The sequence below is a fragment of the Podarcis cretensis genome, assembly GCF_951804945.1.
Source record: "Podarcis cretensis genome assembly, chromosome: 13".
Taxonomy (NCBI): domain Eukaryota; kingdom Metazoa; phylum Chordata; class Lepidosauria; order Squamata; family Lacertidae; genus Podarcis; species Podarcis cretensis.
The window spans coordinates 719,923-1,802,357 of NC_137182.1; the positions used below are offsets into that span (position 1 = coordinate 719,923).

Below are 1,082,435 nucleotides of genomic sequence, written 5' to 3' on the forward strand. Positions count from 1 at the left end.
ACCGTTTAACATCACAGTAATCCAAGTTTATGCACCAACTACTGGTGCTGAAGAAACTGAAATTGACCAATTCTATGAAGACTTACAACACCTTATAGAAGTGACACCAAAGAAGGATGTTCTTCTCATTATAGGGGAATCAAGAGATAAAAGGAACAACTGGCAAATTTGGCCTTGGAGTTCAAAACGAAGCAGGGCAAAGGCTAATAGAGTTCTGTCAAGAGAACAAGCTGGTCATCACAAACATGCTTTCCCAACAACACAAGAGACGACTCTACACATGGACATCACCAGATGGGCAGCATCGAAATTTGATTGGTTATATTCTCTGCAGCCAAAGATGGAGAAGCTCTATACAGTCAGCAAAAACAAGACCTGGAGCTGACTGTGGCTCAGAGCATCAGCTTCTTATAGCAAAATTCAAGCTTAAACTGAAGAAAGTAGGAAAAACCACTGGGCTGGTAAGATACAATCTAAATCAAATCCCAGTGGAAGTGAGGAACAGGTTTAAGGATTTAGATTTAGATTTGGTGGACAGAGTGCCTGAAGAACTATGGATGGAGGCTCGCAACATTATACAGGAGGCAGCAACGAAAACCATCCCAATGAAAAGGAAATGCAAGAAAGCAAAGTGGCTGTCCAACGAGGCCTTACAAAAAGCGGGGGTGGGGGGGAGAAGGCAAGCAAAATGCGAGGGAGATAGTGAAAGATAGAGGAAATTGAATGCAGATTTCCAAAAAATAGCAAGGAAAGACAAGAAGGCCTTCTTAAACGAGCAATGCAAAGAAATAGAGGAAAACAATAGAATGGGAAAAACCAGAGATCTGTTCAAGAAAATTGGAGCTATGAAAGGAACATTTCGTACAAAGATTACCATAATAAAGGACAAAAGTGGCAAGGACCTAACAGAAGCAGAAGACATCAAGAAGAGGTGGCAAGAATACACAGAGGAATTATACCAGAAAGATATGGATGGCTCGTATACCCCAGGTAGTATGGTTGCTGACCTTGAGCCAGACATCCTGGAGAATGAAGTCAAATGGGCCTTAGAAAGCACTGCTAATAACAAGGCCAGTGGAAGTGATGGTATTCCAGCTGAACTATTTGAAATTTTAAAAGATGATGCTGTTAAGGTGCTACACTCAATATGCCAGCAAATTTGGAAAACTCAACAGTGCCCAGAGGATTGGAGAAGATCAGTCTACATCCCAATCCCAAAGAAGGGCAGTGCCAAAGAATGCTGCAACTACCGCACAATTGCACTCATTTCACACGCTAGCAAGGTTATGCTTAAAATTCTACAAGGAAGGCTCAAGCAGTGTGTGGACTGAGAACTCCCAGAAGTGCAAGCTGGATTTCGAAGGGGCAGAGGAACCAGAGACCAAATTGCAAACATGCGCTGGATTATGGAGAAAGCTAGAGAGTTCCAGAAAGACATTTACTTCTGCTTCATTGACTATGCAAAAGCCTTTGACTGTGCTGACCACAGCAAACCATGGCAAGTTCTTAAAGAAATGGGAGTGCCTGATCTGTCTCCTGAGAAATCTCTATGTGGGACAAGAAGCTACAGTTAGAACTGGATATGGAACAACGGATTGGTTCAAAATTGGGAAAGGAGTACAACAAGGCTGTATACTGTCTCCCTGCTTATTTAACTTATATGCAGAATTCATCATGCGAAAGGCTGGGCTGGATGAATCCCTACCTCGAATTAAGATTGCTGGAAGAAATATCAACAACCTCAGATATGCAGATGACACAACCTTGATGGCAGAAAGTGAGGAGGAATTAAAGAATCTTTTAATGAGGGTGAAAGAGGAGAGCACAAAATATGGTCTGAAGCTCAACATCAAAAAAAACGAAGATCATGGCCACTGGTCCCATCACCCTCCGACAAATAGAAGGGGAAGAAATGGAGGCAGTGAGAGATTTTACTTTCTTGGGCTCCATGATCACTGTAGATGGTGACAGCAGCCACAAAATTAAAAAACGCCTGCTTCTTGGGAGAAAAGCAATGACAAACCTAGACAGCATCTTAAAAAGCAGAGACATCACCTTGCCAACAAAGGTCCGTATACTTAAAGCTATGGTTTTCCCAGTAGTGATGTATGGAAGTGAGAGCTGGATCATAAAGAAGGCTGATAGCCGAAGAATTGATGCTTTTGAATTATGGTGCTGGAGGAGACTCTTGAGAGTCCCAAGAAGATCAAACCCATCCATTCTGAAGGAAATCAGCCCTGAGTGCTCACTGGAAGGACAGATCGTGAAGCTGAGGCTCCAATACTTTGGCCACCTCATGAGAAGAGAAGACTCCCTGGAAAAGACCTTGATGTTGGGAAAGATGGAGGGCACAAGGAGAAGGGGACGACAGAGGACGAGATGGTTGGATAGTGTTCTCGAAGCTTCCAGCATGAGTTTGACCAAACTGCGGGAGGAAGTGGAAGACAGAGAGTGCCTGGCATGCTCTGGTCCATGGGGTCACGAAGAGTCGGACATGACTAAAGGATTAAACAACAACAACAGTCTGGAAATGAGGAGACTGAGAGAATAGCCATCTTCAACTATCTAAAGGGCTGTCACATGGAAGAGGATGCAAGCTTGTTTTCGCCTGCTCTGGAGAGTAGGACTCAAACCAATGGCTTCCAGTTAGAAGAAAGGTGATTCTGATCAAACATCAGGAAGAACTCTCTGGCACTGTTTGACAGTGGAACGGTCTCTCGTGGAAGGTGGTTCCTTCCAACTCTACAATTCTATAATTCTGTGATGCATGTCACCTCTTGCTTGCCTTTCATCATAAAAGCCTCTAATCCTGTAACCTTTCCTTCTATGGGTGACACTCCGTCCCCTTGATCACATGGGTTGCCCTTTTCTGAACCTTTACTAAATCATTCTTGACATGAGGCCAGCAGGATTATACACAGGACTCCAAGTCTGGTTGCAACCCAGATTTGTAGAGACATTGCAATATAGGCAGTTTTATTTTCAATCCCTTTCCTAATAATTCCTAGCGTGGGATTCACTTTCTCATAACTGCAGGAGGCAGTGGAAGACAGAAGTGCCTGGCGTGCTCTAGTCCATGGGGTCATGAAGAGTCGGACACGACTAAATGACTAAACAACAACAAAACACCTGTAAAATTAGCAAAAATGTATAGAGCTGCTTCAAATGTTTGCTGGAAATGTAAGGAGAAAGAACACACATTCTACCATATGTGGTGGACGTGCAAGATAACAAAAGCATTCTGGGAAATGATTTACAAAGAGTTGAAAAAAAATGTTTAAAATAACATTTGTGGGGAAAAACAGAGGCTTTTTTGCTAGCTATTCTAGGTACAGAGATTCTGAAGGAGCAGAAACAACTATTCATAGAATCATAGAATCATAGAGTTGGAAGAGACCACAAGGGCCATCGAGTCCAACCCCCTGCCAAGCAGGAAACACCATCAGAGCACTCCTGACATATGGTTGTCAAGCCTCTGCTTAAAGACCTCCAAAGAAGGAGACTCCACCACACTCCTTGGCAGCAAATTCCACTGTCAAACAGCTCTTACTGTCAGGAAGTTCTTCCTAATGTTTAGGTGGAATCTTCTTTCTTGTAGTTTGGAACCATTGCTCCGTGTCCGCTTCTCTGGAGCAGCAGAAAACAACCTTTCTCCCTCCTCTATGTGACATCCTTTTATATATTTGAACATGGCTATCATATCACCCCTTAACCTCCTCTTCTCCAGGCTAAACATGCCCAGCTCCCTTAGCCGTTCTTCATAAGGCATCGTTTCCAGGCCTTTGACCATTTTGGTTGCCCTCCTCTGGACACGTTCCAGTTTGTCTGTGTCCTTCTTGAACTGTGGTGCCCAGAACTGGACACAGTACTCCAGGTAAGGTCTGACCAGAGCAGAATCCAGTGGCCCTATTACTTCCCTTGATCTAAATGCAATACTCCTATTGATGCAGCCCAGAATTGCATTGGCTTTTTTAGCTGCTGCGTCACACTGTTGGCTCATGTCAAGTTTGTGGTCAACCAAGACTCCTAGATCCTTTTCACATGTACTGCTCTCAAGCCAGGTGTCACCCATCTTTTATTTGTGCCTCTCATTTTTTTTGCCCAAGTGCAATACTTTACATTTCTCCCTGTTAAAATTCATCTTGTTTGTTTTGGCCCAGTTCTCTAATCTGTCAAGGTCATTTTGAAGTGTGATCCTGTCCTCTGGGGTGTTAGCCACCCCTCCCAGTTTGATGTCATCTGCAAATTTGATCAGAATGCCCTTGAGTCCATCATCCAAGTCGTTGATAAAGATGTTGAATAAGACCGGGCCCAAAACAGAACCCTGTGGCACCCCACTAGTCACTCTTCATGTTTGCAATGACAGCAGCGTGGATACTACTGGCCCAGAGATGGAAAGAAGATAAAGTTCCAGCCAGAGATGAATGGCTGATGAAGATGATGGACTACACCAAAATGGCAAAACTGACTGGGAAAATCAGAAATGAGGAAGGGAAGAATTTTAAGAAGGAATGGGGAAAAATTATAATGTCTTTAAGAGAATACTGTAAACAACTAAAAATCCTTTGGCAGGATTGAAGTAATGCTTGTAATGTACGAAAAACTATGGAAAAACGGATTACTATTCTTTTTTAAAAATAGAGAAAATAAGCGGGGGGGGGGGGTTGTTAATGGTAACCGTGGAAGGACAGAGGGAAGTCAAAGGATTCAGGGAATCCTAAATGATGATGTGGATTTGTTTGAATTTAAATTTGTTATGTAAAACTTAATAAAAATATTTTTTTAAAAAATTCCCCTAGGTTATATATGCTGCTGTGTTCTTTTTCTGTGTTATGAAATTGTTTTTGCACTGTTTGGTTTTGAGGAATGAATGTTGTGGCAGAGTTCAAATGCAGAGGATATCTGAAATTGCTGAACTGCTGATGTTGAGTTTTTACCTGTTTTTACCTGTTGTCTGCTGATCTGCCCTGCTCTCCTGTGACTACACCATCAGCCTATTATTTGTACATGTTGTTGTTGTTGTTGTTGTTGTTGTTGTTGTTGTTGTTGTTGTTGTTTTTAGTGCTTTTTTGGGGGGTACACAGGGGTACGCATACCCCTAAACATTTTATGGATCTCTGTACTTTTTCCATCTACTGTATTTATTTTTCCCGATTTGAACTGTAAAATGATGATTTTCTTGAGTCAAAATGAGAGTACCCCTAAACATTTTTTTTTTTTTTTAAGCACTGGCTGTTGTTCCTCCTTGTGCCCCTTGCCCTCTGCTTTGGGTAACATCTTTCCCAACAGCATTCTGGAGGACTCAAACAAACTTGCCAGAACCTCTTGACATTTTCATGGGTTCTGTCCAATGGTGGGTTTGGGATGCTTTTTTCTAATGGGTCAATCTCTGCTTTCTTTTGCCCCTATGAACCAAGAACAGAATCCTGTTCCCACAATCTCTTTCATAAGACATGGGGAACATGCTATGTCTCCTTCCAGCTCTTGATGGGCTGCAGTTCCCTTCCTCACTGACCATTGTACATGCTGCCTGGAGCTGCCTGGAGTTGAGAGTCCAACAACATCTAGAGTTTGCCTCTCTCTGCTTTGGGAGGGGTAGGGGGATTGCACCTGCTGTTTCTCGTCAATGACATTTGTTGAGAAATTCTAAGCAGTTATTTTTGCTACCAGATATTATACAATGCCTGGTGGCCACCTGCTGGCTCTCTAATGATCACTCTTTTGTGTTATTCCCCCCTTCCCTTGGCAACAGTTATATTAGGATGGCGTGTTTGGGGGCACTAGGAGGATAGGTCAGCCAGGCTTGGCTGCAGCTAACTAGTCTGACACAGGCACTGTCAAGTATGAAGATCTGTTTTCTTTTGAAGAAGAAGCCAATGCACAGATCCTCCAGTCAATCCAAAGCTGTGAGGATCAGCAGAAACAATGTTCCTGCAGAAACATGCCTTTGACCCAAACATGGCAGGAGGGTCTCCTCTCTGGGAGAGAGGGAGAAAGACAGTTCAGTTCATATTTGCAAACTTCCATCATTCACACTTCCCAAAATGGAACACTTTCTTTTCTTTTCTTTTCTTTTCTTTTCTTTTCTTTTCTTTTCTTTCTTTCTTCCTTCCTTCCTTCCTTCCTTCCTTCCTTCCTTCCTTCCTTCCTTCCTTCCTTCCTCTTTCTTTCTTTCTTTCTTTCTTTCTTTGCTTCCTTCAACCAACTTGACCACCCACTTGCTGCTGCTCATTTGCCACCCATGACCTTCCAGCAGTCCCACTAAGGATGGACATAGCCTGGATTTATGTTGGGGAGCAGGATATCCTCTTCCCTCCTCATCTCTTTTTCCTTTTGTGCTATGTATTTTAGATTGCAAGGAAGCAGGCCAGGGGGGTGTAGTTCTAAGAGCTGTGTGCCAAGGACATTCAACAAGTCAAGTTTCCTAATCACTACATCTCAGGGGGGAATGTCTCAGTCTTCTTTGATTCCCATGAGGCTAGAGAAGGAGAATTTCTTGTGGGTGGATTGGGACGCACCTTCTTCCTTTTGGATAGAGGCTAGCCTGGGCATGAGAGCCTGGTGGTGCTAAAGAGCAGCAGTGAATGCCACCCTCCTCTGACCCACACAGGACTACTGAGTAGCTCTTTTGGCTGAGGGCTGCAAAAACAGCCCCTCCACCTCCCTCAACTGTGGGCCACCCGCTCGGCCCCCCAACTGACAAGAAAGAGGCCTGGTACCCTCCACGGCAAGGGGTCCATCCGTCACAGCTCATTTCCTTCTCAGTTCTAATCTAGAGACTTGGCTGCTGCGGCTTAGACCATGAAATGGAAAATTATTGGAGGGAAGAAAATACATTTCACATGAAGGAGAAGATTTAAAACCACACTCAAAACTATAAACAAAGGAGATGGATAAAAATAGTCCTTGGCTGGGACATGGGCACCATGGTAGGAGCACCATGGGTGAGTTTTACACAACAAAGGTGGGGTGGTAGGCAAAGAGTCCAGAGACTCTCATCCTGCTTCTCACAAATAATAATAATAAAAAAAATAAATTTTATTTATATCCCGCCCTCCCCAGCCGAAGCCGGGCTCAGGGCGGCTAACAATAATCAAATAATCAAACAATCAAATAATCACACATTCTAAAAATATTTCATTATAAAAATTAATTAAAATCAAATTAATGGCAACTGATTAAGCAAAATTCTGTGCAGGTTGCCAGAGGAGGGAGTCAGGCTGCGCCCTGACCAAAGGCCTGGTGGAACAACTCTGTCTTGCAGGCCCTGCGGAAAGATGTCAGGTCCCGCAGGGCCCTAGTCTCTTGTGACAGAGCATTCCACCAGATTGGAGCCGCAGCCGAGAAGGCCCTGGCTCTAGTTGAGGCCAGCCTAACCTCTCTGAGGCCTGGGACCTTGAGGATGTTATTATTTGCAGACCATAGGTTTCTCTGTGGGGCATACCAGGAGAGGTGGTCCCGTAGGTACGAGGGTCCTAGGCCATATAGGGCTTTAAAGGTTAAAACCAGCACCTTAAACCTGATCCTGTACTCCACTGGGAGCCAGTGCAGCTGGTATAGTACCGGATGACTGTGATCTCGCAGTGAAGACCCCATAAGGAGTCTCGCCGCGGCATTCTGCACCCGCTGGAGTTTCTGGGTCAGTCTCAAGGGCAGCCCCACATAGAGCGAGTTACAATAATCCAGTCTGGAGGTGACCGTCGCATGGATCACAGTGGCTAGGTCAGGGTGAAAGAGATAAGGGGCCAACTGCTTAGCTTGGCGGAGATGAAAAAATGCCGCCTTTGTTATAGCTGTAATCTGCGCCTCCATAGAGAGGGAGGTATCGAAGATTACACCCAAACTCTTAACGGACGGTGCTGGCACTAATTGCACCCCCGCAAGAGATGGGAGTTGCCCCCTCAATCCCATATCGTCCCGCCCCAGCCAGAGGACCTCTGTCTTCGAAGGATTTAACTTCAACCGGCTCCCACGTAACCATCCAGCCACAGCTTCCAGACATCTCACCAGTGTGTCTGGGGCTGAGTCAGGATGGCCATCCATCAACAGATAGAGTTGGGTGTCATCAGCATACTGATGGCAACCTAGCCCAAAACTCCAGACAAGCTGGGCGAGGGGGCGCATAAAGATGTTTAAAAGCATCGGGGAGAGAATCGCACCCTGAGGCACTCCACACACCAAGGAGTGGCGCGATGACAATTCCCCCCCCCAAGCGCCACCCTCTGTCCCCGACCAGAGAGAAACGAGCGCAGCTATTGAAGGACTGTGCCCTGGATCCCCACGTCGGCAAGGCGGTGGTCCAGGAGTTCGTGATCGACCATGTCGAAGGCTGCTGACAGATCTAGAAGAATCAGCAGCCCCGACCCGCCTCGATCCAGCTGCCTGCGGAGATCATCTGTTAGGGTGACCAGAGCCGTCTCAGTCCCATGACCAGCGCGGAAGCCGGACTGGAATGGATCCAGAGCAGATGTTTCATCCAGAAACCTACCAAGCTGTTCAACAACCGCTCTCTCAATCACCTTACCCAGGAATGGAAGATTCGAGACCGGGCGGTAATTGGATAGATCTAAGGGATTTAATGATGTTTTCTTTAAGAGCGGACGCACCACTGCCTCCTTCAGTTCCCCTGGGAATATCCCGGTGCCAAGGGACAAATTGATGATATCCCCCAGAGGGGCCCGCACCTCGTCTGGACACGCTCTAATCAGCCATGACGGGCACGGGTCAAGAGGACAGGTGGTGGGCTTTCCAGCTCGGAGGAGTCTGTCCACATCGGCTGGAGATATCCGGTCAAAGTGGTCCAATACTGGACCCGAGGACAGTCGAGGGGCCTCCAGTTCCTTTATTGTATCCAAATTGGCAGGGAGGTCATGGCGGAGCAACAGGACCTTCTCCGCAAAAAAGCTCGCAAATGCCTCACAGCTGTGTGTCAGATTGTTATTTAAATTTGGCTGTCCTTCAAGGGACGTTAAAGACCGAATTATACTAAATAATTGCGCCGGGCGAGAGCTAGCGGATGCAATGGAGGCCGAGAAGTAAGACTTCTTAGCGGCCTTCACTGCCATCTCATAGGTTTTCATAAAAACCCTATAAAATGTTCTTGAGGCTTCGTCACGGGCACCCCGCCATACTCACTGTAGCCGTCTGAGGTCCCGCTTCATTTTCCGCAGCTCCTCGGTAAACCAGGGAGCCCGGTTTCTGCGGGGTCGCAGAGGGCGCTTAGGTGCGATCTCATCGATGGCTGCCAGGAGCTGGGTATTCCAGCCCTCAACAAGCTCAGTCAATGAGTCGCCAGGGGGAGCAAGGTCCCGCAAGGCTTGACGGAATCTATCAGGGTCCATCAGCCTCTGCGGGCAAGCCCAAATCGGCTCACTACCTAAGCAGGGTGGGGGTGGAAAGTCAATCCTGGCTTTCAGAGCGTAGTGATCAGACCATGGCACCTTCATCGAATGAGACATGATCACATCTATACCGGCGCCAAAGATCAAATCCAGCGTGTGGCCTGCTTGATGTGTGGGGCCTGAAACAAACTGGGAGAGCCCTAGTGTCGCCATGGAAGACACCAGGTCCAGAGCCTGTGAGGAGGGAGTGGCATCAGCATGGAAGTTGAAGTCTCCCAGTACCAATAGGTTAGGGAACCCCAAGGCCCAGCCGGCCACCGCCTCCAGCAGGCCTGACAGGGTGGCTGCTGGTGCGCTAGGTGGCCGGTACACCAGCCAGACAGCCAAGCTCTCCTCGGAGCCCCACACTAGGCCAACACATTCAATGCCGGGGATCGATGGCGATGGTAGAGCCCTGAAAGAACAATCTTCCCGGATTAATAATGCCACCCCTCCCCCCCGGCCCACAGTCCGTGACTGGTGGAGGACGGAGAAACCCGGGGGCGCCATCTCTCGTAAGGTAACAGTTACCCCTTCGCGCACCGTCACACAAGCCAGGTCACACAAGCCAGGTCGACCCCCTGCGAGGTAAAGAAATCTCGGAGGGTGGCGGTTTTGTTGCCTATAGACCTGGCATTGCACAACACCAGTGAAGGAGGTGAGGAATCCTTGCTCACCCTACCCTCGTCTCTCGGGATGGGGCGCAGATTGGAAGGGGTACGAGCATATCCGTATCTCGATCCCCTTCGCCTATAACATCTGCCCCCACCGCCATACCTCCCTCGCCCCTCCACGGTAGCAATCCCAAGCCTCATACTAACCTCCATTTACAAAATAGAAAAACAAAACAACCAAAAACAATTATGCCAACAAAAACCAATCCCCACCCCACTCAATAAAAAGGTAAAGGTACCCCTGCCCGAACGGGCCAGTCTTGACAGACTCTGGGGTTGTGCGCCCATCTCACTTAAGAGGCCGGGGGCCAGCGCTGTCCGGAGACACTTCCGGGTCACGTGGCCAGCGTGACATCGCTGCTCTGGCGAGCCAGAGCCGCACACGGAAACGCCGTTTACCTTCCCGCTGGTAAGCGGTCCTTATTTATCTACTTGCACCCGGAGGTGCTTTCGAACTGCTAGGTTGGCAGGCGCTGGGACCGAGCAGCGGGAGCGCACCCCGCCGCAGGGATTCGAACCGCCGACCTTTCGATCGGCAAGTCCTAGGCGCTGAGGCTTTAACCCACAGCGCCACCTGCGTCCCACCCCACTCAATATCCCACCCTAAAACAAAACAAGATGGAACAAAACAAAATACATAGATAAAAACCACCATTCACGGTGGTACAACAAAATAAGCAATAAAAACATGTTTAAAACACCTTAAAATATATAAAAACATCTTTAGCATTTGCTGCAGCAGCACCAGTGTCCTTAAAACTATCATGGAGGTGAGCCTGGGCCCCACCCCCCTAGGCCAGATGGAATTAGCCTGAGGAGGGAGAGGCCTTCTCCAACACTCACAATGCAGCAGCAGCGATGTCCCCGGCCTCAATGAGGCCTCTTAAAGCCGTGGCGAAGGTGAGCCTGGGCCCCGCCCCCTAGGCCAGATGGATTTAGCCTGAGGAGGGAGAGGCTATGATGGCCTGGGATTCGGACTCGGAAGCTGAACCTGAGGAACCCCAACCTGCACAGGATTCCCCGCCTCCAGAAGCAGCTGAGCCGGGGCTGGGGCTTGAGCCTGAAGGGTCCTCACTTGTGCTGGATCCTCAGGTGCAGGCACCAGCTGAGTCTGCTCTGGCTCCTGAGGTGATAGAGGACCCATTGCCTGCAGGTGCTCCACTCTCAGCCCCGTCAGGGGAAGCTGAGGTTGCCTCTGGGTCCGGTAACCCAGGCAGCCCCAGTCCCAGGTTGCGGGAGCAACGTTGTTGGTAGCCAGTTCCTGCCTGCACCCTGTCCTGCCAGATCTCCTGACCCTGACCCTGACCCCGACTCCCTGCTTTGGACCCAGCTTCAACTTTGATGGACGGCCTCAATACTGCACCCTCAACCTCGGACTGGACTTGGACCACGCCTCAGGGAAACCCACAGGACCAGCACACAAGCAAGGCATGAAGGCAATTGTCTCTTCTGCTGTCTCTGAACCTGGAGTTTCTATTTGCCCATCACGATTAACAGCTGTTGACTCCAACATTTTTCAGATGAAAATATGGACATTCTGTTTTGCATTGGTGTCCCCACCTGACACCCTAGATACGTGCTCTGCCTATGGACTACAGGAAAAGGGTGGGGCTGGCTGAGCTGCCCCAATAGGCCTTACGTCTAAGCAAACACACAGGGTTCAAACTGTAAGCTCCACCAAGTTCAAATACAAGTGTGCGCAATCTGAAATCTTATGCACATGCTGTCCCATTCAAGTCAGTAAGTGCACACAAAGGGATCTGCAACCTTTTTAAACTGTTACAAGTAGGAATTTAAATTAAGGTTACCAGATTTTTTTCAATGAAATAAATAAATAGATACTAGAATCATAGAATCATAGAGTTGGAAGAGACCACAAGGGCCATCGAGTCCAACCCCCTGCCAAGCAGGAAACACCATCAGAGCACTCCTGACATATGGTTGTCAAGCCTCTGCTTAAAGACCTCCAAAGAAGGAGACTCCACCACACTCCTTGGCAGCAAATTCCACTGTCGAACAGCTCTTACTGTCAGGAAGTTCTTACTAATGTTTAGGTGGAATCTTCTTTCTTGTAGTTTGGAACCATTGCTCCGTGTCCGCTTCTCTGGAGCAGCAGAAAACAACCTTTCTCCCTCCTCTATGTGACATCCTTTTATATATTTGAACATGGCTATCATATCACCCCTTACCAGTGGCGTAGCGTGGGGGGTGCAGGGGGGGCCAGCCGCACCGGGTGCAACATCTGGGGGTTAGGGTTAGGGGTAGGGTTAAGGGGCGCAAATCCACGGGTTAGGGGGCGCAAATTACTTGCCTTGCCCCGGGTGCTGACAACCCACGCTACGCCACTGCCCCTTACTACATGTTCGGGACGTTGATGCTGCAGCAATGGCGGTGGCAGAGGGGCGGCTGCTGCCTTGACCTCAACAGCCACATTTCCCCTTCCTCTGAGGCTTCTATCTCCTTTCTCCGTGAGCCTGGGCAGCCCCTGAGTTGTTGGTTCTTCGATGGTGGTGGAGGTGGTGGGGAAGCGGTGTGCATGGAAGGCGGAGAAGGAGGGCCGAGAGCAGTTGCGGTGGTGAGGCAAGGGTAGCATAATGCCTCCCTTCCCATCAGAGCAGCCCCAATCCCATTCCTACTTGTGTGCAAGCAGGAGGGGGTGGGGATCCCTCAGCTGGGAAGGGAGGCTTCCCATTGCCTAACTGAGAGATTCCTGCCCCCTCCTGCTTGCACGCAAGCTCTGATAGACATCGTGAAGCCTCCCTTCACAGCTTAGTTGCTGGGGTCAGGGAAGGTGGAGGCAGCCCAGAAGCTGCATCTTAGAGCCCCTGCACCACCATCATATGGGGATTTCTGAGCAGCTCCTGAAGCCAGCCAGAGCCAGCTGCTCCGGGCTGCTGAGACTGCCGCTGCTGCATTGCCCGGGGATATTAGATGAAATCCGGGGACATTCCAGGGATGGAATTTGTCTGGGAACTTATTTGCAAATGCAGGGACTGTCCCCAGGAAACGGGGAAACAGGGACGTCTGGTAACCCTAATTTAAATCCCATAGGCTAGTTCTAACCTGCTGAATTTCTGCCTGCCATAATTTGTTAAAGGAACGCTAACTCTGCCAGGACCGGGGCGGAGGTGCCAGTCTATTTGCTCAAGGTTACCTTGGCATATAAATACATGGTCATGCCACACATACATGTTAGAAGGGGATTAACATGGGCAACATGCCTACAATGCCTGCCTCCTATCAAATGAACTCAGCTGAACAACACACATACAAACTCCCAAGTCTGTTGTAGTACCCTCACGCTCACAACACCAGTCCAAATTGAGTTTATGCAACAGTCAGTCTTTTAAAGACACCAAAAGACTTAGAATCATAGAAGGCTCATCTAGTCCAACCATGGGTGAAGCCAGGATTTTTGTTGGAGGGGGCAGGCCTTTTGTTGGGGAGGGCAGAACCTCCGGATGACAGCTCTCATACCCTGTACGTCTGGCCATCCTGTCCCCTCGCAGTCTCTTCTTTACAGGTTCAACATCCCTGACTCCATCAACTAGACCTTGGATCATCTTGGCTGCCCTCCTCTGCACACCTTCCAGCTTGTCAATATCCGGTCTTAAACTGTGGCACCCAGAACTGGACATCCCAGGTGGGATCTGACCAAGCAAAGCCCAACCCAAATGCCTGGCCAAAGGCTGGTTGCTTTGGGTTCCCCGCTTCCCTCAGGGAAAGCCCAAGCCAGTGCCTCAGACCTGGAACAGACGCAGGACCTCAGAGCGAGCCTAGCTAAGTTGAGGTGCCACTTCTGGTGGGCTCAGCCATGGCTTAATTTCTAGCCAAGAGAGGTGCCATGGCCTCCCATTCTTCCTGGAAGGCTCCAAATCCCACCTAAATTGGGGGGGGGGGGGTTACTTTTATTCAGGCAAATGGGAAGTGTACTGGTCCAAGGCAGAACCATAGCCGTTTGCCACTTTGTTTTTCAAAATTAACCTCCAAGCGAGAAGCAGTTCATCTCTTCTATCCCAACGGTTCATTAGAAGAACTGTGACTTTAAGAACACCTGCCTGAGCTTGTTGTTTTCCTCCTCCCTCCCAATCTCTTTTTCCTTGTGGGTTGTGTATTTTAGATTGCGGAGCTAAGGGCAAAACTGTCTACTAGTTTTTGTAAGCTGCTTCGCCGCAGGGGTGTGTGTGGCTGAATAGCGAGACAGAAATGTTTTAGAATGATAGATGAAGGGGGAAGGCACGCCCGGGCACAGCCGGGGAAACTTGGAAGCGGGGGGGGGGGGGGGGGGCTTTTACATACAAACCTGAAAAGCAGCTGCCTGGTCTCCCCAGTTCCCCTTCAGACGGGGGACTCATTGGCATTCAAGATGCATCTGCTTGTCTGTCTGGGAGCAGAAAATAGCAAATTTTCTTGGAACATCATTCATCACAGCCAGTGACATGCCAGGGGGGTTCAGCTTAAATAGCCACCCAAGGTGCCTCTTGGACAGGCTGTGGCTGTGCCAGCAAAGAGAACAGAGGGGAACTTGGCCTCTCCTTCGCTGGTTTGGAGGCTGCAGGACTACAGAGCAGGGAGGGGCTCAAAAGAGGACCACCAGATTGAGGAAGTGCTTTCATTGGGCAAGTAATATTTGCATGGGGTGCAGATGGAACCCTGGTTAACTCTGCTATCAGCACATGACTGGGGTGGCATGGTGGCTGTGGGTTAAACAGCCCTCCATGGTAAATAGCAGAGGCAGAAGACTTTCAACAGTGCACACCTTCAACAGCAACAGAGAATGATCAGAAAATGATAGCTGATGATGAATGCTGGGTCTGATTCAGCTGATTCCCTGGTGGCACGCTGGAATGCGGAGTTAACCAGGGCTATTGACTGTCTGGCTCCGAAGCGCCCTCTCCGATTGCATGGAGCCCGGACAGCCCCGTGGTTCTCCCCGGAGCTGAGGGTGATGAAACAATCGTTGAGACGGCTAGAGCGCCGGTGGCGGAAAACTCATTCTGAATCAGACCGGACACGGGTTAGAGCTCAACGTCGAGCCTACCAAGTGGCAATGGCGACGGCGAAGAGGGCCTTCTTCGCCGCCTCCATTGCATCTGCAGAAAACAGCAGCAGGAGACTTTTTCAGGTGGTTCGCAGTTTATCGGAACCACCTGTACCACCGGGGCCTGGTAGGGACCCCAAGATCTCCTGCAATGCTTTTGCAAAGTTTTTTGCAGATAAAATCGCTCAGATTCAGAAGGAAGTAGACTCCACAGTGGGAGCAGGGCCAGGGCGGGAGAGTGCTAGAGTTCTGTCTGGTCCTGTTATATGGGATCAATTCCAATCTGTTACCTCCGAGGATGTGGACAGGCTGCTTGGACGAGTGAAACCGACCACCTGTCTTCTTGATCCTTGCCCATCCTGGCTGATAAAAGCGAGCCGGGAAGGGCTGGGCGATGGGCTTTGCGGGGTGGTGAATGCTTCCCTCTGTGAGGGAGCCTTCCCAGACCCGCTAAAAGAGGCGGTCATTAAACCGCTTCTTAAAAAAACATCTTTAGACCCGGCCAATTTGGCCAACTATCGCCCAGTCTCAAATCTGCCATTCTTGGGCAAGGTGATTGAGCGGGTGGTTGCTGAACAACTCCAAGCACGCCTGGAGGAAACGGACCATTTGGATCCCTTCCAATCGGGATTCAGGCCTCACCATGGGACTGAAACTGCCTTGGTCGCGCTGGTTGATGATCTCCGGCGGGCTAGGGACAAAGGTGAGAGCTGTTTCCTAGTTCTGCTGGATCTCTCAGCGGCCTTTGACACCATCGACCATAACATCCTTCTGGACCGTCTAGAGGGGCTGGGAGCTGGGGGCACTGTTATACAGTGGTTCCGCTCCTTCCTCCTGGGCCGTGTTCAGAAAGTGGTGGTGGGGGATGAGTGTTCAGACCCTTGGGCCCTCACTTGTGGGGTACCTCAGGGTTCTGTCCTCTCCCCCATGCTTTTTAACATCTATATGAAGCCGCTGGGAGAGATCATCAGGGGGTTTGGACTGGGTGTTCATCAGTATGCAGATGACACCCAGCTCTACCTCTCCTTTAAATCAGAACCAGTGAAGGCGGTGAAGGTCCTGTGTGAGTGCCTGGAGGCGGTTGGAGGTTGGATGGCGGCTAACAGATTGAGGTTGAATCCTGACAAGACAGAAGTACTGTTTTTGGGGGACAGGAGGCGGGCAGGTGTGGAGGATTCCCTGGTCCTGAATGGGGTAACTGTGCCCCTGAAGGACCAGGTGCGCAGCCTGGGAGTCATTTTGGACTCACAGCTGTCCATGGAGGCGCAGGTTAACTCTGTGTCCAGGGCAGCTGTCTACCAGCTCCACCTGGTACGCAGGCTAAGACCCTACCTTCCCGCGGACTGTCTCGCCAGAGTGGTGCATGCTCTGGTTATCTCACGCTTGGACTACTGCAACGCGCTCTACGTGGGGCTACCTTTGAAGGTGACCCGGAAACTGCAATTAATCCAGAATGCGGCAGCTAGACTGGTGACTGGGAGTGGCCGCCGGGACCACATAACACCGGTTCTGAGAGATCTGCACTGGCTCCCAGTACGTTTCCGAGCACGATTCAAAGTGTTGGTGCTGACCTTTAAAGCCCTAAACGGCCTCGGTCCTGTATACCTGAAGGAGCATCTCCACCCCCATCGTTCAGCCCGGACACTGAGATCCAGCGCCAAGGGCCTTCTGGCGGTTCCCTCATTGCGAGAAGTGAGGCTACAGGGAACCAGGCAGAGGGCCTTCTCGGTAGTGGCGCCCGACCTGTGGAACGCCCTCCCATCAGATGTCAAAGAGATAAAGAATTACCTGACATTCAGAAGACATCTTAAGGCAGCCCTGTTCAGGGAAGTTTTTAATATGTAATGCTGTATTGTTTTTAACACTGATTGGGAGCCGCCCAGAGTGGCTGGGGAAACTCAGCCAGATGGGCGGGGTATAAATAATAAATTATTATTATTATTATTATTATTGCAATCCTGAGCCTTTTAAGGCTTTATATGTCAAAACCAGTACTTTGAATGGGGTCCAGAAACTAAGTGGCAGCCAGTGCAGTTGGGCCAGGATTGATCTTATATGCTCAAACCATCTGCAAAGGTGGTTTGAGCATATAACATGTCGCAGTAATCTAACCTGTGGGGATGTGGAGAGATGGGAAGTGACCCTAAGAGACCCCTCCAAAAGGGTTGAAAGTGGAGGGACAGGAAAAAATGAAAAAAATGTCTGGGAAAATCTGGACATGTGGCAATCCATGTCAACAGTGTCAACAACTTTGGGCAAAACTCAAAAAAACTCAAAAAACAACTTTTCTTTCCTGATTTTCACTGTTTGAAATATGGCAACTCTAGTGGCTGCCAGCTGCCCACAGGTGAGCAGCAGTTCACAGCAGTTCACATGCGATTGGGGGGGGGGGGTTAGGAGGGCAAGCGGTGGCATGATTCTGTGGGATGCGGAAGGGCAAGTGGCGGTGTGATTGGGGGGAGGGCAAGCATCAGTTTCTCTGTCTCTCGTCCCCTCTCTCTTATCTAAGCTCCCCCCAAGTACAGGCTGCCATGTACTTCACCAGTGAGGGGAATCTGGGGTGAGGGAATAGGGGGTTATCAGGCATGAAGCTCTCCTTGCTCACTTCCCTCATATCTTCACTCTATGCCTCTTGTTTCCTCTCTCTCCCTTTGTTTTTGTCTTTGTCTTCTTCCTCACTAGCCATGCACACAACCCTCCCCCTAAAAAGGGGGGGGGAGCCTTTGTTTGGAAGGGAAAATTTGTACTCTTTCTGTGATCTATATATTGGTTGAACTCCAAGGCATCTATGGTTTTCCTCTGTCCTTTTATCCTTCCAAAAACCCTGTGAAGTAGGTTCATCTAAGAGTGAGTGGCCCTTAAGTAAAACACCATGGCTGAGTAAGTCTCCCTGCTTGCTGCTGGACTGCAGCTCTTCCTGCATCAAATGGGATTGGACTCATGGGTGTAGCGGGGGGGGGCAGGGGGGAAAGTTGCCGCCCCCAATCAATACAAATCAATAAAAATGCATAGCCAATGGAATGAGCTTTTGTTTCTCCTGCTTCGGAGGATAGGACCCAAACCAGTAGATTCAAATGCTAAGAAAGGAAATTCTGATTAAACCTCACAAAGAACTTTCTGACAGCAAAAACCGTTTGGCAGTGGAATGGACGCCCTGGGAAGGTGGTGGACTCTCCTTCACTGGAAGTATTTAAACAGAAGTCAAGGATGCCGTAGCTTTGATTCCTGCATGGCAGAGAGCTGGACTAGATGACCCTCAGAGAGCCCCTCCAATGCTAAAATTCCATGATTCTAGGAGTATCATGAGTAGAACAGAAAAGACCAAGAACTGTGTTCGAATGGCAAAGCTTTATTCAGGCGATTCCATGGTGATGACAGCAGTAGCAAGAACAGTTACTCACACACATGAGCTTGCAGAAGAGGCGGCCCCAGCTGGTGGGGGGGTAGATGACCAGGTCAGGGCCCTTGCTGGCTCTCTCAGAGCACTCTCTCACCCCCCCCCCCAGGTCTGGAGGCAGCAGCGAAGGGGAGTGGGAGGCTTAGCTGGCAGGATGGAAGGCCCCCCTCTGATGCCACTGCATGTCCCGGATTCGCCGCACCGACTGGATCTGGGGCTGCTGAGCACCAAACTCAGCGCTGTCCTTATAGTCCCCCTTCTCAAAGAGGTATTGGTAGCCTCGGTAGCCAGGATACTGGTATCCCACCCATCTGCAAAAGGGAAGTGGAGTCAGCGCAGCACACAGTGGGAGTCCCCTCCCAGCTATTCATCCCAGGTGATGGGATCTGGCTAGTGGACAGGGTTTTCTGCTCTGTTTTGCTTGCACTCTGTAACACATTTGTTATATTTAGAACTGAACATTAAGAAAAGTTTGGAAGCAGATTTACAGCATCTCATTTATTTCCAAAAGCAAAAAAGGCCTTTCTATATGCTTCCACCATCCAGGGGGGATGATCATGGATCTGCCACTGCCTGCCACTTTGACTGAGCCACATCTACACCATGCATTTAAAGAGCTATGGTGCCACTTTAAGAAGCAATGACTTCCTGCAAAGAATTCTGGGAGCTGTAGTCTGTTAAGGGTGCTGAGCATTGCTAGAATACCCCTGTGCTTCTCACAGAGCCACAATTCCCATAATTCCCTGGGAAGAGGGACTGATTGTCAAACCATTCAGAGAACAGGGTGCCCTTAATAGACTTCAGCTCCCAGAATTCTTTGCGGGAAGCCTCAACTTTTTAAAAGCAGCATTCTAGTGCTTCAAATGTTTGGTGTGAATGTGGCCTGAGTGTAACACGTGAATCCAAGGAACTCAAGGAAGAAATGAATTTGCACGATCCTATCCAGGAGAAATGGGCCCCTGACCCCCATGCAAATGGCCCTAGATTCAACCCACCCCAGGCAGGGCTGGGAAAGACCCCACCTGAACCCCCAACCTGGTGCCTTCCAGGTGTTTTTAACAACAACTCCCACCCTGGCCAATGGTCAGAGCTAATGAGAGTTGTCATTCAAAAGACCTGAAGGGCACCAGGTTGGGGAATATTATTGTAGACAGTCCTAAGCAGCACTCTGGCTCAGACTCTGGGCACTTCCTATAAGACATAGACTGGACCCTAACGAAGCCCAGCCTCTTCACCTACCCCACACTTGCGCCTCCATCTTTAGCACCTTTTTTGCACTGTCCTTATGGAGGGTCACAGAAGAGCATCTGTCTTGCAAGCAGAAGGTCCCAGGTTCAATCTCCGCTGGCATTTCCAGGGAGGACTGGGCAAGAGAGCCGCTGCCAGTCAGTAGAGGCAATACTGAGCTAGATAGACCAATGGTCTGATAGCTATGTTTCTAGGTGCATGCCAGTGGTGTCCTGCAAAAACCCCAGTGGCCTTCAGTTGAGTCCAGGAACACCTCAGAGGCTTTTGTGCCACTCCACCCAGGAATCTTTAGGAAATGAGCTCTCTCAGCCAACCAAGCTTGACCAAGCTGCCTGGCAGAGGACTTACGTGCCACTCTGGACGCGCACAGAGGACACCTTCTCCTGGTAGCCATGGGCATGGAAACTGGGCACGTCATCATCGATGATCTCTATCTTCTTTCCGGTGAAGCTGGGGTTCTCATAGAGGACGATCTTGTGCTCCTGGCTGTCCTAGGAGGAAGCCGCACCAGGCCAAGGTTAGAGGCAGCCACACAAGGGCAGGGGGAAGGGTGACAGAGCAAAGGAAGAAGGAGGCCATGGGGGAAAACCCACGTGCAAACCCTGGCTCACTGGGCAGGAGCAGAAGCATGCCAGCTCCACTCCTCTGGGCTCAAACCCTTGGATTAGCTTTACATCGTAGGATCCTTGTAAGGATTAAGGGGTGGCTGGGAGAATTATGCAGACCACCTCAGCACGCTACAGCCCAGTTAAAACAATCTCACAGGCTACCAATCTGATTCCAGGCACACTTCAAAGTGCTGCTTGTAACTTACAAAGTCCTATATGATTGGGCCCAGGCTACCTGAAAGATCACATCTCCCCACGCAAACCTGCCCAGGTGTTAAGATCTTTGGGTGAGATCTTTGAGTGAGATCTTGGTCCCAACAGCATCAGAAACACAGCTGGTGGTGACCCAAGAATGAGTCTTTTCTACAGCTGCTCCCAGAATATGAGATTCCCTCCCAAGAGAGGTTAGACTGGCTCCCTCTTTGTCATCCTTCTGCTGGCAGGTTGAGACCTTCCTGTTTGGACAGGTCTTTGGAAACTAAGGTGCAGACAGTGCTGCTGTCGGGGCAAACTGCATTTTAATTGCTGGTGTTCTAATGTATTTTAACTATTGGTTTTTAACTAGCTTGTTGGGATTACTTTGTATTTCATAATGGTGTTTTTAAATGTTGGACGCCTCCTTGAATCCCAGCTTGGGAAAAAGGCAGGGTATAAATGCTGTAATATGCAGTTATTGACACACACCTGTGTGCATAAAAGGGTTAACCCTGAGCCCAAGTTATCAGAGTGGGTGTTGCTTAGCAGGCTCCCCTCCCCCCCTCAGTGTCTTTCTCTTCCTGCTATATAGCTTTGACTCCGGGCTCTGCAAATGCTGCCATTGAGCTGAACCTCTCCAAAAGGGAGATTTTATAGCCTGCAATGATCCTTTTAAAAAAAATTTATTTTATTTTAAAGTCTAAAAGAGCCTCTTCTTTGTATGACCGCCAGCAGATGGAGACTTTCTTGCTGCAACTTTTGGAAACTGTGAGTAAAACATTCACTTACCGTATTTTTCGCTCTATAACACGCACCAGATCATAACACGCACGTAGTTTTTAGAGGAGGAAAACAAGAAAATATATTCTAAACGAAATAGTGGATATATGATTTTTGTGGTTCATGCTGTGGCCACAGACATGTGATCTGACAGTGAGTTTGGAGTAGCCCAATGCAAAAATCCTGAGGATCCATGTGGATCCATGCTTTGTAACCACGGAGGAGGGAAGGAAGGGGAACCATGGATCCTCTGCTCACGACTGCAGCAGATCCCCCCCCCCCGCCACCCGCAGGCATTCGCTCCATAACACGCACAGACATTTCCCCTTACTTTCTAGGAGGAAAAAAGTGAGTGTTATGGTACAAAAAATACGGTATTTGCAAAGCCAAGCGTCTGTGATTTTATTCTGTATTTTTGTACAGAACATTTGTTTAAAAGTGGATAAGGGTAGATGTAATATCTAACCAAGTTGTAGATGTAATATCTAACCAAGTTGTAATGTACTTGGTAGCTATCGCCATTGTGCCTACCAGAGAGTAGGAATCTCTCTTCTAAACCTCTTTCTCCAAGAAATACATCCCGTAATTAAAAGGGGTCCTTGGAGGCAGGAATGAACAGAGAGATCCGGAGGGGGGTGGGGGAAGGAGGGGGTGGGGGAAAAGCTCTCCTTGGAGGCTTCCGGCAAGGGCTGCCCACTCCTTGCTGATTGGAACAGTTCTGCGGCAGCAGGGACTTCTCTGCTGCAGCCACTTCAGCTCCTGGTTTTTGAAGGGACTTCAATGCCATGTACTTCATGCAATTTTATTGTTAATAAAAATATAATACCCACAGCTTTTTTTCAACCAGAACTCAGTCCCTCTCAGGTAGGCACCATTGCCATTATAAGAGAACAAGGGAGGTGTCCGTGGTGAGTTCTGGCTCTTTTTCTAGAAAAATAGCACTGAAAATACCATGCATGAATTTTAATGCATTGCATTTTTAATCATTGAAAGCCACCCAAACAGTAACACACCACGGGTGGGCCCTCCTCACAAGTATATGGTTGGTGGTGGTAGGGAGAAATCTCTCTTATAAAACTAGGCTATTGTGTGTTCCAGAATATTACATCTCCCCCTGCCCACAAAAACCCCTCTTTCCTCCAAGTGGTTCCTGTGAAAGCATGACTTGTGTCACTGATTCAGAGTTTTGCTTTGCAGATAAAGCCATGACCCACCTTCCAACTGGAATAACAAACCACAAAGGGCACATGAAGGTCATCATTTGCACCCTTCTTTCCTTCCTCTCTTTTGTTTTTGTTGCTGAAGCTGCCATCTGTTCTATGTCTGTCCAGCCCCATCATATTTCGAGCAGGGATGGGGAATTTGATGTTGCTGGGCACACATCCCTAGGAGAGCATTACAGGGGGGTGGACTGAGTGACTCTTGGGATCCCAGCTCAATGATTCCATCTGCCCACTCCAAAATCTTCTAAGATCAGCTGCAGACCCTTGTGACTCCACCAGGCATGAAGCCAAACCTGCCCATTCTTGTATCCAGCCCAGGACATTCACTACGTGAGTGCTGCCCGCTACCAGCCAGAATGTCCCCCTCCCCTCCCCACCTCCTCACCACTTTGATGGGCCTCAAGGCAGAGATGCTGTCGCTCCTCCGGCTGTTGGTCCACGAGTCCCAGCGGGGATATTCTCCTTTCTCAAAGACAAATTGCTCCCCTTTGCAGTTCACCTGCTCATAGCCAACCCATCTGGAAAAGCACAGAGATACCCCCCACCCCCCACAAAAATCACCATCAGCTGGAGCAGAACTAACTTTGTCTTGGCAGTACAGTGGTATCTCGGGTTACATATGCTTCAGGTTACAGACTCCGCTAACCCAGAAATAGTACCTCGGGTTAAGAACTTTGCTTCAGGATGAGAACAGAAATTGTGCAGCGGCAGCACAGTGGCAGTGGGAGGCCCCATTAGCTAAAATGGTACCTCAGGTTAAGAACAGTTTCAGGTTAAGAATGGACCTCCAGAACAAATTAAATTCTTAACCCGAGGTACCACTGTACAGATAAATTATCTGTCCTCACTTCAGATTTAGAAGAAAATCTCTGGTGTATGCCTCTGGTGTAGAGGAGGGGAACTACTCCAACATTTTAATTCAATTATTTATTTACTTCTGCTATTTGCAACCTATTCTTCACCTAACAGGAAATAAACAGCCTTAAACTCAGAATAACCCCAAACTTGCTCAAATGATCCATACATTCATAAACTCAAACCCAAAACCTCACCCTAACAAAAATTGCTGAAATAAAATTAAAATGAAAGTTGGAGCTGAAGGAATCTCATTCCTCCGAATACATCATTCCCTCTCCCACAAAGGGCTAAGAGTGTCATATTTGCTCATCATTGAAATGACAGTCATGTTGGAGCATGATTCACCTCAGAGGCTATCTGAGATAATTATCTGAAGAGGCAGGAGGTTCTCCTCATTTTGCCCTTTGAAGGACAAACAAGACACTTGCATGACATTGTGCAGTGTCAAAAGCGAAGCTCCTTCTAGCTGTGTGACCCAACCCCACCTTGGCACAGAAGCTTGCCCATGCATCTTTCCTGACCCCTGTTCACACAGGGGGAGACTTACGGGCCTGAATGCACCAGGATGGAGCCCACTTTCTCTAGCCCAACCTCCTTCAAATTGGGACAAGCCGCATTCAGCTCATGGCAGCGACCCTGGAAATTCTCCTGCTCGAAGACGACAATCTGGAACCCGAGAAAGAGAGACAGACAGACACCTGGTACCCTACTCAGGGTGCCTACCCAGAGCCTTTTGATGCTGGGTGGCTGGTGAAAGCTGCAATCCAAACATCTGGAGGGGAAGCTGCCTTCAAATAGGCAGAGAAGGCAGGAACAGAGGAGGGCAGATTGGTGCAGTCATCATGGTGTGGCTAGCCGAACGTACAGATGGAGAGAACAGCTGTGTCTGGGTATGAACATTGGAAGCTCCCTTATATGGCATTGGGCCGCTGGTCCAGCTAGCTCAGGACCAATGGCAGAGCGTATGCTACTGCCGCCCGGGGCAGGCGCACAAAGTGGCAGGGGGTGGGGCACAGAGGGAGCAGCTGCTTGCAATTAGTCTGATTGGACTGATTTGAAGGGCACGTGCCTGGCAGCCCTGTGCACCTTTGTGACTGTCGGATCGCAGCCTCGCAATGCAGCATGGGGGGTGCAATCACATGCTAAGGCCAGCGGAGGAGAGGAGCGGAGAGGCCTCCATCACCTCTCCTGCTGTCCACTGTTTCTGTCCCAGGTCACGCCCTGGGGGGAGGTAGTTGCAGCGGCTGTGCCTCCCCCCCCCCGCCTCTTGGCCTGCCAAGGGGCACCCCTTCGCTGGCCACAAGGGGAATGGGGTGCCACCCCTGACTGGGCGCATCTTCCCTGTGCTCCTGCCTCACCTGCCATGGGGGCACCTTCCCTGTGCTCCTGCCTCACCTGCATGGGGTCACCCAGAACCCCCCAGCCCCCCCCCCGGCTAGGCCACTGCTCAGTACTGTACTGTCTTCACTGACTGCCAGTGGCCCTCCAGGGTTTCAGGGAGGGTCTCTTCAAGCTCTACCTGAAGACTGAAGCTGGGATGTTGTGCATGCAAAACAGATACTCTACCTCTGAGCTACAAATGTCATGATCCACCCAGTGGCGGAAAGCAGTCGGGGGCGGGGCTGGTGCGTGTCCTGGGGGTGTGGTGCACCACCTGCGGGGGACGTGGTGCCCAGCACAGGCGGGGGGGCAGCTGCGATGGCACCCCACCAGGATTGCGCTGCCGGCGGCGGTGCGCTCCCTCCACACTCCTCTTCCTCTGCCAGTGGATCCACCAGGAATTTTGGCTGCATTCAGGTTTCATCAAGTCAGTGAACCTTCCTATAAACTTCCCTCTTTCAGATTTCCCTTTCAGTCCTGGAGCAGGGAGCAAGTGGAGCAGGTCAAGTGAAGGGGTTAGAATACTTACACTTCAAAGGAGGTGGAAATATGTACCGAGGACATGATTTCCAGTGGCACCTTCAGAAACAGCCTCCTGCTGAGAAGCAGATACTGGGATGGCAGCAGGAGGTGGTGGGTACCTCCTTCATGGACTTCCCTGGGCTGTTCACAGGCGGAAACAGGACTTTGCAATGGGGCTTTGCAACAGGACTTTACAAGCAATGCTGTAACATTCTTTTGACAGGCCTAACTGTGAGTGACTTCATCCTGCACCAATTTCATCCCTAGTCTACCTAGTTATCCAGTTTTGGCCCAAGACCTCCATGGATTGTACCATCCACTGAGGTTCCAGCTAAAAGATGGGAATGCTAGTGCCTGGAGGAGGAGCAGGCCAAAGGGAAAGCAAGGGTAGATACATAACATCTACCAGGCTCACTGGGAGAGAGCAAGGGTGGCCTAGTGGTCAGAGTGTTGGGCCTGGGAGACCAGGTTTCAAATCCATAAAGCTCAGCCATAAAGCTCATGGGGCAGCCATTGTCTCACAGGGCTGTTGTGGGGATTAAGTGAGGAGAGAAAGAACCATGTAAGTCACCTTGAGCTCCTTAGAGAAAAAGGTGGGTTATAAATGCAATAAATAATAGACCCAAGGCCTCCCCTCCTGCCCACCACAACAGCAGAGAGTAAAAAAAGAACTGAAACACAAACAGGTTTCCAAAAATTGGCCCTTAGATGCCTCAGATCTCTTGGACGTTTTTGCTGCAAAAGACCAAGTAACATGGCTTTGTTACTGAAACCAGATCCAGCATTAACAAGCTCATTTCAGGGTTTGTCTTTGTGTGGACACTTCCTGTGACCCTGGCAGGAGGGCTGGGAGGGAGGAGAGGCATTCGGGAACTTTGCAAAGCTTGGGTCCCTGGCAACTTCTGTTATGGCCCAATATGAGGAGGGGGGCAAGGATGGATCCCTGTTCCACCACCTTTCCATTGCCCTGCTCTGTCCACTTTCTGGTTCATTTTGTGTGTGTAAAAAGTTGGCAGGATGCTTTGAAGCATCTTTGAAGCTTGAACAGGCACATGCGATCCTGCTTCCTGTAAGGCTAAAGAGGAACCTCAGTGATGCAAAAGCTGCACCGAGTAGAAGTTTGAGATGTATTCATGGGCGGAGATGCCCATGGACTTGGTGACTCGGCGGGCATCGTTTGCGCCCCCCGACCCGCGAAGGAGCCTTTTTAAAAGCTGCGGAGCGGGTGACGGGGGGGGGTGTGGTGCTGTGAGTCCAATGCTTCCCCTGCCCAGCGAAGCCGCATGCCATTCGGCGGAGAGCAACGACTTCTTCTTTGAAAATTTCGGATTTGGACTAAAAGGAACAACCCGTGAGTAAATTGATTGGACTTAAAAGGGAAATTTGATCTTTGAATTTGGAGCGAGCGGGGGGAGTGCAAAAAGGAAGTCCCCCCCCCCCCCCCGTTGTAGATGGCTCAACGCAAGGATTTGACAACTAAGATCGAGAGATGAACTTGTTTACCTGAAAAAAAATTTTAACTTCACGAAGGGAAATTACAATAATTGTGCTGGAGGAGAAGACTGATTTGTGGGAACTAAAATGCAACCCCCCCGGGAACCGGGAACGATCCGCTATGAGAGACTGGTGAAGAGACACAGAAACTTTGACAGCTGTCAAAGTAGCTGTCAAAGCAGGAAAATAAAAGACAACTTTGTTACGATGGCTTTGCTGGTTAGATTTGTTACAATTTGGACATAAATTATTGGAAATAAAGGCAACAAGTTATTTGACTTTTGGGTCTGATTTTGAAAGAAATTAAGTTACCATATTCCCTCTAGAGGGACGCAGGTGGCGCTGTGGGTTAAAGCCTCAGCGCCTAGGACTTGCCGATCGAAAGGTCGGCGGTTCGAATCCCTGCGGCGGGGTGCGCTCCCGCTGCTCGGTCCCAGCGCCTGCCTACCTAGCAGTTCGAAAGCACCTCCGGGTGCAAGTAGATAAATAGGGACCGCTTACCAGCGGGAAGGTAAACGGCGTTTCCGTGTGCGGCTCTGGCTCGCCAGAGCAGCGATGTCACGCTGGCCACGTGACCCGGAAGTGTCTCCGGACAGCGCTGGCCCCTGGCCTCTTAAGTGAGATGTGCGCACAACCCCAGAGTCTGTCAAGACTGGCCCGTACGGGCAGGGGTACCTTTACCTTTACCTTTTATTCCCTCTAGAGGGAGGCTGGGACATTGCAACAGTAGCAGCAAGTGGAAAAATACTATGAATTTGAGCAGGATCTGTTATCTCTTGGGAAAGCTGCAAAAACGAAGCATTATTTTGTCTACAGAGGTTTCTATACTAAAGGAGACAATGGATTTATCTATTGAAGAAAGGAAGGGACTTGACGCAAGTTATGTTCCTGAATAACAAAAGCCTCTGTGGAGAACAAGAAGTTTCTGAATTAGAAGGTTTCTGCAGCAGAACAGGAAAAAGCAACCTGAGGAATAAGAGCTGGACCAAATTTGAAGCCGGAGTATTTGGAACATCCAGACTTTAAAAGGACCAAGAAATAGAATTTAAGTTAGACTCTTAAACATAGAGGTCTGGATGGAAGAACAATGACTTTTTCTGAGAGTTTTTTCGAGATTGGACTTTCTGAAATTAAAAGCTATCAAAAGACGGCAAAGTGGAGTTGAGATATAGACGTGGATACACCAGGCTGGCAGTAGACAATGGATGAACTTTGGGGATTGGAACCGGGGAATGGGGGGGGGGGAGATTTGGAATCCAAAGGCTGTAAAATTATATATTATTTCTTTCTTTACTTTTTTCATGTTTGTTGTTTGAAAATAGGGGAATTCATGGAAGGGAAATGGGGTCGATCTTAGGGAATTATATAAAATATAAGGAGAAATGGTTCATTAAGATAAATAAGATAAATTAATTTGGAATAAATGGGTTATTTAAAATTACAAATAAGGTTTTAAAATTTGGGGTAAGAATCTGTGGAATCAATTCAAGGGAAATGGAATACAAGAGGGTGAGGGGGGGAAGTCCGGGAAAGATGCCACTGAAACCAAGTGTAAATCATATTTGTTTTTTCTTTCTTTCTTGCTATCTTTCCTTTTTATTCTGGAAAATTTTTAATAAATATTATTAAAAAAAGAAGAAGAAGTTTGAGATGTATTCATGAATCCTGCCCTGGTCCTCGCTTATAACCAACTTGCTGCCTTTTACAGACCAACCCCCTGCCCCACAGGTTACACATAGGAGCAATAAATGAGAATTGGGGGGGGGGCAGGAGGAACCAACAACACCCACTGTGGCTCTGCTTGGGGCAGGGTCCAGCCAAGTCAAAGACCTCATGAGCTAGTCCAGACCATACTCAAGCTCCCAGAAAATCCTTCTGTGGTTTCTCAGTGCTACTCTGCTCAGAGGCAGAGCATCTGCTTTGAATGCAGAAGGTCCCCAAGTTCAATCCTTGGCATTTCCAGGTAGGGCTGGGAATGTCCTTCTGCCTGAAACTCTGGAGAGTCCTCCCTACCAGCCCACACATACAGTTAAGAAGCCCACCTATGTCAAGGATGCCCAAGCCCCCTGCTGGAGCTCCTGTGCTTCCTGCCTTTTTCTGTGTGGTGCTGATAGGGAAGGCGGCCAGGCTTGCTTTTCTCTTTCTGCACAGAAGCCAGCAAGATGGAGATTACCTTTCTCCTAGTCAGGGTAGAAATGGTAGGCTAATGATTTTGCGTTCTGCTTGCCTTCTGAGCAACTTAACACTTTTATGCACAAAAGTCCACAAAAGTTTGTGCCATGATGCATTGAGGAGCTATAATACTCTTTGTTGATCTTACACCTCCTTTGTTTACAGGAAAGATCTCCCCTGTTATAAAGGTTCTCATTTTATTGATAAAATGTAACATTGGACCAAAATCTTTTCTTGTCACTGCTTCCTGCTGCCCCACAAGATTCTGGATCTGCAGTGGAATTTTCCACCCAATTGAGTTCTTTCCAGGGAGAGCCTCTGCAGGGCTGCAAGCCCTCTGGGCTTCCTGGCCTGCCCCTTACTGACCTTGGAACTGGCTTGCTGCTGTTTTGATGCTTGGTGGTCTGAAGCCATCATGAAAAGTGGTTGAGCTGCTCCCTGGGGAAAGAACCTCACATCAGATTAGAAGGATGAGGGCAAAGTCACCACATTGGAGAAATTGCACAAACACAATGCTAGGTAGGGGCCATCCCAGATTCAGGTCACTCTGCTCCATGAGCACCAGAAACCCAGCAATGCCATTGGCTGGCTCCATCTAGTGCAGCATCCTATCCTCACAGTGGCCAAACAGATGGGAATCCTGCAAAGAGAACATGAGCACTAGAGCTCTCTCCCCTCCTGCAATTTCCAGCAACTGGTATTCAGAAGCATTGCTGTCTCCAATTCTGGGTTTACTAATCCTTGGAGGTAGGTAGCTGGAGCGGCAGAGCTGGCAAGAGACAATCTCCTGACACAGCAGGGACAGAGGATTGATCTGTCAGTTTCAGTTTCTCTCAATTTTTCTTTTGCCCCAATCTGTTCTCCACACCAATCTGCACTTTTTATTTTAAAGAGTCCTCATGAAAATTAGTCATCCTTTTAGTGTGCCATTTCCCTAATTGCCACGTAAGCAGCTGTGCCTAACATGTATGTTTTTTGCAAGCTATGCCCCCTGATACTCTCTCCTCTCCCCCACCCCGATAGATGCATTTTTGTAACATTTTCAAGGATTGGAGAATTGTACCGCAAAACTCAGAGAAGGGCAAATTTTGAAAGATAGTTGCATTTTGGTCCAGAGATCACTTGGGGAAGTGCAGTTTAGGCAGAAACTGACTTGCTCTCCTGTCCCTACTTGGCTCTCTTCATTTGCAATGTAGCCATAAAGCGCCACTGCAACCAGCTCCCTTTCCCATCATATACATTTCTAGATAGGAAACCTAACAGAAAGGCCCCCATTTGCAGGTGGCCACACAAACACTTGCCAGGGTTAAAGGGACTGCTGTGTAAAAGGAAGCTAGAAAATATATACATTTGAAAAGGAGAGGGAATCAGCCAGTTTGCAAAAGAAAAAAGGGGGGTCTATAGGGGGTGGGGACCACACCCTCTGATTGCTGCCAAGGTGCTGGGAAATACCCAAACAGTCCAGACACAGACACATCTAGCCAGGAGGAATTACTCACAACTAAGCACTTAGCATAGGGATGCTGGTGGTGCTGTGGTCTAAACCACTGAGCCTCTTGGGCTTGCCAGTCAGTGATTCGAATCCCCGCGACGGGGTGAGCTCCCGTTGCTCGGTCCCAGCGGCTTAGTCATGCTGGCCACATGACCCGGGAAAACTGTCTGTGGACAAACATCAGCTCCTTTGGCCTGTAAAGCGAGATGAGCGTCGCAACCCCAGAGTGGTCTGCGACTGGACTTAACTGTCCTTTACATTACTTTTTAAAGCACTTAGCACGGCTTAATGCAGGCTGTGAACCACTCTTGCCTGTCTCAATTCCCTCTTATCCAAAGGGCATTCCCCTCCCGGTTGCTGCTGTCCCTCTTCCGCCTCTCTAAATATGCTTCAGGTTACAGACGCTTCAGGTTACAGACTCCGCTAACCCAGAAATAGTACCTCAGGTTAAGAACTTTGCTTCAGGATAAGAATAGAAATCATGCTCCGGTGGCCGCATTAGCTAAAGTGGTGCTTCAGGTTAAGAACAGTTTCATGTTAAGAACAAAGCATAGGTAAGGACAGGTTGGAACAAATATATTGGATGCCTAACTTGAGGTGCCTCAGTGGAAGCTGAGACCGGCTGAGAACTAGAGAGCTGCTTTCTAATTTCTCCTTCTGGGATTTCCTTTACAGTATATTCATACCTGGAATGGAAAGAAGAACCCCCCCCAAAAAAATATAACAAAAAAACCCCCCAAACCCCCCAGCTTTAAAACTTTGCGGGGGGGGGATTTAAAAAAAGAATAAGATGCTTACCAGTTGCACCAGAGTTTGCTTATGCCACTGGAAGTGCTGCAGCCAAGCACCAGAATTTATAGGCAGCCGGCACATTAATGCACCAGAAGTATTTATCGAGTTCACGAATGTGTGATCAAAATCGAGAATGTTGGATTAAAGGGCAATGAAAACCCAGATCAGCTGACTCGTCACAACCCTTTGTCCTGCTAAAGACCAAGAGGCAGAATTATTTCATGAGCTTTTCATTTTGGAGCCACTCTCTTTGTCAGGCCTGTTGGCAAGAAAAGGGAGTTTCTGTCAACCTCAGCAGGATCTTTGCCAAGCCCCCGCTGGCATCCCTTTGGAACAATGTTGCTCCCAGCTCAGTCCAGCCTGGGGATTTTGAGGACGAGAGACTGTCCCTCTTTGATAAACCCAACACACCGATATAGCTCATTTAGGAGGCAAAATAATAGAAATAAAAATGCCAAGGTCAGCAGTTGCAAAGTTGGAGTTTTGTTTGTTTATTTTTTAAGGGAAGATGGGTTTTTCCAGCTGTGCACACATTCTGCCCGCTGCTCAGACCACAGTCCCTGCTGGTTTGGCAAGAAGCAACCACAGGGAGACCCATCTACTGAAGCAACTGGCTGCCCAAGGGCTCCAAAGGGAAAGAGGCGAACAATATGCAAGCAGAAGAGCAACACTTCTCCCCTCCTGGGCAGAGCAGAGTCATTGTGGCCAGGAGCCACTGGGAGCCCTCTCCTCCACCATGAATTTCTCCAATCCTCCGTTAAAGCCATCCAAGTTAGTAGCTATCCCTGCCTCCTGAGGGAGGGAGTTCCATAGTTTATGTGCTGCATGAAGAAGTCATTTCTTTTACTGTATCTGTCCTGCATCTTCAAACATTCAGCTTCATCCGATGTCTATGAGTTCTGGTTGACAGGAGACACACAGAGAGAAGAAAAAAAGTTTTTTTCTATCTGTGTCCTCCATGCCAGGCATAATTTTAAAAGTATATTTCATGCCGTATCTTTCTCGCCCTTTCTCTGAACTAAAACGTTGCAAACACAGCAGTCTTTCTTTACAGGAGAGCAGAGGCATCGAGTTCCGCATGACACTGGGGGGTTCGACATGTGTGTGTAACATCACATGTGTAACACACACTTGCAATGTCTCATAAGTTGGGAGGAGGTTGTGAGGCCTGCCCACTACAGGTAGGCCCGGCAGGGCCCTATGCAACCAGAGACAGCCCACCAGGGCACACCACTGCTGATGGGAGGCCCAGCAGGGCCCAGCCAATCAAGATTGGGAGGCCTCAGCCCCATTCCTGCATACTTTTTTTTGGGGGGGGTGATCTGTTCTCAGCCCCATAAAGTTGGGGCTCCCAGGGGGATCTCAACCCATATCATTTATTATTCCTTGGCAATTGACAAGTACCCCTTTTTGGGGATTGTAAATTATGCTAAAAAGAAAACAGCTCTAATATAGCCACCCACCAATGCAACACTCTCACAAGCTAAACCTGATTGGACCTCTGCAGCTTAAGCTCTTAACCAGTAAGTGGAAAGTCCAAGGCCTTTTGCCATCAGACCTCAGGCCATCCTGACTGGTGTTAATAGGAGTCCATCAGCGTCTCCAGACACCTGGTTGGCTGATCACAAGAAGTGGTCTCCTGGTGCCTCTTGCCCATTATGTCTTTTGCTTGCAGGTGGGCACATGATGCCCCATAACTGAGATGGGGCAAAACTAGGCTCAGATAGTGTGGGATCTGCCCAGTTTCAAGAAACCATCAATACTCATGGCCTAGTAGTGGGGTTTCCCTATTCTTGATAACACCAAAGCATGATAATATTTGGGAGTCATCACTGTGGCATGAATAGCTAGATCCATAGATACATTTCTTGTGCTTGATCCTTGAAGCAGAAGAGCTCTCTGCACCCTGCAAAAACTACTGCAAATGGAAATAAGGCAACATTGCGGGGTTATTCTGTACTAATTGGTGTTTCTCAACAGATCCACAAAGAGCTTGGGTCCATTTAGAAAAGAGGGGCAGAGAACCCCATTCTGCAAAAAGTGTAAGAGGGCCCAGGGCTGACTTGCCACATTTTGAAGGAAGCACATTGCCATCTAATAAGGGTGTGCACCAAGACAAATTGGAGTGATCCATGTCTCCTTTCTCCCACATTCACGTACACACAAATCTGTTTCAATAGGTCCAGTGGGCTTTGCAAGAAGTGGAACTGTCTAAAATGCTGCTTGCAGAGCATTGGAGAGTTTGGGATTATTTGGTGTTTTTTGTTTTAAAGCACAGCTTTAAAATCCACTTTGTTTTAACGTTTTAACTCAATAGTCTCATGTTGCATACCTCTCCAATCTCTGAGGGGGGTGAGATTCCAGATGCTTACCCAGGGTTCATGTCAACTTTTGGAAATGATACACAGCGGAAACTATGGTTTCTTTAGGATATATGGTTTCTTTATACATATATATAACCTGAGTCTAGGATGGAGGGGTTCACAGTATTAACACCCCAAAGGTGTATTTTTGTTTATCCCAAAGCCACGGCCTTGGATTCAAGCATAAGTCTACTATGGGTGATGGGTGAGAGAGCTCTGCCTTTCCAGCCTGCAGCTTTTTCCTCTAGCACACACTGCTCTCAAACTCAGGCTTTGTCCTCCTGTCTAAGAACTAGAGGAGCCTCTCTCCATTGCATCTGGCACAGAGCCCCTTTCCTTTGCTCTCTTAGTGGCCCAGCGTCAGGAAGCTAGTCTGTCTTGCTAGGATTATAAGGGATTATAAGGGTGTGGCATCCACAAACTCAGAGCACTAAAATAGGTCTTTGGACATAAAAAGGAACTGGGAAAGTCACCTGGAAGCAACAGCTTTTTAAAAAAATGCACCAGCATTTGGCCACCTTTAAAACACCTTCTCTCCCGTGTTTATGGAGGAAAGTGAGTCCCTTTTACATTCTCCCACAAAAGCTTCTGCGCCTATTTGTCAGCAGTGTGGCAGATTTAATCAGTTTGAGGAGCTGGGGGTGAGGGTCTCCTGTTCCTATAGATTTCAATCCCTTTGGCATCCCAAGGCAAACCAAGGGCCTGCGCCCTGCGCCGTGAAGCCGAGACTCCCGGCGATGGTGACGGGAGGAAAAGGCTGAGCGGCAGCGACACTGCCAATCAAACGCCGCACCTGGTTTACCTCAGCGGCGTTTGATTAGCAGAGATTGGCTCCTCCCGCCTCGCTCCTCCGGAAGTCCACTTTACCTTTCCACCTGCACCGCCAGGAGACGCCGCGTCTCGGTGCGTAGCAGCAGCCTGCCCTGCCATTGGATGCACAGACGCTAAGAGTCCTAAAGAGACGCTTACTCACAAGTAAGCTGCAATCGTTTCAAGGCCGCTTGTTCAGCGCCTGAAGCCCACTGAAATGAAATGTGCTATGGATGGTGCCCCTGGGAAGCTAAGCTTCCAGCTCCCTCCCCCCCATGCCACTTCTCCAGCCCGCCACAAGGTCTGAGGGACAGTGGACCAGCCTGCAGCTAAAAAAATTTGCTGGCTCCTGCCTGTGACCAAAAGGAGAACATGCAACAGCAGTTTTTAAGATTTCTCATTATAGCAAATGTGGATCACGGAGCTTCATTTTATGCAAAGCAGATTGGAACCCTCAACACAGAATGGCATGTCACAGTTTGTAAACACATGTACAGTGGAACCTCGGGTAATCCACGTAATCTGTGACGGAGGCAATGTCTGCAACCCGCAGCGTTCGCATCCTGAAGGGTAGGGTTCCGGTACTTCCAGGTAATTCCATAACCCGAAAACACGTAACCTGAAGCGTCAGTAACATGAGGTATGACTGTAGATGATGTTGAGGCCTGTAGACATCCTGGGCATCCAAAGAGCCCCTGCTCTGTAAGACCATTTAGCCCAGGATCAAAAAAAGAAGAGGCCCTGAGCTTGACGGGCGCAACAGAGAGGCAGAGAGGCGTAGGCAGTGAGGTGGGCCGGGCAGCGTCAGGGGTCAAGGCTGGTGGACCATCCTGGCTCCAACCCTGAGCAGGGTCCGGAAGAGGCAGAGCCAGCGCCTCACAACCAAGCGGGATCGGGGCGCTCGGGGGTGTGTGTGTGCAGGCTCCCTCGCCAGCCCAGCCACGGCGCCCAACTGCCAGGAAGGCCAAGGGGCGAGGGGGGCAGCCAGGAGTAGCAGCTGTCCAGCACGCCCTCTGCCCCGCCCTGCGGGATGCAGTGGGTGTGGACCACCCGGGGTGTAATCACTGAGGGGGGTGACAAAATGGCAAAAATATGTGTGTTTTTATAAAACAAGGGTGCCCGGCAACCCTAAAATAACTCCCACACCCCCTCACCCCCTTCCAAAGTGAGGCACCTCTCCTGAGGGGGAGGTGGCAGGCGGACTGCCTGCAATCTCTGTGCGGCTTTTTCGAGCAGCATGGGGCTTGCGTCTGCCCACCACCTCAGCCACCCTACAGCTGAGGGGGAAGCTGCGGAGGGGCTCCATGCAGTGCACCCTCCCTTGGCTCGCTCCACCCCCAGTTGCAGGATGCTCCCCTCCTGGGGTCTCCAGTAACTGGCCTTTGGAAGCATCACTGGCTCTGACCGTGGAGGCAGAACAGAGCCAGCAGGGCTAGTGGGCACCAATAGCCTTATCCTTCTTCATGAATTTGTCCTCTTTTAAAGCCATCCACATTGGTGGCCATCCCTGTCTGCTGTGGGAGGGAGTTCCACAGTTTATCAAAAGAAAACTATGCGCTGCGTGAAGGACTTTCTTTTATCCATCCAGACTCTCTTGACATTCAGCTTCATTGGATGTGGCCCCGAGTTCTAGTGTCAGGAGAGAGAGAAACCTTTCTTTGTCCACTCTCATGTCATGCAGTATTTTGTAAACTTCTATCATGTATGAAATTTCTTTACCAAACTTTACCTGAATGTTGAATCTAGGACCATTGGAATGTGAAGGTGGTCCTCCTGCTCCATACTGGCATGCCCATTGGCACCCTCCACAGCTGGCACAGTGCCTGGGGGGTCCTGATGGCTCAAATCTCCCAGACTTGGTGGGCTCAGGAGATTTTGGGGGTGGCACTTTGACCCCACCCTTATGAGAATCTTAATTCAATTGGAAGGCAGGCAGGTCAGACCACCTCCAGACCTTTATTTCCCTTTCCCCCCTTTTTTCCTTTTTTCCGCCTCCATTCCATTTTAGATTAAGCATTTCTTTTATTTCAGTGTATTATAAAAATATACTATGTATTGGGTATGAACTTTTGCATATCTGTGTGTGTGTGTGTGTGTGTGTGTGTGTGTGTGACAAAAAAACCTCCTAAGAGACATGATGGATGGAGCTTGAGCTGATGTGAGTGCAAGGGCAAAACTGGATGAACCAATGCTAAGTACTGGCAGCCTTGCATTATGGCCTTTTTTTGGCACAAGGTGAAGACTTTGATTTCCCCATGTGTTTTAAGATCACGTGTCTTGATGGTGATATTACCTAAGAATCTGGCAGGAACCACCTTTGCTCCCAGTGAACAAGCCATAGGAACATTCAAAGCTGCCTTAGAGTGTGCCAGATTCACTTAGCCCATCGCTGTGTCCACTCTCTGTGGCCATCCCCAGCCCTGTGAACACCTGAGGTCCTTTTTAACTAATGCGGTGGAGGACTGAACAGGGGACCTGCTGCCTGCAAAGTTCTGCCATCAAGTGACAAACGAGAGGAGACACAGCAAAGAGCAGAAGCCTTGGAGGCTCAGAACTTTATTGAGAACATTAGGCTTTATTTTTATTTAGACAGCAAAACACAGCCTTTTGCCAGCACTTCAGGGAGGGGAGGGTCTCATTTCTGTTTCTTCTCCTTGACGAATGTGACTTGCTATTACTTTAGCTTTCCTCAAAGCAGCCTCTTTTGTGCCATTGCTGGTCCCGGATGCGCCGCACTGACTGGATCAAAGGTTGGCTGGCATCCCACTCATTCCAGTGGCAGTACTCACCCTTCTCAAAGACGTACTGGCGGCCACGGTACCCGGGATACTCATATCCCACCCATCTATGGAGACAGAGGGGCAAGAGAAGGAGGACCTATCAGGATAGGCTCAGCCAGGCATCCTTCCCAACACAGCTCACCGCAGTAACAACTCATTTCCAAAGATCCAAACTCATTTCCAAACTCATTTCATCCAACTCATTTCCAAAGATCCATTGAAGTCAGAACTACTGCCTTTGGGCTCTCAACAGTTCCTCTCCGAAGACAATTTACAAAATGAAATTTTCATTTACATAATAAGAGTCAACAAAACAGAGCTATATGGTAGGTTAGGTATGAAAGTTGAAAAAGCTTGGTGTAAAATATGAAAAGGATACACACACATGAAGCGTCTTTTGGGAAGTAGTTCCACAATCAGGGTATTACAGCTGAAAAGGTCTTCTCCTGTATCCCAACGAAATGTACTTCTCCTGGTGGAAGAACCTGGATCAAAGGTCCCAAGGTAAACGTGGTGGGCTGTCAGGTTCATATGGAAGAAGGCCGTGTCCCAAACGGTTTACGGCACACTTCCCCAAGCTGGTGATATTGGACTACAGTTCCCATCATCCCTGATTATCAGTTATGCTGGCTGGGACTGATGGGAAATGGAGTCATGAGAGTAGCCATGATTTATGTTAGGGGGGCAAACCTTCATTAGTTATGTATTTTTATTGATTTACCTGATCTGGGGGGCAGTGCCCCCCCTGCCCCCTGGCTACACCCATGAATGGAGTCCAGCAATGTCTGTTGGGCACTAGCTTGGAGAAAGAATGGTTTCCCTTAATAGGGAGTTAGCAACATCTTGAATTGGGTCCTGAAATTAATTAGACGTCAGCACAAGTACCAGGAAAATAAGATCATCTTGCACCAGTTTTAATTTCCAGGTGCCATTCAAAGGCAAATTCAGGCAGAATGTGTGTTAGAATTAGTTCACAGAATTAGTTCAAAAATCTCTGAACTATGCATAAAAGTAGTTCCCATGATTTCTGGTTGAACTAAACTAGGTTTGTTTCTAGTTTATCTTCAATTTCATTTCCTTACACACATTTTTACTCTCTAAGTTCGTAATTGTTGAGGGAAGTGAACTTATTGAGTTCCACTGTCTGTGTGGTTCAATGTCTTTTGAAGTATATGTCACACCAGTACAGTAGCTGCTGACATCCTGAATGCTGAATTCCCTCCCGCCCCGGAGGATCATTTAGATGAATTTAACAACATCAGCAGAGCCTACTGGATCAGGCCAAAGAGAGCTATCTAGTACAGCATCCTGTTCTCACAGTGGCCACCTAGATGCACTAAAGGGGAGAAGCCCTCAACCAGGAGCTTCTAGCAACTGGTATTCAGAAGCATCACGTGAACTCCATTTTTTCTCGAGAAAGACAGATGCCAACAACTTGAACTAAACTGGGAGCTGAACCACTTTGTTTTGTAAAGGGACAAACATGAACTGGAATTACTTTCTGTTGGGGCATGTCAAGCATGATCTAGTATTAGTTCCTTTCAAAAATGAACTTTCCAAACTCTGGTTACAATAATATAAGCTGGATTGGAGCCTGCCCTCTGCCCCCTTCCTGTGGGCTGCTATTTGCATTGGTGGGGGGCATGATTTTAAGGACATCCTCAAACTCTATTTATTTTAAAACCCAATCCTTGATTATGCTTGCATATCCTTCAGTTTTGAGCAACACATTCCAGGTCTCTGAGATTTGTTTGTGATGCAGGCTCTAATTAATTTGCTTACTATGTCTTTTTGGGTTATTTTTAGTTCATTTAAGCCACCACAAAGGCCATCTGACTGGAAAAAAGCAGGATATAAATGCTACAAAGGAATTCATTCATTTATAGATTGCTCACCCATCAGTGTCCTCTGGGTGAATTACATCTCAGTACTGGTCAAATAGTCCTTCAAGATGCTTTCCTGGGCATTTTATGGCCACCTGTGCTGCTTGTTACAGTTTTCAACTCATAGACTCACAGAATCATGGAGCTGTAGGGTTGCAAGGGACCTCAATGGCCCTATAAGCTAGGGTTACCAGAAGTCCCCGTTTCCCTGGGATAGTCCCTGCATTTGCGAATAATGTCCCTGGATTTCATCTAATATCCCCGGGAAACGCAGCAGCGGCAGTCTCAGCAGCCTGGAGCGGTTGGCTCTGGCTGGCTTCAGGAGCTGCTCAGAAATCCCCATATGATGGTGCTGCAGGGGCTCTAAGGTGCAGCTTCCGAGCTACTTCCACCTTCCCTGACCCCAGCAATTAAGCTGTGAAGGGAGGCTTCATTATGCCTACCGGAGCAGCCTCCCAACTCCTACTTGCGTGCAAGCAGGAACAGGGTGGGGATCTCTCAGGCAAGAGGAAGCTGAGGGATCCCCGCCTCCTCCTGCTTGCACACAAGTAGGAATGGGATTGGGGCTGCTCCAATGGGAAGGGAGGCATTGCGCTGCCCCAGCCACTGCCGCTGCTCTCGGCCCTCCTCTGCCTTCCATGCCTGACCCACTGAGCACCGCTTCCCCCACCACCACCACTGAAGAACCAACAACTCAGGGGCTGCCCAGGCTCATGGAGAAAGGAGATAGAAGCCTCGGAGGAAGGGAAAACATGGCGGTTGAGGTCAAGGTGGCCACCGACATTGCTGCAGCATCAACATCCTGAACATGTAGTATGTATGTATGTATGTATGTATGTATGTATGTATGTATTTATAGTGTCCCCAGATTCATTTTAAAAAAATCTGGTAACCTTACTATAAGCCAAATCCCTGCAATGCAGGAATCGCAACTAAAGAATCCCTGGCAGATGGGCATCCAACATCTGTTAAAAAAACCTCCAGTGAAGGTTCATCACCTTCTGAGGTCATCTGTCCCACTGCTGAACAACTCTACTGTCAGAAAGTTCTTCCTAATGTTTAGTCAGAATTTGAATCCAACTCTCTTCATTTTTCATTGTTCATGTCACTTTTTAATTCCCTTTTTTGTGGAATGCTTTCCCCAGGGAAAAATACCAGAGACCAATCCATTTTTATTTTCCCAGACCTTGTATATTATTGCTTTGCATTTTTTTCTGTTTTAATCTCATTTTATGCAGCACATAGAGAGCATTTGTACTGGACATCTGATTAATAAAATATATAAGACCAAAATGCCCAAAGATATTCAAGCACCCACCAGCCACTCTGGTTATAAGCATGATTGTTAATAGATCTTTCTCACTGGCCAGAGCCAACTATGTATTACATTCATTTATAATATTTGAAGCATTTTTACTGCCATCACCCCAAATTCTTTGGCTGGAAAAGACTATCAGAGTAGCTTACAAAGATCTATAATGAGAGACAGGTTTTAAGAGCAAGACCCACGCTAATAGTCTTGGCCCTTGTTCCTCACATTTCAAATAATGTGAAGATGGAGGCCAGAGACTGGGAGAGAAAGACAAAGAGCAAAAGGGGGCCTGGACAAGGTGTGTGGACAATTAAAATGAGAGCAAGTCCTGGCAGAAACATTTATGGGGGTTGCTTCAGGAACGCCAAAATGGCTCAGGAAGTTGAAGGTTGTTCCTGAAGGAAATTCTGTTCCAAATGTGTTTGAGCTGCAGTCAGTAGCTCAGAGCCACCACTTTGGAGAACCAGCTCCTCCTTCCTGCATTTTTGGGGTTTCTGTGCCTCCTGTCTGTTCTTTTCATCTTTTTTTTTGGGGGGGGGATAAGCCCACATGCCAGAATGAGCCAAAATCGATTGGATTACCTTCAGTGAGTTCCATCATTATTTATTTCATACAATTTATATTCCACTTGATTGTAAAAAAAGAAAACCCTCAAAGTGGTTTACAACAAAGATAAAACAATAAAATTGTCTATAAGAAGAATTAATAACAATTTAAGACTTTCAAAAAGTTAAAGGCTAAAAGCGGATTAAAACACTAACTTTCAACTGGGTAGGTTTGGCTAAACAAGAATGTTTTTAACAGGGCTATATCGTTCTATATCGTTTTAACAGAGATATATCATTCTAAAACGTCACAGGTTTTTTTACCTTTTTATTTGTCAAAGCGGCTGTCTTCCTACTGCCGGTTGCTGGCTGCTCTGCAGTGCCCTCTGGTGTCACCTTTCAACAACTCATTAGGACATAATGTGTCCTGTGGCTGTCAAAACCATTTCTTAGCCCTTCCTTAAGGTTAAAAACCCCTGGAAAAGACCCTGATGTTGGGAAAGATTGAGGGCACAAGGAGAAGGGGACAACAGAGGACGAGATGGTGGGACAGTGTTCTTGAAGCTAGCAACATGAGTCTGACTGCGGGAGGCAGTGGAAGTGCCTGGCATGCTCTGGTCCATGGGTTCACGAAGAGTCGGACACGACTAAACGACTAAACAACAACAAGGTTAAAAACCCTGAGTGTAGATCTGCCCCAGGTGCTAAAAAGAGTACAGTGAAGGCACCTGCCTGATATCAATAGGAAGGGAGTTCCAGAGTGTAGGTGCTGCCACACTAAAATATCCATTTCCTACAAATGTGGAATAGATATTATGCAGCCCCTGCAAGAATGCCAGATCTGCCAATTGCAGCGGTCAAGGGGGAAAAGATATGGGGCAAGCTGGTCCCAAATTGTTAAGGGCTTTATATACTAATTCTAAGGAAGCTGGTTTAGGGATTTGCTCTTCCAAGAGAAGCAACTGTGCAAAGAAGCCCCCTTCTGAAGCAGAGGCACCCCCTCCACCTTTCGCACGGGGCTACAGGATTTGCCTCCCCCCCCCCGCCCCGCTCCCTCCTTACATTCCATTCAGGGCCTTAATGCTGGCCACGCGGTCCTGGAAGCCATGAGCCCACAAGCTGGGGACGTCATCCTCCACGATCTCCATCTTCCTGCCCCCATAGCTGGTGTTTTCAAAGAGGTGGATTTTGTGGTCTGCACTGTCCTGCAATGGGAACAAGTGATGGGAGTGGGGGTGGCTGAACCACATATTCACAATGAACCACATATTCACAATGAAGAGGGAGGGGCTGTACCAGGACATTTGCTATGCATACAGAACGCAGGTGATGAGAAGGAAGCTCTCTGCCTGAGCTCCTGGAAAGCTGTTGCCAACCAGAGTGGACAGCATGGGGCTAGAAGGATAAATATCCTGAACAAACACACAGGATATGATAAAGGGAGCATGAAGCTGGCATACAAGGGCTGCCCAAGGCACTGGGGTGTCCTCCCCCAATGTAGGTCAGGACAATAACAGATACACATAATTTAGTCCATGGCCACTGCCCTTTCGTGGGCAAATATCTGTGACTTACGATCAGCAGGGGGCGAATGGAGAGGAGGCTGTCACTGCAGTGGCTGTTGGACCAGGAGTCCCAGCGAGGGTAGTCGCCCTTCTCCAACACAAACTGCTCGCCACTGAATGCCTGACGCTCAAACCCGAGCCACCTGTGGGAGGAATCAAACCTATTGTTGTTCCTCAGTCAACCTGAGAAGCTTGGCGTGTAAAGAGGTTGCTCCAAATTCAGACTACATGGCTATCACAAGCCAATATTGAATTCCTGTGCAGCATTTTCTGAATACTGTATGGAAAAGCACATGAATGTGATCTTTAGGAAGTTTGTAAATAAACCATTTTTAACTTACTAAACATGTGGTCTTTTTCTATACTGGGGAAGAGGGGAACTTTGGAAGGAACTCAGAAGGGCATATCTAACAGCCCATATTTCCTCACTTTACTTTGCTGTATATTTTGTGATTTTAAATCTCTGCTGGGTTTGTCTCATCAGAGAGTACATGCCCCAAACCTGGATGTTGGCATCCAGGAAATTATTCTTTTATATCTATTTTTTCCTTGCCAGCAAAAGGTAATTTGCTACCCATTGCCAGAATGTCTGTGTTATCAACATGTGAATGGCCCCTGTAACACTACCTCTAACTTTTGTGTATTAATTTCCCTCTGACCTAGACCCAACCATGTAAAGTTTTAACCTGATTTTGGGAATATGCAAAATTAATTGTTTCTGTTCTGATTTTAATTTTATTTTTTGTTCTTCTCTTCCTTAGTGGGTTGTGCTTTCTATAGGTAAGGAGCCCTGGGAAGTGGGCAGTGCCACATGACTCTTGGTTTTTCTGCGAGAGCCTAACATAGCCAGAACAAGACTTCTAGAAGCTGCGCTGATTGTCAATAAAGAAAACACAGGTTAAAAACAGCAGTTATCAGAATCAGTACCAATTTTATCCCCATAACTCAGACAGGAAGGCTGAGGGGCCAGGTTAATTATTGCCCAGGGGTTGGGCTAGATGACCCTTTGGGTCCCTTCCAACCAGGGCTTCTTCTTCTTCTTCTTCTTTTTTTTTTTTTTTTGCAGCTGGAACTCACCAGAACTCAGTTCCGGCATATTCAGAGCGGGTTCCATTGCCATTATTATAAGAGAACAAAGGAGGTGTTTAGGTGCCAAATAGTTCTGGCATCTATTTTTCTAGAAACTCTACAATTCTATGATTCTGGAAGTGAGTTTGTGAGGGGAGCAATTCCCTGATTTGTAGCTCAGCCTCTTAGCCAATTCACCTCTTGCTCCCTTTGGGATCACCTGGGCACAGCATTTAAAGCTTTTTTTTTTTTAAGGACACACAGCTGCCTGTAATTGGCTGCACAGAGCTGAGGAGGCCTAAGGGAGTTCACTGCAGCTTTGCAGCCCCCAGGCCTTTCCTGACTGGCACCCCCCCAACCAGAACATTGCCAGCAGTCCAGAACTAGAAAAGAGGTGCCTTCAGGGGGCAACTAGGAGCATTATACACCTCTCAAACTACTTTTACTCCTCACAAAAGCTTCTGGGATAAAACCCAAATCAAAATTGAGTGCTTTTAAAATCTAGCTTTCCTTGAGAATGCTCAGATTTCAAGACATGTGCTTCTAGCCCGGTGTGGCTCCCTGCTCTCTCCCATGCTTGGTACTCACGGGCCAGCCTCCACCTGGATGGAGCCCACTTTGTCCAACTCCTTCTCCGTCACGTTGGGGTTCTCATCCATGAGCTCACATTTCCTGCCCTGGAAATTCTCCATCTCGAAGAGGGTGACCTAGATGAGGGCACAGAAGCCAAGTGGCCCAACAGCCACCAAGGGGTAAAGAGCCTCAAAAAGGAGCATGTACTGATGGAGAAACAGTTTTGGGAGAGAAGCTATCAGCCAGCTTGTTTGCAGGGGGAGAAAAAAGCATTCCCAAATTGAGATGCCCTCCACCAAAGGTGACACAGACACTTTTAGGACAGACAAAGCTGTTTCTCTCTGTGTGGAGGAGGGAAGGCCAAAGAATGAAGACTCTCTGAATATGTTTGCAGCTTCCAGCAGCTCTTATTTTTCATTTGTATTCCACCTTTCCTCCGTGGAGCCTGAGGTGGTATGCATAGTCTTCCCGCTTCTCGTTTAATCCCCACAACCACCCTGTGAGATAGGCCTGGCTGAGTGGGGATTTGAACCCGGGTCTCCCTGGTCCAGCACTCTAACCACTGCACCACATCACAATTAAGACACAATTGTGGAGAAATTTGAAAGACTTTATTCAGGGACAACAAGGACACAACCACAGAGGCAGGGGGACAGTGTTCAAAAAGTAGCTTCTAACAAGGGGCCCAAGAAAGGTGCAGGAAAACTTTTGTTAAAGAAAGTTTTATAAGAAAAAAAACTGCTCCTTTTCCCTTATGGGGTATCCAAGTGGGTTTCCTATCAGTTGGAGAAAATAACAGAGGCCAACCAGAGTATATACAGAAGCAAAGTGGCTAGTAAGTCTGATCTTTATTAACTGTTGCAACAGGGTCCCCACTCCCCACATGCAGGAGGGAGGAGAGAACCCTGAACAATGGAACGTGAGTCCTTATACAGACTTTTGAAACTGCCCACCCTGTAGCTCAGGACCCCCCCCAAAAAACATCATACATACATCACAGAAGGAGGCGGTCTACAGCAAAAATAAATCACAGGAGGTGGTCTACAGCAGAAATCCTGTCTGCCAGGATACCTGATAATGGTCACTGATTGCACTGATTACATTACCTGGGCATTACCTGGGCAGCCAGGCTCACCCTTATACACAAATATGTGCCCTTAAGACAGGATTTGTAAGCAAAAGACAATGGGGAGCATTTCCCATTTCCTTCCTCCTTGCAGAGAAATATTTGAGGTCAATTTGGGAGAGTCAAAATGGCTTTAGGATTGCTCTCTCAGACAAATGGTATGTATGTGTTTGCCTTGTACATTTATGAACATTTAATTTATATTTGAGACCTTAGAATTCTCATAACAAAAGCCCTAGAGAAAAGAGGTGGAAGTGAAGGAGAGGTGTGTGTCGAGGAAAGTAATAGTTCAAATATGTAGCAAGTGATGGCCAGCTCTTTGAAAGACGACAAGGTCTTGAAGATATGATTGCCAGGTCTCCAGGTCTGATTTGAAGCCTCTGGGTTTGCCTGGACCCCTCCAGCTGGAGGACTTGATTCTCAGGGTGGGTGAGAGTACCTTTATCAATAAGAAAAAATATCAAGCTTCAGCTTGGCAGGAGCTGGCTGCAAATTGGGGGGGGGGGTCCCTGCCTTCCTTCACTCCCCTCTCCCAAGTAACCTCTGTTTCCTGGGCCTCCTACCATGACATCACCAGGGGCCACTCTTAGGTTTCAGGCCATCACTGGATGAAGGCAACCACCATCACCAGGCCCAGCCTGGCAGCCCTGATGCCACTGCAAGAACATTCATCCCCAACAGGCTGTACATATCTGAACACAAGAGGCTCTTCAGCAGTCGGCCCAACCATTAGACACAGTGAGGCAGCTGCCTCAAGTACAGAGTGGTCAGGAGCACCCCAGGTCCTGAGATTTCAGGTCTCTCTGTTATTGAATGTTAATGACGTTGAAATGAAACTAAGTGGTTCTAGCAATAAGGAAAAATAAGAATATGTATGAAGGGATTGATATTAGATGAAAATTTGGAGTTAGAATATGTGAGGACAAATAATTAAGGGTAAATTAAGAGGGTATGAATCTGCTGAACAAATTTTTAAATGGAATACAAAAAAGGGAGGTGTGAGGAAGTCAGGAAAATAAGTAAATGATTGCAAGATACCAGAAAGAGGGATTTTTATTTTTTTCTTCTTTTTTATTTTTATGTTAAATCTCGGTTTTTGTATTGTATTTGGATTTTTTTGTGTGTTTTTTTGTCAATTGTTTATTCTTTTTCTTCTTTTTGTTAAAAACTTAATAAATATTATTTTTTTAAAAAGAGAGAGATTTCAGGTCTCTCTGATACCCAGACGAGTTTTCCAGAGATAGGGAGCAATGCCACAGGCTCAAGAGGTCACTGGGAAGGCAGTTGAATTTAGGTATCCAAACTCTTGAAAAAGAAGAAAAGGAGCAGAAGGTGGTCTAGTATAAACCACCAGAAAGTTTACACAGACAGCCCAGAACGATGAAGTGGGCTCTAACCAGTTACGTTGTTGCAGAAACCCTTGGCTGTCTTTGCACACATGCACAGCACATGCCCACAAACACCTCCTACCACAGCCGGCTGTTGTTGGGCAGGAAAGGAGAGGCTGGGGAAAGTGTATGTGCTGGGGAGAGGGAGAAGCTATGGGGAGCCCAGTGCTTGGGAAGCAGGGAGGGCCTGAGGAAGGGATGCACCTGTGAGCACCCATACCCTGCCCTAGACAAGCGCAATGCCCTTGAGTGCAAGGTGCAAGCAGGAGGGCTGAGGAGGTGTGTGCAACTGCCAACTGCAGGCATAGGAGTAAACTCCTAGGGGCCAAGGGGTCTTTGCCCTCCCTTAAATATTTGAGGGGCTGCCCCCCCAAGTGGATAGGCATTGCCTTTCAAATGGTGTGTGTGCACTGCATCATGTGATCAATTATGGGGACGGGGCTTACACCCCCCCCAACTTTTATTCAAGTTGCCACCCCAGCTGAAAGGGCTATGGCTAGCAAGACAGTGGCCTGGCACATCCTAGCCCAGTGATATGCAGAAATGGCAACCTTGGTGAGAAGTTGGCCGCGCAGCACCCATACCCAGCTGTCATGGGAGGCAAGCGTGCTGCCCCGCCACCTGCCCTGATCCAGCTCACCAAGAGGTGCCACTTGGGCAGTGAGTCCTGCAGGAGACCCAACTAGTCCCCTGGGTTGGGAGAGCAAGGTTGCCGGTCAAAGTGCGAGAGGAGCCGATTGCCCAGCAATCCCAATTCCGGCCTGAGTCCTAAGCTACAACGCTTGCAATGTCAATGTTTTTGCACCCTTAAGGATTTTGCTCCTGGGACAACTGCCCCAACACCATGCCACCGGCAAAGGCCACAAACTACATGCTATGGAAAGGTAATCACATCACTCCTTGCATGTTTGCTGGTACATGGAGGTCGGGCTGTGCTCAGACTTGCTCTTGGCAAGCAAAAGATTTGTTGGAGAAGTCAAGAGTGCCAGCTTCTGTCTAAATCTAGAACAACCAGCTTTGAAAAAAATACAGTGGTACCTCGGGTTAAGTACTTAATTCGTTCCGAAGGTCCGTACTTAACCTGAAACTGTACTTAACCTGAAGCACCACTTTAGCTAATGGAGCCTCCCGCTGCTGCCGTGCCACTGGAGCCCGATTTCTCTTCTCATCCTGAAGCAAATTTCTTAACCTGAAGCACTATTTCTGGGTAAGCAGAGTCTGTAACCTGAAGCGTATGTAACCTGAGGTACCACTGGTATCTGCTTCTAGTAAAACATGCACCATGTATTGTTACATGCCCCCTATTCAATCTCTGAGCAGTGAGAGAATTCAGGAGTTCCAGGAGCTTACCTAGTTGCATTCCTTGGAATGAAGGTCAATGGAGACTGTGGCGTACAGTTTCTGGGTCATGTGGCCAGCATAACTAAGCCGCTTCTGGCAAACCAGAGCAGCGCACGGAAACACCGTTTACCTTCCCACTGCAGCGGTACCTATTTATCTACTTGCACTTTGACGTGCTTTCGAACTGCTAGGTTGGCAGGAGCAGGGACTGAGCAATGGGAGCTCACCCCGTCACGGGGATTCAAACTGCCGACCTTCTGATCGAAAAGTCCTAGGCTCTGTGGTTTAACCCACAGCACCACCTGCATTGACATTATTTACACATTATTTACAACATGAGCATAAATGGATGGACTCACAGCATTAAAACTCCCAAGGATCTTGTTTCTCCATTAGTCAAGTCACAGTTTGGGATCCAGCACAGAGCAAGCAGGCCTCTGGGTCTCTGGCTTCCAGCCTGTTTTCAGCTCAAAACTTACTCTCTCTCCTGGCTACTGTTCTCTTACTTAACAGTTAGGTGAGAGGGGTGGAGGAAAGGGCCCCACATCTGCCTGGAGGGCCCCATCATTTAGTTGTTGCCCTTGCTACCTAGCTCTTTTGGGGGGTGTGCCATTGAGGACACTTAAGTAGCCAGCTAAGCTTCTTGTTTCACAGAGAAACATGTCTGAACAGCTCAGCAATATAACCCTTTATTTCTACCCTCACTGGGTACAGGACCCCAAGAAGGGGCTCAGGGCATCATCCAGACTGACTGCCCAAACCTGCAACAGTATAAAATCTTCAGGGGCTTTGTGGGACAGGGAAGGGATGAATTCAACACTTGCCATACCTTGTAATTTGGCCCCATTTCCTCTGGGCTCTCCGCAGCTGCCATCTCCTCCATAGGGGTCTGTTGTTCAGTCATGGTGTCTGCAATCAAACCCTGTCCCGCCCCCATCCCCGTGCAAGTTAGAGATGGTTATTGCTCCAAGGAGGAAAATCCTCTCTGCCAAAGATTTCTGCCAGGCTTTCTGCCAGAGAGCATGAGAATGAAGAGATCATCATCTGCATAAGGAGACTCCCTGTTTCCAGGGACTCTGGGAGATTGACCTGCAAAGAACTGGCCAAAGTAAGGCAGTGGTCATTCCTACTTTATTGTCTAGCTTTAAGACCAAAAGGGCAGGAGAGCTTTGGGGAGGAACCTATTTGTGATGGAGGCAACTGTCAACTTCATTGGACTGGAGACAGGGGACACAGGGGTGGAGAGTAAACACATCCCACACCCAGCTGGTCTTTTTCTCATTCCTTATTACTGGTGAAGCTGGTTGACCCTTAGGATTCCTTCCAACACTGCAATTCTAAGCTTCAGGGAGGCAGAGACACATGGAAGGTTCTCCTCCAAGAGTGCATGGCTCAAAGCTCTGCACCTCAAGGAACTGCAGAGCAGCACACTGCATTTTTGCTGCTACAGATCAACCCTGTAAGATTCCTCTCAGCACTCTGCCCACCCACTGACCCACAATGAGTTGTAGTTCAAGACACCACCTCACTTGCAGCTTCCTTCAGGTTTCAGTCTTGGAATTCCACTGCCTGGTGTTCCAGTTCCCCACCCTCCCAAGGCCCTCCGCAACATCTCCCTGGCCTTCCCTCACTGCTGTCGCTGGTACAAAGACAGATGCCGTTACATACAACTTACTGTCTTTAGGTCTCATCTACCTCTTTTTTTGGCTGTGGGGGGATAACATGGATCAAAAGGGGGGATGACATTCAAAAGCTTTTGCTGGAGGTAGGGAAGCGCTATGCGAAGGACTCCAGGGTAACCATGTGTCTGGTGAGGACATACCTCCTTTTCCAGATGCTGTTGGAAACTCTGACAGGCAGGCAGGCAGGCAGGCAGAGGAAGCAGGCGCCTATTTATGCGCTTGCCTCTGAGCGCAGCCCTGGCTTTTGAGGGGTGCTGAGGCAGCAGCAACTCCATCCAGCAGACCCCACCCATTGCCTTTCACTTCAATATTGAGGGCTCCACTCCACAATACGGAGCCATTATGCAGAGGCCTCCCAGCTGACGGTTTGGAGAAGATTAACAGCCTGCCTGCGAGTCAGCCCATCAGCATGTTGGCACTGCTCCTTGCCAGAACTTTACAGAAGTTCTGGGTCAGCAGCTTTCCAACCCCAAACCAAAGCCCTTTCAGCAGCAGCAGACACTCATGCCGTATGTCCCAGGCCAGGGAGATGTTGCGGAGGGCCTTTCCATTGAAAGGAGCAAGAATTCTGTGCCTCCAGTCTCAGGTTGCTGGACTTTAAAAGGCAGGCTCATTTTCCACTTTAAGTGGAAACTGAAAAGACTCAACTTAAGAACTACCGTCCCATCTCACTCCTAAATGTGGATTACAAAATTTTTGCAGACATTTTGGCAAGTAGATTTAAAAAAGTATTAAACGAAGTAATTCACAAGGATCAGGCAGGCTTTCTCCCAGGAAGACATTTGTCTGACAACACTAGGAATATTATTGACATTTTGGAACTTTTGCAAACCAACATCAATACAAAATCAGTGTTAATTTTTGTTGATGCGGAGAAGGCCTTTGATAACATTTCTTCGAGGTTTATGAAGAAAAATTTGGAAGGGATGGGAGTGGGACGGGGGTTTGAAAATGGAATAGAGGCAATTTATTCAGAGCAGAAAGCTAAACTGATAGTAAACAATGTGGTGACAGAAGAGTTTAAAATTGAAAAAGGAACACGACAAGGTTGCCCCCTATCCCCTCTATTATTTATTTCTGTTCTGGAGGTGCTTTTGAACATGATTAGGGAAGACCGGTTGGTACAAGGAATACAGGTCGGAGTGAAACAATTTAAATTGAAAGCTTTTGCAGATGATTTGGTTTTAACACTACAGGAGCCAGAATCTAGTACGAAGAGAGTGTTAGAATTAATTTATGAATTTGGTCGGGTAGCGGGGTTCAAATTGAATAAGCAAAAAACCAAGGTTTTGGAGAAAAATTTGACACCTTTGGAAATAGATGGGTTTCAGAAAGAGACAGAATTAAATGTTGTTAAAAAGGTAAAATACCTAGGGGTAAACCTGTCTGCTAAAAATTTGAATCTATTTAAAGATAATTATGAAAAATGCTGGTCAGAAATTAAGAAAGATTTAGAGATCTGGTCAAGATTGAAACTCTCCTTGTTGGGTCGAATTGCAGCTATAAAGATGAATGTATTGCCGAAGATGTTATTTTTGTTTCAGACCCTACAGATCGTGGACAGAGTGGAGTGTTTTGGGAAGTGGCAGAAAGATATTTCTAGGTTTGTCTGGCAGGGCAAAAAGCCCCGAATAAAATTTAAAATATTAACGGATGCAAAAGAGAGAGGGGGGTTTGCCCTGCCAGATTTAAGGTTATATTATGAAGCTGCGGCTTTCTGCTGGATGAAAGATTGGTTACTCCTTGAGAACACTGATGTCCTAGATCTGGAAGGGTACAATAACGCTTTTGGATGGCATGCATACTTGTGGTACGACAAGGTAAAGGTTCATAAAATGTTTAAAAACCATATTGTCAGGAAAGCCATATTTATGGTCTGGACAAAATACAAAGACTTATTAGAAGGTAAGACCCCGAGGTGGTTATCACCAGCGGAGGCCAAGGTTCGAAAAAAACCCAATATGGAGGCCGGATGGCCGAAATACTGGGAAATAATAGAAAAAATTGGAGACAACTGGAGGCTGCAGAGCTTTGAAAAATTAAAGAATAGGGTGCAAGACTGGTTTCATTATGCTGAAATTCAAGAGGTTTTTAAGTCGGACAAAAAAATAGGATTCCAGGTGGAAAAATCGAAATTAGAGACAGAACTGTTAGAACCTAAGACCAAGGTACTTTCGAGAATGTATAACTTGCTGCTTAAATGGAACACCCAGGATGAGATAGTCAAATCAGCCATGATAAAATGGGCTCAGGATATTGGGTACAACATTATGTTAGATGACTGGGAAAGGTTATGGACCACTGGAATGAAATTCACGGCATGTAATGCCTTGAAGGAAAATATTATGAAAATGATATATAGGTGGTACATGACCCCAGTCAAACTTGCAAAAATATATCATCGGTCTGATAATAAATGTTGGAAATGTAAGGAGGCTGAAGGGACATTCTTTCACCTTTGGTGGACTTGTCCAAAAGTGAAGGCCTTCTGGGAAATGATCTATAATGAGTTAAAAAAGGTGTTTAGGTACACCTTTCCTAAGAAACCAGAGGCCTTCCTCCTGGGCATTGTGGACCAAAAGGTGTTAATGAAGGATAGAACTCTTTTTATGTATGCAACCACAGCAGCAAGAATACTCATTGCAAAATATTGGAAGATACAAGACCTTCCCACGCTGGAAGAGTGGCAGACGCAGTTGATGGACTATATGGAACTGGCCGAAATGACGGGCAGAATCCGAGATTTGGGAGAAGAAACAACGGAAGAGGACTGGAAAAAATTTAAGGACTATTTACAAAAACATTATAAGTTGTATGAATGTTAAGAATCTGCACGATTTGGAAATTCTAGCTCCTGCAACTAGATTGGGAAAATAGAAGATTAAGTTATAAGTACGAAAAAGTTGAAATTTAAAGTTAATTTATGTATTACTTTAAGGTATTAATAATTGACAAAAAGTACTTTAAATTTAGAAGTAAAATATTTTGAAAGATATAAATAAGATACGAAACAAGGTAATAATTTGCTGATATGTTTATTGTAAAGAATGCAGGGTGAGGGAGATGTGGGGAAGTCCAGTTAGCAACGTAAAAATGCATTTTGAAAGTTGGATTGTTTTTCCTTTTCTTCTTTTTTGTTTGTTCTTTTTTTGTAAATTGAAAACGTAATAAAAATTTTATTTAAAAAAAAAAAAAAAGGCAGGCTCATGAGAATCCTCATCCAGGTTATTAAAACTACGTGTTTATTCTAGTGAGTGAAAGTGATTTGAACCAGCAATGTAAGGAGGATATTGACAAGCTGGAACATGTGCAGAGAAGGGAAACCAAGATGATTAAGGGTCTGGAAATCAAGCCTTATGAGTTGAAGGAGTTGGGTATATTTAGCCTGGATGAAAGGAGTTATGATTGTTATCTTCAAATATCTTAAGGGCTATCACACAAAAGATGGAGCAAAGCTTGTTTTCTCCTGCTCTGGAGGGTAGGATTCGAAACAATGGCTTCAAGTTCAAGAAAGGAGATTCCAGCTAAACATCAGGCAAGGTCTCCCTTGGGAGGTTGTGGACTCTCCTTCCTTGGAGGTTTTTAAGCAGAGGTTGCACGGCCATCTGTCATAGCTGTTTTAGTTGCACTGCAGAGGGTTGGACTAGATGGCCCTTTGTGTTCCGTCCAACTGTACAATTCTATGATTTATGAATTTTGCTCTGTCTGTTTTGCATGTCTATGCATCTTCCTCTAGGTGCCAACCAGCTTAGCTTCAGCAAAGTGGTGAACACATCACAACACTCATTCAGATCATTCTCTGAAGCCAGCAACTTGTGGTCTTGCAACATGTGTGGAATTGTTTTGCTATGCTTCATAGCAGCCATCATCTGGTAGGATGCAAGGGTTGGAACTGGGACCCAAGCTGCCCGAAAATGGTATAGCTGCCACCTCAGGAGTAAGAAAGGGCCCTGCCAAACTCCCATCTCTAGTCTTCTCTCCTTTCCAAACTATATGTATAGGAGGGGGGGGGAGAAGGCAGAGATGCTGGGGCCCTTCTTCAGCTACCTGTTCCCTCTTTCTGGCTACCTCAGAGAGACAGCAAGCAAGGCTGCTGCAGGTGAACAACCCTTGCCCCCCCCCCCCATCCTGTTCTGAGAGAGTAACATTTAAAAACAGACTGTGGAGTCTTCTATGGGGGAGGAAAAGGGGAAGGAAAACCTTCTGCTTCAATAAATGTGAATAGTTTAAAAGAAAAATGAAAGATGGACATGCAAAGTCATTCTGAATGCCGTTTTTAATCAGATATAGTTGTCCAAACATTTCTTAGTAGTAAAACTACTAAAATACAGAATTTCAGTGCCTTGCACAAGCACAAAAGAGAACCCGTGTGTGTACAGATTCAGAGGGATTTGCCCTGATGCCACCTTAATTCCGCTCCTTTGTGCAGGGCCAGCTCCCCAGGGAATCCAGGCATTGCATAGATTCCAACAAACCCCCTGCCTCCCCCCCCCCACATGAAAGAGATGCTGTGGATGCCCCAAACTTTGCTGCAGGCCCTCACATCCCAGCAAAAGGTTTCTGCTAGGCTGGGAAGGAGTCTGTAGGATGTGTGTGTGTGTGTCTGTGTGCATACTCAGTGCAATTTAAGGAAAGGCTTCTAGCACACATTAGAGTCACAGGTGGAAATCAAACCAAATGAGAACACCAGGACAAAATCAACTGATTTTTTTTTTTTTTAAGCGAAGCAAATGGGAAGATTGTCAGCACCTTCAGGGGCATTTTGGTGCTAATCACGTTTGCCACTACAGCACAGCCAACCCACCTAGCAAACAAAACAAACAGACTAGGACCAAACCAAAATATCCTGAGTCTTAGGGAGTGGCAAGGTCTGGGGGAAAATCTATACCCACAGCTACTTGAAAAGGAGGGGCATTGTGACAGCATCTCTCTAATCCCCTTCCCAAACCATGCCAACTGGGTCTTCCCTGTGGGCTGGGAGTGGGGTGAGGATGCTGCTAAGCAGCACCGAGGACCCCAGGATACATCCTTAGTGGTGCTCAGAGCAGAATATATTATGTTTTCCTATGGCAAAATATTGCTGCTATTTCTGCTCTGAGAGGAACCCATGGGAGGTGTCTGGTTTAATAGGGGCAGATCCCCAGGGGACGTACAAAGGTTATTCTGCCTCATCCCAAGGAAGAAGGTGCTCCATCCCAGGCACAGCCACTTAGCTGAGGAATGGTCTCCTGAAAGGGAGGGGCTGATTGGGAGACAGCACCATTTGCATGGGGCTTGGGCATAAGCCGAAGACTGCAAAACCCACGAGGGGCAGGGCAGGGAAGAGCAGAAAAAGCCAATTGCGTAAGGAATTGGCACAAAGGTTACAAATGTCTGAAAGCCCACAAGGGCAAATTGGGGATGCTCATCTTTAGGGTTAGGCCTAGATCAGTGGGACACGTCCCCTGCCCGTTCCTAAGGGCCAGTGCAGATGCATTTTTGTACTCCCAACAGGGCTGTGAACTTGTGAGACACTACTCAGCAGTGAAATCTTCTGCCCACCACAGATCGTGTGTGCATGTCTATGGAGGACATCTGTGCAATGCAATAGAAATCTGTCTAATTCTGTGACAATATAAACTTTAATTTTCTGAAAATAGAACATTTCTGGGAAGAGCACTTAGGGGTAATGCTATTTTCTTAACATCCAAAGAAGGAATCCCAAACATGGGGGCTTTGGGTAAGGAAACAACAACAGCAACAGAGAAACCTCACTATGGAATAAAGAATCTTGCAGATCCTTCATGGGAACTTGTTCAGGTAAAGAGGCTTCCTAGATGGCAAAAGCAGAGACTCAGCAATGGAAAAGAGGAAGGAAGGGGCTTTGCAGGGTCATAATTCACCTGCCCCCCCCCCCCCGTACATTCGCAAGAATGAGCGACCCTGGATTTCTTTTGACAGATTGTGACAAGGTAAAAAGGCTTCTTAGAGTCTGTCTCCAAGAACGCTTGGAGACCACAGGCAGGGACCCTAAGCTCCTTCACTGATCCATCCAAGTTTGACATTTGTGGAAAAATAGGTACATACTTCTGCAACTGAACTTTTGAAATAATCAGAGGAATATAAACTATTTATTTACCCCTTTATTTACAGAAAGAAAAAACTTAAACTTCCAGCAAGAGAACCCAGCAGGGTTTCTACACAGCCCTGATACTGGCAAGGTGAGACTTCCCTTCTTTTTTCAGTAAATAGTGAGGGGTGGGGAACCACCCCTCAGATTATTTACAACTATTTTAATGAGGACTGTCTGATGTTATTGCTTTATCCCTCTAGAAATGGGATGCTCATTACTCTGTGTGCTGACAAAACACACACACATACTATCTCACTTAAACAATAAAATCTCCTTTGATCCTAAAAAAGAAAGAAAGAGTATATATCACATTGTCTTGGCGGAACTGATGATCCACAACGTTAATACCAGCCAATCAAAATTTTCTTAAAAAATAATCAGTCAAATTTCCTCTTTCAATATGGCAGTAAACATAATCTGTTTCTTCCTCTTTCCATTTTCCATCCTCAGACAGCAACAAGTCTTTTTGCAAGAGACCAGCCTATAAGTTCATCTGCTACAACATCCTCTCTTTGTTCATAAGCCAACAAAGAGCAGGTTGGTGTGCCCCATTCCCCAGCCAGAAGGCCAGTGTGTCAGGCACAGCACCGCCCCCCCCCCGGCAGCTGGAGTGGGGGGGTCAGCTCTGCAGCACAACTAGGAGACCATAACAGCCACAGCTGCGGAGGGGCGGAATGGATCCTGAGGAGTTGGACAGCCTTCTGCATCAGGCCCACCATGGAATATGGAGAAATTCTTCACATCAGATGGAAAGGCACTGCGCACACAGCAGTCAGGGCGGGAAGCAGCAGCAGCAGCAGGGGAGAGGGGCGTGAGCAAGTTAAGGCTTCTTCTGTCTTCCAAGTCATCCGGACTTCCACCTGGAAAGTTGGGGGAGAAACACTATTTCATATCTGCTGGTGGAACAAGGCCTTCTTCACACAGTGCATAGTTAAACTGTGGAACTCTCACGGACAGGAGGCAGCGATGGCCACCAAGTTGGATGGCTGTCAATGGCTTCCAGCCACAGTGGCTCTGCTCTGCCTTCTGAATCCCAGCTGCTGGAAAACGCAGGCAGGCAAGGGCTGCTGCGTTCGTAGGAGCAGTCTCATTAGGGTCTAACTTAACCCGTGGGGAGAAATTGTTGCTCAGTGACGGAACACATGTTTTGCACGCAGAGAGCTTCAGATTTATTCCTTCGCATCTCTATTAAAATAAGAGCAGGTGGCTGGTAATGGAGAAGAACTTTCTTTGCCACAGACTCTGGAGAGCCCCTGCAAGCCAAAGGAGGCCATGCTTTCATTTATTATTATTATTATTATTATTATTATTATTATTATTATTATTATTATTATCATAATCAATAAATTATTACTATTATTACTATTATTATTGTTCAGCTGCTAACAACCCTCTTCAAATTCCTGATAGCCATCTTCAAATATCTCAAGGGCTGTTACAGGGAAGATGGAGCAAGCTTGTTTTCTCCTGCTCTGGAGGGCAGGACCTGAACCAATGGATTCAAGTTACAAGAAAGGAGATTCAGACTAAACATCAGAAAAAACTTTTTGACAGTAAGAGCTGTTCAACTGTGGAACAGTCTCCTTTGGGTGGCCTCTCCTTCCTTGGAGGTTTTTAAGCAGAAGTTGGATGGTCCTTTGTCACGGCTGTTTTAGTTGAGATTCCTGCATTGCAGGGGTTGGACTAGATGATTCTTGAGGTCTGTTCCAAATCTACAATTCTAGGATTCTACAAGTAACTTGCGTCTGCTAATTCCAACAGGCAAGAGGGGCCCATTTCACCACTTGAAGCAAAATGGGAATTTCTCCCTCCTTCCCCCTCCCCACCCCATCCCTTCCCTTCCACCGCAGGAGCCTTGGTGTCAGGGAACTGCCATCAGCTCAGAGGCGGGAGGTGGAAGGGCAGTTGGGAGCCGCCACAGATTGTGAGAAGCAGCTTGTCCTCCGAGGAGGAGCGAAGCCATGCCTCCAGTGGGGAAAGGGATGCAGGGCTTGGAAGATGCAAGGGAGAGCCGCAACACTGAACCTGAGCAAAGCGGGGGGGAGGCAGGTCCCCCCTTGCCCAGGGGAGGCGTAGGATGGGGGTCAAAAAACTGCTCTGCTGGGGAAAGTTTAAGGACTGCCCACTCCCAGATTCTGCTAGTCGATCTGCATTGTGAACGTTTTGGACAGATAATAAAGCCTTGGAAAGACACCAACAGGAAGTCTTGCCTGTTTGCTCTTGAGCAACCAGGCCGGCATTTATAACACTTGGCATTTGCAAAGCGTTGCTGATGTGTTTCTCTGCCTGCAGACAGGGAAGCCGAGTGGTGGCCCCTCCTGCTGGAACACCCCCTCTCACCAGTGAGAGGGAGACATTCTGGGAGCAGGAGAAGCAGTGGGGCAGGTGGAGAACCACCTCTTGCATTTCCGCTGCCTGAGCCGGGTGCTTCTCCTTGCCTCATAGGTGGGCCAGCTTTGTCAATTAGGGAGGCAAAAAGTTTTCCCATTTATAATGTTTCCAGAAACTTACAGACTTACACATTAAATATCTGGGGGGTATGACTGACAGCTAAAAACAATAGACTTTAAAATATATTTCAAGACAATTACATAAATACTTGGAAAGAAATACAGTGGTACCTCGGTTTTTGAACAGCTTAGTTCCTGAACAACTTGGAACTTGAACGCTGCTTATCATTCAAGTGTTCTTACAAAAGTCAGTGCTCTGGTTTGAGAACTTTGTTTCGGAAGCCGAACATGCTCCTGAACTTCCGTTTTCACTGTTGAGCTGCTAATTTGCATTGCCCCATTGTAATCAAAGCCTTTTTCCTCCCATTTTCACTGTTGCGCTGCTAATTTGCACCCCCCATTGTAATCAAAGCCTTCCCTTTCCAATTGCAGTGTTCTGAGGTGATATTTGGAGCTTACATTTGGTGCTTTTGTTTTTGCTATTTTTTGCATTTTTGTTTGTGTGGCTTTTTCGTTTGTGTGGCTTTTTGCATTTTTGTTTGTGTGGCTTGTTCTTCATTTTATTATTGATTGATTGATTGATTGTGTGACTGCAGAAATGGATAAAAGCCCCCCATCCAAACATTGACTATCATCAGTGCAGGTAAGAAAAAAAATAATTTTAATTTTTATCATCTACAATACTTATTTTATAGTATAGTACATTGATTATTGCTTTCATTTTATGGATCAATAGTTTCGTTAGATAGTAAAATTCATGTTAAATTGCTGTTTTAGGGGTTGTTTTTACAAGTCTGGAACGGATTAATCCATTTTGCATTACTTTCTATGGGAAAGCGAGTCTTGGTTTTGGAATGCTTTGATTTTGGAACAGACTTCTGGAACAGATTAAGTTTGAGAACCAAGGTACCACTATAAAAAGAAATTTAGAGATTTCGGGTAGGATGAATTTATCTTTTTGGAGAAGAATATGAGTGATACTGGTGATTGGAAGTACAGGACACTTCAAGGAATGGCAAAAAGTTATTTCTAGATTTATCTGGCAGGGAACGAAACCAAGGATAAAACATAAATTGTTAACAGATGCTAAAGAGAGAGGAGGCTTCGCCCTGCCAGATTTTAAATTATATTATGAAGCATCCTGCAGTTGCTGGATCTGGGAATGGATAACATTGGAAAAAGAACGACTGGCTTACCTGAGGTGTAGATTTATGAAATGGGGACGCTGGGGAGAGTGGATTGGGTATTTCCTCTCACATGACCTCAGGCAAGAGCAAAGACTTGTGGGAGGCAGGCATTTCCTCAGTTTTTCGGATTTGCCAAGCAGTAACGTTCACCAATGCACCAGAAACAATAATAGCAGCCTGCCTCCCTTCCTGGCTCATAAATCAATAAAAATAGAAGCAACAGAGTCAATAGTACCCCTCCTAAAGGAAAAAAATCAGTGCGACTGTAGACGATCATAGGGAGGGTTCCACTGTCCCCAGCATCCCCAATTCATAAATCTATACTTCAGGTAAGCCAATCATTCTATTTATTTCATGGGACGCTGGGAACAGTGGATTGGGACATACCACAGCACTTCCCAATCTGGCTTACACACTGACTACAAAACTTGGTATACACTGTATGGCCAAAAGCCGCCTCAGCTGAAGACATTTAGTTTAACTTACAATGCCTAGTGAAAGTGGAAGGAGGAGACCAAGTGGCTGCCCTACAAATCTCTAGTAAAGTGGCATCAGCCATAAAGGCAGCAGAAGTCGAGGCTGAACCAGAGGACTGAGCAAAATATGAGATGGGTGGGGCAATTTCATAGTATCATAAACTAAGGAAATGCCCGCCCTAATCCCTCTAGCTAAGGAAACTGTAGTGCCCTTTGCTCCTAAGGTGGAAGGATGAAAAGACACAAACAAAGAATTAGTGTATATACACTTTTAAGGCTCTGCGGACATCCAAAGAGTGCCAAGCCTTTTCCAACGCATGTTTTGGATCAGCACAAAAAGTCAGGAGAATGAGTTCCTGTCGAATGTGGAATTTTGTAAGATCTTTTGGTAGAAAGGAGGGATCTTCCACCTTCTCCTAATGGTAGATGCATAAATGCTTTGCTACCGACAAGGCTGACAGTTCTGAAACTCATCTCACCTGAGGTATCGTAACCAAAAATAGGATTTCAAAAGAAAGGTTCTTTTTTTTTTTTTGAATAATATTTATTCAGGTTTTAAAACATTGCAACGTAAAAAACAGAAAACACAATACAAAAAAAAACAAAAACGAAACATTTCCATGAAAAAATGCAAAAAATAGAAAGAGCAAAAAAAAAACAGATAAAAAGGGAAAAAAAATAAAAAATACATACAATCAAAACAGAAAAAAACCAAGTTAAACCTTTACATACTTTTTTTCTATGACTTATTTCCTTGACCTCCTCACACCTCCCCTCTTTGTTTTCTAGTTCAAATAGATATTTCAGCAAATCCTTCATCTTTATTTTTATCCTAATAATTTATCTTAATATACTGTAATTTTCCATTCTCTCTTTCACCAATTAGCCATCCACTTTTACTTTATTTAATCTTATTTCTCATTAAAACTGATATATTTAAACCTATTCTCTTAAGACATTTCCCCTAGGGTCATAAAAATTCCATTCCACGATTTCTCCATCTCTCATTAAAAGCATTTTTTTTTAAAGAAAAAGAAAAAGAAAAAAAGAAAAAAAGAAAAATAATTCTCAATATATACACTTTAAATTCCCAGTTTTCTTTCACCATCTCCCCTCCCTGGTCTCGGCCCCTGCCAACAGTTCCATCGGCTTACAACAGTCCATCAACCTGGAGATCTCAAATCCGGGCCTCTTAAGTCTTTTTCATGTCCCATCTGCCAATCTTCTTGATAATCTTTAATAATAAGAAACAGTTCTCGGGGGAGCTCCAACCCAACGATGGTCATATTCCTTCTTATCAGGTCTGCCAGATTTCCATAATTAAAAATAGGGCCCATAAAGTATTCCCAATCTTGTTTCACACTTCTTCCGAGTCCAAAGGCCCCAGAAACTTCGGTCCCCTCCTGGCTCAAATTCATATCCCAAAAGTCATTTGATCCCCACATAGGGTGATCTCTCCACTTTTCATTTTCCAAATCAAGCCAGGCTCCCATCTCCAAAAACTGGCTTCTCCTAATTACAGTCATGTAAGGCCTAAACTTGTAATCCTCCAATTTTCTCTGTAGGGTTAAAGCTCCCCCTTGCATCACTTTGACAACAACTTTCTCCTTCTCTGCTTCTTCAATTTGTTCAATGGAGAAAGATTCTTGTGCCAGATTCTTGTCGACTTCTTTACTGATGCCTACTTTTGTTCCCAAAATATCAACGCTGATAGCCATGGCATCTATCTGTTCATGCAGCTTTCCCAACAGATAAAATGTCCTATTCAATTCAAGCGTGACCTTTTTCTCCGCCGACATCCTTGAAATGTCCAAGGTCAAAGCTAATTTCTCAGAGTTTTTATCTTTCCAGCTGCATTCTTATGACCATGTCCCCAAACTCCTTCTAGCAGAAAGCAGTCTATCAATCCTTCCAGCACAGTCCCAAAAGTCTCAAAAGTAAATTAATAACAATTCCAGTTACCTTTCCTTCTTTTTAGACGCAAAAATGGACAATGGAGACAAAGTCTTTCTTTGTATCTTAACAGCTAGCTGTCAAATTTGACAGCTGTCAAACCTTTCTATTCACCGTTGATGGGCTCCTCACGGACCTCTCCTGGGTTTGGAGACGTGACGCTTCAGTTCCTAAATTTTACCTTCTCCAGCAGGCTTCCCCTGCTTCCAAAGGGAGTGTAGGTAATAGTTTCAATCAGTGAAGTTTTAATCCTTTACGTAGAGCTTTCCAAGACCTTAGTTAACAAACTCTTTGCTTCAGTCTATTTACAAAAGGGGGAGGTGGACTTCCTGTTTAGACCTTCCCCCGTTCCTTGCCAAATTAAATTGTTTTAAAAACCTAATTTCCCGTTCTACTCACGGGTTGTTGTTTGAAATCCAATTGTCCACAAGAAAAAGTCAGCGCTCTCCGGCAACGACTGGGCGGCTTCACTCCGTAAAAATAGTGGTCGATTCAAAACACCGCGCCGCTCACCCCACGTCGTTTCGAAGCCCCCCAAAAGGGGTTTCCCATGTTTCCAGGCTTCCTCCGCCTGGGATTTTTAAGGGGTCTCCGCCTTCGCCGCGGCGGCAATACCCAAATTTCACGGAGTGTGTTCCTCTTAGTCAGAGGAATTCCACCATTGCCGATGGCGCTAACCCGGAAGTCCCAAAAGAAAGGTTATTTAAGGAAATTTGGCATAGTGGTTCAAATGGAGGCCGCTGCAGTGCTGACAGAACAGAATGCAAGTTCCATGATGGAAAACGGTACTCACTGGGGGATGCTGTAACATAGTTCCTTTGAGGAAACATTTGATTAGCAACGTTCTGTGACAGCGAAGAACAGCCAGCAGAACTTAAAGTCGAAGAAATGGTGGAAAGGTGACATTTTAAAGTATTAGGCCATAGACCATTTTGCAGACCATGTTGGAGATAGTGGAGAACTCTGTGTGGCCACAGCTTTACACTAGGAGGTAAAGGCTGACCATGTTGATTGATAAATACATCTTGCGGATGGACATCTGGAAGCTAGAATGGTGGAGATAACAATCTCATCCAGACCACGATATTTCAGTCTATAGCGCTCAAACACCATGCAGTCAGGTTCTACCATTGTAGGATTGGATAAGTCAATGGTTCCTGGCGAAGTAAATTGGAAGTAAATACAGGAAGATGAAATGGTGGTGCCACTGAAAGCCTGAATCTCTGACAGCCAAGGTCTGCGGGGCCAGAATGGTGCAACAAGACCCACCTGAGCTGTTCCCAACCTGATCTTTCAGAGGACTCTCGGAATGATAGCTTGAGGAGGGAAGGCATATAATAATTCCTTCGGCCATGGTGTCATTAGGGCATCCCAGGTGTCTGCTTGGTTGTCTTTGAACCTGCTAAAGTAATGGGGTAGCTGACAGTTTAGCTTGTGAGCAAAGAGATTGACTTGTAGAGGACCCCAGCATTGTTCAATCTGAAGAAACTCCTGTTCATTCAGTATCCATTCCCCTTGATTTACCTGGGATCTGCTCAATCAAACTGTTTGCCGTCACCGGTGGCAAGATCTGCCGTGAGGCTGAGGAGTTGACTCTCAGCCCAACTGAAGAGAAGAGCCATCTCTTTCTGGAGAGATTCCAAATAGGTCTCTCCTTAATGAGATATGTGGACTTTTGTTGTTGAGTTGTCTGTTCAAAGTGATGGAGTTGAAGACGAGAGAAGCAAACAATTGCCAGTCTGGCTGCTCTCAACTCTAGCAATTGATGGAGTAAGTGGCCTTCGGAGGCATTGAGTGTAGAGAGATTAAACCTTGTAAACATGGTTACCTGAGTGCTGCAGGGATTTCTGAATGGAGTGCCTTTCCAAAGACTGGAGGTTTGCGCAGCATGGACAGTTTGAGTTGAGGAGATAAGAGCAAAGACCTGGGCCAATTTTGAATGATCTCTCATTGATGCAGAAGTAAAAACCACTGCAGGGTTCTTGTGTGGTGTTTCGCTCAAGGTGTAATCTGAGAGGCTCACATGCAGAGACCTAGAATTGTTGACAGTTGTTTGGCTGCCATCTTTTTTGTCTTTAAGATTGAAGCTGCCGCTGTGGAGATTTTGCTGATCTGCTCTGGTGAAGAGTCACGAGATTTGAACCGTATCTAGCCGGGTACCTAAGTGAATGATCCTTTGTGATGGAGCCAAGCAACTTTTTTTGTAGTTGATCAAGAAGCTGTGAGATTGAGGGTGATCTGCAAATGGAGATGAGCCTGTTGAAGGGATGTTGCCTGGAGGAGCAGGTCGTCTAGGAACGGATAAATATGAACGCATTCACTTCCAATGCCACAATCATGGACTATGGGAAATGACACAAACATACATCTCTCCAATGCAGTCACAAGTGGATTGGGTCTGCAAGACGCAGAATAATAAGTGAAAATAATAATAAACAATTGAATCACTCCTTAACTAGGAGGTTCAGAAGCAGTCTATCAGTGCCTGCTCACTCTGTTGCCATGACTGCGAACTGGGAGGAGAATATATTGCTGAGGAATAATAACCCCAACTCCTTCTGCCATAACACGAACTAGGAGAGTAGTCAATATGAAGCCTTAATGAAGCCTGAAATGATACAGAAAATAATGGCTAAAGGCTGTAGAAATCACCAAAGAAATGAGGTGGTAATTTGGAGCCAGCAGCCACTAAAATTGAGCTGCAATTGCAAAAAGACTTGGGTAGGATCCCACCCCCCCATCTTTAAATCTGATAAATGTGGCAAAACGGAGCATATTCAGTGACCGTGAAGGAGAACATTATACAAGGATGCTCTGCAAGAAAGTATACGAAATAAACTAAAAACAAGAAGAACTAAGGTTGCTAAGGGAAACAACCAGGGTGGGGAGGGATGAAATATTTTTGGGAGAGTTTGTGTGTGTATGCAAGACTCAAAGACGGGGTAAGTTGCTAAAACTAAGCAGGACTAGATAAAATAAAGCAATAATAAAATGAGATCAAAATTGAAAAACTTATCTGAAGAAGGAAAGCCAGGCAAAACAGACTGCTGAGTCCGGCAGGAGAAAAAAGACTGAGGAGGAAGTGCCTGCCTCCCACAAGTCTTTGCTCCTGCCTGAGGTCATGCGAGAGGAAATACCCAATCCACTGTCCCCAGCGTTCCATGAAATAAATTGCAGATATTTTAAATCTAGAAGGACACGATAATAGATTTGGATGGCACTAATACTTATGTTATGAAAAAGCAAAGGTGCATAAAGGTTTTCAGAACCACTTAATAAGAAAAATTTTTTTATGATAAGGGGAAAATATAAAAACTTATTAGAACAAAAAACATCTTGGTGGCTTTAGAAACAATATCTCTGAAAAAATTGGCCGACTAGGAGGCGATAAGAGATTTATTAACGGATTGGTTACAGTATCACCAATTAGATTATATCTCTAAGACAGATAAAAAGAAAAGTTTTAGTTGTGAAATATCAAGATTTCAAAAAGAGTTGTTAGAAAATAATGTTAAATTATTGTCCAAAATGTCTAGTTTGCTTTTAGAGTGGCATACAAACATGAACAAGTCAGTAATGATACACTGGGCAAAGGATTTGGGACATAATATCCAAATGGCAGATTGGGAAAGGTTATGGAAAACAGACTTGAAATTTACAGTGCACTGAAAGAAAACTATATGAAAATGATGTACCAGTGATATCTGACACCTACTAAGCTGACAAAAATGTATAGGACAAGTACAAATACCTTGTGGACATGTAAAGAAAAAGAAGGTACCTTTTACCATATGTGGTGGAACTGTAAGGTAATAAAAGCTTTCTGGGAGATGATATATAATGAAATGAAAAAAATGCTTAAAATAACCTTTCTTAAGAAACCAGAAGCTTTTCTATTAGGAATTACAGGTATCAACATGTCAGGGCTGGTCGTTGTCCTCTTCAGATCACCACACAAACGCTTCTTGTTCTTTTATAAAACTTTTTATTGCGTATTAACAAAACAATCTTATAAACGGTTCTTAACTATTATTCCTCCGAGTCACTTCTTTCAGATACCTTCTGAGCTCTGCTTCTCCGTGACCAGCCACTCTCAAAATGGCGAAGGCGCCCTTCCCTTCGCTTTCCTGCTCTTTTTTCTCACCTCCTGGCTAGAGCTGGCCTGTATCTCCCCTCCTCCCAATCTGAGCTAGAACTGAACCCTTGCCTTTCCTGGGAACAGCCGGTCCCTCCCTGTTGTTCCTCTTGCTCTCTTCAATTAGATTCACTGCTCTACTTCCCCCCTTGGGGAATGCTTTCTCCCTCTGAGAAACTGGAAACTTCTAACTCTTCCCTGACATCACCCCCTCCCCTAAGTCCCCCTTCCTCCTCCTCGCTCTCCTCTGTTTCTGAAGGACCGAACCCTATGAACTCCTTTTCCTCACTATCTGTCTCTTCAAAAATTTCTTGAAGATGCCAGTTATGGGGTTTTGGCTTGTGGGGATATTTTCTATGAAATTCTCTCTGCAATTCTGGAACGTTAATTTTTTCTGCTGGTTCCCATGAGTTCTCAGACTCATCTAACCCTTTCCATGCAACCAAATACTGTAATTTCCTCCTACTTATTCTCGAGTTTAATATCTCTTCCACTTCGGTCTCCTCTTCCCCCATCATGGTGGGAAAAGGAGGAGGTTCCCTTGAAATTTGATACTTATGCGCTGGTACAAACACTGACAATAAAGATCTATGAAATACACGGTGTATTCTCATATTTTCAGGCAAATGAAGCTTGAAAGCCACTGGGTTAATTTGAGCCTTTACTTGGAAAGGTCCCAATCTCCTTGGTTCTAGCTTTTTACACCTCCCTCGTATTGGTAGTCCCTTGCTAGATAGCCATGCCCAGCTCCCTACTTGGATTTCTTCCCCAACTCGCTGGTACGTGTCTGCAGCTCTCTTGTAAGCCTCTTTAGCTTCTTCCAAATCCTCTCTTTTTCAGTATCTCATGAATGCACCTCAACTCCTCTATCATTTGTTCTGCTGCTAGTACTGCTAACTGCTCCTCTTGACCTGGGAATGCCCTTGGGTGCAAGCCATAGTTTGCCACAAATGGGGCTCTGCCCGTAGACACATGCATTGCATTATTATACGCAAACTCTGCTAGACTCAATTTCTCTAACCACCCTCTCTGCTGATAACCAGCATAACACCTCAGATATTGTTGTAGTGTTGCATTCGTTCTTTCAGCTTCCCCATTGGTTTGCGGGTGTCTCGCCGACGTGAGGCTTAGCTCCGCATCTAGTAACTGCATTAAGGTAGGTACTCAATCCTAAAATTAAACCCAGCAAAAAACTCCGCCCACCTAATTTGCCTTTGGTTTAGCTGTCTAGCAGTTCTCCAATACTCTAAATTCTTATGATCTGTTTGTACCACCACCTGATGTGACGCCCCTTCCAAAAAACGTCTCCACACTTTAAAGGCAGCATGCACAGCTAAAAGTTCCTTATCAAATATGGTGTAGTTTTGTTCTGATTGATTTAATTTTCTAGAGTAGAATGCACAGGGTGTATTGTATGCACAGAGAACTGGGCCAAAACAAACAAGATGAATTTTAACAGGGAGAAATATAAAGTATTGCACTTGGGCAAAAAAAATGAGAGGCATAAATACAAGATGGGTGACACCTGGCTTGAGAGCAGTACATGTGAAAAGGATCTAGGAGTCTTGGTTGACCACAAACTTTACATGAGCCAACAGTGTGACGCGGCAGCTAAAAAAGCCAATGCAATTCTGGGCTGCATCAATAGGAATATAGCATCTAGATCAAGGGAAGTAATAGTGCCACTGTATTCTGCTCTGCTCAGACCTCACCTGGAGTACTGTGTCTAGTTCTGGGCACCACAGTTCAAGAACGTGTCCAAAGGAGGGCAACCAAAATGATCAAAGGCCTGGAAACAATGCCTTATGAGGAACGGCTAAGGGAGCTGGGCATGTTTAGCCTGGAGAAGAGGAGGTTAAGGGGTGATATGATAGCCATGTTCAAATATATAAAAGGATGTCACATAGAGGAGGGAGAAAGGTTGTTTTCTGCTGCTCCAGAGAAGTGGACACGGAGCAATTGATCCAAACTACAAGAAAGAAGATTCCACCTAAACATTAGGAAGAACTTCCTGACAGTAAGAGCTGTTCGACAGTGGAATTTGCTGCCAAGGCGTGTGGTGGAGTCTCCTTCTTTGGAGGTCTTTAAGCAGAGGCTTGACAACCATATGTCAGGAGTGCTCTGATGGTGTTTCCTGCTTGGCAGGGGGTTGGACTCGATGGCCCTTGTGGTCTCTTCCAACTCTATGATTCTATGATTCCAGTCCCCTCCCTTGTCCTGTTGCAGCAGAATGGCCCCAATAGCCCTATCAGAGGCGTCAGTTTCTACCTTTATACGTTTACTGGGATATTTTTCTGAAGCAAACACCACCTTTAATTTATCAAAGGCCTTCTGTGCTTCCTCAGACCATCTGAATGGCCCCTTGCCTCTTAGACAATCAGTCAGTGGCGTTGTGATTTTGGAGTAATTACCTATGAATTTACGATAGAAATTAGCAAATCCTAAAAACCTCTGTAGATCTTTCTTAGTTTTAGGTGCCTCCCATTCCACCACTGCCTGAACTTTACTGGGGTCCATGTGTACCCCTTCGTGGGAAATGCAATATCCCAGGAACTCCACCTTTTGTGTGTGGAACTTACACTTTTCTAACTTCACATATAACCTGTTGGTCCTCAATCTCTCTAACACCTGTGTGACATGTTTTACATGTTCCTCCATACTTTCACTATATATTAAGAGGTCATCTAAATAGGAGACACAGAACTGATCCAGTATACCTGCTAAGACGTGATTGATGAAGGTTTGAAATACCCCTGAGCCATTTTGCAAGCCAAAAGGCATTACCAAGAATTCAAATGCACCATACTTAGTACAAAAACTGGTTTTCCACTCATCCCCTTCTCTGACCCTTATCAGATTATATGCTCCTCGTAGATCAAGCTTGGTAAAGACTTTGGCTGACCTTACTCTCTCTAAGAGGTCATCTATACGTGGCAGTGGGCACACGCGAGGCTTCATTTGGCTGTTAAGGATTCTGAAGTCACATACTAATCTTGGTGCCCCTTCCTCCCCTTTCTTTTTGACAAAAAAGACGGGAGCACCCCCAGAGGCCATAGATTCTCTAATAAAACCTCTCTGCAAATTCTTTTGCAGGAACTCCCTCAATGCTGCAGATTCTACTTCTGACATGGCATATATCTTGCTTGGTGGCAACTGTGCCCCAGGGACTAGATCTATCTTGCAATCATAGGGCCTATGTGGTGGAAGTTTATCCGCTTCTTTTTCACAAAAAACATACCGATAAGCAATATATTGTGATGGAATCTCACTTTCATTCCCCATCAACTTCCCTGCTACCTCTGTTCCCATTACTTCCACCAAGATTTTTCCCTTTTGCCCCAAACAATGTGTCATACAATATATCGAACCAAAAACCAAAGACCTTTGATGCCAGGCAATCACTGGATTATGACAATTGAGCCAACTCATGCCCAGCACCATCGGGTGCCCAGCTAGTTTGGTCACATGAAATGCCCTGGTCTCTGAGTGATTACCCATACCCATTCTCATTGGTGGAGTCTCGTAAGTCACTTCTCCTGAAAGTAGTGGTCTGCCGTCGATTGTTTTCACTCGCAGTGGGAAATTCAAAGGTAACAAAGTGATTTTGTGTTCCTGTACCAATTTCTGGTCTATGAAATCTGCTGACGCTCCTGAGTCTAACAGCGCCTCTACCTGGACCCTGTGTCCATTGGGTAGTTGTAGTTGCACCTTCACCGTTAGTCCTGGAATAGGTGGTTCCGTGTGAGAGCTTTCTATCGCTCCTCCACCCGGCTGCAAGTTCCCATTTCCAGCTGGGGACCTTCATTTCCCTGATGCAGTTCCTTCAGGCAATTGTCTTCTCCCATGTCTGCTCCAGATAGAGACAATCCTTTACGATTGCAACATTGTCGTGCCAGATGCCCTGGTTTTCCACAGACAAAGCAACGTCTCGTCTCTTCCTCTCCCTGCATTTCCTCTTACCATGGAAGAGGTAGTAACTGGGAGGGGTCTGGCTGCTCCTAATTCCATGGGCTCTGGCCGCTCTCATCTTGGCACGTTGCCCATTCTGCTTTCTGTACTTTCGATAATATTGTTTTTCCGCCACTGTGGTCACCATTGTTCCTTCTTTTCACTAGCCCTGCGTTCCACGCGTAGGTTCAATTGCAGGCACGTTCGGACCAGAGAGTCCAAGGAACTAGGTTCTGGCATTTGGGCCAATTGGTCTAAAATCTCATTATTCAGTCCTTCCCTAAAAAGGGCTGCAACTTTTGGGGAATTCAGATCCCATTTTAATTTCTGCACCAGCAAACTAAAGTTGGACCAATAAACTCCCACAGTGTCTTTTCCTTGTCTCATTCTCAACAGCTGCCTAGCTGTGGTTATTTCATGCGCAGGGTCTAAGAAAATCGTGTCTAGATACTGCAGAAAAAATTGTAGATTTCCTAGGGCGGCATCCCTTCAAGATATTAGGGGTATAACACAGTCCTTAGCCTTCCCTTCCAAGAAATTAATCACATAAGCAACCTTCTCTTGCTCAGATTGAAATTCTTTATCCTTTATCTCAATTATGTAAGAAATTTCTGTCTTGAAAGCCATGTATTCAGAGCTTTCTCCCTTGAAGCTACGTGGACGTACAGTAAATGTTTTACTCCCTCTATCTCCACACGTCGCTTGCAGCATGGTTCTATGTTCTCCCAGTGTTGCTGATAGTATGTCGACTTGACTTTTCAACTGTAAGTTCTGTTGCCATAAGTCCTGTAACGTTAGCTGGAGCGCTGGGGTTTCTCCTTGCCCAACTGGCGCCACAGCTCCCTCCATTTTGGCTTCTCCTTCTTTACTTATAGTGAAGAGGCGCAGAGCAGAAGGTATTCTGTCAGGCCTGGTCGTTGTCCTCTTCAGATCACCACACAAACGCTTCTTGTTCTTTTATAAAAGTTTTTATTGCGTATTAACAAAACAATCTTATAAACGGTTCTTAACTATTATTCCTCAGAGTCACTTCTTTCAGATACCTTCTGAGCTCTGCTTCTCCGTCCGTGACCAGCCACTCTCAAAATGGCGAAGGCGCCCTTCCCTTCGCTTTCCTGCTCTTTTTTCTACCCTCCTGGCTAGAGCTGGCCTGTATCTCCCCTCCTCCCAATCTGAGCTAGAACTCAACCCTGGCCTTTCCTGGGAACAGCCGGTCCCTCCCTGTTGTTCCTCTTGCTCTCTTCAATTAGATTCACTGCTCTCCTTCCCCCCATGGGGAATGCTTTCTCCCTCTGAGAAACTGGAAACTTCTAACTCTTCCCTGACACAACATTCCAAAGGAACAGAAAAGACTTTTCATGTATGGAACAACAGCTGCCCAGATGTTACTCGCCCAGAAATGGAAAGAACACAAAGTCCCTACCAGAGAGGAGTGGCAAACCAAACTGATGGACCATGCCGAGATGGCAAAACTGACTGGAAAACTCAGAAACCAAGAGGACAAAAACTTTATAAAAGAATGGGAAAAATTTATAAGTTATTTAGGAAACCACTGTAAGCAGATGGAAACATTAGCAGGACTTTGATTTCATTTGTAGTGTAACAATTACCATGTATAATATGGATTGATATAAAAGTTGCAGTAGCGAAGAATATGTAGTAATAAATGCAGTGATGGCCAAAATTGGCCTTCCATCTGTTTTGGGACTACAACTCCCATCATCCCTAGCTAACAGGACCAGTGGTCAGGGATATTGGGAATTGGTAGTCCCAAAACAGATGGAGGGCCAAGTTTGGCCATCACTGATTAAATGTTTAAAATGGGACCCCATGGAGTGGATCGGGGAAAGTCCTCAGATTTGGAGAAATCTCTATATATGGATATATATTTGGATACTTTTTATAACTTTGTATAGTCATACCTCGGGTTGAATGTGCTTCGCATTGAGCATGTTCGAGTTGCGCTCCGCGGCAACCTGGAAGTAGCAGAGCGCGTTACTTCCAGGTTTCGCCGCTCGTGCATGCGCAAATGCTCAAAATGACGTCATGCTCATGCACAGAAGCAGCAAACCGCAACCCGCCCACGTGCTGTCGCTTGTTACATTCGCTTCAGGATGCGAATGTGGCTCTGGAACGGATCCTGTTCGCATCCCGAGGTACCACTGTATTTGTAAAACCAACTAAAAATGATTTCAAAAAAACAAAAAGTTTCTAAAAATGCTCGCCACCCCAGCATCTGGAATCCAGAGCTCCTCAATGAGACATTATGGCTGATGGCCCCATGTCACCCTGCCCTTTCCCCCCTGCATTGGGCCACGCTCATTTGCTCTGCAGACCCTCTTCCACTCAACAGGCAGCTAACCCCATCACCGCCACTGCCACCACCTCCAGACCTCGGTCGTCACACTTGGTTCTCGTATTGGCTCTGCCTCTTCTTGGACTTCAGCTCCTTCAGCCAATGTGGAGACAGCTCCTCCGACCTGGAATGCAGGAAACAGGCCTGGGTCCCCCCTTTACAAACAAAAGCACATCCCATTCGAGGTCCTTCCATGAGAAATTCATTACTGGGGAGCTGAAATAAGGAGGGTGCCTGCTACTTGCAAGCCCATCTTCCCTTAGCCCTTGTTTGGTCCTCTTTGCGCACAGGTGAGAAGGCGGGGAACACATCCTGGTTGCCCAAAGTTTCAACAGCACCTTTGGATTCAATCCTACTAATGCATCTAAAGGAGGATCTTTTCCCTCTGCACTGCATGGCGGGATGTGCAGCCATTGCTCCCTCACAGCTGATCAAGCTGAGCTTGGCTGGGGCAAAAGTTTGGAAGTCTTGCCAATACAGCCCTGGCTGGTGATTATGGTTGCCTGAACCCAGAAAGACAAGGTGGTGTCGGCCCACTTTCCTCAGCAACTGCTTTGCGCTTCCTCCCACTGACACCATGAGTGAAGCCTTTGTTTGCCTTTTGAGATGCTGCCAGATGACCAAATCTGATAGAAGGTGCAGCGAACAGGATGATACAGTTCTGCTGGGTGATTCCTTATTGGCTTCACTCACAGAACAAGAAGAAAAAACTTAAAATACGGACATTGAAAATAGTAGCTTATCTGGGGCTGGAAACAGGGCAATCAAAAAACAAAGAAACTGCATGAGTTCCCCAAGTTTCCCCAAGAGGCTTTTCATGCCTTTTGAAAGCACACTTCTCATTTAAAAAATGTTTAAAGTGCAAAAACTCAGCAAAGTGCTGGTATTTATGTAAATACAGTCTCAAAACTGGGGATGAGAATAGGGTCTGTATGTAGTCTTGAATGTAGTACAGTGGTACCTTGGTTCAAGAACAGCCCTGTTTATGAACTATTTGGAATACGAACTCCGCAAAACTGAAAGTAGTGTTCCGGTTAGCAAACTTTACCTTGGTCTATGAATGGAAGCCAAATGGTGGGAGGGCACCGGCGGCGGGAGGTCTCATTAGGGAAAGCACACCCCAGTCTAAGAACGGCTTTGGTTTAAGAACGCAATTTTCTAAATGGATTAAGTTCGTAAACTGAGGTGCCACTGTATAAGCTGTAGAATTCCACTTCAAGATGCATAATTTTAAAGTCACCAGCCCTTATGACTATAAAGGCATTTAAAGTATTTGGGCAACCCCTGCTGGAATCTCAGAAACCAAAAGACTTTTGGGAAGCTAGAAGGTGGGGCTTTCACAAGTAGCAAAGCAGTAAAATCTGCAGAAAAACTTAAAGGTGAATTTATCAGAATGTCACCCTGACAACAAGCCTCCTCACCTCTCTTCTTTCTCCGTGCCAACAGGCAGAACTCTGCCAGCAGGAACTCCAGCCTGAAACGGGAATTTTGGTGACTTGGACAACTGCACTTCTCCTGTTCCATCTGGTTCATGTCTTTTCCTGAGTTGAGCCTGGAGGGTGGCGAGAGGGGAACCCTCTGTTAAATGTCATGGTTGGATCACAAGTTTCACAAAAGGCAGCGTGAGAAAGGGACCCATCAGCAGTGAGCTCACTCCAAGGAATGTCTAGCCAAGGGCCATCACCAGGCAAGGGTGGTTATGCATCATGGGGAGGGGCATGATTTCAGGGACGGAGCACCCGGCTAGTGCATCCAGTCACCAAGTAATCAAGGAGCAGCTCGTGGAAAAGACCTGAGGAGGCCTTTGAGGGGAGACCAGGCTGAGACCAGACTGCCCTAACACTTACAACACCCAGCAGATCTCTGCAGTTTGCAGGACAGTCTCTCCGGCAAGTTCCCAAAATCCTACTCCACAGGAACTCAGGACAGGGCTTTTAGTGCAGCTGCAACTGTTCTGTGGAACAGCATCTCGGATGAGAGACGGAAGGAGTCCACTTTCTGGAAACAGCTGAAGACATTTTTGTTCCAACAGGCTTTCCCAACCAGATAAACCTTGGACTTTGCCATGAATGCCTATTTTGTATGGCTTTAATCTTGTTTCCCCCTTCATGGATCACTGCCTTGCCGTGGCGAAGGGGCTTGAAGAACTCAGAGAAGCTATGAACTATGCCGAGTAGGGCACCCAAGATGAACAGGTCATAGTGGAGAGTTTTGACCAAACGTGATCCACCTGGAGGAGGAACCGGCAAGCCACTCCAGTATCCCTGCCAAGAAAACTCCATGGACAAAGACAACAGGCATATAAAAGTTATGACGCTGGAAGATGAGCCCCTCAGGTCGGAAGGCGTCCAACATGCTACTGGGGAAGAGCGGAGGGCAAGTACAAGTAGATCCAGAGCTGATGAAGCGGCTGGGCCAAAGCCGAAAGGACGCCCAGTTGCGGATATGCCTGGAAGCGAAAGGAAAGTCCAATGCTGTAAACAAAAATATTGCATAGGAACCTGGAATGTAAGAACCATGAACATGGGTAAGTTGGAGGTGGTCAAAAATGAGATGGCAAGAATAAATATTGACATCCTGGGCATCAGTGAACTAAAATGGACGGGAATGGGTGAATTCAGTTCGGATGACCATCATATCTACTACTGTGGGCAAGAAACCCGTAAAAGAAATGGAGTGGCCCTCATAGTCAACAAAAGAGTGGCAAAAGCTGTACTGGGATGCAATCTCAAAAATGATAGAATGATCTCGATACGAATCCAAGGCAGACCTTTTAACATCACAGTAATCCAAGTTTATGCACCAACTACTGGTGCTGAAGAAACTGAAATTGACCAATTCTATGAAGACTTGCAACACCTTATAGAAGTGACACCAAAGAAGGATGTTCTTCTCATTATAGGGGATTGGAATGCTAAAGTAGGGAGTCAAGAGATAAAAGGAACAACTGGCAAGTTTGGCCTTGGAGATCAAAACGAAGCAGGGCAAAGGCTAGTAGAGTTCTGTCAAGAGAACAAGCTGGTCATCACAAACACGCTTTTCCAACAACACAAGAGACGACTCTACACATGGACATCACCAGATGGACAGCATCGAAATCAGATTGATTATATTCTCTGCAGCCAAAGATGGAGAAGCTCTATACAGTCAGCAAAAACAAGACCTGGAGCTGACTGTGGCTCAGATCATCAGCTTCTTATAGCAAAATTCAAGCTTAAACTGAAGAAAGTAGGAAAAACCACTGGGCCGGTAAGATACAATCTAAGTCAAATCCCTTATGAATACACAGTGGAAGTGAGGAACAGGTTTAAGGATTTAGATTTGGTGGACAGAGTGCCTGAAGAACTATGGATGGAGGCTCGTAACATTATACAGGAGGCAGCAACGAAAACCATCCCAATGAAAAGGAAATGCAAGAAAGCAAAGTGGCTGTCCAATGAGGCCTTACAAATAGCGGGGGAGAGAAGGCAAGCAAAATGCAAGGGAGATCGTGAAACATACAGGAAATTGAATGCAGATTTCCAAAGAATAGCAAGGAGAAACAAGAAGACCTTCTTAAACAAGCAATGCAAAGAAATAGAGGAAAGCAATAGAATGGGAAGAACCAGAGATCTGTTCAAGAAAATTGGAGATATGAAAGGAACATTTCGTACAAAGATTTCCATAATAAAGGACAAAAGTGGAAAGGACCTAACAGAAGCAGAAGACATCAAGAAGAGGTGGCAAGAATACACAGAGGAATTATACCAGAAAGAAACGGATGTCTCATATACCCCGGGTAGTGTGGTTGCTGACCTTGAGCCAGACATCCTGGAGAGTGAAGTCAAATGGGCCTTAGAAAGCACTGCAAATAACAAGGCCAGTGGAAGTGATGGTATTCCAGCTGAACTATTTAAAATTTTAAAAGTGATGCTGTTAAGGTGCTACACTCAATATGCCAGCAAGTTTGGAAAACTCAGCAGTGGCCAGAAGATTGGAGAAGATCAGTCTACATCCCAATCCCAAAGAAGGGCAGTGCCAAAGAATGCTCCAACTATCGCACAATTGCACTCATTTCTCATGCTAGCAAGGTTATGCTTAAAATTCTACAAGGAAGGCTCAAGCAGTATGTGGACCGAGAACTCCCAGAAGTGCATCTGGATTTAGAAGAGGCAGAGGAACTAGAGACCAAATTGCAAACATGAGCTGGATAATGGAGAAAGCTAGAGAGTTCCAGAAAGACATTTACTTCTGCTTCATTGACTATGCAAAAGCCTTTGACTGTGTCGACCATGGCAAACTATGGCAAGTTCTTAAAGAAATGGGAGTGCCTGATCACCTCATCTGTCTCCTGAGAAATCTCTATGTGGGACAAGAAGCTACAGTTAGAACTGGATATGGAACAACTGACTGGTTCAAAATTGGGAAAGGAGTACGACAAGGCTGCATTTTGTCTCCCTGCTTATTTAACTTATATGCAGAATTCATCATGCGAAAGGCTGGGCTGGATGAATCCCTAGCCGGAATTAAGATTGCCGGAAGAAATATCAACAACCTCAGATATGCAGATGACACAACCTTGATGGCAGAAAGTGAGGAGGAATTAAAGAACCTTTTATTGAGGGTGAAAGAGGAGAGTGCAAAATATGGTCTGAAGCTCAACATCAAAAAAACGAAGATCATGGCTACTGGTCCCATCACCTCCTGGCAAATAGAAGGGGAAGAAATGGAGGCAGTGAGAGATTTTACTTTCTTGGGCTCCATTATCACTGCAGATGGTGACAGCAGCCACGAAATTAAAAGACGCCTGCTTCTTGGGAGAAGGGCAATGACAGGCCTAGACAGCATCTTGAGAAGTAGAGACATCACCTTGCCAACAAAGGTCCGTATAGTTAAAGCTATGGTTTTCCCAGTAGTGATGTATGGAAGTGAGAGCTGGACCATAAAGAAGGCTGATCGCCGAAGAATTGATGCTTTTGAATTATGGTGCTGGAGGAGACTCTTGAGAGTCCCATGGACTGCAAGAAGATCAAACTTCTCCATTCTGAAGGAAATCAGCCCTGAGTGCTCACTGGAAGGACAGATTGTGAAGCTGAGGCTCCAGTACTTTGGCCACCTCATGAGAAGAGAAGACTCCCTGGAGAAGACCCTGATGTTGGGAAAGATGGAGGGCACAAGGAGAAGGGGGCGACAGAGGACGAGATGGTTAGATAGTGTTTTCGAGGTTACCAGCATGAGTCTGACCAAGCTGCGGGGGGCAGTGGAGGACAGGAGTGCCTGGCGTTCTCTGGTCCATGGGGTCACGAAGAGTCGGACACGACTAAACGACTAAACAACAACAAAATCTTGTTTCAAATGTATTTGTTACTTTAGTGTTTCTAACTGCTTTTAATTATCTGACGTGTAAATCACCTTGAGATGGTGGTTTGGAAGGCAATAAATAAATTAATTGTAGCAATAATACAATAATACAAACATTCTGACACGGTAAGGGGCAGCTTCCTAAATCTTCAGGCAGCGTTGAATGGAGGCTCACAGCACAGGGCATGGGCCTCCCAGCTGTCTACTGGGCATCCTGTTCCCAGTCTCCAGTCACTGGCCCCTTCCTCCCACACCGTTCCACTGCCTCCTTGCATGCAACATGTGAGGTACCCCATTTCCATAGCCCACCCTCAGGTGCCTTTGGGGCTCAGAATGGGCTCCAGGTATTCCCATTGGTACCCAAAGTGCCCCCAAGACATTTCTCTTCTTGTGCTACCAAATTACATGAGCTAGTACCACGTGTTTCTCAGCGTAGGTTGAGGCAGAATCAACCTCTCCACAGTGTCTCTGAAATATACTCCACAACAGGTTCCCAATGCTAAGGACAAGTGTATATGGGGGGGGGGTGCACCAACATTCACCTTGAGGGCTGAGTGGTCCATCCCTGGAAAGACAGGGAGCCTCTGCAGCTGAGAGATGGGCGACCTCTCTGTTGGCTGTGGGTTTCCGTCCTCACCAGAGTCTTCTTTCTTGGCTGAGTTTTCTGCTTAAGAATGAGGATTACTCATGAGCCTTTGGGAGGGAGGGAGGGAAGGAAGGCACAAAACACAGGGCTAGAAACCCACTGCTTGGCCCCCTCCCACCAGCAGCTTCTGTCTCCTTTCAAAGCAGTCCTTGGGATGACTTTCCAATCAATTCTCCCAAGCCAGAAGCACCAGAAAGCAGCTTGGTCAGCCGGGGGATGCAACTTCACCCTCTGCCATCTTTGCTCCTGCCCAGGCCTCTGTGACTTTGCTGACCAGGTCCCTCTGTCTCCAATCTCCCTGTGGTGGAAAGGTCAGGCATTGTGGCCCAAGACTAGCCAAGGGCCCACTGCTGCTCCAACAACCACCCGCTTTGCAACCAGAGGCACCATGGGGGAATTCTGGGTCTATACAACCTTTCCTGACCCTTCCAGGTACAGAGGTGACTAGAGAGGTAGCAGGGCAGCAGTAATAAGATCCTTGCTGGCTGGGAGGTGAAAATCAAGTTTAGCCTCCACCTCCCTTCTTTCCTGCCTTTGCACCTGGAGAACTGCAGCCTGTTGAAGAGCCAGAAGGCTGAGCCAATGAGTCATAGAATCATAGAATCATAGAGTTGGAAGAGACCACAAGGGCCATCGAGTCCAACCCCCTGCCAAGCAGGAAACACCATCAGAGCACTCCTGACATATGGTTGTCAAGCCTCTGCTTAAAGACCTCCAAAGAAGGAGACTCCACCACACTCCTTGGCAGCAAATTCCACTGTCGAACAGCTCTTACTGTCAGGAAGTTCTTCCTAATGTTTAGGTGGAATCTTCTTTCTTGTAGTCCCACAGCTACAGCTGCTTCCAGAGAGAAGCCTGTTGCATGCGCCATTGTGTTGTGGGTGGCAGCTGTGTTTTGGTCCGAGCACAAATGCAGCTTGGGAAAGTATGAAGTATGAATCACCGTGTGCTGCTAAATGGATTTACGTCCACATTTGTATTTACTATAGCTTTATTGTATTGTCTCTCATATTAATTTGTTCACCGTTTTGTGGGTCTTGGCCAGAAAACAGTATAGAAACAAGTGGATGAAGATGATGATGAAAGTCTCGGAGCCCGCACTGATGGGTACTTCCAGCCTACAAAGGCGGGAAGTGCCCAGTTCCATGTGCTTTTGGCTAAGGTCTCCCACCTCACCTCTCCCTCACAGTGAACCATCCAGATAGGAAGCTAGAGAGCATGTAGCTGCACCTGACAATGTATCCGTTGGACACTATTCTAAGGGCACAACGACCAGGCACACAGCTCTGTGCTATCCAACACCCTTTCAACGTGCTCAAGGATGGCAAGTAATCCAGGTTCAAATTGGCTGGGATCCTGCAGCTTGTATCACTCATGGAACTATTTGGCAGATTCTGGGGATTTGGGACAGGTTATATAGCACAGGACACCTTCCCTCTGCTACCTGTGGAGCCCTTGAACAACCACGTGCTGTCTGCCTCTTCTGTCACAGAGAGCCGCTGCTCAGTGTCTCCCTCGGTGCTTCTTCTGAGCGAGTGGGAAATTGGGGCTCGGTGCTGGCGCCTCCTTTTGCTGAGCTGCACGCGGGTTTTCAAGACACTGGAGTCCAGCACAGGAGTTTGCTTTGAGAAGAACAAACACACATGCTGTCAAACACAGACCTGCAACACTGCCTGCAATGTGTCCCTCAGGGACATGCCTCAAGAACTTACCTCCAGGAAGGAGAAGTCTGGGCCGTCCCCTGCTAACGCAGGGGCCTTAGCCCCATCTGCAGATTCTACATCTGTGCTGAAGCGGTCCAGACTGGTGCTCCTGTGGTCCCTGGAGGAATTGTGCTGGTCGGTTGCAGAGGCAGGATCTGTTTGAGAGGAGAAGGACGAGAACCGGCTGCTGGGGGGCTGTTTCCGGGCTGAAGCCATGTTGCTTTCTGAGGAAGGGGACTCTGGCACAAAGCTACGACAACCAAGGGAAACAGAGCAGTGGTTAGCCAGAGGAATACAAAGCAGGGAAGGCTGGGTGGTGACTGAATCACCCCCCAATCCAGGAAACAGCTGCCTCTTGAAGCAGGCTGCTTAAAGCTCAACCTCACCTCCTGTGTTTGGAGGCCCACCTTTCTTGTCCCCAGAACTGACTCAATGGCACAAACAACATGTGGAGTGCTATTTTCCCTAGAGGCCCACCCAGATGTTAAGATCAGCAGAGGGGGCCCTTTTGGTAGCTCCCTCAGGGTTGCAGGGTGGGGGTGTGGGGCTGGAAAGGGCCTTCTCTGTTGCAACCCCTGAGTTGTGGGACCTGCACTATACAGCCTTGGGGAAATGCCGAAACCCTGGCCTTTGGCACCTGAGATGTGTATCTTTAGGATCCCTCTTAGTTCTGTGATTCTAAATTGTTTTAAACTGTTTTCGATGCTGTTTTTGAATGTTGTAACCTGCCCTGGGACCTTAGGGAGGAGGACAGTTAATGAATAACAGTAGTAATACTGACAATAACCTATTATCTCACTTGGCATTCTTCCTTTCTTGACCCTTTCTTGCCACAGAGCACAGGAAGTGATATGTTTACAAAGCCAAGGAGAGGCAGGGGGTCCCAGGATGCCCTGCAACACTGAAGAGTCCAGGTACCAAGGAAGAAAACACTGACTGCATCTTGGAAGGAAGTGCCATTTCGGAGTTTCCATGAAGAGAATGATGGACATTTTAAGAGAAAAGCCCCAGTGATCATACCCAAAGAACCATCTTGTCCCTTGCTCTTTCCCCACAGTGGTTAGCCAGATTGGGAACCCACACACTGCATGCCCACAGGCTTCTATACACCAACATCAGACCAATGGTTCAGGTTGAAGGGATTACCTGGGGCTGCTAAGAGGCAGCAGAGGGGGCTGGAGGTACAGTGGTGCCCCGCAAGACGAAAAGAATCCATTCCGCGATTCTCTTCGTCTAGCGGTTTTTTTGTCTTGCGAAGCAAGCCCATTGACAGCTTAGCGGATTAGCGCTATTAGCGGCTTAGCGGCTTTTAGCAGCTTAGCGGCTTAGCGGATCAGCTGATAAGAGGCTTAGCGGCTTAGAAAAAGGGGGGGAGGGGAAAAAGTCAGAAAAACTCGCAAGACATTTCGTCTTGCGAAGCAAGCCCATAGGGAAATTTGTTTTGCGAAGCGCCTCCAAAACGGAAAACCCTTTCGTCTAGCGGGTTTTCCGTCTTGCGAGGCGTTCGTCTTGTGGGGCACCACTGTATAAAGGAGTATCAGGCTTTGGAAAGCCTGGTTGTCACATGCAGGAGGCATTTGAGAAGAATGGAAAAGCAAAGCCCATTTCAGCCTGGTTCCAGATGGCTAAAGACTGACAGCTCCCTCCATGGACCCCTATGGGACCTAGGCTGGCTTTTGAAACCCTGGGGGGGGGGTCTCCTCTCCTGTGAAGGGCTGTTGTCCACGGCAAAAGACAAAGGGGGGGTGCACAGGGCCAGCAGCATTACTGAGCACTCTTTCTCTGTGCAACCTGTCTGCTTCCTTCCCTCAATTCCTCCTTTGCTTCAACACCCCCCTCCCCACAATTATTCACCCTCTATTAAGACAGATCTGAACTGATCACTTGCAGAGGACCACGTGGAGTTAGGCAGGCTCCCCAGTCCCAGTTCAGCAATTGTTCTGGATGGTAACTCAGGGACATCCCCTAAAGGGACCCTTCCTGGCCAAATCAGCATTCCCAAATGGTTTCTAACGACAGCAGCAGAAGCGTGGAATAGTTTGACAACCTCCTGGGGCCTGGCTGTTCTTAGCAGGTGGCCACCTGGCTGAGACACAAACTCCACCCTCCCACCCCAGGGAAGGCCGCTCACGTCTGAACTCACCAACAGTGAACAGAAGCCTGAAACAACTAATCATCTCACAGCACCATTTTAAGAGGCTGCTGCCTTAAAAAGACACTGAACAGGCATATTTTTCAAGCTCTGGTGCCGACTGATTGAGAGGCAGACAGGCCTTGAAAAGAGAACACTCAAGAACAGAATCCTTAGGCAGCTTCTTCTGCCCAGAAATGGCAGCACCAGGCAGCCAAAGGCAGCCTCTTCTCATCAGCTCTCCAGGTCAATTAAGACCACCTCCTAATGAGCTCCTAATGACCTCACCATTTGCAATGAAAGATATCTTTAACTCAGGGATCAGCAAACTTTTTCAGCAGGGGGCCGGTCCACTGTCCCTCAGATCTTGGGGGGGGGGGCAAGGACTATATTGGGGGGGGGAATGAAAAAATTCCTATGCCCCACAAACAGCCCAGAGGTGCATTTTACATAAAAGCTCACATTCTCCTCATGTAAAAACATGCTGATTTCTGGACCATCTGCGGGCTGGATTTAGAAGGCAATTCGGCTCAATCCGTCCCCTGGGCCTTAGTTTGCCTTAACTGAATTTGCTTAGTTTGCTTTAAGCAAATATGCCCTGATGTGGAAGAATGGAGACCGTTGGCCACACTTGCCTTTCTTTCAGTCTTTACAGGGATTTAGGCTCCATGTCTGAGCACCCCCCTTTTTGCTCCACAGTTTCCCCCATGAAAACTTGCTATTTAAAGCTGTCCTGAGCTTTCCTTGTGAAAACCATCTCTTTAAAGCTCAATCAGAGCAAACCTCAATTCACAGAATACCTGAAATAAGATTTGCACTGATTCAGCTTTAAAGAGATGATTTTCACAAGGAAAGCTCAGGACAAAATCCCCCAACACCACTAAGACTCAGAGCATTAAAGCATGGGTAAGCAAACTAAGGCCCAGGGACCAGATACGGCCCAATTGCCTTCTAAATCTGGCCCACGGATGGTCCGGGAATCAGCATGTTTTTACATGAGTAGAATGTGTCATTTTATTTAAAATGCATCTCTGGGTTATTTATGGGGCATAGGAATTCATTCATTTCACCCCAAAAAGTATAGTCCAGCCCCCCACAAGGTCTGAGGGAAAAAGTTTGCTGCTGGAAAGGTTTGCTGACCCCTGCATTAAAGGATGGATCTCTGCCTGGAAAGATGGATAACTGATGTTATACAGTGGTTCCGCTCCTTCCTCCTGGGTCATGTCCAGAAAGTGGTGGTGGGGGATGAGTGTTCAGACCCCTGGGCTCTCACTTGTGGGCTGCCTCGGGGTTCCATCCTCTCCCCCATGCTTTTCAACATCTATATGCAGCTGCTGGGAGATCATCAGGGGGTTTGGGCTGGGTGTCCATCAATATGCAGATGATACCCAGCTCTACCTCTCTTTCAAATCAGAACCAGTGAAGGCGGTGAAGGTCCTGTGTGAGTGCCTGGAGGTGGATGGAGGATGGATAGCGGCTAACAGATTGAGGGTGAATCCTGACAAGACAGAAGTACTGTTTTAGGGGGAACAGGAGGTGGGCAGGTGTGGAGGACTCGCTGGTCCTGCCCCTGAAGAAACAGTTGCACAGCCTGGGAGTCATTTTGGACACACAGCTGTCCATGGAGGCACAGGTCAATTCTGTATCCAGGGCAGCTGTCTACCAGCTCCATCTGGTACACAGGCTGAGCCCCTCCCTGCCCGCAGACTGTCTCGCCAGAGTGGTGCATGCTCTAGTTATCTCCCGCTTGGACTACTGCAATGTGCTCTATGTGGGGCTACTTTTGAAGGTGACCCAGAAACTACAACTAATCCAGAATGCGGCAGCTAGACTGGTGACTGGGAGCGGCTACCGAGACCACATAACACCGGTCTTGAAAGACCTACACTGGCTCCCAGTACGTTTCTGAGCACAATTCAAAGTGTTGGTGCTGACCTTGAAAGCCCTAAACGGCCTCGGTCCAGTATACCCCCATCGTTCTGGCTGGATACTGAGATCCAGCGCCAGATCCGGTTCCCTTGCTGTGAGAAGCCAAGTTACAGGGAACCAGGCTGAGGGCCTTCTCGGTAGTGGCACCCGCCCTGTGGGATGCCCTCCCACCAGATGTCAAAGAGAAAAACAACTGCCTGACATTTAGAAGACATCTGAAGGCAGCCCTGTTCAGGGAAGTTTTTACTGTGTGACGTTTTAATGTATTTTTAATCTTTGTTGGAAGCTATCCAGATTGGCTGGGGAAGCTAAATTATTATTATTATTATTATTAGCCCTCAGATGGGGCAAAGGGGAAAAAGTTAGCCCTGGGGTGGATCTAGAAAGCCTTGGCATGAATAAGAGGTGAAGGGGAGGGAGACACTTGACCATCAGAGTGTGATACAAGAGATTAATTTCATAAAAGATGAAAAAAGTGGAAAGCTGGACGTCAGGGGAGCTCAAGGACAAAAACAGTGCACTTTAAAAGTGTTGAGCATGACAGGATAAGGGCTTAAGGTACCATGTTCACAGCAGTGGGAAGAAACACCCATGGTGCTATGGGAGGTGCAGAGTATAGACTAATAGAACTGGAGTTAAAAGGGACCCCAGGGTCATCTAGTCCAACCCCCTGCAATGCAGGAAGCTCAGCTAAATATCCATGACAGATGGCCATCCAACCTCTGCTTAAAAACCTCCAAGGAAGGAGAGTCTACCACTTCCTGAGGGAGATTGTTCCACCATCGAACAGCTCTTACTGTAAGAAGTTCGTCCGGATGTTTAGTCGGAATTCCTTTCTTGTAACTTGAAGCCATTGGTTCAAGTCTTACCCTCCAGAGTAGGAGAATACAAGCTTGCTGCATCTTCCATCGGACAGCCCTTCATATATTTGAAGAGGACAATCATATCTCAGTTCCCTCTTTTTCAGGCTAAACATACCCAACTCCTTCAAGCGCTCCTCAGTTGGCTTAGTTTCCAGACCCTTGATCATCTTGGTTTTCAACTTTTCAACTTTTCATTCAGCTTTTCAACATTTTTATTAAATTGTGGCACCCAGAACTGGATACAGTATTCCAGGGGTGGTCTGACCAGAGCAGAATAGAGTGGTACTATTACTTCCCTTGATCAGGACACTACATTTCTGTTGATGCAGGCTAGAATAGCATTAGCTTTTTTTGCAGCTGCACCACCCTGTTGACTCATGTTAAGCTTGTGGTCCACCAAGACCCCGAGATCCTTTTCACATGTACTGCTAGTAAGCCAGGTGCCTTCCATCTTTTATTTGCGCATCTCACTTCCAGTTTCCTGCCGAGCGGAATGGCAGCGTGGAACTGATCGCTCTGTAAATAGTGATCATTCCGAGGCTTGCAGAGGCAAGAGGGGAGCGTGCCAGGGCTAGGCACCCCCCCACACAAAGGTTCACTGAAGTTAGTGAAGTGTTGAGTGGTCCGTCAGAAGCACCAAGCTCCCACCGCCCACCCAAGAACCTTGCTGAGGGGGGGGGGGGGAGTGCAGTGGAGCGCACTCCAGGCTTCATCGCAGCTCTGCCTGCTGAAGTCACAGGCTGCCGCAGCAAGCAGGAGATTTGCATAACAACAATTGAAGCTGAAGAACAATAAGCAGTTTAAAAGTTATTTTATCCAAATAAAATTAAATTTGGCAAAACAGAAACTAAAGAGGAAGTCAACTTCTGTTTTCTGGCAATCTGCCAACTGCAAGGGAAGGATTTGTAAGTGCTTAAAGGACAATATTTGACGCTTCTATGGTGAGAACTATATTTTCTGGACTTCCGCTTGAGGCGCCACAGAAGATGGCTGAAAATACCATCACTCCGGCTCCCACGGGGTAATTAGAGGCTGACATGGGAGTAATCAGCCTCCCAAAATCTTCCTGGGGTATGGGAAGATGCAGTGTCATCCGCGGATGCCCAAAAAACAAGCCCCAATTTCATAAAGAAGGAGGGGGTGAGGGCACTGGATGGAAAGCCCCCGAGGGAGTCTGGATCTCCCAGACGCTGTCTCTGCAAGCGCACCAAGTTCCATTTCTTAAGATGAAAAACTGGATTTAAGTTTTGGACATGCTTCGAGTGAGGAGGGGGAAATTATTCTGCCAATTAAGCCAGCCACTGAGATACGGAAAAAGGATAACATATAAGTTGGTACGTTGAACGGAACGGAAAGGGGGGGTAAGCCTTTTTTACTATTGTATTCTGATTCTGATTTATTATGATACTTGGCAAAAAACAACAACCCAGAAGAACCGTTTACATCATTTATAGATTTTCGATTGAGAGAGAGAGGTTTCAGAAGGAGACAGGTTTAACATTAGTAAAGAAAGTAAAATACCTGGGGGTGAACATGACCGCTAAGAATGTGAATTTGTTTAAAGATAACTATGAGAAATGTTGGTCAGAAGTGAAAAAAGATCTTGAAATATGGTCAAGCCTGAAGCTTTCCTTGCTTGGTCGAATTGCTGTTATTAAGATGAATGTATTGCCAAGAATGTTGTTTTTATTTCAATCATTGCAAATCATAGACAAGATGGATTGTTTCAAGAGGTGGCAAAGAGATATTTCTAGATTTGTCTGGCAGGGCAAGAAGCCCAGAATAAAATTTAAGATACTTACTGATGCAAAGGATAGAGGTGGATTTGCCCTGCCAGACCATAAATTATATTATGAATCAGCAGCTTTTTGCTGGCTGAAAGAATGGCTGCTTCTTGAGAACACATTTTGGATTTAGAAGGTTATTATAATGCTTTTGGGTGGCATGCATATTTGTGGTACGGCAAGGTTAAAGTGCATAGGGCTTTCAAAAACCATATTGTCAGAAAAGCACTGTTTAATGTCTGGATAAAATACAAAGACTTACTTGAAAATAAAACCCCAAGGTGGCTATCACCTATGGAAGCGAAGGCTTTGAAAAAACTTAATATGGAGGCCAACTGGCCAAAATATTGGGAAATCTTGGAACAGGAGGGTGATAAATTGAAATTGCAGAGTTATGAGAAACTTAAAGATAAGGTGCGAGACTGGCTTCATTATTTTCAAATAAGGGAGGCTTATAATTTAGATAAAAAAATTGGCTTCCAGGTGGAAAAATCAAAATTAGAAACAGAATTGTTAGAACCCAAAGCTAAGACACTATCAAGAATGTATAACTTGCTGTTGAAATGGAATACTGAAGATGAAACGGTAAAATCTGCTATGATAAAATGGGCACAAGATATTGGACATAACATTATGTTTGCTGACTGGGAGCAGTTGTGGACCACCGGGATTAAATTTACGGCATGTAATGCCCTAAGAGAGAATATTATGAAAATGATGTACAGGTGGTACATGACCCCAGTCAAGCTTGCAAAAATTTATCATTTGCCTGATAATAAATGTTGGAAATGTAAAGAAATTGAAGGTACAATCTTTCACCTTTGGTGGACGTGCCCAAGGATTAAGGCTTTCTGGGAGATGATCTATAATGAAATGAAAAAGGTATTTAAATATACTTTCCTGAAGAAACCAGAGGCCTTTCTCCTGGGCATGGTTGGCCAATTGGTGCCAAAGAAGGATAGAACGTTTTTTATGTATGCTACAGCAGCAGCAAGAATACTTATCGCAAAGCATTGGAAGACACAAGACCTACCCACCTTGGAAGAATGGCAGATGCAAGTAATGGACTATATGGAAATGGCGGAAATGACTGGCAGAATCCGAGACCAGGGAGAAGAGATGGTGGAAGAAGATTGGAAGAAATTTAAAATTTATTTACAGAAACATTGTAAAATTTTTGAATGTTGATGACGTTGAAATGAAATGAAGTGGTAAAATCAGGTAAAATAAGAATATGTAAGAATGGATTGATATTAGACAAAAATTTGAAGCTATAATATGTGAGGAAAATAATTAAGGATAAATCAAGAGGGTATGAATTTGCTGCACCAATTTTTAAATGGAATACAAAAAAGGGAGGTGCGAGGAAGTCAGGAAAACAAGTTAATGAACGGTGAGAAATTAAAAAGAGGGATTTTTCTTTTTTCTTTTTATGTTAAACTTAAATTTTTGTATTTTTGTACTTTTGTGTTTTTTGTTTATTGTCTTGTAACTCTTTTTTTGTTAAAAAATTAATAAAATATCATTTTTTAAAAAAAAGGAAAGGGGGGGGGTAAGCCTTTTTTTACTATTGTATTCTGATTCTGATTTATTATGATACTTGGCAAAAAAAACAACAACCCAGAAGAACCGTTTACATCATTTATAGCAAGCGAGACTGAAAAGTTTCCTATTTGTTGACATAAATATGTCTCTAAAACTATAAACTGTGTGGAAATAACAATATTATATAATTAAAGCTTTTGATCTTTGAATTGCATGGAAGAAGATAAAAGATTCTCCAACTGTTGATATTAGACAGAAGCAGGATCTCATTAGCCGCTGGAGGATGTTAAATTTTTTTGGATGGTTTCCTAGATTGTGTTGGAGGATTCATGACACATTTTTAATTTGGAAAACCACCATGATGGAATAAGACTGAGCTGCAGAATTATAAATAGTCATAGGGGGAGGTGAGCCTTTAATATGCTACTGTATTTGTACTTCAAGTCCGATTTGGTAAATCTCCCCTAGAAAGGCTAATGTTTGATGCAACCGGTCTGGGAAAATTAATGAGCACACACTTATAACTGATTACATAGGAACTGAGAGAAGATGGCGGCTGCCAGCAGCGAAAAGACTTTTGGATTGATTCGGCAGAAATACCAGCATGTGAGGAGATACTGCAAAGGACAGAGGGGTATCATACACATAAAATTCACAGAGAAACACATCATTTTACTTCAACTCGCTTGTGGAAACAACTCAGAGGCCATGAAAGAAGGAAAACAACAGGAAGATTTAAAGGAACTATTAGAAATGACTATCAAAAGCAGTAGAGATATGAGATGATCAGAGCTCCGCCCCCCTGAACTTGAAGCATGGGAAGTCCCAATAAAAAATTAATAACTCAGCAGAATATTTGGATTATTTGATGTGTATATGTATAATGTGGAATACTTAATGTGATTTGATTGGATTGTTAAAATGGAAAACTTAATAAAAAATATTATTTTTTTTAAAAAAGAGAACTATTTTTTTTCTTTTTTGGAATTTAACAGGATTGGTTTTGACACTAAACTTGGAAGGTGCTCTATTAGTCCTGATTTGGAATAATATCCTTTAAATTGGAGCTTGACAAAAGAGCACCGGCTTTCTGGATTTTGGATTAATAACACCTGGATCTCCACAATCAGACCCAAAGCTAAGCAGGTGAACACTCACCCATCTCTGGGAGGGACCCTCGGGACGGGAGAGTGCCTGGAATTAGCTGGAGGGCATACGTTGTGAGAAATAATATGGAGAATGGTGAAGACCAGTGTGTAAGGAAAATATCATATTAATTTGGATTTACAATTATTTTGGATGTATAAACATTTTGGATTTACAATTTACAATTACCCACGTGTGACAGGAACTATTTGGAAGTACTGAAAGACCCGGGTATAGGGCGGTATATAAATTCAGTAAAAAATAATAATAATCATAAATAATAAATCAAAAGAACTGAGCAGCCGTGAGCAGCATTACATTTTTTTTATTTTTTTTATTAACTGTGCCTTTAAATTGTTTAATCTTTAAATTCCTACAAACCTAAAGTTACATTGTCCATATTTGCTAAATGTGTACTCTTTGTATTGGTGAACATACTATGTCTCTGCGAACAGTATGAGTTTTTTCGTTTCCATCCTGTTTGCTCTTGTTATTAGGTTGAGAACCGAAACAAAAATCTGAGAGGTGGCCTTGAACAACTAATAAGAGCAGGGGTAGGCAAGCTAAGGCCCATGGGCCACAAGCGGCCCACGGGGGTCATTTAACCAGCCCACGAGCCGCCCCTGAACCGAGCTGCCTGCTCGGCGAGCCCCCGCGCGCAGCGCAACGCAGGGACTCGCTTCTGTGGTGCCGAAAATCGCGTCTGCGCATACTCAGACGCCGAAAATCTCACCTGCGCAGCGGACACCGGAAATCACAGCTGCGCATGCTTATGCATGCGCACGATCTGGCCCACGGAGGGATCCAGTGGAGTGAACCAGCCCAAGCGAGATAAACCTTGCTGACCCCTGGATAAGAGTGACGCTGAGAAGCCATTGTTTTGCCAGTGTTTTTAATGTCTGTTCTTAAACAGACATAAAATTGTAAGCAAGCAAGGGATGGCATCTCCAACTAGAAAGAAGTAAAGGCCTCTTAGGTCGATGAGATTCAGTTCCTGAGGGCAGTATAGCATCTGAGATGGTTTCCATTTTGGGAGACTTTAAAAAGGAAATGCTGGCACAAATGCAAACACAATTTGATAGTGTCAAGGAGGATATTAGGGGGGAGATGGAAAAGCATACAAAAAAGGTGACAGATGCCATGGAAATAACCGTTAAAAATTTGGAGACCAAAACTCAAAAAACGGAAAAAGTCACCCAAGAACTGCAGGAAGAACAAGAGGTAATTAAGAGCGACATGAGAGGTCTATCGGGCAGGCAGGACCAATTTGAGCTACAGCTTGCCCTCCTTGAGATGAGACAAAAATCCAATGTTCTCAGAATAAGAGGTTTGCCAGAGAAGGAGGGAGAAACAAGATTTGTTGACATATATAGCCAAGAAAATTGCTGATTGGTTGGGGGAAAGTCAGGAGTATCTGGAAGAATCAAGTTGCTACCGGGTTTCGTTCGAAGACGTCTAGAGCTAGAAAGCAACCTGGAGACTGCTTGGGGTCAGAGGAGCTATTCTCCAAAAAATTATGAAAACAGTCTCCAGGTTGACAGTAATGAGGTGGCCATTTACAAGGAAATCCCCCCGATTTTATGACAAATGGCAAAAATGTATTTCTATTTGGAAAGGGAAGAAACCGAAAATAAAACATAAAATATTAACAGATATTAAAGATAGAGGCGGATTCTCCCTTCCAGATTTTAAATTGTATTATGAAGCGAGCTGTGTTACTTGGATCCGGGATTGGGTCAAATTAGAAAATACTGATTTATTAGACCTGGAAGGACATGATTTGGCTGGCAATGTGTATTTATGGTACAGTAAAGGGAAGGTACATAAAGGCTTCCATAACCATATAATTAGGAAATCATTAATAAAAGTATGGGGGAAATATAAAGATTTATTAGAACAAAAAATGCCCTGGTGGGTTGCCCCAACAGAGGGAATATCAATCAAAAGGATAAATATGGAAACTGGATTATGAGGAGATTAGAGACTTTGTTCATGATTGGCTACAACACTGCCAACTAAATGAGGTTTTTAAAGAAGATAACAAGAAAGGATTCGGTTATACCATATCTAGATTCCAAAGGGAAATTACAGAGGATAATAATAAACTTTTAAAGAAAATGTATAATTTATTGTTAGAATGGGAGACGAAAGACGAAGAGGTTAAATCGGTAATGATTAAATGGGCACAAAATATAGGTCATAATATACAAATGGAAGACTGGGGAAAGTTATGGAAAGTTAATTTAAAATTTACTGATTGTGTATTGTTAAAAGAGAATTATATGAAAATGATGTACTGATGGTTTATTACACCAGCGAAAATGGCCAAAATGTATAGAACAAGCTCCAATAAGTGTTGGAAATGTAAAGAAAAAGAAGGAACATTTTATCACATGTGGTGGAATTGTAAAATAATTAAAAAGTATTGGTACATGATTTATAATGAAATGAAAAGAATGTTTAAGATAACCTTTGTTAAAAGACCAGAAGCTTTCTTATTAGGCATTTTAGGTCAAGATTTGCCAAAAGACAAGAAAAAATTATTTATGTATACTACAACAGTGGCTTAAATTTTACTAGCTCAAAAGTGGAAAGGAGATGAAATGCCAACGAAATAACAATGGAAAGAAAAACTGATGGAATATGCTGAAATGGTGAAGTTGACTGAAAGACCTAAAGATAAGTACAATATTGACTTTTAAAAAGACTGAGAACCTTTTATGATGTACATACAGAAGCAACATAAGTAAATGGACTCACTTGCAGGGTTTGAGTAAACACAATCAACAAATAGAACATAATAATTAAGTATAATCTTAACTTTACTATATTAGGGAATACGATAACATGCAGGAGAAGTGAATACGTTATAAACCAGAAAGGGAAGTTGGGGAAAATCGTGGGATGGGGGTGTAATTGGAAATCTATTTTGTGACCATCTTACCAGTAGGGATTATGTTAAAATTTGTTCATATATATATATATAGTCCCTATTAAAATTCATTTATATATTTAATAGGGACTATATATATTTAATAGGGACTATATACAGATAGGTAGTCGTGTTGGTCTGCCATAATCAAAACAAAATAAAAAAATTCCTTCCAGTAGCACCTTAAAGACCAACTAAGTTAGTTCTTGGTATGAGCTTTCGTGTGCATGCACACGAAGAAGTGTGCATGCACACGAAAGCTCATACCAAGAACTAACTTAGTTGGTCTTTAAGGTGCTACTGGAAGGAATTTTTTTATTTTGTTTTTAATAGGGACTATAGATATAGATATAGATATTAGTCCCTATTAAAATTCATTTTGTTAGCTTGTGCCCAGTTCTCCAATCTGTTGAGGTAATTTTGAATTTTGAATCTGTCTTCTGTGGCATTAGCTCCCCCTCCCAGTTTGGTGCCATCTGCAAATTTGATGAGGATCCCCTCAATTCTTTCATCCAAGTCGTTTATAAAGACACTGAACAACAATGGGCCCAAGATAGAACCCAGTGGTACCCCACTTGTCACTTTTTTCCAGGATGACAAGGAACCATTAACCAATACTGCTTGGGTTTGGTCAGTCAACGAGCTACAAATCCACCTAACAGTTACATTTTACCAGCATTTTCACAAGAATATCATTGGGGACTTTGTCAAAAGCCTTACTGAAATCAAGTCCAGAAGCTCAAAAGCCTCTCAGTTCTGCAATTCTGTATAGCTCTAACTTACCAAGCCCCCTGTGATATACAGCCTTCGCTCTGCCCCTTTTGCAAAAGGGGAACTGAAGCTTAGAGGCAGCACCTCTGCCCAGGACACAAAACAGATCAAGGGCTCAGTTTCCAAGGTTCAAGCCTATTTCAAAAGTGCAAGGATCAGAAGGAGCCAATGCCCAGCTCCCATCCATTGTAAGAGACTGGGAATGAGAAAGGTAGATCCCAAGTGGATCCTGACTCCAGGTGGAAGCAGGCCCTTCTCCCTTACAAAGGGATCCGTGGACCTTGGCTGCTCAGGGTTGCCACCCCAGGAGCCTCACCTGTCCACACTGTGCCGCTGGTCGCTCCAGGTGCCATACTGACTGTCCGTCTCTTGCACAAGCGTGTCGGTGTCCTTGGCTTCTGCAGCTGGCCTGCCAAAGCACTGCTTCAGCTGATCCTGCAACACACAAGGGGGGGGGAGAGCATGCATTAGCCCCTTCTAGGGCAAGGAACAGCTAGCAGGTCTAGGGAGTGATGGCGAATAAAGGGTCATGATGTCTGTTTCCTCCTGGCACTTAGCAGGGTGTGGCCTCCCCAAGGGGCTTTCCAAGCATCCCACCCCCACCTTCTATAGGGAATCATCTGTAGAAACTGAGAGGTGTACCCTTGTTCCATGGCTGCTTGCTTGTTCTTATAAACAGCCCCACCCCAATACAGCAAAGGGCCAAAAATATGGGGAAATCACCTTTAAAAGGACAACTTTCAAGGAGGCTGAAACCTGGTGTCACTTAAACTGCTCTAGGTATTGTTGCTGTGTGAGGGCTATGAGCATCCTTGACTAGAAAGCCGGCTGTGTGACAGAGGGGATTCCCAGGAAGAGTAATGGGGGTGGGGCTCCTGGGTCAGCCTTCTTGTACCATGCGGGAAAAGAGTTAGAAGGACTCACAGAAAAATAGCAGGGTTCTCTCACAAAATGTGCCAAATTTTCCTCTTAGGAAACAGAGCATAGACTCATCTTGCCTAGACAAAGCTGGTTTTAGAAACCAGTGAACACCCCAAAATCTGGTACTGAGTGTTCCTTTCTCTCACTTTATACATTTTTCTTTTCTGTTTGGCTAACCCATGGGTAGGCAAACTAAGGCCCAGGGGCCAGATCCGACCTAATCTCCTTCTCAATCCGGCCCGCAGGTGGTCCGGCAATCTGCGTGTTTCTACATGAGTAGAATGTGTGCTTTTATTTAAAATGCATCTCTGTGTTATTTGTGGGGCATAGGAATTTGTTCATTCCCCCCCCAAAAAAAATATAGTCTGGCCCTCCAAAGGTCTGAGGGACAGTGGACCGGCCCATGGCTGAAAGAGTTTGCTGACCCCTGGGCTAACCTGTTCAAGGTCCTTCTTATCTTGCCCAACCCCTTTTGTTTACGGAATGCCCATCACAGGCCTGCTCTCTCTCTCTCTCTCTCTCTCTCTCTCTCTCTCTCTCTCGCTTGGCAACTGTGCCACGATTAGGTCACTACCAACGGGCAAAGCTATTGAAAAATAATATGGTACATGTTAATTAATGGAGACAGCAAAGCGAAAGAGCAGAATAAAGCTAGGTCAGCCCAATAAAAGCCCTTTGTTTTATGCAGTTCCATTCCAGCCACCAAATGATTCCGGTCCCTTCTACCCAGCCTATCATGACAATCGCTTTTCATTAAAAAAGAACTATGTGCTTCCTTTGCCAAGGCCCTCTGAAACCCAAAAAAGTTATTTGATTTTCTCTCAGTCCTGCCATCAGCATCCCTCTAGAAGGGAAGTAAACACAGGAGGAGGTTCTTCAAGCACTGCCAGGGTCCTCAAGCTCAGCTGCTGGCTGGCCACACACGGAAGTCCTCAGACCTTCCCAGCTCAGGGAAGTAAACACAGACATGTGACACACCAGCCACAATGTTAGCAACAAAGGAGTGATTTGCTAACAACACACACCAAGAGTGGCCATTCCAAAGGATTCCAACTTGTGCACTGCTAATGGCAGGGACCTTTACAACATAGACACACACTCCTTTCTGTGCCTGAGGAAACTGAGAGAAAGTACAGCCAGGGGTAGCTCAGGAGGGCAAGTCCCAGCCACAAACAAGGAGGCTCTCTGTTTAAGCCCTGGGGATCTACTCAGATCTCAGAACCCAGGTTATAGTCTTAGTTGCGACCAGACCAAGTGGCTACTGGTGAGACAAGGCAGAACTCGAGTAAGAACTTGTCCAGTGGACAACTTTGCCATGGTGTCCTCTGGGCTGTTGTCCAACAGAAGCCACAGAAGACCTTTAAATATTTGCTTTAAAAATTATTGTGCTCACTGGAAAGGGACCTTCCACTCAGAAGCACAATCAAACCCCTTGTTTGAGTCACAGCAAGCTTCACCAGACCATAATCTATGGGTTCTTGTGCCAGAGAACATCCTCATGGATTGGGGCTCTCCTCTCTCCAAAGCGGGGTGACTTTGCATTGACCCACAGGGAAAATTCAGAAGAGCTTCTGGCTAGACAACACAGGCAGGGAGAAAAGGCTTATTGTGAGAAAAGCCCTGGATTTAGGGAGGGGGAGAAATTCTATTTAGTCTGCATTTGAAGACAAACTGGCCAAACTCCCATATTCCAAATCAAATGTGACTCAAATCACAACCATCCCTTGAAATGTGCATTTCTTAAAAAAAAAAATCCAGTATAGTTCCCTAGTCAAGTAATGTGTCCAAAAGTGCAGATAAAAGCTGCACAGATTAGTGAAATGCATTGTGTTAGGCCGGGGAAACTTGTATGCATGAATGTGTGTATTGGGCACAATTGCATACAGAATGTATTCAGATAAATTCACACCGAAATGCTGATGAACTGTCATGAGCTTTTTCTAAAAGAAAATTTCAAATTGTTGCAAGAATGTGGAGAACTAAATTTAAGGTTGGAAAAATAAGAAATAGAGAGAACTGATTTGGATTGTGAGAGACTGTGGAATAATTACATGTTGCTCTAAACTACTTGACCCAAACCATATGAAAATTTCCAGTTTGTTAGTACAGCTGCTCTACTAAGGTAATGGAGACTCCGTGGTACATTTTTGTTTCTAGACTCAGTCTTGGGGAAAGAGTTTAGAACCTCCAGCTCAATGAATATCTTGAGGCAAACAGCCACCACATGTTATTTATGCGACACATTAAATACCTGCTGGAACATGCAGGGTGTGAGGTTGGGAGCCACACCACCAAAAGAAGGCCCTGCAGTCAGGTGGCCAGAGCAGGCCATGTGAACCTACAGGAGCTTCTGGGTGAAACTCGCTAACTAGTCCGCTGGACAGGAGCCTGGTTACTTACCACACTCACCATCAGCAATGGGAATTAAAAAAACCCAGTAAATGTGTACATGGAGAACAATGAAAAATCTACATTTTTAACACTCCTCCTGTGAGTAAAAAGGCTGCTAAAGGGACAGCTTGAATGTGTAAGCCATGACTGTGTCATGAAAGATTATCTTTAGACATCAAAATGTGCTATGGAAATATTCTACCAATGATGGGAAGTGTCAAGAGACACCCAAAAAAATCCTCCAGGCAAAACATTTGAAAGAGTTGCACCCCAGTTTGTGGTTGGGGGGCACATAGATGCAAGGCTGAGTTGCACACTTCTGCTACAGGCTGTTTCTTGGTGGGTCCATGTTGTCCACATAAAGTGAGAGGACTGGTACAGACACAGGCTGGCACCTTCTGGTAGCAAAATGGCGCGCTCTCTCTTGCTCTCTCTGTCTCTTATCCTTTGCATTTCAGCTGGTAGCATTTGATTGCAAATTCCTTCCACAGGTTGATCACAAACTTTGTAAAATAAAATAAAAAATAAAATAAAAAGCCCAAGTCTGTGGCGTATGTGAGAAACAAACACCCCCCACCCACCCATACACCTTTTTCAGAATATCTATGCTGCAGTTGGGACTGTGGCTGGTGAAAAGGTTTATATAACAATAACAATTTATTATTTATATGTCACCCATCTGACTGGGTTGCCACAGCCACTCTGCCCCCCCCCCCCAGTAGTAAAAACACAATTTGCCCTTATCTGAAAGAGTCTGATGTTCAGGCTGCTCTTTAAACCAGCAGTTCTTAACCACTGCAAGCAAAAGTCATCACAAAGGCAACCTAAGAACACGGAAATTTCCTCACCATACAGAAGCATTCATATGAAGAGTTCAAGGTGCCCCACCCATAGCCAAGTTGCTGAGCAATAGCTCCCCTAGACCTTTAGCAGTCTTCTATGTCATTGCTTTGCAATGTAACTACTCACCAGAATCCACGTGATGCATTCAAGGTGCAGCAAGCAATCCTTGGTGCCTGCTTAGTTAAATACAGTTCTGTTCTCCACACTATCCCACTGAAAACATGACACACAACCAAACAATCAGCTAAAATACACCAACCCTCATGCACCTCTTAGCTAGGCTCAGGTTGGGGTGAATTTTCAGAAAAAGGAAGTCCAGCCACTCTCACAAATGTTTGTCCACACACGTCCTAGTTTCTAAGTCAGTGGATGGATTGGAATTTCTCTCAGAGGGAGATCAGATATACCAAGATGGGGCATAGAGAGGCAGTCTCTGGGATACGTTTTTTGCTTCAGGGCAACTACAAAAGTATGCCCCTGCCCTGATAACTTTCTCCAGCCTTCCTAAAAAGCTATGGGCCACCTGCAACCCTAAAGTAAGACAACCACCAACTTTTGCAAAGTGCTTGAACTGCCAGAGGCAACCCTGGTAACCTGGTGACTAGCTACTTGCAAGCCTCCTTTCACAGTCAACCCGTGCAGCTTGTGCCTGGAAAACAGCACAGCTTTAGGAGTGCCTGCAGTTCCATGGCTGCAATGTTTAGCTAGATGGATTAAAAACCCTTTCATTGACTAAAAATGTGCCCTCAATTACTCAATGTGTTCTTTAAATCTATTTTTAATGCAATGAATTTTTAAAAAGAGAGGATGGCACAGCAGGCAGACGTGGCCCGTTTCCTTTTGCATTGTAAAAAATGCCTCCAAGTTGTCAGCCTACTCCATCTTGGTTCCTGCCCTCCAAATGTTTTGGACTACAACTCCCAGACAACCATGCTGGCTGGTGCTAATGCAGGTTGCAGGCCAGAACATCTGAAGGGCATTAGGTGGGGGAAGGCTGCTCCAAGGGCATTCTATAAAACAGAACTATTGCTTTTACACATGTACATATTTAAGTGATTAAACTGACCACAACATTTTAATCAGGTGACAATTTTAATGTCACTTTACTCAAGGTTTCCTGTCTCCACTCCAACTGAGCAGAGGGCTAACAGAGTACTCATGCCCCGCCTCCTGTTCTCACAGTGGCCAACCAGATGCCCGTGGGAAACTGAGTGATACAGAACAGGCACATATTTCTTTTAAAAAGTTTACTGACCACACAGAAATGTAAAGGCAAAATCCACATATTGCTCCCCAGAAAGCACACCAAGACACACACACACAAAATCCAAGCACCATTTCCAAATACTCACTACTGGATAGGTTAACTTTGCCCACAAGGATCTGAACATGGCCCAATGCCTTCTTCTAGACCCGGTGAAGAACCCCTGTCTAATGTGGAGATGGCGTTGGGCAGAGCAATTTCCTGAGTGAGAGAAACCTTCCTCTCCCCTAACGTTTGCTGCTGCAGCAACAGATAAACAGTTCCTAGAACTGAGCAGGATCCTATCCCAGCTGACCTCACCAGCCATGGCAGTTATCTGGAAGATTTCCCACAGCATGAAGACACAGCATTTTTCTGTAGCTGATGACTCCTCTGTAGATGCAGAGAGGAGAAAGAGCCAGTGCAGCCACCAGCCCAACCCTCTGAACCCCAGCACATGAGTGGCTTGGGGTAGCCAACATTTCAAGGGCAGGGTGGGGGGGAAGGGCCAAGAAGGAAGCAGTCTAAAAGGTGTGCCTTGGAGCCCTGACAGGCTGCCTGAATGATCTAAGTTACATATTTCTCTCCCACAGCATCCTGCAAGTGACATCACTTTTGTGGAGCCATGAACATTTAGTATCAACAAACATTTTGCTTGTTGTATGCAGCAGTGGTGGTATTCCTTATGCTTTTGCAGGAAACCACAGGAGGGAGAGAATGCTTGTGCTTATGCCCTGCTTATGGGGTTTCCACTGAGGCATCTAGTTGGCTACTGTCAAAGCGGCATGGTGGACTGGATGGGCTGCTGGCCAGATCCAGAGGGCTCCTTTTTTGTTCAAAATGCTGCTGGTGGGACACTCAAAGTGCAGTCCATCTGAGCAAGAAGGGGAAGGGCCAGGTGAAAAGGAAGGGTTAAAATTCATATGGTATGAAGTCAAGGAGGTGGAGTGGAGTGCACCTGATGGGACAGGCCTCATGGCAAATGGGGAAGGTTGACATTTCAAGGTATTCAGGAAGCCATCACCAGGTGGCTGGCAGAAGCAGAATGATGCAGAATCCTCATCTGCAATGAATACCAGGTTGGTGCACTCTTTTCACAGGTTCAGAGGCACCCGATGGCATCAAAGTGCTGCTCCAAAGGTTCACATGGAAACAAAGGTGTCTGCATAGCTGATTCTGCAGTACAAGACTGCCAACCTCAGGCTTGTAAAGGTCACCTCACCAAGCGGGTGGCAGGCCTGCAAAGAGATGGTGTTTGCTTTAAGATCAGAGGAAGCTTTATGAAATGATGAAGCAGGAACTGGGAGGACAGGGAAGTTCAATTTGGTAAAATTAAAAGCGAGTGTGCTCTCTGAATGCATGGAGAAGCTGGAATTAGAACTGGAAATTTTATTATCTAACCTGACACAAGCATTCCCTGGGCTGATGTTTAGAAGCAAGTAACCAGATGGCTTAACATATGGGTCTGAAAGCTTGCAGCTGGAGGAAGACCCAGATTATCCCTGACCACAGATGGCTTACTTGAATACCAAGATCTTGCACACTACTTCCTGGAGACGCTCAGGCCTTTTCAGACCTCTCTTGTCTAGCCTGCCCTGGCAAGAAACAGCTGGAATTTGAGATAAAGATGGCAGCAGCTGATTTGCAACCAGGCTGAACAGGCAGCAGGAAGATGACCTCTAGTCTAGGAGTGGTATTCAAGTAAGCTTCACTAACTGTAAAACTTAGTCTCATCCATTCATTTCAACGTTTCTACTCTGAGTAAAATTTACTTAAGTACCACACTAGGTTTCTTCCTGATATGCTGGTTTTCCCAAGAGAAAATCTCTTCCTGCAGTCTGATGCCGTATGGTCCGCAAGTCTTTACCAGCTCACCTGCTATGTGTGTGTCAGCTAGGCATGAGATCCAGTGGAATGGGGAAGTCTCCCACAAAGGGGTTCCAGCATAAGCACATATCAGCCAGTTGCTGCGCATACTCCCTCGGGCCAGCCCAAAGAGCAGCCCCTAAGGGCTTTCTGGAGAACACAAAAACAGTTCTCTCTTCCAAATTCCTTGGCAGTCAAACACTAGCCACTCATTGTTTGGCACAGACTGGGTTTACACTATGGCGTAAAACATTAGTTAACATCTCCAAGAATGTTCCTTAACCAAAAAGGGGGTGGGGATGATGTATTGTTATGAAGGCTGGTAATGTCGTTTAATAGGAGAATATAGGATAAAGCATGACTAAAACAAATTGCCCAAGGTCACCATGAATGGCAAATCCATTTTCCTGCCTGGCGCTAATTTCCCAGCTGTAAGCACAGCTTCACTGCACCTTTCCTACCAGCCCCTCAAAAAATCCGTGACACTCCCTCTGCATCCTTCCAAAGGCACAAGATGCTTCTTGGGGCAGGCAGGAGTCTCACATTCACACCTTACGTACTGATCAGCCCTCCACTTAACTGCTCTGAACCTCAGTTCTCCCATCTGAAAAGTGAGGATATACTAGCAAAATCACCAACCCATAAAAATGGCTCCACGTTGTGCAAGTTAGAAAGTGACATTGCCAACCCAGGATGCAGTCAAAGATGATTTGGAAATGGCTCTTGTGAGTGCTAACAAGGAGTTGGTTGCCAAATGTAGAGGCTCTCCCTTCCAAAGGGAGACTAGTTCCTGATGTAAAATCCAGCATTAGTCTTGGTTGCATTTAAAAGACTTATAGCAGGCTTCCTCAACCTCGGCCCTCCAGATGTTGCTGGCTTACAACTCCCATGATCCCTAGCTAGCAGGACCAGTGGTCAGGGATGATGGGAATTGTAGTCTCAAAACATCTGGAGGGCTGAGGTTGAGGAAGCCTAACATAGAGGCTCATGGAAAGCTCCTTTAACGCTGTAGTGGTTCATGTTAAATTTTTTTCTACAAAGCTAACTTTTCTCCAATGAGAGAAAATATTTGATTTTTACATTTCCTGCAAGAATATTGTAGCACATACTTTAGAAAGAATCTGAGCAGCTCTCAAGAGATCAGCAGAAAATCTGACAATGATGAAAACAAAACTCTTATCTGCTTTTAAATTTTGTCAACTTATAAACAAAAAACCCAGAAATTGTTCTAGTGAGGAATGCTGAGCTGAGAAGGGTAAAACTAGCATTCATGTGGCAGGCAACCAGCAAATTGCTATTATTTGACGTACAGAGCACCTTAACTGGTAAACATTTTCCACCCCTTCCTTTGGTTTATCCTTGAAATCAATTGGGCAATAGGGAACTACATCCCTGCCTTTCATTATCATTAGGTACTCAAGAATGCTTATGGAGCTGAAATATAGACAATATCAACCAAACCAGCACCACATATCAAGAAAACAGCAGCTGGAGAACAATAACAAAACATTACAACCAGGACAGAGAACATAAGAAGGATGTCCACCAGCTTCCTAACCCTTGTGAGGGAGTGGGGACCAGGTGGGCTTCTCTAGGAGGTGAGTTTCCAAAGGAGTGGCACCATCAGCAAGGAAACTTGGCTGCCTCCTCACCTCTTTGGTAAAGAGAGCAAAGAGGGGAAACCTACTCGCATACCAGCTGCAAGTGCCATAGCATCTGGAAGAGAGAGGGTGCTTGAAACAGCAGCAGCTGTTTCATGAAAGCACAAAAGGTTAGGCATGTCTACCATTTCAGCTGACCTACTAACATTTACCATCACTTCTGATAAAGTGCCCAAATGATCCCCAATCCTCCCTGCCTGGTAGCTGAGATGTGACCTGCCAAGTGCCACAGACCTGGCTGGCATCTGAAAGATTTGTTGATTCTGCTTAGCTGAATAAAGCACTGCTGGGTCACTGCCACCAGAGCTATACGTGGAACACCTGAAAGATTTCATAGAAACAGCAGCAGCTGCCTTATATGGACTCGGACCCTTGTGTGCATCTAGCTCAGTGCTATCTACATAGACTGGCAGCAGCTGTCCTGGGTTGCAGGCTGGGATTTTTCCCAGTCCTACCTGGAGATGTCTGGGATTGAACTGGGGATCTGCAGGCAAAACAGGTTTCTGCCAATGAGCTACAGCCCTTGCCCCAAAGGGAAGCTCTTCAAACTTGTTACCCTTAATCCACAGCACCACACTGCCTCTCAAAATGTTGCTCTGAGTTACCCACAATGTGCAAAGGCAACAATTATTATTCTATTCAGAATTTTGGGTTAAAAAAAAAAAGATGTATGGCCAGCATGTCTATGGAATCTTACAGCCGTCTGATGTTTCCCTTTGCATGTAACCAAGGAGTAATTAGTTTTAAATACCATTTGCTTCTGGATGCATTCTCAGGAGGCTTCCTTCTTCTTTTAGAATAATTAGGACTACCTTTCAATAAAGTGACTTGCAACATATAAACATGCATCCCAAATGCAACAGAAGTGCAGTAAAAACATTCCAGAGGCTCCTCCTTCACGGGCTGATTCTTCTGCCCCCAAAGTGATGCCACCTGCACCAGCAGCCGAATGAGGGCGGAGCACGCTGAGGGGCCCCTGGTAGTGGGGGGAGCGGGAGAGGAGCACTGTATGTGGAATGGAGTATTTTGGGGAAAGACCTGGCTGGCTGGAACCTTGAGCAGCAGCACTCCACGCTGCAATCTTGTGCTACACTCAAGATTACTAAAGATAAAAGGGAACCCTGTGGTTTAACTCAAATCATTTTGGGTCCCATTTGTCAGGTTGGTTTAGCACAATTATTCCACTTAACTCTGATGTGTCAGATTGAAACTTGATACACACATTCAGAAACAATTCTACATTCTAAACACCAAGCCCCAGTTCAACTCCTGCAACCATTTTCAAGGGGAAGATAGAATCATAGAATTGTAGGGCTGGAAGGGACCCCAAGGGCTATCTAGTCCAACCCCCTGCACTGCAGAAATCAGTAACATGATGTGGACACAATGGGGTATGGAGATGTTGGCAGACAAGCAGGTGCACATGTACAGGGCACAAGGATAGATTTCCAGTTCAAGCCTGAGCACCACTCCACCCATTTTCAAGAGCAAACAAGGTCTCTGACTGCGCTATGTTAGGGTAAGTTATCTAGGAATATTGCCTATTAACACACCAACTTGGTTTTAACTTGGTGAGATGTGGTTTCAAGAAGGCACCATCTGAAAACTGGAGATGGGAAGAATACAGTAAACAGAAGAAGCCTTTTTCTTAGAGGCCAAGCCTCTTCTGCAAGCAAATTCCACAGCCTATTAAAGAGGTTATCAAGTGGAAAACTATGAACTGCTTGGGTGCCGGTTCTAGTCCCCTTGTTTATTAAATTCAGTTGATTTGTGTTGTCACTGTGTATGATAGGGTTGCCAAACATATGACAACCCATGTCAGCAGTGTCGTTTTTGGCAATTTCCCTTTAAAATAGCTCCAAAACTTCATTTACTTTTGGCGAATTTGCCAAAAAAGCAGAAGAGAAAAACCAGCCAGTGCTCTGCACCCTCCCACCAGCTTTATGGGCTTTCATTTTACATAATTGTAAAAAGAGCTCTGCACTAGCCTGGCCCACTAAGTGACCTAGCTGCCAATCAGGGACTCAAAAGAAAGACAAGCTGTATGCCATGGAATAATACACAGGAAGTGGAGTGCCTGGGCCTGACATTGACAGCCCTTCCCTGTACTCAAGTCTGCAAAATCATGGAAGTCCAGACCAAAAGTAATCCCCAAATGTAGGTCATTTATGTCTTTGGCCAGGAGTAAAGGGATAAAATGCCAACATCCATCTTGCCCCTTGATGAAGCTTAAAGCCAGATTCGGAGAACGCTGCTGGTGGTGGTGCCTTAAGTGAGGCTCCCATAGTTTGTTTACCCAATTAGACTCTCAACGTGAACTTCCTTCCGGAGGAGCCATCTGTAGGGGCTTGCCACAATGAGCACCAAGACAAAGTGAGGACCACGAGCCCTGCTTAAGGTCAGGAAGCTCCAGAGTCCAATTATGATCAGAGATCCAAGCTTGAAATATAGGCAGGATCATCTGAAGCAAAGAGACAGATTCTTGACTAAACAGACTGTTTCTTTAAAACCCTTCAGTGCAACCATGGGGGTGGGGGTTACAAAAGAAACTTTCTCCCCGTTTGTCAAAATGTGGCCTCTGGTCAGGTCCAAAACAAGTCAGGAAGTCACACCATGTCAGGAACCAGGAGTTCCTGGAGACAGGAGGAGAAAGGATCTGGGGGACAAAAAGAAAACAATGACATAAATCCAGCTGACAAGTGAAGCAGTCACTGCCCCAAAACTCTACTGCTACAGCCTCCGCTTTTCAGGGTTGAGAGTGGCCAACCAATATGACAGCCAGCCATCAGAAGCAGGAGTCTGTGCCCTAAAGCTACCAAGCGTCTGGTTTGTCCTTTTGGAATTCAATCTCCGACATCTTCCCAGGAGGGCTGAGAAAGACTTTGCCTGAAATTCTGGAGAGCCAACCCCAGTCAGTATAGACTAGTTCTGCCATGACTCTCCCACGTTGGCAGAAGCCATCATTTTTGTACACGTTCAAGGCTACATGGAGATCACAAACCAAGGCTGCTCCCCTTCATGGGAGCCCCAGTCTGAGGACAGATCCCCACCATGTATTTAAACCACACCCAACACACATTTTAAAGTACATGTCACCCACCAAAGAATTCTGGGAGCTGTAGTTTCCCTTTACAGAGCTGCAATGCCCAGTACTCACAACAAACTACAGCTCCCAGGATTCTTTGAGGTGTAGTCATGCACTTTAAATGTATGTTAGATGTGACTTGAAAGCATGGTGTGGATCTGCCTTGTGGTCTTGGCTAGCTGTGCCAAGAGTCTTGATTGGTATAGGGCAACTTCCTAAGTACCTTACCACATTCATTTCTGTACTACAAACTTCTAACAGCTGTGCACCAGTGCAATTTTTCACGACCCCCTCTAAAGAACCCTGGAACAATAACTAGTGCACTTGCAAAACTACACATGTTTAAGCAGTTCCTGTCCATTCTGAACAGGGCTGACACAGGACAGTATCCTTACAGAAAAGAGGCATAACCCTTGGGAACTTTAGGTTAAGAATTATATGGCACAGAGAAAATTAAAAGCCTCAACCATGGCAGGTTCAATGTGGAGACCATGTGCTTGACCTCACCTTCTGGACAAAGTTTTTCAGCATGACCAGATATTTGCTGAAATTAATCAAATTTACTTCTGATAACTGTTGGTGCCATGCCAACAACCGCCCAGATGGGAGTAGATTTCTGGCATCAAATTGCTCTGCAACCTGGATCAGCCATAAACAAGTCATTCAATCCAGGTGCCACTTTTAATCTCTACAATTCTGATCAACACCACTTAAGGTACATTCCCCTCCCGCAACCAGCTTTGTTATTCAAACAACCTGCCTTTGCCCACCTCTTACACAATAATGTCTTTTTAGTTTCTCTGGCAGGCCCAGCCAAAGAGTAAACAAAGAACAGCTCAGGCCATGGAGGAGGTTTAACTCTTTGCTCTCAAAACACTCTAGCATGAGGCTGCAGAAGCCACCCTTCTGCTGTGTTGTAGATACCAACATGGAAAATCTGAAGCAGTGTCATTAGAGATCACAAGTGTGGTAGCTGTGACCCTGGCACCTCACTTCTGGATGGAATAAACCTTCTGGACATCCCACAGGGCCTTCTAGAGAAGGTGGGTTCAAGGCAATGAAACATGAAGGGTGAAACTGCTGGGCCTGTCTAAGCCTGGCTGGAGCAGGGGGAAGTCAGCCAGCTGGAAGAATATTCCCCCTAGGAACCGGCCAGAGAGTTGAAAAGGCAAGAGCTATCCTGCCCAGTCTGAAATTTGGGAGCCTTTCTGAGAAGCCTTTCTGGGACACTGGAGAACCTGAAGATGCCAATGGGCAAGAGAGAGCTTGGCATTCCACACAAACCAAAGAACCCATTTTTAAAATTATACTCCCAGCCCACTCTTGCTTCAGCAAATTCAGAGCACTTGCAAACTTACACTTCCTCCTAGCTACACTTTCCTCAAAGTAATAAGAAATGTCCTTGCAGCATATTCTCAACGTTGGAGGTAAATTCCCTCTCAAGGCTGAATTGGCTAAGTTTAGAATCACAGCAGCCTTTCCTGGCATTATGCTGGAACTGAACAAGGCTGCAAACAATGATTTCTTCAGGAAGCCCTTGTGTGTGTGCACTATGCAACTGCAAGTCCACATGGTCCTGTTCACACTCACCCCCCCCCCATTGACCTGGTTAGACTTTTAAGGGAAGCTGAGCATGAGTGAACAAGAAACCTTTTACATGGCTCCCCAGCAGGGACCTAGCCCACGACCACAGACAGGTACCCAGGTGTTACGTTATCAACTGAGAGAACAAAAAGGCCAAACACAGCTCTTTTGTGTTTTGCCACAGGGCCCTCAGAAAGGGTGGCCGAGGGAGCATGTTGATCTTGGACCCAGGGTCAGTCAGGGACTTAATGGAAGGAAGGGTGAGTCAGGCTTCACCCCAAATACCATTTCCCAAGCTCCAGTTCAAAGTCCTCATAAGAGGAAGCACCCTTGAGCATTTGCAGTGTTTCCAGCTGTTCCTTCCTTGCCTCCCCTTCAAAGTTTAGAATTAGGGAAGCAACATTCCAGAACAGAGGAGAAGACATTTATTCAGGACCAAGCTCCAAGCAACTGTCCCTAGGAGTGCTTTCTTTTTTAGCCCCATGCCTGCATCCGAGGACTTTGAGTTATTTCAAGAAGAAATGAGCCACAGACCAATCGCCCTGTTGCCCAAGTACCTTTGGGACAATGAAGGCTAAAAGATCTGAAAGAAACACCCAACAATGCTAAAATGACCAACAGCAGGAGGCTTTTTTTCCTTCTTAAAACTAAACAGAAATACATTTGCAAGCACACAAACTGTAGCAGGGTTACCAGCCTAGAATGCAACAACAACCATCCTGGCTCAGTTCATATCATTCACCAGCAGCTTAAAAGGGTGCTTACAAGGTCAGGCTGCTCCGAGCTGGCTTGCCTCTTCCTCAGAGAGGAAAGCCTTTGCTGACTGCGCATGGAAAACCTGCGGAAGGACTCTCTGCTCCGGGATGCAAAGTGCCTGAAGGAGGAGGTGCGCTTGAAAGGGGCTCTGCTTGCCCCCACCCCACTTGTTCGTTCATGGGCAACTGCAGTTGTGACTAAATTCAGCGCCTCTTGCAAGGACCTTCGCACGGAGCCCACCCAGTGGGTCATGTGGTTCTGCGCCACCGTCAGCTTGTCTCCAAGGTAATCCATCGCTCCAAGGCACCCAAAAAGGCGGGTGGGCTTGCGGGGGGTGGGGGGGAGAGAGACCGAGAAATTTACTTCCCCCTAAAATGAAACCAGAGCTGCCCGGGAGCCAGAAACTACTAAGCACTCTTGAAAATCTAGTTACAAAAAGAAAAATGGGGAAAAGGAGCATGGGGGATTGGGGGGGGGGAGGATGGAATAAGGCTGGTAAATTTCTAAGTTTTTTAAAAATCAAGTATTTTTCTTCCTCAGTAGTGGATGCCTCTTTGAACCAAATTCACCCAGTAAAAATGCATCTGATATATCAAGCACATGAAGAACAGAAATCTAGAGCTTGCTTTGGCAGCAGAATGGCATTTGGTCTTCTTTCTCATTCCCACACAGTCTCAGGGAACTCCTTTCCACAGGCCAGTTTGGCAGTTTTCAAGTTGAGAATCCTAGAAAAGCAGCTCCTCTTCTCTTTCTTCCCCCTCTGGCCTGGTGAGCTTCTGAGGCAGCAGCACAGAGAACGAAGTTCCGAAGGTGGCCTTTGACCCATTCATGAGATGGGCTCTTCCCATCTCCCTAGAAAGCCAGTTCTTCAAAGGTAGGTCCCAGTGATGGCCACAGAAGCCCCCACCCTGTCAGAGGTCTGTTTTAATCTCTGGCATCACCACGACCAGCACTTGCCTTAATTTCTAGAGCCCCGTCAGTTCCAAGATGGGGAGAACGATGTGAAGCAGGCTGCCTTTGAGACGCTGCTTGCCTGACTCACAGCCTCCGGAAAGTCTTTTGCATGGCTCTCTGGCTCAGGAAGGGGCTTCCGTGGGGCGGGATGTTCTAGAGACTGAGAGCTTGAGACTGAGCGATTGCTGGCTGTTCCAGGAGAGGCAGGAGAAAGGCAGGCTTCCTCAAAGCACTCCTTTCCACCTTTGTGCCACTAGAAGGAACCCTCCAGAAATGCTGCTGGCTGCCGCAGCACTGGACAAGCCCACCTTGGTGTCTGCAAGTGGCGGGGTAGCTCGCTCAGGGAGACTCTGAGAGCAGCTTGAGGCAGAAGGGGCTCCAGGCAGTGGCCTCCTCCCCACTTAGAGGCACCCGGTTCCTCCTCTCCCCTCCTCTGCAACAGGAAGGAAAACAATGAATGAGATATAACCGCTGCAGGGGCTGGGCTTGATTAGAGTACAGCCCGGGCTGCCATGGCAACCAAGGGGAACAGCATCTGCCTGGCGACTGGGCAGGCGGAGATCCCTTGGAATGATTCAGTTTGCATCTCATCACGTGGAACCTGGGCAATTGTTAACCCTTGCCTGCACACCAGGCGAGAAGCCACCTGGGCTTCTTGGAAAGCCTCCCTTTAGCAGCAACAGCCAGCGGAGGACTAAAACTGGTCACCCAGAGTGCTCCACAAAGCAACCCCTCCCTTCTGTTGACTGGGAGCAATTGTTTGTTTGTTTGGTCATCTGATGTTCTCCCCTAGTTTCATCTGGAGCTTGTAAGCTACTACAAACTTAGTATGGAAAAGAGCAAAGCAAAAAACGTATCCCCATTAAAAAATAGCTGTGAAGACAAAATGCTAGTCAATCAAGGTTAGCCGAACATAAATTATATGAAAAGATTCCAGAAATAAAGTTATTCAGTGTCTGCACTGTCAGTTGAAGTTTACTTAATATGTTAAGTCACAGTGGTTCCTTCAGGGAACATCGACTGGACACACCAAAAGGGCAGCAGCTCAAATCAGAAATTAATAGATGCTTCTAAGTCATAAAAACCCCAGATTGTTTCTTGAATAGAACCACCAGTTACTATTGTAGGAATCAGAAACTCCTTTTGGTTATATTAACCTAAGGAACTGCCTCCTGATGAATAGCCAACTCCTTGAAACACCTATTATTTGAATTTGAATATATACAATGAGCAGCATTCTGGCCAGATCTTCTGTTGTTGCAGATCTTCTGTTGTTGTTGTTGTTGTTGTTGTTGTTGTTGTTGTTGTTGTTAACACCACCACCTTTCACAAATATGTCTCAAGGTGTTGCACAAAACATAAGAAAACAGTTAAAAACAGCAAATTAATTTTAAAAACTATACAAAGAAAAAACCTATGGCCGAAATCAATTCATTCAGCTAGGAAAACTTGTCAGAACAAAAAGGCATTCAATTGTTTCGTGAAAGCAGCAGCCACAGGAGAAGCCTTCCTCTGAGCTCTTTGGAACTCTCCCGCAGACCACAGCGACCTAATGGTTATATGAAAGATATGATGCTCCTTTGAGAAACCTTCCCCTGAGCTGTATAGGGCCAAAATCTTGAACTTCGCCAAATAGCAGTCGGCAGCTAGAGCAAGTCCTACAAATAAGGTGCTTTGTTGAAGGTTGTGAGTCTCCACCAGCAACCAAGCCACTGCATTCTGCTGCATCTGCAGTCTCTGGACCAGCCTCAAGGGCAGCCCCACATAGAGGAGCACATTGCAGTAATCTGACCATAAGGTCTCCAGTCCATGAACAAGGGTAATTACACTATTTTGACCAAGGAATGGCAGTAGCTGAAGCTAGCAAATGGCACTCCTAGCCACCAAGGACACCTGCGCCTCTGTCAAGTGACAGAGCTGAATCCGGGAGCACCTCCAAACTGCGCAGCTGCTCCTCCAGGGAGAATGAGACTCCATCCATGACAGACCATGGGCCACGCTGGCTGGGGTGGATGAGAGCGGGGAGTCCAACAGCAACTGGAGGATCACAAATTCTTCATCCTGCACTAACAGGGTAAGAAGGCTTGTTCCAAGGGTCCTCTCATGTTCCAATGTTATCTTAGGTTATGTAGGCTCTTCTGGAAGCATAAAGGAGGGCAACATCACAAGAGGAGGATAGTTGGACTATGGAACTCCATCCCACAGGAGACAGTGATGGCTTTGAAAGAGGATCAGACAAGTTCGCAGAGGAGGGGGCTATCTTTGGTCACCAGCCTCCACAGTTGGAAGCAGAAATGCTTCTATGGGGAGAGGGCTGCTCTTGTATGTAGATCCTGCTAGTGGGTTTCCTGCAAGCATCTGGTTAGCACTGTGAGAACAGGATGCTGGACAAGATGGGCAGTTGATCTGATCCAGAAGGCTCTTCTTACCGTCTTAAATGAAATGTTTGAGGGGGAAGGCTTGGGGTACAAAAAAGCTTGGGGTGCAAAGCTTTAAATCAGCTTTGGAGAACCTTGTAGGTAGCAGAGTTTAGTTCTGCACCCTCAGTACAAAAAAATATCAAAATCAATCAAGATGGTCTCATTCTATACAAAACTAGGGTTGCCATGTGTCCTCTTTTTCCAGGACTCCATGGCCTCTTTTTCATGATGAGTCATCATAGAGATCCATAGTTAAAAGCAGAAGTCAGCAAGTGTTCTCTTTTTTGCTCTTCAAAAACTCCCACCAAAGGAGCAACCATGTCACTGAAGTTACAAACCTGCTTTGATCATTATCCATTTGCAACCTATTAGGCACCTCCATTCCTGCAGCATTCCCAAAAGGATATCTGGTCGTCCATCCCCCCCCCAAAGAGGAGGCGGCGGAGGCGGAAGAGGAGGAGGGGTGAAGCTTTCTGCCACTTGTTCAAAGCTGTAACTATCAGGAACTATCAGGCTGATGAACCTTTTCGTAGCAGTCATCATCATTCCATTATTTTCTTCATGAGAGCACCACACCCTGAGCTCTCTCATTTTAAACGCATTGAGCATTTCATACAATATATCCTTGTAAGCAATACATTCTAAGCAAAAATCTGAAAGTGTTTGTCAGATTGCGGGTGGGTGTCGACAGGAGGTTATTAGCCATAAAGAGAAGCAAGCAGCAGAAAATTCAGTTTTATTCTTAAGTGAAATATGCACAATAATGTAAGGGGAACATCTGCAAACAGTGGTGTTCCAGCAGCAGGAAATGGGAGCTTGTAGAAGGAAAACAGAAACAGCCACTGCCCCCTGCAAAGAACGAGATATTTGCAGCTCAATCCTAATTTAGAGGAGAAGCAGCAACCTCAGCAGGTGGGATGCTATAGCACTTGGGGCCGCCTTCTTGATGGGCCTTGAGGACAATGATCCTAAAATTATTTTAATTTGGCAACAAAGAGGATGCATGACCAAAATGTAAGAACATGATGTGTGGCACATAATGCACTCAGTTTATGGGCATTCGGTATACTAGGTCATGCAAATGTTTCATCCAGCGGTGCAAAGATTTTGTGTTGGCTTTATAGGCAGTCATTATTTGTCATCACCAACCAGCTCAGCAGAGTGGGCAACAAATTGCCTGGAGACCTGTCTCCAGAGGTCTCTGCAGTTAAGGAGAGGGAATGGGAGTTTTCAGTGCCGGGGGGGGGGGCAGATGTTATAGGTGAAGGGGATCGAGATATGGATATGCTCGTACCCTGTCCAATCTGCACCCCATCCCGAGATACGAGGATAGGGTGAGCAAGGATTACTCACCTCCGTCACTGGTGCTGTGCAATGCTGGGGCTATAGGCAACAAAACCACAACAAAACCTCGCAGGGGGTTGACCAGGCTTGTTTGACAGAGACCTGGGTATGCGAGGGGGAAACAGTTACCTTATGAGAGATGACGCCCCTGGGTTTCTCCGTCCTCCACCAGTCACTGACTGTGGGCCGGGGGGGAGGGGTGGCATTATTAATCTGGGAAGATTGTTCTTTCAGGGCTCTACCATCGCCATTGATGAATGTGTTGGCCTAGTGTGGGGCTCAGAGGTGAGCTTGGCTGTCTGGCTGGTGTACTGGCCACCTAGCGCACCAGCAGCCACCCTGTCAGGCCTGCTGGAGGTGGTGGCCGGCTGGGCCTTGGAGTTCCCTAAACTATTGGTATTGGGGGACTTCAACATCCATGCTAATGCCACTCCCTCCTCACAGGCTCTGGACCTGGTGTCTTCCATGGCGACATTAGGGCTCTCCCAGTTTGTTTCGGGCCCCACACATTAAGCAGGCCACACGCTGGATTTGATCTTTGGCGTAGGTATAGATGTGATCATGTCTCCTTCGATGAAGGCGCCATGGTCTGATCACTACGCTCTGAAAGCCAGGATTGACTTTCCACCCCCACCCTGCTTAGGTGGCGAGCCGATTTGGGCTTGCCCGCAGAGGCTGATAGACCCTGATAGATTCCGTCAAGCCTTGCGGGACCTTGCTCCCCCTAGCAACTGATTGACTGAGCTTATTGAGGGCTGGAATATCCAGCTCCTGGCAGCCATCGATGAGATCGCACCTAAGCGCCCTCTGCGACTCCGCAGAAACCGGGCTCCCTGGTTTACCGAGGAGCTCCGGAAAATGAAGCGGGACCTCAGACGGCTAGAGTGAGTATGGCAGGGTGCCCGCAACGGAGCCTCAAGAACATCTTATAGGGTTTTCATGAAAACCTAAGAGATGGCAGTGAAGGCCGCTAAGAAGTCTTACTTCTCGGCCTCCATTGCATTCGCTAGCTCACGCCCGGCGCAATTATTTAGTATAATTAGGTCTTTAATGTCCCTCGAGGGACAGCCAAATTTAAATAACAATTTGACACACAGCTGTGAGGCATTTGCGAGCTTTTTTGTGGAGAAGGTCCTGTCGCTCCGCCGTGACCTCCCTGCCAGTTTGGATACAATAACGGAACTGGAGGCCCCTCGACTGTCCTCGGGTCCAGTATTGGACCACTTTGACGGGATATCCCCAGCCGATGTGGACAGACTCCTCCGAGCTGGAAAGCCCACCACCTGTCCTCTTGACCCGTGCCCGTCCTGGCTGATTAAAGCGTGTCCAGATGAGGTGCGGCCCCCCCAGGGGATATCATCCGGGACATTCCCAGGAGAACTGAAGGAGGCAGTGGTGCACCCAATCTTAAAGAAAACATCATTAGATCCTTTACATCTAGCCAATTACCGCCCGGTATCGAATCTTCCGTTCCTGGGTAAGGTGATTGAGAGAGCGGTTGCTGAACAGCTTGGTGGGTTTCTGGATGAAACATCGGCTCTGGATCCATTTCAATCTGGCTTCTGTGCTGGTAATGGGACTGAGACGGCTCTGGTCACTCTAACAGATGATCTCCGCAGGCAGCTGGATCAAGGCGGGTCGGGGCTGCTGATTCTTCTAGACCTGTCAGCAGCCTTCGACATGGTCGATCACAAACTCCTGGACCACCGCCTTGCCGACGTGGGGATCCAGGGCACAGTCCTTCAGTGGCTGCGCTCGTTTCTCTCTGGTCGGGGACAGAGGGTGGTGCTTGGGGGGAATTGTCATCATGCCACTCCTTGGTGTGTGGAGTGCCGTAGGGTGCGATATTCTCCCCGATGCTTTTCAACAACTTTATGTGCCCCCTCGCCCAGCTTGTCCGGAGTTTTGGGTTGGGCTGCCATCAGTATGCTGATGACACCCAACTCTATCTGTTGATAGATGGCCATCCTGACTCGGCCCCAGACACACTGATCAGATGTTTGGAAGCTGTGGCTGGATGGTTACGTGGGAGCCGGTTGAAGTTAAATCCTTCGAAGACAGAGGTCCTTTGGCTGGGTCGGGACGATATGGTTTTGGGCGGGCAACTCCCATCTCTTGCGGGGGCGCAATTAGTGCCAGTGCCGTCCATTAAGAGTTTGGGTGTAATCTTCGACACCTCCCTTTCCATGGAGGCACAGATTGCAGCTATAACAAAGGTGGCATTTTTTCATCTCCACCAAGCTACACAGTTGGCTCCTTACCTCTCTCGCCCTGACCTAGCCACTGTGATCTACGCGACGGTCACCTCCAGACTGAATTATTGTAACTCGCTCTACGTGGGGCTGCCCTTGAGACTGACCCAGAAACTCCAGCGGGTGCAGAATGCTGCAGCGAGACTCCTTATGGGGTCCTCGCTGCAAGATCACATTCACCCAGTGCTATACCAGCTGCACTGGCTCCCGGTGGAGTACAGGATCAGGTTTAAGGTGCTGGTTTTAACCTTTAAAGCCCTATACGGCCTAGGATCCTCGTACCTACGGGACCGTCTCTCCTGGTATGTCCCACAGAGGAACTTACGGTCTTCAAACAAAAACATCTTGAAGGTCCCAGGCCACAGAGAGGTTAGGCTGGCCTCAACCAGAGCCAGGGCTTTTTTGGCTGTAGCTCTGATTTGGAAGAACGCTCTGTCACAAGAGCCTAGGGCCCAGTGGGACTTGACATCTTTCCACAGGGCCTGCAAGACAGAGCTGTTCCACCAGGCCTTTGGCCAGGGCACAGCCTGTCTCCCTCCTTTGGCAATCCTCACAGAACTTCTAGCCCAATGGTTGCCATTAATTTGATTGGAATTAATTTTAGAATGAAATGATTTTAGAATGTTTTATCGTTTTACTGTTGTTAGCCGCTCTGAGCCCGGCTTCAGCTGGGGAGGGCGGGATATAAATAAAATTTATTATCATTATTATTATTAACATTTTACACTCTTGAATCATAGATTTGTAATATTGGAAGGTATCCACAATGCCGTGTAGTCCAGCCCCCTGCAATGCAGGAATCTCAACTAAATCATCCATGACAAGCTCATATACATCACTCTCTCAAATGGGGCAATTTATTGCTGCATTAAAAGCAAAGAGAAACATCAGCCAGAATGGAAGGCAGCATCTCTGCAACATCTTCATTTCAAGGAAGTCAGAAACAAAAGTTCCAAGGCCTCCCCTCCCCAGGCAAGTGGCCGTTCTCTTCACTACACATCACAGTCACATTTACATGTCATATATATATGTTTTAAGAGAAGAAACTTACTGAAAGGCAGGCTTTGTTTATGAATTTTTTGAATGACAAAATTAGAGATAACATCCCACCCAATGCCTCTTATACAGTGGTACCTCGGTTTACAAACTTAATCCATTCCGGAAGTCTGTTCTTAAACCAAAGCCCTTCTTAAACCAAGGCATGCTTTCCCTGATGAAGCCTCCTGCCGCCGGTGGCCTTCCACTGTTCGGCTTCCGTTCGTAGACCGAGGTAAAGTTCTCAAACTGGAACACTGCTTCCGGTTTTGCGGAGATCGTATACTGAATAGTTGATAAACAGGGCTGTTCTTAAACCGAGGTACCACTGTACATTGCTCCAAAATAAGCTGAAAACCTGTTGTACAACTGGGGTAAATATGTGCAATGTATGAGTCCAATTTTTTATGCTTTATTTGATCTGTGATATTTTTATAATAAAAATACTAAGCGACACTTAGGATACTGATGTATGATGGGACACAAGCCTTGCACATTTTAAAAATATATTCCAGGTGGAATGGGGAGAACCAGTGAAACACAGTTATTGCTGGATATAAGCTCTACAGGAAGGATAGGGAAAAATATACTGGTATTTATTTATTGCAGTAAACCTCTACAGGTCAAACATTGATATCCATCTAGCCATAATGTTTAAATGCCTATAAATGGTCTCAGATTGTTTATGTATGTATAAGCATGTTTGCCCCTTCATGGATCACTGCCTTGCCGTGGCGAAGGGGCTTGAAGAACTCAGAGAAGCTATGAACTATGCCGAGCAAGGCACCCAAGATGAACAGGTCATAGTGGAGAGTTTTGACCAAACATGATCCACCTGGAGGAGGAACCGGCAAGCCACTCCAGTATCCCTGCCAAGAAAACTCCATGGACAAAGACAACAGGCATATAAAAGTTATGACGCTGGAAGATGAGCCCCTCAGGTCGGAAGGCGTCCAACATGCTACTGGGGAAGAGCGGAGGGCAAGTACAAGTAGATTCAGAGCTGATGAAGCGGCTGGGCCAAAGCCGAAAGGACGCTCAGTTGCGGATATGCCTGGAAGCGAAAGGAAAGTCCAATGCTGTAAAGAAAAATATTGCATAGGAACCTGGAATGTAAGAACCATGAACATGGGTAAGTTGGAGGTGGTCAAAAATGAGATGGCAAGAATAAATATTGACATCCTGGGCATCAGTGAACTAAAATGGACGGGAATGGGTGAATTCAGTTCGGATGACCATCATATCTACTACTGTGGGCAAGAAACCCGTAAAAGAAATGGAGTGGCCCTCATGGTCAACAAAAGAGTGGCAAAAGCTGTACTGGGATGCAATCTCAAAAATGATAGAATGATCTCGATACGAATCCAAGGCAGACCTTTTAACATCACAGTAATCCAAGTTTATGCACCAACTACTGGTGCTGAAGAAACTGAAATTGACCAATTCTATGAAGACTTGCAACACCTTATAGAAGTGACACCAAAGAAGGATGTTCTTCTCATTATAGGGGATTGGAATGCTAAAGTAGGGAGTCAAGAGATAAAAGGAACAACTGGCAAGTTTGGCCTTGGAGATCAAAACGAAGCAGGGCAAAGGCTAATAGAGTTCTGTCAAGAGAACAAGCTGGTCATCACAAACACGCTTTTCCAACAACACAAGAGACGACTCTACACATGGACATCACCAGATGGGCAGCATCGAAATCAGATTGATTATATTCTCTGCAGCCAAAGATGGAGAAGCTCTATACAGTCAGCAAAAACAAGACCTGGAGCTGACTGTGGCTCAGATCATCAGCTTCTTATAGCAAAATTCAAGCTTAAACTGAAGAAAGTAGGAAAAACCACTGGGCCGGTAAGATACAATCTAAGTCAAATCCCTTATGAATACACAGTGGAAGTGAGGAACAGGTTTAAGGATTTAGATTTGGTGGACAGAGTGCCTGAAGAACTATGGATGGAGGCTCGTAACATTATACAGGAGGCAGCAACGAAAACCATCCCAATGAAAAGGAAATGCAAGAAAGCAAAGTGGCTGTCCAATGAGGCCTTACAAATAGCGGGGGAGAGAAGGCAAGCAAAATGCAAGGGAGATCGTGAAACATACAGGAAATTGAATGCAGATTTCCAAAGAATAGCAAGGAGAGACAAGAAGACCTTCTTAAACAAGCAATGCAAAGAAATAGAGGAAAGCAATAGAATGGGAAGAACCAGAGATCTGTTCAAGAAAATTGGAGATATGAAAGGAACATTTCGTACAAAGATTTCCATAATAAAGGACAAAAGTGGAAAGGACCTAACAGAAGCAGAAGACATCAAGAAGAGGTGGCAAGAATACACAGAGGAATTATACCAGAAAGAAATGGATGTCTCATATACCCCAGGTAGTGTGGTTGCTGACCTTGAGCCAGACATCCTGGAGAGTGAAGTCAAATGGGCCTTAGAAAGCACTGCAAATAACAAGGCCAGTGGAAGTGATGGTATTCCAGCTGAACTATTTAAAATTTCAAAAGATGATGCTGTTAAGGTGCTACACTCAATATGCCAGCAAGTTTGGAAAACTCAGCAGTGGCCAGAAGATTGGAGAAGATCAGTCTACATCCCAATCCCAAAGAAGGGCAGTGCCAAAGAATGCTCCAACTATCGCACAATTGCACTAATTTCTCACGCCAGCAAGGTTATGCTTAAAATTCTACAAGGAAGGCTCAAGCAGTATGTGGACCGAGAACTCCCAGAAGTGCAAGCTGGATTTAGAAGAGGCAGAGGAACCAGAGACCAAATTGCAAACATGCGCTGGATTATGGAGAAAGCTAGAGAGTTCCAGAAAGACATTTACTTCTGCTTCATTGACTATGCAAAAGCCTTTGACTGTGTCGACCATGGCAAACTATGGCAAGTTCTTAAAGAAATGGGAGTGCCTGATCACCTCATCTGTCTCCTGAGAAATCTCTATGTGGGACAAGAAGCTACAGTTAGAACTGGATATGGAACAACTGACTGGTTCAAAATTGGGAAAGGAGTACGACAAGGCTGCATTTTGTCTCCCTGCTTATTTAACTTATATGCAGAATTCATCATGTGAAAGGCTGGGCTGGATGAATCCCTAGCCGGAATTAAGATTGCCGGAAGAAATATCAACAACCTCAGATATGCAGATGACACAACCTTGATGGCAGAAAGTGAGGAGGAATTAAAGAACCTTTTATTGAGGGTGAAAGAGGAGAGTGCAAAATATGGTCTGAAGCTCAACATCAAAAAAACGAAGATCATGGCTACTGGTCCCATCACCTCCTGGCAAATAGAAGGGGAAGAAATGGAGGCAGTGAGAGATTTTACTTTCTTGGGCTCCATGATCACTGCAGATGGTGACAGCAGCCACGAAATTAAAAGACGCCTGCTTCTTGGGAGAAGGGCAATGACAGGCCTAGACAGCATCTTGAGAAGTAGAGACATCACCTTGCCAACAAAGGTCCGTATAGTTAAAGCTATGGTTTTCCCAGTAGTGATGTATGGAAGTGAGAGCTGGACCATCAAGAAGGCTGATCGCCAAAGAATTGATGCTTTTGAATTATGGTGCTGGAGGAGACTCTTGAGAGTCCCATGGACTGCAAGAAGATCAAACCTCTCCATTCTGAAGGAAATCAGCCCTGAGTGCTCACTGGAAGGACAGATTGTGAAGCTGAGGCTCCAGTACTTTGGCCACCTCATGAGAAGAGAAGACTCCCTGGAGAAGACCCTGATGTTGGGAAAGATGGAGGGCACAAGGAGAAGGGGGCGACAGAGGACGAGATGGTTGGATAGTGTTTTCGAGGTTACCAGCATGAGTCTTACCAAGCTGCGGGGGGCAGTGGAGGACAGGAGTGCCTGGCGTTCTCTGGTCCATGGGGTCACGAAGAGTCGGACACGACTAAACGACTAAACAACAACAAATTTATTTATTGACTGACTGATTGATTGAATTTATATACCACACTATACCCAGGGGTCTCAGGGCGGTTCACAGAATAAAACCAATATATAAAATCACTAAATACATTAATAAAAAATAAAAACAACCACACAATAGCCCCTCTCCACGCACACAAAAATTATATTACTTTGTATGCCAAAGAGGGTACCGAATCCACCTGGCTAGAAATCCAAAACCAGGCAGACACTTCCACAGAATTGTTGTGGGTGACAATGCCAGGCCCCAAGAGTAATTTAGTACTGGGGATGTGCCATTGTCCCCTTGATAAAAATGCTCAAAAAATCTTGACATGAAGGACACTGACGAGGCACCCATAAGAGGAAATGTTGAAACTACCCTCACATAGATGGGCGACATAGGTGTTCTAGTAATGGCAAAGAGGTAACATTCTGTTATGTGAATCAAGATACTACAGGTGTCAAATCAGCTGACCCATTCCAGGATGTTTGTATCCTCACTCCCACTGCTATGTGAATGGTCAATGTAACATGCATTTAAGCTATAATCCTGTTGGTTGGTATACACTTTCCTCTGACAACAACTTACAGTACACTTCCTCTCCCCTTCCAACCAGAGGTGCATGTGTGTCAGTACAGTTGTGTGTATGCCTGCCCTATCCCCACTCCTGACCCACTAAGGTAGGGAAAGACCTCATGCATATGATGAAGTGGACTCTGGTCCATCCCATAATAAATTTATTGGTCCTTGAAGTTCAATAAGACACTGTTACTTTTGTTGCAATAGACTAGCAGGGCTACCCCTCTAGAGATAATTAGGAATGCATAAGGAGCACCTCTCCCCTCCTTTTCATTTCCGAAAACTCTTGTGTTTGTGTTGGAATGTGTGCTATGACATGCTCCATCTCCAGCTCAATTTGGGATGGAAGTCTTGGCAAAATCCAAGACAGCCGGCACGGTGCGCCTTTATCACACCCCTTTATTTGGCTGTATGACTCCAGGTTTCAGGGCATTTTGTGGCCCCTTCTTGGGCTTTCCCTTGTAAGGCTGCAGCGACCACGCATTCCACAGCCATCATGGTGAATGTTCATTAGAAATATTACTTCATTCGAGCCAGCTGGCTTTGTCAGAGACAGTTTAAAAATAGTCAGGGGTTTGTACTGATCATCATCCCAAGAGAACAGGTGTTTGGAAGTTCTCATCTCCTTCTATGTCAACAAGAGTCACACAGTGCCTCCTATATTTTGCTGTTTACAGCACTGCCCCAAAGGCAGAGTGAAAAACCATTATTAAAAGTTGATTCAGGGATCTGAAATCAGATTACTGAAATAAATGATCTGAACTGGAAGCAACAGTTCCACTATGAAAATTGAGAGACTTACTCTACTTACAAGGCACCCTCCATCCCTGCAGCCTTTCCCAAGGAGGCATAAAACATCAAAGCAGCTTGCCTCCTTCAGTTTGCCCCATCTTCACACAACTGGCATTCCAAAGAATACTTCATCTGGCCCTGGAGGTTCCATTCAGTTATACTCCTGTGTAATATCCACCAGCAGACTTAGGTCCTCAGAATATCTGTCTAATCCTCTTTTTAAAGTATGGCCATTGCCATACTTAGTGGCAGCAAATACTGTGAATAAGTCACTTATTTTGCCTGTCCTGAATCCACTGTCAATCAGTTTCACTGAGTGACACCCTGCCCCCTCCCGAGTTCCAGTAATATACAAGGGGGAGCAAAGGTTTTCTGCCCACTTTCTCCACCCTGTGCTTCATTTTGTAAACCTCCAGCATATCTCCCACTTAGCCACCCTTCTAAAGGAACAAAAGCAAAAAACCCTCATCAGCTCAAGCAGCTGGGCTGAAGCAAGAAAAGCTAGAGATCCATTTTCCCATCTCAGTAGCAGTCTGCTCTGAAACCACTGACTGAAGCGATTTGCTAGCTGAACTTACTCAGAAGAGGCCAGGAAGCAGAACAGAAAAAAGGTGGCAAGGTCATCAGCAGGGTTAAAGGACTCTGCACAGCAGCTGGCCTGAAATCTCTTCAGCAAACTGAGCTAGAAACTGCCTCAGTTAATATTTAAACCAACAGCATAAATACCATTTTAGGAAGACATTCCCAACTGCAGTTTGGTTGTTCCCCCCACCAGCTGGCAATCCCACACTGGCATGGAACATTAAGAAGAGTTTGGATTTGATATCCCGCCTTTCACTCCCCTTCAGGAGTCTCAAAGCGGCTAACATTCTCCTTTCCCTTCCTCCCCCACAACAAACACTCTGTGAGGTGAGTGGGGCTGAGAGACTTCAAAGAAGTGTGACTGGCCCAAGGTCACCCAGCAGCTGCATGTGGAGGAGCGGAGACGCGAACCCGGTTACCCAGATTACGAGACTGCCGCTCTTAACCACTACACCACACTGGCTCTCTTATTATGTGTGCAGATGCGTTCAAGGTGAAGGGATGGTGTGGAGAACCTCAAGGAGGTGCACAGCAGCACTGGGGGGGGGGCTGCCTGAATAGCATTAAGAATGCACGCCCTGCGAGGGAAGAGCCCTGAGTCAATCAGGAGCTCATCCAGAAGCCAGGCTCTTTCCCCCAGCCACCATGACAGCTGAGTGGCAAGAGCCATTTTGTGAGATGAGCACCTGGGAACCATCAACTGTGTGTATGTGTGTTTGGGGGGCAAAGAAGGAGAGAGCACCTGGACAATGTGCCTGTATTCCATTATTCCAACATGTGCTTCAGCTGGCCCCATTTAAAAAACATTGTACAAGGTATCATCATTTGCACATGGCTGTTCATTACAGTGGCTTCCTTCTACTTACGAAGAATGTATCCAACTAAGTTCTACTCAGAGTAGGTCTACTGAAATTACATTAATCATGTCCATTAATTTCAGTGGGTCTCCTCTGAGCATGACTAGCAATGGATATAGCCCTAAACATGCAAGAAATTAATATACCGTATATTTCACTCCACAATACGCACTTTTTTCTTCCTAAAAAGTAAGGGGAAATGTCTGCGTTTTATGGAGCGAATGTGTGGTCCCTGGAGCCGAATTGTCCAGGGGCAAAAAGCAGATCATGCTTTTGTTTTTGTTTTTTTTGAAAGAGGGAAGTGGGTGTTGAAACAAAGCCACTGATCGCAAGCGATCGCAAGTGAGATAAGGGACACTAGCAAGAAAGGAGGCTGCCTGGGAGGGGGGAGGTAAAGACAGCAAACTTGCAAGGAGAGGAGACAAGGAAGATTAAATCAATGAGGAGAGAAATTAGAAGAAAAGGAGGAGCAAAAAACGGCTACAGCTAAGGAAAAGACACTAAGGCAAACAAGAGGGAAGGGAGTGTTGAAAGGAAGCAGCTGATTGGTGGGATCGGGAAAGAGATAAGGGATGCTAGCAGAGGCTGCCTGTGAGGGGGGAGGTAAAAGGCCATGGATCCTCAGGATTTTTGCTTTGGGTCTTCCCAAATTCACCATCAGATCTCATAGTATGTCCATGGCTACAGCCGGCACCCCAAAAAATATCACGCACCCACTGTTGTGTGGGGCCACAATGGCACAAAAATGTGGTTACAAAGCACGGATCCACATGGATCCTCAGGATTTTTGCACTGGACTACCCCAAACTCACCATCAAATCACATGTCTGTGGCCACAGCATGAACCACAAAAATCATACATACATTCACTGTTTCGTTCAGAATATATATTTTTTTCTTGTTTTCCTCCTCTAAAAACTAGGTGCGTCTTATGGTCAGGTGCATCTTATGTAGCAAAAATATGGTGTGTGTAGAGACACACACACAGAAAAATTCAGTTTTTCCAAAAGGCCACCTTGATCAGAGCTCATTTCCAAGGAAAACTGAAAACATGCTGGCCAGGAGAGGTCTGCTAGTTCTATTTTATGAACCCTCACACCAAATGGGTGTGTTAAAAACAAACCACACTAGTGGCCAAAATTGTGGAAACCTTTTGGAGAAAGTGTATTTCCAAGGTTTGATGGCTCATAACACCATTTTCTTTTGGAGTAATACCATAAAATTATATATCATTGGAAAGATAATTAAATGAAGAATGTAATGCAACAAGGTTTGTTCAACTATCTGTATTCTATCAAGAGTTATAGCCAAATAACCAGAAAAAGGAGTGTTTAGAGAGCCAATCAGGTGTCATCTTGTTTTGGCAATGATGACTCATAACACCAGTTTTTTTGGGGGGAATAATACCATAATTATATATAAAACAGAATGTAGATTTACTGGACTTAGAAGGGTTTGACAATCGCTATGGGTGGCATGCATACTTAGGATATGAAAAGGATTCATCAGTCATATCATAAGAAAGCCTTTATATAGAGTATGGGTGAAGCACAAAGAATTACTAGAACCCTAAACCCCTTGGTGGCACTCCCCCTCTGGAGGCTATAGCAGTCAAAAGGAAGAGCATGGAAATGCTATGGGCCACATATAAGGATCTCTTAGAGGAAGAAGGTAGTAAACTGAACCTGAAAAAATATGAGGAAATAAAATATCACTGGACAGGATGGATTCAATACCATCAGTTGAATGAGGTATTTAGAATAGATAATAAAAAAAGGTTTTGCAAGAGAAGAGTCAACACTAGACAATGAATTAATACAAAGCAAGAAGAAAGTAATTTCTAGAATGTATGGAATTATTTTAGAATGGGAGGCTAAAGATGGGCAAGTAAAGGAAATAATGATTAACTGGGCAATGGACCTAGGCAAAAATATTCAATTATTGGCCTGGGAGAAATTATGGAATAAGGACCGGAGATTCACGGCTTGCGACTTGATAAAGGAAAATTTTCTCAAGATGTTTTATAACACCTACCTGGTGCTGGAGGAGACTCTTGAGAGTCCCATGGACTGCAAGAAGATCAAACCTATCCATTCTGAAGGAAATCAGCCCTGAGTGCTCACTGGAAGGACAGATCCTGAAGCTGAGACTCCAATACTTTGGCCACCTCATGAGAAGAGAAGACTCCCTGGAAAAGACCCTGATGTTGGGAAAGATGGAGGGCACAAGGAGAAGGGGACGACAGAGGACGAGATGGTTGGATAGTGTTCTCGAAACTACCAGCATGAGTTTGACTAAACTGTGGGAGGCAGTGGAAGATAGGAGTGTCTGGCATGCTCTGGTCCAGGGGGTCACGAAGAGGCGGACACGACTAAACGACTAAACAACAACAACAAATAAGACCTACCAAAATATCCAAAATGTATAAAACAAAATCTAAATTTGCTGGAGATGTAATCAATCAGAGGGGTCGTTACTTCATACGTGGTGGACCTGTAACAAAATTAAGAGCTTCTGGGACACGGTATGTGAGGAGTTGAAAAAAATATTTAAACAAACTTTTGTAAAAAAAAAAAACAGAAAAACAGAAGCATTTCTATTGACATAGTAGATTCAGACATGGCAAATGAAAATAAGAGAATATTCCTTTACACAACATCCACAGCAAGAATGTTAATTGCAAAAAACTGGAAACGTGAAACAGTAACAACAACAAAAGAGTGGCAAGAGAGATTATTTGATTGCCTTGAGTTGGCAAAAATGACGGATGCAATTTCAAAAAGATTGGGGAAAGTACAGAGATTATTTTAAAAAACAGTGCCCTCAAATTAAAACCTGGACTCGCTTTGAATAATTTTTGCAAAACAAAATATGGTTTACAAATACAACATATGGAGAATGGTAGAAAAGACGAAATGAAAAAGAAACAGTTTATCAAGTTTAAAGTCAGACCCACACTGAGAAGGAAGTCTATTAGAATAGAATAAGAACTAAAGATTAGATAACAAAACTCCATGTGCAGATACTTGCAGATTTATGGATATATGTTTATCATTTAATTTGTGTTTTCTTTTGTAGTTTGTTTTCTAAGTGGGATGTGTGTGTGCTGTAATAATAAGTTAATAAAAAGAGAGAGAGAGAGTGTGTGTGTGTGTGTGTGTGTGTGTGTCCCACATGCAACAGAAACCCACATGGCCCACAAAAAGCCAGTGCAGAGGAGGACACCGGCTGAGGCCAGCTCTCTACTTGGGAGCACCAGGACAAGGCTTCCTCTCCTTCAGACCAAAACTGAGCAGCAATGCCAGTGAAACAGCCTCCTTACCTCCCTGGTAGGCAGGGAAAGAGTGAAGCAAAACACATACACACCTCAGCTGGGAACTGGACAATGCTGAGGCAAAGGGACACATTTCCTTTTTGTTGCAGGAAGAGGCTGCTAACATTAAAAACAAGCAAGTCAGATCCAATGGAAGTATCTGTGCCACAGTAGACAAGCTTCCTGGTGCCCTACTGCTGGATCTTTCCTTTTCACGTTGTTGGGTGTACAAGTACTGCCAGACACACACTCAGGTGAGCATGTTGCTGAACTGTGGGATGCAGCTTTTATTTTAATTCTATAGTGCAGGGTCCAGGTGATAAATTCACAGAGATTGAGCAGAACAGAAATTCACCCCCTTTGCATTAAGTAAAACTAAAACTGTCTCAATAGTTGTTTTAAATTATGTATTTCTAAACTGATGTTCAACCAAGCATACACTTGTGTTTTCTATCTTGTGAAGAATGTTTTCTGAGTGGCAGGATGTAAGTTCACTATATAAATCCGTCTGATATAACTGCCAACAAACTCAAAGAAGAGGCCCAGCAAGGATATGGGAGGTTCATCCCGCCCTACTTCAGTCACTAAGAATTCCTTGTCCCACTGTAAGGAGAGACAGAGTATGAGCACCCACATCCCATGACTTGCCATGGTGTAATTCAAACAACCTGAGTGTGCAGAGTGGGGGACTTCCGGGTTCCCGCGAATGGTGACTGCCAGGTGACCTTCAACTAATGTATGGCAAAAGATGGAATACTACAGATGAATTATCAAAAGAGACTTCAAACAGATGAACTTAATATAATAATTCTGAAGGACATTCCAACTGGATTACAACATAAGTGCCAAATCGCAACCCGCAGATCACATTCGCAACCTGAGCATCCACTGTAATATATGTAAATAATACACACACACACACACACACACAGTGGAAGATAAAGGGGAACCAACTCCTGAGGATAAAGAGGAGAAACAAGAAAGAGAGAGATAATAGAAAAATTGATTTAAAAACCTGGTAAAGATGCAATTAAGCAAAATATAAAAATGTTACAAACACAATTTTCAATGTTAGTGAATTGAAAGAAAGATAAAAACACTAAGGCAGAATTTTTTTGAATTCGCTAACAAACCTGGGAAACTGTTGGCATGGCAGTTAAAGAAAATAGATGGAAAAATAATAGATAATTTGAAAGGCATAAGAAGACAATTCGTAAAATACTATACAGAACTATATCGATCGGTAAAGAAAATAAGGGTGAAATCGAGAAATATTTGATGCAGAATAAATTGCCACAAATTCCAGTTCAGAAAATTAATTATTTAAATGCACCAATAACGATGGTGGAATTCCAACAAGTAATCAACCAGACAAAGATAGGCAAATCACCAGGACCAGACGGACTATCAGCAAAATATTATAAGAAATTACAAGATTTTCTGATATAACCCTTAAAATAAGTAATGAATAAAATTTTGAAGCAGAGTCTTGGAAAAAGGCATATATTACTTTAATCCCAAAGTAAGACACAGACTTAGTATCCGTAAAAAATTATAGGCAATTTCTCTGCTACATAATGATTACAAACTATTTGCCAATATAATGGCAATCGTATGAAAACGCTGTTCAAAGATTTGATTCATCAAAATCAAGCAGGCTTTCTGGCCATCAAATGAAGGATAGCATAAGGAATATAATTGATGTTATATCTGGAGGTCAGGAATGATCCACATTAATGTTTATAGATGCAGAGAAGGCCTTTGACAATGTGTCATGGATGTTTATGGGGAAAAACAATAGAGATGATGAACTTTGGAGAGTCATTCCAGAGGGGAATAGAAGCAATTTACTCAGAGCAATAGGCTTTGCTAATAGTGAATAACGTGATAAGAGAAAAATGTAAAATAGCTAAAGGGACAAGACAGGGATGTCCCCTGTCCCCATTATTGTTTATATTAATTTTAGAACCCCTGGCAAGATGTATAAGATCAGATGATGGAATAAAAGGTATTACAGTTGGGTGCTGTCAGGGAACTGCCATCAGAGCAGGTGGTGGAAGGGCTCAAGGAGGTTAGGAGAGACTTAACAGCAGAGGAAGGAACCAGCAGGGGGAGAGAAGGAGCTCCGAGGGAAAGGGAGTCGGAAAAAGGGCTCTGGGACACTTCCAGCGAAAACAGTGAGGAGGTTTCAGGACCTCCTATAGGGACACCCACACCTCGCCGGAAACTGTCACGCCGAGAGTCCAGATGACGCGTGTCAGAGCTGCCTCCAGGTCCCAGCTCACAGAGGACCAACGCTAGGCTGTAGTTATGTACAAAAGTCTTTATTGAGATTCAGTTTCCATTTTAAAGTCGCAGCGCGCAGCTCTACGTCTCGACCTTAGACCGGCGAAGTCCCGTCTGAGTCTCCGCCCCTTCCACACCAGTTTAACACTCTCGCTTTGCTCCACCTCTTCCTAAGTTCCTTTCTCCTCTGGGCCCTCCTGCCCGCTAGGGTTTCATCCTTTCTGGACTCCTCTGACGCTGACCCTGATGATTCTTCCCCCTCCTTCCGGCGGGCTTTAGGACCTGGTTCCCTATCCGGGCTACCTTCTGTGCCGCTCGCCTGTACATTTGAACTTGGCGCGCGCGCCCAGCCTGCAACTTTCCTCTTGACCGTTAACTCGCTCTCCGATGGAGGCGTGGCCAACCCTGACTCATCTTCTCTCGCTGGTGGTGCATATGTGGGCTCTGATACCTGGGACTCCTCCCCCCCACTACGCTCTGGTGGGGAAGCTGGTCCTGATTTCCAACTGCTGCTCTGGGAGTCCCCGCTGGCCCCTTGCTTCTGGGGTGTCCCCCTTGGGTCCCCCCTTGCCCTGCCCATCGGCGCCCCCTTCTGTGAATCTTCCGATTCGCTGGAGAGGCTCATGGAATCTATCGGGCTGCTGTCATCTTCTCCTACGCTGCCCTCGGATTGCTCCCCCTCGCTCTCCATCTCCTCTCCTCCCTGCGCTCCTGCTGAATCCCTGACAACGCGTTTCCGTTAAGGAGCTTTTATGTTGGAAGAGATTCCGCAAACGCCCACTGTCGGATTCTTCCAGCGACTGAGGGAGCCATGCTTAAGGGCTCCGCTAAAGACAGAGTTTTGCTAAGCTGAGCAAACCCTGAGGGACTAAGCTTTTACGCACAAGCAGCTCATCATCCCATCACAGCAATCCGACAGACTCTGAAAGCAGCTTGTGCAAGGAGAGGCATCATGAGCAACCCAGCAGGAGCCGGAGCAGCGGGAGGAGCTGGAGAGGGTCCAAGCCTAGAAGAAAGGTACAGGATGTTGGAGGTCCAGCTAGCTCTGCAAACGGCTAGGCTCGAGGAGAGGAGGGCTCAGGATGCAGAAAAGGGAAAAACCACCCCACTCACGAGGAAGGTGCCAGGATTGGTGCAGAAGTTTGGGGGGGATCCCAGGAACTATCAAGCCTTTAGAACAGAGATGCAATATGCCCTCAATCTGCAGTTTGATGACTTTCCTGATGAGGAATCGAGAGTTGTGTTTGTGATTGGGCACCTCGAGGGAGGGGCGAAAGACTGGGTGAGGCCCCTGATGGCAGCGAATAATGACGCCTTGAAGGACTCGAGAAAGTTTTTTCGCGCCATGGATCTGATGTTTTCCAGCGAGATTGAGCAGGGAGTGGTGCGCAGACAATTAATGGCGTGTAAACAGGGGAGCCGATCTGTCCGTGAGTACTGGACTGAGTTCACCATGTTGATCCATAAATTGGGTTGGGATTTGTCGGCGGAACCGATACAAATGCTGTTCGAAGAAGGACTATCTTCGGCAGTGAAGGACGAACTTTCCTGGGCGCCCAGGACGGAGTCTATGGACCAGCTGACTAAATCAGCGCTGGCCATAGGAGCACGCCACGAGGCGAGAGCTTTGGAGAAGCGGGAAGGGAAGGGGGAATGTTGGAGTGATTTCCGCATTCCAGAGATTCCTGAGCAGCATTCCCCGCCAGCAGAGCCGATGGAAATTGGAACAGCGCGCGCGCGCGCGCGCAGTTTCAAACCCCAGCGAAGGGCGGAAGAAGGAGGGAAAGAGCGCCAATAAATGTTTTCTCTGCCAACAGCCAGGTCACTTTGCCAGAGTCTGCCCGCAAAGAAAGGAATGGCAAGGGATGGCGGGAGCTGTTGGAGGGGAGGAGGAGGGGGTTAAGGAGCAAGTAAAAGCCAATGCCTGGCTGCCACCATCGGGGCACAGCAGCCAGGCCAAAGAGCAGTGAATGTGCCCACGCCGGAACCCCCAAGACCAGCGCTTGTAATAGAGGTGTTGCTTGAGCTGCCAAACGGACACCCATTAAAGATAAAGGCGCTATTGGACTCAGGCAGCTCCTGCAATTTTATGAGTAAGGAGTTTGCAGCCAAACACCAGATACAGACTATCCCTTTGAGCAACCCGTTGCAGGTGACCACGATTGATGGGAGGGAGCTGTTGGGGGGAGAAGTTAACCAACAGACTGTCCCAATGATAATGAGGGTGGCAAGACATACCGAACTGATAGCGTTTAATGTGGCCACCTTGGGAGGAGCGCCCATTATTTTGGGGATGAGCTGGCTGGCACTGCATGATCCGCTAGTGGGATGGCACCAGAGGGTAGTTTCCTTTGGGTCAGCGCATTGCATGGCACACTGCAAGGAAGGGGAAGCCCAGGTAGGAGCCCAGGCCACACTAGCAGGGATGGAAGTAACAGATAAAGGGAAGGTACCACGACAATACGCCGACCTGGTTAACGTCTTCAGCGAAAGAGAAGCAGATAAACTGCCCCCGCACAGACCCTTTGACTGTCAAATTAACTTACTCCCAGGAGCACAACTGCCAGTGGGCAAGCTGTATGCAATGTCAGACCGGGAGATGCAGGAGTTAAGGGAGTTCATTGACAAGAACCTCAAGCGAGGTTTCATCAGAGAGTCACGCGTGGTGGGGGGCAGCCCAGTGTTCTTTGTGGACAAAAAAAATACTGATAAACCCAGATTGGTCGTGGACTTCCGGGCCCTGAATGCAGTGTCAGAACCAGTGGCTTTCCCCATGCCCAGAATCGATGACATTTTGACCCGCGTGAGGAAAGGGAAAATCTTTACCAAGCTGGACCTAAGGGGGGCGTATAACCTGATACGTATGAGAAAGGGAGACGAGTGGAAAACCACTATGTTCACCCCCTTGGGGGCCTTCGAGTACCTCGTTATGCCTTTCGGCCTACAAGGGGGCTCGGCCTGTTTTCAATCGTTCATGAATCACGTCCTGGGACCATTGCTATACAAAAACTGTGTAGCGTTTTTAGATGACGTCCTGGTGTACTCAGAGAATGAGGAACAGCATGTGTGAGATGTAAGAGAGGTATTGAGCAGACTGCAAGAAAACCAGCTGTGGGTGAAACTAGAGAAGTGTGAGTTTCATACCAGAGAGGTGAAATTCCTGGGGTACCGGTTGTCAGACAAGGGATTGGCCATGGATCCCAGCAAGGTTCAAGCGGTACTGGAATGGAAGACACCGAAAACTAAGAAGGACGTGCAAAGGTTCTTGGGCTTCGGAAACTTCTATCGGAAGTTCATCAAGAACTTTGCCCACTTAACGGCGCCCATCACTGATTGTCTCAGCAGCAAGAAGAAATTTGTTTGGACGGAAGAGGCGCAGGGGGCGTTCGAAAGATTGAAGAAGGCGTTTGCGTCGGAAGAACGACTTTTGCACGTGGATCTACAGCAACCCATGAGAGTGGAGACTGACGCGTCAGACCGAGCGGTGGGGGCGGTGCTTCTACAGCCGGGAGAAGACACATCGGAATGGAGACCATGTGCCTTCTTCTCGCGGAAGCTGAACAAATCCGAGAGGAACTACACCGTGTACGACCGAGAACTACTCGCCATTCATGAAGCGTTCCGGAGATGGCGACACTTGCTGATTGGAGCGCAACACAAGGTCCAAGTGCGCACCGACCACAAAAATCTAGAATACTGGAGAACGGCCTGAGTACTGAACCAGAGACAAGTGAGATGGGCCCAGGAGTTCTCCAAATTCCATTTTGAAATTTGCTATGTGCCAGGGAGTACCGGGACGCAGGTGGCGCTGTGGGTTAAAGCCTCAGCGCCTAGGGCTTGCCGATCGAAAGGTCGGCGGTTCAAATCCCTGCAGCGGGATGCGCTCCCACTGCTCGGTCCCAGCGCCTGCCAACCTAGCAGTTCGAAAGCACCTCCGGGTGCAAGTAGATAAATAGGGACCGCTTACCAGCGGGAAGGTAAACGGCGTTTCCGTGTGCGGCTCTGGCTCTGGCTCTGGCCAGAGCAGCGATGTCACGCTGGCCACGTGACCCGGAAGTGTCTCCGGACAGCGCTGGCCCCTGGCCTCTTAAGTGAGATGGGCGCACAACCCCAGAGTCTGTCAAGACTGGCCCGTACGGGCAGGGGTACCTTTACCTTTACCTTTATGTGCCAGGGAAGGAGAATGTCAGAGCAGACGCTCTCTCTCGTAAACCAGAGTATTTAGAGGGAGAGGGGGAGCCAGAGGAGAGACATATCATCCCTGAGGACCACTGGGTGTGTGGGGCGGCATTGGTGGGGCAAAGAGAACTGGTAGAGGAAATCGAGAACGATGAATACGCCCAAGATAAAATCAGAGGACTACGGGGAGGTGGAGAGAACACAGGGGGGTTTGAAGAAAGGAACGGAGCGTTGTATTACAAGGGGGCACTGTACATACCGGAAGGTGAATTGAGGGGTCGGGTACTCAAACAATTGCACGACAGCCCCACTGCGGGGCACTTCGGGCAACACAAAACCATGTGGTTGGTTACCAGGGAGTTTTGGTGGCCCAAGGTGAGGGAAGACGTACGGGAATATGTTAGGGGGTGCGACCGGTGCCAGCGAGCAAAAGGGGAGAGGTTGGCACCAGCGGCGCTATTGGAACCCTTACCCACACCAGAAAGGCCATGGGAGGCAGTATCCATAGATTTTATGACGGATCTGCCAAAGTCCAAAGGGAAAACAGCTGTCATGGTGGTTGTAGACCTGTTAACCAAGATGTGCCACTTTGTAGCATGCTCACATGCGGTCACGGCAGAAGAGACAGCCAAACTGTTTGTAGAACACATTTTCAGGTTGCATGGGGCCCACTTGAGGGTGGTCAGCGACAGAGGGAAACAATTTACTTCCAGGTTCTGGAGGAAGCTCATGAGCTTGCTGCATGTAGAAGTCAATTTTTCGACTGCCCGACACCCTGAAACCAACGGGCAGGCGGAAAGAGCAAACGGTATCCTCCAACAATACTTGAGGTGTTATGTCAATGACAGAGAAAATGATTGGGTAGAAAAGTTGGCACTGGCGGAGTTTGCCTACAATAATGCGGAGAATGTGTCCACAGGGATGAGTCCCTTTTTAGCAAACTATGGGTGTCATCCCAGGGCTTTTCCAGGGGAAGGAGGGGAGAGGTGGAGCGTCCCAGCAGCAGAACATTTTGTAGAGGAGTTGGAAGCGATCCACCGTCAGCTCCAGCTTAACCTGGAAAGGGCCAAGGAAGAATACAAGAAGCAGGCAGACAGGAATAGAAGGGAAGGTGAAACCATAAGGGGGGGGGGACCAGGTGTGGCTGTCGACCCAAGGGTTGCCGTTCAAAGGGGGTTGCAAGAAATTGAGACCCAAAAGATTGGGACCATTTGAGGTTATTCAACAGGTCAATCCGGTGGCGTTCAAACTCAGATTACCTAACCACATGAAACTGCACCCAGTATTCCACAGGTCATTGTTGTCACCACACAGGGGGGGACATGAAGGGTTGTTGACTCAGGGACCAGTCATAGAAGAAAGGGAGCGCAACAACCATGTGGCGGAAATCATTGACTCTAGGTGGAAGGGTAATCAGGTGGAGTATTTGGTAGCTTGGGAAGGAGAACCAGAGTCAGAAAACACCTGGGTAAGTGCAGAGGAAGTCAATGACGAGGTTTTGATAGAAACGTTTCATCAAAGGTTCCCAAGGAAACCTCAGTCTGTAACGAGGTTCCGGAGGGAATATTTTGGCACCACCGACGAGGAAGAGGAGTTCGAAGGGTTCCCGGAATCAGAGCGGGAAGAAGAAGTAGACTCCGATGAGGAGGAGTACTGGGGGGCCAGGGACAGCAACAGGTGGAGGGAAGTGTTCGAGACTTCAGAAGAGGAGGGAGGCTCTTTCAGGGGTTTTGCATCCTCACCGCCCATGGAGGAAGGGACGGGAGGGGGTGAAGGGGGCCCTGGAGGGGAGGTGGATGTCAGGGAACTGCCATCAGAGCAGGTGGTGGAAGGGCTCAAGGAGGTTAGGAGAGACTTAACAGCAGAGGAAGGAACCAGCAGGGGGAGAGAAGGAGCTCCGAGGGAAAGGGAGTCGGAAAAAGGGCTCTGGGACACTTCCAGCGAAAACAGTGAGGAGGTTTCAGGACCTCCTATAGGGACACCCACACCTCGCCGGAAACTGTCACGCCGAGAGTCCAGAAGACGCGTTTCCGTTAAGGAGCTTTTATGTTGGAAGAGTTTCCGCAAACGCCCACTGTCGGATTCTGCCAGCGACTGAGGGAGCCATGCTTAAGGGCTCCGCTAAAGACAGAGTTTTGCTAAGCTGAGCAAACCCTGAGGGACTAAGCTTTTACGCACAAGCAGCTCATCATCCCATCACAGGTGCAAAGCATATAAACTGAAAGCATTCGCAGATGACATTGTGATAACAGTAGAAGACCTGATGGTAAGTATACTAAGGGTCCTGGACAAAATTCTGGAGTTTGGCCAAGTAGCAGGTTTTAAGTTAAATAAAAAGGAAGCAAAAATGTTGGTTAAAAATATGACAGAACAACACAAAAAGGACCTACAACAAAAAACAGAACTGTTTTAATAGAAAAAAGCAAGGAATATAAACATTTTTAAAGACAACTATATAACCACTTGGAAAGAAATAAAGAGAAATTTGGAGGTATGGGGGAGGATGAAGTTTGTGGGGAAGGATATCAGTAATAAAAATCAATGTATTGCTAAGAATGTTATTTCTATTCCAGACAATTCCAGTAATCAGTGGAGTAGGATAATTTAAACAATGGCAGAAAGCTATGTCCAAATTTATCGGGCAGAGGAAGAAACCAATGATAAATTATAAATTGTTAACGGATACTAAGGAAAAAGGTGGCTTTCCCATGCCAGACTATGAGGTGTCACTTCCGGGTTAGTGCCTCCGGCAATGGCGGAGCTCCTCCGATTGGGAGGGACCGGCTCCGTGAAAAACAGGGTCTGACCGCCACGGCGAAGGCGGAGACCCTCAGAAATCACAGACGGCTACAAGGCTTTAAAAGAATGGCTAATACAACCACTGAAGGAAGTCTGTAATGAAATTCTTGAGGGGAAAGAAGCACCAGATACGTGGAAAGAGGCTTATATCACACTTATACCGAAGACAGAGACTGAAAAGACTCAATTGAAGAACTACCGCCCAATATCTTTATTAAATGTGGATTACAAAATTTTTGCTGACATTTTAGCTAGGAGATTGAAAAAAGTTTTGATGGGGGAGATTCATAGGGATCAAGCGGGCTTCCTCCCGAGAAGACATTTATTAGATAATGTAAGGAATATAATAGACATTTTGGAAATGTTAGAAGTAAATATAAACACAAAAGCTGTTTTGATATTTGTGGACGCGGAGAAAGCCTTTGACAATATCTCTTGGACATTTATGAAGAAGAATTTCCATGGGATGGGGGTAGGCCAAGGTTTTGAAAACGGTATAGGCACAATTTATTCTGAACAAAAAGCAAAGCTAATTGTAAATAATGTTATTACAGAAGAATTTAGGATAGAAAAAGGGACACGGCAGGGGTGCCCAATTTCCCCACTACTATTTATTTCGGTCCTGGAGGTGTTGCTGAACATGATAAGGAAAGACCAGCTGGTTAAAGGGGTTCAGGTCAGAGCGAGACAATACAAATTGAGAGCATTTGCAGATAATTTGGTACTTACATTGCAAGAGCCGGAATCCAGTACAAAAAGGGTTTTGGAATTAATTCAAGAGTTTGGTCAAGCGGCAGGATTTAAATTAAATAAATTAAAGACTAAGGTATTAGAGAAAAATCTAACAGTAAGAGAAAAGGAGAGGTTTCAGGATGAAACAGGTTTAACTGTGGTCAAGAGTGTAAAATACTCGGGGATTAATATGACAGCTAAAAACATCAATTTATTTAAAGATAATTATGAGAAATGTTGGAATCAAGTGAAAAAAGACCTAGAAATTTGGTCAAATTTGAAGCTTTCCTTGTTTGGTCGAATTGCAGCTATCAAGATGAATGTATTGCCTAGAATGTTATTTTTGTTTCAAACATTGCAAATTGTTGATAAGATGGAGTGTTTTAAGAGATGGCAGCAAGATATTTCTAAATTTATCTGGCAGGGCAAAAAACCTAGAATAAAATTTAAGATTTTAACTGATGCAAAAGAAAGGGGGGGATTTGCCCTGCCAGACTTGAAACTTTATTATGAATCAGCAGCTTTCTGCTGGTTGAAGGACTGGCTGCTTCTTGAGAACACAGACATTTTAGATTTGGAAGGCTTTAATAATTTTTTTGGGTGGCATGCATATTTGTGGTATGACAAGGTTAAGGTTCATAAAGGCTTTAAAAAGCATATTGTCAGGAAAGCATTGTATAATGTTTGGATTAAATACAAAGATTTGTTGGAGAACAAAACTCCTAGGTGGCTGTCACCAATGGAGGCAAAGGCATTGAAAAAACTTAACACGGAATCTAAATGGCCAAAATACTGTGAAATCTTAGAACAGGAGGGTGATAAGTGGAAATTGCAGACTTTTGAGAATCTAAAAGACAGTGCAAGATTGGCTTCACTATTATCAAATAATGGAGGTTTACAAGCTGGATAGGAAAATTGGTTTCCAGGTGGAGAAGTCAAAATTGGAAACAGAATTGCTAGAATCCAATACTAAAAATTTGTCAAAAATGTATAACTTGCTGTTGAAATGGAATACGCAGGATGAAACGGTTAAATCAGCTATGATTAAGTGGGCGCAAGATATTGGACACAATATTATGTTTGCTGACTGGGAAAAGTTGTGGACCACCGGTATGAAATTCACGGCGTGTAACGCCTTGAGAGAAAATATTATGAAAATGATTTATAGGTGGTACATGACCCCAGTCAAGCTTGCAAAAATTTACCACTTATCAGATAACAAATGTTGGAAGTGTAAAGAAAATGAAGGTTCATTCTTTCACCTCTGGTGGACGTGCCCAAAGATTAAGGCTTTCTGGGAAATGATATATAATGAAATGAAAAAGGTATTTAAATATACCTTCTTGAAGAAACCAGAGGCCTTTCTCCTGGGTATGGTTAGCCATGTGGTGTTAAAGAAGGATAGAACTTTGTTTTTGTATGCCACAACAGCAGCAAGGATCCTTATTGCAAAGTATTGGAAGACACCAGATCTACCCACCTTGGAAGAATGGCAGATGAAAATGACAGACTACATGGGACTGGCGGAGATGACGGGCAGAATCCGTGACCAGGAGAAGGAGACAGTGGAAGAAGATTGGAAGAAATTCAAAGACTATCTTAATAAATACTATAAGATTAATGAATGTTAGATTGACAGGGGACAAAAAATAATGTGGTTTTCAGAGATCTCGATTAAGAAAAGGAATCTAATTAGTAAAAAACCTTTGGGAAATAAGGGAATGGATTTGCTGATTAAATAATGAAATTAGAATACAATACGGGGAGGTACGAGGAAGTCGGGGAAAAAAGGTTGAGAAAATAAGATTTGAAATTATACTTGTTTTGTTTTGGTTTGTTTGTTTTGTTTTTATTGTTGTTGTCGGTATTGGTATTTGTATGTTTTTATTGGAAACTTTAATAAATATCATTTAAAAAAGAAAAAAAAGAAATCACAGACGGAAGAAGTCTGTGAACCTGGGATTCGGCTGGCACCTTCTGCGCCCCCCCTACTCGCGGGGAGACCCGGTATCGGGAATCCGGAGCGACATGGGGTGAGAGGCGCGGTGCTTTGAATCGACCGCTTATTTCATGGAGCGAAGCCGCATTGCTGCTGTCGGAGAGCGCTGACTTTTTTCCTGTGGACAATTGGATTTTAAACAACAACCCGTGAGTAGAACGGGAAATTGGACTTTTAAAATAATTTAATTTGGCACCGAACGGGGAAGGTTCAAACAGGAAGCCCACCTTGCCTTTCTGTAAATAGGCTGAAGCAAAGCAGTTCTTAACTAAGGTTTTGGAAAGTCTTACGTAAAGGATTAACATTCCACTGATTGAAACTATTGATTTAGACCAAGTGAACTTGCAGGAGAAGGTGAAAAATTAAAAATCGAAGCATCACGTCTCTGAACCTGGGAACGGCTTGCAAAATGTCCATTGATGGTAAACAGGACAAATTTGACAGCTAGCTTTAAAAGAAAGACACTGTTTCTACTGTCCGCTTCTGCACTTTAAAAGAAGACAAGGTAACTGGAAACTGTTACTAATTTACTTTTGGAATTGTGCTGGAAAGGATTGATACAAATGGAGACTGTTTTCCTCTAGAGGGAGTTTTGGGACATTGTTACAAGAGTGCAGCTGGGAAATTGGCTTTAAGATTGTGAGAAACTAGTTCTTGAACCTCTTAAGAATGTCGGCAAAGGAAGAAGTAGCGTCTATACTGAAAAGGACAATCTATCTGTTGGGAAAGCTGCATAAACAGATAGATGTCTTGGCTACTAATATCGACATTTTGGGAACAAAAGTGGGTATCAACATAGAAGTCGACAAGAACCCGGCACAGGAATCTTTCTTAACTGAACAAATTGATGAATTAGAGAAGGAGAAAGTTGCTGTTGTTGAGTATAAAGCAAAACAAGGGGAAGCCTTAACCCTAAAGAGGCAAATGGAGGATTACAACTTGAGGCCTTATATGACTGTAATTAGGAGAAGCCAGTTTTTGAAGATGGGTGCCTGGCCTGATCTGGAAAAGGAAAGGTGGAGAGATCCCCTTATGCAGGGATCAAATGACTTCTGGAATATGAATTTGAGCCAGGAGGAGATGGGAGCTTTGGGGGCCTTTGGACTTGGAATTGTGAAACAAGATTTGGAATACTTTGTGGGCCCTGGCTTTAACTATGGAAGTCTGGCGGACCTGTCAAGAAGGAATATAAGCATCGTTAGGTTGGAGCTCCCCCAAGATCTGCTTTTTAGCATCAAGGATTGTCAAGAAGATCGGCAGAAGGGAAGTAAAGAAGAGTTAAGAGCCTCGGATATAAGATCTCCAGGTTGATGGACGCGGGGAGGTTGATGGAACTGACGGCGGGGGCTGAGACCGGGGAGGGGAGACAGTGGAAGAAGATTGGGAATTTGAAGTGTATATATGGAGATTTAAAAAAAAAAATTAATGAGAGTTGGAAAAGTCGTGGAATGAAATTTTTATGACCCTAGGGGAAATGTTTTAAGAGATTAAGTTCAAATATATTAGTTTTAATGAGAAATAAGATTAAACAAAGTAAAAATGGATGATTAATTGGTGAAAGAAGAGAATGTTTTGGAAATAATTTAAAGTTTATCTGCAGAAACATTGCAGAGTTAAGGAATGTTAGAAGGTTGTTGGAATGAAGTAATGTGGTTTTAGCAGAAATGATATAAAGGACTGGGTTAAAAATTGATTTTTTTAATTGGCGAGAGACAAGAATTACAGTATATTAAGATAAATTATTAGGATAAAAACAAAGCTGGAAAGGATTTGCTGAGACATTTAATTGAACTAGAATACAAAGGGGGGAGGTGTGAGGAGGTCAAGGAAATAAGCAAAGGAAAGAAAGTTATGTAAAGGTTTGATTGGTTTTTTTATCAATTGTATTTTTTCTGTTTTTTCTTTTATTTTTATTTTTTTGTCTTTTTATTTTTTTGTATTCTTGTAATCTTTAAAATTTGAATAAATACTATTTAAAAAAAAAAGATTATACTATGAGGTGTCCTGTCTTTGCTGGCTTTGGGAGTGGATTGTTCTAAAGAATGTGGATATTTTAGACTTGGAAGGTCTTGATAATAGATTTGGTTAGCATGCATATCTATGGTATGAAAAGACAAAAGTGCATAAAGGTTGCCTAAACCACTTTGTGAGAAAATTTATTCTGTGTGGGAGAAATATAAAAATGTATTAGAACAGAAAACATATTGGAAGCAATATCTTTGAAAATTTAATGCAAAAGATGAGTGGGCAACTTATAAAGAGCTGTTATCAGAAGTAGAAGACCAATTGAAAGTGGAAAAAATTGAGGATATATGACATTTAGTAACTGATTGGTTGCAATATCACCAATTAAATGATGTATTTATAAAGGATTAAAAAATGGTTTTTAGTAAAGAAATTTTGAGGTTTGAAAAAGATTTATTAGAGACTAATGTGAAATTACTTTCAAAAATGTATTAACTGTTGTTAGAATGGTATACTAAAGATGAAGAAGTTAAATTAGTAATGATACAATGAACAAGGGATATTGGACATAATATACAACTTGCATCATGGGAAAAGTTATGGAGGGAAGAATTAAAATTTACAGCATGCAGTACGATGAAGGAAAATTATATGAAAATTATGTATTGTTGGTACCTAACTCCTACTAAATTAGTAAAAATATATAGAACCAAACCAACAGACACATGTTGGAAGCGTAAAGAGAAAGAAAGCACATGTGGATGTGCAAGATGACAAAATCATATTGGGAAATGATTTATAATGAGTTGAAAAAAATGTTTAAAATTACTTTTGTGAAAAAACCAGAAGCCTTTTATTAGGAATTTTAGGTCCAGAAATACCAAAGGAGCAGAAAAGACTGTTTATGTACGCTATGACAGCTGTGTGGATGTTCTTTGCCCAAAGATGGAAGGAAGACAAGGTACCTACAAGAGAAGAATGGCTAACAAAGATAATGGACTATGTTGAAATGGCGAAAATGACCTGGAGGGCAAAATGACCTGAAGATAACAAATTTAATAAAGAATGGGGGGGGTGTTAAGTTACTTAAAAGAACACTGTAAACAATTAAAACATTGGCTGGATTCTAAAAAAACACTTGCAATGTAGTGAGAACTATGGTAAGAATTGAGTGTTAAGAAAATATGGAGAACATTATATGATACAGTATGGAAACCAAGGAGGGGCGAAGGGAAGTCCAGAGATTCAGCGAATCCTATGTGTACAAGATAATGATTGATTTGTGATGATAATTGTTAAAGGTAAAAACGACTTTAAAAAAAAAAGAGAGAGCAGTGTGGGAATCGACAATTTACATAATCAGCTACTGAATCCTGGGACCATACATGGTCTGGGGTAGAATGTAGGCACAAAAAAGGGAAGTTAGTGGGGACGAGGCAGAACAGAAACACACCCCTTGCATAAAGTAAAACCAAATCCTTCTCCATTCCTAGACAAGCTCCCGATTCCCTTCAAAATCAACACATGGACCAGGCATAGGCAAACTCGGCTCTCCAGATGTTTTGGGACTACAACTCTCATCACCCCTAGCTAACAGGACCAGTGGTCAGGGATGATGGGAACTGTAGTCCCAAAACATCTGGAGGGCCGAGTTTGCCTCTGCCTGACATGGACCATCCTGCAACAATCATCCTGTCCTCTGCCCCATTTTAATAGGATGAGAATTGTCTATCATTTTAATGCAACAGTATCAATCTTCCTAACTGCTGGCATATGAGGCCACCACCTGGCTGAAGTCAAGGACGTCTGTGGAGACAACTGCACCCAGCAGGCAGCATTTCATGCTTTCTCCCAGCTACTGTGCAGTAACACTTTGCCATCAAGGATGGTTAAACGGCTCCCATTTTAGCTAAGAGCAGGGTCCCTTACAATAGCCTTTATATAGATAGTATTCTGACTGTTCAAAGCACTTTGTAGGCATTATACAAGGATGGACAAAAAGATGAATTTGATGAAAAGGATTTTGAGGGGATTTATAATATAACAGGGACGCGGGTGGCGCTGTGGTCTAAACCGCAGAGCTTAGGACTTGCCGATCAGAAGGTCGGCGGTTCGAATCCCCGCGACGGGGTGAGCTCCCGTTGCTAGGTCCCTGCTCCTGCCAACCTAGCAGTTCGAAAGCATGTCAAAGTGCAAGTAGATAAATAGGTACCGCTCCGGCGGGAAGGTAAACGGCGTTTCCGTGCGCTGCTCTGGTTCGCCAGAAGTGGCTTAGTCATGCTGGCCACATGACCCGGAAGCTGTACACCGGCTCCCTCGGCCAATAAAGCGAGATGAGCGCCGCAACCCCAGAGTCGGCCATGACTGGACCTAATGGTCAGGGGTCCCATTAGCTTTTCCTGTTATAGAGCAGCCTTCATCAATGGCCATGGAGAGCTGTGGCTGATGGAGATTGAGGTCCAAAACATCTGGAGGGCACAAGGTTGGGGAAGACTGAACCAGCTGGGCATTTAGTCTGATCCAGCACAGCTCTTTTATTTGTAGCTCTGCAGTCCTCACAAGCCCAGTGGGATTATACACAGCAGAATGGGGAATGGGAAGACAGTGGCCTTCTATGAACAGGGAGGTGGCATGGGAATTGGTGAAGGAATAGTGAGGACCTCAGATCAGAAGAGCAGGTTGCTGGGGAACACAAGTTGGGGGGGCACAAGTTATAAAATATGCCAGTTTATTTTGGTATATTATTATTATTATTATTATTATTATTATTATCCCACCTTTTCCTCTGACAGGACTCAAGATGGCTTACAGATAAAAATAAGAACCACTACAAACAAAGAAAAAAATCGATCATTAAAATACAATTAAACACTGATAGAATTAAAACTATATACATATAAAAAATCTGTTTAAAACATACCAATAATTACAATAAAACCAGCATGGCTCCAACCCTTTCATTAAAAGCAGCCAGTCTTGTTGGAACAAGAAAGCGGTGGAATGACAGAAGGGAGGAAGCCTGTCTAGCATCTCCAGGGAGGGAGTTCCAAAACTGTCTGGAAGCAGCCACCACCGAGAAGGCCCTCTCCCGCATCCCCACAGAACGTGCCTGTGAGGGGGGCAGGACCAAGAGAAGGGCCCCTCCCAAAGATCTCAGAGCCCAGGCAGGTTCATACGGAGGAATACTGCAATTCAGATAGCTTGGACCTAAGCCCTGTAGGTGATAGCCAGCACAGTTTGACTTGTGCCAGGAAATAGACTGGCGGCCTGTGGAGCTGTTCTAGCAAGGGAGTCACCTGCTCCTTATAACCAACCCTAATCAACAATCTGGCGGCAGCCAGGTACGTGGGGCTGCTTACATTTTTCAAGGGCAGCCCCGAGTAAAGTGTGTTACAGTAATCCAAACAGGATATTAAAAAAGCATGTGTCGGTGGCCAAATCAAACATGTTCCATTTTCTAAATTGGGATGGTTCAAACTAGCAAGACCAAGGAGAAAGTTTTAAGGCTGGCAGGCAGAGTTAGTGAAATCCAGAGGTTTCCATCGACCCAAGTGTGTACCACTACAAAACTAAAGAATTGGCAAATTCTTGCAAATTCTGGGTCGAGGTGACTACAGTGTAATAGCACCCTCCTGTGGTTAAATCATGAGGACACTTTGCAAAAAGACTACAGTGATTTGGTGAAAAAGTCTACTTCCTATCAAAAGTTATTTTATTAGAATATTGTTCAGGCCTGTCCACCCACTGCAACCACATTTCTTTTAAAATAAGAGCAAAAAAGATACATACACTTACCGAAACATTCTTCTGCTTAGTGCTCTAGAGATAAGGTGCTGACATTTTGCGCAGAGTTGTGCAACAGAAAGCTCCAGGTCATAAAATTCTCTCTTCACGCACACAAACTCCTAAGTCAATATTCAGCCCCAAACCAAGACCACACACTCAGGAGAATGTCCTCTTGGGACACTGAGCTCTCCAGCAGCATCTGCTCCTGCTTAGCTTGCCCAGTCTTTACAAAGGGTTACAAGAATTTTTGTGTGCTCATTTCAAAAAACATTTACGGGAACAATTTGCTTTCTTATGAGGTATGCCTGGCTCTATCACGATTAACTTCCAGGAGGAATTTGAAAACATTCCCATTTGCTGAGGCAATTGCTGTTGGCATCTGTCTGTCTCAAAAGACAATGGGTGAAGTCAAACTGCTGCATTAGCAGCACTAAAGTGACCTCCCTGGGGCACCAACCTCAGCAGTGTGGATGGAGGTCCTGGGTTGACCAGACAACAAAACCCTCCTCTCGGCCTTGCTGGTATGGTCTAAAGGAAAGCAGAGACAGGTGTTTAGCACCAGCTGGGCTGCAGGAGTTGCCTGAAGGAGGTGTACAAGGCACCACCCAACTGTCTTAGGGATTCCACTCTGGATTTGTGTAGGGTTTAACTCCTTAGCCTTTTCTTCTCCCCAAGACATCCTTTGTGGCTGAAGAATACTGTTCCAGGTAACCTGAAGATCATTGGATGGAAGAATGCTTTCAATCTTTTCCACTTCAACTGCTTTTGAATGTTTTTAACTATAACTGATGTTTTTAATCGTAATTGTTTTTTGAATTGTTTTCATCTGTTTCAGATTTTATTTTATTTTCTGCTTTGTTTGCTGCCCTGGGCTCCTTAGGAAGGAAAGGAGGAACATAAATTCAATAACTACAGTAAATAAAAATATTGCCATTAGCAATTATGCTGTGGTTTCATTTGCTGTATTAGTTGATGTTTGCAATGTTGTAGCATTTTGTAAGCAGCCCTGTCTTGAAAAAGAAAATTAGCAAAAACAAAATACTTCTAGTTATCTTTGAAAGGAAACGAGCCACCTCTTGATGACCTCTTCTCAGAAATGCACATTGGGGGGAAATTCAGGATGGCTGAGGCATTATCATTCATTCATTTCATTTATATCCCATCTTTTCTCCAAGAAGCTCAAAGTTGGCATACATAGTTCTTTTCCTCTCCACTTTATCCTCACAACAACCCAGTAAGGTAGGTTAGGCTGAGGTTAGGCTCAAAGTCACCCAAGGAGCTTCAAGGCCTAAACTCATTGCCAAGCCTTCACTTGAACTAAGCGCAATAGAGTGTGGGATGCAGACCATCAAGCAAATTGAGGCTTCAAGTCTCTCCTTTGCTGCTGCTGCTGCTGCTACCTGCCTACTCTGGGTTGTTTAGTGGACTCTGGAAGAAGAGGCTTGGTCGCAAATGCTGCCTGTCATTTCACCCTAGTTGTAGTTAGCACAAGCCACAGTTTCCAAACCAACTTCAAAACGGATGTTTCCTTTTCTGGCTTACCAGTTACAAACCACAGCTTGGTTCTGATGTCTGAATTAGGCCTATTGCAGTATAATTACTCACAGGACACATGATCCTCCACCACTGCATTTGAAAATGTTACATGCTTTCAAAAGTAGCCCCACAAATGTGTTTCCCCCCACTCCTAGACAGAAAAGAGAGATGAAAGGACTTCTACCAGTTTCTGACACAAATGCCAATTACCCTCTCAAACATTCAAAGGCAACTGTCTTAAATGTTGTAACAGAGCTATTCATGAGCTCTAGAGAGCTTTAAAAAATGAATGAATGAATAAACAATACAGTTAGAAACGAGCTTGTAACCAGAGCTTGTCTTTGCAAGCCTCCCCACCTAGCAGAGCACTCAAAGTGCCCACCTGCATCAGTCCCAGGTGCAAGCCCTTCCCAGGGTGGAAAAAGGCCCTCTGGGCCACTTCTGACACAGAAAGCAGTACTGTGACCCAGGTTCATTTGGTTCGGCTGGGAGATGGGGACTGGGTATTTTGTTGACTGAATCCAAGCGCAGACAGGATGAGGTTTCAGTGGCTGGCAAGTCTGGGATTTAAAGGTGCCAGCCTTCTCATTACCAACAGGCTCCAGCCCTTCTATCTGGGCCTGTCCACAGGTTTCGAGTCCACCTGAATTCAGCAATGCACATATAGTACCAGCAGCCAAGGAATGTAGGTTACCATAAAGGCCATGACTGCAGGCGCTAACATCCTGTTACCGGCACAGTTTATGCTAATTTTAATCCTGAATCCTGCCAACATCGTACACCATCCCTGGTGAAAGTCAGCTGACAAGGAGCAGGAGCAGGAACAGCACAATCCAAAACAACACTGTGATCGCTGTAGTAAAGAAGAGACACTTCTCACTGGCCTCAGCCTGCTGCAAGGATCTCCTTTTAGTTCAGTTTGGGGTGGCAACAGAACTGAAGAAGTGGTGAGCAACAAGCCCCCACACTAGCAAGCCTGCATGATGACTAAAACACACAAGGCGCTGGGAACCAAAGAGATCCTTGGTGAGTTCCAAACTTCATGAGCCATGCAGGCTTCCAGAACAAAGTAGAATCATAGAATCATAGAATCAGAGTTGGAAGAGACCACAAGGGCCATCGAGTCCAACCCCCTGCCAAGCAGGAAACACCATCAGAGCACTCCTGACAGACAGGTCTCAAAGCCATGGACAGATATACTTAACGGGAAAGAAAGTGCACCCCAATACTGAGAATATGAGCAAGAGGCAGATGTTCTACTCACCCACAGAGACCGTAAGGACTTCAGCAAGTTTGGGCAGTAATAATATTCCATTCTCACCAGAAGATGGAAAGAAAGTGTGCTCCCCCACCTCCGTTTGTTTTGCTCTTTAGTAGAAAGTCATAAGCATATCAGCCCAATTAAAGGCACCATGAATAATTCAGAGAGCTGCTCAATAGGAGGAAAGGATCTGTCCACCGTCTGTCCCTTTAACAGGTGGGGGTGCTGGTGCTAAAGCCACTTCCAAGCCTATTTACATTAACCAAAAAGTGCTAGTAGATCACCAGCAAGAGTGCAGCTGCAACTTCAATTTCCAATTATACTTCTGACCAAAACTTCTTTTTCTGAAAAAGGCCTGTTGAGCGGATACAGGCTGCAGTATATGGCAAAAGGAGCAGCCCTTGCTTTGTAGCTGACTGACCTCATTTCCCCTGAGCTGCAAACCACAAAAGGGGGTGGGGGAGAGGAACAGGCTTAGCATAAAAACACTTTTCAAATTAAAGAAGGGGATAAAACTATTCTAGAGCATGGAATAGTCCTGCGCTCCTCTGATGACCAGCAGCACTTGCAAACTAAAAACCAGCAGTAAACCCTACAAATTATTCATCAGCTGCTCTGTGTTCCTCTGCATGCAGCTTCCTAAGCAAAGGCTGCGAGAAGGAGGAGGAGAAACAGCTTTGCCACCTCTCAAGATCTCAGGTGTATGAGAAGAGGAAGAGACGAAAGAGAGGTCAAGATGCTGCTGCCCACACTTCTTTGAGTCACAGACTGCAGCCTGCTTAACCCTGGGAGCCTTGCCCTACTCAATGGGGCTTACTTCTGAGTAGACTTGCGCAGGACTGCAAGAGCAGCCAGGGCCAGATGAAGACCTTGAGAGGCCCTAAGCACTGGAAAGATTCTGCCCCCAAATATGTAGCTCAAAATAAAAGCAATACTAAACCATAAAATAAACACATGAGATGATCTGATTTCCTCTTATTATTTCAATCTACATTAGTAAGACACAACCCTGGTTCATGTAGGTGCAGATGAGTAATAAAAAGAGAACGTGAAAGGGGGGAAAGAGTGTGCAATGCAGTGTAAGGAAGTTTTACTAAGTTCTCATTTTTCCCATGATAATGATGACTTCAACACTTTTTCTTAAATATCAAATGTTAAGTTACAGATAGAAGGGTCTGGTGACTTCTGTTTCAGTGTATCTGAAGAAGTGTGCATGCACACGAAAGCTCATACCAAGAACTAACTTAGTTGGTCTTTAAGGTGCTACTGGAAGAAATTTTTTTATTTTATTTTGTTTTATCAAATGTTAAGTTCTTCCTTTTTTTAAAAAAAAGATCACATTTTTTGGGGGTGCCCCTGCTTTGCTGGTGCCCTAAGCAAATGCTCAAGTCTGCCTGCTAGGTAATCCAGCACTGCCGGCAGCCTCCCCTGCTTACCTAAATATAAGTGCTGTAAGTCAGCACCCAGGAGCTTGGACACAAGGTAAGCAGAAGTTCTTGCAACAACAGCTGAGCAGGAGCCGCACCCCCACCCCCACCCCGCCCAGGAGGACTTCATCTGACAGCAGTGGATGTGGGGAGGGCTGTGTGGAAGCAAGAGTTTGCAGGTAAGACTTGGGGGGGGGGGGTCATGGCAAAAGGCAGAATTGCCTATCCTGTTTTTCAGGTGCAACCAGCTGACACAGATTAGCCCTTTCCAGGGCTGGGATTAGTGTGAGGAAATCTGGACTCCCACAAAGATTAAGCCCTGTTATGATTAAAGTCATCTACTTCCATCAGCCAATCCCAGTGTGCAGTGCTGGGTTCATAGGGAAAAGACAATCGTGCCCTTGGTGTACTGAAGCAAGAATAGGAGAGCTCACACCATCTGAGGGCACAGGTTGGAGCACACAAATGAAAACCAAGAGACTTTTAAGTGAAATGAGGGGGGGACACACACAATGCCCCGTGCATTGTCTGTGCCCCTCTGGATTTTGTCGGCTGCAGACAATATGGCCAATGGTCAGAGATTAGGGAAGCTGGAGACCAACACTGGGCAGTAGGGAGGACAGTTTCCAGTATTCACCTCTCTCCCACAGAACATATAAAAATCATCATAATCTCATGATTTCCCTTTTCAGCAACAGTGCAACATTATGATGAAAGCAAAACCCCAAATCCACCCCCTTGTCATTACCCCTTAATGTAAGGAGATGGAATTTCATATTGTTATTAAGAATATTTTTAAACGATTGAAATTGGGTGACGTTTCAAGGGTTTGGCTAAATCTGTTGTTTAAAAAGGTGGGTTCTTTTCACACACACACACACACACACACACACTTGAGCGATAAGGCTTTAAAGGGAACAAAAATGGGTAGCTTGCCCAGAATGAATGGATAAAATGTTGAAACGCCAATGTGGTGGCACCATTTAGGACTGACACACACCAAGCACAATGCAAACATACCTTGGCTTCCCATTAGTAAGAATCTCACTACCAGACGAGAGATTGATTCACTCAGAAGACAGTGAGCCAGATTTTATATTGTCTCCTAGTTTTTCAAACTGGGATTCCACCAAGGCACATCAGAGCTCTGCCACAAGAAGGCTGATAGTCACAGACAAGTTATCAGACAACCACTGTTCCTGGTCTTCCCCTGTTAACATGAAGCTCCAAGGGATGCTGGGTATGTTTCAGGGCAACCTTGCAGGACAACAATAATGCCCAATAAAGTTTACAGGCATCCCCCCTCCCCGAGACTGGATCCTAGAAAGCACTCCCCAATCTCTTGCCCATGCACGGACATCACAACATGGACATGACAAGAGTCCCCCACCTGCCAACTTCCCCAGTCTTAGTACTCCATTGCTAGCAGCTGCTGAAAAAAGCATACAATTTTCTAAACAAAGCAATCCTTTCAGTCACCACATGGTGGAGTTGAACACCCAGGTGATCAGCAAATCTTTGATTTAAAGCACACTTTTGAGTTTCCTATTTGCAGGCACAACTCTGAAAAGCTTCCTCCTCAAGGATAAGCACTTAACTGGCAGTTTACTACTGTCACCAGCGTCCCATAACCCATCAGACTCTGTTCCTATCCTTTCATCAATGCTGATCAACAGCAGCACCAAATAACACCAACTTCCACCTCTGCTGTTTATGCACTGGCACCTCAGAATTCAAAAACAAAACACATAATTCTGAAAGGGAGAGGCTGGAAGGAATATGAAGCAACACTTGCGCCTCACACAGTGAGATATCATTCCCAGCCACAACATTTAATATGCTTTAGCCCCTTTTCTGGGACAGGCGCCTGTTTCAAATGAGTTCTGCACCATGGTCAATTTCATAAGGTAATGGAGAAGGAATGGCATTGATTGCAGGCATTCTGGCAATTATTTTCAAATACTTGCCTCTTAATTTCACCTCATGCATCCAATTATAGGTAGTTACAACAACTCACAAAAGCTATATTTATTTACTATTAAATTTATTTACTGCCCTTCATCCAAAGATCCTAGGGCAGTTCACAACAGAAAAATACAAAATGAAAATATAAAATATATAACAAAGACAAAAACAAACCAATAACCTCACTTCCACAAACACTTTTCAAAAGCTACAGAATGTTAATCAGCCCAAGGCCTGGTTGAAGAGAAACGTTTTTGCCTGGTGCCTAAAGGTAGCCAATGAATGAGCCAGGTGAGTCTCCCATGGGCATTCCACAAATGAGGAGCTGCTGCAGTAGCCTTTAAGATGACAGCAGGCTCACTAAGTCTTGCCTCTGAGTAAAAGACTAACTGCATGGCTGTTTCTTAGGTTCAGTATTCCCACTCTCAAGAGGGTTTCTAGATAGTGATAATTCAAAGTAGCCAGCAGAAAACTTCCGATTGCCTTTTGGTTTTTTGAAGTCTGGCTTTACTTTTTAGATATTTTTAAACTAAAACCTATTCTGTGCTTATAATTTTTTTTTTTTTTTAAAGACAAAGGTTCAAAATGCATTGCATATTTCACAATGTTTGGGGTGGGGTGCGGATATTCTCTACATCTATGAATAGAAGGGAAAAGTACCAAGTAAATTTGTCTACCCGATGGCTCAAGACTAAAGTATGCTTTTATCAGCAGAGCAAAGAACACCTTGTTTCACTTGCTCATGTCTCCCTCGCTATCCACTTTGTTGAGCTTGATCCCCTCTTCTAAACTTATGCCATATTCTCCTCCATCCCAACCAATCACGCTGAGTCAACAATAGGGCTGGGCAATGTCTGATTTTCAACATCGTGATATATCACCAGATCACTAAGTAGCCCCTTTTAGAGGCAATCCAGCGATCTAGGGGAGACTCATTGCTCCCTCAGCAGCCCCACAGAGAAAGGACTGGCACAATGTGATTTAGGCAAGTCACTGGCCCACTCTAGACCAGGAAACCTTGGTTGAGCAAGGCTACGGAAAAGAGCAAGGCAGGGGGGAAAGCACATCTGCACTCATAGCAAAGTGTGTAAACCATTCTGTGGGCAGTGAAGCTCTGAGGCCTTCAGTGCACCACATTTACGCAACTAGATTTGCAGGCCTGGAAAAAAAAATCACAGAAGAAGAGAACCTACCGCTGCCCAGTGGTCAGTCCTTTTGTCTTTGTAAAAACTGTGGCTCCTCTGCTGTAGAGGAAGGTAGGGAGAATTTCTTGCTCCTGAGCCATCATGGTCCTGCTTGGTCCATTCTTTGTCAGCATCCTTTTAGAGAAAGAAATTTAAAAGAGAACTGAACTCACCAAAATCAAGACCTTGCTTTAATGCCACGAGTCCTTGCAAAGTTTTTATATCTGCCACTGCAGAGAAGTGGCAGAAGGTGTGGGTTTGTCTGCCCATCTGCACAGCTAATACAGCTTGCCAGTGGTGCACCCAAGGGTCAGCTGTATGTGCTGTGCAGATGGGGCAGACAAACCTTGTGGGGCATCATAGATGACATGAGAACAAAAAGACCTAGAATGGTCATTCCCCTCACCCTTTGCTCATTCCTTTCAGTAGCCTTCCCCATCCTAATGCCTTCCAGATGTTGCTGGGCTGCAATTCTCATCACCATGGACCACAGGCCACCCCGGCTGGGGATGATGGGAGTTGGAGTCTAGCAGCATCTGAATGGTTCCAGTTGCAGAAGACTGCCCTGCAGAATACAAGCTCCACTCAGTGACTGGTTCTGTAATGTACCTTTGTCCTTTCAAGGAGGAAAGAGTCCCGTTGAGATGTCCTTTGTTGGTTGAGCTGGCTGTCCATAGATTCTGGTGGGAAGCTTTGACATACTCTGTTTTGGTCTTGTCTTCCTCTTGTTTCTGGCCCAGAGGGTAAACTGCCCCTTGCCCTGGACTGGCGACTCTTTTCAGAGTACGAACGCTTTAGGTCTGGTAGGTCACAGGCCAAACCAGATGTGGCGCGACTCCATTTGGCTCTGCTCTTGACTGCAGAACCGTCATTCTCCAGAGAACTTCCACCTGCACCAGCTTGCTTCTTATCAGCCCCACTCGCGTCAACACTGGTGCTCCAGTTGCCCTCTGAATGCACAGCTGACAGTTGCTTCAGGCTCACATCCTTCCCCAAGGCACCGTCACTGAGTACCTGTGGGGGATGAAGGACAAAGCTTGTCTCCAGTTCCACATCCGTACTGACAAGACTGGAGACCTGTGAATTGTAATAAGCATATTTTGCACTTTGGTGCCTTAACACAAGGTCCTCTCCTTGATCATCATCAACAATGAATGTTTTTTTCCTAGTGCTGACTGGATCTGCTGCAGGTGAATACTTTGGTTTTTCTGCAACTGCCCTTGCCTGGAAAGGAGGGCTGAAATTCACATCTATGGCCTTGGAGGGATTCAGCTGCTGGCCACAGTTCCTCAGCAGCTCTCTCTCTCTTATGCAGAATTCTGTGGCGTAAATATCCTGCCTAGTGCTCCCTGGAGAATTCCTTTTATGTGCCAATCTCTCCCAAGGAAATGAGCTGCTATCTTCAGGAAGACCACCCTCTTTCTTGCCCAGAGCCACAGAGTCCTTCTTAGAATCTCCTTCATATTGGGCCATCAGTGCATCAATGTCAAGAACTTTCGACCTGTAATAATCAGAGGCCTTACCTTTGGCCATACTGTGGCTGTGGTTGCTACACTTTTTTTGCCCTAAATGCTCACTGTCCCAAAGAAGAGGTCTGAAATAGAAGAGAGACTCTGGCCCTGCTAGATGCAGGGGATCTACTTCTATAACCCTCGCTTTAGCATCCTCTAGTTGCTTCTCCAGAGCCATCAAGTTCCCATCTCTGGTCTCAGTTAGTGTATGTTTAAATGTTCCTTTCTTTGGAAGATCTGAGGCACTACCTTCTCCCCCTTCAATCCAGTTCTTTTTAAGATGCCTGTCCAGAGAGACATGTGCATCTGTAAATCTTTTACTATATTGGTAATTTGGGGGATAGGATCTTCTGGAAATACTAGTATTGGGAGTAACTGAAGCATCTTTGGCTAGTGAAGAAATGTGTTTGCTTCTGAGAGGATCAAGTAGTTTTCCAGAGATATTTGCGTTTTCATCAGGGATCTGGTAAGTAATAGCAAAATATGTTGCCTTCGGCTCTGAAGGAGAGAGCTGATTCTTAAGATCATTGTCTGGACTGCTGGGAGTGACTAAACTCCCATCCTGTGGCTCTGCTCCACACCTGGGTTTTGGGTTTCTCTTTGCAATCAATTTGTCATGAAGTTGCAAGGAGTCCCGTCTGCTCAGGGCTTTGCCACTCTCCTGAGCCAGCAGCCCAGCTTCCTCAAACTGGGCATCATGAGGCAAGGTCTTCCTTCGCCATCTTTCTGAAGCTTTTGGACCAGAAACATGACGGCCACTTCTCCTGACCATCTCTTCTCCACTGAGCTGTTGATGTTGGTGTACTTCAGCTTTGTGCTCCAAAACATTCCGTTCTTCTTGGGCACTGTGTGCCACTGAGCATGTTGTTAATCCAAATGCTTTAGATTCTTCTTCCTGCTCGTAAGATATTGTAGGGTCTGCCTCTGGGTGGGGACACTTGCTGCTGTGCTTTTGCCACTGGTAATGGGTCATCCCACACAGAGAAGTCTGGCTCTCCTGCTTACTGGTAATGGGTGAAGAAATGTTCTGACCACCATTTGCTCTGGCTTCACAGCCATCTGTCCTGTCTGGACCTGCTTCAAAACTCTCTGGGAAGCATTTCAGCATTTTGGAACTCTCCATCTTACCAGCAAGAACAGCATCACTTTTTCTTTTTTCTGTCCCTGAAGACAGCTTAGAGACTGTGTGATCTGTTTTCCCCAAATCCTTCTCTCTATTAGTGAAGTATGAAGCTATCACAGTTGCATGCTGCTGTCCAGTCAGATTTTTATCCAACTCAGCTCCTTGCTTGTGGGAAACATGTTGGCTTTGGGAGGCACTAACTTCTTTCAGAGCAGTTACCTTTGTTGAAATTTCCTCTGCATCTCTTGCTTTGAAAAGGAAAGAATCATCTTTCCAGCCATCACCCTTAATGTCGGAGCTACGGGTCCAAGAAGCATCCACAGCACTCCCATCCGTTTTTCTCCTCTCTTTCAAAAATCTTCTGCTGCGTAGGGTTACAGCCTTATCCTCAGGCACAACTGCAATTGCCTCACTTTGCACCCTTTTGCCAACTGTCTGGAGAATTTCATATCTTGGCTCTATCCTTTGGTACATTAATGAGTCCTCCACATGCTTTGAGGTGGGTTTTTCATACTTGTCTTTTGCAGTGTATATCTCTGATGCCTGAGGAACTTTGTCTTCATTTGAAATGTTTGCATTTCTTTGTTTTCCAGCATCTGCTGATATATGAGCCTGCCTGGAGGACACTTTCTTTGGGTTCATTTTAGCCTCCCGAGCTTTTTCTAGCCATGACTCCTTGCCAAATCCTAGCTGCCCCTCAACAAGCTCATTCATTGCCTGCAATGTAGACTCAGCTTCAAAGTGATCAGCAGCTATGTGGTGCCTCTGCACATTGTGCTCAAACATGGTTGCTCGGACAGTTTTAATGCACACATTTTCTATAGAAGGCTTGGAATGTGTTTTCATGTCATGATCTGTGACCAAAGCAGGACTTTCACCCTGCAGAGTGACATTTTGACTCTCTATGGCAAAACTACTATCTCTCTCAAGGTGCCCATCTCTGTGTGGGATTTTTAAAGGCTGCTGTAGCTTCCAGGGAGTTCCAGCCAAATGGGCTTCTCTAGAATCTGTTGCATGCAGGAAATGTGCCTCATCCTGAAACAATATAACATTAGAAAAAGATATTTTAGAGCATTTCTAAATGACATCTTACACATATGCCACTCCTGTAGCATTAAAAATAAATAAATCATAAGAACAACCTTGTAACATCCCATAATTTTATACCAACTCACAAGTTTTGGGCTTTTCTTAAGAAGTTTGAAACATTTCAATAACAACAACAAGAACAGGATCTTTCCTGTAAATGGTTTTTGGACTGTAAAACTATAGCAAAAATTGCACGCAGTAAAATTGGACTATTTCCCCCCAAATATAACCACTATTCTCCTCTGATTTGGATGGTGCATGGTTTCATCCTGAAGGATTCAAGCCTGAGCCAATTTCTGCTGAGCCCTGGGCAGTATCCAACTAAGTTCTGCTTAGAGTAGACCCACTGAAATTAATGTACTGAAGCTAGTGCTTTAATAAAATTAAAGAGGTGCTTTAATAAAATATTCAACAACTCTATTAAACTGTTATTTTTCTCCATAGTGAGACCGAGCTAGACTCAGCTAGGAGAGTACATCACCAGCCTATCTGGGACCTCATGAAAATTTACTAAAGCATGGCAAACTTTAATTGACTGAGATTAAAAGAGATGTTCAGTTTGCTTTTAAAAGATATAAAAATATGCCTTGACACAAACTGAGAAACAACAAGTCTAACAGTGAAACTTCTGTCCATATCCAAGTATCATTATGACAAATGGAATGAAATGTTCAGAGAGAGTTAATTGATGGCATAATGATTAAAACAAACTAGCACTATTCACAGGAGAAAGAAGAGAGGCAGGGAACTCTTTCATAAAAGGCTACTAAGCTTACTGAGGCATTTTGCTATCTTATGCTTAGAAACAACCATACACATGAGCCAAACACCCCTAAATTAAGGGTTTCTTTGCTGCCTAGTTCAGCAAAGGAATTAGCAAGTTAAGCACCTTAGGATTAGGTCATTCTTAAAATGCACAAGGTCCACTTCTTGATCAGGCATATGCACAAGCAGAGCCTGACACAATGTCAAAACAGGCTTACATTTAGAAGAACCAAACCCTACAATGCTCTCTCACCTCCTGAATATCTGGCGTTTGACTAACAGGCTTCATGTTTGATTCAGACTGTCGCTCAGGCTTCATGTCACCAGAAGTCACAGGGTTGGAAAACCTGTTTGCAAAGATTCCACTGAGTTAAAAAGGAATGATCTAACCTGAGTAACAAAATTACTAGCCATTTGCTCCAATACAGGTACATCAGTACATTACAGGTAAACAGCATATTAATTTAGCAAACTTCCAAAAATTCCAAAGCAGCTTTTCATAAAGGTCACTGGAAAAATTAAATTTAATAGCAATGCATCCACTCCAGAAAACCCTGACCTGTCTTACTGGCCTGCCATGATGTGTAAATGGATCTAATTCTGTCTGCCCTTTGCCCCAGACCTAATGAGGGCCAGTTCTGGATCTAAACAGAGCAGGCACAAGACAATGAGCCACTGGAGCCTGGCCCAGCAACCACCTCCTCCCTCCCTCCTCGGCACCCTGACCCCCCCCCCGCCCACCATGACAAGCAGTCAGACGGGGGGGGGGGACCTTTGTCCTTCCCCTGAGCCACTCCTGACAAAGTGACAACAGGTTGCCTCAGCTTCAGTCTGAGGAAGCAACTGACGGTGCCATGTGCAGGGCTGCCTGAAAGAGTGCTTGTGCCAAAGCCATTTTTCTGCACTTCCAAATGCAATGAAATTAACCTGTGTTTTAAAGCAGTGGTAGTCCAGGCACTCTCTGGTCAAGCTCATCCACAATACCTCACTCTGAGCAAACCTGGGAGAACCCACTGCTGTGAGAGGGCCGGCAAGCAGAAGGGAGGAGCAGCAGGTGGGCAAGAGGGAAAGTTAGCCGTGTCAACCCCCGTGAACTGCAGGGAGCAACTGGCCCCATTGGCAGATGGAGATGGTGTACAATCTGCTACCCCTCCCATTAAAACAGCTGAACACACTGAAAATATTGCCCATTCAGCTAACAAAAAAATAAACCTATTAGACTCATTCACATACATTTGTTAGTTTGATAGAACTATCAATGCTTGGTCCTACCTTACATTATGAATTTTGCATTATTAAAAAAATCATTATTTTAAAAATCAAGGGTAATCCTGCTTCTTTAAGGCTGTGCTGAAACCTGCAGGGAATCACAGCCCCCAACCAGAACACACCATTTTAAAGAAACAGTGTGCTGTCAAAGGGCATCACTGACACTCCTTTCCACACCAGCAACTGCCCCTATCAATTTGTAAGGCAAAATGCCAATGCTTGTGCAGACAGATAAGATTTCAAGAGCAACTGAGGAAGTAGGAGAATGAGAATAATGGAAATGTTCTAAAAAGAAAATTTTATCTGAATTTATGGAGTTTACACCTAATTCTTCCAAAACTTACAGTTTGGTCAAGTCTGCAGAAAGAGGCCGCGAGCGGAATGACTGGCGCAGGTTTCCTTGCTTGGTCTCTGTATTTTCAGCAGTCAGTTCTCTGATCCTCTGCTGGATGTTCATAATTTTGTTTTCTTTACCAGGACTTTCTGGGAAGGATTCAGCATTCACTGGAGGTGCGCAGCTTTCAAATGCATCTGGTAAATTCACAAATTTTTTTATAGTGCCTTCCCCCAAGCTTTTGTTTTTGGTGTCTGAAACATTTGCAGAGATTTCACTAAAGGCACAAGTTCCCTTGTGGTTTGCTGCCATTCTCTCTTTGCCAGACAGCCCTTCGCTACGGGGTGGCTCTGTGTTTTTTCCTGAAGTTGCTGCAATATCTGTTTCTCTCCCATTTTCTTCCTCTTGGCTTTTAAGTCTCATCTCCCATAGGTATTTTCTGTCCTTTGCAGAGACTTGATTTAAGTCTTTTGGAGTGTTCTGGCCTAGGGACCCAACTTCATTTGATGAGGTCTTCTGGATTTGAGCAGTAGTTTTACTTTTAATACCCAGGCAGTCTTCAACCTGAGTGGCACTTTTCAAATGTGACTTAGAAGAATCCACTCTATTTAACCCTTCTGCTTCACTCTTGGTCCTCAGTTCAAATGGTCTGCTGCTGCCCTCATTGGTAAGGAGGTTCCTCTCCTTGCTTTCAGATGGGCAAGATTTCCTTTGAATTGAAAAGTCTCGGATTTCAAATTTTGCTGTAAGATCCATGGATAGTGGGCGAGGCTTCCTAACCCAGGACTTTTCAGGATTAGGTTTTTCATCAGAAACATCAGTTCCACACTGCTTTTGATCCTTTAAGGACTCCAGAAAAATGGCAGACACTGGTCTCTGTTTGGGCCTTGGCTGCTCCTCGCTAGCCAAACTAGCGCTGCTCTGCTGCTTTCCAACATTTTTAGGCCTTTCCTCAGTAGCACCTGAAAAGGACTCTTTCCTTTCGAGAGGTCTGTGAGGGTTGCAGGAGACAGGCTTGGACTCTGAGGAAACAGAAAATTGCCGGTGAATGGCAGCACCTTCAGGTCTTCTGTAGGACATTTCTGATTCTGAGGGAAGCTGCCTCTCCTGTGCCCGTAAAGCGCTGTATGTTTTCTCAGAAGATAACTTCATCCTTGTTTCCTCAGTACTTCTGGTTTCAAATAGGATTACTGTGTTAGCCTGGGGACTGGAATAAAAGGGCATATTTGCAACAAACTCACTTGTGCTTTTGTTCTCGATTAATTTTTGCTCTACCAAGGGCGGAATGCTTCCACTAAGCATTCCCTTAGCATCTGCCACATTGTCTTCAACGTTTTTGGCAAATGCAAAGGGTCTGCGGGCGACATTGCCGGGTTTGGCTGTGGGGACAGGAGCTTTCACCGCTGCAAAAGTGTCCCAAGACTTATCCCTTGAGAATGGCTTCGGAGTTAATCGTGGCCTTGAAGTAGCTGGTGGCATTGTTGCTGGTCTCATAGGGTTCCCAAATGTGCTCCTTCCTTCTGAAATTTGTGGGTACACAGAACTTGGATGTTCATTGGACTTGTTGCTTGTATCAGAAAGATTGCTAGCAAAGGTGTGTTGAAGTGTTGCCTCATTCACAAGCTCGCTTCGATTGGTCAGGGATGTCAGGACAGAGCTGACTTCAACTTTCGTTGCCATCGCTCTCATTGCCATCCAGGGGAATTACAAAGAACCCGTGAGGAAGAACATGCTATAAAAAAGCAATAAAATTAGGTGTTACTGCCCCTCAGTTCAACAAATGGGAGGTGAACAAGCAGACATGGATATGGACGGAAATGGACGGGTGGTGACAGGATTCTAACAATGTTTTTAATATCAAGAGTTTCTTATTTGGAGTCATCTTTGCCAATAAATATTTTTGTGGGTACCTTTTGCCCACATAAATGATTTCCATGTAGAAAATGCAAGTTTCTCAGATTCAGACAATCATTCTCATTTGCAAAGGCACACTTGTAGTTGAACATATTGTCCCAGCCCAGCCCTCTTTGTTGTCTATTTCCACTTGATTCCCAATGCACTTTCCATCACAAAAACACATTTATATCACACAACACAAAAACACAGTTGCAAATATCCGAAAGAAAGGAAGGAAGGAAGGAGCGCCATTTGAAATCCAATGGTGCGTCAGAAGCGAACGTGTGCTTCCAATGAATTTGTTGTAGTAACATCAAACCCACAAGACACTTTCCAGTACCCCCCTTTCACACAAACCACACCGACCTTAGTCTCCCTGGCCACTGGAAAAAGAGGCAAGCTGGATCTGGAGACATTCTGCAGAGAGTCCTCTCCATGCATCACATGAGAAAAGTGTTGCTCCTCCTCCTGTGAATAACAACAGGTCTTTTTAAGAAGACAACATTCAGAGGCAAAGGAAGATCCTGAGAACATGCAAACGCACATGCTTTACTCAAACTGCTATGTAACCTCTTCACTTGAGCTGTCTCGCTCATAGGACATCTTCTTAGGATACTGACTGCACAACTTTGTAAGGAAAACGGCAGCTGGAACTGAGGAATCAGCAACAAGACCAAGAAGCAAGGTAGGGTGAGGAAGTGACAGAAATCTAGAAATCTAGACTGATGCAGCCCAACACACTTAATTTCAACAGGCTCTAATAAGGATGATGAAACCAGATGGCAGGAATGTCTCTCGCTTATGTGAAAGTAATTGTCTAGCTCTTTCTCAATGGTGTTGTTGAAACCATAACAGTTAAACAGGATTTTGTTGACTTAAAATTTTTGTATTAAATTTTTGAATTCTGTATTTTTGTGACAACCTTTGCTGGGAGCCTTTCTTGCTGAAGGAGGTATAGAAATAAATATTAACAATTACTGTACATTTTAAAGTGTCATCTGCTTGCCACAGGGGCCTGCCCTCTTGTACTCTGTGAAACACAATGTGTACATTTATGTTACTAAATATACTGTATATACCCGAGTATAAGCCAACCTGAATATAAGCCGAGGCACCTAATTTTACCACAAAAAACTGGGAAAACTTATTGAATATAAGCCGGTTCACCACACCACAAACCTCTTGGTGGGCCGGAGTGCGTGTGTGCATGCGCGCATGCGCACACGGCAGAGAGGGCTTCTCTCTCTCCCCCCCAGCCCCTCCCGTCCCCCTGCCTACCTAGGGTGCTGCCGAGAGGCAGAGGCTGGTGGTGGCAGCGGCAAAGGAGGAACAAGAAGCCCGAAAGCGTCTGCCGCTGGAAATGTACTCAGGTGGGAAGCTCACTTGAGTATAAGCCAAGGGGGGCTTTTACAGCATATAAAATGTGCTGAAAAAGTCGGCTTATACTCGAGTATATACGGTATATTATTTTCTTTCATTACTAAACAATAATGTCACCCATATGATCTCTCTGGCACTTCTAGGAAGGGCTGGGAAAGAACCCTGCCTGAAGCCCTGGAAAGACGGTACTAAATATAACTGCAAGTCCAAGGTCTGGATTTGTAGCAGGCGATGTTCCAATAGAAAAAGTCACTCTCCATCACCATGGGAAGTGGGGTGGGAGTGGGGTGTACCAGAACGAGAGCCGCTTGCCTAGCTGCTCTATCTCCTGTGTTTCCATGAGCTCCTGGCAGCATTGGATGGGACTGGTTCCTTCACGGAGCAGCTGGACAGCTGGACACGCGGAGGCAGAGGTGGGAAGAGTCCCCAGCCTCTCCTGCTAAATACTCAGTCAGCAGCCAGGGATCGCACAGCCTGTGATCACACACCCAGCAGAGAAAGAAGGGAGCCGCCAGATTTTGCCTTCCCATTGCAGCAGTGACCTGTTTGTACTTTGCAAAAGACATGACGAGAGACACTGATCAAGAGACTCTGCTGCAACAAAACATGTGAGGCAAGTAACTGTGTGTAGCTGCTGCTTCTACAAACCTTGATGATCAACAAGAGTACTTAAGGATCTGTGGGTGTTTGGGATACTCTTGAAGAACTTTTTCTGTGAGAAGAGGCTTCCTATTATTCGAGTCATACTATTATGAAAGAAACTGGCTGAAGTTTGTTATGTTTAGTAAACTGCTAAGAAACTCATGAGCAATATTATTAGATTTTTCTATAAAAACATTTAATCTTACCTATTATAAGAAAAAGTATAAAGCGATATTTTTGTATGTATTGGAAGTAGAGATGGGAAGGCCTGGGGGGGGGAATGGAAAAATTGGGGGGAAACAGTTTTTTTCCATTTTCTTCCAAAGCCATTTTTTTCCCAATTTCCCTGGTTTTTCCCCATGACTTCCCATCTCTAGTTGGAAGCTGCCCAGAGTGGCTGGACCAACCCAGCCAGGTGGGCAGAGGAAAAATAGAAGAAGAAGAAGAAGAAGAAGAAGAAGAAGAAGAAGAAGAAGAAGAAGAAGAAGAAGATCTCTTTTTTTGAAAGAGAAAAATGAAATCGCTCAGTGGGGATAAAAGGAAAAATACCTAGGAATTATTGGCTGGCGAACGTCACTTTAAAATTGTCGAGCTGAAAACCAAGTGACAGGCGGCCCCAATGCTTCCAGTGTTCTTAGTAAAGTATACTGCTAACGAGAAACTGCCTTGAAAATCGATGGACTCAGACTTCCGGGTTGGCGCCTCCGGCAATGGCTGAGCTCCTCCGATCGGGAGGAACTTACTCCGTGGAAAACAGGGTCTGACCGCCACGGCGAATGCGGAGACCCATTGAAATCACAAGCGGGAAAAGCTTGTGAACCTGGGGTTCGGCTGGCACCTTTTGCGCCTCCCCTACTCGCGGGGAAACCGTTTTGGGGATCCAGAGCGACGTGGGGTGAGCGGCGCGGTGCTTTGAATCGACTGCTTTTTTCATGGAGTGAAGCCGCATTGCTGTTGCTGGAGAGTGCTGACTTTTTCCTGTGGACAATTGGATTTTAAACAACTACCCGTGAGTAAAATGGAAAATTGGATCTTTAAATATCTTAATTTGGCGCTGAAGCGGGAAGGTCATAAACAGGAAGTCCGCCTTCCGCTTTTGTAAATAGACTGAAGCAAAGACGTTACAAGCTAAAGTCTTTGAAAGCCTTTGATAAAAGATTAAATTTCCATCCGTTAAAAATACAGAACCCCCCCTTGGAGGCAGGTGAAGAGGGGGGAAGCTTTGAATTTTGAACTTAGTAAGCCTGCAGGAGTGAGGGGAAAATCAAATCACCTCAGCTCTGAAACTGGGAACGGGTTGCCAGATGACGTTTGGGGAAAGTTCGTTGACAGAACAGATTTGACAGCTAGCTGAAATAAGAGCAAGATACTGTTTCCATTGTCCTCTTCTGCATTCAAAATGGAGGAAAAGTAACCAAAAATCGAAACTTTGTTTATTGCTTGAGCTGTGCTTGAAAGAACTCATACAAGTGGAGACTGTTTCCCTCTAGAGGGAGCTTTTGAAACTGTTATAGGAGTGTAACTGGGGGATCTCCAGCTGCAAGATAAGGATTCTGAGAACCAGTGATTGACCTTGGACTATTCAAAATGTTGATAGGACAAGATATTGTGACTCCATTATGTAAAATAAATCATTCGCTGGAAGAGCTTAATAAAAAGACGGATGCCACGACTTTTAAAGTTGATAACTTGGAACAGAAAGTAACTAATTTGATACGAGAAGAGAGCATCAACACAGGAATAATTCAGGACTTGGCACAGGAACCTACTTTGGCAGAACAAATGGTGGAGGAAAAGGAGAAAGTTGTTGTTTTTGAACCTAAAATAACACAAGTGGGACTCTTAGTTTTACAGAAGCAAATTGAGGACTATAAATTGAGGCCTTTTATGATTGAATATAGAAAAAGTCAGATTTCGAGGATTGGTTCCCGGTTTGGACTGAAGAAGGAAAGTCGGAATGATCCCTCTATCCAGGGATTAATTGATTTTTGGGACATGGACTTAGAGGAGATTGAAGTTTTGGGGGCCTTTGGATTTGGAAGAATCTTGAAATACGACCTGAAACACTTTATAGACCCTAGCTTCAACTATGGAAATCTGGTTGAACTGTCCAGAAGGAATAAAAATATTGTTAAGATGAAGTTTTCTCAAGATTTGCTCTCTAGCATTAAAGAATATGAACAAGATCGGCAGAAGGGACCTGGAAAAGAGTTAAGAGCCTCGGACATAAGATCTCCAGGTTGATGGACTATATGGAATTGACGGAAAGGACTGGCAGAATCCGAAACCAGGGAGAGGAGTTGATGGAAGAAGATTGAAAAATTTAAAGTTTATATATAGATATATTGCAAAATTAATGAGTGACAGAAAATTGGTGGATTGATATTTTATGGATTTAGCAGAAATGTTATAAGGAGTTAAGTATTTTAGTTTTAACGTTAAAATAAGGTTAAAAAATATGTTATGTATAATATGAGAGAATAGAGAAAGATGGAAAGGATTTGCTGAAACAACTAGTAGAAGTGGAAAACAAAAAGGGAGGTCAAGGAAACAAGGGAATGAAAGAAAGAGTTTCGAAAAGGAGGGATGTAATTTTTTTAATTGTTTTTGATTTGTTTTATTTAGGGTTAGGGTTAGGGAGTGGGTTTTTTTAGTTTAGTTTATAGTGATTAGGTTGTGTTTTGTACTGTTTTTATGTTGTATTCTATTGTATATTTTTTCTGTTCTTTTGTGTGTTTTTTTCTTTGCTTCTGTTTTCTCTTCTTTTAAAAGTAATAAATATTATTAAAAAAAAAGAAAATCGATGGACTCCTATTGCAAAAGAAAACTGAAAGCTGTTAAGCTCATCCAAGTTTCTGCATTTCTCTTATCAAGTCACATTTCTTTTTATTGTACTTTAAGACTATTTTCACAGGATAAGCTGAAATAACTCTAACACAGTTAAGGGTTCATTGAATGTTAATATGCAGTTATGAATTAATTGCATGCGGGGATCTTTCTTCCATACTTTTTGAATAGATTTCCCAAAAGATATAGTAGATAAAGTTTAAGATTTGTGTGTTATATTCAAACTATGATAACTAGAATTTCTGTTTACTATCTCATCTGTAAACCAGTTTACACAATTTACATTAAATAACAAGGTGAGGTTTGGGACCTGAAGGCTCTTTTTTGTCATAAAAGATTTTTTGCTTTTAATCTTGCTTTATTGTTCCATATAAATTTCAGAATAAGTTGTTGCCACTGATGAATTTACTTGATCCTAATTGGAAAATATTGAAATAAAAATTATTCTAGACTTTTCTGAAGTTGCTCTGCATGTATGACTGCACAGAGATCATGAAAAGGGAGGACATCTTTGCAGACCCACAACATTCTTTGCTTTAAAAAAAAATGCTCACAGTTTTATCTTCTGCATGTGCCTCTGTATACAACCCTGCACTTAGATCTTTGATCCTTAATCACCCAGGGCACAAGTCCTCATGGGAGCATCCTAAACACAAGAACAGGAAGAATGGAATCAGGCTAGAGAAGGTCTGGCACGCCCTAGGAACTTTGCCCTTTGCCGTTGGCGAAGCAGACAGCCCAGGGGACTGGCAAGAAACCACACAGAATACCTCACCAAAGATCACTGGGCAGGAGTGTTCCCAGGCAACCCCCGACTACTGTTGATTCACTGCCCTGATAATCTTTAGTCTTACAACCTTGATCTTTAGATTTACGGGATTATAAAAAGGGTGCTGCAATGCGCGGTGCAAATTTATTCAAAAGGCCGTCTGTTTTGCTCTACAAAAGACTTACGTGGTGAACACTTGCTCAGTGAAATCAACAACTTGAAAACATGATCAGCACCCCTGCTCACATGCATCACAATCAAGCAATCAGAAGTGTCCATCAGTATGCAGGATGGATGGTCCATCTTAATTAGGAACTTACCTGGCACTGACCACACTCCACAGAGTGCATTATTTGACTAGTTAATGGTTTTTCAAAAAATAAGGGCAGCCATTGCAGCAGAAGACATGCATTCATACGTCTCTCTCAGTACACAACTTAGGGAGCCAAATCCCACTAGTAGTGACACAGCAACACAAGTGGATTTTTAATTTATTATTGTGAACCAGCAGCCTTATGCCTGGTGTTGCTTAGGAATGCTAAGAAACAAACAAACAAACAACAGTGCAGTTTTGAAATCAATGGTTAAACTCAGTGCAGTTTTTAAGGGTTCAGTCTGCAATCTTGATTAAAAAGGGAGAAAAACGTGGTTTGATCTCAGGAACCATCATGCAAATTTTGGCTACACTATCTTAAGAGGAGTTCAAATGCATAGTGACTTAGTGAACAAACAACTTTCTGAAATATATTGCATGTGGTTCTATGGAAATAAACCAGGGAGGAGGGGTTTTATTTCCACATAGTAAAAAAAAAAAAAGTATTTCCTCATGTTGTTGTTTAGTCGTTTAGTCGTGTCCGACTCTTCGTGACCCCATGGACCAGAGAACGCCAGGCACTCCTGTCCTCCACTGCCCCCCGCAGCTTGGTCAGACTCATGCTGGTAAACAAAAATCCCAGTTTACTTGACCAGTTTACTACTTAGAACTTGGATACTGCAGCAAAAGCATTTGAAATACTGGTTGAGGTCCCTACCCATGGCTCATGAATTTGTTGCATCTGAAGGCAGCCCTGTTTAGGTAAGTTTTTTATGTTTGATGTGTTATCATGTTTTTAATAATTCTGTTGGAAGCCACCCAGAGTGGCTGGGAAAACCCAGCCAGATGGGCGGGATTGTTGTTGTTGTTGTTGTTGTTGTTGTTATTAGCTGGGGAATCAGGACTGGATGTGTAAGGACAAACCCACCCCCCTTCACCAGACAAAAAACAATATTAAGGTAAAGGTAAAGGTACCCCTGCCCGTACGGGCCAGTCTTGACAGACTCTGGGGTTGTGCGCCCATCTCACTTAAGAGGCCAGGGGCCAGCGCTGTCCGGAGACACTTCCGGGTCACGTGGCCAGCGTGACATCGCTGCTCTGGCAAGCCAGAGCCGCACACGGAAACGCCGTTTACCTTCCCGCTGGTAAGCGGTCCCTATTTATCTACTTGCACCCGGAGGTGCTTTCGAACTGCTAGGTTGGCAGGCGCTGGGACCGAGCAGCGGGAGCGCACCCCGCCGCAGGGATTCGAACCGCCGACCTTTCGATCGGCAAGTCCTAGGAGCTGAGGCTTTAACCCACAGCGCCACCTGCGTCCCAAAAACAATATTACTACCTCATAATTAGCACCTTTGGTCTGTTAAGCACTTGTCAACTGGACATTGTTAACCGTGAAGCCAGACATCTCTGTGCCACCTCTAAAAGTTACATCTGGAAACCTTGGCCACTTGGAAGAAAGGATTGTTCAACTAACTGTAAAATGAAAAACATCTGAGTAAACAAAAGCCAAATCACACCTAAGCACTAGCTAGCACAAATCTCTGTTTCACACACAGCACACAACTCGTAAGATAGGAAGAAAATCCAAGGTGGCATAAGGCTTTTGCTCCCCTTTTGCTCCATGTCATAGGCAAACTGAACCGTCCATCTTTGGCATCTACCTCATGGAAGTGGGGAGAGACTCAGAAGGAGCTGCGCTGCAAACGGCTGCCTCATGGCCTCAGAGCTTCAGGGGCACTGGATGGCCCACACTTGAAGCACCCAAAGGCAGGAAACCTGCCCCAGCCTTCACAAGGCAGATGGGTCTCCTGGCAGCATCCCCTTGGGTCCTTGGCCCAGAGTGGCAAGCAGATGCCAGCAAAGGCTTCCCACACACAGACCCAAGGCAGGCTTTGGGTGCTCAGGCTTATTCATAAGTCCACATTCAAATTAAAAAAAACACCAAATATTTGATTGCATACTACCAAGCGTGGAAGGGAGACAAAATACAGAAAAGGCTTTCAAGCACTATGCTTTTCATTAATTAAATTTAAAGAAACCAGTCCACCTTAACAATTCTATAGAAGTTGCTTGTGAAACTTAGCAGCTTTGAACACAAACTTTCCAGCCAATTTACTTACATAATGACCGTTTATTCATGATCAAGAACGCCATATATATACAACTCTAAAGGCTTTCCAAGGAAGGGAGCAATCAAAGGACAAATAACTCATGTAGGTCACTTTCTAACTCTTCACTACCACATGGATATGCACGATTCATATTTCAAATGCTATTAAATCTTCCTTCTAAAATAGCTGAGGAGGAAATACTGAAATGAAACATATTATTTCCTATATTTGGGGACACACAATGATGTAAAAAAAAAAATTAACACCACCTCCCTGTAGATCCATAGCAACTCCGAAATGAAATGGAGCACAAATCTTATGGGGATATGTTAGGATCAGAGCTCTAGTATATTTGACCTGTCTTCTTTTAGCCCAAGGAAGGGGGATGGGAATAAAAGATACAGTGGTACCTTGGGTTACAGACGCTTCAGGTTACAGATTCCGCTAACCCAGAAATAGTACCTCGAGTTAAGAACTTTGCTTCAGGATGAGAACAGAAATTGCGCAGCGGCAGCGGGAGGCCCCATTAACTAAAGTGGTACCTCAGGTTAAGAACAGTTTCAGGTTAACAACAGACCTCCAGAACGCATTAAGTTCTTAACCCGAGGTACCACTGTATTGACATACCATAGGTACAATTTTGTTTTCCAGGAAAATAATAATAATAATAATAATAATAATAATAATAATAATAATTTATTATTTGTACCCCGCCAATCTGGCTGGGTTTCCCCAGCCACTCTGGGCGGCTTCCATAGAAACCAAAAATACACTAAAATGTCAGACATTAAAAACTTCCCTGAACAGGGCTGCCTTAAGATGTCTTCTGAATGTCAGGTAGTTGTTTATCGCTTTGACATCTGATGGGAGGGAGTTCCACAGGGCGGGCGCCACTACCGAGAAGGCCCTCTGCCTGGTTCCCTGTAGCTTTGCTTCTCGCAATGAGGGAACCGCCAGAAGGCCCTCGGCACTGGACCTCAGCGTCCGGGCTGAACGATGGGGGTGGAGACGTTCCTTCAGGTATACTGCTTGTATCCCTCACTGAGTCTTCACACACTGAAAGGGCCTGGGACATGAGTGATGAAACAATAGCTCTGTCTAAGGCTACAACGCATACTTTCTTGTTCTTCTCCAAGGTATGCCAGGATACTGGAAAGGGCAAGGTACAAGCACATTGTTCTCATGGCAATGGTCCATACACCCCAAACTGCTCTCAGCAGTGCTACAAATTGTGGAGCAAATTGCTGGCATCTGCAAAGGGAGCATGACGATCCATTGACTGTTCTCAAAGTCCTTCCATGATCATGATCACATGCTCTTCTACTGTTTGACCAGAAATATGAGCCTATAGCAAAATCCAAGCCATCACATCCACCACAGAGATCCTTCTCCACCTACCACATCTCTAGCTGCTGCCGCTTGGAAATTCACCTGAAAATAATTACATAACCTGGCCCACTGAGCCCAGCTCAGCAGTTGTTTGTAGGGCAAAATGCATCCCCCTCTCTCGCAAATCAAGCCCTCTCTGTGAGCTGAAATGTTTTACATGCTTCACATCTAAGTAGGTCAACTATCCTAATCTGTAAGTCAGCCTTATAATTAAAGTAAGCATCCAAACCAAAAATTTGTAGTTGCAAGGACTCTGCCCTTTGTCCACTAGGAGGATTTGGGCTATGACCTTCCATGGCCCCTTTTCAGTGGCTGCCCCCAGACTTCAGAACCCCCTTCCCAGGGAGACTGTCTCCCTCCTTGTTGTCCTTGCACTGGCAGGTGAAGGCAACTTTATTCCTGGAGACTATGGGGAACTGATTACTTTTAAGGAAAAGGCTTTTAATAGTGCGCTCCTCTGGTTCACCAGAAGTGGCTTAGTCATGCTGGCCACATGACCCAGAAGCTGTATGCCAGCTCCCTCGGCCAATAAAGCGAGATGAGCGCTGCAATCCCAGAGTTGTCCACGACTGGACCTAACGGTCAGGAGTCCCTTTACCTTTACCGTTTTCACTACATGTATTTTAATATATCTGTTTGTTCCCTTATATAGCCTATTATAGTTTTATTACTTTTAAACTATTATATTCTATATGGTTTTAGCTCTCTGTGTTTTATTTGTTTTGGTTTTTATTTCTGTGTGCTTCCTTGAGCTGCAGAAAGGTGGGATAAAATAAATAAAATAATATTAATAATACCTGCAAGATAAGGTGGCTGCAAGGTACAGGTGGACTTCCAGGAGCCTGAGCTGTCACCTTGTAGTTAAGGAGTTGGCAGAAGTAAAAAGTAAGTTTCAACTTACTTATACAGTGGTACCTCGGGTTAAGTACTTAATTCGTTCCGGAGGTCCGTTCTTAACCTGAAACTGTTCTTAACCTGAAGCACCACTTTAGCTAATGGGGCCTCCTGCTGCTGCCAATCCACCAGCGTACGATTTCTGTTTTCATCCTGAAGCAAAGTTCTTAACCCGAGGTACTATTTCTGAGTTAGCAGAGTATGTAACCTGAAGTGTATGTAACCCGAGGTACCACTGTATAGCCTAAGCTAAGCAAAGTGGTGTGTTATGAGTTACATAAATATAAGCCTCAGGGGAAGGAAAGGCAGGTCTCAGTGCTAAAGAGCTTTCAATCTAGTTTTAGATCATAGAATAATGGCTTGTGGAGTTGGAAGGAACCCCAAGGGCCATCTAGCCCAACCGCCTGCAACGTAGGAATCTCAACTAAAGCATCCAAGGCAGAGGGACACCAGCCTTTCCCAGATTATTCTGCAATTGCAAAAATAAAGATTCCCACAGGATGCTGTGTCATGGGTTTTGACTGCCTTTATACTTGTACATTATCCCACTACTTATCCTTATCACCTCAAGTTCCTTCCAGCTACCATGAGTTCTAAGTCTCATGGGGCAAGGATCTGTCTTTCCTTGTTGCTCTGTAAGTACTCTGCACAGTGACACGCTTTCAATTAACAGAATAATTTATATATTTCTGTTAATTAAAGCATGTATGTGTATGAGAGGAAACATCTCAAAGTAATTTACAATAAAACCTGTTAGAACATGATAACAATAACAATAAAACAACACTATTAGAATCAGTATAAATGTTATTAAAAGATGGTTTGTGCCAAAAGCCACCCAAAGCATCCATATACAGGTAAATTCTTAGTGTGTGTTGAACATGTATTACTGTTGGTGCCCACCATTTTTTTTGGCTCTTGCTTCAGGAGGAGGTCTATATAGAAGAAGGTGTTTGCTCTGACAAAACCCTACACAACTTCAGATCAGAATCAGGGGTCGGCACCGGCCCACGGCGATCCCTGCCGCTCCCGCCCCTGCCTGCTCTTACCAGCACGGTGCAGGGACCGACTTCAGGGTTGATGGTGCCTGTACGCATGCGTACAGGTGCTTCTCCGACCCAGATGTGCGCTGGAAATAGCTTGTGCGCACGCGCACTCTTCCGGGTCGGAGCAACGCTCGTGTGCATACGCTGTTTCCAGTGCACTTCTGGGTCAGAGCGCCAGAAATAGCGTGTGTGCACGAGCACAAGCACTTCTCAAACCCGGAAGAGAGCACATGCGCACACGCTCTGGCCCATCCTCCAACGGATTGAGCGTCAACCGGCCCATCCTTCAATAAGGTTGCCAACCTCTGGATCAGTTTATAAGTCAGTATCCAAAGCTTACGCCTGGCTGCTGGTAGCAAATGGGTAGCCAGTGCCAATTTTTCCAATTTTTGTGATATGCCCTCAGTCAACAGCTCCACTCTGCAACTTAACCACTGTATCCTGCACTAACGGCAACTTCCAAACACCCATAAGGGCCGCCCCATACAGACTCCTTTACAATAACTAGATCCTGAGGTTACCAATGCTTGGATCATTGTAGCAAAGTTATCCCATCAAGAAAGAGCTATACCAGCCAAAGCAGTACAGTGGTACCTTTGGATGCGAACGGGATCCGTTCTGGAGCCCCATTCACATCCAGAGCAGAACGCAACCCGCGTCTGCGCTGTCGCGATTCGCCGCTTCCGCGCATGCACGTGACGTCATTTTGAGCGTCTGCGCATGCACAAGCAGTGAAACCCGGAAGTAACCTGTTCCGTTACTTCCAGGTCGCCGTGGAGCGTAACCGAAAACGCTCAACCTGAAGCAACTTTAACCCGAGGTATGACTGTACAAGGTGCTCCGAGCCACTGCAGCGACTTGAACACCCTCTCAAGCCACACATCTCTTCCTTCAGAGGGAGTGCAAACCCATCCAGAACAAGTAATTTGCTTGATTACTGGACCAGGAACCATCCTCCCCACCGTCTCTGCATTGCCAGGATTCAACTGCAGTTTGTTGACCTTTATCCAACCCACCATTGTGCCCAGACACTGATTCAGAACTAGCCCAGGCACACCTGACTCAGATATAACAGAGAAACAGAGCTTAGTATCTGCAGCACACTGATGACACCAAGCTCCAAATCCCCTAATGACTGCTCCCTGCACTATGTAAATAAAATGAAGTAAAAATAGTGCCAAAGTAAAGGCTATGCGAAAGATCAAGATGAACATAATCCCTGTGAACCTCTGGCAGTTGCATGCCTAAACAAGCAACATTATCTCCTAACCACAGCATACGACAGATTGACCTTAGGCTAGATACTCCACCAAGTGCCTATTCCCCTCAGATCCTTCTGAAGCATCTCATAGGCTGCAAAGCAGTGCTTTGTTCTCCTGACAGTAGCTTCATTATTTCACAATTAAACAGAAAGCCAAAAGCACACATCCGCACCCAACAGAATCCGGTAGAGGGGCAACCAACGCAGAATAGAGATGGATAATAACCTACTCAATTGTAACCTAATTCACTTGCGACACATCATATAAATATTATTTTACACACCTTCTGTTATACATCTCTAGATGGCAAGTTAAAGATGAGCTCTTTTCACCGTTTAAATCTTAATTTCACTAGTTGTCTTCATGGAGACAGAGAACTTTTTTTCTTTTCTTTTTTGCACAGCATAAGTGACTTCTAAAACCATGCACCTCAATTATACTTTTCATGCCACCCTGATCAAAAACGACTGACTGGCATTAAGGCCTATAAGAAATAAACAGTGATGCAAACTCTTGAGGCTGCTCCCCTCAAATTAGACGTGGTCTGGGAGGGGGTGAGCAAAACACCGCTGGAACGAATCTGTTTGGAAAGGAAAAGACTCTAGTACAATTATTACATTACATTACATTACATTACATTACATTACATTACATTACACTACATTACACCCTATCCAAAGGAGACTTGTAGGCACTATAAATACATTTCACATGAACAATGATGTTTATCAACTCAAGATAAAAAAATTAAAGAGACAAGACTACCTAATCTGACACATAAACACAGCCATTTTCAGTTTTCAGCCATTTATAAACTGCACCCTTGAAGAAAACATGGAACAAGAAAGCACCAGTCAAGGAAACTGACGCATTTCAGAGTGGAAGCTGGATTGCAAGACCAGCTCTTTTGACAATAAAGGATTCTATGTGGCAATGGGGATTGGCCTGTGGAGGAAGATGCATATAGCTGGGAGAGCAATATACCGTATTTTTCGCTCTATAACACGCACCAGACCATAACACGCACATAGTTTTTAGAGGAGGAAAACAAGAAAAAAAATATTCTAAACGAAACAGTGGATGTATGATTTTTGTGGTTCATGCTGTGGCCACAGACATGTGATCTGACAGTGAGTTTGGAGTAGCTCAATGCAAAAATCCTGAGGATCCATGTGGATCCATGCTTTGTAACCACGTTTTTGCACCACTGCGGCCCCAGGCAACAGTGGGTGCGTGATCTTTTTGGTGCAAGATGTAGCCATGGACATGCTATATGATCTGATGGTGAATTTGGGGTGACCCAGTGCAAAACTCCTGAGGATCCATGTGGATCCATGCTTTGTAACCACGTTTTAAGTGGGGAGGGAAGGAAAAGCACTCAAGGGACAAGGAGCACGCATGGGGTATGTGGAGAAGGATGCTCCTAATAATGCAGGAGAGGGGTTTAAGGGGAGAAGAAGCACGCGTGGGGTGTGTGGAGAAGGATGCTGCTAATAATGAAGAAGGGGGGTATAAGGGGAGAAGGCTCCTCTCCTCTCCCGCTTTGCTCCTTTAAAGCAAGCAGGCTCTCTGTCCCTCTCTCCTCCCCACTCAGCAGCTCTTCTCCCACTTTGCTGTTTCAAAGCGAGCCACGGAGGAGGGAAGGAAGGGGAACCATGGATCCTCTGCTCACGACTGCAGCAGATCCCCCCCCCCCGCCACCCATAGGCATTTGCTCCATAACACGCACAGACATTTCCCCTTACTTTCTATGAGAAAAAAAGTGAGTGTTATGGTGCAAAAAATACGGTACTTTGGACCACCTTAAAGTATAAAAGTTAAAAGCTGCAAATCAGCAAAAAGCACCTCTAAGAACACTGATCTACTAAAAAGAAATCAATGCAAATGTACCCAAGTTACTAATACATTACTTTTCTTCTAATATGCATCCACTGTCAAACTTTAGATTGTAAGTGTCCTGGGACAGGGTCTGTTCAGGCCCCGTTTTCTTCCTCTCCCTTTTTTGCAGGCACTCTGAAGATATAAGAGCTGCCTTGCTGGATCAGGTCAAAGTTCTACCTAGCCTGGCTAGTTACTCACAGGAAAGCAAAAAGCACAGGGATAAGTGACATATGGCATGCATCTCCTATTTCTTTCTGTCATAAACCAGAAGTGAAGACGCTTCTAAAAAGTATCCCAAATACAGTAGCTTAACTTGTAACTTGTTTGTTATGACAACACACATTACAGAGCCAGGGGATTCACCCCATTTGTCACATTCCCAACCAAAGTCAACAATGTCTTCCCCTTTATACAGTCAGTTTCCATGGTGCTACCACCATACAATTGGAGGCTGGAGTTGGCACACCATTGATACGAGAGGTTTTCTAAAATTACCATACCCTGGATAATTGCAAACTCCCTAACTGGTTTGACTAGAAAAACTGGCATGTCTTTCCTATGCATTTATACGTGGGTCCCTAATCTTTGCCTGTTCAGTTTAACAGGTGATTTAACACCACCCTGGTGAGCAAATTACTATTTATGTGGCAAAATCAGTGCATGGTTCTTCACAGAGAAATGAAAACTTATATATAAGACAACAGATGCTCTAGAGCAGTTAGGGGGATCAAGATGCTCATTAAGTGGCAAAAACAATCAGAGTGGTTTGAAAAGTCAGGGGAAAACTTATTTGTGAATCACAAAATGCAGTGTCCAATTTTAAAAAATCTTCTGCCAAATCAAGCTGTCCAGGCATGTAAGATTTAGAAACCATATTTTAATTAATATAGCCAGGCTACCATTGTTTGATAGTGCATCCACCCACAACCTAGTCCAGATGTTTTGGAATACAACTCCCATCAACTCCAGTCACAACTGCTGCACCGGGAGTCGAAAACATCTGGAGGATATGAGGTTGTGGCTGGATGCACTAGTGATACTGTGTGAATGAAGTTGTTAAAGCAACTGAAATAGCCTTATCACGAAAATATCACTCATCTGCCAATAACCAATTAACTTTAGAAGAAGTTGGCAGTAACACAAAACAGCAATTCCAGCCAGGTAGGGAAGATCTCCTCACTAGCAGCTCCATTTTTTTGTCATGATCAACCCCTATAGAACAGGGGGTTGCATTCATTTAATATGTTGAAAAGAGCCAAGAAAAATTGTCGCTCTATAAGCAAGGATCGTTTGTGATATTATCATGGGTTGCACCAGCTGTCTGATACGTCACATTTATAAACTGTAAAGTTAACTTTTTTCACTCTATTCTCACACTCACATTATTTAATTTGTATTTTGATCAACTTGATGTGTTGTGATATTTCAAATTTTCTGTTGTCTTTTCATCAAATGCACTACCTACTGGTATGACCCAGAATGCCAGAGAAACAGTGCTGGACATCCTCTTAGCCTAAAGGCCTGCTCTGTAATGCAAAAATGGGTGAGGTATAAATAATAAATTATTATTATTCCAATGAGGGCCCACAATTAAACAGCTGCAGGGGTCAAGAACAAACCAGGAACTCTTGTAGTCTTGTCTCTATTTTCCCAGGTATTCTCTTCATTCACTAATATTTTAACTGAGGCTGCAACCCTAACTACATTTACGTGGGAGTAAGTTCACTGGGATTTACTTCTGTGAGAATATGCATCGGATTGCACAGCCAATGCGTCTCCTCTGCTCCAGACTTCCCTTCCTTCCACTTCCTCTCTTTTCCTCATGCATTTGGTTACTTAGATGGTTTAAGTCTGCAGGCACATTCTTGTGATTTGTCCACCCTATGTCATATTTATTCTTCACCACTTTGCTTTAGGCATTTAGGAAATAATATTTGCACAAAGCTCAGGTAGTACATATCATGTTGCAAGAGACTCTGAGGGGCACCTTTTGAATTATGGTGCAGTTGCTTGGGGGACAAAAACTTTTTGGTTCAGGCCTGTACACGTGACTTTTTAAGAGTGCTGCCTACAGCTGCTGAGAGTAATGGATCATTGCCATAGAAACATTAGCTACCCTTTTTCTCGCAATGAAATTCTCATAATTGTCACCAATAAAAAATCATGTATGACGGATCAATAACCATATGTTGCAATCCCTGAATAGCGATGCCAACTTCACTTAATGATTGCACTCGCCAGATTAATTTGAACAGAATTGTATGATCCAAAGTACCTGGAAGAGAGAGATACTCAAGATCATTCACACATTAAATCATCATTAGAGACACTGAGGTTGAGAGATCAAACTTGAAAGATTATGAACTGGATACCATGTGGTACACTGATTAAGTCTGCATCCTGCCATCTGTCAAAGACTTTTCCTAATCCTACTTTAAACACGGAAAATACAAAACTTTCTTCAAGCCAGACGTCAGGAAAGCACCTGTCTTTCCAGATTAAATTGCTCAGTTTATCACACAACAGGCACAATCCCCAATGGGATTTGCAGAGGTGGTTTGCCTCTGCAAACTGATCATGTCATGCAAATAGGGCCATAAAGGCAGATTTGACAATCTGAGGAAAATGTTTAACCGGCAAAACCAGAACATTTGCAGGATACCCAGTAGCTGGTCATTTTAATGATTACTTGGTAGTGCTTTTAATGTATTTTTAAATGTTTTTATATTGCTGTATATAGCGACATTGGTATGTTATGAGAGGGTCGTTGGTATATTCTTTTATAAATACAGACACTGCCATTACACAAGGTTAGCTTGCCGTCTTAGACAAGATACATTATGTATGTTTTGGTTAACAATGCTCAAAACCAGAATATGTGCCGCATTGCTTAAAGGGCAGATTGAATATACTTGCTGAGTTTCCTTTTATCCCTATGTGATCTTTTCTCACATTACAGTTTTTTTCTCATTTCTTTCTTTTAGGTTTGCATTTCTTTATGAATCTTTCATCTCCCTCCCCAATCTGAATATAAGTATGTATGTATGTACCTGTTTGAACTGAAAATTGAATAGAGAAACTAAAAGAAAACTATTTGACAGTTCTAATACAACAAATGTAATGGAGCATCATATAGCCTGTGTTAATTCAAGTCAGTACAGCATGAAAACTCAGGGTCGTAGGTTCAAGGCCCCCACTGGGCAAAAGATTCCTGCATTGCAGAAGGTTGACTGGATAACTCTTGTGGTCCCTTCCAACTCTACAATTCTTTTTTTTTTTTTTTTTTTTTAGCAATTTCAATATAACAAAATATCAAAACATACCCTATTCATTATTCCCCCCTCCCCTTCAACTCTACAAATCTATGGGGTACAACACTTCCACAGTCAAAGATGACATGACCCGTAGGCAGTTCTCAGAGGAATGGGAACTAGAATCTCCGGTGCCCGCACAAGGAGCCCACCCTAGTCCTTGAGGGCACATTTTCTGCCAGGGCAGAGCAGGCAGGAGGCTGAGGCTGCTGACACATGGAGGCTATCTATCCATTTGCTAAGCAAAGGATGCTTCTGTAGCTGCCACAAAGCAAAACATATTTTGCACAGATGCAGCCAGCAGAAACAGAGCTGGGCTCCTCAGGTTGAAATCATAGAACTGTAGGATTGGAAGGGACCCAAATGGTCATCTAGTCCAACCCCCTGCAATGCAAGAATCACAGTGCTAAATGGGCTTTAAATGCTTATGTTTGTTTTCCTAACTGCTATGAGAGACATGTCATTAACATTCCTGTTTCACAGTTGGGAAGTAAATTCTATTAATTTCAGTAGGATTTTCTTCCAGGTCAATGTGCTTAACACTGGGGCATTAAACTAAGAGGTTTCGAATATCCCAGCACTTCCATAATATCATACCAGATACAGAAAACCAGTATTTCAAATATTCAGTAACACCAGATGTCTGATGCAGTACAGTCTATCAACAGTGTCTAGAGAACTGCTAAGAAATGACAGAGATTCAGTGAATCCACAGCTGAGAAATGATTTGACTGTCAGGTGCCTCAGAACCAAATTAACTGTGCCATCAATAGAATCAAGCTCATGCTCCCTTTGGAGTCAACTTTATCTTTCAACTTTCAGGCAGAACACACACCATTGTGGATGCCTGTGGAACTAGCACTAAGCTTAATGCCACAAAGGAGACCCTAATTTGCCAACCTGGTGCCCTTCCAATGTTTCGGACTGAAACTCTTGACAACCTCATCATAGGGCCATGCTGGCTGGGGCTAATGGGTATTGTAGTCCAAAACACCTTCAGGAGACCAGGTTAGCAAAGGCTGCCCTAATTCAAAGCATCTGTCTTGAAAGAAGTTCAGCTGAAATAGGATGTCTAAAGTGTTCATCATTTAGTCACACTATTACTGCTTCAAGTAAAAAACACAATCCTACAATATCCCTTATCAAAAAAAACTACAAAAGTAATAACATCATTAACCTGTCAACTAAATTGCTTTTAAATGAGAAATGGATATTGATTCAAATGTGTCCAAAGCTGAAGAAGTCTTTCCATTCATATGACCACTCTCCAACTACACCACACTGCCAAAACATTTTATTAAACACTTTGTCTGAATAATAAAAAATAGACCCAGATTCATTTTACAACCATACTATCAGCACAGGACATACCACAACAAGGGACTACCCCCTTCCCCAAATTAATTTCTTTTATAATACCACAAGTCAAAAATTAGATCCCTCCAACTAGCCAGCCCCTGGCCTTTGCTCTGGGAGATGCAAAGATGCCCAAGAATCCCCTCATGTACATTACATGAAGGGAAGGGATGCTGACTTCCCATTTGCACCCCTTCCCAGTTTACAAGTGCACAGCAGTTTCCTCCAGTCTGCCCTCCCTGAGACATACACTCTATGTAGGAAATAAATGAATAATCTCTGAAGGAGAGAGAGGACAAACAATGACATTAGCATAACTCAACTAAACATAATCATCTCAAATGCAGTAAGACAAATTACGGATGTCAGAATCACTTAATTATCCCATGGGGCTTTAATGAGGTTTAAATACTATGATTTAGCTATGCAGAAGGAAGAAACTCTGGAAATAGCATAATGTGATTTTTTTTTAGGGTAGGCATGATCAAGATGAAGCGGATTTGTTTTTGTTTTTAGTCAGAGCAACCCAATTTTGGAACAAGCCAAGCCAAGCTGCCTGGCCGATAAGGATCCTGCTCTGTCCTCCTGGCAGCTAACTAATGAGGGGGAGAAATGGGTCTGGGAAATGGGTGAAGAACAAGGAACTCGACCTGGCTCCAGCCCCTGTTGCTATTTTTCCTCTGTCAGCTTTGGCCTTTAATCCCATCAAAAGGGTCCGGCTTATTGGACGCTAAAAAGGGAGAGCCCATTACACGCAGCAAAAACAAGGGAAGGGGAGGGAGGGAGGAAGGAAGGAAGTAAAAATCACTCCAGGGAGTTTTAGACCTTAAAGAGGAGACTCCCTTTCCTTCTTTCAAGCTTGCCTGCAGGGCTCTTCCACCCACCCACCCGCACGCCATCCCATCCCATCCTTCCATGCTCTTCTTCCCGCAAAGAAAGCAAAGCAGGCACTGACCCCCGACCTCTTTGCACGGCTGGAGGGTTTCGCAGGCAGGTTCTCCTCTGGCGCCTTCTCCCCAGGCTGTTGCAGAGGCGCCTGACAGAGGCGACGGGAAACAAAAAAGCAGAGCAAGGGGCTGTTGCCAGGCAGGAAAGGAGGGCAGGGGGAGGCTCCGTGTCAGGAGGAATCTGGGGACACAGCCCTCCCCTTGGGAAAGTGCCGCCTGCACACATATAGACCCCAAGGAAGATAATGCGGGGGGGGGGGGGGGTGGCGGTGTCCGGAAGAGAAGGTGGCTTGGGAAGAGGCTGCGAAGCGGGAGAAGAGTTGGGGGGGGGGAGGCGCATCCCGCAGATCTGAGGAAAGGAAAGGAGGAAAAGCAAACGAGGAGACCGAAGAGGACGCGGGGGGGGCAGGGGGGGGCTCACAGGTGCCCAGGAAAGATCGGAAGTGATTTGCTGGGGGGGGGGAGACTGCCCCGAGGAAGAGGCTTGTCTTTCGCTCGCACAAAGGGGAGACTTTGGCTGTCTTCTTGGGGAGGAGGGGCAGCGGCTGGTCCCGGAGATGGAAGAGGATCGGGGGGGGGGCAAAGAAAGAAAGAGAAAGAGACCCGACTCCTCCTCCGTGCGAAGCACCTTTCTTGGGGGAGGGGGCGCCCCCTCCTCGCGAGGAGATTTTGGGAGATGCCATAGACCGAAGGAAACTGGCCGGGGGGCGTCGCTGCATTTGGGGGAAGGGGGTCCCCAGAGGGAGGGGCCACACAATACCACCCCGTAGTCCTCACCTGGGTCCGACGGCGGTGGCGCGTGCGCGCGTGCTCCGTCCTGCCCGCCGCGCTCGGCTCCCCGTCTCTTTCTGGGCGTCGGGGGCGCGCGGCGCAGCCCAGCTTGCTTCGCCAGGGGGCGGGGCTTGCGGGAGGGGAGGGGCGGGGCCTGCGCACCTTCATGGGCGGGGCAGGAGGAAGCGCCTCCGTTGCCATGGGGACCGCGCGTCCCGCGCAGGCCAGGGGCGGAGGAGCCGGGGAGGAGTTGCGAAGCCCGCCTGGGGAGGGAAGTGCCTCCCTTAAAGGGGGAATTCATGTCTACTTGCATAACATTTCTCTGCCGCACGACTGTGTGTCGGAGGGGCTCCTGGCCCAGAGTTCAGCCTCAAGTATTGTATTAAAATTGAGTTGTATTGGAAGTGACATTCTAGGATTATGAAAAACAATAATAAAAATTGGGATTTTTATTATAAAATATAAGACTTCTTCCCACACACAATTTCTCTTTTTGAAATAATTTGTATTGTTTTTACAAAGTAAATCAAACAATTAACATTTTTTTAAAAAATTGTAAAAATAAAACAAGATTTTTCCAAATCTTAGGACCTCCCTCCTCCCCTCTGTGGGTTTAAATGTCTATGTCAACTGCATATTATAGTTCATCCGATTTACAGTCCTCCAGTATATCCAAAGTATAACACTGCAAGAGTTATTCAAAGCCTGCCAAAGAGTTCAAGTGTTTACAATGTTCTTTTAAATACAATCTGTATTTGTCCTGGGATGCGGGTGGCGCTGTGGGTTAAACCACAGAGCCTAGGTCTTGCCGATCAGAAGGTTGGCGGTTTGAATCCCTGCGGCGGGGTGCGCTCCCGCTGCTCGGTCCCTGCTCCTGCCAACATAGCAGTTCGAAAGCATGTCAAAGTGCAAGTAGATCAATAGGTACCGCTCCAGCGGGAAGGTAAACGCCGTTTCCGTGCGCTGCTCTGGTTCACCAGAAGCGGCTTAGTCATGCTGGCCACATGACCCGGAAACTGTACGCTGGCTCCCTCGGCCAATAAAGCGAGAAGACCGCCGCAACCCCAGAGTCGGTCACAACTGGATCTAATGGTCAGGGGTCCCCTTTACCTTTTATATTTGTCCTATTCTCTATGGAAGTTTTGGTCCTCCTGATTTCTGATTTTCCTAGTCAATCTAGCCATCTCTGAATAATTACGTAATTTCATCTGCCAATTCGCCTTTGTCAGCATCTTGTTCTCTTTCCATTGCTGGGCAAGCAGCATCCTTGCAGCCGTAGCCGTGTACATGAACAGTCTTCTCAAATCCTTCAGTATGTCTGCACCTAAAATTACTATTATAAACTTTTAAAATTCATTATATTTCCCATAATTCCTTTATCTTTTTACAATTCAACCGCATATGGTAGAAGGTGCCCTCTTTTCCCTTACATTTCCAACAGACATTTGAGCTAGTCCTATACATTTTCACTAACTTACTGGGAGTTACCGTAAATACCAATGATACATAATCTTCATATAGTTTTTTTTCAGCATGTAACTCGCTGTAAATTTTAAATCCTCTTTCCAAAGTTTTTCCCATGCTGCCAATTTTATGTGGCTGGGGAAACTCAGCCAGATGGGCAGGGTATAAATAATAAATTATTATTATGTTATATCCAAAATCTCTTGCCCATTGAATTATTGCTGACTTAACTTCTTCATCTTTAACAAACCATTCCAAAAACAATTTATACATTTTAGAAAGTAGTTTCACCTTATTTTGTAAATTCAGTGGCAAAACCCTTTCTTTTATCCATTTTAAAAACATAATTCAGCTGGTGATATTGTAACCAATCTGTTAAAATGTTGTAACCAATCTTTTCTCATATTCGATTTCCTCACAAAAATCGCTTCTAATGGCGATAACCACCATGGAGTTTTTTGTTCTAGCAAAAAAATGTATTTATCCCATACCACATATAATGACTTTCTTATTACATGGTTTAGGAATCCTTTGTGGACTTTAACTTTTTCATACCATAAGTACGCATGCCATCCAAATCTGTTATCATGACCCCCGAAGTCCAAAATATCTGTATTTTGTAATGTTATCCATTCCCTGAACCAGCAGAGGCAGGCTGCCCCATAATATATTATTAAATATGGCAGGGAAAAGCCACATCTATCTTTTGAATCTATTAACAACTTATGCTTTAATCTTGCTCCCCCCCCCCCCCCCCCGCGCGCGCCATATAAACCTTGAACTATCTCTTTGCCATTCCTTGACCACAGGAATCGGTTGATACAAAAATTACATCCTCAGCAATACGTTTATTTTTATCACATATATCCTCCCGCAGAATGATAAATTCATCCTGTGACAAATCTCCAAGTATCTTTTTATTTCTTTCCACGCGGTCAGGTAGTTATCCTTATACACATTAATATTCTTTACTGTCAACCAAACTCCTAAATATTTGACCTTTTTGCTTATTACCTTATCAGTAATTTTTTGTAGTTCTTTTTTATTTTGTTCTGTCATGTTTTTCACCAGCATCTTTGTTTTACTTGGCCAAATACATTAATCTTTTCCAAGACCCTCAGTAAACTTACCATCAGGTTTTCTGTTGTTATCACAAGATCATCTGTGAATGCTCTAAGTGTGAATACTTTATTTCCCACCACTATTCCTTTTTATTTCTTCATCTACTCTTATTTTCCTTGCCAGGATTTCTAATACTAAAATAAACAGTAATGGTGGCAGGGGACACCCCTGTCTTGTCCCTTGCATTATTTTACAACTTTCTGTTATTACATTATTAATGAACAGCTTTGCCTGTTGCTCTTAATAAATTGTGCCGATTCCTCTATAAAAAGTCTCTCAAAAATCCATCATTTCTAGTGTTTTTTCCTAAAGTTCCATGAGACGTAATCAAAGACCTTCTTCACATCTGTGAACATTAATACCGCCTGCTTGTCACTGCTGGCCTCCAGATATTCTATTATGTCAGTTATATTCCTTATGTTATCCTTCATCTGGCAGCCACATAGAAAGCCGGCTTGATCTTGATGAATTAAATCTTTTAAAATCCTTTTCAATCTGTTTGCCAATATATTACCAAACAGTTTATAGTCATTGTTTAGTAAGGAGATAGGCCTGTAATTCTTAACTGACATTAAGTCTGTATCATGTTTAGGAATCAACATAATGTATGCTTCTTTCCAGGATTCTGGCAACTTTCCTGTATCTAATATTCCATTCATTGCATCCTTAAGTGGTTGTACCAGAAAATCTTTAAATTCCTTATAGTACTTAATTGGCATTTTACCTAGTTTGGCCTGGGTTATTGTGTGCTGGTCCCAGGGGGGTTACCGTGCAGTGTGGTCTGAGTCCAGTCTGAGGTTGAAGGTGTGGTATGGAGGCTGTCCGTCACGGCTGAAGCGGGGTCCAAGGCAAGGAGTTGGGTGAGGTCAGGAACTCTGGCAGAAGAGCAGGACAGGGTGCCAACAGGAACAGGTTACCAACAATGTTGCTCCCGCAACCTAGGACTGGGCTGACTGGCCTTTATCTCCTCTGAGGCCTAGGGCGGTCCCGGTCTACAGGTGACCCGCCTCTCCTGGCCTTAAGGCGAGCACTCCTCCTGCGAGAACTTAGTTCCCTCTGCCTCTCTGCCCTGAGCCTCTGCAGCTCAGGAGAGGCTGGAGGGTTACTGGACCCAGAGGCAACCTCACCTTCCCCTGACGGGGCTGAGAGTGGAGCACCTGCAGGTAATGGGTCCTTGATCACCTCCGGAGCCAGAGCAGATTCAGCTGGTAGTCTGCTCCTGAGGATCCAGCACAGGTGAGGGCCCTTCAGGTTCAAGCCCCAGCCCTGGCTCAGCCGGTCCTGGAGGTGGGGACTCCTGTGCAGGCTGGGATTCCTCAGGTTCAGTCTCTGAAACCGATTCACAGGCCATCACATATTGCCTGTTGTACCTCCATTATTGTAACTGGTGTGTTCAGGTAATTAATCTTCTCTTTCAGAATTTTTGGTAAATTATTCTGCTTTAAATAATCTTCTGTTTTATCTTTATGTTCCTCTCCGGCTCGATATAGTTCCATATAGTATCTTACAAAATGTTTCCTTATATCTTTCAGGCCATCAATTATTTTATCTTCTACTTTCAATTTATTTATTAAATTTTCACTCTGTTTTTTCTTTAATTGCCATACTAACAGTTTTCCTGGCTTATTGGCGAATTCAAAATTCCTTTGTTTTAACATTTTGATTTTCCATTCAATTTATTGACTCGCCAACATTGAAAATTGTGTTTGTAACATTTTTATATTTTGTTTTAAGGTTTTCATTGTTTTCATTTTTGATTATCTCCTCCAGTATTCCCCCCCCCCCATTTTTCTTGGAAGTGTATTTTGTTGTATTAAAAAACCTCACATTACTGCTTTACTTTTATCCCACACCACATTCAAATCTGTTCCCTGGTTCAAATTTAATTCGAAAAAGTCTCTTAAAGATTTTTCTGCTTTCTGCAAAGCAGACCTATCATCCAGAATTCCTTCATTTAGTCTCCACTTCTGTGGTGGTTTCCTTTCACCCCCAGTCTAATAAGACTGGGTTATGATATGAAAAAGTCCTAGGTTGTATCTCTGGTTTTTTTCCATCACTCGATATCGATATTGAGGTGATTCTTCCAGCAGATTGATTTGGTTCTGAGAAAAAAGTGAATTCTTTGTCTATTGGGTGTTTAAATCTCCATATATCAATTAAAATAAAGTTTTCCACTGATTGAAAAAAAGTTAATGGTAGTCTCCCTTCCTTATTTTCAGATTTCTTAATGTCCTGTCCATCTCTAGGGAGACTACCCCATTAGTATCTCCAAGTAAAATTATTGTCTGGTCCATATATTCAAACATTTTTTCCTCAAGTGATTTGTAAAATTCCAACTTTCTCTCATTCGTCACATAAATTCCTATTGTTATTTTCTCACCTTGTGCTGTTACCTGTATTGCTATCATCCTTCCTTCCTTGTCTTTGAATAATAATTTCAGGTTGAGCTTAGTTTTTGCATAAATTACAACCCCTCTTCTTTTTGTTTTATGTAATAAGGTTCAGTCCTAATATTTTATTCAAGAATCTTCTGTGCTTCCTTGCTACATGTGTTTCTTGTAAACAAAGTATGTCCAAAATTGTTTCAATAAAACATGCTCTATTTTATTTCTTTTTATTTTAATGTTTAGTCCATTTACATTCCACATTACGATTTTCAGCTTTATCATCCAATTATGTATTATTACAAAAAAAATCTAATTAAGAGTCTTATTCTTTTACTTCTCCTTGTTTTTCTCCTTATCTGCTACCAACCCCTCACTTACTTCTCCCACTGCCGGTGGTTTTTCACCTAGTTTTTTGTACTTTCTTCCAAAAGTTTCTGCTTCACCTACATTTCTGCATCTCTGCTTTTTCCTTTTATAGGTGAAGGAAATTTATAGTTACTCCTTTTCTAAAGCAGTCATGCTGGAATCTCTTTTAAAATAATAATATTTTTCCCATCCATTTGCAGTGTTTTTTTTGATAATTTATCTGTAAAATCTTATCTTTTTTTAAAAAAAATAATAATTTTTATTAACAGGCCAATCACATCACATTATCCAAATCACATTAATTCCAAATTATACAGCCAAATTTTAAATTTTGTTGGGGGTACACATACATCAAACTCCGAACGAGTCCAAACATCCCTTATATTGCTGCTTTGGTTAAACAGTTCTATCCAGTTCAATCCAGATAGTCCTTTATTACTTTCTTCATCTTCTTCTTGTTATCGTATATTCCTTTCTTTGCGATCTCTGATCATTTTCACAAGCAGATTGGAAACAGGCATCCTCTGTGTGGGTTTTAAACTCTCTAAAAATCATATCTCAGACTTGCCAAATATATCAGGAGGCTCTGTCAGGTCAAGATTACATTCCAACCATCTCATTCCAGTAGTCCTGATTCTCCTCCCCCTGTCCTTTCTCCGGCAAGCCTGTCTTGGCGAGATGCCATTTTTTTACTGCGTCATAAATTTTCCTCCGTTCTCATTGTTTACCAATCTTCTCTTTAGCTATAATCCATCCCACACAGTTCTTGAATTCCTGCTTGTGGTTAGTAAAACACAACGATCTTATTTCTTTCTGGGGTGGAGGGTTATTAATATCACATAGTGCAAAGAAAAAAAGGGTTTTTTCCTCCACCCCCCCTTCATTCCAAACATACAGTCTCATAATGGTGGTTCATCAGAAGATTTACTTATCCATCCGTCACTCCAGTCACAGAGATCCATTAGTCAGCAGTCTTATCTCCCGAGCGATGCTTGATGTATGTGCTTTAGCTTCATTCCAATCATATGTTTCCAATTATAATTCCGAGCTAAAGCAAGCCAGCACGCGCTAATTGGAACCGGCGTCAGGAAGAGCTGACCTCATCGAGGGCTCGTGCCAAGTGTCTGGCACCCCCCTCTCACAAATCCGGGGGTGCATCCCATAGCAGCCTCTTAATTACCTCGTATGGGTCAGAGAGATGTTATTGTCGGCCACCTTCCAATGCGCCACCTGGTGGCCTCCCTGCAAAATCTTATCTTTGACGGCTCTTGAGTTGAAAACCACCAAACAGTCACCAGGCCATTTTTAAGCTTTTGCAAGTCTCGATTTAACTCAGAAAAGTTTTCCAATATACGTAGATATTTCATCCTCTTGTATCTCTAGCCAACTAGCTAATTCCTTTGTTAACCTCTCTCATATCCTCGTCAGCGTCTTCCAGGATCCCCCGGAAGCACAATGTCAGCTCCTTCTGCTGCATCTCCAAGATTGCAGTCAAATCCCAAGCTGCTTCCTGGGTCTCTTAATTCTATCACTTCCTCCTTTCTTTCTTTTTTTTAATAGATTTTTATTGAAATTTTAAAGGTTACATGAGTAATAAAAAATAACAGCAGAAAAACACCCAATTAGACCAAAAAAGAAAGCAAAACAATACATAAAAACAAGTCCCATCAAAGAAAAAAGATAAAAAAGAGAACAGACAAAAAAGAAAAAAATGCATACAATAAAAAAGAACAAATCAAACCTTTACATAACTTTCTTTAGCTTATTTCCTTGACCTCCTCACACCTCCCCTCTTTGTATTCTGGTTCAGTTAGATATTTCAGCAAATCCTTCACCTTTGTTTTTATCCTAATAATTTATCTTAATATACTGTAATTTAACATTCTCTTCTTTCACCAATTAATCATCCATTTTTACTTTGTTTAATCTTATTTCTCCTTAAAACTAATATATTTGAACTTAATCTCTTAAGACATTTCCCCTAGGGTCATAAAAAATTCATTCCACGATTTTTCCATCTCTCATTAAAATTTTTTTTAAAAAAAATCTCCATATATACACTTTAAATTCCCAATTTTCTTCCACTGTCTCCCCTCCCCGGTCTCGGCCCCTGCCGTCAGGTCCATCAACCTGGAGATCTTCTCACAGTCTTTATCTTAAGGCCAATTTCCCAGCTGCACAATGTCCCAAAACTCCCTCTAGAGGAAGACAGTCTCCATTTGTATCTATCCTTTCCAGCACAATTCCAAAAGTAAATTAGTAACAGTTTCCAGTTACCTTTTCTTCTTTTTAAGTACAGAAGCGGACAATAGAAACAATGTCTTTCTTTTAAAGCTAGCTGTCAAATTTGTCCTGTTTACCGTCGATGGACTTTTTGCAAGCCGTTCCCAGGTTCAGAGATGTGATGCTTCGATTTTTAATTTTTCACCTTCTCCTGCAAGTTCACTTGGTCAAAATTAATAGTTTTAATCAGTGGAATTTTAATCCTTTATGTAAGACTTTCCAAAACCTTAGTTAACAACTACTTTGCTTCAGTCTATTTACAGAAAGGGAAGGTGGACTTCCTGTTTGAACCTTCCCCGTTCGGTGCCAAATTAAATTATTTAAAAGCTCAATTTCCCGTTCTACTCACGGGTTGTTGTTTAAAATCCAATTGTCCACAGGAAAAAAGTCAGCGCTCTCCGACAGCAGCAATGAGGCTTTGCTCCGTGAAATAAGCGGTCGATTCAAAGCACCGCGCCTCTCACCCCACGTCGCTCCGGATTCCCAATACCGGGTCTCCCCGCGAGTAGGGGGGGCGCAGAAGGTGCCAGCCGAATCCCAGGTTCACAGACTTCTTCCATCTGTGATTTCTAAGGGTCTCCGCCTTCACCGTGGCGGTCAGACCCTGTTTTTCACGGAGCCGGTTCCTCCTGATCAGAGGAGCTCCACCATTGCCGGAGGCGCTAACCCGGAAGTCCACTTCCTCCTTTCTTTTTCCCTGTTCTTTCTTTAGCTCTCTGCCCTCAGCCGGGGTGTTTTTCGACATCTCTTCTAGGCCTTGGTTTTTTGTTTTTAGGTCTTGTACCGATTTACCCAATTTTGTAGTTTTGGTTGATAATTCCCTAATTTGACCCTTTAATTCCACAATTAATTTTGTATTTTGTTCAATTCTACCCCTCCACCCCCCCCCCAATTTATCCAATTTTTCGTCCAAGGCCTTAGCATTTTCACTTATGTCTTTTTTAAAACCCATAATTAATTCTGAAACATCCATTTTTGGCTCCACTTCTAGTGCTGACCCTCTTCTCCCTTGTGCAGGAGTGGGAGTTACCGCTCCTGTCGTTGGTTGTGGCTTTTCAGTTGCCATATCTCAAATTGTCTTAAATAATTATTTAATTTTCTCTTTACCTTCTTAATGTAATATTGTTTTGACTTGCAATAATTTTAGAAACCTCTAGGTGTCACTCTTGCCCCTTTCCCCCTCTCTAATTCCATAAAAGGGACGCAGGTGGCGCTGTGGGTTAAAGCCTCAGCGCCTAGGGCTTGCCGATCGAAAGGTCGGCGGTTCGAATCCCTGCGGCGGGGTGCGCTCCCGCTGCTCGGTCCCAGCGCCTGCCAACCTAGCAGTTCGAAAGCACCTCCGGGTGCAAGTAGATAAATAGGGACCGCTTACCAGCGGGAAGGTAAACGGCGTTTCCGTGTGCGGCTCTGGCTCTGGCCAGAGCAGCGATGTCACGCTGGCCACGTGACCCGGAAGTGTCTCCGGACAGCGCTGGCCCCTGGCCTCTTAAGTGAGATGGGCGCACAACCCCAGAGTCTGTCATGACTGGCCCGTACGGGCAGGGGTACCTTTACCTTTACCTTAATTCCATAAAAAAGAAAAAGTAGTGTTATAAAAAACCAATTGCAGTTCCCCTCTTTTACCACTAGATGTCTGTCCCCACACATAATTTCTCAGTTTGACTGGCTTCATTGCCTAGTTCTTCCCCAGGCATGGGCATAGCTAGGGGGGAGCTGCCACCCCCAAATCAAGCAAATAAATAAAAGCACCACAATCTCCCTCCCCAGCATGCATTTCTCTAGAGCCATCTCTGTCTGGCCCAGCCAGGCCCCCCTTGCCCTGTAGAGTAGTCATTCAGTACTTTGTGGGGAGTAATGACCTGTCTAATGTCAAGATGGCAGGGGAATGTCTTCCTGGGCTACTGCATTGGGAGGGAAGGAAGAATTTGAGAAGGAAGGGCCGAAAAGGTGTTCAACAAATCTGAGAAAACTTCTTTTAGTTTAGATGTTTTTTAAAAGGCATGTTCTTTGTAATTTTGCAAAATATACTCGCTAAACACATGAAAGGTACTCCCTAATGTCAGCTGCTTTGCATGAAGAATGTCCTGGGATCTTCAGGTAGGAAAGACTCCTATGTGAAGCCCTGGAGAGCTACTACCAGCCAGAGTAAGAAGAACTGTGTGAAGTAAACCAAGGAGCTGACTCAGAGGCTTGTGAGGCATCAGTTGTACTTTCTGTGTGTCTAATGACTCTTACACACCCCTGGATATAAAGAAGAGGAATGATGGAGGCAGTTAGAATGCTGTTATCAGTAGGGCTGATCTAATCCACGTTCATGAGTTTGACCAAACTGCGGGAGGGAAATGGAAGACAGGAGTGCCTCGTGTGCTCTGGTCCATGGGGTCACGAAGAGTCGGACATGACTAAACGACTAAAAAACATAACAAATCCTCTTTCAGTGTTAGAAGTCACCAAGAACAATACAAAGCACATGGTGCACTATTGAAAAGCATGTTTCCCTGTGTCTGTTTTTAGACTTTTTATAAGGAATTGTCAACTATGTTCCTTGCAAGGTGCCATGTGCATAGAGGGCACCATAGAAATAAGAAATAAGACAGAGCAGGCTGTGAAATTGTGATGGTAGGGAGTTGGGCTAAACACACTTAGTGCTACCCTCGAGTCAGAATCCACAGGGCCCAGCCTTTTCTTCCACTATCCACAGCCAACAGAAGACTCATTGTTTCCCATGACACTTCTGGCAAAGCACTCTCACAGTCAGGTTGGGGGAAAGTGCTCGAGCACGTCCCAGTCGCAGCAAGGCAAGGGAAGCACAGGGTGAAGTGAATTCTCCCAAAAAGGTCTGAGAGGACACCTCAGACCGAAAAGGGCACCAAACAGTGCATAAAGGGGTTCAAGCACAAGAGTGGGAGAAGGACTGGAGAACCTCAGCGCTAAATGGGCCAACCTTGCAGCGAGACACCCCAAGGACTGAATTGAGTAGTGTTGAACTCTCTGATTTATAAGAGCCGCTGGACCCTGCATCTTAAATAAAATAAAACAAAACTTGGACTAAAAGAGGCTTAAACTAAAAAAACCCAAGTTCATAGATGCAGAGGTTACAAATTACTATTAAGAAATCTCAAGCCGAAAGGTTAAAAATTTTTTACTTACCAGAGATCCGCGGCAACACGATCTATTTAATTGCAACTAAAGAGCTTTACAGTGGTACCTTGGGTTACATATGCTTCAGATTACAGATGCTTCAGGTTACAGACTCCGCAAACCAAGAAAAAATGCATCGGGTTAAGACTTTGCTTCAGGATGAGAACAGAAATCGCACGGCCGCATGGCAGCAGCAGCAGCAGCAGCGGGGAGGCCCCATTAGCTAAAGTGGTGCTTCAGGTTAAGAACAGTTTCAGGTTAAGAACGGACCTCCGGAACGAATTAAGTTCGTAACCAGAGGTACCACTGTACATCAAAGTAAAACGTGAGGCTTTGCCTCTTGGCTCCTGCATACTAGCTCAAATACTGAGGTCGAAGTGAGCAAAATAGTTCAGCAAAGTTTAAGAACTGACCTAAATCCCTTTTAACGTTAAGGTGGAGAGTGGGAGTGGGGGGGAATCACTAGATTCCCCCAATCCTACCACTTGGCTTCACGGAGAATCACTTCAAGCAAAGCTGTGGAGAAGACAAAAGAATTAAAATAGTAAGCAGAACCCAAGGGAACCCAAGTGAGCTATAAAGACCTGGCTGAGCGTTGCAAACGGTAAAGAAGGAAGAGAAAAAGACGGGAGAAAGAAAAGCCAGCGTCAGAGAGGAAAAAGGAGGTTGAACAGGAAATTGTGGGAGAGCGCAAAGCTACAAAAGATAGCGGGAACAGAGTGTCAATAGAAGAAGCAAAGCAATGAGGATCTGAAGAAAGGGTGGTAAAATGGTGATGAGTATAAAGAAAAGTTGAATCATCTAGCGTCCTGGCTGTTTAAAATGGAGCCATAGACAAAATAGAAGGGCCTGCAGCTCCAACTGCAGCGACACCTAGTGGTGGAGGAGGTAAATGCTTTAAATATTACATCATGGCTTGTTGTTCTTTATACAGTGGTACCTCGGGTTAAGAACTTAATTTGTTCTGGAGGTCCGTTCTTAACCTGAAACTGTTCTTAACCTGAGGTACCACTTTAGCTAATGGGGCCCTCTGCTGCCGCCGCGCGATTTCTATTCTCATCCTGAAGCAAAGTTCTTAACCCGAGGTACTATTTCTGGTACTATTTCTGTAACCTGAAGCACCTGTAACCTGAAGCGTCTGTAACCCGAGGTACCACTGTAATAAGGTTTGAAAAGAAATAAAAAAGGATTTTGAAACTTGGAGCAGATTAAAATTATCAATAGGAGGAAGAGTTTCCATAATTAAAATGAATGTCCTTCCCAAAATTATCCACCCCTTTCAAACAATATCTAGAGAAATATGTTTTGAGGAGTGGAGGAAAGATATGACAAAATTCATATGGCAAAATAAGAAGGCCCACATAAAATTTAAACTCCTGACTGACAAAAAAGAGAGAGGAGGTCTGGCGTTGCCAAATTTAAAATTATACTGTGAAGCAGAATGCCTTGTATGGCTGAAAGAATGGATCACTTTGGAAAAAGCAGATTTATTAGACCTGGAGGGCTTTAACAACAGATATGGATGGCACGCCTACCTCGCATATGATAAGATCAAAGTCCATAAAGTCTGGAGCAAGTACAAAATGAGACTGGAGCCAATGACACCGTGGTGGCTTGCATCTCTAGAAGCCCATGCCATGAAAAAATTAAACATGAATAAGGAATGGGCAACATATAGAAATTTGATAGGGGAAGATCAAGGTAAACCTAGAATAAGACCATATGAGGAAATAAGGCATTATGTCTCCAACAGATGGCAATATATACAACTTGGAAGTGTCTTTAACTCGGACTCGAAGAAAGGCTTTGCTAAAGAGAATTTATTAATGCATGAAACATTACTTAAAAAACCCAAAAAAATTACTATCTAAAATGTATAACCTATTGCTAGATTTGGATATGATTGACGAGGAAGTGAAAGAGACAGTGATTAAATGGGCGTGAGACTTCGGCCACACAATATATTTAGAGCAAAGGGAGAAACTTTGGCAGGAAGATATAAGGTTTACCACCTGTAGTACTGAAATATACTCAGAGTCGAGAGTGGATTTCATGCTCTTTATTCAGCTCATAGTGGTGAGGAGGAACGAAAGTCCCCTCAAAGTATCTGCTTTATATACATTATTTACACAATGGGCTGAACATGATTGGCTAATTCTGGACTTCTCCTGTAGGCCAATCAGGTTGTGGATTCACTTCCATCTGAAGCCGGATTGGGTGGCGCCTGCAGACCAATCATACTGCTGCGTTGTTCTAGGACCAATCAGACTGCTGAATTCTGAATCCTATTGTTCTAGGACCAATCAGACTGCTGCATTTTGGATCCGATTCAACTCAGTACATAACAAATACAATAAAAGAAAATTTAATCAAAATGTTCTACAGGTGGTATTTAACACCAGCCAAATTAGCAAAAATCTATAAACTAAAATCCAACCTCTGTTGGAAATGCAACAAGGAAGCTGGCACAACAATGCATATGTGGTGGAGTTGCACCCCAATTAAGTACTTCTGGGGAGAAATACATGAGGAGTTGGAAAAAATGCTTAAAATCCCATTAACGAAAAAACTAGAGGCTAACCTATTGGGCCTTTTAGGAAAAGAAATACTGAAATTGAAAAAAAGAATTTTCTTATATGCGACCACCACAGCTAGGATAGTAATAGCATCTAAATGGAAAGCTAAAGAACTACCTACCAAGGAGGAATGCATTCTCAAATTAAATGAATATTTAAAATTGGCTAAATTAACAGCATCCATATGACAACAGTCAAATCAAAAACTAAAAAATGAATGACAATGCTTTGATGATTATATGACAAAATATTGCTCTAAAAAAGACATGCTAATATGCTTAGATTAAGAATGTAAATGCATCAAAACAATAAATTATCAATGACATATGTTTGTATATAGAGAAAATAAAAACAATGAGAATCCAATGATAAGGGTAACATTGATTCTAGATAAGACGAGTAGTGGTGGAGGGAAGTTAAACTGGGTGGTGGGTTTATTTTATTTTGTTTATGTTTTTTCTTTTTCTTTTTCGGATATTGTATAATGATTTAATGTATAATGATTTAATGTTTCTTTTCTGTTATGTATTATTTCTCTTTTTTAATTAAATTGTATGATGGAATATCTAAATAAAAATACAAAAAGAAGGGGGGGGGAGAAGACCCATTGTTTCCCAGGCCAGCCTCCTCCCATCTGCTACTCTTCAGCAGTATCACCAGTAGCCAGGGATGATGGGAGTTGCAGAAATTGTAACTGAAAGGTTGGCCAATGCTCCTACCTTTAATTTCAAGTTGAGGGCTTTTGGAAGCCTTCTGCTAGACATTTTGCATGGCTGGGCAGCCGCTACAGCAGGCTGTAGGGGCCCTTGTAAAGCAACACTTAAATATGCAGTCCATTGGGACACTCCTGCTATTGAGATGAATGGTGAGCCTTACAAGAGCCTTACATTTCAACAGGGCTTGCCTATAAGAGCATCCCAATGGTTTCTATCAACTAAAATTACTCAGTCTGCCATTGGATTCCACCTTTAATATTCAGGTCTCCAGGGGAAATTGAAGGCATTCACAGGCTATGAATGATTGTTTCTTAGCTTGCCCCTTCTGCACATTGAGTTTGGGCTCTCATTCCTTGGAATCACCATGACAACATTCCTCTGGAGCACCAAACATCCTTGAATCAAACTCTGGAAGCAAACTAGTCTCAAGCTTCTGCAAACACTCCTTTTCTGTTGACTCTCCCCCCCGGTGCAACATTTATTTGAGTTTTCCCCGCTGGCCTGCCTCCACGAAGGTGCCAGGAACATGCTTTGCTCTGAGAAATTCTCCTTGCACTCTCCTTTGCACCCTTGTACTGTGCTTGAAATCCTACAAAAGTGCTCTACCATGAGGGATCAGTGTGTAAGCAGGAACCACAAAAGAAGTTGTTGTTGTTTAGTCGTTTAGTCGTCTCCGACTCTTCGTGACCCCATGGACCAGAGTACTCCAGGCACTCATGTCTTCCACTGCCTCCCTCATGCTGGTAGCTTCGAGAACACTGTCCCACCATCTCGTCCTCTGTCGTCCCCTTCTCCTCGTGCCCTCCATCTTCCCCAACATCAGGGTCTTTTCCAGGGAGTCTTCTTTTCTCATGAGGTAGCCAGAGTATTGGAGCCTCAGCTTCACAATCTGTCCTTCCAGTGAGCACTCAGGGCTGATTTCCTTAAGAATAAGTAACCAGTCTCAAAGACATTCACGTTACTATGAGTCACCCCCAGGAATGCATGGAGCAGGTGAAGAGAGGTCAGGCTGCTAGTATAAAAATGTACACTAAAGCAGCCCTTACTGGTTCATAGACCTGTAGCTGTGTGTATTTTCTGCAGATATTAAACAGAGATCTCTTCTTGCTTGCTTTGCACATGGGATCTTTTCTTACTAGGGCTGCCATGCTTGGTTTGCTAGATGGATGGACTAAGGGAAAGGGCCTTAGCTCAGAGGTAGAGCATCTGCCTTGTATGCGGAAGGACCTAGCTTTAGTCTCTGGCATCTGCAGGTAAGGCTGGGAATGTACCCAGTCTGGAATCCTGGAGAACTGTGAGTCAGTGTAGACAATCCTGAGCAATGTGGCCCATTGGTCTTACTCAAGGTGGCTTCCTATGTTCCTATAATGTACACAACACAAAAAAACACATTTCTTCCTCCCCCTCCAGTTAAAGTTTGTCATGCAAACTTTGTTTCAATATAAAGTTAAGAACAAATACCACATTGTCTGCACAGAGACTGATGCTGCTGCAATTCCATCTCTGGCAGACATTGCTAATAGCAAATGGGCATTCCATAGCTGCCCAGGCAAAAGCAGGCCTTGGGGCTTGACACTCAAAAGTGTCCAGGATTTCTCCTGGATCCTCAGTGATATTACATGTAAAATATCCAAGTCTTCACTTGGTGGATGTGGATCTGTTGGATTCTCTGCACACATCTGTTGTTCTTCAGTTGCAACACAACCAGAATTTGCCTTTGCAATGATGACTAGACTGTGGCTCTAGAGGTGCACCGTCAGTACCCTGCTTCTTAGCAATTCCTGTGTGTTAAGTTGTGGGCGAACATAGCAGACGACACAGTGATTCTTCAAACAGCTCTTCTTTATTCAGATGTCAGAACAGAACTAAACTGAGGAGCTCAATCAGCCTGCTTATATAGAGCTCCAGAACAATGTAACTGTTGCCATTTTCTAAAACTATCCAATCACTGGACGTCACTTTTTGATCCTTCATTTGCATAACTATCTACAGTATCCCCCTGCTGGCCCAGGGTGAGAACTTCAGTACATAACACTGTGTATAGTCCTGATAATGTCACTGAGTCACTTGTGAGAAATACATAAGAATAAATTTAAGGATTAAAGGCAAACAGATGAGCTAAGAGGATTTGCAGCCCAAGTATCTTCCCTTTCTTCAAATACCTCATTTCAGCTCAGTTCCCCTCTTCCTCTCCCAAAGCTGTGTAGCTCTTCCAGCCAGAAAAGGATTTAAAAAACATAATATGCAAATCAGAACCATTTATGTAGACCAACAGTAATCTCTTACCTTCACCTGGTTTCTGTCACTCCATAATGTTGTATCTCTGCACCATATACTGTACTGAAGAAAGCAGACAGCTGTACATGGTAAAGATGAATTATCTTGCGTTTCCTTCTTTGACAAATATATAAACTTGCCTTTGCCATCCTCAGTTAAACCTTTAGGTAAAGAAAGCAAATGGCAGTTTCCCCACAATGGTCATTTTCCCAGTTGAACAGCAGGGCTTGGATGAGAGGTGCCATTCAGGGGCAATGTGGAAGAGATGCTACACAGCCAGGATTGAGGAAGGAGAAACGGATCTGAGTTGGATTTTTATTTAATCCTTGTGAATCTCATGAGACAACTCTGCAAACTTGTCTATTAAAATATCAGTGTTCGGAAATAATTTGCTCCAGTTGCAACTTGCATTGCAGGGGGTGGGCTAGATGACCCTTGGGTCCCTTTCAACTTTACAATTCTATGATTCTAAGGTTTACTTGAATGTTTAGAAGACTCAGAAGGGCCATAGCTCTGCCGTGCATACAGAAGGTCCCAGGTTCAATCCTTGGCATCTCCAGGTAGGGCTAAGAGAGACTCTGAACCTGAGTTGACAATACTGAGGTGCTCTGGTTATCTCCCACATTTGACTACTGCAATGTGCTGTATGTGGGGCTACACTTGAAGTTGACTTGGAAACTACAACTAATCCAGAATGCGGCAGCTAGACTGGTGACTGGGAGTGGCTGCCAAGACCATATAGCACCGGTCCTGAAAGACCTACATTGGCTCCCAGTACATTTCTGAGCACAAATCAAAGTGTTGGTGCTGACCTTGAAAGCCCTAAATGGCCTTGACCTGAATGAGTGTCTCCACCCCCGTTGTTCAGTCCAGACACTGGGGTCCAGCTCCGAGGGCCTTCTGGCAGTTCCCTCACTGCAAGAAGTGAGGTTACAGGGAAGACAGAGGGCCTTCTCGGTAGTGGCGCCCGCCCTGTGGAATGCCCTCCCATCAGATTTCAAACAGATAAACAGCTATGTGATTTTTTAAAAAGACATCTGAAGTTCAGGGAAGTTTTTACTGTGTGATGTAGTATTGTGCTTTTACTATTTTTTGTTGGGAGCCTCCCAGAGTGGCTGGAGCAACCCAGTCAGATTGACAGCATATAAATAATAAATTACTGTTGTTGTTGTTGTTGTTGTTTTTGTTATGAGTCAGATGGACCAATGGACTGACTCATTGTAAGGCCATTTCCTATGTATGCATTAACACCAAGAAAGTTCAGTGCTGTCACTTGTGGATTGAACCAGCCAATCAGCATAGCCAGCCCTGAGGGATGACAGAAGCTGTCATTTAATATTGAGAGGACTGCAGGGTTCCCACCCATTATCTACCACATGGTTAGCCAACCATGGTTCCCTCCAGATGTTGTTGGATTACAACGCCCTAATTCCCAACTATTGGCCAGGCAGGGTGGGAGGGAGTTTGGGAGTCCAGCAACATCTGGAGAGCCCCACCAGGACTATGCCTGCTCTAGACCAAACCATGCCCAGTTCTTTTCACTCTGCAGCCTAACTAATGAGAGATCAAGACAACTTTCATTCCTATAAGGTGCTTTGATTGAACCTGTAAGACCCAGGTTGAAAGGTCTGTCTCATCTTCCTGGCCTTGCTAAACCTGCACCATGTCTGAACATGCACACAAGTCTTTAAAATAAGCAAGCAAGCAACCTTTTGATCTGGGAGCAGATGGGTGGGGATAGGGTGCCACAGTCTGATCTGCTTCTTCCTGCTCAGGAAAAAATGTAAGCATGACAACAGTTGGGGGCTGTTTCCACCGTTCCACTAAAGCTGCTATGAATAAGTGGGGCCTGAGGGTGGTTCCTCATGATGTTTGCCTACGAGGTGGGGCTTATCAATGCAGGCACAATCTCCCTCCATTAGCCAAGAGGAGATGCTTTGAAGCCTTTGCTTCTCCACTTTCTTCAGATACTCATTAACAAAAACTAGGATTGCAGGGTGAGGGGGCTACTTCTGTGAGCCTTGCCTCTGCCTGCATTTGTGAGGTCAAATCCATTGGCAGAGTTGCCAGCTCCCCACCAGGGCAGACCACTGACCTGAAGTCTCCAGGCTTGCCTGCCTGCCCCCAGGGGGAGGGCTTGTATCTACACATGGGCAAGAGCACCTGTAAAAAAATAATTAATTAAGAATACTGTGCATGCAGCTTGAAAGCTTCAGCCTGGCAGGAGCTTGCAGCAAATTATTGCTCTGCCCTTCTTCTCTCCTATGAACACCTACATGTATTTTCTTTGTTTTCTGAACAAGCAAGAATGTTTTGTGGCTGCTTAACAGTCCAGAGACTTCTGTGCTAATCAAAAGCCCTTGCAGCTCCATAAATAAATTTTATATTGGGAGATATACCGTGTGGCTGATTAGAGATACACCAGATTATACATTTTCTAAATCAAATAAATGAATGAATGAATGAATGAATGAATGGGCTCAAGAATTACACAGCTGAAATGGTTTTGAGAAACTCTTCTATTCAGCCAACCCACTGGGAAAGGGAATCTCTCCCAACAATATAAAATCCTCACACAACTGACTACCCTTCCTCTCACTTCAGTAAGACTAAAATGGGGTGAAAGATTTTGGAAAAGAATTAGAGGAACAACTCTGGGAACAAATTTGGGATGAACCACCTTTTGGATCCATCTAAATTAGAATTTGAGAAAATGCTTTAAAGATAGCACATCACTGGTTTATGTGCCCAGCCAGATAATATAGAATTAATCAGAACACCTTGAACCTTTGCTGGTGGGAGTGCAATTTACCTGCACATGTGGTGGTTTTGCACAAAAATTATCCCTTTTGGGGGGAAAGTGTTTCAAATGATGCAATAATTGCTAAAACCAGACTCGAAATTAACTCTACTATTGTAACATACTTCACAGATTAGAACGAATAAAGATTTCATCCTCCATTTATTAACTGCAGCTAGATTAGTGATTGCAGAAAAATGGGAAAGCTTAATGCAAATCTTTTTGAAGCCTGGATTTCGCAAGTGATGAACATTGTGCTTATGGACTTTGTTAAGACTCTGTTGCCTATGTTAAGACCATAAGAGCCAACTCCGAGGGGCTGAGGTCCCTTTGGCCCCCAAATAAAATATTTGATGTGACTGCCCTCCCCCAAGGCATCGCCATTCAAATGGTGTGCATGTACCACATCATGTGATCAATTATGTGGGGTGGGGCTTACCTTCTCTCCCCCCCCCATATTTTATTCAAGTTGGCACCCCTGGTTAAGATAATTGAACATGGTTTTCATACACACTCCACTAACTCACAAAATCTTACAGACACTTTCATGTATCATAGAATCCTAGAATTGTAGAGTTGGGGCCCCAAGGGTCATTAGTCCATCTCCCTGCAATGCCGGAATTTCAACTAAAGCATATCTGACAGATGGCCATCCAACCTCAGCTTAGAAAACCTCCAAGGATCCAAGAAGTCCACCACCTCCAAGGGAGACCGTTTCACTGTTGAACAGCTTTTACTGTTAGAAAGTTTTTTTCTGATGTTTAGTTGGAATCTCCTTTCTTGTAACTTGAAGCCATCCTACCCTCCAAAACAGGAGAAAACAAGCTGTTCCCTCTTCCATGTGGCAGCCTTTGAGAGCTTTGAAGATGAATATCATATCTTCTCTCGGTCCTCTCTTTTCCAGGCTAAGCATACAGTAACCAACTCCTTCAACTGTTCCTCACAAGGTTTGGTTTCCAGACCCCTTTTCATCTTAGTTGCCTTCCTCTGCATGCGTTCCAGCTTGTCAACAACCTTAAATTGTGGTGCCCAGAACTAGACACAGTATTCCAGGTGTGGTCTGACAAAGGCAGAATAGAGTGGTCCTATTACTTCCCTTGATCTGGACACAATACTGCGGTTGAGGCAGCATTAGCTTTTTTCTGCTGCATCACACAGTTGACTCACATTCAGCTTGTGGTCCACTAAGACCCCACTATTTTTCTTTTCTGTGCAACTACTAAGCTCTGTTTTTATTGTATGGGTATGTTTTGTTACTTGAAATTAAATATTAGTTAGAAAAAAGAGTAACAAATTGCATAAGCAGTGGTGGGCAGAGGTGTAGCTAGTTGGTTTCAGGACTACAGTAGTTATGGGACAGAGATGACTTTGGATACCTTGGTGGATGACATGCCAGGAACTGGACTGAGCTAGTGTATCCCTATTGGTTCTGCTGAACTTCCTAGTGGCTTTCAATACCATCAACCATGGTATCCTTCTGGGCTGCCTTGCTGGGATGGGACTTTGGAGGTCCTGTGTTACAGTGGCTCCCTTCCTTCCTGGAGGGGCAAACCCAGAAAGTGGTGCTGGGAGACTCCTGTTTGATGCCTTGGCCATTGGCCGGCAGGGTCCTCAGGGTTCTGTTTTGTCCCCCAAACTATTTTATGTTTACATGAAACTCCTGTGAGAGGTGGTTTGGAGTTTCAGGGTTCAGTGTCAGCATGCTGATGATACCCAGCTCTATTTCTCATTTTCACCTAAATCCAAGGAGGCTGTCTCAGTTCTAAACCAGTGTCTGTCATCAGTAGTGGACTGGATGAGAGTGAACTAACTATAATATAATACTGACAAGACAGAGGTGCTCTTGATCAGTTGGAAGGCAGAACAGGGAATCGGGATTCATCCTGTGCTGGATGGGGAGCACTCCCTCTAAGGACATAGGTTCATAGTTTGGGTGTTCTCTTGAACTCAGCCCTGAGCATGGATGCTAAGGTTTCTGAGTTGGCCAGGAGTGCATTTGCGCAGTTACAGCTAGTGCGCCAGCTGCACCCATTCTTTGAGATGTCTGATTTGGCCAGTAACACATGCATTAGCTGCAATCCGTATGGATTAGGGCTACCTTTGAAAAGTGCTCAGAAACATCAACTGGCTCAAAGAGCTGCAGCCAGACTGTTGCTCAGGGCTGGTTATAAGGAGAAGATAAGTTGAAATTTCAGAGTCTGGGATGTTCCTGACCTGGCAGCCTTAAGGGTGGGTGGACAGCCGGAAACTGTATGTGCATCTTCATCATTATTCTACATTAATGGGGAGCGGGGGACACAACCCTCTAAGAGCAGAGGTGGTAGGAGAGTGCAGAAAGTCCTGTGGGGACACATGAGCCTCGGATGCAGGTTCCAAGTTCAACTCCAAGTAGAAAGATGCTGGGTTAGCAGGGCTGGGAAAGCCCAAGACCTGAAAGAGCTGTTGCCCAAGGCCTGACCCTATTTGGCTGCTCTAGAATAGAAGAGCACCCCACCAGAATGAGTATATTGTCCTGTGTCCTTCAGAGTGCCCAGTATACTTTACAATGTGAGAAGTCAGTGCCTGCTGAATGGGGAACTAACTTCCATTTCAAATGGGCTGACGTAGAGACTGCAGAAGCTGTTTGCATTATAAGCAGTCCAATCTCATTCACTCCACCCTCTTATGACAGCATGGAATAGCTCTTATTCACCCTCTAATGATAATACAAGAAGCCATGCTTAAAACAAGGCAGGGTTTATAAGTCAAAAACTGTGGCTTATGGGTGTCATTTGTTTGTGGTTAATAAACCGTAACAAGCAGGGCTCAGTGTTATATGCAAACCAGGCTAGAGAGACATAACTCAGAATCTGTCCCAATCCCAACACCAGAACTGTTACATATAACAGCCATATTTTGTTTGTTTGTTTGTTTGTTTAATTATTGATTTGAAAATACATAGAACCATAGAGAATATATAACTTTCTTTTGTCTTTCTGGCCCCACAGAAATAAGTTACAATTAACATCGGTTAACAAAATATCAAAGCAGATTTTTTTAAAAATAACCAAGATTATGCCACAGAGCGGAATGCAAACAGGCAAAAAAGCAGCACTTTTATTGACAAACATTAACTATGAAAGCAACAGCAGGGCATCTCATAAGGAGTGATACCAGAGTAGCCCAAAGGAGCCCGCTGAGACACACACACAAAGCAGCAACAGCAGCAGTAGCAGCAAGTTGTGTCAGGCAGCAATCACTCAACAGGATACATTCAGAGCTCATGTTTTCTTGCTCCAAAAAAGGTACCTGAAGAACCTTCCTGGGTTGCTTGACACAGACACACACACACACACACAGAGAGAGAGAGAGAGAGAGAGAGAGAGAGAGAGAGAGAGAGAGCGCGACACCACCTTTCCAACCAGAACTCCCACTAAGCTTCCAGCTTTGGGTGTGTCTCTTTTGGCCAAGATGGAGCCCCCAGCCCCGCCCCACCATAGCTGTCAACCTTCCCTTTTTTTGGCAGGAAATTCCCTCATTTCAGTGCCGTTTCCCACTGCTATCCCAGATTGTTAGATATCCCATAGACTGTCTCCGGGACAGGTGAGCCTGCTGATCCGAAAGTTGACAGCTATGCTGCTGATCCCTTATTTTCGAGGCTGCTGATCCCTTATTTTCAAATCTGAAAGTTGACAGCTATGTACCCCACCCGGGTTAAAACAAAAACGAAGCTCTGGTGATTAGGACACAGTTGCCCACAAGCCAACAATTGCTAATTCACACGGAGAAGCTGTAGACCATGGGTAGGCAAACTAAGGCCCGGGGGCCAGATCCGGCCCAATCACCTTCTAAATCCGGCCCGTGGACAATCCAGGAATCAGCATGTTTTTACATGAGTAGAATGTGTGCTTTTATTTAAAATGCATCTCTGGGTTATTTGTGGGCATAGGAATTCGTTCATTTTTTTTCTCTTCAAAATATAGTCCAGTCCCCCACAAGGTCTGAGGGACAGTGGACCAACCCCCTGCTGAAAGTTTGCTGACCCCTGCTGTAGACCAACCAGGGACCCTCCAGATGTTGTGGGGCTCCAGCTTCCATCAGCCCCTACTCCCAGCGCAGCTGCATGATGATGGGGCTGATGGAAGGAAGGCCACATGGGCTTGGTCTGATAAGAACTGTAGTCTTTTAAAAAAAAGTGCCCTTCAACCCTGGGTCCTCAGATGTTGCTGGACTACATCTCCCATCATTCTTGGCCTTGGGTTAAGTTGGCTGGGGATGATGGGAGTTGTTGTCCAACAACATCTCAGGGCTCAAGGTTGCAAAACACTGGTCTATAACACTCAGAGTGTACCAGGTTGGCGAAGGCTGATTTAGATGCACACAAATCTCACAGCTCCAATTCACAAGTGCTTCTCATCTTTGTTCTGGCATACTTCCTTGTGTATGATAGCCCGCCCTGCTGAAATGAATGGGGATTTCTCCATCACCACCCCACCATATGCAGGAGGAGATCATAGAATTGTAGAGTTGGAAGGGACCCTGAGAGTCATCTAATCCAACCCCCTGCAACCCAGGAATATGCAGCTGTCCTGTACAGGGATCGAACCTGCAACCTTGGTGTGTGTGCGCACATCAGAGGGTGTCAACAACTTTGGATTGGGGCCAGAATCCAGACATGCAGCAGAACAGAGGCACCCCTAAGTGAAAGCACAGCAATACATTTTCTCTGCTTTGAACTTTGCATTCCCTTAAGGCACAGATGGGACACCTGAAGCCTTCCAGATGTTGCTGGACTACAACTCCTGTCATCATCCCATATAATTGGCCCTGCTGACTGCAGCAGATGAGAGATGGGAGTCCAGCAATGTCTGGAGAGCCACAGGTTCCCTATGTTTGCTTTAAGGTCTTCAGATAGAGCTGACATTAGAAAACAAACACACGCACACTAAAAAAGAGCTGGCTGGAACAGTTATTTCCAAATATGCCACTTGAATATTCCACAGTCAGCCTGTTGCAAAACTTGCTTCTTCCAGCACTGTACACTAGTCAGAGGAGAACACAAGAACACTTGGTGTTCAATGGCAAGGGTATTTACTACACACAACAGAACAGGTATCAAAGTCAGCTTGGCTCCAACGTAGGAAAAAGCAGAAACGGTGTTGCAATGGAAGGAGTGTGTGCTTTTTCAAACACCAAAATAGCAGCAATTGAAACCCTTAAAAAAACAAAATTTCCAGCTGCTAGTTGAAAAGGAGGGGCATATAGGAACTATGCAAACACCATTGATAGCCTTATTCTCCATGAATTTGTCCAATCCTCCTTTAAAACCCTCTACTTATCTATATAAGGGATGCGGGTGGTGCTGTGGTGGGTACAGGAGCAGGGACCGAGCAACGGGAGCTCACCCTGTCACGGGTATTCGAACTGCCGACCCTTCTGCTCCTGCCAACCTAGCAGTTCGAAAGCACGTCAAAGTGCAAGTAGATAAATAGGTACCGCTCCAACAGGAAGGTAAACGGCGTTTCCGTGCGCTGCTCTGGTTTGCCAGAAGCGGCTTAGTCATGCTGGCCACATGACCCGGAAACTGTACGCCGGCTCCCTCGGCCAATAAAGCAAGATGAGCGCTGCAACCCCAGAGTCGGCCACGACTGGACCTAATGGTCAGGGGTCCCTTTACCTTTACCTTAAGGTGCTACTAGACAATTTTTTTATATATTCTAACAGGTTCACATTCTCAACCACGATTGTAATAAGAAACAAACAGTTCTAGTGGAATGACTGCCTGATACTGTGTTTGGCCACCGTTGAAATAATAGAAATCTCTTCATCTTAAGAATGACCAGAAAACTAGAGTCAAGTGTTTAAATGTGGGCTGTCAAATTAATTCCGCTGCAGCTGAAAGAGAATAATGTGTGTGTGGGGGGGGGTGTTATACAAAAGTTGTGGACTCCCATCTCACATCATGTATTGTGGACTCCCATCTCACATCAGGGATGACCAGCAGATGTCAGGGGTGACGGCAGTTGGAGGTCCAGCAGCTTCTGGGGTGTGTGTCCCCCCATAGCCCCCCCTGCTGTGTTAGCTTAACATTCTTTTAGAGGATTGCAAAGAGTAACAGCTGGTTTTATTCTCCCCTGCCCAAGGCTTCACCTGATGTCGTAATGTGTATAGATAACATGGGCCGTCTTTTTCAAGGATGTAAAAGTCCTCCAGCCAGAGATTCCAAAGGCTGCCCATGATAGCATTTCTACTCAAAGGGCAGGTTCATGCAAAAGTTAAGAGCACATCCAGCCTCTTCCCCACCAAATCAATCCGGATCCACGCCAGTTTCTCATTGACAGACATGGCATTCTGTGCATGAATTTTTTGACATGCACGCTAGCCCCAAGTGTTGTAATTTCAAAATTAGACTTATTTTCTTTTTTTTTAGGTAATGTGAAAAAGGGAATCAATGCTTGTGGCATGCACACTCACCTCTGGTCAACAAAATCTGGAAGGTTTTCATAGGGATTCAGAAACCTGCCAAGTCTCTTTTGCAAGGTGATGGGATGAGAGAGACATATCACTTTACACCCCATAGGAAATGAAGCCACTTTTTCTTGCAAACTATTATCTGTCTTTATCCTCTGACGTGCAACAGAACAGCAACAAACCTCCACTACTACTCCCAAAACACTCAAAGAATTTTGGCATCTGAGAAGCAGCAAAACGCTTTTCTTAAAAGCAATGATTTCTTAGTGCCCTGCCTAACTCACATATACATTTTCTATACTGTACATATAATATTTGTATCTATATAATATATAGATATAGACACACACACACACACAATTTCCTGATCAACATTTAAAAGATATGTTTGGCCACATTGAGAAAATAATGTATTTGTTTGCATAATGCTTCATGCACACAGAGTTCAGGACGCACAGAGAGAATCAATAAAGACCTGTAAATAAATAACATTTTCTTTGCATTTAAAAGTGCTCCCCTTAAAACACATGCGCGTGCGCACGCGCACACACACACACACACACAAAGCAAGACTGCTATCAAATGGCTAAAATATGCTCTCTCTGATAGCATAGGCAGAAAGTGCTCGGCTTGATTACTCAGCTAGCTTTTAAAACAAAACCATTTTTTTAAAGGGATTTCAGAAAAACTAAAAGGTCACCCCAAGGGGTGAGTGCAATGAGTTCATGGTGATGTAGCATTGCTCTGAAAACAAGAGTGTGATATGGGAGTGGAAAACCCTTGTGCTAACAATTGCAAAGTTATATACTAGAAACTACTTCTCAAAATTTAGATACAGCTTCTCATAGTGTCAAAAACAAAGACAACATCAAAAATCCCCTGCAGATGCAGCCTACGCACTGCATCTCACCCTTCCTCCAATAAAGGGGAGAAGATGGACCATGTTGTCCTCACGGTCACTCTGTGAAGTAGGCTGGATGGGCAGGAAGTGACCAACCAACAGTTTCAAGGGTGAGCGAAAATTCAAAGCAAGTCAAGGTCCCATGCTCTTTCCACTGCATCATACCATTTCTCGCTGCCATCTCCAGGGCAGCTGGCTCCTCACAACTTGCTTGGCAACGACACTGCCCTGTAGAAAAGGGCTAGTCAGCCTGCTTAATTCTCTCGTTTGGAGTTTTCCAAAGTGGAAAGGTTTATCTTTCAGAAACAGGTCACTAGATCAAGTTTGTGCTTTTAAGAAAGGAGGGTGGAAACACTAGCATCCACAGTCAAAAAGCCCAGCACAAGCAACATGTACATACACCCACCCACCCCATGGACTGCATGGATCCTTCAGTCCCAAACTTTATCCTTAAAATACCACATTACCCTGCCATCTCCCAGAAAAAGCTCTGGGGGTAGAAGTAGTAAGGCAGATCAGCTCCAGAACAGGAGGAAGTAACTTGTTTTGTAACTGTTCCCCTTCCTTATGGGGACAAAAGGGCAAAAGCCCACTTGGCACCACTGCCCAGGGGCACGATTCTCTTGTGCTTTAGTATCTGGCTGAGCCTGGGATGTGCCTATGTCTGCTTTGGAGAGCGGTGCCTGATTCTTTAACACTTGCCAGAAAAATGGAGTGCCCTACCACTTTGTGGAAGTCCAACCAGCCACCAAAGGCCATGGGAAGTCCAAGCTGAACTTGTTTGGGGCAAGGAATCCATTTCACACTACTGGTCCACTTGGCATGGCCTCCTTGCACAGCCAGTGATGGAAGCCTGGGACTTACAGCTTGGGCGCCAAATGGGAAGGGCAAAATTAATGGGCTTGGGCGAGGTCAGCAGCTCCCTCTCCAAACTCAAATCCCCAGGGCTTTGCATAGGGAAGCCAGGACAGTTAAACCAGTTTGAGTGTACTGTTGAGACAGAGCTCCCTGTTTTGAAGTGCAGCTGCCAAGGACTGAACCCCCACTCCCAATTTAAGGATGGAGGTCATTAAGGGTTACTCACTTTGGAAGCGGTGCTCTTTGACCACTCTCTCCTGAAAGAAGAATAGGAAGGGCTTAGCATGGAAGTACGACTAGCCAGCACAGAGACCCAGCAGGGTGGGTGGGATGGATTTTGCAGCACTGTTTAAGAGACTAGTCCTCTGGAGTGAGAGGGAGAAGCAACTATGGCTGAGCATTTACTGGCTACGAGGAAGGCCTTTTCATGACAACAACCAAACAAAATATAGGCACTCACTTAGCCATGATGGCAACCTTTTCAGGAGATTTTTTAAAATCAGGAAACCCATTTAATTTCACTCTGTTTCTTTCTCCTTCTCTTTTAAAAAGAACACCTGAATTTTTAACACAGACCAATTCAAATATTTGTCCTCAATGTTACTTCACACTAGAGTGCTAAGAAGACTGGTTAATCTGGTGCTGACCAGAGACAACACAGAGGCAGAACTTCAGAGGAGTCACAGGATCAGCTCCATGGACTGCCGTTTCCATCAGCCTTTCCCAACATGGGGCTCACCAAGTGGTGTTGGACTACAACTCCCATCATCCTTGACCACTGGCCAGGCAGACGGGGGATATTGGAAGTTGGAGCTCAACACCATCTGGAGGGCACTAGGTTGGGGAAGGATGGCTTACCTCCTCAGTAAGTGTTTATAGACTTTCTCCAAGAAGTATCCTGTATCCTGTACTACCACATCATTCAGAAGGACAATGTGAAGGAGAGGTGCAAAGTGTGTGTGTGTGTGTGTGTGTTAATAGGCCGAGCCCAACCTCCAAGGTTCAGTGTTGAAGAGAGGAAACTCCTGAGGCTGGACCAGAGCAACCATCGGGTGCTTTCTGCTTTGAAACACAAGGAGCCATCTAGGGCAGAAAGAGAGAAGCGAGAGAAAAATTTCAACGAGATGCCATCAAGGCCCTGGACATACATGATGGCTTTGCAACCTCATGATAGAAAAGCAGGATACTTAAGTCCTCAGTCCAGCAAAAAATGTGCTGGGTTGGAGAACATGTTTTTTTTGTCAGGCCCTGGTCAAGGGCAAAGAATGGCAAGCATCCCCACAGAGCTGGATGGAACAGGCCAGCCTGGCCTCAGTCTGCTATACGGTTTCCTAATGAAATATGGTGACAGCGATCTGGGGCACTGCAGAAAATTTCAGGAAAATCAGGAAGAGAACAGACAAACCTCAGTGGTAGAGATGGCCTCAACTGGCACCCTTCAGAAGCTTCCCCATAAAAGGATGACCTCGGCAAAGCCTCACCTTTTGATTAAAGGGCCAAGAGTTAGATCCCGACCTGCACATTTTGGAGGTGATAGGGGAAGGAAAAATGCTGGCTGTTTAAAATATTCTCTCTGAAGGAAGATCTGAAGGGAGGGAAATCAACGACAGATCCCAGCCACCCCTTTTCAAGGCTGTCACCTTGACCTTTCCAAACAGGAACAGAAGGTAATAAAACCAGACATCCCAATAAACAGCCACACCCTTTCCACCCACCTAACGACTGACCTCTGTCCACAAGGCAAGGTTTGTGCCAGTCAAGCTCCATCCTACCTGAATGAGAAAGGAGGCAGAGCTTGTGAGTTCTTTGGTTAATTGTCATCATGGAAACAGAAGAGCCAGCAGGCAGTGGCTGAAAACACCCAGCCCATGCAAACCGTGGAATGACTGGCTGGGAGACTGCCTCTCCAGGGACTGGCTCAAGTTCATGGGGAGAGGCATGCTCCCTCTCTAGCACTCTGCCTTATGCGCTAGTCCAGCCTCCAAATGTACACAAGGGTTGCTTCAGTCTCCCTTCCTCCTCCAGGGCAGATGTTCTCTCAAATCACTTGTTCTCAATGAGTGTCTGGACTTTGTAGACAAGGTCCCGCGCCAGCTTCAGGACCTGTTGAGTGTTGTGCCGCTCTGCCATTTCTGGAATGGAAGGAAGGAAGGGTCAAGCAAAACGGAGGAAGAAGAGAGGGTAGGTTCAAAGAAAACAAGGTGAGGTCTCTGCCCTTGCCTCTATCCCCACATTCAGGCATCCTGCAGAGACACCTTCGGAAAGGGACCACAACTATGTGGGAGAGGCCATGCTCAGTCCCATCCCCAGCATCTCTAGTTAAAAAAAAGGATCTGTATGTCATGTGCAAGATACAGAGAACATTCACAACACACACGCATATCAGTTGGGCAGGAAAGCAAGAAGATGGTGCAAAAAAAGAGCTCAGCAAGAAGTCAAATACAGTGGTACCTCGGGTTACATACGCTTCAGGTTACAGACTCCGCAAACCCAGAAATAGTGCTTCAGGTTAAGAACTTTGCTTCAGGATGAGAACAGAAATTGGGCTCTGGCAGCGCGGCAGCAGCGGGAGGCCCCATTAGCTAAAGTGGTGCTTCAGTTTAAGAACAGTTTCAGGTTAAGTACGGACCTCTGGAACGAATTAAGTACTTAACCCGAGGTACCACTGTAGCTCAGTCTGCATGTAAGTGAAAGATTGCTCAGACTAAGGCCAAAGTCTACAGCTTGATGGAAGTCCCTCCAGGCACCAACAGATCCCTAAAGAGTACCTTTTGGGCTGCTTTGGTGGTGGTACTGCAGTGCAGCAGAGAACAAGCCAACATTTCTCTCTGCCTGCACAGAGGTCAGAAGGCAGCTCAACCTCAAAGTCCCTGGCTCAGGACTCCTGGAGGCTGGCTTGGTGCCTATTCCTGAGGGGCACAGATTTTGCAGTGCAGTCATTTGGGACAGAAAAGTGTCCTCAACTTCAGCCCCAGCCCATTACAATCTGTACCATTGAAGAACTTGATGATATCCGTGAAGTCCATGTTGTTCTCCAGGATGATGTCCCGATAAACCTCCACCAAGGCAAGAGCAATGAAGAGGACATAATGAGACGAGGAGATCTGTGCTGCTGCCCAGATCGTTTCCCAGACAGAGAAGACATCATTGTAAACTAGCTCTGTTAGAAAACAGGAACAAAAAAAGAACAGTCATTGAAGCCATCTGAAGCGACCAAAGCTAGGGTTGTCATATGCCCTCTTTTTCCAGGACACGTCCTCTTTTTCATGGGTATGTAAAATGAGAGTCATCATAATGATCCATAGTTAAAAGTAGAAGTCAGCAAATGTGTCCTCTTTTTTGCTCTTTAAAATATGGCAACCCTAAAATGCAGAAGTGACGCCCATCCCAGAATTCTCTGCAGCAAACAGTGTTGTGCAGCAAACATCAAAGAGGACACCAGGAAAAAAATTGGGGGGTGGGACAAAGAAGGGCAATTATATTTTACCTTCTCCCAACTCCTGTCCTCAGGATGCTATCAGGGCAACTCATGCTGCTCCAGCTAGTGTTAAAAGATGCAGATGCAGACCCCATACCCCCAACGCACCTCGCTTAAAATCCAGGAGAAACCAGCGGTAGCAGAAGTAAAAATGTGTGTAATCGCCATTTTGATGCATCAGCTCAAACAGCTCAGAGTCTAAAATCTACCAGAAAAGCAAAAGCTTCAGGATCTTGTATCTGTAAGAAAACCACATTTGTCCCTCCCCCGCCACAAAACCCCCACATCCTACATGCAGCAAGGTGCTCTATACTCCCTTGACCTCTTTTCAAAGAGCTTCACAGGACATGGAAGTATCAAGCAGAGAACCTAAGCAACACTGCCACCCTTTCTTTTCCTTGCACAGGTATTTTGCCTAACAGCAGGCAGAATGTGTCTCTGAGAGGAGCTTTCAGCAACCGAATTTCTACTGATTAAAGGCACTGGGTTCTTTCCAGAGGTGTGTATGTGGAGGGCATGGCACCCCTCCGTAAGGCCCCAAGGCAAAAACCAAGGAGCTTATCACCCCAAAAGGTAACCAAGGGGTGATTCCAGTCCAAATTGAGGTTTGCATAATTAAAGTAGACTAAGAAGAGCTTCATAGTGAAAAATGAAAATATTTCCTTGGATTTGAAAGTGTTCAATATGCCATGGAATGTGCAAAGTTGGGAATATTTTCTAAAGCCAGAAAAACTAAAAATAGGATACAGCAAAGATCCAAATTTATGGATATGGGAGGAAATGTTGCAGTTAAAATGCACATGCACTGGACATGTGGCAAGAGATGGCTCAGGAAAATGGAATAAAGCAAACACAGAGGCCATACAATTTCAGAAGACCACCTGTGCGGTGGATGGACAATCTAAAACTAACAGTAGGGTTCATGTGGATGCAGGAAGCAAACAACAGAAAGCAATGGAGAGACTGTGAAGAAGTGTCTATCCAAAGACGGACGTGAGACACTGTAGAAGTCAGAAAATGAGCTGTCAGCGTGGCCCAACAATTTCATGTTATGGAATTTTCTGGTTTAGAAAGCTGTGTGGAAATGCACTGGAAAGTGTGGGGTAAATGAATGACTAACGGGAAGGTGAAACTACTGAGTTGGGTTTTCCGGCGTTATGGAGTATGCTGACAACACACAACTCTATTTCTCCATTACATCTGCAGGTGAGGCAGTGGAAGTGCTGGACCAGTGTCTTGCCTCAGTCATGGACTGGATGAGAGTCAACAAACTGAAGCTCAATCCAGATAAGATGGAGGCTCTGTTAGTGGGGGATTCCCTAGGCCAGATGGGTGGGAGGTTGCCTCCTAATTTGGGAACCACTGATCTAACCTCTGCATAAGCCTCTGACAAGCAGATCATGGTGAACACTCCATGGAAAGGGTGAACTGGAAGAGTTCCTGTTGTTTACCTGGATGAGGGATCTCATGTTGGCAAAGTGGGTGTCCATGGCGCCTCCATGGGGGAAGTTCTGGTTCATCCGCTTCATAAGCTCTGTGAAACAACTGAAGGCAATGGCCTCTGAACAAGGGCGGGGCGGGGGGTGAGAGAGAGAGAACGGGGGAATCAGTGCCCTGTAGACCTGGATCTCACCTGCTTTTGCCCAGAAGGAAGAGGACCCAGGCCACCCAAGGACACAACCAGGAGCTCTCTGTGTGTTGGCTGCCAAAGGCATGCATGTCCAGGTGACAGTTTTACACATCCTGGCTTGGGGAAAATCACAAAAGTGCTACTTCTTCTCCTGTGCAGGATACTCCTCCTCCAACTGCAGACCCACATTCCAGCCATGGCCTGGAAGCCACACCAATTAGGCTGTTCACATTGGTCTGACAGTCATGTGGATCTTTGGGGATCAGCACACATCAGAGCTTTCTGCATCCTGATGTTCCAGCTACCTCCCATGGAGGTAGACTCTGAATTTGTTTTTTTAAACACCAGACATGTCCCTGCTTCAAGCTGTGAAACATGAGTGGGCAAGCCTGTCTCATCTGGATTTGGAGAGGTGCAAGAGGGTGAGGCCCAAATTCTACAATCTCCCACCCACAATGGAAACACATCTGAGTGGGATGAGAGAGTGGGGGAGTCTTTTCACAGCGGCTGTACCTACAGAGGACCTTGCCTTGGGAAGTGCACTTGGCCCCCTCCTGCACATGAAGAGTTGGATCAGACCAACAGGCCCATCCAGTCCACCATTCTGTTCTCACTATGAACAAGCAGATGCCTATGAGAAGCCCACATCAGTTGCTCAGAGCCATTTCATTCAAGCAGGCTCTCATTGGACATGGCTGATCATGTTTTTACATTTGCTGATCCTGTTTCCTTAGTTGGTGGACTTATTCCATTGGGTCTTTTTATGAAATTGTAGTTTCATAGAATCAGAAGTGACCCCAAGGAATGCAGGAATCATAGCTAAAGAGTCCCTGACAGAGGCCATCTAATCTGTGTTTAAAAACCTCCAACAAAGGAGAGCCCATCACCTCCCCAGGTAGTCCATTCTGTCTGTAAACTATCAGGTAGTCCATTCTGTCTGTAAACTAACTTACCTGGCAGGGGAGATACCATGATCACAAATTACTTACTATCATGAATGGTGCTTTTGCACCATAGAGTCAGGGCAAAAATGTTATAAATGAACCAATAAATGAATAGTCCAGCGAGGGGATCCATCAGAGCCAGAATTCCCCAGACTGTTAAGGCTGGCATAGTGGCAAATAGAGAGAACTCACCATCATCCAGAATCACAAGCAAAGGAGCCAGCAAGTCACACATCCCCTGGACATAGCCAATGTCAATGTGGTGCCAGACGTAGCTGCAGAGAGACAGGAGGCTGGGTGAGGTGACAGAGGTCCTGCAAAGCAGCTGCCAAGGCCCTGATTTCAAGGGGTCAGCAGCAGACCCAGCAGAAAAAAGGAGCAGAATCTGTGAGAAAACATCCCAAACCTGTGTCCCTCCCATAAACCATGCATGTCTGCAGTCCTATATTTCAGCTGCCAGTTCATTTTGCTTTCGGATAGGAGGATTGCAACATCTGACCATACAATCATAGAGCTGGAAGAGACCCAGGGTCATCTAGTCCAAGCACTTGCAATGCAGGGATCACTGCTAATTAACCCATAGGTAATGAACCCACAGCTGATTAAACCAATTAATCAATAAATAATTTTAAACAAACAAAAGCAATTTGATCAACGAAAATGGTGTCATTGATTAAACCACCCAGATTCTTCTTTTTTTTTTTTTTAAGATGGCATGTGCTGTCTTAGAAGAGGCACCAGCAAGACAGGGAATGCAGAATGCCTCTTCTAAGATTGGGGGGGGGGGCTGCTGCTGCAATGCAGAAATGCATCATCTTAAAGCCCCAAATAGCCTTTGGGGGTGGTTGGTTCCCCTCTAAAAATGCTAGCTTAATAAATCAATCAGTGGCAAATCCTCTGTTTAATAAGCTGAGGCTTCATTGGGTCTGTGGGATAACCAGCTTCCTATAACCAGTACTGAGCTGGGTGTGCCAATGGCCTGACGTGGTATAAGGGAGATCTTTTATTCTGAATTATGAGGACTGGAATCTCACTTTATTTTTACGGGAAGGGCCAGGGTTCCAGCCTTTGCTCAGCCTGCAAAGGGCCCTCTGTGGTCAGTACATGGGCTGCTCCTTGCGCCAAGCATCCTCTGGTCCCACGGTTCCTGGCCCAAAGAGTGACAGAGTCGCCTGCAAGGAATGACACAGCCAGTTCCCGCCCCCATCCCACTGGGCAGCTACCTGCACATGATGTTGCGCAGCTTCTCCAGGTTGGCTGGTGAGAAATACCAGTAGTTCCGGTCGCACCTCTGGACATCCTTCTCAATGCGGTGCAGGTTCACAGTGTACATGTCAAGCAGCTCTGGCTGCGGAAGCAGAAAGGGCAAGGAAACACATCCCAGTTAACTTTCAGCACAACTTCTGCTAAGGTACATGCAAGGGCCTGTCCATGCCACAAACTTAACAGCTGGTTTTAAAAGTCATAGAATTGCAGAGTTAGAAGGGACCCAGAGGGCCATCTGGTGCAACGCCCTGCAGTGCAGGGATCACAGCAAAATGACAGGCGGATCCTGCTGCCCGAGGCAGTTGCTTCACCTTGCCTCACAGGTGGGCCAGTCCTGCCTCAAATGGGGCAATAAAGGAATGAAATGTAGAAAAGTACATGTGGTGATAGTTTTGTTATTTACAAAACTATTCACACAAACTCAAAACTGAGCTGTTGATAACACAGATATCCTGGCATTGGTAAATCAATTTTAACACCCCATTGATGTCAATGGGACTAAAATATGATTACTTCCTCTCAATCTATCCCATAATCTCTGGCCTTAAAATTGGGGGGTATTGACTTTGTTACTATGATATTTTTTAATCATAGAATCATAGAATCATAGAGTTGGAAGAGACCACAAGGGCCATTGAGTCCAACCCCCTGCCAAGCAGGAAACACCATTAGAGCACTCCTGACATATGGTTGTCAAGCCTCTGCTTAAAGACCTCCAAAGAAGGAGACTCCACCACACTCCTTGGCAGCAAATTCCACTGTCGAACAGCTCTTACTGTCAGGAAGTTCTTCCTAATGTTTAGGTGGAATCTTTTTTCTTGTAGTTTGGAACCATTGCTCCGTGTCAGCTTCTCTGGAGCAGCAGAAAACAACCTTTCTCCCTCCTCTATGTGACATCCTTTTATATATTTGAACATGGCTATCATATCACCCCTTAACCTCCTCTTCTCCAGGCTAAACATGCCCAGCTCCCTTAGCTGTTCCTCATAAGGCATCGTTTCCAGGCCTTTGACCATTTTGGTTGCCCTCCAAAATAATAATATTTTTTTATTTATACCCCGCCCTCCCCAGCCAGAGATGGGTTCAGGACAGCTAACACCAGTAAAAACACAATAAAAACGTTGGGGAAGGAAAAAACCAACCAATTTAAAATACAGGTTAAAATACAATTTAAAATGCAGCCTCATTTTAATAGTAGCCCATAGATCAAAACCATAAGGGGAGGGAAACATAAGGGTCAGACTAAGTCCAAACCAAAGGCCAGGCAGAACAGCTCTGTCTTGCAGGCCCTGCGGAAAGATGTCAAGTCCCGCAGGGCCCTAGTCTCTTGTGACAGAGCGTTCCACCAAGTCGGGGCCAGTACTGAAAAGACCCTGGCCCTAGTTGAGACCAATCTAACCAACTTGCAAACTCCAAAGTGTTGTCATTTGTGGACCTTAAGGTCCTCCACGGGGCATACCAGGAGAGGCGGTCCCATAGGTATGTGGGTCCTAGGCCACATAGGGCTTTAAAGGTCAAAACCAGCACTTTAAACCTGACCCTATACTCCACCGGGAGCCAGTGCAGTTGGTAAAGCACTGGATGAATGTGATCCCACGGCAAGGACCCTGTAAGGAGCCTCGCTGCGGCATTCTGCACCCGCTGGAGTTTCTGGGTCAGCTTCAAGGGCAGCCCCGCATAGAGCGAGTTACAATAATCAACCCTGGAGGTGATCATCGCATGGATCACTGTGGCCAGATCAGGGCAAGAAAGGTAAGGGATCAACTGCTTAATACGGCGAAGATGGAAAAATGCCACCTTTGCTGTGGCTGCAACCTGCGCCTCCATGGAAAGGGAGACACTGAACGTTACACCCAAGCTCTTGACAGAAGGCGCTGGCACTAATTGAGCCCCCGCAAAAGATGGGAGTTGGCGCCCCAACCCCATGTCATCCTGACCCAGACAGAGGACCTCTGTCTTGGAAGGATTTAACTTCAACCGGCTCCCACACAGCCATCCAGCCACAGCTTCCAAGCATATGGTCAGTGTGTCTGGGGCCAAGTCAGGGCGGCCGTCCATCAACAGATAAAGCTGGGTGTCATATTGATGACAACCCAGCCCAAAGCACCAGACAATCTGGGCAAGGGGGCACATAAAGATATTGAAAAGTATCGGGGAAAGGATTGCACCATGTGGCACGCCACACACCAAGGAGTGCCACGGTAGCTCCCTCGTTAGTGCTATCCTCTGTCCCCAACCTGCGATAAAGGAGCGCAGCCACTATCGGACTGTGCCCTGAATCTCCACGTCGGCAAGGCAGTGGTACGAAAGTTCGTGATTGACCATGTCGAAGGCTGCTGACAGATCTAAAAGAATCAGCAGTCCCGACCCGCCTTGATCCAGCTGTCTACGGAGATCATCTGTTAGGGCGACCAAAGGCGTCTTGGTCCCGTAACCAGGGCGAAAGCCGGACTAGAATGGATCCAAAGCTGATGTTTCATCCAGAAACCTACCAAGCTGTTTGGCAATCGCTCTCTCAATCACCTTACCCAGGAACGGAAGATTCAAAACCGGGCGGTAATTGGATAGATCTAAAGGATCTAATGATGTTTTCTTTAAGATTGGGTGCACCACTGCCTCCTTCAGTTCCCCTGGGAATGTCCCGGTGCCAAGGGACAGATTGATGATATCCCCTGGGGGGGCCGCACCTCATCTGGACATGCTTTAATCAGCCAGGACGGGCACGGGTCAAGAGGACAGGTGGTGGGCTTTCCAGCTCGGAGGAGTCTGTCCACATCGGCTGGGGATATCCCGTCAAAGTGGTCCAATACTGGACCCGAGGACAGTCGAGGGGCCTCCAGTTCCGTTATTGTATCCAAATTGGCAGGGAGGTCACGGCGGAGCGACAGGACCTTCTCCACAAAAAAGCTCGCAAATGCCTCACAGCTGTGTGTCAAATTGTTATTTAAATTTGGCTGCCCCTCGAGGGACATTAAAGACCTAATTATACTAAATAATTGCGCCGGGCGTGAGCTAGCGGATGCAATGGAGGCCGAGAAGTAAGACTTCTTAGCGGCCTTCACTGCCATCTCGTAGGTTTTCATGAAAACCCTATAAGATGTTCTTGAGGCTCGATTGCGGGCACCCTGCCATACTCGCTCTAGCCATCTGAGGTACCACTTCATTTTCTGGAGCTCCTCGGTAAAATAGGGGCCCTGGTTTCGGCGGGGTCGCGGAGGGCACTTAGGTGTGATCTCATTGGTGGCCGCCAAGAGCCGGTTATTCCAGTTCTTGACAAGCTCATCTAGTGAGCCACCAGGGGAAGCAGGGTCCTGCAAGGCTTGACGAAATCCATCAGGATCCATCAGCCTTCACAGGTGAGCCCAAATCGGCTCGCCACCCGGGAGGGAGGAGGGAGTCAAACCTGGCTTTCAGACCATGGCACTTCCACAAGGGAGGACATGATCACATCTATACCCACAGCAAAAATCAAATCCAGCGTGTGGCCTGCTTGGTGTGTGGAACCCAAAACAAACTGGGGTTTTTTAATATTGTAAACCATCCTGTGATCCTCAGAAGAAGGGCAGTATAGAAATTTTAACACCAACAACAACTGTGGGCCATCATTTAAAAAACTAAACTGTCTTGAGAACACTGCCAGAAAGGCAAGGCTGTAGTATATTAGTAGTAGCTAGCAAGTAAATTAGCTGTACAGTGGTACCTTGGGTTACATACGCTTCAGGTTACATATGCTTCAGGTTACAGACTCCGCTAACCCAGAAATATTACCTTGGGTTAAGAACTTTGCTTCAGGATGAGAACAGAAATCGTGCTCCGGCGGTGTGGTGGCAGTGGGAGGCCCCATTAGCTAAAGTGGTGCTTCAGGTTAGTTTCAGGTTAAGAACAGACCTCCGGAACAAATTAAGTACATAACCAGAGGTACCACTGTAGTAGTTAGTAACAGTTAGCAAGTGAATAGATAAATGCGCTAGTGCAATCAAAGCAAAAATTTCACCCTGCCTAAAATGTTTGCTCCTTTTGGGTTTTAAAGCAAAACAAAATACCGTTCCCAAAGATCAGGAGGAACCAGGGACCAGGGACCCTGACACACACTCACAGAGTAGGTGACCCCCGACGAGGAGACAGGCGAGACTTCGCTAAAGGTCAAGTCAGTGACAGCCAGGGAGTGTGATTCCAGCTGTGGGTACAGGCTCTCCATCTCTGGTTCTTCTGAGAGGTCATCTTCACTCCCCATGGAGTTCTGCTGCCCCACACTGTGGTCTGGCCAGCTGCCTGTCACATCCACTATAGACAGAGATGCCCCCTCTTTATCAGGGTGCTCCTTGCCCATGAGAATAAACTCCTCTAAGCTGCTGGTGGTGGGGAGCTCCTCCAGGCTGTCCTGGCCCTGCAAACCTTCCCCTGTTTGTGTGCCACCCACAAGGGCACTGTCCACACTGAGAGGTCCCTGGCCAACAGCCATGCTCGCCTGGGCAGAGTGGCACACCGCGGCTTTTGCGGTCTCCACCATACTGTCCTTGGTGCTGAAGATCTGCTCTGAGCATGGGGAGGTGACCAAAAAGTTCTGGGAAGAGGGATAGCAAGGGTCGGGGGAGGAGGCGCCGTCAGGGATCATCCCGTTGGAGAGTTTGGGCCGTTTGCCATCTTCAGGTTTGGCATCTGCCTCGGGCTGTTCTACCTCATCGACCGACTCAAACACCTGGGCAAAGAAGGAGAGGCCAAAAGAGAACAGGAATGGATCAGATTGTCTGACTACTGCAATGGCCTCTGCATGGAGCTGCCTTTCAAGATATTGGTGGAATCTACACACGTATAAAAAATACTGTGAAAAAGCTTTGTTAAAAGTTTTGAAAAATACATTGAATTTTGCATAGCTCACTGTCGCCTTCTAGAGTCACATTTGTATATTGCACTTTACAACACATTTAAAACGTTTTATTTGCAGCTGTATAGCTGAGTCCACCGAGGAGCCTCAGCCAGTGCAAAATGCTCTGTTGCTTTTTCTGGCCAAGTGATCACAGCATATAATTCAGATTCCAGATTGGTTGCCAGCCCAATTCAAAGTGCTGGCTGCCATCTTGAAAGCCACAAACTGCTTGGAGCCAGGTTATTCCAAGGATTGCCAGCACCCACACAAAGCTGCCTGGCTCTTAAGATTGGCTGTAGAGGTTCCCATCAGAAAGGTGCAGCAGTCTAGTGAGGCAGGTCCTTTGCAGTGGTGGGTCCCCCACCTTGGAACTGCACTTGGCCCCTTTGACGGTTTCTGAACTGGCTCTGAAGATCTCTCTTTTCAAACCTGCTTTTATCCAATTCATTCAAGGCTGGTCTAAGCTTTTAAGTGCAATTTTAAAATGCTGCAACTATTTTTCTACCCTCTTTTATCATTTCACTGCTGATTTTTTGTTATGTAAATTTTGATTGATACTGTGAAATTTGTGTGTGAATTGAGTGGGCTGCCTAGCCCTGAAAGGCACCACACAAATACCAAAATGAGTTTATAAAGATAGGTAGATATTTTACAGTGAGTCATAAAACAGAGATTAATTTATTACAGTATAGCAAAAAAATAAAATAAAAAATGCTTATGTAACAGTAGTAAATAGTTAAATGTTTAGTAAGAGACTGCATTCTGCAAAGATCTGAAGCTGTGTTCCCAAGTGGGTGGTAGCACCCCGAGAGGTGGGATTACCTAGGGGGAAGCAGGGGGCACTGGAGGTATAAATGACTATCAGACTTTGAAAAGCTGGTATTACTGGATCAAGTTAATCAGTTTTCTTGAATTAATTAAACTAAATAGTTTAAACTGGATTCTGAATAAAGGTGCAATTAGTTGCTGTGTTGTTATCTTTCTTACTGTAGTGGGCCAGGCCAAAAGCAGTTCTGAACAATGCTCTCTCTAGAGATGGAGCCCAGGGGGCAGTGGCCCCCAAAAGTTTGGGGACCGCTGATCTACAGCAAACTTTATCTACCTGCCAGATCTGACCACTGGCTCACCCAGCTTCGCCAGGGCCTCTCCTGAATCTCTGCCTTGGGGGTCTTTCCCAGCCTGCTCCTGAGACCCTTTGGCTGGGGAGACCACTGAGGATTGAACTGCACTCCAGGTAGCTTACAGGTAAAATAGGAACAACTAAAAACATGAAGGGGGGAACAGTGATTAAAAAACAAGGTAGAATTAAAACGATCCATCTATCTAGACAATCTATTAAAAACATACAATCACATTTTTATCCTATCCTTTCCTCCAAGGAGCTCAATTTGGTGCACGTGCTTCTCCCCCATCCTCCTTTAATCCCCACAACAACCCTGTGAGGTAGGCTAGGCTGTGAGAAGGCAGTGACTGGCAGCCAAGGCCACCCAGTGAGCTGCATGGCTGAGTGGAGATTTGAACTTTGGTTCCCCAGGTCCTCAGCCAACACTCTAACCATTACACAGTGCTGTCTCTCAGGCTTGCACAGCAGCTCAGAATTTGGAGTCCCGTCCCCCCCCGAGGATCCAACAGGCTGGACATCTCACCTGGGTACTGCCACTGGAGTCGCTCTGAAGCCGTGTCAAGTTCTGTGGGCCGGAACTGCCGCTCTGGGAAGACTGTGGGAAGAGAGGAGGCGCATGGGAGAACCAGGCCAGGGGGACAAGTCAAGGTGTCTGCCGTGGGGGCAGAATGCGCTGATGTCAGGAATCAGGGGAGGAGGCCAGCCTGGGGGGGCAAGAACCAACAGTGCCCCCTCTTTTTAAATTGCTCGCCCCCTTCCACTCACAAGGTGCTTTAACAATCAGTTGGGGGGGGGACTAGGGAGACTCTCCTCTCATAACCCTGAAGAAACTACAGCTCCCAGGATTCTATGGAGGGGGGCCATGGCTGTTCCAAGTGGTATCCTAGCGCCTTTAATGCGAACATGCTCCAGGGAGTGCTGCAGGAAAGGGCGCAGTGGAGGGGAGAAATTGAGAGATTTAAATTATTTTTACGCATTCTGAAGCCATCTGGGAACTGACTCAATTCCAATGGACCTTGATTCCCCCCCCCCACTCACATCGTTGCTGATGGTCGAATCTCGGTGCATCACGTGTTCCATGTGGGAGTCCAGGCTGGCCCCTGAGGAGCACTTGGCCAGGGCGGCCGCGTGAGACTCCTTCTCCCGTTGTCGGACAATCGCCTCGCAGCCCAGCCACTCTGCCATGGTTTGCTCATAGCAGGCGCGAGTCTGGCTGTCGACCTGAAGCCAAGAGAGAAGCTAGGAGAGGCCCTTGCATCCCCCACAGCACCCTGGAGCAGAACTGAACCCAGTTTCATTTATTCGTTTGCTGGATTTATGTCTCACCTTTTCCTCCAAGTAGCTCAAAAGTGGCATAATGGCCAGAGTGTCAGACTAGAACCTGGGAGACCATGATTCGAATCCCCACTCAGCCATGAAGCTCCCTGGGTGACCTTGGGCCAGTCACTGCCTCTCAGCCTAACTTACCCCACAGGGTTGTTGTGGGGATTAAATGAGGAGGGGGAGAACCATGTACCTTGAGCTTCTTGGAAGAAAAAGATGGTATATAGATGTAATAAACAAAACAACAAACATGGTTTCCCTCCCTCTTCATTTAATCCCCAAAGCTACCCTGTGAGGGAGGTTAGGTTGCAAGAAGGCAGCCACTCCGTGAGCTTCATGGCCAAGTGGGGATTTGAATCCTGGTCTCCCAAGGTCCTTGTCTGACACTCTAACCACTAAAGCACTAAAGCACACTGCCCCTCACACAAGAGAGGATAAGTGGTGCAGATAGTTTGAAAAGGATAGCAGGGGAAAAGAACACTTGGCAGCAGGGGAATTTGAACCCGTGCCTCCGGAGAGATTGGAGCCTAAATCCAGAACCTAAAACCACTCGCAGCACTGCCTTAAGCAGTGTGATACCTTAGACTGCACAGCACAGAACAATGCCAGGCCTGACCACTTTCTACAGAGTTTGAACCTGATCCACTGATCTATGGCTCTTCCTCAATCCCCCCCATCCCGCAAAATCATTTGCCATCAATTGATTTGAATATTATCAAGAAAATTTCAGTGAGCTTCTCATGAGTGGGGTGCAGGATTTTGTCCTGCCTGCCTTATTTTTAAGGTGGCCAAGGAGTAGTTCTGGAAGTCCTTTCTCTCAATCTAAAATCATCCACCCAGTGGTCTGGGCTCTGCTGACTTCCTGCGTGCCCAAGTTTCAATGAAAGCCCATGGGGAAGAGATCAGGAGGGAACACAACAGACTGCTGGATCAGGCAAAAGGGACCACCTAGTCCAGCCTCACAGGGGCCACTCAGATGCCCCAGTGAGAAGCCCACAAGCAGGGCTCAAGCAGAAGAGCAGCCTTCTCCCCCCCCCCCCCTGTGGTTTCTGGCAACTGGGATTCAGAAGCTTTGCTGCCTCTGACTGTGGAGGCAGAGCAGAGTCGCCCATAGCTCTCTCTTCCATGAATCCTCTTTTAAAGACCTCTCTGCCTCCTGGGGAAACAAGTTCCATAGTTTAACCATGCACTGCATTTTCAGATCAGGAAGTGAGGGCAGGCAGAAAGGCTGAGGAGCACCAGAGAAATGCTTTGCGGAAAGAAAAATGCACCCACCACACCCTCAGCCACTTTGCAATGGTAAGGAACGTGCCAAGCCCAGCTCTAAAGTGCCCCGAGTATGAGGCAGAAAAATGGAGCCCTCTTCCACTGGGCAAAGTCAATTTTTGAGGCAGGACTTATGCAAAGAGAGCAAATGGAAGTTTTAATCAGCCCCACATAATACTAAAATAGCAGCAAAGAGGTACGTATATCTATAAAACACATTCTTATTAAGTGATCCACTAGTTAGTATAAACTTTTGGTTTTCTGGAGAATTTTTGAATGGAATGAAGCTCCACCATTCTCCTGCAAAGGTGTCTTTGTGCTCCCTTCCTCTTGTCAGGAAGAGGTCAGCAAAGGTGTCTTTTTCCTCTTCATGTGTGGGTCAATTTTTCCATAAGGTAATAGCAACAACAACAACAACAACAACAACAATAATATTTATATCCCGCCCATCTGGCTGGGTTTCCCCAGCCACTCTGGACAGCTTCCAAAGGGAGATTAAAAATACATTAAAACATCAGTCATTTAAAAACTTCCCTAAACAGGGCTGCCTTCAGATGTCTTCTAAACATCAGATAGTTGTTAATTTCCTTGACAGCTGATGGGAGGGCGTTCCACAGGGCGGGTGCCACCACCGAGAAGGCCCTCTGCCTGGTTCTCTGTAACTTGGCTTCTCGCAGTTAGGGAACCACCAGAAGGTCTTCGGAGCTGGACCTCAGTGTCCGGACTGAATGATGGGGTGGAGACGCTCCTTCAGGTATACTGGGCCGAGGCCGTTTAGGCAATGATTCACCCTCTTTTGTACCATGCGTTCAATTCTGTACCTTTTAAGCCCTTCCAGAATGTGACTGTAACCACATGTGCTCTGCCACTAAGAGAAATCCAATTAGTGGTTTATCCACTAATCGTTCGTCTTGTTTAGCATTTAAATACAGATTCAGTAACACAAGCACTGCAGACTTCATGGCATACTGATGAGTAATTTTAATTTGTCCATTCGGCTTCACAGTCCAAGTTTCTGGCCCCATATTTATCGAGAATTGCTGACAGACCTCAGGAAGCCCAAATAATATACTTATTAAACGACAAAGACACAAGTAGATCCCTTGCAGTCGCTAGATACCTGATTAATGTCTTATTTCAAAAGAGGAGAAATGGATCACTGTATGACTCTGACAGCTTAGCTAAACTTAAGAACCATCAATAAGTACCAGAACTAAGACGCATATCTCCCAAAATCTGAGGGATCTGAATTGCGGTTTACATAGAGGGAGCTTATTGTGTATAGTGTTTACTTAATTGAAGTAAAATTGGTTTTATATGGGTGTTTTAACTTGGTTTTTATACTGTTTAAATTGTATTGTTTATGGATAAATTTTGATGTATTGTTTTCGATATGGGCCAATGGCCGTAATAAATCAAACTAAAACTAAAAATTTTACTTATCTCACCTGCTTTCTCTCAGCTTCTGACATCCCAAACCGGTAATGTCCCAGCAGGAAAGGCCAGACTGCTTTCCGGATCTCGTGTTGGACCCCTCCGAAGTAGACTAGCCGCAAAAGCTCCTTCTCCTCATAGCTCTGTGGGGAAAGTTCACTGAAAACTGAGGCCAAGTAAAGAGAAAATGACTCCTCCCCCCCCCCCGCCAGCCCTCAACCATCCGCCTTCAAAAGCAGGGCCAGAGCTGACGGTGCCCCAGGGCTGGCCAGGGCGAATTGGGGGTCCCCCTTACCGTACTGTCTTGCAGGAACATCTCCCAGACCTCAGCGGTCAGCCCCTGGCTGGCGCTGCAGGGCACGCTGGGTGACACAATGTCGTGGTTCACCAGCGCCGAGAGGTGGGTTCTCACCGTGGAGAGGTGCCGGCAGTAGGCCAGCCCTAAGCCATGGAAAGCAGAGAGAGAAAGAGGCTGCACAGAGGGCAATCCCAGAGAGACCAGCCCTCAACAGCGGGAAGGGCAGGTAGGGGGGGCAGCTAAAGCACCACTGCTGATTGCTCCCCCAGGGAGGGGCAATACTGGCACAAGAAGGACCCCCACCACCCGCCTGACTTGGAGGAGGGACTGTAGGACCGTGTCAGGACCCAAGGAGCCCCTTCGGTCCCCTTCCAACTCTACAGTTCTGTGATTCCATGCCCACTGACCCATGCTGTCACTTAGAGGAACTGGTTGTATCAACCACCCTGCCCAAGCTGGGTGCCCTCCAGGCGCTCTAAACTGCAAATCCCAGTCAACCCAGCTGTGCCGGCTCAGTTGGTAGAGCATGAGCCTCTTAATCTCAAGGCCGCAGTTCAAGCCCCATGTTGAGCAAAACATTCCTGCACTGCAAGGGGTTGAACTAGATGAGCCCGGCGGTCCCTTTCACCTCGACTATTCTACGATTCAATGCGCTGTAGTCCAAATGACCATGCTCACTGGGGTGATGGAGTTGTAGTTCCAAAGATCTGCTATAGACTGATGACCATCAACAACTGGCAGCCATTCCACAGGCTACCTGCACCAATTCTATCCCAGCTGTTCCTTATTAAGAACTTTGTCACTTTTACGAACCGGTGCCAGACTTTGATTTTTCCTTCTCCCTTCCCATCTCTTTTCTTTAATGCCATGTCTGATAGATCATAATCCTGAGGGCCAAGATCATCTTGATCTTTATTGAGCTGCAAGTCATTTTGGCTTAAGAGCCAGGGGAAGTCTGGGATAAACAAAATATTCTTGAAGTTTTGGTGTCACAGTAGTAGAACCAAGGTAGTTCTGCCCTTCAGTTCACAATACTGGGGCAAACTCCACATCACACTTAATTGCAAGGCCATAGTGCTATAGGGGATATAAAAGTACTTCTTTGTCATCACCTTTTAAAATGAAAAGCAGCAGAAGACAGAAAAGGCTGCTTAACCCTTTCTCCCCCATCGTTATTTCTACACCCAAAATCGTAATTCCATCTCCTGCCCCCAAATGCTTTTACATCAGGAGATGCAGCAGACGGGGGGTGGGGAGCAAATTTCAACGAAATGGTGGGGGAAGGGTTAAGCAGGCTGTTCCCCTGGCTCCCAAGTGGTGACTAAAAACGGGATGAAGTGAAAACTCACAGCCATAAAACGCTCGAGATAGTATCTGGTACTTCATGTTATCACACAGCAGCTTCAGAGGAGCCCTGGGAAGAGAGAGGGAAGGGGGAGTATAGCTACAGTCCTGTAAGGAACCAGAGGATGGATTGTTGCAAATGGATACACCACAAGCAATAATCCCATTTTTCAAGATGTACTTTTCAAAAACACATTAGCTGCCATTCAAAGCATAGCATTTCCCTCCTTAGTGACTCACAAGATTAAAAGCAATTTAAAAGCATCCCACACAGGGGTTCCTGAACTTTTCCAGACTCCCGCCCCCTTGGTTCCATAAACTCATGTCCAGAGCCCCCAGTCTATAAAAGGCATTATACAAAATAGCATAATAATAACACAAGATAATAACACAATAAAACTCAAAATGCTAAATAATAATGAAGAATGTATGTGCTACTGCACCTGGCTGTGAGCTGAGCCACACCGTACAGTGAGAGCCTCCCCCCAAAGAATCATGGGAGCTGTAGTTTGTTAAGGGTGCTGGGAATTAAGAACACAAAGAGATCCTGCTGCATGAGGCCAATGACCCCTCTAGCCCAACAGCCTGGTCTCACTGTGGCCACCCAGATGCTGAGAAACACTGAAGCAGGATTTGAGCTCAATAGCTCCCTCGCCTCCTGAGGTTTCCAGCAACTGCTCTACCGAAGCAGGATGGCCTCCAGCCGTGGAGACAGAGTACAGCCCTTGTGGCTAGTAGCCCTTGAGATAGAAGGGTTGTAGCTCACAGGCAGAGCATCTGCCTTGCACAAAGAAGCTCCAAGAGCCAATCCCCAACTGCCTCTCTAGTCAGGGCTACAGAGCCCAGAGAGCCTCTGCCAGTTGGTGTGGACAGTACTGCCCTAGATGGGTCTGACTCCCTATGTTCAGCTCCCAGGATTCTCTGGGGAGAGTCATGTGCTTTAATTGTCCTTCCAGACCTCACCCCGCCAGCCCTCAAGTCAGCCCTTTTGCCTCTGTGAGGCCACCTGGGCTCCCTGGCAGAGAGCAGCCCCATCTCACCCCCAAGCCAGCCTCTGTCGCCTTGCCTTTCATGGTTGCAGCCATTGGAGGGGCCACTCTCCGTGGATCCGCTCTGAGAGCAGGAGGAGCAGGAGGACTTGCGGGTGCCTGGCTGCCACATAGAAGGGAGAGTGCTCGTCTGGGTGTCGACCAGATCCTGCGGGGCTAGAAATGCAGAAAGAGAATAGCACAACATCAGGATAAGGTTTGAAGCAGCTTACCCCGGGAGCAGAGAGAGAGGGAAAGCTAGATGGGAAAAATCAGACACACAATATTTGGAGGGCTACATCGATTAAACCAATTGCATGATCTTCACCCAATCACAGGAAGGCTTTCAATTAAAAAGAGAGAAAAGGTCAACTGCACCAGCATCCACAAACTGGGCTCATTGGCACAACCAAAGGTGGCACCTAAGGAGGCTTTTCTCAAGATAACCACCCCAGTCTCCAAGGAAAATGCATGAATTTGCAGGGAGCACAAGGGAAGCTGCCTTGTACCGAGCCCATCTAGCTAGTACTGTCAGCACTGAATGGCAGCAATCTCAGGCAGTGATATTTTCCCAGCCCTCCCCAGAGGTGCTGGAGATTGAACCAGGGACCGCTTGCATGCAGCACAGGTGCTCAGCCATCAAGCTGTGCACCTCCTATTCCTTGCTGACTAACTTGGGGTCATTTGCAAGGGACTGTGTGCCTCAAGGGAACTGGGAACCCTGCAGTCAGAGGAGAGAGAAACCTTGCCTCTGGTGTTTGCAGGGTCCCTTTTCCTGTGATGAAAGGGAAAAGAATCAAGAGCTCTATTGCTGAGAAGAATGGTTCCATCCAAGATGTTTGGAGTGGACGGGAGTCCTCTGGAAAGCCCCCACCCCCACCAGTGAGACAGGGTCATCCGGATGAGTTGAGGCAGGAAAACAGGATCCTCTCACCCAGCCTTTAACTTTCTTGGGCCCTCCATACATAGTAGGACAGCAGAGATGCCTGGGCTTTTGCTTGTCTCTAGGCAGCCAAGTCTCAGTTATTTTTAGCCACAGCTTTTACCTCCTCTGGATGTGTAGGTAAAGCAGGAGCTGGGCTGAGTACAGAGGATGCTGTTCAGAGTTCAAAAACTAGAGTTCAAGGGCTAGAAGCCATTGATAGCCTTATTCTCCATGAATTTGTCCAATCCTCTTTTAAAACCCTCTACTTATCTATATAAGGGATGCGGGTGGCACTGTGCGTTAAACCACAGAGCCTAGGGCTTGCTGATCAGAAGATTGGCGGTTTGAATCCCCATGACGGGGTGAGCTCCCGTTGCTCGGTCCCTGCTCCTGCCAACATACTAGTTCAAAAGCACATCAAAGTGCTAGTAGGTACCGCTCTGGCGGGAAGGTAAACAGCGTTTCCGTGCGCTGCTCTGGTTTGCCAGAAGCGGCTTAGTCATGCTGGCCACATGACCCGGAAGCTGTACGCTGGCTCCCTCAGCCAATAAAGTGAGATGAGCGCCGCAACCCCAGAGTTGTTCACGACTGGACTTAACCGTCAGGGGTCCTTTACCTTTACCTTTTACCTATCTATATACTGTATTTTTCGCTCTATAAGACGCACCAGACCACAAGACGCACCTAGTTTTTGGAGGAGGAAAACAAGAAAAAAATTATTCTGAATCTCAGAAGCCAGAACAGCAAGAGGGATCGCTGCGCAGTGAAAGCAGCAATCCCTCTTGCTGTTCTGGCTTCTGGGATAGCTGCACAGCCTGCATTCGCTCCATAAGACGCACACCACACATTTCCCCTTACTATTTAGGAGGGAAAAGGAGGGGAAAGGAGGGAAAAAGTGAGTCTTATAGAGCAAAAAATACGGTACTTTTTCCAGAATCCAGTTCACATTTTCTGTCTTGTTATAAAATATATGTTGTATTTTTGAAATCTTGCAAATCACTGTGGGATCTTTGATGAAGGGAAAGATACAAACCCTTTCTTAGGGTAGCCAAACTTGTGCTGCCCAGATGATGTTGGACTACAACTCCCATTGTCCCGGACCATTGGGCTAAACTGGGTGTGCATGTTGGGAGGTTGTAGTCCAGCAACATCCGGCGGCCATGTTGGCTATCCCAGAAACAACTAACCTTAAGTGCTCACCATCTCACACTAAACTTCATGGAGAACTGGCTAAGCACTTAAGAGCTGTGAGGCAGCTAAGTTACAATTCACAGCAAAACTTTCAAAATAATCCCTGGCTGGTTTCACATCAGAGCAAAGGCTCTGATGTGCCTTCCAATTACAAGCTCTCATCTAACTGGCTTGCAAGAGCCCTGCAATGACATGCTGACTCCAAATCTGCAGCAGAGTCACTCTGAAACAATTTTACCACACCAAAATGATTGAAGGGAAATTTCCATGAATCACCCCTACATGTCCCACTGGAGCACCATGGCCTAAATGAGTTTTGGAAAGGATGCCAAATGCTTTGATACAAGAAGAAAGAGCATGCCTGGAGCAGATTGTTCTTGAGGGACGGGGCAATGGAGCCTTCCTCCACCAAACAAGAATTGGACCACAGGAGGACGCAAAAGCCATATCTTGCTCTCTAAACTCTGTGCAGGGGAAATGGGGAATGTGAATTCAAGGAGGGTGGGAGCAGCATTTTGATTCAGATCACAGCAGGAAGGTCACTCTGCACAGAGAAGCAGGCTTTGTGTCTGCTGGCATTTGCTAAATCCTACATCAACCAACCTGTTCAGGTATTTAGCAGGTGAACTGCCTGGGCTTTTAACTAATCAATTTAAAAATGAAGGCACAAAGCAGATTCTATTGCTTTCTAGGAGAAATGAAAAAACAGTACCGTGTTTTTCAAAGGTCAGCTGATTGACAGTTTTCCATGTTACTATCAGATGCCTCAAGTATCATTTGGTGGAAAGGAAGGACCCAAGCATTAACAACAATAATGTCCCTATAGTGACACTGGGGAAAGTCAGGCTGAGGTCTGCTGGGCCAATTCTTGCGTGCAGGGCAAAGCCAACCCAGCCCTTGTCCCCTCCAGCCTGAGATCCAAAAGGGAGAGGGGCTGACCCGACAGGAACCTGGAGAGGACAAAGTCTTCCCCAGATCATCCTTTGGGCAGCAAGAGGGATGGCTCCATCTCTGCAGAGGTGGCTGCAGCTGCTGATCTGTTAAAGGACATTTTTCATTTGAGCTCCGTTGCCTCCTTCCTTTCATCTGCCTCAGATTATAACCAACAAAAAGTATGACAGCAACATTATATCACTACTAAAAGTGATTAGATCCATTAAAACATGCCTCTGATTTAATTGGACAATAGATTTTATGGTTTTCATTTTTTTAAATGTTAATTGTTATAGCTATTTATGCATCTGTGGGCATCAGGCATCTCCTCCTCCTCCTCCTAACACAAAAGGGATTGGGGCCAGCTGTGACACATGCAGCACACCATTACAGAGGGAAGAAAGGACGCCGCTTTTCCTTCACAGCTGTGAGTATTTTATGGACATGCAGGTCTAATCAATTCATTGGTTTAAAAAGCATTGTATGATCAATCTATTAAGATTTCTTTAAACTGGGCAGCAGCCCTAATCACAGTCACTCTTACAGGTGCCACATAATACTGTTTTGCATTTGTAAGAAAGCAATGTTTTAGTTTGGCAGCACCTGCACACTTTGGAACTCCTTGCCTGTTGACATCAGGCAGGTGGAGTTGCTGTACCCTTTTCGGTACCTGCTAAAAAAAAATTAGACAAGCCTGTTCAGACATGCAGACAATTGATGTATGTTTAAATCTGTTTTTAGCTCATTAACGTCAATTTTTTAAAAATGTTTTACATAGGGTTTTTTAAAAATAATTTTATTGTTTTATTATTCTTGTAAACCATTTTTTTTTCTTACAACCAAGGTGTATATAAATGTTATGAATTAAATGAACTTGCTTCTTCTGCTGGTGTGCCTCCAGGCAAAGCAGCCCAAGGGAAAGAGCCAAGGAGAAAGATGGGGAAGAGGAGGATCCCAGCTGTCTGCCCTGCCCAGATTCATAAATGCCAGCATCTGCCCCAGCTGCCAAGCCAAAAGCAAGAAGCACCCTCCATGTGCCAACAACAACATTACACGGGTGTGGGCTGGACCCCAACGTGACCAGAAGGGGAGGCGTTGCCTCAGGAAGACTCAGAGACCATTTGGGCATCACCACCGCTCTGCCAGAGGTCCGACGCATCCAGGCCTTTTCTTTCCCAGCGGCAGTAGAGGTGGAGGGAAGGCAAGAAGGGTGGTTAACCACCACTAAAGAGGAAGGGAGAGAAAAGGCAAAACATGAAGGCGGGCACAGTCCATGCCGCTTCCTCAAGCCTGGAAAAAGGAAAAACACACTAGGAACTCACTAGCTGTGATTCCCACATTGCTGAGGGTTGGTTCCAACTCTACGATTCTAGGAATAGTAGAAAAATCCATCATTGGCCAGAAATCCCCCTAAGGGAAAGCAAAAGAGAGCCAGTGTGGCCTAGTGGTTAGAGTGTTGGGCTTAGGACTTGGGAGAAAAGGACTCAGATCCTCACTCAGCCATGAAGTTCAATGAGTGGCCTTGGGTGCCAGTCACTGCCTCTCAGCCTAACCTACCTCCCAGGGGTGTTGTGAGGATAAAACGGGGAGGAGAATTATGTATGCCAACTTGAGCTCCTTGGATGAAAAGGTTGGACATAAATGAAAAGAACAATAATTAAGATCACTAACACGATAGGAGTTGGGAGTCAGTCAGCATCTAGAGAGAGCAGAGCAAATACACACCCTTTGATATTTGATGGAGGATTCAGTTTCCCCAGCTTTCATTTATTAATATACTTAAATACAAGTACAGATTTCTAATCCTTATGAAAGCAAGCTCCCAAAGTTTGGGCAACAGTGGCTGAAACTTCAGAAGCCAGAGACTGGCTGGGACGCCAGCGCCTTACACAGCTCCGAGTGAGCAAATCATGAATAAAATATGCAAATCAGTAATAGTAATAGTAGTAATAGTAATATATTATTTGTACCCCGCCCATCTGCCTGGGTTTCCCAAGCCACTCTGGGCAGCTTCCAACAAAGATTAAAAATACATTAAAATGTCACACATTAAAAACTTCCCTGAACAGGTCTGCCTTCAGATGTCTTCTAAATGTCAGGTAGTGTTTTTCTCTTTGACATCTGATGGGAGGGCATTCCACAGGGCAGGTGCCACTACCGAGAAGGCCCTCTGCCTGGTTCCCTGTAGCTTTGCTTCTCACAGTGAGGGAACCGCCAGAAGGCCCTCGGCGCTGGACCTCAGCATCCAGGCAGAATGATGGGGGTGGAGACGCTCCTTCAGGTATACTGGGCCGAGGCCATTTAGGGCTTTAAAGGTCAGCACCAACACTTTGAATTGTGCTCAGAAATGTACTGGGAACCAATGTACCGGTAGGTCTTTCAGGACCGGTGTTACATGGTCTTGGCGGCCGCCCCCAGTCACCAGTCTAGCTGCCGCATTCTGGATTAGTTGTTGTTTCCGAGTCACCTTCAAAGGTAGCCCCATTTAGAGCGCATTGCAGTAGTCCAAGGGGGAGATAACTAGAGCATGCACCACTCTGGCGAGACAGTCTGCGGGCAGATAGGCCTGCGTACCAGATGGAGTTGGTAAACAGCTGCCCTGGACACAGAATTGACCTGCGCCTCCATAGACAGCTGTGAGTCCAAAATGACTCCAAGGCTGCGCACATGGTCCTTCAGGGGCACAGTTACCCCATTCAGAACCAGGGAGTCCCCCACACCCACCCGTCCCTCGTCCCCCAAGAACAGTACTTCTGTCTTGTCAGGATTCAACCTCAATCCATTAGCCGCCATCCATCCTCCAACCCCCTCCAGACACTCACACAGGACCTTCACCACCTTCACTAGTTCTGATTTGAAAGAGAGGTAGAGCTGGGTATCATCCGCATATTGATGGACACCCAGCCCAAACCCCCTGATGATCTCCCAGAGGCTTCATGTAGATGTTAAAAAGCATGGTAAGGACTGTATAATACATTATGCAAAGTGTCAGGGAATGGCCTGAAGACAAGGACTGGGGAATGCATTCTATGGCAGACCAGCTTCTCTCCGATGGAGAGCTAGAGGGGGAAGAGTCGCCCCCCCCCCCTTGTCCACAGCATGTTCAGAAGCAGAGACAGGCAGAAGCTGAACAGCTTGGGGGAGTTACTCAGTTATAAGATAATGATGACAGAACCAGAAGGGAGGGGGCAGCTAGTTGTCTCGTCACTTGAAAGCGTGAGGGACCTCCCCTCGGACTTGGAGGTCCAAACGTATCAGGGAACAAAGGAGTCAGAGGGAGGAACTTCCCGTTGGTGCCCAAAATGCTGCGGAAGCCGGAAAGAGGATTAGACCAGCCAACTGCCTTCCTTGTGGAGAGCTGTGTATTTGTGCTCGCAACATGATGCTGTAATAAAAGGACTATAGATCTATCAGCTGCTCATTAATTCTTATCTGTGAAGTTACCAAAGGGAGGGGAGGACTCTCCATGCCTGACACAAAGTAAGCAAATTTCCGTAATTTATACTGGTGGTGGACATGCACATTCCTTGGTGCAGAATTTTAATGTATCCAAATTGGATCATGCACACCTCTGAGCATTCCTTGATATTCCTCAGGGCATGGAAGGCAGGCTACAATGGCATAATAAATATGACTTATGAAATATGAATGGAATACACTCCTATATGTTTATAACATGTAGTAAAATTAAAAGTTAGCCTAAGGTCGAAAAAAAAATCTTATTTAAGATAACTATGTCAGCTTTCTCAGTTTCTACCAGGCGAGCTGTTGTGTATTGAGTCAAAGGATTTTATATCTGTATTATTATTGTCTGTATTTGCATTAGGGTAAAGTAACTGCCTTTTGGTTCCAGAGGGTATAGCTACTATTGGTTCATTTAAGCTGCTGTATTTGGATCCTCTGTCTTATTGGTTTCCTCCAAAAGGCAGGACTGTGATTGCCTGATATTGTTCCCTCCAAAATGTATCCTTTCTAGCTAGTTCCCTGTCCCTATAAATGTAGCTCTCCCCTCCTCAGGTCTCAGTCTTGTTGCTTTAATAAAGAAGTGTTACTAGAGAACTGTCTCCAGCATATTATGTCAAGAGAGCTGAAATCACAAACCCCACGTCACAACACGAGCAACCTTACCAAACTCTGACTGAAGGCCAGGATAGAGGATCCGGAAAACGTAATCAGTTGCCTCCTCCTCCTCCTTGTCTGATGCCGACTCCGAGGACCCCTGGGGGCTTCGCTTCTTCAGCTTTGGAAACACCTTCCCCTTTGAGGAGTCAAACAAAATTATTATTATTAATAATAATTTTATTATTTATACCCCACCCATCTGGCTGGGTTTCCCCAGCCACTCTGGGCGGCTCACAGCATATATCAAAACATACTAAAACATCAAACATTCAAAACTTCCCTGAACAGGGTTGCCTTCAGATTTCTTCTAAAAGTCAGATAGTTGTTTATTTCCTTGACATCTGAAGGGAGGGTGTTCCACAGGGAGGGTGCCACTACTGAGAAGGCCCTGTGCCTGGTTCTCTGTAACCTCGCTTCTCACAATGAGGGAACCAGCGGAAGACCCTTGGAGGAGGATCTCAGTTCCGGGCTGAACGATGGGAACAAAAAAGCTCCTTCAGGTATGTAGGGCTGAGGCAGTTTAGGGCTTTAAAGGTCAGTACCAACACTTTGAACTATGCTCAGAAACGCACTGGGAGCCAATGAAGGTCCTTTATATCAGGCTTTCTCAACCTCAGCCCTCCAGATGTTTTTGGCCTGCAACTCCCATGATACCTAGCTAGGGATGATGGGAATTGTAGTCTCAAAACATCTGGAGGGCCAAGGTTGTAGAAGCCTGCTTTATATGGTCTCGGTGCCACTCCCAGTCACCAGTCTAGTTGCCGCATTCTGGATTAGTTGTAATTTCCAGGTCCCTTCAAAGGTAGCCCCACATAGAGTGCATTGCAGTAGTCCAAGCGTGAGATAACTAGAGCATGCACCACTATGGCGAGACAGTTCGTGGGCAGGGAGGGACTCAGCCTGTGTACCAGATGGAGCTGGTGGACAGCTGCCCGGGACACAGAATTGACCTGCGCCTCCATGGACAGCTGTGAGTCCAAAATGACTCCCAGGCTGCACACCTGGTCCTTCAGGGGCACAGTTACCCCATTCAGGATCGGGAAGTCCCCCACACCTGCCCGTCCCCTGTCCCCTAAAAACAGTACTTCTGTCTTGTCAGGATTCAACCTCAATCCATTAGCCGCCATCCATCCTCCAACCCCCTCCAGACACTCACACAGGACCTTCACTGACTTCATTAGTTCTGAATGAAAAGAGCTGGGTTCTGAATGAAAAGAGCTGGGTATCATCCGCATACTGATGAACACTCAACCCAACCCCCCTGATGATCTCTCCCAGTGGCTTCTATATGAGCATGGGAGAGAGGACAGAACCATGAGGCACCCCACAAGTGAGAGCCCAGGGGTCTGAACACTCATCCCCCAACACCACTTTCTGGACACAACCCAGGAGTGGAACCACTGTATGACAGTGCCCCCAGTTCCCAGCTCCTGTAGATGGTCCAGAAGGATGTCATGGTTCGATGATATCAAAGCCACTGAGAGATCCAGCAGAACTGGGAAACAGCTATCACCTCAATCCCCGGCACACTGGAGATCCTTGACCAGTGCGACTGAGGATGTTTTGGTCAGTTTCACTTGTCCAAGCAGCCTGTCCACATCCTCAGAGGTAACAGATTGGAACTGATCCTATGCAACTTGTCTAGACAGGACTCTAGCACTCTCCCGCCCTGGCCCTGCTCCCACAGTGAAGTCTGAGTGACTTTAATCTGCAAAAGACTTTGCAAAATCATTGCAGAAGATATTGGGGTTGTCACCAGGCCCCGATGGTGAAGGTGGTTCCATTAGATTGTGAACCACCTGAAAGAGTCTCCTGCTGCTGTTTTCTGCAGATGCAATAGAGGTGGTGAAGAAGGTTCTCTTCGCCATTGCTTTCGCCACTTGGTAGGCTTGACGTTGAGCTGTAACCCATGTCTGGTCAGATTCAGAATGAGTTTTCTGCCACTGGTGCTCTAGCCATCTCAGCGATTGTTTCATCACCCTCAGCTCCGGGGAAAACCATGGGGTTGTCCAGGCTCCATGCAATCAGAGAGGGCGCTTCGGATCCAGACAGTCGATAGCCCTGGTTAACTCCACATTCCAGGGGGCCACCAAGGAATCAGCTGAAAGGCCATCAACATGGGATAAAACATCCCCTACCACTCTCTGGAAACTATTTGGATTCATTAAGTGGTGGGGGCAGACCATCTGAATCAGTCCCACCTCCCTGCAGAGGGGAAGGGTCGCAGAGAAGTCAAGTTGCACTAAGTGATCTGACCATGGCACTTCTTTTGTTTCAGTTTTACTTAATTGTCAGATCACCCCCGTCCATGGAGGTGAACACCAGGTCTAAGGCATGTCCGTGCCTATGAGTTGGGCCAAACTTATTCAGGGATGGCCCCATGGAGGCCTTGCTTTCCATGAAGTCCCAAGCGGTTCCTTGTAAGGTTGTGTCAGCGTGGATGTTAAAATCCCCTAGGACAACCAAACTAGGTTTCTTCAGGAGAACATCCACCACAACCTGAAGCAGCTCAGGCAGGGAATCCTTGATGCAGTAGGGATGTTAGTACAGTAATAGGAATCCTGCACTGCCTCTATTGCCCAAGCTCCAGAACATGCACTCAGAAAACTGGCGTCCCAATAGGACGCCTGGTGCAAGCTAATGACTTTCTAAAGATCACTGCAACCCCCCCTCCCCACCCAAATAACCTGGGCTGCTGTGCGTAAGAGAACCCTGGTGGACAAGCAGCGGCAAGAACAGACCCATCTGCCTCATCCAACCTCATTTCTCCATCCACAATCAAGTCATGCATGGCGGTGGTCTTGTGGATCATTGACCGGGCATTGCACAGCAGCACCTTCAGGTCATGTGGGTCTGCCTTGTTGATTCCAGCATCCTTTCAGTCAGGACCAGACTTGGAGGAAACAAAGATCTTCAGAAATGTGGCTGCCTCATTTAGTGCAGAACAACGACCAAGCCAAGGCCAGAGCAGGCTCAGTCCCAGGCTCAGACTTTCATAGCATTCCCATCCAATGTGAGGAACTATCCCGTCTAAAACTGTGGAGAACCACTGCCAGTCTGTGAAACCAATACGAAACTTGATGGATCTACTATTCGACTCAATCTAACACAACTTCCTGAATGCCTAAGGCCAAGCTCACATTTCCATGGGGGAGAAGGGGTGGGGGTGAGAACAGTCTCCCCTTATCACAGAGGTTTCCCTCCCTAGCACAGCTTTCCCTCGTTGCTTTTCAAGTCTGATTTTCTTTGTTCAGTTTTTAAATTTGATTAAAACAATATTTCACGACAAGGGTTCATTCCAGAAAGAACATCAGAAGAGCCTCTGGATCAGGCCAGTGCCTGTCCAGTCCAGAATCCTGTTCTCACAGTGGCCAACCAGATGCTCCAATGGGAAACCCACAAGCAGGACCCATGCGCAAGATCACGTTCTCCTCCTGTGATTTCTAGCTACAGTACTAATATTCAGAAGAATATTAATATTTTTAAAAACCTATATGCAGGATTAGAATCACACGATTTGACTCCAGATAGAATACACCCAGAGCCTCATGCTCAGCCCTCCTTGGAGATGCCACTGGGGTCTGAGCCGAGGGGCTTCCCCATGCAAAGCAGGAGCTCTTTGACAGACCTTGAGCTCCAGCAGGTGCCCTCGATGGGCTCCTGAGGCCTATACCTTCCTCAGCCCCTCTAAAAGCAAAGAAGAACAGAAGACCCACAAAGCCCTTCTTGCACCTGCCACTTCCAGAGCCCATGAACAGTTCATAAGAACATCAGAAGAGCCTGCTGGATCCATCCAAGGAGGCCCACCTGGTCCAGCATCCTGTCCTGAGAGTGGCCAACCAGATGCCTCTTCTGCCAAGCCCATAAGCAGGAATCAAACGCAAGAGCCCTCTCTCTCCCTTCCAGTGGTTCCCAGCAACTGGCATTCAGAAGCACTGCTGCCTTTGACCTTGTAGGCAGAGGGCAGCCATCATAGCCAGTAGCCATCGAGAGGCCTCTCGTCCTCTATGAATTTGTCTAGTCCTCTTTTAAAGCCATCTCAGATGGAGGCCATTACTGCCTCCTGTGGGAGGGAGTTCCAGAGTTTTACTATGTGAAGAAGGCCTTAAAATCTTCAACTTCATAGGATGCCCATGAGTTCTAATGTAATGACAGAAGGAGAAAAACATTTCCCTCTCCACTTTCTCCATGCCATGCATGACTTCATAAACTTCCATCAGGTTTCCTCTTAGGCCTTATGCACATTTGCCTTTCCTCCACTGTCTCCAGGCACAGACTGCACTTAAAAGCTCCAGGTCTGAGCAGCGGTTGGGGTTGTGCTTTTTTTGCTCAGAGCTTTTCCCACAAAACCCCATTCTTTGAAGCTCAATCAGAGCAAATGTCATTCGGCAGAAAACCCAAATGACATGGAGCTTTTAAGCGTGGACTGTGGCTGCAAAGATCAGGGCAAAAGGGTGTGAATAAGCCATGATTTGACTTTTCTCTAAACTATAATGTCCAAAGCCCTGCAGCCTTTTCTTGTAGGAGGGTTCTCCACCCCCCTTGATCACCTCAGTTGTCCTTTTCCAGCTCTACAAAGTCATTTTTGAGTGGAGATTACCAGTCCCGAGCTGTGAGAGGCCAACCCATGAGAGGCCACCCTCACCCCCCCCCAGGCTGCAGCCAGCCTTACCTTCCCCCTCTGTGACCACAGAGGGGGGTCCAGCTGGCCATGGGGCAGGAGCCCATTTTCTAGGCAGGAGAGGAACTGCAGGAGGTGCCCACCTTTCGGGAATCGCAGTGGTGGGCGCTGGATGCCGTCTTGGCTTACCAGGACAACTGTGCCCCCACTGTCTACTATTGGCAAGAGAAAGCGGGTGGGGGGAGAGAGACGGAAAAGAGGGAAGAGGTGAGAACCAGATTCTGTCCAAAGAAACCCCACTGGGCTCCAGGGGGAGCCAGAAGCATTTTGTTGCCCCCACCCCCAAATGGCCTAGGGCCACCCACACCTTTGCTTAATGTCGACAACGCACCCCTCGTGCGCCCTTTAAATCCCCTCGTAAATACAAGAGGTTTCTGGTTTTGATGTGGAGAAGCTTCTATTCTCTTTCCAGAGAATGGGGTGCTTCTCTCCTGCTTCCCCTCCAGGTCAGTCGTGGGTGGAGCCAGAGCCCAAACTGGACTGACCACCAGACAGGGCGACCAAAGCAGATTCTGTAGTGGAACCAGCCCCCCTCTTACCTTGCTGGTGGCAGTGGAGGTAGACAATGTCCTCCAGGCGGATGGTCATGGCATAGTCCCAGTAGATGCTGTGAGAGGGAAGAACAAAGCCCATCGGGGTCACCCTCAGAAAACTCCCTGAAGGGTCAGCCCCACATACACCTCTAACAGGAAGAAAATGGAGTGGGAATAAGCAAAACTAAACTCCTGGCAAATGCTCAACGAAAAAAAGAGACCCATCCCAAATTCTGTGGCAGTAAGTTCCGCAATATTAGAGAATCCTTCCACAGTGAGTTCTCTCACTTTAAAAAATGAAGCTGCAATTTTCACTACATCTATGCTACCAGTTTTTGTACCAATTTAGTGAATAATATTGAAGTTCTGAGTTAACATGCAATTGACGCATCATCTTTCAGACTGGCTCCCACCTGTTGGACCACTGAAACTGCAAGAGCTGGTTATGAAAATTTAGCTCACCTGTAGAGATGATGGCAGCATTGCTGATTGGCAGCTGAAGCTTTTAAGCTACCAGTATGGCTGGTGCAACTCTGCATAATAAATTTTAGCAGGAAACCTGGCATAACTCAGTCTGTAGAGCAGGAGACTCTTAATCTCAGGGTTGTGGGTTCAAGCACCACATTGGGCAAAAGATTCCTGCATTGAAGAGGATTGGACTAGATGACCCTCGTGGTCCCTTCGAACACTACAATTCTATGATTCTAAACCTGTTAAGACACCACCATTGACCATTATCTAGATATATCTTCTTATACAGTGGTACCTCGGGTTAAGAACTTAATTCGTTCTGGAGGTCCGTTCTTAACCTGAAACTGTTCTTAACCTGAGGTTAATCGCTGTGGCTGCGTGATTTCTGTTCTCATCCTGAGGCAAAGTTCTTAACCCGAGGTAATATTTCTGGGTTAGCGGAGTCTGTAACCTGAAGCGTCTGTAACCCAAGGTACCACTGTATACATAAACATCTAAGGCTGTTGTCATGCTCTGCAGTTCACGTAACCACCAGTAGGTAGCACTGTGAAAAAAAAGTGTGATGACAAACTTAGAGGCTAGCTAGGCAGCACCTGCCCAATGGGGAGGAGGGTGGCGGCCAGGGAGTAGAAGGAGTGGGGTGGGGGGGAGGTTGACAAGCAACATGAGCAAGGATGGCACTTTCTCTCTGTGTGTGTTTGGCTTTGGCGGAAGGTCCAGGCGTTCGCTCAGAAAATCAGAAAAATCAGAAAATCCCTGCTGACAACTGGCACAAAGCAGTATGAAGAGTGCCGGCCATTCTGCCTCAACCCCAGCAGAGGGCGCACTGGTTCTGACGCTGGGCAGCCCTCCTCTCCTCCCAACCCTTGACGAGCACAACTAAGGACTTATTCACCTTTTCTCCTCCCTTCCCAGGCGTGATTCACACTTGAAAGCTCTGTGTCCGAGTGCTCTTTCTTCCTCCGCCTCCTCCGTGAAAAGTGCTCTTGAGTGTTAAATCACAGTGAATAGAAATCTGCATAAAACCTGAATTGCTGTTTGTTGCGTTTCAGCTTTATTGAAACGTTTAAGTGACTTAAATGTTAGAATCCTCATTCACACAATTATTCCAAATGTTAAGGTCCCTGAGAGATATTAGGAGACAGACACCCCACATTCCTCTTTCAGTTTCTGCTGAAAAGGGATTGACTGTTAAGCCACTCTGAAAATTATAACTCTGGGAGGGGAAGAGGAGACCCTCTGCAACTCTCAGCACCCTTCCCAAACTACACTTCCCAGAATTCTTTGGGGGTACGCCATGATTCTTTCAAGTTGAGTTGTACAGTGGTACCTCGGATTACATACGCTTCAGGTTACATACGCTTCAGGTTACACACTCCACTAACCCAGAAATAGTGCTTCAGGTTAAGAACTTTGCTTCAGGATAAGAACAGAAATCCGAAGGTACATTCTTTCACCTTTGGTGGAAATGCCCAAGGATTAAGACTTTCTGGGAGATGATTTATAACGAAATGAAAAAGGTATTTAAATATACCTTTCAGAAGAAACCAGAGGCCTTTCTCCTGGGCATGGTCGGCCAATTGGTGTCAAAGAAGGACAGAAATTTCTTCATGTATGCCACAACAGCAGCAAGAATACTTATTGCAAAGTACTGGAAGACACAAGATTTACCCACCCGGGAAGAATGGCAGATGAAGGTGATGGACTATATGGAGCTGGCGGAAATGACTGGCAGAATCCGAGACCAAGGAGAAGAGTCGGTGGAAGAAGATTGGAAGAAATTTAAAGTTTATTTACAGACACATTGTAAAATTAAGGAATGTTAGAAGGATGTTGGAATGAAGTTATGTGGCTTTAGCAGAAATGTTATAAAGGATTAAGTAATAATGGATTGTTAATTGGTGAAAGAAGAGAGTGTAAAATTACAGTATGGTAAGATAAATTATTAGGATAAAAACAAAGATGGAAAGGATTTGCTGAAATATCTAATTGAACTAGAATACAAGAAAGGGAGGTGTGAGGAGGTCAAGGAAACAAACAGATGAAAAATAAGTTATGGGAAGGTTTGATTTGTTTTTTGTTCGTATTTTTCTGTGCTGTTTTTTTCTTTTTTTGTCTGTTTGTATCTATTGTGATGTATTGCTTTGTTTTTTCTTGCTTAATTTAGTGGGGTTTTTTGTAACCTTTAAAACTGGAATAAATATTATTAAAAAAAACAAAACAGAAATCGGGCTCTGGCGGTGCAGCAGCAGCAGGAGGCCCCACTAGCTAAAGTGGTGCTTCAGTTTAAGAACAGTTTCAGGTTAAGAATGGACTTCCGGAACAAATTAAGTACTTAACCCGAGGTACCACTGTAGTGCTTTAAATGGAAGAGCCTGAGTGGGCAGGACAAGCTCTGACCCTTCAGATCCTTCTTCAAAAGGCGGTGACTGAACCTTTTGGGGTTTCATATGCCTTTCACTTCTCTTTGCCCAGACTTAAAAAAGTGCAGCCATGCTACCTGAGGCCTTGCAAAAGCAAACACAGGAAGGCAGGCGTTTTTCCCTTCACCTTTGGGGAAATGCAGCAGCTGGGACAACGTGCTTGAGGCCAGAATACGGAGCCCCACCCAGCGGAAGGAGGAGCCAGCAGGAATCTGGGCAAGCACAGCTGCTGATAAGCAAAGCTTGCTGGATCCGGCCAGGGGCCCATCTCAGCCAGCATCCTGTTCTCACAGGGGCCAACCAGATGTCTGTGCAGGACCTGTGCACTAGAGTCGTCTCCTCACCTTCAGTTTTGAGCAGCTGGGATTCAGAAGCACAGCTGCCTCTGACTGTGAAGGCAGAGCAGAGCCATGGTGGCCAGGAGCCATCGATAGCCCTCTCCTAGCGATGAATTTGTCTAAGAAGCAAAGAAAGCTCCCCCACCCTCCCACCCCTATGTAGTCCAGCCTCCTTCCTCCAGGTGCCCACAGATGTTCTGGGCTCCCCTGTAGGGCTCCTTTTGCCAAGATCTACACAGAAATCTTTATCAAACTCCTCTAATTAATAAGTCCCATGACTGGAATGTAATAATGGAGGGATACAATCTATTTCAGAGAAACAGACCAGACAAGAAAGGAGGAGGAGTGGCGTTATATGTCAGGGATGTGTATACCTGTGAAGAGATCCAAGATTTAGAACCTCAAAGCCAAAGTGAGAGCATTTGGGCCAAAATTAAGGGAGAGAAGAATAACAGGGACCTCATTGTGGGAGTTTACTATAGATCCCCAAGCCAAACAGAGGACATAGATGATGCCTTCCTGGAACAGATGGCCAAGCATGCAAAAGGAAGAGAGATAGTAGTAATGGGGGACTTCAATTACCCGGATATTTGCTGGATGTCAAACTCAGCCAAGAGCATAAGGTCAAACAGATTCCTCACTGGCCTTGCAGACAACTTCATTGTCCAGAAAGTGGGAGAAGCAACAAGAGGAACAGCCATTTTAGATCTGGTCCTAACCAATGTTGATGACCTGGTTAGTGGGGTAGAAGTGGAAGGATCATTAGGCGCGAGTGATCATGCTCTTCTGAAGTTTACTATACAGCGGAAAGGAGCAGCCAAGCATACTAGGACTCAATTTCTTGACTTTAAGAAAGCCGACTTCATAAAACTTAGGGAAGTGCTGGGTGAGATCCCATGGACAGTAATACTAAAAGGAAAGGGAGTTCATGATGGCTGGGAGTTTGTTAAGAGGGAGATAGTAAAAGCACAACTTCAGGCAATACCAATGAGATGGAAACATGGAAGGTGCCTAAAGAAGCCCGGGTGGCTATCTAAAGAACTTTTAACTGAGTTAAGATTAAAAAAGGATGTGTACAAAAAATGGAAAAGGGGGGAAACCACCAAAGAGGATTTCAAACAAATAGCCAGCACGTGTAGACACAAAGTCAGAAAAGCTAAAGCACAGAATGAACTCAGGCTTGCTAGAGAGGTTAAAAGCAACAAAAAAGGGCTTTTATGGGTATGTTCGTAGCAAAAGGAAGAACAAAGAAACAGTGGGGTCACTCAGAGGAGAAGGTGGTGAAATGCAAACAGGGGACACAGAAAGGGCTGAACTCCTCAATGCCTTCTTTGCCTCAGTCTTCTCTGATAAAGAAAACAATGCCCGACCTGAAGAATTTGGAGCAAATGATTCAGCAGAGGAAACACAGCCCAGAATAACTAAGGAGATAGTACAAGAATACTTGGCTAGTTTAGATGTATTCAAGTCTCCAGGGCCAGATGAACTGCATCCAAGAGTATTAAAAGAACTGGCAGATTTATTAGACCTCGAGGGGTTCGACAATAGGTTTGGCTGGCATGCCTACTTATGGCAAAACAAAGAAAAAGTACATAAAGGGTTTTCTAGTCATATTATTAGGGGGCCTCTATATGAAGTGTGGGAGAAGAATAAAAAACTCCTTGAATGGAAAACACCCTGGTGGCTATCACCAATCGATATTTCAGTGATCAAAAAAACCAATATGGAAGGAAAAAGGTTTACTTATGAGGACCTACTAATAAGATCAGAAAGTGGATGGAGGATGAGAACATATGAGGAGCTGAAAGAGAAATTAACAAGCTGGTTACAATTCCACCAAATAAACGCAATATGGACGGAACATAAAAAAGTAGGGATGAATGAGAAGAAATCCAAATTTCAGATAGAAATAATAGAGGGTAAATCCAAATTATTATCTAAAATGTATGATATACTATTAGAATGGGACACCAAAGATGAGGAAATAAAGGAGGTCATGACAAGATGGGCAATGGATCTGGGATATAATATAGAGTATGATAAGTGGCTGAATTTATGGACTAGCGGAATGAAATTCACGGCATGTGTAACACTGAGGGAAAATTTAGAAAAGATGATGTACAGGTGGTACATTACCCCAGCAAAGCTAGGGAAAATGTACAAGACAGGGAATAAGTTTTGCTGGAAGTGTAAAACTAAAGAAGGTAATTTTTTCCACATGTGGTGGACATGCGACGAAATGAAGAAATACTGGGAATATATTTACAATGAGTTAAAAAAAATATTTAAATATACATTTCCCAAAAGACCAGAGGCTTTTCTTCTGGGAATAATTGGGGACGAAATTAAAAGAGAAGATAAGACATTATTCCAGTATGCTACAGCTGCCGCTAGATTATTAATTGCCCAAAATTGGAAAAGCCAAAGTATCCCACCAATTAGTGATTGGCAAACAAAGTTATTCGAATTTGTAGAACTTGCAAAAATGACACAAAAAATTAGAAACCAAAAGAATACAAAGTTTATTAATGACTGGAATAAATTTATGATTTATATTGAAGGGAATTACAAGAACCTAAAAACTATAGCAGGACTGATATAGATCTTACGATGTGCAAATCATTATAATTATCAACTGCAGGAGAAATAAATTACTCATATTAAGAAGCCTGATACTGGGAGGGATGGAAGTCAATAGATGTGTAGAAGAATGATTAAAATATTTAAAGATATAAAGATACAAATGAGAAGACAAAGAAGCGTAATGGAAATCGACATCGTTTATACGTTATGTTTTGATATTTATTTAGTTTTTTGTGGTTTTTTTTTAGTGTGTTGTGGTTTTTTACAACTGTTGTAACCGTTGATTTGTTTTTCTTTTTGGTGATCTAATGTGAAAATTAATAAAAAGAATTTAAAAAAAAAAAGAACTGGCAGATGTGATCTCAGAACCACTGGCAGTCATCTTTGAGAATTCCTGGAGAACAGGCGAAGTCCCGGCAGACTGGAGGAGGGCAAATGTTGTCCCTATTTTCAAAAAGGGGGAAAGAGAGGACCCAAATAATTACCGCCCAGTCAGTCTGACATCAATACCAGGGAAGATTCTGGAGCAGATCATTAAGCAAACAGTCTGTGAGCACCTAGAAAGGAATACTGTGATCACCAATAGTCAGCATGGATTTCTGAAAAATAAGTCATGTCAGACTAACCTGATCTCATTTTTTGACAGAATTACAAGCCTGGTAGATGAAGGGAACGCAGTGGATGTAGCCTACCTTGATTTCAGCAAGGCATTTGACAAGGTGCCCCATGATATTCTTGTAAAGAAGCTGGTAAAGTGCGGACTTGACTATGCTACCACTCAGTGGATTTGTAACTGGCTGACTGACCGAACCCAAAGGGTGCTCATCAATGGTTCCTCTTCATCCTGGAGAAGAGTGACTAGTGGGGTGCCACAGGGTTCTGTCTTGGGCCCGGAATTATTCAACATCTTTATCAACAACTTGGATGATGGACTCAAGGGCATCCTGATCAAATTTGCAGATGACACCAAACTGGGAGGGATGGCTAACACCCCAGAGGACAGGATCACACTTCAAAACGACCTTGACAGATTAGAGAACTGGGCTAAAACAAACAAGATGAATTTTAACAGGGAGAAATGTAAAGTATTGCACTTGGGCAAAAAAAATGAGAGGCACAAATACAAGATGGGTGACACCTGGCTTGAGAGCAGTACATGTGAAAAGGATCTAGGAGTCTTGGTTGACCACAAACTTGACATGAGCCAACAGTGTGACGCGGCAGCTAAAAAAGCCAATGCAATTCTGGGCTGCATCAATAGGAGTATTGCATCTAGATCAAGGGAAGTAATAGTGCCACTGTATTCTGCTCTGGTCAGACCTCACCTGGAGTACTGTGTCCAGTTCTGGGCACCACAGTTCAAGAAGGACACTGACAAACTGGAACGTGTCCAGAGGAGGGCAACCAAAATGGTCAAAGGCCTGGAAACAATGCCTTATGAGGAACGGCTAAGGGAGCTGGGCATGTTTAGCCTGGAGAAGAGGAGGTTAAGGGGTGATATGATAGCCATGTTCAAATATATAAAAGGGTGTCACATAGAGGAGGGAGAAAGGTTGTTTTCTGCTGCTCCAGAGAAGCGGACACGGAGCAATGGTTCCAAACTACAAGAAAGAAGATTCCACCTAAACACTAGGAAGAACTTCCTGACAGTAAGAGCTGTTTGACAGTGGAATTTGCTGCCAAGGAGTGTGGTGGAGTCTCCTTCTTTGGAGGTCTTTAAGCAGAGGCTTGACAACCATATGTCAGGAGTGCTCTGATGGTGTTTCCTGCTTGGCAGGGGGTTGGACTCGATGGCCCTTGTGGTCTCTTCCAACTCTATGATTCTATGATTCTAATTAAATCTGCCAGGAAGCTCCAAAGCATATGACATCCTTTCAGGTCAAAATACTCCTGTCAGGTCAAAATGCAGCCATTGCAGCCTCCCCCAGCCTGGTGCCTTCCAGGTGTTTTCAACTACAACTCCCATCAGCCCCAGCTAACGCTAATGGGAGTCGCTGTCCACAGCATCTGCAAGGCATCAGGTTGAGGGAGGCTGATCAATTGTTTTCAACGTGGATAAATTCTGTGCTGCAGCAACTTAACCGCTGCAGGGACTAGCCTTTTGTTAATTTTTTTCTTTTGGAGTGGGTGACATGACTATACTTTTTCATGGAATCATAGAACTGAAGTGTTGGAAGGGACCATGAGGGTCATCCAGTCCAACCCCTTTTGCCCAACATGGGGCTCAAGCCCACAACCCTGAGATGCTCATGCTCTACTCACTGAGCTTATAATGTTGCTGCTTACTTTAGTTTCTTCTTATGCTGCTTTTTTTATCCTGTTATATGCATTAGGATAATCTATTCTCTGTGCTGCTCACCTTTTCTCATAGTCCAGATCACCCACAGAGCCATTCATCAGTTGGTTTGGGGTCCACTTGAGAGTCATGACATCAGCAGTCTGGTGAAGGGACAAATATCCTGGGATGGACTCCATATCGTCCCGCTAAGAAAAGAGGAAAAGGAAGAAGAGTTGTTTGCTTTTTAATTATTTTATCATTTAAATATCTATTTGGTGCTTTTTCTTTAATTATTCTGCCATACGGCAAAGAAAGGATTAGCAAAGCAAGCAGCCATCTACGGAGTCAGTCCCTTGGTCTGTCTAGCTCAGTACTGTCTGCACTGACTGGCAGCAGCTCCTCCGTGTTTCAGACGGGGGTCCTTCTCTCCCAGCCCTGCCTGGAGATACCGAGATTTGAACTTGGGACCTTCTGTATGCAAAGCAGATGCCCTGCCACTGAGTTACAGCCCATCCTGATTCCCAGAGCCTTATAATCTATAAAGACATGGAACAAAAAGAAAATGAAACAGGAGGGAGGAGGAAATCAGCAAACTCAGGTAGACGTGCTTATTTATGAATTCTTCTAATGGGCAGCTGGGCCAGAAAAATGCCATGGAAGGACATGCCCAACAAGGCTGGTCGGACGGCCCTGGCCCTTCTCTCCGTTCCTCTCCTGCCACCTGATGGAACAGCTGCTGCCAGGTGACCCTGGGTTCATCTAGCTCAGTATTGTCTACATCAGGCTTCCTCAACCTCGGCCCTCCAGATGTTTTGAGACTACAATTCCCATCATCCCTGACCACTGGCCCTGCTAGCTAGGGATCATGGGAGTTGTAGGCCAAAAGCATCTGGAGGGCCGAGTTTGAGGAAGCCTGGTCTACACTGACTAGCAGGGGATCTCCCAGCTGGACCTGGAGATGCTGGGGATTGAACCTGGGACTTCTGTACACAAAGCTCAACTTATGTAGATTTTATGCAAATTTGACCTATGTGCCGTTCTTTAAGTACCTAGCAATGTCATTGCCAGGCAAGCCTCCCATCCAGGCACTGACCAGACCTGGCCCTGCTTAGCTTCGGGAAAGTGCCCCCCGGACCGCACTCTGGGAGTCAACTCAAGCTGAATGGCTTACAGCACAATCCTACTAGACATGCCCATTCCAGGATCTGCTAGATGTGTACAGGGGAACCTGTGACAGCCTAGCTAATGTTATACTGTTATAGCCAAGGGTCAAACACCCTCTGGGGGTCTGTTCTGCATCTTGAAAATCTCTGTTAAAAATTAAGAGGCCAGTTTCCAGCTCTTATGACTGAGGGGCCATGTCATTACACAGCCCAGAGGGTTACAAAGAGAGATTTCTACTCACTCCATGGTTGGGGGTGGGGAGAGAAATTGCTAGCATTCTGCAAATTTCCTGAGTTCTCCTCACAGCTAGCATAACTGTATGTATGCTCAGTGTTTCAGCAGTGATCATTTGACCATGGTAAAAGATTTATGGTGCTTCCCACCTTTGCTAGTGGCTACTAGATTTGGTTTCAAAGCAAGCCCTTTCTGACCCAGAGAGGCTACTGTCTTTGCTCTACTCACCGGCTGCACCAAGACATTATTTTTGCCGTATAAGAGTGTGGCTCTGGAGTTCTGGTGCAGCGACTCAACGTAGTCTCTGGCTGAGAGAGACAGCCGGTCGTCCATGCTTCCACTGGAATGCCTCTTCTGAATCTAGGAGAATCCAGCCAGGAAATCAACTTGGAACCAGTTTACCTGTTAGGTTGCCTTACCTGCCATATGAACCCACTTAACCACTTTGATCTGCAGAACTGGCACTGCGACTGGCACCACGTAATACTTGTTCTGCTTTTGTAAGAATCAATATTTTAGTACGGCAGCACCCGAACACTTTGGAAGTCCCTGCCGATTGACATCAGTCAGGCAGCTCCACCGTACTCTTTTCAGCGCATGCTAAAAATGTTTTTGTTTAGACAAGGCTACCCAGACATGTAGAATGTTGATGGATGTTTTAATCGGTTTTTAGCTGGTTGCTGATTTTATCTTTTGAATGTTTTAGAGTGCTGTCTTTAATGATGATTTGAATGTGTTGGTCATGAACCTTCCCCACAACATGCATGACACAAAGACATCAATAACCTCACATGTGCATGTGCACACATGCCCCACAGTCCTAGCTGCTTCCCTGCAGCTTCTGAAACCTACACAGAGAGCTGGGCGTTTGGTGGGCGAGTCTTGGCGGCAGTGAGAGCTGTGGATTCGGTGGCGCTGGACCAGCTCGTCAGCCGAGGGGTCGGTCCAGAAATGGTCGGCGGTCTTCATCTTGGTGTACTCCAGTGCACAAGGTCCCACTGTGGAAGGAGGCAATAGGCAGGGCAGGCAGAGGAAACAAGGAGAGCAAGCTGGTAGGCGGCCGTCCCCCATTTGCCGCTGCTCCCCAAACACACAGACACCCACCCACACACACACCCGCTTTGGTCCAGCTCAACAGCTGGACCAAATTCCAGAGCACTGAATTAATCAGGAAAATCCCAGAAGGTCGGAGTACCAGTGTGTGCAGCATGCCCTTGATGCAAGAACCCATAACCTTGAGACACCATAATGAAGAACATGAGAACACAAGGAGAGCCTGCTGAATCAGGCCGATGGCCCACTGAGTTCAGCATTCTGTTCGCCATCAGCCAGATGCCCCAAAGTGAAACCCACAAGCAGTGCCTGAGCACAAGTTCTCCCTCCCTCCTGCAGCTTCCGGCAACTGGGATTCAGATGCATTTACTGCCTCCAGCTGTGAAGGCAGAGCAGAGCCATTGCGGCTAGGAGCCACTGATAGCCCTTATCTCCATGAATCTGCCCAATCCCAGTTGGTGGCCATCACTGCCTCCTGTGGGAGGGAGTTCCATAATTTAACCACGCGCTACGTGAAGAAGGACTTTCTTGCATCTCTCCTCAATCTTCCCACATTCATCTTCAAGGGATGTCCACGTGTTCTAGTGTTATGAGAGAGAAAGAAAAACTTTTCTCTACCCACTTTCTCCAGGGTTCCAGTTGAGGGCACTGGGGAGCAGGTATGCCCCCCCCCCATTTCCCTGAAGGCATCCCCATCTCTTCTCTCCATTCATTAGAGGAAGCAGAAAACAGCCAAAGGGGAAACCTAGCTGATACAGGGTCCCCCTCCCTACAATAAGATATACTGAGGAGTGGGGGCTCTTATTGCCTAGATCAGGGTTTCCCAAACCTGAGTCTCCAACTGATCTAGAGCAAGGGCAGGGGACCTGAGACTCTCCCCAGACCATGCTCCCACTCCAGACAACAAATGCCCCACCCCATCTCCACCCCCTTCTCAGGTGTTCCTGCTCCACTGGAAGGTATCCTGGAACTGCAATAATTATTCTGTTTGCTTGCATGGAAACCTCTGACTTTTGCTGAAATGTAGCCAGGCAGGAGTTTCACCCTTGGCTCTGTGCCCCATGCACTTCTACCTCTGGTCCTGCCCAACTGCAAGTACCTACTCTAAAATACTTTATCTGTATAACTTGAAAATTCACTCCCAGCATCTCGAACACAAGCAAAGTATTGCTCCAAAACAGTCAGGTTTTACCACTCAACAGCACTACAGAAAAGCAAATTTGTCAGCCCCAAAGTACATCAGGGTGTCAGCGCAGAAGCAAGCGAAGCCACATTACCCAGCAAAGAGGCAAGGATTGGCCCATCAACTGGATCCATCAGCAGGGCTTCCTTCTCATAGTATTTGCTGTACAGACAGAAAACAAGGCGAGAGAGAGAAAGGCTTTAATAACCCCAGGAAGGGTATGGTGTGTGCATCTTCCTCCCAGGAAACATTTCTCGACCGCACTACAGCTTCCCTGGCTGCCCACACCTCCCCGTCCAAAAATGCCCTGTGGGAGGAGGGACCCAATGACATCATCACTTTCATTGGGGGCACCCAGTAGGGCTGCCAGCTGCAGGATAAGGGTAAGGACCCTCACAGCCACCCCTGGGCCAATTTACCAATAAGGTCAGCACCCCCAAAACCCATGAGAATCTCACCAAAATTTCCTCTCCCCCTTGTTAACTTCCAAATGTAATTTCTCTCATTAACTGATGGAGCATGGTTGGGGGAAAATAATGGGGTGAGGGCTTTTTTTTTAGCACAGCACTGCATTTAACATACCACTGGGTAATCCTCCAGTTGCCTCTGCATGCCAGTAAAAGTGAAAATTCTCCAGCACTGAACTAGGCTATTGTATGACCATTAATCTGCTCACTGAAAAATTATGAGCTTGGCGGACTTCTGGGTTGGCGCCTCCGGCAATGGCTGAGCTCCTCCGATAGGGAGGAACTTACTCCATGAAAAACAGGGTCTGACCGCCACGGCGAAGGCGGAGACCCACTGAAATCACAGGCGGAAGAAGCCTGTGAACCTGGGATTCGGCTGGCACCTTTTGCGCCTCCCCTACTCGCGGGGAAACCCTGTTTTGGGGATCCGGAGCGACGTGGGGTGAGCGGCGCGGTGCTTTGAATCGACCGCTTCTTTCACGGAGTGAAGCCGCATTGCTGTTGCTGGAGAGCGCTGACTTTTTTCTGTGGACAATTGGATTTTAAACAACTACCCGTGAGTAGAATGGAAAATTGGATCTTTAAGTACCTTAATTTGGCGCCGAAGCGGGAAGGTCATAAACAGGAAGTCCGCCTTCCGCTTTTGTAAATAGACTGAAGCAAAGACGTTACAAGCTAAAGTCTTTGAAAGCTTTTGATAAAGGATTAAATCTCCATCGGTTAAAAATACAGAACCCCCCTTGGAAGCAGGTGAAGAGGGGGGAAATTTTGAACGTAGTAAGCCTGCAGGAGTGAGGGGGAAATCAAATTACCACAGCTCTGAACCTGGGAACGGTCTGCTAGATGACGCTTGGGGAAAGTTTATTGACAGAACGGATTTGACAGCTAGCTAAAATAAGAGCAAGATACTGTTTCCATTGTCCTCTTCTGCATTTAAAATGGAGGAAAAAGTAACTGAAAATCGAAACTATGTTTAATGCCTGAGTTGTGCTTGAAAGAACTGATACAAGTGGAGACTGTTTCCCTCTAGGGGGAGCCTTTGAAATTGTTATAGGAGTGTAACTGGGAGGTCTCCAGCTGCAAGATAAGGATTCTGAGAACCAGAGATTGACCGTGGGCTATTCAAAATGTTGACAGGAGAAGTTATTTTGACTGCATTATGTAAGACAAACTATTTGCTGGAAGAGATTCATAAAAAGATGGATGACATGACTTTTAAAATTGATAATTTGGAACAGAAAGTGACTAATATGAGACAAAAAGTGAGTACCAACACAGAAATAATTCAGGACCTGGCACAGGAACCTACCTTGGCAGAACAAATGGTGGAGGAAAAGGAGAAAGCCGTTGTTTTTGAACCTAAAATAACACAAGCGGGATCCTTAGTTCTACAGAAGCAAACTGAGGACTATAAATTGAGGCCTTTTATGATTGAATCTAGAAAAAGCCAGATTTTGAGGATTGGATCCCAGCTTGGACTGAAGAAGGAAAGTTGGAAAGTCTCTCTATCCAGGGATTAATTGACTTTTGGGACATGGACTTGGATTTGAAAGAGATTGAAGTTTTGGGGGCCTTTGGATTTGGAGGAATCTTGAAATACGTCCTGAAACTCTAGCTTCAACTATGGAAATTTGGCTGAACTGTCGAGAAGGAATAAAAGTAATGTTAGGATGGAGTTCTCTCGAGATTTGCTTTCTAGCATTAAAGAATATGAAGAAGATCTGCAGAAGGGACCTGGAAAAGAGTTAAGAGCCTCGGACATAAGATCTCCAGGTTGATGGACTATATGTAATTGACGGAAAGGACTGGCAGAATCCGAAACCAGGGAGAGGAGTTGATGGAAGAAGATTGGAAAATTTAAAGTTTATATATAGAAATATCGCAAAATTAATGAGTGATAGAAAAATGGTGGATTTATATTTCGTGGATTTAGCAGAAATGTTATAAGGAGTTAAGCATATATAAGTATTTGCTTATTTGTTAAAATAAGGTTAAAAAAAATGGTGAAAGGAGGGAAAGTAAAGTTACATCATATTGAGATAAATTACAGAACAAAAATTGGAAAAGATGGAAAGGATTTGCTGAAATGGTTAATCGAATTAGAATACAGGGAGGGGAGGTGTGAGGAGGTCAAGGAGGCAAGCAAATGAAAGATAAGTTGGGAAGATTAGTCGTGTTTTTTGTTTTTGTTTTTGTGGGTTTTTTTCTTTTTTCTTTTCTTTTTTTCTCTTTTTTCTCTTATTGTGATGTGTTGTTTTGTTTTTGTTTAATCTGGTGTTATTACTTTTACTTTTGCTTTTTGTGGCCCTTGGAATTTTAATAAATATTATTTATTTTAAAAAAAGAAAAATTATGAGCTTGGCTTAAGCTAGGATACCATTTTATCAGTCTGTTGGAAAAGGAACTGAGAAGGAAACAGGCTTGAATTAACACAAATGACAGGATTTAAATTCTGCTGTTGCCAGAGCCTCCTTTCAGTCTGGCCTGCAGGGGACTAAAATTCAGCATGATGCAACATCAGTGAGGCTCCCTCCTGCCTTTCCCTGTAGCTATAATGCTTTTAAAGCACACAGGTTAAAGGCAGTGATGTCCTTCTCTACCACATCCATGCCCAAAAGGAAGGCATAGACTTCTTTGCAGAGGTAGATCTAAATGGCTGTCCCGAATACACCACCTTATTTGAAGGGCGCTAATTGGAGGAGACTTTTTCAGTGATCATACGGGCCCTGACACAGTTTGGGATGGGGGCAGTTTTAGAGGCTACCATGACAGAAGTGGGAGCTTCTTACTTTTCTCTATCTCCTTCCCCACCACCCAATGCCTTCTTCCTTTTTATCTTCTTTTTAAATGACAGCACCTTTTAAGAAGTTAAAGAGAGAGAAAAAAGGGGGGAAACATAAGAAGCTTTCCCACTACAAGAAGCCCACTCCACTCCCTTCCAAAATCACAAATTATCTTGCGCTGCCCAATTCTCCTCCTGATCTGTGTTTGCCCAAGGAGACCCAGAGACAGAGCTCCACCCACCTGGCCCCAGCCAGGGAGAATCCAGCACCCCACTAGACCATATCCCTTGCTGGCTAGCTTTGACCAGCAGCTGAGAATGTTGAGCCCCCATCAGAAGACATGATACAATACTCAATTGCAGCACCTAAAATTTAGGCAAAATGCCTTCAGCCCAAGGGCAACAAGCTGTTCTGCAGTACTTGCAGTCTGGTGTTAACCACACAGAGACATGTTTTTATCCTTAATAGAATTGTGTTGGCTTCTGTACATTGTATAGTTTATAGCTATGTTCATAGTGGTTTTGAATATCACTAGATATTATTAAAGTTTTGCCCTTTATTTATTTATTTATTTATTTATTTGTTTGTTTATTTGATTTCTACTCCACCTTCTAATCCAGAGAGATTCCAAGGTGACTTATTTTATTTATTTTTATATTTTAAAACCTAAGGGGGTAAAGTATCTCTCCCCAGCTCACCCGGACATGCTCAGAAACAAAATGTTGTGCATCAGTTGGGAAGTAAAAATGGAAAACTACTCAAACTTCCAGCAACTTATAATATCATAACCTCAAAAAACATTCCTGCTTTGCGGGGGGGGGGGAGGGCACTGCAACATTTTGCTGCAGGCTCTTCTTGTCCAACAGAACACAGTTTCAGACATGCTTTCCAAATGGCCTAAAACAACCTCTGGATCTCCACAAATTGATCAGGCACATGGGGAATTCATCACAACACCTACTTCCCATGTGAAGTCCAATGAACCCAGATGCTGAAAAGACCAAAGTTTCACTGTGCAAACGAACCTTACGGATGTCTCCTGCAGGAGCGGAGGCAGGCAAAGGAAACTGCCGCCACTCATTGTCTCTCTTTACCTGCTGTTTTCCACCAAGTGGAGCACTATTTTGTCCAGGACCTTTTCGAAAAGTGCTGTCCGGATCCAGAGGTGCTTGATGGCCTGCGGGGAGAGGCTGGGGAGCTTGGAAGCCTTGCGTGTGCTCTCCTGGACACCCAGGCTCTGGTTTCGCCTTAGGGGAGAGAAGGGAGAACAAGTCCCACATTCACCCACATCTGTGGCCGGCCAAAATCTCCCAGAAAGACATGCACAAAGTTGATGCACTCATCTATTTACTGGACATATTTGCTTACAAAAGGATATAACCCAGGTTTTTAAGAATGTGGAAGGAAAATTGCAGCAAAAGAAGGCCTAATCTGCACAGACCAGTTTGGGGCTAAATCAGAGGCTACTTTTTCATGTCACAAAAATTATTGGTCCAGGAGTCTCAGCATCATCATTGTTTATTTGGATGCTGCCATTCCAGAACAAACTATGTTCAAGGTAGCTCACAAATAAAAAAATAATTACATAATTTACCAAGTTACAAAATATAACAAAATTTAAACAATGAACAATTAATGAGAACACCCATGAAGAAATAATGAATAAAATCAAACAATCCTCTTACAGTAAATAAAAATACCACCATAAAATCACATAAGTCTTGCACTAGCAACCCAGGTCCAATGGCCCTCCAGACTTCTCCAGGGGCCTGACGCTGGGGATTAGATGCAAGGGCCAAAGCTCTCCTTCTGCTGCTTGAAGCCCCATTCCAGCTGGTGTCCGGCCATGTCTCAGCCCCATGCGCACACCCAGGCTCAGAGCATAGACTTACACATTCTCAATGAGCTGCTCCAGGTCCTGCACCTTCCGGGACAATTCCTCAGCGGGAGGAAAGCTCTTCCCCACCTTCATGAACAGGGCGGCAATCTTGTTGCTGCGCAGGAAGCCCGCCGCCCGCCGCTTGAGGCCGTGGAGGACACAGGCTTCAACGGCAGCTGGAAGGAGACAAGAGAGAGGGGCCAGATGGTGCATTAGGAGGGAGCAGTGAGGCAGTCAAGTTCACTGATGATGGGAAGTTGTTAAAAAAGAGATTGCAAAGAGCTCCAAAAGAATGTTTCCAAAGTGAGAAAATGGGTGGTAAAACTGGCAAATGATATTCAGTGAAATGTGTAAAGTGATACATGTGGGACCAAAATGTCTTAATTTCCCGTACATGTGCATGGGGTCTGAACTAGCGATGACTGACCAGGAGCGAGACCTTGGGTCTCAATGAAGATGTCACTCCAAAGTGCAATGGCTGTGAAAAAGGCAAATTCCATGCTAGGGATCATTAGGAAAGGAATTGAAAATAAAACTGCTGGCATCATAATGCTGAAAACTATGGTGCAACTGCACTTTGAATCCTGTGTCCAGTTCTGGTCACCTCACCTCAAAAAGGATATTGTAGAGTTGGAAAAGGTTCAGAAAAAGGCAACCAGAATGATCCAAGGAAAAGAGGGACTCCTCTATAAATAAAGGTTGTAGAGTTTGGGACCTTTTAGTTGAGAGAAAAGGCGAGTAAGAGGAGACAGGATTGAAGTTAGAATCATAGAATCATAGAGTTGGAAGAGACCACAAGGGCCATCGAGTCCAACCCCCTGCCAAGCAGGAAACACCATCAGTTCATAAAATGACAAACAGAAAGTGGACAGAGAAAACTGTTTCTCCCTCTCTCATACCACAGGCCACTGTGAGAACAGAATGTGGGGCAAAATCCACAAGGTCCTTCTTATGTTCTTTTATTATGATAAAGGTAAAGGTAAAGGTACCCCTGCCCGTACGGGCCAGTCTTGACAGACTCTGGGGTTGTGCGCCCATCTCACTTAAGAGGCCAGGGGCCAGCGCTGTCCGGAGACACTTCCGGGTCACGTGGCCAGCGTGACATCGCTGCTCTGGCCAGAGCCAGAGCCAGAGCCGCACACGGAAACGCCGTTTACCTTCCCGCTGGTAAGCGGTCCCTATTTATCTACTTGCACCCGGAGGTGCTTTCGAACTGCTAGGTTGGCAGGCGCTGGGACCGAGCAGCGGGAGCGCACCCCGCCGCAGGGATTCGAACCGCCGACCTTTCGATCGGCAAGCCCTAGGCGCTGAGGCTTTAACCCACAGCGCCACCTGCGTCCCTATTATCCCTATTTATTATGATAATATTTATTAATTTTTCATTAATAACAATCCAATGGAGGCCACATTAATACAATACCAAATCATGCCAGATCACAATACAATCAAAAGAACCAATTAATCAGTTCCGAAATCAACATTTTTGGATGACTTCCCATGTTCCGGCTATCAGGAGTTGATGTTATTGATGTTATTCCTTGATCCTGTGCCAATTCTCTTAATTAGTCCAAGTTCCACAATTCCGATCTTAATCCTTTGTGGGGGTTTTTGCAGCCATTGATGTGACCACTTTCAAACGTATTTAATAAATCCATATCCATTCAATTGCAGAGGGAGTTTTATATCCTGTAGCTGTGTAAAATATTTATTTACCTTCTCCCCCCCCCTTCCTGTGTAATCAGTCAGTTTTCTTCAACATTGCCCCTCCTTCGAGAACTGATTTCTACGTGCGACACTTCTCCATTTTGTCCCATCCGAAAGCATTCCAGAGCCCAGCCACGGCTTCTGGCCTACTTCCAGTGTTTATCTCCCTGTTCCTTCTAACGAGCTGGTGCCTTGCCAAAACCATAATAAATCAGAATCAGAGCTCTCTTTAACGGGCAATGTCACAAATCATCACAGTATTTCACACAGTCTATTCTTTTAAGTACTCCATAAAGAAAAGAGTTCCATGGACTGCAAAAAGCTCAAACCTATCCATTCTGAAGGAAATCGACTCTGAGTGCTCACTGGAAGGACAGATCGTGAAGCTGCGGCTCTGGCCACCTCATGAGAAGAGAAGACTCTCTGGAAAAAACTCTGATGTTGGGTAAGATTGAGGGCACAAGGAGAAGGGGACGACGGAGGAAGAGATGGTTGGACAGTGTTATAGAAATGACCAACATGAATTTGACGAAACTGTGGGAGGCAGTGGAAAACAGGAGTGCCTGGTGTGCTCTGGTCCATGGGGTCATGAAGAGTCGGACACAACTACTCTACTAAACAACAACAACGAAGAAAATTATAGGTTCTTGTTGAATCCCTCTAGCATTCCATATATAGTTGTAATTCATTAATAATTTCATTCCATTAATAATTGATTCTTCTTCAGTGAAGACTTGCCGAAACATAGCACAACAAATTATTAAAGAGAACGAAGGCTCCTCCTCACTTACGTAGCATTCCAATTATGATAACGAAAGTCCTCTCCAGATCAAAACCTTGGCACCCAGTGGCTGATTCATTTAGCAGGTTATCTTTCTCCTTCTTCCAAAACACATGTTTCTTATGTCCAAAATCAGACACATTTTACAAAAAACAGAGATACCGCCGTTCATGGCAACTGCCTTGGGGAGTTTCCAATACGTGCAGTGCTATGCACTCTGCGTCCCTGCCCCTGCATTCCATCGGAGCGAGAAGCAGTTATCAGACGATCCACGAGGGAAAGCTCTCCCCCCAACTTGGGGGGTGGGGCTTGCAAGGATAATTACTCCCAAATTATCCTTAACTAACTGCATGGCTGGCATCCATTACTGCAGGAACAGCTGGTCGCCATGGCGGCTGTGGTGGAAGTGGTCCATCCTATGTTCATCTTACCACCTGTTCACACTCTTATCAGTTCTGCAGAGAGATCAGCTCCAACAAACACCTCCTGATGCCCTGAAATGACCTCCATTCCAGATTATCCTTATAAGAAAGCACTATTCCACTTTAGCGTTTGGTGCCAGAGTTGAGATTTCCCTCTCTTCCCTCCCTGCCCCTTTCTTCTTTTGTGTCCTGTCTTTAATCTGTGAGTCTGACAGCTGGGACTGCCATGTTTCTGAGCAACTGTACGCAAGCTGCTCTGGTAGCTGTTTTGGCTGAAGTGCAAAGAGCAAACACTGTAAAAAAGTAAAATAAACGGCAACGCTCTAGAGATTGCACTTCAACAATTGGAAGTTCAAAAAAGCTCCTCCCTAAGCTGCCCAAGCCCATCTTTGCCACAACATTGTCAGTCCCCGGATACCAATGCCAGCTTGGACCCACCAGCTTGGCGCAACCTGTGACCTCAACCAGGTACCCAAAGACCATTTACCACCTGCTGCTGGGGGGACTCCAACTCCACTTTGATCCTTCTCAGAACATAAGAACTTGGGAAGAGCCGGCTCTAACAGGCCTACAGCCCAGCATCCAGTTTTCACAGTGGCCAAGCAGATGCCCCAGTAGGAAGCCACAAGCAGTTTTGGGACACAAAAGCAATACCCTCTCCTCCTGTCGCTTCCAGCAACTGGGATTCAGAAGCATTGCTACCTCCAACTGTGGCGGTCAGAGCATGGCCATTGTGGCTGGTAGCCATCGATAGCCCTCTCCTCCTCCATGAATTCGTCTCATCCTCCTTTAAAGACATCTAAGTCGGCGGACATCACTGCCTCCTGTAGGAGTGAGTTCCATAGTTTAACTACGCACAGGGTGAAGAAGTCTGTCCATTTGTCTGTTCTGAATCTTCCAACACCCGCTTCCTTGGATGTCCACGAGTGAAGGAGATGCTGATGTCTCCAATTATCACCCAAGGCTGACATTGCCCAGAACCAGGACAGAGGCATCTTCCCTACTGGCACTCTTGCCCTTGGGTAGCAGAGGTCCACAGCGTGAGCTTGGAGGCCCCCCCACTTGCCTTGCAGGCCCCCAAGTCTTTCCAATGCTGTTGTGGATTCATTTGCCTTCCCTGCTGCGGGTGACAGTGCGGCTCCGTCTCTCTGGAGTCCAATGGGGGGGCAGGGGGAGCCAGACAGAGTAAATTGGCATTTTGGGTCTGAATTATTTTCAGCTTTGGCAAGCTGCAGTGTTCCCAACCCATTCAGCTGCCAGCAAGCTCGCTTATCAGCAGACAGCATGGCAGCCCACAGCATAGCGGGGGGAAGAAATGGCAGAAGCTACCTAGAATCATAGAATTGTAGACTTGGAAGGGAACCCCAAAGGCCATCCGGCCCAACCCCCACAATCCCCACTTACCCTCCTCTGAAGAAAAAACATGCTTCCTCTGTTACAGCCCATTTCATAAGGCTTCAAAATGACAAATCAAATAATTTTTGCTGATTAACTGACAGAAGCTCAGTAAAATTTGTGAGGGCAACTTGCAAACTCAGGGAACACTGGTTCATTTTCTTAGGCTACTTTGCTTCTGGTGTGTTACTGTCAGTTGGGAATGAATGAGAACATATTCAAGGGGTTAGTGCTCAAAGAGAGTGCTTCTTCAAACAAGGAAAAGTCATTGTAAGTTATCTAAAAAGGGGGGCACTGACACTGCTGTTTTGGTGACAAGTCTGGGGTGGAGCGCCCTGACCCACCACTCACAGGTCAAGTTTGATAGGTGGGTGGAACAGACAGACAAACCCCTTCCCAAAATATCTAGTACAGTGGTACCTCGGGTTACATACGCTTCAGGTTACATACTGTCAGGGAACTGCCATCAGTGCCGGAGGGAGAGAGCAAAATCCAGAGGGATTCCAGAGAGCGTCCCAGGATTGGGAGAGGCAGCCCATCTTCTGGGGAAGAGAATCAGCGTAGCACCAGTGGAGAAGGGGGGCAGATGGGGGAAGCGGCGAGGCAGTCCCATGACTCCTTGCCGGGGACCAGCGGGGAGAGTAGGGATCCTCCGCTGCCTACGCCCTCCTTGCGCAGAAGGCTTTCACACAGAGAGAGTAGGAGGAGACTAGGCGTCAAAGAACTTCTTTGCTGGAAGAAGTTCAAGAAACGCCCACTGACGGATTCTGCCAGCGATTGAGACAGCCACGGGCGAGTGGCTGTCCGGACAGAAAAGGTTCACTCAGGCAACCCAGCCAGGTGTTTGCACCGGCTTACGCACAAGCAACCCCTAGAACCATTACAGCAATCTGTCAGTCCCTGACGTTGCTTGTGCGCAGCCCCGGAGAGGCAGCACGATGAGCCAAACAGGGCCGGCCGGAGAGACAGAGCAAGAAGCCATGGTGCGAGGTCTGGTCGAGAGGAACCGAGACCTGGAGGCGCATGTCGGTACCCTGTCTGCGCGGCTGGAGGAGAGACGGGCTCAGGATGCACAGGTCAGAGCCACCCCGATAGGGAGGAAGGTCCCTGGGCTAGTACACAAGTTTGGTGGAAAGCCCCAAGACTACAATGCCTTCCGAACGGAAATTCAATACGCTTTGGAATTGCAGAAAAATGACTTTGCGGATGACGGGGAGAGGGTGGCTTACATTGTTGGACATCTGCAGGATGGGGCGCACGAATGGATCAGGCCCCTAATGGCGACACAGAATGATGCATTGAAAGATCTTAAGAAATTCTACCAGGCATTGGACGCAATGTACTCCAGCGAGGTGGAGCAAAGCGTGACACGGAGGGAGCTGATGGGGTGCAAGCAGGGGGGCCTGTCCATCAGAGACTACTGGTCTTGTTTTGCGATGTTAGTCCACAAGCTCAGGTGGGATCTGGACTCTGAACCAGTAGAAATGTTGTTTGAAGCGGGTTTGGACCCCGAAGTGAAAGACGAGTTGTCCCAAGCGCCCCGCCCACGGTCGATGGATGAACTCACAAAGACTGTGCTTGCGATCGGTGTACGCCAGGAAGCACAGGCTCAGGAGAAGCGGGAGATAAGGGTGGAACGTTTCCATGGCAACCGCATTCCGGAGATGCCGAGGGAGCCTTCCCAGGCGGCGGAGCCGATGGAAATTGATGGGGCACGGGTGCACGAAGTTTCAAACACTGGCGAAGGCCGGAAAAGGGAGGGGAAGGAGTGGAAAACTACCAAGAAGTGTTTCCTCTGTCAGCGACCGGGACATTTTGCAAAGGTCTGCCCTCAACGAAAAGCCTGGCAAGGCATGATGGGGGCTGCAGGCCATGACGAGAAGGGGGAGGAAGGGCCGGTGCAGGGAAACGACAAAGCCTGGCTGCCAACCAGTAGGGGCAGCAGCCAGGCCAGCAACCAATAGAAGTGCCCCAGCCTGACCCTCCCAAGGCAGCTATAGCCATAGAGGTGGTGCTAGAACTCCCAAATGGGCACCCCGTCAAAGTGGAGGGGCTGCTAGATTCTGGCAGCTTGTGTAATTTCTTCAGCAGAGACTTCACTCTGGAGCACCAGCTCCACCTGTTGCCACTAGATTTTCGCTTGTAGGTGACCACCATCGATGGCAGGGAACTCCTGGGAGGGGAAGTGACACACCAGACACCGCCAATGCGAATGTCTCCAGGCACACGGAAACCATTGCCTTTCACGTGGCCACGCTGGCAGGACCCCCAATAATACTGGGAATGAGCTGGCTGGCAATACATGACCCAGTGGTGTCATGGCATCAGCGGTCGATCACCTTTGGGTCAGCTTACTGCTTAGAACACTGTCTGGGAGGGAAGGAACCAAGAATGACTGTGGCCAGGGTGGCTGGGGTGGCCCTGGAGCAAAAAAAGGAGGTGCCACCACAATATGCTGATTTGAAGGAGATCTTCAGCGAGAGGGAGGCAGACAGACTGCCCCCCCACAGGCCATTTGACTGCCAAATCAACCTGCTTTCAGGGGCTCAGTTACCGGTGGGTAAGCTGTATGCCATGTCCGACCGGGAGATGCAGGAGTTGCGGCAGTTTATTGACAAGAACCTGAAGAGGGGTTTCATAAGGGAATCCAAGGCGTTGGGGGGCAGTCCAGTGTTCTTTGTGGACAAAAAAGAGACTAATCAGCCCAGATTAGTTGTGGATTATAGGGTCGTAAACCTGGTGTCCGAACCCGTGACTTTCCCAATGCCCAGGATTGACGATATTTTGACACGTGTGAGGCAGGGGAAGATTTTTACAAAGCTGGACCTCAGGGGAGCATACAATCTGATTCGGATAAGGGAGGGGGACGAATGGAAAATGACCATGTTCACCCCCCTGGGGGCTTTTGAGTACTTAGTCATGCCATTTGGATTACAATCGGGGTCCACCTGCTTTCAAGCCTTCATGCACCACGTGTTGGGGCCCCTGCTGTACAAGAATTGCGTAGCCTTTTTGGATGACGTCTTAATCTATTCAGACAATGAAACGCAACATGTCAGAGACATCAGGGAGGTGCTACAGAGATTGAAGAAGGATCAGTTGTGGGTCAAGCTGGAAAAATGCCAATTCCACGCCAGGGAGGTCGAGTTCCTGGGGTACAGGTTGTCAGACAAAGGACTAACCATGGATCCGGGCAAGGTGAAGAGAGTGCTGGAATGGAAAGCCCCCCAAAACAGAAAGGATGTGCAGAGGTTCCTAGGCTTCAGCAACTTCTACAGGAAGTTCATAAAGAACTTCGCTCACTTGACAGCGCCCATAACAGATTGTCTTAGTAGCAAAAAGAAGTTTGCGTGGACAGAGGATGCTCAGCAATCCTTTGAAAAACTGAAAAAGGCGTTCGCCTTGGAAGAGCAGCTCCTGCACGTGGATCCGGAGAAGCCCATGAGACTGGAGACAAACGCATCCGACCGCGCAATTGGAGCGGTACTTTTGCAGCCCGGGGCCAAGCAGAACTGGAGGCCGTGTGCCTTTTTCTCTAGGAAGCTGAGCAAGTCGGAGCAAAACTACACGGTGTATGACCGAGAATTGCTTGCGATCTATGCGGCATTTCGGCAATGGAGACATCTATTGATAGGGGCGCGGCACAAGATCCAGGTCCGAACTGACCACAAGAACTTGGAATACTGGCGGACCGCGCGAGTGCTCAACCAGAGACAGATCAGATGGGCCCAGGAGGTCGCCAAGTTTTTCTTCGAAATACAATACATGCCGGGAGAGGAAAACGTAAGGGCAGATGCTCTCTCCCAGAAACCGGAGTACATGGAAGGAGAGGGGCCACCAGAGACCAGGCACGTGTTCCCCGAGGACGGTGGGTGTGTGGGGGAGCATTGGTTGGGAAACGAGAACTGGCAGGGCTCACCAGAGACGATGAGTTTGCTCAGACAAAAATCAGGGAACTCAGGAACGGAAAGGAAAACAATGGAGGGTTTGAGGAAAAGGAAGGGCTACTGTACTATAAGGGAGCGCTGTATGTACCAGGGGAGACTTTGAGGGGGAAGGTACTTAGACAACTCCATGACAACCCAACAGCTGGGCACTTTGGACAGCACAAGGCCATGCTACTTGTCACCAGGCAGTTCTGGTGGCCGAAGGTGAGGGAAGACGTACGAGAATATGTACGAGGGTGCGACCGATGTCAGAGGGCAAAGGGGGAAAGGGCTGTCCCCGCGGGGCTACTGGAACCCTTACCTACACCGGAAAGGCCCTGGGAGGTGGTGTCCATCGATTTTATGACAGATCTGCCCAAGTCAAGGGGAAAGACAGCGGTCATGGTAGTGGTCGATCTACTGACTAAAATGTGCCATTTTGTAGCTTGCTCGCAGGCAGCTACGGCAGAGGAGACAGCCAGACTGTTTGTGGACCACATTTTTAGACTGCATGGGACTCCCTTGAGGGTAATCTCGGATCGTGGGAAACAATTTACTTCCCGGTTCTGGCGGAGACTTATGAGCTTGCTACAGGTCGAGGTGAGCTTCTCGATGGCGAGGCACCCAGAAACCAACGGACAAGCCGAGAGAGCGAACGGTATACTCCAGCAGTACCTACGCTGCTATGTCAGCGAGAGACAGAACGATTGGGTAGAGAAATTAGCTTTGGCTGAATTTGTGTACAATAACGCTGAATACATGTCCACAGGAATGAGCCCTTTCATGGCCAATTACGGGTGTCACCCCAGGGCCTTCCCGGGGAGGGGGGAGGAAGGATGGAGTGTACCTGCGGATGAGCAATTTGTGGAGGAAATGGAGGCCTTACACCAGCAACTCAGGCTGAACTTGGAGCGGGCCAAGGAAGTTTACAAGAGGCAGGCGGACCGGCACCGTCGGGAGGGGGAGGCCATACGGGTGGGAGACTGGGTGTGGTTGTCATCCCAAGGGTTGCCCCTAAAGGGAAGGTGCAAGAAGTTGCAGCCTAGGCGGCTGGGGCCTTTTGAGGTAATACAGCAGGTTAACCCAGTGGCATTTAAACTCAAGTTGCCTGACAGCATGAAGATACATACGGTGTTCCATAGGTCCCTACTTTCACCTTACAGGGAGGGGCGGGAATTCCCGGGACGGGAGGGAGGGGTTACCACCCACCCGCGGGTAGAGGAGAGGGAACACTGTAACGAAGCCACGGAAATACTTGATTCAAGGTGGCGAGGTCGCCAGGTAGAGTACTTGGTAGCCTGGGAGGGGGAACCCAGGGCTGAAAACACATGGGTCCCTTCTGAATCAATCACTGATGGGTATCTGGTGGAAGAATTCCACAGTTTGTTCCCGGATAAGCCCAAACCATTAGCTAGATTCTGGGAGGAAGAATTTGGGCCCACAGACGAGGAAGGGGACTTTGTGGGTTTTCCTGCCTCCGAAGAGGAGGGAGGGGAAGTGTCCGAGGGAGAAGGATCAGACTGGGAGGTTCAACCAGCGGGAAGAGATCCGAGCGGATGGGAGGCTGGTTTTGAATCCTCAGAGGATGATGACAGCTCCTTCAGGGGATTCCCTGCATCGTCGACCGAGGAGAGAGAGGAGGTGGTATCGGAAGATCGCATCAGGGGTGAGGGGGGTCCTGAGGAGGAGGTGGATGTCAGGGAACTGTCATCAGTGCCGGAGGGAGAGAGCAAAATCCAGAGGGATTGCAGAGAGCTTCCTGGGATTGGGAGAGGCAGCCCATCTTCTGAGGAAGAGAATCAGCGTAGCACCAGTGGAGAAGGGGGGCAGATGGGGGAAGCGGCGAGGCGGTCCCATGACTCCTTGCCGGGGACCAGCGGGGAGAGTAGGGGTCCTCCGCTGCCTACGCCCTCCTTGCGCAGAAGGCTTTCACGCAGAGAGAGTAGGAGGAGACTAGGCGTCAAAAAGCTTCTTTGCTGGAAGAAGTTTAAGAAATGCCCACTGACGGATTCTGCCAGCGACTGAGACAGCCACGGGTGAGTGGCTGTCCGGACAGAAAAGGTTCACTCAGGCAACCCAGCCAGGTGTTTGCACCGGCTTACGCACGAGCAACCTCTAGAACCATTACACATATGCTTCAGGTTAAAGACTCTGCTAACCCAGAAATAGTAGAACTTTGCTTCAGGATGAGAACAGAAATCGTGCTCCGGCGGCGCGGCAGCAGCAGGAGGTCCCATTAGCTAAAGTGGTGCTTCAGATTAAGAACAGTTTCAGGTCCGTACTTAACCTGAAGCACCACTTTAGCTAATGGGGCCTCCCACTGCCGCCGCGCCGCCAGAGCATGATTTCTGTTCCCATCCTGAAGCAAAGTTCTTAACCCGAGGTAATATTTCTGGGTTAGCAGAGTCTGTAACCTGAAACGTATGTAACCTGAAGCGTATGTAACCCGAGGTACCACTGTACAGGCATGTTTGAAGTTCGTTTCAGGGGCCTGGCTGGATGATGAAGAGTGGTGGGAGGCACTAGCCCAAGAACCCCCCAGAGATGACACAGAAGAAGATGACTTAGACCCAGGACACCAATGGTGGAACTTGGAAAACCAGTCTGTGGCAGGGACAAGTTTGGAATGAAATAAAAAGGAATATGGAGGTATGGAGAAGAAAAAAATTATGCTAATGGGGAAGGATCTCGGTAATAAAAATGAATGTATTGCCTAGAATGTTATTTTTATTCCAATCCATACCGATAGTGGAGCAGGACACTTCAAACAATGGCAAAAGGACATATCTAAATCTAACTGCGGGGGGGGGGGGGAGCCAAGGATTAAATATAAGTTACTAAAGATTCTCCTTGCCAGATTTAAAGTTATATTATGAGGTGTCCTGCCTCTGCTGGCTTCATGAAGGTATAACATTAAAGAATTCAGATATATTAGATCTGGAAGGTTATGATAACAGATCTGGATGTCATGCATATCTTTGGTATGGAAAACATAAGTACATAAGGGATTCCTGAACCATGTTGTAAGAAAATCAATATATGCTGGACTTCCGGGTTGGCGCCTCCAGCAATGGCGGAGTTCCTCCGATCGGGAGGAATTTGCTCCGTGGAAATCAGGGTCTGACTGCCACGGCGAAGGCGGAGACCCACTAAAATCACAGGCGGGAGAAGCTTGTGAACGTGGGATTCAGCTGGCACCCTTTGTGCCTCCCCTGCTCGCGGAGAAACCCAGTTTTGGGGATCCGGAGCGACGTGAGGTGAGTGGCGCGGTGCTTCGAATTGATTGCTTTTTTCACGGAGTGAAGCCGCATTGCTGTTGCCGGAGAGCGCTGACTTTTTCCTGTGGACAATTTGACTTCAAACAACTACCCGTGAGTAGAATGGAAAATTGGATTTACAAACGTATTAATTTGGTACCGAAACGGGAAGGTTTCAAACAGGAAGTCCGCCTTCCCCTTTTGTAAATAGATTGAAGCAAAGAAGCTGCAAGCTAAGGTCTTGGAAAGCCTTATGTAAAGGATTAAACTTCCATCGATTGAAATCATTAAACCCCCCTTGGAAGCAGGAGAAGAGGGGGAAATTTTGGATTGTGTAGCCTGCAGGAGAGAGTGATAAAAATTAAATTAGCACTGCTCTGAACCTGGAAACGGGCTGCCAGTAGATTGACGTTTTGGGAGAGTTCATTGACAGTGAAGAGAACTGTCAGAGCTGCCCGAGGTCCCAGCTCACAGAGGACCAACGCCAGGTCGTGGTTATATACAAAAGTCTTTATTGAAGTTCAGTTTCCATTCCAAAGCCATAGCGTGCAGCTCTACGTCTTAAACCCTAGACCGCCGAAGCTCCGTCTGAGTCTCCTCCCCCTAGACACCAGTTTAAGACTCTAGCCTTACTCCGCCTCTTCCGTTGTTCTTTCCTCCTCTGGGTCCGTCTGCCCGCCGGGGTGTTGCCCTTTCTGGACTCTTCTGATGCTGAAGAGTCCCCGGATTCTTCCCCCTGCCTCCGGCGTGCTTTAGGACCTGGCTCCCAATCCGAGCTCCCTGCTGTCCCGCGCGCCTGTACATTTGAACTTGGCGCGCGCGCCCACCCGGCCACCTTCCTCCTGACCGTTACACTGCTCCTGTCACTGCTTCCCCCTTCGGGGGGGCTAGCTGGATCTGACTGTCAGAATTCAGGCTCGATTAGAGGTATGTGCCTATCTCTCCAGGCACCGGCTGAATTCTTTCGACCTCCCTCCGGCGACTCCCAGCAGGAAAAACACACGAGGTCCGTTCCGGCGATTTTCCTCAGGCTGTGAGAAAAACACACCAATTGCTTCTCCTCCTCCCTGCTCTCCAGCATATCCCCAGGGAGGGGAATCAGACACAGACAGAAATGTATCTACATTGCTTTTATTCCTGTCTTTCACTTCAGTACAGAGAAAACATGTCTGCTCTCTTCAACAAACAGAGAGAAACACCAAACTCCACCCATGTACATCCTGTACAGGTCATATGACACACACACTGAGCTAACATCCGGTGCTCAGTACAGAATGGACTGCCCCTTTGTTTCCATGGCAACAGTCACACACATCCTGTTTGGCTTTCCAGCCACAAGCAGCTGACTTGGCTGCTAGAGCCTTTGCTTGCTGCTGCATTGCTGCTTTAGAATAACATACTCCCCCTAAAGTATCAATGCGTGCTGCGAGCAAAGCGTCATCCAGAGAAGAAAACAAACAGTTGTTATATGTATAACACTCCCCTGTTGTTTCAGTTCCACCCTTGGAACTACCCGCCATTGGTTTTACCAATGTACCTCTCTGGTTGTGTGACTTCCAAGGAATGAGTGCTTCTGCATTACCTTGGTTAACAACTCTCTGTTGTGCCTTTGTCTCTGACTCAGACACAGCTTCAATTTGACCTTGGTCGTTTACAACAGCAACACATGCAATAGCTTGGTTGGCAAACTCCTTTGAATACCTCTTGGGTGGTACACCCTTCGTTGCTCTCTCAGACCTACGTAAGAGGTGCTGCTCTCCCTTGCTTTCTGGTTCAGCCTCTGAACTCTCTGAAGAACCAGTACTAAGCTTAATCAGTGGTTCATCCTCTTCTGAGGGTCTAGTCATTGTGTGAGATTTCCTCTCAATGACTGTGACAACTGAGCTGTCTGAGCTATCGCTGTCATCATCAGTACTACTGAACTCAATAAGATCAAACTCATCATCATCATCATCAGAATCATCATCATCTCCTGTGGGAAATGTGTGAACAATCACTCTCTCCTGTTCAGGAGCACTCTCTAGCAATTTTGTGAGAATCACCTTACCAGATTCAGACAAAATTACTCTGTAGAGACCCTTTTCATAACCCACAAAAATGCCTCTGGCATTCTTTACTCCACCCGGAGCTTCTGTCCTCACATGAGACCCAAAAACCTTGAAATGGGCAACAGAAGGTTTTCTGTGGAACAGTTTCTCAAAAGGAGAACATCCCAAGTCATTTGAAACCTTTCTCAACCACGTGTAACAAAACGACATTAGCGACTCAGCCCAGTACTCATGTGGCAGATGTGAACTAAGCAATTGCGCATGCATTCCCTTTTGCAATTCTTTGTTCACTCTAACACAGACACATCTGTTCCAAGCTTCTTCGGAAGCTGCAATTTTGTGTCTTATCCCTTTCTTCTTCAGGAACCTCTGGAAATCCTGTAAGAGAAAAATTGGCTTCTCATCTGTGCAAAGACAATCTATGTCAGCATCATGCATATTTTTAACCTTGTCACAAAACTCTTTAAACCTTTCTAAGGCTTCTTTCGGTCTCTCCAAAAGATAAATCCAGACAAAACCTGTGAAAGAATCAACACATATTAGGTAATACTTTGCATTGCCTCTAGATGGTGCTAAAGGACCAATCACATCAGCATACACCCGCTGAAATGCCTTGTCGACCCTCGAGGTGACCTGCTTGGTGTTCTTCTTGGCTACACCTGCAAAAGAAATCATGTTAGAATCATAAGAATTACATTCCATGTAATCACTTTGATCAAAAGTCAACAAATACAGTCCATCTTTCTCTTCGGCAGAAAGATACAGCTCTCCATCTTTGTAGATCTCGCAGTGTTGATCATCATAGGACAGTTTTAGTCCCTTCTTGGCAATCTGCGAAACGCTTAGCAGATTGTACTTCAACTCTGGAACCAAATAAACATCGTTTATAGTCAAGTTCAGACTTTTAAGATACACAGTCCCAATTCCGGTGGCTTCCAGCTCTTGACCGTTGGCTTGTTGTACAACGAAGCTTTGCTTCTTAAACGATGAAAACAAATCCCTGCGATGGGTCATGTGAACCGTCGCTCCCGTGTCTAAAACGAAGGAATTCCCCACTTGTGGTGTGGCTTTTAGGGACATCAAAGCCTTTGCAGGCTTCGCCTGTGACTTGGCATGACTTCTGCCTGACGCCTCAGACTTCGTGGAGCTTCCCTTGGCTCCTTTGTTCTGACGTGGCTTCTTGCAGTACCGCTGAAAATGCCCAGTCTGCCCACAATTGAAACATCGGACAACGTTCAAAGCTACAGCGTCTCCTCCAGTAGCTACAGCAGTGGGGGTGTCTGAACTCCGTTCTTCCCTCCCCCTGTCCTTGACTTCCAGGGCAGCAAGTCTGTCATGTTCGTTCAGAACCACGGCAAAGACCCTGTCCGCCGTTAGATCTTGCGCTGGGAGAGACCCCAGCTGACTGGCAACCGTTTTGTAAGTCCGATTCAGGCTGTTGATCACCATGAAGCAAAACACTTCCTCCTGCAGACGGAAATTGCGTTCCACCATCTGCTGACGCAGAAATTTCATTTCCGTCAGGTGCGCTTGAACATCTCCATCAGGCGCAAGCCTCAGGTTAGTCAGCTTTTCAAAATACAGCAACGCTGAAGAACCTGCATCTCTCTGATGTTTTTTTTTTTTTTTTTTTTTTTATAATGATTTTTATTAATTTTCCACACATAAAATGAAGAACAATGTAACACAGTATTACTTCATAATCATCAATTCATAGTCTTTTTTCTTTGACTTCCCCATACCTCCCTATCCCTGCATCCTTGTTTAAAATTCTTTAGCAACCCTTAAGTCCATTGTCTTAGTTCTTTTTCATAAATATTTCTTAAGTTTTTTTTTTTGTTTACTGCTGCAATTCTTTACTTCTTACCCCCTGACATCTTAACATTCCTCAATTTTACAATTATTTTTAAGATATATCTTGAAGTTCTTCCAGTCCTCTTCCACTGTCTCTTTCCCCTGGTCCCGGATTCTGCCCGTCATCTCAGCCAGTCCCATAAAGTCAATCACCTTTGTTTGCCATTCTTCCAGAGTAGGTAGTTCTTGCGTCTTCCAATACTTTGCCAGTAGGATTCTTGCTGCTGTAGTGGCATACATAAAGAATGTCCTATCCTTCCTTAACACCACTTGGCCCACCATGCCCAAGAGGAAAGCCTCTGGTTTCTTAGGAAAAGTCCACTTAAGAACCTTCTTAATTTCATTATAGATCATTTCCCAGAAAGCTTTAACCTTTGGGCAGGTCCACCAAAGGTGGTAAAAAGTGCCTTCAGTCTCATTACATTTCCAACACTTATTATTAGGCAAATGATAAATTTTTGCAAGCTTGACTGGGGTCATGTACCACCGGTAGATCATTTTCATAATATTTTCTTTTAAAGCATTACATGCAGTAAATTTAATACCGGTGGTCCATAACTGTTCCCAGTCAGCAAACATAATATCATGACCTATGTCTTGTGCCCATTTAATCATAGCTGATTTCACCGTTTCATCCTGTGTATTCCATTTTAACAGCAAGTTATACATTCTTGATAAATTCTTAGTATTGGGTTCCAACAATTCTGTTTCTAATTTTGACTTCTCTTTCTGAAATCCTATTTTCCTGTCCTGTTTAAACGTCTCATTTATCTGATGATAATGCAACCAATCTCGAACCTTAGGTTTTAGTTTCTCATAACTCTGAAGTTTCACCCTTTCACCATCGTATTCTATAATCTCATGATATTTTGGCCATTTAGAATCCATATTAAGCTTTTTTACTTCCCTAGCTTCCATTGGTGACACCCACCTAGGGGTTTTACTTTCCAACAAATCTTTGTATCTAATCCAAACGTTATACAATGCTTTCCTTACAATATGGTTTTTAAAACTTTTATACACCTTTACCTTGTCGTACCATAAATATGCATGCCAACCAAAACTATTGTCATACCCTTCCAGATCCAAAATGTCAGTATTCTCAAGAAGTAGCCAGTGTTTCAACCAGCAGAAAGCTGCTGATTCATAGTAGAGTCTTAAGTCCGGCAGGGCAAACCCCCCTCTATCCTTTGCATCAGTTAAAATCTTAAATTTAATTCTGGGCTTTTTGCCCTGCCAGACAAATTTTGATATATCTTTCTGCCACTTCTTGAAACAATCCATCTTGTCCACAATCTGCAGCGTCTGGAATAAAAACAGCATTCTAGGCAATACATTCATCTTAATGGTAGCAATTCGGCCTAACAAGGAAAGTTTCAGCCTTGACCATATTTCCAAATCCTTTTTAACTTCTGACCAACATTTTTCATAATTATCCTTAAATAAATTCACATTCTTGGATGTTAAGTTTACCCCCAGGTATTTTACCCTTTTTGTAATTTCCAAACCTGTTTCATTCTGGAAACTCTCTCTTTCTTCCATTGTTAAATTTTTTTCCAACACTTTCGTTTTTTGTCTGTTCAATTTAAAACCTGCTACTCGACCAAATGTTTCAATTAATTCTAATACTCTTTTAGTACTAGTGTCTGGCTGTTGCAAAGTCAATACTAGGTCATCTGCAAATGCTCTTAATTTATAATGTCTAACTCCGACCTGAACTCCTTTAACCAACTGGTCCTTTCTAATCATGTTTAACAAAACCTCCAGGACCGATATAAAAAGCAAAGGGGATATTGGGCAGCCCTGTCGTGTACCTTTTTCTATAGGTATTTCTTCTGTTACCACGTTATTTACAATTAATTTGGCCTTTTGTTGAGAGTATATTGCACCTATACCGTTTTCAAAACCTTGTCCTACCCCCATCCCTTGGAGATTCTTTTTCATAAAAGTCCAGCAAATGTTGTCAAAGGCTTTCTCCGCGTCCACAAAAATCAAAACTGCTTTCCTGTTAATGTCAACGTCCAGCAGCTCCAAAATGTCTATAATGTTCCTCACATTGTCTGACATATGTCTACCTGGGAGAAAGCCTGTTTGGTCCTTATGAATCTCATCTGCCAACACTCTTTTCAATCTTTTTGCCAAAATGTCTGCAAAAATTTTGTAATCCACATTAAGTAAAGATATAGGGCGGTAGTTTTTAACTTGGTTCTTCTCAGTCTCTGTTTTCGGTATAAGTGAGATGAAAGCCTCTTTCCACGATTCAGGTGCCTTTTTCCCCTTTAAAATTTCATTGCAAACTTCCTTCAATGGTTGTATCAGCCATTCTTTCAGCAATTTGTAGTATTTGGCCGTCAGGCCATCTGGTCCTGGTGATTTTCCCAATTTCATATTTTGAATGGCACCCTCTATTTCTTGTTCTGTTATTTCCTCATTTAAGATCCTTTTACTTTGTTCTGAGATTTTTGGTAAACCGTATTTTCTGATGAATTCTTCTATTTCTTGCTCGTTAGTTGGCCCTTGTGCGTACAATTTCTTAAAAAAGCTTTGAAAACAATTGTTAATCTCGTTGGGTTTGTGGATAATCTTTCCATCCATTTCTAAACTTGTTACCGTGTTCATTTTCTGCCTTTTTTTCAATTGCCATGACAGAAGTTTCCCACATTTATCCGCTGACTCAAAAGTTTTTTGTCTCATTTGCTTTATCTTCCATTCTATTTGTTGGTTCATAAGTTCCATGTATTGCATCTGATGAAACTTTATTTCTCTCAAAATCTCATGAGACTTTGGTTTAGACCTCAACTTCTTCTCTCCTTCTTTTATTTTTTCTAAAATTTTTCCCTTCTTTTCATTTTGTTGCTTCCTCTTAATAGAATTTTGTTGAATTAGGAAACCTCGCATCACGGCTTTGCTTGCGTCCCAGATTATTCTTTTTTCCACATCTGTTTTCCTGTTGATCTCAAAATAATCTTTTAATGTTTTAAGGGCCTTCTTATGGATCTCTTCATCCTTGAATAGGGTGTCATTCATTCTCCATCTAAAGGAACCAGTTGTTGTTAGTTTCATCTCCATCTTGACCGCATTATGGTCGGAGCACGTTTTTGGGCAGATTTCTACTTTTTTTGTTCTTGACGCCAGACTACTAGAAATCCAAATTTGGTCTATTCTTGTCCATGTCATTTTTGCTTCAGAGAAGAAGGTTCCCTCTCTCTCTAGAGGATTCTTTATTCTCCAAATATCAATCAAGTCCATAGTTTCAGTCATTTCGAAAAAGATCTTTGGTAGTCTCCCTTCTTTTGAAATCACTTGTCTCTGTGCTTTATCCATGTTTGTTGAAACAACTCCGTTCATGTCTCCCATCATTAGGATTTTATAGTCTAAAAAGTCAACTAATGTCTCATGCAACTTCCTAAAGAATTCGGCCTTCCCTTCATTTGGGGCATAAACTCCCACAATTAATATCTTTTCTCCTTGAATTTGTATTTCAATTGCCAGGTATCTTCCTTGTTCATCTTTAAATATTAATTTTGGGGCCAACTTTTCCTTTGCATAAATCACCACACCTCTTTTCTTTACTTTATCTGATGAGATGAATTCTTGACCGAGTCTCTTATTTATTAATAATTTCCTGTGTATCCTGGCAATATGGGTTTCTTGCAAACATATTATGTCTAATTGTTCTTTCTTCAGAATATGAAAAACCTGTCTTCTTTTCCGAGGAAGGTTCAAACCATTACAGTTCCAACTAAGGAGTTGCAGAGACATTTTGTATTTAGGTAGCTGTTCCTCCAACTGCTCCAAGCTTCTGCTCTTCCTCCGATGGTGGTAGTGAAAGTCCAAATGACAGATTTGCTATATCGGGTGGTTCCCTCTCCTCCACGGTTCCTTTCTGCAAATCCTCCAGATACTTCTCTAGAAATAGTTCTTTGTCCTGAATTGTTTTTATTTTAATCTTCCTTCCATTGAAGTTAAAGGACAATCCTTGTGGAAATTCCCATCTGAATGGTATGGTGTTTTTCTTCAGCAGGTCTACTAAACTCTTGTAATATGTTCTCACCTCTAAAATGTATTTAGGAATGTCCTTAAAAATCTGTATCTGACAATTTTGGATCACCAATGCCTTTTGGTAATGCAAATTCAGTATTCTATCTCTTTCTTCTTTTGATCTCAATGTAATTAAGCAATCCCTTGGTTTTTTGTCCTGCCTTCTGCCCAGTCGAAAGGCTGAAATTATCTCAAGTTCCTCATCTTCCTCCCATTCTTCCCGCCAAAAAGTTATAATGTTCTCTGTGAGAAATTTCACAAGGTTGTCCCCTTCCACTTCAGGCACCAATCTAAATTTTAAATTCTTCTCTTTACGTTGAAGTTCCAGTAAGGAGAGGGCTGCATCATGCTCATTCACTTTTTTAACAATAGGCCCAAATTTTTCCCTTGTCTCTTCAGCTGTTATTTTTGCACTTTCTGCAATCTTTCGTGTTTCTGAATTTTCCTGGATTAATCTATTTATAGAATCTGTGTTCGATGCGACACTAGCCGTATTCACATCCAACCTTGTTGTCAACTCTGTTAATTTTTTAGAGTTCTCTGTCGAAAGTTTTGTCAATGCTTCCAGGGATTGATTTATTTTAAGTAGAGCCTGAGTCATAGGATCCATAGAAGCTGGTGTTTTTTCCTGCACAGCTGCAGTTCCTGATATAGAGGCCCTTTTCTTGTGAGCTTGTTTTGCTTTCTGCCTTGTTACTATCTCATCTGTAGGGGCACTCATATCCTCAAGGTCGTTCTCACAGAGTTGATTCCCAAGTGGAAAATCCCACTGTTACTTTTTCAAGTGCAACAGTTTCAGATAGAGCCCTCTAGAGGGAGCATTCAATTGTATCCAAATGGCAAAGATGGAAAAACAACAAAGAAGCAAGGGAATACAACAGTAGCCAAAAGTTTCCAATATCCAAATTGTAAAGTCTCTATTTTTCTATGTGGCCAAAATGCAACAAAGTACATCTAAGGTCCGATAACTTTTTTGCAAACAAGTCCCCACTTCTCAGAGTTTGACAGACCACGTCCCAGGTGTCTTATTTGGGCAGCCCGACCCCAGGGGATTTGGCAATGGAAGTTCTTAATTTTCCATTAATTTTCCAGCAGATAACAACGTTCCAATCCCTTCCCCCCTTCTCCTGCCAGTCTGGGGGGAGGTTTTAAGTCCGATGTCAGTTTGACAGCTTAAAAAAATTAGAAAGGTTCCCTTTAAGTGCAGCTTGATTTTCGTTGCTTTATTCCTTCTGCAGTTCCGGGGAGGCAGACTTCCTTAATTTTTGCCTTTCCCGTTTTCAGCCAATTTTATTTTTTAACAAGTCCCGTTACTTTTCCAATCTTACTCACGGGTGTTGTGGTCAAATTCCAATTGCAGGAAGGAATCGGCGCTCTCCGCTCATGGCGACGCGGCTTCACTCCGCTAGCTGGGTGACGACTCTCAGCACCGCGCTTACCCCGATGCCGCTCAGAAGCCTTTAAAAAGGCTCCCTCACAGTACCGGGGGGCGCAAAAGGTGCCCACCGAATCTCCTTTGTTCACAGGCTCCGCGCCTGTGATTTTAGGGGTCCCCCGCTTGCCGTAGCGGGTAAGACCCGAACTAACGGAGCAGTCCTGCCTCGGAGCTCGAGGCTCGGACCGCCATTAAGCGCTGGCGCCGACCGGAAGTGAATAACCACGTGTAACAAAACGACATTAGCGACTCAGCCCAGTACTCATGTGGCAGATGTGAACTAAGCAATTGCGCATGCATTCCCTTTTGCAATTCTTTGTTCACTCTAACACAGACACATCTGTTCCAAGCTTCTTCGGAAGCTGCAATTTTGTGTCTTATCCCTTTCTTCTTCAGGAACCTCTGGAAATCCTGTAAGAGAAAAATTGGCTTCTCATCTGTGCAAAGACAATCTATGTCAGCATCATGCATATTTTTAACCTTGTCACAAAACTCTTTAAACCTTTCTAAGGCTTCTTTCGGTCTCTCCAAAAGATAAATCCAGACAAAACCTGTGAAAGAATCAACACATATTAGGTAATACTTTGCATTGCCTCTAGATGGTGCTAAAGGACCAATCACATCAGCATACACCCGCTGAAATGCCTTGTCGACCCTCGAGGTGACCTGCTTGGTGTTCTTCTTGGCTACACCTGCAAAAGAAATCATGTTAGAATCATAAGAATTACATTCCATGTAATCACTTTGATCAAAAGTCAACAAATACAGTCCATCTTTCTCTTCGGCAGAAAGATACAGCTCTCCATCTTTGTAGATCTCGCAGTGTTGATCATCATAGGACAGTTTTAGTCCCTTCTTGGCAATCTGCGAAACGCTTAGCAGATTGTACTTCAACTCTGGAACCAAATAAACATCGTTTATAGTCAAGTTCAGACTTTTAAGATACACAGTCCCAATTCCGGTGGCTTCCAGCTCTTGACCGTTGGCTTGTTGTACAACGAAGCTTTGCTTCTTAAACGATGAAAACAAATCCCTGCGATGGGTCATGTGAACCGTCGCTCCCGTGTCTAAAACGAAGGAATTCCCCACTTGTGGTGTGGCTTTTAGGGACATCAAAGCCTTTGCAGGCTTCGCCTGTGACTTGGCATGACTTCTGCCTGACGCCTCAGACTTCGTGGAGCTTCCCTTGGCTCCTTTGTTCTGACGTGGCTTCTTGCAGTACCGCTGAAAATGCCCAGTCTGCCCACAATTGAAACATCGGACAACGTTCAAAGCTACAGCGTCTCCTCCAGTAGCTACAGCAGTGGGGGTGTCTGAACTCCGTTCTTCCCTCCCCCTGTCCTTGACTTCCAGGGCAGCAAGTCTGTCATGTTCGTTCAGAACCACGGCAAAGACCCTGTCCGCCGTTAGATCTTGCGCTGGGAGAGACCCCAGCTGACTGGCAACCGTTTTGTAAGTCCGATTCAGGCTGTTGATCACCATGAAGCAAAACACTTCCTCCTGCAGACGGAAATTGCGTTCCACCATCTGCTGACGCAGAAATTTCATTTCCGTCAGGTGCGCTTGAACATCTCCATCAGGCGCAAGCCTCAGGTTAGTCAGCTTCCTCCTGCAGACGGAAATTGCGTTCCACCATCTGCTGACGCAGAAATTTCATTTCCGTCAGGTGCGCTTGAACATCTCCATCAGGCGCAAGCCTCAGGTTAGTCAGCTTTTCAAAATACAGCAACGCTGAAGAACCTGCATCTCTCTGATGTGTCCTTCTCAGCGTGTCCCAAACATCTTTCGCGTGCTGTAAATCTTGTATATGAATAAGCTGAGAGTCTGACACGCACAGAATTATAGCGGTTCTGGCCTTCACATCCTGTGACTCCCAAGCAGGCGTTGGTGCTGCAGGGATGGGGTTCTCAATCACCCCAAACAGTCTCTGATTCTGCAGCAAGGCCTTCATCTTAATAGACCAAGATGCATAATTGTTACTGGTCAAAAGGGGTGGAGAAGGCAGACTTCCCTTCTTGACATCCATTTTGAGTCCTTGCACTGACTCTCAAACACAAGCCTCTAAAATCCAATAGCTGGCTTGTTTACACTCTGTGCACCTGGCAGCTCTAACACTGGCCGCTTGGAAAGTCCCTTTCACAGTTCCTTTGTAAGGGCCTAGTCAAAACACGAGCTGTTTGTGCCTCTCCGAGCACAGCCTGACTTCCAGCCCTTATCTTGAAACTGGCCTGCGTTGCTAAGCAACCACATTCCTTTCCTTGGACAGGAAAAACCACAGGAATGTTTGGAATGCAGACTCTTCTCTCTCGGAGCTGTTTTTCCCAAACGTTGCTCCCATGAAGCAGAGAATTAATCTATCTGCATTCACACTTCTAAGCCCGAAAATCTCATACCTGGGCTCCGTAGCTTGGCTTTCAGCTTCTTCTGGTCAGCTTCTAGCTGCAGAGAATCAGCCTCCATCTCAGGCTTCCATGGAGAGGGATGAAAATAGCAGCTCTGCTCCTATTTCTGCAGACTTCCATGGATCGTAGAAACCAGCAGCTCTGCTACCAATGTCAGAATTCAGGGTCGGGTCAGAGGAATGTGCCTATCTCTCCAGGCACCGGCTGAATTCTTTCGACCTCCCTCCGGCGACTCCCGGCAGGAAAAACACACGAGGTCCGTTCCGGCGATTTTCCTCAGGCTGTGAGAAAAACACACCAATTGCTTCTCCTCCTCCCTGCTCTCCAGCATATCCCCAGGGAGGGGAATCAGACACAGACAGAAATGTATCTACATTGCTTTTATTCCTGTCTTTCACTTCAGTACAGAGAAAACATGTCTGCTCTCTTCAACAAACAGAGAGAAACACCAAACTCCACCCATGTACATCCTGTACAGGTCATATGACACACACACTGAGCTAACATCCGGTGCTCAGTACAGAATGGACTGCCCCTTTGTTTCCATGGCAACAGTCACACACATCCTGTTTGGCTTTCCAGCCACAAGCAGCTGACTTGGCTGCTAGAGCCTTTGCTTGCTGCTGCATTGCTGCTTTAGAATAACACTGACTTCCCCTCCGTTCCCTCACTCAGCGATAGGGGCGTGGTCAGCCCTGACTCATCTTCTCTCCCCACTGGAGGAGAAGCCTGCCCTGACACATGGGACTCTTCCCCCCCGCTACGCTCTGGTGGGGAAACTGGTCCCGATCTCCAGCTGCTGCTTTGGGAGTCGCTGCTGGCCTCTAGCTTCTGGTGCGTCCCTCCCGGGACCCCCCTTGCCCTGGCCATCGGAGCCCCCTTCTGTGAATTTTCCGATTCGCTGGAGAGGCTCATGGAATCTCTCGGGCCACTGTCATCTTCCCCTACGCTGCCCTCAGATTCTTCCCCTTCGCTCTCCATCTCCCCTCTTCCCTGTGCTTCTGCTCCTGAGCCCCTGACAAGAACGTATGTTGACAGTTAGTTAAATAAGAGAAATATATTGTTTCCATTGTCCTCTTCTGCATTTAAAAAGGAGGAAAAGTAAATGAAAATTGAAACTAACTTTACTTTTTGAACTATGCTTGAAAGGATTGATACAAGTGGAGACTGTTTCCCTCTAGAGGGAGCTTTTGAAACTGTTACAAGAGGGGAGCTGGGGAATCTCCAGCTGCATGATAAGAACTGTGAGAATCAGGGATTGACCTTGGACCATCTAAGAATGTCAACAGGAGAAGCCTTAGTAACTGCATTATGTAAGATAAGCTACTCGTTGGAACAACTTCACAAGAAGACGGATGTTTTGACTACTAAAATTGATAACTTGGGACAAAAAGTGATTAATTTGGGACAAAAAGTGAGCACCAATACAGAAATTATTCAGGATTTGGTACAGGAATTTACTTTAGCAGGACAAATTGTGGAAAAGGAGAAGGAGAAAGTTGTTGTTGTCGAACCTAAAGTAATACAAGTGGGAGCCTCAGCCTTACAGAGGCAAATTGAGGACTATAAGATGAGGCCTTTTATGATTGAAACTAGAAAAAGTCAGATTTTGAGGATCGGAGCCCGGCCTGGACTGGAAAAGGAAAGTTGGAAAGATCCCTCCATGCAGGGATTAACTGACTTTTGGGACATGGACTTGGGTCAAGAGGAGATTGGAGTTCTGGGGGCCTTTGGATTTGGAGGAATCTTGAAACATGCCCTGAAATACTTTATGGATCTTAGCTTTAACTATGGAAATTTGGCTGACCTGTCGAGAAAGAATAAAAGCATTGTTAGGTCGGAGTTTCCCCGAGATCTGCTCTTTAGCGTCAAAGAATATGAAGAAGACCTGCAGAAGGGACGTGGAAAAGAGTTAAGAGCCTCGGACATAAGATCCCCAGGTTGATGGACTGTATGGAGTTGACAGAAGTGACTGGCAGAGTCCGAGACCGGGGAGAGGAGATGGTGGAAGAAGATTGGAAAATTTAAAGTTTATATATAGAAATATTGTAAAATTAATGAGTAATAGAAAAATGTTGGAATGAAATTTTATGGCCTTAGTGGAAATGTTTTAAGGAGTTAAGCTTAAATAAGTATACCAGTTTTAATGGAAAATAAGATTAAAAATATGTTAAGACATTTATATGACAGAAAATAGAGAAAGAGGGAAAGGAATTGCTGAGACAACTAATAGAAGTGGAATACAAAAAGGGAGGTGAGAGGAGGTTGATGAAACAAGGGAATGAAAGATAGAATATGGAAAAGGTATGATGTATGTTTTTAAATTGTTTTGTATTGTTTTGTTTAGTTTATTGTGTTTAGTTTAATGTGTTGAGGTTGTGTTTTGTATAGTTTATATATTGTATTGTAATGTTTTTTCTCTTTTTTGGTTTTTTTTTTCTTTTGTCTTCTTTCTTCTTTTTCTTTTTTGTAAGTTTTAAAAGTAATAAATATTATAATTTTTTTAAAAAGAAAATCAATATATGCTGTATGGGAAAATTATAAAAATCCCCACTCCATGGTGGTTATCACCATTAGAAGCAATACCAGTTTAAAAAAAAAACATGGAAGGTGAATGCGCAACTTACAAAGAGCTGTTAACTGTAGGAAACCAATTAAAGGTGAAAAATTTGAGGATATAAGACAATTACTAACAGAATGGTTACAATACCACCAACTAAATGATCTATTTAGGTTGGACAAAGGATTGGGTTTCAGTAAAGAACTGTCAAGGTTTGCAAGAGAGTTAGAATCATAGAATCATAGAATCATAGAGTTGGAAGAGACCACAAGGGCCATTGAGTCCAACCCCCTGCCAAGCAGGAAACACCATCAGAGCACTCCTGACATATGGTTGTCAAGCCTCTGCTTAAAGACCTCCAAAGAAGGAGACTCCACCACACTCCTTGGCAGCAAATTCCACTGTCAAACAGCTCTTACTGTCAGGAAGTTCTTCCTAATGTTTAGGTGGAATCTTCTTTCTTGTAGTTTGGAACCATTGCTCCGTGTCCGCTTCTCTGGAGCAGCAGAAAACAACCTTTCTCCCTCCTCTTTGTGACATCCTTTTATATATTTGAACATGGCTATCATATAACCCCTTAACCTCCTCTTCTCCAGGCTAAACATGCCTAGCTCCCTTAGCCGTTCCTCATAAGGCATCGTTTCCAGGCCTTTGACCATTTTGGTTGCCCTCCTCTGGACACGTTCCAGTTTGTCAGTGTCCTTCTTGAACTGTGGTGCCCAGAACTGGACACAGTACTCCAGGTGAGTTCTGACCAGAGCAGAATACAGTGGCACTATTACTTCCCTTGATCTAGATGCAATACTCCTATTGATGCAGCCCAGAATTGCATTGGCTTTTTTAGCTGCCGCATCACACTGTTGGCTCATGTCAAGTTTGTGGTCAACCAAGACTCCTAGATCCTTTTCACATGTACTGCTCTCAAGCCAGGTGTCACCCATCTTGTATTTGTGCCTCTCATTTTTTTTGCCCAAGTGCAATACTTTACATTTCTCCCTATTAAAATTCATCTTGTTTGTTTTGGCCCAGTTCTCTAATCTGTCAAGGTCGTTTTGAAGTGTGATCCTGTCCTCTGGGGTGTTAGCCACCCCTCCCAGTTGTTGGGAAATAATGATAAACTATTGCCAAAAATCTATAAATTGCTGTTGGAATGGGAAACTAAAGATGAAGAGGTAAAAGCAGTAATGATTCATTAGGCAAAAGATGTTGGGTATAATATACAACTTGCCGATTGCGAAAGATTATGGAGGGAGGATTTGAAGTTCACCACGTGCTGTTCGCTGACAGAAAATTATATGAAAATGATGTACCGATGGTATTTGACTCCCACAAGATTAGCAAAAATGTACAAGCACACTACCAACATATGTTGGAAGTGTAAAGAGAATGAAGGCATGTTCTACCACATTTGGTGGACGTGCAAAAAGGCTAGAGCATTCTTGTTGTTTAGCCATTTAGTCGTGTCCAACTCTTCGTGACCCCCTGGACCAGAGCACGCCAGGCACTCCTGTCTTCCACTGCCTCCCGCAGTTTGGTCAGACTCATGTTTGTAGCTTCAAGAACACTGTCCAACCATCTCGTCCTCTGTTGTCCCCTTCTCCTTGTGCCCTCAATCTTTCCCAACATCAGGGTCTTTTCCAGGGAGTCTTCTGTTCTCATGAGGTGGCCAAAGTATTGGAGCCTCAGCTTCACGATCTGTCCTTCCAGTGAGCACTCAGGGCTGATTTCCTTAAGAATGGAGAGGTTTGATCTTCTTGAGGTCCATGAGACTCTCAAGAGTCTCCTCCAGCACCATAATTCAAAAGCATCAATTCTTCGGCGATCAGCCTTCTTTATGGTCCAGCTCTCACTTCCATACATCACTACTGGGAAAACCATAGCTTTTACTATACGGACCTTTGTTGGCAAGGTGATGTCTCTGCTTTTTAAGATGCTGTCTAGGTTTGCCATTGCCTTTCTCCCAAGGAGCAGGCGTCTTTTAATTTCGTGACTGCTGTCACCATCTGCAGTGATCACGGAGGCCAAAGAGTAAAATCTCTCACTGCCTCCATTTCTATTTGCCAGGAGGTGAGGGGACCAGTGGCCATGATCTTCGTTTTTTTGATGTTGAGCTTCAGACCATATTTTGCGCTCTCCTCTTTCACCCTCATTAAAAGGTTCTTTAATTCCTCCTCACTTTCTGCCATCAAGGTTGTGTCATCTGCATATCTGAGGTTGTTGATATTTCTTCTGGCAATCTTAATTCCGGCTAGGGATTCATCTAGCCCAGCCTTTCGCATGATGAATTCTGCATATGTTAAATAAGCAGGGAGACAATATACAGCCTTGTCGTACTCCTTTCCCAATTTTGAACCAGTCAGTTGTTCCATATCCAGTTCTAACTGTAGCTTCTTGTCCCACATAGAGATTTCTCAGGAGACAGATGAGGTGATCAGGCACTCCCATTTCATTAAGAACTTGCCATAGTTTGCTGTGGTCGACACAGTCAAAGGCTTCTGCATAGTCAATGAAGAAGAAGTTGATGTCTTTCTGGAACTCTCTAGCTTTCTCCATAATCCTGCGCATGTTTACAATTTGGTCTCTGGTTCCACTGCCCCTTCGAAATCCAGCTTGCACTTCTGGGAGTTCTCGGTCCACATACTGCTTAAGCCTGCCTTGTAGAATTTTAAGCATAACCTTGCTAGCGTGTGAAATGAGTGCAATTGTGCGGTAGTTGGAGCATTCTTTGGCACTGCCCTTCTTTGGGATTGGGATGTAGACTGATCTTCTCCAATCCTCTGGCCACTGCTGAGTTTTCCAAATTTGCTGGCATATTGAGAGTAGCACCTTAACAGTATCATCGTTTAAAATTTTAAATAGTTCAGCTGGAATATCATCACTTCCACTGGCCTTGTTATTAGCAGTGCTTTCTAAGGCCATTTGACTTCACTCTCCAGGATGTATGGCTCAAGGTCAGCAACCACACTACCTGGGGTGTACGAGACATCCATTTCTTTCTGGTATAATTCCTCTGTGTATTCTTGCCACCTCTTCTTGATGTCTTCTGCTTCTGTTAGGTCCTTTCCACATTTGTCTTTTATTATGGTAATCTTTGTACGAAATGTTCCTTTCATATCTCCAATTTTCTTGAACAGAACTCTGGTTTTTCCCATTCTATTATTTTCCTCTATTTCTTTGCATTGCTCGTTTAAGAAGGCCTTCTTGTCTCTCCTTGCTATTTTTTTGGAAATCTGCATTCAATTTCCTGTATCTTTCACTATCTCCCTCGCATTTTGCTTGCCTTCTCTCCCCCGCTATTTGTAAGGCCTCGTTGGACAGCCACTTTGCTTTCTTGCATTTCCTTTTCATTGGGATGGTTTTCGTTGCTGCCTCCTGTATAATGTTACGAGCCTCCATCCATAGTTCTTCAGGCACTCTGTCCACCAAATCTAAATCCTTAAACCTGTTCCTCACTTCCACTGTGTATTCATAAGGGATTTGACTTAGATTGTATCTTACTGGCCCAGTGGTTTTTCCTACTTTCTTCAATTTAAGCTGGAATTTTGCTATAAGAAGCTGATGATCTGAGCCACAGTCAGCTCCAGGTCTTGTTTTTGTTGACTGTATAGAGCTTCACCATCTTTGGCTGCAGAGAATATAATCAATCTGATTTTGATCCTGCCCATCTGGTGATGTCCATGTGTAGAGTCATCTCTTGTGTTGTTGGAAAAGAGTGTTTGTGATGACCAGCTTGTTCTCTTGGCAGAACTCTATTAGCCTTTGCCCTGCTTCGTTTTGAACTCCAAGGCCAAACTTCCCAGTTGTTCCTTTTATCTCTTGACTCCCTAACAATCCCCTATAATGAGAAGAGCATCCTTCTTTGGTGTCATTTCTAGAAGGTGTTGTAAGTCTTCATAGAATTGGTCAATTTCAGTTTCTTCAGCACTAGTGGTTGGTGCATAAACTTGGATTACTGTGATGTTAAAAGGTCTGCCTTGGATTCGTATTGAGATCATTCTATCATTTTTGAGATTGCATCCCAGTACAGCTTTCTCCACTCTTTTGTTGACTATGAGGGCCACTCCATTTCTTTTACGGGATTCTTGCCCACAGTAGTAGATATGATGGTCATTCGAACTGAATTCGCCCATTCCCGTCCATTTTAGTTCACTGATGCCCAGGATGTCAATATTTATTCTTGCCTTCTCATTTTTGACCACATCCAACTTACCACGGTTCATGGTTCTTACATTCCAGGTTCCTATGCAATATTTTTCTTTACAGCATTGGACTTTCCTTTCGCTTCCAGGCATATCTGCAACTGAGCGTCCTTTCGGCTTTGGCCCAGCCACTTCATCAGCTCTGAATCTACTTGTACTTGTCCTCCGCTCTTCCTCAGTAGCATGTTGGACGCCTTCCGACCTGAGGGGCTCATCTTCCAGCGTTATAAATTTTATATGCCTGTTACCTTTGTCCATGGAGTTTTCTTGGCAGGGATACTGGAGTGGCTTGCCGGTTCCTCCTCCAGGGGGATCACGTTTGGTCAAAATTCTCCACTATGACCTGTCCATCTTGGGTGGCCCTGCACGGCATAGCTCATAGCTTCTCTGAGTTATTCAAGCCCCTTCACCACAGCAAGGCAGTGATCCATGAAGGGGAGAGCATTCTAGGAAATGATATATAATGAACTGACAAAAATGTTTAAGATAACTTTTGTTTTAAAAAAAAAACCAAAAAAACCAGAAGCTTTTTTAATAGGCATCACAGGAGAAGAAATACCAAGGGACTTAAAAAGACGGTTTATGTATGCAACAACAGCTGCAAGAATACTTTTTGCCCAGAGATGGAAGGAAGAGGAAACGCCAACCAAGGAAGAGTGGATAGCGAAAATGATGGACTATGCAGAAATGGCGAAAATGACTGGGAAGATCAGACACCAAGATGATAGTAAATTTAAAAAATAATGGCATAAATTTATAGAGTATATTAAGGAACAATGCAAAGATTTAAAGATGTTAGCAGGATTGATATAGCGCTTGTAATTTTTTAATAGGTAAAGAAATAAATAAGGATGTAATCAACGTTGGATATATGAATTAGATGCGGTTAAAATTAAAAAATGTATTTGTGGAAAACCAGAAGGGGGAGGAGGGAAGTCTTGGGGTACAGGGAATCCCCCAATTGTATAAATAATGTTGAATTTAAGTTTGAATGATGCTAATGATGAAAACTGAAAATTAAAATTAAGAAGGAGGAGGAGGCTTGCCTGAACGCGGGAAGGCCATTTTGGCCTGCAAACCCATCACTCCAACCTTGAGCCATACAGCAACTGGTCAAGGGTTTCCTTGCCCAACCAAAGGGACAGATGTCTCTCTCTCTTTCTTTTCTGTGGTCTGCGGTCTGACTCATCTAAGCTGCATCAAGGGAGAAGCCAGCAAGGGATGCTTTGCCAAGATGACACATTGTCACTAAATAATGAACCACCAAAGCAAGTGCTGTTTACCAAGACCTGGCAACACAGATCCATCAGGAATGAAAGGACTCCCCCCACCATCACCCTATCCACCTGCGTGGATGAGGCCTTTGAGGGGGGCTGCCATGCAGTCAATCCCACCAAACTTCAGGCACCCACATTGGACAAGTCCTTTGAGTGGAATCCATTGCAGCCTTTCCATTAAAGCAGGGGTGGCCAACTCCCAAGAGACTGCGATCTACTCACAGGTAAAGACTGACAGCGATCAAACTTGTTGAGCTTTTTTTAGGAAGGAAAGCCCTATTTTGGGGGGGGGTTGAGCTTCTTTGGGGGGAGCCAATGATCTACCAGACGTTCACGATCTACCTGTTGGACGTGTCTGCATTAAAGGAGGAACAAAGCAGAAAGGTTGCAGCCATGGCTTCTTAAAGGCCTGGAGGAGAACAAGGCAGAGGGATAGAACTGAAAGCTGCCCTATCCTGGCGCCATTCTCCCTTCCCCCTCCTCTGCCACTTATCATGCTAATAAGGGTTATTTAAGAGCCTGATCCTCCCCATGGAGGCTGAGGGAGGCTGGCAGGCAACTCAAATTAAATTCCCATCATCCCCAGATGGTGCTCCAGAGCTGCCCTGAGGCCAAGGAGAAATGCAACAGCAGGCTTAAGAGGCTGGGATGCTGAGAACTGCCAAGCACTCCTGCCTGTCCTGCCTTGTGGGTGGTGAGGAACAGCGCTATAAAGAATGTGAAGCCCATAGGGAGCCAGCCAGCTCCAGATTTGCTCTGTTCATTTGGTGATTCAGTCTACAGTTGCTCCAAGGAAGAGGAGGTGGTGTCTGGATCACCCTATCTTAATTCTCTCCCCACTCACACAGCTGGCCTACCTTAACCAAAGAGTCAGGTTGAGGTAATGGTCAACAGGCATCACTTGTAAATGGATGGCTTAGCCAAAGGATATAAGAAGGGCCTGCTGGATGAGGCTAATGGCCTATCTAGTCCAGTCTCCTGTCTCCACAGTGGCCAACCAGATGCTCCAGTGGAAAGCCACAAGCAATTTTTGGGCACAAAAGCAATACTCTCCCCTCCTGTGGCTTCCAGTAACTGACATTCAGAAGCATGGCTTGGATGCAGAGCATGGCCATTGTGACTAGCAGCCGTTGATAGCCTCATCTTCCATGACAGACCAGCTTCTCTGACACGATCCTGCCCACCAGTTGAGAATGATTCAAAGGCTCTTCACTACATCCCCCCAATATCAGAAGTTAGGTGGCAAGTAGAGAGGGGGGCAGTTCCATGGAAGCATACAAATTTAGGGACACTTTTGAAAACTTCGTATTGTAAGACATATTGAAGCTGTTTTGATAAGAACCTAATATCATAAAAAGATTGTGCTGGATCAGGCCAATGGCGCATCTAGTCCACTACAGTGGTACCTCGGGTTAAGAACTTAGTTCATTCTGGAGGTCCATTCTTAACCTGAAACTGTTCTTAACCTGAGGTACCACTTTAGCTAATGGGGCCTCCTGCTGCCACTGTGCTGCCACTGCACGATTTCTGTTCTCATCCTGAAGCAACGTTCTTAACCCGAGGTATTATTTCTGGGTTAGCAGAGTCTGTAACCCGAAGCCTCCGTAACCTGAAGCATCTGTAACCCGAGGTACCACTGTATTCTGTTCTCAAAGTGGCCAACCAGGTGCCTGTGGGAAACTCACAAGCTCAATTCAAGCCCAAGAGCCCTCTCTCCTCCTGTGGTTTCCAGCAACAGAGCATGGCGGCAATGTCTAATTGCCATTGATAGCCCTCTCCTCCATAAATTTGGTCCATGGAGAGAGCCACCCTTGAAGATGGATGATGGCCTGAGCAAGGGAAGGTCAGTAGCTCCAGTTTCCCCCAGGCTAGCAAGACAGCCAAGCTGGTGTGCGCAAAGCAAGAGTCAGCACCTTGGAGAGAGGTAAAGGCTGAGTTCAGATCCACGACCAGTGTTTCTGCAGCTGAGCCCAACCACTAATGTCTCAGCAACCACCAAGTTTTATAGCAGGGTTGTGTGGCCACTGAGTAGATGCTTGACCCCCCCCCCCGAACTGCCTCCTAACTAAAGGACTGGTGCCGTCTTCTGCAGCTAAGTACCTTCTTCAAGGTAAATGGGGTTTCCAGCTCTTGGGATCTCTCCTCTGGGATCTCCTGATTCTCCAATGAGTCCAATAAGAGGGCCTAGCAGTGGAACTGACATTTTGGGGCTCAGGGAAGGGAAGGTGAGCTCCATGGACCCATACAGGATGAACCAGGGCCAGATCCCTCTCCACCTTGGGGCTGCTGCAGCCTCCAAGGAGTCTTGGTATGGGGTCAGGAAAAAAATCCACAGTTGGTAAGGCAAAACAGATAGATGGAACAGTCTATTTCCAGTTCAGATCAATTTTCCATGTTTATTCTTAAGCCCCACCTCATCCCTGACTAGATGTCATCCGAAAGGGCAGTGTGCAACTGCCTTTGAGAAGCTACTGAGGCTCACAGCTCAGATATTGGTGGCCAGGCATGACCGATGGAGCACAAAGGGGAAACTGCACACCAGACGGGAGACGTCCGGCTGACAGACTTACCACAAAAGGAAATGATGTGGCTGCTGTCTTCATGTACAAACTTCCTGGTGACGGATTCCTCCATTATCTGTTTCACCTGCAAAACAGTAGAGACAAAACAAAAGAAAGGTGAGTTTTTTAGTTTGTGAAGGTAAAATTAAAGTATTAGGTTCCAGTCCCCTTGCTAGCAGACTGGATCGCTCCCAGGACAGAGATCATTCCAGAGTTTGAAGCTTTGAGGCTGCAGGGACCAAGTTCAAAGAGCTCCTGAGAGCCCCTCCAAAACACACACACATGAAGTAGAAGGATTTTTGTGACTATGCCTAGAAGCTGAACTCAGATGGAAGTAGAGCAGAAGGCTGAAAATTAAGCCCTGGAGAGCAGAGAGCAGTTGGATTAAAAGTGCCTGCATCAAAATGAAATCCATTTACAGCAGTTTTAAAAATTGCTCTTAAAGGAATGAAGCACACAGGCCACACTGAGTGCTTTGTTCCTGTAATGGCAACAGGAATGTGATGGAAGGGTACAAGGGGTCACTGGGCAAGTGAAGATCAGTGGGTTACAGAAGGTGCTCCTCCCAATCCCTGGGCTATGGATTCTCCCCTGGGGCTGCTGCTCCGATTCCAGCTGGAGCAACATGAAAAGTGAGGCACAAAATGAGTGGGCACCTTGCAAGAGCAGCTGTCAGAGAAGGGGAGGAGAGGATGAAGCTTCCCCCTCCACCATCCCATCAGCCATCCTCCCCTTCCTCCTGCCTCACATTATGAAAGAAACGTTTTACTTGCACACAGCAGGTGCCTGTGCACAACTCCCCAGGATTTTAAAATAATGGTGCTGAGAGCAGATGGCAGGACAGGTGGGAAAGGGAGAGATTTTAAATCTGTCTTGGGGTGGCAGCTGCTCCTTCCAGGAACATCTCTGTCATTCTTTAGCTAAGATTTCTGCATTGGAGGGGGTTGTACCAGCCTGCAAGTGCTCCAATTGGAGAACAGCCTTTACCAAAGGTGTCATGGACTTTGAAGATGCTTGAAATCAGGACGAAAGGGAGAAACGAGCTAAGAGGAAGGCAGGCCTGGCAAACTCTCACTGGGATCAACTCCCACCCGGAAACCCATGTCCCCACTGTGGAAGGACGTGTGGATCCAGAATTGGCCTCCACAGTCAGTTATAGCCTCCCTGTTAAGACCATATTGAGGGTAGACAATCTTACTCGGTTATGAGGGATCGCCAAAGAAGAAGACAACTAGATTACCCTTGAGGATCCCTTCCAACTCTGCAATTCTTTGATTCGATGAAATCCAAGAACCTAAGAAGCACCCCTGCTGGATCAGATCAAGGGTCCGATAGGGAGGACAGGATGGGGAAAACTAACTTAGTCACCCCTCTCATGTCAGAAGATTCCTGGCAACCAGCCAGCCATTCTGGGAGGCAAAGGGGCCCAACAAGCAGGGATTGTTCCTTTCCCAGGAATCAGGAAAGGTCCTGCATCTGCACCAATCCTTTCCTGAAGAAAACTGCTTTTAATGAGCTTCCTATGTTCTGCAGGGAATGTGATGGCAAGCAGCCCTTAGAGAAAGCTGCCCTGAGAGAAAAACAGTTGTGATCTCTGTCCTCTTACGAGAAGGAGGAAATCGAAAATGCAATTCTGGGCTGCATCAATAGGAGTATAGCATCTAGATCAAAGGAAGTAATAGTGCCACTGTATTCTGCTCTGGTCAGACCTCACCTGGAGTACTGTGTCCAGTTCTGGGCACCACAGTTCAAGAAGGACACTGACAAACTGGAACGTGTCCAGAGGAGGGCAACCAAAATGGTCAAAGGCCTGGAAACGATGCCTTATGAGGAACGGCTAAGGGAGCTAGGCATGTTTAGCCTGGAGAAGAGGAGGTTAAGGGGTTATATGATAGCCATGTTCAAATATATAAAAGGATGTCACATAGAGGAGGGAGAAAGGTTGTTTTCTGCTGCTCCAGAGAAGCGGACACGGAGCAATGGTTCCAAACTACAAGAAAGAAGATTCCACCTAAACATTAGGAAGAACTTCCTGACAGTAAGAGCTGTTTGACAGTGGAATTTGCTGCCAAGGAGTGTGGTGGAGTCTCCTTCTTTGGAGGTCTTTAAGCAGAGGCTTGACAACCATATGTCAGGAGTGCTCTGATGGTGTTTCCTGCTTGGCAGGGGGTTGGACTCGATGGCCCTTGTGGTCTCTTCCAACTCTATGATTCTATGATTCTATGATTCTATGAAAAGGTGATGGCAGCTCAAGAGCTCCAGCTCAAAGCAGCTCTAAGCACAGACTTGCTTTCTTAAATGTCTTAAATGTGTCTTCTTTTGCACTTGGGATAGCCGTGCATGTTCTATTATACACCTGGAAGGTATCACACATGCAAATCCCAAGTTGGTAAAACTCAAAGAGTCAGATTTTAGAATATTTATATCCTCTGTAATTTGTGTTCCATTTTGCTTGCAGAGCTAGGCTTTTGTGGACTTACTGGCTGAACTGCCACATGATTTCTTTAAAAAGAAAATTAAAAGTTGCTTTTAAGGGGGAATTTTTGGCTAGCTGGCTAATTGCTAGTTAGCTAGTAGAGAAGTGTGGGATGTGACCTCTCAGGTGAGGGTAATGCAGTGGCCAGGCAGGCCTCCTCCTCACTTGCATTGCCAACATCCAGCTCTGTTTGTCTCTGCAGTGCTGACAAGGCAAGGCTTTGCTCCTGCCGCTGTGCTCCTTTCCCGGTGTGCAGCTGCTGCCTCTTTTCAAAGGACAGTGTGAGCTTTACAGCTGCTCAGCCAACAGCGGATGCACCAGGCCAATGACTAACCCCATTCAGCCGACAATCCCTCTCAGCTCCTTTCTGCTGCCTCACCTGCCAGCTGTGCTTCCTGCCCCCAATGTGTCCTTAGGATGATAATAAAATAATGGCATTCAGAGTCACAATTTCCTGTGCCGGTTTCGTGCTTTCCCTATCCTTGCCTTGCTGTGGGACAGGAAGCGGGGTTTGAACCTGAAGCAGACATCAGTCCCAGTGAGTGTTTGTATTGCAAACAGATTGAGAAATGAAGAAGCAGAAGGGGCCTCTAACCATGTGCAGAGTGCCTCTCAGCTGGCACTAAATTAGTACCCATGGCCCTCTGCCACGCATCCAAGGTGGGATTTGCCTGCTCCCCCACCCCATTCCTCAGCACGCATAAATTCCCCAACTGAGTCTGTTCAAGCAGTGAAATAGGACCTGATTGCAGAGGGGATCCTGTGCTCAATTCCCCCAAACAGCAGACGAGGAGGGAAGCCTATTTCTGCATGGCACCATTCCAGGTGGAAGATAGGGAGCTCACAGGAAAGAATAATTAAATTCCTGCACACAGAAAATCAGCAGCTCAGGGAGAATGGTGCTAGCCCAGCTTCACACTTCCATGCTGGTTTTCTAAGTGCAGAGAGTTTGCTTTTTCTTCTTGGCAGGGATACACCCAACCCACCTGTGAAGCCTGCAGTGGTTCAGTCCAGGAACTGGTTCAACTCCTCACTGGGTGTTGGTGAATAGGAGATCTTTGTTGGGGCTCTCAGAGCTGGAGGGAATTCACAATGGCAAGAACCTGGCCGTGGAGTCGACCCAATGCTAGGATGAACAGGATGGCCTTTTAGCAAGTAGCCAATTATCTTTGAGGTGTGTGGGGGGGATTTCAACCCTTTTGAGTGTTGAGCTCATAACAGAAGTGTCCTTGCATCCCTTCACAGAGCAGCAGCCCTGCCCCGCCCCCAATGCTGCTCTGTACAAACAAAGCTTTGCTTGTGGGGAACCATCAACTTGCCTTTCCATCCCAAGACGCTCAGATGTTTCCGGCTAGAAAGTGGGGGAGGGGACTGCTATCCACAGCAAGAGAGCAAGTAGACTGCTGGCTGTCCCTCTAGAACAGCAATGACCCCGGCTTCCACCAGGCAGCCGGCAGCCCCAACCCCACAGAAGGCAAACTGGTTGAGCTGCATTTTCCACCTGGTTCTGCAGCGGGAGGAGGGCAACCCTCAAGACGAGACCTGAGGCAGGCTGCCAGACTGTGCTTTCTGCCCCTCCCCTCCCTGGTATCTGACATTTGCCAGTCCTCTTCCATTTAAAAAGAATCATGGGAGGCCCATAGCTTAGTGGAAGAGCTCCCCGGCTCAGTCCCCAAAGGCATATCCAGGAAGCACAGGCAATCATTCCTATGGGAGCTCTCTGAGACTTCTTTGGGGGCACTGGGACTTCCTCTCTCTACCCCCCCCCCACCCCAAAGCACTCATTTCTTGCATCAAGGCCTCTTTCAAAATGTCTTTGTCACAGTTGACCATGGTCTCAGATCGGAATTCCTTTTACGTATGTATTGTTGTTGTTTTAAACTGTTTCTGTATTTATAATCGTTGTTTAAAACTATTGTTATTTACTTCATAAAATTTACACACTGTTTGATGGTAAATGCTCAGAGAGAAGGAAGCAATAAAATCATCAGAAAAAAACTGTAAAAACAACTCTTCAAAACATTCAAAAGATAAGATCAGCAATCAACAAAAGTGCACTGTCAACGTTCTACATATCCAGACTGGCTTGCCTAAATGAAAATGTTTTCAGTGGGAGCAAAAAGAGTGTGGGGGGGGGTGTCAAGAGGCAGGGACTTCCGGAGTGTGGGTGCTGCCACACTGAAGCAGCCATGAGGGCATCTATGGGGTAAGGCCATCTGGCAGGTGAACTGCTCCCAAGTTGTTATGAACTTTATACCTTGAACAGCACCCCCCCCCCCATATTCCATTGTTTTATCTGTTTATATACTGTATGTAACTGATTTATAAATGTTCTTACATTCTAAATTGCTTTGGGATGCCTCAAGGGCAGCCATTTATAAATGAAATAAATACAAGCCTGTGGGGAGAACTCTCCTTTTTATCCCACTTCACTTTTCTTTTACAGCAGGCAAGGAACCCTTTTCAGCCCCAGGCTGGCATTGCGCTTGGCGTGCCTTGCAAGGGGCATGCCTGCCAGCAGTGCGTGTCACCCAGCACACTTTCACAGGTAGGTGTGCACACACCTTCAAGGGAGAGACCGGGATGACATCCTCCAAAGGGCACTGACCTGGGCATCTCCACCCAGCCCTGCATTAAGACTCTTTTCATGGGGAAGACGCCATCAATGGCCACGGTGGCTCTGCTGCCTTTGCTCTAGTTCCGCGGTTGGAGACAGAAATGCTGCTGAATACCAGTTGCTGGAAGGGAGTTGTAGGAGGGGAGAGCGCTGGAGTGCTTGGGTCCTGCTTGTAGGTTTCCCATAATGGGCATCTGGTCAGCCACTGTGATAGCAGGATGCTGGACTCGGTGGCCTCCCATGGGCCTGATCCAGCAGGTGCTTCTGATGTTTTTAGTAGAGTCCAAGGCAGCTTGCTACACTCAACTCTTAAGGCTCCAACAACACACATTTTCCCCAGCAGTCAAACTGCCTCCTCACTGCTTTGCAAATCAAGGCTCAGAGAGAAGTTTTTAGACAGCAGTGCCAGTACCCATCCACATTAAAAGTAAACCAGGGAAAGCTGGCCTGACCTTGGCCGTGTCAGCACTGAAAAACTTGTTCTCTCATTTTGAATTTGCACAGGTGTAAACCAGGAGAGCCTTTTGGTTTGCACATTGACTATCGTCTTAACAAAACACAACTCCCTCCCTTCCTGTACCCCCCTCCAATTTGTCCACCTGCTGTCACCAGCCTGTAATTCCAATATCCCGCAGGGACAAGTGGAAAAAACTATCCTGCAGATAAAGCAACATCCTAATAATGAAGAAGTAAAACACACTGCTTGCATTATTCCTGTGCGTTCAATGACTGTTTGCTTTGGGTTATACAGATGATAACATAGCTGAGAAGTCTGATACGGATGGAAGCACAACTGTTCTCTCTTCACCCCCTGTACACTCACGAAGTTTCATTTAGGGAGACAAAAAACAATCATGGCAAGAACTGATTTTCAACAGATACCTGAGGGTGCAAAGTGGGACAATGACTTTAGGTGCCTGGGGTTAGCCTTCAATCTTAAGAAGGTAGGGATCAAAATGTTTCTCGGATCACACACATATTGCACCCAGGTACCGCTCCTAAGCACCAGGGTTGCAACACACCTGTAGAGCCAGGTGCAGCCTTTCCCACCTTCACCATATGCAGAATTCAGTTTGGGCTCCACACTTCCCAGAACCAAAGGAAATGCCACAAGGGAGCCTTCTGCAGAGCTACATTTCCCAACAAGGAAAGAACTGGAGAATTGCACTGTTTCTGTTGAGATGGAGGTGGGGGAAGGCAAGCAGAGACCTGGAAGGTAGTGTGCATCTTGAAAGCTAAATCCATTTCCCCGCTAAAGCATACAAGTTCCTACAGCCATGTAAGGTTTCTTCATACCAACCAGGTGCAAAAACTCTTATTTCTGCCTTTATTGCTGGTAACCCTCCTCCTGCCAAAATGCTTTTCTGCAGACCCATATACAAATAGTTGAACAGAATCATAGAATTGTGGAGTTGAAAGGGACCCCCACAGGTCATCTAGTCCAACCCCCTGCAATGCAGGAATGCCTAGCTGGTTCCAGGTCTGCTCTTCTTTAAAGTGGCAGAACACCTGCTTGGCATTCAAAAGGTCCCTGGTTCAATCCCTGGCAGCGTCACCCTGTTTGAAACCCTGGAGAGCTGCTTCCAGTCAGTGTAGACAATACTGAGATGCATGGACCAAGAGCAGATAAGGCAGCCCTCCCCCCATGTTCCTATGCTTTTGCACCCTTGGAAAACGTAGTGTGCACAACAACAGGGGTGCCATCTGTTTCTGCCATAATCAGTGGGGAGCTGTAAAATGTGCCCCCAGGAAGCCCTTTCAGATCATATGATGCTACAAAGAGAAGGAAAGGAAGGTGATGCTGAGCTGACGCACATTTCCAAATTCCATCCCCTTCTAACTGCTTCACTCCCCAAAGCCACTGAAGATTTTAAAATCACGGCAGCAGCTGTTGCCACGGAAACAAACTGAAGCAATCAATGCTGGAGGATGAGCTGGCAAAGCTGGGAGAGGAGCAGGAGAGTCAGCTCCAAAGGGGGGGGGGGGCATGGATCTTTCCCTGGAACATTTTCAAAGCAGCAGAGGCAGAGGAAGGGAGCTCTTGGGGGAGGGGGCACAAAAAGCACCTTGAGCAGGAGAAAGCAGAGGCTATGACCTTCAAAAAGAAAGGAAATGGCCCCGAGGCTCTTCTTCAGCCAACTCACAGCAGAAAGCTTCCCCCTCCCAGGTATTTCGGGGGGGGGGGGACCAGCAACTGACTTTAAAATAAAATGAAACACACAATTGTTAATTGCGCCCATGGCTAGTTTGGTCCCAAACCCACATATGAGCAAAAATAAAATAACTCCGGCTCTTAAAGGATGGAGGATGGTTCATGTATCTTGTATCAAGTATAGATACCATCAGCTTAAAAGATACATTCTCCCAACTCTCACATATTTTTACTTATTTTTCTTTATTTATTTAACTTAATATTTATTTTATTCATTTATTTTATTAATTTCTATACTGCTTTATATTTTTAAGCAAAATCTCAAAGCAGTTTACAACATATTAAATCAATAAAACATAATTAAAGCAATCTGAAGAAAGTCAAATATAGAGTATACATTCAAAGCAACATAACAGAAAACTAAAATAGTATCTTAAAGATTTCAAAATAAAGCATTACAAAGGAGGTCAACTACAGAATGCATACTTAGCACAGTAGGGCTGGGGGAGTCTGGCCCTGCCCCCCAGGCCAGGTGGAAAGGGCCTTGCAGGGAGCAGCCTTCTTTAAGAAGCTCAAAGTGGCATACGCAACTTTCTCCCTCTTTTGTCTTCACAACAACCCTGCGAGGCAGGTAAGGCTGAGAAAAGCAGTGACAGGCCCAGTGCGCTTCATGTCCAAGCCGGGCTATGAATCCCAGGCCCCAGTCCCACACTCTAACCTTGCACCACATTGGCTCCCTTCTCACAGACATGTTTGCCCTCTACATTTTATTAAAAAAAGAGCAACTCATATTATATATACGGTAAGTGTGTTTTCTCAACCTGCCTTCCAATGGAAGTTTTTAGTTGGTCAAACAATTTCTAACCTATTTACAGAATAAGGTACTGCAATTCTCCTAATCAGAAGAGATGTAGATTCACATCAACTTCACCAACAATTCTGTGTTCTGTTGACCATCCAACAGAGGAAATGGCTTGTAACGCCCCCACAAGTTGTAATGCCCCAACTAGTGTCGCTGGGTGGTGGGAAGGTAGGAATCGTAACCAAGCACCATGCGGAGGCACCAGGTTGCGGGAGGGGGCTCTGCTTTTACAAATATTAAGTGAGGAGGTGGCGGAGAACCTCAGAAGAGTCAATGGCCCACAAAGTCCAGCATCCTGTTCTCACAGCAGCCACCCAGAGGCCCACAAGCAAGGCCAGGGCACACCAGCGCTCTCCCACTTGCAATTCCCTGCAAGGGGTATTCAGGGGTATGCATGCCTTCTTTAACAGGAGAGGGAGAGGGTAAGAAGACAGGGTGTGGGATCAAGCCAAATGGGGGCCCCTGTAGTCCAGCCACCCAGAGGCCCCCATGGGAAGCCCACCATTAGGACTCTCCCCAATTGCAATTCCCAGTAAGTGGTCTTCAGAGGTATCCTGGCTCCACCAGTGGAGGCAGAACATAGGCAGTGCTTGGCTGTGGGATCCATGCCGCCCAGCCTCCTGTTCTCACCGTGGGCAGCCAGGGGCCTGTGGGATCTGAGCACAAGGCTTCCAGCAACTGGCATTCAGACTGTGGAGGCAGAGGACAGCCCATGTGGCCGATCCTCTTTTAAGGCCCTCCTAGTTGGGGGCCATCACTGCCTCTGGTGGGAGCGAGTTCCACTATGCACTGCACAAGGAAGGCCTTTCTGTCCTGAATCCTCCAACGTTCAGTTCATTGGATGTCCATGAGGAAACAGCTCTCACTGACTGCAGGCCATTCTGAAAACAACCACCGACGCCACACAATCAATAACTCTCCAGAAAAAGCTATCCAAGAATAGACCTTAAGAGTGTTCAGCACTAAGGAATAAAAACATCTTAAGCTCATTGCCGGCAGAGCAGGCAATTAAAAGGTGCTGGAGACGACCTCTACCTTGTGCCCTGGGAGCCCCATTTAAAAATCAAAGGGAAGACACACAGCTGAGGAGGATGCCTTCTGGGTCAGCAGGATGCTACCCTTGCTGCCACTGTGCGCCCCCCCCCCGTGTTAAGTAACCACCACCCCTCCAATATTGGTGGGGTTGCCAAGGCAACCAGAAGAACTTCATTCTGCTTTCTCACCATCAATACATAAATTGGGACTGCATGAACTGGTTCCCTTGCTATTCCTTGAGAGCATTTAGAGTCAGCCAGAAAGAGAAAAAGATGCTGACATAATTTTTTGCTTGCTTCGCACCCCTCTTCACGCAAACCATGGCTGTGTTTTTTCAGTGTGTTTCACCTTTGGGACACAATTCGTGTGTGTGTGTGTGTGTGTGTGTGTGTGCGTGTGTGCGTGCGTGTGCGTGTGAATGTGAATGTGATGCTTCTTGGCAAAGCATCATTTCCCCAGCACTTGTCACTATAAAACCATCTCACAAGACGATGGGCCCCATCTGCACTCTAGATGTAAAGTGGTATCGCACCACTTTAAGCAGCCATGGCTTTCCCCAAAGAATCCTGGGAATTGTAGTGTTAAGGGTGGGGAGCATTGTTGGGAGACCCCCTATCCCCCTCACAGAGCTACAGTTCCCTGAGAAGAGGGACTGACCATTAAACCACACTGAGAATTGAAGTTTTGTGAGACAAATAGTTCTGTTAGGGCCTCTCAGCACCAAACAACAAACTACAGTTCCCAGGATTCTTTGGGGGAAAGGCCATGATAGTGTAAAGTGGCTTGCTAGTGTTTTACATTTACAGTGGGGACACTTTCATATTAGCCCCCCACCACCACCAGATTCCTTGAGAGGAGCTCAGAGGAGGAGGAGGAACGTGTTTTCGGGCCACCCAACTCCTTCGTCCCAGAGATCATAAAGTGGGCAGGCATGCTCTCTCTCTCTCTCTCTCTCTCTCTCAATTGCAAATTACATGCAAGCAGAGAAGCACAATTTATTTGACTAACAGAGGAATTGCCAGCTCACAACTGCAAACAGAAATAAAACTCCCAGGCCAATGAGGACACGTGCTCATATTTCTTATTTCTTGCACAACTTACACCCCAACACAGGAGATACAAGGCAGTCCGGCCTGGAGAACATCACCATTCAAGGTTGGTGACACGTTCCCCATGTGCCGCAGTTCACATCCCAGCCCAGTTTGCCTTTCACATCCTGGAGCCTCCCTGTGGGGCAGCCTGAATGAAACTCATCTCTGGCACTTACATAACCATCATCACGGTGGCTTGCCCTATGCAGACTCCAGCTCTCCCAGGCTCACAGGAAGAGGCGCACAGCACCTATGGCTTGGTACATGGCTGGAGGGGAGGCTGCAGGAGGAGCAGGCAGCATTGTGGCTCAGGGACAGAGCGCCTGCCTCACAAGCAAAAGGTCCCAGGTTCAATCCCTGCCTCAGAGCCTGGAGAGCAGCTGCTCCTTGTGTCAGCTGGAAAGGGTGGAGCAGCCCCAAAGACCACCCTGCCCCATGGGAGACCACCATGTTGAGCAGAGGCCAGAAAGAAAAATGGGCCTAGTAGTTGACATGGGCCTCACCTTTGCACAGGAGGTTTCATCCCAGCCATGCCAAAATCTAAGGGCAAATCCACAGTATATATTTAAAGCACATGACTTCCTTGCAAAGTATCCTGGAAAGTGCTGTGTCTCCCCACCAGAGCTACAATTCCCAGTACTCTTAACAAACTACAGGTCCCAGAATTCTTTGGGGGAAGTCACTTTTTAAAATGTGCCTCGTGTGGATCTGCACGGAGGTTTCCCTACATGCACTTCTCCATCCAGGCTCCCAGTTGAAGGGGACACATCCCAATCGGGCCAAAGGATGGTGGGCATGGAGCCGGGCTGGTGAGGGGCACAGCCTGCAAAGAGGGTTGGCCAGGGAGACCTCATGCAGAGGTTCCCCATCCCTGGCATGGACCGTCCTGAGCTAGATGGACCAGTGGGCTCTCTGGATTCCGATGAGAGGCAGCGGGATTCCCTGGTCTCTCTAGCCCCCAGCAAGGGCTTTGCTCCAGTCCGTGACAAAAGAAAACACAGGAGAGGCTTTGAAGTGGAGAAGCATCAGGCCTTGGCAAACGAATGCAGTGACCTCTTCTTGTTCATCTTGCCCTTTATGGGTCTGTCAGGACACAGCAACAGATGATGCCAGAATTCAATTAATGGGCGCAACGGAGCCAAACTTCCCCATGGGGTCACGCCAGCCAGCCTGCAGCTCCCCTCCCAAGAGCAGCACAAGTGAATGTGCAGTGAGAGGGAGCTGCAAAGGGGTAGCCCAGTACCAGCCACACACACCTCCCAGGCTGTGGGCTCTGCACAATCCAGAACTAGACTTACATAAGCAGCAACTGTTTTAGCACCACATGGGAAAGATTGGAGGGGGGGGGAATCAAAATCAGAGCCATCTCAGTTCTGATCCTTGGGGGAGGAATGAGGGGGAGGATGAAAGGGTCTTGAACCCTTAGGAATGTTCAGCGGCTAGGCAGACAGGTCCAGATGTCATGCTGCCAGAGACCTTGAGAAATTCTTCATGTTCCAATAACGCTGAAGGCAACAAAGATAATAAATAAGCTGTCCAGAGGGCAAGCAATGCCCATTTTCCCCAGGACATGTTCCAGACTAGAGAGGAAGGGTTGTCCCCAGATGGGGGAAAGCCACTCTGTGTGTCCTCAGAGACTCCCTTTACCTCTACTATCTCATCTTGCCCCAGGGACTAGTGTCGTCTTAAACTTAAGTCCTGTTGGATCAGGAAGAGATGTCCAGCACCCGACTCTCACAGTGGCCAGCCAGATACCTGCAGGAAGCCCCCCACGGGCCCCAGCACCACCTGCAATGCCGAACAACTGGTCGCCTCTCCACACCACCTCTCATCTGTGCACCTCCATGGTGACCTTGCTGCCATGGCCTGCCCCAAATAAGGGGAGCATGGGAGACAGGAGCAAGGTCTCTGAGCATGTGAAGACTGCAAGGACCACTATGACAGGGTAACCCTGCACATGCAGGACAAAATGGGGAAGGAGTGACATGCCCCTCCCCCAAATCTGGAGAGTTTTGCATCCCTTCCTGCATTGCCTCGCTTTCCTTTTTTAAACAAACTGATCTGCTGTTTGGGGTAACAACCCCCCCCCCATGTCCATTTGATGCTGGTCAGGTCTCTTCTTCCTGAGAGGAGGGAGGAAATCTCCTCGCTCAGTCTAAAGCCCCCAAAAAGGTGGGACATGGGAAACAGTGCTTTACTCTCCCCCGCCCCCCGCCTTGAATAGGATGAGTCAAGCGCATGGAGCCAAAGGCAGGGGACTCTTAAGCCGCACCCCCCAAAAGCCCCAACATCCCCCCCCCCCCGCTGCCCCAGCAGCGCGCACCCACCTCCTTCTTGGCGCTGCGCAGGAGGCGCTGCCTCGTCTCGGCCTCGGCGGGCAGCAGCAGCAGCGACGAGGGCGTCAAGGCGCGCAGGGCGGCCGCCGAGCCCCCCGCCGCCCCCCGGCTGCCGCCCCCCGCCGCGCCCGCCCCCCGCCGGCCCCCGGCCGGAGACGAGGAGGAGGTCGCCGCCGCCGCCGCCGCCGCCGCCATCGCGCGCTTCCTCCTTCTGCCCGAGCGCAGGGAGCCGCTGGCCGCCGCGGGCGGGTGGCTGCGCGGGGCTGGGCCAGTCCGACGCGCCGCCCCTCCCAGCTCCCCAGCCGCCTCCGCCTACGGCCTCCGCCGGCCGCCTTCCAGCGGACTAGCCGCTTGGCACCGCGAAGGGGAGGGGCTCCGCTGGCGCCTCCACCCCAGCCAGGAAACGCGAAATGATATGAAATTCAATAATCAATTGCTAAAACATTTACCTACAGGATATAATGAATGAAATTTTAATATTAGGGAAAGTCGCAGAGACTTGGAAAGAGGCATATATAACATTAATTCCAAAACAAGATACTGATGTGGCTTCCATAAAAAAATTATAGACCAATTTCATTATTAAATAATGATTATAAATTGTTTGCTAATATAATGGCCAATAGAATGAAAACAGTATTGGAAGAGTACATACACCATGATCAGGCAGGATTTCTTCCAGGTAGACAAATTAAGGATAATATAAGAAATATTATAGATATTATAGAATACCTGGAAATGAAAAATGAAAAACAAGCAGCATTGATGTTTATAACAAAATTTTAAAAATCCTTCCAGTAACACGTTAGAGACCAACTAAGTTTGTTATTGGTATGAGCTTTTGTGTGCATACCTGCAGAAGTGTGATACCTGTGACACTGAAAAAGCATTTGACAATGTCTCTTGGGAATTTATGAAAAAAGTACTTGAAGAAATGAATTTCAGAGAAAATTTTAGAAAAGGAATCCAAGCTATATACAGTGGTACCTCAGGTTACATACGCTTCAGGTTACAGACTCTGCTAACCCAGAAATAGTGCTTCAGGTTAAGAACTTTGCTTCAGGATGAGAACAGAAATTGTGCTCCTGCGGCGTGGCAGCAGCAGGAGGCCCCATTAGCTAAAGTGGTGCCTCAGGTTATGAACAGTTTCAGGTTAAGTACAAACCTCCGGAACGAATTAAGTACTTAACCCAAGGTACCATTGTATTCAGATCAAAAAGCGAAATTAATTGTCAATCAGGTGGTAGCAGAAGAATGTAAAATACAAAAAGGAACAAGACAAGGATGTCTGCTATCACTTTTATTATTTATTTTAGTCCTGGAAGTCCTGGCGAGAAACATAAGGGCAGATGAAAACATTAAAGGAATTAAAGTAGGGGGAAAGTCATATAAATTGAAAGCCTATGCAGACGATCTGGTAATTACAGTTGAAGATCCCAAAAACACTCTTCTGACAGTGTTAGAAAGAATTCAAGAGTTTGGGCAAGTAGCAGGATTTACATTAAACAAAAGTAAGACCAAGTTATTAGTTAAAAATCTAACAGAAGCAGATAAAAAGGAATTATCTCAAACCATAGAAATAGAAACCCATAAAAAGGTTAAATATTTAGGAATTTGGCTAACAACCAGAAATATCAATATTTATAATTATGAAAATGTTGGAATGAGTTAAAAAGGAATCTAGAAATATGGGGCAGAATGAATTTATCATTATTAGGAATAATTGCAGCAATTAAAATGAACACATTGCCAAAAATGTTGTTTTTATTCCAGACAATATTGGTAATAAGCAACACAGTCTGCTTCAAGAAATGGCAAAAATATATTTCTAAATTTATCTGAAAGGGAAGAAACCAAGGATAAAACATAAAATATTAACAGATACTAAAGATAGAGGAGGTTTCTCCCTTCCAGATTTCAAACTTTATTATGAAGTGAGCTGTGCTACTTGGATCCGGGATTGGATTAAATTAGAAAATACCGATTTACTGGATCTGGAAGGACATGATAATAGATTTGGTTGGCATGTGTACTTACGGTATAATAAAGCAAAAGTACATAAAGCTTTTCATAATCATATAATCAGGAAATCATTGATAAAAGTATGGGGGAAATATAAAGATTTATTAGAACAAAAAACTCTGTGGTGGGTCGCCCCAACAGAAGCAATTTCAATTAAAAAGATAAATATGGAAGAGAAATGGCCGACATATAGAGATTTGCAGATAGAAAGAGAAGGGAAATTAAAACTTAAGGATTATGATGAGATAAGAGAACACATTCATGATTGGCTGCAGCATCGTCAATTAAATGAGGTTTTTAAAGAAGATAGTAAGAAAGGATTTGGATATATCATATCTAGATTTCAAAGAGAAATTGTAGATGATAATAATAAACTCTTAAAGAAAATGTGTAATTTATTATTAGAATGGGAGACTAAAGATGAAGAGGTCAAATCTGTAACAATTAAATGGGCACAAGATATAGGACACAACATACAAATGGATGATTGGGAAAAATTATGGACTCCACTCTGGATTTGTGGAAGGTTGCCTCCTTAGTCCTTTCTGCTCCTGAAGATATCCCACAAGGCAAAGGAAGTTTAGGATCAGACTTTTTCTTCTCCTAGATGGGCTCCCTTTCCAGGTGGACAAGCCCCATCTGCCCCTCACTTCCCTCCACAACAAAGGCAGAAACTACCTTCCTGACTGTTGGACCTACTTTTGGTCTCTCTCATCAGATCCATCTGCCAGAGCCTGTCTTTGCATGCAGGGAAGTCCCTAACTTCCCAAGGATTTGAGACCCATCGGCTCTCCTCCCCTGGTTTAGCTGGCCAGTCAAAGCCGTTCCCAAGATTGTGGCTGCTGTGGCATGCTAACAGCTTCTAGGAGCCACAGGTGAGAGCTGAAGGGCAGTGGGCGGCAGGTGGGCAGGCGGGGAGGACCAAAGATAGATAGATAGATAGATAGATTCTTTATTGTCATTACACAAGTGCAACATTGCACAAGTGCAACGAAATTGGATGCCATCCCTTAAAAACAACAAAAGCAAAACAACAACAACAACCAAACAAACCACATTCCAGCCACACCCACACCCACACCCATCAAACTCCCAGGTCACACTATCGAGTTACAGCATTTAAAAAGGCCACAGCTCTTGGATAGAAACTATTTTTCAGTCTATTTGTCCTTGACTTGATGTTTCTATATCTCCTGCCAGAAGGCAGTAGTGCAAACAGACTGTATCCCGGGTGAGATGCATCCTGCAGGATGTTGTTTGCTTTCCTAAGACAACGGGAACCGTACAGTTCTTCCAAAGATGGGAGAGGATGACCAATAATCCTTTGGGCTGTGGTTATGACCTTCTGGAGCACCTTCCTCTTCCTAGCTGTACAACTGGAGAACCAGGCACAAATACAGTATGTGAGAATGCTCTCTATGGAGCCTCGGTAGAAGGACACCAGCAGTCTCTCACTCAGATTGTTCTTCTTTAAAAGTCTGAGGAAATAAATTCTCTGCTGGGCCTTCTTCACCAGAGCAGTGGTATTTGCGCTCCAAGTCATGCCCTGATCGATAGTCACTCCCAAAAGGTGGACAAACTACCCCAGAAGGAGCATGATGTTTCCCCTACCAGATGTTCTACCCTAACACCCCAATATATAAATGTAATGAATAAAGAAACACATGCTTGGATATGTAATGAATATGCAATAAGCAGTCCTAGTATGGGAAGACTCCTCCTCTCTCACTGGTAGTTAGAGCTCATTTTTTAGTCCTTTTTGGGGAAGGGCCATCCTGCCCTCTCGGGGGGGGGGGGGGGCTCCTGACTCGCAGCTGCCCTCCTCCCAGAGGGAGCCCTGCCTGCGCTTCCTCATGTAGCTGGAAAAGCACCAGGTACAGGAGAGGCCCCAGGATGAAGGAGATAAAGGCTTCCTTGCCCTTTGCCCACCAAGGCTTTGGATGTTTCTCCCCACCCCCCACTGAAATCTCCACTCCTGTCAATCTTCCTGCACCCCTTGCAGGCAGATGAACATCAGCTCAGCCCAGCCTGTCACTTCCCATCAAGGTCAGCTTCACAGAGCAACTTCTGAACTGTGGGCAGGAGCCCAAAAGGGAGCTGGGCCTCAACACCTTCCTGGGCTGGCAGCTCAATAACATGCTCCGTGTCGTTTCTCTCTGTGTCCCACGCCTCTTTTCCAGGGAAGAAGAAGCTGGGAGGAGTGCCAAATGCTGCTGCTGAGGTGGCCAGCTTTCATGCTAAACCCTGCTCCTATGCCTCTCACCAGTAGCTTGATCTACACACATCATCTGGGGGCTTCTAGTGCTCATCTGCCTGCAGTGAAAAGCTTTGCCTGCATATTGAGCTGGTCTTAAAGGCAGAGGAGCAGCCCAGGCAAGGGTCCTCCTGACCATGGCAACGACTTCGCCCCCTCCCGGGGGTCAACTTCTTCCAAAGCTTTACATGAGTCACCTTCAGCCTTTTGGTTCCTTCTCCTTCACAGTCTCCTAACAAGGGCAGAAGGTCCCAGGTTCAGTCCTTGACATTTCCCATTGAAGAGGCCAGAGGGCAGACCTGGGAAAGGTCTCTGTCTGAGACTCTGGAGAGCCACTGCCACTACAAAGAGGCATGACTGGCCTAGATGGATAGACATAGCTGTCTCCAAGGTTTAAATCCCAACCAAGGGCTTCTTAATTCAGGCTCTATCAATGGGACCTGCAGGCCAAGACATCCAGAGAGTACCAGATTGGCAAAAGCTGCATTCATTTCATATCTGATGCTCACTAGAGCTCAGCCTGTTTAATCGGCATAGAAATCCAGGGCTCATCACAGAGACATATAGTTCTAAGATGAAAGTGGCTCTGAATATACACATCTCAGCACAACTAGACACACTCCCGAGATTCTAGGATCCAAACACTTTTGTTTAAAGAGGAAAGCTAAGGGAGTTTAAAATTCTACATCAACTTGAATGGCGTGCAAAATGGAGAATCCTTTGCAGTCTCACTGACATTTTCCACAAAGCCCCACTTTGCCATGGTCTGCCACTGCCACCCAATGCTCACCAGGTGAAGGCGCAACACTGAAACACACACGCTCTCCCTCTTGAAGGAGAATTGCAACTCTCCAGCAGTTTCCAAATAATTTCCGTTCAAATGGAGGTGATGCAGGGATTCCTGACTTGGAAGGGACCAGCCTGGGAGGCAACCTTGAGCCTGAGCACATACTGTCTTAGGACGTGGCCCATGACAACTGTTTGACAGCGATGTAAAACCTCCAAGCCCAGTGACCGGGGGTTGCTATGTAACAAAAAGAACTAGGGTGCAGGCCCCTGGGCAAATATGCTCAGATTGCATGTGTGCATATGCAAATTTAGAATTTGAATATCACAGAAGGCAATTTCATCATTGACTTCCCAATGGATTGATTTCCCAATGGATCCTGCTCCGAATTGATGGATTTTTTTTTAATAACTCTGATTCACTAGATCATTTCTAGATAAATGGATCTTAAATTAATTTATTTACCTCTGCGTTTCAGAAGCCGGGGGGAGCAGGCAAGAGAAGCAGGTAGGTGTCACTATCTTTTGCAACAGCCTGCTGACTGCATTCATAGGACACTTTATTCCATGTTCACAATGTTTCCCTAACTGTTAATTTCTGTGCTTTATTTGAGCTTTCACATGACATAAAAGCCACTGCTAGAAATGTTGTGGAATATAGTGCAATCTTAGCAAATGTGTTGTTTGCAAATGGATTTTTTCCTGGAAGCAAATAACACAGAAGCAAGCACTAAACTTATATTTCACTACGTCTTTGGAAGAGGCTTTTATGTGGAATGAAAACTCAGATTATAATACAGACCTGCAAAGCCCTAAATGGCCACAGCCCTGTATACCTAAAGGAGTGTCTCCACCCCCATTGTTCAACCTGGGCACTGAGGTCCAGCTCCGAGGGCCTTCTGGCAGTTCCCTCATTGCGAGAAGTGAAGTTACAGGGAACCAGGCAGAGGGCCTTCTCGAAATAAACAACTATCTGGCTTTTAGAAGACATCTGAAGGCAGCCCTGTTCAGGGAAGTTTTTAATTGATGAATTATTGTATTTTAATATTTTGTTGGAAGCCACCCATAGTGGCTGGGTAAACCCAGCCAGATGGGTGGGGTATGAAAAACAAACAAACAAATAAACAGTTTGGGAAATGCCCTGAAAATGTGATAGGTGCTGTGTAAAGGCAGACCTAGACAAACATTTTGTCTGATCTGGCAAAGCATTTGCTTATGTTCTTAGAATAAATGTTGAGCTATGAAGTCTCCATGTTCAGAGGCAGGTCTACCTCCAGAGACCAGATGCTGGAAATTAAGGAACTGGAGAAGACACACTGCCTGGATGGGCTGCTCAAGGGCTCCTAAGAGGCATCTCTCTGGCGCCTGTTGGGAAAAGAATGCTGATTTGGCTGGGGCAGGACCTGGGGCCCAACAGATCTTGTTGAACCCAAACTTCCATCTGCCCAAGCCACCAAGAGTTTGAGATTGCAGGTGTTGGGGTTCCACCAACATCTGAAGGGCCAACTCCTGGTCTAGGCTTCAAAAATACTATCCAAATTCTGCAGCCTGAAGACGTTCTGCAAGTTCTTTTAAGAACATAATAAGATATGAAGTGCCTGCTGGATCAGGCCAATGGCCCATCTAGTTCCGCATCTTGTTCTCCTGGTGGCCAACCAGATGCCTTGTGGGAGACCCACAAGCAGGATACAAGCACAAGAGCAACTCTCTCCTCCTGTGGCTTCCAGCAACTGGCATTCAGAAGTACCTGCTGTCTCCAGCTGTGGAGGCAGAGCATAGCCATTGTGGCTAGTAGTCACCGATAGCCCTCTTCTCTCTAATCCTCTTTTTAAGCCATCCAAGCTGGTGGAAAAGACCCTGATGCTGGGAAAGATGGAGAGCATAAGGAGAAGGGGACGACAGAGGACGAGATGGTTGGACAGTGTTCTCGAAGCTACCAGCATGAGTTTGACCAAACTGCGGGAGGCAGTGGAAAACAGGAGGGCCTGGCGTGCTCTGGTCCATGGGGTCACAAAGGGTTGGACACGACTAAACGACTAAACAACAACAAGCTGGGGGCGATCACTGCCTCCTGTGGGAGTGAGTTCCAGAGTTCAACTGTGCTTGTCCCCAGAGGCCCACTGGGAAGCTGCACCTCAGTACAACAACATTCTCCGCACTTGTGATTCCCAGCAACTGGCATTCAGGAGCCTACCCACCATGGCTGGTAGTAGCCACTGGTAGTCTTATCTTCCTGTTTCCAAGCATTGCCAGTGGGCTTCTGCAGGAGAAGCTCTGAATGGATCAGACTATTTGTCTATACCTCTCTGCAGCTTGTGCCACTTACTCAGCACTGCCATTCAGCCTGATCCTCTTTGCCATGATTTTAAATTTCCAGTGTTGACCTTTTGCTAACCTGATCTTGGGGGGGGGGGACAGGACCTGAGGCCAATATGCCTGGAGGCAGAAGATGCTGTAGCCCAGCCTGCAGGTGGCCCACAATAGCATGCCTGACTGGTTCAGTGCTCATGAGGGCCTGGTCTCTCGCTCCGAGTTCTCCACCTCCACCTTGCGAATTCCTTTGCTCCTTTGATTGACAACCTAGAGCCAAAGATGACAGGAGATGTGAACATCACACTGACAGAACAGATAGGGAACTAAAGAGACTACGCTTCCCTGGCTGAGTTTCTGAGACCAGCACCGCTGAGCAGAAGATAATGCTCTGTGCACGCCATTCTCCGATTGGCAAGACTGTGGTGTCTTTAGGAGATGTTGAGTTATTTGCACATAGATGCAACCTGAGCACAGGATACAGGGCTCACAGCATGAACCCCCGAGCACAACAAGAACCAGTCCTTGTAGGGACTGGGCCTGAGCTGGTCTCCATCCCACCAGGGCTCCTTGTGGACTTGCCCTGGTTGGCCCTCATTATGCCTCCTGTGTTCCTTACTTCCAGGCTCAGGTGCCTTCCCACATATGCCAGCAGTACATCTTTGCTGCTGTCCCTCAGATATCAGTCTCTTGGAGTATCGCTTCCGGCAGTGTTGCCATACTTCAGGAATTTCCTGGACATATATGGAATACTGCAGTCAGCAGCCCATGTCGGCAGTGTCATTTCCCCCCTGATATTCCATAAAAGTAGATCAAAAACAGCATTTTTGAAATTTTGCAAAAAAGCAACTTTTCTGTCAGGATTTTCATTGTTTGAAATATGACAACCCCAGCTTCCAGTGTAACATCCCACTTTCTGTGGGAGCAAAGAGCCCCTCAGAATCAGGGGGCTGGTCTGAGCCAAAGAGGCAGACCACAGCAAATGAAGGAAGGAAAGCACATCACAAAAGGAAAAGGATTTGGGAGGGAGGAGGAAAAAGGAAAATCCAGTCACTCTTTCTTACTTGCAGGGTTATTGCAATTACAGATGGAATGGAAATATTTCAAGGAGAGAAAGTGTCCTGAGTCGCTGGTCTCTCAGTAGGGTGGATGGAGAGGCCCCACAATCCAGTCCCTGCGCAAGGAGAGCCTCACAAAGTTCAACAGGACTTCATCCCAGGCTGAAGGAGTGTGGAAGATTCCAGGGTATGTCCCTGGTTGCAACTCACAGCAGCCATTCACTGGGACCATCCTCCCACGTCACAGATGATTGCAACTCCCTGGTAGGCCAGAGGCCCAGAACCTTTGCGCTAAGGTCTGCCTGCTTCTGCCACCAGGAGACCTGCAATGCCAATTTCCTCTCATTCTCTGGTAATCACTAAAATTCTTAGCTGGGTCTGAAACTTTGCACACACAGCAATTCCTGCACAACATCCAGCAATTCCTTGCCAGCAGATAAAGGTTGAGGCTATGGGGCTGGATTGGAGAGGCAGTGCCATCTCTCAGCCTGACTACCTCACAGGAGGACAAGATGGGGAGGAGGATAATTGTGAATGCTGCCTTGAGCTCCTTGTAGAGAAGGGAGGAGGGGATATAAATGTAATAATAATGAGGAGAAATGGTGGCGGTGGCGGCACCTAGGGCCTCGGAGGGAGTCTGTGGCGCAGGCACAGTTTGGGTTGGGGCTTCCTCTTTGCCACTGAAGCCACACCAGCTCTTGTGGCCACGGACGTGCCTCCTTTGAAAGGCGGCTCCCGTCTTCCTTTGATCCACCGCATCTCTTCCCAGTGGCTGCTCTGTGGCAGGTGGGGGGGTGCCCACCCCATCTGGCCCTCCCCTTCTGGGGTCTGCCTTCCCCTTCACCAACTTCTTCAGCTGAAATCCTGCAGGGGCGTTCAGGAGACGCAGCAGGAGGATGTCTGCTCCTCCAGCTGAGTTCCTCATCACCGGGCAGGCTGCTCTGGCAAACCCTAGCCCAGCACCCCTCCTCACCCAGGCAGACTCCAGGGACAAGTGGAGGAAAAAGATGGATTTCCTTTTGTCAGTGATAGGATTTGCCGTGGATCTGGGCAACGTCTGGAGGTTCCCTTATATCTGCTACCAGAATGGAGGTGGTAAGGAGACGGGGTGTGATTTTGGGCTCTCTCCTACCCCATCCCCTTCTAAACAGTTAACTGCTTTCCACTTTAATTGTGGGAGTCTTATTAATGCCTTGCCTGGGATCCCACATTTTCTGTTTCTAACTAGGGTTTCAATACTTGTCTTAACTTTGCAGAATCCTTCTTCATTCCCCATCATTTTTTTTTATCCTTTCCTGCTTGACAGCTTCTTGCAACTCCTGGCTGAATCAGAAGTTTCGGGTTTCTGAATGTGGAAGGAACCGCTCTTAAGGAGCCGGGTGCAGCATTAAAAAAACCCTCTTACAAAAAATGGGTATAAAATCTGCCCCAGGAGTTCTTTTCATTGCATAGTTTACATTGAAGTAGCCCCTCTAGGATTGTGTCAGTTACATGTTTCTAAGCCAACTTCCCTAATTTCAGCCACTTACCCTTTATAACTTTTTTCTTCTTTGAAAAGTGTTTCAAAAAGGTACTGTGACATTCCATGATAATAAAACTGGTTTAGGGAAGGAGATTGATGCGTCCATGTCAAAGACCATATCTGAGAGCCAGTGTGGTATGATAGATGGAGTGTCAGACTAGGACCTGGGAGAGACCAGGGTTCAAATCCCCACTTGGCCAAGCCGAGCTTACCTTACAGGGCTGTTATGAAGATTAAATGCAGAGAAGAAGGACCATGTATGCCACCTTGAGCTCCTTGGAAAAAGGTAAGTGACCTTCAGACATGGCATACATGGCTTTGTTTGGAACATTCAGATGCACAAAGAATACACTAGTTTGGTTGACAGATAGGGATAGTTTTTGTTGAAAATGGTGTTAAAACAGAGGCACTGAAAAGCAGCCAATTTTTCTCCTTTTATTGCAAAGTCTGAGGCTTTGTCTTTTGGAGGGCTCCAAATGCCACATTCTTCCTGGCTCTGCAGCTGTTCTACAAGTCAATATAATGCAGGAGATTAGTTTGTTTGTTTTTTAAAGAAATGTGTGGTTTTTTAAAAAAAAAAATCCAAGGAGCTGTCCGTGGTATTGGGCATTCCTGGAATAACTAGCACACAAGAATGTAGAAAGCTGTGTTGGCTAATTAGAAAAATAATCCAAAATCTACACAAATGTTGCAAGATAGTGAGTAAACCTGCTCATGACTCAGCGACATTTTATGTCTAATACAAGGTATTCTCATGCTACAGATCTTGCAATAAAGAACATGATCTCTCTTCTTATCCCTCTAATTATTAATGCCTCCTAGTATGGCTTCCATTTTTTATGCAATCAAGCTATTTAAAATACCAAAAAAAAAAAAAAATGGAACTGAGTCGGGGGGAGAGAATCAACATGATCTGGTCAGCAAACCTTGGGAAGGACCAAGACTCCGTGGCAGAGCATCCGCAATGCAGGCAGACAGTCCCCAGTTCAATCCCCGACAGCATCTCTAGGAAAGACTGGCAGAGACTCCCTCTCTGAAACCCTGGGGAGCCTCTGCCAGTCAGTGTTGACACTACTGAGCTCGATGGATGGTGGTCTGACTCAGTATGAGGTGGTATGTTTCAAGGGCTATCACATGGAAGATGGAGGAAGCTTGTTTTCTCCAGCTTACAAAGAAGGAGATTCCAATTAAACATCAGGAACAACTTTCTGACAGTAAGAGCTGCTTGACCGTGGAACTGTCTTCCTTGGAAGGTGGTGGATTCTCCTTCCTTGGAGGTTTCTAAGCAGAGTTGGATGGCCGTCTTTTAACATTTGGTTGAGTTCTCCAGGCACCTTTTAAGCCCTTTACCCTGGCAGAGATGTAGATAAGTGACACCCATCCCCACACATGCACAGCCGACTTGCCCATGACAGTCACACCTGATGGTGCTTCCTCTGGGTGCATCCATCAACTATCCCCAGTGTTGTGGGGTGTGCATTTCTCCCCAGCACAACAGGTATGTCTTTCTACACAAGCAGTGGTGTACCAACAATGCAGTGAATGTTGCTCATTAGGATTGCAGTCTCAGAGTGATCCACCCTTTATAGGGAAGAGGAGTCACAGGGGACCCACTGCCCACCCCGGGTCTTTCATTCAGACCATGAGTTATTCATATCACTGGGAGGGGGCAAAGCATATTCATGTAACTCTCTCTCCTCTCAGCTGTCCCTCCATCCCCACTGAGCTGCAGGGATTCTTGCCTGGGGTGCTGGCTGCCTTGCACCCACTCACAACATTTTTATAATTTCACCCAGTCCACAGCTGACTTGACTGTCTCACAGCCAAGACTTTTTTGCTTGCGGGGAGATGGAGGCCAGGTCTTTCCTGGTGGCCCTGGATCCAGCAGCACAGGAGGAAAAACCTGTTAAGGCCCTGCCCTCCACAGACCCCCTCAAACAGTCTGAATGTGCAGGCAGGATAATGGAGGCCCTTCTGTTCTCTTCTCACAGGAGCTTTTCTCATCCCGTACATCTTGATGGCCATTTTCGGAGGAGTGCCTCTCTTTTACATGGAGCTGGCTCTCGGACAATTTCATCGGGTAGGAGCTATACCCATTTGGAAGCACATCTGCCCCATCTTTAAAGGTAAAAACCAGCCAAACAAGCAAGGATGGAAATTATAATATTCTATGAGCTATGGGCTTGCTTTTTTCCTCCTCCCTCCCTTCCCTCTTTCATTGTGTGCCGTATCTTTTAGATTGTAATGATGAGGGTAATACTGTCACCCTTATTTACTACTAATGTTTTTGGAAGCTGCCCTGGGAGCCTTTTTGGCTAAAGAGTGGGGTAAAAAAATGCTTTAAGTTTTAAAATTAAAATCTATGTCTCAAGAAAGGAGCCATCTGTCTCCCTCAACTCACCCAATGTTTATGTCTCTAGACTTAGGACATCTTAAAAGAATCTAGCTTTCAATATTCAGAGGCTACTTTTACTCAAAACAGTAAAAAGGTTAATTTCTAAAAAAAAAGAAAGACGTTAAGCTTTAAATGCTTCCCTAGAATGTCGGGCCCAACCTGCAGGAGGCATGAGAAAAGAAATTTCCATTTGAGGGATCATTAGGAATGAGATTGAAAATAAATCAGCCATTATCATGTCTCCTTGCAGCTGTTCAGCATGACAGCACTTGGAATAGTGTGTTCAGTTCTGATTCCACTGCTTCAGAATAGGATATTGTTGAGCTGGAAAAGGGTAACCAAAATGATCAGTGGGTTGGAGCAACTTACCTAAAAGGGACACGGCAAAAGTATGTGGAATGATGCATATCCTGGAAAGAACAGAGCAAAAAGTTTTCCTTCCTCTCTCATGGCACTAGAAGTCTCAGACATCAATTAAAGCTGCATGTTGGAAGATTCAGGACAGACAAAAGAAAGCTCTTCTTTGGACAGCACATAGTTAAACTATGGAACTTGCTGCAACAGGAGGCAGTGATGTCCACCAGCTTGAATGGCTTTCAAAGAGGATTGGACAAATCCCTGGAGGAGGAGGGGGCTATGGATGGCTGCTAGCCAGGATGGCTCTGTTCTGGTTCCACTGTTGGAGGGCAGTAAGTGTTTTGGGATAGCAGTTGCTGGAAACTGCAGGAGGAGAGGGAGCTCTTGACCTTCGGTCCCAGAGGAAAGTGGTTAGCCACTCATCTTAGTCATAATAAATAACAAGATGAAAGATGAAAAAATCTGTTTTAATCATTCCAGTGGCACCTTAAAGATCATCTAAATATAAGCTTTCAAGGTATGAGCTTTCGTGTGTAATACACTCATCTTAGATTCACATCACACCCAATCCCCATGGGGGGGTGGATGGTGTGGGATTCAAGTCATTCAAGTTTTTTATACCCTGTCCAGCTTCCAACACATATAAAATCATAATAAAATATCAAAGGTTTAAAACCTCCTGATACAGGGCTGCCTTCAGATGTCTTCTAAAAGTTCTATAGCTATTTATCTCCTTAACATCTGATGGGCATCACCACCAGAAGACCCTTGGAGCTGGACCTCAGTGTCCAAGCTGAATGACAATGTCATTTAGGACTTAAAGCACCAGCATTGTCATAGTAGAGCTCAGTGGAGGGAAAAACCAGCCAACCAGCCATATCTCAGGGGAGTACTTGCCTGGAGGCAGAGTCCATATGCAAGGTTCAGTTCAGTCCTAAGGTCAGGAATATCTCAGTTTACATAGTCAGACAATCCGGGGGTCAAGAAAGTCGAGGGTCCAAGGTCTTGAGAAGCAAGAAGCAGCAAGATATGGCCAGGAAGACAAATGTTGTTTCCAGCAAATGACTGAGACTAGAAACCATGCTTAAGAAAGCTGGAGCGAGCTAGTTCTCATCAGGAGCAAGAGGGATGATCAGCAGCAGGTGGAATCACCTTGCCTTCTGCTCCTTTAGGCTGCTACTCAGCAGGTGAAGCCGACTGGCACATGACATACATTTTGAATTGTACTTGGAAATGTACTGGGAGCCAGTGAAGATCTTTTAGGACCAGTGTTATATGGTCTCGGCGGCCGCTCCCAGTCACCAGTCTAGCTGCCACATTCTGCATTAGTTGTAGTTTCCGGGTCACCTTCAAAGGTAGCCCCACGTAGAGCGCATGGCAGTACTCCAAGCGGGAGATAATCAGAGCATGTACCACTCTGGCAAGACAGTCTGCGGGCAGGTAGGGTCTCATCTTGAATACCAGATGGAGCTTGTAGACAGCTGCGAGTCCAGAATGACACACTAGGTCCTTCAGGGGCACAGTTACCCCGTTCAGAACCAGGGAGTCCCCCCAATCCCCGCCCTCCAAGGTGCTGTTTTGCTCTCCACGCAGGTATCGGTTTTGCCATCTGCATCATTGGCCTGTATGTCTCATTCTACTACAACACCATCATTGCCTGGGCCCTGTATTACTTCTATTCATCATTCACCCACACCTTGCCCTGGACCAGCTGTGACAACCCCTGGAATACGCCCAACTGCACCAGCTATTTTGGGAAGAGCAACGTCACCTGGACCAACCACTCCAAGTCGCCAGCCGAGGAGTTTTACGTGTAAGTTTGTGTCATCTCCTGCATTTATGTGGTTTTGTCAACATTTGCAAATTCTGCCTGAACCCTCTCCCTCCCTCACTTCCTATCTCTCATTCACTAGTTTTTCCTGTTTTTATTAACTGTTATTTTGTCTTTTCAGTGGTTAGAAATGTTGCAAAGGTACAATAATAGTAGCACGCTTCTCTTGTTTCCTCTCCATGACCCTTCAAAATATCCTCTGCAGGGCTATCAAAGGCACCGTAGGCACAGTAGCCTGCCCTCTCTTGCATCTCTCAAGCTTGTGGCCTTGCAGGTATCAATGGACCACAGTTCCTATCATCCCTGACCATGTTAGACTGGCGCAAGGGACTGATGGGAGCTGGAATCCAACAACATAGAACCATAGCATTGTCGAGTCAAAGAGGACCCTAAGGGTCATCTGTTCCAATGCCCTGCAGTGCAAGAATCAGAGTTCCATGGAACCCACTGGGTGGAAAGCCACCGGAGGGGAGAGGACTCTTGGGATCAGGTCCTGCTTGTCCGTTTCCCTTGAAGGCATCTGACTGGCCACCCTGAGAACAGGATGCTGGGCTAGGTTGGCCATTGGCCTGATCCAGCAGGCTCTTCTGATGCTCTTAAGATCTGGAGGGCCACCCACCAGGGTTCCCAGTTCCTCCTTCAGAGCCTCTGCAACCATGTTTGCTCTGGGCTAAGTCCCATTGGCTTCTGTGGCGCTTACGATTGCACCCTTGACCATTGTGTGTACAAGGAGAGCCTGCTCTGGTGACAAGTGAGGCGCTCAGGGCAATGGCACTCTGATGTTTCCACTTGTTTCTCTCTTTCTGTCTGCCTCAGGAGGAAGGTTCTGGAGCTCCAGAACTCTCAGGGCCTGTCCAACGTGGGAGGCATCCGTTGGCAGCTGCTCCTCTGCCTCTTCCTCATCTTCACCATTGTCTACTTCAGCCTTTGGAAAGGGGTAAAGACCTCTGGGAAGGTAACAGATGCTTTGACTCCCTTCTGTCCAGGCTCCTGGAGGTGGGCAGATCAAGGGGGGGAAAATGTCTCAGCTATACATTCTGCACTGGCCCCTGAAGGGACATTGTCCTACCTGCAAGTAGCACCCCCCCCATGGCAGCAAATATTTGACCCCCCCAGCTGACCTGCACCACTTCTGAGGTGTTTCTCCAGCCCCCTGTGGCTGACAGCAGTGGTGGGAGAGGTGAGGATTAGAGAGGGGCAATGTGTCAAGTGGGAACAGGAGCAGCTAGCAGCAAAGCCTTCATGGTGCTCACGGCTCCCAAACTCTGGGACCTTCCACTTGCTGAGGTGCCAAGACCTCACCACCAGCTGAGATTTAGGAGGTAGTGCAAACCTTTCCTCCTCTTCTACCCCAACCATCAAGCTTTTGAATCAATTTTGCTTTGTTCTCTGGCTAGTTTCCTTTCTTGTTTTATGAGGAACTGTTTTGCTTTAAAAAAAATTATAATAATCTGATTTATAATAATCTTTTGTTTTATTTTTAATGATTTGCTCACTGCTCCAAGGATAGTTACATGGGGCATGCAAAGAGAGGAGATTGGCTGGACAGATTTCAATAGATCTGCCTGAATCTGTGTGTTTCCTGCAATTCCACAGTGGGCATGTGGGTACCAAATTCTGCACTGTTAAGCATTTTCATTTTCGTTTGGAAGCAAACAAATAGCTTCCTAGCCCTTAAGTTTGAAACATGTACAATAACCCCCGATGAAAGAGTCCAGAGCCCAAAGGAGAAGGGGCTGAGCAGGATCCCCAGAGAAGAGGGAGGGAGGCACTCAGGGCAGCCCTGCCTGGCTCTTGGATTGGCAAGAGGGATCCAAATAAATGGTGCAAAACAAGCCATTTGGAATAATTTGCCCAATTACAGCATTCAGTTGTGCTTGATCCAGGATGCCAAAACCCCCTTTCAAAATAAAAACAATAGTTGCAATGATGATTATGATGATAAACATCCTACTGGGGAGATATGTAGGAATTACTCCAAGGGAGAGCTATGGTAATTTGACCACTCTGATGGATTGGCCATAAACCACAAGTGAGGGGGAGGGAGCAGGAGATTCACTTAGAAAATCTGGGAACTTGACGTTTTGGGGGAACAAGGAAGGGATGCACAGCCCACCCAGGAGGGGAAGTGGATGGGGAGCTGCTGGTCACCATGGCCCTGCCCACTGCAGCCCCTTTGCTGCCTTCCAGGTGGTGTGGGTGACAGCCACCCTGCCCTACGCTGTCTTGCTCATCCTGCTGATTCGTGGAGCGACTCTGCCAGGAGCCTGGAGAGGGATCGTCTTCTACCTGCGACCCAACTGGGAGAAGCTCACCAGCACAGCCGTAAGCCAGCATGATGGCTGCCTCATAAGGCCATGATACAAATTGATGGTGCAGCCACATTTGGAATACTGTGTCCAGTTCTGGTCACCTCACCTCCAAAGGGATGTTGTAGAGCTAGAAAAGGTTCAGAAAAGGGCAACTGACAGAGGTTTATAAAATTAGGCAAAACATGGAGAAAAGGTTTTCTCCCGATCTCAGAGCACTAGAACCAGGGTCCTCCAATGAAGCTGAATGCTGGAAGATTGGGGAGAGATAAAAGGCAATGGATGGCACTGTGGTCTAAACCACTGAGCCTAGGGCTTGCTGATCGGAAGATCAGTTGTTCGAATCCCCATGACGATGGGGTGAGCTCCTGTTGCTCGGTCCCTGCTCCTGCCAACTTAGCAGTTCGAAAGCACTTCAAAGTGCAAGTAGATAAATAGGTACCACTCCGGCGGGAAGGTAAACGCTGTTTCCGTGTGCTGCTCTGGTTTTGCCAGAAGCGGCTTAGCAATGCTGGCCACACGACCCGGAAAAACTGTCTTTGGACAAACGTCAGCTTCCTCGGCCAGTAAAGCAAGATGAGCGCCGCAACCCCAGAGTCGTTCATGACTGGACTTAACTGTCAGGGGTCTTTTACTACCTTTTTTTACTTCATGTAGTGCAGAGTTAAACTATGGAACTCCCTGCCACAGAAGACCATGATGGCCACCAACCTGCTTGACTTAAAAGAGGATTAGACAAATTCATGGAGGAGGAGAGGGCTATTGATGGCTACTAGCCAGAATGACTGTGCTCTGTCCTCATGGTTTGTGGCCGCAATGCTTCTGAATCCCAGTTGCTAGAAGCCACAGGAGGGGAGAAGGCTCTTGTGCTCAGGTGCCACTTGCTGGTTTCCCACAGGCACTTGAGAACTGGATGCTTGACTAGATGCGCCCCTTTGCGCCTGATCCAGCCAGCTCTTCTTATGGTCTTATGCTTCTTGCACAGCTGCACAACATAGTGAAGGCTGTCACTTTTGCTCACTGGCTGGGCTCCGGTGCTTTGACCAGATGTGCGTCAGGTTGGCCATCAGCAAGAAGCAGCAAAGTGACTTCGTATGCAGAGGTGGCCCCTGGCAGTCCACCTGATGCAGTGCTGAAGCTCCTTGGGGCCTTAAGGCAGCTTTCCAAGATGTGTTCCTCCCACCCCAGAACAAGCACCAGGAAAACGGCATAGAGGTTTCTCTCAGCCTGTTCTAGGCATGACTGGGCCTGAGTCCTTTCCTTTAAATAACCAGAAGCAGGTTGCAAATGAGCTACTATGGCAGCCCCAAGGGGCACCTTGCACTGCCAGGCCAGCTGCCCTGCCCGAGCCTCTGAGCAAGCTGGCTGCTGGCGTCCCATCTGTCATTTCAAAGCCAGCCTTAAGTATTCCATACTGATATGAGAGCATTGCATAATGCAGTGTTATGTTAATGATTACCAGAATGTGACACACCAAGGCTGGTCCCTTTCCCAGGTTGCATCTGATGCTCTAGCAGCACACCTACCCAAGTGGGCAGAGACGCTCCCACCCCATGGAGCAAGAGGGAGGAGAGGCTTGCAGTGGACAGAATCAGGGGAGAGGTTGGGGGAGCACAGTGGCAGGCTCTCTTTAAAGCCTAGCTGTGGGGTTCCTGACCATCCCTCCCTCCACCTGGCTTTGCACTCCAGAGAAGATCAGAGGATGGATTGTCAGGAGGGAGAGTATTGGGTTGATTATTGTTTCAGAAAGCAATAATCAAAAGCAGCCCTTGGAAATGTAAATCACTAATTGAATCACTCATCTCATTTGCATCTGCTGGGGATTTAGTTGGTCAGCTTCCCTCTCACTGTCTTTGCAAAGCAGGACTGACAATACACTTCCTGCCTGTAATTACCGCTGAGTTGCCCTGGCGAATTTTGATTAAAGCTAATCAGGTGGAGAGGAGAAAAAGCAAAGGAATCAGAACCAAGAAGTGGTGCTGCCTTTATAGTCTCCCCCCCCCCCCCGCCGCCGCTTTTATAGTCACACACATTCCCCTTGTGGGAATCCAGGTGGGCATGGGGAGTTGGCCCCTACAGACAGGTGGGCCAAGACTTCCGTTCTCCTGCTCTGAGGAACTAATAAGGACCAGAATCTGTCCAAAGACTCCCCCAGCCCAACAATCTGTTTGCCAAACGCTTCACCTGTGGTCACTGCCACCATCACCACCTGCCAGCCATGAGGGCAACCACCCAGGGGCACTGCAGGGAGCAAGGAGGGAGGGTGAGCCTCAAGCCCTTTCCTAGGTGCCCCCAAGTGCTTCTAGCTGGGTAATAAATTATGGGGGGAACTGAAGACAGAGGTGATATTGGCTTCTGGGCACAATATTAATTTCAGGAAAGAAGGAAAGGCCCAACAATTTCACCTAGTGGTGTGTCAGGAGTAATGAATGGGGATAATTGAAGAGAAATTGAATTGATCTGGAGCAAGATCTGTTGGGAAGGTAACTGAGGGCAAATTAATTGGAAAGGAAATTATTTGGGGGGAACTTGAGGTGGGGCACACATTCATTGAAGGACTTATTTGGGGTGATTTGGAGTGGGAGATGAGTTGGCTTCCTTTCTGTGACACTGAAGTCCAAACATACATCTCCACATATAAAATTGCATTTGCAGATTTGTCTCTACGGCCCCACATGCCATCTTTTCAGTCCCTCACCATGTATCCTGGCAACAGCTCTTCCCAAACATTAGACAGCTTGACTACACCCACAACTGGAGTCTTTGCTCCTTCCTGAGGAACAACATGGCGTGACCCAACTGAACAACAGGTCTCAGGATTCCTTCCTGTGGTGGAGGGGATGATTCTGGATGTTTAGCCTCTGTCTGGGTTCTATTTTGTTCCTCTGAGCCAGAGGCCTGTTGTATTTGGGTCTGTGCAGGTTTGGGTCGATGCTGCCGCCCAGATCTTCTTCTCCCTGGGGCCAGGATTTGGCGTCCTCCTCGCTCTGTCCAGTTACAATCCATTCCACAACAATTGCTACCGGTAAGGGCCTGAGGCCAAATCCAAATTCTCCCTTTGCCCCCCCCCATGCCTCCACTGCAGATGAGTGAGACAGGGCTAACAACCTTCTCTCTGCAGCACCATGATTTGAATGGCTTTCCCTGCACCATGTCTGTGATGGGATGATGAGCTGCTTGTGCGTAAAGCTTAGTCCCTCAGAGTTTGGCCTGGTTATCAAAGCTCTGTCTATAGCGGAGCCCCTTAAACATGACTCCCTCAATCGCTGGCAGAATCCGACAGTGGGCGTTTGCGGAAACGCTTCCAGCATAGAAGCTCCTTAACAGAAATGCGTCTTCGGGATTCTCGGCGCGACAGTTTCCGGCGAGGGGTGGGTGTCCCTATAGGAGGTCCTGAAACTTCCCCACTGTTTTCGCTGGAAGTCTCTCTGAGCCATCCCTCTGATTCACTTTCCCTTGGAGCTCCTTCTCTCCCCCTGCTGGTTCCCTCCTCTGCTGCCGAGTCTCTCCTAACCTCCGTGAGCCCTTCCACCGCCTGCCCTTCCGATGGCAGTTCCCTGACAATGTCCTTGAGTGAGGACTGGCCAAGCTTGGCTGACGCCTTGCTGGTGTGCCAGTAAGCTGTGCTCAACTCCCAGGGAACTGCCATTCCTCCTGTGGGAAGGAGTGAGTATGCCTTTGGTAACCCTACAGTCTTCCCTCATTTCAAGGCTTAATGTGGGCTGACCATATAGACTTGTTTTTTGTTTGGTGGAACAGGTCACAGGGTTGGCCTCTCCAGAAGGCCTTGTGCGCATGCAGGCATTGCTCTCCTTTGATGGCGCATGCTGGTGCTACCACAGGGGCACTGCAGCATTTATTTGAGCTTGCAGGGAGGATGCCATCCCCAGGCAGAGCAGAGAGGGTAAGTGCGGGAGGCCCTACCAGGATGGCTATCCTGAGGAGAGGAGAGGCACACCATCACATTGTCATGGTAGAATTAAGATTCAGCTGCCAGCCCAGTGGGCTTCTGGAGGTTGGGATGGGGAGGGAATCCTCTTGTCCTTTTGCTGCAGGGAGCAAAATGTCTTCCGCTAGCCCCGAGTTGGTGCTGCAGAACCAGGTTGTTGCTGCATCCTCTCAATGACAGTCAAGGTCACCTTGTTGTGAGGCCTGTGGCCTGTCCAGAGACTAATTTATTTTGCCTTCCAGGGATGCCATCATCACCAGCGTGGTCAACTGCCTCACCAGCTTCCTGTCAGGATTCGTCATTTTCACTGTCTTGGGATACATGGCAGAAATGAGGGATGTGGAAGTCGAGGATGTGGCAAGAGACAAAGGTTTGTGTTCTGCGTGTCATGTGCGTCAAAACTGCAGTGCTAAAATTTCTTCCGCGTGGTGCATCTGATTGTGGCCTCATGCTCCACACTCCATAACACAGAATCCTAGCATTGTAGAGTTGGAAGGGACCCCCAAGGGTCCCATCACCTGCAATGCCGGAATCACAACTGAAGAATCCCCAACGGGTGGCCCTCCAACCTCTGCTTAAAAACCCCCAAGGAAGGAGAGTCTGCCATAGAGTTCACCCAGTCCTTAAACTCCCTCCGTTAGTCTGTGACACCTGAGATGTGGACAACCCTCCATACCCTGCTTGGTGCTTATGTCCCTGCCACATCCAGTTAGAGGAGGTTTCTGCCCATGCGATGTTGAACACAAGCGCAAGCTGTGGCCATGCAGGTGTAGAGAGTACACTTGATTTACACACTCTTTGAATGTGGCATTTTGGCCTTTACAAAGCTCAGGGGTTCCATATAGTGAAACCCTGAGAGAACATCTTCATGTATATTTAGGCAAGAGTCCCCAAGATGTTTAAAATGCTGTGAGTTGCTCTTAGGCTTATAATCCAAAATCTGCAGACCCACAAGAGAGGAATAATAATAATAATAATAATAATAATAATAATAATAATTTATTTATACCCCGCCCATCTGGCTAAGTTTCCCCAGCCACTCTGGGCGGCTCCCAATCAAGTGTTAAAAACATACAGCATTAAATATTAAAAACTTCCCTGAACTTCCTTCAGATGTCTTCTAAATGTCAGGTAGTTGTCAGTTGACATCTGATGGGAGGGCATTCCACAGGGCGGGCGCCACTACCAAGAAGGCCCTCCGTCTGGTTCCCTGTAGCTTTGCTTCTCGCAGTGAGGGAACCGCCAGAAGGCCCTCGGTGCTGGATCTCAGTGTCTGGGCAGAACGATGGGGGTGGAGACGCTCCTTCAGGTATACTGGGCCGAGGCCATTTAGGGCTTTCAAGGTCAGCACCAACACTTTGAATTGTGCTCGGAAACGTACCAGGAGCCAATGCAGATCTCTCAGGACCGGTGTTATGTGGTCCCGGTGGCAACTCCCAGTCACCAGTCTAGCTGCCACATTCTGGATTAATTGCAGTTTCCGGGTCACCTTCAAAGGTAGCCCCACGTAGAGCGCATTGCAGTAGTCCAAGCGGGAGATAATCAGAGCATGCACCACTCTGGCCAGACAGTCTGCAGGCAGGTAGCGTCTCAGCCTGCATACCAGATGGAGCTGGTGGACAGCTGCCCGGGACACAGAATTGACCTGCGCCTTCATGGACAGCTGTGAGTCCAAAATGACTCCGAGGCTGCACACCTGGTCCTTCAGGGGCACAGTTACTCCATTCAGGACCAGGGAGTCCCCCACACCTACCCGCCCCGTCCCCCAAAAACAGTACTTCAGTCTTGTCAGGATTCAACCTCAATCTGTTAGCCGCCAGCCATCCTCCAATCATTGCAGCAATCCCATCCCTTCCATTTGCCCTTAGCCTTTGGAAATGCTTGGCCATTCATGGTATGCTAGGAAGCTGCCTTATTCTGAGCCTGGCGATTGGTCCATCTGGCTCAGTACTGCCTACACTGACTGCCAGCAATGGCTCTCTGAGGTTTCAGACATGAGTCTCTCCCAGCCCCACCTGGTGATGCTGCAGGGATGGAACCTGGGACAGGTGCTCTCCCCACAGAGCCACAGCTCTTTGGCATATTCTCTTCTTTAGGGCCCAGCCTCCTCTTCATCACTTACCCTGAAGCCATCGCCAACATGGTCGGCTCCACTTTCTTCGCCATAATCTTCTTCCTCATGATGATAACACTGGGACTGGACAGCACGGTAGGGAGAACTCTGCCTTATACCCCAAATCATGCATTGCTAGATTTTAAAAGGCTCAGGGCATAGCTCTCCACAAACCTGGGCAAACTTTGCTTGTGCTAACATAGATGCAGGGTGAGGCAGGGAAACTGCTATGGAAATGTACCCCCCCCCCGACATATAACTGGAGCAGGGGATCCAGGGCCCTGGGGCTCAGGCCCCCTAAGCCACCCCTAACAGTGACCCTGCTTTGTGGTCAGGCAATAGGGAAGATTACGGGATTCTTTTCACCATGTTTTTAGTTTGATTTCACCCACAAGAGGACACTCCTCCAATGTAGCACATCATTCCTTTTTTATTTGTTTCTTTGAAAAAAAGGCTACTGTGAATTGAAATATTTCCAAATTCTGAAAGTGTGGACCTTCAGAGAAGAGCCTGGCTGGATCAGGCCAAAGGGGCTCCTCTAGTCCAGCATCCTGTTCTCACAGGGATTGTCCACACTTCCAGGCCCACTGGCTTGGCCCCAGGACTGTGGATGCCCAAGCATGGGCACACATGTGTCTGATGTCACACGCAAAAGTCAGTGGGTGTGCTGACATTGCACGCACATGCTGATGTACCTGCTGACATTGGGCACACATGCCCCTGGTGCAAAATTTGTGGGTGCCTTCATGGGGAATGCTGTGGGGGCTGGAGTACCCAGGGCCCCAGGCAGCCGGCACCAATGCACCTTTCCACTTAACCTGTGCTTCTGAGGCATCAGTCTGAGTGGTTTGCCCCCTGCCCTGCTCCTTTCCCAGGGAAAACCTTAGCTCTAAATCAGAGCAAACATCAACCCAAATTGCTGTTTGCTCCAACGGAGTGCCAAAGAGTGGTTTTCCTCAGGGAAAAGCAGTGGACAAGAACAAATGAGGATACGCTGTCTCTGTCTCTGTCTCTGTCTCTGTCTCTGTCTCTGTCTCTGTCTCTGTCTCTGTCTCTGTCTCTGTCTCTGACACACACACACACACACACACACACACACACACACACACACACACAGAGTGTCCTTTTCCTGACTCAGGCTGACAACTCTTTTTGGGGGGTGTATTTGCAGTTTGGGGGCCTGGAGGCTATGATCACAGCAATAATGGACGAGTACCCCCACCTCCTAGCCAAGCAACGGGAGCTGTTTGTCCTGGGGCTCATCACAACCTGCTTCCTGGGCTCTGTAGCCACTCTGACCAGTGTGAGTTGCCAAAAAGTGGAGCCATATGCGGGGGGGGGGGAGGGGGCTTGGTTGTCTCTTGCTTGTTGACAGCCTTCAGACTTAGAATAACAGAATCCTAGAACAGTAGAGTTGGAAGGGATCCCAAGGGTCATCTTGTCCAACAGCCTACAACAAGTGGACTTTTCGGGATCCACTTCATTTTCTGCTAGAATCTTGAGGTAGGTGCAAAATATAGGTGTCTAGAATCAAAATGCTGAAAAAAGGGGCAGAGCCTGTTGCCCCCAAGGGCATCAGCTGGGAAAGTTTTCGTATACAAGGACAAATCTACATCAGAGCCCCAACAAACTGGCCAACAGAGCTCAGTAAAGACCTGATCAAAGGGATCTTGTTAATACCCTGGTTTACAAGTGTGGAGACACAAGACTGAGAGAGAAGCAAGTAACAGAAGAATAGCCAGGACAAAGAGTTGTGGTTTGGGGTTTTTTTACCAGCATTTTTAATAGAATCATAGATGCAGGAGGCCAACTACTCCACCCCCTGATCAGTACAGGACCTTGCAACTACTTCATCTGTGAATGAAGCCCATTCAGACTTGGCTTAAATATCTCCAGAAGGGGGTGCCTGCTGTCCTCTGAGGCAGAGTGCCAAGCCACCCTTCCCATTTGGACATCTCTCCTCATGTTTAGCCAGAAACTGCTTCCCAGCCATTTCCCCCATTGGTGGGACTGGCACATAAAGAACATAAGAAGAGCTTGCTGGATCAGGCCCAAAGGGACCCATCTAGTCCAGCATCCTGTACTCGCAGTGGCCAACTAGATGGGAAGCCAGTAAGCAGGATCTGTGCTCAAGAGCCTTCTCCCTTCCTGCGCTTTCCAACAACTGGTATTGAGAAGCCTTGCTGCCTCTGATTGTGAAGTCTCCTCCTCTATGGATTTGTCTAATTGCCTTTTAAAGCCATCCAGGTTGATGGCCAACTCTGCCTCCTTTGAGAGTGGGTTCCATGAATCTTCCAACATCCAGCTTTGTTGGATATTCTCAAATTTGAGGGTTATGAGAGAGGGAGAAAAACTTCTCTCTCCACTTCTCTCTCCATGCCATGCATAATTTAATCAGCTTCTGTCATGTCTCCTCTTACTCACCTTTTATCTAAAACCAAAAAGCCTTTCCTGATAGGAAATAGTCATTCCATCCCAGTGATCATTTTGCATGCCCTTTTCTGAACAAACCTGCCCTGACTTCTGTGTGATGGTCCTTCCGATTTTTTGAAGACGGCTATCATGTCTCCTCCTCTTCTTCTCTTTCCCCAGCAAAACATACTCAACTCTTTCAACTGTTCCCACAGCCATTGTTAAACCACTGGCATGGTTTAACATATGGCTGGCATAGTTACAGGTAGGTAGCCGTTTTGGTCTGCCATAGTCGAAACAAAATAAAAAAATTCCTTCCAGTAGCACCTTAGAGACCAGCTATGGCTGGCATGTTAAACCACTCATAGTAGCAATAATGGTAACATGACCAAGATCTCAACAGAGAAGCATTGGCCATATCTGTCACCCCAGCTGAAAAGCTACTAAGCTTGGATCTTCCCATTTTAGGGCGGGTCATACATCGTGAAACTCTTGGAAGAGTTTGGTGCCGGCTGCTCCATCTTAGCAGTGGTGTTCCTGGAGTCCATTGCAGTCTCCTGGTTTTACGGTAAGGAGAGAAACACCATGTCCCAGTTACTAGGTTTACTATGAGTCCCGGAGAGATTCTCAGCCTTCCCTGCCTTCTGAAACAACCCCCTGTACATGCTATTGCCTAAAAGTCGGGGGGAGGGATTGTGTCCAGTGGGTTTCCATAGGGAAAGGACTCTATAGAGGTGGGGCCACACCTCAGAAGGCCTTGCTTCCAACAGCCATTGCACCACAGCTGCTCATCATTATCCTTATGTGCCAAATGTTCCTGTGCCTTTCATCCATTGTTGTGGGGGCTGTGGGGAGGTTTTTTTAATTAGACTATTTATTTTAATATATTTATATGCCACTTGTCATGCAAGCATCTCCAGGCAATGTACAACAGCAAAACAAAATATGATATGAAATGTTTTGGTTTTTTTTTTTAAATAATATTTATTTAAAATTTCCAATAAAAACATACAAAAACAAAACAACTACAATAAAAACAAACACAAACAAAGAACAAGTATAATTTTAAAACTTATTTTCTCAACCTAATTTCCCCGACTTCCTCATACCTCACTGTTTTGTATTCTAGTTTCATTATCCCATCAGCAACTCCATTCCCTTATTTCCCCAATTTTTTTTACAAATTCCATTCCTTTTCTTACTCTAATGTCTCTGAAAACCACAATGTTTTTAAATCCATGTCAATCTAACATTCTTTAATCTTGTAATATTTGTTAAGATAGTCCTTAAATTTCTTCCAATCTTCTTCCACTGTCTCTTTCTCCTGGTCTCGGATTCTGCCCGTCATCTCTGCGAGTCCCATGTAGTCTGCCATCTTCATCTGCCATTCTTCCAGAGTGGGTAGGTCTGATGTCTTCCAATACTTTGCGATAAGGATCCTTGCTGCTGTTGTTGCATATAAAAACAAAGTTCTGTCCTTCTTTAACACCACATGGCTGACCATACCCAGGAGAAAGGCCTCTGGTTTCTTCAAGAAAGTGTATTTAAACATCTTTTTCATTTCATTATATATCATTTCCCAGAAAGCCTTTATCCTTGGGCACGTCCACCAGAGGTGAAAAAATGAACCTTCATTTTCTTTACACTTCCAACATTTGTTATCTGACAAGTGGTAAATTTTTGCAAGCTTGACTGGGGTCATGTACCACCTATAGATCATTTTCATAATATTTTCTCTCAAGGCGTTACACGCCGTAAATTTCATTCCGGTGGTCCACAACCTTTCCCAGTCAGCAAACATAATGTTATGACCAATATCTTGCGCCCACTTGATCATAGCTGATTTAACTGTTTCATCCTGCGTATTCCATTTCAGCAGCAAGTTATACATTTTTGATAAATTCTTAGTATTGGGTTCTAACAATTCTGTTTCCAATTTAGATTTCTCCACCTGGAAGCCAATTTTCTTTTTTTTCTTTTTTTAAACAAAATTTTTATTAATTTCCAAATTTTTTAACATAAACAAAAACAACATAAAAACAAACACAAAAACTCATATTTTCTTAACCTTATTTCCATAACCCTCTTTTCCCGGACTTCCCCATACCTTTCCCTTTTTGCATCCTTAATTTTAAACCATTATTCAGCAACCCTTCTTAACCAATTAAATGTAAATTCATTCTCTTTTTCAATTCCACCCTAAAATTAAACACAATTTTCCGCTGCAATTCTACGTCTTCTTTTCCCTCAGCATTTTAGCACTCCTCAATTTTATAATAGTTCTTAAGATACATCTTAAATTTCTTCCAATCTTCTTCCACAGTCACTTTCTCTTGGTCGCGGATTCTGCCGGTCATTTCTGCCAATCCCATAAAGTCAATCACTTTCGCCTGCGTGGGTAGCTCTTGTGTCTTCCAATACTTTGCTAGAAGAATCCTTGCTGCCATAGTAGCGTACAAAAAGAAATTCTTATCCTTCTTCGGCACCAACTGGCCGACCATACCCAAGAGAAATGCCTCTGGTTTCTTGTTAAAGGTGCACTTAAGCACTTTCTTAATTTTGGAAGCCAATTTTCTTATCCATCTTATAGACCTCCATTATTTGGTAATAGTGAAGCCAATCTCTCACTTTATCCTTTAATTTCTCAAAGCTCTGCAATTTAAAATTACTACCCTCCTGTTCTAAGAGTTCCCAATATTTCGGCCATATACATTCCATATTGTCAGAGCTGCCCGAGGTCCCAGCTCACAAAGGACCAACGCCAGTTCGTTGTTATATACAAAAGTCTTTATTGAAGTTCAGTTTCGATTTCAAAGCCGCGGCGCGCAGCTCTACGTCTCAAACTCTAGACCGCTGAAGCTCCAGCTGAATCTCCTCCCCCCAGACACCAGTTTAAGACTCTAGCCTTGCTCCACCTCTTCCTTTGCTCTTTCCTCCTCTGGGTCCGCCTGTCCGCTGGGGTCTTGCCCTTTCTAGACTCTTCTGACGCTGAGATATATCTCGCTGCCATCCCCTAAAACACTCCATCTTGTCAACAATTTGTAGTGTTTGAAACAGAAATAACATTCTAGGCAATACATTCATCTTAATAGCTGCTATTCGACCAGACAAAGAAAGCTTCAAGTTTGACCAAATTTCTAAGTCTTTTTTCACTTGGTTCCAACATTTCTCATAATTGTCTTTAAATAAATTCAAATTTTTAGCTGTCATATTAATCCCCAAATATTTTACACTCTTAACCACAGTTAAACCTGTTTCATCCTGAAACCTCTCCTTCTCTCTTACTGTTAGATTTTTCTCTAATACCTTAGTCTTTAATTTATTTAATTTAAATCCTGCCACTTGGCCAAACTCTTGAATTAATTCCAAAACCCTTTTCGTACTAGATTCCGGCTCTTGCAATGTAAGTACCAAATCATCTGCAAAAGCTCTCAATTTATATTGTCTCGCTCCGACCTGAACCCCTTTAACCAGCTGGTCTTTTCTTATCATGTTCAGCAACACCTCCAGGACCGAAATAAAAAGTAGTGGGGAAATTGGGCACCCCTGACGTGTCCCTTTTTCTATCCTAAATTCTTCTGTAATAACATTATTTACAATTAGCTTTGCTTTTTGTTCAGAATAAATTGCGCCTATACCGTTTTCAAAACCTTGGCCTACCCCGATCCCATGGAGATTCTTCTTCATAAAGGTCCAAGAAATATTGTCAAATGCTTTCTCCGCGTCCACAAATATCAAAACAGCTTTTGTATTTATATTTACTTCTAGCATTTCCAAAATGTCTATTATATTCCTTACATTATCTGATAAGTGTCTTCTCGGGAGGAAGCCCGCTTGATCCCCATGAATCTCCCCCATCAAAACTTTTTTCAGTCTCTTAGCTAAAATGTCAGCAAAAATTTTGTAATCCACATTTTATAAAGATATTGGGCGGTAGTTCTTCAATTGAATCTTTTCCGTCTCTGTCTTCGGTATAAGCGTAATATAAGCCTCTTTCCACGTATCAGGTGCCTTTTTCCCCTCAAGAATTTCATTACATACTTCCTTCAGTGGTTGTATTAGCCATTCTTTTAAAGCCTTGTAGTATTTGGAAGTCAATCCATCAGGTCCCGGAGATTTGCCTAGTTTCATGTTTTGAATGGCATCTTCTATTTCTTGTTCAGTTATTTTCTGATTCAGGAGCACTTTGTCTTGACATGAGATTTCCTTCATCCCATTTTTCTTCAAGAATTGTTCTATATTGTCAGAGCTGCCTCCAGGTCCCAGCTCACAGAGGACCAACGCTAGGCTGTAGTTATGTACAAAAGTCTTTATTGAGATTCAGTTTCCATTTTAAAGCCGCAGCGTGCAGCTCTACGTCTCGACCTTAGACCGGCGAAGTCCCGTCTGAGTCTCCTCCCCTTCCACACCAGTTTAAGACCCTCGCCTTGCTCCACCTCTTCCTAAGTTCCTTTCTCCTCTGGGCCCTCCTGGACTCCTCTGACGCTGACCCTGACGATTCTTGCCCCTCCTTCCGGTGGGCTTTAGGACCTGGTTCCCTATCCGGGCTACCTTCTGTGCCGCTCGCCTGTACCTTTGAACTTGGCGCGCGCGCCCAGCCTGCAACTTTCCTCTTGACCGTTAACTCGCTCTCCGATGGAGGCGTGGTCAACCCTGACTCATCTTCTCTCACTGGTGGTGCATATGTGGGCTCTGACACCTGGGACTCCTCCCCCCCACTACGCTCTGGTGGGGAAGCTGGTCCTGATTTCCAACTGCTGCTCTGGGAGTCCCCGCTGGCCCCTTGCTTCTGGGGTGTCCCCCTTGGGTCGCCCCTTGCCCTGCCCATCGGCGCCCCCTTCTGTGAATCTTCCGATTCACTGGAGAGGCTCATGGAATCTATCGGGCTGCTGTCATATTCTCCTACGCTGCCCTCGGATTGCTCCCCCTCGCTCTCCATCTCCTCTCCTCCCTGCGCTCCCGCTGAGTCCCTGACATATATCAATCTCTTTTTCTGGCCCTTGTGCATATAATTGTTTAAAATATCTCTGGAAGCAGCTTCTGATTTCAGTTGGATTGTTAATGTTCTTTCCATCCACTTCTAAATTTGTCACTGTATTTAGTTTTTGTCTCTTCTTCAATTGCCAAGCCAAAAATTTCCCGCATTTATCAGCAGATTCAAACGTTTTCTGTCTCATTTGTTTAATTTTCCATTCTATTTCTTGGTTCATCAGTTCCATGTATTGAATTTGATATAATTTAATTTCTCTCAAAATCTCCTGAGACTTTGGTTTTGATCTCAATTTCTTTTCTCCTTCTTTAATTTTTTCTAAGATCTTATCTTTTTTCTCGTTTTGGCTTTTCTTCTTTATTGCATTCTGTTGTATCAAGAAACCTCTCATGACTGCTTTGCTTGCATCCCAGATTACTCTTTTATCCACATTTGTCCTCATGTTGATTTCAAAATAGTCTCTTAGTGTTTTTTGGGCCTTTTTACAAAATTCTTTATCTCTAAATAATGAGTCATTCATCCTCCATCTGAATGTGCCAGCTGTTGTTTGATTCATCTCCATCTTCACGGCATTATGGTCGGAGCAAGTCTTTGGGCAGATTTCCACTTTTTTTATCTTCGATGCCAATCCTCTAGTAACCCATATTTGGTCAATTCTAGTCCAGGTCATTTTGGCTTCAGAAAAAAAGGTTCCTTCTCTTTCAAGAGGATTTTTTAGTCTCCAAATGTCAACTAAATCCATATTGTCAGTCATTTCAAAGAATGTTTTTGGTAGCCTTCCGTCTTTAGAAATTACTTGTCTTTGTGCTTTATCCATATTTGTAGAAACAACTCCATTCATATCTCCCATCAAAATTATATTTAAGTCCATGTAATCCAGCAAAATCTCATGTAGCTTTTTAAAGAATTCAGATTTGCCTTCATTTGGTGCATAGATTCCTAAAATCAAAAATTTTTGACCTTGTATTTGAATTTCAGTTGCCAGATATCTTCCTTGTTCATTTTTAAATATTTGTTTCGGCATCAATCTATCCTTTGCATATATAACCACTCCTCTTTTTTTGACTCTGTCCGATGAAATAAATTCATGTCCTAATTTTTTATTAATAAGTAGTTTTCTATGTGCTCTTGTCACATGTGTCTCTTGCAGGCAAATCAAGTCCAATTGTTCTTTCTGTAAAATATGAAATACGTTCTTCCCCTTCCGAGGAATATTCAGGCCATTACAATTCCAGCTCAGTAGTCGCAGGGCCATGATGGGATTATTTACTTACTCCTCCTACTGCTCCCGATTGTGATATGAAATGTTACAACGCAAATACAATATGCAATACAATTATAATCCAAATGAATTAGTAGTTTAAACAAAGTCAAACTCATAAGAATTGACATCAGGAAAGATCAAAGTGAATACAAAGGTCTTGAGCCTGCAGCAACACTGTGACACAAATGGCACTTCTGCACCTGCTGAGAGGGATCACACACTTACTGTGGCTGAAATTTTTGTGGTGCAGATCCCACAACTGCCACAGCCGCATGAACAGGAGCTCCACCCTTCTTGGCCCCCTTCTTTTCTTTCCAGGGATCCAGCAGTTTTGCAATGACGTGAAGGCAATGCTGGGGTTTGCTCCAGGAATCTATTGGCAGGTTTGCTGGGCTGCTGTCAGTCCAGCCTTTCTAGCAGTAAGTACTAATCTTCATCATCCTCATTCACCCCCAATGTCCAGCTCAGGAAAAGAGACACTTCCCTGCTTCCAGGAATGCCGACCATGTGCTTGAGACCACAGAGGAAGCAGAAGGGAAAGAGAGGCCAAGCTAATAAGGGATGGATGTGGTTGTTGCAGCATATAGAGCCCACCGTTCCTCTAAGTGGCTCCAGGTGGCTTACATAGTTCTCCTCCTCTCCACCTGATCCTCACAACAACCCTGTGAGATTGGGCTGCGATTCTGCTACTGGCCCAAGGTCACCCAGTGAGCTTTGTGGCTGAGTGGGGGTTTGCACTCTGGTCTCCCAGATTCTAGTCCAACACTCTAACCACTACACCTGCTGGCTCTCAAAATGCTGGCCACTGGGGAATTGAGATGAGGCTGAGGGGCTTTCTCGGGCCCCTTCCCTTGAGAGCAAGGGTTGCCACTTAGTGCAAGCATGTATGCTTTGCTGGCAAAAGGTTCTCAGTTCCATCCTGGGCATCTCCAGTTAAAAACATCTCTGGTCAGTGACCAAAGAACATGGCATGCCAGAGATGGAGGAGGAGGAGGAGGCGTTGATTGGGAAGACATCTTCTTCTGCTCCAGGACATCCAGGCAGGGGTCATGGCTTTGCTTGTCTCCTCAGACTCAGAGGAAAAGCTCTCTCCTCTGGTCCAGCAAGTCTGCACCCGTCAGCCTCCAGAAGGCCCCTGTGTGCTGCTGTGACCCCTTTCTCCTTGGGGGAGCTCCAGATTGGGCCACCTGCTGCAGGGATTTGTGGTCCTGAAGAGACTGGCCTTCCTGCTATGATTCAGCACAGCCTTCTTTGGCTTGGCCCTCCCAGATGCGATTCTCCAGCCCTCTCAGCCAAGGCAATTGCTTCAATCCCCCCTCCCCATGGATCCTCAAATAAAACTATGACAGGGCAAGCAGGGGGTTGAACTAGATGACACTTGGGGTTCCTTCCAACTCTTCAGTTCTATAATTCTCAGTCGCAAGTTACATGGAAGCCCTTTCTTTGCCTGAGACTGGAGATCTGATACCACTTAGTGTAGAACAGCCTCTGCCAACCTAGCACCCTGCAGATGTTTTGGACTATGGCTCCCAGCGTCATATGGCTGTCCCAGACATCTGGAAGCTGAGTTTGAGGCGGGTGGTGGGGCAGCATGCTTGCCTTCCATCTTGCACAGATGCATGTGTGCAGGCATGTGCTGCGTATGTGTGCTTGTGTGTACACAGCAACCTCATTTCCGGTACCTGTCACTCAATGGCTGCCCCTGGCAGTGGGGCTGGAACCCCCTGCCCTCCTGCCTGCCCTTGCTGTTCTGCCAGCTGATCTCCAAACTGCTTCTCCCACCTGGGAAGCACCCAGCTGGCTGGAGCACGTGGCACTCCTTGCCTGTGCCAATCAGGGCACACAGGTTGCCTTGCCCCAGTTGCTGGTCACACACACTAAGCCACTGGTGATGGGTGTCCCAGCTAGCTCAGGGCAGGGCTCTCCATGCTGGTTCTTGGCACCCAGACTTTGCCCGTCTCCTCTTGCCAGTTCATCATTGCCAGCTCCCTCCTGGACCAGCCTCCCCTCACTCTCTTCGACTACCAGTACCCAGACTGGAGCATCTTGGTGGGTTATCTCATCGGAGCCTCATCCTTCATTTGCATCCCAGTCTACATGGTCTACAAGCTGGTCTGGACCCCAGGATCTCTTAAGCAGGTCAGGGAGCTAGAATCCTCTCTACACTGTGGTTGTGTGGATGCCTGTCTCTGGGCGGGGGTTCAAGAAAGGGGGTTTCCCTCAGCAGTGGTGGAATTCTAGGTCTTCTCAGGGGCACTAAGGCTGCCATTCTGAGCTTACCTGACTCCATGGAACCTGTGAACCTGCTGTGCAACTCAGGGAGTCTGGCGGCGAAGAGGCTAAGCTATGAACCAGTCATGTGCATTGTTGGGAACCACTCCCCCCAAAATATACTTTTTCTTAGTGTTTCTTTGTGAGTAATATATTCAAAGGAAATTGAACTGGGGGTGATGACCTCATGATGTATATACAGTGTTTGCTTGTGATGGTACTCAGCGATAGAAGAGCTTCTTATGGCCTGCTGGATGAGAGAGGCAGTGAGCTTCACGGCTGAGGGGGAGGATTCGAACCCTGGTCTCTCCCAGGTCCTAGCCCAGCACTCTAACCACTGCAGCGCCACTGGCATCAGCTCCCCCTCTCTCCTTTGCAAGATATATTCCCCAGGCTGCTGTAATTGGGACCCATGTTTTGTACGTTAACCTGTTTTTTATTTTACACATTGTTTTTATGGCAAATTGCTTAGACAAGTCAGTTTAAAGTGGTAAAAGAACCATATAAAATAAAGATGGAATGGGAAATGTCTGTAATCAAGTAAAATCCATCACTTGAGTGGTGTTTTCCAGGCTTGTCCCTCTCACTGTCTGTCTCTCTGCCTTGGTCATCCAGCGCCTGGCAGTCTGCCTTCGGCCAGAGAAGAGAGCTCAAGAGCAGCCCATGGAGCCTGGGCTCACGCCACCGGCCCCCTAATCCACGGCACGTACAGCCCCCTGAAGGGAGAGGCCAGCAGGACAGAGGGGACCAACTCCAGAGCAACCGGGAGCCCCAAGCTGCCCTTGGCTGCTCAGGCAGCTGCACCACTTGCTTCACCTCCTGCTCGTCCAGCACCAGCTGCAGGGGCACCAAAGTGCATTTCCATCAACACTGGACAACTCCCAAGTCACACCTTTCTTGCTCCTCCTCTCCACTCCTCTATCTGCTGTATTCATACAATTATAGAGTTGGAAGGGGCCCCAAGGGTCCAACCCCCTGCGGTGCAGGAATCACAGCTAGTGAATCAATTTCTACTTAAAAACCTCTGGCGAAGGAGAGTCCACCTCCTTCCGAGGGAGTCCGCTCCACTGTTGAACAGCTGCTACTGGCAATAAGTTATTCCTGATGTTTAGCTGGGATCTCCTGTCTTGCAATTTGAATGCATTGGTTTGAATGCTGCCCTCTGGAGCAGGAAAAACAAGTTTCCTCCCTTGAGGTACCATATTTTTTGCTCTATAAGACTCACTTTTTCCCTTCTAAAAAGTAAGGGGAAATGTGTGTGCGTCTTATGGAGCGAATGCAGGCTGTGCAGCTATCCCAGAAGCCAGAACAGCAAGAGGGATTGCTGCTTTCACTGCGCAGCGATCCCTCTTGCTGTTCTGGCTTCTGAGATTCAGAATATTTTTTTTCTTGTTTTCCTCCTCCAAAAACTAGGTGCGTCTTGTGGTCTGGTGCGTCTTATAGAGTGAAAAATACAGTATTTGATGGTGGCTGTCCTCTCAGCTCTCCACCTTTTCTTCTCCAGGCTAAACATATCCAGCTCCTTCAACCATTCCTCATATGTCTTGGTTCCCAGGGTCTTTACCATTTTGGATGCCCTGCTTTTCCCACACTTGCGGTAATTGTTCCAGGTCTGTCTGGCCAGGTGATGTGGCTAGAAGAGTTTAAGAGAAGCTGCCAAGAGAGATTTTGGAAGTGTGCATGTCTGCAACCAGCATAGTTCCCCCTGCAATCCTTTTCATAGAAGAAGGCAAAGAGGAGGAGGAGGGGAAAGTCACCCTGAAGGGGGCTCTTCCTCTTCCACAGGATGTCAAAGCCCTCAGCACAGCCCTGCAGTGCAGCTCTCTCTGCCCATGTGTGGCTCAAATACCTACCTAGCTGCTGATCCATATAGTTCAGCATCTTTTTTTTAAAATGATATTTATTAAGATTTTCCATAAAATCTTTTTCCCAATAACATCTTTTCAGGACTTCCCCTCCCCTCCCCCTTCTGTACTCCAATTCTTACAAATAAACAAAAAATTTTTTTCAACAAGTTCTTATCCCAAATTTAAACTTATTATCATTGACTCAATTTTAAAAATATTTTCCCATCCCCTAAAATCGACCTGTTCCCTTCCGCGAGTTCCCCCCTTTAATATGCAATACAGATTACAATAGAAGAAAAATAAAATAATAATTTTACGCCCTTTGGATTCCAAATTTCCCTCCCCCCTTTCCCGGTTGCGTTCCCAATGTTCCTCGACGTCTGATATCTTCCTGGAGTTCCCACATCTCTCTAAACCGTAGTCCTTTCCCAGTCATCTTTAGTTTCGAATGTCCAATCTTGGAAGGAGTCTGTCTCAAAAAAGGCCCATTTCTTCCATCCAGATTTTTATATCTAGGGGTGAAAGCTCCAATTTTATTCCTTTAAACCTGTCAAATCTGGATGTCCCAAATGTTCCCACTTCCAACTTTGTCCAGTTCTTATTATTTTTGTTGTTCTTGTTGATCTCACTCCTCCTTTTTTTTTTCTTTTTCCCTGCTCTCCTGCACAAATGTTCCAATTCCAAAAGCTTCTAATTCCTCTGCAGAGGCTTGTTATTCAAGAACAAAACATTACGTCAAGTCCTTTTCATTCTTCAATAGATAAATCTATTGTCTCCTTTAGTGCGTAGACCTCTGTAGACAAAATAGTGTTCCATTTCTGCAGTTTCCCAGGAGATAGAAAGTTCTGGTCAAATTCCACGCCAACAATACTTGTAATGTCCCTCGGCTCCTCTAGGTGGATTGCAATAACTAAATTCCCTTCCAGATCACGTCCACCAGTCAAAATAACTTGTTATTCCTTGTTTGTAACAATTTGTATCCAATTTATAACAAATGTAACCGGCAAAGTCCTCGTAACAAAGATCTCTATTTTATTCTTCCGCTTTGACAGCTCTTTGACAGCTGTCAAAACCTCTATTTCTCTTCTCCCGGCGCTCTCACAAATCGCTCCCAGGGTTCCGGGGGGGGGTGTTGCTTTTTAATTCAATTCCACCTTTCTCCTCCAGCTCAGTCTTATGATTTTCCCTCGCGAAGTTAATAACTTTGTCAAAATAGGGTTGCACTCAATCTTAGTTGTCAAATCCTTTGCTTTAACTCTTCTACAACGGGGGGGGGGCTGACTTCCTTTTTGCGCCTCCCCCGCTCACTCCGAATTTTTAAAAAAATTTATCCCCCTTTTTAGTCCAGGTTCCGATTACTCACGGGTTATTCTTTTAAGTCCAGATTTTCAATAGAAGAAGTCAGCGCTCTCCGTCGAATGGCATGCGGCTTCGCTCGGCAGGGGAAGCGAAGGACTCAAAGCACCACCCCCCCCGTCACCCGCTCCGCAGCCTTTAAAAAGGCTCCTTCGCGGGTCGGGGGGGCGCAAAAGGTGCCAGCCGAGTCACCATGTCCATGGGTTTCAGCGCCCATGGTTTTTGAGGGTCCCCGCGTCGCCGATGCGGTAGGACCTAGCCCCTGCCGAGCAGGCTCCCTTCGGAGCTCGGAGGGAGTCCGTCATTCGGCGATGGCGCCAACCCGGAAGTCCATATAGTTCAGCATCTTGTTCCCACGGAGACCAACCAGACACCCCCATGGGAAGCCCCTGAGCACCATGTGAGTGCAACACCAGCCACTCTCCCCACTTGTGCAGTAAAGGGTGGGCATTGAGTACAATAGGCTCGCCCTTCGGGGAAAGAGGGGCTCTACCCTACCATCTCCCCTCTGTCTGCCCCACCTGTCTGTCTCTCCACTTACAACCAGTCCAGGTGGGAGGGAGCACACCTCCATAGAACCAGGAGGAGGGGGACAAATGCAGGGTGAGATGGCTCTGGCGCCACCAACGGGTGGGCTCCCTGCCCAATGAGTAACCATTGGTGGGAGAGGAGACAGACACTGTGTGTGTGTGTGTGTGTGTGAGAGAGAGAGAGAGAGAGAGAGAGAGAGAGGGGGGGGGATAAAGTTAGGTATTAGACAAGACTTGCTTTTAGTCTGTAATCAGGCAGATTGGGACAGGGGCAGGGAGAGGCAGCGAGAACTAATCTGCACAAAATGTACTGAGTCCAGAAACTCCAGTTGGTACCCTGACATCCTGTGAAGAGGAAGCGCTAACTGCAAGTTTGTTTTCTGTCCTCTGAAATTTGTCTTGAATTTATATGGAAATTAGCATATGCGAGTTTGTGTCATTGGCCTGTGAGAAGAGTCTTGTCAATACCTGCCCATGGTACAAAGAGAAAAGCTACCTGTTCAGTTTGGCTAATGGGAGTTGCTGTCGCTCTACAGTTGCAGCCCTCAACACCTTTCATCTTCACAACATCTTCACAACATCTTCACAAAGCTTGGCTAGGCTGTCTTACCCGGAGGGCAGTGCCGGATTTACGTATAAGCTAAACAAACTTTGGCTTAGGGCCCCACTCTCTTGGGGGCCCCAAAAAAATTTAAAGGAAAAACAACTGGATGTACATTTTCAAAATATAAGATAAAAAAACAAATAAAATAAAACTTACATACAGCAACAGTGTTTGTGTTGTGTAGGCTCCTATGATGTAAGTAATGGGCCCTGCCTGCTATATATAGGGCCCCATTACCTACAGTAGCTTAGGGCCTCATCAAACCTAAATCCAGCCCTGCCGGAGGGCCACATTTGTCCTTGGCTAACCCTCTGGGGGGGGACGCGGGTGGCGCTATGGGTAAAACCTCAGCGCCTAGGACTTGCTGATCGCATGGTCGGCGGTTCGAATCGCTGCAGCGGGGTGCGCTCCCGTCGTTCAGTCCCAGCGCCTGCCAACCTAGCAGTTTGAAAGCACCTCCGGGTGCAAGTAGATAAATAGGGACCGCTTACCAGCGGGAAGGTAAACGGCGTTCCGTGTGCTGCGCTGGCTCACCAGATGTAGCTTGTCATGCTGGCCACGTGACCCGGAAGTGTCTGCGGACAGCGCTGGCTCCCGGCCTATAGAGTGAGATGAGCGCACAACCCTAGAGTCTGGCAAGACTGGCCCGTACAGGCAGGGGTACCTTTACTTTACCTTTAACCCTCTGGGGGGGAAGCGGGTGGCGCTGTGGGTTAAACCACAGAGCCTAGGACTTGCTGATCAGAAGGTCGGCACTTCGAATCCCCGCAACAGGGTGAGCTCCCGTTGCTCGGTCCCTGCTCCTGCCAACCTCGCAGTTCGAAAGCACGTCAACGTGCAAGTAGATAAATAGGTACCGCTCCAGCGGGAAGGTAAACAGCGTTTCCGTGCGCTGCTCTGGTTCACCAGAAGCGGCTTAGTCATGCTGGCCACATGACCCAGAAGTTCTACGCCGGCTCCCTCGGCCAATAAAGCAAGATGAGCGCCGCAACCCCAGAGTCGGTCACGACTGGACCTAATGGTCAGGGGTCCCTTTACCTTAACCCTCTGAGGGCCACACTCCAGCAGTGGGTGTGGACAAAACTGGGTGCAGCCAACACCCCCCTCTCATATGCACACCAACACAGACCTCCTCTCCGCTCATGATCTCCACTCATCCAGTGATTGATCTGCTGACTGGGGAGAGGGTGGTGTGCCCCACAACCAGGATGTGCCCCCCACCCTAGTCCTAGGGCTAAGTATTATTTTCTTGTTGCAGACAATACCAGAATCAGTGGAGTGGGGAGCGGCAGAAAAATGTGTTTAGGAAGTTTGCAGCCCTGTTTTAAAGGAACAGGAACCTCTGTTGTGTAATTTTCCACGAGGCTATCTCCTCTAGACCCAATTCTAGGCTGTCAAATCATTTCCACCGCATATTCCTGACTTGGATCATTTTCAAAGGCTCTTGCTGCTTTCTCCCTGATGAAGAGCTCTGCCTTACTTTCGTTTGACTTGGGGGAAATAAGCTGTTCTTAAGAGTGGAGAGAATCACCCTCAATTAGATCTCTGTCTACAGGTTCAAGGGATCAGAAAATACAGTACTGTAATCAAAAGTTGGCAACCCTACATTTGTTCTATGATAAGTGTATTTCAAATATCTGGATGTCACCAGTGTCCTTTGACTTGGAGACCATCTTATTTTATTGTACGCAGCTGGAAGCACTGTGGATTTTAATTCTCTTGTATTTAATACCCTCTTGTATTCCCCAATTTACCAATTTATTTGTTTTGGGGAGGTGAGGTGAGCTCTGCAAAGGAGGAAGGGGTTACTCTGAGAATGTATTTGCACTGTGGTTCCTTTCAGAGAGATGCCGGGTCACAACTGCGTCCCATGAAGTCCACAAAACATTTATGCCGTGATAATAAATTTGTTAGCCTTTGAGGTGCCACAAGACTGTCGTTTTTGCTGTAAGGGACTGGTGTGGCTACTAACCCTCTGGAAATGGAAATGGCTGGGTGCCAACTCCATTCAGAAAGTGCTCTCGGAAAAGAAAGGAAACTTTTGCAAAATGCACAGACTTGTAGAATATCTGGTTATAAACAAAAACAGCTAGGAAATGAGTGAGATTTAAACCTATGAAAATCCGAATTCTTCAAAGATCTGTAGCTTGCTGCCTTTTCCAAGGCAAGGAGGTAACGGGTGAAACGAGATAACATTGATTAAAATGCAATAAAAAGAGCAGGAAATTAAAAGCCGCATTGACTGACCCATGGTTTTGAAGCCTGCTTAGGTTATTTGCATTTGGGCACACTTGGAAGTAACTCCCCTTGAATTCAGTGGGTTTCCTTCCGAGCAGGCACGCCGAGCTTCCACTTTCCTCTCTCTTTCTGCCCGGACGCCTCTCCAGAGAGTCCAGCGGCATCCGAGAATGGAGACTACCACTCCCAGCATGCAATGCTCGGGAGGGGGGCTGAAGGAGACCCCGGGGTCCTAAAGCCCACGTGTCCACGCGCAACCTTTTTGGGGGCCGGTTGGCAACCCCCTCACTGACTCATCCCTGCGCTGGGCAGAGCGTGGCATTGCGGGGCCCACCGGCCAGGTTCCCGTTCGAAGCACCTTGGCCTAACACGTGCTGGCAACTTGGCCGCATCCACACGTGCAGAAGACACCGGGTGGAGCTACGGGGATTTGGCGGGCGGGGCTGCCCTGCGGCTTGGCCCCGAGGAGGGCGAAGGAAGGGCGGGCGGCCTCGGCCTCCACTGCCGGCGCGGGGCCTGGAGCAGAGGGGCCGGGCGAGGATGGGGCGGCGCGGCGGCTGGCGAGCGGCGGGCCCGCTGCTGCTGCTGCTGCTGCTGCGGGACGAGGCCGAGGCGGCTCCGCCGGGGAACAGCCGGCCCTACGCCGTGCTCCAGACGCAGAACCTGGGTGAGGAGGCCGGACGCCTGGGTCCCCGAGGGAGAGAGGGCACCCTCCTCGGACGCCTGGGTCCCACGGCCCTGCACCCGCCTTCCACCCCTCCAGTCCTCCGTCTCCCTCGCCTGTCCCAGGCCCATCACTCCGCGCCCGGAACTTGGGGGGGGGGGGCTTTGCCTCCCTCTCCGCTTCCATCCCTGTGATTCCTGGCTCAGTTCTCCTTGCAGGGCCAAAAAACTGGTTTGCCCTTAGCAGCCGCGGCCAGGGAAGGAGGAGGTAGCCCCTGCCTGGGGTAGACTAGATGGCCTCTGGGACACCCTGCCTATGCTGCGCGGGGGGGGGGGGGCGGGGCGGTGAAAAGCCATGGAAAAGACAGACTCTGTGTACCCTGCATGTCTTTTTTTTAATACCAGAGGAGCCTGCTGGATCAGGCCAGTGACCCATCCAGTCCAGCATCCTGTTCTCACAGGGGGAAACTGGCAAGTGAGACCTGAGCGCAAGAGCCCTTTTCTCTCCTGCTGGCAACTGGCATTCAGAGGCCTCAGTGCCTCCTGGGCTGGCTCTCAGCACTGAGCTTCCTTTCTTGAATTGTTTTGCCTCCCAGTCTAATTGTGACTTAAATGTGCTGAGATTTACACCTCACTGTCAGAAAGTTGCATCAGTAATAAGTTGTACTATTCCTCCTATCCTGTGAAGAAGACTTCCAAATGTGTTCCTCATTAGGCTTCTGAGAATCCCCACAATCAGCTTGCTGGTCATTTGGCTGTTTCTTTTCCCAGCCAGGCTGGGGCTCCCACCACTTTCTCCTCACCCTGTCAGGCAGTTCCTGGCCCAGCTGCATTTACTTGCAGCCAGGATGGGGCCAGCAAGGATTGCAGACTGGAATCTCCCCATTGACAGTCCCTGGCAGAGTCCAACAGAATCTGGAGGGCTACAGGTTTCCTGTTTCTGCTCTAGCAGATGCTCAGTAGGAGCACTGGTTCTTGCTGTGCCCAAGGATGAGAGCGAGAGTCCAAGGAATTCTGAAAATGGGAGGAATTGGTAGCGAAGGTTGGAAGGCACTGTGAGTGATTGGCCTTTGAGGGCTCCTAGGTGCTGTGGTCTAAACCACAGAGCCTAGGGCTTGCCGATCAGAAGGTCGGCGGTTTGAATCCCCACGACGGGGTGAGCTCCCGTTGCTCGGTCCCTGCTCCTGCCAACATAGCAGTTCGAAAGCACGTCAAAGTGCAAGTAGATAAATAGGTACCGCTCCGGCGGGAAGGTAAACGGCGTTTCAATGTGCTGCTCTGGCTCGCCAGAAGCAGCTTAGTCATGCTGGCCACATGACCAATAAAGCGAGATGAGCACCGCAACCCCAGAGTCATCTGCGACTGGACTTAACGGTCAGGGGTCCCTTTACCTTTAGGGAGCTTCACAGTCGAGTGGAGATTTGAACCCTGGTTTCTCCCAAGTCCTATTCCCAGCCTGTAACTGCACCCTGTGTCTCCCAGCTCCTGCTCTTGAAGAGAGAGCAGCGTGCCCTGTAGACTGAATCAGTCCCTGGCTGCCCTCCTCCATGCCTTATCAGCCCAGGCTCTCGCTCTTCCTTTCTCTTGCAGTTCTGATGGGAAGTGTCTTTGGCATCCTGCTCGTCGCCATGATCCTGCTGTCTGTGTGTGTGTACAAGCCCATTCGCCGGCGGTAGCCCAGGAGCAGCATCTTCAGGAGGGCTGGAGGCTGGTGGCTGGAGGGGAGACCCAGCTCCCCACACCAACGCGGGCCATGTGCTCTGATATACACTTCATCTTCATGCCCGACCAGCTTCTGGGCACGCTGAAGGGGGCTGTGCTTCCTTCCATCTTCCATGTAAAAGTTGTTTTGCTCCTGGTCTGATTGCTCCAGTTGCTGTTCCGTGTGTGTGTGTGTGTGTGTGTGTTTGCATGCATTTGCGCTACAGGGATTTGTGACTTAACAAGAGCATTAAAAAAACCACCCTGGTTGTTTTCAGTTGGGCACTCCTGGACTTTCAAAAATGCAGAGCATATTTTGAACTGGGAAAGAAAGGCAGCATTTTATGAAAATTGTTTCTTTGTGTGTAGGAACCAGAGGCTCCCACCACCCCAAACTGTTGTCTGTAATATTCTTGCTAACAAAACATCGTGAACTCCTCCCCACACTATTTCTATTTTCCATCACTATTTGCACTTCTTCAGGTGTGTGGGAAGACTGCATCTCTCAGATGCGCTTGAAACATGTTAGTTGCACTGTGGGGCATTGAAGTCACTCTCTGCTTTGTTGAGGGAGCTTCTCAGACAGGGATGGGGAACCTAGCCCAGCCAGCAGGACCAGTGATTGGGGAGGCTAGGAATTGTAGCCCAATAACATCTGGAGAAGGACTGATTCTGCACCCCAGTCCCTTTCTGGTTGGCTAGCACAGAGGGCTCATCTTGTATCATTTTGCAGAAACGTTCTACTTACCAATAACACAACTTAATCCATTCTAGTTTGAGTGAGAAGTAGAGACATCACCTTGCCAACAAAGGTCCGTATAGTTAAAGCTATGGTTTTCCCAGTAGTGATGTATGGAAGTGAAAGCTGGACCATAAAGAAGGCTGATCGCCGAAGAATTGATGCTTTTGAATTATGGTGCTGGAGGAGACTCTAGAGAGTCCCATGGACTGCAAGAAGATCATACCTATCCATTCTTTTTTTATAATAATATTTATTAAAGTTTCAAAAAAGTTACAAGAATGAGAAAAAAATACAAAAAATACAAAATACAGAAAAGTAAAAACAATTAAAAACAAATCAACCTTTCCATATCTTGTCTTTCATTTACTTGTTTCCCTGACCTCCTCACACCTCCCTTTTTTGTATTCTAGTTCAATTAGTTATTTCAGCAAATCCTTTCCATTTTTACTTTTATCTTAATAATTTATCTTAATATATTATAACTTTACATTCTCACCTATTAACAATCCATTTTTACATACCCCTTTATAACATTACTGCTAAAGCCACATAACTTCATTCCAGCATCCTTCTAACATTCCTTAATTTTACAATGTTTCTGTAGATAGTCTTTAAATTTCTTCCAATCTTCTTCTACTGACTCTTCTCCCAGGTCTCGGATTCTGCCAATCATTTTCGCCAGTTCCATGTACTCCATCACCTTCATCTGCCATTCTTCCCAGGTGGGTAGATCTTGTGTCTTCCAATACTTTGCGATGAGTATTCTTGCTGCTGTTGTGGCATACATAAAAAAAGTTCTATCCTTCTTTGACACCAATTGGCCGACCATGCCCAGGAGAAAGGCCTCTGGTTTCTTCAGAAAGGTATATTTAAATACCTTTTTCATTTCATTATAAATCATCTCCCAGAAAGCCTTAATCCTTCGGCACGTCCACCAAAGGTGAAAGAATGTACCTTCAGTCTCTTTACATTTCCAGCATTTATTATCAGGCAAATGATATATTTTTGCAAGCTTGACTGGTGTCATGTACCACCTGTATATCATTTTCATAATATTGTCTCTTAAGGCATTACATGCCGTGAACTTCATACCTGTGGTCCATAACTGTTCCCAGTCAGCCAGCATAATGTGTCCCACATCTTGTGCCCATTTAATCATAGCAGATTTCACCATTTCATCCTGAGTGTTCCATTTCAACAGCAAACTATACATTCTTGACAGAATCTTAGTTTTGGGATCTAAGAGTTCTGTTTCCAATTTTGATTTTTCCACCTGGAAGCCAATTTTCTTGTCCAAATTGTATGCCTCCATTATTTGATAATGAAGCCAATCTCGCACTTTGTCTTTTAGTCAAACCTATCCATTCTTAAGGAAATTAGCCCTGAGTGCTCACTGGAAGGACAGATCGTGAAGCTGAGGCTCCAGTACTTTGGCCACCTCATGAGAAGAGAAGACTCCCTGGAGAAGACCCTGATGTTGGGAAAGATGGAGGGCACAAGGAGAAGGGGACGACAGAGGGCGAGATGGTTGGATAGTGTTTTCGAGGTTACCAGCATGAGTTTGACCAAACTGCGGGAGGCAGTGGAGGACAGAGGTGCCTGGCGTGCTCTGGTCCATGGGGTCACAAAGAGTCGGACACGACTAAACGACTAAACAACAACAACAGTTTGAGTGATCCATTAGTCATTACAGGGGTCTTCAGAAGCTGTCACTGTCCTAAGCCTCTGGGAAGAGGTCTAGCTTAGTTACATGGTATTTGCTTATGCATGCAAAAGGTCCCAGCCAGGTGCAAACCCCACCTCCTCAGGTAGGGCTGGGAATTGCCCCCTGCCAGAAACCCTGGGAGCCTCTGCCAGTCAGTGCAGACAGTCCAGAACTAGATGGACCATTGGGTCATGGCATAAAGGCAGCTTCCTGGGCTTCCAGGTTTCAATCGGTTAGCATCACTTCTCTGCATCAGAAAAGACAAAGCTTAACACTAAGCTGGTGACTCAATGGGTATGGTAAATCACCCATCTCCTACAATGCTTCTGAGTAAACCTCCACCCCACCCTCCCACTATATAGAAGGGTCTGGTGACTTCTGTTTCAGTGTATCTGAAGAAGTGTGCATGCACACGAAAGCTTATACCAAGAACAAACTTAGTTGTTCTCTAAGGTGCTACTGGACAATTTTTTAATTTTTTTATATATTTTGACTGCATCAAACCAACACAGCTACCTACCTGAACTAAGCTAGTAGCAAATTAAACTTCAGCAAGACCCATTTAAGTTGTTTTGGAGTACAAATAAGGAGCAGCAAACAGGCTAGGTCCCAAAATTATCTGGCCTGTTTTTAGGAAACAGGCTCTATAGGGTAGCAAGCAAAGGCTTCAGTTTTCATGGAGTTGTAGTGCTGGAAGTCTAATTTCCTGCAATGCAGGAATCACAGTTTAAGAAGCACTGGCAGCTGGCCATCCAACCTCTGCTTAAAATCATCTAAAGAAGGAGAGTCTACCACCTTCTGGGAGTCTGTTCCACTGCCAAACATCTTTTACCACCAGAAAGTTCTTCCTGTTTTCTTCTGCCACGTGATGGGACTGGTGTGACTTAAAAGAAAGAGAATTGTGGAGACTTCCGGGTTTAGCGCCATCGGTAATGGCGGAATTCCTCTGACCAAGGGGAATTTGCCTCGTGGAATCTGGGTCAGGACCGCCATGGCGAAGGCGGAGACCCATTAAAAATCGCAGGCGCTGAAGCCTGCGAATGTGGGGATTCGGCTGGCACCTTTTGCGCCTCCCCTACTCGCGGGGGAACCCGATTTCGGGGATCCGGAGCGACGTGGGGTGAGCGGCGCGGTGCTTTGAATCGACTGCTTTTTCCATGGAGCGAAGCCGCATAGCCATTGCCGGAGAGCGCTGACCTTTTCCTGTGGTTATTCGGACACTAAAGCAACTACTCGTGAGTAGAATGAAGTAGGAGAATTGGATCTTTAAAAAGTATCAATTTGGCATTGAAAACGGGGGAGGTTCAACACAGGAAGTCCGCCTTCCCCCTTTTGTAAATAGACTGAAGCAAGGAGGCTGTAAGCTGAAGCCTTGGAAAGCCTATTTGTAAAGAGCTAAACTCTCATCGGGAAAAAATATCAATATTGAACCCCCCTCGGATGCAGGAGAAGGGGGGAAGAGAGTTAAAAGCACTACCGCTCTGACCCTGGGAACGGGCTCCTATTGACGTGGTTTGGAACGTTCGTTGACAGCTAGATAAATAAGAAGAGATACATTGAGCTACATTCTTGCGACTGTTTCCGTCTGTGTTATAAGGACTAAAAGTTGAAAATTGAAACTAAGTTCACTTATTTGAGCTGTATTTGGATATTTGGAAACTACAGATTAATACAAAGAGAAACTGTTTCCCCCTAGAGGAAGCTGCTATTGTGACAGGAGCTGGGCTAGGGAATTTCCACTGTTATTACAAGAGCTGGGCTAGGGAATTTCCACTGCAAGTTAAAATTGTCTGACTGTGGACTGACCTTGAATCCTTAAGTGTTATGGCAGATGGAAAGGAAAAAATAGACCAGTCAACCTCTGAAAAAATATTAAGGTCTGGAAAGACTTTGCAGCAGCCAAGGAGAGCCTCAACATCAGGTCCTTCCTCCTCTGCTGCTGCTGCGCCAGTACATTCTAAATTGAAAGTGGTGGCAACAGAAGATGCTTTAGCAGTGGCACTAAGTAAGATAAGTGACTCTTTGGATCAGCTTTACAAGAAAGTTGATACGGCAACTACTAAAATTGACTTAAATAGAGAAAGTATAAATTTAAATACAGAAAGTATAAACAAGTTGGGACAAAAAGTGAATACCAACACAGAGGCTATTCAGAAATTGGTACAGGAGTCTACTTTGATACGGCAGACAGCGGAGGAAGCTAGGGAAAAAGCTGCCGCTGTGGAATGCAAAGTTACACAATTAGAGAGTGAAAAAGTTCCAGATCTGCATAGGCAACTTGATGAACACAAATTGACCCTTTCTATGATTGAATTTAAAGAAAAAAAGACGAAACTGAGGATCAGGGCTTTGCCAGAATTGGAGAAGGAAAGCTTGATAGACTTTCTTATGCAGGAATTTGCTGATTTTTGGGACGTGGATTTGGATCAAGAGGACTTTAAAATTGTGAGAGCTTTTAGACTTGGAAGAGGAGGAAAAAAAGAGAAAAATAGAATACGAGACTATTTGATTACCCTCCGAAATAAAGAAGAGAGAGATAAAATTTTGGGTTGGCACTATCGGAAGAAGTTCAGCAGTCAAGAGTGGAAATTTTTAAAGACGTCCCAAAATATCTTCTGGATCTTAGGCTTGACTACGGAGATTTGGTTGTCGTGCTGAGAAAGAACGAAATTAAATTCAGGTGGGTGTTTCCCCGAGGTTTATCCTTCAGTTTCAAAGGAAGGAAAATTAAAATAAGATCGGTAGAAGATAAAGTTTTTGGATAAATACGAAGAAGACTTGCAGAAGGAAGCTGGAAAAGAGCCAAGAGCATCGAACAGGAAGTCGCCAGATAGAGAACTTGAGCAAAGAGCATTGGACAGAAGATCATCAAATAAAGGAATAGTGGAGATAGCAGCAATATCTTACGGATTGGACCCCCTAGTGAACCTGCCGTCGACACCACCAACAGAAGAAGAGCAAGCATTGGGGGCAGTTGGAGGAAAATTAGAGTAATTACATCATGGCATTGCAAATATTAAGTTGGAATATTAATGGGATGAACTCCCCCGAAAAAAGGCGCAGAGTCTTTCATTTATTAAAAAAAGAACAATTGGACTGCCTACAAGAAACACATGTGATAAGGCTACACAGGAAAATATTGATAAATAAAAGATTGGGACATGAATTTATCTCATCAGACAAAGTTAAAAAAAGAGTAGTCCTCTATGCAAAAGAGAGCCTATCACCGAAATTCATATTTAAAGACGACCAAGGAAGATTTGTTGCAATTGAAATTCAATCACAAGGAGAGAAATTTTTGATAGTAGGCATCTATGCACCAAATGAAGGAAAATCGGAATTTTTCAAGAAACTACATGAGACCCTGTTGGATTATATGGACTATAATATAATTTTGATGGGAGATATGAATGGAGTGGTGTCTACAAACATGGATAAGGCCCAGAGACAGGTAGTCACCAAAGATGGTAGACTACCAAAAACCTTTTTTGACATGACTGACAATATGGACAGCTGATATTTGGAGAATGAAGAACCCTCTGGGAAGAGAGGGAACTTTCTTCTCTGAGGCTAAAATGACTTGTACAAGAATTGACCAGATTTGGGTAACCAGAGGATTGGTTCCGAAGACCAGCAAAGTGGAGATTTGCCCCAAGACGTGCTCTGATCATAATGCAGTGAAGATGGAAATGAGATTGACGCCAATTGGTTCCTTTAGATGGAGGATGAATGATACTTTGTTAAGGAGCGAAGAAGTGATCAAGAAGGCCCAAAAAAGCTTGAGAGACTACTTTGAGACAAATATGAGTACAACAGTGGAAAAAAGAGTAATTTGGGATGCAAGCAAGGCGGTCATGAGAGGATTTCTGATACAACAGAATGCAATTAAGAAGAGAACTCAAAAGGAAAAAAAATTGGAAAAAATAAAGGAAGGGGAGAAGAAGTTGAGAGCAAAGCCAAAATCACAGGAGATCCTGAAAGAGATTAAGTTATATCAAGTACAATATATGAAATTGACGAATCAGGAAATAGAATGGAAGATCAAACAGATGAGACAAAAGACATTTGAATCGGCAAATAAATGTGGGAAACTGCTGGCTTGGCAAATGAAAAAAAGACAAAAACTTAATACTATTACGAATTTGGAAGTGGAAGGAAAGAATATTCAGAACCCAGCGGAGATTAGGAAGTGTTTCCAGAGGTATTTTAAACAACTTTATACACAGGAGAAGGAGAAGGAAATGGATATTGATCGATTTCTGAAAATAAATGGATTACATAAAATCTCTCAGGGAAACCAGTTAATGTTGAATTACAAAATAACAGTTACAGATAGGTAGCCGTGTTGGTCTGCCATAGTCAAAACAAAATAAAAAAATTCCTTCCAGTAGCACCTTAAAGACCAACTAAGTTAGTTCTTGGTATGAGCTTTCGTGTGCATGCGAAAAGCACACGAAAGCTCATACCAAGAACTAACTTAGTTGGTCTTTAAGGTGCTACTGGAAGGAATTTTTTTATTTTGTTTTTACAAAATAACAGATCAGGAAGTGGAAGGGGCCATCCAGAACATGCAATTGGGTAAATCTCCAGGACCGGATGGACTGACTTCAAGGTACTACAGGTCTCTGAAAGAATGGTTAATACAACCACTGAAGGAGGTTTGTAACGAAATATTGGAGGGGAAAAGGGTACCAGAGTCATGGAAGGAAGCCTATATTACACTTATACCGAAAACAGAGACTGAAAAGACACAGCTTAAGAACTACCACTCCATATCGCTGCTTAATGTGGATTACAAAATTTTGCAGATATTTTGGCTAAAAGATTAAAAAAGGTGTTAATAGAAGAAATTCATAAAGACCAAGCCGGCTTTCTCCCGGGCAGACATTTGTCTGATAATACTAGAAATATAATTAATATTTTAGAAAAATTACAAGTGAATATTAATACTAAGGCAGTTTTGATTTTTGTGGACGCAGAGAAGGCCTTTGACAATATCTCTTGGAGTTTTATGAAGAAGAATCTACAGGGGATGGGGGTAGGTCAAGGTTTTGAAAATGGTATAGGTGCAATTTACTCAGAGCAAAAGGCAAAATTAATTGTGAATAATATAGTGACAGAAGAGTTTAAGATTGAGAAAGGAACACGACAAGGTTGCCCAATCTCCCCATTGCTTTTCATATCGGTCCTGGAGGTTTTGCTAAATATGATCAGAAAGGACCAATTCGTTAAAGGCATACAAGTGGGGGCTAAACAGTACAAATTGAAAGCATTTGCTGACGATTTAGTATTGACTTTGCAGGAGCCAGAATCTAGTACCAAAAGGGTACTGGAACTGATTCAAGAATTTGGTCAGGTAGCAGGTTTTAAGTTGAACAAGACGAAAACTAAGGTTCTAGAGAAAAATTTAACTGTGAATGAGAGAGAGAAGTTCCAGGAAGAGACAGGATTAACATTGGTTAAGAAAGTGAAATATTTAGGGGTTAATATGACCGCTAAGAATGTTAACTTGTTTAAAGATAACTATGAAAAATGTTGGACTGAGGTGAAAAAAGATTTAGAAATATGGTCAAATTTGAAGCTATCATTGCTAGGCCGAATTGCTGTGATAAAAATGAATGTATTGCCAAGGATGTTGTTTTTGTTTCAAACTTTGCAGATTTTTGATAAGATGGACTGTTTCAAGAAGTGGCAGAAATATATTTTTATATTTGTTTGGCAGGGCAAGAAGCCTCGAATAAAATTTAAGATATTAACTGATGCTAAAGAAAGAGGTGGATTTGCCCTGCCAGACCTTAAACTATATTATGAATCAGCTGCATTTTGTTGGCTGAAGGAATGGCTGCTTCTGGAAAACACTGATGTATTGGACTTGGAAGGGTTCAACAATGTATTTGGTTGGCATGCTTATCTGTGGTATGATAAGGTCAAAGCACATAAAGCATTTAAAAACCATATTGTTAGAAAAGCATTGTTTAATGTTTGGATAAGATATAAGGATTTGTTAGAAAACAAAACCCCAAGATGGTTGTCACCAATGGAAGCAAAGTCACAGAAAAAAACTCATTATGGAGGCCAATTGGCCGAAATATTGGGAAATTTTGGAACAAGTTGGAGACAGAATAAAACTGCAAAGCTTTGAGAAATTAAAAAATAAAGTGAGAGATTGGCTCCATTATTATCAAATAATGGAGGCATATAATTTGGATAAAAAAGTTGGCTTCCAGGTGGAAAAATCAAAATTGGAAACAGAATTGTTAGACCCTAAAATTAAGAATCTGTCAAGAATGTATAACTTGCTGTTGAAATGGAACACTCAGGACGAAACGGTGAAATCTGCTATGATTAAATGGGCACAAGATGTTGGACATAACATTATGATGGCTGACTGGGAACAGTTACGGACCACAGGTATGAAATTTACGGAATGTAATGCCTTAAGAGAAAATTTAATGAAAATGATTTACAGGTGCTACATGACACCAGTCAAGCTTGCAAAAATTTACCATTTGCCCGATAATAAATGTTGGAAATGTAAAGAGACTGAAGGTACATTCTTTCACCTTTGATGGACATGCCCAAGGATTAAGACTTTCTGGGAGATGATCTATAATGAAATGAAAAAGGTATTTAAATATACCTTTCTGAAGAAACCAGAGGCCTTTCTCCTGGGCATGGTCAGCCAATTGGTGCCAAAGAAGGACAGAACATTTTTCATGTATGCAACTACAGCAGCAAGATTACTCATCGCGAAGTATTGGAAGACACAAGATTTACCCACCCGGGAAGAATGGCAGGTGAAGTTGATGGACTATATGGAACTGGCGGAAATGACTGGCAGAATCCGAGACCAGGGAGAAGAGTCGGTGGAAGAAGACTGGAAAAAGTTTAAAGATTATCTACAGAAATATTGTAAAATTAATGAATGTTAGAAAAAAGGTGGAATGAAGCTATATGGCTTTGGCAGAAATGTTAGAATGAACTAGGTATAGATAGATTGTTAATGCGTTAAAAGGGAAAAAAACTAGGTTACAATATGTTAAAATTAACTTTAAGATAGAAAATAGATGAAGATGGAAAGGACTTGCTGAAATAGTTAATTGAAGTGGAATACAAAAAGGGAGGCGTTGAGGAAGTCAATGAAACAAGTGTATGAAAGTTAAGATTTGAAAATATTGGAAGTGTTTTTAATTGTTTTTGTTGTTTTGTTAATTTAATGTTTTATGTGGTGTTTTTGTTTTTGTTTCTGTCTTTGTATGTTCAATTTTTCTTTTTTCTTTTTGTAATTTCCAAAATCTTAATAAATTTTATTTAAAAAAAAAAGAGAATTGTGAAATCTTAAGAGTAGTGATGTGAGGTGAGAATATTCTCCACAAACTGTAAACTAATGTAAGAACCAGTTTTACAACCCACATTAAAATTTGTAAATAAATAATAAGTCAAGCTGTGATATTGCCAGTGTACATAATGAATAATGATTTTTTTGATCCCGTTACATTGTGTCATTCACCATTGGCAGTTCTGAAATGTGAGCTAGAGAAACATTAAACTTTTTTAGTTTAAAAATAACTAATTTAATTGGATGAACATAGGGGCGTGATTGTATGTCCCTATCCAGTCATGCCTGTGTACATAAGTGTGTGTGTCGTTTTGGTAGTACAGATCTTGTTGCAAAAGGGAGGTCATGGTGCTAAGGTCCCTGTATTTCAGTGGGTTGGACTGGATGACCCCAGGGTCCCTTCCAGGTGAGGTGATGGGCTGAAATTCAGCCGAGCTTTGGTATACCCTCTTTGGTATAGAAAGATGGAAGGATTGGTTTTCAGAGTTTGGAATAGATTTAAGAAGTGGGAGGTGAAAGTGGTGATGTTTTGAAGCAGAGCTGGTGATACCAAGCATTTGAGTGCGTATCTAGGGGTTTTCACCATTTTGTCTGTTATTTAAATCGGACTTCAAATATGCTAGAGTCCAGCCAAAGTTTAAAGCACATAAGGTAAAGGTAAAGGGATCCCTGACCATTAGGTCCAGTCGCAGACGACTCTGGGGTTGCGGCGCTCATCTCGCTTTATTGGTCAAGGGAGCCGGCGTACAGCTTCCGGGTCATGTGGCCAGCATGACTAAGCCGCTTCTGGCGAACCAGAGCAGTGCACGGAAATGCCGTTTACTTTCCTGCCAGAGCAGTACCTATTCATCTACTTGCACTTTGACGTGCTTTTGAACTGCTAGGTTGGCAGGAGCAGGGACCGATCAACAGGAGCTCACCCAGTTGCGGGGATTCAAACCGCTGACCTTCTGATCGGCAAGTCCTAGGCTCTGGTTTAACCCACAGCACCACCCACGTCCCTCTTTAAAGCACATACAAATTCATAATTAGGTGAAATGAGCCTTGATCATTTTTTCCTGCAAATAAAGGGCAGAAAATTTGATCTGCTAATGGTAAGGCTGAAATGACTGAGAATATTAAAAATCTTATGAACCGTGACTGGCCATTTTCACTCAAACACAAGAGGGCGGTCGATTGTTCTGCTAATGATGGGGGGGGGGGTTGATGACACAAAATAATAACAACCCACATTTGTGAAACATTTTTGAAAAGCGATCTGTACCCCTAACTCCTGTAGATAAAGAAGGCATGTAGCTCCCAATTTTCATTGCCTGGGGTACAGACATGTCTGTTTAATGCAGGGAACATCATCAATTAGTGCTGAGACTTGATTAGGAATTTAATTTGACCAAACTTTTATTACTGGCTTTCGGTGGAAAAGTTGAGTTGTTGGGTTGTCTGAATGGTGAAATTCTGATCTGTTTAAAATTTAAGATTTATAAGCCTGCTTCCTAAGCAGCAAGAAACAGGAAAGCATATGTATCAGAAATGATTTAGGACATCAAACTGGGAAAATGGATTTTAAACTGACTGAACAAGTTTTCAACCCTTGGGAATTTAGTCTCTTACATCTACTCCTTCCTTGAGTCCCTAGTAAGAAAAGTCAATCATGGCTTTATTCCAATGGTATAGTCAGGAGATGTAACACTTTAAAGGGTATAATAGATTGCTGAATCATGAACCCTGTGCATGTACAGAGGCTATGTTAGTTGAAAAGAAAAGAAAAAGGAGGTTTAAACCAAGAGGTGACAAAGCTATGCCCTGCACATGGAACTTTATTCAAATTTCTTTAGGTAAAATTGGGAGCCATTGAGGAAACTGCAGTGAAAACTACCCCTTTGTGGGCTTTGTGTAAAAATGTAAGTTGCCCTAAATCTTTGCCCCAGGGGCTACTTAGGAAGAAACAATAGTTAAGTACAGAACCATTTACAGATAGGTAGCCGTGTTGGTCTGCCATAGTCAAAACAAAATAAAAAAATTCCTTCCAGTAGCACCTTAAAGACCAACTAAGTTAGTTCTTGGTATGAGCTTTCGTGTGCATGCACACTTCTTCAGATACACACTGAAGAAGTGTGCATGCACACGAAAGCTCATACCAAGAACTAACTTAGTTGGTCTTTAAGGTGCTACTGGAAGGAATTTTTTTATTTTGTTTTGACTACAGAACCATTAACAGCTATCAACAATAGAAAAAAGGTTCCCAGATTTTAATCTAACCTGCAAATTTTCATATGTATTTCAACTATATGTAATAGCCTTTTTTTCTATTTTGGTGTGACCTTATTCTTAGCAATTCTATACCCATGGCCACACAGTGATTTATTTATTTTTACAGAAAGTAGCTTTAATGCTTTACACTTAAAGTACCTAGGCCTATACAATTATGTTTAACAGCATGTGAGGTGGCCTTGATTTAAACAGTTGACGTTTCTATATTTTTATTTAGTGTGGTTTTTGCAGTGCTCTTCAAAGGTACAAGGTGCCATTTACCAGAGATTGACATACTGAAATATATTATCATATAATGATAATGATTACTCCAAGACCAAAATTATGGTCTTTGAGAAGCGTAGTCCCAGATCCAAATGGAAAATGGATCAGCAGAATCTGGAGCAAACATGCTCCTTCAGATATCTGGGAGTTCCCTTCACTGAGATGCTGTCATGGAAGGGGCACGTTGAGGCTACGAAACTCAAAGCGCAGAAAGCTTGTGCGGCATTAATGAAATTCTATTTTACGGTGGGTGGCCAGTTACTAGAACCTGTGTTGAAAATCTTTGCCAGCGAAGTGGTTTCCCAGATGCTCTATGGAATAGCGATATGGGGCATGGACCCAAAGGCTAACAAAGCCTTAGAAATAGTGCAGAACAAATTCCTCAGGAAAGTGCTCTCGCTCCCCAACGGGATCCCAGTGAGATACAAGCCTCTCTTACTACACATTATGCACTGAATGAAAGGCTACTTTGCTTGTTCCATTTTCTCCAGACAGTAGGATAACTTCTACTGTGAGTTATCATGCACAGATGCATGTGCAAGCATTTTACACCATGAATGAAAAAGCTACTCAGAGTGGCTGGGGCAACCTAGTCAGATGGGCAGCCTATAAATGATGATGATGATGATGATGATGATGATGATGATGATGATAAGAGTAGGGAACACCTGTTGATGTACTGGCTTCTCCATACATCACTGGGGAGTAGATTGAACTGTGCACACAGTTGTGTATGTGGGCAAGGTCCCTTTAACCAGAGAAACTGGTAAGGCTGCAAGTGCGAACTCCCCCTGTCTGTCCTAGCAAATGCACAAAACAGCATTAATGGAGAACAGCAGTCATGATCCAGCTTCCATGCTGAGCATGCAGAGTCACACACTCTGCCATGGAGACACATCCAAACCTTTGGACTTTCCTTTGCAAGCAAAGTGCAGCTCTGCCTCTTCATAGGTGCTTGGATTGTGGCTTTTTTGTGTATCTTAGCACAACCATTTCTTCAAGGAGTCAAGAGGTTGGAAGATGCAATGGAATAAGCTAGTTGAGGGTGTTCATACTGGAAAAAAATGCACACTTAAGTTTTTGTTGGTGCAGATGTGGTTTCGTTTTTTGTTTTACATACAAACTTGATTTTCCTGGTGTATATATTTTATACTTAACAAAGGGTTAATTTTGCCACTGTATTGTTTAACTGATTTGAACCTAAATGTCACTTTCAAAATGAGAATTCTGCCTCCGTCTCTTTCCCTTCATTGTGACTATGAGCCTGCAGCTGTAGTTCAGGTACTTCTGAGCTGGAAATGTAACTCCGATTGCTTCACTGTGCAGTAAAAAAAATTGTGGCTTCACACAACAAATTCCTGACTATTGTGGTTCACATATTTTCTAGACTGATTGTGACGTAAAGGGCTTGGCCTTTTGCAATCCTTGCATCTTTCAAGGCAGTCACTGCTGTTTCTATTATTTGGGCAGCACAGGATCATGGCTGAGAGATAATGAGGTTCTGTCAGCCATGATATTGCCCAAATATTTTCAAGCATCCCTGCATGATCCCCAAAATGGAACATATTATGTAGCAAATAATATGCTATTCAGATTATGCTGTATTAAAGCAGCCTGCTCAAGACATTTCTTTATGAAAGCTGCTTTGCAAGGGCTTATTAATGCATTATATTACAAGCACAAGCAAACAAAGTGCTGAATGTGAAAGTGGCTTGTCTCTCTGGACCCAACTAAGTGCCACACTGCATCAAAAGAGTGAAGGATCCACTGACTTGCTAAATGTCACAGAATGTCTACACCGCTTAAGGTGCCTCTGTTCTGGAGGGCCAGCTGACACTGTAGGTTTAGCAGTGTGAAGCTACTCAAATGTCAGGCTTATTCCTGCAGACTTATCTGTCTGTGATAAGCACAGAGTGACTGAAGGGTGTCTTGTTCCCCTTCCTTTGGGGTTGCAAGAAGATGCAAGGATTAAACAAGGAATTAGGAGCATTGATTTTGGTTTAAACTTCGGGATAGACAAGAAAACTGTTCTAAAGGGGGAGGTCTGTTATACTTACAGGTGCCTGCTGAGCAAGATAAGTTGCTTTTAAGCCTGCAGTGGTATTAAGAAGCAATATTCTATGAACAAAGGTTTAAATAAAGACCATCTTTTTCTAGGAAGCCTCTCATGTATTGCAGTCTCCTGCCTTTGAAGCTCTATAAAAGGGCAAGATCTGAATTACTAAAAGGGGTGAGCTAACATTCCTGCCAATTGGTGTGTTTTTACTTTGGCCATCAGCTCGACAACAGCAAGCTAACTTTCTGAGAGCTGCAAGAAGGGCTCTGGCGAGGAGATAATTTACATTATCCTGGACTCAATGGGCCACTGGCACAATGACACAGAGAGGACAGTCCGCTTGCCACAAATGTCCCAGAGCAAAAACAAGAAAAGGCTTCCTTGTAGCAAGAGGGCCGATTCCCAGTTACCTCCTTGCAAGCACTGAAAGAATCCACAATACCCAACAAGGCCCTCTTCAAAAGGATTCCTTTTATTTTCATGTGAAATTTAGCTGCATATTTCTGGCCTGGTTACAACGACAATCCCAGAGTTGTCCACCCACCCCCCGGCTTGCCCCGTCATAGCACACCCAGAAATTGCAACTACCTTTCTTCTGGAGTGCTTTATAGAGATTCCCTTCCCTTCGGGGCCTTGAGACAGATTCAGTTAAGAGTGAAGATTAAATGAAGTCAGGCAAAACTTGCAACTGGTACATTTGGAGAGGCTGCCCTCCCCCCCCCCCAAGGGGAGGTGAGCAAAGATTAGCCCTGCAGCTGGACCCACCTCAAAGCCCAGGGACGTGTCTGCCAACCAAGACAAGGCAGCCTTCCCCAGCCTGTGCCCTCCAATGTTTTGGATGACCCCCCCATTAGCCAAAGCACCCCATAGCTCTGCTGGCTAGCCCCCCACTCCCCACCCAGGAGTTGTACTATCAAATAGTTGGACGGCCCCGCCTTGCTGCTCTGAGGGACTTGCTGTGGTGTGGCTTCACATTTGCTTCCCTCCTGCCAGTTTCTGAAACAACGTTTGAAGGAGGTGGAGCCAGCTCACCTCTTCGCTTGCTACCCAGCCCCTCTGTGCCTCTGGAGAGGGAGGAGGTGGTGGCACTGCTGCCTCGCCCTGACCCCCAGCCCCCTCCCCTGTGTTTATTGCTAGCTAAGGCCACATGGTCTGCAGGCAACAGAAAAACAGGCAAAATTTACTCCTATGCTGCTCCTATTCCCCATGGCACCTGCTTTAAGAATTGTACTAATCTTAAAACAGACAAAAAACACTTTCTAGAGGAAAGGGAGATAATATGCACTATAAGAAGGCAACATGAGTTTCCCTTTTGGTCAAGAGAACCTGCTTTACAGCAGTCCCTTTCTCCCTTTTAATATGGGGAATTGGGTACTGAGTTAAGTTTCCCTCAATTCCCATTTTTTTCTTTTTTTAAAAAACCCAAACACTCCTATACACACAAAGACCCTTATAAAGCACTTGTGTGGGACAGAAGGTTTTGTGCCCACTGGAGTAGCAAACAGCTGGGGTTGAGATAGTGTTAAAGGCTGGAAGGAAATAGGGCATTATGCCTAGAGCATCCTTCCCCATACCTGGAGGGTGCCAGGTTAAGGTAAGGATGCTCATGGCACTGTCCCCAACAGACAGTGGCTGCTGTTCACTGGATTCAAAGACAACCTGGAGGACTTGCTGCGTCTTTGACCGGCAATGAGATGATGCTCACACAAACCTTCCTCAAACAGGGCAAGTTCCCTGCAGTGCTGGACACTAGCCAAAGTGCCCCCCCTCTTTTCAGAAAAAAGTTGAAGGCAGCCCAAGGAGTTCGTCTTTTAAGTTCAAAGTTCAGAGCACACAAAAGGAGAATGAAGCTTGAGAGGTGGGGACGGCTCCTGTAGATCTGCCGCAAATTGTCCCCACAAGGGACATTTGTAGCCTGGCGCAAGGTGCAGCCAGCCCTGGGCAGCTGAGCCCATGTGCTTCTCAGCACTGAGAAAGGATTAGGCTCTTCCTTTTGCTTTGAGAGACAGAGAGAGGGTTGCGGGAGCTCCGCCTGCCTGCCTATTTGTCAAGGAGGGAGCGCTGGAGAGCTCGCTGCAGCTCTGCCTCCTCCTCCTCCTGCCGCTGCCGCTCCAGGTCCTGCTGCTCACGAACGGAAAGCTCCATAGCCAGGCGCAGGTCCCGATCGAAACTGGAAGATTCCTGCAGAGAGGCGGAGGCTGGAGTAGCCAAGAAGCTTTCCTGCAAAGCCCTGGGGGAGAGGAAGAGAGATGGAGTGAAACACTTTTAACCAGCTGCCCAACACAGAGCCTGCTTTCCTAACACCCCCTGCTTTTCTGGGGCAAAGCCCCCCCTCCCCCCAATGCATGGAGAGCAACGCTCCCGAGCAGAGGCATCAAGGACCTGCTGGAACAGCTGTGAGAGCTAGAGTCACAGCAAGGAAATGCCTGGGTCTTGCCAGGAAGCTGCTATGCCTCCACACCCCCTCCCAGGTCAGTGTTTGCAGGGAACTTAACTGGACCAGCCGAATGATGCGCAGGTGCTTAGGATGTATATTCATCCTCCCCACCGCCCTTTGTGGGCGACTTTTGTGTTTCTCACTCTCACATACTCAATTTTCATGGAAGGAAAGGAGGCCGGAATGGCTTTAAACGAGGGTTAGACCAATGCATGAAGGAGAAGGCTATCGGCCGCCACTAGCCAGGATGGCTCTGCTCTGCCACCACGGCTGGAGGTGAGGCAGCTACACTTCTGAACACCACTTGCTGGAAGCCACAAGAGGGAGAGGTGCCCTGCTCTTTGGTTCAGGTCCTGCTTGCTGGTTTCCCGCAGACATCGGGTTGGCCACCCTGAGGACAGGGTGCTGGACTAGATGGGTCCCCCTTGGCTTGATCCAGCAGGCGCTTCGGATGTTCATAAAAGTCTCCCACCCACAAACAGAAAAGGCAGAAGATGCTGCAGAAGCTACACAGAAAAGGAGTGACGACAGGCTCAGCCTGAACTAAGACCGTAATGCCCCCTCCTTTTACGTGGTCCCTCCGAGGCCTGGAAAGGGGGGGAATCAGCTAATGATGGGCAGATGGTGAATGAGAGAGAGAGAGAGAGAGAGAGAGAGAGAGAGAGAATGGGTAGATGAATGAACCAGGGCTGTCGCACACACTTCTTGCTTTGGGTCCACTCAGGGTTGTTGATATGTGGCCTCTGATCACCTTCCCACAAGGGAATGTGGTCCCCAACTTCGAAAGGGCCACCCACCCCTGCTATAAGCAGCTGCAGCGGAGTTGGTGAAAAGCACTTAGCAGCCCTGCTCTACTCCTGCACTTTCCACGTATTCCATCCCTCTCCCACCAGAAACCCCTGGGAGATGGGAGCTCCTGCATGGGAAGACCAGGCAAGGGAGCATGAGATACTCCCTGTCACTAGCAACAGATGCTCCAACCCAGGGCTGGGGAACACCTAGAGCTCTCCAGCTGTTGCTGGGAATCCAACTCCCATCAGATCCAGTCAGGAGGACGTGGTCAGGGATGATGGGAGCTGGAGTTTAAGAACAGATTCCTCTGGTTCCTCCTCCCTGCTCTACAGTAAACCCTGGATGGGGCTCAGCTTCCTAACACCTGGTGGTGAGTAACTCCTCATGTTTAGCAAGAAGGAACATTACCTTTGATACTGAAGGTTGAGGTCCTGTGAGTAAGAGACAGCCCCATTCAGGTCTGGTCCCAAAGCCTCCTGAGAAAGACACCAGAGCAGTTAATACCAGTGACAATTTGAGACGCACACTCACACATCATGCAGAAGTGGCTGGTGCTGGGGGTTTAATACCTCTGATATCTTTTCTAACCCACTTTTCTATTGGATGCATTAAAGTGACTTACAAAAACTCAGAACAAACCAATCTAAAAAACTAAACACGGCAAGATGTGATAATAGTAAAACACTAGCATTAAACTAGCATGTTAATTCAGAAGCCAAACAATCCTTAAAAGTAGCAACATTAAACATGAAAGCCTCAGTGGTTTTGCTGTGGGTTTTTTAAAGTCTCCAGTGGTTGCCAAAAAGCAAACACATGAAGGAGCTTGGTGGATCTCTCCTAAAATGGAGATCTAATACCGCCCTCAGCTCAGTGGCAGAGCACATATTTGACATGCAGAGGGGTCTGGGTTTTATCCCTGACATCGCAGACAGGGCTGGGGAAGGAGACCTGACTGAAACCAGAGCTGCTGCCAGTCAGTGTAGGCCAGTGATGAGGAACCTGTGGCCCACCAGAAACTGTTGAATGCCAGGTCCCATCATCCACCGCTAGCATGGCCAATGGGAGTGGTGGTCCTGCAACATCCAGAGGGCCACAGGTTCTCCATCTCCAGGAGAGACCAGTGGTCTCAGTATAAAGCAGCTTCTTGAGTTCTTTTTGACATGCATTGTTGCATTCCCAGGATGCAACAGACTCCCTCAGAAAGTGGTGGACTCTCCTTCCTTGGAGGTTGGGGAACATGGTTCACATGCATCGTCTGAAGACCCCATTTGCCAGATCCCCTGGCCTTTCCTGTGCTCTGATTATTTCACACAAGAATTCTCCCATTATGCTGCTGTCCCAACTCCGCCTCCTCAGGTGGCCCCTTCTGCAGCGTGAGAAAAGAGCAGGGGCAAAGCTCAGCAAGGCCGTCCAAGCTCATGAGAAGTTGGCCAGGGGTGTGAGGTAAGGGAATGGGAAAAGATCCCTGAGAAAGAGGGGCTCACTCTGTTCTGGCCAGACTCCATCAGGCTCTGCTGGATAGCAAACTGCATGATCTCGTTGTCTTCATCCTGCACCCGGACATTCCTGCCATCGTCCTGAATGTGATAGGATTTAGGGATCTCAAAGACGGACTGGTCGACCACAAAGGCAGAGGCTGGAGTAGCCATGTGGGGTGGAAAAAGGACACCAAGCATTAACCCCAGGGATTGGCAGAAAGCCCATAAAGCAGAAAGCAGAGATGTGGCAGTATTATTTCATTTGGCTTGCTGGCTTAAGGATGTAATTCTCTCTTAGGGTGAAAAATGGTTTAGCCCAAGCGTGAAGATGCTGACGATGGGCCCACAGCTCAGGCGGAGCACCTGCTTGGCACAAAGGATGCCCCAGGGTCAGTCCTGGGTGTCCCCCATTAAAAGGATACAGACTAACATGCCACAGTCTTTGCTCCTCCTCCAACCCTGGATGGAATCAGCCTTGGTTGCCCTGGTGGATGGCCCATGTCAGGAGAGGGGCCGTTCCTTGATCTCTCAGCGACCTTCAATACCGCTGACTGCGGCATCTTCCTAGATAGCTTCTGTGGCATGGATATCAAGGGGAGTGGACGACTGCAGAAGGTGCAGAAACACTGGAGGAGTGCTCTTCAACTCCAAGGGGCACTATTTGGTATCCACTGCTATCCAGTATCTATATGAAGCTCCTGGGAATGGCCATTAGGAGTTTGGGAGCACGGCACCATCAGTATGCAAAGCTCCAGGGCTCTGGACATATCTTGAACGAAAAATAGGGAAAGCAGGGAACACCTTTTCACCTCTATCATGGCAACCAGGTGAGCATACAATGTCCACTGCTCTATTTAACAGTAGTGCAGAATCAAATAATAGGGCCACTGAACTGGTCTATCCAGTGGTACACCCCATGAGAAATCAGAAAATAGGAGAGACTTCCACAACATGGTGGCTCTCCAGATGTTGCTGGACTCTTGCCATCTCTGACTGCTGGCCATATTGGCTGGGGCTGATGGAAGGTGGAGTTTGCAACCAGTCTGTGAAGGATGCGTTATTGCGTTGAGCATTTTAATTTGTTGTGCAGCGAACATAAGGGATCCATAAACACCTAGAGGACCACACATTGGGGAAGATGGCACTGTCTATCCCTCTGCTGCACAATGCTTTGGGAGATGATCTCAGGTGAAAAGTGGGTTTTAAATATATAAAAATGAAGGAGATATCTTGCATAATTCAGCCTGTGTGAAGGCACAACCAGGAGCAAAGAGGTCCACACATTTTGTCTACTTAAATCTGACTGCCACAGAGTCTCCCAGAGGAATATCCCAATCTGGAAACCAAAGGGTTCCTCTTACTTGAGTTCCTCCCTCAAACCCTGGAGCAGCTCTCTCACCAGATGGCTGCTGTGCCCCATCTGAAGCCTGGGGAGACGCCTCTTCTGCTGTGCTGCAGCCGTTCACATTCCCAAAAGTAATGCGAGCATTGAGGATGTGGAACAATGGGATCTCTGCAGTTTGGGCGAAGGGAAGAGGGACAGGAGAGGTTGAGCAAGGTCACCAGTTATCCTCATCACCACAGTTTGCTTTGAAGGTGCCCCAAGACAAGAAGCACCGTTCAAGGGGGGAGGGAGTTGAACATGGTGGCAGGAGGGGGGCAGGAAGAGGGAACCACCGGCACAAAAAGGGTCATACCGATTTTAACTGGAAATCCAGGAGGAAAGTCCAAGGTGATGAAGTCTTTGAGTTGAGCAAAATGTGCACTGGTTCTGGCCATCAAGTCCACAATGGGGGTGACCTGCTCCACAAGGGACAGGGGAAACTGTTCGGACATCCACAAGTTGGCTTTAAACCTACCGGAGATGAAAGTGTCATAAACACATCTGCCCCAAGTAGAGAAATACAGCATGAGTCAGTAAGCAGTCCTCCTCCCCCTCTCTCTGACACAGAGTGCAATGTTGATAAGGAGCTAGCAGAGAGTAGGAGGGTGAGGGACTTCCGGGTTAGCGCCAACGGCAATGGCGTAATTCCTCTGATCCAGAGGAACCCGCTCCGCGAAAATTGGGTCTTGCCGCCGCGGCGAAGGCGGAGACCCTTTAAAAATCCCAGGCGGAGGAAGCCTGGGAACGTGGGATTCGGCTGACACCAGGAGCGCCCCCCCCCTACACGCAAGGAAACCCCTTTTTCGGGGACCTGAAGCGACGTGGGGTGAGCAGCGCGGTGTTTTGAATCGACCGCTATTTTTACAGAGTGAAGCCGCACAGCCGTTGCCGAAGAGCGCTGACTTTTTCCTGGGGACAATTGGACTCTAAACAAGTACCCGTGAGTAGAACGGAAAATTGGGCTAAGAAACACTTTAATTTGGCACTCAGCGGGAAGGTTCTAAACAGGAAGTCCGCCTTCTGCTTTTGTAAATAGTCTGAAGCAAAAATCGTGCAAGCCAAAGTCTGGAAAGTTGTACATAAAGGTTTTAAATTCCTCCTGTTTTGATCATCTAAACCCCTCTTGGAAGCAGGAGTAAAGAGGGGAAATTTGACTGTTCAAGCCTGCAGGAGAGAGAGTAAAGAAAGATAAATTTCCACCGTCTCAAACCTGGGAACGGGGTGTCAGAGACGGAGACTTTTGGTGAAGTTCATTGACTGTGAATGGAACATCTTTTGACAGTTAGTTGAAGAAGAGAAACAAATTGATTCCAATGTTGCCTTTTGCATTTAAAAGAAACAAAAAATCCAAAAAATGAAAGTAATTTTTCTTTGTTGGATCTGCTTTTAAAAGATGGATACAAATAGAAATTGCCTCCTCTAGAGAGAGCTTGTTAAATTGTTGCTGGAGTCGTTCTGGGGATTTTACAGCTGTGGAGATTAGGATCGTGGGACCAGACTGTGACCTTGAACAAAAATGTGTTTGGAAGAAGTTTTGGTGCTTGCTTTTTGCAAGACAAGCGCTTTGTTGGAGCAGATGCATGAGAAGATGGATTTGATGACTGTTGCAGTCAGTAACTTTGGACAAACAGTGAATATATATACAGAAACCATCCAGGAGCCAACTCAGTAATCTGTTCTGATAGAGCAAGTGCAAACGCAGAAGATAATGGAGGAGGCTGCTGTTGAACCTCAAGTAACACAAATGGAGAGGCCCGAGGCCCTACAGGAGCATAAGCTATTGTTGTTGAAGGCTGAATTTGAAGTGGGCCAGGGGGGGTCTGGAGTTGTGGGGCCCCTTAAGTTTGGAGGGACTTTGAAACATGCTTTTAAATATTTTTTGGACTACACTGCTGACTGTGGAGAATGGGACTGTGGGGAATGGGCCGATCTGCTGAGGAGAGATGGAGATATTTTTGAGTTGGAACATCCCCGAGACCTACTCCTTAATGAGAAAGGAAAGAAATTAAGAAAGAGATCTACAAAAGACAAGGTAAAGTGCAAGTACAAACAAGAAGAAGAGCTGCAGAAGGGACATGGAAAAGACTTAAGAGCCTCGGATATAAGATTACCAGGTTGATGGACTAGATGGAATGGACGGTAAGGACTGACATAACCTGAGACCAGGAAGAATAGACGCTGGAGGAAGATTGGAAGAAAACTTTTAAAAAATTATTTTGGGAATTAGTGTAAAATTAATGAGTATTAGGAAAAATGTTGGAATGAAAATATTTGGCTTTAGCAGAAATGTTATAAGGAATTATGTATACATAAATATTAAGTCTTAAGGTATTTTTGGGAAGATAAGGTTAAAATAAACTAAGGTAAACTGAATGACAGAATATAGTGAAAGATGGAAAGGATTTGCTGAGTTAATTAATAGGTTAGACTGTTAAGACAAACTATTTAAAAAATTGAGAAGGATGGAAAGAATTTGCTAAAATAAACAACTAAACCAGAATACAAAAAGGGAGGTGTGAGGAGGTCGATGAAACAAGTTAATGAAAGATAAAGATATGGAATATTGTGTTTTTATTGTTATTGTTGTATAGATTTTTATGTTTTTTTCTCCCCCCCCTTTTTAAAGTATTGTTATATATGCTTTGAAAATTTTCTTTTGTTGTTGTTGCTTTCTTCTTTTTTCTTTCTCTGTAATTTTTGAAACTTCTAATAAATATCATTTTATAAAAAAGAGAGTGGGAGGGTGAGAAGTCAGCTCACTCAAGATGCGCAGGCCGTGTCGTACTACAGCTCCCAGATGGGTGCAGAGAATCAGTGCACGCCCTCATAGATTCAGGAGCATCCACAGACTTGGACTCGGTGGAGAGGTTGGGGTTGGCCACGCAGAGTTTGGACAAAAAGAAAGCATCGCTAATGACATCTTTACACAAAGCAAGCAAGATTTTGGGGAGATGTTGGGCTTCTAATGGAGGCCCCCCAGCTGCAGTTGGTGGAGGATTTCTAAAATAAAAGGTGCTGTGGCTTGAGTTATCCTGGAAGACTTCTCGGACTCCCAGGTTCCTGGGGACCATGCTGTGAATGGGTGCTGGGGCTCAGCGCAGGCTCAAATCAAGTGCTGCAAGGTTGCTCCAGCAGCAACTCATGGTCTAGCAGGGAGTGGGCCTGACTTCTGCAGAGAGAAACAGAGTGAAGGATTTTCAAGCTGGGGCGCAAGAGAAAGGGAGGGGAAACTGAATCAAAGATAACAGGACGTTCAACAGAGTAGTAGCTTTACTTCTGAGTCCGGATGGTCACTTCTTTGGGTCTCCCGATATCTCTGTCTTTCAGGTCAAACTGAGGGTTGAAATATTCCTCAGGAGTGATGGCTGTAGGGTTGTTGGTTGTGGCGTATTCTGTCGTGAGGTCCTGGGGGAAAGAGAAGAGCACAAGTTGGGTGACCAGCAAGGCTTGGCAGAAACTCTTGGCTATCTGTCCAGGTTGCCTCAAAAGCCAATGGTGTCCCCAAAACAGAAGCCCAGGAGATCAGTCGCAGTGGGCCAAAGCTTCCCAACTCAGCAGGTCAGCTGCTCAGAGGGAGAGAGGGGGATTTGGCCTCAAAGTGAGTTGGCTCATCAGGCAAAAACAGAGGGCAGGATCGGCACAGGGAAACATGAAGGTATCTGAAGGAAGACAGTCAGTGGGGGTGCAGTGGACCGTGTTAGACTAGGACCTGGGAGACCAGGGTTCAAATCCTCAGACCGGTCACTCACCCTCAGCTTCACCTACCTCACAGGGTTGTTGTGAGGAGATAATGAGGAGAACTATGTGCACATGTGCACCACCTTTAGCACCATGGGAGAAAGGTGGAATATAAATGAAATAAAGTGCTGGCCTTTCACCAGAGGACTTCCAACATTTATTTGCTTTACATTTACACGAATTTATATTTTGAGGAGTTGAAGGCAGAGCATCTTGGTCCGATTAGTAAGGCGTGGGGCACCTCCAGCCCTGAGGCCAAATGAGGCCTGTCAGGCTTCTGCCTTCCGCCCTACATGGCTGGGCCAAAAGGGGTCTTCCAGTGCAAAGCCCTCAGCTTCCAAGTGCAGGGCAGGCCTCTCAGCTGATCAGCATTACAGGGAGCCCATCTTCAAATGAGGCTTCTCCTTTGAAGTTTGGCAGGCATTAACAACCTAACGTAATTACATAATGATGTCATTATGACATCAGCTGATTGACATACAGGTGGTCCTGCCCACCTATCAAAGTTGCTCGGATCCCTTTCTCCACCCCTGGCCTAACCGTGAGAAAATAACACAAGCTGCTGGGAAGGAGCTCAGGCCAACTCCTGCTTTTAAGTCCATGTTTATTACCATATTTTTCGCTCTATAAGACACACCAGACCACAAGACGCACCTAGTTTTTGGAGGAGGAAAACAAGAAAAAAAATATTCTGAATCTCAGAAGCCAGAACAGCAAGAGGGATTACTGCTTTCGCTGTGCAGCGATCCCTCTTGCTGTTCTGGCTTCTGGGATAGCTGTGCAGCCTGCATTCGCTCCATAAGACGCACACACATTTCCCCTTACTTTTTAGGAGGGAAAAAGTAAGTCTTATAGAGCAAAAAATACGGTATTTATTTTTAAATCAGCAACATACTGTGCTGTTTTATTCTTGCATTTTTTAATGCTAGCCAGTTGAGGAACCAGGAGGTTGAAATGTGGGACAATGAGTAAATAATAGAGGAGGAGTCCTCTTTTGCTGAAGAGATCAGCCTCAAAATACATTTTGTTCCTATCTCTGTGGTATAAAAACAGGAGTTCCTTGGCTGTTGCAGAAAAAATAAAACTTCATGGTTCCAGAGGGGTAGAGAATCCAGAACACTTCTAGGCTGCCTAGAGGGACTTCCCCTCATGTTTCAAACCCAGATGCACAAACCTCTTCTCTTGGACGACATCATGAAATATAAAATTCTCTCATAAGAAATTTGTTTTGTATTAAATTTGCAGCATGAACCCTACTTTGCTCCCTTACTTTTATTCATTTTCCTTTGTCTTTCTTTATGTATTTTCAATTGTACTGTTAGCAGTTTTCCAGTAAAAGACTTAAACCATAAAAATGTAAAAAAAGACAATGCATTTTGCTCACCTGTTGTGCTCCGTACTCATGCTCGATGGTTCCCAAAAAGGATTCAAAGGGGTTTCTGTCAGCTGGAGGAAAGGGCGGGGGAGGAAGCACAACTGCAGTGTTATCTCTGTCAGCCCCCCATGTCATGCTAAAACCTTCCCACTGGGAAGCATGAACAAGGCTGGCCTTTCAAAAGGGACTCTACCCACAGCCCCAATGCAAGAGCTGGAGACGCCCCCATTGGATCTCCTGGATCTACTCCTGGAGGGCAGGACTGGAAAATGGAGAGGAATCTCACATCCTTTCCAGTGTGCGAGGATCATGGGAAAATGACTCTCCCTCTGCCTTAAATATGCACAGTAAACTGGTTTGTGATGGAATCTAACATACATGGACTCTGTAACAAATGATTCTGTCACTTTAACACATGACTTGAGCTGAAGAGCCACTTCTTGTGGCAGTGCTGGCAGCTCAGAAATCTTGGGTGCAAAGTGGGTCTTGACGCAGTCATTGTCAACCTGGTGCCCTCCACGCTTTTTGGATTATTATTGACAGCCATGCCAACTGGGGCTGGTGGAAGTTGTAGCCCCAAACAACTGGAGGGCTCTAGATTGGCAAAGCCTGCCTTAAAGGATCCAAAATAAAATGTGAGGAAGTAAGGGGCAAAATTGGCAGTTGCAATTCTGCAAAACAGCCAGCAACAGATTGCCTCCACCACTTGTGCGAGGCTGGTAAGAACATAAGAAAATACAAAGAGCTTGCTGGATCTGGCCAGTGGCTCACCTAGACAGGCGTCCTGTTCTCACAGGGGCCAACCAGATGCCTGTGGGAAACCAGCCACTAGGATTCGAGCACAGAACCTTCTCCCCTCTTGTGATTTCCAGCAACTGCTATGGAGAAGCATTGCGGCCTCCGACTGTGGAGGCTGAGACAGCCATCGTGGCTGGTAGCCCTCACTAGCCCTCTCCTCCTCCATGAATTTGTCTAATCCTCTTTTACAGCTATCCAAGGTGACCATTGCTGCCTCCTGTGGGAGCGAGTTCCACAGTTTAACTATGCACTGTGTGAAGGAGGACTTTCTTTTCTCTGTCCTGAATCTTCCATCCTGAATCATTGACGTCCCCAAGTTCTAGTGTTAGGAGACAGGTAGAAATAAATTTCTCCATCCATTTTCTGCATGCCATGCATACTTTTATAAACTCTTGACTCGCCTTTTCTCTAAGCTAAGAAGTCCCAAATACTGCAGTCTTTCCTCACAGGGGAATTACTCCATCCTCTTGATCATTTGGGTGGCCCTTTTCTAAACCGTTTACAACTCCAGATATCCTTAGAGGATACCCACACTGTTGTTTTTGTTTCAAACATTGCAAATTTTGGATAAAATGGAGTGTTTCAAGAAGTGGCAGAGAGATATTTCTAGATTTGTCTGGCAGGGCAAGAAGCCTCAAATAAAATTCAAGATATTAACTGATGCTAAAGAAAGAGGGGGATTTGCCCTGCCAGACTTAAAACTTTATTATGAATCAGCCGCATTTTGCTGGCTGAGAGAATGGATGCTTCTTGAGAACACTGACGTGTTGGATTTAGAAGGTTTTAACAATGTTTTTGGGTGGCATGCATATTTGTGGTATGAGAAGGTCTAAGCACATAAAGCGTTTAAAAACCATATTGTCAGAAAAGCACTGTTTAATGTTTGGATAAGATATAAGGACTTGCTTGAAAATAAAGCTCCAAGGTGGCTGTCACCAATGGAAGCGAAGGCTCAGAAAAAGCTCAATATGGAGGCCAAATGGCCGAAATATTGGGAAATTTTGGAACAAGAGGGAGACAGACTAAAATTGCAGAGTTTTGAAAAACTAAAAAATAGGGTGCGAGATTGGCTTCACTATTACCAGATAATGGAGGCATATAATTTGGACAAAAAAAATGGTTTCCAGGTGGAAAAATCAAAATTGGAAACAGAATTGCTAGATCCTAAAATTAAGAACTTGTCAAGAATGTATAACTTGCTGTTGAAATGGAATACTCAGGATGAAACGGTGAAATCTGTTATGATTAAATGTGCACAAGACGTTGGACATAATATTATGATGGCTGACTGGGAACAGTTATGGACCACAGGTATGAAGTTTACGGCATGTAATGCCTTAAGAGAGAATATAATGAAAATGATATACAGGTGGTACATGACACCAGTCAAGCTTGCAAAAATCTATCTGCCCGATAATAAATGTTGGAAATGTAACGAGACTGAAGGTACATTCTTTCACCTTTGGTGGACGTGCCCAAGGATTAAGACCTTCTGGGAGATGATCTACAATGAAATGAAAAAGGTATTTAAATATACCTTTCTGAAGAAACCAGAGGCCTTTCTCCTGGGCATGGTCGGCCAATTGGTGCCAAAGAAGGACAGAACTTTCTTTATGTATGCTACAACAGCAGCAAGAATACTTATTGCAAAGTATTGGAAGACACAAGATCTACCCACCCGGGAAGAATGGCAGATGAAGGTGATGGACTATATGGAATTGGCGGAAATGACTGGCAGAATCCGAGACCAGGGAGAAGAGTCGGTGGAGGAAGACTGGAGGAAATTTAAAGACTATCTACAGAAACATTGTAAAATTAATATTTGTTAGAAGGATGTTGGAATAATAATATATGATTTTAGCAGGAATGATATAAAGGATTTGGGAATTACTGACTGTTAATTGGTGAAAGGAGGAAAAGTAAAATTACATTATATTAAGACAATTTACAGGACAAAAATTTTAAAAGAGGGAAAGGATTTGCTGAAATAGATAATCGACCTAGAATACAAAAAAGGGAGGTGTGAGGAGGTCAAGCAAACAAGCTAATGAAAGAATAGAAAGGAGATTTGATGCTTTTTCTTTTTTCTAATTTTGTTTTAGTTTAATGGGTTTTATTTTTCTGTTTTTTTTCCCCTTTTTATATTGTGGTGTGTTGCTTGGTTTTTGTTTAACGTGGTATGTTCATTTTTTCTTTTTGTAATTCTTGAAACTTTAAAAAATATCATTAAAAAAAAAATGACTTCCAGCTCATCCCAGAGCCGCATGAAACAGCAGCAGGCCCTGCTTAAAACAGAGCCCCAAAACAGACCAGCTGCTCCTCCCACAGCCCTCCCAGCCTCCTGAATTATAGAGCAGCAGCAGCATGCCTGTGAACACATTGCATTTTGCAGGGGACTGAATTTTGGCCAAGCCGTCACCAAGGAATTGGGTCGTAATGTCTGGGCTCAGAATCAAAGATGGCTTACCTGCAGGAGGGTGATCAACCTCGGCCCTCTCCTCCCACAGGACCAAATTACCTTTGTATCTCCTCTTCTCTTCTTCTGTCAAGTGCTCTGTTCTGATCTTGGTCACAACATTCACGTTGTTGGCCGTATAGACCTTGAGGGAAACAAGGAGGAGGAGGGAGAGATGTAGAGAGCCCAGCTAGTTCTGGAAGCCCCCACAGAAGTGGCTATGGGGTAACTGACAAGGAGGGTCCCAACCCATCCTCATCCTACCCCAGTTCCCAACACAAAGGTGCCAAAGCACCATTTGTTGGCCAGCTAAAGCGTCTCATTAGGGCTCCTCTTGTGGAAGGGTCTCCCCAGGGAGGCTCACCTGGCGCCTTCCTTACATAAAGCATTCCTCTTCCCTATCGCCTTTGGCTTATTAAACTATCTGTGGCCGGCGTTTAATGGCGGTCCGAGCCTCGAGCTCCGAGGCAGGACTGCTTCGCTAGTTCGGGTCTTACCCGCTACGGCAAGCGGGGGACCCCTAAAATCACAGGCGCGGAGCCTGTGAACAAAGGAGATTCGGTGGGCACCTTTTGCGCCCCCCGGCACTGTGAGGGAGCCTTTTTAAAGGCTTCTGAGCGGCATCGGGGTAAGCGCGGTGCTGAGAGTCGTCACCCAGCTAGCGGAGTGAAGCCGCGTCGCCATGAACGGAGAGCGCCGATTCCTTCCTGCAATTGGAATTTGACCACAGTACCCGTGAGTAAGACTGAAAAATTAACGGGACATTAAATAAGAAATTTGGCTGAAAACGGGAAAGGCATAAATTAAGGAAGTCTGCCTTCCCGGAGCTGCATGAGAGACAAAGCAACGAAAATCAAGCTGCATTTGAAGGGAACTTTTCTATTTTTTTTAAGCTGTCAAACTGACATCGGACTTAAACTTCCCCCCGATAGGCAGGAGAAGGGGGGAAGGGATTGGGACATTGTTAACCTGCTGGAAAATTACTGGAAAATTAAGACCTTCCATTGCCAAACCCCCCCAGGTCGGGCTGCCCAAATAAGACACCGGGATGTGAACTGTCAAACTCTGCAAAGTGGGGGTTTGTTTGTAACAAAGTTACTGGACCTTAGATTTACCCTGTTGCATTTTGGCTACATAGAAGATAGAGACGTTACGGATTGGATATTGGAAACTACTGGCTACTGTTATACTTCTTTGCTTCTTTGTTTTTCTTTTTCCTTGCCATTTGGATACAAATGAATGCTCCCTCTAGAGGGTCTTAAGTGAAACTGTTGCACTTGGAAAAGTAACAGTGGGATTTTCCACTTGGAAATCAACTCTGTGAAAACGACCTTGAGGATATGAGTGCCCCTACAGAAGAGATAGTAACAAGGCAGAAAGCAAAACAATCCCACAAGAAAAGGGGCTCTATATCAGGAACTCTACCAGCTGCACAGGAAAAAACACCAGCTTCTATGGATCCTATGACTCAGGCGCTACTTAAGATAAATCAATCCCTGGAAGCACTGACAAAGCTATCGACAGAGAATTCTAAAAAATTAACAGAGTTGACAACAAGACTGGACGTGAATACAGCTAGTGTAAAATCTAACACAGATTCTATAAATAGATTAATCCAGGAGAGTTCAGAAACACGAAAGATTGCAGAAAGTGCAAAAACAACGGCTGAAGAGACAAGGGAAAAGTTTGGGCCTATTATTAAAAAAGTGAATGAGCATGATGCAGCCCTCTCCTTATTGGAACTTCAGCGGAAAGAGAAGAATTTAAAATTTAGATTGGTTCCTGAAGGGGAAGGGGACAACCTTGTGCAATTCCTTACAGAGAACATTGTAGCTTTTTGGCAAGAGGAATGGGATGAAGATGATGAATTCGAGATAACAACAGCCTTTCGACTGGGCAGAAGGCAGGATAAAAAACCAAGGGATTGTCTAATTACATTGAGATCAAAAGAAGAAAGAGATAAAATATTGAACTTGCACTATCAAAAGGCACTGGTGATCCAAAACTGTCAAATACAGATTTTTAAGGACATTCCCAAATATATTTTAGAGGTGAGAACATACTACAAAAGCCTAGCAGATCTGCTGAAGAAAAACACCATACCATTCAGATGGGAGTTCCCACAAGGACTGTCCTTTAACTTTAAAGGAAGAAAGATCAAAATAAAAACAATTCAGGACAAAGAACAATTTCTGGAGAGATACCTGGAGGATTTGCAGAAAGGAACAGTAGAGGAGAAAGAACCACCTGATATAGCAAATCTATCATTTGGACTTTTACCACCACCATCGGAGGAAGAACAGAAGCTTGGAGCAGTTGGAGGAACAGCTACTTAAATACAAAATGTCTCTGCAACTCCTTAGTTGGAATTGTAACGGCTTGAACCTTCCTCGGAAAAGACGACAAGTTTTTCACATTTTGAAGAGAGAACAATTAGATATAATATGTTTGCAAGAAACCCATATTGCCAGGATACATAGGAAATTACTGATAAATAAGAGACTTGGTCAAGAATTTATCTCATCAGACAAAGTGAAGAAAAGAGGTGTGGTGATCTATGCAAAGGAAAAATTGGCTCCAAAATTGATATTTAAAGATGAACAAGGAAGATACCTGGCAATTGAAATACAAATTCAAGGAGAAAAGATTTTGATTGTTGGAGTATATGCCCCAAATGAGGGGAAGGCCGAATTCTTTAGGAAGTTGCATGAGACATTAGTTGACTTTTTAGATTATAAAATCCTAATGATGGGAGATATGAATGGAGTTGTCTCAACAAACATGGATAAAGCACAGAGACAAGTGATTTCAAAAGAAGGGAGACTACCAAAGACCTTTTTTGAAATGACTGAAACAATGGACTTGATTGATATTTGGAGAACAAGGAATCCTTTAGAGAGAGAGGGAACTTTCTTCTCTGAAGCAAAAATGACATGGACAAGAATAGACCAAATTTGGATTTCTAGCAGTCTGGCGTTAAGAACAAAAAAAGTAGAAATATGTCCAAAAACGTGCTCCGACCATAATGCGGTGAAGATGGAGATGAAACTAACAACAACTGGATCCTTTAGATGGAGAATGAATGACACCCTATTTAAGGATGAAGAGATTCACAAGAAGGCCCTTAAAACATTAAAAGATTACTTTGAGATCAACAGGAAAACAGATGTGGAAAAAAGAATAATTTGGGACGCAAGCAAAGCCGTGATGCGAGGTTTCCTAATTCAACAGAATTCTATAAAGAGGAAGCAACAAAATGAGAAGAAGGAAAATTTTTTAGAAAAAATAAAAGAAGGAGAGAAGAAGCTGAGGTCCAAACCAAAGTCCCATGAGATTTTGAGAGAAATAAAGTTTTACCAGATGCAGTACATGGAGCTCATGAACCAACAAATAGAATGGAAGATAAAGCAAATGAGACAAAGAACTTTTGAATCAGCGGATAAATGTGGGAAACTTCTGTCATGGCAACTGAAAAAAAGGCAGAGAATGAACACTGTAACAAGTCTAGAAATGGATGGAAAAATTATCCACAAACCCAATGAGATAAACAATTGTTTTCAAAGTTTTTTTAAGAAATTGTATGCACAAGGGCCAATCAATGAACAAGAAATAGAAGAATTCATCAGAAAATACGGTCTACCAAAAATTCCAGAACAAAGTAAAAGGATCTTAAATGAGGAAATAACAGAACAAGAAATAGAGGGTGCCATCCAAAATATGAAATTGGGAAAATCACCAGGACCAGATGGCCTGACGGCCAAATACTACAAAATGCTGAAAGAATGGCTGATACAACCATTGAAGGAAGTTTGCAATGAAATTTTGAAGGGGAAAAAGGCACCTGAATCGTGGAAAGAGGCTTTCATCTCACTTATACCGAAAACAGAGACTGAGAAGAATCAGGTCAAAAACTACCGCCCTATATCTTTACTCAATGTGGATTACAAAATTTTTGCAGACATTTTGGCAAAAAGATTGAAAAGAGTGTTGATAGAAGAGATTCATAAGGACCAAACAGGCTTTCTCCCAGGTAGACATATGTCAGACAATGTGAGGAACATTATAGACATTTTGGAGTTGTTAGATGTTGACATTAACAGGAAAGCAGTTTTGATTTTTGTGGATGCGGAGAAAGCCTTTGACAATATCTGTTGGACTTTTATGAAAAAGAATCTCCAAGGGATGGGGGTAGGTCAAGGTTTTGAAAACGGTATAGGTGCAATATATTCCCAACAAAAGGCCAAGTTAATTGTAAACAATGTGGTAACAGAAGAAATACCCATAGAAAAAGGTACACGGCAGGGATGCCCAATATCCCCCTTGCTTTTTATATCAGTCCTGGAGGTTTTGTTAAACATGATTAGAAAGGACCAGTTGGTTAAAGGAGTTCAGGTCGGAGTTAGACATTACAAATTAAGAGCATTTGCAGACGACCTAGTATTGACCTTGCAACAGCCAGACACTAGTACTAAAAGAGTATTAGAACTAATTGAAATATTTGGTCGAGTAGCAGGTTTTAAATTGAATAAACAAAAAACGAAAGTGTTGGAAAAAAATTTAACAATGGAAGAAAGAGAGAGTTTTCAGAATGAAACAGGCTTGGAAATAACAAAAAGGGTAAAATACCTGGGGGTAAACTTAACATCCAAGAATGTGAACTTATTTAAGGATAATTATGAAAAATGTTGGTCAGATGTTAAAAATGATCTGGAAATATGGTCAAGGTTGAAACTTTCCTTGTTAGGCCGAATTGCTACTATTAAGATGAATGTATTGCCTAGAATGCTGTTTTTATTCCAGACGTTGCAGATTGTGGACAAGATGGACTGTTTCAAGAAGTGGCAGAAAGACATATCAAAATTTGTCTGGCAGGGCAAAAAGCCCAGAATTAAATTTAAGATTTTAACTGATGCAAAGGATAGAGGGGGGTTTGCCCTGCCGGACTTAAGACTTTATTATGAATCAGCAGCTTTCTGCTGGTTGAAACACTGGCTACTTCTTGAGAACACCGACATTTTGGATCTGGAAGGGTACGACAATAGTTTTGGTTGGCATGCATACTTATGGTACGACAAGGTAAAGGTGTATAAAAGCTTTAAAAACCATATTGTAAGGAAAGCATTGTATAACGTTTGGATTAGATACAAAGATTTGTTGGAAAGTAAAACCCCTAGGTGGGTGTCACCAATGGAAGCTAGGGAAGTAAAAAAGCTTAATATGGATTCTAAATGGCCAAAATATCATGAGATTTTAGAATATGATGGCGAAAGGGTGAAACTTCAGAGTTATGAGAAACTAAAGCCTAAGGTTCGAGATTGGTTGCATTACCATCAGATAAATGAGACGTTTAAACAGGACAGGAAAATAGGATTTCAGAAAGAGAAGTCAAAATTAGAAACAGAATTGTTGGAACCCAATACTAAGAACTTATCAAAAATGTATAACTTGCTGTTAAAATGGAATACACAGGATGAAACGGTGAAATCAGCTATGATTAAATGGGCACAAGATATCGGTCATGATATTATGTTTGCTGACTGGGAACAGTTATGGACCACCGGTATTAAATTTACTGCATGTAATGCCTTAAAAGAAAATATTATGAAAATGATCTACCGGTGGTACATGACCCCAGTCAAGCTTGCAAAAATTTATCATTTGCCTAATAATAAGTGTTGGAAATGTAATGAGACTGAAGGCACTTTCTACCACCTTTGGTGGACCTGCCCAAAGGTTAAAGCTTTCTGGGAAATGATCTATAATGAAATTAAGAAGGTCCTTAAGTGGACTTTTCCTAAGAAACCAGAGGCTTTCCTCTTGGGCATGGTGGGCCAAGTGGTGCCAAGGAAGGATAGGATTTTCTTTATGTATGCCACTACAGCAGCAAGAATTCTACTGGCAAAGTATTGGAAGACGCAAGAACTACCTACTCTGGAAGAATGGCAAACAAAGGTGATTGACTTTATGGGACTGGCCGAGATGACGGGCAGAATCCGGGACCAGGGGAAAGAGACAGTGGAAGAGGACTGGAAGAAATTCAAAATATATCTTAAAAATAATTGCAAAATTGAGGAATGTTAAGATGTCAGGGGGTAAGAAGTAAAGAATTGCAGCAGTAAACAAAAAAACTTAAGAAATTTTTATGAAAGGGAATTAAGACAATGGACCTAAGGGTTGCTAAAGAATTATTAAACAAGGATGCAGGGATGGGGAGGTATGGGGGAGTCAAAGAAAGAAGGGTATGAACTGATGAGCTTGAAGTTATACTGTTCTATACTGTTCTTATTATTTGTTTGGAAAATTAATAAAAATTATTATAAAAAAAAAAAATAAACTCTGAGGGGGAGTACTGTTTTTGTTTGCTACTATGGGATGTATTTTTGTAAACTGCCCTGTGATCCACAGTATAGAAATTTTAATAATAACAACAACATCTCAATATATAATATGCACAGTAAGCTCTTTGGAGGGTGCAGCTAGCTTGTGGAGAATTTCAAACAAGCAAAAAGAGCCACAGATCAGATCCTGGACTCAGATGCTAGAATCCACATACCACCCAAAAAGAACTCACGCAAAAGAAAACCGGAACCCAAGACGAAGAAAACTAAAAACATCAAAAAATTTAAGCCGTCTAGAAAAACCCAACATATCAGCAAAAAACAGTGGCAGAAACTCTTCAACTTATTATCATCACCTCCTATACCCTCAAAAAAAAAATCAAAGCTCAAGGCACCAAAGAGATTGACAAGGGAGACTCACCAAAGATCAAACCCTTCCCCATATGTGAAAATAATTCCCCAAGAACATTCAAAGAAATAAGCCCCCCCCCACAGCTGTTCTCCCCCTATGTTCGCCCAGCCTGACAAAAGCAACCAAACTACAGCTGGATGCTCCTGTCTTGAACCCACCCAGGACCCCTGTAGCAACTGCAAACAGAAGTAAGTCGGGGATCTCCAATATAGACGGGAACCCGCAGGAACTCCAAGCCCCCAGTAGAAAGAAAGAATGGATTCTGGTCCTAAGCCCGGAAAAGATGGTATTCACGAACTATCCAAAGCCACTGGGTCCTCGCACAGGGATAGACCGCGTGAGGCACCTGCTGACTATTATAAACAACATTCTACCTGGGGCAGTTAAAGCAACCGACATAGACAGTATAGACTACCTATATCAAGATGGACATTCAATCCGTGCCCTGATCACTTTCACAGATCATAATCTGGTCAACTTCATCTTTAGAACAAGAAATCTATTTTTAAAGAAAGGAATAGATTTATTAAGAATCTTTGAAAATAGAGCTCCGCTAACCTCCCTACTGGCGGCCAAGGGGGAAGGGAGACCAGGAACAGAGGAACAAAACGATAGAGTGCATATGCAACAAAACCAGCAAAACCAGAGTCCAGTGCACCAGCAGGAAAACATAGCCCTTGTTGAGACTCAACTTCATTTGAACGACAGAGAGGACTTTTTCTCCATAGAAGAACATGCCCTAATAAATCGGTTCTGGTCACTGCAGATGCCAGCCCAAAAGGAAATCTTGGTTAGACTGGACACCCTGAGAAGCAGACTGACCAAAAAGGAGGCCCATGTTGAGACTATGGAAGGCTCACACACACGGCCTATATCCCCCAAGTGCCTAGTGGACAAGAGGACGGTGGGAGGCGCCTTTAAATGTGTAGATTCAGAAGACCAATCGCAGCCCCCGCTGGTGTATGGTAAGGCAAAACTAAAACAGACTGTCACATCTCCGAGTACCTGGTTCAACTATCTAAAACTCTCCCCAAATGAAATAGCTACTCCCCCAAGTCCAAACCACCCCCTTAAGTCCCCAAGAGTCATGGATAATCATTCCCTTATGCAGCAGATGCCTATTGACAAACTTAATGGGAGTGTTTTTTTAGATGTAAAGGGGTCACTGGACACCGTGGACCCAACAAATCTACACCATGGAGGGACAAAGAATTAAAGCTGCTGTCCTGGAACATTGCAGGATGGCACGCTAAGAAAAACAATCAACAACTTGCAATGTTTCTTAAGCGATTCGATATCATCCTCTTGCAGGAGACCTGGCACAGCCACTCCATTCTGTTCAATGGGTATTCTTGTCATTCCCTATTTGCTACTCCATCTGTGAGGGGAGGTAGGCCTAGTGGAGGTTTAGCTAGCCTTATCTCCACAGAGCTTGAACATTCATTAAAAGCCCTCCCAAACTGCAATTCACTAGCCACAGCAGTCCTACTCAAATTTAAGAGAGATGCACTGGTAGTGGTCAATGTCTATCTGCCCCCCTGCCAAAAAAAATCTATAGTGAAAGCTAACTGGGCAGAGTTAGAGGCATTCCTAGAGTCCATAGAATCTTCCCACCCTTCTACACCGATTATAATCGGGGGGGATTTCAACGCCCGTATGGGAATTGATGATAGCAATCTTTACAGCCAATATAATCAGATTCAGGACCCTGAAAGTCCAAGCGAAGCAGGCGTTTCACGACTTTCTAAAGATAATAAATGCAACTTCTCGGGGCTATGTCTAGCCCAGGTCGCAAAAAGAAGGGAGCTGATGATATTAAACGGTAGTAAGGAAGAGGATCGCCCAGGGGAGTATACCCATTTTTCAAAGATGGGAGGAAGTGTGATAGACTATATTCTGATATCAAGATTCGCCTATAACTCTGTGTCAAATTTTCAAGTGGGACATAACACCGAAAGCGACCATCTCCCACTAATTTTAGCGCTCAATGGCCCATCGTTTAACAAACCCACGGCTAACCTTTACTACACCCCCATCGTTAATATGGGATCACTGGCCCCCAGAAGAATTAAATGGACCCCCATGCTCAATACAGAGCTAACTTATCTTCTCCATTCGGAAGACGGGAAGACCATCTACTCAGCAATTGTATCAGCTAATGCCGAGGAAAAGGCCATGGACTCATTCAACGAGTTATTAGCAAGACTAAAGACCTTCTTAACAACCGAGATACTTAATTCTGTTACAAAGCGGGCAAAGGATCAAGAGAGATGGTTTGATTTGGAGTGTAGACAAGCAAGGAAACACCTGAGATCAACCTATCGGAATTACAGAAACACTGGAGCTCCCTCGCTATTTATGGTTTACATCTATTCAAGACGAAACTACAAACAGCTATTAAAGGTAAAAAAACAAAAAGCTGAGAGATTGGCCTGGTGTAATTTAGTGAAGGCTTCGAATGAGAAAGACTCAACCTCCTTCTGGCGTACCATTATGGGCCTCCTGGGCCAGGAGCGGATTGGTCCCATATGTACTGTAGAACCCCAGGAATGGATGAAATATTTTCAAACCCTCTTCTATGACGACAAAGCTCAGCACAATGAGCCAAGTTCCTACTCCGAGAACTTACCACATTGGCCTCCTGTCTCCATAGAGGAGGTGGGGAAACTAATTGCCCAACTGAAAAACAACAAAGCCCCGGGCATAGACCACATTCCAGCAGAGCTCATGAAGAACAGTATCAGCTGGTGGGCTCCTATAATGGCGTCAATATTTACATACATCGATTCAACAGGCATAATACCTGGTTGCTGGACAGAGGCAGTAATTATTCCAATCTATAAAAAGGGTCCTATGGCAGATCCAGCGAGCTATAGACCCATTAGCCTCCTTACTATCCCCAGCAAACTGTATGCCAAACACCTTCACATCAAGCTAATCGACTGGACGGAAACTGAGGCAGTTTTGGCAGAGGAACAAGCCGGCTTCAGACAGGGCAGAACAACAATAGACCATTGCTTCGTATTAGCACACCTCATTGACAAATACGTCAATAAAACACGTGGGACTCTATACGCAGCATTTATTGACCTGAAGGCGGCCTTTGACTCAATCTCACGAGTCAAACTTTGGGCTAAACTCAATGCTACCAACATTGACAAAAGATTACTATTCTTGATAAAAAGCCTATATAAAGACTCCAAGTTATATGTAAGAACCTCAGTAAATGGGCAACTAATTGGCCCTGTACCAGCCACCAAAGGCGTCAAGCAGGGCTGTATTTTAGCCCCGGCCTTATTCAACTTATATATAAATGACATGGTCAAATACCTAACATCCCCGGAGTTTCATGCCCCCAAATTGGCCGAAAAATCAATTTCAGCGCTCCTCTATGCAGACGACGCAGTTCTCTTATCACGAACTAAAGTAGGCCTCAAAAGGTTACTAAGAGAATTCTCAGCCTACTGCAGGAGAGATCAACTGGTGGTTAATCACCAAAAAACCAAAGTCATGGTCTTCGCTAGGAGACATAGACATCACAGATGGGAGATGGACAATCAGCCAATAGAACAGGTCAAAATCTTCAAATACCTCGGAGTAGTTTTCCAGTCAACAGGGGCCTGGGAGGCCCATCATAAATATGCTAGGGAAAAAGCATCTCAAAGCGCCAAAATACTGTCTCGCTTTTACTTTACGAAGGGGGGCAGACATATCCCAGCAGCTCTGGAGGTCTTTCAAGCAAAACCCTTGGCGCAATTACTCTACGGGGCCCAAATCTGGACAGGAAATAATTGCCGCACACTTGAAACGGTCCAGTCTAAATTTTTAAGACAGATTCTAGCCGTTCCACCATGCGCACCAAATGCGGCCCTACGGCTGGAGACTGGCCTCCTCTCCGTCGAAACCCGGACCTGGTTAAGAACATTCAACTATTGGCTTCGCTTAAATTTAAACCCATCCGGACTACTACCTCTAGCAGTACGAGACGCTCATAGAAGTCGGTGGTCCAAAGTAGTGCATCAAAAACTACTTACATGTGGCCTCCAAGCACAGCATCTCCTGAAAATGGGTCTCCCCAAGGCAAAAATCTTTATTGACCAGCGCATGAAGGATATTGAGCAGCAGAATAACCTGGCCTATATTAAGAAATTTAGTGCTTGGTACGCTTATTTGCCCCCCTCCCACTTTGCTTTTCGGGCACCATATTTGTCTACCTTAACCATTCCAAAACTCAGATGGGCCTTTACACTTGCCAGACTAAATATGTTACCCTCAGCTGTTCTTGAAGGTAGATATCAAAAAATAGCATTCGAGAACCGGCTCTGCCCCTGTGGAGCTGGCTACGTAGAGACTGTGTCACACGTCCTCTTGTCTTGCTCCCTATATAAAGATCTCAGGGACGAGACCATTACGCCGCTCCTATCTGCCATCCCGGGCCGCTCTTGTGAAGCCAAATTGTTCTCACTCCTAGCCGACCAGAACAGCTTGACAACAGAGAAGGTTGCCAAATTTATCGAGAGAGCAATGAGACTGAGAGCTGCTATCTGAATGACATCAGTGTCGTTACCTGGATTTCTCCCCTAGGATCTTATTATTATTATTATTACCACGTTTTATTATTATTATTTTATTACCTCTGCCAAGTTTTATTTTTGTTGGTGTTTGTCCTGTGATGCTATGGCCTGTCGGCTATGCAAATAAAGTCTATTCTATTCTATTCTAGCCTGTGTCATTTGGAGTGTCTGTAATTCTGGTAGGAAAAAAAGGAAAATTGCATAAGAACCTCCACAGCCGTACCAAAGGCCCACTGCGTCCTTTGAAAGCAGCAGGCCAAAACACCTCTCATTACGTTCTCAAGCAGAACTTCATAGTGTAAGAGGAACACTTGATGCCTCTCAGAGACATCCCATCATCAAAACCAACTAAGAGCATAACAGCCCTGCTGGGTCAGGCCAACCGGGGCCCACCCAGTGCAGCCTCCTGTTCTCACAGTGGTCAACCAGGCGCCTCCAGGGGAAGCCCACAGCACAGGACGCAAGCCATGAGCCCCCTCCCCTCCTGTGGCTTCCAGCAACTGGCATTCAGAAGCATTTACTGCCTCCAAATAAACAACGTCATTGATAGCCTTCTCCTTTGTGAACTTGTCCAATCTATTTAAAGCTTCTTGACATGGAGGCTGCATTTCTCTGGAATGTTGCCTAAAGCTGCCAATGGACATTTCTTCTTAAAGCCACTGAAACTGGTCCCAGAGAGTTCCAGAGGCTCATTTCACCCTGTCTTTTGCTTGTCATGAGCACACTGCCAATCCATGTTTTTGTCAGATAGCTGTACATGCTTACACTGTGAGACAATGAAGCCCATTATTTGGTGTTTGCTTTTCCCAGACCATCTGAGGCCTTGTGAACCTCATTAATGCCACTCTTCCGAATCAGAAGCAAAGGTTTTCAGGTTGCATGCACTTTTCATCAGGTGTCAAGTCCTCATGGCTGCAAATTAAAGCTCTGTGGAAGGGGGAGATTTGTGGGCAACGCCTGGAGAAATCTTAAAATGCTGAGCAAGGCTCCTAGCTGTCAGGGAAAAGGGACATCAGTACAAGAGCAACAACTGACCTTTGCATCATAATCGCTCACCAATTCACTCTTCTCAGTTCTCCAGACCCAGAAGCCAGACGTATTTCTGCAAGAGACAGGAAGCTATCAAAGAATCTGTGCTGCTGCCTTTACAAACTGGCTGTTGGAAGTGCAACAGCAAGGACCATTGGGTTTGTAACTCAAGAACTGACTCTGTTAGTGTTAACTAGCCAAGAGGGTGCCAGGTGGAGGTGTTGCATGATGTACATGGAGGTAGCATGTACATGGAGGAGAACCATGGACTTGAGCACCTTGGGAGAAAAAGCAGCATATAAATGTGAAAGACAGACAGACAGACAGACAGACAGACAGATAGATATAAATACATACATACATACATTCACTACCCACCTCTTTAAGGAAAGAACCAGGAAGCGACTCAAACTCCCACCAGCCCCCCGTGCACCTAGGGGAGCCCATTACCACCCCATGGTGGCCTTGGCATAGTTTCTTATAAGGAAGAGAGAGAGAGAGAGAGAGAGAGAGAAGAGAAGAGGGGAAGGCTTCCTCCACCTCCTCAGAGGCTTTGGATATGGGGAGAGACAGGGGTTGGGGAGCTCTGGATGCCTCCTCTCCCTGTGCCAGACTCTGAAACTGGGGCTATGTGAGATCTAGGGAGGGGTAGCCAACCAGGCAGCCTTACTTATGGGGGTGCCATTGCAGTTCAAAATGTCTGGAGGGCACCAGGCTGGGCAAGGCTGCTTGGGGAACAGCTGCTGGAGACCCAAACTTGAGCCTTGTCCCTCCCTCCCAAAGGGCAAAGGAGAGCCTGAGAGCTCTGGCCTCCTCCTCCTCACCTTTCAAAGGCAATGTTCCTCGTGTCCAGGGAAGTGCTGATGATGGGAGAGGTGAGCCGCCTCTCCACCTCCTTGGTCTTTGGGGTCATGGAGTCCAAGGTCAGGCGCTTGATTTGCTGGGTGATCTCAAAGCGCTCTGTGGCAACCACCTTCTCATCGTGGTTCACCTCGATCAGCTCTGCCCAGTTCCCAGTATCTGGAGAGAGGAGGAAGATGCTTTTCTGGGCTCCTGGCCAGCACATGCACACAAAGGCCCTTACTTGGGAGTAAGAGAGTGATCTTTATTTGGGCAAGTAACATGACAGGCTCAGCAACAGACACAGGGCTCAGGAGTCACAACTGAAGAGTTCAGGTGCGGAGCAAAAAGTTGAAATTCCTGTGAGTTCCCTCGCCCACCTGACGAGCTTTTAGGGACAAGGCATGGCCTGCTCACTCACTCACCTTGTGGGGATATCAGGATTGATATCCATTGGGGGAAGAGCAGCTACTCCCAAGTGTGAAGGCAGCACCTAGTTTTTAAACTGATTGCTGGGTTTAAAATGGTATAAGGTTGATGTTTTCCTTTATACTTTTGGATTATTTTTTCAACAAAATAATATTACTGTGCATCACTTTGAGTGTGTCTTTTTTTTGGCAGAGAGCCAGTGTGGGATGGAGGTTAGAGTGTCTGACTAGGCCCTGGGACAAGCCAGGGTTCAAATTCCCACTCAGCCATGAAGCTCTCTACATGAACTTGGGCCATTCCTTGCCTCTCAGACTAATCTACCTTACAGGGTTGTTGTGGGGACTAAATGAGGAAGGGAGAACCATGTACACCACCTTGAGCTCCTTGGAGGAAAAGGTGGCACATAAATGCAACAAATAAATGAATAAATAAAAAACATTATGAACTGTTTAACCCAACAGCTTGGGGAAGCTGAAGCATTGCAAGGCACATTCTGCTTACTCCTCTGTAGACCAATAACAATAACCAAGGACAGTGATAGCCAACAATGGGTGCCCAAAGGATAGTAAAGGCCTAATGTGGTCAGGTGACATTAATGGAGCCAACTCAGGTGAAGGGCTCTGAATTTTGCAGAGCCCTTCTTCAAGTGGAATGAAAACACCATTTCCTGGGCTTTGTAAACAAACAAAGGTTTTCAGTTAGGCCTTTTTGCTTTACTGAGCAAGAGGCATCACCTGGGTGTCAATCCAGAAATGCATGTTGCACTCTTAAGCCTTTGGGGGGAAAACCCAAAGATTATCACGGAGGCCATGTACTCCACCTCTACCTGCCCCACTGCAGAGAGACTGTCTTCCTGCACAACTCACAGCACAATCCTAACTATGTTTACTCAGGAGTAAGCCCTATTGAACTCAGTGGGGTTATTAGGATTGCAGCCTTACTTTCTGCCTCCAACAGACTGCTGGGTTCACTTTTGGTCGTGCCTCTGACTGATGGAAATGCCCCACCTCTTGCCCTGCCTGCAAGCCCTGTCGCCCTCTCTGCCTACCTTCTTCCCCCCTGAAGATCAGACTGCGCTTCCCTCGTTCCCAGCTCATGTTCTCAAATCCCAGCAGTGTGATGTCAACTCGCAGCTTTGCACCGCTCTTCCAGATGCGGCAAACATCGCTGGGGCAAACTCTGGAAACCAGCGGAACTGTTGGTAGTTGGAGAACGGGAGAGAAAAGAAAAGTACCTTTTGCAAAAGAAGACACTAATGCCCAAGGTCCCCTGTGAGGTCAAACCCGTGGCCCAGAGTCTGGCCTTCTGCTTCCAGGACTGGCCTCCTGGAGAGTCCCAGGAATCCCACCTGCAGCACAGCACTGGGAGAGAGCAAGGCTTCAGGAACATCATGACGAGCTGCTGCATGTCAAAATTTACCACTATACGCGTAACCCAGTAGCTAGCTGTCTTACAGCATCCAATTCCAAACAATAAATCTGCATTTTGCAGACTTTTCTCTCACCTGTCCAGAATCTCCTCCCTATCAGTTTCATTAGAGGACCCCACCCCAAGTTCTAATATTACAAGGAAGGAAAATCTCTCAGCACCACCCATGAACTCACAAACATCTGGCAAGCCCCTTTCCAATCATGCTTTTTCCTAAACTGGGTGGCGGCAGGCGGGCAGGTGAGGACCCTGCAGTCCCTCCAGATGCTGCTGAACTCCCAACTCCCACCAGCAGCAGCCAGCCTTGGCAAGGGCCAGGAGAACAGGAGCTGTAGCCCAACAGGGTGTGCAGAGCAGCATGTTCCTCATCCCTGATATAGCCTTTCCTTGTAGGGAAGATGCTCTCACCTCTTGTGGTTCACTATCTAGCATGTGGTTTGTATATGTGCACTCAGGTTAAACACAGACCCTTTGGGGGCTCTTAGGGAGTTTTGGTAGGACAGACACATAGACATAGTGCAACATAACTGAAAACAAGCAAGTCCCAGTAAGAGTGAACTGAACACAAAAGGAAATACACAGCCTCAAAGAAAAGAGAAGGAAATTTAATTTGAACGTACCCCAACTGGTGAATTCCCATTTCATTTCCACATAAAAATCTGGTGTCTGTTGGAGGAGGGAAAAGAGCACAGTTGTGATGTGTGATTCAGACTGGGGTAGGGCCTATAAAATCCAATGTGTTACTTTAAAATGAAATGAATGCAGTATTGCACAAATGGCATGGAACTTGCAGCCTGCAGGCCTCATGATGATGAAGTGGCCACATCATTAAGTGGTTTCATAAAGAGAACTTGGTCAACACACAGATGAACAGCAGGCGATTGGCTGTTCTGGGTGCTCTTTAAGCTCTTACCACCCGCTGATCTTTGAGGCTTGCAAAAATCCCTGTGATTTGAAGCTTCAACAATCACCCAATAGCTGAGGCTTCAAAGCGCTTTCACCAGCCATGACTTTATAAGACACACAACTGATCTCATATATGGCAGCAGGTGGGTATGGCTTGGCCAAGTGGAGAGGTCAGAAGGGCCCAGTAAGGCCAGTGACCGAAGGTTCCCCGCTGCTGTTGCATGAAGACATTAGACAGAAGTATTAGGCATCTGCTGTTCTTTTCACTGTGTTCCTCCAATGACCGCAACACCCCACTTCATAACCTTGAGCACAATTTTATGTACATCTACTCAGAAGTCCCCTTCATGGATCACTGCCTTGCCGTGGTGAAGGGGCTTGAATAACTCAGAGAAGCTATGAGCTATGCCGTGCAGGGCCACCCAAGATGGACAGGTCATAGTGGAGAGTTTTGACCAAACGTGATCCACCTGGAGCAGGAACCGGCAAGCCACTCCAGTATTCCTGCCAAGAAAACTCCATGGACAAAGACAACAGGCATATAAAAGTTATGACACTGGAAGATGAGCCCCTCAGGTCGGAAGACGTCCAACATGCTACTGAGGAAGAGCGGAGGACAAGTACAAGTAGATTCAGAGCTGATGAAGCGGCTGGGCCAAAGCCGAAAGGACGCTCAGTTGCGGATATGCCTGGAAGCGAAAGGAAAGTCCAATGCTGTAAAGAAAAATATTGCGTAGGAACCTGGAATGTAAGAACCATGAACCTTGGTAAGTTGGATGTGGTCAAAAATGAGAAGGCAAGAATAAATATTGACGTCCTGGGCATCAGTGAACTAAAATGGACGGAAATGGGCAAATTCAGTTCGGATGACCATCATATCTACTACTGTGGGCAAGAAACCCGTAAAAGAAATGGAGTGGCCCTCATAGTCAACAAAAGAGTGGAGAAAGCTGTACTGGGATGCAATCTCAAAAATGACAGAATGATCTTGATACGAATCCAAGGCAGACCGTTTATCCAAGTTTATGCACCAACTACTGGTGCTGAAGAAACTGAAACTGACCAATTCTATGAAGACTTACAACACCTTCTAGAAATGACACCAAAGAAGGATGCTCTTCTCATTATAGGGGATTGTTAGGGAGTCAAGAGATAAAAGGAACAACTGGGAAGTTTGGCCTTGGAGTTCAAAACGAAGCAGGGCAAAGGCTAATAGAGTTCTGCCAAGAGAACAAGCTGGTCATCACAAACACTCTTTTCCAACAACACAAGAGACGACTCTACACATGGACATCACCAGATGGGCAGCATCAAAATCAGATTGATTATATTCTCTGCAGCCAAAGATGGAGAAGCTCAATACAGTCAACAAAAACAAGACCTGGAGCTGACTGTGGCTCAGATCATCAGCTTCTTATAGCAAAATTCCAGCTTAAACAAGTAGGAAAAACCACTGGGCCGGTAAGATAGAATATAAGTCAAATCCCTTATGAATACACAGTGGAAGTGAGGAACAGGTTTAAGGATTTAGATTTGGTGGACAGAGTGCCTGAAGAACTATGGATGGAGGCTCATAACATCATACAGGAGGCAGCAACGAAAACCATCCCAATGAAAAGGAAATGCAAGAAAGCAAAGTGGCTGTCCAACGAGGCCTTACAAATAGCGGGGGGGAGAAGGCAAGCAAAATGCGAGGGAGATAGTGAAAGATACAGGAAATTGAATGCAGATTTCCAAAAAATAGCAAGGAGAGACAAGAAGGCCTTCTTAAACGAGCAATGCAAAGAAATAGAGGAAAACAACAGAATGGGAAAAACTAGAGATCTGTTCAAGAAAATTGGAGATATGAAAGGAACATTTTGTACAAAGACAACGATAATAAAGGACAAAGGTGGTAAGGACCTAACAGAAGCAGAAGACATCAAGAAGAGGTGGCAAGAATATACAGAGGAATTATACCAAAAAGATATGGATGTCTCGTGCACCCTAGGTAGTGTGGTTGCTAACCTTGAGCCAGACATCCTGGAGAGTGAAGTCAAATAGAAAGCACTGCTAATAACAAGGCCAGTGGAAGTGATGATATTCCAGCTGAACTATTTAAAATTTTAAAAGATGATGCTGTTAAGGTGCTACACTCAATATGCCAGCAAATCTGGAAAACTCAGCAGTGGCCAGAGGATTGGAGAAGATCAGTCTACATCCCAATCCCAAAGAAGGGCAGTTCAAAGAATGCTCCAACTACCGAATTTGGAGCAAATGATTCAGCAGAGGAAACACAGCCCAGAATAACTATGGAGATAGTACAAGAATACTTGGCTAGTTTAGATGTATTCAAGTCTCCAGGGCCAGATGAACTGCATCCAAGAGTATTAAAAGAACTGGCAGATGTGATCTCAGAACCACTGGCAGTCATCTTTGAGAATTCCCGGAGAACAGGCGAAGTCCCGGCAGACTGGAGGAGGGCAAATGTTGTCCCTATTTTCAAAAAGGGGAAAAGAGAGGACCCAAATAATTACCGCCCAGTCAGTCTGACATCAATACCAGGGAAGATTCTGGAGCAGATCATTAAGCAAACAGTCTGTGAGCACCTAGAAAGGAATACTGTGATCACCAATAGTCAGCATGGATTTCTGAAAAATAAGTCATGTCAGACTAACCTGATCTCGTTTTTTGACAGAATTACAACCCTGGTAGACAAAGGGAACGCAGTGGATGTAGCCTACCTTGATTTCAGCAAGGCATTTGACAAGGTGCCCCATGATATTCTTGTAAAGAAGCTGGTAAAATGCGGACTTGACTATGCTACCACTCAGTGGATTTGTAACTGGCTGACTGACCGAACCCAAAGGGTGCTCATCAATGGTTCCTCTTCATCCTGGAGAAGAGTGACTAGTGGGGTGCCACAGGGTTCTGTCTTATTCAACATCTTTATCAACGCCTTGGATGATGGACTCAAGGGCATCCTGATCAAATTTGCAGATGACACCAAACTGGGAGGGGTGGCTAACACCCCAGAGGACAGGATCACACTTCAAAACGACCTTGACAGATTAGAGAACTGGGCCAAAACAAACAAGGATCTATGTAACTACAAACAGAAACAAGAAAACTCGCAGAGGGGGCCTGGAGGTGACTTGAGTGCCTCAGATATTAGAACGCCGGACTGACAAGGGTTAAAGACTTAAGGACTGACATTATCCGGAACCAGGAAAAGGGACGTTGGAGAAACTTAAAATGAGAAATGCTTTTGTAATAAATTCATATTTATGGAATTAGTGTAATTCTAATGAAATACTGAGATGCTGGAAAGGAAGTAATTGGCTTTAGCAATGGTTTAAATCTAAGAATTTTAAAGATTTGAGGACAAGATAAAATTGGGGAAATAAGAATTTGTAAGAATGGGTTGATTATAAATGAAAATATGAGGTAAATATCACATGGGGATATATAATTAAGGGTAAGACAAGTGGCTATGAATTTGCTGAATTAAATTTAAAATGGAATACAAGGAGGGAGGTGAGAGGAAGTCAGGAAAATAAGTTAAAGAATGTTGAGAATTTGAAAGGAGAGATTTTTATTTTTATTTTTCTTATCTTTTTGTTTTTTGTGTGGAATTTTTGATTTTTGATTACTGTAATTTTTCTTTTTCTGTCTCTGATGTTGGTTTTTATTTGTTATCTTTGTGGTCTTTATTCTTGAGAAAACTTAATAAAATATTATTTAAAAAAAAAAACAAACAAGATGAATTTTAACAGGGAGAAATGTAAAGTATTGCACTTGGGCAAAAAAAATGAGAGGCACAAATACAAGATGGGTGACACCTGGCTTGAGAGCAGTACATGTGAAAAGGATCTAGGAGTCTTGGTTGACCACAAACTTGACATGAGCCAACAGTGTGACGCGGCAGCTAAAAAAGCCAATGCAATTCTGGGCTGCATCAATAGGAGTATAGCATTTAGATCAAGGGAAGTAATAGTGCCACTGTATTCTGCTCTGGTCAGACCTCACCTGGAGTACTGTGTCCAGTTCTGGGCACCACAGTTCAAGAAGGACACTGACAAACTGGAACGTGTCCAGAGGAGGGCAACCAAAATGGTCAAAGGCCTGGAAACAATGCCTTATGAGGAACGGCTAAGGGAGCTGGGCATGTTTAGCCTGGAGAAGAGGTGGTTAAGGGGTGATATGATAGCCATGTTCAAATATATAAAAGGATGTCACATAGAGGAGGGAGAAAGGTTGTTTTCTGCTGCTCCAGAGAAGTGGACACGGAGCAATGGTTCCAAACTACAAGAAAAAAGATTCCACCTAAACATTAGGAAGAACTTCCTGACAGTAAGAGCTGTTTGACAGTGGAATTTGCTGCCAAGGAGTGTGGTGGAGTCTCCTTCTTTGGAGGTCTTTAAGCAGAGGCTTGACAACCATATGTCAGGAGTGCTCTGATGGTGTTTCCTGCTTGGCAGGGGGATGGACTCGATGGCCCTTGTGGTCTCTTCCAACTCTATGATTCTATTCTATGATTCTACCGCACAATTGCACTCATTTCACACGCTAGCAAAGTTATGCTTAAAATTCTACAAGGCTGGCTCAAGCAGTATGTGGACCGAGAACTCCCAGAAGTGCAAGCTGGATTTTGAAGGGGCAGAGGAACCAGAGACCAAATTGCAAACATGTGCTGGATTATGGAGAAAGCTAGAGAGTTCCAGAAAGACATCTACTTCTGCTTCATTGACTATGCAAAAGCTTTTGACTGTGTCGACCACAGCAAACTATGGCAAGTTCTTAATGAAATAGGAGTGCCTGATCACCTCATCTGTCTCCTGAGAAATCTCTATGTGGGACTAGAAGCTACAGTTAGAACTGGATATGGAACAACTGATTGGTTCAAAATTGGGAAAGAAGTACAACAAGGCTGTATACTGTCTCCCTGCTTATTTAACTTATATGCAGAATTCATCATGCCAAAGGCTGGGCTGGATGAATCCCAAACCGGAATTAAGATTGCCAGAAGAAATATCAACAACCTCAGATATGCAGATGACACAACCTTGATGGCAGAAAGTGAGGAGGAATTAAATAACCTTTTAATGAGGGTGAAAGAGGAGAGCGCAAAATATGGTCTGAAGCTCAACATCAAAAAAACCAAGATCATGGCCACTGGTGCCATCACCTCCTGGCAAATAGAAGGGGAAGAAATGGAGGCAGTGAGAGATTTTACTTTCTTGGGATCCATGATCACTGCAGATGAGCAGTCACGAAATTAAAAGATGCCTGTTTCTTGGGAGAAAAGCGATGATAAACCTAGACAGCATCTTAAAAAGCAGAGACATCACCTCGCCAACAAAGGTCCGTATAGTTAAAGCCATGGTTTTCCCAGTAGTGATGTATGGAAGTGAGAGCTGGACCATAAAGAAGGCTGATCGCCAAAGAATTGATGCTTTTGAATTCTGGTGCTGGAGGAGACTCTTGAGAGTCTCATGGACTGCAAGAAGATCAAATGCATCCATTCTTAAAGAAATCAGCTCTGAGTGCTCACTGGATGGACAGATCATGTAGCTGAGGCCATGGTTTTCCCAGTAGTGATGTATGGAAGGGAGAGCTGGACCATAAAGAAGGCTGATCGCCAAAGAATTGATGCTTTTGAATTCTGGTGCTGGAGGAGACTCTTGAGAGTCTCATGGACTGCAAGAAGATCAAACACATCCATTCTTAAGGAAATTAGCCCTGAGTGCTCACTGGAAGGACAGATCGTGAAGCTGAGGCTCCAATACTTTGGCCACCTCACTAGAAGCGAAGACTCCCTGGAAAGGACCCTGATGTTGGGAAAGATAGAGGGCACAAGGAGAAGGGGACGACAGAGGATGAGATGGTTGGACAGTGTTCTCGAAGCTACCAGCATGAGTCTGACCAAACTGCGGGAGGCAGTGGAAGACAGGAGTGCCTGGCGTAGTCTGGTCCATGGGGTCACGAAGAGTCGGACACGACTAAATGACTAAACAACAACTCAGAAGTCAATCTCCCAGTCATCTGTATTAAGCAGCAATTTAAAACACTCATACCATTGAGGTTGCAACCCTGCATGCACTTATTGCGAGCATGCTCAACTAAAGAATGGGTAGCTTCCCCCCAGGGTTTTCTCAGAAATTTTACATCTCGTCTATAACTGAGCTGAGGCCTATCTATGGCTTTTTAAATGAAGGTTATGGAATTAAAAAGAACTGGCAAGTTAAATAGGCATCATTCATGCCTCTCTATTTACCTCATTAATTTTTTGGAGCAATTCTGGGACCCCACCAAGAGTGGTGGACGTCTGGTGGTAATCCCTATGTTGCAGGATCATGTGGACCATCTCAGGATCCCCTGTGCTGACAGCTTCATGCAAGACTGGAAAAAAGACAAACAGAGGGAAGCTAAGAGAGAGGGAAAGGGATTCACATCTTGCTGGATACTTGGCAACTAGTGAGCCAGTTTAAACAAGAACATGAACTTTCACTACTGCTTTTCTGGAACTTTCTTAGCTCCCTGGACAGCCATCCTCAGAAGTTCCAGGGCCTGCCTACACCTTCTGCTGAAAGCATAGAAACATCTAGGCCTAGAATAGGCATGCTTTAGCCTGGTCAGATCTACTTTTCCTTTTGTTACTGGAGTCCCCAAATTTATCAAACAGAGTCACGTGCAAAAGACGTAACACTAGAATGAAAGAGCAGAGTGCCTCTGAGCTGTTTTCAGTACCAGAACTAAACTGGAGCTCATAAACCTGTCCTACAAAAGTTCACGCCTGCTTAACCCAAGCTTTCTTTGTTTCAAAAGTCTAATTTAAAGGGTAGTGGGAACTGTGTTGTTGGTGCCCTATTTAAACAAGTGGGAATTGGAATTCCTTGCCCAGGAATCCAAGTCGGTGGTTCCTTGAAGCACCAAATCAACAAGCGATTGACTAGTAGACCAACAGCTTTACCTTCTGCCCAACACTGGTCTAGGCCCTTCCTGAAGTTCTTCCTCTGTTCTCCTCCCTTTTGCTGCAAACATGCCTTGCTGCAACCCCTTACCTGTCCATCCCTGTGCATTTTCTTTGGTGACATCTGCTTTATGCCGCAGGAGGACTCTGACAGACTCGATGTATCCCAAAGAAACAGCAAGATGCAATGAGGTCCGGCCACGGGGATCACGCTGGTCTACATCCTGCTAAAAAGCCAATAGGCAGACCTCTTCTAAGGCCTCTGCTATAGTCAACACAAGTCATCAAGGATGTACAGAGCTAAATATGAAAGCTGACAATGTTTCATGGAGTCTATGCTGACAGCTTCAATGCTGTTGGTGTTGCTTATAAGGACACATAGGCAGGCAAGGTTAAAATGAGACAGCAATCCCAGGAGAAATCAAACTGATCATCCTTTATATAGAGATAAGTAAAACACCCTATGCAATGAAATTATGAAGAGACATGGAAGAAATTCTGGTCCCAAACTGCAGCTCATGTGGGGCACCCCACCAGCGGTCTGTGAAACAGACAGATTTTGCCTCCTTCAATGTTTTGCAATTAAGCATAAAACATTTTTCTCTTGGTAGGTTCCACCAGCATCCAACTCAAGCAGCAATCTTATACTGAGTCAGATCATTGGTCCCTTTAACACAATATTGTTTACTTTCCCCAAACTTGTGCTCTCCAGATATTCTGGATACAACTCCCCTCTGCCTTAGGGCCATTTTGGACTGCAATTCCCATCAGCCACAGCAAGAATGGCAGGAGGCATCTGGGTAGTGACAGGCTGGGGAAGGCTGGTCTACCCAAGAGTGGTGGCAGCTCTCTCAGATGGCAACTGGCCTTCCTATGCGAGATCATTTGGCTAGAGATGCTGAGCACTGAACCTGGGGCATTTGGTGGGCAGAGTTCGACCCCTGAGCTAGGATCTCCCCTGCAATAATCACGAAAGCACTTTCTATTTCAAACTGGAGCTCCACAAGAACTGTGTCAGCAAGTTCCTCCAGGCTCTTACAATTTCCCAGCTCTTTGTGAGTCTGTGGGTGGGCTTTGGGAGCGAACGGGGAAGCCTAGTCTGCTGGGACTTTATCTCACCGTCGTGCCTCCCCTCTTCACCAGCCCAGATTTCTCCTACAGGAGGGGTGAGGAATCTGTTGCTGGGCTCCAACTCCTATCATCCCTGACCATGGATTGGCTATGCCAGCTGGGAGGTGGGAGTCCAACAACCCACAGGTAAGCAGCATTCTTCAACCTTGGGTCCCCATATGCTGTTGAATGACAAAACCCACCATCCGCAGCCAGCTTAGCCTATGGTCAGGGATGGTAGGAGTTGCGGTCCAACAACATCTGGGGACCCAAGGCTGAAGAACACTGCAGGATCCTCTCCCACTGAGTATCCTGCAGGATGAGGCCTTCCTGCACAAGTGTTGGCCCAATAGGGTGAAGCCATCTTCTCTCCAGCACTTGCAAATGGAGACACTCACATTCTTCTGTGAATGTCCTAAGAGGCCTGGGACTGAGAGGGACTTCTGTGTACAAAGTCTATGTCCTCCCACTGTGTTATTCCCCCTCTTGTCCCCCCCCCCGAAAGCTGAAAAGAAGCTTTTGCCCCCACCCCGAAAAGAAGAATCTGGCCTCTGATTTTCTGTACCAGGAATTGCTGTCATCCTATTCAGCTACGAGAGGATGCTATGGCAAAATGCCTGCTGATGCATATACCAGGCAATAACCTTTACAAAGCAAACTTTGTAAAATGACTGGTGATATTATGGAAACAGATGGTCACTGGGATTGGACCCCCACTTGGGGGACGGACACGGACACACACACACGACAATGAGCACTCTTGACAGACCACTACAAAATGCAAACCACACAAGGCAGAGAAAGAGCCACTAGCATGCAAACAGCAACACACACTCGTGCCTTACCTAGGTCTTTCACTACTAGCTTTAGAAATCTGAAACAGAAGAGCATCTATAACTAAGGGGGGAAAGTAAAAATCAACAGTGAGCCAAAGAGGAAAGGTCATGATCATTTTCAGTACTGCTGGTGGGAGTTCTATTGTGTAATCAGTGCTGTACACAGCACTGCTTAGGGCAGCTTTCCCTAACCTGATGCCCTCCAGAGCGGTCCCAGCCAGCCATGTTCCCAACACACCACACATCAGTTTGTGCTGGTTGAGGCTGATGGGAGCCGTAGTCTGAATTTTCTGGAGACACTAGGTTGGCAATAGTGAGTTTAGGGCCGCGTGGGCCAACACACACAAACACACAAGTTACACTGAAGTTGTAAAGTTAGGCCCAACAACAGATAACCAGGTTTTTCACTGGCCAATGTCCCGCATTTCGGATGATTTAGCAATTAAGATTCAACCTATCTGCAGATTACCAAAACCTCACCAGCAATAAAATTGTATGTCTGCTGACTGCAGATTGGCTAACCTCTGTGTGAAGATGCATAAGGCTGCAGGGAAGATATCAAAGGATCCTGAGTTTGGTTCTGGCCATATGTAGATTATTTAAGCTTAACTGATAAACAAATCTTTAAATCACAGGTTCAGGCACAATCCCTATGCACACTTTCGTGGGATTAATTTAGTGAAATTTAGTTCCACAGTAAAAGAACTGCTAGTCCTTGTAAGAAGGAAAGACCGTATGTGATATTTTCCTTACCATTCAGAATTTCAGCTACACACCAGGACCTCTAAGTGACAATTGGCACCTGCTGCCAATTGCAAGTTGCAAGTTCCTTGGGGAAGGGGCCTGAGGTTTTGGGTGTATGTGTGTGTACGGAGACACACAATAACCACAACTGTGATAACAGATACATTTAAAACCAAGTTTAGCATTATGGGCCTAAGGGGTTATGGGGCAGGTTGGTCTATCTGAACACAGCAGTCCGCAAATTCCCAACTCAGCTCTAAGCCTGCGGGAAGCTCCTCCTGCCTTCAGAACTTGCCTAACACTGCACACAAATCACTCCTTCTGACTGGGCAGAGAAGGAAGTGAACAAATTGACCAACTTCTCCAAAAAGAAATCAGGTTTTTGGAGGGGTGGAGAAGAGCAATTCTCTGCTTTACCAACAACAGTAAAGAGTGGTTCACCTTAGCAAAGTCCCAGGTTTCCTTGTGGTCTCCTTCCATCTAGGCTAGCAAGCATGCTCATCCTCCTAGTGGCCTTGCTTCTTGGCCCCACTTGGACAGTTTCCAACATTTCCCAGACACCAACAACACTGTTTGTGGACCACCTGTAAACTTCAGTTAGAAGCCAGCTGGTCTTAAGAAAACCAGGCTGTTGTACAGTTGCTTTGGAGAACAGCCAGCATAGCAAGAAAAGAACGGGTGGCAAAGATGGAACAGGGGGAACATAACCAGAGAGCTCTGGGTTCAAATCCCCCCATCATGATGCTCACCAGGTGACCTTGGAACAGTCACTCAGCCCAGCCTCTCTCATAGGGGATGGATGCTCCTTAGAGGAAATGCAGAAAAACACACTTCCTGCTGTGATGCCCAAGTGAAAGAGAAAAACAAGGAAGATGCTCCCTTTAGAAAACCCCCTTTTGCCTCAATGTATCAGCTAGAGCCCTAGACATCAAATGCATCATTGCACTGCAGAAAAATTCATAACAGGTTCTGAAGCACAAGCTCAGTTGACCAGGACACTGACCTGGCGTGTAGATCACCTGAGCAAGCCGAGATGGTGCCTTAGAGCAGTGTTTCCCATTGGCCTACAACTCCCATCATCCCTAGCTAGCAAGACCAGTGGTCAGGGATGATGGGAATTGTAGTTCAAAAACAGCTGGAGGCCCAAGGTTGGGAAACACTGCCTTAGAAGGGTTGCAACTGCCATTTCCACTCTCTCAGTTTGAAACCATTTGCTAGAGTGGGCAGGATTCTACCAGTGGCATGGTGGGCTGCAAGCTCAAATAGTGGCCATTTCTGTGTTCTTTTGTGTCTGCCAAATGAAGGGTCCCCTACTACTTCCTTTGCCCCTTCTCATAACTCATTCTTTCCTATGAAGCTTTAGCTGCTGATGGCTTCTCTCATCCCTTTTCCTTTTATATATCTACCTATAGGCCTGAACAGAGGCAGAGATTCCATTTGGCCTCTCTGCTCTTATTTTGCATATCACAGGGATTAACTCTTCCAAAGCAGATTCATTCCCCCTCCCACTCATTTAGGGAGCCCTCAGCAGCACAGCCTGAGAATAAAGCATACTTTGTGCAGGTTTTTAATTGCTCCTGCTTTTTCACAGATCTCAGGTTGGCCTGACAAATCTGGTTTCTCTTTCCCGTAACTCCACATTTTTTTTTTAAAAAAGGAAACAGCCTAAACAGTACCTAAAAATAGTATGTAATTGCTATAAGGCTTTTAGAAAACCTGCAAGCCGGGAAATAACCAGGACAGCCTTCACCAACCTGGTGCCCACCAGATGTTTTGGACAACTCCCATCATCCCCAACCGGCAAGTGGTAGTCCAAAAGGGATGGAGGGCACCAGGTTAGAGAAGAATGAATTAGGATATGGAGGAGTCCACTGTAGGACCCCCGTTCTCCACCACCCTAAAAGCTTTGCTCTACTGAAAACATGGGTACACCCCCTGCCATGATGAATGTGTCCATCAACCCCTCTTGAGCCCTCCAGCCCTGAGCCAACAGACAGAGCCCTGGCTCCAGAGAAGACAGGGGCAGGAGCACTTGAGACTGGGGGCCACTTGCCCTCTCGCTGGCCCTCTCTCAGCCTAGCCTCCCTCACAGGGTTGTCATGAGGATGTTCTCATGCACATCCTACTGAAGCTCTTAGGAAGAAAGGAAAGACACGAAGGTGATCCACAGGTGCAACTGCTCAGAATCCACACAAACACCTGTGGAAGTCTTAAGAGCCCAGGTGTACCCTCCAACGCCACATGCCCCCCTTCCTCTTTTTTACCTTGTTCTTCAGCGCTTCTTCCAGCTTCTGGAAGTCATTATTCCAGACTAAGCCGTGCAAAGGGAACTTGCCGTCGGCGTCCCTCGAAGAGCTCATCCTGGGCCGATGGGCCCCTTCTCCCCCCACGTCAGGGCCCGGAGGGGGCACAACGCCTCGACACAGGCAGCCCACTCCTCTCAGGTCATGCCCTCCGCTGCCCCAATGCAGGCTGGGGAGCACCTCTCCGCCCCCCACGGTCGGGGCTGCCTCCCCCACCCCTCCTTTGGGTGCCCAGCGAAGCCCCTCACCCCTCTCGGAATCTGTGGGAAGTCCTCGTCAGCCCCCCGCTTATGGGCTCCCCCTAACCTTTCACCTTTCACCCCCACCCCACCGCTCCTACGCTGCTCCTCCTTCCTCGCCCCCCGCCAGGCCGACCCGCCCGGCCCCGCGCCCGCCTGTGGGGACCAGGAAGGAGGCCCCGGGAGGAGCAGGAGGAGGAGGAAGAACCGCGGCCCCCTCCCCTCGCGGGCGGGACGGCCTTCGCAGGCGGTGCCGGGAGGGGGGATCGCTCAGGGCAACCACCCGCCTTCCCTCGTCCGCTCCCTTGAAGCCGCGGGCGCCATGCTGCGTGCGGGCAAAAGCGTCAGCCCCGCCCCCCGACACACCCACGCTTCCTGCGCTGCCCGCCATGATGTCTGAGGGCGGCCAAAAGTCTCCTGGTACTCCGGCGGCCATCTTGGAAGAAGGCAACTGGTATTGTCTCTCTCTGCTTCGCTCGCGCTTCCCTCCGACCACCATAGTGACTAAGGGCGCCGTTGCCGCCGACGTAGACCAGGCGGCCATGTTTGGAGAGGGCGACGTATTCGCTTATCATAGAACCATAGAACTGTGGAATTGGAAGGGACCCCTGAGGGCCATCTAGTCCAGCTACGGCATCCTTGACAGATGGGCACCTGACTTCTGTTTAAATACTTAGAGTGAAGGAGAGTCCACCACCTTCCCAGGGCGTCCATTCCACTGCCAAACGGTTTTTGCTGTCAGAAAGCTTTTTGTGAGGTTTAATCAGAATTTCCTTTCTTAGCGTTTGAATCTACTGGTTTGGGTCCTACCCTCCGAAGCAGGAGAAACAAAAGCTCACTCCACCCTCTGGATGACAGCCCTCATATCCTGTATGTCTGGCCATCCTGTCCCCTCGCAGTCTCTTCTTTGCAGGCTCAACATCCCTAACTCCATCGACTAGACCTTGGCTGCCTTCCTCTGCACACCTTCCAGCTTAAACTGTGGCACCCAGAACTGGCCATCCCAGGTGGGATCTGACCAAGTCAGAACAAGCAAAGCCCAACCCAAATGCCTGGCCAAAGGCTGGTTGCTTTGGGTTCCCCGCTTCCCTCAGGGAAAGCCCAAGCCAGTGCCTCAGACCTGGAACAGACGCAGGACCTCAGAGCGAGCCTAGCTAAGTTGAGGTGCCACTTCTGGTGGGCTCAGCCATGGCTCAATTTCTAGCCAAGAGAGGTGCCATGGCCTCCCATTCTTCCTGGAAGGCTCCAAATCCCACCTAAATTGGGGGGGGGGTTACTTTTATTCAGGCAAATGGGAAGTGTACTGGTCCAAGGCAGAACCATAGCCGTTTGCCACTTTTGTTTTTCAAAATTAACCTCCAAGGGAGAAGCAGTTCATCTCTTCTATCCCAACGGTTCATTAGAAGAACTGTGACTTTAAGAACACCTGCCTGAGCTTGTTGTTTTCCTCCTCCCTCCCAATCTCTTTTTCCTTGTGGGTTGTGTATTTTAGATTGCGGAGCTAAGGGCAAAACTGTCTACTAGTTTTTGTAAGCTGCTTCGCCGCAGGGGTGTGTGTGGCTGAATAGCGAGACAGAAATGTTTTAGAATGATAGATGAAGGGGGAAGGCACGCCCGGGCACAGCCGGGGAAACTTGGAAGCGGGGGGGGGGGGGGGCTTTTACATACAAACCTGAAAAGCAGCTGCCTGGTCTCCCCAGTTCCCCTTCAGACGGGGGACTCATTGGCATTCAAGATGCATCTGCTTGTCTGTCTGGGAGCAGAAAATAGCAAATTTTCTTGGAACATCATTCATCACAGCCAGTGACATGCCAGGGGGGTTCAGCTTAAATAGCCACCCAAGGTGCCTCTTGGACAGGCTGTGGCTGTGCCAGCAAAGAGAACAGAGGGGAACTTGGCCTCTCCTTCGCTGGTTTGGAGGCTGCAGGACTACAGAGCAGGGAGGGGCTCACCAGACTGAGGAAGTGGTTTCATTGGGCAAGTAATATTTGCATGGGGTGCAGATGGAACCCTGGTTAACTCTGCTATCAGCACATGACTGGGGTGGCATGGTGGCTTAGGCCTGCCTAGAGCTGTACAATCCCAAATAGATAGATATCTAGTTGGCCACTGAGAATAGAAGGATGGACAAGATGGGTCCCCTTTGGTCATCCATTAGGCTCCACTTACCGTATGTCCTATTCTGATTTCACTGATTTCACAATGGGGCAAGGTCAGTAATTGCAGCACTGTGGAGAGCTCCAGGTGAGCTTTTATGAGGGCTTTATAGATAGATGATCACCTTCAAGGCTCTGCCCCTTCCTTGGATCAAAGGTTTAAAGAGGCAGGTCTCTGGCTTGGGACTGAATCACAGAATCATAGAATTGTAGAGTTGGAAGGGAACCCAAGGCTCATCTACTCCAATGTCCTAAAATGCAGGAAACTCAAGTAAAGCATCCATGACAGATGGGCATCCAACCTCAGCTTAAAAACCTCCAAGGAAGGAGAGTACACAACCTTTGGAGGGAGACCTTCCACTGTCGAATGGCTCTTACTGTCAGAAAGGTTTTTCTGATGTTTAGTCAGAATCTCTTTTCTTGTAACTTGAAGCCATGGGTTTGAGTCCTACTCTCCAGAGCAGGAGAAAACAAGCTTGCTTCATCTTCCATGGGACAGCCCTTCAGATATTTTAAGAGGGCTATCATATTAATTTTCTTCCCTAATTTTTCCCGGAGTGTCAATTTTATAAAAACAGTAGCACTAATAATGGACCACCTTTGCCCGCAACAAATATGGTCGCCGCATGCCTCGCCTTTCCCGGCGGCAAGATGGCCGCCCGAGGCCCCGCCCCAGCGTCTCTCGTCACGGACCCTCCGCGCGGCCATGGTGAGGTGCGCACTTGGCGCAAGCGGCTTGGCGAATGGCTCGGCTCGCGCGAGGAGGTGCGCTGGTGGCGCGCGCACGCGCAGGACGCCTTCCCCGTGACTGGCGGGGCTGAGAGGGACCCGTTAGCGGGAGCGGCGGCCCCCCGAGCGGCTCCACCCGGCCCGGCTAGGCCATGTCCAAGCGGCTGCGGAGCAGCGACGTGTGCGCCGATTGCAGCGCTCCCGGTAAGCGCCACGGGAGACCAGGGGCGGGCGGGGGGCCACCGCGGAGCTCGAAGGACCCAGGCGTCCGAGGGACCCAGGCACCCCAGGGCTGCCTCCCTCGTCACGGGGCTGCCGCGGGAGAGGCCGCCGGGGAAAGGGAGGGCTGCGATCCTGCTGAGGGGAGGCCCGTCTGGGGGTGTGCAGGGGGCCTCTGGGCATGTGCAGAGGGCCTCCCCTCGCAAGCGGGTGGGGGAAGGAGCAGGTGCCGAGGGGGCAGCTGTCGGGGGAGCCCCGCACCTCTCCGCTCTGGGCTTGGGGTGTCTGTGAAAGAGGGAGGGAGGGGTTTAAAGAGGGGGCCCCCATCTCCCCTTTGCACATGGGTTTCCCTCGCCCGCCTGGGAACAAGAGGCTTTGCTGGATGGGCCCCAGTAGCCTTCTGCAGGCTGTGCTCGGGTCCTTGCAAGGCGGGCTTCCCAAAGGCTTCCCCCGGCCCCGTGGGATGCAGGATGCTAGGCTAGAAAGGCCTTGGGCCTGATCCATCCACAGGTGGTTATGTTTTTCAAAATCACCAGCACCCAGCTTGGGGGCAGTTTGTGGGACACACCCTCTTCCCCCAGGGCCTTTGATGGAGATGACATTCTGGGCCCCAAACAGGAAACCAGCTGCGGAAATTGCGCGCCCTGCCTTGAGTTAATTGCAGGTGGCAAGAGAAAGCAGCAGCCAGTTCTCAGAAACCCAACCAGCTCTGCTTGTGGTGGCACAAGGGGTCCGAGCCCTTCCCCTGTACCTTGGATGAACGAGCCAGAATTGCCCCTGACACCAGAGCCTCGTGTGGCTACCAATGGTTGCCCCGTGGGCTGTTTTTGTGGATCTTCCTGCCACAGCGAATCTCAGGTCTGCCTCGTGGTCTGGGCACAATTCAAGGTACCGGCTCTGGATGATTTCTTCCTCCCCATTGCACCATCACGAAAGCATTACTTCAGCTCTGCCATTTCTGGGCTGAGTTCACACAGCCGAGGGCACTTGGGCATACACCACAACTGTGGCAGTCACTTCCCCCAGATCAGACAGAGGCAACTTTGGTAATCTGTGCCCCCAACTCAAAAACCCATGAGTTGTCCTTCTGTAAGTAAGTTGCCAACTTGTACTAGTTGGGGAGCCTGCCTAGCATCAAGTACAAAATATGTATACTGGCATACTGCACATAAATCCCAAATGAGAGCTCTGAGGTTAAGCGTAGATGCTCTTCTTTCTTGCAGCTTGCAATTCCACTTTGCTGCATTGTAAGTAAGTAGTTTTTAGGGTGGAGGCTGAGTTGCTGTGCTCTTGAAATGCACAGGGGACCCTAATAATTTATGTGGAAATGGGAATTGCTGGCTGTTTCAGCAGCCTTGCCCCATATCTTCCCCCACACTTAAACAAGTATGCAAGCATTTCTTCATTGTGTGCGTTCTTCAGCTCTTTCAGGGAGAACTGACAATTTCCCTCTCCTGTTCTTACAATTTCTCTAATAATGATGCACCTTTGCAGTAAAGACAGTAGTGCAACAGATGTTCTATTCAGCTTCAGTTCAAGAGATCTCATGCTTTGCCAGGCACCTTCCCATTCTGCTCCGGTTCACCAGACAGCTTGGCTTGTGACTCAAGGCCAAATCTGGCTTGATGCTTGTCATGCTTCCTGTTTTGCATGACCCTGGCATGTTCTTTGCAGCTTGTTTTAGCTCATGCCCTGGGTGCCTTCTCTGAGCTCAGTACAAATCCAGATTTCCTTCCTTGTTTGGTGATGCACAAAGTAGAGTTGTTTTTAAAATATAAAAACTGGACCTGAGAAACCCAAGCACTACCTGTGGCTGAAGTGGATGGTAGTGGAATTTCTTTGCAACAAACTCCTGCCTCTCTCTCTTCCTATGCTAAATGTGCCACTGTTTTTCTTTCAGACCCATGTTGGGCATCAGTTAACAGAGGAGTTCTGATTTGTGATGAATGCTGCAGTGTTCATAGGAGCCTGGGCCGGCACATCTCCCAAGTCAGGCACCTGAAACACACACCGTGGCCCACAACGCTGCTTCAGGTAACACACACTGGGCTCATCATGCCATTGAGCCTCGCTGCTGCCCATGCAAATGACCACCCCTCCTGCCTAACAGCTTCCCATAGTAGTCGTGTGTGGCCCAAAGGTGGACGGGGCAGAGGAAGAGAAGAGCTTGCTTGTGTAAAGCTTCCTTGTCTTGTCCTGCGAGGCCAAGGCTTACTTGTCAGGGACAGCCAAACAAGTGGCTGTGTAAGCACTTAAATTATAGTTTGGTGCTGTGTTTGGACCAATTTGTAAAGTGGATCTGAGTTGTGCTTTTCTCTTCTGTTCCTGATTCCACTTGCTTGCAAGTAAACCTGTTTGGTTCAAATGGAGCTTAAACATCCAATTGATACGTTGCAGGTCCAGAGGACTATCCAGTCTTAGAGTCCTCTTTTTCTTTTTATGCACTTGTATGGGTGTGTTCCAGGGTTTTCTCTTCATATTTGTGTGTCAAAACTGCTTTATTGCAGAGAGTGCCTTGTTCTTCATAAACCTCCACCTTTCCTCCAGTAAACTTCCTTGCTGTTGAAGCAACTCTTTTATCTGTGAGCCTGTTCAGTGGCAACACCCTCCTGCATTCCTCCTGCTTCTGGGACTCCTATGGGGGTAGCAAGTTGGCCACTGGGAGGACAGGATGCTGGGCTAGATGAGCTCTCTTTGATCTGGTCCAGTAGCCAGGCTCTTATAGGAAGAGCAGGAAAACACTGACCTATGGAATGCATATCACAACCAAATGCTTTCTCCCAATTTAATGATTCTGTTTGTCAACATTCCCTAACATTTTGCTTTTCGTGCTTTTTAATGTTTTATAATGTAACTGCAGTTGTGTGGGGGGGGGGGGAAATGCCTGCAAGAAAGGCTGTTTTCCCCCTTTCACAGCTGGCAATATAAAATCAGAAGGCTTGTGGTTGTTTCTTTAAAAAGCATCCTGCCAAGTGTTTTGGGGCCACATAAAACAGTAGCTAATTAGACATAGGTTCCTTTACTGAAAATAGTTTAGCAGGCAAAGGAGGAAAAAACTCCAGGAAACGTCTTGAGCTTATCGGTTATTTCATTTATGGTTTGATTGATTCTGGTGTTGTGTGTTAAAACAGCTCTGGGTTTGGTTTTTTTAAACAATCAAGCATTATGTAAATTTTAATAAATAAAATAAATTTTTGAAGAACTAATGAAATGAGACACAAATGGCAAAAAGACAGAATGTTGTGGATCAATGAACATTGCTGAATGTGTCCAGAGATTGACTATGCAGCAGACTTCAAAACTGGTCTGGGGCCTTTTGAAATGGTGAAGTGGATGTTTTTTGCACATTAAACCCAATACTCTAACCCTTAACTTTATTCTAAAGGTCAACAAAACTTTGAGCAGAGCCTTGAGAAGGGCTGTTTCTGTAATAAATGCTGGTGCATTATAGAACGTTTGCAGAGTACACCTGCAGAGCTCCATGCCAGCAACAGGACAACTGTCACCTAGCGTCTAAGTTGCTCTGGACAAGAGGAAGACACCAACTCCATGCTTTGTATTCTGCTTTGTTTTTTGCAGATGTTGGAAACCTTGTACAGTAATGGGGCTAACTCCATCTGGGAACATTCATTGCTGGATCCTGCATCTGTCATGAGCGGAAGGCGCAAAGCAAACCCCCAGGACAAAGTTCAGTAAGTTGGATCGGGGGGGGGGGAGCAATGCCTCTATCTTCCCTAGAGGGCCAAAGGGGCAAACCCACGGCAACCTCCAACAAACCATGGCCAGGGCTGGAGCTGATGTGAGCCAATCCTGATCGTGCCTCCCACATTGCCCAAGCAGAGGAAAACACTCTTGGTGGCAGATGTGACTAAAATGGAGAAAGCCGCTTTATTCAGAGAGCTATTTGGGCCTGGGCGTTGGAGGAGCACACCGGATCAAAATGTCAGAAGTGTGGCTGAGTCCATGGCCTCCTGCTGCTGGAGGAGCACGATTGGGATGCTTGTTTCAAATCAGCATGTGAAATTCAGACCACCTCTGTGGTCTCCTGGGCCATGGCATCTCTTGCATGGCATGCTTCCTCTCCCCATCAAATGCAATTTTTTCTCGCCATCCTTCGCCAATGGGGACATTGAGTATTTTTATAGAAAGTGAATTATTTTTAAAATATTATTGCATTGTTGTTGTTGTTGTTGTTGTTGTTGTTGTATCTCACCCATCTGACGGGTTTCCCCAGCCACTCTGGGCAGCTTCCAGCATATATAAAAACATAATAAAACATTACACATTAAAAGGCTTCCCTATTCAGGGCTGCCTTCAAATGTCTTCTAAAGGTTATATAGTTACTCATCTTCTTGACATCTGATGGGAGGGCATTCCACAAGGTGGGTGCTACTACTGAGAAGGCCCTCTGCAAGTGTTCATCTTACCCACAGGATTACGGCCTTAGTTTCAAGCTAAAGGTGCTTAATTAGGGATCACAGGTGCAACTACTGAGTAAAAGGCATTGGGAGCAAGACTTTGTCAAAAGCCTTACTGAAATCAAAATACATTACATCCACAGCATTCCCCTGTTCCACCAAGCTTGTAACTATCCAAAAGTAGATCTCACTCATGAGACGTTTTAATGCTCTTCTGTGGTGTAGTTCCTTTTCCTTTTGATTCACTTGTAGCCCCAATAAAGCCGAATTCATCAGAGCAAAGTATCAGATGCTGGCCTTTGTTCATCGCTTACCATGTCGGGATGATGACAGTGTGACTGCCAAAGACCTTAGTAAGGTAAGATTCCCTCATATGAAGACCTCTGAGTTTGGATCAGGCTGAAGGCCCATCTAGTCCAACATTCTGTACTCACTAGATGCCCACTTTATGGGTAGGTAGCTGATCAGGATGTGTTCCATCCACAATATTTAGCTGCCACCCTGACACTTTGTGGGGAAAGGTATGATTGAGTCCTAAATGCTTCAGAGGCCACTCTGTGTCAAAATCCAAATTCTGATTCAGAAAAAAGAAACTTAATATTTCTTTTTTTTTACTAATGAGGAATTGAAAAAATAACTTCATTTTTTACAGAATTGGATGAAATTTACAGGCATAGTAGCCCCTCCTGATTGGATAAAGGACAACCAAATTAGACACAAAAAGGTTTAGGATTCCCCCCCTCCCCCGCTGGGCTCATCTGTAAAATTCATCCCTTCTACCCCCCAAAAGAGAACCATCAATACTTAAAAAAAGAAAAAAGTAAATATTTCTCCAGAAATGGACTAACTTTTCAGGCAGGGTAGCCCCTTTTGTGTGTTTACAATTTGGGGGTAGTTAAAAATGATTCATTTAATTGTTTTATAAACAACTTGTATGAAAAAAAGGGTACATCAAAGGTGAGAAATTTGCCAAATAACAGACAAATCAGCCCAGGGATTTTAGTGCTTGGTGTCTTTGAAGTTGATTTTGAGCAGGGGGAGAACTAGAAAGGATTTGCTTCCTTCCCTGTGATATATTGTGGGCAACAGTTCCATTATGAAATCTTAGAGGTGTCCCTTGGAAAATAACCTGCAAAATTTTGGAAGGTAAGATGTAGGGGCCAGAGGGTTACAATGAATGAAAACTAAGAAACACAGCTTCAGGCTTGTATTCTGCTCAGTGACATCAGTTAAATCTTAAGTGTGAAGCTGATCTGAGTGGATGTTTTTATGAGAGACAGAGAAACATCTGTCACTCCCTCCACACCAGCCTTCCCCAGCAGAGAGCCCTCCAGGTGTTTTGGGCTGCAGCTGGGATGGACGGGTGTTGGGGGCCCCAGGTCACCTGGAGAGCTGCAGGTCAGGGGAGGTTGCTCCACTCCGCCTGCCATTTGATAAACCTTTTTCATGTCTCCACACCTTATTTGTCGGTTGTAGCTGGCAGGTGGCTAGAGGCCAGCCTCAGCGTCCCCCAAAGCAAGCCCCTCTGGGAATCCCTGGAAGGAGTTTCTGGGACTGTCAGCACAGGTTTCTCAGCTGCGGTGAGGCAAGAGAAAATTCTCTGCTGACCTCTCTCTCTCCCTTTCAGCAACTCCACTCGAGCGTCAGGACGGGGAACCTGGAGACCTGTTTGCGGCTTCTCTCTCTGGGTGCCCAGGCCAACTTCTTCCATCCAGTAAGAGAAGGCCTTTCCATGAGCTTGGCCAGCATTGCTTTGGGCTGGTCTGAAGCAGCTTCTCAGCAAATGCCTGTTAACTCCCCTTTGCAGGAGAAAGGGAACACCCCGCTGCACGTAGCTGCCAAGACGGGTCAGATTTTACAAGCGGAGTTGTTGGCGGTGTATGGGGCTGATCCTGGCACACAGGACTCCAGTGGGAAGACGCCTATTGACTATGCAAAGTGAGCCATTTCAAGCTTGGGGTGGGGGTATTGTTGGCAGGAAAAAAAACTAAGAGCAAGTTCCCAAATCTCTTTTGGAGTGGGTGGGAGATGGACCAAACCTCCTTACTATTGAATTTTGCTGTTTAGTGACATGAAAAACTTTCTCACCGTATCCCTTCCTCTGTTTCTGAGGCAACGGAGGATCTCTGCAGCTAGGTTAGAAGGAGGAGCTCTATGTGCTGTGGGATGCTTTCACCCAGTTAAAATAAGGCATGGTGGTTTTCAGTGCCTTATTTTAGATAGCAAACCTGTGCAGTACAGTGGTACCTTGGGTTAAGAACTTAATTCATTCCGGGGGTCCGTTCTTAACCTGAAACTGTTCTTAACCTGAAGCACCACTTTAGCTAATGGGGTCTCCTGCTGCTGCCGTGCTGCCGTCATGCGATTTCTGTTCTCACCCTGAAGCAAAGTTCTTAACCCCAGGTACTATTTCTGGGTTAGCAGAGTCTGTAATCTGAAGCGTCTGTAACCCGAGGTACTACTGTAGTATATTTCACTCACTCTGTGAGTAGGATTGCAGCCTCAGAAGTCACCTGCAACAGATTTTTATTTTTGTTCTTACTGATGTTTTCAACTCAACAGTAGTGATTTCTGAATGAATCTCCCACCCACCTTTTGCCCAATAGGCAAGGAGGGCACCATGAGCTGGCAGAACGCCTTGCGGAAATCCAGTACGAGCTCACAGACAGGCTGGCATTCTATCTTTGTGGCAGAAAACCTGGTAAGGGTCTGACTAGGTTTATTTCATGTTATTGTGGTTATTTCATTTCCCCCCATAAAATTTGTATATCAGTTGATTGCTAAAAATAAACAAACTTCAGAGTAGTGTCTCATACCCTCCAACATTTCTCTGATGAAAATAGGGATGTCCCATTCCATAAATAGGGAAAATAGGGATTTCCCATTCCATATTGGTGGGCAAAAAAAATGAGAGGCACAAATACAAGATGGGTGAAAAGAAAAAGCCAATGCAATTCTGGGCTGCATCAATAGGAGTATAGCATCTAGATCAAGGGAAGTAATAGTGCCACTGTATTCTGCTCTGGTCAGACCTCACCTGGAGTACTGTGTCCAGTTCTGGGCACCACAGTTCAAGAAGGACACTGACAAACTGGAACGTGTCCAGAGGTGGGCAACCAAAATGGTCAAAGGCCTGGAAACGATGCCTTATGAGGAACGGCTAAGGGAGCTGGGCATGTTTAGCCTGGAGAAGAGGAGGTTAAGGGCTGATATGATAGCCATGTTCAAATATATAAAAGGATGTCACATAGAGGAGGGAGAAAGGTTGTTTTCTGCTGCTCCAGAGAAGCGGACACGGAGCAATGGTTCCAAACTACAAGAAAGAAGATTCCACCTAAACATTAGGAAGAACTTCCTGACAGTAAGAGCTGTTTGACAGTGGAATTTGCTGCCAAGGAGTGTGGTGGAGTCTCCTTCTTTGGAGGTCTTTAAGCAGAGGCTTGACAAGCATATGTCAGGAGTGCTCTGATGGTGTTTCCTGCTTGGCAGGGGGTTGGACTCGATGGCCCTTGTGGTCTCTTCCAACTCTATGATTCTATGATTCTAGAAAGCAAGTGGGAGTGTGGATGAACCCATAGTCTCAACCGCAGCTAAGAGATTAGGAGCGGCGTGTAGAAATCCCATACTCCTTTTTTCTCTCTCTTACAGGTTCCCATACACTCATCCACAGTTGAAGAGTACATGTGCACCAAGTCTTAATCATGTTTAGCACTAATCAGGTTCCCCTCTTAACCAGGGTCTGCAAGCTCACTTCAGTCTCTGGTTATTTTCTCTGCTACATTCCCACCTGGCCAGCCACTGTGGGAAGGAGGTTGCTGGATTAGATGGGCGCTTGGCCGGATCCAGCAGGGCTCTTCCTACATTCTTTATTGCAACTGGAGAGCCAGTGTGGCTGGCGTGCTGGACGAGGACCTGGGATATCAGGGTTCAAATCCCTCCTTGCCCATGAGGCTCACTGGGTGTGACCTTGTGCCAGTCACTGAATCACTGCCTCTCTGCCTCACCTACTTCACTGGGTAGGTAAAGGAGGGTTGTTTGGGGGAATAAACGTGAAGAGGGAGAACATATGGCACCCTGGAGCACCATGGAGGAAAAGATGGGATAAAAATGCTGTTTGTAGAATAAGAGTAAGAGTAAAAAAGAAAAAGACAATAAAATTATCAGTAAAAACAGTTCAAAAAAGCTGTTAAAACATCCAAAAACTTAAAAGTCAGTGATAAGCTAAAAATGGATTAAAACCCATGTCAGCATTCTCCATATCTGAGAAGGCTTGTCAAAGCCAAAATGTTTTTAGCAGGTGCCAAAAAGAGTGCAGTGGAGGTGCCTGCCTGAAGTCAACAGGCAGGGAGTTCCAAAGTGTAGGTGCTGCCACACTAAAAGATTTCTTGCTAAGGCAGAACAATAATTAGGTGGCCCCTGTAACTGTGCTGGTTTTGTCGATGGAATCAGTTGAGGGGCAGATCTGGGGTCCCTTTATGTACTGTTAGTAACACCTTGAAGATGGCTCGCTAGCAAGTGGGCAGCTTCTGCAAGTCCCTGAGCAGAGGTAGTCTTATGTTCTATCCTGCTTTGCTTCTAGAGAGCTCAGAGTGGAGTCCATGGCTCATGCATCCCCCCGCATCTACTTGTTTGAGAAGTGGTCCAGCAGGAATGGGGGGGGGGCACATATGTTCATCCTGGGTCGCCATTATCTTTTAACCCCACATGGACTGACATGACTTCTGTAGCTCAAGGGAGGAGAGACTTTAGACTTGCAGGAACTACTTGACTTTTTCCTAGAACTGCAGTCTGGTATAAAATATGTATTCTGATCCCAGGAATTGGTTTGGAGTACCAGAACTGAGGTGAGCTCACATTCCTTTCACACAGAAATCCACACCTGGTGACACCCATGCTTCATTCACTTCTGCAGTCTAGTTTGGGTGTGGGAGGGGTCATTCTGTTGCTGCTATAAGCAGATGGGAGTCAGAAACCCTTACCGATCTACTGCAGGAGATCCAGATGTGCTTCTGCCTGTCCTAGCCCTGCCAGAATGCCGCCCTCAGACCTCTCCAGTTCATGCAAGCACTGAAAAGGCTGCTCAGCTGAATCAAGTTGTGGCTTGTGGAGAACTGTGGGTTGAGATAATGACATGATCCTTTCTCGCACCTAATGCTCTTTTGAAACTTCATTTTCAGATCACAAAAGTGGACAACATTTTATTATACCTCAAATGGCAGACAGGTAAGAATGCAGACTAAGCACTAATAATATGTGGTAATAGTAATGTTGGCCAAATCAAATGACAGTCATAGATTCGTTTGATTGTCAAGAGTGATGGGCGCTCAAGCTTTGCTTTTTGTCTTCCTTCTCCTTGCAACCTCTCCTTGTCTTCTGTTAATTGATTGAGGTGCCTAAAGTCTTTTCTGATTGGTGGGGCAGATGTTGATAAATAAGGCAATAACATTAATAAATTTAATTGATATTTTTTCTCCTGCTGCGGTCCCTTGGGGATTAAGACGGCTGTAAGTAGTTCAGTAGTTTAATTTACCAATTAACTCTGCTATGTGAGGGTTGAAAATTAGGTACTTATCACAAAACACACTGATAACTCAGCTGTGCACTAGAAAGTGTGGACAATAAGTGTGGGTTGGTTGTTTCATTTCTGTGTATTATGTGACCTATTTTTGCAGAAGTTGTTAAACTGAGGGTTAAACTGAGGGTCTGTGTTCTGGCCAGCGCACCCTTTCATCTCAGAAAGATTTATCTCAAAAGATTACTCAGGACAGGGCTTTGAGTGTGGCTGCCCCTGTTCTGTGGAATAACATCCTGCCCCTTATCTGGACCCTCCGGAAAGAGTTGAAGACATTTTTGTTCCAACATACCTTCCTAGCTGGACAATTGGGTCTTTGCCATGAATGTCTAGTCTGTATGGTTTTAGGTTTGTTTTAAGTGTATGTGGGTGTTTTTGGGTTGGGGAGGTTGTGTGTGTGTGTTTAAATTGTTTTTTCCTGCTCCCCTCCCTCTGTTTTTTTATTGTACATCACCTTGAGATGATTCTGTTGAAGGCGATCAATACATTTAGATGGGGCGCAGGGGTACACATACCCCTAAACCTTTTGTGAATCTTTGTACTTTTGTCCATTTACTGTATTTATTTTCCCTGATTTGAACTATAAAATGGTGATTTTCTTGAGTTAAAATGAGAGTACCCCTAAACATTTTTTTAGGGGGAAAAGCCCTGAATATACCTTTAGGTTATCTCTCAGGGCGTGTGTAATTAAGTTTATATCAGTCTATAGGCTGACATTCTAGCAGAAACTGTCCACAAGCCTGCCTGCTATGAGAAGCAGATAGATAGATTAGATAGATAGATAGATAGATAGATAGATGATATAAAAGCATCAAGCAGCACTTCACACAAGCTTTCTCTGGATCCCTTTTAGAATTCGGTTAATCACTTAAATAACATACATGTTACTGCGATTAACAAAACAGGTTTTATATTTATGTGGCAAACCATTTCCCCTTCCTTCTTCATTAGCTGCTTTCACCAAACTGGGAGGGGTGGCTAACACCCCAGAGGACAGGGTGTTTTTGGGTTGGGGAGGTTGTGTGTGTGTGTTTAAATTGTTTTTTCCTGCTCCCCTCCCTCTGTCAAAACGACCTTGACAGATTAGAGAACTGGGCCAAAACAAACAAGATGAATTTTAATAGGGAGAAATGTAAAGTATTGCACTTGGGCAAAAAAAATGAGAGGCACAAATACAAGATGGGTGACACCTGGCTTGAGAGCAGTACATGTGAAAAGGATCTAGGAGTCTTGGTTGACCACAAACTTGACATGAGCCAACAGTGTGACGCGGCAGCTAAAAAAGCCAATGCAATTCTGGGCTGCATCAATAGGAGTATTGCATCTAGATCAAGGGAAGTAATAGTGCCACTGTATTCTGCTCTGGTCAGACCTCACCTGGAGTACTGTGTCCAGTTCTGGGCACCACAGTTCAAGAAGGACACTGACAAACTGGAACGTGTCCAGAGGAGGGCAACCAAAATGGTCAAAGGCCTGGAAACGATGCCTTATGAAGAACGGCTAAGGGAGCTGGGCATGTTTAGCCTGGAGAAGAGGAGGTTAAGGGGTGATATGATAGCCATGTTCAAATATATAAAAGGATGTCACATAGAGGAGTTAGAAAGGTTGTTTTCTGCTGCTCCAGAGAAGCGGACACGGAGCAATGGTTCCAAACTACAAGAAAAAAGATTCCACCTAAACATTAGGAAGAACTTCCTGACAGTAAGAGCTGTTCGACAGTGGAATTTGCTGCCAAGGTGTGTGGTGGAGTCTCCTTCTTTGGAGGTCTTTAAGCAGAGGCTTGACAACCATATGTCAGGAGTGCTCTGATGGTGTTTCCTGTTTGGCAGGGGGTTGGATTCGATGGCCCTTGTGGTCTCTTCCAACTCTATGATTCTATGATTCTATTCTATGATTCTATGATAAAAAATGAAATGCAGTATAAAGCAAGAGGACTAAACTACAACTGTGTCTGCATTCTTGGTCAAGGAATGACAGGCGCGTAACTTTAATTTTCACCCCTCTTTGTTTATTCCTTGCCTAGTGGTGCTTCCAAGGTTCAGGTGTCAATAAATACAGTGATCACTTCTTTCTCTCATAGCAGTTTAGATTTGTCAGAACTGGCCAAAGCAGCTAAGAGGAAGCTTCAGTCGGTGAGTAACATTTTCTCTCTGCTTCCCCGCCCTCAGCTTTGGCTTTTCAGGGAGGAGGATTGGACCCTGGGTGGGACTGGGGAGGGTGCAGAGGGTGGGTTGGATACAGAGGGAGTACAGCTTACCAGGAGTCTTGAGTGCGGAAAGCAACAGGGACGAAGGAACAAGCCTTAAGGGCTTTTTTAGATTTTTATATCCTTCACTTTAAAGAGTGCGTTGCTGGTGTTAAACTCCTGGGAGTAGCCAGCAGCAACTCGAGGAGCATTTGGCCCTTGCTGAGGTGCCAGTGGATTGACTGCTGGAAGTTGGCAGCCCTTGCTGGCTGAGTGCAGATTGTGCCACATTGAGTTTGTACCACATTGTCCCTCATCTGCCCCCCCCCCCGCCCGTTTGCATGCTCTAAAGAGCCACCATCCTGCCACGGACTTGATGTCAATAGAATTGCCCCAGACACCCTTGTTTGAGTGGGGCAGGGCTTCCCCATTCCACCCCAGAGCCCACCAAGCCCAGCTTTGAAGGGGCTGGTGGCAGAAGAGCAGAATGTGTGCTTCAGTGCTCGGGGGGGGGGGGCAGCAATGGTGGGGAAATGCTGTGGGCTTCATGAGGAGGGTTTCCTGGTGGGGCATCTGGTGGCTGCTGTGAGAAGCCTGGCTAGATAGATGGAATTTAAGCTGATCCACCGGGAAAATAAAAAGCACACCTTTGCCTCTCACTCCCAGGAGGGGGCTTTGCCATAGAGAGTCGTGCTTAACTTTCCCTCCCCTCCTCTCCAGCTGAGCAATCACTTGTTTGAAGAGCTCGCCATGGATGTCTATGACGAGGTGGACAGGCGGGAGACGGACGCAGGTGACCTTCTGTTGCGGGACTTTTGGGTGCTGGAGGGTGGCTGGGTGGGTGGGTGCCATGCCGCAGCACAGGGGCCCTGCCTGAGGCCAGAATGAGCCTCCTCAGCAAAACGCTGCATTGCAGCAAAGGGCTCCTGCCCCTGGAAGGAGCCAAGCCTTCTCTACTCTTCTTTTCCCGTACTGCAATTTCCCCTCCTGAGTAGCTCTACGTCACAGGGATGTGATGGCCTGGGGTGTCAGCCTTGGCAGCTGCTGTGGGCCTTCCCTAGTCTGGGGCCCTGCAGGTGTTTGGGGAGTTGTAGTCCAAGGGCTGGACAAGGCTGATTATAGCCCACAACCCAAGCCTTGGTTTTTGCTTTAGAGTGAAATTGTGTTTGACCCGGAAACTACAACTAATCCAGAATGCGGCAGCTAGACTGGTGACTGGGAGCGGCCGCCGAGACCATATAACACCAGTCTTGAAAGACCTACACTGGCTCTCAGTACGTTTCTGAGCACAATTCAATGTGTTGGTGCTGACCTTTATTTTTTTTAAGATATATTTATTTATTTTTCCAAAAACAAAAAGATGCATCAAAGCGTCATAAAACAACAAAAACAATACATCCAATAAGAAAGAAAGAAGACATGAAAAAATAAAAATTTAAAAACAAAAACTCCAGTTTTCAGACTCATGTTTACAAAACTTCGTTTCTTGACCTCCTCCCGCCTCCCTTTTTTGTATTCCCCTTTGACCAATTAGGTACAGCAACTCCTTACCCTTCTTCAAAACTTATTTCTGGTTATTGTAATCACTTCTATTATGTCTCCAATCTTTCCTCCTTATAATTAAACACCTTTACCATATTAATTGCTTTGATATAATATAACCTTGTTTTTTTCACCCTTTTTCTGTTACTTTTTTTTTACATATTTTTTAACACTGTACCACTGATGCCGTGTTGTTTCATATCCAACATCATTTTAACATTCATACACTTTACAGTGTTTCTGCAGATAGTTCTTAAACTTCTTCCAATCCTCTTCCACCACTTCTTCTCCCAGGTCACGGAGTCTGCCGGTCATTTCTGCCAATTCCATGTAGTCTATTACTTGCATCTGCCATTCTTCCAGAGTGGGCAAATCTTGTGTCTTCCAATACTTTGCGATGAGTATTCTTGCTGCTGTTGTCGCATACATAAAAAACGTTCTGTCTTTCTTTAATACCATTTGGCCAACTATGCCCAAGAGAAAGGCCTCTGGTTTCTTAGGGAAGGTATATTTAAATACCTTTTTCAGTTTATTATATATCATCTCCCCGAAAGCCTTAATCCTCGGGCACGTCCACCAAAGGTGAAAGAATGTACCCTCAGTTTCTTTACATTTCCAACATTTGTTGTCAGGCAGGTGATAAATTTTTGCAAGCTTGACTGGGGTCATGTACCACCTATAGTTGGTGCTGACCTTTAAAGCCCTTGGTCCAGTATACCTGAAGGAGCGTCCCACCTCCATCGTTCTACCCGGACACTGAGGTCCAGCGCCGAGGGCCTTCTGGTGGTTCCCTTGGTACGAGAAGCCAAGTTACAGGGAACCAGGCAGAGGGCATTCTGTGTAGTGGCGCCCGCCCTGTGGAATGCCCTCCCACCAGATGTCAAAGAGAAAAATAACTACCAAACTTTTAAATGACATCTGAAGGCAGCCCTGTTTAGGGAAGCTTTTAATGTTTAATAGGTTATTGTATTTTAGTGTTTTGTTGGAAGCCACCCAGAGTGGCTGGGGAATCCCAGCCAGATGGGCGGGGTATAAATAATAAATATTATTATTATTATTATTGAAATTTGTGTGTCTTATTATGGGGGGAAAGCTCATTTGCCCAGAGGGCTTCATTTGGGACAAGGACTGGGCTCTGGGACATGTGTCCAGTGCTTTGACTTCAGGTGTGGGAGGTTTATGAGGGAGGGAGCCCCCATTGTCTGCCACTGATTCCCAGCCAATGCCCAAGCATGGAGAGACTGTGGGCCTCAGGATGTTGTTGGGCTTCAACTCTCAGCAATCTGCATGGCGATGGTCCGGGATTATGGGGCTGGAGGCCAGCAATACCTGGAGAGTCACAACAAGTCACTCATCTTTTATGTAGAAACCTAAGCAAAGCTAACCCTGGCTTTCCTCTCTCTGTCCCTTGAAATAGTGTGGCTTGCCACTCAGAACCACAGCACGCTGGTCACCGAGACAACGGTGGTCCCTTTTCTCCCCGTCAATCCCGAGTACTCCTCAACAAGGAACCAGGTATGTTACTCATGCCATTTCTCTGTCATCTGAGGAGGAAACTTATTCCCAAGCCCTAAACACAGGCAGAGGATTTTCCATCTATCAGATTTCTACCTTTGTGGACAAATTCAGAAGTGGATTGCTGGAATTCACCGTATGTGGAGGCTTTCTGGGATCTGGTTTGGAATCTCCTGCTGGTGCAGAATGCGATTGGCAAACTGCTGAGCAGGGAGCTTCCAGTCAAGAACATGGAGCACCAGGGTTAAAGCAGCTTCACTGGCAGCCCATCTGCTTCCGAGCCAGGTTCAAGGTTCTTGCACTGATTTGCAAAGCCCCATACAACTTTGGCCCAGGAAACCTCAGGGATGGCCTGAACCCTTGTATCCCAGCTTAGTCACTGAAATCCTCTGCGGCAGCAGATGTTGATTGTTCCCTGAGTTGGTGAAGCTCATTTGACAACAGTGAGAAAATGAGCCTGAGGAACCCTCTGCCACTAGAGATTCACCAGGTGCCTTCTGTGCCAACTTTTAAATGCCTGCTGAAAATTGTTCTGTTCTGACAGGACTATGCAGGCAGTTAACTATACATCCTTCCACAATGGTTAACTGTTGTCTGGTTTGGGGTTTTTTGTAAATAAGTTTTATTCATTTTCCAATTAAAAAACATTCGTATTAGTAACAAATCAAACCAAATCTTTCCACATTCAAAAACAAAAAGCAATATAGCCAATTATATAATCTAAATTAATTAATTTCAATGGGACTTCCCGTGTTCTGGATTTCAAAAGCCAAATATCCATCCTTTATCTTTCAGCTATCTTCTCTATTACTTCACAGTTTTCCAATCCTGATATTAACAATCTCCTCTCTCTCTCAGTCAGTTGCTGGTATAACTCACTGTCTTGTTTTATTTGACCATTCATTATTTCTGTAATCACGCAGGGGGCTTTTCCCACATTGTTCTTAGTTTTAATATTTTGAAGCACAGTCCACTTTGATGGGCCCTTCTCTTTCTGCAGATTGTTGTTCTAATAGGCTCTGGGCTTCCATCCAAGGTTGAAATTAATTAGCGACTTCTCACTGTCTTTGATCTTTGATGTTTCAAATGTACTGTAGAGATGTACTTGGCAATCAGTAAGTCACACAAAGATTGTTTCGGTTTCCTCATAAAAGCACACGCCAGCTCTCTGGGGCCCTTGGACAGCTGGCAGGCATCCAGAGTTCACCGCCACTCTTTTCTCAAACTGTAATGTTCCATGCAAGCAAATGTGTCCTCTGTAAAGTACACCCCTTTTGCAATTCCAATAAAAAAAATCTCCAATCTCCCGCCATTGAAGGAGGTTTTTTCTGATCATATCCTTTTTCTTACTGCATCAGAGCTTTTACCATTGCCATCTTCCTCCTTAGCCCAATCTGTTCTGATCATATCTGATTTTGATCAGGGCTCTCTGCCAAGGACTGTGATGAGTCAATAAGTCCAATTATTTTACTACTCCTGTGTTTCCTTTGGGTAATTAATTATTTCTTGGTGGGGTTCGCCAAATCATGAAATAGTAAATATAACAAATACAAAAGTACGGCAGCCGCTCACCTCATTCATCAAAATGACAAGAAAGGAGTCTTTTTGAAGTCCGAAACTTGACCTCCAACGACTGTGTAGTTTAGCAGATTTTTCTTTTAACTCTTTCCATCTAGAACATGCCTGTTTTTTTGCCAAATCTTTTAATTGTTAGGAAACGGGGACTCCCAGCTGACGAGACTGACTTTGGAGAGTTGCCAAATTCGTGCCTCGGACATCACCCAGGGTCCCTGCCTCCGCATCTTGTTGCGGAGCGCAGATAACGGACTGCAGGTGGCACAGCTCCCCCCTTACCTGGGGGGGTGGTGGCCAGGGTTAATTACCCTCATTTAACCCTGAATTACTGACACGACTGGCTGTCCGATCTCTTGGGAGGCCACCATATCTATTTTTAACCTTTTAAAGGTTTTTCTTATATGATTTTATTGCTGTAAGCCATGTATGTGTTGTGTGTGTGTGTGTGTGTGCACCTATATGTGTATGTGTGCCCATGCCCGCACATATCTGTGATACAGCTGTATACAAATATCTGTATGAATAAATAAACAAACTGTGCATCTTGGTTCTGAATACTGAACCTGTTGCTGATATTATCTTGGGAACAAGGAGATGCCGAGAGCTCTGAGCTTTCCTTCTGCTGGAAATGGATTTTTCCAGAAAGCCTGGGAAGGCATGAATCTGTATAGGAGGCGAAGGATCTGCTTTCTGTTCCTGCTTCTCTGGCTGCTTTCTTCTACTGCCTTGCAAGCTCCTCCAGCTCCTCTGAGGCCTTGTCTTGCCTCTTGTCTTTCAGGGAAGGCAAAAGCTGGCTCGCTTTAACGCCCATGAATTTGCAACACTTGTCATAGACATTCTTGGGGATGCCAAGCGAAGGCAGCAAGGGAACCCTGTCCCAAGTTCCAGAGGTGAGTCCCTGTTTGGACGACTGGCTGACTTGAGTTTTCAGGAAAGATAAAGGGACGTCCTTCTTCATGCAGCACTAGGGGACTCGCTTCCACAGGAGGCAGTGATGGCCTCCAGCTTGGATGGCTTTTAAAAAGGGTTGGACAAACTCCTGGAGGAGATAAGGGCTATTGAGGGCTACTAACCCTAATGCCTCTGCTCTGCCGCCACAGTCAGAGGCAGCAGTGCTTCTGAATACCAGTTGATGAAGCCACAGGAGGGAGGAGGGCTCTTGTGCTCAGATACCACTTGTGGGTTTTCCGTAGGCATCTGTTTGACCAAACAGGATGCTGGACTAGATGGGCCATTGGCCTGATTCAGCAGGTTCTGCTTGTGTGCTTAGGACCGTAGTGCAGGCAAAAGTACAAAGGGATCCTGGTGAAGGCTTCAGCTGACTCCATCCTGCTGCCTGTTTCCCTTTTGTTCTGGTTCATGGAGCTGCATTCTCTAGACTGGTCATTTTGAGGAATGCCACATTCTGCACACATTCCCTAAACATCAGGCATTTGGTTGCTGCTTTTGCAGAAAATGTAGAGCTGATCCTGAAGTCTGTCAACAGCCAGCACAGTACAGAGTGTCAGGATAATGACCAGCCTGACTACGACAGCGTTGCCTCTGACGAAGAAGTGGATCTGGAAACAAGCTCAGTCAAGGCACCCCGGCAGAAGGTGAGCCTGTGCAGAGATATCTAGAGGGTGGCAGCATGTTGGAAGGGGCTGTGCAAAAAGGCTGCTCCTCACGAAGCGCTCGCCTCAGGCCCATCACTGCTGCTAAAAGGTGAACAGTCCTATGCAGAGTGAGCCTTGTCCCTGCTTATTTGAGCAGCTGGGCCTCCATCCGCAGCACTCTTGGTTCATTTGAAAAGAGATTTGTAAGGCTGCTTGGTTCCCCTTCCAGGTGTGGAAGGAGACTTACGGCCTCGCCTGACTTTAAAGGAGAGAGAGAGAGATGGTACTTCAAAATCCTTGAGGTGTTTGGGGACACCTGCCTTTGGACCAGCATAAACCCTTTGATGCTAATTTTGAGAGCCTATCTCACTTTTGACTTCTGAGTTGAAAACTTCTAGTTATATTGATTCATTTGTGAATTGCCTTTGGAGTTGTTTGTTTTATGTTTGTTTCTGATGTGCAGTATATAAGTGGCACTGAATTCTGCATCATGCCATAGTATTCTCAGAGGCTTCATTGTTTATTATTTAACATGTCCCTTTTGACTTTGGTCCTCAAAGTGAGAGGAAACAGCTGTGTCTAAATGAGTAACACATCATTGTGTGTTGCGTTTTGCAGAGCCTGGATTCAGACTTGTCGGATGGACCCATCACTACCCAGGAATATCTGCAGGTTAAAAACGCCCTGGTGGCTTCGGAGATGAAAATCCAGCAGTTAATGAAGGTGAACGTCAACTTGAGCGATGAGCTGAGGATCATGCAGAAGAAGGTAGCATGAGAGTGAACGAGAGAGGGTTTAGTTTAGTGCGCCTTGAGTAAAAACCCCACATGCATGAAAAGGGCAGAATGTTGAAAGCTCAAAAAAGGACTGCAGAGCCTTCTGCAACCTGAGACCCTCCCACTGGCTGTTGGGTTCCAACTCCCATCATCCCTTACCACTCTGGTCAGTGGCCAGGGATCATGGGAGTTGGAGTCCTGCAGGGTAGCAGATTGGTGAAGCATGGTCTAGCATCAACTTCCTGATTGATGGTGCTCAACCGTACTCAGCCGGGGCTCAAAGGGAGGGGAGCTACTTGGCTCCCCACCCCCATGAGCCGCAGGGTGTCCAGTCCTGCACGAAGTTGTCCCTCACTGTTCACTGTGAAAGAAAAGGAAATGGAACCCTTCTGTTCCTGTTAATTCCTCTTGGGATTGCTCAGGCTTGGACCCCCATAGATCAAATATTCATCACTTGCATCCCTAGACCACAGCCCTGGTCACCTTAATTCATAGTTTTCCCCTCCCCCCACCCGCTGATCTCAGTCACCCCATTAAGGAAAGGCATGACTGCAAATGGTTTACGGTGGGTCTGTACAGCTATTTATGGATTCTCCCATGTGGTGAGATTTTAAATCCATGAATTTCTTGAGTGGTCAAGGGCAATGCTTTGTCTACGCTGTGTCAGTAAAGTGAAAGAGTTTGCCTTTATTTTATATTTTTCTGTGCTGTCTTCACCATAGCATGAAAAAGGAGAATGATAAACAAAATTATCCTGTTCTTTCTTTGAGAAGCTCAGGATGGGATACACTGTGTGGGCCTCTTGTCTTCACTGCAGCCCTGTGGGGTAGGCTAAGCCGAGGGGGACCGAGGAGCCCAAAGCCCTCCCAGTGAGCTTCATGACAAATCAGGGATTTAAGCCCCAGTCTCCCTCATCATAGTCCAGTGCTCAAACCACAGCACTACCTGTTCTCAGCTCACAGTTTCCACCATGGCCGTGATCTACTGTGTGAGAGCAAACCCAGTGATCATAGCAAAATGTTTTGCAAAATATGAGCAATGGGGATCATAGAATCCTAGAATTGTAGAGTTGGAAGGGGCCGCAGGAGTCATCTTGTCCAACCTCTGACAATGCAGGAATCTTTTGCTCAACTTTGGGCTTGAACCCACGAACCTGAGATGAAGAGTCTCGTGCTCCACCAACTGAGCCCTTTCAGTTCTCAGTTCAATGTCACTAGACTTGTGAGCCTTGCTAAAATTATAATGGGCTTCTGGGAATGTGTGTAGGATTTTGAGTGCAAACTGTAGCTCCCCCCACCTACTTCTTCATCTCCCCCAAAGATTTTCAGCAAGGAGCAGCAGCTGACCACAAAGCCCCTCTTGGACGTGTTTTGTGTTTTAGATGGGTGGCCAGGGCTACTGCAGGCAGTGGGGAGGTGGTTTGAGAAATGTGTTGCAGCTTAGAGTAAGAAGGAAGAGGAGGGGCTGAGGAAGGGTATCCACAGGCCTTCAGGGGTGGGAGAGAGAACTAACTTCCAAAGGCAACGAAAGGGTTTTTTCTTTCTCTTTTCAAGATCTCTCTGACCCAACACTGCAATTGCATGGCTTAGCGTCTCAGTGCTATGTAAAGTTCCTCCCCCTCCCCTTTATGATGGATGTAGCAATTCATGAGCCGCCAGTGGGTGTGGGCAACTTCCTCCTTTTTTATCTATTTGCGGGGGGGGGGGGGACAGGAGCGCCAGCTGCTTTAAACTGCGCAGAAAACTGCAGAAGGCCCACCAGAGGTTTTATGGCTCTTCCTCCTGATTAATTGTGCCCTTAACTGACTTGAGGACATTGTTGGAAATCTCTTGTGATGGGGCTCCTGTTCTGATCCCCCTTGTTGTGTTTCCATTCCAGTGGCCTTGCCCCTCTCTCTTGTGCAAATAGGTTTGAGTCTCGTTTCGTCTTCCACTTCCTGCGGTGACATTGCCATTTCCCCAGTTCCCTCTTTTCTCTGATTTGACGGTTGGGCGCTTGGCCTGAGTCAGCCGCTTTTAAAGAATGTTGCTAAAGCCGATGTCCGCGTTGCTCAGAAACTTGGCCTAGCTTGGGTTCACGTTGCTAGATGTTGGAGCTCCTCTTGACACACACAACCGCACCTGAAATTTTGGGGCTCCCAAAGCTTTGAGAATGTAACTGATTTGGCAGACATTTCCTATAAAAGGAAAAGACTGCCTTTAAAAACAGAAATACAAGCTAAACCTGGCTAGCTGGTGACAGTTTTCAAGCATGAGGACGCACTGACTGTGCTGCCCCCCTCCCCCAATTTTTGCTTTGCTGTGCTGTGGGGACATCCAAGCCCCCACTCTGAAATGTTTTATTCCAGCTTCAGACGCTACAGAGTGAGAACACGAGTCTCCGGCGGCAGGCCACAACAAACGCCTCCCTGACTCCCGCTGGTTCTGAGTACCCAGACGCCGGCAGCCACTCTTCCTTGATCTGGCGGCCCTCTGTGCGCAGCAGCCGGCCCATGTCCATGTACGAGACAGGATCAGCCCAGAAGCCCTACTTGCCATTGGCCGAGGTCTCCTACCCAGAGGAGCACATCACGTCACGGCTGCAGCCGTTCCCTCCCCACGTAAGTAAGACCACCAACCTGCTGCCTCTTTGGGGGGCCTGCTTGGGATTGCCTCACTCAGCCTGCCCCCAATCTGGGGCTCCCCAGATGTTAGGCAAGGCTGGCCATGTCCCTGGGAGAAGTGCCTCTCTCTATGGACAGAGCATCTCTGCCTAGCTGTCTGGGGCTGTAGCATTTCTGCTGTGCAGACTGGAGCTTTGGCCTTCCGCTTGCCCTCTTCATTTCACCTTTCGCCAACCTGGTGCCCATCATATGAGGACGGGCTGCTGTTGCTCAGTAGGGAGAGAAAGCTGCTCTGTGCATGCTCAAGGAACCTTAAGCATACACTACGACTGCTTGTCAGTTTCTCTGATGAAGAGGGGCGATCAAATATGAAAGAGGGGTGGTGGTCAGTTAGCACCTTGAAAGATGTGGGACCCCAGGAGGGGGGGCAGGGGATCCGCAGGGGGCTTCTTCCCATGGGCTCCTCCATTACTTCAAAGCCAGAGTTTGCTCACGCCAACGTCCAAGCACCCTGAGCTCCTTGCAGTGGTGTGTCTTTGTCTTTCCTCACTCAGTTCTTTTGCACCTTTGACTTGCTGATGCTGATGCTTGCCTCTTTGTGTCTTGCTGGATTTCAGAGATGTTGCTCTTGCACCCATTACCCACTCTTGGGACATTCTATTGTGGGTTTATTGATCTAAATCAAATCCCTTATGAATACACAGTGGAAGTGAGGAACAGGTTTAAGGATTTAGATTGGCTGGACAGAGTGCCAGAAGAACTGTGGATGGAGGCTCGCAACATTAAACAGGAGGCAGCTGGATGATATTCCAGCTGAACTATTTAAAATTTTAAAAGATGGTGCTGTTAAGGTGCTACACTCAATATGCCAGCAAATTTGGAAAACTCAGCAGTGGCCAGAGGATTGGAGAAGATCAGTCTACATCCCAATCCCAAAGAAGGGCAGTGTCAAAGAATGCTCCAACTAAAGCACAATTGCACTCATTTCACACGCTAGCAAGGTTATGCTTAAAATTCTACAAGGAAGGCTCAAGCAGTATGTGGACTGAGAACTCCCAGAAGTGCAAGCTGGATTTAGAAGAGGCGGAGGAACCAGAGACCAAATTGCAAACATGCACTGGATTATGGAGAAAGCTAGAGAGTTCCAGAAAGACATCTACTTCTGCTTCATTGACTATGCAAAAGGCTTTGACTGTGTTGGCCACAGCAAACTATGGCAAGTTCTTAAAGAAATGGGAGTGCCTGATCACCTCATCTGTCTCTTGAGAAATCTCTATGTGGGACAAGAAGCTACAGTTAGAACTGGATATGGAACAACTGATTGGTTCAAAATTGGGAAAGGAGTACGACAAGGCTGTATATTGTCTCCCTGCTTATTTAACTTATATGCAGAATTCATCATGCGAAAGGCTGGGCTAGATGAATCCCTAGCCGGAATTAAGATTACCGGAAGAAATATCAACAACCTCAGATATGCAGATGACACAACCTTGATGGCAGAAAGGAGGAATTAAAGAACCTTTTATTGAGGGTGAAAGAGGAGAGCACAAAATATGGTTTGAAGCTCAACATCAAAAAAACAAAGATCATAGCCACTGGTCCCCTCACCTCCTGGCAAATAGAAGGGAAAGAAATGGAGATTTTACTTTCTTGGGCTCCATGATCACTGCAGATGGTGACAGCAGTCATGAAATTAAAAGACGCCTGCTTCTTGGGAGAAAGGCGATGACAAACCTAGACAGCATCTTAAAAAGCATAAAGCCATGGTTTTCTCAGTAGTGATGTATGGAAGTGAGAGCTGGACCATAAAGAAGGCTGATCGCCGAAGAATGGATGCTTTTGAATTCTGGTGCTGGAGGAGACTCTTGAGAGTCTCATGGACTGCAAGAAGATCAAACCTATCCATTCTGAAGGAAATCAGCCCTGAGTGCTCACTGGAAGGACAGATCCTGAAGCTGAGGCTCCAGTACTTTGGCCACCTCATGAGAAGAGAAGACTCCCTGGAAAAGACCCTGATGTTGGGAAAGATGGAGGGCACAAGGAGAAGGGGATGACAGAGGACGAGATGGTTGGACAGTGTTCTTGAAGCTACCAGCATGAGTCTGACCAAACTGCGGGAGGCAGTGGAAGACAGGAGTGCCTGGCATGCTCTGGTCCATGGGGTCACGAAGAGTCGGAAATGACTAAACGACTAAACAACAACATTGTGGGTTTCTTTCTTTTTTATAAGAACCTGCTTTTATACTGTGCACATGTGCCTGCGCGCGCATGTGTGTATCTTTCTCTCCCTTATTTTTAGACAGGGAGGAATGGGCTGGTGACCAGCTATTCTTTCTCCATGCCTTTTTTCTCCATTCTCTCCTGGTTGGGATACAGAAACACACAAAGGGTTGTGTACAGTACATCTTCCCTGGAAAAGCCCCCACTTCTGCTAGCAGAGCTGTTCCTTCTCCTTCTTCTGCAGGAGGGTCACTTCTTATCCACCCCTCAGACTTTACCATGCCTGAGCTTCTGGCACTGTGGATCCACCATACCTGTGCCTCCCCCCGCCTCCCCTTATTTCTATCTCAGCTGCTTGAACTGCGAAGCTGCCTGGCAGATCAAGCTGGAGTGCTGGCTGAGACTGAGAGGTGGCCACAGCCGCCTGAGAAGGTTTAACTGTTCTGCGTTGGGGGAGGTGCTGCTGTGCCAGCTGGACCAGAAATTGGGGGAGGCTGTAATGCTTGCAAGGCAGTGCCCAGAATCTCTTGCTCAATCTGCTGGTGGTTTTGCTGGCCACCTGGGCAAAGAAGCCCTGGAGGGCATGGCAAGCCGAGAGGGAGAAGGGCAGCTGGGCAGGGGCCTGTGGTGACAGCTGGGAGGTGGGCGCAGCTGAGAAGGCCAAAGTCACAGCAAGGAACAAAGCTCTTGGGGTGTGTTGGGGGCTGTTCCAACTTAAGGAGCAACGTAGTAAAGCCAGGGGGAGGGGAGTCCAGAAGAGGAGCCAAGCAGGATGGGGGGGGGGCAGACCACAGATGGATTTGCACAGGATGCAGTCGACAAGAATCACAAGATCATCAAGTTGGAAGGGACCCTGAGGGTCACCTAGTCCAACCCCCTGCAATGTAGAAATCACAACTAAAGCATCCAAGACAGATGGCCATCCACCTCTGTTTAGGGTGTGAGGAGAGATACGGCAAGTTTTAAGAGTGGGGACTCCTGGCTTCCAGCAGACGTGCCCTTTCAGTGATATCAGAGCAGCTCAGCCAACGGCAGCCAGAGAATCGCCTGTCATTAAAGTGGCACCGCAGGGTCAGAGTTTAGCTTGTGCCACCAAGAGGGATGAAGCAAGAAGGAAAAGGAGAAGGGGGGAGGCAGTTGGAGGGCGGAGAAGGCAATGGGGGAGATCCGTCCTCTTCCTAGGGGTTCTTTCTCCTGGTGATGCAGAACCATGGAAAAGCAAGATGACAAAAGTGTGCTTTTGATACCATCTGTGCAAGGAGATGCCTGTTCCTTATATTTCTGTCCTTTAGCCTTCCAGAATTTAATTTTTGGATCTGATACTCTATTTATTCTGGTCTCCCTGGATTTTGCTCTGCTCTTAAATTGCCCTCAAAGTGTTCTGTAGGTATTGGAGAAACGGGTGTTGGGTCTTCCCATCCACCCACATGTAAACCCCTCCCTTAATGAGCTGATACCCAGATCACTTTTACTCCATGGTGTGCTGTCCACTTCATAGGTAATTAGTTCAGAAATCCTTCAGGCAGAGGGCAAAACAGGGAAGAGGGTAATTGCAGCTTTGTAGGGGTGGAGCTCCCCAAACAAGTAATTTCCCAGCACTTTAAAGCATCAGCAGTGGCCAAAATCCAGCAGGGTTTTGCAGTTACCATGATTCTATTAAACAGAGCACAACAACAAACATAAGACAAGCGCTGCAGGATCAGGCCAAAGACCATCACGTCCAATCTCCTGTTCTCTTTTTTTTTTTTTAATAATATTTATTAAAGTTTCAAAAATTACAGAAAGAAAAAGTAAAAATACCACATTAAACAAAAACAAAACAACACATCGCAATATAAGAAAAGAAAAAAACAGAAAAATAAAACCCATTAAACAAAAATAAAAACACAAAGAAAAATACATCAGATCTCCTCACTACTAATCTTTCATTAGCTTATTTCCTTGACCTCCTCACACCTCCCTTTTTTGTATTCTAGGTCAATTATCCATTTCAGCAAATCCTTCCCCTCTTTTAAAATTTTTGTCCTGTAAATTGTCTTAATATAATGTAATTTTACTTTTCTTCCTTTCACCAATTAACAGTCAGTTATTCCCAACTCCTTTATATCATTCTTGCTAAAATCATATAATATTATTCCAACATTCTTCTAACAGATATTAATTTTACAATGTTTCTGTAAATAGTCTTTAAATTTCCTCCAATCTTCCTCCACTGACTCTTCTCCCTGGTCTCGGATTCTGCCAGTCATTTCCGCCAGTTCCATATAGTCCATCAACTTCATCTGCCATTCTTCCCGGGTGGGTAGATCTTGTGTCTTCCAATACTTTGCAATAAGTATTCTTGCTGCTGTTGTAGCATACATAAAGAAAGTTCTGTCCTTCTTATAACAGTTTCCAAACCTTCCTCTAGGGGGAAACCGTTACAATCCGTACTTATATTGATCCAAAATAACTCCTTTTAAAACATAACTTAAGCAGGAAATTTAGTTTCAATTTTTAGTTACTTTCTTTCTCCCTTTAGAGTCAGAGGGGGACAGTTAAAAAGGTAAAGGTAAAGGTACCCCTGCCCGTACGGGCCAGTCTTGACAGACTCTGGGGTTGTGCGCCCATCTCACTTAAGAGGCCAGGGGCCAGCGCTGTCCGAAGACACTTCCGGGTCACGTGGCCAGCGCGACATCGCTGCTCTGGCGAGCCAGAGCCGCACACGGAAACGCCGTTTACCTTCCCGCTGGTAAGCGGTCCCTATTTATCTACTTGCACCTGGAGGTGCTTTCGAACTGCTAGGTTGGCAGGCGCTGGGACCGAGCAGCGGGAGCGCACCCCGCCGCAGGGATTCGAACCGCCGACTTTTCGATCGGCAAGTCCTAGGCGCTGAGGCTTTAACCCATCTCTCTTTGACAGCTAACAGTCAGAGCGCGCTTCAGACACAGCAGCCTTATTGTTCTATTTGCAGTCCGTTCCCAGGTTCTGAGCAATGGAATTTTAGCTTCCTTCCCTCTCTCTCGCAGGTATAAATAGTCCAAAACTCCCCCCCCCTCTTCTCCTGCTTCCAGGGGGGGGGGATTTACTATTTTTGGAGGTTGAAGTTTATCCTTTCCAATCGGCTTTCCAAGACTCTAGCTTGCAGCCTCTTTGCTTTGTTCTATTTACAAAAGCGGAAGGCGGACTTCCTGTTTATGCCTCCCCGCTACAATTCCGAATTAAGTCTTCTTTTAAAAGTTTCCAATTTGTTCTACTCACGGGTAGTGCCTTTTAGAATCCAATTGTTCACAGGAAAAAGTCAGCGCTCTCCGGCAACGGCTATGCGGCTTCACTCCGTGGAAAAAGCAGTCAATTCACAGCACCGTGCTGCTCACCCCACTTCGCTCCGGAGACCCGAAAAAGGGTTTCCCTGCGAGTAGGGGAGGCGCAAAGGGTGCCCGCCGAATCCCACGTTCACAGGCTTCACCTGCCTGTGCTTTCTGAAGGGTCTCCGCCTTCGCCGTGACGGCAAGACCCGATTTTCACGGAGTAAATTCCTCCTAGTCAGAGGAATTCCGCCATTACCGATGGCGCTAACCCGGAAGTCCCAATCTCCTGTTCTCACAGCAGCCAACTAGACACCTCAATTGGAAACCCGCAAGCTGGACCCAAACGCAAGAGCGACACTCTCCCCACTTGCGATTCCTGGCAACAGTTATTTGTAGGAGCAGCTGCTTCTGACGGAGGTGGAACATAGCCTGGGGGGCTAGTTGCCATCCATAGCCCTCTCCTCCAGGAATTTGTCCAATCCTCTTTTAGAGCCAGCTAGGTTGGCACCTCCCTGCCTCTTGTGGGAGAGAGTTCCATAGTTTTAACTGTGCAGGGTGCAAAGAATGACTTTCTTTTGTCTGTCCATTGACTGACCCCAGTGCATTCAAGTCGGAGGGTGAATGTATCACTTTGTCCATGCTGTACACGGAAGCCCAGAGGGCTGGCATAGCCTTATGCTGAGAAACGCTGGTGTTTTTGGAATGAGGACAGTGGTTATCCTCTCCAGTTAAAAGGTTTGGACAGCAGTAGCAGTGGGGGCAACGGACCCTCTGCTTGAGAGCAGTGAGAGTAAGTAGCCCTGGGTTAGGCAGAGCAAAGGTCTGGCTATAAGAGCATCTTGTCTGGCTGTATCTATGAATCTGGTGTCACTCCTCTTGCTTCCTGCCCTTTCTCTTCCAGGCATCCAAACTGGAAAAGCAGAGCAGCCTGCCTGAAGGGGATTATGACAATGCCGTTCCTGCGCTGGAGCCCGACGAGACAGGGTAGGCATCAGGAGAGCATGGGCTGTGTATGAGTATTACTGTTGATCAGTATTTATTACCCACACTTCACCGTAAGGGCCCAGAGCAGGTTGCAGCATTAAAACACCATATGAAAAGTAAATTTAAGCAACTTACAAGCATAAAAGTAAGGTGGGCTCTACAAACTTTGTCTCAGGTGACAAAGGCCAGGGTCAAGAGGAGCCTTTTCAGCCTTTGCTGGAGGCTGTATAATGCAGGCTCCAGGTGCCTCTGTGAGGGGGGAGGTCCCTAGGTCAGAACCCAAGAAGGTCTTTCCTGTGTTTGAGGTGTATATGTGGGTTGGAGCTTTGGACACCCAATGTTCTGAGCCCGGCCTTGGCTGGGGAGGGCGGGGTATAAATAAAAAAATATTATTATTATTATTATTATTATTATTATTATTATTATTATTATTATTTTATTAACGTTCTCACCTTGAATTGGGCCAGGTAAGTTGCTGGCAACCAGTGTGGCTGTTTTAAAACAGGGCTTATATGAAATCTAAATGGGTGGGAAACCCATGAAGACTTCCAGAGGTTTCTGGACTCCAGCCTCCCGTCATCCCTGAGCATTGCCCATGCTGGCTGCAGGGGCTGCTGGGAGTTGGAGTCCTGCGACCTCTGGAGGGTCCCCCACAAGCAGTGTTGTCCCTGTCCTCCTGGTTTGTAGCTGGGCTCACACACAGACTCCTCTGCCAGCTGGAGGCCCTCCACCTCTTGCAGGACTCCAACTCTCAGCAGCCAGGGATTGTGGGATCTGATGTCCAGCAGCGGCCAAAAGTCCACAGATAACACAGGGTCCCTTCAGTTCCTTTCAAAGCGCAACATGGCAACCCTCAAGACTGGGCAGGAAGTTTTGCTGAGCACATGCCTCAGTGTGACTCCTGTAATCGAGCCAGGCTGCATTTTCACAAGCGAGTGAAGAAAAGCCCCCCCCACCTCCCCGGTTCTCTCCCCAAATGGCCCTGGGTAAAGCCGTAGGCAGTGAGCCAGAGCCTCCAGGAAGCAGATCTTTTCTGGGCCTTGTTCATGACTGCCTACAAGTGGAGGATGAATCTTGGGGTGAAGGAGCTTGCCTTTTCTTTGCCTGACAGCCAAGCCCAGCTGGCTAGGGACTTGGGGTGGAGAGCAAAGAGCACCGTTGGCAGCCTTGCAGATGTCCCCCCCGCCCCCAGTTTCTTTAGTGGCTTTTTTCATATCAGTCTTCAAAGGGAGAGGAAAACAGTTATCCTCTGGAAATTCCCTCTTGGCCACTTGGCAAAGATTCTGATTTGCCAGAGACAGTTAGGCAAGTGGCCCTCTGAAACGCTTGCGCGTGTGTGTGTGTTGGCAGAATCAGCAGGAAGGCCAGGCAGCGAAGCACCTTCCGACAGGGAGAAGGGCCCACCTCCGAGGCCAAGGACCCAGATGCCAGCCCCAGCCTCCCCAGCACAGAGGACGTAATTCGGAAAACGGAGCAGATCACCAAGAACATCCAGGAGCTTCTGCGGGCAGCTCAGGAGAACAAACACGACAGGTGAGGAGGCCAGGAAGTCAGAGCAGAGGTCCCTGGAAGAAGCGCTTGAGTATCCTGGTCTGCGTTGAGCAAAAGTGCTCTTCCCCCCTCAGGAGGGATCCTGGAATCAATTAGATGAGGCAGCATGCAGAGCGATGATGATGCGTGTTTGTCTTGCAAGTGTGGGTTGATGTCCTTCTTTCTTTAAAGAAAGAGAGGCCCAAATTCTTGTACACCTGGCTGGCTTTGCTACCTTTTCCATCCAAGGTAACTGGCAGCTTTTATTTTCATCCTTCTGGACCTCCTAACAGGCCAGGATCTGGTGCTTAAAATCATGCCTTCCTCCTCTTTAGCTGGGAAAGGGTGTGTCTACAAGAGGAGTCCTGAGCTACACAAGTATCTGATGGTGTCCTGGATTTTCCCACGCCCCTTCCTGCTCGCCCCATTCGGGGTTGGAGGGGTGTCAAGAGGCAGAAGTGACCCTGGGAGTTTGGGAGGGGGGAAGCTTGCGTCACATGTGTGTCCTCTTGAGCAAAAGTGTAGGTTATGACAGCTTTATGCGCTCCTTGGTTCTGCAAGCGCTCCATTGGGCTGTGAGGCGCTCCTGTGCTGAAAAACCTCTCTCTCTCCTCTCTCTGGTTTTCCTCCTTGGGGTGCCCAGGCCATTCAGGCACAGCAGCGCCCCCAAGCTTAGGCACAGCCTGGGCTGTTTCAGTCCCCTGGTTCCATGGGCCGAGCGAGCTTCTCTGCAGCCTCTGACCCTCCGGCAGCCTGACCCTCCCACCACCTGGTATTCTGGCCTCTGTCCCTGCCTCCCAGGCACAGTGTCCTTTTCCTTTCTTTGGGGTCCTCCCCTCCCCTCCCAAGCATGGGGTGTTTAGCGGTTATGCAAGAAAGGCTGCAGAACACCCTGGCCCAGCCTGCTCAGCACCATTTGGGAGAGGAGCTGGGGTTTGATGGGAGTGCGGTTTGGGGCCAGCAAGCGGGGGGAGGGTTCCTTCATCCAGCCTGGCTTTTTTTGTCTGCTCCGTCCCTGGTACCCTAATGTGCAGCAGTGAAAGGGGAAACCTTCTTTGACCATCCACAGGGGTGTCACCTGCTCAGCTGGCACCCTGTGTTTCATCACAGGTTGTACTTGCCTCGTGGGACTTTCTGAGCTCACTTGAGGGCAGAAAACAGAAGCGCAGGCAGCTGATGTCTGAAAGAGAGACCTAGATCCAGATGAAGAATCCTGTTCCTCTGAGAAGCCCCACAAGAGCTAAAGGAAAAGGTTGAGGCCCTGGCATTTGGTGATGGGACACCCCCTCCTCAACCATGGAGAAAGATGGCCTGGGAGCAGGATGAGTGCTAAGAGGCAGGGAGTGGGAGGGTGCAAGGGAGCGGCTTCATCTTTGAGCTTTAAGAAGGTCCTGGCTGCTCTTGGAGCACAGCAGGAGCTCTGCTGATCCTAGGTGGGCTTGCTGAAATGGGCTTTTCATTTTCTTGTTCAGGTGAGGGACAGTTGAACTCCAACTCCCAGCATAGTCCTATAGTCCAATGGCATCTAGAGGGCTGCACAAGTTGTTCAGCCCTCTTGTACATGTTAAACTGGAACTCACTGCCACAGGAGGCAGGGATGGCCACTGGCTTGGATGGCTTTAAAAGGGCATTGGACAAATACAGGGAGGAGAATAAGGCTCTTAGCCGTGATGACTCTGCTCCCTGGGTCCCATCACCATCCTCCTGGGGTCTGGCGGCAACTGTTTGGGCTCCACATCTGTCTCCACCTCTGATGGGCCTCAAGCAACTTTCCTGCATAATCGTCCATGACTGACCCAGCTCCCCATCTCACCTGCCTGCCTGTCTCTCTGTGGCTTGAGTTTGGGGAGGAGCATGGAGGTTGGGCATGCAGCTGGTAGCAAGGAGGTGTGTGTGTGTGTGTGTGTGTGTGTGTGTGTGTGTGTGTTGACTGGGGGACTAATGCACACATGGCTGGGCCACAATTCCTGGCTAACAGTTCTGCGCGCACCAGTTGGATCTCGTGGGCTATGTGGGTCTTGGCACTTCAGGCACACAGGCTCCAATCCCTGCTTGCCTGTAATTCCATCACGTCACTTTTGGGGGAGCAATTTTGGACACTATGATAAGCATTTTGCCCCTCCTCCCTGCTGCCTCCTCTCCACGATGGCTCTGCTCTGCCTCTACAGTTGGGGGAAGCAGTGCTTCTGAATCCCAGTTGCTGGAAACTGCAAGAGGGGAGAGGGCTCTGGTGCTTGGATCCCGCTTGCGGGTTTCTAACAGGCATCTCGTTGGCCCCTGTAAGTACAGAAAACTGGACTCGGTGGGCCCTTGGCTTGATCCAGCAGCCTCTTCTTAAGTTCTTAGGACCATTGCTCTCTGAAAGGGACAGTTTGCATCTCCTCTGCTCTGTCCCAGCACAATGAGACTCTTTTCTATGAGACAACTTAAAGCTTTTCTTCTGGCTACTATTTTTATTTTAAAGTCTCCACATCAAGCTTTTGGACTTCCCAGCTGTACTTCTTGTGTTGCCACTTGCCAAGGTGCATGAGGTGGGCCTGGATGTGTGGGCACCCTTGTTTTTAATGGCTTTGCGCCTGCAGCAACTAATGTCACCTTTTGTGGCCTTGGGGGTGGGGGAACTTGCTTCCCTTAGAATGACCTGCCCCCCTCTCTCCCCTTGCAGCTACATCCCCTGCTCAGAAAGGATCCACGTGGCAGTGACGGAGATGGCTGCCCTCTTTCCAAAAGTGAGTAGCCCTGCAGAGGTCAGAGGGGGGCTCTGAATGCAGCAGGGACTCCCTTGTGGTGGCCAGCCTGTGGAAAGGACCAGAGGACTTATTTCATTTCACCTTTATTTCCAAGGAGCTCAAGGGAGCGTGCATGGTTCTTCCCACTCCTCATTTAATCCCCACAACAGCTGTGTGAGGTAGGTTAGGCTGAGAGAGGCAGTGACTAGACCAAGGTCACACCCAGTGAGCTTCCTGCCCAAGTGGGGATTTGAACCCTGGCCTCTCTGAGGTCTTAGCCCGGCACTCTAACCAGGACACCCCGCTGGATCTCTTGGGAGAACTCTTATCAGCCACAGGAAGTGGTCTTAGGCCAGACACACCAGGGGTCCCTCTAGCTCGGCACTGGCTGTCTCCATGGATGGGTGGCAGATCTGTAGGGTTTGGGACAAAGGGTCTGCATGCAGAGTGGGCTCCTTTGCCAGCCGTGAAGCACTCTATTCCCATCCCATCCTTATTAGTTTCTTTAAATGCAATATTTCATTGTGAGTTTTGTAAATAATAAAATATATTATAGTTATGTAAATCATCTTAATGTCCAGAGACTGGTAACATCTAACCAGATCTAAAGAGAAAGGGAATTCTGACACAATCATATTGTATACAGAGATGTAAAACCTTATGCCATACATTCCGCTGCTCACACCTGAATCTCTGGCTGAGCGACACAGCGAGAAATAATCCAGGTTTGCCCACACTGAGTGAATAGTCAAAGGACAAGAAGGAGAGTCTGACTAAACAGCAGGAAAAGTTATCTGACAGTAAGGGAGTCTCTCAGAAGGTGGTGGGCTCCCTTTCACTGGAGGTTTTCAAACAAAGGTTGTATGGCTGCCTGTCAGGGATTCTTGAGCTGTGATTCCTGCATTGCAGGGGGCTGGACCAGATGACCCCTGGGGGTCCCTTCCAGTGCTACAATTCTGATTCTAGGACACTGGAGCCGGTCTCAGCTCCCTGGATGAAGCCTTTCTCCAGGCCTAACCGTAAATCCTCTTAGGTCAGCGGTGGCGAACCTATGGCACGCGTGCCAGAGTGGGCACGCAGAGCCCTCACTGCTGGCACACATGCCATCGGCCCATCCGCGCTGTTGTTTTGTTGTTTTTTCCATTTGTGCTCCACCTCCTCCCCATGCTGCTTCGTGCATCCACTGCTTAAACCCAGAACTTTTCTTTTTCTTTTTTGCTGGTAGCCAGCGATTGTGTTCAGCGATTGGTCTGTTTTTCAATTGGCTACAGCAGTGGCTGTTTCTGATTGGACATAACAGTGTTCCTTATTTGACCCTCGTGATTTTTTTTCTGCACTTTTTCCGGTGCTGGGTGGTAGTTCCCAGCTCCCCCCTCCAAGCCAGGCCTCGCCCATTCCCTTCTGCCCCCCCCCCCACTCCAATCCTCCGCAGGCTCCTTGTCTCCCTTGGGCTTGACCTGCCTGGGCTAGGAGGGCACCTGTGCCCGCCACCTACCTGCGTGCCTGGCCCAACCCAGCCTCACCCCTTTGCCGTTGCCAGAGGGAAGGAGGGAGGGAGGAAGATGGGGAAGACCACACCGGGGTAGCAGGCAGGCAGGCAGGCAGGCAGGCATCTGGTGGGAGGGGGGAAGACGGAGGGAGATGGTGAGAACCGCGGCAATTTTTCTGTTCTGTCTCTTCCCCAGAAAGCTCAAAAACGTTGGGCACTTTGCAATAAATAAGTGGGTTTTGGTTTGCAGTTTGGGCACTTGGTCTCTAAAAGGTTCGCCACCACTGTCTTAGGTGCACACAACGGAAGCAACTGCTGATACATTTTTGCAGTGGAAAGAAAATATTTGGCCCTTTAACCTATCTTCCTCTCTGCATGCTCCTTTAGCCCCCTGCCTCTGATGTTCATGCAGAAGTGCTGCTCTAGCCGGGTGGTGCCTGCCCCCCTGTGTCATGCTTTCCCCCCTTTTCCTCTGTCCTCCCCAGAAGCCCAAGTCTGAGCTGGTGCGCACCTCTCTGCGGCTGCTGACCTCCAGTGCCTTCCGACTGCATTCCGAGTGCACAAAGGCCCTTCCGCCAGAGTCCTGCCCCCTGGCCGACATCCAGCTGGTCACCCAGCAGGTCATTCAGTGCGCCTATGACATCGCCAAAGCTGCCAAGCAGCTGGTCACCATCACAACCAAGGAGAACACCAACTGAGGCCGCCGTGTTCCCCCACCTCCGCAGCAGGCCTCCTGCAAAGGGTCGGCTTGGAAGCTGAACATTTTCATGTTTTTTACAGGAATATTTAAGGTGGTGCATTACTTCTTTTTAAAAAAGGAATCTCAGTATTAAAGGGGGTTTGCATGTTTCCCCCCCTCAAAAGGACCCCCCCCCCGAATTAATGTAACCCACTGCCTTATTTTATGCCTGTATTGCCAGTGTAAAGAGGGTGTCAGTGTATGGAACGTCATGAGCCAATCTTCGCATCAACCGCTCTCACAAGGATGTGTGTGTGTATCTGGGGCAGGGAGTGGCGGGGAGGGTCACACTCTGCACCATTTGTGAACTGAAATGCACATATCAGGATACAGGGCACATATCCCCAAGTCTCATTATGCAGCTGAACCACTATGTTGCACGTACCACTAACCTCTGAAGAGCGGGGGTAGGTAAGGACACCCCCCCAACATGATCCCTGCCAATCAGTCCCCACCCCTTGCGAAATACCAGGCCATCAAAGGCTTCCTACAAAATGGTAGGACTAGCCTCCCGACCCCTTTAATATTTTAGTTTCCTGGGGCTCTTCTTTGCTTTCCATGGTGGAAGCAGATGGGAGTGTCTCAGATTTTTTTTGGCCCCAGTTCATATGGATCTTTGAGAAAGTGCTTTTCATGACATAACTGCACCACAAAGCTTTCCTAGGGCAGAAAATGGTTTTTTTCTTGTCCTGTTTCTGCTCACCCGCCCCCACTCCTCCTCTAGGGTATCTGCATTCCTGGGAGGATGGCTTGCTGGTGGTGGCTGTGCCGGAAGCGGTGCACTGCAGGGAGTGTCTAGTTGCAGGTGGGACTGAAGGTCCATCTTGGGTGGCAAAGGTACAGTGGAACCCTGCCTGGATTTGGGGAGGAGTGAGAGACTGATTGTCTTGTGTTTTTTTGGTGGGGGGGGGGAGAGAACTACTGGTGTTGAGAGCTGGGCTTGGTGTCCTGTCCCATTTGAGCCCCAACAACCTTGCTTCTTGAGAGCCACTGTTCCTGTGTTCACCAAGGCGGCAGGGCAGGGTGACATTAAGAAAGGGGGCAGCTGTGCAGGGTGGCTGAGAAAGCCTCTGCTTTGCTGTTGGGTGTCCAAGTGGTCCAGTGGATGCCATGGTTTGCAGACAAGATGCCATGAAGCAGTGGCCCAGCCAGGGTGTATGTGTAGAGAGAGGAAGCAGCTGGGGGGGTGTAGAGAGAGGAAGGTGGACCCTGTTCCAGAGGCTGAATGCGCCTGCTGGTGAAAGGATCATAGTAATTCCTGCTAGGTTGGCAATTTGGCTGGTGCTTCATGGAACGAAACAGGTTCCATTGATGGGCATGCATGAGAGAGGTTCCTACACTAGAGCACATTGGTTGCACGGAAGCCCTGCTGCCATCGCTAGGCCTTGAGGGAGTGGTGACAGGTTTGTCTTGTTGGGTTTGGTGGGTCTTAAATGGCCCTCTATGGCGAGAACTAGGTCTGGGTCAGGAGCCTCTCCCCCCTTATGCCCAGTTGCCCAGTCTGATCCTCAGTGCTTCAGAACATCCTTTATGCCACTTGAGGGGAGTCTTCCCTGGGGAAGGCGGTTCAGGGGGCAAGTCTGCATTGTGTGTGTCTGGGGGAGAGATTTCTGGGATGGTCCCAACAGCATGCAGCATGCTGTGTAGTGATTTCTGGCAGGGGCCCTTTAACAAACAGCTGATTTTGTCCAGCGACAGCCCCACCCCCTCCCTTCATCTTGGTGCGTCTGGGCCACCCCACTAGTAAATGGATCCGATGAATCCGGAGAAATTCTTATGAATTCTGCTGAATGGAGAAAGAGTCTTGGGCTACAGCCGGCCTGTGAGTTTGGTGCTCAAGGTGGAAAACCCAAAGGGCAGCCTGTGCCATCATGCCCAATTCTGTGCACACCTGTCTCATAACAAGCAAGAGCTGTGTGCAAGGGTGCCTTGTGGTGCTCTGGGTTCATCTCCCACTCATTCCACTGCAGCCTTCCACCCCAGCAGGACAAGACCCACTTAGCTCCTCTTAAGAGTCTGGCCAAAATGTACGCACAAAACCGAGAGGGTCTCGGGTCTGGGGAAATAGGAAGCTTGAGGCTGGCTGGGCCTGAGCAAGCAAGTCAACCTTCCTCCTGCCCTGCCTAGTGCTTCCCCCGGCAGGCTCTGCCACGGCCCGTGAAGTTGCCAGCTCACTGCAGGGTACTGCTTCTGTACAAGGCAGAGGAGGCGATCTACCCACCTGCATGCCACTCATAGGAAATGGGCGGACAGGCTGTCTGCTCCAGGGATGCTTGGCTGGTGGTGGAGAGGTTTCTGGGTTTAGAAGCAGCAGTCCAACTTGAGGGGTGTGTGTGAGAGTGTGTGTGTTTTACCCTGTTGGTATTTATATATTAAAAGAAACCAAACCAAGTGCCATAATAATGTTGGATGCTGATGTTACCTTGTAATTAACTACCTTTTTAAAAAGTAATGTACTATTTTTGGGTTTAAAGAAACAAACAAACAAAAAAGGTAGAACAGGTATCTTGCTTTTTCTGTTCTTGTCTCCTGGTTTTGTCTTCTTGCAAACAGTGTTGACTGGCATGAAATGTTGGCTGAGCATAGCTGTCAACTTTTCCCTTTTCTTGCGAGGAATCCTATTCGGAATAAGGGAATTTCCCTTAAAAAAGTGAAATGTTGACAGCTATGTGGCTGAGACCGATTTGGATGTCTTTGCCCTTGTTGGGCCTGTGGGCCCATTGCAGGCAGAGAAACTGTTTTGGGCAGCAAGCACGCACTCCTCTCTGCCAGGAAGTAGGCTCAGGAAAGGGAAAGCACCTGACCGCTGCGTTCTAGGTCCTTCTCTCATGGACAAAGCAAAGGAGCAACACCAGCTTGCAGTAAGAGAGTTTAAAAGCTTTATTGAGCCTTTTGACATCCCTGACAGAGCCTGAATGGGAAGTGCTTGGAGCCTCCCACCCTCTTCTTCCTTGCACTGCTTTGCCAACAACAATAATAGGTAGCTGCTGCTTCCACATCCAAGTTTGGGGAAGGTGAAGGCTTGCAAGGACAGCGTGTGGTTGAGCTGCTGCCTGCTGGCTGAGTCTGTCCACCACCATCCCATATCTCCCCCAAGTGCCTTGAAGGATCAGCAATCCCCACCTGCAGAGCCTCTTAGAGCCACAGTTGTGCCTGCCCTCCAGGAAGGGCCAAAGCCTTCAGCAGGAGAGGGCTGCTGTGCAAGGGGGGCGGGGGCTGCAACCCTCCAGCCTCTCTCCTTTTTAATCTATACAAATACTCCCACAGCACCCCCAGCAGGATGCAAGCAGGAAGCGGCTCCCACATTGACGATTTTAATCTACTGAAACTGGAAAGCAAGCCCCCTCTCGCTTCTTTAGGTCCAGGCTGCTTTGGGATAGCTGTAGCTCTGGAAAAGAACAGAGAAGGAGAAATGTTTTCAGTTCTTGCAGGTAACACTTTGCCTTCAACCCCTGGCAGATCCCTGAATGACACTGCTGGGATGGGAGGCAGCTGCATGTGTAAATAAGAGGTGGTGAAGGCTGCCTTGCTGTGCCCCAAATATGTTGGTCCAGGCACAAAACCCAAAACAGTTTGGAAATGCCTGACTCCCTTCTCCAGGACCCATGTGCTAGGAGGCCAGACAGACAGGCTGGCTGCTCCCCATATAGAGGGCTTGGCTCATCCACAAGATGCATTTCAGAAACACCTGGGGGACAGAATCACTCTTCTCTTGCCCACAGGATGGGGAAATTCCCTGTTGACTGGCATGAGGCACCAGTTCTGATAGGCTGCTGCCTCCGCCCCCCTCACCTTGTTGCGATAGCCGAGCTCCATCATGCGCCTGGCGGCCAGTTGCTCCAGCTCCGCGTTGCGCTGCTCCTGCTCCTTGGCCTCAGCCGCTTCCTCCCACTGGCACTGCAGCTCCTCCTGCTCCTGCCGATGCCGCTCCGTGAGCTGAAAAAGCAATAGGGAAAGGAGAGGGAGAAACCCAGCAAGGTGGGCACATCGTCACAGCCCACGTGAACTATTAGAGCTCACAGAGTTAGCAGTCCTCTCTGGACAGCCCACCTACCCTCCTGCTTCCCCCTGTGAGCCTGTACCTTCCAAGTCCCTCTTCTTAAGCACAGCTCGCCTTGAACTTTGAGCATCATTTTGTCATCACCTGCTGCATGAGGTCCTGTGCCCCCAGCCCTTGATCAGTCCTTCACTTCTTGCTCCCATCTCTGCCTGACTACTTCCCTTTTGTGTGGAAAAACAGTCCCATTCCTGACTGGGGAGAGGAACCACAAAGCAGAATGATGAAGCAGACCATCTTGTAGCTGACGTGAGGATAACTGCCCTGTATTGTCTAGACTTTGGGGAAACCCACCCAGACACCAAAGGTCTGGACCCCTCCTGCTTTTGGTTTTTGATGACAGAAAGTGAGGAGGAATTACCGTATTTTTCGCTCTATAACACGCACCTGACCATAACACGCACATCGTTTTTAGAGGAGGAAAACAAGGGAAAAAACATTCTGAATGAAACAGTGGATGTATCATTTTTGTGCTTCATGCTGTGGCCACAGACATGTGATCTGATGGTGAATTTGGGGTGACCCAATGCAAAGATCCTGAGGATCCATGTGGATCCATGTTTTGTAACCACGTTTTTGCACCATTGCAACCCTAGGCAACAGTGGGTGCGTGATTTTGGGGGGGCAGGCTGTAGCCATGGACATGCTATGTGATCTGATGGTGAATTTGGGATGACCGAATGCAAAGATCCTGAGGATCCATGTAGATCCATGCTTTTTAACCACGTTTTTGCACCATTGCAGCCCCAGGCAACTGGGTGCGTGATTTTGGGGGGGCAGGCTGTAGCCATGGACATGCTATGTGATCTGATGGTGAATTTGGGCTGACCCAATGCAAAGATCCTGAGGATCCATGTGGATCCATGCTTTTTAACCACGTTTTAAGTGGGGAGGGAAGGAAAAACACAGAAGGGACAAGGAGCAGGAGAGGGGTGTGCAGAGAAGCAGCTGGCTAAGAATGCAGGAGAGGGGTATAATGGGAGGGAGGAAAGGAAGGCAAAAGTTTTCCCTCACCTACCCACCCAAGCCAGCCAGCCAGCTAGCTCTCTCTCTCTCTCTCTCTCTCTCTCTCTCCCTCTCTCCCCCTCTCCCTCTCCCTCTCCCTCTCGCATGTTTTCAGCAGCATGGAGCACAGAGACGACACTCTGCTTTCCCCTCTGCTTGCCTGGAGGGGAGGGGCTTTTCCTGCTCTTTGTTCCGTTTGAGCAAACACAGCAAGGAAACAGAGATGGGTGGGCAGTAAGACCCTGAGGCAGAATGCAGGAAAGCAGCCGCTTCCTCTTTTCAGGTTTCCCTTCTCCGAGACGCGCGATTTGATTTTTGCCTGATTTTTTTTGCCTCCCCTCACGCCATTTGGCTCCAGGGACCACACATTCGCTCAGTAACACGCACAGACATTTCCCCTTCCTTTTTAGGAGAAAAAATCTGCGTGTTATAGAAGGAAAAATACGGTAAAGAAACTTTTAATGAGGGTGAAAGAAGAGAGCGCAAAACATGGTCTGAAGCTCAACATCAAAAAAACAAAAGATCATGGCCACTGGTCCCATCACCTCCTGGCAAATAGAAGGGAAAGAAATGGAGGCAGTGAGAGATTTTACTTTCTTGGGCTCCATGATCACTGCAGATGGTGACAGCAGTCACAAAATTAAAAGACGCCTGCTACTTGGGAGAAAGGCGATGACAAACCTAGACAGCATCTTAAAAAGCATAAAGCCATGGTTTTCCCAGTGGTGATGTATGGAAGTGAGAGATGGACCATCAAGAAGGCTGATCGCCGAAGAATGGATGCTTTTGAATTATGGTGCTGGAGGAGACTCTTGAGAGTCCCATGGACTGCAAGAAGTTCAAATGCATCCATTCTTAAGGAAATCAGCCCTGAGTGCTCACTGGAAGGACAGATCGTGAAGATGAGGCTCCAGTACTTTGGCCACCTCATGAGAAGAGAAGACTCCCTGGAAAAGACCCTGATGTTGGGAAAGATGGAGAGGGCACAAGGAGAAGGGGACGACAGAGGACGAGATGATTGGACAGTGTTCTCGAAGCTACCAGCATGAGTTTGACCAAGCTGAGGGAGGCAGTGGAAGACAGGAGGGCCTGGCGTGCTCTGGTCCATGGGGTCACGAAGAGTCGGACACGACTAAATAACAAAGTCCTACGGGGGCTGCCAGCTGGCTCCTGAGCAAGACCTACCTGTGCTTCCAACTCCCGCCTGCGCTCAGTTTTCAGCGCAGCCTCCTTTTCCTTCTCCCGGTGCGTCAGCTGCTTGGCCACTTCAAGCTCCTGGATCAGCTGCTCCCGGGACTTCACCGATTCCTGCTGCGCCTGCCTGTTCCTCTCCATCCTCTCTTGGATCTGGCGCGCCCTCTCCACCAGGACCTGTTTCAACCAAGAGGTGAGAGGGAGGGAGAAGCCCAGGCTCCTGTCCCTGCTGCGCAGGCAACCTGCCTTGATTCTTTCTGCCCCAGGTGCAGAGAGCTCACCTCAGCCATGAGTCTGTCCCGGGCCTTGCGCTCCTTCTCCCACTCTTGTTCTCGCTTCTCCCACACTTGCTTGGCTTCCTCCCTTTGGTGTGGTGGGGTGGGGCAGGGGTGGGGTGGGGTGGGAGAGAAAGGAGGGAGTGACTTTGAGTGCCAGAGAGGTGTCATGGAGGACAATGGCCTTTCTCCATACAAGTAGGGGACCCCACAGCTGCTTTGAGAACTCAAGAGCACTGACCCAAAGAAATAATAGAACTACAGAGTTAGGAGGGATCCCAAGGGTCATCTAGTCCAACCCACTGCAATGTAGGAATCACAGTTACGAGATTCCTCCAAGCTCATCACAGATCCCCTGCCAGATCCTAGGAGCCCTCTCCACCCACAGCTGGACCGCTGGCTGGAGCTGATGCAAAACCTGGAGGGCACTAGGTGGAGCGGGGGGGGGGGGCTGGCGGCTGCTCTTCTCCAGCTGTCTCCCCACCACCGCAACCACAACAGCTAAGCCACTTTTGCAGGGTGAGGTTTGTCAGCTACAGGGAAGAGGAGGTTAAGGGGGTGATATGATAGCCATGTTCAAATATATAAAAGGATGTCACATAGAGGAGGGAGAAAGGTTGTTTTTCCGCTGCTCCAGAGAAGCGGACACGGAGCAATGGCTCCAAACTACAAGAAAGAAGATTCCACCTAAACATTAGGAAGAACTTCCTGACATTAAGATCTGTTCGACAGTGGAATTTGCTGCCAAGGAGTGTGGTGGAGTCTCCTTCTTTGGAGGTCTTTAAGCAGAGGCTTGACAACCATATGTCAGGAGTGCTCTGATGGTGTTTCCTGCTTGGCAGGGGGTTGGACTCAATGGCCCTTGTGGTCTCTTCCAACTCTATGATTCTATGATTCTATGGAAGCAATTGCTCCTCTTCCCAGCAGCCTTTGCTTCAGCCACACCGCCAAAGGGAACGCTGGCAGCAGCTTGCTCCACAGCCCGCCCTCCATCCCGTTCTCCCACCTCACCTGAAGACGGTCTCCAGCTCTGCCTCCCGTGCTTTTTCCAGCTGGAGCTGCTCCTCAATGACATCCTTCATCCAGGCCACGACAGCCACCGCTTGCTCCCGCTGGGCAGACTTCAGGCGCTGGTCCTCGTCCTCCTGTTCCATCAGCGCCAGGAGGATCTGCCTGTCCTTCTCCTGCAGGGCAGACCAGGAGAAGCTTCCGTGGGCCAGCAGAGCTCCAGGGCCTCAAGCCAACAAGAGCCCTTCCCAGTCCCTTGGAGTCAGAGCTGCTAGGGACAGAGCCCAGGACCGTCTGTGTGCAAAAGGGCGCACTCTGGCATGGAGGCCCAGCCGCTTCCTTAAGGCAGGGCCAAGGTGGCTGGAAGAGATGGGAGGTAGCAAAGGCCTAGCAAACCAAAGAGGATGACCAGGCTGCCAACAGTAGAACAGCCGCCAAAAAAGCAGGAATACTACAGGGAAGGCGTCTCCAGCATTGTTGGCTTTACAAACAATGTTGAGATTTGGCAGCAGGCTGTGATGCAATCAAGGCAAGTGCCACTGACTACGGGCAGGGTGCAGCTCCTTGTACTCCAGAACTGAAGGGGTATGGGACAGCCATCTTACCAGCCTTCAGCTGTGCTCTGGGCCTGAAGCACAAAGCATTCCAGTGGCACCAACTTACCAGCTCCTCCTGGATCCACTGGGCTCGCCTCTTCAGTTGGGCTTGATACTGGTGCCTCAGAAAGCGCCTGAGAAGAGAGAAGAGGAGAGCCAGACTTTGTAATTCACAGGAAGAGCCAGAGAAAACAAGCAGGGGGGCTTCAGAACTGCCCCAGCTTGTTAAGTTCTCAAGCGCAGCTAAAAGTACATTTCAGCTACACAAAAATGTAAACAGCACCCCTGAGCATGTGCAAACTGCCTCACTTTCACCACAAGTAAAGGCACCCACAGGGTCACTTTTGGCAAGGTGGAAATTGCAGCTGCCTAATATATCTTGTTTGAGAAATTAAGTACTGGCGCTGACCCATCCCCTAGCCACGGATAGGAACCCTGCACCCCTAAGCCTAATTTCAAGCAGGTGTCCTGGGAGGAAGATACAGTGGGAATGAGGGGAAAGAAGGAATGAGATACAAGGGGGGTGTCCCTCACTTATGGCTCTGGCACTGCCAGGAATCCACCCAACAGATTTCTCCTCAGCCAAATAAAGGTTCCCCCATTCCTGCCCTCCTCTCTCACCACCACCACCACCTCCCAAATCCTTACTTAGCTAGGGAGGGAACTAAATAGCAGCTCTCAGGGCAGCCAGGTGCCCTCTGCCAACCCCCTCATGCCCTCTGCTCTCCAATAGCCGTACCCAAGTTCAATCTTCTTCCTCTCCTGCTCCTGGCACTTCCTCTTGGCCTCCAGGGCTTCCAGCTTCCAGTGCTGCCTGAGCAGGTTCTCCTCTTCCCTCTTCAGCTTTGTGGCCTGAGAAGAAGAACGACCCAGAATCCTTCATCTCCAGGCTCACCTCCCTTTCCCAGCAGGAAAGCGGGGGGGGGGGGGGGGGGACGACAGAAGCTGCTAGGGAAAGGAGGGGCTGGAGCTGCCCCTGCAGCAGAGGCTGCGCACTCAGCATCCCAGATGCACATGAAGGAGCTGCTCAGCTCTTGCACCTCCTTGCCGCTTGCCCCCACAAGAGCCAACCAATTGCGGGCATGTGCAGCCGGGCACCCAACACTCCTCCTGGCAGGGCACATCTTCCTCAGCTCCAAAAGCCCTGGAGCAGCCACGTGGAAGCGTGGGTTGCACTGACACCCAAAGCTGGGTCGATTTATAACAAATACCTTCAGTTCATAGCCCCCAAAGGCCACGTGGGGCCTGCCCCTAAATCCCACTTTCTGTGGTGGTCACATATGGGAAGAAGCAGAAGAGGGAGAGAGGCTTGGTTCACGGATCTGCACCTGCACCAAGGACAGAGTTACTGTCTCTCTTCCCCCAGCCCCCCCCCATCTCATTTCTGACTTTTCTTCCAGGGGACTGCCACAAAGAGAAGCCAGACAAGACAGATGGCAGGTGGGGGGTGGGGACTGGTGCTTGCAATCCTCCACCAGCTCCCTTTCTAGCACCATCCCCTCAATGCCAGGCCCTAGCATGTACCTCCACCTCCCGCAGCTGCAGCTCCTTCATCTGCTGCCGCAGGAACTCTGCCTGCTTCCTTTCTTCCTGCTTCCGCCTCTCCTCCTCCTCCTTCATCCTCTCCAGGGCTTCGCTCCGGGCTGCCTCGTATTTGTTTTCTGCACGGATCTTCTCTTCCCGCTCAGTGGCTTCTCGCTGGATCGGGGTCAAATGGAAGCGTGAGCATCCTGTCCGCCTGCTGCCTTCTCAAGGCTGAAGGAGCAGGGAGAAGGGGAGACACGGGGCACCAGGCCCAGGAAGCCTGCAAAGAGGCACACTGTGGCTCCTACCTGTTGCTTCTGAGTCAGCTGATTTCCCCAGGCCTCCACCACGTGATCCTTGTGCAGTTTGGACCCAACCTGGTGGGAAGGGACAGAAAGCAGGAGCTCAGCTGTCTCAATGAACTGCTACCCGTCCCCCATCCTTTGAGCTGCAGAACTTGCTTTAGAGGGGAGCAACAGCATTGCTTCCCATTCCAAGGTTTGAGCTGGAGGAAAAGGGCAGGAGCATCCTGATACAAAGAAGCAGGGAGCCAGGGTTGGCCTTGGCACCCAGCATCTTTGGGCAGGATACAGGACACACTGCCGACACCTGCCCTGCTGCCACCTTTTTATCAGAAAGGTTTCCCAGCCAGATATTCCCACCAGCACAAAGCAGCAAGAGTCTAGTGACAATGTTCATACCCCACAGTGCCCCAGAGTGACCCAACACCAGGGGGCTCAACCCAGCCATGTTGCTCAGAGTACCGCTGGCGCCCCCCTTGCCAGGAAGCCTACCAGGGCCTGAAGAAAGGCACTCTGCCTTGGAGCTGGTCCAGCCTGGATCCTGCCCCAAGAGGAGACTGTCCTACTCCGTCCCCCTGACAGAGCTGCATTCTGTTCTAATGCACACACACCCCAGGATTCCTTGGGGCAAAATGACGCTGGATTGTGCCCTTGTCTCTCACCTCTCGGAGCTTAGCGCTGTTGTTCTTCCAGCACTCGTACAGACAATCCTCTGCAATCTGTTAAAAAAGCAGAACTCAGAATCCCTCATGCAGGCGGCACCAGAGCCTCACCCGCTTGCCAGTTTACTTCTGTTCTCAGACAGAACAGTACACAACAGTACAGGAATGTAAGCATGGATATCATGTTACATCAGCAATGGGAAATGAAATTACTGACACCGCTTGGGGATGCGCCTGCAGTGGCAGAAGAATGCTGCTGGGAAAGGATACCTTTGGCAAGACCTGGAAGCATCACTAGGCAACATGACAGTGGCTTTGACCACCAAAGCTGCTGCAAGTCAAGCTTTGGCTCCTGCAGGTGCCTCTGGGAAGCCTGCAAACACAGCAGCACTTGTGGACAATGGGGCACTCACAAAGTACACCTGTAGAGGAACCAGACTTGCCAGCAGATACACAGCCTTCCCTTCCTCATCCTGGGAAATTCTTACACTCAGCTGGTGTGTGCCCCACCCCCGCGCCCCCCAGATGGTTTAGAAGAGCAGACCAACATTTCCCATGGCAGAGATCACCTCCTGACAATTCTCTCAGCCCTCCCAGTGCTTCTGTGAATGCTTCTGAATGTCGTCCTATGAGGAAGAGCCCTTAAGACTCTCTGATTTAAGACCCTGACAAAGGATGTGTCTCTCTATTGTAACCGAAGGAAAGTTGCAGCGGATTGGACTAGATGACCCTTGGGATCCCTTCCAATTCTGATTCTATGAGAAATAGTCTTCCTTTCAGACTGACTTGTTTTCTCCGCTCCTCTCTGGCTGACTTCAGCTCGTCATGTCTCCGCCTCTTTTCACTCAGGTCTGCATCCTTGTTCAGCTGCAGCTCCTGCAGCTCTGCTGCCAGCATCTCACGCTCCTCAAAGAGCAGCTTCTGGAGCTGCCTGCGTCTCTGCTCCAGGCTGAGACACTTCTCTTCCTTAAGCTTCTCACGGTGATAGGCGGTCATGCTAGCAAAGGTTTTAAAAAAGAAAAGCGAAGATGAAAATGGTAATATTCTGCTGGTCCCAACTTTGATCCCTTTTTCAAGTTTAGCTTCTAAAAACAGCCCTGACTTCCCTAACCTTCTTTAAGGATGTCCTATTCTCTTTACTGGGACGCGGGTGGCACTGCGGGTTAAACCACAGAGCCTAGGACTTGCCGATCAGAAGGTTGGCGGTTCGAATCACCGCAACGGGGTGAGTCCCCGTTGCTCGGTCCCTGCTCCTGCCAACCTAGCAGTTCAAAAGCACATCAAAGTGCAAGTAGATAAATAGGTACCGCTCCAGCAGGAAGGTAAAAGGTGTTTCCGTGTACTGCTCTGGTTCGCCAGAAGCAGCTTAGAGTCATGCTGGCCACACGCTGACCCTGTATGCCAGCTCCCTCGGCCAATAAAGTGAGATGAGCGCCACAACCCCTGAGTCGGCCACAACTGGACCTAATGGTCAGGGGTCCCTTTACCTTTATTCTTTGCTGTGGCACACAACACTGATGCTGGCGCTCCCAGTTTGCTGCAAGCTTGCAGAGAGCGGTCCTTTCTTTCCTGAAGAAGTGTAAAAAGTCTGACCCTCTCTCAGATTCTAGTGCTTGTTTACACTTCAGCTATTTTACTTGCATTTCAGCTGCCGGGGACAGCTAACAGGGCTGTGGAGGAGGGGCCAGGGCCTTTGCCAGTGCTGCTCTTTCCCTTTCTTGTGTTTGGACACAGTTAACAGCAAATGCAGCCAAAAATTCTACCCAGGCATTATTCAAGTTGCATGCTTCTCCCCACCCTGCTATGGGTCCCCACTGCCCTAGCCTTGCCTTTGCTTGTAGGAGTGGCGTGAACTCCACTGGGCCTGCTTTGAGCTGTAGACCCCAGACTGTTGAAAATAGCGGCTGTTCAGCTCCCACAGTTTCCGGAAACGGGCTTCTTGCTCACGGTGGTGCACAATCTGCTGCTCAAGGGCTCTGCTGTGGTTGCTCCAAAACGAAGGGATTGTAGGCAACGCCATCTGGGCAACTCTGGAAACTCTGGATTAAACACCTCGTTCCTGAAGGACATGAGAAGTATTAGTTTTAACAGGTGCATGAACCATCAGCCCACCGAGCTCCACTCTGCATGCAGGCCAGCTGGCCCCAGCCCCCAGGCACTCGGCATTCCATGGCTCAGAGCCTCCCCAACACACACTCTGCAACACAGACCTGGAAGAGATGGAGAGGAGTGTGTTTTCCCAGCTGCCTAGATATATTACGGCTGCAATGTTTAGTCCATTCTGTCACTTAGATCAACTAAAAAATTGGATCAAATATAGGAAGTATCTGTTGGTTGATTGGGTAGCAGAATATTTTAAAAGTTATTCACATAAGTGGGAGCTGCTGCCGGCCTGCCAGGCCACTGTTCCAGGGGCCTGCTGTCCTGGGACTGGAGGACAGATGGGCAGCCCACTCTGGCCTTTGCCACTGGGGAGCAGCACCTGCTGCCTCTCAGGGAGGGTGGCTGGGAGATGCATGACTATTAAAAGGGGTTAGGCAAACGCATGGCAGGTAGAGCTAGCAGTAGCTACTATAGCTGTGTGCCACCTCCACTGCCAGAGATGGCAGGCCTCTTAGCAAGAGGCGCTGGGGCCCACAAGCAGGGAGAGTGCTGGGGCCCTCGCGTCCAGCTTGCAGGCATCTGACTCCGGTGAGAACTGAATTCTGCAACGGGGGGACCTTGCATCTGATCCACCTTCAGGATTCGGAAGGGGGCAGAGGAACCAACTAGTGCCATCCATCAGCTGATGGGCTGCATTGTGCACTTTGCCCTCAGCTATATTTCGATCCTGCAGGCAGGAACTACCTTGTCTGTTGAAATCTGCACTGCAGCTAGAAGACTTAAAGTGCTTTACGCGTGTTAATTGTGTCCGTACCAAGCATCGTCCTAGGACCTGCGACAGCCTCCCTATTGCCTCGCCCCAGAAGAAAAAAGCCCTTTCCGAAATGGCAATGCTCTGACGCGCGAGCGCACCAGGAAAGAGCACGCCGCGGTTTTCGCAGGCTCCTCAGCGCCTGACGGGCCCGGGAAAGGCCATGAAGCCCCCGGGATGTGAGGCGGGGGGGGGGGGGCGCCGCTGCTGCCTCCCGGCCCAGCCTGCCTCGCATCCGCCCCTCGAGATCCCTGGATAAAAAAGAGGGAAGGAAATGCAGATATGATCCATTCAGTCCTCAGTCAGGGGGCCCTCGCCGCGAGAGCCTCCGACGTCACACAGTCGACGCCGTGACGTCAAAAGGCGAACCGTTTTCACATCGACGCGACGCGCTTCTCTGCGCAACACGGCGGAAGCTGTTAAAAGAAAAGGTAAATCCTGTATTTAAATATGTAACAACCACAGGGCGATAGCCAACTACCGCCACCCACCTGGAGCCCCGGAAGACACGCCGCCGCCTCCGCGACTCCTAACGGCTGAGCTGCTTCCGGGGCCGCCAAGCGGCTCCATGGCAACACTTCCGGGCCGGGCTACGGGGGCCGCCGAGGGACACGCCTTCTCCGAGCGCTCCGCCATTCCCGTCCCGCCTTTCGAGATGGGCGCTGTGGAACCTCCGCAGAGATACGAGAAAAGTTGAGAGAAGCACCTTGCTTCGCACGCGAGTCACTTCCGGGTCCCCGTCCGAGACTCCTCCTTGCGAAGTCTGCGCTCGTTTCTTTGACCAGGTCAGCTGAGGCTGGTGGAGGTTGTAGTCCATCTACTGAAGGCATTCAAAGACCTTAAACCAGGGTTGCCCAACCTTGTGACGCCAACTGCTGGTGGACTACAACTCCCATCATCCCTAGCTGCCAGTACCAGTGGTCGGGGTGATGGGAATTGTAGTCCAAAAGCAGCAGGCGAGGCGACCCAAATTTGTGCAATCCCCTTTGAAACAGTCCCGGGCTTCGCCCAAAGAATCCTGGGAACTGTAGTTTGTGGGGGGAAGTGTTGAGAGTTTGGAGGAGACCTTCCCTGCTCTCCTCGCCGAGCTACAGTTCCCTTAAGCGGAATTCCCTGCAGTCGCTCCGCCCCGTAAGCCCAGGAGCGCCGATGGAAGCGGCCTCCTAGCGCAGTCCTGGGCTGGTGCGGATGTGGCCGAGATGCCAAGCGGGAGCTTCTTCCCTTCTCGGGCTGAGCCTGGAAGCAAGCCAGCCGGCCCGGCCCTTTGCATGCAATCTTTTTCTGGAGCTATTGGCTGGAGGTATTTGTCGTCTCCTGCTGCGCGTCCTGCTTTCTGCTCGGATTCTCTTCCCTGTCTCTGGCTGTTGCCCTCCTCGCTTCTGTCTGCATTTCATGTCCTTAATGCACTGGACCCCCGAGGTCGCAGAGGGTGTGGGGCTTGACATTTCTTTCAGAATCTGCAAAAATAAAGGCACCCCCTTCTCTTGCCTCTGCTCCCTTTCTGCCCCTCTATCTTTTTTCTTTTCTTTTTCTGTTGCAAAGGTGACTTTGGTAAGTGACTTGAATGGGCCCAAATGAGATTAACAGATTAGAAAAATTATGTAGAAGAAATGCTTGTGGCCAGGATGTAGAGATATGGGAATAGTTCAATATGTATGTTGAATCCTATGATCACAGAATCTGAATGTTTGAAACCCCCAGTGTTCTAGGCGCATTTTGCGACAGGGAATTTCATTAGCACAAACAGTTTCTGAGCTCTGGGAGCAGTACTGCACCTAAAATTTCAGATTAAAGCTGCAGAGTGAAAGGAAAGGAGGACCTTTTTTCTGCCTCCAATTTAAGAATATTAGGGGGGTGGGCAGGGAAAGGACTAGACCATGTGAAAAATGAACATAATATTTTAGCTGCAGTTCATTCATTTTCAGCTTTGTATTTTTCTTATTAAAAAAGTGCACCTAGACATTCTGTTGTTGTGCCCATAACCAGCTCCTAGCTTCCATATCTCAATTTCTAACACTGCAGAATCTATAAGTTTAAAAATTAAATTGGTTCTGCTCTTGTGCTGTACATACCATAGGTTCTCACAACTAAATCTCACATACTCCATTTATATGCTACACTTTATAATCTCTGATCAGTTTACCTAATAAAACTGTAAAATAAGGTTTAAATCCCAGGAGAGTAAATTGCAAGAGCACTTTTTCTGCTGAGTTGCTTTACAAATTGACATTCTTTGTGATTTTTTTGAAAGTCACTTTCTACTCAAATGCGAAACAAGGCTTCAAAATCATGAATTTAATTAAACATGGGGTGCAGCATTGCTATGGTTCATGTTTTTCATCTTTTGGGGAGGCTATTTTTGCTCCTGTAAATGCTGGAGTTGAGAGAGCAACTTGAACACAACAGCAGCTGCAACATTCCCAAATTTTTCTCCCTCCTCCCCCCCAATTATTTTAACACCACCATGAAATCAGGGGTTGGGAAAACTGCAAAAGCTTGCTCCCTCTTTGGTGGCTGTTTTGGCTGGTTTTGCCTTGTGGTGGATTTGGGAGTTTATCGCTTTGGCCTCCTGTGTTATTTGTAAAAAGCAGCTCTTGGGACAAGAGCATAGTCTACAGTCAGCATGGCAGACATCTGATAGTTTGTGTGGAAGTCCTGACACCTTCGGCTTATGCAGAATATAGACTCTAGTCTTCAAACAGAATTTAAAAGTACCTTCTGAGCGTGTTTACCAGGAAGTAACCCGTTCAATGGTGTTTACTCCCAGGTAAGTGTGCATAGGGTTGAAGCCTAAACCTGCAATCCCAAACACATTTATGGGGGAGCAAGCGCAGCTAAACACAGTGGATCTTACTTCTGAGTAGGCATATACGACTGCTGTAAGACTGCGATCTTGCGAGTAAGTTCCTTTTAGCTCAAGCTGAATTTCTGTAGGGATTCAAGACCAAATGTTTATGGGGTTTCTGTATCACTGTAAACTGTTCCGGGAATGAAAGCAGGAGTGTCATAGATACAGAAAATCATTGTCATTATTAAAAATTAAAATTAGAATTATTATAGAGGGCAGGATTCCACACCTTCTGAGATTCATGTATTACTACCGTGGCCACACACCTAGACTTTTAAAATGTATCAAGATTAATAAAGCATTTCGGTTTACTTGTTGGGCATGAAAATATTGACAATATTAAAATTGTTTGCAGTTTGTCTTGGGAGGAGCACTAAACTTAGCCACATCATAATTCAGTCTCTTTGCCAGTAGCTGATCCATCTTCACAAGGGACAAAATGTGTGACTGGTGCAGTTTTTATGGCCATCTGGCAGCTGGTGACATTTGGGAGGTGTACATGTTGTTCAAAAACAGTTGTCAACCTTTGTCCCACTTGCATCCCAGCCATCCCACTTGGAGAGCAGCAGATGGCTTTGGGGTGCAGCCAAGCAGAGGATTGTCCCTCCTGGCATCAGCTTCCTCGACCTTTCAGCCCCCAAAGATGTTTCCACGCAAAGTGAAAAACAGATATTCCAAGATGAACTTCCAAAGGTGCAGCTTTGGAAAATCCTTGCAGTAGTATTTGAAATGGCATGAAGACATCAGTTGGTTTAAAATAGGCTTAAAATAGTTAAATTCCCTAAGAAGTGTGCACCAAATTGGGGAATCCCTGGAAAAGTTATTTGCTAGTATTTATATCATCCTTCCCCTGCCTACTTCTAAATGTGATGTCTGAAGGGGCTTAGTATAAACACAGTGCAAAGTTTAAAAGCAACATGTTGGACGTTTTTGAGATATTAAAACAATGATATTAATAAAACTATACCAAAGCACAGTAATGAAGCAGAAAAAGTAATAGCTAACAGGGAAAGCAGGTGAAAACAAAAGAACCAAAGGCTGTTATCTAATACCCTCTTAAAGGTAAAGGTAAAGGTAAAGGTACCCCTGCCCGTACGGGCCAGTCTTGACAGACTCTGGGGTTGTGCGCCCATCTCACTTAAGAGGCCAGGGGCCAGCGCTGTCCGGAGACACTTCCGGGTCACGTGGCCAGCGTGACATCGCTGCTCTGGCCAGAGCCAGAGCCAGAGCCGCACATGGAAACGCCGTTTACCTTCCCGCTGGTAAGCGGTCCCTATTTATCTACTTGCACCCGGAGGTGCTTTCGAACTGCTAGGTTGGCAGGCGCTGGGACCGAGCAGCGGGAGCGCACCCCGCCGCAGGGATTCGAACCGCCGACCTTTCGATCGGCAAGCCCTAGGCGCTGAGGCTTTAACCCACAGCGCCACCTGCCTCCCTCTTACTTGGGAGTAAACCCTTTGAATTTGATGGGGCTTACCTTTGAATAGGCACACACGACAGAAAAATCATCAGCTCACAGTTTGACAGAAGTTCCTAATAGTGATAACCTGAACTAATGTGGCAGGGAATTCCGCATGCCAGTTCTACATATAGGCAAGGTTCTGTGTGTACCTAATTTGTGCTCCTGTACAAGTTGCCTTTGTTCATGTTTCAAGTTGGTAAAAACAGAAACTGCATTCTTTGCTAGGATGACAATTCTGTGGCAAGAGGCTAAGCATTCCATAACTCACATAAATTTAAGATTTGCTGTCCTTATTTTGCAGTATTTATTTCATTACCTTTGAGTTCTATTAGCTTGTAGTGCATGGAGCACAGAGCAGGCGTGATTGATGACATCATCTGCAGTGATGCTAAGCTGATTGACACTCATTGTTATGCCTAGTGCATGAGGTGATAAGGAGGCTTTCAAGTTCTACTATTGTGTGCAACAGATTAACAAAGCAAAAGTTGGAGAAGGAAGGAAATAATCAGAGTCTTGCTCCTTCATTCCTTTTCTTTGATGAGGTTCCTATTTCATGCAATCAACTTCGGCAATTGGCTTTGAGGATCATCACAACGAGCTGCTGCCTTCAACATTTTACCACTACCCTCCTGCTGAGGCCATAAAGGCTAGGAACTTACGCTCTCACTTTTAAAAGAAATAAATCAGAGACAGAGGAGCCATGGGGGATAGGAACCTGTGCTGGGTTCTAACTCTCACTCCCCATAACCAGTTGGCAGTTCTGGCTGATGGGAAGGAGTCCAGCAACATTTGCCAGGCTGCAGATGCTTCCCATCCCTAGTTCAGTGGGTTGAAAAAGGACCTGTTTCTGTTCTGTACGTCTTCCAAATTTTATTGATGCAGGAATAGAGATAGATGTTTCGGGGGACCCCCCCCCCCAGTCAGTGGTTACTTCTTGATGTATTGCCTGGTCAAAGGAGGTGGCCGATGCAGTAATGAGCCACTCTTTCCCTGCCCCCCCCCCCCCCGCTGCAAACTATCATCACGTTACCATGCAAATGAGGGGGGTTGTTTTGACTCCTTTTTTTGGCCTGGCTCAGGACCAAGCAGATCTGAAGTTTACGTTCTTCACAGCAATAGCTGACAAGCTCCTTCTCAGACTACAGTGGCTGCGCCTGGATGGGTGCGGTGATTCTCTAGTTCTTGAGAATGAAGAAAGGAGGTTTGTAGATTGGGCCGCTTGGTGGTGAGGGGGCTCCTTGGCTCAGAGAGGCTGGTAAGTGGCAAAAACCAAAGGAAGCTCGTATTTCTGCTAATGGTTATTTGTTTGTTTATGGTGCAGAGCAACTTCTATAGTCACCATAGAAATATGTCTAGAGTTGAATTTGGCAGGGGGTGGAGAAGAAAGTGCCCTCCATGTCTCAGAGACCCCTGTGAAGAGGGGCTGGTTGTTAAGCCACTCTGGGAATCGTAGCTCTGGGAGGGGAATAGAAGTCTCCTAACAACTCTCAGCAAACTACAGCTCCCAAAATTCTCTGGGAGAACCCATGACTGTTTAAAGCACTTTAAAAGTATGAGGTGAAGGTGGCCTTACTTAGGAGTAAGTCTTATTGAATTCAGTGGGATTTTTCATATAAACATCATTTTTTCCCCTCTATACTGTTTAACATCTACATGAAACCACTGGGTGGGGTTATCCGGAGGTTTGGAGTACGTTGTCAGCAGTATGCTGATGACACTCAGCTCTATTTCTCCTTTACATCTGCAGTGGAAGTGCTGGACTGGATGAGAGCCAACAAAGTGAAGCTCAATCCAGATAAGACGGAGGCACTCTTAGTGGGTGGTTCCTGTCAGGGAACTGCCATCGGAGCCAGAGGAGGGAGGGCTCCAGAGGGATGCCGGAGAGCATCCCAGGAGGGAGAGAGGCAGCCCATCTGCGGGGGAAGGAAATCAGCGTAGCACCAGTGGAGAAGGGGGCAGATGGGGGAATTGGTGAGGAGGCTCCATGACTCCTCGCCGGAGACCAGCGGGGAGAGCACGGGTCCTCCACTGCCCACACCCTCCCTGCACAGAAGACTTCCGCGCAGGGAGAGTAGGAGGAGACATGGCGTCAAATAACTTCTTTGCTGGAAGAAGTTCAAGAAATGCCCACTGACGGATTCTGCCAGCGATTGAGACAGCCATGGATGGGTGGCTGTCCGGACAGAAAGGGTTCACCCAGGTGACTCAGCCAGGTGTGGCGACGACTTACGCACGAGCAACCCCTAGAACCATTACAGTTCCCTAGACCAGATGGGTGGGAGATCACTTGCTCTTGATGGGATTACCCTCCCTCTGAAGGAGCAGGTTCGTAGCTTGAGGGTCCTCCTGGATCCTCGAGGCTCAGGTGGCCTCAGTGGCCTGGAGTGCCTTCCATCTGCTTCGGCTGGTGGCCCAGCTACGCCCCTATCTGGACAGGGACAGCCTAACTACTGTGCTTTTCTATGTGTCCCTGTGTTCTCTATGTTCTGGTAACCTCTAGGTTAGATTACTGAAATGCGATATAAGTAGGGCTTCCTCTGAAGATGGTTCGGAAACTTCAGATGGTGCATAAATTTGGTGGCCAGGTTGCTCACCAGAGGAAGACGGTTTGAGCATCTTACACCGATCCTGGTCCAACTGCACTGGCTACCAATTAGTTTCCAGGCCCAAATCAAAGTGCTGGTTTTGACCTATAAAGCCTTGAGCGGCTCAGGACTGCAAGACCTCAAGGACCGTCTCTCTCCATATAACTGACCTGGACCCTGAGATCTTCCTCCTCCTCCTCCTCATATTTAGGTACAGCAAACTAAATATGACATAATAGTTATCACTGAAACCTGGTGGGATAAGTCCCACAACTGGAATGTAATAATGGAGGGATACAATCTATTTCAGAGAAACAGACCAGACAAGAAAGGAGGAGGAGTGGTGTTATATGTCAGGGATGTGTATACCTGTGAAGAGATCCAAGATTTAGAACCTCAAAGCCAAAGTGAGAGCATTTGGGTCAAAATTAAGGGAGAGAAGAATAATAGTGACCTCATTGTGGGAGTTTACTATAGATCCCCAAGCCAAACGGAGGACATAGATGATGCCTTCCTGGAACAGATGGCCAAGCATGCAAAAGGAAGGGAGATAGTAGTAATGGGGGACTTCAATTACCCGGATATTTGCTGGATGTCAAACTCACCCCTCCCAGTTTGGTGTCATCTGCAAATTTGATCAGGATGCCCTTGAGTCCATCATCCAAGTCGTTGATAAAGATGTTGAATAAGACCGGGCCCAAGACAGAACCCTGTGGCACCCCACTAGTCACTCTTCTCCAGGATGAAGAGGAACCATTGATGAGCACCCTTTGGGTTCGGTCAGTCAGCCAGTTACAAATCCACTGAGTGGTAGCATAGTCAAGACCGCATTTTACCAGCTTCTTTACAAGAATATCATGGGGCACCTTGTCAAATGCCTTGCTGAAATCAAGGTAGGCTACATCCACTGCGTTCCCTTCATCTACCAGGCTTGTAATTCTGTCAAAAAACGAGATCAGGTTAGTCTGACATGACTTATTTTTCAGAAATCCATGCTGACTATTGGTGATCACAGCATTCCTTTCTAGGTGCTCACAGACTGTTTGCTTAATGATCTGCTCCAGAATCTTCCCTGGTATTGATGTCAGACTGACTGGGCGGTAATTATTTGGGTCCTCTCTTTTCCCCTTTTTGAAAATAGGGACAACATTTGCCCTCCTCCAGTCTGCCGGGACTTCGCCTGTTCTCCAGGAATTCTCAAAGATGACTGCCAGTGGTTCTGAGATCACATTTGCCAGTTCTTTTAATACTCTTGGATGCAGTTCATCTGGCCCTGGATGCAGTTCATCTGGCTCTGGTCAGACCTCACCTGGAGTACTGTGTCCAGTTCTGGGCACCACAGTTCAAGAAGGACACTGACAAACTGGAACGTGTCCAGAGGAGGGCAACCAAAATGGTCAAAGGCCTGGAAACGATGCCTTATGAGGAACGGCTAAGGGAGCTGGGCATGTTTAGCCTGGAGAAGAGGAGGTTAAGGGGTGATATAATAGCCATGTTCAAATATATAAAAGGATGTCACATAGAGGAGGGAGAAAAGTTGTTTTCTGCTGCTCCAGAGAAGCGGACACGGAGCAATGGTTCCAAACTACAAGAAAGAAGATTCCACCTAAACATTAGGAAGAACTTCCTGACAGTAAGAGCTGTTTGACAGTGGAATTTGCTGCCAAGGAGTGTGGTGGAGTCTCCTTCTTTGGAGGTCTTTAAGCAGAGGCTTGACAACCATATGTCAGGAGTGCTCTGATGGTGTTTCCTGCTTGGCAGGGGGTTGGACTCGATGGCCCTTGTGGTCTCTTCCAACTCTATGATTCTAAGAGGTCTGGAGGGTGGCAACACGAGAACGGGACCTTTTCTGCAGTGGCTCCCTGCTTGTGAAATGCTCTCCCCAGGAAGGTTCAGCTGGTGCCTTCATTATACACCTTTAGGTGCCAGACAAAAATGTTCCTCTTCAACCAGGCCTTTGGCCAATTAATATTCTACAGCCTTTTAAATGTGCTTGTGGGAACGGTGGGGGTATCTGTTTGGTTTGTTCTTAGTGTTCTTATGTATTTTGTGTTTCTTATATTGTAATTTTATGTTGTGAACTGCCTTGAGATCTACAGATGAAGGGTAGTTTACAGATTTAATAAACAAAAATAATAAAAATAATAAATGTTAAAAGCAAATGAATCCCCAGAAAGAATCTCCACCTTGAATTGGCTACCTGTAGTAAGCTGACACCCCCATGGACCAGCGCCGAGGATTGTGCTGGACATGACATTGATCTTGTGGGAGGCAGGATTGGGGGGGGGGCGAAGTAGAGGAGAGGGATGGGCCTGTGTCCTAAAGTGACACGTCGGTGTCTGTGCCCCTGAGACATTTTGCTGTCAGGGGCCAAAGTGGAGACATTATGCTCCCTTCTGCAATTCCATATACAGCCCCCCTTACGTGGGGCTTAGGTTCTGGGGCCCTGCACACATAAGTGAAATTGAGTAAAGTGGGGATTGCAAAGTAAGGACACACACACAGAGAGAGAGACTCTCTCTAGAAATTGCTGGGGGCCGCTGCCCGGCCTGTTCCAAGCCTCCCCTCAGTTGGGCTACCATCCCAGAGCAAGGGAAGGCCAATTTATTTCTCCATTTATTTCTCAGCAACCTGTGTAAATGCTGGTGGGATGCACGTAAGGGGGAGGGGGTGCCTGTTCCAAAACTGAGCAGATTGCCCCTCAGAATCTGCCCCCGAGGTGGCTGCCTCCCTCCACCTGACAGGAAGGCTGCCCCTGCCCCCGTCCTTCCAGGCACGACAGGTGCCTCTGTGCTGAAGCTCTTGCTCCAGGAGGCGGGGCTGTTGCCTTATGCTCAGGCCATGGCACAGGAGAACAGGCAGACTTTGCCAAGGGGCTGCTTTTGGAGAATGAAAATTGTTATGTGCTGAAGTTCTCACCCTGGGCCAGCAGGGGAATACTGTAGATAGTTTTCACTCAGGTCCACATATGCAAATAAGGGATTGAAAGTGACGTTCAGTGATTGGATAGTTACAGAAAGTGTTACAGTTGCATTCTAGTGGAGCTTTATATAAGCAGGATGGCTGAACCCTTCAGTTCAGTTCTGTTCTGGCCTGTGAATAAACAAGAGCTGTCTGAAGAATTGCTGTGTCGTCTGATATGTTCACCCACAACTTAACAAAAATAGCTCATGTTTCAAGAGCCCCTCTGGCTCAGCCGCAGGACCTGGCAGCAGAGAGATAGATCAGCGAAGAGATTCCATTGGCTGCAATATAAAATACTGTAAGAGGTGGATCTTTCCTGGAGCAAAGGCCTGCTATGTGTTGTCGTGTCTCTTTTTAAGTGAAGGTCTTGGGGCAGCAGTTCTACAGTGTGGTGGATGCTGTTGTTGTCTGTGTTTGTGCATGAATCTGGCCCATATGGTCCTTGGAATTCCTCTTAACTTGATCATGGCGTCAGAGCTGAGGAAAGCTCTTTTTCAGTTTTGAGGGGCCCAGTATCAATTTATTTGTGTGTTTATAATTCTGTGGTGAAAGCTTGCATTTCATAAAAGCTTGTGGGGGAGGCAGTTGATGCAGCAGCAGCAGAACAGATTTTTTTAAATGCAAAATTATCCATTTTGCTGCTGGCTTTTCAATGCTGACGGGGGCTGTAGTTTGTCTGGAGAGCACCAGGTTGCCAAAGGTGACCTTAGGTTAACTTTCAGAACTCTGGAAGTGTGTGTTTGTGTGTGTGGTTTTTCCTACTACCACGCCTAAATATTCTTCTCTCTTTCCACCCCCATCCAGGATTTCTGAATGGTCCTGCTAGCTTTTTTCTCTTTGCTGACTTTGGCCTGGTTAGTTTGGACCAAAATGGCAAACTACCCAAGGAAACTGGTCGTGGAAGGGCCTGCCCCAGATCAGCCACTTCCTTCCGAAACTCTGGATCTTCCCACCAATGGATCCCCCCTCCAACTCTCCAAAGCTTGTGGGTCGCAGCCCCCGCTGATGGGGCCCAGCCAGGACTCCGAAGATGCCTCACAACAGTGCCCTCCTCTAAGCACGCAGGCCTCTGTGGGTGCCCCTAAGCAGCCAGAACACCCCTCCTGCCCCTGCAAGCCCCCAATTCCCCAGTCTGCCTCAGGTCATTTGGCCCAGGGCTCCCCAGCCACGGAGTCGGGGAGGCCTCTCAGCCGGGTCATCGTCCCTTCCTCAGGCCAGTCGCTGAGGCAAATGCGGTCCCTCTCAGGAGAGGAACCAGAGAGCAGCCAGGTCCAAGTGAGGCGCCAAGCAATGACCAAGTTTGTGCTGGGCTCTTTCGAAGACAACTCTTCTGATGACGAGCTTGTGGCTGGATCCTTCAAAATGGCGGGCAGGAGGAGGAGCAGCTTGGCCAGCGTCGGGTCCTCGTCCTCCGTGGATTCCTCGCCGCTGATCTCCCTGTCGGAGACCAGTGGGATGATGAGGTAAGCATCATGGCAGCCAGAGAGCCTGCTGGCAGCTGGGCCAGGCAAAAGCTTGTTTGAGCATGGCATGTGAAACGGGCACAATATGAGATCCTGTGCTCTCTGTCTTTCCTAACTTATGCCAAAGCCCCCTCTCCTTCTGATTCACAGCAGTCTATCCCTCCTTTGCAGCTGAATGCCTATGACCTTAAGCAGCTTCCCCAACCCCATACCCTCAATAAGTTTTGGCTTACAGCTCATGTCCACCCAGCCAGCACGGCCATGTTCCCCCCAAAGGATGCTTCGTCCTTCTGGGGCTGATAAGAGCTGGAGGGCACCAGGTTGGGGAAGGCTGAGCTTTAAAGGATGGGATGAGGAGCTTGTGGCCTCCGGATGTTGCTGGACTCCAACTCCCATGAGCTCCAGCTTATTTTTTGGCAGACTGATTTTTTATTTGCTATGCTCCTTGCTTGTTACTCCAACTGTTGAAGTTGTGGCTTAAAAAAATGTCTTTCATTTTGAGATGCTGAGGTCTCTTTCATTGTATGTCAGTTTAGAAATGTTTGTTTTATGCTTGACTACTGCAATGCGCTCTATGTGGGGCTACCTTGGAAGGTGACCCGGAAACTACAACTAATCCAGAATGCGGCAGCTAGACTGGTGACTGGGAGCGGCCGCCGAGACCACATAACACCGGTCTTGAAAGACCTACATTGGTTCCCAGTATGTTTCTGAGCACAATTCAAAGTGTTGGTGCTGACCTTTAAAGCCCTAAACGGCCTCGGTCCAGTATACCTGAAGGAGCGTCTCCACCCCCATTGTCCAGCCCAGACACTCAGGTCCAGCTCCAAGGGCCTTCTGGCGGTTCCCTCACTGCGAGAAGCAAAGCTACAGGGAACCAGGCAGAGGGCCTTCTCGGTAGTGGCCCCTGTCCTGTGGAACGCCCTCCCACCAGATGTCTAAGAGAACAACTACCTGACATTTAGAAGACATCTGAAGGCTGTTCAGGGAAGTTTTTAATGTGTGACATTTTAATGTATTTTTAATCTTTGTTGGAAGCTGCCCAGAGTGGCTGGGAAAACCCAGCCAGATGGGCGGGGTGCAAATAAATTATTATTATTATTATTATTATTATTATTATTATTATTATTGATTTAAAATTTAGACGTGGTTTCTGAAAGACGAAAATAGGTGATATGAAGAGGTAACAATATCCAGAGTAGCTCAGCTTCATGGTAGCTCAGCATCCAGCCAAAGCCAGAACTTTTCTGTTTAAGAAATCCAGCACTCCCATTAATGACCCCCTTCTTAGTTCAGCCGAGGTCTTGGCTTGCAGCCAGTGGTGGATTTAGGTAATTTTAGATTGTGGACTTAAGGTTCTTTGGGGTCCCTTCTTGGGCATTGATGATTCTAATGGGTGGCGGCTGGAGGGCGGCAGCACTCTCCAGATAATAATGTATGCCTCACTCACTACAAATGGCCTTATGGGGTGGGGGCATTAAAAGGCCATGTGCATTGCTCACCAACCTGCATTGAGCATCCAGCATTTTTTGGCTCAAGGCTCCAAGGGCAGGGAGTCATCCACATTTCTGTTTGCCCCATGATTTCCATTCTCAGGTCCAAGAGGTTTTCGTTTTGTGCTGCCACTTTTCCTGGGAAAACCTGAATGTCAATCTGCAGAAAACCCAACTGGAATTTGTTCCAATTCAGCAGTAAGCAGTGGGTTTTTCAGGAAATGTGGCAGGACGAAAGATGAACCTCTCTGACCCTTGAATAGAAATCACAGGAGTAACAGAAATTTGGAGGAGCCCTTGCCTGTACCCTGTACCAGCTGCATAGCAGAAAAGGCAGGCACAGCTCTCTGCTTCATGTTAGTAAAAGTTAACTGTTAAAGCCCCCGACATTTCCTAACAGCAAGGAGTGGTGAGTGAAAAGAGAGAAGAGCAGCGAGTTCAGATCCTGAAGCTGATGGAACTGTGTAGATGATGTGTAGATGGGGCAGAGGGAATGACCTGTTTGTTTGTTTTTCAGATGAGAAATTATTGTTGCTTATTTATTGAATTTATATCCCTCACTTCCTCCCCAAAGAGCCCAGGGTGGCAAACAGATGGGCCATTTAAAACAAAAGCAAGGTAAACGTTTTAAAACGGGTTAAAACAGTCTAAAAAGAACTACAATTGAAAACATCTAAAATCAGTTACAGTTAAGAACATTCCAAAAGCAGTTAACCAAAAAGATAAAAAACATTCTTCCACCCAGTGATCTTAGGGTTGCCTGGAACAGTGAGAGCCAGTGTGGTGCCACTGTTTGGAGTGTTGCTCCAGGAGCTGGAAGACCAGGGTTCGAATCCCCACTCAGCCATGAAGCTCCCTGGCTGCCCTTGGGCCTGTCACTCAGCCCACGCCACCCCACAGGGCTGTTGTGAGGGTGAAAGGGGGGAGGGGAGCATTATGTACACCACCTTGAGCTCCTTGCAGAGAAAAAAGGTGGAATATAAAGGGCATCAATTAATAATTGTAATTCTTTAGTCACCAAATGCCTGGCCAAGCAGGAAAGTTTAAAAATTGCTCCTGAAAATAAATAATGATGGACGCAGACGCACCTGACTAGGGAGGGCATCACTGAAAAGGCTCCCTCACGGGCTGGTGAGAATCGGAGAGCCTCTGGTGGAGCCACCACCAACCAGCTCAACCAATTGTAGGGTCCGAGATGGTTGGTAATGTATTCCAGATACCCATAGTCTATTTATTATCTGGTGTTTCAAAGATCTATATCCTGCTTCTAATTTTTTTTTTAAGAGAACCTCTTCTGAAGCAGTGTCACACAATAAGCCTTAATGTCCACAAGGACACATTTTATTTTTAAACACAGGCAAACACATTAGCTACAAGTTGTTCCCAAAGCCTTCCAGGGTTGCTGATAAGCAGAGGACAAAAGGCCTGATTAGGACAAAGGACAGAGGACTGTTTCTTGGGGGGGGGCAGGCCCCTTGCCTCCCTCTTGCTGCTGCTCTCCTGTTGCAATGGGGGGACACGACTATGTAGTGACACGTAGAAATGGTGAAGGGGTTTTGCAGCCCTGGGGGTCTCTTGCGCAGGGGACTCTTGGCAACGAGGAAAGCGACAACTTGGATTTCAGTGAGAAGCAAACCCTGCATGCCTTCCGTGAGTCTGTCAAGCGAAAGGTTCCCATCTGTCAGGCGATGAGCTTTCTGGAGGTGCCTGGCTGGTCACTATCAGAGGCGGGACTTGGGCTGAGCCACCGGAGCAGGTTTGCCGCCTCAGTGTAAAGGGGGACGTGGTTTTCTCCCCCCCCCCAAATTTATTTGTTGTGTTTCTATCCCACGTTTTTCTCCCAGAAGCTCAAGGTGGCCCACATGGTTCCATCTCTCCTCACCACAGCCCTGCCAGGTAGGCTCGGCCGAGAGGCCCTGACCTGCCCAAGGGAGCTTCATGGCGGCGGCGGGGGGGGATTTGAACCCTGGGCTCTCCAGGTACTAATCCCACCCTAATCGGACTCTGCTGCCCACAAGACCTGGGTGTCCTTTGGCTTCGCCCCCCCCCCTTGAAAAAGCCCCTGCCTAGGAAAGGGTTGCTTGCGTGTCTTTGGGAGAGGAGACTCCGGCCCGCGGCTTCCTTCTCTGCGGCGTCTCGGGGCCCTTTTCCTCGGCTGAGCCTCTTGGTGCTGCTCGAGAGTTTGCTGGCGCTTTGCCCAGAGGGGAGCAACAGGCGGCAGCAATGGAGCAGCAGGAGGCGGCGGCGGCGGCGGCGGAGGACGAGGCTGCCTCGGGGCCCCTCCCGGGCAGGATGGCAGAGGAAGGCGGAGCCGATCGGCGCTGCTCCGGGGGCCTTGGGAGGTCAGTCCGGGCGGGCGGGCGGGCAGGGGACTCGGTCCCCGGGAGAGGGCCGAGACTTGGCGGCTGAAGTCCCTTCTCCTCTTGGCTTCGGGCAGGCGGGGCTCTTGGACCCTCTTGGGCGTCCCCTTCCCCTTGTGCGTGGCCTCAGCCGCCGAGGGGGAGGCGGCAGCTGCCCTGCTCGGACGGGCAAGTCCTTTCCCCCCGCTTAAGAGGTTTTTTCAGGCACCTGCAGGTCAGAAGAGGGAGAGTGGCCTTCTGCAGTCGATATTTCCCGCGTGGGGTTTCCAGAAGTGCCAGAGGTCAGGTGGGGGCTTGCAGAAGCCCTTTCGTCTGCTTTATTGCACCCCTGGGTGTTTTGGAGCCTCCCGTGCATTGGGGGAGTGGATTCTCCAGATTCTTCCGCTTCTTCGTTTTGGTCAGCAAAGATTGTGCCTGTGTGTGTTTCGAAAACTGCTGTGGCCGGAAAAGCTCCTAGATGGAGTTTCCCATTTCCAAAACAAAATCCACGTTTCTTGTGTGACATCACTGTGTTTCCCACCCTTGACCCTTGCTTGCCTCTTCCATTTTAAATCTTTCTTGCCCTCTTCCCTCCCTGCCCGCACTGCGTTTTTCTTTTAAACATCCAGTTTGGAAAGTGAGGGGGGACTAACTTCACAGCATCTTGTCAGGTTAGTTGATCTTCCTTTCCCCTTGCTTTCCCTGCCTGTCATCTAAAAATTGGGTTAAGTTTTTGCTAAAAGCAGAAATAAGCAAAATTGTGTGCACGCCTTGGGAGTACATGGGAGACACTGATTCCAGTATAATTTATCCCGATTTATTTTTATTTAATGAAGGTTTTGATTTACTTCAATAAACATATCAATATAGTAAAAATAACATAAGTGCATCAAAGCAGTATAGTATAGAATCCTAGAATTGTAGAGTTGGAAGGGATCCTGATGGTAATCTAGTCCAGCTCCCTGCCATGCGGGGATCATCTAGATCATGAATGACAGAGGGCCATCCAACCTCTGCTTAAAAACCTCCAAGGCTGTTTTGGGGGAGACTTAATATTAGGTTGGTAAAGTACTTAAGACCATTATGAAAACCAAATTTCACATGGTGCTGTGGAGAGGGAGTCCTTTGTATCAGTATTTCTGCTATATATAAGGGAATTCAGGGTCCTCCTGAATTCTTTTGGCACCACACCATTTATGAGTCCCCCGCCCCAAATTTGCATATTTTTATAGCAAAACAAAAATTGTAAATTCTGATTTATAAGGCTTTGAGTGTGAGTTGTTTAAATGTGTCATGCATTGCATATTGCGTGAAGCAGTTGGAAAGGTGGCTTTAAAATAAATTAATTCCCTAAATATATGTTATTAAGATTCTTTTCTCTTCCCTTTCCCCCTCCCCCACCCCACAAAATGCACCACTCAAAATGTGGGTTTAGCTACTAGGGTCCCACAGCGCAGCCGTGTTTCCCCAGCCAGAGGGTGGCATGGCCGGACGTTTGCCCGGGCCCCTGTCTCCTGATGAGAAGACCCTCTGACCAAGCAGGGCTTCCATTTCCTCTTGCACAGATTATCTGAGAAGGTCAAGTGCAGTTGAAGAGAGCTCACACTTTGCATGTCCCAACTCTGGGGAGGAGCCTTTGAGGGAGGGGGCAAGCCCCAGGGCCCCAGGATCCTGCAGCCTGCAGTCTGCATTAGATAGGGACTAGACTGCCTGCCTCTGTGACAAGAGATTTCAAAGGGTTTACCCTCTAGGAGTCCATGCATCCCAACAAAACTATGGCCTGACCGACTTGACTAAATGACTGAGTGGGGTGGAGATACATTTTTCATATTGCTTTGCGACTGCTTATACTTTCTTTTTGAAATGCCAATTAATCCAGGTTCAGATTTGTATATGAAAGGGCACATTACCCCTTCCCCCATCCCCCAAAGGCTGAGGTCACTGCAAGATGACCATCAAGAGAAATTTGCTAAAGTTACTGGAGATCTGTCTGTTTCTTGAAGACTGAAGAGTTCTGTGAGTGTGGGGTGTTTGTGTTTGGAAATATATACCCTAGTGGAGTGCTCATGTTCATGAGCCTGTCATTCTTTCCAAGAGGGGATTTCCACTCCTCCTTTTTCTCTCTCTTCCCCCTTCCATTTTTCATTCTTCTTTTCCAGCTGGCACTCAAATGTTCTGTGGCTTCTGGACTGCTCAGCATTCATGGGGGGAGCCAGCGGTGGGAGCAGTTTCCTCTTGTCTTAACTCACCACCTGTGTTTGCTATCGGAAGGAGTGGTTATTAATTTTTATTTTGATGATTAGGCTAAATTCCCAGTCAAAACTGCCTCACTCACTTTTTGTCCTTTGCTCCGGAGGGTGTTTGTTGCCCCCCTCCCCGGCCTAATCTTGCCCGGCAGCTGCATTTCTGGGAGGACTGAGCCAGCCCTGCAAGCACTTGGCGAGAGAGCAAGGAGATAGCACAAGGAGCAGAAGCTGAGTGGCAAGCTGCCCTCCTTTGCCTCTCCTTAGTTAGGGGGGCATACGGAAGGTGAGAATTTGGGGAAGGATTGCCTGGGTCAGGCCAAGTCTTGCTTAACCCAGCCTTCTGTTTCCAGCTCACCAGCAGCAGCCCTCCTCTCCTTGTGCCCAGCATTTGGCATTATTTGGTGGTATGATGTGCTTGCACATGGAGGCTCCCTCTAAGATCTCACTTCCCTTTGTCACCTTTTAAAGCCACCATGTAAGCTAGTCATCATCACTAGGGGGGTGAATTCTGCCACTAGGTTGCATGTTGTGTCCTGAATAGGCCACCAATTTGTTTCACTGTGGTGACATTTCATTCACATAGAGACAGAGCGAAGGGAATCTTCCTGGTCTCAAACCAGCAGCCTTGAGGCTGGTGACTCTTTGCTCTTGGCACTGCATTGGGAGAAGACCTGCTGGGTGTCCTTGTGGTCAGACACAGACAATTTCTTCTGCAGCTTTCAAACAAGTTCTCCAAAGTTTATAGATCACAAACACATTTCTGAACCAGCCTACACTTGGTGAGTTATTTTGGTCTGAAAAGAGGAGAAAAACAACAACAAGAAATGTGGAATTATTCAGTACTTGTCACCTGGAGGGCATTTCTGGTTCGCCCTTGATAACCAGAGGAGTGGTGGTTTGAAAGCTTGCTCCTCCTTGAGCTGCCCTTCTGGTTCCAAGGAGTTGCTGCCTGTGACTCCTGCTTCCTATCAGTCCTACCAGGTCAGCCTCCACTCTTAATTTCCCTCCGTCTTCTCACCCCTTCCAGACCCAGCATGTCGGGGATGCACCTGACCAAGAAGGGGCGTGAGCAAAGGAAGCTAGACTTGCACAGGGACTTCACGGTGGCCTCGCCTGCGGAGTTTGTGACTCGTTTTGGAGGAAACCGTGTCATTGAAAAGGTAGCATCCCCAGAGAAGGGTAACAGATCAGGGGGTTTGCGACCATGGCTGGGTTTCTTGTGGGCTTCTAAAAGATATCTCCGGGAGGGTATGCATAGTCGCCCTCTTTTGGCATAAGGTGCAGAGCTCAAATGCAAATTTTTCATAGAATCACAGAGTTGCAGAATTGGAGGGGACGCCAAGGGTCATCTAGCCTAGCCCCCTGCAGTGCAGGAATCACTGCTAAAGAATCCTTGACAGATGACCATCCAACCTTTGTTTAAAAACCTCCAAGGAAGGTTGGGTCCACCACCATATTTGTATCACTTTTCATTCATTTTTCTTTCCATTTTTAAGAAGACCAAGACACTCTTTTGCACAGAGCTTTGTGTTTGGAGGATGAGTTTAGACTATCGCTCTCCCCCCCCCCCCCCCAATTTAATATTCGTGCATTACATGGTTTCATTGTACTAAGCTTTATGGAACCCACCCTGGAACCCTATGGTGAAGGGTGGGCTTAATAAATACTTAAGGGTATATAGTAAGTAGGTCATCATCAGGGGCACCAACTCCTAGAGCAGGGGTCAGCAAACTTTTTTAGCCGTGGGCCAGTCCACCATCCCTCAGACCATGTGGGGGGTCCGACTATATTTTGGAAAAAAATTAAATGAACGAATTCCTATGCCCCACAAATAACCCAGATATGCATTTTAAATAAAAGCACACATTCTACTCATGTAAAAACACGCTGATTCCTGGACTGTCCGCAGACTGGATTTAGAAGGCGATTGGGCCGCATCTGGCCCACGGACCTTAGGTTGCCTACCCCTGTCCTAGAGGCTGAGCTCTTTTAGGCCCCTTCCAATTTTTTTTTTTTTGGGGGGCGGCCCTCCACCAATCTTCAGTGCAGCCCAAGGTTGAGAATGGCTGCTTTAAAGTGTAGGGTGTGAATGTGGCCCACACTTCTCTTGTAGTCTTTGGAGGAGGGATTGGGGTGCTCTCCATTCTCCAGCTGGAAATCTTTCCAGGATTAGCTGCTTAGATGCTTCAGTTGAGATTCTTGCATCGCAGGGGGTCCCTTACAACTCTGTGATTCCATGATTCTAACAACAATCAGTAACAAACATTACCTGTGTGTGGTTTCTTCCCAGGTCCTTATTGCCAACAATGGCATTGCGGCCGTGAAGTGCATGCGCTCTATCCGCCGCTGGGCCTATGAGATGTTCCGCAATGAACGGGCCATTAGATTCGTGGTCATGGTGACACCCGAAGACCTCAAAGCAAATGCAGGTAAGCAGCGAGAGTGTGGCCGCCCTGTCTCTGCATGCACATTCAGCACTGCAAATAATTCTACCGTTACAATTTTTCAGAGTATATAAAAATGGCCGATCAGTATGTGCCAGTCCCCGGAGGAACGAATAATAACAATTATGCCAACGTAGAATTAATTGTGGATATTTCAAAAAGGATTCCAGTGCAGGTAAGGTCTGAAATGCTCTATCTGCCTCTTTCCTGTTCCGGAGAACAAGACAACAGAACAGTTTTGGTTTGGCGGCTTTGAGGATCAGTTGTTTACAACAGGTGTGTAGCTCTTGAGCTTGCTTCCTTGGAGTGCTTTCCGCAGCCTTTTGTGTTTGGATCCTCCGTGTGTCTGCCATGAAACCTCCATGCAATGCAAAGGATTCCTGGGGACAGATAGAGAGACTCTGCTGGCTCAGGCAGCGGGTGCTCTGGGTGGGGAATGGCAATAAGGTGGCTCTGCGACCCTCTGCACTCTCAACCAGTTTCCCTCCTCGGAATTAAAGCCCTTGGAAAGCCCTTGGAAAGCAACTTAAGCAGTATTCTGGGAACTGTAGTTTGCTAAGGGTGCTGAGAGTTGTCAGGAGACCCCTGTTCTCCTTCCAGAGCTGCAGTTTCTAGAGTGGTTTAATAGTCAATCCCTCTTCACAGAGAACTCGGGATTTGTAGCTCTGGGAGAGAATGCACCCATAACAAACTACATCTCCCAGACTTCTTTGGGGGAAGCCAGGACTGTTTCGAGTGGTATCCCGTTGCTTTAAATGCATGGTGTGAAGGTGGCCAAAGCTCCTCTACTCCCCTTGGGGAGTTCTCTGCAATACGCCTCTCTTGTAGTCTTTGGGCTCTGTAGGGCAGATCTTGAGTCCAAGCAGCTGTTTATGGATCTGAAGTCTGTTTCTTAAATGCTTTCATTGCAGGCTGTTTGGGCTGGTTGGGGACACGCATCGGAAAATCCAAAACTTCCAGAATTGCTTCACAAACACGGCATTGCTTTCCTAGGTAGGCATTCTTTCGTGCAGGGGTCCCTACTATTTTGACAGTGGGCACAACAGTGTCTCCTAAGATTCCTTTGGAGGAAAAATGGGGGGGGGGGCTTTTGAAGGTACAATCTTCTTTTTTGCCGGGTTTATTTGGGGACAGGGTAGGTGTTTTGCTTGTTTTATGAGATGTGTTTTTGCCAAATTCTCCTCCTGTGAATTGATATTTTGTGGTGTGCATGGCAGACTCTTAGATTTCCAAAAGACTGACATGGGGAGCTGGCTCAGTGTCTTTGAAATGCATGCTGCTGTGTACCTGTTAATATGGCTGATTTCAAGGTTGTTTATGCACTGAGAGATTGCTCTGTGTGTGTCCACATGGATACAAAAATAGACAATTGTCTGCTGTGGTAAATTGCAAAACTGGGGCCACAAGACGAGCACCAGCTCCTCCTGTGTTATATCCTGTATAGCACTACAGACTGTAAGCTGCCTGGGGCAGGGACCTGTCCTCTTGCATGTTGGTGGCACTGTTAAATGGGCAGATGCAGGATGAGTCGTGTGCCAACCTGCCTGTTGGAACAGGAGCACTGATGGAGTTTCTGTGGTGCAGAAACTAAAAACAAGCAGCGTGCGGAGCAAGTGTAAGCAAGGGAGCTCTGCTGGGCTTCTTGTGGGGCCTCTCCTGGCTGCTTCCTTACGCTCTTCCAATCCTGCCTACGAACGGATGGGCTCTCATGCTGTTGTGTGAGGGGACCATCCGTCCCGCTGGACCTTGCCCAAGTAAGTACAGTTCTTGCTGGTTTCTTCCTGCACTTACCCCAGGACGACTTGTTCTGTTTTGCCAGGCCCGCCCAGTGAAGCCATGTGGGCTCTGGGGGACAAAGTGGCTTCCACCATTGTGGCCCAGACGGTCCATATCCCCACATTGCCTTGGAGTGGAAGTGGTAAGAGAATGCGTGCGCTCTGTCCCTGCGTAGCTCAGGCTTCTGGTTGGTGCTCCCCAACAATTGCAGGCCTCCCCTGATCCCAGCTTCACTCTACACATGCCCAGAGGGGATGGGACAGAGTGGAGGTTCAGGGCTCAAGGAGCACGGCAGAAACCAAGGCCTGTTTTTGTGAAATGGAGCCTCTCTCACATTTTGTCGCCCTCCTACCTACCTCTGCAGTGTTTGACATGAACTGAGGAAGATTAAGTCTCCATTTGTATCTTGTCCAGCATTCTGTTCTCACACTGGCCAACCAGATACAACAACAACAACAACAACAACAACAACAACAACAACAACAACAACAACTCACCCATCTGGCTGGGTTTCCCCAGCCATTCTCAATGGAAAACCAACAAGCGGAACCCAAACCCAAGAGCAACTCTCCTGTGGTTTCAGCAGCCATGAATTTGTCCAATTTCCTGGGCTGGTGACCGTCTCACTGCCTCCTGTGGGAGTGAGTTCCATAGTTCAACTCTGCGCTGCATGAAGAGGTCCTTTCTTTGGTCCTCTCCCAATCTTTCAACATTCAGCTTCGCTGGACATCCATGAGTTCCAGTGCTTGGAAAGAGGGAGAGAATACTCCTCATGATCGCTATGTGTTACTTCCAGGACCCGAAGCCTCTGAATTCCAGTGGCTGGGGAGCAACCAAGGGAGAGGGCTGCTCCTGGGCTCATGTTCTGCTTCTGGACTTCGCTGGGGCATCTAGTTGGCAAGGATGAGATCAGGATGCTGGGCTTGATGCCCCCCCCAGCCTGATCCAGCAGGGCTTTGCTTACATGCGCTGCCTGTGGGATGCCGGTCCGGATAGGCCTCTGGTTGGATCCCTGTGGCCATCACTCTGAGGCTTCTTGATGTGAATGTTTCCAGGTTTGGTTGCTGAGTGGATGGAGGACGAGAAGGAGCAGCCAAGAACCATCACTATCCCCCTGGAGACGTATTGGCAGGGCTGCGTCAGGGATCAGGATGAAGGCCTGGAGGTAACACAGGTTCAGAGGGGACTTTGGACTTCAGAGCAGGGGTGCCTGACCTGTGGCCCTGCCAGGGCCAGACTAGGACAGAAGATGCCACCCGACTCCTCCTCACTCTGCCACCACCTAAGGCAACTTGAGGCAGCCGGGGGAAGCCCTGAAGGTGGCGGGAGAGGGAGCAGGGGGAGGGCGACGGTGGAGGAAGAGGCACAGGAGGCAGCAAGCGGCTCTGGAGGTCAGATCTGCTGCTCCTCCAGCTGCCCCCAGCAAGCAAGCCCTGAGCCCAGCGGATGCTGCCTGACTTGGAATCACCCCCTGAAATTGATGGATGGTGGATTCAGGAGAGTCCAAAGAAAGTCCTGAGCAAAGCCCCCAGCAGAATTTCCTCCCAAGGCACATTCCAGCTGCAAAAGGGAGGTTTTCCTCAGGGCTACAACACACCTGAAAAGGGTTGCATTCTCCACACACAGCTTCCTTCTCAAAAAGAAACATTATCAGCCTTGAAGAAATCCTGTGCAGTTTAACAGCCACATTGCAGGAAGAATTTGCAACCAAGGCTTTTCTCATCAGCCCTTACTAAGTGAGAGAAGCTGAGACAACCAAATTTCTCCCTTTCCCACCAAATTTTTAAGCCTCGGGGTTCAGGGCTGAATTTTGATCTGCAGTTCAACCCTGAAACATGACACATTGAGGAGGAGTGGGGCAGCATTTGTATCGGGCAAAGGTGGTAACTCCCTGGGGGGCAGCCAGCGGCCTTGTTCCTTAAGGAGCCCATAGCTCTGTGTGTGTGTGTAGCTGGGCACTTTTCACGGGGTGAATCAGCCACCATTTTGTACTGAAGGAAGTATAGGCTGTCCACACTTAGCCTGAGAGAAGCACAGGCCTTGGCCTCCCAGAGAAGATGGTTCGCTCCGTAGTCCGGGACTGCGATTAGCGGAAAATGTCCTTTAGCTCTTTGCCATCTGACTCTTATTTTCCTTTCTTTTTTCTGAAATTTCCTTTCTCTCAGGCCTCCGAGAGAATTGGCTACCCTGTGATGATCAAGGCTTCGGAGGGAGGGGGCGGCAAAGGAATCCGGATAGTGGAAGCGGCAGAAGAGTTTCCCACCCGCTTCAGACAGGTGAAAGCTGCCGTGGTGGATTTATTATTAATTTACCCCGCCCTTTTCTCCACTTAACAATTAAATGTTTAATTGTTTGTTTACGGTTAACTTGTTATGTTAATGTGGCATTCCTGTATTAATTAATTTAATTTCATAGAATGTATATGCCACTTGATTGTAAAACAAACAAATAAACCATCAAATCAGTTTGCAAAGAGAGTTAATAAAATTATAAGTAAAAACAATTCTTTGAAAGATAAAATCAGCAATAAACTGCAATAAATGAATAAAAAATACATCAACATTCCACATATCTAGGTAGGCTTGTCTAAACAATAATGTTTTTAGCTGGTGCCAAAAAGAGTGCCTGGTGTAAATAGGCAGGGGGTTCCAGAGTGCAGGTGCTGCCACACTAAAATATCCATTTTATAATCTTATAATCCATGCAAGTGCCACTTCAGAACATTTGCAACTATCTGAGTTTTTGCTTCATGTATGAAAAGTTTCCATAGCCAAGGACAAAGCATGTTGACTGCTAGGCTTCCTTTTGGAAGTTGAGGCCGGGGTATGCTACAAATACACTAAAATGAAATTCAGATGCTGCTCTTTGCCGCGGGTGCAGAGAACCTCAAGTCTAGGAGCTGAATATGGCTCTACATTGAGTCCTCTCTGTCTGGCCCTCGGGACTCCTCCCAAGTCGCATTTCTCCACTCCCTCCTTGAGGGCTTTGGCTGGGTGTATCCTGGAACCGTGACAGTGCCTCTTGAGGAGAGCTGTGTGGCGCTTGTGTGGCTTGCAGGTAGTCCAGTGGGCAATGGGAAAAGCCCCCCAGGCTCCACCCACTCTGGCCTCTGGCCCCGCCCACAGCTGGTATGTGGCCCTCAGAAAGTTCTGTTCATGAGGGAATGTGGTCCTCAAGCTGAAAAAGTTCACACAGGACTGGAGAAAGTTTACGATTTATCTGGAAAATATTTGTGATGAACAGACAACGCTAGTTGGATTTAAAGAGACTTTGTGAGGAGAAAGGGTATTGTAAGAGGGAAAAGAGCTGTAAAGATTTATTAACTGGCAATACAAATTACAAAGGAAATGTGAACTAAATTTAAAATTATGAGGATTGTGGAGGGAGCGGGGGGAAGTCCAAAAGAATTTTGTATTATAGTGGATACGAATGTGTTATTTAAATTTGTAAAAGAAAAATTTTCTTAAAAAATTAATTAAAAAAGAAAAAAAAGAAAAAGGTTTTCCGGCCCTGCCTCCCAAAAGCTGCACAACAGAGAATCCTTAAACCTTTGGTTTCTTCAGAATATCTGAAAATGTGTTCACATTTATTAAAATTGGCAGATCTGTACTTTGGGCTTTCCTGTGGAAAAAAATTGGGCTTTTTCTCCCAATGCTGAATCCAGATTAAACACATGGGTTGTTTTAATGTGTTCATAACAAACAGCACAAATGTTGCTTCCAGCGTTGCCGCCTGCCATGGAGTTTGCCCTTGGAGAGGCATAAATCATTAACAGATGTGAATCAGTCTGTGACGTCTGCATTCCTTTAAGGCAGGAGTTTTCAGTAGGGTGCAACTTTGACGATTTGAAAAACCACTTTGGTTGACTAAAAAACGCCTCTGATTAACTGAGCAGCATTTACTGTGTTTGTTATTAGCATGAACATGGCTTAGAAAGGATGCTCCCTGTTCACTCCTGCACAGGGTGGATGCCTCTCCTAAGCTGCTGCAGTATATATGTTGCAACAATTTATTTCTTAGTGTTTGGGTTTTATCACATGCACATTCAATTCACTGGCCTCATACAACTACCTGGTGTATATGCAGTCCTATGCATATTTACTCAGAAGTCAATTCCATTAAATTCAGTGGAGCTTACTCCCAAGCAAGCACCCTGGAAATTGTTTGTTCAGGTGATGGCTCACATTATCAGGCCAGCTCTCCAGGGTGAAATCTCTGTTGTGAAACCCCTGTGCCCAGCAGAAGCGTCCTGGCATCTGTCTGTACAGTGTGCTTTTGTGCCTCTGTGTTCTTTGAGTTTTGCTCCCTCCCCTGCCCTTTCCTGATCTTCCTTACCTTATGGCCCACACAATTCAGCACCAGTAAACTGTCTCCAGAAGCCTCTCCCCCCCCCTTGAAACTTCGAAACACCGAACTTTGGGTGTCTCATAGCCTTGTCCTGTCCTCCGCTCACATCCTTCCCCATCACATCCTTCCCCATTGAGTAATGCTGCTCTGGAATGTACCTGGAAGGCCATAGCCAACATGACTTGGCTGCTGTACTCCATGCTCTGGTAACTTCCAGACTGGCTTGTTGTAATGCATGCATCACTTTCTACAACTCAGAAACTCCCAACTGGCCCCAAAGGCAATGACCAGGTTATGGACTGCTTTGGATTGCTTTGTGTTAATTGGTGGGTTTTTTGTCACGCACACCCATCTCAGCTTCCCCTCCTATCCAGCTGGTGTGGATTGTGTAGCATTGATTCCTGCACTGCGGGGCCTTGGACCAGATGACCTTTTGGGTCCCTTCCAGCTCCACAATTCTATGATTCTGTGATTCTAGGTGCAGAGTGAGGCTCCAGGCTCTCCGATTTTTGTGATGAAGTTGTTGCAGCACGCCCGTCACCTTGAGGTCCAAGTCTTAGCAGATCAGTATGGGAACGCGGTTTCGTTGTTTAGCCGGGACTGCTCCATCCAAAGGAGGCACCAAAAGATTATTGAAGAAGCTCCAGCAACTGTAGCAGCAACGTCTGTGTTTGAATACATGGAACAGGTACACACACCTGAGTTTTCCAACAGGGTCATAGCTCTGTGGTAGAGCACCTGCCTTGCATGCAGAAGGTCCCAGGTTCCATCCCCAAGGATTCCCAGGTAGGGCTGAGAGAGACTCCCAGTCCGTGTAGACAGCACTAAGCTGGCTTGGGCCAATGTTCTGATTTGGTAAAAGGCAGCTTTCTCTATTCTTATTTAAGCTAGCCCTTTATCTGGGACCACAATAACTAGATTCTTATTTTACAGTAGCAGAGAGTGCCTGGTGCTTCTCAGGATTTTTTAGAAATAAAATATGTTTTTTATAAAATGGATGGTGTAATTCATGAGTTTGGACCCATCATGCCAAAAACCAGGCAAAGTCACAGCAAACTCGCATTTTGGTCTGCCATTCTGATTCAAAATGGCACCTGGCACCCAAGCATTGACAGAGACCCCTGTCCCCATCTCCTTGTTTGCACGCACCAAAACAATAAGCAAACTGAACTGCAGCCACCATTCGCAAATCATGTTTTTCTGAGTTTTGCAATGCAGGTATATAGGCAACCCCTCATTTACATAGGTTCAATATGTGCGTGACTGTGCACACATGGATTGGGCAGAGGCAGAACGAGGTGTTTGCAGGCTTTTTCAGTGGTGTTTCAGATATGTGCAATTTCACTGACACATGTGGTCCCTTAGAACGTAACCCCCGTGTAAATGGCCTACGTATATTGCCTATATTGGGGGGAAATGCACATAGAAAATAACAAAGAAAAAGTTGATGCATTAGGGGAACTTGCTTGGGAAATTGTGCAGAAATGACATAACAAAAATTTATATACTGGGTGGAATGTGCACTAAAATGCATATAATTTTTTTGTGATGACTTCCCTTTCCCACAGGCCCACATCCCTGTTTTTCATTTTATTATTTATTTCCCTTTATAGACTGCCTCTTCTCCAAAGACCTCCTCATGGTTCCCTTTTGCCCTCTTCCTCCTCCCCCTCCTTCCTTCACTCTCACAACCACCCTCTGCTGTAGATCAGGCTGAGACCAGGGTCACCCGTAGTACTTTGGGGGTGAGTGTGGATTTGAACCTGTGTCTCCCTAGTCCCTGCCCCAACACTCCGACTGCAGCACCACACTGTTCCTTGTCCCGTGTTCAAATCTCACCTTCACTGCAAACTATTTTGTTTTTTTACTTGCTGAACATATTCCTTATTCTTCAAAATTCAGTTCTCCAAAGCAGCCAATATATCACAATGCCAGAAAAATTAGTCAGAGTTTCAGATAATGTAGACGCGTGCACTTCTCTGGATGAATTGTTCCTGTCACTCTCCCAAGGCCCTGCGTGTTTTATGGAGGCTTATTTTGCATGGCTGCTTTTCTCCACAGTGCGCTGTACGACTTGCCAAAATAGTGGGATACGTGAGCGCGGGAACGGTGGAATACCTCTACAGTGAAGATGGCAGCTTCCACTTCCTGGAGCTGAATCCGCGCCTGCAGGTGGAACACCCTTGCACCGAGATGATTGCTGATGTTAACTTACCTGCTGCCCAGCTTCAGGTAATTCAGATGCTACTAAATGGGGTTTTTGTCCCATGGCCCTCCCCAGCCAGCATGGCCAGTGGTCAGGAAAGATGCGTGTTGTAGTTCCAGCAACATCTGGAGGACCACAGGGGACCCATCCCTGTTCTCTAGGACTAGCGGGAAGCAGGATCTTTGCAGGGACCTAGAAATTTCTAAGCCTGGTGTTGTTCTCATACCACCAAAAGTCAGTCTCTTTAAGGTCTTTTTCATTGTAGTAATTTATTTATTGCATTTTTATCCCATCTTTTCCTCCATGGTGCTCCAGGGTGCCATATGTTCTCCCTCTTCACGTTTATTCCCCCAACCCTCCTTTACCTACCCAGTGAAGTAGGTGAGGCAGAGAGGCAGTGATTCAGTGACTGGCACAAGGTCACACCCAGTGAGCCTCATGGGCAAGGAGGGATTTGAACCCTGATATCCCAGGTCCTCGTCCAGCACACCAGCCACACTGGCTCTCCAGTTGCAGTAAAGAATGTAGGAAGAGCCCTGCTGGATCCGGCCAAGCGCCCATCTAATCCAGCAACCTCCTTCCCACAGTGGCTGGCCAGGTGGGAATGTAGCAGAGAAAATAACCGGAGACTGAAGTGAGCTTGCAGACCCTGGTTAAGAGGGGAACCTGATTAGTGCTAAACATGATTAAGACTTAGTGCACATGTACTCTTCAACTGTGGATGAGTGTATGGGAGCCTGTAAGAGAGAGAAAAAAGGAGTATGGGATTTTTACACGCCGCTCCTAATCTCTTAGCTGCAGTTGAGACTATGGGTTCATCCACACTCCCACTTGCTTTCTGGAATCATAGAATCATAGAATCATAGAGTTGGAAGAGACCACAAGGGCCATCGAGTCCAACCCCCTGCCAAGCAGGAAACACCATCAGAGCACTCCTGACATATGCTTGTCAAGCCTCTGCTTAAAGACCTCCAAAGAAGGAGACTCCACCACACTCCTTGGCAGCAAATTCCACTGTTGAACAGCTCTTACTGTCAGGAAGTTCTTCCTAATGTTTAGGTGGAATCTTCTTTCTTGTAGTTTGGAGCCATTGCTCCGTGTCCGCTTCTCTGGAGCAGCAGAAAACAACCTTTCTCCCTCCTCTATGTGACATCCTTTTATATATTTGAACATGGCTATCATATCACCCCTTGACCTCCTCTTCTCCAGGCTAAACATGCCCAGCTCGCTTCTAGGCACAGGTCTGAGCAGTTACCCCCTTTCCCCACTCCTTTCCCATGGAAAATCCATTCTTTAGTACTAAATTAGAGCAAACATCAATCTGGAGAAAACCCGAATTGCACTTTGCTCTGATTGAGCACCAAAAAGCAGTTTTCTCTTGGGGGAAGCAGAGGGAAAAGAGGAAATGTGAATAAGCCTTTAAGGGTTATCTGCATTCACTTGGCAGTTTATTTCATTTTCCTGTTGTTTCCCTAATTGTTAAGTTCTGGTTTATATTTGAGCTTTCACGTGATGTAAAAGACACTTCCTGAAATATAGTGGAATATAGCACAAGTTTAGCACTTGTTTCCATGTTATTTGCAAATAGATTTATTTTCTGGAAGCAAATATCATGGAAATGAGTGCTAAATGTACACCATATTACCAGAAGTAGTTTTTATGTTATCTGAAAACTCAAATAGAATGCAGAAATTAACAGTCAGGGAAATGTCAAGAAAACAGAATGAACTGCCATGGAATGCAGCCAATATCTTGCCATGTGTTCTGATGCAAAGAAGATAACTGCATCCCATGAAATAAAATGTTTGTAAAAGCATCTGGAAAGGACCCTGAAAGGTCCAAGGAATTCTGTTTCCTTTTGCCCCTTCTTTTCTCTTCCTCCTCTCAGATTGCCATGGGTGTGCCTTTGCACAGACTGAAGGACATCCGAGCCCTCTATGGAGAAGCCCCCTGGGGGGATTCTCCCATTGCCTTTGAGAGCCCCAGCAATGTGCCCGTCCCCAGGGGCCACGTGATTGCAGCACGGATAACCAGTGAAAATCCTGATGAGGTCAGTCATGGAGACTCAAACTGTCCTTACCTGCAAGGAGATGGAGAGGGGATGCTGAGAGAGCTTGGGTCCACATTGCAAGCATGTGGGATGTGAATCCTTTTATCAAGCAGTGTCAAACCTCTGTGCAACAGGAGGAGTTCGCAAATTGCCTATTGTTTATTTATTTAATTTTTTGGGACCCCAGCTTTCCACCTAAGGTTCTGTTATGTTGCTTACAATCTAAAAATGAAATAAAAGCACAATCCAGCAACCATTAAATATGAACATATAACAATGAAGTTTATTATTAAATATTATTATTCAAGATGAAGCAGCAAGGACTAGCAGACGCAGTAAAATACAATTAAGTCCAGGATTGCTTGGAGAAGATCTTGCAGGAACTCAGATGACCCTGCAAGATCTGCAAGAGCCCCCCCCCCCCTTAATGAGGGCACTGCCTGGGCCTTGCCCCTTCAAGCAAGATGGGGAGCATCAAAGTGGACACAAAAAGAGCTTTTAAGCTTTCCGCCTAGCTTGCATTTAACTTGTGGAATTTCAATCATGTTCTACCACGTATGGTTGAAATAATTCAAGTTAAGAGTGAGTGCCTATGATACGATCACACTGTAGTAAAGACCTGGGGACATTAAAGCCCACATCCGGTTTTTCTTAGTACCGGTCAGGTAACAAGTCAGTGACTCTGCTGTCTCATGTTTACCATTTTTGTGGCAAGCTGCCTTTTGAGACCTCACTTAAAAGTTGGCAGGGAAATAAGACAAAAGTGTAAACGCATGTTCTCCCCACTTTCCTGCTCCCCGTGTCTCTCTTTTGCACCTTGCAGGGCTTCAAGCCAAGCTCTGGCACCGTGCAGGAGCTGAATTTCCGCAGCAACAAGAACGTCTGGGGGTACTTCAGTGTGGCAGCCACTGGCGGCTTGCATGAATTTGCTGACTCTCAGTTTGGACACTGTTTCTCCTGGGGAGAGAACCGAGAGGAAGCCATCTCGTGAGTATTTCACTGTCATCAACCTTAGTGGCCTTAAGGAGTTGGGAGCAGGTTACCTGCAAGATCACCTTGCCCTGCATATGCTCACTTGACTGCTTTGAGCTTCAGAATGGGCACCCTTGGAGGTGCCACATAACATTTGTTCCACAATGTGGCCGCACCACACTTTGGAACTCCCTGCCTATAGATACCACTGTGAATCTATACAGTGAATAGATATTCACTGTATTCTTTTTCACACCTGTGAGAACCAGTTTTGTTTAGGCAAGCCTGCCCAGATACATTGAATGTTGGCATGTTGTTTTAATCTGATTTTAGCTTATCACTGAGGTTAATTATTATTTGAATGTTTTAAATAGCTGCTTTTAACTGTTGCATCACCCCTGGCCTTTGGCCATGCTTGCTTGGGCTGATGGGAGTTGTAGTTCAGCAACATCTGGAGGGCCAAAGCTACCCCACCCCTGCAGTAAGTTAAAACAAGAGCCATGATGTTGGGCTGTGAGCTTTCCCCCTCAAATGGCAGTCACCAAAGTGTAGCTTGAGGATAAGGAAATGTGCGGCTTCATGATGTGATGGTAAACTTTTTAGATGATCAGACTGCAATCCTATCCACATCTGTTTGGGAGTAATCCCAACTGAGTGAATGCAAAGGGTTGCCCTGCAGATGTTATTAGGGAGAGGAGAGAAGGAGATGCAAGACTGCCTCTTTTCATACCAGCATTTACAGTAACATCTACCATAATTCCAGGCTGTGATTGGATGATACTTCAGAATGGCCTTGCTTCACCCCCTGATAAATCAAATTTCCAGCTATCTTTTTGAGAAAAGCAAATTTATTGTTGTATGCAGAGTCTAGATAAAAAATAAAAATAAAATCTCCTGAGGCAGATCTGTACCTTAATAAGAAGGGTTATCTTCTCAGAAACTTAGTAGTAGCTCTGAAGGAGCTGTCCATCCGTGGGGACTTCAGGACAACAGTCGAGTACCTGGTCAAGCTGCTGGAAACAGAGAGTTTCCAGGCCAACGAGACTGACACCAGCTGGCTAGATCACCTGATTGCAGAGAAAGTGCAGGTGAGCCGAGCTCCGGGTGCCAGTCATTTATGCCATGCTTCTGAATATATACTGCATATTTTTTATTAACCTTTTGGGATTCAAAGATGTGAGCACCTTAGTCTGAATTCTTTCTTCTTATGAAGAAGTTGTCTGTCTATTGGTCTGCCTACATTATTTTCCCTTCAGGCAGAGAAGCCAGACACTATTCTGGGCGTGGTCTGTGGCGCTCTCAACGTGGCGGATGCTCTGTTCAGGACGTCTATGGATGATTTCCTGCATTCGCTTGAAAGGTAAAGCGCCACCTAAAGGAGTGTTGGGGGTGTTACACCACTCAGCCGCATTTGAGAAACTCTTCCTACTCACCTGGGCTTTGGTGCTGACTTGCAGTCGCAAATTATGTTGCAGGGAGTGGCAGCATAGCTAAAGAGCAGCTGTCCGAGCATAGCAGCAAAGTGTGTGTGTGTGTGGAATGCTTAGAGTATTCTAAAGGTGCTCTGCAGATCTGTCTTCAAAAGATTGTTCTGAAGAGTAACTGAAGGGCGGTGGAGAGGGGAGGAAGAGGATTGTAGGGCAATTTTTGTGCTAAGGTGGGATTGTCTTCCAGGGGCCAAGTACTACCAGCAGCCTCACTTTTGAACATTGTTGACGTTGAGCTTATTTACGAAGGCATGAAATACTCACTCAAGGTAATGCTTGCAAAAGGTTGATCCAAAGGGGAAGGCTCAGAGAGCCAGTTGATTTGTGTGCCAAATGTCCCAGGCTCAGTCCGCAAAGACTACTCCAGTTAGGCTGGGGAAAGGCTCCTGTCTGAAGCCCTGGAGAGCCCCTGCCAGCCAGTGCAGGCAACACTGGGCTACATGGACTAGACACAAGGCGGCTTCCCACTGGGAGTCTTGGTATGCGGGGTGCGGCTTGGGAACTTGATTGGAGAGCAGACTGTACCTGTTGCTTAGGGAGTAAGAAGATAATGAAGTTGTTCATCATGGGACATAAATACAGGTGCCACTACCTGAACATAATCAGTCCTCAGGAAATGGTTTGTCATGAGAGTGTTTGTGTAACAAGTCAACATTTTCTATTGATTCCTATGAGGAAATGTATAATGCTTTTCTGACCACGCAATTTTGTCCCCAAAATGACGAAAAGACCCAGGAAACCCCTCTGAAACCTTGCAAAAAGCAACCAAGGAAGGGAAGAATGCTCTTATTTTCCCCATCTCTCCCCCTTCACCCCCACCATGGTTTCGGCAGGACAGCTGCTGCAGGCCAGCCAAACATGAAAAGCAAGGCTTTCTTGAGGCAGCTTATCTACACGCAGCTTATCTGGCTGTTTGAATATCTGAATCTGCAGTGTGTATTGTGAGGTTGGAAGTGGGCAGGGTGATAGATGGGGTAACTTGGGGGTTTCCTTCCCACTCTGAGGGGAAGATGGGTAAAAAGGCTCCCGTTTTCTTTTTCTGGCGCTTGGGCAGGTTGCTCGCCAGTCGCTGTCTACCTACGTGATCATAATGAACAACACCCACATAGAGATCGACGTCCACAGGTTGAATGACGGGGGGCTCCTGCTCTCCTACGATGGCAACAGTTATACCACGTACATGAAGGAAGAAACGGACCGGTAAGTGGATTTCTGAGCTGCTGCTTCTTGCTCTTTGTGGAATCCAGTTCAAGGCTTAGCAAGGGAGAGAAGCTTTTCCAGGCCATCTACAAGGGAAGAGAGCGGCCTTGTCTGGGCACACGTGCAGCAGCCGTTTGCTCGCAATTAAGTCGCAGTTGCCTGTGATGGAATGGCTAGCAGCTTAGGCTGGGAGCTGTAGGCCAGGGCTGTGCATTCACTTTGGCTGTCAGGTCCTGCATTCAATTCCCAGACCAGATAAGACAAATCTTTAGAAGAGGGAGGAAAGATTAGCATAAAAGCAATAACAGCTCACATAGAAAAAGGGGGGAACTCTAAAGAAAAGCAAAACAACTAGAGCTGCAGTGTTAAAGTTATAAGTAGCTAGATTAATCAACTAAATGGTGCCTCAATTAATTGGGCCGCAGATTTTAATTTTTTTTACATGTGCAAATACTATTTTTAATACAACTATTTATTAAAACTGCTTATATGGTTGGCAGGTGGCAGTGATCTGTTTTAATCTGGTTTTTTGTTATAGCATAAATCTGAAGCAAAAAAAGCATGAGAGTTGGAAGGGACCCCCAGGGGTCATCTAGCCCAACCCCCGCAATGCAGGAATCACACCTGAAGAATCACCCACAGGTGGCCATCCAACCTCTGTTTCAAAACGTCCAAGGAAGGGAGAATCCTCCACCTACTGAGGTTGGGCGTTCCACATCCTGTGCTTGAGAACTATTCTGTACATTCATTGGCAAATTAATCACACACACCCCCCATTAAATTAGTTTAAATATTTAAAATTAATATCTAACTTAAGATTTCTTGGTCACAGCAACTGATGGAAAGATGCAACGGTAAAGGGACACCCTTCTCTCTGCAATGGGTAGCAGTTAACACCCTAAAAGCTAACCCCCCCCCCGTCTCTTTTCGACTCCAGATACCGCATCACCATTGGCAATAAAACCTGCGACTTTGAAAAGGAGAACGACCCAACCTTGCTCCGTTCTCCCTCTGCTGGGAAGCTCCTGCAGTACACGGTGGATGATGGGGGACACGTCTGTGTGGGCCACAGCTATGCGGAAATCGAGGTAGCTCTGGCATTTGGCCGGCTGGGAAGCATTTCTGAGGATGCTCTGGAGCTGCCTTCCCAGCCACCGCATGGCAGGGGCAAACGGGAGCGTATTGGGCGCAATGAACTTTCAGCTGCAGAGTGTGTGGGGATGAGGGGATCATTTCTGGGGTGCCCCCTTTCCCTGGATGCCCCAAGCGCACACTTATTTTGCTGAAGGGCTAATCCAGCCCTGCGTGAATCCAGCTTTCATCCGAGGCCTGTCAGCAAGGGTGAGGAAGCCTCCTGTCACTCTCCAAACAGGTGATGAAGATGGTGGTGACCTTGGCAGTGGAGGAATCGGGCCTCATCCATTACGTGAAGCGGCCAGGTACATTGCTGGAGACGGGCTGTGTTGTGGCGAGGCTTGAGCTGGACAACCCCACCAAAGTCCACCTGGTAAGTGAGCCGAGGCTGATTGGGAAAGGAAGGTGTGTCTGGCTGGGCTCTCTTCCGCCTCTGCTCCGCCCTTCCGGATTCTAAAAGGATTTTCTCTGCTTTCTTCCTTCTTGTGCTGCCCTCCCCAATGTCTCCCCATCCCCACCTCCAGGCCCAGTTGTACACCGGTGGGCTGCCCACTCAACAGCCCCTGCCCATCCTCGGTGAGAAATTGCACCAGGTCTTCCACAACGTGCTGGAGAGCCTGATGAACATCATGAATGGATATTGTTTGCCAGAGCCGTATTTCAGCACCAAAGTAAGGGGGGGGTCTCCTTGTGTGCAAAGACCCTGGCTGGTTTTGCATGTGTGAGTTTTTGTAATATGATTTTTATTAAGATTAATCTAAAACAATACAAACAACAGATCTATCAGTCAAAGCCAAGTCCCACACCCTCTCATGCCAGATGCTTCACTTGTCCTGCACAGAAAGCCAGGAGGTTGTGGGTTGCCCTGGAGGCCAACAAAGTCCCACCGGGACAGGAAGCCTTCTTCTCATCTCCTTCCTGCTGGGGGGAGCGAGGGGGTGGCAGGGCCGAGCCACGTCAGAGGCTGTGCTGGTAATGCGGAATAGGGCTCAGCGGTTCCTGGCAGGAACAAGCCAGGGATCTTCCACGAGCAAAGCAAGGGGGGCCTCCTCCTTGTGCTTGGCAGGCTCCCAGGAAGTCCTGGCCAAAGCTGGCTTTCCTTGTGCAGAACTTCTCTTAATACAGTCATACCTCGGGATAAATACGCTTCAGGTTGAGTGCTTTCGGGTTGTGCTCCGTGGCGACCCGGAAGTAATGGAGTGCGTTACTTCCAGGTTTCACCACTCGTGCATGCACAGACGGTCAAAATGACGTCACTCGCAGGCGCGGAAGCGGCGAAACGCGACCCGTGCACGCGCAGACGCACTGTCGCGTCTTACGTTCTGTTCAGGATGCGAACGGGGCTCCGGAACGGATCCCGTTCGCATCCCGAGGTACCACTGTACTTCCCTTGGGTTGCTTGGCAGTCCCCATACCAATAGAGCCCCTCAGCACAAACTGCCGATGCCCCTGAACTTGCCTTTTCCCAAACTGAATCTGTGTCTTATTTGGGAGGTCCTTGTGTCCCTGATAATTTACTCCTTTTTGATGTTGTTTTTCAGCTCAAAGAATGGGTCTTCAAGCTGATGAAGACCCTCCGGGACCCCTCTCTTCCTCTCCTGGAGCTGCAGGAGATCATGACAAGCATTTCGGGCCGCATCCCGCCATCTGTGGAGAAGTCAATCCGGAAAGTGATGGCCCAGTATGCCAGCAACATCACCTCAGTGCTGTGCCAGTTCCCCAGCCAGCAAGTGAGGGCTGCAGTGGGGAGGGGGAGGGCAGGTGATGCCAGGAGGACTGGGGGTGGGCTGCCTTCAAAGAAATGCTGGGGAGGCCCAGGGGGGATCCTGAGAGAACGGGGGGTGTTCTTGAGCTTTGTGCAGAGTTTCCCCTCCCCTCCCCCTCCCTAGGTCTGTGTAACTGAAGTTACTGCTCTTCTCCAGTTGGCATGCAGGGGTCCTCCAGATTGTGATGTGTTAATATGCGACAGCAAAGGGGTCTAATGCAATCCTGGGCTGCATCCACAGAAGTCTAGTGTCCAGCTCAAGTCATTGTACAGCTCTATTCTGCCTTTGTCAGGCCCCACCTGGAATCTTTGTCCAGTTCTGGGCGTCACAATTTAAGACGGATATGGACAACCTGGAAGGTGTGCAGAGGAGGGCGACCAAGATGATCAAGGGTCTGGAAACCCAGCCTGATGAGGAACAGGTTGAAGGAGCTGGGGATGTTTAGCCTGGGAAAGAGGAGACTGAGAGGGGACTTGGCCTTACTTTCTGTATAGGAAGGCGCTCATACAGAGGATAGAGTGAGCTTGGTTTCTGCTGCTCTAGAGGGTAGGACATGAACCAATGAATTCAACTTTCTGATGGTAAGAGCTGTTCAGTAGTGGAGTGGACTCCCCCAGAAGGCTCTCCTTCACTGGAGGTTGTTAAACAGAGGTTGGGGATTATTTTGCTGTGATTCCTGCATGGCTGGGAGTTGGACTGGATGACCCTTGAGGTCCCTTCCAGTCCTACAGTTCTTTGATTCTATGAACATGCTCTGCTGCTCTGGAGAAAGAAGCATGGGCACAGAACTGAAAGTGCAGAAACAGGCAGCTCCCAAGTCATCTCCTCTAGTTTTTCTCCTTGCCCTCTCTTTTGTTCCTGTAAAAGACATGCTAGGGTCCATAAACAGCTTCAGGGGAGATGGCTCTTGTGCTCAGGTCCTGCTTGCAGATGTCGTGCAGGCATCTGCTTGGCCCCTGTGAGAACAGGAGGCTGGACTAGATGGGCCACTGGCTGGATCCAGCAGCCAGGCTCTTCTGATGTTCTTTTGCCTCCCAGATTGCCAGCATTCTGGACAGCCATGCAGCCACCCTGCAGCGGAAAGCTGACCGGGAGGTCTTCTTCCTGAACACCCAGAGCATCGTGCAGCTAGTTCAGAGGCAAGTTCAGGGGGTGGGCACCCTGCCTTTCTCTTCACTTACATGCAGCATACATTCCCTACACCCAATGTGTGTGCTGGGTGTCTAGTTTTTTTCTGCTTTCCTAGCTGGGGCTGATTTGAGTTGTAGTCAAAAACATCTAGACAGCACCAGGTTGAGGAAGGCTGGTTTAATGAATATGCTGTGGCCTTGCCTAGAAGGAGGAGAGTTGCAGCAAACAGCCCATTGGGGGCCTTTTCCTACATTATATATTTGAAAGTTGTTTCTTTCTTTAAGATTTCATAACTAAATTTTGCATGGTGGCTCCTCAGTTCAAGAATTGGATTTTCATTTACATTGGGATACAGTTGCATACCATTTTGAATCAAGAATTGGTTTCTTAGAATTCCAGAGCAACACAGGGGACAAGGCTGTTAGTGATGGATATATATATATATATATATATATATATATATATATATGTTTTAAATCTCCAGTTCAACTTGCTCTGACCTGATACATAAATTATGTGCTTCCTTTTTTAAAAAAAGGCAAAACCTTCATACTTTTTCATCTACATTATTCAAACAGCTATGCTTCACAATTAAATTCCTCAAGCTAGCAACATGACATTTTTAGCTGAGAGTTGAAAATACTTTACAAGAGGTGGCGTTGCTCATCCTACCAATGCCTGTTGTAAACAGGCTGAGCAGGTTTTTCTCTTGCAATAGAAACCTGCAAAGCCTATTTAACCAAAATCAGTGGGACAAAGCTATGTAGGTGCTCACTGCGAGAAGCAAAGCCCCTGTGAACCCACCTTCAGCTCTCCAAAAGCTCTTGTCAACCCCAGCAAGAGAGGAATAGACCTGTTCCCCTCGTCTAGGTATCGCAGTGGCATCCGAGGCCACATGAAATCCGTCGTGTTGGATCTCCTAAGGTGTTATTTGCAGGTGGAGACCCAGTTCCAGCAAGGTAGGCTCAACAACAGGTTTGCCGCTCTTCGGTCATCACGGGAGTGAAAGAGGGAGACCAAATCTGACAAGCACCCCTTTTTATTTTCCCTTTTCGTCTCAGCTCACTATGACAAATGTGTGATCCACCTACGCGAGCAATACATGCCCAACATGACCCCGGTTCTGGAATGCATTTTCTCCCATGCGCAGGTGGCAAAGAAGAATCTCCTGGTGACGATGTTGATTGTGAGTAGCAGGAGGAACAAGGAAGGGGCTTCCTGGGGAGCCACAGATTTTTGTGTGTGTATGTGTGCAGCAGGTCTGTGGCCCTCCGGGCCTGGTTGGATGGCAGCATCCATCTTCCCTGGCCATCGGTCATTCTGACTGGGGCTGGTGGGAGTTGTTGTTTGGCCACCTCTGGAGCAGCCCCCAGACTCACCATTCATTCAAAATTTTATTGGTATGATGCTTTTCTACAAAAATGAATCTTGCTCAAAGCAGCTTGCAACAAAGAAAACAGGAAGGCATTTCGAAATCAGCCACTGCAAGAGCAATTTCATTTCCCAATAGCATAATAGCAAATGTAACAGCATACAAAAGTGCCAACATTTCAATACCAATACTGTATAATAAGATTACGCTAACAACATTGTGCCTCTTGGCAATAGCAAAAATATCAAGGGAGCTGCTGGAAACCCCTCTTCCGAGATGTTGTTGCTGGTTCCTTTCTACATTGGTGCAGGAAGAGATAATACAGTCTGGCATTTTTTACCTCCAGGATCACCTTTGTGGCCGAGACCACACCCTGACCGATGAGCTGATGGCCATTCTGAATGAGCTGACTCAGCTTAGCAAAACAGAGCACTCCAAAGTGGCCTTGAGGGCCAGGCAGGTCAGTGGGACTCCCATCTTCTTCTTTCATTCCTGGAACTGCAGGCATTTTGTGCCAAGGCTTTGTGTTGCTGCCTAAGGGGAGAAGGTTCCAAACAGCCCCATGTCAAGCTTTGCATGCCCTGGAGGAGGGTTTGGGTTTCTCAAGGAATCTGAGGAGACCTTCCAGAGCACCTGGCATGGATGGGAAGAGTGTGGCTCTCTGGATGTTGTTGGGCACTCAACACCCAGCAGCCAGCATGGCCAGTTGTCTCAGGATGATGGATGTTGTAGCTCAGTGACATCTGGAGGGCTACAGATGTTCCTTCTCCTTAGCATTGACTCTGTGTTTGACAGAAAGAGGATGATCCTGATATGCCCAGGTGGTAACTCTTCAGATTCCAGCTACAATGCATTTTGCAATATGGCCAACCTGATTCTGTTGGTTTTTTGTCCTGTTTTGTTTTTTACAAATTTACTCAGCATTTTAAACTCATAGAATCATAGAATCATAGAGTTGGAAGAGACCACAAGGGCCATCGAGTCCAACCCCCTGCCTGTATTGCTTCTGCTTATTAACCCCCTCCAACTGTAATGCTTCTGCTTATTGCGATGTGTTGCTGTTGTGCTTTATTTCTGATGTTTTGTTTTCCTGCTGTATTCTATATTTTGCATTTATTATTTTTATGTTTAAGGTGTTGTCTGTGAATGACAACAAGATTAACAGTTTGATTTATACTTTGGGGTTAAAACAGATGGTGCTCTAGTTTTTGTATGTGTCAGCATGGAAAGACCATTTGAAAATGTCTGGTCTTTGAAATCTCAGAAGAGATAGGGGCACTTTCAGTGTCTTTCCCCACTAACTTTTACATCTCCATTGTCTCCTGATCTTTTGCTTCCACGCTTTTCAGATCGTTTGAAATCCTCCGTCTTGGAGGCAGAATAAATGGCACAAAAGTTAGCAATTGTGCACAAATCTTGCTTTTCACTTGTATGTTTCAAAAGGTTTGCTGGGGCCTTGAAAGGCCCCCTGTGATTCCTCTCTCCTTGCTTCCCTTGGGCCGGTTGAACCCAAGCCCCTTTTTGTTCTCAGGTGCTGATTGCCTCCCACCTCCCTTCCTACGAACTGAGGCACAACCAGGTGGAATCCATTTTCCTCTCAGCCATAGACATGTACGGACACCAGTTCTGCCCTGAAAACCTAAAGGTGACCTGGATTGCTTGTTAGGTCTGGCTCTTGCAACTGGCAGCATCTGTTCACACTAAAGAGCCATTGTCGTGTCTTGGCAAGAGTGCTGGACTAGGACCCAGGAGAGACCGGGGTTCAAATCCCCACTTGGCCATGAGGCTCCCTGGGTGTCCTTGGGCAGTCACTCATGCTCAGCCAAACCTACCTCACAGGGTCGTTTTGAGGATAAAATGGGGAGGAAGAGAATTGTGTGTGGCACCTTGAGCTCCTAGGAGAGAAAAACAGGTCGGATACGAATACATGACATAAACTTGAGTCACGCTTTAGCCAAGAAGTACTCAGGGGTGGAGCTGGTCCTTTGCCCAGAGTCAGTCTATCAAATCCCTCATTTTTAAAAAAGTAAATAAACTTAGCTGAGAAAGACCCCTGCATGCTTATCAGAGAAGACAGCATTTTCAAACTATAGTTTTTATTCATTCCTTGTATGACTCTGTTCTTCCTTCTCCTTGTGAGTATTATGCCCTGTGGGCAGATCCATACTTTAGGGATGTAGATGGGTATAGAGAGAAGAACTCTAAGCAGCAGCGTCAAAATGCCACAAACCGGTAAGGATGCTGCCTCTTGATGCTTTTGTTGAAACCTCAGCTGTGTGCACGACACAAACACAGTGATTGTCGGTGATAACTCCATCTTCTTAACTTTGCTACAGTAATATAAAGCTTGCAGTGGGGGAGAGGGCCTTGGTCTCATTTGAGGCCTGAGTGATTCTAATCAAACTTTCTCATGAAAGCATGAGAGGTGGCGGACTCCCCTTCCTTGGCGGTTTTAAGAAGAGGTTGGATGGCCCCCTGTCATGGATTACCTAGCTGAAATCTTGCAGGGGGTTGGACTGGATACCCGTGGAATCCCTTCCAACCCTAAAATCCTATTATTCTAAATTTTAAACCAGCGTGATTCTAAAAATGTGTTGTGATCTCCAACGGCAGACCTGTTTGTTCATTCGCTGCTCCTCCCTTCCTTTCTAGAAACTGATCCTTTCTGAAACCACCATCTTTGATGTCCTGCCTACTTTCTTCTATCACTCCAACCAGGTGGTCCGCATGGCAGCCCTTGAGGTAAAAGGGAGGATGGCAAAGGCTAGAGTAGGGTAGTGCTTGAATGGAACACAGTGACATTTTTCCCCCTTTCAAAAAAGGGAGGGTGCTCTTGTAGCATTGATGGCAGCTGCATAGTTTGGGGCAACTGCTGGCAGCCTGGGGATGAATGCATGCAGCATTCATGATCTGAAGGGTGGGTTCTCGTTCATAGAACAGTAGGGCTGGAAGAGAGGGACCCAAAGGGTCGCCTAGCCCAAACCCCTGCCATTCACAGATGCGTTGCAGCACTCACACGACGTCATTGACATCCAGTTCCAACCTGCATTTCCCCACCCACTCCAGATGTGCCCTTTCTGGGGGAAATCCAAGAAGCAAAACCACCACCACCCCAACCTGTGGCCAGAACCCCCATTTGGGGAGCAGTATTCTGTTCTTCACCTGTCATTGGAATTCCCTTCTTTCCTCCCCAGGTGTACGTGAGGAGAGCCTACATCGCCTATGAGCTGAACAGCCTCCAGCATCGCCAGCTCACGGACGGCACCTGCGTGGTGGAATTCCAGTTCATGCTGCCATCGTCCCATCCAAACAGGTGGGCTTAGCCAAGAGCCAGAGACCGACCGTCTTGCACTGGCTCCCTGGGGCTTTGGGGGCTCTTTAACATGTGTGCATGTGAGGACCTTTGGTGCAGAAGGAAACTGGACAAGGGCAGGCTGGAAAGGAGGTGTGGGCATGGGAGCAGAGCTACCGGAAGGTCCCAGGTTCAGTCCCTGGCCTCTCCACCTGAGACCTTGGATAGCCACTGCTGATTGGAGCAGGTGGCTCAGTGGCTGGGCATGAGGTATAAGGAAGCTTTGTGTGTCTTCTTTCAGAGGCAGCAGCCCCGCCCTGAGCAGGTAGAGTGTCTGGTTCTTTACACTGTGCAGCATGAGTGGCAATGTAAAAAGAATAACCGGCCTGCAAGTGCGTGTACGACTCCTTGCCTACCTTTCCCTGGTTCTTTCATTCATTCTGGGCTTGCTAACTAATTTGCTTTTTGGTAAGCATGTGAAAGGGGTCTTTCTTCCGGGATCATGGGATTATGATTATTTTTTTACGTCTTCTTGGTCCCTGCTATGAAGCTTAGAAGTGAGTATCAAAATCTCCAGGTGGAAATAAGAAGCCAGCATTTGTGGCCTCAGGGCCACACTGGGAGCAAGGACTTTCAAGGGCTGAGATGAGCTGTGCGCAGCCACCTGCTGTGACCTGTCCTGGGTCAGCCTTCTATCCATGCTGGGAGTTGTGGGATCATCATCATGAGCTGTGAAATCTCCAAGGCGGCAGGAGGGAGGGCTGCCTGCCCTGGGGGATCTGTGGTGCTGCTGCAGCACTCCTGTTTCCTTTACGAGAATAGCCGTAACCCCCTGAGTCATCCAAGAGTCCTGTCTCCATGACTCTGGGGCTCTGCTGTGCCTGATTCTTCCCTTCCTTTGCGGGTAGGATGTCTGTGCCCATAAGCATCTCGAACCCCGACTTAGCCCGACACAGCACTGAACTCTTCATGGACAGCGGCTTTTCTCCTCTTTGCCAGCGGATGGGGGCCATGGTGGCTTTTGACAGATTTGGAGACTTCACCAGGTAGCTGAACAGCCATGTTTTGGGAGGAATGTGTTGTGACCCTTGCCTTCTGAATGTCACCAAACAGCTAGACCACATTCACACCGTACCTATGACGTGCTTACGATACCACTTTAAATAGTTATGATGTCTCCCAAAGTATTCTGAGAGCTGCTGTTTGTTCAGGGTGCTGAGAGCTGTTGGGAGGCCCCTGATCCCTTCCCAGCTACAATTCCCAGAACTCCCTTTGAAGAAGGATTGATTGCTAAACCGCTCTGTGAATTGTAGCTCTCTTCCAAATTATCCTGTGTGTAGCATCCTGGGGGCAGCACAGAAGTCTTTATTAACCACCAGTCATTCCCAGGAAAGAATGTAGTTCTAGCCATTCTGTTTTGTTTTTTTTTATAATATTTTTTATTAATTTTCCAATTTTTAACAAAAAACAACAACAACAACACACAAACATCAACAAGTACAAACACATACAAAGATATCATTTCTTAACCTCATTTTCATAAACCTCTTTTCTCGGACTTCCCCATACCTCACCCTTTTTGCATCCTTATTTTACAGTTTTTCAACAACTCTTTTTGCCAATTTAGTTTAAGCTCATTATCATTCTCAATTTTACCTTAGATCATCAAACAGTTTTAGCTGCAATTCTGCATCTCCCTTCCCCTTGACATTTTATCACTCCTCTATTTTACAACAGTTCTTAAGATATACTTTAAACTTCTTCCAATCTTCCTCCACTGTCTCTTTCTCTTGGTCGCGGATTCTGCCGGTCATTTCTGCCAGTCCCATAAAGTCAATCACTTTCGTCTGCCATTCTTCCAGTGTGGGTAGTTCTTGTGTCTTCCAATACTTTGCTAAAAGGATCCTTGCTGCTGTAGTGGCGTACATAAAAAAAGTCTTATCCCTCCTTAACACCAACTGGCCGACCATGCCCAGGAGAAATGCCTCCGGTTTCTTGTGAAAAGTACACTTAAGTACCTTCTTAATTTCATTATAAATCATTTCCCAGAAGGCCTTAATCCTTGGGCAGGTCCACCAAAGGTGAAAGAAGGTACCTTCAGCTTCATTACATTTCCAACATTTATTATTGGGCAGATGATAAATCTTCGCAAGCTTGACTGGGGTCATGTACCACCTATAAATCATTTTCATAATATTTTCTTTTAAGGCATTACATGCCGTAAATTTAATACCGGTGGTCCATAACTGTTCCCAGTCAGCAAACATAATGTCATGACCTATGTCCTGTGCCCATTTGATCATAGCTGGCTTAACAGTTTCATCTACTGTATTCCACTTCAGCAACAGGTTATACATTCTTGATAAATTCTTAGTATTGGGTTCTAACAATTCTGTTTCTAGTTTCAATTTCTCCACCTGGAATCCAATTTTCCTGTCTTGTTTAAAAGTCTCCATTATTTGATAATAATGGAGCCAATCTCGTACTTTAGACTTTATTTTCTCATAGCTCTGTAGTTTAAATTTACCACTTTCCTGTTCTAAAATTTCAAAATATTTTGGCCATTTAGATTCCATGTTGAGTTTCTTCACCTCTTTGGCTTCCATAGGTGATAACCACCTAGGGGTTTTATTTTCCAACAAATCCTTATATCGAATCCAAACATTGTATAGTGCTTTCCTAACAATATGGTTTTTGAAACCTTTATGAACTTTAACCTTGTCATACCATATATATGCATGCCACCCAAATCTATTGTCAAATTCTTCCAAATCCAAGATGTCTGTATTCTCAAGAAGTAGCCAATCTTTCAGCCAGCAGAAAGCTGCCGATTCATAGTACAATCTTAAGTCCGGCAGGGCAAACCCCCCTCTTTCTTTTGCATCAGTGAGTATCTTAAATTTTATTCTGGGCTTTTTGCCCTGCCAGACAAATTTAGATATATCTTTCTGCCACTTCTTGAAGCAATCTAATTTATCCACAATTTGTAATGTCTCTAGCCATTCTGTTCAAGATTGCTGTATCTTCAAAGACGCTTTGGAGGGTTTCTGTTTAAGACCAGGTCTATTTGTATACCCACCATGTTGCATACAGTTTGTCTGATTCTGCCCCCATTCCTTTTATGCTCTGAGTTATTTTCTCAACAACTGTCACTTTCCAGACATTTTTATACCATAAGTCAAGCGACAGCCCTTGTAAGGACTTCCAGGTTTAGATAGCCAAGCGGCCACTGAAAAAACAGCCAGTCAGTCCTTATTCTTCACATTGGCATTTAGGCCCTCTCATTCCTGCTTTGATTCTTCTGCTCCCTGTTTTCTCTTTTGTGCCAGAAACTTTGATGAGGTCATTTCCTGTTTTGCCGACCCCAACCCTTCTGAGAGCCCCTTGTTCAGTGAGGTGAGGGCCACGCTGTACGATGAAGAAGACAGCAAGGTGAGCGACTTGTGGGCCTCCAAGGAGCTCAAGGTGGCATACAAGGTTTCTCCCTTCCTCATTTAATCCCCACAACAACCCTGTGAGGTAGGTTAGGCTGAGAGGCAGCGACTGCCAGTCAGCTTCATGCCCAAGTGGGGATTTGAACTCTGGTCTCCCAAGTCCTAGTCCAACATTCCACGCTGGCGCGCCAATAAGTGGGGAAGGCAGAATGCCCAAGTCAGCCTCTGCCACCCTGTTCCTTGTCCAACTGCAACACAACAGTCCTGCAGTGCTGCCAATGGATCTTACTCTCCAGTAGTTGCTGCCACCATCCTCCTGTGAAGAAAGGGTCTACTACAGGAGAGTAATACCTATGGGCAGCACTGCAGGGCTGTTGTGTTGCAGTTGGGCAACAAATGGGGTGGGAGAGCCTCTGTGGGGCTTCACCCCTTTGCCACCCTCCCACTTACTCTTGCAGCCCAGATGGGAGGGAACCTGGGAGGCACTAAAGCACTTACTTTTAGGAAGGCTCCAAGCCATGGCACCATGGCATTTGTTCAGCCTGCACAGACATTTCTGGGGAAAGCAGAGCTAACTTCCAGCTGCCTTATCTTAATCCAAGACCAAAGCAGCTTGCCTGTTTCCCTGGCAGACACCCCCCACCACTTCCTAAGCCCCAGCAACTTTGAGGCCAGTACACCCTGCGTCTCCCAGACAGTTACTATGGTTGTCACTGTAACTGACCGTGTGGCTTTGCCGTTTCCAGAACCTCCGAGAGGAGCCCATCCATATCCTGAATGTTGCAATTCGGTGGGCAGAGCACCATGAAGATGAGGAGCTGGTGCCCGTCTTCAGAGCCTTCGCTCAGTCCAAGGTTTTGTGCCTTCCACTTCACTCTGGGGACTGGCAGGAAAAACAGAATGGGTCTTGGGCTTCTTTGGAAACACATTTGAGAATCCTGGGAAATGTAGTTTGTTAAAGCTGCTGTGAGGGGGTTCCTAGAAGCTCCCAGCCCCCTTAACAAACACAGTGTGTGTGTCAGGTCCTTCATTCAGGTGAAGAAGGAGATGCGTTGTGCCCCGACAGCCATGCATTAGGCAGATAGCCCCCTTGTTTTTAGCAGCTTGCTTTCCATTTTTGGGCTGCGAACTCTTGCCATGTTTGTGCAGGGAGGTGGGGGCGCAGCTACACACATCCCATTTGTTCCCCGCAAAAAAATGCATTTGTTGAGCTGGTTTTTGGACTCAAGGGTGCACATTGAATGATGAATCCGACTACATCACCAGCTGCAGATCCTCAAGGCCAACGCTGGCTCCTGCTCAAGGCAAAGCCATGCCTACATTGATGCTGTCTGAGCCGATGGTTTGTGTTGCTGTTCCCTGAAAGATCAACTATTTTGCCCTTGGAGGGTGTCATGTCTGTGGGAAGTTTCTCCTAGGCTCACTCACACCTTTGCCTCTGTTCTCTTCTTGGTCTGTTCTCCATACAGAACAACATCCTTGTTGAATGTGGGCTCCGAAGAATCACATTTTTGATAACACAGCAGGTCAGTGAAAGTGATGGAATTTCATTTTGGGGTTTTTAGGATTGGTGGGTTATTTTCTTTAAAAAGAAGACAAGGCACTAAAGGAATGTTGTTATCGGTTGTTCTTGTATCCCACTTTTCTTCCCGAAGGAGCCCAGTTCTCTGTAGTGGGGGGAGGGGGCTTCTCCTTCTCCTTGTTTATGACTTTTGCTTTCCGTTGCAGAGGGAATTTCCCAAGTTCTTCACATTCCGGGCACGAGATAAGGTGAGTTGGCCCAGGTGGTTTTGTACATGGAAGTTAGCTTAGCTTGCGCACTGCCAAGACCAACAGGTGCTTGTCCCACTTTCCTGGCAGTTTGCCGAAGACCGCATCTACCGCCACTTGGAGCCGGCGTTGGCCTTCCAGCTGGAGCTGAACCGCATGCGCAACTTTGACCTGACAGCAGTGCCTTGCGCCAACCACAAGATGCACCTTTACCTGGGTGCCGCCAAGGTGGAGGAAGGCGCTGAAGTCACAGACTACAGGTTTTTTGTCCGTGCCATTGTCAGACACTCGGACCTGATCACCAAGGTAAGCCTCAGGGCTGAGCCAAGGGAAGCTGTCGGGGTGTGTGTGTGCAAGAAGTGGAAGAGGGGCCAGGAGCGAAGCGTCTGCTGAGGTCAGCTCAGCCCGAAAGCAGGCATTTTAACCAGGCTCCTGCCTGGCTCTTTATAGCACTGTGAAGCCTCTTCTTTTCTGCTTTGAGGGTCTTTCCTTTCTCTCTCTGATGTGGCGCTTCCTCTGCCCTCTCTCTGGGACAGGAAGCCTCGTTTGAATACTTGCAGAACGAGGGTGAGCGGCTGCTCCTGGAGGCCATGGATGAGCTGGAAGTGGCCTTCAGCAACACGAGTGTCCGCACCGACTGCAACCACATCTTCCTCAACTTCGTCCCCACCGTCGTCATGGATCCCTCCAAGGTCTGAGCCTTGCTTGCTTCCCTTTCTGGTAAACACCTAAGAAGGGCTCTTGCAGATGGGACAGACCAAAGGGGGCTCATCTCATCCAGCGCCCTGCTGCTCACAGTAGCCAACCAGATGCCTCTTCCGGGAAGCCCACCACCACCATCAGCAGCAGCAGCAGCAGCAGTCTTCCGACACACCTTTGTGTTTGTGTGTTATTAGTTAAAGTACCGTGGTACCTTGGTTCTTGAAGAAAATCCATTCTGGAAGCTCATTCAGCTTCCAAAACGTTTGAAAACCGAGGTGTGACTTCCCATTGGTTGCAAGAGCTTCTTGCACTCAGCGGAAGCCGCATTGTACGCTTGGGTTCTGAAAAATGTTTGAAAATGGAAGCGTTCACTTCTGGGTCTTCGGTGTTCAAGAATTGAAGCGTACGACAATGGAGGCATTTGGGAACCGAAGTCCCACTGTATTTTCTAATCTGCAGTGCTTCTGAATGACCGGTGCTGGAAACTGCAGGAGGGGAGAGGGCTGCTCTTGTGCTTGGATCCTGCTTGCTCCTTTCCCATTGGGGCATCTGGCTGGCCCCTGTGAGAGCAGGATGCTCGACCAGATGGGCCATGGGCCTGATCCAGCAGGCTCTGCCTGCATTCTTAACATTCTTAAAAGAATATTATCAGTCTGATTATGTTGGTGGCACCCCCAGATTGAGGAATCGGTGCGCTCCATGGTGATGCGCTACGGGAGCCGTCTGTGGAAACTCCGGGTCCTGCAAGCCGAAGTGAAGATCAACATCCGCCTGACGCCAACTGCCCAGGCCATCCCCATCCGCCTCTTTCTCACAGACGAGTCGGGCTACTACCTGGATATCAGCCTCTACAAGGAGGTCAACGACCCCAGCACGGGAAATGTAGGTTTCTTGCATGTGCCAGAGATGATGGAATGTTTGTGTACGCTACTCCTTTGTTCTTGCATTTTTGTTCTCTGCACCAATCATGACCACATAGTATAAAGTGGGATATCTCCCTCCGTCGCTCTGTTAGCTGAGTGGCAGAGCAGCTGTTTTGCATGCCAAGGGCTCCTGGTTCAGTCCCCTGACTGAACCCCTGGAGAACTGCTGCTCTTCAGAGGAGGCCAGGGAGGGAGGACATTGGTGGCTCTCCAAAGGTTGTTGGACTCAACTCCCATCTGCCTTGGACAACCAATAGTCAGGGAGAGCGGGAGTCATTGCCCAGCACCACCTGAATGGCCACAGGGGCTCCTACTGGGCCTTATAGACACTGGCAGCCTTCGGTGATGTCTCCTGCAGCCCCCAAAGAATTTGCGCTTGCAAATGTTGGAACAGAATGTGAGAGGACAGAGGAGCTGCTGCTCTCTTGCTATCCTTGCCAGCCCTGTCTTCTGTCTCCTCCTACTCTAAGTGCCTCTCGGCATTTCACAGCCTTTTCTTTGCCTGAAGGAAATGTTGCCTCATTAAGAAAAGTAACTTTGGAGAGGGAAGTGAATAGGTACATGGTCAGTGCTCCCTTTTCTATCCCCCAGCTGTTTCCTGTTTGAGTTGTAGGTTAGTTAAAAATGGGAATTTCAGAAATCAGAACACAAGGGCCAGCTCCGCAGCAGACCTTTAAAGTGCTATGATACCCCTATAAACAGACATGGCTTCCCCCAAAGAATTCTGGGAACTGTGGGTGCTGAGAGTTGTCAGGAGACTCCTGTTCCCCTCAAAGAGCTACCGTTTGCAGAGTGGTTTAACAATCAATCCCTCTTCCCAGAGCACTCTGGGAAATTGTGGCTCCGTGGAGAGAATGGGGGATCTCCCGACAGCCAGGCGTGTTTCAAGTGGCATCATAGCACTTTAAATGTATGGAGCGAATGTGGCCAAGTTCTGCCCCTCACAAACTCTCTTGCCAGGTTTGGAACAGCTTTGATTTCACAAGTGTAGAAGTCTGCGGGGAAGAGTGAGGAGGAGGTGGCCTGATGCTGTGCTTTGCCTCCTGGACTAGATCATGTTCCACTCCTATGGAGACAAGCAAGGGCCTCTGCACGGTATGCTCATCAACACTCCGTACGTCACCAAAGACCTGCTTCAATCCAAGCGCTTTCAGGCCCAGTCGCTCGGCACCACCTACGTCTACGACTTCCTTGAGATGTTCCGGCAGGTGAGCTGAGGACGAGGCCCCCACATCTCCTTCTGTTGGATCAGGGAAATGCTTTGTAATTGGGAAGAGCAGGCTCCAGTTCAGCCCAGAGGCTTCACAAACCAGAAGAGGGATTGTGCACACTGCTGCACACACAGCCCCCATCTCACAGTTAGCTCTGGTCAGAAAGGTGTTTGAGGTTTACATTACTTATTTTTAAAAACCCTCTAGTCCCTGTTTCTCCAGAACTGATAGTGAGACACAACTGCGGGAGTACATGGAGGGGGGGAGGGAGGCAGCGCTGCTTTGGTCTGACTGCAGCCCTTAGAGCAGCAGTGGGGAGTCCGTCGCCTCCAGGCTTCCAGACGGCTTCTCCCTTCTTCCTTGGTCCTTCTGGCTGGGAAGGCGAGTCAAAGCTGGAAAGCCACTGGATTCTCACCCCACTGCAGAAGCTGGGCCAGGAATCCTTGACACACTGGATCTTCTGGAGTAAGAAAGAGTGGCACTCTGTTGTTTTGCTCATGGCTCCTTGTTTTCAAAAACGACTCTCATGTTGGTTCCTCTTTAGGCTCTGTTCAAATTGTGGGGTTCCACGGAAGCAGACCCTGCAGATGTCCTGACCTACACAGAATTAGTGCTGGATTCTCAGGGGCAGCTGGTACAGATGAACAGGCTGCCTGGAGGAAATGAGGTAGGGCCATGGAAAAGGCAAATCCCCCACTAGGAAAGGAACTGAAAACTGCCAACATCATAATGCCATTGGTTTGATTTACAGATAGGTAGCCGTGTTGGTCTGCCATAGTCAAAACAAAATAAAAAAATTCCTTCCAGTAGCACCTTAAAGACCAACTAAGTTAGTTCTTGGTATGAGCTTTTGTGTGCATGCACACTTCTTCAGATACACTGAAACAGAAGTCACCAGACCCTTCTATATAGTGAGAAGGTGGGGAGGGGTATTACTCAGAAGGGTCACCCCTTGCTTTTTCCTGTAAGACCTATTGCAGTCGTTAAGAGTCGTCAACAGGCTCATCACAGCTATCTGCCAATCACCCAGTCCCACCACCCTTCTGAGTAATACCCCTCCCCACCTTCTCACTATATAGAAGGGTCTGGTGACTTCTGTTTCAGTGTATCTGAAGAAGTGTGCATGCACACAAAAGCTCATACCAAGAACTAACTTAGTTGGTCTTTAAGGTGCTACTGGAAGGAATTTTTTTATTTTGTATTGGTTTGATTAATTACTTTTATATTCCACCTTTTCCTCCAAGGAGCTCAAGGTGACAAACCTGGTTCTTTCCCTCATTTTATCCCCACAACAATCCTATGAGGTAGGTTGGGTTGAGAGGCACTGACTGGCCCAAGGTCACCCTGAGTGGGGATTTGAACCCTAGTCTCACCCTGTTACCACTACAACAGTAGGTGGTGCAAGAACATTTGGAATGTTGTGTGCAGTTCTGATCACTTCCCCTCAAAGAGAACATTGTAGAGTTAGAAAAGGTTCAGAAAAGGACAACCAATATGATCAAGGAGTTGGAGCAAGGTATAGAGAAAATGCGAGTGAGAGGCAGCATGAGAGAAGCTATGGAACAAACTCCCACCAGAGGCAGTGATGGCACTGGGTAAATTCCTGGGGGAGGGGGCTATCGAGGCCTACTAGCCACAAGGGCTATTATCTGTCTCCAGGGTCAGAGGCAGCAGTGCTTCTGAATCCCACTTGCTGGAAGCCACAGGACGGAAGAGAGCTCTGGCGCTCAGGTCCTGCTTGGCAGGGTTTCCCTTTGGGCTGTCTGGTTGGCCCCTGTGAGAACAGGAGGCTGGACTAGATGGATGGGCCGCTTTGGCCTTATCCAGCTTAATATGCCCTTATGGCAAAGGTGCAGGCAAAGAAGCTGGCTCTTGGCTCTCTAGATCCAGTATTTTCGCTGCTGAGGTAGGGCTGTTGCTAAACCCTCAAGGAGGCCCACTGAGGAGAGATGGGGAAGCTGGATAATGCTCTCAGACAAATGACCTCATTGGCTTTTGCTGTTCACTAAACCATAACCATAACACTTGCTATTCTTTGAAAGCAATCAGTGTCAGCTTTGTGGACAAAACCTCCAGAACATACAGATGGTAATTTCTTCACCTCTCCTTCTTCCTCAATATCCTTCCAGATTGGGATGGTGGCCTTCAAGATGAAGATGAAGACCCCTGAGTACCCCCGAGGCCGTGACATTGTGGTCATTAGCAATGACATCACCTACAAGATCGGGTCGTTTGGGCCGGAGGAAGACCTCCTCTTCCTGCGCGCTTCAGAGCTGGCGCGCAGCGAAGGCATCCCCAGGATCTACATTGCAGCCAACAGTGGGGCCCGCATTGGGTTTGCTGATGAGATCAAGCACAAGTTCCAGGTGGGCTGGGTGGATCCTGCAGAGCCATACAAGGTATGTGGCTTCCTGGCAGATCCCCCCTCCCCCCAAAAAGAGAGTTTCACTAGGGTAGAATCCTGAGACATTTTGTGGGGGGGGGGTTGCGGATAGGTACAGTTCTCAATGAGATCCACTTGTCTCCTGGAGCTTCCCTGAGTGTGTGCAGAGCCCTGTGTGAGGGTCTCCTCCTCAAGGGACAGCAGCCTCTCCTCTGGGCTGCAATCCCATCTCCACCTTGCAGAAAGCAGCCATTGCAAGTGGAAGCTAGGACCCACAGGAAGCCAGTCCTTTTTAATGCAGCACATAGTTAAAGGATGGAATTCTTTTGCATAGGAGGTAATGAGGGCCACCCACCTGGATGACTTTAAAGGAGGTTGGACAAATGCATGGAGGAGGAGGAGGAAGAGGAGAAGGCCATTGATCGCTTTGAGCCTCAATATGCTCTGCCTCAGGCACTGCAACAGCCTCCCCAGGATCATGCCCTTAATCCATGAGACTTCCAGAGGGGCAACCATGTTAGTCTCTTGCAAGAAAGGCACCTTAAAGCCTAATAGATTTATCATGGCATCCACTTCATTGGATGTTCAGCTGACACTGTGGGTTCGAGTCTGCAAAAAAACCCAAAAAAACTTATGCCATAATAAATTTCCTTCCTAATACATAATTTAAAATCTCATGATTTCAAACAAAAACCCTGCCAGTTTCAAGTCTAAGGCTGTGCTGAAGTGGAGTGGGGTGCAAGAACTTCTTGGCACTTCAGTCCATTTCAAAAGCCCCCCCCCCCCCTTGCAAGTTTTCAGGGAGGTCTTCCAAAGCATTACGGGGCAAATAGTTATCTGCTCTCAACTGGTGCTTTGCTTTCTGTAAGGGCATCTAGCGCAGTGGCCTCATTTTTCACCTGGTTTGTGCTCCGGCTCATCTGTCGCACTGATTTCAAAGTGGTGCCCCCAGTTTCCCCAACTGATGTTGCTCCACCATCTTTTTCCAAAGGGCTTCAAGTATCTGTACCTGACCCCGCAGGAGTACACCAGGATCAGCTCCACAAACTCTGTTCACTGTGAGCACGTGGAGGAAGCCGGCGAATCGAGGTGAGTCAATGGTGTCCCCCTGTCTTGGCTTGCCTGCAAAAGGTCCCGTGTTCAACCCCCAAGGGTATTTCCAGGTGAGACAGGGGAAAACAACAACCGTGTCTACAATCCCAGAGAGCCTCTACTAGTCATGGAAAGGCAGCCAAGTGCCAGGCTAGATGGACCAGTGCTTTGCCTGGCTGTCAGGCAGCTTCCCTCGTTCCTGGGAGGAGGAACTCTTGGTGTCCTGCCCTGCCTGGCTCCATCTTTCAGCCGCCTTGGCCTCCTGCAGGTACATCATCACCGATATCATTGGCAAAGAAGAAGGCTTTGGCGTGGAGAACTTAAGAGCATCAGGCACCATCGCTGGGGAGTCTTCTCTTGCCTATGATGAAATTGTCACCATCAGCATGGTATGTATGTATGTAGGTAGGTATGTAGGTATGTATATCCTGCTTTCCCCCAGACTGGGACTCAAAGCAGCCCTGGCTCTTTCTGTCTCCTGCAGGTGACCTGCCGTGCCATCGGAATTGGGGCTTACCTGGTGAGGCTGGGCCAGCGGGTGATCCAGGTGGAGAACTCCCACATCATTCTGACCGGAGCTGGAGCTCTGAATAAGGTAGTGAGCAGGCAGCGTTCCCTAAGCTTCCTCCATGTTCCATTGCGCAGATCCTTCTTGGCACTCCATTTCCTTTTGCTTGTTCTCATGCAGCACTAAAGAGCTCCCAGGAGCTCTCTTCATCTTCTCAGCTGGATGGCTCTCATTTTGCCATGTCTGCCTCTCGGCCAAGGAGCCACCCGCTCCCAGACCATCTCAACTGCCTGCAGCTGCGGTGAGGGAAAGGACGGAACAATTTCTCTCTCTGCCCATGAAATATTTTGGGGATATAAAAAGAGAGTCACTGCATCTCCCTAAGTGATTTGCATCACAGTCCTACACGTGTTGCAGCATTTGGGACCTTTTAGTTTAGAGAGATGGCGAGCGAGAGGCGACACAATGGAAGTTTACTGAAATATGCCTGGCCTGGGGAAAGTGAAGAGAGAAAAGTCCTTCTCTCCCTCTCATGACACACGGGGCTTCTCCACACTCCCTGTTGTCCTGCTGCTTCCCCTGGAGGAAGCCGGTTGCTGGCCAGTGGGGCAGGCGGGGCGGGACAGCCCCTGGGCTCAGGTCCTGCTTGCTGGCTTCTCACAGGTATCTGGCTGGCCCCTGTGAGAGCAGGAGGCTGGGGCCAATGGGTCGCCATTGGCCTGATCCGGTAGGGTTCTTCTTATGTTCTTCTTGGATTGGGGTTGTGTTTTTGGACCAGGTCTTGGGCCGTGAAGTGTACACTTCAAACAACCAGCTTGGAGGGGTGCAGATCATGCACAATAATGGCGTTTCCCACGTAACAGTTCCAGACGATTTTGAAGGCGTCTACACTATTCTGCAGTGGCTTACATTTATGCCAAAGGTAGGCTGAGGGCAACAGAGCTTTGACAATCCTCACAATTCCTCTCTAGTCATCCCACCTCATAATTATCATTTATCCTAATAGGGGTGATAAACACCAGGGGTGCAATGTTTCATTCATTCATTCATTTATTTATTTATTTATTTTTGTCATGTTCTTGTTTTCTTCCTTGTGAAAACAAAACCTATCCATAAATAAATTCTTAGAATAAAGTATCTTAATTGACTGAAAAAGTTTCCCCCTATCTTAACTGGGCAGCAAACGTAAAATAAAAAAATAATGATTTAAATTTTTTTTAAAGGGAATTACCAATAAATAAATAAAAATCCAGTACAGTCATACCTCAGAAATCAAACACCTTGTGAGTCAAACATTTTGGCTCCTGAATGCCACAAACCCGGAAATGAGGATTCTGGTTTGCGAACGTTCTTTGGAACCCGAATGTCTGAGGTGGGTTCGGCAGGTTCCGGTTGGCTGCAGGTTTGATTTCCGAACGTTTTGGAAGTCGAATGGACTTCCGGAACGGATTCCGTTCAACTTCCGAGGTATGACTGTAGTTGATGGCCACCATCTTAGAATTCTCTGTCCTGCTTCTCTCATAAACCGGAGGGCAGATTTATGTAGGTTTAATTGACGGGTTGAGGATGCGACCCTATGATTCCAGGAAGGGCATTCACTGGGGCCATGGGATATTGCTGACCACCCTCTCCGTGGGCACAGATGGCCTGCCCCCTCCCCAAGGCCCCCTTTGCCATCCCCTTTGAGGGAGAAAGAGGGTCCCTTCCGACAATTTTATGAGGCTTTGATTCTATAAGATGCTGTTCACATTCTCAGAGCTAAGCAGCCCTAATTTCTTCCTTTCTTGATCATCTTCTCAGGGCTCTCGTTTTGTTTAAAGCTCGTTTAAGAGAAGTTTCTTCTTGTAGGACAATCGTAGCCCTTTGCCTATCACCACCACAAGTGACCCCATTGACAGAGAAATTGACTTTGTCCCTTCCAAAGCCCCTTATGATCCCCGGTGGATGCTGGCAGGGAGACCTCATCCCAGTAAGTACAGGCACTAACCCAGCTGCAAGAATTCTGCAATGCTTTTGGAGGTATGGAACTGAAAGGGGAGGGGTTGCAATGTAATAGCAGGGGAATTGTTTCTGACCTGGAATTTTCTTCATTGACATTTCCTCCTAGTCAGTGTCATCAAGGCAAATCTACAATTTGTTTGCCAGACTTCCAGGGCTGACCTGAAGTCTCTAGGTTTGTGTGGCCCTCTCCAAGTGACAGAGGGAGGTTGCCATTGTTGTTGTTGTCATTACTAATAATAATGGGCTATGCTTGAAGCTTACAAGCTTCAGCCTGGCAGGAGCTGGTTGCAGGTTATTGCATAGACTCTCTGGAAGATCTGTCCCCTTTCCCTCTCCCAATTAACTTCCATCTCCAAGGCTCAAGGCTCATCAACGGTTCTGCTTGTCCCCTGCCTAAAAAAAAACGGGTCTGAGCGGTTTTCCATTTGACCTGCTGCTTACCCCAGACAAACCTTCCCTTCGCGACTGAGTCACAGCAAATGTCAGTCCATGGAAAACCCCACTGATATTTGCTCTGTTTCAGCTGTAAAGACTGAAGTTCTTCCCAGGGGGAAATGGCAGGACAAGCAAAAAGCTGCATGAACACTCTGTGTGGGGAGGAATTTCCATCCAGTGACGTATTTGTTCATTTGTAGACTTCATGTTTTTTATTTGGACGACATGCTCTTGGCGACTATGGTTAATGCTTAATGTGTCGTGCCTAAGGACACCACTGGGCTCCAGCCCCCAATGATATCACCAGAGGCTGCCCCAAGGTTTCAGGATTGGGCCCTGGGCTCTCAGGATCTGACAGCCCAAAATACAGTATAAAACCAAAAGCATTGTGAATTGCATAATTATAAGATGTGGATCAAATATGTGGAGTAAAAATGCAAGGGAAAGCAAAAGACCATAAACTCCACTGTGAAAGTTTTTTTAAAAGGAAAAAAAAGCTGAAAATGGAGGCGAGCTGCATAAGCAATCTGCCAGACACCTGTTGCCTGCCTTCTCCTCACAGGTTAGACTGGTCCCAAGTTGTTAAGGGCTCTATGTACTAATAGTAGTAATAGTAACACCTGGCAGCGAATCAATGGCTGGTGCAGATCTCGGAGCATAAGGTGTTGTAAGTGGATGAGCCTGTCAGCTATCAGGCTGCAGCATTCTGCTGCACTAACTGCAGCTGACTGTGGCAGTCGAGGCTCTTTGAGCCTGGGACTGCATTTACCAGGGGTCTTCTCCCTCGTTCCCTGCTGCTACGACATTTCCCCAGCTTTGCATATAATGAACGCAGCATATATGAAGAGGTTGTGGCTTTGGAAGGTCACAGTCAGACTTTTCTCAGCGTCCCCCGTTCCTTTATTGTGCAGCTGTGAAGGGCTCCTGGCAAAGCGGCTTCTTTGACCACGGCTCTTTCATGGAGATAATGCAGCCCTGGGCCCAGACGGTGGTGGTTGGCAGAGCCAGGTATTGGCCGAATCTTCCCTCTTACTAGAGGCAGTTGGGGAGAGGAGGGGGCTGGCACATTATTAAAGGTGCCCCCCAATGGCTGCCTGATCAGTTACTGGGGTGGGCTACACTCCTGCCTTTGTCACGGCACCCAGGCCATTTAATGCCTGGTGCAGAATTCGTCAGAATGAAAATCTCTGCTTTCTGCCTTTTGCATAAATAGGATTCCTAGTCCTTATGATCATTGAAATGCTCTTGGAGTCTTTAAATAGTTTTTCATTTGTTTTACATGGAGTCCACATGAAGCTCTTTTCCCTCCTTCGGATTCTTTGCAGGCTGGGAGGGATCCCGGTAGGTGTGATCGCAGTGGAGACCCGAACAGTGGAGTTGGCGGTGCCAGCTGATCCAGCAAACCCGGAATCAGAAGCGAAGGTTGGGAGCGCTAGAGTCATTTGCATTCCTGTACCATTGCTGATTTTATCTTTTCCATGAACCTGTATTGTTCTTCTCAAGCTGCCTTGTTGTTTTGGTGACCTCTACATTCCTTGTGTAAAAAGTCAGCAGACCACATGGCTCCTCTTCTGCTGTGACACATCCCTTGAAACATGGGCACTGTGTCGGGGGGGGGAGCTTTGGCCCGAATGTTCGTTTGAAAATGGCAAAACAACAACAACAAACTTTTGGTAACCCCCCATTAGCCCCTGGCCCCTCAACCTGCTGGCTGCTGTCACTAGGATCTGAAATTTTTACCTGCTTTCCTTTTTACTAAGTTTTTGGTTTTGAAGAGTCCCCCCCCCCTACACACAACCTCTTCTGTTCCCTCCTTCCTAGATAATCCAGCAAGCTGGACAGGTTTGGTTTCCGGATTCAGCCTTTAAAACAGCCCAGGCTATCAGAGACTTTGACCGTGAACGCCTACCACTTTTGATTTTTGCCAACTGGAGAGGATTCTCTGGTGGGATGAAAGGTAACTTACGCACCTCTCCTTGTATGAGCTGACCATGGTCACCTGAGGCCCTTCTTCATGTGCCACCTCCATAGGAGGACAGGAAGGCAGCAACCTGAGAACGGGGCCTTTTCAGTGGTGTCCCCCCACTTGTGAAATGCTATTCCCAGGGAGGCTTCCTTGGCACCTTCATTATATACCTTTAGGCACCAGGCAGAAACATTTCTTTTCTGCCAAGCCTTTGGCTGTTAATCACCCATGGCCTCGTTCAGTGGGTAAGATCTTTTAATCCTGCCTTTTAAAATAGCCACGTGTTTTAGATTTCTCTGCCTTGTTTTATGCTGGTTTTAATGTAAGTGTTCTTTAATTATTGTTGTCGATCGTTTCAAGTTACTTTGCTTAAAAGAGTGGTGAATAAGTTTAATTTTAAAAAATCACCCAGTGATGTTACTTGCTCCCTCGGCCCTGGAGCTGGCCTTGACTCCTGCCCTCCTTGCAGACATGTATGACCAGGTGCTGAAGTTCGGGGCGTATATAGTGGACAGCCTTCGGCAATTCAAGCAGCCGGCCCTCGTCTACATCCCCCCCCATGCCGAGCTCCGCGGGGGCTCCTGGGTGGTGATTGATCCAACTATCAATCCTCTTCACATGGAGCTGTATGCAGACAAAGAGAGCAGGTGGGTGCTGAGGGAGGCGCACTTCCGTTAGACAGTCTTGTCGTCAGAACATCAGAAGAGCCCTGCTGCTGGGTCAGGCCAAGGGCCCATCCAGGCCAGCATCCTGTTCTCACAGGGGCCAGCCAGAGGCCCCAAAGAGAAACTGGCCAGCAGCACCCGAGTGAAAGAGCCCTCTCCCCCAGGACGGCTTCAAGAAACTGGCATTCTTCCAGAAGCTTCTTCCAGCCATGGAGGCAAATAATAGCCATTGTGGCGAGTAGCCACTGACAGGCCTCTCCTCTGTGAATTTGTCCAGCCCTCTTTTAAAGCCATCCAAGTTGGTGGCCATCACTGCCTCCTGTGGCAGGGAGTTCCATAGTCTAATTATGTGCTGTGTGATGCAGCCATGCTTCTGAATGCCAGTTGCTGGAACTGCAAGAGGGGAGGGTTGCTCTTGTGCTCAGATCCTGGGCTTATGGTTGGCCCCTGTGAGAACAGCATGCTGGACTGCATGAGCTGCCTTTGGCCTGAACCAGCAGACTCTTCTTGGGTTCTTATGTTCTTTAACATCTGGAGCCCCCCCCCAAAGGGCCCAGTCTCTGATCCAAAGTGATCCCGTCCATGGAGCCTGGCTGAACATCTCCACCAGCATGTACTTAAAAGCCGCAAGGATGTCTGGCTGGAAAGAGTGCAAGAGCCCTAATTTGGGCAGCTCCTGTAAGCCTCTGGTCTCTGTTTCTGCAAGATGGCTTTGCTTTCCAGGGGGGGCATCTTAGAAGCTGAAGGTACCGTGGAAATCAAATTCCGGAGGAAGGAGCTGCAGAAGACCATGAGAAGGATTGATGCCACCTATGCCAGGATTGCTGAGCAGCTGGGTAAGAAAAGAGAGAAGGGCTGTGGGGCTGTTTCCTGCCTCCCTACCCCCCCCACCTTCCCCTTAAAGCTTGGCCTTGGAATAAGGTTTCTACCCATTTTCAAAGGCCGTATTTGATCCAGGGTGGGGAGGTGGGGGAGAGCAAATATTCTTGATGTGCTCTTTTTGGCATGTTTTGCTAGAGCAGACTGGACCACCCTGGTGCCCTCCATCGGCCCCATCCAGCACAGCTGCAGGATGACAGAACCATGGCCCTGCTGGCTGGGCTTGAAGGAAGATGCCGTCCCAAACATCTGGAGGGCACCGGGTTGGCAAAGGCTCCTCTGGTGAACCTGGAAGTCAGAAGAGAGGAAGCTGCTTTCTGCAGAGTCCGACTAGCGGTCTCTCGAGCTCAGCATTCTTTGGGGTTTCAGGCAGGGAGTCCTTTCCAAGACTCCTCTGGACACCCCAGGGGAGATGGTGCCTGGGACCTTCTGCTTGCAAGGCAGATGCCCTGACCACTGAACTCTATAGTCCTTCCCTGCACAGACTTCTTCCTCCCTGGCATTTTCCTCCCTGCCACGGATCAGCCGCTTTTTCTGGTGTCTACAGATTTTGTCTTCTCCTACAAAGACTTCTTGTATTCTGGGATTAACAGGTTCCCTGAGGCTCTCTGCAGAGGAGCACAAGGAGCTGGAGAAGCAGCTGAAGGCCCGCGAGGATTACCTCCTCCCCATCTTCCACCAGGTGGCAGTGCAGTTTGCTGACCTCCACGACACGCCAGGGAGGATGCAGGAGAAAGGAGTCGTTACAGTTAAGCCATGGGTTTTTTTCTTCTCGCTCCCAAATTCTCTGTTCTTCAGCCTCTGGAGTCTGATCATCCCTCATGCCTGAGAAGGTGTAGGAACTGTTTTTCATTTCATTCAAGTTGGAAAAACAAGGGCTGGAATCCTTGTTCCACTCTAATGCTTGCTGCATCTCCCTTGTGCTCCATCTCACGTTAACCTCTCTCACAGGGTTCTCATGAAGATAAAATGCAGGGAAGGGTCTTTGTCTGCTGGGCAGAGTATCTTGGAGAAAGCGTGGAATGAAAATATAACCATACGCTTGTGGGCTCATGAACCTGCTCAGCTTCTGAGCCATACTTGCCCAACCTGCTGCCCCCCAGATATGTTTGCCTCCCACTCTCATGGTTAGCCCCAGACTTGCTAAGACCTCCTGTCTTGTCACAGCAGAGTTGATGGAGAGCATCATTCAGGCTGCCTAAGGGGAGTTAAGTATGTCTACAACACTGGATAATGTGAATATCCTGATAAGCTTCCTCCGGCCAATGCAATAATTTATTAATATTCCCATAAAAAAAAAACTAGCAACGACCTTATTTGCTCCCTTTTAGGACATTCTCCAGTGGAAAAATGCCCGGGCGTTCTTCTACTGGCGTTTGCGGCGCCTCCTGCTGGAGGAAGTCGTGAAGGCAGAGATCCTAGAGGCTCACAGCGAGTTAAGCAACAGCCACATCCAGTCCATGCTGCGACGATGGTTCCTGGAAACGGAGGGTGCCGTGAAGGTGCTTGGCTTGGCTCTGTTGCAAGGATGGGGTAGCCTCCAGGCCAAGCCAGCGTACTCTGGGGGTTCAGGGGGGTCTCCCTCTTTCCACCTCAGCTGCTGGCCATGCAGCACCTCCAAGGGTTTGGACATACACCGTTTGTATGTGTACATGGAGCCCTTGCAGCCAAACCCCTGTGTGCAATCTACCTGTAGATATAAGACGCCTTAATAATAATACAAAGCATGGGTAAAATTGTGGCGTTGTCAGAGTGGAAGGCAAGTTTACAGAGAGAAGGGGGCTTAAAGCCTGTGCATTTCATCCCATTCTCACCTCTGGTTAAATGGGTTTGGCAAGCTTTTGTGTGATTTTCAAAAACCTTCAAGGCCTGCTTGGTTGGAAGTGAGGGTGAGGGGTGCAAACTGCGTGAAGGACCCATACCCCACTCTGACCTCTCTTCAAAGCCAGACTGAGTTTCCATTCCTCCTCCTCTAGGGCTACCTCTGGGACAGCAACCAAGTGGTGGTGGAATGGCTTGAGAAGCAGCTGCAAGAGGAAGACGGGGCCAAGTCTGCCATCCAGGAGAACATCAAGTACCTGAAGAGGGATTATGCCCTCAAGCACATCCGAAAGTGAGTGTAAAGCGAGACAGCAGGGGGGCTGCTTGAGGAAGCTCAGCTTGTTTCCTGCAGGGGCTGCATCTGGGCTATTTCTGGGTTGGAAAGAGTTGCATAGCAGGGATCTGGAGGGATGACCGTCCAGTGCTTGGTGCCTGATTCACATTGCAATCGCCATTGCAAGTTGAAAGTGCAGCATGGGGCTTCTGAATGCCAGGGGCTAGAAGCCACGAGGGGAGGGGGGAGTACTCTTGTGCTTGGGTCCCGCTTGTGGGTTTTCCTTAATGGGCATCTGGCCAGCCGCTGTGAGAGCAGGATGCTGGGCTGGGTGGCCTCCCATGGGCCTGATTCAGCAGCCTGCATTCTTAAATGACCCCCTTCCTTCTCCCTCATAACACCCCCCCTTTGCAGCTTAGTTCAAGCAAATCCCGAAGTTGCCATGGACTGCATCATTCACATGACCCAACACATCACTCGTGCTCAGAGGGCCCAGATCTCTCACCTCCTGGCAACAATGGACAACCCTTCCTCCTCGTGACTAGGGCATAGCTACAGCAGGAACAGGCACATGCCCACCATCGGCCTCCTTCAGACCTGACAGCCTCGTGGCCAAGCGGCGCAGCACAGAATGCATCTTCAGCGCAGGGCTCAACCAGCAGTTCCTAGAGCACAGCCACGTGGCAGGCGCAGTGGAACGGGCCTTTGGAGGACAGCTGTCTGTATGTTACCCAGCTACTGGTGTCCAAGACAAGTCTCGCCAGGTGTTTTCACATCAAAATGTATTGTCTTTATAAAATAACAGTACCAGTTTTCAGTGACTTTTTTAAAAAAAAAAATATGTCTGTGATAGAATTGTGCATTGGGGAACAATGCCAGTAACCACTTCCAAACCAGTCTCCAAGGCCTTGGCAAAATGTTGTGTCACACAGACTGCACTGCAGCCACGCTGCACCACAGAACACATTGCAGAAATTCCTACAAAAAATGTTGCTGCTTCTTGGTTGCAGATGACGTTTTTAGCCCCATTTGCCTGATGTAGGAAGTTTTGTCAATTTTCCTAATGAAAGGGATTATTCCGTCTCCCTCCATCATCCTTCCCAACTGCATCCCTCGAGCTCAAGGCAATTATGCCAGGGTCTGCCCACTTCAAAAGCAAAGCAGCATCTCCACCTTCGGTTGGAAACATTTGCCCATTTCCTGGCAGTGCCTAAGGCTGTGCCTCCATCGCCAACCTAGTGGTTCCATCAAAGGTTGGCCTAATGGGATTAAGCGGACGCCATGGCCGTTGGAGGCATTGGGTAGGTTGTGGGAATAGGCTGCAACCTGGGAATTCACAGTGCATTTCAAAGGTGTAAGCACCTGGCAGGTGGAATGTATTGTAATCTGCATAATGTTGAGCATTGTAAGTTCCCCCCCCCCCAAGAAAACTTATATAAGTGTGTAAAGGGCAAAGGTGGCAACCGAAGGGAAGTTTATGTTGCTAATCCTGTCCACTGTTGAGTGTTGCAGATCCTGACAGTCGCACTAACGTTCCAGTGTCCAAACCAGGCTGCCAAGGACTATTCAAGCCCAGGTGGGTGTTGAGGAAGATGTTGTGTTGAGTTCAGTGACAGGTGGGAGTTTTTTCTAAAAGAAAAAGAGAGTTCTGGTTTCTTCCTTCAAGGAAGGAAGCACCAAGTTCAAAAAAGTTGCTCTTTCTCCTAGCAAATATGTTAATTTATGTGCACATTGTCATGGGGGGTGGTCCTCTACTGTTCAAGCGTCTAATAAAAACAGCTATGTTTACTAGAAATGATCCTCTCTGGATTTTATTTACAGATGCCACATGCATTTTGTCTCTTACCATGTCAGAGACTCACAAAACAGGTCTTTTTAATTCTCTGAGCATTTCCAACTAGATTTGTTCTTGGCCATAAAGCTATTTCCTCTCCATTGCTCTTGTTCTGAATTGCAATCTTGATTTATTTTTGGACATACGTCTCTTCCATTACTGCCTCTAGCATTAATCCTTCTTTATTGTGAATTTTTTTTAAAAAATCATAAGGCCAACAGTAGTAAATTATTGGATGGCAAGTCATGTCATGTAAGCAGAACTGACATTACATTTTCCAAGGGAGGTTTCCTTAAACAATAAAAATTCTGTTAGTGGTCACTTTTCTGGTTTTCATAGAACCACAGAATCACAGAGTTGGAGGAGACCCCAAGGGTCCTCTAGCCCAGCCCCCTGCAGTGCAGGAGTAACAGCTAAAGCACCCCGGCAGGTGGCCCCCCCCAACCACTGTTTAGAAAGAGTCTACCACCTTTTGAGAAAGTTCTTCCTAATGCTTAATGAGAATCTCTTTTTATTTTTTGTAATTTGGATCCATTGGTTTTAGGTTAACTTACATTCCCAAACCTTTCTAAGATTGCGTGTGTTTGGGCAGGGGCTGCAGGATTGCTATTGATGCCATGCTGTCCTTTTTCACTAGTGAAGACATTTGTGGGACCTTCCTGTGAAAGAGGTTGCTGATAGGCAGCTGGTGGGCTCAGCCACACTTCCGCCAGGGAAACTTGCTCTTTACTGCTGAATGGGAGCAAACATTTGTTGGGTTTTCCGCAGGTAGACACTTGCTCCCATTCAACACTAAAGAGCAGGTTTCCCTGGGGGAAGTGCTGGGACAAGTGGACATGTGGGCGAGCCCTGGGTCTGCTGCGTCATATGAAGGCTTGACCAAAAAGACACCCAGGAACCCGAGAATTAATAGCAACTCCTGCTTTTGTTTTATATGATTCTGGAGTTGGTGAGGATTTACATCTGAGTAAAAATATCCATATGCTTGAGTTATCCCAAGCTGAAAAACCAACCCAGTCCAGAACATCACTTCTGCTGCCCTGAAAACAACAGACTCCCCATGCAAAACAGTGTGAGGAACCTCCAGCCCACGGGCGACTGATTCTTCCAAAACTACACCCAGCTTTTCATCAGCTGATGGACAGGGGTAGGGTTCAATTCTTTATTGGCATGTGATTTCAACACAGTAAGACTGAGCAGGGGGTCAAATCCTGCTCTGACTCCTGCAGAGAGGAGGACTGAGCTGTCTGCTCATCAGCTGATGACAAGGGAGTTCAGTTCTGCTCAGGGTTGCTTTGCAGTCACCTGATGTCATTATGAAAATTGACGTGTGTGGTCTCACCTGCCTGTCACAGTTGGCCCCTGGGGGTGGGGGGAGATAAGCATCTGGCCTGCTGAATCAAAAATATTCCCCCCCCCCCCCGCTGTCAACAATAGCAGATTTGCATTACTTCTGGCAAAAGAGAGTTCCAATGGCAGCCCAGCCGTATGATGGGGCTCAACTCTCCTGGCCATCTCTTTCTGCAGGGCTGCTGCTACCTGACACCTGCCTTGATCAACGTTCTCAGACTTGTGGTTGTGTAAACAAGCCCAAGAGAAAGGAACTTTCCCATTCAATATTTCCACAGTCTATAAAGAAGAGCAAATATTTTGTTCCAGATCTGAAAAAGACTTTATAAAAATTCTATCCAACCAGTGTTTAGTAAAACATTATTAAAAATATAAATATTACATCAAGGTTATACTGGCATCAGCAGACTAAACGTTAAATTGGAAGTTTTCAAATTTTAAAACCAGTTTCCAGTTTTTCCTCCTGTTGGTGGACCTATTCATTTATTTACCTTGTGACTAATGCTGCAGCCCTGGAAACACTCACCTGGGAGCAGTACGCCCCACTGAAGGGGGTGGGGTGCACTTCAAAGAAAAGATCCACAGGAATGAATTGCAAAAAAAGAGCCACAGTCCTTTTTCAGCTGTAGAAAAGCCCTATCGGTTAAACATAAAAAACAGTATTGGGTCTGGCACATGTGCCATTTTATCTCTAAGTATCCAAAGTACTTCTTTTAAAGTTCAGGTAAAAAAAGGGAAAGAACCTGACATAAAAGTTTTGCAGTATTTTGCTGTGCTTCTGAATAATTTAAGGTTTGTGTTTTGTTTTCCTGTCACTACAACAACATTTTAAAAAAAATTGATGCTGAATACACAATTCCTTTTTGTTTTCATAAAAATAAATTATAAATAAAATTTACAACAGTAATACTGCCTAGTACAATAATTAGGAAATACTATACACAAGTCTAGAATATAAATCCTAAATTATTTCTCCTTTGTTTTAAAAGCCTAAGTTAATGTTTTATCCAGTATAAAGTTCCTTATTTTGTACAGCCTTTGCCAAGCTGACGCTCCCCAGCTGTTTTGGGCCACGGGTCCCATCCATCCTGGCTCACACAGATGTGCAGGTGGGGCTGAGGCTGGAGGGCACAGATTTTGGTGAGGGCTGAGCTGAGACTTTCTCTACCAGGGAACACGAGCCATCCTCCTCCCCCGAGAGGCAGAGCCTGGCACCTCGGAAGACTCTGCTGCCCATGGCCTGGACTAGACTGAGACCACCTGGCAGCTGCTCAGGGGCTTCCCAGAAGGCATGGCTGAAGACTGGGCAGAGGGAGGATGCTGGAGGGAAGGGAAGGGAGAGCCAAAGGAAGGGTCCAAAGCGAGAAATAGGAGCCTGCAGGGAAGGAGAGTAGCTGGATGGTGTGGCTTGAGATGGACAGAGGGGAGGGGAGATTCACCCCCTTTTGCCTGAAGAGAAGAGAGGCAGGGGGATCACTAATGGAAGTGAAGCCTCTGGGAACTGGGGAAGAAGGTCTGGGGAGGAACCACCAGCAGGCCCCAGAGTGGAGCTGGGGGCACACAGTTGCAACTAGTGATAGAAAGCTCAGCCAGTTGTGGCTTGGACTGTCACAAATGACAGAGCAACCCTAATGGGCTTCAGAACAGCCCAAGCATCAGCGGGTTGGGGTGGGGGGGCTTTGCTGAAATTTTGCAGCTTGCCTTGGAGCACACCAGGATCCCTTCACATCAGTTAGTGTCTTCAAGACTATGCATCTCACCAAAATCTCTTGCTTGGGATGCTTGAAGGAGCAGCAAGGCATGTTCTCCTCCCCAATGTAGATAATTTTTCAGGTTCAAATCACCCCCAGAAGGAACTGGGCTTCTCTGTTTCTCAGTCAGGCTCAAGGGACGGGAATGGCTCTTTCAGAGAAGGGCGATAGGCTTGTTTCCTTGGGCGCTGATGTATTGAGTGGCAGAGATGGGGTCCAGCGTTGTGTATGTTGTGTAGAGGCCTGTCACTTGCAAGTCTGAAAAGGAGGGGTGGTCAGTGTTGTTGCTGGAGGCAGGGGTGAGGCCAGCGGGGGCAAGGTCGCAGTCAGAGAGGGCCAGAGAAGAGTTGCTGAAAGCACCCAGGCTCTCCAAGTTGAAGCTCTCGTCTTTCATCTCTTCCCAGATGTTACCTTTTCATAATAGGGACAACAACAGAGCAGTGAACATTGGTGACAGTTCAGCTTTGAGAAGGTGGAAGGTGCAAGAGAGGAGGATCGCGAAACGCACCAGTTGTCCACAATCACATTGGCTCTAGTGAGAAGAGGCCCATCTCCCTCCATGATGAAACCAGCCAGCTGTCCTAAGGAAGCCCATGAGCGATCCCCATCTCAAACCTCATGAGGACCTACCTAGATCCTCACTTGGACCGGTATCAACCCCTCCACAGCTGAGTTCAAATCCCACATTAAAGAATGATAGAGTTGGAAAGGACCCCAAGGCTCACCTAGTCCAACCCTCTGCAAGGCAGGAATCGCAGCTGGAGAATCCCTGCCATCCAGCAGCCATCTCCACCCCCCAACTCTTCCCCTTACCTTGTAGTGCAAAGTCCATGATGCTGGGATCAAGGGCATCCACCTCTGCGTTCATGTCGGTCATCACGCTGAGGAAATCTGGGGCACGGCTCATCGGATGCTGAGGAAGGGGACTCTGGCTAAGACCGTGCAGCGGATGCAAGGGAGGGGTCTGCGCAGGAGCAGGCGAATCTGGAGTCATGCACGCTTGCGTCTGGATCTGGTGGTGCAGCGGGAGGGACTGCAGGGCGAGTGTCATGACCGGCTGGGGCTGCAACTGTGAGATGCGCCCTGCGGCTGCCGTCATGTGGCTCCGCGTGGAAGCGTCCCCCTCAGACGGCTTGCTCACCCGCCTGCAGCTCTCAGGTCGGTCTGTGATGAGCTTGTCCAGCTCCTCTGCAAGGGGAGATTGCCATTGATGCATGGAGAGTAAAGTCCCTCAGAAGGGGCCCACAGCTCAAGAAAATATAGAAATTATATCCTTTCACAGCACTAAGGCCACATTCACGCAATACACTTAAAGCGCTGAAAGGCGGAATATAAATAAATACCAGCATAGCATAAAATTGGGAGCCCTGTGCATGGCCTCAAGTGCCTGGGAGGAAAAGCAGACATAAGCTTTAAAAAAATTAAGAGACCAGCTAAATGAGCTGCTGTCTGTGTGGAGGGAGCAGCCTCCATGCCCGTGGGCATCACCCTCCACGCATCTCCTCCCCTGCAGGGGTGCGGCAGCCACATCCGGTGATTTTGCCGTTTCTCCCTGCCAGAAAACTATTGGCAGGCAGGGCCCCCAGGAGCCTCCTCGCCAGGTGCCGGCCTGCTGCTCACCTGGGTTGGCCATGCTCCGGAGAATGGCTGCAAGGTCTTTCCTCTTCCACTTCTGCATCTCCTCTTCCATCTTGTCTATCTTGGCGGGGTTGAGGGCCCACAGGCAGCCCTTGCGGGACGTGCCGCTCATCTTATTCTCCACCTTCTCAAAGCATTTGTTGAGGGACAGGTTGTGGCGGACGGAGTTCTTCCACCCATCAGGCGCTGTCTGCAAAAGGGAGCAAGGCCCCTTCCTCAGGTCATTTAAGAAGAAGAAAAAACCCTGTGTCCAGGGGTGGGATTGTGCCCTTCAAAGGCAAAGCACCAGCGAGCACTTCCATGAGGCAACATCATTGCTATGGGACCCAAATGGGTCCTACATGAACAAAGGTTGCAGCAAGGACCTTTTAGTTTAGAGAAAAGGTGAGTAAGAATGATAGAAGTTTATAAAATTATGCGTGGTGTTGAGAAAGCTGACAGAGAAAAAGTTTTCTCCCTCTCTCATAAGATTAGAATTCATGGACACCCTATGAAGTTGGCAGACTGGGAGACTGAAGACAGATCAAATAAAGGACTTTATCATGGAGACAGTTAGACTGTGGAACTCCCTCCCACAGGAGGCAGTGATAGTGACCAACTTGGATGCTTTACAAGAGGATGGGGCAAATTCAATGCCTATCAGCCAGGATGGCTCTGCTCTGCCTCTGCAGTTCTCCATGTCAGCTGCAAAGCAAGCCCTGCCTCCCTCACCTTGAAATAGGGGAAGTGCTCCTTCATGAAGCTGTAGATCTCGCTGACGGGGAGGCTGCCCGTCTTGCTGTTTTTCAGGGCCATGGCAATCAAGCAGCTGCAAGGAAGAGGAGAAGTCAGAGTTTCCTCCCTGCCTTCCTGTTCTTGTTGCTGCTTCCATTTATATTCCACCTTCTAATCCAAGGAGCAAAAAGATTGGAGTACATGGTTCTCTCCTCTTCACTTTAACCTCACAACCACCTAGTGAGGGAGGCTTACACTGAGAGACAGCGAGTGGCCCCAAGGTCACCCAGTGAGCTTCATGGCTGAGGTTGGAAACTTGAACCTTGGCCTCCCAGGCCTTAGCCCAGCACTCTTGTTCTGGTGGTGCAGAACGTGTCCCCCCCCCCTTTTGCAGACCATTCCTCAGAGTAATCTCTCCCCATTTCAGTAACTCCAGGGCACAGTAAGCCCCCTCCCACAAGTCATCCCTTCTGCATTTACAGCACTTAGGTCCAGTTAAGGATTGTTTTGCAATTTTTTCACAGCGTAAAGTTCTTTTCTCATTTATGATGGAGAAGTGAGAATGACAGAGGATGTTTACTGTGGGATGGGTGCTGTTTGCGGATGCTGCAGTTCTGCAACACCCACACAACCCGGCTGGCATCAGCATGTGGGGCTTGTTTGTTGTTTGTTTCTCTTTAGCTGGATTGATCCTTAGTGGGGGAAATCCAATAAGAGAAAGAGGAAAAAGAAACTCTGTCACTAATTACAGTACAGTTGCACCTTACGTTAATTTAACTGGTGCAGTTTCAACCTTGCGCAGTTAAAGGCTGGCCTGTTGGGACTATGCAAATTAAAGACACATGAGGTTTAAGTGTGTTCATTCCCAAATTAAGACCCACACCTGGAAGCCCTTCGGAACAGCAACTCACTTCAGCTGCAGTTGCTGCGTTTGGGGCAGAGACTTCTCTGGGGATAAGATGGGCAGGTGTGCCTGGGCAAAGTGTGGTCCTTCTCACCTGTAGGAGTAGATAGGCTTGGGGTAAGGCTTCGCCTGCTGTTCCTGGGTGCTGTGAGGAGCCAGGCGGGGGGGCTGTGAGTATTGAGGCTGCGTCCCATAAGAGGTGCTGTAGATGGTCGTTGGAGGGCACTGGGATGGGGAAGAGGGGAGGGGGGAGAAAGGGGGGAAAGTTTCAGCAATCTCAGCAGTTAAATAGAGACTTTAAAGACCTTTTCCTTCATCATAAGGGGTGGGGAGAGGAGGATACCAAGACACAGATATAACTTATAACATTACATGTTAGCCTGGACTGAGAGGTGACATGATAGCCAAAATTCTGGATTTATATTTGGATTTAAATCTAGGCCTCCTTCTCCAAAGCCAAATCTTTAGATTAAATCTCTGGATTTAAACCTGGGCCTCCTGCTCCAAAATCAAGGCCTGAACCCCACTTTCGTTCGACCCATATTTTGACCATATTGTGTACAAATTGCTCTCCTGGGTCCGAGGGCTTTTCTCATTGTTCTGCTGCTGTGCCTTGTGAAAATCCAATCTTACCCACTGAATCTGAATTAATCAGATGTGCTGGAAATCCAAAGAGAGATTGAGTTTGACCGAGCTTCATTTCAGTGGGTAAGACTGAATTTTCGCAAGGCACAGCAGCCAAACAACGAGAAATGCCCTCAGACCCAGGGGAAATAATCAGGACACAATATGATCAAAATACGGGTCAAGTGAAAGTGTGGATGAGCCCTACCTCTGCATTAAATTGGGATTAAATCTCTGGATTGCAATCTGAGCCTCTTGCTCTGAATCCAAACACATGCTGCTTCCTTTACCACCCCCCCCCCATGGCCCCCTGCCATGCTTCCAAATAAAGGCAAATAAACCCGCAGCAGCTCAGCTGGGGTCACTTGCCCTTGACTGGGCTGCGCTTCTTTGTTAAAGTTGTTTTACGTCCCCTTAAAGCTCTGTGCCTCAACATACACACAGCCTCGGGAGCAGGAGATGGTACCTGTTGCGCGTGTTGAGCGATGGTGAACACCTGCTGGACATGGCGGGGCAGAGGAGGGAAGAGGGGGGCTGTCTGCGCTTGCAGACTGGGAGACAGCTGCCCCCCAACCACATACTGGCTTATCTGCTGCCAAAGGAAAGAGAAGAGGAACGTCAGTTGAACCAGGTCAGAAACGCCTCCTTGGCCAGGAATGGGGAGGGAAAGGAAGTGCTTACATTGGCACCGTGAGATGAAATGGTGTTCAGTCCTCCCAGAATGCCTTGAGGCAGGCTGGCCTGGATGTGGATCATTGCTCCAGGAGTCCCTGCGGTGGCGTGCAGATTCCCTGGCATAGACCCTGCTGGGCAACGGGAGAGACATGGGGCGTTGTGAGTCTTCCAGTGTGTGTGCAGACAAAACCACGCCACTCACACGCACAAGAGAAGTGCCAGCACATGTTCGTTTAGCACCTGAGGCACGCACAGAGGCCAAAACAAATGAGTAAATCTGCAGGGTGGTAGAAATAAGGAGGGGAAAACACTCCTCACCCCACCCCCTGAAAGGGCTCCCATAGCAGTTGATGGAGCAACTCAACATCCCCGCAAGAGACCTACCTGTCTGCTGCAGCACAGCATTCTGGGAGCTGAGTCCAAAGTCCATCCTTTCGCTGGCCATTTGTTGCAGCCGAGGGACGTCCACAGAAGTCAGCCAGGACAGGGACTGTAAGTCACCGGGGAGGTCGTCTTCACCCAGTTGTGAAGGGTCAGAAGCCAAGAGTCTACAGAGTGTGGAAACAAGACGCGCAGGTGAGAGACTTAGGATAGGCTTCTCCCCAATAGTCTTGAGGTTGGACACAAATCCCTGTTGAGTTTCAGCCACTGCAACCCGGCCCCAATTCACACAGCATGGGCCCAGGCCCACGACTGGGAATCTGAGAAACTGTTGTGGACACCACAAAGCACTCTAATTTTATGAAATAAATAAATAAATAAGTTTAGAAAGCTTTAACCTGTACTTATTCTATTTCTAACTTTCTGAAAGTGTTTAATTATTGTTTCTAATTCTTATTACTGATCAGTTCATTTTTTTATCTTTATTGCAAACCACTTTGAGGTTGTTGTTTTGACAATCAAGTGGTGTGTACTTAAAAAAATAAAATAAAATAATTCTCAGATAAGAGGCTGGCAATGGTCAGAACCCCCCCCCCCACTCCCCCCAGACAACAGGCAAAAGCATTCAGAAGTTATAACCATCTGGGGTGGGGAATCACAATTAAAACACAGGTAACAAAGAAAACAAAAAACAGGCAACCTCTCCCAATACCAAATTTTAAAAAATCCATTTTTTAAAAAGTAAAAAGAAAATATTGGGAGGAGCAAAGGGTCTGGGTGGGTATGAAGGGGGCTCATGGTGCCCACGGGCACCACATTGGGGACCCTGGTCATACAGTGTTCAATATTATTTCACTCCCAAGTACATTAATGAAAGTAAAAATCCCATTTCACCTGGGAGCACAAAAGTACTGAAACCTAGAACCACAGTGTTCTAGCAGAATTTGCCACACTTGGCTTATTGCAGATTGAGCGTCAAAAATTTTCCTGTTATCTAAAATAAGATTATAGATGCTTTTTCTGATAGACATATGCATTATTGGCTGAAGGCACTGAGCTTACGCCCTAAAATAAATCTGGCATTTGCACTTGCTCCCTTTGCAATTTTCAAGAGTTTAATAATGCAACTGTTGCAGCCAAGTTAATTCACAGAGCTTTGTGCTCACATTTCTCAAAAGTGTTTTGCCGTTTTCCTCTGCCAACCTCAAAGCAAAACTTAGCTCGTTTTTCTCTTTTTAAGGCCAAGGGTGATTGCAGGAAGCAAAGGTGACACCCCTGCTAGGACCCTCCTGGCTCCCCCCCCCCCCAGTGCTCTCTTCTTCCTCAGTATTAGTCCTTTCCTGCAGGATGGAATAACCCGCCTTGCCAGGCAGGGCTGGTGGAGTTCTGGGCCTGGGAAAGAGCCTCAGGTGGTCCCCCCTTCCTCCTCCGCCATTGGCCAGGCTGTGAGTAAACAGGAGCATCAAATGATTTAAAAACTGGGGAAGGTTCCTGTCGTTTGCAACAGTTGGCCCTGGGCATTGTAAGGCGAGGAGGCATTGTGCTCCAGCGACTGTTGGCCAGGCGCGGGGGTGGGGGGCACACGTGGCTGCCTTTTGTTTTTGGGATTCTTGCTTAATTGTTTTCTCCCCCTTTTTACAAACTTCCCATTAATCTGGCTGAATGACAGCAGACACTCAACCCCGTGCCATCTGGCACTCCGGGGCCCCTGGCAACCCTCAGCCCCCCCCCAACAAATAAATGGGGTCAGGTGGGCGGGAAGGGTCAAGACCCACTGCACACGCCTCCTGTCAGCGAGTGCATGGCCCGCCCCCTGCAGCACATGGCTGGGTGGGAGCACCATCTCCTTCTCCAGCTGATCTTCCCTGGAGAACAAGCTGCTTTCTATGGCAGATCTAAGGGATCCCTGTTCATTCTTCTCCCTAATAAACACTTCCTCGTAAATCCGCCTTGTGTGGAGGAGAAGGGAAGGCGCCTGCCCCTTTTCTGTACCAAAGGGCACCATCTTTGCACAACTAGCCTACAGGGTAGACCTCCCCCCCCCCTTTCCTGGGTCCCCACTCTGTATGGAGACAGGGGTTGGCACAGAGTTAGAGGGAAATATAGCTTTGAGAACACACACTCAAAACCCTTTTAAACTTCTTGAACTGAATGTTATGAACCACCAACCAAGGCTAGAGGCAGCTACCCCTGGCTAGACAGTCTAGAATCAAAGAACTGTAGAACTGGGAGGGATGCCAAGGGCCATCTAGTCCAACTCCCTGTAGTGCAGGACCTGCAAGATGGTTGTGTAAATGGGGCTGAAGGGAAAACAATGGCACAGGAATAAAGCCTGCATTTCTAGCCATTGGATGTTTTGGATTTAGGTGGCTTTTTCATCTGAAACAGGCTTTGGTTCTGCACACCGTGAAAAACAAGCAGGGTGGCTCCGTCTGCCAACCGCTCTCCCCTCAACTGATTGCCCACAAGAGCGCCGTCGCCAAGCACTCACTCCAGGCACTTGGTCCCCGACTCTGCCTAATACCAGCTCAGGCCAGTGGTCCATTGCCCTTTTTTTTGTCAGCCTGGGCACATGAACTGTCTAGTGTGGTCGTGCACAGCCACAGATGGGCATCCTTCCCTGGAGGGTTTTAAGCAGAGGTTGGGAGGCCTCCTGTCCTGGATGCTGCAGCTGAGGTCCCTGCACTGCAGGGGGTTGGACTAGAGGACCCTCGGAGGTCCCTCCCAGCTCTACCATTCTCTGATTCCATGATGAGCTCTGCAGGCAGGGCTTCAGGTGGGTGTTTTCCCCAGCCCTGGCATAAAAGACCACCAGTTGAACCCAGACTTCCCTCATTGTGTTTGATTTGTTGTCCTTTCAAAAGGCAGAGTAAAAATGCCACATGGAGCAATGCTCAGATAATTTTTCTCCCCCACTGCCACCCCCATAACTCCCATAACTCCCATTCCTGTGGCTGTTTTCATCTTAATCCACCAGTGACTCCAGAAGACAGAGGAAGCAGCTACACGGGCACCCCCTGCCCCCCATGCTGCTGGACTACAGCACCCATCAGCCCCTGCAGTCAGCCCAGCCAAGTTTCCAGGGATGCTGGGAGATGTAGTCTTAACAATGCATGGAGAGCCAAAACAGGTTCCTTCCCCCTGAGGAGGGGACTATAGATGTCTCCTCCAAGGCAAGCACACAAACAGTAAATCTCACTCCATGGGGTGCTAATCACCCTTTGCAATGACATATTTCTTCACGGAGAGCAGGTTCCCTGGCACTCCACAGCTGGAGTAGAAACCAGAAGAAGCAGGCTTTACTCCTTCCTCTCACTTTATTCCTGATGGAGCCACAGAGCAAAACCTTCCTGGATCCCAGCAAAGCCGGCCAGAGGGGGGCGCACTGGGGGGGCTGGGGGTCCTCCACACTTCCCTTTGCTCTGCATTTCTAGGCACAGGTCCAGGATTTCATGTCCAAGCACTTTTTTTCTGGTGCTTTCCCCAAAAAGCCTGCTCTTTACTGCTGAAAACAATTCTGCAGAAAACCAAAACTGAAATTTGATCTGATTCAGTGGTAAAGATCGGGTTTTCCTAGGGACAGCAGTGGGGCAAAAAAAGAAAAAGGGGGCAAGCTTTAGAAGTGCTTGGGCACAGAGCAGAAAAGCCCAGGCAGGACAAAGGGGCCTGTGGAGGAGTCCTCAGGCAGGAGCCCTATTTACTGAGACACACAAGCACACAAGTGCGGCAGCCCTGGGTGCCATCTGGGGGCTGCACATCTAGTGGTTAGAGTGTCAGACTAGCACTTGGGAGGCCAGGGCTAGAGCCCCACTCAGCTATGAAGCCCCCTGGGCTCTGAGCCCAACCTACCTCACAGGGTTGCTGTGGGGATTAAGTGAGGAGGGGGAGAACCATGTGACCATCTTGAGCTCCTGGGGGGGAGGTGGGATATAAACACAATTAATTATAAGATGAGATGAGATGAGATGTCATCGTGGGCCTGGCCATGCTTGTGTCTGTGCAGCACTCTCCCTTGCCGGACCAGGATCAGGTGTGCGCATTGTAGCACTTGGGACAAAGGCTAGTTCTTAACATTTAAGCATCACAGCATTTCTCAAACCAAGCAACAGGGAGCAGTGTCTGCACAAAGGTTTGATGATCAGAGAACTGAAGGCCTCTCAGATCCGTCTTTCAAAACTGCGACTCTCTTCCTTCGTTCCTTTTCATTCCCTTCCTCGCCCCCTCCTTTAAAATACTGTATTGGAAACCGGGTCTCTTCTAAGTTCCACAGCCCAATGGAAACATTTCAAGGGAGAGAGCGGAGTGTTCTCAGCACAATCCCAGCCTCCTGCTCACTAATTGGGGGCCAATTCCCATTTTGTGGAGTCTTCATGCGCCCCCCCATGGAGAACTCGGGGCTGCAGGTTCCAGTCGCGGGCTGCAGTGACAGCAAGCGAGTAAACAGACCTGATAGAATCTGACAGGTCCATTCTCTTCTTAAAATCAGTCAGTCTGAAAGATTTTCTTTTACATAATCCAATGTGCTTTCTCATGAAGTAGAACAAATGCTACCATGCACTTTGGGGTACAATCTAGGGTTTTTTAAATACACTTTTACTGCTTTTAAATGGGGTTGGGCAAATTAGTTTAGAATACATAATAATAAATTACAGCATTATGTTTTACAAACTTTGAGAACTTGGTTTGTATGCCTGCTTTTTTTTAAGGTATTAGGTTCAGCATGATCACTTAGAAATAAGTTCCATTTCAGTTTGTGGAAGGTTTGTATCTACAAATGAAAATGATATTTATTTTCCTTCTGTCTTGAATTCAAAATGATCTCACCCACTCAAAAACAATAACGTTATCTGCATAACGACGGGAGCTCACCCCGCCGCGGGGATTCGATCGGCAAGTCCTAGGCGCTGAGGTTTTACCCACAGCGCCACCCGCGTCTCTTTAAGGAGCTTCATACCACAGTATAAAATGTAACCCAGTTTAACCCAAAGTACAGCAAGGCAACAACTGGGGGGCGTGGCTGTTTTTGTTTTTGTTGGTGGTGGTGGGTGTGAGTGTGTGTGTGTGGGTTTGTGTGTGTGTGTGAGAGAGAGAGAGAGAGAGAGTGTACATATAGCAGTTATTCTGCCTGCTATCACATGGTAGGATGCAATAACATTTTAGAAAGCTGCAGTGCTTTGTTTTCCTGTAAATAACTTCAGAGGGTGGCAGGAAAGCAGGACACAATAAGAAGTTTCTAAAATTCTGAACTATGTGGAGAGAGAGGAAACCTTTTCCGCCTCTTTTGTGATACTAGAACTTTGGGTCACCCATTCAAGCTTTTAAGCTGCAGTTTTACAGCAGACAAAAATTACAAACACCACATGTAATTTAACTTAGGGAATTTGATGTACAGTGGTGGGAAGTTCCACCAGTTACAATGTGGTAATTGGCCACCAACTGATATGGCTGCAAAGGGAAGTCAATAAGTTTCCAGAGAATGAGTCTCTCAATGCCAACTGGGCATGATAGCTAAGTGGAACCTTGATATTCAGAGGAAAGATCCAAGATGGTAGGCACAGATTCCCTGAAGGCGAGAGCCCAAAGGCATCTGCCCAACTGGCCATGCCGGGTGTACTCGTGTGGATGCAAGGCTGATTTCCAGCCTGAGTGCTGTTGGAGCAGGGCCAGATGGAGACCCCGCCTCCCTCCTCAGGGCGCATCTGGACTGAGGGAGACAGGGAGGGAGATTCCTTTCCCCTGGACTATGGCTTGATTCAGCAAGACAATCCTTAGACGCTCAATATTCAAAGCGTACGGATGGCTGGCATTAACTTCCAAACTGCCATAGCTCATGCTGGATAAAGTATGGGGTTTAAACTAAAGAAATACACACACACACACACACACACACACACACACGAAAAAAGAATTTTTTTAAAAATGGGTTTTATAAACAAGAATAATGTTATACCAATAAGTATACCAAGTTTTCTCATGTCATTTGTATGAACACATGAGTCTTCGGTAAAACAGACGGAGGCCAGAATGTGTCTGTGATTTTGCTACATGTCAAAGACACCAAATCTCTTATGCACGCAGAACCCATCATTCATTTCAGTGGAAGGGCTGAACCATGTTTGCACACCAAGGAGTGTACAGATGTTCTACCTGGCATTTACACATCTCCAGAAGCCATTTGAGGGGGACAGAAATCCCCAGTAGCACCTACTAAAATGCTCTGCCAGGTTCCCAAGGGAAGAGATAAATAATTATTAACCCTTAGTTACTGAGCACATCCTAAGATGCAATAAATTGCCAGGCTGGAGAGCTAATTGAAACACAAAGGGCAAATGTGAAATTGATTTGTGTGCATGGGGGCAAATGACACTCAGAGCACCGTTTCACAGGACAGCAGGGAGAAATACAAATTCATTAAGAAAGAAAGAAAATGCTCACCTATATTCTTGTGGAGAAGGGTGGTGGCTTTGCCCTGAATTTCGAATGAGGCCGGACATGACGGAGGTGATATCACTTTCTATCATTTCCTACATGGAAAGAAGGGGAGAGGACCACATAGGTATGACAGAACTACCCAGTATTTCAACAAATAAAGAACTAGCCTCTTGATTGTTTAAAATGCTATATATGATGACACCCAAATCTTACATATTTTGCTTCAGAAGAAGATTTCCTTGGATTATTTTTTTTAAAACCTTTTATTTTTTCCCATGTTGATGCTTAATGAGCAAACACTAGTATATAATGAGGGGGAAATCCACCATTATCAAGTGGATAAATTTGGGATAAACAACATTTTGCAGTCTTATGTGCAAGTCCAAATTCCGTAAGATTTACACAGGACCGACTTTCTAGGCATTTTTCCTGTGAGTGTCCTCATCTAGAGAGAGAGCAGCCTGACTTTACACATTTACTCAGAAATGCAGCCCACTGGACTCAAGGTGGACTTAGCCGTATTTTCAAAAATACAACTCATTGAAGTGAAATAATTGCTCAAAAGAAAACAAATAAAGAAAGAAACCCGCTGATTGCAGAAGTGGGTGAAAATAAACGAAGTCATAGCAACTGACAAGTTTGGGGGGTAATAATCACTCCAGCATCTTTTATCCCAATACCACTTTGTTTTCACGGGGAGGAAGGCGAAGCTGGTCCCAGACCCCCTTATGCCCCCCCCCCGGGTCCCGGGCTCCCCACCTGCAGGAGAGGCGCCCCTGGGCGGGGCGGGGGGCGGCAGGTACCTGCACCACCGAGGGCGGCGGCGGCGGCGGCGGCGGCGGCTGCCCGGGCGCCCGGCTGCTCCCTTCGCGCGGCGGGCTGCGCTCTCCTCGCTTCCTCCTCGCTCGCCAAACCGTTTTTAAATTTCCCTCTCGGGGAGCTGTCCAGCCTGGAGCATGCGCAGAAGGGGCGGGCCGGCCGGCGGGGGGGGGGGGGCAGCGGCGGGGCAGCTCCGGGCAGGCGGCGCAGCGGCGCCCTCCTCTCTCTCTCGGCCGGCGGAGCAGCCTGGGCGCCCGCCCCAAGCTCGCCGCGGGAGCCCGGCGGCAGCGCGCGGAGCCGGGTCTCGGCCGCGAGGAGCTCCCAGTCGCCCCGAGCCGCGGCGCCGCCCTGGGCGCCCGGAGGGCGGGCGGGCGGGCCGGCCTCCCCTTTGGCGCCGCGGCGCCCGCGCCTCCAGCAGCGGGAAAGGGCCCGCGAGCAGGAAGCCGCCAGAGAAGGGGCTGCAGGGAGCCCGGCCGGGAGAGGCCCGTCAGGCTGCCGCAGGGCAGAGCGAAACTGTGGAACTCCCTGCTGCCCGGGAGGCCCGGGAGAGCCAGGATGTCTCTTAGGAGGGGCAGAACCTCAGGGGGGAGCTGCCCCCCCCGCCCCACCAACCTGGATGGTTTTGAAAGAAGATTGGACAAATTCATGGAGGAGGAGAGAGCTCTGGATGGCTCCTAGCCAGAGTGTTGATGGCAGAGGAGCCAACTCGTAGCAGCCAAGGTCCCCAGTAAAATATTTGAGGGGCTGCTCCTTCCAAGTTGATGGACATTGCCGTTCAAATGGTGTGTGTGCGCGCCCTGTCATGCAACTGATTATGCAGGGCAGGGCTTACTTGCAGCCCCCCCCCCAATATTTTATTCAAGTTGGCTCCCCGGTTGGAGGCATCAATACTTCTGAATCCCAGTTCTTGGAAACCAGAGATCTTGTGCTCAGATCTTGCTTGCAGGTTTCCAGCAGGCCTTGGGGAGCCCCTGTGGAAACAGTTTGTGGGACCATATGGGCCCCTGTGGGCCTGACCCAGCAGGGTTCTTCCAATGTTCTGATGTTTTCTGCCCACCCCGCCCATTCCAGGTCTCCCTGGGGCTTTCACAGAGCAACAATAAGCTTTGCCAGTTCTTACCAGAAACAGAAAACCTCTGAGCACGTGCAGATTCCCTTTTGATTGCTTCCAGATGACCTGTTTATTCAGCAATCCTCCTCATTCATTTGCACAAAGTTTGTAAACCGCTTTAAGATTTTATTAATTACAAGTGGTATATAAATGCTGTGAAAAAAGTACAAATAATAAATGTGCAATTGTGTTTCATTTTTGCTTTATATATTATAGTACGGTTACTCCATGTGTTGTGATGTAAGTTGTCCTGCGCTTCTATTTGGAGGAAGGGTGGGGTCTAAAAGCAGTTCAATAAATAAACAAACCAGGGTGTCACAGATGGACATAGGAAGCATCTGCTGGATCAGGCCATTGGCCCAACTAGGCCAGCATCCTGTTCTTACCCTTGCCAGCCAGGGGCCCCCCATTATGAGAAGCCCACAAACAGGCCCCGGGCACAAGAGCAACTCTGCCCTCCTGTGGCTTCTAGCAACTGGCATTCAGAGGCATCGCTGCCTCTGACTGTGGAGGCAGAGCATTGAGTAAGCCTGCTCTTGAATTTACAAAATGCATAACCTGTGTGCAGCAGTCCTGAGTCAACCTTCCTCTTCCTTCTTCCAGGTAAATTAAAGTAGACATGGTATATCAATAAGGAGTGTTCATCCGGTCTCTGCTAGGGCATCATTCAGAATGTGTTTCTGCTACGACACACTGGCTAGCAAGTTCCAGTACTCTGCAACAAACACAGTGATTTGCTTGACAGAAATAGAGCAAAGGGCTGATCCACACATCACCATGTGCACCAAAATGGGCTAGAGAAGCGAAAAACAGCACTAGGAAAATCTAGACACACACACTTAAATTATAATGAATAACTGCTTTTAAACAAGCAACTTATTTCCTCAGAACGCTTAATGCCTCTTTTAATTTACCAGAGCATTTAATTCCCCCCTCCACTTGTGTTACAAATCCTCTTTGTATTTCTTGTAGATTGATATTTAAACTGAAATAGACATAAACCAGAGCGATAGGTGCTCCATTTTACAAGGCCAGGCCTCCCCACCCCCCATGGGTGAAATTTGCTTGTAATACTTTCTGTCAGTGTAACAAATTGTAGTTAAAATCATTTAGTGTGAAATTGCCCATTAATCCCACCAGGAAAAGGCATTTAGCAAAAGTCTAGTCACTTGAGAGCATACAGATGGTGCATCTGAGTTGTACAATGGGACCAACCACTGATTATATGCAGGGATGCAACGGACAAAAAGGTCTTCCTGAAAACCAATACCAGGAGACCTCAGGGTGGTCCTAGTGCCTGACTGGTTCAAATAGAAGGCAGTCTTTACAATATCAGCAATAAGCAAAAGGCACAAGTATGTCAAGAACAACCAGGGCAGAGAAGGTGAAACGGCTGCAGAGTGAGGCCAGTGACTTTGTAGCTTATAAAGTAGCTCTCTGTACCTTGGCAGCTGGGAAGATTAGGGTGAAAGAACCAGATAAACTAGTGGCCAACTGCAAAGGGGACTCGGAGATTTAATTTGTACATGTTATATGAGAACTACCTATGTAACAGAGAATTTTAGTAGATTTGTCTGTGGTTTTATTGTATATGTAGTGACTGTTGATGTTTTTGGGTGATGCCATGGCCTTTGGGTAGTGCAACAAAAGTTTATGAAGTTAAAAACATAGTCAGAATATATAAACATCAATACCTGGGTGCTGCCCCAGAAAAAGGAAAATGTCTGCCTGGTGAGAAAAGAATGTCAAAGTTAGTGTCAAGTCCAGAACAGGAGAAGAGCCTGCGAGATCCGCCCCAGGGGCCCCTCTAGTCCAGACTCCTCTTCTCACAGTCACCAACCAGATGCCTGTGAGAGGCCCACAAGCAAGATCTGAGCACAAGAGGCCTCTCACCTCCAGCAGTTTCCAGCAAGTGGTCTTCAGAAGCATTGTTGCCTCTATTAACCTTAAATCTGCCTTGTAGGAATCCTTAGCAGATGACTGCAGTGCCTGGAGACAGTCAGGTTATGCATCCACAACAATGCTCAGAGGAGGAATGACTGCTGGGAAAAGCGCAGAGAGGAAAAACGCCCTGGTGCATCTGCAGCAACACAACCGGATACCTTCCTCTGCCGCAACTGCAAAAAAACATGTCTCTCCCCTATCAGTCTCTACAGCCACAGCAGGCGCTGTAACTCGCCAACCTTGGACTTCATCCCTGAAAGCACACTCCTCCAGTGTCTCCAGCTGTGGAGGCAAAGCAAAACAATCGTGGCTAGCAGTCATTGATAGCCTTCTCCATGAATTTGTCCAATCCTCTTTTAAAGACCATCCCTGCCTCCTGTGGCAGCGAGTTCCATAGTTCAACCAATCTGCTGCATGAATAAGTGCTTTCTTTTATCACTTGTGAATGTTCTGACATTGAACTTCATTGGATGTCCGTGACTTGCTAGTGTTATGAAAGAGGGAGGGAGGGGGAATTCTTTCTCAACTTTCTCCATGTCATGTCATGGGGGTTAGTTCAAAACATCTGGAAAGCCCCATCCTGGGGAAGACTGCCCTGTTGCCCCAGCTGTTGGTGATGTTTCTTCCAGCACAAGATCTCAAATTGTTTTAGGTCTTCTGTGCTTCCTGTTACAGACAGACCTACAAGGACATGCCTGCATTGTTGTTTCTCCCCATTTATTTTCTTGAGATAGCAGATGAGCTGCTGGCATCTACTTTGGGGTATTGTCAGGACATGAAGTTGGTGTAAAAAGCCAGTCCCTTTGCAATGTGAGCTGTGTCTTCAATGTTTCATCCCCGTTTGTCCTTTCCAGATTCTACATGGACCAGGGTGAGACTTTTCTACACACGTCTCCTTGACAGGCATTAATCAAATTGGAACAATCGAGGCAGGGGTGTTATTTTTATCCAGGGGCACTTTAGCCTGATGGATCCACCCACCCTCCTCAAACGTCTCTGTCCCAAATCCTGCCACCGCTTCTTAGGTTGCTTCTGCTCAATTTTGACATGACTCGGAAATCCAATTAAACCGTTTTTTCACCTTCCCAGTCCCCAAATCCAACATTTCAGTAATTAGTAGAAATAAGCCACTCTCGCACTTGCTCCTTTTTGTAGTCCAGGGGGCTGTGTCCCATGATTTAAAACTAACATTTTCAAAAGCATTTCATGGTTTTGGGGAATGGTCAATTAACCTTCTGTTTCCTGTGGGGAACCCCGTGAAGAACTGTCAACAGTTGGGTTTGCAGAGATTTGCCCAGTGACCTATGAGGCCAGGAGGTTCACAGATGCATGTAACTGTGTCATCATAGATTTGTTTCCTGGGTGACAATATCGCAAGAGAATGAGCCAACTGCTTGTCGGTTTTTGGCTTCTTCTGTAGCACACGGGTGACCAGCTGAATCGATCACGATGTGCTCTCCTCCCAGCTGGTGTTATGGGGTGTACTAATGGGGAACACAAGGACATAAGGGGATTTCTGGTATCTTTCAGACATTTCCCCTTCCTCTTTCCCTACATAATCTTTTCTTATTGATACTAATAACTCTGTAGACCAGAGAAAAAATTCACAAGCTACCTGCTGAGTTTTGTGTGCATTTTTAAACTATATATATAACTTGAGAGTAGCTATCCTAGCTGTCAACTATAGAGAAAGAAAGCAACATGCAGAGCAATCCTATACCCATAATTTATGCTGATGCAGTCGGGGGGGGGGGGGAAGGGAGGAATGTTGTAACTGCATCATCAGAACAGCTGCTGTATCCAATATTCACTTATCCTGGGACACACACACAAAACACAGGAAATGGTGCAAAAAGGCAGACACACATCCCCGGCTACCTACGTGCTCTTGTAGTGATGTGGGAAAGCTTAAAAAAATGCTCCCAATGATGTCAGGATAGCTGCAAAGTTCTGCCACCAAAAGAGGTCTGGAGGAGAATAGGTGATGGTGCCATTGTGCTGCTCCCCTGGAAGGGGGCATGTCCACCCCCCCATGGCTGCGCCCTCAAAACAGCTTTGGGCATGTCTCACATTCTTCCCATGTAATAGAACTTCATCAGCCAGCCTAATTTAGATTGCCCCAATATACACTATTCTAATAGGATACAATCTGCCGCTAAGTACATAAGAAGAGTAGCTGGATCAGGCCAATGGCCCATCCAGTCCAGGATCCATGTTCTCACATTGTCCAACCAGATGTGTTTAGGAAACCTGCAAGCCGGACCCAAGCGCAAGAGCCCTGCCCCCTCCTGCAATGCCCAGCAGTGGGCATTCAGAAGCACATGGAGGCAGAGCAGAGCCCTCCTGGCTAGTAGCTCCATGAATTTCTCTATTCCTCTTTTAAAGCCATCCAGGCTGGGAGCCATCACTGCCTCCAGTGGGAGCAAGCTCCATGGTTTACGGTAGCTATGCACTGGTCTATTCAAGCCCAGATACACAGAATCCACATTGTTATTAGCTCTGCAATGGATGTACCACGAACTCCCACCATAAGCTGTTTATGATGCGCAATCTCATCCGAAGGAATGGGTGCTGGACTATTGGACGATGGATTGCGTCCCTTTAAGGCATTTGCTGGCTGCTGTTTGCAGTGGCTCAAGGTGGGTGGAGAACGCAGGAAAGACTGTTCTCGCCTCTCTCAGGAACATCATTAGACACAGAGAAGGATGTTAGTGGTTTTTTAAAAAAAATTCTCATGGCCAAGAGAGACGGGAGGTGGTGCTCAGCTTGCACCGTGGCCACCTACTAACAAGTGTCAAAGTCACCCACTGCTGACAGTGGAGGTGCCAGGGCTGAATTGCTGCCAATAAGTTAAGCATCCCATCTCGGGGTGAGGGTGTGTTTAAAGAGCTGCTGACAGATAGTGATTGGCCTTCTCCGTGACGGAAGGGGGAAGCAATGTGTTGCCTCTCCTCTGCACTCAGGATGGATTACTCATTCAAAATGACAGGTCCTGTCCAGCTTCTCCAAGTTTGGAGTGCTCTCGCCGCACAGATACTTAACGTTAATTCAAGAACCAGTCATGTCAGATGGCCAAGTTCAAATCCCCTGTTATGTACTGAGTTGAATAGGATCCAAACTGCAGCAGTCTGATTGGTCCTAGAACAATAGGATCCAAAAGGCAGCAGTCTGATTGGTCCTAGAACAATGCAGCAGTATGATTGGTTGGCAGGAACCATGTGAATCCACAACCTGATTGGCTTACAGTAGAATTCCGGAATTAGCCAATCATGTGCAGCCCATTGTGTAAATAATGTATATAAAGCAGATACTTTGAGGGGACTTTCATTCATTCCTCCTCACCACTATGAGCTGAATAAAGAGCATGAAATCACTTTGCGACTCTGAGTATATTTCATCCCCCCTCCTCTCTCTCTCTTTCTCTCTCTCTCTCTCTCTCTCTCTCTCTCTCTCTCTCTCTCTCTCACACACACACACACACACACACACAAAAAATACTATGATTTGAAAGGCCTGAGCCAATAATAAACACCATCTACTGGGCTTGCTTCCTCCCATGTGGCTCTCATTTAGGACATATCCCCAGCACACTGTCTCCATTGACGGGTAAATATATATGTGTATTTTTTAATGCCTCAAGAGGGAGCTGAATGATAAAAGAAACCTGGTGCATTAACTAAAAGCTCTGTGATTTTATATTGATCTCGCCATGCAGATGTCAGCGCTTCTAATAATTCTTTCAGTTAAACCCAAACGTGATCAAGTTCAGGTTTTTGTAATACAATTAGGCTTGTATGGTGGTTTCTGGGACGGGGCAGGAAATACTGACCTTTCCACAACTCCTCAGTGTGGACCAGAATCACATTGCTTGTTTTCTTTGTCCCTGGATGTGTGATGTCAAATGGATCCCTCTCCTCATCTGTCCACAGTCAGTGGATTTTTCCCATTGGCCTTAAAGAGAGGGAATAATCTGATGAATAGCCAAACAGTAAAATGCAGCTGAAACGGAGAGGGGGGGGGTGTCCTTCATGTTTTTGTATTTGATTTACTTCCTACTTCCTTATTTAATCACTGGGTTCCTAAAGGCCCCCTTGGGTGCGAATGACCCATGTTTTGTTGCTAGGGATGTGCCACTGACCCAAGCCAAGACCCCTGCCCTAGTTCACCTATCAGACAAAAATGAATATATTCCAGGAGCTATCAGCTTCCATTATCACTAACTGAGCCTGGCAGGTGGAGACGGGCCTCATTATTTTTAATTGGGTCCTATAGTTCTGCAGTTAAATAAAACACAATGGGCTCAGTCATTCAGGAAGATCTGCAGAAGACCTTCTGAGGAATAGGAGCCCTCCAGGAGAATCCCATCTTCCCCCTCCATGTCTACCGGTCTTTGGCAGGAAAGGACTGCACAGTGGATGGTGCCCAGCACAATCCTGCTCTTTTGTCTGCTTTGGAGTCAGGAGAAAACCAATTTTGCTCCTTTTATTGTTTTTGGCCATTTTCAAAACAATACACACTCTCTTAGGCGAAGGGGCCGTAGCTCTGTGGCACAACATCTGCCTTGCAAGGAGAAAACATTGAGCTAGGTGGAGCCAGGATCTGACGTAGTATAAGGAAATCTTTAATAATGATGATGATGATGATGATGATGATGATGATAGTTTACAGTCAATCAATGAAGTTACTCAATTCACTATGAAATGTCTGTGAAGGGCTCATGATGAAGGCATTCTTAGCTGCAGCCCCACAACGGTGGAATGTGATTACGTGAGATGTCAGAGTCCGACCAGGCTGGCCCATCCATTTGGCCGCTGGGAGAAGAGGATGGGCCATTGGCTGGATATAGCCGGCTCTTCTTAGGTTGTTCTCTTCATTCTCTTGCAGCCTTCAAGACGTTCCACCTTTTCCCACCACCTTTAGCAACTTGTTTGATCTGAGCTGCATAACTTTCCAATGTTTACCTGATTTTGATAATTTTACATTATGCTGGATTAGTGTTGGTCCTCTTGGCTTTTTAGAAACATTTTGAAATATTGTTTTAAGATTTTGGCAGTGCTTTGCAGTCTTAAACTGTATTTTATTGCTTATCTGATATGTCATTTGTAAACATATTTTGGATTATTTTTTCCCTTGAAAAGTGGTATGCAATTTATTAAATAATCAATTACATCTCATTCCTCTTTGCTGCTTTGTGTGTGTGTGTAATCTGAGAGCTGAAAAATCAAAATAGACTCAGTTTGCCATAAATGCTTCCATTGTAATTCAAGGTGGATGGCAGGGATGGTTAGATCTGTCAATTTACGTTTCTCTAAATTTTTCATTTTCCAGTATTTCCAGTCCAACACATTTCCACATTCATTTGTGTTAAATATCTATATATGTTGAACTTTTAAACATTAAAACTCTCTTCCTCCTAATAAACACACCTTTGCATGTGATTTTGCCTAATATAACACATTTTAAAAAGAATTTGCCCCAAATATAATACAGTTTAAATGTTATTTTAGCTTTTAATAATAAAGAAAAAATTAAATTGTCCCATAAATATGCATGTTTGAACACATTTTTCTACATTAAAATGCAAACCAAACCAAATTTCTACCCCACGTCTGGTGAATGCTAAGATCTGAAGAAGTCCCAGAACATTTTCTGATCTCATGCATGCTTCAGTTTCACAAGGCCCTGTGATTTCCATTCCCATTTGCAATGAGCGCTGATACGGAAGGGGGGGGCATGTCTTCTTCACCTTCTTCTTCGCTACAATATATCCATTTATTTCCAATTGTCAATGTCAAAAGGGACTAAAATCTATAAAATTCATAGAAAATCAACGTGCCAATTTGCTCAATTTCTTTAGGACTCCATGACACCTCCACTGTCCTCCATAATCCCTCAAGCAAGCTGTCAAGACCCTAATCCTGTCAAATCACTCTGCCAAGCCTTTCCTCCGGGCAATGCCAGTACATGGACCATTGTCTTCTCATCACCGGCACTCAGGATGTGCTTATCTGCGCATATCTCCAGCTCTACATATTCCCCCCTCCCTCCTCCATATGTTAATCCTGTGTAACCCAACCTCTTCTTAATGTATTCATGATGTAATCTGTGTAACCCAACCTCTTCTTAATGTATTTACCTGTAAAAAGAATTTGGCATGTTATTTGGCGGTGATCGCCCAAAGATTAAGGGATATTGCCAGACAGGAGGACATAAAGGTAAAGGTAAAGGTACCCCTGCCCGTACGGGCCAGTCTTGACAGACTCTGGGGTTGGTGCGCCCATCTCACTCAAGAGGCCGGGGGCCAGCGCTGTCCGGAGACACTTCCGGGTCACGTGGCCAGCGTGACATCGCTGCTCTGGCCAGAGCCAGAGCCAGAGCCGCACACGGAAACGCCGTTTACCTTCCCGCTAGTAAGCGGTCCCTATTTATCTACTTGCACCCGGGGGTGCTTTCGAACTGCTAGGTTGGCAGGCGCTGGGACCGAACGACGGGAGCGCACCCCACCGCAGGGATTCGAACCGCCGACCTTTCGATCAGCAAGCCCTAGGCGCTGAGGCTTTTACCCACAGCGCCACCTGCGTCCCCCACAGTTGGTTTTACCCTTGTGGATATCTTGGGAGACCAAGAACAGATGCATATCATACAATTAAAGGACCTCCAATGCATATTTAAAGCACATGACTTTAAAGGTGCTGGGACTTGTAGCTCTGTGAGGGAGGGAAACTAGTTCTCAGGACCCTTTGGAGGAAGTCATGTGCTTCAAATGTACAGGTGTGGATCTGCCCTAACACTTTTGCGACTGGTTTCTTTCCCAAGTCCTGACCCTCGTTTTCTCTTCAGCATATATAAAGCCAGGCTGCCTGATCCAACAGCTTCATCTCATTTTCTGGATGCTTTGATTCATGGTGCACTTAAAGAGGATTCTGTTTCAATCCAATCATATGACTGCACCGTGATCTCAAGATGATATGAGAACAACATGCTCCCAACATGCTGTAAGAGATGGTGCCTATCAGGAGGAGTCTCAAACTGCCTCACAAAACAGGAGGACATAGCCCATATGAAACCTGGGTTGTTTCTGGGGGAGCAGATGTACCGAGCTGCTCCAGCTCGCTACCACAGACTATTTACCGTGGCTAGGCTGAATGTTCTAGACTTGGCGGTTCTGAAGGGAAGATATGGAGGAGTCCCATATGACCAGAGATTATGCCATTGTGCGTTGGGTGAGGTAGAATCCACAGAGCACATTTTACTGAGCTGTCCCTTCTACAACGATTTAAAACAGTATCTTATAACCCCATACTTACCCCAGCTTAGTCCCCGACAAAGAGGAAAGCAGACAGCATATCTGCTAAATAAGTCCTCTGGGAAAACAACTTTGTCAGTGGCTAAATTCCTTTTCCTGGCACTCAAGTGTTGGAAACGTATAACTGAATGCCTTGATGTGGGTTATCTGTGAGAGGTTTAGTACTGTGGCCCTACCTTATTTATGTACCCCTATGATGTTTTAGTTTATAATTCTGTATTGTGTTTTATTTCTGACTATCGGTCGAATAAAGGAAATCGATTGATTGATTGATTGTATTCATGATGTAACTGGGATGTATTTTGCACAGTATTCTGGGACATGGAGGGAAGTTTCAAAAGTTCATGTCACCCCTTTCTCGCTGTTCAATCTCGACTTGAACCTGTTGCGCAATAAACTTGGATGTTCTGCAGCTTGCTCCTGTCTCCGACTGAACTCATTTTCCTCCCCAGGGACCCGCGGACTTAGTCCGATGAGCTGGATGGCAGAGCAGCCTCGCACCCAGATTTTACCGTAACAGATGGCGCCCAAGCAGGGACATGCGGTTCTCCCGTGTTGCTGACCGGGGGCCCTGAAATCTTCAGCCGGCTCCAGGCCATTTTGCCTGGGAAGATCCTTTTGGACCCCCGGCCATCTTTCGGGCGGAGCAAAGAGGGATCCAGCCGGCTTATTCATCGATCCTGGGATCACAGTTGAAGATGCGTGAGTATAAGGAAAAATCCAGTGCACTGGTGGGAAGGGGGTGGTAGTCTCCTGGCAACTGAATTCTCTGCCCTCCTCTCTATCGCTCCTTCTTACCTTTCTCTTGGTCCAGTTAGTGAGAGAGACCATGGACTGCTGCTCAACCCGAAAGGGGGGTTCTGAGCTCTATCTCTGTATCTCAATATCTCCAGCCAGCCGCCCCAACTGAGAGCCCGAAAGTAAGACGGAGAGAACCAGCTTGAAAAAGAGCCGACTCACTGCAACGGGCATCTCATTTGAAAGCAAGGGGTTGGAGCTCTCTTTCCAAACTTCCCTAGTGCCCGGCAAGGGGGCAGGAAGGGGTCTAGCTTTCTGTCTCAATCACAGCCGTACTAGTCGGTGCCACGTAACACGTGTATCATGTGTGAGCCCGCTTCCAAAAGCAAGGGGGATTTTCGGTTCAAAACTCTATCCAGGGATCACCCGATCTGGCACCGCATGGCACGGGCGTTCAGTAGGGCCCCTTTTCCTGAGATTGTGACGATAGGTTGGAGGTTGCCAGGAGGGATAGCCGAGGAGGAATTGGGCAGGATTTGGCAGAGTGGAAAGGAACCCCAAGATTTGGAATAGGAAATAAGGAAAGGAACGAGAGGTAACCGGATAGCTAGAGCTCAATAAACCACTAGGAAGTTGCCAAGCAACAAGGAAAAGGAAAACCCTAAATAGCCCCCTGTACAAGTTACCCAAATCCTAATCAACCCCTCTCTTTCTCCCTTCTCTATCCCAGAAAAAAAAACAACAAAAAGCAACAACAACAACGCATGTGTCAGGGGTTCAGGAGCAGAAGCACAGGGAAGAGGGGAGATGGAGAGCGAAGGGGAAGAATCTGAGGGCAGCGTAGGAGAAGAGGACAGTGGCCTGAGAGATTCCATGAGCCTCTCCAGCGAATCGGAAGATTCACAGAAGGGGGCGCCGGTGGCCAGGGCAAGGGGGGTCCCAAGGGGGACACCCCAGAAGCAAGGGGCCAGCGGGGACTCCCAGAGCAGCAGTTGGAAATCAGGACCAGCTTCCCCACCAGAGCATAGTGGGGGGGAAGAGTCACAGGTATCGGGAGTAGCATCTCCCCCAGCAGGGAGAGGAGAGGAGTCAGGGCTGACCACGCCTCCATTGGAGAGTCAGACAACGGAGGGGAGGTCAGATCCGGCCAGTATCCCGGAAGAGGGAAGCAGTGACAGAAGTAGTGTAACGGTCAGGAGGAAGGTCACTGGGTTGGCGCGAGAGGCAAGTTCAAATGTACAGGAGCGTGGGACAGCAGAGAATGAGGATTGGGAACCGGGTCCTAAAGCCCGCCGGAGGGAGGGGGAGGAGCTAAGCGACTCAGCGTCAGAGGAGTCCAGAAAGGGGAATGCCCCAGCGGGCAGGAGGACCCAGAGGAGAAGAGAGCAGTGGAAAAGGTGGAGCAGGGCTAGGATCTTAAACTGGTGTCAGAGGGGAGGAGATTCAGACGGGACTTCGCCGGTCTAGGGTTTAAGACGTAGAGCTATGCGCTGCGGCTTTGAAATGGAAACTGAACCTCAATAAAGACTTTTGTACATAACGACAGCCTGGCGTTGGTCCTCTGTGAGCTGGGACCTAGGGGCAGCTCTGACAGTAAGTCCCGTCCCTCAAAAAAAACTCGCAACGTGAGTGGACGCAGCGAGGGGTGAAGCTTGGTGCTTTGCGAGCTCACGAAGACAGGACAGGATGAGTACCGAAGAGAGAATGGCAGCCTTGCAAGAAGCAGTGACAAGGCTTAACATGGAAATTGCAGCATCCAGGAAGAGAGAGGATGAAGCAGCCGCTGCCTGCCGAGATCTGCAAACCAGGTTGGAAATGTTGACCAAACAGGGGCTACCGGGTGCCAGACCAGAGGGGATTGGTCTAGGAAAGAGGGGAGGCAGCCTCGTGTCTCATTTCGATGGGAGCCTGCAGCAGTATCCTAACTTCAGAGCAGACGTAGTTTATGCGCTCAAGTTACTGCAGAAGGACTTTAGAGATGAGGAGGAAAAAGTGGGCTTCATACTAACTCATCTCCATGGAGAAGCAAAAGCGTGGCTGCGCAATCTGTGGCGAGATAATGACCCAGCCCTCAGAAATGCGGATGCCTTTATTAAGGCGATGGACGCTTGTTTTTTATCAGCAGTAGATGTAGATGTCGCCAGAAGAGAGATACATGGACTGAGACAAGGCAAAGCCACTGTAAGACAATATCACTCCCGCTTTTTTGCATTGGTCAACGCGCTGGGATGGGAAAAAGACTCAGCTGCCGTCCAGGACCTGTTCTGGGAGGGGCTAAACGGGGCTGTGAAAGACGAAATTGCAAGGGGGGAGAGACCCCAGAGCACTAAAGAAGTGGTCCAGAAAGCGCTGGCGATTGGAGTGAGGCTGGAAGAACGTCCTTGGAGCAAGGACGAAGGGCGTTGGGGACGCACGCCAGCTAGATCACCTCCTTTCTTTCCCAAAGAAACAGCGCGCGCTCAGTCCATGCCTCCAGTGGGAGGGGGAGAAGAGCCGATGGAGATAGGTGGTGCCAGGGCTCAGACAGCAGGCAGAGCCCTGACACCAGGAGCAGTCAAGACGAAGGCTCCTAGAGGGAACAGGAAGTGTTACGTCTGCGACAGTGCTCAGCACATGGCGAAAGAGTGTCCCCAGAGGCTCCACAAGCACACTGCAGCCTCAGCAACAGTAAAGGGAACAGTTCAGCAGGAGGAACCACTGCAGGGAAACGACGGAGTCTGGCTGGAGGCAGAGGCACTGGGGGCCAGTCAGACGAGTCAGTGAAGAAGTCCCCAGAGATCTTACAGCCCACAGACCCTCTCCCGCCCAAACCAGTGGTGCAACTCACTGCATCGCTCCAACTACCCAATGGACTCACCATGGAAGTTCCTATCACCATTGACTCTGGTAGCAATGCAGACTTTGTAGGAGTGGACTTTATCAAGCAACATCGCATAGCACTCCTGCTGGCCACGATGCCCCTGAACGTTGTCACGGTCGATGGCAGAGAGCTGCTGGGGGGACAGGTGATGCAGCAGACACCGCCAATGGTAATGCAAATTGGAAATCACCGCGAAGTCATCAGCTTCAACGTCACCCACCTGTCGGACACGCCCATAGTATTGGGCATGAGTTGGCTGCACAGGCACAGCCCGGCATTAGCATGGTACCAGCGTCAACTGACCTTCTGCTCCTCCTACTGCGCAGAACACTGCATCCTGACTAGCCAGGAGGATGAGGGGCAGGAAGATGGACCCCAGCTACACTTAGGCATGTTGCAAGCGGCACCCGACAAGTACAAAGAGTTTTTGGAGGTCTTCTGCGAGAAGGAAGCGGACAAGCTACCTTCCCACAGGCCCTACGACTGCAAGATTGACCTCCTGCCGGGGGTGACGCTGCCGACGGGAAAACTGTATTCCATGTCTGAAGATGAACTGCTTGAACTCAGGGAGTTCATAGACCACAACTTGAAGCGGGGATTCATCCGAGAATCCAAGGCAGTGGGGGGCAGTCCTGTGTTCTTCGTGAAGAAAAAAGACACGCCCCAAAAGAGGCTTGTAGTTGATTACAGAATTTTAAACTCGAAAACCAAGCCCACGGCGTTCCCGATGCCCAAGATCGACGACCTGCTCGCAACGGTGAGGAAGGGACGCATCTTCACCAAGTTGGATCTTCGAGGGGCGTACAACCTCATACGTGTGCGGGAGGGCGATGAGTGGAAGACAGCCATGTTTACGCCTTTGGGCACCTATGAATACAGAGTTATGCCATTTGGTTTACAAAATGGTTCCCATTGTTTTCAGGCCTTCATGCACCACGTGTTAACGGGACTCCTCTACAAGAAGTGCGTCTGCTTCCTGGACGACATTCTGATTTTTTCGGAATCGCAGGAGGCTCACGAGAGGGATGTCAAGGAGGTCCTGCAGAGACTACGCGAGCACAGACTTTACGCCAAACTGGAGAAGTGCCAGTTCGACGTGACGGAGGTGGATTTCCTGGGCTACAAGCTGTCCGACAAGGGACTCGCCATGGACAGCACCAAGGTCCGCTCGGTGCTGGACTGGAAGAGCCCGCGCAATCGGAAGGAGGTCCAGAAGTTTGTCGGCTTTGCCAACTTTTATCGCAAGTTTATCAAGGGGTTCGCTATGCAGACGGCGGCCATCACGGACACCCTCAGCTCCAAGAAGAAGAAGTTCATCTGGACAGAGCAGGCGGAGCAGTCCTTTCAGAAACTCAAGCGTCTCTTCGCGTCCGAAGAACAGCTGCTACATGTGAACCCCAGCAGACCCCAGAGGGTTGAAACGGATGCCTCAGACAGAGCCGTGGGGGCGGTCCTGTTGCAGCAAGATCCGCAAGGGGACTGGAGGCCGTGCGCTTTCTACTCCAGGAAACTCAGCAAGTCAGAGCAGAACTACACCATCTGGGACAGGGAGTTGCTGGCCATTCATGCAGCCTTCAAGGCGTGGCGGCACTTCCTCATCGGAGCCAAACACACAGTGCAGGTTCGCACGGACCATAAGAACCTGAAGTATTGGCGCACGGCGCGGTTCCTGAACCAGAGACACATCCGTTGGGCGGAGTTCTTTGCGGATTTCGACTTCAGGATAGAATATATCCCCGGGGACAACAACATCATGGCTGATGCGCTGTCCAGGAAGCCGCAGTATCTCGAGGAAGCGGCACCGGTGGCGGCCAAACACATTTTCGCACCCGGAGCGTGGGCATGCGCTTCGGCCACCGTAGACCTGGAAGCAGTGCGTCGCGCGCTGCAAACAGATTCCTTCGCACAATCCAAGATGGAGGAAGTGCGAAGCGGCGCTGCGAAGGACAACGAGTTCCAGATACGCGACGGACTGCTCATCCGCAAAGGGGCCATCTACGTGCCGGGAGACGACCTCTGCGCGAGAGTACTGCAACAGTTACACGACGCACCCAGCGCCGGACATTTCGGCACGGACAAGATGGTGGAATTAGTAGCCAGAGACTTTTGGTGGCCCAAGATGCGGGGAGAAGTCGCGGATTACGTCACTAGGTGTGACACATGCCAAAGGGCCAAGCCAGTGCACAGACCGCCGGCGGGACTGTTGGAACCGCTACAGACCCCGCTCGAACCGTGGGAGAGGGTGGCACTGGACTTTGTCACTGATCTGCCCAGCTCGAGGGGCAAAACAGCAGTACTCGTGGTAGTAGACTTGTTCACCAAGATGGCCCACTTCATTCCTTGCGCGAAGGTGGCCACAGCGGAACAGACCGCCAAGCTGTTCATAGACCACGTGTTCAAGGTGCACGGCCTACCGCGGTCTATCCTGTCCGACCGGGGGCGCCAGTTCATCTCGAGTTTCTGGCAGAAGCTGATGGGCATCCTGAACGTCAAGGTCAACCTAGCGTCGGCAAGACACCCGCAGACCAACGGACAAGCGGAGAGGGTCAACGCCATCATGCAGCAGTACCTGAGATGCTACGCGAATCAGCAGCCCTTGACCTGGGTGGACTATCTACCGCTGGCCGAGTTTGCCTACAACAACACGAAACACGTGTCCATGGGGGTGACACCGTTCTTCGCCAACAATGGGCGGCATCCCAGAACCTTCCCGGGTTTAGAGAAAGTGGGGGAGGGGGAGCCACAGGGAGCAGAGGCATTGGCAGCGGAGTTACAGGAGGTCCACGAGCAACTCCGAAGGCAGTTAGAGCTAGCAAAACAAGCCTACAAAACGCACGCAGACAGACACAGGAGAGTTGGGGAGGACATCCGGGTGGGGGACTGGGTCTGGTTAGCAGCCCAGGCAGTGCCGGCCAGATCGTTAGCTAAGGAGAAGCTCGGACACAAGCAGCTGGGCCCTTACCAGGTCGAGGCACAGATCAACCCAGTGGCCTTCCGGTTGACACTCCCGGAGGGATCCAGAATGCACCCAGTCTTTCATAGATCAGTGCTCACGCCCTACAAGGCACCTCACAGGTTTCAGGCGCCAGAGACAGCTCCAAGCCCGCTCAGAGACGCACCCACGAAGGGGGGGTCGCTGAGGGCGGAGCCACTCAATGAGGTCACGGAGATTTTGGACTCGAGATGGGGGGAAGAGGGGGTTGAATATCTCCTCGCCAGGGAAGGTACCCCGGCCAGCGCCAACAGCTGGGTACCGTACTATGCGGTGGAGGAGCACTACCTCAAAGACGAGTTCCATGCACTTTTCCCACACAGGCCCATGCCGGCAGATTATTTTGACGAATATCTTTTCACACCCACACTTTCTGCCAGCACGTTCCAGGGGTTCTCATCAGCTGAGGACACGGCGCCAGAGACTAGCTCCCCAGAGGGATCACTCTCAGGGTTTGGCACAGGCGGCTCTTATTGGTGGGAGGATCAACCGGAGGTGGGGTGGCGCAGAGAACTACCGAGTGGGTCCTTGCACGCAGCGTCACCCCAGGCGACAGGGGGCGAGGGGGTCATGGACGTGTTGGGGGAGGGTCCGGGGTTCGAGCACACCTGCAGAGAGATGGAAGCAGAGGTGATCGACGTCGACGAGCCCATTGAGGACTGGCCGGATCCAGCCAGCTGGCTGCACACCACGGGGGAAGAACTGTATCCTGCACTCACCCCCACAACACTGGAGCACCCAGAACCCACACCAGAAGAGGGGGAGGGGGGAAGGGGGGGCTTCGAGGGGGGGATGGATGTCAGGGGTTCAGGAGCAGAAGCACAGGGAAGAGGGGAGATGGAGAGCGAAGGGGAAGAATCTGAGGGCAGCGTAGGAGAAGAGGACAGTGGCCCGAGAGATTCCATGAGCCTCTCCAGCGAATCGGAAGATTCACAGAAGGGGGCGCCGGTGGCCAGGGCAAGGGGGGCCCCAAGGGGGATACCCCAGAAGCAAGGGGCCAGCGGGGACTCCCAGAGCAGCAGTTGGAAATCAGGACCAGCTTCCCCACCAGAGCATAGTGGGGGGGAAGAGTCACAGGTATCGGGAGTAGCGTCTCCCCCAGCAGGGAGAGGAGAGGAGTCAGGGCTGACCACGCCTCCATCGGAGAGTCAGACAACGGAGGGGAGGTCAGATCCGGCCAGTATCCCGGAAGAGGGAAGCAGTGACAGAAGTAGTGTAACGGTCAGGAGGAAGGTCACTGGGTTGGCGCGAGAGGCAAGTTCAAATGTACAGGAGTGTGGGACAGCAGAGAATGAGGATTGGGAACTGGGTCCTAAAGCCCGCCGGAGGGAGGGGGAGGAGCTAAGCGACTCAGCGTCAGAGGAGTCCAGAAAGGGGAATGCCCCAGCGGGCAGGAGGACCCAGGGGAGAAGAGAGCAGCGGAAAAGGTGGAGCAGGGCTAGGATCTTAAACTGGTGTCAGAGGGGAGGAGATTCAGACGGGACTTCGCCGGTCTAGGGTTTAAGACGTAGAGCTACGCGCTGCGGCTTTGAAATGGAAACTGAACCTCAATAAAGGCTTTTGTACATAACGACAGCCTGGCGTTGGTCCTCTGTGAGCTGGGACCTAGGGGCAGCTCTGACAGCATGCATATATAAAGGGGTACCCAGTCAACTAAGCATTGTGAGCCCTGCCAGTTTGATTAACTGGTGGTGTTTGAAGAGGCAAGGAGGCTCATAAAACCATGTGGGACCTTCCTACTAATTTCACTTAATGAAACCAAAGGAAGCGGCCCAACTCCTTGCAATAACCAACAAAAGGATGAGAATATATATGTTTACATGTTGTCTGTTATGTGTGTTGTCTGTTCCTTCTGTCTCTGACAGACTGCCTTTCTTAAGTGTGCATAGTTTAAACTACAAGCTTGCTTCAAAATTTTAAATCTAAGGAAGCCATGCTGGACCTTATCAATCCTAAATAAGACAAAAATGAGAATGAAGTGTGCAAATGTTTACCCCACCTCTTGCTTTGCCGCAACTTTTGAGTTTGTGAGTCTACAGTCTTATTTTGGAATGTGCTGATAACCTAATGTTTCTGCTGCAAAAGCGTAGTTGAGCACAACTGCTCTCTCAAGCTAAAATGCAGTGTCTGTATTTCATTAAGCACATGCCTATGAAAATAGGTGTTCCTTCTAAGAAAATTGTTAATAAAAGGTAGAAGCTTTGATAGACAACAATTGTCTATCTATAGAGTCCAGTCCTGATATCAGTCTCTAAGATCAGCCAGGGTTTCCTGGCTTCTTATTGGAAAATACCTCCCCCACTTGTTTCAGTCTCTTTCAGGTCCCCCCCCCCTTACTTCTGTGCCAAGTGAATTTACTCGGCTGCATCAATAGGAGTATTGCATCTAGATCAAGGGAAGTAATAGTGCCACTGTATTCTGCTCTGGTCAGACCTCACCTGGAGTACTGTGTCCAGTTCTGGGCACCACAGTTCAAGAAGGACACTGACAAACTGGAACGTGTCCAGAGGAGGGCAACCAAAATGGTCAAAGGCCTGGAAATGATGCCTTATGAGGAACGGCTAAGGGAGCTAGGCATGTTTAGCCTGGAGAAGAGGAGGTTAAGGGGTTATATGATAGCCATGTTCAAATATATAAAAGGATGTCACATAGAGGAGGGAGAAAGGTTGTTTTCTGCTGCTCCAGAGAAGCGGACACGGAGCAATGGTTCCAAACTACAAGAAAGAAGATTCCACCTAAACATTAGGAAGAACTTCCTGACAGTAAGAGCTGTTTGACAGTGGAATTTGCTGCCAAGGAGTGTGGTGGAGTCTCCTTCTTTGGAGGTCTTTAAGCAGAGGCTTGACAAGCATATGTCAGGAGTGCTCTGATGGTGTTTCCTGCTTGGCAGGGGGTTGGACTCGATGGCCCTTGCGGTCTCTTCCAACTCTATGACTCTATGATTCTATGATTCTACTCCCGAGTAAGCTTCCTTCAACAAGGGAGGGGGGCACATTCTTTGCTAAAAGTACCCGACATCGCACTTTCCTATGTATCGTTATTTAAAAAATCTTAATTAGGCGTACTATTCCTATGTAAGTTCAGAAACATTATTAACTTTTGTACCCCTTTTAAATCAAATCCAGGACTGTTTTTATTATTTGTGAGTGGTTATATCAACTGAAATAACCCTATGCTTATAAAATATTCTCTCCCAGATTCTCTGTTATAAAATGTGGCTGGCTAATTGCTTTATGGCCCAATTAGCCCCAGTTTATAGCGGTCCGGCACACTTCTTAGCCAAGCTGCGCCGATCTTCTTCTCTCCGGTTTCGCCTTGCAGAGTAAAAAACACAGCGGAAGAAACTGTTGCATCAGATCCAGACAAACACACCAAGCACTTGTGTGTCCAAATTATCAGTTCTTTATTGCAGCAAAATATTTACAGCTCAGCATTTCTCAGATTCTCCTGGACTGCTAGCATTCATGGCGTCCTTCTCTTTCAGAGACAAAGAGAGAACAGAGAGTAAAGCTCCTCCCTCCTTCCAAACGTCAGAATGTGAGGCATTACTCAGAACATCTTAACCCTATGAGTTCTGAATCCCAACACCCCCTCTTGCCTTGCATTCTGACGAGACCTGTGGATGTACCTTTGCAGACCTCTGTGAGATCAACCACTTCCCCAATGCCTTGCGCCCTCTCCTGGCGTTCCTGTCAGGCATCTGTGGAACATCCTCACAACTCTCAGATTCGCACTGTGCGAAACTTACCCACGCACCTGTGGCCTGATACCTCTCAGGTGGAATACCCTTCGTTGTGCGACTGGACCGCCTGGGCACAAACTCAGGCACTTCCTCTGACTCACTGTGGTCAGCAGGTGTGTCCTCTGCATCCCGGGATTCCCCCTCTGACTTAAAGCGTCTTCGAATCCTTTGCATTACCCTCACAGGAGAACTAGGCTCACTCTTGGGCTCTCTTTTTACAACTTGTGGAGATGCCCCATCCTGCTCCTGACTTTGGTCAGTGAGCTGATCGTCATCAGCAGACTCAGCCTCTCCTTCCTCCTCATCAGAACCTTCCTGCTCTGAATCAGAAAGACATTCTGAAAGAACATCACGCCTGGCAGGAGTCTTTGACCTTTCATCCTGCTCATAGAACTCAGCGTGTTTACTGATCAGCAGCTTACTCTGATCACCTGACGGGTATGCAAACCTCCATGCACGAGCTGCTGGCTCATACCCACAGAAGATCATTTTCTGGAACTTGGGTTCACCTGGCCCTCGCAAAGCTTCAGGCACCGGCACCGAGGCCATTGATCCAAACGCACGGAGGAAATGAACCTGAGGTTTCCTCCCGTGAAGCATGAAAAACGGGGTGTCTCCTACCACTGAATTGTAGGACCGATTCCAGGTGAAGCTCACATATTTAACTGATTCCATCCAAAACCTTGGAGGTAACCCAGTGTCTGACAGCATCACCTGTGCAGCTTTAACCAGAGCCTCACTCCTGAGCTCTGCCACCCCCCTCTGTAGAGGAGAAGTAACTGTGTAACTTATCCCTTTCTTGTGAAAGAACTTCTGCAAAGCAGACCCAGTAAACCGTGTACCTCTGTCACTAGCAACTGCTCGCACTCTCGTGGAGAACCTTAGTTCCACCTCCTCAATCCAACTTCTAAGCAGCTGTGCTGCATCTTCCTTGGATTTGAGACCATGTGTCCAGGTGTTCTGCGAAAAATCATCCTGCAGCGTCAGCAGAAACCTGGCCCCTCCCAAACTTGGTTCCTTCATGGGACCCAACAGATCTATGTGAACAAGATCAAAAGGTTTTGTGGTTACCCTGTCCACCCTGGGGTAACTGCACCCTCTTACCTTTGCCTGTCTGCAAGCCTGACAATCTAGGACTCTTGCACATTCCTCAATTCTACAGCCTTTGCTAACCTCAGGTAGCACCTGTAGTTCTTCAAGAGAACTATGAGCTGTCTTCTTATGCCAAGCACAAGCACATGAAACATGAGTGGGAACTGTAGCACGCAGGGCTTGTGCTTTCTCAACCTTCCCCTCACCCTCCAGAGACGTTTTAAGAATGAAGAGATCATTCTGCCCCTTTGCAACTCTAACCAGTTGCTTCCCTCCTTTGGAGATTGTACAAAAATCGTGTTCAAAGCAAACCTTAAACCCCTTTTTCAACAAATAAGGCACAGATAAAATACAGTGTTGCATTCCTGGCACAATGCAAACTTCCATCTGCTCCTGCAAAACAGAAAGAAAGACATTTGCAACGTTAGTTACATTTTTCTTTTCTCCACTAGCAAACTGAACAGTTTTTCCAGCCGGAATTGCTGTGCAATTCCACGTCTCGACTGCAGGGGTCTCTGGAATCAGATTGCAGTTAGCTCCTGAGTCGATTACAAAGCATAAGTCATTGTCTCTCTCAGAGCTGTTCTCAAACAACGCCATAGCAACAAACGTCTCGCTGCCCCCTCTCTTTGGGCTTCTGCAGCTGTTCTCTCTGGTTGTCTCGGCAACCAACTCCCCCTTGCTCAGGACCTTGGCAGCTTCCGTAGAAGTAGCCTCCTCCGTTGCCTTGGAGACCGGACTGGCCTCTGCATTCCCAGGCAACTCTTTAGGCCTTATCTTCACTTTATCCAGGTGGCCGGCCTTGAAGCGTCTAGCTCTCCGCAGCTTTCCAGACTTTGGCTGACGACGATCACCAGTGGAAAAACACTGCCCAGGGCTCCTTTCAGCTGGCCTGGCCCCCCTTCTTCCGGAAGAGCACTCTGTGCCAGCCCTGCCCTCGCTGAAACTGCGTTTCACTTCAGTGGAAAACTTTTGAAACTTGCCTTTGGAATTCTCAGCCCCCCCGACTTGCACCTCAGGGACTGGGGCTACAGCCATTTCCAGGCTCTTCATGACTTCTCCAGGGCCCTGGCCTCCTGCTGAAGTTTCACACAAACTTCTCAGCACCTCCCAGGCAGCCCTTGCTGACTTTACACCTTCCAAACTAGGCAAGAGCGATGCGTGTACGCATGCTTTCAGCATAGCAAGCTCTCTTTGCATTCTCTGCTGGCTATCTTCAGGCAACGCAGCCTCAAAGCCTGCAACGTCTGTCCCTTCAGGACCTGGATTTAGGGGTAGTGGCTCCTTCTGGCTTACATCCCAAATCCCAGTAACCAGAAACCAACCCCTTACTCTTCTGGACCAGGTTGCCCAACTTCTTAAAGTGAGCTTTTCAAGCGGAATGTCCTCAAGGACCTGGCTGTCTGCCATTCTCTCCTCTTCCCCGGGGCCCCAGCTGCTACTCACGTAAAATCAGTCAGCTCTCCGGCACCCGATTTTTCAGCTGCTTTCCCAGCTCTCAGCTCTCAGCAACTCTTGCCTCTTAGCATCAGGCAAAACACAGAACGCAGACCTCCGCTTTCGGTAGTGTCTTCCCAGCTGACCCAGCTGACTTCAAAGCACACCGGCAGACTTTCAGCAACAGTTTTACAAGCGGTAATTAGTCCATAACCTGTTATAAAATGTGGCTGGCTAATTGCTTTATGGCCCAATTAGCCCCAGTTTATAGCGGTCCGGCACACTTCTTAGCCAAGCTGCGCCGATCTTCTTCTCTCCGGTTTCGCCTTGCAGAGTAAAAAACACAGCGGAAGAAACTGTTGCATCAGATCCAGACAAACACACCAAGCACTTGTGTGTCCAAATTATCAGTTCTTTATTGCAGCAAAATATTTACAGCTCAGCATTTCTCAGATTCTCCTGGACTGCTAGCATTCATGGCGTCCTTCTCTTTCAGAGACAAAGAGAGAACAGAGAGTAAAGCTCCTCCCTCCTTCCAAACGTCAGAATGTGAGGCATTACTCAGAACATCTTAACCCTATGAGTTCTGAATCCCAACATTCTCTTCCTATCTTATCTTAGGAAAACTGTTCTTCCTTTAAGATCATGTCTCTAGGATCTTGCACTCTTTAGTCTAAGGAAGTAAACTCTCACTCAAACTAGCTTCAAGATCTGCTAAAAGGGTTCTGTATAAAGTTGGGTACTTTTATTTTCCTCTTCCTTAGTACATGATAGGAGCATTGATTGTGGTCTCTTCCCCAGTTGTGCCTGTGTACATAAGTATGTGTGTGTCTCTCTGGTAGTACAAATCTTGCTATGAACCCTGTATTTTAGGGTTGGACTAGATGACCCCAGGGTCCCTTTCAACTTTCCCAATTTGTGGCTGTGTGGAGGGCCATGTGTCTGCAAGCATGTGATGAGTTGAAATTCAGCCCAGATTTGCTCTTTGGTTTTTTTAGAGGTGAGAGGTGAAAGCTGTGATGTTTTGAAGCAGAACTGGTGAGGTCAGGCATTTGAGTGATTACAGTGTTTATCATTTACAAAAATCAGACTTAAAAGTCTACTCAAAGTTTAAGCACATACAAATTCATAATCAAGCAGAATCAGCCTTTACCATCCTGTAAATAAAGGGCAGAAAATTTTGTCTGCAAATGGTAATGCTGAAATGAACGAGAATATTAAGATCTTATGAATTATGACTCTGGCCATTTCCCCCATATATAAGGGCGCAGCAGATTCCGTGAATGACCAGACTGATGTTAGCCCTTTCCTGTACATAAAGGAAGCACTCCCTTTGCTTGGGCTGCAATTGCTAGCTTTGGTGAATACTTGAATTGCTGAGTTTTTTTGTTTTTTTTAAATCTAACCCTATTTTTTAAATCTACTCCTTACCCTTCCCTTCCTTTATTCTAATTTAGCCAAAAGATGCAACATTTTCAATGGTGTAAAAGGTTTGCTGAAATATGAACTCTGCACATGCACAGAGGTTAGGTCAGCTTTTAAAAAAAGGAATAAGAAAGAAAAAGAAAGAGAGAGAGAGAGAAAGGAAGGGGGGAGAGGAGGTTTGGAGAGCATGGGCTGCAGGGAGAAACTCATCCAAATTCCCGTATGTAAAACTTGGAACCATTGAGGGAAATCACCCTTAATTTGTCCTTTGCTCCAGGGGCTACGTAAGACAAAAGGGTTAAGTACTGGACCATCAAATGTCAAGAGGTTTCCAAGTTTCAAATCTTAACATGCCAAATTCTTTTTACAGGTAAATATCAAAGCACTCCCACTGTGAGTTCTTCTCTTGAGTAGTTTCCTCAATCTAACATGCAAATTCTTTTCACAGTTTTCCCACTGAGTTTGTCTTTTATCTGGTTTTGTTTTGTGAGTACTATATACCTATGCATTATAGGAACAGCATTCCTGACAGAAATTTTCACAGGAAATAAAAATTTCCCTTTCAAACAGGATACGTGAAGAGAATTCGGACCCACATAAGCAAAATGTTTAATAACTTGCCAATTGTGTTAAAATTAGCAAAGGTTTTGTCCCTTCGTTTCTTCCACAGCCAAACTAAGTGAAGGAATTAAATGTAAATGATTATAATATTTAAATGGATAAAAGGCTTAACTATGAGTTTGTATTTACAGCTTCCCAAGAAAGAAAATTTTAGAATATTCTCTCCCTTCTTGACTATTATCTTCCTCCTTAAAACAAACAAACAAACAAACAAAAACTAATTATGTCTTCAGATCCCACCCACCCCCCTTTGCAGGCCTATTTTCAAAGGATGACCTATTTGCAGGAGACCAAATATTAAGACCATCTCCTCACCAGCTAAGCAGCCTGCCAATGCCTCACAGTGGCCACAACAATTTCTTCCCATAAAAGACTTGAGAAACTAACCAATTGAATTTTGAAGGACATTTTATCTTTTGACTACAACCCAAGAAGGAAAGGACCTAGAAAGCTATAACATTTCAGCGACGTTTGGAAGGGCTGCTAACTTCCTCCCATTGACTCAAAGGCAGGCAAGAAATGCCCTTGTGCCCAAGTTTGGAAATACATGTAAAAGCAGCAAGAATTGTCTCAAGATCACATTATTGCCTCAAGATATGGTGTAGAATTAATAATTTGTATGTTTTGTGTATTATGTGTTATTATGTAGGAATGCTGAAATGTGTCTGATAGTGTGTTACCTCCACAAAGGGGGGACAAAATTTCTGTGTGTAATTGTTTTTGTATAATGTAGGGTGCATAACTATGAAAAACAGAAGGATATGGCTTACACCCCAAGTTTTTTATGGAGGATTCTCATATATTATATGCTTTCCGATAGATCAGGCTGTATTTAGATTAAGTCAACGGATGATCATATTTACTTGTCCCACCTGGCACTCTGCAGTGTGCCAATCTCCTCTACCCATTTATTTATTTATTTTAATTTTGTCACAAAAAATAATTTTATTATTCAGAAGACCCAAATAGTGATTTGTTTTCCTATACACGAAGTTCCCAGAAAGAAATTACCTTTTACTATTTTTTTCTTTCTGTTCCAGAAAACTATTTTGAATCTCTTCTATGACTTCTCTGTATCTCTTGCAGATTCAGTACTGTCTTTAAGTAGCAATTGTTCTGTATTTATTTATTTATTTATTTATTTATTTATTTTTGAATAATATTTATTGAGATTTCCAAGAGAAAAGAAGAAAAAATAAAAAATAAAAAATTGCATAATCCAAAAAAGAAAAAAGTATAAAATACAAAAAGAAGAAGAATAAAAAACAGGTTAAAAACAAATCCCTCTTTCTCTGTCTTATAATTCATTTACTTATTTCCATGACTTCCTCACACCTCCCTCCTTTGTATTCCAATTCAAATAATTAATTCAGCAAATTTTTCCCTCTTTGTTTTATCTTAAACATTATATCATTCTATTTTTCATCTAATTATCAAGCCATTTTTGCATATTCCTTTTTAACCTTATTGTTAGAACTCACTTCGTTTCATTCCTACTTCATTTTAACATCCATTATCTTACACTGTTTCTGCAAATAGTCCTTAAATTTGTTCCCATAAAGTTTCAAAATTTAAACCATATTTTACCTAGCTTCTTCAAACCTTTCTACTAATGCCAATTATTTCCTTTCCAGCAATTTCCCTGTTATTTCATTAATATCAAACTAATTCCAAAAATAAATAGAAGTTCTCCTCAAATTTTTATCCAACGTCCCTTCATCCTGGTTTCGGGTTATGTCAGTCCTTTCAAATCTCACATCCAGTCCATCAATCTGGTGTTCTAATATCCGAGGCTCTTAAATCTCTTCCATGCCCCCTCTGCAGATTCTCTTGTTCCTGTTTATTCTTGCACCCTTCCCTGTCCCTTGTTGGTTTCTTTCGTAATTTCTTCCCTTTCTCCTTGGGAGGTGGGCTTCCGGGGAACTCCAACTGGTAATAGTCTCCATTTTCTTTCATCAGGCTAGCCCATTCCCCAGAGTCCCACTCCCCCAAATTGATTTTGTAATCCAAAAAGTAGTTGTTCCAGAAGTAGTTGTCAACCCGTTCCAGAGTCCCACCAGAGCTGAGAGCTTCCTTAACTCCAAACACTTCCAGAGACACACCATAATCAATCTTACAGTACTGCGGCTTTTGGTCGTGCAGGACTTTAGTTTTTTCCATCTGTGTCTTTTGAAGTACAATCCCAACCTCTTCTGGCATCATCTGCCCTTGAACTTGCCCTGTCAAGCCAGTTTCCTGAGTTAGTTGTTGTGAAGTTTCTTTATCCTTATTTTCTGTTAGTTCATATTTGCTGGCTACAACAGACATAAAGTCTAGCTTTTCATTCATTAAGTTCATTTTCTCATGCAACTGCTGTAGCATAGCATTTATTCTGCCAAGGTCAGATGACAAGATTTCTTCCCAGCACATTGCTGTTCAAGGTTAGGCGGCTGGTCCTACGATCTAATTCCCAGAATTGTAGAGTTTCACTATAAACTGCAGCAACAAGTTGACAAGCTCCCTCTAGGGGATACTTTTTCAGTTCACATCCATCTTAAAATGTATCCAACAAAGGAAAATTTACTTTCGGTTTTCAAATACTTTGTTTCCTTAACATGCAGAATGCAGAAAGCAGCATTAAAGTTAATTTGTTTCTCTTCTTTTTGCTATCTGTCAAAAGTAAACCACTTTCAATCGATGGGCATCTCCAAAACTTTCTGTCCTGACACCCCATCCCCAGGTTTGGGACGATGGAAACTTATGTTCCTTTACGCTCTCCCCGCAGGCTTATAAAATCAAAGATTTTTTCCCCTTTTCCCCTGCTGTCAAAGGGGGTTTTATTGCTTATGAATGCAGGAAATTTCAGTCTTTAAGTCAATTTTCCAAGCTGATTAGCTTATAGTCTTTGCTTCAGACTATATACAAAGCGGAAGGCGGACTTCCTGTTTAGACCTTCCCGCTTCGTGCCTAATTCATAAATTTTGCAGTTTTCTTAATCAAATCTTCCGTTTTTACTCACGGGTATTTTTTGAGTCCAATTATCATCAGGAAAAAGTCAGCGCTCTCCGGTGATGGCTGCGCGGCTTCCCTCCGTGAAAGTAGCAATCGGTTCGATGCACCGCGCTGCTCACCCCACTTCGCTCCGGAGCCCCAAAAAGGGGTTTCCCGGCGAGTAGGGAAGGCACTCTTGGCGCTCTGCTGAACCCCACGTCCCCAGGCTCCTCTGCCTGGGGTTTCTAGTGGGCCCCCACCTTCGCCGCGGTGGGAAGACCCAACTTTCACGGAGCCCGCTCCTCCAGTCGGAGGAACTCCGCCATTTCACCGATGGCGCTAACCCGGAAGTCCCTGTTCTGTATTTATTTATTAATCTTGGTTTTCCTGTATAGCTGTGAAATTAATCTAACCACAACCAAGTATTATTCTTGGAACCATATTTTATCAGGTAGTTTTGAAGCAACACTCTTTATTATTATTTGAAATGTTTTGATTAGAATGCCAAATGGAAATGGGTGTAGATCATGTCCCAAATTTTATTTATTTATTTGAGGACACGAGTACCATACGTGGAATAAGGTTCCTTCACTTTCTTTACATCTCCAACATATTATTATTATTATTGATAACAGGAAAAGTGTATATGCCTTGATTTAGCAGGAATGATCCTTTATAGAGTTAAATTGACTTATTTGGACAAGTGCCCTTTTAAGAATGATTTTGTTTTAACAGATTGGTTTGAAACGTTGAGAACCATGGGGCAAGATAAATTCAAATTGGACTCTGTTTGAATTGGTCAAGTGTATCCAGGCTGCAATTAGCTTTTGGTCCTTTAAGAGCAAGTGAGTAACTTTCCATGAGTGCAAGACCAGAACCTACAATAATAAAACCCCATAGAAAGGCCAAGGCAAAGACATCTCTCTCATGATATGTCCAAACCTGTGCCAGCTATGGTGAGTGCCAGGCGACATGGTTAAATGAAAGCCCTGAGGGGATTCAACAGGATGTGTTGCTGTATCACTATGTCGGTGTGAGACCACAGAAGAGCTAGCTTCGCACCTGAGAACACAAAAACGGTGGAGCTAAAAAAACACCAAACTGCTTTTTCCCCCCAGTCAGTAGTGGACCTTCCTGCTAAATGTAAAGCATAGACCACTATTGAACAAAATACAACAGGTGTTCTTTTATGTGATATCCTATATCCAGCTATCTGCACTACTATACTTGCAAATGACCTTAAGAGGCATGGCTTGCAAGCCCGCTTCAGGTTTGCATAAACCCACACATCTGGTACGGTGGATACCAAGTTATTATTTAGTGCATATCTATATAACATACGCGTACATTGTATTGGTCCATGTTGCTCCCTCCTTTGCTGCCCTGCTCAACCCACCTCATTTTCCATTAGAGCCTATTCCCACTCACAGGGCACCCCTACCTTCACCGAGATTTAGGGTGCAGAGAAAAGATTTGCAAGTTCTTACAGATATTTAATGCAAATCTATCTCCGAATGGGGGACTGATACGGAAGGGGGGGGCATGTCTTCTTCACCTTCTTCTTTGCTACAGTATATCCATTTATTTCCAATTGTCAATGTCAAAAGGGACTAAAATCTATAAAATTCATAGAAAATCAACGTGCCAATTTGCTCAATTTCTTTAGGACTCCATGACACCTCCACTGTCCTCCATAATCCCTCAGGCAAGGTGTCAAGACCCTAATCCTGTCAAATCACTCTGCCAAGCCTTTCCTCCGGGCAATGCCAGTACATGGACCATTGTCTTCTCATCACCGGTACTCAGGATGTGCTTATCTGCACTTATCTCCAGCTCTGCATATTCCCCCCTCCCTCCTCCATATGTTAATCCTGTGTAACCCAACCTCTTAATGTATTCATGATGTAACTGGGATGTATTTTGCACTGTATTCTGGGACATGGAGGGAAGTTTCAAAAGTTCATGTCACCCCTTTCTCGCTGTTCAATCTCGCCTTGAACCTGTTGCGCAATAAACTTGGATCTTCTGCAGCTTGCTCCTGTCTCCGGCTGAGCTCATTTTCCTCCCCAGGGACCTGCGGACTTAGTCCGACGAGCTGGGTGGCAGAGCAGCCTCGCACCCAGATTTTACCTTAACAAGCGCCAAAAACAGCCCCTTCCCCTGGACAGTCCTAGGCTGAGAGGTTTTGCAGTTCAGGCAGCCCAAGAGCAAATGCTTGCTGAGAAGACCTCTGTTTTTGCAAAGCTTTTGTTACACCCCAGCTCTAAATGATAAAGTCTTTTAAAAAACCCTAAAAGATGAGAAGTATTCACAAAAGTAAGAGTGAAGGTATAGCAGCCCCACAGAGGACTTAATCTCTGTTGTCACCTTTGTCGTTGTCCCCCCACCAAAAAAACAACCCAGGAAAGAGAGTTGGAGATTATGACCAGAATAACAGGGGCAACAATGAGCTCATTCAGACCTCAGCTGATGTTGGGCTGCCACATTCTTCAGGAGGGGCATGTCAGAAGGGAGGCAGAAAGGGACAGAGTCCTGATCTGGAACAGATGCTGCAAGCAGACGCAAGCCAAAGGAACAGGATTGCGTGACGTTACATCTCTTTCTGCTCTTCCTCTCCAGAGTCCCTCCAAGGCGATTCGCAGGCCACAGGGGCTTCTCCTCAGCCCCCAAGGATGCTCTCCCACAGCAAAGGCCAGCCTGGGTGGCTCTGATGAAATCCTCTCCAGATGTGGGCTCATTTCTACGCATGAGTATTGGAAAGCAGGTTCCCCCTCTCCGCAAAGTGTGTTAAGAATTGCAACATTAAAAACCCTAAATGGGAAGTCTAAGCTCTGGTTTCCCACAATCGCAGGTTGTAACATAAGCTGTCTCTTCTAAGTATATTTGAGGAGTATATTTGGGGGGCAGCAATGTAAAGAGCTAATCGTACCCCCTTACAGCAGGACCAGTAATGATAACTGGCTTCGTTTACAATTTCTCCAGAAAATCAAAGACCAGTTCCAACGGTTTGTACTGAAATAAAAAAAAAGGTCTATATATAATAAATGTTCATAAATGTACCAAGCAAACACGTACATAAATATATGAACCACATGTCTGAAGCAGCACAGGAAAACAGCCTGGAAACCATTTTGACTCCCAAACTGACCAAATGATTTCTCTGCAAGGTCAAGGAAAACGGAGAAGCCTCTCCATTGTCTTTTCATTCACAAATCCTGTCTTAAGGGTATGTCTGTGTATGAATAGGGTGAGCCTGTGACCTGGCTCAGGAACTAAGTATTTATCATTACAAAAGACTGGCCAGGCTCCCCAGGGTATCCAATCAAGTGACCATTAACAGGTGACCTGCCAGACAGGAGGTAAACAACAAACTCAGATTTCTCTTGAGCTACACCCTTTCTGTCATGTAGGTATGATGTTTCTTGGGGTGGTCTTGGACTCCAGGGCAGGCAATTAATTTTTTTTTTTTTTATAAATATTTATTGAGATTTTTTTTAAATACCAAATGCAAAAATAATAAACAATATAACATGGATCATAACACATTTTTCAGAACTTCTTTGGACTCCCTCACGTCTCCCACTCCCACTTACATCATTATAAATTTTTTCCAGCAATTTAGCATCTTATTTATATTCTTAAATCTTGTTCAGTTAATTTAATCTAATCTCCAAAAATTTTGTGTTTCCCTCAATCTCACTTATTGTCAAATTCAAGTCTAATTCAATGGTAGGCAATTATTTATGATCTAGCATCCTTCTTAGCATTCAACCAAATTACAATACTTTTGTAGATAGATCTTGAATTTCTTCCAATCTTCTTCAACCCTCTCTTCTCCCAGGTCTCGAATTCTGCCAGTCATCTCGGCCAGTTGCATATAGTCCATCAGCTGCATCTGCCACTCTTCCAGTGTGGGTAGATCTTGAGTTTTCCAGCTCTTAGCGATGAGTATCCTTGCTGCCGTTGTTGCATACATAAAAAATGTTCGGTCCTTCTTTAACACCTTCTGGCCGACAATGCCCAGAAGGAAGGCCTCTGGTTTCTTAGTGAAGGTATACTTAAATACCTTTTTCAACTCATTATATATCATTTCCCAAAAGGCCTTCACTCTAGGGCAAGTCCACCAGAGGTGAAAGAATGTTCCTTTGTGTTCTTTACATTTCCAACATTTATTATCAGACAAATCGTATATTTTGGCAAGTTTAACTGGGGTCATGTACCATCTATATATCATTTTCATTACATTTTCCTTCAAAGCATTACATGCAGTGAAGTTCAGCCCAGTGGTCCACAACCTTTCCCAGTCCTCAAACATAATATTATGCCCAATATCCTGAGCCCACTTTATCATAACCGATTTAACCATTTCGTCTTGTGTATTCCATTTTAACAGCAAGTTATACATTCTTGAAAGTACCTTAGTCTTAGGCTCTAACAGTTCTGTTTCCAACTTTGATTTCTCCACCTGGAACCCTAACTTTTTGTCATTTTTAAAGACTTCTTTAATCTGAGCGTAGTGTAGCCAGTCTCGCACTTTATCCTTCATTTTCTCCAAACTCTGCAATTTCCAATTATCTCCGTCTTTTTCTAATATTTCCCAATATTTTGGCCATTTGGCCTCCATATTGGGTCTTTTTCGGGCCTTAGCTTCCAGAGGTGAAAGCCACCTCGGAGTTTTGTTTTCCAGTAAGTCTTTGTATTTTGTCCAGACATTAAAAACTGCTTTCCTGACAATATGGTTCTTAAAGACCTTATTGATCTTAACCTTATCGTACCATAGATATGCATGCCAACCAAAAGCATTGTTAAACCCTTCCAAATCCAATACGTCAGTGTCTTCGAGAAGTAGCCAGTCTTTTAGCCAGCAAAAGGCTGCGGCTTCATAGTGGCAATTAAAAATGTCTACATAAGGGCGGGCACACCTTTGTTTGGGGTCCTCCTCCTTTCCTGCGTGTGAGGGGAGCATCCTGTTGCAACAGTTCAATAAAGATCAGGCTTTTCAGCTGCTTTGCTTCTCAATATTCTCTGGTTGGCCTGTTATTTTCTTCGACCGATGGAGAACCTGCAAAAGACTCTATAAGGGCTCTTATTCCCCCATAAGGGAATAAGGGCAGATTTTCATTTATTACAATACTAACTTGCAGACTTGATAAGATTTAATGTGCTTGTTGAATTAGTATTTAGGAAAGCCGGCATTCTAGCACAGAGGTGAGTGTTTGTGGTGGACATTGTCTTCTGAGGATGCTCTCTTGTGTCACTAAGTCAGTCTTGTGTATACCTTGCAGGCCCCCCATCAGCAGAGGACAGGGCTGAGACTAACAGATAGTCAGGAAAAATGCACAAGGCAGCCGACCTCATAAAGATGAAAACACCGTAAGTAAAGAAGATTTCCCCTCTTACCAATGGGACCTCTGTGTGTTTTATTTACTCTTTTAAGAAATGCTAGTGATAATAGAAGGGACGCAGGTGGCGCTGTGGGTTAAAGCCTCAGCGCCTAGGACTTGCCGATCGAAAGGTCGGCGGTTCGAATCCCTGCGGCGGGGTGCGCTCCCGCTGCTCGGTCCCAGCGCCTGCCAACCTAGCAGTTCGAAAGCACCTCCGGGTGCAAGTAGATAAATAGGGACCGCTTACCAGCGGGAAGGTAAACGGCGTTTCCGTGTGCGGCTCTGGCTCGCCAGAGCAGCGATGTCACGCTGGCCACGTGACCCGGAAGTGTCTCCGGACAGCGCTGGCCCCTGGCCTCTTAAGTGAGATGGGCGCACAACCCCAGAGTCTGTCAAGACTGGCCCGTACGGGCAGGGGTACCTTTACCTTTACCTTTAGTGATAATAGAATCATAGAATTGTAGAGGTGGAAGGGACCCTGAGGTCCATTTAGTGCAGCTAGTGCTTTTTTCCTGGGGGTACACAGACCCCCTAAATATTTTATGAATCTTTTTACTTTTGTCCATTTACTGTATTTATTTTTTCCGATTTGAACAATAAAATGGTGATCTTCTTGAGTCAAAATGAAAGTACCCCTCAACATTTTTTTTAAAGAAAAAAAGCACTGAGTGCAACCCCCTGCGATGCAGGAATCTCAACTAAAGCATTCATGACAGACGGCCATCCAACTTCTTCTTTAAAAACTCCCAAGGAAGGAGAGCCCACAACCTGCTGAAGGAAACAGTTCCACTGTCAAACCAATCTTACTGGCAGAAAGTTTTTTCTGATGTTTAGTTGGAATCTCCTTTCTTGTAACTTGAAGCCATGGGTTTGAGTCCCAACCTCCAGAGCAGGAGAAAACAAGTTTGCTCCATCTTCTGTGTAACAGCCTTTGAGATATTTGAAGATGGCCATCGTATCTCCTCTCAGTCTCCTCTTCTCCAAACTCCAGGCTAAACATCCTCAGCTCCCTCAGCTGTTCCTCTTAAGGCTTGGAACTCAGCTATACAGCTGCAAATAAAATGTTTTAAGTGTGACACTGGATGGTGATGGTGAGCCTTATGGAAAATTCAATGTATTTTTTAAAAATGGTTTTAAAAAAGCATTTTCAGAACGCTTTTTATATGTGTGTAGATTCCATCTTGGTTTCCAAACCCTGGATCATCTTGGTTGCCATCCTCTACACACCTTCCAGATTGTCAATGCCCTCCTTGAACTGAACACAGTGTTGTTCTAGGTGGGGTCTGACCAAGGCAGAAGATATAGTATTATTTCCCTTGATCTGAACATTATATTCTTCTGTTGCTGCACTCTAGAACAGCATTCATTTCTCTCTTTTTTGCTGCTGCATCACACTGTTGACTAGATTGGTAACTAGCTCTCTGTAAAATAAATATCCATTTCCCATCTCTCGTGAGCTGCAGCAGGCTAAATCCTTTCCAGGCTTGATGACTGATCAAGTATGCAGGATTAAAATGCAACAAGCAGGTGCATTTAGCTGCCTGAATCCTTAACGGTGCAATAACACCCCACTTATTGCTTGTAATATTTAGAATTAATGAATGTGGCCTTGAATAATTGATGGCTGTTTTAGCACAAGCAAGAATTCAATTAAATTCGAACAAGAGACATCCAGGCATGTGGTAAGGAATTCCTCTTTCCATTTTGTCTGACTGCAAACAATGCCGTTCGGATCTGGTCATTTAAGACAACTGGCAATGGAATGGGTGTGCAAGACGGAGGGGCACGGCACGTATCAGATTGCTCAAAAGTCATTCATCATGTCAGAGCAAGGAAGGAATCCGAACTCCTGGAAAGAATAACGGGTCGGAGATCTCTCTGCATGGAGGTAGGATGGCATGGAGCTGAACGCAGGCTGTAAAATGCAATAGGAATAATTAGAGCATTTGCCAGAAAAATGCTGCAGGTTCCAGAGTGGCGCTTGGCCCATCGCCCTAAAGGGAGCATGGCAGAAAACAGGATCAGGCGTGGGGTCTGAAGCACTTTCCTTAGGCATCTGGCTTCTAAGAACCCCAGCCTCCCAAGAGCAAAAGTACAAGCCGTGAAGCCTTAGAATGGGGGCTCTGTGTCCTGGCGAGGGGCTGGGAGAGAGGCAGCTATAGGCACTTGTGGTGGGCATGTCCGAAGGTGGCAGATTGGGGGGAACAAGTGTTTAATGAGCAAGTGTTTAAAGTGTCAACAAGTATTTTACTCAGGGTTTAATGAAATAGAGCTAGTGCTGTGTAGCGGTTAGACTAGAGTGTCAGACTAAAACCTGGCAGGGACCAGGGTTCAAATCCTCACTTGGCCATGAAGCTCACTGGGTAGCCTTGGGGGCCACTCACTGCTTCTAAGCCTGACCTACCTTGCAGCGTTGTTGTGGGGATTAAATTGAGGAAAGGGGAAGCCATCTAGATAGTAATGAATTAAGTAAAATTACTCAACAGCATGTCGCAAAGTCTGCAGCCCTTCCATTACTGAATCTGTATTTAAATGAGAATAAGGACTAGGTGAATAAACCACTAACTGGGATTTCTCTTAGTGGCAGCATAAATGGTTATAGCTGCATTCCGGAATGACTTAAAAGGTGCAACCCTGAATCCCTGGCACAAAAGAGGATAGCCTCTTGCCCTAAAGGGAAGATTGATCCACAAGTTAAGACCAGCTAGAGGAACAAAGCACAAAGGGACACCTTGGCGGGAGAAAGGGGGAGCTTTATTTTGTTCAGAAATTCTCCAGAAAACCAAAGACCAGTCCCAAAGGTTTACATTAACTTGTGGATCACTTAATAAGAATGTGTTTTACAGATGTATACTGCTGTTAGTTGTTTATGTGTGGGAATACAGGTTTTCATAATGTCTTTCGGGGGGCCTCCAGGAAAATAAAAATCAAATACATAAAAAACAGGGGTTCCCAACATGTGCCCATGGGCACTGCAAACCTCTGAGAAATCATCCCCCTGGAGCCCAACAAGGCACTCTGCCTCTTCCACTTATTTTTTAAATTTCTCTTTTAAAAAACAATTTGGGGTCAATGTTGAGGTGTTGCTGTTGTATGATTTTAGGGGGATTGTTTGCAGGTAGGGGTTATCTTTTGAGGGAAACCCTCCTCAGCTTCTCATTTTTGTAGTCATCTGTTTAGTTCTCCACATTGGTTTGCAAATGTTTTAAAAAATATTCCTCATGAAATTCACTAGCACTTTAGTGCAGTTTTCTCCTGCAATTTTGCCTACTATACACATCTTTGCAAAACAATTCCTCCTCCTATAATTTTTGTATGTTATCTTCACTTATATATGCATTTACACCATGTGTGCCCTTTACACTGGCTTACTAGCAGTACATGTGAAAAGAATATTGGGGTCTTAGTGGACCACAAGCTGAACATGAGTCAACCATGTGAGGAAGCAGCAAAAAAAGCTAATGCTATTCTAGGCTGCAGCAACAGAAGTCTAGTGTCTAGACCAAGGGAAGTCATAGTCCCACTCAATTCCAGACCACACCTGGAACACTGTGTCCAGTTCTGGGCACCACAATGTAAGAAGGATGTTGACAAGCTGGATAGTGTGCAGAGGAGGGCAAGCAAGAGGATCAAGGGATCAACCAAGCCTTATGAGTAGCAGTGGAGCAAGCCGGTGTGCGTGCCCTGTGCCTGAAGGAGGGACCAGCTGCCCACGGGGGCGGGGCCAGCTGGGGCTCCGTGGGGCCTCCGAGGAGTCTGCCTGCCTCCTCCATTCAGACGCCCTACAGCTGGGGCGGGGGGAGGCAGCGGGTGGACCATTTGGGCAGTGGTGCACCAAAGCCACCACATCTTGCTCAGGAGAGACGCATAGCTCAGGCATGGGTGCAAGCCCCACGGCGAGTGCCACCCAGCATTTTGTCACCTCCCCTCAGTGGTGACACCTGGGGCGGCCCGCCCCCACCGCCCCCTCTTCCTCCATCCCTGCTTATGAGGAGTGCTTGAAGGAGCTGGGTATGTTTAGCCTGGAAAAGAAGAGACTGAGAGGAGATTTGATAGCCATCTTCAAATATCTCAAGGGCTGTCTCACGGAGGAGGGAGCATGCTTGTTTTCTCCTGCTCTGGAGGGTAGGACTCGAACCCATGGCTTCAAGTAGCAAGAAAGGAGATTCCAACTAAGCATCAGGGGAAACTTTCTGACAGTAAGAGCTGTTTGGTAGTGGAACAGACTCTCATGAGAGTTTGTGGGCTCTCCTTCCTTGGAGGTTTTTAAGCAGAGGTTGGATGGCCACCTGTCATGGTTGCTTTAGCTGAGATCCCTGCATTGCAGGGGTTGGACTAGATGACCCTTGGGGTCCCTTCCAACTCTAAGATTCTATGTACATTCTGGTACACTTTACTTACCTGGAGATGTGCAGAGTTTGAAGGGTGGGTGGACAGTGCAAATTAAGTAAGTCCATCTTGAAATGTGAACTGAGTTTAATTTCTTCCCCATCACTAACTGCACACTATGTAGACATGCATAGAATTGCAAGTGCATGTTGAGGAATTTAAGACTATGCAGTCAGATGAACCACACTGCAACTTACTTCTGAGGAATCACCCAGAGCTGGATTGAACATATTGTTGTGATGCTTTGGGGGGGGGGGTAGGCTGTGTGCCTGAGCCCCTTCTAATTCCTGGACCCAGCAAGGGTTACAATCTAATGGAGGATCCCGCTGTTGAAGTAGCCAGGCAAGGACCATCAGGACCCCTGAGTATGGGTATAAATAATGGGTGGGGTATAAATAATAAATTATTATTATTAATATTAAGAAAGGAAGTTGCTCTGTGTCAGAGGGCAAATGGGTGGGTCAACTGGTCAGTGGTTAGGCGGACCAAAGCCGGAGCCAGGGTGTGTGTGAGAATTGGTCTAGAAGCAGGCAGCAGGCAGCAACCTGAGGGGGAGAGAGGGGAAAAAGAAGACCCAGGTAACTACCAACTGGTGAATTTGATATCAATACAGGCAACAACCAATTTAGGCACATCTGAATGGCACACAATTACATATGTGTGCACAGTGCCAAACCCAGAAGTAGTGCCAAACCGTCATAAAAATGTCACAAAAAGGGGTGGAACAAGGCAGGGTGGGGTGGAAAGGGGTGGAGTGGACTTTGGTGAGGATTGCCTGTACCAGGAATGATCCTAGAACAGATAATGCAACAGTTGGTCTGTGGGCACTTAGAAAGGATGCTGTGATTACTATGACCCAACACAAGTTTCTCAAAAGCAAGTTATGCCAGACAAATCTAATTTATTTCTTTGATGGAATCACAAGCTTGGTGGATCTGGGGAATGCTGTGGACGAAGTATATCTTGATTTCAGCAAGGCTTTTGACAAAGTTCCCCATGATATTCTTGTGAGGAAGCTGGTAAAATGTGGGTTGAATGAGGTAACAGGTGGATGTGTAGCAGGTTGACTGTCCAAACCCAAAGAGTACTCATTATTGGTTCCTCATCATCCAGGAAAAAGTAATACATGGGGTGATGCAGGGCTCTGTTCTCGGCCCACTGTTGTTCAACGACTTTATAAACGACTTGGATGAAGGAATTGAGGGGATGTTTATCCAATTTGCAGATGACATCAAACTGGGAGGGGGAGCTAATGCCACAGAAGACAGATTTCAAATTCAAAATGACCTCAACAAATTGGAGAACTGGGCGCAAGCTAACAAAATGAATTTCAATAGGGACAAATGTAAGGTTCTGCATTTAGGCAGGAAGAACCAGATAAACAAATATAGGATGTGGTACACCTGGCTTACTAGCAGTACATATGAAAAAGATCCGGAGGTCTTGGTGGACCACAAGCTTAACATGAGTCAACAGTGTGATGAAGATGCAGAAAAAGCTAATGCTATTCTCGATTGCATCAACAGAAGTCTAGTGTCCAGATGAAGAGAAGTAATAGAACCCCTCTATTCTGCCTTGGTCAGACCACACCTGGAATACAGTGTCCAATTCTGGGCATGGGCATAGCCAAGGAAGGGTAGGGGGCAGCTGCCCCCCCTAAATCAATACAAATCATTACAAATCTGAGGTTCTGCACCGCCCAAACAAAAGCCTGCCCCCCTAACAAAAATCTTGGCTATACCCATGATTCTAGGCACCACAATTTAAGAAAGATGTTGATAAGCTGGAAGGTGTGCAGAGGATCAGTTGAAGTAGCTGCTGATGTTTATCCTAGAAAAGAGGAGACTGAGAAGAGATATGATAGCCATCTTCAGATATCTCAAGAGCTGTCACATGGAAGATGGAGCAAGCTTGTTTTCTCCTGCTCTGGAGGTTAGGACTTGAACCAATGGCTTCAAGTTACAAGAAAGGAGATTCAGACTAAACATCAGGAAGAACTTTCTGACAGTAAGAGCTGTTTGACAGTTTTCTGAATCAAAATTGGACTCCCTCTGTACTATTTACACCTGAAAATTTGTAGAGTCATAGAATTGTAGAATCATAGAAAATTTGTAGACTCATAGAGTTGGAAGGGATCATGATTGGGATCTAGTCCAATCCCATTCCACTCTTAGTAAGATCTTCCTGATGTTTAGTTGGAATCACGTTTCTTGCCATTTTAACAATAACAATAACAACAATTTATTTATATGTTGCCCCAGCCACTCTGGGCGCCTTCCAACAAAATAAAACATGAAACATCCATTGGTCCCCATTCTGCCCTCTGGAGTAGGAAAAGACAAGCTTGCTCTATCTTCCATTTAACAGCTTTCAGGTATTACACCCATTTTAACTAAATTCCTAGGCAGATCAGATAATTTTGCCGCTGTCCTTTTGTCAGGTGCTGTAAACAAATCACTACTAAAGTGACAAAATTCAGGGCATCAGCAAGCATTACTAGGAACTGGAATATTAAATCTCTTTACCAAGCACACTAGCAATGCAGCAATCCACTGAATGTGTGACAAAGCACATGCCTATCCTAGTCCTTTGCTGTGCTGATAGTTCCTAATAGTCTTTTACTGGTCTGTAAATTGCAAATTGCATTTGTAATTGCCTGTAACTTAGAGGCTGGTCTGTGTCCATGATAATACAAATTGGATTGGGCATCATCTGAGTTTAAGAGTGAAAAAAGATTTGCAGACATTCCTTTTGTAAATTCACTTCCCCAGGTGAGAAGCAGGAGTCAGAATTATCATGTTTTGTGAGTTATTGAGCACATTAAACATTAACTTCTTGGTCTTATTTGTTAGCCCAGTTCTCTGCACTTTTAATTTTTAAGCACCGCGTGCCTTGGACCCAACTTGGCAAGAGATCCTGTGACTTTGCTCACCAGCTATGCATTATTCACCATGAAAGCTGTTGCTTAGTTGGGCTTCCTTGGCGTCCGAGCTCCAAAAAGCACACTGGCCTCCATTGGTTCCAGTGATTTGGGGTGGTGGGCGATGGGAGGGAGGGGGGTGTCACTAGGGAAGAGTGACATTTTCAGCTCGATCCCTTTTGTGATCTCTGGCTTATTTCCATGCTCAGCCTGTAATGTACCTGTGGCTAATCAAAGATCAGCTGTGGCTGCAATATAATCTCTAGGAAGGTCCGGTTTCTCGCTCTTATCTGGAGAAGCAGCCAATACTCACCTCCCTGGGACTCGAAGGGCAAAGCCACTGACATGCAGCATGAATTATTGAGCTTTCTCCACTGGGACGGAAGAGCCACTTCTCATAACTCACGGCATCGTGTTGAGGCTACGCTGGATGGATCCTAAGCAACTCGCCAAGCGAGCTCTGAATGGCTTAGCTGGAACCATTGTTTGAAACGGCCTTCGGGATGGCTGCCCAGGTAATCTTAGCAATGGGGCGAGGTTGTCATGGTGGAGAACTGCCCAGACCTAGGCCAGGCTTGCTTCGCTTCTTGGCAGCCGCGCAGCTCCATGGCTGCAGATGGAGTCTCCCGCTGCCTCGACTGTGGGTGCACTATGTGACCTTGGGCAGGCCACGCTCTCAGCGCCTCCTCTGCATTTGCTCCTGTTTACCTGAGATAGTTCTGGCACCCTGAGACCCCTGGTTTTGCCGCCTTCTTTTTCTTGTTGGCAGGAGCTGCTGGAGTTCATTTTCTAAGTGAGGGGGTGGACTGCATCTTACCTGTGGTGCGCATGTGCCCAGATTCCAGCCCATGAACAATAAGGCACCAAGAGGTTGCCATATTCCATGTTGCAGCTATGGAGGCATCTTTTGAACAACTGAGTACAAAGTGCATTAGGAAAAGAGTATTTGCTTTCTGCTCTGCCTTTCACCCAGAGAGAAAGGCAGCCCTTGCCTTTTAAAGCAACAGACAACAGGCTATGGCAGAGTCAATAAGCAGATAGGATGTTGCCTCCATTAACGTCTCCTGCTGGCTGCAGGAAACAATATCTTGATATTATGGGTGTTACAGCTGGTGGGTTCTGTTTCCATCCGATAACTGCTGGAGGTGGGTGTGCACCTGCAAAAGGGAACTTAACAGCCAGCTATCTCACAGAGTTGATGGAGAAATGGCATCATCCATAAGGTTCCAGCATCCACCCCAAGTGTTGTGATGTGCTACTGGCATTCAAGTAACCAAGTCTAAGAAAGCCAGGGATCACAGCTCTGAAACTTTTCCATCCCAGTTCGGCCTCCACTTCCTGTTTTCTCCCTGGAGTGTAGGGTTGCCTTTCCTGGTCTGTCTCCAGGTTGCCTGGCCCCCTCCAGGTGGCAGGTGGAGGAGGGAACACCTTTAGTGATCATGGTAAAAATGATTAAGAGCGCTGTGCATGCAGCTTGCAAGCTTCAGCCCAGCAACTGCAAATTACAGTACAGACACTCTGAAGGAATTTGCTGTCCTCTGCTCCCCTCTCCCAATTACTTTCCATCTCTGGGGCCTGCCCCTGTGACGTCACCAGGGGGGTCGGCCTCAAGTCTGGGCCCTGAAAACTCAGAGTCTGGGATGGTCCTGACCTGCTCCGCGGAATTTGAGCTCCATGGGGCAGAAACCTAGAATCTCATTCCTTGTGTAGCACCATATACTCTGGTGGCATTATAAGACTACAGTACGAGCAACAGCAACACGTTTGTATGGAGCTGGTCCAGCCTGCTGCAGGATCCCCAGCTGGGCAGGTCATCTCTCAGAACAGCTGCAGACACCCCAGCACCCCTAGGGCCCACCTTCTCCCTGGGCCACAAACTGGCACCTGGCCATTTTAATTCATCACAGTATCCCAGACCTAGCATGGCTCTGGAGCATTGTGGGAAATGAAAGTGGACGTGTCGGGGGTGGGGGTGGGGGTGGGGGTGGGCACCAGAACCTGGAAGGAGGCACACCAGAGGATTCCCTTCAAACCAGCTTTGCAACCAGGGAGTGGAACCTTGCCATTCCTGACAAGGAGCTCCTGGCTTTGCCTTTCAACTTATTTGGGGGAAGTTTCTTCTTTTGAAGTCAAATGTGACTGTATTGGATTTTCTTGGCAACTGGCCATTTGCATGTTTGTTTCATTTCATAGCACTTTGGTCACTGCTCCCAACAGGCTCAGCAACACTCACCTCTCGCACCAGGTCCTGGGTGCCACGCAAGATCAGACCCAGGGGCGGACTTCTGGGGAGGAACCGTGGCAGGCTAGATACCGGCTGCTGGTACTCCTGCCGACAAACATAATTATGCAGTGACGAGAGATAATCAAGACATAAATCCAGATTGCCAAATTCCCTTTTGAAATAAGGAAGGACAGCAGTAGAGCCTCGCATGCTCAGAAGAAAACATTCATCATGTTGGGGGAATGTCTGTCTTCAGGGGTGGAGTGAGGAAAAGCCCTTGGCCAACACACTTCCTAGTAAAGGTAAATGGACCCCTGATCATTAGGTCCAGTCGTGGCCAACTCTGGGGTTGCGGCTCTCATCTCGCTTTATTGGCCTTTAAATTAGGGCTTCAGGTCTGCAAACTTCCTTCTTTTAACAGCCAGGTGTTCCAGGGCAGAGTCATTTAGTGCATCCAGAAATGTGATCTTTGTCATGAGAAAGGAGAGACTTGGAGTGTGGCCTTTGTGGCCAGGAGACCTGTCCTTGGCCAGAACTAGCTTCTGACCAGAGCTCTAGTTACTGGGGTGAAGAGCACAGAACTAAAGGAGGCCATGCTTGGGACCCCTTTAATATGGCCAAATTACTTAGGCTGCACTCCAACGCATGCTTACCTGGGGGTAAGTCCCATTGTGCTCAGTGGGGGTTATCTCTGAATAGACATATATACGACTGCATTGTTAAAGTTCCATTATATTTAAATTTCCCAACCCACTGTGAGGTGTGGGTGCCCACCCCAGCCCACTTATTAAAACCCCACCACTCCCAAAGCTCATTCTCCTTCCTGCTTCTCCACAGCCAAACAGGGCTTATAATAATCATGACGAGGAAGATGCAGCAGTAAATCTAACTAGGGTTGGGTCATTTGTTTGCTTCCAGCCAGGCCGTTATAAAAATCTCATTTCCTAATGCAGTCAGCCATGAAGTGGCAGCGGCGGTGGACACAACCTGTTTGTTCACTTATTTATTACACGAGGCATTGCTGTTGTGGTTGCTTGTCTGGTAAAAGCAATGTTTGCATTAAGTGGTTCTCTAGACTAGAGCCTTTTACACCATAACAACATTATTGAAAGGGGGGGGGGAGAGAAAGTAAGAAAGTAAAAGTCCTGCGCAGGGATGTCATTCATTCAAATAAAGTAGACCTGCTCATTCCCCTTTAACATTATACACTAGGAGGTTTGCTTGGCACAGAGTTAAGTGATAAAGCTTCACCTGTTTAATTGCTGCCTAGCTGGCTGCTGAAAAAAGCACAGGCTCAGTCAAATACAGGAGGGGGGAGGAGGTACCACCCAACTGGTGATGCTTCTGTGATTTCACAGGACACCCACAAACTGTTTTCTTGTCTTTAACAAGTCAGAGCCCCTGAATTTGAGGTCTATGTTCTCTCATCCACCAACTGTAAAGCAGTTCAGAGTGTGATCCGGTGCTTGTCTACTCAGAAGGAAGCCCCGTTTCTAATGGAAATTGCAACCCAAGCGATTATGAAATGAATGACAATTCTTCCTCATGCCATTAAGCCCCGTTGGTTCATTGTGCTCCACGGGGTGTCCTTAGCTGCAGGGGCCCCGCCGCACCTGCCCCAGCACCCATGGAGACCAAGGCCATTGCCACCCCACCCCTTTCAAGCGCCAGTCAGGCCTTCCTCCAGAGGTTTCTGGGAGCTGTAGTTTGTGGAGGGTGCTGAGAGTTGCGAGGAGAGCCTCCCTCTTCCCTTCCCAGAGCTGCAGTTCGCCGGCTCCTCCTCTCCGCACCCCCACAAACTACAACTCCCAGAGCCCTTTGGGGGAGCTGTGCCTTTAAAGGGGTGGCGTGGCCGGGGCCCCAGAACAGCCCCGCGCGAAATGGCTCTGCCGGTGGCTGCTCCTTGGAGGAGAGGCAGCATGCCGGAGGCTGAGGAGGTAAGCGGAGCTCCGGGAGGAAAGTAGGGGCAGGAAAGGGAAGATTGCTTCTCTCTGTCCGGGACTTTCTCACCCCCCTCAGCACAAGAAAGAGGCCCGTCGGGGGGGGGGGGGAGGCAGCAGGGAGACCCCGCGCTTGGGGTTTACTGCCGGGGAACTTGGGAGCGCTGCTTTAAAGAAACCAAGGGCTATTTATTGATTTGCTTTATCGTCCGCCCAGGAGCTGAAGGGGCCCCGCGAGGCTTTCCTGGTCCCCTCCGTCCCTCCCAGGGAGCTTTGTCGGCTGGCTCAGGGGAGAGGCGCTGGGGGGCATCGGGGGGGGGGGGGCTCCCGAGCTGCCGCGCCCCCATAAGCTCCCCCTGCCGGGAAGGCGGGAAGGAGGATTCGGAGGCCCCAGGGAGTGGACAGAGGGGGAGCCAGCCACCTTAGCCATCGCTTCGGCCAATAAAACGGGGCAACAAAGGAAACACTTCTCTCCAGCCAAGGTCTTCTGCATTTCTTGTGATGTTGAAGTAATAGAACTCTTCCCCTCCCCGCCCCAGGAAAGAGTCCCGTTATGCAAACTACTTAATTTTAGCTAATCAAACAAAGTGAGGCCTACAAAATGGTCGCATTGCACAGAAGGCAGCTCCCTAGTCAGGCATTTGCTCCCATTGGGACAGGCTGTGGTAGCCCTTAGACACCCGATGGCCTTGCTCCTGCCTTGAACCGGGTGCCGGGCGCGGCCCCTGGTTAACCTTCCTGCTGGAGGGTCTTGATTCAGTGCCCCCAATGCACCTAGGCTTGAAGTTGGGCAACTGAGAAAATGAGGGGCCGGGTGTAGCTAGGGCATTTGTCAGTGGTACCTCTGGTTACGAACGCTTCAGGTTATGAGCTCCACTAACCCGGAAGTAGCTGCTCCTGGTTGCAAACTTTGCCCCAGGATGTGAATGGAATTCACGCGCCAGAGGCCCCATTAGCAAAAGCCTGCCTCAGGATAAGAATGGTTTCAGCTTAAGAACGGACCTCCAGAACAAATTAAGTTCGTAACTAGAGGTACCACTGTATTAGGCTTATATTTGGGGCTTTTTTCAGATGGAACTCAGGCCTGGCACCTCTCAGGTGGATGCCATTGCACCTATTTTTCTAGAAAAATAGCCCTGGCTATATTTTGCCTTTTGGCTACAAGAGCCCACACAATAACTTATCATGCAAGAAAATACAGAACTGAGGGGTTACAAGAACTGGGGCAACAGGAAACCTATTTGTAGCAGCGGGGTTCAAAAAGTAAAGCACTAAATAGCCCTCTTCACGGTTTGCTTGAGGGCTAGAAGAGAGGGAGCCCACTGGGGCTGTCCCTAAGAAGGCCTTGTTCCGTCACACGTCAACTAACTTCATTCTCCTGCTATGAGGTGCACTTTAGTTGGTTGGTCTTCCTGGGAAAGGTGCAGTGTCTGGCCAGCAGCTCACAGGGGCAGAAGGGCAAAACGAGGAGGGCAGGGGAAGGTGGCCCAAGCTCTGCACTGGAATGAAGTGCCCACCATGCAGCTATGGAAGATGGGGGAGCATCCAGAGTGTGTCTACCCAACAAACTCATAGGGAAGCCTATTTGACTGCCCACCAAGAATCTTGGGCGCTGTTTGGTTGAGGGGCCGAGAACGTTGTATGGATTTGTTTATTAACCTGATCTTCCTCCCAAAGGAGCCCAGGGCAGCAAATCACAAGTGATGAAACAGAACTCCGTTTCTCAGAGTTTGCTAGGAGAGGAGGGTGCCCACTAACTTCTCGCTCCAAGATGTGTGTGTCATGTGTGTCTGTGTCTCCTGTGACCTCCCAGGGGTTGGATTCCAAGGCCCTCCATTCTGATGAGACCTGAAGCCCAACAGCACCTGGGGGGCTGCAGGTTCTCAGACCCAGATTTAATCCAAGCTGAACACACCATGCATTTAAAGCACATCAAAAGTGCATATCCCCCCTCCCAAGAATCTTGGGAACTGTAGTTTATCCTTCACAGTGCTAAAATTCCCAGTGCCCTTAACAAGGCACACCTCTCAGGATTATTTGGCAAGAGTCGTGGGCTTTGAAAGTATGCTGTGTGTGGAACCTGAGTGTCCAGGCTGCATTTGGTGCCTTGGTGCCTTTGCTTTCCTATGTCCTAAGTCCTTCCTTGGGGTTTGTTTCCCTGGTTTGACTTTGCAACCGCTCAGCTCACAATCAACTCCAGGGAAGTTGCTGTTATGTTGAGGGTCACTGCATTGCTCTGTGATACTGGATTTGAGAGCGTGGCTTGGGCAGGTCAAAAAGGCTGATGTCACGATTGATTGGGAACGTGCAGAGTGATACTTTGTAAAATTTCTGCTGAGATGCATTTCCTCCTCTAAGGTACAGGCTTCTCAGCTCTTCAGATGCACCGTTGTCTTTTTGACAGGTAGTCTCTTGACAACATTGTCCTGGGGTTAAAATGAGTGCAGCACTTTTGGAACCAGGAGAGCATGCAAAGTACAGCAAGTCCCGTTCCTTGTCCCCCCCCCCCACAACTATCTGTTAAGTTGAGAATCAGCAATGGGCTGCCAACTCAGCACACATTTAACCCACAAGGTAATGCTGGAATCCGGCAGTTCAGTATCCTACCGTCCTGGTGCTGGAACCAGAATCTAGGTCCTAGGTGAACTTTGGTCTTGGCTGCAAACACGACATCTGACCCCACAAGCATTTGGACTGATGCAGGGGTAAGTTAAAGTTGCAGATGTTCTGTGCAACTGCTCTGGGGACAGTGTAGATTTTGGCTAAGTTTGAATTGAGCTTGAATTGAGTTGCAGCTGAGAAAGGTTTAATGGGATGATTTAGTCACGAAATGCAAAAGTGGATCTATTTTGTTGTCCTGCTATTTCTCTAAGATGTAGGATAAATAGACAAATGTCAGCTTTCTCAACTTGCCTCGATGCCTGGGCTGGGATTTATGATGGTTTCCCCTACCTGCAATTAGACTAGGATGCATGTGCTTGTTTTCTGCCAGGACTCTGGGACATCTGTTCTCTTCTACTTGATGGGAGATGTTAAGCCCCTGCTCAGCTCCACGTCAGTAAACTTCCATTGCAGAGCCTGGGACCTCTTGGTTATGGAGGGTCTCTTGGAGGGGGGGGGGCCGCGCTTCTCTTCATGACCAGACCTTTGATACAGGGTTGGCATGTGATGGTTGGTCCAGTATTGTCCAGTAATAAAAGTAATTCAAGCATCAGTTTCTTAGAACTGTATAGTGTGCTGATTACAAAGAGCATCTTGCACAATCCCCAGAGTGCAGCACCTCCAAAAGCTTTGTTGATAAATCTGTATTTATGAGCAAGACTTGAGGGTTAATTCTGAATCAGTTAAGCCAAGCAAAATTTCCAGTTGTGGGGCAGGGAAAGGGGGCATCACTCTCCTGCCTTTTATTCACCAGTAGTTTTGATTTAATTCTTTATAAGAGGGATGGGAACCCCCTTTTTCTGTTGAGGGACACGTTCCCAAAGGTAGAATCTGCCAGAGGCCTGGTGCCAACTGGGTGCACAGCTGAAGCCGATGGTAGGCAGGGCCGGATACAAAGTGGGGAGCGCAACCTCTCTCCCTCTCTCTCTCTCTCTCTCTCTCTCTCTCTCTCTCTCTCCCCGGCTTCCTCTCTGCCCTGCCAGATGCAGCAGATCACAGGTCACTCTTGACAGAGGAGGCACTTATTAGTTTGGGGGTCACACGTGGCCTCAAGGCCAACCTTTCTAATTTTAATCTGCTGTTTTACTTTGTTATGTTCCACTGCTGAATTAGCTGTTGAATTATAACAAAAGGCAGCTGTTCTTATTTTATTTTTTTAGTCCAGCTGTTTTTATTATTGTACACTGATTTATGCTTTAAACAAAATATTGATTTGATTCTTATTTACTGTGTGTTTGCTATTTTTTAACTGTCTGCCACTTTAGAAAGTGGTGGTACAGAAATGGAAGGTACAAATTTTGGAAAGAAATTTTGCTTCCTGTCCTTCTCAAATCTGGTTTGCAGAACCAGATTAAATTATGAATAAGCAGCAACTGCATACAGATATACGGTACTTGGCTTGCATTATAGATACAGATTGCAGAAATAGTGTGGGGTTTTTTTTATTTTTTTTAAAGTGCGTACAAAGTCCTGGTTATAACTCCAGTGATGTATACTATTATACCATTTGCGCACGCAGGTGATGTCCTATGCGCTGTAACCTCAGAATTTAGAAATAGCCAGCCTGTGCAATCCAGGCTAATTTTTGCAATAAGTAAAAAGCAGGGATGCTACTCTGTTTCTCCAAACCTGACCTGATACCGCTCTTGCACTTTATGCCAAGACATCCTCGCTGCAGAACTTGGGAACATCCTGCAGAGGTGATGCCAAGCCCCTCCCCTCCCCAATGAGCATGTGGCCGCTACACAAGCTTCAGTTTAGTCTCTTGGCGAGCTCAAAGCCTGTTGCTGCTGCTCCTGACCCTTAGCAGGTGAATCTCCAGTTTGTAGCTACTGTGCCATTGGAAGCTGCTTTGTCTCAAAGTTAGGGCCTTGATCCGCTTGGCTCAGCATTGCCTACGTGGACTGGCAGCACCTCTTTCAGACGGGGAATATTCCCAGCCCTGCTTCAGATGTGGGGGGGGGGGGGGCAAACCTGGGACCTTCTACAAGTGAAGCAGGGGCTGTGGCTCTGAGCCACGACCCTCCTTGTACCTGCGGCCTCTTTTGACCCCCACAAGATTCTCTCTCTGCTGCTGACCAATCCACAGATAGGGAATTGCATACCCCCCTAACTTTCTGAAGCCCAAGAGACTCACTTTTTTTTGTTGGTTTCCCTGCTTGAAATTTGAATGGCCCCTGGCCTCTGGCTTGGCCTATTGTTTCTGCACCCCAAATGAGCAGGAGTTGCACCGTCTCCCTGAGATGACAGCGACTGGAGGGTTCTGGGGGAGGTGGGCAGGGGAGACCGAAAGAAATATGCCTTGATTCCCTCCCACCCATCACAAAGCCCACACTGTTTCAAAGCATCAGGATTCCTGTCCCAAAGAAGGTTCTCTTGACCTGGCCCACCTTGCCATAGCATCCACAGAGCGGACGTGCTCTGCCTGGGGCTCCCATTCTCTCTCTCTTAACCTGTGCATTCTTCACCTGTCGCATTGAGTGGGGGGGGGGGGAAGGCCCCAGAGGAAGAGGCCTGACATGGCAGGTCTAAGGAACCCCGCCCCCCGGCCCTGAGCTAGAGGACGGCCGAGCCGGTCGGTCCTCGGCTTAGTTGCTGTAGACCTGCCTGAGCCTGACAAGAAAGAGTTGCCAGGAACAAATCTCTATTGTTCGCTGTCATCTTTAAATGAGTGTCAAAGTAGGCAGGGGGGCTTTGACCGTTAACTGCACAATTTGGCAGGGGCCCTTGTGTCCAGCCTGGCCAGCCCAGGCGCCCCCCTCCCATTTCTCAGATTAGCAGAGGCGGCCTCCAGCCTCTCTCCTAAATGGGCCATCGTTGGCCCTTTGTCCACAGACTGCCCAGTGTGAAATTTGCAGCGACGTTAAATGTTTTCTAATGAATAATTATTGAAAGGAAATGGTGGGATATGTGTGTAATGGATTGTAGCACATTAAAACGTTTTATTCGGGGGACACAAAAATGTTGTCCTTCATAAGCGCTTTCGGGGAAGGGCTTTCTTCCCCCTCCCCACCCCCGGGAGAGAGGTTTTTAAAAAAATTCTCAGAGGATTACCATCAAACTCTTATAACAGGGTGTCTCTTTCTCTCTCTCTCCCCTCCACCCTGATAGAAATGGAAAGAGGCCCCCGGCCATCAAATCTTTTTCAAGATGGCAGCCGTGAAGCCTGCGGAACTGTTGGAAGCTTTGGGGTTTTAAAGGAATGTTTTTGAACTGTCTTTTGCTTTGGGAGAATAGGTTGGGTTCCCCTCTCAACCTCTGTGCTTTTCACGGAGAAAGACGATCTAAGGCTGCTGTGCCAAAGTTACAGGCAAGGATTTGTCTATTGACAAGGAACCGTGGAATAATCCTGTCCCCCTCATGCCGATGACGATTAACCTTAAAAGCTTGCATTTTCTGTTCTCTGGAAGATATTGCCATGTAAATGTTTTGCTGTGGGTATAATCAAGTTTAGAACATTATTATATCATCTTTAAAAAACTGGACAGGGGTGTCTGCCAAGTTTTGTCTTTTTCCCAAGCAGACAGCTGGTCACCACATTTATATTTAATGCTGGCTTTTCAGTGAGATTAGTAAGCTTACAGATGTGGTAGATTTTCTTAAAAAGAACCTGGAATGGTTTCCCTTTATAAATGATATTCTGTGCATGCACCACAGGAGTGACCATCCCCACTTCCTGTGGCGTTCTGGGGGTGTTTTGCTAGTTGCTAAGGGGCAGCTGAGTTCGAAAGCATGTCATGGTGCAAGTAGATAAGTAGGTACTGCTCCGGCGGGAAGGTAAATGGCATTTCCGTGTGTTGCTCTGGTTCGCCAGAAGCGACTTAGTCATGCTGGCCACATGACCCAGAAGCTGTACACCGGCTCCCTTGTCCAATAAAGCAAGATGAGCGCTGCCACCCCAGAGTTGGTCATGACTGGAGCTAATGGTCAGGGGTCCCTTTACCTTTAAGGAGCAGCTGGTTCCAGGGGAGCAGGTGTCCCTCTGCCCTTTATATTTTGACCTAGTGGAAATAATTTGATTATATAATTCAGTCCCACAAGATGTGGCAAAGACTTTATGTGGCTTTTGAAAAAAGTTAAGTTCATGGAGAAGGAGAAGCCTGTGAACTGCTCTAAACCTAAAGTTAATCTCCATCCTCAGAAGCAGTTTACCTTTTGTGCCCTACAGGCTGGGGACAGGTGGGCTGGAGGTTGCCGCCTTGCCCTGCCCTGCCTCTGAGCTTTCCAGAGGTGCCTGAATGGTCACTGCATAGGACTGGTGCAATCTATTTTGCCACTTGAGGCAAAGGACAAGATGGCAACCCCACTCCACACTCAGCAAACCATCCAGGCTGGAAGTTGATGCATATTTCCATGCTGATGGTTGGACAGCCTCCTCCTCCTCCCCCGTGGCCAATGACAGCAGGCTAGCTCATGAGATGCCAGCTGGACCCTTGCTCTGCCCCACATCCTTCGGCAGCTGTCTCCTGAGATCGGCACTGCCACTCTCTGCCCAACAAGAGGGACGGCTCTGCAGGAAATGGGATCCTGGGCAAGGCAAGGCAGGGCTCCTTGGGGAATTCAGCAATACCAGATCTACATGTCAACAATTGCCAATTGACTGGTTGGTTTTCAAGGAGGGATAGACAGTTTCACAGAGGAGAAGTGTGCCAGAAGCTGCTTTATGCCAGGTCAGACTCTTAATTGTTCACCAGTATGTATTTTATTTTATGTTAGAATATTTGATTTAATGTTTGTGATTGTAATGCAGAAAAGATCCCTGCATTGCAGGGGGTTGGACTAGATGACCCTTGGGGGTCCCTTCCAACTTTACAATTCTATGATTCTAAGTACCACTTCTACTTCGTTCTGTATTTACCCCTCTCTCCAAGCAGGGGGCACTGCGCTTTGCCAGGTTCGGTTTCCTTGGAATGAGGGTCAGCCGAGGCCTTCAGGGTGTACTGTTTTATTTACACCTATATAGAGCCTGGGCATAAGATGGAGGGGCTCACAACATTCATCAGTATTTCAATGCAAACTTTAAATTTGCAGTTTAGCCCAGCACACGTTTGAACAAAGCAATCTTCCCTAAGACATTTGTGTATGTTGCTTTCACTAATAGATGCATTATAATGCACATTTTACCCCAATGCCTGCATTTTTGTACACTTTACGTGGCCAGAGAACTGCACTGCAGAATTTGTGGAAGTGCAAATAGTGAAGGATGGCTGTGTTTCAGTTTTCATATTTCAGAGGCAGGCTAGCCTTTAAATGTGAAGGGAAGTGAATTTCTCCCCATCCCTATGCTTGATCAGTGTTGTCTCCATTTCTGTAATCCTAAGTGCTTGGCTGCCCTTCCTTGGTGGCGAGAGAGTGGCACTCTGCACATGCTTGGTCAGAGTCAGAAGTGCTTCTGAATATGAGCTGCTGGAAGCCACAGAAGGGGAGAGTTGCTCTTGTTCTCAGCTTGCAGGTTTCCCATGGGGGCATCTGGTTGGCCACTGTGAGAAAAGGAGGCTGGACTAGATGATTCAGCAGACTGACTCAGCAGAACTCTTCTTATGTTTCAGTGCTTCTGTGTCACGTATGGCCTGGTCCTGTACTGAGCTCAGCACTGGTGCTGTGCTGTGCAGAGGCCTGGGTCAAAGAAAGCTGTGCACCGCAGCGCAGGGATAAGAAACATACAGTGGTACCTCAGGTTAAGAACTTAATTCGTTCTGGAGGTCCGTTCTTATCCTGAAACTGTTCTTAACCTGAGGTACCACTTTAGCTAATGGAGCCTCCTGCTGCCGCCGTGCCACCACCTCACGATTTCTGTTCTCATCCTGAAGCAAAGTTCTTAACCCGAGGTACTATTTCTGGGTTAGCAGAGTCTGTAACCTGAAGCGTCTATAACCCGAGGTACCACTGTATTTGCAAGAAGACTACCTTCCCAAAAGCAGGTGAACTCTGCAAACGCTTGATGGCTGTTGTTTGTCCAGAGCCTGTCGGAAAGGGTAGGATCTAGCTAGGCAGAAGTAGCCTGCCCAGAATTATACAGGCCCTAGTCACCTCCAGGTTTGACTACTGCAATCTGTTGGTATGTCGGGCTGCCCTTGAGGACGAGGTTCTCTAAAAAAATAATAATCCGGTTCAAGATGCAGCAGCTGCTGACTGGCTCATCTTCTAGGAAGTAAGTACGGTAAATAAGATAATATTGTACTAGCCAGAGAGGCCATGACAAAACCATACAAACCCTGTCAGAAAGAGTGTGTTTGTGACTCTGCCTAAGACATAAGCAAGGCTGCAATTGGGGCTCCTCCAGGACTGCATGCAATGCATTTCTGTTTAGACCTCTGAATCTCCCTTACAAGTCACTGCAGTTTTCTCCACTTCCTCCTCCTTGATTTTTCTTGCCACCAGCCCAAAGAGGGCTCAGCAGCCTAGAACGTCTCTGCCAAGGAGAGACTGCTTTCTTGGAACAAACAGGGGACTCAGAAAGTGCCTCCTAGGTTCTGTGTATAGTGGGCCATGTCACAAATAGCGGTGAATGTCTTCTACATGCACATGCCCACAAATACAGAGTCTCTCTATCTGCATATGGGATCTAGTTGCTCCTCCAGCACAGCTGAGGGCATTACTTGGAAACGCAGCCCAATAGAAACAAATCTTAATAGAGCTGGCCAGAGTTTAGACAAACAAGTGGCTCTAAAATTTACTCAGGTGCTTAAATTCAGTATCTTTAACTTTTTCTTCTTTTTTATGTGGCTTACACTGGACTTAAAAAAAAAATCTTTATCAGCTTCTATTATCATGTGTCTGTATTTTATGCACTCACCTCGGGCAGAATATAAATCCATCAAGTAAGAATGAATTAAATCAATTGATAAGACAAATTAATAAACTTTCTGCCCACTTTGTGTTGTGATCAGCAGAGGGACTGTTAAGGATTTAATTTAAAAGAAGGTTTTAGGGTGACCTCTTGTGGTAGAAAACAGGACGTACGTCTTCTGAAAATGTGAAGAAGTCACTTGTCATTTCTGTAACCAGAGCACCCTCTTCTCCTCAGACATGTTTTTTTTAAAAAAAACAACAACACAGGTGCCTTGTTGGGCCAAAATCCAACAGGGGGCTCAGGATGCTTAACCTGTTGAATTTCCTCTTGCTGTTCAGCTGGGAAAAGCAGCTCAGCCCTGTTAGAGGAGGGAGGTGAATAAGGAGTTCTGCAGGCAGGAATTTTAGATGCAGTGATGGTTGTGGGAGTTTAACCTGTTGGATTTCTGCTGATGTGCAACTCATGGTTTTAGGGCATTAATAATTGGATCTCCTGCCTTCCCGCTCCTGCCACCCAAAGATTTTTTTCTTATATTTTGCTCATAGGGCAGCTGAGTGCATTGCAAAATGAAGGGTTGGTGAGCCCTCTGCCATCTTAATTTGCCCAGTGCAGGGATTTCAAAGGTTATCAGAGGCTTGGGGTGGTGGCAGCCCAGAGCAGGGCCTTCTCTGTGGCAGCCCTTCAGCTGTGGAGGTCCCTCTACACAGAGGTGCACCTGCCTTTTTCACTGAACAGCTTTGGGCAAATGTTGAAGATGTACCTCTTCAGCACTCCTTCCTTGGAGGTTTTTAAGCAGAGATTGGATGGCCATTTATAATGGATGCTTTAGCTGAGTTTCCTGTGTTGCGGGGGGTTGGTCTAGATGACCGTTGGGGTCCCTTCTAACTCTACAATTCTATGATTCTATGTGTGTTTTCAGGACCCACCTATTATTGCAAATCCAATATGCTTTAACTGCTTTGAATTTTGAATGTTGAGTTGGTGTAACCCAGCCTGGGGCCTGCTGGTGAAGGCTGGGTAACATAATTATTATTGTTTGTTGTTAATGTAATATAATTTAGCATATACAGATTTGTGTCACAGGAGCCCTGGGTCCTTTCAGTATCGAGCAACTTGGGGCAGGTGTTTTCCTTGAGCAGGCATTTCTGGTGCCTGCTTGAAATGGCCTCCATGAGACGCTTGAGCCAGGGTCCTGGCTGCAGGAAGGCAGTGGTCCTTGAGACAGTGCTACTGTGGGTGGCAGAGAAAATGATGAGAATCTCCCCCCCCCCGCCCCCTGCCCTTAATGGGTTGGCTTCTAACTGCAGTCAGTGGAAATGTTTCAGTGGAAACTGAGCACTTCCTTGTGCAGCTGTGGCAGTCCAAGGATGGCAGGAAGGGAAGCAATTTGCCCGAGGGGTAATTCCGTGAAAAGAAATAGGTGAGAGAAATCTGATCCAGTAGGCAGCTCCTGGGATTTCAAAGGCCACTCACTCCTTTCTCTCTCTGATCTCAGAGAAGGTAAGGCGTTCTTTCTGTATCTGGTGCAGAGCAGTGTGTTGGTCTTCATACTGTCAGTGCCCCTTGAGAGGGGCTGGCCGAGCTTCCTGGTCAGGCAGGCCTGGGACCTTTGGGAAAGCAGCAGTTATTTCCTAGGAGGAAAAGGGGAAAGGCTGAAGCTGCCACAATGTCGAATGAGAAGCCTTGGCTGTTCTAACCCTAGATGTGCGCAGGATTGAGAGAGTTGTACAGTGGAGAGAGCAACTCTGCACATGGTCAGAGGCACTTTAGTCTCTTATTTTGTGTTCCTCTCTCCACCCCCACCCCAGGCTGTGTCAGCATAGGAACAAAGGAAGCTGCCTTCTAGCGAGTCAGTCCATTAGACCACCCAGTTCAGTACTGCCTGCACTGGCTGGCAGTAGCTCTCCAGGGCTTCTGGCTGGGCTCTCTTTGGGGATTGAACCTGGGACCTTCTGCATGCAAGAACAGGTACAGTCTTGCTTCACCGGAAGCCCTGGGAAACAGCCCTGGAGAGTATTCACGCAGTAGATTTAGGAAGGCAGAGAGTGACGTTTTTGGAAGGGCCAGTGAGTTAGTGAACATTCCAGTCTGCTGTTGGGTAGAGCTTTCTGACAGGAAGAGCTGTTTGACAATGAAGCAGACTCCCTGGGAAGGTGGTGGGCTCTTCTTTGTTGGAGGTGTTTAAACAGAGGTTGGACGACCATCTGCCAGGGATTCCTGAGCTGCGATTCCTCCACTGCAGGGGGTTGGCCCTTGGGGTCCCTTCCAGCTCTGCAGTTCTGTGATTCTCTGCTCATAGTTTCTCTGCGGGAAAAGGGAGCACAAGATGCAGGAAAGCAGGAGGGTGGGTGGCACAGCGTCCCCATGAGGATTGGGAGCACACGTGTTTTCTGTTGCCTTCTGGATATTTTGGACTACAACTCCCATCATCTCTGAAAGTTGGCCCTGCTGGCTTCTGGGCCCCAGGCTGGGGAAGTCTGCTGCAGGCCCTTCCCCATGCAGGTGGGGCTTAGCATGTGGGGAAGGCACCTGCAGGATGCTGTCTTCGCAGGGTGTGCTTGTGGGTGAGATTTTGAGGGGGAGGAGGAGCTACTAAATGAGCATGCAAGGTGGGCTCAGCCAAGCAAGAGTGAAAAGCAGCAGCAGCAGCAGCAGCAGCAGACTCCCAAACTGCTTCGCAGATAAATTGAGCAAATGGCCTGTCACGATGGGGTGCATGTAAAGCAGCCCCAAATTCTGTCACTTAGACAGTCTCCCCGACAGTAGAGCCAGGTGAATCTGTCAATATCTGCTTTCTTTCAGTTTCTCAGTTTCCAACCTTAAATTCAGCTGGCTACATTTCTGCATCTGTGACCTTTTGAAAAAATAATCTGCATGAAAATAAATATGATTTTTTGTATACATTTATCCCAATATATGTATTTTTTGCAAGGAATTTTCACCAGTTTACACATATCTTTGCACACTTTTTGGCCAAAGAACAGCATTAAAAAATTTGGAGAAAGGCAGATTTTGATAGATGGCTGTGTCCCAGTTCGCTTACTGGTTTGGGAAGTGTAAATTAGGTAAAATGTGAATTGAATGGATTTCTTCCCCCACCCCCATCCCTGCTTGACAGATTACTTCCTAGGTGTGTGTTCAGGGCTGAATTAGCTTTCTGGAACCTATGAAAGAGTCTTTGCAGCACCTGAAAAGGCTGGCCATGTCCCTGTGATCTGTTCAGCAAGCCTTTCTCTGCTGCAGGTGCAGATGAGCAAGATCTGTTTCTAAGAGCCACTCGGAATCTCCCCCCCCCCTCTCTCTCCTCCAAGGTGATGAAAAATATATTTTGCTCAGCTCATGACTGTGGTGGCCAGCAAGCTCCGATAAAAACCTTGCACAGAAAGACGCCCTGTCCAATTCACTGCCTTCCCAACCATGGCCATGAGTTCCCATTGGCGGAACAGCATCCCCAGTCAGGGCAGAGATTGCAACAATATGTTTAAAGTCCAGCTGGCTCACTTTAGAAAGGGCTGCGTTGTGGAACAGGCAGAGGAGAATCGCAGGACGGAGCCGAGGCCTGCCAGGTAAGGGAACGTGGGGGAAGCTGAAGCCCTGGCGGCTCATCCAAGCAGACGCCCCCTGGAGCACAGCTGTGCCCAGCTAGATCCTTAAACGACTTGTGGCACAGCCTGTGTCTGAAATTCCCATTAGAAATGGCAAGTGCCCATGAATCTGCATGGGGCAAATTTTGGCAGACCTGCAAGCAAATCTTTAAAAGTGTATTTTGGGGGGCAGGAGTTCCAGGGCTCCGTGCAAATGATCTGGGGGCCCTGATCCTCCTCACCACCACCTCCGCCTCTCTCCTTTGGCAAAGCACATCTGTTCAACTTGTGGAGAACTCAGTTGGATTCCTGAATTAACTTAAGAGGACAGCAGTGTCTTAGGACAGCCTTCCCAACCTTGTGCTGCTTGGACTACAACTCCCATAAGTCCTAGTTGGCCCAAAACAGCCAGAGGGGAGCCAGGCTGGAGAAGCCTGCCATCAAGCAAGTGGCAGTGGAAGCGAGGAATCCTGGCCAAATACTGCTGTGAAACTATTAAGCTGCAAAGCGGCCAAGAAAATGAGCTACAAACCAGAATATTTACAAATGGTTAGCCTTGGACCAAGGCAGTGGCAGACGCCAGGGTTTTTGTGAGATCACTTTTTGTTTTTGTTTTAAGTAGTACCTCGAGGTGCAAAATAGTGTTTCAGTGGGCAGAATGACGATTAAGAGGGGAACCAATTGCTTCCCGACAGTCGGTGAACTTCTAGACCAAATTGCGGTGTCTCCAAATTTACAGCTGCAGGGACTCTGGTGCGCTCCGTGCTACTTTTGGTTTAAACTGCAGTGCGATGGTAATACTGATTCTGCCTTGCAGACGTCTTGCTGGTGGCCTTGTTCCAAATTCCAAATCATTTCTTAGCAATTAAGGGAGACTGATGAAAAGTGTGCATAGAAGAGAAGAGGAGACTGAGATTCCAACAGATTCAAATGACAAGAAAGGAGATTTTGATTAAACATTAGGAAAAACTTCCTTGTTGCTTGTAGTATGCATGAGGCAGGAGAACTTTGCAAAAAGAAGGTTTTTCTCTAGTTCTGATTATTGTAGTTTTAAGTGCAAAGAAGTGAGTAAATAGGCTGAATCGGATGGATTTTGTTTCATTGCTTTTCCAAAGGGTTTACAATTTATTAATCTTGCTCCAGTTAGAAAAATTGTCATCACTCCCAAATTTTGCACCCCTGGGAAGAAACGTTGTGTTTTCTTCTCAATGCAGACTCTAAATGAATTTTGGAAACCATACAAGAAAATAAAAAAGTTGTGTTTGTGCAGCTTTGCAGGTCAAGCAAATGCTAGTTTCTGGAAGACACAAGGCTGCTTCCAGGATAATTCAATTTTTTAAAAAATAATATTTATTCAAATTTTCAAGATACAAAAACATTTAAAGCATAATCAAACAAAAACAGAAAAAAGGCAAAAGAAAAAAAAGAAAAAAGAGAAAAGAGTATACAAGATTCAAAATAACTTCATTTCATTATCTTGTGTCTTAGACCTCCTCATACCTCCCTTTTTTGTATTCCAATTTAATCATTGTTTCAGCAAATTCTTCCCATATTTATCAAAAAAAGAAAATAATTTATCTTAACAATCTATTTCAAATTTATCAATATTACCTTTAACTTTACCTTTACTTTCAAAACCATATACCTTTAAATTTAAACTTTAAATTATATTTATACTTATTATCTTCAAATCTTTCTACTAAAGCCAATTATTTCCTTCCCGCCACAGTCTATTATTTCACAAATGTTGCTCAGAAATAGCCAAATATATAAAAGAAAGTTCTCTTCTAATTTTGTCCATCGTCCCTTTCTTCCTGGTTTCGGGTTGCGTCCGTCCTTTCTTCCCTTTAATCTTAATTTTCAGTCCGGTGTTCTAATGTCTGAGGCTCTCAAGTCACTTCCATGCCACCTCTGCAGATTTTCTTGCTCCTGGTTGTGATACGACGCTTTCTTGTCCCTTGTTAAAGTCTTTCGTACTTTCTTCCCCTTCTCCATGGGGAGTGGATCTCTGGGAAGTTCCATACAGTCATAGTCTCCATTTTCATTTGTCAGGTTGTTCCATTCCCCCCAGTTCCACTCCCCATTGTTGAATTTGTAATCCCAACGGTAGTTGCTCCAAAGGTACTTATTCTCTTGTTTCACAGTCCCACTAGAGCTAAAAATCCCCTTAACTCCGGAAGTTTGCAGACACCCTTTGGATTCAACGACATTAGATCTCTCATTTTGTAACTTTTGAGGTGTATTAACAATCTCTTCCATCTCCCACTGCCCTTGGGTTTGCTTTAAGTCAGTTTCTTGGGTCAATTGTTGTAAGGTTTCACTCTCTTCTTCTCCTGTCAATCCATACTTTCTAGCTACAGCAGTCATGGCATCCAGTTTCTCATCTACCAAGTTCATGTCCTCCTGCAACTGCTGCAGCATAGCGTTCACTTTAACAAGGGCAGCAAGAAAAACTTCCTTCCTGCTCATTTTTAGTCAAGGTCAAATATCTGGTCTCACGCTGATTTCCACAGCTGTTATGTCTCTTTGTGAACTGCAACAAAGAAACTAACAAACCCCCCCTAGAGGGCAAAACTTCTGTTAACCTCCATCTTTAAAATATATCAAACAAAGGAGAATTTACTTTCAATTTTCCAATACTTTGTTTCCTTGCAACAAACACAAGCAGAAAGCGACATTAAAGTCCATTTGTTTCTCTTTTACTTCTGTCTATCCAAGTTCGTTTCCTTCAAAGAATCTGTCCTGACATCCCGTCCCCAGGTTGGGGGCAATGGAAATTTATTCCTTTACTTTCTATCTGCAGGATTAGATAGTCAAAGTTCTTTTACCCCCTTTCCTCCTGCCGTCAAGGGGGTTTTAATGGTCATAGGTGCCGGAAATTTCAATCTTTGAATCAAATTCAGGGCTAATTAGTTTGTACGATCTTTGCTTCAGTCTGTTTACAAAAAACGGGAGGCAGACTTCCTTTTTATACCTTCCCGCTTCGTACCTAATTCAAAAAATTTTTTTTCATTAATCCAATCCTCCATTTTTACTCACGGGTACTTGTTTAAAGTCCAAATGTCATCAGGAAAAAGCCGGTGCTCTCCGTCGATGGCTATGCGGCTTCCCTCCGTGAAAGTAGCAGTCGGTTCGTTTGCACCACGCTGCTCACCCCACTTCACTCCAGAGCCCCAAAAAAGGGTTTCCCGGCGAGTGGGGGAGGCGCTCTCGGTGCTCCGCCGAACCCCACGTCCCCAGGCTCCTCCGCCTGGGGTTTCTAGCAGGTCCCCCCCTTCGCCGCGGTGGGAAGACCCAATTTTCACGGAGCCCGTTCCTCCAGTCGGAGGAACTCCACCATTCGACGATGGCACCAACCCGGAATAATTCCATGATAATTCACAAGCCTGGCTGGCATCCAAATAAAAGTATAATGGGATGATTGTGTCAAATTATTTCTAGAGGGACAGCAGCAAAAATTAAAATGAGGTAAAAAAGTATGTTGTGGCTACTAACAAATATACCATAGTCCTTTATGAAGTCAAGTTTTTGCTGGCAAACGTGAGAGGCAGCGGGATGCAGCCATGAGAGTGTTGGACTAAGACCGGGGAGATCAGGGTTCTGATCCCAACTTGGTCGTGGAAAGGAAAGTGGGATAGAAACGTGGTAAATATATAAATAGTAATTTTATATATACCTATATTGTCCAGAGTCCTTGAAAAAGGGGTTGGCATGTAAGAAATTTGTGTTCCACCTCCCGTGCCTCCAGAGCTCAAGGTGGTGTGCATTGTTTCTCCCCTCCCCATTTTATCATTGCAGCAACCCTGTGAGGTAGGTGAGGCTGACAGGCATTGGCTGGCCCCCCAAGGTCACCTGGCGGACTTCATGGCTGAGGGAGGGATTTGAACCCTGGTCTCTTGGGGTCCTAGTCCAGCACTCTAACCATTCTCCTACGCTGGTGCTCTGGGCTGTATGAGAACTCATCGGTTCTCTTCCATCTCTGAAAACTAGCAGGTGGTGTCAAAGATGCCCTGCCGGAAGTTGCTTTGTACTTTAATCTCCCTCTTGTACCCAAATTCTCTTGGAGAAATTCTGCTACCCTTGATTCAATCCCCCCCCCCTTGCCCCTTGCAGATCGAAGCAGCGTGGAGGAAGCCCTACAAGCTGAACATGGAAGGGGCTCTCGTGGCCCGGGACAGAGTTGGGATTCAAGATTTCGTCCTTTTGGATTCTCACACGAGTGAAAATGCCTTCTTGGACAACCTTCGCAAGCGATATCAGGAGAACCTCATCTATGTAATTGCACTCTGAGCTGCTTTAGGGATGCTCCAGTTGGTCATGAGCTGTCTTATGAAGAAAGGGGTGGTGATGGGTGGTTATTATGGGATGCCTGCTGTTCTGTTAGATTGGTGTCTCTTCCAGATGTGGAGAGGAAATGTGGAACTAGAACAGGAGTGTTGGGCCTCCTGGGGTAGCTTCAAAAGAGGATCAGACCAATTCATGGAGGACAAGGCTAGCAGTGGCTATGGGCCACGATGGCAGGGCTGTGGGCCTTGGACTTTCTGCATGTGCTCTGCCCCTTCCTGGCTTTTGCCTGGCTTGAGCATAACACAAAGCCATAATTTGTTTCTCTGACCATGCCTTGTTCCAAAGGCATTCAGACAAACCATTGTTTGTTTTATTTCCCACGTGCTCTTCCCTCATGCCTGTTGATGGGCATCGGTGGTGGGACATACCAGGATGTACTCTTTACAAAATGTTGCTTTACAAAAATGTATATGAATTAGGCAAAATTGCACACAAACAATTGCGTTGCAAAATGGTGTGTAAAAGTGGAGAGCTTGCACTTAAGGCTGGAAAACTGAGAAATGGAGATAACCTGCAATGGACAGACCCCTCATCCCTGTGGCTGTTTGGGTCCTTATTTGTAGCGTTTGTTCCTTACCCCTCAGACGTACATTGGCACTCTCCTGGTGTCTGTGAATCCCTACAAAGAGCTGGGCATCTACACGGTGAAGCAGATGGAGCAATACAAAGGGGTGAACTTCTTTGAGCTGCCACCACACATGTAAGCACGTTGCCAACTTTCTTAGGTGTCTGCTTGCGCAAGTCTCCTCCCACCCAGATTTTAAAGAACCAAATTAGATTTTAAATGGCAAAATCCTTATATTGCTATGTTTCTGAGTTACTGCTTGTAGTTAAGTAGATGTGGAGCCTGTTGCACCTTCCAAAAAGTTTACGCTAATTTGTGGACAGTGTAACGAAAGACTCGTTTTTAAATACCTGGCATAAAAAAATGCTACCACTGTAAGGGAGTAACTAGCATCACACAGGGTTGACTCCAGAAACATAGTTAATAGAGCTGTTGGGAAATAACAATGCAGAATATTGGGGGGGGGGGGGAGGAAAGGAAATTGTTGTGTAAAATGTGGCTGGAGGAGAATTTTACTTTATCCACATTTTTAAGTAGCAGCACCAAATTTGCAGCTCCCAGACTAATATGTGAAATGGAGTGTTATTGTCAGGGCTTTCACCCAGCCTTTGCCAAAGAGGCGCTCATGGTGCGTTCCAGCACCATTTTTCCCTAGAAAAATAGCACTGGTAATTAACCTTCAGATTTCACACTTCTCCAAATCTTGCCATTTAAACTATTGTCTCAAAAATGTACCAAAATGTATGTTTTAAAAAGTGTGCATTTTAGGATTACATTTGAAAGTAAGAGTTTAAGTATGAATCTAAATACAGATTTTTATACATTTTTAATGTGTCTGTAAAATTAATGAGGAAATTGAACAGAAAGGACTTACTAATACATGTGCAATTGGCTGGTGATAGACTGATTCAGCCAGTATGGTGTTGTGGTTAGAGCACTGAACTCTGACCTGGGAGACCAGAGGTCAAATCCCAGTTCAGCCATGATGCTCCCTGGGTGTTCTTGGGCCAGTCACTGGCATCTCTCAGCCTAACCTGCCTCACAGGGTTGTTGTGATGATAAAATGAAAAGGAGAACTGTGTACGCCACCTTGAGATCCTTGGAGGAAAGGTGGAATATAAATGTAATTTTAAAAATAAAAATAGAATCCATCTGCCTAAGTGATGAAGGATGCTTTGGAACCTTCTAGCTTCTGAAGGTGCCTGGCATGTTTTACTTAACTCTGAGAAGGCTGTCACTGTGACCAGTGTGTGTGTTTGGTCCTTTTCCAGTTATGCCATAGCCGACAATGCCTACCGGGTCATGTGTACAGAGTACAACAATCACTTTATCCTGATTTCGGGGGAGAGCGGTGCTGGGAAAACAGAAGCCTCCAAGAAGATCCTTCAGTATTTTGCCATGACCTGCCCTACCACAGAGCAACTGCAGGTCGTCCGAGACAGGCTCCTGCTCTCCAACCCTGTTCTGGAGGTAAGCAGGAAATGCACCTTGCTCCCACATCAGAGGCGAGAGCAGCAAGATTTTGTCCGCTGCCTACCCAGCAGAGTTCTCTAGGAGGTTTACATAAACAGTAAAATGCATGATACAAATTACATTATTATTATTATTATTATTATTATTATTATTATTATCATCCAGGCTTTTTCCTTACACAAATTTTAAAAATACAGCTAAAATATAATAAGTTAAAATCATATAAAAGATAATCATCAAAAAGTAACTGAATTCTTAATAGAATAAAAACAATATTAAACAAATCTATTACAAGACAAATAGTAAAAACAGCACAGCACTGTTAAAGCCCTTTCCTTAAAAAAAGCTTGTTGGGATAAAAACAGTCTTCACCTGCTGGCAGAAAGATAACAAAGAGGGAGCCTGTCTAGCGTCTCTAGTTCCAAAGTTGTCTGGGAGCAGCCACCACCTAGAAGGCCCTCTCCCGCGTCGCCACCAAGCGGTGACGGTGGGGGGACTGAGAGAAGCCCCCTCCAAGATCTCAGAGGTTAATCTAGGAGAATAGGGTCTTTCATCTGCTGGGTCTAAGCCATAGAAAAAAGCATTAAAACCAAGATGGGCTCCTTGCTGTCAGGATGTATTTATCCTAACTGAAATCTGAGTAAAACACAGCCACTGAAACAGTTGGAATGGGTTTTTGGCACCTGTGGAAACCTCCCTGGTGTTTAAGGACAGTTGAGGTGTGATGAGTGCCCTGGTTGCAATTTATTCATCTTTCTGTCTTTCGTGCGGTTGCTTCATGATGAGGCATTGTATTTTTAATCTGGAACCCTGTCTGAAATTGTTTGCAATGAGGAGTGGGATAGAAAAGCTTTAATAAATAAATGAAATTTTGAAAAAGAGTGGGGAAATGCTGGAATGCAAGGGGGGGGGGAGAAAAGGAGAAGGGGTGATGTGGGTGGCACTGAATGATCAGCGCAACTAACAAGAACAACTCAAGGACTGAACAAGGCGAGGAGGAAGAGAGGGGAGGGGAACACCAAAAGACCTCGTTACTCCTTTTTTGTTTGTGCTAATCTGTAGGCTTTTGGAAATGCAAAAACTTTACGGAATGATAATTCAAGCAGGTTTGGAAAATACATGGACATCCAGTTTGACTTTAAGGTAAAGCATCTTTCCTTCTTTCTTTCTTTCTTTCTTACTTTCACTTGGAATGGGGAGATTTGCAGTGGTCTGCTATAAGAGCCACTTATGCGCCACTCCCCCTGAAGAAACCGAATGTCGTTCTTCTCCTCCCACATTTTATCCTCACGCTGACACTCTTGACTGACAGAGTGACTGACCTAGCATTTCCCAGAGAGGTTCATGGCTCAGCAGGGATTTGAACTTGGATCTCCGCCTGCCAAGCCAGATACTCCACCACACTGGCTCACATCAGGGTTGACTGTTTGCTCAAGTGAAGGTGACTCTCTGCCTTCTTAGTGCCATGAGATGCTTCCATGTGACTTGAGACAATTCAGCCATCCCTTCTTCATTTCTCTGTCCATTTTTGAGGTGCAGTGGAACCAGAACTCTACACAGGGAATAGTCATCATCTAGGTTTTACTCAGTAGACCCTCTGAAATTTATGCTCAGACACAGAGCTTTTAAGTGTGCACCTGTGCCTGGAAAGAGCCAGGCAAAAGGTACGTGTGGAGAAGCTCTTTCTATGCTCTGCCTCCACTTTAGGTTGCCCACTTGTGAGAACAGGATGCTGGACCAGATGGGCTCCATTGGCTCTTCATTTGTTATCACATTCTCTCTCTTTCCTTTTGTTTTTTTGTTCTTTTCTTCCCAGGGAGCTCCTGTTGGTGGGCATATCCTCAGCTACCTGATAGAGAAGTCCCGTGTTGTCTACCAAAATCCTGGGGAACGGAACTTCCACATCTTCTACCAGTTGCTGGAAGGCGGGGAAGAGGATTTGCTCCATGACCTCGGCCTGGAACGCAACCCTCAGAAGTACATGTACCTAATTCAGGTTGTGGGGGGCTCTTTGTGTGCCCCCTTCTTAACATGCCCAGCTTTCTCCGGTAACTACTGAAACATGCAGTTTCAACCCAATAACAGAGGCACACCTTACTCTTTTGAACCCCAAAAGGCTTGGATTCCCAGCCATCAGAGGAGCACACCCAACCCGCTGTGGGTTCTGCAAGAGTTGCTGATCTGAGCAGGCTTCCTGATTTGGGAGGGACCAAACCCAGAACAGTGTCTTTGGTAGACAGAGCGAAAACAGGCCGACAGTCCCTACTGTGGATGGGTAAATCTTTTTGCACTCTGCAAAGGAAATAATCCAGTGTCTCAGTCACATGCACACCAGATGATGCAGGAAGCTGTCAGGTACCCAGCAGGAGAGAGGATGGGACTGTGCAATTTATTGTTTTGGTCCTTGCTTCTCCCAGAAGCACACCAGAAATCCTCCTTTGGTTAGGTGCTTTAAGCTCATGGCAGCCACTCATCTATTTCTCAGGGTGCAATAAAAGTTATTCCATGCCCCGCTGTTTGGCAAGTACTTGTAGTAGGTCAGGCTGTGTGTGCCACTCAGCACAAACTCAGCATTTGCTTCACGAAAGAGGACCCCAAGGACATCAAGCAGTGGGCATTGATTTAGAAAAGGGAGAAAGGAATATTCCCATTCTATTTTATTTGTAAACTGTTATTCTGCTGCTTCAGGGAAATGCTCAATTTTTAAAATAAGAACAAAAATACAACTGAGCATCAACACAGACAGAATTAAGGGTGGATGAGTCTATCAGCTTTGGTTTCCCCATTTTTCCATTCTTAAATTCAGTTTATCAAAACTTCTGCCTCACTGTTAAAAAAAACACGTTAATTTTTTTGCCAGAATTTTAGTGTGAATCTCCTTATTACACCTTTTTGCAAGCAATTTCCTGTAATAAAATTATTTGTTCTACATTGCTATCACTAAAATATGTATCCTTCCTGCTCACATAGCCCTAATATGCTCATTATTCTCTGCACCACAAAATTTAGAAAAGCATGGTTTTCCAAAGATATTTGTATTTTGGTCTGCATCTTGTTTGAGGATGTGCGAAATAAGTGGGCACTCCTTAAAATGTGCACCACCTGCGTTTTGTTCTCCTACCTGCATTAGTGTGGGCTGCATTGCTCTCATGTTTTGCCTCTGGTCACCCACTGTGTGAAAGAGGAGCCGGGACTCAGCTGGCCTCCTGCCCAGTCCAACAGCCGGGCTCTTCCTATGCTCTAGCTGGACTGTATCTGCAAGCTGCCAGATGGAAGGCAACCAAATGTACTGTATGCATGTGTGGTCTTTGTATCTAGCCTTTCCTCCAAAGAGCTCAGGAAGGCACTTGGAAGGCGCTCCCCACCCTCATTTTATCCTCACCCCGTAAGCTTTTGGCTTTTCTACACTTGCCTTTCCTCCACGGTTTCCAGGTGCTTGAAAGCTCAGTATTCGAACGCTTCCCCCCCTTTTTTTCTCCAGAGCTTTCCCTGTGAAAACCTGCCCTTTAATGCTGAATTGGAGCAAATGGCTTTCCCTGGAAAACCCAAATTGCCGTTTGTTGTGCTCCAGTTTTAAAGAATGGATTTTCATGGGGAAAGTTTACGGGTGAAATAAAGAGCAGAAGTGCAGAAGTTTCTCATGCCACCTCCCTCTCCCCACAACAGGGGCACTGTGCCAAAGTGTCTTCCATCAACGACAGGAGCGACTGGAGGACGGTGCACAAAGCTTTCACTGTCATTGACTTCAAAGCGAGAGACCTTGAGGTACAGACAAAGGGGGGGCAGGTGAAGGGGGCGTTGCTTGGAAGTGGGCCCCTGCTTAGTGATGGAAGGAAACTGGAATCCCTGTAGAAGCCAGCAAGCTTTTTTTGGTCAAGAGCTGAGTGGAGCATACGGAGCTGCCTTGCAGGGCAACAGACCACTGGCCAGCTGAGCTCACTAGTGCCTGCAAACTGGCAGCTGCTCTTCAGGGTTTGGGGCAGGGTTTCTCCCTGGAGATGCTGAGCACTAAGCCCAGGGACTTTCTACCGGAGCCAGGAAGCCATGCTACTTCCCCTGCATGTAAAATGAGATTCCGCTCCTCACACTTCTAAGTTGGATATGGCTTGCTCATGAGCAAGATGGCTGCGTAACCCTGAGGTCTTTGTCCCTGAAAAACTAAATAACTAATGAAACAATAACATTTATGGGCATTAAAGTACCAGTTGACCTGGAACAAACGGGGGATGAAGCAGGAGGCTGAAACATGCCTGGCAGATCATCCAATGGTTCTGAACACTTTAGCAAAGAAGAAACGGACAGGGAGTACGGTGGGGCTCACAGCAACGAGGTCATGAAGTTGAAAAGTTATCTGTCACAGGAGGGAGCCTGAGCAACACAGTTCAGTCTCTTGTGAAAAGCATTAGCAGATGGCAGACGACCCTTTGAGTCTCTTCCAACTCTTCCATTCTAGGATTCTGTCCCCAAATGAACAGAACTCTAAATGAAGTTCATGCACAAATTGAAGAGCAAGTAAGGAAGGAAGAATCAAACTGAGGTTGGAAGGTTGGAAGTGGTGACTAAGGAACTCTGTGTAAAGAGGGAGGAGCAGCTGAGCAAGGGCAGTGGGCCAACATTTGGGTGAAGGGACCTCTGAATTAGAAGAAGGGACTAAGAAGTCCAGATGGAGGGCACTTAAGGGAACTTACTCTCCAGTTTTAAAAATGCACTGTTGAAGAAACCATATACCTGGTGTTGAGAAACCTATAGGAGCTGATCCAAATTTCCCTATCAAACCTATCACAGACACACTAGGAAAAGTGGGCGTGCACCCACATCATGTAAGAAACAAAGTAAGAAGGCAGGTTGAAAGAGCGGACACGGATCAACAGCAATGCAACCAAGTAGGAGCAAGAGCTCATTGCTCTGAGAGAGCAGGGGGTTGGACCGGACAGGGCATTGGCCTGATCCAGGAGGGCTCTTCTGTTTTGCTGCTGTGAAGGTGGTGTTCTGCAGCATGGCAGGTGCAGAGCATAAATTGGAAGCGAAATGCTGTTTCTGAGGTTATCTAGTATGTGCAGACTGGAGTAATACCCACTTCAGCCTCTGAAGAGGCAGTTGGTCTGCAAGGGTTCTACCAGCCATGCGTAGTTTGTTCTTTTGCTGGTCACCCTTTCTTGTGCTCACCCGACTCTTTTTGTCCGCAGAACCTCTTTGGAGTAATTGCCAGTGTCCTGCATCTGGGAAACATCCAGTTTGAGGAGGATAGCAATGGCCATGCCATCATCACTACTGGCTCCCAGATCAAGTGGATCTCAAAGGTGGGGGTGGCAGGTGGGAGCAGCAGCTTCCAGTGGAGTCCCTCGTAGGTTCTTGCTATTCATTTGCATCCACATAATGCCAAATCATCAAAATGCCATTCTGTATTCCTCCCCCATTTAATCCAGCTTTAATCCTCTGGTAGGCTCACCTGCATTGAACCTCCTTTTCTGCCCTTGCCAGCTGCCTGGTAATTTAGGAAGCAGCAAAAACATACTACCAGAAGAATATGTTTTTCTGTCACTTCAACATGGCATTTGCATTTCAGGAGTTGCGTCCCCTCCAACCGCTAGGTGGTACTTGCCATCTGGCTTCAGTTGATTGCCCTTACCATGTAAAAAGGTGAAGGTAAAGGGACCCCTGACCATTAGGTCCAGATGTGACCGACTCTGGGGTTGCAACGCTCATCTCACTTTACTGGCCGAGGCAGCTGGCGTGCAGCTTCCGGGTCATGTGACCAGCATGACTAAACAGCTTCTGGTGAACCAGAGTAGCACACAGAAACGCCGTTTACCTCCCTGCCAGAGCAATACCTATTTATCTACTTGCACTTCATGCTTTCGAACTGCTAGGTTGGCAGGAGCAGGGACCGAGCAACAGGAGCTCACCCCGTCGCAGGGATTCAAACCGCCGACCTTCTGATCAGCAAGCCCTAGGCTCTGTGGTTTAACCCACAGCGCCACCCACGTCCCCTTATCATGTACACCACCATAATTAAATCCCTGGCTTCACTTATGTAAGGAAAACATCAGAGTCTGTATTTGTGTTCTCTGCTTAACTGTGTTTCACTTGAGGCATCAAGACAGATTTGGGTAACACAACCAGATTTTGTGTTTTCAAAAATAGAGCAGCCATTGTTGCTTCATCCCAGAATCCTACCTAGGTATAGCCTGATACAGTCTGCATTCTCCATCTTCAGATGATACTGAGCAGAATTGGGCCAGGACATTTTGCTGCTTGAGGCAGAATTCCCAGCTGCCCCCTGCCTCCTCCTCCTCTGCCCCCACCACCTGGGGAAAAGAAAAGAGAAATGGAGGCTGGAGAGAAGCAGTGGCCTCAGGTGGCAGATCCAGGTCCAAGGAGCACTTCCTGTCTCACCTGAAAAGAATTATGGAGAACTCTAAAGCTTGTACAAAATCTTGGTTGCTCCTAATGAAAGGCACTGCTAGACTTTGAAATTTAAGGTCCATTTCCCCCCTCTCTTTCTTTCTAGCTTTTGGGGGTCCACTTATCAATTCTGCAAGAGGCCCTAACTCACAGGAAAATTGAAGCCCGGTTTGAAGAGGTATGCTAACAAGCTTTTCCTGATTTGCTTGCAAAGAACTGAAGTAGCCAATTCACTAGGTGACCCCACCATTGTGCTCTTCCTCCCCAAAGGTTTTAAGTCCACTGGATGTTGACCTGGCCTTTTACGCTCGAGATGCAGTGGCAAAGGCCATTTATGGGCGGACATTTACTTGGCTGGTCAACAAAATCAACAGCTCTTTGGCAAACAAGGTGAGTCTCTTGTTGTAGCTAATACAATGTGACCCTTTGAAACATTTTTTTAAAACCATGTTTGCAGTTGGCAATCTGGCAGTCGTTCCAAGATAACTGTTCCTCCTTGGAGACTGTCTGTGAGAGACGGGCCACATCCCCCGCTCTGGGTCCCGTGCTGACTGGGGAAGGGAGGCCTGGCCAGAACAGAGTGTATTCTTCTGCATAGCCCACCTTTCCCCCTTAAACAATGGATAAAGGGGCAGCCAGATAGGAAAAGTCCTTTTATTTACTTATTTATCCATCTATAGGCCACTTAACTTATTACAAAAAATCCCTCTTTGAGCAACTCACAATAAAAAGATAAAAGCTCTGAAACATACATTAACACAAAAATATATCTACAAATATCAAAAATATCAAAATTACTGAGCACTGTAATCCAGAGTTGTAACTGAGTTTTATAACTCTGGATCATAGTGCTCAATAAGCCAATATTCTCATAACTTATTCTTTATTATAAATTGATTTTTATAGAAATTTTCTTAGACAAATAAGAAATACATAATAGTAAACACAACATATATAACAAAACTTTACTCTGAACATAGTCCCAGTACTACCTGTTGATAAAGAGAATAAGAAAATTGATGCAACCAGGGACATCATAATAATAATTTATTTATTTATACCCCACCCATCTGCATATTACAAAATGAGGTTATATGTAGAAACAGTAATCTGGAATGTCAAAGGAAGTCATTTATATGTTTTTAAGCAAAGGCCCAAAGTGTTTAGGTATACTACCTGCCCATAATGGACTCAGAAGATCCGTGGAGGGTGAGGAGGACTGCTCCCTGTAGGCTTAAAAATATAGAGAGAAAATTTGACAAATGGAAACCAAGTAACTGAAAATGATGTTTTGGATTTAATCCCCCTAAGTTGTTGTTGTTGTTGTTGTTGTTTGCTTTGCTTGGCAGGATCTCACCAGGAAAACTGTGATTGGGCTGCTTGATATTTATGGCTTTGAGGTTTTTGAGACAAACAGGTAAGTTACTCTTGCTCTGGTCACTTCCAGGCTGGATTAGTGCAATGTGCTTTATGTGGATCTGCCTGGAAACTTTGGGCTGGTCCCCAGCATTTACAAAAAAAGCTGACTTATGAGTATTGAGACCTAAAGGAGGAGAACATCTTTTGCAAGCTCTTCCAATTGCTCAGGGTGGCTTTCCTTAAGGGCCCTTGGTGAAAAAGTAAAAATGAAATAAATTTAAAATCCCTGTACCTGGAAATCTTGCATATCAGTGGTGGTGGACTGCCCTTTGTTGGAGGTTCTTAAAGAGAGGTTGGGTGGCCATCTGTCATGAACTCTCTAGCTGTGATTCCTGCCTTTCAGGGGGTTGGACTAGATGACCCTTGGGGTCCCTTCCAGCTCTACAGTTCTTGGATTCTCTGACATTGGACTCCTTGTCCCTGACATGGCAGGTGGGGTGGGGGGAGGATTAGAAGAGTTGTCAGTCCTGTGTGACACCACCCCCCACCCAGCAGTCTTAAAGCAGCTGCAGTGCAGAAACGGGTTTACCCTCGTTAGCTCCTGTTTGAGAATTAAATGCCCATATTTTTCAAATGACTTTTCTGCACTTGGAATTTCCTCTCAAGTTTTGAGCAATTCTGTATCAACTACTGCAATGAGAAGCTACAGCAACTGCTGATAGAGATGACCCTGAAGGCTGAGCAGGAGGAGTATGAACTGGAGGGCATTGAGGTAAAGGCCGCAACCCCCCCCTCAAAAAAAAAAAAAGATTCCTTATTGCCTTCCTGGTCTGCCGTCAGATCCTTCCTTAAGATAAAACACGTATTTAAGTACATGCGGATTGAATGAAATTTCAAATAAACACAGGTGAAGTTGACTTAGATGATCTGGTCATTCATGATCTGTCCATCACTGGCCTTCCAGATGTTGGAGGATTTCAGCTCCCTACCATTGCTGGAAATTGGTTGGGACACAGGTCCCCCATACCCCAAACAGCCAAAACAGGCGTTGCCAGTTTTCAAAGCAATATCCAAACCTGCTGAATGTGTCTGCCAGAGGGGGAAGTGGGATGGGCACATCACAAGCAGAGACCCCACTTTACTTTTCTGAAGAGCCTGTTGCTCCTGTTTCTGCCAATCCTTGCATAGCCCAAATAGGGCATGGAGATGGGGGGCATCAGTTTTGGGAGATTCTCAAGGTTTGCAGAAGCAGGAAAGAAAATCCTCAAGGTAGGCAGCACCCCCGCCCCCGAAGAAACTAATGAGGTTTGAGGGTGCCCAGTGTGGCCATGGAATGCCAAGGTAAGGGGGCTTTAATAATAATAATAATAATAATAATAATAATAATAATAATAATAATAATTTTTTATTTATACCCCGCCCTCCCCAGCCAAGGCCGGGCTCAGAGCAGCTTACAAGCAATAACAAAAACAAGATGAATGATTACAAACTTAAAAACAAAAATAAAATACAACATTAAAATAATGGAACATTAAAATATTAAAATGTAGCCTCATCGCAGGAGGAGAAGGAAAAGAAAAAAAAGAAAGAAAGAAAGAGAGAGGGAGGGAGGGAATCAAATTGGCTCCAAGCCAAAGGCCAGGCGGAACAACTCTGTCTTACAGGCCCTGCGGAAAGAAATCAGATCCTGCAGGGCCCTGGTCTCATGAGGCAGAGCGTTCCACCAGGCCGGAGCCAGAGTTGAAAAGGCCCTGGCTCTGGTTGAAGCCAATCTAACTTCAATCTTTAACAATCTAAAGAGAAGGCTTTAGCGGGGTGTATGTGGAAAACGAGGTGGGAGGGGGTAACATGGAATGAAGCGCTTGGAAACCCAAACAGGAGTGCCTCATACGGCAACATTTTGCTGCAGCTCACCCCTTGTTAATCTTCTCCAGCCCAGAGGGAGTTTAATTCCTTGTTTGAATTCTCTGTCCAAATCTCACCTCAGTTCTTCAGCCTCAGATTGTCCCAAGGACTCCTGTCCCCAAAATAGCCCGTCCCCACACACCTGGATCTCAGAGATGCTTTTGCTGATGGAAAAGTTATGTGCATCGGGTGTGACTTTTTAATTTTGCAGGAAGCCCTCTAGAGTCTCTGTTTTTGCTTCTCATTCCAGTGGGAGCCAATCCCATACTTCAACAACAAGATCATATGTGACCTCGTAGAAGAGAAACACAAGGGGATCATTTCCATACTGGTAAGAGAGAAGATTCATGTTTAAAAGTTTGAAATGTTTAAAAGTCATGGCTTCCTGCCAAAAGTATACTGGGAACGGCTAGGGAGCTTCTAATGGAGAATTAGTCGCACACCCTTCCAAAACTACAGCCCCAAAGTTTCTTTCTGAGTCGGGTGCAGCAGTTAAACCAATTTCAGCCAGGTTTTAGTTTGGTGGTGTCAACACCCCAGGGATGCCTGACTGCCTGGGATCTACATCTTCTTTCTAGTCATGTTAGCTCAGTTGGTAGAGCATGAGGAAAGAGCCCTCGAGGGCATTTCCTGCATCTTCCAGCCTTCAGGAGCGCAACTGCCTCCAATGGTGGGCATTAGCCGTTCTCCTGCTCCTCCTCCTCTTCCTCCTTCTCCATGGACAAAGGACTTGTACTCTCACCCCCAGGGATAAAAGGAGTTATTCAAGAATGGATAACTTTTCGCATGCCTCCTTGCCTGCTGACAGAGAAATGGAGCTGTAATGGTTCTAGGGGTTGCTCGTGCGTAAATCGGCGCCACGCTTGGCTGAATTATCTGGGTGAACCCTTTCTGTCCGGACAGCCACTCACCCATGGCTGTCTCAATCGCTGGCAGAATCCGTCAGTGGGCGTTTCTTGAACTTCTTGAACTTCTTCCAGCAAAGAAGCTCTTTGACGCCTAGTCTCCGCCTACTCTCCCTGCGCGGAAGCCTTCTGCGCAGGGAGGGTGTGGGCAGCGGAGGACCCGTGCTCTCCCCGCTGGTCTCCGGCGAGGAGTCCTGGAGCCACCTCGCCGATTCCCCCATCTGCCCCCCTTCTCCACTAGTGTTACGCTGATTTCCTTCCCCAGAAGATGGGCTGCTTCTCTCCCTCCCGGTACACTATCCAGAATCCCCCTGGAGCCCTCCCTCTCCCTCTGGCTCCGATGGCAGTTCCCTGACAGGAGCCAAATGATTTATAGATGGGCAACCTGAGGCCAGGACTCTCATTAGTGGAAACTTCATCAGACTTGGCAGTGGCCCAGGGAGGCATTTCAATCTGTCCTTCTCAGAAGCACTTGTGGCTTGTGGGATTTTGCATCCTGGGGAACTGGACCTGAGGGGAATAGAGGTCAGCTCTGAGCCCTCTTCCAAACCCCAGCTCCCAGAATCCTTTGGGGGAACCCCTGACGGTTTGAAGTGGTGTCATGGTGATTTAAATGTGTGGGGAGAATGTGCCCACCCTCCCCGCTGAAGAAGTCCAGTTTTGGCTAGCTGAAGAATAGGCAAGACTTCTCATATTCCTTCCTGTGTCAGGATGAAGAATGCCTGCGGCCCGGAGAAGCAACAGACCTGAGCTTTCTGGAAAAGTTGGAAGAGAAAGTAGGAGACCATGCCCACTTCGTGACGTATGCACCTACGCTCCGTAACCTCCCCCAGAGGAGACCTGCTTCCCACATGCCCTTCCCTTCCTTGGAGAGCCCTTCTTCATTCAGAGCACCCCCTAGCCCTTCCCAGCCCACCTGGCTCTTCTCTTTGACCCTGAGGGAGGTGCAAATGCGCTGCCCCCCGGAACGGAAAGGTTTTGACCTCTTCTCTTTCTGTCTCCAGGCGGAAGCTTGCTGACCAGAAGACGCGGAAATCCATTGACTGGGTGGACTTCCGCCTTCTTCACTATGCCGGAGAGGTGACCTATTGCACTGTCGGTGAGAAAGCAAGAGCCGAGCCTCTGCTGGCTTGGAGGTGCCACGTTGGCGTGGCACCAGACCAGACACACTAAGACCAGACCAGGTTAAAGTGTGTCTGAACTAATCCTAGTGACATCCCATGAAACGGAATGTTGGAAGATTCAGGACATGTAAAAAGAAGTACTTCTTCACGCAACATGTAGTTAAACTATGAAACTCCCTCCCACAAGAGACGGGGATGGCCACCAACTTGGGTGGCTTTCAAAAAGCGTTGGGCGAATTTGGAGCAGGAGGTTTTGGATGGCTTCTAGCTACAATAACTATTCTCTGCCTCCACATTCAGAGCCAGGCATGCTGGGTTCTGCCCAACATTGTGGGTGCCAGACGGATCCCATTGCAGCCACAGCAGGCCCCGCTGGGCTTTTTGGAGGGCGTAGCAGGCCCCATTGGCCTTCCTTCTGTTATGTGGGCTGCACAATATTGAGGGGGCCTGGCCCCCTCATGGAAAATTTTTGGGGGAGCTCAGCCCCCACAGCCCCACAGATATAGATCCCCTGGTCAGAGGCAGTGTTGCTGCCAAACGCTGCTTGCTGGTTTCCCACAGGCATCTGAGTGGCCCCTGTGAGAACAGGATGCTGGGCTAGAGGGGCCCCGCTGGCCGGATCAGGAGGCTCTTCTGATGTTCTGACATTAACTAGCTACATCTAGCACACGACCTTTAATCCTCGGGCTAAATTTCCAGTCATTCTCTTGGGCTGCTGGAGTGAAGAAAGGAGGAGTCCAGTCCCACAAGATGTGGGGTGGGCATCAGTTTGGGATTTGCTTCACAGAGAAGACAGCTATCAATGGCTCCTAGCCACTATGATTCTATTATTTTTTGTGTTTTAATTCACTTTGATTTCCCCATCCCACCCCAATTCCAGGATTCTTGGAGAAAAATAATGACTTGCTGTACCGGAACCTTAAAGAGGTAAACACATCTTTTAATTATGTTAATTTGTTTGGGCTTCTATCCTGTCGTATTTATGAGACATGAATGGCTAATTTAAATAGCAACATGGGCACATGTTCTTACATATACGGTGGTAACTCGGTTTTTTAACGTCTCGGAAGTCGAACGTGCCATGCGTCTTCCGTATTGAGTTTTACGGAAGTAAGTGCTTCTGGAAGTAAATGTTCAGTTTTCGAACATTTTGGAACTTCAACGGTCTTCTGGAATGGATTACGTTCAAAAACTGAGGTGCCACTGGATATTTAAATACACAAACCCAGTACATAAATAATACACAAATTATTTCATGTAAAACAAAGGATGTTTTAGGGGTCTGATGTCTGGTCTGGCAACAACAGATAAAACTACCTGATTGGAGATAAGTAGAGAGAGTTTGGGGGTGAGACAGGGCCCCCGAGTCCCTGGTCTTTTTTTACTGACCGCCCCCCCTGGATCTCCTCCCCCCTGCTTTATAGGGTAGCTAGATTTACTGTGTAGTGCAGTGCTGGTGGTGGACCCTCTCCTCTCCAGCAATCTTAAATTGCCCAAAAGCAAACTTGAAACATGAGCCATGGTCTGGAGAGGAGACCCTTGGAAGCCCCAAGTTAGCCCCTGTTGCGAATCTGTCCTTGCATTCCTCCTCCTCTCCAGTCTCAACAGCCAGCCAGTCTGCATTCTGTGGGCACTGAAGACCCCAGCCCTCTTTGGAGACTGTTTTGGGATTCTCCCCCCACCCCCATGCCTTTCTTTTGAAAAAAAGATTTGCAAGCCTCAGGGATTTCCCTCCACCCAAGCTGCTGGGTGCTGCTGTTTTGCCTGCCTAAACAATGGCACTCACAACCGTAGCATCAGGAGTAGGAGGAATGATTGGCTTTATAGTGTGAGGCTCTCAACGTGTGATAATTCTGGCAACTTGAAAGGAGAATCCACGATGTTCTGATGGGAATCCTCTTGTTTTCTAAAGTCAAAGCTTGGGTTATGTTTCATTTTAACAGCAAGATCTGACTTGGGATTTGCAAATTTTCCATGATTTTTAAAGGAGGTGTATTTTCTCCAGCTTCCTGTGCTCCATGCACGTCTAGAAATTTTGCGTCATTTCCCTCCTCCAGCAAATTTTGAATAGGCCCCCCGTGCTCTGATCTTCCCAGTGACTTTGCTTTATTTTCATTTGATCCCAGGTGCTGTGCAGGTCGAAAAATGGGATCCTCAGAGAATGTTTCCACCTGACGGAGCTGGACAACCGAAGGAGGCCTGAGACTGTGAGTTTATCCCAGGCATAGGCAACCTAAGGCCCATGGGCTGGAAGTGGCCCATGGGGGTTGTTTAACCCGCCCATGGACACCCACCTCCCACTTGGTTGGCTCCTGTGTGCTGCACTAAACTGGCGTGGAGCAGAGTGGGGACCACCTTCTGCGACACTGGGCGGCTTCCCATTGGCTGCAGGAAGCTCCTCTAGCCAATGGGAAGCTGCGCACGCCTCTTCCGCGTCGGAAGGACCGCTGGAAATGGTGTCTGCAGGATCGCGAACCGGCCCATGCCCCAAAAATGTTGCCGACCCCTGGTTTATCCCATACATGTGGGCCTAGATGCCAGGCCTGAGCTTGATGCAAGCTTCAACAGTTTTGTGGAAAGTGGTGGGGAGGGGGGGGGCTTAATTAAAAAAAAACCTTTATTGCCTTTGCTAACAACTGAAAAGTGCAGTGCCATATGCAATGCAAACAAACAATAAATACTAAGGGAAAGACATACCAATATAAACTGAGACATCCGTATTTCCCAAGGTGGCATGGATGGTGAATGCGGGGGCATTTGAGTCTGAAGAACAGGAAATAAAATCCAGCCAGATGACATGAAAGTGCTCTGGATCCTCCACCTCCCTGGAGGCACGCAGCTTATGTGTATTTTTTTCCTACAATAGCCTGAGTCCCTAAGTTCTTATACCACAAGGACAAATGTAGATCCCCCCCGGGGGGTTTAATTGCTGAGCTTTTGAAATGCCAGCAGCATCTAACATCCACGTCAAAAGCTCTTTTGGGAGACAAGCTTTCATGTTGTTTCGGAATATGTGGAGAGACGACAGTTGTGGGGAAGCCAGGGCACGTGGTTTAAGATATTTCTTCATATGCTTGAGATCAAAATATAGTGGTACCTCGGCTTAAGAACTTAATTTGTTCCGGAGGTCTGTTCTTAACCTGAAACTGTTCTTAACCTGAAGCACCACTTTAGCTAATGGGGCCTCCCACTGTTGCTGCATCACCAGAGCACGATTTCCGTTCTCATCCTGAAGCAAAGTTATTAACCCGAGGTATTATTTCTGGGATAGCGGAGTCTGTAACCTGAATTGTATGCAACCTGAAGTACCACTATAATGAAACCCGAGGGCGTTCCCACCACAGATGGAAGGATGTCCCCGGAACTCACAGTCCCACCAGCAATCCTGTATTAATTGGAGGGGGACACTTTTATTTTTACATTTTTATGATTTGTCCTTGCAACTGTACTTCCTAGGTGACATTCTGTGTAACTGTTTTGAATGAGTCCTTTCTATTTGCTCAGGTGGCAACTCAGTTCAAAAACAGCCTGGCTAGTTTGATAGACATCCTCATGTCGAAAGAACCTTCCTACATTCGATGCATTAAACCCAATGATGACAAAGCGGCTGGTAAGGTTGTCTCTGGGAACTCAGCAGAAGGGTGCATTGTGTTAATAATAATAATAATAATAATAATAATAATAATAATAATAATATGCAAAGCTCTTTGCTCTGGCTGGCAGAGGTTTGCGGTGATGGGGACCTGTTCTAGACCTACTAACCAGAAAATCTTTTAGCTTAAGATGCAACTGTTAGCGGAGAATCCGAGGGCTCCCTTGGGCAGAAATCAAGACACCAACCAGAGCAATTTGGAGCAAATCAGCAGCCTGTAGGCTTGGTCTTTATTGAAGAAAAACTGTCACGACAGGACTCCCACCGCCCACAAGGTGAAGCAAGATGGAAGCCCAGATCAAAAGAAGACCCCAACTTTTATTAGCTCCTAATCCCCTAAGTAGGGACGCAGGTGGCGCTGTGGGTTAAAGCCTCAGCGCCTAGGACTTGCCGATCGAAAGGTCGGCAGTTCGAATCCCTGTGGCGGGGTGCGCTCCCGCTGCTCGGTCCCAGCGCCTGCCAACCTAGCAGTTCGAAAGCACCTCCAGGTGCAAGTAGATAAATAGGGACCGCTTACCAGCGGGAAGGTAAACGGCGTTTCCGTGTGCGGCTCTGGCTCGCCAGAGCAGTGATGTCACGCTGGCCACGTGACCCGGAAGTGTCTCCGGACAGCGCTGGCCCCTGGCCTCTTAAGTGAGATGGGCGCACAACCCCAGAGTCTGTCAAGACTGGCCCGTACGGGCAGGGGTACCTTTACCTTTACCTTTAATCCCCTAAGTTACACCCATAGAAATACATCATTACTACATTAAAAAACAGGAGGAGTCAGGGGAGGGGTTGCACAGGTAATCTGAGTATCCTGACACCTGGCCGGAGCCCCTTCTCTTTCTCCCCATGAGTCACTTTCAGGAAACAAAGGGAAAGGCGCAGTTTCCTGCCCCCTGAGGGGAATCCGGTCACGGTCCCTTTGTCAGAGTCTGTGTTGAATACACTAAGGTATGCAGTTCGTTGTGTCCCTGATAGTCTAAGGTATGCAGTTCGTTGTGTCCCTGATAGTCTTCTGTCTGGGCCCATCAAGATGACTATCAAGGTTGCCATGTCAACTGGGAAGGGCTGCAGAGAACGTGCCTGCTCGGTCAAGGGATTATGGCTGACTGGTATCAGGCCACCCCCCTTTGATAGTCCTTGTAATACGAAGCAGAATAAAAGTGGTCTGGTGAAAATCCGATATACGGCTGATTTATGGTGAATTTATGAAGAATACTGTCCTTGAAGTTCAAAGCACTTTCGCCTTTCCGGAAGCGGTTTGCAACATTTTGATTAAATCAGTCACGGTCAATTGGACTCGGAAGCTTTGTATTTGAGAACTGTCAAAGATAGAGAAGCGGGCGCCTGCTGCCTGCAGTACCTGCGTGGCTGCCACAAGGGGCGCTGTTCGGTAACGCTGATTGGCTGAAACGGCAGCTGATTGACCCTGAGTTCAGACAGTTGGTCTACCCATAATAAGGATAGGGCGAGGTAGAGTGTTACGGTCCAGTAAGGGAAAATATACGAAAATAAAAGGGGTTCCGTGCGGAGCTGTCAAGCTAGCGCTTCCTTATTTACGGAAGGCTTTTAGGGGATGCCCCTCTAGAAGGGACATCTCCAGGCTTGGGGAGGTGGGAGGTGTGTGTGTGTGTGTGTGTGGTGCTTGTGCATTACGTTGTAATGAAGGGGGGGGGTCTCCTGCTACACAACCATAGGGTCAAGCTTCCCTTCCTCTTCAACTTCTATCCTTCCCCACAAAATGCCGAATACTAAAATTGGAATAAGGAAAGGCGGGACGGGGGGGGGGGGACTTTTAAAAGAAGTAAGAAATGCAGTTCCTCCTTGGCACAACTGAGTGCATGTCTGGATTTTCCCACTGAGAGGATCTCTGGGAGAATATATATTCTTCTTGGGTTGAGGGGTTCTTTTGGATGATTTCTTTGGGTCCCAACCAAGCCTGTGGTTTTGTGCCTGCAAGACTGCTGCAATGATTAGCCCAGATAGTGGCCGTAGCCAGGCCAGCAAACACTCCATTTACATGTCTAAAGAGCAGGTGAAGGACAGATGTGTTGCTACCGACACAATCGGCTTGCAATGCTCTTTCAGAAATGGCGTAGGGCTCCACCTCCGTCATCTGCCTGGATGCCACATCATCCTGGGGTGGGAGAAGAACAAGCCAAGGAGCTAGTCTTTCTTTTTATCCTGGACTGAAGCTGGAAGCTGGAAAGGAGAGGCTTGACTTGCTATGTGTGCAGAAGCCAAAGCTATGGCTTGAGGGGGGGCACCCCTAGAAACCTAACAGGGACGTGAGATCTGTTGGGGTATTCATGCTGTGAGTCTCTTGGTTTTATGCTCGGGTTGTATATATGTGTGTGTGAATAAAACCATATATCCTAAAGACAACACAGTCTCTAGTGACCTCCATTCCAAGGAAACTGAACCCTGGGTAACGACAGGCACCATCCCAGTCTCAAGGTGGTGAGAATCCAGCAGTTTCCAGCCACTCGCCCAGTTTTGGTTTCCTGGGAATGGGGGCAGCAGACTCACAGCTTTGGATCCAGCACAGAGCAGGCAAATCTCTGCATCTCTGTGTCCCCAGCTTCCAGCCTGCTTTCAGCTCAGCTGACACACACAACTCTGGCTGTTGTTCTGCTACCTAGCAGCCAGATGAGGGGAGGGGGGTGAAGGAAGGCCTCTGGAGGGCACTGTCGCTTTGTTGTAGCTCTTGCAACCTTGCTTATTCTTTGGGGATACTTTGGGTCACTGTCTCACAAAGAAACTTGTCTGATTAGTTCAGCATTAGGCTCCAGCCCTCGCTGGGGATGGGGATCTAAAAAATTGGAAGGGACTCAGAGCATAATCCAGAATCACCCGCCCTCCAACAACCATATGTATCTTAATGGTGTAAAAGGAGAAGGGAGCTCGTGGCTTGGCCAGCCTCTTCCCTTGGTCAGTTGCCTGCGTTCTCTCTCTCTCTCTCTCTCTCTCTCTCTCTCTCTCTCTCTCCTAACTTAAAAGTTTGCACACAGCAGCGGAAGAAGCTGCTCTGGTGCTGGGACAACGCACCCGGGGTGGGGCCAGCCGCCCATAGGGGCGGGGCGCACCGCAGTGCCTCCAGAGTCTGCCTGCCTCCTCCCACTCAGCCGTCCTACAACTGGGGGGGGGGGGGATGCAGCGGGCGGACTGTTTGGGCAGTGTGGAGCCTGTTTGCGCCCAAGTCACCGCGTCTCTCCCAGGAGAGACGTGTGGCTCAGGCCCCGCAGTGAGCGCCGCCTGGCATTTTGTCACCCCCTCAGGGCAGACCGCACCCACCACACCCCCTTCGTCTGCCCCTGGTTGCACATGTGCCCTCATCCAGCTGGTAGCAACAACCTCTTGTCCTTGGTGTGGGTTTTGTCTTTTGCAGACAAATTTGATGACTCCTTGATAAGGCACCAGGTGAAGTACCTGGGCCTGATGGAGCACCTGCGAGTGAGGCGAGCCGGCTTCGCTTACCGTCGGAAGTATGAGCACTTTCTGCAAAGGTGAGGCCCAAAGCTCTCTCCCCACCCTTGTTTCCAGCAACTGGTATTCAGAAGCATCACTGCCTCTGACTCTGGAGGCAGGGCAGAGCCGCCTGCGTCACGGCTGGTTGGAGGCAGCAAGGCTTCTGAATACCAGTTGCTGGAAACCAAAGAAGGGGAGAGTTGCTCTTGTGCTCCAGTCCCGCTTGGGGCTTCCCACAGAGGCATGTGGTTGGCCTCTGTGAGAACAGGATCCTGGTCTAGGTAGGACATTGGCCTGGTTCAGCAGGCTTTGATTACATTCTTACTTTCACTGCACCAACTGCCCTATAGGCAAAGTAAAGGGAGGTTTCATGGACTGGTTGGTCACAGAGTTGCGGTTGGAGGAACCAGCTGGGGGACCCCCAAGGGAAGAAGGTTTGGGGACTGGGGAGTGGGGGTGGGACGACAGTGAGGGGGTCAGAGGGAGAAGAGGGAGCAGATTGGCAGGAGGCAGTGCTGGAAGAGGCCACAGGGTTTGGTGAGCAGGAAGAGTCTGTGGCGGAGAGCGGCCCAGGCTCAGAGGCAGGAGAGGACGGAGCCCAGGAGACAGCGTTGAGAAGAAGCTGAGGAGTCTCCCCCTCTTGCTGCGACCAGTTTGCCTTTGCCATGGTCTAGAACATGCCGAGGAAAGAGAGAGAAGCAGACAGAGCCTTAAGCTGCTGGGGAAGGAACTGGGTGAGGAGCCTTAGAGAGTGGTGGGAAAGAGGGACCTTCAGCCCTTGCAAATGCCTCATGGGGGCAAGGGCTGCTGGCAAGGGCTGCTGTCACCACTAGGCCTGCGCTGCTTTGCTTCTTTGAACAAAGAGTTAACTTCACTGATACCGTGTTTTGCTTTGAGTACACTTGACTCCAGCTCCTGAGAGGGGGGTCAGAAGTGGCTCAGGAGATTTGCTTGGAACACACTTTCCTTTAGTCCCTGAATTTATTTATAATTTTTTTTTAGGTACAAGTCCCTGTGTCCAGATACCTGGCCTTACTGGCAAGGGTCGGCTGCCAAAGGAGTTGAGAAGCTAATCAAGCATATTGGCTACAAACCAGAAGAGTACAAAATGGGAAAGTAAGAGCAACATACAAATAGGCATTAGGATAAATTGCTTGCAAAAATGTGTACATTGGGCAAAATATTACAGAAGAGTGTCTGTTAGGAGAAATGTGTGCTAAAAATCTGGAAGTGTTTTCATGAGGACTGCAAATGGATGTGGAAATGTGGTGAACTGAACTTAAAAGGGGGAAATGGGGAGAAACTGAAATGGACAGATTTTGCCCATCTCTTCCTGGGAGTTCTTAAATTTGGTGAGACCAGCCTCAGAGCAAATGATAGAATTTTGGATGCCTGCATCTCATTGGATGGTTTTCTCTTGTTTAGGACCAAAATATTCATCCGTTTCCCAAGAACTCTGTTTGCCACAGAAGATGCCTTTGAATTTAGAAAAAATCGGCTAGGTATGTAATTTGCCCACTTTTGATCTTGCAAATCCCCAAAAGTCATTTTTAACTGAATATTTTGATGCCACCTTGTTTCTGTGAGGGTTTGCCCTAGGCAGCATCTGAGAAGACCACAGCCTTGCAGTTCACATGGCCTGCAGGAAATTTAGATTGCTAAAAGCAGGTGGATTTTGCAACTAGGAATGGAGGAGAATTTTATTTGGTCTGCAGTTTTACATGAGCTGATTTAATTTGCACAGATCAGAATGTAAACATCCTCCAGATTTTGCACTTCTTTGGATTTTTCAGTACAGCTCTTGGCTAAAGATATAAACAAAAATCCACGTAAAATGCATTTTTTTAGGATAAAGCGTTTAGAAATGTGTACCTTGACATACAATCCTTGTTTAGATAGGTATTTTGCAATGGGATGTGTAAATTGATTTTTTGTGCAGATTTTTTAAAAAGGAAATTTGTAGATTACTTCAGAAATTTATGGGGGTGTCTGTTCGAATCAGAGGCAGCAGCAGTGGAAGAGATGGGACCTTCATGGAGTCTAATGCTTTGAACCCCTCCATCATAGGCTCAGGTTGCATATATGTGTAAATGAAGCATATATCATAAAGACAGCACAGTCTCTGCTGGGACTCATTGTCCAAAACGAAACGCAGACCCGGCTAAGTGCCTGGAACTTCCTGGCATCCTGCTCTGCTGTGGAAATTGGAGGTGGTGTGTGACAATCTTCGTCTATCTATCTACCAACTAATTGTTTTGTTCACCTCCTCAGCCTTCCCTCGACATAGCCAACCTTGTGTCCACCAGAAGCATTTTAGCCTTCTGTCCTTCAAGGGTGGGGAACGAGTGGCTGGACTCCTGCTCTCATCCTGCCCCTGACCATTGTCTGCGCTGGCTGCCGGGGCGGAGGGGAGCTGGGAGCCCAGCAGCATCTGAATGGCCGTTGCAAGTTGCCTGTCCCAGGTTTAAAACTAGACTTGGAATGCAGACTTTCACCTCACAAATACCGTACTTTTTGCCCTATAGGACACACTTTCCCCCCTCCAAAAATGAAGGGGAAATGTGTGTGCGTCCTATGGGGCGCATGCAGGCTTTCGCTGAAGCCTGAAGAGCGAGAGGGGTCGGTGCGCACCGACCCCTCTCGTTCTCCAGGCTTTCCGCAGCTCTCCGCAAGCCGTGGGAGCCCGCACCGGGCTCCCACAGCTTGTGGAGAGTTGCCTGCATGCTGAAGCCTGGGCGCGCTGAGCTCAGCGCGCCCAGACTTCGCGCGGCTCTCCACAAGTCTGGCGCTGGGCTCCCACGGCTTGCGGAGAGTTGCCTGTTCTGGGGGCTGGGGTAGGGGGAAGCTTGGGCTTCCCCCGCCCCAGCCCCGTGCCAGGAGGGGAAAAATAATCCCCCCCCTTTATTTCCCCCCAAAAAAAACACTAGGTGCGCCTTATGGGACGGTGCGTCCTATAGGGCGAAAAATACGGTATATTTTCAGGGAAATTTAAGCTCTGGATTCCTGTGGAAGGTGGCAGACTCTCCTTCATTGGAGGTTTTTTAAACAGAGCTTGGACGGCCATCTGTGATGGATTCTTTAGCTGAGATTCCTGCATTGCAGGGGGCTGGACTAGATGACTCTTGGGGATCCCTTCCAACTCTTTGTTGTTTAGTCGTTTAGTCGTGTCCGACTCTTCGTGACCCCATGGACCAGAGAACGCCAGGCACTCCTGTCCTCCACTGCCCCCCGCAGCTTGGTCAGACTCATGCTGGTAACCTCGAAAACACTATCCAACCATCTCGTCCTCTGTCGCCCCCTTCTCCTTGTGCCCTCCATCTTTCCCAACATCAGGGTCTTCTCCAGGGAGTCTTCTCTTCTCATGAGGTGGCCAAAGTATTGGAGCCTCAGCTTCACGATCTGTCCTTCCAGTGAGCACTCAGGGCTGATTTCCTTCAGAATGGAGAGGTTTGATCTTCTTGCAGTCCATGGGACTCTCAAGAGTCTCCTCCAGCACCATAATTCAAAAGCATCAATTCTTCGGCGATCAGCCTTCTTTATGGTCCAGCTCTCACTTCCATACATCACTACTGGGAAAACCATAGCTTTAACTATACGGACCTTTGTTGGCAAGGTGATGTCTCTACTTCTCAAGATGCTGTCTAGGCCTGTCATTGCCCTTCTCCCAAGAAGCAGGCGTCTTTTAATTTCGTGGCTGCTGTCACCATCTGCAGTGATCATGGAGCCCAAGAAAGTAAAATCTCTCACTGCCTCCATTTCTTCCCCTTCTATTTGCCAGGAGGTGATGGGACCAGTAGCCATGATCTTCGTTTTTTTGATGTTGAGCTTCAGACCATATTTTGCACTCTCCTCTTTCACCCTCAATAAAAGGTTCTTTAATTCCTCCTCACTTTCTGCCATCAAGGTTGTGTCATCTGCATATCTGAGGTTGTTGATATTTCTTCCGGCAATCTTAATTCCGGCTAGGGATTCATCCAGCCCAGCCTTTCGCATGATGAATTCTGCATATAAGTTAAATAAGCAGGGAGACAAAATGCAGCCTTGTCGTACTCCTTTCCCAATTTTGAACCAGTCAGTTGTTCCATATCCAGTTCTAACTGTAGCTTCTTGTCCCACATAGAGATTTCTCAGGAGATAGATGAGGTGATCAGGCACTCCCATTTCTTTAAGAACTTGCCATAGTTTGCCATGGTCGACACAGTCAAAGGCTTTTGCATAGTCAATGAAGCAGAAGTAAATGTCTTTCTGGAACTCTCTAGCTTTCTCCATAATCCAGCGCATGTTTGCAATTTGGTCTCTAGTTCCTCTGCCTCTTCTAAATCCAGCTTGCACTTCTGGGAGTTCTCGGTCCACATACTGCTTGAGCCTTCCTTGTAGAATTTTAAGCATAACCTTGCTGGCGTGAGAAATTAGTGCAATTGTGCGATAGTTGGAGCATTCTTTGGCACTGCCCTTCTTTGGGATTGGGGTGTAGACTGATCTTCTCCAATCTTCTGGCCACTGCTGAGTTTTCCAAACTTGCTGGCATATTGAGTGTAGCACCTTAACAGCATCATCTTTTAAAATTTTAAATAGTTCAGCTGGAATACCATCACTTCCACTGGCCTTGTTATTTGCAGTGCTTTCTAAGGCCCATTTGACTTCACTCTCCAGGATGTCTGGCTCAAGGTCAGCAACCACACTACCTGGGGTAGTCCAACTCTACCATTCTCTAATTCCCAGTTGCTTTTCCTTTTCAGTTTCCAGAATACAAGCCAAATACAAAGGATGCTTAGGGAAGCGTGAGTTCCAAAAGATGAGGGAAGCAGGTAAGTAGCAGATCTTGGCTGCAAAAACCCCAGGGGGATCTTGCTTGGTTTTGTACCAATTCGGGATTTTTAAATAAAAAATGCATTATTTGGAATTGAGACCCAAAACATTTTATTTCAAATGCTGTTTTCTAACATTCAGCTTCTTGCTGCAATTCTGAATGTTACTAACGAACATTAATTTGCTGCATATTTATTGATTTGGTGTAAACAATGGTTAGCCCCCTCTTCAGCTGGAAAGTGTCCCAGACTGCAGAGGCATAGCAAGGTCAAGTGGTACCCAGCGTGGAATTTTTTTTATCACGCTCCCCCCATTGACGGCTTGGGGTAGGCTTGGGCGTTGTGGGCGGGCAGCACACCGAAAGTCACCCCCCTCAGCAATGACACCCAGGGGGGTCCGGCTCCCGCCCCCCTTCCTACGCCTCTGCTAGAATGTAGCAGAAACAAGGTGGTCCCTGCTCTCAGGCTTACAGTTTAATAAAATAAAACTTGGCCCCCTGTTCTTAGTTACAAGTTCTTTTAGTGCCTAGATGGATTGGAAACGGGTCAAGGAGGGGGTGGGTAACTTTCCTTTCCTTTACAGATTCCCATTTCAGCTGGGACATGAGCACCGGAGAACATACTTGGGGTCTACTCTCCTGAATTAATTTCTTTGTTCAGCTTCTCTGTTTCCTAGTTTTCATAATAGTGCAGCTGAACAAAGAAATTAATTCAGTGTTTACTTGGGTCTTCAGCAAGAACAGCGTTTTGTTGCCCTCTGCTGTCTGTCCTCTGCCACAATTATGTGAGATTATTATTCATTGATATTACTTACAAGCAGCTTCACAATAAAATATTTAAAACTCTATAAAATAACTGTTATGTTGAAGTGGGAAGGGGGGAACCTTTGGCCCTCCAGGCAGTGGCATAGGAAGGGGGGTGCGGTGGGTGTGGGCTGCCCCAGGTTTCAACACTGAGGCGGGTGACAAAATGGCAAAAATATGTGTTTTTAAAATAAATAAATAAAATTTGGGCTCCCAACACTTTTTTTAAAAAAACAACTCCTGCACCCCCCTTCCTACGCCACTGGTAGCCAGGTGAGGCGGGGGGCACTGGGCTTCATACCACGGGGCCTGCAGTGTGCCTGAGCCATGCGTCTCTCCTGAGGGAGAGGCGGTGGGCGGACTGCCTGCAAGCTCCGCGGTGCTTTTTCGAGCTGCCTGGGGCTTGCGTCTGCCCACCACCTCAGCAGCCCTACAGCTGAGGGGGAGGCTGCGGAGAGGCTCCACGCAGCACACCCTCCCTTGGCTCGCCCCGCCCCATGGGCAGCTTGCCCTGCCCCTGGCTGCAGGATGCGTGCATCTCACCGGGCACCCAAGCAGCTAAGCTATGCTGCTGCCTCCAGCGGTTTCTGAACCGCACCTCCTAGCATGGGGATTCCAAAACCCTGATGTTGGCCCTCGCAAGATAGGGGGAAAGCAGGCAGAAGGTCGAAATGGACCTCACAATGAACCAGAGCACTGTGGCTCTAAAACTGGGCTAAACATAGCCTATTTGCCACACTGTGGTTGTTTGGTTTACTTACAAGTAGTCAACAAGGATTGTCAGTTTTTTAGAAAGTCCAGTCTGGATCCCTGATGGTGGGAAGGCAGCTCAGCCTTTTAAAGTCTCTCTCCTGGGAGGGAGGGACTTCTGTCCAGAAGTTGCTCAGCTCCCTCCGTCTCTCGGGTACTTATGACCCCTCTTTGGCTTGGGATGAGGAAAAAAGGATCGCATTTTTCTGTGTATAAGACTATGGTTTTTTTTATTAGAAATATATGTTTAAAAAGGGGGGTCGTCTTACACACGGATAGTGCAGAAGGGGGATGGGTGATTGTTGGCAGCTGTGAGCTGCAAGGCCTGCTGTTGATTGGCTGCTGCAGCAATTGGGTGGTCATTTGGTGTTTGCTGGCAGCGAGCGGACAGATGATTGGTGGGTTCGGCAAGGCATGCAATTGGCAGAGGTGTTCAGGAGGGTGAGCGATTGTCGGCAATCCCCCCCACAAAACTCAACAACTCCCCCCCACAAAGCTTAACCATTCTGGGCAATCTCCCCCCATTTCCTTAATTTGGAGTCCCCAAAAGTAGGGGTCGTGGCAGCTTGACTTGGAGGAATGGTGGGGCAGGTCAGGGCTTTCGCATCCCTCTTGGCAGCCCCTCTTTCTTCTTGCTCTGCCCTTGTGCAAAAGGGTCCTCTTGCCCCTCCATGGTGACTCTCTCTGTTTCACAGCCATTAAACTGGAGTCCTGCTGGAGAGGAGTCCTGGCACGGAAGCTGGCCAAAAAGAGGATGTGGGCAGCCCAGACCATCCGGAAGTAAGCTGGCTTGTTTGTTTGTTTCATTCAATTTACATTGGATTGCTGAATTGTAAAGCAAAGCAAAACCTCAGAGTGGTTTACAAGAAGACTAAAACAATGAAATTATCAGTAAAATGCACGTGCACAAGTTGTTATTTATGTCTCGTTTTTACCTGTATGGGCCTATGGCCGTAAATAAAATTACTTACTTACAGTAAAATGGACCACTCCTGTAGGTACATCAGAGGCTTCATCCACCGGAAGCAACCCTTGAACCGCAATAACAAGGACTTTGTGAGGCTTGTGCAGTACACCTACCTTATGAAACTCAGAGATCACATCCCAAAGAACGTCCTGGACAAAAGCTGGCTTAAGCCTCCAGAGATCATGCAAGAGGTGAGAGCTGTTAGAACCTCCATGTTCAGAGCTACTGTACCTGTGAATGCCGGTCGCTGGGGAACAAGAGTGGGAGGGGGGCAGCTGCCTTTCAAGCCCTGCTTGCAGGTGTCCCACAGTGCCTGGCTGGCCACTCTGAGATGCTGGGCAAGAGGGGCCTTTGGTCTGATCCAGCCCTTCTCATGTTAGCTGAGGGCACTGATGAAGGGCAGGAATTTGAACCAAAGCTCAGCTGTCCTTTGGAATCCGCAATTCTCCAAATTTTGCAATGCAGTTCTCCAGCCAAGGCACATGTAGGGAAATAGGCATATACTAAAGTTTGGTGTTGGTCCATGGGGTCACGAAGAGTCGGACACGACTAAACGACTAAACAGCAACAACAACAACAACAAAGTTTGGTGTACACAAAGATGCCTCTTCACTGAAAATAGCACCCAATATTATGTTAGATGTGTATGTGTGTATGTATATATATTTAACAGAAATCACGATATGTACATATTTTGGCCAAACTGCTTGTATATGTTGGGAGAAATTTGCACTAAAATGCCGAGGAATTGTCACAAGGACTTTCCTGGAAGGAATGTCACAAGCTGAGGAGGGAAAGAGGAGAGTGGCTGGAAAAATGCAAAACACAGAGAAACTAAGATTGGCAGATTTGCCCATTCCTAGGGCAGACTGAGATCAAGCTGCAGGGGCCTTACGGAGCTGAAATTCAGTGCTGTTTGCAGTCCCAATATTGCATGGAAGGTCACAGGTCCCCCATCGCTGCTAAAAGCTTGCCTTATCCCCTTCTTGCCTGGTGCCACCTGCTCTGACTGGCAGCTGCTCTCTCAAGCTGAAGTCTTCACTAGCCAGAAACCGGGACTCGAACCTGGGGCCTTCTGCATGCTGTGTTAAGGCCCCTTCCCAAACATCCATCTTGTCCCACTTCAAATGACAGATTACACTCCCCCCACCCCTCTCAACCTAGACATCTGAGTTCCTGAGAAAGATCTGCACAAGAAACCTTGTCCGGAAATATTGCCGTGGCATCACAGCACAGAAGAAGGCACAGGTAAAGTCTGGGCTTTTGAGTTTTTGTGGGGCTCAATTCTTAAAATGAATGGTATTGGGAGCTGGAATCTGTCCTGGGTACGTCCCCCTGGCTCCTAGTTGCATCTACTGTGGTGTTTTTTAAAAAAATAATATTTATTAAAATTTTAAAGGTTACAGAAAGAAAAAGTAAAAATACCACATTAAACAAAAACAAAACAACACATCACAATATGAAAAAACAGAAAAATAAAATCCATTAAACAGAAACAAAAATGCAAAGAAAAATACAGCAAATCTTCTCATTACTTATCTTTCATTAGCTTATTTCCTTGACCTCCTCACACCTCCCTTTTTTGTATTCTAGATCAATTATCCATTTCAGCAAATCCTTTCCCTCTTTTAAAATTTTAGTGTAAATTATCTTAATATAATGTAACTTTACTTTTCCTCCTTTCACGTGTTGTTGTGCTGACAGTGCACTCTGCAAAGGCTCAGAGGTGCAGAGGCTTGGGAGCTCTCAGAAGGGCCAAAGACCTCCACTGCAGCTCTCTCACATTATTATTATTATTATTATTATTATTATTATTATTATTATTATTATTATTATTTATACATACATACATACATACATACCCCGCCCATCTGGCTGGGTTTCCCCAGCCATTCTGGGTGGCTTCCAACAAAATATTAAAAATACAATAAAACATCAAACATTAAAAACGTCCCTCAACAGGGCTGCCTTCAGATGTCTTCTAAAAGTCAGATAGTCGTTTATTCCCTTGACATCTGATGGGAGGGCGTTCCACAGTGCAGGTACTACTACCGAAAAGGCTCTCTGCTTGGTTCCCTGTAACTTAGCTTCTCACAGTGAGGGAACCACCAGAAGGCCCTGGTTTCCTTGTGGGGAAAGACAAGGACAGTTAAAAGCAATTCTTTTCATGGAAAATCAAATACTCCTACCGTGGATGTTCTCCTGGAGACACCTAGCTTGGTCGTCCTAGGGGATTTTAACATCCATGCCGACACGACCTTACAAGGGGCCGCTCGGGACTTCGTGGAAAGCATGGCCTCCATGGGGCTGTCCCTGAATAAGTCTGGCCCAACCCATAGCCGCGGACATGCCTTGGACCTGGTGTTTACCTCTATGGATGTTGGTGATCTGACACTAAGTAAAAGCGAAACGAAAGAAGTGCCATGGTCAGATCACTTCCTGGTGCAACTGGACTTCTCTGCGACCCATCCCCTCTGCAGGGAGGTGGGACCAATTCGGATGGTCCGCCCCCGCCACTTAATGGATCCAAATGGTTTCCAGAGAGTGGTAGGGGATGCTTTATCCCATGTTGATGGCCTTTCAGCTGATTCCCTGGCGGCCCGCTGGAATGTGGAGTTAACCAGGACTATTGACTGTTTGGCTCCGAAGCGCCCTCTCTGATTGCATGGAGCCCGGACAGCCCCGTGGTTTTCCACAGATCTGAGGGCAATGAAACAATCGTTGAGACGGCTAGAGCGCCGGTGGCGGATAACTTATTCTGAATCTGACCGGACACAGGTTAGAGCTCAACATCGAGCCTACCAAGTGGCAATAGCGACGGCGAAGAATTTCTTCACCACCTCTATTGCATCTGCAGAAAACAGCAGCAGGAGACTTTCTCAGGTGGTTCACAATTTAGCGGAACCACCTGCGACATCGGGGCCCAGTACGGGCCACATGTTCTCCTGCAATGATTTTGCAAAGTTTTTTGCAGATAAAATCGCTCAGATTCGGGAAGAAGTAGACTCCACCGTGGGAGCAGGGCTGGGGCGGGAGAGTGCTAGAGTTTTGTCTAGTCAAGTTGAGTGGGATCAATTCCAATCTGTTACCTCCGAGGATGTGGACAGGCTGCTTGGACGAGTGAAACCAACCACCTGTCTCCTGGATCCTTGCCCATCCTGGCTTATAAAAGCTAGCCGGGAAGGACTGGGCGATGGGCTTCGTGGGGTGGTGAATGCTTCCCTCCATGAGGGAGCCTTCCCAGACCCGCTGAAAGAGGCGGTTATTAAACCGCTTCTTAAAAAACCATCTTTATATGCGGCCACAATGGCCAACTATCGCCCAGTCTCAAATCTTCCATTCTTGGGCAAGGTGATTGAGCAAGCGGTTGCCGAACAACTCCAGGCACGCCTGGAAGAAGCGGACCATTTGGATCCCTTCCAGTCGGGATTCAGGCCTCATCATGGGACTGAAACTGCCTTGGTCGCACTGGTTGATGATCTCCAGTGGGCTAGGGACAAAGGTGAGAGCTGTTTCCTAGTTCTGCTCAGTGGCGTTTGATACCATCGGCCATAACATCCTTCTGGACTGTCTTGAGGGGCTGGGAGCTGGGGGCACTGTCATACAGTGGTTCCGCTCCTTCCCCCTGGGCCGTGTTCAGAAAGTGGTGGTGGGGGATGAGTGTTCAGACCCCTGGGCTCTCACTTGTGGGGTGCCTCAGGGTTCTGTCCTCTCCCCATGCTTTTCAACATTTACATGCAGCCGCTGGGAGAGATCATCAGGAGGTTTGGGCTGGGTGTTCATCATAATGCGGATGATACCCAGCTCTACCTCTCTTTTAAATCAGAACCAGTGAAGGCGGTGAAGGTCCTGTCGGTTGGAGGATGGACGGCGGCTAACAGATTGAGGTTGAATCCTGACAAGACAGAAGTACTGTTTTTGGGGGACAGGATGCGGGCAGGTGTGGAGGATTCCCTGGTCCTGAATGGGGTAACTGTGCCCCTGAAGGACCAGGTGCGCAGCCTGGGAGTCATTTTGGACTCACAGCTGTCCATGGAGGCACAGGTCAAATCTGTGTCCAGGGCAGCTGTTTACCAGCTCCATCTGGTACGTAGGCTGAGACCCTATCTGCCTGCGGACTGTCTCGCCAAAGTGATGCATGCTCTGGTTATCTCCCGCTTGGACTACTGCAATGCACTCTATGTGGGGCTACCTTTGAAGGTGACTCGGAAACTACAACTAATCCAGAATGCGGCAGCTAGACTGATGACTGGGGGCGGCCACCGAGACCATATAACACCAGTCTTGAAAGACCTACATTGGTTCCCAGTACGTTTCCGAGCACAATTCAAAGTGTTGGTGCTGACCTTTTTTTTTTTTTTATAAATATTTATTGAGATTTTTTAAATACAAAATGCAAAAATAATAAACAATATGACATGTATCATAACATATTTTCAAAGCTTCTTTGGACTCCCTCACGTCTCCCGCTCCCACTTACATCATTGTAAAACTTTTTCCAGCAATTTATCATCTTGTTTACATTCTTAAATCTCATTCATTTAATTTAATCTAATAATTCTCCAAAAGGTTTATATTTTCCTCAATCTCACTTATCATCCAAATTACGTCTAATTTAGTGGTGCTCAATTATTTATGGTCTGGCATCCTTCTTAACATTCAACCAAATTACAGTATTTTTGTAAATAAATCCTAAATTTCTTCCAGTCTTCTTCAACCCTCTCCTCTCCCAGGTCTCGGATTCTGCCGGTCATCTCAGCCAATTCCATATAGTCTATCAGTTGCATCTGCCATTCTTCCAGTGTGGGTAGATCTCGAGTTTTCCAGTGCTTGGCGATGAGTATCCTTGCTGCTGTTGTTGCATACAGGAAAAAAGTTCTGTCCTTCTTTATCACCCTCTGGCCGACAATACCCAGGAGAAAGGCCTCTGGTTTCTTGGGGAAAGTATACTTAAATACCTTTTTCAACTCATTATATATCATTTCCCAGAAGGCCTTCACTCTAGGGCACGTCCACCAGAGGTGAAAGAATGTTCCTTCATTCCCTTTACATTTCCAGCATTTGTTATCAAACAAATGGTATATTTTGGCAAGTTTAACTGGGGTCATGTACCATCTATATATCATTTTCATTACATTTTCCTTCAAAGCATTACATGCAGTGAAGTTCAACCCAGTGGTCCACAACCTTTCCCAGTCCTCGAACATGATATTATACCCAATGTCCTGTGCCCACTTTATCATAGCCGATTTAACCATTTCATCTTGTGTATTCCATTTTAACAGCAAGTTATACATTCTTGAAAGTACCTTAGTCTTAGGTTCTAGCAGTTCTGATTCCAATTTCGATTTCTCCACCTGGAACCCTAACTTTTTGTCATTTTTGAAAACTTCTTTAATCTGAGAGTAGTGTAACCAGTCTCGCACTTTATCCTTCATTTTCTCCAAACTCTGCAATTTCCAATTGTCTCCATCTTTTTCTAAAATTTCCCAATACTTTGGCCATTTGGCCTCCATATTGGGTCTTTTTCGGGCCTTGTTGGTGCTGACCTTTAAAGCCCTAAACGGCCTCGGTCCAGTATACCTGAAGGAGCGTCTCCACCCCCATCGTTCTGCCGGGACGCTGAGGTCCAGCGCCGAGGGCCTTCTGGCGGTTCCCTCATTGCAAGAAGCAAAGCTACAGGGAACCAGGCAGAGAGCCTTCTCGGTAGTGGCGCCTGCCCTGTGGAACGCCCTTCCAGCAGATGTCAAAGCGATTGACATTCAGAAGACATCTTAAGGCAGCCCTGTTCAGGGAAGTTTTTAACGTGTGATATTTTACTGTATTTTTGGTTTCTATGGAAGCCGCCCAGAGTGGCTGGGGAGGCCCAGCCAGATGGGCGGGGTATAAATAATAAATTATTATTATTATTATTATTATTATTATTATTACCGAGAACCATTTCTCATCATAAGTCAGTCATGTTAACACTAAGAGGAGAGATTAAAAAAACCAAGATGGAGTCTCAATGAAAACTTATTAAATGATGAAGAAATTTTACAGAAAGCAAAAAAGACATTGAGAGAATTTTTAAAGTTTAATATGAATCAAGGTACAGATATTAAAGTAGTGTGGGACGCTGGAAAAGCGGTGATTAGGGGATTCTTTTTTCAACAAAATATGTTTCAAAAAAGAATGAGGGAGAAGAGAAAAACAGAAATTTTAGAAGAGATAACAAAAAAGAAAGAAAAAGAACTCCTAAAGAATCCAGGAAGCGAACAATTAAACAGAGTATTAAATTGTTACAATTTGCAACGATCATTGACCAATAAATTTATTGGAAAATCAAAGTATTAAAACAGAAATTTTGAATTTGCAAATAAGCCCAGAAAATTACTAGTGTGGCAACTCATGAAAAACAGAGTGAAAGAGTCGTTAAGAGGCTGAGAATAGGAGAGAGAACCAAATGAGATTGTGAAAGCTTGGTAAGATATTACAGAGATTTATACCAAAAACGAGAGGCAAACCATGAAAAGATAGAAGAATTTTTAAAACATACCAATCTACCAAAAATATCAAGTGAAAAAATGAACATGCTTAATGCGCCAATTACGATCTTTGAAATTCAATGTGCAATTAAAAAAGCAAAAGTAGGAAAACCCCCAGGTTTGGACTTACTTTCAGCCGGTTATTGTAAAAAATTGAAAGATCTTATTGTTAAGTTGTGGGCGAACATGTCAGACGACACAGCGATTCTTCAAACAGCTCTTCTTTATTCAGATGCCAGAACAGAACTGACTGAGGAGCTCAGTCAGCCTGCTTATATAGAGCTCCAGAACAATGCAACTGTTGCCATTTTCTAAAACTATCCAATCACTGAACATCACTTTTCGATCCTTCATTTGCATAACTATCTACAGTATCCCCCTGCTGGCCCAGGGTGAGAACTTCAGTACATAACACTTATATTGTTCCCACTAAAAGACATGATGAATATTTTAGTTAATGGGAAAACACCAGTTTCATGGTCAGAGGCCTATATAACGCTCATTCCTAAGCAAGGGATGGATTTACAGCAGGGGTCAGCAAACTTTTTGGAGGGGGCTGGTTCACCGTCCCCCTGACCTTGTGGTGGGCCGGAGTGTGCGCACGCGGCGGAGGGGGCTTCTCTCTCCCCCCCTCTCTCCCCTGCCCTGCCCACCTCTGCTGCTCTGCCTGCGGTTGGGGGCCGGCGGCAGGGGCACCCCTCCTTTTGGGGCCAGCTTTTCTGGGCACCAGGCTTCCTATTAAAGCCCAGCCCCCTTCCTCCGTGGGACGGGAAGAAGCCAGGAAGAGGGAGGGAGGAGGGAGGCTGCCATAGTGAGGGAGAAAGGGCAAAAAAAAAAAAAAATGGCGCCCAAATTTTTTTTGAAAAAAAATTGTGATTGCACCTATCCAAGCGGTGATTGCAGAACCGTTCACGGGCCAGATTCAGAGGGCAATTGGGCCGAATCTGGCCCATGGACCTTAGTTTGCCGACCCCTGATTTACAACTTTGCACCAATTATAGGCCAATTTCATTACTTAATAGTGACTACAAGATCTTTGCGGATATCTTAGCAGAAAGACTAAAAAACGTTCTGAAGGAAATAATACATAAAGATCAGGCTGGTTTTTTACCTGGATGCCAAATGCAAAATTATATAAGAAACATCATTAACATCTTAGAATACTTGCTATCCAGAAACAATAAGCAAGCAGCATTAATGCTGGTTGACACAGAAAAGGCGTTCAATAATATTTCCTGGAGGTCAATGGGTTTTGGCGAAACCTTTGTCAGAGGAATACTGTAGAGGCAGTATATTATGGACAACAGTCCAGACTTATAATAAACGGAAGGGAACTAGACAAGGGTTTCCTCTATCCCCATGACTATGTATCTTGGTGTTGGAAATTCTGAATAGGAAAATAAGGAATGATGTAGGTATAAGAGGTATAGTATTGGGAGGAAAATCTTACAAATTGAGAGCCTACGCTGATGACCTTATCATTACTACGGAAAATACCAAAGAAAGTTTTCTGAAAGTGATTGAGGTGATAAAAGAATTTCGGCAGGTGGCTGGTTTTAAAATTAACTGTAAAAAACCCGAAATTTGTTAGTTAAAAATATGGAGTTGCAGGGAAAAAAATGAAATTTAAAAAATCACTGGATTAGAGGTGAAGAAGAAAGTCAAGCGCTTAGGGATTTGGCTAACAGCAAAGAATATCAACCTATATGAGGAAAATTACATGAAGACTTGGAATGAGATAAAAAGAAATTTGGAAATTTGGGATAGACTACATCTTTCTTTTTTGGGAAGAATCTCCACAATTAAGATGAATGTCCTTCCGATAATTATTTTTTTGTTTCAGACTATTCTGGTGTTAGGGGGAATACACTGCTTTAAGGACTGGCAACGAGACATTTCGAAATTCATATGGCAAGGGAAAAGACCTAGGATTAAGCATGAACTATTACTTGATGTTAAGGGTGTTGGAATTCTGCCTCGGTCAGAGGAATGTGCCTACCTCTCCCAGGCACCGGCTGAATTCCTTTTGACCTCCCCCTGTGACTCCCGGCAGGTAAACATGCGAGGTCTGTATCGGCGATTCTTCTCAGACTGTGAGAAAAACACACCACTGCTTCTCCCTCCTCCCTGCTCCCCAGGGAGGGGAATCAGACTCAGACAGAAACGTATTTACATGCTTTTATTCCTGTCTTTAGCAGCCATACAGATAAAGATGTCTGCAGTCTTCACAAACAACAGATAGAATCATAACTCCACCCTTGTACATCCTGTACAGGTCATAAGTCACACACTGAGCTCACATCCGGTGCTCAATACAGAGAATGGACTGCCCCTTTATTGCCATGGTAACAGTCACAAACATCCTGTCTGGCTTTCCAGCCACCAGCAGCTAGCTTAGCTGCTGCTTCTTTCTTCTGCATTGCTTCTTTATAGTAACATCCTCCCCCTAAAGAAGTAATGCGTGCAGCATGCAATGCTTGATCTAGAGAAGAAAACAAACAGTTGTTATATGTATAACACTCCCCTGTTGTTTCAGTTCCACCCTTGGAACTACCCACCACTGGTTTTACCAATGTACCTCTCTGGTTGTGTGATTTCCAAGGAATGAGTGCATCTGCATTACCTTGGTTAGCTATTCTCTGTTGTGCCTTTGTCTCTGACTCAGACACAGCTTCAATTTGACCTTGGTCGTTTACAACAGCAACACATGCAATAGCTAGGTTGGCAAACTCCTTTGAATACCTTTTGGGTGGTACACCCTTCGTTGCTCTCTCAGACCTACGTAAGAGGTGCTGCTCTTCTCTGCTTTCTGGTTCAGCCTTTGGACTCTTTGGAGAACCAGTACTAAGCGTAATCAGTGGTTCGTCCTCCTCCTCTGAGGGTCTAGTCATTATGTGAGATTTTCTCTCAATGACTGTGACAACTGAGCTGTCTGAGCTATCGCTGTCATCATCAGTACTACTGAATTCAATAAAATCAACATCATCATCATCATCATCATCATCATCTCCTGTGGGAAATGTGTGAACAATCACTCTCTCCTGTTCAGGAGCACTCTCTAGGAATTTTGTGAGAATCACCTTACCAGATTCAGACAAAATTACTCTGTAGAGACCCTTTTCATAACCCACAAAAATGCCTCTGGCATTCTTTACTCCCCCCAGAGCTTCTGTCCTCACATGAGACCCAAAAACCTTGAAATGGGCAACAGAAGGTTTTCTATGGAACAGTTTCTCAAAAGGAGAACTTCCCAACTCTGTTGAAAATTTTCTCAACCACGTATAACAATACGACATTAGCGATTCAGCCCAGTACTCATGTGGCAGATGTGAACTTAGCAATTGCGCCTCCATTCCCTTTTGCAATTCTTTGTTCACCCTAACACAAACACATCTATTCCAAGCTTCTTCGGAAGTAGCAATTTTGTGTCTTATCCCTTTCTTCTTCAGGAACCTCTGGAAATCCTGTAAGAGAAAAATTGGCTTCTCATCTGTGCAAAGACAATCTATGTCAGCATCATGCATATTTTTAACCTTGTCACAAAACTCTTTAAACCTTTCTAAGGCGTCTTTTGGTCTCTCCAAAAGATAAATCCAGGCAAAACCTGTGAAAGAATCAACACATATTAGGTAATACTTTGCATTGCCTCTAGATGGTGCTAGAGGACCAATCACATCAGCATACACCCGCTGAAATGCCCTATTGACCCTCGAGGTGACCTGCTTGGCGTTCTTCTTGGCTACACCTGCAAAGGAGATCATGTTAGAATTACAATTTATGTAATCATTTTGATCAAAAGTCAACAAATACAGTCCATCTTTCTCTTTGGCAGAAAGATACAGCTCTCCATCTTTGTAGATTTCACAGCACTCAGCATCATATGACAGTTTTAGTCCCTTCATAGCAATCTGCGATACGCTGAGCAGATTGTACTTCAAATCTGGAACCAAATAAACATTGTTTATAGTCAAGTTCAGACTTTCAAGGTACACAGTCCCAATTCTGGTGGCTTTCAGCTCCTGACCGTTGGCCTGTTGTACAACGAAGCTTTGCTAGGACTTCCGGTTGGCGCCAGCGCTAATGGCGGCTCGTTCTCCGATCTCCGGAGAAGGAGCTGCTCCACGAGTTCGGGTCTGACCGCTACGGCGAAGCGGGGACCCCTAAAATCACAGGCGCGGAAGCCTGTGAACAAGGAGACTCGGTGGGCATCGTTTGCGCCCCCCTTTACTGCAAAAGAGCCTTTTTAAAGGCTCCGGAGCATCGGGGGAGCGCGGAGCTGAGAGTCGCTACCCAGCCCGTGGAGTGAAGCCGCATCGCCATTGACGGAGAGCGCCGATTCCTTCCTGAAATTTGGACTGAAAAGAGATTCCCGTGAGTAGGATTGGCAACTTTACCGGGACTTTAAATTAAATCCTTAAAAATTTGGCCGAAAGTGGGGATGGTAAATAAAGGAAGTCTGCCTCCCCCGGATTGCATGATTGCTAAAGCAACGGATCCAGCAAGCTGTAATTGATAAATTTAAGGATAATCTTTGAAAGGACCAACCCTAGCATTGAGCTTAATCCCCCCCCTAGCAAGCAGGAATGGGGGGGGGGGAAGAAGAAGAAAGGAAACCTGCGGGAAAAGTTTTAAAGGGACAATTTACTGCAGCCTCTGACTCTGGGAACGGACTGTCGGGGTGAAGCACTTTGACAGGGAACTGTCAGATGTGTTGCAAAGTGGGGACTTTATTAGATACAATTTCCTGAGACTCTGTAGAAACAATACGGTTGCAACTAAAAAGACTGAAAGACGTTTCTTAGTAACTTTTTCCCTCTGAGGGTTTTTGGACTTTTTGTTTTCTTGCTTATTGAATATCTTGGCTCCCTCTAGAGGGCTGAAGGCAACAGTTGCAACATTGACTGTTAAAAGCAAAGTCACTGGATTTTTCCATTCAAGACCTGTTCCTGTGAGAACGACCTTGGGACATGAGTGGCCCTGCAGATGAGATAGCAACAAGGTCTAAGGCTAAAGCAGCACAAAAGAAAAGGGGCTCTTTATCAGGACTATTGCCAACAGGTCCAGGCGGACAGGAAAAAGGAATAAGTGCATTCATGGAGTCAGTGACGCAGGCATTATTGAAGATAAATGAATCTTTAGAAAAATTGAATAAACAGAGTACAGAAAATACTAAGCAACTGGCAGACTTAACGGCAAAATTAGACTTGAACACCAAGAGCGTGACATCTAACACACAGATTATACACAAATTGGTCGAGGAGAACGCCACAATCAGGAAGATTGCGGAAGAAGCCAAATCTACTGCGGAATCTACACAGGAAAATTTAGTACCGGTTTGCAGGAGGCTTGACCAACATGAGGCGACCCTGTCTTTATGGGATATGCAGCGTAAGGAGAAGAACTTGAGACTGAGGCTTGTTCCAGAAAGTGAAGGGGACAACCTAGTGGACTTTCTCACAAAAGAAATTTCAGACTTTTGGCAGGAAAACCTAGAGGAAAAAGAATTTGAGATAACAACCGCCTTCAGATTGGGCAGAAGGCAGGGTAGGAAGATTCCAAGGGACTGCCTGATAACATTGAGATCCAAAGAGGAAAGACAAGATATTAAGCTTGCATTACCAGAAGACACTTCAGATTCAAAACGTCTCTGTGCAAATTTACAGGGATATCCCAAAATATATTCTGGAGGTGAGAACCCAGTTCAAGACTTTGGTTGACCTGCTGAAGAAGAACAACATACCTTTCAGGTGGGAATTTCCACAGGGTTTGTCTTTCAATTTCAGAGGAAAGATAGTTAAGATAAGAACAGTACAAGATAAAGAACAGTTTTTGGACAAGTACGGAGAGGACCTGGTGAAAGGGGTTTTAAACTCAACATCGGATACAGACTTGGGGAACTTGACATTTGGACTTAAATCACCAACGGATGAAGAACAGCTGCAGGGTGCAGTTGGAGGCAACTAATTAACAATGTCTCTGCGATTTTTAACTTGGAATTGTAATGGACTGAACCTTCCCAGAAAAAGGCGTGAGGTTTTTCATATTTTGAAAAAAGAACAATTGGATCTGATTTGTCTACAAGAAACCCACGTGACAAGGGCACAGAGAAGATTACTTATAAATAAAAGATTGGGACAAGAATTTATTTCATCGGATAAAGTTAAGAAAAGAGGAGTGGTGATTTATGCAAAAGAGGAATTGGCTCCAAAACAGATCTTCAAAGACGAACATGGAAGAATCTTGGCAATTGAGATACAGATTCAAGGAGAAATAATTTTGATATTTGGAATTTATGCACCGAATGAAGGGAAGGCAGAATTTTACAAGAAACTGCATGAGACATTAATGGACTATTTGGACTATAAGGTGATTCTTTTAGGGGATATGAATGGAGTCGTCTCTACAAATATGGACAAGGCACAAAGACAGGTAATCTCCAAGGACGGGAGATTACCTAAGACTTTCTTTGAAATGACGGACAATTTAGATCTGATTGACATCTGGAGAACAAGAAACCCTCTCGAGAGGGAGGGAACATTCTTTTCAGAATCACAGATGACCTGGACAAGAATAGGCCAAATATGGATTACTAGTGGAATGGCTCCAAAGATAAAGAAAGTGGAAATCTGCCCAAAGACATGCTCCGACCACAATGCGGTAAAGATGGAAATGAAAATAACAACAGCTGGCTCCTTCAGATGGAGAATGAATGACACTTTATTTAGAGATCCAGAGGTTTACCAAAAGGCCCAAAAAACTTTGAAGGACTACTTTGAGATAAATCTGAGGACAGAAGTGGAGAAACGAGTGATCTGGGACGCAAGCAAGGCCGTGATGAGGGGTTTCCTGATACAACAGAATTCCTTAAAAAGGAGGAAACAGCAGGAGAAGAAAGATAAAATTTTGGAAAAGATAAAAGATAGTGAAAAGAAATTGAGATCTAACCCAAAGTCACATGAGATCTTGAGAGAAATTAAACTGTACCAGAAGCAATATATGGAATTGATGAACCAGGAGATTGAATGGAAAATTAAGCGAATGAGACAAAAGACATTCGAATCGGCAGATAAATGTGGAAAGCTCCTATCATGGCAATTGAAGAAGAGACAGAAATTGAACACAGTCACAAGTTTGGAGGTAGATGGAAAGAACATTTCTAAACCAAATGAGATCAGCAATTGCTTTCAGAGTTATTTCAGAAGACTATACGCACAAGGGCCGGAAAACGAAAGAGAAATGGAAGAATTTCTCAAGAAATATGGATTACAAAAAATTTCGCAACAAAGCATGTTGCTTTTAAATGAGAAAATAACTGAACAAGAGATAGAGGGTGCCATTCAAAATATGCAATTGGAGAAATCTCCAGGGCCAGATGGATTAACCTCCAGATACTACAAAGCTTTGAAGGACTGGATAATACAGCCGCTTAAGGAGGTTTGTAACGAGATATTAGAGGGGAAAAGGGCACCCGAGACGTGGAAAGAAGCCTTTATTACACTTATACCAAAGACTGAGATTGATAAAAAACAGATCAAGAACTACCGCCCTATTTCATTACTTAATGTGGATTACAAAATTTTTGCAGACATTTTGGCAAAAAGACTGAAGAAGGTGCTGGTGGAGGAGATTCACAAAGATCAGGCAGGCTTTCTCCCGGGTAGACATATGTCTACCAATGTAAGGAATATAATTGACATTATAGAAATGTTGACAGTGAATATTAATACAAAGGCAGTTTTAATCTTTGTGGACGCGGAGAAAGCCTTTGACAATATATCTTGGAAATTTATGAAGAAGAATCTCCATGGGATGGGGGTAGGCCAAAAGTTTGAAAATGGTATAAGTGCAATTTATTCTGAGCAAAAGGCAAAGTTAATTGTAAATAATGTGGTCATGGATGAACTACCTATTGAAAAAGGGACACGTCAGGGGTGCCCAATATCCCCATTACTTTTTATATCGGTCCTGGAGGTTTTGTTAAATATGATTAGGGGGGACCAGCTGGTAAAAGGGATTCAGGTCGGAGCCAGACATTACAAATTGAAGGCCTTTGCAGATGACTTAGTATTGACCCTGCAAGAGCCAGACACTAGTACCAAAAGAGTTCTGGAATTAATTCAAGTATTTGGCCAGGTCGCAGGATTTAAGTTGAATAAACAAAAAACCAAGGTACTGGAGAAAAACTTAACAAATGTTGAAAGAGAGAGATTCCAAGAGGAAACTGGGTTAGTGGTGGCAAAGAGTGTAAAATACCTGGGGATTAACATGACATCTAAGAATGTAAACCTATTTAAGGATAACTATGATAAGTGCTGGACAGAGATAAAGAAAGACTTAGAAATATGGTCGAACCTGAAGCTTTCCTTGTTAGGTCGAATCGCAGTAATCAAAATGAATGTATTGCCTAGAATGTTATTTTTGTTTCAGACATTACAAATTGTTGATAAATTGGACTGTTTCAAGAAGTGGCAGAAAGATATATCCAAATTTGTCTGGCAGGGCAAAAAGCCCAGAATTAAATTTAAGATACTTACTGATTCTAAAGAAAGAGGGGGGTTTGCCCTGCCGGACTTAAGACTGTACTATGAATCGGCAGCTTTCTGCTGGTTAAAAGATTGGCTACTTCTTGAAAATGCAGACATTCTAGATTTGGAAGGATTTGACAATAACTTCGGTTGGCATGCATATATTTGGTATGACAAGGTTAAAGTGTACAAGGGTTTTAAAAACCACATTGTTAGGAAAGCATTATACAATGTTTGGATTCGGTATAAAGACTTATTGGAAAATAAAACTCCCAGGTGGCTTTCGCCAATGGAGGCCAAGGAGGTAAAGAAACTCAATATGAGAACTAATTGGCCGAAATATTCTGAAATTTTAGAACAAGAGGGTGGTGAACTTAAACTACAAAGTTACGAGAAAATAAAGTCCAAGGTACGAGATTGGCTCCATTATTTTCAAATAATGGAGGCCTACAAACAAGACAGGAAAATTGGTTTCCAGGTGGAGAAATCGAAATTAGAAACAGAACTGTTAGAACCCAATACTAAGAATTTATCAAGAATGTATAACTTGCTGTTGAAGTGGAATACAATAGATGAGACAGTGAAGCCAGCTATGGTTAAATGGGCACAGGACATAGGTCATGACATTATGTTTGCTGACTGGGAGCAGTTATGGACCACAGGTATTAAATTCACGGCATGTAATGCCCTACGAGAAAACATTATGAAAATGATTTACAGGTGGTACATGACCCCAGTCAAGCTTGCGAAGATTTATCATTTGCCCAATAACAAATGTTGGAAATGTAAAGAGACTGAAGGTACCTTCTTCCACCTTTGGTGGACCTGCCCGAAGATTAAGGCCTTCTGGGAAATGATTTATAATGAGATTAAGAAAGTGCTTAAGTGCACATTTCGCAAGAAACCAGAGGCATTTCTCCTGGGTATGGTCGGCCAGTTGGTGCCGAAGAAGGATAAGAATTTCTTTTTGTATGCTACTACGGCAGCAAGGATTCTCCTAGCAAAGTATTGGAAGACACAAGAGCTACCCACGCTGGAGGAATGGCAGGCGAAAGTGATTGACTTCATGGGACTGGCAGAAATGACCGGCAGAATCCGCGACCAAGAGAAAGAGACTGTGGAAGAAGATTGGAAGAAGTTTAAGATATATCTTAAGAGTTACTATAAAATTGAGGAGTGCTAAAATGCTGAGGGAAAGGAAGACGTAGAATTGCAGCGGTAAATTGTGTTCAATTTAGGGTGAAATTGAAAAGGAGAATGAATTTATATTTAATTGGCTAAGAAGGGTTGCTGAATAATTGTTTAAAACAAAGGATGCAAAAAGGGGAAGGTATGGGGAATTCCGGGAAAAGAGGTTTATGGAAATAAGGTAAAGAAAACATGATTTTTTGTGTTTGTTTTTATGTTGTTTTTTGTGTTTGTTAAAAATTTGGAAATTAATAAAAATTTTATTAAAAAAAAATAAATACAACGAAGCTTTGCTTCTTAAACGACGAAAATAGATCCTTGCGTGCTGTCATGTGAAACGTACACCCCGTGTCAATGACAAAAGCGTTCTCCACTTCTGGCGTGGTTCCTTTCGACATCAAAGCCTTTGCAGGCTTCGCCTGTGACTTGGTATGACTTTTGCCTGGTGCCTCAGACTTCGTGGAGCTTCCCTTGGCACCTTTGTTCTGACGTGGCTTCTTGCAGTTCCGCTGAAGATGCCCAGTCTGTCCACAATTGAAACATTGGACAACGTTCAAAGCTACAGCGTTTTCTCCAGTAGCTACAGCAGTGGGGGTGTTAGAACTCCGTTCTTCCTGCCCCTTGTCCTTCACCTGCAGTGCAGCAAGTCTGTCCTGTTCATTAAGGACGACGGCAAAGACCCTCCGAAGTCAAATCTTGCGCTGGGAGGGACCCCAGCTGACTGGCAACGGATTTGTAAGTCCGATTCAGGCTGTTTATCACCATGAAGCAGAACAATTCCTCCTGCAGACGGAAATTGCGTTCCACCATCTGTTGGCGCAGATATTTCATTTCCATCAGGTGCTCTTGAACATCTCCATCAGGCGCAAGCCTCAGGTTGGTCAGCTTTTCAAAATACAGCAGCGCTGAAGAACCTGCATCTCTCTGATGTGTCCTTCTCAGCGTGTCCCAAACTTCTTTCGCGTGCTGTAAACACACACAGAATTATAGCCGTTCTGGCCTTCACATCCTGTGACTCCCAAGCACGCGTTGGTGCTGCAGGGATGGGGTTCTCAATCACCTCAAACAGTCTCTGATTCTGCAGCAGGGCCTTCATCTTAATAGACCAAGATGCATAATTGTCATTGGTCAGGAGGGGTGGAGAAGGCAGGGCTCCCCCCTTCTTGGCATCCATTTTGAGTCCTTTGCCTTTAACTCTCAAACACAAGCCTCTAAAATCCAAAAGCTGGTTTGTTTACGCTCTTGGGCACCTGGCAGCTCTAACACTGGCTGCTTGGAAAGTCCCTTCCAACAGTTCGTCAAAACAAAGACGTTGTTTTTGCCTCTCTGAGGCATAGCCTGATAGCCCAGCCCTTCTGAGTAGCTTTGCACTCCACCGGCGGACGTTGCTTAGCAACAGTGCATTCCTTTTCTTGTACAGGAAACCACAAGAATTCCTGGAATGCAGGCCTCTTCTCACTCGGAGCTGTTTTCCCAAACGCTGCTCCCGTGAAGCAGAAAATGAATCAATCTGCATTCACACTTCTAAGCCCGAAAATCTCATACCTTGGGCTCCGTGGCTTGGCTGTCAGCTTCTTCTGGTCAGCTTTCTTCCTGCAGAAGATCAGCCCCTAACTTCAGGCTTCCATGGAGAGAGATGAAAACAGCAGCTCTGCTACTATTTCTGCAGACTTCCATGGATTGTAGAAACCATCCTCTGCTACCAATGTTGGAATTCTGCCTCGGTCAGAGGAATGTGCCTACCTCTCCCAGGCACCGGCTGAATTCCTTTTGACCTCCCCCTGCGACTCCCGGCAGGTAAACATGCGAGGTCTGTATCGGCGATTCTTCTCAGACTGTGAGAAAAACACACCACTGCTTCTCCCTCCTCCCTGCTCCCCAGGGAGGGGAATCAGACTCAGACAGAAACGTATTTACATGCTTTTATTCCTGTCTTTAGCAGCCATACAGATAAAGATGTCTGCACTCTTCACAAACAACAGAGAGAATCATAACTCCACCCTTGTACATCCTGTACAGGTCATAAGTCACACACTGAGCTCACATCCGGTGCTCAATACAGAGAATGGACTGCCCCTTTATTGCCATGGTAACAGTCACAAACATCCTGTCTGGCTTTCCAGCCACCAGCAGCTAGCTTAGCTGCTGCTTCTTTCTTCTGCATTGCTTCTTTATAGTAACAAAGGGGAGAGGGGTTTTTTCCTTACCTGACCTCAAATTGTATCACGATGCAGCGTGCCTAACTTGGATTCGTGAATGGGTAGTACTGCAAAACACAGACCTGCTGGATATAGAGGGGTTTGACAACCATTATGGTTGGCACGTATATGTGGTTTATGACAAGGTAAAGTCCACAAGGGTTTTTTGAATCATACGATAAGAAAATCCCTTTATAAAGTATGGGCTAAATATAAAGATTTACTCAAACTGAAAACCCCTTGGTGGCTTTCCCCTATACAAGCTTTCGCAGTTAAGAAAAAAAAAATAACTGAACTTTAAAAGGGTTCATTCCAAAAAAACCCAGAAGTCTTCCTGTTGGGAATCATGTTTAATGAAATCCCGAAAATGTTTAGAAGAATTTTCATGTATGCAACAATGGTGGCTAGAATTTTGATAGCAAAAAATTGGAAAGGAGAAGTGATACCCACCAAATTAGACTGGCAGGTGAAGATGATAGAATATATAGAACTAGCCAAAATGACTGGCAGCTTAAGAGGTGATTCAAAACATAGCTTAAAGAAAGAATGGAATGTCTTTAAAGAATATTGTCAGGTGGTGGTGTGGTTGCTCGAGAGCAAACAGGCAAGACTCCAACCTGTCTTTTCCAGGCTTTATTATTAATACAAACTATTTACAGTGCAGAGCGTCGCAAGTCCATGTCTGCTCAGTCGCTAACAGAATCTGGGCATGGCCGGTCCTTGTACCTCCCCCAGCATAACAGTCTTGTGACCCCCATCCTTCTCCTCCCCTCTCTGCGCCCAAACCGGCTGCGCAGAGTGGGCGCTGGCAAAGGGGGACTTGCCTCCCCTCCGCTTTGCTCAGGCTCGGTGTTGGGGCTCTCCCTAGCATCTCCTGGTCCCTGCACCCCCTCCCCACTGGAGGTGGGGCTTTCCTCCTCGCCAGAGGAGGAACTGCTTTGTAAGATCTTCGGAGGCTCCCTGTAACACAACTGCCCTTCCACCTCTCGCCTCTGAGCTGATGGCAGTTCCCTAACAAATATTTACAGCTACATTGTAAAAATGCTTTGACGAGTCTAGGCTGAACCTTGCAGGACAATATGAAACACAAATAAATTAAGTGATAATTAAAATTAAGAAGTGATAATACAAAGTGTGAAATCGAAAGGGAAGCCTAGAAAACATAGTGGGATGAATGGAAGTCAAAGGAATATGTGATGCTTTTTCTTGTTTGTTTGTTCTTTAGTGTTGTTACTGTAGTGTTTTGTGGTTGGTTGGTTGGTTTATTGTTTATTTGTTTTTAAAGTATTGTTTCAATAAAGTATTAAAACAACAACAACAACCAAACGAATGCATCACCTGGAGTGCTGGATAGCTTCCTGCCGGTGCGTTTGCACCACGCTGGTCTTCGCATCCCCTTGCCCCGCTGCCCACCTCACAGTAAGCAGCAGTGCAAACAACGGGAAGTCAGTGGTGCCGGTGATACTGTGGACTTAGGTCAGCTACCTGAGAGACCCCGTTCCTCATGCAAACCTGCCTGGGCTCTGAGAAGGGGAGGCCCTTCTCTCAGTCCTGCCCCCCTGACAGGCCCGCTTAGTGGATGGAGGTGTGGGAGAGGGTCTTCTCGGGGGGGGGGGGGGCTGCTCCCAGACTCCGGAACGCCTCCTGGAGAAGCCAGAATGGCTTCCTCCTGGCTGTCCTTTCGTCAGCTGGTGAAGAACTGAATGTTTTTGAGGAAAGGGCTGTTGCTGTGATTTGTTGTTGTAATTATCTGTATTTTTAATACAGATAATTTTATATTATTTTAAATCTATGTGTTTAATTGCATCTTAATGATTTTATTTTCTGTTTTTAGCTTGTTTAATATATCTGTGTAAGACACCTTGAGGCAGGATATTATTATTATTATTATTATTATTATTATTATTATTAACAACAACAACAACAACAAATACAGTGGTACCTCGGGTTAAGAACTTAATTCGTTCTGAAGGTCCGTTCTTAACCTGAAACTGTTCTTAACCTGAAGCACCACTTTAGCTAATAGGGCCTCCTGCTGCTGCCGCTTCGCTAGAGCATGATTTCTGTTCTCATCCTGAAGCAAAGTTCTTAACCGGAGGTAATATTTCTGGGTTAGCAGAGTCTGTAACCTGAAGCGTATGTAACCTGAAGCGTATGTAACCCGAGGTACCACTGTACATGAATGAATGAATGAATGAATGAATAAAACTGAGCCCATGGCTTGCAGGAAGGAAGGTGTTCTGATCTTATGCCTCTTAGTAACATAAGTACAACTCCCCACATCAGCCTGAAGCAAGAGTTTTAATGTGGTTTCCTTCTTGCAAAATACTGGCCTAGTCTCTTTCTTTTGTTCCAAAACAGATGGAGGAAAAAGTGATTGCTAGTGGCATCTTCCGCGGGAAGAAGGCTGGCTATGCCCAGAGCCTGAATGAACCGTTTCTTGAGACCAGGCTAAGTGAGTAGACCAGAAAGGGCAAGGCTGGTTGAGGATTTGGTTCACTGGAGGCACAAGGCCTGACACACACATTGTGGGCTCCTCCTTTGCAAGGAAATGCAAATATGTAAGGCTACACAAGCAGAGGAGAATGAAAGCTTAAAAGCCTGATTTCCTAACCAAACTTTTGCATAGCTAAGGCATCTCTTAGGAAGAGTCGCCCTGGAAACAGAAGAGAACTTGGAGCTAGCTTACCTGAGAAGACAAACCCAGGGTCCTTGGAATGAAGGTTGGCAGAGACTGGTGTCTTTAGGCTATATGGTTTTATTTGCCCATATATACAACCTGATCAGAGGATAGAAGGGCTCCCAGCATTAACACCCTAGCAGACCTTGCTTCCCCATTAGTCACAGCTTGGGGTCCAGCACAGAGCAAGCAGGTCTCTGTGTCTCCAAACTGCTTCCGGCTCTCCCACACAACTCTGCCTTTTGTTCTCCTTCCTAGCAGTTTGTGGGGCAGAGGAAAGACCCGCCCATTCGCTTGATGGCATGGAGCAACTTACTTGGTTGTGCTTCACATTTTCTTCACATGTAGTCAGCCACAACCACTGCCTAGGCAGAGGGACTGGTTTAGCAGGCTTGCTCTTATACCTTCTACCCCCACAGATACAGAACCCAAGAATTGGAAGGAACTCAGAGTGTCATAGAGACTGAGCCCCCCCCCCCAACTCACAACAGTAATCCTGTACACAAAGAATTCTGGCCAGGGATGCTTTTAGCAAACAAAAACAGGTAGAGGAGAAAGGCATGAGAGCTGCTTCTGCAAAACATCAGTCTAGCTGGGTTACAGACATTTAACTTTAACTGGTACATAATTAAAGGGTTTGATACATATTTTAAAAGCTTTATATGTACAGTGGTACTTAATTCGTTCCGGAGGTCCGTTCTTAACCTGAAACTGTTCTTAACCTGAAGCACCACTTTAGCTAATGGGGCCTCCCACCACTGCTGCGCGATTTCTGTTCTCATCCTGAAGCAAAGTTCTTAACCCAAAGTAATATTTCTGGGTTAGCGGAGTCTGTAACCTGAAGCGTCTGTAACCTGAAGCATATGTAACCCGAGGTACCACTGTAATAAGATTAATGTAACAAAGAATATCACAAGCATAAATGTGTCAACAATCATTGACTTAATAGGTTTGTGGGCTCTGGTATTTCAGCCCCCTTACTTGAACCGTGCATTTTAATTGTGCCAGGGGAGGGTTGAGGGGATGTTGAGTTCAGAGATGGAGCAGCTGATCAAGGCGCAAGTTGTTTTGTCACTGAGGCAAAAATTAATCCCAGAAGCACCTCTCCTTCCTGCCTTCAGCAGTATAAATATTACAATATGTAAATAAATAGCAATTTCTGCCCTTCCATAACAATCAACTTTGCCTAATGGTAGAGCTGGTACTGACTGGGATATGTGTTTTGTTATGCCAGAGGCAGCCTAAAATCTCTCCCCGAGATCAGTTTCCTTTTGTGCATGTCTCCTTGTGGCTCCCCACTTTTGTGCCGGGACTGTGACCCTTGCTCTTTCCTGTGTTCCTAGACGAGAGCGAGTTGAGCCCCAAAGTCCTGCAGCTGATCCGCCACGAGAGAGTGAAGGTGAGGGCTGGGGTGCATGGGGCAAGGGCAGGCCAACCTGCACAGTGGTCCTTGAATGGTGTGTGGCTAAAGCTGTGACTCTCAGGCGAAGCTGCCTCTGCTTCTAAGACTCGCCTCGTGGTTGGTTTTCAGTATGTGACGCCGGTGGTGAAGTACGACCGGAATGGCTTCAAGCCCCGAGAGCGGCTGCTGGTTCTGACGCGTGTGGCAGCCTATGTGGTGGAGATGGCCAAGATCAAGCAGAGGATTGAGTACGCCACCCTGGGAGGTAACATCCCTGCTGTCCTTGGGCAGCCCTTTCCCTTCCCAGGCATCCAGCCAAGTGAGATGGGAGAGACCCCCCACCCATTTGCCTCCTTGGCAACAGAGCAGCCTGTTTGGATAGCATAAATGGCCTGGTCAGCCAAGGCCATCCCTCTGGCAAAGGAACTGGTTGGGCTGGTTCAGCAGTCTCTTCTAGCAAAGAGCCTGAAAGGGACCCAGGTTGACCGCCCCCTCCCCCACCTCATAACAGTCCTTTCTTGCAGTCTGTCAAATGGTCCATGTGAGGGAGAGGAAGCAGTAAAGAATGAAACTCAGTTCTGCATCCAAGCACACAATAAAATCTACCTGCCAGGCTTCTTTGCAGCTTGGCAAAGAAAGGCAGTCCTTCCAAATTTTTCTAGCAAGTGACTTTGTTTTGCATTCTTTTTCCAAGGCCTTTCTGCCAGCAGCTTGGGCGACCATATCTTAGTCATCCATGTTTCAGAAGACAGCAAACCAGAGAAGGTAGCAGTTTCCCTTTACCCGCCCATGGTGTGTGTTTGCGTGTGTGAAATGCATGGAAATAAAACAAGCTAAGGAGCAAAAGGAACGCCTTACTTTCAGACAATGGATGCCTGTGATACAGCTAATCATTATCAGAAGAGAAAGGCATGACTTTGAATAAGTGTGGGGAGAGCACTCGTGTCTTGCTCTTACTATTATCAGGGGGGGCACTGTGAAAACAAGATGCTGGGCTAGAGGGGGCCCCTTTGGCCTAATTCAGCCCAGGCCTCCTCTTCTGTACTCGTGAAAAGTTAGCTTACCAGTTTTTATTTTTCTTAGTGGTAGGATATGGGGCTGCACACCAAACTACATGAGATTAATGAATTGTTTAAGATAGCTAGGAAAAATGGCTTTACAGAACAAAAGTGTGTTTTCCAAAGTCCTATTAGATACAAATATAAAAGTATTATAAAAAATGTACAAACTGCTGTTGGAGCAGGAAACTAAAGAGGAATTTGTGAAATCGAGCATGATTAAGTGGACACAAGATGTGGGTCACAGTACTGATTATGAATTATGGGGAAAGTTGTGGAAAATAAACATGAATTTTATGGCATGTTATGTGCTAAAAGAAAATGTGATGAAAATGTCCCACAGATGGTATTTAACACCCATCAGATTGGCAGAACTGTCTAAGAGTTTACTACTATACACCACGGCTGCAGCTAGAACCTTATTGGCACAAAGGGGGAGAACAAGTCTAGTACCCACTAAGGAAGAAAATGTTTGAATTTGCTGAACTGGTTGGTCTGACAAACGGGATAAGAGAAAACAAAGATCAGGAATATAAGGAGGAATGGATAAAGTTTATTTACTATTTCAAAAACCAGTATAGACAAATTCATAGTTTGCAGGACTCAAGTAAATCCAGCAGATTTGAAATAGGGTATTTGACAGATAACAAATTGGATGATTAAAAATATGTGGATTACACGGAGTAGTAAAAGGTAAAGGTACCCCTGCCCGTACGGGCCAGTCTTGACAGACTCTAGGGTTGTGCGCTCATCTCACCCTAGAGGCCGGGGGCCAGCGCTGTCCGAAGACACTTCCGGGTCACGTGGCCAGCGTGACGAAGCTGCTCTGGCGAGCCAGAGCAGCACATGGAAACACCGTTTACCTTCCCGCTAGTAAGCGGTCCCTATTTATCTACTTGCACTTTTGACATGCTTTCGAACTGCTAGGTTGGCAGGCACTGGGACCGAGCAATGGGAGCGCACCCCGCCAGGGGGATTCGAACCGCCGACCATGCGATCGGCAAGTCCTAGGCGCTGAGGTTTTACCCACAGCGCCACCCGCGTCCCAACACGGAGTAGTAGAAAAGCAAAAGGAACCAGGAAAAGTGTGGAAGAGAAGTCATATGGTATATGTATAAATGTGGTATTTGGTACGAAGTTGTAAGTGGGACGGGGGGAGGGGGGTTAAATATGCTCTATGTTCCTGTTTTAGAGAATGCGAAGAAGAAAAAAAGAATTTTCCTGCCACACCCTTTGAGAACCACTGGTATAGGGACATGTTTAGCCCAAGTGCATTTTTTTATTTTATTTTTTGCTTTTGAAAAGTGTTATTAACCTCTTTGTATTCAATTGTCAAATGCAGCTGTCTGATCATAACATAGTGGTGAAAAGGGAGTTTCTCCTTGAATGGAGAGCCCTGCCTGACTCCATTTCTTGCTTCCAGGGAGACGCCATTCTGCAGTGTGAGCACTTTTTTGAGACGGTCACAAAACTCTGCATTCTGGCCCACAGGCAGAATGTCTCGGTGGTCCAGGGAAGGTGGGTCCCTCACTCTTCTGAGGCCTTTGCATTTGCAAATGAATGAAATCATGGGATTGATCGTTCTTAAGCATCACCCACATCTGTTGACATAGGAAGCACAGGCCTGCTTATCAGCCTGAATTTCACACTCCATGTATTTAAAGCAAAAACCCAGGGGACTATTTTGAAGAGGCTGTTCTGATGCCACATTGGGAAAGATACACCACTGAATTAGGAAGGGCAGGAGAGGCCTGGTGCCTTCACAGCCTGTAAGTGGGCTTCTGGGAAGCATCTGAACAGCCATTGGGGGGATTCTGGCCTGATGCCTCTGACATCCTTGTCCCAGTGCAGGTGGCTCAGAAAAAACCACTTGGGTCCCAAATGAAATATCTGAGACTGCCTCCTTCCCTCTAGGCCCTTTCGGGTGCTAAGATTGGCAGAGGAGCCCCTCTTGGTAGTTCTGCTGCCCTCAGAACTGCAAGGGGGTGGTGGTTGTAACCCCAGGAGAGGGCCTTCTCTGTGTCAGCCCCCAAACTGCAGAACTCCCATCCCATTGAAGTGCAACTGGTCCCTTAATTGTACAGCTTTCCATGACTGTTGAAGACACACCTGTGTTTTTGGGACCCACTTCAATTCCTGGCAGTGGCTCTCCAGGGACTTCACTATCAGCCTTATTATTTCTGCATGGAGAGCAGGTCTTCTCTCCCTGAGTTCCCAGACCCTTCCCTAGAGGCCAGGATGGTGGTTTTGCACCTAAGCCTGGTGGGCTTGTGAATGTCATTGCTGGTGTTTCTTTTTGTAGCCTCCAGTTCCAAATCAGTTCAGGGAAAGAAGGAACAATGGTTTTCACCACTGGGCAGGATGCTCAGGTCTACAAAGCCAAAAATGGACAACTGACGGTGGTAAGTCCTTTGCAATGACTGTGGCCCTTTTTCTACAGGCAAAGAACTGGATGCTGAAGGAATGACTAGCAAAGCAGATTTAGGGGCCTAAATGTTGTAGCTGGAGTGAGGTTTTTGCAGGTAACTTGGGGTGGTGAGCAGACCAGTGTAGGAACATTGCAAGTGAGTGTCTAGATAACCAAGAGGAATCCAATTAAACCCAGGTATAGTGTCAGACCAGACCATCATGAAGCCAAGCAAGCTTTCAAAAGTCCCTTGGGTATGTTTAAGTTGGCCTTGCTTGAATAATTGCATGTGAAGCTGCCCCCTAGGCCAGACGGTGTGGCTGCTTGTCCACCTAGCCTAGGCGACAAGGGCTGGAAATGTCAGGTGCTGAGCCTTCTACCTCCCAGGCAGGTGTGCTGCCCCCTTATTTGTCTATATTGATAATCTGTTTGTGATTTTCCATGCTGATGAGCTGTAACCTTTGTGCCCATCCCTCTTTGGAGTCTGAGGCTCAAACTACAGCTTCTTCCCTTGAAGAAGGGAACAGCTTCTCTTTCTCTCACCCAACTGTTTTGCTGGACATCCAGCAAAGCTGAATGTTGGAAGATTTAGGAGACAGATAAAAGAAAGGACTTCTACATGCAGCACATAGATAGACTGGGTCAAATTCTTGGAGTAGAAGGCTATCAATAGCCATGAATCATGATGTCTGTGCACTATGTCCAGAATAAGAGGGGACAGTCCTCTGAATGCCAGTTGCTGGGGGTCGTCAGTGGGGAGGAGGCTGCTATTGCCTTCACGTCCTGCTTGGGGGCTTCTTCTCTTTGGGGCAGCTGGTTGATCCCTCTGAGAGCAGGAAGCTGGATAAAAAGGGCCACCTGATCTAGCAGGCTCTTAGATTTTCCTTCCTCATCGTGCGACACAGTGGATGATTTATAATAGGCAAGATTGTCAAAACATGCTTTTATTTCAAGGCCGGTGCTTTCTAAAGAGAAACATCAAAAGTAGATCAATCAGACCAAAGGTCCATCCAGCCCAGCCCCCCATTGCTCGTAAAAAAGTTTTTTAAAATCAATTTTCATCTTTAAACTATTTAATATGCTTGTATTGAGATATATATTTGTTTACATTAAAACATACGACATGCAACAATTATATGTTAAATATTAAATATTAAAAATAAAACCGCAATAAACACTTGGATAAATGTTTCTGAATATAATAACAAAGCTGTGTCAAAGTGTCTATACCAAAATTATTACAGATATGATGTATAGCAGTACGTATTGCTTTGATTGGTGACCATAAGTAAAATGTACCGGTATTTTGTATCAACAACAATTAGAATTTATAGGGATTTATAGGGCATTAATTTCCTTTTAAAAAGCCAGATCCCTTAGTTGCCTGTCAGCTCCCCTTTGTCCTTTTGGTGGGAATCACAGAATTGTAGAGTTGAAGGGGACCCTGAGGATCATCTAGTCTAACATCTTGCAATGCAGGACTCTCAAGTAACAATGCTTCTGCTTAGGCAGGGGCTGCAAAATGAGAAGGGAGCCATCTATTTTTTTTTTTTTTAATCTTTCTATGTTTAAATCCAACAGGTATCACCCAGAATAACATCCTGATGGAAGCACATGTTCCACCTTTGCCTGTTAACTGCTGATGTTCGAAAGAGAAAGTAGCCCAAACTCCTCTGTGGAGAGGAGCAGAGTCCATATTATAATTATGATGCTTACAAAGAGTGTTTTGATGCCATAGGACTGTTGCAGATCCCATGACTGACTGTATGAATACTCCCAATAACTGGCTATATTTTTGTGATAACTTGCCTCTAATCTAAGTCAACAGTTACAGATTTCCTTAGATTTCCTTAATAGGTCCAAGTGGGGAAAGCCTCAGAAAAGCATTGCACCTTAGAAGTGGAGGAGGAAGTTCTACACTCTGGAAAAAGTATTCTTCCCATTACAGGGTTGGAAGCGTAATGGCAATCTGTAAAGCTGAATCCTACAGCCTGGAGAAATGCGAGGCAGGCAGCTGTTGTCCCTTAGGGTTTGGGAACACAACTCTCCTCATTGTTCTCTGGCACTGTTTTTGGGGGGAACCTTGAGATCCCCGCTGCTGCTTGGGCAGCCACAGGCCCACCGAAGGGAGATGGGGTGGGGTGGGGGGAAGGTTCTGCAGTCGAAATCGTGCCTCCATGTTCCTCTCTATACTAGCAACATGTGACTGTAAGTGGCAATGTGAATTAAAAAGACTAAGAGAAACACGGCTTTGAAATGATCTTGTAGGGTTTTTTTGTTTTTGTTTTTTAAAAAGAACTAGTTCCTGACTGGTTTTATTTTATTTTTTTAAAAAAAGATTTTTATTAAAATTTTAAAGGTTACATAAGTAATAAAAAAACAACAGAAAAACACCCAATTAAACCAAAAAAGAAAGCAATACATATAAACAAGTCACATCAAAGAAAAAAGATAAAAAATGAAAAACAGGCAAAAAACAACAAAAAAGAAGATGCATAGAATCCAGAAAAAAGAAAAAAAAGAAAAGAACAAATCAAACCTTTACATGACTTTCCTTCTTTAACTTATTTCCTTGACCTCCTCACACCTCCCCTCTTTGTATTCTGGTTCAGTTAGATATTTCAGCAAATCCTTCATCTTTGTTTTTATCCTAATAATTTATCTTAGTATACTGTAATTTAACATTCTCTTCTTTCACCAATTAATCATCCATTTTTACTTTATTTAATCTTGTTTCTCATTAAAAGTAATATATTGAACTTAATCTCTTAAGACATTTCCCCTAGGGTCATAAAAATTTCATTCCACGATTTTTCCATTTCTCATTATTATTATTTTAAAAAAATCTCATTATATACACTTTAAATTCCCAATTTCTTTCCTTCGTCTCCCCTCCCCGGTCCCGGCCCCTGCCGTCAGTTCCATCAACCTCCCAGTGTCCATCAACCTGGAGATCTGATATCCGAGGCTCTTAACTCTTCTTCATTTCCCTTCTGCCGATCTTCGTGATTATCTTTGGTGCTAAAAAGCAGATCTCCTGACTGGTTTTAAAGTCTCCTTCTAGCTCTGTCTGAAAGCCAAGTAAGGTGGCCAGCTGAGGCTTCTTCTGGACCAGTCACCTTTTTGTTACATGTGGAGCAGGAATGGGGAGAAAGGCACACTTGCCAAATTTGCAACTCCTAAACCAGTATGTAAACTGAAACCCTCTTTACCTTTGAAATCCACACTTCCCTGAATGTTGATCTGCAGTTCTTCAATCAATCAAGGAATGTGTATAAAAATGCATATTGGTGAAATTAACATACAAAATGCATTCTGTAAGGGGAAATTGCTTGCAAAGCTGCATGCAAATGGTGTATTAGGGGAACAATGCACAAAAGTGTGCATTAATTTGAATGTGTCTCTTTAAAAAATGCAAATGTTTGTGGAAAATGAGGCAAACTGAACTTAAGAGCGAGAAAATGAGAAACAGAATAAATCCAGAATCCATTTGTCCAGCTCTACTGAGGAAGCCCCAGAATCTCCTCAGGGGTTCAGCAATGACAGGCTGGTTGATCTGATTGGCAAAGGCGACCAAATGGAGACTTCCGTGTGTGAATGTTGCAAGTTCAGCGGCTGAACGGAGTCTTGCATCTCCCAGCCACAAAGCTCTCCCAATGCTACCTGGATTCAGATGGATTGAACCAGCAGGTGTTGAGCAGCCCTGAATTGGAACGGTCTTCTGGTGATATCTGCCAAAAAATTAGGGCCTGCTTGTGTAACTGCATTTGAGTCATCTCTCAATTGTGTGCTTGCTTCTTGCATGGGAGGGAGATCTCCCCACCTCCTGGCACATCTGGCAAACTTTGGCCCAGCAGCCCAAACCATTTTTGATCCACCTTCCTGCAAAAAGTATTGGGCTACATTTGTTAGCTGCTTGCAAGAGAAACAAAGGAACAGCCAACAAGTTGGAAATTAGCAAAACGCCTATTTATTCTGCATATTTTCAGACCTGCATAAAATACATACATACAGACTTAAACATAGAAACTTTGCTCTGCTCTGCAAATATTACCTTGTAGCATTGGAATGAAGGCTGTGAAACTGAAGCTGTGGGGGAGAATTTCTGCTGCTGCTGCTGACAGAGGAAGGGTCCACTGCTGCTCTTAAAAGTGCTTGTCACTGGATGCAGCTGGCAGCTTGTTCCCGCAGCCAGGGGTGGAGGAAGGGGGGTGCAGTGGGTGTGGAGTGCCCCCGGGTGTCACCACTGAGGGGGGGCGACAAAATGCTGGGCAGCACTCACCGCGGGGCCTGGGAGAGACACGGTGGCTTGGGTGCGTGCAGGCTCCGCGCTGTCCTAATGGTCTGCCCGCTGCCCCCCCCCAGCTGTAGGGCAGCAGAGTGGGAGGGGGCAGGCAGACTCCGGAGGCCCTGTGGTCCACCCTGCCCCTATGGACGGCTCGCCCCAGGTGCCCGAGCAGCTTGCTCTGCCGCTGTCAGTCATGGCCTCTAACCTCGTTGCAGGAGACTGCTTCCCCACACAGATGTGCACTTGAATGCTCCTTCGCCACACTCGTCAACCACAGCAAGGCTTCATTTCAGGACACAAAATCCATTGCTCAGGCAGCTGAAGTGTTTCATGCAAGGTACAGCCACCCATTCTGCTGCCCCTTCACCTTCCACTTATAAAGGGCTTTTACCGCTGCACATGACTTTGGGGGCAGCTGGGCTACTTTTTCCTTGCACCTCTAACTCATGCTCTATAGTTTGTGTCTGGAAGTTAACACCCTGCTGGCACGGTAAAAGTAGCAAGACTGTCAGGCTTCTACTTTAAAGGAAACAATTCTGCAGGATTGTCAGGATGCTTCCTGGTTGCAGGTGGGAGAATGAAAAAGCACCTCTCACTGTGCCCCCACATGGGAACAATTGAGGAGGAGAAGGGACCACCTCTGGCCTACAGGGAACCTGGGGCAGCAAATACTACAGCTAGATTTAACCACCTAAACCTTCCATGGCCACATAGGTGTCTTGTTTGTACCAAGGAGAAGTACCTTATTCCTTGTTCTGATACTGAACAGTGCAGAATTCATTGGCAGCTGATGTGCAGCCTCCCTTCTTCACTGATCCCACCTTTTCCTGAAAACAGTCTCACCGAAGAAATGGATTATCTTGAAAGATGCACTCAGCCCTGGACATTGAAACAAAGAGCACTTCCCTCTATTGAAGAGCATTTTTTAAAAAGGCTCAGAGAACTGAACAAGGAGAGGAAGGCAACTGCACCCCACCCCTTCCTCTGGCCCCAGGAAGCTAAAACCACCGGCACTCACTTGCTTATTTCCAAACCTTCAAACTAAAAGACGGGCAAGGAAAGGTGATATTAATGCGCAGAGTTGATGTTACAAAATTGGTTGGCTGACAGGAAGAGGAAATTGCTTCCCTTTGATGTGGGATTATAAGTACCCCATCCTGGAAACAACAGTTACCTTTGGGGATCTGTGTGTAGCAGGCTCAGTTCTTCCACATTCGTAAGAGCAAGGTAGGATGCTAGAAGCAAAGGCTTCACAGGAATCCACCATCCTGTCCCCTAACTGCAGACACAACAATTTCTTTCTTACACTTCCAAAAAATGTGAGGATTGCCCCCCCCCCCATTAGGCTGTACACAACAAGAATAAAGAGAGGAAGTTATCAGACTCTTGCTGGAGAAGTTTCTTAAGTGCCTTCCTTGAACTACAACTCCCAGATAAGCTTAGCTGTAACATATTAAGGATGTCAAAATACTGAGCAATTTTTACAGTGATGTCACTTACTATAATACTTAAACATGTTTTTAAGAATGAATCCTCCAAGATGATGTGGAGTTGGGAGCATCCAGAGCGCCATCATGACACACCATTTTGTTCCGCAATGTTTTATGCTGCACAAGCGACAGGCATGAAATGGGATTAATAAGACCACCAACCAGTGCCTTTTTTCTCTCCTGCAAAGGGAGAAAGTTGCAGCTGAGGGGCTGCATCAACTGCGGGAGGATGAGACAGAGACCCAAACACACAAAAAGGAATGAGCCGAGTGAGACTTTGATACTCAGCATATTAATACTTCAGCCTTCTCTGGCCTGGCACCCTCCAAATGGGTTTGACTACAACTCCCATAAGTCCCAACCAGGATAGCCATGTGATCCTGGGGCTGATGGGAGTTGTGGTCCACCCCTCTGGAGGGTGCCAGGCCAGGGAGGGCTCCTCTAAGCTTCAGCAAACAGCTTGATGCTTTGGCTTTCCTGCTACTTCAGTCCCAAACGCAACATTACAGGTTTCTGGTTAATCTGCTTCCTAACGGAAGTAAAAGAAAAATTGTGCAGAGGTAGATTTAAAAGGGGTGATAATCGTGCATCCTGCCTCAACACACACAGAATGTATTCTCGTATATGGAAGGTGCTCCTCTAAACTGCCTCCCACCTCCCGAGTAGTAAGACTGAGGCTTTACATATGCACATGAGCCTGCATGACCTGGGAGAAAATCTGGTGGGGTAGGGCTTTTGCAAAAGCTGCATCTGATATTTTGGGGCTGGGGCTGGAGGGATACGTAGGACAGCCCCTTGCTCTCCCCACCCTGTGCTGTAGGTTCTCTCACTCTTGAGACATGCCTTGGGTTACAAAAGAAGAGAGCAGGGCACAGCAAAGACAGTGGCATGGCAAGTTCACATTTTTGTTTCTGTCCCACCTACAAAACAGGCAAGAGCAACTTACACACCCAAGATGGGACAGATGGAAGGAGAAACAGATGCGTTCCCAAAATCAGCAGGGTTTGTCTGCATGGAAGTGGGTGGGAAAACGAGAATTGTAAAAGCCTGCCTGAAATGGGAAGAGGCATTGCTTGGACTTTTGTTGTGGAAAAACTGTCACAGCATGAAAAGACAAACACACACCACATGTTAACTTGGGAAGAGGCAAGACAACACTTTGGGCCCTGCTGCAGGTACATTTCCCTAAAGAGTGGCCAAGAGAGGACCACCTCTCCTCTGCCCATGTCCAAAAAGAAAGAGGGAAGCAGAAGGATTATCCTTCCATCCTAGAAGTATGTTGTGTCCTTTTCCTCAAAGTGCCCCTGTCTCTGTTCACAGACAAGTTACACCTGCACTTAGGAAATTAGCAACCTGGTGGCAAAGCAAGCAAAGAGGTTTCTACTGTAGATTTTGTCACAGTGCATGAATTGAGAGGCAGCTCATCTCTCCCATTTTAACTTTCAGGAAGAGAAAGTGGAAGGTGTGTGGAAGTTGAGCTGCCTTTCTTGAACCCTGGACTTGAGTGAGATGGAGAGGGCAGGCAACATCTTTGTTTTGCTAGCACAGCCATCCCCAGCAACGCAGCCCTTTCCAGAGGGCTTTGGACTACAACTCCATTAGGATGGGAGCTGTGAGTCCAAAGCTCCCAGAGAGCACCAGGTGGGGGGAGGCTGCCTTTGCAAAATGCCCCTGCAGAAGGAAGATTCCTCAAGGCACGAGAGAGCAGGAACAAGAAGTGCTGGATACACCAAGACAGGCATTGATTCCCAGAGGCTGGAGCGAGTCCACAGGATTGCTGTGAAGCTGGACACCTTGTGGATTTTCATGATAAAACTACTGTGTTCCATACCAAAAATACTCTAACTTGTTTATAAAATAACAGTTTATAGACCGCATGGAATATAGGTTAGGTGCCTGGCAGCCACTGGAGTGAGCCTGGACGGAGATTTTGCCCCAGCAGGACTGTGGGCTGAGGCTGGCTTCTCTCTCTCTCTCTCTCACTGGTGCAGGTGAGTGCGGTCGTCCGGGCGCTTGATGTGGATCCTGCGGACCCGCTCAATGCGCTCCCGCTCCTCGTCCTCCTCCAGGTGGTGCGAGCGGCCGGCTGCCCCTCCAGTCGCTTCCAGCAGTGCGTTGTCAGGGCCTCGTCCATCTTGGGCTTCATAAAGCAGAATGTTTAATGTCTCCTCGTAGATCCGGGCTTCTGGGAATTCAACCTGGACACCCCAAGCAGAGGGAGGTTAACAGGAATTCCTTTCTCCCAAGCTGGAATTCAGGGCAACTTACATTTTAAAACATCATTATAAAATACAAAGGAAAACAAATTAGTTAAAAACCAACAGTTAAAATACACCAGAACCTGTTTAGAGCCAGCAGTTAAACTACAGTTTGCCCTGACATCTGCCCAGCCTGAGCTCCGTCCGCACCTCCATTTCCAGAGGCCCGTTGGAACAGGAAGCTCTGAGCCTGCCAGTGGAAGGATGACAAAGAAGGAGCCCATCTAGCCTCTTTTGGGAGGGAATCCTGCAATATGGGAGCAGCCACTCCTGGGTCACCACCAGTGTGCCTCTGATGGGACCAAGAGAAGGTGCTCACCTGAGGATCTTAGCACTTGGGTGGGTTCACAGAGAGAGAGATGATATTTCAGGTAGCCTGGGCCCAACCATAGAGGGCTTCATAAGTTATCACCAGCACCGTATTGTGCCTAGAAATAGACTGGTAGCCAGTGACGTTGTTTTAACTGCGACCCAACATGTTCCCTGAAACCATCCTCAGTCAGCGGTCTGGCAGGAAGCTTCTTCCCCCGGGCCCTCTTGCCTAGGCATGGAAGAACTTTGCAACCCGGCTATGTTGGGGGTGGGGCAGAGGGGAGAGAAGAAGAGGGTTGCAGGGGCAAGCTCAAATACTTGCTTGGTTTTGTCTGCATTTACCTACCTTCTACATATCATTTTGGGGAGTGGGTGGGTGTTGTCAAGGAAGCAACAGCAACAAGACTCACCTTGGTCTGTTTCTTTTCCGTGGCGTACACAATGGATGTGCAGCAGACTTCCGCTATCTTGCGCCCCTGTCCGTAGAAAGACCAGCAGCAAATCTCGTCCCCAATGACATCCTTGATGAAGAGGACCCTCCCATTGAAGCGCAGTGAAAGCTTGTCAAACAGCTCAATGTTCTTCAGCATGTTGTCATCGGAGTTGCTGAGCCAACAGGACAGGAATGAGGACACCTTCCAGTTTCCAGGGGCCTCTTTTAAACCCCTGCCCCCACTAACTCTACTTTTAGTCAAAACTCCATTCCCCGCCTCCTCACTTTGTTTCATTAGCTTCCATGTGGCATTGAAAATGGCCTTACAAACCTTCCCTGGGTGCAGAAGGCGAAAGCGTTTACCTGGTGTAGGAGTACTTGTTGTTACTTCTGTTGTACAGCAATTTTACCGCTGGCTGTGGGGAAAGCACAAACAGGTAGGGATAAATGTCACAGTTTGATGCTTTTGTTATAGAGCTCACCTTGAAAAGGGAACTCTCCCTTCAGCTGTCAACTGGGGGAAGCAATTCCAGGTGGGATGGGAGAGATAGGAAGCCCAGCTCCATCCGGTGCCTCCTGCCCCTGAACTGCATTCTAAAGAGTGACTCTTTAGAAACTGGCACCTGAGTTTTGCTTTTCCTCTTCCCTTCCTGTCTCTTTTCCCTTGCGTATCCTGTTTTTTTAGACTTGTTTTGACTATATGCCAGTCTCTTTGTATGAACAGTGGGGTACAAATTCAATCAATCAATCAGTCATAAACTTTGCATGGTGCAGATTGGGAGGGCAAAGCCACGGTGGAGGGTTAAGACTCGGAACTGCCTCCTGCACATGAGCTCTGGTACAGAATGCAGATGCTTTAGAATATCAGAAAAGCCCTGCAGGAGCATCAGACCAAAGCTCCCTCCAGTCTGGCATTGTGTTTCTCACCAAGGCCCTCTTCCCTTTGTTGCCAGCAAGTGATATCCACAGGTAGACTGCCTCTGTACACAGAGGTTCCACTCATGGCCATGTACAACCATGAACAGACCTGCCCATTATGATAGGTCTATCCTTCTGTCAAGGAGTGGCTGAGCTGTGTCCCTCCAGTTATTACTGGACTACAACTCCCATCTTCCCTGACCACGAAGTCACGCAGGCTGGGGCTGATGGGAGTTGGGAACCCAACATCCAGAGGGTCACAGTTAGCCACCCCTTTGCTATGTTTTTACTGAAGTGTTTATATTCTGGCCCCATATAAAATATCAGGGTGCTGTAATATGATCCTGGCCTTGCAGGTTTAACAATCTAAGTTTCAAAGACAGAATACAGGTGAAGATAAAGGTGGTGGTGGGGAACCGGTGAGGAGAAAGAAAGAGTAAAGAGGCAGGTAATTCTCCACCGCACCCCCAACCCAGTTCCTAAGGGAAGGCAGAGATAATAATAATAATAATAATAATAATAATAATAATAATACATTTTATTTATATCCCGCCCTCCCCAGCCGAAGCCAGGCTCAGGGCGGCTAACAACAATAAAACAGTACAACAGTACAACACAACACAACACTTTAAAATCATTCCTTATAAAATTAATCCAAATTAAGCCCAACACTTAATCACAGAGGTGGAAGGGACCTAAAAGTCATCTAGTGCAGTGTTTCCCAACCTTGTGCCTCCAACTGTTTTTGGACTACAATTCCCATCATCCCTTGCCACTGGTCTTGCTAGTCAGGGATGATGGGAGTTGTAGTTCAAAAACAGCTGGAGGCACAAGGTTGGGAAACACTGATCTAGTGCAACCCTAAGCAATGCAGGAATCACAGCCAAGTTGTGCAGGTTTGAAGTGAAAACCAGGCGGGAATGTGTAGTTTGTGAACATGCCAAGCTTAAAACTCAGCTTTTCTCATCCCAAGAGCTGCTCACCTTGTTTGATGTGGCTATAAGTTTCTGTTCTTCTTTGGAGGATGTGATGATGGGCACCTTGCAGAAGGGCTCGTAGACCTCTTTGTTCTGCTGAAACGAGAGACCCAATCAGAACACAAGCAAGAGGTGGAAGAGAAGTCAGGAGCCCACCGGGAAGAACCTACTAGCCCAGCTGAAGACCCACCAGGAATTGAGGTACATCAGGCAGTGACTCAAGACAGGGCCTTTTCTGTGGTGGCACCCTCACTGGGATGCTCTCCCGCCAGAAATATGGTGTTTGCATTGCACAAGTTTTGACGCCAACGGAAGACACCTCTTCACCAAGGCAAACAACAAGAGGGCTTTTGTAGCCACTGTGGGTTCTCAAGTGCCTGATGCTTGGCCTGCTTACCTGTAGGGCAGCCTGGCACTCATCCACCAGACCTTGGACCAAATAATATTTGGCTTCTGCCAGCAGCTCTTCTATCTCCCGCCGGCTCTCTGGAAGGGGTACAGCACCGTCACGCAGGTAGTTTAAGATGGTCCCAAAATGTTTACCACAGCGGTCAATCAAAATCCAGCCTGAGACAACAGCAGATGAAAATTAATGGAGAAAGAGGCAAAGGAGGAAAGCAGAACAAAACCACTGTCTCCCTGTTACCAGTGAGAGGACCACCAACAGGCCAAGGTTTGGGGTGCCTAAATACCTTGCAGCAGAGATGGGGAACATCTGTGGCCAAGCAGATTCCCACTGGGAGGCTAGTCTGCAATCCTGGGGCCACCACAAAAAGGGGTCACCTCTTGCACCTGCTTATAGCACCTCGTGTAATGACAGGGCAGAGAGTAGAGCCTCTTATGCTGATCTCAAGCCCCAAGCAGGATTTTGGGTGAGGGCAATGGAAGATCTATAAAGCTTTAGAAAAGGAGGTGCCCTGTGAACATTTTGGAATGCTAATGCAAGTTTACTACTTGCCTGGACCAAATAGGAATCAGCTGCAGGAAACTGGGAAAGGAAGCCCCTCCCCACTCATTTCAGGTTCACTGAAGTGCCATGATCAGCAGCCAAGAAATAAACAGCCCGTCAGTCTAGTAAAAATATTTGTGGGTTGTCATTTTAGGCCGCTAAAAAGTCCTACTTCTCGGCCTCCATTGCATCCGCTAGCTCTCGCCCGGCACAATTATTTAGTAAAATTCGGTCTTTAACGTCCCTCGAAGGACAGCCAAATTTAAATAACAATTTGACACACAGCTGTGAGGCATTTGCGAGCTTTTTTGCGGAGAAGGTCTTGTTGCTCCGCCATGACCTCCCTGCCAATTTGGATACAATAAAGGAACTGGAGGCCCCTCGACTGTCCTCGGGTTCAGTATTGGACCACTTTGACTGGATATCCCCAGCTGATGTAGACAGATTCCTCCGAGCTGGAAAGCCCACCACCTGCCCTCTCGACCCGTGCCCGTCCTGGCTGATTAGAGCGTGTCCAGAAGAGGTGCGGGCCCCCCTGGGGGATATCATCAATCTGTCCCTTGGCACCGGGACATTCCCAGGGGAACTGAAGGAGGCAGTGGTGCGCCCGCTCTTAAAGAAAACATCATTAGATCCCTTAGATCTATCCAATTACCGCCCGGTTTCGAATCTTCCATTCCTGGGTAAGGTGATTGAGAGAGCGGTTGCTGAACAGCTTGGTAGGTTTCTGGATGAAACATCAGCTCTGGATCCATTCCAGTCCGGCTTCCGCGCTGGTCATGGGACCGAGACGGCTCTGGTCGCCCTAACAGATGATCTCCGCAGGCAGCTGGATCGAGGCGGGTCGGGGCTGCTGATTCTTCTAGACCTGTCAGCAGCCTTCGACATGGTCGATCACGAACTCCTGGACCACCGCCTTGCCGACGTGGGGATCCAGGGCACAGTCCTTCAATGGCTGCGCTCGTTTCTCTCTGGTCGGGGACAGAGGGTGGCGCTTGGGGGGGAATTGTCATCCCGCCACTCCTTGGTGTGTGGTGTGCCTCAGGGTGCAATACTCTCCCCGATGCTTTTTAACATCTTTATGCGCCCCCTCGCCCAGCTTGTCCGGAGTTTTGGGCTGGGCTGCCATCAGTATGCTGATGACACCCAACTCTATTTGTTGATGGACGGCCACCCGTACTCGGCCCCAGACACACTGATCAGATGCTTGGAGGCTGTGGCTGGATGGTTACGTGGGAGCCGGCTGAAGTTAAATCCTTCGAAGACAGAGGTCCTCTGGCTGGGACGGGACGACATGGGACTGAGGGGGCAACTCCCATCTCTTGCGGGGGTGCAATTAGTGCCAGCACCGTCCGTTAAGAGTTTGGGTGTAATCTTCGATACCTCCCTCTCCATGGAGGCGCAGATTGCAGCTACAACAAAGGCGGCATTTTTTCATCTCCGCCAAGCTAAGCAGTTGGCTCCTTACCTCTCTCGCCCTGACCTAGCCACTGTGATCCACGCGACGGTCACCTCCAGACTGGATTATTGTAACTCGCTCTACGTGGGGCTGCCCTTGAGACTGACCCAGAAACTCCAGCGGGTGCAGAATGCCGCAGCGAGACTCCTTACGGGGTCCTCGCTTAGAGATCACATTCATCCGGTGCTATACCAGCTGCACTGGCTCCCGGTGGAGTACAGGATCAGGTTTAAGGTGCTGGTTTTAACCTTCAAAGCCCTATACGGCCTAGGGCCCTCGTACCTACGGGACCGCCTCTCCTGGTATGCCCCACAGAGGAACTTACGATCTTCAAATAAAAACACCTTGAGGGTCCCAGGCCTCAGAGAGGTTAGGCTGGCCTCAACTAGAGCCAGGGCTTTTTCGGCTGCGGCTCCAACCTGGTGGAACGCTCTGTCACAAGAGACAAGGGCCCTGCAGGACTTGACATCTTTCCGCAGGGCCTGCAAGACAGAGCTGTTCCACCTGGCATTTGGTCAGGGCGCAGCCTGACCCCCTCCTCTGGCAATCTTTACAAAGCTTTAGTTTATGGTTGCCATCAATTTTGATTTTAATTCATTTTTATAATGTTTTATAATGTCATACTGTTTTAGTGTTGTTAGCCGCCCTGAGCCCGGCTTCGGCTGGGGAGGGCGGGATATAAATAAAATTTATTATTATTATTATTATTATTATTATTATTTTGGATGGCTCATTTGCAATGCTGGGCTTACATGCCCCCAAGTGGCCTCCTGGTTACCTAGAGCAAGTGACCCAACAAAATAACAGATTCATAGAATCGTAGAATTGGAAGGGACCTGAAGGGCCATGGAGTTCAACTCCTTGCAATGTTCAACCCCCCTGCAAGGCAGGGATCACAGGTAAAGAATCCCTGACAGCTAGCGAATCATTTCTCTAGTCCCCCCCCCCTATTAAAGAAAGGGGCAAAAGGGCCAGCTAAGGGCATCTAGGAGGCAAGAGGGCTCCTTAGAAAATCTCCTGCTGCCGGCATATTCTGTTTATTAGGGTGCGATCAGTGAAAATAAAAAAGCAATGAAATGGAACAGGGTGCCTCCTCTTTCTTCCCCCCTCAGCTCCCTCTCCTAGCCCTTGACTGAACACAGCCAGAGAAGCAGTTTCTCAGAGGGAAGCTTCCTGCGCAATCGTCAGCAAGGCACAGCCAGCCATAAACAGACCAAAGGCTTTGGTTTATGGGCAGAGAGACAAGAATGCATTTGAGGAGGGTGGCGGCGGCGGGGGGGGGGGAGCTTATGCAGGACAGACGCTTGTCTTTAACAAATAAGGGCAATGCAGGCCAAAGGATCTGATGGGTGCCTTGAATTAATGGCCTTACAGTGAAAAGCTGATTATGCTCTTAGTTCTCCAAGCCACGAGTTTTACATAATGGCTCCAAATGGAACAAGGGACAGTCTATCTTTCCAGCCCTGCTATCTTGCTCTACTTTGCCCTTACGGCGATTAAACCTGCAAGTTTTCTTAAAATCAGAGGGTGCAAAAGTCTGTATTGCTCTTACTCGCTCCCACAGGAGGCCGGGATGGCCACCAACTTGCATAAGAAGAAGAAATAATAATAATAATTTTATTATTTATACCCCACCCATCTGTCTGGGTTTCCCTAGCCACTCTGGGCGGCTGGGTGGCCTTAAGAGAGGATGGAACAAATTCCTAGAGGATCAAGGCTATTAGCCATGGGGATGGTGCTTTGCCTCACAAAAAAGCAGCCTTGCTTCTGAATGCTGGAAGCTGCAGGAGGGGAGGAGGCTCTGGGGTCAGATCCTGCCTGTGGGCTTCCCTTGGGGGCATCCCTACAGGACCGCCTCTCCTGGTATGCCCCACAGAGGAACTTACGGTCTTCAAATAAAAACATCTTGAAGGTCCCAGGCCACAGAGAGGTTAGGCTGGCCTCAACTAGAGCCAGGGCTTTTTCGGCTGCGGCTCCAACCTGGTGGAACGCTCTGTCACAAGAGACAAGGGCCCTGCAGGACTTGACATCTTTCCGCAGGGCCTGCAAGACAGAGCTGTTCCACTAGGCCTTTGGTCAGGGCGCAGCCTGACTCCCTCCTTTGGCAATCTTTACAAAACTTTAGTTTATGGTTGCCATCAATTTTGATTTTAATTAATTTTTATAATGTTTTTATAATGTTGCACTGTTTTAGTGTTGTTAGCCGCCCTGAGCCCGGCTTCGGCTGGGGAGGGCGGGATATAAATAAAATTTATTATTATTATTATCTGGTTCCCTGTGAGAACAGGAGGCTGGACTAGATAGAGCAGCTTCCATGACAGACTTCATCTATCCCATTGTTCAGTTCCTCCCTGACCAACCTTCTGAGACTCTTAGGAAAACTTTGCTTCAGGGCTCCGACAAGTCCATCACAGAACAAGTGGCAATTTTTTTGAATATCATCATCATCATCATCATTAGACTATGAACTGCCTGGTACATTTGAGTCTAGCATTATATTTTTTCAGTTGTCAGCATGTAAGTGGAGCCTGCTGCATCTGGCCATCTCAGTGGCCAACCAGATGCCTCTTTTGGGAAACCTGCAAGCCAGAACTGAGGACAAGAGCCCTCTCCCCTCCTGTGGTTTCCAGGAACTGGGATTCAGAAGCATTACTGCCTCTGACCAGAGAGGCAGAGAATAGCCATCATGCCTGGTAGCCATCGACAGCCTTTCCTCCATGAATTTGTCCAATCTTATTTTGAAGCCATCTGAGTTAGTGGCTACCCACTGCCTCCTGTGGCAGGGAGTTCCATAGTTTAACTATGTGCTGCATAGTGCATTTTTATTAATGCAAAGAGACTGAGTGAGGCTAACGGGAGCCTCAAACAGCCACCTCTTAAGAGCACACTGGCACTGCCCATCTTGGCCCTGCCGTCCCTCCTGACCAGGAGGCCTCCATTACCTTCGCTGTCGGTGAGGACCTCCATCCGACCACTGAACATGGCCTTGAGCATGGTGTCCTGCTTGGTCAGCGTCTGCATGGTGGTGTAGTACAGGCCCCCGCCGATGTTCAGCTTCACATACTTGGAACTGGGGCTGGCGCCTTTGAAGGACATGGTGCGGGTTGCAGCTGCTGGCACTGCAGTGCTCACCACCGTTTCTCCAGACATCTCTTCCTGCAAGAGCAAAGGAGCCTTCTGTGAGGACCCTCATGCCCCTCTGGTTACCTGCGCATCCTAAACAGGTCGGACCAAGAGGAGCCCAGCTGGACTGGAGCCAAGGCCCTTCGGGTCCAGCTTCCTGCGGCTCAGGGGCCATCAAATGCCTCAGGCACTGGACACAGAGGCAGCAGCAGCCCACCTGGGCTGGGAAGAACGTAAGCAGAGTCTGGCACTGACAAACAGCCACCTCCAGATGCCTGCCTGCCTGCAGGCTGGGATTCATAGGCGTCCCAGTGAAGAAGCATACGGGGTGGCGCCAAGTTGTGGAAGGGGAGTCGAGGCATGGGGGCCAGCGGTTAGTGTTGGACTAGGGTTCAAATCCCCACTTGGCCATGAGGTTCACTTGGTGACTCTGGGTGCCAGCCACAGTCTCTCAGCCTAACCTACCTCACAGGGTTGTCATAGGGATTAAATGAGGGAGGGAACAGGGTATGTCACCCTTAGTTCCTAAGAGAAAAGGCTGGGAGTTGCAAGAAAGGTTCATAAAAGGGTGACCAAATGATAAAGGGGATGTAGAGATGCCCCTATGAGGAAAGGGTGCAGCATTTGGGACTTTGTAGTATAGAGAAAAGGCAAGTAAAAGGCAACAGGACAGTTTTATTGAATGATACCTGGCATGGAGAAAGTGGATCGAGAAGTGTTTCTCTCTCTCTCAGAACATTAGGACTCCTGGGCACCCAATGATGCTGAACGCTGGAAGACTCCAGAGAGGTAAAACAAGGCACTTCTTCAAGCAGTGCATAGGAGGCAGGGATAGCCACTAACTTAGATGGCTTTAAAAGAGGCACCTAGTTAGCCACCGTGGGAACAGAATGAGGGACCACTGGCCTGATCCAGCAGGCTCTTCTTATGTTGTTGCTAGTTATTGGGCTCTCACATGGGTGCAGTGTGGGTACACAGTGCAAGCAGGCTCTTCTTATGTTGTTGCTAGTTATTGGGCTCTCACATGGGTGCAGTGTGGGTACACAGTGCGAGGCAGCAGGAAGTGTCTTGGCAAAACTCAGTAAGGAAACTAGCGTCAGGACTTCTCAGAGAAACATCAGGATTTTTGCATAATTTCATCACTCAGTTGCTCTCATTGGCCTTTTGAAATACTTTTGAGAGTGTGTAAGAACAGAATTGCAAGCAAAAGATGAGCTGCTTCAGGCTGGGGGGGGGGGAAGGTTGATGATTCACCTCCAGCTAGTGTCCTGGTCAGGTTATGTGTGTGCTTATCATCTTCATGGCTTACTCCTGAGTGACTCCCTCCCCACCAAAGCCTTTCTCTGCAGTAAGGGCTTGGCTTATTTTGAATTCAGCCAAGGAATTTCAGCTTCAGTCCCAAGAAGCTCTTTGGTCAGCTTTTCCACAGTGCAAGCAGTACAGACAATGGAGCAATCTCTCTTGTTCTTCCCACCTGCCCCTCCTTTCCCTAAACATCAGCCAGAGAGTTATTCTACAAACAGACGCCTTCTCACCCTCCTGCATTTAAGACTGTCAAAAGGATTCCAACCTCAAGTGACACAGCCCAGGTGTTAGATAAAGTTCTTCCTAATAGCTGCCAACTTGTGATCTACAAGAGCCTAAGCTTGGGGTCCCCAACAGCACCCTCCCATGGCCCTTGCCCAAGTCCTCTGCTCTGTTTTTAAAAATTGCTTGGGGAGGGAGTTGTTTGGTTGGAGGGGGCACATATTTTGGGGAGGGGGTTCCTTTGTCTATTGGTGTGGGTGGGTGTAGGTTTTTCCTGCCATTTTGGAAATGGGTGGAGTTCCAAGCACTGCTGGTTTATTTTCTGTGGAATTGGCATTTTGTGGTCCCCTTTATAGCTTCTTTCCAAAGGTGCCCCGTGCCCCAAAAGCTTCTGAATAAGCCCAGAATGCAGTATGAAAATGGCTGTGCTACACCCCACCCCACCCATTGTGAGTGAGAGCCTATCAAAACAAACACATGAGGTCTTTAGAGGTACCACAGAACAGCAAAGTTATCCCTCTGCAATGGACAAAGCAGGCATGAGTCACTAGCCAGAAGGAGCCCTTCTCTGACCTTATCAAGGGGCTGCATTGGAGATCTATAAGGTTTGGAAATCTCCTGGGGCAGTGACAAATGGCAGAAAGGCTCTTTTTCACTTTATCAGGCCTGGCCAGGCTTCTGTGCTAACAATAAACTTAGATCACCAGCCACCTCAGAACAATGAGTTTATCAGGGCCTCAAGCTTTGCACAGAGGGGAAATTAAAGTCCCACTCACCATCACAAAGCCAATGAAAGAGCTTTGTCAGAGGGGAGAGCTTTAAGGCTATGGTTAAATTATTAGGCTGCCTGAAGGCAGGGGAGGAAGTCAATTAATATTGAAACAGAGTGCTGAATGTTTCATGCGGCATCTTGTTACCAGTCAAGGGGAGCTCCAATTCCCACCTTATCTCAGGGATGCATTAGATAAAACCTGACAAGTCAGGATTAAAAACAACCCAGCTAGGAAAGGAAGAGCCAAGAGGAAAAAGGATAGCAACATTTCTGTGGCTGGGGGAGAATCTGACTTACTTAGATATTCCTGGTACACTTCTGGGGTGAGCTGAGTAGGCACTGTGCTTAACAGCAGCCCAATGGCTAATTCAAGTAAATTCCAAGTGAAGAAGAGTGACTTAATAATACATGTTGTTGTGCTGCTGCTGCAATGTCTAAGCTTACCGAGATGGTATGATTAAGAGAAGAGAGACAGAGCAGAGAGAAACCAGTTGCCCTTTATGGAGTAGGTAAAACACAAGTATAATTTGGAACCATTTAAAGACTTTTCGCAGCCCATATAAAGGCGAGACATTAGTTGAATTATGCTTGGATAGTTTATGACACAATGGGTTTGTAAGTGAAAGGTCTTACCTTCCATCTTGTTGTGATCCTTAATGGAGCACAAGTAAATCAGTTCATATGTTTATACAGTGGTGCCTCACAAGACGAAAAGAATCCGTTCCGCGATTCTCTTCGTCTAGTGGTTTTTTCGTCTTGCGAAGCAAGCCCATTGACGCCTTAGTGGATTAGCGCTATTTGCGGTTTAGCGGCTTTTAGCGGCTTATCGGCTTAGCAGATAAGTGGATAAGCGGCTTAGAAAAAGGGGGGGGGGGAAACCTGCAGGAACTCGCAAGACATTTTCGTCTTGCGAAGCAAGCCCATAGGAAATTCGTTTTGCGAAGCACCTCCAAAACGGAAAACTCTTTCGTCTAGCGAGTTTTCCGTCTTGCGAGGCATTCGTCTTGCGGGGCACCACTGTAATAACATGAAATAAAGAGAAAGGATGGGCGGGGGGTTTGAAAGACTTTCCTCATATCTCCATGCCCTTCAGAGGATCCCTAAGTGGCTCTCAATAACACAAATTTACTACAAAACACACATTCGTCTAAAAATACAAACCGGAAGCAGAGCAGTCAGATAGAATCATAGAATTGAACAGTTGGAAGGGACCCCAAGGATCATCTAGTCCAACACCCTGCAATGCAGATCAACACTCTAATAAGCTCTCTGTCAAACTGGCACTCTTCAAGATATCTTGGGACTACAAATCCCATGGTTGTGCTGGTTGAGGCTGGCAGGAGTTGTTGTCCAAAGCCCCTGGAGAGCACCAAGGTATGGGAAAGACTGTTCTAATAGAGCACCCTAAATTGGTCCCCTATTCTCAAAAACCTGGTGGGAGAGAATGGTCTTGACTGGTTTTCTAAAGACTCCAGTGCAGAATGTTTGGTGGACTTTCCCTACAGAGGAAGAGCCCACATGGAAAGTGTCCACATGGAACAAACTAAAATATTCAACAGTCCACCACCTGCTTCTTAAACCTTTCTTGTATGCCCCATCTTTGCCTGGCCTCCCCCTATTCCTCCTTCTCAGCTTCCCAGAACCCTCACGACCCATGAACAGCAATTCCCACATCTTCTTGCAGTGAGTTCCACAGGGCATTGATGTGTTGAGTGAAAAAGTCCTCCTTTCATCTGAAGAATTCACTCCCTGCCTCATGTATGCATGCACTCCCCGTTGGTGACCCACAAGACCGCCTCATGGCATCCCATTTGCTATCCTCTCCCCTGCCCCAGGGAACTCCAAGGTGTGGATCACTTCTGAGTAAACCTGCATAGGATTTGCACTGAAAGAACATGAAAGTCTGTCTCCCTCCAGATGACTTGGACTACTTAAGAAGACACCTGAAGGCTTATAGGAGGTTTTCAGTGTCAAGTGTTCTGTTCTGTTTTAATATATGTTGGAAGCTGTCCAGAGTTGTTGGAACAACTCAGTCAAGTGGGCGGGGTACGAAAAAATATTATTACAACTCCCAAGTTGTGCTGATGAGAACTGATGGGGCACCAGGTTGGAGAAGGGGGCTGGGCATTTAATGCACAGTTTATCACTTCCTAAGCCCCGCCTCCCTCCCGTGCCAAGCTCTAAAATGCCACGCACATTGATGGCCCCACGGAACAGATCATCATCATCATCATCATCATCGGAACTGATTTTATTGATGTTGGGTTTCATCCTCATGCTCACCGGGGGGGGGGGCAGACTGAGGGAGGCCGGGAGGTTGGGGCCCACTCGAAACTTCTCCCCGCTGAAGGACACGGGGTCTCTGAAGCCAGAGAGGAGGAGGAGGAGAAGAGGTCGCCCCCTTTCCCTAGGCTCTGCCCAAGGGGACTTGCCTAAGAGGCCCCCCCGCCCCAAGGCCTTCCTCACCAGACCCCCCCAGGTCCCCCCTCCTTCTCCCCCCCCTGCTCACCATGAACAGCCCCTCGCGAGGCCCCCCTCAGCCAACCAGGTCCCGAGGCGAAGACGAGGAAGAAGCAGCGGGTGACGCAGGAGAGGAAGGGGCGGGGCGCCCCCAAAAACTTTTCTGCCGAGCCCCACCCCGATTTTACCCATGCTCCTTTGCGTTCCTCCCCGGCTTTTTCCACAAGGAGGTGGGCGGAACCCAAATCTCAAGGACCTGAGTTTCCAGACGGAGGAATGAAAGCAACGGGCAGGGCCAGCTCCTGGGAGCGCCGGTCGCGACTGGGCAAGTCTAGCCCTCCTTCCATCTCTATGCCTCTTGCGCTCCGGCTGCAGGAGGAGAGGCGGGACTTCCGGGCCAGCGACCGGTTTCTTCCCAAGGGCCGGAAGCGCCAGTGTTTTTCCTTGACTCTATGGTCCGTTTCTGGCGGTCCTCCTTGGAGTTCTTTGGGGGGGAAGGGGGGGAGGCGGCCGTTATCGAGGCGACGGAGGAGGAGGAGGAGGAGGCGGAAGGGCAAAGCAGAACAGCGCCTAACAACTAGCGGGTCACACACACACACACACACACACACACACACACACTCTCTCTCTATCCCCGTGGGAGCTCCCGACGACCCTGGCAGGTAGGACGCGGCGTTGGCGCCGCCCTCGCTGGCGCGGAGCCGGAGGGTCCTGAGGCGCAGCTCGCGGCGGGGGCGAGATTCCAGTGGCTGACCTCCGGCCTCTCCCCGCAGAGCCCGGGGGGGGCCTCCTCGACTCCCGAATGGCGGCCCGAGAGCAGCTCTGCCTCGGCTAGAGAGAGAGAGAGAGAGAGAGAGGTGAGGAGGAAAGTGCTGGGTGGGGCGGGGGAGACCGGGAGGAGGAGCGCCCTAGATCCGTTTGGGAGCCCTGCTTTCCGGCCTGCTAGCCGTAAGCCTTTGCCTGGTTCTCTGAATGCGGTGGGCTCGAGCCTCATGCCAGACAGCCACGTCCGCTTCATCCCAGAGACCTCACCTGTCCAGGTTGGGAAAGGCTGAGGGAGATCGTTTTCATTTGATGTTTGGGAAAGTGCTCTGTGTAGTTGTGAAGGAGCAGCTCTCTGCCTAAAAGCTCACCATCTGAATTAAAACATGAATAGAGAAGGTGGCAGCCAAGGGTTCAATTTGCAGGATGCTGTGTTAGGTGGACCCTTTCCTTTTGGAAAAACAGAACTCCGGGTGATGCTAGAAAAGGGGTGCCCAAAATAAAGGATGCCTGTTCAGTAGCTAACCTGACAGTAAGTGAGTAAAGGGATCTCGGCAGAACCCAAGAGGAGTTCTGTTCCCTATTGTGGTAGTGTTGTGGGCAATGCAAGCAGGTGCGGCACAGCTTTCCCAGCTTTCCCAGCTGTCCTTCCCCTCTCCTTCTGTTGCCAGAGACCTCCAAAATGTTCAGCGCAGCCCAGTTGTCTAAGGCCCAGTTCCTTGACAAGGCGCGCCAGGCGCGTGAGGAGCGCCGGGAGCTGAAGGAGCGCGAGCGAGCGGCAATGCAGATCCAGGCCCTTGTCCGAAGGTTCTTGTGCCGCTGTCGTTTGCAGCGGGAAATCAGGTGCGTGCAACGCGTGTGCAGGTGCTGCTGGGTGGATTTGGCTTTTGGCCTCTGGGGACTGAAGCCTTTTGCCAGTGGCTGTGCCAGTGCTGGCTCCCAGGGTCTTGCTGCCTTTGAACTTTTTGGATCCTCTGAGCAAAGTGAGTGTGGCATTGCTCTTGGGGCATTGGTGGGCCCTTTGCCTCTCTAGGGCGCTGGCAAATTCCTGAACCTCCTACCCAGTGTAGCAAGGGAAATATCTTCAGTCAGTCATTGTGTGTGGGCATCTTGACCTGTTCTGCCATGTATGCTCTGAGCCGATCTGCAGCTCCTTCTGCTGCCTCTATCCAGAGGAAAGAACCTGAACAGTGTTGCCATTTGTCATGGAAGGGGGGTGGGATCCTACCTCACCTGCACACACCAGCCTTTCTCAAATGACATTGTACCTTTTCTTTTGGACTTTCCTTTGTGCTCCCCAGGAGAGAAGTGGATGACTTTTTTGATGCGAACGGGCCTGGCAAGAAGACAGCCCTTTCGATCTTCAAAATATCCCGGAAGCTGCTCTTTGTTTTCAGGTGCCGAGATGACAAAGAGGTACTTCTGCTTTGCTGAAAGTCTCCTCGCTGCATGCTATTTATTCTTGATGCTGGGGGTGGGGCTGTTCCAGTCACAGAATGGGGAGGGAGAATTTTCTGGAACAAGGTGAGCTTGGACAGAAACTACTTCCTGCAGCAGCAGATTCTGCCTACTTCCAGGCTTGCCCGAATTCTGAAAATGATCCTGAGCCCCAGAGTCTCTGCAGGGGCAAATATGTGTTCCATAGGAGAACTGTTGCATTTTTCAAGAGGTAAGCTGAGCCCAAAAACACATATCCATAGAAAGAACTGCTGCTGTCCTTTGTGTGAATTTTCCACTTGGGATATATCTCCTTTTGTAGGAGTCCTGGGCCATTCTGCTATTTTTTTATGTTCCAAATGATTGAGTGAACCAACTGACACAATGCAGAATGCCCTATCCTTGGAGCAGGGATGTCCCCACCTGTGATCCTCCAGAGGCTGCTGGACTCCCAACTCCCATAATTCCTGACCATCATCCAGCAACATCTTGAGGGCCACAGATTCCCCATCCCTAATCTGGAGGGAGGATGCTGCTCTGAAAGAGTAACTGCACTGGAGACCAGTCAGTGCATGAGCCTCATGCTCTGCTTAGGGACTGTACGGCAGCATTAGACTGGCCATTAAGGAGAACAGGATGCCGGTCTAGGTGGGCCATTGGCCTCATCCAGCAGGGCTGCTCTTACGATCTTGAGCAAAAGACAACCTTTGGATTGTAAGAGTGAAGTCTGTTTACTGGAAATAATGGAAAGCGCTGCTTTGCAGGAACCATTGGACTGAGGCAACAAAATGATTATAATTTCATATTAACTCACCTGCTTTTCATTGCAGAGATTTGAAAAGTTGTGCCGCTGTATCCTTAACAGTATGGATGCTGAAAATGACCCTAAGGTGAGCTAAAGTCACTTTTCATAGACTCTAACATGAGAGTGTGTGCATATCTTTTCCATAAAATATCCCCAAGAGCAGGTGGAGAATTTTTTAATTCCATAAGCATATGCTGGAGCATTGCTGGCCAGTGTTTCCTGAGCAACGTGAATATTTGTGGTTGTTCTAAAACTACCAATGCCAGAGGCTTCCCTGCCACATACACACTGCAGCTCTGAATTATGGGGTGACAATGCTTTGTTCTGCATTTTCCCAGTCCAGCGACTGAATGATGGCCTCTCCCTCCCCTCCCGCAGTTATCATGGTCTTCTGTCACTTGCCCACAGGTGTGGTATGTGTCCCTTGCACTTTCGAAGGAGCTCACACTGATGTGGATTAAGCAGGTCAAGGATGTGCTGTGGCTTTGCTGTGAGTTTCTGAAGCTGCTTAAGGTATGGACTGACTTGGCTGTCTGTTTTGTGTGTGTTTTCACTGGTCTGTGACCATTCCAGACTTCCATTTCATGTCTCTGGCGGTTCTTTCCTCCAGCCAGACATATTGCAAGACTCTAAGCTGGTGAATCTGCACCTCACAATGCTGGTGACATTTACGGACACTTCCACTTGGAGAATCCTGAGGGGGAAAGGTGGGTGTTTCGAGTTCCATTTTTCTAGGGCTTTCTACTAGCCAAAATGACAAGGCTTTTTTATACTTGCTGTGGAATCTTGTCAGCTTCTCAAAGATGAGTGATGGATGGCACTGTTTCTGCCTTGCCTGCAGAAGAAAGTGCCTGCTCAGCATCTGTTTTGTTCACAAAGTATGTAGTACAGAGATAGAGATACATGAAGTAATAATAATAATAATAATAAATTTTATTTATATCCCGCCCTCCCCAGCCGAAGCCGGGCTCAGGGCGGCTAACAACATTAAAACAGTATGACATTATAAAACATTATAAAATGAATTAAAATCAAAATTGATGGCAACCATAAACTAAAGCTTTGTAAAGATTGCCAGAGGAGGGGGTCAGGCTGCGCCCTGACCAAATGCCAGGTGGAACAGCTCTGTCTTGCAGGCCCTGCGGAAAGATGTCAAGTCCTGCAGGGCCCTTGTCTCTTGTGACAGAGCGTTCCACCAGGTTGGAGCCGCAGCCGAAAAAGCCCTGGCTCTAGTTGAGGCCAGCCTAACCTCTCTGAGGCCTGGGACCCTCAAGGTGTTTTTATTTGAAGATCGTAAGTTCCTCTGTGGGGCATACCAGGAGAGGCGGTCCCGTAGGTACGAGGGCCCTAGGCCGTATAGGGCTTTGAAGGTTAAAACCAGCACCTTAAACCTGATCCTGTACTCCACCGGGAGCCAGTGCAGCTGGTATAGCATCGGATGAATGTGATCTCTAAGCGAAGACCCCGTAAGGAGTCTCGCTGCGGCATTCTGCACCCGCTGGAGTTTCTGGGTCAGTCTCAAGGGCAGCCCCTCGGGGACACTGGTGCTGCTGCAGCGGTTGTTGGAATTGTTCTTATATGTTTTAAACTGTTTTTATTTTTTTGCTTTGTTGTACCACCATAAGCGGTGGTTTTTATCCATGTACTTTTATTTTGTTTTGATTTATTTTGGGTTGGGGTGGGGTGGTTGGGGAGTGGGGTGGGGATTGGTTTTGTTTTTATGTAATTGTTTTTGTTTGTTTGCTTTTATATTCTGTAACTGGAGGCAAGTATGAGGCTTGGGATTCCTACTGCCTTCCAAGGTTTTGGGCTTTAAGGTTGGCATTAGATGCCCACTTAATTTTGAATTATAAGACCAGCCCGTTCTCTGGAGAGCAGTTTGCCCCACAGTGTATGATTTAGCTGCAATTGCCAGCTGTCTCCTTCTGTGGTGTTCCTCTTGCAGGAGAAAGTCTGCGTCCTGCCATGAACCACATCTGTGCAAATATCATGGGACACCTGAATCAAAAGGGATTTTATTCCGTGCTCCAGGTTTGTTGTGCTTGGTGTAGGGGGTCTTAGTTTTTGTGTGAGATTATGTATATTTGTATCTGCTCAAAGAGAAAATAAATGATGGTTAACAGTGTATATGTTTTGTTTTGTTTTAATATTCACCTCAGCTTGTGGAACTAGCTGTTCTTTAAAACGAGTTCTGTTTGCTACTCCCCTAGTTGCCTTTTTAAGTAATTCTGAGGGCTCATGGTAGATCATGGCATGGCATCTCCAACAACAGCTCCTACCTGGGCTGAGAGAGGTGAATGTCTCTAAAACCTCATGGCTGAGCCAAAGTTTTAACCTGTGTGCTCCCCATCCAGTACCTGCTGTATCTGCAGCGCTGTCCTGGCTCTGAGTGCTCCACAGTAGGCTTTGAAACTGCTCATTGGTGAAGTGCAAGAACAGCTCATAATCTTTGTGCGCTGATCTGTGAGTTTGCTCCATAAACATTTTTTTCTGAGAAAGCATTCAGTACAATTCTCCACTTGGTGACAGTGATGTGCTTTATCCTGCTTTCTTTTAACTCACATAGTTGATCTCCAGACAAAGCGAGCCCAGTGGCTGCATTGCGGCTGAGCTCTGTCTGCCATGTTTTTATTAGTTACATTAGGGTATCATCTTCAGGGGACTGTTGGGGAGCCATAAGCTACTCCTGTCAGAAGTGTGGAATCTATAAGTTGTGCTTTCTAACAGTTGCCCCTCATATAGACACCCATATGGAGCTCCCTCCCACAGGAGGCAGTGATTGCCAGCAGCTTGGCTTTAAAAAGGATTAACAGATTCATGGAGGAGAGGGCTATCGATGGCTCCTTGCCACAGTGGCTAAGCTGGAGTGGCTAAGTGGCTAAGCTGGAGGCAGCAATGCTTCTGAATCCCAGTTTCTGGAAACGGTAGGAGGGTCCTGTTTCCCATAATGAAGATATGCTTGGCCACTGTGAGAACAGGATGCTGGTCTAGATTTACCTCTCTTTCAAATCAGAACCAGTGAAGGTCCTGTGTGAGTGTCTGGAGGGGGTTGGAGGATGGATGGCGGCTAACAGATTGAGGTTGAATCCTGACAAGGCAGAAGTACTGTTTTTGTGGGATGGGGCAGGTGGGTGTGGGGGACTCCCTGGTCCTGAATGGGGTAACTGTGCCCCTGAAGGACCAGGTGCACAGCCTGGGAGTCATTTTGGACTCACAGCTGTCTATGGAGGCGCAGGTCAATACTGTGTCCAGGGCAGCTGTCTACCAGCTCCATCTGGTACGCAGGCCGAGACCCTACCTGCCCCCGGACTGTCTCGCCAGAGTGGTGCATGCTCTGGTTATCTCTTGCAATGCGCTCTATGTGGGGCTACCTTTGAAGGTGACCCGGAAACTACAACTAATCCAGAATGCGACGACTGGTGACTGGGGGCAGCCGCCGAGACCACATAAGAAGAAAAAGAAGAAGAGTTTGGATTTGATATCCCGCCTTTCACTCCCTTTAAGGAGTCTCAAAGCGGCTAACATTCTCCTTTCCCTTCCTCCCCCACAACAAACACTCTGTGAGGTGAGTGGGGCTGAGAGACTTCAAAGAAGTGTGACTGGCCCAAGGTCACCCAGCAGCTGCATGTGGAGGAGTGGAGACGCGAACCTGGTTCCCCAGATTACGAGACTACCGCTCTTAACCACTACACCACACTGGCTGACCTACATTGGCCGGCGCTGAGTAAGGGAAGCCCAGGTCGGGTGGCAAGCGAGCGGGCAGCGGAAGTGTAGCACTCAAAACGGAAGTGCACCCCCAAACTGAGTACGTTCAGGTTCCAAAAAAAGTTTGAAAACTGGAACACTCATTTCCGGTTTTGAAGCGTTCAGGTTCCAAATAGTTTGTGAAGTAATCTGTTTGAAAACCGAGGTACCACTGTATTGCAGCACACTGACAATTCTTGACAATCCTTTCAGCTTCTTCGTTCTTCTTTTTCAGATTTTGCTGACAAATGGCTTGGCGAGGTCAAGACCTTCCCTCTCCAAAGGCACTTTAACGGCAGTCTTTTCTCTTGCGTTGCGGTAAGTCAATAGGCCAAGTTATTACTCTTCAGTAAAGCAGCTTTAAATAAATGCATGTGTGGGTTTATTTCATCCCCATTTCTTAACCATTGCATCACCCTGAATTTACAAGTGAGTAGTCCCTTCCTCTGGATTTTATTTTTATTATGGCAGTCAGGGAGGCATTATTTCATCAATTCTGTTGTAAACCCACAACTTTCCCCATTTCAAGAAAGACTTGAATAACTTGCCAGCGCAAGAGTAACTTGCTAAGCAGGGAGCTGGTTCCAAGGTGAACTTGTTCTTTGGAACATGCCCGCAATCTGGAGTTAAAAATTAAATTCATAAAATATGTTGAGAGAGAAAAATGAAGCACACATTTGAGTCATCAGAAGAGCCCTGCAGCAGGATCAAGCCAAAGGGGGGCCATCCATGTAGTCTACCATTTTCTTCCCCGCAGTGGCCAGCCGATGCCTCTTTGGGGAAGCCCACAAACATCCCCCAAAAGGTACTTTCAGAGTCATTGTCTTTCTTGCTAAGACTTTGCTTTCCTTACTACGGGAGTGGCTGTTCTTGTCTCCGTGTGCAGAAAACGTATGCTTCTCTTCTCTCCTCCCTTACGGTATTTTTCTCTCCCCAGCCCTGTGGTTGCAGCTCAGTTTTCTGACAATCTCTTACGATCCTTTTTGATCCACATCATATCCGTGCCTGCTATAGTCACCCATCTTGCTACGCTTACTCCTGAGGTAGGCGATCCCTCAAATGGTGCGAGTGAGAGACAGACTATTGGAGGGGGCACATTTGTTTTGCTTTGCTAAGATCTCGCAGTGCTGCTGTGCTAGACGGGGAGGAGGTGTCCAATTTAGGCAGAGGGTTAGTAGACCATTGAAAGTGGCTTTGTGAGCCAGAATTGGCCCACCGGCCACAGATTCATCTACCCTTGATTTATATTACCTGTCATTCTTACAACGTACCTGTAACATGAGGCCAATATTATTATCATGTTTAGATGGAGGTGCTGAGGATGGCAGAATATTATTGTGTAGTGTTGGTGGGAAAATGGGTGTTTGTACTTTGCTGTGGAGAGAAAATAGAACTTTATTTTCCTCTTCCTAACTTGGGCATAGGTAAAACTACTTGAGTGCATCACAACACTGTTTTACTGACCGAATCAAAGCAAAGATGCTTTGGGAACTGTGTTTGACTGACAAGCCGAGGTACAAGTGTATTTAAATAAAGGAAGCTATAAAAAGTTCGCTTTCCTTTCAGCGTTTGGCAGTGATAGAATCGCAGGACCTCCTGCGCAAATTCATACTGTTCTTGAGCCGCGAAGAGCTGTGCAGGGACGTCTGTGTGTGTTTAGAAGGGAGCCACACGCTCTGCCTTCTAGGTAAGCAAAGCTGCTTCCTCTCTTAGTGCTGCCCCTGGCCAAGGATATGTGAATAAAGCTGTGTGGCTAGAGCGTCTCTGTGGGGGAGGCCACACAGAAGGATGCACTTGACCTCTGCAGTGTTGGCACAAGGCCACCTGAAATGTGGCTGTAAAATGATGCTTCCTGAGAATTTTCAAAAATATTTTTAGAAATCAAATTTCTGTTCCTTTATGGCAGTGAAGATATGCCACGTGGGCAGTGTGTTGGTGAGCTATCAAAAGCTAGAGGTGTAGCTCCAAAGGTACTGCCACGGTCAGAGGGCAGAGGAGTAATGACAATTTTATTTGCTTAGATGTGATTGAAGGGCTGTGGTCGCAGGGCTTAGTATTATGGGAAGTGCCGTGGATCAATGCCAGTGCAAATATGGAGCTAGTTCAGACATATTTTGGAGGACAACTTAGATGTGAGCCATAAAAGACAGTCAAATGTGAGCCACAAATCTGGCTTTTAATTTCCCAGCATCCAATGCAAATAAAGAAACAGGCAAGGGAAAATAGTTTTTCTTATCCTCCAAACTCACATGATGTAACAAAACATTTCATGTGGCTAAACTCGGGTACATTTTTTTCACGAGGATCTTTATAGAGAGGACCCTGGGGAGCATAATGAACAACGTCCTCTGTGACCTTTTCACACAGAGGCACTTGGCATAGCACGAAGAAGAACAAAACATGCAAATTTGTTTAGAAATTACAGAAACAAGAAACAAGAGTCACTGGCAACCAGCTATTCCCTGCTAAGGATTCCAGCCACTTCATTTGATTCTCCTCTCCCCCCCCCCCCCCGCCTGCCCCCCTCCCGTTTGTCAGCATTCGATGGTCACTGAGTATCCTCTGTCCTTCCTGGGTTGTTTGGAGTTGTCTCTCAGCTCTTGAGGCTCCCCTTTCTTGCTATTTCCCTCTTCCGTCAGTTCAAGCGCTGCTGCTGCTGCTCTTTTCCAGGCAACCTTGTCTACTTGGGCTCCTTGAATGACAAGGTGTTGGAGGAGGAGACAGCCCATTTTGTGAGCGTCCTGATTCAGATGCTCTCCTACTGCCAGAAGTACGTTTCTCAGAAGAAGTCCAACCTCACACACTGGCACCCTGTGCTTGGCTGGTTCTCCCAGACAGTGGATTACGGGTAAGCGTCACTCTTAGTGGGCAGGGGCAGGGGGGGAAAGAGGGTCTGTAGATCAATGGGAGGAGACCCAACCTATGCACCAGCTCCCCTACATCATCAGTTCAAAGGATCACACCACAGCTGATAGGAAAGATCTCTCTCTGCCTGAAATCCCCACTCCAGTCCTGGGAGCTGCTGATAATTCCAGACAGTTCTGCTTGCTGGTCACCTAGACCATGAAGCCCTCCCTGCCCATGTGTCCTGTGCCTCATTTCCTTGGTCTGCCCTCCCCTGTCCTAGCTTGAACGAGTCGATGCCTCTCCTCACAAAGCAGCTGCAGCACCTCTGGGGCGCCCACCTGATCCGCATCCTCTTCAGTGACGTCCTGAGCAAGAAGCTTCTGGAGAACCAGGATGCAGCTCGCCTGCCAGTGCCGACCACATCTCCGCAAAACAGCCTGCCCATGAAGAGTGAGTGGCTGCTGGCTTCCTCTCAGGCTTCAATCCTTGCCCCTTATTCTGGAGAAAGTTGGGCTGGGGTTTTTATTTTTTGCTCCATTTAATTTTAGTTTTGCATCTAGAATAGTTTAGAAAAGCCTCTGACCCTGGGAGGCCTAGCAGACCTCTGCTGGTTCTCCTTGGGCGCCACGGCTCCTGCTGAGGGCCTTTTCCTCTGCTACACCCAACCAGCAGGGTTTCCCCTGTGTATTTTTGCACAGGCCTCTCTGGGTCAGGGAACAACTTCCTGGAGGATCCCTCTTGGTGAGAGCTGCGCCTCACTGTTCTCATGGAACGCTAGAATTGTGGAGTTGGAAGGGGCCCAAGGGGTCTTCTAGTCCGACTAGTCCTGCATTGCAGGAGTTCCTGACAGATGGCTGTCCTGTTTAAAGGCCTCTAATGAAGGAGAGCAAGCCACCTTCTGAGGGAGTCTGTTCCAATGTCAAACAGCTCTTACCCACAGAAAGTTATTTCTAATGTTTGGTTGGAATTTCCTTTCTTGCAATTTGAATCCGTTGGTTCAGGTCCTCCCCTCTGGAGCAGCAGAAAGCAAACTTGCTCCATCTTCCATGGGACAGTCCTTCTGGTACTGGAATATGGGCGTTGTATCCCCTCTCAGTTTTGGGACAAGGCTGAGCCCACAACACAACAGTGCAGAAGCTTAGGACAAAAATAGTTCCCTTCCTGCCATCAGTTGCATATGGGAGCACATATTTTTTCTTTTCTTTTTACCTCTCTCCCTTCAAACAGTTCCTAGAGGGGATTCAGAGTAAAATAGAAAAACAATAAAATCAACTCAGAATAAAAATCAAGCATAAAACAATAGAAAAAAGAGCAATTTTAAAAGCATATGATTAAAAAAAACAATTTAAGCACAGAACTGGTTTTAAAAGCCTGGTGCAAAAAAAATTAAGTCAGTGAGGAAAGGGCCAGGCAAGCCTCTCTAGGCACAGAATTCCATAGATTTGAGCTCTGGAAAATTTGGAGCTACAGGTGGAAAGATGCTTGTGAAGGAGGTATTTACTTCACAACATTTATACGCTGTTTAATACTAATAAAACCTCCAGGTGGTTTGCTATATATTCATAAAAGTTTATATACTGCTTAACAGTAAAGAAAAACCCCAAAGTCGGTTTTTTTTTAAAAAAAGAATTTGTCAGAAAAGACAGTTGAAAACAGCTATTAAAAATATTCAAATAATAATTAAAATCAGCCATAAGCTGAAGACATATTAAAAGAGTGTTCCACATACCTAGGTAAGCTTGTCTAAACAGTAATGCTTTTAGCAGGTACCAAAAAGAGTACCCTGAAGGCAGCTGCCTGATGGCAGGGAGTTTCAGAGTGTGGGTGCACACAGTAAAAGTTCGGCTTCTTGCAAAGGCAGAATGAGCATTATGTCATTATGTGGCACCTCCACCAGTGGGCATATGTGGGATGAGGCAAGCTACATGCATAGAGAGAGAGGTTTTGAGGGAGAGGTTAAAGATGAGAACATTGTCAATGCTTGTCTGCCCCAAGCTGCTGTGCTCCAACTCACATCAGCCACCACAACCTGAGGGAGAGGGATCAAGGGCAGTTATTGTCTGGGCAAGTGGCTGGTCCTAGATTGAGGTAGATCTCAGGATGACTTTCAGGAGTTTAGGAAGGGCTTCCAGTTCCTCATCATTTAATAGCAGCAGCAGCAGGAGCAAAAGGACCTTTGCCCCGGTGATGCTCTTAAGCATGTATCAAAGTCACAGGTGTAGATTTGTGCTTGTATTTACAGGGCAACCCATGGCTCTGCTACTGGAGCCGCCGTTTTGCATTTGGCTTCACTCCCACTCCGGCCACTTTAATATATTTTTTTTAAAAATCCCTGGATCCCACAAGCCTTTAAAGTTTGCCCCCCACCCATTCTAGTACGTATGATGCGTTTGACCATTTTGGGGTCTTTCCAGCATGAGAATTGTTTGCTAGTGGTTATCCACAGTGTTAGAATCTGAGTTATGAAAGCTAGGAGCTAAATGGCACCTTAAACCCAGGTTATAGGTGCAACAACGGAATGTGTAGGCACACTTTTTTATAACAAGAATACAAAGCTGAAAATGAATGAACTGCAGCTAAAATATTATGTTCATTTTTCACATTACCTAGTCCTTCCACTGCCTACCCACTCCCTAATATTCTTAAGAGGGTCTCTTCTCCAGTCTTCAGAGAGTAGCTAGAAGTGGGGAGGCAGAAAAAGTCCCCCTTTCCTTCCACTCTGCAGTTTTAATCTGAAATTTTAGGTGCAGTACTGCTCCCAGAGCTCAGAAACTGCTCGCGCTAATGAAATTCCCTGTTGCAAAATGTGCCTAGAACAAAGGGAGTTTCGAACACTGGTTATCTAAATCTGAACAATGGGAGGAGGGGGCTGTTAGGAGGGAGGGAGTCGTTTGAGTGGGAAGGTCCCCTTCAACACGGTTCCTTGGGGTGCCTCCGTCTGACTGTCACCCTCTCCATTTCCCATTAGACCTTTTCAAGCGTGCCTTCCAGAAATCCGCATCTGTCCGCAACATCCTTAAGCCTGTCGGGGGCAAGAGGGTGGATTCGGCAGAGGTGCAGAAGGTCTGCAGCATCTGTGTCCTGTATCAGATGGCCCTCACCACCCTGACGCAGATCCGGCTGCAGATTCTCACAGGTTGGTTGAGGGGGCAATGGAGGGGATGAGGAAGCAGGGAGAGTTTGGGGGTACCTGACGGAAGTGGGGACCTGGTCATCAGGTAAAGCTAATTTGAAACAGTCCTTCCTGCTAAGGCTGGCTTTACTAGGACCAATGTTCCCCAACCTGGAGCCCTCCAGATGTTTGGGGGCACAACTCCATCAGCCCCAGCCAGCGCAGCCTGTTGAGTGCCCCTTCTCACCTGTTCACGCTGCTTTTTTATAGTTAAATTGAACCAAGCGTCCAGTCCTAATCATGCTGAACATTAATGCTGAACATTAATCTCATCACAGTCAATACAGCTCACTTCAGAGCAAACATAGAATCGTGGAATTGTAGAGTTGGAAGGGACCCTGAGGGTCATCTGGTCCAACCCCCTGCAATGCAGGGGTCCCAGTTAAAGAATCCTTGATGGGCAGCCATCTGACACTACCTCCCAAGAGGGTCCATTCCAATGTCTTAATGGCTTTTAGCTTCAGAAAGTTCTTTCTAATCTTTAGTTGGAACCTCCTTGTCCTTTGAATCCTCTGGCTCGAGTCCTACCCTCTGGAGATCAACTTGGCCTGTTTAGGATGGGAATGTTCTAAAATATACAGTCCTCTCTCTTTTGGATACCTGATGTGGGACAAATTCCCACCCCCATCTGCTTTTTCTCCTGGTGCAAGTTCTAGAAGAGCAGATAATGGCAGCGGCTGAAACTGCCATGGTGGGCAGGGTCAGAAGGCCGCTCTGTGTGTGTGTTTAATGAGAGATATTGTTTATAATAATAAACAATTAATGGAGAGCTGTTTGGCCTCCTGGGGCCGGTTCCCTTGTGGATTTCCCCTCTCCTAGGCTTGACCTACCTGGACGACCTGCTGCCCAAGCTGTGGGCCTTTATCTGTGAGCTGGGCCCCCAGGGCGGCTTGAAACTCTTCCTGGAGTGCTTGAGCAATGACACTGAGGAGTCCAAGCGGCTGCTGGCCATGCTGATGCTTTTCTGCGACTGCTCCCGGCATCTCATCACGTAGGCTATTTTATTTTATATATATATATATATATAAAATTTCTCACATCATGCCAGCTCAAATTTCCTGCAGACGGCAAAGGTGCGAGCAGGCAGAAGGGGCCTAAGAAGATTCCACGTGAGGATTTTCTTGGGCTCTGCCTGCCTGCTTGCCTGTGCCTTTGAGAAAGCCTCCCCCCCCCCAGCAGTTCTTGCAAGCTGGAGAAATATGGGGGCCACCTCAGCTGAGCAGTGGGAGGCTTCCCACCCCCCAGCTGAGCAGTTTAAGGAAGCCCCAATGCTCCTCTGGCTCACACAAGCTAGAGAGGTATGGGAGCATGGACTGGGCGAAGTATCTTGGCTGCTTCTTCCTCCCCTTCTCCACAGTGAGACAAAGGAAAACTGTTCATTTTCTCCCCCTATCCCACTTCTAGAATTCTTGACGACATTGAAGTCTACGAAGAGCAGATCTCTTTCAAACTGGAAGAGCTGATCACAATCTCATCTTTCCTGAATTCTTTTGTGTTTAAGATGATTTGGGATGGAATTGTGGGTAAGTGATTTTGGTTAACTACCTGTTCCTTGAGATTTTCTAGGCTTTCATCCATCTATTAAGACCAAAGATTATTAAGACCCAAAGAGTACTCATTAATGGTTCCTCGTCATCCTGGGAAAAAGCGACAAGTGGGGTTCTGCAGGGTTCTGTCCTGGGTCTGTTGTTGTTCAATGTCTTTATAAATGACTTGGATGAAGGAATTGAGGGGTTGCTCATGCAATTTGCAGATGACACCAAACTGGGAGGGGGAGCTAATGCTGCAGAAGACAGAATTCAGAATGACCTTAACAGATTGGAGAACTGGGCGCAAGCTAATAATAATAATAATAATAATAATAATAATAATAATAATTTATTATTTATACCCCGCCCATTTATACCCCACTCTGGGTGGCTTCCAACTGAATATTAAAAACAGTACAGCATTAGACATTAAAAACTTCCCTAAACAGGGCCGCCTTCAGTTGTCTTTTAAGAGTAATGTAGTTGTTTATTGCCTTGACATCTGCTGGGAGGATGTTCCACAGGGCAGGCGCCACTACCGAGAAGGCCCTCTGCCTGGTTCCCTGTAACCTTACTTCTCGCAATGAGGGAACCGCCAGAAGGCCCTTGGCGCTGGATCTCAGTATGGACGATGGGGGTGGAGACGCTCCTTCAGGTTTACAAAATGAATTCTATAAGACCATCAGAAATCAAACTATTTGGAGTCAATTCCTTTGGCTCCACATGGAATTGCTTTCACAGAACAAAAACTTGGTGTTATGCCCTCTGCCTTTCTGCTCTAAGAAATTGCTTTTGGAACAGCATTTCTCTGTTTTGTAAAATCAGGCATAGGCAAACTCTGGCCCTCCAGATTTTTTGAGACTACAATTCCCATCATCCCTGACCACTGGTCCTGTTAGCTAGGGATGATGGGAATTGTAGTTCCAAAACATCTGGAGGGCCGGAGTTTGCCTATGCCTGGTAAAATGGTTATAGAGGACGTTACAGTGTCTGTATAAAGATCATCATGAAAATCATCTGTCTGAGTTTAGCTGCAGGGGAAATTTTCTTTATATCAAGTGAGGTTGTGTGGTTTTCACTGTTGGACAAAGAAACTAATGTAACCTTGTGTATTTCTTTTTTTGTGCTTGCTGCCAAGAAATTAAGAGCCAAATTTGTGGCTCTGCTCTGAATGTTGTATTCTCTTTGTTGTGGCATGTAGCTTTACAAATACAATGATTACTACGAAAATGTTTTAGTGCCAGTCAGAGGCAGGGGCCAGTTTTCATTTGCTCGTGGGGGGCCGGGGGGCGGACTTGTGGCCCCCTAGATGTTCTGGTCTCGCCTTCCTCTCTGCTCATTGGACATGCTGGCTGCCTTGTAACATCTGGAGGGCCACAGCTGTCCCGCTTTCTATTGTTGAGTTTTCCGCTGTGGGTTACAATGTTTTCAGCTTTATTGCAGTGTATGTTTTCTGTCCCCCTCCTTGTTACAGAGAGTGCCAAAGGAGAGACCCTGGAGCTCTTCCATTCGGTGCATGGCTGGTTGATGGTCTTGTACGAACGAGACTGCCGCCGGCGTTTTGCTCCAGATGACCACTGGCTGCGCAAGTAAGCACCTGCTTCCAAACGGAGTAATCCAGATTCCTACCCACCCTGTCATAATCTGAGTCTAGGGTGTTTGGTGCCTTTTTCTGGTCTGTTTGCCCTTACATCTTTTTTTCAAGTTTACTGTTATGCCTCCCCCTTTTAAAAACACTTTCGGGACTGCAAGTGACTTGACCAAGGCAGGCAAGCGAGTCCTTGGCAGAGGTAGGAGCAGAACCAGCTCAGCCTAGCTCTGCGCTGGCACTGGGCCTTGGTCTGCTGCAGGATGGATTCTGCCAAGAGCTGTCCTGTTAGAAGTTGCCCACTCACAACTGGCTGGTCCTGTTTCTTTCAGGACTTTCAAACCTCCTGCCACATTTATGTTTGTTTTATTTTTTTAGGGACCTTAAACCGAGTTTGCTCTTCCAGGAGCTTGATAAAGACCGGAAACGGGCCCAGCTGGTCCTGCAGTATATTCCCCACATCATCCCCCACAAAAATGTGAGTGGAGCCTGAGCCTGGAGCCTGGAAAGGAGGAGCTTGCTGAATTGTGGGAATGATGCTCCAAGGCAGTATTGTGTGGCCCCGTTTTAGAATCAAAATATGAATGAAGCACAGGTCTTCTCACCCAGATGCTCTTCTCTTGCGAATTCATAGAAGCACAGGGTTGTAAGGGGTGGAAGGTACCCTAAGGGTCATCTAGTCCCCACCCCCTGTAATGCAGGAAGCGCAACTGAAGAATCCCTGACAGGTGGCCACCCAACCTCCGTTTAAAGGCCTCCAGTGCAGGAGAGTCCACTACCTTCCAAAGGAGTCCGTTCCCCTGTCCAGCAGATCTGACCACCAGGAAGTTATTGCTGTAGTCTAGTCAGAACCTTTCTTTTCCTTTGAATTCATGCACGCCCATCTGATTTGATGGTTCTGTTCATTGCACAGAACTGCAGCCCACCTTCTCCGTAACCTGGCCTGGTTTTGTCTGCCCTCTGGCCTTTCTCTCTGGGGTCTTGGGCAGAGGGAGGGTCTTTCCCATCACCCTGCAGAGCAGGTCCTGTGGACCACTGAGCTACAGACTGTCCCCAAGTACACTAGTGGCCAAAAGTGTGGTAACCTTTTGGGGAAAGTGTATTTCCGAGGTTTGGTGGATTATAACACCCCCCCCCCTTTTTTTAGTAATACCATAAAATTATATACCAATGGAAAGATAATTTAATAAATGAAGAATGTAATGCAATAACTTTTATAAAGGATTATTTACTACAACATAAATAAGGAGGAGATTTGTCAGTGTGTTACGTGATTGCTATCAAGTTGGTTGGGTTGGGGGGTTTTTTTGTTCTTTCATTTAGTGAGCTTGTAAAAAGTAATAAAATTAAAGAAATGGTGCAAAGAGTTGACTGGTCACCCAGAAAGTGAAGTAAAATAGTACTATTAAGTGAACAAGGCTACAGTTATGAAGAAATTAGAAGAAAAATTGATGGAAACTTAACAAAAGGTAGCATTTCTAAATTTTTGAAGAGGCAGGTAAAGGCAGGAAAAGTGATGATAGAAGAATTGAGAGACTGTGCCTGCATGACAGAATAAAATCACCTGGGTGTATAAAAGATGACATGGTGCATTGTATTGTGAAGTTGAGTGCAAGGACTGTTTGGTGCAGACTGCAGGAATATGGTCTAAATGTTAGAATTCCAAAGAAAAAGCCATTGTTATCTCTCAAAGGATAAAAAGGTTAAACATGTCTAAAACCCATGATAACAGGACAGCGGAACAATGGGACAGTGTTATTTGGAGTGATGAGTGATGGCATGAAATAGGTGAGGAGGAGTATCGGAGAAGATTTACATCCTACTTGTGAAACACCCAGTTAGTGTTATGATTTGGAGTTGTATGACAGCAAAAGGCGTGGGCAGAATTCGTGTCATTAATGGGAATGTACCGTACTTTTCTGTGTATAAGACTAGGTTTTTTTTACTCTAAAATAATGTTAAAAACCGGGGGTCGTCTTATACACAGACGGGTGATTGGTTGCAGCCGTGAGCAGGAGTGGCCATTTTGTTGGTGATTGGTGGGTGCCTCAAGTGCTGTTTCAGATTGGCTGCTGCTGCGTTTGTCATTTGGGTTAGTGATCCCCTCTCCCAAAAAGAACTCAACAACCTTGTGCAATCCCCCCTAAAAAAGCTCAACAACTCTGGGCAATCCTCCCCAAAACAATGCTCAACAACTCTGGGTCATCTCCCCCCATTTTCTTAAATTTGAGTCCTCAAAAATAGGGGGCACCTTATACACGGGGCGTGTTACATGGGGGCGTGTACATAGCCCAGACCTTAACCCAATCGAAAATTTATGGAGCTGACTAAAGAAACATGTTAGTCAGAAGCAACCCAGCAATAAAACCCAATTAATAAAGGCAATAATTCAATCTTGGTTGCATGTTATTACAGCTACAAAACTAAAAAACTTGGTTCAGTCCTTGGGAAGGCCAAAGGTTACCCTACACGCTGGATCTGATCTTTGGGGCTGGCATAGATGTGATCATGCTCCCTGCTGTGGAAGTGCCATGGTCTGATCACTACGCTCCGAAAGCCAAGATTGACTTCCCGCTCCTCCCCGGCTCGGGTAGCGAACCTATTTGGGCTCGTCCGCGAAAACTGATGGATCCTGATAGATTCCGACAAGCCTTGCGGAACCCTGCTCCTCCTGGCAACTCATTAGATGACCTTGTTGAGGACTGGAATAATCGGCTCTTGGCAGCCATTGATGAGATCGCGCCTAAGCGCCCTCTGCGACCCCGTCGAAACCGGGCCCCTTAGTTTACTGAGGAGCTCCGGAAAATGAAGCGGGATCTCAGACGGCTAGAGCGAGTATGGCGACGGACTTGTGACGGAGCCTCAAAAACATCTTATAGGACACTTATGAAAGCCTATGAGATGGCTATGAAAGCTGCTAAGAAATCTTACTTTGTAGCTTCCATTGCATCCGCTAGCTCTCGCCCGGAACAACTTTTTAGAATAATTAGGTAGGTCAATAACGTCCTTAGGAGGACAACCAAATTTAAGCACCAATTCGACCCACAGCTGTGAGGCATTCGTGAGTTTTTTTGCGGAGAAAGTCCTGTTGCTCCGCCGTGACCTCCCTGCCAATTTAGATACAGTGACTGAACTGGAGGCCCCTCGACTGACTTCAGGTCCAGTGTTGGACCATTTCGATCGGATACTCCCTACTGATGTGGATAGATTCCTCCAAGTTGGTAGGCCCACCACCTGCCTCCTTGATCCGTGCCCGTCTTGGCTGATTAGGGAGTGTCCAGATGTTGTGCGGACCCCCCTGGTTGAAATTATCAATTTGTCCCTTGACACGGGGACATTCCCAGGGGAACTGAAGGAAGCAGTGGTGTGTCCACTCTTAAAAAAACTTCATTAGATCCTAGACCTATCCAATTACCGCCCAGTTTCAAATCTTCCATGCCTGGGTAAGGTAATTGAGAGAGCGGTTGCTGAACAGCTTGGTAGGTTTCTGGAGGAAACATCGGCATTAGATCCATTGCAGTCTGGTTTCCGTCCTGGTTTTGGGACGGAGACGGCTCTGGTTGCCCTAACAGATGTTCTCCATAGACAACTGGATTGAGGCGGGTCAGGACTGCTGATCCTTTTAGATTTGTCAGCAGCCTTTGACATGGTCGATCATGATCTTCTGGACCACCGCCTCGCAGACGTGGGGATACAGGGCATAGCCCATAACTGGCTGTGCTCTTTTATCTCTGGTCGGGGACAGAGGGTGGCACTAGGGAGGGAAATGTCGTCGCGCCACTCCTTGGTGTGTGGAGTGCCACAGGGCGCAATTCTCTCCCCGATGCTTTTTAACATCTTTATGCGCCCCCTTGCCCAGATTATACGGAGCTTTGGGCTGGGCTGTCACCAATATGCTGATGACACTCAGCTCTATCTGCTGATGGATAGCCACACTGACTCGACCCCGAACACACTGACCAGATGCTTGGAAGCTGTGGCTGGCTGGTTTCGTGGGAGCCGATTGAAACTAAATCCTTTGAAGACAGAGGTCCTATGGCTAGGTCGGGATGGCATGGGGATGAGGGACCAACTCCCTTCTCTTGCGGGGGCCCAATTAGTGCCATTGCCTTCCATTAAGAGTTTGGGTGTAATCCTTAACGCCTCCCTTTCCATGGAGGCGCAGGTTACAGCAACAGCTAAGGCGACATTTTCCCACCTTCGCCGCATCAAGCAGTTGGTCCCTTACCTTTCCCGCCCTGACTTGGCCACAGTGATCCATGCGACGGTCATCTCCAGGCTTGACTACTGTAATTCGGTCTACGCGGGGCTGCCCTTGAAGCTGTCCCAGAAACTCCAGCGGGTGCAGAATGCTGCAGCGAGGCTCCTCACGGGGTCTCTGCCATGGGAGCATATTCACCCAGTGCTTTTCAAGCTGCACTGGCTCCCGGTGGAGTACAGGGTCAGATTTAAGGTGCTGCTTTTGACCTTTCAAGCCCTTCACGGCCTAGGACCCTCGTACCTACGGGACCGCCTCTCCCGGTATGCCCCACGGAGAGCCTCAAGGTCCATAAATAGCAACACCCTAGTGGTCCCGGGCCCTAAGGAAGTTAGATTAGCTTCAACCAGAGCCAGGGCCTTCTCAACACTGGCTCCAGCCTGGTGGAACGCTCTGCCTCATGAGACCAGGGCCCTGCAGGATCTGATTTCTTTCTGCAGGGCCTGTAAGACAGAGTTGTTCCGCCTGGCCTTTGGCTTGGAGTCAATTTGATTCCCTCCCTCCCTCTCTTTTTTTTTTTTCCTTTTCCTTCTCCTCCTGCGATGAGGCTACATTTTAATAATTTAATGTTCCATTATTTTAATGTTGTATTTTATTTTTGCTTTTAAGTTGTAATCATTCTTCTTTTTATTATTGCTTGTAAGCCGCTCTGAGCCCGGCCTTGGCTGGGGAGGGCGGGGTATAAATAAAAAATTATTATTATTATTATTATTACTAAGTATTAACCGACGTGAGAATTTTTGTATATCTCATTTTTTCATGTTTCTTCTTTAGACCGCTGTTGTAATAAATAAGACTTCATAAAAGTTATTGCATTACATTCTTCATTTAATTATCTTTACACTGATATATAATTTTATGATACTACTCCAAAAAAAAGTGGTGTTATGAGCCATCATTGCCAGAACAAGATGACACCTGATTGGCTCTCTAAACACTCCTTTTTTTCTGGTTATTTGGCTATCACTTTTGATGGAATACAGGTAATTGAACAAACATGGTAGCAGTGCATTCTTCATTAAATTATATTTCCATTGATACATAATTTTATGGTATTACTAAAAAAATGGGGGGTGTTATGAGCCATCAAACCTCGGAAATACACTTTCTCCAAAAGGTTTCCACAATTTTGTCCACTAGTGCAGTGTGTTCCCCTTGGGCCTGCCCAGTGTGGCCTAGTGATTAGAGTGGCAGACCAGGACCTGCCAGATTAAACCCTGTGGAGGCCCCTATGCAGTCGAAATCTCAGGGACTCCTTGTAAATCTTTCAAGATCAAATCAATATTATTTTGATCCATTGTCACGGGGCCCCTGAAAGGCATGGGGCCCATAGACCAGTGCCCACTCTGCCAATTTGGTCATCCAGCGCTGAGACCAGGGTTCAAGTCCCCACTCAGCCATGAAGCTCCCAGGGGGACCTTGGGGGCAGTCACTGCCTCTCAGCCTGACCTACCTCATAGGGTTGTTGTGAGGAGGGGTAGAATAGTGTATGTATGACACCTTGTACTCCCTGTAGGAACAGTGGGATATAAATGTAATAAAGTGGTTGAGATGAAATGTGTTCAAATCCGCCTTGCTCAATCTGTTGCCCTCAGGATGTTGCTGAACTCCAGCTCCTCTTATTCTTGACTACAAGCCAGTGGGACTGAAGCAGTAAAACAGCATTTGGAGGGCACTAGGTTGGGGAAGGCTTGTTGAAACACTGTCTGTAATGAAGTAAAAAAAAAACTGCAGCAGCTGCTATTTTGTTATCAAAACATATATATCCTGCGTCTCTTTAGCATCTTTGAGGTGGGTTGCAATCCAGAAATAACAATAAAGCAGGGCCCTGTGACCCTACAGGGAAAAGCAGTAGCTGAATGTTGACCCCAGGAAGCGGCTCCTGAGCAGCTGCCCTGGAGGCTCAGGCTGGCGTTCTGGTGACCCTCCAGGGAAGGAGAATCCTCCCTCTGTGCCCTGCAGCTGTTTCCCTTCCAGATGTTGTGGGACTCCCACCTGCCAGCAGTGGGCCTGGCCAGTGGCCAAGGATGACGTCTCTTGAGGGGGAAACTGCAGGTTCCCCAGGTGTAGTCAGGTGGGAGAAGGCTGACCTTGCACTTAGGCAACATGGCTTTTCAACAAGCGCGTTCTTTTGGAACATTTTCAGAGGGCTCTTCTCTTCCGGAACATGGTGACAAAAGAGAAGGAGAAGCTGGGGCTGGTGGAGACCAGCTCCGCGTCACCTCATGTCACACACATCACCATCCGCCGGTCACGCATGCTGGAGGTGAGTGGCGTAGCTTCTTCTAGAAGGTGGTGCAAAGGAAACCACCTCTTTCTCTGCTAGCCTTTCTGTGAAGCCTCTTGATTTGCCGCTTCCTGAAAACAAGGTTCAGGATTCTTGGCCTTGACTGCCCTCAGCTCCCCAGGGTTTGAGACAAGTGGCTCCCAGCCCTGTTTGGACTGAGGCAGCTAATGAAGCCTTCTCAGGCCCACATTTCACTTTGAGCCAGCCTAGTTGCAAACTATCACAGGTTTCAAAGGGAGTTCTGCCACAGTCTGTACCAATGAACTGTTCTCCCACCCACACCTGTTAGGAGCCAGAGTCTGGAGCAGGCCTAGTGGTCACAGCAACTCTTCCCAGTAGGTCTTGCCCCAGTGAGGCAGTTGCAAGGCCCTGCCTTCCCAGTGCCCTCTAAGACTCCTCCCCTGGGTCCTTCTCCAGCAACCTGAGGCTTCTTTGCCTTGTCTTTCTTTGCTCTGCCCCATTCATTCCATTCCGTGTTCTGGGAGACTTGAGGGAGGGGAGCTGCTCACAGCAGGGTGGGGGGGGAACTCCTTGGCTTCTTCTGCAGTTGCCCCCCCCCTCTCCAGCCTCCACTTGGACTGCCCTCTGACACAGCCTCTTCCTGCTCACCAAACCTGTTACCGTCTCTGCTTCCAAGACTTCCTCCCCATGGTTTTCTCTCTCTGACCCCCATTGTTGTGCAACCCCCACTCCCCGGGCTCTAAGCCCCCTTCCTTTGAGGGTTCCCCAGCTGGTGCCCCCCCCACTCCTCTGCATCCAACCAGTCCATAACACCACCTTTCTGGCCTTGTGGCACTTGCCACCTCTCCCCAGGATGGGTACGAACAGTTGCGCCAGCTGTCTCAGAACGCCATGAAGGGAGTCATCCGGGTGAAGTTCGTGAATGACCTGGGAGTGGATGAGGCCGGCATTGACCAGGACGGCGTCTTCAAGGAGTTCCTCGAGGAAATAATCAAAAAGGTCTTTGACCCTGCGCTCAACCTCTTTAAGGTGCCAGAACCCTGTCCCAAGCCCTGTCTTGTCAGACAGCCCCAGCTGGCCATGCAGGCAGCCATGGGCTTATGTTGCTCTCTCTTGTCTCTGCTGCTACGTGCCGGGTAGACCACCAGCGGCGATGAGAGGCTGTATCCCTCCCCAACGTCCTACATCCATGAGAACTATCTCCAGCTCTTTGAGTTTGTTGGGAAGATGCTTGGAAAAGCCGTCTATGAGGTAGGAGGGGCGTGGCGGCTTAGGGGCCTTTTTCAACAGCTGCCCTTGGCACAACCAGTGCCAGCCCTCTGTGGGTGGTTTGGCTCTTGTACGGGACCCCAAGCATCTTTCCTAAAGAGAAATGTTTTTGCCCATTGGGTCGGGGGCGGGGAGGCAGGGAGGCTAGCAGGAGATGGAGCTGGGATAATGGAGCCAACTAATTCTTGTTTTATCCTCCTCCTCCCTCCTGAGTTTGACAGGAATAAAGCTGAGACTCAGGAAGATGCAGGAAGACCGTGTTGCCACACACTAGATTGGAGGCAAATAACAAAGGCGGGGGGGCGCTGCCTGAGGGCAGGCTGAGTCTGGTGGGGCAGTGCCCCCTTCTCCCAATGGACCATCCAGGATTTTTGTTATGGGATATAGATTGCCTCTTCCAGTGTTCAGGCTCTGATTACTTGGTGGCTGGTGATAGTGAAATGCAGCTCTCTCTCAGCCCTTTTCCTTCTCCCCCTTTGCAGGGGATTGTGGTGGATGTTCCTTTTGCATCTTTCTTCCTGAGTCAGCTGCTGGGACATCATCACAGCATCTTCTACAGCTCTGTGGATGAACTTCCCTCACTGGATTCAGAGTTCTATAAAAACCTGACCTCCATCAAGGTTTGTTTGCCATCCTTTTGGCTTTCTCTCAGTGCCTTGTTCAGCGGGCACCGTCTCCTGATGGGTGCCCGGCCACTTGTCTGTCCTTATCTTCCTTTAATTATAGCCAGCACAGGGGGATTTGGGCTTGCAGCTGATTGCTCTAAATGCAGTTCTGATAACTGAGTGAGACGTCTGCCATTGTGTTTCTCCCAGCTATTGACTAGGCCCAGTCTCCTTGCGCTTGGCCCAGGGAGCAGAAACTAACTGCTAAGCCAACAGTGTGCCAGGCTGTCTCCTTCTGCAGTCAGACATCGTAAGCACACATTAAGCAACATGTATTAACATTAAATTGAATGAAAAATTCAGCATCTAGAGAAGATTGGGTTTCGCTTTTTTAATGAAATTGTGAATGCCAAAGAAGTTTCTAGACTCTGTGAATGTCTAGTGGGAGTTGACAGTGAGTGGCTGATGCCTATTGCAATGTTGGAAGTAAGAGGAATTGGTGAGTCAGAGCTGCCAGTGGTGGCTGGGATTCTGCATAGCCAGACTCATCACATACAGTGTTGCACATGAATGTATTTGGCTGAGCTTAATTTGGACACGTGCAGCAGAATTCTGAGAGAGTGCTAGGAAGTGAAGCCCAGCCAGTTAGGGTGGAAACTGAGCAGCCTCAGCACTTAAACTCTCCCCTTCTTTCTTTCTCCTCCCTTCTCAGCGTTACGATGGAGATATCAGTGACTTGGGCCTGACGCTTTCCTATGACGAAGACGTGATGGGCCAGGTGGGGCTCCCTCCCAGCCTCCCCGTCTTTTTTGTCACATTTTCTGCTTTTCTGGGTCCTGTAGGGAGTGACACCCCCTTGGGACTCTGAGTCCAGCTCTCTTGGCCAAATGCTCCATGAACTGCCCTGTGCTAGGCAGGGCTGACACTTCCCATTCAGACTTTTTTGCTTGCTTAGCTCTTCATTCTTTATTGATTTGAATCCTTCCCCCCACCCCCCTCAGCACCCACAGTTCTGCCACACACTCAACATAAACATGTACAAACCTTCCCACAGGAGCTGGCCCACCTCCGGCCTCCCCAAAAAGAACAACTCAGCCACCCGCCTGTGATGGGGGGGGGGCTGGGCCTCTGTGTCATAGGGCCACTCTCTCTACAAGGTGTGACACCCCCAGCCGCCCCCCCTCTCTCCTGACCTGAACTTCCCATGGTATATTACAAGCAATAAGTGATGTCTCTCTCTCCCTCCAACCCCACCACTTTTCTAGCTTGTTTGCCATGAACTTATTCCAGGAGGGAAAACCATCCCTGTAACCAACGAAAACAAGTAAGTGAGCACTTACCAGCCCCAATCCCCCTGGGGCTGCATTCTGTCCCCTTCCCAAAGGGTGGCTGACTTCACCATGTTGAGGCGGAAAGGGTACCCCCAGTGCCCAAGTGACTCCCACACCAGGCAAGACGTAGGAACAGGTGCTTGCCTCACCCTAGGTATCCAGATTGCCAGAAGAACTTTTGGAAATGGAATATTTCCAGGATGTGGTGGGAGTTTTACCTGCTAGCACTTTGACCTACTAACATTTGTAACTCAGGAGGTAGAAACCTTGACTTTTTGTTAGATATAAAAAAATTCAAAGCAGTGTTCCAACCTTTCTTTTTAAATATCAGGTTGTGGGAGTTCCATTGCCCCATCACACGCTTGAATCAGCCCTGGTGGGTGGGATTTCCTGCAGCAGCTGCCTTGTGTTTGCACCTAATGGCCCTGTTGTATGTGACTGGAAGGATCATGCGCTCCTTATGCTGCAGTTGGACTTCTGCCATTTTTCACAGGAAGCCGTCCTTGGGAAGCATAAGCTGCGGCAGCATCCAAAGCGCTGCATTTGCTTTGCCCCAAGTGCTTCTGTGTGGCCCATGGGATCTTCCTTTTGACCTTGTGGCTCAGCTGATTTCAAACTCCTTTGGAAACTGTTTCAAAAGTGGCGTACTCTGAGAGGAGAACTTGGAGGCAGAAGTTTGACTTCCAGTCCTTGTTGGGGAAAGTTGCTCACTGGGAGCTCTCCATGGTCTGTCTTGCCACATGGGAACGAGAACAGGATGGGGAATCCTCTTGAGCCTTTCTGAATTAACCCTAACTGCTCTGCCCTGCGATGAGGGGGCTATTCCTCCCCCACCCCTAGGATGGGAATGGTGTGCTAGCCATGTCCACCCTCTCTCTGAAATGCACACCAGGGACTGCCACCCTGACCACATTGCTCACCAACACCCCCCCAAACCCCCACTCCATTTACCAGTCCCCCACCCCATTCCTTTTCACCTCATCCAAACCCCGTCTTGCAGCTTCTCTGTGTCCCTTTGTCCCTGCGTTCTTTAAACCTAAACCTGCCATTCTGAAACCTGCTTTCTCTACTGCTACCTTCCTGTGCCCTGACTTCATGCCAATACAGGATTGGGATGAGGCACTGCAGGTCCTCTTATGGGGGCTGCGTGATGACAGCCTTACATTTTATGTATATAGGGATGGAAGGATGGATGGATGGATGGATGGATGGATGGATGGATGGATGGATAGATAGATAGATAGATAGATATGGGTGCCTTTCTGTCCCCCACGTCAGGATCAGCTACATCCACCTCATGGCCCACTTCCGGATGCACACGCAGATCAAAAGCCAGACGGCTGCCTTCATCAGCGGCTTCCGCTCAATCATCAAGCCCGAGTGGATCCGTGTCTTCTCTGCCCCTGAGTTGCAAAGGCTGATATCGGGTGACAACGCCGAGATAGACCTCGAAGACTTGAAGTAAGGGAGATGGGGGGGTGTCTCTTTCCACATTCTGCTTCATTGGATGTCCACAAGTTCTATTATTAAGAAAGAGGGAGGCACACTTTTCTTTCTCTCCTCTGTCCATGCCATGTGTAAGTTCATAAAGCCCAAAAACTTTGAGGAGGGATTTGAAAGGCTGGAGAGAAGAGGGAGTGTGTGTGTCTCCATCCACCCATCCATGCAGGGTGGGGGAGCCCCACACATCAGGGGCAGCAAAGGGCAAGTCCTTTCAGGTTTATCTGCGGCAGAGTGTCCAGTTTTGATCATGGGTGTGGGGCACATTTGGAAGAGGTAATCATGGGAATATCAAAGCTCATTAGGGTGCTGAAGGTTAACGGTGACCTCCTTCTCTACTGGCTTGAGTCACCATACAGTGAAGTTTCAGTGTTTCCAGTTGAAAGTAGCCATTGGTGGGTGGGTGTCCCATGGGAAGTGAGCAAGGGGGGGACCCCCTCTGCAATTCACCTTCTTTATTTGCATAATGGTCCCACCAGCAGCTTTCATGTGGCAACAGGAAGTTTGGGGCAGAGCTGTAGTCCTTCCTTTGATCTAGTGACTTCAGTGACCTATGAACTCCATTTGATTTTTTGTCTCTTCTTCCTTAGGAAGCACACTGTGTACTACGGGGGCTTCCATGGCAGTCACCGAGTCATCATTTGGCTTTGGGATATCCTAGCCAATGATTTTAACCCTGATGAAAGAGCCATGTTTCTTAAGGTAAGCTGTCTGTGTGTGTTTGTGTGTGTGTGTGTGCACGCGCACACACGCACACACACATGCACATGCGTGTAAAATAAGAGTGACCAGCCAGGCCTGGTGCCCTCCAGATGTTGGGCTTCTAGCTCCCACTGGCCTCAGCCAGCATGACCAATAGTCATGGATAATGGGAGCTGGGAGTCCACCAGGTTGGTCGTTCATGGACCTTAGTCACTTGAGTACATGTGGATAGCTCAGTCAGTAGAGCATGAGACTCTTAATCTCAGGGTTGTGGGTTTGAGCCCCATGTTGGATGAAACATTCCTGCATTGCAGGGGGTTTGGACTAGATGATCCTTGTGGTCCCTTCCAGCTCTGATTCTCGCAAGTGTAGTTTCTTGCTGGTCTTCTGAGTGCAAGATATGCACTGTATATATGGTTACCTGTGGTCTTTCCCCTAAAGAGAAAGCAAGATTTTGGTCTTCATGATCCACCATAAAGGGCTGCTTTAACATTGGAGCTGCTCTTCTTCCGTAGACTCTTTCCTACCCCTATCAGGGAATGCTGAGGATTGAACCCAGGAACGTAGGCACACAAAGTCCTTGCTCTGGTACCAAACTGGGGTTCCAGCTTGTTTAAATGCAGGCACATAAAGGCTGCTTCAGACAGAGAAAGGACTTTGATCAGTCTAGACCAGGAATCCATTCCCCACTTGGACATGAAACTCACTAGGTGACCTTGGCCCACTCTCACTCTCAGCCGTACCTACCTCGCAGGGTTGTTGTGGGGCTCCAATGACGAGAGGGAGAATCATGGACATGCTGCCTTGAGCTCCTTGGGGGGGGGAGGTTGGATTTAAATACAATAAAGTAATAATAATAAATGTGGGGCAGCCCCTCAATGCCACCCATGACAATGGTGCTGCACCCCAGTTGAAGAGCCAGCCTGATCCAGTCCATGTCTCCCTCTTCCCCTTGCTCTTTTTCCTCTCCTGTGCCAGTTTGTTACCAGCTGTTCTCGGCCGCCACTGTTGGGCTTTGCCTACCTCAAGCCTCCCTTCTCCATCCGCTGCGTGGAAGTATCCGATGACCAGGTATATGCATGAGCCAAGCTGGTGAGCCTTGACCTCCTGTGTTCCCTGCAGGTGCCATGGTCTCCTTCCTGGCATGGAAGTGTCTGCTGGCTCCACCCTCCCTTAAAGGAGTCACAGTTCACAGAATTAGACAAATTCTTGGAGAAGAGAGCTATCAGGGCCTACTAGGCACACCAGATACCTCCGAGTACCATGAGGTGGTGGAGGGAAGTGCTCTTGTGCTCACATGGAGACGTCTGGTTGGCCACTGTGAGAACAGGAGGCTGGACTGCAGGAGCCACTGGCCTGGTTCAGCTGAAAGGAACACAGCCACCCCCACGGAGAATCCCAGGCTTGTCTTTAGAGGACAGCCCTGGGGCCAAGACCCTGGAACCTTGAGGAGGAATGTTGGGGAGGAGGATGGAGGGAGATATTTCTCCCAATTCAGGTTGTAAGCCCTTTTAGATTTACTTAACCAGATCATGTGTTTTGCGGAGAAATCAGCTGTGTGGGAGGAATCCAGGGTCTCAGCAGTGAGGCTAATGGCAGAAGTGGAGGGACAGCCAAGGGCCAGGCAGCAACTGGGGAGTTTAAGGCCAGTTTAGGTGTTACTAGGGTAACACTTTAAACAGTCATGGCTTCCCCAAAATAATTATGGGCGTTACAATTTGTTCAGGGTGCCAGGAATTGATAGGAGACTCCCTATTCCCCTCATGGAGTTTTCGAGTTATCTGTGAAGAGGGATGGATTGATCTATAGACTGCTCTAAGAACTGTAGCTCTGTGTGGGCAATGGGGCCTCCTCACAGCTCCTCAGCACCCATCACAAACTACGGCTTCCAGAATTCTTGGGGGTGGGAGCCATGACTGCCAAGTGGTGTGAATGTGACCTAGGCCACCAGCAGACCTGTCTAAGCCATGATGCTCTGTAACCACCAAACACCAAAGGTGATGCAAAGCAGCTCCCAGCTGAATCGCGTACCATAAGGCAGGCCTGTCCTTTGGGGTTGGTCCCCTCGCTTTGCTCTAGAGAGAGCAGTTATTCTCTGATGTGGAAATAGTGAAGACCTTGCCTGGAACAGGCTGCTCTGTTGGGGTCCCAAGGGCCTTCTGGGCAGAGAGCACCCAGATCTCATGCAAGAGGCTTTGTTCAGCCTGCAGCGCTCGCCAGGCGCATGTGTTTGTGGCACCCCAAGCCCTCTGTTTCTCTCCCCAGGACACGGGGGACACCCTGGGCAGCGTCCTGCGGGGTTTCTTCACCATCCGGAAGAAAGAGCCAGGCGGGCGACTGCCCACCTCCTCGACCTGCTTCAACCTCCTCAAGTTGCCCAACTACAGCAAGAAGAGCGTTCTGCGGGAGAAGCTGCGCTATGCCATCAGCATGAACACAGGCTTTGAGCTCTCCTAGCCTACGCTCTCAAGAGCTGGATGGGCTCTCAGGGCTATACCTTGGTAAATGGCCGTCTGAGCAGGTTGTAGCTCTGGCCTGGGGTCCGGCATCGCTCTGATGCCGCTGGACGCAACTCTGCAAGGAGGACCTCCTTGGAAACGCAGCTGGCCTGCCATTAAATGTAGCATCAAGAGCCAAGCCTGTGCATTGTCCTTGGAAGGGGGGCCATGCCTAATGGAGGATTGCACACAGGGCAGGCAGGGTCACACAAACTACTCATGGACCCAGGGGTGTGTGCCCTGTGGATAATTTTTATCTTGGTCTTGGGCAAACAGTTGGACCTTGCTGTGGGCCAGGCCAGGTCAGACTCTGGCAAAACGCTGTGGAACGAAGGTCGGGAGCTGGCTTTTCCCTCCCACTTTGGCTTCTGAAAAACAGGCTTGAGGCTTCTCAACTCAGGAGCCCCATGAGATTGCAGGAGCTTTCTCTTCATGTTTTTTGTGTTCCTCTCTCTGTGCCCAGGTTTTGTCGCCTGCGACTTTCCCACAGCTTGCCAAACTGCTTCGCATTGACTCTCGGTCTGAATACACGTTTGCCTGCAGGCCCCCAAATGAGTGCTTCCCGCTATGTGGGGAGCACAGGTTTGTGATGTGGAATTCCTCCCCCATGGCAGATTTTTGCTAGTTGTGAGCCTGCAGCTTGTCAGATGTCGGAGAGCAGCCTTCACCAACCTGGTGCCCTCCTTTCTGACCATCAGCTGGGGATTGTGGAACTGGGAGGATGGGCCAAGGGCCCATTGGCTGGGAACTCCTCTTAGGGCCTCAGTTGGCAGAGCCCGCTGAAACATTTAGTGGCTGAGCTAATCTGCAGAGGCTCCTGGGCAGCTGAGAGCAGTTCCCTGCTCTAACCTCTCACGGACTTTGCTATGCTGAATAGCTTCTCAATTTCCGTTCAGGAACAGCAACTCCATTAAACTCTGTAATTGCAAAGGGGTTTATGCTGAGGTTGCTCGTTATTCATTGCTTGCTCTGTATTCACATTTATTTGTGCACTTGTCCTTCCCAAGCTCCCCTTCCTTGACATCTCCCACAATCCCAGATGTGCCCAAAGGGAAGAGAAAAAATGTTTCCACAAGGTGATATTTCTCCCCAGGGATCCACCTTTTGCTGAATCTGACTGGACCATGTGCAAAGCACAGGGCATCTTTCAGGGACTGGACTTGTCCTGGTCCTGGTCTCTGCTTTGCCACAAATGGGTGGATGTCTTTGGAATGAATAAACGCCAGGAAGCAAGGGAGAAAGGTCACCTTGTGCAGGGTCTTCCTTCTCTCCAAGTAGATTTGTGATCAGCTCAGTCTCCCACCCAAGGAATCCTGGGGATCTGAATACGAGTGGGAAGGAAGGGATTGAACTGTAATCAAATGCAAAATATTTTAAGAATGTTGGGTTTTACTGGTTTTATTGTTTTTCTTTTTGCAGAAGCCCCGTTTAATGCTTTCTAACCTTGATTATTCCACCACTGCAAATCTTTAGCCTTGAGGTGTAAAATAGTTGCTTGTTTTTTAAAATAATTCTAGTGAAGGGCTGGGCCCAGAGAACATTCTCAAGCATGAACCTGTTAACTGAAAACCAAAATCCCCACCTTTTCTTGATTTTACTTTGAATGTTGCAGAAGAATGTGTCTCATGTTTTAAATGCTAGACATTAAGCATTCTCTTAATGGATTTGGCAGTATTGCACTACAGAAGTATTGCCCAGATCTGTGCTGGTTGGAGCCCATGGGAGTTAGAGTGCAAAACATCTAGAGGATGCCAGTTGGTGAAGGAGTGTTGGGGTGGCACGGGGCAAGCTCTCCAGTAGAGTAGGAATGGGGGGTGACACTATACAGCACGCCCTCCCAGTGGTCTCCTTGACCCTCTGATGAACTGCTTCCTCCATGTATACATTTTCAGAACTGATGTGCAAATTGTGATTGTGTGCTAAATATGTTGAAAGAGTTTGGCTGTTCTAGCCCGCAACAGTTGGGCATGGTGTGGCTTTCCCAAACAAGGAAAGCTATGCAAGCTGTCAGGGGTCTAACATCACCCCCACCCCAAAACAATGCCTTGCATGTCTGTCATGAGGTGGGGAGAGGAAAGTTTGCCATAGGAGATTAATAAAATATTTTATCTTGGCCCTCCTGTATCCTAGCATTTTACAGCATATTCTCCATGTTGGAAATAAACTTGACAGATTGGTTCAGTATAGTCATAGGGAGGTGGGTTTCTCCCTCCCCACTTCGTAAAAATTGGCTTCTGTTTCAAAGAAACCTACAGCAGTGTGAGGAAACGTACAACAGAGACTCCCATGACTGAAGAGGAGGTATGTCTCTGAACAGTTCAACAGACCCTGAAGAGGAAGGGTCGGGTATGTTAAATGGCAGCCACTGAGAGGCAAATGAAAACTTGGGAGTCCTGCTGACAAAAGGAAAAAAGCAGAAGCCCTCTGGCAGCTGAGCTGCATCCCAAAGCTCCAATCTGGTGATGCCCACTGCTGCCTCCCACCTCTCAACAGCCGTTTCCAGGATCTCTCTGCACAAAGGTTACAATGGCAGAACTTTGCTGTGCTTGAGATGCTGCGTCTCCTGCCAAAGTGTTGATGGATTCAACGATGACCTCAAAAAGAAAAAGAGGACAAGGAAGTGTAACAGGGAGGCTGTGGTCTGCAAGTCAATCTGAGCCAAAGCGCCAAATGCCTCTGGCAACAGAACACCTCTTGCGGAGAAGGGCTCTGCAACACATCAGGCGTGGCATGTGCTTCTCCCCTCTCCTTTTATCAGCACATGTCAATAAATGCAGCTGAAGTCTATTCATAGTGAACGCTCCAAGTTCTCTTAGCAAGCTAGTCTCAAAATGGAGCAAGACTGGAGCCGCAAGCTTTAAATCAGCTTTCAGGAGTAGATTTCAAGAGCTCAGTTTGAAACTGCAAGCAATCTTCCATCTTGTCCAGTCCTCTGTCTGAAAGCCTGGCAGTCCACCTCTTGCATCAGAGGGCCTCTGCTCCTTACTCCGTTCTGGTGTAGATCTTCTCCTGCTTCCCTTCCTTCATTGCAGCATAGCGGGCAAGAACAAATAAGTAGTCGCTCAGTCTAAGGAACGGGAGAAAAAAGCTGTTGTCCATCTCTGTACAGGATAAGAGCCTGTAATGGGCATGTCTACCCTAAGGGTGGGGCAGCATCTAGGGCTGGAAGGAGGAAGATAGAATCATAGAATCATAGAGTTGGAAGAGACCACAAGGGCCATCGAGTCCAACCCCCTGCCAAGCAGGAAACAAATGATCGGCGTGAGCGACGTGAGGGGAGACCTCACCACCTTCCGGCCTGGGAGGGTCTCAGCAGCCACAGGAGGATGTCCCTGCGCATGTAGCCAATCAAAAAGGTAGAGGAATGGATGTGCTCCCCCTCCCCCAACTGGATGTCCTCCAGGTGCTTCAGACTAAAATCTAAGCTAGCCAGTTGGGGAAGGCTGACTTAGGCAGTTGCCAGGTACCAAAGTAAAATCCAGCCCCTGTGAGGCCTGCAATTTCAGTGGAGGAGGCAGGCACCAGCATCTATAGCAATGGGATATGGCAGAAGGCCACGTTTAGCCACAATAATCTGGCTGCTGCATGACCCCCTCCCCAAAACAGGGAAAACAGGAGTCAGGCTGTGAGAAGTTACCTGTGCATGCTCCATGATGACACTACCTACCTTAAAACGGGGCAGAGTATTTGTCCTTTCCAACTGGTTGCAGCAGCTCTCTGCCAGAGAAGGGTCCCTTCCCCATCACCTGCCAACAGCCCCTTTTACCTGAAGATGCCAGGGGCGAAACTTTGGACCTTGTGCATGTCAAGCCTGCATGGAACTACAGCCCTTCCCAAAACACCTTTCACATGTGGAGCAGGGAAGCGCTAGCAATTTGGGTATGCCTACAGGGTGTGCACATAGAGAAAGGACATCTCTTCCCCACCATCCTCTCTCAAAGACCAGCAGACTCCAGATGTCTCCTTCCACTGCCCCAAATCTCAGCTTCCACCCTTCCTCCTCTCCACTTCCCAGCTTAAGCACAAAGTGATCCAGGTGGAGCCTTCCAGACGTCATTTGACTACGATTCCCATCACCCCCCATCAGTGGCCATGCTGGCTGAGAATGCTGGGAGCTGGAGTTCAACAACATGGGCAGGGCATCATTTTGGCTACCCCTGCACTAATCTCCCACTCCCTTTCCTCCAAGTTGTTGGAAGAGAAAAGACAAGACTGTTTGGTCTCTGCAGGACAGTCAGCAAGGCCCATGTGAGTGCCCCAAGGTAGACCAGTAGTTCCCAAACTGGCATAAAATGACTATCAGACTCTGAAAAGCTGGTACCACTGGATCAAATTCATTTGTTGTGTTGAATTAATTAAATAGTTTCAACTGGATTTTGAATATAGGGGCAATTAGTTGTTACTGTTTTGAATCTTAGTGTTATCTTCTTTAGTGGGTTTTGCAAACTGCTATTTTGAATAGTGCTTTCTATAGGGTTGGGGGGCACTAGGAACCAAGGAGCACTATGGAACCAAAGGGGCAGGGCTCCCAAATTAGATGCAAAAAGGACTCTCATCCCATCCCCTTGTCTCAGTAGGAGATAGCCAGCAAGAAGTACCCAGGGAAGAGCAGCCTTCCTCATCCTGCTCTCCACTAGATCAGCCCCAGAAACCAGCAGGGCCAGTGGCCAGGAAAGGAGGTGCAGAGAAGCCCTTATCTGGTGCCTTGACTGTGTGATCCACTAGAGTCTAGACGCATTCCCCCTGCCCCCCCCATCCCAGCTTTGTCAAAAGGAACAGTTCCAAGTTACCTGTTCAAAAACTTGGCCACGTCTGCATCTGCTTCTCCCATTTTCACCAAAGGAATCACGCTGCAGAAGAGAAAAGGAAGACAGCCATCACTACAGCTGATATAATTGGATCCAAAACCACCTTTCATGCCCCCCATCGGCATGAGTAAATTTTGCCTTGTTCTGCCAGATCCTAAGGTGCCAAAAACATTATTTGCTAAATGCACCAAATTCTCTGCTCCAAACCAACTGTGCATTTAAAGGGGGGGAGAGTACCCACAATTAGTTTGCACTGGCCATTAACGGCTCCTGCAGAAGTCAGGATCTCTTTTGGCAAACACTTCCTTGTCCTGCTGCACAGTACAAACTCTGATCCGTGCCCTCCCCCAGCATTGCTGGGGAGCACCTGTGGTCCTTTCCAAACAATTTTCATGCAAGCCTTACAAGGTTGACATGCCAGCGAAGACTGAACAAGAGAGGTTGGCAGCCCAGACAGCTCACTCAGGGCAGCAGGGGGTTCTCATGGCTTTGTCAGTGCAGTTGCTCACTTACCACCTCTCGGCTCGGCGGCAGATGGCTCTGGAGAGATGGAGAGCAGTGCTGCTTTTGCCGCCAGACTGAAATGACATTAAACAAAACATCCAGATCTGCCTTATGCCAGGGTCAGGCCCATCCAACCCCTGTCCATCTGCTCTGACTGATGAGAGCGCCCCGGGGTCCTCAGCTGAGAGCAGTCTTTCCCTGATACTTTTGAGACAGGGCAGGCTGGAGACCTGTGGAGCTGCAAACCCTCGCCTGAAGCAGGAACAGGAGTGTTTGCAGCCAATGCAACCATTTTGGCTACCTTCCCACAGAAGTCAGAAGGAGTGTCTGTGAAAACATGCCCTAAGGAAAGTGCTGTGAACTAGCCGTTAGCTGTGATTCCTGCACAGCAGGGGGTTGGATTAGATTATCTTTGGGGCCCCCGCCAGCTCCACAATTCTATAATTCTGTGTGAGCCTGAGGGGAACGATTAGCCCAGGGCCTTACAGCAAGCTTGGGATTTAGGTGGCAGTTAAATCAAAGTGGTTTGTGATTGCCCCAACTTAAAAAGGTAAAGGTAAAGGTACCCCTGCCCGTAGGGGCCAGTCTTGACAGACTCTGGGGTTGTGCGCCCATCTCACTTAAGAGGCCAGGGGCCAGCGCTGTCCGGAGACACTTCCGGGTCACGTGGCCAGCGTGACATCGCTGCTCTGGCGAGCCAGAGCTGCACACGGAAACGCCGTTTACCTTCCCGCTGGTAAGCGGTCCCTATTTATCTACTTGCACCCGGAGGTGCTTTCGAACTGCTAGGTTGGCAGGCGCTGGGACCGAGCAGCGGGAGCGCACCCCGCCGCAGGGATTCGAACCGCCGACCTTTCGATCGGCAAGTCCTAGGCGCTGAGGCTTTAACCCACAGCGCCACCTGCGTCCCTGTTGCCCCAACTTAGATTGCTGTAAAAAGGAACTACAGAAACTCATGGGTGTCCACAAGTTCTAGCATCATGAGAGAGGGAGGAATCCTTTTCTCTGGTGCAAAAGAGGAGGAATATTGCTTGGTCTGGCTGCATCAAAGTGTTCCCTGGCACACCCAGGGGCGAGCAGGATCATTCTCCCTTTGCATCAGCTGGTGTGTGTATTGGGGGCAGGATCCATGCACCCGAACCCAGAACTAAGCAGCCTGATCAATGGCTCAGAGCTTCCCAAAGGCCCCAGCAGTGTGCTTGCCAAGCAGGAACTCTGCACAAGAATCTGGGTGGCTGAGCCACCTGTCACTCACAGCCCTGTGACACTGTTCCTGATGGGAATCTGGCCAGTGGAAACCAAAAGTTGTCTGCCCCCCACCTTCTGTGCTGCAAGGCCTCTGCTTTGTGACCTCACAGATGGAGCACATCGGAACACGCAAAATACCTACGGGTAAAATGAAAGCTGTGAGTGGTGGAAGCTGCTCAGAGTAGTGATCGATCCAGGCCTCCAGCTCCAGAATGGGCTTTTCACTGAACGACGTTCGCTCTGCAGAAGAAGAGACACGGCTGAGTAGACCAGCCAACCAAGGAGTCACCCACAAAGCGAAGCCCTGGCTTCTTCATTCTCCTGCTTAAGTCGCAGGATAGGGGCTGCCAGCACACGACGCATCAACCTTGCTAAAATGAAGGAGGCTTGAGCCTGGGTCTTGGGGCCTGTGTGGGTTCCAGTGCTGAGTCCTGGAATACCTCAAGCACCTCTGAGCATTTCCCCCCAAAATGGTTAAAATGCCATCTTGCGTTTTTAAACAGAGTTTAAGTAAGTGGGCAGCCCTAACAAGCAGAAGCACTATGGCCAACTTGTGCATTTGGCAACCTAGCAAGTCAACGTTTATTAGAGACATTTATACTTGGGATACATTCATATGCAATGCTTTTAAGGCATGCATCAAAATCTTTGCGGAAAAAGCATTTCCCCCCACTAAGAAACCATAATGGAGGCTTGTGTTCCAGTTACAGATAGGTAGCCATGTTGGTCTGCCATAGTCAAAACAAAATAAAAAAATTCCTTCCAGTAGCACCTTCCAGTAGCACCTGTTTCAGTGTATCTGAAGAAGTGTGCATGCACACGAAAGCTCATACCAAGAACTAACTTAGTTGGTCTTTAAGATGCTACTGGAAGGAGGCTTGTGTGTTTCTGTTCCAGGGCATGGTCTGAGGGAGCTTGACATGGCTGAAGCTTGACAGGTCTGGGTCCAGTCAGACCCTTGCCTAGGGCCCTGCCAGGAAGAAAGAAAGGAATGGGGTGTAAATGCAATAAAAAAACAATTTAAATAAGCCACATTGTCAGGGGTTCAGGAGCAGAAGCACAGGGAAGAGGGGAGATGGAGAGCGAAGGGGAAGAATCTGAGGGCAGCGTAGGAGAAGAGGACAGTGGCCCGAGAGATTCCATGAGCCTCTCCAGCGAATCGGAAGATTCACAGAAGGGGGCGCCAGTGGCCAGGGGTAGGGGGTTCCCAAGGGGAACGACCCAGGAGCAAGGGGGCAGCAGGGACTCCCAGAGCAGTAGTTGGAAATCAGGACCAGCTTCCCCACCAGAGCAGAGTGGGGGGGAAGAGTCCCAAGGATCGGGGCCAGTGCATTCCCCACCAGGGAGAGAAGATGAGGCAGGGCTGACCACGCCTCCATCAGAAAGTCGGACAACGGAGGGGAGGTCAGATCCGGCCAGTATCCCGGAAGAGGGAAGCAGTGACAGAAGTAGTGTAACGGTTAGGAGAAAGGTCACTGGGTTGGCGCGAGAGGCATGTTCAAATGTACAGGAGCGCGGGACAGCAGAGAATGAGGATTGGGAACCGGGTCCTAAAGCCCGCCGGAGGCAGGGGGAGGAGCTAAGCGACTCAGCGTCAGAGGAGTCCAGAAAGGGCAATGCCCCAGCGGGCAGGAGGACCCAGAGGAGAAGAGAGCAGCGGAAAAGGTGGAGCAGGGCTAGGATCTTAAACTGGTGTCAGAGGGGAGGAGATTCAGACGGGACTTCGCCGATCTAGGGTTTAAGATGTAGGGCTGCGCGCTGCAGCTTTGAAATGGAAATTGAACTTCAATAAAGACTTTTGTACATTACGACAGCCTAGCGTTGGTCCTCTGTGAGCTGGGACCTAGAGGCAGCTCTGAACAAAGGTTTCATGGTCAGAGTACTTCAGTTGTCCAGCAAAACTGATCCCCAAAAGCAATGCCAGCAAAACCATTTCAAAAAGGGCAGCAGTTAGCTTATTTTTAAAAATGAAGATCTATACTAGGTTCCAATTACTTAAATGTGACTCCCTGGCTGAGGATATGGGAGTTGCCACGTTGGAGCCAGCATCCTGCAGCGCACACTGAACCTGCGGAAACAAAACAGAGCAAAGGTGTTTGGGATGAGCATTATTTTTGCACAGATGGCGAGACATTCAGAAATCAGTTTTAATTGTCGGTCTGGCCCGCCTTCATGTCTCTGAAGGTGCCAAAGAATGGGCAGAGTTCTCTGACCTAAATCGGAAGAGGCTTTGGAACGCCCACCACCACTGGCCCCATCGGGGATGGGAACCTTTGGTGGTCCTCCTCTGGCAGATGAAGCTGCACTCCAGCTCCTATCAGCCCAGCCAGCATGGCCAATGGGCAGGGATGGTGGGAGGTGGGATCCAGCCACATCTGCAAGAGGACGACAACTGCTGGCTCCCTGCCCTTGCCTTAACTTACACAAGCAGATGGACAAGAGTTAGGCCAACAGCTCTTAGGCAGAACACCTCTGCACAAGATGCTCAGTGATAGGATAACCCCAATGACCGAATGCAAGCAACTGTTGCCAGCCATCTCAATTTACTGAATTTATCGCTCCCATAGGAAGCATTGATGGCCCCCAACTTGGAGGGCTTTAAGAGAGGATAGGACAAATTTAGGGAGGAGAGGCTATCTGTGCTCTGCCTCTTCATTCAGTGAGAGGGAGGGGGAGAGCAGTTGTGCTTGGATCCTGCTTGAGAGTTTCCTACAAGCGACTGGTTGGCAACTGTGAGAACAGGATGCTGGCTGAGATGGGCCATTGGCAGGGCTCTTTTTCAATAAAAATCTACTAGCAGAGTAGCAAATATATAAATTAAGCAACACACAGTAACAATACAACAACAACAACTTACAGTCATACCTCGGGTTAAATACGCTTCGAGTTGAGTGTTTTCAAGTTGCGCTCCTCAGCAACCCGGAAGTAACGGAGTGCGCTACTTCCAGGTTTCACCGCTTGCGCATGCGCAGATGCTCAAAATGACGTCACGCGCATGCGCAGAAGCGGCACAAAGCGACGCGTGCGTGCGCAGGCGTGCCGTCGCTAGTTACGTTTACCTCTAGATGCGAACGGGGCTCCAGAACGGACCCCGTTCGTATCTAGAGGTACCACTGTATTATTTATACCCTGCCCATACTGTATATAAAAAGAACATGAATGAAAAGTCTTAAAAGTTTCTCTTGCTGTCTACTCTTAGCCCAAGAGTTGGACAAGAGGGTCCTTTGCTCTGATCCAGGAAGGCAGTCCTTGTATGTGGATGCTGTCAGTGACGGGGATACAGCTGTTTCTTACCTGGTGGAGTTCCTGCACAAAAGAGTGACCTCCTTCACTGCCAAATTCAGCACTTAGCCTGCAGCAAAATAGGAGAGATTTTACCCTGAGATATAGGCAACTGGTGCTGTTTGTATGAGAGATTTACCTCTTGTGGAGGCACTACAAACAAGCCTGAAACCAGTTGAATTGTCAAGTTCCCCCAAAGAACTATTGTGATGTGAGAGCAAGAACATTTCTTCATGAGAGGTGTATGGCCTTCTCATGTTCAGGCATGACACAATCTGTTCCTGGCTCTTCATATGAGATGAGACCTGCAGGATTACATCTGGTCTAGCATTGCTTGCCCTTAAGTGGCCAACCAAATGCTTCCAAGAAGCACAGAAGCAGAACAGCAAGGCAACAGCTACTCCCATTATTGCTCTCCAGCATGTGGAATTACTGAGGTAGACTGCCTCCCAACTTGAAGGTTCCATAGAGCCATCCTTGCCTAGCAGCCACTGAAAAAGACATCCCCCCCAAAAAAATTGTCCAATGTGGGGGTGAGGGAACATCTCTGACCCTCCAGATGTGGTTGAACTGCAACTCTCCACAGCTGGAATCCAACATCTAGAAAACTACCACAGATTCCCTCTGGGAAAGCTCATTCCAAAGATGGTTTTTTTTGGGGGGGGGTTGAAATAACCTCCTCCAACATCTGGCAAAAGACTGCAGCACTCTTGCAGGGCGAGATGATGTCCCCTGGAGCCATGAGCTTCAGCCTGTGGGCAGTGTGGCAGGGCCAGGCACAGCCTGCTCCTCTGACATCACCAAGGCAGGACACAAATGGCGAGTCATGGCAGTGGGCAGCTGTCACAGGGCGAGGCCTCTACTCCAGTTCCAACAGGCTCCTGTCACTCCCCTCTCCACCCTAGATCACGCTGCCTGGCAGGTTTCATTTCACTTAATAAAAGGTTTTGAAACTGCTCTTTGTTAATCAGGTAGCAGGGCGGGGCTCAGAATAAGGTTGTGCCAGGGAAGATGCTGCCTGCTGCCAACCAGCAAGAACAGCTGCTGGGGAAAATGAGAGGCTTTCCTTGCTTCCCATGACAGAACTGCTTTCTTTCATATCAAATTACCACTATTAAATTTATTTATTACCCACCTTTCACCAGCAAGTCCCAGGGTGAAATTCAACAATTTAAAAATTCAGAGTTAAAAAGGTTAAAGCTTATTAATGTCACAGTAATTGGGTGGGTCCTAAAAACCATGTCTCAGGTGCCAAAGGTCCAAAGCCATAAAGTGAAGGTGCCAGACGCACCTGTGGGGAGGGAATTCAACAGCTGAGGGGCTGCCCGAGAAGGCCCTCTCCTCCTGGGCCACCACCAACATCTCAAGTGCCTGTTGATCTTAATATACGGAAGGGTTCTGAAAGGAGGGGGTCTTTCAGGAATCTGGGGCCCGAGTTGTTTAGGGCTTGGAACACAAATGTGATTACTCTGAATCAGACCCAGAAACAAACTGGCAGTCTATTATTCTCTCTCTGAAACATTCTTATAAATTGAAGAAATAATTTACAGTCTTTTGGTTACCCTATGGCTGAACTCAGTTCATCGAGTGTTCCCAGGGCATCAAAGATCTGGTCATCTTTTGCTCTCCTCTCTCCAGTGAATGTGCTGGAAAACCCTTTTGAAAACCATGCAAGATGATAACAGTGAGAAAAATATGAAGCGGCTCACACCCAAGTGCCCAAAGCCCTGTTCACACGTGCATGTGCAATGATTGATTTCTGTAGCCCCAATGACTGGCAGATGAATGTGGCAACTGACTCCAATGAAAGACCACAGAATTTCTCTGCAGTGACTCATTCGCCCAGGCAAGGAATCACTTGGGACAGTAGGCTTCACAGTATTTGCACTAATACAGTAAAGGTAAAGGGGTCCCTGACCATTAGGTCCAGTCGTGGTCGACTGGGGTTGCGGCGCTCATCTCACTTTATTGGCCAAGGGAGCCAGCGTACAGCTTCTGGGTCATGTGGCCAGCATGACTAAGCCGCTTCTGGTGAAGCAGAGCAGCGCACGGAAATGCCGTTTACCTTCCTACCGGAGCGGTACCTATTTATCTACTTGCACTTTGACGTGCTTTCAAACTGCTTGGTTGGCAGGAGCAGGGACCGAGCAACCGGAGCTCACCCTGTCGTGGGGATTCGAATCACCAACCTTCTGATTGGCAAGTCCTAGGCTCTGTGGTTTAACCCACAGCGCCACCCGCGTCCCTTACTAATACAGTATCCCCACTCAAATGTATTATTATTATTAAAAAAGAATCTGAGCAAAGCATCTCATATTTTACAATCTCTTGTGTTTTCTTTTGTTAACAACATGTCACAGGTACATTATAAAATATTTTCCATTTGTTTCTGTGTGTAGATATATATTTGAAGCAGAGACCAGCAGCCGATTCCAGCAGTCATTCTAAGGCTGTCAAAAATGCACCTTGTGGCACCATGGGGCTCTCATGGGCCAAGGATTAGCCCGGTGGGTGGGAGACCTGCCTCCGCTGGCAGGATGCTGCTACCTTGGTCTCCTGTTTTCGTGTATAACTTGGGGATTTGGGTTCTTTCCCTGGGCTTGGCATCCATGCTGCAGAGGAAGAGGAGAGGGAAATGGTCCTTTACATTCATTCCCTTTGCATATTCACATGAACTATTTAGTTTACAAAAATTAAGACACAACACATGATGCAATCGACTTTCAAATGAGGATCAATGCAACGTTCCCCACGAGCGCGCCCGGACTCATTCTCGGGCGCCTTTTAAAAGCCAACCCTTAACGTTTCTGGTTTTAGAAGTAACAGAGGCGCCTCCCCGAATCACGCTTTCCTTCGCGCGACTCGCGCCCCCCCCCCCGGCGCTTCCTCCCGGCTAAGCAAGGAGACGGGCCGCTTCACACGTGACGCTGCAACCCGTGCAAACGGGGCTCCTGTCGGGCCGGGCCCCGGGAGGGCGGCTCACCTGGGCGCCTCTCCGGCCCCGCTCTGCTCCCGGCTCAGGCGCCTCGCGCTCCCGCCCAGGGGCCAGGCCGCCCCCGCCGCCCGCCGCAGAGCGCGCCCGCAGCGCAGCAGACCCGCCATGATAGCGCCGCCCCCGCCGCCGCCCCCGCCTGCTCCTTCCCCCGCTCGCGATGGGCCGGGCGGCGCTTCCGTGGGCGGGCGGGCGGGGCCGAGGCGCGGCGCTGCCGGGACGAGGCCTGGTCGCCGGCCGGTCGGGCTGCTCGGGCGGGGCTGCGGGGCCCCTCGCCGGGAGGAGATGCGCCGCTGGGTGGTCTCGGCGCCGGGGAAGGTGATCCTGCACGGGGAGCACGCCGTCGTCCACGGCAAGGTGAGCGCGGGGGGCGCCAGGATCGGGGCCGCGCGGGCAGGAGGAGCAGATGCTGCAGCCTGAGTGCTGACCCAAGGGAGACCTCGCCAGCCTGGAGCACCTTCAGGGTCTTTCTATGACCAGCTTGGGCCCGGTTTCCCCGCCGGATCGCCTTCTTGCCCCGAAGATGCCCCCCCCCCGCCCCCCCGCCCGCTCTTTCCCAGCAGCCGCCTTCTTTTCGAGGTCTGCTAAAAACATTTTTTGTTGGACAACCTGCCCAGATATGTAGAATGTTGGTGTGTGTTTTCACTTATCATTGATTTTAACTATTTTTGAATGTTTTAAATAGTTGTTTTAAACTGTTTTTACTGATGATAATTCTATTTCTCTTTCCTTTTATAAACTTTGTTTATTTTTATTTTTTACAAGCAAGTGGTATATAAATTTTATGAAATAAATAAAAAGTAAGCAATGGCTACATTGCAAAGCCTAATTTGGCTTGGGACCTCAGTTAGCTGCCGGAACTCCGCTGCTGACCTCAGTCTCCCTGGACTCCAAAGCCTTCTTCATCCGAGGCCCTGCTTTCAAGTGCCCCCTTCAGGAGGGAGTTTTGGGGGGGGGGCAACAATGGGGAAGCGGTTGCAGTCCCCCATCTTTGCAGCACCCTCCCAAGCAAGGTCTGCTGGCACTGACTCTCCTTCCTTTTTGGCAGCAGGTTAAGACTTCCTCTATTCCCAGGCATTTGATGGGCTATTGATTTTTGCCATTTTTGCAACTGGCCCTTTGTGTTGTTGATTTTTCAGGGCTTTATGTGAGGGTTTAAGTATTGGACAGTCTAAGTTTTATTTTGTGTGTGTTTTTATACTACTTATAAATTCTGAAACTGCATTGTAGGAGGCATTTTAATATAACAAATAATACAAACAGTGCACAGAATAAAAGCTGTAAAAACAGCATAACATGATTGGATGGGGATGAATTCAGATTTAGGTTGCCCATCAGAACCCCATCCACTAGAGAGGAAGCCCCATTGAATTAAATAGGATTTACTTCTGAGAAGATGTAGTTAGAATTGCCCAATAGAAAACCTGAAAAACAAGAAGGCCTTTGCCCAGTGCTGAAAAGACATGGAAGGAGGCATGAGCCAAGCCTCTCCAGGGAATATGTCGCATGATGTGAGGCACTCCACAAACAGCCTCAGATGAAGATCTACAACTCCATTTCCCAACATGTTATGATGATTGATAATTATTATTTAATGACTGTCTACCCCGCCCTTCCTCCCCAAGGAGTCCAGGGCGGCAAACAGGTACACAATTTAAAAACAAAAAGCAGAAACATTCTAAAAATGTATTTTAAATATTACAATAAAGAATGCCTAAAAGCAGTTACAGTTTATTTATTTCATAATATTTACATGCCATTTGCTTATTAAAATAAAAAATCTCAAACCAGTTAAAATCAGAATTGTAGAGTTGGAAGGGATCCCTAAGGGTCATCTAGTCCAACCCCTGCAATGCAGGAATCTCGACTAAAGCATCCATAACAGATGGCCAGCCAACCCCTGTTTAAAAGCCTCCAAGGAAGGAGAGTCCAGCACCTTCCTTCATGCTTCCATCCAAAGATCTCGAGAATTCTTCAGCCATCAAATGCCCAAGTAAAGAAAAATGTTTCCAAATTCCTCCTTAAAGCTAATAATGGTGGGCATTCCACAGTCGGGAAGCCACCACTGGAAAGGCCCTGTAAAAACGAAGAAGCTTATTATGGCACCAGCTTTTCTGGACTACAGTCCACTTCATCAGAGGCATGGAGTGTTTTCCTGAGCTGCAGGGGTATGTTTGTGTGTAGATTAGTGAAGCTGGGAGGAAATAAAATGCAGAAAAGTGCAGACAGTGATAATTAGGCTATTAACATTCACAAGACCACAGTGATAACGTATTGGTAGGTCAGTTAACACACCTTAGAGTTGGTGAGGTGGAAGTTAGTCCACAAAAACTTCTGCCATAGCAAATCTGCTTGTTTTTAAGGCACCACAAGACACATTTATTTCTCCTGTGCAAGTCTAGCATGACTACCCCACTGGGAATTGTAACATTGTGGGGAACGTTAATATTTATTTTTTTGCAAGAGTTAAATCCATATTGAGAGTGGTTGTTTCTTTTTCTCCCTGTACCCGCAAAATGCACGTGGCAATGTTTCCTCTCAGGGTGGGGGGGGGGGGGGAACCTTTGTCAGCCGCAGGTGCAGGCTTCCTTCTAGGCAGGCTTGTCCCCTGTCCCCTAACCCAGGCAGGCTTCCTGGGGCCAGTGGTGGGCGGGGCCAGAGGAAAATGGGTGGAGCAACCCAGGCAACGCTGCCTAGATTCCACACACTCACACATCCTCCCCGGGGTCAAGCAAGGGGCCAAGTTGGTCCGAGTTCACAGACCCATTCCAGCCTGGAAGACAGTAGGAAGAGTGGAAACCAGGCCTGGTAAGGGTTGTGTCCTGGGGAGAGTCCCAAGGAGCAGGGGGGTGAGATCTGGAGGGCACCTGAAGTTCTCTGTGCTGGGGTTTTAGAAAAAGGCCTCCCCATGCTGATCTCTGTGTGTGGTGCCTTCCCTGTTGAAGGTGTGTGTGACTCCTGCATAGCAGGGGGTTGGACTAGATGACCCTCAGAGCCCCTTCCAACTCCACAATTCTGCAATTCTAGGTTGCCCTGGCCGTGGCTTTGAACCTGAGGACATTCCTTCAGATGACCCTTCGGAATGATGGGAAGGTCTTGATACATCTGCCAAATATTGGGACCCGGTTACACTGGGAAACATCTGAGCTGGAGCCCTTACTGGCAGCGTTCCCTGGTGAGCACTCTGGATGCTTGGGGGGGTGTTGGGGGGGGGACTCCTGTTCTTTGCTTCAATCTGCAGAGAGCCACAGCTGCTTTGGGAGATCCGTTCTGGGAAGGCCTGAGATGAGGGTCCCACTGTCCAATCTCCAGGCATCCTGTGTGGGCTGCCTGGGGCTGTGAAGCACAGCAGAGGGGCAGGAGCGCCCAGCAGCTCAAGGGCAGAGCGTTGGCTTTGCACGCAGAAGGTACCAGGCCAAATCTCCAGGTCAGGCTGGGAATGCCCCCTGCCCAAAACGCTGTTGCCAGTCCTGCCAGCCCTGAGCTCGATGGAGCAAGGCTCTGACTTGGGATGAAATAGCTTCCTGGGTTCCTGTGGTTGGCCTAGTAAAGGCGTTTCTCTGATGTCCATCCTGGAATAAAGCAAAATGTGTCTGGTGGGTCTGTCATGGACCATTAAGATGCCTTCCTCTCCATTGGCTCTTTCTCCAGCTGGCCTGATTGACTCTCAGCCCCCCAGCCCAGGACAAGTGGAGAAGCTGAAGGAGTTTGTGGGGGCTGCAGAGGGAGCGGCTGCAGCCACACACAGCCTGGCCGTCGTGGCCTTCCTCTACTTGTACTTGTCCATTGCGTCCAAATGCGGGTAAGGCTCTTGGGCACCTCCCCCCACTTGTCGCTGCTTCACCCGTCATTTAATGCATTGGTATTTCTCTCCCAGAGAGCCCTGTAGTGGGAATTATAGCGTGTGCCTTGACTGAAGGGCCTAAAAGAGAAGAGATGCAAAGCAAGGGTGCCTGAAATGATATGGTTAGGAGAAACCGCTCACGCAGACTGTGTTAAGAATGTGACAAGGAAAAGCTCACATTGAGCAAGTCCTGTAAAGAGTAGGCATCCTGATCTTCTTGCAGAATCAGGCTTCCAGCTCTGTTAAAGCAGGCAGGCTTTTCATCAGAGAATGGGACCTAATTTGTACGCATGTGGGTGGGTTCCCCAGTGGGGGCCGTTCTGCCCGAGTAAAGTTCCCTTAAACACCGCAATGCTGTGTCTATTGAAGAACTCCACCACAACCCTTTAGTGGTGTGGCTCTCTCAATTCTGAATCCTGGCTCTCTGCAGTGAAGTGTATGCTGTAAACTGCCCTGTGATTTTCAGGTGAAGGGTAGTACTGTATACACATTCAATAATAATAATAATAATAATAAAATAGTTGGAAGCTGTAGCTCATTTGGGGGTGAGGTGGGGAGCCGCTGACCCACAGACCAAATTGGGACCCAGCACAGGTCCCAGTTTGGCATAGGAGGCTGTTTTCCCCAAACCACACTCCCTGCCCCCGCCACCTAGCATCATAGTTGACATAAGGTGTGAGTTGTAGATAGAGACAGGGCTGGATCTATTGCAAAACCTGCCAAAAGCCATCTGGAAGTCACCGCTCCCCAGATTGTTGGTAGTGACCAGCTGTCCTGGAGCAGCCAATACCTGCAGAAAGCAGCTTTGAAGTACCTATGCTCAGCACTTGGTATAGGGTTGGCAAACTTGTTATGATGCCTGATGATGGACAGGTGGTAAAGCAGCTGGTTTATCATCTGACATCATAAGGTCCAGTAATGGCCTGGTTGGTTATCCTTGCAAGGTGAACCCCTTGCTTCAGGAGCTACTGAAGGGTCATGGCTCAGTGGGATAACATCTGCGCTGCATTTAGAAGGCCCCAGGTTCCATCCCCTGCAGCATCCTGGATACAGCTGTTGCTGCCAGTCCTTGTAGACAATACTAGGCTAGATGGACTCAAGGGTCTGGCTCAGTACCTGCAAGCCTCCTCTGTTCCCAGAGCCAGAGCAAACAGATTTGTTCTATTGTCTGTGTGACAAGATAATGCAACTCGTTCCAGTTCTTCCTTGTTGGTCCTGCTCAGTAAATGATGGAATGACAGGTGGTTTACTTTTTATTTTTGTAATGTTGTGTCTTTCAGGGTCCTTCCAAGCATGGACATCCTGGTGTGGTCTGAGCTGCCCACAGGTGCTGGGTTAGGTTCCAGCGCTGCTTATTCCGTCTGCCTCGCAGGGGCTTTGCTTTCTGGGTGTGGGATCATCAGCTACCCTCTGGGCGAGGGCCAGTCTGTAGCCAGGTAGGAGCCCCAGAGAGCTGGGCATCGTAGAATCACAGAGCTGTAGAGGCGGAAGGGTCATCTGGTTCAACTACCTGCAGTGCAAGCATCTCGGCTGAGAGATGGCCATCCAACCAATGGGGGGGGGCGTGAAATGCTGATGGGTTCACTTCTACCTCATTCAGCTATTTTATCTGTTCAATTATCTGTCGCAAACAGAAACAAATAGATATCAATAGATATTTTTCTTTGCCTAAGTATAAGAACCTGGAAGAACTGCTTCCAAATACAACCAGCCAACATTATTATTTATTAAATTTATATCACACCTTTCCTCCAAGGAGCTCAAGGTCCTCTCCCTCCCCTCACAGCAACCCTGCGAAGTAGGTCAGGCTGAGAGGCAGTGACCGGCCCCCAAGGTCAGCCCGTGAGCTTCGTGGCTGAGTGGGGATTTGAACCCCATCTTCCCAGGTCCCAGGCCACCTCTTAACAACCACAATAGGCAATACTGGTCTGCATGGACAGATTCTCTGGCATGGTGTGAGGCTGTTTTCTGCCTTCCAGGTGGGCTGAGGATGAGCTGGACTTAATCAACAGGTGGGCCTTCCGAGGAGAGCAGGTGATCCATGGGAACCCCTCTGGAGTGGATAACGCCGTGGGGACCTGGGGTAAGTGCTTTCTCTCTCTGATTTAACATGAGAAGAGGCTTCTGGATCAGGTCTAAGGCGGGGCATGTAGTCCAGCAACCTGTTCTCACAGCGGCCAGCCAGAGGCCCCAAGTGGGTCCCGCCTGCAGTACCTGAGCCCAAGAGCCCTTGCTGTGCTTTCTGGCAACTGGTATTCAGAAGCTTTGCTGCCTGCACCTGAGGAGGCAGATGGCAGAGACACCATGCCTAGGAGCCATCTCTAGCCTGCTCCATGAATTTGTCTGGTCCTCTTTTAAAGCGTCCAAGTTTGTGACCATCACTGCCTCCTGTGGGAGCGAGTTCCGTAGTTGAGCTATGCGCTGTGTAAATCATAGAATCACAGAGTTGGAAGGGACCCCGAGGGTCATCCAGTCCAACCCCCTGTAATGCAGGAATCTCAAATAAAGCATCCAGGACATCTAATATTTCCCCCCAGGTCAGTTCACAAGTGACAGCATTGAATGGCTTGCTGGATTTTAATTCCACTGGTATCACCACAGTCTCCATCTGCTACGCTTCTAGAAGCCATGGGGGGGGGGGTCCTGCATCACACGCTGGGGTCTCCCTCACGTCCTAGATGAAGCTGCCCCTTTGGAACTATCTGTAGTTATCTTTTTTCAAATATTCAGAATTCCTTTCCTTCTCTCCCTTGCTTTATGACAAAGGAGTGACTCAGCGTTGCTCTGTATTGTTCATTGTAAATTGAGTTCTTTGTGCCAGATCATGGAAAACAAGACATCTTCTGAAACAGTGTTCCAGTGTTAAGGCTCTTCTTCTCCCCCTCCGTGGAAACTTTTAGGTGGAGCTTTGAGATACCAGTCAGGAAAAATCTTGCCGTTAAAAAGGTAAAAGTTCACTCTGAGCGTTAATGTTTATGCTGCATAAAAACTACTTTTAGTGTGATGAATGTGGTTAATAAGCTGCTCTGTGGGAAGGCTGGTGGGTTTCAGACTATATTTGCTGTGGGTGAGGAGGTCTTCACACAGATGCTGGACAAGCCACCTCTTGGGGGTTGCTCTACCCCTGGGCTGTCTGCATGGGGTGGGGTGGGGTGGGAGACGTGGTGAACTTACAGGGACACTCCACCCCCCCACCAGCTCTTTGAAATAAATAGTTGAAAGCTCTTTGTGATGGCCACCGCATGAGATGGCTGCAAAAGAGAAATTCATGAAGGAGGAGACAAAGGCTCTCAGGGGCTCCTGGCCACGATGGCTGTGTTCACCCTCCGCTTTCGAAGGTGTTACGCCTCTGATTCCCGGCTGGGCAGGGCAGGTGAGCAGAGTCCTGTGGCCTTCAGGTGCCGCTTGCAGGCTCCCAACAGGCTTCGGGCTGCCCATTATGAGAACAGGAGAGGGGACCAGGGGGCCCCCACTGGCCAGACCCAGCAGCAGGGCTCTTCTGGGGCCTTGATGTTTGATGATTCTGCTTTCATCCCCTTTTTGTGGGGAGGGGCATTGAATAAGGTGATGCAGCTCTAGTGATGTTAAATTTGAGAATAATCTTTTGGAGAATATTCTCAAGAATATTCTTGGTTAATGAGAATATTAGAGAATTCCCATTTAAAATAGGAGAATATTCATTTCAATGCATTGTATATATAATTAGTTAATATACATGTTTATTCATGGGTAAACTTGTTCAGATGGCAACCAAAAACTACAGAAAACTTTCTTATTGGTCAGCAGTGTTGACATATAGGGAAACTTGTTGTTTGGCAAAGGAACCACAGTGAAAATATGTAAGCACAAGCCTACTTGTCACTTGCAAGTATCAAATTAAAAAGTAAAACATGTTTTATAGTTAAAGTTGAAGCATTCTAAGGTGATGGCACCAGTAATTGTCATGTTAAGGTTTGGTATATAGAAACTCGGTAGTTAAATCATATTTTATTCTTCCAACAGAACATGTACATGTTATAGGACAAGTCAAAAAAATACTATTGGCATGTTAAGGTTTGATACAAGTAAATTCAGTAATAGGCTATCTTGTGCTTCTAATAGCTCTAACACTTAATAACTGTTTTGGTGACTAAAACACAGCTTGATAAACAAAACTATATGCATACATATAAAAAAGAAGCCATTAACATGAAATATATTATCATTATATGATAATATATTTCAGTATGTCAATCTCTGGTAAATGGCACCTTGTACCTTTGAATAGCACTGCAAAAACCAGTTACTGGCACTAAATAAAACTATAGAAATGTCAACTGTTTAAATCAAGGCCACCTCACATGCTGTTACACATAATTGTATAAGCCTAGGTACTTTAAGTGTAAAGCATTAAAGCTACTTTCTGTAAAAAAAAATAAATCACACTGTATGGCCAAGGGTATAGAATTGCTAAGAATAAGGTCACACCAAAATAGAAAAAAGGCTATTATATAGTTGAAATACATACGAATTCAAATGTTCATTAAATTAAATGATGAAACTTTAAAAAAATAATAAGTTTTCTGTAGCTCACATTTCAGAACTCCCAATGGTGAATGACGCAATGCCCAGTAATGTAACGATAAAAAAATCATTATTCATTACTTACACTGACAATTTCACAGCTTGACTGATTATTTACTAGATTTTTTTAATGTGGGTTGTAAAACTGGTTCTTACATTAGAATTTACAGTTTGTGGAGAATATTCTCTGGAGAATTTTCTAGCAGAGAATATTCTGGAGAATATTCTCTGGAGAATATTCTCACCTCACATCACTATGCAGCTCTGAGTTCGTTTCCCTCTCTGGCACCCAAAAACCTCCACACACAAAGGATCAATGTTAATTCCTCAGCCTTGCGAGATGCTTATAGATGCTCTGACTTTTTGCAAACAAGTGGCATTTAAGGAATAACGTGCTTACTTAAAATTACAGAGGGTTTGAGGACAGAATGCAAGGGGTTTCTTTTTCAGCTGTTGGCCACCCTGATCCCTTCTGCCAATAAACCATAATCAGACTCCATTAAAATCTTTCGTGGGGCGTGAAATTGCTCTATTAGCCGCTAACATCAGGCGCTGGTTCATTATCGCAGATGGTATTAGAAAGCAAAGTTATTTTGGTTCACAAGACACAGGCCTTTTGTCAGGCAGCTAAATGGCCTCTGGCGGCACACTGAGGTAATTCTAACCACACCGTGGCTCCTAATGACATTTAAGCTTTTGGGTCGAGGTCCCTGTCTTGTGTGAAGTCCTTAATGGCTGCGCAATGGTCATACGAACAAAAGTGACTGGCATCGGGGGGGGGGGCTGGTCCTGGCTCTGAGCCTGCAGAAGGGCCCACGTCCGTTGGTGGGGCTGCATGGGACCCCTCCTTCCTTGAGAGGCACTGCCTGTCAGGATACACCCCACCAGACTCTACAGAAGAGGATGCTTCATTAGCTCAACTAGTGTGTATTTCTACAAACTTTTAAGGCTGAGTTGTAACGTGGGAAGCTGCCTTATTCTGAGTCAGACCTTTGGTTGACCTAGCTCAGTGATGTCTGCACTGATTGGCAGCGGCTCTCTGGGGTTTCAGGCAGAGAGTCTCTCCCAGCCCTGTTTGGGGATGAAGTCAGGGATTGGGCCTGAGACCTTCTTGCCCGGCAGGTGCCCTCCCTACCCCTGAGCTCAGGCCTTTTCCCTCTTTCTACCCTGGGATCTTGGAGGGAGAGCCTATGAATACCCTAGAGAAGATGGGCAACCCTATAATAATAATAATAATAATAATAATAATAATAATAATAATAATACTTAATATAATGGTGTTATTTCTACCCTGCCCATCTGGCTGGGTGGCCCCAGCCACTCTATAAGAACAGAAGGGTCTGCTGGATCCAGCCAATGGCCCACCCAGTCCAGCATCCTGTTCTTACCGTGGCCAACCAGATGCCCAACATGGGAAACCCACAAGTGGGATCCGGGCACAAGAGCAGCTCACCCCTCCGGAGGTTCCCAGCAACTGGGATTCAGAAACATGGCTGTCTCCGATGGGGGGGAGGGCAGAGCACAGCCCCCGGGGCTGGGAACCACCCATAGTTCCTGCTCCCTCACAACATTTGGCGTCTCCTTCACTTGCAAAGGATTAAAGTGAAGTGGAAAAACATGGAGTGAATTGGCTTGCTTGCCCACGTTGGAGAGGAGACAACATTTTTTGACTCTGTTCTCCTTTTTTTCCTAGAGTCCCCACTCTACGGATTTTATTGACCAACACCAAGGTCCCTCGGAGCACCAAGGTCCTGGTTGCAGGGGTTAAAGACAAGGTGCTGAAGGTATTGCTTCTGATACAAAACCAGTATGGCCTAGTAGTTAGAGTGTTGGATTACTAGGCCTGGGAGACCAGGGTTCAAGTCCCACTTGGCCATGACCTTGGGCCAGTCACTGCCTCTCAGCCTAACCTACCTTGCAGGGTTGTTGTGGAGGGCTAGAAATGAGGGGAAGATCTATCTATTGGGTGCTCCTTGATGGAAGAAAGCTGGGATATAAATACAATAAATAAAATAACTGCCCTTCCATTAATTGGGACTCTGAGTCCCCCCATGATATTTTGGTTGGAAAACTGGTTAAATGCCGGCTGCATGAGAAAACTGAACTCCAAAGTGTGGTTGTCAGTTAAACTGGAGGGAGGTTTGGAGTGGTATGCCATTCTTAGGTGGAGGAAATCCCTTTTTGCCTCCTGCAGTTTCCTGCCATAATGGAGCCGGTGCTGGCTTCGATTGACGCCATTTCCCAGGAGTGCGAAGATGTCCTCAAAGCAATGGCCGATCATCCATCTCAGGAGCACTACCTTGTGCTGGAGGTGAGGAACCCTTTGTTTCCTCCTCTTTGAAACCAGCCAGGAGAGGCAAAAGCAGGTGGGGCAGTTCCAGCTTGCTAAATCCAGTGCGTGTGACTACAGAGTGAGGCTGCAGGTGCAGAGCGGTCGCAGCGAAGCAACCCGAGCCAGCTGTGTCTTCCCCGTGTCCTAATGTCCCTTCAGGTAGCCTGCCACCCTCCCTTGGGTGCAGTGGGCAAGGGTGGTGCCCCAGCCCTGGAGTCAGATTCAGACACTCGTCTGGTCAGCTTCTGAGCATGGGATGTTGGCAAGGGTGTCACCATCTTGGCTTCCACCTCTGGCTATGCCATGTCTGGGGCTGGCCCCGTGGCTGGGATCTTGCTGTTGGCCAAATCCTGTCCCCTCCCACTTCCCATGTTAATGTAAGGCCAGAAGAAAATCCTACTGGATCAGCCCAGGGGGCCGTGTAGCCCAGCCTACTGTTCTTACAGTCGCCAGCCAGATGCTCTGAAGGGAAGCCCACAAGCAGAACTCTCCCTTTCTGTGGCCTCAAGAAACGGATCTGCAGAAGCACTGCTGCCTCTGACTACGGAGGCAGAGCATAGACCTCATGTGAATTTGTCCATTCCTCTTTTAAAGCTATTCATGTTGGTGGCCTTCCCTGCCTCCTGTGGCAGCAAGTTCCACAGGTTAACAATGTGCTGGTCTCTTTCTCCTTCTGAACAGGAACTCATTGACATTAACCAGCACCACCTGGATGTGATTGGAGTTGGCCATTCCTCCCTGGACAGAGTCTGCCAAGTCACCGCCTCTCACGGGCTGCACAGCAAGCTGACGGGCGCAGGGGGAGGCGGCTGCGCCATCACTTTGCTACGGCCAGGTCAGGAGATGCTGCGCATCCTGGGGACACTCTTATTTATTTGCTTACAAACTTTCATCTGGGGAGTGCATAAGCCCGAGTGTGAGCCAGGGAGTCTTGCCTTCGGTTGTGGAGTCAGGAGGCTGCCCTTAGGGATGACCCTCTTGCTGTTTTCTCATCTGTTACATGGGGATAAGCACAGTGGCCTACTTTACAGGGGTGGTGTCCTTGATGCAGCTTCATTGATGTGCTTTCCAGAGTGAGATAAGCGAAGAAAGCAAGTCTTTTAATAAGGACTCCTGTGCTGAGTGGTGGAAGTTCTGCTTTGCTGGTCCAAAGTCCACTACCAGCCATCTCTCGCCCTGACCTTTTACTGGTTGAGGCTCTGGAGAGCTGCTGCCAGTCAGAGTCGACAACACTGGCCTGAGTTCCTCCCAGCTCTACAGTCCTCTGATTTTGTGTCTCTAGCCCAGCCATAACGCCTGATTCTGTGCCTTTTCTTGGCAGACACTCCTCCTACAATAGTGGCAGCCGCCACCCAAGACCTGGACGCCTGTGGGTTCGAGTGCTGGGAGACGGACATTGGGGCCCCGGGTGTGTGTGTGCACTCGCCCCCCTCCCTGAAAGCAGAAGTGCAGGCGGTTCTTAGCAGGGTTTAAAGGCGGTGGCAGAGGCTCCTCTTCCTGCTGAGAATTGGTTCCTGGTGCCGCGAGTTCATCACCCTCAGCCGTTGCTCAGATTTGACCACAGAGGCCTCGCTCAAAATTGTGGGACCCCTGGAGAATTTGGGTTTACTTGGCCTGTTGGACCCTGGAGAATGCAGTGCAAGGATTCTGACAGGGCCTGCTTGCTGGAAGCGGTGGTGTCCCCACGAGTTGCTTTGCTGGGCCTGGTTACGCAGCTTGGAAGGGCTGTCACTGGGTGCTGAGGGTGCTGAGGGTGCTGGGTGCTGGCTGTCTTCTGCTTGACTCTCTTCTGTCCTCCTAACTTCAGCAGGGAAGTCCTTTTCCACCCTGTTGAGACCTTGCCAGGGCACGGCTGCTTTGCTCCCCTGTGCGGATAAGGTAGAGCTTCTCTCATATTCCCTTGCAGGGCGGCTGGAACTACATGTGCTCAGGCATATGTGGAATTGGGGAAGCACTTGTTTGTAAAGCGGGTGGGGGGGGGTTGATTTTGTTCTGTCTTTTTGCAAGGGACAAGTGACAACTTTTGGGGAGGCTCAATCCATCACTCCCCCCCCCCACAGCCCCCTTCCTAGCTGTTCTCCTGCCCCCCAAAATGCAGTTGATATGTGCACTGGGACCTCAGTTGGCAGAAGAAGGCTTAAGCTCCACTCGCCCCAAATCGCAGCTTTGCAGCTCTTCTGAGGAAGGGGAAATTGGGGGCCAACCGTGATTGCCTTGCGGGACCAAAAGGAGCCAACATTCTCTCCTCCGGACTTGTCAGCACTACTTCCGTCTTCCATTGGTTTCAGCGTTTCCCATAACTTTTCCAGACTTTGGCTCAATTTCCCAGCCTTACTTGGCATTGGGAGATCTGATTGCCTGGTCTCTGGAAGAGTCAGCTGTCTTAGGTAGACAGCCCTGCGGACTCCCAACTCCCGGCAGCCAGCAGGACCCTGCACACTCAGGGATGCTGAGAGTTGGGAGTCCAGCAAGGCCTCGAGGAGAGCCACAGGCCCCCCCCCCCACCTTGGTCCTAGGCACAGAAGCTTGATGGGTGGGGTGGAGGAGGAGGAGGTGCCCTTGTTCCTAACAAAATGTCCGGCAGTTTGAAATGGAATTGGGGTGGGGGGTGGGGAGTGACCTCCTTAGTCTGTTGGTTCTGTATTGCTTCCTAATGATGTGTACACAGAGAGAGAAAGAGAGAGGTAAATTGCAACTTACACAGATTTACCATGTGCGATTTCAACTTTATGTGGTTGAAGGCTGGCCAGTTGAAATTGCAACAATTAAAGTCACGGAAGAGAGAGAGGTTAAAAGTTCTTTTTGCGCAGGGTTTTCCTGGCCCGAAAATAGCTTTTAAGTTCTCTGCCTTGTTCTGGGAGATTGCTCTTGTGAGATTTCATGGTACCATCCGAGACCTCGCAAGACCTTCCCAGAGTCTGGTGAGCAAGGCAAAAAGCTTAAAAGCCCTGCTTGGAGGATACGACCTGTTTGGTGCACAGGGGCTGGTTTGAGAATGTGCTTTTTTGCAAATATCCACCACCCCAGAAATGTAGCCCCCGTGCAAGACACAAGTTACCTGTGGGCATGTGTGCATATGTGTGTGTGAACACTCACCAGGGCTGCAAGTTTTGATCTGGGGAGCCTGCGGTGAGTTTTCTCCAGATATTGCTGGACTACAACTCCCATTAACATCCCTGTCCATTGGCCATGCATGCTGCAGAGGATGATGGGAAATTGATTCCAGTGACACCTGAAGGGGTTGCCCCCCTCCCTTTAATGAGCAGATTAATCAACCCATATATGTTTCTTTTTGACGGGAGGGGAGACTCTGCAAGTTGAGGGCACACTTTGAAGAGACAGTTTTGATTCTGGTATGTTCCTGCAGTGGAGAATGAAAAATAAAACACTACAGAGCTATCCTTTGTAATTTGAAATGGTGACTATTTTGTTAGTTTGCGGGTTGTTTGTATTTTTTTTGGGGGGGGAATAACCTGCCCACCAAAAAACAATGGGGAGGAAACAAACACCATCCAGACAGGGATCTGCAGCAGGTGGGCTCTGCCCTGCTGCCCCATAGCTTTTTGCCCTGATAAAGAGACGGGTCTGTGACAGGTTACACTCACTTCCCAGAAGATGGAAGCAGCACCCCGGGGGTCCTCTGTCTTGGACCCAGTCCTCGCCCGCAGAGAGGAACCGATCCGTGAAGTGGAAGTCCTGGGACTTGGAAGGAAGTGATCATGTCCTCCTGGGTTTCATGATACAGAGGCAAGGGAAAGCTGATTGTAGTCAGACATGCACTCACTCCAGACTTTAAGAAGGCCAATTTCAAAAACTTAAGGAGCTACAGGGTGAGATCCCACGGTCAGAAATACTCAGAAGGGAGTCCAAGATGGATGGGAGTTTCTAAAAGGAGAAATATTGGGTGTCCAAATGCAGGCAATTCCAGCGAGAAAGAAAAGTGGGAGGTATTTAAGGAAACTGGTGTGGCTGCCTAAGGAGCTTCCAGATGAGCTGAGATTGTGGAAAATCACAAAGGAGGAGTATACACAAGTAGCCAACAGTTGCAGGACGAATGTCAGGCGGGCTGAAGCTCAGAATGAGCACAGCCTTGCAAGAGAGCCAAATAAACTTCTTATTTTTAACCTATGTTCAAAGCAAGAAGAGGAGCAAACAAGTGGTAGGTCCTCTTCGTGGAGAAGACTGAGATATGCTGTTGGGTGACAGAGAAGGCGGAACTGCTCAACACCTGCTTTGCCTCTGTCTTCACCAAAAAGGAGAGCAATGCCCAACCTAGGGATAAGAGAATAATTGATGTAAGGAAGGAGCTGCAGCCCAAGATAGGAAGAGAGCTGGTCAGGGAACACCTAACTACTTGAAATGAATTCAGATCTCCAGGGCCTGATGAGTTGATGAGGGACTAAGGGAGCTTGTAGATGTAATCTCAAAGCCTCTGCCGATAATCTCTGATAATTCTTGGAGAACAAGTGAGGTTTTTGCAGATGGGAGGCAGGCAAATGTTGCCGCCATCTTGGAAAAAAGGAGAAGACCCAGGGAACTGTTGACCGGTGAACTTGACATCGATACCAGGAAAGGTCCTAGAACAGATATGTTAACAGTTGGTCTGTGAGTACTTAGAATAGGATGTTGTAATTTGAGCATGGGTTCCTCAAAAAACAAGTCATGCCAGATAAATCTCATTTTTCTTTCTTTTTTTGATTTCAGTAAGGCTTTTGACAAAGCCCCCCATGGTATTATTGCCAGGAAGCTGGTAAAATGTGGGCTGGATGAGGTGGATTTGTTGGGTGGATTTGTAGCCAGGGTTGCTCTGCTCTGCCTCCGCTGTGGGAGGCAGCCAGCCGTGCTTCTGAATGCCAGTTGCTGGAAGCCAGAGGAGGGGAGGGTGTTCTTGTCCTCAGGTTCTGCTTCTGGGCTTCCCCTGGTCCGCCATGGTGAGAGCAGGATGTTGGCCAGGTGGGCCCCCTTTGGTCTGATACAGCAGGCACTTCTTAGGTTTCTTATGAGTTAACTTGCCCTTCAGTGGCACACAAAGGCTCCAATGCACAAACTGGGCTTTGATCCGCACACAGATTGTTTTCCAGCAGTGGTAAGTCCAGGCATTGGCACAGGCAGCTGTAATAATCTCCCCTCCCCGCCCCCCACCGTTCACCTTTGGCCACATGTGCTCCATACCTTTTAAGCACTATGATGTCTCTTTAAGCAGCCATGGCTTCCCCCAGTGAATTCTGGGAGCTGCAGTTTGTTAAGGGCCCTGCCAGTTGTTGAGATCCCCTTTTCCCCTCAGCTGCAACTCCCAGAGTTCTCTGTGAGAGCAGCATTGGGAACTGTTGCTCTGTGAGGGGAATTGGGGTGGGGGGTCTCCTAGCGGCTCTCAGCATCCCCAAGGAGTCTTTGGGAGACTGCTTAAAGGGGTCTGATACTGCTTTAAATGCCCGAGTCAGGTCAGATGCCTTGGTCTGCCCCTGGTGTTGGGCCCTGGCTGGACACCAGAGGGCAGCAGGGACCCACCTTTCGGAAGAAGTCCCCTGAAATCTTAAAGAGGCTGAGAAATCCCTGCCCACCTTTTTGCCCTGACGTGAGCACTCCTGCAAATGGTGGGGGTGACAGAAGTCAGCAACCTATTTCTTCCCTTGTAGCTAGAATCTGCCATTACCTGTTCTATTTTTTCTCTTTTTAAAAAAGTTTGCTTTCAAATACTGCTATCAATGTACATTGGTGCTTTACATAAGGGCTTACATAATTTATTTATTGCATTTCTGTCCTACCTTTTTCTCCAAGGAGCTCCAGGTGGTGTGTATGGTTGTCCCCCCACCTCATTTAACCCCCACAACAACCCTGTGAGGTAGGTTAGACGGAGAGGCAGGGACCAGCCCAAGGTCACCCAGTGAGCTTCATCACTGAGTGGGATTTTGAACCCTGGTCTCCCAGGTCCTAACCTGACACTCTGACTCTTACATCATGCTGACTCTCCGGTTAAGGAATGTAGGCAGGCCCCTGCCCCATGGAGCTTACAGTATCAGTTTTGACAGAGTGAGGAGAGAAGGAAAGGTCAAGGAGGTGTGAACTTGTTTATTAAAAGGGCTTCTAGAGAGCGCAGGAGGGGAGGCTGCTCTTGCACTCGTGTCTTGCTCAGGGGTTTCCCATTGAGGCATCCCATGGGCCACTGAAAGAACAGGTTCGTGCACTAGGCGGGCCCTCATGGACCTGATCCAGCAGGCTTTTTGGATGTTCTTACACTCCAGCAGCCTCGTTCAGACAGTGATGTGCTGTCCCTCGTTGGTCCAGGCAGCAGTGGAAGCTGCCGCTGTCCGTTAAAGCACGCAACATTTTGCAGAATAAGAAGCCCAAGAGACAGACCCCTGCTGCATCTGTCGCCCATCCCTTTTCTTTCGTGACCTTCCCAAAAGGGGCAGCCCCCTTGGAGAACAGAGCATCTACCTCTGGACCCATCCTCTGGGGGTGTAGATTTTGCCTACATCCATTGTCAGCTGTGTGGATTTCATCTGCCCCTTTGCAGAGAAGCCGCAAACAGGCCTGGGAGGAGCTTTTCCTGCTAATGCTCATCCCAAACATGGCAGATAAATGACCTTTCGCTGCCACTTCTCTTCTTGTAATTATGGCGCACTTTCTTCTGCCTCTTGCGCAATTAGCTCTGCTTCATGCACTCCTGGCGGCCCAGGTGGGGGCTTCCTGCCTTGCACGGGAGAGGGAAGGTTTAAAGGAAGTTTTAAAGGAAAGAGGACCTTTCCTGTTGAGACCCCAAGGGAGCAGATGTTTGGGGCTTCCTCTGCACCACACTCTAAAAGCACTACGATTCTGCTTTCGAAACAACATATCCACACTACAGATTTAAGGCACTTACAATGCATATTTACAACACATGTCTTGCCCCTAAAGAATCCTGGGAATTGTGATTTGCAGAGAGTCTTGGGAACTGTAGCACTGCAGGGTGAAACTACAGCTCTTTGGGTGAAGTCAGGTGATTTAAATGTGTGTTGGACGTGTGGTGTGGATCTGCTCCCTACGAGCACCTCCCAGCACACACAAAGAAGGCACCAAGAAGAGTCCTTGTTCCAGTAGCACATTGAAAGTGTCATGGTGCCCCTTTAAGAAGCCATGGTTTCCCCCAAAAGCATTCTAGGAGCTGTAGTTTCTTCAAGGCACTGAGAGTTGTTCAGCATGCCCTCCATCTTGGCTAGGAGCCACCAATAGCCGCCTCCTCTTCTGTGAACTGGTCAGATCCACTTTTAAAGCCACCCAAGTGGGTGCCTGTCACTGCCTCTTGTGGAAGGGAGTTCCACAGTTCAACTACATGCATGCAGAGAATTCTGTGCTGGTGTGGAATCGCAGGATGCCCCCTCAGTTTGGCGCTGTCGTTCTCTGGGCTGCCCCTCTTCGCCCGCCCGCCCGCCCGCCCTTGGTGCAAAAAACTCCCCCTCTGGATTGTGCTGGCACAGAGGCAAGGAAGGCAGGAAGGGCATTGCCCTTCCCCGCAACTCCCGTTCCTGAGCCTTTCTTGGCTTCCAGGCCATGATTTTATAGATGTGCATTAATGGAGCCACCGATTTCCACTGAAGGATTGGACTGGTAATTTGGCTAATTTTTCTTAAGCTTCATTTTTCACATTATGAGCATCACGGAGAGAAGACGAATGATCTTCCACGTTGCCTCTTAATGACCGGAGGAGGAGGAGGGTGCCTGGCTGAGAGGCACCAACAAAGGTTCAAGATCTTTTGGAAGGCAAAGAGCATGTCTGGCTTTGGGGCTGGATCCTGCGGAGCCCTTTGGAGCAGAGTGCGATGGGGGTGGGAAGAGCAGCCCCCTGTTCTTCTCCCTCTCACCGGAACTCTTGGACATCCCATGAATCAGAAGCTTGGGAGATCCAGGACAGAGAAAGGAAGGGCTTTCTGTTGGCGTAATAGAGTATTGGACGAGGACCTGGGAGACCAGGGTTCAAATCCCCACTTGGCCATGAAGCGCATTGGGTGACATCCTATGCCCTTTTAAAATGTGTTGGGGTGGTGTTATTGGCTGGTTGTTTTGATTGTGTACTTTATGGTTTTATATTCCGACTTCATCCTGTGAACCACCCTAAGATCTGTGGGTATAGGTCGGTACATAAGTTATAATAATATTTATTATTATTATTATTTATTTGGGGCCTGTGACGGCCTCTCAACCTCACAGGGTTGTTTTGAGCATAACACGGGGAGTTGGAGAGCCATGTGCAGCACCTTGAGCTTCTTTGAGGGAAAAGGTGGTATAGAAATGTAAGAATTCCAGCTTCTGGAAGCGGCTGGAGGGGAGGGGCTCTTGCCGTCTGGCCCTGCACCCGGTGGGCTGGATGGGCCATGGGCAGGGTCTTTTCATGCTCCTCTAGCCAACGCCAGCCAAAGCCAAAGAGCAAGAATAGTGCATGGCCATAAACCAGGGCAAGGGATAGATTTCTGGCATGGGGACTCCAGTTGGGGGTAGAGTGGAAGGTGACATTTCTCGCTGGGGTCCGTGGGAGCCATGCTTCAGGAGAACGTGAGCCCACTGCCAGAACGTTCTCCAGTGTTCCCCACCGCCATGCTTCACATCCTGATTTCTTGGTTCAGCAGGGCCAAGGCAGCACGCTTGCAGGAAAGGACAGGTATTAGAGAAATTAAATGCACAAATTGTCATCTCATCTGTCCTCCCAGTTGAACGACGTGGCCCAGGGAGAGAGGGAAAAATAGTGGAAGTGAACAGCTGGCTTCGCAAATGGTGTAAACGGGAACGGTTTGAATTCTTAGATCACGGACTGCAGTTTCTTGAAGATGGACTTCTGGCAAGCGATGGGCTGCACCTCACAACGGTTGGGAGGAATGTTTTTGCCAAAAATCTCAGAAACCTCATCAGGAGGGCTTTAAACTGACTAATGTGGGGGAGGGAGACAGTGCTCCTGAAGGCAGGAGTCTATCAATTGATGAAGATGATCATCTAAATGTCATGGACCGGATGGAGCAAACAGCACGCAGACCTAGTGGTGGGAGGAAAAAATCCTTAAATAAGAGACACGGGGGAATGATTAATGGATTTCAATGTCTGTACACTAATGCGCAAAGCATGGGAAATAAACAAGATGAGCTTGAGCTCTTGGTACAGCAAACTAAATATGACATAATAGGCATCACTGAAACCTGGTGAGATAAGTCCCACAACTGGAATGTAATAATGGAGGGATACAATCTATTTCAGAGAAACAGACCAGACAAGAAAGGAGGAGGAGTGGCGTTATATGTCAGGGATGTGTATACCTGTGAAGAGATCCAAGATTTAGAAGCTCAAAGCCAAAGTGAGAGCATTTGGGTCAAAATTAAGGGAGAGAAGAATAACAGGGACCTCATTGTGGGAGTTTACTATAGATCCCCAAGCCAAACGGAGGACATAGATGATGCCTTCCTGGAACAGATGGCCAAGCATGCAAAAGGAAGGGAGATAGTAGTAATGGGGGACTTCAATTATCCGGATATTTGTTGGATGTCAAACTCAGCCAAGAGCATAAGGTCCTCACTGGCCTTGCAGACAACTTCATTGTCCAGAAAGTGGGAGAAGCAACAAGAGGAACAGCCATTTTAGATCTGGTCCTAACCAATGTTGATGACCTGGTTAGTGGGGTAGAAGTGGAAGGATCATTAGGCGCAAGTGATCATGCTCTTCTGAAGTTTACTATACAGCGGAAAGGAGCAGCCAAGCATACTAGGACTCAATTTCTTGACTTTAAGAAAGCCGACTTCATAAAACTTAGGGAAGTGCTGGGTGAGATCCCATGGACAGTAATACTAAAAGGAAAGGGCTGGGAGTTTGTTAAGAGGGAGATAGTAAAAGCACAACTTCAGGCAACACCAATGAGACGGAAACATGGAAGGTGCCTAAAGAAGCCAGGGTGGCTATCTAAAGAACTTTTAACTGAGTTAAGATTAAAAAAGGGTGTGTACAAAAAATGGAAAAGGGGGGGAAACCACCAAAGAGGAATTCAAACAAATAGCCAGCACGTGTAGACACAAAGTCAGAAAAGCTAAAGCACAGAATGTACTCAGGCTTGCTAGAGAGGTTAAAAGCAACAAAAAAGGCTTTTATGGGTATGTTCGTAGCAAAAGGAAGAACAAAGAAACAGTGGGGTCACTCAGAGGAGAAGATGGTGAAATGCAAACAGGGGACACAGAAAGGGCTGAACTCCTCAATGCCTTCTTTGCCTCAGTCTTCTCTGATAAAGAAAACAATGCCCGACCTGAAGAATTTGGAGCAAATGATTCAGCAGAGGAAACACAGCCCAGAATAACTAAGGAGATAGTACAAGAATACTTGGCTAGTTTAGATGTATTCAAGTCTCCAGGGCCAGATGAACTGCATCCAAGAGTATTAAAAGAACTGGCAGATGTGATCTCAGAGCCACTGGCAGTCATCTTTGAGAATTCCTGGAGAACAGGCGAAGTCCCGGCAGACTGGAGGAGGGCAAATGTTGTCCCTATTTTCAAAAAGGGGAAAAGAGAGGACCCAAATAATTACCGCCCAGTCAGTCTGACATCAATACCAGGGAAGATTCTGGAGCAGATCATTAAGCAAACAGTCTGTGAGCACCTAGAAAGGAATACTGTGATCACCAATAGTCAGGATGGATTTCTGAAAAATAAGTCATGTCAGACTAACCTGATCTCGTTTTTTGACAGAATTACAAGCCTGGTAGATGAAGGGAACGCAGTGGATGTAGCCTACCTTGATTTCAGCAAGGCATTTGACAAGGTGCCCCATGATATTCTTGTAAAGAAGCTGGTAAAATGCGGACTTGACCTTGCTACCACTCAGTGGATTTGTAACTGGCTGACTGACCGAACCCAAAGGGTGCTCATCAATGGTTCCTCTTCATCCTGGAGAAGAGTGACTAGTGGGGTGCCACAGGTTTCTGTCTTGGGCCCGGTCTTATTCAACATCTTTATCAACGACTTGGATGATGGACTCAAGGGCATCCTGATCAAATTTGCAGATGACACCAAACTGGGAGGGGTGGCTAACACCCCAGAGGACAGGATCACACTTCAAAACGACCTTGACAGATTAGAGAACTGGGCCAAAACAAACAAGATGAATTTTAACAGGGAGAAATGTAAAGTATTGCACTTGGGCAAAAAAAAATGAGAGGCACAAATACAAGATGGGTGACACCTGGCTTGAGAGCAGTACATGTGAAAAGGATCTAGGAGTCTTGGTTGACCACAAACTTGACATGAGCCAACAGTGTGACGCGGCAGCTAAAAAAGCCAATGCAATTCTGGGCTGCATCAATAGGAGTATAGCATCTAGATCAAGGGAAGTAATAGTGCCACTGTATTCTGCTCTGGTCAGACCTCACCTGGAGTACTGTGTCCAGTTCTGGGCACCACAGTTCAAGAAGGACACTGACAAACTGGAACGTGTCCAGAGGAGGGCAACCAAAATGGTCAAAGGCCTGGAAACGATGCCTTATGAGGAACGGCTAAGGGAGCTGGGCATGTTTAGCCTGGAGAAGAGGAGGTTAAGGGGTGATATGATAGCCATGTTCAAATATATAAAAGGATGTCACATAGAGGAGGGAGAAAGGTTGTTTTCTGCTGCTCCAGAGAAGCGGACACGGAGCAATGGCTCCAAACTACAAGAAAGAAGATTCCACCTAAACATTAGGAAGAACTTCCTGACAGTAAGAGCTGTTTGACAGTGGAATTTGCTGCCAAGGAGTGTGGTGGAGTCTCCTTCTTTGGAGGTCTTTAAGCAGAGGCTTGACAACCATATGTCAGGAGTGCTCTGATGGTGTTTCCTGCTTGGCAGGGGGTTGGACTCGATGGCCCTTGTCGTCTTTTCCAACTCTATGATTCTATGATTCTATGAAATACACCAAAGGCTTCAATGGCTGCCACCACTTCTTCTTTTTAAAAAAGAGGCCACCACAGATTGGTTTGGAGGCAGGGAACAAAGAGGGGATTAAATGATCTGAAGAGGAAATCAAGCCCTTTAAACTGCTTGAGAATGTATCCTTATTTCTAACACTGGCGGCATTAAGATAAATTCAGCGGTGTAAATAAGTTTTCATGGATGTAATAATGGAATATTGAATGATTTGCAGGGATTTATGTTATGCAAAACGATCCATAGAAAGAGAAGGGAAGTCATTCATATCGTAAGGATGTGAAAATGAGTACTTTAAATTGTAAAACAGAAAATTTAATTTTGTGTGTGTGTATATATAATATTATATTATATATATTATATATAATATTATATAATAGAATATAAAAAATAATGCAGAAGGTCCCAAGTTCATCTTTGTTTGATGGCTGACAAGAAGACCGTGAAATATCTCATTGCACACCAAACTGGGAGAGGTGAGCTGATTCTGGTGTCCTTTGCGACCTGCACCAGCCATGCTGTTTTCCTGCCTAACCTTGATAGGAAGTTAAAAATAAATAAAAACCCTTCTCCGGCTTTCCTATGGAAATGGCAGGTGCAAGGAGAGATGGGGGATTTGAGATAAGAAGGCAGCAGTGTCGACTGTGAGGGCGCTTGCTTCCCCCACCCACCCTCTGCTGCCCAAGGCACACATGGGGGGGGGGGGAGATATAGATAAATATATAAATAATCAATGTCTGCAGTAGCTTCTTTCTGCTCTGATGAATAGATTCTAAAGAGGCAGTGACATTATTTGAGATAAGAGAGGAGAGAAAAAGGGTCAGTGATAGAAAATGTCAGAGCGCAGAGATGAAGCGCAGCGGCAAGATGGGGGGCACTGGGGGGGTGTTGGGCCATGCGCTCCCTATCCCACACACACATCCCCCTTGGAGGGGGAGGGAGGGAGAGAGAGAAAGGGTTTGAAAACTTTGAAATTCTAATATAGTTGAGGGGGAATCAAGTCACCGTACTGAGTCCCCCCACTCCAAATGAATCCCCTCTGCCTCCAATTGTTCCTCAGGTTGAAGACTTGTTTCTGTGTTGTTTGCTTTACCCCCCAAATTGTTTACAAATAATAACATGGAAATGAGTGCTAAACTTGTGTTACATTCCAGTATATTTCTGAAAGTGACTTTTATGTTGTGTGAAACCTCAAATCCAATTTGGAAATTAAAAGGAAAACATTGGGAAAACAGAATAAATGGCTCTGTGGATGCAGCCTCTCTCTTCCAACAAAATAACTACCACAGCATTTATTCAGGATGTTCTTTCTGGTTTTCAGAGCTAGCAAACTAAACTTGTGCCAGTTGCTGGAGACGTCAGGAGGGAAGCGAGCTCTGGCGCTCGGGTGCTGCTTGCGGGTTCTGCATGGAGGCGCCTGGGTGTCCCTGTGAGGACAGGAGGCTGGCCTCTTCTCTCCCCAACAAACTCACGCTGTCATAGGGTCTAATGTTATGCACACACCTGTGAGGATGGCCCTGTGTCCAATCTTGCCCTGCTTTGGCTTGGCAGATCTGCCCCCTGCCCCTGCTCTGGGTCCTTCCTGGGTGGACTGGGGTGAGAGGGCAGTTCACAGGATGGCAGGAGAGACAGAGCTGTGCCCAGGACGGAGGGGCACCTGAGAGAGCAGTGCTGGACATGACTGCAAGTGAGTGGCAAGGCTTAGGAAAAGCAGACATGGGATATCTTTTTTTTATAATAATATTTATTACTTTTAAACCTTACAAACAAGAAGAAAAAGAAAAGGAGAAAAAAGAAGAAGAAAACCAAAAGAAAGAAAAAACAATACAATACAATATATAAACAATACACCACACAACATTAATACATTAAACTAAACAAAACAGAACAAAAACAATTTAAAAACATACATCATACCTTTTCAGTGCCTTATCTTTCATTCCCTTGTTTCATCGACTTCCTCTCACCTCCCTTTTTGTATTCCACTTCTATTAATTGTTTCAGCAAATCCTTTCCATCTCTGTCATATAAATATCTTAACTTATTTTAACCTTATTTCCATTAATACTATAATACTTTTTTATTCTTAACTCCTTATAACACTTCTACTAAGGCCATATAATTTCATTCCAACATTTTTCTAACACTCATTAATTTTACAGTATTTCTATAAATAAACTTTAAACTTTTTCCAATCTTCTTCCACCGTCTCTTCTCCCTGGTCTCGGATTCTGCCAGTCATTTCCGTCAATTCCATATAGTCCATCAACCTGGTGATCTTCTGTCCGAGGCTCTTAACTCTTTTCCAGGTCCCTTCTGCAAATCTTCTTCGTATTTATACATACACTTTACTTTGTCTTCTGCTGATCTTGTTCTTAATTTCCTTTCTTTGATGCTGAAGAGTAGGTCTCGGGGGAGCTCCAACCTGACAATGTTTTTATTCCTTCTCGACATGTCATCCACATCTCCGTGGTTAAAACTAAAATCCAAAAGATATTTCAGGACGTGTTTCAAAGTCCCTCCAAATCTGCAGGTCCCCACAACTCCAATTTCCTCCTAACCCAGGTCCAGATCCCAAAAGTCAGTAAATCCCTGCATGAGGTGATCTATCCAACTTTCCTTCTCCAGTCCAAGCAGGGTTCCAATCTGACTTGTAATCATCAAATTGCCTCTGTAAGGCTGGAGCTCTCTCCCTCTCCACTTGTATTACTTTAGGTTCAACAACCACAACTTTCTCCAGAGTCAGCGCTCTCCGGCAACAGCAATGCGGCTTCACTCCGTGAAAGAAGCAGTCAATTCGAAGCACCGCGCCGCTCACCCCACATCGCTCCGGATCCCCGAAACCGGGTCTCCCCGCGAGTAGGGGAGGCGCAAAAGGTGCCAGCCGAATCCCACGTTCACAGGCTTCTCCCGCCTGCGATTTTTAGTGGGTCTCCGCCTTCGCCGTGGCGGCCAGACCTTGAATTCCACGGAGCAAGTTCCTCCCGATCAGAGGAATTCCGCCATTGCCGGAGGCGCTAACCCGGAAGTCGGACAGACATGGGATCTCACAGCCCTCCCAGGTGCAGTCCCTTGAAAATGGAAGGTCACAATTCCTCTTGCCATTCATCACCCTGAGCAACTAAGGAGCGTTTTCCTGAACTCCTCCTCTTCAGTGGCTCTGGTCACACCACCTCCCCCCTGGCAGCACCATCCCAGAAGGGTAGCATTTGGACTACTGGGTGCAGTTCTTGCTCACCTCACCTCAGGGAGGATACTGTACAGTTAGAAAAGGATCAGAAAGGGGCATCCAAAATGATTAAGGGGGTGGAGCGACTCCCCTATGAGGAAATGACATTTGGGACTTTTTAGTTTAGAGAAAAGGCAAGGAACAGGAGACATAACAGAAGGTTTATTATTTTTGATTAAATTTCCACAAAAAATTCCAATACTTATACATGACAGACGTTTATGGCTAGAGTAAAGTAATTCTCTCAAAATGCTTGAACTTGTGGACATCCAGTGAAGCTGAACATTGGAAGATTCAGGACAGAGAAAAGAAAGTCCTCCAAGCAGCACCTAGTTAAACTATGGAACTCCCTCCCACAGGAGGCAAGGAGGGCCACCAAAGTGAGCATGCCAGGCCTTGTCTTTAAAAACTTGGCTGGTGGGACGTAAAAAGTTGTTGGGACAGCTTCCTTGCTTCCTTTCTGTTCTGGACTTCTTGCCCTGCTTCTGAACTCCCGGACCAGGACTCCTGAGCCTTGTGCCTGTATCATTCTGGGCCCGAGGGAAGAACTCTCTCTTACTTACAAGTAGGAGCCTCTGCTTGAGCGCTTCGGAGTGGAAGCCGGGACCGTTTCATTGAGTTAGGCGGAATCATCTTGCCAAACTTCGCCTGCCTGCCTGATGCAGGATAAGCAACGACGGGTTCCTGGGCAGATTGCTGCCCAGCCTCCGCTTTGCCAAGGACTTATTCATATGCCCGCCAGCTTTCACCGATTTTGGTCATGGTTAGTCTGTTAGGTGCCACAAGACTCTTGGTTCCTTTTGCCCCAACAGACTTAACTTGGCTTCTCTGTTGGAAATTGTGCCATACTAATTTCACATGGCGACAAGAACTGACGTTTCTGTGCCAAAGAAACAGATAGAGCTAAGAATGCAAGAGCTGCTTTGCAGGATCTGGCTAAAATCCACCCACCATCATTCAGCTGCCGTCAGGATGTCCTGGGCAGCTGTCACGAAGGGGCAGCTAGTCCACGTTGACTGTCTCCACATCTACCACTCTCAGGTATACAATAAAGGAGATTCCGACTAAATATTAGGAAGGATTTTCTGACAGTAAGAGCTGCCTGGCAGTAGAATGGAGTCTTTGGAAGGTGACGGACTCTCCTTCGTTTGTGGTTGGAAGGCCATAAAGCCATGATTCCTACATTTCGGGGTGGACTAGGAGACCCTTTGGGTGCCCTTCCAGTTCTACAATTCTTCTAGTCTACTGCCTTTGCACACAACAGTTCCACTTTGCTAGCACAGCTGCTGGACGCCAGTGGTCCTCCGTGAATCCGTCTATAAACCTTTTTCAAATCCTCGTTACCACTAGGCTCTGTTTCCACATCCTTTCCATTCGAGGGGAGTGAGAACTGTGAACGGCTACGACACTCATTGAAGGATTTAAGGCGTGAAATCCTCCCCCCCCCCCCAAGCACCTCATGGCACAGTGAAGGTTTTGAAAGTTAAGTATTACTGTCGGGCTTTGTTGTTGCCTAACTGCGACAGACAAATTGAGAACTAGTTGTCAAAATGTCAGAGCACAACAAATCAACATTCAAAATGAGTCTCTGTGCAATGTGGTGTATAATTAAAAAAAAAATCCTTTTTAGAAATTTCAGCAAGCGTTGGCTTGGCTTTATATTTGTCTGTGTGATTAATAAAGGCAGCTAATTTTCAGACTTTAAAAACAGCTAGAAAATAGCTCCTAATTACATATTAGGCCCCTAACGTCCCCCGCTGAGCTCGGCTGGTATTGGTGGGCCACGGATTTTGGCAGGGGTTTAATTACATTCTGAGCTTCATCTAATTTTAGTTAAATGTAATGTAATCAGCAGCAGATGTCTTGAAATAAAATATGAATTATGAATATGAGGATATTTCTTTAAATAATTATTTAAAAAACGATTTGCTGTTTCGTTCCCTGAAGCAGCACAGCACTCATTAGGAACCAGGTATGAGGTTGCATTGAGAAAAGAGGTTTGGGAAAAGAAAGGAAGTTTTGCTGGAGCAGCTTTCAAAGGGCAATCAGAATACTACGAAAGCAAGACAAATCATTGTTTCAGGTGAAGGTATCAAATAGAGCTTAAGTGTATTTGCTCTACAAGGTCAGCTGGATTTTGAAACTGGATATTAGGGTTGGATTTCCCTTGCTGAAATGTGAATGCTGATGCCTGCACTCCTTGCAGCATCCATCCAGAGAATTATTGACCCTTCCAAATGGCTTGGGGCGGGGGGGGGGGCTGCATCCCTCAGGGACCAGCTCCTTCTCTCTGACTCTTCAACACCCCTGGACTGGCTCTTGCAAAAGACACTTAAATTATGGTTTATATTACCCACATTGATGTGCTGACAAGCTTGCCCCCTTCCCAGAGCCAGGGGAGCGGTGATAGGCTGCACAAGGACATAGTCTCTGATGGCTTGGGGAAAGCCCTGGAGAGGAGGAGACTTAGATGGCTGTGGGGAGGCAGGGACTTTCAGTCTTGGCAAGTGATTCATGGGGCCAGACCTCCCGGGGCTAAGCTGCTGTACTCATTAGGCCTGACACCAAGTCTGTGGAGATCCTGCTTCTGCTAATAAAGAGTTAACTCCAACTTTGAACAGTGTGATTTACTGCCAGCTCGCTCTGTGACACCACTACACACACACAATTTTGGTGTAGAAGAGGCCGTGAAAGTAAGCCTATGGAAGATGCTGTTACTCGGACTCAGTGGCGGAGCTTCATGCTCTGGCACTGGGGGGAGGCGGAGAGCAGGCAGGGGAGCGGCTGGCGTGCGTCCTGGGGGCGGGGCATGCCACCTGCAGGGGCATGGCGGGGGGCAGCCGCCATGGTGCCCTACCGGGATCGTGCTGCCGGGGGCGCTGCGCTCCCCCGCACTCCTCTTCCTCCTCCAGTGCTCAGACTATAATGGTGGCTGACCAATCGTGTGTGTCTTTAATAGGATTGGTGCTGAGAACCGGGGTAGAGTACTGGATTGACTGTGCAATCTAGACTGTGGATTTAGATGGCCTTTTCTGCCTTGAAGCTCACCTTTGGTAAATCATGGCCCCACCGCCTAGCCTACCTCACAGGCTTGTTGTGAAGATAAAATGTAATAATCTCCATGTATGCTATCAGAACTGCTCAGAGGAAAGCTGCTTGATTCCTCTTCCTGCCAAGGTCCTTTTCCTTTTGTGCCATATCTTTTAGATTTATTTATTTATTTCATCATATTTATATACCACTTGATTATAAAAAGCCTCAAAGCAGTTTGCAAAAATAATTTTAAGGCAGGAACCATCATTTTGTAAGCTACTCAAGGAGTGCCTTTAGACTAAAAGCAGGATAAAAGTATTTGAAACAAAGGTGGTGACGCATCTCCATGTTCATGTTAAACCATGCAGGTGAAATCTTGCACAGCTCTTACTCACTTCTGTTTTCATGGCATCACAACCATTGCCAGAGGAGCGTAAGTCCGGAAGAATGCATGCGTATCCTGCCAAGCCTGTCATCTTCCAGGCAGAGGCGGATTTGAATTTGGGTTTCCCAGGACCAAATCCAGCGCTCTGTCTGCTGTCTCACTGGCCCTTTGGGCAGTTGGTTGCCCTCCAGGTGTTAGACTACAACTCCCATCATCGCGGACCAATGTCCTACCTGGCTGAGAACTGGAGCCCAACAAGGCTGCAAGGAAGGCCGTGGCAGCCTAGTCACCCTTGCTTTAGAGAGAGTCATTTTTGGTGCTTTGTTATGTCACAAGGATACCTGCCTCTGGGAATGTGGGGGAAATGGCCTTGCATTTCAGTGTCAAACCTGCTTAATGTCCACATTCCAAAACAAGGGGCAAAATGAATGTTGTGCAAAGGATGCCTGCTCCTCATTCTCAATATACTCTGGACTATGGACCTTCTGAATTATCTCTTCATCTTGATACCCAGTAAAGAAAACCCTGCGAAGAAAATATAAGTATTAAGATTATTGGTATGTATAGTTATTGAGTTTAATAAATAATTTTAAAAATCAACCCCAAACTGAATTTCAGTTCTTCTTCCAAACCTTTATGAATTTTGTGATACAATTCTTCAACCAAAAAAATGCAAATATTATGGGAAAGTGTTGCACACCAAGCAAAGATAGCGAATAAAACATATAAAAATATGTCATGTAAGGTGAGATTACTTGCAAAATGTGTGGATTAGGCAAAAGGCCCATGAAAGCTAATACGAAAATTCTGATGGATTGTTGGGAGGACTTTTAAAAAAACTGATGCAGAAATGTGAACCAACCCAGACCCTGTGATCATAATCAGATCACTTCTCCATGTGCCTCCTCCACGTGGGGCCCAGAGAGTGGCAACACAAGAATGGGGCCTTTCCAGTGGTGGCTCCCTGTTTGCGGAATGCTCTCCCCAGGGAGGCTCACCTGGCGCCTCTCATCACACATCTTTAGGTGCCAGGCAAAAACTTTTCTTCTCTTCCAGGCTTTGACTTCTGATTATCTGTCGTTTCTTTTAATAGGCGGGATGTTTTCATAGAATCATAGAATCATAGAGTTGGAAGAGACCACAAGGGCCATCGAGTCCAACCCCCTGCCAAGCAGGAAACTAATCCTACCTTTTAAAAATATGAATGTGCTTTAGATTTTTTCCTCTGTTTTGTTTTACTCTGTTTTTAATGTGAATGTTATCCAATTGTTATTGTAAGTCACTTTGAGTTTCCTTTTTTTAAAAGTGACCAATAAGTTTAATAAAAATAATAACAATTTTTAAGAATAGTTTGTTTAATTTGAGCCAGTGTGGTGTAGTAGTTAAAGTGTCGGACTAGGACCTGGAAGACCAGAGTTCAAATCCGCGCTTTGCTATGAAGCTCACTTGGTGTGACCTCTGGCCAATCACAGCCTCTTAGCCTAGCCTACCTCACAGGGTTGATGTGGGAATGAAATGAGGAAGGGAAGAACAGTGCATCCCATCTTGAGCTCCTTGGAGAAGAAGCTGGGATATAAATGCGGTGGTTGATGATGATGATGATGATGATAATGGTGCAACGGAAGCTGAGAGAAATGTGTAGATCTGCCCCTTCTTCGCCCTTTGCCAGCCCCCACCCCCCGCAGCTTCAGCTGGGCTGCCTCGCTAGCCAAGGACAGCCCCCCCCCCCACCGGCTTCTCTTCCTCTTCCACCCCCCTGACACTTTGGTATATTTTAATCGGGTTTCGCCTGGATCCTCCCCCCACAGCCACAGAGACACGCTTCCCTGCCTGGGTTAGCAGCCCTCGCTGTTCAATTCATCAAGGGAGTGACAGCTAAAATTCATTTGAAGATGAAGAAAGTGCAGCCTAATCCTTTCTGGGAGACATTGATAGACTAGCAACCAAGGAAGAATTGCAGAGCAGTAATGAAATTAGGCTAAAACTGCTGGCGGATAGCAGATAATTGCCCTTGTCTGTCACTAGGAATAACATCTCCCCAAATCCAACACAATGATTGGGGAAACTTGGAGGAATTGTATTTATTTATTTTATCCCCTCTTCTACCACCTTCCTTTTCTAGAAGAGACTCCCCCCCCCCCCCCGGCTGCTGGGATTAGCTGTGCAGTTCTCTCTGCCGGATTCTCAGCTGCACAAAGATCACTCTCCGTGACATTTCTGATCCTATCAAACAGAAGGAATTGGCGCTTAGATAGGAATCTAACAAACCACAAGGTGAACAGAGAAGGTTAGTACAATTGTGTGTGTCCCCCCACCCCCGCTCTGCTGTTAATGGGTTTAAACCAGGGGGGAGGGTTATGCCCCAAGTCCACATCCCCCCATAATCCAGCCTTTGTCGGCTTGGTGCCTTCACAGAACTCCATGTGTCCCTGCCAGAGCAGCCATGTTGATAGCAGCTGCAGCCTGGGGAAATAGCTTGGTGCAACCTGCCACAATCTGCCATTTCATACACACAAGGAAGGCTGCCGGTTCCTGAGCAAGCAAATAATGGTTGTGGGCCTTTGTTGCTGCTGCTGCTGCTGCTGCTGCTGAGATTAACACTGCTCAGATAGACTGCTCCTGCTCCAACACTGTTGCATAAGAAACTTGGCTGGCAGGGACTGTTGTCCAGGGTGACGTATCTCTGACGTCCTGCTCGCTTGTCAGGAGTAACTCAGTGGGTGAATGTGCATTTGCCCAGGTAAGGCTGCAGTCACAACATGAGGATGCCACAAGGGTGCCACTCTGCCTAGACAGCTGTCCCGACTAAGCCTCTAAGCAAAACAACATCTGCCTTTTTCATATACTATCTTGAAGGCTAGGGTGGCCAAGTCAAAAGCATCCCAGACCATCAGATTTCAGCGCCCAAACTTGAGACCTAGGGGCAGACCCTGGCAGTGTTTCAGGAGTGCCCCCTGGCAATTCTTCCTCTATGCTCCCTCCCACCACTCAGACAGAGGTTAATTGGGAAAGGGGAGGAGGGCAGACCCCACCCCAAGAGTCATTTAATTTTTGTAACTTAAAGTAAGTTCATCATGTGACATCATATTAAGGCCCATGACGTTCTGAAGAGATTGGTGTTTTTAGTTTTGACATATCTTGATTCTGGGCTGAGCTTTTAAGGTTTTTGTGTAGTCTGGCAAGACCAATTATTTATGTTTAAATTTCAAACCCTCATAAATCAAAAATGGGAGGAGATAAAAATTTAATATTTTAGATGTAAACTTAGTTTTGATCATTCAACAAGTGTGCAAAATATTAAGAACATTGGATGATATGAGGCAAAAAGTTGTCTCACTTGATACGGAATGACAGCACTGCAGAAGTCTCATGTGCGATGGCAGATGGTGGTGATCTTGTGAACCACCCTGAGATCTTCAGATGAAGAGCGGTATATAAATTTAATAAATAATAATGATAATGATACTAACGATGATAATAATAATCTGGACAATCAGGGGCAGCCCATTCCATTTCAGTGCCTGAGGCAAAACTGGAAGGTACTGCCTGGCCCCTTCGCCAAAGCCTCTCCTGTGTGGCTTCCTGCCCCAGATGCGCCCCCCTGGCTGCAATGGCAGGGGCAGGAAGGAGGCCTGTGGGGATGACGCCCCACTGGGTTCCACCACCCGAGGCAGCTGCTTCCGCCTGCCTCGGGGCAGGTGGCCCCTTGGACACCCCTTGCGCTCCAGCGTCTCTTTGCAACCCTGGCCAGTTCCCTTTCTCCCTCAGATCTGGCGGTGAGTCACAGCAGGTTCCAGGACTGCTTCTCTGGAGGTCCAGACACTTTTCTCCTTGGACCAGGCAGGGACATGAGCACCACTGGGTCACCCAGCAGGCAGGCTATGTCTTAGGGCACCAGCATAGCAGGGGTACCAAACGAAAGAGAACTGAAAAAGAAAAGCACAGAAATAGTACTCATGGGAGAAATCACCCAAAGGTGCTGCCATGTCAGGCTCAGAGCATTTGGGGAGCTGGCTCCTTCTCTGCCCCCCACCAAGGCCTGAAGGGTCCCTGGGCCCTGATTTACCCCCCTCTCCACCTCAGGGCCCATTGCGAGAATCTAAGCTTCCTCCAGGAGGCCGTAAATTTGGCCGGATCTCTCTCAGCTACGGAGGTGAATCCCAGCCGGAGGCTGACCAGCCGTTTGCTTGGGGATTTATGGCCAAGGAGGTTGGCAGGCCAGGCAAGGGAGAAGACCGGCCAAAGGAATGGTTTATGTGCTGCTGCTGCTGGCTGGAGCCCCCATAATTTACTGGGGCCAAGATGGGGAATATTTCATCCTCTGTCTTCCCAATGAAGATGGCTTGTGTTTGAAACCGCCTCAGTACACACAGTCAATCCCACTTAAGCGTTGGCTGAGAAGAGGCAGAGGGGAACGGAGGACACTGCCTTATCCCAGCTAGCGCAGTCTTGCCTGCACTGACTGGCAGCAGTGGCTGCAGGGTTCAGGCCAGGGATGGAAGCTGGGGCCTTCTGCATTCAGGACAGATGCTCTGCCACTGAACTGTGTGGGCAGTCGCCTAAAAGGAAGGTAGGGTTCTAGTCCTCATGAATAAAGGGCTAAATGCAAACAGAGGAAGGTCATGACCTCCAACATTTCTCCAATGGAAATAGGGACGTCCTAAGGAAAATGGGACATTCCATGATCAAACCAGAAACCAGAACGGCTTCTGGTCCATTTTCCAGGGATGTCCCTGGGAAATAGGGACACTTGGAGGGTCTGGAAGCTGCGCCTACTAAGCCTAACCCCCTGTAATTCTAACCCTAACTCTACTCCCATGGGTAGGCAAACTAAGGCCGGGGGCTGGATCCGGCCCAATCACCTTCTCAATCCGGCCTGCGGACGGTCTGGGAATCAGCGTGTTTTTACATGAGTAGAATGTGTGCTTTTATTTAAAATGCATCTCTGGGTTATTTGTTCATAGGAGACTTCCGGAGGCGGCGCGAACGGCAATGGCGGTCCTCTTCTTGTTGTGAAGGGGAAGCTCCGCGGAAACGGGTTGTCCGCTACGGTGAAGCGGAGACCCGCATTGAAAACCCACAGGCAGCAAGAGCCTGTGGTCGTGGGACTCGGCGGGCGCCAGAAGCGGCTCCCGAAACGCAGAAGGGACCCCGTAAGGGGCTCCGGAACGTGGAGGGGGTATCGCAGTGCTGTGAGTCGATCGCTATTCCCACGGAGTGAAGCCGCACAGCCGCTGTCGGTGAGCGCTGACCTTTCTTCCTGGAAATATCCGATCTTCAAAAAGCAACAATCCGTGAGTAAGAAAAAGACTGTAAAATCTGAGCCTAAAATTACTACAAATTCGGCTAAAAGAGGAGAGATGTAAACAGGAAGTCCGTCTTCCGCTGCTGCTTAAATTTCAAAGCAAAAGACTTTGACGTTTGGAGCCTTTGAAGAGGCGTCAAAAATAACTGATCTGTGCATTCATTGAAGCTGCCTGCGTGTAAAGTGAGGATTTTATTTATCTTTATGATTTATTTTTTATTTGGACTGTGATAAACTTCTTCTTTTGGAACTACAAGCTTATTGAGAAACCCAGGTATTTGGACTGCCTGAAATAACAGAGCTGTCAGACTGCAGATTTTGACACTTTGTAATTGGGATTTGTTACAACCTGAGTGTCTGTGGACTGGTTACAAACCATCATTTTGGCACTTGTTAGAGACAATGTAATGCTTTCCAAGCCAACTCTGCTAAATACAAGTTAAGTTGAAGGTCCCTGGAAACCAAATTGGATCTTATTGACTTTTATTGACTTGGCTTCTTCCCTCAAGACATTTTGAGCTCCCTCTAGAGGATTTTGGATTTACAGTTGTGACTTTATTTTACTTTCTCTTTCCTTTCCTCTTATTTGACTGTTTATTCTCTGGGCTGTTGTTTTCCCATGGGAACAACTTAGCTTGACCTTGACCACTAGACAAAACTGGAATGAGTGGTGCAAGAAAAAAAGAGGCCAGAGTAAGAATTAGACAAACAACCTTAGCCTCACAGGCACGCAGATCTTCTGTTCCTACTCTGCCGTCGGCAGGGGGAGAAGAGACTGAGCAATTACAGTTGGAAGATATGGCTGCAGGAGCATCTGGTTCAATTCTAGAGAAAATCTTTGAAAAATTGGAATCTTTGGATAAAAAAGTGGATGAACAAATGGCCAAGATTGACCAAAATGCAGCCTGCTTAAACAAAATAACTGAACAAGTGGCTCTGAACGTACAATCAATTGGACAGTTATCTGAGGCCACTGCAGAAAACCGCAAACTGGCTGAGGCAACTAGCCAAAAAGTTGAAAATCTAGAACAAGAGGTCAAACCACTGCATAAACAAGTTGGCAAGCAACAGATGTACTTGTCTATGATAGAATTGCGGAACCAGGAAAACAACTTAAGATTGAGGTCGATACCAGAACTTGAACAAGGAAACTTAATTGAGTTCCTGACTAAAGAATTTTCTAAATTTTGGCCTTTAGAGGAGGAAAAGGATTTTAAAATTGTGTCGGCTTTTAGACTTGGAAGGTTGGCAAGGAAAGACAAGCCCAGAGACTGCTTGATAACTTTGAGATCGAAGGAGGAAAGAGATAAAATACTAGGCCTACACTACGAAAAGTCACTGAATATTTCGGATATAAGAGCTGAAATTTACAAAGATATTCCGAAACAACTTCTGGACCTTAGATCCACCTATTTTGAATTGGTCAAGCTGCTGAGGAGCAACTCAATTATTTTCAGGTGGGAGTTCCCCCAAGGACTATCCTTTACTTTCAGAGGGAAGAAGGTTAAAATTAAAACAGCTGAAGACAGAGATAAATTTCTGATTGCCTACGGAGAGGACCTTCAGAAGGGGATTGAAACACCCTCTGGGCCTGGACCGTCATCTATACCTGCACCTTTGGAACCCGAAGATCCAGAGAAAAAGATACCACCGCCAGAGAAATAACAGATTTATTCAGGATGTCTCTGCAACTTTTGAGCTGGAATATTAACGGATGCAATTCTCCGGAAAAAAGGAGGAAGTTATTTTATATATTGAAAAAGGAACAATTGGACATTATTTGTTTGCAAGAAACACATGTGACTAGGCTCCATAAAAAAGTTTTAATAAATAAAAGATTAGGCCAAGAATTTATTTCTTCAGATCGAGTGAAGAAAAGAGGAGTGGTGATCTATGCAAAGGAGAGCCTGTCACCAAAATATTTATTTAAAGATGAGCAAGGAAGAATCTTAGCAATTGAGGTACAACATCAAGGAGAGAAGCTTTTGATATTAGGAATTTATGCACCAAATGAGGGGAAATCGGAATTTTACAAGAAGTTGCATGAGAGCATGCTGGATTATCTGGACTATGACAACATCATTATGATGGGAGATATGAATGGAGTGGTATCAATCAACATAGATAAGTCACAAAGCCAAAATGTGACAAAAGATGGCAGACTACCCAAGACTTTTTTCAAGCTGACTGACAATATGGACTTGATTGATATTTGGAGGACAAGGAACCCCTTGGGAAGAGAGGGAACATTCTTTTCTGAAGCCCAACTGACATGGACAAGAATTGACCAAATATGGACATCTAGAGGTCTGGCACCAAAGATCAGAAAGATGGAAATCTGCCCAAAGACCTGCTCCGACCATAATGCAGTAAAGATGGACATGAGACTACTACCAACCGGCTCCTTCAGATGGAAGATGAATGACAATTTGTTTAGAGATCAGGAGATTATCAAGAAGGCCCAAAAAGCTTTGAAGGATTATTTTGAGATAAATTTGAACACTATGGTGGAAAAAAGAACTATCTGGGATGCAAGTAAGGCTGTGATGAGGGGGTTCTTGATACAACAGAATGCTGTAAAGAAAAGGATACAAAATGAGAAAAAAGACAAGATTTTGGAGAAAATTAAAGAATGTGAGAAGAAGCTAAGATTAAAACCAAAGTCACAGCTGATTCTGAGAGAAATTAAATTCTATCAAGCACAATATTCTAAATTGATAAACCAGGAAATAGAGTGGAAAGTCAAATTAATGAAACAAAGAACATTTGAATCGGCAAATAAATGTGGAAAACTGCTAGCATGGCAGTTGAAGAAGAGACAAAAACTAAATACAGTCACAAATTTAGAGATTGAAGGAAGAAACATTCAGAACCCTATGGAGATTAGAAAGTGTTTCCAGAGATATTTTAAACAACTGTATACTCAAGGGCCGCAAAATGAGGTGGAAATAGAGCAATTTTTGATAAAGAATGGATTACCAAAATTATCACAGGAAAATAGATCAATCCTGAACTGTAAAATAACACGACAAGAGATTGAACAAGCCATTCAGAATATGCAACTGGGCAAATCTCCAGGGCCAGACGGGCTCACTGCCAAGTACTATAAGATACTGAAAGACTATTTGATACATCCATTGATGGAGGTTGGCAACGAAATCTTGGAGGGGAATTTCCACCTAGGGAAAGCCAGACTTAAGGTTGTACTACGAATCAGCAGCTTTCTGCTGGCTAAAAGACTGGCTGCTTCTCGAAAACACTGATGTACTGGATTTGGAAGGTTTTGATAATGCTTTTGGTTGGCATGCATATCTATGGTATGACAAGGTTAAGATTAATAGGGCTTTCAAGAACCATATTGTCAGAAAAGCAGTGTTTAATGTCTGGACAAAATACAAAGACTTATTGGAAAATAAAACTCCAAGGTGGCTCTCACCATTGGAAGCTAAGGCCCGCAAAAGACTCAATATGGAGGCCAATTGGCCGAAGTATTGGGAAATATTAGAAAAAGATGGAGATAACTGGAAATTGCAGAGTATGGAAAAAATGAGAGACAAAGTGCGAGATTGGTTACATTATGCTCAGATTAAAGAAGTTTTCAAACTTGATAAAAAGTTAGGATTCCAGGTGGAAAAATCGAAGTTGGAAACAGAATTGTTAGAACCTAAGACTAAGGTACTTTCAAGAATGTATAACTTGCTGTTAAAATGGAACACACAAGATGAAACGGTCAAATCGGCTATGATAAAGTGGGCACAGGACATTGGGTATAATATCATGTTTGAAGACTGGGAAAGGTTGTGGACCGTTGGGCTGAATTTCACTGCATGTAATGCTTTGAAAGAAAATGTTATGAAAATGATATATAGATGGTACATGACCCCAGTCAAACTTGCAAAAATATACCACTTGTCTGATAATAAGTGTTGGAAATGTAAAGAAAATGAAGGAACTTTCTTTCACCTCTGGTGGACCTGCCCTAGAGTGAAGGCTTTCTGGGAAATGATATATAATGAGCTGAAAAAGGTATTCAAGTATACCTTTCCTAAGAAACCAGAGGCCTTCCTTCTGGGTATTGTCGGCCAGAGGGTGTTAAAGAAGGATCGAACATTTTTTATGTATGCAACAACAGCAGCAAGAATACTCGTCGCCAAGCACTGGAAAACCCAAGATTTACCCACACTGGAAGAATGGCAGATGCAACTGATAGATTATATGGAACTGGCTGAGATGACTGGCAGAATCCGAGACCTGGGAGAGGAGACGGTAGAAGAAGACTGGAAGGAATTTAAGACCTACCTACAGAAACATTGTAAATTGTATGAATGTTAAGAAGGATGCTAGATTGGAATGTAATTTGGCACCATTAAGCTAGATGAAGTGAAGTATGAAGATAAGCTAAATTGAAGAAAAGATAAACTTTGGATAATTATCAGGTTAAATTTAAATTTTATAGATTTGAATAAAAGATATCTAAAAATAGAGATATAATATTGGAAAAATAGATAATAAGAACGGAAATAAGGGGATAAATTGCTGGTTAGATATTTATAAATCAGGAACGCAGGAGCGGGAGATGTGAGGGAGTCCAAAGAAGTTAAGAAAATATGTAATGATATGTGTTATTTTGTTTCTTTCTTTATTTGTATGGTAATCAAAAAATCTTTAATAAATATCTTTAAATATATATTTATATTTGTTCATAGGAATTTGTTCATTCCCCCCCCTCATATAATCTGGCCCCCTACAAGGTCTGAGGGATGGTGGACCGGCCCCCTGCTGAAAAAGTTTGCTGACCCCTGCTCTACTCCTACTCACTCCGTAGTGTCTACACTACCTGGCAGCTGCTCTCCAAGGCTTCACCCATCCGTCCCTGGAGAGACCAAGAGTGACTGAGCCTGGTGCCTTCTGCCTGTGCTATGGCCCTTCCCCATAAATCACCAGGGACCCACATGCCCAACGACCCTTCCATTCCTGACTCTGGCATACAGCAGGCCGGGAGTGGGCGTGGGAAAGGCAGCAACAGGCTCCACACTAAGCAAAGGATGCTACGCCTCATACACACCATGTGCAATTATCTTTTATTTTATTGCTGGTTCAAGGTTGTGTTCATAATTCTCCCCGCTTCTCATTTAATCCCCACAACAACCCTGCGAGGTAGGGACTGAGAGGCAGGGACTGGCCCAAGGCCACCCAGGGAGCTTCTTGGCCTAGTGGGGATTTGCAGAAGGCCCTGGGTTCAGTCCCTGACAGCATCTCCAGGTGGGGGGTGAGAGACCCCTGTTTCCAGGCAGTGTAAACGCAATGAGCTATAAATGGTCTGTCTTGGTAGAAGGCAGAAATCCCTAAGCAGTTTACATAAAAACACAATATCATTTTAAAAAAATCTATATTCAACCATACCACTAAAAATAAAAATAAATGCATCTAATAACAGAGAACCCATCCATAAAACATTTAGGAAGATATCAATAAATAATGAAACAGAGCCGGACAATGGATCTGATGAGCCAGGGAAAGCCTTCCTAACTAGAAGCGTTTAAAGCCTGATGCTGTTTCTGCCTGAACTGTTTCTGTCGCCCCCCCCCCCCGAAAAGGCCCACTTTTGAGATGCCGTAAGGCGCCACTTTGGCCGCTTAGCCTTATGACATTTGTGTGCTGCCTACACCAAAATCACTACAAAATAGGAAATAGTGTGAAAACAGTTAAAACCCATTTTGTATATAAAAACAGTGAAATAATTCCAATACAGATGCAGAATAAGGGTGCCTCTGAGCATGCTCTGAGCTGAAGGATTTGTTTTCAGTGCACAAATGGAACTGAGCTCCCTGTCCTTTCACACAAGAGTGCAATCCTGCTTAGATGTCCTCATTTCAGCCAACTAATTTTAGTAGGGGAATGATTCTGTTGTTCCTACTGTTAAACAATTGAGAATTAGAAAGCTTGTCAATCTATTGCAATCCCCCAAGAGATCTAATAGTAGATTCACCACCAGAGTGTGTGTCTCCTTACTTGTGTTTTATCACAATATCTATCCCTTTTACAATTTTTGTTCACACATATGAACTAAATATTCACTTATTTTATGTGGTTTTTAATTCATGTAATAACTATTTTCTCCTCCCTGAACTATTGTGGGTAGGACAGTTTAAAAACCGAAATGAATACATTCATATACTTTTCTGAATCATTAGATCTAGCAACTTGCTTCCCTGCCCTTGCTCCTAAGGCAGATTGCAGTTGGGAAAATCCCCCAGTTCTGCGACTTTAATGTCCAGTTTTGTCAACTTCAGCCTGTGCACGGTGGTCAAATTGTTTCTCCCTTTTGCTGCCCCTCGCCCCCCCCCCCATCCACCTGGCTAGATTCAGGGGATCTGGCTGCACCTTTTAATGACATTTAATCCGACAGGGTGAGGTGCTCTGTGACATTTTGGATGAAGACACGGGGAAAGGTCAAAGAGCGTGAAAGGTCGCAAGAGGTCGGATGAAAAGCCACGCTCTTTTCGCTTCTCCGCGCTGCTTCCCGTAAGAGCCTCTGACAGCTTTGGGCACAGACGGAGCCGGAGTGGCTCTGCTGGGCCCAGGCATCCTGCTATAGCCAGCTGATATCTCAGCTTTGAAAGCTTTTCCTCAGCTGAAATAATAAAACCCTTGCATTTAAAAGAAACATTTTTGTTTACTATGGCAATATTTATAGCCTTAAAAACAGGTTGTTCTGGGAAATGGGGGCAGGGTTTGGATGTCGGCTGCAACCCCATCCGGCCGCCAAGGAGGGTGGTCTTGCACGGATAGTAGCTGGCAGGCAAACACTTCCCCTAGAGTTCTGCCCATCATCACCTTTGCTTCTCATTCCCGCTGTTGTCTTCCCACATCCACCAGAGCTGTTGGCCTGACACGGCTGACTTTCTGCCTGGGAAGTACCTGTAATAGTGTTGTCTGTGCTCCATGCTGAACCACAGGCAAGTACAGAAGGGGTGTTAAATTACACCCCCCCCAAAAAAAAAAAGTTTAATTTAATTACCTGTGTTAAGGGGGGGAAAGAAATCCAGGGAGAGAGACTATTCAACAGCCCAGCTTGTCGGGGTGCACGTCCCCCACAGGACCATGCAGTCAGTAAAAGAAGTGTAGCACCCTGCTTGTGGTTAACGCTTAGCTGGAATGAAATATTCAACGCAGCAATAGAGAAATTAAAATAGTAATTTATTTGTCAGACAAATAAATATGAGGCACAGTGGTATATGGTTACCAAGCTGTGGCCTGGCCTCTTGCCATTCTGGCCAGCACTTATATTTCCTTAATCCAGCCCCCTTGCTCCTCCTGTGGCTGCCTCTGTCCAATCAGCCTGGTTAAAATTCCTATTGGCTGTTTGCTAGAACCAATCACAAAAGATACACCCATTTCCTCTTGCCTTTTATGGAAATCAAAAAGCTATATATTCTTCTATCTATAAATGACAAATAAGTAGTAATATATCTTACATGTGTCTCAACAAGGAATCTTAATTACCAGCTCACCTCTTGCCCTCCTTGCCCTATTGCCTTCCAAAACAGATAATTAATCTTGAATTTTTATCTTATGCATATGTCAAGGATTGAGTTCACATCAACATTGAGAGATCTCCTTCATTTGAAGGTTTCTAAACAAAAGGCCTGACAACCATATATCAGGAGTGCTCGATTGGCGTCTTCTGTCTGGCAAGGGGGGCTTGGCTGGTGGCTGACTTAATTTCAGGATAGTTACAACTCTTACAACTATATGAAATAAGAATCTAGCATTTCTTAAATCCTTTGCATAATTATATTTAAACTAATATATTTAATACATAAACAACCTTTTAAAAGGAAAAGAAATCTTAAAAGGATCTTAGTTTAAGAAAGAAACAGCTTTAGAAAAGTCTTCCTAAAAATGTTCTCTTTCTGCCAGCTAGATGCTTTTTCACTGCTCTTGACCTTCTTAACCTTAGGAAGAAGATATGGCTCATTTTACTATTTATCCACCCTTAATTTGTAGGGTCAGTGTAACCTTGGCTGTCAGCCTGTAATTCCCTTTTTACGACTTTGAGAATTGTTTTCTGCTATAAATCAGGGGGGCCCCTTGTCTAGGAGTAAAACATCTTGCCAAGGTTTTTAGGCAACTGGTCTTCTGCCTGGCATGAAACAGAACATTTTTAAGCTCATTCTTAAAATACAAGCCCTGATTAAACATATAAGCTTTAATAAAAATGCAAGCTTATGATTAGATGCCTCAGAAGGAAGTTCCAGCCAAGTAATTTGGAGCAAAACAGTAGACCGTGATCTTTATTGTTGCACAACAGGTCCCCACAGGAGTAAGAACCCCGAGCATGGGGTGACCTCCTCTTTTAAAACTTCCCTCTTTCCCCCAGAATACACTTTGAGCAGATGGGGTATACAAGGGTTACATAAGTTCAACATTAGGTCACTTTATCAGACACCTCTTAATTCCCCACCACTGAAAGAACAATAAAACTCTTTACATCTCCTTGCCCTCAGGACTTGTCTGGAGATGGGCTTTCAGAACACCCAACTTGCTCAACAGCCTCTGTGGATGTCCATTGTTGCTCCCCTGGTCACTCCCAGGGTGGGGGGCTGTGTCTGTGCTCTCACGCTTGGGGAATTATGGTGGGATGCCCTGTTCCTGCTGCCTACATGACTTCCTGCTTCTTGGTTCATGGAGGGAGGTGGAGCCCAAATTCACCTTTCTCTAAGGGTTAAAATGGCCTTGGAATGAGGAGAGTTGGTTAAAGTATGAATTTTCTATGAATTTATAAGGTTGGCACCTTCCCTGAGCTGTCAAAAGGATACACAGAGGCATAATATTTGTAACATTGAAATAACTTTAAAGATGTGCCTCCCCCCGTCATTTCCATAACAGCTGGAATGTTAGGAGGGAGAATTATAGTATGCATATCTGTGTGTGTCCCCCGCCCCAATCATGTTTACGCTAGACGTACACCAACTCTATGGGGCTGAGGACTCTACAGAGGGGGCAGAGGGGGTCTGGCGGGCAAATGTCTCATCAGGAGGAGGCCTGGTCAGCCTCTCCCTATATGACAGTCATCACGTGTATGACCCACTTGACATTACATGCATGCGCATTGGGCACATGATGTCAGCCCCCCCCCCCCAATGTCAGGAGCAGCTCAGTGCCTGTGGTACACTAAATACTAATAATACATGCATTAACTTGGACTTTAAAGTGAGTGCATTCACATACACACATAACACATATAATTATTCTCCAATTTATATATTATTATTTACTTGCAGGACATGCCCAGCACTGCCCAGGAATCTTCAGAAAGCAAGAAATATTCTTATTTCTAAATGGTTCAATTTGTGAGTTTGGGCCCATCATGCTAAAAACCAGGTGAAGTTGTGCACAAGTCATGTTTTTGTCCACCATCGTGATTCAAAATTGCACCCAGCTCCCAAACATTGATGAAGACTTGTGCCACCTTCTTGGGAACACTTGGGCCGCGTTTGGTGATGGCATGTTGAGGAACTGGCAAAAACCTGTGCCCCCACATGTGCAAAGTCATGCCAGAGTCATGTTTAAGATGACTTTGCATCAAAATGGCGCCAGGTACCCAAACACCAATGAAGATGGCCAGCCTCATCTCAGGAACCCTCATGCCACATTTGGTGGCGATATCTGGAGAGGGGCTGAACTTATGGCAGAAACTGTGAGAAGTCATGCCCAAGTGACAGGGTCACTTTTGAGTTGTCGACCTTGCTTGGAGGGCAAGGCTTGCTCACCACACCAGCCCTGGAAGGCTCAGGAAGGTCTCAGGAGAGCTTGAGGAACCTGTCCCACAAGATCTGTTCATTTGCTCTAATATTGTCATTGATATTTGCATGTTTTACTTCCATCATTGCAATGACTTTTGCTTCTACAATATGCAGGGTGAGGCTTCCTCTACACTAAAAAATAAACGGAGATTCTATGCCAGGAAAAATACAGAGTACAGCAACCTGCATAAATCTGAGCATACATTTGCACCAATAGTCTTGTTTTTACACCCTTGATCCTGCAGCGTTTGCCATTCCTGTGGGGGGGCAACCACACATAAGCCCCGCCCCTCACAGATGAAAAGGGTGAGAGAGGCCTGTGGCTCATTGGTAGCATGATGCAGAAGGTGCTGCATCCAGTCCCAGTCAGCATCTCTCATTCTTGTGCTGTTCATGGGCAGGATGGCACCCTCCTTCATCTCTGTGGGTCAACAGCACCAAAGCATTTCATTTTGTCTTGCCCTGTGCTTTCCTAGCTGGTTCTCAGCCATGGCTGGCCCCTCTCGACACCCCCGCCTGCCCCTCAAGAGGATGGCGATATCACCAGCTCTCCTGCTACGAAGGACTCTCAGGCAGCTGGGGCACTTGCTCTACTGGTGCGTCTCGGGGGATAAAGCCGTCCTTGTGTCGGGGACTGACACTTTGCTTCGGGAGACAAATGACACGGGAGGCACGGTCACCATCGAGCGCGCCCTTCCAAAACCAGAAGATTGGATTCTTCATAAGCAAGTTTATTTTTTGCTGAGCTCAGTGGAGTGGAGCAGATTACGGAATGGGGGAGCCAGGCTGGGCGGGGGGTGCCCCACCCGTCTCCCCTTGGGCTCTCAGAACCATGAGAAGGTGCCACTGTCGGCCTTCAGCAGCTGCCCAGTTGGGGCAACTTCTGGCGCCTGTCAAATATATATATACCAGTTGACTGTAATCTCCCTATGCTTTGGGGAGAGGGGATGGCCCTCCATGAGCCAGAGGGAAGCAGACCCCCACAGGGCAGCAGCAGAGGTGGGTGTTCCAAGTGCATCCACTAAGTCTTGCTGCCCTCAGGGACGGTGGAGGGTGCTGCTCCATTGCCAGGGTATAAGTCAGATTCAGCTGCCATTCTAGGGTGGAATCTACACACATACAGTATAAAAAACCGCTGTGAAAATGCTTTAAAAAAATGTTTTGAAAAATACATTGTATTTTGCATAGCTCACTTTTGCCATCTTGTGTCACATTTGTATATTGCACTTTACAACACATTTAAAACATTTTATTTGCAGCTGTGTAGCTGAGTCCTGTGTTTTAAGTGCAATATGGAAAATTCAAAGTATTTTTTAAAACACTCTTTAAAAATCTTTTCAGAACTTTTTTATATGTTTGTAGATTCCACTCTAGTTGGTTTTTTAACATGGTGGAATAGAGTTTGGGACCCATCAATTCAGACTCTTGACGAAAGGGCTGTAAGGAGAAGGTATGAGAACTGCCGTGCCGGATCAAGCTGAGAGTCATTCCACTTCTAACAGGGATCCCGTGTGGGAGGAATTCCCCCCCTTACATCATGTGGGGTATGTATTCTATGAAATAAATAATGCTGGCTGAAGGACAGAGTGTTGCAGGCCATGTGCAGAGTTCTGGGGAAGGATCCCTCCTAAACATTTACTATTCTCAGGAACCGAAGGGCAGCAGCAGTGCGGTGGCAGAGTGCTGCCTTTTCCTGCAGAAGACCCCAGGTTCAGTCCCTGACATCTGCACCCCTTTCCCCTCTGAAACCCTGGGAGCTGCTGCCAGTCAGTGCGCACAATGCCAACTTGGCATTGACTCTAAGGCAGCCTCCTGTCTTTCTGGCATGCCTCTTCTGACTGAGAGGGCTGCTCTTACAATCCAATTCCCAATAGCGGCTAACCAAGTTGACTCTGAGAGTTTCCCAAGAAGGACTGTGAAAGCAACATCTGCGTTGCATGGCATCTTTGAATCCAGAGGCATACTGCCATTGAACATGGAGGTTCAACTTTGCCCCAATGGCTAACAAAACCAGGGAATGCCTGTCAGGGAAATTTTTAAAAAAGAGCAACTTCAATGCATTCTTGTGTGTCACTGGAAAACCCACACAGCCCTCCTTCGCTCGCTAGGCTCAGCCATGGGGGCGCGTCCCCCGCTGCCCCTCCCCAAACTCTGTGCGTGATTTTTATGGCGGTTGATTATATAAAGGAAAACTCCTGTTAGCACTTCACCAAACGGTGCCAACATAAGAGCGGAACATTATGTAGTGGGTTGACAACTGTGCAGAGGAGGTGTGAAATATAATGTCCCTAATGTTGCAATTAGACAAGAACAAGTCTAATGCTCCTTGCTGTCTCTTTCATTCCTTGCCTTTTTTAATTAGCGGTAATAACCAAACGAGAATGAGCTTTAAGTGGAGAGAAGCGGCTTTCTGCTAGAGGACTAGGGCTCCATCCAGATGAACAGATGCTCAGCAGGAGCACAGCAGCTTCCGAGAACTGGGACCAGGGGCCCTGTGTTGTCCAGCATCCTGTTCTCACATACAGCGGCCGGAAAGGTGCTTATGGGGACCGCGCAAGCAGGGCTGGAGTACGAGAGCCCCGTTCTCTCCAGGGGCTTCCAGAAGCTGGGATCCAGAAGCATTGCTGTCTCCAACCGTGGAGGCAGAACGGAGCTGCCCTGGCTAGGAGCCTCCCATGGCCCCCTCCTCCTCCATGAATCTGTCCAGTCCTCTTTTAAAGCCATCCGAGTTGCGGCAGTGAGTTCCACAGTTTAACTTTGCACTGCATGGTGAAGAAGTCCTTTTTTTATTACCTGTCCTGAATCTTCAGGTTTGTTGTTTGTCCATGAGAAAGACATGAAAAAGCTTTCTTTATGCACTTTCTCCAGGCAATGTATCATTTTATAAACATGTTGCCCCTTACTTACCTTTTCTCTAAACTAAAAGGTAAAGGTAAAGGGACCCCTGACCATTAGGTCCAGTCATGACTGACTCTGGGGATGCGGCGCTCTTCTCGCTTTACTGGCCGAAGGAGCCGGTATACAGCTTCTGGGTCATGTGGCCAGCATGACTAAGCTGCTTCTGGCGAACCAGAGCAGCGCACAGAAACGCCGTTTACCTTCCCGCTGGAGCGATACCTATTTATCTACTTGCACTTTGACATGTTTTTGAACTGCTAGGTGGGCAGGAGCAGGGACCGAGCAACGGGAGCTCACCCCATCGCAGGGATTTGAACCGCTGACCTTCTGATCGGCAAGTCCTAGGCTCTGTGGTTTAACCCACATTGCCACCCGCATCCCTTTTCTCTAAACCAAAAAGCCTCAAATGCTGCAACCTTTCCTCATAGGGGGATCAGAGAGTCATAGACCTGTACAGCTGGGACCCTGAGGGTCATCTAATCCAACCCCTTACAATGCTGGAATCTCAGCTAAAACATCCCACCTCTGTTTAAAAACCTCCAAGGAAGGAGAGTCCACCACCTTCCGTGGGAGACCATTCCACTTTCGAATAGCTCTGACTGTCCAAAAGTTATTCCTGATGTTGAGTCAGAATCTCCTTTCTTGTAAATTGAAACCACTGGTTTCTCCTACCAGAGCAGGAAAAAACAAGCTTGCTCTGTCTTCCATGCGGCAGCCCTTCAGGTATTTGAAGATGACTGTCTTATCTCATTCTCTGTCTCCTTTTTTCCACTGCACACTTCTACCTGTATAAATCTATGATGGCTCCTCCCGCAGAGGAAGAGAGACAGCTGCCGTTTACATCCTTCACTGATCATTTCCTCCACCTGCTTCCTCTGTAGCTGCTTGTCCCCCACCCCCTGGATCCCCCAAACCTGAACCCAGTCCATCCACCCTCCCCACGCACAACTGACATGACTGTTCCCTGCTCCCTCTTCCATGGTGCATTGGTGCCCAGGCCTCTTGTTCCTAACACAGCTGCCTCATTGCAATAATCATGTTTTCTGAGGTGGAAAGAAGCACTTAAGTAAAATTAATGCCTCCATTAATATTGATGTGCACCACCATGATTGTGAAGCCTTTATAGGTATTAAGGAGGAAATTATTCCAAGGGAAGATGCTTCAGAGCAGCCTCCCCCAACCTGGTGCCCTCCAGATGGTTCAAACTGCAAGAGCTATAGTGCAGAACACCTGGCAGGCGCTGGGATGCGGGGAAGGCCAGCATTTAGCCTCCATGAAAAATCATTTCCTTTCATTTACTTATTAAAATGCATATGCCACCTGATTGTATGAAAACTTGTTGTTTACAAAAAATAAAAAAGCTCAATGAAATTATCAGCAAAAGCAATAAAAAACAATAATTAAAAACCTTTTTAAAAAAAGCCTGTGCCAATAATCTTTATAGTTCCCCCCAACACAATTTGCCCTTAGAGCTGTGCACAGCTCCCCCTCCCACCTTGTGGCCCTGATCCGTGGCCCCCAGATTGGGACGAATCACCCTGGAGGCCACCCATCTCAGATCCATCTCTGAAGCCATTTGGGGGTTGGAGCGAAGGGTTTTTTAAAAACCCTGTTTTGGCAGACAGTTAAAATGGGGTTTAAAAATATGGTCAGGAGGGGGTGCACTGGCACCATGCAGGATTGGATCCTCTTTACCAGCTGTTATAAGTGAGTGGATCTGATCCTGTGTGATGCTGTTTCAAGGGGCAGGAAGGAGGAGAGGCTGGCAGGAAAGGCACACAAACTCCCCTTCTCCCACAAAGACGCAGTCATCTATTTTTGTGTGAGTTCCTCCTTATACCTGCATTTCTGTACACAGTTTTACCCAATGTACACATTTATCCAACAAATTTCTCCAATATAATGTAGCTTCATAGGTTATTTAAGAATTGCTATGTGCACTTTTGGAGTTGGAGAACTTAATCAAAAAATTCAGAGAAACCTGAATATCATTAGAAAAACCAGCCATTTGCATTTAACCCAGCAACATTTAACAAAGCAAAAAGAGAACTTTTCCATTTGTTCTCTATTCCGGCTGGCCTCCTGCTGCTCCCCAGCGTGCTCATATGCCTATATGTACATTATTCTGTTATTATATGCTGACTTGTGTTCTAATCTGTTTTTAGCTTATTATTGCTTTTAAGTATTTTTTGCATGTTCTAAATAGCTGTTTTTAACATTTTTGCTGCTAATGCTATTGTTTTGTTCTGTTTGTAAACTGTTTCAAGTTAATAAACTACAGTATTTGAAAAATTCAGGACAGATAAAAGGACTTCCTTCTACATGCAGCACACAGCTAAACTATGAAACTCGCTTCTGCAGGAGGCAGTGTTGAACACCAACTTGGATGGCTTTAAAAGCAGATTTGAGAAATTCATGGATGAAGAGAGGGCTTTCAGCGGCTACTAGCCAGGACGGGATGTGGGTGGCGCTGTGGTCTAAACCACTGAGCCTCTTGGGCTTGCCGGTCGGAGCACCCCAACCCCATAGTCGCCTTCGACTGGACCTAATCGTCTGTGGGTTCTTTACCGTTCACCTTTTTTTTACTAGCCAGAAGGCTATTCTCTGCCTCCACCATCTGAGGCAGCAGTGCATCTGAATGCCAGTCGCTGTGGACTGCGAGTGGGGAGGCAGTCCACAGTCTTGGGCTTACATCCTTCTGGTGGGTTTTTCATTGCAGCCTCTGGTCAGCCCCTGTGAGAATGGGACTAGATGGGCCCCCGTTGGCTTGGTCCAGCAGCCAGGGTCTTCCTAAGTTCTTAATCAAGCGGTATATATGTTTTATGAAATACTGTAAATATTTGCAGTTACCGTGGTTGCATTGATTTTTGATTACTTTGGTTTTATATTGTTATGTTAAATGTTCATAGTTTGAGATATATAATAAAAATCTTTAGAAACCAAGTAAGGGGGAATAAATAATAATTTATTTCAGTTGGTTTGGGGAGTAGGAATCAGGTTGTATTGCACTGAAACAAAATTTGAGCAAATTTCTCCTGTGTTCTGAATATTGGTTTGGTGCAGATAATTGCTCAGCAGCATGGACACAAAGGGAGGTGTGATCAAAACTGAGCATCTTCTTCTGTTCCTTGAGCTCTCTCCCCCCCTTCCCCCCTTTTGGTCTTAATCCTTGCCTTGTGGTTCATATGGAGCCCCGATGCTAATAGGTTTAGGATTACTGGGATATGCACAAATCCCAAGGCAAGCCATCACTCTCTCCTCTGTGTTAAGGTGATTTCATTAGGATTTGTGTTTATAGGGCAGAAACTTTCTCTTCTTCCTTTTGATATTATTTTTATTCAATTACATCAGCAATTCACAGATCTTCAAAGTTGTTCCATCAGCAACATCTTCAGTGCTTGGGAGATAGGGTTATTTAAAGCAGAAATCTGAATCTTAAAACACACGGGGGGGGGGGTCTTTAATAGAAATGCCTCTATGTGCATTTCCCATCCAGCAGAGGGACAAGATCCATAATCTCATTTTAGCATGTTTGACTGGTAGCTATGCCTGTACTTTAATATATAGTTGTTGTTGTTGTTGTTGTTGTTAATATTAATATTAATATTAATATTATTATCATTATCCTTAAGGGACCATTTCAATTCTTCTAATCCAGCAAGGAGAACTGAGCTGTCTCTTCTGGCACAGTTGCAAATGTTTACATTTCTAATGCATCTCAGTTGTCACAGGGATATTATTAAGGGTGACTTTAGGATTTGGCATTAAACATTTAGCAGGGTACTGGATTTTAGAAACGAAATGAAAACTGGAGCACAAAGCAAAGGGGTTAGGCATTGCATGATGATGGGGGAAAGTGGGCCAGCCAGGGACAGGAACTGCACTGTGCAGAGGGACCGAAGTCCCTGCTTTGTTCATTGTCCCAGAGCTCCTCTCTCAAGCCAAGCCCCCTAGCCTTGCCCCACTTTGCTGGGGTCCTCCCAGCACATTCAGACACCCACATCCAGCAAGAGCTTCAAAGGGGTTAATTAGCAGCTTAGCACCTTGAATTATTTAGGGCTCGCTTTTGATGTGTTTTCCTCCTAATTAGCCTTTATTAATGAACGGTGACCCCCTATTCCTTTGGGTCACCTGCCTCTTGCGCCACAATCTGTCATCCACTTTGCGCTGCTAGGCAGCCCCAAAGAGGCTGAGCCGAGAGCCGATAAGGATCAAGGACTGGAGATGGCGGCTTGGGAACATCTGGCCCAGGAAGGGAAGCCCCTTGTGAGCGGGAGAGGGAAGCATCCTCCTTCTGCTCCTGTGGGAAGAGGGAGGCCAGTTGGGAGATCTGCAAGAGCCGCTTGCGGAGAGGTGTTTCTCCCCCAGAAGGCACAGATCTGGTTCTCAAAACCAAGGAGCTGGTGATCAGGCCTGCCTCTGCATGCCAGATGTTTGGGATGGGGAGACTTCCGGTTTGGTGCCTCCGGTAATGGCGGAATTCCTCTGATTGGGAGGAATTTGCCCTGTGGGAATTTGGGTCTGGCCGCCACGGCGAAGGCGGAGAACCGCAAAAAATCACAGGCGGGAGAAGCCTGTGAGAGTGAGATTCGGAGGGCACCTTTTGCGCCTCCCCTACTCGCGGGGAAACCCGGTTTCGGGGATCCGGAGTGACGTGGGGTGAGCGGCGCGGTGCTTCGAATCGTCTGCTTTTTCCACGGAGCGAAGCCACATAGCTGTTGCCGGAGAGCGCTGACTTTTTCCTGTGGACAATTTGATTCTAAAGTAACTACCTGTGAGTAGAGCTGAGGCGGGAGAATTGGATTTTAAACGTCTAATCTGGTATCGTAACGGGGAGGTTCAATACAGGAAGTCCACCTTCCCCTTTTGTAAATAGACTGAAGCAATGAGGCTGCAAGCTGAAGTCTTGGAAAGCCTATTGTAAAAGTCTAAATTTCCATCTGTAAAGAACATTAACCCCCCCCCCCTTGGAGGCAGGAGAAGAGGGGGGGGAGTTGTGGACTGAATATGCCTGCAGGAGAGAGCGAAGAGAGTTAAAATACCGCCGCTCTGACCCTGGAAACAGGCTGCTAGCAGGACTGACGTCTTTTGGAATGTTCACTGACCGTGCATAGAACCTTCATTGATAGCTAGCTAATAAGAGAAATACATTGTTTCTACTGTCTCCAGCTGTTTTTTAAAAAGGAGTAAAAGTAACTGAAAAGTAACTGAAAACTGAAACTAACTTTGGATTCTTTGAACTGTGTTTAAAAGAGGACATTATTGATCAATATAAATAGAAACTGTTTCCCCCTAGTGGAAGCCTCTGAAACTGGTTGCTTTACAAGAGCTGGGCTTGGGGAATTTCCAGCTGCAAGATAAAAAACTGTGAGACTCTGGGATTGACCTTGAATCTTTTAAGTGCTATGGCAAATGGAAAGGAAAAAACAGACCAGCCAACTGCAGAAAAAACATTAAGGTCTGGGAGGACTTTGCAGCAACCTAGGAGAGGCTCAACATCAGGTCCCCCTGCTTCTTCTGCGGCTGCTTCTGTACCAGCACATTCAAAACCAAGAGGAATGTCGACAGAAGAGGCTTTAGCGATTGCATTAAATAAGATAAATGATTCACTGGAACAGCTTAATATGAAAACAGATGCGACAAATGCGAAAGTGGATGCTGCAACTATCAGTATAAATTATTTGGGACAAAAGGTGAATACCAATACAGAAACCATCCAGAAATTGATTCAGGAATCTACTTTGATACAGCAGACTGCGGAGGAAGCTAGGGAGAAAGCCACTGCTGCGGAATGTAAAATAACACAATTGGAGAGAGAGAGAGTCCCAGCCCTACAGAGGCAACTTGATGAACATAAGTTGACGCTTGCTATCATTGAACTTAAAGAAAAACAGATGAATCTGAGGATCAGAGCCCTACCTGAATTGGAGAAGGAAAGCTTGATAGACTTCCTCACACAGGAATTTGCTGACTTTTGGGACTTGAACTTGAATCAAGAAGGGTTTAAAATTGTGAGGGCCTTCAGACTTGGAAGAGGAGGGAAAAAAGAGAAGAATAGAATAAGAGACTGTTTGATCACCCTTCGAACTAAAGAAGAGAGAGATAGAATATTGGGTTGGCACTATCAGAAGAACCTAGAAGTACAACAGTCAAGAGTGGAAATTTTTAAAGACGTTCCGAAATATCTTTTGGATTTTAGGCATAACTACGGAGATTTGGTTGCCCTGTTGAGAAGGAATAAAATCATCTTTAGGTGGGAGTTTCCCCAAGGTCTATCCTTCAGTTTCAAAGGAAGGAAAATTAAAATAAGATCAGTAGAAGATAAAGTAAAGTTTTTGTATAAATACAAAGAAGATCTGCAGAAGGGACTTGGAAAAGAGCCAAGAGTATCGGATAGAAGATCACCAGATAGAGGATTAGAGCAAAGAGCATCGGATAGAAGATCACTGAACAGGGGAATATTGGATATATCAGCATTATCCTTTGGACTGGATCTCCCAGTGAACGTGTTACCACCACCACCAACAGAAGAAGAGCAAGCATTGGGTGCAGTTGGAGGAATATCAGTGTAATTACATGATGGCGTTGCAGGTTTCGAGTTGGAATGTGAATGGACTGAATTCCCCAGAAAAAAGGCGGAGAATCTTTCATTTATTGAAAAAAGAACATTTGGACTTGATTTGTCTACAAGAAACACATGTGACAAGGCTACACAGGAAGATATTGAGTAATAAAAGATTGGGCCAAGCATTTATCTCATCAGATAAAGTTAAAAAAAGAGGAGTGGTCCTTTATGCAAAGGAGAGCCTATCACCGAAATTCATATTTAAAGATGACCAAGGAAGATTTGTTGCAATTGAAATTCAATCACAAGGAGAGAAATTCCTAATTGTAGGTATTTATGCACCAAATGAAGGAAAATCGGAGTTCTTTAAGAAGTTACATGAGACTCTGATGGATTATATGGACTACAATATGATTTTGATGGGAGATATGAATGGAGTGGTGTCTACAAATATGGACAAAGCACAGAGACAGGTAGTCACCAAAGATGGTAGACTACCAAAAACTTTTTTTCACATGACTGAAAATATGGACTTAGTTGACATTTGGAGAGTGAAGAACCCTCTGGGAAGAGAGGGAACTTTCTTCTCTGAGGCTAAAATGACATGGACAAGAATTGACCAAATTTGGGTAACTAGGGGATTGGCTCCGAAGATCAGCAAAGTGGAGATCTGCCCCAAAACTTGTTCTGACCATAATGCTGTGAAGATGGAAATGAAATTGATGCCAACTGGTTCCTTTAGATGGAGGAATGAAGAGGTGACCAGGAAAGCCAAAAAAACTCTAAAAGACTATTTTGAGATAAATATGAATACTACAGTGGAAAAAAGAGTAATTTGGGACGCAAGCAAAGCGGTTATGAGAGGATTCCTAATACAACAGAATGCAATTAAGAAGAGAACTCAGAATGAAAAAAAGGATAAAATCCTGGGAAAATAAAGGAAGGAGAGAAGAAACTGAGAGCAAAACCAAAGTCACAGGAGATCCTGAAAGAGATAAAGTTATACCAAGTACAATATATGAAGCTGATGAATCAGGAAATAGAATGGAAGATTAAACAGATGGGGCAAAAGACATTTGAATCGGCAAATAAGTGTGGGAAATTGTTGGCCTGGCAAATGAAAAAAGACAAAAACTCAATACTATTACGAATTTGGAAGTGGAAGGAAAGAATATACAGAACCCAGTGGAGATTAGGAAGTGTTTTCAGAGATATTTCAAATAACTTTATACACAGGAGAAGCAGAAAGAAATGGACATTGATCGATTTTTGAAAATAAATGGACTACACAAAATCTCTCAGGAAAAACAGCTAATGTTGAATTACAAAATAACGGATCAGGAGGTGGAAGGGGCCATCCAGAACATGCAATTAGGTAAATCTCCAGGACCAGATGGTTTGACTTCAAGATATTACAGATCTCTGAAAGAATGGTTAATACAACCATTGAAGGAAGTCTGCAGTGAAATATTGGAAGGGAGAAAGGCACCAGAGTCGTGGAAGGAAGCTTACATTACACTTATACCGAAAACAGAGACTGAAAAGACACAGCTCAAGAATTACCGCCCCATATCACTGCTTAATGTGGATTACAATTTTTTTGCAGATATTTTGGCTAAAAGATTAAAAAAGGTGCTAGTAGAAGAAATTCATAAAGACCAAGCGGGCTTTCTCCCGGGCAGACACTTGTCTGACAACACGAGGAATGTAATTAATATTCTAGAAAAACTACAAGTGAATATCAATACTAAGGCAGTTTTGATATTTGTGGACGCAGAGAAAGCCTTTGACAACATCTCTTGGAGTTTTATGAAGAAGAATCTACAGGGGATGGGGGTAGGTCAAGGTTTTGAAAATGGGATAGGTGCAATTTACTCAGAACAAAAGGCAAAATTAATTGTGAACAATGTAGTGACAGAAGAGTTTAAGATTGAGAAAGGGACACGAGAAGGTTGCCCAATTTCTCCATTGCTCTTTATATCGGTCCTTGAGGTTTTGTTAAATATGATTAGAAAGGATCAAGAGGTTAAAGGTATACAAGTGGGAGCTAAACAGTACAAACTGAAGGCATTTGCTGATGACTTAGTATTGACTTTACGGGAGCCAGAATCTAGTACTAAAAGTGTATTGGAACTGATTCAAGAATTTGGACAGGTAGCAGGTTTTAAGTTGAACAAGATGAAAACTAAGGTTTTAGCGAAAAATTTAACTGTGAATGAGAGAGAGAAGTTTCAGGAGGAGACAGGATTAACATTGGTTAAGAAAGTGAAATATTTAGGGGTTAATATGACTGCCAAAAATGTGAATTTATTTAAGGATAATTATGAAAAATGTTGGATTGAAGTGAAAAAGGATTTAGAAATATGGACAAATTTGAAGTTATCATTGTTAGGTCGAATTGCTGTGATAAAAATGAATGTGCTGCCAAGGATGTTGTTTTTGTTTCAAACATTGCAAATTTTGGATAAGATGGATTGCTTCAAGAAGTGGCAGAAAGATATTTCCAGATTTGTTTGGCAGGGCAAGAAGCCTCAAATAAAATTTAAGATATTAACTGATGCTAAAGAAAGAGATGGATTTGCCCTGCCAGACCTTAAACTGTATTATGAATCAGCTGCTTTTTGCTGGCTGAGAGAATGGCTGCTTCTTGAAAACACTGGCGTGTTGGATCTAGAAGGTTTCAATAATGCTTTTGGCTGGCATGCTTATTTGTGGTATGATAAGGTAAAAGCACACAAAGCTTTTAAAAATCATATTGTTAGAAAAGCATTGTTTAATGTTTGGATAAGATATAAGGATTTGTTAGAAAAGAAAACCCCAAGATGGTTGTCACCAATGGAAGCGAAGGCACAGAAAAAACTCAATATGGAGGCCAAATGGCCGAAATATTGGGAAATTTTGGAACAAGATGGAGACAGAATAAAATTGCAGAGTTTTGAAAAATTGAAAAATAAAGTGCGAGATTTATTATTATCAAATAATGGAGGCATACAATTTGGACAAAAAAGTTGGCTTCCAGGTGGAAAAATCAAAATTGGAAACAGAATTGTTAGATTCAAAAATTAAAAATTTGTCAAGAATGTATAACTTGCTGTTGAAATGGAACACTCAGGATGAAATGGTGAAATCTGATATGATTAAATGGGCACAAGATGTTGGACATAACATAATGATGGCTGACTGGGAACAGTTATGGACCACAGGTATGAAATTTACGGCATGTAATGCCCTAAGAGAAAACTTAATGAAAATGATTTATAGGTGGTACATGACTCCAGTCAAGCTTGCAAAAATTTACCATTTGCCCGATAATAAATGTTGGAAATGTAATGAGATTGAAGGTACATTTTTTCACCTTTGGTGGACATGCCCAAGGATTAAGACATTCTGAGAGATGATTTATAATGAAATGAAAAAGGTATTCAAATATACCTTCCTGAAGAAACCAGAGGCCTTTCTCCTGGGCATGGTCGGCCAACTGGTGCCAAAGAAGGATAGAACATTTTTTATGTATGCAACAACAGCAGCAAGAATACTCATTGCGAAGTATTGGAAGACACAAGATCTACCCAGCCGGGAAGAATGGCAGATGAAGTTGATGGACTATATGGAACTGGCGGAAATGACTGGCAGAATTCGAGACCAGGGAGAAGAGTCGGTGGAAGAAGACTGGAAAAAGTTTAAAGATTATTTACGGAAACATTGTAAAATTAATGAATGCTAGAAAAATGTTGGAATGAAGTTATATGGCTTTAGTGGAAATGTTATAAGGAATTAGGTATAAATAGATTAATAGAGTATTAAAGGAAAAAATAAGGTTAGAATGTGCTAAGATAATTATAGGATAGAAAACAGAGGAAGATGGAAAGGAATTGCTGAAACAATTAATAGAAGTGGAATACAAAAAGGGAGGTGTGAGGAGGTCGCGGAAATAAGTGAATGAAAGATAAGATATTGAAATTATTTGATGTGTTTTAAACTGTTTTTGTTTTGTTTTGTTAGTTTAATGTGTTAGTGTTATGTTGTGTTATTATATTGTATTGTATTGTATTGTCCTTCTTTTTTGTAGTGTTTAAAAGTAATAAATATTATTTTTTTTAAAAAAAAGATGTTTGGGATGGGGAGCAGCAAAGGAGAAGCACTCTGCATATGCTTAAAGGCACACTGTCGGTTTGCATCATGTCACAAGTTGCACCTGTCATTTGTAAACGGGATTATACAGACAGGTAGGTGATGTTTTAGTTAGCTGTGGCTGCCTTGTTTTCTTATGTATCTTATTAGAATCACAGAATAAGTTTCCTTATTGCAAGTTCCCCTGGGGGGAGCTGTGGATGTGTCTTTTGATGAATGGTGAGAAAGACATTTTTTAAAATAGAGCAAACTAAAGTTAGATCTTGGGCAGTGGCACCACTCCTGCAGCCTGCACTGTAAAGAGATCCAGCTCACCCCTTGCTGCTCCCCCTTACCTGAAAGTGCTTGTCCCATTGCTCCCCCCCCCCCCCGGAAAATCCAGTCTTTATTGCTGAATCAGAGCAAACGTCAATGGGGTCTTCTGAGCATTGCGATTTGTTCCGATTCAGCACTAAAGAGCAGGTTTTCCCAGAGAAGAGGGCGGGGCACACACAAAGGTGCTCAGACCTGTGACTACAAAGCCCAGAACAAGCAGAAGTGAGGAGCAGCCCAAAGACTCTGACTTGGAGAGAGAGAGAGAGAGTGGAATTCATAGGGTCCTGACAGGCAGATATTAAGCTGGGGAAGCCTTGCCCACCACTGCTAGGAAAACGCTCACCTCCTGAATGTCGGAGGGCCAGGCAGCTTGCTGAAAGCAGCAGAGAAGTAAAAAGGTGGCACAGCAAAAAGGAACTGTGCTCTTCGCCTACCCACCCACGACCTGCAGCCCTTAATGGCAGGTGTCAAGGGGGGCAGTCCAGCCCCCACCCAGCCCTCGACTGCCTTGCTCTGAAAGCCTGCTTGGAAATCACTTGAGGGGAATGTTCTTCCTCCTGGCTGGGCCCTTGCCGGTGTCCCCCCCCCCCCCCAGATAATGGCCGTGTGCCCTGAATCAAAATCACAGTAAATAAATCCCATTAAGAAGGCCTTTTTACTCTGCCGTGCGCACTCATTACAGTGTGCCAGAACCTCTGGCTCCTGGGATCCCAACTCTAATGAGGCCAGGATGTATGTGTAGCTGGAAAATTAATGCTTATACAAGTTAATTTGTTTTTATTAGTCTGCATCATGCAAGCCGAGTGGCTGGCAGGAAGCGAGGAGGGGGCAAGGAGGAGCAGAGATTGGCAAAGGGGTCTTGGGGCTGGTGGGGAGCAGGGAGCCCCAAGGAGAGGATTGCTAACTCGGCACTGTGCTTCATATGGCTTTGTGCTACTCCAGCCTCTGAGCGACTCCAGGGGAACGAAGGTGAGCGGAGACTGGGGTCTCTTCAGGGTGTGTGGTTTTATTTGCACTTCCTGAGCAGAGGATGGAGGGGGTGCCAGCATTAACATTCCCCATGAGCTTTCCAGGGAAGCCCCTAAGTCCAGCTTCCAGCTTCCAGCACCAGCAAAATCTCACTCACACAAACTCCTTTTGCGAGTGGGCGTTGCCTTGCAGGGTGGCACCGAGTGGGTGGGGCGCAGGCCTGCCCCAATGGGCCCAGTCTCGAGCTGGGGAGTGGGGACCCCCCCCCCACCGCCGCCTGGCCTAGTCAAGCGCACATCCAGCTAAGCTAACAAGGCACGGAGGGGCTCCCACTGGAACGCCACGCCAGCCTCTCTGAAGAGCCCCATTAAGCCTCTTCGGCAGGACATTTGCATAAAGGGGGCATTGCTGCAGCCCCACAGGCCCCAGATGAGCCTCCCTCTTCCAAGGAGAGGAGCTGTCAAATTAATTCTGCTGGCGGTCTCGCTCACCTGTGATTTCATTAAAGGAAAGGTGAAAGGGGAGAGAGGCAATTCAAACAAGATAATTAAAAAACTCCGATTAGCAATTACCCATGAAGCCGTGGCCTGGGGAGCTGCTGCCGTGGCGTCACTTGCAGCCTCGGGGGGGGGGGGCAGTGAGGGAGGGAAGGAAGGACTGCTGGAGAGGTCACCGGGATCTCCTCTTGGCAAGTGAGCAGGCCCGGAACATCTTCAGCCACAAGGTCGCGCCCACCCTTTCAGAGTAATTAAATGACACTTTAATATAGCGCAACAATCCAGACACCTGTTGCCAGAGAATAATTGCAAAACAGACACCAACCTCTCAACCCTGCACATCTGGAAGAAGGGATCATGGAGGGGAACAAATTCATTCTTGCTGGCCTTCTGCCAGAGGAATCCTGTGCAAGGCAGAAGACTGTACAAGTTCCTGCCAGCCCAAATTGGTGCAAGGTGAAAACAGGCATCATCATCATCATCAGTTTTGCCTTGCTTATGTTCTGCATCTCAGGTGCCTCAGAGGGCAGGGGTGCCAACTTGAATAAAATATCGGGAAGGAGGCCAGGTAAGCCCCACCCCACAGAATGGATCACAAGATGCAGCACACACACTCCCTTTGAAGAGCTATGCCCATCCACTTTAGGGAGGTCCACTCTCTCAAATATTTAACGGGGGGGGTGGTGAATGGACCTTGGCCCCTAGGAGTTGGCGCCTATGTCATAGCGGCAAATGACTTGCCTGTACCCTAGTGTGGCTCTCTATGCCTGCAGCAAACAAAACAGGAAAGGTCCCTGCCTTGAGCCACTTACAGTCTGAATTTCACCAGCATGAGAGGCAACAGAGAGGAGAAGGAAGGGTATGAAATGGAGGGAAGAGGAAGCAAGCAAAGACAAATGGCAACAAAGGCAGTTGCATGTCTGTAGAGTTAGACAGAGCCAAAAAATCATAGAATCATAGAGTTGGAAGAGACCACAAGGGCCATCGAGTCCAACCCCCTGCCAAGCAGGAAACACCATCAGAGCACTCCTGACATATGGTTGTCAAGCCTCTGCTTAAAGACCTCCAAAGAAGGAGACTCCACCACACTCCTTGGCAGCAAATTCCACTGTCAAACCGCTCTTACTGTCAGGAAGTTCTTCCTAATGTTTATGTGGAATCTTCTTTCTTGTAGTTTGGAGCCATTGCTCCGTGTCCGCTTCTCTGGAGCAGCAGAAAACAACCTTTCTCCCTCCTCTATGTAACATCCTTTTATATATTTGAACATGGCTATCATATCATCCCTTAACCTCCTCTTCTCCAGGCTAAACATGCCAGCTCCCTTAGCCGTTCCTCATAAGGCATCGTTTCCAGGCCTTTGACCATTTTGGTTGCCCTCCTCTGGACACATTCCAGTTTGTCAGTGTCCTTCTTGAACTGTGGTGCCCAGAACTGGACACAGTACTCCAGGTGAGGTCTGACCAGAGCAGAATACAGTGGCACTATTACTTCCCTTGATCTAGATGCTATACTCCTATTGATGCAGCCCAGAATTGCATTGGCTTTTTTAGCTGCTGCGTCACACTGTTGGCTCATGTCAAGTTTGTGGTCAACCAAGACTCCTAGATCCTTTTCACATGTACTGCTCTCAAGCCAGGTGTCACCCATCTTGTATTTGTGCCTCTCATTTTTTTTGCCCAAGTGCAATACTTTACATTTCTCCCTGTTAAAATTCATCTTGTTTGTTTTGGCCCAGTTCTCTAATCTGTCAAGGTCGTTTTGAAGTGTGATCCTGTCCTCTGGGGTGTTAGCCACCCCTCCCAGTTTGGTGTCATCTGCAAATTTGATCAGGATGCCCTTGAGTCCATCATCCAAGTCGTTGATAAAGATGTTGAATAAGACCGGGCCCAAAACAGAACCCTGTGGCACCCCACTAGTCACTCTTCTCCAGGATGAAGAGGAACCATTGATGAGCACCCTTTGGGTTCGGTCAGTCAGCCAGTTACAAATCCACTGAGTGGTAGCATAGTCAAGTCTGCATTTTACCAGCTTCTTTACAAGAATATCATGGGGCACCTTGTCAAATGCCTTGCTGAAATCAAGGTAGGCTACATCCACTGTGTTCCCTTCATCTACCAGGGTTGTAATTCTGTCAAAAAACGAGATCAGGTTAGTCTGACATGACTTATTTTTCAGAAATTCATGCTGACTATTGGTGATCACAGTATTCCTTTCTAGGGGCTCACAGACTGTTTGCTTAATGATCTGCTCCAGAATCTTCCCTGGTATTGATGTCAGACTGACTGGGTGGTAATTATTTGGGTCCTCTCTTTTCCCCTTTTTGAAAATAGGGACAACATTTGCCCTCCTCCAGTCTGCCGGGACTTCGCCTGTTCTCCAGGAATTCTCAAAGATGACTGCCAGTGGCTCTGAGATCACATCTGCCAGTTCTTTTAATACTCTTGGATGCAGTTCATCTGGCCCTGGAGACTTGAATACATCTAAACTAGCCAAGTATTCTTGTACTGTCTCCTTAGTTATTCTGGGCTGTGTTTCCTCTGCTGAATCATTTGCTCCAAATTCTTCAGGTCGGGCATTGTTTTCTTTATCGGAGAAGACTGAGGCAAAGAAGGCATTGAGGAGTTCAGCCCTTTCTGTGTCCCCTGTTTGCATTTCACCATCTTCTCCTCTGAGTGACCCCACTGTTTCTTTGTTCTTCCTTTTGCTACGAACATACCCATAAAAACCCTTTTTGTTGCTTTTAACCTCTCTAGCAAGCCAGAGTTCATTCTGTGCTTTAGCTTTTCTGACTTTGTGTCTACATGTGCTGGCTATTTGTTTGAATTCCTCTTTGGTGGTTTCCCCCCTTTTCCATTTTTTGTAAAAGGTAAAGGTAAAGGTAAAGGTACCCCTGCCCGTACGGGCCAGTCTTGACAGACTCTGGGGTTGTGCGCCCATCTCACTTAAGAGGCCAGGGGCCAGCGCTGTCCGGAGACACTTCCGGGTCACGTGGCCAGCGTGACATCGCTGCTCTGGCAAGCCAGAGCCGCACACGGAAACGCCGTTTACCTTCCCGCTGGTAAGCGGTCCCTATTTATCTGCTTGCACCCGGAGGTGCTTTCGAACTGCTAGGTTGGCAGGCGATGGGACCGAGCAGCGGGAGCGCACCCCGCCGCAGGGATTCGAACCGCTGACCTTTCGATCGGCAAGCCCTAGGCGCTGAGGCTTTAACCCACAGCGCCACCTGCGTCCCCTTTCCATTTTTTGTACACATCCTTTTTTAATCTTAACTCAGTTAAAAGTTCTTTAGATAGCCACCCTGGCTTCTTTAGGCACCTTCCATGTTTCCGTCTCATTGGTATTGCCTGAAGTTGTGCTTTTACTATCTCCCTCTTAACAAACTCCCAGCCATCATGAACTCCCTTTCCTTTTAGTATTACTGTCCATGGGGTCTCACCCAGCACTTCCCTAAGTTTTATGAAGTCGGCTTTCTTAAAGTCAAGAAATTGAGTCCTAGTATGCTTGGCTGCTCCTTTCCGCTGTATAGTAAACTTCAGAAGAGCATGATCACTCGCACCTAATGATCCTTCCACTTCTACCCCACTAACCAGGTCATCAACATTGGTTAGGACCAGATCTAAAATGGCTGTTCCTCTTGTTGCTTCTCCCACTTTCTGGACAACGAAGTTGTCTGCAAGGCCAGTGAGGAATCTGTTTGACCTTATGCTCTTGGCTGAGTTTGACATCCAGCAAATATCCGGGTAATTGAAGTCCCCCATTACTACTATCTCCCTTCCTTTTGCATGCTTGGCCATCTGTTCCAGGAAGGCATCATCTATGTCCTCCGTTTGGCTTGGGGATCTATAGTAAACTCCCACAATGAGGTCCCTGTTATTCTTCTCTCCCTTAATTTTGACCCAAATGCTCTCACTTTGGCTTTGAGCTTCTAAATCTTGGATCTCTTCACAGGTATACACATCCCTGACATATAATGCCACCCCTCCTCCTTTCTTGTCTGGTCTGTTTCTCTGAAATAGATTGTATCCCTCCATTATTACATTCCAGTTGTGGGAGTTATCCCACCAGGTTTCAGTGATGCCTATTATGTCATATTTAGTTTGCTGTACCAAGAGCTCAAGTTCATCTTGTTTATTTCCCATGCTTTGCGCATTAGTGTACAGACATTGAAGTCCATTAATCATTCCCCCGTGTCTCTTATTTAAGGATTTTTTCCTCCCACCACTAGGTCTGTGTGCTGTTTGCTCCATTTGGTCTATGACATTTGGATGATCATCTTCATCAATTGATAGACTCCTACCTTCAGGAGCACTGTCTCCCTCCCCCACATTAGTCAGTTTAAAGCCCTCCTGATGTGGTTTCTGAGATTTTTGGCAAAAACATTCCTCCCAACCGTTGTGAGGTGCAGCCCATCGCTTGCCAGAAGTCCATCTTCAAGAAACTGCAGTCCATGATCTAAGAATCCAAACCGTTCCTGTTTACACCATTTGCGAAGCCAGCTGTTCACTTCCACTATTTTTCCCTCTCTCCCTGGGCCACGTCGTTCAACTGGGAGGACAGATGAGATGACAATTTGTGCATTTAATTGCTTCAATTTCCTGCCCAGAGCCTCGTAGTCTCTTTTGATCTTCTGGAGGCTATTGCTTGCAGTGTCATTGGTTCCCACATGAACCAAGAGGAAGGGGTATTTGTCTGGGTTTTATGATTCCTTGCAGTTATTCAGTTACATCTTGGATCTTAGCCCCGGGGAGACAGCACACTTCCCGAGACATCTTGTCAGGCCCACAGATCACTGCTTCTGTTCCCCTCAGTAGGGAATCCCCTATCACCACTACACGCCTCCTCTTAGGTTTGGTCGGGGTTCTTCCGTGAGCTGTCCGTTCCAAGGTCGCCTGCACATTCCCTGAGGACTGACTTTGCTGCTCCTCTTCATATACCTGATTGACTGTAATGAGGGAGAGATCCTCAAATGGAGTCTGCTCTTCGTCTTCCATGCTAGGGGAGAGGACCTCAAAGCGATTGTGTATTTCTAAACAATCAGAGTGAACCCTGGGCCTCCTACTTCTTTGAGTCACGTTTTTCCATATATCTGGCTCCTGTGTTGGTGAACTAGCCTCCTTCTCAGGGGAGTCCCCTGTCTCCTCCTTGGTGGAGACAGTGTGCTCTGTTGCTTCCAAGAAGAGCTCCAGCTCTCTAATTCTGGGCCTTCTGGGCTTAGATCCCAGATCTGTCTGATCCACCACCTCTCCACCAGACTCTCCTTCTTCAGGGGGTGAGGCTGGAGATTCAGTGTGGCAGGGTGACCTGCTCTCAGGGTTCACTCCAAAGCACGTAACCAACCAGAAGCTCTTAGAATGGTAGAGTGGTCATCTGGTCCAACCCCCTGCAATGCAGGGATCTCAGTGAACGCATCCCTGATGGACAGCTATCCAACCTCTGTTTAAAAACCTCCAAGGAAGGAGTGTCCGCCACATCCCCAAGGAATTCCTGTTTAGTCGGAATCTTCTTTCTCATGCCGGAGGGCCTTGAGGGCCAGTTAGGATCCCTCCGCTGTGAGGACACTGAGCCTTGGAAACAGCAGGTGTGTCCCATGGGGGCACCAGTCCAGCCTTGTTAGTGAAGCTCCAGTGTCTCTGGTGTCTAGGAAGGCCTCTGGCCGGCTTTTGCTTCCACACCAGCTTATATGGCCCCTCCTGAGCAAGGATAGTTTGACGACACTGGTTCACACATGAGAACTTGATAACTGTAATGTTATCGTGGGGCCACCCTTGGATTTGGTCCAGGAGCACAAAACACAGCTGCATGGCTGCGGTTATGACTCCTGTGAAGACATGGTGGATGGTGGGATCCTGAGGAGGAATGGGGGGAGTTCAGGGCGTTGGAGCTGGACAATTCTTGGAAGGGTCGTGGCAGGATGCGGGAGGCGAGGTCTGCATGGCAAGAAGTGTCCAGACATTGGGTTAAGATCCGTAGCCCAGCAGACAGAGAGTCAGGTTTCAAGGATGGACCAGAGGAGTGTCCCACCCCTGGGACTCTGGACACCAGTGGCCAAATCCCTCCTGCTGTGGGGCTGCCCCCTCACCTCTGACTAGCTGATGACAGAGGAGGAGGAGGTGGCAGCTGAGAGGAAACCGGAGGGCACTGAGCTGGCACCGACTCTGCCGCCATCTCCAAGGGCATGGCGGTGCCGGTGCAAGCAGACCTTGCATGCCCAACCCACTGGTAGGCATGCCTGCTTGCTAGCTCTGTGCTAAGTGTGGTGCCCGCCCTGGTCTGCAAAATATTCCAAGTCTTCTTGCCTTGAAGGAAAGATATCCTGATCGGCTTGGTGATGCTGAATTTGGAACAAGAACCAGGTGGCTGGAGAGCATCATTCAGATCTCTCACCCCAGCTTCCCTCTGCCACACCATGAACATGATAATATGAGGCTCCCTCCCTCACAGGCTGACGGAGATAACCTACGTGAAGAATCCTGAACACCCCAAAGATCTATATACATGCTAGATAATAATTATTATCATCACCACACGAAGGAAAAGTGTGGCAAAGCCTATGGATGAGAAAATCTATTTTGCTTTTGTCCTTGCTGACTTTCCTCTCTCCTCTCTCTCCCTCCTTCCTCTTTCTCTCCTTTCCTCCTCAACTTTTCATTTCCATTGTTATTCTCCTCCACTTGCATCCTTCATTAGCGAAGACTTCACATCCTCCTGTTTTTCATACTGAAAAGGCTAAATGATATACTGACACCTTAATTACACCCCTTTGTCACAATGTAGCGTGGAAATGGCATGAGTGATATGAGAAGAAAGGGCTGTGGCAGGCACGTCAAGAGCGCTTGATTTGCGGTGGCAGATTGGGAGTGACACCAGTGGGGGCTCAGAGGAGTCACACCCTGCCTTGTTGTCGGTACTCGCAATGCCCTGACAAAAGAAGACGAGGACTCGGGAACGACAAAGCCACGTGTTTGCAAAGGACCTGGATGGCCGGGATGCTGGAGAGGAGAGTGGGTGGGAGAATCAGCTTCATTCCTATGGTGTCAATGGCTGCATCAGCCAAGTATCATACAAGCTTAGAATTGTAGAGTTGGAAGGGACTCACGGGGGTCATCTAGTCCAACCCCCTGCAATACAGGGATCACAGCTCAAGAATTCCTGGCAGATGGCCACCCAACCTCTTCTTCAAAACCTCCAAGGCAGGAGAGTCCATTCACAGAACTGTAGTGTTGGGAGGCTGAGACTGTTGCCTTGTTCAGTGGAGCTACTGAATCATTTATTTATTGCTATATCTTAAACTCATTGAACCAATCACTTCAAGTTACAGGAAAGGAGATTCCGACTAAACATCAGGAATAACTTTCTGACAGTAAGAGCTGCTTGAGAGTGGAACAGTCTCCCTCAGGAGGTGATGGACTCTCCTTCCTTGGAGGTTTCTAAGCAGAGCTTGGATGGCCGACTGTCATGGATTTCTGCATTGCAGGGGCTTGGACTGCATGACCCCCGGGGGCCTTCCAGCTATATGATTCTGTGATTCTATGCTTTGTGTCTGATCAGTTGGTGTTGTCTCAACACTGTGCCTCCGCTGCCCCCGGCATCATTAGGAAGTATTTACTGGTGGCAAGAGACATTTGTGAGTGAATGGACTCCCTCGGAAGGTGGTGGAGGTTGTAAAATAGAGGTTGGATGGCCACTTGTCAGGGATTCTTCAGCTGTGATTCCTGCAGTCACAGGGTTGGACTAGATGACCCTTGGGGACCCTTCCAGCTCTACAATTCTATGATTCTATTTTCTCAAAGCAGATCATTCCACTCTTCTCTCTCTCCTGCCCTGCCCCTTCTTCTGTTTTTCTCTCTCTATCACTCTGCATGCCATGCCTAATCAGCATCCTCAGTCCTCACTGAGGCTGTTTTAGATACCCCCCCCTTAAATTTTTGTAAAACGTTTTTTGTACTTGCACAAACCTCTGATTTCCCTCCCGTTTCTTTCTCAGCATATCCTCATTTGGGCTACAATCCTGTCGACACTAATTGGTGGTGTGCATCCTGCCCAGGGAGCGACCTAGCCGGCAAATTCTGCACCAGCTGCAGTTTCCAAGCTGCCTTCAAAGGCTGCCCCATGTGTAAAACATTGCAGTCATTTAAGCCAGAGGCTGGAACCCAGGCCAGTTGACTCACCTGAGTTAGAGGAACTTGAGGTGGAGAATTTCAGTCCTTGCAATGCATTCCTTCTTGTCAATAAAGCATTGCAAAGGAGGAGAAAGTGGGTGGTGAGTAGGAATGCAACACAGTGTTAAAAATAACCTCCCTGCACACTCTTCTTCATCTCTGTCTGCTTCCTAAAGACAACCTTCTGTCACAAGTCTCAAGAGAGTCTATGTCTCACACTTCAAAATTCTCAGAGATGAACGTGTGTGTGTTCCTTGGAATGGGGAGAGGAGACAGAAAGTGTTCCCATGTGAATTGAGCATTGGGTTATAGAAGCAAAGGCTCATTTCTTAACCACCATGAAATGAACGCATCTCCAAATTTTGGAGTAAGATTTTTGTTATTATCTCGACCCAGCACGAGTTTCTCAAAACAATTCATGTCAGACAAATCTCATTTCTTTTTTTAATGGAGTTACAGGCTTGGTGGATCAGGGGGGATGCTGTGGACATAGTGTATCTTGATTTCCGTAAGGCTTTTGACAGTGTCCCCCATGATATTCTTGTGAGGAAGCTGGTAAAATGTGAGTTGAACGAGGTAACTGTTAGGTGGATTAGTAGCTGGTTGATTGACTTAATCCAAAGAGTACTAATTAAGGGTTCCTCGTCATCCTGAAAAATAGTGACAAGTGGGGTGCCACAGGGTTCTGTCCTGGGACTGTTGTTGCTCAATGTCTTTATAAATGACTTGGATGAATTAATTGAGGGGATGCTCATCCAATTTGCCGATGACACCAAACTGGGAGGGAAAGCTAATGCCGCAGAAGACAGAATCAGAATTCAAAATGACCTTAATGGATAGGAGAACTGGCACAAGCTAACAAAATGAATTTCAATAGGGAGAAATGTCAGGTTCTGCACTTAGGCAGGAAGAACCAGGTGCACAAATGTAAGATGACTTACTAGCAGTACATGTGAAAAGGATCCAGGAGTCTTAGTCGACCACAAGCTTAATATGAGTCAACACTTTGATGCAGCAGCAGCAACAAAAAGAAAAAGCATATGCTATTCCAGAACAAGGGAAGCAATAGTCCCAGGACTATTGATTGATTGGTAAAGAAAAAGCATTGTATATGCGTTGTATATGCAATATAGCACTGTGGCACCAGATGGCGCTGTGGAGTCCCATCTTTCCCAACTGGGTTGCCCTATATGAGTTTACAGTGGTACTTCGGGTTAAGTACTTAATTCGTTCCGGAGGTTCATTCTTAACCTGAAACTGTTCTTAACCTGAAGCACCACTTTAGCTAATGGGGCCTCCCGCTGCCGCCGCACCGCCAGAGCACGATTTCTGTTCTCATCCTGAAGCAAAGTTCTTAACCCGAGGTACTATTTCTGGGTTAGCGGAGTCTGTAACCTGAAGCATATGTAACCTGAAGTGTATGTAACCCGAGGTACCACTGTACAATGCATTTGACTGAATCACTTCTTTGACGTGTCTAGATCCAGCTACACTTTCTTCTCCAAGGTCCAAGGACACCCAATGAGCTTTGTCGCTGAGTGGGGAACCAAACCCTGGTCTCCGAGATTCTAGTCTAGCACTCTAACCATTATGCCACACTGCCTCTCCCAAGGATTTCACTGCCAAATATTGTCAGTCACTATTAATTAATTATGAATAATGGTTAGTAAGTATGAAATAATACAACCCCATTGGCATACAAGACAATTATTAGCAAAGAGAAAGAGAGACAGAGACAGAGAGTTCCCTCTCTGCAAGGAGCTTACAATTTAAAACTGGCTGTGGGAAAGGCTGGGCCATAATAAATGAAGAGAGCCCAGGTGAGGCTTCTTTCTCCCCCCCCCCCCGCACCCTCATTCCACCCCACCCCACAGATGGGTGTCTGGCTGCCTGCCTGTCTCCAGGGCCTGCAAAAACAGGTGGATGGAGCCAGACAACTTTGCTGCAAACTTATCCCTTGAAGGTTAATTGGCTGTTAACATTTCACCCCAGGAGGGGGGGGGCACATTGATCTCAGGCCTGACCCTGGCTCCTGCTGCAGCTGCATTCTAATTGGGAAGAAGGAGGAGGAGGAGGCAAAAAGAGGGGGGAATCCAAAGAGGAGCTCTTTTTTCAGGGGATGAAGGCAGCCACTCACAGCTCAGCTCCAGCCTCCTCAGGGCCAGAGCTTTGGGGCCAAACCAAAAGTCCACTGCATTCCTTAATCCCAGGCCAACTTCCCTTTCCTTACAAAAAAGCAAGGATGGGGGTGGGCTTGCTACAGATATATGTGGAAGAAGGAGCCAGCTTGTTTTTTTTCTGTTCTAGAGGGTAGGACCTGAACCAATGCAAGAAAGGAGATTTCAACTGAACATTAGGAAGAACTTTGTGAGGGTAAGAGCTGATTGACGGTGGAACAGACTCCCTCAGAAGGTGCTGGACTCTCCTTCCTTGGAGGTTTTCCAGCAGTGGTTGGATGGTCCTTTGTTAGGGGTTCTAACTGAATTGCAGGGGCTTGGACTTGATGGTCCCTTGGTGTCCCTTCCAGCTGAACAATTCTATATCAAATAGCACCTTTTGGGGGGAGAGCAGGTGTTGAGTAGCCCCCGGTGCCAGAGTGAGGAATTGCCCATGGGGGGGGGGGAATCAACATTTCCAGCAATGTGGGAGGAAAAAGACCGTTTGGGGTGTTCACATTTTGTAGGCTCAGGTTGTAGGCTCCATTGTAGGCTCAGGTTGTCCTGGATGCTTGAGCTGAGATTCCTGCATTGAGGGGGTGGACTAGATGAACCTTGATGACCCTTCCCAGTCCACGATTCTAGGATAGGTGTAAATAAGCCACCTATGTGCCTCATTCCAAAGGAAACAGGAACCCTGGGGGAGCACCTGGAACCCTTGCGATTAGGGGGGCAGGGGACAGAACATTGTGTATAAGCAGCAGAATGTAACGTTTGGTGTAACAAACCAGAAATGGAAGTTGGGGGAAGTCAGCGGGGGGGACGGACTAGAAAATGAATGCTAAGTGATGATATTGAATATTTGTTATGAGAAAAGAAAATCAATTAAAAAAAAATTCTTTAAAAAAGGGAGAGATTAGGGTGGCATGCAAGAGCTCCATAGGACCAGGTAGGGAGCAAGCAGGGAGGCAAATGATGCCAGCTCTGTAGCAGGATCTGTCCCCACAGACCACAGCAGCAGCATCCTTGCTGCATCCCACCACTATGCCAAGTTGCCGCGGGCCATTTCTCAGCTGTTTCACCCATCTCAAAATTGGTGAGCATTTTATCCCTGCTCTATTACCATGCAGAATGTGCTATTTAACAAATTGTTGCTTTGAATTTTGGGTTTCCCCAAAGAAGGGGGTTTTCAGGCAAATAAAAAGCCAGTGCTGCTTGTGGGCAAAGGGCAAGCTGACCCCCTTCTGCTTGGCCTCATCACCCCTTCCACTCATCCTGGATTAATAAAGACATTTGCATGTAAATAGAACCTGGCTTCATTTCAGAGCTCATCTGCTCCTGGTGCTGTTTATTCCCACACTGAAGGTATAACTCTCCATTTGGCTGGCCGTGTAAAACTCTCATTTTCCGGTGCTGTGTCCTTGGAGTGCAGGAATCCACCTGGAAGCTCCGGTCTGTGGAGCTTATGCCAGGAGTTCTCCGTGAGATGCTAAGAGCCACTGACTAGGGAGTTATGGGGCTCTGGGCGTCCAGGAAAGGTCAGAGGGAAGTCTGCCGTAGCCCTGGTCCTCCAAACCCTACCTCTGGACATTCAGTTTTCATTCAAATAAAAAGAGGCTGGCATCGAGCTATTTATGGTGATATGGGGGTGCAGGCAGGATTCAGCCCAATTCCTCCATCAAAACTAGAGTTGTGCAAATAAGAAAGAAAAAGAAAGAAAAACTCTGGAGTTCTATTAGTTTTTGATATTAACAACTTTCTGCAAATTACATATTTTTTTATTATTTCTCTGTAAAACAAACTGCATTCATTTTCCTCCGTCAGTTTCTCTCTCTCTCTCAGCCATTGTTTGCCCTTGTCTCTGCTGGTGTCACTAATGGCTCTCTCAGCAACTGCCTCCTGGCGGATGCCATTTTCTTTCCCAGAATGCTCTGGGTATTGCATCTTTCAGGGGCATTCTGTGGGGAATATGCTGCCCCTCCTTGCTGATTCTCCCCAGGCCTATGTGGCGCCAATCTTCGAACCACAGCTGTTTCCTTTGGGGCTGGAGAGGACAAATCTTTGCCACGAATGCCAGTTTGCAGTTGTTTGACCACAACCCCTCTCCCCATGACCCACCCCCCCCCCCCCAGGATGGCTGCTTTCTCCGGAGACTTCATTTGGCACGACAAATGCATTTGCATACCCTCCAACATTTCTCTGATGAAAACAGGGCTATTACTACTACTATTACTATTATCCCACCCATATGACTGGGCTGCTCCATCCACTATGGGCGGCTTCCAGCATATATAAAAACTTTTTTAATTATTAAGAAACTTCCTTATCCAGGACTGCCCTCAGATGTCTTCTAAGGTTGTATCTTATCTCCTTGGCTGGAGGGCCACAAATGCCGACGGAGGCCTGGTGGGGAGCAGAGCTCAGTTGTGCCCGTCTCAAAGGCAGCTCTTAGATAGAGTCCTGGAAGTGTAGAGTTGGAAGGGACCGAAAGGGTTTCCCAGTCCAACCCTTAATGGAGAACATTTTTCTCTGGGGTTGTGTTCCTTCAGCCTTCCTTCTTTCCAGCTTGTTTCTTCCCTCCAAAACAGTAAAATGAAGATGGCAACACCAGCCACACAACACTGCTGACACTTCACAGCACAGAGGAGTAGTGGACGGTTGCTTGGAGTCACACCATGGAAATGTGGCCCATTGAGCTTGGTATTGTCTACACTGACTGGCAGCGGCCCTCCAGCACTTCAGACATGAGCATCCCCCAGCCCTCCTTGGAGATGCCCTTGGGGATTGAACCTGGGACCTTCTGCAGGCCACACAGATGTCCTTCCACCCTCCAGCATCTGCCATCAACAGTGCCTGCTGTTCAGAGCTAGACTCTCTGGCTGCAAAGCTGGGACAGGCCCAGAAAAGGGCCACAGAAATTATTAGGAAATTGTTTATAAATGGGTGGACAATGGGGAGCCTGAGATTCTGTGTAATAGGTGGGAGATCTATTTCTCCCTGCTGACTTTCCCCACACTAGCCATAATGGTAAAAATCTCTAATCACATCTCCCCAAGTTACTCTTTGAACCAAGCTAAACTATTTCAGAGGTTTTCAACCTTTCTGAGTCCACGTCTCCCTTGACCAACTACATTCTGCAGCTCCCAGTTACATTACCCCTTGCCTGCAGGGCTGGCAGCCCCTCACCCTTTTTTGAACACCCTCCCTTGTGGTGTGTTCCTTCAACCTCCTCTCCTCTTCCCTCTTCTTGGGAGTCCTCCGGGCAGCTGTTGCTGCCATCCCTGGTCTCTGCGCTGCCCCCCCCCACTTCCAGTGGCACCATTCGCCTGGGGAGCTTGTAGCCAGGGCTGCTGCAGCAAAGAGCCATGCAGGCCTTTGGGAGGCAGAGACATGAGAGGTCATCAGAGGAGGGAGAGAAGGGAGACAGAGACACCCTGACCATCCTTCAAGACACCCCAGGGTGTCACGGCACACTGGTTGAAAACCACTGCTTTATTTGTTTTATTTGTAAAATTATCTATAGGATTATGTTTATGGGGATAGCCTGCCCAAAGGGGTCTTCACAGCATTATACAACTTTAAAGTATACAAAACTAGCAGCATTAACAACCAGCATTTAAAAGAAAGGCCCAGTGAAAACAAAAGCTTAAACTTTTGCCTTCTCTAGTTACTCACTGGCCTAATAATGTTGGTTGTCCTCTTCTGTACTTTTTCCAGCTCTAGAATGTCTTTCAGAAATGGAGTTTTCAAAATTGTACAATATTGTATTCCAAATGCATTTATATGGTAGATTTATACAAAGACATTCCCAAAGCTGGAATTTTTGGTTCCCAGCCCAACTCCATCGTCCAATTTCTCAATAAATCTTGGTGAGGAATTCTCTTTGTTTTTCTGAGTTAACGTTTTCTTTGATTTATCCATCTTGACCCCAATATGTCTTTCCTGCCTATTCACTGCCACTTCAGGCCACATTTATTTATATGTGAAATGTTTAATGTTTGTCCCAAATGGGGAACCTTTTATGCTTACTTAGGCTGAGTCTCGTTTGCCATATTGTTGCCCATTTATCCAACTGGGAAAGTTCATTTTTGCCCAGAGATTAGCAGTTTCACACCTGAATTCCTTAAGACTGCTTGAATGTATTTCATCTGGACTTATTGATTTGTTAATTTTTAGTATTTGTCAACCAGCTCTACTGAAATTTAATCTGTTGTGTCACCTCTATTTGACGTAGCCTTCCAATGCCCTCCCTGGGAAGCAGCAACAGGTGAGGCCTAGGCACCTGTCCAACATCTTACAGAGTTAAGATGTGTGCAGATGTTCAGCTTCTCAACAATCTCCTGGTCCTTTTTCAGCAACCTTCATCATCTTCTCCAGATATTGGGGGACAAAAAGGATCCCGTCAATCATCTTGCTCTTCCAGTAGCTTCCTGTGACAGACTGCTGGGCTCTGTGCAGGTTTGGCCTCAAGAGTTGGCAGGATCAGGCATCTGCCAAGGAGGGTGACCAAGAAAATAAAGGTTTAGAAACCAAGCCTTATGAGGAGTGGGTGAAAGACTTGAGTATGCTTAGCCTGGAAAAGAGGAGACTGAGAGGCGAGATGAGAGCAAATATCAGAAAGTTGTTGTATGGAAGATAGAGCCAGCTTGTTTGCACACTCTCTCTTTCTCTCAACAAATAAGCAATTCAATGACATTTCAAATTTAGCAATCAGTCATTCCATGTACGACTTCTCCTCCCTCCCTCCCTGGTTACCCCAAAGTTTCAATTTATGCTGCATAGTATAGTTATTCTACACCTTCACCTTATCACAAAAGAAAAACAAAAAGTTCACCCCCACAAATCCTATTTGTCTTTCAGCATATTTACACTGAGATTTTAAGTATTCTACAAATATTTCCCCATCTCTAATTTTATATGTCAAACTTGCCAATTCTACATATTCTCTCAGTTTCAGCTGCTGTTCCTCTTTGGCTAGGTGCCACCTCGTTGTGATATTTTTAAATGTATAATATTCATGCTGCTGCTGTTGCTTAAAGAACTAGATTTATCTGCTTTGGGGGGATATCTGCTCCAGTTATCCCTAGTAAAACAGCTTCTGGCCTTTTTGGGAAAGTTACCTTAAATACCTTTCTCTCTCTCTCCCCCCCCCCCCCCCCGCTTTTTAAAACAATATTTATTAAGTTTTCCAATTTAACAATCCAATAAAGGCCACATTAAAAACATTCTGAATTATAAATAATCAAGCAGTTCAAATATTAAGCCAAATCATAAATCTTCATTTGACTTCCCATGCTCTGAGGTCAGAGGATTGCCATCACCTCACATTTGCACTGCTTTCTTAATTAGTCCAGGTCGTTCCCATAAATTAATCCAATGTTAATCCTTCATTCGTTTTCACAGCCTCTGAGTTCATCCAGCAAACAAGTTATATCAAAACAGTATGTTTCTGTTTGGGTGTTTATTTTCTTCCAAGTCTTTGACTTTCACTTCTTCATGCCAGTAATTATCCAATACGACACATCCCAAAATGGAGGAAATCTGGCTTTGTGCCAGTTATTCCAGGCATATGTCCAAACCTTTCTGTTTTATCTCATACCAGAATGATAAGCCTGTACTTTGACTAGAAGCCTCAATTCCCATCTTCCGCTCTTAAAAGTCCATCAGAATTAACTGCAAGTTTGTATACCGTATCTTTTCCACACAGTTAATAATTAGATCAAAATTATATCAATATTGCAATACAGTCCAGTCTCACTTGCCTACATAATCTGTAATGGGATAAAGGGGCTACTCGTGCGTAAACGTTTAAGCCCTCAAGGCTTTGCAATCAGTTTCTAAACTCTCCCAGTCCGCGGAGCCATGGTGCATGGCTACCTCAATCGCTGGCAGAATCCGTCAGTGGGCGCTTCCGGAATTTACGCCAACATAAGAGTTCCTTAACGGAAACTCTCCTTCTGGATTCTCTGCGTGACAGTTTCCTGCGCAGAGTAGGCATCCCCAGCGGAGGGCCTGAGACCTCCCCGCTGTGCTCACTGGAAGTATCTTGGAGCCTTCCCTCCGACTGAGTTTCTGCAGGAACTCTCCCTCTCCCCCTGCTGGTTCCTTCCTCAGCATCCGAGGGTCTCCTAGTCTCCTTGAGCCCTTCCACCACCTGACTCTCCGATGGCAGTTCCCTGACATAATCCATTGGTATTCAGACTTTCCAGGGGGATTTGCCAAGTAAAATAGCAAATACGCAGTCTATCAAAAGGAAACAAAGGTGACTCCCCTCCCCTTTCCGTTCCGTTCCGACATACCAGTTCCATAGTAAAGATAATCTCTCTTCCACTCAAATCCCTTATCTCCTCAGTGGCTGAATCAGTTGGCAGAGTAGTTTATCTCCCCTCACTCAGAGCATGCCCGTTAATTAAGTCGGAATTATCATCTTAAAAAACAGGAGTTTGTTCGCTCATGGCGGCAACTTTGGAGAGTTGCCAAAGAGATCCACAGTGTTTTCCACCCAGCGCCCAGTGCCCCCTCATTCCTACCGGACTGGGGGCAGGTGTTGGACAATCTGCAGGTGAAGCTGCCCCACCCAGCCCGGGGGGGGGGGGTTGGGAGGATGATTACTCCCATCTCATCCTCAAAATATTCCATGCGAAACGGCGCAGATGTAATCAACAGCCTCCGCCATGGCAAGCCAAACTGGAAGTCCTACATTTCCAACAAAGACTTCTTTGCTAATTTACTTGATGTTAGGTACCATCTATATATCATTGTTTTTGTTTTGTTTTGTTTTTAATGATATTTTATTGAATTTTAACAATAAAAAGTTATAAAACAAGCAGTAAAGAAAACACAAGAAAAAATACAAAAACACAAAAATACAAAATACAAAAAATACAGACAATTAACATAAAAACAAAAAAAAGAAAAACAAAAGTCCCTCTTTTTTATCTTCTCCTCTTTAGTTAACTTATTTTCCTGACTTCCTCACGCCTCCCTTTTTTGTATTCCACTTAAAATTTAATTCAGCAAATTCATTAACTTCAAGCTTTCAATTACCACCAGTCCATTCTTACATAGTCTTTTACCTTGTTACTAGAACCCCTTCATTTCATTTCAATGTCAGCAACATTCAAAAATTTTACAATGTTTCTGTAAATAGATTTTAAATTTCCTCCAATCTTCTTCCACCAACTCTTCTCCCTGGTCTCGGATTCTGCCAGTTATTTCCACTATTTCCATATAGTCCATTACTTGCATCTGCCATTCTTCCAGGGTGGGTAGATCTTGTGTCTTCCAATGCTTTGCGATGAGTATTCTTGCTGCTGCTGTAGCGTACATAAAGAAAGTTCTATCCTTCTTTGGCACCAATTGGCCGACTATGCCCAGGAGAAAGGCCTCTGGTTTCTTCAGGAAAGTATACTTAAATACCCTTTTCATTTCATTATAGATCATCTCCCAGAAAGCCTTAATCCTTAGGCACGTCTCTTTACATTTCCAACATTTATTATCTGGCAAATGATATATTTTTGCGAGCCTGACTGGTGTCATGTACCACCTGTACATCATTTTCATAATATTCTCTCTTAAGGCATTACATGCCGTAAATTTACCCCAGTGGTCCACAACTGCTCCCAGTCAGCAAACATGATGTTATGTCCTATATCTTGTGCCCATTTAATCATAGCAGATTTTACCGTTTCTTCCTCAGTATTCCATTTCAACAGCAAATTGTACATTCTTGATAGTGTCTTAGATTGGGTTCTAACAGTTCAGTTTCTAATTTTGATTTTTCCACCTGAAAACCGATCTTTTTATCCAGATTATATGCCTCTCTTATTTGAAAGTAATGTAACCAGTCTCGCACCTTATCTTTGAGCTTCTCATAACTCTGTAATTTCAATTTGTCACCCTCCTGTTCCAAAATTTCCCAGTATTTTGGCCATTTGGCCTCCATATTAAGTTTTTTCAAGGCTTTCGCTTCCATAGGTGAAAGCCACCTTGGGGTTTTACTCTCCAAAAAGTCTTTATATTTTATCCAGACATTAAACAATGCTTTTCTGACAATATGATTTTTAAAAGCCCTATGCACTTTAACCTTGCCATACCACAAATATGCATGCCACCCAAAAGCATTATCTTAACCTTCTAAGTCCAAGATGTCTGTGTTCTCAAGAAGCAGCCATTCTTTCAACCAGCAGAATGCTGCTGATTCATAGTATAGTTTAAAGTCTGGCAGGCAAACCCCCCTCTTTCTTTAACATCAGTAAGTATCTTGAATCTTATTCTGGGCTTCTTGCCCTGCCAGACAAATCTAGAAATATCTCTTTGCCACCTCTTGAAACAATCCATCTTGTCTATAATTTGCAATGATTGCAATAAAAACAGCATTCTTGGCAATACATTCATCTTTATAACAGTAATTCGACCAAGCAAGGAAAGCTTCAGGCTTGACCATATTTCAAGATCTCTTTTCACTTCTGACCAGCATTTCTCGTAGTTGTCTTTAAACAAATTCACATTCTTAGCAGTCATATTCACCCCCAGGTATTTTACTTTCTTTACTAACGTTAAACCTGTCTCCTTTATATATCATTGTTTTTGTCTGCTCCAGAGTATAGGACCCAAACCAGTGGATTCAAACGACAAGCAAGGAGATTCCAAATAAATATTATGGAGAACTTTCTGAGGGTGGGAGCTGTTCAACAGTGGAACCAGCTTCCTCTGAAGGTGGCAGACTCTTCTTCACTGGAGGTTTCTAAGCAGTTGGTCATTTGTCAGAGATTCTTTAACTATTATGTTTGCATTGTAGGACATTGGACTAGATGACGCTTGGGTATCCCTTCCAACTCTATGATTCTATGAGGGTCCTGTTCCGAAGGAGAGGGGGGCCACTGACAAGAGCCCCCTGGGTTTGCTTCTCTTCCCCATTGAAACCCACTTGCTTCTTCACTTGCTTCGCCTTGTGGCCCAAACAGCAGTGCTGGGGGAGCAGCAGCAGCAGATGCCCCTGCTTGCTTGCTCATGTACAGCCCTGCCAGGAGTTTCAAAAAGACATCACGGAGGGTCTTGGCAGACTAGAATGGAAGGTGGAGTGGGGGCAGTTGCAGGAGCTTCCTGTTGCTGACCCTGGGGGTGGGGGGCGGAAGGCAGAGGTGATGGGCTGCATCCTGGCCTTGAGAGGGAGAGGGAGCTATAGGCTTAGAAGTCACCATGTGACATCCTGTGTGGGGTTTGGTGCAGTTGGTCTCACATGCCAAGTGTGAAGCTTGTGGGGTGGGGGGCAAGGCTGGAGGCTGACCACCCCAGCCTACCCTGTCAGTGGCTTGCTGGGGTTTCAGACAGAGAACAGTCCTCCCCAACCATTTTGGAAGATGCCTTTGGGGACTGAGACTGGATGAGCTCCACCACGGAGCTCTAGGGCCTGACCCCACTTTTCTTTATGTTATTACATTCTTCGGAAGCTGTAACAAATTACATGAATAAACAAGGCTCCAGCAGAAGCAGGACCAGTTTCAGCTGGTGTTTCATGATCTTCACCTCTCCAGACGGATCACAGATTTAATTCCCTGTTATCTTCCCCAGCCTGTAAGAAGGAGGGGGGATCAATTAAGAGAGCGCAAAGTGTGTGACAATTTCCAAATAATTAATAAATTAAAGCACTGGGGAATGTTTACCATCAAGGATAGATGCTTGTCATATTTAAAATGTTCAAAAGGGAGAGTTTCTAAACTGATGTGAGGTAGGAGGAGAGATGCTTCAGATCAAACAACTTTGCTGAATTCCTTTTATCAAGCCTTGTGGCAGGAGGGAAAAGGAACAGAGGCTTGGTGGAAGCTGCACCATGTGGTCTGGGCTCCTCTGAGCATCCATCCCTGTCTCCCACTGCAGGACCACTTTCTCTGACACTCCTGAGTCCTGAAACCAAAGGTTGGGAACTTCAGGCCCATCAGAACATACAGAAAGCTGCTGGATCAGGCCAATGGCTCATCTACTCCAGCATCCTGTTTCCACAGTGGCCAACCAGATGATTGTGGGAAACCTGCCAAGCAGCATCCGAGCACAAGAGCAAGGCGCTCCTCCTGCGACTTCCAGCCACTGGCATTCAGAAGCCCTGCTGCCTTTGACTGTGGAGGCAAAGCAGAGTCATCCTGGCTGGAAGCCATCGATAGCCCTCTCCTCCTCCATGAATTGGTCTGAGCCTCTTTTATAGTCATCCAAGTGGGGGGCCATCACTTTCTCCTGCGGGGGGGGGGGTCCATAGAGACCCGTGAAGAAGGACTTTAATTCTGTTCTGAATCTCCAGTGCCAGAGGATGTCCATGACTTCTAGTCTTCTAAGAGAGAGATATAAACTTTTCTCTCTCCGTTTTCTCCATGGGAGGCATAATTTTACAAGCTTCTTTTTTTTAGTAAGATTTTATTGAAGATTTTCATACTGCAATAAGATAACAGCTACAAAAAATGCAAATACAAAAACAATGGCGAAAAATGCTTTGCAAGGAGGGGAGGTTGGGAGTGAGGCAGGAGTAAGAGGAGGGGGTTAGCTGTGCATCTGCTAATGATTGGGAAAGTGGGCAAACCTGGGCAAAGCCTGCCCTGGCTTGACTCTTGCAGCCAAGGCCTGTGCTTGAGAGCACACCTCAGCCGGTAAATCTTTATCAGGACTGTAGCTAATGTATCAAATAAGAAGGTTCCATACATCATGTCTGCAGTTCGACATGTCAGGTGGGACAGCCACAGTCCATTACCCTGACAGACGGCATTTATTTGGGAAGGAGGGAGATTTTCCAAACCAAGCTAGGAAGTGAAATAAAGTCATATGACTGAGTCCTACTTTGTCCTGACCAGTTGAGCTTGTGAGCCTGAGGGGGCTGAGCAGATCCAGGCAGGGCCTGGAGTGGGAAGGATTGAGCCACCAGGAGGGATGTTCCAGGGAGCAGAAGCTTTCAGCACCTGGGAGAGCTCCAGAGCAAGACAGGCGGGGGAGGGGAGGGGAGGGGGGCTAAAGCTCAGCTGAGCAGGACTCCTGGTGATCTCGCCCTCATCACCTGCATCTTGGTGTTTAAGCAAAAGCCAGGAATAGCTAGCTCCAGACACTATCTTTCTGTCTTTAGGAAGGGGTAGTTGGGCCCTTGCTTTGCCTCAGGTACTGCCCAGGTTTACACCCTGACCTCTCCTGTCTTAATGAAGTTTTTTTAGTAATGTAAAATGGAGAGTACAAACAAAAAATAATAATCAAAATTACAAAACATAGAAACAGTACAGAGGTTGCACTTCCCAAATAACATGAGAGCGGATCATGAAGAAAAATAAAAGCAGCAAAACTGTTCTGGCAGTGGAAGAGTAGATAAGGGGGAAGAACCTGACCAGCATTGGGGTCCCCATTCCTTTACCTGTGATTCCTGCATTGCAGCAGGCTGGACTACATGACCCTGGGGGATCCCTTCCACTTCTGCATTCTGTGATTCTGTGATTTGAAGACCCACATCAATATCACACAGGACATGACAACACCTTTCAGTCTGAGGTGGAGGTTGAAGAATCTCTGGGTTCCTGTCTTGAATTCTAGCGGGATCCCTTCCCATGATTAACCCATGGCTTCTGTGAGCACTTCTCCAAGCTTGGCCCATTGCACTACTGTGGGGAAGGATGATGCACCCCTCTGCCTTCCTTTATGGCATCTCTGTTCCAACTTCCCCCCAAGGAGCTCAAGGTGGTGTACATGGTTCTTCTTTTGCTCATCATTTAATCCCCACAACAACCCTGTGAGGTAGGTTAGGCTGAGAGGCAGCGCCTGGCCCAAGGTCACCCAGGGGGCTTCATGGCTGAGTGGGGGAGTCAAACCCTGGTCTCTCTCAGGTCCCAGTCCAACACTCTAACCACTAGGCCACCCTGGCTCCCTGATCTCCTGATGATCTTCTTGGGGTAACCTTGTATAAATCCAGTGGCAATGAACAAATCACAGCAACGGATGCATTTCAAACTCTCTTTATTGGACAATGGAGAAATTCCAAGGGGGGGGGGAGAGAGAATGGAAGGGAAGGGAAGGGAAGGGAAAGGGCATTAAAATCAAGCCACAAAGAAAATAGATTTGTTATGAGGAAAGAAAGCAGCCCTCACAAGCAAACACTGCAATGATTCAATTAATGAAGCAGTTAGGCATACAATATTGTTAAGCAAAGCAAAGCAGCCTTTTGATGTGTTAATCATACCTGTGCCAGGCAAAATAATAACAGGAATAAGAATAATGTCAGTGGGAATGAGCAAAATCAGTTGCATGCCTGCAAATCTGATTCTGGGAGAAGAAAACAAAAATATTGCTCTTGTTGATTTGTCTTGGCTCCTGCTGTTCTGATTTCAAACTGGGCTTGGCAGGGGTGGGAGAGGGAGGGGGAGAAGGTTTCGGCAAGGGCACCTGCATCCCTGTGCCTTTAAGAGCCATACATAAAGGGGAGGGTGTTTTATTTATTTAGTCATTCATTGCATGTATATATACCACCTTTTCTTCTAATGAGCTGGAGGTGGTGTGCTTGCTTCTCCCCCTCCCCATTCATCCTCTCAAAACCTGGGAGGGAGGCCAGGCTAAGGGACTGGGACTGGCTAAAGATCCCATCCAGGGAACTGGGGATTTGAGGAAGTGAGGAAAAGCTGTCCTCTCTCCACTTTCTCCTTGCCAGGCTTCATTTCATACACTTCTGTCCTGTGCCCTCATCCTCACCTTTTCTCTAAGCTAAAAAGTCCCAAATGAACTTTCCTCCTAGCAGAGCTGCTCCATCCCAGAATCATTTCGGCTGCCCTTTTCTGAACCTTTTCCAACTCTGCAATCTCCTTTTTGAAGTGAGGTGACCAGAAATGTACACAAATGTGGTCACACCATGGTTTTGTATGATAATTGCATGATGATATTGGCAGTTTTATTTTCAGTTCCTCTCTGGATGATCCCCAGCATGGAATTTGCCTTCTGCATTGTTGACGGAGGCTTCTTGAGCACGAATCCTGAGGCCAGAGATCTAGACCAGACTATCCACCATTGTGCATCCTCCAGAGGGCAAAAATCCTCCCTTGGGTCAGTGCCGGGGAGGGAGGGAGAAAGAGGCCGATATTTGTGTGCACAGAGGTGGGATGCTTGCTTGCTCACAGTGTGTGGGGAAGGCCTTCCCAAGATAGTGTCATAAATCACTGTGACACCTTCTCTTTGCGCAGACCAGGGACGGCTGACAGAGGCTATTTATCTGAGTGTCATTGGCAGTAAACTAGGTAGGGAAGAATGAGCACAAATGAGAGAGAGAGAGAGAGAGGGAGGGAGGGAGGGAGAGAGGGAGGGAGGATTTGCAACCTCACTGCATGAAGTTTCGCCCCCAACTCTCCACGGAAGTGACGCGCAGACTCTCCTCCGCAGGCTGCAGGAGAAAGATCCTTCGTGGCAGACGGATGGCCCCATGATAGGCATTCATTTATCCACCAATTGGAGTTATATGCTACCCATATAGCATATATATGGTCGGGCCCTTTAGGAGGTTTACAACTTATTTAAAAGTACCAAGAAATATAATCCAAAGTTTAAAACAGTGGTTCCCAAAGTGAGCAGGAGCACCTCCTGGGGGCACTAAGAGGCAAGGGGGGGGGCTGGGGGGGGCAAATGACTGTCACCTCTGAAAAAGTGGTATTGCTGGATCAAGTTCATCAGTTTTCTTCAATTAATTAAATAGCTTTAACTGTGTTGTGAATTAATGTTCAATTAATTGCTACTGTTTTGAATTTTATTATGTTGTTTTCCTTAGTGGGTTGTGCAAATCATAATTCTGAATAATGCTTTTTATAGGGCATATAGGCGGGCACTGGGAATGAGTCCGTAGAGACAAGGGGGCAGTGGCCAAAAAATGTTTTGGAACTGCTAGTTTAAAGCAATTAAAATCAGTTATGAACAAGACAAAAAAAGGTGGAAGAGAAACTATCTAGGAGCCAACACAGCAGCCTAACCTCAGTCTGAAGCAAATGCGTCACAGCCACTTCTCTCCTGATCATTCAGCAGGTCAAGGACAAGAAACATCCCGATGCTGTCCTGTTCCCTCAGGAGGGGACCAGCTTGGGACAGGAGTCTCAGAGAAATTCTCTGGTCCACAATTGAGTGGTAGTTTTTGTACCTGATTGTTTGCTGATCAGCAAAGGTGGTCAGTTTATGGTTTTTGGAACATAGGGCACTGACATAGCTGTCAACATTTCCCTTTTTAAAGGGAAATTCCCTTATTCTGAATAGGATTCCTCGCAAGAAAAGGGAAAAGTTGACAGCTATGGCATTGGATGACTTGTCATTCATTCATTCAGACCATTCCTTTCCCCATATACAGTGTGTGTGTTTGCCTCCAGGTTTTAAGTTGACAATTTAAACGTCACACCTTTGCCTGCTCTTATTTATTTACAGTGTGGTGTTGTTGTTTTAAAATCCTGAGAACTGTGGGTTACTGGTGGGGTAAAAATGTTATTGATTGGTTGGTTGGTTGGTTGGTTGGTTGGTTGATAGATTGCTGTATCTCACATAGATATAGATATATAAGCAGTTTACAGTAATAAATACATAAAAATGTTTCTTAAAAGTTAAAAACAGATGTCAATTAAGCATTGTGGAAGGATGTTGTTCTTAACTGCCTGCATAATTCTTAATTTTTACAGCTAATCCAGAATGCGGCAGCTAGACTGGTGACTGGGGGCGGCTGCCGAGACCACATAACACCGGTCTTGAAAGACCTACATTGGCTCCCAGTACGTTTTCGGGCAAAATTCAAAGTGTTGGTGATGTCCTTGAAAGCCCTAAATGGCCTCGGCCCAGTAAACCTGATGGAGCGTCTCCACCCCCATCATTCTACCTGGACACTGAGGTCCAGCGCCGAGGGCCTTTTGGTGGTTCCCTCGCTGCGAGAAGCCAAGTTACACAGAACCAGGCAGAGGGCCTTCTCGGTAGTGGCGCCCGCCCTGTGGAACACCCTCCCACCAGATGTCAAACAGATAAACAACTATCTGACTTTTAGAAGACATCTGAAGACAGCCCTGTTTAGGGAAGTTTTTAATGTTTGATAAATTATTGTATTTTAATATTTTGTTGGAAACTGCCTAGAGTGGCTGGGGAAACCCAGCCAGATGGGCAAGGTATAAATAATAAATTATTATTATTACTATTATTATTATTTGCCTGGTGGAATAGAAAAGTTTTCAGCAGGCATTTAGAAGTTGGCACAGAAGGTGCCTGCTGAACCTCTAGTGGTAAAGAGTTCCCCAGGACTGGACCAATGACACGAAAGAATCAGGTTCTCATTGTTGTCAAACAAGCCTTGCCACCTCAGGCAACGGTGCTCCTGTTGATGATCTCAGAGAACAAGCTGAGGTGTAAAGGGTTCAAATGGCAGATAGACTGATCTCCCTCAGCCTGTGAGAAGCTCCCAAATGGAAAATACTAACCATGCAGGTAAGCCGGTCAGGGACAACGTCCTTGGGAATGTCACATGAGTGAGATGTGGAAAGGGCAAGTAGGGCTGGAGCGAGACTGGCTTGGGGATCGGCCGCTTCTGGCCCCCTCTGGCCCCTGCATGTTCCCAATTGATTCTTCATTAGGGAGAAGTGACTGGCAAGGCTGAACTTTGCCTCTCGTCTCTGGATCCGGTCCCCACCTTCCATCAATCTTGTGGACGGGGGAGCAGGTAGCTGGGCCAGCCCAATCCATCAATTTGCAGAGGGAAATGCCAGATGCACCATGGCGAACCTGAACCACGGTGACACCGCCATCTGCGCTGGGGTGGGGAGCCTGCCAATGTGCAGTGGAAGGGGGGGCCGGGGTTGCTTTGGGCATAGATGGATGACATGGCAGGCTTAGCACTGAAATGAAATCTAGAAGGCTCTGGGGCACAGGAAGCTGCCTTGTACCGATGCAGGCCATTGGCCCACCTAGCTCAGCACTGCTGACACTGACTGGCAGCATCTCTCTGAGGTCTCAGGTGAGAGCCCTTGAAAGCCCTGCTTGGAGATAAGAACTTAAGGTGAGCCAATGGCCCATCTTAGTCCAGCCTCCTGTTTTCACAGCGGCCAGCCAGATGCCCCATGGGAATCCCGCAAGCAGGACCCGGGTGCAAGAGCAACTCTCCCCTCCTGTAGTTTCCGGCAACTGGCATTCAGAAACATCGCTGCCTCTGGAGACAGAGCCCAGCCGTGTGGGAATCAGGTGCTCTGCCAGTGAGCCATGGTCCAGGAGGGATGAACAGAAGAAGGGCAGAAGTCAAGCTCCACCTCAAGACCAGATCCTGAAAAGAGCAGGAGGGGAGATGCTTGCGGACTTCCCGCAGGTTAGCCTCTGAGAGAACAGGATAGTGGACTAGCCGGTCCCCCCGTGGCCTGATCCAGCAGGACCCCCACCCACTCCAGTCAGCCACCTGCTTATTACAAGGCCCTTCAATGCAAAGTATATCTGATTTCAGTGTGTGGTTTTTTTTTTTTTTTTAAAAAAAAGAAGTTTCAGAAATCAGCAGCTGTTTTGGGGGAAAGGCTCAACCAATACAGAATTTCAGCTGCAGGGTTAGGAAGAGGCTTAACCCTTGCAGGTGTTTTGGAGAAGACTCTGAGAGTTGTAATAATGTTCACCCGCACACTCACAGCAGCAAGCAAAAGTGCTGAAAAAATCAAATCAAACAGGAAGTTTCTTCCTGCAATTTCCCCATGCAAATTGTCTCCAAGAATGAAATGGAAAGTTGTTTGAATCAGTTCCCTTCCCCCACCCCATCCGAAAGCCAAAAGTACAAGTTAATGGAACTCAAATGGATCCCTTATGAATTTAAAATCCTTTCAGAAAGGGCGAGATTGTTACAGCTGAGGCGTTGCACAGGCCCCAGCGTTGCTTCCTTCCATGGCAAAAATTGAATAATTGATGTCATTTGCAGCGATATTGAAATGTAATGATAAAAAGGTTGCATGTTTCAGGAGCTGATGACAAACAGTTCTTTAATATGCAACTCTTCTTCCTCCCCCCCCCCCCCTTTCTGGCAGAGGAGGAGGAGGGCTGGGGGTGCCTTTTAATATGGCCTAGGAAACCACTTAATGAGTGCGTGCAAAAAACTGGGGGTGGGGGGAGTAAATGGGAGCCCATCTCCATCAATGAGATGCAAGGAATTTCCACCCGACTCAGCAGAAGCTGTGAGTTTGGAGAGTGGGTAATTATATGAATGTAAAAATCATTATAATACCAAATGGCTCCTAAGGAAAATTGATTCTCTCGCTGTGCCCTTTGATGTTTACAGGGAATGAGGAGAGAGGGCCTTGCTCACAGAGAGGTCACCTGATTTCCCTGATGATTTTGTTACTTATTTAGTGCCTTTATGCCCCACCTTTTCTTCTAAGGAGCTCAAGGGGGCCGCGCAAGGCTCCCCCCCCCCTATTTTATCCCTGAGAATAAAGTCATGCAACTCAGAGTGATCTTGGCACAACTGCTAACAGGAGTGAGACCAGGTTCCAGGTGTTACTGTGAATATGGAAAGCCCTTAAGAACTTGGGACCAGTTTACCTGTGAGATCGCCTTACCTCATGTATGTCCACTCAACAACTTCGATCTGCAGATCGGGCATATGGAGGAGAGGCATCAGAGCAGACAGGGGAGGAGCAAGGAGGCAGAGGCAAGCGCGGAGCCCAAGGAGCTGTGCTCTGAGCCATCAGGAAGAACTTTCTGGCAGTAAGAGCCATTTGACGGTGGAATGGTCTCCTTCGGAAGGTTATGGGTTCTCCTTCCTTGGAGGTTTCTAAGCAGAGTCGGATGATGCCAACGTATTTGCTCCATGTTATATGAGGGTCTGGACTGCTCTTTTGGTAGATTTAATGCATTTTGGTATGTGTTAAGATTTGAAACCACTCTCCGATCTTCAGATGAAGGGTGGAAGAAGAAGAAGAAGAAGAAGAAGAAGAAGAAGAAGAAGAAGAAGAAGAAGAAGAAGAAGAAGCATCTAAACTGCTACCTGTTTGCCACACTTACCTGCTGAGGAGTAGTAACTGGGTGTTCTTAAGACACTTGGAAGCAAGGGGACTGTTGGTGGGGGTGGGGATTTAGTCACTGCTTTGAATTTATTGTGTTACTACCTTCCTTAGTGGGCTGTGCAAACTGCTCTTCTGAATAATGCTTTTCACAGAGTAGGGAAGGAGGCACTGGGGACAAGAATATGGAGCCAAGAGGGCAGGGGCCCAAAAGAACCACTGACCTAAAACATTTAAAATCTTTATCGTTTCCTGGATGTCCTTCAATATTCTGCCTGAGCACTTTTGCAGCAGAGCCCCAGACGCTCACTCCAAAATCACCTTTGGCCACAATCCTTTTGGAGTTTTCTTCCCTCAGCTCTGTGAATGTGACGCATAGGATGCAGGGTTACAGCTGCCATGCCTCATGCCTGGTCACCTGGCACTGAACTTGTGGAAAGCAGGAGGAGAAATCAGCATGGGACACCCTCTGCTCCTCATGTGTAAATTACCTCCATTGTTTCCATATCTGCAACATTTATCTTTTGAGCCTGAAACATGGCACAGAAAACTTCTGCAGCATCTGCCCAGGAGAAAATTCACAACATCTCAAAGAAATCAACGGCTTCCTGGTGCATTACAAATCTTTTCTTGCCCCCCTCCAGAAGTATTGGATTTTCATTTTAATTTTTTGGAGCAAAACAAGAACAAAAACGTATCAAGCAACCTCCCCCCCCAAAAGCCCCACAACCACCCCATCTGTTGATTTTCCAAGTCAGGGGGCCATGGCCCTGCCTTGGTCTTGGGGTGCTGCCTGCCAGGATAGCAGGGCCAGCCTTTTCTGCTGACCTCTTCATCTTGCCCATCTGATCTGCTGGGCCTTAGTGCCTGTTTGTTGACGCTCAGAGGTGGGATGCGGATCCTATGGTTGTGACTTGGAGAACCAGCCCTGGCTAGGGGAGGACCACAGAGCAGCGACACAGGCATTCCTTTTCATCCACTATGATTCCCAGAACATTTTAACACTACATCCCTCTTCTCAGGGAACTCTGGGAATTGTAGCTCTGGGAGGGGAAGAGCGATCTCTCCAAACATCTCTTTGCCCCCTTAATAAACTACACTTCCCATAATTCTTTTGGTGAAGCTATGACTGTTTAGAGTGCTTTAAATGGATGGTGCAAATGCGGCCATTGGGGCACAGTTGGAGATAAAGATATCTGGCATTTCAACAGAAGCAAACAAGAGCGGTGATTTTTTTTATCCCAGGAAACCTGCAAGTGGGACCCCAGAGCTGGTATTGATTAGCACTGCTGCCTCCACCGTGGAGACAGAGCACAGCCCCCAGGGCTGGTAGCCATGACTCGCCTCCTCCTCCTCCTCCTCCTCTCCTCCTACTCCACAAATTAGTCCAATCCTCTTTTAGAGCCACCCATGTTGGTGGCCATCCCTGTTTCCTGGGGGAGGGAGTTCCATAGTCTGTGCTTTCTTTTATCTGTCCTGAATCTCTCAACATTCAGCTTCACTGGATGTCAAGTTCTAATGTTATGAGGGAGAAGAACGTTTCTCTCTCCACTTTCCATGCGCTTCTTTCATGTCGCCCATTATGCACCTTTTCTCTAAACAAAAAAGTCTCAGATGCTGAAACCTTTCCTCCGGGGGGAGGGGGGAGTCACTCATTCCTCTGGATCCCCTTTCCTGACCCTTTTCCAAGGGAGGGAAGACAGTTGGAACTGTGCACAGCGTTCCCAAAGTGGTTGCACTAAAGACTGTTTAATGGCATTATGACATTAGCAGGGTTTCCCCCTCCTTCTCCTTTAGCTGTTTAGAGAACCACCCAGGAGCTAAAGAGCCAAGTTGACTCACATTCAGCTGCATACCTGCAAAGCTCCTGGGCGCTCTGTTTCTGCAGCTTTCAGGGAGACCTGGAAGAGTTAACATTTCCCAGGGAGAAGATACTCTAATGAAAAAGGAGCAAGGAAGCACAAGGCCAGGGAGAAATGCTGCTAATTGGCAGAGGAGGAAAAAACGCAACCTTGCACCTGGGATTATGTTGATCCAGCAGGGCTTATGAACTCTCCGCCTTGCCTCTGAACATCTTCCAATTTGGCCTTGCTGTGGGTACCAAATTCATAAAGTTCACAGCTGCTTAAATTGGTAGCGGTTGCCTTCAGAAGAGCTGAGAGTGCGCATTAGGAAAGGTCTCCCGTTCAGGGGTGGGGGCTCCCTGAGCTCTGGGGCTGGGGCTTTCCTCCAGGGCTAGTGGGGATTAGCCAGCAGGCTCTGCAGATCAGAACAATCAGCCCAGCCCAGCTCTGCGAAAATGTCACCCTGGCAGGAATCAAAAGGCAACAACACTTGCACAGAGCCCCACATTCTTCCTCATTTGGAAGCATTTTGATGATTTGCTACCTCTAATAAGATCAGAGAAGTCATGGGGGGGGGGGAGAATTCCCTGAGGGGGAGCAGGAAAGTAAGAATGCCTGCCTTAAATTCTCAGGCCCTGTGGCTTTGCAGGTGGAAATCTGGAATATTGATGCTTTCAAGTCTGAGAAGCTGGCCGTTCCTTCAGCTTCACAGCATTTTCCTAATGCAGAATGTCCCCATGGAGAGCAAATCAGCCTCCTGGATATCACATTGTATTAGATGGTAGAGGTTGAGTGACCAGTAAGCCCGGATATGCCCCTGATCTTGGGCTAGACTCTGGAGGGTCAGGTTGTGTTCCAGGTCTTTGAGCCATGGGATGGCGGCAGCTGTCAATCAGAGAGGTGTGAGCGCAGGATGCAATTGGTGTCATGGCAAACACAATGTCAGGCTGGGCCTCCTATGCTCAGCCATTCTGTTTGTCAGTGGCGTAGCGTGCGGGGTGCAGGGGGGGCCGGCCGCACCGGGCGCAACATCTGGGGGTTAGGGAAATCCACGGTTAGGGGGCGCAAATCCACGGGTTAGGGGGCGCAAATCCATGGGTTAGGGGGCGCAAATTACTTGCCTTGCCCTGGGTGCTGATAACCCACGCTACGCCACTGCTGTTTGTGCACCAGGCATGCGATTCTGGGCTGCCAGCAATGTTGACTTCCCCGAAAGGGCAGTGTGGGATCTCACAATGCATCATTTGCTGGAAACTTTCCTGAAAGCAACTGAACAGATGCCCTTCAATTTTGCTTCAGTAAGAAACCCTGGAAAATCTCCTTTGCAAATAATTGGGTAACTTTTCCTGCCACTTCCAATTTGACACGGTAACTTTCTTCTTTTCGCTACAAGCAAAAGCACTAAGGGTGACAAAACTTGTACAAGCAAAAGAGGTTCATTTATTATCACAGGGTCTCCCCAGATGCTGGTCGCTCCCCTCGCTCCCCCTTCTTCTCTTTTCCCCTCCTCCTTCACTGCCTGGAAATTAGAACACAAAGCAAGGAACAAAACGCTGCTTGCTTTCAAGGAGCAGAAACATCTGATCCTACAAAACCTCCACAGCAACCAGCAGGTGCCATTCTGGAGAACCATGGGGGGTGGGGGAAACCCTAGAAGAAGAGGCCGGGCAGTGGAGTGGCCAGACTGTTAAATCCCACTCAGCCAGGAAGTTCACTGGGTGACCTTGGACCAGACAGTCAAGCCAGGCCATTGGTTGGTTGGTTGATCACATGCATATCCCATCCTTTCTCCAAGGAGCTCAAGGTGGCATACATGGTTTCTTCCCCTCTTATTTAATTACCCACAACAACCCTGTGAGGTAGGTTACACTGAGAGATATAGTGACTGGCCAAGGTGAACTCTGTGGCTGAGTGGGAATTTGAACCCTGGTCTCTCCTAGGTTCTAGTCTGACACTCTTAACTACTACCCTTGTGATGGGTCTGGAAGCATTTCACAAGGAATACCTCTGCTCACTCAGAGGTATATTTACAGTCTTTATTTACATACATATCTACAAGTTATAGGACATAGCTTCATGCATCCAAATCCTCAGTAGCAGATCCAGGATGTGGGAGCTTTCAGCTCCTGCTCCAGCAGAGGAGCTTGGGAAGCCCCAGGCGCCTCCTTTGTGCCCTACGTTTTAACCCCCTTCTGTCCTGTGCTGGAGGAATGGGCATTGACTCTCGCTCTGTCCCTGAACTGGTCGAGTGGTGTTGATGGTCTCCTCACTGCTTGAGTTCCTTCTGCTTGCTTGTCCTCCTCTCCCTCTCCTGTCTTTTCTAATGGCTCCTGTTCTTCCCCCTCCCTCAGCTCCGGGGCATTCCCTGGCAGCCCTGTGACAACCCTGCACTGGCTATGACCCAACAAGGATCCAGAATTCTCATAAAGAGCCCTCTGGGAGTGGGGCTCCTACCTTACCTGCAGCAGAGGAACCCCCATCCAAGTTAGAGGAGGAGGAGGAACCAGCCCCCAGCACTACAAAGTACCAGAACCAGAAGCTCCAGCCTCCGGCAGCTGGTTGGCAAGGGGGGGGGCACCTATGAGCCCAATGTCACTGTGCTACTTGAGAGCAAAGAGCTCCTGGACTAGGTGCCTGCAAGCTGATGGGTCTTCCAAGCTACTGACCTGTGCCCTGTACAGCTCTGCCCTTGGGTTCATAGAATCATGGGGAACCTGAGGGTCATCCAGTCCAACCCTTTGCAATGCAGGAATCTCAGCTAAAGCATCAGTGACAGAGGGCCATCCAACCTCAGCTTAAAAGCCCCCAAGGAAGGAGAGTTCCACCACCTCCTAAGGAAGTCTGTTCCACAGCTGAACAGCTCTTACTATCAAAAAGTTATTCTTGGTTTAGTCATAATCTCCTTTCTTGTAACTTGGAGCCATTGGTTTGAGTCCTACTCTCCAGAGCAGGAGAAAACAAGCTTGCTCCCTCTTCCATGTGACAGCCCTTGAGATATTTGAGGATGGCTCTCATATCTCCTCTCAGTCTCTTTCCCAGGCTACACATACCCAGTTCCTTCAACCATTCCTCATAAGGCTTGGTTTCCAGACCCCTGAGCATCTTGGTTGCCCTCCTCTGAATATGTTCCAGCTTGTCAATGTCTTCTTAAATTCTGGCTGCTGAAGCATTGCAATTAAATAATTTAAAGTGGATTTGTGACCTTTTCCTTCAAAAGTATTGGAAGGACTTCGTATGCCAGCTTCACCATTTCCTTCCTTTGGTGCTGGTATTTTATTTTCAATAGAAACAAGACTCTGTTTTTTCACCTACACACACCTACACACCTCTTTAAATTGTTCTCTGAGACATGGAAGGGAGGAAAAAGGAAAACTGGGACATTCTGGGGTCAAATCCAGGATCAAATTCCGTGGCTGTCCCTGGAAAATTGAGACACTTGGCGGGTCTGAGATCAGAGTGGGACTGTGAGACTTCCCTTGATCAGGACACTGGACTTCTCTTGCTGCAGCCTAGAATAGCATTAGCTTTTTTTGCTTCTGCCTCACACAGTTGACCCATGTTCAGCTTGTGGTCCACTAAGACCCCAATATTCTTTTCACATGTTTTGCTGTGAAGCCAGGTGTCCCCCAGAGGGTGGTGAGCCTAGGGGGTCCTGGGAGCCAGAGGCACTCTTGATTTAGGTGTTTGTGCCAGGTATATATGGTATTTCTGTGAATTTTCCCGCACTGCCATTTCCCGCCTCGCCCCCAACTCTTTTGCAAAGAAGGTGTGTGGAGAGCCCCCCCCCCCCCGTTCCTGCCAAGCCTGAGGTCGGAGGCAGGAAACCTGAGAGTTTATTAGCGAAGGGTTTCCCCAGACGCCAACTACACCATGCTTTCCTTCAGGCGCTGTTTGCAAATATAGGTTATTAAATTGATTTTCCTCCATGCCTCTTCCATGCTCAATGAACATTAAAATTAAAGTTCTGCTTAGTTTCTTTCTAGGTCAAGGGTGAGGGAGCTGGAGGGAGGGGAGGGGGAAAGAGGAGGAAGGGATGTGATGCAGCAATTTCCCTAAAAGAGAAAATGCTGCCTATATAGCAAAACATTAAAACATCACAATAGATAAATATAATGGGGAGTTCACACACACCCCAGTCCAAACGCACAATTGGGAACAAGGTATGCCCAGCGATGGCTGCTGGTGCCCATTGAGTGTGGTGGAGCAAAGCTAATGGACTCACGGTTGCAACAAAACTGTTCCCCAATCTCATTTCACAGAAGGCAAAGTGTTAGAGCTCAGAGCTGCTGCCCCCACGTTGCCCAAATGAGGAGCCTTGCTCTGCCGCAAGATGGGGGGTCGGGTCCCTGTGGCAGGGAGCAAGCTGCGCACCAAGAGCCCCCTCCCTTCTCCTCCTTCGTCCTGCTGGTTTGGCTTCCTTGCATGCGGTCGACAGCTAGAACGATATTTAGCAGGGCTCTGATTGATGGGCACGAGCAAGTCTTCCTGCCTCCCTATTGTAAAACACAGGCACCCTTCCAATTTTTATCAAGTTTTACTTTTCAAAAAAGAAAAGGAAAGACACACACACACCCTTCTTTCTTTGTCAAGTGAATGAGAAGATTGACTTTGAAGGGTGTTGATTGACACAGCTGCTGGAGAACTGGGCCTCAGAAACAGCATTAAAAAACCCAGCACCCTAATCCAAGGCAACCTTTTCTTTTTCTTCAAAAAAATGGGTTACCCATTGATAAGGAAGTCATTTGGGACAGAAGCAACTGTCTGAAGAGCCAGCGATCATGGAAGAGCTCAGCCAATGCTTAATTTCATAGAATCATGGAGGTGGGAGGGGCCTCCAAGGGCAAGAACCACAGACAGAGCATCCCTGACATATGGCCCTCCAACCTCTGTCTAAAAATCTCCAAGAAAGGAGAGTCCCCCTGCCCCCGAGGGAGTCCGCTCCATCGCTCAACAGCTCTTACTGTCAGAAAGTTCTTCCTGGTGTTTAATTTGAATCTACAAGGAACTGCACTTTGGCTCATGTGTCAGCCCCTTCTCCCTCCAAATCCCTGAGGTTTCAAGCTGGGTTGTAGTGCCAGGAAAAAGGCACTCTGGTTATTCTCAAGTGCATTCTTTCTTTTCTTATTGCACTTCAACAGTGGAATGGTCTCTTTCAGGAGGTGGTGGACTCTCCTTCCTTGGAGATTTGTAAGCAGAGGTTGGATGGATGCACAACTGTCATGGAAGCTTTAGTTGAGATTCCTGCACTGCAGGGGGTTGGACTAGATGACCCTCAGGTCCCTTCAAAATCTATGATTCTAGGACTTCTTATAAAGATCTGCTCTAGGGCTGGAAGCAGGATTAAGTTTAACCCTGTGAGCGTTCTCTGTGCTGCTGGTAGTTTTGTTTAGTAGACCCTAGCCTTCAGTGCCTAGACTATATGTAAGCTTTACCCTGGTCCTTCTCCAAGGTGGCGTGCAAAGGATCTAGGGGTCTTAGTGGACCACAAGCTGAAGAGGAGCCCACAGTCTGACGCAGCAGCTAAATAAGCATGTGAGGGCATCCCAGGGTATGGTGAGCCATGACAAGCCCTTCATGAGGCCAGGAGCTTCGGGTCTGGTCAGGAGTTGGATGGGTGCCTGGGAATCACCTGGGCACTGCCTTGAGTTCCGTGATGGAAGAAAGGCAAGAGATCCAAATGTAATAGTTGACACAGGTGGGGCCCAATCCACCAGCAAGTTCTTTCACACAAAGCACACCTCACGAGATGCTGGAGGCAATTGCTTGAACTTTGAAGGCAGATTGAAAGCTTTTGCCACACTTTGGATGCTATTGTACAGCTTCAAAAAATTAAGAGCCTTTGTGACATTGCGTTGTGTCTCTGTTGTTGTTACTTTTCTCCCAAGGAAATCATTTTGTGGTTGGACTGTCTCTGGGATCTCCTCCTGCTGCTGCTGCTGTACCTTTTGCTCTGCTGGTGGCCTGGAGGAGCCCGCGTTTGCTCCACAGTGATGGGCATGGGGAGGGCAGCAGCTGCTTCCGTCCCGACTTACAATTGCATTTATGGAGCCCACTATAAACAACGAGACAAAAGACTTTTCAAAAGTTCTGAAGGCTGCGTATCGCCAAGCAGCCTCCAGGCACTGTTTGTGGAGACAGGTTATTAAATGGATTCCCCCCTCCCTTTTTACATGCTCAATGAACATTCAAATTAAAGTTCAGCTGAGTCTCCCTGTGGGGTGAGGAGGAGCTTTGAGGGGCTGAGTGTGTTTGGAATGGAATAAGAGAAGGTTCCTCCGACTGACTCAAAGGACAGATGTTCCAAGAGGTTTCTGGCTGCCTTCGCTCAACTGTGGGAAGCCCTGAGGTGGGACGGAAACTTGTCTTCTTAACTGCAGCCACACAGCTTCACCTCTGGACTAGGGATCAATCATACAGACTCCTTCTTCCCCAAACCAAAACTTGCTGATCCATGAATGGATGCCATGTTTTGTTCTGACAGACCAACATGGGAGATGTTTGGATACAAGCAAAGTCATCCTCAAGATTGCAGGCCTTGATGTGGGTTCGGTGAACTGACGAGAAATTCAGCACAGACCACTATTAGTCAGTAACACTGCCCCTTTAGCTGCCTTCCTTTAGGTCAAGAATTTTCTCCAAGCCTTGCAGAAGTCACCCTTAGCCTTTCTAGGGATGAAAAATGCAGCTAGACACAATAATTGATGTGAATTGCAGGGCATGCTGATCATTGAGACCACTTCCAGCCCAAGTTTCTCCCAGGGCTACACCTATCTGAACATTGTCTGAAGGCCACCTGCCACAAGATCTGGTGATGCCCCCCAACTGGGATGGCATTAAAGGGGAATTGGACAAATTTATGGAGGAGGAGGCTACCAGTGGCTGCTAGTAATCTCAGAGGCAATATTTATCTGGATAGTGCTTTTTTTTCTGGGGGGACGCAGTGGTACGCATACCCCTAAACATTTTGTGAATCTACTGGAGGAGAATTTTTTTAAAAAATAGTTTCTTCTCTAGCACAGTGAATCATCAGTTCCGTTGAGTAGCATGGTGAATCGTCAGTTGCTGGCCTCATTTCCTATCCTGAGTCTCAGGCAGATGCGAGCATTTAATGTGTGAAGCAGCGTGGAATGTGGATGTGTGGTGTTTTACTGATGAAAGTTTGGCCTCATTAAGGGGCAGTATTTCAATATGTGTAATGCATGTTCTTTGTACTTTTGTCCATTTACTGTATTTATTCCCCCCCCGATTTGAACTATACGTAAAATGGTGATTTTCTTGAGTCAAAATGAGAGTACCCCTAAACATTTTTTTAGCAAAAAAGCACTGCATCTGGATATCAGTTCATTCCTGGGAATCCCAAGTGGGAGACTGAAGCTGGATTCAGGTCCTGCTTGTGGGTTTGCTGAACTAGATGGACCTTCAGTCTGACCCAGCTGCAGAGCTCTTCCTAGGGTCTTAGCTACCTTATCTGAGAGAGCTGCCCAATGCCATGCACAACTGTGGCTCCCAAATTTAAGGCTAGAATGTACATTCAGTTGCATTAACAGGTAAACTTTTCCGACTCCAGTTCAGGCTGAGAGGGGTGAGCTGGCGCTTTCCAGTGCTCCATTGTGACAGGCAGGGAGGGGGACAACACTGCCCCTGCAGCTCAAGAGCTAGCAGCTCAGGAAGAAGGCAGTGACAGAAACCTTCTCTTTGTTATACTACTTTTTCAGTTCTAGAGTTGCCATGCAGCAACATGCTTTGCCAAGCATTTGTTGGTTCCAGGGGGTAAGATTTAAGAGTTATCTTGTCAGGAGAAGGAAGGAATGCTAGAATAGTAGAGTTGAAAGGGACCCAAATGACCATCTAGTCCAACCCCTGCAAGGCAGGAACCACTGCCAAAGAATCCCCGAAAAGAAAGCAGACACCCGGGCAGACAGTGCCACAGTGGTAGGCTTTAAAGTAGTAAGGCAGCAACAGTGTGCCTTGAGGTTTCCTCATGTTTCATCTTTGCAGCCAGCTGCAAAACACCGCATTCCTGTGTCCTTGACAGATTGTCCCTCAGCTGCCCAATGGTTTCTCTGCCCCACGTGGAGCCAAGCATAGGAGGTGCTTCTGAACTGAAGCCACCAATAATCAGTGCTCATAAAAAAGAATAATACTGTAATCCCTTCGCATAAACTCATTGATCAAGCATTTTCATTTTTTAAAAAATAATATTTATTACTTACAAAACCTTACAAAAAAGAAGCAAAAGAAAGAAGAAACAATACAATACATTGGAAGAAGTTTAAAGTCTATCTACAAAAACACTGTAAATCTTTGAATGTTGAGGACATTGAAAAGGAAAAGAAGGGGTTCTAGTGACTGAGTTAAATAAGAGCACAAAGGGAGGGATCAAGAATCAAAATGAACAAATATTGAGCTTGCTGAACTAACTATTACATAGAATACAAGATCGGGAGGCGGGTGGAAGTAAGGAAAATAAGGTTTTGAAGGTTATAATTGGAAAGTGAGTTTTTTTTATGTTAAAATCTCCTTTTTCTCTTCTTTTTTTGTCTATGTTTTCTTTTTCTTTTGTAATGTTTGTGAAAATTTGCTTTTTTGTTCTTTTTTGTGAAAAATGCAATAAAAAATTATTCAAAACAAAACAAAACAAAACAATACAATATATAAACAGTACACAACGCAACATTAACACATTAGACTAAACAAAACAGAGCAAAAACAATTTAAAAACATACATCATACCATTTCAATGCCTTATCTTTCATTCCCTTGTTTCATCGACCTCCTCTCACCTCCATTTTTGTATTCCACTTCTATTAATTGTTTCAGCAATTCCTTTCTTATCTTAACTTATTTTAACCTTATTTTCCATTAATACTATAATACTTATTTATGCTTAACTCCTTATAACATTTCTACTAAAGCCATATAATTTCATTCCAACATTTTTCTAACACTCATTAATTTTACAGTATTTCTATAAATAAACTTTAAACTTTTTCCAATCTTCTTCCACCGACTCTTCTCCCTGGTCTCGGATTCTGCCAGTCATTTCCGTAAATTCCATATAGTCCATCAACCTGGTGATCTTCTGTCCGAGGCTCTTAACTCTTTTCCAAGTCCCTTCTGCAGGTCTTCTTCATATTTATACATACACTTTACTTTGTCTTCTGCTGATCTTGTTCTTAATTTCCTTCCTTTGATGCTGAAGAGTAGATCTCGGGGAAGCTCCGACCTAGCAATGTTTTTATTCCTTCTCGACAGGTCAGCCAAATCTCCGTAGTTAAAACTAAAATCCAAAAGATATTTCAGGACGTGTTTCAAAATCCCTCCAAATCTGAAAGTCCCCACAACTCCAATCTCCTCCTGACCCAGGTCCAGGTCCCAAAGGTCAGTAAATCCCTGCATGAGGGGATCTATCCAACTTTCCTTCTCTAGTCCAAGCAGGGCTCCAATCCTCAAAATCTGACTTTCTCTGAATTCAATCATAGAAGGCAACAACTTATAGTCATCAAATTGCCTCTGTAAGGCTGGGGCTCTCTCCCTCTCCACTTGTATTACTTTAGGTTCAACAACAACAACTTTCTCCCTCGCCTTCTCCACAGTTTGCCATGTCAAAGTAGATTCCTGTATCAATTCTTGAATAGTTTCTGTATAGATGTTCACTTTTTGTCCCAAATTAGTCACTTTTTGTCCCAAGTTATCAATTTTGATAGTCATCAGATCCGTCTTCTTGTGGAGCTGTTCCAATGAATCACTTATCATACATAATGCAATCACTAAGGCTTCTTCTGTCGACATTCTTAACCTATCCAAGGTCAATCCCTGGTTCTCACGGTTTTTTATCTTGCAGCTGGAGATTCCACCAGCTCAACTCTTGTAACAGTTTCAAAGGCTCCCTCTAGAGGGAAACAATTTCTATTTGTATCAATCCCTTTAAGCACAGTTCAAGCAATAAAATTAGTTTCAATTTTCAGTTACTTTTACTCCTTTTTAAACGCAGAAGGAGACAATGGAAACAATGTATTTCTCTTATTTAACTAGCTGTCAAGATACGTTTTATTCACAGTCAATGAACTTTCCCAAAACGTCAGTCTTACTAGCAGCCAGTTTCCAGGTTCAGAGCGGTGGTAATTTAACTTTCTTCACTCTCTCCTGCAGGCTTACGCGATCCCAAATTCCCCCCCCCTCTTCTCCTGCTTCCAAGGGGGGTTTAATGATTTTAGCCGATGGAAGTTTAATCCTTTACAGAGGACTTTCCAAGACTTTAGCTTGCAAGCTCTTTGCTTCAATCTATTTACAAAAGGGGAAGGCGGACTTCCTGTTTAAAGCCTCCCCGTTTCGGTGCCAAATTAAGACGTTTAAAAAATCCAATTTTCCGTTCTACTCACGGGTAGTTGTTTAGGATCAAATTGTCCACAAGAAAAAGTCAGCGCTCTCCGGCAACAGCAGTGCGGTTTCACTCCGTGAAAGAAGCAGTCAATTCAAAGCACCGTGCCGCTCACCCCACGTCGCTCCGGATCCCCGAAACCGGCTCTCCCCGCAAGTAGGGGAGGCGCAAAAGGTGCCAGCCGAATCCCACGTTCACAGGCTTCTTCCGCCTGTGATTTTTATTGGGTCTCCGCCTTCGCCGTGGCGGCCAGACTCTGATTTCCACGGAGCAAATTCCTCCCGATCAGAGGAATTCCGCCATTGCCGGAGGCGCCAACCTGGAAGTCTTGATCAAGCATCTTCAGCTGGCTAACAGCAGTTATCAGCAACCACCAGCAAGCAATCATGGGTGTCATGGCTTGGAGAAAGAGGATACATTTTTCTCCCTCTCTCACAAAGCACAAGAACTCTTGGGCATTCCATGAAGCTGAGCTTTGGAAGATTCAAAACAGAAAAAGGAAAGTCCTTCACACAGGGTGTTATGTACTGAAGTTCTCACGCTGGACCAGCAGGGAGATACTGTAGATAGTTTTCACTCAGGTCCACATATGCAAATAAGGGATTGAAAGTGACGTTCAGTGATTGGATAGTTACAGAACGTGTTACAGTTGCGTTGTAGTGGAGCTCTATATAAGCAGTCTGGCTGATCACTTCAGTTCAGTTCTGTTCTGGCCTGTGAATAAACAAGAGCTGTTTGAAGAATCACTGTGTCGTCTGATATGTTCACCCACAACATAACACAGTGCATGAACTATAGAACTCACTCTCCCAGGAGCTGTGGCAACCACCAACTTAAGTAGCTTCAACAGAGAATTGGGTAGGATCAATGCCTACTAACCATGGTGGGCATGCTCTGCCTTCATGGCTGGAAGCACTCGTGCTCCTGAACACCAGTGGATGACCCCACTCAGTGGCTTCATGTTAAACAACACAGGGGATAAATCAGACCCTGAGGAAGCCCACATTGAGGGCTCCAGGGGGCCAAAGCATCTCTCTCTGGAAAAGGCCTTCCAAGTAGCACTGGAACCATTGCAAAGCGGTGCCACCCACCCGCAACTCAGACAGCCGCTCCAGAAGGGTATCATGGTTGATGGTATTGAAAGCCACAAAGAGGTCAAGGAGAATTAACAAGGGGACATCTCCCCTGCCTCTCTCCCAGCAGAGGCCACCATATAGGGTGACCAAAGCAGTTTCTGCCCCAAGACAAGGCCTCAACCCCGACTGAAATGGATCTAGAAAATCTCATCCATAGGCTCTTCTGATGTCCTTGTGGGTGTCCCTTCCCTTAATGGCAGTCTTGCTGGATTAGACCAAAGGCCTATCGAGTCCAGCATCCTGTTTGCCAAAATAGCCAGGCAGCTGCCTTTGGGAAGCCCTGAAGCAGCTCCCTCTCCACATCTGTGCTCCCCAGAATGTCGTATCCAGAGGCAGGGGCAGAGGAAGGGGGTGCGTTGGGGGCAGGCCGCCACAGGTGTCTTTGCTGAGGAGGGTGACATTTGGTGTGCCGCCCGCCCGTGACTCCCAAGCCCACCCTGAGCCGTTGGGGGAAGGGGAGGAGCTGCGCCGCTTTGCCGACGGCATTCCCCCCTTCCCCCTTCGTTTCGACAGCTGGGCGGCTTGCTCCGTCCCCGTGAGTGGCTCGCTCCGCCTCTGGCTGCAGGGCACCCTCACCGCTCCATGCACCCAAGTGGCTATCCCGTGCCTGGGAGAGCACCCTCTGCGCCCCGCTCCCCTCGGGAGTGCGCCCGCCCTGGGCAGCGTGGGCATATGCTCTGCCGCTGTCCAGAGGCATGATAGGGGAGTTCATTCCTGTTACACCGAGGTGACTCTCAGTGGCAAACTCATGACGCTCAGGTTACCAGCACCAGCACCTCTCTTTTCTGTGGTTGACTCAGCTCTAATGGAAGTTTCCTTGGAGCTGATAGAACATGACAAAATGATTGATGCCCTGACAGCAAGTGGGGGGAATGGGGAGAAAGGAGGAGGAAGGAAAGAAAACACCAGCTTACTAAGGCTGACATGTAATTCATATGACAAAGAAGTTTCGGGGGGGGGGGTTTGCATGTGTGCACAAACAAGGGTAGCAATGCTGCTGCTGCTGTTTTTAAAGCCTTGCGTGCCCATCTTCCTTGGCCTCGGCTCTGGCCAAAGGAGTTCAAAAGCACAAGGCCAAACTATAGCTGCACTGAAAGCACTCCAAAACTCCATGGCCTGCCCCAAAGGATTCTGGTATCTGTAGTCTGTTAAGGGCACAAATAGGCCCCTCTTCCCCTCCCAGAGCTACAATTCCCAGCACCCCCTGGAAAGAGGGATTGGCTGTTAAGCCACCCTGGGAACTGTAGCTCTGGGAGGAGAAGAGGGGCCTCCTAAGCCCACTCTGAACAAACTACAGCTCCCAGGAATCTCTGGGGGAAGCCATGGCTGTTTAAAGGGGTATCCTAGCACTTTGAATGTGTGTTGGGAAGGTGGCCTGTCTGTAGCAGGTGCTGTGGATCTTGCTCAACAAGAGCACCAGAAGCCACAGAAGCTGAGGGGGGGAAAGCTGAGGGGGAACAAAAATGACCCCAAGGGGGCAACACCATTGTGGTGACAAAAGCCAGAATCAGGTTTCTTGAAGTGGAGGAGGAGGAGGAAAGTCAGTCACATTGGTTCATCCTTCCCAAATCCACATCAAGCTATACCTTTATTAGGCCAAGCCAAACGTGGGCAAACGTGTCAAAGCAAACGAGGCCCCCCCACTTTGGGTTGAAGCCCCCACCAGCCTTTGGCAAACAGCCTCCATAATCCCATCCGAGATCCTCCTGTCAGCTCTGGATGTCTACCCATGGCTGTGATGTCCCCCCAGGCCAGGCTGCTGCTCCTCCTCCTCCTCCGATCAAAAGCCATCCGTTAGCAGTCAAGGCGAATGAAGCACATGAGGAAACATCTTTAGCCGAGTGCCAGCTCCGTCGCTGAGAGCATTACAGCGCCTATTGACTGACGACGCAAGTAAAAGTCAGTAGCGATTTAATTAGGATGACTGACTCTTGACTGCCTCACATCTGCACATGAGGGGGGTGTTGGCAATGGCAGAGGCAGCGCGGAGAGGCATCTGGCCCCCACAAGCAGCTGGGCATGATCTGAGTGGCGTCTCATCTTCAGAAATGCAGCAAGGGACCCTGAGGGCATCCTGAGTGAGCGGGCTGCACAGGTCCCACTTTAAAAATGAAATGATTGCCCTGTGTGTGTGTGTGTGTTGGGTTACTTCTGTGGCCAGACAGTCCTTGGTCCATACATTCCCAGGGTGTGGAAAGAGAGATCGCAGAGCCCCGAGGCTTGAAGGCAACTCAGAAACTTCAGCTGGACTAAAAGGCAGCTCCGGGGGTGGGGGGTGGTCCAGGACTCAGAGAGAGCCTCCTCTGTGGCAGCATCGAGGCTGTGGACTTCTGTCCCCAAAGCGGTGCATCTGGTTTCACTTTTGGTGAATGTTGAAGACAAAGGATCTTGGGGTCTTAGTAGACCAAAAGCTAAACATGAATCAACAGTGTGAGGCAGCAGCAAAAAAAAAAAAGCTCTTCTAGCCTGCCTCAACAGAAGCATAGGACCTGAACCATGCAGGAATATGTCCGCCCCCGCCCCCCTCCTCAGATCAAACCTGCAACCTTGGCATTATCAGCACCATACTCTAAGCGGCTGAGCTATCCAGGCTCTAGTTACAAGAAAGGAAATTCCAACTAAACATCAGAAAGACCTTTCTGACAGTAAGAGCTGCTTGACTGTGGAGCAGACTCCCTCGAGAGGTAGTGTGGTGTAGTGGTTAAGAGCTGTGGACTCGTAATCTGGGGAACCGTGTTCGCGTCTTCGCTCCTCTACATGCAGCTGCTGGGTGACCTTGGGCCAGTCACACTTCTCTGAAGTCTCTCAGCCCCACTCACCTCACAGAGTGTTTGTTGTGGGGGAGGAAGGGAAAGGAGAATGTGAGCCACTTTGAGACTCCTTCGGGTAGTGATCAAGCGGGATATCAAATCCAAACTCTTCTTCTTCCTTCCTTGGAAGCTTTTAAGCAGAAGCTGGGTGGCCATTTTTCATGGATGCTTTAGTTGAGATTTCTGCTTTGCAGGGCGTTGGACCAGATGACACCTGAAGGTCCTATTCTCTGGAGCAGCAGAAAACAAGCTTGCTCCATCTCCATGTGACAACCCTTAAGGTATTTGAAGATGGCTCTCATGTCTCCTCTCATATCTCCAGGCTAAACATACCCAGCTCCTTCAACTGTTCCTCATTAGGCTTGGTTTCCAGACCCTTGATCATCTTGGTGGCCCTCCTCTGCACACGTTCCAGCTTGTCAACATCCTTCTTAAATTGTGGTGCCCAGAACTGGACATAGTGTTCCAGGTGTAATTTGGCCAAGGCAGAATAGAGCGGGAATATGACATCCCTTGATCTGGACACTAGACACTGTTGGTGCAGTCTAGGATAGCCTTTTCCTTTTTTGCTGCTGCATCAAACTGTGGGCTCATGTTCAGCTTGTGGTCCATCAAGACCTCTAGTTCCTTTTCACATGTACTACTGGCACGCCAGGCATCCCCCATCCTGTATTTATATATATATATAAAGCAGCTTCTGACATTAGACTCAGCCCACCCACAGCCTGGGAAGGAGCCATCTCTCGGCATGTTGGCTTCACCAGCTTGGTGCTTCTGAGGCGCTCCTGGAGGTGGGAGAGAGGCAGAGGCCTGCCACGCCTCAAGGAGCCTGGTTGTCAGATATGGGGCAGGCTGAAATATTAATGGAACTAACATTTCAATTACCTTTTATCTATACGGATGCAGGCAATAGCGCTCTCTCTCTCTGTTTCCCAGCCACTCAGCTCCCTCTCACCCCCCATTGCTCCTCTTCTCTCACCCTCCTTCCCACAACCTTCTCTTTTTCTCTCTCCCCCCCCCCCATCTCTTCAGAGACGCTGTCAGAGAGACGTTCATGCCGCGCTGGTTCTTTTTATTGGTTTTCATCACTTTTGACATTGCCAACAATGAACCTTGAAGTAAATTTTCAGGAGCGACGATGTCAGTGGGGAAGTGACGGCGCCGTCATTTTTCTAAATTAGGTGATGATTCCTAGCCCATGTGGAAGGAACTGCAGGAAAGACTGGGGGTGCGGGGAGGAAGGAAGGAAGGGAAGGAAGGGGGGAATATTCTTCCTAGGCCGCCTGCTGTGACTGTGTAGGGGGCTACTTCCAAAAAAGAAAAGGACAAGGGTGGAGGTCTACATGGACTGATAGCCCCCCAGGGCCAGCCTTATAGTTAGGCAGCGCATGGCGCATCAGTGCTTGGTTTATTCCGCTTTACTAATAGTTCTGCAGTCCTTCCCCAGTGCTGCCATATTATTTGCTGCCCAGAGAGGTTACAGCACAGTAAAAGCGGGGACCCCCCGCCCTCAAAAAAGAAGAAAAAGAAGAAAGCCTAGAACATTTGTGGTATGAAATGTTACAGGATTTCAGCAGTAAGTTACAGGACGTGCACCAATTGGAACCCAAGAGCTATGAAATCCCAACAAAGTTTGCAGGTACAAATAGTATTGCCATAGGTTTGGGAGAGGTCAATCTGGATGATGCCCCAGGTCCTTTCCCCAACCGTGATCCTGTATCTGTGAGGGTAGCCACTTTCTTTGTTAAGGTAATGGCCTTGGCTTGTCAGTTCAAAGCTACTATTTACATTTCCAAAGAGGTTGCTCTGTTGCCATAGAGACAAATAGGCAGGCCTCTTCCCACCTCACCTGGCTGGATGCCACCTCGTTCTAGGATGGTGAACATAGGCCAAGCAAGGGACTGTCCTTACATGTGAGTTTGGGACTGGTGCTGGAATCTGGGGCGATGGAGACCTGTCTCTGTGCTGGACCCAAAGTTGTGTTTGGGACTCCCCTGGAACCCCTCCATCCTATCCTCAGATCCTATCCGCAGGCTATATACATGCATGAATAAAACCATATATCTAAAGACACCACAGTCTCTACTGACCTTCATTCCAGGGAAACCAAACCTGGGTAGAGGTCTCTCATCTCTCAGAGACTGGGGCAGCGTATAGCAGTATTGAAAGCAGAATTGCGTGCGACTTTCCTGTTAGCATCATGAAAGCAAATCATCACTTGTAGCTCTGATGATGGGAGAGAGAGAAAAAGAGGCCAAGGGGCTTCATAGATGTGTCATTGGTCTAACCTTTCTTGGGTTGCATGCAGGGGACTGTTTGCATCAAAGCACCTCTCACAAATAAAACCAATTGCAAAGCCCTGCTGTTGTGTGTGTGTGTGTGTGTGTGTGTGTGTGTGTGTGTTGCTCCATTTCACAATCCCCCTCCAAGTGCCATTTTGTTCCACTTCTCCTTATAATTCCCTTTCAAAGTAAAAGCAAAGCTTCACCCTTCGGAGCTCAGCATCTCTCCCTTCCCATCTCCCTCACTCTCTCTTGCATTCCTTCCCCCACCTCCTTTTCCACCACTGCTATCACTCTGAAGTGCTCCCACTTCCCTCTACCTACCACAAACATCAAAGCAAAGTGTCTGATCTCTTCATCCCCAGAATAAACAACTGACAGGAAACATAACTAGGTCTTCGCTCAGGTATTGTACGAGAAAAGGATTTTGTTAGCTTCACGTGATCTCCCTTCAGTTTTTGAAGTCTCTGTGCAAGCGGCAGGTGACTGCAACAGGGAGGATGTGGGAAAGTCACCTCCATAAAGGTCTGCAGAAGAAATCCGGTTGAGGGACAAGCCTCACCTGAAAACAAGGAGCAGGGAGGGGGCATCACAGATTGATGTTGCACGGAAGGAAGCAAAAGAACATCTGCTGGTGTCTATGGAGAATCAACCGTAAGGAAGCAACATCTAGGGTTGCTAGACCCCCGTGTGGAGCTGAGGGCTCCAGGTTTGCCTGACTCCCCATAGGTGGCGGGGGGGTCTTGGATCTGCAGGGGGGGGTGACAGCACCTTCCTTCCCTGCTCAGGCTCCCCAAGCAGGTGAGAAGGAATGACCCTTCCATGTCAGCTGCATCTGGGAACAGGCTTTTGAGCTAAGTTTACCATCTTAATTCCCATCCAGTTTGTGTTTTTCATTTGAGTGATGTACTCTTGGCAGCTGTTGTTAAGGCTTAATGCACTTAATTACGTCACTCTCCATGATGCCAGTACCCCCCCCCCCCCGAGATCACCAGGGGGCACCCAAGGCCCTGAAATCTTGATCTCAACCCTAAGGCTACCTCCGCTACCCTGGAGCCATTATGTGACTAGTTGACACTGACCGGGAGACTCTGACCGGGAGACTCTGGTCTCTCCGGGCCGAACTGACCGGGAGACTCCGAGACCAGAGAGATGAGACGGTGGAAGAAGTTTAAGGAATATTTGAAAAAATATGTTAATATTTAAATCTTAGAATAGCTTTGGAAGTGGATATAGGCGGTAGGGTTAGAAGTAGAAGATAGTGTATTTTATAAGTGATAAAATGTGAAGTTTTTTTGTGGTGAAAGTAAGTGTGGGGAAAATAAGATGGTTAGAAATTATGATATATGTAAACTGCTAAAGATGAAGTAAAATGAAAATCAGATAGGTGGGACTTGGGGAAGCCCACTTAACAATGTTTAGAAAAATAAGGACATGACAAGAATTTGTTTGTATTGTTTGTCTTTTCTGTTTGTGTTTTTTATATGTGCTATAAAATGAATAAAAAATTGGGAGGGGGGGAGAGATAAAGGGCCTGGAAGCCAAGCCTGATGAGGAATGGTTGAAGGAGCTGGGCATGTTCAGCCTGGAGAAGAGGAGACTGAGAACAGATATGACAGCCATCTTCAAATATCTCAACGGCTGTCACATTGAGAATGGGGCAAAACTCTTTTCTCCTGCTCTGGAGGGTTGGACTTGAACCAATAGCTTCAAGTTACAGGAAAGGAGATTCCAACTCAACATTAGGAAGAACTTTCTGACGGTAAGAAATGGACGGTGAAATGGACCCCCTCAGGAGGTTGTGAACTCTCCTCCCCTGGAGGTTTTTAAGCAGCAGTTGGATGGCCATCTGTCAAAAGTACTTCTGTTGAGATTCCTTCTTTCCAGAGGGTTGGACTAGAAGACCCTTGGGATCCTTTCCAGCTCTGCCATTATATGAAGGCAAACAGGCGAGGGCAGAGCAGAATCTGAGAAATTGCATCGGCTCCTTCCTTCATGGCTGCTGGGCGTTAATTTGGCTTGGGCAGTCCCTGGGTCACAAGCTGGCAGCTGTATGCTAAGAAAACAAGCAGACGGGGCTGCAGGGCTGGGTCCTTCAAAAAGCATGTGCAGCAGCCAAATTGGCCCCTTACTAAGGAAATCCTTTAAAATGCAAGCAAACTGTTTCCAGCAAAGCCTCAGAGCGACCCTGGCAAAAGTTGCATTTCCTTGCCAGCTGAGTGGCTGAGATTAAAAACTGCTCTGTCATGGGGATTTTTAGCATTTCGGGCTATTTCTCTCTCTCTGTTACTCTGCCTCTCCCCCTCCTTTCATTCTAGAGTAGTAGCCATCCCAGTGGGCGTGTTTGTCATAATCTATAGAAGCCAGGCCATTGGCAACATTGAGAGAACAGACAGGAAATCAATGCCGTGAATTTGAATGGCTAAGCTCAGGGGTCCAATGTTCCAGGACCTTTGATTGAATCTGAGATCTTCCTCTCTTTTTTCTTTTTTGCTCCTTTTGCTCTTTTCTTTAACAGCAACAAAATTGCACCTAGTATATCATCCCATCCCATCAGGGACATCCTCATGCCACATGACCTGAAACCACTGCAGGTGCAGATCATGGAAATGAAATTGAAATATACTCTGAGTCGAGTGTGAATTTCATGCTCTTTATTCAGCTCCTAGTAGCAATGAATGAAACTTTCCCCAAAACATCTAGCTATATATACACATTATTTACACAATGGGCTCTGCGTGATTGGCTAATTCCGGGCTGCTCCTGCAGGCCAATCAGGTTGCAGAGTCACTTCCACCTGGAGCTGGATTGGGTGGCTCCTGTGGACCAATCAGACTGCTGCATTCTGGGATCCTATTGTTCTAGGGTTCAGCTCAGTACATAACAGAAATGCTCTTGGCTTCTCTGGACCAAGCACAGAAAAAAGACTAGGATAGTTGGTTTTCTGGGATAGGTGAGGATGAGACAAGTCCATAGCAAACCCCAGAAGAAAACTGGATCTCTTTGTTCAAAATCTCCTCTGGCCTTTTAGGTCTGCCTGGCAATCCTTTGGCCCAGAGCTTGAGGTTAGGATTCTGATCTGGCTCCTAAATGGTGCATTTTGCTCCCACAAACTCCCAGCCCTGTTGATCATTGTACAGTGGTACCTCGGGTTACAGACGCTTCAGGTTACATACGCTTCAGGTTACAGACTCCGCTAACCCAGAAATAGTACCTCAGGTTAGGAACTTTGCTTCAGGATGAAAACAGAAATCGTGCTCGGGCGGCGCGGCGGCAGCAGGAGGCCCCATTAGCTAAAGTGGTGTTTCAGGTTAAGAACAGTTTCAGGTTAAGAACGGACCTCCGGAACAAATTAAGTTCTTAACCCGAGGTACCACTGTACTTACAATGATTAGGAATGTGAAGTTGTTGTATCTCTCGCTTGGCTCATCTGGGTTCTCTTATAAACAGTCAGTTCCTTTGCCTTCTGGCACAGCACCCACTTTGCATTCAGTGGATATTGACGCAGAAGGGATGGAAAGGCCACAAACAGGGAACCATGCTTTATTTATGAGAAAACACGAGATCAAGTTTGCATAATCAACAGCGATTTAATTTGTGAGGTTTTCGGCCCAGATCTTTGTGTGATATGTGTGTGTGTGTGTGTGTGTGTGTGTGTGTGTGTGTGAGAGAGAGAGAGAGAGAGAGAGAGAGAGAGAGAGAGAGAGACAGGGAGAAAGAAATTGATTTTAAAATATCTTTATTAAGTGGTGTTTGGGTTTCAAATCCAATCTTCTGTTTCTGATATTAAAATGTGTCACATATAACAAGGATCAAATGTACAAATGCCTTACCCGGGTTGTGTGTTTCCCAGGGGGTTCATTTTAGGAGGGGAAGGAAAAGCCACCTGCAGCAGTTTTGTTTTCCATAATTTGTCAACCTTTCATTTGCTCATCATTTCCATGGAACCAATTGCGAAATAAACCAGCCCATGAGACTTCCTATTAAAATGCTATGTAAATCTAAAAGTCAAATATTGAAAATGGATCTAACCTGCTAGAAAGAATGGGAAGATGAGGGTAGGGGAACCACATGGACATGTGGTATCTGTTTTTAAATGGAGCACAGCAAACAGACCAGGACAACAATATACATAGAACCATGGAATCATACAATTGAGGAGTTGGAAGGAACCCCAAGGGTCATCTAGGCCAACCCCCTGCAATGTCAAGAACGCTTGACAGATGACCATCCGAGTTCTGCTTACAAACCTCCCAGGAAGGAGAGCCCACCACCTTCCATTCCACTGCCAAACAGGTCTCACTGCTAGAAAGTTCGTCCTGATGTTCAGTTGGAATCTCATATCTTGCAACTGGAATCCATTGGTTCAGGTCCTCCCCTGCAGAAAACCAGCTAGCTCCTTGACAGCCCTTGAGATATTTGCATGACACATTTTTAAATTGCCATAAAACTACAGCAGTGGCAGATACAAAGGAAAATGCATTTACATTTTTTAAAAAAGCATTTTAAAACTGAAAGCTCTGGGGATTCCAGAGGGGTAGGACAGAGCCATCACCAAGAAGGCCGTAAAAATGCATTTTTAAAATAACATATTCCCCCTCACCTCAATTTACATAATATTCATTTCTAAATATATTTTCTCCCAAAGTTCTCCAAGTTTTCAAACTGTTTTGGAGAACTGCAAATTATGTGCAGTGTGACAACAAAATTCTGGAAACTTTCAAAGTGATAGTTTGTGGTGTTCTTGCCTGTTACTGTATTACTGATTAATCTGATTCCACTTTTCTAGTACCTTGATATCCCAGCACACTTTCATCTCCAAGGGAACAGCAATCTGTGCCTCAAGCCATTGCAGGGAAGGAAAACACCAGTTCCCTGCCAGGGTTGCCACCTTTCCCCTTTCTAGGAGACTTCCAGTGCCTTTTAACAAGTGACAGACAGAAATTTCAGTCTCCGCCTCCTCCATGTCAGGATAAGCCACACCAGTTGGATTTCTGCCTGCTCTGTGGCTGCTAAAGCTACAGAAATGGTTCCCACCTGCTGTGGGGACGAAACAGGTGAGGAAACAATGAACTGGGTTTGGCTGGTATGAAAGGCATCCTTGAACTGCAGGGAAGGAGCAGGGGGCGGAGGGGGGGGCACGTGGGGGCTTTAACGGCTCAGCCTCCCATTTCTCTTTCATAGATTTGTATTATGTCCCATTGATTTGACGCATTGGTAAAGCAGCCAACAAACCAACAGAGGCAGCTTGAGGAACAGACGGCGGCAGGAGTGTAAAGGAAGGTCCACAAATCAGAGCTGCCTCTCCTGGGGCCGCCTGGAGCAGGCCTGGCTCTTGGGGGAAGAGGCCATCCCTTCTCTGCTCCTGGGGATGGGCTGCCCCCTGGCACCAGGGACGGAGTGGGCGCTGGGAGGAAAGCAGGAAGGGAAGGCCCAGAGCTCAGGGGCGGAGCAGCTGCCTTGCATGCAGAAGGTCCCAGGCTCCGTCCCAGGCCTTCTCAAGGAGGGCTCAGACCTTGGGCGGATCAGGCTTGCTTTCTGCTGCCCCGGAGGGGAGGACCTGAACCCATGGCTTCCAATTACAAGAAAGGAGATTCCGACTAAAGCTATGGAAGAACTTTCCGAGGGTAAGAAGTGTTCCCAGTGGACAGGACTACTCCCTCGTGGACTCTCCTTCCTTGGAGGTTTTTAAAGAGAGACTGGGTGCCTACCTGTCAGGGATTCCTGCACTCAGGTCCCTGGCCTCCCGCAGCTGATCCAGCTTTCTCTCCGCACCTGCTCTACCTGTCCCTGTGCATCCTCTGCTCTCTGCCCACTGATGAATGTTGCAGGGATGAATTAGTTGTGTGTCCCATGCAGGTAGTTCAGTTGCCTCCTGCCGCCAATAAATACACCTGGTGGCGGCTATGCCAGGCGAGATAACGGATCGGGTAGCTTTCCAGGATTGCACAATTCATTTTTATATAGGAGCCTGGTCGTCAGAATGGCAAGAATATTTCACACAGAAGTCCATCATTCACTAAGAAAGGAACGGAGGTGGGGGAGCGGGATTTCAAGAAGAGGGTGTTTTATGGGCGCTTCAGGTGAGCGAGATCCACGAAAATGACACTCCCTTTATCTCATAGGAAACCATTCGGGTGGTTATCAATTTACTCTTGCCTTGTAAATAACACAGCTGGCGACAGGGGCAGCGGAACTACAGTTGTGTGGAAGTTTTTTCACATAAACTTTCAGTAATAAAATAGTAATGGAACTTGGTATATTTGAGAATGATACACCTTTGAATAGGGCTCTCCTGATAGAGAAATTGATTAAAAGGAAGCAGTTTAAGTTATTGCAAATATAAACTTTTGCTAAATTTATTCTCAGTGCTACTGACCAATTGAGGCCCTTGATTTGCTGTGAAAGTTTCTGTAAAGTCTCTGTGGGTCATCTCTAAAAGGTGCTGTTGTTTACCACAGCCTTCTGTTTTGTGTGCTGGGTTCTGAGAGGTCTCTGTGGCTACTAGCCCTGATGGCTGTGTCCCCTGCAGGGGTCACATGCCTCCAAATATCAGCTGCTGAGAATCACAAGGGGGAGCGTTGCTGCTTTGCGCTCAGGTGCTGCTGGGAAGCGTCTGGTTGGCCACCGTGAGAACAGCTTGCTGGACTCCGAGGGGGTTCCTCGGCCCAATCTACCTTCAGGGCTGATTTTCTTATGCTAGTATCCGTCTGGCTTAAGATGACGTGATGATGCTGGCAACTCCTAGGAGCAGATCTCAAATGCCAGACCCTGAGATTTATTTATTTATTTACTTGCATTGATGAATAGTTGAACAGTTGAACAAAAAAACATATATAAAGCAATTTAATATATAAAAATATTTTGAATCAAATAGAGATATAGACTGCATAACGTTTTGGTCTGTTTCTCTCAAAATCATGATGTGGTGGAATAAGATGAAAAAGCCATTTCCCCCAGGACACCCAGCATACCCCATAGCCAAGATTTGACCACCAAGATCATAGAATCATAGAATCATAGAGTTGGAAGAGACCACAAGGGCCATCGAGTCCAACCCCCTGCCAAAAAGGAAACACCATCAGAGCACTCCTGACATATGGTTGTCAAGCCTCTGCTTAAAGACCTCCAAAGAAGGAGACTCCACCACACTCCTTGGCAGCAAATTCCACTGTCAAACAGCTCTTACTGTCAGGAAGTTCTTCCTAATGTTTAGGTGGAATCTTCTTTCTTGTAGTTTGGAACCATTGCTCCGTGTCCGCTTCTCTGGAGCAGCAGAAAACAACCTTTCTCCCTCCTCTATGTGACATCCTTTTATATATTTGAACATGGCTATCATATCACCCCTTAACCTCCTCTTCTCCAGGCTAAGCATGCCCAGCTCCCTTAGCCGTTCCTCATAAGGCATCGTTTCCAGGCCTTTGACCATTTTGGTTGCCCTCCTCTGGACACATTCCAGTTTGTCAGTGTCCTTCTTGAACTGTGGTGCCCAGAACTGGACACAGTACTCCAGGTGAGGTCTGACCAGAGCAGAATACAGTGGCACTATTACTTCCCTTGATCTAGATGCAATACTCCTATTGATGCAGCCAAGAATTGCATTGGGTTTTTTAACTGCCACGTCACACTGTTGGCTCATGTCAAGTTTGTGGTCAACCAAGACTCCTAGATCCTTTTCACATGTACTGCTCTCAAGCCAGGTGTCACCCATCTTGTATTTGTGCCTCTCATTTTTTTTGCCCAAGTGCAATACTTTACATTTCTCCCTGTTAAAATTCATCTTGTTTGTTTTGGCCCAGTTCTCTAATCTGTCAAGGTCGTTTTGAAGTGTGATCCTGTCCTCTGGGGTGTTAGCCACCCCTCCCAGTTTGGTGTCATCTGCAAATTTGATCAGGATGCCCTTGAGTCCATCATCCAAGTTGTTGATAAAGATGTTGAATAAGACCGGGCCCAAAACAGAACCCTGTGGCACCCCACTAGTCACTCTTCTCCAGGATGAAGAGGAACCATTGATGAGCACCCTTTGGGTTCGGTCAGTCAGCCAGTTACAAATCCACTGAGTGGTAGCATAGTCAAGACCGCATTTTACCAGCTTCTTTACAAGAATATCATGGGGCACCTTGTCAAATGCCTTGCTGAAATCAAGGTAGGCTACATCCACTGCGTTCCCTTTATCTACCAGGCTTGTAATTCTGTCAAAAAACGAGATCAGGTTAGTCTGACATGACTTATTTTTCAGAAATCCATCCTGACTATTGGTGATCACAGTATTCCTTTCTAGGTGCTCACAGATTGTTTGCTTAATGATCTGCTCCAGAATCTTCCCTGGTATTGATGTCAGACTGACTGGGCGGTAATTATTTGGGTCCTCTCTTTTCCCCTTTTTGAAAATAGGGACAACATTTGCCCTCCTCCAGTCTGCCGGGACTTCGCCTGTTCTCCAGGAATTCTCAAAGATGACTGCCAGTGGCTCTGAGATCACATCTGCCAGTTCTTTTAATACTCTTGGATGCAGTTCATCTGGCCCTGGAGAATTGAATACATCTAAACTAGCCAAGTATTCTTGTACTATCTCCTTAGTTATTCTGGGCTGTGTTTCCTCTGCTGAATCATTTGCTCCAAATTCTTCAGGTCGGGCATTGTTTTCTTTATCGGAGAAGACTGAGGCAAAGAAGGCATTGAGGAGTTCAGCCCTTTCTGTGTCCCCTGTTTGCATTTCACCATCTTCTCCTCTGAGTGACCCCACTGTTTCTTTGTTCTTCCTTTTGCTACGAACATACCCATAAAAACCCTTTTTGTTGCTTTTAACCTCTCTAGCAAGCCTGAGTTCATTCTGTTCTTTAGCTTTTCTGACTTTGTGTCTACACGTGCTGGCTATTTGTTTGAATTCCTCTTTGGTGGTTTCCCCCCTTTCCATTTTTTGTACACCTCCTTTTTTAATCTTAACTCAGTTAAAAGTTCTTTAGATAGCCACCCTGGCTTCTTTAGGCACCTTCCATGTTTCCGTCTCATTGGTATTGCCTGAAGTTGTGCTTTTACTATCTCCCTCTTAACAAACTCCCAGCCATCATGAACTCCCTTTCCTTTTAGTATTACTGTCCATGGGGTCTCACCCAGCACTTCCCTAAGTTTTATGAAGTCGGCTTTCTTAAAGTCAAGAAATTGAGTCCTAGTATGCTTGGCTGCTCCTTTCCGCTGTATAGTAAACTTCAGAAGAGCATGATCACTCGCGCCTAATGATCCTTCCACTTCTACCCCACTAACCAGGTCATCAACATTGGTTAGGACCAGATCTAAAATGGCTGTTCCTCTTGTTGCTTCTCCCACTTTCTGGACAACGAAGTTGTCTGCAAGGCCAGTGAGGAATCTGTTTGACCTTATGCTCTTGGCTGAGTTTGACATCCAGCAAATATCCGGGTAATTGAAGTCCCCCATTACTACTATCTCCCTTCCTTTTGCATGCTTGGCCATCTGTTCCAGGAAGGCATCATCTATGTCCTCCGTTTGGCTTGGGGATCTATAGTAAACTCCCACAATGAGGTCCCTGTTATTTTTCTCTCCCTTATTTTTTTTTTAAATAATATTTATTAAAGATTTTCAAATATAACAAAAAAGAAAAGCATCCAAATTTAAGGCCTTATTTTCAATACCATCTTTCCAGGACTTCCCCTCCCCACCCCCTCTTATATTCCAATTCTTTCAAATAGATTCAGCAAATTCTTACCCCAAATTTTAAAATTATTATCATTAACCCAATTTAAAAAATATTTTCCCGTCCCCTAAAATCAACCTGTTCCCTTCCACGAGTTCCCCTCTTTAATATAAAATACAGATTAACATAAAAAAAATAGAAAAAAGAATAAAATGTAATTTAACACCCTCCAAATTTCCCTCCCCCCTTTCCCGGTTGCGTTCCCAATGTCTGTCAATGTCTACTGTCTCCTGGAGCTCCCACATCTAAGCCATAATCCTTCACCAGTCCGCTTTGCCGTCTTTTTAATAGTCTTTGCCGTCTTTTAATCATCTTTAATTTCGAATGTCCAATCTTGGAAGGGGTCTATCTTCCAACTTTGTCCAGTTATTGTTATTCTTGTTGTTCTTGTTGTTCTCTCTTCTCCTCTTCCCCCCCCCCCCCGCTCTCCTGCACAAATGTTCTAATTCCAAAAAGCTTGTAATTCCTCTACAGAGGCTTTGTTATTCAGGAACAAAACATTACGTCAAGTCCCTTCCATTCTTCAATAGATAAATCTATTGTCTCCTTTAGTGTGTAGACCTCTGTAGACAAAATAGTGTTCCATTTCTGCAGTTTCCCAGGAGATAAAAAGTCCGATTCAAATTCCATGCCAGCAATACTTGTAATAACCCACAGCTCCTCTAGAGGGATTATAGTAACTCAGTTTCATTCCCGATCACACCCACCAGTCAAAGTAACTTATTATTCCTTGTTTTAAACAGTTTATATCCAATTTATAACAAATGTAACCAGCAAAGTCCTCGTAACAAAGTTCTCTTTTTGTTCTTCAGTTTTGGCAGCTCCTTTGACAGCTGTCAAAACCTCTATTTCTCCTCTCCAGGCGCTCTCACGGATTGCTCCCAGGGTTTCCGGGGGGGGTGGTTGTATTTTAATTCACATTCCACTTTTCTCCTCTAGCCCAGCTTATAGTTTTCCATAGCGAAATTAATAACTTTATCAAAAAAAAAAAGGTTGCACTCGATCTTAGTTGTCAGGTCCTTTGCTTTAACTCCTCTACAACAGGGGGGAGGCTGACTTCCTTTTTGTACCTCCCCCGCTCGCTCCGAATTTAAGAAAAAAATTATTCCCCTTTTTAATCCAAGTTCCAATTACTCACGGGTTATTCTTTTAAGTCCAGATTTTCGATGGAAGAAGTCAGCGCTCTCCGCCAAATGGCATGCGGCTTCACTCGGCAGGGGAAGCGGAGGACTCACAGCACCACCACCCCCCCGTCACCCGCTCCGCAGCCTTTAAAATGGAGATATAGAAACCCCACAATGAAACAATTTACCCACTTCTCTGAACCACACCAGAGTTGGAGCAGACTGGATCAAATATGGATTTCGAGAGAATTAGTAATAAGAACGGAGAGATGTGAAATTTTACCCAGAACTTTATCGGATCACAGCCCAATAACATTACAATTAAAATGGAAGACCCAAGGTCTGTACAGATGGAGAATGAATGACTACCTATTTGAAAAAGAAGAAGTGATCGAAAAAGCAAAAACCACTATAAAAGATTATTTTGCTTTAAATATTAACAAGGAGACTGGAATAGATATAGTATGGGATGCCAGTAAGGCAGTGTTAAGAGGTCTCCTGATACAACAAAACTCCCAAAGAAAAAAGGCTAAGGAAAGAAAAAAAGAAGAATTAATACTTCAAGTGAAAGAATGTGAAAAAAATATGATAAAAAATCCAAAAGATGATTGCCATAAGCAACAATATAAAATGCTCCAAATACAATATTCAACATTAATAAGCCAAGAGGTTGAATGGGGAATAAAGTTAATGAAACAAAAGTTCTTCGAATCAGCAAATAAAATTGGAAAATTTCTGGCGTGGCAACTGAGGAAAAGAAGAAAATGTAGCATCATAAACAAAATAAAAGTAGATGATCAAGTTCTGGAAGATCCTAAAATAATAAAAAAGCACTACCTTAAATTTTATATGAACTTATTCAAAAGAGAAGAAGAAGATTTAACGAACATTATAAAATACCTAGAAGAAAATAGTCCAAAAAAAATAACAGAAGAAGAAAGAACCGCCTTAAACAGACCCATAAAAATAGAGGAAATTCGAGAAGCGATCAAGAGGATGAAATTAGAAAAAGCCCCAGGACCAGATGTTTTATCAGCTAAATATTACAAGGTCCTAGAGGAATATATAACACCAGTGCTATGTGATGTTATGAATGAGATATTAAGAGGAGGAAAAATGCCAACATCCTGGAAAGAAGCCTACATTACTTTGATCCCGAAACCAGATTCAGATAAACTTAATATTAAGAATTACAGACCGATTTCACTACTGAACAATGATTATAAAATCTTTGCAGACATAATGGCACATAGACTTAAAAAATGTTTAATTAGCCTTATACACAGTGATCAGACCGGCTTCCTTCCTAATAGACAAATAAAAGACAACATCAGACACACAATAGACATTATTGAATATCTAGAATGTCATAACGAAATCCCTGCCGCTTTAATGTTCGTCGACGCCGAGAAGGCTTTCGATAATGTCTCCTGGGGTTTTCTAATAAAATGTCTGGAAAAAACAGGGATAGAGGGCACATTCCTAGAAGGAGTTAGAGCAATATACACACAACAAAGAGCCAGATTAATTATAAATAACAACCTGACAGAACAGTTTGAAATAGCAAAAGGTACTCGACAGGGGTGCCCTCTATCACCGCTGCTGTTTATCATAGTCTTAGAGACAATTACAAATAAGATAAGGAAAACCCCAGAGATCCGTGGTATAAAAATCGGCGTGAATGAACATAAATTGAAAACATATGCAGATGACCTTATGTTGTCATTGGAAGAACCAAAGGAGAGCATCGGCAAAGTTATAAAATTACTAGAAGAATTTGGAAAACTATCGGGATTTAAATTGAACAAAGAAAAAACTAAAATAATGACTAAAAATATGAAAGAAGACATCATAAATGAGCTTGAAAGACAAACTGGAATTAAAATAACCAAAAAAGTAAAATATCTTGGAATTTGGATAACTATGAAAAATATAAATTTGATGGAAAATAATTATAAGAAAACATGGAAAGAGATAATGAAGGACTTGGATATATGGAACAGATTACATCTCTCGTGGTTGGGCAGAATGGCGGCGATTAAAATGAGTTTATTACCCAAATTACTCTTCTTATTCCAGAACATTCCAATAATTAGGGGAACTGCAATATTTAAAGAATGGCAGAGACTACTTTCCAAATTTATTTGGCAGGGAAAAAGACCCAGAATTAAATTTAAATTGCTTACAGACCAAAGAGATAGGGGGGTCTTGCGGTCCCAAATCTGAGGTTATATTATGAGGCCGCATGTCTTTGTTGGGTAAAAGACTGGATCGTCATTAAAAATAGAGAGATGTTAGATCTAGAGGGGTTTAACTTAAGATTCGGTTGGCACGCTTATCTATGGCGAGATAAGGGAAGGGTTCATAAAGGTTTTTCTAACCATATTTTCAGAGGGCCACTATTGGAAGTCTGGGAAAGGAATAAAAAATTGCTGGAGCAGAAGACACCCTGGTGGCTATCACCAATTGATATTTTAACAATTAAAAAATTAAACATTGAGGGGGAACGATGGACGTATGAGGACTTACTAACCAAAACAGAATCCGGGTGGAGGATTAGACCATACGAAGAAATAAAAAATAAGTTGACTGGTTGGATTCAATATCATCAAATAAATTCAATGTGGACGGAAGACAAAAAGATTGGAATAAATGAGAAAAAATCTAGATTCCAGATTGAAATAATAGAAAGTAAAACAAAATTATTATCAAAAATGTATAACCAGTTGCTTGAGTGGGACACCAAGGATGAGGAAGTAAAGGAGGTGATGGTGAGGTGGGCGGTAGATCTAGGGTATAATATAGAGTTTGATAAATGGAAGGCTTTATGGTGTAAAGATATGAATTTTTCAGCATGCACGACACTCAAGGAAAATATGTACAAGATGATGTACAGATGGTACATAATGCCGATAAAATTGCATAAAATTTATAGAACAGGCGACAAACTGTGTTGGAAATGTAAGAGTAAAGAGGGCGAATTTATTCACATGTGGTGGACGTGCGAGATTCTCAAAAAATTCTGGGAATCTATCTATAATGAATTAAAAAAAATTCTCAAATATACGTTTGTTAAAAAACCTGAAACCTTCCTGCTGGGGATAATTGGCAAAGACATTAAAGAAGAAGATAGAACCCTTCTTCAATACGCAACAGCGGCCGCTAGAACCCTCATAGCACAATACTGGAAAACAGCAAAAACCCCAACATTAAAGGAGTGGCAATTTAAATTAATGGATTACTTAGATTTGGCAAAATTGACTCAGAAAATAAGAAATCAAAAAAGTACAAAATTTAGTAATGAATGGGATAAATTTAGAATATATATGGAAATAGAGACAAGGGGAAAATCAAAATGTTAATCAGAAATATAGATGTATTTAAAAAAAAAAATCACAGTAGGCATGAGATAACGCTTACTACATTATAAATTTTATTTTGGAATAGATACAGCAGAAAGATAATTAAGATAACATTATCCGAAATCGAGATAAAGGGAAGTCGATCAATGTTGTTGTAAAATTAATGTTGTGTTGTTTAAGTTGTAAAATTAATGTTGTGTTGTTAAAGTTGTGTTGTTTATGTTGTACGTATTTTATGTTCTTTTTCTTTTCTTTTTTTCTTTTTATGTTTATTTCATTTACTTTTGTCTGTTGTATGTCTGTGAAATATAGTTATGCAAAACTTAATAAAAATATTAAAAAAAAAAATAAAAAAAGGCTCCTTCGCGTGGTTTTTGAGGGTCCCCGCGTCGCCGGCGCGGTAGAACCCAGCCCCTGCCGTGCAGGCTCCCTCCGGAGCTCAGGAGAGTCCGCCATTCGACGATGGCGCCAACCCGGAAGTCCTTCTCTCCCTTAATTTTGACCCAAATGCTCTCACTTTGGCTTTAAGCTTCTAAATCTTGGATCTCTTCACAGGTATACACATCCCTGACATATAACGCCACTCCTCCTCCTTTCTTGTCTGGTCTGTTTCTCTGAAATAGATTGTATCCCTCCATTATTACATTCCAGTCGTGGACTTATCCCACCAGGTTTCAGTGATGCCTATTATGTCATATTTAGTTTGCTGTACCAAGAGCTCAAGCTCATCTTGTTTATTTCCCATGCTTTGCGCATTAGTGTACAGACATTGAAGTCCATTAATCATTCCCCCGTGTCTCTTATTTAAGGATTTTTTCCTCCCACCACTAGGTCTGCGTGCTGTTTGCTCCATTTGGTCTATGACATTTGGATGATCATCTTCATCAATTGATAGACTCCTACCTTCAGGAGCACTGTCTCCCTCCCCCACATTAGTCAGTTTAAAGCCCTCCTGATGAGGTTTCTGAGATTTTTGGCAAAAACATTCCTCCCAACCGTTGTGAGGTGCAGCCCATCGCTTGCCAGAAGTCCATCTTCAAGAAACTGCAGTCCGTGATCTAAGAATCCAAACCGTTCCTGTTTACACCATTTGCGAAGCCAGCTGTTCACTTCCACTATTTTTCCCTCTCTCCCTGGGCTACGTCGTTCAACTGGGAGGACAGATGAGATGACAATTTGTGCATTTAATTGCTTCAATTTCCTGCCCAGAGCCTCATAGTCTCTTTTGATCTTCTGGAGGCTATTGCTTGCAGTGTCATTGGTTCCCACATGAACCAAGAGGAAGCGTTATTTGTCAGTGGGTTTTATGATTCCTTGCAGTCATTCAGTTACATCTTGGATCTAAGCCCCGGGGAGACAGCACACTTCCCGAGACATCTTGTCAGGCCCACAGATCAGTGCTTCTGTTCCCCTCAGTAGGGAATCCCCTATCACCACTACACGCCTCCTCTTAGGTCTGGTCGGGGTTCTTCCGTGAGCTGTCCGTTCCAAGGTCGCCTGCACATTCCCTGAGGACTGACTTTGCTGCTCGTCTTCATATACCTGATTGACCGTAATGAGGGAGAGATCCTCAAATGGAGTCTGCTCTTCATCTTCCATGCTAGGGGAGAGGACCTCAAAGCGATTGTGTAATTCTAAACAATCAGAGCAAACTCTGGGCCTCCTACTTCTTTGAGTCACGTTTTTCCATATATGTGGCTCCTGTGTTGGTGAACTAGCCTCCTTCTCAGGGGAGTCCCCTGTCTCCTCCTTGGTGGAGACGGTGTGCTCTGTTGCTTCCAAGAAGAGCTCCAGCTCTCTAATTCTTTGGAGCGTAGCTACACGTTCCTCCAGTTGCTGGACTTTGTCTTTTAAGAGGGCAACCAACATGCAATTGCTGCAGGTAAAGCTGCCTGCAACCTTTGGCAAGATGGCAAACATTGCGCAGGAACCGCAGGCGACTGCAGCTGTTCCCTCACTCTCCATCTTGAGAACGTGTCGTTGGGGGTGGCTACAGCGGTCCTCCATCATAAGAAGCGTGCAGACAGGACAAATAACTCCCCCCAAAAAAAACCCTAGGTCTCCCCCAACAAATGTTTGAGACTAGCTCCCCTAAATCTAAAAGATGGGTTATACTGTGCACGCCACTAGGCGCGCGCCGCTGCCCTGCAAGCTCTGATAAGCTCGTCCCACAGCTAATCACCTACCTCAACAGAAACCCTGCCCCCTCTGACCTTTGCACTGGGAGAGCAACTAATCAGCCGCAAGAAACACACACAAGAAAACCCTTTTTGCTCCTTCTTCAGCTGCTGCCCTGCAAGCTCAGATGACTCAGGCCTGCACCCTTTCTGTACCCCTGATCTACAACTGGGCAAATACGGGCAGGAATCTTACACAACACAACACAATAATACAACACAACACGGGTTATCCACCACCTCATTGTTTCAATGCATCTCCAGACTTGGTCACCTTGTCCAAAGCTGTGTAAGGATAATAAAATCATAGGATGGTAGAGTTGGAAGGGATCCAAGACGGCCATCCATGTGGTAAGTGGCTTTCTCAGAGCGTCTTAAGGAGCGATCACATATGGCCACTTTGCTGCGTCATGCAGTAAACTCAAGGCTGTTTCCACTACATTCCAAGAGGATCCCCAAATCAGTTCTGCAAACTGCTTTGTCCCGCTGGAGAGGAGGCCCATCTCACCCCCAAATGTACCCTAACCAGAGGTAAACATTATTTCCTGAATCATCTTCCCATTTTTACTGACACAGACAATTTTTAATGCACAATCAATGCTTGATGCCTTTTTACAGTTAGTTAATGCACTGGTGGCTGTAACCCCAAGCGGGAGAGCCAATTGCCATTAAAACCTTAATGTTTCTTGCAGGCTCTGCTTCGATCTCTGAAAGTTGGTTATGGGGTGGGGGTGGGGAGCAAAGGAGGTATCAAGTGTCCTCTGCAAAGGATGATTCTCATGCATCCCCTTCATTCTTCCTAATCTCCATTATCTGTGGCATAATAGAATTTCTTGCCTCCACCCCCAGCTCACTTAATGGTTGCCAAGTCCCCGTAATCCTCTTTAATTTATGACAAGTCCGGCTGAAATACAGCCCCAGCTGCATCTCCATGATGAACCCAGCACAAAGGGAGGCAAACTGTAGATTTCGGGTGGAGGGCTTGAAGTTAACACCTCCCCTATTTGACAAGGAATCCATGCTTGGAATCTGCTATAGGCTGTCAAGAACCTACAATATCCCTTAGGGGAGGGAACTTGTGGCGTGGGGCTTCAGAGGGCATGACCAAGGCATGATGGGAGCTGTAGTCCAGCATAAGAACAGAAGAAGAAGAGCCTCCTGGATCTGGCCAATGGCCCACCCCACGTAGTCCAGCCTTCAGAAAGAAAACTGAACATTTATGAAAGCTGTCATCCAGTTCAGGAGTTCCTTGTTGGTTAAACGTATGAGGATTAGCTGACAGATCTATTTATTTGTAGATTAAATTTTTTTAATCAGTTTGCATCTGGAGTAAAAACAGTATTTCTGAAACAAGAAAAATAATGTATTTGTTTTTGGATGTTATGTGGTAATGTTAAAGAGCACTTCCTCTTTGAAGAGGGATCCTCTCCTGCGTGAGAGAAAGGACTCAGAACTGGCCGTGCCTCTTTGGAGATGACCTTTCCCATCATCACCGCAAGTAGACTCTGAAATGCCTGTATAATGGTTTGGGTTGTGGCGGTGGTTTCTTGCCTTTTTAGTGGCTTGTACATTTGACGATCATTCATTTGTTTGTTTTATTGTATTGGTTCACTGCTTTGCTTACAAATGTAATTCAAAGTGAGGATTGATGTTTTTAGTGGCTGGAGAAACCCAGCCAGCTGGGCGGGGTATAAATTAGAAAATAACAACAACAACAACAACAACAATTTACATTAAAGAAAATGAAAACACAACAATTCAGATTGAGGGCTAAAAACACAGTTTTTAAAAAGGCAGCACTAAACGTCCCTCTCCGCTAAACGTCCCTCTCCGCTAGAAGAGGCTACAATATTCTTCAAATTAAGGGCCTAAACCTCTTACAATTAAAAGACTTAAGTTGACCATGTCCCTTACTTTCAATGGGTCTACTCTGAGTAGGCAGCCCAAAGTCCTGGCATGGCTGCACACTCAGAGCCCTGCTTTGCTGTTCTCGCTGTTCCCGGCGGTGCCCACAAAACATGACCACACAGAATCAAATTACAAGAAAGGATATTAGTTGGAAACATTAGGAAGAACTTTCGGACTGTAAGAGCTATTTGACTACCTCAGAAGGTTAAAAACCTCCTTCCTTGGAGGTGACCCCAAGGGCCCTTCCAGCCCTACAGATCTCTGATGCTGGAAATGGTGGATTGGGCCCAGTGTCTCTCATTTGAAGTATGCTGCAGGCTTTCCCTACTTTTAAGGGTATTGGAGAAGTCACATGGATGCCGTTAAACCAGAGCTGAAAAGGCCACCAGGCTACCCCACAAAGGGCCGAGCGGTTCTTCTGGCATGAAGAGGCATTTGCAAGAGGCGAGGAGCGGGGCCGCCAAGTGCTCCCCTCGCCACCCGCCTTTCAGCATTGATATTCAAGGCCTTGTTTTGTATTAGGCTGAGATGAGCGCTGGTCAAATAGAATTATGTACTATTTGCTTATGTTTGAAGACAACTTATCATAAAATTAGCCTCTGCGCTCCCTCCCTGGAGAGCCTCTCCTCTGAAACGATTATCCCCCTTTCTAGCTGGCTAAGGATTCCTGGCGGCTGAACCACTGCCCCCTCTGGCAGGGCTTTTCATTTAGGACCAAGAGCAGGGCTTCCCTCCCAGATTTAAACCAAGGATTTTTGGGGTGCAAAAGGGTAAGTGCAACATCTGAAATAACACCAACAGCCTTGAATATTACGCCAGTGATGGAGAGCCATCAACTTTGTCTTCTGACATCTCTGGGTCTGGGATGATGCTGACCAGGCAACCCTATTCCAAATCATCATAATCATAATCATAATACCCCCCCCATCTGACTGGCTTGCTGTTGAACCACAACCTGACCATTGGTCAGGCTGCCGGGGCTGATGCGGGGTGCAAGGTGTTAGTCTATAAAACCCTTAACAAATTGGGAACCGTTCACCTGCAAGATGTCCTTGCCCTGTATGAGCCCACTTGTCTGCTTTGATCTGCACTTTTACAGTCACCACATGATATATATGCTCCATGTTTCTAAGAAACGAGTCTTTTCATGTGGCAGCACCAACACACTTTGGAACTCCCTGCTTGCTGACAGCAGGAAGGTCCCTTCGCTCTACTCTTTTAAAGGTAAAGGTAAAGGTACCCCTGCCCGTACAGGCCAGTCTTGACAGACTCTGGGGTTGTGCGCCCATCTCACTTAAGAGGCCAGGGGCCAGCGCTGTCCGGAGACACTTCCGGGTCACGTGGCCAGCGTGACATCGCTGCTCTGGCGAGCCAGAGCCGCACACGGAAACGCCGTTTACCTTCCCGCTGGTAAGCGGTCCCTATTTATCTACTTGCACCCGGAGGTGCTTTCGAACTGCTAGGTTGGCAGGCGCTGGGACCGAGCAGCGGGAGCGCACCCCGCCACAGGGATTCGAACCGCCGACCTTTCGATCGGCAAGCCCTAGGCACTGAGGCTTTAACCCACAGCGCCACCTGCGTCCCCCACTAAAAACATTCTTCTTTAGGCAAGCCTACCCAATACGTGTTTTTTAGCTTGTTGATTTTAATTAATTTTTCAATGTTTTAAATAGTTCTTTTTAACTGTTTTTACTGATAATTTCATTGTCTTGTTCTTTTTGAAATCCAGTTTGAGGGCTGGTGGAATGGAGGGCAGGGCAGTAGACGGTAAGTGAGGGCAGAGGTACTAGTAGGCAGAACTAACAGTAGCTGGAGCACCGCAAGGCTGCAATCCGAGGTGCCCTCACTTGGGAGAGCAGCCACGCTGAAAACACCCACATTAAAAAAAGAAAGAAATCCCAGGCAGAGGCATCCACAGGAAGCTGGCAGGAGCACTTTTAAAGCAGAGCAGGTGTCCTTTTGGATTCTCCAAGGTTGGGGAGATTCTCAAAGTAGCGGAGAGTAAAATGTTTGGGACGGCCGCTCTTTCTGGTGAATTAAAGGATGCACCAAGGGTGCCTGATCTGCATTAAGGTGAGGTGTGGAAGGGCCCTCGGTGGGGAAATGCCACTGTGGTTTTTAGGTTGCAAGATTTTTCCCAGAGAGCTAGTGGCGATATAAAATATCAGACTAGGATCTGTGCTCTGTAAATATGATATGGGAAGGGAGTGTCAGACGAGGATCTGGGAGAGGCCAGGGTTCAAATCCCGTATCAGCCACAAAGCTCAATGGGTGGCCTTGGGCCAGTCACTAGATCGCTCAGCCAGACCTACCTCACAAGGTGTTGTGGGGATAAAGTGGGGGGAGGAGACCCATATACACCACCTTGAGCTCCTTGGAGGAAATGTGAGATATGAATTGAATAAATAAAAAAATAAAACAGCAGCTGAGGAAGCAGACATGGCTTTCTGTCATTGTGTGCATATTTCACTCCCAGTTCTTACGAAAATGGTCCCCGTGACAGCATCTCTTCCTCTTAAGGAACAGCTTGTGAGAGCCAGGCCCACCCAGAAAAGTAGTTCCTCCCATCTCTTTTTCAGAAAAAAAAGTTGAAATCATCACTATGCATTCCGCATCCCCTGAGCTTTCCCAGAAAGTCTTGCTCAATATTTCAGGGAGAACACCCTAGGACGTCTGATGTTAGTGAACACATTAAACAGTGATATAAATTTGTAATGAGAGGCGCAAAATGAATGGTACTTATCATTTATGGATGGAATAATTAAAGATACTGTACTTGGAGGCTTTACAGATTTGATATTTTTTAAGAGAGTGAGAGTGAGAGAGAAAGGGCTGCAAATTGCAATCGACGGGGAAGAACAACTACCTCATGCCCAGAGAAAGCTGCAATCTGGGTCAGTCAATCAAAGCCCATTTTGCCTGTGGACAGAACATGCTGGGCACAACCCATAGTTTCTAGATCTATAATGCCACTCCATGCTGGCTTGGCCAGACCCACCTGGAATGCTGGGTCCAGTTCTGGGCACCCCAGTTAAAGAAGGATATTGGCAAGCTGGAAGGTGGCAAGAGGAGGGCAGCCAAGATGATTTCAAGAGTCTGGAAACTGAGCCATTTGTGAGGAATAGTTGAGAGAGCTGGGGATGTTCAGCCCGGAGAAGAGAAGGCTGAGAGGGATAGGACAGCCCTCTTCAAATACCTCAAGAGCTGAGACATTGTTTTCTGCTGTTCCAGAGAGTAGGGCCCCAAACAATGAATTCAAACCACAAAAAGGAGATTCCAATTAAACATTAGGAAGAGATTTGTGAAGGTAAGAGCCATTCAGCAGTGGAAACAGACTCCCTCCTTGGAGGAGGTTGGATGGCCATCTGCCAGGACTTCTTTTGTGGCATAGCTGTCAACTGTCCCTTATTTGGCGGGAAACTCCCTTGTCCCGCTGCTGTCCCTTATTGATGATGTCTCTTAAATTTCCCGGGTTTCATGCTCGCCCGGCTCGGGCGGGAAGCAGTGGCTCGGGGTCCTCCGCCACGCGAGAGAGAGCGCGCACGAGTTGCCACATCTCCATCTCTCCCTTTTCCCCGTCAGGGGTGCATCATGAGGAGCCGGGTAAGCAAAATCCCTTATTTTGGCTGCTGGTCCCTTATTTTTGAGGCTGCTGGTCCCTTATTTTCAAATCTGTAAGCTGACAGCTATGTTTTGTGGTGAGTCCAGCAATGCAGGGGATTGGAAACCTTCAGACTTTGGTCTAGTCCCCTGCTTACTCTCTAGGGGGACATTGGCAAGCAGAGAGGCCCAGAAATGCAGCAAGGCATTTGTTGTTTGCTCCCAGCCTCTGGTATTCATTTTTTAAAAAATAAATTATATTTTTCAGTTTTAAGAATTTTACAGACATACAAATCAAATAATTTCCCAATAAACATACATATTTTGACTTCCCTCCACCCCTTTTGCGGTTTCTTGTGATTTTAATTTTTAACACTGCGTTTCCTGCATTATTCCATTTATTAATTACTCCCTAATTTTTCTATAACATTATGTTTAACTGCTTGTTTTACGTTAATCCTGCTAATGAATTTCTATGTATACAAAAGCTTTTCAGATATTCCACAATTCCCCCCCATTCTTCTTGGTTTCTTATTGTTCCATTCAGTTTTGCCATTTTGGCATAGTCCATTAATTTAATCTGCCACTCCTCCTTGGTTGGAACAGAATCTTCTTTCCATCACTGAGCATAAATTATTCTGGCTACAGTTGTATTTTACATAACTAGGGGTTGCTGTTGCTGTTATTTGTTCTTTCGGTAACTCTGTGCCAACTATCCCTAAAAGAAAAGTTTCTGGTTTTTTAGTAAAAGCTATTTTAAAGCTATTTAAAAGCTATTTAGGGGGACGCAGGTGGCGCTGTGGGTTAAAGCCTCAGCGCCTAGGACTTGCCGATCGAAAGGTCGGCGGTTCGAATCCCTGCGGCGGGGTGTGCTCCCGCTGCTCGGTCCCAGCGCCTGCCAACCTAGCAGTTCGAAAGCACCTCCGGGTGCAAGTAGATAAATAGGGACCGCTTACCAGCGGGAAGGTAAACGGCGTTTCCGTGTGCGGCTCTGGCTCGCCAGAGCAGCGATGTCACGCTGGCCACGTGACCCGGAAGTGTCTCCGGACAGCGCTGGCCCCTGGCCTCTTAAGTGAGATGGGCGCACAACCCCAGAGTCTGTCAAGACTGGCCTGTACGGGCAGGGGTACCTTTACCTTTACCTTTATTTTAAACATTTTCTTCATTATAAATTAAATTCATTATAAATCATTTCCCAGGAAGCTTTTGCTATCTTACAGGACCACCACATATGATAAAAAATACCTTCTTTCTCTTTAGATTTCCAGCATATATTTGATTTTGACATATATTTTTGCTAATTCACTAGGTGTCAAAATACCATTTATACATCATTTTTATATAGTTTTCTTTCCGAGTGTAACATGCTGTGAATTTCAGATATACGCTCCACAACCTCCCCCATGCAGCCATTTGAATGTTATAACCTCTATGTCTTGCCAATGTATCATCTCTGATTTCACCTGTTCATCTTCTGGTTCCCATTCTAATAACACTTTATACATTTTAGAAATTGCTTGGACATTATTTTCTCATAAGTCTCTTTCAAATCATGAGGCTTAATTTGAAAAGCCATTCTTTGAGTAGGGAGAGCCACAGTGGTGTCTTTCTTTCCAACAATTTTTTATATTTATCCCAAACCATATATATAAATCTTCTGATTTATAAAGCCTTTATGTACTCTGATTTTTCTATACCTTAAGTATGTGTGCGAACTGAACTTATTATCATGTTCTTCTAAATCTGACACCTGAGTATTCTTTAATGTCAACCATTCCTTTAACCAGCAAAGACAGGATGCGTCATAGTATAATCTCAGGTCTGGCAGGGAGAATCCACCTCTTTCTCTAGCAGTTTATATTTTATTCTTGGTTTCTTCCCCTGAAACACAGGAGGTTCCATTTAACTCTCACTGGAAGGATGCGTAGGAGCAGCCAAAGGAAACACAGAGTCTCATGTGTGAACGCAAACGGGTGACAAATGGATTCCGTTTCAACACGGAGCTGAAGGCAGGACCCATGGAGGCCTAGTGAAAGTCAACAAGAAAAATGCTTAATGTTTATATAAAAGGGGGGAAAACCTGAAAACTCTGCAGCAAGCATGAGGAACATCTCTCCCCCCTCCGCTCTCTCTCTTTGCTTGTCAATCCTCTAAATTTTTGTCGGCATGGCAACGCCGCAGGTGAGTCTCGTTAAGCTTAATCCTTGAATTACGAACTACCTCTTCAATTGTCTGTAATTACTTTGGGGACGCTGTTAACCTCTCATTACAAACGCGCAGCTACTTTTTGTGGGGGGGTCTTTTCTCCCCCACCTTTTTCTGCCCCCCCTGCTAGAGACGTAGCTAAGAGGGCAAACGGTGGACAGGCCCCCTAATTTAGCCTTTTGCTCTTCGCAAGGCCAGGTCTTTTGTCTTAGCACTCAGGCATCATCTCATCCCCATCATTAAGTGGAGGACGGTTGCCATGGCAATTAATCATTCAATCCCTCATCAGCAACTTTTGCCAAATGTCACCCTGCTCTTGATCAAATGAGGAGAGCAAATTAAAGGGAGCCGCCTGTTACCCTCCGCCTCCCCCCTCCTCCCTCTGGCCGCATTAATAACTTTGAAATGGCAAGATCCACTCTCCGGGGACATTTTGGATCTGGTCGGAGAGGAATGAGCGCTTGGGGTTCAGGTCTGATCAGCTGAATCCCACTCTGGGGCACCCCACTGTCAGGAGCCAGACTCAGAAGTAGGTCAATGATAAAACACCTGATTTCGGTGATTTGTTCAAAGAAGCAAAGCAGCGCAGGCCTAGTGGTGACAGCAGCCCTTGCCAGCAGCCCTTGCCCCCATGAGGCATTTGCAAAGGCTGAAGGTCCCTCTTTCCCACCGCTCTCTAAGGCTCCTCACCCAGTTCCTTCCCCAGCAGCTTAAGGCTCTGTCGGCTTCTCTCTCTTTCCTCGGCGTGTTCTAGACCATGGCAAAGGGAAACTGGTCGCAGCAAGAGGGGGAGACTCCCCAGCTTCTTCTCTACACTGTCTCCTGGGCCCCGTCCTCTCCTGCCTCTGAGCCTGGACCGCTCTCCACCACAGACTCTTCCTGCTCACCAAACCCTGTGGCCTCTTCCAGCACCTCCTCCTGCCAGTCTGCTCCCTCTTCTCCCTCTGACCCCTCATTGTCGTCCCACCCCCACTCCCCAGGCCCCAAACCTTCTTCCCTTGGGGGTCCCCAGCTGGTTCCTCCCACCACAACTCTGCGACCAACCAGTCCATGAAACCTTCCCTGCAGACCCTCTTGGGTGCTGCGTTGGGCAGAGGGGACCTTTTGGTTGCTCCACCTGCCCTCAGATGTTTGGTGGGGTGGGAAGACCAAGAGAGGACCTTTTCTGTGGCAGCCCCACACTTGTGGAAGCCCCCCCCCCCCCGAGGTGGCCTGGCACCTGCCCTGCACAGCTTCCTGCAAATGCTGAAGACATACCTCTTGGGCCTGCCCTGTGGCCCTTGAGATGGATGCAGTTAAGACCTGCCTTCCTTCTGCAATTTAAACCTGTAACTATTTTTGATATTGTGTTTTAACTGTTGTAACCTGCCCTGGGACCTTAGAATCCTGGAATGGTTGAGTTGGAAGGGTCCCCAAGGGACATGTAGTCCCTGCAATGCAGCACTCACAGCTGAAGAATCCCTGATAGATGACCATCTACCCTCTCTCTGAAAACCTCCCAGGCAGAAGAGCCCATTGCTCTGTCGACCAGCTCTTACCCTCAGAAAGTTCAGAGTATCCTTTCTTGTAATTTGAACCCATTGCTTCAGGTCCCACTCTCTGATGCAGCTGAAAAACAATCAGGCTGATGTTCCAGTCTCTGAGGTGGGTGAGTCGACATCAGGATGTGTCCCCATGGTCAGGCTCCCCCACATGCTCCCCTCTGGCCTTTCCATGCACCCCACTGGCCTTGGCTCTCCAGGACGTCCTCTCAGCAGTTCTACGATTCGGAGAGAGAGGCTGCTTAGCCACCAGCATCAAATGGGTTAATCCCAGCAGGTGCCTGGTGTGCTGAATGCAATGTCCTCCCTTTTGTGGCCTGATTCTTGAAAACAATCCTATCTGAAATCATTTTCCTTTTCAACCTGTAATTAGCTAGCTCCGTTTGCTGCATGCAAATTTCAGCCCCTTAATTGCCAGCTCTAACCTTGAGGAGGGTGGGGGCCCCAGACGCCACCCACTTTGGGCAGGCCTTTCAGAGGAAGGGCCTGTTTCCTTTGCATGACCCACAGAAAAGGACACATAGAGGGGGGGGGTCCCCATTAGTTCTTTCTGGCCAATCTAGCTTCAGCTACTGGGTGCAGGCAAGCTAGGTTTCAAGGCAGAAGAGGTCAGTACTATATTCTGCAGACAGGGCTTAAATTTGAGTCAGGGTTCAGCACCGGAATCTGTTCTGAAAGGCAAGAAAAGCCTGGAAGGTGTGGAATTAGTAAAACAGGAGGATATCTGAGCATGTACAGAGTGATCTTTTTCCTCAACATGGAATTGTTAAATACGTTGACATTTTCCCCTTCCTCCACCTGGCTCAGAACAGTGTGCAGGTGTGTAAAGCTCATTTACACTAATCCAGCCAGCTGAATCAAAGAATCAAAGAATCATAGAATTGTAGGAAGGGTACCCCAACTCCCTGGTAGCTGGGGGGGGGGCTAGCTGGTTTCTTTGCCCCAGGTGAAGCCTTCAGAGGGGTGCCATTGAGGCTCCCAGCTTGTGTGTGTGTGTACACAAAGGCATGTGTGGGGTGTGCCAAACCAGGTCTCTGACCCGGGTGAAATAACACCTAGTTTTGCCCCTAAAAACTAGAATGTTGAACTGGTCCCAGAAATGGGATGTCCAGACCCAGCTTGGCTTCGGACAGCTGCAACCTGCTCTAACCGGCACTTCTGGGTCCTCTTCAAAGGCAGTTCCACAGACAGGGCATTTCTGGGGTCTACCTGGGGGTTAGCAGAGCAGGGACTCGGAGGCTCCCTCTGTCCAGGCAGGAAACTTTGCAGCTGGGTGCCAAACCTGGATCAAGGAGATCCTCCAAGCAGTTTCTCTCTCAAATGAACTGTGTCACTGTCAAACATTGTGAAATATTATTGGGGAGACTCTTTATGCTCCACTACCTACCCAGCCCCAGCCAAAAGTAAGATCTCAGTGCAAAAGGCTATAAAGCAAAACCTGGATTTCTCCAGCTCTGAAAGCAAGTGGGGCTGCAGCACCTCAGGTTTCATTTTTCTTAAGTCTTTGCAAAGGTAAATTATCTGTGATTTCACTCTGGTGAGCGAAACACCTGTGCTTGCAAATGGCAGAAATAAATTGTGCCAGCAGCAGATGCCTTGTGCAGAGCAGGACAGAGCATGGCCTGATCTGCAAGGAATTTGCTTCCTGGTTAGCATTCTGCTGCTGCATGGATGCGATGCAAGGAGGGAGCAGAATCAAGTGATGGGGGGAGGCTGTGAAAGAGGAGGAAAAGGGCGGGTGATCTTCGTCTGGGGGGGGGGTGCTGTCAGTCTACCATTACTTGCCTTGGGGAAGTGGGTGGCCTCCACAAAGAGGAGGATTTTTAGCATTTGATACAGGACAGAATTCTTCAACCTTGGCTCCCTTGTTGGACTACAACTCCCATCATCCCCAGGCAGCTTAGCCAATAGTAAGGGATGATGGTAGTAAGGGATGATTTTGATACTGATGATGATGATGATGATGATGATGATGATAGTTGTAGTCCAATAACATCCAAAGACCCAAGGCTGGGACAGGACAAAGAATCAGCCGTCCTGAACATTTCAGCTTACATTTAAAAAGCAAGCAAACACAAGAGCAAGTTACTAGACTGCCCTGAGGGAGGGGCGAGCCTGGGCATGTGGAGGGTGCCTCTTGCAGCAGAGCAGCCTGTTAGCTGGGGGCTTTAATGCTGCATGTAAAACCCTTGTCCTGGTTGAACATAAAACTGCTAATGTCATATGGTGTGGTCCCATTGAGAATACTGTGTGCAGTTCTGGTCCCCTCATCTCAAAAAGGATACTGTAAAGTTGGAGAAGGTTCAGGAAAGGGCAGCCAGAATGACCAAGAGGGTGGAACAACTGCCCTGTGAGGAAAAGCTGTGGCTTTGGGGATTTTCAGTTTAGAGAAAAGACCAGTAAGAGGCGAACCCCTCCCAGAAGATATTGGGGGGCCAAAACTGCTCAGCCCCCATAAAGTTGGCACCCCTCTTCTGCATAAGAGTTGCTGGAAACCACAGGAAGGGGCGAGTTGCTCTTGGGCTCAGGTTCTGCTTGTGGGTTTCCCAGAAGAGGCACTGGGAAGATTTGGGATGGCGGCAGCATTGGTGGGTGGGCTCCTTTATATTCACAAGCTTCTCTCTCTCTCTCTCTCTCTCTCTCTCTCTCTCTCTCTCTCTCTCTCTCCCCCCCCCCCCCCACACACACACAGTAGCTCCAAGCCAGTGCCGAACAGAGTTGATCTTGTTCCATGTAATTACCAGGGAGAGCGCGGGGGAAGTTACACAGCGACTCAATTATAGGAAATTGTAAAATTGCATTAGGGAAGGTGGTGTTTAAAGGCTGATGCATTTGGACAGTTTGTCTCTTTCTGACTCCGGGAAATTGATTAGCCATCAACTGCCTTTCCAGGATGGGTTTTCCCCTCCCCTCCCCCTCTTTTCACATATTTGAGAAGCTGGGAAGCAGGCACAACATAGACATTCTGTATACCCTCCAACTGTCCCTATTTTCCAGGGACAGTCCTGGAATTACGAAAGCCAGCTTGGCTTCTGATTTGATCCCGGAATGTCCCTGTGTCCCCCACCAGTGCTGCCCCCACCAAGCACAGGGAAGAGGAAGAGTTGGCGCTTGTCCCAAGCGACAGCGGCTTCAGCTGCCAGGGAGCAACTCCTTGCCTCTCCATGGGCACCGCTGCCAGCCTCCTCCCTTGGGCAGCTGGTAGTGGCTGGTGGTCCGCAGGTGAGGAGGGGGAAGAGGAGGGGGAAGAGGGGCAGGCAGAGGAAAGGAAGGGGGAGGGGAGTAGAGCACAAGGAGTCCTGGTTTTTTAAAAACAAACAAACACCTTTGTTTGTGCATGTCTAATCTTGCCCCTTTCTAAAATTTATTTATTGTTATGTGTTTTCCTTTTTGTAAATCTACCAAAGAATGAAATGAAATGAAATTGCGATTAAAGGGTATTCTTGGGATGGTGGAGGGTGTCTGTGCTGTTCTGTAGTGATGGAACTCGCCCTTCTTCTGATAGGAAATGCTCTGCAGGAGGTGGGGGAACCAAAAAATGGGGGGGGGGGTCAGTTGTGGAGAATAAAAAATGTCCCTATTTTCATCAGAGGAATGTTGGCAGGCATGCATTCTCTACATTCAAACGGTGATTGGATGGGTTTCATCTGGCAGGAAAAAGGTTTGCACACTCTGATTGTCCAGGAAGCAGCTGAACTGACTCACGTTGGCTTCTGCATCAGCAATGCTGTAGTTTCTCAAACCACATCTGCACCTTGCATAATACCCCTTTAAACGTTCAGGGCTTGCCCCAAAGAATCCTAGGAACTGGAGCTTGTTAAGGACAGGGAAAGTTGTTAGGAGACCCCCTATTCCCCTCAAAGAACTACAGTTCCCAGAACGGTTTAACAACCAGTTCCTCTTCCCAGGGAACTCTGGGAATTGTAGCTCTAGATGGGCCAGGGGCCTGATCCAGTGGGCTCTTCTTGTGTTCTTATCCAGAAGGCATTTCCACGTATTCAGGGATGCTTTCACTCAACCCCAAGGTGGGTGAGGGATATCTTTCCCCCACAACCCTGCTCTTTTGGGAGAGCCCATCTCCAGGATGGCCCCTCACCCGGCCACACTTTCCTTCCCTCCCATCAATCTGCTGGATGAAGATGAGTCGTCATACCAGCTAATGCTAATGGCAGAGCTGCCTGCTGCCACAGGGACTGACTGGAGTCATCCAGAGATGGTGCCAGGATCGCACTGAACACGCTGGGTGTCCTTAAAGAGGTACAGGTGGAGGAATGAGCACTGCTGGGCACTTGGAGTCTGGGAAAGGAAAGGCAGCAGTCCTGCTCCAAAGGGCAAGCAAAGGTCCCAGATGCAGACCCCAACAGTTCCTCCTGAAAGATCCAGGAAGCTGGGGGTGGGGGGGACAACCTGTCTCTGCGTGGGACCCTCGAGGTCTGCTGCCAGCCAGAGTACGCAAAGCTGGGCCAGGTGAACCAAAAATGACAAGTCTCACCTGGTGTTTTCCAGTCGCAGAGAACATTATTACAACCTCCAGCAGGTGGCCGCAAGAATGGAGCTGGGAGGAACATAGCCAGTGCCTGCTGGATCAGGCCAAGGGCCCATCTGCTCCAGCATCCTCGTCTCACAGGGGCCAGTCAGAGGCCCTTGGGGGAAGCAACTCTCCCTCCTGTGGCTTCCAGCAACTGGCATTCAGAAGCAATGCTGCCTCTGACCGGGGAGGCAAAGCAGAGCCATTATGGCTAGTGGCCCCTGGTAGCCCTCTCCTCCTCCATGAATTTGTCCAGTGCTCTTCTAAAGCCATGCAAGTTTGGGGCCATCCCTGCCTTCTGTGGAAGGGAGTTCCATAATTTAACTCGTATTTCATTTTGTCAGCCCTGAGTCTTCCAAGATTCAGCTTCAAGGCCACAAGTTTTGGTGTTAGGAGAGAGGGAGACAAATTTCTCTCTCTCCAATTCTCCATGCCATCCATGGATAATTGATAAATTTCTATCATGTTCTTTTTACTCACCTTCTCTTTAGATGAGAGTGTCCCAGATGCTGCAACCTTTCTGTTGCACAAGTGTCCTTCAGTGCTGAATTGTTCAAGTGGAAATAGATCAGCCTTCCCCAATTATTGTTGGGCTACTTTGGCTTGTTAAAACACACCTGTGAAATGCAAGCTTCCTCTGGTTTTCAATGTTATGGATGAATGGATGGTGCCCTTTGGATTATCAGTTGCATTTTATTTGTAGTCTTGTGATTTTATAGTTTTATTGTTTTAACTTGTACACTGCCTTGAGAACAATTGCAGTAAATAGTGTATATACTTTAATAATATAGTAACCAACCTCACAGGTGTGGGAATGTTATAGATACTAGGAGCAGATATATTGATTAAATATTATCCTTCCTAACTGACGCTAGTCATACAGCAGAGTTCATTCCCCAGTATATCACAGGAAGCTAGTTTGCATCTTTGCTTGAATCTCTTTACTTATGCAATCCAATCTGGCTCCGTTCAGACTGGAGTATATTCCTGGTAGGAGCCCTTTGATTCCCTCTTAAAAGAAATACAGACACAAGTCTTCCTTATAAGTAATGAAAAGTTTACTCACATTCAGTTCACAGATGGATCCATGAAGGCAGACTTTAGCTTGTAGTTACAGATACAGTGTGGCTGACATCCTTGTAAGGATGGGCCCATGTGCCGCTGGCAGAGAGTCCAGGAGAAGAAAAGGCATCAGAAGAGGAGGATGGCTGCGTGACTGGACCTTTTGTGGGGTCTGCAAGGGTCACGCCCACCTACCTGGTCACATGCAGGGGGAGGATGCTCCAGACCAGGTGGAACAGGAAGTTCAACTGGCTGGATCAACACCCCCTGTCTGTGTCCACTCTAGGCAAACAGGAAATGATGTACTTAACTGCTTATGTTACATCCCACAACAGGGTTGTTGTGAGGACAAATGGAAGGAGGAACCATAGGGGTGCATAGAATGGAGATCTGGATTTGCCAGAAGATCTCTGGTTGATTTTCAAGGATTTCTGATAACAGAAACATTGTGAGATTCCACTCCCCCCCAACATAAACCTTTGAAATGAAGTAAGTGTGGAGTAACCAAGACCTAGAAGTGAATTTTTCCGTGAGAAATGTGAGCTCTACTAATAGAATCATAGAATTGTGGAGTTGGAAGGGTCCCTGAGGGTCATTTAGTCCAGCTCCCTGCAATGCGGGAATCTCAGCTAAAGCACCCATGACAGGTGGCCATCAAACCTCGGCTTAGGAAACCTTCAAGGAAGGAAAGCCCATGATCTTCCAAGGGAGACCATTCCACTGCCAAACAGCTCTTCCCGTCAGAACGTTTTTCTGAATGTTTAGTCAGAATTTCTTTTCTTGTAACTTGAATCCACTGGTTTGGTTCCTACCCTCTGAAGCAGCAGAAATCAGCACGTCTTCCAAGGAACAGCTCTTCCTTGGCTCTGAATTCAAAGCATTAGTCATTTGCCCCAGACTGGGTTGGTGAGTCTTGGGGTCTAAACACAAATGTCATGTCTTCCAGTCTGGATGTGCATTGCCTTAGACGCCTTGTTCTCTCTCTCTCTCTCTCCCGTAAATAAATACAAATCCAGGACTAGTCTCTACCTCTCGGCTTGGTTAAAGCCCCTCTCCTCCCCTCTGCCCCCTTTGGGCTGTAGTGAGTATTATTTTAGAAATTTAAACCCTCCTTGCCTGCACATCTCCCAACAGAGACTGTCTTTAATGGGCTTACCTTCCACCTTTCCCTTTCCCTTTCTCTCTCTCATCAATTCTTGATAGTGCTGCAACATTAATAGCTTTCCAGGGCCCTCTTAATATGCCCAGGGACATAAAGTGGAGCCTAATCAACACATTTTAGGCAGAATTGCCCACATCCTGGTCCGGGTGCCATAAAAAACAGGTACCCATAGAAGCCTCCGTAATTAAGGCTTCCCTCCTAGCAAATCCATTTATAACGCTGAGGCTTCCCGTGTGCCTGAGCTTTTAGGCTGTTTTAACTCCTGCAGCCCAGGCGACAGTCTTCAATTACACAGCTGTGGATAATGGATGCTTCAGTGAGGGGGGTGGGGAGAGAGGCTTACAGCTATTCTGTTTCCCAGAAATGATAAATGAAAATAGATGCATTTCCTTTTTGCCCCCATTTTGCAAAAATGAAATAAAATAAAGTCAGACATGCAGCTAGTTGCAATCCTCTCTTTGCCCTGAATTTCCACACAGATAACAAAAATGTGGGGGGCACTGAAAATGGGGGGGGGAGGAAGATGGGGGCTGGGCCTCCCACAATCCTCTTAGCCTGCAATAAGAGATAAAAGTGGGGGAAATTAGGGGCTGTGTTGATGAGTATAATCAAGTTAATCATAGGCTTGACGAGGGGAGGGCTCTGAACCCCCTTCCCTTTTCACCTGTGACAAGTCAAGGAGGCTTTTCTGCTAAATATTTTGCCCTCTCCTTAGCGCTGGCTCCCCCCTCCAAACGCAAGCCTGTGATGGGGGATGCTCCGACATTTGGTGGGGGGGGGAGGCAGTGGGATTTCAGTCCAGGTGGGCAGAACTCCTGCAGTTTCTGAGAAGGCCCAGCTGCCCCCAACTCGGCCTTCTTGATCCCTTGTCCCCTGCATTGGAGGCAACAAAACAGAGCAAGGAGACAAGGCACTGGGCCCTTTCTGCCAGGTCAGGCTTTGGTACATTGAGCCGAGTATTGCCAGCTCTGACTGGCAGCACTGGGGACTTTTTAGAGAAAAGGCAAGTGAGAGGAAGCATGATGGAAGTTGATAAAAGTTATGACAGCATGGAGAAAGCAGAGAGAGAAGAGTTTTCTCCCTCTTTCGAAACCTCCAAGGAAGGAGTTCCTCACGAAGCACCTGAGGGCCACCAACTGGGATGGCTTTTTAAAGGGAGAAGGAGAGCGCTCTCAATGGCTATGGTCACACTGCACATTTTGAGCACTGGTGCCTCTTTAAGCAGCCATGGCTTCCCCTGAAGAATTCTGGAGCTGGAGTTTGTTAAGGGTCCTACAATTTGTTAGGAGATTCCCCTTTTCCCCTCAGAGAGCTACAGTTCCCAAAGTGCTTTAGGAATCGGTCCTTCTTCCCAGGGGACTCAGGAAATTGCAGCTCTGTGGGTGGAAGAGGGCACCTCCTAACAACTAAAAGGTAAAAGGTAAAGGACCACTGGACAGTGAAGTAAAGTCAAAGGCGACTATGGGGTGCGGTACTCATCTTGCTTCAGGCTGAGGGAGCCAGCATTTGTCCACAGACATCTTTCCAGGTCATGTGGCCCACATGACTAAACCGCTTCTGGCACAATGAAACACCGTGATGGAAACCAGAGCAGCACACAGAAATGCCATTTACCTTCCCGCCACAGCGGTACCTATTTATCTACTTGCACTGGCATGCTTTCAAACTGCTAGGTTGGCAGGAGCTAGGCCAGAGCAATGGGAGCTCACTCCCTCACAAACCGCTGACCTTCTGATTGGCAAGCCCAAGAGGCTCAGTAGTTTAGACCACAGCACCACCCAACACCCACAACAAATTCCCATAATTCTTTGGGGGAAGCCATGGCTCTTTAAAGGGGCATCTTAGGGCTTTATAAGTGGTGCAAATGCAGCCTTTGCCATAATGGCTGGGTGCTGCTCCATTATTGGAGGTGGGGTGCCTCCTCGGCGTAACACTTGCTGGGGATCACGAGTGGGAATAGTGCTCGGAAGGGGCCCTGGCTCTGTGGCAGAGTTGCCTGGCATGCACAAGGTCCCAGGTTCAATCCCCGCTGGCATCTCTTGCCTGGACTCCTGGAGAGCGGCTGCCAGCCTGTGCAGACAGTACTGTGCTCAATGGCCCAATGGTCTGATGCCGCACAAGGCAGATTCAGGTCCCGCTTGGGGGCTTCCGTTGGGGGCGCCTGGTCTGAGAGGAGGAGGCTGGTCTCACTGGGCCCCTTTGGTCTGGCCCAGCAGCCAGGCTTCCCTTAGTGTTCTTGGGCATGGAGAGCAATTGTCAAAACTGTCTTCAAACTCAGGCGCCAGCAAGTAAAAACCCGACCATTCTGTGCCAAGGAAATCCTGAAGTGTGTAGCTCATTAGCTGCTGTTTGGCCTTATTACTTCTTCTTCCAATAATCGTTTTTTCCAGAACTGCCAATGTTTTCCCATTCCCATCTGGAATTTAGGCAGTAATATGGCTGTCTGAAAACAGGCGAGATCCCAGCAGGAATTCTGCCAGGCTCTCCCTCTCCCTCCCTCTCTTTCTCTCTCCTGCTGGTTTTCCTTTTGTCACCCCCCCCCCCTCAACAAAGGTGCCTTCCCCAGGAGGAAGAAAGTTCAGTCAGCCCATGCTAAAATATACATGGCTTCCTGCTCTGTATAAATATTCAATTGAAGGAATGAAATGCCACAAGAGCAACACAAGAATGGCATTAGTGCTACTTGGGTCAAATGCGCCACGCAGGGGAATTCTGACTTCGAGGAGCCTTGGGATTCAGGGGGAGCTCGAGACTCTCCTCTCGAGGAGACCTCTGAATGAAGCAAACTGGTAGTCGGCTGAGATCAGGCTGTAGGTCCATTTGTTCTGGCTCGAAAACCCAGCACTAGGCTGGAAAGAAGTCCTTCTTCACTCAGCGCATAGTTAAACCATGGAACTCCTTCCCACAGGAGGCAGTGATGGCCATTGACCTGGAGGGCTGCAAAAGAGGACTGGACTAATTCATGGAGGGGGAGAGGCCTGTCCATAGCTACTGGCTTAGCCTCCACGTTTGTGGAAACCACAGGAGCGGAGAGGGCTCTTTGTACGGATCCTGCTTATGGGTTCCTCATCCTGGGTGTTTGGTTGGCCACCGTGAGAACAGGGGCTGGACTAGATCCAGCAGTCGAGCTCTTCCTTTGTTCTTAGGAGCTGCTGCAACAACTGTGTGCTAGTCCTGTGCTGTGTCTGCTTTCTGAGCCAGCCCTAGGAAGCTGCTCTGGGTGAGGGTGGGGGGGGGGTCCTTCATTTCAGACAGAAAGGGCCTGAGAGTTTCTCAAGAAATGCTTTTCAAGGGCGAAAGAAATTCAGTAGATCTAGGCTGTATGTGGACTACGTAGAAAAACCAATTGCTTCTGGAATAAAATGCTGTGTGCATACGCACCCTGAGCCTGGGGCTACAACCATCCATTTCCCTGAGAGCCAGACCCGCTGAGCCTGGTGGAGAACCCTTCTGAGTAGACAGGTGCAGAGGATTGTGCCTGGCAGCGCTCAGTGCCGTGATCAAGAAGATGTGAAGTATTGCCAGTATTTAAAATAAGCTATTGTCTTTCCCATTATGGATTTCCATTGCCTAGTTGCATTTTGTGTGTGTGTAAAGGTTGGCCTTTTTACTGATCCCTCTGATTTATTTTATCCCTTGTGACTTGTCTCTTATTCTATAGCTTTCCTTGTTCTTGATGTTGTTGAAATGTGGATGCTGAAATTGGCCAGCTCTTTTGAAATGTTCTAAGCCACCTTGAGTGTCCCCTTTTTTCATTCTTAATGGAGAGGTGGGATATGCATAGTTTAAAAGAAAAATAGGCACATCTTACCCACTCTTTCTTAATCCAAACTAGGTGAGTGTCCATCAGATCTCAGCCTTTCCTAATAAGCATTCATGGCAGAGGAGGCGAAAGGAGGCAGATTTTGTTGGTCAGGGTGGCAGGGTGGCTTTTCCAGGAACTCTGCACACATAATAATCAAGAGCCGCCTTCAAAGTCTGGGTGGGACTCCCCCTTGTTTAATGGCTGAAACTTCAAAGCCATCTCACCCTCATCTCCACCAAGCAGCAGTCAAAGCATCTCGCAGAGCTCCGCTCCCCATTAAGGATCAAAGTCCTGCAGCAGCAAGTGATTGCTTCAGTGCCCGGAGAACTTGTGAAAGCCGGATGCCCTAAAACAGGGGGCTTTTGTCTCCCACCCTTAAAACAGAAGGGCTACCAAATGGCACACATTTGGACACCCCGGGGTCTGTGGCCTGCTTGGGCTAGCACTGCAGGGAGCAGCCAGGTCAACTTTGATGGCCCTGCAACTTAAGAGAAGGTGCTGGGGATTAAACCTGTTTACAGGCTGGGGGTCTGCTGCTTTCAACGGATGGAGGATGGAGGAGGGATCCAGATCTTTTCCATAAAATGCAGCAACTGTCCTCTGAGCCATGGGCTTCTTGCAAGAGCTGAAAAGATGTGTGGCCCACTCTGTCAGGCCAAGCAAAGGTTGCAAACCGTCCTGCAACGAGCCCAGCCTCACTGGCCCTTGATGAAACGGGGAAAAGGGTAAGGAGGCCGAGACGGACAGCCACTTGCACCACCCTCCAACATGGCACATGAAAATAGGGATGGTCCATCACTTTAGAGTAGAAGGTCCCTATTTTCAAGTGCAATGTTGGACATCAGAAGAGCCCGCTGGATCAGGCCAATGGAGGCCCATCTAGGCCAGCCTCCTGCTCTCACCGTGGCCAACCAGATGCCTGTGGGAAGCCCTCAAGGAGGCTTTGAGCAAAAGAGCTCAAGGCAGGCTGGCCTTCATGACCTCTCCTTATAGATCCTCTTCCGCCTTTGGCTAATTAGCATTCAGTGTCCTTTTGTGTCTGTGTGTATGGATGGGGTGTTATTCGTTTTATGGGGTGTGGGTGAACTGGCCTGAGATCTTCGGAAGAAGGGCGGTATTGAATTAATAAATAAGGAGGCGAAGCATAGCCATTATGGCTAGTAGCATGGCTAGTAGCCTCATCTTCTGTGAATTTGCCTAATCCTCATTTAAAGCCATCCCATTTGGTGGCCATCCCTGCCTCCTGTGTGAGGGAGTGCCACAGTCTGACTCTGCACTGCTTGAAAAAGGACTTTCATCTCCAACATTCAGCTTCACTGGATTTCCACAAGTTCCAGCATTATGAGAGAGGAAGAAAAACATATTTCAGTCAAATTCCTCCATGATATGCAGTTTCATAACTTCTAGAATGTCGCCTCTTACTCAGCAGCGGAGCATATGCCTGCGCTGCCCAGGGGGGCGCATGGGGCGTGCCCCCGAGGGGGCAGAAGAGGCCCTCCCATGCCCCACAGTTCAGGGTGGGAGAGGGGCGGGGAAGCTGCTGCTCACCCTCTTTCTGCTCTCTGCTGCCGGGTCAGACATGCGGAGCTTCTGCAGCCAAGTGCGAGGCGCCACCGCCAAGGAGTGCGTACGGCAGCGCTGCCGCCGACTCTCCTGCTCTCTGCCACCAGGTCAGACCTGAGCCGGCAATAGGCACTGTGGCCGGGGGTGCCTTGCCATGGCTGAGGAGGGCTGCTCTCCACCATTAGGTCAGATGAGCTGCCGCTGCCAGGCGTGCGATGTGCCGCGGCCGAGGAAGGTGGGCAGCAGCGCTGCCACCCACTTGCAGCCGCATTTTGTTGCATTTGTTGACTGAGCTAAAAAGTTTCAATACATATTATGTTGACTTGTTGAGGTTAATTAATTGTCGGACGAAGGTATGAAACTCGTTTCAAATATTATTATTTTTTAAAAAAAGTGTCGTGAGCCCCAAATTTTTTATTTTATTTTTAAAACACATATTTTTGCCATTTTGTCACCGTCTGAGTGATGACAGCCAGGCGGCCCACACCCACTGCACCCCCCTTCCTATGCCGGTGCTCTTACTCACCTTTCTCTAAACCAAAAAGACCCAAAAGCTGCAACCTTTCGGGACTTCCGGGTTAGCGCCATCGGCAATGGCGGTGTTCCTCTGACTGAGAGGAACCCGCTCCGTGGAATTCGGATCGTGCCGCCGCGGCGAAGGCGGAGACCCTTTAAAAATCCCAGGCGGAGGAAGCCTGGGAACGAGGGATTCGGCTGACACCAGGAGCGCCCCCCTACCCGCAGGGAAACCCCTTTTTTGGGGTTCCAAAGTGATGTGGGGTGAGCGGCGCGGTGTTTTGAATCGACCGCTATTTTTTACGGAGTGAAGCCGCGTAGCCGTTGCCGGAGAGCGCTGACTTTTTCTTGTGGACAATTGGATTTCAAACAACAACCCGTGAGTAGAACGGAAATTGGACTTTTAAAGTACTTTTAAATTGGTACCGATCGGGGAAGGTCTAAACAGGAAGTCCTCCCCTTTCTGTAAATAAACTGAAGCCTTTCTGTAAATAAAATGAAGCAAAGAACTTGTTAACTAAGGTTGTGGAGAGTCTTACCTAAAGAATCTCTTTTAACTAAACAAATTGAAGAACCAGAAAAGGAGAAAGTTGCTGTTGTTAAAGTGATGCATGGGGGAGTCGTAACCCTACAGAGGCAAATGGTGGATTACAACTTCAGGCCTTATACGTCTGCAATTAGGAGAAGCCAGTTTTTGGAGATGAAAGCCTGGCTTGGTTTGGAAAATGAAAGATGGAGAGATCACCCTATGTGGGGATCGAATAACTTTTGGGATTTGAATCTGAGTCAGGTGGAGATTGGAGCCTCTGGGGCCTTTGGATTTGGCAGGAGTGTGAAACAAGATTTGGAATATTCTATGGGCCCTACCTTTAACTATGTTTTTGCTTTTTTATTTCTTTTATTTTTATTTTATTTTCATGGATGTGTTTTGTTTTTGTATTCTGTGCTCCTTTTTGTAACCTTTTAAAACTTGAATAAATATTATTAGGGGGAAAAAATGCTGCAACCTTTCTTCAATGCATTTTGGTGCCCAGGGCAGGTTGGTACACCCCCCTCCCCCCCCCCCAGGCTGTTTCATGTACAAAAGCTGGCGGGCACTTTTAACTTTACGTCTGCCCTGGCACCAGGACGGCATCTTCCGTGGTATCTGAGGGCAGCAGAACCAGCTCCTTTTGGAGGTGGAAGGCAGCCCAGGGGGTGGAAGGCAGCTCTGCCATGGCAAATCCAGCTTGCCTTCCCAGCCTATGATGGCTCCTGGATGAGAGTTGCTTGTGTCTGTACTAGCCAGGCAGGGCACCCTTTTGCTAAAACAGCCGTGCACCTGGGGCCAGGATTGAGATGTTCCTCTGCTAGAGATGCATCTTGGTAACCTTTCACCACGAGGCCCTGGATGCATCTCTGTCTAATTACTGCAGCCTGACCTGATGGAAATCAGTCCCTAGGTGATCAATGCAGAGAACGCCATCCAAAAGGGGAAATGCTATAATGGTGTTTAAATTGTTTTCAAGGCAAAGTTTAATTGGGACTGTGCACAAGGGCATTGTGCTAGTTGCAATGAGATAATTGAGCACCTCAAGGAGCCTTCAGTGTACACGGACAGCCTCGGAGATCAATTACTCTCTCCTTGAGTTGCCCCATGCTCCATCCCCCCCCCCCCAAAAAAAAAAGTTGTCAAGATGTATTATTTTTGTAGCATTCTTAGGAAGGGAAGGTATAGCACTAGCCCGGCGGAGGGGGGGGGGAGTAATTATTCTTTCTTTTAAATGAAGTTTCTAGGTGTTGTGATTATGATGAAGAAAAGTAAAAAAATGTGCCAGCTGTTGTTGTATCTTCTTTTCTTAAATAAATCTTGATCAAGCACAAAAGTAGAGCATCAGAGGCCATTTCAACTTTCCAAAAATTTCAAATGGACTTAGCCTCTCCTCTCAGTGCTCAATATACTTTTTCTGCAAGGAAAACCCATTGCACAGGCCTGTGACACAGGTTTGCATAAAATTCACAGGTGCTAATGTAGACATATAGCTGCAGATCTTGCTAAGGTATACCTATAGATGCAGATCTTCCAAAGGTGAAGCAGCCCTGTAAGCGCAGGAAAAGGAGAGCGAGAGAGATGAGAGGGGGGAACTTTGAAGGAGGAGGAATTATGGGGAGCCCATTGCATAATACCCAGCCAGGGGCCCCTAAAGATACCCCTGGCAACTGTTATAATAAAAAACCTGCTCCTTTTCCCTTATGGGGTATCCAAGAGCCCGTATAGAGTCCCGAAGTAGTTTCCCTATCGGTAGGAGAAAATAACAGAGCCCAACCAGAGAATATTGAGAAGCAAAGCAGCTAGTAAGCCTGATCTTTACTGATCTGTTGCAACAGGGACCTCACTCACCACACGCAGGAGGGAGGAGGAACCCTGAACAATGGGGTGCGCAAGCCCTTATATAGACTTTTGAAATTGCCTGCCCTGTAGCTCAAGACCTCCCCCCCCAAAAAAAAACCACATCATACTTACATCACAGAAGGAGGCAGTCTACAGCAGAAATACTGTTTGCCAGGATGCCTGATAATGGTCACTGATTGCTTTATGTGGGCAGCCTGGCCGTTCTTTAGTGATGGTAAATACTTTAATTCCTGAATCCAGGTCACAGGCTCACCCTATTCATACAAAAATACAGTGGTACTTCGGGTTAAGTACTTAATTCATTCTGGAGGTCCGTTCTTAACCTGAAACTGTTCTTAACCTGAAGCACCACTTTAGCTAATGGGGCCTCCTGCTGCTGCTTCGCCGCCAGAGCACAATTTCTGTTCTCACCCTGAAGCAAAGTTCCTAACCTGAAGCACTATTTCTGGGTTAGCGGAGTCTGTAACCTGAGGCGTATGTAACCTGAAGAGGTGCCACTGTACGCCCTTAAGACAAGTAATCAAAAGACAATGGAGGGGCTTTCCCATTTCCTTCCTCCTTGCAGAGAAATATTTGAGGTCAATTTGGGAGAGTCAAAATGGTTTCAAGATTGCTCTCCTGTTTATATACATGGGGTTTATATACTTATGTATGTGTTTGCCTTGTACATTTATCAATGTTTGTTTTATATTTGGGACCTTAGAATTCTTGTAACACAATCATGAGGTTTCCATGAAAGCCAGAAAGGACAGAAGAAAGAACGGATTCAGACAGAGCTTGCGAGATGCCTCTTGCGATCAGACCGAGAGAGATGAGTTGACTTGCAGAAGTTCATTCAAGAGCCAAACTACATATGCCCTTAGATTTCTGGCCCTGCTCTTCACTGCAGAGTCTACCTCCCCGCACCCCAGCGCAATTTCCAGTATGCCCACCGCCCACTGGCAATGTGTGGCAGGTTTTTGGGGGGTGGGGACCTGTGCCCAAAGGCAGGACCCTTCCATGTCCCGGGACACTGCACTTTGGGAAGTGCATGGAATCATCTCCAACACAAAGTCTCTTTGGAATCCACAAGCAGGTGTGGGAGGAGCCAGGTGAGCCAAGCCCAGTTCAACCTGCATCTCCAGCACCCCAGGAACCAGTCTGCTCTGAGTGAAGTGTGAATATTGCACATATTATAATATTAGCTCAGAAGGACAGTCATGAGCAGGAAGGCCTGGGGCTGCGATGAGCCTTGAGGCCAAGGCCCTTTGAGTCACCAGTCAGCTTTTCAGTGGAGAGGGACTTCTGCAAGATCTCGCCTCTATGGGATCCACACACCTCCTTCCAACCTTCCTAAGAGGAGGTCTGTGTGTCTGTGTAGCCCCCCACCCCCAGGAAAGGGATGGAAGGGAGCATGTGATGGAAAGGGGCCATGTGGCTCTGGAACAGCAGGCGGCTCTCAGCAGCAGACAGGGGAAAGTGTTTAATTATCCTGGTCATTAAAAGCACCATTAAAATCAGAACTATGGGGCAGGAGGGGCCCTTTGAACCGCAGCCTCACAACCCCCCCCCCCCCCGGCACTCTGGGCTGGCCTATTGCTCTCTGTTGGATGTCGGATTTCCTTCCCCTCAGATCTCCCCAAATGGCCCCCATTTGCCCACCACGCTGTCTGAGTTTTGTCCCTTTGTGGCCTCACCCAAGTGCTCTCTTCTCAGCATGCTGCACCATCAAGTCAGAGCGCCAGAAGATTCTTCAAAGCAGCCTCCCCTCGTCCTCTCACCTTCAGCGTCAGATGCTTACCTCCAAGCAGCATACGCCTATATTCTGCATTTTGCCTTATCTTCATTTTGATTCACACCATAATTATGTTATGATTTGTTGTGACTTGACTGCTTTAAACAAATAAACTTTATCTACTTGGCTTCAAATGCATTCACTCTTGCTCAGCTTTCATCGCTGTCTCCTCTATGAGCTTTTCCCTGGACTTTGCCCCCTGGTCCAGAGCAAAATCCTTTCTGAGTGAACTCCCAACCTCTTAATGGACGTTATCAATGAGACATTTCAGATAACTCCGGAGCTGGTGATTTGGAGTCTCAAGCTAGGCTGCTCTTTCTCCTGCCATCACCTTCTCCTTCTGTTCAGGCTGTAAATGTTACCTATTTGTTGGAGCCTCATAATCAGCATGATGTGCATGGAGGGGGGAGCACCGCTTGGCTGTGAACCAAACAAAATCCATCTTCATTGCGGCCAGCCCTTCCTTTTCCTGCTGACCCTTCCCGCATTAGGAACATTGCTGGCGCACCCTTTGTCATACGACTGCTCTTCCACCAGAGGATTTATAAGGGAGAGCAGGTATCCATCACAGGGCCTCGCAACCATTCATAGACTGGATACATCTTCATTAATCGTCCCCGTGTGTTCCAGGTCGCTGGGGACAATTCCTTGGAAAGGAAACCATGCACTCCTGATGAGGAAAGGGACCTCTGCCCATTAGTATCCATTAAACCCAAAGTACACACTGCCAAGCAAGAGAGAGATGTGCTGAGGGGCGATCCTGGACTCCAAATGCCACTTGCTTCCTCTGTCGCCTAAAGGAAGGCAGTGTGTGACTTTCTGATATCTTGGGCCTAACTCAGCCTTGCCCAGCCTTGTCCCCTGGGGGTGTTTAGGACTGCAATGGGAGGAGGACACCAGCCTGGGGAAGGCTGTCTTCACTAAGTGGTTATTTATGGCCTGCATATCTCACCTGTCCTCCAAAAAAGTCAAGGCAGCATACACTATTCCACTTCCGTCCCTATATTTTTCCTCACAACAGCCCTGTGAGGTAGGTATGGGCAAGAGAGAGCGATTAACCCAAAGTCACCTAAAGAGTTTCATTGCTGAATTGGGATTTGTCATTGTTGTAGTGAATATTTCTTTATTTAATTTTATAATGCCCAAAAAGGTTGTCTTTGTGTAAACAAATAATATTTGTGTTATTTGAGTGTCAAGTTTAGTTCCATATTTGCCACGCTTGCGACGGGGGCTGTCTTCAAAAAGATGGCTGCACTCTCTACATAATAAAGGGATGCCAAATGATATGCAAAGTGCCTGGAGATTCTAGTTCTTGTTGAAATCTCTAATTATTTGTAGCTTTCTCCATTGTAGCTGTATTTCCGAGTGACTGGTGTCAAGGGTCCAGTGTAAGATTTTGGGCTGTTTTCCTCTAACTTGTAATTCCTTTCTAAGATGTCAAGATAATATATAAGATCAATTCTTTTCACAATATTTCTATATTTGTATCATCAAAAATATTCAGTAGCATTGATTTTGGACAGCAAATGGTCTGAGTGCATGGGATTCATTCCAATCTGTTACCTCCAAGGATGTGGACAGGCTGCTTGGACGAGTGAAACTGACCACCTTTTTCCTTGATCCTTGCCCATCCTGACTAATGAAAGTGAGTCTGGAAGGGCTGGGCGATGGGCTCTGTGGGGTGGTGAATGCTTCTCTCTGTGAGGGAGCCTTCCCAGACCTGCTGAAAGAGGCAGTCATTAAACCGCTTCTTAAAAAAACATCTTTAGACTTGGCCAATATGGCCAACTATTGCCCAGTCTCAAACCTTCCATTCTGGGCAAGGCGATTGAGCGAGTGGTTGCTGAACAACTCTAGGCACGCCTGGATGAAGCGGGCCATTTGGATCCCTTCCAGTCTCAAGATTCAGGCCTCATCATGGGACTAAAACTGCTTTGGTTGTGCTGGTCGATGATCTCTGGTGGGTTAGGGACAAAGGTGAGAGCTGTTTCCTAGTTCTACTGGATCTCTCAGCAGCCTTTGATACCATCGGCCATAACATCCTTCTGGACCGTCTAGAGGGGCAGGGAGCTGGGGGCACTGCTATACGGTGGTGTTGGGGGATGAGTGTTCAGACCCCTGGGCTCTCACTTGTGGGCTGCCTCAGGGTTTCATCCTCTAACCCATGCTTTTTAACATCTGCTTAAAGCTGCTAGGAGATATCATCAGGTTTGGGCTGGGTGTTCATCAGTATGCGGATGATACCCAGCTCTACCTCTCTTTTAAATCAGAAACAGTGAAGGTGGTGAATGTCCTGTGTCTGGAGGTGGTTGGAGGATGGATGGCGGCTAATAGATTGAGGTTGAATGCTGACTAGACAGATGTACTGTTTTTGGGGGTGGGACAAGGGGCAGACAGATGTGGAGGACTCCCTGGTCCTGAATGGGGTAACTGTGCCCCTGAAAGACCAGATGCACAGCCTGGGAGTCATTTTGGACTCACAGCTGTCCATGTAGGCGCAGGTCAATTCTGTGTCCAGGGCAGCTGTTTATCAGCTCCATCTCATACGCAGAGTGGTGCATGCTCTTGTTATCTCCCGCTTGGACTACTATAATGCGCTCTACGTGGGGCTACCTTTGAAGGGACCTGGAAAGTACAACTAATCCAGAATACAGCATCTAGACTGGTGGGAAGACAGGCGAACTAATATCAGTGTACTGGAAGAAGCAAAAATCATCAGTGTTGAAGCAATGATTCTTCAACATCAACGTCGTTGGACTGGTCAAGTTTGTGTGGATGCCTGATGATCGTCTTCCAAAGCTACTACTCTATTCTGAACTTAAAAATGGAAAGCGTAATGCTGGTGGTCAACAAAAGAGGTTTAAAGACTCTCTCAAGGCAACACTGACAACTGGGAAACACTGGCCTGCAAACACTCCAGTTGGAGAACAGCCTTTACCAAAGGTGTCATGGGCTTTGAAGACACTCGAACTCAGGACACTAGGGAGAAACGTGCTAAGAGGAAGGCACGCTTGGCAAATTCACACTGTGATCAACTCCCGCTCGGAAACCAATGTCCCCACTGTGGAAGGACGTGTGGGTCCAGATTTGGACTCCACAGTCACTTATGGGCTCATTATTAATACTGTGTTTATGGAAGACAATCTTACTCGGCTACAAGTGATCCCCAAAGAAGAAGATAACACCGGTCCTGAAAGACCTACATTGGCTCCCAGTACGTTTCCGAGCACAATTCAAAGTGTTGGTGTTGACCTTTAAAGCCCTAAATGGCCTCGGCCCAATATAACTGAAGGAGCGTCTCCACCCCCATCGTTCTGCCCGGACACTGAGGTCCAGCTCCAAGGGCCTTCTGGCGGTTCCCTCACTGCAAGAAGTGAGGTTACAAGGAACCAGGCAGAGGGCCTTCTCGGTAGTGGCGCCTGCCCTTTGGAACGCACTCGCATCAGATGTCAAGGAAATAAACAACAACTTGACTTTTAGAAGACATCTGAAGGCAGCCCTGTTTAGGGAAGTTTTTAATGTTTGAAGTTTTATTCTGTTTTTAGTGTTCAATTGAAAGATGCCCAGAGTGGCTGGGAAAATCCAGCCAGATGGGCAGGGTATAGAAATAAATTATTATTATTATTATTATTATTATTATTATTATTATTCATTTGAACCAGAGCTGCTTTGGTCCTGATCCAATACTGAAGTCACTGCACTATGGGGCTGAAAGGTAATCAGCTCTCCCGAGTCACATGCAGCAAAACAACGGCTGGTGTCTTCCCATCACATGCAGCCATTCTCCTGCCTTGTTCTACTCCAATGGTTGCTGGGCGCTGACAGAGAAGATGTGGAAATGCAACATGCACAGAATCATGGAACTGGAGAGCTGGAAGGGACCCTGAGGTTCATCTAGTCCAGGGGTCGGCAAGGTTTTACCTGCCTGGGCTGGTCAGGTCCTGTGGAGATCTCTCCGTGGGCCAGATCATGTGCATACACAAAATTTCCGGCGTCTGGGCATGCGCAGACGCGATTTTCAGCACTGCCAAAGCGAGTCCCCGGGCTGGCTTAGCGCTTGCGGCCTATGGACCGCAGGTTGCCAACCCCTGGTCTAGTCCTACCCTCTGCAGTGCAGGAATCCCAGCTAAAGAATCTCTCACAAGTGACCACCCAACCTCTGCCGAAAAGCCTCCAAGGAAGGAGAGTCCGCCACCTTCCAAGGCGGCCCATCTCACTCTCAAGCAGCTCTTCCTGCCCTGCCTGATGTTTAGTCAGAATTGCCCTTCTTGTAATTTGAAGCCATTGGTTTGGGTTCTACGCTCTGGAGGAGCAGAAAACAAGCTGGCTCCACCCTCCATGTGGCAGCCCTTTGGACACGGGCGCATCCAGGATTTTTGTTGGGGGGCAGGCCTTTTTTGGGGGGCAGGCTTTTTATTGGGGGGGGAGAACCTCAGTTTGCTATGTATTTTTATTGATTTTTATTTATGGGGGGGGGAGCTGCCCATGCCTTCAGATATGTGAAGATGGCTCTCATATCAGAGGTGGATTTAGGGCAGTGCAACCGTTCCCCCGCACGGGACGCTGAGCCGAAGGGGGTGCCACAGGTGTTGCAAATATGACGTAGTGCACACGCAGAACAGAAGGCAAGGGGCTGGGGTATGTGTGCCGGGTTTTGGCCTTGCACAGGGCACCCCTAAAATTCAAAAGACCAAAGCCCCAGCTCATATCACCTCTCAATCTTCTCTTCCCCAGACCAAACATCCCCGGCTCCTTCAACCATTCCTCATAAGGCTTGGCTTCCAGACCCTTGATCATCTTGGTCACCCTCCTCTGCACATGTTCCAGCTTGTCAATATCCTTCTTAAATTGCGGCACCCAGAATGGGACACAGTACTCCAGGTGTGGTCTGGCCAAGGCAGAATAGAGCAATACTGTGACTTCAGCAACAGTCCATTGGGGTCCTAGGAGGACCTTCCCCATATCTGCGTGGTTGCAGATTCCCCCCCCCCCAATTTCTTCTGAGACGCAGGAAAGACAGCAAGTTGGGTGAGCTGGAGATTGCTCTCTGGTTTTTTATTTTATACAGACATTCCTTTTCTAGAATTGCAGCATAGAACAAGAGAGAAAGAGACACAGGACTTTCACCAGTGGGGGCTGATGTGATGCTGCTGGGGGACTGAGGAGATTGCACATTAGAAAAAGTCAATGTTGATTTTCCCCCATTTTATTTTAACAAGACATGCTTCCTTAATGCCAAAAGCTCCATGCACTTTGGGAAAACACTTGTGGGAAGGTGGCCCCCCCTTCCCCACAGCCTGTGCTGAGAAGCAAAGGAAGGTCCAACTTCAAGCGGTTTCAGTCCCTGGCAAAAGAATTGCTTGACGTGGCAGCTCTTTTTTTGGGTGGGGCGGTGGGGGGGGGGAGATCGTAACCATGCCATCTTTGTTCCAAAATCAGTATTCTTGACTTTACCAGGGAAAGGGGGTCCCTGTCTTCTGTGGGGCCACCCAGCCTCTCCCCCCCCCCCCCGCCTGGCCTCTGGGCCACATCACTTCTGATAGGTCCTTCTGCTAGACTGAACCCCACCCCCCACTCTTAAAGGGCAATTACTCCCTTGCCTAGAGGGACTCTTATGTAGAGCAGAACCATAATTATCATTAATAATGAGAAAATGGGCTGGCAAAGAGCCAGGCTGTGATCTATTTGTGTGACTGCTATGGGGGAAGATGGCTTCATACCAGCTGGGAGGACAAAGCCTCCCCACCCCCAGTGCAATCCTGAGAATGGGGACAATGGTCTCCTCTTCCTTTGCTGAGAAGGATCCCTCCAAGATCTTGGGCAGGGGTCCTGCTGAAACGTAAATATGGGACCTGCCTTGAGAGTGGGGGGTTTATTACCAAAAAAGCCCCCACGGAGTGTTATGGCAAAATCCGTGGCCTGGAGTACCACTTTCTCAGATGCCCCCCAAACCTTCTACCACCCAAAATCTGCTTGTCTTTCAGGCTCTTGGTTGGTTTCAGTGCAGCAGGTGGAGTTGACCAGCCCTCTCAGGAGTTTTAGGACAGTTTCTCTTGGAAGGTGCTGCTCTGCCACACATTTGTCCTTTAACCAGGGCTGTTTTCTCGCTGGAACACAGTTCTGGCCCCTCTCAGGTGGACGGCATTGCCATTCTAAGGCAACAAGGGAGGCATTCATGATGAGTTCCTGCACCTCTTGCACTACCTTAAACTGACGTCTTGTTTTAAATGGTGTCTTGTTTGGGGGCCACATCTTGGTGGAAAGCAGGTCTACACATTTTATAAATAGAAACGTTCCTGCCTCTTTCCTCCTTCTCCTTGTTTAGTCTGCTGGTTAAAGGCCTCCCTCATCCAGGCTCCTGAGGCTCACGGGGCAGCTGGGAACAGAGACCCTGCCCTTTTCCCTCCCGTTATTTATGTTTTCCAGTTTGGAGGGGGGTTGACCCACAGAATCCACATCAGGATGGACACCCAGGCTCATCTTGAGGGAGTGGCGCCTGCTCCAGGTTTGGCTTGTGCCCTCTGCACCCACAGGGGTGATATGGAAATCTGCCTTCTACTGAGTCACACCACTGGTCCACCTAAACCAGTGCTGCCTGCACTGACTGGCAGCTGCTCTCCAGGGTTATAGGCAGGGGTCTGTTCCTAGACCTACCTGGAGAGGCCAAGGATGGGACTTGGGACCGCCTGCATGCAAAGCAGGTGAACTCACTTGATGGGCTGCAGTGGGCTTACCTGTGTGAGGTGAGAAGCAGCAGCAGTGACCGGGTGCAGGTGACCAGGGGCCCCTATTTACATAGCTGTCAACTTTTCCCTTTTCTTGCAAGGAATCCTATTCGGAGTAAGGGAATTTCCCTTTAACAAAGGGGAACGACAGCTATGCCTATTTACATTTCTCACAATGGGATACAATATGTTTTTTTCAGGATTGGGGTAGAGAGCAATTGAAGTCTTAGCTAGATTCACTGAACAGGTGGTGCAGCAGGTGCTGCTCAGAGAACTAGGCTGGGGCAGAGGTGGGTGAGAGGGGGCCCAGGACAGGGGTTGGCTGTGCTTCCTCAGAGGGCCCCAAGAGGCGCTGATGCCAGCCCTGCCTGCCAGTCCTGTGTCGAGCTCGGCACCACCACTTAAGAAGGACGTTGACAAGCTGGAAGGTGTGGGCTAAGTTTAGCCTGGGAAAGAGGAGACTGAGAGGAGATATGATTGCCATCGTCCAATATCTTGAGGGCTGTCACCTGGAAGAGGGAGCAAGCTTGTTTTCTCCTGCTCCGGAAGGTAGGACCCAAACTAAACAATTCACGTTACAAGAGAGGAGATTCTAACAGTGGAAGGGGAAGTGGTCAACACTCCTCCCTTGGAGGTTTTAAGCAGAGGTTGGGTGGCCATCTGTCAGGGATTCTTTATCTGTAATAATAATAACAACAACAGTAATTTTATTATTTACACCCCGCTCATCTGACTGGGCTTCCCCAGCCACTCTGAGCAGTTTCTAGCATGTATAAAAACATAATAAAAAAACAAACATTCAAAACTCCTGATATAGGGCTGCCTTCAGATGTCTTCTGAAAGCTGTGTATAGTTGTACCTCAGCTCCCAAACACCTTGGGAGTCAAACATTCTGGCTCCCGAACGATCAAAAACTGGAAGTGAGTGTTCTGGCTTTTGAATGTTCTTTTGAAAGCTGAACGTCCGATGGGGCTCCGCAACTTCAGATTGGCTTCCTGCAGCCAATCCGAAGAGGCGCTTTGGAAGTCGAACGTTTTGGAAGTTGAACAGGCTTCTGGAACGGATTCTGTTTGACTTCCGAGGTACAACTGTAGTTCTTTATCTCCTTGACATCTGATGGGAGGCCGTCCCTGCATTGCAAGGGGTTGGACCAGATGGTTTTGGGTATATCTTCAAACTCAACCATTCCATGATTCCCACTCCAGAGCCGCTCAACTGTCAAAGAGAAATAAAAGCCTCTGGGCTGGGCTGCCACACTCCCTGCAGAGACTTCCCCCTCACTCTCCCTCTCCCTCTCCCCCTCCCCACATGCACACCCACATGGCCCCCCACCCAGTCCCCCCTTTGCCGTCTCTGAGCTCCATCTTGCAGGCAGGGCGGCAGCAGACCTCCTCCCTCCGCCCTGGCGGCCCCTTGCTCTGCCTTCCTTGCCTCCTTCCTCTGGCACTGCATCTTGCTCAGGAGAGACCTGGCAATAACAAAGAGCCCCTTATGACAAGGCCTGCACAGGATATGAAATGCATGCCAGCGAGATAAGCCGCCATCGCCCGTCAGTCATCCTGTATCTCTGGTGGCATCAAAAGGCGCGTGACGAGCCACAGCCAAGAGCCACAGCCAGCTTGGATTGACGCCGGGCTCTTTCGCCTCCTCTCTTTTCCAGGCTTCCACCCTCCTCTTCCTTAGTGTTGTTCACGGAGGAATAAAACCAGAATAAAGGCACTTCCAGCAAGCTGCTTTTAGCCTCCTAATGTGCGGAAGGGAAATGAAGAGAAGAGAGAGATGCTGCGGTGGGACTACTGGGAGGATTGGGATCAGCACTGGGTGCAGTTTGACAGGGTAACAGACTTTGTTGGGAGGTGGTAGACCCTCCTTCGCTGGAGGCTTTTAAGTAGAGGTTAGGTGGCCACCTGCTGTGATTCCTGCGTTGCAGAGGGCTTGTTTTTTTAAATTTATTTAATCATTTTTTCAATACAGGCATCAACCACAAAAAACACATACAACAAAAACCACAATAACACTAATAATACAATTTAACAATTCAGATTTGAGTACTGATATACCTATAACTACACCCTTTTAACAATATTTCCCCACCTCTTCTCCCCCTACTTCCCACCACTTTCCGCCTTATCGCTTAAGTGTTCCTTCCAAATTTCTTCATATTTATCCATTCTTAATTTGCATCAATATGCAATTCGTTCGTATGTAACTAGTCTGTCCATATTGTCAATCCATGTGCTCAGTGGGATCTTTTTGCAGCTCTTCCAATTCATCAAAACAAGTTTTTTTGCTTCTAATATGGCACGGCACATCCAATTTTTTTGCATTGCAGAGGGTTGGACTACATGAGCAAAGTCCTCACCCAAAGCCTTACTGGTGGACGCGTCTCCTGCAACCGCAGCTGTCCATCCCCCCAAACCCCACACCCCTGAATGACTTCCTGTGGACTAGAGGCGGCTATACAGAAAGCACAGACTGTCTCCTATGCCAGGATTTGACTGTAAGAGATTTGTTGTGGCTGAATAACTCTTGGAGACTATAAATAAATTGCGGGGGGGGGGGGGGGGAATCAACACAGCAAATAAGCAGCTGACCTCTTGACCTTGACATCCCTGCATGTGGGAACTGATCCTAAATTCAGCACTGATGTAAAAATACTGCAACTGCATGTGGCCTACACATTTATCCTGCGGTGCACTTTATTCTGCAAAAACTGTCACCTGGTCACTCTTCCTTAGGCAAGAACTAGCAGGCAAGGTCCCTTCTTTTCCAGGGTAAGGAAAAATAGCCTACATTCAGGTATCTGGATGGAAAGAGGGATGAATAGCATTACTGCAGGATGCTCAGTGTACACAGCATTTTAGAGGGCGATGCAAGCAAAGGTTCTCTGCCCTGAACAAATTTTGACAGTGTGCAGAGCTGCACAGACTGTAACCAGAATTTCGGTAGATTTCTCCAGAAAATCTGGCTGCCTTTCCAAATCTGGGGCTAACTATTTTCGTTTTGTATTGCCTTTATTTTGTCAGTACTGATAGTTCTCATTTCAGTGCAAGGCCTGTGGTGTTCTTTAACATTTATAGGTCATTGCATTGCACCATGGGTTTTGTAGTCTTTAAGGCTTTATAAAGAGCAAGCCACCCCCCCATCTCCCTTTCTTTTTGTGCTTCTTTAGCTTGTAAGCACGGAGATGGCTGGGGTTGTGGATGAAATGGTTAAAATATCATGAGGCTGCTGAATCCTTCCCAGCTGCTGTTCTGGGTGAGGAACTGCTATTAATTAAAACCTGAGTGCTGGAAGGGCAGGTTGCGATGCAGGGATGTGGTTCCTCTTGGCACGTCCTTCAGCCTATTGTCTTCTCTGCCAATATGGGGAGGGTTTTGCAGAGGGTAAGAAGCAATGATCCCCACGTATTGATGGCCGAGCAAATCAATGCTATCTCCCTGTTCCATGCGTAGGCACCCATTGATTTTTGTTGTTGTTGGTACCTCTCTGTTTATGTAATGTCTGAACTTTGCACAACTCAACCGTTTAATGTGCAGAAAAGGAGGCCTGTTGCCATGAAAACAGATCTCTGGATGACAGGGTAATGCCGAGTTCTCCTTCTTTCCTTGGACTGCACTGAATGTATTTTAACCTTGATAAGTCAATAACTTTGTACAAAAGGGAGTAGAAGCTGATAGGGCTTTGAATGCATTGAGACCCCCCCCCCCCGGTTTTAATTCCCAGGAAATCGCTCCATCCTGCAGACCGCTGAAAGCCATTTGAAATGAAAAAAGGCTGACATTTTGAACGCCAAGAAGTGGCCTGTTTTTGCATCCACAAAGGATGCGGGGTTTATTTTATTTTATATCTTTCCTGCTTGGTAAGAAAGGCAGTAAAGCTGGAGAGTGATGGAGGCAGATGTGTGGGGTGGGGCGTTCGAGGGCCCCGGCCGGAGGGAACAGGTTGTGCTTGCCTGTGACTGTCCCTTGAACAGTCTGAGGGACTGGCAGAGGACCCAGAGGGAGTGGAAAGGGAGACATGAGGGTGAGGTGATCAGGTTGTGGGAGATTTGGGGACCACCCGTGAGTTAGTCTGGGTCCTGGGTGGGAGCCAGGAGGCTGATGGGGGCTGCGCGAGAAAGTGCATTAGAAGGGGGGTGGGACTGCCATCAGTACTCAGGGATGAGACCGCTAGCAGTATCTTTTTATTAGGATTGTATTGATTTGTCTTTGGCTTGATACTTTTAGTGTTGGATTTTTTATATTTATGTTGTTGTTTTAATTTGCTGCACACCTCTTAGAGATATTTTCTATATTAAGTGGTATAGAAATGGCCTATAAGTAACTGTCCTCTATAGCTATGGGGCAGATCACATGCTTGGTGTGCAGAAGGTCACAGAGTCAATTCCAGGCTATCCGGGGATAAGAGAATAAGAAGAGCCTGCTGGATCAGGCCAGTTCCCGCCTCCCCAGTGCAGCATCTTGTTCTCACAGGGGCCAACCCACAAGCAGGACCTGAGCTTAAAAAGCACTCTCTCCTCCAGCACTTTTGGGCAATAAATCATAAATCAGCTGCTGCATCCTCCTCAGCCAGCTTGGTTGCCCCTTTCCCGCTCTACAATATTCATTTTGTATTGCAAATGCAGTCGCACCATGGATTTGCATAATGGCATTAGGATACCGGCAGCTTTGTTTTCTGTTCCTTTCTTAGAGATTCCTAACCTGCCATTTCCCCCCTTCCTTTTTATGCTGTATTGTTTTTAACACTTGATTGGGGGCCGCCCAGAGTGGCTGAGGAAACTCAGCCAGATGGGCGGGGTATAAATTAATTATTATTATTATTATTATTATTATTATTATTATTATTATTATTAGATCTGGTCCTAACCATTATAGATCTGGTCCTAACCAATGTTGATGACCTGGTTAGTGGGGTAGAAGTGGAAGGATCATTAGGCGCGAGTGATCATGCTCTTCTGAAGTTTACTATACAGCGGAAAGGAGCAGCCAAGCATACTAGGACTCAATTTCTTGACTTTAAGAAAGCCGACTTCATAAAACTTAGGGAAGTGCTGGGTGAGATCCCATGGACAGTAATACTAAAAGGAAAGGGAGTTCATGATGGCTGGGAGTTTCTTAAGAGGGAGATAGTAAAAGCACAACTTCAGGCAATCCCAATGAGACGGAAACATGGAAGGTGCCTAAAGAAGCCAGGGTGGCTATCTAAAGAACTTTTAACTGAGTTAAGATTTAAAAAGGATGTGTATAGGGGACTTCCGGGTTGGCGCTCCCGGCAATGGCAGAGCTCCTCCGATCGGGAGGAACTTGCTCCGTGGAAAGTTGGGTCTGAACCGCCACGGCGAAGGCGGAGACCCATTGAAATCACAGGCGGAAGAAGCCTGTGAACCTGGGATTCGGCTGGCACCTTTTGCGCCTCCCCTACTCGCGGGGAAACCCTGTTTTGGGGATCCGGAACGATGTGGGGTGAGCGGCACGGTGCTTTGAATCGACCGCTTCTTTCACGGAGTGAAGCCGCATTGCTGTTGCCGGAGAGCGCTGACTTTTTCTTGTGGACAATTGGATTTTAAATAACAACCCGTGAGTAAAAAGGAAAATTGGATCTTTAAATATCTTAATTTGGCATCGAACAGGAAGTCCGCCTTCCCCTTTTGTAAATAGACTGAAGCAAAGAGCTTACAAGTTAAGGTCTTGGAAAGCCTTATATAAAGGATTGAACTTCCATCGATTGAAATTATTAGACCCCCCTTGGAAGCAGGAGAAGAGGGGGGAAATTTTGGACTGTGTATCCTGCAGGAGAGAGTGATTAAAATTAAATTACCACTGCTCTGAACCTGGGAACAGGCTGCCAGTGATTGACGTTTCGGGAGAGTTCATTGACAGTGAAGAGAACGGATGTTGACAGTTTGTTAAATAAGAGAAATATATTGTTTCCATTGTCCGCTTCTGCGTTTAAAAGGGAGGAAAAGTATCTGAAAATTGAAACTATCTTTACTTTTTGATCTGTGTTGGAAAAGATTGATACAAGTGGAGACTGTTCCCCTCTAGAGGGAGCTTTTGAAACTGTTACAAGAGTGGAGCTGGGAAATCTCCAGCTGCTTGATAAGAACTGTGGGAACTAGAGATTGACCTTGGATATTCAAGAATGTCGACAGGAGAAGCCTTATGGACTGCATTTTCTAAGATAAGCCACCTGTTGGAACAGCTTCATAAAAAGATGGATTCTATGACTACTAAAATTGACCTTTTGGAACCAAAAGTGAGCACCAATACAGAAATAATTCAGAATTTGGCACAGGAATCTATTTCAACAGGACAAATTGCTGAAAAGGAGAAGGAGAAAGTTGCTGTTGTCGAACCCAAAGTAATACAAGGGGGAGCCTTAGCCTTACAGAGGCCAATTGAGGACTACAAGTATAGGCCCTTTATGATTGAGACTAGAAAAAGTCAGATTTTGAAGATCGGAGCCTAGCCTGGACTAGAAAAGGAAAGTTGGAAAGACCCCTCTATGCAGGGATTAACTGACTTTTGGAATATGGACTTGGGTCAGGAGGAGATTGGAGTTCTGGGGGCCTTTGGATTTGGAGGAATTTTGAAACATGCCCTGAAATACTTTATGGATCCTAGCTTTAATTATGGAAATCTGGCTGACCTGTCGAGAAGGAATAAAAGTATCGTTGGATTGGAGTTTCCCCGAGATCTGCTCTTTAGCATCAAAGAATATGAAGAAGTCTGGCAGAAGGGACGTGGAAAAGAGTTAAGAGCCTCGGACATAAGATCTCCAGGTTGATGGACTGTATGGAGTTGACGGAAGTGGCTGGCAGAGTCCGAGACTGGGGAGAGGAGATGGTGGAAGAAGATTGGAAATTTAAAGTCTATATATAGAAATGTTGTAAAATTAATGAGTGATAGAAAAATGTTGGAAGGAAATTTTATGGCTTTAGCTGAAATGCTATAAGGAGTTAAGCTTAAATAAGTATATTAATTTTAATGGAAATAAGATTAAAAATATGTTAAGACATTTATATGATAGAAAATAGAGAAAGATGGAAAGGAATTGCTGAAACAATTAATGGAAGTGGAATACAAAGAGGGAGGTGAGAGGAGGTCAATGATACAAGGGAATTAAAGATAGAATATGGAAAAGGTATGATGTATGTTTTTAAATTGTTTTTGTTTGGTTTGGTTTAGTTTATTGTGTTAGTTTAATGTGTTAAGGTTGTGTTTTGTATTGTTTATGTATTGTATTGTTTTTTCTCTTTTTTGTTCTTTTTTTTTTGTCTTTTGCCTTTTCTTTTTTGTAAGCTCTAAAAGTAATAAATATTATTTAAAAAAAATAAATAAATAAGGATGTGTACAAAAAATGGAAAAGGGGGGAAACCACCAAAGAGGAATTCAAACAAATAGCCAGCACGTGTAGACACAAAGTCAGAAAAGCTAAAGCACAGAATAAGCTCAGGCTTGCTAGAGAGGTTAAAAGCAACAAAAAAGGCTTTTATGGGTATGTTCGTAGCAAAAGGAAGAACAAAGAAACAGTGGGGTCACTCAGAGGAGAAGCTGGTGAAATGCAAACAGGGGACACAGAAAGGGCTGAACTCCTCAATGCCTTCTTTGCCTCAGTCTTCTCCGATAAAGAAAACAATGCCCGACCTGAAGAATTTGGAGCAAATGATTCAGCAGAGGAAACACAGCCCAGAATAACTAAGGAGATAGTACAAGAATACTTGGCTAGTTTAGATGTATTCAAGTCTCCAGGGCCAGATGAACTGCATCCAAGAGTATTAAAAGAACTGGCAGATGTGATCTCAGAACCACTGGCAGTCATCTTTGAGAATTCCTGGAGAACAGGCGAAGTCCCAGTAGACTGGAGGAGGGCAAATGTTGTCCCTATTTTCAAAAAGGGGAAAAGAGAGGACCCAAATAATTACCGCCCAGTCAGTCTGACATCAATACCAGGGAAGATTCTGGAGCAGATCATTAAGCAAACAGTCTGTGAGCACCTAGAAAGGAATGCTGTGATGACCAGTAGTCAGCATGGATTTCTGAAAAATAAGTCATGTCAGACTAACCTGATCTCGTTTTTTGACAGAATTACAACCCTGGTAGATAAAGGGAACGCAGTGGATGTAGCCTACCTTGATTTCAGCAAGGCATTTGACAAGGTGCCCCATGATATTCTTGTAAAGAAGCTGGTAAAATGCGGTCTTGACTATGCTACCACTCAGTGGATTTGTAACTGGCTGACTGACCGAACCCAAAGGGTGCTCATCAATGGTTCCTCTTCATCCTGGAGAAGAGTGACTAGTGGGGTGCCACAGGGTTCTGTCTTGGGCCCGGTCTTATTCAACATCTTTATCAATGACTTGGATGATGGACTCAAGGGCATCCTGATCAAATTTGCAGATGACACCAAACTGGGAGGGGTGAGTTTGACATCCAGCAAATATCCGGGTAATTGAAGTCCCCCATTACTACTATCTCCCTTCCTTTTGCATGCTTGGCCATCTGTTCCAGGAAGGCATCATCTATGTCCTCCGTTTGGCTTGGGGATCTATAGTAAACTCCCACAATGAGGTCACTGTTATTCTTCTCTCCCTTAATTTTGACCCAAATGCTCTCACTTTGGCTTTGAGGTTCTAAATCTTGGATCTCTTCACAGGTATACACATCCCTGACATATAACGCCACTCCTCCTCCTTTCTTGTCTGGTCTGTTTCTCTGAAATAGATTGTATCCCTCCATTATTACATTCCAGTCGTGGGACTTATCCCACCAGGTTTCAGTGATGCCTATTATGTCATATTTAGTTTGCTGTACCAAGAGCTCAAGCTCATCTTGTTTATTTCCCATGCTTTGCGCATTAGTGTACAGACATTGAAGTCCATTAATCATTCCCCCGTGTCTCTTATTTAAGGATTTTTTTCTCCCACCACTAGGTCTGTGTGCTGTTTGCTCCATTTGGTCTATGACATTTGGATGATCATCTTCATCAATTGATAGACTCCTACCTTCAGGAGCACTGTCTCCCTCCCCCACATTAGTCAGTTTAAAGCCCTCCTGATGAGGTTTCTGAGATTTTTGGCAAAAACATTCCTCCCAACCGTTGTGAGGTGCAGCCCATCGCTTGCCAGAAGTCCATCTTCAAGAAACTGCAGTCCGTGATCTAAGAATCCAAACCGTTCCTGTTTACACCATTTGCGAAGCCAGCTGTTCACTTCCACTATTTTTCCCTCTCTCCCTGGGCCACATTGTTCAACTGGGAGGACAGATGAGATGACAATTTGTGCATTTAATTGCTTCAATTTCCTGCCCAGAGCCTCGTAGTCTCTTTTGATCTTCTGGAGGCTATCAGTGTCATTGGTTCCCACATGAACCAAGAGGAAGGGGTATTTGTCAGTGGGTTTTATGATTCCTTGCAGTCATTCAGTTACATCTTGGATCTTAGCCCCGGGGAGACAGCACACTTCCCGAGACATCTTGTCAGGCCCACAGATCACTGCTTCTGTTCCCCTCAGTAGGGAATCCCCTATCACCACTACACGCCTCCTCTTAGGTCTGGTCGGGGTTCTTCCGTGAGCTGTCCGTTCCAAGGTCCCCTGTACATTCCCTGAGGACTGACTTTGCTGCTCGTCTTCATATACCTGATCAACTGTAATGAGGGAGAGATCCTCAAATGGAGTCTGCTCTTCGTCTTCCATGCTGGGGGAGAGGACCTCAAAGCGATTGTGTATTTCTAAACAATCAGAGCGAACCCTGGGCCTCCTACTTCTTTGAGTCACGTTTCTCCATATATCTGGCTCCTGTGTTGGTGAACTAGCCTCCTTCTCAGGGGAGTCCCCTGTCTCCTCTTTGGTGGAGACGGTGTACTCTGTTGCTTCCAAGAAGAGCTCCAGCTCTCTAATTCTTTGGAGCGTAGCTACACGTTCCTCCAGTTGCTGGACTTTGTCTTTTAAGAGGGCAACCAGCATGCAATTGCTGCAGGTAAAGCTGCCTGCAACCTTTGGCAAGATGGCAAACATTGCGCAGAAACCCTGCCCCCTCTGACCTTTGCACAGGGAGAGCAGCTAATCAGCCACAAAGAAACACACACGAGAAAACCCTTTTTGCTCCTTCTTCAGCTGCTGCCCTGCAAGGAAGGTAAACGGCGTTTCCGTGCGCTGCTCTGGTTTGCCAGAAGCGGCTTCGTCATGCTGGCCACATGACCTGGAAGCTGTGTGTGGACAAACGCCTGCTCCCTTGGCCTATAGAGCGAGATGAGCGCCGCAACCCCAGAGTCGTTTGTGACTGGACCTAACGGTCAGGGGTTCCTTTACCTAATCTTACTTTGGAGTCTTAGGTGAGGTACTTTGTTGAAACTTTTTGAAAGTTCATGTATGCTGTGTGATGCGTAAGACCTCTGCCTGGCACTTTAAAGCGGTGCTGCCAGTCAGAGCAGACACCATTGGGCTAGATGGATCAACGGTCTGACTCTGTGCAAGGAAGATTTGTGCAGGGATGGTGGGGAGGGAAAGAGCACCAGCTTGGCATGCAGAAGGTTCCAAATCCAGCCTGCAACATTTTCTCTATGTAGGGTTTGGAAATGATGCCCTGTCTGAAAATCTGGAGAGCTGCTGCCAGTCAGTGTAGCCAATACTGAACTACTGTACAAAGACACATCATCTGACTCGTATACAGCAGCTTCCTGTGATCCCATACCTACAATAAAGTAAATATACATATTTGCTTCCTAGGGATGAAAGTGAAATTTGTTCCATCCACATTTTAAAGTAACTCAGCCTCATTCACTGGTCCCAGATTTACATGCAGATTGAAGGACAGCAAACGATTGAATGATAATTTTGTGATGCAGTTTTAGTTTCTAGATTGTGTGCAAAATACATGTATTTTATTGGGAAATGTAGTATTTTTCTGCATACAGAATGCAGATTTTTAGGGATTAATTTTTCAAAATGAAAAAAATGTGTGTGGAATTTACAAGGTTTTTTTTAATCTACAAAAAATGGACTTGTGATTGAGCACATGTGAAACTGGATGAAATTCACAATGCAGCCAAAATAAGAATCATTCAGTCAGAAAGAACCACTCTGAAAAAGATTCCAGCATCCTCTTCTAACAGTGGTCAGCCAGATGTTTGCGGAGCCTACAAGCAGAACCTGAGCGCAACATGGATTCTCCTCACTTGTGATGGGCAGGAGCTGGAACACAGAAGCATTGCTGCCTCCGGCCACAGAGGCAGAGCAGGTGGCTAAGAGCTGCAGACGGGCAGTCTTCTCATCTGCAAATCTGCCCAGTCTTCTGCATTGCAGCCATCCCTAATGACATGTCAGGTTCAATTAAAAGCAATGGTGTTAAAAAGGTGTTTAGATCTCCAATTAGATTTAGATTTTAGATTTGGGAGAGAGTGAAGCTCTTCCCTGTTTCGCAGAATCTCAGCTATCAAAATGAATCTACTACCCAGGATGCTGTTTTTATTCCAATCAATTTAAATTGTAAATAATTCAGGCTACTTCAAAGAATGGAAGGAGGATATTTCTAAATTCATCTGGCAGGGGGGAAAGCCAAGAATTAAACATAAAATTATGATAGATATAAAAGAAAGAAGAGGCTTTGCCCAGCCAGACCTGCAAATGTACTATGATGCAGCCTGCCTGTGTTGGTTAAAAGAATGGATTACATTGGATAATGCAGACATCCTGGACTTAGAAGGTCATTTTTTAAAATTCAGCTGGCATGCATATCTCTGGTATGGGAAGGTGAAAATTTATAAAAGTTTTATGAATCATATTCTAAGGAAGAATTTGTATAGAGTTTGGGAGAAATATTAAAATCTGCTGGAAAGGAAAACACCTTTATGGCTATCTCCTATCGATGCTATTACAATTATGAGAGTCAATATGGATAGACAGGGAATTGCTGCACTTTACAGAGAGGGAACCTAAACTGAAATCCATGGAAAGTGTAAGGAGCCAAGTTACAGACTGGTTACAATATCATGTTGCATGAAATGTTTAAAATAGACAGGGAAAATGGTTTTTCAGACCAAAGCTCACAATTTGAAAAAGAACTTCTACAAAACAAAGAAAAACTTTTATCTAAAACGTACAATCTAAAATGCTCCCTGCAAGGCCCTTTCCACCTGGCCTAGGGGGCAGGGCCAGACTCACCCAGCCTTCTATGTTAAATATGTATTCTGTAGTTGACCTCCTTTGTAATGTTTTATTTTGAAATCTTTAAGATACAGTCATACCTCATGCTGCGTCCGGTTCAGGTTACGTCTTTTCAAGTTGTGTCCTGCGGCAACCCAGAAATACTGGAACGGTTACTTCCAGGTTTCGCCGCATGCACATGTGCAGAAGCACTAAATTGCGCCGCGTGCGCAGACGCCGCTCTTCTGGATGCAAACGCTTTGAGTTGTGGACGTGCCTCCGGGACAGATTACGTCCGCAACTCAAGGTTCCACTGTAATATTTTCTTCTGTTATGTCGCTTTGACTGTATACTCTATATTTGACTTTCTTCAGATTGTTTTATTTATGTTTTATTGATTTAATATGCTGTAAACAGCTTTGAGATTTTTCTTAAAAATATAAAGCGTTATAGAAAATAAATAAATAAATAAATCAAAAGACGAGCTTGTCAAAGCCTCTATGACAGTTTGGGCAACAGATATAGGACATAATGCAGATTTTATTTTTTTAAAAATAATTTTTATTGGTTTTCCAACACAAATAAAAACAAACAACACGCTCACGTACACAAACAAAAACATATAAACATGTATAATTTCATAATCCTGTTTTCATACCCCTTGTTTCTCCGACTTCCCCATACCTCCCTTTTGCTGCATCCTTATTTTTAACATTTTTTTTTTAGCAATTCTCCAATAATTAATTATTTAATTCACTTTCATTACATTCCTTTTTCTTTAACTTATTAGTTACAGCTGCAATTCTCTATTTCTTATTCCCTGACATCTAACACTCCTCAATTTTGCAATAATTTTTAAGATATATCTTGAATTTCTTCCAATCTTCTTCCACTGTCTCTTTCCCTTGGTCACGAATTCTGCCGGTCATCTCTGCCAGTCCCATATATTCAATCACCTTTGTCTGCCATTCTTCCAGAGTAGGTAGTTCTTGTGTCTTCCAATACTTTGCGAGGAGAATTCTTGCTGCTGTAGTAGCGTACATAAAAAACGTCCTATCCTTCCTTGACACCAATTGGCCGACCATGCCCAGAAGAAAAGCCTCAGGTTTCTTAGGAAAAGTCCGCTTTAGGACTTTCTTAATTTCATTATAGATCATTTCCCAAAAGGCTTTGATCCTCGGGCAGGTCCACCAAAGGTGATAGAAAGTATCTTCAGTCTCATTACACTTCCAGCAATTATTATTGGGCAAATGATAAATTTTTGCAAGCTTGACTGGGGTCATGTACCACCTATAAATCATTTTCATTAAGTTTTCTTTTAAGGCATTACATGCCGTAAATTTAACACCGGTGGTCCATAACTGCTCCCAGTCTGCAAACATAATGTCATGACCAATGTCTTGTGCCCATTTAATCATAGCTGATTTCACCGTTTCATCCTGTGTATTCCATTTTAGCAGCAAATTATACATTCTTGACAAATTCTTAGTATTGGGTTCTAACAATTCTGTTTCTAGTTTAGACCTCTCCTTCTGGAAGCCTATTCTCCTGTCCTGTTTAAATGCCTCATATATCTGATGATAATGTAACCAGTCTCGTACTTTAGGCTTTAGTTTCTCATAACTCTGTAATTTAACTTTTTCACCGTCTTGTTCTAAAATTTCACAATATTTTGGCCAATTAGACTCCATATTAAGTTTTTTCACCTCTTTGGCTTCCATTGGTGACAACCACCTGGGAGTTTTACTTTCTAACAAATCTTTATACCGCATCCAAACATTATATAATGCTTTTCTAACAATATGGTTTTTAAAACCCTTATGTACTTTTACCTTGTCATACCATATATATGCATGCCAACCAAATCTATTATCGAACCCTTCCAGATCCAAAATGTCTGTATTCTCAAGAAGCAGCCATTGTTTCAACCAGCAAAAAGCTGCCGATTCATAATAAAGTCTTAAGTCCGGCAGGGCAAACCCCCCTCTTTCTTTTACATCAGTTAAAATCTTAAATTTTATTCTGGGCTTTTTGCCCTGCCAGACAAATTTAGATATATCTTCATAATACAGATTTTAATCTCTGGGGAAAACTTTGGAAGAGCGATCTGAAGTTTACAGCATGTTATTCTTTGAAGAACTACTGGAAAATGATTTACAGATGGTATTTAACTTCGAGTAGGCTTGCTAAGACGTATAAGACTGAATCAGATAAGTGCTCGAGATGCAATGAGGGTGAGGCAACATTCTTTCATATATGTTGGACCTGTAAGAGGGTAAAAGAGTATTGGGAAATAATTCATAATGAATTGAAAAAATGTTTAAAAGTACTTTTCAAAAAAACCACACATCCGAGTCCTTTTTGTTGGGGATAATTCAGATGGAAATTCCCATATGTCAAAAAAGGTTATTTATGTATGTGACTACTGCAGCCCGTGTTTTGTTAGCACAAAAATGGAAAATGAGCGAGGTCCCAACTAAAGAAGAATGGCAACTTAAACTGATGGAATATGCGCAGCTTGCGGACCTAACATATACCGGTAGTGTAAGGGAACAAGAAGAACATATGTTTAAAGGAGATTGGAAAATGTTTATTGCTTACATGGAGGGAAATTGTGTACACTTGAAAATGTTGCCAGTATTAAGTTAAATTCAACAGTGTAAATAAGTCTTGATGGCTGTAATAATGGAATGCTGAATGGTTTAGTTTATGTAAAATATGCAGAGATTTATAATATGCAAAATGAACCATGGAAAGAGAAGAAGTCATTGATATTTTAAGGTTCCTTAAATGAGTATTCTAAATTGTAAAACACACACACACAGAGTGTTTAGAAGGAAGCTGTGAGTTTTTAGTTTGCAGTTGCTGTTTTAACATTCCAGAGCCTCTCCTTGCTTTATCTTTTTTGCAAACTGCTTTGAGGGTTCTTTTTTTTTAAACAAGAGTCAATCAAGCATCGTGGAAATGTCTCCCGTTCTATCTCCCGCGCGGAGTCCCGGCCGGGGAGTCGCCTTCCGCCTCGGCGGGTCCCGCGCGAGAGCCACGTGCCTTGCCGGCGGGGGCGGGGCCGAGCGCGAGAGACGCTTCGTGGCGTCGCCGGGGCAACGGCTGCCGGGGAGACGGGGGCGGGGCCGAGCCGCGTGCGCCTTGCGCCGGGGAGGAGCGCGCGCGCCCGGCCGCGCCTGGCCGCCTGCGCCCGGCTCGCCTGCGCTCAGTGTCGCCGGAGCCGCCGCCGCGGACGGAGCGGGCCGGGAAGCAGCCGCCGCCGCCGCCGCCAGCCGGGCAGCCAGCCGAAGGCCGGAGGTCCGCCCGTGGAGCCGCCTCTGGGGATGCGGAGCCGCCAGGACCCGGCTGCCGCCTAGCCTCGCCGAAAACCGGATTTGGGCTTTGCAGCCGCGCCCTCGGCCAGGGAACGCCAAGCCGCCGCCGCCGCCGCCGCCTCGTCCTCGGTTTGGTCCGCGGCGGGGCAGCTGGGGCGCCGCTCGCCTTGCTGGGCGCCGGAGTCGGAGAAGCCGCCTTCTGCCGGCGTCGCCCCGAGCGCCCTTGGCCGCCCTTCCTGCGCCCCGGCGGCCGGCGAGGGTCGGGCGCCGCACACAAAGGGAGCAGCCGCCCGGCGGCGTCCCCCGCTGCTGCTGCTGCTGCCGCCGCCCGCCCTCCATGTCGCCTCGGCCGGGCGGCGCGCGGCCCCGGCGGGAGAGGAGCGCGGCGGGCGGCTGGCTCCCCCGGCCCGCCGTGCCGCGGCGCGGCCCTCGCTGCCCGTGAGGCGGCGGCCCATGCCCGGGGGCGGCGGCCCGGCCCGCGGCGCCTGCGGCGGCGGCGGCTGCTGCTGCTGCTGCGCGTCGCCTGACCCCGCGCCGACTCGGCCGCCCTGGACCTCCGCCTCGCGCGCTCTCCGGCCAGGACCTCCTTCTCTCCCCGCCGCGGCTCCATGGCTCCCCGGACGCGCCGGCTGCTCCCGCCGGGGGCGGCCTGAAGAGGAGGAGCGCGCCAGGAGCGGCGGCGCTGCTTGCCGGGTAAGGGCCGCGGGGCGGCGGGGCTCCGGCTTCGGGGCGGGAGAGAGGAGGCTGCCGCGGGCCCGTCCTTCCCGGGGCGGGCAGGGGCGCCTCGCCTCGCCGCCTCCTCCCTTCCTTGGGCTGCTTTTCCCTCGCGCCTTTCGTTGGCCACTCTGAGCGTTTTGTCGCGTTCTCTTTTTGCCACCAAGCTGCCTATTAGTTGACATGCCTATTTTCGGTGCTGGCGACAGCCCTGCCAGGTGGGTTGAGCTGAGAAATGTGAAGTGCCTGCCCCAAGGTCACCCCAGCCAAAGGGCGCCTGTGCCCCCCCCAGCCCAACCACGGGAGCCCCACAATAGCTCCTTAGTGCCGTCCCATCTGCCTTGCTTCATGGGGGGCAGCGGGGGGGGGGCATTCTGCTGCGCCCATGCTGCTCCTGCTAGCAGGGGGGTGAGCTTGCTGGCTGAGCTGCAGGTGGGGGCGCCGGGAAAGGGTGCTTTGGCCCCGGTGCAGTGGGAATCTCCTTGGCTGCCTGGAAGAGCCTGTTTCGCGGGGGAGGAGAAGAGGCTCTGCAATTTGGCTAGTTATTTTTCCTGAGACTACCCAGGTGGCCTCTTATTGCATGCTATGGAATCTCTCACTTTGGGGCAAAGGGCTGGAAATCTTTCCTTTGGATGATTAATCTGCTCCCCTCCCCCATAAAATTGGAATGAGTGGCAGAATTGCTTCTGCTTAGGCCGGTGAAAGTCTAGTGAAGCTTTCTCAGAACTGACAAGAGAGTGGTGTTTTCTTTGATTACCTGGCAAGCCTTGTGTGTGTTGGAAATCACCTGCCCCCCACCCTGGGAACGTGTGTGGCGGGGGGGGGGTTGGATGTACCTTCCAACTCTGCAAGTCTGTGATCTGTGTGGAGAGGTTTGTCTGCCCACATGCCTCACCCCCCTTGGTCCTCCTTGGGGCAGGAGCAGGAGGTGGGCATGTACCTGTGGTTTTTAATTTCTAAAGAAGCGCAAGGGTGCTTTTAATGGAAAGGGTAAATGTTGCTGACACATCCTCATGGCAGCAGTGGGATGGAGAGCAAGGGAGATCTCAACCAACCCACCTCAGCAGTACATTGATTTTCTTTTTAGGCTGTTAGGGATTCTTGGCATTACATGTAAATGGAGGGGTTTTTGGTAGCGAGAGGAAATCTGCTGTCTTGAATAATACAATATTTTTTTGAACGGAGTGGAGGGTTGACAAGTAGACTCTTGGCCTCCTTCACAGAGATGTGTAACCGGGGGGGGGGGGCTGCAGATGTAGCTGGACCCCCCTTTTTAAAATTAAATTATTGAACGCTTCACAAACTTGCATGCTGCTGTGCTCCTGAATGCCCATTGCCCCTAACTTGGGCACATTGGCTTTAGATGATGCTTCAGCAGCCTCTGGAGGGCCACACGTTTGTCACCCCTGCTGTGGAACTACCTGAGCCTCTTGTGAGCAGAGGGGGTGGGTGGGCAAAAGGCTGTTGCCTGGCTTGCAGCTGGTTGCTGGTCTGGTCCACCAAAGCATTTCTGTCTTTGGAACCTTAGATAAAATGCCGGGGGGGGGGGCAGTTCCCTGGCTGCTGAGAAGCAAACCTCCATGTGCAGGGGCAGTCTGCCATGATGGCGGGGAGGGGGCGGGGAGGTAGAGGCAGAGCTTGGGGGCACCTGGCTGGCAAGTCCTGCGAACAGGACTCAGTGTTGGACTCAGTGGGTTTGACCCAGCAGGGAGATGATCTTTTTGATGTCCCTCAGTTTACTCATTTAGTCTTGTAGATTAAGAGAAATCCCATTTTGCTGGAGGAGGTGAAGGCTTTCCAGAACCTGCATTTTTGTTTGTTGTGCCCACATCAGGGGCTAATTTTCTGCTAAGATCATGGCCATCCTTGAATCCGGAATCTTTTAAGAAAGAACAAGCTCTGAGAAGTAGGAGTTTGCTTGGCTGTGTTGTAAGAGGCACAAACAAATGCAGCAAACATTATCTCCCCATCCTCTTGCAATACAGCTCACCTTCCAGCTGGCCCTTATCTTTCCATGAAAGGAGCTCACAGTAAATGTGTTTATTCCCCCACCCCCCTATTTTTTTTAAAAGTGCAGTCTCTGCATAGTGCCTGATGGGTTGGGCTGCACACAGTAATTCTGGGTCTGAAGAGGCAGAGGCGGTGCAAGAGTTAAATTGCAGTGAGGCTGTGTGTGTCTCTGCCCCCCCCCCATCCCTTTTAAGCTGATCTCGTTCCTTTCACATGACCAGGGATGGATGAGCGCACTAACCTCCTTCTCTCTGGCTGAGCAGGAGCAGAAGAGCTCCCTTTAGTGTCTCTTACAAAGAAGCTGTTCAGCCAAAGAGCATCTCGTAATCTGAGGTCGGAGGCATCTGGCGAATTAAGGGCAGAAACTTAGGCGAGGGGTCTTAAAGGGGCTGAAGCTGCGGGGTCTTAAAGGGGCTGAAGCTGCCCGTCTCTTAGGTGGGGAAGAGAGGCGGGCCTGTGAATGGAGATAAGGGGAGCTGTGTCAGATGTGACTGGTCTTTGTATTTAATTTATTTATATCCCTTCCTTTCCCCCAAATTGCCATTCAAGGTGGCTTCCAACGTTTAAAAACAGCACCATTGTTATTATTTATTATTAGTGGCATTTACTAATCGCCTTCTATGCCATTGTCTCAAGGCGATTTACCCATAAGATAATGACAAACAGTTAAAAGCATAAAAACAACCAGTACCTTTAAAAACAAGACTGGTGCCCTGACAAATGGTGAAGACCCCTTTACCCAGCTGGGGAAGCCTGTCAGAACATTTCCAGGAGGTGTCAGTGGGCAGGGAAGCTTTTCCATAGAAGAGGGGCAGCCACACTAAAAGCCCTTCTCCAGGTTCCTGCAGAGCATGGCTCTCCTTCCAAGGGTCTAATTACCCACGCAATGTCAGCAACGTTAATGGCCCGTGGCCAGTACATTCTTAACGTTATAAAATATAAAGTAGTGAAAAAAGCTAGTTTAAAAAACCAACAGTTGTAATACACCAGACCCCCTTTAGAGCCAACAGTTTGCCCTGACAGCTGCCCAGTGGTCAGCGCTGCCTGCACCTCCCTTTCCAGAGGCACCTCCCTTTCCAGGAAGACACAAAAGAGGGAGCCCGTCTGGCCTCACTTGGGAGGGAATCGCACCTTCTGGGAGCAGCTGTAGAAAAGGCTTGCTCTTGCAACCCCACCAGCATCTGGTGCTGAGGGGACTGAGAGAAGGTGCTCCCCTGAGGATATTTGCACCCGGGCAGGTTCAGGCCATAGATTTACTGGTCATCAGCAGCACTTTGAATTGTGCCTGGGATCAGATCAGATGTCAGTAAAGTGGTTTTAACTGGAGCGTAGCGTTCCTGGCTGCTGGTTCCCACAGTGGCAAACTGACCCTCTGGACTTAAGGACCCCAGCCTCCTCCTCCTCTCCCCGTGGCTCAGCAAGAGAGCCACCCTGCCTGAAACCCTGGAGCACTGAGCCAGGTGGGCCAAGGCGGCTTCCTGCATTCCCCAGCTGGTCTTGAGATGGTGTCTGTTGCAGCGAGGAACTTTGGAGCTCACAGGGAGAAGCACCTGCCCAGTTGCATTGGGTGTTTTGACCTGTAGGTTCTAGGAGATGGACTTATGCCTGCTACACAAGGCCAGGGTGCTTTTCTGGGCTGCTTGGGAGCTGCACTTCAAAACGTCTGGAGGGCACCAGGTTGGCGAAGCCTGGATTAAACGTCCTCCTGCCACAATCATTTTCTGCAATGTACTCCCATGCTGTTGATCCACATGGATGTGGTGTGGCAGCAGAGTAGGAAGCTGTGGTTTATAACTCAGTGTTAGGAGCTGATACGTAAATATTCTGGCCTTTGAGCAGACCTATGCTCCTTGCTTTGTAGCTTAAAAGGTAAAGGGTTCATTAGGTTCAGTTGTGGCCGACTCTGGGTTGCGGTGCTCATCTCGCTTCATTGGCCGAGGGAGCCGGCGTACAGCATGACTAAGCTGCTTCTGGCGAACCAGAGCAGCGCACGGAAATGCCGTTTACCTTCCCGCCAGAGCGGTACCTATTTATCTACTTGCACTTTGACATGCTTTCGAACTGCTAGGTTGGCAGGAGTAGGGACCGAGCAACAGGAGCTCTCGTGGGGATTCGAAACGCCGACCTTCTGATCGGCAAGTCCTAGGCTCTGTGGTTTAACCCACAGCGCCACGCGCGTCCCTTGCTTTGTAGTTTAAGACTAGCTAAAACAGTAAGAGCTGTTCGACAGTGGAATTTGCTGCCAAGGAGTGTGGTGGAGTCTCCTTCTTTGGAGGTCTTTAAGCAGAGGCTTGACAACCATATGTCAAGAGTGCTCTGATGGTGTTTCCTGCTTGGCAGGGGGTTGGACTCGATGGCCCTTGTGGTCTCTTCCAACTCTGATTCTCTGATTCTATGATTCTAAATTGAGGGATGGGAAAGACCACCTTCATGTTCTATCAGCGTCCATGGTTCTTGGGTGCCAAAGCCAGATTTAAAATTTTATTTTTTTAAGCTGGTGTCTGGAGTTTTCCACCATGGGCTAATTGCAGACCTTTGTTGGCAGATAAAAAACATATGTAAAGTAGTTATTATTCATTTTTTAGAAACTTAGGTTGGAGCAAAAGTATGTAAGCTTTCAGGCTTTGTAGGTGCTTTGCTAGGTGAAATGTGAAGGGAGCAACATTTCTGGCGCAGATGGAACAGGTTGGCTTAGTGGCTGAATACATTTTCGCAAGGAAAAACCTGCTTTCCAAATAGCCCAGCCCTTGTGAACTTTTAAAGCCTGCATACTTTTTAACCCGACTTAAGTCACTTGAGTGAAAGTTGGTAGCTGTGCGGTGAGGAACCTGTGGTCTGAGGGCCACATTCCGTTCTGGGTGGCCCTCCAGGGCCACGTGCAAAAGTGGGCACAGCAACAAATGTGCGTTTTGCCTTTTTACTACAAGGCTGCTTTTTCTCTCTGTGCTGCATCCATCCAAGCAAGCAAGAAGGGGGGGCTGGACTTGGCCCCCCAGGGCTGCAGTCCCACATCCCTGATTTAGAGGGTGCTGCCTTGTAAGTGTTTTGCATGGATTTGGCCTCTCTCAGCCATAACGCTCTATGATGGCCTTAGCTCCCCCCCCCCCCCGCCAGCATACCTCACAGGGCTGTTGTGAAGCTGAAACAAGATTGCCATAGAATGGCAGAGTTGGAAGGGACCATGAGAGTCAAACCCAGGACCCTCAGATTAAGACTTTTGTGCTCTGCTGACTGAGCTAATGTATATGAAATGATAAAACAAACCAAAAAGGGTGGGGGGAGAAACTAAGGTAAATAGTAGCTTCTAAGGTTGTAAGCTCCTTGGGCAGTGGTGGAGTTGCATGTATAAAAACCTTGAAATAGTCGGGGAAATGGAAAGAGGGAGAGAGTTTATTTGGATTTGTAGAGAAATCTCAGCTCATTTCCTCCTCCTGTGCTGGAACCTCTTGATAATGACGGTGCCTGCAGATTATAGATCTGATCATTTGGAACCAAATAAAACCCTTGGCTTCCTTCAACTTTATACACCTTTTGAAAGGCTCCAAGAATTTGGTGGGTCTGTCTCCCCAAGTGGCACCTACCACTTTCTTTTCCCTGCATAAAGATCCATCTCCGGTTTTAACAGGTCGATAAATCTCCGCTTCCAAGTCCCACCTCTCAGTTTCATGCTGCAAGATATTTCAAGCCTGAAGAGGGAGGGAGGGCCATTAAAAATGCAAGGCTCTGAGCCTCTGGGCAGTGATCTGGGGCTGCAGGAAGGCAAAACTCACCCTTCCCCCCTTTTCTTCCTAAGGTAACACTAATGTCTCAGCAAATGAAACTGATCTGTAGAAAACGTAGCTTGAAAAAAGAGACATTGCACATACCTTTGTAAACCAAGAAATCTTTAATAAAAATATTATTTTTTTAGAAAAAGACGTTGGCCGTGTGCTTGAGTAGTGAAATGGGACTTCAGTGGCCCACCTTCCTTGTTCCCTGAGACCACCTCCTCTTTCCATGTGTGAGGATAAGGAAATATTTCTTTACAAAGCGGATTTCAGTTGAGAGTGGCGCTCAGAACTTGTTGGGAATTTGATGGCCTTTCACTTTGGAAGAGTCCTGATCCTGCAACCCAGTTGCTAAGACAGTGGCTGCCAAAGTGACTACTTCTGGCCCTTGGGGGAGGGGGTGCTGACGGCGTAAATGGCTATCAGACTCTGAAAAGCTGGTATCACTGGATCACATCCATCAGTTTCATTGTATTAATTAGACTAAGTAGTTTTAATTAGATTTTGCAGTAAAGGTGTAATGCATTGTTGCAGTTTTGAATTTTATTGTGTTATTATCTTCCTTAATGGGTCCTGCAGACCACTATTCTGAAGCATGCTTCTTATAGGGGAGGGGAGGGGGCACTTGGGGTGAATTCATGGAGCCAAGGGGGGCAGTGGCTGGGGAAAGAGTGGGGCCCCCTGCTCTGAACTCTTATGTGCAGCAAACCTGCTACTCCTCCCTGGAGTGGAGAGGGAGGAGAGGCAGTGGAGGGGCATTTCTGAGTTCCCGCTGCTCCTGCTTGCAAGAGAGTCGTGTCAAGTGGCTGAATGTGCCTTTGCTGTGTGTAAAGGCTGCAGGTGTGGGGGCCATTAATGGCTGCCCTGGTCTGCCTGCCTTGCCAGCTGCCCTTACTAAGCCTCCGAGTAAGCGGAGAAGCTAGATTTTTGCCATCCACTGTGAAAACATGCTTAACATTTTTCTGTACTGAAAAGAAAACACAGCTAATGTCATTTTAAGAATAATTTAAAATGTGTTACCCAATTGCAGCCCATTTTGCATCCTTCTCCAGGTTGCATATATGGGTTTGGTTTTTATTTGAAAATAATGATCTTGAGCTTATTACAGCATTTCAGAGTACAGGACGATACTTAACAGTCTAAAATGGAGAAAGGGGGAAAGTGGAGGTCTTAGTAAACAGGGATTCTTTATAAGGGGTTCTTTCAGTTGCACCAGAGACTTTCCTGAGTCCTTTGTATGGTGCATGAGGTTCTCCCCCTCCCCCCTGTCCTCCTGCCCATACGCAGAGTGCCTTCTTGTTCCTGAACAACCACAGTTGGTCTTCTTTCTCTGTGGCAACTAGTACTTAAGGGGCATATCCTGATGGGGTCAAAAACTCTGCTTTGATCCCTTTGCAAGCCTGGAAAGGAGGAAAGAGCTGGCCTGTTGCTAATGCCTTGAGAAAATATGTGACTCTCTGGACAAGCTGCTATGCCAAATATAAATGACAAATTGCATTCAGGACTTTCCAGGCAAGCGAAGGAGCGAGAGAGGAAGGACATTTCTCTCCTTTTTCTCTTGCCTGGTGCATTCTTTGGAAAAAGCTAATATTCCTGCAAGGTAATTCAATCAAACAACGATTCCTGTCGTCTGCAAATGCGGCAGAGAGGCAGGCTTACAAAAGCCCCTGCTTTTATTATCTCCTGCTTGCTCGAGAATTGCTTTTCTCCCTCGAGTGAGCTGGCTAAAGCTGGCTTTATTATGTTAACCTATTTGTGTGTCAAGAGCTATTGTGCCGCTCAGTATCTCTGTTTGTGTTTGCTTGGCACTGCAAAGAAAAGGGCAAGGGAAGGGAGAAGAGGAGGAGAAATGGCCGGCTGGTCAGTGCCTGGCACTGGGGGGGGGGGGGGCAGCACCACTTGCTTCCGTCTCCCATGATTGCTCAACCCCCAAGGAGGGGTCCGCCATGATTATCAGCCTGCTGCCTAATAATGTCTCCTAAAAAGCGCACCTCTTTGAGTTTTTGTAGTGTTTGCGGCAGGGATGCTATTTCTACTTTGGTTGTGCAACCTTTGCTCACCTAGTGCCCCTAAATGTTTTAGCAAGGCTGCTGAAGGCTGCACCCCTATCTGCATCTAAGTCTCCCTCCCTCCCCCCCCCCCCGGTTTTGTAGTATCTGACACAGACCAATGGTCCTTCTAGTTCAGTATTGCCTACACTGACTGGCAGCAGCTCCCCAGAGTTTCAAATGGGTCTCTCTTAGATGCTGGGGATGGAACCTGGGTCCGTCCTTCTGCATGCAAGGCAACTGCTCTACCACTGAGTGAGTTATGCCCTTTCCCAGATCATTAGCCCAGCTGGGGAAACCCAGTCAAATGGATAGGGTATAAATAAAAAAATTACTAAATGTATAAAATGAATTGGGTGGTATAAAATATATGCGGGGGGGGGGGGGAAGAACCATGGAGGTGGAAGTCTTTTGATAAGAAATTAGAGAATGAAAATGTAAGATGTGTATTATAGGTCTTTGAAAGTGCATAAATAAAAATTCAAAAAACTAAATAAAATATTATTATTATTATTATTTGCCAAGTCCAGTCGGAGCAGGAGTGTCTTAAGTTCTTGGACGGAGAAGAATTTCCCCTCCGTCGTCTTGCCTTTGCTGTCCCAAAATATTTTTAACTGGATGTGCCCACCCAGAGGCCTCCTGCCCTCATTTCTTTTGTCAAAAGAGCTCAGGACAGTGAGCTTGATGCTTTTCTGGTGTATCCTCACAACAGCCCTCTGGGGTGGGCCATCCAGTGGGCGAGCAAGTACCTGGCCCAGGATCTGAGCTGTCCTGTCCAACATTTAATCCCTTTGCCACATGAGCTGGATGTTAAATAACTGAACCTCCAAAATGTAAAAATCATGGTGGTTCCTTTCCCCTCAGCTGCTCCTCTGAGGATTTAAGTAAAATGATACTGTGCTTCAGTAGACCTCCAGTTTGGAGAAAATGAAGAAAGATGTTGGGTTGAAAGTACTCCAGGATGGAGAAAGCTCTTGTTGTTTTGACTGAGAATTAATTAATTAATTAAATTAATACTTTTTATTATTTATATCCTGCCCATCTGGCTGGGATTCCCCAGTCACTCTGGGTGACTTACATCATATTTGTTGTTGTTGTTTAGTCGTTTAGTCGTGTCCGACTCTTCGTGACCCCATGGACCAGAGAACGCCAGGCACTCCTGTCCTCCACTGCCCCCCGCAGCTTGGTCAGACTCATGCTGGTAACCTCGAAAACACTATCCAACCATCTCGTCCTCTGTCGCCCCCTTCTCCTTGTGCCCTCCATCTTTCCCAACATCAGGGTCTTCTCCAGGGAGTCTTCTCTTCTCATGAGGTGGCCAAAGTACTGGAGCCTCAGCTTCACAATCTGTCCTTCCAGTGAGCACTCAGGGCTGATTTCCTTCAGAATGGAGAGGTTTGATCTTCTTGCAGTCCATGGGACTCTCAAGAGTCTCCTCCAGCACCATAATTCAAAAGCATCAATTCTTCGGCGATCAGCCTTCTTTATGGTCCAGCTCTCACTTCCATACATCACTACTGGGAAAACCATAGCTTTAACTATACGGACCTTTGTTGGCAAGGTGATGTCTCTACTTCTCAAGATGCTGTCTAGGCCTGTCATTGCCCTTCTCCCAAGAAGCAGGCGTCTTTTAATTTCGTGGCTGCTGTCACCATCTGCCGTGATCATGGAGCCCAAGAAAGTAAAATCTCAAGCACTAACTTCCCAATACAGGGCTGCCTTCAGGTGTCTTCTAAAAGTTATGTATCTTCTTGACATCTGAAGGGATGGCGTTCCACAGGGAGGGCGCCACCACCAAGAAGGCCTTCTAAGAAAGCACTTTAAAAAGAAATTATGAAGGAGCCGGTGGTCTTTTTGATTCACACGTCCCAGGAGTCTGCAGGTAAAGGGTGAAAGTGCATGCGACAGCTGTATTGGGGTAGCCCTACCCCCACTGTTAATAACTGGGGGGCGGGTTGCATTCAGTTGCATTCAAATGCCTTTCTTTTGAAATGAAGCAAAATGCTGTCACTGAATTGATCTTTGCTTGATCCCATTGTCAAGTTGGCCCAAGTCCCTTTTCCCCGTGTTGTGGAGGTCAGGGCCCAGTGAGATTGTGTCTCCTTTTCTTAGATTCTGGAATCCTGAGCGGCTGGTCTTTTCTTGCCTCACCAGGTCTAAAACGGATTGGGATCCCCAAGTATCCTTCAAGATGGATTGAGTCATCCAGACTCAAAGGCGTAACTGAACCCCGTTTACCTTCCTGGGTGTGTCTCCGGACTTTCAGTACTGTGGGGACTTGGATAATTTTGAAGGCTCCACCCAGGGTGGGTGCCTGTTGTGACCCTGTCTGAGTGAATGGCCTCGCCTCCTCCCAAAGCAGGTGGGAAGTCCTGCCTTGTGCCTCCTCACGGGATGCCGTGGAGCCACTCGGACACTTCCTAAACATGCAGCCAGCCACCTTTCTGCCCCCAAGGAGACTCAGAAATGGGGGTGGGTGGGGTGTCAACTCCTCCATGTGCAGGGAGCCCCCACAACCCAGAAGGGCTACCTTTTCTTTCCCTTTTTCTGATACGCCATAGCAAGTTATGATTTATTGATACGCCGTCTTTCTGCCCAGAGGAGACCCCGAGGCGGCTCACAATGCAAGTGCAGATAAACACGTAGCAATATAAATGCAGTGAGAATGAGACAGAAGAGTAACATTTCCAGATTATTTGAGGGCATTCATTTTCCTGCCCAAAAGAGAGCAGATTGTCCCCCACAAAAACATGAAAAGAAAGAGAGAGCCACAGGGAGGACTTAAAGTAGCAGCTCCTCCTTTTAAGGGTCCAAGGAAGGCGCTGGGAGGCAGGTGCAGCAGCCTCTGTCCTTGAGAGCGAGTTCATAGAATCATAGAGTTGGAAGAGACCACAAGGGCCATCGAGTCCAACCCCCTATTACAGGTTCCTACTTTGGATCTAGTATGAAAGCTTCCTCCAGCTGCCAGAAGTTTGCATGCGCCTCTGGTTGGGAGGCCAAATTGGATTCCCTTTCCTTGTGACATGGCATTAAAAGCCGGCGGGGGGCGGGGGAGATGTTTAAGCCTGTTATGGGTCTCTTGGTGACCCCGAGTGCACCCTTCCACCGGGGCACATGAAATTCTCTCTTGGCCAGAGGCTGTGGATGCACTTAGAGTTGGGCTGAACATTACCTCACTTAGCTAATAAGCTGACGGGGGGGGGGGGAGGAGGTTTGCATGACCTTTTGAAGATGCACACAGCTGGATGTGCCCCCCAGGGCTGTGAGCTACTAAAGACGGAAAGGTGTGCAGATTCCTCGCTCAAGACAGATCTTTCCTGAATGGCAGATGATGGATGCTGTCTCTGGTTAAAAGGGGGAAGCCTACAGCCCAAAGGGTGTCTGGCTTCTGTGGGGGAAGGACACAGAGCCCCAGGGGCCACTGAACTGCCTGGGGGCCATTTCTGGAAAAGTTGTTTTGCTCCTTGGTAAGAAGCAGCCAAATAATGAGCACCAGGAGCCCCAGTTTGAAAGTCCTTGGTCCTCATCGGCTGCTGGAATTAAGCCAGGGGCACATTAGCCCAGCTTTTGTCCATCCTCTTAGCTTGGTGGCTTCCATTATCTCCTCCCGTTACAGCTCTCCTAGAGGGCTGTGGTGGGACACATGGGAAGGTTAAAAGGGTGTCTCTGTACATGTGCTGTTGTCCTGCCCTGATTCTAGAGATGTGGTTTTCTTGCTTTTTTGTGCATTGCTTTGATTTTGTAGCTGTAATGGAAATGCTCCCTTCCTCCTAGAGGTTTTGAGGCCCAGCACTTACTATTTTAGAAATTGAGCATCCAGAGATTGCCCCCCCCCCCCCGCCACCTTGCAGTAAATGCTGTGGGAGGATTGCAGCACAATTCCATTTCTGTGGGCTGATGGGGGTCCTTAAAACAATGCCTTGTAAATACCTGCCCCTCTTTGTCACCTGGAGGCGATTCTGATTGTCCCCTGGGTGCTCCCCGGCTCCTTCTGCAAGGAGCTAGCTTGGTCTCTGGGAGCAGAAGTGCCCCCAACTGGGGCTTTTATTTAACCCTCTTCTTCTGCCGTATCTTCAATGGGCAACCAGTCTCAGGCCAAACAAGGTGCCTTTGCTTCCCTTTGTGTTTATTGCAAATGCAAAACGAGGGCTTGTGGGGTGTCTGGAGGGGAAAACGCAGCTCTGCGCTGGGCCGGAAGCCATGAATGCAGCAGCTCAGTCCCATCCTGTTCCCCCTCCGCCCGCTTCTTTCGTCCTCCCTCCCTCCCTCCCTCCATTTCAGGGTCTCGTCGTGGCTTTTTCCTGGAGAGGCGCACAAACGCATCTCTTTATGGCTGGCTGTAAACAAGCTTCCAATAAAAACAAGTTAATGACCTGAAACCGACAAGAGCCTGCTGGGGATTTTTTATTGCCCTGGAGACTCCTCTTGCCAACGAGGAGACGGAGCAGCAGGGCTGTCGTGCCACCCCCACCCGGCGCCCCAGCCTCCTCCCACCCCTGCAGAAAGGCCAGATGATTTCTGCAGAGGCCACCTCAAGTGCTTTAACTGATTCCGACCTTCCTTGGGCATTTAGTTCAATAAAAGTTGCAGAAAAGGGCAACTGAGGAGCCGGAGTTACACAGAAGATGGAGCAAGCGTGTTTTCTCCTGCTCTGGAGGGTGGGACTCAAACCAGTGGCTTCAAGCTACAAGAAAGGAGATTCCGACTAAGTATCAGGAGGAATTTCCTGGTAGTAAGAGCTGTTTGACGATGGAACGGACTCCGCCTTTGGAAGAAGGTGCTAGACTCTCCTTCCGTGCAGTTTTTTAAACACAGGTTCATAGAGCAATAGAATGGTAGAGTTGGAAGGGATCCCAAGTGACAGGAGCGAGTGAGCCTGGGTTCTGCTTGCCAGTTTCCTACAGGCAGCTGGGACCAGGATGCTGGGGTAGATGCCCCCCCCCCAGCCTGATCCAACGGAGCACAGGGCTCTTCTTGTGTTCTTAAACTTGCCCAATGTCTCTTGGTGGCAGTTCACTGTCCCATTGTGTGTATAGGTTACTGGGGGTGAAAATGGGTCTGATCCATTCCTACTAGCCCATAACTGTCTTGTGGACTCATAGTATCATGGAATGGTAGAGTTGGAAGGGACCCTGAGGGTCATTTAGTCCAACCCCCTTGCAATGCAGCCATGACAGAGGGCCATCCAGCCTCTGCTTAGAAGCCTCCAAGGATGGAGTCTGTTCTTCTGTCAAACAGCTTTTACCATCAGAAAGTTCTTCCTGATACTTACCGGGTAATTGGAATCTCCTTTCTTGCAATTTGAATCCATTGGTTTGGGTTCTACTCTCCAGAGCAGAAGAAACAAGCTGGCTCCATCCTCCATGAGACAGCCCTTGAAATATCTGAAGATGTCTTTCTCATGGGGTCGGTCACAGTGAAGTATGTGAGGATAAAAACTGTCCATAAGATATCCCTGCCCCTCTGGGTGTTGCCTGGGAATGGCCTTCCATCCTTGCGCTGCTCTGCCTTCCAGCTGCTTCTCCTTTTAAAAAAGAAGCCTTTTGTTTCACCTGCCTAACTTCTGTAGGCCATTTTTTTTAGCAGCAGAAGGAGAATGCCATGGGGTGCGGGGGGGGGGGAGGGAGCTTGGGAGCAAAGCTGCCTTTGTGGTTGGTAAGCAAGCCCTAATAGAGCAGTAAAACCTTACACTTCAGGGGCTTCATCTGCCCCACACAGGGGCCCTCCTACTCATATGCCATAATTTGCCAGCTGTGTTAGTGCCCTGCTTTAATCTATGACCCCAGGCAGGTTATTGAGTGTGCAGTTAGTCATCCGAGAGTGACTTTATGTTTTAGAAGACCAATTAAACAAAAGCATGCTTCTAGACCACATGGGACCAGAGATGTAGGCAATTGCAGGTGAAATATCAGGTATCTGAGAAATGTTGGGATGGTGTGTGTGTGCTCCAGGCAGCCTTTGCCCTGTTCCACCACTGCAAGAATAAAATAGGTGAAGAAAGCAGAAATATGCATTGACAGTTAATTTTCATGCGTTCTCTTGGACATGGAATGTTGATTAAGAATCTGGATCATTTTAAATATTGAGGCCCTGCCGATGGTCTGTCCATGGCAGAAGAGTTCCATCACAAAGAAGGAGCTATTGCTTCTTCTGCCCCAGGTATAAAGCCTGCCCCCAGTCCCAGGGTGCAGTGAGTGGAATAGCCGGGCAGCCAGCAAAGCCTCTTGCTGAATGACGCTAACAAATCAGTGGCTTAGAAAGAATTAAATTTGCAGCGACTGTAGCTAAACTCCATTCACATGTTGAGAATAACAAGTTAACACACTGAGGAGGTGGTGAGAGAGGCCTGAAGCTTTTGATGCCTGGTGCACCTGGCTGGATTGGGTTGAATTGCTGTGTATATGTTACAAAGCAGCTCTTCCCGCAACAAATGATAGATTGGTTTGCCTGTTCATCATGACTCAAGGATCCCCCATGGAACTGGGGCAGAAAAGCACAGATTCGGTGGAACTAGTTGTGCGTTTAGGCTGCAGCCTGATGTTTGTCATTGCAGGGGGTTGGACTAGAGGACCCTCGGGGGCCCCTTCCAGTTCTGTGAAATGTGGCTGGAGTCATCAGCTGGGGGTGGCGGGGTGAGCTGGTTGCTTTGCTGGATTCTTGCATGGACCCCTTCCTAACTGTGCCCTCGGCACCCTGCTGGGTGTGCCCCAAGCCCCAGCTCCAGGGGGGCGGGCAGAAGCTGCTGGCTTTCTGCACCTCCAGTTGCCTGGGCAGTTGGGTGCGGGGAGAGAGGGATAGAGAAGATTGAGGCTGGGGACCATTTTTCTAACTCAATAACTGGCAAGACAAGACGGAGTCTGCAGTCCGGAGATATAATTAGTTTGCAGCCACTGCACTTCCTTGATTTAGCTTCCTCGAGCTGAACAAGACAAGGCTGCTCGACCCAATTAGTGGGTACATCCCAGCAGATAAGAGGCTGTTTCTCTGGTCCAGAAATCGGGGGGGGGGGGTATAAAAGAGTGGGAGGAGAAAGAGAGGAATTGTTTGGGGGTCTTTATTCCTCAGAGTTGGAGAGATCTGTGTGGTTTCCTATAAACAAGATAAAATTTGTTAGCTGAAAAGTTAGCAAATTGTCAACTGTAAAACCAGTAAAACTGCTTCTGACCTCAAGGAGTCACCCCAGACCACTGAGGGCCCTCCTGGCTTGGACTGGAAGGTTTGCTTGCCATCCTGAATGGCCAGTTGTTTTTGGGAAACCCCCAGCAAGGAAGCAGGTGAGCCGCCCCTGGTGCCTTGGGTTCAGCATCCCAGTGCTGCTGCTGGGTCAGACTCCAGCCTGCCTTGTTCACCCTGCTTCCAGCAGTGGAAGCTGAGTGCAGAAGCAGCGCCCTCCTCTCCCTGAGGGTGGGACCCAAACCAAGGGGAAGACAAGGGAACGGACTCCCTTGGGAGATGGCAGGTGCTCCTTCATTGGAGACTTCCAGGCAGAGGTTGGGTGGCCGTCTTGGCAGGGATACTTCAGCTGCGATGTCTGCAATGCACTCATACCTGTTTTTTGAATTCTGATCCCTCCCTACTTTCCTCTCTTGTTTGGAGGCAGTTTTGTGGCTTGGCTCCCTCGCATGTGTCTCCTGGATTTGTGCACGCCATGGGTCCTGTTCTGAAGCCGCTCAGTGGCAGAGCGTGGCACAAGGCTGCGATGGCTACCAGTTGAAAGACTCTCCGGGGATAATACAGCATCTGATGTTGTAGGAATGGTATAAGGCAGCTTCCTATAGTCCATGGGGGTGGGGGTGGGGGAGACAATGAAATGATATTGTTTTCCCTCCCCCAGCCAAGATCTCACTCAACCCCTGGTGAAGTTGAGGCTGGGCAAATAAATTAAAGCCGGCAACAGATCAAATGGCTGAGAAGACAGAGATGATGGATCGCCAACGCTCGGTGTTTTGGAGAGGATATTTAAAAGGGAGTTGCTAGAGCTGCCTGAAGCTCCATCTGGTCCAGCTTCCTGAATCCAAAGCAGATGCCTCCAGGATGTCCACAGGCAGGATAAGAAAGCAATAGTAGGTCTCCCCTTTAGCACAACCCATCAGATTGGCATTTGGAGAGGGAGAGAGAAAGTGCCCCAGAACATGTTTATTCTGTTCTCGCCTAGTATGAGCTCCCCGAATTTGTTTACCGCTTAAAAAAAAAAACCTACATTTTTAAAAATTAAATACATTTTATTAGTATTTTCCACACAACATCACGAAAAATATCGAAAAATAACAATACTTTTTTAGTTTTTCGAATGTTGGTTTTTGTGTGTTGTGTGTTGTTAAACAACCTACATTTTAGTGTGCGCTAGAACCTTCCCGTTGGATCAGACCAAAAGCACATCCAGTTCAGCCTGGCTTCCCACCATGACAAACTAGATGGCCTGGGGGGGGGGGCACAAGCAGGAAATGAGGACAGTAGCCCTTTCCTGCTGTTGTTCTCCAGCAAGCTAGACTTTGGTAAGGGACATTCACTGGCCAGAGTGCTGTTGCTGCTTTATTTATTTATTTATTTATTTATTATTATTATTATTATTATATTGTTGAGCTGTGAAGGTGGACATGGATAGTCAAAGAAGGGGTTTGATCTCTGTTAAAGCTGTCTCAGTCGGTTTCCCACACCATATCTTGTGGCAGGGAGTCCCTGAATAACTCTGGCCCTGCACATAGCAGTCGACATGCCTTAGATCTGGTGTTTTGTCTCTGTGAACGTTGGTGTTCCGACACTAAGTTCCAGTGGAACAAAAGAAGTGCCATGGTCAAATCACTTCTTGGTGCAACTGGACTTCTCCGCAACCCTTCCCCTCTGCAGGGAGCTGGGACTGATTCGGGTGGTCCGCCCCCACCACTTAATGGATCCAAATGGTTTACAGAGAGTGGTAGGGGATGTTTTATCCTATGTTGATGGCCTCTCAGCTGATTCCCTGGTGGTCCGCTGGAATGCGGAGTTAACCTGGCTCTGAAGTGCCCTCTCCGATTGCATGGAGTTCAGATGGCCCCATGGTTTTCCCTGGGGCTGAGGGTGTTGAAATGGCCAAAAAACTCATTCCAAATTGGGCTAAACATGGGTTAGAGCTCAACATTGAGCCGACCAAGTGGTGATGGCGAAGATGTTCTTCGCCGCCTCTATTGCATCTACAGAAAACAGTTGCAGGAGACTCTTTCAGGTGATGCGTAGGGTGATAGAAACACCTTTGCCATCGGGGTCCAATAAGAACTCCAAGATCTCCTGCAACAAGTTTTTTGCGGGTAAAGTGACTCGAATTTGGAGGGAGATAGACTCCACCATGAGAGCGGGGCCAGGCAGGAGATTCCCAGAGCTCTGTCTAGTCACGTGACTCTGTCTAGTCAACCTGTTACCTTTGAGGATGTGGACAGGCTGCCTGGCCTAGTGAAACAGACCCTCTGTCTTCTTGACCCTTGCCCACTCTGGCTCATAAAAGCCAAGCCTCTTGCTGGATCCTAGCCAGGATGGCTCTGCCTCCCCAGTCAAGGCAGCAGTGCTGGAAGGTCGCGGGGGGTGGGGACGGGACGACGCTTGTGCTCAGGTCCTGCTTGCGGGCTTCTCAGTTGGGATTGGGGCACCTGGCTGGCCACTGGAAGAAGAGGATCCTAGATTAGACGGGCCGTTGGCCCCATCCAGCAGCCTCTTCTTATGCCATTATGAGCGGAGCTGGCTGGCTGCCAACCTGACAGCGTTTCAGCTCCCACTTAAAATCTCTGATCGATGGTCAATTGATCCTTCTCTGAAAATCAGAGCCGCTCAAGGCAACACAAGGGTGCTACGTGAAAACGTGTCTTTAGTTTTCTTTCTTTCTGGACTCTCCTCTTTCCCCTCCTGGCTGAACATATATCCACCTCCTGCCTCATCCCCTCCCCCTTACAATGTCCGTTGTTGCTGCTTTTAGAGAGGCACTGACCCTTGTCCTGTTCCTGCTCCAAAATTTGTTACTGCAATAAAGCCGAGAGGTTGTTAAAGGATGTCAGGGATATAAACTGCGTACTAAAAGTTCCCTGTCGAAGCTTTAGATTGTACGAAATCTTGGTTTAATTGCCTCTTTGCTGGATTTATGCAGCTTATTCAGTAACTCTTTATTTTGTGTGTGTTCCAGTTTTCTTTCTCCCACTCTTCTGTCCTTTACTCTTCAGGTGTAGTTGGAATCAGCTTTGCACTCAAAACAGCTGCTCCCAGAGAAGACGAATCACACCCACCCACCCACCAGCTCAAACCAACATGGGCCAGGAGTCCAAGGGAACGTAGAAAATTAGGCTGTCAGCTGCAGACTTCTGCTACCTAAGAACCTCCCGCTTTTTTGTTTGCCATTTTACTTATCAAAAAAGGCCAAGTCTCTAGTCCTCTTGACTGTGAAAGCATGCCTGGAAAGTGCCTGTGTGCAATGTTTTCGGGGATTCAGGAGCCTGGGCTGGGGGAGAGATGCCTTTTCCTGCAAGTCTTTGGCACTTCTTTCCTGTGGCAAGATCTGTTGCTTGTAAGATGGGGGGGGGGGTCTTGTTCCTGCTGGTTTTGTTCCCTTCCCACAAGCAGTGGGAGTCTCTGCCTGGTTTCTTGGCAGAAAACTCACTGGGTTGGCTGGCACCCTTTTCTTGGCTCTCCCAGTTTTTTCCTCTGGCAGCCGTCACAAGAGCATATGCCACCTCCCTCCCTCCCTTTCTCTTCCTCTTCCTCTTCCCTAAGTAGGTAGCAGGGGAAAGGGGTGTTCTTTGAAGTTTGAGACCTGGATCATGCAGCCCTACTACTGGTGTGTGTGTGTGGCAGTCTGGGGGCCACCTTATCAGGCCCCCAGGACTCTTCCCCGCCCCCCGCACCAGCCCTGTTCTGTGCCTCCATGGAGTATTTTTGCCTGCTGGGAGGTGTCCTTGGGCAGCAGTGATGCCTTTGGAGGATGGAGAGGTGCGGGGGGGGGGGATGCTCAAGCCTCTGACTTTTTATGTAACTGAAATGTAGCTTTCTGGAGTGAAGTCTTTGCAAAAGGAAGGGGCACATTTAGTGCCCTGGTGCCACCCGTGCCACATGGCTGCTGGAAGCTGCCCACAAGGAAATGTGGCCCTTCAGACAGAAAGGGCTTTCTGTCCCTATTTTAATGCAACAGGGAGACAAGTCATTGGTTCTTCGGTGAATGACTCTTCTACTGCTTGAGAGCCAGTGGCACAGTGGTCAGTGTCAGACTAGGACCTGGGAAACCAGGGTTCAAATCCCACTTGGGTGTGAGGCTGGCAGGCTGGGTGTCACGGCCCTCATAGGGCTGTTGTGGGGTTCAGATGAGGAGGGGGAGGAGAACGCTGCCTCCTGCCTTGAGCTCCTTGGAGGAAAAGTGGGAGATACATGCAATGAAAAAGCAAGATGCCGTCCCAGACAGCCCCCTCAATTATGTGTGCTAATTGTGAAACAGAGGTAGACTATAAATATCAGTATGACTTTTTTAAAAAAATTGGGGGCATGGGTGAGGTCCACGCTGCCCAAATTCTCTGGGTTTGCAAAAAAAAAAAAAAAGGAACAAAAAGGGCCTCTGTCCAGCAGGAGGTGGACTCTGTGCAGCTGATTTACCTTCTCTGTCTGTCTGTCTGTCTCTGTGTGTGTGTGCGTGTAAATATGTAAAATGCGCACCCCCCTTGCACATGCATGCACCCCCCACCCCCGGTGGAGGGGGCCCCTGCTCCCCACCACAGGCCTGCCCGCTTGCTTGCCCGCCCAGCTGTTCCTGGGTTATTAATGCACGACGTTGATCATGGGCTCCCGTTGTAATCATTAAAACTATTAGAAGGGAAATGTTCGCTTGAAGCTAATGTCAGCCTCTCTCTGTTCTGCTTTGCAAACGCTCACAATTAATGCCAATCAGGAGCCAGGAAGGAGCCAACTTGAAATCGCGTCTGTTTGATCTCATTTGTCAGCTGTTGCCGTTCTGTGTTGTACATTTTCATACAATTGCTATAAACATAGAAGGGGAGCTGGGGGGGGGAGTGCCTCATTCTCTCTCTTCTCCACCCCCCTTCCAAGTGAGCATTCACCATTGTTCTGTATGTTCATTTTAATCATTTTGTATTTCTCTGCCTGTCATCTGGTCCTCGCAGGCAGCCTCAAGTGGGGAGAAGAAAGTGGGCCTTTGTAAAACAAATACATAGATCTTGATAGATGCCTCATTTTCTGATCCGGTGGCTGTGCGAGATTATCTGCAGCTAAATAGGAAAGGCCTGTTTAAATTCCTCTTTTCCGCAACGAGCCGCTCGCTTTGCTCTGAATGTAGCAGATGTTTTACCTAAGGCTTGTGGGGGGGTTGGGGGCTCAGTCTGCATCTTTTTTCTTTTAATGTTTTAAAGGAAGTTGTTTATGTGTTAGGAGAGAAGTGCAAAATCAGAGGTGGTTTGACGGGGTTTGCAGCACTGCTCTGTTAACCTAAAAATAATAATAAATTGCATGAGGTAAGCAAAAGGAAAAGTGGACTTTTTAAATTATTTGGTTGATTGGACCCATTTAAGCGTTGGGTCAGTGCAGCTGCCACACAGGTGAAGGAAGGGGCTTCTCAAGAGGCACCTGGCTAGCCCTGCCCCCACGACCCACCTTCACTAACCTGGGGCCTCCAGGTGTTTGGGGCACAGCTGGCATCAGCCCAGGGTGCTGAGGCTAATGGGGGATGGAGCCCAGGATACCTGGAGGGCACCAGGTTGGCCCAGGCTTGTCTTGATGTCACTTTGCAAACCAGCCACACTCCTGGACAGTGCGCTGTGAGTCCTGCACGGCAGGGGTTGGGTGACCCTCCGGGCCCTTTCTGTGCTGGGTGCTCCCTGGTCTTGGAGTCCTGGATTCCACGCAGCTTTTCCTCCAGCAAAATCTGGGGCAGCTCTTTAGGAAGAAGAAGAGTGTGGATTTGATATCCCGCTTGATCACTACCCAAAGGAGTCTCAAAGCGGCTGACATTCTCCTTTCCCTTCCTCCCCCACAACAAACACTCTGTGAGGTGAGTGGGGCTGAGAGACTTCAGAGAAGTGTGACTGGCCCAAGGTCACCCAGCAGCTGCATGCGGAGGAGCGGAGATGCGAACCCGGTTCCCCAGATTACGAGTCCACTGCTCTTAACCACTACACCACACTGGCTATCCTGTGTGTCCTGTTTTCCTACAGCAACCCTCAGTCCCTCTTCATAGCCAACCCCATGGGATTTGGACACAGGCTGCCCCTCCCTTTATCTAGAAGGGGCTCATAGACTAAGGTTACCAGATTTTTATCAATTAATCTGGGGACACTTTTCAACTTCAATGGATTTTGTACTGGGGGACTGATTTGTAAATCCGGGGACTGTCCCTGGGAAACGGGGATGTCTGGTCGCCTTATCATAGACCCCTCCCCACCTCCCAGATTGACCCGTTTCAGCACCAGCCTGCCAGCTTGGCAGCCAGCGAAAGTGGCTTGATCTGACCAAAGAATTGTCAAACTTCACAGTCCTAACAAAAGCACCCTAAAATTTAAGCTCACTTCATTCTAGCAATTTTGATTGGTCTTTTTTTTAAAAAAGTGAGGAAATATGTTAAAGGGACACCAAAAATAGATTTTCTCAAGCAGTACTGATATATCGCCCAGGACCGGTATGAGGAGCAGACCGTGATGTCGGCTTCGCTCAGCGGTATATCCCACTCTGCCCTCATATGGCAGCGGGGAGGGAGAAGCCGGCTGTCTTGGCGAGGGGCTCAGGCACTTTGTCCCTCCCTCTGCATCCACTGAGCAGTTAAGGGAGCCCCGCGCCCTGCCCACCAGCAGCGGGAGCGGGCTGGGGCTGTCTCTTCCCGCTCTCCAGCTGTGCTGCACAAACAAGCCAGTGAGCGCCTGGGTGAAACCGACTCAGTTCCCCAGGTGAGAGCTGGGCAGTTTCACCTGGTGTCTCACAGGCAGAGGCCAGTGCAGCTTGTTTTTACAACATCACGGTATATGTTTGGCTGGCGATACACCACAATGTTGAAAAGCTGATATTGCCCAGCCCTAATAGGTGAGCGGGAGGTAGATCAGGACTTTCAGTAGATTACTAAGGATTTCTGAATCCTGCTTTGTTTGCAATAGTTGTCGGTGGGCCTCAGGAATCTAGAGTAAGGGAAGAAAACCCAGGTCCCCCAAGGGGTCTTGAAGTGCACCCCCTCACCCCCTGGACTCGATTGCCGTTGGAAGCTGTTGGCCATCGCTCCATCTTGTGGCACATGAGCTGTTGTGTGAATGATCAGGTTATATTGTCCGCTCTGCATCTGCTGCCTTCTGATTTCCATTGGGTGACCCCTGAGTTCTAGTATTGTGAGAGACGGGGTGGGGGGAATTCCCCTTTCTTGTTTTTCTGCAAACTGATATTCTAACCTCCTTGCAGTCCCCGCCCCCCCGGCTCCTCTTTCTAACCTGGCAAACACACAAGTCCAAAGTGCCAAATGACTGCAGTGGTTGCCTTGGACGATGACTTTATGTTGGTGTCCAGTGAGCCTGTCCTACAAGTTCATTTCTTGTCATCTTTTGGTCTTTCTTTTGCAGCAAGTAATGATTTAATGTTTGAATATTTCCCGACAGAAACGAACCACACCAAGCTGGCAAGTAGGGTTCCCATTTCGAGTCCAAACAAAGAGTTCAACATGGCTCTCTCTGTTCCAGTGTTTTTTAATATTTCATTGTTCCTGGCAAAAGTTATAATTTTATTTGCTCCAGAAAACCCTACAGCAACCTCCTAAACCTGTCTCTTCTCTCTTCTCTTCTCTCTCTCTCTCTCTCTCTCGCTCGCTCGCTCGCTCGCTTGCTCTCTTTCTCCCCCCCCCCCACCCAGCTGAACTGTCTCATTTAAAGAATTGCATCCATTGTAGAAGGGTTAGGGGTCTGGCTGTCTTAGAGCTTTGTGTTGCAAAACAGTGTTGGGGGTGATGGACGTCCCATCAAACCGTAACCCGATTAGGCAAGGGAGGGCCACAGCAGAGGTTGGGAGCCAATGGTGCTTGAGGACATTCTTCCCCAGGAGCCCCTGAATGGAAACCCCATCTGTCGACTGGTAAAGCCTTTCTCTGCTCCCGCTGTGTGCCTCTGATAATGGGGGCCGCCTTCAAAGGAGCCCCCCTCCTCCCAAGCAAGAGTTGGATGCTTCCTGAAGGCCCGTCCCAGGAGGGGAGAGAACGAGTGGTGGGTGCGCTGCAGAGACCCTATTGTGTGCGTTTGCCCTGCACGAGGGAGATGGGGCGAGTCCCAGACGCCCCAGACAGTGGGAGTGAGTGAAAAATGGCCCTTCCATTCAGCCACGACAGCTCCTTTTTGCAGGTGGCTCCGGGGGCGAAAGGTCAGGAAGTCGGGCTGCTGGCACAAAGGCGAGGCAAGGAAGCCGAGCATGAAGGCGACGGGAAGAGATGCAGCCAGTGGGAAGGAGGGCCAGGAGGAACTGCACTGGTTTCCAGGCAGACGGGATACGAGGTGCCCTCTCCACTTGCATGGAGTTTCACCCCCTGCCACTGAACTGTGCGCCCGCCAGGAATGCCCCTTTGTGCATCATGGCCGCGTGAGCCACATTCCTGAGAATCAGAAGCGGAGCTCACTGCCCCCGGGCAGCCTCTGACAATGCTGGACCAGATTGGCCTGTGGTTCCCCCCCTCCCTCCAGTTCCCTGCTGAAAGTGAATAATGATGAAGAGACCGGTGCAGTTCACCAGGAAGGGTACTTCACAATCGGGGAGCCACCACTGAAAAGGCCCTGTCACGGGCCAGCACCAACCAGGCAGCCCCTGGTGGTGCCACACAAGGATTTTAGGTAGCAAGGCTGGGCAGGACTCTTCTCTGCCTGGGATTGTTGAAAGTTGCTGTCCGTCAGAGTAAGTACTAGGTGAAATGGGCCACTGGCCTGACCTGATTATCAGGCAGCTGCCCATCTTGCCCCAGGCAAGGGACTGAGGCTGAAATTGCGCACTGTGGCACACAACAGGCTTCCGCTGCAGCACACAGGTGCAGACTTCCAAGGCGCCCGTCTCTGTCGCAAGAGGTCAGGACACTTCCTCCACTATGACCTGATCCAGGGGTCAGGAAACCTTTTCAGCAGGGGGCCAGTCACTATCCCTCAGACCTTGTGGAGGGCCGGACTATATTTTGGGGGGTGTGTGTGTGAATGAATTCCTATGCCCCACAAATAACCCAGAGATGCATTTTAAATAAAAGGGCATGTTCTGCTCATGTAAAAGCATGCTGATTCCCAGACCATCCGCAGGCTGGATTGAGAAGGCGACTGGGCCGCATCCGGTCCCCGGGCCTTAGGTTGCCTACCCATGAGATCAGTGCATCGCTCAGCCCTTTCAGCTGTTCTCCAGATGTTCCAACCAGGTACTCCAGTACAGCTCCCACCAGTTTGTGCTGCCTGGGACTAAGAAGCATTGTCGTGCAGAACACCTGGAGGGCACCAGGTCGGCAAAGCTTGCCGTCATTTCCTCCTGTCCCTTGCAGGAGTTCTCAGTAGGGGGATTTGCCTCCTTTCTTCTTCCAGAAGTGGCTGGATGCAAATGACCTTTTTATTTGTCTAAAGTAGATCTTGGGTCTCTTTGCTAGAAATTGCCCTGATTAGATTATATATAGTGCTAATTCTGCTTTTCTTAATTAAAAAAAAAATCAAGAGTGCCTCTGAAAGTGACTGTGCCCAATCAATAGGCTGCTGACAGTGGCATAATTTGTAATTCCATTTGTAATTTTCCATCAGACATCTGTCTCGGTTCCTTGTGAGTCAACATAGATCTGTGCAACTTTACGCAACTGGCTCTGTTCCAGCAATGTGGGGTGACCTTTCCCCCCTGTAGCTTAGATGGATCTCTGGCGTCTGTCGCCATCAGGGTGAACACACTTTCCCCTGGTCCCAAATGCTGATTTATAACCAGAATGGTATGCACTATGTGCCTTAGAAAAGCCCAAACCTAGCCCTGGAGGACCCACAGTCTTTATCCCCATAAAGAACAGAATTCTGCAATCTTGCAGATCACTGAACTTGACATGATGTTGAGCTTCGGGCAGTGAAGCCTCTGGCTCTGATTGATTGAGCTTCTGTGACCCTACAGAACAGAGCCTGGGAGCTGGGGTGGGGGCAGACTTCAGACTTGCAGGGTCTACTCAATGTTGCCCCCTCCCCAACTGGAAGATCCATTAATTGGAGCCTGATCCAAAAGGCAAAAGGCAAAACTTGGAATAAAAGTATTCTGAGCTCAGGAAATTGTTTTTGAGTACCAGAACTGAACCTAGTACATAGTACTTTGTTATCCACAACTTTCTATATTTCAGTGTGGTGTAGTGGTTAAGAGCGGTGGACTCATAATCTGGTGAACCGGGTTCTCGTCCCCACTCCTCCACCTGCAGCTGCTGGGTGACCTTGGGCCAGTCATGCTTCTCTGAAGTCTCTCAGCCCCACTCACCTCACAGAGTGTTTGTTGTGGGGGAGGAAGGGAAAGGAGAATGTCAGCCGCTTTGAGAATCCTTCGGGTAGTGATAAATCATAGAATCATAGAGTTGGAAGAGACCACAAGGGCCATCGAGTCCAACCCCCTGCCAAAAAGGAAACACCATCAGAGCACTCCGGACATATGGTTGTCAAGCCTCTGCTTAAAGACCTCCAAAGAAGGAGACTCCACCACACTCCTTGGCAGCAAATTCCACTCTTGAACAGCTCTTACTGTCAGGAAGTTCTTCCTAATGTTTAGGTGGAATCTTCTTTCTTGTAGTTTGGAACCATTGCTCCGTGTCCGCTTCTCTGGAGCAGCAGATAACAACCTTTCTCCTTCCTCTATGTGACATCCTTTTATATATTTGAACATGGCTATCATATCACCCCTTAACCTCCTCTTCTCCAGGCTAAACATGCCCAGCTCCCTTAGCCGTTCCTCATAAGGCATCGTTTCCAGGCCTTTGACCATTTTGGTTGCCCTCCTCTGGACACGTTCCAGTTTGTCAGTGTCCTTCTTGAACTGTGGTGCCCAAAACTGGACACAGTACTCCAGGTGAGGTCTGACCAGAGCAGAATACAGTGGCACTATTACTTCCCTTGTTCTAGATGCTATACTCCTATTGATGCAGCCCAGAATTGCATTGGCTTTTTTAGCTGCCGCGTCACACTGTTGGCTCATGTCAAGTTTGTGGTCAACCAAGACTCCTAGATCCTTTTCACATGTACTGCTCTCAAGCCAGGTGTCACCCATCTTGTATTTGTGCCTCTCATTTTTTTTGCCCAAGTGCAATACTTTACATTTCTTTACATAAAGCAGGATAGTACTTTACATACTTTACATAAAGCGGGATATCAAATCCAAACTCTTCTTAGTGGTTAAGAGCAGTGGACTTGTAATCTGGTGAACCGGGTTCGCTTCCCCACTCCTCCACATGCAGCTGCTGGGTGACCCTGGGCTCGTCACACTTCTTTGAAATCTCTCAGCCCCACTCACCTCACAGAGTGTTTGTTGTGGGGGAGGAAGGGAAAGGAGAATTGTAGCCGCTTTGAGACTCCTTCGGGTAGTGATATAGAGGGGTATCAAATCCAAACTCCTCCTCCTCTTCTTCAGCAGTGTAATTTGGAAAGGGGGGTGGGATTTTTGCCCCTTCTACTTTTATATGGCATGGTGGGGATTTAGAGATCCTTGATGATCACCTGTAAACCACCCTGAGATCTGTGAGTAGATCCCAGTCCACCTTCTCTCCCCCCCCCCCCCCCGGTTGCAGATTGACATACAGTGTATTTATTTGTCTCTATGCAGATTGCATTCTGTGGACATCATTCACTTCCTGGGGCTCCCACGGGAGAAGGGCAGCATATAAAAACAAGCTGTATTTGAAAATAGTAAAACAGCCAAATTTAAAACACTTGGACAAGCAGATATGTTTTGACGAGGGTTGAAACCATTGTAAAATCTGGTTCCTGCCTCGCTTGGCCGACAAAGAGCCTCTTTGGAAGATGGTCGGGTGTAGAACAGGGGTTGTCAACCTGGTCCTTGCCGCCCACTAGTGGGTGTCTCAGGATTCTAGGTGGGTGGTTGGGGGCTCTACGGGACAAGCGCTGGTGGGCGGTAAGGAAATTTGACCATCAAGAAAGATGCATTGGTGGGCGGTAGGCATAAAAAGGTTGACTACCCCTGATGTAGAAGAACATGAGCAGAGCCTGCCGGATCAGGCCAGTGGCATCCGGTGCCCATGAGTCCACCATGAAATGCTTGTGGGAAACCAGTAAGCTGGACCTGAGTGTGAGAGCCACTCTCCCCTCCTGCAATCTCCAGCAGCCGACATTCGGAAGCATCTGTGCCCCGTGACTGTGGAGGCAGAGCACAGCCATCCAGGCTAGAAGCCGTCCATCGCCATCGCCTCCTCATTCCTCTTTTGCAGCGAGTCTCATAGTCACATCTGGGTCCCAAGCACTTCGGGGTTCTTCTGCCTGCTTTTTCTTTTTTTGAAGCAAACCATCGCTAGGTTTCCCATTCAAAGTGTGATTTGCCCATGTGGACAAAACGGGCAAATGGCAGTGGGTTCATTCAGACGCAGGAAACACTGAGCTTTCCTGATCATAACGCCAGCACTTCTTCTTCCCCGTTTTCTACCTCTTGTGTGATGGAACTGTGACTTTTTGAGTGATGTGCTGGAATGTGACAATAAATACCTTTCCCCCCAGTGGGTGTGATGTGGCACAACAACAACCCCCCTGCCTTCCACACAGGCATGCTTTTGTTGCAGAGAGAGCCCCCCAAGGGGTGCATCTTCCAGGTTAAAGAGACTTTAAGTGGATCTTTGCTGGAATCAAACAACATGGATGTGAGCACTAAACGTGGCCTCTATTCCACTAGTTTTCCAGAATGGCTTTTATGTTAGGTGAAAACTCAAGTATTGTGCGGAAATTAACAGTCAGGGGAAACATCAGGGGAATGGAGCAAACTGCTGTGTGAGTTCAGCCTTGGCTTTGCTTCAAGCTAGACGCAACAGGATTCTTCAGCTGAGATGCCTCCATTTCCAGGGGTTGGGCTAGATGACCCCTGGAGTCCTTTTCAACTCTACAATTCTACAAAGAGAGAGTTGTTGCACACAGTAAACCAGAGCGCATTAGCTCATGCATGTGGAAACTGAAGGCTTCTTAAGGTTTGTTCTTGCTGCTCCAAGCTCTGGTTTGCATTTTGGCTGCCCTGGGCCAGTCAGTTGGGTAGGTCATAATTCAGTTTTTAGGGGGCAAGTGCAGAGTTCCAGCTTGCTGGCATTCGTGTTGAATTTATGTTTTACTTTAAACCAGGTTTAAAGGGGCATTTAGTATACTTGAAAAATGAAAATAAAGCATGCTTGAAGTGGGATTTTTATCTGTTCTCTGGCAGGCTGCAGGATGAGGCCAGTGGGTGTTGTTTACCTTGCTTGGGTCACATCCAGCACAGGCCAGCTGCAGCTTCCTTCAGCTTTTGTGCCTCTGCTGCTTTAGACTTTCCTTTGCTGATAAAGATCAGGTTTGAATGGGAGGCCTGCCTGGGCTAAATGTATGCAAACTAAATCAATTTGCAGATAATGATTTACTTTGCTTAGTTTTGCTCTTTAGAGACTTTGGGGGGGGGTTTAAACTGTGGTTTCCCCCCTTTACTTTTGCTGGGGGATGGAGGGGAAGGTGTGCTCTGTGGATGGAAGACATAGAAGAGCGGTTGGGAGCCTGAAGTACATGGAGGGATTAGCTTGGCTGTCTTTGTTCCATGTTCATATGGGCAGATTCAGAATCTTGAGTGCCTACGATTGTGTTGTGGGTACGCACACCAGAAGCTACTGTTGCTGCTCATGTGGCTTTCTCGCAAACCCCACCAGCCCCACACTCCCCTTGCCAACCCACAGCCTTCCCTTTACACCTCACCCAGACCCCCTAGCCTCACAGCTCCTCTGTGCCCCTCCATCCCTGCTTTAGTCAAAGCTGCCTTCTCCTCATGCAAATCCAGGACTGTGGCGCTGGGATGAGGCAGATCAGTTCCTCCAACGGGGACTGCATGTTGACTGCCTTACAGACAGATAGGTGGGTAGATAATTAGAAAACGAAGCGTTGCTGGCTCTCCTGAATGCAAAGTGAAATCCTAGAAGTGGGGGGGGGGGGCTAAGCAGTTCTCTCTTCAGAGTATGTCTTTTGGGCTTTGCACTCACCGTTCACCTCCTTCCCCTCCTTGGAGGAGCAGATGCAGCCATGCAGAATTAGCAGGTCTGTGCAGGTGACATGATTTACTCAGCTTGCAGAATCCTAGAAGCCAGAGCTTGGCAGAGAATGTTAGATACTTCCTCACACAAATAAAGATGCAGCCTTGACGATAGCTGGGATAGCCTTCTGGAAGTGGATATGCAGCTGGTTAGATATGCTGCAGGGCTTCAAAATGAGAACTCTTGGTTTCATGAACTCTCCAGACCACACATTTTTCTCAAGTTTCCCCCATAATCCATGAGAACTAGGAACTTCCTTTAAGAGAGAGAGAGAAATTACCGTAAGGTCGAATTCCATGCCTTGCTTGGGGAAAATGCTGGTGTAAGGAATCTACAGCTGCTGGCCCTGGGTGCCAGCCCCTTCCCACTCTTGCCCTGCGACGTCTCCAGTCCAAAGCCTGGTCTTCCTTCATTTTGCCAGCCAATTATGTGCCTTTGCTTTGCCTTCTGATCCTCTTGTGTGGCTTTTCTTTTTAATCTTGAAATGTAAAGTTTCAGACGTAACATCTACCACTCTCTCCTATATAAATAAAGGCATAGGGGCTCTTACTTGCAGAGCAATCTTAGGCATGTCTACTCGGAAGTAAGTCCCATTGAGGTCCCTAGGACAAGCACATGGGATGGCAGCTTTTAATGCCTTTGCAGATCCACTTTGTCCCTCTCTCCCTCCCTCCCTCCCTCTCACTCACTTGTCATGGGCTGAGCTTTACAATAGTCACAGCCCACCTTCAGCAGAGAAGAGCTCCTGAGGCAGCATTTTTAATGCAAATGAGGCAGAAGAAGGGAGTTACTGGCTGTATTATGAAAATCCACTGTTGGAGCAGGAAGGATTTGGGGAGACCTCCCATATTGTATACATGAAGGAAAGTTGGGACCATAGAATGGTAGAGTTGAAAGGGACACCCAGGAGTCATCTAGTCCAGCCCCATGCAATGCAGGAATCACTGGCACATGGCCACCCAAACTCTGCTTAAAAACCTCCTAGGAAGATGATGGGAGCTGGTCTCCCTCCCAATAGCAGATGGAGGGCTGCCCCACAGTTGTAGCTGGGGCACAGGAGAGGAAAACTCAAGGAACATCCATTTTTGCAGGGTAGGGGTTGAGTGATTCCCCCCCTGCTGCCACCGCCCAATGTTGTTGTGAAGGAGACAACCGAGCTTCTTTAAATTAACAGACTTAGCAGAGTGGGGGAGGGGGGAGAGGACGCCCCTGGTCCCCCCCCAGGTATTATCTGTGGAGAAGCCCCCTCTTTTAATCAGCAGTGTCTGTGTCTCTTTAAGATCACCAGGCTTTTAAAGATCACACAAGGGGTTAGAGGAAAATTACCCTTGACTCTTAACATGCTAATATAATCTTGAACCACATCTTCAGAACGGCAGCTAAAATTGCTTTTTAGATTAACATTTAATTATTAACAGGTCTCTCTCTCTCTCTCTCTCTCTCTGAGCTAGCAGGCTGCTCCCCCCCCCCCCGCTAAATATATTAGGCGGGTCTGATGGAGACATTTTCAAGTGAAGGTGGGGGGGAAGGAGGGTGGCAGGGAGGAAGGTCAGCCATGCCTCCGACAGGCCCCCCCCCCCCGCCTGCTTTATTGCAAGCCGTTGGCAAGGTGCTAGTGAACTTTCCCTTTTGGGTTTTTTATTTTATATTTCCCATAATTTACAGAGGGGTGACCTTTCCCCAGATTAACTCATTCCACCACCCAAACTGTCAGGTTTGCTAATTGAGTCGCCACTCATTTTCCTTTTCAAGGTTGAGCATAAATTACACCGCATTTTCCAGCGTAGCAACCTGGGAGGAGGAGGGAGACACACACACACACACACACACACACACACACACACACCACAAACACGCACAGTAATTCAGCAGTGACTAGCCTTGGAACATGTGAGGAAGGAACAGAGGGTCCTTCTGAACATGTGCAGAGTGCATTGCTATCCTTTCCCAGTGTTGCAGCTTGGAGTGGGCTCAGGTGGAGTTGCCCCATGTGGTCTTGAATCCTCGAGCCTCTTGGGACGTTGTTGGGGTTTTTGAAGAGGACGTGAGGAGCTGAACAGTTGGTGCCCTTAGAATCATCAAAATGTAGAGCTGTAAGGGACCCCAGCGGTCATCTAATCCAACACCCTGCTTAGGAAGGCCAGAACAGCCTGGCTTAGGAAAGTTGTTACAGGTTGGGTTTAACAATTGGGTGAGGAGCCTCCAAACTACTTTTTTGTGCTGACATTTGTTTCCTTGCAAATGGCTCTTGAGCAGTTTTCCTGATCAAACCAAGAAGAACATTTTGAGAAGACGGGGCAGATCCCTAGAATTCGGGTCATGTCGAGTTTGGTGAGTTGCTGAGCTTGCCAGATGGGATTCTACCGAATGTGAAGCTTTAACACTTGGGTGATGGTAAAAGCTAGATCTGATGAGGCTTAAAACAGACCAGAACTACTTTCTGTGTTGAGGTTTTGCCCTCCAAATGACATCCTCACAAGAACCCTGCTGGGTAGGATAAGCTCTGAGAGAGGGGGGGCCTGTCATAGAATCATAGAGTTGGAAGAGACCACAAGGGCCATCGAGTCCAACCCCCTGCCAAAAAGGAAACACCATCAGAGCACTCCTGACATATGGTTGTCAAGCCTCTGCTTAAAGACCTCCAAAGAAGGAGACTCCACCACACTCCTTGGCAGCAAATTCCACTGTCAAACAGCTCTTACTGTCAGGAAGTTCTTCCTAATGTTTAGCTGGAATCTTCTTTCTTGTAGTTTGGATCCATTGCTCCGTGTCCGCTTCTCTGGAGCAGCAGATAACAACCTTTCTCCCTCCTCTATGTGACATCCTTTTATATATTTGAACATGGCTATCATATCACCCCTTAACCTCCTCTTCTCCAGGCTAAACATGCCAGCTCCCTTAGCCGTTCCTCATAAGGCATCGTTTCCAGGCCTTTGACCATTTTGGTTGCCCTCCTCTGGACACGTTCCAGTTTGTCAGTGTCCTTCTTGAACTGTGGTGCCCAGAACTGGACACAGTCCTCCAGGTGAGGTCTGACCAGAGCAGAATACAGTGGCACTATTATTTCCCTTGTTCTAGATGCTATACTCCTATTGATGCAGCCCAGAATTGCATTGGCTTTTTTAGCTGCCGCGTCACACTGTTGGCTCATGTCAAGTTTGTGGTCAACCAAGACTCCTAGATCCTTTTCACATGTACTGCTCTCAAGCCAGGTGTCACCCATCTTGTATTTGTGCCTCTCATTTTTTTTTGCCCAAGTGCAATACTTTACATTTCTCCCTGTTAAAATTCATCTTGTTTGTTTTGGCCCAGTTCTCTAATCTGTCAAGGTTGTTTTGAAGTGTGATCCTGTCCTCTGGGGTGTTAGCCACCCCTCCCAGTTTGGTGTCATCTGCAGATTTGATCAGGATGCCCTTGAGTCCATCATCCAAGTCGTTGATAAAGATGTTGAATAAGACCGGGCCCAAGACAGAACCCTGTGGCACCCCACTTGGAAGAAGGATGTGGACCAGCTGGAAGGTGTGTAGAGGAAGGCAACCAGGGGGATCAGTTATCTGGAAACTGAGCCTTACGAGGAATGGTTGAGGGAGTTGGAGATATTTAGCCCAGAGGAGAGAAGACTGAACGGTGACACCATCTTCAAATACCTGAAGGGTTGTCACATGGAAGATGGAGCAAGCTCCAGGACCCAAACCAGTGGATTGAAATAGTAAGAAAGAGATTATGACTAAACATTAGGAAGAAATTTGTGACAGTGGGACAGACTCCCTCGGGTGGTGGTGGACTCTCATTCTTTGGAGGTTTATAGATAGAACTTAGATGGCCATCTCTCGGGTATGATTCAGCTGTGATTTCTGCATCGCAGGGGGTTGGACTGGATGACCCTTTGTGGTCCCTTCCAACTCTACAATTATGTGATTCCATGGAAGTTTATGGACCTTCTGCCAGATGGATTTAAAATTATGAGTAAGAATAAAAATTAAAAACCAGGCAGCGGAAATGTTGTGTATCGGTGGAGATGTTTGAATGGTCTGAGGACCGATTTTGGTAATGAAGAAGGTGCTGTGGAGGGAGAAGGCATCATTCCAAAAAGGGACAGAGCTTGGAGAAAAGATAGCTGCCTTCCTGTCAGGTAAACAGAGGCAGCCAAAATGGCATGGCTTTGAGGCTGCCATGGATTGTGCCAGAGCAGGATGCCCAGCTTTTGACCTGCTGGGAGAACCTTTTGGGATTTTCTCCTGCGCCAGCCCTGCCAGGAGATGTGCAAGGGGATAGAAGTGCGGAAGGTTGTGCAGGAGAACATCCCAAAGAGGGGATTTGGCTCCCGTGTCAGTGAATGCTCTGGTACTACCATTTTCCTTTTCGTTTGCCAAGTTCTGTTGTAGCCCTGAGTGAAACTTGGTGCTGTCTGAATTGGGCGTCTTGCTGTTGGGCACCTCTGCTTTTGATGGGGTTTGGGGAACTCCTGAGCATATCGGTAGGGGGAGGGCACCAAATTTGGAAGATTTGCCCATGATGCACATCTTGGATTGAGAAGATGAATTGGGAGCCCTGCCTTTTTCCTTTGAAGTCTTAAACCACCTGTCCTCGTGTGACTGGCAGGCGGATAGCCCTGCTCACTTGCCCAGGTGCCCGTGGGTGTCCTGAACGCGTCTCCTTCCGCAGCCCTGATTTTGATCCCTTCATCCCTAGAAGTCCATTGTGCCACGGAGCCACCTGTTTGGCCTGTTGAGATTGTGGCAGTTCCCAAATCTTCAGAAATCGTCTTTGGGTTGGTTAGCGTTTCTCCAGCAGCCTCTCTGGCTCTGAATGTGTCTCTCTCCTCCGCTCTGGCCTCCACCCCCTTTCCCTTTTATCTCAGCCTTGCCGGGCAAGGGGGGAGAGAAGGGCATCGACAGCTGTGCGGCGCCTTATCTTGCCACGGGGACCTTCAGCGCTGGAGATAAGGCCCATCTTATCGCCTGCGGATGTCAGAAAAAGTGCCAAAGAGTTATATCATTGGCGCATTAGATGTCGGCTGGGTTTTCTTCTTTTATTAAAAAAGTCACAAAGACCTTGGACTTATAAATAGCCTCGATTTTAACGATAGGCTTTCAAAATTAGCAGGCGTTAAGAGAAAAGGCTGTGAAATGGGAGCTGAAAAAAACAGTTGGTTGCCATAGGGTAACTTTTAGAAAGGCAGCTATTTTTAAAAACCGGAGAGTGGTGGATATTGAATGCATTGTGTTGTACCGTTGCTTTACGGGAAGCCTGAAGGCAAAAAGGTGCAGCTGATCTGTTTTGAGTTGGCAGGTGCGATTCAGACCCTCCACCATTGAATGCCTCTTCTTGTCCAGAGAACCTGGGGTGGAACTCCCCCCCTCCCTTTCTGCCTCCTTGGATCCTTGGCCCCTTGCCCACATCCCATAATAAGTTTATGGAATGCAGTGCCACAAGCTGCTTGGTGACAGCCACTTGCCCAGAGAGCTGTAAAGCACATAGATCTCTGGAAGAGGAGGGGGGAAATGTCTGTCCGCAGGGACTTGCCATGTACAAGTGTCGTTCCCCCCCCCCCTTATGTGGGGGTTGCATTATGGGCCCCTGCGCACATAAGTGAAATTGCATAATAGGGAGGGCGTGTGGGGAGGACATAGAGAGAGCCTCGCCCTGGAAATCAGTCAGGCCGCTGCCTCCCTACCTGGGGGGGGGGGGAACCTGAGCAAGTGGCGGCAGCGGCCACGGAGGGCGAGGGCTTAGAAAGGGGCCCAGCAGGGCCTTTGGTCTAGCGTCCTTTCGTGGAACCTCCATGTTCAGAATCGGTGTGCCTGTGAGTATGAGCTCCTGGGGATGAACCACAGAGGAGCCCTGTTTCCCGTGTGGCTTCCTAGGGGCACTTAGCTGATGACTGCGGAAGGGGGCAGGACCTGGCCTGATCCAGCCCTCCTGCAATGCACAGTTTCCCTTGCCCTTGAGTCCTGGGAGGGAGTCTTTCTCTCCCCAACCCATTTCTGTAGGTGACCTGCTATATGTAGCCCAGATTCAGCACTTCCGATATATTTCAGGAAGCTGTTTGTTTGCCTGTTCTCTGTGCATTTGGACAGCTCTTAAGATACCATAAACAAATTTGGCATGGTGGTTCCTGAGATCAAGGGGCAGGTTTTAATTTGTGCACCATTGGACACCATTTTGAATCAAGGCTGAACCTTTGAAAACAACATGGATTTTAGCAATTGATGTCAAAACTGCATTATTTGTTCCTGAGCCATGGCTGCTGGTTCATTGCAAGAGGGGTCCTCCTCAGCCTTTTCTGAGCTGCAGCTTGCAGGGCAGAGGGGCCCCCATTTCTCAATATGCCTGCCTCCCCCCTTCTCTCTCCCTCTGTAAAACAAAACCAGAAGGAGCTGTGGGCATTGGTGCTGACGGGCAGCGTGCCTTAGTGTGGCCCAGTGGTGGCTCTGGCCTCACCAGGGTGCTGGCCAGGGTGCAACGGAGATCTTGTACCTGTAGAACAGCCTCTTCTTGAGGTGGGCAGAAGATGCTCTAGGAGACAAGGGGACCAAAGCATCTCTCCAGGTTCAGGTGGTTTGAGGTTTTGTGGCTAATTAAGAGTGATGTGACCTTTTCTAGGAGAACCTGTCAGCGGAACTTATTGGGGGGGGGCATGAGAAGATGTTGGCGCCCGCGGCACCCTTTGCCTCTTTGCCTTGCCACGTGAGTTTAGTGACCCAGAGAAGGAAATGGGGATCCACAAATACAGTTGCTAACAAACGGTGATGGCTAGAAATTTAATTTTGTTCTGGAAAACCTGCTGGGAAGACTCTCAGAAAGGCAGTGTCTTATGCTCGGATCAGCGTCATGTAGGTTGGATGCTTTTGAAAAACACCTGGTGCACTTAAACTTTGCCTGTGTGGAGCAGAAAGCTCAAAAAGGCTGTCGCTTTTTCTAACTAGTGAAAGCATGCAGTGGCTTCCCAATGCAGCCGTAATTTGTGGGTCCTTGGAGAGAAGCCTCCCTCCCTCCCTCCCTCCCTCCCTCCCTGGAAGACCTGGCCTTGTGGGATCATGAGGATCCCCAGGCTGCTGCGAGGACGGAGGCTGTATTTCTGCACGTAGAGAGCACCTCCATCACATTTGCTGCATCTCTGCTTTCAGAGTTTCATCAGAGGCAGTAAATGCTTCTGAGTAGCCATTGCAGGAACTGCAGGGAAGGAGAGTTGCTCTTCTGCTGGGGTCCTGCTTGCAGGTTTCCCATAATGAGCATGTGGCCGACCATGGTGAGAACAGGGTGCTGGAGCCTTGTCAGCCTTGTCCTGCAGGCTCTCTTCCTTCCTATCCATTGCAAGGGTGACCCTCTGCTGTTGTGCTGTTCTTTATTTCAGGTGAAACAGAAGGCCAGCAGTCCTTTTCCATCTGAGCCGAATACCCCAAGTAGACCCAACTGGAGCCTGGTGCAAAGAGTTGTGGGAGCTGGGGGGGGGGGGCTCCAGAGCATACCCCTTGTGGCTAGTGGCCATCAGTAGCCTTATCATTTAAAAATCTGTTCAGTCCTCTTCTTAATCCACCCACACTTTGTGGCCATCCTGGCCTCCTGCTGCAGGGGAGTTCCATAGTTTAACTATGTGCTGTGTAAAGAAGTCTTTTTTCTGTTCCAAATCCTCCAGCCTTTTGCTCTCTTGGGCTGTTTTGCATCCCAGTGGCCTGCTGGATGAGGGAACCAGTGGGAAGTGGAGTCAGCAGCAGCTGGAGGGGCTGCAAATGGGTCTCCAGCCTCCATCTCCACTTCCAGTGTCCATATTATAAAGCCCAGACAGCAAACTCTGGCTAAAGTGGGCAGGAAGAGAACTGTGTGCTGAGCATGGTCTCTTGCTCTGTCTCTGGCCAGAGCCAACTTGGAACTCAACCTGGGGTGGTTGGGAATTAGTTCAAATGCAGATGAAGCTAACTAAGCTAATGTTAAGCAATTGAACAGATCAGCCTCAAAGTCTCATCAGCTGATTCAGGGCCTTGCACAGTGCCCCCTTCCCTTTCGAACAGTCCTCCTCAGATGACAGTCAATCAGGACAGCTGGCTTCTGTGCCCCATCTCGGCCCTCCCATGTGCAGACCACGTAAGGTTGACGTTGGGGGGGTGTTTCTCATGCTGGATCTCCTGTAGGAATTAGGGATGCAGAAGGTTACAGTTTTGCAGGATTACTGTTTGTGCATTTGGGGTGGGATCCTAGAAGGGTCCCCAAGGGACATCTTGTCCTACCTCCAGAAAAGGAGGAATCTCAGCTAAAGCACAGGTGACAGGTGGCTGTTCAACCTCTGCTTAAAAATCCACCGCCTTCTGAGGGAGTCCATTCCACTGCCAAACACTTCTTACCCTCAGAAAGTTCTTCCTGGTGTTTAGCTGGAATCGCCTTTCTTGTAACTTGGCTCCATTGCTTCGCGTCTTCCCCTCCGGAGTGGCAGAAAACACAGCCCTTCAGATATTTGAAGATGTGTTTTTAGATTTCTGTATTTTGTCTGTGTTGCTTTAACTGATGTTAGCAACCTTGAGTCCTGGTTGGGGGAAAATCATGGAGTATAAATAAATGTTCTAATAATAACTCACCTGCAGCTTAAACTCCATGTTGGGAGATCCCATCTCTGCCCCATTTCGAGACACACAACCCCCACGGTTGGCCCAGTGCATTTTCCTGTAAAATCCAAGCAGCTTTTCAATTTTGAGGCAGTAGGGTAGGTCTGAAAGTGAGAGCATTTGCTGCCAGTCAGTGTTGACAGTACTGAGCTGAATAGACCAATGGCCTGACTCTGTTCAAAGCTTAGCCTGTTCCTAGTAGGTTTGCTCCTTCCATAGGTTTCATGGCAGCTCATGTCTGGCAGTGTAGCTTGAGCTCATGCTGCAGAAGCTGCAGTGGACCCCTGGCAGGGGTGGGGGGAACATAGCAGATGGAGTAAACCAAATGCACAAAGTGCCCCATTAAAGATGTGGTAGATCAGCCTGGCTAGTTGGTCTCCCGCCATTCTCTGGTCCACAGCCTCCAAAGCTCCCTCAGGCATTTCCTCCTCTGCCTCATACCAAGCCAGACCTTCATGACCTAGACCACCAGAAGAGCCCCTCTGGCTTGGGACAGCGGGGTCCCCTTCAGCACAGCCTCCTGTTCTCACGGTGGCCAGCCATGTCCCTGTTGTGGGGAAGAGCCTCTGGCCTCCTTGGGCTTCCAGCAACTGGCATTCAGAAGCGTTGCTGCCGTGCAAAGCTAAAATTTGCATTTGTTGCTTTGCCCCCCTTTTTCTCTGGCACGGGGCTCCTGGAAGGCTGCCCATACGTGCCCTTGGTCTGCAATAGGGACCCAGGCAGAACTGCATGGGAAGAGACCCTGATGCTTCCTTGCACTCGCATGGTTGCTGAGCAGTTTTGGGTCTGTCTGTGCATGCTCCATGACATCACAGCAGATGAGCCAATCCGATGGGGAGCCTGGCAGGCCCCCGTGCAAACCAGCTTGACCTTGTTACCATACGGATATAAGAGGCAACTGGTTTTGCGTTAACCTGCGCCCTGTCTTCAGTTCCAGGAGTGGGTCACCTCTCAGGTTTGAGGTCTGTCATAATGTAGCACGTCACTCTTTGTGTGATGAGGAAAATAGGAAGCTGCAGTTCTAAGAGTTTTCGCTCCCCAGAGTTTATTCCCCAGCCGCCTTTGCTCCGGCTTCTCCAGGTGGCAGCGTTGGTCTCCGGGGAGAGGAGGGCTGCCTGTGGATTTGCCAGGAGGATTAACACAAAGCGCCAGGCGGGCAGGGAGGGCCAGCAGCAGCACCCTCCTGCCAGAGACCCAGATGGCGAGTACCTGTTGGCTGGTCATCAAGAGCTGGAGGAGACGGCAGGTGGGATGAGGCTTAGGACAAGGAGGGCGGGCGAGGGATTGGAGCAGCGCCATGGCTGTGCAGGAGAAGCGCTGCGGAAAGAGGGCAGGCGGACGCCTTTATTTCAGGGAGCATCTCAGCTCTGCAAATAAAGAACGCTGTATCTGTCTACTCCAGGGCTATTGTTATTGCTATTTATTTACATTCTGCCTTTTCCCCAGACCAGGACTCCAGGCAGCTTATGGATAAAAATGCAAAAACGGAGAGAAAACTGGGAAAGCTAAAAACATAGAAAGGATAATAATTTTAAAAAGCAATTACAACAATAATTTTAAAATGTTTTATTTTTACACACACACACACACCCCAGCACAATTGGACAAAGCAGCAGTGGCCTGACCCAGTCTTGATACTTAAAATTATTATTATGGTCACTTTCCCTCCCCCCTATGGTCCCCGGGCTGGGTGCAACCTTAAAAGACAGTAATAAAAGCAAGTTTAAAGTTGCTTACAGTCACAGAAATAGGGTGGATTGTGAAAATCTGTATCTCCAAATGTCCAATGCCAGGGTCAAGAGGCACATCTTCTGCATTTGCCAGGAACTGCATAATGACAATGCACCTCTGGGGGGCAGAAGTTCTTCAGCTGAGGGGCCACCACAGAGAAGGCCCTCCACTCGCAGGCCACCACTCCCTGCCACTTCTCAGGGTGGAGGAAGCACTAGGAGTTCCCCCTCTGCTGATGGCAGCACCCAAGTGGGTCTGCAGGGAAGGAGGGGGTCTTTCAGATATTGGAGGCCTAAGTTGTTTAGGGCTTTGGACGTTTACGTGAGCACCTTGAATTGGGCCCAGAAATGAACTGGCAACCAGTGCAGCTCGTTTAAATCGGGTGTTATGTGGATCTAAACAACACCGGCTGGTAATCTGACAGCTGCATTTTGGACCCATGAAAGTTTCTGAGTTGTCTGCAAGGGTAGCCCACATAGAGCGCATTGGCCTCCCCACCCTTTGGGAGCAACCAGGGATTGAGCCTAGGACCTTGGAAATGCTTTGGTGGAGCACTGGCTTCTCATTCTGCTGGGAGGGGCTGGCTGTGTTCAGGACACAGGAACCACCCGAGAATTGGAAACTGTGGACCTAGTCCAGGTGCAGCCCCATGGCACAGCCCCACTGTGGCTCAGCCATGCCTGGGGAGTGGCAGCAGGAGCCATAAGGAGCCTTGTGTGGCCCCGGTCTTCTCTCTGGGAACTCACTTGTGGGCCTAGTGTGACGTGCAAACTGGGAGTGTCAGGATACCTTAAGTGAGAGGAACACAGGCCCCTTCCTGCAAAATCTGCAGCACATGCATCCCTCTGGCTGGTTTTTTGCACCTTGCATGAATTGCATCTGATTGTGCCCTAAAAACCCCACCTCCTGCCATCCTTGTGGCTTTTGTTGTTGTGGAGTTTAGCTGCTTCCCAGCGCTCTAGCGGCTTGCTAGCTCCCTGTATGACCAGGCCAAGGTTGTAATCCTGGCACTGTGGAGGTGAGCAGCTGGCTGGCTTATCAGTCAAGTGTATTCAATTCCCTGCTCTGTTCTCGGATGTATGCGCGTATATGTATTTTCTTCTCTCCAACTACATAATTTCTGACTGATTGTGATATCATATTTTAAAATTACCAGAAATCAAAGCCGGGAAATGGATATCGCTGCTTTTTACCACGAGCTGCATTAACGAGGGACATATAACAAATGCTCCTTTCTCTGTGTCTCGCTCCTTTTCTTAAAGACAGTAATAGGAGAAAATTGGTTTTGAAACAGAATAAAAGTCCCTTTCAGAGGAAAATCACTTCTTTCAAGGTACCTTTGCAGAAAGTAAAATAGTCAGTGATGAAAGGTGGTTGTGTGATTGTCTTCTGCTTTTAGAGAGAGTCTGCTACAGATGGGGAAATACAAGATTGGGATAATTACATGGTAACGAACTCTTGTTGTGAAATTAGCATCTTAAGAAAAATAGTGGAAAAGGCTTTTATTCATGAATACTTCATTACTAGGAGCAAAGTGGACCAATTTGGCAACTCCAGGCACCTGTTCAGGATTAAATAACTTTTCTCTCGGCGCACCTTTCCCTCGCAAGTGTAGCATATTTTTGCTGAACTTTTTGGCTGAAGGAGAAATGGATCCTTTGAGGTGGTCCGGAAAGGGACAGCGGAAGCAGCCTCTTCAGCCCAACTGGCCCTGTGGGAGTGGCTTCAGAAAGGTGCAAACACTTCTGTGGTTTTTGAAAAATACCAGAAATCAAGTCAGGTTTCCCTACGCACAAGGAACAGTTGTTCAAACTTTGGCACACCACATGTGCTGTGTGCCTTGATTGCTTACAAGAACGGGCAGAGGGGGGAAATGTATACAGTGGTGCCCCGCAAGACGAACGCCTCGCAAGACGGAAAACCCGCTAGACGAAAGGGTTTTCCGTTTTGGAGGCGCTTCGCAAAACGAATTTCCCTATGGGCTTGCTTCGCAAGACGAAATGTCTTGCGAGTTTTCCCGACTTTTTCGCCCTCCCCCCCCCTTTTTCTAAGCCGCTAAGCCGCTTATCTGCTTATCCGCTAAGCTGATAAGCCGCTAAAAGCCAGCGCTAATCCGCTAAGCCGTCAATGGGCTTGCTTCGCAAGACGAAAAAACTGCTAGACGAAGAGAATCGCGGAACGGATTCTTTTCGTCTTGCGAGGCACCACTGTACTTGTAAAAACTGTTTAGGAATAAAAAAATGTACATTTTGGAACTGGTTTGATTTCTCCTTTTTGTGAGTGTTTTGCTTTTCAATATTTTTAAATTTGGTTTTCTACATCTTGCTGTTTCTCCACTAGCTCAGTTTTTAGCTACTCATTCTTTTTTACTTTTTCAATGAAATCTGATATAATATGCACACATATATAAGTGGCACTAGTGTGACCTGGTTTTGATGCAGGGACTTGAACCTCCCTCCCCACAGGACAAGAACCCACAAGCAGGATTTGTGTTGAGAAACAAAAGATTGCCTCTGTTGTTCTTATAATAAACCGCAAAGTGTCTAAGTGCGTACTGCTGTGCAGCAACTGAGTTTTAAAAAACTATTTTAAAGCCTGCATATATACAGTCATTTAAAAATAAATACTTTTATCATTCTTTTTATTTTTAAACTCACTAGCTACCTTTTTTGCCATTGCAATCCAAAGCAACTCGCAACAATATGTAGATAACATACATTAAAACCATCACAAAACAAAAGCGTAGAAAAATAGATAACACATTCATGGTTTTAAAAGGCACGATTAAAATATCCTACCCATCCAAGGGGCCACAGGTAGTTAAAATACCAAAGCTCTGGTGAAAATGAAACGTTTTTGCCTGGTGCCAAAAGATGCGTAATGATGGCGCCAGGAGGGCCTCTCTAGGGAGAGCATTCCACAAGTGGGGAGCCATCACGGAGAAGGCCCCATTCTCGTGTTGCTAGCTCTGGACCTCCCATAGAGGAATGCGGGAGGGACAAAGGGCAGAATAAACAGCAAGAAGCAGCAAAGGTTGCAGGCAGCATAAAAACCTGTTTGAGCCCAAGCCTGTGCTGAGCTGGCTACAGCAGCAAGCCAGAGACATGAAGTGCTGCCTCTGAACATGTGTGCAGAGACCCCATTCAGTTGTTGTTTCATTCCATTATGAGATCTGGGTGGGTGGGGTGCTTTGAAAATGTATTTTTCTTCCTTCCTTGGTTTTAAATGTACCCGTCTGGTTTTTTGCTTGCTTGCTTGCAAGTTGCCTTAGAACTGTAGAGGTGGAAGGGGCCCCGAGGGTCACTCAGTCCAACCCCCTGCAATGCCTTGAGTTGCCATTGGTAAGAAAAGGTGGCCCATAAATTTACTGTGTGATAGCAGCCCTTGTTAAGGGAAGGTGTCTCTTGGGGTAGGCGGCCTCTCTGGCTGACCGCTCATGGCTGCCCTGCCTGCCTGCCCCCTGTTTGAAGGCCAGAGTTCCCTCCTGAGGTTGCCTTTTCTCTCTTGGGGGACGAGTCACGAGGCAGCAAAGGACACAAGTCTGTTTGGAAGGGAGGAGGACGATCCGCAGGGAGGCTGAGAGCGAGCAATTCCTTGCTGTCCATGCTAATTTATCAGCCTGGAGAGGAGACGGCCAGCCATTTCCGCTCACGCCTGTCGGCTGCGTTCAGGGGGAAGGACGTTGGGCTAAATCGTGCTGACATAACCATTAACCAGTTCACTCCAGTCAGAGGGGACGGACGGTGTGCAGTCTCCCACTTCATGAGCCATGATGAGGAAATGTCCCCGGGGGGAATCGTGCCAGAGCAGGAGGGAACTTCCCTGCCTTTCCCCAGCACCCTTCCTTGCGCTTCTGGGCAGGACGAGGGCCGGCCGTGGCCCCTTCTGAGCTCCCACCCGCAGAAACATCCCAGGAGGGGTGACCTTGAGCCTGGCCAGCCAGCAGCCGCCCCATTTTGGCCAGGCACTTTACTCGAGGACCGCTGGCGGTTTTGTTTGCTTTCCATGCAAATGGAGTTGGCGCAGCATGGGATTGCAACTGCTTTCCCTCAGCTTTATTAATTTGAAATTTTGTCTGCACAACAATCTTCTTTTAAAAGTAACCAGAAGTTTACTTACATTCAGTTCACAGTAGGTTCCCTGAAGGCAGGCTTTAGCTTGTAGTTACAGAAGAGAGTGTGGGTTCATCCCATATGGGGATTGAGCCCATGTGCTGCTGGCTAAGAGCCAGCAGACAGCAAAGGGCATCAGGATGGAATAAAGCGAAGAAGAAGAAGGGAAGATGGATGTGTGACCAGCCCTTTTATGGGGTCTCCCAGGGTCACGCCCATCTACTTGGTCACATGTAGGAGGAGGATGCTCCAGACAGGTGTGACAGAAAGTCCTCCTGGCTGGAGTAACATCCCCCTGTGGGCAAACAGGACTCTGGACAAACTCTGGACAAACAGGAAATGTATTTGACTGCCTTCTGTGATGTTACATCCCACGCAATTTAGGTTTTCTTTTGGTTTCCCTTACCACCACTCTGAGATTTTAAGGGCCTGCCTTAGTTCCACCTGTGTAATTTCTCCTGGGGACGTTTTGCTCGCAGCCTTGGGGAAATGGTGCCTGCTTCCATTTGGCATATCCGAAGGAGGAGATTTGGTGGAGGCAGAGGGAAAGGAGTAGCTGCAGGTCTTGCACCTGTTCTTCTGCCTTCGTCCCTGCTCCGCTCCGCCCATCCCTCCAGCATTTCTCAGGAGGTTGCTTCTAATTAGCAGCCCAAAAAGGTTACCATGAATTGTTTGAAAGTCACCTGGAGCAGAGCAGGACACTGTTTTATTCCAGTTCCCTCTGCAGTCAGAATTGATGGTGAGGAAAAGGGATTTGCACACAAGCTGCTCCTGCACCTGCCATGCTGAGGGAGCTAGAAAGCCGCAAGGGTGGGAATCCAGACTGAAGGATCAGGAAGAAAGGGGTGGAGATCCGCTGCAGGGTTTAATCTGAGCCCAGGACAAAGAGCTGATCTTTACACAGACAGCAGTCACGTAGGACCCTGATATTTGGGACTTCACTGCTTGCAGATTAACAGGCTGCATTTTTTAAAAAATGGCCCCCTTTGGGGAAGGTGGCACAACTAGGGCAGGGGTAGGCAACCTAAGGCCTGGGGGCCGGATGCGGCCCAGTCGCCTTCTCAATCCAGCCCACGGACGGTCCAGGAATCAGCATGTTTTTACAAGAGTAGAATGTGTCATTTTATTTAAAATGCATCTCTGGGTTATTTGTGGGGCCTGCCTGGTGTTTTTACATGAGTAGAACGTGTGCTTTTATTTAAAATGCATCTCTGGGTTATTTGTGGGGAATAGGAATTCGTTCATTCCCCCCCCCCCCAAAAAAATATATATATAGTCCGGCCCACCACATGGTCTGAGGGATGGTGGACCGACCCACGGCTGAAAAAGGTTGCTGACACCTGAACTAGGGGGTTAACATTAAAGGGCAAAGAGCAGCAACCATTTAGTTATCTGTGTGTGTATGGGGGGGGGGCACCATTTATTTTGTCTTTTTACCTTGGGCACTAAAATGTTTTGAGCTGTCTTGTGTTCTTGGTGGTTAAAGAAAACATACACGGAGAGAGACAGCATCCCTGCATTTAGAAATGAGCAGCTAAGGGAGGAAGGCTGTAGCTCCAACTTTAACCATTACCTGCTAATTTTCTAAGTGTAAGGATTATTTTATTGTTAAAAAAAATGAGAGGGAATCTAAACATGCAATTCCCCACCTACAATCATGGTAGTAAAGTTCCAAGAAATAGTGCACAGTTGTTCTAAAGAGAGGAAAATCTGCTCCAAACCTATTTATGATGCCTGGGCTTAGACCAGGAATATGTTAGGGAAGATCACATAGCTGTCAAAGGCCAATTAAAAAAACAAAACCTCATATTTCAAAAATGCCCATCCTATGAAGTGTCCCTTAGGAACAACTTTTAAAAATGCAATCTGAATATGATACAGTCCAAACATTTTCAGTCATAATATCTTAAAATAAAATCCATGAATTTTTATCTAAGATATCTAGATAAAAGTCCGTTTTTCCATTTAAAAGAAGTAGTGTGACTTTTTGAGGTTAACTGTACATCAATATTTTGTATGTTTGTTGCACTGGTTAATATTTAGACCAAGATGGGGGAACCTATGACACCCCCCCCCATCTCCCACCCCCCTGAGCCGACATGCCAAATGGTCAGAAATGGTGGGAGGGGCATCCAGCAGCGTCTAGAAAGTCACAGGTTTCTCACCCCTAATTTAGCCCCCGAGGTGTTTACTTTCTGGGCCATGGGAAATCCGGCTCTGGCTGCTCCTGGGTTCCAGTAAGGCTTTCTGGAGTAACAAACCAGACATCTTAATTCTTGCAGCAGGCAACAAGTATGCATGCCTCTTGGGTGATTTGCCTGAATCCGGATGTTGGAAGGCTAATTTTAAGTCAGTCCACCTGGAAACAAGTGGAGGCAGTAGGGAAAGAGGGAGATTTGTGCCTTTCCTCAGAGACAGCCAGGCTCCGGCACTCCTGAGACCAAGAGGCAGCCTTCCTGATCAGATGACCTGTCCTTCCAGGCATATGCTGAGTTCTTGCAAGCTGCCTGATGGTTTAAGCCGACCTCCCCTTCTTTCTTCTCCCCACATTTGCTTGATGCTCCCTGGGTAGGCCAGTCTTTCCTCCAGCAGCCAGAGATCTGTGTGTGATGTGATATATGCATCCTGACAAGCAGCTGTCAGTGGATTTCAGCATGGAAGCATAATGGAACAGAAACCTCCTCTTGGAAGGACACTGTCTGCTCCTTGTACATTGCCAGCCGACCTTTTCCCTGCGCCTGGTTGCAGTGGCAAGGCCATTCCAGACGTCACTCAGGGTGGGGAGGAACGAAGCATAATTTATGCCATGCGCTGCACTTCCCAAAGGATAGGGCTGTGTGCTGAGCTCCAAAGGAGCAAATCGGTGGCTTTGGCCTCTTTCCCCTCGCCTTGACTTTGATCATCTGGATTTCGAGGGCAGCCTGAGATGGGGCAGCTGAAAGCTCCTGAGCCCGAGGGAGGGAGGGAGGAGCGAATGCTGCATGCTGGGGGGAAGCATTTGCTACTTTTCGGGTGGAGGGGGGACATCCAGTGTGAGTTGAGTGTTTTCTAAAACTTGGGGAAAGTTTTGTGTTTTGTTTGTTCCCATCAGGTGTTGCTGGTAAAACCTGCCCTGTTGGGAGGACTGTCCTATCAAACAAATACAAGGATTCTTTGGTTGTGATTTCTGCATTGCAAGGGCTTGGACTCTGGAGTCCCTTCCAAGTAGACAGTTTTAGGATTCTGTCATCTGCTGGGAAAAGAGCCCACATTTGTGCCACTTCAGCTTTTATTGATGCTTCTGGGGTTATTCAGCTTTTATTGATGCTTCTGGGGTTATTTTTTTTTTTTGGGGGGGGGGGGGACTTGGTGTTCCTACCCACCCAAAAGGAAGTGATAGAAAAGCACTTTTGGAAAACTTCCATAGTTGACTTTCTGTCGTGTCCTTGGATCAGCCTGCTGAGTCCTCCCTGGTGCACACACTTAAATTGTAATGCTCAGACCATTCTGGAAGTCACTCAGGGCTAGGACAGAAGGCAGTGGGGTGGGGGCAGGGTGATTAAGCATAAGTAATTTAAATAATGTTGCCAAGACTGTCCAGATTCTGCACCAAGAAAAACAATAATAAAGCTGGATTCAGCAAACTGTGTGCATTATGCAAATTAGACAACTATGCACAATATGTCTTATTTGGTGTAATTTATTTTCCTCTCTGCCATTCTGCATACATTATTCTGGCTTTGTTAGTCATGGGTAGGGCCTCAGAAATTCCCTAGAAATATCATTCAGCAACTTCTGTTGTTTTGAGGCTTCTGGCAGTATCTCCCTCGTCCTTTCAAGCACATCTCCACCACCATAAGGCCTGTGTCCTTCGTTTGTCTTGAATTCAGCTGCCTGGTGCTGCACTCTGAGCTATTCTGTTTAGCAATCTTCTTATTGACTCAGTTTGCAAGGTCCTCTGAAGTGGGAGAATCACACAACTTAGTCTGCATTCACACAGCAGTTTATTCCACAATATTTCCCTCTTAATTTCTGCATTATATTTGAACTTTCATGAAACTTAAAAGCCACTTCCATAAATTTAGCAGAATATAGTGCAAGTTTAGTGCTCATTTCAGTGTTATTTCCAACAGATTTTTTTACTGGAAACAAATTACATGGGAATGAGTGCTAAACTTTCACTATATTACGCTATATTTCTGCAAGTAGCTTTTACATTGTTTGGAAGCTCAAATATCTCGTGAAAGGTAATAGCTAGGGAAACATGAAAGTGGAAATAAACTGTTGTGTGGATGCAATCTGCATTTTTCCTAGGCTGTCTGTGATGTCTGTTATTACTGACTAGTGAGGTTCTAGGGGTCTTAGTAGACCACAAGCTGAACATGAGGCAACAGTGTGATGCAGCAGCAGCAAAAAAAGCTAATGCTATTCTAGCCTGCATCAACAAAAGTCTAGTGTCCTGATCAAGGAAGTAATAGTCCCACTCTCTTCTGCCTTGGTCAAAGCACACCTGGAATATGTTGTCCAATTCTGGATGTCACAATTTAAGAAGGATGTTGACAAGCTGGAACATGTGTAGAGGAGGGCAACCAGAATGATCAAGGGTCTGGAAACCAAACCTTAGGAGGAATGGTTGTGGGAGCTGGGTATGTTTAGCCTGGAAAGACTGAGGGGAGATGTCTAAAGGGTTGTCCCATGGAAGATGTAGCAAGCTTGTTTTCTCCTTCTCTGGAGGGCAGGACCAGAACCAATGACTTCAAGTTACAAGAAAGGAGATTCAGAATCAACATCAGGAAAACCTTCTGAGGGTAGGAGCCGTTCAACAGTGGAATGGGCTTCCTCGGGGGATGGTGGCCTCTCCTTCCTTGGAGGTTGGATGGCCATCTGTCAGGGATGCTTTAGTTGAGATTCCCGCATTGCAGGGGGTGGGACTAGATAATTCCATGATGCTATGACTCCCTCCAGTTTTGCTGACTGACGCTCTTCCGTCTTTTTGGGTCCCCCGCAGCGCACTCTGGATTGACGCCACTGGAGCCTTTTCCCTGCCACCAGTCATGTTGGCCTGCCTGCAGAGGACACAGAACCCGCCCAGCCAGCACCTCACCTGCCCAAACAAGGCCCTGGAGCCACGCAAGTGTGAGTAGACCCCCTCGCTGGTTCTTCTGCGGACTCGACTCACAACTGCCTTCACACAAACCAAAGCTGGTGTTAGTCGTAACGATTCCCATTGTGGGACACTTTCCAAGGTGTGCCTCTGTGGCCACATCTGCACCATGTGGGTTAAATCGCTATGGAACCATTTCCAATAGCTGCAGCTTCCCCCCAAGAGTTTTGGAGCTGCGGTGTGTTGGGGGTGCCAAGAGTTGTTGGGAATGCGCACCCCCCCACACACACACTTAACAGAGATTGATTGTGAAGCCACCCTGGGAATTGTAGTTCTGGGAGGGAAATTGCTGGGACAGTTATCCCCTAACAACTCCCAGCACTCTTAACAAACTACACCTTCCAGAATTCTTTGGGGGAAGCTTAAAGTGGCGGTGCAATGTTTCAGATGTATGGTTTGAAGGGAGCTCAGCCCGTGTGGCCAAGGAATGGCCAGGGATAAAGGGGGAGATCTAGGTCCCTAGAGCGGAGGAGAGAGTAGAAAGTGGGTGGGTGCTCAGGGGTAGCCTGCAGTCTGGGGGCCATGGCAATCGGCCTAGTTTCCTCCCCCAGCAAAAGTGCAGCCATTGGTGGCATGGGAGTGGCCCCGTGGCTGGGGTGGGGAGCACCCTTTGCTGCCGTGCTGCGACATGGGTGCTCGCCAGCCAGGGCCCCATGCAGCCAACGCCCCGAAGGAATTGCTTCCTGCCTCCCCTTCCTTTTTATTTCCTTCTCAGGCCCCTGTAATTATTTCTCTGGGTTTTGCTGTGACTTTGCGGCTCCTGATGAGTTGGCCTTTCAGATAAGCCGTAAACTAGTTACATTAAAATAGGTTCCGAAAGGTCACTCATCAAAGCACCTGTTCCTTGCGGACTTTGTCTCTCCATCCAAAGCTGTGATTAAATTGTCTATTTAATGAGCCCGGCTGAGGCAGGCTGCGGTGACCTCTCTGGCTGCAAAGGCGCATTAAGAGTCTCAAGTGATGAATGTGTGTTTTTAAACCGGAGGGCTGGGTGTTGGGGGTTCCCCCCCTCCCCTGTCTTGCATCAGGAGCCCTCTCTCCTCTTCTCCCTTCAAGTGTTTGCCATGTTCCAGGCCTGGAGATGAACATTTCTGCTGCTTTGATCACTGAGACCCAGCATGGGTTTCTCAAAAACAAATCATGCCAGACAAATCTCATTTCTTTTTTTGACAGAGTTACAACCTTGGTGGATCAGGGGAATGATGTGACGTTATGTATCTTGATTTCACTAAGGCTTTTGACAAAGTCCCCCAGGATATTCTTGCAGAGAAGCTGATCGAATGGTGGCCTGCACAGCATTTGAGGAACTGGACTTGCAGTCCTTCCTCCCTGTCCTCTGATGAATGGTTGTTGGGGTAATAGGAAAAGATGGCTCTTCTTAGAACTAGGCACGATTTAGAAGCGACTCTGATTACTTAATTTGCTCCTGAGTATCTCGGCAATTATCTTTATGGGCCTTATTTCTTGTCCTCTGGCGTCGTTTCCGTCGATATTAAATGAGCCCACCTCGCAGCGTGGCAGCGGCTGGCCTGCCACCACCACAGAATCCTATTATCCTGCCTGTGCTGCTGAATAATTTTTGTATTAATTTCACATCAGAGGTGAGCCTGTTAATGTTGGCCTCCCGCCTGTGCTGGAAGGCACAGGGGATGTTGGCATTTCTGAGGCTCTTCCTCTGCCTTTCTCCTCCTGCTGTGGACACGCTGGCTGGCTGGCTGGCTGGCTGGCTGGCTGGCTGCCCTGGGGGGCTGTCAACAAGCACCCCTCTCTCTTCCCAGTTTCCCTTCTCCCGTTTCTCCTGGGCTTCCTTCGCCTCACATAGTGGTGCATTTGCAGCAGGAACGATGAGCTTGTTGCCCTCCATAAGTTATCGTTATTGTTTATTAAATTTGTATAGCATCCTTCACCTGTACATCTCTTCAGAGGGTCTCCTGTCTGTGCCCCACATGTGCCCCAATGCAACCAGTGCTATGCCCCTGGTGGGTCTGGAAGCTTGGCAGTGAGGTCCTGCTCACTGTTGTGGCTTCTGTGGTCCCTGCCACAGGGCGAGGGGGCAGCCTCAAGGAGGTAGTGAGGGCCAAGGAGTCAGGGCTGGTTGTGAGCCTCAGTCGTCCATTTGAGACTTGTGGGTATAGAGCAATATATAAATTCTAATAACAACAAGGGTGGTGAAGATGTTTCGCTCAGAGCCAATTCTCCAGCTGCAGACTCCTGGTTTATTTTTAAAGAGGTAACTGACCTTGCGCCCGTCTCTCCTCCCCCTGCCCCCCCCCCCATGGATGCATCCTCCACGGAGCTGGATCCTCCTCTCTCTGCTCCCACCTGCAGGAGGACAAGCCTTGGGGCCGCCTTTCTTCTTCAGCTAGGCACCCCCTGAGTGCTATGCCGCTAAAAATCGGGGCAGAAATCAGCCTGCCCTTTCCGTCTCTGGGGGGAAAGCACTTCTCTCTCTCTGCTGATTAATTTAGTAATGGATTTCTCCCTTCCCCTTTAATATATGATTTTATATATTTTTCATACCAGGCAGCATTAGTGTGCAAAGCAGTGAAGTTTTAGAAGCAATCAATATCCCTGAGCTATGGAGCATGTGGAGCATTATTTCCAGCTCTGATTTGGGGACTAGCTGGTCCTGCAAAAGGAAGTTTTTATATATCTCCCTTTAAAAGGAGCAAAGGAAAACCAATAGTGGGTGAGTCCAACGGTCAAGAAAGCAGTTTCCGCCCATGCCATAGAGGGAAGTGAGGGGCAGATGGGGCTCATCCGCCTGGGAAAGGAGCCCATCTAGGAGAAGGAAAACTCTGGTCCTAAACCTTCACCGCCTGGCAGGATATCTTCAGGAGAAGAAAAGGCTCAGGAGGAAGCCCTCCACAAATCCAGGGTGGAGACAGTTGGATGGTGCCTTGTCCGCCTCCTTCTAGCAACTCCTGCAGCCAAGCTGGTGCCAAACGTCTGGCTCTGCTTTCTTTGGACCACAATAGCGTGGCTGAGAGCGGGTCTTGTGTTTGGGCTGCCCAGGACCTCTGTACACACTGCCTAGGCTTGTGCCCAGGGGAGGGGGGTTCATTTCAGTGCTGCTGACACAATGGCTTGACTTCACCCCCAGACGTGCACTCCATTGTCTCTCAAGACAGATGGATGCCAACAAGTTTTCTCTAAGGAGCTCAAGGCGGCGTATGTGGTTCTCTGCCTCCTCCTTTAATCTCCACAACAGCCCTGTGAGGTGAGTTAGGCAGAGAGGCAGGGACTGGCTCAAGGTCACCCAGTGAACTCCATGGCGGAGTGGGGATTTGAACCCTGGTCTCTCCCAGGTCCTAGTCTGACACTCTGACTTCTGTACCACTTTGGCTGCCAGCTGCCCAGCCTTGTTTGACGCAGCCTGGATTTATAGCCTGGGAATGTTTTCTTGAAACAGAGTAACTCGGCCCAGCCTTCCTTGCCACTGTCTGTCAGCAAAGCAAGGTGGACCACAAAAGGGGTCGTGACCAGACTGAATCTGTGCCCTCTCTTTAGCTGTGTCAGGTGATGGTCTTTTTATCTTCAATTTCTCTCCCCCCACTTCTGTGTTTATAGGAGCATGGGGCTTTACTTTAAATTATAAATCAAACACCCCCTCCTCCGCTCAGCTGCCCTCTCACTCCTCTGCTGTCTCCCTGCAGCTGCAGAGCCCTGGCTCATATTTTAATTAAATGTCACTTTCCGCATGCCTCTGCCTTTGCACTTTGTCTGTGCCTGTATCTGTTCCTGGAACCCCGGCTGCTGTTTCTACTACAAATGCAGGAAGTCTGTGCTGCCGCTGTAACGGCTGGAGATCACTATTCTTCTCTTGAGCTGGCTGGTGTCTTCTTCCATGAGCAATTAAAAAATACCTCTTGGAGGGGTCTCAATGGAGCCGATCAGTGGGGCATCTTGAGTCTGGGACATGCATCTCCTGTCCCAGGTCCTGGTGCCTCTCCTTGAGCTTGCGGTCTCTGCCTTCCACTGCTCACAAAATGTCAGGCACCCCGGCCGGCACCACTCTTGGATGAGGCTCCCTGCTCCCTTCTTTGGCAGGGCTCAACTTTCCTTTTTCTTGGAACGAAACTGCGGAACAAAGTTGGTGGCCCTTGTTGCCCTTCTGGCCAAAGTTGTCCCCTCCAACGTACCATCTTTAGGGGTTATTAGTTTCAGAGATGGCCTACTCCAGAGCCGGGGGAGGCTGGCAGGGTCGGCCCCCTGCAGTTGTGCTGGGCTTTGCAGCAAATGGCAGGAGCCCAGGAAGCGTTCTTGTCCATCTAGCTCAGTATGGCCTACACTGAGTGTTGGAAGCTCTTCTGAGCTGCAGCCAGGAGACCTTCCTAGCCCTACCTGGAGATGCCAGGTTTTAAACCTGGGAGCTTCTGCATGCAAAGGAGAGGTCCTGGCACTCAGACCCAGCCTAGGCTCATGAGAGGTGGAGGGAAGAGGGGGCCATCAGACTTTTAAAAATGGGCATGCGCTTGCGGAGGTGGCTGTGCTGCTCAAGTGATCCACCAGATGTGATCCGTTGGCTTCCTATCAGGGACTCCCTGCTGTTGGTCACCCTGGTGAGCTCCTTCCGGAAGATAAAAATCTACTTGTCAATAATAATAACAGCAACAGTTTTAATACAACAATCATCAGCTGTGTACAAATGCTGCTGGGTATTCCAAGAATACCACTGTGCAGATTTCAATATTTTATTTAATATCCTTTTCCCTTGACAGGAGCTAATAATCCCCCCACACCCCATAATTACTATGTTTTTCAAACCTTTTTTGCTCCCACAACATTAAGGCTTTGAAGATGCTTCCGTGTTCCTTGACAGTGCCTCATGGATTCGTTGACCAGATCCCTTTTTGGCTGATCAGATTCCCAGCCCTTAAGTGGTGGGTCATTTTTGCAGGTATCAGAAGAGACTTGCTGGATCTAACCAAAGGTCCATCTCAGTCAGACCCTGTTTTTCAACAAACCCCCCAAAACATCCCACTGGAGAAGGCTGGGGGTGTCCACAGTAGCTTTGGGGTGCTGGGTGGCTGTCTCTCTCCTGGGGGGAAATGAAACCCCATGGGGTGGGGAATGGGGGGTGGACTGGGCCTGCAGTACAGCTTATGTGTTGGTGGGTGGCTTGCTGGTCCCATGGGTCCATTGGTGCACCTTCATCTGCACCTGAGCACTTTCAGTTTTATGCCTTCCCAGCCATACTAGGGGGGGGGGGTTGACGGGACTTATTCCTGCCGTGTGTTGCTGTCCCCTCCCCTTAATTAGTAAGAACACAAAAAGAGCCTCCTGGATCAGGCCAGTGGCCCATCTAGTCCAGAACCCTGTTCTCACAGGGGCCAACCAGATGCCCGTGATGGGAAATCTGCAACCCCCAACACAGATGTTGGGTCACCCCCAGCCCCCCAAATAGAATCAGAGAGTGTTATCTTGCGCAGTCTTCTCTGTTTCCGTCTCTTTGCCCGCCCCCTTGGATGGAGGCTGATCCTGGCCTGCCTTCTCCCCCATGGATGCAGAGAAGGATGAAAGGAGGTGGAGGAGGAGGAGGAGGAGGAGAAAAAGAAAGACAAGAGGGAAAGAAAAGTAGCGTGAGCGTTGACAAGACTTTTCAGAAGTCCTCTTCCAAGGCCCCATTACACAATGTCCTTTTGTGTTCCCTGAAAGTATTTTGGCAGCTTATCTGCCAAAGGTTTTCAGCCTCTGAAATGCTCAAGTGGGAGGTTCAGGGATGCTTTTGAGGCATCTGCTGCTGCTGCTGCCAACTCTGAGTGGGATAGCCTTTGGGTACTTTGAGATCCTGCTTTCGAAGACTAGAACTTAAGTGCCCCTGCCTGTATGCGCCAAAGACCAACGAAAGCTCTTATGGGCATTCAGAGGCACACTAATGCGTTGCGCATGCATGAATGGCGCCCTTTTCTGAATTGGGGGTGTGTTCTGCATTCTTCCCCAGGGCACACACAAAGCTTCCTTGGGCATAAGGGGGTCCAAGAGACTTCTTACAGAACGCCATTGTGCAAGTGTCGCCTCGGTTGAACCACGTCATGTGACTGAGTCCAATCTCAATCTCAAAGTGCTGGAGACTTTTCAGTTCAGTGAAAAGTCAAGTAAGAGGTGGCAGGATAGGATCGTAGAATCGTAGAGTTGGAAGGGACTGAAAGGGTCCTCTAGTCCAGCCCCCTGCAGTGCAGGAACCTCTGCTAACTTGCACCCCCTTCGCCTAAATCCTATGCAGAAAAACTCAGAATCCTGCCAAATGTATAAAATTAGGTGGGGCCTGGAGAAAGAGGAAAGAGAAAAGTTTTTCTTGCTCATAACCCTGGAACTTGTGGACATCAAGTGAAGCCAGGTGTTGGAAGATTCAGGAGTTTACCTCTATTTATTTTCAGCTATCATTCATGACATACTGGCTGCTCTTAGGGGGAGGGGGAGCTAACAAGTCAAATTAATTAGAGCAGGGGTTCCCAGTTAGCTAGGTACTGCAGACCTTATTTTTCCAAAGCCAAACCATGGACCCTCCACTTTGGAAAATGTTGATATCTCCATGGTAGGTTTCGTTATGCGAATGGTGCCACAGATCCCCTGGGTGGTTCACGTGGACCCCCTGGGTTCCGTGGACCACCAGCTGGGAGCCACTGCATTAGAGCAACAAAGGAAGTATCTAGGGGCTGCTAAAAAGGTCCGGAAGAGGAGGCCTTGGTGGGCCAGTTGTGGCCTGTTAGATGTGACAAGTCCTCGGATCTTCACAAACTCTTTCCTGGTGCCTCTGGTGGCAGCAAACCTCTTGCTTTCTTTGTGTGCTTCCAGTGCGCCGCTGCCCTGGTGTTTCCTCCCATCGCAAGTGTGTCTCTGAAAGGGGAGATAACAAGAGCTGCTTGTTTACCAGAGCCTGCCAATGAACAAAAGGGCTTTGACGCTGCGCTTCAAATGCCACCTCTTGCAGTGAAAACACTGCTTTTGAGCATGATTGGATTTCGTGCCCAACCAGAAATAGGAATATTTTCCTAAATGTGGCAAGCACTGCACTCGCCAGTCTTTCCAGCACATAATGGCTCTGTGTCTCCCATGTTCCCTTCCCAAGAGTCCCCTCCTCTGCAGGGCAAAAAGAGAGAGGGAGGTTCAGGTATTCATTAATCATAGATAGTTGTGTTAAAAATATAAAGGGAACAAAACCAACAAATCAGGTTTCTGTACAAAAATCTGGGCTATTGCATGTAAATGATACTGTTAGCTAAACGATACTGTTAGCCTAATCTGCAGAAACCTTTTTGTGTGTGTTGTGGATACGGGGCAGTGGGGGGCTGCTGCTTGGTGTGGTCTATTTCCCTGTGGCACACCCCGCCAGAAAAGTTTGCCTGGCCAATTCTTGGGCTCAGCCAGAAATGCCCCCGGCCCACATGCCCTTGGTGGGCAGGAGCCAAAGGAAATAAGTAAGCAGAGCCACCAGTTTTGCTCTTACTTTTGTACAGCTGTGCAAAAGAGCAGAAGTTTCTCCATGCCCCCCCCCATCTGTCCACCCTCTAGCCGAGAAAGTGGAATGGGCACAGCTCAGTGGCATTTGCTTGGAGCAGGGGGAGGGAACCTGGGCAGAGTCTGGCGGGCCAGATGGATGGAGAATGGGGACCTCTGCCTGAGGACCCCCACCCCTAGGCAAGTTGGAGGAGGCTGGATTGCAGGGGGTTGGCCAGAGTTCCCATCTGTGATTCTATGGTGAAGCTGCCTTGGCCTCTGGATTTTAACAGCTGCATGCAAAGAATCCTGCCCTGTTGTTAGATTGTAGGATATTTTCAATTCTTTCTGTTGGGTTTTGTTTAAAGCTCTGCTGTGCCAGAGGTGGAAAATAAGATGACAGACTCCCACCTCCCTACCCTTCAAGAGCTCTGTTGTTTTCCACTCTGCTTCCAGGTGTGATACAAAACACCCAGCGAATCTGGGAATGTGCCTGCTGTACCTCAGAGACACAGGCTCTGCAGAACCCCACTTTGCAAAGCAAGTGCTCTCTCTCTCTCCCATCGTGATCTGCAAAATGGTGCTTTTGCAAAAGGTAGTGCACTCCTATGTCTCCCAGGGATCCATGGCTGGGGGGGGGGGAGATCCCCTTGGCTGAAAAATGTTGTGCCCACTAGGCCTCTCCCAACAATTGCTTGAGGGGGGCTTCCCTCCAGTCCCCTAGTAGGCAATTAATTCTCCTTCAAGCCCATTTCGTCTTGGGGCAAAGTGGGGGGGGGGGTTCATGAGGCAGCCTGTGGAATTTGCGGCATTGCATTTTCTGTGCTACCTTCGCATGTGATTTTACACATGCAAGCCTGTTTACCAAATCCATGTCAAGTTCACCTCCATGCCTTTTGCATCTGATTTTGCCCCAAATTGTCCACCTGTAGCAGACCAGCCAGGTCCTCTCACCCTTTTTAGAAACTCTGTAATGTTTCTTTCTGCATAAAATTGCAGGCAGCTGTGGATTCTTAATCTCTCTTTCTAGGAAACAGTCTTAAGTTTGTTGCATAGCAGTGGAGCCGGGCTTTTTATGGTCCATCTGCAGAGGCAGTATGAGGGTGTTGCACTTGTGGAAATTCCCTCTGTTGAGTGATAAAAACTGTTTTAATTGCATCTGCATTTTTTAAACAACAACAACACCACCTCTTTTAATAGCTTCCTAATTAATATATTATACTAATTTTTTATTATAATAATTTTTATTGGTTTTTACATATACTTTCTTACATAACATCATAGTGTACAAAAGTAAATAAAACATTTGGCTTCATGAGCCTAGAACTTCCCCCCTCCCCGACTGATGGTTTTCAAACCTATTCTCTATGTACTGCATTTTCTTATATATCTTTTGCTATTAAATCATAATCTTGTTTACATACTAAATTAACTGTAATAAGTTTGACCTTACAAAACTTCTTGTAGCCCTACTAGCGATATTAGTTATTTACAGTTGTCCTTCAGATATAACACAAATTTATTCCAGTCTTTCAGAAAAGTCTGATCCTGCTGGTTCCGGATTTTTCCCATCAGTTTTGCCAATTTGGCATAGTACAGTAATTTCATCTGCCACTCTTCTTTTGTTGCCAAATTTTGTTTACATCTTTGGGCTAATAACATTCTCGCTGCAGTTGTTGCATATAAAAACAATGTTTCATCCTGTTTATGTATTTCTCGGCCTACTATACCTAACAGGAAGGCGTCTGTTGTTGTTTTGTTGTTGTTGTTGTTTAGTCGTTTAGTCGTGTCCAACTTTCGTGACCCCCTGGACCAGAGCACGCCAGGCACTCCTGTCCTCCACTGCCCCCCGCAGCTTGGTCAGACTCATGCTGGTAACCTCGAAAACACTATCCAACCATCTCGTCCTCTGTCGCCCCCTTCTCCTTGTGCCCTCCATCTTTCCCAACATCAGGGTCTTCTCCAGGGAGTCTTCTCTTCTCATGAGGTGGCCAAAGTACTGGAGCCTCAGCTTCAGGATCTGTCCTTCCAGTGAGCACTCAGGGCTGATTTCCTTCAGAATGGAGAGGTTGGATCTTCTTGCAGTCCATGGGACTCTCAAGAGTCTCCTCCAGCACCATAATTCAAAAGCATCAATTCTTCGGCGATCAGCCTTCTTTATGGTCCAGCTCTCACTTCCATACATCACTACTGGGAAAACCATAGCTTTTTTTTTATAGATATATATTTCAACATTTAAAAAATTTCATTATATATCATTTCCCAGAAGGCATTCACCTCCTTACAGGTCCACCACATATGATAAAAGTACCCTCTTTTTCTTTATATTTCCAACATTGATTATTTGTTCTATATATTTTTGCTAATTTCACTGGTGTTATATTCCATCTATACATCATTTTCATTATATTTTCTTTAAGTGAACTGCATGCGGTAAAATTTACCCAATCTTCTAACTGTATATTATGACCAATATCATATCCCCAAATGTAGCATTACAGATTTAACTTCTTAATCTTTCGTATGCCATTCCAAAAGTAACTTATACATATTCGACAATATTTTAACTTTGCTGCCTAATAAATCCATTTCAAACCTAGATCTTATAAATTCAACTCCATTTTTCTTTTTATCTTCTCTAAACACTTCATTTATTTGACGATAATGCAACTAATCTTTTACTGACTCTTTTATCTCTTCATAAGGTTTCAATTTCCACTGGTTATCCATCTCTTTTACCAAATCTCCACTGATGGCCCATTTTTGTTCCATATTTAACTTTTTTATAGATGTTGCCTCTAATGGCGACAGCCACCATGGTGTTTTACGTTTTAATAAACTCTTATATCTACTCCATACCTCATCGATTGATTTTCGAATTATGTGGTTCATGAACTTTTACCATCGCATACCATAAATATACATGCCCCCTAAACCTATTGTCAAATCCTTCCAGAGCTAATAGATCTGTGTTTTTTAACAATATCCAATCCCTTAACCAACACAGGCAAGAAGCTTCATAATACAATTTCAAATCTGGCAGGGAGAAACCTCCTATTTCTTTAACATCTGTAAGCAATTTGAATTTTGTCAGATAAATTTTGTTATTACTTTTTGCCACTCTTTGAAATTACCAAGCCCATTTATAATTGGGATTGACTGAAATAAAAATAACATTTTGGGTAGCACATTCATTTTGATCACTGAAATTCTACCCCATAGAGATAATTTCATTCTTCCCCACACTTCTAGATCTCTTTTAATACCATTCCATACTAGTATATAATTATCCTTAAACAAATTTATATTTTTTGATGTTAGCCAGATTCCTAAATATTTAACCTTTTTTACCACCTCAATACCTAATTTATGTTGCAATTTGTCTTTTACATATTGATCCATATTTTTAACAAGCATTTTTGTTTTCTTTTTATTTAATTTTAAACCTGCTACCTGTCCACATTGTTCAATTCTTTCCAGTGCTTCCATTGCAATGGTTGATGGGTCCTCTACTGTTATAACTAAATCGTCTGCAAAGGCTTTCAATTTATATTCTTTTCGACCGACACCAATTCCTTTAATCTTGTCAGTTTTTCTCATATTTCTTAGAAGGACTTTCAGGACTGTTATAAATAATAATGGCGATAATGGGCAACCTTGTCTGGCATTCTAGCTTTTTGGTCTGAATAGATTGCTCTGATCCCTTTTATAAAACATTGTCCCATTTCCATTACAGTGGTACCTCAGGTTAAGTACTTAACTCGTTCCGGAGGTCCATTCTTAACCTGAAGCACCACTTTAGCTAATGGGGCCTCCTGCTGCTGCCACGCCACCGGAGCACGATTTCTGTTCTCATCCTGAAGCAAAGTTCTTAACCTGAAACAATATTTATGGGTTAACGGAGTCTGTAACCTGAAGCGAATGTAACCCGAGGTACCACTGTAATTCCAATTTTTTTTATTATAAATTCCCAAGAAATATTATCAAAGGCCTTCTCAGCATCTATAAATAATACATTATACTAATACCCATGGTATTTTGACAAAGTTGCAGGAGGAAAGTTTTTCTCTTGTGCGCACCCATAAAATATCACCTTAATTTCCACATGGGTTTACACAGGAGCCGAGACAAGATTCCCAAACCCTCCCTCGACTCTGCCCTGTTCAGCTGCATTCCCAGGTGTCCCGGGCAGCTGCTCCTATGTTAGGACCATGGAAATAAATTCTCTGCCGTAGTTGAAGACAGGAAGTTGGGTGGCCTGGAGCTGACCCCCAGTACTCTTCCATCTTGCCAGGACTTTGCTGACTGACCCCCAGGTTTTGACTCAGCAGAAAGCCTTTGGAGTCTCCATGTTCTTTCTTGGTTATCAATGCATGGGGTGTCATTGGTCCCTGGTAGCTCCAGGTAGGACTGAGATTGTCCCTTGGCTGAAACACTGGAGAACCACGCACCAACTCTGCATAGAACAGTTTCCCAGTATTGCTATATCTGTATTCATTCCTCTTAAGTGCATTTTATTGTTGGTTTGCATAATCTTAATTTATGGCCCAAATGCTTGTCAGCCTGCACCTTTATCTTAGTCTTATCGTGGTCCTCTCTGATGGGCATTGCTGTTTTTCAGTGAGAGGGACGGGGCTTTGTCTGTGGTGGCACCCCACTTGTGGAACTCCTTGCGCCTTTGGAGGTGCAACCGCCATCCTCATATTTGAGTTTTGACCATCAGCTTTATCCACCCAGGCTTTTCAGATAAGCTGGTGTTTGTGCGGTTGTATGTGTTGTTCTATCTGCTGCCTCACTAATATAAAGACTCATGCATTGTCTGGGGTTTGATTTATTTAGGCATTTTCTCTCTCTCTTAGGTTAGTTCGGCTTTTGTTGTATTTTATGTTGGAAACTTTCAATAAAAAACGATTAAAAATATATAGGCATTTTGATGATTGTTGTTGATCTGGTTTATTGTTGTGAAACAACCTACAATCTCAATTCATTTTATTTTAATTTTTATTTAAAAGCATTTCCTTTGCTTTAGATTTTGAAATTCGTAATTGATGCAAATCAAATAAACAAATGCATAGGTCATTCTCGCCCTCTCTCCTCCTAATCTCCCTTTCCTGCAGCTTGGCTTGCTTTGGCTTGCAAATTCTGGCCCCTTTCTCTCTGCTTGCAGCCCTGTAGTAGTTGTGTTGCACATGCCGGGAACAGGTGGGTAGATGGACCTTCTTCACTATTGCATGGCAGGTAGTGACAGAGATGCTGTTTTTGGGTTTCCTTATTCTCCATTTTACCAAGCTTAGTGGGGGGCGGGCTGGGGGAGGGGGCAGTACCCACTGCACTCGCAGCCAAAGCCACAAGTGGGGGGGGGAGTAAGCTTGTAAAAAACAAGACTGTGCATTTTTACTGGTCTGTTTTGCAATGTGCCTGCCCTCTTTTGCTGCCCTGTTTTATATGCCCATATCCCTGGCCATAAAAGGTAAAGGGACCCCTGACCATTAGATCCAGTTTTGGCCGACTCTGGGGTTGCGACACTCTTCTCGCTTTAATGGCCGAGGGAGCTGGCGTACAGCTTCCGGGCCATGTGGCCAGCATGACTAAGCCGCTTCTGATGAACCAGAGCAGCTCACGGAAACGCTGTTTGCCTTCCCGCCGGAGTGGTACCTATTTATCTACTTGCACTTTGATGTGCTTTTGAACTGCTAGGTTGGGAGGAGCTGGGACCAAGCAACGGGAGCTCACCCCGTCGTGGGGATTTGAACCACCGACTTTCTGATCGGCAAGTCCTAGGCTCTGTGGTTTAACCCACAACGCCACCCACGTCCCATCCTTGGCCATAAAACATGTTGAATTTCCCTGCCCCCTTTTCTCTCCCCCTTAGTTTCACGAGCTGACCTTGGGCCAGTCACCCTCTCTCAGCCTAACCTACCTCGTGGGGTTGTTGTGGGGATTAAGTAAGGAGGGGGAGAACCCTGTTTGCCACCCCTGAGCTCTTTGGAGAATGAGGGGGGAGTCTAAATGCAGTGAGAACATTTTTGCCCTGGAGGCTCTGCTCTTGGTACGGCCCCTTGCCAGTGAAAGGAGCCTCCAGTTAAAAGCTTCAGGCGCCGCTGCTGCAGCCCTTTGTGCCGGAGTGTCGAGTTCCCTCCGCCGCGCCTGACCAGTGGGGTCCGTCAGCTCAAAGGAGGCCCCTTCCGTTCCTGCGAATCAGATATTAATCTGCAGCCATTCAAGGAGGATGTTGCTTAAATGGCAGAACAGAGAGGCTGGGAAGCGCCTCCGGCATCCTGCAGGGCCCTTCAGTTGCGTTTATGCGGCGCAGCCTCTCCTGTCGTCCTGACATCTGCCCGCCCCTCATCTCTGCGCCTGCTGCTTCCTTCCCCCGCTTCCCTTGACTGGGTGGCAGAGAAGGCCAGCAGTTTCACGAAGGCAAAGCGTTGCTGCTTCTGGAGCTGCAGGTGCCTCCCTCCTCAGATCCCTAAGCCCTTCCACAAAAGAGCTGCCTCTTTGTGCAAAGTTCTGTGGGGATTTTGATTTCTGCCTCACGTAGAGCAGCATGACCTGGGAGGAAGGGCATTTCCAGAGACTCACAGAGGCAGCAATGCTTCTGAGTACCAGTTGGTGGAAACCACAGGAGGGAAGAGTTACTCTCGTGCAAGGATCCTGTTTGTGGGTTTTCCAAAAGAGGCCTCTGGTTTGTGGGATAGATGGGCCCCCATTGGGCTGATGCAGCATCCAGGCTCTTCCTGGGTTCTCAGGTTGCACTTCTGCCACGGACTGCAAGGTGCTTGGGCGGGTGTCTCTCTGTCGCAGTGCCTTAGCTGAACCACGGACTGCTGGGCGGCCTCACAGGACTGCTAGAAAGAATGGAGTAACAATCAACATGTTTGCATCTCTTTTGCATACAGAGATTTGCTTCTTCCTTTTATAGATTTAGGGGACGCAGGTGGCGCTGTGGGTTAAAGCCTCAGCGCCTAGGGCTTGCTGATCGAAAGGTCGGCAGTTCGAATCCCTGCGGCGGGGTGCGCTCCCGCTGCTCGGTCCCAGCGCCTGCCAACCTAGCAGTTCGAAAGCACCTCCGGGTGCAAGTAGATAAATAGGGACCGCTTACCAGCGGGAAGGTAAACGGCGTTTCCGTGTGTGGCTCTGGCTCTGGCTCTGGCTCTGGCCAGAGCAGCGATGTCATGCTGGCCACGTGACCCGGAAGTGTCTCCGGACAGCGCTGGCCCCTGGCCTCTTAAGTGAGATGGGCGCACAACCCCAGAGTCTGTCAAGACTGGCCCATACGGGCAGGGGTACCTTTACCTTTACCTTTACCTTTATAGATTTAGAGGGATTTCATGCACAAGTGCTGGTCTTTAAAGCAGAGGACTGAAGGTCCAAAGTAATTTTTGTCCCATGCAAAGTCTGTGGAGAGATGTCCTCAGATAGCCTGCAGTCGCTGCAGCCCCCGTGCCAGGGCTTGGGGAAGGGGATCTCTCTCTTGCAAGCAGGATCCCCTGTGGCATCTCCAGGAAGGGCTGGCAGAGGCTCTTGCCTGAAACCTTAGAGAGCTGCTGCCAGTCAGTGTAGACGAGACTGAGCTAGATGGACTAATGGTGGCATAAGGCAGCTTCCAACGTTTTCTGTCCCCACCCACCCAGCTTCTTCTCCCCAGCTCAACCCTTCAACTCTTAAGCTAACTGAAGAGGCAGGGCACTTCCAGATGGCTGTTTGTTGCAGGATCTTCAGAGGATCTAGGCATAGATGTCCAGCCCATATGTCCAGCTCCCCCCTCCCAGTGTTCAATCCAGATTTACCTTTGGGGGATGGGGGACCCAATAAGTTGTCAACAACCCAGTTGCAACCTGCCTGAACAACCTGCCTCCCAAGAGCAGCCCAGAGAATATAGCCAGTGTCTCCATTGCTATGGAGGGGTCAGTTCCTTGCATCCTGCTCTCCTGCCAGGTGGGACTCAGAGAAATTCTTCCCTCCCTGTTTGTGGGCACGCACACACACACACCCGCAGGAGCCCCATAAGGAGCTATTGACAAGACCGGCTGGTGCAGCCAGGGCGGTGATCTGTTTTGTGGCTGGCACAGCACCCTCCAGCTCCTGAGCTCAAGCAATCCTCCAGGAGAAGCTGAGTTGCAGGCCCTCTCTTGGGGCTGATTTCACTCTTCCCCTGAGATTTAGGTTCCCAGAGGTTATGCAGAACAAACTGGTGCAGACAACTCTTAATCTATGCTGGTTTGCTCCAGTTTACAGCCTCTGGGCTTGCAGTTGCCTGATTTTGTCCTAATGGGGCCTGCCAATCTGTGCCCTGCTAGATTACTGAGCCCAAGAGGGTTCCCTCCATCCCTACTCCAGGAAGCCCTCCCCCCCCAACATCTTTCAAGACCTGATGGAGACACCCAGCTGGAGGTTGTTTTAAGGCGACAAGGCTGCCCAGGAGGAAAACGCTCCTGTCTCTCTTATTCTGAACCCCCCAGACACACGAACACACAGAGTTCGCTTTTGCGCTGACCCTAAGTGGCACAGTGTGTGGCATCAACAGCACCAATTCCTCACGAGGAGACAAATGCAACATGACACACGTGCGTAGCAGTATCTGCGGTGACACTTTGGCGGCAGATAATAAAGAGCTTGCCCTGAGGTGAGCAGATCTGGCAATGGCGTCTTGAAAAGCCTCTCTGTTAACGGACGGGCCTGTTGGGGAGCAGCAGTGGAGTCGCCTCATCTCTTCCCTTGTGTCTCATTACGCAGGAAAGTTGGGAGGGTGTAGCAGCAGGGCCTTGTTTTCTGGGCTCTGCAAGGCTCCCTCAGATTTGGAGAAAATTGGGAGGACATTCCTGAGAAAGCTTCTGGGATCTCTTGGCTAGAGAAAAGAGGGGGGGGGGGACTTAGAATCATAGAATCACATAATTGGAAGGGACATCTAGCCTAACCCTTTGCAGTGCAGGAGCACCAGCTAAATAACCCCTGATGGATGGCCACCGGGCCTCTGCTCAACAAGCGCCCAGGAAGGAGAGCCCACCACCTTCCAAGGTCTTCTGTCCGCAAGGAGCGCTTTGTCCTTTCAGCCTTCCCAGCATGGGCGCTTCCTTACTCGGGGTCCGTCCTGTAGCTCCTCGGTCTCAGTCTGCCCCACAGGAACAAGCAGCAGTGGCTCTCAGGGGTTTGACAGGGCATCTTCCCTAGCATTACTTGGAGATGCCACTGGGGACTGAATCTGGAACCAGCAGGGGATCAGCTGCTGTGCGCCAAGGAGGCTTATACAAAGTCAGATCTTTGCTCTGTCTTAGAATCATAGAGTTGGAAGAGACCACAAGGGCCATCGAGTCCAACCCCCTGAGTCTTAACCCACTATTGTATGTTCTGGTCAACAGCAGCTCTCCAGAAATTCAGGGAAAGGGGGGGGGTCTTTCCTAGTCTTAAGATCTGGGTTCGTGTTGTTTTTTTTAAGGCAATATTGGTCAGCCATCGAACAAACCTGAAACTTCCTTTGTGCCAATCACTTCCTCAGCTATAGAGCTGTGGCCCCACCCATTAGAGCACAGTGGATAAGATGGGCCTTAGCCCCCCCCCCCGCCCCCGTAACTTCAGCATACCGTTGCAAATGATTTCTCAGCCTGCATCCTGAGCACTTTCCTCTTTCACCAAGGCAAGTTATGTTTTTGTCTTTGTTGCTGTACTGCTGCTGCTTTCGGAAGTGAGCAGTGATGAGACCCTTATGGAAGGACCCTGGCAGCGCAGTCAGCTGGCTGTGCACTTGGCATCTCTTTGCTGCAGACCAGCAAGAATAGTCCCCAGGCCTGCCGTGCTGCTGCCTTCTGGGGTGGGGCAGTGGGGAGAGCCAGCCGGTTTGTACTTGGCCCTGGTGCCCTCCCTCTCCTGCTGCTTCAGTGCCCATCCGGCATCACCCTTTGCCATCATCATTCTGGCTGCACACACACTCTTCCTCTCCCCTGCTGAGGCAGCTTCCCATGCTGAGAGATTGGACCTTGAAGCTCTGTTTGCCTTAATTTGTAATATTTCCAGCCTGGGGGAGAATGCAGGGAGCATCGATTGCATTTCAGCAGGCAGCCTCACCCAAAGGCCCAGTGGCCTGACCAGCTCCAGTTGACTTAATTGGAACCTCTGCTCTCTCCCGCTCCCCCCGGCATTTAGCACCAGGACCTTTGTTCTGTTTCAGGCGAGCAACGCACAAAGTCATCAGAAAAATGTGGAGGGAGCATTCTGCTCCACCTGAGGGGGGGGTCTCCTGTGCACTCTGCCCTGCTGAGCTTTACACTGCAAGTACACCTTTGCGATTACAGGGGCTATGCAGCTTGTATGGGTTAGGGGTCAGCAGCTGGCCAGCCTGAGGGCTAAAGCTGACCACCCACAACAGGACCTGGATGCAGCCCCTTGGGCCTCCGTCTGCACTCTCCCAGACTTCCATGCCCAGCTCCACACCCCGGAGAGGTTTAACCGTCGGTCCCTCTGCATACGGAACTCTGGGAACTGCAGATCTGTGAAAGGAAGAGGATGCCTCCCAAAAACTCTCAACCCCTGAGCCACTTCCCAGGATTCTTCAGGGGACACCGAGGCTCTTTAAAGGGGTGTCAATAGTGCTTTAAAGCAACAGGGAGCCTTGTGCTCCCCCTTGTTCAGTGTGAGGCCATAAGATACTTCTCCACACACAGGCCTTCGGCGTCAGAGGCATCGCTGCTGTTTTTGGCCTCCGTGAAGGGGTTGGAGGGATTATTATTTTAAAACATCAATCAAAGATCAATTTTATCCCCCATGCTGTTTGACATCTACATGAAACCGCTGAGTTTTGGAGTATGTTGTCAGCAGTATGCTGATGACACTCAGCTCCATTTCTCCTTTACGTCTTCAGGTGAGGCAGTGGAAGTGCTGGACCGATGTCTTGCCTCAGTCATGGACTGGATGAGAGCCAACAAAGTGAAGCTCAATCCAGATAAGACTGAGGCACCCTAGACCAGATGGCTTGGAGGTCACTTGCTCTCATTGGGATTACCCTTCCTCTGAAGGAGCAGGTTTGTAGCTTGGGGGTCCTCCTGGATCCTTGAGACTCAGGTGGCCTCAGTGGCCCGGAGTGCCTTCCATCAGCTTCAGCTGGTGGCCCAGCTACGCCCCTATCTGGACAGGGACAGCCTAACTACTGTTCTCTATGTTCTGGTAACCTCAAGGTTAGATTACTGAAATGTGTTATAAGCAGGGCTGCCTCTGAAAATGGTTCGGAAACTTCAGATGGTGCATAAATTTGGTGGCCAGGTTGCTCACCAGAGCAAGACGGTTTGAGCATCTTACACCGATCCTGGTCCAACTGCACTGGCTACCAATTAGTTTCCGGGCCCAATTCAAAGTGCTGGTTTTTTGTTTTTTTATTAAAGATTTTCTTGATTTACAAAAGTGTGTGCAATGTCTCTCGTATATTTTTTCCCCATGTAACACTTTTAGAAATCAGTTTCATTTGTTGAGACATTGGGAAGAAAAGGGGGAGATGGATGGGGGTGGGGTCGGGTGGCGATGTTTCTATTTTACTTACTATATGTAGGGTTTAGTATCAGCGTTGCTTGTGCAGGTTTTTTGCTGTTCACTTGTGTTCCTTTGGTGGTGAGAGAGGTTGGGGTTGGCCCAGGGTGTGGTTGTTCATTTGTGGTTGGCTGTGGTGGTCTTTGTTTTCATGTGTGAGTGGGGTGGGTGGGTGTTTTGGATCAGGTTAGCCATATTGATTTCTATGCCGTTGGTGGATTTTTGTCATTGTCTTGTTGGGCTGTGTATGTGATAAAGGGGAGCCATAGCGGGGTGAAGGTGTCTTTTTCTATTTGTCTCCATGTCAGTTTAAGTTTATTGGTTAATTTTTCTAGTAGGGCTGTTTCCCATACTATTTGGTACCATTGGTCCATGCTTACTCCTGACAGGTCTCTCCAGTGTCTGGTTATGATGCTTCTGGCTGCTGAGAGTAGGTGGGTTATGAGTTCTTTGTGGTGCAAGTGAGCGTTATTGTCTTGGAAGATGTTTAGTAAGGCCAATTCTGGGGTGATTTCTGATACTTGTTTGGTTATTTTACTTATTTCTTGTATGGTTGTTGTTCAGAATAGTTGGGTTTTGGGGCACTCCCACCACATGTGGAGGTATGTGCCTGTGGAGGTGCACCCTCTCCAGCATTTTGGTGAGGTTTCTGGGTGTATTAGCACTAGTTTTCTTGGTATTAGGTACCACCTGTAGGTGAGTTTCAGAGTGAGTTCAAAGTGCTGGTTTTGACCTATAAAGCCTCAGGACCGCAAAAGCTCAAGGACCGTCTCTCCCCATAGAAACCAACCCGGGCTCTGCAACCATCATCTGAGGCCCTTCTTTGTGTGCTGCCTCCATGAAAGGTCCGAAGGGTGGCAACATGAGAACAGGCCTTTTCTGCAATGGCTCCCCATTGGTGGAATGCTCTCCCCAGGGAAGTTCGCCTGGTGCCTTCCCTACACAGGCATTATTTTAGACATTCAACTGATTAACATTCTATGGTTTTTAAAAATGTTTTTGTGGGAGGGGGAGTTGTTGGTGTGGTTTTGGTTTTGTTTTACTATGTTTTATCTGTTCTCATTTTGTGTTTTTTCTGTTGTGAACTGCCCTGGGATCTTTGGATAAAGGTGTAATACAAATTTAATATAACAACAATGAAGAAAAAGAAGAAGACCATGACTTTTTGGAATTTATTAACTGTCGTTTTGTAAGCTGCCCTGAGACCCTAACCAAGGAAGGACAGGGAACAGATGGAACCGATAATCCAAAAGGCAGCTCCTTTCCCACGGCTCCAGTCAGCCAGGGGTGCCAGCTCAGCAGCCAGGTATGTGAGGAGCAGTCAAGGAACAGAAAGTGGTGCCCAGAGAATGAAGGGAGCTCCTCTCTTGGCACCATCTAGTCGCAGGTAGGTAGCTCATGAGAACAAGCCCCCTGCTTCTAACAACACCCGGCTCCTTTCACCCCCTGAGCCCCAGTGGGCAAGAGGCTTCTCTGTTTACTCTGGCAGTAGCCCAATTGCTCTGGTCGTTGAGCACGCAGATTCTCCCAGAGTTTTAATTTCTGTCAAAGCAAGGTTGCCAGTGTGAGGCTGGGCTGAGATGGAGCCGTGGGCAGGGCTTCCTTGCCACTTGGTGTGTTCTCAGGAGGTTGGGAAGTTGTGCGTCTGAGAGTGAAGCAGCAGCCCTTCTTTGGAGGCCCCCATGCCAGCTTGTGGCTCTGGCACCCGCTCTGGTCCTGCGAGGAGGAGGGAGGGAGGGAGGGTGATTGCCACCTCCCTCTATTTGCCTTGAGCCTAGCAGCTCTTAGCTGTCAGCATCCGGATGAGCCCTTGCTCTTTGCTCCTTCACTGTAGCTTGAGCTCCTTGGGAGCCAAATCACAAGACAGGCTGACAGCTGAGCAGTGGGGGGACGGACCCCTTCCCTCCCCCTCCACAAGGGCCTCTGCAATTGAAGGGGCTCCACGATTTACCCTGCCTTGTTCTCCACTTTGTAACTGATTTTTGGCACATTTTTTTAAAAAAGTATACTGTTAAAAACCAGGGTTAATTAGGCGCCCTGGCAGCTGGGCCTTGGCGGAGGCCATTGTGTGCCTGAATTTAACCGGAACTGGTTTCACAGCGTAGTCTGCTTTAATTGGTAACTGTTGTGAGTTTGGGCAGGCCGACTGCCGCCTCACGCAGGCCTAGCCAGCCTCCCAATTAGGGGCTTCTCCCTCCTCTCCCCACAGTAGGAATGCTTCTGTTGAGCCCCTGTGGGATGCCTTCCCTCCAGCCCTCTGCCAGTTAATCTGATATATACAATGGGCTGAAATTGGTGCGTCTCCTGGGAGTCGTCCTCATTAGCCCTTACTCCTGTGATGTCACGGCATGTTCACTGCTGTTGGCGAAGGTTTCCTGGCTGCAGAACGTTACTCAGAGGCAAGGGCCCTGGGGGGAGGCGCAGAGATGGAGGGTTTTGGAGGAGGGTGTGGGGAGCCTCTGCATTTTGCATCTTGAGTCCAAGTAATGTGCCTCTTGGCTGCTGGTCTGTGTAGTGTTAACCTTGTATTACGTAGCCCAAATATACTCCTCTTTCTGTTTTGGGCCAAGTGCTTTCTCTGCTTAAATGGTCGCTCCTGATAGATGCTTTCCCTGCAAGAATTTTGTTTCCCCTCAGTTCCGCTCAATGCCATCAGCTCCCACAGCAGCAGCAGCTTTTCCCCTTAATGGAGCTCCTTTTCTCCTTCATGTGGGTGAAGCCCACCAGACAGTCATAACGATAAATAGCTGGCCGTATTTGTCCACGTCACTGAGGACAGATGTAGTCAACTCAGCGACACTTTCTGAATCACTTCCAAAGCAATCGCTGAAACGTTTTTTGGTTGGGAGAATACTTTTAGACATTGCTGAAAACGTTCCTGGAAAGTAGTGAGTCCTTGTTAGCTCAGCCCTTGTTATTGCTGCAAACCTCCTGGGCTGGGTCTTTGCAAGAGAGCTCCCAAGCATCCCTCTGGCGCCTGAGCATTCACCCCAGGGGAAGGAGGCTGCTGTGGGCATCAGCTCTTCCATGCATCTCTCTTCTGTGACAGTGCATGTGCTCGTCAACCTGTCCAGGATACATTGCAAGTTGTCTGTGCAATCTGTGGCCGACTTCACTTGTGATGGTTGGGCCACAGTCCTAAACAGGAGTCCTGGGGACACAGAAATGCTTTTGAATGCCAGTTGACGGAACCCATAGTGGAGGAGACGGCTCTTGTGCCCAGGTCTTGCTTGCGGGTTTCCCACAGAAGAAACCATTGTGGCCATTGTGAGAAGAGGGTGCTGGGCACCAGACTCTTCTCATGTTCTCCGTATTGCTGCTACGTTGCTACTTGTGCTGTACAATGTGAGAGTGTTCCAGATTTTGTGGGGCAGGGGCCTTGCTTTTTATATTTTGCCCCTCCATTCCAAAGAATGTAGAGTTGCTTGGCTGGATCCAAAGAGAGATCTACTGTACAGACCAGCATTTGGCCTCCACGGAGAGCCAGCCAGATGAGGGGGCCGTGACAGCCACAGGCCTCTCCCATTGCTGGGTCTCCATTTCCTAGAGCTACCAGAATGGTGTGAGATGCAGTCACAAACTTGTGTGAATGTAAAGTTGGCCTTGGTGCACTTTGGGTGTGTGCATGGGGCTTGGCCTTCCCCCGCATTTAACCTTGACTTTGCCACCCTTCCTACAGCCCAGGGTGCCAAATGATGGTTGCACTCGATAACATCAAATAAACTCACAGTCCATGCCGTGTGTAGTTCAGACTAGATGTACCAAATTAGACGTTGACGGTCCATGGGCTGGCTTGGCACCCATCAGCTCTTCCAACCCCCAGAACTTCCTTCACACACCCTAATCAAGTCCTAAGATTTATTTCCCATTGCAATATTCCCAGATCTGGGCCTAAATCTGCCTCCGAGCCAGCCTGTTGGCCAATTTGCAGGGAGCAAAACACTCGCCTTGCTGCAGGCATAATCTCATAAGCCTCTGCTGCCATCCTAATGGCTTCTCCTGCCTGCCTGCAAACCGCTCTCCCTCCAGTATAGATTTGCAGAGTAATATAAAAAGCCATCGGATTATTACTGCAGGCGATAGGTTTTCCATTTACAGTAATAAAATACTGAGGAAACAAAACAATTTAGAATTCTAATAAAATTCAAAGCAAATCTTCAGCAGCTGAGATGATTCAATTATTTAGCTGTTATTGAATGCAAAGATGGGGGATAGGGAACAGGTTGTGGGGTTGGGAGACAGGAGGGAGGACTGCTGGTTTGGGGTTTGTTGTCCTGGGCAGTGTCTTCTGTGCCAAATAAAAAGCCAAGGTCACGCCAGGGAGCCAGCAGCCAGTCGTGAGAGGTGAGCATCATGGGAGGCTGGGGCAGAGGCCACAAAGGTGTGCCATTGGCTTTTCTGCAAGGAAAGGTCAAAGCATTTTGAGGCTTTAACCTCTTCTGGAGAAACAAAAGAACAGCTTTCCCCAACAATGGCACCCTTCTACTCTTTGGCACTACATCTCCCGTCGGTAGTGCTGTCTGCGGCTGATGAGAGTTTCAGTGCACAAGAGCTGCAGGCCTCTATAACCCAGTTTCCTTCATCCATAGATTCATTCATTCATTCATTCATTCACTGCATTTCTGCCCCACCTTTTTCTCCGAGGAGCTCAAGGTGCGTGCATGGTTCTCTTCCTTCCATTTAATCCCCACAACAACCCTGTGAGGTAGGTTGGGCTGAGAGAGATAGTGAGTGGCCAGGTTCGCCCAGTGAGCTTCAGAGCTGAGTGGGGATTTGGACCCAGGCCCTAGTCTGACAATCACACCACTCCTGGCTCTCAAACCAGTGCCAGTGGGTAGTGAGAGAAGTTTTGCCCACCTGCAGAATGTTAGAATTCAGAGCCACCCAGTGAAACTGATTGGCCCTGGCTCAGGACAGACGACAGGAAGGACTCCTTTGTGGGGCTCACATAACATTGCAGGGGGTTGGTCTAGACGACCCTTTGGGTCCCTTCTGACTCTCCAGTTGCAACTCTACAAAACATAGGACCCATGGGGTGCAGAAGTTGAGGGTGCTGGGCCAGGGAGACCGGGGTTCAGCCCCCCACTCAGCCATGGAACTCCCTGAGCCACCTTGGGCCGGTCACTGCCTCTCCGATTAACTTACCTCACAGGATTGTTTTGAGGATAAAATAAGGAAGGAAAAGACCCATGTATGCCACCTTGAGCTCCTTGGAAGAAAAGGCGGAATATAAATGTCTTGCTGAATAAAGCTGCAGCCACACGTTGTGGTGGCTGTTAGTGTTGGGTGTGTTCACAGTGAAGTTGTATGTGGCTTGGGGGCCATTTCACAGTGCTCCCCCACTTTCCCTCACATCAGCAGGGCTTCATTGGTGTCAGATTCACCACACCAGGAGGCATTGACAGGCCAGGGCTGACTCTGCCCCAGGCCTGCTTCTCGCCATCAGAAACACATGAGGCCCAAATGCACCTTCGCCTCTCCCCAAACATCCAAGAGATCTCTCGATGCCTCGTACTTCCAGGCTGGGAGGAGTGTGAGGTTGTTGAGTGGCTCAAGGGAGAGACGAGGCCAAGTTCCCTGAAAGAAGGGCTGCAAGAAGAGGGGGGGCTCCCATTATGCACACACTCAGGTAGGAGCACACAGCCCAAACCCTCAGCCCCACAGAAGGTTTTCACAAAGGTCTTTGCAACTTGGCTGGTGACCATGTCCAGCACCTGAGTTTTATAAAAAAAAGAACAGGATTTGCGTGCATCTCGGACAAAGTCGTTTGAACTCAGATGAAGAGCCCTGCCCTGGAAACGGAGCGGGTGCCCAGTAAACAGCTGGGGGAGCACAGCCTTGGGTGGCTTCAGAAGAGATGTTCAGTGACTGTTTAACAAATGGCACCAGCAAAATGACTTTTCTGCCTAAATTTGGCTGCTGAAACGAAGAAGGCAAACTAGGTGCAGGTTTTTGTATGAAAGGGCTCCAAGCTCAGTTCAGTTCCAGTGTTGCAAACCCTTTGCTCAGAGGCAGCCTTTTCTTCCCTTCTCACTGGTCTGTGATCAGTAGGTTTTGGGATCTGGCAAGACAGAAGTGGGCTCAGCCCTGCCCTGCCCAATCCAGATTTCTCCCCCCAGGGTACAGCGTTTTCCAGGCCATAAGACTGTAGAGTTGGAAGGGACCCCAGAGTCATCTAGCCCACCCCCTGCCATGGCGTTTCTGAAGCCCCTCTGCCCGGATGCACCGTGCTCAGCCGGAGCAGATGGCAGCAGCAGCAGCCTCCCCGGAGGAGCACCTGGTGCCTGGGCCAGAGAAGGGCTTGGCTGTGCAGCCGCTGACAGCTCCGAGGAGAAGGGGTGAGGGAAAGGGCAGGCCGTTGGTGCTGGCAACCGCGGCTGCGTGTCAAGGCGAGGCTGCCTTTGCATGACGGGTGACGGGGTGATTGGGGAGAGTAATTACGGCCCGTTAGAAAGCAGTAATTACTGCAGGGAGGGAGAGGCGCTTGCCAGCGGAGTGCAGGAGTGCGCCAGGAACCCTCTCGGAAATTGGTAGCTCTATAATTTTCCCAGGGGGGGTTCGCTGCGTCACCCTGAGATGTGACAACACATGGAATTTGCAGCTTGTCACAGCGAGCCCAACTGGTGCTCAGGCAGTGACACAGCCTCTCCCTGACCCCCCCCCCCACTTGATCTGGGAGTGATCTTCCAGGGGCTGCTTGGTGCGTTTCCTGCACTTGACTCGCAGTGGCAGAAGGCTGGCACCCAGTCTGGCTTGTGCCAGGGCAGGTGGGCACTGCAGCCCATGCACAAAAGGGCACCAGTTGCTGCATTGGGTGCAGGAGAGGAGCTTCCTGGGAATCTGTGCCTGTAGTTTAAGGAATCAGGAGCAGGTGGAGCCCCTTGTGCATGTGTGGGGAGAGCTTTGGTGGCCCCTCGGGAGCAACTGACGGTCAGAGGGGCAGCCCTTCAGTGCCCTTCTCAGTACTGTATCCCTCCCTCCTGAAGGCTAGGGAAAAGCAAGCTAAATTATGCAAGTCAGTAAAGAACTATGGAATAAATTATGCAAAATCAGAGGAATTAAAGACATAATTTATTCAGGGTCATAGGGTTCAGCTCTTTTTGGCCCAGGATTTGGATAGCCTGGGAGTAGAATGTTAATAGCTTTTAGCCTGGGCGACTCACGACCCCAGCTTGAAATCCCATTGAAGTCAACGGGGATTTGAAAAGAGGGAATAAGTGCACAGAAGAGTTTGCATCGTTCACAGATTCCTAAGAGCTGGAGGGGGGGGGGGAGACCATCTAGTCTGTTCTGAAACAGACACAGAATAATCTTCACAATCCAGGCCCCAAACAGGGAGCCATGCACTCCAGTGAATGATGCCTGCAGAGCAAATGAACCCAAGCTGCTTGTTTGGGGAGGCCAGGCACCTCCGTTGTTCAGGTGTGGCTCTGCGGCTGTTGCTGACCAGACAGAGCAGGAGAGCGGTTTGTGCAATTCCTGCCTCTGCAATGGGCAGGCCGCAGTGGCCGCAGCCGGTCTCTCCTCCTCCATGCTGGGGAGGCCTATCTGCCCTCCTCTGGCTGTGGGGCTCAGAAGCGCTGGAACAGCACAGCTGGATCCTGCAGGGCACCACGGAGCTTGACCTTGCGGGTACTCGCCCCGCTGCCCCCACCTCCAGACGGGAACCTTTCCTGCCAGCCCTCTCACTGGGAGCCATTTTCATTAGGGATTCTGCGAGTGTCACCAGTTAATTAGCGTCATGTTAATTGAGTATTTGCCATGCTTCCTCCTCCAAGGACAGCCGCGCTAGCATGGAGAGGAATACAGATGTGTCGTCCGGAGGGTGGCTGGGGTGGCAGCCGACCTTGTCCTCCTCTAGCCCTGGGTCCCGGCAGCAGCCAGACCACAGGGCAGACCCCCATCCGAGCACTGCCCTTGGGTAGTCCACAGTGTGGCAGGGCATTCCTGCAGGGTGAGCTCTTGGGAGAGATCATACAGAGAGCTTGGCTCCTCTGGAAGATGTTTAGGGCTCCTGGGGCTCTAGGCAATGTCTCTTTTGTGTTGTTTGCTCTGCCCAACAGAGCAGGGATACTGAGGCATAACAACTTCTTCACACGGCACATCATTAGACTATGGAACTCCTTCCCACAGGAAGTGGGGATGGCCACCAACTTGGCTGGCTTTGAAAGAGGATTAGGCAAAAATCACAGAGGAGGAGAGGGCTCTGGAAGGCTATTAGCCAGGGTGGTCATGGTTTGCTTCCAGGGTCCGAGGCAGTTGCTGGAAGCCATGGGAGGCGAGAGTGTTGCTCTTGCTTGCAGGATTCCCATAGAGGATGGGCTGCTGGCCTCATCCAGCAGGTGCTCTTCTGATGTTCAGACCAGGGGCCTACGAACTCCAGCATCCTGTTCTCACAGGTGCCTGAGGGAAGCCTGCAAAGAGGACCCGGGCACAAGAGCGCTCTCCCCTCCGGCACTGCTGCCTCTGACGATGGAGGCAGAACATAGCCATTGTGGCCAGTAGCCCAGAATCCAAACAAGCACCAGGTGCGTGTCGGGAAAGTGCAGAATGCAATTGCCTGAGAATCTCCACTTGCCTTACCTGAAGAGAACACAGTTCTTGCCCTTTTAGGGGTTGGGAAGGTTTGCTTGGATGCCTGTGGGCAATGCCTGCTGAGAAGGAAGGGGGGCAGCAGTCAAGGGGTGGGACTTCACTGCCATGCGTTCCTCCTCCCATGGGATGGCGGCAGCGGGATCCTGCTACTGCTAATTGTTGCTTGTAATTATCTTTGTACTCTTAATGTGCATTGTGACAAGACGACCTCAAGGAGGTTACTGTGTTTGGATTTTGACATTGGAAAAGCAGTCGAGAGATGGGAGGAGACGAGGTCAGAAGGAGGGTTCGAGTTCAGCGCAGTGGTGCATGCTGAAGATTATTTGCAAATAAGGGATGCAAGATGGCAACCTTCTCCAGCCAGGTGCCCCCCACATGTTGGCCCCAGCCAATCTGACCATGCTCCCACCGTGAGGACTTTGGCATGTGCCCACAGGAGCTAACTCCTAGGGGCCGAGGTCCCTTCACCCCCCCCCCAAAAAAAATTGAGGGGGCCAGCCACCCCCCAGTTAATAGGCATTGCCATTCAAATGGTGTACGTGTCACGTGTCATATTATGTGGGTTAGGGCTTACCTGAACACCCCCCCCCCAATATTTTATTCAAGCTGGCACCCCTGTGTGTGTCCAAAGACTTCAAGGAAAAGGTGGCTTGGAGGATGAGAGGGAGGTGGAACTGGCCAGCCGTCATCTCTGTGATCAGATCAGCCTCTCTTTCCTGCTCCCTGGCCCTCCCTACCACAGTCCACAAGCACATGGGCTGGGGTGGTGCAGTCCTGGGAAAGCCCAGGGTTCAAATCCACCCTCAGCCGTGAAGCCCACTGGGCCTCTCTCAGCCTGAGCTACCTTGTTGTGCAGATAAAATAGGGGGGGGGACCATGTACCTAGAGCACCCTGAGCTTCTTGGAAGCAATTAAGAAGCAAGTCTTTCTTTGGCCTGCCTCTGGGGGGCTCCTCTGGGAGGCCACCCTTCCCCATCGGCCTGTGTTGTGTCTGCAGCCGCAGAACCTGCCCAGCCTAGACAGACAGACAGGCTATTTTCCTCCCTAAGTGATAGGCTTAGCTGGGCCTTTGGGGTAGACTATTGACGAGATATTGGCAGCCAAGGATCAAGTGGCAGCTGGATGTCCTGGGCTATATTTGTCTTGCTGGCTTGTGATGTGGCCGTAATCCTCACAGAGAGCGATCAGGGTGAAGACACCAAGACGTGTCTTGCCTTGGAGGCCTCCAAAGGCTTCGAGGGTCACCGGCTCCGTTCCCAAAGGCAGGTGCTGCTGGGCGGGCCAAGGGGCAGGTGTCGGCTCCCGGCTTTGGAGGGGCCCTTGGGCAAAATGCTCAGCCTCCTCTGCAGCAGATGCCTGGCCATGCCAACCCTTGGCGCCAGCCCTGCAAGGTGGGCCCCTCAGCAGCTGTCCAGGTGCTGCAAGCGGCTCTCCCACAAAATCATATAATCATAGACCGGTGGAGTTGGAAGAGACCCCACGGATCATCTGCTCCAACTATTTGGCTTGAGCATAAGGCACTGATAATGAGGAAGGCCGTCTCTGAATATGGGCGACGTGTTCACTTATCACGGTTAATAACAGACCCCTCCTCCAAGAAAGAGGTCTGCCTCTCCTCTTTTGAGAGGGGCCACTGGATGCCTCTGCTCACAAGCAAGTCGTAGGGTCATCAAACATTCCTTGCTATTGCCTCCCAGAACCTGGTGCTCTTATTTATCTATCTATTTCGGAAGATTAATGCACTTAAAGCCATTTCCAAAGAGAATAAAACAAGAAAATTAGCAGTAAAAACAAAACATTTGAAAGATAGAATCAGCAATAAACTAAAAATAGATTAAAAGATACATCAGCATTCTACATGTCTGGGTGGGTTTATCTAAACAAGGATGTTATTTAGCAGGCTCCGAAAAGAGTTCAGCGAAGGCAGGGAGTTCCAAAGTGAGTGGCTGCTGCCACACTAGAAGATTGATTTCTAACAAATTGGGAACGTGTGTTATGTGGCACCTCAGATCAAAGTGGGCATATTCGGGGTAAGGCAATCTTGCAGGTAAACTGATCCCCAGTTGTTAAGGGCTTCACATTTTAATAGTAGCCCCTTGCACTGGGCCCAGGGGCACATTGGCAACCAGTGCAGCTCTCTGAGTGCAGGTGTTGTACACAGACAGGATTTAGCTTGTCATTCCATGCTAAGAGCTGCCAAGAGACAGAGGAAGTTGCTGGTTCGGAGTCAGACCCTCGGTTGTTCTGTTGTGTGTTGTATTGGGTGTTTTTTCTTCTTCTAATATATGTTTATTGATTTTTTTCAAAATGGCAACAAACAATAACAAAGAAGCAGAGGACAAGGACTGTGTGGAGCACATTATTGAAGTTGGAATAAAATGAACAGAAGGTTCAGGACACTTGTGCAGACGTCATAATAAATTAGATTCTGCTAAGGGACATTGGGCTGCCCTGCATGATGACATTTGCTGAGAGAAAGACAGTGGAAATGTGTCCCTGTTAATTCTCTTCAACCTCCAAGCGGTTTTCAGTACAGTCAACCAACACATCCTTCTGGAGCGGCTCTCCAAACTAGGGGTGGCTGGCATCGTTTTGCGGTGGTTCCAGTCCTACTTGGGTGGTCGTTCCCGGAGGGTGTGACTTGGGGAGTGCTTTTCAGCCCCGTGGAACCTTCAATTTAGGGTTCCGCAGGGCTCAATCCTATCCCTCATGTTGTTTAACTTCTACATTATTATTTATATTACGTATTTTGTGGGTTTTTTATCTTGTAACTTTATGGCTGGACAGTTTTATCCTAACGTATCTCCTTATATGTTTTGTTAACTCTGTTGTGTTCTAATCCATGTATACAGTGCAATTTTTCTATGCCAATAAAGGAGATTGATAGATAATTTTATGTTGTGAACTGCTCTGAGATCGACGGATGAAGGGTGGTGTGGAAATTTAATAAATGTAATAATTAAAATCATAAACAGAACATTAAAAACAAGCAAACCCACCATAGCACCTTGAATTGGCTACTCGTATTAAGTTGACACCACAGATGACAGTCTGGGGCTCTTCTGGAGGGTCCTGGTCCTGTGTCCTAAATTTGTGTTTTACAAATTTAATAAACAATGGTGAAAATGGCCATAATTTTGGAAATCCGAGTCTCAGGTGCCCCATAGAGGTGGGTGTTGTTGGGGGCCTGTGCAGCACCTTCCTTTTACCTACAAAGTACAGGAGCGTCAACCCTACAACCTCTTAAAATCCTCCTTGTCTTTGTTGCATGCTCAGACAAGGCAGTATTCCACCTCCTCTCAATTCAACCCCCCCCCAGTGGAGGCTTCTGCGCATGGCATTGCAGACCTAGCAGCTTCTTGCGAACAAGGATGGGGTATTATTGTTATCTTATTTTATTTATTTATATCCTGCCTTGTTCCCAACAGACTCAAGGCGGCTTATAGATAAAAAAAAACAAAAAAAAAACCACACAGGAATAGAATTAAAACTATATACACACGATCTATTAAAACACTACAAATCATAACAATAGAAACATTGCAGCACCAATCCTTTCCTTAAAAAACAGCCTAATCCTGAAAGTCTGTTGAAATAAGAAAGTCTTATTCCACAAGGAGGGAGCCAGTCAAACCTCTCCAAGGAGGGAGCTCCAAAGTCAGGGAGCAGCCACCACCGAGAAGGCCCTCTCCTGTTTCAGTCACTTTCAGTGGCCAGGGCAGTTAATCCTGGGTCCAGGGCCAGAGATGGGTTTCTTAGTACAGAAGGGTCCCCAGGGTTTTATGCAGGGGCCTTTGATACGCAGGGGATGCAAAACGGATGTGCAGAGCACTGAGCTGCCACCCTTTTCCAGGGACACCAGGAATTTATGTCATGCTTTAGAGCAGCTTCCCCCCACCCTGGGGCTTTACAGATATGTTTGTCTCCTGTCAACACTTCCCTGCTGACTGGGGCTGAGGAGATGTTGGTGCAAACCATCTTTGAGGCGTGGCATTTGAGAAAGCCACTTAAAGTCCATGCTTCTGAGATGTTGCCAGCCAGAGCTTGAAGGCAGCAACTTTCCCCTGCTTTGATATCCCTGGCACCTGGTTTTTCTGAGGTAGGCTTTATCCTTCGTTATCTTTTTTTTATTATTATTTTTTAAATAAATTTTTATTAAGATTTTAAAGGTTACAGAAAAAAAGAATAAAAAGAGAACAATCGAAGAAGAAAAAAGAAAAAACAGTACATATACAAAAAAGACATCATCAAAAAACCGAAAAAATAAAGAAATAAAAAAATAAAAAACAAGTCAAACCTTTAACTCACTTACTTACATTCACTTATTTCCTTGACTTCCTCACGCCTCCCATTTTTGTATTCTAATTCAATTAGATATTCCAGCAAATCCTTCCAACTTTGTTTTAATCCCAATAATTTATCTTAGCATACTATAATTCCCCTCTTTATATTCTAATTCATATAAATATTTCAACAAATCCTTCATCTTATTTTTATCCTTATATCTTAACTTATTATACTATAATTTTCCATTCTTTCTTTCACCAAATAACCATCCACTTTTACTTTATCCAGTCTTAACTCTAATCAAAACTTATATATCTGTACTTATTCTTAAGACGCTTCCCCTAGGGTCAAAAAAGATTCCATTCCATGATTTTCCCATCTCTCATTAAAAAAACAAGAAACAAATTATATTATATACACTTTAAATTCCCAATTTTCTTCCACCAGATCCCCTCCCCGGTTTCGGTCCCTAGCAATAGTTCCATCAATCTCGGAAAACCATCAACCCGGGGATCTTAAATCCGAGGCTCTTAAGTCTCTTTCATGTCTCCTCTGCCGGTCTTTTTGATAGTCTTTGGTGTTGAAAACCGGATCTCGGGGAAGCTCCAACCCAACGGTAATCATATTCCTTCCTGCCAAACTTCCATAGTTAAAAATAGGGCCTATAGGATATTCCAAATCTTGTTTCACACTCCTTTCAAATCCAAAGGCCCCCGAAACTCCAACCTCCACCTGGCTCAGATTTGTAATCCAAAGGTCATCTGATCTCCATATAGGGTGATCTCTCCATCTTTCATTTTCCAGACCAAGCCAGGCTTCCATCTCCAAAAATTTGCTTCTCCTTGTTGCCATCATGTAAGGCCTCAAATTGTAGTCCACCATTTGCCTCTGTAGGGTTACGGCTCCCCCTTTCATCACTTTAATCACAACATGATTCTCCTCAAATTTTTCAATTTGTTCAGTTGGAAGAGGTTCCTGTGCCCAGTTCTTATCGACTTCTTTACTAATACCCACTTTTGTTCCCAAAATTACAACATTAGTAGCCATAACATTTATCTGGTCTTGCAGCTTTCCCAAGAGATAAAATGTCCTGTTCAGCTCACACTCGATTTCCTTCCCGACCGCCATCCTTAAACAGTCCAAGGTCAAAAACTGATTTCTCAAGGCTTTTATCTTTAAAGGCAATTTCCCAGCTGCTCCTTACGACAATATCCCAAAGCTCCCTCTAGAGGGATTCAAGTTCCTTTTCACTCCTTCCAGCACAGACCCAAAGGTCCCATACGTTAAATTGTAACAGTTCCTTCCTTCTTTTTAAACGTAAGCTTGTAACAAAAACGGACAGTAGAAACAAAGTCCTTCTTTTGTATCTTGACAGCTAACTTGACAGCTGTCAAATTGATCTATTCACCGTCAGCGGGCTCTCACAGACCACTCCCGGGTTTAGGGAAGTGGCGCTTCAAATTCCGAATTTTAACCTTCTCCTGCAGGCTCCCCTGCTTCCAAAAAAAATATTGATGGTAGTTTCAATCAGTGGAATTTAAATCCTTTACATAAAACTCTCCACGACCTTAGTTAACAGGTTCTTTGCTTCCGTTTATTTACAGAAAGGGGAGGCGGACTTCCTGTTTAGACCTTCCCCGATCGGTGCCAATTTAATAAAAATCCAATTTGTGTTCTACTCACGGGTTGTTGTTTGAAATCCAATTGTCCACAAGAAAAAGTCAGCGCTCTCCGGCAACGGCTACGCGGCTTCACTCCGTAAAAATAGCGGTCGATTCAAAACACCGCTCCGCTCACCCCACGTCACTTCGGAACCCCTGAAAAGGGGTTTCCCTGTGGGTAGGGGGGGCGCTCCTGGTGTCAGCCGAATCCCATGTTCCCAGACTTCATCTGCCTGGGATTTCTGAAGGGTCTCCGCCTTCGCCGCGGCGGCACGACCCGAATTCCACGGAGCGGGTTCCTCTTAGTCAGAGGAACGCTGCCATTGCCGATGGCGCTAACCCGGAAGTCCCCTATCCTTCGTTATCACAACTCATAGCTCTTGAGAGACCAAGAAGGCTGATCCTTCCCAAAGGATCCTGGGACAGTTGGCTGTGTAGATCAGTGGTGCCCAAAGAGGGTGGTGGGATTACCGGGGGGGGGGTGCTAAGAGGCAAGAGGGTGGCAGGGGGCACTGGAGGTGTAAATGGCTGTCAGGCTTGGAAAAGTTGCCATCACTGGATCAAGTTCATCAGTTTTCTTGATTTAGTTTCCATTGGATTTTCAGCAAATCCTTAGCGGGTTGTTCAGGCCACTGTTCTAAACAGGGGCTTTTTGTAGGATAGGGGGTGCTGGGGAGGAGTTTATGGAACCAGAAGCACGGGGGGGCTGGGGGGAAGGGAACCCCTGGTTCAAATGCAGCCGTGGATCTAGCTCATTCTTAGCTCTCCAGGTTAAAATGGGTGAGCATTTGGACACCCCCCCCACCTATTTGGGCTTCCTGGTTTTCCTGGCTGTGGCAGCAGGACACAGCTAGGGCGGATCTGCCATCCTCAGAACAACAGCAGGACGTGGCATCACCCTGCGTGCAAAATGTGTGCTTGTCCACGTGCGCTTCACTTGAGCAGCTGCCCCTCCCCCAGTCCATTAATCGCAGGCTTCCATTAAAACCCACCACAGCAGGTCGTTTGAGAAGCGAGGCGAATGGGTTCACTGGCCATTTCCCCATTACATTAATGTTATGGGCTTTTTACAGGTGTCTTAAATAGACATGGTTATTAACGAGTCTATTAAGTCAATTAAAACCCAGTCCTTTGAGCTGGATTTAATATAGCCACTGGGAGAGATCGGGGGGAGGAGGCTAGAGGTATTTTTGGTTTCCTGCCATGGTATAAGGAGCAGCCGGCCATTGTAGTTTCTTTCTGCTCCTCTGCTGCCTTTCTTTCTTTCTTTCTTTCTTTCTTTCTTTCTTTCTTTCTTTCTTTCTTTCTGTCGTGTCTCACATCCGTCTTTGGAGATATGCCTCTCCATTCCTGGGAACCAACTTTTCATTTTCATTATTATTATTACTGTTATATATTGCATATATATCGCACCTTTTTCTCCAAGGAGCTCAGGGTGGCCTGCATAGCACTCTCCTCCTCGATCCCCATAAAAACCCTGTGAGGTTGGTTAGGCAAAGAGGCCAAGCAAGGATTTGAACACATGGATGATGGAATACAAACCCGCTTTAAAAGCCCTCCGGCCTCTTGTGCCCGCAGGAGGTAGCCGGGTGCCGAGGAGGCCGGTGTGTCCCTCAGGCAGGCCTGCCTCCCTCCCTCCCTTGGCGAGCAGGAGACGGTCGCAGCCCAGAGAAAGACTTGGCATGTTGTTTTTAAATGACTTGGTAGCAGCACTCCCCTTTTTTCTGCCCTCTCTCAGAGGCAGCCTTTTCAAACACCTAATTTATTCCATCTATTAGATAGATTTTGTAGATTTAATCATTTTCACAGTTGGTGGCTCATTGGATACTCAAGATAAACTCCAAATGAAAGTATAATGGGAACGACAAATGAGTTTTTGCACCAGAAATAGCAGAAACTTGCTCAAGAAGGGAGTTTGAGAGGAGCAAAATATATATAATTTCTCCTTCCGCCGCCCCCCCCCCCGCCCCTTCTTGGCGCTGCCTTTTGCTGACTACAGTAGGTTACCACAGTTAATTTCGCCAGTTTTGTTCATCTGTAAAATTGCATAAAAGTGACATTTTTGTGCTCATTATAAGAAGTGCTGATTTATAGCTGGTAAATGGAATCCCCCTCCCTTTTGTGTGTGTGTGGAGCTCTCATAGTAGCGTAAAGCACCCATGAAATTGCTTGTATAATGTAGTTTAAATCCAATCTCCGAGAGAGATTCCCTCCCCCTCCCCTCCCTGGCTAAGGAGATGTTTCCTTTCCCCACACCAAGTTTATTTAGGCTGCTTGGAGAATGAAGGGGGGGCGGGTCATGTGTTTCTTTTGGTTGCTGTGGTCCATTTCAGAAGAGTGAGCCAGCTACTCATAGAAGTGTGGAATTGGAAGGGACCCTGAAGGGTCATCTCCTCCACCCCCTGGACCACCGGCCAGGCTGACGGGGGCTGGCGTGGTCTTCAGAAGGACGGATCTGCCGTATATGTAATACAAAAAGGGCAAAGCACATTAAAAGTATCTGGAGGTTTCAGTCCTTCCTGAAGTCACAAATTAGGCACAATCTTCTCCCTTATCCCAGAGTGAGGGGCACCAAGCATCCAGCGTAAGATTTTGGGCTGTTTCCAGCTGAGTTGCAATAACTGTTTGAACTGATTCTTCTGACAATATGTTGACATTGGTATCATCCGAAAATATTTGGCAACATTAATTTTTGACAAGCAATAGTTGGTTTACGGAGAGAATAAACCAATTTTGAAGGTGTTTTTTTAAAAAGCAGTTTATTCGCGAAATAAATAGGCGAATGCCCACTTAACGCTGCTGCCTGCCTTTTTGTGTCCTAGGTGAAGTCATGGCTCCCCTGCATTCCCCGCGATACCCCAGCCCAGCTGAACTGGACGCCTACGCGCAGAAAGTGGCCAGCAGCCCCCTCACCATCAAGATCTTCCCCGCCAACATCAGGGTCCCACAGCACAAGCACCTTAACCGGACAGTGAACGGGTACGACACGACGGGGCAGCGCTACAGCCCCTACCCTGTGCACGCCAGCGGCTACCAGGGACTGCTGGCCATCGTGAAGGCTTCCTCCTCCTCCTCCTCCAGCAAAGGCGTGGTGAAGAGCACCGAGGGCAAGCGGACTAAGATGTCCCCTGCCCACGTGGCCGTTGCCCCCTACCCTGTGACGAGCACTTTAGCCCCAGGCCCCTCCTGCGCAGCGCAGCTGGGCTACCACAGCAGCCAGAAGCAGATGGAGGCCCCCGCAGCCCCCAACGTCACGGTAGCCACCTCTACGATCCCGCATGCTGGCAGGAGCCTGGCGCTGCCCCAGTCCAACCTGCCCTCCATCCAGAACATCATTTTCCAGATCAATCAGCAATGCCAGGCGCAGGCCAGCCAGCCGCTGTGCCAAGGGGTAGTAGTAGCCAACCCCAGCCCCGCCAAGCACGGCGCCGCCACCGCCGCCGGATTTGCCACCATGGCGACGGTGGGTGCAGCCGTGGCATACGCGGGTGCCGTGCTGCCTGACTGCCGCAAGGGGGCTGAGCTGGTGGCAGGCTCCCACCCGGGTGGTGGGCACCTTGGTGCCAAGGCCAGCCTCTACCCCGACGGCATGGACTACCTGCTCTGGCAGCAGCAGAAGCCGCAGCAGCAGCAGCAGCAGCTACGCATGTACAGTGCAGGCAGCGGGGGTGGGGGCGCCGTCAGCAAGTCCCCTGAGGTGTGCGCCGGGGTCCTGCGTGCCTATCCCATGACGGGCACGGCCGACAAGGTGAGCTCGTCCCCGTTGAACTGCGTGGGCATGCACGGGAACTTCTCAGTGGGGCAGTACTTTGCTCCCCCCTGGAACAGCATCCTGGTCACTCCCAACAGCGACTGCTACAACCCCCCGGAGCTGGCCAATGGGCACCGCGAGCTGGGCGTCCAGCCCTCGGACGGGCTGCCCAGCTTGCCCAGCAAGACGCTCTGCAATACCTCTGTCCTCAGCAGCAGCCTGCAGTCGCTGGAGTATCTCATCAACGACATCCACCCTCCGTGCATCAAGGAGCAGATGCTGGGCAAGGGCTACGAGACGGTCTCCGTGCCGCGGCTCCTGGACCACCAGCACGCCCACATCCGCCTGCCCGTCTACAGATAGGAGCCGCCGGCACTCTGCTCTGAACCTGGAGGGCAAACCGCTTCAGCTACGGACCCCCCTTTCCCCCTGCTTTGCCCTCCCCAGCACCGCCAGGGCCCAGACGGCCGCGGCAAGCAGGGGCCCCGAGGAACGCAGGCAGAGGCAGGCAGCAGCATCCAGAGACTCACTGGGATCATAGAGCTTTGGTTGTGCAACCGGCTGCCCTGGGATGGAGGAAATTGCTTGTCTATATAGCTCAGAAGTTTTTGTTTCTATTTCTTCAGAATGTGAACAGGGAGATGCTGTCCAATTTTGCTGCTAATCCAGGGAGAGAAGGCTTCGCTGTGTGTGTGTGTGTGTGTGTGTGTGAGAGAGAGAGAGAGAGAGAGAGAGAGAAGGGGCGTGTGAGTATGAGTCTGTGACCAGTTGGATTTGCATGTGGAGGGGTCCCTTTCCCCTCTCCCAGAAAGAAGTTTCTGTCCTGTGCTGAGTTCAAGTGGGAGCTTTACGTGCATCACGGTGAGGGGGTGGGCGGGAGTGGATCGAGCCCCTTCCCCAGCCTGCTCCTAGGCATCCAGGTGGCTTAGTTGTGTAGCTTTGCCTACTTTCTAGTTGAAGTCTGTAACTTGCACTGTTTCGATTTAAAGCTAATAATTGGGGAAAGGTGTGAAGCCTATTTAAGGAAGGAAGAAGAAAACACTTGAAAAAAACTTGAAGAGACTCTTTTGTTTTGTTTTAGTTGAATCTACTGTACATTTCTGCGTTTGGCTGCTACACAACGGAGTCCCTCTGCCCTATGTCAGCATAGCCCTAGGTGATTTTTTAAAATTAAAACCTTACATTTTATTGTTATTGTTATTAATATTAATATTATTTTTAACGGCAATATTGCATTGCCTGTTTTTGTCTGGGAAGCCAGCCTATTCAGCCAGGAAGTTGTGCTAGAAAGAATGAGAGGCCATATTGGAAGGATTGCCCCCCCCAGCGCCCCCCCCCCCGTTGGCCATTCATTTTGACTATTTCTGTCTCTTTCAAGCCCACCTGTGTTGCACCTGCCTGCGGATGCACAATTTGAAAGGGCAGAGTGCAGGAAAGAAACTAATTTACCTCTGAAATGTCACAAGCAGAAGACTTGCTCCATTTTTGTTTCTCCCAAAAAGTTAATGGAATCAGACCCACAAGGGCCCATATGACGTCATGCAATAGGTCCCCCTGCAGCTTGGCTTGTGGCTCATGGTTTTTGCATTAGGCTGGACCCAGGTCTAAATCAGGTCAGAAGCGTGGCTGGGCAGCGGGACAAGTGGGGTTCGTAAATGATTTCAGAAGAATTGGAGGTGAGCGTAGATTTCTCCTCAGCCCAGCCAGTGTCGTGTCCATTACACCACAACTCCTCGCCTCCACCTGCTCTGATCAAGTTGCAGGAGCCTTATGGGTTCTCAGGCAACACATGCGGTTTCATTGTTGGCAGTGTCTACTGTTAGAGAGGCAGGTTGCAGCTGAGAGGAGTAGGACTAATCCCATTGAATGCATCCAGTGTGTTGTGTTTAGTTTTTCTTTCCAGCATATTATAATTTGCTTACTTTAATTTCCTTTTTTTAAAAAAAGAATTTTCCAAAAATATTCCTTCTGCTCTTGTCATTCAACCCATGTAATTTATGTTTTAATAAGTTTTATTGAAGGGACCTGCTTTGCGGGAATCACAGAGGAGTTTCCTCCCTCCCCTCCCCACTGTTTAAAAGAAGGAAAAATAAGAGTGGCCCAAAAGGGGTTGGTGCTCTAGAGAATAGAGAGAGAGGTACTGTGTCCTTAACCACCTGTTCCAGCACTAAGTGCATTTACAAATCTCTGAGAATGTGTTTTTTATATGAAAAAGTGACCATTATATTCTACTGTGAGAAGTGCATTGTGCACTATATTGTTTTAAAAATGAGAGAAAACAAAAAGTTGGGAAAAAAAAACAGCAAACGATGTCTCTGGATGTTGTCTTTCTTTTTTCTCTACCCCCCTACCCACCCCCCCACCACCACCAAAAAGAAAATTAAACCTGGGCTTTCACTGGCTGTCTGGTTCTGGAATTTGCTTGTATACCTTTTGCTCTCCCTTCCTGTTGTTCAGTGGGCGGGGGGAGGAAGCTGGGCAAGTCACAGGGAGGGGGGGACCCCCTTGGCCCCCTTGGTGGGAGCGCCCTTGGCCACATGGAGTTCCTCCGTCCACAAAGGAAGTTTCAGCAGAAGAAGCAGGCCTGCCTGGGTCTCCCTAGACGCACTTGGTGCTTGAGGAAGCATTGGGGAGCCCCACAGCCTCACCAAAGCACATGTGGGTCCCCAGATGGGGAGCAGACCGCTTCTGCCCTTACTGACCGCAGGGGAGAGCCAGATCACCCCAAGGAAGGGGGCTGAGGATGGATCCTCTGTCAAACTTCTGGTGTGTCAGATTTCCCCCCCCCCCCCCCCCGTGTGTCATTTTATTTGGAAATGAGTCTTCATAAGGAAGTGTTGAACTTTTGCAGGGAGAGTTTTTCTATAACTTGATTTATTGACATTCTGAAGATTCGTACAGCATAAGACGTCACCCCTCATTTTTTAGTTTTGCTGTTCCCCTCATGTGCTCCCTCTCTAGTCATGCAAAATTTTACCACACAATTTGGAAGCCATATTTTCCTCAACATTTCCTAATCCCCTTCTCTTTCTTTGTGAGATTTTGCTTCTCTTAGCTGTGCCTTGCTTGATTCAGCATTGACCCCATAATTAAAACACTGATTTCCCTCATGTTTTGCTCCAGATAAGCTTGCATTGTACTCCTCAGAATAATGTGTAAATTAGAGGAAAGTGTCGACACTGAATGCTGAGCTACCTCTGCTAGTGCTGCCACCCCTATTTATTGTTTGGATGAAAAAACAGAAAATAGATGGCGAATTCTTCAATGATAGAGGTCTGTCTACCAGAGTTTTACCACACTGAGGAAAATTTTATAATGGTGAATCATTACAAAACAGTTTTCTCTCCCGCCTTGTGGTGTTATTTCCCTGTAGAAAATGATCCCCCAAACCCCTTTTGGGACATAGGGCGGCTTTTATTTATCTTCTGAAAGAATTAAGAGTCCAGGGCATTTCCTTGGCAACCGCAAAGGTCAATAGATAATTTATATGATGCATAAGAAGTGGAGCTTTTTGCCAAACAGGAGGACTCTCTATGCCGGCTCTTGAAGTGGGTTTTCAGATCCAGCTGGTGGTCTGGATATGCCCCCCCCCCAAGACACACAGCCATGTCGTCCTCTTAAAAAAAACGTTGTGCTCCTTTTCTTAAGACAAAGACCACAAGCTTCCTCCCCACACCCCAAGACACTTTCTCTCTGAGGTGAATTTATCTCCTGTCAGGAAAAGCTGTGATGGAGGAATGTTATTTTTTTGTCTTTTTTTGGGGGGGGGGGATTGGCCAGCAGGCTCCTTCCTTCTTGCTCCCTGCAGGGTCTGTCCTCTGGGGTTCCCAGGCAGCTGAAACAGCGCCTTCTCCCTGCCATGACCCCATCCGCTGTGGGCGAGGGGGCAGATTACTGCCCCAAACAATGAGCTCCTTGCATTGGGGATAATAGTATTAAATGCCAAAGAGGTTTCAGCACAGGGCTGCTATCATTCATGCCCTTGTCTTCCCCCTGATGCGGCATATGGTGCGCCATTATGTGGGCCTCTGGCCTCGCAGAAAAGCTTTTGCGCTTGGGAGGCTGGCAGGGCTCTCGCTTTGAGGGCGAGACTTTCCCATACTGCCTCTCGCTTTTTCGTCCAGAGGAAGAAAGCGGCACCTCTTCCAAATAAAGACCTCAGATGGAAATGTGGCAGCACCTAAAAAGGGGTGGGGCACTTCATGGTCTTTTAAAATGAAAAATGGGCCCTTGGCTGAAATGATGCGCAAAAGCCCCAGAGGTAATTTTGTTGAATCGGGGCTTCCGTGGCTGATCCTGAGAGGAGGGAGTCTGGTGCGCTCTCTTCATTTCTGTTTACTTGTTTTTATGCCGTGGCCTTGAAGGGGGGAGACTGGCATGGATGAAAATATGTGCTTGCTACCAGGAGAAGTAGGCTTTGTGTGATGTCTTCTCCTATCCCCACATGAGCCTCCCAATTCCCAAGCGCTCCCCTTTCTTGGAAGAGGGGTGGTGCTGCTGTCGGTTTGACTGCTCACACAAAGGTTATTCTATATCTGGGCAACGGCTGCGCCTGTGGGATGCTCCTCAAAATTGCCTCCATTTGTCTTTCCTTGCACACATAACAACCTGTCTTCAAATTTCATGCTCTGCATGGAGAGGGGAAGGCAGATGAGCCAGGAATCCTGAGAAACGTAGAGTCTGGGTGTCCCTCTGCTGGCAGAAAACGGCTTCAGACTTCTTGGAAAGAGGGTCAGAACATGGCCCAGGAAAACAGCGCATGCGTATGGGCACCACTTGGCTGCAGTCGGAGCTGGCAAGGCAGCTTTTCAAAGGCATCTAGTTAGATGCTGTAAGAGCATCATGTGTACTTGTGTCTGGGTCTGGTCAGTGCCTGGGTGGGAACTGCTTCGGGTTCCATGACAGAAGGAAGGTGGGCTATAAATGTAAAAGATGAGAGGGGGGGGGATCAAGCAGCAGAGAGATGTCCATTTCAACAGTCACACAGGACGGCATGTCTCTCCCACCAGGATAATCTGCCCTGGCCATTGCCAACTTCCCCACTGGAGATGGCAGAGGTAATGGCAGGAGCAACACAGGAAGGTGCCTTGCACCAAGTCGGACCCTGGCTCTGTGGAACCTGGTTTTAGGAAGCCCTGCCTGGAGATGCTGCAGGGGGTGGAGACGGACCTTCTGCATGCAGAGCAGATGATGTACCCACTGAGCCGTGTGGCCCTTGCCAACTATACAAAGGATGGGTGCTGAAAGTACCAGTTAGCAGTGGTTCAGGCCAAAGGTCTATCTAGTTCAGCCTTTCGCAACCTTCGCCAGACGTGGTTGGACTACAGCTCCCATCCTTCTTACCCAGCATAGCCGTTGGCCAGGGATGATGGGAGCTGTAGTTCGAGAACATCTGGCGACCCAAGGTTGAGACAGGCTGATCTAGTCCCACGTGATCTTTTTCACAGTGGCCAACCAGATTTTTCAACTCTATTTTGATAAATCTTATATCTGTTTTTTATGTATATTTTATATTTTTTATGTAAAGCGCAGAGAGGTTTTGTTCGCTTAATGGTCTCTGTCGAGAAGCAGGACAGAAGGGCAGTAGTCTTATCATGATGTCCAGTGACAGGCATTCAGAGGCTGATGTATATAGAGCCATCACGGTTCATTGCCATTGGTAGCCTTGCCCTCCGTGAATTTGTCTTACCCTCTCAACTATGCACTGTGTGGTTTGGGCATGTAGAACACACACAATGCATGCCAGAAGCCTGATGTGACACTTGCTCTTAGGTGCATGCAGAGTGCTTTGTCTTCATTCAGTACAGTCCACATGCACACCATCCCAGCAGTGGCAGACCTTAGGGTCTCAAATTCCACCGCCTCTTGCCTTCTACATCCTAGCTGCGTCACCCCTTGCAGAACCCCCGAGGCTCTGTGCCCAGCGGACTGAACTCTGCTAAATCCACCTCTGATCCCAGGGTCAAGGGAAGGGTTTCCATTGCCGTGATTAACCCTTGCCTCCACTATGGGAAATGTCCCTGGATCCCATGGCTGCAATTTGGGCAGACTTCTGCTCTAGAAGACAATCTCTCAGCAGGGAAATCTGATTCTCTTCCTACCCTTGTTCCTCCCAGATGCATCAAGCAACCACTTCCTCCTCCGCCTTACCAAGTAGGAACATTTCAAGGGCAGCTGGGGGGAAATGGCTAAGCCTTGGAGGGCCTGCGGATCTCACAGCAGGGGTGCAATGGGGAAGTCTCTCATTTCAGCAGTTGCTTTTCATGCAGCCCATAGAGGGGCCAGAGGACACAGGACCCCTTCCAGTCCCACTCTTGCAGCCTAAACATGGAAGAAAGGGCAGCCCTTTAACTGCTGCACTTGGATGCCAGGCCAAGAGGTGTGCCAGGGAAAGGTTTGTTCCTGCTGTGGTGGCTGAGTTGAGAAGCACCATGGACATCCAGCAAAGGACATCCAATGAAGCAAGCGCACCAGCTTGCCCCCGCAATTGTGGCGGGCGCTGCCAGGCGATGTGGGCATGCCATGTGCACATGCCATGCAACATGCTGATATCACACGTGCTCTGACTTTGCTTGTGGGGAAGTGGAGAATTTGCACATGACTTTCCCACATCTCTGCATTCAATTCCCCAGCTTCTTTTACTTTCTTATTCGCTGTGATTCCTGCCTTGCAGGGGGCTGGACCAGATGACCCTTGAGGTTCCTTCCAGCTCTACTTTGAATGTCTGCTCTGCTCCGTGTTCAGGAGACCCAGCAGGAGGCCAGGTGGGAATGCTCCCCAGGTGAGGAGGAGGAGGAGGAGGAGGAGGTGTGGGACCCAGGCTAGTCCTTCTGGAGGACGCAGGAGACAGAGGGATTATGGCCTCTCCCCGCGCGCCTCCTGTAACTCCGGCTCCCGGTGTTTCTCTGGATATTTATGGCAAGCTGGGAAGGAAGCGCTCGCTCAGTGGCACTGTAGCCACCATGACAGCCAATCAAGGGAACAAAGAAGGATTGGCACAAAGGGGGGAATTTCACTGAGGCTCATGCTACGGGGGGGGGGGAGGGGCTGGGGGAGAGAAATCAGCACAAGAGATCTGACTGCCTTGTGGCATGTTCAAATTAAATTGTCTTCAGGAAAAATATTTGCTTAGATCTTTTTTAAAAAAAGAATGTCAGGGGAAGAGAGGCGAATAAAAGACACTGGAGGTGCTGCATTCTGCGGAAGAAGCGGGGGAAATGGAGGCTGGAGGAGTTTCTCACGGCCAGAGACAGCCACTCGGTTCAGTGTTGCCACATCAAGCACTGTGAGCCAAAGCTGCGCTCGCTTGGCCCAAGCTGGGCAGTAAGAACAGCTGGGGGGGAAGCAGCCAGTGGCGTAGCGTGGGGGTGCAGGGGGGGTCAGCCGCACCAAGCGCAACATCTGGGGGGGGCGCTCGCACTCGCAGCTCTCTGCCCCCTGCTAAAATCCACGGGTTAGGGGGCGCAAATTACTTGCCTTGCCCCGGGTGCTGACAACCCACGCTACGCCACTGGGAGCAGCTGCTGGGCATGCAAAGAGCCCTCCAGCCCCTTCAGCCCCAGGTGTCTCCAAGCAGGGCTGGGAAAGGCTCTTTGTCTGCAGTCCTGGAGAGCCGCTGCCAGTCCGTGAAGACACTGCGGAGCTGCACCAGAATAAGGCAACTCCTTTTGGGGAGCAGCTGCTTGGCATGCAGAAGGTCCCCGGGTTGACCCCCGTCTGCAGTCCTGGAGAGCCACTGCCAGTCAGTGTAGACAATACTGAGCCACATGGACAAGTGGTGCATTGCAGGGGGTTGGACTAGATGACCTTTGGGATCCCTTCCAACTCTACAATTCTGTTCTATGAACTTCCCAATTTCATTTTTTAAATGGAAATATTTATATACCTCTATCATTTTAACATCACAGTAATCCAAGTTTATGCACCAACTACTGCTGCTGAAGAAACTGAAATTGACAAATTCTATGAAGACTTACAAGACCTTATAGAAGTGACACCAAAGAAGGATGTTCTTCTCATTATAGGGGATTGGAATGCTAAAGTAGGGAATCAAGAGATAAAAGGAACAACTGGTAAGTTTGGCCTTGGAGATCAAAACGAAGCAGGGCAAAGGCTAATAGAGTTCTGTCAAGAGAACAAACTGGTCATCACAAACACGCTTTTCCAACAACACAAGAGACGACTCTACACGTGGACATCACCAGATGGGCAGCATCGTAATCAGATTGATTATATTCTCTGCAGCCAAAGATGGAGAAGCTCTATACAGTCAGCAAAAACAAGACCTGGAGCTGACTGTGGCTCAGATCATCAGCTTCTTATAGCAAAATTCAAGCTTAAACTGAAGAAAGTAGGAAAAACCACTGGGCCGGTAAGATACAATCTGAATCAAATCCCTTATGAATACACAGTGGAAGTGAGGAACAGGTTTAAGGATTTAGATTTGGTGGACAGAGTGCCTGAAGAACTATGGGTGGAGGCTCGCAACATTATACAGGAGGCAGCAACAAAAACCATCCCAATGAAAAGGAAATGCAAGAAAGCAAAGTGGCTGTCCAACGAGGCCTTACAAATAGCAGGGGAGAGAAGGCAAGCAAAATGCGAGGGAGATAGTGAAAGATACAGGAAATTGAATGCAGATTTCCAAAAAATAGCAAGGAGAGACAAGAAGGCCTTCTTAAACGAGCAATGCAAAGAAATAGAGGAAAACAACAGAATGGGAAGAACCAGAGATCTGTTCAAGAAAATTGGAGATATGAAAGGAACATTTCGTACAAAGATTACCATAATAAAGGACAAAAGTGGTAAGGACCTAACAGAAGCAGAAGACATCAAGAAGAGGTGGCAAGAATACACAGAGGAATTATACCAGAAAGATATGGATGGCTCGTACACCCCAGGTAGTGTGGTTGCTGACCTTGAGCCAGACATCCTGGAGAGTGAAGTCAAATGGGCCTTAGAAAGCACTGCAAATAACAAGGCCAGTGGAAGTGATGATATTCCAGCTGAACTATTTAAAATTTTAAAAGATGATGCTGTTAAGGTGCTACACTCAATATGCCAGCAAATTTGGAAAACTCAGCAGTGGCCAGAGGATTGGAGAAGATCAGTCTACATCCCAATCCCAAAGAAGGGCAGTGCCAAAGAATGCTCCAACTACCGCACAATTGCACTCATTTCACACGCTAGCAAGGTTATGCTTAAAATTCTACAAGGCAGGCTTAAGCAGTATGTGGACCGAGAACTCCCAGAAGTGCAAGCTGGATTTCGAAGGGGCAGAGGAACCAGAGACCAAATTGCAAACATGCGCTGGATTATGGAGAAAGCTAGAGAGTTCCAGAAAGACATTTACTTCTGCTTCATTGACTATGCAAAAGCCTTTGTGTCGACCACAGCAAACTATGGCAAGTTCTTAAAGAAATGGGAGTGCCTGATCACCTCATCTGTCTCCTGAGAAATCTCTATGTGGGACAAGAAGCTACAGTTAGAACTGGATATGGAACAACTGATTGGTTCAAAATTGGGAAAGGAGTACGGCAAGGCTGCATATTGTCTCCCTGCTTATTTAACTTATATGCAGAATTCATCATGCGAAAGGCAGGGCTGGATGAATCCCTAGCCGGAATTAAGATTGCCGGAAGAAATATCAACAACCTCAGATATGCAGATGACACAACCTTGATGGCAGAAAGTGAGGAGGAATTAAAGAACCTTTTAATGAGGGTGAAAGAGGAGAGCGCAAAATATGGTCTGAAGCTCAACATCAAAAAAACGAAGATCATGGCCACTGGTCCCATCACCTCCTGGCAAATAGAAGGGGAGGAAATGGAGGCAGTGAGAGATTTTACTTTCTTGGGCTCCATGATCACTGCAGATGGTGACAGCAGTCACGAAATTAAAAGACGCCTGCTCCTGGGGAGAAAGGCGATGGCAAACCTAGACAGCGTCTTAAAAAGCAGAGACATCACCTTGCCAACAAAGGTCCGTATAGTTAAAGCCGTGGTTTTCCCAGTAGTGATGTATGGAAGTGAGAGCTGGACCATCAAGAAGGCTGATCGCCGAAGAATTGATGCTTTTGAATTATGGTGCTGGAGGAGACTCTTGAGAGTCCCATGGACCGCAAGAAGATCAAACGTATCCATTCTTAAGGAAATCAGCCCTGAGTGCTCACTGGAAGGACAGATCGTGAAGCTGAGGCTTCAATACTTTGGCCACCTCATGAGAAGAGAAGACTCCCTGGAAAAGACCCTGATGTTGGGAAAGATGGAGGGCACAAGGAGAAGGGGACGACAGAGGACAAGATGGTTGGACAGTGTTCTCGAAGCTACAAACATGAGTCTGACCAAACTGCGGGAGGCAGTGGAAGACAGGAGTGCCTGGCGTGCTCTGGTCCATGGGGTCACGAAGAGTCGGACACGACTAAACGACTAAACAACAACAACATCATAAAAGTATATCAGAGCGATTTGCAACAGTATAAAAGCATAAAACCAAACAATAAATCACAAAAAGTTAAAAAGAAGTTGAAAACCAAAAGAAGTTAGTTAAAAGCAAACTTCAGTAGACCTTGTGGGGAATGTATTCTTAACAGTCTGCATCGGAGGAATAGGAAAGTTTTACAGCCTCTCCTGATTCAGATGTTCTGGACAAGCAAAGCTGTGCCTCAATATCAGCATCCTGGCGTCATGTTGCTCCCAAACTCCTGGTGCCCTGTAGCGTCATAGAAGACTCAAGCAGCAGGTGCAAGCAAAGTACTATCTCCTCGGAGGATTCAGCAAATGGAAACAGTTTTTTTTCTTTTGAGGCTGTTTAACAGCAACAACAATATATTAATTTATTACTTGTACTCCCACCTATCTGTCTGGGTTACCCCAGCCACTCTGGGTGGCTGTTACATTATTTAATTTGTTGAAAAATAACTTGTATCCTTATACATACATTTCTGAACAATATCTGGTGCTAGCAATGTGCTCCCCCCCCCCCGCCCCGTCTTGCTAAATGCTTCTTCCCACAGATTCCCAACAGATGGCCAAGTGCAGAGGATGGGCTTCCAATTTTGCCTCATACAGGCAGAATTACACCTTTCCTCCAGTCAGCAGGGTGCCAGCAAAGCACTATCCCCTATTGACTCCACAGGGTGCAAGCAAAGGCTCTCTTCCGATGAAGCTGCATGGTGCAAACCAAGAAAGGAACAGGCTCAGTATACCCACCTGTCACACTAAGAGAAAACGGATTTTGCAAGGGGCCCTTCCTTCTGTGGCTGATAGAAACAGGTGATGTTTATCTGGTTCTGAGACAGGAGGAAGCAGCAGCAAGTCTCTAAGGCTCTGGGCTCTTAAGGGTTCAGCCAGCCCAGCTCTGCGAATGAAAGGCTTTTTCTCTTTCTCAAGCAGGAAAGCAGGTCTGTCCCTGCAATGGAAAGACTGGGCTTTTCTGATCCTACAGAAAAGAAGACGGAGAACACTTTTCTCCAGTTACATTTGCAGAATGACATCTGATTTACTGTGGGATCAGCCTCTGAGCTGGGTCAGTTCCTTTGCTGCCTTGGGTCTCACTTCTGGAGGGGGCCCTGGGGACGGGAGAATACGCCTGTAATGAATCTCCTAGAAGAGGCAACCCAGGTATGATGAAGCTGTCCTCTGACCCTATAAATTCTGCCAGGCACTGCGTTTCATCCTTCTGGCAAGAAAAACTAAAGAATGAGGGAGGGAGGGAGGGAGGGAAGGAAGGAAGGTGAGCAGGCCTGTCTGGATCCAGGTTAATGCTGCATGTACAAGGTCTTAGCCTTGGGCTTTTACGTTAATTAATCTACAAGAGCAGAGTCCCCCCCCCCCCGCACAGATTAGCCTCTCTTTCCTGCTCCCCGGTCTCCTCACCACAGTCCGCAAGCACATGAGCCAGTGCAGTGTAGTGGTTAGTAGTGTCAGGCTAGAACCTGGCAGGGACCCTGGCAAGGGTTCAAATCCTCCCTTGGCCATGAAGCTCCCTCACTGCCTATCACCCTGACTTGCTGCACAGGGTTGTTGTGGGGATTAAATGAGATGGGGGGGGGGAGCCACGTGCCACCTTGAGCTCCTTGGAGGAAAAGGTAGTGTGTAAATGCAATAAAATAAAATAAAATAAAAATAATCAAACAAAAACCCAACCTTTGGGTACCTTTTTGAACTGCACTGGTCACGCACAGGGCTAGCAATCAAAGGAACAGGCTGAGCAACTTGTTTGCATGCTAACAACTTCCAAAAGGGGAGAGCATTGTTCCCGTGCAGCAAAAGCAGCAGAGTCCTGCTGTGGCACCTTAACCAACTTGATTGCAGACCCTCCAAGTGTCCCTATTTCCCAGGGACAGTCCAGCAATTTCAGAAGCCATCCCGGATTCTGAGTTGATCCTGGAATGTCCCTGTTTCCCCTGCCAGTGCTGCGGAGGGTGAGCTGGTCCTCAGCGGTGGGGGCTGCAGGGGGGCATCCTGGTGCCTCTCCACGGTCGCCCCGCCAGCCGCCTTCCTTGGGCAGCTGAGAGCAGCCAATGGAGAGCAAGCGAGGAGGAGGAGGAGGAGGAGGCTGCCGCTGCCAAGGCCCAGCCCTGCAGGATGTGAGGTGCAGGCAGAGGGCAGAGCTGCCCTGGACAGGAAGAACAGCGGAGAGCAAGGAGGCTTGGTTTTTAAAAAAGAAAAAAGTTTTGTGCATCCACATCTAATCTTATCCCTTTATAAAATGCATTTATTGGAGTGTTTTTATTTTTGCTAATCTACCAAAGGATAACATAAAATCAGAATTAAGGTGTTTTCTCAGGATGGCGGAGAGCAGGTGTGCTGTGTCCCATTGGTGTCGTGGTGGTGACATTCGCCCTTCTTCTGATAGGAAATGCCGGGGGGGCGAAAATGGGGGGTCGAGGAGGGTCAGTTGTGGGGGAGTGAGCAATGTCCCTATTTTTACCTGAGGAATGTTGGAAGGCATGTTATTGTGGGCTGGGTTCCACTTTGGCACTCATCCTAAGATGCACCCAAACACTGACTCCCCCTTGCCTTGTCCAGCCGCACAGTGACTGCTGGGGCCTCCTCCTCTGCAGGGGACGCTCCTCTTTTGAAAGGCTGTCAGAGGGCAGCCCTGCATTTGAAGGGCTGTCCAGCCCAATAATGAACCCTGAAGAAAAGGAGGCATGTAAATTGCCATATGCAAATTTTACGCAAATTCACATGTTCTAAAACCACCCACCCCCAATGTTTTGATGATGCAAAACATGCTGCCCTCCTCTGAATACCTGTGTGCCCCGTTGTGCTTGGGTCCTGCTTGTGGACTTGTTATGGAGGCAGTTTCGGGCCTGGATGAAGCTGGTCTTTCGGCAGAGTGGGTGAGATGCCCTCTGCTTTCTGCCTCTCCCACCACTGCTGCCATGGCCTCCTTCCCCACCTCTGATGACATTCGACAGCCGTCAAAATGGGTTATTTATTCCCCCGAGCTGCGCACACATGCCCTCCTTCCTAAGCACATTATGCTGCAAATCCTGTTAAACTAACGTCACCCTGCTTAGGTGCCTGGTGCTCAGAGGGCATTTCAGCCCAAGCCCTGCAACTCGCCCTACCTCTTCCGCTTGCCAGCCAGCCAACCCAAGGCAAGTGCTTGTCCGTTGCCAGTGGAGAAGTGTGTCTGGTGTGTCTGTGCTGGCATGACGTTCCCTGGCACTCGTGAGAAGCTGGTGCTCTCCTCTGGCACACCCAGGGGTAAAGGCAGCGGGTGGGGTGGCTGCCCTCCCTCCTTGCCCTTGGCCCCACAGATGGGACTCGACTCCCCTGCCAGAGCTGAGGCCTTTAGGCTGCACTGCATACGCAGAAATCTCATTACCTGCATTAGGAGAGTTACTGACAGGAAAGCCATAAGCAAGCTGGCTTTGCAGACTCCTTTGAACTTTGCAGAGCTGCTGGCCTATATCTCAGAGCCGCTCTGGTGGGGGCGGGGTGAGGATTGTGCCCCCACTGGCCGCGGCTGAGGCTCTGCATCAGGAACACGGCTGCTGTTCCCTGGTTTGCAGGGTTATAACTTTATTGGGGAGGGCTGTAGCTCAGCAGCAGAGCACCTGCTTGGCATGCAGAAGGGCCCACTTTCAATCACCGCTGGCATCTCCAGGGAGGGCTGGGAGCGACTGGGAGCCCTGGAGAGCTGCTCCACTCAGTGTGGACAATATTGAGATAGATGGGCAAGTGGGTCAGCTCCTGAGACTCCTATTATGTATATTTATTTTGACCCAAAATCAAAATTGTTTGGCCTTATCTTTGCAGTAACAGGTGGAAAGTCAGCAGGTGACTTCCCAGGGCTCTGCCATATGCACCATTCCAGCCTGGTTGGCAGTGGGAAGGGCAGCCTGGTTCCTGCCAGGTCAGGGCTGCAAGCGCTTTCTACACAGCAGCCCCATCCAAATGCATCCCTGGCCTCTCCCAGGTAGGACCAGATATTGCAGCCAAGGTGCCTGGAAGGAGTTGGGTGCTAGAGGAGCCCCTGAGCTTGGGCTGACTTGACTCCCCCTGCCCGTGTGTCTAATGTCAATTCTCTTTGATCTCTCCCCAGTCTCCAGCCCCAGCTGACTGTTTCATCTCAGAGTCTCTTCCTCCATTAATCTGCCCCTTTGAAGTGGGGAGCAACCAATGAGAATCCTCAGAGCAGCTCCCGACATATGGCACAGCTCTGGAAAATGCATGTGAGTTTGCTGGCTGTGTTTAAAAAGTTCCCTCCTTTGGAAAAGGGAAGGCACACTGGCCCCTGAGCTCTGCCACCCGCTGCCTGCCTTTGCTGGCACCAACGCCAAGCAGGCCAGGCTGCCTCCTGCGCTGACAAGGAGCAGAGCCACACCATGGCAGTTTCTCCATCAGGGAGACTGGGAGGAGATCCAAGGGGAGGGGGTCGCAAGCTGCAAGGGCCAGCGGAGGGGCATTGGTGAGGGGCACAACACTCAGTGCCACTGAGGGACAAAACACCCACATTCCCTCCCGGAGAGGATTAACAGAACCGTAAAGTTGGAAGGGACTACCAAGGGTCATCTAGTCCAGCCCCCTGCAATGCAGGAATCACAATGCTAAAGAATCCCTGGCAGGTGGCCACCCAGCCTCTGTTTAGAAACCTCCAGAGGTGTAGAAACTTAGCAAAATAAGCAGAAGTGTTGATGGTGTCAAGGCAGGCGGAAGCTGCGTTGAGGCTCCAAAATACGCTCAGCAGGAAGTAGCCCAGAAGGCTGATGTATCTCGGGGATATTTCTCATTTATCTCCCAAGCATCCAACTCTCTCTTGCCAAGCCAAGAGTTGCGAGGCTTTATAACGTGCCAGGGGATAGCAGCATTTTCCCCCTGCAGACCTGGCCTGATCAAAATACAGTCAGGAGGATAAAAATAATTTCAAGGGAAGCATCTGATAAAGCAGGTCTCAGGAGGCAGCTACTGTAAAACTGCACAGCTCAGAAAATAATTTAAACGGGGAGGGGGGAGCCTCCGTTCATCTCTCACTTTGATTGAATGTTCGTTTCCAAAATTAACCTTCAAATTTATCTAAAAATAAATTTGCCACTGTGCTTGGCATTTGCTCAACTGCATGCTGTCTCTGACTCCTCCTTTGTTTGGGGTGAGCAGGTCTGTCAGCGCTGGCTGGTGGCTGCAGGTCTTTTGAATTGGGGGTTTCAAGGGGGGGAGTTGTAATCCAAAACATGGGTGGTGTGCCAGGTGGGGGAAGATGGGTTGGCTTGGTTTAAGGCAACATCGCGTGATCTTGTGCATTAGGCCATGTATCTGAAGCGCTATGATACTATTTTAGACAGGCACGACTTCTCCCAAAGAAACCTGGGAGCTGTAGTTTGTTAAGGGTGCTGAGAGCCATTCGGAGGCGCCTGTTACCTTCAAAGAGCTACAATTCCCAGCGTTCCCTTGGAAGAGGAATCGAGTGTTAGACCACCCTGGGAACTGTAACTCTGGGAGGAGAACAGGCGCCCCCTAATAATTCTCACCTCCCAGAATTCCTTGACGGAAGCCGTGGCATTTAAAGTGTCATCGCAGTGCTTTCAATCCATGGGATGATGTAATCATTCAGTATTCAAGCACTTTCTCATAACAAGCAGAGCCTGCATTTAAAAAACCACTCTTCTATATTCCCGTTAAAGTCTCCCGCCCCCGTGCTCTCTCTCCTGCTGGGGGGTGGGGGTGTTTGTGTTGGCTGCAAAGGTCAGTTCACTCCTGCATTGACTATAGAAGATGTCGATACTTGTTTATTACCCAGGACTGTTAATGCAGCGCCATTTTTGTGGCTTTGGGGCAATAGACATCATATTGACTGTGGCCTGGAATGTGCTTCGTGACCTCCTCCCGGGAGCCGCGCTTGGCCCAGGCCGAGGGGGAGGGGAGCCAGGCCTGAGGCCCAGGAAACATCCCCAGGGCAACACCTTTCACCTGCCACAAATCCCAGGAACTGGCCAGAACTGGCCAAAATAAACCCCCACTGCAGTCCCAGAGGCTTTGTGGTGTTTCCTAGGCATCAGGGTTCACTACACTGAGCCCCCAGACCTGTTTTCACAGGCTCTTAGAGGCTCAGACTTGTGTCCCATGAAGGCTTTATCTCACAACCTGACACAGCGGGTGCTCTTCACACACACACACACACACACCCCGTGGGCTCCCCAGTGCAAAAGCATTGCAAGGGTTAAGGCTGTTGCTCCATTAAATAAATCTTGCCCCCCCCCCAAGTCAACTGAAACTCATAATTAAGGGACTTGGGCCCCATCTGCCCCACACCTTTAAAGCAGTCACAGTAGCTTATTCCCCTTTCAGAGTTACAATTTTCAAATTGGTTGAACATGCCATCTTCCCCTAGAGAACTCTGGGAATTGTAGCTCTGGGAGGGGCGAGGGGAGGGGAGGGGGTGCCGCCTCGCAACTCAGCCCCCTGAACAAACTACAGTGCCTGGGATTCCTTGTTTCTGATTAAAGTGGTATGATACTGCGTTAAACAGAGGTTGCAGGTGGGGCCCAAGTCCCTTAATTAGGAGTTTCAGTTGACTGACTAATCTACATCTGCGTAAATCTACACATGAGTAAGCCAACAGTTCTGAAGCAAAAAAGTACTTTTTTGGATTTTACTCTAAGGCTATGAACACTCTCCCGTTTACTCTGCATCCGCTGGCTTGGAAAGGGGTGGACACAAAATGTTGGCCCCGATTCATATCTATCTGGTGTCCATCCTTTTGTTGCCTATGAAATAGCTGCATTTCAATGCCTTTTCCCCAAAACTGGCTTCGAATGAGAAAAAGAACGACCTAGTTGTGTTTTAAGCTGGTTTTAAGCCTAAAAGAGAGATGGTTCTTATAAAAAAAACACAGAAACAAATCTGACCATTTTATGGGGGGGGGGGGCTTTTTGTCAAAAAGTTGTGTGCATCAGTGGAGCCAATGAATCAATTTAACACGGCAGCCCTAATTTAAGTTGGGGAAGCAAAATCAGGTTGGCTCCTGCATTAAGCCCCCCCTTTCTTCCCTCTGATGTTCCTGCCCCCCCCCATCAGTCTGTCTCGCTTTGTTATGCCAGGGGAGGAGAAATGTGAGGGACCCGATGATGATAATAAAAACGATTGTGTGTTGCATTGACAGGAGGGGCTTTTAAATCCCTTCTTGACGTTCTTAAATTACAATAGGAGAATAAAGAGCTGGGGGGGGGCGGGGAGAGAATATGGGACTTTGGTAATGTGTTAATCTTAATTGAACAATTACCTCCGCTCCTGAAGCGTTCATTACTGCAGCGCTTATTGTCAGCTGTTTTTATTGTCTTGCAATGAATGCTGGAGAATCCATTTCTTGAAAAATGAAAAGCAGCTTCAGAAACCAAGCTGCTCCCTGCTCTCTTCACCGCTGTCCCCACCCCCCTTTCTCCCAACTTTTACAAGAAGAGGCTGATGGATGAGGCGGGGGGGGGCATGTCGTCCGGCCTCCGGTTCCCGCAGTGGCCCCCCAGGTGCCTCAAGGAGAGCGCAAGAGGCCCTGGGGGAGGCAGAGCCCAGAGTCATCGATAGCCCTCTCCTCTCGGAACTGGTCCAGTCCTCTTCCGCTGCGGCAGCGAGGGCCGTTCTCTATGTGGAACATGAAGAAGTCCTTTCTTTCCTCTGTCCTCAGTCTTCCAGCTTTCGTTGGACGTCCTCAAGTTCCAGTGTGACGAGCGAGAAAAGCTTCTCTTGGCAAAACGATCTGGTCCGTGGCCTTCATTAGCAGGAGGGACCTGTTGCCTTTGCTTTCTGGGCACTTGTGACTGCGGGCAATAAATCTCCCTGGCATCTTTCTCTCTATCCTAGAAATCAAATACATCGTTTCCCCATGTCTTGCTCTTTCCCCCAAGTGATTGTTGGGCTGAGGCCTGCTTGGGACAGATGCTTAAGCCCTGCCTGGGTTGGGGGACAAAGAAAGACCTGCTTCACGGCCTCTGGAAGCCCCGGTGTCCTCAGTTACTGGGCAATTAGGCCACGCATGACCCAACTGGAGACAACTTGTTTGGGCAGCAGAAGCAGTAGCTGCAGAGGCCATCAAATTCCAGGAGAGGCAATCAGGCTTGTTAATGAATCCCCTACAATCTGTTCCTGCGTTGCAGCAGAATGGACTGAAACTAAAAACTAAAACTACACTTTTGCCAAATAAATTTGCCAACGGTTGAGGGAGTTGGGCATGTTCAGCCTGGAGAAGGGGGCCACCTTCAACCATCTGCATGGCTGCCGCCACATGGAAGGAGGTGCAAGCTTGTTTTCCCCTGCTCTGGAGGAGAGGATCCAAACCAATGGAATCTGAGGTCCCTTCCAATTCTAGGATTCTAATCTCAGGTGCCCCCTGAAGCAGTTTTATTTTACATTTTCAGGATTCTGAGTGCAGGGTGGTAGAAGTGGCTGCTCAGCTGCTGGGGTGGGGGGTGTTGCTCTGACCAGAGTCAAATGTGTCCAATACTGTACTAATGCATCACCTATGTATTTATTTTTATTGCAGTAGTTTGGCTGGCAGAATAATGTGCAACCTTTTGCGTCTCACTGCATTGTTCAGCAGGCCAAGCTGTTAAGCCCCAGATAGATCTCTGTTTTAGAACTCTTCCAAGAGCCAGCGCTCCCTTCAGAAATCAACACGTGTTCCCACACATCAACCCCGAGCCTTGTTAGAAGCAGGCTGTCAGCCTCTTCCCAGGTCTCCTTTAAGAGAGCAACTGAGAAAATCCTCATCAGTGTCAAAAATGAGATTAACGCTGGAGCTGTAAAGATGCAATTCGGAGTTTTCCTCTACTGCGCTTTGGGCTAGTCAACTGCTTACCGAGGAGAGAGGGAGGGAGGGAGCCTTCCTTGGAATATTTACTCTGCAATTTCACATCACTTGCTTAGTCCATTGCCGGCAGACTCCCCTGACGCGGGCGATTTATGCTGCGCTCCATCATCGCCCAGGCGCCTGTCATGCTTCAACGTGACAAAGCGCCATTGTGACCCCCAGCAGTAATTGACTTTCGTTGGCTTAAGATGCCGCCTCCTCAGCCCTTGGATCCCCACGTCCGTCTCACTCCTCTTCCTCCCCCATTGCCAAACCATCAGGACACAAACCCAGGGGGGCTTATGGGGGAGAAGCACTGTGGTGGGATTCCTTTCTGCAGAATGGCACTTCTGTGCTTGTGATGGAAATGCACCCAGTAGAGCAACTCTCAAAGAAAGCTGCTTGCTGGTTGGGAAAGGCACTCTGCACATGCTCAGAGGGACCATCTCTCTTCCCTGGCAGGGGTGGGCAACCCGTGGTCCCTCCAAATGTTGTTGGGACTGAAGCCCCGGACAGCTTGGCCAGCGCGGAGGGGGCAATGGGAGAGGCAGTCCAAAGCCCTCGGCTTGACTCCCTAGCCCTGCTTTAACAGGTGTCAGCTCCAAGCGGTCATGGGAATGCCATACCCGTTGGATGCCTGCCTGCCACAAGCTGAGGAAGCGCCAGCAGAACTGCTCTCTCTTTAAATAGATCCCAGCAGAGACTGTACCCGGGGCTGCACTGCCCCTTGTGGCTCAGAGTTGCAGTTGCAGGCTGACACTGTGTGCTCCTGTCCAAGGCTGTGAGCTATTACTCAAGTATTTATTTCAACAGTTAATATATTATTAAGCAACATTTATTAACCATTCTAATAGGCAGCAACCCCCGCCCCCGCTCCATAGCAATGCAGAGGCTTTGCTGTGAGCTGCTAAGGGTAATGTCTTCTTCAGCCCTAGATTTGATTTTAAAACTTCACTGTACAGCACGGATGCCAGACTGCCCCCCCCACTTGGATGTGGGGTTATTTTTTCCTGCCCATTTGTTGCCCTTTTACTAAAGCTGCTATGCAGGCTGAACTAGGAGAGGCACCTCCGCCTGCAAATCCTGTGACAAAACTAAAACTACAGTTTTGCCAAATAATTTTGCCACCGGTTGAGGGAGTTGGGCATGTTCAGCCTGGAGAAGGGGGCCACCTTCAACCATCTGCATGGCTGCCGCCACATGGAAGGGGGTGCAAGCTTGTTTCCCCTGCTCTGGAGGAGAGGATCCAAACCAATGGAAACCACTTACAAGAAAGGAGATTCTGACTAAGCATTAAGGAGAGCAAGAGCTGTTCAAGAGTAGAACAGACTCCCTGGGAAGGTGGAGGACTCTCCTTCCTTGGAGGTTTCTAAGCAGATGTTTGATGGCCGTCTGTCAGGGATTCTTTAGCTGTGATGTCCTGTATTGCAGGGAGTTGAAATAGATGACCCCTGGGGCCCTTCTAACGCCACCATTATCTGATTCTAGTATTCTGATTCTGGGAATGGCAGCATGCAACTGAGCCCCACCACCCCATCAGCTGGACCAGGGTGGTGCAGGTCTTGCTAGAATCAACCACCTCAGAACTGCATTGTTTTAGCAGAAGCTTTTTACCAGGCAGGGTCCCAAAGTCCAGAATGTGGACGAGGAAGCCTGTAGGCCTCCTGATGTTGATGGACTGCAACGTCCACCATCCCTGACCATTGGAGTTGGGAGTCCAACAACATCTGGAGGGCCGCAGGCTCCCCATCCCTGGCACACACAACCCCTGCACTGTTTCTAAGCATAGGACCACATGATTGTGCTGCTCACAAACTCAGCAGCTGTTGGGGGGGGGCAGACTAAACAGATCTATTTGGAAGAACAGTGTCTCTGGATAAAAAATGGCACAAAGAAACTTTGGGTTTTCTGTGCAAACTGAGCAGCTGAGAGGGAGAAAGAGGCCTCCTTGGGAAGGGGCTGAGGGGGCCCAACATGGGGTGAGATGCAGCAGTGTGACTTGCTCACAGTGACCCGGCAGACTCCCTGCCTGTTGCACGCTTGCACCCCACGCTCTCCACCAGGCAAGACAAGGAGGGGCAGCTGACATACTTTGGCTTTTATTACTAAATAAATAATCAGATAAAACCTGTGCAAAATAAAACTATTTGGAGTACGAAATGCAGCAGCCCTTGGGCCATTTGTCCCGGCTCAGCATCACAGAAGTTAACCCTGAATTTAGAGCCCGCTTGGACGCAAAGAGCCACTCCAGGAGTCACTGGCCACTTCAAACAGCCCCCGCAAGAGTCACTGTCGCCACCGAGCCTCCTGTAATGTCAGTGCCATGGAGCTCGTAGCCTGACCACACAGGATGATGTTCCCAGTCACCAGCCTCTGCAGCTTCCACCCACTGGCGCATAATTTGGTATTGTGACAACTCTGTTTTTTGTGTTCAAAAGCAAACCCATAAAGATCTCCCTCTGCTGTCCACCTCAAGTTGATAACCTGGGGAAGGCTCCTCCCCCTGCACACTGCTCTGGAGGAGGCAGGTGGGCCACATTCTGCAGACTACAAGCGGGACCCTCGCGTGAAGGTGCAGGAGCAAGAGGAAGCTCCCTCCACACAGGCTCCAAGCGGTGCTGTGCCCGCCAAGCGCTTGCAGTGGCAAAGAGGCTGGGCAGCTTCTTGATCCCAGTCCAGAGACCAGCTCCCTCTGCCCCTGCTCCTTGCGCATCCATTAGATGTGGGAGTCCTCCTTTCTCCAGCTCTGGGGGTAGCTGGGCTTGTGCTCATTTGCCGCAGGGGAGCGCATGCTGTCCAGGGGAACCACCACCTCATCTGGCTGCGAGTTCTTGTTCAGCTCCACCACCCGCGGCACCACAGTGGACCACCGATCTACAGGGAGAGAAATAGAATACAGAATCATAACACTGTAGGGTTAGTCCAATTCCCTCAATGCAGGAATCTCAACTAGATCATACATGACAGGTGGCCATCAAATCTCTTGACACCTTAAACACCTCCAGGGAAGGAGAGTCCGAGGTTGTCCATTCCACTGTCCAACAGCTTTCACTGTCAGAAAGTTCTCTCTAATATTTCGTTGGGATCTCCCACTTTGCCATTTGAGTGCATTGGTTTGGATCCCACCCTCTGGAGCAGGAGAAGACAAGTGGGCTCCATCTTCCAGGTGACGGCTCTTCAGATGATTGAAGGCAGCTATCCTATCCGGTCCTTCTTTCAGTCTCCTCTTCTCCAGGCAAAACCTTCCCAAATCAGAGAATCAGAGAATCAGAGAATCATAGAGTTGGAAGAGACCACAAGGGCCATTGAGTCCAACCCCCTGCCAAGCAGGAAACACCATCAGAGCACTCCTGACATATGGTTGTCAAGCCTCTGCTTAAAGACCTCCAAAGAAGGAGACTCCACCACACTCCTTGGCAGCAAATTCCACTGTCAAACCGCTCTTACTGTCAGGAAGTTCTTCCTAATGTTTAGGTAGAATCTTCTTTCTTGTAGTTTGGAGCCATTGCTCCGTGTCCGCTTCTCTGGAGCAGCAGAAAACAACCTTTCTCCCTCCTCTATGTGACATCCTTTTATATATTTGAACATGGCTATCATATCACCCCTTAACCTCCTCTTCTCCAGGCTAAACATGCCCAGCTCCCTTAGCCGTTCCTCATAAGGCATCGTTTCCAGGCCTTTGACCATTTTGGTTGCCCTCCTCTGGACACGTTCCAGTTTGTCAGTGTTCCTCTGCCGTTCCCCACAAAGGAGGCTTGGCCTCCGCCGTTCCACTTGGGCAGAGCAGAGAAGCCTGCCCTGCCCCCTCCCTGGGTTCTGCACAGCCTCCAGCACCAAGTGCCTCTGATCTGGGGCAGTATAGCTGCCTCTGGACTTCTTCATCCCCCAGCAACACTTTTGCTGTTTCTACCAACCTGGTGCCTTCCAGGTGTTTAGAACTACAACTCCCAACCACCCAGATCTGCTGCAGGGCTCCAGGATGGCAAAGCAGTGGATCACATCCCCCATCCAGCTGCCAGAGCCCCTTTAACCCTCATCTCCAGCGAGTGGCATCGGGAATCCTTCCTGCCTCCAACTGCAGAGTCAGCACAGCCTCTTCCATGAATTTGTCCTGTCCTCTTTTGAAGCCATCCAAGTGGGGGGGGCATTGCTGCCTCTTGGGGGAGCAGGTTCCTCCGTGCAGACTCTAGAAGCACCCCACTCTCCTGTGAGCAAGCTGACAGCGCCTGCTTCCAGAATGCCCCCCAACCTGTGACCCCTTCCAGCCCCCCTCCTGCAATCAGCAGCACCTACCTCTGCGGAGGCGGCCCACTGTGTGGGAAAAGCCATAGTACTGGTAGGTGTCGCTCTTGCCGGGGTCCTCATTGATGATGCCCAGGTTCTGGTTCCAGTGAGACCAGTTCACCTCGTCCACTCTAGGAAGGAAGCATTGTGGCATTTGAGATATTGGCTGGGGGAGTGGGGAGAGAGAGGTCATCCTGGGCGCTCTGAAATGTTTAGCACACCTGGTTTAGCAGACCTGGACAGTGCTATAGAGTGGTTAGAGTGCTGGACTAGGACTCCCTGCTCAACTGTAAAACTCACAGTGTGACCTTGGGACTGTCACAGCCTCTTGGCCTCACCTGCCTCACAGGGTTGCTGTGAGGATAGAACGGGGAGGAAGAAAGCCACACCTGCCGCCTTGAGCATCTTGGAGAATATGGCGGGGCATCAATGTGATAAGGGCGGGCAGGCAAGGCATGTCGCTCCAGAGCAGAACAACTTCCTTGAATGTTCAGTCTCCAGCAGCATCTCCAGAGAGGGCTGGGAAAGGCTCCCTCTCTGAAACTCTGGGGAGCCAGTCAGTGAGATCTGATTCTCTGCAGAAGGCAATGCCCTGCACTCCTGTGCCAAGAAAGGGCCTGGGACCATCTTCCCTCAAAGCTTCAGACCTGGTTCAGGGTCTAACTAAATCCTCACCCCACCCCTCCAATGCCATCCCAAACACCCCTCACTTCTGGCTCTCCTATATCCCTACGTTGCTCTCTCCGCACCATGAAGGGTACTGACAAAAAACAGCTGGTTTGGGAGCGCTGTCTAATTTAAAACAGGCATTGCCTGCCTTGGTCTTAAAATTATAGGGCAGAATACAAAAAAGAAAAAAGATTCCATTTTGGAGAGCACCTTCTAAATGTTGGAAAGATCTCTCTCTGCTGATGTAAGGCTTTCTGCAAAGCGTCCAGAACCCGCAGCATTTGCTGAGGCAAAAAGGAAAGCTGTGCGTGTCAGAATGGGTGCACCCGAGGCTTTTTTCAGCCAGAACTGACCAGAACTCAGTTCTGGCACCTCTCAAGGGGGCACCATTGCAATTCTAAGAGAACAAGGGAGGCGTTCGTGGCAAGTTCTGGTGCCCCTTTTTCTAGAAAAATAGCACTAGGTGCACCTAGTAGGAGTGCAGAAAATGTAACCCTAATCCAGGATGCAGTTCCCTGAGTATCTCAAGTGCCTAGTCCTCATGGGTGTGACGAGATAGGTGGTTGGGAGGGCACGGGCAATGCCTGCTGACACCCCAGGTGGGGGGAGGTTTTCCTTGGGGCAAAATTTGGTTTGTCACCCAGACTGGCGCAGAATTTCCAGCAGACAACTCTGGCTCAAGGGCCTAATCCAGAAATGGAAAGCCTTTAGTCAACGTCTAAATGAGTCTCCCATGGGGACTCTCGCCCTTACCTGAAACACCACCTCCGGTCCGGCGTCCCATCCAAGGACTTCCCAACGGTGACCATCTCTCCTGAGCGGAAGGCTTTCCTGACAAACACGGGGAAGAACCTCTCAATATCCAGAATGGTGGTCGCCCACTGCAAGCAGAGAAGTCAGGAGAAGTATGAGAGCCCACTCCTGACTGGGTTTCAGTGGCTTTACTGATCCAGATGTCAGTCTCAGGATGACACCCTCAGGCTAATCCAAGGGCAATTCAGGCAACCCACTTGATGCAAAGCACTTGTTAAATTTTTTTTTTGAGTATCTGAATTATAGCAAGTCAAAACTATGTTGTCGGAAGTGATCTATTGCCTCTGCAGCCTTTTTGGATGCTACCAATGCTGAGGTCATCTTAGCATGGAGCCAAACCACACGAGAAAGTCCATTTGTTGGAATCAACCTTATTCAAACTCAATTTCATACTATTCATGAAAACAGCAAAAAACAAACATCAGCAACAAATCCCCACCATAATGTCTTCTACAACTTTTGCCTACACTATAAAGCTCCAAATTTCTCAAATCATACTAATTTTTTCCAAGAAATGATAAAGGAATCCCGCATTGCAAACCTGTGATTTCTTGTATTGTTTTGACAGTGCACTGCCTTTTACTAAGCCACCCCCTTACAACTGGGTTTTGTCCAGGCTTTAATTGAGATCTGAATGGGGCACCGGCGGCCCTCTTGTGGGACTCCTTTCTGCCCCAATCAAGCAGGACGGGAGTTCAAGTCCAGAAGCAATGGAAGAGATGCAAGCGTCCCATTCCCGTGCTATGAAACTTCAACCTATTATTATCATTTATTTTGTTTGTTACCTGCCCATCACTAGCAGATTCCAGGGTGGGTTACAGCAGCTTAGAATTCAGAACTCAAGGCAGTTAAATTGCATTGCATTCACGAGCACAGGGGCGGTTCCAGAGCATCAAGGTGTGTTCTGGCCCTTTGCAAGCCCACCGGCTGACTCCACCGCAGCAACTCGCCTACCTGCAGCTTCCAGATCTGCTTGCTCTCTTTGGACACCTGCCCCACGGTCTCCCCCATGAGGGCGATCAGCATGTTCAGCAAAAGGACGAAGGTGAGGATGATGTAGGTGACAAGGAGGATGACAAAGACCCCAGGGTACTTGGCGTTCTCGATCATCTCCAGGTCCCCCATTCCGATGGTCAGCTTGAAGAGGTCCAGGAGGAAATTGCTGAAGGTCTTGCTGTCCCGGCAGGAAGGGTAGGCAGGGGCTGTGCAGTTGGAGCGCTCCTCGTTGCAGGCCTCGCTGCTGGGGCAGGGGTTCAGCAGGGAGACCAGTGCTGCAGGAAAGCCAAGGAGGCACTGAGCAGTTGCACTAGCCAAGGGAGTCTCCCTGGGAGAGCTTCTAGGCCAGGAGTTACCATCCAGGGGCCCTCTGGGTGCTGCACACTGAGCACTGGCCATTTGGCTGACTGGGGCTGATGGGAGCTGGAGTCTAAATGATCTGGAGGGCACCACGTCGCCTTCCTCTGGATAAGAACATGGTGTCAAGGCTAAACAGTCCCAAATAGAGTCACACTTCAAAAGCTGCATTCATAGGACAGTTTAGTCCATTTTATTCTTATTGTCATTTCATCACTGAATTTATATTCCACCTTTTTTTCTCCAAGGAGCTCAAGGTGCACAGGTCTCTTCCTCCTCCTTTAACTCCCTCAATAATCCTGTGAGGTAGGTGAGGATGAGAGTCACCCAGTGAGCTTCATGGCCAAGTGGGGATTCAAACTCTGGTCTCCCTGGTCCGATCCCAACACTCTAACCACTGCGCCACACCACCTCCCATTTTCCTGAAGTTTTCCTAACTGCTCAATTTCTGCCTCATATTTGGGCTTTCACATGATGTAAAAGCCACTGCCAGAAAACTAACGTGTTATTTGATTCCAGCAAAAAACAAAAATGGCGCCGATTGTCGGGCCTCCCCCCCCCCCAGCATGAATGAAATTTAGCACATCTTGGTCACAAAGCCATAGTTCACAGCAACAGGCATGTCGTGCAGAAGGCTAATCAGAAAACAGGGCAGGAGTTCTAACCTCAGGAAAATTTGCACAATATTCACAATGTCTGAAGGCACCCAAAGTGGTGTTGTCCCTTCTTTGAATATTTTTTTACAGCAGTGCTTCTAGTTTTAAATATTGTTGGATTTAGAAGCTGGGAGGAGGGAGAAACAAGGTTTAAAAATACCAAGCCTGTAATCAAACTCCAAATGTTTATCTATAGGAATTAAACCTGCCTGCCGAGTGAGCACCAGAAAAAATTCAACCAATTTGAGCATGAAAATTCACTCTATTGAGCATGCAAAATTCAAATCTCAGCTTTAGGTGGGCAGAAAATAGCAACACTAGGTCATCCCACTTCTTTCGAACAGGACCATTTTTAAAAATGCTTCTCTAAATGATTTTAAATATCGACCAAAATGTGGCAATGCAACACAATCCTGAGGGTGACCAGAGTGCAGAAGAAAAAGGACTCATTTGGGAAAATATGGAAAGTGTTTGTTTACTATACAATTGTAAAGGCTAAGTCTGCCCCCTACCCCGATATACTCTATCCCAGTGGCTCTCCCCTTAATTCCATTAATAATAATAATAATAATAATAATAATAATAATAATAATAATTTATTATTTATACCCCGCCCATCTGGCTGGGCCTCCCCAGCCACTCTGGGCGGCTTCCATAAAAACCAAAAATACAGTAAAATATCACACGTTAAAAACTTCCCTGAACAGGGCTGCCTTAAGATGTCTTCTGAATGTCAGGTAGTTGTTTATCGCTTTGACATCTGCTGGAAGGGCGTTCCACAGTGCGGGGGCCACTACCGAGAAGGCCCTCTGCCTGGTTCCCTGTAGCTTTGCTTCTCGCAATGAGGGAACTGCCAGAAGGCCCTCGGCGCTGGACCTCAGCGTCCGGGCAGAATGATGGAGGTGGAGACACTCCTTCAGGTATACTGGACCGAGGCCGTTTAGGGCTTTAAAGGTCAGCACCAACACTTTGAATTGTGCTCGGAAACATACTGGGAGCCAGTGTAGGTCTTTCAAGACCGGTGTTATATGGTCTCGGCGGCCGCTCCCAGTCACCAGTCTAGCCGCCGCATTCTGGATTAGTTGTAGTTTCCGAGTCACCTTCAAAGGTAGCCCCACGTAGAGTGCATTGCAGTAATCCAAGCGGGAGATAACCAGAGCATGCACCACTCTGGCGAGACAGTCCGCAGGCAGATAGGGTCTCAGCCTACGTACCAGATGGAGCTGGTAAACAGCTGCCCTGGACACAGATTTGACCTGTGCTTCCATGGACAGCTGTGAGTCCAAAATGACTCCCAGGCTGCGCACCTGGTCCTTCAGGGGCACAGTTACCCCATTCAGGACCAGGGAATCCTCCACACCTGCCCGCCTCCTGTCCCCCAAAAACAGTACTTCTGTCTTGTCAGGATTCAACCTCAATCTGTTAGCCGCCATCCATCCTCCAACCGCCTCCAGACACTCACACAGGACCTTCACCGCCCTCACTGGTTCTGATTTAAAAGAGAGGTAGAGCTGGGTATCATCCGCATACTGATGAACACCCAGCCCAAACCTCCTGATGATCTCTCCCAGCGGCTGCATGTAAATGTTGAAAAGCATGGGGGAGAGGACAGAACCCTGAGACACCCCACAAGTGAGAGCCCAGGGGTCTGAACACTCATCCCCCACCACCACTTTCTGAACACGGCCCAGGAGGAAGGAGTGGAACCACTGTATGACAGTGCCCCCAGCTCCCAGCCCCTCAAGACGGTCCAGAAGGATGTTATGGTCGATGGTATCAAACGCCGCTGAGAGATCCAGCAGAACTAGGAAACAGCTCTCACCTTTGTCCCTAGCCCGCCGGAGATCATCAACCAGTGCGACCAAGGCAGTTTCAGTCCCATGATGAGGCCTGAATCCCGACTGGAAGGGATCCAAATGGTCCGCTTCTTCCAGGCGTGCCTGGAGTTGTTCGGCAACCGCTCGCTCAATCACCTTGCCCAAGAATGGAAGATTTGAGACTGGACGATAGTTGGCCATCGTGGCCGCATCTAAAGATGGTTTTTTAAGAAGCGGTTTAATAACCGCCTCTTTCAGCGGGTCTGGGAAGGCTCCCTCACGGAGGGAAGCGTTCACCACCCCACGAAGCCCATCGCCCAGTCCTTCCCGGCTAGCTTTTATAAGCCAGGATGGGCAAGGATCCAGGAGACAGGTGGTTGGTTTCACTCGTCCAAGCAGCCTGTCCACATCCTCGGAGGTAACAGATTGGAATTGATCCCACTCAACTTGACCAGACAGAACTCTAGCACTTTCCCGCCCCGGTCCTGCTCCCACGGTGGAGTCTACTTCTTCCCGAATCTGAGCGATTTTATCTGCAAAAAACTTTGCAAAATCATTGCAGGAGAACATGTGGCCCGTACTGGGCCCCGATGTTGCAGGTGGTTCCGCTAAATTGTGAACCACCTGAAAAAGTCTCCTGCTGCTGTTTTCTGCAGATGCAATAGAGGTGGTTAAGAAATTCTTCTTCGCCGTCGCTATCGCCACTTGGTAGGCTCGACGTTGAGCTCTAACCTGTGTCCGGTCAGATTCGGAATGAGTTATCCGCCACCGGCGCTCTAGCCGTCTCAACGATTGTTTCATTGCCCTCAGATCCGTGGAAAACCACGGGGCTGTCCGGGCTCCATGCAATCGGAGAGGGCGCTTCGGAGCCAAACAGTCAATAGCCCTGGTTAACTCCGCATTCCAGCGGGCCACCAGGGAATCGGCTGAAAGGCCATCAACATGGGATAAAGCATCCCCTACCACTCTCTGGAAACCATTTGGATCCATTAAGTGGCGGGGGCGGACCATCCAAATTGGTCCCACCTCCCTGCAGAGGGGATGGGTCGCAGAGAAGTCCAGTTGCACCAGGAAGTGATCTGACCATGGCACTTCTTTCGTTTCGCTTTTAGTTAGTGTCAGATCACCAACATCCATAGAGGTAAACACCAGGTCCAAGGCATGTCCGCGGCTATGGGTTGGGCCAGACTTATTCAGGGACAGCCCCATGGAGGCCATGCTTTCCACGAAGTCCCGAGCGGCCCCTTGTAAGGTCGTGTCGGCATGGATGTTAAAATCCCCTAGGACAACCAAGCTGGGTGTCTCCAGGAGAACATCCGCCACGACCTGAAGCAGCTCGGGCAGGGAATCCTTGGTGCAGCGGGGAGGTCGGTACACCAAAAGGAATCCTGTACTGCCCCTATTGCCCGACTTCCAGAACATGCACTCGGAAAACTGGGTCTTCCCAATAGGACGCCTGGTGCAAACTAATGACTTTCTAAAAATCACTGCAACCCCCCCTCCCCGCCCACATGACCTGGGTTGCTGTGCGTAAGAGAAACCTGGTGGACAAGCAGCGGCAAGGACAGGCCCATCTGCTTCATCCAACCAAGTCTCTGTCACACATGCCAGGTCAAGTCCTCCATCCATGATCAAGTCATGGATGGCAGTGGTCTTATGAATCATTGACCTGGCATTGCACAGCAGCACCTTCAGGTCATGTGGGTATCCCTTGCTGATTCTAGTATCCATCCGGTCAGGACCAGACCCGGAGGCAGGAATAGTCCTCAGACAACGACTAAACCTGCCTCCTCTGTAATGACATGGTCTGGTCTTAGCGTAACTCCTCCTCCTACCCGTGATCACTGAGATCGGTTGTCCCAGTGCATCCCCCCCTGTGGAACATGCCCCAGCCATTTTGTGGGCTGGGGCCCACTCCCCGGCAGCCCTGACCCCTCCCCCTAAGAACAAAATAACACCTTAAACAAACAAACAAAACCAATAAAACAATACAACAACAAAAATGTAAAAATTACAAAATAATAATTCCCCAGACCCAACCAAACATCCATCCCTCCCCCACCCCCCACATACAAAAAACCCAAAAGAAAATTTTAAAAAACATTTTAAAACCACTCTGTGCCCCTCTTGCAATAACAACTGTCCTAGTGAGGCCTGTCAGGCCCCGCCCTGGGCCAGCACCCCTACCTTACCCTATAGAAAGCATTATTCAGTATAGCAGGTTGCATGACCAACCAAGGAAGGTATTAACAAAATAAAACCCCAAACCACAACAATTAGTTGCGCCTTTATTCAAAATCCATTAAAAACTATTTTGTTTAATTACGTCAATAAATTGATGGACTTGCTGCAGCGATGGCAGCTTACGCCTCCAGCGCCCCCTGCTGCCTGCCTGCCTCTTATGTCAGGGACTGGACTGAACAGGAGGAATGGGAAGTGAGGCCTCGTCTGATCAGCTCCTCTCAGAAGAGGAGGAGGAGGAGGAGGAGTGGGGCGTTTCGACCCTGTGTCTCCAGCAGTTTCAGGAGGAGAGGGAGACAGGTTGATGTACAGATGAATGAGAAAATCCCTAGTTACAAGATGGGGGGTGTGTTAGAGAGCAGACAGCAGAGACCTCCCTGGAGAGTCTGGGAGGCCCCCCTGGTCCAAGGGCTCGCCAGTCCCTCCGCATTCAAGAACAGAAAATGCGGGGATGTGACTCCTGCGACTTCCCGTAGGTTTCCAGGATGTTGTGGGAGACGGAAGAAGAGGGACTCAGAGAAGCCAACGTCTCCTATGCGTGGAGACATGGATCCTCTGTCTTGCAACCAGATGACTAAATAAAGGTAAAGATAAAGGTACCCCTGCCCGTACGGGCCAGTCTTGACAGACTCTGGGGTTGTGCGCCCATCTCACTTAAGAGGCCAGGGGCCAGCGCTGTCCAGAGACACTTCCGGGTCACGTGGCCAGCGTGACATCGCTGCTCTGGCCAGAGCCAGAACCAGAGCCAGAGCCGCACACGGAAACGCCGTTTACCTTCCCGCTGGTAAGCGGTCCCTATTTATCTACTTGCACCCGGAGGTGCTTTCGAACTGCTAGGTTGGCAGGCGCTGGGACCGAGCAGCGGGAGCGCACCCCGCCGCAGGGATTCGAACCGCCGACCTTTTGATCGGCAAGCCCTAGGCGCTGAGGCTTTAACCCACAGCGCCACCTGCGTCCCTCTGATGACTGAATAAAAAACCATAAAATACGAACTGTGTGTTCTTGCCTCTGAGGCTGCGGGGGGAGGGGAGGATACTCCACGACTGACATCTTAGCACCCCTAGGAAATCCCACGGCCCCCCAGTGGGCAGGAGACCCCTCTTTGGACATTTTGAGTTATCTCTCCATTTCAAAACTTCATAAAATACAGAGGAAGGAAGTTATAAGGTTGTCTAGTTATTGAGCTGCTTCAAAACTCCAACATCGGTAACTCACCCTTTGCAGCTGTCTCATTTCATTTTTAATTTGTATTTCATAACTATTCAATAAATAAATATTTTTAAAACAAACCAGCATCTGCCTGGGTGAGTAAGTTCATTCAGGAAAAGCAGTTGCAACTTGGCTGTTCAGGAATGTGGTTGGGTGACTGAAATGTTCTTTCTGTTTTGCTGCTAACCAGACTTGTTAGATTTGCTGTTTTGAGTTTTGTGGTTTCCAAATTGTAATTGATTTGTTTTAATTTATGTGCTAATTGATTGCTTGATGTCCAAGTCTCACTAATAAACATTTGGAAGCGCCATAGAGTAGCTTGTCAGAGTCAGCATCTTTTACACCTTGGAGGCTGTTTTTGAAAACCTCAAAATCCAACAGTATTTGTGTCAAGGAATGTTGCTGCCCAAGAAAAGCCTTGGCGATGCCCCTTTCAAACTTTGCAGGTATGTGAGGAGCTTGCTCAGCTGAGCAGCAGGACACAGATTTTCAAATATAGGAAAACCAAGGAGCCTAGTTACCAGCACTCCGAAAAGGGCAGCCATCTTACCAGACGCGTAGCCAATCATGAAAAGCACATAGACCAGCAGGAAGCGGAAAAGGTCCTTGAACAGGATCTGCAAACAGAGAGGGAAGGCAGCCACTCAACACACCAGGCTGAACGTTTGCAGGCAAAGGCTCAAGGCAGCTGCTTCTGGGATGAGCCCCACATTAGTCGTCTAACAGTCTGAAGCCAGAGTGAGGAAATTCAAGGACAAATGTGTCCTTCAGTGCCGCTCCCTTCGGCCCTGATTCACACCCCGTGTTCCTTCCTGACTGGGATGTGCTCACCTGTCGCAGAGGCAGTAAAGCACACCTGGAAACTGCCTCTTGGCTATGGCCAGAGATGTTGGCAGGCCCTGGGGGACCAAAATCTGGCCCTCTGTGCTGCTCTGTCTGGCCCTCAGAACCCTCCCCAGGGCACACCTTTCACTGGCCCCAAATGCCTGCCTGGAATGTGTCTTTGACCTCTGGTCAAGCCTCTTGCTTGCCAGGAGCGAGGGGGGCATGGGAGCATGTGTAGAAACGGAAGATTAAAATTGCATTTGTTGCTCTGCCCACTTCCGCCTCCAGCCCCACCCATCACTGCCAAGCGGCCCTTGGGAGGCTGTCCAGAAGGGAAGTGGCCCCTGGGCTAAAAAGGGTTCCTGCTTCTGATCTGAAGGAACTTTTGCAGCAAGGAGCCAGAGCGAATCTTGAACGATTGGAGGGGTGGTGGCAACACCCCACATTCCACAAGTGTTCCACAACTTGGGGACCAAAACAGCTGCTTGACACCATCAGTCCTTAACCTCCAGGAATCAGCAGCTGTATATCTGAACACAGGGCATGTGCAGAGGTTTCTTTGGTCCCCCCTGTCAAGCAAGCGCAGGGTGGGGGGCACTCCACTCTTGTTCTCCAGCAACGCTGGGGGAGCTTCAGGTTCTGAGGATCATGCCAGCCCCTGCGCTGCAGAGTTCAGCACTGCCCAGAGTGGGGGGGGGGCAAGGCTTCACAGTGCCCTTAGGATAAAGTTTGTTTGAGACTCTGTTCACTAAGGCAAGACAGTTGCCCCAGAGAAGACCCCATCAGCCACACACTCTTCTGAGCAGATTGTCAGGGTGCTCTGCTGAAGCTTTTAGAGGGATGACAAAGTTAGCACAACCTGGTTTCTAAGAAACCACGAGAAATTGGTTTTGCAAGGATAAGCACACAGGAATGCAGCCTTGCTGGTCAAAACCCTCAGGCATCCTACAGTCCCTTCAGCTTTTCACCCACCTTCAAATAACCTCCTCCAGCCCAAGGTCCTCACAGGCCCCGGACACTGCGCTCTGCTTTGGCTCACCTTCTGGATCATGATGCTGTATGTGCCAGTCAGCTTGAGGCCGCGGGTGAAGTAGAGGGCATTCATCCAGCCCAAGACCAGGGCAAAGACCATGACAGCCAGGTAGGCTTCGATGCCCGCCAGGTACAGGGCAGCTGCCACTAACACCAGGACCGAGTAGATGAAGCTGGAGGCAAGAAGCATCAAAGCCCAGTCAGGGGCGGACAGGTGGGGAGCAGTGGGGCAACAATGCAACCACCAGGTAGCCTCACCCAGAAGGGCTTCCAAAATCTATGGGCAGATTCACACCTTAGTTTTCAAGCACATCTAATGTGCATTTAAAGCACATGCTACCCCTCCCATTGTGGGAACAGTTGTTTAACCCCTGGCAGAGCTGCAATCTGCCAGTCCCCTTGGCAACCCCCCCCCCCAGGAGTCTTTGGGGAAGGTCATGTGCTTTAAATGTGCATTGGACGTCTTTTCTGGCTCCCTCCCCCAAATGAATTGAGGGGGGAGCCAGAAAGCACCCGAGCAGATGCCCTGGAATGTGTGGCAAAGGGGCCCCCACACTCTTAAATGCAGGGGTGGCTAGCCTTTTGGCCTGAGGGCCACATTTGCCCCTGGTTGACCTGTCGGGGGCCACACACAGGCTGCAAATTTGATTCTGCTGCACTCTGGTTTCTTTCTTTTACTTACTAGAGCAACTGAAAGGAGCCATCAATGAAGAAAGAATTCACCCCGGGGCACTTCTTCATGAAGAGGTCTTTTATCTGGGGAGGAAGAGAAGACAAAATGTCCACAATGGAGAAGAGGCAGAAGCTACTCAAGGAACTTGGCATTTTTAGTCCAGCCTTCATCCACCTGATGGCCCTCTGGACATTTTGCACAGCAACTTCCACCCATCTGAGCTTAGCCACCCAACTCTCTTCCCAGGGAACTCTGGGAATTGTAGCTCTAGGAAGGGAACTGGGGTCTCCTCACAACTCTCAGCACCCTTAACAGACTACAGCTCCCAGAATTCTTTGGGGGAAGCCATGAATGGGTGGCTTGGGGGGGGGGCAGAATGTCTTTGTTGACTTTCACCATATAACCCAAAAACCAAATTGGAACTTCATGAGTCAAAAGCATATATATTAAACCAGCCCAAACCAAGGTTGGCAGGGGATGTTATATTCACAAGAAGAAAAGATAAAGCTGGTTATCTGGATGTTTGTGATGAGATACAGACAGGTAAGTGGAAAGAAACATCCTAAGAAACAAGAGCTCAAGCAACGTGGCGCACAGGAGACGCCAGAGACACAGAAACATGAACGTAGGACTGAAAGAATAAAAGGCTCTCTATCACATCAAGAAATGTATTAACCAAGCAAGTTACTTATTCCAGTTTTTTTGACAGATTTGTGGAAGAGACAAATGCAAATTTTCTTTTTATGTATTCAATAAAATCACACCAAAGTGAGACAAAAGAGGTTAACTTTGTTTTTCCTTTAAAAAAAAAAAAGGGTGCGCCAGGTAAACCAGGACTGTTTAAAGTAGTACCACAGAGCTTTAAATGCATGGTGTGGATGTAACCTTTGTTCCTTCAGTCCTGCAACTTTGTTAAGAACCAAAGCTACATTGTCATCCTCAGATCCAAGCAAGGCCCCTTTGCAGTGGCCAACCAGGTGCCCCAGTGCAAGCATGCATGGTGCGCAAGACTGAGTGTGATTTGATAAATCCTATGCACACCGTGACAAGGGACGCAGGTGGCGCTGTGGATTAAACCACAGAGCCCAGGACTTGCCGATCAGAAGGTCATCGGTTTGAATCCCCACGGTGGGGTGAGCTCCCGTTGCTTGGTCCCTGCTCCTGCCAACCTGGCAGTTCGAAAGCATGTCAAAGTGCAAGTAGATAAATAGGTACCGCTCCGGCGGGAAGGTAAACTGCGTTTCCGTGCGCGGCTCTGGTTCGCCAGAAGCGGCTTAGTCATGCTGGCCACATGACCCGGAAACTGTACGCCAGCTCCCTCGGCCAATAAAGCGAGAAGAGCGTCGCAACCCCAGAGTCGCCCGCGACTGGACCTAATGGTCAGGGGTCCCTTTACCTTTACCTTTTATGCACACCATGAAAGTAAAGCACTCTGGCAGCCCTGCAAACAGTCATGGCTAAAGAGGGACCCCTACTTCCCGCCCCACAGAGCTACCATTTCCACAGAGGCTTAACTGTCCATCCTTCTTCCCAGGGATCTCTGAGAATCGTAGGCCCTTGAGGGGGAACAGGGACTTGCTCACCACTCAGCAACTACAGCTCCCAGAATTCTCTGGGAGAAGCCATGACTGTTTAAAGCAGTATCAAAGCACTTTAAAAGTATGATGAGAATGTGGCCTGCAAGCTCTGTAATCAGGCCACAGAATGGCAGGAGGAGCCCACAAAAGGGAAAAAGAAAAACACATCTGCTAAATTGGCGAGGAAGAAGGGGGCAATGGTGGAGGAAAGGAGGAGGAGGAGGAGACCCCTTTGCCAAGTAACGCACGGCTCATACTTACGTTGGTGAAGAAGAAGAGGACGCCCGTGAAGAGTGTGACAATCTCCCCGGCGAGTCGCAGATAGTCGGTGGTGGTGGTGTACGGGTACGGGGGCTACAGAGGGGAAGAGACATTGCTGAGAGGCTGTGCCGAAAGACACCTGCTAAGCGTGCAGCAATGGCCACGCTCCAAGGGGGATGGCCAGCTTCAGCATGTTGCCTTCCCAACAGCAGCTGGGTAAAGAGCACCTCTGGGAAGGTCATAAGGTGATGGAAGGGACTCATGGGGTCATCTAGTCCAACCCCCTGCAATGCCGGAATCTCAGCTAAAGAATCTCTGGCCACCCAACCTTTGCTTAGAAACCTCCAAGGAAGGAGAGTCGTCCACCTTCCAAGGGAGTCTGTTCCACTCTTGATCAGCTCTTACCCTCCTTAATGCTTAGTCTGAATCTCCTTTCTTGTAACTTGAAGCCACTGGTTTGAGCACCCCCCCCCCTCCAGAGCAGGAGAAAGTGATCTCCCTCCCTCTTCCCTGGGACAGCCCTTGAGATATAGGAAGATGGCTTTTGTGATGCTCATGTGATGGAAACAGCTCCCCCTGCCTCACTCTCAATCCCAAGTGTCTAATCAATGGAGGCCTTCCTTCTTAAAGGAGCAATGCAAAGAAATAGAGGAAAACAATAGAATGGGAAAAACCAGAGATCTGTTCAAGAAAACTGGAGATATGAAAGGAACATTTCGTACAAAGATTACCATAATAAAAGACAAAAGTGGAAAGGACCTAACAGAAGCAGAAGACATCAAGAAGAGGTGGCAAGAATACACAGAGGAATTATACCAGAAAGATATGGATGGCTCGTACACCCCAGGTAGTGTGGTTGCTGACCTTGAGCCAGACATCCTGGAGAGTGAAGTCAAATGGGCCTTAGAAAGCACTGCAAATAACAAGGCCAGTGGAAGTGATGGTATTCCAGCTGAACTATTTAAAATTTTAAAAGATGATGCTGTTAAGGTGCTACACTCAATATGCCAGCAAATTTGGAAAACTCAGCAGTGGCCAGAGGATTGGAGAAGTCTACATCCCAATCCCAAAGAAGGGCAGTGCCAAAGAATGCTCCAACTACCACACAATTGCACTCATTTCACACGCTAGCAAGGTTATGCTTAAAATTCTTAAGCAGTATGTGGACAGAGAACTGCCAGAAGTGCTAGCTGGATTTCGAAGGGGCAGAGGAACCAGAGACCAAATTGCAAACATGCGTTGGATTATGGAGAAAGCTAGAGAGTTCCAGAAAGACATCTACTTCTGCTTCATTGACTATGCAAAAGCCTTTGACTGTGTCGACCACAGCAAACTATGGCAAGTTCTTAAAGAAATGGGAGTGCCTGATCACCTCATCTGTCTCCTGAGAAATCTCTATGTGGGACAAGAAGCTACAGTTAGAACTGGATATGGAACAACTGATTGGTTCAAAATTGGGAAAGGAGTACGGCAAGGCTGTATATTGTCTCCCTGCTTATTTAACTTATATGCAGAATTCATCATGCGAAAGGCTGGGCTAGATGAATCCCTAGCCAGAATTAAGATCACCGGAAGAAATATCAGCAACCTCAGATATGCAGATGACACAACCTTGATGGCAGAAAGTGAGGAGGAATTAAAGAACCTTTTAATGAGGGTGAAAGAGGAGAGTGCAAAATATGGTCTGAAGTTCAACATCAAAAAAACGAAGATCATGGCCACTGGTCCCATCACCTCCTGGCAAATAGAAGGGGAAGAAATGGAGGCAGTGAGAGATTTTACTTTCTTGGGCTCCATGATCACTGCAGATGGTGACAGCAGCCACGAAATTAAAAGACGCCTGCTTCTTGGGAGAAAGGCGATGGCAAACCTAGACAGCATCTTAAAAAGCAGAGACATCACCTTGCCAACAAAGGTCCGTATACTTAAAGCTATGGTTTTCCCAGTAGTGATGTAGGGAAGTGAGAGCTGGACCATAAAGAAGGCTGTTGGCCAAAGAATGGATGCTTTTGAATTCTGGTGCTGGAGGAGACTTGAGAGTCCCATGGACTGCAAGAAGATCAAACCTATCCATTCTGAAGGAAATCAGCCCTGAGTGCTCACTGGAAGGACAGATCCTGAAGCTGAGGCTCCAAGACTTTGGCCACCTCATGAGAAGAGAAGACTCCCTGGAAAAGACCCTGATGTTGGGAAAGATTGAGGGCAGAAGGAGAAGGGGACAACAGAGGACGAGATGGTTGGACAGTGTTTTCGAAGCTACAAACATGAGTCTGACCAAACTGCGGGAGGCAGTGGAAGACAGGAGTGCCTGGCGTGCTCTGGTCCATGGGGTCACGAAGAGTCGGACACGACTAAACGACTAAACAACAACAACAACAATCAATGGAGGTGGATTGTCTTTGAACCCGGAGGTGCCATTCTTTCCCTATCCATAGATACAATGTCTAATACAGACTTGTTTTATAAGTCAGAGTGTATTCATTGGTGATTTATTTATCTATCCTGAGCTTGACCCTCTCCAGGGAACTTACAAACTTGTGAGGTAAGTCACACACATACACACCCTCCCCGTCCCTTTGAACCCATGTCTCTCTGTGCTGGAGCTGCTGCACTAAACTAGGGTGTTTAATTAGCAAGGCCAATTAGGAGCCCGTTGCTTGCCTCCCTTAAGCCTGAGGGGCTTCCTCCATTTCACTCAACTCCAATACTTCCCCCGCTCCAAGTTAAAGAAGCATTTAGAGATTATAGACTCATAGAATGATGGAATTGTAGACTTCGAAGGAAACCCAAAGGTCCCCTAGTCCATCCCCCTGAAATGCAGGGCTTTTTCACTCCCGATCACTACTTTTCTTGCGGAATTGCCAGACTGAAGTTCTGGGTATAAATAAAGGAAGCTGATAAGTCACGGGTTCCTCATTATTTAACATGTTCAAATGCCTGAGAGGATCAAAGCAAATCACCGTACGTTTACCAATCTCTTACCAGCCCCAGCACAGCACAGAAGTTTTTTGCTAGGGCATCATGGGAACTGAAAATGGGAGGCTGCGCCCCAAACCTCAGAACCCTAATTTAAATCACAGCCACTCTGCCCCGGTCGGCAGCCTTCGTGAGCTCCATGGTGGAGTGGGTGCAGTACTCACAGTGCCCTCCAGGGGGCGGTAGTAGGCCACCATGGTGAAGATGATCATGGCAGAGAGGTAGGAGACCACGCTGATGTAGAATGAAACGGCCCCAAACTTCCGCCACTTGTCCCGAAGCAGCTCATTGATGGGCTCCACGGCCAACATCTCGTGGCGGTTCTGCGGGGAGAGGGGCCCGGTGAACAAAGATGGCGGCAGCCCCCGATTGCCACATCAAAGGCCCAGCACCGTCAACCCAAGCTGCCTTGATCTGCAGCTTCCTTCTCTGCCCACCTCCATCTTGCTGTTGTACACCAGGATCTCCAGCACGGAGACCTCCTCCCCACACGTGTCCAGCGAGGAGAGGTCGTAGAGGGAGGAGTAGACAGGGCCGTAGGCCCAGTCCTTGAACTTGCGAGAGAGGTGCCGAGCGTCTTCGTCCTTGATCTCCCGCCGGATGATGTGCTGGAAGGTCTGCAAGACAAGGGGGGAGCCGGGTCAGGCAGGAAGGCCTCCCCTCGCAGCGCAGAGCTGAACTGCGGAACTCCCTTTTGCAGGAGGCAGCCATGTCCACCAACGTGGAAAGGCACCCCAACTGCGGGACATCCTCGGGGACCTGAAACGGAAGATTCAGGACAGTGAAAGAAAGGGCTCCTTCACCATGCAGTGCATAGTTAGGCTCTGGAGCTCACTTCTGCAGGAGACCACGGTGGCTTTGGACGGGGAGTGGAAAAATCCATGGGAGAGAAAGCTATGGAGGGCAACCAGCTGGGAAAGCCAGTTGGAAGAAAAATGTCTTCAGCGGTTTCCAGAAAGTGGGAGCCTGTCCTGTCGCGACAGGGATGCTGCTCTAGAGAACAAGAGCAGCCACACGACAAGTCCTGCCCCCGGTCACATGACGGCTAGGGCTGACGGGAATTGTGCTTGAAGGGTGCCTGGGGTGGAAGGCAGAGACTGCCCAGGGTCTCTGGCCGAAAGAGGCCCCTTTCTGTCACCCGCCCGCTCAGAAGCTCCTCTTCCCCGGAGATGCTGCCCGGGCAGCCCACCTGCTCCCTTGTGGAGCATGGCTCCTCCCTACACCCTCTAAGTCGCTCAGGACTTTAGGCATGGCTCCCCCCATGATTATTTTAATTTAATTTATTTATTTCATAAAAGTTATATACCCCATGACTGTCAAAGCAAACCCTCAAAGTGGTTTACAAAAAGAATGAAACAAAAAAATTAACAGGAAAAGGATTTAAATACAGCAGATTTAAATATTCAAAAAGTAATTAAAATCAGTGATAAGCTAAAAAACAAACAAACCAGATGTCAACATTCCCCATATCCAAGGAGACTTGTCTAAACACAAATATTTTTGTCAGGAGCTGAAAAGAGTGGCGTGAAGATGCCTGCAGGAATCCAAAGCGGCCACTTCTTACATTCCTATCCTCACAACAACCCTGTGAGGTTGTTCGCCCTGGAGCACCCGGTTTGCCCCCGGGCCTTGGGCCAACAGGGCTGGTTTCTTTCCAAGCAGCTCCCTCCCCCCCCCCCCCCCGGGGAGGGATCTCACCCCAATCTTGCCCGTCTTGGCAGCCATCATCAGCGGCGACAGACCGTCGTTGTTGAGCAGAGCCTCCAGGTTGGTGTCTGGGAAGAGCTTGGCGCATTTGATGAGGAGCAGGTCATACATCTTGGTGACAAACTTGGTGTTCTCACGAGTGTTGTCTGCGATGGCCACCAGGGCGTGGAGCACTGTGTTGCCACGAGAGTCCTGGCGCCGCAGGTCGGCCTGCTTGTGGGCGTTCTCCGTCAGGTAGTGGACGATGTGCGGCTGGTTGGTGCAAGCCGCCAAGGAGAGGGGCAGCTCACCTGGGCAGGAAGGCGGAAGGAAAGAGGGAAGATGGAAGACGGAAGATGGAGCAAGCTGGTTTTCTGCTGCTCCAGAGCAGGGGACCTGAGCCAACAGAGTCCAATGACAAGAAATGAGATTCCGACAAGCCGTTAGGAATAACTTTCTGGTGGTCAGACTGTTGCACAGTAGAACAGACCCCCCCAGAAAGGGGTGGGCTCTCCTTCCTTGGAAGCTTTTTAACAGAGGCCCTTCCAACTCTATAATTGTATGATTCTATGGAAAAGAGGTTGGACGCAGGTGGTGCTGTGGGTTAAACCACAGAGCCCAGGACTTGCCGATCAGAAGGTCGGCGGTTCGAATCCCCACGTCGGGGTGAGCTCCCGTTGCTCAGTCCCTGCTCCTGCCAACCTAGCAGTTAGAAAGCATGTCAAAGTGCTCTGGCGGGAAGGTAAACGGCGTTTCCGTGCACTGCTCTGGTTCGCCAGATGCGGCTTAGTCATGCTGGCCACATGACCCGGAAGCTGTACGCCGGCTCCCTCGGCCAATAAAGCGAGATGAGCGCCGCAACCCTAGAGTCAGCCATGACTGGACCTAATGGTCAGGGGTCCCTTTACCATTATATGGAAAAGAGAAAGACAACCAAATCAGTCACAGAGCACTCTGCTTCCAGGGCTGCGGGATGGATGTGTCTCCACAAAGCCTGGGTGGCAAAGGGACCCCTGGCCTTTGGGTGTTGCCATGCACAGAGGCTCCGCCACTCTTGCAAGAGCCAACTGAATTTTATGGGGGGGGAGATGCCAGTTTCTTAAAATTCTCACTCACTGAATGCCCCCCACCTTGAATGCTTACAAGGGGGCACTTGAGGTCTTTCCCTGACACCCACAAATCTTCTGAAATCATTCCCTTTGCTCCCTTGGTGGTGAGAGGGTGATCTTCTGACTCCTAAACACAAGAGCATCAGCAGAGTCTGCTGGACCAGCCAAAGGAGGCTCATCTGGGCCAGCACCTGTCCTCACAGTGGCCGACCAGATGCCTCTTCTGGACCCAAGGAGACAAGAGCCCCCTGCCCACTGCTATGGAGAAGCATGGCTGGCGCTGGCTCCATCTGTGGAGGCAGAGCAGAGCCACTGGGTCTAGGAGCCATCAAGAGCCATCGCCTCCTCCAAGAATGTGTCTAATCCCCTTTCACAGCCATCCAAGTTGGTGGCCGTCACCGACTCCGATGGCAGGGAGTTCCCTAGTTGACGGATCCAATGGCACTTGCTTAAAATCCAAATGTGCCCATGGCAAAACGTGTCCTCCTCGGTGCCCCTGTCTGCCTCCAGATCTCCTGTCTCCAGGCACCTAAATGCACCTCCATCTCCAGTTAACCAAACCTACAACATCTGTAGGTGTGGTTTGTTCTCCTCATTCTGCCATGCCCTTCTCTCCTCCTCTGTTGTGTTCTCTGCTGGAAAAAGAATCAGATTGCAAGCTCCTCTTTTATACGCTTTTGAAAAAAGAACAACATTCATGAGGCAGCAGCAGCAGCGGCTACTGGCAGAGAATCAGGACAGACCCCACGGAGGGATCTCGAGGCTTCCCTGTCCCGCTCACCGAAGTAGAAGTAGCCACCCTCATCCTTGGGTTGGAAGAAGCGCCCCCGGGCTTGTGCATGGACGTCTGCCCCCTTCTCCACCAGCAGCTCCACGTAGTGCTTGCAGCGCCGCTCAATCGCAATGTGCAGTGCAGTCTGGCCTGGAGGGGACACACAACCCGAACCACCATTCAGGCATAAGCCACTAGGCTTCACCACTAGGCTTGCCAGCCAATCTCCCATCTAGTCGCTGCCAAGCCTGTGGCTCCTCTAACATGTTTTCTTGCGATTCCGCCACAAATCAGACCAGAGTGCCACCGCCTGGTCAATTCAGCTCACTTGGAATCTCGCCTGCCAGCGGTAGGTGTGGCCAGAGGGGAAAGTGGGTGGAGCATGAGGTGTGACCCCCCTGCCTTTGTTTATATGGCTCAGTACCCCAGTACCTCAAGGACCAGCTCAGTTCATGCAAACCAGCCCAGAGCCTGTGCTCATCACCTGAGGCCCTGCTCCGTGTGGCAAGACAAGAACGGGGTCTTTTCAGTGGTTGCTCCCTCCTTGCAGAATGCTCTCCCTGGGGAGGCTTGCCTGGCGCCATCATTACAAATCTTTAAGTGCCAGGCCAAGGCATTCCTCTTTCATCAGGCCTTCCTGCGTGGGTAGGATGTTTTAGCGTAGACTGGAGTTTGTTTTTTGATGCTGGCTTTAATGTATATATGTGCTTGTTTTTTGCTTAAAATATTATAAGTCGGTTTGAGTTTCTGTGGCAAGAAAAGTGATTGATAAATTTAATAAATACAGTGGTACCTCGGGTTAAGTACTTAATTTGTTCTGGAGGTCCGTTCTTAACCTGAAACTGTTCTTAACCTGAAGCACCACTTTAGCTAATGGGGCCTCCAGCTGCCGCCGCGCCGCCAGAGCACGATTTCTGTTCTCATCCTGAAGCAAAGTTCTTAACCTGAAGCACTATTTCTGGGTTAGCGGAGTCTGTACCCTGAAGTGTATGTAACCTGAAGCGTCTGTAACCCAAGGAACCACTGTAATTTAAAAACAAACAAACAAGTTTCTGGCCCTCAGGACTGAGAAACCCAGAAAGAAGTGCCTGGCAGAATCTCAGGGCTGGGCGTTCAGCTCTTTCCCACTCTCCTTGGATAGCAGAACCAAAGTAAAAAGATGGGGGAAAGGAGCCTGTAGAGAACTGGCTTGACCAAGACTCAAGGATGGGACTGAGGCCCCTTGGACAATCATTTCAAGGTGGGACTGAGGCCAAGCTCACCGCAGTCACCAGGCACGGTCCCCAGTGCCCCACCTTGGAGCAGCTGCCTTCCCCCCCCCAAAGTGCTCCTGCCAGAGTCCCCCTCCCACCTCGGTAGTAGACATCCCGGAAGGGCGAGTTGATGAACTCCCGCGTGCTGCCTGTCTTCTCCGCGATGTCCAGCAGGAATGGGATGGTGTCGTTCTTGCCATTGTTGAGGTTCAGCAGGGCCTTGGGGAGGCAGGTCTTGCCAGTGGAGGGCTCTGGGGTGGGAGCAGGGAGGGATGCACAGAACAGGATGTTGCATCACAGACAAGGAGCTCAGCAATTACTACTTTAAAATGTTCACCTCTCAACGTTTCACCAAGGAGCTCAGGGCAGTGTATCTTGTTACCCCCCACCTTCTATTTTTAACTTCACAACAGACCTGTGAGGTAGTCTGAGAGACAGTGGCTGGCCCAAGTTCACCTGGCAACCTTTGAGTCTGAGTGGGGATTTTGAACCCAGGTCTCTCCAACCCTCATCAGGAACTGTAGACACTCTCCAGTCACTTTCTAGCAGTAAGAGCCATTGGACAGTGGAATGGTCTCCCTAGGAGGTTTTCAAACAGAGGTGGGATAGCTATCCATCAGGGATTCTTTAGCTGTGATTTCTGCATTGCAGGGGTCGGACTCTACAATTCCAGCTCTACAATTCTATGGTTCTATATGTGCATTTGCATCACCCTCTGCTGACAAACTGAGGTCCATTCCCCCTCTCTTCTGCATGCTCCCCTATGCACTGAGCATGTGCAAAGCACGATGTTCCAGTGCCCTGGCTGCACATCATCAATAATGCTGGGCACGAGCAATTAAGTGCATTCTGAGCCATATTTTTGTGTTTTAAAGCTGCTTTCTACAGCTTATATTTAAAGAGAGAAACCTAAAGCTGGACAGAATCTTGGGCTCAGGACGGACTGTGGCTGTGAAGTGAGCTGAGTGAGAGCAAGGGATTGAACAGCACGACAAGGTATTTGTCAATCGTTTTGCTTTTTAAGAATTCTGATCCACCTGAGGAAATCTCATTGGAATGCTCTAAGAACAGCATGGAAGCCCTGGCTGGTGCGGCCAGTGGGGGCCCATCTCGTCCTGTTTGCACAGTGGCCACCAGGATGCCCCCAATGGGAAGCCCCCAAGCAGCAGCAGCAGCAGAGCGCAAGAGCATCTCTGCCCTCCTGCGCCTTCCGCAAGTGGCATTCCTAGCGTCCGCTGCCTCAGACTGCCAGGGGGCCAGGAGCCATGATCTAGTAGGTTGGGTCTCTCTCTCTCTCTCTCTCTCCCCCCCCCCCCCCGCTGCTGGAGAAAGGTTTTTTAAAACAAAACAAAAAACCTGCATAAACAGGGGAAGTGTCTTCGCTTCTAAAAGCAGGCACAGACACACAGACGTCTTCTGCCCCACTGTAGTCTGTGGCCAAGCAGATTTTGAAACAATTAAAAAAAACAAAAAACAAAAAACCTGGCCAACCTGTTGGGCTACAGGGACAAAAGCACGAGGACCCTCCACAACACAATCCACAATTGATATTTGAAACGCCAGCCATGCTCTGGAAAAGCTCCTGCCCATCTCAAGCAGAGGAGGAGAACTGAGCAAGACTCCCAGCATCCAGTAGGTGGGAAAGAGCCAGTGTGCTGTCATGTCAGTCGAGGACCCAGGGACCCGGGTTCAAAACCTCCGCTTGGTCATGAAGCTCCCTGGGTGGCCTTGGGTGTCCGTTACTGCCTCTCGCCCAGACACACCGCACAAGGAGGGGGAGAAGAGCCACCTTGAGCTCCTTGGAGAACACAGGGGAATACAAGTCCCTCGGGACCCTTTGGGTGCCTTTCAACACTACAAACCTGGGATTCTATGAAATGCAATGAAATAAACAATCCTGCCACGTGTACCTCAAGGACAGGGATACCCTGCTGCCCCCCTTTCCCTTCCCTTGCCTGGGGCTGATCTACACTCATGGTTTATCATGTTAAGGAAGGGTTAAGGATTGGTTTTCGTAACACAGATGGACACATTACATTCTGCTTGTAACATTCATAATGCATTATTAAAATGAGACCCAGAGGGCGCTGCAGAGGAACCAAGAACAGACAGTAGGAAAACTGTATTTTATGGAGAAAACAAGATATGAAATGCTTTTAATTTACCCGTATGCCCTGTGACATTTTAGAATGATATATCTAATTTCATCCTAATAACATTAAACAGGTCAGTGTAGATTCAGCCCTTGTCAGGCTAACGAAGTAAGTCTGCATTTGCAGAATTCATGCCAGCTACAGGTCCCCTGCCCAGGGAGCACCCAGCTCTCCTGGCAGCACCCCTCAGCCACTGGCTGCTCAACACCCTCCTTCCCCCATGGGTGCCCCTGCCTCTCGTCCCCCTCACCTCGAAACTCCTCGTCTGTCAGGCGCTTCTTGTGGGTCAGCAAGAAGGGCAGGAGCCCGTCCAGGTCAGCGGTGGAGCCCCGGGAGACGATGTCGAAGAGGATGGGCCGGTTGAACACCTTGAGGACGGGGGGCGGGTGGGGGGCAGGCCCCTTGGTGCTGGGGGGTTTCTTCCTGGGGATGGAGCAAGCTGGTGAGCAAACCTCCGTGTGCTCTGGGCCAAACAAGCCTCAGAGGTGGCAGGCAACACAGCCGCCTGGAGGAATTGAAGTCCACTACAAAGTTGCCAGGATTTATCACACCCTGCAGAGTTAGACGCCTCAGCTTCCAGTCCTAGATGTGGGAGGGGCAGCTTTGGTTGTTGGGGGCTGCAAAAGGGCACTGTAACCCATATTCCAGGCCTTGCAAATAGGTTTTGGGGCTGATCTCTGGCCTCTGTGTTTGTTTATATACACCCTGTACTTATAGATTGGGAGGGTCAGTCTGGACGATACCTGTGGGTTCCTTCCAAATCCATGATTCTGTATCCGGTAAGGTTTGCAGTCTAGCAGAACAAGCCTCTAAATCAGCCGCACAATTTTTGTTGCCAGGTAATGGCCTTGGCTGGTCAGGATAGTATCATCATTTACCTATTTGAAAGGGTTGCCATAGAGACAGATGGGCAGGCCTTTTCCCCACCTCATCCTAGGATGGGGAATAACAGGCCAAGGAGTTTGTGTGGGAGAGTTTTCGGCTGATGCTTGAAGCTGGAGACACAGAGGCTGGACTTACTCTGTGCTAGACCCCAAAGCTGTGCCTTGGGGCTTCCCTGAAACCCTAAAGGAGAGGCAAGATCTGCTGGGGTCTTGATGCTCTTGAGTCCCTCCTTCCTCTGTTAAGGTTGTATAGAGGTGCAAATAAAACACCCCAGTCTCTCCATCAGCCTTCATTCCCAGGAAACCAAACCTGGGAAAGCACAGGCACCCTTGGAGTTTCTTGGCACAGAGGAGCAAAAGGTGTATCTATCGCCTCCCACAATGAATGCCCCCTTTCTCCACCTCATCCACCTTCTGTCTCCAAAGCAGCCTGGAGGAGGGATGGGGCTGGGCCTCAGAGAGAGAGAGAGAGGTGCAGTGTGCCCACCCCAGGCCTCCTGGCACCTTGTGGGGTTCTTGGCACCCGCGTGCCCCTGTTCCTCAAGCAGCCCGTTCATCTAGCTGGTGCAACCCTGCCTCTCTCCCCCCCCCCCCAGGCCCATCCACAGCCAAGGCAGGAGGACTCAACAGAGGACTCTTTGACCAGGCGCCACTCCTGCCACACCTGCCCCAAAGAGCCATGTGGGAACAAGATGCTCTCCCTAGCTGGGGAAGGGAAGGAGCCCTTGCTGGGTTTCAACAGGGAGGGCTATCCAATCCAGGTGAGGAGAGAGAGAGGGGGGGGCATTCTTCACATGCTCAAGGATCCTTTCTTTATCATCACATCACCAATTACAGGGACCAACTCTTGTATCGCTTCCTAAAACCAATTCTCCCTCTTGCTTTTTTTCCTCTGTTACCAAAATGACCTCACAACAGGGTACATTTTTAGTGTCAGAATTTGAAGGAGGGGGGAATGAAACACCCTTTTTCATCCTGAATTTGATGTCCTGCCAAGTCAGTGCACACACTTCCTTTTGCAATACGTCCCACCAGAGCCTACACTCTGCCACTTGTTTGCTTAGGTGATAAATGGCCCCCAAGGGAATGTATCCCACCACCCAAGGCATTCATTTGGAGAAAGAGTCTTGCAAAAATGCCCTTTCGTGGTGAATCCTGCAAAATGCTTGTTTTCTAGTGGTGCTTCAAAACTGTGTTAGCGGTCATTCCTCACTCCCTTCCTCCCACCCCCAATCTTCAACTTGTTCAGGAAATTAACTGCAAAAAGTGGGAAGGTCCAGACGGAAATACAGAACTCCAGGGATCTTCCTTAGAAATTATGCATCTCATACCCAGGACAGACTTTTCAGACATTACAGATACTCTGTTTGTATTTTTATGTTGTGAACCACCCTGTGATCTTCAGAAGGAGGGGGTATAAAAATTTAATAAGAATAGAAGAACAATAATAATAATTTAAGAGCCACCCTTCAGTGTAAGCTCCCAGGGGCAGCATATAGTTGCTGCTCAGCAGCCAGATTACTGGCCGGGGTTTCCTTTAGATTTTGTACAACCCCAGTTTGTTTCTGGGCCCAAATCAAGGTGTTTGTGTTTAAAGCTGTAAAGGACTCAGGTCAGCCCAGTTCCTTCCCTACAGATCCTCTTTTTAACTTGTCCTGAGACCTGCTGGTGAAGGGTGAATCATCATTACACTTTTTTCTGACTGCTCCCCTTTTCTGGGTTTTAAAAAAATGTTCTTTGGGATATATTCTGCAGATGAAAGGAGATTCTGACTAAATATTAGGAAGAACTAAAGCTAAACATTATGCAGAACATTCTGACAGTAAGAGCCGTTTGACAATGGAATGGGCTCCCTCAGGAGGCTTTGGAGAGTCCTTCCTTGGAGGTTTCTAAGCAGAGCTTGGCTGTCCACCGGTCACGGATTCTTTAGCTGTGACCCCTGTATTGCAGGAGTCCTGGACTAGATGGCCCTTCGGCTCCCTTCCACCCCTGCAGTTCTGCATCCTACATTCTATATTCTGAGGCCGAACGGCTTGCCCCGACCCAGCACCAACCAAGGGAGTTCAGCTCCCAGCCCCTTTGCAGCCCAAGAAGACGCCACCATCCAGCCGGACCAGCCATCATACTCACTCCAGGGCCTTCTTGCGCCTCCGCTTGTTGTCACTCGGGTGATGGCGGTAAGTGCCGTAGTCAAAGAGGGAGTCCATGGGGGCTTTCTTGGGTCCTGGCACAACCGAAGACTCATAGATGGTGGACTCCAGCAGGTCCATGGGGTTCGGAACACCCTTGCGGAAAGCCCCGTGGAATTTCATGCGGAGGTTCTGCTTTCCATCCCCGGCTCCTGGGGGGCTTCGGGCAGCCTCGGCCGAGGGGGCTCCCTCCTCATTCTCAAACAGGTTGGCCAGTGAGGAGAGTGGGAAGGAGTCGTTCTGTGGGGAAAGCTCCTCACTCGGACTCTCGGCAGACTCGCTGGGGCTGGCGTGGGCCGCGTCTTCCAGATTTGCCATGAGGGCTGTGGCGAGGGGCAGAGAGGGTCACACCTGGTCTGGGAGAGGGGAAAGGAATGGAATAAAATACAGAACAGAAGGGAGCGTGCCACAATTTTTGCAAATCTTTCTTAACATTGTTAACAACCCAAAAGGGCAATAGCAGGAGATTATGACATACGGTATATACAAAGCAAGCAAGCAATAAATAATAAGAGAAAGAAAAGGTGGCATGTCAATATAAATTGAGACATCCGGCTGTAGAGTGTGAGACATCTAAGTCCAAAGTCTTGTGGGTTCTCCACCCCCCTGGAAATGTGCAGCTTGTGTGCATTTCCCCCCAAATTAGCCAAAGTCCATAAGTTATATATATATTACACAGCCAAATGCAGATTTCTCAAGCTTTTCAAGGTTCAGAAAAGGGCCACTAAAAGGATCCTATGAAGAAAGGTTGCAGCATTTGGGACTTTTTAGTTTAGAGACAAAGTGAGTGAGAAGCTCCCCCCCCCCCCCAATAACAGCTCCTGGACATCCCATGAAGCTGAATGTTGGAGGATTCAGCTAGGACATAAAAGAAAGTCCTTCTTCATGCAGCGCAGAGTTGAACTGGAGAACTCCCTCCCACAGGAGGCTGCGAGGGACACCAGCCTGGATGACTTTAGAAGAGGAGAGGGCTATCGAGGGCTGTTAGCCACCATGGCTCTGCTCTGCCTCCACAGTCTCTGGAAACCAGAGGAGCGCAGGAAGCCCTTGGCAAATCCTGTCAGAACAGGAGGCTGGGCGAGATGGCCTCTGCCTCTTCTTACGTCCCATTGACAAGCTGTTGAAATCCTAGCTGCATCCTCACATCCGTGTCCAAAGACCTTTAGCGCATCCAAGCTTTCATGTTGTGTGCTCACATATTTAGTAATGACAGTTGGGGGCGGGGCGGGGCCCTAGGAAGGACTCTGTAAGCTCAGGGAATCCCTTGTTTTCATTTTCTGAAGACATATTCCAGACAAACATAGTCCTGCCTATGCCCCAAATGGCAAAATTTGGATACATCAAAAAAGAAACAAAGGGTCAGTTCCTGTAGTCCCTACGGAATCCCTGTGGGATTTCTGCCACAGTCACCAAAATGTCTTGAAATCATTTCTACTAAAAGTGTACACTGGGGGAGGGCGAGAGCCTGTAAATCTGTATGGAACTGCAGTGCCAACTGCAGGTAGACTAATCTGCTTAAATTAAATTGATTTCACTTTTAAAACTTTCAGCGAACTTCCCCCCCCCCCCCGCCAGCACCAAGGGCTTGTCACTCATCTTGGAACTCTGTGGCGGGAGCAATTTTAACTCTTACCAAGCCATTAGGGCAAAACAACACGTGTTTGTGCCTCCAGAACAAAGAGGACTAGAAACTTGCTGTGTTGGGTTCCTTTGGCTGTTTTAAATGAAAGCTGAACATGCCGAGGGCCATAGCTCAGTGACGCAGCACCTGCCTTGCATGCAGAGGAGCCTCGGTTCAATCCCAGGCATTACCACTGAAAGGGATCAGGAAGCGATGGCAAAGACCAGTGGTTGCCTGAAACCCCCGAGGGCTGCTACCAGTCAGTGTAGACACCAGGGGTCTGACTCAGGAAAAGTCAGCTCCTGTGTTCCTGTGCCAAGAAGGGTCTGGAAGATGCCTGCAAAGGCAAGGACCCCCCACCCCAGCCTAACTTCAGACCTGGCTCTGGGTGCAAATCCCCATCCCACCTGAAACTCTAATTGTGTTCCAAATACCACCCACCTTGGGCTCTCGAGTGCAAAGAAGCTGGATTTGCCTGGCGCTCGTCCTCCTGGGCTGAAACGGCAACAATTTCCATGTGCCAGATGTGCTCCGCAGGCACACAGGAGAGTGGTGTGGGGAGGAACTGGGGAAAGGAGGGAGGCTGGAGGAGCTCTACGCTGCTGCTGCTGCTGCTGCTGCTGCTGCTGCTCTGTCCCATCTGCCAGCCGCCCCACCAGGGCCTGCTTCAAAGAGCACTGTGGGGAGAACGGTGGGGCTGGCCACCAGCCTACCCACGCCCAGATGTGGTTGCTCTACGGCACAGACGCCAGCAGGGCAAGGAAACAAGGGCAGCTTTCACCAGCCCAACCCCACCCAAAGTCCAGCTTCCTCGGGATGTAGAAAGGCAGGAGGATTTGAAGTTTCAGGGGGCCCTGAGCTGCTCCGTCACCAAGGCAAAGATTTCTGGAACAGCAAATTGTGTGCTAAGGAAGAAAAGGCTGCCTCTGAGCACATTCTGACAGAGGCAGATTTAGGGGGGCATGGCCAGCTCAGTTGCACTGGGCACAAAGTATTGCAGGCACCACAACCACTATTTAGAGTGAAGCATGAGAGGCAGCGGGCAGCACATTTGAGGCCCAAAGTCCAGCTCTGGTTCTGAGCCCAGGGATTTGTTTTCAGGACCAGAAAGGAACTGATCCTACCATCCTTTCCCACCAGAGTCAACTTCTGGCTTAGCTCTCTTCATTTCACCAGCCTAATGCGGAGCAGGGGAAGTCATTTTGAGGCTGAGGCTGTTAAACTCTTCCTGCAAGTTGCCCAGAGACCTACCATTACTTCCCAATCCACCTGCTGCTAACCTGTGTTCTCTGGTGGATGCTCTGAGACTGAGTGAGCACCTCTACACATCTCTGCTCAGGGCCCACTCCCACAGAGCTGAAAGAGGCCAACTCCCAGGTATTGCAGCTGCCGTCACAAACTCCCCCGGGCAGCCTCCCCAGCTCAGGAAGCCTCCCCAATCAGCAACATGTGACCAATGATACTACTACTAATAATAATAGAAATAGTTGTGATTCCTGCATTGCAGGGGGTTGGGCTAGATGATGCTTTGGGTCCAGACTTCTGCAAAGGAAGCAGGCTAAATAATTAGAATCACAGAATAGTAGGGAGGTACCCCAAGGGGTCATCTAGTTCAACCCCCTGCAATGAAGGGTTCTCAACTGAAGAATCCCTGACAGATGGCCATCCAACCTCCGCTTAAAAACCTCCAATGAATTAATAAAGCACTTTCAGAGGGTTCAAAACACTTCACTCTAGAGTAAATCCAAGGTGGTGCTTTTAATTTTAACCATTGCTATGGTAATGAGGTCTGAATCCTTGCTAAGAAGTTGAAACCTGTTGCAGTGATGTAGCGGTGATGGGAAGGCCCTCTACACATGCTTCTGATCTAGTAACTAAGCACCAGGATTGTAAACAAACTTCAGGGCTGAAACTAGAAATCTCCCCCCCCCCTGGGGGGGGTAGGAGAGAGAAGGAGTTTTGCCCTCCAACAGACAGTCGCAATAAAAGGTGAAGGCGTCTGCCAAAGGGCCAAGCCTTCTGCCTCTTCTCTTCCACGTGTAATCAAGGCAAATGCAGTTCTGTGCAGCCTTTGCTCCAAGTTCTGGCAGGACAAAGAAGTGGGACGGGGGGGGGGGCGGGGGGAGACCTGCAAAAGCCACCATCCCCCTGTGATTTTCTACTTGGCGGCAGCCTTGTCTGACAAGCTCTCCCATGGGAGAGGCTGGCTTTGCATACTTCTCATTACGCAGCCTGTCATTACACTTGGTGGCTGCCAAGTCCCATCCAGTCCACTTGCCCAAGGGCTCTGCTCATCTGGGGTGGGGGCAGCCTGGGATCCCCCCTCCTTTTCACAGGGTGTTGTTTAGGGGTCTTGTAACAGGAGGAGAAGCTGCAGCCCCCGCAGCAGCCTTTTTCAACTCCCATCACCCCAATCAGCTGGGGAGCACCAGTTTAGCAAAAAGGCTTCTCTCACACAGCCCTCCAGTTTTTCTTGAAAAAAATGCACATTTGAGTGTGCCATGAAGCAGTTCTGCAAAACAAAGCACTTTTTCCTTTTGGCAGGTGTGATCTTATTCGATACACCTTCACAAGCTTTCCAACAATGAGGGGACAGGGGGCAAATTCTAGATGTCAGAAGCAACCCGCCATCCAAGGTTGTCGTAGGAGCAAACAACCTGAGAATAAGCCCTGAATCCGACCAAAGGGGCATCTCCTGCCATGGACAGCCAAGGACCTCTTGGGAAGACCTCACGCTTTGGGGGGGGGGAACCTAGAGAGGGGAAAGAGGGACTTGGAATCACAGAATTGTAGAGTTGGGAGGGACTACCAAGGGCCATTTAGTCCATCACTGCTGCAAAGCAGGAATCACAGCTGAAGAATCCCTGACAGGTGGACACGCGACCTCTGCGTAAAATCCTCCAATGACTTGATGCAGCAAAGAAATGAGAGTGAGAAGCAGGTTCTCTGCAGAGTCTGGCAGGTTTTGGAAAAGCAGTTCTCTTCTTAGGGGGCAACCTGGGAAAACTCCAGGGCAGCAATGGGGAACCTGTATCTGCCCTTCCGGAGGCCACACAGCTCCATCACCAGCAACTTCTGGCCACGCTGGCTTGGGGGGAAGGAAATAGTCAAGTTAAGACAAGTTTATTGCATGCAGCTAAGATCCTTTACAATACATAAAATATAATATTTTCAAAGCAATATGTGAATTGGTCTGGTTGTGAGAACAGGATGCTGGACTAGATGCGCCATTGGCCTGATCCAGCAGCCTCTTCTGATGCTCTAAACTACGGGAGAAATTTGTTGTGGAAAGACACAGGACTTCCTGCTATGTCTGCTGCCCTCCAGGGATAACACAACACTGAATTAAAACCTTATTATAATTCTTAATATGGCAAGAATGCAAAATTATTTATTATTAGTTATTATGATGATGTTTTCATTCCATTCCTATGCCACCTTTTCCTCCACGGAGCTCAAGGTAGCACACCTGGCCCTCCCTCTCCTCACTGAATCCCCACAACAACCCTGCGAGGGAGGTCGGGCTGAGAGGCAGTGAGAGGCTTCTGGGTCGCTCCATGAGCCTCATTGCCAAGTGCACATTTGAACCCTGATCTCCCAGGTCCCAGTCTGATACACCACACTGGCTGTCCAAATTTAGCCACCAAATGCACAAAGGTTTATCAGCTAGAAAGGGTGGGAAATGGAGGCAGCCCCTGCCTCTAGGGAGATGCCAGGCTGTGAGCTCAGCCTGAAGGCACACAGAGGCCTGTTTGTTCCCATTCCGTTGGTTTGCTGGCCACTGAAATTTGGGGCCACCCACTGGCCATGCTCCCGTTTGCTTTTCAGACACACCTGAAGCACCGATGATTCATTTTCCTTCCTGTTGCCGGTTGGCCCTGCCTGGCTGGAAGAGGTCGCAAGGACGGTGCCTCTGGATGACGGAGGGTTTGTGATTTCGAGGGCAGCAGCAAATGCCAATGCCTCTGCAGCTGCCCAGTCTTATTAAGAATAAAAATGTTAGTTCTTTGTCGAGGGCTGAGAAAACGAGGTGCTGTACAGAAGGCATCAGAGGCCTGGTCCAAACAGGTCAAGTTACAGTGGAATATAAGCAACATGGAGTAATTCAAAGGTGGTGGAGGCCACAGCTGTCTGCAAAAGACTGCCTGGAGACGAAACAAAGCTCTCCATCCCTAAGACCTTCCATGGGCCAGAAATGGAAGACACTAAAGGGATTAAACCTCTCATTGTGGTACCAGAATATGTGGACACTGGCTATGGCAGAGAAATGAACACACAAATTACGTGTCTCTGGGGGCAAGGAAGGCATTTCTATGCTGTTTGTTGGAATTTCATTTCTTATGCATCTAGTTGTTTTAGCTGAAATTCCTGCATTGCGGGGGGCTGGTCTAGATGACCCTCGGGATCCCTTCTAACTCTACAATTCTATGATTCGATGAGGTTCAGAAACACAAAATGTTCTTTCCTCCACTGAAATGGAGAAATTTGGCTTTCACAATGTGATTTGCTGCATTTATTTTTCTACACGATCTTCCCTCTATTTATTTGGAAAACACAGCTTTTGTGCAGCTCTTACATCATACAACTTTGATTGTTTTCTTCCTAGTAGTTCTGATGCAACATCATCATCATCATTATTATTATTATTTAAAAAACCTATTATGCATATATAACGTAAGACGGCCCTTCGAGTCCAGCATCCTGTGGCCCTCCGGGTGCCCCAATGGGAAGCCCCCAAACAGGGCAGGAGTGCAAGAGCAGCTACCCTCCCCACACCTGTGCTGCCCCCCCCCCCATGGCTAGTCACTGTGGGGACCTCTCCTCCACAAGCCCTTTCCCAGCTCAAGGTGTTTTGGTGCTCAGAGTGGAACACACAGGGCTTCAGAGGGGCCCAATCCACCAAGCCGTTCTCACTGAAACCCCTGGCCATTCTTCACCACCCAGCCAAAAACGCAGGTGCCTGTCAGGTTGGGCAAGCAGCCCTCTCTCCCTGCACTGGATGACTTTGGGGGATCCTCCCAGCTCTGCAAGTCCCTGTGTTCTGAGCTCAGTCCCAGGGGGATCCCCCTTTCTCTCCGACACAAAGACCGGAGTGGGTGGGGTGCAAAACATGCTGCCTTCCTGCACTGTGTCACGGCTTCCCCCACCTCTGTCCCTAAATCTGGGATGCCCTTTGTACCCTGTGCCCAGGGGCCGGGCGGAGTCCCCTGCGGACGCCAGACACAAAGCAGCCGCCTATTGTGACTTTCAAGATTAATGTCCTGCCAGAAACCTCCAGGCTTCCGGTCGTGTTTCCATTCAGAAGGCCTTTGCGGGACTGAAGTGAACAGCTGTGGACCTGTTCCCCCTCACCTGGCTAGATGCCACATCCTCCCAGGACGGAGAATCTGAGGCCCAGCGGGGCATGCATGGGAGAGGCCTGCGCATTTGGACTGAGGAGACACAGGCATGACTTGCTCTGCGCTTGACCTCAAAGCTGTCCACTGAGGAAGCAAGAGCTGCTGGGCTGTGGAGGCTGTGAGCCCCTCCTGAAGGACAGCTGAGCCAGAGCAGGGGCTGGGGCTGCAGTTCCTCAGAACTCCACCAGAGGGCTGGAGCCTCTCTCTGATTGGCTACCAAGACAGCTAGTCGGAGGGGGTGGAGCCAGCACTTTGAGAAGGGGTATAAAAGGACTCATTTCTGAGAAAGAGCTCAGATGGAGGGATGGTTGAAGAGGAGAGAAGGAGAGCTGGGCCTGGTCTGTGTGGAACAACCGCGCTCAGGAAAATATCTACAGCTAGAAAAAGGAGCCTCTGAGCTTAGACTGGAAGACAATGTGTAATGTCTAGGGAAAGTATTCAGACAGGAGTGAACTGGAGGGCTGAGTCTGAGCCAGGAGAAGTAGAGCTGTGAGGATGGCATCTCCTTGGGTCTCCTGTCAGTCATGAGGGGAGAGAAGAGTGAAGATGGATGAGGGGACCCCCTGGGTCTGTTATACTGCTAGAAGTACCTCTGTCAGGGGAAACTGACAGAATGTAGTGCCTTGTTTAAGAACCAAAGTATTAAGCTGAAATGCCTAGGCCAGGGGTTGGCAAAGTTTTTGTGGCTTGGGCTGGTTCATGGTCCTGCAGACGCCGCAGTGGGCCGCAGTGCACAGGCGCATGAATGTGCAAACGCTATTTCCGGCGCTCCTTCCGGCATGGAGGAGGCGTGCACAGCTTCCCATTGGCTGCAGGAGCGCCAGTTTAGCGCCAGGCGGGTGGTGGAGGTCCCCGAATGGGTGGGAGTCCATGGGCCAGTTAAACGACCCCCATGGGCCTTAGGTTGCCAACCCCTGACCTACGCAATTAAGTTTAAGAAACTGAAGTAACAAAATTGGAAATAAGCTAAGCATTTACCATCTAAAACCTAAAAACCTGTAAAATTTACCTGAAGTGAAATAACTGAACAGCAACTGAAGTTTAAAAGAAGCTGTGTTTGATTAGAAGCCTGTCACCTCCTTTTGATTTAATACAATTATTAATAGGTTAACTGTTTCCTGAAAGAACATTGCCTCCTGATGTGTGCTGTGTTTTATCAACTTTGTTCTATAAAATCTTTCTTAATTAGTTCAACCTCTGTCTCAGTCTCCAAGTACCAAAGTTTTCCTTCACACAAAATCTAAAAAGATAACTTGCAGTGTTTATTAGAGTGTGTATGCAGTTTGGATCCGCCACAATTGTTATACGTAGATGGGATCCGCTACACAATTGATGGCAGCTATGGAATCCACTACATTTTTGGTATACAGAGGTGGGATCTGCTATACTCCTCCATCCTGTCCTCAGATTGTATATGTGTAAATAAAACCATGTTCACCTTCTTTCCAAGGAAACCCAACCCTGGGGAAAGTGCAGGAACTCCTGGAGTCTCCCAGCACTCGGAGATTGGCGTGCTACAATAGTATTTTATTTTTGTATTGAGGGGTGGGGAGGGCTCTGGAGAGCAGGAAAGCAGGCAAGTTGTGCTTTCCCCTGCGCTCCATCCTTCATATTCCACAGATCTTAGAAGTCACTGAACATGGGTCTTTGCTGGGCAGTTTTAGGGGTTTAAAATATATATTTAGGAACCAATATATGCCTAGACACTCCCACAGCATGCAGAAATCCCTACTATATTTATGGGCTGCCTGTTCCCCCCCCCATCAGATGTTTTAAAAATTCTGCTGCTTGAGAATGGAATAAGTGCAACAGTGCATGTAAGCACACAGTTCTCTCTCTTTATCTCAGTCTTGCTGCTGTTTTTACATATCCTTAAGTTGAAATTAGCAGTTGAAGCCAAATATCGGAAATTTGATGGAAGCTGAGCGATTCAGGCTCATTGGACGATCCCTTGGAGAGTTTTTTGCCACCAGCCTTTCCCAGGACTGCTTCCCAACCTGCCTGACACGGGGTCCTGACCGCACACAGGCCCCTCCCCATATTTGTCTGGTGAAAAGAGGCACGGAGCCCTCCCTATGCCACCTCTGGGGCCAGGGGTCGGGGACCATTGTTCCAGTGTCAGTTCTGATCTGGTGACAAAGAGTCACATAAGTTTAATACTGGGTTGTTCTGCTTTCAGTTGGAGTGTTTCTGGGAATCTGTTATATATTCTTGCTCAGAATTTGAGAAGAGGCTTCGTCCTGTTTCTCCGAGAACACACTTGGTCCCTGTGACTGCGTAGTTCCTCACCTGGGTTCCCAGACTAAGCTGCCTTCCTCCCAGTTTCGATCTAATAATTCCTCCTTTGCAACTATGCATTCCACTTGGCAAGAGCCTGCTCTGTTTTTTCACATTTTACTGTTGTCCAAAAAAACTAAATACAGTAATGATATTGAGTTTACATTAAATGGATTTGGGGGCCTTCTACCTACCCCAATTTTGTGACTTTTGTTGCAAAAAAAGTCCACTGAAGAGGTCATACCAGGTGGACCACTTTAGCCTTGCACAGACACACAGTATTTTGGAGAGTGGGCTTCTGGATAACTCAAGAGATGGCCACGGGCAGCTAAGATGTTGCCACAGATACTAAATGGCTGGAGATCCTTCCAGAAGCAGGCATGTCTGGAGAAGAATGGGCTGGCAATCTTGAAAAAACAGGCCAAAACCAGGCAGTGCCTAACTTGCCCTCTGAAACTTGCTCTCTGCAACAAGTCGTGGAGTTGAGTGTAGAGCAGGATCAATTAGGAGTGTTGATGCTATTGAACCTTCCATCTCAAGCACAGCCTGGACAGATATGCAAATAATGCCTAATATCACAGAAACAACATCAGCCTCCAGTCACCTTCCTTCCAAGGACACCAAAGTCAAGGCACACGCCGCCACCGCTCAGACACCTCACCACTTAGAAACAGGGGTGCATGGTGACCATATTTTGGTTTGGGCATAGAAACTGTAAGAAAGTTCTTCTGGATCAGGCCAGTTTGGCACTCTGTTCTCATAGGGCCAGCCAGCCAGATGCCCCAATGGAAAGCAGGATTCGAGCGCAAGAGCAGACTCCCCCCAGAAGCATTGCTGGAGGCAGACCGCAGCCATTGTGGCCAGACGCCACTGAGAGCCCCCGACTCCATGAATCTGTCCAGTCTGGTGGCCCATCGCTGCTGTCAGTTCCATGGTTAAACTAGACACTTTATTTTATCTGCCCTGAATCTTTCAACATTCGACTTCATGGGATGCCCACAAGTTCTAGAGTTAGAAGGGGGGGGGACTTCTCTCTCTCAAATCTCTCCAGGGCATCATTTTATAAACTATCAAGGTGGAGTGCATAGTTCTCCTCCTCTCCGCTCTGTCTAAAAAAATGTGTTTCATTGATTTTTAAGAAGGTATATTAATTCCAATAAATGCCCCCTCCCCTTCCCCTTCAGGACAGGGAATTTAGGAAAAGTGCCACCCCACATTGCTAGATGTGACTCTGGTGGATGCTCCCCTCCTCCTCACAACAGCCCTGTGAGGTCTGCTAGGCTGAGAGGCAATGGCCAGCCCAAGGACACTCCGGGAGCTTCGTGGCTGAGTGGGATTCGAACCCTGGCCTCCCAGCCCTTAGTCTGCCACTCAAACCACTACACCACACAGGCTTTATTGTGGGACAGAGATTTCTGTGCTATTTTTCCTGCTGGTGATAGCCTAGAAGCACACATGGGGGGTTGGTTAACGGCAGCCTGCAGCTGAGCCTCCACCCCGTGTTACTATAGAAAGCAATCCAGAAAACAGACAGGGTTGCCAATGGTCAGATGGGAGGCGGCTCCCTCCATTCAGCCCACAGAACCACAAGGGGCGGGAGACCACATCAGAGGGAGCCCCGCGGTCTCAGGACACAGGCCAGGAGGAGCGCTGCTGCTTATTTCCAGCCTGGCTCGCCTCCCGCATGGCTCTGGGGCTGGGCCGTGGCGGAGCCTAATAGCGTGGTACAGCTGACAACCTTCTGGACGGGCTGCCCCTCGGCTGGAAGAAGTCGGCGTCCCCATGGTGGGGGGGGGGACAGCTTTTGTGGGAGGCAAAGCCACATATCGGAAGAGAGAGGGTGTCCCCTGCCTCAGGGCTGGTGCTCAGCAGCTCTTTCCGATATTTTGAATTACCATGACTTTATTGAATTGCATTAACTGTTCCAATGAATGTGCTGTTGTTGTCTGCTTTGTTTTTATGCTACCCTGCTGGAATGTTTGCTGCTTTTTGCTGCTGTTGTGACTATTGGGAGCCACTTTAATAATAATAATAATTAATAATAATAATAATAATAATAATAATAATAATAATAATAATAATTTTATTATTTGTATGCCACCCATCTGACTGGGTTGCCCCAGCCACTCTGGGCAGCTCCCAACAGAATATTAAAAACACGATAAAACATCAAACATTAAAAACATTAAAAAGCTTTGAACTCAACATTTGTTGTTGGAAAAGCGGAATCCAAATATTTAATCAAATCAAAAGAAATAGTAAGGTTTATGATGGATCCTTCACCAGAGCCCTGAAAACAGCCTGCAACTCCCAGCCCTTCAGTCTCTGCCTGGGGATCATCTTCCCTAGAGAGTTTCTGTTTGAGAATGGAGGGCATGGAAAGATGGAGGGTGGGGCTGCTGGACCAATGCTTCCCAAAAGTGGCGTATTATTCAGCATGTCAGACTAGGGCCTGGGAGAGACCAGGGTTCGAAAGCCCCTTGAACCTGAAGCTCAGGCCAGCCACTGCCCTCCTTCTGCCCCACAGGATCAGGGAGAAGCATGTGCTCCTTGGAGAAAATAGGCAGGATACAAATACAATCATTAAAGCAGAATCACAGAACTGTAGTTGGAAGGGGGACCTCAAGGGTCATCTAATCCAGCCCCCCAGCAATGCAGGAATCACAGCTGAATAAACCAGTAAGAAGTAGGGGCTTTCAGATGCCCTGAAAATGGAATCCTACCCCAGTGTCAATTCAGACATGATCTTCTGCCCTTATCTTTTCTTTCTTTCTTTCTTTCTTTTTATAAAAGCGGAAACAGACTACAAAACTCAAAACCAAGCACCCTGGGCACTTAAAGGCAGGCAGCCTGTCTATATCGGCCACCCCCAACCTGGCAGAGGTTTTGAGCAGCAATCAACTGTGATCCCTGCATGACAAGGGGTTGGACTGAATGACCCTTGGGGTCCCACCCAACTCACTGACTATGTTTCCCTCAGCCCCAGTGTCATCTGGGTGCTGGGGTGCTAGGAGCCGTCTCCCAAAGCAGCTTGAGGACACCAGGTGTGGGAAGGCGGGTGTGTATCTGAGGCCACACCCCCCAGTGCGAGGGACGGGGAGGGCTGAGGTGGGGCAGGCAGCACCCCAGTGGAGTGGTCAAAGTCCCAGAGAAGTGGCCTGCTCCAGAAGGAGGCAGTGATTGGAGCGCTGCCCCAGGCGGAGTTTGCCTGCTCAGCCCCATAGGCAGGAGGGCCGGCCTGCTGAGGTGACGGCAGCACAAGGGACTGATTCAGTCTGGCCTCCCCGTCCCCCACTCCCCTCCTCCTGACCATCCTGTTTGCTTAAGCCGTTTGTAGAATTTCACAGGTTTGGGGATTCAGGCCTCATGTCCAGCTGCACAGAGCCAGGCTCTGTTCTCCAGCTCCAGGACAGCAGCATGGAGGGAGGGAGGCAACGGCCCAGAGCAAACAGGGAGGTTCTGAGCTCCGCCAGGGAGTCACCATAGGCAGTGACTTCATCGGGGCTGAACGTCTGGGCAGCACAGGATGGGAGAAGCAGCAGAAATCTATTCATCAGAGGATGGGGGGTCCTAACGCACCCCTGCAGGAGTCCCTGGCCAGCCAGCCTGGAAGGCTGCTTCCACCGGGCCTGGCCTGGATGGCTAAGCCAAAGAAGAGAAGACTGAGAGGTGACAGGATGGATAGCCACCTTCACATACCTGAAGCGTTGTCTCATGGAGGAAGGAGCAAGCTTGTTTTCTCCTGCTCTGGAAGGTGGGACCTGAACCAGTAGATTCAAGTTACAAGAAAGGAGATTCTGACTAAACCTTAGGGAGAACTTTCTGAGAGTAAGAGCTGTTCCACAATGGAATGGACACAGTGGAATGTGGCAGATTCTCCTTCTTGGAGGTTTTTGAACTGATTTCTAGCGTTATGAGAGAAGGAGAAAACTATCCACTTCCTTTCTGCCAGGCATCATTTTATCAGCATCTATCCTGCCACCTCTTTCATTTGCCATCCCAAGCTGGTGCTCAGCCCCCAAGCTGCAGCCCTCACTCATCTTCGCCAGCTTGGGCCCCTCCAGATGTTTTGGGCTGCAACTCTGGGTATAGCTTGAAATGTCTGGAGGGCACTAAGCTGGCCACAGATACTCCACAATGTTTCCTACACAGAGGTCATTTCTGCAGAGGAAAAACGTAACTTTTGTGCAGCTGCCTAAATCCAGTGTCAGAAGTGGAGTTAGATGGAAAAGAGGCAACTTAACATGGGAAACATTGAGAGGAATACCAACCAACCTCGTATTGAACTTTCTGCAATAGTAAATGCCCAGCCCAATGAACTAGAGTTTACTTACTATGGCGCCAGCCACCCTTAATCCTTCTTCAAACCCTGAGGAATGCAATAAAATGTGTGCGCAAATTCCAGGTGCTCTGTGACCCTTCTGTGAGTGCTCTTTCAAACTCCTCACTGAAAGTGCTGCCTGCCTGCTTGTATACACCAAACTTGGAACTGAGGGGACCTGGGTTCAGGTCCTGACTTTTTGGAATTCACAGTGCACACTTCCCCATCTGTAAAATGGTTATAGCTGTAACCTGCCTGTGGGGCTGTGGTGATGGGTGTGACATTAAATCTAGTTTTAAGCACTTAAGGTCATGATTTGACATATGGGAAGGGGTGACAAAAGTATGGATGAGCAGATCTGTCCACTTCCTCTGTTCCTCATTTTGCCCATCTGAAATTCAGTTGCATATTATTATTTTTTAAGTCCTCATGAAAATTCAACAGCATTTTACTGCAAATTTATCCTAATAAACTCATTTTTGTATGCACTTCTATCTAATATAGATAGAATTCCAGGCAAAGGCCTGGAAACGATGCCTTACGAGGAATGGCTAAGGGAGCTGGGCATGTTTAGCCTGGAGAAGAGGAGGTTAAGGGGTGATATGATAGCCATGTTCAAATATATAAAAGGATGTCACATAGAGGAGGGAGAAAGGTTGTTTTCTGCTGCTCCAGAGAAGCGGACACGGAGCAATGGTTCCAAACTACAAGAAAGAAGATTCCACCTAAACATTAGGAAGAACTTCCTGACAGTAAGAGCTGTTCGACAGTGGAATTTGCTGCCAAGGAGTGTGGTGGAGTCTCCTTCTTTGGAGGTCTTTAAGCAGAGGCTTGGCAACCATATGTCTGGAGTGCTCTGATGGTGTTTCCTGCTTGGCAGGGGGTTGGACTCGATGGCCCTTGTGGTCTCTTCCAACTCTATGATTCTATGATTCTATATACACATTTCTGAAGCAATTTCCCCTTAAATAATACAATTTTTGCATGCTATTTTCACCAACATACATACATGTATATTTTACCGATATAGACATTTTGGTACACGCTGCTTTGCTGGAGAACTGCACTGTGATCATTGTGATCATTTCAGAAATTGTGAATTAGGTAGGTTCACCGCTAAATGTGAACTGATTCGAATCCCCCTCCCCTTATCAAGAGAGAACGGAATGTCCCACCCCCCACAGCCCCTAGGCTGGTGTGCTCTGTTTTTTTGAATAAGTTCATTCTGTATAACTCATTCACAACCATCAATGGCAAAAGGTAGAATCCACCATTTTACAAGTTCAGACACTCAAAACACTGTGGAAAAGCTTGACGAGTATGGGGCAGGGGTGTCCTATCCCCCGAATATTGCACAGGCAGGTTATTCTCTCATGGATATAAACAAACATTATTAACAACCACTTATCCGTTTGTGTGTGTGTGAAGCATTTCCACAAATTTCTTATGATTTAAATAAGCTATTGGGGGTGGGGGGCTGAGGTAGGTGCAAAGCTTCTGCAGGGTCACCTTATGAGTTGGGGAAGGACTTTGCTCCTTGTTAGAGCCTCCGTTTGCCTGCAGGAAGAAGCCCCAGCATCTCCAGAGAGAACCCTGCTGGACACCCTGGAGAGCTGCTGCCAGCCAGTGCAGGAAGTACTGAGCTGAAGGGACCAGTGTCTCACTCAGTGCAAAGCAGGTTCCTAGGAGTTTTGGCAGAGGTGATATTTCAACTGGAGGTCTCCCAATTCACAGCTTGTGATCTTTGCTACACCAGCTGTAGTGATGGGGGAACAGGAGGCCAAGCAGAGCTGGTAGCAAAGCTCAAGCCCAGCTCTCCTAGAATCATAGAACTGTGGAGTTGGAATGGACACCGAGGGTCATCTAGTCCAACCCCCTGCAAAGAATGAGTCTCAACTAAAACATTAAACAACTTCATGGAGCACGTAGGACCAGGAGACAAGGACGGCAAGGAAACAACCACAGCGATCGCCCGTGCCGTTTCTCTTCCTGCCAGAAAATGTGCAAAACGACACCGGCAGCAAACCCAAGCTGGCTGCCTTGCTGGAAGAGAAGGTGCAGCTTCCAGAAACTTGAGGCCTGTCTAGCCACACTTTGACCTACTGGGTTAGATGAGGAATTCTCAATAGAGCAGAGAGGGCTGTCCTGGAACAGCAGCGCAGGAGGGGGTGTCGCTAGGGAGAAGGAAGATTGCGCCGTGCAGGACATGAACCCCTGGAGGAACGTGGCGCACAGAAGCAGGACTGCCAGGAGCCATGCTGTGTCACTGGAGCTCACCTCAGACACCGCTTCTGGGCCAGATGAGCAAGGACAGTGGTTGCAGACCTCAGAACACACTGGTGTACACTTGTGAATACTTCTATGACCTGGAGCATGGAAGGCAGACTCAGAGTATATGGGTAAACATTGTAGGAGAGGAACAACGCTGACCTTACTGTGGGTGTCTGCTATAGACCTCCAAGACAACTGCATTGATGCCTGGATGATGCCTTCCTACAGCAAACATTCATAGAATCATAGAGTTGGAAGGGACCCAAGCGTCATCTCGTCCAACCCCCTGGAATGCAGGAATCTCAGCTAAAGCATCCAGGACACAGGGCCATCCAACCTCTACTTAAAGACCTTCAAGGTAGGAGAGTCCACCACCTCCCATGGGAGTCTGTTCCACTGCCAAACAGATCTTACTGTCAGAAAGTTTTTCCGAATGTTTAGTCGGAATCTCCTTTCTTGTAATTTGAAGCCATTGGTTTGAGTCCTATCCTCCAGAGCAGGAGAAAACATGCTTGCGCCATCCTCCATGTAGCAGCCCTTAAGATCTTTGAAGATAGCCATCATATCTCCTCTCTGTTTCCTCTTCTCCTGGCTCAATATCCCCACCTCCTTCAACCGTTCCTCATAAGGCTTGGTTTCCAGAGCCTTAATCATCTTGGTCTCCTCTTCTGCACACGTTTCAGTTTGTCAACATCCTTCTTAAATTGTGGCACCCAGAATGGGACACAGTATTCCAGGTGTGGTCTGACCAAGGCAGAAAAGAATGGGACTATGACTTCCCTTGATCTGGACACTGGACTTCTGTTCTCGAGATTCCTTACATGGGGATGCTGGATAGCATCCAAGACTCCTGGCATGCAAGATGACTTTGCCACTTGAGATTCCACTGTTTGATAACAGTTATAGCTGGCCCACCCCCATCCCATCCAGGATTCAACAGAGTCCCTCTCCCCTTCCCAAAGCTGCCCCACTTGTGCTTACCTAAATGTCAGGAGGCTGGCCCCACACACCAAACAGAGATGTCTCAAGGAGCTCCACAGAGGGGTTTCCTTGCCTCAGTTTCCCTGCGGCCAAAATCTCATTCCCAAGTGCCACACAGGACCACCAAAGCCGGCTTCTTGCTAGTTGCTCTGCTGTTGCTGAATAAATGTGACTCCTGCAAGCGTCATTCCAAGGAACCAGGAATGCGTCCAAAGTGGGGGGGGGGGGAGAGAAGATTTGCCAAAGTCTCTCAGAGGAGATCAGCATTCAGCTCTAGTCCTAAGGAATGTTGACTCCACCTGCAAATGGAATCATCTGTGGCAACTCAGAGAACTCTAGACCACTCCTTGCTTCTATGGGGGCATGTAGGAACACACCGAGGGCGGCACCACCCACTTCCTGGTATGTCCCCACAGGAAACGAGCTGCTTTCCCCACAAAGCCCACCCTGTAGCAGAAGCCCCACACCTGACCCTGACTCCTGCCGGCTCCCCCAGCAAGCCTCACTTCCTTCATACTGCCTGAACTGAAATGAAACAACCTCATGGAGCACGTAGGACCAAGAGACAAGGACGGCGAGGAAACAACCACAGCGATCGCCCGTGCCGTTTCTCTTCCTGCCGGAGAATGTGCAAAACGACACCGGCAGCAAACCCAAGCTGGCTGCCTTGCTGGAAGAGAAGGTGCAGCTTCCAGAAACTGGAGGTCTGTCTAGCCACACTTTGACCTACTGGCTTAGATGAGGAATTTTTCAATGGAGCAGAGAGAGCAGAGATTACCAAACATTCATAGAATCATAGAGTTGGAAGGGACCCAAGGGTCATCTAGTCCCACCCCCGCAATGCAGGAATCTCAGCTCAAGCATCCAGGACAGAGGGCCATCCAACCTCTGCTTAAAGACCTCCCAGGAAGAAGAGTCCACAACCTCTCGTGGGAGTCTGTTCCACTGCCGAATATCACTTACTGCTCAAATACACCCACAACACATGGCTAATAAGTATGGTAAATGTATTATTAGTAGAAGTTAGAATATAATCCAAAATTTACAAATCATAAACATCATTATAATGTATGTATGAATCCATAAACAAGAAATAATCAACGTAATGAATTGCTGTCAGGGAACACCACGACACAGGCAGAATGCCTTTCAAGAGATAATAATGGATAACAGAACAGCTCTTACTATCAGAAAGTTTTTCTGAATGTTTAGTCGGAATCTCCTTTCTTGTAATTTTAAGCCACTGGTTTGAGTCCTATCCTCCAGAGCAGAAGAAAACAATTCTCCATATGACAGCCCTTAAGATATTTGAAGATAGCTATCATGTCTCCTCTCAGCCTCCTCTTTCTCAGGCTAAACAAACCCACCTCCTTCAACCATTCCTCATAAGACTTGGTTTCCAGACCCTTGATCATCTTAGTTGCCCTCGTCTGCACACATTCCAGCTTGTCAACATCCTTCTTAAATTGTGGTACCCAGAACTAGACACAGTACTGCCAAGGGAGAATAGAGGGGGATGAGGACTTCTCTTCATTTGTCTACTGTACAAATGCAGCCTAGAGTAGCGTTAGCTTTTTTTCAAAAAGGAGTGATGTAGTAAGCATGGGAGACTTGCAACTATCCTGATATCTGTTGGAACACATACTCTGCCAAGATTCCGACAAATTCCTCCATTGCCTCACTGACAATTTCATTTCCCAGAAGGTCGAAGAAGCAACAAGGGGATCATCTATCTTGGACCTGGTCCTCACCAACAAGGAGGGACTGATGGATGAAGTGGAAGTACTCAGAAACTTGAGAGGAAGTGACCATGTCCTCTTGGGTTTCATTATAAACTGGCATAGAATGGACTCCCTCAGGAGGTGGGGGGCTCTCCTTCCTTGGAGGTTTTTAAGCAGAGGTTGGGTGGCCATCTCTCATGGATGCTTTAGTCGATATTTCTGCATTGCAGGGGGCTGAACTAAATGACCCTCAGGGTATCTTCCAACTCCACAAATCTATGATTCTATATTTCATGGCAAAAATAAAAATTGGAGAAAACCCCCCACATATTCTGAAATATTTTTTTATGATTTTAACAGAAAGCAAAACGGAAATATCAAAGCTTTTGGATCAAAAGCACACAGGATTGTTGTTGTTTTAAAATACATGTATTTTTTTAAAAAAAAAAAAACATACAGAAAAAACACCGCCACAATACTATGCAAACTTATTTGGAAGTAAATTCCCATTTGAGTTTATTCCTGAATAAACATGAATAAGGGAGGTCTGTGGCTCAGTGGCAGAACATCTGCTTTGTGTGCAGAAGGTCCCAGGTTCCTGCCTGAAACCCTGGACAGCCACTGCCACTCAGTGTAGACAGGGCTGAATAAGAGAGGCGAAGATTGCAAGGTGGGGTGTGAAATGTCACAGGAGCCGTCTCCCCTCCTGGGCTTGCCAGCAACTGGGATTCAGAAGCATGGCTGCCTCCAGCTGCGGAGGCAGAGCGGAGCCATCCTGGCCACTAGGAGCCACCGGCGGCACCGTCTCCTCCTCCATGAATTTGTCTGAGCCTCTTTTAAAGCCATCCGAGTTGGTGGCCGTCACTGCCTCCTGTGGGAGGGAGTTCCGTAGTTCCACTATGCACTGCATGAAGAAGTAAAGCCATGCTTGGCTTGCAAAGGCACATGTGTGGCCCAGGGGGGTGGGATCCTTGAAAGACAGAGGCACAATCTGGACACCCAGATAAAGGTAAAGGTAAAGGTAAAGGTAAAGGTACCCCTGCCCGTACGGGCCAGTCTTGACAGACTCTGGGGTTGTGCGCCCATCTCACTCAAGAGGCCAGGGGCCAGCGCTGTCCGGAGACACTTCCGGGTCACGTGGCCAGCGTGACATCGCTGCTCTGGCGAGCCAGAGCTGCACACGGAAACGCCGTTTACCTTCCCGCTGGTAAGCGGTCCCTATTTATCTACTTGCACTCGGGGGTGCTTTCGAACTGCTAGGTTGGCAGGCGCTGGGACCGAACGACGGGAGCGCACCCCGCCGCAGGGATTCGAACCGCCGACCTTTCGATCGGTAAGCCCTAGGCGCTGAGGCTTTTACCCACAGCGCCACCTGCGTCCCTGGACACCCAGATACCAGGCACCATTTCTCTACACAAACCATCTGCTAGTCTTCAAAACCATCTGCTAGCTGTGTACTGTGTCACAGTTAGAGGGATGGACCTGGGAGAGACCCGGATTCAAATCCTCACTCAGCCCTGAAACTCCCTGAGTGAGCCTGGCCTACCTGGCAGGGTCGTGGTGTGGGTTAAATGAGCCAGCAGGGTTAGCTTGGTCAGAAGAGCAGCACGTGTGAACAGGAAGACTCTAAGAAGAGCGGGGGGGGGGCTGGATCAGAGCAGGGGTCCTCCTAGTCCTTCCAAACCGGGGGCTCCATGGATCGGCTCTCCTCCCCTTTCAAGAGCGGGTAGAGGGCTTCCCCTGGAGACGCTGCCTCTGAGCGCGTGCAGAGGGCACTTGGCTCGCCATCAGCTCAGGTCCCCAGGCAGGCACGTGGCCAAGGCTCGAACGTAAAGTTTTGCGTCCGGGGATCGGGCCCTATCTCCTCCTCCAGGGCTCCCATTCACGCGCCTTCAAGGCTTGGAGAGGTTTGGGGGCGCCCAGCCCGGGAATGCGCGGTGGGGGAGGGGCAGGGGCCTGACCCCCCCACCTCCACCCCCCACGCCTTGGCTGAAGCAAGAGGGACCAGCTCCCCACCCCCCACGCCCCGCCGGGGGAAGGCGCTGGCCCCGATCCCCTACCTGGAGCCGCGCCGGAGGAGCCGTCGCCAGGTCTGCCCACCGCGCAGGCAGCCGGCCGGCCTGCCTGACCTTCCGCCCCCCGGACGGGCGGGCGGGCCATCCTCCTCCGGGCAGCGCCTCCTCCTCTCTGCATCCCACGTGAGCCGGGCGCGCAGGGGGGCGCAGGACGCCTGGGTCCCGTCCTCCGCCGCCGGAGCCTTTGCTCGGATCCGCGACGGGGCTTCCCTAGGATGCGAGGCGGCAGCGATGGGGACTTTGCAGCTTAGGAAAGGCGAGAGGGAGGCGGCACGAGAGAAGTCTCTAAAATTCTGCCTGGCGCGGAGAACAGGAAAGTTCTCCTCCCTCTCGCATAACTCTCGAACTGGCGGACAACCAGTGGAATTGGAAGTTGGACCATTCAGGACGACAGAGAAAAGAAGTACTAGCTAATCTGTGGAACTCGCTCCCGCCGGAGGCAGCGATGGCCAGCAGTTTGGATGGGCTGAAAAGAGGACTCGACGCCTTCATGGAGGAGCGGATCTCGAGGGCTGCTGGCCAGGACGGCTCTCCTCCCCTGGCTCCTGAATCCCAGTTGCCAGAAGCTGCCGGGGGGCAGAGGGGGCTCGGACTCAGGGCCTTCGAGCGCGCCGGGCGGGCCACTGAGAACAGAAGGCTGAATCCGCAGCAGGGCCGTCGGCTTGATCCAGCCGGGCGCCTCTTCTCTTCAGACCCTGGGAGTGTCAGCCCAGTTCTCCACACTTCTTCCCTGGAAGTAAGACCCACTCAGTTCTGGCAGCTTACTCTCAGGTAAGCATGTGTGGGATCACAGCCTCACCCACAGCACTTTATTGCCTCTTGCCAATGTTAAAAATGGGACCTGGCCTCTATTTGTTGTTGTTTTAAAAGAGGCTTGGTTCTGCTTGAATTTGCAAGCTTGTCAGTTTCATAGGATTCTTTGTCAGGAGGAGGGGAAAAGAAACATAGGAAGCTGCCTTGGTGCTCCATCTGGCGCAGTGCTGTGGACCCTGGCCAGCAGCGGCTTTTCAAGGTTTAGGCATGGAGTCTTTTCCAACCCCTAACCGGAGATAGGGCCTTCTGCAGCCCCAGCAGCTGCTCTACCCCTAGGCTCAGGAACATGTGGAGCCGCCTTATGCCCAGTCAGACCTCTGCTCCACCTGCACAGACCGGCAGCAACTCTCTAGGGCTTCAGGCATGAGTCTTTCCCAGCCCTGTTGGGGACTGAACACAGGGACTTCTGCAGCCCAGGCTGCTCTGCCATTGAGCTGTGGTCCGGTGGGTGAATCCGGGCACCTTGAGGGGACAGCAACTGCGGTTCTGCTTCCAGCTCCCCCTCCCCCTTTGCACTCTTCTGGGTGATGGCAGGTGCTGGGAAGCTCAGCCCTGCCTTGCCCAGTCCGATCAGCTGATTACAGTTATCCTTCTCCTTCTGTGGTCAGTGTGGTGCAAGGCTAAGAGTGTCGGACCGGGACCTGGGAGAGACCAGGGTGCAAATCCGCACTCAGTCATGAGGCTCTCAGGGTGACCTTGGGCCAGTCACTACCTCTCAGCCTGAACTACCTCACAGGGTTGTGTGGGGATTAAATGAGCAGTAGGAGACAACCATGTACACCACCTGGAGTTCCTTGGAGAAGAGTGGAGACATGAATTAAACAAACAAACAAACAAAATGGCCTTTGCTCAGGATACGGGCCTGGGTGTCCCCAGTGGCGGAGCAAGCCGATTGGGTGCCTGGGGTAGTGCAAGTGCCCTGCACCCAGGGGTGGAGGAGGGGCAGGCCGGGGCAGGATGCTCTGTGGGGCCTCCAAGGAGTCTGCCTGCCTCCTCCCACTCAGTCGCCCTACAGCTGAGGGGGAGGCAGAGGGCGGACCATTTGGGCAGCGCGGAGCCTGCGGGCAACCAAGCCACCCTGTCACTCCCAGGCCCCACGGTGAGTGCCACCTGGCATTTTTTCACGCACACCCCTCAGTGGTGACACCTGCCCCCACTGCCCCCCTTCCTCCACCCCTGGGTGTCCCCCAGCTCTAGATGGGGTCCGATCCCCATCCTGTCCATTGCCCAGCATGGCCAGTGGTCAGGGGTGAGCAGAGCTCTACTCCAGCAATGTTTGGGGTGGAGTCACCACAGGCTCCTCCTTCCAGGCCTATGTCTTGGGAAAGCAACCCACCATCAGCTGGAGTAATAGGAAGTGAGGGGAGTGTCTCTGAGGACATGCAGAGTGTGTTTTCCCTCACCTCTCAGTAACCAGCACAACTGGTAGCTGCATAATTGGCATTATTAGGTCGCTCTGGGCCTGAGACCCTGGACAGCTGCTGCCAGTCAGTGCTGGCACTGCTGAGCTGTCAGTGGACCCAGGGCCTGCGTTGCTTGGCAGAAGGCACCTGCCTGGGCTTTCCATCTCTGTCCACCAGGCTGCTTCCAAAGTCCCCTCCGGGGCCACCCCAGCCCTGTTTCCAGAGAGCAAAAGGCAGGGAGTTAATCCCCACCGGAATGCAGCGAGAGCACAAGGATTAGGGCAGACAGGCTGGGAGCCTTGGCAGGACAGAGGCACCAGAGCCTGCTGCCCCCCTGGCTGAGTCTGCCTTCCCCCATCCGTCCTTGAGCTTCTTTCCAACCCTGCAGCTGGAGAGAAGGATCCAAACCCCTTTGGAAGGGCCACACCTGGTCCGCTTGCTGGAGAGGGGCTGCTGGCTTCTCTCCCTGAAGGCTGCGGGGGAGACAAGAGGAGACTGGAGAGGAGCAGGCGGTGGGTGAAAGTGAGGGAGGCAGCAGGCAGCACCCGCTTCAGGCCCCCAACCTGCTGCCCCTCCCAGCTGCCCCGAGGTCTTAGGGTTGTGGGGGATACCGCAGTGAAAACATGGACTGAGGTAGCATTGTAAAAGGCAGATTTAATGGTCAATATTATTTGGAAAGAGACTGGAAATAAGGCAGCCACTATTGTAATATATTTATGTGCATCAGTGGTCAGTGTTTGAAATTCCCCACATTTTGCTATTGTCACGGGTCCAACTGCAGCTACGTGGAGATTTCTGGGCACCCGGTTGGCAACCGACATCTCCATCGAGCCAGGAAAAGGCTTGGCTCCAATGTTTATACAAGCCTACCCAGATGTTTAGAAAGGCAACACAAGTTTTAAGCTGTTTTCAGTCTATTATTATTTTAATTTTCCAAAAGTCTTTAATCATTGTTAATCCTTCTTATTGATCATTTGTTTGTTTTATCCTTTGTAAAACTTTTTTGAGGGTTGTTTCCCCCCCCACAATCAAGCAGTATATAAATTTTATTAAATAATAAAATTTCTCTCTGGTCGGGGACAGAGGGTGGCGCTTGGGGGGGAATTGTCATCGCGCCACTCCTTGGTGTGTGGAGTGCTGCAGGGCGCAATTCTCTCCCCGATGCTTTTTAACATCTTTATGCGCCCCCTTGCCCAGATTATACGGAGCTTTGGGCTGGGTTGCCATCAGTATGCTGATGACACCCAACTCTATCTGTTGATGGATGGCCATCCTGACTCGGCCCCAGACACACTGGCGAGATGTCTGGAAGCTGTGGCTGGATGGTTATGTGGGAGCCGGTTGAAGTTAAATCCTTCGAAGACAGAGGTCCTCTGGCTGGGGCGGGATGATATGGGATTGAGGGGGCAACTCCCATCTCTTGCGGGGGTGCAATTAGTGCCAGCACCGTCCGTTAAGAGTTTGGGCGTAATCTTCGATACCTCCCTCTCTATGGAGGCGCAGATTACAGCTATAACAAAGGCGGCATTTTTTCATCTCTGCCAAGCTAAGCAGTTGGCCCCTTATCTCTCTCGCCCTGACCTAGCCACTGTGATCCATGCGACGGTCACCTCCAGACTGGATTATTGTAACTCGCTCTACGTGGGGCTGCCCTTGAGACTGACCCAGAAACTCCAGCGGGTGCAGAATGCCGCAGCGAGACTCCTTACGGGGTCTTCGCTTAGAGATCACATTCATCCGGTGCTATACCAGCTGCACTGGCTCCCGGTGGAGTACAGGATCAGGTTTAAGGTGCTGGTTTTAACCTTTAAAGCCCTATACGGTCTAGGACCCTCGTACCTACGGGACCGCCTCTCCTGGTATGCCCCACAGAGAAACCTACGGTCTGCAAATAATAGCATCCTCAAGGTCCCAGGCCTCAGAGAGGTTAGGCTGGCCTCAACTATAGCCAGGGCCTTCTCGGCTGCGGCTCCAATCTGGTGGAACGCTCTGTCACAAGAGACTAGGGCCCTGCGGGACCTGACATCTTTCCGCAGGGCCTGCAAGACACAGTTGTTCCACCAGGCCTTTGGTCAGGGCGCAGCCTGACTCCCTCCTCTGGCAACCTGCACAGAATTTTGCTTAATCGGTTGCCATTAATTTGATTTTAATTAATTTTTATAATGAAATATTTTTAGAGTATGTGATTATTTGATTGTTTGATTATTTGATTATTGTTAGCCGCCCTGAGCCCGGCTTCGGCTGGGGAGGGTGGGATATAAATAAAATTTATTATTATTATTATTATTATTAAGGGTCTACACCCAGCACAGAAGGGAATGATAGAATTTGTGGAACAAGTGACAGATAACAAAATGTGCTGATGCATTAAGGAAGTTCAGGCTTCAGGAATGGAGAGACGTCCGCCTGCCTTGAAGATGCCACAGGGCTCTTTAAAGCAGTTTGTGGCAACCAGGCTCCTTCCAGATGTTTTGGACCGAAATCCCCAATATTGCCAGCTCACACATCTGTGCTAGCCAGTCAGAAACATCTGGAGGGCACCCAGATGGCAAAGGCTGATTTAGAGGAAATTGGAGGAGCTCCCCAACATCTTCAGGTCTGCATAATTTAACTTTTTTGCCTTGCCTAAGGAAACAGACAGCAGGTCAATGAATGGAATTATTTCCTTGGAGAGACCAGCTCTGGATCTAGAAGCACCGAGATGCTACAATGGGCGGCAATAGGCAAGGCTTCAAAGAATGCTTGGAAAACTGCAAAGAGGACTGGTCCCTTCTCAGTCACAGGGCCACCCTCCACATTCAGGGACAGCAGGCTAGGGCTCTCATGAGGCTGTTTGTTGCCAGCAGACTGAATACTGCATTGAGCTAAGCTGACCCAGCAAAGGCAAAATTGTACATCACAAATTAACACAATACTCTCCCTCGGCTGTCACCTGGGGCAGCCATTGAGATTCATGCCATCAGCTTTGCTGAAAGCCCAGCTCCATCAGGCGCCTCCTGTCCCTGAACTGGGCCCGCTGCTCATTATAGGAACAAAAGGCTCTTTAGAAACTGGTGCCTGAGCTTGGTTTTTCTTTTCCTCTTCCCTCCCAATCCCCTTCCCCTTGTGTGTTGTGGTTTTTTTACATTGTAAGCTTGGGGGCAGGGAGCGTCCTGTTATAAATGTACGTAAATTATTTCCAGAGCCTTTTCGGCCAAAAACCAAATGCTCTCAATAACCATAATGGCTGGATTCTGCACCAAGGAAAGCCCAATTGTGCAGCAGGTGAGAATTACGTAAAATTTGTTTAATTTTGCATTCCTCTCTCTATTTGTATTGATTTATTTTCTGCTGGTTTTACTATTTGACATGCGGGTGGCGCTGTGGTCTATACCACAGAGTCTAGGGCTCACCAATTGGAAGGTCGGCGGTTCGAAGCCCCGCAACGGGGTGAGCTCCCATTGCTTGGTCCCTGCTCCTGCCAACCTAGCAGTTCGAAAGTATATCAAAGTGCAAGTAGATAAATAGGTACCGCTCTGGCGGGAAGGTAAACGGCGTTTCCGTGCGCTGCTCTGGTTTGCCAGAAGCGGCTTAGTCATGCTGACCACATGACCCAGAAAAACTGTCTGTGGACAAACGTCGGCTCCCTCGGCCAGTAAAGCAAGATGAGTGCTACAACCCCAGAGTTGTTCATGACTGGACTTAACGGTAAGGGGCCCTTTACCTTTACCCTGCTTTTGCCATCGCCAAAAGTGCTAAAGCCCAACCCCTAATCACTGGCAGTGTGATTCTCCCTACCCCTTTTCCCTCTAAGAACTGGCCCAAACCTCAAGCATATCTTCCACACTTCCGCTTGCCCCCTCCCTAGAAAGCACAGGGCCAAGTGGCTTTCTGCTTGCCCCAGGCTTTCTATGCACAGCTCAGAGCAGTTCTGCCCTTGCTCCGAAAATCCACTCTTTAGTGCTACATCAGAGCGAAGGTCAATCCAGAGAAAACTAGACAAAGTTTGCTCTGATTCAGCAGTAAACAGCAGGTTTTCCCAGGGGAACGCAGAAGTGTGGGTGAGCCCTAACCGTTTAAAAAGAAAGAAGAAGACTGAGGTTCTGTCCCTCAATACCTCCTTCTGCAGGCATGATCTGCTCCTGTGGAACTGCAGCCTACGGACAGCCTTTAAACCTTCCAGGATGGGGGGGGGGACCTCTATAGCAGGGGTTTGCAAAGCCCTCCCCTCAATTGTCTGCAAAAGACACACAGGCCCCAATCACACCATACACTGAAAGCACTATGATACTACTTTAAATAATCATGGCTTCTCCCTAGTCAATCCCTCTTCACAGAGAAGTCTGAGAACTGAAGCTCCGGGAGGAGAACTGGGGTCTCCTCCCAACTCTCAGGCCCCTTAAGAGACTACAGCTCCCACAATCCTTTGGGGGAAGCCAGGACTGTTTAAAATGGCATCCTAGCCCCTTAAATGTGTGAGCATGGCTCAACTCGACAAATAAATTCACAGACACACATCTCCCCACATCAGACTTTATTTTATTTTTTTGTCTTCTCTGTTGCTACTTGAAGAAAATATAAGGCTTGGATGAGCAGTGATCCACTTAAGGCCTAAAATGGTTCTTGTGCCTCAGAAACCAAGAAATCTGAAAAGGCAACAATGGGGAAAGTGGGGAAAGGAGGCAGGTTGCAGGTAGCTCAAAGGGTGAGAAGTTATCCCTGAAGTAAACAGTTGCAAAAAGGAGTGAGGAAATATTTCGACTCCGGTGAGATTAAAAATGTCACTCAAGAAAGGTAACTGAAGGCTGGTTTTCATTATTACTTCTTTGTGCAAATCACACACACACACACACACACACACTTTGCTGGCATCTGTTGTGGAGAAACACCTAATTCAGTCAGCACATCAAAAAACCAGGTATAAACAGCCAGACCTGCTGCACCATCGAAGCATCGAAGCATCTAACTATACAGGAATCCCAAAATATACAGAGATTATAAAATATAGGGGGTTGGACTCGATGGCCCTTGTGGTCTCTTCCAACTCTATGATTCTATATATATATATATATATATATATATATATATATATATATATATTATGGAATACAGTACCACTTAGCTAAGCTTTATTGCCAGGTGCCCCTCATTTCCCGAGACTGGTTATAAATAAATCTGTTAGATAAAGATTATAAAATACTTTTTAAGCTCTTGAACGAGCAGGACAAAAGGTTCAGGAAGATCCTAGAGATGACCTCCAGGTTGTATTGCTTCAGTTTCGGTAGAAAGGCATTTCTAAGTCGAGCTTCTCCGGAGGCTGAGACCGGCCGGAGGGGCTGCTCCCAGTGACCAGGAGACCATCTGCTGGAGGAAGCGGGTGGGGCAGAGAGAGGCGCTTGGTCAAGCCTTGTAGCTCAGTTCAGCATTCATCTTTGTGTACATTTCGTAGATTGCATCCAGGATGGGTGTCGCCTTGGAGAGGAACTGGTGGATCTTCTCTAAGGTCTCCTCTTCCTTCACCTCTTTGCCTTTTTCCAGGGCTTTCAGCAAATCCGATTTGTAAGGGAGAGCATACACAGAGCCCTGGGCGAGAACAAAAGAGAGACAGAATAAACCCAAGTCACACGAAGCAAGAAACTCCGGCTAGCGCAGTTGGTTAGAGCGGGGCGCTGAGAACGCCAAGGTTGCAGGTTTGATCCCCAGATGGGACAGCTGCACATGCCCGCATCACAACAGGCTGAACTAGATCAGGCATCTCCAACTTCAAACAGGCTGCGATCTACTCCCCAGTATAAAAAACTGGCGGTGGTCTACCCATTGCCATTGGAGGGGTGAGGAGCGAGGAGCGTGCGTGGGGTGCGTGTGTGGAAGGAAGTGGCTAACTGGACGCAGGAGGGCGGAGTTTAAGGGGGGGAGGAAAGGGAGGCAAAAGTTCTCTCTTTGAGGAGCCAGTAGGCTTCTCTCTCCCCCACCCCCAAGCCAGCCCTCTCTTTCCTCCCTAAAGCAGCTGCTGAAGCATGGCCAGTCAAGAATTTAACGTGGATTGGTGACCTTTTCCTTCAAAATTATAGGCAGGGCTTCGTATGCCAGCTTCACCATTTCCTTCACTGGGTGCAGGAATTTTATTGTCCGTTTAAAGAGGACTCTGTTTTTGCACCTACACATAAACACACACCACTTTTAATTATTATATGAGATGTGGAGGGGAGGGAAAAGGAAAAGCAGGACATTTCAGGACCAAATCAGAAACTGCAATGGCTTCAGTAATTCCGGGACTGCCCCTGGAAAATCAGGACACTTGGAGAGGATGTGAATCCCTCTCTTTAGCTTTGCACTCATTTGTCATGTTCAGAGTGAGGCTTCCTTCACATCATACATTTAAAGCAGTCTCAGACCAGTCTCAACAGCCATGGCTCCCCCCCCCCAAAGGATTCTGGGAGCTGTGGTCTGCACGGTTGCTGAGAGGTGTTAGGAGACTCCTATTCCCCTCAGAGCTCCATGTGATGGTTGAACCACCCTGGGAATTGTAGCTCTTTGAGGGGAACAGGGGACTCCCAACAGCCCTCAGCATCCTTCACTAACTACAGTGCCCAGAATTCTTTGGAGGGAGCCATGACTGTGCTTTCAACGTCTGGTGTGAATGAAGCCTGAGTTATCTCTGCCCTCCTCGCCCAGAAGACCAATGCACAGAGCTGCCCTCCCTCATCCTCCCCAGGAAAAGTGCCAACATGCCAACCCAGTCAGACGACGGAAGGTGTGGCAAAACCGCCTGGAGTTAAACACCCACCCCACCTGAACTGTAGTGGAAAATAAATATTGTACAACATGGAGAGCAGACCAACATACTCTTAGGGATGATCTACTGTTTTGTCTTGTTTAAGAAAAAAAGGTAAAAAAGAGGGGGGAGTACTTCTTTATCAGGTGAATGCAAATCTAGGGAGCTCTCTGCTCCTGGATGTCTGGGCATGTCTGCGTTCTGCAACTGGCAAGCACAGAAATGGATGGCGGGTGGGAGGCCCAATGCTGTGAGAATTTCAGTCCTCATGACCAGCAAGAATGACTTGAAAACATGTGTAGAACAACAGCTAAAATCTCAGGAGCCAGAGAAGTGGGGAAGGAGAGGGGGGGAGCTGGATTTCCATGATTTCCTGGATTTCCACAGCACCTTGTGCTGCCTCACCCCTCCCAGTGACTGGCAGAATTACACACACACAGGGGGGGGGGGAATTATGCCCATGGCAGAATTCACCTTGTTTTCCTGGTGCAAGACTCAGGTTAACTTAGTGCAGAATTCCTTCAAAATGCAAAACAGGTATAACTCTGGGTTAGATTTCTACACTGAGAACAGGTTAGTCAGTGGCTATTAGCCTTCCTAGCCTGAAGCACAGTCAGCAATGGGATGTCCAGCGGGATTCTCCTTAAGACCCATCTAGGTCAGCATCCAACAGGGGCCAACCAGACCATTCTGGGGCAAATCCACAACCAAGGCATCTCCTGTAGCTCTCCCTGCCCCCGTAGCTGGCATTCAAAGAGAGACTGCTTCAGAAGAAGGAGGTTCCTTCAGCTATCATTTCTGGTTACCTCACAGCTCTGGCCACCTCACCACAAAAAAGGAGACTGCAGAACTGGGAAAGGTTCAGAAAAGGGCCACCCAAACAATCAAGAGGCTGGAGTGCCTCCCCCATGAAACAAGGCTGCAGTGTTTGGGGCTTTGTAGTTTAGAGAAGAGGTGAGTGAGAGGCGACACGACAGGAAGCTTATAAAATTAGGCACGGAGCCCCTTGGGATCAGGCTGGCTCAGCTGGGTGGCTCTTGTGAGCTCCACTCACCAAGAACAGCTTCTGTAGCATCCAGCCGTGGTACTTCCTCAGTGCCAACTCATAGGCTTTGGTGGCATTGACCCTGATGAGGTTTGGGTTCTCCTCGTCCCTCTCGCCATCACACAGGCTCTGCAGCAGAACTTGGATGAACTTCAGGCCCCTGCGGGAGAAACGGGGCAGGTGAGGCGGGGGGAAGACACCTGCCCTGCGAGACAGCACCCAAACCTTTTGTCACTTAAAACAGGCCTGTTGTGAACTAGAACTCCCACTGCCCCTGACCACTGGCCCCACTGGCTGAGGCTGATGGGAGTGGCTGTTATTTGTATGCCGCCCTCCGTCAGACCATCCCAGGGTGGTTCACAACAGAAAAATACAAAATGAGAATGCAAAATACATCGTAAGACAAAAACAAAAACAAGCCAATGACCATCATCCCCTCCCAAAAAACAAGAGCAGCACAGCTTCCTTCATAGTGGAGAAAACGGAGCAGCTAGAATCCTCTGGAGACCCTGCTGGGATTGAAGCCCAGCCCTGTCCTGGTCTCTCTCGCAGAAGAAGTGAAATTGGACTGAGGACTGAAGACGTGATTGTTTTCATTCAAAGCAGGAGTGCTCTGGGGTACACAGATTAAAGTGGCTGCAGGCTGGGGGGGGGGCAGAGGAACACAGTCAACAGGTGAGCTATGGCTACTAAGCCTTGAAGAGGCGCACAGCGTTGAGCAGTGTTCTTTACGCTCCAGCTGATCACCCATCTATACTAATAAAGTTGCCAAAATGGGGTGGGGGTGAGGGGTGGGGACAGGTTATCAGTGAAATGGTTTTAATCACTGATGCTAACATTTCCCACCACAGGCAGTACATAGTATATTGAGACCATTTTTCTTTTGTATTTGTGCAGAGATTGGTCCCGATTAAAGACTTCACACCAACAATTCTGTTCCTATGTTTTCCTGCCAATTCTCATCCTCCACTCTCTCCTAAGCTTGGGTCATATTGTGGCAGGAAACACATTTTGGAACTCCCTGCCTTTGCTCTTTTCAGCACTGGCTAAAAATGTTTTTGTTTAGGCAAGACTAGCGATGCAGAATGTTGGCATGTGTTTCAACCTGTTTCTAGCTTTATCATCAGTTTAAATTGCCGTATTTTTCGCTCTATGAGACGCACCAGACGATAAGACGCACCTAGTTTTTGGAGGAGAAAAACAAGGGAAAAAATATTCTGAATCCCAGAAGCCAGAACAGCAAGAGGGATCTGGCTTCTGGCATAGCCTCTTGCTGTTCTGGCTTCTGGGATAACCGCCGAAGCCTCTCTCGGGCAGCGGAATGAAGGCTCCCCCTGCCTGGAAGAGGCTGAGCGCGGCTAAGCTGCCCTCTGTCCCTTCCCCCACCTCCCGCAAAAGCCAGCCAAGAGCCGCACGCTCTTTAAAGGGAGCATAGCTCTTGAGGGCTTTTCTACGAGGTGGGAGAAGCCCTGTCACCATGCCTGTCAGCATCCGCTCCATAAGACGCACACACATTTTCCCTTACTTTTTAGGAGGGAAAAAGTGTGTCTTATAGAGTGAAAAATACAGTAATTTCTGAAAGTTTTAAATAGCTGGTTTTTAATTGCTTTTTTGACAATTGTATTGTTTTATTCTTCTTGTAAGCTGCTTTCAGGTTTTTCTTCTTACAATCAAGCAGTCTATAAATTTCATGAAATAAATAAAATTATTTTGCAGAGTAAATAAAGACTCTCCTCCACTGGAGGTTTTAAAGCAGAACTCAGATGGCCGCCTGCCAGGGATTCTTGAGCTGCGATTCCTGCATTGCAGGGGCTGGACTAGATGACTCTTGCGGGTCCCTTCCAAATCTACAACTCTATGATGCCAAATGTTGTCTTTCCCTTTGGCACTCCACACCCAGGTGGGGAGGGAACAAGGGCCTCAGCCATTCCCCCCGACTCATTGTTGCATTTTCATAGCTCAGGGTTTGCTGGTACCTCTCGGGTCTTTTGGACCAGAACTGCCATCTGCCCCGGCCAGCACGGCTCTCCTGCTGGGACGGAGAGCAGTAGCAAGATGAAATCTTCTGGAGGATTATTCGTTTGGCAGAGGCTGTTGGGTGACCACATTACATCATCCCGTCAGCCCCCCAGGCGCCAGGGAGGCCTCCAAGCCACCACCCTCCAACCCGCAGGCACCTTTTCAGCCACATGAGTGCCAAGGTTGCCCCAACTTTTGGCCAAGCCGCTCCATGCATCTCCTTCTCCGCTTCCAAGATGTTCTGCAGCGTTTTGAACTTGGTTGGATTCGATTCGTAAACAGCTCGTATTTTCTGAAATAGAACCAAACGAAAGGTCAATTCAACAACACAGAGAACGCGGCACAGGTGACAAATAGCAAAAAACCAAGAGTCATTTTTGTTCTCTTTGTTTCTACCATCTCCCTCGTACATCTCACTTTTGTTTTGAGGACCGAGGGGAAGACAGTGGCTGAGTGGAAAAGTCAGGGGAACCTTAAATCAAAAAGTATACGGAGAATGGAAAATATTTAAGGAATATGTAAGACTATATTGTAAAAATGATACCATCCTAGCAGAATTGAATGATATTTGTGTATAATAAATAAATGGAATAAATATCTTAGAGGTATATATGGAAAAAGATATAAAACAAACTGTGTGATAAAATCAAGACAACAGAAAAAGCATAATGAGAACAACTGGAAGCTTTTCACAGAAGACTTTATTGGATAAGACATGATGTATAAATATCTGGTACTTTTAATTGTTTTTTTCTTTTCTTTTTTCTTCATTTTACTTTTAAACTTTTTGTACTTTTTGATGTGGAGAATATTTTTTTCCTTTTTTTTTTAATGATATTTATTAAGTTTTACAAAAGGTAACAAACTCCAAAACAACAAACATCAGAAATACAAACAATATCAAAAATCATAAGAAGAAAAAAGAAAGCATAAAAAGATTCAACATAATAATAAAAAAAATTAAAAGGAAAACTCTGGTTCATTTTAGTAGTCTTCAAAACCTTATTTTCCTTGCTTCCTCCCGCCTTCCCTTCTTGTATTCCACTTTAAAAGTTTTTTCAGCAAGCTCATTCATATTCGTTTTCATCCTTTATCTTTCCCTTTATACTCTTCCTTATCTTAATCACTAGAACCCCATCATTTCATTTACACTGCCCTTATGGTGCTGGAGGAGACTCTTGAGAGTCCCATGGACTGCAAGAAGATCAAACCTCTCCATTCTGAAGGAAATCAGCCCTGAGTGCTCACTGGAAGGACAGATTGTGAAGCTGAGGCTCCAGTACTTTGGCCACCTCATGAGAAGAGAAGACTCCCTGGAGAAGACCCTGATGTTGGGAAAGATGGAGGGCACAAGGAGAAGGGGGCGACAGAGGACGAGATGGTTGGATAGTGTTTTCGAGGTTACCAGCATGAGTCTGACCAAGCTGCGGGGGGCAGTGGAGGACAGGAGTGCCTGGCGTTCTCTGGTCCATGGGGTCACGAAGAGTCGGACACGACTAAACGACTAAACAACAACAATAGCACTCATAGATTTTACAATGATTTGTAGATAAACTTTGAACTTCTTCCAATCTTCTTCCAACTCTTCTCCTTGATCTCGGATTCTGCTGGTCATTTCTGCCAGTTCCATATAGTCTATTACTTGTATCTGCCATTCTTACAGGGTGGGTAGATCTTGTGTCTTCCAGTGTTTTGCGATGAGTATTCTTGCTGCTGCAGTAGCATACATAAAAAAGGTTCTATCCTTCTTTGGCACCAATTGGCCGACCATGCCCAGGAGAAAGGCCTCTGGTTTCTTTAGGAAAGTGTATTTAAATACCTTTTTCATTTCATTATAAATCATCTCCCAGAAAGCCTTGATCCTTGGGCACGTCCACCAAAGGTGAAAGAATGTACCTTCAGTCTCTTTACATTTCCAGCATTTATTATCGGGCAAGTGATAGATTTTTGCAAGCTTGACTGGGGTCATGTACCACCTATACATCATTTTCATAATATTCTCTCTTAAGGCATTACATGCCGTAAATTTCAAACCGGTGGTCCACAACCGTTCCCAGTCAGCAAACATAATGTTATGACCAATATCTTGTGCCCATTTTATCATAGCAGATTTAACCGTTTCATCCTCAGTATTATACTCTGGCTTCTCCTCAGATCGTATAAATCTTTCGCCTTTCCTTTTTTCTTTTTTTCTTTTCTGTGCTTAACTTTGTTGTACTTACCTTTATTGTAAGATTGTATTTTAAACCAATAAAGATGTATTTAAAAACTAAAAAAAAAGGAGTAGGAGTAGGAGTTGTAGTATATCATACAGTCATAATACTTTTTAGAAGTCCTCAAATGATCTCTGAGGAGATCTACTTAAAGTTGAATGAAAACCAGATACATACACAGACAGTTTTAGTATTTGGAAAGACTATCGCTTCTCCAGCCTCTTTCAAACTACTTTTTATGCCCTTTATGAACAAATGTGTTGTGTGGGTGTGTGACAAACTGGGTCTTTGCCCTGGGTGACAGCAAGCCGAGTTCTGGCCCTGCTGGAGCCTCCTGCCAGCAAAGCAGCAGCTTCCCCCTGGGCTGGGGTCCGGCTCTGCCCCCCATTGCAGGGCAATTCCCACTTGACTGGCCAGCCTCTCCCAAAGAGGCACCAAGGCCCTTCCTTACCTTAATGTTCCCAGAGAGGTCGGCTTTGACTGGCGCATACACAATGGGCGTCCCCAAGCAATCTGAAAGGAAAAGGAGCAGCCTGGCGTTAATACAAACCACAGCTGCCACGGAAAGGAGCCCAGAATCGGTCACTAGGCACTGGAATATAGCTATAATGAAGAAAATCACACATCATTTGAGCTTTTGACAAGGACTAGAACCTCCAGACACTCTTTATATGCTTTGGCATTCATTTATTACATGGGCATCTTTTTGAAGACAGCCCTCGTCAGAAGCCTGGCAAATCTGAACCAAACTTGACAATTGAACAACATGAATATTCTTGACTTTCCAATGGTGGCTCAGGATAAGCAAACCCTTTTATATTAAGAGAGTTTTCTGTTTAGCTGTCAGTCACATTGAATCCTGGAATTGTAGAGCTGGAAGGGACCACAAGGGTTGCTCCTGGGATAGCTCAGTCAGTTAAGCACAAGACTCTTAATCTCTAGGTCACGGGTTTGAGCCCCACGCTGGACGAAAGAAACCTGCTCTACAATTTCAGGATTCAATGTGACTGACAGCTAAACAGAAAATTCTTGGCTTTGTTATTTTATCCCATGTGCAACTGTACTCATTCTTCTACGTGCCTCTTTTATAGTTTTGTTTTTTGTCTTTCAATTTTCACCTGTCGTTATAACTGTTCTTGTTTTCTATACATTATAAAACGAAATTTTAACCCAACATTAGACTCCTGCTTAAAGCCCAGTAAGAAGAAAGGAAACTGTTTCCTTTAAAAAAACCATCCCCTAGTGAGGGGGCACGTGAGAAGAGGGGGGCAACATGTTTGCACTAGTTTTCTGGTCGACAAGAAGGTGAAAACTCAGGAAGGGAGATTCTGGCTGAACTTCAATAAAAATGCCTTGCAAGCAAGAGTCAATGGAACCAGGTATCAGGAGGGGTGAAAGTTTCCAAGGAGAGGTACCTAGGATCATATTTTTATTTATTTATTTTTTATTATTTAATAGATTTATATACCACCCATCATCAAAAGATCTCAGGGCAGCTCAGAAGATAAAAATACAAGGTGAAAGCACAAAAGAACAAAAGAACAACCCCCTCCCACAATCACATTTTAAAGGCTGTAGAGTATTAATCAGCCCGAGGCCTGGTTGAAGAGGAAAGATTTGCCTGGCACCTAAACATATGTAAAGAAGGCACCAGGCGGACCTCTCTGGGGAGAGCACCCCACAAATGGGGAGCCAGGACAGAAAAGTCCCCGTTTTGGCGTTGCCACCCTCCGGACCTCACGTGGAGAAGGCACACTGAGAAGGGCCTCAGAGGATGAACACAGAGTCCAGGATGGTTTATATGGGGAGAGGCAGTCCTTGAGGTCTTGTGGTCCTGAGCTGTTTAATTTGGGAGAAACTGCAAAGGCCATCTAATCCAACCAGAGATGATGCAGCATGGGAGGTGGTAAGGGGCCAAATTTTGAGGGCGACTTTAGACAATCAATTTCTCTCAACCTAACTGACACTGCAGGGGTGTTGTGGGGATAATAAGAAAGGAAAACCAGACGCATGACAGCCTGATCTCTTTGGAGAGACAGGCCAAACGTTATAAAGTTGGATGCGCCCACAGCCTGTACCAGCTTAACACACGCATTCAGTGTCAGTGCCAACAGCCTTTTAGTACTTCCAGAAAATGTTTTGTTGGCCAGTTTCTAGTCGCGAAGAGTTCCACAGTTTCCCCCAACCCTGTGATATCTTCACAGCTCACATCAGTTTATGAAGCCGTCAGGTATTCATACAGTTTTGGAGGGAGAAACATTTCGCTAGATGCCAAGTGAACCAGTTTACCAACATACCCATAAGAAGCAGCCTGGCTCTCAAAGCAGCCTTTGTACAGACTAAGGGGGTCTGCGGGGAGGGGCTGCAAAGAGAGCTTTTATAATGCATTTCCTAACATAATAGCTCCTACTGTGAAGCCCAGGAGGGAACAAGCCTGCCTATTGTCTGTCAAAAGCGTTCTCTGGAGTGACGAAATCGGTCAGAGGGGGATGTCTCTCAACACAGATCCACTGGCTGCATCGCCATTGGTGCTGGGGGGGGGGAGCTCCAGCCCTCCAGATGTTGCCAGGCTACAAGTCCCACTGGCCACGATGGCTCTGGTGAACGAGTTGGAAGGGGTCCCAAGGGTCAGCTAGTCAAACCCCACACTAAGCTGGCGCTTGGCACACCTGGGGGCCACAGATTCCCCATCCCTGCCCTCAGCCATGGAAAGAAGCAGCCCTTATTTTTCTGCCTAGCATCCATGTGTTCGCCATCTTTCACCAAATCAATGGGGAAATGGGCCTCCAGCCTAGCTCTGATGCCCTGCCCAGTGTCCACAGGTGGGGGTCAGGATCCCCGAGCCAACGTGCTCTCCTCCAGATGCTTCAGACTCCAACTCACATCAGCCGCAGCCAGAATGGCTAGTAGTCAGGGATGATGGATGGGAGTTGGCGTCCGCCTGGCCAGCCGTGGGTCCCCCCCCCCCCCCGCTGCTGCAATCTATCATGTCTGAAAGGGGCTTTCTACAGTTTCAGGCAGGGGTCCCTGTCAGCCCCACCTGGATACAAAGCCCATGTGAAGCAGCGTGGCTCAATGGTTAGAGTGTCAGACTGGGACCTGGGAGACCAGCTTTCAGACCCCCAATCAGCCATGAAGCTCCCTGGATGGCCTTGGGCTGCTCACAGCCTCCCAGGCAAACCACAGGGTTGTGGTGGGGATTAAGTGAGGAGGAAGAGAGCCCTGGGCTCTGCCTTGAGCTCCTCGGACGAAAAAGGTGGGATATAAATGCAATGAACAAATGACTAAGCAGCCAGCTCCATGTGCCACCTCAGCTACAGTGAAGTCTGGTGGGTCTTTGTGGTTCTGAATGGAAGGGCTGCTTTAAATAGAAACACGAGATGTTTGCCTTAGATGGGCTTAGGATATTCGTCTGCCCAGGATGGCAGCAGCTGTCTGCACTTTCGGGCAGGAGTCTTTCGCAGCCCGAACAGGGAAAAGCAGGGGATTGAACCTGGGACATTCGGCATGAAGGCAGCTGCTCTGCCACTGAATTTTGGCCTCATCCAGGCAGCCTATGGGGGAGTCCAAAGCGCCCCAGAAGGCCAGATGGCAAGACAATCCCCGCCCAACCTTCTAACAGTTCCCAAGAGCTTTTGCTCTTCAGTGCCACCTTCCCACCAGCCAGATGCAACAACAGACCCAACATTCTTGCCTTTCTGGTTCCGGCCACACAATACCTGCCTGGAGGCAAGTGTACCAGCAACTTGAGCAAGAGCCGTGGCTGAGTGGCAGAGCAGCAGCCTTGCAAGAGTCACCTGCCAATTTGGCCCAAGGGGAGACGCGCTTCCAACCCCACGCCTAGGTGCCTGCACCTAGAGCCAACTGGGTCAGAGAAAGGGCCTGAACCTGAGCAGCAGGATTTTCAGCAGCTGCTGTTTCATCAAGCCGGTCAGGCAGCATCCCATGCAGATGTAGAGTGCAAAAGGTTGCAGGAGGGAGGAGGACGAGAGGAAGACGACTGGGATCTTCTGTGACCCTGAATGATTATCCATCTTTTCCACCTGTTGGAATGAGAAGCCAGGAAAGGCCTTGTTGCCTACAGAGCCCAGGAGAGCAGCCAGCTCAAATTGGGGTTCACAACAATGGCCAGACTCTCAAGCAGACATGCCACCAGGAGGAGACAGTCCAAGTGAAGTCTCAACCTTTTATAGGATATTTTTGAGTTCCACACCAAATTTCCAGAAATATATGCTCCCTTGGTCCACTCCAGGATGTATGGGGATGTTAGGGGAGGGATAGTACCTCTGGTGGGGTAGTTTGCTCATCTTGGGTCCCCACTCAATACTCAGCTCTCACCTGGGGCTCCTAGAAGCTGCTGGCATGCGACAGCAGCCACAGCCTCGACTGGCCAGCTAAACCAGGTGAGGGTGGTTGATGGCTCTCAACCCCTTGGAGAATTAGGGACTTCCCCTGCATGCCAAGACAGGCTCTGGCAGATTGAGCAGATGTGACCCGTGGTGGATCCAATGGTCAAGAGGGTGGTTTCTGCCCTTGTTGTAGAGGGAAGAGAGGGGCAGATGGGGCTCATCCACCTGAGAAAGGAGCCCATCTAAGGGGACATCTCTGGGAGAAGAAAAAGCCAAGGAGTAAACCCTGTACAAATCCAGAGTGGAGTCCCGAAGATGATCCCTAAAACATAGCAGTTGTATTTCACCCCCTGAGGCACACTCCATGGTCTCCAAAGACAGATGGCTGTCAACAGCTGGTCCAATCCTTTGTACTATCCCCCTACTTTACGTTAATTATGGTTACAAACTAGGATTCTAACATTTATATACACATTCATACTCATACGTTTCAGAGATTTGGTTCGCCTTTGCCAATCTGGAGTGTTAGCTGGGAGTGATGGGAGTTGTAGTCCAAAATATCTGGAGGTATCAGGTTGGCACGGGCTAGATTAGCTGATCCACTTTGTGCCTCTACAAAACAGCTGGAGGTTTTTTAAATATTCTGTATATTCCAAAATATACAGCCATCAAGGGTTCAGAATTACATCAAAACAGAAGATGTGTCTTGGGTCTTATTTGTGGGAGAGGAAAAGGTGCCGTGTGCAGAATCTGTGAAACTATCCCAGCATCCCAAATGCTGTCAAGCTCCTCCTAAAGTTCACACTACGGACCACCATCAGGTACGCTGGAGGGCTACCTCAGATTAATGCAGCTTAAAGTTGTGTAAAAATGGAAGCGTGATACATGGCAGGGCTGTTGTGAGGAGAGAAAAGACAGGGAAGTGGCAACACAATAGACATGTAGAAAATTATGCCTGGCCTGGAGGAAGGGGAGAGAGAAAAGTTTCTCATAATACCACAACTCATGGACAGCCCAGGAAGCTCAGTGTTGGGAAATTCACTTATGCATGCAGCACATAGTTAAACTAAGGGACTCCCTCCCACAGGAAGCAGCGGTGGTCACCAGCCTGGACTGGGCAAATTCCTAAAGGAGGAAAAGGCTCTCAGTGGCCACCAGCCAGGACAGCTCTGCTTTGCCCCCACATTCAGGGGCAGCAATGCTTCTGGATCCCAGTTGCTGGAAGCCACAGGAGCGGAGAGGTCTTCTTGCACCCGGGGTTCTGCTTGCGGGCTTCTCCTTGTGGCATCTGCTGGACTAGATGGGCCACTGGCCTGATCCAGCAGGCCTGATCCTTATGCCCTCATACGGACCACAATCAAGTTCATAGAGCAGGTTGAACTTTCATTAAGCGCTTTATGAAATAGCAACAGATCACCCTAAATGGAAGCTATCCTCTCCCCACCCCCAAAAAACCACCCTGGGGAGAATCCTTCAAGTTTTGACAAAGCTCCCAGAAGAAGAAGCTGCATAGCTGCTGGGCAGATAGAAAGCAAAGATAAGTCTGGAATTTGCCACAGCGGATTTCTCTTCTAGGGTGCAGCACTTGGCAGGAGCCCTTGCTCAAGAAGACTTCTGGCATGAAGAAAGAGCAGCCAGTCACTGCTCCACACTCACGGGAGAGCCAGGCAGGGCAGGGCGCTGCTCCAACAAGCCAGATCATTGCCTCTGCCACTCCCTTGCCGCTAGATGGGATCAAATCCCCTGATCGCCAAACATATATGCTCCATTTGGCGTCAAGGCCATTGCACAGTGGGGGGGGGGGGGCGGTTCCTGAATTCTGCTAGTTCAACATGACTCCTTCCCCAAAGTAAGGCAATTTCCACAGGCTGCTCCAATTCAGTTTTACATTCTTGCACTCAACCAACCTCCAAAACTGTGTGCTTAACAATTGGCCATTATAAGAACTACGAAACTCCTTTTTGGAGCTGTGTTGCTTTCCCCCTCCCTGCTTTTCCTTTTTGTGTCCTGTCTCTTAGAGGACTGCCTTGTTTCCATTGTTTAAAAATGCTCTAGAGAGGCAGAGAATCCGCCAGGTGAGCAGGGCTGAGCCGTACTTACTCAGTGGGCCTGGATATACATATCAGAACCCTGCTTCATTGTTCCTGAGTCCCAGCCTTCTGAGCTGGTCCAGAGCTTGATCCCTTCCCAGATTAGGACCTTTCATGAGCTCTGGCTCTCATGAATTTAAGGTTATTTTTTTTTTTAACAATTGACAGCTCCACTCAACAGATACCCTGAGGCTGGTACAGTGAGAAGGCAGCGCATAAAACATAATCAGCCCAAGGTGCCCAGGGAGCAAAGAGTTCCAGTTACATCCATTATGAAAGTGCACTCCTTATTTGACAAGCCAGTGATCACTTTCCTTACATTGCGCATTTTGATCACTGGTGGCAAGAAGTGCAGCCAGGCAGGACAAAGCGCTCAGCGACTCCTTGGCAAACATTTGCTCAACTTCTCAGTTTACCCCATGGCCTCAACACAGAGATTTTCCTTAGACAAACCCCATTCAGAGGAGCTGCTCCAGCATCTCCTGAAGGCAGAAAAACAGACAACTGCCCCCCACCCACAAATAATCCTTCCTGAAAAATAAAGATATCTAGGTGCACAGACTGTGCCATGTAATACTCAGGATCACAGGAAAATACGTCCAAGCCCAGAAGGCACACCCCACAATTCCAGACTGTGGCTACTCCAGAGGAAAGATACTCTGTGCATGCTCAGAAGGACACCATTTAGCTCAAGAACAGTGTTGAAGATGGGGTCTGGTTATTGACCCCATGAACCAGAGAAGCCATTCCAGGACAGGGCTGGGTGCCAAGGGTCTCAGTTTGAAAGAGAGCAGAGAGAGGAGCCGGACGCTGCCTCAGCTTCACAGAAGTTGGCCAGTTCCTCTACAGCAAGCTCTCCTCCTCCACTGACACCCAGATCATGAAGAGCCACGTGTTGCTGAGCAATAGGCCTAGAGAGGGATCCCTCCTTCTTGCTAGAGGTGCTTGGGAGGGGTCCGGAGGAAGAGGGCTGGAGAGCAAAGGAGGGCCAGGCGCCAGTCCCAGCAACGTCTTCAACTAGGGCAGTTGAGCCTGGGTGAACTCTGCTGCGTTTTCCTTTTGGGAATAAAAAAGCTGACTTCACATTGAGTCTTCCTTCTGACCTGTGGATGAATCTGCCTTTCCTGACAGCCCCCTGACATCCTGTGGTTTCCAACAACTGGTATTTGAAAGCACTGCTGCCTTCCAGTGTGGAGGCAGAGCAGAGCCATCCTGGCTAGGAGCCACCGGCAGCCCTCTCCTCCTCCATGCATTTGTCCAGTCCTCTTTTAAAGCCATCCAAGCTGGTGGCCATGGCAGCCTCCTGAGGGAGGAAATTCCAAAGCTTAACTATGTACTGAGTGCAGAAGCCCTTTCACTGTCCTGAATCTTCCTTCCTCCTGAATCTTGGAGGACTTCCCAGAGGACATGCTGCAATGGAGGTGCCTTTCTGAGCATGTCCAGAGCACCTTTCCATGGTCTGGAGGGATGCAGCCAGTCCCTGGGAAAACCAGAAGCACAAAGGCTTTGCAAAGAGAAGGTAATGCCCACATTTGTGGAGACTGTGGACAGGCAGAAAGGAGGTTTCCTCTCTGTCTCGTCATACAAAAGTCAATTGGGGTTACCCAGTAAATCTCAGTCTTGGAAGAGTCAGGACAGGCTTCTTTAAAGCTTAAAACACTGGAACTTGCTCCAACAAGATGCAGTCATGGCCACCAACCTGGATGGCTTTAAGACAGGATTGGACAAATCCATGAAGGATCATGACTACTAGCCATCATGGCTAGAATATTGTTGTGCACACCTCAGGGCCCCCCTCTGATATTTGGCCTCTTGTTCTCCATCCTAGAAAGACATAGGATCTGCCAGGTGAGGTGGGGAAAGGCCCACCCATTTGTCTCTATGGCAGCAGAGCAACCGCTAGGGACATGTAAACAGCAGTATTTAACTAGCAAGCTGAGGCCATTAGCTTAGCCAAGAGACTAGTCAAACTGGATCAGTAGGTTTCCTCTCACTGATTCTAACTCTGCATGCACAGGATTGGAAGGGACATGTTGGTATCATCCAGCCTGAGCCCCCCCCCCCAAAAAAAAACCCCATAACAATGCTATAGCCGGGAATCACGGGTGGGGAGAGCGCTGTTGTGCTTCTGTGCTTTCCATTGGGGTGGCTGGTTGCCCATTGTGAGAAAAGGATGTTGGACTTCAGGGTGCCCTGGTCTGATCCAGCAGCATCCTTCTGGTGGCCATTTCTTCATCTGCGTTTAAAAAACCTATTTCTCTTGTAGGGCTAGAGGCAAGAAAAAGAGGTTGCTGGGTGCTGCCAAGATCAAGCCTCTGGATTTAGAAGGAAAGCTGAGTCCCTGCCAGACACACAGCTGCAGGATAAGGCCAGGCTGGCAATTCGGTAACCCAAGTGACAGGGGTGCCACCTCCCCACAGGTTCATCTCCCCAGCCACACCTTTGCAGGTGCCCCACGTGACAACAGGCCCAAGGGCACAGCAAAGGCCCTGCCAAAACTTGTCAGAAGAGACAGGTGGAAGCCTTAGGAAAGAGTCCAGCATCCTGTTCCCACAGTGGCCGACCAGATGCCTCAAGGAAAAACATGCAGGCAGAACCCAAGCCAAGAGCAGCTCTGCCCTCCTGCTGTTTCCAGCAACCGGCATTCGCAAGCATTGCTGCCTCCAATTGTGGAGGCAGAGCAGAGCCATCCTGGCTACCGGCCATCGATTGCCCTGCCCTCCATGAATTAGTCCAGTCCTCCTATCAAGCCATCCCAGTTGGTGGCTGCCATGCCTCCTGTGGAAGGGAGTTCCAGAGTTTAACTGCATGAGGAAGTCATTCTTTACTCGGTCCTGAATCTTCCATCACTCTGCTCCATCAAATGCCCCCGAGTTCTATGAGAGAGGGAGAAAAACCTTCCTCTAGCTGCCCAGTCCCTGCAGGCCAGGCATAATTTTATAAATTTCTATCCTGCTGCCTCTCACTTGCCTTTTCTCTAAACTACAAAGTCCCAAACATTGCAACCTTTCCTCTTAGAAGAGTCCCTCCATCCCCTTCATCATTTTGGATGTCCAACTCTATTCCAACTCTGAAATATATTTTCTGAGGTGAGGTGGGCAGAAATTATAGCTGAATGGCACCTCTTTATTCCTTTGAATGCCAGCTACTGGCGGACCTGAAAGATCTCTCAAGCTCCAGCAGCATTGCAGTGAGAGCAGCCTTGGCCAACCTGGTGCCCTCAAGATGTTCTGAGCCGAGTAACTGGATAGGACAATCCTGTTTTTGAACTGCACCAGCCCTTTTCCTACATAAAATGCTCTTCTTTTGCGTAACTGCTGTCTTTGTCCTCACAACAACTCTACTGAAATTAAATCATTTCTTTTCTTGCTTTTTTTAGAGTGGAGAAGCTGAGGCAGAGCACAAAACAGCAGATGACTCCGTGCCAAGGGCTCCAAAGCTGCTGCGGGACAAATGGTCAAACCCTAGTCTCCCAGCACTCTAACCTCACCACCGGAGGAAGCCACCTTAACCCTGAGTCCGGCCTGAGGCCCCTCTGGCTCATGCTGTCCACATCAGGTCTCTTCAGCCTGGAGTCCCCAGAGGTTGTTGGACTACAACTCCCAATACCCCTGGCCAACTTGGTCAATGCTCAGGGGTGGTGAGAGTTGCAGTCTTAACAACCCTGAGGGGCCCAGAATGGCAAAGGCTGGTCGATACTGAGTGACCGTGGGTCTCCAAGGGTTCAGACCTGGGGGTCTCCCAGCCCCGCCTGGAGACAGCAGAGACTGAGATGGGAGCTGGGGGTCCAGCAGCACAGAGGCTCCATCCCTGAATTGGCACCGTTTACTCCAAGCAGCTTGAAACAGTGCTGCTGAATCAGGCCAGAGACCTGCCTTTGGCACTCCGGCAATCAAGCTTTTGACAATGGCCCAGCAGATGTTTTGAGCAGGGTGCAAGCGTGATGCCCTCCTGCTTTGCCCCTAGTACTTGGCACAGATACACTGCCTCCTACCATGCAGGTTCCACACAATGTCACTCAGGTCTGCAGGAAAGAAAAGAAAACCACTGCTGCTGCCAGGCTGGGCAGTGAAGGGGTGTTAAGAGCCCGGGGCCGGCCGGGGCCCCTCCAGATGCAGAAGGACGAAACTCTAAGGCCCAATACAAGAGGAAGCACTCAAAATATTCAATAGCAATATTCAACACAAGAGGTTTATTTGATGGATTTATATCGCACCTTCCCTCCAAGGAGCTCAAGGTCCCATAGACTTCTGTCCATCACCATTTTATTCTGACAACAACCCTGTGAGGCAGGTTAGGCTGAGAGGCAGCGCCTGGCCTCAGGTCACCCAGGGGCTGAGTGGGGATTTGAACCCTGGGCTTTCCCACTCGAACACCACTCTGGATCTAAAACTACCTATAGTCCTTTTTATCATTACAAGTTATTTTCATTGGCTCAGACTGTACAGGTTGTGGGGTCTTTGTGATTTCTTTTACCTTTTTTTAACTGCCCTTTGTGTACAGCATTGCAGAAAGGCAAGATACAAATGGAGAACGGAAGGAAAACTATTCTCCTCTTTGGATAGTGGCAGAGCAGCCCGCCCCCCTCTCTCCCCCCCAGCCTCAGCCGCTCCCTCCGCGAAATGGGCGAGGGGAGAACCAGGCCGCCGACCTGGCCGGGCTCTTGTCCGAACGATGACAAGAAACGCGACGAAGCCTCGGGACACGGCTAGGCGGCTCCGGCGGCTCCCGGCCGCCGCGCTCGGAAAGCGCCCCTGGGCGCGCGCACATCCCCGCTTCGTCCCTCGCCCTTCCGCCCGAGTCTCCCCGGGGAGGAAGGCGAGCAGCCGGCCGCTTGGACGCGCCCCCCCCCGTCCCGGTCCCGGTCCCGGTCCCCGCCCGGAGCGAGCGCTGCTCACCGAAGAAGGGCGGCAGGTGCGCCACGGCCTCCAGGAAGGGCTCCGTGTCGATCTGCTTGTCGGCCGGCAGCGCCTTGAACTCGTACTCCAGCAGCAGCGCCATGGCGCCCCGACGCCCCGCCGCCCGCAGCCCAGCCAGGCAGCCAGCGAGAGGCGGCGGCGGGCGGCGGGCGGCGAGAAGCCGCTTCCCGGGGCGGAGCTGGGCGGAGGCGGGACGGCCCGCCCTCCGGAGCCGGGCAGGGGGCGGGGAACTCGGCCCGGGAGGCTGGAGTTGAGATGCCTGCAGTGCCGGGGCCTGCATTAGAGGGCCCTGGGCGTCGCTTCCAGCCCTTCCATTCCAGGATTCCGCGGGGGAAGAGACCCTCTAGCTTGGCGGCTGCTGCTGCTGCTCCCGGGGCTTACAGCTCCCATCCCACGGTCGCCAGCCTGGAAGTCAACTTGCCCCGGGACTTGTGCTTCACTTCTTGCCCAAGGCTGCAAGTTAAGCACAACCTCCTGGCTCGGCCTCCAACTCCCCACAGGCCTCCGTGCATTTTTTGCCCTTTCTGGGCTCTTTGAAAAGTCACCTCTAGGTTCAGCGCAATGCACACGTGCACATTCACACATCAATGGGATGCTCCTAAATTGGTTGGGCAAAAATATCTTTCTTCTGCTGTATTTTATTGAAGATGATCAGAGCTACATTCATCCTAAGTTACACTCTATCGTGTTTGTTTCCATTCACTGATGTTTTTACAGTGGTACCTCAGGTTACAGACACTACAGGTTACAGACTCCACTAACCCAGACATAGTACCTCAGGTTAAGAACTTTGCTTCAGGATGAGAACAGAAATCGTGCGGCGGCAGCAGGAGGCCCCATTAGCTAAAGTAGTACCGCTAGTTAAGAACAGTTTCAGGTTAAGAATGGACCTCCAGAACGAATTAAGTTCTTAACCCGAGGTACCACTGTATAACATTGCTCTGCTATGTGGTATCTATGTGTGTAAGACATTTGTGCATAGCAAACACAGGTGCTGAGTGCCAACAGGACTGTAAAAAACAAGGTTGGGCCACTGAGAAGCAAGAGGGGAAGTCAGTGCACGTTCAGAGGAACAACTGAGGTTTGCAGCAGTGCAAGAAAACTGCAGGTTCAGGGCTTGGGGTTCTTATGCTCGAATCCTGCCTGTGGGTTCCCCACAGGCACCTGTCTGGTTTGCCACTGTGAGAGCAGGATGCTGGATTAGATGGGCCTGATCCTGCACAGCTGTCCTTAACCCTTTCCTGTAGCCCTGCAGGGCAGCTCCCAGAATCTTCCTTGCCACAGCTGCTAGTTCCTGGGATGGGCCTCCTCCTGGACTGCATGGAACCGGGCAGGCCAAAAAATGTAGTACAAACGCCGACAACTGGGAAACACTGGCCTGTGAGTGCTCCAATTGGAGAACGGCCTTTACTAAAGGTGCCATGGGTTTTGAAGATGCGCAAACTCCGGACGCAAGGGAGAAATGTGCTAAGAGGAAGGCACGCTTGGCAAACCCTCACCAAGATCAACACCCGCCCGGAAACCTACGGTATGTCCCCACTGTGGAAGGACGTGTGGATCCAGAACTGGCCTCCACAGTCATGGACTCCCTGTTCAGACCATGTTAATGGAAGACCATCTTACTTGGCTCTGAAGAATCGCCAAAGGAGGAGGAGGAACTGGGCATGGCTGCATAGGATACCTCTGGGAGAGTGACCCATGTGCTAGGACCACTGTGGGTGAAGGCAGAGGGAAGGGAAACTGACAAGCGGTGGGAGGGAGCAGCCAGCAGTGGACAGGTGTTCCATGTCTCTGTAGGCCAGACTTCCCCAACCTGGTGCCCTCCATATGCTTTGGACTACAATTCCTATCAGCCTCAGCACTGTGCAGTAGGCTTCCCACCTGCCATGCTGATGGAAGTAGATGGGAGTTGTAGTCCAAAGCATCTGGAGGGCACCAGGTTGAGGGAGTCTGCTGTTGGCTTTGATTAAGTGGAGGATGAGACCCAAGGGGTGAGGCCAAATGTGACTATCCAGGATGGGGTGGGAGGTCACAACCAGACTATATTTTGCCCCCTCTGTAGCCCCCAAGAACAATAATTCTTGTAGCTTGAAGTCTGTGAGAAAAAGCATCTTACACAAGTTTAGTATAATCCACCTGGAAGCTTGTGAAACTGCTGCAGGGGGAGGTTTGCAAAGGTTTTACCTGTTATTCTGCGTTAGGTGGGTGCAGCCATATCATGACTCAGTTTTCTGCTATTTCCACTAACACTCACATGCCCAAGTAGCCAAGCTTTGCTTTAGTGTGGAGAAAAGGGCTTCCTGGGACAACACCCAAGCTCAGCATTTAACCACCTCCAGTGGCCCTGAAGGAAGAACTCCTTGTGTAACGGGGGTTAGGCCTGTGCCTGCCTTCCAGCCCCTCCGTTTTGGAAAGCAGAAGGCAGGCAAGCAAGAGAGGGAGGCTGGGCGTTGCTATGTGGGCGTCTTTATCAAGCGGATCTAACAGGGTAGGGCAAATGCAGGGTCTCATTAAGCCATCCTATCTGTATTAAAAATTTAGCAACATTCAATAATTCATGCCAGCTGGATGACAACACTTCACAACGGACCTGGGAAGGGAATCACTGTTCCAAAAGGGAAGGAGGGATGGATGGACATTTGCTGGGGTTCGGGAAGTAGGGGGCAGTTTGACCTAATCCCCCTGAATTAGCCTGTATGTATTTATTTTTCCAATTTCTGATAATTTGTATTTTATTTTGGCAATGCATGTATACCACTTAATCAGAATCATCTTTAACCAGTGTGCAGTCAGCTTAACAAATATGACAGCGTTTGTTTTGTCTTTTTAAAAAGCCTAACTATATAATCAGGACTGTCTTAAAATGCCTGCTAGGCACCAGAAGTTCAACAGAGAGAGGGTCCAGTCTGATCTCAGCTCAGAGGGAGTTCCACAGGATTGGGCCCATGCTCCTGAACCTGCTGAATATGAGCTGTGAAGGACTACACACACAGCCTCCCCCCCCCCCCGAGACCTCAGGGATCAGGCAGAGGTCTAAGAAATCAGGTGGTCCTTAAGGCATCCTGGACCCAAGTTGTTAAGGGTCTTGAAAATCAATGCAAATACTTTGGGTTGGACTCAGCTATACAGTCACCATAGTGGGGGCCAACACAAAGAGTCCCACAAGCACCTCTGGGACTTTGTCTCCTCTTCTGCCCCACCCCAAAAGTGGCTCAGGGGAGGGACCCAGGAGAGCACCCAGAACAGTGCAAGGGGGGTGGGGGAGAGATAATTCCATCAAGCGAGTGGAAATGCTTGCCCCAATGCAGCAAGTGTAACAGTGTGACATGGAGTTCTGCTCTTCCCCTGGCAAGCTTCTAAGCTCAGGATAGTATTTCTCCATCAACTGTCTGGCCGCAGAGTTTTGCTCCAGCTGGAGCCTCCAGCCCAGGTGTGAGGGCAGTCCCACCTAGAGCTCATTCAACAACTCAAGGTTACTAAATAAAGAAATTGTCCAGTAGCACCTTGGAGACCAACTAAGTTTGTTCTGGGTATAAACTTTCACTTCTTCAGATACACTGAAACAAAAGCCACCAGACCCTTAGTGGGAGTGTTGGGAGGGGAAGGTTTTTCTCAGGAAAACACCACCCCACTCTCCCACAGTATATAAGGGTGTGGTGGCTTCTCTTTCAGTGTATCTGAAGAAGTGTGCATGCACATGAAAGCTCGTACCAATAACTAACTTAGTTGATCTCTAAAGTGCTACCGGACTATTTATTTTTATTTTTATTTTGACTGCGTCAGACCAACACGGTTACCTACCTGAATCTAGAATCAAGGTGACTAGTGCATGAATCGTTGTGGCCTGACTACCCCCCCCCCCAAGAACAGCCATCATTGCTGGTACACCAGCCATATCTAATAAAAGGCACTCAGTCACCACCCACCCAGAGTGTCTCCATCTTCGCAGTCCAGCTTATTTATCCTCATCCTGTCCATTATCGTGCTAAGACAGTGGTCCAGGTCATGCACAGCCTCTCTTGACTCAGATGTCATGGAGAAGTATAGATGTGTATCTTTGGCATACTGGTGGCACGTTGCCCCAAAACCTCTTAACACTGCACAACAACCATATCATATACTGTACAAGTATAAAACATGCCTAAGCCTGCAACTCTTTGCCCAGTTTCCTGGCAGTCTGCCACAGTGAACTTTGTGGGACTTACTTCTGAGCTGACATGTATAAGATGAACAACAAAGAGTCTTAAGGCACTTTAAAAACAAAAAGATGTATTATGGTGTAAGCTTTGGTGGATTTCAGCACACTTCATCAAATGCATGGAGTGTTGTGTGGTTATCTTTTTGCGGGGGTTGCAAACAATGAGGTCAGATGAAAATAATATGTAGTATAGATAGCGATAATTGCATAATTCTCTGCTGTATTTCACAAAAAAAGATGATGGTAATACAGACGTCCTGGCATTTATAAGCCAATCAACACATATAATGTGCCAAAGACCCTTTCTGTGTACATACAGCTTTGTGTTATATCATAACAATGGAAATCTTGAAACACAAAAGGTAGTAAAGCAAGACAGGAGTACCTCTAGGCATGTGCAGAATACCCTTTTCACAACACAACACTGAGGAACTGCTCTAGGGCAGAGGATATAAGCTGAAGTCTCAGCACCCCTCGTTTCCGGAGTTAAGTGTTCTCCTGCATTTGGGTCAGAATCAGATTCTTAACAAGGCCTGGTCTTGGGGTGTAGAAGAATTTTTTTACGTGTGGATAAACATACCAAAGCCCTTAATTGAGATGGCTTTAATTCCAGGGCAATGAATGGGACTTAATAATTCATGCTGGGGGGTTGACTTACAATGCAGGCGCCGCTCTGACAGTTATGAGAAATCCAACTTTTGCAAATGCATCCTCTTGGCAACACTATCCTTCCCCATTAAGCTTATCACTTGCAATGTAATGTTGCCAGGATGGAGGCAACCGTTGAATCCAGGACATTGAAAAAATGGATCTTGCTTAACTTCCGATGACTTTTACAGAAGAGACCTCCAAAACCTTGGTCAAATCACAGATCATATCCATTTCCACTGACTGAACTGTAAAATCTAGACATAAAGTTTTTCCTGACATGGGCATTGCACAAAACCACGATTCCAAGTCACAGAGCCTCAAGGATTGCAAAAAGGCAATCACAGTGAACAAACCCAGGAAGTCAATAGCTAAGAAAAGTCTATGGACTCAAAAGCAATCTCCAGTAAACCCTGGTGATGATCAATGGTGTGTTGTCATAAGGAAGGATAAACAAGAAAAATCAAACAGTATTCAGGTTAAGAAGTCTCTCTCCGAGATGATAAAGGAAAGGAAAGCATCATAGAATTTATTTCTGTCAGTTTCATATTTCTTTCTTTAAAAAAATAAAATAAATTCATTTGCTTTTTTGTTGATACACTGAGAGAGAGAAAAGGAAGAAAACCAAAAATACAAATGAAAATAATAATGAACACAAAATTATTTACAGAACAATAAAGCAAGATTTGGTCTTTGAACTATAGACCCAACGTCACGTCTATTCCTTATTTCAATTATATATTACTTGTTGCCGGTACACACGTATCTCATAATTTAACTAATCCTTAATTTGTCTTAGGTCTCATGTCTTTCTTAAAGCTACTACTGAAATTATTCGAATTATATTTCACTTTACAAGGTTGCCTTAATCCATCAGGCAGCAGCACAGCTGTGCATACACCGTCACAGGAAGGAAGGAAGGAAGGATCCAAGAGGGCCCCGTGTGGAATCAGGACCCGCTCCTGGGATCCACGCGTTGCATCACAGCCCGGCTGCTACAGAGCACCAGATCCAGTTCAGTCAGCGGAGGCAGATGGGATCTGTGATGCGCTGGCCCTTTGGGGGAGATCTCCTGTGAAGATCACGCAAACCCAAGATGATCGATTTTCTATCTCCAGCGTCCCCTTACGCTATGCCCCCGCAGCGGGACTGAGCCGGGTCGCCCAGGACTGCGGCCTGAGAGCCGTTCCAGCGGGAGAGGACTACACTTCCCAGCATGCCTTGCACAGAGCTCCTTCGGCCCGCCGGCTATTCCTGCGGAGGTTAGCGGCATGGGCAGACTACACTACCCAGCATGCCTCGGGAGGGAGGCATTTCCGGCAACCTCCCATCGGCATCTGTGTGGAAACCAGCCACTGGGAGGACTATGTTACCCAGCATGCACCGCTGGAAGAAGGGCTGAAGAACAAGCACGGAGCGCGCACATGTATGCTGGGAACTGTAGTCGCTGCTGCGTGACATCTTCTCTGGAACCTAGCGGCGTTCGACGTATACTTTTTTCAAAACTGTTACCAAAAATAGGTATTTGATACGGACCCCCGAGGTCCTCTAGCCCACCCCCCTGCAGTGCAGGAATCTCCGCTAAAGCCTCCGTGACGCCCGAGGGCCAGCCAACATCTGCTTGAAAGCCTCCGAGGCAGGAGAGGCCGCCGCCTCCCGAGGGAGTCTCTTCCACTGCCAAACAGCTCTTGCTGTCAGAAAGGTCTTCCGGGTGTTTCGTCAAAATATTGCTTGTAACTTGAAGCCATTGTTTGAGTTCTCCCATCCAGAGCAGGAGAAAACAACCCCAAGCCCAAGTCAGCCTCCCCTGCCCATGGGCCAGCTTGTCAGTCTCCTCCGTCAAGTGGGGCGCCCAGGACTGGACACTGTATTCCAGGTGTGTTCTGACCAAGGCAGAAGAGAGGGGGACTATTCCTGTACTTCCCTTGATCTGCATTAGATAGTGGGAATGACGCCACACTGACTCCAAACTGCAGCCCCACGGTGAGTGGATCGTCTGGGCCTTGGCAGTGGCGTCATCTACCGACAGCTGTTGGTATGCCTGAGCAAGGTCGAGTTTCGCAAAAACCTTGCCCTCTCCCAGTGAGCGTAGTAAGTGTTGGATGACAGGGACGGGGTGCGCATGCTGTTGGAGCGCCTTGTTTATCGTGCACTTATAGTCAGCACAGATGCACACTGATCTGTCAGGCTTGATGGGCGTCACAATGGGAGTCTCCCACTTAGTTTTGTCTATGGGTTCCAGGACCCCTGTGTGATCAGCTTGTCCAGTTGTTCATCCACCTTAGGCTTGAGTGGTACGCGTTGAGGCTTGACTCTGATGGGTTTGATTAGCGGATCAAGGTTAAAGGAGATGGGCGACCCCACATACTGTCCCAAGGTTCCATCGAACACTTCCGAAAACTCTGTGATGATGGCATCTATTTCTGACTGCAAAACACTGTGGATGCCTGTAATTTCCAACCCCAGGGACGCAAACCAGTCCAGTCCCAGCAGGCTGGGCTGATTTCCATCGACCACGACTAACTTCAGCGGTCCCGAAAATTCCATAAAGGTCACTTTGAACTTGCCCACACCTACAACCAGAATGTTATTTCCCTGATAATCCTGCAAATGCAGTTAGGTGGAGTCCAGTTGTTTCTTAGATAATTTGGGAATCAACCTTTTGATGGTACTCCATGAGACGATGGACATGGCAGAGCCCCTGTCAACTTCCATGTCACATGGTTTGCCCTCAATAGTCACGGTGACATAAATTTTCCTGTGTTCCGACCCGTCAGCCCAGCCAACTGTCAGCTCGGCTGAGCAACGGCAATTGGTGACAGCGTGGCAGTCCTTGTTAGCATACCTTGGCGATGCCTTCTTGTTTCCCAGTGCTGGTAGAGTATCTGCTGGCGTAGACGAGCAACAAACCCTCGCCATGTTTTCCCGGTGCCGGTTGAATGGTGAGGGATGGACGCTAGCTTCGGCGATATCTCAGCTCTTGAGTGTTCAGCTCAGCAGTTCAGCTCTGGCTGTGTCTTGTTTCATCTGATCCCACCTTCGTCGCCAGTGTTAAATAGTGGGAATGATGGACGAAGGACACAGCTCTGTTAGATTCACAGCTCTTTACTGCAGCTGTTAGAACTGCTCCTGGAGTCAGACTCACTGTAGCCTAGCTGGCCGCTTTATATAATACTAAGTAACTTGTAACAGTAACAACTCCCAACTAGCTAACCAATAAGTGAGCAACAGTTCTCAATCCTTCATTTGCATACTGGTGGCCCTGAGTGAGAACTGCAGCTAATCTTAATACAGTGGTACCTCGGGTTACAGACACTACAGGTTACAGACTCCGCTAACCCAGAAATAGTACCTTGGGTTAAGAACTTTGCTTCAGGATGAGAACAGAAATCGTGCTCTGGCGGCGCGGCAGCAGCGGGAGGCCCCATTAGCTAAAGTGGTGCTTCAGGTTAAGAACAGTTTCAGGTTAAGAACAGACCTCTGGAACAAATTAAGTACTTAACCCAAGGTACCACTGTACATAACAATCTGGACACTATACTTCTGTTTAGGCAGCCTAGATTAGCAATAGCTTTTTCTTCTTCTTTTTTGCTGCTGCATCACACTGTTGACTCATGTTCAGACTGTGGTCCTCTGTCCTTTTCACCTGTACTGCTAGGTGTCCCCCACCTTGTATATGTGCAGCTGGCTCTTCCTGCCCAAGTACAGAACCTGACATCTACACCCACTGAAATTCATTTTGTTAGCTTGGGCCCAGTACTCCAGTCTGTCATCCACGCTTGTCTTGATGGTGTGGTGGTTGTTCTTTTATTGGCCTTTACAAAAAGCCTAAAAGGGGATAGTAATTGTTTTCCTTCTAGAGATAGTTTCTGATGCTTACAAGCACTGCTTGGGATGTATGTGTTGCAGATTGGGGTCTGCTTCCCCCTCAGCCACAGAAATCATTTTAGCTGCTTAAGGAAGAAGCATAGAGGAAGACAGAATTATTCATAGAAGCAAAACTAACTTAAAAACATGACTTCTTGTAGAAGGGATAGTGGCGATACATTGTAATAGGTAGCATAAATGTCATTTACAGTGGACAGACCAAATTGATAAAGAATGCTTTGTACATTAACTTTTTGCTGCCATTTTTGTGTATTTTTTTGTGCTGCTGAAAATTTAACAAATATCATTTAATCTGAAAAACCCTAAACTTTAATTTTTTCTTCTTCTTTTGCAAAGAACTTCCATCTGAAATTGTGCAGAAGGCATATTGCCTGACTGAGCCAGTTCAGTTCCGCCCTCTCCCCCCCCCCCTTTCTATTTTTACAAATTTATTTATTTGGTTTTTCAAATTAAAATTTTACAGATATATCAAACATAAATAATAAAAACAAGATTCCTAGGAATCTTGGACTTCCACCCTCCCCTTTGTGGGTCCTATTATTAATCAAATAAAATCTTTCTTACGGTCATAGACCAGCATAAGTAGGGTGGGGTACAATCATTTAAAATCTGTAAAACGTTTTGGAAAGCTAAAATTATTAAAACAGAAGGTATATATAAAAAACGATAAGAAGCTAAAAGAATCTAAAAGAAGGGTTAGCATTAAACAGATGTGGAAGAGCATATAAGGTTAGTATATAAAAGGCTATGGCTATCAATTTACAAAGCACACCAATATGAGTGTTCATTAAATCTAGTTTGTGGCGCAGGTCATGATCCGACAAATTTTGAGCACTGCTATGCAGAACCTGGCAACTTGTATGTTGTAGCAGGGTTGGTATCTGAAAGCAGCAGGGAGGTATAGAATTGCCCTGTGCACCCTGGGTCCTTATGGGGAGATGAGTGGGTAGATGAGGCTAATACAAATGTCTCTATAATATAGGCACTGGAGAAGCACATGCTCTATTATTTCTGTTTGTCCAGAATCACAGCAGCATTGTCTCTCTTCCTATATCAACCTTCAATGACAGCCGAGGGGAGGGTGTGACATCGTGTCAGGGTAAAGGCCCTCCAATGCTTAGGACTTCAAGTTTAGTTAGATATGCCATGAGGGAGGCAGAGTACCTGATAGATTCATTGGCAATGAAAGTTGGGGTCCTGGCTAGATCCAGTTGGCGCTCTGTGTCTGCTACATGTTGTTTAATGAGTGCTTTGGCCTGATCATATCCCATGCTGAGTAGAAGACCTGGAGAGAAGCCCAGGGATGAGTTTTTAGTTGCCACTGCCTGTTTCCATGTGGATTGAAAATCATCACTCATAGTTAGTGGGATAAGGCCAAGGGGAAATAGAGATAGTCTGAGCCAGTAGTTGAGTATAGTCACCCACACTCTAGCCTCCACTTTTGTGAAGTCTCTCTAGTCTCAGAGTGGCATTTGTCAGGAGTACGTGCAGGAGCCAGGCCCTGTGACCAGTAGGACTTCGCAGGACTGGGGCCTTCCTAAATTTTTTCTGAGGAGACAAGGCGCGGCCACACAGGTGAGGCTGATTGGTAACTCACAGCACCTGATGGCAAGAGCTGGGAAGGGATATAAGGTCAGCATTTTCCTTTGGCTTTTTGCCACAGCAACACAGTTCCTACCTTGCTGCGTTTGGCTCCTTGACTCCTTGCTTCTTGATCCTCGGACCCTTGACTTCGTGACTCCTTGCTTCTTGATCCTCGGACCCTTGACTTCGTGACTCCTTGCTTCTTGATCCTCGGACCCTTGACTTCGTGACTCCTTGCTTCTTGATCCTCAGACCCTTGACTTTGTGACTCCTTGCTTCCTGACCCTCGGACTCTTGGCTTCCTGACTTCTGGCTTCTGGGCTCTCGTTCCTGCTCCCACCCTGCCATCTCGCCCCTGGTCTCGACGTCCTCAGCCAGGACTTTGACTCGGACCGTGACAGCATTAGAGACACATTTTGGGACTTGGAGGACTGATCTTAGAAATTTGGATTGTACAAGTTCTAGTGGTGCAAAATTGGAGAGGGGGCCCAGCCGGGCACCATAGAGAAGTTGTGCTATTGGCTGGGCTTCAAATAATTTGAGTGCTGCAGGTATATAGTGGCCACCTCTTGTTTTAATAAATTAAAGGATTGCAGATGAGCTCCTCTGAGCAATATCAGCAGCATAATCCCTATGAGCTTTCCTACTGCCGGCAGAATGAAAAACTACCCCCAGATATTTGAAACAGTAGACCCGCTCAATCTTATGAAACACTGTGAAAAGCATGGCCTCCATGGGGCTGTCCCTGAATAGGTTTGGCCCAACTCATAGTCACAGACATGCCTTAGACCTGGTGTTCACCTCTATGGATGTGGGTGATCTGACACTAAGTAAAAGCAAAACAAGTGCCCTGGTTGGATCACTTCCTGGTGCAACTGTACTTCTCTACAACCTCCCCCTCTGCAGGGAGGTGGGACCAATTCGGATGGTCCACCCCTGCCACTTAATGGATACAAATAGTTTCCAGAGAGTGATGGAGATGCTTTATCCCATGTTGATGATTTTGCAAAGTTTTTTGCAGGTAGTTGCTCAGATTAGGAAGAAGGTAGACTCCACCGTGGGAGCAGGGCCTGGGCGGGAGAGTGCTAGAGTTCTGTCTAGTCAAGTTGCATGGGATCAATTCCAATCTGTTACCTCCGAGGATGTGGACAGGCTGCTTGAACAAGTGAAACTGACCACCTGTCTCCTGGATCCTTGCGATCCTGGCTAATAAAAGCTAGCTGGGAAGGGGTGGGTGATGGGCTCTGCGGGACGGTGAATGTTTCCATCTGTGCCCTGCTGCATGACATCGCCCTGTATTTCGCTGGTAAACATTGCGTCCATAGCCTCATAAAACTTTCCCAAGTCCTGGAAGGCATCGTTTTCAGCTCATCGTTTTCGGCGCCCCCCTCTAAATGAGCAACCACAAAGGCAACCCTCTTATGATTTTCAAACTCCCTCCTTTGCAAGTCCAGGGTGTATTTGATCTCAGTCTTAAAGGCAAGGTATTCCTGAGGGTTCCCACTAAATTTGCTCACCAGCGACAGTACCTATCTCTTCACCAGAGTGGCCCTGATTTGCTGGTCCTGCACTCTGCACTCCTCCAGTCTGGATCCGAGCCCTTCCAGGTCTGTGTTTCTCTGCCTCAGGGCTGCTACTTGGTGTGCAATTACTTCATCCATCGTGCTGCTCTGCACTGCTGCACGCAAGCAACCACAGTGACTCCCAGAATACTGTCAGGTTTGCAGGTGGTTGCTTGCGAGTAAACAGCCAGGACTCCAACCTGTCTTTTACAGGTTTTATTTAGAGCAAACTATGTACAGTGCAGGAACCCAAAGTTCATATCTGCCTCAGTCACTTGCACATTCCGGGAGTGCCCCTTTCCGGTTCACCCCCAACATAAGAGCTTGGCCACCCCAAATCTCTGCCTCTCCTCCTTCCGTTTCACCCCTCTGCGAAAACTGGGTGACTGAAGCTGCATGTCTGTTTCCTGACCAGCCTGGCTAAGCAAAGTGCTTGAGCTCACAGTAACATTGTACTATGAGGCTGCTTGTTTGGTATGGATTAGGGACTGGATAAAACTGGAAAAGCAAGAAGCATTGGATTTGGAAGGCCATGACAACAGATTGGGATGGCACGCATACTTATGGTATGGGAAAGGGAAAGTACATAAAAGTTTTTACAATCATATAATTAGGAAATCATTAATGAGAGTTTGGGAGAGATACAAATAGACCAGAAGACCCCTTGGTGGCTTTCACCACTTGAAGCTTTATTGCTCAAGCCACTTGGTAAAAAAGGAAAATGGCTTACATATAGGGATTTGCTAAAGGATCCAGAAGGAAAATGGAAATTAAAACAGTATGAGGAAATAAAAGACTATTTTCAGAGTTGGCTACATTACAGGCAACTACACGAGATATATAAAGAAGACAAGAAAGGATTTAGTTACACTACTTCTAGATTTCAAAAGGAAGTCTTAGAAGGGAAAGTGAAGTTGCTGAAGGGTGCATATAGTATTTTGCTAGAATGGGAAACAAAAGATGAAAAGGTGAAATCAGTCATGATTAAATGGGCACAAGATATAGATCATAACATACTATTTGAGGACTGGGAAAAATAGTGGAAAACAGATTTAAAACCTACAGATTGCTCTCTTTTGAAAGAAAATTATATGAAAATGATGTATAGATGGTATATAACACCAGTACAGATTGCAAGAATGTATAAAACTGGGTCAAATGCATGTTGGAAATGCAAAGAAAAAGAAGGGACTTTTTACCATATGTGGTGGGAATGTAGAGAAATTAAAAAATTTTGGGAAATGATATATAATGAGTTGAAGAAAATGTTTAAACTAACATTTGTAAAAAAACCCAGAAGCATTCTCATTAGGGATTGTAGGAAAAGACCTGCCAAGGAAATGAAAGAACTTATTTATGTATGTGACAACGGCGGCAAGAGTCTTGATAGCACAAGGATGGAAGAATGAGGAACAGTGGCAAGGGAAATTGATGGACTATGCGGAACTGGCGAAATTGAAATAAACTGCGGGACAAGGACAACTGTAGCTTTAAAGAAGAATGGGAACTTTTTACAAATTACTTAAAACAACAACAAAATGAATTGGACTCCTTGGCAGGTTTTGAATAAACATACACAAATTTATTATTGTTAAGATAATAGATAATTTAAGGATCTTTACAATTATAATGGACATTGATTTCCATGGGTCTCCTCTGAGTAGGACATAGTTGGCTACAACCCATAGTGCTGTACAGCAAGATAAAGGCAAAAGTGGCATCTTCGCTTCAGGCTTACACTCCAGTGATACTGTCTAGAGCAGCCTTCCTGGTTCTTCTGGTTGTTAAGGACTCAGTTATGGAAACAGCCATGGCAGATGACCACAGGCGGGAAAGAAATAGCTCGTTTCCTGCCTGTTACAAAGGTTAATGGAAGCATGATACATGCCACTATAACCAACCCACCCTGGGGAGCCCTTGGGGCAATTTCTGAGCCTCAGAAAAGGGGAGAGGGGTGTGGGTGACTCCTGGATACCTAGTCCTATATTTACTGACTTTGCAAGTCATGAAATAGCCATAGGAAGCTAAGGCTGGGCCTATGACCTCTCAGGGCTGTGCAGCAGAAGTTCACTCTGGCAGCACAAAGGAAACTCCTCATAGCCAAAAGGCAAAAGTCAAAATATGCAGCTCCTTGAAAAGCAGATTGGTAGATTTTCTGCCACATGGTACTGAAATGAGTAGTAAATCCAAGATCCTATTGTGACTAATTGCTGCCCATGAGAGTCATTGTGCTTGTTATGTACTGAAGTTCTCACCCTGGGCCAGCAGGGGGATACTGTAGATAGTTATGCAAATGAAGGATCGAAAGTGACGTTCAGTGATTGGATAGTTTTAGAAAGTTGCTACAGTAACGTACTGGAGCTCTATATAAGCAGGCTGACTGAGCTCTTCAGTTCAGTTCAGTTCTGGCCTCTGAATAAACAAGAGCTGTTTGAAGAATCGCTGTGTCGTCTGATATGTTCACCCACAACTTAACACTGGCGACGAGGATCGGATCGATGGACATCAGAGCACAGCCAGATGTGGCCACCCTCTGAACTGAGCTGAATCACTGAGTTGAATCACTGAGCGAAATCACTGAACAGAACCAGGAGCTCCATGTGACATGGAGATAG

At 47.2% G+C, this 1,082,435-nt stretch overlaps 18 protein-coding genes and 5 long non-coding RNA genes across 72 annotated transcripts; 11 read left to right on the top strand and 12 right to left on the bottom strand.

Moving 5' to 3' along the window:
- Nucleotides 1-18,424: 18,424 nt before the first annotated feature.
- Nucleotides 18,425-33,442, bottom strand: LOC307200975 (beta-crystallin B2). Of its 2 annotated transcripts, none has more exons than XM_079950083.1 (6): nucleotides 33,324-33,442; nucleotides 29,339-29,410; nucleotides 23,952-24,070; nucleotides 22,932-23,064; nucleotides 20,089-20,231; nucleotides 18,425-18,803 (listed from the first exon to the last, which is right to left on the bottom strand). In XM_079950083.1, the coding sequence occupies exons 1-6, from the start codon at nucleotides 33,348-33,350 to the stop codon at nucleotides 18,635-18,637; spliced, it is 663 nt and encodes a 220-aa protein (XP_079806209.1). In that variant the 5' UTR covers nucleotides 33,351-33,442; the 3' UTR covers nucleotides 18,425-18,634. The 2 variants fall into 2 exon arrangements, with proteins under 2 accessions (XP_079806209.1, XP_079806208.1); XM_079950082.1 differs by lacking the exon at nucleotides 33,324-33,442 and adding an exon at nucleotides 31,263-31,630.
- A 3,516-nt stretch (nucleotides 33,443-36,958) lies between these two features.
- Nucleotides 36,959-50,000, bottom strand: LOC307200947 (beta-crystallin B3-like). The gene is made up of 6 exons (XM_079950046.1): nucleotides 49,833-50,000; nucleotides 48,840-48,932; nucleotides 44,171-44,289; nucleotides 42,525-42,657; nucleotides 42,012-42,154; nucleotides 36,959-37,274 (listed from the first exon to the last, which is right to left on the bottom strand). Exons 1-6 carry the CDS (start codon nucleotides 49,983-49,985, stop codon nucleotides 37,109-37,111), a joined length of 807 nt encoding a protein of 268 aa, XP_079806172.1. The 5' UTR covers nucleotides 49,986-50,000; the 3' UTR covers nucleotides 36,959-37,108.
- A 281-nt stretch (nucleotides 50,001-50,281) lies between these two features.
- LOC307201155 lies at nucleotides 50,282-63,692 on the top strand. The gene is made up of 3 exons (XR_013832595.1): nucleotides 50,282-50,296; nucleotides 52,891-60,435; nucleotides 62,569-63,692. It is a non-coding gene; the product is annotated as an uncharacterized lncRNA (long non-coding RNA).
- Nucleotides 53,951-179,640, bottom strand: KIAA1671. Of its 8 annotated transcripts, none has more exons than XR_013832404.1 (14): nucleotides 179,536-179,640; nucleotides 158,977-159,078; nucleotides 156,725-158,446; nucleotides 155,365-155,458; nucleotides 151,233-154,292; nucleotides 150,633-150,758; nucleotides 93,416-93,534; nucleotides 80,008-80,248; nucleotides 79,740-79,917; nucleotides 78,192-78,316; nucleotides 73,731-73,861; nucleotides 72,347-72,433; nucleotides 63,699-64,161; nucleotides 53,951-56,664 (listed from the first exon to the last, which is right to left on the bottom strand). XR_013832404.1 is itself a non-coding variant. In XM_079949197.1 (13 exons), the coding sequence occupies exons 3-12, from the start codon at nucleotides 158,407-158,409 to the stop codon at nucleotides 72,355-72,357; spliced, it is 5,835 nt and encodes a 1,944-aa protein (XP_079805323.1). In that variant the 5' UTR covers nucleotides 158,410-158,446; nucleotides 158,977-159,078; nucleotides 179,536-179,640; the 3' UTR covers nucleotides 53,951-56,664; nucleotides 72,316-72,354. The 8 variants fall into 8 exon arrangements, 6 of the variants coding, with proteins under 6 accessions (XP_079805323.1, XP_079805322.1, XP_079805320.1 ...); XR_013832405.1 differs by having other exon boundaries at nucleotides 72,316-72,433; XM_079949197.1 differs by lacking the exon at nucleotides 63,699-64,161 and having other exon boundaries at nucleotides 72,316-72,433; nucleotides 78,192-78,313.
- Nucleotides 179,641-204,631: 24,991 nt separating this feature from the next.
- Nucleotides 204,632-302,738, bottom strand: SGSM1 (small G protein signaling modulator 1; the record flags this gene model as incomplete). 2 transcript variants are annotated; one of them, XM_079949310.1, is made up of 25 exons in its annotated part: nucleotides 204,632-209,002; nucleotides 209,863-210,030; nucleotides 210,457-210,553; nucleotides 211,800-211,909; nucleotides 213,115-213,197; nucleotides 214,146-214,270; nucleotides 218,285-218,887; nucleotides 220,702-220,773; nucleotides 221,217-221,399; nucleotides 224,216-224,344; nucleotides 224,497-224,642; nucleotides 225,849-225,913; nucleotides 226,910-227,048; nucleotides 230,974-231,144; nucleotides 234,049-234,178; nucleotides 238,715-238,878; nucleotides 239,263-239,330; nucleotides 247,431-247,555; nucleotides 248,976-249,107; nucleotides 249,600-249,745; nucleotides 251,078-251,145; nucleotides 255,328-255,480; nucleotides 256,126-256,288; nucleotides 289,984-290,059; nucleotides 302,535-302,632. In XM_079949310.1, 24 exons carry the CDS (start codon nucleotides 290,045-290,047, stop codon nucleotides 208,914-208,916), a joined length of 3,393 nt encoding a protein of 1,130 aa, XP_079805436.1. In that variant the 3' UTR covers nucleotides 204,632-208,913. The 2 variants fall into 2 exon arrangements, with proteins under 2 accessions (XP_079805436.1, XP_079805435.1); XM_079949309.1 differs by lacking the exon at nucleotides 230,974-231,144 and having other exon boundaries at nucleotides 302,535-302,738.
- Nucleotides 302,739-311,869: 9,131 nt separating this feature from the next.
- LOC307201305 (sodium-dependent serotonin transporter-like) lies at nucleotides 311,870-337,200 on the top strand (the record flags this gene model as incomplete). Its single annotated transcript, XM_079950366.1, is given in 13 exon segments — nucleotides 311,870-312,082; nucleotides 314,489-314,621; nucleotides 316,841-317,060; nucleotides 317,895-318,033; nucleotides 319,269-319,403; nucleotides 322,309-322,412; nucleotides 323,579-323,706; nucleotides 325,433-325,545; nucleotides 326,621-326,752; nucleotides 328,330-328,429; nucleotides 334,434-334,534; nucleotides 336,087-336,254; nucleotides 337,002-337,200. Coding segments are annotated over 13 exon segments (1,767 nt in total). The 3' UTR covers nucleotides 337,083-337,200.
- Nucleotides 337,201-343,554: 6,354 nt separating this feature from the next.
- LOC307201088 lies at nucleotides 343,555-345,602 on the top strand. Its single transcript, XR_013832517.1, has 2 exons — nucleotides 343,555-343,628; nucleotides 345,215-345,602. It is a non-coding gene; the product is annotated as an uncharacterized lncRNA (long non-coding RNA).
- A 14,551-nt stretch (nucleotides 345,603-360,153) lies between these two features.
- On the bottom strand, nucleotides 360,154-402,333 carry ANKRD13A (ankyrin repeat domain 13A). Of its 5 annotated transcripts, none has more exons than XM_079949626.1 (15): nucleotides 402,022-402,333; nucleotides 397,159-397,291; nucleotides 396,372-396,496; nucleotides 389,830-389,875; nucleotides 388,830-388,976; nucleotides 387,337-387,532; nucleotides 386,519-386,585; nucleotides 374,223-374,304; nucleotides 370,916-370,977; nucleotides 369,068-369,198; nucleotides 366,107-366,264; nucleotides 365,809-365,922; nucleotides 364,416-364,567; nucleotides 363,340-363,407; nucleotides 360,154-361,932 (listed from the first exon to the last, which is right to left on the bottom strand). In XM_079949626.1, the coding sequence occupies exons 1-15, from the start codon at nucleotides 402,115-402,117 to the stop codon at nucleotides 361,743-361,745; spliced, it is 1,767 nt and encodes a 588-aa protein (XP_079805752.1). In that variant the 5' UTR covers nucleotides 402,118-402,333; the 3' UTR covers nucleotides 360,154-361,742. The 5 variants fall into 5 exon arrangements, with proteins under 5 accessions (XP_079805752.1, XP_079805751.1, XP_079805753.1 ...); XM_079949625.1 differs by having other exon boundaries at nucleotides 397,159-397,294; nucleotides 402,022-402,332; XM_079949627.1 differs by lacking the exon at nucleotides 364,416-364,567 and having other exon boundaries at nucleotides 397,159-397,294; nucleotides 402,022-402,331.
- A 2,905-nt stretch (nucleotides 402,334-405,238) lies between these two features.
- On the top strand, nucleotides 405,239-442,667 carry GIT2 (GIT ArfGAP 2). Of its 9 annotated transcripts, none has more exons than XM_079949509.1 (20): nucleotides 405,239-405,388; nucleotides 407,304-407,437; nucleotides 408,983-409,095; nucleotides 410,074-410,179; nucleotides 411,449-411,535; nucleotides 411,629-411,759; nucleotides 412,428-412,522; nucleotides 414,999-415,044; nucleotides 417,474-417,525; nucleotides 418,299-418,371; nucleotides 420,538-420,635; nucleotides 422,989-423,100; nucleotides 423,663-423,805; nucleotides 424,424-424,573; nucleotides 426,929-427,180; nucleotides 429,483-429,572; nucleotides 433,595-433,677; nucleotides 435,028-435,210; nucleotides 437,873-437,936; nucleotides 439,911-442,667. In XM_079949509.1, exons 1-20 carry the CDS (start codon nucleotides 405,337-405,339, stop codon nucleotides 440,121-440,123), a joined length of 2,277 nt encoding a protein of 758 aa, XP_079805635.1. In that variant the 5' UTR covers nucleotides 405,239-405,336; the 3' UTR covers nucleotides 440,124-442,667. The 9 variants fall into 9 exon arrangements, with proteins under 9 accessions (XP_079805635.1, XP_079805628.1, XP_079805630.1 ...); XM_079949502.1 differs by lacking the exon at nucleotides 429,483-429,572 and adding an exon at nucleotides 435,851-435,979; XM_079949504.1 differs by lacking the exon at nucleotides 429,483-429,572 and adding an exon at nucleotides 435,851-435,979 and having other exon boundaries at nucleotides 424,424-424,528.
- Nucleotides 442,668-443,020: 353 nt separating this feature from the next.
- Nucleotides 443,021-454,341, bottom strand: TCHP (trichoplein keratin filament binding). 5 transcript variants are annotated; one of them, XM_079949732.1, is made up of 13 exons: nucleotides 454,212-454,341; nucleotides 452,617-452,846; nucleotides 451,574-451,784; nucleotides 450,788-450,844; nucleotides 450,132-450,200; nucleotides 449,824-449,997; nucleotides 449,039-449,151; nucleotides 448,367-448,433; nucleotides 447,707-447,879; nucleotides 446,702-446,783; nucleotides 446,412-446,597; nucleotides 443,957-444,100; nucleotides 443,021-443,552 (listed from the first exon to the last, which is right to left on the bottom strand). In XM_079949732.1, the coding sequence occupies exons 2-13, from the start codon at nucleotides 452,805-452,807 to the stop codon at nucleotides 443,520-443,522; spliced, it is 1,500 nt and encodes a 499-aa protein (XP_079805858.1). In that variant the 5' UTR covers nucleotides 452,808-452,846; nucleotides 454,212-454,341; the 3' UTR covers nucleotides 443,021-443,519. The 5 variants fall into 5 exon arrangements, with proteins under 5 accessions (XP_079805858.1, XP_079805857.1, XP_079805859.1 ...); XM_079949731.1 differs by having other exon boundaries at nucleotides 454,193-454,311; XM_079949733.1 differs by lacking the exon at nucleotides 454,212-454,341 and adding an exon at nucleotides 453,705-453,796.
- A 594-nt stretch (nucleotides 454,342-454,935) lies between these two features.
- ACACB (acetyl-CoA carboxylase beta) lies at nucleotides 454,936-518,137 on the top strand. Of its 6 annotated transcripts, XM_079949182.1 has the most exons (55): nucleotides 454,936-455,001; nucleotides 459,125-459,266; nucleotides 464,365-465,023; nucleotides 472,129-472,261; nucleotides 473,392-473,530; nucleotides 473,611-473,720; nucleotides 474,457-474,538; nucleotides 475,365-475,463; nucleotides 476,377-476,486; nucleotides 477,487-477,597; nucleotides 480,147-480,356; nucleotides 481,730-481,900; nucleotides 483,763-483,924; nucleotides 484,748-484,911; nucleotides 485,834-485,984; nucleotides 486,153-486,256; nucleotides 486,571-486,652; nucleotides 487,438-487,583; nucleotides 488,521-488,671; nucleotides 488,956-489,090; nucleotides 489,242-489,388; nucleotides 490,259-490,447; nucleotides 491,522-491,622; nucleotides 492,485-492,573; nucleotides 492,676-492,800; nucleotides 493,333-493,446; nucleotides 494,518-494,631; nucleotides 495,639-495,728; nucleotides 496,181-496,299; nucleotides 496,580-496,603; nucleotides 497,187-497,324; nucleotides 499,608-499,710; nucleotides 500,459-500,566; nucleotides 501,182-501,238; nucleotides 501,441-501,482; nucleotides 501,573-501,788; nucleotides 502,019-502,174; nucleotides 502,863-503,066; nucleotides 504,160-504,315; nucleotides 504,863-504,985; nucleotides 506,448-506,717; nucleotides 507,693-507,790; nucleotides 508,062-508,182; nucleotides 508,278-508,388; nucleotides 509,080-509,223; nucleotides 510,150-510,270; nucleotides 511,649-511,745; nucleotides 512,063-512,159; nucleotides 512,559-512,694; nucleotides 513,173-513,350; nucleotides 514,092-514,204; nucleotides 514,841-514,995; nucleotides 515,579-515,749; nucleotides 516,224-516,360; nucleotides 516,757-518,137. In XM_079949182.1, the coding sequence occupies exons 3-55, from the start codon at nucleotides 464,374-464,376 to the stop codon at nucleotides 516,881-516,883; spliced, it is 7,401 nt and encodes a 2,466-aa protein (XP_079805308.1). In that variant the 5' UTR covers nucleotides 454,936-455,001; nucleotides 459,125-459,266; nucleotides 464,365-464,373; the 3' UTR covers nucleotides 516,884-518,137. The 6 variants fall into 6 exon arrangements, 4 of the variants coding, with proteins under 4 accessions (XP_079805308.1, XP_079805309.1, XP_079805310.1 ...); XM_079949183.1 differs by lacking the exon at nucleotides 496,580-496,603; XR_013832402.1 differs by lacking the exons at nucleotides 511,649-511,745; nucleotides 513,173-513,350; nucleotides 514,092-514,204; ... (2 more) ...; nucleotides 516,224-516,360; nucleotides 516,757-518,137.
- On the bottom strand, nucleotides 506,749-578,220 carry FOXN4 (forkhead box N4). Of its 8 annotated transcripts, none has more exons than XM_079949712.1 (12): nucleotides 577,871-578,220; nucleotides 576,629-576,724; nucleotides 540,349-540,470; nucleotides 532,649-532,737; nucleotides 526,217-526,380; nucleotides 525,839-525,963; nucleotides 525,624-525,749; nucleotides 524,628-524,758; nucleotides 523,627-523,723; nucleotides 522,898-523,105; nucleotides 522,091-522,465; nucleotides 506,749-507,310 (listed from the first exon to the last, which is right to left on the bottom strand). In XM_079949712.1, exons 4-12 carry the CDS (start codon nucleotides 532,732-532,734, stop codon nucleotides 507,276-507,278), a joined length of 1,347 nt encoding a protein of 448 aa, XP_079805838.1. In that variant the 5' UTR covers nucleotides 532,735-532,737; nucleotides 540,349-540,470; nucleotides 576,629-576,724; nucleotides 577,871-578,220; the 3' UTR covers nucleotides 506,749-507,275. The 8 variants fall into 8 exon arrangements, with proteins under 8 accessions (XP_079805838.1, XP_079805832.1, XP_079805836.1 ...); XM_079949706.1 differs by lacking the exon at nucleotides 506,749-507,310 and adding an exon at nucleotides 518,268-521,688 and having other exon boundaries at nucleotides 578,056-578,220; XM_079949710.1 differs by lacking the exon at nucleotides 506,749-507,310 and adding an exon at nucleotides 518,268-521,688 and having other exon boundaries at nucleotides 525,624-525,746; nucleotides 525,839-525,960.
- On the top strand, nucleotides 523,812-652,355 carry MYO1H (myosin IH). 4 transcript variants are annotated; one of them, XM_079949330.1, is made up of 33 exons: nucleotides 523,812-523,815; nucleotides 578,498-578,556; nucleotides 595,711-595,872; nucleotides 596,529-596,644; nucleotides 597,781-597,979; nucleotides 599,045-599,125; nucleotides 599,799-599,978; nucleotides 601,649-601,747; nucleotides 603,169-603,282; nucleotides 604,494-604,565; nucleotides 604,658-604,777; nucleotides 605,737-605,804; nucleotides 606,413-606,518; nucleotides 607,902-607,982; nucleotides 609,267-609,358; nucleotides 609,561-609,655; nucleotides 610,561-610,607; nucleotides 611,807-611,887; nucleotides 613,185-613,290; nucleotides 616,706-616,823; nucleotides 617,788-617,901; nucleotides 618,211-618,287; nucleotides 621,525-621,593; nucleotides 623,842-623,926; nucleotides 624,145-624,304; nucleotides 625,278-625,361; nucleotides 644,913-645,006; nucleotides 646,575-646,630; nucleotides 646,763-646,898; nucleotides 647,328-647,398; nucleotides 649,115-649,209; nucleotides 649,994-650,093; nucleotides 651,680-652,355. In XM_079949330.1, exons 2-33 carry the CDS (start codon nucleotides 578,500-578,502, stop codon nucleotides 651,701-651,703), a joined length of 3,159 nt encoding a protein of 1,052 aa, XP_079805456.1. In that variant the 5' UTR covers nucleotides 523,812-523,815; nucleotides 578,498-578,499; the 3' UTR covers nucleotides 651,704-652,355. The 4 variants fall into 4 exon arrangements, with proteins under 4 accessions (XP_079805456.1, XP_079805455.1, XP_079805458.1 ...); XM_079949329.1 differs by lacking the exons at nucleotides 523,812-523,815; nucleotides 578,498-578,556 and adding an exon at nucleotides 568,693-568,974; XM_079949332.1 differs by lacking the exons at nucleotides 523,812-523,815; nucleotides 578,498-578,556 and adding an exon at nucleotides 578,886-578,996.
- Nucleotides 614,090-614,633, top strand: LOC307201943. The gene is made up of 2 exons (XR_013832791.1): nucleotides 614,090-614,268; nucleotides 614,302-614,633. It is a non-coding gene; the product is annotated as an uncharacterized lncRNA (long non-coding RNA).
- A 37-nt stretch (nucleotides 652,356-652,392) lies between the features above and the next one.
- LOC307201147 lies at nucleotides 652,393-878,038 on the bottom strand. The gene is made up of 3 exons (XR_013832585.1): nucleotides 878,024-878,038; nucleotides 653,141-654,902; nucleotides 652,393-652,407 (listed from the first exon to the last, which is right to left on the bottom strand). It is a non-coding gene; the product is annotated as an uncharacterized lncRNA (long non-coding RNA).
- Nucleotides 654,046-671,282, bottom strand: KCTD10 (potassium channel tetramerization domain containing 10). 2 transcript variants are annotated; one of them, XM_079949958.1, is made up of 7 exons: nucleotides 671,114-671,282; nucleotides 666,125-666,338; nucleotides 661,172-661,341; nucleotides 660,781-660,870; nucleotides 659,243-659,295; nucleotides 658,857-659,052; nucleotides 654,046-658,074 (listed from the first exon to the last, which is right to left on the bottom strand). In XM_079949958.1, exons 1-7 carry the CDS (start codon nucleotides 671,114-671,116, stop codon nucleotides 657,856-657,858), a joined length of 945 nt encoding a protein of 314 aa, XP_079806084.1. In that variant the 5' UTR covers nucleotides 671,117-671,282; the 3' UTR covers nucleotides 654,046-657,855. The 2 variants fall into 2 exon arrangements, with proteins under 2 accessions (XP_079806084.1, XP_079806085.1); XM_079949959.1 differs by having other exon boundaries at nucleotides 660,781-660,867; nucleotides 671,114-671,276.
- UBE3B (ubiquitin protein ligase E3B) lies at nucleotides 671,434-703,472 on the top strand. Of its 4 annotated transcripts, none has more exons than XM_079949337.1 (27): nucleotides 671,434-671,519; nucleotides 672,498-672,669; nucleotides 673,128-673,242; nucleotides 674,094-674,153; nucleotides 674,477-674,581; nucleotides 674,679-674,775; nucleotides 676,014-676,099; nucleotides 678,048-678,130; nucleotides 678,750-678,855; nucleotides 679,379-679,499; nucleotides 680,483-680,660; nucleotides 680,940-681,109; nucleotides 683,628-683,795; nucleotides 684,651-684,822; nucleotides 685,236-685,354; nucleotides 686,835-686,949; nucleotides 687,327-687,426; nucleotides 693,353-693,472; nucleotides 694,307-694,483; nucleotides 694,595-694,705; nucleotides 695,206-695,343; nucleotides 696,041-696,106; nucleotides 696,594-696,652; nucleotides 697,938-698,120; nucleotides 698,750-698,861; nucleotides 699,840-699,932; nucleotides 701,127-703,472. In XM_079949337.1, exons 2-27 carry the CDS (start codon nucleotides 672,509-672,511, stop codon nucleotides 701,316-701,318), a joined length of 3,207 nt encoding a protein of 1,068 aa, XP_079805463.1. In that variant the 5' UTR covers nucleotides 671,434-671,519; nucleotides 672,498-672,508; the 3' UTR covers nucleotides 701,319-703,472. The 4 variants fall into 4 exon arrangements, with proteins under 4 accessions (XP_079805463.1, XP_079805462.1, XP_079805461.1 ...); XM_079949336.1 differs by lacking the exon at nucleotides 671,434-671,519 and adding an exon at nucleotides 671,571-671,726; XM_079949335.1 differs by lacking the exon at nucleotides 671,434-671,519 and adding an exon at nucleotides 671,682-672,104.
- Nucleotides 703,447-714,330, bottom strand: MMAB (metabolism of cobalamin associated B). 2 transcript variants are annotated; one of them, XM_079950070.1, is made up of 9 exons: nucleotides 714,185-714,329; nucleotides 713,749-713,813; nucleotides 712,764-712,857; nucleotides 711,214-711,271; nucleotides 709,915-709,987; nucleotides 708,062-708,159; nucleotides 706,681-706,745; nucleotides 706,150-706,209; nucleotides 703,447-704,426 (listed from the first exon to the last, which is right to left on the bottom strand). In XM_079950070.1, the coding sequence occupies exons 1-9, from the start codon at nucleotides 714,301-714,303 to the stop codon at nucleotides 704,342-704,344; spliced, it is 717 nt and encodes a 238-aa protein (XP_079806196.1). In that variant the 5' UTR covers nucleotides 714,304-714,329; the 3' UTR covers nucleotides 703,447-704,341. The 2 variants fall into 2 exon arrangements, with proteins under 2 accessions (XP_079806196.1, XP_079806195.1); XM_079950069.1 differs by lacking the exon at nucleotides 706,681-706,745 and having other exon boundaries at nucleotides 714,185-714,330.
- Nucleotides 714,287-728,348, top strand: MVK (mevalonate kinase). Its single transcript, XM_079949791.1, has 10 exons — nucleotides 714,287-714,550; nucleotides 717,221-717,368; nucleotides 717,845-717,995; nucleotides 719,318-719,473; nucleotides 720,017-720,120; nucleotides 720,938-720,983; nucleotides 724,294-724,384; nucleotides 724,795-724,911; nucleotides 725,614-725,767; nucleotides 726,254-728,348. The coding sequence occupies exons 1-10, from the start codon at nucleotides 714,302-714,304 to the stop codon at nucleotides 726,403-726,405; spliced, it is 1,368 nt and encodes a 455-aa protein (XP_079805917.1). The 5' UTR covers nucleotides 714,287-714,301; the 3' UTR covers nucleotides 726,406-728,348.
- Nucleotides 736,681-738,077, top strand: LOC307201469. Its single transcript, XR_013832724.1, has 2 exons — nucleotides 736,681-737,095; nucleotides 737,127-738,077. It is a non-coding gene; the product is annotated as an uncharacterized lncRNA (long non-coding RNA).
- Nucleotides 878,039-933,664: 55,626 nt separating the features above from the next.
- FAM222A (family with sequence similarity 222 member A) lies at nucleotides 933,665-974,256 on the top strand. Its single transcript, XM_079949790.1, has 2 exons — nucleotides 933,665-934,668; nucleotides 971,016-974,256. Exons 1-2 carry the CDS (start codon nucleotides 934,587-934,589, stop codon nucleotides 972,305-972,307), a joined length of 1,374 nt encoding a protein of 457 aa, XP_079805916.1. The 5' UTR covers nucleotides 933,665-934,586; the 3' UTR covers nucleotides 972,308-974,256.
- A 19,064-nt stretch (nucleotides 974,257-993,320) lies between these two features.
- Nucleotides 993,321-1,042,413, bottom strand: TRPV4 (transient receptor potential cation channel subfamily V member 4). 5 transcript variants are annotated; one of them, XM_079949438.1, is made up of 17 exons: nucleotides 1,042,321-1,042,413; nucleotides 1,038,540-1,038,838; nucleotides 1,021,611-1,022,025; nucleotides 1,018,847-1,019,019; nucleotides 1,016,542-1,016,694; nucleotides 1,015,200-1,015,340; nucleotides 1,013,322-1,013,620; nucleotides 1,012,061-1,012,240; nucleotides 1,011,788-1,011,946; nucleotides 1,008,648-1,008,740; nucleotides 1,006,819-1,006,892; nucleotides 1,006,144-1,006,309; nucleotides 1,004,830-1,004,896; nucleotides 997,958-998,274; nucleotides 996,944-997,071; nucleotides 995,531-995,652; nucleotides 993,321-994,111 (listed from the first exon to the last, which is right to left on the bottom strand). In XM_079949438.1, exons 3-17 carry the CDS (start codon nucleotides 1,021,985-1,021,987, stop codon nucleotides 993,954-993,956), a joined length of 2,607 nt encoding a protein of 868 aa, XP_079805564.1. In that variant the 5' UTR covers nucleotides 1,021,988-1,022,025; nucleotides 1,038,540-1,038,838; nucleotides 1,042,321-1,042,413; the 3' UTR covers nucleotides 993,321-993,953. The 5 variants fall into 5 exon arrangements, 4 of the variants coding, with proteins under 4 accessions (XP_079805564.1, XP_079805567.1, XP_079805565.1 ...); XM_079949441.1 differs by lacking the exon at nucleotides 1,038,540-1,038,838 and adding an exon at nucleotides 1,041,807-1,041,886 and having other exon boundaries at nucleotides 1,042,321-1,042,376; XR_013832413.1 differs by having other exon boundaries at nucleotides 993,971-994,111; nucleotides 996,944-997,021.
- Nucleotides 1,042,414-1,049,049: 6,636 nt separating this feature from the next.
- Nucleotides 1,049,050-1,068,077, bottom strand: GLTP (glycolipid transfer protein). Its single transcript, XM_079950119.1, has 5 exons — nucleotides 1,067,920-1,068,077; nucleotides 1,057,034-1,057,095; nucleotides 1,054,528-1,054,661; nucleotides 1,052,360-1,052,510; nucleotides 1,049,050-1,050,113 (listed from the first exon to the last, which is right to left on the bottom strand). Exons 1-5 carry the CDS (start codon nucleotides 1,068,020-1,068,022, stop codon nucleotides 1,049,931-1,049,933), a joined length of 633 nt encoding a protein of 210 aa, XP_079806245.1. The 5' UTR covers nucleotides 1,068,023-1,068,077; the 3' UTR covers nucleotides 1,049,050-1,049,930.
- Nucleotides 1,068,078-1,082,435: the final 14,358 nt, after the last annotated feature.

What these genes read in the sequence shown, in the direction of transcription:
- LOC307200975 (XM_079950082.1), bottom strand. Translation starts at nt 31,337, where the DNA reads ATGTGCCGGCTGCCTATAAATTCTGGTGCTTGGCTGCAGCACTTCCAG. An exon ending in AGCAAACTCTGGTGCAACTG is followed by an intron (nt 29,411 to 31,262) that starts GTAAGCATCTTA and finishes TTCTTTCCCCAG; the next exon opens with GGAGCAGCTCAACCACTTTT. An exon ending in ATCCTGGTGCATTCAGGCCC is followed by an intron (nt 23,065 to 23,951) that starts GTAAGTCTCCCC and finishes GTGCTTTTCCAG; the next exon opens with ATGGGTTGGCTATGAGCAGG.
- TCHP (XM_079949732.1), bottom strand. Translation starts at nt 452,807, where the DNA reads ATGGCGTTGCCTACAATCCCTTCGTTTTGGAGCAACCACAGCAGAGCC. An exon ending in AGTGGATCCAGGAGGAGCTG is followed by an intron (nt 447,880 to 448,366) that starts GTAAGTTGGTGC and finishes TCTGCCCTGCAG; the next exon opens with GAGAAGGACAGGCAGATCCT. An exon ending in AGCTCGGCTATCGCAACAAG is followed by an intron (nt 443,553 to 443,956) that starts GTGAGGGGGGCG and finishes GTTCTTTTCCAG; the next exon opens with AGCTACAGCTATCCCAAAGC.
- MVK (XM_079949791.1), top strand. Translation starts at nt 714,302, where the DNA reads ATGATAGCGCCGCCCCCGCCGCCGCCCCCGCCTGCTCCTTCCCCCGCT. An exon ending in GAGGGCCAGTCTGTAGCCAG is followed by an intron (nt 719,474 to 720,016) that starts GTAGGAGCCCCA and finishes TCTGCCTTCCAG; the next exon opens with GTGGGCTGAGGATGAGCTGG. An exon ending in TTAAAGACAAGGTGCTGAAG is followed by an intron (nt 724,385 to 724,794) that starts GTATTGCTTCTG and finishes TGCCTCCTGCAG; the next exon opens with TTTCCTGCCATAATGGAGCC.
- LOC307200947 (XM_079950046.1), bottom strand. Translation starts at nt 49,985, where the DNA reads ATGGGTGGGGTCTGCTGGATGGAGTTGCTGCTGCCTCAGCACCCCTCA. An exon ending in AACAGCATCTGGAAAAGGAG is followed by an intron (nt 48,933 to 49,832) that starts GTATGTCCTCAC and finishes GGGGCGGGACAG; the next exon opens with GGTTTGATTGCAGACACCAT. An exon ending in ATTAAGGCCCTGAATGGAAT is followed by an intron (nt 37,275 to 42,011) that starts GTAAGGAGGGAG and finishes CTGTCTCCATAG; the next exon opens with ATGGGTGGGATATGAGTATC.
- GIT2 (XM_079949502.1), top strand. Translation starts at nt 405,337, where the DNA reads ATGTCCAAGCGGCTGCGGAGCAGCGACGTGTGCGCCGATTGCAGCGCT. An exon ending in TCTTTGTGGCAGAAAACCTG is followed by an intron (nt 412,523 to 414,998) that starts GTAAGGGTCTGA and finishes CTTCATTTTCAG; the next exon opens with ATCACAAAAGTGGACAACAT. An exon ending in CTGGAGCCCGACGAGACAGG is followed by an intron (nt 433,678 to 435,027) that starts GTAGGCATCAGG and finishes GTGTGTTGGCAG; the next exon opens with AATCAGCAGGAAGGCCAGGC.
- GLTP (XM_079950119.1), bottom strand. Translation starts at nt 1,068,022, where the DNA reads ATGGCGCTGCTGCTGGAGTACGAGTTCAAGGCGCTGCCGGCCGACAAG. An exon ending in GCACCTGCCGCCCTTCTTCG is followed by an intron (nt 1,057,096 to 1,067,919) that starts GTGAGCAGCGCT and finishes TTTTCCTTTCAG; the next exon opens with ATTGCTTGGGGACGCCCATT. An exon ending in GCACTCATGTGGCTGAAAAG is followed by an intron (nt 1,052,511 to 1,054,527) that starts GTGCCTGCGGGT and finishes TTTCTCCCGCAG; the next exon opens with GGGCCTGAAGTTCATCCAAG.
- FOXN4 (XM_079949706.1), bottom strand. Translation starts at nt 532,734, where the DNA reads ATGATAGAAAGTGATATCACCTCCGTCATGTCCGGCCTCATTCGAAAT. An exon ending in AAGCCTATCTACTCCTACAG is followed by an intron (nt 523,724 to 524,627) that starts GTGAGAAGGACC and finishes TCTTCCTTGCAG; the next exon opens with CTGCTTGATTGCCATGGCCC. An exon ending in AGCACTTCCCCTATTTCAAG is followed by an intron (nt 523,106 to 523,626) that starts GTGAGGGAGGCA and finishes TCCCTTTTGCAG; the next exon opens with ACAGCGCCTGATGGGTGGAA.
- KCTD10 (XM_079949958.1), bottom strand. An exon ending in TTATAGCCACATCAAACAAG is followed by an intron (nt 659,296 to 660,780) that starts GTGAGCAGCTCT and finishes CTTTCCCCACAG; the next exon opens with CCAGCGGTAAAATTGCTGTA. An exon ending in AACAAGTACTCCTACACCAG is followed by an intron (nt 659,053 to 659,242) that starts GTAAACGCTTTC and finishes CTGTTGGCTCAG; the next exon opens with CAACTCCGATGACAACATGC.
- TRPV4 (XM_079949438.1), bottom strand. Translation starts at nt 1,021,987, where the DNA reads ATGGCAAATCTGGAAGACGCGGCCCACGCCAGCCCCAGCGAGTCTGCC. An exon ending in TGTACAACAGCAAGATGGAG is followed by an intron (nt 1,011,947 to 1,012,060) that starts GTGGGCAGAGAA and finishes CTCTCCCCGCAG; the next exon opens with AACCGCCACGAGATGTTGGC. An exon ending in AGCAGATCTGGAAGCTGCAG is followed by an intron (nt 997,072 to 997,957) that starts GTAGGCGAGTTG and finishes CTCTGCTTGCAG; the next exon opens with TGGGCGACCACCATTCTGGA.
- MYO1H (XM_079949329.1), top strand. Translation starts at nt 568,849, where the DNA reads ATGGGTGTGCAAGACGGAGGGGCACGGCACGTATCAGATTGCTCAAAA. An exon ending in ACATCCAGTTTGACTTTAAG is followed by an intron (nt 599,126 to 599,798) that starts GTAAAGCATCTT and finishes TTTTCTTCCCAG; the next exon opens with GGAGCTCCTGTTGGTGGGCA. An exon ending in ACAGCTCTTTGGCAAACAAG is followed by an intron (nt 604,778 to 605,736) that starts GTGAGTCTCTTG and finishes TTTGCTTGGCAG; the next exon opens with GATCTCACCAGGAAAACTGT.
- FAM222A (XM_079949790.1), top strand. Translation starts at nt 934,587, where the DNA reads ATGTTGGCCTGCCTGCAGAGGACACAGAACCCGCCCAGCCAGCACCTC. An exon ending in GGCCCTGGAGCCACGCAAGT is followed by an intron (nt 934,669 to 971,015) that starts GTGAGTAGACCC and finishes TTTGTGTCCTAG; the next exon opens with GTGAAGTCATGGCTCCCCTG.
- ACACB (XM_079949182.1), top strand. Translation starts at nt 464,374, where the DNA reads ATGGTCCTGCTAGCTTTTTTCTCTTTGCTGACTTTGGCCTGGTTAGTT. An exon ending in ATGAAGGAAGAAACGGACCG is followed by an intron (nt 487,584 to 488,520) that starts GTAAGTGGATTT and finishes TTTCGACTCCAG; the next exon opens with ATACCGCATCACCATTGGCA. An exon ending in GCCAGTTCCCCAGCCAGCAA is followed by an intron (nt 490,448 to 491,521) that starts GTGAGGGCTGCA and finishes TTTGCCTCCCAG; the next exon opens with ATTGCCAGCATTCTGGACAG.
- MMAB (XM_079950069.1), bottom strand. Translation starts at nt 714,303, where the DNA reads ATGGCGGGTCTGCTGCGCTGCGGGCGCGCTCTGCGGCGGGCGGCGGGG. An exon ending in GAACTGAGTTCAGCCATAGG is followed by an intron (nt 711,272 to 712,763) that starts GTAACCAAAAGA and finishes ATTTTGCTGCAG; the next exon opens with GCTAAGTGCTGAATTTGGCA. An exon ending in AGCCAGGGAGTCACATTTAA is followed by an intron (nt 708,160 to 709,914) that starts GTAATTGGAACC and finishes CTTCTTCTGCAG; the next exon opens with AGCGAACGTCGTTCAGTGAA.
- ANKRD13A (XM_079949625.1), bottom strand. Translation starts at nt 402,117, where the DNA reads ATGAGCTCTTCGAGGGACGCCGACGGCAAGTTCCCTTTGCACGGCTTA. An exon ending in AGAGAAGAGGAGATACAAAG is followed by an intron (nt 370,978 to 374,222) that starts GTAATTTGGTCC and finishes CCTTTCCTCCAG; the next exon opens with CTGACAGAAACCCCTTTGAA. An exon ending in CTCAACCTTCAGTATCAAAG is followed by an intron (nt 361,933 to 363,339) that starts GTAATGTTCCTT and finishes CCTCTCCCCCAG; the next exon opens with GGCTTTGCAGGAAAGCTTCT.
- UBE3B (XM_079949337.1), top strand. Translation starts at nt 672,509, where the DNA reads ATGTTCAGCGCAGCCCAGTTGTCTAAGGCCCAGTTCCTTGACAAGGCG. An exon ending in AAACAGCCTGCCCATGAAGA is followed by an intron (nt 681,110 to 683,627) that starts GTGAGTGGCTGC and finishes ATTTCCCATTAG; the next exon opens with ACCTTTTCAAGCGTGCCTTC. An exon ending in GATTTGGGATGGAATTGTGG is followed by an intron (nt 685,355 to 686,834) that starts GTAAGTGATTTT and finishes TCCTTGTTACAG; the next exon opens with AGAGTGCCAAAGGAGAGACC.
- KIAA1671 (XM_079949196.1), bottom strand. Translation starts at nt 158,409, where the DNA reads ATGGCAATGAGAGCGATGGCAACGAAAGTTGAAGTCAGCTCTGTCCTG. An exon ending in CAGCGGCACAGTGTGGACAG is followed by an intron (nt 80,249 to 93,415) that starts GTGAGGCTCCTG and finishes TGGTTGTCGTAG; the next exon opens with CTTTGTGCCAGAGTCCCCTT. An exon ending in GTTGTTCAAGGGCTCCACAG is followed by an intron (nt 78,317 to 79,739) that starts GTAGCAGAGGGA and finishes CTCATTCTTAAG; the next exon opens with CAGAAAACTCAGCCAAGAAA.